This window comes from Tamandua tetradactyla, chromosome 7 (genome assembly GCF_023851605.1).
Source record: "Tamandua tetradactyla isolate mTamTet1 chromosome 7, mTamTet1.pri, whole genome shotgun sequence".
Taxonomy (NCBI): domain Eukaryota; kingdom Metazoa; phylum Chordata; class Mammalia; order Pilosa; family Myrmecophagidae; genus Tamandua; species Tamandua tetradactyla.
The window spans coordinates 14,312,456-15,465,888 of record NC_135333.1 but is presented as its reverse complement, the minus strand read 5'-3'; the positions used below and the strand labels follow the sequence as shown (position 1 = coordinate 15,465,888).

Sequence of the window (1,153,433 nt, the reverse complement as noted above, 5' to 3'; positions counted from 1 at the left end):
TCCCAGGCTCCCTTCTCACACCCCATCTTTAAACACTGGCATTCCTTGGTTCTGTCTTAGACTCTCTGCTTTTCTCAATTGCAATGAATATTTCTCCTTTGTATGTCTCATGGGTATCTGAATCTCAGTATGTCCAGAGTTCGGAGCTCCGCATCTCCTCTCCCCTACCACTCCTCAGACCTGTGCTTCCTATCTTTCCCTGTCTCTGGACATGGTGCCGTCATCCACACAGTTGTTCAAGCCAGAAACCTAGGGAACATGCTTTTCACCTCCCTCACTCTCACTCTTTACATCAAATAATTGCCAAGACTGGCCCACCCACCGTCTCAAATATCTCTTACATCTGTCCATTTCTGTCCATCCCAAAGTCACACTCATATCTTGCTTGGACTACTGAAAGTGTTTCCTACTTCATCTCCCTGCCTTGCTTCCTCCTTCCCTCCAATCATTACTCTAAGCTGAAAGCAGAATGATCTTTTGAAAATGCAGGAGTGTTCATATTACTCTCTGCTTAAAATCTTTTAATGGTCACTCATTGCTCTCAGGATTTAGTCTGATTATCCAACAGATTTTTCAAACCTTTTGTGATCTGAACCCACTTACTCCTGTTGTCACTTTCCCTCTCACAAGTTACAGCAATACTGAACTGCTTTTCATATATCTCATATTCTCCATTTCCCTACCCACCCACCCTCATCATTTTTACCTGGTTCCTGCTATGCCTACTTCAGGTGACTTCAAGTGAATTTAGACAAGTCAGTTCTCCCAGGAAGCCTTCTCTGAACTCCTGGGATTGTATTTCCATGGCACTCTGGTTGTGTACCCCACTAAGTTATAAGATCCTTGAGACAAGGTACCAGGACTTTGTCATTGTCAAGTGGAGCCACTGTAGGATTTAGAATCAAAGATTGGCTTGGCTTGACTCTGATGGTGCAGTGGTTGGTGGCTGGAGGAAAGAGGGGTGAGTCTTAAAGCTCTTGCTTTAGTTAGGAGGCTCTAGTGATGGCCCAGGCAGGAACTGCTGAGGTACCTCACAGAGGCCCAGGCCAGGAGATGTGGAGGCTGGAGAAATGATGCAGAAATCACAAGGACATATCCCAACAACTGATTAGATTAGGGTTAGGGAGTGGCCAGAGGAAACAAAATGGTCACTGATGACTCTAGAATTTAAATCCGGAACGACCACGAGCCAATGACGGAAACCAGAGCAGAATTTATACTTAGAAATTCCCAGGAACCCCTCAGTTTCTGCCTGGAGATTCTCAGAAGCTTATTTGCTTTGTCCTCTGAAAGTTCAGGGCCTGAGACTTCATGCTTCTGTCCCAAATCCTTCTATAGAGAGCAGACGTTTGCATAGCATTCATTTATTATTGTTGCTTTGTTGTTATTTCTCCGACAGAATTTGCATTTAAAAAAATATAGACAGTCTTGCACCAGTCTTTCTTCACACAGTCAGAACATAACTGCAACCACACGAGAGTATCTATGGCAGAGCATTGCATGTTTGACTTTTGACTTTGCTTTTCAGTCTTTAGAACCCTCATTTTATCCCACCTCCCTGTCACCTTTCCTGGGCAGCTGCTGTGGCAATGGCCTGGGGACAACAGCCACTATACCGATCAGAGACCGGAACACAGTCGGGAGGCCTGGAAGTGCCTGGCAGGCTCTCTGCTGGGTGGAATTGGCAAGGAGCTCACATCTTCTCTGCTGCTTCTCCCCCAGGTACAACCTTCAGGGCACAAGGTTAATTTGAACATGATTTGTCATCATCAGGCGCAGCCTCACTGGGGTTCCCGTGTGCAGCAGTTTCGCTTAGCTCAATATTTCTGAAGTACTTACCCCTATTGGACAAGCTATGACTGTTGAAATCGGGAAGGATAAAGATGGGGAATGTCTTTGCTGAGTTCAGCCCGACCAGGTTGGCTGTCACATCCATGGAGAAACACACGCGGGCCGGGAGTGAGGCAGCTAAGAGTGTGGACCCAGAATTCAGCTCACCTGGACTCTGACCCCAGCTTTGCCACCTAGCAGCGTTGTGACCCTGGGCAAGTCATTTAGCCTCTCTCCACCTCAGTTTCCTCATCTGTGTAATGGATATAATAAAAGTACCTCTGCCCAGAGTTTCATGCGCTGCGGATGAAACAAGCCACATTAAGCACTCAGCGTTCAGCTTGGTGTGCAGTGTAACCCGTAGGCTGTGTGATTTTCCAACCTGCAGACCCTTTTGGTAAGGTAAGCAAATTTCATAGCCATCTGATTCCCATCCCAGGCTTCAACTGTGCGTGTGTGCGTGTGCGTGTGTGCGTGTGCGCGTGTGCGTGTGCGCGCACGTGTGTGTGTGTGTGTGTATTATACGGTTCCGTGGATTTTTTTTTAATCTGTACTCTAGTCACATATATACAACCTAAAATCCCCCCTTTTAAGCAGATTCAAGTACACAATTCAGTGCTGCTGCTTATACTGCCATCACCACCGTCCATTACCAAAACTTTTCCGTCATCCCAAATAGAAACGCTGTACAATTTAAGCCTTAATTCCCTATTTCCCAGCCCCACCCTTGCCACCCAGGCACTTCTTTTATTTTCGAAATAAAGTTTTTTTCCACTTGGATGCGGTAAGCTTAGCGGTCAAGAGCTGGCCTTTGGAGCCAGACAGCCTGGGTTGAAACCCTGCTTCCGGCCACTCTATGACTCTTGGGGAGTCATTTAACACGTCTGAGAGTTGGGTTCCTCCTCTAGCAAACAAGGGTGATAATTGTAAACTCCTCACCCAGTGTTGTAGGGGAAAAATGAGATGACGCAAGTGTAGGGCACCTTAGCGCTGTCAGCACCGTGAGCATTCACCAATATTTTCAGTAACACAAGCAATGCAGGCTCATTGAGGAAGATTTGGAAAACGTAGAAAGTTATTAAAAAGAAAAGAAAGCCACCTAGTCCCCAGCTACATCGTGGGTTAAGGTCAGTGGCCACTGCTTACCTTAGGGCCAGCAGCAGCAGCTAGTGTTGGGGACGAGTTAAATAGCATGGGCTTCGGAGACCCCTCCTCGCTGTCTCTGCCCGGGTGACCTTGGACAAGTCACTTAACTTCTCTGAGCCCTAGTTCTTCACCCATCATCATCAAGGGAAAAGGCGCCTACCTCATAAGTTTGTTGTGGGAGTTAAAAGAGAAGTTAGATGCCAAGTGTTTTAAGTGCAGTAGGGTCTCGACGGCCACAGGAAAGGGAACTCGTGAGAAGAATCAGCTCTTCAAGTTACAGCAATAAATGCCACGGCTGCGCAGCAGCAGAGGGAGAGGGGGGACCCAGAAGAGCAGTTAGGAGTTCCAGAGTCAGGGATGCCAGAAAGGACATTCCAGGCAGGGAGAAGGTGCTGAGCACGGCAGGGCTGCGGGGTGGTACGAGGCATGTCAAGTCCCTCCCTCGGCAGCGTCCAGCCCATGAGCTCATTCGCTTTTCTCCCTTGGTCACTATGTTCTCAGGAAACGCTTGTGGGTAGTGCAGGAGATGTGGAAAGCAGTGACAATAGTAACAGCCATCACAATAGGAGTGGCTGGTGTTTCCTGAGGGCGTCCCATGCCCTTTCTCATTAAATCCTCAACTCCAGAAGATGGGAGGCAGGAGGGAACTGCTGCTACAATAGCCCGGCCCTGGGAGCTGTCTGAGGCTGGGAGACTGCAGAAAGAATGCCAAAATGAGGAATGCCTGTTCTCCACGGGGTGCCGCTCTCCTATCTATACAGCTCCTTGGAATCTGAAGAAGTATACGTTTCTTTGAAAGGAACAGCAAAGAAGAAGACAAAACATTGATTTTTATGCTCAGCGCTGAAAGACTACAGAAAGTAATAGGCCAGTTCCCTTCAGGGTACTGAAATCTACAATATGAAACGTAAACACATTGGTCAAAGTCGCATGCTTTATTCAGAAGGCCAAAGCAAGGTTCAGCTCAGAATATGCCAAACTTCAATTAAATGTAAATGGATCTCTTTATGTACCCAGGAGATGAAGCAGATGCTAAAGTTGCTCATTGGGTTGAGTCTATGTGACACCAGGGGAGTCTCCTGCAAGAATGCACACAGACTGACAGTTGTGTAATAACAGTTGGTTATTAATACACCGTAGTTTGCTTGAAGAAATGAGAGGTGACAAATGACAAATCCTGGAACTTCTATGGACCAGGGATGGCTTTGGGGTAGGGCCTTCTCTTTTCCAGTGCTGAGTAGCACCAGGTAGATGGCAGAGGGAGCACTGGACACACTCGTCTCATCTCCCCATTGTGAACCAGCTGTGTGACTTTAGGTCAGTCACTTAACCTCTCTGGGTTTCCATTTCCATACCTGTAAAATGAGAGCATTGGCTGAGAGGATCTAAATTCCCTTCTGACTCTAAAATTCCTCTTGGAGCCCTTGTCATATGAACTTTTGAATCAGCAAATGAGGCAAAAAGAAGCTGTGGCTACATCCTCTTCTAGACAGAGCAATGAACCCCTCAGCAAGCAAAGCCTGAAACAATGCACTGACTGTCCCTGAAGTTGTAGAGGTAAGTCAGATTATTGAAAACTACACCTTGAGAGTTCTAGATTACTCAAAATTTAAAGGACTAGGGAACTGAATTCTTTAGCAAAAGGAAGAATACTTTAGAAATGCCCCCAATTCCCTTCCATCTGTTTTTCAATTTGAATTTTCATGGGTGGATTTAATGGAGAGGTCATAGGATTCGGACTCAGCAGAACTGGGTTGCAACCCTAGTTTGGGGGGAAGTACTCTTTGAACTTCATTTTCCTCATCTGTAAAATGGGTATTACTACCGACCGTGAAACATTGCTGGAAAAATTATCAGGGATTTATATCGAGTGAGGCAGCATGCATTAAACATATGAGGTACCCACTAAATGTCAGCTTTCTTGTGATAGTCTTAAAGCAGGACACATGTAACCAGGTACTTGCCTTTTAAAGGCCCTCCAGGAAAGGGACGATGCCTTCTTCTTTCTTAATAAACCCCACAGTGCCTTGCGCAAAGCTTAGTGGAGTAAGTAAATGCATCCATTACTGAAATTACTGTTTTGCCCTTCCCTAAGGCTCTGCCTTGCCAGAGCTCACACCATGTAACAGCTCCTTGTTCCTTCCTTCCTCGTGATCGACATCTCTTAGAGCTGGTAGGTTTGCATCGTCTCCAAAATCCTTTCCGACAAGCCTTAGACTGTTCCACTGTTCCTTTATGGAAAGAGGATATGCATTTCACATCAGAGCACAGCTATTTGCACCAGGGCTCCAGGGAGTGCTCCAGGTGGCCTGTGGGCGGGTGGAGAGCAGAGGTTTCCCCACCAGCCAACGCGGTGAAGCCAAGCCCCACCCGCAGAGTGGGAGAACATGGCAGACCCTTCCTGCTCCGGGCATGTCCAGTCTCAGCAAACCACACAGACCCTTCTACTCCTGCTTTGAGAACTGTGCTGCAAGTAAATACCGTTTTAGCCCCGCCCTGACCTCCTCCCTTTTTGAGCAATGAGTGTGCATGGAAAGGGGGCGAGGGAAGATGGAGGTGGGAGAGCCTCGCAAATGAGGTCAACAATAACTTCTGGGCAGTAGGACGAGGACAGAGCAGATCTGCTTTCCGGAGGAAGGTCGGGCTTCCACCCCGCCTCTGGGACTCTGACCGTGTTTCCTAGTGTCTTCCTCCCCAGATTAGACTGAAGAGGGTAAATCGTGATCTGCCTAGCCTTCTCCCCTCTTTACCTCTGGAGATTTTAAAGCCTGAAAGTTGATGCCATAAACCAGGGTATCAGGGAAATCCACAACCAGAGAGAGGGTTAGTCGCCTGCTGGGATTAATAAACTCCAAGGGCGGGAGCCCCAGTTAGGTTCACCTTTGTACTCCCGGGGCTGACACCAGGCCAGGCTTACTGTGAACATCTGCTGAGTGAGTGGAGGTTGCCGGAGTGCAGGAATAAATGGGTGACTGATCAAATTGCAGTAGGAACTAGACTAATGAGTCCTTCAGGTCCCTCCTTAAGGTGCTGAGACAAAAGACGACCCATTTCACAGCTTGATGCTTTCACGGCTTATGCTATTGATGAATAACAAGTGAATGAATATTTGTTGAAGGTTCCAGCACACTAGAGCGGGAAATTTGTGGGGAGGTCCCAGGAGAGAAAGGTTGCAGGTGGGGTGGAACCAGCTGCCCAGAGAGCAGATGGGAGAGAAGTGGGGGGTGGGGGCCGCTGAAGCATGGAGGGAAGTAAGGCAGGAAAGGGGGTGGTCAGGCAAGGCAGGGGGGAGGGATCAGCACATGTTGGTGCCCACGGGGTGCTGGGCTCAGTGCCAAGTGCCCCACATATGCTGTTAGTTGATTCTTTCAAGAACCCCCTGGAGTCGGTATTATTAACTCCATTTTATGGAGGAGAAAACTGAGGCTCAAAGGAAAATAAGAAATACAGCCAAGGTCAAGAAGCTGGAAAGTGAAAGAGCTGGGATTGGAACCCAGGTTTAACCAGTTCCAAAGCCAACATTCTCTCCACCTCCCAGTGCCATCTCCTGGGAAAAAATACCCTGCGGTGGGGGTGGACTTGATCAGGACAAAGCACACCATCGATGGTAACCCCTCTGCTTCCGCCGTGCCCCGCACTCCACTGCCAATCGATCCCCAAGCCCTGTTGATTGATTTTTCCTAAGGACATCTATGATCTAAACACTTCTTTCCCCCTCTCCCTCTTGGCCACTACCTTAGCCCAGTCCTGTCCGCTCTCACCTGGTCCTTGGCGATAGCTTTGCCTGCTTCCCGTCTTGCTACCTGCCTCCGGTCCACTTCCACAAAATAACCAGACTGTTCTTTCTGGAAATCAAAAGGTCACTGCCCTGCTCTGCTCTGGGATGAGGCCCAGACACTCCAGGTCCTGTCCTTGCCCACTGGTCCAGGCCATGTCTCACTACTTCCTCACCCCCATGTAACCCCACCATACAGCTAGTTAGGGGAGGAACGGACAGGTTCCTCAACTCTGCCTGCTCTCCTCCTGGGCCCTTGCACATGCTGATCCCTCTGTCCAAAACACTCTTCCACCCCTTTATCATGTAACTAACTCCTGCTCATCCTGTCATTTCCTCTGAAAAGGCTTCCCTGGCGCGTCAACCAGGTTGGACCACTCTGGCTGTGTGCTCGCACTTGCTGTACACGTTTACCATTCCTGATACTTCATCAGAATCAGTCATTTAATTGTTTAACTTCCCCTTTAGCTAGTAAGTAAGTTGCATGAAGGCAGAGACTGCTGTTGCCCCAGGGCCAGGTATACAGTAATCACTAAATAAATATTTGCTTACCTCCTCACTTTTTTCCTACCCTTCCACCCCCAACTCACATTTGCCTTTCTTAGGCAGAAACCCTGATTAAAAACTCTCCCTAACCTTGACTTCCTGATAAAATTTCCCTCTTCTGTGGTTAGACTCCTCACAACTTTCTACATTTCTACGTTTACCTCTGAGAAGCTTGAATGAAGGCTTATGCTACCAGTAGCCATAAAGAAGCCGTAATATTGTGTTGTATACTTCCGGTCTACCCGGATCCCCATTTCCACAGCGTTCTCCCTTCCCTTGACTCCCTGCCCCTCCCCCAGGCTGTGTGGTCTTTGTACACCTCTCATTTCACCCATCTGCCACGGCATCCACGTCCCCTAGGCTTGCCTGAGCAGCTACCCCGTTTCCCTGGTCCCTGGGGTTGGCCTGGGGATGGCGAAGTTGTCCAGGTGAAGGCAGAGTGGCTCCCTTGGTGTTTAACTAGCGAAGTTCAGAGACTGCCACCCCCTTCCCTCCAGGCCCCTGGCTGGGATGACACCTGTCTGGAGCCATCTTCATCCATGCCTAACATGAGAAAGGCCCATGATCAGCTGGAAATGCAGAAACAAGCCCAAGTAGAGAGGCCAGGAGGAGAGGCAGGGCAAGAATGAGAGAACCTTAGGCGACGTGTGAGCCCCTGCACTCGATCATCCCCCAGGCCGTTGCCACCCCTGGACTTCCTGGTTACAGGAATTAATGAATTTCCTTCTTTTTTCATGTTAGTCTGAGTCCATTTTTCTGCCACTTAGGACTGTCAAAGTCCTGGCACATGCAAAGCTTCAGCAGGTTTAATCGCATCATTTCACTAATTCTCACAACCCCTTCTGTGTGTGTGTGGGGGGGGGGGGATTACGCTAACCTTTATTTCAGCAAGGAAATGGGCTCCGGGCTCGTGTGCCCACCCTCGCACAGCCTCTAAGTGGTCAGGCCAGGATCTGAAGCCAGTTCTGCCTGAATCCAAAGCACAAATTCTTCTACTGAGCCTGGCTTCCCAGGCGGCTGCCCCTCACAAGGCAGATAGGAGGAGGGAAAGGTGAACCAAGGCTGGGAAAGAAGCGACATCCTTCGTCAGTCCCCAAAGTTCCCTGAATACAAACCACGAAAATTTGAGCAAAAACAAAAAGAAAATCCACCATGTCTGAAATATCCAGATTTGCTTTCTGCCCTTGACACCCTGAATCAATGATCCTTATGCTTCTCCACTTGGACCATGAGGGGCTTAAATCTAAGCAGGAGGGCCTTTCAATCCCTTACATATCTTTATTCTGATTATTTTGCATCTTTAGGGACGGGACAATGAACCACTAAGGAGCGGCGAGCCACACGTCCCGATAGCCTGCACCTGTCATTAAAACCATCTGTATGCTTTTCCTCCCCAGATGCAGGAGAGACAAACCTTCCCGGGGCTCGGGGCTTGATCTTTGCTTGTGAGAGTCGGGTGCATTTCAGGGGCATGGCACTGGGAGCACCTGCGTGGGGAACCTGTCTGATGACCTTGAGTTGCAGCGCCTCAGACTGCCTCATTCACACCCACCAGCACTCACTCCCAGCCCCTCCACAGTCCGGGATCCTGGAATTCATCCCCGTGTCCTCAGGTGGAGAACACGCATCTGTCACCTGCTGCAAATGCAGATGTCTTTCTTGACATAGAATTTCCCTCCTTGGTCCCAAATAAGGAGAAAAGTCTTTCCAAGTTCATTTTCCCCTGCTGCCGAGTCACCCCCCAGCCCCGCCCACTGGCTACCTGGATCAGCATTCGATGGCTCAAGCTCAGTAATTGAGTCCCAAGAGTTCTTAAGGATTCATATGGACATGCTCAGATATTACAAGATGGTAGGTATCTTGAGGGAGATTAGATGAACCGAGGTCAATGAAAATTAATTAATATTTTATAGCATTAAAAAAGAAACATACATTATTTCACCTAACTATTGCATCGTGCATTAGAAGTGAATATCTATGGCTAGATTACAAGGAAAGCATATATCTCTCCCTCCTAAATGAAGACTTATTTTCTTGTAGTTCCCACTAATTTGGGTAGAGAGACGTGAAGGACCCCTATTGTTTTGTCAGCTCAGCACCAGGCTCATCCCAGGGCACTGACTCCCCATCTTTTCAGAGCTGCTGCCCCCCACCCCCTGCACACACATGCACTCACAGAAGCCGGCCCTAAGGGCACAAAGTGTCCTTGCCCTTGGCATGGGCCATCAGTCCAGAGGTGAGCACCTGAGCCAAACAAGCCAACCAGAGTCCCTGCCCAGGATTTGGGAACTGCAACTGACAAGAGAAGTCAGTCTCTCTCTGGGTGTCTGAAAATGAAGACATGTAAATGCAGAAGCAGTTGGCAGCCCTGTTCCACCATGTGGACTGAGGAATAGAAAATGCCAATCAGCAGAAAGAGAGTCAGAGGCAAGGAAAGGAGAGCAAATCCTGACAGCCTTTGAGCTCCTAGTTCTAGCTGCTCCCAGGGCCCATCCACATTCCTCTTTTGGATCCCACTGAATCCAAGTAGCCTTATAATAAAACTCTTTTTTGGCCTAAACTTGTTTAAGTTGGATTTCTCTTCCTTGCAACCAAAAAAGTTATAGCTAATATAAGAATATAGTGCTATTTCAGTCTCACTTACATGCTAATCTTGAATTCCTCCACCATTTTTCTTTGTGACTTCAGAATGAAGAAATAATGAAAGTTAAAATGTTTCAGTTAGACTCTTGTACAAATTAGTCCTTATTCATTCTCTCGGATTGTTTTTTCACAGACTCCGGTAAAGTTTTCCTCCACGTTGGGGTAGAGTAAGTACATGCCAGAAATACAGGAAATGAGTAGGTCCATGGCTTGGATGCCAAGAGTGAGATGTGGAATTTTTACAACAGTCACTAAGAATTTCTTCTTCCCTAATTGTAGGGTCCTTTTATGAGTGTGGTGGGTTCTTTTGATGACCTATCTACCTCGATCCTGGAACCACATCCACGCACAATGCTCTTCCATGCGTTCCTTCCTGTGGAAGCTGCCTACCAGCCAGGATTAGCCTTCTCTCCCTCAAGGCCCTCCCTCTTGGAGAAGGTGGCAGGAAGCTGTCCAATCAAGACGTGGTGCAGGAACTGGACGAGCAAAAACCACTTGGCTGTACTAATAGGAACGCCTTCTCAGCTAGGGACCCCCTCCTCTTGTTCCCCTACTTGTCAAAGTAATTAACACCAACGACAAAGGTGCTCTTGTCCCACCTACCATCCCCAAAATGGTGTTTAGTATTAAAAAATGCACACACACAAAACTAGGTAAGTTCTTGCCTCATCTCTACGTTAGGATTGCTCAGATTTCTTTATCAAAAAATTAAAACCAACCCAAATCCACTGGACTTGACCATAGACCAGGAAGTACATGTACTAGTATGTTCTTTAATACCGCTAAATATTAAAAATCCAAACACGAATAGAAGGGCTCACCAGCCCTGCCTACGCCTTCCTATGTCATGGCAATTGGGCTTTTAAACTGCAATGAGCCTTCAGATGCCTGAGGAGTATATTAGCTACCATTTCTAAGTTTATTTAAAATATGAACATATTTTATAATATTTCTTGTTAGCCCAAGTTGAATCAGCATACCAGATAAACAGGTATACCATAGATTTTAGTACTGGAAAGAACCTCAGAGCTATTTGGCCCAAAAGGTTTATTTTAAAAATGAAGACAAAGAAGCCCAGAGAGATTAAGGAACTTGTTCAAGACGGCACAGCTATTTAGCAGAGGACTTGAGGGTGGAATGCATGTCACCTCACTCCTAGTTCTAGACTCTTAGAAATAAGGATTTTGCCAAAAGCCTCCATGGCCCTGACTCCCAGAGAACCCTGCTGCAGATGTCCAACAGATCAAGGGCTCTGGCTTTTCTAAATTCTCCAGGGAGAAAGTTCCAGAGCACAGGGCTTGGGGGAGCAGGATTTTCAAAGGACTGCAGCCAGCGCCGTGCTTGCAGGGACGCAGTCCAGATGTCCTCATGTCCCCTGTGCACACTCAGTGCTCACACTGCTGCAGTCCACCCCAGGCTGCAGCAGAGCTGCCTCAGGCTTCCCCGAGCCCCGGGCACACATTCAAACCCACCCAGGAAGGCCGCCCAGAATCCCCACCCGTAAGGAGAGGCGGCCGCTGCAGGTGCTGTGAACTAGAAGCGCAGGTGTGCCCTGCTCCTCCGGTCAGTAGGCTGCCTCCCCTGGTCACTTGCCATGGGCAGGGCAGAGGAGAATGAAATCACAGGGCAAACAGAAGAAAACTGAGCCATAACCACACTCGGAAGCGAGGGCCCAATTGTTAAACAGCTTGAGTACAAATGTGAGAAAATCGTGGGGTTTTCACAGAGCAGGTGGAGTTCAGTGCAGACAATCCGGAGTGCCTTGCTAATCATTAGAGATAGCACCTTCGTGCAATTTCAAGAAGTGCAGTTTCAGGGGCATATTTCTCCCCTGAAGAAGTGCCCGTGAAGACAATATAAATTTGTTTACGCTCAAGATGTGAAACAAACTGATGCCATGCCTCTTCAGCTTTCCAGGTTCGGTAGGGATGTCAGTGTAATTTAGCATCACCTGCAGCTGAGAATCACCTGAGTGAAGCTGGGGGTTGTCAGTGACTCTCCACTTACATTCCCAGGGATGAGCCTGAGCATGGCACTGGACTGGGAGTTTTCATACCCGCAGAAAGAAAGATTTGTCCTTCTCCTTGCCACTGATCTTCCATTGAACAATAGATATGCCCAGGACATGTGAGTTTTTGAGTTGCAAACCGAGAGAAAATGTGGAGGATTTCTTGATCCCTATAATTTTACTCTCTGTGTATGGTTTATGTGTCAGTTGCTACCTGAGCAGAGGTGGCAATTCCATAGGCTGGCTAAGAGGAGAGAACTGTTCTCACTCGGGTTCTATAAATTACTCATGTTCTCACTTTAATATCAAGTACGATGTGTATTAGAGTGCATGGTTTTGGCTAGAATCAATTTGGAAGGCTGTCAAATAAGAAATAAAATAGGAAAATAAATCCGAAGTAAGATTTATGACATGATTTTACTCCCATTACATTCCACTTAACAAATGCATATGTTTTACAATATCTTTAATAATAATTATTAAACATAGTAAAATACTTCCAAACTTGGCTCATTGCATAATTGTACTTCGAGTGAAAAAAAAATGATCTGAAGCCTTGTCAATATGCCACTTCCTCCTCCCCCAGCTTTTAACAGAAGCAGCCTCCAGTGGAATAATCCAAGCTGTGTTCAAGAAGTTGGCAAGTAGGTCCAATTAAATGTGGTTTTACTGTATTCTGGCGTTTGCATATCTAGTTTGCCAAGAAGTAATCTTTCACACACACACAAAAAATCTGTACTGGCCCAGACGCAGCCTGGATGGTGGGTGCAATGCATCACATAACTTTACCCCATGACTAAGATAATCTCTTTTTTTTTTCTTAAATAGCCACGGAAAACGGATCGTACATCCATCATTTTCCTGTATGAATCACAAAACACCATCCTTTATGGAGCTTTTTACATTTATACATGATAAACTGAAATACATCTTAATAGCTCGGCTTATTTTAATTATTAAACTCAAAAGGGGTTAGCTTTCAGCCACCTGAGCTTGCTGTATTTATTCAGGTGTACTCCAGCAGGATTATCTGAAGGAGGCTATAAATGATCCTATTGACTATTAAATGCTGAATTGTCAAAGCTTGTGGTCATACACATTCACAAACCCAGGTACCTGAAATCCCGGGAGTGTGAAATGTTTCTCTGAGCTTTGCAAAATGAAGCCCTTTGCAGTTCTCTGCTGATGTTTTATGTACTCTTGATTCCTTATGGGATTGCTGACTCGTGTGGCCCCTTCCAGCTAACCAATGCGCTACAGAAAGGATCAGCGATATCCAAAGTCCAGATGGAAAGCTGTCAACAAAGGGACTCCTTCGGCTCTGCCTACTGCATGATTCATCCACTGGCATGAAGACAGGCTTGGAGATGGCCCCACCACCTCGACTCCTCTAGGCAAGCAGGGAAAGGAATACGGGTGCCGATTCTCCAACACAGGAGGGATCAGGTCAGAAAATGCTGTGAAACATACAACCTGGCCTTTGCTATAAACCATCATGAGCTCATTAAAAACACATGCAGAAATGGTTAAACAAACTCCTCTAAACCTTTTACAAAATTGCCAGTCTATTAGGAGGGCTGAGCTCACAGCAAACTCTCCCTTCCAATGTGTGCAATGGAGCAGCTAATGTCCTTTGGACTCTGTCTATGGCACCAAGCACAGGGGGGGGCTTTTTGGGGAGTTTGTTTGTTTGCAGTTGTGGTTGTTTATTTTTTTTATTTTTTACCGAACTATTAAATATATCAGCTGAAAGAAATCTTTCACCAAATATATATCGATAAAGTCACTGCTATTAAAAAAAAAAAACTAGGAAATGGTAAAATAAAAGGGAAGATTTGTGTTATTATGTTAAGAGAGAGAGAAGGAAAAGAAAAATAGATGACTGTGGTTTAAATGCTTTTGTAAAATGGCATCGCATCAAGGAGAGAAGTGGACCTACTAAATGGTGATTCTGAAACTATCTGATACTTAGCCCTGTGACGCGAAAAAGTTGGATCTTAATTTTAATATTTACTCAAAGTGTCCTTCTGTGGAATGAGGCAGCATTGCATTCCATTGTGTTGCGGATTTCCACCAGGTGCAGCTCTCCACACGTGGATTTATTCACTGGGAAACAATATTATGAGAGATTTGCGTTGTACAATGTGGCTCCAGCAGTGCACAAAAAGCAGCACATGGGTGACATGAGGCCTGAGCTTGAGATGCTCTCAGCTCTGATTTGGCATGTGTCACCTTCTCCCGGTGTGAGTTGAAGAAGTCATTTAAATCTCTGGGTATAAATCACTTAAATATATGTGCTTCCCTGGGAAATTGTGCCTATTGTTATCATTATATATATTATGCCTATTGCTTATTTTTATGACACAAGAGTACACATGAACCGATGCTGTCTTGGTTTTCTTCAGCTGTTAGAGGAAAATTCATCTGCTTTAGGTTTGGGGACTCACTTAACCAGATAGAGATTCAAGAGGATTTTGAGTCATAGTCAAAAGGAACCAAAGTAGGATGCAAGTGATGTGTACCTAAACATGTCCACACCAATAAATGCATCTGAAAACATGGGCTTTTTGTTTCCATTATTATAGTACTTTGATTTTCGTAGGAATTGCTTTTCTCAGGCCTGCTTAAAACTGAATGAAGTCGAGACCCAATAGTGCTCAATAAATTTAAATCATAAAAACCTACATCGGTAAGAAGGCTTCATGATAAGTAGAAACTTCTTCTTGGAGTAAAAAGTAATAATTATGATTATGATGTCATCTCAAATTAACATAGCACCCTTTTCTGAGAGCTTCATGCTTTTGCATGCACATTTTCACCTTATTCCAAGGAAGAAGGTGAGATGGGTATTATTATTCTGATCTTATAAACAGAGAACTGAAGGGCTAAGAGTGGGATTCTCCACGTGTAGCAATGACAGAACCTCCTCAACGTTCTCTTGAGCATTCTCTCCAGCAGATCATGCTAAGAGGTGAGAAACATTCCAAGAAACCAAGGCCAATTTTCAGATTAAGTGGGAAAATATTCAGTTCTCCCATTTCAGCAGCAAACAAGTTTTGAGGTTCCCGTTTGGCTGCCACCCTCCGTCTTGCGTCCATATTTCTTCTCTCCCTCTCTCAGGTCCAGCAACAGCTCTGTCAGCCCTGCAGCCACTAGCCTGCAAGTAGCAGTGCCTCGTTGTGGTTGAATAAATAACATGTTTTGGAAACCCAAGCAACCCTTTCAAAGCTGGGAGCAGAGAGGGAGAGCCTGTCAGTCGGTAGAATCCTGCCAGGGTTTCAGCTCCTGGTGGGTCGGAAGTAGAGGAGGATCCCAAAATGCCCTCCTCTGACACCAGGAGAGAGAGATCTGGTGTCTATATAGTTCATAGTTGGAAAGATTAAAATCAGGAAAAGATTTAGTATACTACTACTTTTTCCAATCTTAGACTCAGTTTGTGCATGTGTGTGTGTGTGTGTGTGTGTGTGTGTGTGTGTGTGTGCACGTGTGCCAAACAATGTTAAATGTAATCATGGTAGGGTGGGCCACGGTGGCTCAGCAGTCAGAGAGTTCTCATCTGCCATGCCGGAAACCTGGGTTCAATTCCCAGTGCTTACCCATGCAAAAAAAAAAAAAAAAAAGAAATTGTAATCACGGTAAATATATATTTACATTATGCAAATGTTATCAGTTAGGCATAACCAGAATGTTGATTTAAGATTTGGACTTGATCACAGATGTTCTCAGAGCAAGGGATTCAATCTTTATATGCCTCTAAAGGCAGGAAAGCCTCTTCTCTGAAATGATAGCTAATAGGATTGGGGAATGAATGAAATGCCTGCTAAGGGCTTTGAAACCCCTTCTCCTCCCCCATTAAAGTGCAGCCTATGCTTAGCCCTGGGCCTGCTCCCCTACTTTAAATATTTTAGGATGACTAAACTGGAAATCACTTTTGCCCCTTCTGGCTGTAAGTTTTCCCGATTTCAAGTTAGTCTGTGGAAGACCATATGATTCAATAATCTATAAGGAAAGACTATCAGAAACACCAAAGGTCTTCAAATAATGGGAAATAAGTGGGCCATTTTGGCCATTAGATGTTTTGCAAGTTGAATAACACAATTAGCTCATTATTTCAAAAGCAGCTAGTGCAGAATGCAAATTTTTAATTTCAGAATACAGATGAAGCTTGGAATTGTTTTTGTTTTTAAGGCTTAAAAGTTATGCTATTTTAGGAGAGAAAAAATTATATATGTATTACTAAATGAGAATAACAATATGAGGATTGATAGCCTCATTCTTCGAGGGCGTTGCTTGACAGACTTTTAAAAGAAACACTTCAATCATTTAAAATCCCTCCATGCTGGTCAAGCCTACAAACCGCCTGGCATATTTTGACTAAAGTATTATTTTTATTGCAAGATAAGCACCTTTACAGACAAATTGAATAAACGATGACAAATCCCCCCTTCCGCCTTTTGCACATAAGTGATTCTAGTACTGCTTTGAGGCATCCCTCAAGTAAAATAACATATAAATAGAATGTGAGAAATCACCACATTTCTAGACTTCACACTTACTATGAAATGCAAAACTTCTTTGTGCCCCAACATATTCCCTAATTTTTTTCTTTTCACCTAAGGGTTTCATCCAGTTCGAAATTGTTTATTTCAATGAGCCCCCTAAAATGTCTCAGCTCCTTCCTTTGCATCCTCAGATTTGCCTCAGTGGATATATGTAATTTGCTGGTACAGAGTGGTAAATAGGGTCATCCTTCAATGTACCTTTCATTTCAAATTCGTTCATTTTTTTTTTCAAATGTTAGACAGTCAGACTTAAAAACCATTTGACTAGAAAATTTAGTTGTGCGGTGGTGTCAAAAATCACTAGATGCATCCAATTTGTCGTTCTATGGTAAATAAAAGGACACTGAGAAAAACAGAGAGCAGATATACAGCATGAATTTTAGTTTGCATCTCAACAAAAATAAGAACTTAAAGGAATACCTCATCTGTAGACTTGTTTCTTTCAGCTTATTTATTCAGTTGCAAAATCTTGGGGAGTCTGAAGAAATCCTAAATGTTACACTAAGAGCTCATGTATTACACCTAAGCTTCAGCTATAAACCTGAACCATTTCTCTCGCCTGTGATATGCTTAAAAGAACCTCTTTCTCAAAGCTGATTATTATGGAAATAACTTTATAAATTATATTTTCTTGGCATATGGTTTTATGCTCAAATTTCCTCTTTAATGAGGATTTTAGGGGACCTGAAGAAACCTAAAGAGATGGATTTTTTAAATACTGAATACAAATAAATGACATTAACTTCTATGGTAGCTATGGCACTCAAGCAATAAACACTTTCTCAAATGTTTTATTTACCTATACCTTTACCATTATGACTTTCTAAATATTGTCCAAATAGATATCCCTAGGGAGTATTGCTTTCATATAATAGGCATTTAAACATTATCTAACAGCTCATTTACATGAAACAATTCCAAAGAAATGTTCCATAGAAAAATTGTGTGTATAAATATGTGTGTATTCATATATATATATATATGAATTTAAGAGATTCAGATGAAAAGCCTAAATGCTCTTACTTTGACCAAACATAATTTCAGAGCATTAGACATATAAAAATGTTTGGGTTTTTGATAATTCTTTGGAAGATAAAATACACACTGCATTACATATGATATTTTTAAATGGAGTCAATATGTTCTTATTTATAAGAAGCATTAATGTACATTTGAGAATCAAATATGGTTAAGACATTCTTTTAAGCTCTGTAACACAGCAGAAATGAGCTCTGGTTTGGTACAGCATGTACCAATAAGGCTATGTTATTCTTCCAAGTTCAGTATCACCGTATATGCATTATATTCTGAAATGACAGATTTAATCTATACATGTTTTTCAGTGTTCCAATACATTTTTCATGTAGCACTTCATATTAACTGCAAATATGCTTTTTACAAACTTGAATATTTGGGTCAATACGATTTTTTAAAATTCCTATGTAGTCAGATTAAGCATGTATATTGACATTTAATAAAAACTACTTTGATTTAATGATTAACCATGGAGATAGCAACAAATTGTAAATAACTAATTTCCACCAATGGACTCTCTATGGGTGCCACACGGGCTCTCAAAGCCATGCTAAATATCCTCACTGAAACTGTTACTGACTAATGTGCTACATTTTAAAGCCAAATTGGGCTTTCACTCCTCTCCTGCCAAACTAACTAGAGAGAATACCTCCTATAGCAAAATGCAAGCTCACATCAAACCATTCCCGAGGAGATTAGAAAAGGAGATATCTTATGGGGGAGATCAGTGTTCAAAGATTCAAGAAAAATTTTAGTTACAAAGGTATTTTTTGTTAACTATCATTTAGCCAAGAGAAAGTACCATAGTTACATAAACCTAGGTATTATGATTAACAGTAAATTGGTAAAATCTAAAATAGAATTAGAAAACTTAAGTGGATAATTCATCTCTCCTAAAAAAAAATTGTACTTTTTTTCAAGTGCTTAATAATTTTAGGAAAATTGAATTATCTGAATAACTAATTCAACAATTTATTTAATGTAAGCAGATACATTAGAAGACATGTTGGCTTAAAAAAATTTCAAGCCACAGCTTAATCATAATCTACATTGAATAGATAAATACATTTCTATGATCTCACCCGTCCTTGTTATGATGTTTCAAATTCGGATTCAGCTACACAGTCACAAGAGTCTTTAAGAAGAAATTACATAAATTAATCAGTAGAGTTTTTTTAAGGGGCTGGTTTACAAAAATACTAAACATTTAATTTCTAAAATGTCTCTGAAAATGAACTAATATTTCTGAAACCTAAGTAAGATCTGACTGCTTTAGCCGTTCTTCCATGATATAAAGAAAATTTAAGGGGGGGTGGGGGATGGGAAGAGGGTGCACTATAAACATATAATGTTTCCTTTAATATAACTAATTTACTTTAAATTCAAAAGATAAGTGGTTCTCTGTTTTAAGCCAAAAAGATAACATATAAAGATCTTTATGCTGTGTTCCTGAAGGCAAAGGTAGAATAATTTTTAAAAAGGGGACAAAACCCCGTCAGTGTAATAAACTTGGACTATAGCCAAAATGAAACTCCTAAAAGCTAATTTGCCTTTAAAAAGTAAAGCAATTGTTATTGCTTTATTTTTTAAAGCTATTACTCAAGCATTTTAATGGTAAATGACCTAAAGAGATCTGAATTTTTTTCTGTTCTGAATTCACACTTTCTATCAGCAATTCCAAACATTGCAATAAACAATTATAACATAAATTTAGATCAATATCTACAAATTATAATCTAAAATTACCTGTTTCCTATCATTCAGAGGTATGTAAATGTTTCCCTCAATTACTGTTAAGAAAGCAAAGATTGTTTTAAGGTTTAGAGGACTAAAATGTGGTCATGCGATGCAGGAAATATTCAGATCTTAAGACTTAAAAAAAATTATTTTCTCAACTGATATAATGGACTTTTAAAAGTCAAGTTTTTATGCAGTTTGTGTTTTTATCAATAAACATGAAAGACCAAGAGTATGTAAGTAGTGTTACTCCTTTGGTTAAAAAAATATTTTCTCTGATAGTAATTCTAAACAAAAGATCTACTTGGAAAATTACTATTTCAGCTATTTTAATGTGAGCTATTATATATTTTTAATGTGGCATTCACTTTTTTCCTAACCTCCCAATAATGTGTTTGTAGATATTTATGACAAGTCTGTTAAAGAAAAATGTTACTTGATTCACCAATTAATCTGATAGCATGATTAACTGGAAAGGAAATCTAAAACCAGTATCCTTAGCATTTTCTACTTCTTGCAAAATCCCTGGGGTCCACCTGGCACATCATGCTGGGCCCTCAGCAATTCAGGGCATCATTGATTATCTAAAAGGAGCAGATGTTTTCAAAAGTAAATGAAACCACGCATTTAAAATATACTTATGTGTCAGCCAGATGTCAAAGGGGTGGGGGGATCCATTTGAATGGTTTCCAACATGATTACATGACAAATTAATTAGATCATTTCCTTTTTTAAATGTAGTGAATAAACTGATTCCTTCATTCACTTATCAAATGGGGCTATTTGTGTAATTAATTTTGTTCTAGTTTTGCAAACCATGTTTTAAGACCTTATTTCTTTCCGATTACATGCCAAGATACTGTCTTTATAACTTTATTTAGTTAAACCTGAAGATAATTTTCCTCATTTAAAATTACGGTTGCTGGTCAGTGGAACTAAATCATAAAGGGAATTCTCAACATCTTCAGGAAGCTTTGAGATCCTTTACTTTGACCAGCTACTACAGGAACTGACAATACAGAGCCCACTCCCACCTTGTTTTATTTTGTTTAATATACTTGTAACTTCAGGGGAAATTTATTCTGTGGAGGTCAAATGTATAGTCCCCTTTCAGGCGAAACAATGTTTGGCTAAACATTCGGTTAAAATTAAAGGTCTCTTGGGCTGGCAACCGTGGCTCAGTGGCAGAGTTCTCACCTGCCATGCCGGAGACCCGGTTCGCTTCCCGGAACCTGTCCAGGCAAAAAAAAAAAAAAAAAATTAAAGGTCTTTTGCATGAAATAGAAATTCTGCTTCAACAATAAAAAGGAAAGTGAAGGAAACCAAAGAGTAAATCATTGATTGTGATTTATGATAGAATATTTTTTGAATTCCCACCCAAAGTCTCCACGGAGATTATGAATGGTACATTTTCAAATACCAGTCCGTTTATTCCCCTTCTTCTGAAGAAGTCAGTAGTAAATTTCCTATAGGCCATGTAACATAAATGTAGATTTGACTTAACTTTGACATTAGTAATATAAAATCATATTTTCATATGTATGTTTGAGTTTGGAAGCGATGGACAATTACAGATTTCAGGACTTAGAAAATTCTTGCAGGCCCTTGTCTGGCCTTGCTTACATTTAGGGCTGTATGTAACAATTCCTCTACAGTACCAGTAAGCATGTGACAGTTCTGGTCAATTTCCTAGGTCAATCAACAGTGTTTCTCACCCTGACACATCCAACAAGACAAATACCAAGTTGGGACTATGACAAAAATTAGAGGCTAGCTTCCTGTAACGGGTGCTTGTATTTAATACTACTTTAAAATTAACATTTGAGAATTAAACCTGGGAACTTTCGAAGTCTCCCAGCAACAAAAAGGATGTACACAGCTAGTTTTGAGCAATCTGAATGCCTGCTAATTCGATTGCCTAGAATTCCAGTCATTAGCCAAGCAGTCTTCCAAATTAAGACATCCGGTCTCCTTCAATTTTCCACTTAAACCAGAACACAGGAGAATAGATTTGACCAAACAACTTAGGATAAAATTACACAGGAGAAGTGACTTATGATGTATGGACCAGTAGCTGTACAGTATATTGTGAAAACCTGTGCTACCACTAGAAGTTCCACAGGCTCCTAAATTTCTAGGGAATTACCTCCACAATCGATTTGGATTCTATTCTAGAGTAGAAAAGAAATGGATTGGATTTTAAAATATGCATTTAGTATCTTCTTAAATGGCTAGATGCAAAAATGTTTGCACATTTTCATTTTAGTGATTTAAGGCATTCTGATAATTTCATAAGCTCTCGATAATAAAGATGCCATGCACGATACATATTTAGAATCTATGTAGTACATGATCTCAATTTAAAAAACACACAAGAAATTCTCAGTTCATATAATTTATTGCAGTTAGCACACAGTTTAAAAATTCACCAACACACCAATAGTACAAAACTAAACAGCATTATAAGTTATTCCCCCCTCAGGAAAATAAAACATACTATGATTGTCAAAGCTAGATGTCAGTCTAAGTTTTAGAACAAAGGAAGAATGTGAAACTAATAAGAGGAAAAGCAATCACTCACAATGACCACAAAAGAAAATCCAAAAGAAAGTCCGTTTTCTCACAGACATTGATTGTCTTCTCTAAATTAATAAAAATTATCTTAACATAAACTGTATTTAAAAAAAAAAAACTAGAAACTCTTCAAGTAACTAAAGATAATGCTCCAAGGCCATTTTCACAGCTTTTTTTTGTTTGTTTGTTTGCTTTAAATGCCATTACAGCCAAATAAACACACATTTGACCAAATATTTCCAAAACAGTCCAGCAACACACAATGGAGTTTTCCATTCAGTATCTTAAGCACAAAAATAGGCTATGTTTACAGTAGTTAAGGCGGTCAAATTTTAAACAAAAGCAATTAAAAAAAAAAGGGAAAAACAGCAAACGTTTTCCATGCTACCCCCATAGACCTTATTTGTAAGTGCAAGACAGGAAAACAAACACTGTGCAAAATGCTTCTGCCCTGGGTGCTGGCCATTAGAACCCGCACATCAGGCTGCAGCCTCTGCTGCGGAGATACACATAGTCTACTAAGCCCCTTCCCCATGTCAATCAAGGCAATCCAGTCCTTTCAGCCTGGGGCTTTTTCAGTCCATAGAATCTTTTCATGAGTTGGGGGGCGGGGGGGCGGAGAGGGAAGGAGGGACGGGACAGAAAGGAAGAAGGGGAGAAAAGAAAAGGGGGGTAAAAAAAAAAAAAAAGAGAGAATGACCTATTGTCAATTTGTGCAGTAGTTATTCTAAAAAATGCTCAACTGGGTAAATGTGTACACCTAAACTTTGAGCGGGCATGGGTTTTGTACAATTAGAAGTTTGTTATAAATGCACACTGCACATGCAAATCTTTAAGCTGTTTGTAAACATTTATATTTTCCTTGTTATGTAGCAAAGTTATCAATTTGCAGCGTAAGTTTTTATTCAGCTTAACAGTTTCAACTTAAAGACAGTGGGGAAGTCAATTTAAATTATATAAAATAAAATAAAAACAGTGCATTTATGTTCTTCATAACACCAGGTTTTTTTTCCAAGTGGTGCTACTTTTCTAAGGAAATTAAATAATTTTAAACTTACTCATTAAAGTTATACAATGCAAAGACAAAAATATATTGAAACTCATGCATTTCTGTAGCGTTAATATTTACTTTTCAAGACTCAACTAAGAGCATCAACACAACCTGTCAAGTTCTTTGACACCCCCCCAGCCCATGTAATCAATTACAGTATACAATAACAGTAATTCACATTTTTAAACACACAGTTCAACACTGCTGAAGCTGCAATATCCTTTTACATCCCAAGCAAACCTTCACAAAGACAGTGTCCCAGTGATCCCAGTGTACTTGCAGAATTTCTCTCATTGGGAACCGTCAGAAAACCAGAAGTTGCCACAGAAAGTTTTAAGTCAACTGCTTGTTTAAAAATAGATAATCCAGCATTTCAGAAATTTTCCATTTGGGTCTAAAAGCATTCAGGTTTCCAACAGCCAGAAGAGATTCAAAGATTCATGCAATTTGAGACATAGAAAGAGGCTAATAAAACTGGAGGGAATTTCTACTTAAAAAAAACAAAAAAAAACTGGAAAAAAAGAGCTCAAAAGACAATGCAGTGTTGACAAAATTAAGCCATATGAAAGCATTTTGTGATATGACAATTCATTTAAAAGGTTCTTACTGGCTTACCTCCCCTACCCCACAAAAGAAAAACACCTCTCTATTTTCTGACTTGCTCTAAAGTTTCTTTTATCAGAATGCTAAATTAGTGAGATTCTCATGCTATTCTAAAGTGCAAAAAACAAGTTAATATCCCAACTTTTTAGTTCAAGGAAACAAGACTGCTTTTAGACCGTACCACAACTATATATAGATCTATTTATAGATATGTATATATATTATTTATATATATATATGTATATATATATATATAAAATTATTTCCAAAGTTCTTGAGAGCTATCTTCTAAGGTCCAGTCTCTGACAGTAGGTAAGCTCAGTGCTTCGCTTTTAACAGACAAGGAGTTCACCAACTCACAGTGGAACTTGCGGATGTGTCTGTACAGGTCTCCGGATTGTGTGAACCTGCGCTCACACCACTTGCAGGCGTGCGGCTTCTCGCGCGTGTGCACCACGGCGTGGCGGCTCAGGTTGTGGGAGTACTGGAAGCTCTTGCCACACTGGGTGCAGGTGTAGGGCTTTTCCCCCGAGTGAGTCCTCTCGTGGCGCTTCAGGGTATACATGCAAGAGAAGGTCTTACCACACAGGGAACAGGTGGGGACGTTGACATCGGCCGCAGGCTTGCTGCGGATCCCGTCCTGCTCGCGGAAGTGCGTGCTCAGGTGGATCTGCAGGATGTGGGGGCTGGGGAAGACTTTGTTGCAAAGAGGACACATGAAGATCTGGCCCGCAGGGCTCAGAATGTTTGAGACGTAAGGAAGCAGACTGCTGTCCATGTTTCCTTCCACCTGGACACGCTCGTTCTCGGGGGTCATCATTTCATCGTCGCTTGCTTTGTCCTCCCGGTCTAGCTCCCTCAAGACCGAGTCCTCCCTCATTGGAGCCAGATGGGCCGGCTCATACTGTACCCTGGTGTTAGTGCTCACACTTTCTTTCACAGTGCTATGTTCCATGTCATAGTCATTAGTGCCAACATCACTCTCATCACAGGAAGCCTCTTTCTCCACCTTCACCTGCACCAGGTTGCTTCTCAGCACGTCCTGTGAAGAGAAATAAGAGCTGTTCAGATTTTCAACTCCTGAAAGGCTGGACTTGACAGACAGATCCAGCACACAGTCAACATCTGCCGAATCCCTCACGGAGGTGACAGACCTCTGGGACAAAGACTCTGTGGAGCTGCAGGGGCTGGCTACTGTTTTTCCAGCTGCTGTGGCGTGTGGCTCTGCCTCTCCGCCAGCCTGGGGGACGCCTGCTGAGTCTGAGGGCAATCGCATCCACATGTTCCCAGGCTCAGTCGCCAAGTCTCTTTTGCTGGGCAAGATGTTCAATTTTTCATCTTCTCCTTCATCTTCATCACTGGGCAGGTCGCCTGCCATGTGGCTGCTGCCATCGGAGAGGCTCTCGACTTTGTCTGAACAACTTGAAGCATCTTCTTCCTTTTTTGTGCTGTCTGCCTCCGTGGTGGCTTTCTCTTTCAGCTTCTTTTTGCAGACTTTGACAATGTCATACATGTGGAGATAACTGGCAGCTGCTAGCACGTCTTCAATGGGCAAGTCTTTGAACTGGAGTTTCCCTTCATACATGAATTCAAGCAGGAGAGCGAAAGCTGGGGCGGTAACAATGTCGCTGTTCAGATGAACAATGTCTCTTTTGTCCAGCTGGTCCTTGTAAAAGAGGTGGAAATACATGCTGCATGAAGCCAGTACAGCTCGGTGCGCTCGGAACTGGGCATCTCCCACCAGAACCGTGCAGTCACAAAGAAAACCCTGGTGCCTCTGCTCACTCAGACACTGCAGCAAATGCCTGCTATGGTCTGGAAACTCCATACTGTCTTCATAACCTAGGAAGAGAGACATTTTTCATTAGGGCTTGATCAGCAGTAACTTTAAATACGCTAGTCCCATATAAAAAAATAATTCCACTTTGGCTGCCATAGCACATGTCCCTGAATTTTAATCAGGCTTATGACCCAAAGGCTACCAAATCACAAGCACAAAACCTAAATGCAAGAAGAAGAACTTATAATTCTCGAACTTCTTTACCCTAGTAAAACAGTCTCTGATGTATGTTCACCATCCTTGAACTTTTCGTCAAGTTTTAAAAACCCTAATTTAACTAAGTCTCTTAGACTAAGAATTCAGATTTCTTTCAGAAGAAATTTAGTGAACTCTATTCATCAAATTATGTCCTACAAAAGCTACAAAACAGCTTTAATTGCAAAGGGAACAGCTCGCAGAATGAACAAAGAAAAGTTCCAAACACATTCTGAAAGACTAAGAAAACTTGATCCACCATCCTTTTTACTTTATTACTTCTGATACTTGACTGCGGTTAGAAAGCGCAATTTAAATATACACACATTTGGCTGAATCAAGAAAAAAAATGAAATCGCATAATTAGTCCAGAAATTAGCAAACAACTTACTTTTAAAGTCAGAGTGTTACAACAACAAAAGCCCTGTGTATAAAAACAGATGTTAATGCCTTAAGATTTGCAGGTACAGCACACATGCACGAGATCAGAAGAAACTACACCAACAGATGGAAAAGATCATCTTTACTATGAACAAATCCAAAGATTTTTTTTTAAATGAACTGAGGGAAAATAATGGTTCTATTTCTTTGTAGAATCTATTCGTCTGGAATCTTAGGGACCAGAGAGGCTTTATTCAATCCCAAAAATTCCCATCTAAACTTTGATCCGTTGCAAAGGAAAATGAGTTCCATGATAAAATTAATTCAAACTTTTAAATACAGATATACTACTTTCAAATGAAACGCAAAAGCTTTTTAGGTTCACTGCACTCCCCTTCACCCTCATCCCCCCAAAAACCTTTCTAGAAAAAGAGAAACTTTTTTTCCCTATCTGCCTTACTTCAGATTCTGCCAACAGAAAATACTTTGTTTCAACATAACTTGATATATTTTGTTTTCCCATTAGATTCTGTTCTTTCAAATATGCACTGTTGCCCTCATTTTCTGAGAAGGGTGCGTGAAACAGAGAGGAAAGGCAAGGATATATATATGTATACACACACACACACACACACACACACACACACACACACAAAGGTTCAAAATTCAAACGCAATGGATAAACTCTTTAAAAGTAAAGAAACAACTTCTCCTTTCCTGTGACCAGACTCAAAATTCTGCACCATCCATCCCAGAAAGTATATTTGGGGGGATGGATAGATATATATTAATTTAGTGTACAGGTATTACTTCCCTTTTTCTACACTTTGCCCAGGATAATCTCAAACTATCATTCTAACCCCAAATACCTTCCTCAGGATGCCCCTGCCAGAATAAAACAAGATTTACAATACAATCACTTTAAGTGCCCCACAGCTAACATCAATCCTAATCCTTGAGAGGGCTAAAAATAAAGATTGGAGGGCAGCTCACAAGGTAGCCCTGATCAAATTAGGAGGCTGAGAGGACAGAGAGGGACGAAGAAGGAAGCTTATAAACATCTGATCCAGCTGACTGTGGCCATATGGCAGCTGCTGCCCAGATAAAGAGATTAAGAATAGAGGAGTGCGATTACAGCTGTCTGGCCAATTCAGGCAGCTCAAATCTACAAGTTCTAAATTAGTCGCTAACACAAAAACTCCTGCAAATAATTATTGTTATGCTGAAATAAAAGATCTCTTAAATATATATTTGAAAGAGAAATGAGGAAACCAGGCAAACTATTCTCGTGGGGACAAAAGTTTTTTCTTCTTCTTCTTAAAAAACCTTCGGTTTCAAAAGCACTACAGCTGTATGTTTCAGTAGTGCTGCCGAATGTTTTGAAGAGTAAAGTTTCACAGTGGAATTAATTACACAACAATCTAGCTTCTTAACTAGAAGAATCCTCTCATATAAGTTTGAATGCTTGATTCCAGTTTACTATTTCTACCCCAAAAGCAAAAGGAATCTAAATAGCAGGGGCGGGGGGGAAAGTCTATTAATCCAACGTGATCTCCAAAAGCAGTATTTCAAAGCCTTTAACACTTCAAAACTTGAAATATTTCTGTGTATTAAAAAGTTACTCAAGTAAAAAGGGATAAAACATTAAAACTAAACAAGCCCGAGATTTTCAACTCCAGTAGGATGTTCAATTCATACTCAATTTCATACATTATGCCTAAACTGGATTAGAAAAGTAATGTGATTTTTTTAAAATTAAATAAACAAAACACCAAAACAGAAATATGCTCAATCTAATCTATTGCTACTCCTACCTTTAGGACACATAAACCTGATTAAGTCCTTTCCTCTGAGTCTTGCTGGCTCCCGGTCTGTTACATCGGTGGAAAAAAAGCAGACTAAGAGAGACAGATGCAAAGTGGAGATGATGTTAGAGAGGAATGAGATACCTTCTCCACCACAGATCCGCACACACTAACTCCCTGTCTGTGTGTTAGAATAAAAGGCTGAGGGATGGCAGGCTGTCAGCTGCTCTGACATCATGTTCAGATGGAAATGCTACCTCCAGCTGTGCTCCTTTTAATGCCATATGCTACTCCTCTACACTCCTGCCACCAGCTTTTTCTTAGGAGAACTTTTCTCTTCTGTTAGTATAAACAAAATACTTCAAAGTCTCCCTTTTTTTTCCAAACTTTCTAACAGAAGAAATTGGAAAAACTCAGCATATGGAGTTCTACTGTATTTATGGAATAGCAACACTTCTGTCTTAAGTTGGTGGACTAGCTTATATACTGACAGCACACTCAAGCCACAGTGCTATTCAGGAAATCTAGATTCACTTTTATTCAACTCCAACATTTAGTTTCAAAGGCAACTTAACGGATATTTTTAAACCAACCCATTTGACATCTCCAGTCCCGTTGCAACATTTGTACCGCACTTTTTTTTCCGCTGAGATAATGGTATACATGTCTCAGAGATGTTGGAAGACTTATTCAGAACTATAACTTCAGCCTGGCTTACCTTATTTCACTTTTATTTAACTACATATCTACACTTACATGCTCAGTAAAATTTCTCACACTGCTACAGTTAATGCAAATTTCAATTCTCAGTATCAACAAGCTGAAACTGCACTTTCTGAAATCCTGGAAAGTGCTTCAGTTCAATGACAAATTAATAAACTGATACAACCTGCTACAATCACTTAAAATGATTGCTGCACCTGCTATCTGATCTGACTTTCTACTCAGAAAAAAAGCAGAAGAACCTTGCCGTTCTCTTGATCTGTGTCCCATAACAATCTTTTTTGGGGGTCACTCTGCAATGTTCACAGTAATAAGAAAATCTTTCAAAAGGGGTGGGGGTTGGGGGTGAAACACAACCCAGGTCTAGTAAGTTTGGAAAACTTCTGAGCTGGACTTCGTGGGTCTTTTCTAACGGCTGATGACATTGTAATGTAACCCTGGCAGGACGGTCCGCAGCCGTGCAAGGTGCTGCGACATCTGTGAATGTCAAACACATCTCCGCAGACTCTCCTAAGGGTGAGGGGTAGAAAAGGAACTGGGGCCTAGGGCGTCAATGTCTCCGTCTTGGTGATAATCACTCCGTTCTCATTAGAACACCGTGGCGAAGTTAAAGAGTAACAAAAACCAACGACTCTGTCCTGTCCTTCTCGGCTTCCCCCAAAGTCACAAACCTAACTTTCTCTAACTTCGCGGTGAATGACATAATTATGAAGGCCTATTTTAAGAGACATTCTTTGGAGATAAATTCCTTCTCAACTACACCACTTATTATCCACAAATGTCCTCGCCCCAGTCCAATATATCAGACATTAATCACCCCATTTACCCAGTGGAGTGGGGGGGTGGGGGGGTGAGTGACAGTTTAATGAGTCCCAAGCACCGCAATGGGCCAGTGACTCCCACTCCACAAATCACCTCCTTTACGTTTCGCTCCCGCGGGTTCATAGAGGTTTTGTGAGGTGCGGTTTTTGTTTTTCAAAGAGATGGGGGCGAGGGGGGCGGGCTGCTGCGTGGGGAGGGGGAAAGAATGGCAAATCTTTACATAGTTCACTGTGCATAAAACACCCCGGGGAAAGAGGAAGGTTAAACCACAGGGAAGGAGGTGGAAGGCGTAGAGCCGGTGCAGCAGGAAAACACCTTAAACAACAGACGAGAAAACAGACCCGGGTCACGGCAACAACAAAAGAAAAGTCGTAAGAAGAAGCCGGGGGGGGGGAGGAGAGTGGTTGCTACCGCTTCCCCGACGTCTCAGCACACGAGCCCTCGGGGCCTCCGGGCAACTGCACCAGCCCCGAGAGAGGCCCCTGCCCCCCCCTGCGGCCCCCTCCCCCCGGCGCCGCTGCAGCTGCACCGGTCCCCGGAGCCGCGTCCGTCCCGGGCGCCACTGCAGCTGCGGCGGCTCCCAAGCCCCCTCCCCCAGCCCGCCGCCCTCCGCACCCGAGAGGCGCCACCGCAGCTGCACCGGCCGGGAGCCCGCCCCGCGCCGCAGCTGCACCGGCCCGGGGTTGGGGGGGTGGCGCGGAGCCCGCGAGCCAGCACCCCGCCCCGACCCCGCAGCTGCAGCGCCCCGTCCCCGCGCCCCGGCCTCCCGCAGCTGCACCGCCCCCCGCCGCCCCGACAGCTCCAACCACACAAACTAACTCCACTCGCTGGGGGCGCCCCCGGCCCGCCCTCCGCTCGTAGTGCCCCGCCGGCTCGAGGCTGCACAACTGGCGTCCCCGGTCAGCGAGAGGGCCGGGGCGCGGAGGGGGCGCCGGGTCAGGGGGGGCCGGCGCCGGGACTCACACGGAGCGGCCCTAAGTCACCGCGTCCCCGCCGCCGCCGCGTCCTCCGCCTCCTCCGCGTCCTCCGCCGCCGCCGGACTTGGTGGGCTTCCTCCTCCTCCTCCTCCTGCCCCCCTCCCTCCCGGCCCCCCCACCCCCCAATCCCGGCTCCGTCGCCCGCTCCCCCCCGCCCCTCCCTCCCACCCACCCCCGCTGGCAGCCGGAGGAGCGCGGCGCAGCGAAGAGGGCCCCACTCTCAGCGGCTCCCCATGGCAGCAGCCCAGCGGCGGCCGCAGCCTGCCAGACACAGCGAGGGAGCGAGCGAGGGAGCGAGCGCGGAGCCGCCGGGCCGGGGGGTGGGGGGGTAGCGGGGGGGGGCGGAGGGGAGGGGGCGGGAGGACGCACCACGCACGCACGCGGCGGCGCCGGCCAGATGTTCCCCCCCTCGGCCCGCCCCTCTCCTCCCCCTGCCCCTCCCTCCCTCCCCGGGCTGGGCTTCCGCGATTGACCGAGCGCGGCTGGACGGGCGCTCCCCGCCCACCCCCATCCCGTAGTCTCTTCCAATAGGAGGGCGACTTTTCGGGAAGGTGGGGGGGCGGCAGGCATTCGTCGGACTGACAAGCGGTGCCTGCCAATGGGAGAGGCGAGCCGGAGCTGCCGCTCTCAGCTGCCAATCAAGAGCAGAAGCTGCTGGGGGTGGGCGGGCCCGGGCCAGTCGGGAGCAGGTTGCGGAGCGGCGCGGGGCGGAGTCCGGGGTGCGGCGGCAGCGGCAGCGGCGCCCCTCTGGGTGACTTGGCCGTGAGAAAGTGAAAGGATCCCGCAGGCGGTGGCGACAGCTGCGCTGGGCGGGGCTTGTTTCCAGGCCGGGAGGCCCCTGCGCTCTGGGGCTGCGGAGCGAACCTTTCGGTGTGCGCCGTGACAACCATAAGTACACTTTCCAGTGTGTTGGTCTCGAGTGCACTCGGTTACGCGGGGAATAAGGAGGATTCGAGTCCGGCTTTAAGCCGTGCTCCCCTTCGCCCCTCCTGCTGCTGACGACGCCTAGGTCCTCGCCTGCCAGAGCGTGGGATAGCAGAACCCGCGAATGGTCTCCAGGTGCCCGTCGGGGCGCTCGGGACGCTGGAGGCTTCGAGAGGCGCGTTCCCGGGCGCTCTTCCCCTGCGTGGTCGTTTAGAGCACAGCACAGCGTCTCTATTTCCCACAGAACTCCCACGTCCCGTGTGCATTTACAGTATTACAAGCAAAAACATTCTTAGGTTACCAAGTTTTAGAGAATTACGGTAAAACTGATACGTGTAGATGCCTTAACCTGATTCCATCCCTATTTACCTAGTACACGTTATCAAACCCAAACTTTACATTGCCAAGGACAGAGATACACCAGTCTCTTTTGCCTTCCTTCAAATAAACTCGTATTTTATTCGGTACTTGCCCTGCAAAAAAATGTGTTCATTGCTACCACGGCCACAAGCAAATGTAGAAATGTCTGCCTTCAAGAAACTGGAAATCCTGTTGAGGAAGCGAGAATTACAAGTAAAAAGTTGGATAACAAACAAAAAGTTGCAAAAAATTGCATAAGCGGAGGAGGTCAGTGCACTATTAGTTGTCAAATGAGTTTATTCTTTACTATCTGAAGCAGGATTGGTAGGCCTGCTGCTAACCAACTTGCCAGGAGACCTTTCAAGTGGGCAAAACGTGCTTTCCAGGTCAGATGGTTGAAATAGGTTGAAAGTATGGTTTGGGCAAATCAAACATGTTGAATTGCTAATGAAGCAACAACAGGAGCACATGAAATTCCTGGAACTGAATGGCCTTTAGAATATCCTGTTTGAAACAGTTGTGATGGTCACCACTCTTTCCTCAAACATCTATCACTCATGATTACACACTGACCCCAGGGCCACCTTATAACTAGAGCTTGGTTTTTTTGATTGTTTTTTTCTGTGAAATATACTGTTGTAGCTGTGCTTTTGATGACTTCTAGGTCTTTTCGGTTTGATAGAAGGCCCAATTTCAGCCTGACCTGTTTAAAGTTAGGTAAATCTATTAATATTCTTGACAGATGAAATATACTGTAAAAGCCAAGGTGTTTCACTAACAAGGTCAGGGAAAAGAGAAGAAAAAGAATGGTTCACACTCTTAAAGCTGTTTCTCCTCTACTAAAATTTAAAATAATGAAAATAAACAGCTCCTCTGGGTGAATAGGCAAAGTAATTGATAGTGTCAGAATACTAAACAGTAAATTTCATGAGAAAATTAGAGCATGCAGATTATCCACAAAAAGCTTAGAAATTCAACTCTGGCATACAGAGCAAAATCACAACTCCAACAAAAGCTTCCATGAGACTCAGAAGTCAAATAACAGCCCAGAGATACATAGGGGGAAACTTGGTGCATCAACAGGTGTGACATGTTTTTCACTTCTAACAATCACTACTAGAATCCATTTTGAGGACTGATAGTATGACAAGAAATATTAAGTGGATATTTAAGGAAGCAAGTATGTCCCCCTCAATTATGTCAAAGTTTTTACAAATTTATGAAAATATGTGTAGTATATATTCATCGTCAGAATCAAAAAAAAAAATGTTTGTGGAGCATTTATTCTGTGCTAGGAAGGTACTCGGGCAGAGATACGGGAAGACATCAAAAAAGTTTAAGACATGGTCTCTTCTTTCCAGAGTTTAAATTTAGTTGGGAAAAAAATGGGATAAATATGTTTTTAAAATGGAGCAAAGAAACCAAATGACATAGAGGATATAGACCTTAGAGGTAAGTTTCCTGTTCAACTGGTACAGCCTATCCCTGGTCCCTGGTACCCTTTTTTTTTTCGCTGCTCTTACATTTCAATTTTCTTTGTTTTATTCTCTAACCTCTGACTTTATTTTAAACTGTCTTATTATAAACTTACTGTACAAATGATACTTTTAATCCTTTTTGGAAAGGTATCAGCATACAAATTATAAACAAAGTAAGATATATCAGAGATGTCGTCAGAAAAATTGCTGTACTTTATTCATCATGGGAGGTAATAAGTCAGATTCTAAACACCCCCTTCAAGTAAGCTTCTCAAATTAGGGTCTGCTTACCACTATACAACAGGCTTAGCAAATTCCCATGATACAAAGCTACTTGACCAAGTTTTATTAGAGCCAATCTACTTTTTTTTTTCCTCCCACGGTAAGAGAAAAGTACAAGATGTACAGTCTCTAGGTCAATGGGAAAATATGCCATTGCTTTCCCTCTAGAAGAATCCCTATTCTATTCTGTATTCAATTAATCCATACTTTCCTGGGAATCCTAAAATTAAAAAATAATACCAGTAAGCGACATTCATAATTAGATTTCTTGCCAGTGAATGCATTTTATGTTTTAATAGCACATACATTTTGACGAATAACAATTGAATAGTTTAAAATGTTGACAGACCAAATGAAATTTAATTTGGAGGTCAACTCCTAAAATGAATGTCTGACTTTTGAATGTGACCCACAGGTCAAAGCTTTAAAAACATCAGTGTTTTTATTACACTTTGTGCAAAAGGTCATGGTGAAAAAGTTATCTATGAAATTAATTTTTGAATAATGACTTTATGCATTCATTAACTTTATGTATAATTGGAATTTTTTCTTAAAAAATTAGAGATGAACAATAATAACATAAAAGGCCAGATACTTCTAATTGTGATTTTTAAACATAATAATTATTAAAATATAATAAAATCTGTTTTATTAAATTATTAAAATATAATAGAATATGTTAACCAGATTTTGAATTTAAAGAGGAGAAAAACACAGTAAAATGAAAAATTTGTTCAAACTTCTATTAAGGCCACTCACTTTAAATATCATGTATGAAACTCTTAATTTATTTAGAACCTGTTGTACATGTGTTTCTCTTTTCTCTCTCTCGTAAGCTTCTGACTTTTAGAAATGAACAGTTGATATGGCCTAAAGGGAGAGGAGACACAGAAACACAGGTGAGACAATGAATAAACTAAACACACACCACAATAATGAAATGAACAGAGCTTATCTCTTAAAGCATTATTGCGTATATGTGTGTAAATGTATATAGATGTGCGTATATATTTATATACATGCATAATATATAGTTGTGCTTCTGCTAAACACAGCATATACTAAACTCCCTGGATTACAAATTCTGTGATATTTAAATCTATTAAATTCCTGAACTATGAAAAGCCATAAATAGCAGGTAATTCAGCCTGATTCTCAGCCCTGAAGACAGAAATAATGTTATTATATACCCTTGCAGAGGAAGGTCCTAAGCAGATTTACCCAAGGCATTGGGGGAATACCCCCTATACTGAAAGCAGAAGGAGCCTAAATCCTTAATTCAAATTTAGGGGCAGAGAGCAGCAGAAGACAGTCTTGCAGAACTGTTTTTCCTGTGTAGCCAGTTTTCAGTTGCTTACTGTAAATCAATGCTTTTACATGGCCATCATAAATCCAAAGAGAACATGATGATTGAAGCTGATAGTTCAGGTCTGGTTGGGACCAAGACTGGTGACTTGGCAGAATTTAGGAAGGGAGGAAAGAGGAGGTTCACTAGCCATCCAACCCATACCTCTTCTCTCTGCCCACCCCCATCAGAAACTCAAAGTTTCTCTCTTTCAAACTGTCTGTCCCCCTGTAAAATGTATTTTGCATTATGACATACGGAAAGGAAATGTGTATACAATGAAGCTTTTTATAGTTAACTGTGTGCTATAAATATATTCATTATTCACTTTTGCATATAATCCCTAGCAACTTTCAAGTCCCAGGCTGGCTCTCTTCCGTGCTACACAGAATGCCTTTCCTGCCATCCATTGATGTGAGCTCAAATAATCTTAAAATAATGCTTAAATACTATCCTAAACAAGCCAAATGTCTATAGGTAAGCCAGCCACCCTTGAAAATCACACCGAACCTCCCAAAGCCAGATACTTCAATTGGAGGTTACAGTCATTTGGACAGTTAAAAGATGCCTTCATCTTATCTGTGAATTTTTTATATTTAGTTTTTTAAATAATCTGATGAAACATACGATTTTTCCTGATGATGGGGTTCTGCTAAAGAAAAATTTGATAGGAACCAATGATATTAATGGCCTTTTTTCACAATGTAAATCTTTAAGGAGTGTTGATTTCTGTAAAAAGAATAGTAAATGGCAGTAGTCCATTATGTCCAAAAGGAAAGAAGAAAATTTCTAACTGTTTAAACGCTAATGTTCTTAATCATATTCAGTTACTTAAATTAGAGTTTGTAGAAATTTGAGGTGAAGTAAAGAGAACAAGAGATATCACCAGTAGTTACTGGCATTGCACAACTACTATGTGTCAAGTACTACGCTTCTGACCACAGAGTAGAAACATTTCCCATTTGTGTGCATTTTAATACAGGGAGAGATTTTACCTTCCCGTTATGCTTGCTCCATTCTTGAATGCAACACCTTCTTGGACTTAAGCAGGTGAAAAGGAAAATGATAGATCAAAAAAACTATTTACAATAAACAATACATTTAGATATATGGACTGTATTCTCATGGTTCTTATAAAATTTCCGCCACATATTAGGTGCCAACAATACATGAAAAAATATCATTCCCCTTTTATCTATGACTTCATTATGTATGTCACTGTGAACCCACTGGACAAATACAACATTTTGTTTTTCTTTCAGTGGCTAATATATTGTTGGCACTAATAAATGCATACTAATGCTAACGATTGTAATAATATAAAATAGGCTTAATAAAAAATACTTTAATGTAAAGACATTCTATAAAAATAACATAAAAATCTTGATACATGCTGAATTCAAACTATTCTGGTAATAAGAGCAGACAGAAGGTTAAATCTCACTCCAGAAATTTACTTCATCCTTAGTGATAACATGCAACTAAGGAAGTTACTTCCCTTACAAAGAACTAGGATTTATGCTCAAGACTAAAGTGATTATTTTTAAAGTACCCATTTTACAATTCAAATGTGTATCTAAATTAAACTCAGTAAAAATAAGCATTTTAAATTGAAGCTGCAGTAATGGCTTTATGGGAGACAATAGGAAAAGTGGTTCTTGAATATGAACCCAGGGAAAACAGACTTCAAATTCCTTCTAGTTGCCTTGAAGTAAGTTTCCTTTGTTCCTGTCTCTGTACATTAATGTCTGATGAACTGAAAACCCATTGCACTATAGTTGTTTTACAAAACTGAGGCTGTTCAGAAGGTCATAGCAAAAAAAATAAGGTTGAGTCAAAATCACGCTGAGTGACAACAGGTCTACAATGCCAAGCTGTGGCTTAGCACTTGGAATATGGGACAGATGCAGGAACACAGACTCACTAAGACAGAACAGCAACGAGGGACTGTAACAAAGACACATGCACAATAGGGGTTTTAGATAGAGACAAATGACGGTTGGGCAAGAGCTGAATAAGGACAACAGTGGGGAGAGGGCTTTAAAGAGCGATTAGAAGATGCTGACAGTATGGGAAGGAGGATAACTGAAGGCAAGTGGAGAGAGGGAAAGAGGCCACCAGGCAGTGATCTGGTGACATGGCCACGGGGTTGGAGATGTTGCCTGTGGAAGTGGCAGGAACAGCATGGTAAAGAAAACAGTGATGTCAATCTTCCCTCTTGGGCTCTGCTGATCCTATGCCACGATTTTTTTTGTCAACTCATGTCTCACTGATTGTCCTGAAATACACGCTTTGTGAAAGAGTTAGCACAAATTAAAGAGAGGATCAGAATATATTTGGCACTTAAATTTTCCCCAGATATTGAGTTGCCACAATCAAGACATCTGTGTCAACGTGCACATGCCTAGGTCATTAGTTGGGTTGCTTTATCTGATAATACCTGCTTGATAAAAACTAGATAGTCTTAATATAGAGTCAGAGCTTCACAGCACACTCATTACATGGCTTTAGATTGACCTTACACGGAAATTGTGCAGAGGTACTGACATTTCATTGAGGAATTAAGAACTACTTATTAACCAAACTAATCACATTTCCAATATTTATTCATTTACCCAATAGTCACTGAACATCTACCATACATAAGGCCCAAAACTAGACACGTTGGCCTCCATACAAAACATGTAGCCCGGATCATAACCAGATGCAGCATTTATTACGTAACCAGATGCAGAATTAATAGCATTGGAAAGAAATCGGGCTGAAAAACTTTGGTAAAGTGAACCAGGAAAATCCCCATGATTCTAAGATCCTGACTCTATTTTTTATTTGTCTGTCTCCCTTGGTAGGGTGTAAGCTACCTCAGGGTGGGGGCTATGACATTCACGCTTTATCCTCAGCACCTAGAATGGTTCCTGGTACACAAAAAAGCATTCAAGAAATATTTGTAGGAGAGAAGGAAGGCAGGGGTAAGGAAAGGAGGGAGAGATAAAGGGAACGAGGGAGGAAAGGGGGAGTGGGAGAGGGAAAGAAATAGCATTTTTCCAGAGACTGAAGGAAATAGCTGTGCTTTATATGTTCAATTCAAATTCAGGAAAGACTGAAAAGTAGAGCTAATTCTGAGGATCAACAGAAAAGTGTCCATATACCTTCTTGGGAGTAGTCTAACCTGACATGGAAATACCCCAGATGGGTGTGGTAGAGACTTTACTCCTGACAGAATTGCCGCAAATCTCTAGCATATGTACAGAATATTTCATATTTGATTTTTTTAAAGCAGTTATTTCTCTAAACTTCTCTTATAGGCATAAGACATTATTTTTGTTACTTTGAGGAGAAAGTTGAAGTAGAATGGCCAAGTGACTTGTCCAAGACTTCAAATTAAGATTGGGGAATTGCAGAACTAGTCAATCATCAGTTCGTTGAGGTCACTGTTCTTAAAATATTTAGGCCACTCTGAAAAATCAAAGGAAAAACTCCATTGTTTTGAAACAAATTTAAATTTGCTAGACTTTGGAAAAAGACCATGTATCTGGTCTTTATTCTTAAGGAAAAAGTCCATTATGTTAGCGGAACTACACAGGCAAGCTAAAAATATAATGAGAGGAATTATTCCTGACTTTTCAAGTGTAGCTTCAACTAAAGACATATGCCATTGGTTGATATAAATGAAGATGCCTCCAAGCAAAAGATGTTTTCCCTTTCTGTTGATCCTACTAGGACAGTAGGGTCTAAGAGCAATAAATCTGGTAGGGAGGAATCTATTAAAACTGTATGTATGGGTGCATCCTGTGACTGTGAGAGATAAAGGATTATATTTTCATTTGCATGGTTTGCTGGGTTTTATTTGGCAGATACAATAACACAGGCTACGCAGAGCCCATAAAACAAAGTGAGAACAGCAGCTCATTTGGTGGCAGGATGTAATAGTTATGGCTAAAGGGCTTACAAAATTCATCTCAAAGCCTTATGCGTATATTTATTGTTGTTTAAATGAAAATTAAACTCTCACGTCCATAAGGAGACTTCTGGGATCTGGTAAGAAAATTTGATTGAGATCCTTTCATCTTACACAGCTCTTAAGGCTATCAGTCTCCAATACTTCAAAACAGCTACAGAAAGATCCAAGAATGAACATATCTTACGTAAGCATATTAGTGCTTCATTCTCCAATCCTGCTGTTCTAAACAAGTCTAAAAGTTTCACAGGTTGAGAGTGAATGGAGACAGAGCCCCCGTTCATTATTCTGACTTAGAATCCCGATTTAGACACAGAGCAATTGTAAGCCATGGTTTCGAGATAATGTTTAGCATTCAGATAAAATTCAGTACAAGACAATACTTTGAGAGAGAGGTGGGGCGGAGGGGGGGGAAGGGGAACATATGATATCGATCTAAACCGTTTCATACAAGTATAGTGTCTTTCAAATTCATTGAAAGTATTTCTAGTATATAATCTTCCTAAAAGAAGATTTTTTAATTCATAGTTTTTAATCACTTTGTTCTTGTTATGGTGTAAGACTGGAACTTTGGATTTCAATCATGAATGTGGATTTTGTTATTTGGAGGCAGGTTTTTTTGTTTATGTAGTTATTGCTGTAGTTTCAGTAGAATCAGCCCTGAACTATAGTTTGACAAAGAGAAACCTAAACCAGATTATCAAATGCCCATCAGGATAAGGTTTAACACTATCAGTGGTTATCATACTAACTTAATGAAAATGTAATTATATGGCATAAACATATAATTACAATGTGTTATATCTTTATTCTCTGCAGTTTTCTTGGAAGTGAAATATATAATTTTAACATATAGACACATATGTATTTATTATAATGTTAATAAAAACTTCATGCCATTCTATGTGATAGAAATGTTTGATATTTCTGTTATAATTTTGTAATGAAGGTAGTCTTGAAAATAAAAGACACAAATTCACTCCTAATCATTTCTAAATGATTAACATACCTTCTACAAACAAGTTAAATAAGTATGAAAATAAATTTAAACGAATGACCTAAATTTTACCCACCATGAGCAAGTACACAAGTGGCTGTTTTCAAAACTGGATTATTTCTCCTCTTGATCTTAGAAATTTTTCATTGGTTTTAGTAAATCAATATGGATATTAGAGGAATTAGCTTGAACATTCCAAATATGAATTTTTATGTATATATATATATATATATATGTACACCAATTTGGAAGGGAAAGTCAAATAAAAAAATACAAGAAAAGTTATTTTAAACCAAGATTAAATATATGTAAATAATTTATTTTCTAAATGAGAGATAATTGGCAGAGTAGGGCCAAATACTTTGTGTGTGTGTGAAAGCGTAGTTTAAATTGCATATTCTTTAAGTTTAATAGGAGCCAACTATATGCCAAAAAAACAAGGAACATTAAAGAACAAATAGAATATTTTATGTTTTCATTTGAAACAAAAATATTATAAGTGTATTATAGACTTGTGTATTTACTCTTCTCAGGAAGAGGTTTCATTGCTAATCCATACTCATCATGCAATCAGCCGATTTCCATGGCCTTCCAGTGGCTGCAGGGAAGATATGACAAGTGAAAAGGAAAAAAAAAAAAAGAAGGCAAGCTAACATTGATGAAGAGAATTTCAAAAAGAAAGAGAAGAAAAGCTCAAAAGGGGTGGGGGGGACAAAAAGAAAGAATCAAATAAAATAAGGAGAAGTTTTAGAAAGAAAACAATCATGTAAGTTTCTAGTTAGTCGTTTTTCCCCCCAATATATACCTTTATAAAATTGGAAATATATCTTAATATTTTAGATTAAAAAAAAATCTCCCTTCACCAAACTAAAAACAAGGCACCTAATGCCTTGTAAACGTGAGCATTCAATATCTAAAATCTTGATAGCAAAAATATGCTAAAAGTGGACTGCCACTCCACTAAGGGATGTGTGGACTTCTAAGCAGGAGAGGATAAGTAAAGAAAGCATTTTTTTTTCTTTCCAAAGCATCTAGCACAAAGAAACAGCACTCTCAGAACTGCCTGTTGTTTTATCAAGACAAGTAGGTGTTTGTTTGATCAGAGTGAATATCCAGATTCTCTTGAGTGAACAGAGTAACTTATGTCTCTTCTCCCACCTGCACACCAAATGCCCCCAAACCTCACCTCCATCCCAAATATTTTTCTTTAAGCTCTTTACTTTTTGGTTCTTTAAGCAGATTATTAGTGTTGCAGTCTCCAATAGTCCTTATTTTCACCCAAAATTGCAATACAGGGGACTATGGCCAATGCTATGCAGATGGCCAAATAGATAATAAAGACTCAGTTCATGAATAATATCCACTCAGAAAGAGGACAAAAGCAACAGGAAAAAAGAGCCCAAATTGGACAAAATGTGCATGCTATATTTAAAAAAAGAAAAAGCACACGATCATTGTCAGAGATCATTAAGGGTGCCCTGTAGTTTTAATTACATGCCAGTGGCACCAATTTGATGTGACTGTTTGCTCTTATAGTCAATAAAAAAAGTCATAACTGCCATCAAATTTAAATGGAATTTATTTTCTACACAGCCCTTTCTGTTTTCCTTGTTTTTTTTTCTTTTATAACATTAACACTTTTTTTTTGTTAAAAAATGTGTGAAAGATTAATTTGTAGAATGAGGGGAGCTGTGGGTGCACAGCACAGGACAGATGGAGTGGGTGGGACATGACAGTTTTCGTCTGTGGCATCATTTTGTTGTTGCTATTGCGAGTGAGCAAAATAAAGCTACTGCTACCATGATCACTTATTTTGCTCCCCACCCCCCACAAGATAAGGTGTGCTGCTTTTCCCTTATGCCAGACCCTGCTGCTCCTACATAACCAGCCCACTTACGAACATTGTTTGTCAGCTTGAGAGCACTCTAATGTTTTAAATGGCATTCATATAGAATTCCACCAGGCTTCTGTAAGAAACAGAATGAAATGTACTCTCTCTCCATCGTAAGCTGACTATTTTGACATGAATTAATGATCTGTCCTCTCTGAGACCCCATATTGTAAACCCAAAACATGTAAAAACCCTAGCTCCAAGAGAGAATTAATTAAAAAAAAGAAAGATTTTTTTTTTCTTTGCACCAGTCAAAAATTCTACTCACATTCAAGGGGAATTTTTTTAAACTGTCAAAAATGATGATGTGCAAGGTTCGATTTTTGCCTTGGAACGGCCCTCGTTTACACATAAGTATTGTAGGAGTTCATTATTGTAAAGATTCCTATTGAAGAATAAAGCATTTACCACAGAAAATCACTGTCATATGGCATACACAGATATACTGAGAAAAAGTTAAAACTTTGAGAAGACGAAAAAGGGGAATTCAGGACAGCATGTGGGAGGGAAGATGGGAGCTCTTTTTATGCACAAAAAAGATCCATTAACAATATCTTTATCAGCTTCCTTCTTCCTTGTTAAGTGAACCAACTTGCAGTGCCCAGAATATGCAAACGTGATTGCAAATAAATGATTTGGGGGAAAACGAGCAAGCACATATGAGAATTGCTGGTAGTTAATTCATGGCAAGGCAAGATCTGCCTGCAGAAAAATATCAACAAAACCTTTGCCTCAAATTAGTGCCTCTATTATAGTGAGGCCAGACGGTCCCCAAAAGTATGTTATCAGCTGGAGTCAAACACCCCAATATTAGCTTTGTAGAGCTGTCTTAACAAGGTACCACAAACTGTGGGGTTTAGAAACCACAGATATGTATTGCCTCACAGTTCTGGAGGCTGGAAGTCTGAAATCAAGGGGTCAGCAGGGACTTGCTCCCTCTGAAGACTGTAGGGAAACATTCCTGCCTCTCCCCAGTGCCTGGTGGTTTACCAGCAGTCCTTGGCACACCTTGGCTTGCAGCTGCAGCAGTTCAGTCTCTGCCTCTATCATCCATGACCACCTTCTTTCTTCTCTGTCTGTGGCCACATTTCCTTCTTCTTACGAAGATATCAGTCATATCAGATTCAGGTGCAATCTGATCCATTCTGTCCTCATCTTAACGCATCACATGTTCAAGGATCTATTTCAAATAAGGTCATATTCGTGGGACCATTGGGTAGGACTTGAACATGTCTTTTGAGGAGATGCAATTCAACCATAACAACCCTCATTCTTCATTCTTCTGCAAGACGGCTTCAACCTTGAGGTCAGTGCTTTCTTGTGGACAGGATATTCGGCATATAGTATTCGAGTCATCTTCATTTTATTATGCTCTTTTCCTAAGTCTACTATAAGCCTTACCAGGGAGGGATATTGTGTCTTTCAACAGCGTGTTCTGTAAAAGGCAGGGCTTCTCAAATGTGCTTTGTTGGCCTACCAGCGCTATGGAGATGATGGATCTGGAGGGAGCGTGGATTTTGGAAGTAGACTGTGTATGCCTAAAGTCGGGCTCCCCCAGCTACATAACTTTAACCAAGTTGCTCCAAGATGTCCAACCCTTTCTTTCTACTTCTGTAAAAGTGGGGATGATCAAGTAATAATCTACCTTCATTATAGAGGTGGGTGGAAATTAAAAGAGATAGTCCTTTGTAAACATTTAGACAGTGCCTGGAAGGTAATTAACTAGCCCTAATTTCCTAGGAGCTACTTTTTGGACTTTCCCAACACCTGATCCCTGAGGTGTTGCCAAAATACAGAGGCAAATATAGTGTTGAAATGATCGTGGGTGGACGAGAGATGAGGGAAAGGAATAGATATTCTTTTAAAACCAAATAATGCAGTATTATATTGAGTGTGGGGCAATTGCTAAGATCATAGGAAATAAAGAGAAATCTGGCATATTATGTACCTGTGAAATAGAGTATACAGATGGGGAGGGCTCGGAGGAACCCACCCAGATCCGCACTCCACCACTGCCTACTCAACAGAGCTACAAATAAGTATTTCAGAAAGAAAAGAATAGAGTACACAGAAAGGAAATCTTATGATAGAGATGTCCACTATATATCTAATTTGAGAGTCATCACTTTTCTATTTATTTGTTCTATCCGGAATTTCTCCATAATTCTATCTAGTAGTAGGCGTTATAGAAATGGAAGATACAGCAAATTCTTGGCATTCACTCACACAGCCATTCATGTGCACAGACACAGGTAGACTTAAAGTAGAACATAGCTATCCTCAGATCAATGCAAAGATCATTTTATGTGGCCCTGCCTACATAGAAACATTGTAGAGCCTATTTATATTCATATGTACATGTTATTACTCATTTCTAAGCATTCTGATCCAAAAAATGATCTTCCTTTGAGTCTGAAGTACAGTACCCCTATTTTTCCTTTGTGGCCTGATGCAGTTATGTTTATACACCAAACACTGGAGAATAGTTAATTCACTGACTACAAACGAATTTTGATAGGTTGAGACTAAAACAGCAATGTTCAGCTCTATGCTTTGCAAATCTTTATATATTAGAAAAGTGCATGTTTGAACACTTGTGTACGTCTAAAATTGCATTGTATATAAGCCAATTTTTTCTTCACAGTAGAACTTTGTACTTATTAAGTGCAGTGAAAACTCTAGGTAATCTCCCCAATAGCTATCTCCCCTTTCTTTTTTACCAATAAAAGCCCCAAGTTTTACTAAGTATATGGCTGCCCCAAATGAAAACTAAATTTTCCAGCATCAGTTGCAGTTAAGTATACTCATATTATAAGTTCTGGGAAAAGAAATATCAGTAGAGGTGTTTTGTGGCAGTTTATAAGAAGCCCACATTCAAAATAGCTGATGTGCCCTTTTATCTTTTTCTTCTTTGTCTCTTTCTACTTTCGGGACTGTGGATGTGATGATAGGCGCTTAGACTGTTATATGTACCACGAGGACAGGAGATATACTACAGGGAGACTGGAGATGTGAGCTGGAAGAAGCTTTTGAACTTTATCACTTCATCGATGGCCATGCAAGCCCAGGACTGCTATTTCCTAACTTTGTTGCTATGAGTTATAAATCATCTCTATTTAAGGCCTTGCTATTTGGAGTTTCTTCCCAAACAGCTGAACCCAATTCTTACATATGCTTTCTTCTAAAACACAATGGAAGATAGGATATTTTTTGCCACACAGGCTTGCACCTTTAAATGGAATATAATATCATGTAAATATAACAATGTAACAAGGGCTATATTCAAATAGTATATTTTAATATATTTACTAGAACACATATTTAGTGCATGTGAAAATATTGGTTAGAATAAGCAATGCTAGCTGTTGCAACAACCAACTCCCACAACCTCAGTGGTTACATAAACAAAGGTTTATTTCTGACTTAATAGTCTAATGTGGGCTGGTTGGGATTGAGTATGGGGACCTCTTTTCCATGCAGATATTCAGGGACCAAAAGCTCTTTGTATTAGCCATCAAGGTCTCAGTCTTGGACCACTTTTTTTTAATATGCAGTTTTATTGAGATATATTCACGTACCATATAATCATCCAAAGTACACAATCAATAGCTCATAGTATCATCATATAGTTGTGCATTCATTGCCACAATTTTAGAACATTTTCATTGTTCCAAAATAAATAAATAAACATTTTAAAAGAATGCCCAAAGAGCCCCATACCCCATATCTGCCCCCCATTGTTTATTTATTTGTTTATTTTGTTACTTATTTGCCCATACACTGGATAAAGAAAGTGTCAGTCACAAGGTTTTCACAATCACACGGTCACACCATAAAAGTTATATAATCATACAATCGTCATTAAGAATCAAGTCTATTGGATTACAGTTCAACAGTCTCAGATATTTCCTTCTAGCTACTCTAATACACTAGAAACTGAAAAGGAATATCTATATAATGCATAAGAATAACCTTTTGACTCAATTTGAAATCTCTTAGCCACGGCTCAGGCCACTTTTAATATATGGCTTCCCAAGTCTCCATAGAATTGGGAAAAAGCATGGAGGCTCACACCTGGGGGATTCTAACTGGGGACAGGCCCCAGTGGGCAGTTGACACTTCTGTCCATATCCACTGGTCAAAACTCAGTCACATGGCCCCAAACTACTGCAAGGGGACCTGAAAGTGGGATTCAGCTATTTCTCCAGGAAGAAGACAAAAAAGGAGATCGCTAGTTTTTACTTCCTCAACAAAAAAAACAGAAAACATAGTTTCCAATATCCCTGTTCTTTTTTTAACTCCTTTTCTAAAGGTCCAGTTAAACAGGGACCATGTTCTCAAGGAAACAGTTCTTTGTGGGGCAAAATACTTCTTTTTGGTCACTTTGATATTGCAACATCGCATGGAAGACTCAAACATTTCTGATAATGGAAGATGAGCTCTCCAAAACCATGTTGCTTCAATCACAAACTCTAGCCAGTAACTGTTCTTTTTATTACTGCTGTCATTCTTTCTCCTTGTTCAGGTGGGTTTCCCGTGATAAGTGGCAATGTTTAAATATCTATGGGAGACATTAAGAAAGGCTTCCCTAAGGGCTTTGTATCGCTGAGCACAGCAGTTAAAAATACATTTATGTTATGACCTGGGAGTGTATTGCTGAAGACCACAGTGGGTCCTTGAGGCACTTAGAGAACTTACCTATTTCCTCTGATAATACTGTTGTGTATTTTGTAGGCTGTTATGATTATAAGATACGTGAGACTTGTGCAAAATAAGATCATTCGGAGTATTTTTAATACGTTTAGTCCAAAACCATGTAAATATATAGATATGAAGAAAAATAGAAGTATACGTATCTATTTGGAGGACTATCTCTCCTCTAAATATGCGTCTATTTATCTGTCTGTTTTCCTACAAAAATTCATCATGATGGTTTTATTAAACCTATGCTTCCCTCTAATTCTGGGTAATTATTAAAGACAATCCATTTGTGGAAACATGATTGGAATAAAGAATAATAGATCTAAGAGAATTGAATTCTGAGGTCCCATTTCAGCTTAAGTACTGGGCTGTAGACTTCATCATAGGACAAGTTATTGTCCATCACGCTTTGTTTTGAGAATTCTTTCTGCAGTTTGGTACAAATTTTGCAACCTCTATTTCCAGAACTGTTCAGAAGATGTTGTTAATGTTAATGTTTTAATTTCCTTTGATGGTTTCATTTTGACGGTCTCCTCTCTTGCAGATGTTTGAGGCATTATTTGATACGCAGAAGGTAAATTTTAGGGGATTAGTCTATTTTCTAGATGAAACATCAAGTTGGTTTTAATGCTTCAGCTTGTTCTTGAAAACACAAAAGTAAATATTACATTTTTGTGTAAGCTAAAGAAACCTGAAGAGTCAATATTCATATTGGATAAAGGAAAATAGTGCTGGAATGCTTTTGAAAAACCAGGAAAATTTTTGAGTTAAAAATGAAAGGACTTTTCGTTGATTTCTGTGTGTTTCAAGATAGCCCTATTTTAAGATTATTGGATTTGCGATTACCGCAGTCAAACCTCTCACCGAGTCTGGCACATAGAAAGCGCTCCGATATTTTTTGAACGAATGAATGATGAGTGAGCAGGACCTCACAGGACAGGGAGAAGTGGCGAGTTGGGAGAATTGGGCGTAACGGTGGTCATCACCTCAGTGAGGACGCCCGACAGCGCCCATTGCTGCAGCCCAGCACAGGACAGGGAGAAGAAGAGGTGAGTTGGGAGAATTGGGCATAACGGTGGTCATCACCTCAGTGAGGACGCCCGACAGCGCCCATTGCTGCAGCCCAGCACAAAGCCGGCCACGGTAGAGGGGACTCCAGCATCTAATGATTATCCTTCTTTACCACAAGGAAATCACCAAGGACCTTGCCAGAGTTTTGTGGTTTAGGGCAGAAGCAAAGATTTCTCGGCTGCCTGACCCTGGCTCCGAGCTATAGGAAAACCATCAGGAATTCTTCCCCCTTCCCGTGCTTCCTGGTGTGGCGCCAGAACTGGGCTAATCCTTTCGTCCCCTCAAGCTCTTTCTCCAAGTGTACGGGCTTGGAGATCCGACCATCTGCCTGGGTCACTAATTCACAAGCTTTAGTACTCATCAGAATCCCAAAATGCAGTTGTCCAAGTCCTACCCCTAAATCCCGCCCTCCCAGGGTGGGGTCTGGACATGGGATCTAGGCACGTGTGTTTAAAACTCCCTGTTGAGTCTGTCACTCACCAAAGACTTAGAAGCCTGAGCTCACTGCTGCCACTGAATGAAGCTCAGGGTTACTTGGGGGCTTTTTATGTAGTTATCGCAGCCTTGGGTCACCAGCTTGATATAAATGGACTAAATCCACCTCCTCATTCCACCAGTGATTGAGTGATCATGAGCAAAATTGCTTGACTTCACAGTGTTCTCTGTCCCCACATCTAAGAGGCAGGGAATAGTGCGGGGATGTTTATAATGTGCCATTGCATTAAGCATTTACCAGTTATCTAATGCCTAACCAGTTGGATCGAGTTCCTGTGAACATATGAACACTGGGAAAGACAAAAATTAAATAAGTGCAGGTGGGCTATTAACAATTCGAAAACCATAGCTAACAGTCTGGTTACTCGTTTAATACCATTAAAAGAATTAATGCAGGGCAGGCCATGGTGGCTCAGCAGGCAGAGCTCTCACCTGCCATGCTGGAGACTTGTGTTCGATTCCCAGTGCCTGCCCCTACAAAAATAGATAAATAAACAAAAAAATAAGCAGAAAAAAAAAAGGATTAATGCAGTCCTTAGTAATAAGAGGCTGGAGTATGATGAAATGTGATTAGTTTCTTTTTTCATTTAGAAAGTAGATTATGGCCATTTAAGAACAATCTGGTCTTTAACCAAAGATACTTTCAAACAAGAGACCAATGTCAAAATATTGGAGTCCAGTTACAGACTACCAAATAACTTGGAAAAAAGATCATTCCCATCGCGATTTTCCAGTTTCCTTTTATTATTGCTAGTGCTCTAGTACATCGCAGAAAAAACAAAGGGACTACTTAGGATTAATGTTGTTTGGTACTTTTTATTTAGCGTGCTATCTTTTTGAAATACTGATTCTGAGTCTTTTAATACAGATCGGTTAAACTTGAATGAAGAGAGTATTCTTGTCAGATTTGCCTTATCCTAATAACAGAATAGAGTGCGGTTTTTTCCCTTTCAGAAGTTTATAAACAGTCCATATAAAACTGCCCAGTACCTTTTTATACACACTAAGCTCATTATTGAAAAATTATACTCTCTCATACCTACAGGCCTTTCTGTATCTAAATGAAATTCTTTGCACTTAAATATATATGGCAGGAAAAATCAGCAAATACTAATGTTCAAACCCCAAGGGGGCAGCCTGCACACAGATGAAAATATGACCATGCACGTACACCGTTTTCATTGCATGACACCAGGCCTAGAGGAGAAAACCAAAGCTTTCGTAAAAGATTTCACGCAGAGAACTAAAAGAACCCAGCACTCGGGTGTATCCAAATGCAAACGTAAAACCCACAAAAGTCGGTAGAGATGCTGACACTCTTTCAAACCACAGAATTAGATAAACAGTACATAAACCACGGCACATTTTTGTTCACATTTACTTAATAATACATACCACCAACTTTGCAATCAGATGCGGAGGCAGCAGGCAAAACAAGTTATTTTTAGGAGCCTGGCCAAGGACCATTTGCTCATTCATGAGAGTGTGTTCTAAGACAGCCAATGCCAAAATATCAAGACAGGCCATTATCTGGGCAAGGGCTGCAGGGCCAAACTGCATCCCAAGGGGAGTGCCATCAACCTCAAGGGAACTAGGTGAGAGACACCATGGGGTTAACTCAGGCCCATTACTATTATGAGAAAAACAACCAAGAGCATGAACACCGATGGCAGTCAGAGCTTGTTATGTTCAAAGAATGTCTTATTGATTGGTTTGGCAGAAAGATCTGGCCAAGGGGTCTATTGTGCAAAATTCATCTGAGGCCTAATGCGCTTCTTAGGAAAGAGATCCAGGTAAGGGATGAACAATAGCAGCAATTGGGCCTAAGATGAAAAGGCAATTTACTTGGTTCCTATTGTTTCCTAACTGCTATCAAAGTGACTAGATATATATTCAGAGGACATGAGGGCAAGAACACAACGAACATTTGCACACCAATATTTACAGCAGCGTTATTTACAATTGCCAAGAGATGGAAACAGCCCAAATGTCCATCAATAGTTGAGTGGCTAAACAAGCTGTGGTATATACATATGATGGAATATTATGCAGCTGTAAGACGGAATAAAGTCATGAAACATGTAACAACGTGGATGGACCTTGAGGACATTATGTTAAGTGCAATTAGTCAGAAACAAAGGAATAAATACTGTATGGTGTCACTAATATGAACTTACACTAATGAGCAAACTTGGAGAATTGAAGTTGAGAACACAGGTTATCAAGAGATAGAAATAAGGGGTGCACGAGTAGTTTAGTGGTTAGAATGCCCGCCTTTCATGTAGGAGACCCGGGTTCGATTCCCAGACCATGCATCACCACCCCCCCCCCCCCCAAAAAAAGAGATAGAAATAGGGTAGAGATTGGGCAATTGGTGCTGAAAGAATATAGATTGTGCAACAGGACTGATGGTTAAAATTCAGAAATGGATAGCACAAAACTACTTGATTGTAACACAATAATATAAGTAGTGAATGAAGCTGAATGTATTATTGAGAGAGAAGGGCTAGGGGCACATATGAAACCAAAAGGAAAGATAGAGGATAAAGACTGACATGGTATAATTAGGAATGCCTCGAGTGGACAAGGATGGTGATTAAATGTACAAATGAAAAAAATGTTTTTGCATAAGGGAGAACAAATGAATGTCAACACTGCAGGATGCTGAAAATAAATGGTATACAGGAAAAAGAGCCATCTATGCAAACTGGGGCCTATAGTCAACAATAACATTGTAATATGCTTTGAGAGTAACAAAAGCATCATACCAAAACTGATGTCAACAGGTGGGGGACATGGGGGAGGGGTATGGATTCTGTGTGGAAGAATAGGCAATGTCTTCATATAGATTATGGTGGCGAAGGCATGTCCATTCACTTAGGCTGGATCGTATGATGTGTGAGTAAAACTGTTTAAAAATGAACAGAGAGAAACAAGTGCTAAAGAAAACACGGGGAAAGAGATGTACGTATTCTCTGTCTGTAGGAAAACTGAGAGGTACAGCCCCTTGGATGGCAGTGTGGTGGTTCCACAGCATGCTAGGGGTGGGGTTGTCATATGATCCTGAAACCCCATTGCTCACATATACTTGGAGAAATTAGTATGGGGACACAAGTGGACATAAGCACACTGGTGTTTATGGTGGCAGTGCTCCCAATCCACAGTGAATGGAAGTAGTGGGTTCAACAACTGAGGAATGGAAGAGGAAGCTATGGTGTATACATAGAGTGGACTACTGAGCAGCCACAAAAGGAGTGGAGTTGTGAGGCATGCAACTAGGTGTATGAACCTTACGGACTGTATGTTGAACGAAATGTCAGAAATAAAAAGACAACTATTATCATGACTCAATCATTTGGACTAATTATAATATAAAAACTCCGTGAACTGAATTCGAGAACATGGATTATCAGGTTGGGGCCTATTGTAAAGGGTCCTAGACTGTAAGCTCTTGTAGCAGTCATATCTTTAGGAGTTCTGTTATTTCTAAATTCTGAGATACTGGGCTGTTTGTATAAACCTGGTCGTTCCCAGAAACTTTAGGTATTTATGTGACTCCTGAGACTCAGAGTTAGAGCTCTGAAGCTATGAAAGTCAGTAATACCCCATACAGGAATTGTTTAAAAAGTTGAAAAGTGATAAGACTTTGAGTAGAGATATGAATGAAGCTGATCCAAATAGGACGAAGGCAAATCAGAATTCAGAGTAAAGAATGATATGGTCCATATTTTAAAACTTCAACTTCTAGGTGAGACCAAAGGGAGAGCTATTTATTTGGCACAAAATTTATGTTTTGGATAGTGCATTTCCTAATTTAACTTGTATGGTCAATTTAGTTGGACACCATAAGTACATGCAATCTTGAATAAGGTGTGAGATCTTGTTGGTTTGTCCAGGTTAGAGTGATGCCCCAATATATCCCAGAGTAATTTGGGGAGTGAATAAAGAAATATTTGCAGAGTCCCCTTGGGAGACTGAGGAGAAAGGAGGAAATATTCAATCTCCTCATTTGTAGAATTTCTAATATTCTTGCAAACAATGGGAACAGAGAAATCAATAGGCTAAGCCCTCGATCTTGGAGTTCACCCTCACAAAACTTATTCCTGCAAAGGATAGGCTAACCCTACTCAAAATTAGGCCTAAGAGACATCCCCAGAGAACCTCTTTTATTGCTCAGATGTGGCCTCTCTCTCTAAGCCAACTCAGCAAGTGAACTCACTGCCCTCCCCACTACATGGGACATGATTCCAGGGATGTAAATCTCCCTGGCAATGTGGGAAAGAAATCCTGGCATGAGCTGGGACCCAATATCAAGGGACTGAGAAAGCCTTCTTGACCAAAAGGGAAGGGGAAACGAAACAAAATAAAGTTTCAGTGGCTGAGAGATTTCAAACAGAGTTGAGAGGTTATCCTGGATGTTATTCTTATGCTTTATATAGATATCCCTTTTTAGTTTATGGTGTATGGGAGTGGCTGAAGGGAATCGCTTGAAACCATTGAGCCTTGATTGTTGAAGACAATTGTATAAAGTTATAATTTTGACAATGTGACTGTGGGATTGTGAAAACTGTGTATCTGTTGCTCCTTTTATTTGGGGTATGGACAAATGAGTAAAAAAATTATGGATAAAGAATAAATAAATAATGTGGGGGCAAAGGGTAAAATAAATTGGGTAGATAGAAATACTAGCAATCAATGAGAGGGAGGTGTATGGGAGATGGTATGTATGAATGTGCTGGTTTGAAAGGATGTATGTCCCCTAGAAAAGCCATGTTTTAATCAAAATCCCATTTCGTAAAGGCAGAATAATCCCTATTCAATCATGTATGTTTGAAACTGTAATCAGATCATCTCCCTGGAGATGTGATTTAATTAAGAGTGGTTGTTAAAATGGATTAGGTGACTACATGGCTCCACCCATTTGGGTGGGTCTTGATAAGTTTCTGGAGTCCTATAAAAGAGGAAACATTTTGGAGGATCAAGGAGATTCAAAGAGAGCAGAGAGTGCTGCAAGACCACGAAGCAGAGTCCACCAGCCAGCGACCTTTGGAGATGAAGAAGGAAAATGCCTCCCGGGGAGCTTCATGAAACAGGAAGCCAGCAGATGATGCTGTGTTTGCCATGTGCCCTTCCACTTCAGAAAGAAACTGTGAACTTCATCGGCCTTCCTGAACCAAGGTATCTTTCCCTGGATGCCTTAGATTGGACATTTCTATAGACTTGTTTTAGTTGGGACATTTTCTCAGCCTTAGAACTGTAAACCAGCAACTTATTAAATTCCCCTCTTTGAAAAGTCATTCTGTTTCTGGTATATTGCATTCCAGCAGCTAGCAAACTAGAACAATGAGTTTTTCTTCTTTCTTTTATGTCTTTTTCTGGAGTGTTGCAAATGATCATGGTGATGAATACACAACTGTGATGATATTCTGAGTCACTGATTGTACACCAAGTGTAGAATGTATGTGTGTGAAGTTTTACCAGTAAAAATATATTTTTTAAATGTATTTGATTACCCTCCTCTCTACCATCGGGCTGTATGATTTTTGACATTTGCATCCTGAATCTATTCAGTTAAAGCATTTGTGAAACAGAAAATGGAACTCAGAAATGCCTCATGGCTTGGCCAGCTCCTGACTTTGCTAACCTCCCCAACATTATGACAGCATAGGAAACACACTCTTTCCTACGAAACAGTCATTTTCCCTAGGACAATATAACTCTTCGAGAGCAATATGTTCATTAATAATTAATGTGTGATTTTAAAGCACTTTGTGTGTTCAAAGTAATAACTGCAGTGTTGTGAACAATAATAGTCATCACCATATTTCAAGCCTATTCATGCACAGAAGAGAGTAAGGAAGTTCTTTATAATGTAAATCATTCCCATGCCGTAGAAATTCAGTTTACCCATATAAACATTTTAAATCTCAAATTCTCCTATTAGAGTATATACTTGTTGGGGCAACAAGTTCCATATTTAATTACCAATTCTTTAAAAATAAAACTGTATTAAATTTTACTGTGGGTGAGAAGAAAGTGACCGCAGATGGCAAATTATCACTTTCAGGGAGTGGTTCAACTCCCCTGAAGAAGTAAATGATCATTCCTTCTTGTTAAAATAATAGAGCACTTTTCTTTTGTTTCAACCTACTACAAACCCAGTGCTTACTAGGAGAATGTGGTATAATGGTTAAGGGCATGGACTCTAGAGTTAGACTTGTGGGTTTTAATTCCTCCTCGGCTACTTACCTAGCTGTGTGACCTCTAGCAAGCTCCTTAACCCTTCGGAACCTCCTTTTTTTTAAAATATTTATTATTATTTTGTATTTATTATCTACATGGCAAAAGGAATTAAATACATATTTTCACAATATCATCATATAGCTGCATTTATCATCACAATTGACTAAGATACTGGAGACTAGAAGAAATATCAATATAAAGACTCAGCACTCATACTCATTAAACCCTACGTCCTCTGTATAACCCCACCGTCACCTTTGATTTTATTCCCACTTTTTAGGGGTCTTTCACCCTTGGATGTCACATCTCACATAGGGAAGAAAGCAATGGTTTCACTTGCAGAGTTGTGCTTAGAGAGAGAGAGAGGCCAAATCTGAACAATAAAAGAGGTCCTCAGGAGGTAACTCTTAGGCATACCTATAGGTGGGCTAAGCTTCTCCACTGCAAAAATAAACTTCACAAGACTAAACATCAAGATCACGGGCTTGGCCTATTGATATGAGTGTGCCTAATGTTTGACACAGTGTCAGGGCTTTCCCCGGTGGTAAAGTGTAATAGTTTCGATTTTTTCTTCCCATCCCTCAAGGGACTTTGCCAATACTTTTTGATTATCTGCTTAATATACTCTGGGATGTATCCAGACATTACATTAAACTATACAGGATTAAAGGCCCCCATTCTTATTCTAGGCTCCCTGTGTTTGGATTGTTCAAATGATCTATCCAGACAGGTTGAGTTAGATTATGTGCTACAGAAAATTTAGGTTCTGGACAAAATACACCTTTCTTTCTTTGGTCTCAAAGAGTAGATGAGGTTCTAAAATATGGACAATGATTCTGGGCCTCATTTTAACCAGTAAAATGAAATAATAATTGCTCCTACCTGAAAGCAGTACCTACCGTAGTATATGCAATTGAAGTGTTTTTTTGAATACAAACAAATTCATAAATTGGCTGTGATAGTAGAGCACCAAGAATACCAATCCTTGGTTCTGCATAATAGCATACCTCGAAGGAAAATGCAGAAAAATAAAACTTCCCATGCCTACCCTCCAACAGCCACCAAAAAGCAATGAGCACAGAAATGGACAGTTTGGGGAACCCAAACTCAGTAGATTCCCAGAAACTTTGGATAACTACATCATAGTGATTTTATTTCTTCAAATATGCAAAGTTGGGTATGAGGCTCACAGAACTCAAGATTTTCTAGGGCTGGCAGGATTTATTGGGGCCACTATTCATGCCACCGCTGAACTGGGCCCTCATTTACGCATCTGCAATGGCAGAATCCAAAAAAGCTCTGATCACCGAAGGTTTTTAAAAATAAGTGAAGAGGAAAAAAAATAATAATAAGAGGAAGCTCATTTTGCATTGCAGCTTGTCCCGAACTGAGAAGAGGCCATTTGGAGTATTTATTTATTCCACTTAGTGCGAATCTTCATGTTTCACTGCAGAAACATCAATGTGTTTGTTTACAGGTGCTGCCCTGGACCTCGCTGGGATGTTATGTAGTTTACGCACCATTTTCCAAAATCTTAAAAATTCTCAATTCCATATCATGCCTGGCCCCAAGGATTTCAGGTAAGGGATTATGGACTCATGCCTTCTTATAGGTGAGGGTTTCTGTTTGGAAAGTAGGATGTCATTGATGACACTATGCTGTTTCCAGTGTGGAGATGCACGCTGCATGGACTCTTCTCTCTTGCTTCTTCAAGAGAAGGTGGGAAACAGAACTGAACCTCCAATGAGAGAGACTTTGATAAAATAGTGGAATAATTCTTGGAAGTCTTTTCTCCTGGGGGACCTGCTGTAAGGATTCACAAGGGATGATTGGCGCACAGAAGGCGTAGACAACGAGGCCGCAGGCAACCTTCCCCTCCCTCACTGAGCTCTAAGGCATAAGAAGTCCCTTCTGGTGGGTGGGTGTGAAGAGAACATCCACCAGGTTATGCAGCTTACCCAGAGTTTAACGGAAAGCTGTGCTGCTACTCCACTAGTTTATCTTGCATTTAATTACTAAGACCTCGTTCCATCTACCTTGCTTACTCACAGCATCCCAGAAGGCAGCACCTACTTAAGGTGATGGACGGCCAGTTCCTCTGGCTCATCACGGGCGTTTGCCTCCTGTCATTATTGAGCTTCCTTAGGGGTTGGACCAGGTGGCTTCTAAGCGTCTCACCTATAAATTCACAAGTGCTTTAAGATAATGTAACACAGATGTGATCAGAGATCTTGCTACCTCTTGCAACCTAGCTGATTTAAGCTCAAAGCCCCAAATCCACGTCCTGTAGAAGGCAAACCTCTCCCCAAGGATTTGGGAATTCCTGGCGGAGAGACATTGCTTTCCCTTGGCAGCTTCTTCTAGTGGGTACCCGTGACCCTCAAGTGAAGTTTAACTTCTATTTACAAAAAAAGACCGCGTTCACACAAAGCAAATGAAGTCTGTGGCAGACTTATGTACAGATCTGGAGGGAGGCAAAAGGTATGCTTATGTTGTTGCAACATAAGTTTAAACTGAATATTAGACACTACTGCAATTAAAAAATAAAATCATGCACCCTGTTCTCGGGACATGTCTTGCTGGTCCTCTCCATCTCACTGATGCCTCTCACTCAGTGCTGTCTAATCAAAAAATAAGCCACATGGGCAATTTAATATTTTCTAGTAGCCGTGTTTTAAAAAGTAAAATGAAATGATTGAAATTAATTGTTAACATATTTTGTTTAACCCCAAATATTATTATTTCCATATGCAATCAGTACAAAAGAGCGTTAATGAGATATTTATATTCTTTTTTTTTTTTTCATGCTGTCTTCCACTACAGTGTGTATTTCGCAGTTCAGCACATCTCAGTTCGGACAAGTGGCATTTCAAGTACTCAGGGGCCATTTGTGTCTAACAACACAGGACATACAAAGTCCCTTTCTAGTTCTGCTTCTATATTCTAGGCCTACTTCCGCCTAATCAATTTTTATTTTAAAAAGTCCACTTTCTTTAGAAGTAAGTTGGGTGTTAAATAGCAATGGTTTTCTCCTCTTAGAGTAGAAACTATTATTATCATCACGATCTGACAGCAAAAAAAGAGACACACGATAAGACCATGGCAAGCACGGAATCAACACAAGACTCCTTAGGAGTTGCCTTAGGAATCTCCAAAAGGTTGGAAGCACAGGGCTCAGAGCCGCTGACTGGTTGACTTGTTCCCCAATTTCTTCTCTGCGTCCGTCATTACTCTCCAAAGGCCTGGGCTCAGTGGATCCTGGCTCTCTTTTCCTGCCTACACTTCCATGGCAATTGAAACTCCACCCCAAACTTTGGACCTCGATCTGCAGCAGCCCACTAGACAACTCTCAAAGCTGATGCATTTAAAACAGAATTCTCCTCTCCACCTGGCTCACTGCGCACACACCAGCTCCTTGAACAAGGTTTTGTTCAGTAAGATGTTGTCTCTGTAACGGAGACCCTGGCTCATCATTCGTCCTGGTTCTTCCTCAGGCTCCACATCAGTCGGTCCCCAAGCCCTGCTGATTCCTTGTTCTGCTGTCTTTGTCACAGTCACCACTTTGGCTCTGGTTTATGTCTTCAGCATTTCATAGCTGCATTTTGGCAACTGCCTCCTAGGTAGCCTCTCAACCTCTTGTTCCTCTTGTCTATTTCATCTTGTCTATTTCATCAGATGAATCTTCCAAAATCCTTCCTTTGATCATGTCTTTTCTGGTGAGAAACCTTCCCAGGCTTTCTGTATGGCAGGCAGTGCTTCAAGTCTTCCCATCTCCAACTGCTTCTGCTTCGTGTATAGTCTGCTTCCTAGTTCCCAGATGCATCTGCCCACATTTCCCCCTTTATCTCAAACTTCTCCATCCTCCGACTCTGCTCAAGTCTTACCTTCCCCCTGAAGACCTCCCTGGACACATCACTCCACTAGGACCTTTTTCCTTTTTCGATTCTGATAGCATCTACCATCTCTCCCACCTATTCTGTTTTTTTGGCACTGACCATGTCCTGCCTTCTAAGACTACATATCTTTTTTTTTTTTTAACAAATGCAGAATTTAATAATAAAGGCATGTAACAAAATAAACACTTTGTGAGTCTATATTTTATTCTAACTATGTGACCAATGCTCAAAACATTTTTGAAATTGTCTTCCGAAGTACATTGTTATTCAAGTATATACTTTCTATACGTTATAGTCACCCCTTCCTCACGAAAAGTTTTATTATCCTATCTGATAGCTCATATTGTTTGCTCAAATTTGGCTCTGAATGACTTTTTGCTATTTCTCAAAATTCAACCTGTTCTTAACAGAGAAATACTCATCTTTACCAACATGATTCAGAAGCAGATAAAGCTGGGGTTGAAGATACTCTAAAGGGTGTTTTGACCGGCAGTGGACACCTTAATAGCTTTCCAAGACAGCATACCCAGGTGCATTTACTGTTCTTGCTTATTTACTTTCTTCCCTGTTTGTTTAATCTTTTAACTAGGTCCTAAGCTGCCTGAGGGCAGGAACTGTCTCTTACATTCTTTGATTTCTTTTACTTTTCATTAGCCTGATTTGAGGGCAGACTTCTTCAGAACCAACAGCGGTAGGAAAGGTACACAAAATACAACCACTTAAGAAGACAGGAAGACTATTAAAAATATGTCACTCATTTAGCATTAAGCCGATGAATGCTTGGTGGCTACCTGGAAAGAAGGTTGCAAAACTCCCACAAACTTGGACCCATAAGAAACCAACCCATCCGAGAGTTGACTGTCTTGTTTTTATAGTTGCTATATAGGAAGAGCTTAGTGTGCTCATCTGAGGTGCTGATGGAAGCACCATAAAGACATGTGGGAGTCACACCCCAAACCCTAGTCTTGGATCTTTGAGCTGTAAATTGGTCATAAATTGTCACCCTAATAACTTCCAGTTCCAGGACGATGACCTCTGTTTGACAGGTATGCTTATCCGGAAGACAAATTAATGCCCTGATTGGGAAATCCAGCAAAGTGTAGAATTAAGCTTAACAATGATAAAATCAAATAAATCAAACCCATACGTAGTGCTCATACTTTTAAGTTCCGTTATAATACAGGCATAAATAGTATTTCAATTGTTTGTAAGATTTAAGAAAATTGGGCATGTTTAAGATTTGAACAGCTTAGCACTGTGATGATAATTTTAGAAGTATAATTTTAAGATTTGTTATTGGTATATTGAATATTATAAAACAATTTTACTTAGTTTGCAAACACCATTAGAATTTTACTAAGTTTGCAAGGCAACATTAGAATTTGAGAGTCACAATATTTATAATTACCAATTCATTAGAGTTACAAAAGTTTAATGTCATGGGAAGGGTTGTCAGGTGAGTTATCTGACTAGCTTAAAAAAAGAAAATTAAATGCATTAAATTTATCAGTGCAGTTAAAAATGTTTAAGGGAAACTGATAATGGAGTTGACACTGACAGTTTAAGGACAATTAATCCTTTCAACTGGAGCCAATCCAAAACTAATAGAAGCTGTTTCTTCTTTTAAATAAACTTTATTAGATGTAAAAACAGCAAAACTGGATCTGCGGAATAGACTTAAAGCCTTTAGGAAACTGGCCTTTTAAATTTGTAATTTTACTATACTGAATATAGTGAATTAAACCTCCAGCTCTATTGTGTTCTTTGAAGGGCTGGGTTAGAAGGTTCACACTCAATTCATAACTGTCCCCTCTGGGCCTCTACACAGTTGAGTTTGTCAAAGAAGATCACAGTCAGGAAATTTTCCAGGGTGAATGATGGCTTGGTGATGCCACAGGAAGGCAAGGAGAGGAAGTCAGTGGGGGCAGGGAAGACGTGGATGGAGACAGCAAAGTCAGTTTCTCATTCCCCACCTCCCTCAGCCTCAAGGGGGCCTGGAGCTCCTGAGAATGGAGACCAGCTTTCCTGAAGAAGCACTTCCACACCCGCTTAGGTTTGGTGTTGCCTCAGAGCTCTTTTGTGTGTACTTTCTCTCCCTCGCTGACAGACACTTCTTATCCCCAGTTGTACAGAACCTGAACTGACATCTGTGTCTTCTGACTCCTGGTTTGAATGTTTTCACCCCATACTCCACCGTCTGTAGAAATCAAACACAAACTCTAATGAAGGAGCAGACGTGTGCTCACTAGCAAATTGAACTAAACCATAAGCAGTTACAGCACGAAGATCTTGAGATAAGGTCTGAAAAAAAAACATGTCATGGCTTTCCACCTCTATTCAATGAATGTGACCATTGTCTCTCCCAGTGGGCTCCATTTTAATGACACAGCACTGTCCCCAGCAGGAGACTGTCTGGTGAATGCAAGTAGGGCCAACAGTATTTAAATCACATTAGACATCATAGACATTCCAAGATGTAAGGAGAATTCTCTAATTAAAGTTTTGTTAAATAGCTGCCTTTACCATTATTAATTTTTATCAAAACAGGCCTTCTTTATAGTGATTCAAGGACACCACTTACACAGATAAAAAAATCTGCTTCTGAGGAAAATGGAGGGTACCGTATAGAGTAAAGGACATTTGACAAATGTTCAATGAAATAAAGACAGAAAAAAAAATAAAAGAGAAATAAAGGAATTAACCTGTTCATTTTTGTTTGTTTCAAACCAATTGTAATTAGGAGATAATAAATCAGACCCGTTATCAGTTGTCATTTTAATCATCAAGGCATATGCCCATCACGCCTCTTTAATAATAGTTGAACACAAGAATTGGGAAAAGCGTAAAGAATTGCTGTGATACTAGGAGAAACAGGGTTGTCCACCCCCATAGAGCTAACCTTATTCCTCATCGCTTCTTTGAGTGACAAAATAAGGTTAAATGTAGGGTTGCTAGATTTAGCAAATAAAAATACAGGACACCCAATTAAGTTTGAACTGCAGATAATGAGTAATTTTTAGCTTAACTACGTCCCAAATATTGCAATGTTTATCTGAAATGCAAATTTAACTGGATGGCTGGTATTTTAACTGGCAAGCTTAATTATATGGCAGGTGTGCTTATATGTGCCTAATATGTATTTTTTGAAGTAGCTTTAGTAGGAAAAAAAATAATAGCACAGGTACAATTTTCATTAGCTACTATCCCACAGTTGGATAAAGAGGGCTTTCCTTACTTTCTGGCGTTTCCATCCCATTTCCAATAATAAGATTTGGAGGAATTTCCCTGGGTCATCCAGCTAATAGACAGTGGAGCTAGAGTTGAGACTCAAGTCTTTGGGACTCCAAAGCCCTACTCTTCGCCATGACCCCGTATCACCTCTCAGACATTGCGTTAATAATGCAGGCAGCCACTGCTGTTCATCTCCCTGACAAAATCAAATAAAAAACATTAGAGGTCAATTTGTTTAGTGATTTGACTGTTTGTTTTTGTGGAATATGCAGATATTGTTTTACTAAGTTATAGTTATTAGGATATTTTATTATAATTATTACAATTAACCCTAACATCAGTTATTATTGATGACAACGGACAATGTGCATTGAACATGTACCAAAGGGCAGGAGTTATGCTGAGTGCTGGGTAATTCTCCTCTCGTTGGGGCCTCCCAACAACTCTACAAAGTGGGCGCTGTTATTGCTCCATGGGACAGAGTAGGGAAAGGATGCTTAAAGAGGTGAAGTAAGCTGTCCAGTGTTACAGCGCTTATGAACTGGGATTTATAGTGATTTGCCTTATGTACATGACCCTATCCTTTGGCGGACCTTGGTAAGAAAAGCACCATCCTAATCAAGCTGACCCATTGTGGAGGGATGAACAGTTTGTTACATCGTGGGACCTTTTGAATGTGACTCTTTTTAAAGAACTTTAAGGCTTCTTGATTTTGTGAAAAAATCACAGATCTCATAGGGCATGTGCTTTCAGAGAATAATTTATGCTTCTAGAGAACATACCCAAAAATCTTATTGAAAAGGTAAAAAAAAAAAAAAGGCTAAAAGCTCCAGAATAAAAGTTAAGAAGTGATTATGGAGAATTCTGTCATTTTGAGTAATATGAGGATTGAAAGAACCAGTTGTTAAGGATAAAAGGTTAAATGAAGTTCTGGAGCAGAACTGTCCACTAGAACTTTCTGTGATATTGGAAATGTCCTCCATTTGTGTTGTACAATCCAATAGCCACTGGCTGCATGCGGATATTTGCATTGAGAATAATTAAAATCAAATGAAGTTTAAAGTTCATTTCCTCAGTTGCACTAGCCACATTTCGAGTACATGCATCTAATATTGGAGCGCACAGATATAGAATATTTCCATCACTGCAGAAAGTTTTAGTGGATAGTGCTGCTGTAGACTCTCTGGTAAAGCAACAACTGGGTAAGTACAATGTGAGGTTGCAGGAAAATAGTAGAGGAGAAAATGGGATTTTCGATTTTTAAATGATTCATGAAAATAGCAAATTCAGTATGTTAGATGATCCAATTAGTGCCTGTATCTATAACTATCCTGGAGATATTAGAAGAAAAAGGAACTCTAACATTAGTTTTAAGGGGGAAAAAGAGTAAAAAAAAAAAATCCAGGTGTAATAATACTCTGTGATAGCCTGCCAACTCTGCCTCCTCCTTGCTGCAATGGCTGAGACCCGAGTTCAAGTCCAAACTCTACACTTTCAGATGTGACCTGGGGCAGGTCACTTAACCTCTCTGGGTCAAGGTTTTCTCTTCTGCAAAATGAGAAAGGCCATGTAAAGACTTAGAACTGCATCCAACAAGTAGTAAGCACTCAATATACATTAGTTATTATTATAATGACAGGGTATATGAGAGTAATTAATGCTTCAAACCCTTCAAATGGCTTCACATTGATGACACAGTAAAACCCAAGGTCCTCAGTGTAACCCACACAGGGCACAGATCCGGTTTGTGTCTACCATTTACGTCTTTCTTCTCAGCAATCCACCTTGAGTTCTTGACTTGATTAATGCCACACCACTTGTAGTTTTTCCAAACACCAGACACCTTGCTAGTTTATGTCTCCCTGCCGTTGCTCCATGCCATTCCATCTGCTGGAAGCCCTCTCCAGTTTTATGGGCCCAGTTAATACATACTAATCCTTTAGGACTCACAGAGGTTGGGTTAGGGACCTCTTCTCTGGACTTCTGATGCTTCCTTCCTTACTGCTTTATATTGAAGTCATCTGTTTAGGTGTCTGTCTCCACCAATAAACAGAAAACACCAATTACATGCCAGGTGCTGGGCTGTTTTGAGGGTAAACTAAGGAATGACAGATATGGTCCCCGGCCTCACGAAGCCAAAGTTGGAGCTCAGGACCATATATCTTGTGACATGTTGCATCCTTAAAGCATATCACATGCAAGGCACAAAGTAGGAGTTAAAAATGTTGAACTAGCCAGAATCTGACATTCAGGGAAAGGACAGCCTAGCCCAGTATCGAGCTTCCTCCTCACAGATGTGTATCGATAAGCAATTTAAAAGAAGGAGTGGAACTAAGAGTCGGTAGATTGCAGGTAAAATTGTGAAGAGGATGTGCAGTGTCCTAGGTACACAGTCACCCTATAGGCTTCCTCTAGTGCTCTGTGAGGCCACCAGGCCCCAAATTCCCAGCATTGTCTTGGTTCTCCCTGGGCTCTTGGTTCCCTCTCCCATTACAATAATTCCTCCCTTCTGTTGCAAAGTAATGGAGAGAAGTGGGTTCATCAAATACATTAATTCCTTTCGGATGAAACAAAAACTTGTTTAATACTTCATAGCCTAAAATTTAGCACACATTCCTCTCTCTGTAATGTCTTCCTTTCTGATTCAGAAGTTCAAATGTGAAGTTCCTTCCTCATATACTTCATAAGGAGCTCTTGCTGTTTGGGATACACAGATGATGCTATGATGAGTGAAAAAGTAGCCATGTGGTCAGTGCAGAACAACATCTAGACATGGCAAATTTCTCCCAGAAGTGCTTGAGAGTCCTGATGATATAACGTTAATCTGGTTTATATTAACCAGATTAACCAGATATTAATAAGCTGGTTAAAGGGACAAGCTCCGTAAAGGAGACTCACTTAAGAGGGAATTTTACTGCTGGTCATTTCTCCAAGGCTGTATGGAACAACATCCTAGAGGCCAGAGGAGCTTTTCAGCATCCTTAATTACAGCTCATTTGCAATTTTCCTTGCTGTGCATTTGTGGGTGACTTTCTTTATGTAATAATATGCCAAATATGTAATATTATATTGGGCAAGTTCTTTTGATTAATAAACTTTGCAAGTTAAGTCCAACATATAGATCCGGTAACTTGATAATGACTATAGCCCATGACTTCTGAGTTTTTGCCAGTACACAGCAGGTGATAATCAGGGACAGGAAGTGTATGCCCTCTAGGATAAGGTGTGGGGCTGCTCGCCCCACTACACTGTGAACTCTACGAAGGTAGTACCTCAGGCTCCCTTATCTCTAGACCCACAGTGCCTAATGCCATACCTGGCCGAGAAAAAGAACAGAAAATTATTGTTGAATTGACTTGGCAGGAGGAAGGCCAAAATAGGAGGGGAGGGAGAAAATGGAACTCTGAGGTACCAGGGGGCCATAGATAGCCACTAGCCAGAAACTTAAAGAGAACTTACACTGTGTCATCCACACCAATCAACCATAAATGGGATTCCCTTTGCCTAAAAAGAAAAGCAGTTGTATTAAATCATTTTAATTCTTCTTAAATTGTTAATTCTTCTTAAATTTCAAGAAGAAATGTCCTGTTAATTCTTCTTAAATTTCTCTTCAGTGCTTACATAGACTATTGTACATTGTAAAGGCTATAGGAGCAATTAACATTGTTGTGATTGAAGAAGTTGTTATAATAACTCTCTTTCCAGTTGTTCATAGCTTTCTGAAATTTCTTGGCTAGAGTTTTCCCCATTTTTCCCCATTTGTTGTCAGTCCAAAGGCGAGAAGTTTGAGAAATAATAATTGGAAGTTGGAGGAATAATTCTCACATTACTTTTAATTTAGTGAAAATTAAATCCTTATGATTTTCCCCCTACAATAAAATACAAAACAGAAATAAAGTTTGGAACCGTCTATCTTCCCAAGATGAATCAATAATAATTTGTGGTTTAAGTTAGCAAATACAAAGTATTATCTTTTTTTCTGAGTCTTCAAAAATAACATTTTTATTACAAATTCTATTTTGTTTTTTGCATGGGCAGGCACCGTGAATCAAACCCAGTCTCCAGCATGGCCAGAGAGAACTCTGCCAGCTGAGCCACTGTGGCCCACCCTTACTTTCCTTTTTTTACACAGGCATATTGCATTTTACCTTTAACTAACCAAAGCCCCAGTGCTCCATTATGTTTTGCTACAAGGAGGATATAATTTCATATTCAACCAGTGCAGTATTTTCAAACTTACCAATTAGGTCTGTAGAAGGAATTTACCTCCCTTGCAGCTTTTGCCCTTATCTAGCAAAAACCACAGAATGAAACAAAAAGGCCCACGTAAAGTTTGGGGAAGCAATCCAGTAAAGCAAGTGTATACGATTGCTAAATTTTGAGAGCATCAATTGATACTTGCTGTGCTTTGCATTAATAACTAGAATTCCCACACAGAGACGTGATATCTCCAAACCTGGACTTTTGCATTGATTTAATTTGGAGTTTAATTTTGCCGCTTAATCTTTGTTGGCGCTGGCACTGAGCATGCTCTTTTAGGACTGGCTATATCAGACCATAAAGTATCCATTTGGAAAGTCAAACAACAGGAGTGGTTTTTAAAAACCAGTAGTTAAACTGGTTCATCATTCTGGCCTCTTTCCCAGGGATTAAGGTGAGACTAGCTAGTTATAGTAGCAGTTATCTGGGATGAGAGGAAATGGTCGCACTCAGTCTTCCCAACCGTATGGATGGCCAGGCGAGTTAAAGACTGTCTAGGACAAGAGTAATAATGGAAGTGACTCTGGGCTAGAGCAAGCCCTGAATTAAGTTGGTACTTTCAAAGTTGCCATAGAAACCCTGTCTGAAAGTCCTTACTTCTACAGAATTGATTTTCTGTTTAAATGTTAATATGCCTCCTTACATGAAATGATGTATGAAATATAAAGTAGACGAAGCTGGAAAAAAGAAAACACACTGCAATGCCTGAAATACTTAAGACATTGAATACTTTTCCAATACTAAGTCATCCTTTTAAACTGAGGACAAAAGAAAAGGTAGCATGGGTCACCACGACTGGAAGCCATTTAGCAGAGTCTTTCTCCCTTTACATCAAATGCTGCACTGTGAAAGGCACTGCTGTAATTCAGCTACCCAGCTTGTACTTGAAGCCAAATGAAATGCAAAGTTGCCTTTCAATAGCAAACCTCACTGAGGCAATGCCAGTTAGCAATAGCGAGAAGTTTCAGCTACTGTATTTTCACATATTGAAATTTACCACTGAATGTCCGTGAGAAAACATTTGGAGGCTCTTTAAAAATGGTTACATTATCAATTAATCTATAGTATGTTTTAAACAAATATTTCTATTAAATGTAACAAAAACCAGCATTTGTGCTGCTTGCACCTAAATTATCATCATCATTGCAAAGCAGATGCGGAATGTAAGACTAGGCGAACAATCAGCTCTGTAATTTGCCCAGTAACATTGTTTTAGATCTAATTAGTGCTTATGCAGATCCTTTACAAAAATGTGAAAACTGCACCAGGATGTAATTGTTTAATGAATTTAGTGCAAAGCACATCTGCATAAATTCCGTTTTAGCTGAAAAAACTAAGTTCAACTGCTATTTGCTCCAGAGCCAAAACACTGAATTGTGCCCACTGTGCTTTAGCCCTGCTCGGCTGGCTTTGATATCTCAAATAAATACTACAAAGTTAAAGCCTCCAGCTGCAGACCAACCCATCTGTAGATGTTTGTTATATTTGGCAGTATTGTAGAATGATTGTGCTTTTCTGTTGGGAATAAAAAAAAAAAAAAGAGGGGGGAAAAAACAACAACAAGGTGCAGTCAGCAGGAAAAAAAAAAGGAAAAATTTGAAATATTCATCACCCAACAAAAGTAAAGTTTTGAATCCAAGTCTAGTTTACCTAGCAGTGAATTTTAAAACACCTGCTCACATTCGCTGAGTTTGCCATGTAAGTTCTAAGCTCGAATAATATCCTTTTCCTTTGCTTTCTCCAACATTTACTTATTTTCTGTTAAAAATTGAGTTGGACACAGGTTTATTAAAAATGGAATTTAAACATTTCCTTTAGCTTTTAAGGAATTTTACCAGTCTTTTTTTTTTTTTTTTTTGTGATCAGTGTTTAAACTTAAAAATCCATAACATCTACAGAAAGAGATGAGTTACTGATGAATGCTTGCACGATTGCCTGGAAAGGTGATGCTTCTCAGTGTTTTTTTGTTTGTATGTTTTCCATTTTGATTTTCACATTTTCTATGGCTCAAATAAAATACCGAACAAAACATATTTTCTCTATTAAACTACTCTTGTATAAATGCAGGGGGAGGTAGGGAAGCTGAGATGGGCGGACAGCATGTTTGAGCCTGAGGTTAGAAGGATTTTGTGAAATGACTATCTGTAAATATCATTCTTCATCATTCACCTAAATCTTCTGACTTAACTGAAACAACCCTTAAATGCTTGCACCCAAGGCTCATTTTGGTTCTATTTCTGTTTGTATTGATCATAGATCCAGGCTTAGGACTGGCTACAGTGGGATTCTCTGGGAAGCGGTCTTTGAGCATCAGGACGTGCCTGCAGGAAGTTCACGGGGGAATATGGTGAGACCCACTCCTATAAGGGAGTGAAAGAAGCAGGATTGGGTGGAAGGAGAAGTTGAGCTGCGATGCAGGAGCAGCAGAGGCCTCAGCCAACCCCTAGAGGTAGGAAGCTCTAGAAAAGACAGGCCCCTTCAGAGTTGAATGGATTGAGGCAAAGGAGACTGAGCCTTTGCACCCCCACAGCAATTAGGCATTGATGCACACTGCCTCTGGGAAAGGCATAAGGTTGGGTGAGGCAGCTCCCTTCAGCTGAGGGAATTCCTATGAACTGATGGCTGCCAGCACTCTAGGGGACTGGGGAAATGAGTGTCTTGGTCTTGAAGGGGGGCTGGGGGGGGCAGTGTGGGGATCCTGGTGGTGAATCACCATATCTACCACCCTCTGGTCCTTGACCTGCTGGAGTCCCCTTACTTTGTATAATAAATTCATTCCATCTGGAACCGTGACTCCAGAATTTTCACTGGTCTCTTTCCCTGAGGAAATTTCACGAGAAAGATTTTCGGGAAGACCTATAGCCCATGTGGCTTGGGGCTGCAATTGCTAGCCATCCTCACTCCCCCTCTACTGCCCATTCTCTATTGCCCTCACTCTCGGCTGGTGCCTCGCCTGGGATGGAAGGCTTACCTATTAAGACAAAACTGAACTTCATTGCTTAGTTCTTATCCCCCTGTACTTCCCAGGCTGTGGATGCTGCATTTGTTTGTTTACCATCAAAACTTGCCAGGGGAACACCAAGAGACATCAAAATAGATCACCTGGGTGGCAAACATGTTCTTCCCCACTACAAAAGGAGCCCAGCCACCTTCTGACGATCAGTCAGTCACTCCTGCCAGGATGAGGCAGCTTTTCCTCGCCTGAGAGTCTCTTGGCATAAAGTGGTGGCAGCTAAAGCTTAAAGTTTAATGAGACTCTTGCTCTGCCCCCTGGTGGAACCATTCTCCTTTTTGGAACCCAAAACTCTAAACTCAGCAGAATCCAGAGTTGTAGGATGGGAAGCACGTGGGTCACTTTGAGTGATGGTAAGGGGGAGCCATTCTTTTGCCCTCTTGTTCCCGGATCCATGTATTCCCCCTATTGGAGATATAGTTCCATATAATGGGCATTGATTTGGGGTCCTAGAGGATAGTGTCATGAATTTGCAGAGTATCATCTTCAAGCTGGCACCTCAGTTGCTCCTTCAAAATCCCATTATATCTGTGTATCAGGCCAGCAGCTCTAGATAATGCAATGTGTGATAGAACTAATAGATTCCCATGGTCAAATGCTTATTGCTGCATCTCTTTTCCTATAGACTGGACTGCTTGGTCCAAAGCAATGCTGCATGGGATCTCACGTAAGTGGATCAAATACTCCCTAAGCCTCCAGATTGTTATCTATGGCTTTTTTTTTTTTTTCATGGACAGACTCTGGGAATCGAACCTGCATCTCCAGCATGGCAGGCGAGAACTTTGTCACTGAGACACCGTTGTACCGCCCTGTTAACTGTGGCTTTGTAAGAAGAAAAAGTAAATCTCATACCTGGACTATATGTCAATTCTAATCAAGACGAATCACTTCCCCTGCTGGAGTGGAAGGGAAGCAATGTAATCAACTTCCCACTTGTGATAGTTTGGTGTCTTCGAGGGACAGGTTTGTATCTGGGTTCAGCCTTGGTCTCTGTTGCTTGCAGATTGGGCATTCAATAGTAGTAATAATTAGGTCAGCCTTTAGGAGTGGGAGCCTGTGCTGTTGAGCCCACATATAGCCTCTATCGCTGATGTACTTGGTACTGTGTTTAGGCAGCAATTGAGCCAGAACTTGGGTGGCCTGACAGAGCAGGCTGACTTCGACTGATGAATCATTTTGTCTACTTGGCTGTTGAGTGCATCTTCAGTACTAGTTGCTCTTTAGTGGGCATTTTTAGCATATAATACACAGATCTTCACTCTTTAGGCCCATTCCTACAGGTCTATTCACTTGCCTCTTTCCTAGGTTCCTTGTCCTTGCTTATTCCTGGACCCTGGCCTAGCCATTTGCCATTGCCCACAAGTCTCTTATGGGCCGCTTCTTGTTCCTCAAGAGTGGATGATCAAATGTGTAGTCCAAAATTCTTCCTATTAGAAGAGGATTTGGGCATGCATCCACAAGTTAATCTGACTCTTTCATAAACTAAGCTTGACATTTTTTTCCTTCCATCAGTTGATCAATAAGGGACCATGTGACGCTTATGATTATAAAGTCACAGATGTGAGCTGAGGGGGAAGAGCTGGTGCAATAGTGTTGGAAGGCATGAGCATTTGGCCCATCTGCTCATGCAGTTTCCTTGTGCTGTCTTTCTCTGTACATGTCTGATCCTCAATGCACCACTTCTATTTTATGATGGATTGGTTCTAGGCCTGCCTGATCTACTGAAACCAGGTTATTACGGGCAGTTCTAGCCACATGGCCACTTGATGTCCCATGTCAGATATTACATCTCTCCTAGGGCTCATTAGCCTACTAGGAGCTATTTTTCAAATGGTAGGTAGTTCTCCACTGCAGATGGTATGGCCTTGCTCCAGAACCCCAAGGGTTTATAGTATGAATATCCTGTTGGGCTTGCCATAAACCCCACATGGCCTCTTTTCCCACCACAGATAGCTCTAATAACATAGTCATATTGTCCAAGTAGCAAGGCTGGTTGCAGTACAACCTAGACCTAATGCAGAGCCTTTTCCTGTGATGAGCCCCACTCAAAACTGTCAGCATCCATGTCACTTGGTAAATGTGTCAGAGTAGCATTTCCAAGTGGGAAAGTGCTCCTCCATAACCAAAGAGGCTTACCAGGTGATATGCTTCCTTTTTAGAAATGGGAGCTATTAAATGCAATAACCTTTCCTTTACTAAATATTCATAGATACTATGGACTCAATCTTTGTAGAATTTATCTCCCACCCTCTAGAGTACATGACTTATGAAATTGCTACTATACTTGTCATGTCTTGCTCATATAACCCTATTAACTTGATGTCATCTAATTGGCAGAGACATGTGTTGTTCTGCAAATGTCCACAGTCCAATTTCCCTTTGGACTATCTGATTGCAGACACTGAAGAGTTAATACAGGTCTGGGACAAGACTGTAAATATATACTCTTGTACACTCCATGTGAATGTAAACAGCTTCTAGTTTTCTTTTCTGATAGGATGGAATAACATATTTACCTAATCAAGGCCACATGCCAGGTACCAGACATCATGTTTCCCTACTGTCGTAAAAACAAAACAACATATCTGGCATAACAGCAAGAATTGATACTACCACTTAATTGAGTCTAAAATAGTTCACATCCTCCAGAATCTGTCTGGTTTCTGTAGGCCTCAGACCGTGAATTAAATAAGAAACGTGATTAGAACCACTACACCTGGATACTTTGGGTCTTTATGAGGGGCAATGATCTCTGTTTCCCCTCAGGATGCAGTATAGTTTTCCATTTACTATTTTGGCTGGGGTTGAGAGGAACAGTTTCAGAGGCGTCCCACTTGGCTTACCGACTATGGTACTTCTTATTCCACAAACCAACTAATCAATAGGTGGTTCTTCTAACTACCAAGTATGTTCATTTCAGCTGTTCATTCCGAACCTGAAGAAATGACTATCTAGTGCTTTCACAGACCCAGTGCATCCATTCTAGGAGTCCATTTATTACTTAGCCCCCAAATGCCCTTCTAACAAGTGTACCACGATGATGCTTTGGATCCTGAGGTATTAGCGTGAAATCAGACCCTGTGTCCAATAATCCTAGAAATGTCTGGATATTCCGCTTTTCCCACTGTATGATTTACCTAAGTAAATGGCTGTAGGTCCCTTTGGGCAAAGACTCAGGGAATCGTTATCACATACAATTCCTATGGTGATGCAGAGTCCTTTTCCTAAGAACCCAGCTTCTCCTTCAGTCAATAAATTTCAGGTCTGAAAATTGGCCCAGCAACAGAAAGTGGACAGGAAATCATTTAGTTTGTTGGGGGTGGCTGCTCTCGGCCTCCTGATCATCCGTCTTTGATTTCTTTTGATTATATAGATTGAGTAACACTCTTGTTGACTTCCCATCTATCTTGCCTCTAGGAGTGCCAAGTTTTATTGACTGTCAACTTAACTTCCTGCAGGTCACTGTTCCCCCACCCTGACTTTGCAGGTCACTGCCCCCCTTCACTCTGCAGGGCACCCCTTATTGTCCTTGATGCCTGATACAATGATTGTACTACCTGTCCTCTGTTATTTTGGAATCTTATCGTCCTCATTGCTATCAGAGAGCCCAGATCTATAACATCTCCCACCATCAGACATGGCCTACAGAGGAGAGCCAATATTAAACTTCACAACATTATTGAAGCCTGTCTTACCAGTGTATGTCCTGGAATACCTCCGACAACTGGGCCCCTATATATTCAATGGCACAGAAAACTCCTGGATCTTTAGGCCTTTGGGTTCTCCCCATAACATGGCCACTGGAGGAATTTCTTCCTTTTCATAGTATATCCACTCCAGCATGCCCCCTTCTCTGAGTCTTCTGATCCCTTCCTCCATCATTTGCCATGGAAGTTCTAGCAATTTCACTTCACTGAGTGTGGTCCATCATCTTTCCCAAGCTTCTAAGAAATGCACTAGCAGATATTCCCAGGATATAATTCCCCAGGGTCCTAGCCAAGGTATATATTTCTGCAACATGGGAGGATACTTTCATATTAACTCTCCCTTATCTGAGTTCTATCCTTCTTGATCTAGCACTTAGGGGATCCAGCCCATATACCTCTACCAATGTTTGCTGGTGCATGTGAACTAAGGTCCTACAACTTCCTCAATTAGTAGGCCCAGTACTTCCCCAACCAAGTAATGTTCTCACTTGATCTTAATTATTGATATGATAGGGAGCAGACATGGAATACATCCTGAAGTAGGGAGGGGGTCACATGTTGCCTTTCAAAGTGGAATCCTCTACGTCATCCTCATGCAAGGGGGGTTGCCCTCTCCTTAACAGAAAGGAGGGGGCCACCTCTGCAGGACCAGAGGATTTAGGGGGAATCCCTGTTTTCAGGGCTCTTGAGTGCATCAACCCATGTGTCCCTATCCCATATCACAGGGGATTGAAAATTTAATCTTCCCTGGAGCTCCACTAACCTTATAATTAAGTCTTGGTCTTATTCTCAGATGTTTTTTTCTGGTCTCTGACTGCAATTGATAAAAACTCTTCATACACTGCCAAGGAGGTCCTCTAACGTTCTCTCTTTGCCTTAGTTGGTGATTCTTTACTCTCACCTTTTCATCTTCTTTCTTCAATGCGTTGGTGGCACTTTGTAAGACTGATTGTCATTGTCCTTATAATTGCCACTCTCTCCCATACTCTAAACCTCTCAAACATCTGAAATACTGCACCTGCCACTTTATTCTCCTCCGCTGGTATCCCATCTTTGTTCAGCACTAGGGAAAATTGTGACAACTCTACCACTACATTGTGCCAGGGGATTCTGGATGCTCCCATTTAAAAATATGTACAGTTAGACATCCTGGCCCCAATGGTCTTAGTTCAGGTTATAGATTCTGAGACAGGGTTTATAGGTAAGAAGTTTATTGGAGAATGCCCAAGGAACAATACCTGTGAAGGACTGAAAGGAAAAGAGAAGTCTTGTAGTCTTACCGGTCTCTTTGCAATTAGATACATGCTGATTCCCAGCATTTCCCACATCATTAAATTATCTTAAAGTCTCTCTTCATTTTCTTCTCTTGGCAAAAATGGTCCAGGCTTTTGTGACTTTAAAATGAATTCTAGATTGGAAGGAGGTATCAGATCACTTTCGTTCAGAATACTCTATCAAATCAGATACAGATGTGCAAGAATATGCCCATTTTTTTCACTCACTGTGCCTCTTTATCTGTGTCTCCCTCGTCCTTCCCTCCTTCTAAGACACACACACACACACACACACAATCTCGCAACTCCAGTTGAGCTTCAGCTATCATAAGACAAATGCCTTGCCAGGGATTTGGATGAAAGAAAGAGGGATAAAAGGCTCAGAAATGATGAATAGACAATTGTTTATTTTTTGCTTTTAGTCTGCATTGACAGGTAAAGGTAAAGATGATAAGAAGATAAAGTAAAAGGTAGTGGGAGCTGAGAGGAAGGAGCAATTTAACCCCAGAGGTTTCCTTGGGTTTGCACTTATTTACCAGTCAGCTTATACTCTTTGCCAGAAATAATGTGATTTTCAATGTCTTCCTCTGTTTTTTACACCTCCTGAAAAAAATCCTATGAATAGAACTCTCTCAGAAATGTGATCTGGCTCCAAAACCTGGTGGAGTTACGTCACTGTGGAATGCACCACTCTGACAAGTACACTTGCAGGACTTAGATCTTCTACTTACTCTTATTCTCTCATTTCTTTCCTTTTCTTGGTTTTAGCAGAAAAGGCAACTGCTCAGTGGTTTCTGGCAATGTTTGTCCTCTTGAAGATATAAAAGGTTTGCATATTTTATTTATAATTATTTTCTCCCATCTCACCTCTGAAAGAAGACTTTGTGGAAGTCAGATGACTGGTTGTAATCATTTATAATTAATTAGTCTACAACCTATTAGAGGCCACATTGCTACAAGCAGAAAATCTAGAATCTTAATTTAATAACATTCATCATCACTTGGAGAATTAGAAACTGGCAGGATGCAGTAGGCTAGTAGGATCGAGTCACTGAAAAGATGTTTAGGGTCTCTGATGGAGGATGTTACATGCACATGTCATCCACATTTGTCTGACGAAAGCAGGGCGGGGGGGGGGCCTCTGTGTCTTATCAGAGCTCCATAAGAATCCTGAAAATGGAGTACAGATATGAAAGCACTGCAAATAAGTGCCTCCAAACTAACCCAAAGCAGGGCACTGAGCCAAGCACCTTTCCCTATTCAGTTTGAGAGATGAGTAGAGTCATAATGAGACACAAAGCTATTAAACAGCCATCGAAAGGAAGAGAGAAAAATAATAGGCTGCTGCTTAATTGAGAATCTTTAAGGATTAACCTTCAAACTGACTTGCCAAATTGGAGAAATGGGTGCACAGTAAAAGAATGAAGTTTAATAGGAACCAGGGTGCTGTATTCAAACTGGGGAAGCAGCCATTACTACAACGCAAGGAGGAAAGCAAGTACTTTCCTTGAGCTTGTAAAGCAGTATTGCCAGTTGCCTGACTTCTTCAGGGCAGTAAGAGCCCAGTTGGTTCAGATGTCCCCACCATGAGACTCAGGGCTCATCCCTCGTTCCTGTGGCCCCTCATCATCACCTCATTCCCTTGTCAGCGACTGGCTCTGCAGCAGATGTGTCACCCAGTTCTGGTCTCCAGAGGAGAGCTCCTGGGGGCTTCTGGGGAAAGTACCTTGACACTTACAAAGAAACATAATGAAAGACCAGCTCCTTGTCCCTTCTGTTAGATATTGCCTGTATTACGGCTTTGCAGCAGTCATCTTGCAACCGTAAGATGGACCAGTTGAGGTCATGGCCAACATGCAAGGCGAGGAGAAATGGAAAGAGCCCAACTCCTTGCCGATGTTGCTGACTTGATGAACAGACCCATTCAGAGTCTCCTGTTCTACCTGTTCTCTCTTCCAAGTGAGAGAATAATTTTCAGTTTATTTTTTTGTTATTTGTAGCCAAAAACGTCCTAATCAATATAGACTCCTCGGAGAAGATCTTGCTAGATTATAAATTAGTAATGAATGAACATCATAGTGCTATCAACATTTTCAGTAAGGTATGTACATGCAGAAATGTAGCAAAAACCTCACACATCCTTGTTTTTGTGTTGCTTGGCCTGATTTAATGATAAAAACAAACAAACATATCATTTGACTCAGGTAATGAGTGCTGGTCCTTACTCCCCCACTCCAGTCAGCTGAGTGGCATTATAAACACAGTGGTTAGATTAACCAGCTCCTAAATTGGGACACCATAGCCACATAGCCAACTACACTATAGAAAATCAAGTGTGTGTGTGTGCGCGCGTGCACTCACGCGTGCCCACACACACGCGCATATTCGGTAATGAATCGCTTCTGTTGAGAAGAGCAAAATCACAGGAAAAAGGATACATACAATTTAGTAAATATATATCAGTTAATATATTAATATTTAAGGTTTGACTTAATAATAATAATAATAAGGTCAGAACTCTTTGGAGACCCTCATCATGCCTCATGAAGGAGGCATATCACTGCACCTTTTGACAGGAGTTTCCTACTCTGTTAAAAAGTGACAATGATATCTGTAGTATTGGAGCCACAGTGTTTGTTGTAATAATAAAAAGGAAACGATAACTACAAAAATGCTTTAAAATGCTGAAGTACTATATAAATCCAATATTAATTATTATGGTAAAGTTAGCTCCTGATTATCTGAATTAGTGGACCAATTAGGGTATTAATATAATTAAGCACACACCAATTCTCTAGTCCTGTTTTGCCTTGGAAATCAGAAATCCCAGCTACACATTTCTTTTGTACAGGTAAAATCAAGTAGAAATGAACATCAAGAGCAAGTGAGAAGAGGGAAGCAAGTCAAGAAATGTCAGGCGGGTGTGTGGGCATGTGTATGCATATGCATGAGTGTACGCACGTGTGTGTGTCTGTGTGTAATACAGGATGAAACTTTCTCCAGTCTTGCTTGTGGTTGGTGGTAGAAGTGGAAGTGTTGAGAAAGTGAGAAGTGGTAAGAGGGGAGAAGGGGACAGAGGAAGACTAAAATTCAGCTGCTCTTTTCTTTTCCGCCCAGGGGCAGAGCCACCCTTTTCCTAACCACACACTACTCCTGAGTCACTATTTAGAGGCCAGTAGCAAAGGGCAGGAAAGTTATCCTGATTTACTCTTTCCCAGCAAGATCTGTGCTCCCAATGCCTGAAATGACCATTAGTTGGTGAGAAAGGTGTCTCACTCAATAGATATTTACCAAGTGACTACTGTCACTTGCAAAACTTTGTACCAAGAACTAAAAGAAGTGAGATGTTCTAGTTTGCTAGCTGCTGGAATGCAATATACCAGAAATTGAATGGCTTTTAAAAAGGGGAATTTAATGAGTTGCTACTTTATAGTTCCAAGGCCAAGAAAATGTCCCAATTAAAACAAGTCTATAGGAATGTCCAATTTAAGGCATCCAGGGAAAGATACCTTGGTTCAAGTAGGCCAATAAAGTTCAGGGCCTATCTTTCAAGTGAGAAGGCACATGATGAACAGGGTCAGGGTTTCTTTCTCATCTGAAAAGGCACGTGACAAACACAATGTCATCTGCTAGCTTTCTCACCTGGCTTCCTCTCCAGGTCCCCAGGAGGTGTTTTCCTTCTTCATTTCCAAAGGTCGCTGGCTGGTGGACTCTCTGCTTATCGTGGCTCTGTCATTCTTCTCTGCTCTCTCTGAATCTCCTGCTTTCTCCAAACTTTCCTCTTTTATAGGATTCCAGTAAAGTAATCAAGACCCACCTAATCCAGTTTAACAACCACTCTTGATTGAGTCACATCTCCAGGGAGGTGATGTAATTAAAGTTTCAAACATACAGTACCAAATAGGAATTAGAAGAAACAGCTGCCTTTACAAAATGGGATTAGGATTAAAACATGGTTTTTCTAGGGTACATACATCCTTTCAAACCAGCACTTGGGAGGAGGAACAGAAATCAGTATGGCATAATCAGATTCAAGTGGAAGCAAATTTGGTGAAAGCTGGGTTTAAAGATTTTCCAGTGACCTGTGGGATATTTATGGGCTTTCGGGAGTGTTCTAATTTGCTAGCTGCAGAATGCAGCACATGAGAGATGGTTTGGCTTTCAATAAAAGGAAATTTATTTAGTTAACGTATAGTTCTTCAGAGGAAAAGCAGCTAACTTTCGACTGAGGTTCTTTCTTACATGGGAAGGCACAGGGTGATCTCTGCTGACCTTCTCTCCAGGCCTCTGGGTTCCAACAGCTTTCCCCAGGGTGATTCCTTTCTGCATTTCCAGAGGCCTGGACTGAGCTACAAGAGCCAAGATGAGGTATGCTGAGCTGCTTGGGCTGTGCCACATTGAGCTCTCTCATTTAAGCACCAGCCAACTAAATCAAACATCATTCATTGCAGCAGCACCTCCTAGCCGACTGCAGATGTAAATCAGCAACAGATGAGGTTCACGTACCATTGGCTCACGTCCACAGCAACAGAACTAGGTACCTTCACCTGGCCAAGTTGACAACTGAATCTAACTACCACACGGAGGAATGACCTAAAAAACTTTAAATAATTAACAAGTTTTAAATTTTTAACATTCCACATTAAAATCTGGATTCCTAGCTTCTCTTGAGATGTGTAAAATCTGGCAATTCTGGTGCTGAATACTCTTGTGGCAACTCTTAGCCAAACCTGCATAGTAGCCACCTTCTCTATAGGCAAGGGGTCTCCAGTTTCCCACCCCCTTTGTTTCTTCCTATTCTCTCCAACCTATCCACTCACTTAAAACACCTGTCTGGCCTCAGTATTTTGAGTTTACAAGCCCTGTTCCAGAAGAGAAGAAGGAAAACAATGCTGAGGGGTAAGAGAAAAAGCTACTAAGAGAATTGGCTAAAGAAACAGGAGAATCAACCGAAAGGCTAAAGCAAGGAAAATAGGATCTTTTAAAAGAAACTCTATTGGATTGATAATACAAATTAGATATTGGGAAATAATCCTGGCTAAAGATGTGATCATTATCTGTTGTGCACACAGCTAATATAGGGAGCAAGCTGGATACACTCCATAATGAACGACATTGTAAAATCAAACTTTCACAAAGTTCAATTAGAAGTTCTAAGAAATTCTGGAAAAACAATTCTCCCTAGTTTGGGATATTATTATATACAGTCTTTTTTTAACTACCCTGGGACCATTTTCCTGTGTACAATTCAGCAGTGGATCCAAATTCATCAGGTATATTTCAGTTTCTGAAAAAAGAAAAAATCCATAAAAAAAAAAGTGACTAAATTCAAGCCCTGCAATTTTTGAATTACAAAAGAAAGGCTATCAAGAGTGAGAATGAGCTTTCACAGAGAAATCTAACAAAAAGAGCCCACTTTGATATAAAATATCACACATATGCCCTCCAAACCCTTAATGTTTAAAAATAAAATTATTGTGAATGAACTGGAGCCACATGTAGCCAGAGAAGCTGACAGTGAAATCAGTAAGAAACTGCTTATTCAGCCTCTTCAAACAAAAATGAGTTGTTTTGATGAATGAGAATTCTTTAATGAATTACCACATGACATGCCAGCATTTTTTTCAACGTCAAGCAGAGAAAGTTTTCATTTGTCTGTTGTTTGGCTACAGCTACTTAAAATAAAGGTCATGGTGGGCCAAGACAACGCTTTTCATTATGGCCCTCAAAAGGCAGGGTGTGCCTACAGTGACCCAAAGTGAAGGAGGTGGGGGTGGTAAGTTTTCCTCAAACTTTCAAGTCTCTGCCTTGTTCCTATTTTTTTTCTACATAAATACGGGTAGCAACATTTCATGAATCCAGTGAGCAACATTTGGAGACTGGCAGAATCATGTCCAAATGTCATGCATTCTACACTATTGGCACAAGTGTTGGGTGGCCACAGTTGGCACAAGTGTTGGGTGGCCACAGTTGAAACTCAAGGCACATAGCTCAGGGATAGTGTATGAAACAAGTGGTCTATGTTGACAGAGTGGAGGGGCAGCTACTGGAACCAGAAGCTGGAAGGGAGAGCAGAAGGCCCCCTGGGGGCCATGGCGAGGGAGCAAAAAACAATGGTGTGGGGCATGTCACGGTGGCTCAGCAGGCGGAGTTCTCCCCAGCCATGCCGGAGACCCGGGTTCAATTCCTGGTGCCTGCCCATGTAGAAAAAAAAAAGAAAGAAAGAAAAACCAAAGGTGTGGAACCCCCCCTGGAGCTGCCCGAGTGAACTCTATGTATGAGCAAAACCAGCGCTGGGCAGGCTTGGAAGAAGCATTCCTCTAGGGTCTAACGTTTTCTTTCTTTCTTTTTTTTTTTAAGCAGTATTATTGAGATATATTCACATACCATACAAACAGTTCAGAGTGTTGAATCAGTGGCTTTTAGTATAATCACATAGTTGTACACATCACCACAATTAATTTTAGAACATTTCCATTACTGCAAACGAAAAAACCCATATCTTCAGCTGTCACCTCTGAATCTATCTATCCTTTCCCAGCCCTACATAACCACTAATATGTCTCGATAGATTTATTTTGTATTTACATTTTATATAAAGGGAATCATACAATATGTAGTACTTTGTGTTTGGTTTCTTTCACATAGCATAAGGTTTTATTATTTTATCGTTATATATAATTTTTTAATTAGAAAACTTGTAGGTTGACATAAAAGTCATGTAAAAAAATACATTTCCATATAAGCCCATATTGTTGACACTTTGCATTGGTGTGGTATCTTTGTTACAATGGATAAAAACACATTAAAATGTTAATGTTAACTATAGTCCATCATTTGTATTAGGTATATTTTTCCCATATACCACTCTCTTATTAATACCTTGTAATAGAGTATAGTTCGTGAAGGCACATTCTTATACTTGTACTATATAACTATAGTCACAGTTCACAGCTGAATTCACTCTTTTACAGTCCCATGTTTTATCCTCTAGCTTCCTTTCTAGTAATATAAACAACCCCAGACTTCCCCTTTTCAACTATATTCACATACATAATTCAGCGCTGTTAATTGCACTCACAATAATGTGCTGTCATCACCACTATCCATTTCCAAACATTTACAATCAACCTAAATAGAAATTCTGTATAAATTAAGTATCAGCTCCCCATTCTTTACCCATTATATCTCCTGGTAACCCATATGGGTTACCTATGAGTTTGCTTATTGTAATTAGTTCATAATAGTGAGATCATTTAATATTTGTCCTTTTGTGTTTGGCTTCTTTCACTCAACATAATGTCCTCAAGCTTCATCGATGTTACAAGAATCAGGACTTCATTCCTTCTTACAGCTGAATATATTCTATTGTATGTATATACCACATTTTGTTTATCCATTCATGGTTGATGGATACTTGATTTGCCTCCATCTTTTGGCAATTGTGAATAATGTCTTTATGAACATCAATGTACAAATTTCTGTTCACATCCCTGCTTTCAGTTCTTCTAAGTATATAACTAAGAGTGGAATTGCTCGATCATATGGCAATTCTATTCTTAGCTTCCTGGGGAATCACCAAACTCTCTCCCACAGTGGCTCTAACCTTAAGCATTCTTACCAGCAGAGAATGAGTGCTCCTAGTTCTCCACCTCCTTTCCAACACTTGTCGTTTTCTGTTTTTGTATTAGGGGCCATTTTAGTAAGTGTAAAATAATATCTCATTATGTTTTGATTTGCATTTCCCTAATAGCTAGTGGTGTTGATATTTTCATGTGTCTTTCAGCCATTTTTATTTCTTATTTGGAAAAATGTCTATTCTAGTACTTAGCCCATTTTTTATTGGTTTTTTTTTTGTCTTTTATTGTTGAGTTGTAGGATTTCTTTATCTATTCTGAATATTAAACCATTACTGGATATATGATTTCCAAATATTTTCATCCATTGAGTAGGCTGTCTTTTCACTTTCTTGACAAAGTTCTTTGAAGCACAAAAATTTTTAATTTTGAGGAGGTCCCATTTACCTATTTTTTATTGTGTTGCTTGTGCTTTGGATGTAAAATCTAAAAACCATTGCCTACCATAAGATTTTAACAATGTTTCCCTACATTTTCTTCCAGGAGTTTTATGGTCCTGGCTCTTATATTTAGGTCTCTGATCCATTTTAAGTTGATTTTTGTATAAGGTGTGATATATGGGTCATCTTTCATTCTTTTGGATATGGATATCCAACTCTACCAGAGCCACTTGTTGAAGAGATTATTCTGCCCAGTTGAGTGGATTTAACAACCCTGTTAATATCAATTGACCATAGATGTGAGGGTCTATTTCTGAACTCTCAAATCAATCCACTGGTCAATATATCTATCTTTATACCAGTAACATGCTCTTTTGACCACTATAGCCTTGTGATATGGTTTAAAGTCAGGAAGTGTGGATCATAAAATTTGGTTCTTATTTTTCAAAATGCTTTTGACTATTCAATCCAATTTGATAATTGGATTTTCCATTTCTGTAAAGTAAACTGTTGGAATTTTAATTGAGATTGCATTGAATCTGTAAATCAATTTGGGTAATACTGACATCAATATTTAGTCTTCCAATCCATGAACATGGAATGTTTTCCCATTTATTTAGGTTTTCTTTATTTCTTTTACCAATGTTTTGTAGTTTTTCTGTGTACAAGTCCTTTATATCCTTGGTTAAGTTTTTATCTAGATATTTGATTCTTTTAGTTGCTATTGTAAATGGAATTTTTTGAATTTCATCCTCAGAGTGCTCATTACTAGTGTATAGAAACACAGCAGGTTTTTGCATGTTTATTTTGTATCCCACCACTTTGTTGAAGTCATTTATTAGCTCTAGTAGCTTTGTTGCAGATTTTTTAGGACTCTCTTTATATAGGATCATGTCATCTACAACTAGAGAAAGTTTCACTTCTTCCATTCCAATATGAATGTCTTTTATTTCTTTTTCTTGCCTAATTGCTCTAGCCAGAACTTCTAGCACAGTGTTGAATACAAGTGGTGACACAGGGCATCCTTATTTTGTTCCAGATCTTAGAGGGAAAGCTTTCTGCCTTTTAACATTGAGCATGACATTAGTCGTAGCTTTTACATATGTGCCCTTTATAATGTTGAGGAAGCTTTTTTCTATTCCTATCTTTTGAAGGTCTTTTTTACCAAGAAAGGATGCTAGAGTTTGTCTAATATCATTTCTGCATCAATTGACATGATTGTATGGTTAGTCCCTTTGATTTGCTAATATAATGCATTACATTAATTGATTTTCCTGTCACCCTTGCATACCTGTGATAAAACCCATTTGCTCATGATGCATATTTCTTTTAATCTGTGTGGCATATTATTTGGGATTGGAGCCTAGCCGTCCTTAAAAATTGCTTTAAATCTCACTCGCTATTCTTCTTCCTTGCAGTCTCTCCCCCTCCTGTTGTAGACCGCCCATTTCCGTAGCCCACCACAAAACCACACCCCATGCGTATGTGATTGGCTACCCTCCCCTGGAGCCCATGTCCTAACTCCACCCCTCCCCTAACTGTATAAAACCCGAAGCTCACCAAGCTTCGGGGTCCTTTTTAGCCCTTGAGCCCCTGAGCACACGAGTCTTTGCTATATAACAATAAAGTAGCAGTGAGCAACAATTGGCCTCCGGCTCAAGTCTTTTTAGGACCCTCGGCCGGGAATCCTGCCGAGCATCGGCTCACCTTAGTCCACTTATCCGGGCCCAGAACCCCCTCACCCCCACCCGGTGAAACGTCCCAACACCCTGACGCCGCGAGGCAGGAGGCCCAAGAGCCGTAGCGCCCTCTTTAGCCCCTGCGACATCACCGCGGCAAATCTGATCTTGGATTCAATTTGCAAATATTTTGTTGAGGATTTTTGCATCTATATTCTTTAGAAAAAGTGGCCTATATTCCTCTTTTCCTGTAGAATCTTTATCTGGTTTTGGTATGGGGTGATGGTGACTTCATTGAATGAGTTCAGCAGTGTTCCCTCCTTTTCAATATTTTGGAAGAGCTTGAACAGGATTGGCATTAATTCTTATTGGAATGATTGATAGAATTCAACTGTGAAACTATCTGGTCCTGGGCTTTTCTTTGTTGGGAGATTTTGGATGACCAATTCAATCTCTTTAATTGTAATTGGCTGTTGAGGTCTTCTATTTCTTCCAGAGCCAGTATAAATTGTTCATGTGTTTCTGGAAATTTGTCTGCTTCATCTAAGTTGTCTAATTGGATGGCATACAGTCTTACGATTCTTTTTTTTCTGTAGGGTCAATAGTAATAGCACTCCCTCTCATTTCTGATTATATTTCCATTTTCCCTTTTTTTTTTCTTTGTCACTCTAACTTGTCAATTTTATTGATATTCTCAAAGAATCAACTTTTGGTTTTGCTAATTTTCTCTATTGTTTTTAATTCTAAATTTCATTTATTTCTGTTCTAATCTTTGTTATTTCTTTCCTTTTGCTTGCCTTGGGATTGATTTGCTTTTTTTTTCTAGTTACAGGAGTGCAGTTAGGTCTTTAATTTTAACACTTTCTTCTTTTTTAAAGTAGATTTTTAGGGCCATAAATTTCTCTCTCAGCACTGCCTTTGCTGCATCCCATAAGTTTTGATATGTTGTGCTCTTGTTTTCATTCATCCCAATATACTTACTGATTTCTCTTGCAATTTCTTCCTTGATCCACTGATTGTTTAAGATTATATTGTGTACCATCCATATATTTGTGAATTTTCCAGTTCACTGCCTGTTATTGATTTCTGGCTTCATTTCATTATGATCAGAGAAAGTGCTTTGAATAATTTCAATCTTCTAAAATTTATTGAGACTTATTTTTTGGCCCAACTTGTGGTCTATCCTGGAGAATGACATGAGGACTTGAGAAGAGTGTATACCCTGCTATTTTGGGGTTCAGTGCTCTTTCTATATCTGTTAGGTCTAGTTCATTTATCATATTATTCAAATTATTTGTTTCTTTACTGATCCTCTGTCTAGATACTGTATCTATTGATGAGAGTGGTGTAATGAAGTCTCCAATTATTATTGTAGTGACATCTATTTCTTCCTCCAGTTTTTCCAGTGTTTCATTTAGGTATATTTGGGGCACCATGGTTAAATGATAAATATTTATTACCGTGATACTAGTCATAAAGTCAAATGCAAAAGATGAAGAGAGAATAAGATGAAGAGAGCAGCAAGAGAAAAGCAAATATATCACATAAAAGGGACCCACAGTAAGATTGGATGCCAATTTCCGCTGCCCCCTTTCCCTCCTCTTCTCATTCTGGGACACCCATGATCCATGTGTTTGTGTGCTTCATGCTGTCTTTTTTTGTGGATTGCCCCTTTTATTAATATATAATGTCCTTCTCTGTCTGTTTTGCGCTTAAAGTCTATTTTGTTTGATATTGGTATGGCTACCTCAGCTCTTTTTTGTTGTTGCTATTGTTACTTTTTTGTGAAGAATATCTTTTTCCAACATTTCACTTTCAACCTATTTGTGTCCTTGGGTCTAAAGTGAGTCTCTTGTAAACAGCATATAGATGGATCATTCTGCGAACCTATATGTTTTGATTGGGAAGTTTAATCCATTAATATTCAATGTTATTACTTTAAAGGCAGTACTTCAACCATTTTATTCTTTGTTTATTTTAACATCATACCTTATTGTTGTTTCTCCTTGTACCCTTTCAGTTAACCCTGACTGATAATCTTCATTTTTACACTTTCCTCCAAGCCTATCTCCTTTCTTTTCCTTTCATCTTACAGAACTCCCTTTAGTATTTCTTGTATGGTAGGTCTATTGTTGATGAACTCTCTCAGTTTCTGTTTATCTGTGAATATTTTAAACTCTCCCTCATTTTTTGAAGAACAGTTTTGTCAGATAAAGGATTCATGGCTGTCAGCTTTTCTCTTTCAGTATCTTAAATGTATCATACCACTGCCTTCCCACCTACATGACTTCTGATGAGAAATTGGTACCTAATCTTATTGTGGTTCCTTTTTACGTGGCACATTGCTTTTCTCTTGCTGCTTTCAGGATTCGCTATCTTTGGCATTTGACATTCCGATTAGTATGTGTCTCAGAGTAGGTCTATTAAGATTTATTCTGTTTGGAGTATATCGTGCTTCCTGTACAGGTATATTCTTGTCTTTCATAAGAGTTGGGAAGGTTTCAGCCATTACTTCCTCAAATATTCTTCCTACCTCCTTTCCCTTCTCTTCTCCTTTTGGGACATCAATGATGCTTATGTTTGTGCACTTCATGCTGTCATCGAATTCCCTGTGACCCTACTCAAATTTTTCCATTTTCTGTATCTGTAAGATTTTGAGTGTCCTGTCTTCTAATTTGCTGATGCTTTCTTCTGTCTGTTGAAATCTTCTGTTGTTTGCCTCTAGTGAATGTTTAATCTCTTCTTTTGTAATTTATTTTTTAGTTCTGATGTTTTTTTTCATATTTTCCAATTCTTCTTTATGCTCACCCAGTGTCTTCTTAATATCCTTTATCTCTTTAGCTATTGTTCTAATTTGCTAGATGCCAGAATGCAATATACTAGAAACAGAATGGCTTTTAAAAAGGGGAACTTGGTAAGTTGTTAGTTTACAGTTCTAAGGCCAAGAAAATGTCCCAGTTAAAGCAAGTCTATAGAAATTTTCAATCTAAGGCATCCAGGGCAAGATACCTTGGTTCAAGAAGGCCAGTGAAGTTCAGGGTTTCTCTCTCAAGTGGAAGGGCAGATGGTGAACACAGTCAGAGTTCCTCTCTCATCTGGAAGGGCACATGGTGAACACAACATCTTCTGCCAGCTTCTTCTCTTGGCTTCCTGTTTCATGAAGCTCCCTGGGAGGCATTTTCCTTCTTCATCTCCAAAGGTCACTGGCTGGTGGACTCTACTTCTCATGGCTATGTCATTCTTCTCTGCTCTCTCTGAATCTTCTTCAGTCTCCAAAATGTTCCCTCTTTTATAGGACTTCAGAAACTAATCAAGACCCACCCAAATGGGTGGAAACACACCTCTACCTAATCCAGTTTAACAATCACTCTGGATTAAATCACATCTCCAGGGAGATGATCTATTTACATACAGTATTGAATAGCTATTATTCTGCCTTTATGAAATGGGATTTTGACTGAAACATGGCTTTTCAAGAGTACATACATCCTTTCAAACCAGCACAGCTATGTTTCCTTCATCTCCTTCAATTGATTTAGGAGAGTTGGTTGAACATTTATTATTAGTTCCAAATTCTGTGACCCCTCTGAAGTTTTAATTTGTTCCTTTGACTGGGTCATATCTTCTTGTTTCTTGGTATGGCCTGTAACTTTTTGCTGATGTGTAGGCATTTGATTATCTTGATGAATATACTCTGAAGGTCCATTTCCCTCTTGCCTAGGATTTGATTGTTGATTGGCTTTGTATTAAACTTCTTCTCTGACACTTGGTCAACTTATTCTAGACTTTTAGAACTGCCCATGTTGAGGTGATCAAATTTATTCAGCTCTTCTTCATCTGATTCTTGCTCTAGGTAAGCAGGACCATTTTTTTTTAACATGGACAGGCACCAGCAATCGAACCCATGTCTCCAGCATGGCAGGCGAGAACTCTGCCACTGAGCCACCATTACCCGCCCAGAAGTACAATTTTGAGACTACATTATTTGTGCAATTGTTTTATCCCTAGAAATAGAAGAAAGTTTCCTTTTCTCTGTTCCTTCTCTAGGAATCATGATCTGTTCTGTTTTGTTTTGGTTTTGTTTGTTTGTTTTTAACTCTCCTTTAGTTGCCTAGAGCTGCTTTTGCCTGGAAGGCAAATTCTGGGGGAAGTGTCACCCTAGAGGGGACTTTTCCAAGTCAGTATTTCCCAGCCCAAACAGAGCCAAGGACCAACAATGGGGGGTGAGGAGCAGTTCCAAAGAGCCTTGGGAGAGTGTCAGAAAAGATGTCAAAAAAGCCTTTTTGACTGTTCCCCAAAGCTGTGTTTTCCTGGCCTGTCCAGCAGATTGTGTTCTTTAGCAAACTGTTCACACCCTAGGGAGGCCCAACATCTTTAAACCTCCACCACCTTCACCCTGTTGAGGGTGGAGTTGAAACAGTGGCTGGGTCCCCATCTCATGCAGGCTAAAACAGTGGTTCAGGGTCTGAACCCAGCAACCTAAGTTCATTGATCAAAAGCCATGACATTTCTCAGCTGTGAACCCTGACACACATACCCTTGTCCTTGTGGAGAAGAGCTTCCATATCCCTCCCCCTCCACAACAGTCAGCCATGGGCCCGAGGCAGCTCACCTCAAGAGTGGGGAACGGGTGCCAGTAGCCACTGTGGAGTGAGTTACTCATAGTTTTTACTCATTTCTGTCTCTTTGTCGTGCTGTTCCCTTGATGCTGCGCAATGCTTTCCTTGCCTCTAGAGCCCCAGAACAGTTGCTGCAACCAGTTTCTCCCTGTCCAGAAGTGTCCTGGAGCCCTCTTCTCCACCATCTTTCTCTGTAATCACAGGCCTAAACATTTTCCTCTTTTTTTTTTTTTTTTTTGCATGGGCAGGCACCAGGACACAAAAGGCCTAACCTTTTAAAAGCTTCAACTTTGGTACTTCATAAGTGCCTAAGTGGTCACCAGTGGTTTTTTCTGCCCCATATCCATGTCTCCCCCCACTCCCACCCCATCTTGTGTTTGTGTGACTGACCATCCCTTGTTCTTAGGGGTGTGTGTGGCTGTGCTGTTCATGCCCACCATCACACACCATCACACACCCTCAGCCACATGAGAGCACTGTAGTCATGCTGCCTGGGTTAGTTTGCTAGCTCCAAGAATGCGATAAACCAGAAATGGAACTGCTTTAAAAAGGGGAATTCAATAAATTACAGATTTACAGTTCTCAGGCTGTGAAAGTGTCCAAATTAAGGCACCAACAAGAGGTTACCTTCACATAAGAAAGGCCGATGAAGTTTGGGATATCTGTCATCTGGGAGGGCAAATGGCAATGTCTGCTACTTTCTCTCCAGGCTTCTTGTTTCATGAAGTCCCCCTCCCCCTGCGGTGTTTGCCTTCTTCATCTCCAAAGGTCTCTGGTTGCATGGGCTCTGTTGTTTCTGGTTGCTCTAAAGCTTTTTCCAAAATGGTTCCCTCTGAAAAGGCTCCAATAAGCAACCCCACTTTGAATGGGTGGAGACACACTTCTGTGAAACCATCTAATCAAAATTACCATTCACAACTGGGCGGGTCATATCTTCATGGAAACAATAAAAAAGCTCCCACCCAGCAACACTGAATGAGGATTAAAGGGCATGGCTTTTCTGGGGTATACAACAGATTTAAACCAGCACACGACCCAAGCCAGGCCAATTGGAGCAAATGGGACTCAATTCCATGACTGTTGGGGAAGAGAAACTCTTTTTGCTGGATATCCTGAGAAAGTAAGATATGGTAAGGCTGTAGCTACCAAGAGCTACTTGCCACCATGAGCAGAGTGTCTCCCTAGCACAGAGCAGACCCGTGGGTAAGATGAGAGGGATTCTTCAGAGATCAGCTGAACCCCTGCATCCTGTAGACCTGCTGCCAATCCTTCCCTGGACTTCCAGCTGTATGAATCCTTGAATTCCCACTTTTGTTCCAGCAATTTTGAATTGGGATTTCTTTCACTTTCAACGAAAAGAATACTATCTAATACTTATCTTGACTCTGTGGAGTCCTAGAAGTGGTTCAGAAAACAGTGCTTGGCAAAAAGAGGGAAATTAATAGTGGGTTGATAGAGATGAAAGCACATGTGTATTAGATCCAACACTGCCTTCTCAATGTCTTTGTATTTCTGTCAGAGGTAGTCTTTATAATTTTACCCCCTTACAAATCTCTTGCTCTACACTTCATCCAGATCACTTTAAAACCCATCAGCTTTGACAGGAGACCCACATATTTAATGGGTTAATGAGATAGGACTAAAAGGTTAATGAGATAGGACTAAAATGGAACATGATACAGCCATCACTTAACTATGAATTATTTTCTTTTTGTTTGAAACAACATAACTATTTAACCAGGTTGGTGTTCTGGTTAATAAAATGATTAGTAGAAAGTTAAAGATTACTGCCCAATAAAATACACTTAGACTAGACTTGCAGTATACAATTTAGCACCTTTGTTTTATTTTTTTATTTAGGACTTTTATACACTGAATCCAGAGTGATCACTTTAAAATTCAAATTTGACCATGTCATTCCTTTTCTTAAATCCCTTGAGTAGCTTCTTATTGTCTTTAAGATGATGCCTGAAATGATTACAAAGGCTTACAAGGTGTCTTCTCATCTGGTCCCTGCATGTATTTCCAGCCTCATCCTCATCTTCAGCCAGGCTGGTCATTCCTGTTTCTGGAATGTGCTATTCTGTCTCTCATCTTCATACCTTGCCCATCATGTGTTCCCAATATTTCCCCTAGACATAGCATCACTCAAGTCTTAGCTTAGGTCCTCTCAGCCCTTCCTCATCCTCAAGGAGATCTGTGGTCCCTCTGAACTCTTTATTCCCCTCTTGCCACACTTAGCATGTATTTTTTTTCATGAGCAGGCACTGGGAATCGAACCTGGGTCTCTGGCATGGCAGGCGAGAACTCTGTCACTGAGCTGCTGTCTCACCGCCCACTTAGTGCATTTTAAATTCCCTTTTCAATGTCAGCCTCCTTTACTAGTTTGTAAGCTCCCCAAAGGCAAGACAATACTTAGCCTGTTCATTTATCTTCATTGCCTAGCATAAAGTAATTGCTCAATATTTATTGAATGAATTAATGAAACAAAATATAAATCTTACAAAATTTAATAAACTGTAAAGTAAGACAATTGGAAATAAAAATCAAGCAGATCAGCTAAAATGATCAGAGGATATCTGTTATCATATGGATTAATTGCAGCAACTGTAATTTTTCTACAAATTTTCTATTCTTGAGTGGATTGGTACTACTGTTGCTCAGTGGTTGGTTGGGACTTCTAGAACACAGTGCGGTTTGGTTTGCAGTGGATATCAGGGGTAAAGCTTCATGGTAGCCAGTGAATCTTACACGGGAACCAGCGTTGCAGCTGGAATGATAACTGAAACAGGACCCACTTCCCAAGGGGTAGGATAAAGAGCTAGCAAAAACCAGGCAAAAGGGCAGCTGGGCTGGGGGTGGCAGTAGGTGCAATCATTTATATTTGCTTTCATTTCTTTCCATAATGTTTAATAGTTCTCAGAGTATGAGTTTTCTACTTCCTTTGTTAAATTTATTCCTAAATATTTCATTCTTTTTGTTACAAAGTGTAATTGGTTTCTAAATTTCCTTTTTTTGATTTTGATTAATTCTTGGCTAAATTTCTAACCACTGCCTTAGAGAAAATATTTGCTTGGTTAGACTGAGAACACATGCCTCAAAATCAGATGTGAGGGAGACAAAAGTATCATTCTGCTGTGAAAGTTTAAGAGTAAGACATGTACTTGCATCAGGACAGAAATCCAACCTTCTGAATAAGCTCGGAACCTGCAAGAGCCTCTAATGTTCCTGAGAGAACAGCTTTGACTCATCTCACGTACTTGCACAAGTTTGGTTGACATCCGTAGCACACCTTGTGCATTGTCTAAGACAGTGGTTCTCAATTTCGCTTCCAGGGAGGTATTTGGTAATATCTGCAGACATTTTTTTGTTTATAAGAAATGAAGGAGAGGTGCTACTGGCATCTAGTGGGTACAGACTAGGGATGCTGCTAAATATCCTACAATGCACAGGACAGCCTGCCACACACACACACACACACACACACACACACACACACAGAATTATGAGGCCCATAATGTCAAAACGCTCTGTTGAGAAATTCTGGTTAGCCAGAATTAGCTAACTTAAAAAATACACCCACAGGGGATGTGAACAGATTGATCTGGTGGGTGGGGTGAAGTGCTCCCCAACATTAGAAAGCCAAAGTACTGTGGTGGACAAGAAAGGGAGTCTGGTCGTCGAAAGACTACCATGTCTTGCTCGCATGTTTGTTTTTCCCACGGCATTATGAACTTTTTCAGGACAGTTTGCTCATCTGTACATCACCAGTTAATTATTCATTCATCAAAGAATATTTGTCATATACCTATTTTGTGTTCGAGGTTAGAAATTCAACCATAAACAGTGGTTGGCTCATAGCCCACAACTTATAAAATTTTGTTGAATGATTTACCCATTAAATTTAAAACATTTAATAAATTTGTCCACTTGGATTGTGTTTTGATCTCAAAGCTGACTTAAATAAATAAGGAAGGTCACTTCCTACATTTTCACTTTTTTTTTTCTTGGTATTTTTTTAATGTTACCTTCTCAAAAGTTTTTACAAACAAACCCCCAGCCCCCTTCCCTCACCCCTCTATAACCTCTAATCTGCTTTCTATCTCTCCAGCATGTCTCATAACTCCAGTTTTTTCTTATGGCAGAATAATATTCCATTGCATGTATTTTATTTGCCGGTTGCCGGAATGCAATATACCAAAAACAGAATGGCTTTTGAAAAGGGGAATTTAATAAGTTGCTAGTTCTTATGAGGCTGAGAAAATGTCCCGATTAAAACAAGTCTTTAGAAATGTACAATCAAAGGCATCCAGGGAAAGATACCTTGGTTCAAGAAAGCTGATGAAGTTCAGGTTTCTCTGTCAAGTGAGAAGGCACATGGCGAACACAGTCAGGGCTTCTCTCTCAGCTGGAGGGGCACATGACGAACATGGCGTCATCTTCTAGCTTTCTCTCCTGGCTTCCTGTTTCATGAAGCTCCCCAGGAGGCGTTTTCCTTCTTCATCTCCAAAGGTCGCTGGCTGGCGGGCTCTCTGCTTCATGGTGCTGCAGCATTCTCTGCCCTCTTTGAATCTCCAGAATTTCCAAAATGTTTCCTCTTTTGTAGGATTCCAGTAAACTATGCCTCCACCTAATCCAGCTAAACAAACACTCTTGACTAAATCACATCTCCAGAAAGATGATCTAAATACAGTTTCAAACATGCAATGCTGAAAAGGGATTAGAAGAAACAGCTGCCTTTACAAAATGGGATTAGGATTAAAACATGGCTTTTCTAGGGTACATACATCATTTCAAACCAGCACAGCATGTATGTACCACATTTTGTTTATTCATTCATTTGTTGATGGACAGCTTTTGGTTTTTGTGTATAATTCTGCTATAAGCACTGGTGTACAAGTATCTGTTTGTGACACTGTTTTCACTCTCTTTGGGTGTATACCTAAAAGTCAGATCACCAGGTCAAATGGTAAGTCTATATTTAGCTTTTTGAGGGATTGCCATATTGCTTTCTACAGTAGCTGCACCATTTTTATATTCCCACCAATAATACACTTGTGTTACAAACTTTCCACGGTCTCTCCAACACTTGATATTGCCAATAAAAAAAAATTATGGCCATCCCTGTGGGTGTGATATGGTATCTAAGTACAGTTTTAACTTGTATTTCCCTAATAGTTAATGATGTTGTTTTTCATATGTTTATTCGTCATTTGTATATCTTCTTTGCTAAAATGTCTACTCATGTCCTTTACCCATTTTTAAAAAATTGGATTGTTTGTCTTTGGGTTGTTGCATTGTAATAGTTCTTTGTATATTCTGGATGTTAAATTCTTATCTGATATATGATTTTCAACTATTTTCTCCCATTCTGTGGACTGCCTTTTGGCTTTCTTGATAATTCCCTTCAACACACAAAAATTTTCAGTTTTGATAAAATGAAATTTATCTATTATTTATTTTCTTGCTATATTTAAGAATTTTGATGGCTAAGAATATATTTCAGGATCTTAAGATGTTTTAGGATAAATATTGAATTTTACTTGGTGGCAAAATATATGTCTATGATGTAAGAAATAGAGCTGAAAATGTACTGATCCAATGCACTCCAACAAGCAAACAAAACTGAGAACCCCTGTCTTAACGATTTGGGAAAGTGTCTGAAATAGATATGTGAGCAAGTGCCATGAAAGGACCTAGGACCCCTAGGCCCCCTCCCTTTTACTGACTTCTTACCCTCACCCTTCCATCCCCTCCCAGGAAGCATACACCCAAGAAACTTAGAATACAGTGTCCCATTTGGCAAATGCAGACCTGGTCACAACCTCTGAGAGAGCTTCATAATGTCTGTGATCATGGTGTGTAAACCACAAAGGGTGGCATACAGAGTAAGAAATGGGAGATAAAGCAAATGACAGAAAGCGTTAGCTGGCAAAGAGAAGTAGAATGATTAGTTTACCACACCCCTACTTCAAACCACTTGGAAAGATATCTAATTACCCTTCTATCGCCATTCTCCCCTTTTCCTCTTTAATAACAAAACTCCCCAAATTTCAGCTGGCAATAGGTGTGGCCATATGACCAGATGGTGACCCATGCAATAGGGCTGAAAATGATGCCTGCAGCTTCTGGGGTATATCCGCCTCTTAGCCCTCCTGAAAGCAGGGACACTGATGCGGTGATCATGAGCTGGGTCTGATTGTATAGATGAGGACAAGATCCCAAGGAATGGGGGCAACAAGGGAGAAGGTGCTTGGGTCCCTGGGATGGTGGAGCACAGTCATCGTTCTGCTCAGGATGGCTTCCCAGCTCAAATATATAAATACAGGACGAATAAATCTTCTATCTGATTTAAGCATCTGTTTTTTGCTTTTGTTAAAATAGTCAAACCAATATACTAAGAAAAAGTTGAAGCTGTATATAAAAGTGTCCCCCAAATCCAGGTGACTCACTCCATTGTTGGCCTTTATACATAGAGGGCACTCATAATATAAAAGTCAGCAATGATTTCCATTGTCGTTGATCCATGGATCAATGACATCAGAGTCAATCAGCAGATGAGCTCTTTAAAGGAAACAGTTTCCCTAGATTGCAATACTGGAGCTTTTAATTCAGTAGCACTTGGGAAGGATCAAAACCTGTCATTTTTATCAGGCTCTCCAAATGATTCTGATATGCAGCTTCTAGACCACAGCATCCATCTCAACTGTGTGGTCAGGATTGCCCGCCACTACCTACCTGCTCTCTGCTCTCTGAGTTTCCAAAGTGTACATGCCATTACTTAACATCTGCATTTGCCCTTCTCCTCTGTTTTGGGGTCTGTGTGGACTTTATACTCTAGCTTATCATCTTTGACTCTCTATTTGTCTCTCAGCAAGGGCAAACCCTCCCCAGATGTGAGATCTCAAATAAGAGACACTTTTCTCACCAGCCTCAGCCTGGGGCAATTCTCACCAGAGAAGAGATCTCTCCTCCATAGCCACGCCTTCCTGCCAGGAAGAGGACATGGACACAGAGGGGAATGTGTCAAAAAGGGCCCAGTTAGAATACCCTGCAATAGTGAGGGAAAAACAGGGTTGGCCTATTTTATAACACTCAGTGAGAGTCAAGGCTAGATTGCCTCTGAAGTGGAAACTCCAGAAGGTTCTCCTATGTTACTAGACAAAAGATTGCAGGTAAGGCCAATCTGCCACCTCTGGACAGCTGTCACCTCTGGACAGCTGAACTCTGGAGAGTTCTTGGTTATTTCCTTGAGAGGCTTGAACACAGATCCCCAGGAAATTCAGTGGTTTCCTCCAAATCACTTGGAGGGCTCACTAAGATGCAGATTGCTTAGTCCCATCCCAGAGTCTCAGACTCAGTCCTTCTGAGCTGGAGCCTGAGAATTTTCATTTTTAACAGGTTTCCAGGGGGAGCTGGTCCGGGGACCCTACTCTGAGAGCCACTGCTCCAAGTGTTTAATCTCTAGGGGAGACAACTGTGGGAACTTCCATATGCAGCTCATATTGTCAGGAAGAGTAATTCTCTACACATAGAAAGAGCAAAGGGGAGTGAAGGGAACAAGAATAGGAGACAACACAATATCACAGACTGTGGTATCAGAGCACTTTTGAGTCTGGTTCTGTCCTAACTATGTAGCCAAGGGCAAGTTACCCAATGTCTCTAAGCTTTAATGTCCTTTGCTATAAAACTGGGGATACAACACTTATTTAATAAGATTGTTGTAAAGATTAAATGGGATAATGGCTTCGAAACTCCTGTGGTGGCTGGCTCAGGTTCACGGTGGGTGCATAGGAAATGACACTTCTAGCCCCTGCTTCGATTTCCCACAATAGTTCAGGAAAACCTGAGGCACAGGACCCCGCATCTGGAGTACCCTTTGATATTTCCCAGAGGGAGGAAATACCTTACCTTTTTAATTTACACTGTAAAATTCTGTAGATGTTATCTTTACTTCAATAATTTCAAGTAATCAATTCACTCACTAGACAGAGCGAGTTAGTTTCATTTTCTCTAAAACGACGCACAAATGGAGTTGGATGAATATTTTCCAGGAATATCTCCTTATAGCTTCCATGATTTACATGGATAGCTTGGCTTGACTGGTTGGGAGTTATAGCAGCACTTTTCAGTAAAAAAGTGAGAAGAAGAGACGTGGCCAAAGTCTATAAAACCCTAGAATCAGTACTGCCCAATAGCTCCAAGTGGGTTGCCAGCTTTCTCCTCTGAAGTCTTAAAGAAGTGACTCAGTTGCCTCCCTCTGCTGAAGTCCCTCCCAGCTCCTATTTGTGCAATCTCCTGATAAGAGCACATCCCTCAAATTTTTAGGAGTTCGTTAGACAATTCATGGACTATACAGATGCCTTGCTTTTAGTCTTTCTTTTCTTGGGACTCATTTCTTGTTTACCTCTTCAAAAAACTAGCAGCATGTTTGGACATTTTTTCTGGTCATAAGTTCCTGAGAGATCATAAGAAAACCTAAATGAAAGGAAACTCAAAACAGTCAGTGCTTGTTCGCCGCCTCTGATGAATGAGTGGGGTGGGTGCATGGGGAGGAAGTGGACATGACAGCTGTGAAGGCTGATGAATTTCCAAGTCTGAGCCATGCAAGTCCTTCCCTTCCCACACTGCTGGGGCAGAAGGTGGTGGTTTTATGTCCCTCCTAGTTATTTTGCTTGATGGCTTTCCCCATACTGGTCACCACTTCGTTTAGGAATCGTTTTTCTCTGGGGAGGGCCCTGAACGATGATCAACACTTTGTGGAGGGGAATGCACATAAAGGGAACAAGAGTAGCCCATTAGGGGCAACAGGAGAGTAGAATTAGCCAGACAATGTGGCTTGATCATAAGCATCAAAATTCACAACCTCCTCTCAAACCCCAGACATATCTTCTTCCAGTGTTTCCTCTCTCAATGAATTAGCACCATCACCCATCTAGCTGCTCAAGGCAGAACTCCATGAGTGATTCCTGGCACCTCTATCTCTCCCTCAATCCCTCTACCCATCATATCTAATCTAGCATCATGGCCTACAAATTGTACCACTTGACCATCTCCCACATTGTCCCTATTTTCATGACTTCCATACTACCACAGTCCAAGCCACTGACACCTCTCATCTGGAACACTGTGATAGCTCCTCTCTGGCCTGCCTGCAACCACATCTAACCCCCTGTATCTTTTCCCTACACTGCAGCAGGGTGACCTTTTCCCATGACATCTGATCGTATTACAGCTCTTCTTAAAATGGTTCAGTGGCTTCTAGTTGCTTTTAGGACAAAGACAAAACTTAACATGTCTTGCATGGTCTGGTCTCTCCCAGCCTCTCCAATCTCAGCATTCACACAGAGCTTGCTACCTAGGAGACCCTCAATATTTGCTGAGAAATGAATTTACCACACCTACTTCCCCTAGGACTTTACAAAATAATGTCTCTAGCTACCAGTAGAATCTTGAAGGGGTCTTCATATCTTGGCGACACACACAAGGCTCTAATTAAATGTTAAGTTCTACTATGGCCCAGTGTTCTGGAATTCACTTTCCTAAACACTCCTTTTTACCTAGCCCACCCCTAACTCCCTGTTTCCTTTTCACAAACTCCCCCTGCCTAACCCCCACCTCAGGTAACCATTCTATCAACTCATGCACTTATCTTCATACCTAATCTTGTCTTTCCGGTCCTAGGACCTCAGCTGTCCATTGGAAAACATTTTGAATTCTCTATTACGGTTCAATCCGTTTAAGGGCTACTGTAGAAAATACCCCTCCAGTGTTGTCCAATCCTTGGGGAAAGAAGAGACCTGCATATAACCAAAACCATGAGCTCGTCATATTCCTGGACCCCTACCCTTAGTTCTGTATCTCTTGGGAGGCTCTCCAGGCAATCCATTGTGAGTGTCTCAACCACAGCACCTACCCTAGGTATTTGCCTAGGAGTGCCTTCTGCTAACTACCTGATCTCAGCTCCTGGGGTCTGCAGGTCAGGATTCCACTTTTGTTTTTCTACACAAGAAGCTGAAAGGGATGTCTAAAGTCATAGTCATCCACCCAACACAGTATTTCCAGAACCATAGAAGTATTATTGAACTAAACTTTCTTGGATAACATAGTCCAAATTCTAGTATAAGCCCAGAATTTTAATAGAACATGAAGACAATAGGACTCTTTCTTCAGATTGTATGTTGATTATCATGGGATATATGATCAGTTTATACCTTAAAATTCTGGGTAACACTCACATAAAGAAATCATTTTCAGGGATCTTAGCATAGGACCTGAAACAATATTGATACATAATAAATATGTTTTGAATGATTAAATGTACCCTCCCCTACCCAAAATCACCTTCTACAATAGTTTATATTAATCAGGTGCTTTAAAAATCTAGGCTGGCAATCGTACAGACAGATATCTTCACAAGCATGTTACCATTTTCTATATTTGGAAGCTGAGTACAAGACATGAGCAAGCTGAACCTTATCTGACTGAACAGGGTAACTGGTGGGCTTCAGTGTGTGGCCTTCTGCTAACATGAAATATTAATCAGACCATTTATTTGGTTTTGAAACAATCTTTGTACATAAAAGCTATTAAAGTACATTTACAACCCCATGGCTTAAAAAAAAAAAAAAAAAAAAAAAAACCTCTGGCTTGAATATTTTACTCTGAATGTCTAATGAATCAAATGTTGGAACAGACTTGTTTTAAATGAAAGTAATATTTCTTTCATATTTGGAGAGACAAATAATATATTAAGACTGAAAAATTGCCAACTAGCAAGGGTTTCTGACTCTTTCCCCTGAATCCAAACCTGTTTGGAGATGTCACAGTAGAGTCAGGGATGCTGAAGTGGGAGGACCACTTAGCCAAGTGGGTGAGAATGCAGTCTGTCTGGAGTGAAAAAGGGCCAGATCCCTCCGCTTGTGCCCTTTCACTCCACAGCCCTACCCTTGGGAGATCACTTTATGCAGTAACACTAGCCCAGTACCACTGGTATAGGAGGCATATGGCAGTGAGTATGGGTAAGCTGACTGGAGTTGAAGCATCATCTCGCCAACACCCACCTACCATCACCTTTTCTGGGACAGGAGTACTGGAAGATTTTGTGAGGGGATGATGATGTCTCATTTAAGCAGGGAGTGGTTGAGCAAGAGTGCAATAAAAGGAGCTGTTCACCTTGGAGATCATCACCGCTCCCCCATCCTAAACCATCCTGAAATGTATAAGCAAGGCTTTTTTGCCTCCTCAAGGCAATATAATTGAGAATCTGAACTCTAAAAAGATTAAATGACAGAGAAAACTAATAAAGTGATTATTCCAGAGGAAGCAAAAGGATTGGAAAAATTTTAAATGAATAAATACCCCCTCCAAATAAAGGGGTATGTTGGATACACGAAAGAGAATCAAGAAGATGTGAAGACAAAAACATTTAGAAATATTTATCTAGAAAAATATAATTTCCAGGTAAAGAATTTGATGTGAGGGTTAAGTATTAGAATGGATACAGCTGGAGAAAGATTTAATGAACTGGAAGATCAGGTCAAAGAACTCTCAATGAAAGCATGAGGAAAGGGAAGAAGGAGAGAAAGCTAAGAGGTATGGAAAAAAAGAAGTAAAGCTGTCATGATCTACATGAAAGGAGTTCCCAAAGAGGGGATAAAGTAAATAGTGATAAAAATACTCAGAAATAATTTTCCAGAATTAGAGAAAGATAGAATACTTCAGATTGAAAGGTCTTAACCAGTGCTAAACAAGATAGAAAAAAGGGAGAAAAAACACAATTAGACAACATGCAATGAAACTTAAGAACATCAAAACAAAGACGAAATTCTAAAAGCTTCCAGAAGTAAAATCAGACCACATTAAAAGGAACACGAATCAGATTGATATCAGGATTCTTGATAGCAGTGAAAAAAATATCCTCAAAAAAACTGAAGGTAAAAAACTTTGAACCTAGGGCAGGCCACAGTGGCTTAGCAGGTAAGAATGCTTGCCTGCCAAGCCCGAGGACCCAGGTTCGATTCCTGGTGCCTGCCCATGTAAAAAAAAAATAATAAAGAAAAATAAAATAAAATAAAAACTTTGAACCTAGACATTTATATTATATTATGTCAAAGGGTGAAATGAATTTATTATTAAGTATAATTAATCTAATGAGATTTATACCTCTTTGAAAGAATTCTTGTGGGATATATTCCAAGAAGGGAACTGAATCTGGATGGAAACAAAATAATATTAGCAAGGAAACCTGAATGAATTTTTGAACAAATGATCCTGGGAAAACTGGATAGCCACATGCAAAAGGATGACATTCAAATCCTACCTCAAGCCACATATAAAATTAACTCAATATTGATCAATGTCCTAAATCTAAGAGATAAGGCTATAATTTTTTAGGAACAATCTATTCTAGTCTGCCAAAGTTGCTAGAATGCAGCACACCAGAGATGGATTGGCTTTTAATAAAAGGGGATCTATTTCATTAAAAACATATAGTTCTCCAGAGGAAAGGCAGCTAACTTTCATTTGAGGTTCTTTCTTACACTGAAAGGCACAGGATGATCTCTGCTGACCTTCTCTCCAGGCCTCTGGGTTCCAACAGCTTTCCCCTGGGATGACTCCTTTCTGTATCTCCAAAGGCATGGGCTGAGCTGCGAGTGCAGAGATGAGATATGCTGAGCTGCTTGGGTTGTGCTGCATTGAGCTCTACCATTGAAGCATCCAGCCAATTAAATCAAACATCATTCATTGCAGCAGGCACGCGCCCTAGCCACCTGCAGATGTAATCAGCAACAGATGAAGTTCACATGCCATTGGCTCATGTCCACAGCAACAGAACTAGGCATCTTTACCTGGCCAAGTTGACACCGGAACCTAACTACCACACAATAATAGGTACCTTAGGCAATAAATTCTTAGACTTTCCATGTCTGGCACAAGCACCAACAAAAAAACTAGATCAATTTGACATCATCAAAAGTACAACCTTTTGTGCACATAAGGACATTATTAAGAAATTGAAAGGACAACCAACAGAGTAGGAGATTGTATTTTTGGAACCATTTATCTACATGTTCTGTTTATCTATCTGAAAATATTGTTCAACATAATATTGAACATTGTGCTGCTACAAAAAGGACCAAAGTTGTGAGGCATGCAGCAGTGTGGATGAACCTGTGGGATATTTGGTGAGGCAAAATAGGTCAGAAACAAAACAGCAAATCTTGTATGATCTCATTTAGAAAATGCTTATAAGAAAACTGGGGCCTAGATTGCAAGCTCTTATAGCAGTCACATTCGGTCTGGAGCAGTAATTGTTATTTCTGGATTTTGAGAGGCTGTTTTATATATGTATAACCTGGTATTTAGAAATAAGAACAAAGCTGTCCAGGTCGGGATGAAGGTAATTCAGAATACAGGGTTAAGGAAGTCATTATCTGTATTTTAGAACTTCACCTACTCTTTGAGACCAAGGAAGAAAAGTTTGTTTTGTCCAGAACCTAATGTTTCTGTAGGACATAGTCTATTTTACAAACCACAATGATTTATACCCATTAGAATAGCCATCATTTAAAAAAATAGAAAAATGACAAGTGTTGGTGAGGATGTGGAGAAATAATAAAACCAGTACATTGTTAGTTGGAATATAAAATGTGCAGCCACTGTGGAAAACATTTTGGTGGTTCTCCACAAAGTGAAACATAAAACTACCATAGAACTCAGTAATCCCACTTTTAGGTATTTATCCAAAACAATTGAAAACAGGTACTTGGACAGATATCTGTGCTATCAACGTTCATAGCAGCATCATTCACAATAGCAGAAATGTTGAGGCAACCCAAATGTCCATCGGCAGATGAATGGGTAAACAAAATGTGGTAAATATGTACAATGGCATATTACTCAACCTTTAAGAGGAGTGAGTTTTGATACATGCTGCTACATGGATGAAACTTGAAGACATGCTGAGTGAAATCATTCAGACACAGAAGGACAAATATTGTATGATTCCACTTATGTGAAATAGCTGGAATGTGCAAACTAATAGAGACAGAAAGTAGATTACAGGTTGCAGGGGTTGGGAGGCAGGAAGAATGGAGAGTTAATACGTAATGGGTTTAGTGCTTCTATCTAGGGTGATGAGAATGTCTGGAAATGGATGTTGGTGAGGGTAGCACAATACTGAATGTGATTAATACATTAATGTGATTAATTCAGCGCAACACTGAATGTGATTAATACAGTAATATGCTTGGGAGTGGTCAATATGGGAAAGTTTATGTCGTATACATGTATTCACTATTTTAAAAAAGAGCAGCTAAAGAGACAATGACAATTAAATGCAATACATGATCCTTGATGGGTTCTAATAAAGGAGGAGAAAAGGACATTATTGGGATATATGAAAAAAATGAACATAGATTGTAAGCTTTATATCCATGTCAAATTAATTGAACTTAAGCTTATTAAATGAGTAAATATGTTTGTTCCTAGAAAATGTACATAGAAGTATTACATGTTCACATAGCATGATGCATAAAACCTACCCTCAAATATTCATAAAACAGATAGATAAACAGAAGACAAACTGCATTCTGTTTGATAGAAGTATAGAGAAATAGAATGATGCAGCAAATGTAACAAAATGTTAAAATTGATGGACCTGGGTATTGGGGAATATTTTGGCATTCTCTATATGGGTTTCATATCATTTTGCAATTATCCTGTAAGTTTAAAATTATTCCAAAATAAAAAGTATTTTTTAAATGAATGAAATACTGATATATGCTACAGCATGGATGAACCTTGAAAATGTTGTTCTAAGCGAAAGAGGCAAGTCACAAAAAGGTCATATATTGGATGACTCCATTTACATAAATGTCCAGAATAGGAAAATCCATAGATCCAGGAGTATCTATAGGGCAAACATAAACACGAATAAAGTTAGTGGTTCCCAGGGGATGATAAGCTTTCTATTAGCCACGCCTAGTGGAAGTCCAATTATCTGGGCCTTGTGACTAAACTCAGGTGTAATTATTTAGCTGGTGACGAATACCTAAGTCTCAGGAGTAGGAGAAACAGGAACTTTGGAAGAACCACCCTTGTAAACACAAGCACATGAAGTTTCAACATTAGTCACAGAGAAGGTTTTTGCTCATATGCTATCCCATAAGCCAAGGATATGTTTCAAACTGATTCATAAATGTATTTGAATTTCTGATGATTCTCTGCAATATCCAGAAAAGTAAATTTCTATAAAATAAACTCATTTTGAGGATTGTCTGAATTTGCTAAAATGGTTCCTTGCTTGATAAAAATATTCATCATAGAATTGTTTTCAAAATATCATTCCGCATGCCACAAACTTATTTACCCTTCACTTCCCTGAGCAAATCTATTGATTCAAGTGAGTCACACCTCTATCAATATTTTAAATATTTGAATTATTTAAAAATGGTGAACAGATGCTTACAATTTCACTTGGGAAAATGAGAAGAAATAAGCTTAATTATAGTAGGAAGGGCTTAACCCTGGCATGAGGAAGAGCATATTGATATTAAGGGCAAACATAAACACGAATAAATTAACTATTGAATTTGTTTTGTGACTACTTTCATGTAAACATAACTAAAGGACACCAAAGCAGCCCTTTGACTTCAGTGGATTATTTTGGAATCAAGAGTCTACTCATGGAGATTTCTTAATATCCACGCATTCTATATTTTACAACTGCACTTCAAATTTGGTTATTATAAAAATTTCAGTCTGGGGCGGGCCGCGGTGGCTCAGCGGGCAAGAGTGCTTGCCTGCCGTGCCGGAGGACCCCGGTTCGATTCCCGGCCCCAGCCCATGTAAAAAACAAACAAACAAACAAAATATAATAAAACAAGAAAATGTTTAAAAATGTTTCCCTCCCTTCCTTCCTTCCATCCTTCCTTCCTTCTCTGTCTTTCCTTCCTTTAAAAAAAAAAAAAAAAAAAAAAATTTCAGTCTGAAAAGAACCTGAATGGGCATTTCATTGTATCTCATCATTTCAGATGAGGAACCTGAGGACCCAAGAAGTTGAGTTGATCTGCCAAATGTTGCACCAAGGCAGGAACACAAATCACACAAACACCGTCTCACTGCTCTTTCTACCACGTTATGTAATTATTATTCTTTTATTCGCCTTCATTACTGTTCTTGTAAATCGTTATTCATTCTGCTATGTCCTCTATATTAAATGCAAATTGAATTCCAAACACCTTACCCTTTCCAGCTGTGTTGCTCAGCATCAATGGTCTGCCATCACTCGCGCAGTATCATTTTCATTTTACTTTGTTGGGACCGTAATCTACCTTGGTAAGGGCTATTTCTCCTCCAGCATTGTATTTGTCAGAAAATATATTCAACATGTTTAGTAATACTATTCTGGATATTTGATAATAGTAATGAGGTGTTGTAAGTATAAATTATGACTCTTACCATTGAAATCATAATTTTCAGAAATGGGAAGAGTAGAAAATATTCTCACCACTGGTGAAAAATCACGTTTTCACAGGGTTTGCAAACAGGGAAATATTTGTGGTTTTGTCTCATATGTTTTGCTTTTTTTTTGGCAAAAGCAAAAGGCAGTTTTCTTTGCAATGAAAACGGCCTTTCGTTTTCGCCAATGCTTCACATCCATTTTTGCCAAGCAAAAAGCTGTTTTCCCAGGAGAAAACAGCTCAAGCTGAAATAAAAGTGAAGCACAATTTGTACAATTTTCCTCTTTGAAAACAAAAATCACTCCACTCAATGCAAATGCCACCTAAGGAGCTTTGCACAGAGAAAGATAATAGACTAGTCATGGTTAAAACAAACGTATAAACAAACCTCACAAGTAGCTGTACAAATAAGCCCAAAGTCATACAGGTGGAGGTTTTTTTAATTGTGCTATGAATTAACATGAGGAGTCCAGTTCATGTCTATGATCCAAATATACTATAAGAATGGCTCTTAAAACACTGCCTTTAAGATCCATGCTTTTTCATCCATGCCATTTTCTCTGGAGGACTTCTGCATTAATAATAATATTTCCCATCTTGTTATACTACAACTCACTTTTAAAATATTTTTATTGTAAACAACAAACAAACATATAAACATTCTTGACATGCAAATTCTATACATGGTGTACAATCAGTGGCTCACAATATCATCACATGGTTGTGCATTCATCACCACAATCATTTTTTTGAACATTTGCATTTCTTCAGCCAAAGAAATAAAAAAGGCAAAAGAAAATATTCATACATGCCATACCCCTTACCCCTCTCTCTCATTGACAACCAGCATTTCAATTTACTCAATTTATTTCAACATTTGTTCCCCCTATTATTTGTAAAACTCACTTTTAAACCAAACAAAATCCTGAAATCCAGGAAGAGTAGGTATATCACCATTTTATACAAGCTCACCGGGCAATTAATGGAGAAGAAAGTGTGTCACTCATGTAGCTGACTCAGATAAGAAGACTGAAGCTCGCAGGGGATACTTTGCCAAGGTGATTTAGTGTCAGAACCTGAACTAGAACCTGGGTCTTCTGACCCCTTCTTCCTTGAGCTTCATCCTGCCACTCTATAATAAACATTGATCGGAATCCCCTGATGACGTCATGGGAATTGTTTTTATTTTTGTTCCACGTTGGCTTGCTTTGCCTTCTCCTTAGTTATGATATCCACATTCTTCTCTGAGTTCTCATGACTGAGACACTGAAGGGTGAAGAAATTTGTGACGTGTCATAGCATATTCCTCAGCAGGTCATCTTTAGAAAGACAACCTCTCCAGAAAATTTTAGACTTTTAAAAAATGGGAAGTTTCCCATAATCACACCAATTGCAAGTAGATGATATAGCTATTGTCACCTTAATAGGAGTGGGCCATTCATTGCATAGAAAACTTCAAAAGTTAAAATTATTTTCTGTTAATAGAAATGTTTGATGAGCTATACTTTGAGACTCAGCTGCTGGGAGCATTTTTTTTTTTTACTCAATGTAACATAGCAAGAGCTGTAACAAGATTGCAAAATGACTTTCAAGTTCTTAATTTGTGTAAAATAAGATTTTCACTCTAAAATTTTACATGTATCAGGACTCTTTATTTTCTAATTCCTTATTTCACATGCAAACAGCCACAAAAGGTACATGTGGATATCCAGGCAAATCTCCTTGGTGTACCACATACATATCTTCTCTTTCCCCCTCTATTCACACAAGTTCTAAACATCTTCTTTGTGCATGTGTTTGCCACATCTCCTTTGAGAACATTGGATTCCTCTGATCTTCCACCTTTTCCAATTTCTATATCCTTTCTAGTCTGAGCCACAAAATTTACCACTTAGCTATACATTGTTTGAGTAGTTTCCCATGCATGCATTATGTCTTTCTAACTAGATTGACTTTGAACCTTTTGGAAGCTTGAACCATGTCTAAATTCTTTCTAAGTTCCTCTCAAGATTGACTATGCTGTAATACAGCAGATAATTAACCAATAATAATTGATTAAGAAGGATTTTCATGTAGTTGGACACACCTTAATTTGAAGCTTCCCTTAGAGTTTCAAATAAATATTAGGAAGAGAGCCACATGAAAGTCACAGAACCTCATCTTCTCACATTTTATCTCTCAATTCTCCATTAATACCACTTTATCCTTTATCCATCATTATCCTTCATATTTGTAAGGATGAGGTTTCACAGAAGCAAAAATGGAGTGTGCCTCTAGTAGTCAACGGCAATCTTATAACTAAGAGTTGGGTGTGATACCTTGGACAGCGCCTCGGCGTGTGTGATTTCAACGTTCATTTGATTGAGTGGAATATTTGATTAAGTAAGTCTTCAGAAAGCAAACAAATAAGAAAGGAATGGGCAGGCACGGAAGGAGTATGACAGACAGCAAACAGTGGTGCTCAATTAGTGCATGAGTGTGCTTCAGAAATCCCTGGGCACCACACAGAAGCCTTGGGTTTCCTGTCTGCTCATGTATCATGGGAGGCTGGGGACTCCCCAGACTCTGGACCAGTCAGATGGCACAAGACATCTGGGGCACATCTGCCGATGCAGAGCTGTCCCCTCACCGGCAAGGGGAGAGGAGGCCGGGATCAAATCTAGGCCACAGGGCTGTGATGTGTGTAAGTGGCTTGTCCTTCAGCACGCGCTGTGGAGCGGTCTTCGCCGCAGCACGCGATGGCCGTGTCTGTCACCCTTCCCTCTCCAAAGCGAATGTGAAGAAGCTGACATTTATCAAAATGAACAAACACCTGCTGCCAGTGAATCGTGCCCTGGATAAGGACACCCAGAAAAGCTTCCAGAGGGTTTGTGATGAGAATCAGAGGCTGTTGGTGGTGAATTCATCCAGACAGCACACTTGCACTCATGCTGTGTGTGGCGGTTCATTACAGTGGGTATTACCCTGCAAGAAGGGTGTCCTTGGGTCCCCAAACTTTCTTTGGGGAAATAGAGGTGAGAAAAAGCGTGCAGTTTGTTCCTTGAGATCTGGCCCAGAGTCTCAGCTTCTTGCTTCTTATTTCTCATATATAGCAATTCACTTATATTCCGCTGGGCTTCTGCACAAAATTCATCTCTGTGTGGGTGGAAGTAGCCCCAACTTACTTCCGTGCTGTTCACAGAGTTATTTTCATTATTGGTACACTATGTGCTATCTCTGTAATGCACTGTACTTGGAGGAACAAGTGTTGGACTCTGGAGGAGTAAAATCCAGTTTAAGTGCCTTAACTCTCTTGTTGCCATCAGGGCAAGCACCTCTCACCTGATGTAGGCTTCTGAGCCCTACATTGCTAAATCTGGTCCTACACCTTCAGGAATAAAACAGGTATGAATTCCAATGACTTGATACCTGGAGTTCAGCTGTACTGTCATATAGCCGATGAATTGCAGAGCCAGAACTTAAATCCAGCTCTTCCTATTTTCAGAGCCATTTTCTTTCCTCTCTACTGCACTGCCTCTCCTAATGAGTGCAGAACCAGGGGGACAAGTACTGAGATCAAGCATCATTGAAGTGTAGCAAAAGAAGAAGCCAAGAGGACCCTGATCAGGAAGTCATAAATGCTTTCTGTTCATGCCCTACGCATAATGCTGTGGCACTCACAAAAAGAAGCAGGTTGCCTTTCCCTCACACCGCTTTGGAGGCAGTTGAGGTTCCACTGGGTCACTGCACATTCATTCTATCATGATTCTCAGGCATGTTAAGACACGGTTAGCCTTAAATTACTTCCTAATATATGATTCTAGAATTCCTGCTTCCATCGATGACAGAATATACTTGAAGAGGGCTGTAGAAAAGCATCTCTCTATAAAACCAAGATCTCAGCGTCAACAGCATGAGGATTTCCGGGTCTTTAAAGGTTCTGGAGCCATCCTGTCTGAGTTCAAATATAGGCTCTTCCACTTACTAGCTGATTGATTTTGAGCAAATTTTTTTCCCATCTCTGTGTCTTAGTCTCCTCATCTGTAAAATAGAAATAACAACGGTACTGATCTCACAGGGTTGTGGGAGGCATTCAGTGAGTTGATGCATGCAAAGTTCTTCAGACAGTACCTGAAGCTTAGAAGTGATCTATTAGTATTATAGGCAGATATCCCCCCTGCACTTGTGGCAATGACCCTGGGGGAGATTTCCTAGTTTCTCCTAGGACCTCGGTATGTTGGACCAGGAGTCCTTATGCACACTTAAACTCACTGGGCTTGAGAGATGCAGTTTTTGTTTCCTAATTGATACACCCTTAAAGCAGGCCTGGGTTCTTTCCTTTGCAACCATGGATTTATCCCTCATTTCAGGTTTCTGGTATGTGACAAAGGCAAGGGGGCAATTCCAGATGCCTTGTACTGGTAATGCTCTTTGATTAAGAATGGAATCTACTTCACAACCTTCCATGGGCTCTTCCTTGGCATCTGTCTTGACAATACTCCACTGTATTTCACCCCATTTCATAGGCTGTGAATCTTTTGTTCTGTTTTAGAGGATCCAAAAAAAGTTATTGAAATGAAGGCTCCTGACCTCAAAGACCTTCCAGCCCATATGCTTTTGTAAATCCTCCAATTTCCTTTGCATCTACAAGAATCTAGTCTGTTAATTTGTTGCCTTATGACAGTAGTATTTTGGCATTTGTAATATTCAGATGATGTCACTGAAGTTGTCAATGTTTATTATATCCTGATAGCTTGATGCAGCTGTGGTTAAGGAGTATGCCCACGTGTATTCCAAGACAATTACTTCTAGTATATCTATTTCCCTCTATTTCTACATGTAGAGATGTTTGGAAAATATGTAGTGAGATGTTCCTTCAAAAATTTCTTCAATATTTAAGAAATATTGGCCGACTTTTATGGGCCAAGGATGGGTCTCAGCACTGGAGAAAATCCAAAACACAAAGCAGGCAAATGCTCTGCTTTCATGGAACATGCATTCTAGTGGAGGAAACAGCCAATAAATAGAGTGCCAGACAAGCAAGACAATTTTAAATTGTGTTAAATTCTATGGAGAAGGAGGAAGAGAAAGGTGGAAGGGGAAAACAGCATTATATGATGGAAAATAAATTATAGAAAAGCAGCACAAGGCTATTTGAGATTGGATAAATGGGAACATACTGTGTGAAACAGCCACATCTAAGCTGAGACCTAAAGAGATTAGAGAGTCTGCCACTTAAAGAATTAGGGGAAGGGGTGGGCCGCGGTGGCTCAGCGGGCAAAGTGCTTGCCTGCTATGCCGGAGGACCTCGGTTCGATTCCCGGCCCCAGCCCATGTAACAAAAACGGAGAAACAGAATACAATAAAACAAGAAAATGTTTAAAAGATGTTTCCCTTTCTTCCTTCCTTCCTTCCTTCTATCCTTCCTTCCTTCTCTCTGTCTTTCCTTTAAAAAAAAAAAAAAAAAAAAAAGAATTAGGGGAAGAACATTCCAGACAGAAGAAATAGCAAGTGCAAAGACCCTGAGGCATAAAAGACAGCAGTATTCAAGCCCAGAGAAAGCAAGCCAGTGCGGCTGAAGTTTAATGAGCTAGGAGGAGAGGGGTACAGAATAAGGTCAGATATACAGACAGTGGTCATATCAGACAGGACCTTGGAGAGCATGGCAAGGCATTTGCATTTGTTGAAAACGTGTGACATGTTAGCAACTTGTACCGCATGGTAGACTCTGTGTGAAGATCTTTCCTTTCTTTGATGAGGCGTCTGCTTTCTCCAATTTTAACAACAAATTACTAAATGCAAGACATTTTCAGCAATGCTAAAATAAAGAAGCAGCAGCATAGGCAGGAAGCACTTTTTGGAGAAACTTTGCCAGGTCTGAGTGAGAAGGGGGAGAAACGGCCTTTCACTGAATTGCTCCTGTTGGTAAAGCTGTGGGGCCCTCAGCCGGTCTGTTCCCAAGACAAAGATGGGTCAGTGAACAACCATTTAAGTTCCTTTGAGTAGCTATGTTCATTACTGTGAAGTGACATATTGGTATCAGAAAGGGCAAAATTTATCTGTTACAGACTCATTCAAAATCACAGTCATAATTATCAATTTGTTCATATACATAACAACAGCTTTTTCCTTTTTCCTGTGCTGAACTTAAATTGAGTTAAGGCGGGGGCAGCTAAAGCCTTAATTTCTCTGTTTTGTTCTGAAAAATCAAAGCCCAGTGTTAAGAAGAAAGACCTAGAGTAAAAGAGTAGCATAAATCTCTTAGATAAATTGGGTATTAAACTATACTCTAGGTAATTTCTTTGTACAATTTGTTAGTTTGGGCATTAAATATTATTGTCTCATTAAGAGAGTAACTCTTTCTTCCAAAATGTGGTCAAAACAGTTCTTTTAAATAGCTGACCAAATAGTATTTGGAAAATTAATGCCACTTATTTTTTAAGATTCTTCTTTTTATAACTTTCTTTTTCTAAAAACTCACTCTGCTCGCTATGTAATCAACATGAAAAGAATAAGACCATTTCCTTCCATAGAAAGACCATATGAGAACAATCATATGGGGACGCCACAGTTTAATAGTGAACAGAAAAAGAAAATAAACCTCTTGATTTAAGAATAAGAACTTCATCTCGGGCAGATGTAATTAAATATCTAAAGGTTAATAAAGCATTTGTCAGTGGACTATTTAATTACTTTGAAAGCAATACACTCCCCTATAGTCATTTTCCAGGTGAGAAAATTTCCTGAGAATCAACAACTCAGGAAATAATCTCCAGGACAATGCACTTTACAATTCACAGCCAGGAAGAAATCATCTCACCTTCTTTTCTTTCTTCTAAAACTAATGCCCTTCCATGTACTTGAAGCCAGGAAATAAAGATCTCCCTGAATTTAGAGAATGAAATCATTTTTCGAAACAGTTCCTCTTAGAATGGGCTCCAAATTTCAGAAATAAAAAATACAGCATACATCTCTTCTCTATATTTATATCGCCTGTATTTACATCAGAACTGAATTTTAATTTAGGAAGTACAGCAACTTGTATTTTAAGAACAAATTAGCCTCATTAGCTAGTACAAAATGCTGCTCCTCAAGCTATCAATTTGAGACTTTTTTTTAATTAGATTCATCTTTCCTTTGCCATCAGAAGCCAATCCTCAGTTTAAATGACAGCCTCCAGTCACACATGAGAGATAACACAGCAGATTAATTGTAGCTTTTGGTCACTGCCTTTCCAGACATCAGAAGCTTCCAAAAGGATGGAAAAGATAAACCATCAGACGCAAGTGCTTGCAAGGCATGTACACTAAAACCAAATTTAAAATGGCCACCTCTGAGCGGAACTTTGTAGAGGAACAATTTCTGGGAAGCATGCAGGAAGATTTCTAGGATTCTGATATGCTAACAGTTCCACTTTGTTCTTTGGTGTTTAAGAGTGGGCGAGGGCAAATTTAAAGGCTTCAGAATGAAAAATATGATAACAAAATAAATGAATTTTTTTAGTCATGACCCTCATTTCACTCCCCTCGAAAGATACTTTCATAATCTCATGGCTTTTAGTCTCAAGAAGTTTCCCTTCTTGTAAATTTCAGCCCTCCATTTTTAACTATAGTATATCCCTTTACACCAATTACACTTTTAATAACTCTTGAGTCCTATAGGTCAAAAAAAAAAAAATCAGGAAACCACTCTTAGAAAAATTAAGCGCTCCATTCTTGTTCATCCTTTAAAAGCAAACCACACTGTCCATTTTTCTCATCAATCAGCCCATTGCTTATGAAATCACTTTTGTTGTTTTATGCTGATCTCCCTCTTGTTCCTCTATGTCTGTCTGCTCCCAAGATACGCAGACCTGAACACAATATTCCAGGTGTGTTTCTGCCAAATGCACTAAATTATTCCTCCTCTCCCTCATGACGTGGTGCCTGGGCACATCCAGCCCCAAATCACATTAGTTTCCATGGCATATTGCAAACACACCTAATTTGTTGTCCATTCTCCCCCTGGTCTCTCTGACATTACTGTTTTCTGAAATTTCCCCTCTTGATGCTTACTTTTATGGCTTGTATCTTCCCTCCAAAGCATTGGGGTTACACCTGTGTTAATTCTCATTTTGTTTGATCCTTTCCATATTTTTAACCTCAGAAACCCTATTTCTGAGGGTTATTCACTGGTGTTTCCAACACTTCCTGATTTAATTTCATCTGCAAATCTAATTAACATGCTGCTTACTACATTTTTCCAGGTTACAAATGGACATGTTCAGAAAAAATAGCACTCAACAGAGGTTCCCAGGGCTCTTCTAGGTACCTTTCCTACTGGGATAGCCTCAGAAAGAGCAATTAACTTTCTCCAGCTAGGGGGTGGCTGCTTCAGCCACTTTACACCATTTTGATGGACAGCTGTGTCTCTCCCCAAGTCAGCCAATTTGGAGATAGAACAATTACAAAAGACAGCAATTACTGAATGCAGTCTGTCATTGTGAAGATGGAGCTGGTTGAGAGGAAGAAGAAGAAATAAGAAATGGCCTAAGTTTAAAGTCGCGTGATTAAAAAGACCTCAACCCTATTGAAAGAGTGACTCCAAACAGGGGAACTCTGAAAAGAAAGTCTCCTACCTTCTGGGAGTTAAAAAGGCACACCTTGTGTGCCAGTTTAAACCTGTTGTGTACCCCAGAAAAGCCATGTCCTTTAATGCGCATTCATTATGGGTGGGTGGGAACTTGATTAGGTTATTTCCACAGGGATGCGACTCATCCAACTGTGGGTATTAACATTTGATTAGAGGGAGTTGTGACTCTACCCATCCGGGTGGGTCTTGATTAGTTTACCAGAATCCTTTAAAAGAGGAAATGTTTTGGAGAGAGTCCCTTTAGAACTACGGAATAGCCAGGAGACCTACCAGAGCCCACACCACCAGAGACTTTGGGAGATGAAGAAGGAAAATGCCCCTGGGGGAGCTGCATGAAATAAGAAGCCTGAAGAGAAAGCTAGCAGACATCGCTGTGTTCGCCGTGCGCCTTTCCAGTTAAGAGACAGAAACCCAGAACTTTATTGGCCTTTCTTGAATGAAGGTAACCTCTTGTTGGTGCATCAGTTTGGACGTTTTTATAGACTTGCTTTAATTGGGACATTTTCATGGCCATAGAACTGTAAACTTACAACTTATTAAATTCCGCTTTCTAAAAGCCATTCCATTTCTGGTATAGTGCATTCTGGCCGCTAGCAAACTAGAACACCTGGGTTTTCTGAATGCCTCCAGCCCATGTTCCAGTCTTCTAGGAATTAAAGACCAATGACTGCTTTTTGTTGTTTTTGTTCTTAAAGATTCCAAGAGCCTCTTATACTGTTTACGCATATAAATAAACTGTTATAATTATTTTAAACAATTATTCTTGAGGTATTTCTTAGTCTCTCTGAATTTTTTGTTATAGTTTTAAAATATTTCATTTTGTTTTTTTAGAGTGAATAAAATGACAGTCAAACTCTTGTTTACAATGATTATGAACCATAGAGCTTTGGAGAGAAGTGCTTTCACTTTTTCTTCTTCAGGTTCAGTGATTTCAAGTTCTTGATTGTTCCCCAAATTCGCTTTGGCAAATACCTCAAAAGCACCATAAACTCTCTTCATATACAGGGAAAACATCTAAAATTGGATATTAATCAATGAGAAAACATCAGTTCCCAATGTTAATGGTCATTGTCTAATAACCACAGCATCATAAGAAAGATAATATCTCTACGTGAAAAACAGTATGTCTATTTGAATATTTTTTAATTAAATGTATTTGCAGAGAATGGGAGAAACAGAAAGATAATTTTTTTTAAAAACTGGGTCTCTGCAAAAAGCCATGTTGAAAACTGATAGAGCTTAAAATAGAAATCCTTCCCAACACAGTTGGACATTCCTCAGGAAGGAGAGAGAAACAAACAGAATGGCTTCTGGAGAAAACTTTTTCGTATTTGTGGGGGAGAGAATTGCATTTGAGGATCTATATTTTACAAAACTCTTACACCTTGTTTCTCTCCGTCTTTGTTCTGGTCTCAATAAAGAAATAAAAGGAAGGGGAAAGCCACATGAAAATCCAGCTTTCGAGTGAGTAAAACATGAAGACGCTTAAGATAGAGACCCCAGGAGAGAGGAGAACTATGAAGGCAGTGAAATGTCCTGTGTCAGATAAATTGAGAATAGATCATGAAAAAGCCTTTGAAGCCAAAAATGCCTGGACCTCTGAAGCAGGTGAAGCGTGCTAAAACGGAAAGTTCCCACAATGCTTTGGGCAGGCTCAAGGCCTCAGAATACCTGGAACTCTATAAGTGAAAAGTTAAATATTTTTCTCTGTAGAGCAGTATGAGGTAGTCCAAACTGCATTTACTAGTGATTCTAATTTATGGCGTGGTCCTGTATTGGCTGTGTAGCTTTGTATAAGATGTCTGATCTCTTCCTACATTTCCCATGGCTTGTAAGTAATAATCAAATGAAATAATGGAAGTAAAACCTTACACTTTGTACACAAATAAGACATTTTTCATAATTAAGAGTTCACAAAAAACTTAAAATGTTTTATTGTTACTGAGAATGTTTATAGTCACTATTACTCGCCACTGGAAAAACACTCAATTTCGTTTTCATTCATCATGGACCAGTGATAGTAATACTTTAATTTTCCAACAGACAAGGAAACAGATAAGAATTTAAAATATTAAAGTGCTTGGACTGTCTATAAAATACTTAATTGCATGTATTTGTAGTTACAATTGTTTAGCAATATTCTATTTTAAACAATAACATTTAGCATGGATTTTTTTTCCATAGGCTATCAACCTTGAATATTTGCATTGGAAATTATTCTATTACCCAAGTACCTCTAATTATTTCACCATATTTCCATATATTCTATTTCTTTATCAATGATGTGAAGTAAAAAAGCAAGTCATGTCATATCTACCATATTGAATTTGGTATTTTATCACTAATAAGCATGATTTGTTATAATCATAACAAATATTATTCTCAATGTTTGAGAATCACAGGGATGAATTGCCAAGCAATGAGTTAATATGGTAGGATAGTTTAACTTATTGAGCTATCAGAATTCCTGAATCAACTGGACCAACCATTTATAGACTGGCTCAAAGCAATGAAGAGTTGACTCAATTTAGTTACCAATATGACTTAAATTAACCGCACTACAAACACTTACTCTGATGACTGCAATTGCTAGCTGATCATTCAGTGAGCTAGTCTATAATTCAAATATCAACCTGAAAATGGCCTGTGTATTTGGATGCACAAAGTTGTTATAATTTAAATTTAACCTGCAAGGACGTATAGACAAGAAAAATACATGAAGAATATGCAGTGGAAAAATTTCTCAATTGATCAATCGGTAGAGATTTAGACATGGATATGCTATCAACAGTTCTCTAATAAAAAGAATATTGAGGAATATTTATTACAAACTAAAGGACTCCCTGGTAACTATACCAAAGAAATTGAGACAAAATCAGTAATATCCACATGTGAAAAGAAGCGTGAGAATAGATGAATACAGTCTTCAAGATGAAGAGTATATGCCACCTGAATTCATCGACCAATCTCAGCTTCACTAAAAGTAGGACAACCAGATATTTTGTTTCCCATAAAATAATGCAATAAAAAGCACTGAGCACCAACTATGAAATGTTGCAAAAGATCAGACAGCTTATGCAAGGCACACATAATTTAATCAAGCCTAGAAATACAAGGAATAGAGGGACAGGTTAAACATTTTTACAAGGAATCAATTAGCCAAACCCAGAATGCATGATATTCTAAAGACAAAAGGCCTGTCTTACCCAACCAATCAATGAAATGAGAAAAGAGAACAAAAGCAACTTAAGAGATGTAACCAGGACCTTGTTTGCATCGTATTTTTAATAAACCAGCTGTTTAAACACACCTCTAAGACAAGCAAGAGATTCTGAATCTGAACTAAGAATTAGATGATATTAAGAAAATTCTTTTATTTTTTTGTGTGATAATACTATAGTCATTATACTTTTTAAAAATGGCTCTTGGCAGGTAAACTGCTCTCCCCCTTTCATGGAACATGGCTCCCAGGGGTATAAATCTCCCTAACAAAGTGGGACATAAATCCTGGGATGAGCCAGGACCCAGCACCAGGGGATTGAGAAAGCTTTCTTGATCAAAAGAGGGAAGAGAGAAATGAGACAAAATAAAGTTTCAGTGGCTGAGAGATTTCAAACACAGTCGAGAGATTATCCTAGAAGTTATTCTTATGCATTATATGGGGATCCGTTTTTAGTTTATGGTGTAGTGGAGCGGCTGGAGAGAAGTACCTGAAACTGTTGAGCTGTGTTCCAATAGCCTTGATTCTTGAAGACGAATGTATAAAGATATAACTTTTACAATGTGACTGTGGGATTCTGAAAACCTCGTGTTTGTTGCTCCTTTCATCCAGGGTATGGACAGATGTGTAAAAAAATATGGATAAAGAATAAATAAGACGGGGCCATGGTGGCTCGGTGGCAGAGTTCTTGCCTGCCATGCCGAAGACCCGAGTTCAATTCCTGGTGGCCTGCCCATATTAAAAAAAAAAAGAATAAATAAATGATATAGGGAGGACAAAGGGTAAAATAAATTGTGTAGATGGAAATACTAGTGGCCAATGAGAAAGAGGGATATGGGGTATGGTATGTATGAGTTTTTTATTTCCCTTTTATTACTTTTTCTGGAGTGATGCAAATGTTCTAAAACATGATCATGGTAATGAGTACACAACTATGTGATAATAGTGTAAGCGAGTGATTGTGCACCATGTATAGAATGTATGTGTGTGACAATGTATCAATAAAAATATTTTTAAAAAATTAAAAAATGGTTCTTAGTTGTTAGAGATAAATGTTGAAGTATTTCAGGATGAAATGACAGGATGTCTGAGATTTATTTTTAAATACCCTAGGAAAGGGTGGGGAAAAGTATGTGTGTGGATGGCAGAGTGGAAAGGGGAAACAAACTGACAAATGTTAATAATTGTTAAAGTTGGCTGAGGATACCTGAGAGCCCATTATTCTGGTCTACTTCTTACTTGTGTATTTGAAAATTTTCACACTAAAACAATTTTTTTTAAAGTATATGTACACTTTATTTAATGACTCATTCACGTACACACAATGATAGATATTAGCACAATAGCTTAGGGAAATAGAGTGTAGCTGAAATGTTGATTCTAAATCAAAGTTCCAATAATAAGCTCAATTCTAAGCTATAATAGCCTCCATTCAGGTCTGTGGTTTCCATAAAAACTAAGGTGTTTTATATGTTTTCAGCAGAAACATTTGGGTCAGCTCAGTCAAGAAATGAAGTAACGTTAGGTGGTAGAATTAAAGTTCTGAATAATAAGGATGTAATTCTCCCTATCTCTCCTTCCCTCCTTTCCTATTTCTAACAGACTAACAGGAGTTGGTTGTTTTATAGCTGTTATTGCATCTTGATAATCATCACTTAGGCCTCCGTGAAGGGGTAGAGGGGGTCAATATTGCCCTCACACAAATATGGTCATTGCTGGCACAGCTTGGTACTGTATCCAGGGCACAAATTGATACCCACAACTCCAAAGAGACGCTGGGGGTGGGATCAAGTTATGGGGACTTTAGCTAATGCCGGAAGAGAATGCACGGAAAGGTAGACAGAAGTGATGTCTAAATATAAAAGTGCCTCAGTTCTTGAGATTAATTTATGAATTCCCCATAGGTTTATTTATTATTTATTTATTTATTGCCATAGTAAATGTTTCTATTTTAGAGGCATAGACTTTATTTTTGTTCTCCATCTCTCCAGGTCTTTTTTTAAAGCCTCGAAAGAAAGTGTATCCCAGGTTGCCATGTATAGAGAAGAGAAACCGGCCGTCACGAAAGAGTCTGTGTCTATACCCCACCCCCAGAAACTCCAGCTCAAATAGCACTGCAAAGTCCTCCAGGGACAGTGGAGAGGCATAATGTGGAGCAACTGTTTGAAGGGTGGAATGAAAGCACATCATGATGTCTTGGAGCAAAGAGAAGGAAAAGGATATTTACATAAGATGAGATGCCAATAAATTGGAAAGTTCAGTGTGCTTAGAAATAGACAGTGGCTGGGACAAGATAGAGGAATCAAATTGCTGCAGCAGATTGCATCTTTCATGTTTAATTTTCATTACATTCCAGAAGAAGGCAGAGGCTCAAAGGAATGACTCACACTTACCCTCATCCTTCAGAAAAACTCTTACTGACCCGTGAAATGCCAAAGCCTGGAAATACCCTTCATTATTATTCCCCTGAATTCATCGTTTTTCAGAGGGTACTTATTGATTAGAAGCAGCACCAGAGTTCCAGCTGGGAAGCTATGAGGATGCATTAGGTGGACACTGCCAGCCTGTCATCTAAACGGAATCATCTGCTATCATCTATGCATCCGAAGGGAACAGTGAGCCCTCCTACCTCCTCTTCTATCTCTCAGTTGCTCTGTGTCATAAAGGTACAGTTAACAAATCAAGGTATTTTATATGTTTTCAGCAGAAACATTTGTGTCAGCTCAGTCAAGAAATGAAGTAAAGTTAAGTGGTAGAATTAAAGTTCTGAATAATAAGAAGAATTTAATTGGGTTCAGCATGAGGTTATAACAAAGCAGAAATGGTAGAGAAATTGAAATAAAATCTGTTTAAATGACTTTAAACAGTCATTTTCATTAAATAAAGGTAAAAGTATGCAAGGCCTTCAGTAAACAAAGATGGCATGCCTTTAATCGTCGAGACCTTGACATCCAGTGAGAAGTAACTAACACTTATGTAGTGTTTTCCCAAAAGCCTCAAAACACATATTAAAAACTTTATTTTTGTCTTACTAATTATGAATGGGAGCTAATCTCCTATGCTGACTTTAGGTTCAAGACAAACTGGTAAGTCTAAAGAATTTATGATTTACTCGGGGACATGGAGTAGGTGACATCCAATGACTGTTTCCTGTCTTTGAATTCCTGTGGGGGAAAGAAATTGGATCATATCCATGGATCAAAATTGAGCCTTATAAGGGAGACTGACACCTGATTTGCTTTAAAATAGAGCAGTCACTAATACTGAGTGTGATTATTGATTTTCTTTTTTAATTCTCAATATTGCTATTCCTTGGAGCATAGGTTCATTTATTCAACAAGGATTTGTGGGGTATCTCTTATGGTCAAGGGAATGTGCTCAGAAATTTAAGAACTCATCATTTAATCCCTTCATATGTTTTCATTATTTTAAAATTAAGTGTAAGCTTTCAGCTTTCCCCATGATATAAACAAACCTTGCTTCTAATAAAAATATTAGAAGAAAATCGTGATGGCTAGTCATTAACAAGCAACTTGCTTTGTTCTTTCAGCTTTTCATCTGGTATAAAATATAGTTGCCCAAAAGATTGCTCTATATTGTCTTTTTAATTCAAGCCCAAATTATAGCATTTTAGGTGAAATTAGAGCCAAGTCCCATTGGTATTTGAAAGTGGCAATATCATAATTTCTCCAAATTTCATATTCTAGCATTTTTTCTCCTTCCCCAACCTGTTCTGTAGACAGGTTTCCAATTCTGTAATACATCTTCAAGTGTGATTCCACAGGAAATTTCATATGATTGGAAAATATTCGTTTTATTTCAGAAACAAAGGACTCTCTAATTTGATAACAAATACATTTTTGGTTTAAATACAAAGCATACTTTCATTTCCAAAATGACCTTTATTTCCCACAAAACTCCTATGAAGAAATTCCATTTATGAATGGAACAAAAATATCTAATTGCCTCTTATATGAAGTCTGTATTTATCAATTATGGCTTTCTCGGGGAAATTCTAATTTGCAAAAATGCTCTATATTCCAAGCTTTAACAGTTGGAGGTGGATGTCCTTAAGGATGGAGGGAAAAAAGTTCTTTTTTAAATGGCACATTTACTAATTATAAAATTTTCTTATCTCTCCGCAGCCAAAGCCAAAATGAACATGTGCCTTGTACTAAGAAATCCCAGGATTGTCACAACTTGTGCCAGCTGTTGAGGTTATGACACCTGTGCCAGCATCGCCAGCTCTGCCCACTGTCATCTGTTCCAACTGTTCCATCTGCACTGTTTGTACCAATTCTCCCATTTCTGCATCTGTACCTTCTGCAGAAACGTTTCCAACAATGCCAGCTGTGTCATTGGTGCCAAATATGCCAGATGTTCTATTTGTCCACCCTGGGCCAAGTCAATGCAGTTTTGTGCTCATTAGTTTTAGCTGGTAGATTCTATTTTACAATTTTTTGAGATGTATTTAGATTGAATCCGGGAAAATCCCCCCTTACAACGATTTTGCATCTGTCTGTCCGTCTTTTTGCAACCACAACTTTATCTGACAACATAAAGTTGGCCCATGCTATTTTGATCATATTAAACCAGTCCACGAAAACTGGTTCAACATTAATTGTGAGAGAGCATTTCCTACGATATAAAACTACATATAGACAAATATCACGAAATGGAATACATTTTGGAATACAGCAATACATTGGCAAAGTAATTTAAAAAGAATGAACTTTGTTCTGATAAATTGAGAATTCTCAAAAATCAATATGTTGAACCAAGTAGAGTAATCTGTGGCATAATGTCCTATTAAATTGTCTGTTTATTGGTCTTTTAATTGACAGAGTGTGTGTCATGTACTCCCATTTTCTAGGTTCTGCTCTGGAGAATATTAACCAAGGGTGCACGTGGGTGGTAGGGCCAGTCCTACTGCACTTACTACTTCCTGGTGGAACTAATCAAGCTAAGGATCTGGTCCTCCACCAGAAGTGAGCTTCTCTTTTCTCTCTCGAATGTCTTTTCTGCCGATGCCGATACAAACCATTTTTATTCATATGCTCTCCCAGTTCTAAAGCCGAAGTGAAGTTCATACCTACAATCTCAATATCTTACATCACCATAAGCCAAAAGAAAAAGTGTTTTTCTTTTTTTTTTTTTCATTAAAGAAAGTCTTTTTAAAGGGGGACTAGCACTTAATCTCCCAAATTCTTTTCCCTCAACTCATTTTCGGAGGTAGAAGATGAATCCAGCAGCTGTCATTAGAAAATCAATGGTTTACCAGGAATATGTGACTCATAGGAGGTGATGACGCTACCTCATAGCTATTCAACCTGCTTCCATTTAGCTTGGCTTTCCAGGGATGAAAATTACACCTGTTTTTATCAGTGCTTGAAAATGTTCATGATAAAATTTTCATTAGACAACAGTCAAAGAAATCAACTCACAAAAATGCCCAAAGATTTGCACTCAGTCTATACATGTGGTGAGGTACCGTGAGGAAATATCTCAAAAGCTTTATTAGGTTTTCAAAATCCAAAGAGGAAATACTAAGTGAATCACCAAATTACCCTAACACGAATGCAACTTATCTACATCTTAGACAAACAATCCTGGAGGCATCATATCTTCCCAGGACAAGGGTTCTTGTGCCAAGATTCCAGACTACATGGGCCACGGTTCCAATACATGCCAGCCTTTCGATGTTTCTGTAGAGGTTGAATGCCCTTTACTCAATCATTCTCTTCCTTAACAGAAACACTGATTATTTCTCTATATCCTACCTCTCTCATTTTCTCACCCCAAATTTTACCTGTTTCTGAACCTTTCACTCCACACCTTTTGCTAAGCTTCTCTGAACATGGAAAGGAGATTGACTCAATATGAATTGATTAAAATGGTGGTTTTATCTCAAATACATCCAGCTCCTGGATTGAAGGATCTAATCTGAGTCTACTGACCCTACTTTGAGAAATGCTGCAGAATTTCTGATTCTAACTCCTTACTTCACAAGATGCCAAGAGGGAACATCCTTAATTAGGATGAAAATAGTTTTGTGACTCGTTGGAGTGCACCCTGTACCTTCTCAGAACATTTTAATTAATATAATTTCTGCTCCCTGCTGACAAAGATGTTTCCGATGGTGTTTTGGCCCAACTAATTTACCGCCTTCGTTGATGTGAGTCACTTGGGTACTTGGAGGAATCCACAAACTTCATGGTTTCTTGTAAAGAGAGAATTGAGTGTTCGAATGGCAAGGTAGACCTACTCAGATGAGAATATTTTTCATCATCTATCTGGTCTTTTCAATGTAAGTTCTTAATAAATATGTGGTAATCATGAGCACCCTCAGATATGCAGGTAAAGGATAGAAAATTAAACCTCTCAAGGCTCCAATGGCAAAGCAGAGGAAAAGATCATAGTGTTTTCAAAAGTTGGTACCCTAATATTTGACTGCCCTTTACATAATTGTTTGCCTAACATTAATAATTCCCCACTGATCATTAACATCATCAGTGTCCATTGATCCCCTGGGCCTTTGCAGTAAACAGAGAACCTCGGTCCCCTCCTGAGTATTTTTCTGCATACTTTCCCAAGCACATGGTCCACAGCCTCCAATTTGGAAGGAGAATGGTAAATCTTAACTTTTTAGTTGTGTCACTAACAGGTACATTAGTATATTCAGTATTCTCTTTAGATCACAAGGATGTTAGCAATGTGATCAACATTCGTGAAAATAAAATAAAAAGGGGCAGTAACTTACACTGAGATACCATGGCCCCTGTGGTTCAACCATCGTTGACATTTTCATCACTTGATTACTTATTTGTACGCTGTCTTATTTTCAGGCAAATGGCGTTACTAGATGCACTAATGTTCCAAGACTAATATTCAGCTTCTGAATGGCAGTCCCCAAACTCTACTGTAGAGACATGTAGCTAAGCTACTCAGCGACCTCATGCAACGACGAAGGCCTAGGTATAGAGAGAAATCTGCCAGAACATTGACGAGTTGAGAGAGAACAGGAAAAAGAGGTTAGTAGAAAACAAAAAAGAGCAAGGATAGAAAAGAATAAATCACTGCACCAAATCAATAATATACAGAAGCAGAAGTAGATTCTCTTGGTTAAATGAAACAAGGAGAATAGAGATCATCAGGAAAAAGCAACCCACAAAGTTTTGGGAACATTGAATAGGAAAGAGCCTTAGAGACCCACTAATCTAACCAGAAAACTGAGGTCCTGAGAGGTTAAGTGATGTATTCCAGCTCACACTTGTAATTAGTGACAAAACTAAGTCTAGAACCAATCTCTCTGGACCTCAGCTTCCTCATCTGTAAAACAGAAATGATAATTGAATCAATCTCATAGACTTGTGGTGATTAATAAACAAGGTAATGGCTGCAAAGCACTTAGAGCAGTATCTGACAGATTGCAGACACTGTGTGGTAGCTATCATCATCACCATTAACATCATCATCATCGTCATTAGGATACTTGAACCTGTATTATTTTTGTTTCTTTAGGATCACATTAACTGAACCTTGCAAAGCTTAGCGTCGGTTTATAGTCCAACACTTTTACCCCAAGCTATTGCGTCATCTTATTTCCATAATTACATTTTGACCATTTGTATTTTTACATTTATTTTATGAAAAAAAGAGTTGGATTATGAGCCTGGAAATTGGCAATGCACCCAAATTACCTGATGTTCTGTGTACTACCTGACACACAATGCAGACACAGTTAATGCAGCAACTCTTAGCTGCCCAAGTGAATGGGAGAAAGCAAAGGTATGATTAATCCAGACTGGTAAATGACACAAAAACAGTAATGTTTGGGTTTAGAATGAAGGTACACTCTCAGTCGGTAGCACTATTCACATTTACTCATGCAGATATTTTCTGATCTTTTGCACCAATCACCAGTATGTGGGTCCTTGCAGAGTTAACAGAAAGAATGAGGCCACAGGGATTCCGGAAGAAAAATTTCCACTGCAAATGGTATGAAGTAGCCAGATTGGGAAATTAGGAGGAGATGACAGAAAAGAAATTATAGTAGCAATGTAGTAAAACTAACATCACATACTGGTAAAGCACTTGACAGTGCTGTTTCTTACTCTCATCTTCTGATTCTAGGTGAGTAGTCATCAGTATCAGTGAGAATCACCAGGGATGGGGGTGGGGAGGCTTTGGAGAAATGCGATGCCAGACCATTTCAACCAAAATCTCTGGGGGATGAAGACCAGGCATCTGTGTTTTATAAAAAGCTCATCAGTTTATTCTTATGCACCGGGTGGCCTGAGAACCACTTTTCCAAGCCTGGTGCTCTCTTCTGTTCACCAAAGCAGCCTCCTAATAGAGAGCTTAAATAAGTTTAAATCCATTCTTTGGCACTTTGGGGTTTTGAGCTTTAATGAAATATTACTTCTCTAAAAATGCTTGAATTAAACTGGGTTAACTTTTCCTTTCCTTTCTGGGCTCCTGTTTTCAGATTAATTTCTTGCCTCATCTCAATAAATTCAAGTTGGCCTGAATCACAAAAGCCAGAGATAGAACATTAGCTCCTGAGTTTGTGCCATATGCTCAGGGAGGAGTTCGCCTCATTGTTAACCTTGTTACAACTCAAGATCCATCATAACAAGTGTTGGGATGAGTGATGATACAGACAGAAACGTGTTAGAGAGCTCGGTCAGTGTGATGGCATTTAGCGCGATCGCAAACACACTGCAACTCCTAACATCGTTCACGGTCTCCCAAGTATGAGCTAATAGTGTGCTGAACGGGGACAACATAGCTTTTTCCAGGCAAACATTTCAAATCATGTTGAAAGCAGTTCCCATTTCTTTTACGCACGAGAAGAGCTGTTCCCAACCTGTGGAACGATGGCACACCTGTGTGGCCCAGATGGCTGATGAGTGTGCCAACATAGTGACCACCGTCATCCTGGGGGGCAGCAAGAGTTTCTAGGATAGTCGCCTTCGGACATGAACAGTCTCAGCTCTTTGGCCATGCAATCCATTTTCCGAATGTGCCATGACATGAAGAATGTTGCAGAACCTTGAACAGCTCAAGCCTCGCCCTGGAGCAGTGCTTCCCAGCCATCTAAGTTTAATGAACCAGTAACATAAAAAGAAAAGAAAACCAATTATGGGGTTCCAAAATTTGAACTTTGGATGTTAATACAAAGCAACTATCACCTATGACTATAATTTCATAAAAGAAAGGGAATCATTTTGTCATTTGTTTCTAAAATGCTTTCACTCCAAAGTTGTTTACATCACACAAGAGAATACAGCCCAAACATATAGTGGCAATAAAACAGTCCATCAAGAGGAGTGGAATCTTTTCTTCCTGATTTTTATCTCAGAAAAATTTCAAACCCACTGGAAAGCTGAAAGACTATCACGATGAATATCTGCTTTCCCTTTGCCTGTTTTCACAAATTGTTTACATTTTGCCATAGTTGCTTTATCTATCTGACTTTCTGTAGAATCATTTGCTAGTTGCAGGCATCATGCACGTCATCCCTAAATACTTTGTCATGCACCCCTCAGAATAAAACACTCTCCCAAACTGCCACGGTACTGTGGTCCCACCTAAAACAATTAACACGAATCCAGTGTCGTCTAATAGACAGTTTATATTCAAATGTTTGCAGTTGTCTTAAAGGTGTCCTTCATAGATTTTCCTTCATCCAGGATTCAATCCTGTTGCATATTTCAAATTTGGTGGGTATATATCTTATATCTCTTAATCTAGAATACTTCCTCCACCTTTATTTTTTTTTGTTTGTTTGTTCTCACTATAATTCTTTCGAAGATTCCAGGCAAATTATCTTATGGAATGCTCCACATTCTGGATTCATCTGATTACTCATGCTAAGATGCAGGCAGAAAGGGCATTTTTACATGAGAAACTTATCATCTCAGACTAAGTGATTATATTGAGTTTAAAGGAGAAACCTCCTTCATGGTTTCTATTTTACCCCCTGTGGAGTATTGATAACTTTAGTCACAGAATGGCACTTTCCACAGGTCAGCCTTAGAGAAGCTCCAATCTAGAGGACAAAAATCCCTCCAATACAATCATCTACCAAATGACTGCATCGCGGAGAAAGATCCAGGCCTTCAGAAAGCTGACCTAAGTTTCTGCCCGGGATCACTTACCTAGGCACTAGGCAATTGCTCATCTCAATAAATTTGGGGTGCTCAAATGACTTTATCTTACTCTGGATGTTGTTTAAGACCAAAGTAAAAAGTGCTGGGGCATAAGATCTACTAAGCCATTAACAAAAAGAGACTGGACACGGTACCCACCGACTTGTTGAAGAGCCCAAGTGATAATGATGTGCAGAGACGCCCCCAGGCTGCTGTGCAAGACTGGAGCAAGACTTCCAATGAGGCAAAGCGGAGAGGCTCTCGTTGCCACATAACCCAACATGTCTGCTTCATGAACTTGCTCAGTGCCGGGAATGTCCTAATTATCATATGCTCCATTTATTTGCAGAGCTTTTCAGTCATGGACAATAAAATAGAAACACATTCAAGCATGAGCAAATCTCTATCATGGCGCCCTGACTTTCATCAAGAGACTTCTTTAGTTATGCTGATTAGGACTGTGGTGCATGGCCACAAAGACCAGGGCCGTCCATTGTCTCCTCCCTGGACTAGAGGGCCCCGCAGATGCACCCAGCCGTCCTTGTTGGGTGCCAAGTGTCTTTCTCCCACAGTGAGGACCACGAGCCTCAGGGGCTGCTCTCCACTTCATCCTATGCTTTCCCTCCACCCTACATTGTGCATTTAGTGGCGAGGGAAGAAAGAAAAGTTGCAGCTGCTTCTCTTTTAGTCACTGGCCACTTGATACTGCCCAAATCTGCACCTCCTCCCAGCGATGAGTGCAGAGGGCAGCGGACACGACAAGCATAACCAAGTGTTACGATTCAGACACCAACTTATTTTAAATGGACATTCATCTGCTTCTTAAAAAATATATATAAAGATTTCTTGTGGATTACAAAAACAGACACTTCTCACCTCAGTTACTCCACTTCCAGCTGGCTGCTCTGGTGTCTGCTCTGTGCCGGTCCAGAACTAACTGCTACTCCCCTGCTCCTGGTGCTGCTTCTCAGACCACGTTCAGCCTGAGAGGACACAGTCTATGCTTTACATTTCTTTCGTTCTCCCCCGTGTGCCAGCACCTCATCATTCTGCTCACTCGGTCATTCTGTCCTGATCAGTCACTGCATCTCAACAGGCAGTAGACTGAGCACTGAGTATTCGGAAAAGAATAAGAAAAGCTTTCTGATTGAAGAAGCTATAATCGGACCGGGAAGACAGAGACATAAATAACTAATGATGATGGGAGGTGGTGAATGTTTTATTTTGTCCATCCTGCACAGGATGTCAGATCCTCACAGAGGGAGGGATTCAATCTGCCTGCAGGAGATGGAGAAGACTTTCCCTGAATAAGCCATGCAGTTAGGAGCCTCATACCTTCACATCTAGGGTGGAGCAGATGGTGCGTGCTTTTTTCAAGGGATGGTAGGTAGAAAGTTGGCATGATATGGTGATCAATTAGATGGGAGTAGTCAAGCAGAGGGAGGAATCAATCAATCTGAAGATTTCTAGTGGCAACAACTAAATGCTGGTGTCGGTAAGTAATAAAGGAAATTTTGAGAGATTCGGTTTAGGGTGGGGCAGATAAAAGTTATTCATTTTTAGCTTTCAAAAAAATTTTTATTTAGTACCTACTGTGTGGTGAGAACTATACTGGTTTCGTACATATTGATTTTGAGATGTCTTTGGAATTCCAAATGAAATGTTAATTTAACAAATTTTAAGCATGAATCAAGCTCGAAAGAGCAACTGAGGATGGAAATATTGATTTAGAAGTCATCAGTGTCCCCCAACCAGGACAAATTCAGTTTCTTCGAATCCTATTTTCTGTTTTGACCAAGTCCCTTCTGTGGACACATTTTCCTTTTAGTTGGGCTATTGCATACTTGTTTAATATATTTACTAAATAGTCTAGTCTGTATTCTGTGGACCTGAAAGAAAGCCTGCATCTTTTTATTACAGTTAATTGAATTAGGTTTTTATTTCCAGAGGTGTCCTACCATCCCACCCTCTAGTCTCCAAACCAATAAATAATTTATTCTGGGTTTTTTAAAAAGTCTAAGCATGCAATTCAGGTAAGTTGAGTAAAAGTACAATGCTTGGGAGTGTCCTATACAAAAAGATCAAAGGGTACAGAGGAAATTATTTCTTATTTCTGCTATGAGATTGTCCACACTACAATTTTATGGTCAGGGTGTTCATCTATTCTAATAAAGGTTAATTTTATACAAGATATAAAATAAAATGTGGTCGTGATCTAGATCTTGGGCAAAACTCTTTATGATATCAACTAGGAGAAAAGGGCACTATCGGCCACCTACTGACAGCCTATCCTAACTGCAGGGAAGTTACCTAAGGGACGGGGAAAGATTAGAAGTCTGCCAACTGATGAAACTTACAAACCACAAATTACAAAAGGATGTCAAATACTGCCAGTTTCTTTACAAAATTCATCAAGCAGGTAGTTTTTTGGACTCACCCTAAGGAGCCACATTCATTAAAGGTAAGCCAGACAACGTTTGTTGCCATCAATTATTTGTGCTCAAATTCTTTGCTGGATATCTCCTTGTAATGGAGAATTCCCAAGTTATCAGCCACACAGCAGGACAACTTTAGAAGTAGCTGAGTTGTTATTTTGGTAACAAACAATACTGCAAGGCTCCTTTCCCATCTCTTAGGTCGTATCACTAGGGCTCCATGAAATGGATTCTGCCTTTTGGCTACCGATACTCCAATGGAATTCTGTGCATCCTATGAGATAAGTTATCTGTCATCCAACTTGCCTGACTCAGAAACAAGCATAGGTATTCATAAACCCTTCAAAAGGAAGATACTGTATCAGGGGGTCCAACATCTAATATACAAGTTTAGGGGAAGAAAGGAAACTGCAGCTCTTTAACCTTGTTTCCTTTTTTTTCTTTTGGTAATAGAAGGAGACAGAAATTGTTTTTATAATCTCATAATCTCAGGATACTACAGATTTTCTTAAGAGGAAAACATTTTAAAATTACATGAACTAGAGAAGGATTTATGTTAGATCTATCCAAGATTAAAATGTCTAACAATCTGAAGCTATTTTTAGCATTATTTTATTTTATTTTGAACCTTTAGCATGTAACTCAAGCATGATACTAGGATTGGTAAAGACTTACAGAGATAGCAGTACCATGTGGTGGCAGCTGGGTAGATAACTGTGCAGAGAGATAAAAGCCGAAATAAGAACAATTCTTTGGGCCCCCAAAGAATAGATGCTGGCAATGAATGTTTTAGCATTTCCGTAAGCTGTCAGTCGCTTCAAACATTTAAGACTCCCATTGCAAAAACATGGCACATACAGTCAGAAACCTGAAGTTATAGAAATATTTGCAATCCATAGCTGTCCTATTGTCAATCATGAGAAATGCAGTAGATGTCCCACATAACCAAACATTGGGTGTGGATGCCCAGACAAGATTTCTATAGCCTAAATTAGCAGACCCAGCACTCCATACTGCTTTGAAAACAATTGCTGTAGGACTTACGCTTTTATACAATCATCTCTTTCAGCAAGACCAAATTGCCCCATTACCCTTCATATCATATCATCACAGTAAAATGTTTTGAAAGCAATGTGCAGCGTTTAGCATCTCTAGACCACACCCTGCCTGGACAGTTACTTTCGCAATCATCTTCTTCTGGAACTAAACTGGTGAGGATTAGCCCCAGGACACAGGAATCTTGACCAAAGGGATTTATAGCCACTCTAAAATTGCAGGTACATGCTAGCATTCCAACTAATTCCTACAAACCATTGCAAATATAAAGGACAGCGGGACTGTGGGAAAGCAGAACTTTGAAAATAGTGTCGTTGTATCTTTGGCTTTTTTAAATTCAGCCCCGCTGTGCACTGCTCTCCACCAAGGGAGAACTAAAGAATCAATTTGTAGTCACTCTTTCTGCCATTCAGGTGGGCTCCTGTGAACTCATTGCAACCTGTGTTCTACCCATTCAGAAGCAGGAAGAGACCTCAGATATCATCTAATCCAGGGCAGAAAGTACTGGAATGTAAGCCACGCCTTCCAAGTCTGTGGCCATCATCTGGGTCATCCAAGGTGCAGCAGGTGACCTTTCACATGCTGGGATGAGAAGGGCAATCTCAGAGCCCTCTGAGCTCAGAGCCCCATAGTACCGCCCTTGTCAGCTGGAACCAGCATGTGAAATTCTGAGCATTTAACAGCCACTCCTGCTCTTCTCCAGGGTCCCCTTTCAAAATGCTGCTGGCAGTGCCCTCACTGTGCTATGCATAGAGTGACCCACTCTGAGCCTCCCCCTTAGTTCTGGATTTCTCCAGAGAGGGACTTCCCTTAGTCAGCTCCAGCCTGCACCCCCCCACCCCCCAACCCAAGGCATAGCTCAGTGTCTAATGCCTAGTGAATGCTCAGTAAGTTTTTGTTCATTGAAAAATATTTCTAGACGGAGTAGTATATGAAATCTTTAAATCTTCATGATTTAATTCACACACTGAAATGTTTATCAAAGTCTTTACTTTTCAAGTCACAGAGGGAATGGCACAGGATTTGTATGCATACATCTTTATAAGGACTTCAGGAGGAATGCAGTTAAAGCTTAGGGATCGATTTAGAAAATTATAGGTTTAGCAGCAAATTCCAATCATCAGCAAGGTAGGATGAAGTGTTAGAGTGGAGCCACCTGAGGGATTAGGGGTCTGGAGAGGTGGGCAGAGGTTTCAAGCATTTTTTCTACTTTGCTCTTCTCAGCAGGTCAGACTGGCTCAAGAGTGAAGAGACCTTAACATGCTTTGTACTTTGTGTAGCATGAGGTATACCTGTTACATGTCACTTACCAACAGCGATGGCAATCCCCTTTTTGTCAACAAAGTCAATCAACGACGCTAAGTTGAGAAAGCATCCTTGTAGCCACTCGGCACAGAAGGCAGAAGAAGGGCCATCACTTGTCTGACTTGGTTCTCTTTCTTCATTTGTTCCCACAGCCAATTTCCAATTTTGCCTTGGTAGCCTCTGCTGGTTAACTCCTACCTGTTGGGTGCTTTCTCCCTACCCTCCCTCCACCACCACGGCAGAGACTTGGCATGTGATTCAAGTTTGCCGCCTTTTTCTATATGGAGTAAAGGTAAGTCACACTGACCTCTGGGACGTATCTCACACAGAAGAGGAGAAGAGAATGACGCTTAAGATAGGGCTCCTCCCATGTCCAGGATGTCTCTGAGGTTCTTGGAGGGTCCTAATCCACTTTGTATATGTAACTGTGTAATCTTCTTCCTTTGTGTGTGCAGTGAACATGTGCATCCATGCATATGTAAGTCTGTAAGCTTTGGCCCACACTAGGATCTGTCCCTAGTCTCATACATAATCAAAACCCTTCTAGGGCAGGCCCGGTGGCTCAGCAGGCCGAGTTCTCACCTGCCATGACGGAGACCTGGGTTCGATTCCCAGTGCCTGCCCATGCCAAAAAACAAACAAACAAAAAACCTTCTAAGACTAACTAGCTTTCAGGTCTGACCTAGCCCAGCAAATTCCATTCCCCAGATCCAACCCCTTAGGCTTTTCCCAGACTCCATCACCAACCCCAACCTTCTATGTGTCCCCATCTGTTTATCACAGATCAGCACTTGTCTCTGATCTCTCTGAATTTTTCTTGACTAGAATCTGGAGTTGTGCAGATAAGAGCTTTGTCTCTGCCTTGGCTTGCTTCTTTGTTTTTTCTAAGACTTCCTCTTTCTAGTCACAGTTTTTTGCTTGTTTGTTTTGTTTTGCCACTGAGAATACAGTTCTTTCCTGGTTCTAAAGGCACATGTCCTGGTTCAAAATAGAACTCTAATTGGTAATGAAAATCCCAGCACTCTTGAAAATCTTAATGGAAAAGTAGACAGCACCTCCCCCCTGCATGGGACATGACTCCCACAGGTGTAAGTCTCCCTGGCAATGTGGGACATGACTCCTGAGCATGAGCCTGGTCCCGGCATTTTAGGAGTGAGAAAGCCTTCATGACCCAAAGGGGGAAGAGAGAAAGGAGACAAAATAAAGTTTCAGTGACTGAGAGATTTCAAATAGAGTCGAGAAGTCGTTCTGGAGGTTGTTTTTCCACAGTATATAGATATCCCTTTTCAGTTTTTGGTGTATTGGAGTAGCTAGAGGAAAATACCTAAAACTGTTGAACAATAAACCAATAGCCTTGGTTCTGGTGGATGATTATATAATTATATAGCTTTTAATATGTGACCGTGTGATTGTGAAAACCTTTCGATTGACACTCCCTTTATCCAGTGTATGGACAGATGACTAAGAGAAAAAAAACAAAAATAAATAAATAGTAGGGGCCATTGGAGGTATGGAATGTTCTGGTGTTCTTTTTTACTTTTATTCTCAATTTTTTTTTTGAATAATGAAAATATTCAAAAATCAATTGTAATGATGAGTGCACAGCTCTATCCTGATACTGTGAACCACTGATTGTACACTTCCGATGAGTATGTGGTATGTGTATATATCTCAATAAAATTGCATTTTTAAAAGTGGGCAGCAGAATTCAAGTTGTGTCTGATGACACAGATGCCTAAGCATTTTTATCTCCCTTTGAAATAATAATTCAAATTAATCTCTGGATTTTTAGCTAACCTCAGTTTTATCCTTCTTCACTTAAACATTTCTCTTTGCCACTGGGTGATGTTAAGAGACAGCTCTTATAATCTCATTTTATAGAGGCCTCCTTTAAATTCATCAAAGGAGTAAGCTCTTTCCTGCCTCAGGGCATTTTAACCCACTTTTCTCAACCCAAAGCACTCTAATCCCACGTTCTTCCATAAACTAATACCTTCTCATGGTTCATAATTCAGTATTAAAATCACCCTTAAAAGAAGTCTTCTCTAACCCTCCATCCAAAGCAGGGCCACCTTTCCAACTGTCATTCTCTCTTTGCACATTTTGTTTCCCTTTCAGAGTAGGTAGTCATGTATTTATTTGTTGCCTTTACTTTTTCTGTGTGTCCATTCTAACTGTAAACTCCATGAAGGTGAGGACCATGCCCCCAGCCCTAGAGCAGAGACAGTTGGCTGATGGTCCGCTTCTAACACTAGGGACAGCTCTTCTGGCACCAAGGGAGACACAGAGACTTCTTGTTCACCGTGGTGCATCCAGCCCCCCTCCCCCTTCCGTCACATCTTTGAGCTACTCTTCTTCTGTAATCACTTCAGAGGTTTAAAGGGCCTCTGGTTAGACTTGGTTCAAGACTAGGCTTCCCTCAGGGACTTTCTCTCGTAATCTGGGGCACAAGGACTTTCCCTCGTAATCTGGTTAGTGCATCTCAGACTTGACACCTGGGCACGTTTGGAATGTGGTAGGAGAAAGGGTGGGAGAGGAATTCTAGGTTCTTCCAACAGGAATTTCCACTCTGATCCAACTGGGTTGGTCTTGGCAAAATAGTAACTTGGAAGTTATTTGTTCCAGCTCCTTTTTCCTTCCATTTGTTCCTATATAATGGGATATGTATATGAATATATGCATGCTGGCTCAAGACAGCTTAGAAGCTGGACCTTGCTTCTAAAATAAGGGGTGGGGGACAAAGTAAGGTCCTCAAATGTCTTAGAAATCCTTAGATCCCCAGTCCCCCTTTAGCCTTTGAAGATATGGACATCCTCAGAGACGAGGACTCAATACAAGACTCAGAAACAGGGAGCATTTCCCCCAAGGCAGTTGCTGCATGTTTGGTGGTTCTGAGGCCAGTACAATTCTATAGTCAATTCGTCTGGAGATAGCTATGGAGAGAGCTCAAAGGGATTAACCTTGACACCCTATCTATTATACCTGTCAGGAAAAACTTCCAGCAAATGTCCACATCAGATGCAGAATGAACTGTTTCTTAGAAGTTTTGCACTGCTGTCAGAGTGCTGCAGCCCAAGGGAGTTAGCAGATCAGTAAGAGCAGGTTCATTCATAAAGGGACAGCAAATAAAACCTTCCTTGGTGTTGCATTTGTATTTTCTGTGTCCATTGATTAAGAAATTGCATAATGAAAAAAAAGATGCTCTGAATCCAGTAAGACTTTTAAATGAACTTATATCTGATTAAATTAGATACAGACACATCTCTATACATTTGGAAACATTGTATTTATTTGCATAAAACATTCCACAGTCAAGGCACAGCAGGTGAATGGATGCCTGGAGCCCTGGCAGCACCCCCACACCCTCCAGGCACCTACATCCCAGAGGGCCTGGACCCTCAGGCACTATGCAGACAGTCACACAGTCTGTTCCACGTGGTGACAAACCCAGGTAGTAGCGATGCCTTCAGAAGTCAGGGAGATGCTGAGACTGCCGACCAAGTGGGGGACGGCACAGGGCATGGGCCAGCTCCAGGGAGGGAGGCTAGCAAGAGGCCCCTGTGCCTGGTGTGAGGAAGTCCACCCAGCAGGCTGGCAGCCGGGCAGGGCTCTGCAAAATTGAGGCTATTAGTGCTAGGGCTGCTCCAGCAAGGCAGTCCTCCAGGCTGATGGGTGGAATGCCCCATGCAGTGGTGATGGTGGGATGCAGCAACTCAAGGTGCAGCATAAGGGATCAGGGCTTACCCTCGGTCTTCTCGCTCGTGGGGCAGGTTGGCAGCAAAGGGCCTGGGTGGGCCATGGAAAATTGGCAGACACGGCCTGGGCCTGGCAGCTGCATGGCATCCTCAATCTGTAGAGGCATTTGATTTCAATGTTGGTAAAAGGGCTGGGATCACAGACATCTTCCTACCATCAGTCAGGATTGATGCAGGACCTGGGGCCAGACTGAGTTGGTCAGTGAAGGTGTCAGACCTTTCAGCTAGAAGGACTGAGGCAGCAAGTCATGATGGCAGCCTGAGAAAACAACGGAGACTCCAGGCCTCAAAAAAACATGTCCCCTAGACCCAGAACCATCACGTACACTCCCCAAGATTCTGAGAACTCAACCAAGTTATCCAGAAAGAGAGTGCGAGATATGAAAATTGAGTCTACCCTCTTTTTATGCTCTATATGCATAATTGCATTCAGTGGGGGAAAGCATTAACATTTGGGGGCCTTACTGCCAAAAGAAACAAATGAGAGTGAAACAGCTTTATGGGCAGAGTCTTTGTGGGCTCCCTTGACTCAAATCCTTTTCGTAATTCAGAAGTCAAAGCTTCTCCACACTGCCCCCACAACTCAAACTGAAGCTGCGTCTCCACCCTAGAAGGCGGCTCCTAGCATCAGCACCCCCTTCCCAAGCCCATGCAGAGACAATTCCACATCTTCTGTCCATGCATCAACAACAGGGTGATTCATGTCGATGGTGGCGATGTTTAAAAAAGGATCGCTGAGACCCAGAGACATTATCTAACTGCAAGTTTCTCAAAAATGCTTTGTACAAACTTCAAAGCATTCCCGGTCAAACACCCAGTGGAGCAGCCACAGAAGGCCTGGGCAATAAACTGAGATGAGTCGTGTTCAGAGCAGTGAGAAGTTCTAGGAACCGCCTCAAGTCAGAACAATGCATCTTGGCGGGGAGGAAGTTCTGCCCTGAGACTGCCATTCATGGATAGTGATAAATAAAAACTTCCGAAAGAAGGAAAAATCACAACCCAGGAACAGGGCAAGCACAGAGCTGGCCGTGCACCTCATCACCACTCCTATATGTGCCACCACTGCCAACCACACCTGAAAATGATCGATTTTTGGCAAGAGAAATTTATGGTCAATTCAGGAAGAAATTTTCAGGGATGGCCCCTAATCTTCCTTCTGTCTGTGGTTACTCAAATCCTTTTTTAGACAGTGAGGATCCCTGCTTGGCCTGGCGTTTCTACACAGCGCATGCCCTAAGGTGCACCCACTTCTCCCGATGCTGACCCTGCCACAGGTACTCGCACGTGTCCTATGAGGCAGCCTTCTCAATATATGTAAGGCACAATCTCAGCCCACCCTGCAGCCTATTTTCTTACGTTCTGGCCATTCTCATAGGGAAGAGTTTACACAGACAGAGGGAGGTATGGCCTGTCCGTTTTCTAGCACATGCCTTCTCTTCCCCACGCAAGTTCTAAAGATGTAATTTTCCCACAAGTCACCAGGATATAATAAATAGTAATAAGAAGAGCATCAAGAGCTGTCATTTACCATCTACCGCGTGTGGACTCTGTATCTTGTGCCTTACATATGAAAGGTTACTGCCTTATGGTCTTCTGGCCATGAGGGGATACATTCGGTTGTTTCCCCTCCCATCCTTTCCCCCACCTTCTTTCTTCCTAATGGCACCCTGATCAACCTCTCCCCAGTGACGCTCTGGCAACATATGGGAACCTGACCCACCTTATCTCCAGAAACAAGGCGCCGATGGGTCTAAATGAATCGTTCTCCTTGCAAGTGATTGGTTCAGAAATGTCAGTTCAAGGTCATGACACTCCTCCACCAATTGTCACTAGTCTAGTGGTGGGCATGTCACCTGATTTGGCCCAGTCATTCTGAAGAGAAGGATTTCCATTCCATGCCTTTTCTCTCCCTCTCCCTTACCTTCGCCCTCTAATTCGGTCTGGATGTGAACAAAGAAGCATGTTGCTGTTGTCCTGTTGCTGCTGGCACTCATCTCAAGACCATGAGAGAAGCCCTACTGTGAACAAAGCCAGCACATGAAAACAGGTTAGGTAAGGAATCACAGAGAAATGCAGCCAGAGCCTTAATCATATACATCTGGAACCTGCCCTACCTCAGGACTTCTTGATATATGAGATAATAAATGCTCTTATTACTATTTATTTTTTGTATGCTATATGACGGGGTCACATTTCATTATTTTTCCATGTGAGTATCCCATTATTGCAGCACCATTTGTTGAACTTTTGCTTGTTTGTCTGTTTGTTTGTTTTGCTTGTTTGTTTGTTTTTTTGGAAGTGCATGAACCCGGGTCTCCCACATGGCAGGCGAGAATTCTACCACTGAGCTACCCCTGCATCGCCTAAATACCCTTATTATTTAAGCCAGTTTTTCAAGCTGTGTGACCTTAGCAAATCTCTCAACCTTCCTAGTTTTCAGTCTCCTCATATTTAATGAGAGAACTGGATTAAAGCAAACTGTAAGATCACTTCAACTCTACCATTTATAGCAGAATATTAGTATTGCATATTATACTTCTACCGAAAAAGAAGAGTATCATATTAAGTGGGTAAACTACTGAGATTATTTCAGACTAGTCCAAGCTTAGAACAGAGAGCTGCCAAGGTAGTAAAAATATGGCAGGAAGCAACCTCCAATGGATAGTATACTTCAAGTCAATGAACTCAGAAAATCAATGAGGTGAAAAACACGTACCCCTGAGAATAAAGGAGGTGGAAATAAATTGACCACAAAATCTTACCTTCCCTTTTATCCTCAGCCAAATAAAAGCTATATTCCAGTCACTCCATTGTGACTCTTGGCTCTCTCAACCCGAAGAATCTAAGGAGAACGGGTCCTGATGCTTTATTCATGAGGAAAGGACAGTAGAAAGCACTGAGAGATAGGGGAAAGAGGGAATGTTATGTGGGCCAAGAGGCTTTGTGGATCAAACTTAAAGGAATTGTCTTCTACATTCAGGTGGGTATTTTGTTCATTTTGAATAATCAGTTATCATTAAAGATTGTTTCAGCTCAGAGTAGTTTTGGCCCTATTCAGGACTGTTTGAGGTTTGCTCGTCCTACCCTGATCTATTGCCTTCAACAAGACCGGGATGCACTGAGTGAATCATGAGCACAAGTGGTTGTGTGATGGATGATTTGGGGGTGAAAGCAAGGGAATATCATGATTCAAGGATCTAAGGACAAGCAGGACATTCTGTGCTCCAGGAAGCAATGGCGGTGGGAGCTTGGGAGCAGTGCCTTTGGGACCCAGGTAAGTAGAGTGGAGGCCCTTCATCATTTAGCATGGTCCTAGCGAAAAAGAAGTTCTATAGATTGTTGTATCAATGACCAAATCAGGTGAAATCCTGACTGAATGAATGAAGGTACTTTATGGGAAACAAGGTATAGAGTTGATGAACAAAGGGGAGGAGTTGGTGATTACGCCTGGAAGGAATAATGATGAGGGTCTGGTGCGTGAACCCCACCCCATGAAGTTTTGATTCAAGTAGTACCGAGTGGGGCTAAAGTTTGGACCCCTTGGAGAAGAAGAAGGCATGGTTTGAATCAGCTTACTACAGGCTCTTCAAGTTCACAGATGCTTGACAAGCAGATGGTAAGGTGCTTTCTCTGACATGAGCATGTCTGAGATTTTATCTCTGCAAACCACCACCAGAACTCACTTCCCAGTGCCCTTTCTTCCATGACCCAAAGGTTCCCCATTACTTGTAGGTTTAATATCCCATAAAAATGAACAGCATTCTTATGCCTTCCCTTATTTATGATTCCTCAACAGCAGCACCATTCTTCACACCAAGACACATCCCAGGGAAATTTCTGAAGTTCAAAAGTAATGATTAAAAAGAAAAAAAAATTGGGGGGAAGTTAAGTTATGAGCACTTGTCAAGGTTTTCTTTCAAAATTGCACCAAAGGAAGAGTCCAGAAACAGACTAATTTAAACATTTCGCTCTTGACAGAGACATTTAAAGATGAAAAAAGAGGGGCTAGAAAAGAAGATCTGGTTGAAAAGTCTTAGATTCTTAAGTGACTGAGTGGGTGGGAAGTTAATTTCCCAGAGGCGGGCTCTCTTTTGGCTCATTAAAGTTTATTTAAAAATTGCTTAAGCATTTTATCAGGAATATTAATTTCTTCCCAGAAGAAGGTCAAGAAATACATTATGCAAAACATTCTATCCAGACCAGGTTTGAGACGATTTTTCTTTTACTGTGAAAACTTATAACTCTCCGGCAGAAAGAACCCTCCTCTTTTAAAGCGAAAAAAAAAATTAGTTCTGGCACCTCATACTCAACCCTGAAGCCAGAAGACAATGAGCAAGGTTTTAGACTCTCCACAGAAAAGCTGTCAGAACCAAGATTTCTGTCTGACAATAAATAACTTGTAGGTGAGAGCAAAATAATAGTATTCTTGTTATTCAAAGACTCTACATGGATCCCACTTTATTCTCTTTCCAGAAAACTCATTCAAGGAAATTCTCTAGCAAAAGAAAAATTCCACTGCAACAAAGATGTTTGGAAAGAGTAAAGAAAATTATATAAGAGTTTTGATAACTAATTGATTGAATGAAATTTAGAGTTAAATAAGTCATGAAAATTTTATTACAAAATAAAGAAGTGCTAAGAAAGACTTCTCAAAGCAGAGGTAGCTTGTTGTAAGAAAAAGCAGCAATACTCTCTCCATTTTCTTCCTTTACATCAATTCCTTCTCTATTGTTTCATTTATGTTGTACCAGTGAGTACGTAGATAAATGACCTGGGGGTCTTCTCCTTGGGGCACTGAGTTTTTTTTATATACTGATCTTCGCTTATAGCAAAATGCCTCTTCCCACCAGCAGCACCAAAGTTTGAGTTGTACTGAATTCACGGTTACACGTGACACTCCTTAGACATAATGCTAAAAAGATGTTCTAATAAATATAGTAAGAAATGATAAATGTATAAATATGAAAATGGCCAGCATCCTGGAGTTTTGCCCACTAATCTAAGAACATATAGCAAAGTCCAACTCCTGTAAAATGCCTTCCATAGGGTTCAGAGAGAGATTGCCTGACACGTAGTTGGCAATCTTTATATTATTTTTTAGAGGAATTAAATAGAATCAACTTAGCTTATTTTCCTTTTCACTGCGGGACATTTATAGGTATGTATTTGGTAAATTGTGTGCAACCACATAAATAATTGTGAAGATAGCTTATTCAACCTCATTGGTCAGAAGTCAAATCTTAAGATTCAAGGGCAGTGACTATAGTCATGACCCCCTGTTTGTGAGCTCCAGAAAGCCATCATGATCCTTGAGGACACTCTATGAGCCAGAATTCTTCCCCAGATACGGTTTTGTGTAGGGCATGGGCAGTTTGGGGGCGGCAAGGCTTTTGATTCATGAGATTGTGCTTTCAAACACATTCACCCAAAGGAGCACAGTAGCGTGTATTGTTCTAGCACGATTCATTTAAACAAATGCTTACTGAGCCTCACTACTGAGCACTCAGTCCCTACATTTTCTGAATTACTCTTGCAGATGCCTTTTCATCTGATCTTCATAAAAGCCTGTGAAATAAGCATGGATCATTATCGCCATTTACAAAAGGAACTGAGATCCAGCTGGGTTCAGTATCTTGTCCAGGGTTACCCTATAAAGTCAGATTGAAAGGTGAATCTTTTGTCCAATGATTAGTCCAATGGGTAGAAGAAAAAACAAAGCATACATGTACTTAACTGATCTAGCTATGTAGTGACCCAGGAGAGTTGTCAATGGGCCCAAAATGTATGTACAACCATGGCAAGCCTCCAGCCGTTACCCTACAGCCCTCCTGGAATCTAAGCCTAATTAGTAGTTCCTTACGTACATACTATGTGCCAGGCACAATGCCAGGGAGTTTCACTTGGATTTTTTTCATTTTAATTAATCATTCCTATAAACATGTGTGGTTTTCCTTTCTTCTCCTTGAACATGTCAAGCCCTTTCCCACCTCTATGCCCTTGTTTTCATGTTCTTTTTTGTGAAACACTCTTTCTTCAGACCTCAGGTCTGATGTCTCTTATGCAGAATGTCTCTCGTGAGTACTCTATTTCAGAAATTCTCAAATATATTTAGTTTTAGGACCCTTTACACTTAAAATCAGAGAAAGGGAGAGAGAATCAGAGAAAGAGTTTGTGTGGGTTATGCTCATCAACATTTCTGTATTAAGAATTAAAACTTAAATACGTATTCATTAATTCATTTAAAATAATAAAATTATCAGTAATAATAATAAATCATTAACATGAATTATATGTTTTATGGAAAGTATATTTGTCCAAAATAATTAGTGAGGAGAGTGGCATTGGTTAACAGATGACACACAGATTCCTATATCTCTTTTATCATTCAACCTCTTGAGATATATTGCTTTGGTTGGAGTATCTGAACTAAATCTGGCCTCATGTAGTTGGAGAGTGGAGGAGTATATAAATAACCTTTTCTGGTAGTTGTGCATATTCTTTTGATATTATAAAAAATATGTTAAGTGGTAGTTTCTAAAAGATTAGTGGCAATGCTTAATCTGAAGTTGTATCAGTGGACTTTCCTACTCATTACATTAAAATCCAGTGGCACAAATGAACCTAGAATGGATCTTTTACCCATTCATGATTTGTAACATCATGCTTTGGTCATTTGGAAAATAATGGTTCACTGAGTTATGTGGATCTCCCAAATGGTGACATATTTCACTATAGAAAGCCAAAAAATTGCACTTAATATTGACATTGCTCTCATCAGAAAAGTCTTTAAGCATTGGAAAGTTGTCAAGCTCAAGATAAAAGATACAAATTTTCCTTTGAAAATTCACTTGAAAGCTCAATCTTTACTGTCAACAAATATTGTCAGTTTTTATTTCATATACTCCAACCAAAGCAATATATCTTAACAGGTTGAATGATGAAAGAGATACAAGAATCTAGCTGCCTTCTATTAAGCCAGACATTAAAGAGCGTTTCAAAACTGTAAACCAACGCCACTTTTCTCACTAATTGTTTTGGACAAATACAGTTATTTTCATTTATTTTTTGTGAAAATGTCTGCCAAATAACCTGATCTGTCTAGTAACAATTTTATCTGTCAATTATCTTTAAGCTAAAAGTGATGTTCCATGAGAAAAGTGGCTAGTTCAGCTAGCAACTCAATCACACAAGTGCTTTTCCCAAAAATAACTATATTTTGGTATGCAGCAGGATTGTTTTAATGCATATTTCCCATTGTCATACAAAATACTAAAAAGACATGTATTCAAGGTCAATATTTAATAAAATTAATTTTTACAACTCATCAAGAATACTCAGGTTAAATTGACATTTCATTTATTTATTTTTGTTTGCTAGTTTTATTTATTTATTTTGTTTGAAGAATACAATAACTGCTAGTATAGTTTGATGCTATTGCCTTGATTCTTGTTGACACATCAGCACTTTTACCTGCCATAGCTTTTACCTCATTGTACTGTTTTGAAACTGTTATGGACCCCCAGAAAAAACCACATTTTTTTTCGAAATCCAGCCTTATGGAGGCAGACTTATTGCTTAGGGTGGGACCGTCTGATTAGGTGGTTTCCATGGAGATGTAGCTCCACATAATCAAGATGGGTCTCAATCCACTTCCTGGAGACCTTTAAGAGGGAACCATTTTGGAAAAAGCTCAGAGCCAATACAGACAGAGACATCTGGAGATGCAGAAAGGAAACACCCCAGGGAAGCTGTTTGAAACCAGAAGCCAAAGGACCAGCAGACACCAGTCACGTGCTTTCCCAGATGGGCCTTTCTTGAGCCAGGTATCTTTTTCTGGATGCCTTAGTTTGGACATTTTTATGGCCTTAGAACCACTTATAACTTAATAAATTCCCTTTATAAAAGCTAATCCAAATGTGACTGTGTGATTGTGGGGAAAAAAAAGCTAACCCATTTCTGGTATATTACGTTTTCGGTGGCATTAACAAACTAAATCATTTGTCAATGCAAATGTCAACACAATGAAAAAGGAAAATATCTGGGCATTTTTATGGAAATAAGCTTGACTTTGTGAACTCCCTGAAAGGGTCCCAGCCTGTACTCCTGGTAGAGGACCTATGGACCCCACTTTGAGAATTACTGGCTTTCTAAAAGGGTCTCTTCTTGTAGCCCTCCATCTCATCAACCTGGCCACTTTCATCATCATGCTTATCATAAGATGTGATTCTCTTTATTTGCCTTCTTTAATAGATATTTAATATATTCCATCTGAATATAAGTTCTGTGGGAGTTCTGTAACCTCTGTGCCTGTCTTAGTAAATGCCACATGATAGGTGCTTGATAATTTTTGGTTGATAAATGAATTTTCCATACAAGAAGCCAAGTCTAGAGAGATTAGTGCCTTGTTCAGGATCACAATCAGAAGAAAAGTAAGGACTAAGAGTTTGGTTTGGTTTTGTTTTAAAAGTTCTATTCACACATCATATAATTCATCCTAAGTGTGCAATCAATGGCTCTTGGTATGACCACATAATTATGCATTCACTACCACAATCAATATGAGAACATTCTCATTTCTTCAGAAAAAAATCCCATACCCCCTATATCCCCCTATTATTGACATGTAGCTTTGGTATCATGCCTTTGTTACAATTAATGAAAGACTATTACATTCTTATTGTTAACTATAAACCTTGGTTTGCATTAATTGTATTTTTCCCATATATCACCCTATTATCAACACCTTGTAATAGTGACATACATTTGTTCTAGTTCATGTAAGAACTTTCTTACATTTGCACAATTAACCACTGACATTGTCCACATTAGGTTTTGCTAACCTCTAGAGGTTATCTAGAAGATAACCTCCCAGGTTTTTCCTTTAATGACCTACACGGCCCTAGCTTTCCCCTTCCAACCATCCTCAGAATTGCTAATCACACTTTAGTATTGTGCTACCATCATACAATATTGTGCTATCTGTTTCTGAACCTTTATAATCAACCTTATTAAACATTCTGTACCCCTTAAGCATCATTTGCCTAGTCTCTACCCTCTATCTCCTGATAACCTGTGCTCTCAAATTGAATTCCCAGAGTTTGTTCATTATAATTGGTTCATATTAGTGAGCCCATACAATATTTGTCCACTTGTTTCTGGCTTATTTCACTCATTATAGTGTCCTCAAGTTTCATCTACATTGTTACATGCGTCACAACTTCATTCCTTCTTACAGATGCATAATATTGCATCATATATAGATACCACAGTTTGTTTATTCATTCATAGGACTAAGGTTTTTGAAATTTTGCCTCCTGCTAATGGCTCTGCACTAATCATAAACAAGGAGAAGTTAATCAGTAAGGAGCTTCCACAAAATATTTCATTCTTGACTGTGATAAAGAATAGATTTCCATATCCCTAAGACTTAAAGGTTGACATCCTGGTTCTTGCTCTGGGTTAGTTGGATTTATTATAGAAAAAAATACTATCATGCCTATTTAGAGACTCGGGCTTCAGGAGTGCTCTACTCCTTTCATATAAGCTTGGAAGAGAGATGGTTGGCTGAGGAAGGACAGGTGACAGAAGAGTTTTCATATCCCAACAGGTTTGGGGAACTGGTTATATTCCCAGCCTTCAACAGTTCAGTCTTAGCCCCTCCTAGCCACTTCCTACAGCCCACAGCCTACAATCTCCACCGCCCTCCCCCCCATCCTCTGTCTAGCTAAAGGGATTTTGAAATTCAAAGAATCCATTGGAATGCTGCAGTGGCTGGAAGCTACCAACTTATCTTTCTTCATACCACCCCCAGGCATTTAAAATGTTGAGCTAAGAATCCATTCCTTATACACACACACACATCACTTTTCTCTCTCCCACCAACACCCAGCCAGGTACAATATCCCATTCTGACATCTTAAATGACCCTAGGCCACACTGACAGAGGCACAAAAGGACATGAACTCTTGTGGCCCCCAGTAATCAACATTCAGATTCAGTATTTTGGTGGATGTAGCAGAAAGTGGGAGACCCAGCTTCCCATCTCAGGCCTGCTAATACTTAATGGTGTCACCTAGTGCAGTGACTGTAAGTTTCTAAGTCTCAATCCTCTAATCTGTAAAATGATCGATAATGGACATAATAAAGTGACTAGCACCCAAGTGTAGCTTTCCTTCGAAGATGAGCCATTGAAAGGTCTCCAAGCCACAGGGAGGAGGGTGACATGCTTGGCGTTTTCTCTTTGCATGTCTTCATTGACCTTTTACAAATACAATCTTTCTTTAAACATCCAGCAGCTTTACTGGTTGGCTGTTTGCTGGTAGTCACAGTAAGACTTCCAAAAGAAACAAGAAATTAGCACTATGCTCCCATCCACTGAAACCATGAGGAGGGCCTGAAATAGCTAATTGGAAAGTGCTGTGGGAAGTTCCAGGCCCTGGCAGATAGGCAGGAGTTTTGGGGGCTTCTTGGGTGCAGAGTCCTGGCCGCTGGGCTCAGAGCGGGGCCTGCGTGAAGACGCTTCATGCTGTCTCTGGGTAGGAATTGTTTTCATGTGCTGCTCACACCGCTGAAATCTTCAAAGGAATGAGAGGAATGAACTGAGGTTACTGCAGAGCATTATCAGGGGACTCACCCCCTTTCACCACCAGCCATAATTCCCTCTTTGTGCTCTCAGCAGGCACCAAGTCATTTGTAATTTTTCTCCCTTTTCCAAGCCCAAAAGACAATCAGGAGATCAGCCTGGCCTGTTAAGTCCCACTGTACCTGCACTGGGTAGCACTGGATCCCATGGAGAAGCTTCTGTCTGACCCACAGAACCCTGGGCGCCCCTTCCCACCCTCTCCTCTGGGCGGTGGTGATGCATTCCGATGGGGGATGGGCGCAACACCAGCCAGGGCCAGGCTGCAGAAGGGGGCTGCCACCTCCCACCCTTTCACTGAAGAGACTTTCCAGCCTCCTAAAAGTGAAAGTGGCTCAGCTCAGAAAACGGAATCTATGCTAAGAGGTCCCAGGGGAATGGATTAGAATTGGCTCTCCCTTTCAGATTTGCTTAATACTTAGGATGCCAGGAATTGGTCCAAAATTCCAGGGACAGGAGTAGAATAGGAGAGCTGAGAATTGAGCTTTCTGCCCACAGGATGACGATCGGCATGTCATGTTCTATGTGGGTAAAGTTTAGTATAAGAAAGGGCTGCAAGAGAGAAGGGGAGAAGAAGAGATTCAGAGGAAGAGGGGGTTAGCAACCAGTCAGTGCAAAAACAATAACTAACCTTTATGGAATGCTATCTAAATACCAGATACTGTTTCTAAGCTGCTCACGGAATTTCACAACTCCATGGGTATGAGATAAAGTTATTTCCATTTTCCAGAGGAGAATGCTAAAGCACACAGGCATTGAACACTTGCAACTGAATGGAGAAAAGAGCCCAGAAGATGCCATAGCTCTAAGGAATGCCCCATAACACTGCCCCTTTCCTGTCTTGCTAAATCAACCCTTGGGATTTTACCTGGTTTTAGGTAGCTCTAGCTCCACCACTTAGACAAGTCACTTACTCTGTCTGAGCAAGGAATGAGGGCAATAATTGTTAACTTCTCAGAAATCTCTTGAAAATCAAATGAGGTAATATATTTGCATGAACTTGCAAAGTAAAACGTGCAAGATAACGGTCATTTCACCGTTGTCATACCATCCGTGAAATGGAGGCCTTAAACTAATCTCCTGAAAGGGCATGCTCTGTGTTCATTACCTGGCCCAGGAACTTCCACCTCCATTATTTGTTACACAGACATTGAGAATGTCCCCATTCTAAATAAGCTTCCTTCTCCTTGAACAAAATTCTTTCCTCTATTCATTCAATGTGCTACTGAATTTAGGTTGCTTCCCACAGGCATTTCTTTGTAACTTAGAAACAAATTACCAGGGGAGGTGTTGGTTCTATGGTTAATATCCTGGGATGGGTGGGGAGGTGGGGAGCGGGAAGGTAAGGGGAGAGCCCAGTGTCTTTTCTAAGTACTGCTGGGCGGGTCACTGGCTACCTCTTCATTCACCTAAGTCACACCTCCGCAGCAATTGTGGTAGGTTTTTCTCAGGCCCACCCCTGCTTATTTTTTTTTTAATTGTGAAATATAGCATATATACAAAAAAAAGCAATAAATTTCCAAATACATTTTAACAAGTAGTTATAGAGCAGATTTTAAAGTTTGGTGTGGGTTACAGTTCCACGATTTTTAGTTTTTCTTTTAGCTGCTCCAAGACACTGGAAACTAACAGAAAAATCAATGTAATGATTCAGTAGTCATACTCATTCGTTAAATCCTATCTTCTCTGTTATACTCCTCTTTCTCTTTAAATAACATATGTACATAAAAGCAGTACATTTCAAAGTACATTGCAACAATTAGTTGTAGAACAGATTTCAGAGTTTGGTGTGGGTTACAGCTCCGCAATTTTAGACGTTTGTTTCTAGCTGCTCTAAGGTACTGGAAGCTAAAAGAAATAACAGTACAATTATTCAGCAGTCATACTCATTTGTTAAACCCTACCTTTTCTGTATAACTTCACCATCAACTTTGATCTTTCTCCCATTCTTTAGGGTGTTTGGATTATGCCCATTCTAACTTTTTATGTTGGAAGGGACTGTTGATAATATGGGATAGGGGGATGGAAATGGTTAATGTTCTGGAAAGGCTAGCCTCTCTGCATTTCAGGACTTATCTGGTTCAGGGACCCATCTGGAGGTTGCACGTTTTGGAAAATTACACTAGTGCATGGAACCTTTGTAGAATCTTATATATTGTCCTAGGTATTTTTAGGATTGGCAAGAATGGTCCTGGTTGGGATTTAGCAAGTTATGATAGATAGCAACGTCTAGATGAAGACTGCATAAGAGAGACCTCCAGAGTAGCCTCTCAACTCTATTTGAACACTCTCAGCCATTGATACCTTGTTTATTACACTCCTTTTTCCCCTTTGGAACAGGATGGCATTGTTGATCCCACAGTGCCAGGGCCACCACCACTGCTTTTTAAATCCTGTATGTGTCAGTATCTGAGAAAATCAGTCGGGAAAATTTGGTGGTGCCCCTTGCCCACCCACATCTGCAGATCCTTCTGGAAAGGAACAAGGAGCATGTCAGATTCTGCACTCAGCTAGACTGGACATTTGTAACATGGCTAAAAGCAAATCTTTCTGTAGAACCCACCTACAAAGATCTTATCCTATCCCATAGAGGGCTTCTGGAAGAAATGCCTTCTGCAAGGTGTGCTGTTGGAAAGATGTACGGGCTACTCTAGTTACTTGTGGATATGGCTCACTGTTCGGTACAAGCCCTGCTATTGTAAGCTTTATTAGTTGAGGGTATGGTCTATTGCTAACCACTCAATTATCCTTGGCCTAGGAGATGCATGCTAACATTTTTTTTTTAACGTGGGCAGGCACTGGGAATTGAACCTGGGTCCTCTGACATGGCAGGCAAGCATTCTTGCCTGCTGAGCCACCGTGGCCCGCCTGCATGCTAACATTTTTATTACAGCCTGAAACTCAGGAGAACATTTGCATCTATTGAAAAAGATGCTTTTTCCCCTATGAAAACGTGAATTCTGGATATTTAGTGTATTTTCCTTAATTTTACAACATGTTTCCTGCTTTGCTGTGGTATCCAGGAAACCTAGGCCTGAGTGTGCCAGGCATTTTTAGTAGCAGTATAAGGTTTTATGCTCTGTGACTCTCCATATCATCTTGGATCATGGTCTTCTGATCTTATCCATAATTTCTGTACCCCTTACTGTATATATATATTATATATATATTTCCATTATTATACATTATATGTTCTGGATACTACACCCAATCCATTGGTAAGGAATATAAATAAATAAAATGAATTAAATTTTCAAAAGCCCTCTAATGGCGATAAGCATTAATAAACATCACCTAAGAAAGAGTGCCTGGTATGTACGGACCTGGTTCTCCGATTTATCTGTGAAGACATTGACTTACAGGAATTCAATGAGGATTAATGATAGAGCTGCTCTGGGAAACCTTAAGCTACTTCAGAAGTGGGAAATTTTTCAATAAAGCAACAACAATCAAGGAAGTTAATATGCTTCTGAAACAGAGTAAGAAGTTCAGCTCTTGATAAATATTATCTTCCCCCAAACCCCTGCCCTGCCCGGCTCCTTCAGACTCACCTGAGTCCAAGTGCTCCTTTCGCTTTACTTTCAAAAGGATTTTGTTCGGATTACTTGAAAAAGTGTCCTTTGGAGTCTCAAGTCAATGTTTCTTATTATTACAATTATTAGGTGTCTGGGAGAGTCTGCTCTAGTTTCATAATGGAATATAGGACAGTAAGGTACTGCTGTCCAAATATTTTCCATTAAGGTGGCAGGAGATCAGACAGCATCCGGATTGGCGCCACCTAAAGCTAAATTATCACTTAATATACATAGTGAACAGCTGATGTCCAGAAGTCAGCATCAAGCTTCTTGCTAACATGATGAGTAATGGCCATCTGTCCCCACAAAGCCAGGCAGCCTGACCTTCAGTCCCAGGCATTGCTAGCTTCACTCTTTCCCATGGTGAAGGATGAGAAAAAGAGCCGCTCCAATAATTTTCTGTTCTTAGCAACAACAACAAAAAGCAAAGCACTTGTCCTTATTTTTATTTCCTTATTTTCTCTTCGAAAAGAATAATAAAGGAAGAAGCAACAGGAATCTGGGCAACAAGTTAAAGCTCAGAGCTGGGTGCCTCTGTTTTCTTACAAGGAAGATGTATGCACATAATTAATATGCAATCAAAGAGCAAAGCAGAGCTCATGCATTATATTAGAAATTCCTTCATGTTTTATTAATCTAAACTACATGAAAATATCTAGCTGGGACAAAAGCCACAGTTCAAAACCTCAGGCCTCTAAATCTCTATTGACAAACAGCAATAGGCACTCTAAACTCTGTGCTTACTGTTGTTGGCATGGAGAAAATAAACAATAATAGGGGTAGGTGAAACCAGATCACTACAAAGACATCCCCTAGCCAGTAAGGGGTTTGTGATGGAGGTTAACTCATTAAATCCTGATGTGAATTGAACGCATTCCCCCATTTGTCTCCTGCATTCTTTTCTGTGTCTGTCATACAAGGGAACATTAGCATCATCAGAACAAAAAGGGGAAAAAAAAGTCAGCGGCTGCTTCTCAGTGGGAATCCATCATTTGACAGGGAGTAAGAAAACCATGTCCAAGATCAACAAAACCAGACATTATAAAACGTTTCTCTAAGCCTGAGTGGTTCTCACAATATCAAACAAATATGCATGCAGTGCGTTATTTTGGTAAAGAATTCCATTTTTTTCCACGAGCTTTTACTTAGCTCTCAGGATTAAAAAAAAAAAAAAAAACAGTTGTTTTGTTTTTTTTTTAAACAAAAATGTAAGCCATTTTCTAAGAACTTGGCTTAATATATCATTTAAGGAAATAGGAGACACATAACGTAGGAGTTGGTCTATATATCAGCATGAGCTTGGCTATAATATTTAGTGGGAAAAAAAAAAACTAGTCACAGCTTAAGCCGTAAGTATTTATTTTACTGTCTTCACAAAAAGTCTGGAGGTGGGTGGCTTCAGCGTAGTTCAGATCCAGACTCTTTCCCATCTTCTGTTCCACGATCCTCTGTGTATTGGCTTCTCATTCCAGCATTTGTCATCAGAGTCCAAAGTTGGTTCTCAAAGAATATAAAAAGTTATATAAAATACATATAAATTATATAAAAAATTATATTCTCTCGCTGGTATCCCAGGGAGACACAAAAAGACCTTGCTAGGCTCCCATTTGTATTCAGGAAGGGTCACCCTCTGTAGAGTTTCCCTTCTATCTTATGAGCAGAACTGAGTCTCGTGTGCATCCCTACACAGTGAAAAGGATGACGGGATGGGTTTGGGCCACCCAACTGGCCAAAACCTCCTGGCTGCTTCCTTCAAACCCTACCCTTGCACGACATATCCTCAAACCGTATCGGCAATGGCACCACACAAAAACAACTTTTAAAATAAAAGAACTGTGCACCAGATAGGATAGTTTATTCAAAATCTGCTTCATTTCTTTCCAGGCATCTTTCTCTTATTTTCTTTTGATTCTTCCATAGGTCTAGCTATGTAATTTTCTTCTGGCAGCACATATCTGTGCGTTACTACTACATTTGTCTCTGAGCCTTCTTTTCTATCACCTCCCCTCCCCATTTTTGGATGAATCTTGCACTTGTATATCTGCTCATCCACTTGAAGGTGACTTTAGAAGCCCAGGTGAGTCTGTTTTTAGTTCCGATATTCAGGTTTATATATTTGAAGCTGTGATTTCAGTCTCTGGGCTGGGGTGGGGATCAGAGCCCCTTGGGCATGTATCCTCAGGAGAGCAGAAGCTCAGAGTTCAGGACCCAGTGAGAAGTCCTGGGCTGCGAAATCTGTAACCACTTTGGCCACAACTGTCCTTTCTGCATTTACTTTCCACGAACCCCGTCATATGCATTTAGTTGAAAACCTCAATCTTCTTTCAAAGAAGAGCCCTGTGAGGCTGCTTTCTGCTCCCCCTCCTCACCGCAGGGCCCAGCCTCACGCCAGGTTTGGCAGCTCCACATCCACCTTCCTTCTGTGGCTCAGTGCAAAGATGCTTTATGGCTTGTCCAGTCCTAATGGGACATTAGAGGAGCACCGCTGATTTCTCACAAAGAGAAAAAGAAAGAAATTCAGATCTATCTGGACTGACAATGAAGGAAGATTCTCCCAGCGTGGAGAGGCAGCCAGATCTTAAAACGTGGGTTGTTATTCTCCGTAAGAGCTCACTGGGTGCCAACCTCGCCCCCACCAAAGCTGGTCTTGCCAGGGCAGGACCAGGGCAGGGGGCTGCACTTCCTCTTCAGGCTGGAGTGAAGCCACCTCACCTTCCTCCTGACATTCTACACTACAGCTGAGATGAGGTTGCAATGCATAAACATGACTTTTTTAAAGATGTAAGAAAAAGGGAATAAACAGAAATGACTAAGATAGATAACTGAACTGACTATAAGCATGGGGTTACCTGTCTTCTTGGGGTTCACTTCCAGCCTGGCTCTAGGCTCACCTTCTTATTTCAGATGGCATCTACAACAGATCACAAAAATGGAATTCTTTGGGGATGCAAAAGATTGAGATCTACACAAGACTCTAAAGCTGGGCTTCTCAATTAATGGTGGTTTTGCCACCACCCCACCCCCCACCCTCCAGAGGACATCTGGCAACGTCCGGGGACATTTTCAGTCATCACCACCAGGGAGGGCTGCAAGTGGCATACAATGGGTAGAGGCCAGGGCTGCTGTTAAAGAACCTAGATTGCACAAGGACACCCTTCACAACACAAAATTATCTGGCCCCAAGTATTAATGACTCTGTGGTTGAAAAAACCCACCCCAGAGAAAAACCCTAACCCATCTTTGTAGGAAAAGCTGGCCTGGGGTTGTCTTTTAAATAAAATAAAAGCAAGACTCAACTAACAAGGACCCTTTGGGGACTCAGACTTACTCTAGCACGAGATGAATGGTGAGACTCCTAGGGACTGAGTGGGACTCATGAGTAAGCAGCCCAAGGAGAAGCATTGCCAGAGACAGAATCCAAGAAGGGATTTCTGAGAAACCCATAAAGGAGCTCAGAAGAAAAAGTGCATTTGGACATCAGTCAGATGCAGCGAAGACCAGAGCCACATGTCAGTGGTGTCTCCTTAACTCTCTGCCCCTCATCCTACCCCATGCCTGATCCCAAAGGAACCAAATCAGCAGCCAATGAGCATAAGAAGTAAAGCAAAGAAAAAGAAAACACACTGTCCATGCCTCCTCCTCTGCAGGTTTCTACACGAGAAGGAAGCCCAGACTGCAGAGGGGAGAAGCTGCTATAGATTAAAATGTGACATTTTAAAATACACTGGGCTCAACAGAGACAGATGCTTGTTTGGCTGGACTGGGTTTTGGTTATCTAAGAAGGGCCATCAAGTAGCTGTGATCTGAACAAGAGTCCTCCAGAAGACAGAGAAGGAGGCCATAGAGTAAATTGAATGGGGTCAATGAGAAAAGAAAGCCAGTTTCCACCTGCGCCCTGAGAAGTTTCAACCTGCTAATAAACCAGTTTCTTCTCTGACACTCCCAGCTACTTGATAGCCTTCCATCACCCCGGGTTTCAGGCACCCTTCTTCTGCCAGCTGCAGACCTTGCCTTCTGAGTTCTGATTTATGCTCAGGACTTGCCTATCTGTGGCTACCTATCACTGGCAGTGAAAAGCTAAGGAAGAAACCATCTTTCCTTCAGGGTTGAGGTCTTGCTCTCTGGGCTCAGCAGAAACAGTGCATTTTATGACAGCCGACAAGCCCAGGTTTCATATTGATGAAGGGGCACGCACACCCTGCAATGACTTGGCTTTACTTTCTCTCTAAATTAACATTGTAGATGTAACTAACACGACTGAATTATATATCTGAATGTGGTTAAAAGGGAAACGTTTAGTGGTAAATATGTTGCTCGGATAAGAATTTTAAAAAGAAAAACCACCACAGGACCGTACAATGCAGTAAGCCTTAATGTCAACTGTGGACAATAGTTAGTGCAATTACAGGAAGATTCTCTTATCAGTTGTAACAAAGGTACTGCATGAAGTCAAAATGGTAATGATGGGAGGCAGTATGTGGGAACTCTGCATTATTTTTCTCTAAACCTACAACTTCTGTAATAAAAAATAAATAAACTACAGTAAAATTAACATTTTTGTGTTTTGGTGCATAGCTCTATGAGTTTTAACACACGCATCAACTTTACTTTTATAGTCACAGTCATATCAGAACTGCCTTGTAATTATGATGTCGGAAATCAAGGAGAGACCAAAGTTATAGACAGTGAGAAAGAAGAGCTCTAAGGCAGGAATCCCCAATACCCCTCCCCACCCATCCAGCATGTTGAGACCTAAAATTCTCACCTGCCGTGCATGTTCTTCTACATGTCCGCCACCTGTAGGGGCTGCAGTGCAGATAAGGTAGGCTGTATGTTATGCACAATTGCCTATGGGCTTTAAAAAGCTCCACTATTTTCTCTCCCATTACAGAAAGCAGGCACACTGGCACGCAAGTTCCTGAAAGTGGCTTTATATAGGGGTAACCTTGAATCCCCTCTAATGCATTTCTTTTTAATTTCGGTGCTTTGTAATTGCTCACAACAGAAATCCACAATCTGACCACTGAAAACTACCACAATGTGATAAAAAAGCAATATCGGCTATTGAAAAGAGCTTTGGTATTTCAAATCTTGGCTGTGCTACTTACTAGCAGGGTCTTATCCTTGAGATTTGTGCTTCAAATTTTCCACCTGTAAAGTGAACCTAATACCATCTATCTCATACAATTGTCACAGGGATTAATAAGGCAAAGTAATTAGCACAGAATAGGTGTTCAATAAATGGCAGCCTTATGTGCACATGGATGTGACCTAAAAGGGGACCCCTAGAATTGCAAGGCATCGAAATTTTTCTAATTCTTCCCGAGCTCTTATTGTAGGAAAAAAGTATGAGATACTTTCTGCTTCTGTTGTCAAATACATACGTCACAGTACTTTCCATAGGTACATGCATCTGCTAGGATGCTTTCAGCTGCAAGAATAGAAAACCCAAATATTATGTCACATAACAAGACTATAGATGGGACAGTTCTAGGATTAATCCATGGACTAGATCTACATTATCAAAACAACGAATCTTTCCTTACTTCTGCTCCTGAATTCACAGCATGGTGATTTTTCTCTTTAGAATTACTGCCTTGTAGGCTCAAGATGGCTGCCATCACTCCAAACATTTTATCATTGCACAGTAACATATGGAGGTTAAAAAAAAAAAAATGAGTTTCACCTAAAGGTCCTTTTGAAAGGCAAAGAAACCCTTTCACAGAAGGTTGCTGGTAAGCAATCTTATTTCACATCTCATCGGCCCTAACTGCATCATATGTCCATGTCAAATGAATCACTGACATGATTCGTTTGGCATGAAACCACCGTGAGTGGCTTAAACCATCAAGATTCACCCCCAGAGTAAAGAAAGACCTCTTGCCTGAGTACAAGTCCATATGCAGATGAGTTGACAAACAACTGTGCCCACTATATCCCCAAGATAATATCTCCAGGATAAGATATTGTGAGAACCCCACAATTTTATCCCTGATGCTGGGCAAATAAAATATCTAGGAAAATGGTATTAGAAAGAAAGCCACACCTGAAAGAGAAAAAATGCTCACCCGATTGTGGAGAAGAAAAGAATTTATTCACGAGCTTGCAAGAACAGGTGTGCAAACAAAATGTGATGGCTGGCACGCCAAGCAAAAAGAAGCAGCAGCGTTTATTCCCTAAACCTAACACACAGGTCCCTCCCCTGTTTCTCCACTGACTGGATACTCCAGAGGTTACAGCCTATCCAAGAAGTCTACTTAGTTCACACCTCCCACTTTTGATTATACTTCACATCCCAGTGACTCTGGTCGTTACTTATTTAAACTCGTTTTTACCTGTATAAAGATCTGGCACCAATTCTGGGCTTATGTCAGAGGCACTCTCATTTTCCTGCCCGTGAGACCTGTCTGCACGGGTTTTGCAGCCCTTTATTTAGTAAGTTTCCTTTCTCCCATTTCAGGCCATTTTGTGTGAAAAAAACTAAGTTTAATTCTATTCTTATAATGGCTATATGGAAATAGGGGGAAGAAAGAGTCTGGACTTTCTAACAGCAGACTTTCCCATTAGAAAAGTTAATTTCCTTTGTCTCTTTGTAGCTAGCCCTACTCCCCAGGTTTTTGTCTCATTTTGGCCAGATATGTATTTTTTTTAGTAACAACTGAACTGTTTGGATCAAAATGACATATATTCATGGTTTTTTAAAAAAGAGCAATACAGAAAGGGAAAAGTGAAAAAAAGCAACAAATCACCTCAAATCCCACTGCCCAGAACTAACCATTATTAAAATTCAATAGACATCCTTGAAAACACATATATATGGATAGATCATTTTTCATTCTAACCTCTTTTTTAACAACTAAAAACACTATTCCTTTCTCTGTCGTAGAGACAGAGATGGAGAGCTAAGCAGAGAGAAATAATTTTATAAGACCGATAATGCTATTTATGCCCTTAATAACACAAGGTCTCATTATTATTTGTGTGTGTGTGTGTGTGTGCGTGTGTGTGCATGGACTGGGAATTGAACCCGGGTCTCCCACATGGCAGGCAAGCATTCTACCACCGAACTGCCCATGCCCTTAAAAGGCCTAAATTCTAATTTTACTTGATTTTAATGAGCAGAAAAAAAACAATCGAAATAAAACCCAAAGTATCATTAAATTTTAGACAAATATATATCTTGATCACCACGTTAAATTAAATCCTGGAGTATCTCTTTTATATTAAAAAAAAGATTTTAAAAGAGAATCAGGATGTGGGGTGCTTCAGTGGGAGAATTCTCATCTGCCATGCAGGAGACTCAGGTTCGATATCCTGCCCATGCACCAAAAAAGATAGAAAAAAAAAGAGAGAGAGAGAGAGAATCAAGTGTTTGTTAGGTAATTTCTACTTTTAAAATACAAATGTAATTTCAGACAGTAAAGATTGATCTCACTCACTTCGTCCCATCCCTCACTCCCAAGAATCTGTTGGTGACATTTTTATTTTAAGTTTTATGATACTTGTCTTTGGCTGAAGTCGAAGCCATAATGCTGAGTTCAGATGTTTTAAACCTTCTTCCTTCCCTTATCTTCTTCCTTCAGGCCTTTTGGGAGCAAAGTGTCTGAAGGCCTCCTCTCCCAGCCAGACTTCACTCTACTCTTTGTGTGGACTCTCCACTTGGCCTCTGGAAGGAGATGACCTAACTCAGGAAATAAGATTACTGGAGCATTTTCTGTGGCACTGTGTGAAGAAATTTAAGATTTTTAATACTGAAAATATTGGTCAATGGATGGATGCTATTACAGTTTAGGAGAATCTATATTTATTCGCTAATTTAACAAATCATTTATTAAGCAGAGACTACATGCTAGGATTTGTGCTAGATTTCAGGGATACATTGTTGAACTTGACACATTACATCTCTATCCTCAAGGGGCTTAAAGGGGTGAAAAGGCCAACATTAAACAAATCAGAACTATTTTGATGGGCAATTCAAGGAAAGAATTGCAAGTGTTACTCCTAGGGATAAGAATCTGAGGGATGAGAAAAGGCTCCACTGAGGAAGTGCTACTTCACCTAAGAGATGAAAAGGGACTAGGTTTCCCCTTAACATAATTAAAGAAAGTTTCAATGGAAGGTCAGATTTAAGGAAATCTTTGCATGCAGGTGTGGAGTTAAAGGTTAAAGCAGACAGAAGGAATGACTTATTTTTAAAGTTCAGCAATGAATTAAAGACAAGGAAGAGAAAATAACCAGAGGCGACATGTGCTGTAGCAGTGTTTGTGAGATGTCCTGAAGCTTTAATTATTTGAAACAGAAAATTAAGCTTAAGTATCTCCTTAAACAAGAAAATTAATAAATATCTACACTTGTATAACTCAGTACTATATGTCATCGGCTCGTTATTAGGCTTAAAATAGAAAGGGTCAGTTGCTTCCATTTAGTTTTGTACGATAACTTTTCCCACAACTCTCTTGAAGGCTTCTTCTATCATTGCTGATTATGTGAAATGCCATTATGTGTGGATGTTTTTATAATACATTTGCAAATAATTATATTATTTATAATATAAAAATCACCATACTGAGTCTAATTTTTTTTAAATGAGAGTTTACATTTTATCTGAGACTTTGCATCAGATATTTCACAATGCCCAGAAAAGCAGGAATTCTTCATTGAATTAACTAGGTACAGTCTAGTAGTGTGTGTGTGTGTGTGTGTGTGTGTGTGTGTGTGTACCGCTGGAAAGGGACACTAAATCAAGTTCTATAATATGCTTTTTCTCCCGCTGACTTCTATTACAGTGAAAAAAATATCACTGCAAACGAAAGAAACAAATACACTTAAAAAGTAAAGGCTTTCTTACATAGTTGTGCAGAAATATCAGCTAATTGCTTTGGGGACAAAAGGTTTAGCTACTCAATATTCCCCAGTATGGTTCTTCTCACCTCTGCTCTAATTACACATTCTGTTCCTTTAGCCCCAAATCATCCTCCCCACCACACCACACCACCACCCCTCCATTGTTCTTCACGCTTTAGGAACAGACAGAATCAGCTGGGAATATGAATTTTAGTCAGCTCCCTCAGTCATTCCAAAGCATGGGCAAATTGGGAGCCACTGTTAACACCTTCCTCAAACGCCACTCTCTCTTGGAAGCCTGCCCCAATCGTCTCAGCTCCCTCTGTTCTTCCACAGTGTCCTATCCTTGCACCCTGTGCTGTAGCACTCATCTCACTCTCACCTTGTGTTCCCCCGCCTCTCCTTCCTCCCTTCCCCTTGTGAATCCCACCAAGGCAGGAAATGATCTCCATCACATTAGTCTTCCTATACATAATCCAAAGCTCAGAATCTGGTGCACATTTATAGACTGAATCAATAAATGAACAAGTCAGGGAAAATGTGGTCATGCTTTCTGAAGAAGAGAACGTTAAGGTGGGGTCTGGTGCCTTGGCCATCAGGCAGGTGCTCCTGCACTCCTTCTCTCCAACTCCAACCCTTACCTCCAGCTGCTGGCCCACCTTTTGCAGCCCATATGGACACCCTTATTCTGTGAAACCTGACTTCAGGCTCAATTCCCATGATGTTTTGGGTCCCCCCCCCCCCCCGCTTTCCTTTTGATTAGAAGTAAAGTTACAAAATTAAATTCCACCAACTTCTAATTTCCCAGAAGTGCAGTCTTGAGATTCCAGAAACTACAATATATCAGATTGAAGGAGAAGCACAAGTAATTTGGGAAAGGGGGATTCTAAGTCAATTCTGAGAGGATTCTACCAATGAATTTATCCCTTGGCTTCCACAAACACCATAATATGCGTGTCATTTTTTTTCTGACAATTGGCTGTTAAATTAGACGTGTCTGGAAAAATTATGTATTAACTTCCGAAATTCTAACGCTAATAGGAAGACAAATGGTTGCATGAAGAGAGAATAAATAAAACAGGAAAATAAATGCATAAACAAGAGCCCTTATCCAAAAGCTAAATGGAGCTTTGCTGGGCAGAGGGGCAGCGTTTGCAGCGCTTCTGCGGCAGCATTTCAGCCGCACCGCTGCGAGGGAACTGAATGAATGGGAGGGAACGGTGCCCCTTCCAAAAAAAATAATAATAATAAAACAAAATGAAAAGCAGCCAGAGGACGTAGCTGTTTAGGAATGCCTGCTTCGCGATTCTTATTTACCACTGCAGAGCTTAAGCCTCACTGCAGACGCGTTCACAATATAAACAGGAAGGATTAGAGTGACCCCACGTCCCAAAAGACTGAAGCAGTCCGGGGGGGAAAGCTCTGGTTACCTTGCATCCTGAGCAGCCTGCCCCTTGATGACAAATGTCCCAGATTCGGGCATTCTTTTGTAGTTCATGGGAAAGCACGGCTAATCCGTGCAGCCCCGCGCGCACAGACCAGCTCCTTTCAGCTCCCGGCACAATGCGCTCCCGCCACAACGGCGGGCCAGGGACGCGGCGCTCCGCCAGCCTTGGCCTCGCCCTGCTGGGCTCCGTCCTACCTCCACGTGCGCCGCCTCGAGGCTCTCATTTCGGGGGGGGGGGGGGAAGCAGGGGAGAAAGTGGCCGGGGAGGTGGGGGGGTGGGCGGGGCTGGGGAAGTAAGAGAAAGGGGCTGACTGCGTTCCCATCTCCTCGGCGGTGATGCTTTCTTTGGAGAAAAGAGAGAAACAAGACAGATCATGTTGGGCTTTTTCCTCAAACCAGTCTCAGTTCTCCGTTCTCTCCGTTCTTCATCTCACTTTCCCAAACCTCTGCTCCCCTCTGGTTTTCCATTGCTTTTCTTGGTCCCTTTACCACTTTTCAGATGCTCCAGGCTCCGTTCTCTTCTAGGAGCCTTACAAGGAGTGGCAGATTGAATGATCATAAAAGCCCCGTGAAGGGTGGGTACTGCCACATTGCACAGATGAGGTAACTGGTACACACCAGCCTGGGGGGACCCTGGATGCGGAACCCAGGCCGGAGCCAGAGCCCACGCTCCTCACCACCAAGCTACGCGTGCGCCAGCTGCCCCTAGCCCAGGGCTTTTCTCTAACCTGCACGGGAATCGCCCGGACATAATAGATCTATGTTTCCTTCTCAACGGCCTCATCTGGAGAGAGCAAGGAGTTCACACACCAGTCAAATGGAGAAAAGGGGAAGGAAGAGGCAGGAAAGATTACTCACAACTTATCAAGGCATTTTTCACCAGGAAAATGCCCAGGGATGGACTTACCTCTTGCTCTTGTAAGGATACAAGCTGAACGAAAACCGCCTACCCCACCAGCCCCAGTTTCTCCCTGAGAGGAGTTGACCACCTCTAAGAAAGATGTTTAGAAACCAAGCTGTAAAAATCTTGAATGATCTGCTTCAGGCAGTTTTTAGTTAGAAAGTGAAAGGAGGGTGGGGTCTGCAGGAGTTTATTAATTCGTGACAAGTGGCCTTCCTGGTATTCTAGAAAATGCCTGATATAGCATGCTATATATATGGAAATAATTTGATAATTCAGGTAATGAAAAGGAAGAAAAATTGAGAAAGTTCAAGCAGATGTATTAAGATTTGGGGGCATATTAATTAGAAAAAGGTGCTTAACATGTAGGAGATGAAGTTTCAGCTCTGCTAATGATCAAAAGAAATGAAATTAGACAGCAAGGAGATACCAAATTTAACCTTTCAAACTAGCAAAAAAATTTAATATCTAATGATCTATTGTGTGTATCATCTCATATACTGCTGGTAGGAGAGCAAATTAGAACAAACTTATGAGATAATTTGGAAATATTTTTCAAAAGCCTTGAGATGTGTATATCTTGACCTAAAAATTCTACTTATAGAATTTTATGCCAATATAATAGTTTTAAATATACTAAACAGTTTGGATAGAAGAGTCAATGCAACGTTGTTCATAATACCAAATGAATAGAAACACAGATCTAGATTTCCATTAATAGGGGATTGCTTAATAAACTATGGTAATTCTTACAAAGGAAAACCATTCACAATATAGTAACAATAGGGGGAGAAGTAAATTTCAGAAGAGTATGCATATGACTCCCAGAAGTGTAAATCTCCCTGGCAACATGGTTCATGGCTTCCAGGGATGAGCCTGGCCCTGGCATCCAGGGTTCAACTGTTGATCAAAAGTGTGAAAAGAAATGAAACAAAGTTTCAGTGGCTAAGAGATTTCAAATAGTCGACAGGTCAGTCTAGAGGTTCTTCTTATGCATTATATAGATATTCTTTTGAAGTTTCTAGTGTATTAGAATAACTAACAGGAAATACCTGAAACTGTTAAACTATTATCCAGCAGACACCTTCTATGGTGTAACCATTTGATTGTGAAAACCTTGCGACTGACACTCCCTTTATCGAGTGTATGGGCAAATAAATAATAACATAAAGATTAAATAAATAATGGGTGGGGATAAAGAGAATGGGATGTCTTGGGTGTTCTTTTTGATTTTCATTTTTTTTCTTGGAGTAATGACAACGTTCTAAAATTAATTGTGATGATGAATGCACAACTATATGATGGTACTGTGAACCATACTTTGTATGGATTTGGGAGTTGTGAATATATCTCAATAAAATTGCATGTTAAAAAGAGAGTATGCTTATCATAGTGCCTTTTCATTTAAAAAATTATATAGAACTCTATCTGGAAGAGCATTCAAAATGTTGACTATACTTATCCTCGGTGATTCTGTTTTATTTTCACTTTCTGTTTTCCTATATTTTCTACTTCATTTTCAATAAATATGTGCTCTATGAGTAATCAAACAGAAAGTTTATTTTTAAGGAAAAAACAGACCTCTGTTTCCCCCATAATGATAAAATGAGATCAGCTTCTAATTCAAAGTCAGACAGTTCTCCAATCAGGTGTCAAAACTGACAGGATTTACAGCTTTCGTAATGGAATGTGGGTCTTACTATATGGTAACTAGAATCCACACATAAGCATCTCCTTCAGTCAGCAGCAAATAGAGACCATAGGTCTTAAGTTCTCACCAGGGAGTTTGACTGGAAAGCGTTATTCAGCGCTCGGCAGATGTCGATCTAAAAACTCAAAGAAGACTGTCCATGGGGTTTGCTGATCACCCACTTTCATAGTTTATTCTTAGTTTGGGATTACTCCAAATCTGTTAGATTCTTAGCTCTGTTCATTAAATTAACACTCTACAGAAATGCCTTTGCGGAGTTATTTTTTCATGTTATGCCCTTGGCATTTATCTGGGTTAAAAAAGGATTCATATGAGGAATGCATTTTCTATAAATCATTTGCTAAAGATATTTTTCAGGTTGTCTAATATCTCTTGTGTACCACCTCTGTTGATAAAATCCCTTTAGAGTAGCAGTGCTTTAAGTTGGGTTCCCAGCACCCCCCCCCTCTGGGGAGGCCACAGGAGCTGCTGAAGGGGCTGAGGGGACAAGCCCCTCTTCTGCTAAAGGACGAGCTTTACTCATTCCACTACAGATGCCGAATAGGTGGCAATTTCACACCTACTCCAAAAGGAATTCTCAAAAATGAGCAATTCCTCTTATATTTGAGCCTTTAAAAACCCTCTCATATTATAAAACACTTAGCCAATTACTTTTAACCATACAGTACTGCTTAGGAAAGATGTTTTATCCTGGTACCACCTCAGTCAAGGCTAGTTTTGAATGATTCTAGCAGTCAACTAACGGAATGAGTTGTTTTTTTTTTAAGGCAAAGAAATTTAATACAAATTTAAGTCGTGTCTGGAGATAGAACCTCAAAATCGGAAGTTTCTGGATGCCGCTGAAACAAATGTTTGAAGATCATGTTTAAAAAGCCAATAAAGTAAGTGATTATGTCATGAAGATCACAAGAGTATACCTACAGAACAAACTGTTCAAAACCAACTTATAGTCTTGTGTAAATGATATGTGTCTTGAGAAAAAATTCTAGTCACTGCATCATATGTAGACTCAAAAGCTGCTCTATCCCAATTGAATTAGAAAAGAAGACAAAATTCTTTAGAAAAATGTAGTGGAAACTCAGAAAGCATCTCCGCTCAGTGATGACATTGATATTCAAATTCATTTAGGAGCGACAAGAGTAGCTCAGTGGTAGAATTCTTGCCTGCCATGCAGGAGATCTGGGTTCAATTCCCGGTCCATGCATTTCCCCCAAAAAACAAACAAGCAAAACAAATAAACCAAAACCAAACAAAAATTCAACAAATGGTGCTGCAATAACAGGATACTCACATGGAAAAATAATGAAATGTGACCCTATCATACAACAAACAACAACAAAAAATTCATGTAAAGGGTTTGAATAAAAGTATTTGTATGAGAGAGTTGAAAAAGCTCATGCTCTATCTTTTAGATACTCACGATCCCTTCATATAAAATATGCATTGAGTTCCTAGGTGAAATTTCACCTGAAAAGGAATTCCAATGTTTTTTAAGTGAGAATAGGCGTGGACTAAAAAATAAATAGAGAATAATTCAAGAAATACTTGTCTCCCTTGAAGGGCTTATATGGATCTGCTCATGAGATAATAAGACTTGTGCAAACCTATTCTTGAGTCTTATTTTATTTTGAATGCCAGGAAAACCCAGAATAAAAATAGCTATGTTGGTCTAGGTCCTTAGTAAATTCTTTCCTCCCACTCTACTTGATTTTTACTTTTTTTTTTTTTTTTTAGGATTTTAACTTTTTTTTATTGTATAGTATAACATATATACAAAGCAAAGAAATAAAAAGGCAATAACTTTCAAAGCACTCTTCACAAGTGGTTACAGGACAGATCCCAGAGTTTCTCATGGGCTACCATATGATCCTGTAATATTTTTCTTTCTAGCTGCTCCAGAATATAGGAGGCTAGGGGGGGTAAATAATTTTTTACCATCACAATCGACATTTTTTCCTTCTTTTTTTTGGTCAAAAATAACATATTTACAAAAAAGCTATAAATTTCCAAGCACAGCACTACAATTAGTTGTAGAACATATTTCAGACTTTGACATGGGTTACAATTTCACAATTTTAGGTTTTTACTTCAAGTTGTTCTAAAATACTGGAGACTAAAGGAGATATCAATTTAATGATTCAGCATTCATATTCATTTGTTAAATTCTATCTTCACTGTATAACTCCACCATCACCTTTGATCTTTCCATTAATCTCTTTGGGGTTGTTTGGGCTATGTCAATTCTAAATTTTTGATATTGGAAGGGTCTGTCGCTAATATGGGGTAGGGAGATGGAACTATCTGATGTTCTGGAGAGGCTGGGCTAGGTTTCAGGACTTATTTGGACCAGGCACCCATCTGGAGGTTGTAGGTTTCTGGCAAATTACTCTGTGCCTGAAACACTTGTGGAATTTTATATATTACCCTAGGTGTTCTTTGGAATTGGCTGGAATGGTCCTGGTTAGGGGTTGGCAGGTTATGATAGGTAGCAAGCCCTAACTGAAGCTGACGTAACTGCAACCCCCTAGAGTAGCCTCTCGACTCTGTTTGAGCACTCTCTGCCATTGATGCTTTATTAATCACACTTCTTTTTCCCCTTTTGGTCAGAATGGAATTGTTGATCCCATAAAAATCCAGGTCTGGATTTTTCCATTGGTCTCAAAGAGTATGTGTGGTTCTAAAATATAGACACTGTCTTCCTTACCTTATGTTCTGAATTACTTTAACCCCAACCTGTTCAGCTTCATTCTTAGCTCTAAATATCAGGTTGCATATACAAAACAGCCTCTCAAAACCCAGAAATAATAATCACCACTCCGGACTTAATGTATCTGCTCTAATTTAGGTCCCTGTTTTCTTATAAGTATTTTCTAAAGGTTACCATACCATCGTTGTTCTTTTGTTTCTGGCTTATTTTGTCACACCAAATGTCCCACATGTTCATTCACATCGTTGCATGCCTCACAACTTTGTTCCTTTTTGTAGAAGCACAACCATCATTCATAAGTATACACCATCGTTCACCAATCTACTTCTCCGTCAGTGCATCCTTCAGCCACCTGCATTCATCGGGCATCAGGTAGAAGGCCCAAAGTCCACAATCCATCAACATTCTTTATGTTGGTCATAAAAATGGATGATACAGTATTTATTCTTTTGTGTCTGGCTAATTTCGCTCAGCATTATGTCCTCAAGGCTCATCCATCTTGTCATGTGCTTCAGGACATCATTTTGTCTTACTGCTGCATAATATTCCATTGTATGTATATATCACATTTTGTTGATCCACTCGTCTGTTGATGGACTTTTGGTTTGTTTCTATCTTTTGGTGATCATGAATAAAGCTGCTATGAACATCAGTGTGCAAATGTCTGTTTGTGTCGTTGCTTTCAGCTCCTTTGGGTATATACCAAGTAGTGCTATTGCTGCGTCATAGGGCAACTTGATATTTAGTTTCCTAAGGAACCACCAAACAGTGTTCCACAGTGGCTGCACCATTATACATTCCCACCAGCAGTGCATAAGTGTCCCAGCGTCTCCACATCCTCTCCAACATTTATAGCCTTGTAAAAAATCAGTTGACCAGAGCAGGACATGGTGGCTCAGCAGGCAGAGTTCTTGCCTGCCATGCCAGAGACCTGGGGTTTGATTCCCGGTGCCTGCCCATGCCAAAAAAAAAAATCAGTTGATCATAGATCTGGTGGTCTATTTCTGATTAATTTGATTCCATTGCTCAATGCTTCTATCTTTGTGCCAGTACCATGCTGTTTTGACCATTGTGGCTTTATAATAGGTTTTAAAGTCAGGGAGTATTAATCTTCCCACTTCGTTCTTCTTTTTTAGGATGCCTTTAGCTATTCGGGGTCTCTTTCCCTCCCAGATGAATTTGGTAGTTAGCTTTTCCAAATCTTCAAAGTAGGTTGTTGGAATTTTGATTGATACTGTGTTGAATCTATAAATCAATTTGGCTAGAATTGACATCGTAACTATATTTAGCCTTCCTATCCATGAGCAGGGAATGTTTTTCTGCCTATTTAGAGCTCCTTTGATTTCTTTTAGCAATGTTACATAGTTTTCTGTGTACAAGTCCCTTACGTCCCTAGTTAAATTCATTTCTAAGTATTTAGTTCTTTTACTTGCTATTTATTTTGAGTGGAATTTTTTCCTTAACTGACTCCTCAGCTAGCTCATTGTTTGTGTATAGAAATGTTACTGATTTTTGCACATTAATTTTATATTCTGCCATTTTGCTGAATTTGTTTATTAGCTTAAGTAACTTTGCTGTAGATTTCTCAGGATCTTCCAACTATAGTATCTCAAATAATGAAAGTTCTACTTCTTCATTTCCAATTTGGATGCCTTTTATTTCTTTGTCCTGCCTGATTGCTCTAACTAGAACCTCTAGTACAATGTTGAAAAATAGTGGTGACAGTGGGCATCCCTGTCTTGTACCTTATCTTAGGGGGTAGGCTTTAAGTCTTTCTTCATTGAGTACAATGCTGACTATTGGTTTTTCATATATTCCCTTTATCACGTTGGGGTAGTTACCTTTGATTCCTATCTTTTGGAGTGTTTTTATCAGAAAAGGATGCTGAATTTTTTTTAATTAAAAACTTTTTTTTTAAACATAACAACATGCAAACATGACCATTCTTACCATATAATCATTCCATTCTTGGTATATAATCAATAACTTACAATATCATCACATAGCTGTATATTCATCACCATGATCATTTCTTAGAACATTTGAGGATCCTGAATTTTGTTGAATGCTTTTTCAGCATCAATCAAGATGATCATGTGATTTTTCCCTTTCAACTTGTTAATGTGCTATATTATGTTAATTGATTTTCTTGTGTTGAACCATCCTTGCATTCCTGGTTTAAACCCCATTTGGTCATGGTTTGTAATTCTTTCAGTGTGCTGTTGGATTCGATTTGCTAATATTTTATTGAGAATTTTTGCATCTATGCTCATTAAGAATATTGGCCTGTAGTTTTCCTTTCTTATAGCATCTTTACCCAGTTTTGGTATCAAAATAATATTAGCTTCATAAAATGAGTTAAGTAGAGTTTCTCTTTCCTCAATTTTTTGGAAAAGTTTGAGCATGATTGGTGTTAGTTCTTTATGGAATGTTTGATAAAATTCCCCTGTGAAGCCATCTGGCCCTCGGCTTTTCTTTGTAGGAAGAGTTTTGATGACGAATTGAATCTGTTTACTTTTGATTGGTTTGTTGAGATCTTCTATTTCTTCCTGAGCCAGTGTAGCTTGTTTGTGTGTCTCCAGGAATTTGTCCATTTCATCTAAGTTGTCTAGTTGGTTGGCATATAGCTGTTCATAGTATCCTCTTATGATTTCTTTTATCTCTTCAGGGTCTGCAGTAATGCACTCTTCTCATTTCTGATTTTGTTTATTTGCATCCTCTCTGTTTTTTTCTTTGTCAGTCTTGCTAGTGGATCATCAATTTTATTGATTTTTCTCAAAGAACCAATTTTTGGTTTTATTGATTCTTTCTGTTGTTCTTTTGTTCTCCCATTCTTTTATCGCTGCTTTAATCTTTGTTACTTCTCTTCTCCTATTTGCTTTGGGGTTAGTTTGCTGTACTTTCTCAAGTTCTCAAGTTCCTCCAGGTTTGCTGTTAAGTCCTCAATCTTTGCCCTTTCTTTTTTTATGATATATGCATTTAGAGCAATAAATTTCCCTCTCAGCACAGCCTTTACTGTATCCCATAAGTTCTGATAAGTTGTATTCTCATTTTCATTCATATCCAGATGGTTACTTATTTCTCTAATGATTTGTTCTTTGACCCACTGGTTGTTTTAAACAGTGTGTTATTTAACCTCCATATATTTGTGAATGTTCTCATTCTCTGGTGGCTATTCAGATCCAGCTTCATCCCATTGTGATCAGAGAAAGTGTTTTGAATAATTTCAATATTTTTATATTTATAAAGACCTGTTTTGTGCCCCAGCATATGATCTCTCCTGGAGAATGTTCCATGAGCACTAGAAAAGAATGTGCTTTGGAGTGCGATGACCTTGTTCTAGTATGCTAGCTGCCAGAATGCAACACACCAGAGGTGGATTGGCTTTCAATAAAAGGGGTTTTATTTAGTTAATGTGTAGTTCTTCAGAGGAAAGGCAGATAACTTTCAACTGAGGTTCTTTCTTGTGTGGGGAGGCACAGGGCAATCTCTGCTGGCCTTCTCTCCAGGCCTCTGGGTTCCAACAACTTTCCCTGGGGTGATTCCTTTCTGCATCTCCAAAGGCCTGGGCTGAGCTGCGAGTGCTGAGATGAGGTATGCTGAGCTTCTTGGGCTGTGCTATGTTGAGCTCTCTCAGTTAAGCACCAGCCAATTAAATCAAACATCATCCATTGCAGCAGACATGCCTCCTAGCCGACTGCAGATGTAATCAGCAACAGATGAGGTTCACATGCCATTGGCTTATGTCCACAGCAATAGAACTAAGCACCTTCACCTGGCCAAGTTGACACCTGAATCTAATTATCACAGACCTATATGTGTCTGTTAGGTCTAATTCATTTATCAAGTTATTTAACTTCTCTATTTCCTTGTTGATCTTCTGTCTGATTGTTCTATCTATAGAGGAGAGCGGTGTATTGAAGTCTTCCACTATTATTGTTGAAAAATCTATCACTCCATTCAGTTTTGCCAATATCTGTCTCATGTACTTTGGAGCTGCTTGATTGGGAGCATAAACAATTATGAGTGTTATATCTTCTTGGTGAATTGACCCTTTAATTAGTATATAATGTCCTTCTTTGTCACTTATGGTGTCTTTACATTTAAAGTCTATTTTATCTGATATTAGTATAGCTACTCCTGCTTTCTTCTGATTACAACTTGCATGAAAAATCTTTTTCCATCCCCCTTTCACTTTCAATCTATTTGTATCCTTGTGCTAAGATGAGTCTCTTGTAAGCAGCATATAGCTGGATTATGTTTCTTTTTTTTCAATCTACTAAATTTATTTTAACATTTGTTCCCCCTAGTATTTATTTATTTTTAATCCATATGTTTTACTCATCTGTCCAAAAGGTAGATAAAAGAAGCATCACACACAAGGTTTCACAATCACACAGTCACATTGTGAAAACTTTATCATTATACAATCATCTTCAAGAAACGTGGCTATTGGAACACAGCTCTATATTTTCAGGCAGTTCCCTCCAGTCTCTCTGTTATGCCTTAACTAAAAAGGTGATAGCTATTTAACACCTAAGAATAACCTCCAGCATAACCTTTCAACTCTGTTTGGAATCTCTCAGTCACGGACACTTTATTTTGTCTCATTTCTCTCTTTCCCCTTTTGGTTGAGAAGTTTTCTCAATCCCTTGGTGCTGAGTCCCAGCTCATTCTAGGATTCCTGTCCCATGTTGCCATGAAGGTCCACACCCCTCGGAGTCATGTCCCAGGTAGAGAGGGGGAGGGCAGTAAGTTTGTTTGTCATATTGGCTGAGAGAGAGAGGCCACATCTGAGCAACAAAAGAGGTTCTCTTGGGGGTGACTCTTGGGCCTAATTTTAAGTAGGCTTAGCCTAACCTTTGTGGGATTAAGTTTCATATGAACAAACCCAAGATTGGGGGCTCAGCCTATTGCTTTGGTTGTCCCCACTGCTTGTGAGAATATCAAGAATTCTCCACTTGGGGAAGTTGAATTTTCCCCCTTTCTCACCATTCCCCTAAGGGGACTTTGCAAATACTGAAAAGGCATTTCTTGATTACACCATCTTATCATTTTTATTTTATTTGTCAGATCTATATATTCTTTTCCCTCTTTCTCTTTGTGTTCTTTAAATCACCCTTAGTGGTACTCTTCAATTCTGTGCCCTCCTCCAGAGCTCCCTCTCCTGTCTTTTTTTTTTTTTTCACCTGACAGAACTTCTTTTAGTATTTCTTGTAGGGCCAGTCTCTTGGTGATAAATTCTTTCAGGACTTCTTTGTCTGTGAAAACTTTAATCTCTCCCTCAATTTTGAAGGACAATTTGGCTGGGTACAGAATTCTTGGCTGTAAGTTTTTCTCTTTTAGGATCTTGAATATATCATACCACTGCCTTCTTGCCTCCAGGGTACTTGCTGAGTAGTCTGAACTCAGCGTTATTTGATTTCCATTATACGTAGTAAATTGTTTTTCTCTCGCCACTTTCAGGATTTTCTGCTTCTCTTTAACATTTGACAGACTGACTAGTATGTGCCTTTGGAGAGGCCTATTTGGATTTATTCTATTTGGAGCTCTTTGGGCTTCTTTGACTTGCACATTTATGTCCTTTATGAGGGTTGGGAAGTTTTCCCCCATTATATCCTCAACTACTCTTCCTAGCCCTTTACTCCTCTCTTCTCCTTCTGGGACACTAGTGATTCTTACATTTGCATACTTTGTTTTGTCTATCATTTCCCTGAGCTCCCATTGAATTTTTTCCATCCTTTTTGCCATTTGCTGTTTTGAGTTTTTTGAAGTCAATTATCCTGTCCTCTATATCACTTATTCTTTGTTCTGTCTCTTCAAATCTGGTGTTTTGTGCCTCTACTATGTTTTTTATTTAGTCTACATAGTCTTCAATCTCTGTGATATCTGCTATTTTTCTATTTATTATTTCAAATTCCTCTTCATGTTCTTCTACTCTCTTTTTTAACTTTTTCTATTAATTAAAAAAATTAACAAATAAAACATTAAGATATCATTCCATTCTACATATACAACCAGTAATTCTTAATATCATCACATAGTTGCATATTCATCATTTCTTAGAACATTTGCATTGATTTAGAAAAAGAAATAAAAAGACAACAGAAAAAGAAATAAAACAATAACAGAGAAAAAAAAAGATTATACATACCATACCCCTTACCCCTCACTTTCATTTACCACTAGCATTTCAAACTAAATTTATTTTAACATTTGTTTCCCCTATTATTTATTTTTATTCCATATGTTCTATGCTTCTGTTGATATAGTAGCTAAAAGGAGCATCAGACACAAGGTTTTCACATTCACAGAGTCTCATTGTGAAAGCTATATCATTGTTCAATCATCATCAAGAAACATGGCTACTGAAACACAGCTCCACATTTTCAGGCAGTTCCCTCCAGCCTCTCCGCTACATCTTGAACAACAAGGTGATATCTACTTAATGCATAAGAATAACCTCCAGGATAACCTCTCAACTCTGTTTGGTATCTCTCAGCCATTGACACTTTGTCTCATTTCACTCTTCCCCCTTTGGTCGAGAAGGTTCTCTCAATCCCTTGATGTTAATTCTCAGCTCATTCTAGGGTTTTTCTCAATCCCTTGATGCTGAGTCTCAGCTCATTCCAGGATCTCTGTCCCATGTTTCCAGAAGGTCCACACCCCTGGGAGTCACGTCCCACACAGAGAGGGGGAGGATGGTGAGACTGCTCGTGGTGTTGGCTGGAGAGAGAGGCCACATCTGAGCAACAAAAGAGGCTCTCTTGGGGGTGACTCTTAGGCCTAAATTTTAAGTAGACTTGGGAGAAATCAACTTCCCCAAGTTGAATTCCTGATATTCTCACAAGCAGTGTGGACAACCAAAGCTATAGGCTGAGCCCCCAGTCTTGGGGTTTGTTCATATGAAACTTAACCCCACAAAGGATAGGTCAAGTCTTCTACTCTCTTTTGATCTCCTTTATGTCATTTGCTATACCACTTATTTTATTGAGTAGAGTTGTGTGAACATCTTTGATAAGTTGTTCTAATGTCTGTGTCTCCTCTGGTGTTTTAATTTGGTCATTAGGCAGGGATATATCTATCTGTATTGTGATATGCTGTGTTCATTTGAAAGGATGTATGTACCCTAGAAAAGCCATGTTTTAACCCTAATCCTATTTTATAAAGGCAACTGTTTCTCCTAATCCCTATTCAGTACTTTATGCTTGAAACTTTAATTAGATCATCTCCCTGGAAATGTGACTCAATCAAGAATTTTTATTAAAATGGTTTAGGTAGAGATGTGTCTCCACCTATTCCTGGTGGGTCTTGATTACTTTACTGGAATCCCATAAAAGAGGAAACATTTTGGAGAAAGAAGGAGATTCTGAGACAGCAGAACAATGTAGCCATGAGAAGTAGAGAGTCCACCAGCCAGTGGCCTTTGGAGATGAAGAAGGAAAATGCCTCCCAGGGAGTTCATGTAACAGGAAACCAGGAGAGAAAGTTAGTAGATGATGCTGTGTTCGCCACATGCCTTTTCAGATGAGAGGAAAACCCTGACTGTGTTTGCCATGTGCCTTCTCACTTGAGAAGGAAACCCTGAACTTTATCAGCCTTCTTGAACCAAGGTATCTCTCCCTGGATGCCTTAGATAGGACATTTCTATAGACTTGCTTTAATTGAGACATTTTCTCAGCCTTAGAACTGTAAACTAGCAACTTACTAAACTTTCCTTTTAAGAAACCATTCCATTTCTGGTATATTGCTTTCCAGCAGCTAGCAAACTAAAACATAGGCTTAGTGATCTTCTATTTTCTTCATTGCATGTAAATATCTTGATTGATTTACTTTGGGAGTTGATTTCTTTCAGTAGTCTATGGCCTTGTGTTTGCAGGATGGTTGTACAGCAGGGAGCAGGGCATGGGGTGGGGCTCTCAGTGCAGTGTTTTGTTTGAGGATTTGTTTGATAGGCACAGGTTGGGGATGTTACACTGATGCTTGTGAATGTGGGTGCCCAGCAGCCAGGGAGGATGTAGCTATGTGGGTGCACCAGTCTGAGGGGCGTAACTCTGGTATGCACTGGTCTAAGGCACGGGGCCCTTTGTGCGCATGCATTGAGCTATGTCAGCAGGTCAGTATTATGCCTTCATGGATTGGGGACACATATGACCTGGCTGCACAGGTTGGCACTTTCTCAGAGTTGGGAAGTGTGGCTGAGGGCCGTGCACATGCATGGTTCTAAGATTGCTGTAAAGTGTGGTTCTCAGAGCTGAATGATATGATTGGGGGCCCATGCGCATGTGTGGGCCTGGGAGTGCCATAAAGGAATGCTCAGAACTCAGGTGGGGCAGAGTGAGGCTGTGTAACACTATGGGGGGGTGGGCAGGGGTAGCCTAGGTATGAAGTTTAGTGCCCGCAGCCTTTATGCACTGTCAACAGCCTGCAGGGAAAAGGGAAGGGGAGGTAGTGCTCAGGAGGGATGCAGGAGAGGTGGGTTGGGCTGCACATGGTGTTGGGGTGTGGAGCAGGTACCTACCCTGGGGACTAGTGGGGCGGGAGCTTCTGGAGCATGGGGAATGAGAGCAGGTGATGGGGTTCAGGTGCACGGGGTGTGGGGTGAGTTACCGATCACTGGGCTGCGCTGTTGAGGGTAGCGCACCCAAGGAATGCAGCCTGGCTTACTTCCTAGTCCCAGTCTCCCATCCGTGCACTCCCATGTGCTCCGCACCTTCACGCCTCCATGCCAGGCTCCAGCTTTCTGCCTTTCAGTTCCTCAGCCTCTGCAACCAGGGGTGCCACGCGCAGCTCCCAGGTCAGCTGCACACCTCACTCGCCCTCCTGGCCCTTCTCTAACTTTTCCATGGAGCATGGCTAATCTCAAACTACTCTATTCAGCCATCTTTCTGGAAATCTCAATCTGGTTTTTACTTTTTAAATCTTTTTTTTAAGAATCCTATTAATTGAGTACCTACTATATAGACAAAAATACTATGCTAAACACCTGGGAAAGAGTAGTGAATAAAACAGACATACTTCCTGTTTCTATAGAGTCTGTCTTGGTTGGCCAGGTTGCTAAGACAAATATCACATGATAATTTAGTGTAACAAGAGGAACTTATTGACTAATGGTTTCAGAAGCTAGAAAGCTTACTTCCTCAAGTTACTGGCATTCTGGCTGGCCAACAATCCTTGGGTTCCTTGGTTTTCCCATCGCATGATGATGTCTCCTCTTTCTCTTCTGGGTTCCACTGAATTCCAACTTTCAGCTCCTCTTCATCATGACTTTCTCTACAAGGCCCCCAGTGATAGGATTAAAACCCCTACCAATTCTGTTGGTTACATCTTAACTAAAAATAACATCTACAAAAAGGTCCTGTTTACAATGGTTTCATATCCACAGGAATGGGATTAAAATTAAGATAAAACATTAAAATGCTTCTATCTGGGGTACATAACCTGGTCACAGAGCCCCCATTATTTTTATTGAAAATTGCCTTTAATTTAACACATATGGGACAATGAGAAAAGATTATGAAAGGGACAATTCAATGAGGGATTACTGATACACAATAATTGACAGCCCTAAACTGTGATTCTTTACAAATCAAGGTTTGGTTCTTCAGATCCAACCTGGAGGCATCTAAACAAGAAGAGAGGGGGGAAAAGAGCATATTCTAATCAATCCATTTAAACAAACTTGAAAGCCATGTCTCTCAATCAGAAGCAGAGCAATCCAGAACTATTACACTCATCATTTTGGGTCCCAGAATCCATAATCTATGTGTGGTTCACTGGGCAAGCTGACAATTTTTCTCACCTTCTTCCCCATATACTACCATCCTCATGACCCGAAATAAAAGAAATCTTCCCTTTCACTATTTTTCTTGATGGAAAATGACACCACCATCTGCTAGGTTACTTAAACCTTAAAAATAGAAATCAATTTTAACTTCTCCCTTTCCATCACTCCTAGCAAATTAATCTCCAAAATTTGACAATTCTAACCTCCCTATGTATCTTTTGACTGCATGTACTTTTCCATAACCACTGCTAAAACCACTATGACAAGTATTAAAAATAAAAATTAGCATTTATTGGGCACTTACATTGTACAGGCACAACTTTACCTCTTTATTCGTATTAACTGTTTTAATCCTCACAACTCTATGTGGTAGGTAAAATTATTATCCTGACTTTAGAGATGGGGAAAATGAGGCACATAGGTGTTAACTAACTTTCTCAAGGTCACGCAGTAAATAAAATGCCGAGTCTGAATTCAAACCACAGAAGACTGATTCCTAAATCCACATCCATATTATTTGGCAGTCTTGGATAACCCAGCAAGCCTAATACTCTTCCTAAAAGTTTGCTTTCTTCTGTCCAAGCTGAGTATTTCATTCTTCATCCTGCCTTGCTCAGTTTCTCCCTCCCTATTTTCAGGAGATGACCTTGTCTTCCTAGAGAAAATAGACACCACCAAATCTATAAGCTGGCATTCATAAGTATCCATCTTTTTTATCTTTCCCATTATAATGAAAAAACTATACTTCCCTGCTCTTAAATAATACCCAGGTCCTTAAACTAGCATCCATATATCCAAAAATGATTCATGGAAAGAATTCAGGAGTTTTGTTAATTATGGGGAAAACATTACATCTATATTTCCACTAATATAACAAACCACAATAGTTTAAGAAAAACTTTTATCATTATCAGCAGTAGAAATCACAGATGTTTTCATGTTGTGCTTTAGTTTTGGAGATACCTCAAAATAGCATTTATGCTTCAGCATGAGTTAAAAATTACATTAGTTATTAAATTGTCTGCCAGCTCTTGCAATTTAATGCACCAATAAAGAAACATCCATAATATGATGAATCTGAGGCATTTTTTTTGCTATTTTAATAATTATATTTTAACATAATTGGGTTTTCTTAGTAATCTTAAGTATTTATTTTTATGTTTTTAAAAATATTATCAAGAGAAAGGGTCTGTCTATAGATTCTCTCCAGTTGGTGGAGGAGTCCAAGGCACAAGAGAATGTTAAACAGAAGTAAGATAAAAAGGCAAATAAAAGAAATCCCCTTTATTAAAGGCAAACTCTCCACTTTGGACACCATCCCCTGATGCTCTCTTAAGATCTTTGCTGCTTGAATTGGTCCCTTTCTTTCCATCACTATCAATATTTCTATCTTTCTTTCCTGGGTCATTCTCATAATACAAGACACTTTGACATCTGCCAGCTTAATTAACAACAACCACAAAGCTCCTTATCCCCAGAACTGTCCCTAGTAACCACCATCTTTTATATTTCCCTATGCTGTAATGTAAACGGTCTTTAGTTGTTGAAGACATTGCTTCCACCCCTAATTCATTCTGTAATTCACTTAAAATAGTCTTCCATCCCTAGCATTATGAAACTTCACTGGTCAAAGTCAAGGATCTCCACCCAAGTTGCCAAATAAATAGTTTTCTGTCCTCATCTCATTGAACCTCTCAGAAGCATCCAAAAGGATTGACCACTCCATCTTTCTGGAAACACTGTCCTCTCTTGATATACTCCCACGTCTCAGGCTACATCTTCTGTTATTCATTTGCTGGCTGATTCTTCCTGACCTGACCTGTTGGATCACCTCTTCTTGGTGATCCTTCGAATCTTGGCTTTACGTATCATCTATTTGCTGATTATTCTAAGTTTTCTCCCCAGTTCAAATCATAGAGCCAACTGAGTCCTATCATCTGTAGTTGAGTGTCTAATATGTCCCTCAAAATTAATATACCCAAAATAGAACTCTTGATTTTCCTCTCCAAACCTTTTGCTCTCCTAGTCGTACACATCTCAGTAGATGGCCCCACCATCCACTCACTTGTTGTCATGGTCAGACTCATCTGCCAACCTGGCCAAGTGGTGGTACCTGTTTGTCTGGTTGGGCCAGGACTGGCCTATTGCGATGAGGACATTTCATAGAATTAAATCATGATCACATCACCTACATCCACAGCTGATTCCATTTGTAATCAGCCAGGAGGCGTGTATTCTGCAATGAGTGATGCCTAATCTAATCACTGGGAGCCTTTTAAGGAGGATTCAGGCTCTCTTCCGACTTCGGCCGGCGAGCATCTCCTGTGGAGTTTGTCCAGACCCTCCAACGGAATCATCAGCTTCGCAGCCTGCCCTGCGGATTTTGGACTCTGCGTTCCCACAGTTACGTGAGACACTTTTATAAATTTTATATTTGAAGGTGTTTCCTGTTGATTCTTTTCCTCTAGAGAACCCTAACTAATACACTTGCTAATGTTAAAAACCTAAGAATCACTCGTTAGTCCTCCCTTTCTCTCAACCTTCATCATGATGTTCTGTGAGTTATACCTGCCAACTTCCTCATCCACCTCTTGGCACCTTACTTGATCAGTACACTCAGCTTCACTGAACTTTTTTCCTGCCCCAAACACTCCAGGCTTGGTCTCTTCTCAGTGCCTTTCCGCACACTGTTTCCTCCATTCACATCTCCAGATATTCACATAACTAGCATTTCCTTACTCTTTGGGCCTCAGCTTAAATATCATTTACAGCATATTTTACAACCTATAAATCATCCTTTCATGTTTTTTACTTGTTTCCCTTTTTTTTGTTTCCCCAAGTAGAACATGAACTGCATGAGAGGCAAGAATCTTACCTGGTTTGTGCATTGATGCATCCCCAGAGCCTGGCTATTGGTCACATAATAGATCAATAAAAATCTATTGAATGAATAAATACTTCATCAACTATTTAATAAATGATAAATTTAATATTAATCCAAACAATGCAAGTACATAACTCAGAAAAGTTCCACCACATGGAAAGTGCTCAATCAGTTTTCTATACCAAGTCCTTACTGTCTCACAACAGCACTACCATGGAGATAATCCAAGGAAAATGACCCGACAAATGTGTTCTCCTGATGACACAAACTGAAGCTGCAATTAAATTTAAATCAAATAATATGGTACTGTGTGTATAAATAGAAACACTTTGGGGCAAAATTTAAAATGCAGGGTACATCAGAAAGATGGAGTTTTGAGTAGGTAGTCCTGGGTTCAAGTTGCTGTTCCTTTCCTTTTCCGCATTGTATATCGGTTAATTGACTTAATGTCTCTCAGCCTAGTGTCTTTAGCTGCTCATAAGGATAACAAGATCTACCTTACAAGTTGTGAGAGTTGAATGAGGGAACAGATTTAGAGCACTTGCTGCCTAGCAGGCCCTCTCTATATTATCATTTTCATTTGCCAGTATAGCAAGTCCCCTAAAAAAAAACATGAAACACTTAGATTTGGAAGGCATCAGACAGAGCTCCTAATTTGTCTCATTTCATGATGTTTAATGTCAGACATAATGAAGTGGTTTTTTTTAATTCACATACTTCACAGAATAGGCTGGTACAAACAAGGAGACTTTACCAAGTATTTTTTTATGCCATAAAATAAATTTTCCCTCATGCCAGCATAGCATTTGAATAAATCCTTTCCCCGGCAATCATGCTGACATGGATTCATATCTGTATTCAGCTTAGAATCCCACTGTTCTTTGGGGGTAATTTTCAAATCTTTCTACGCAAGTCGACATGCAGTTCTCATTGATAAATAACAGCCTAGGTGCTTTTACCTCCTGCACACTATTTTGACAGGTCACTACCTTAAAGGAGTTCTTGTGTTTAAGAAAATTAATTTATCTAAAGGAAGAAGGTACAAACCACACTTCTAAAAAATGTCAAATAACAGGAATAAAGGCAGACATGAGCTTTGGAGTAAAAGAGATAACATCTGAATAAAAGATATCTTAAAATAAAAAAGAATATAAATGATCAAGAGATATTATAGAAAGAAAAATAGGGATCTAAACATTTATTAGAAGTAGAAAATGAAATTATCACTACATGCTTATCCAATTCTGGGAGTACTAAATGACACAACAATGTTAATGAAACAGGAAAAGTGATATTTCAATCCAGTGCCTTTACTCTTCGAAAAATTGTCTCTTCATCTAGTGTTTCAGGATGAGAACGAATTGCTGGAGTTAATATAAAGACACAAGCCCATCATTGTAGGTGATTTTCCGTGAGTAATTTTAATGAAAATTATTATCATTTCAAATAAATGAGTATAAAAGGCTGAGTAGTATTCTAAACCCTGACTATACTAAAATGCATAGAAGACTAAGACATTCTGCTCAGTGAAGTATCAAATCATTTGTGGATGCTCAAAGGTGAAGACAGTAAGCCCCACCACAATTATTCCTACTCAGTTTTGACCTGTAGTCTTTTCTTTTTGTGTGTGATAATAAGATTTTTCAAGAACCCAATATCACTATTGACTTTAGAAGATCTGAGTTTATTGACCAAAGCCCTTGAAACCAGTTTATTAATTAGATACTCCTTTCCCCAAGAATTTATGTCTTGACAACCCCTTCATAGTTTATGTGAAACTTCCTGAAGGTCTTTTTAAAAAAACATTTGTGATTCCACTCTTCAATATTCGTTTGGCTCTGTTGTAAATACCATTCCATATTCCACCTCCTATAATAAATTAGTTTTTCTATTATAAACACCTTCACATGGGCAATAAGCTGGAACTCTTATTCCAAGCAACCCATTCCCACTGTTGTTTAAATACACCTTCGTGCTCTGAGTTTTGTTTGTACATATTAAGACTTTTCCTAATCAACTTCTTTTGGTTTGGTAGCTGGTTATGGAAAAGAAGTTAATTTAAGCAAAGACTGATGGTACGCAATAAGAAAAATATCTCTCTGTGCAGGGTAATGAACACTTTGGTTACTTAGCCTAAAATCAAGGCATAGGCAGAACTTTCAATATGTTTTAGCAGGATTACTTAGATAATAATTATGTAAACCTTTGCTGTACAGATTGTAAGATTAAATAATATGGGGAAAACATCTGCCACATGAAGCCATAATCCAATAATTTGCACTGAAATTTAGATTTTTTCAAACGGTGCTGAAAAATGTTAGTTTCAGGTACAAGATTATCATATTAATTCTGTGTCGATGTTTATTGTGGTTTTCACAAGTAAATGCTAAAAAAATTAACATTTATCGGGCCAACCTGATTTTCACCATAAAGAGTGCAAAGCACATTGATTCTTCTAGCTATTCAAAGACTGAGTTTGGACAAGTTTCTGATTAAAAATCCTAAGTATGAGAAAAACTACCACAGAAGTGCCGGAAGAATATGGAGTCAAAGGTACGTACTCATTTCGTTTGGGGGAAGATAATGAAAATTCATAAATAGAAACATTTACAAACAGGAGAGACAAACATGAATTTCAGAATGTTTAGGACCAGTACCAACTAGTGCAAAAATTTATGATAGGCGATTTTTGAGAGTCTTTCTACATTAAGGATTCCATATCTGTATATATATGTTCTATATCTGTATATATATGATAGAACATATATATGTGTGTGTGTGTTGCTGAAATATCAAGTCACAATTTAAAAATTTAGTCAATCATCCTGATGTATTATCTACTGGAGATTAAAAAAAAAAACAACTTGGGAGTGCAAAGGTAGTTCAGTGGAAGAATTCTTGCCTGCCATGCTGGAGACCCAGGTTCGATCCCCGGTCCATGCACTGCCCCAAAAATAAACAAATAAACAAAAATTCAACAAATGGTGTTGCAATAATGGAATACTCACATGGAAAGATAATGAAATGTGACCCTGCCATACAGCATACAAAAAAAAACCAAACAAACAAACAAAAAAACTTGAGTACCTGGAAACCTCATTTAATGCTTTAAAAACAAAGGAAATCAAAGTTTACTGGCCTAAAACCTTCCTGCCTCCCTGCCTTTTATAAAACTCTATAATACTTTCAATCCCTGAGTTAATTTAAAATGAATTTGACCATTTTCCGTTTGAGTAGCATATGTCACAGCCAGGAGTTCACTCACATCTGCTACTTTACTGTATTTTCATGAGCTCATATTGTTTGCTACCTTGAAAGGCCTTATTTTCATCAGTCTCTTTTTTTCTTTCCTTGGTGACAGTCATAGCAAAATTTTGTTTTGTTTTAATTAATTTATTTTATTCTTTAGAACAGTTTTGGTTTGCAGAAAACTTGAGCAGATAGTCCATCAAACCTAGAAGCAGAATTGATAGCTCTCATATGATATTGCTATGTTTGGTTTTGTATTGAATTGCCAAACTGTCTTCCAAAGTGCTAAACCATTTTTCATTTTTATACTCCTAATTTTTAAAAAATGTTTCTAAAAAAAGGTTGATATATGTTGAATATATATCCCTTATTTCTAAAAAAATATGTTTATAAGGCTAATGTATATTGAGTACTCACCATGTTTCAGATATGGTGTGCCTAGCACTTTATGTACACTTTCATCTATAATAGTTTCCATTTTACAGATAAAAAGCTTGAGCCTTCTAGAGAATAAGTCATTTGTCCAGGGTCACCTGTTTTCAAGTAAAGGAGCTGAGATCTGAGCCTGTGACACGGCATCAAGATTCTTAACTATAAACAGTAGAAACTGACTAGCTGGTTTCAGAAAAGAGAAGAAAAAAATATTAAAAAGATAATATATGGCTCCTTGAATTTCCTGGAGTGCTACAGAAACAGCCACAGGGAGATGGACAGTAGCAAAGAGAGGCTATGCAAGCACGACCCAGTCAAAAAGCATGCCACCAAACCAGCCTGGCTGATTCCAGTCATGTGGGATATGAATCACAGCAACAAGTAACCACCAACACTGCCAGAGCCAGACACTGGACATTGCTGCTGGCACCACTGCACTTAGAGCCCCTAGAAACTGGTTGTTGTGGCTACCCCTGCTACCAAAGAATTTTTCACTCTACTTGCTTTTTAGGGTCACCAGATCCTGATTTGAAATTTAAATCATGTACCTGGGCCCCAGCTGCAACCAAGGCTGAGAACTGAACGGTCTGGCTCTTTTAGCTTCTATAGTGGAATTGGGATCTACGTTGCACCAAGCTTCTTTTCGTGAGAAATCCCCCTGCCAGAAAAAAAGAGAAAAGGACCATGACATTTTTTGTTTATCACCATACCTCAAGCATTTAGCACAGTACGTGGCTCTAAATAGATGTTCAATAAATACATGTGAAATACACCAATAGGAAGGTCTGATCTAGCTGTCTCTGGGAGAGGAACAAGTTACAGTGAGAAAATGCTGCTAATAGTTGATAACACTAGTGAAATGGGCAAGCAGGTAAACTGTACTCAATTGAAAGTCCTGGGTTGTTTGTGAGTTGGAGCAGAACGTTCTGGAGTTAGAACATGAAGTTGAAACTACCAAGGCTAGGACCGGGCTGTTTCTTTCCATATGGGTATGCCATCTCTCTTGGGGTTCAAGATCCCTCACTATGACAAGATAGAAAGACTAAAAAGAGCCTGAAAATCCCCAAACCTATATACTTGTGAACTACAGCTGTTGCCAACTAGGTCTGAAAGAATTCATTGGAAAGCATGGAGAAAGCATTGAGTGTTTGCAGTATATACTAAGTCTGTTATGTGCATTATTTCATGTAATTATCAGGATGATTCTGTGATGTAGCTATTATTTGGGCTCCATCTTATAGAAGAGCTAGGGCTTAGGGAGCTCAGTTTACCTACGTTTCCATACAAGGAATTGGCAGAGCCTGGATTTGAACACATGCCTTACACACAACTCCAAATCTACCCTCTTAAGCCCTACATAACACCATACAACAGAAACTTAAACTATAAAATAGGCCATTATAGAAGAAATTCGTGTTAGAAAATTACTAGCTTCACTGTCAACTTATTCCATTATTTTTTATTTCACATTTTTACAGAGAAATCAGCCTACCCTTAAGCTGGCTCTGCTAAGGGAAATGGAGGGCTGAGCTTGATGCTCTCCAAGGTTCTGAAAACCAAAGTTTGAAATGTAAAATTTAACTGCCAGAGTAAAGGTAGCATCATTTTATATTGGCTCTTCAATTTTTACACCCAGGGCAAAGCCATCTGTGAGCGGATGAAAATGAAATAATTATGAAATTTAGGCAGTTCTTATGAAACTAAGTTTTCAACACACCCACATCCATTCACTAAAATTAAGGGATATGAACTCTGAAAACAGACTTCCTTTATGCATTTTTGGCTTTCCTCCACAGTTATGAAAGTCAATCCATGCCAGTAATGTCTAAAATCACGATGGGAATTTTCTGAGTGCTGCGGTAAATATATTACCCTGGATATGCATCATCAGTCCTGGAACACTGATGAGGCCAGGGTAAGCATCTGGAACCAGGGTACCTGGTGGCATAGGCAAGAAACAGCCAGTGGGGTGAGGATCAGAGTTAGAATTGGCAGCAAGAGGGCCTGGAATAAGAAAGAAAAATCAAAAAAGAAAGTAAGAGGAGTAAAGATCTGAAATAAAAAAACAAAGGAAAAAAAAAAGCTAAATGCTTGGATGGGACCAGTCAGAAAGGAGATTCGGCTATGGCTAGTGGCAAATCATGGTTTTCAATGCATGGAAAGAAAGGTATCATCTGGTGTCTCTTTACTCCTAAGACCAACTGCAGTGATGCTGTTTCTTTCCAAGTCTTTCTACATAGCTCCATGGGGGTTGACATTGGGCTGGACTGACATCTGCTGCTACTTCTTGCTGCATTCTGTGCTATTTGGAGATAGTCTATTGATATCATCCTTCTTTGACCTTGCTTCACTCTTCCCCCTCCCAACTCTCCTTCCGCTGTCCTATTTGTAGCAATCGCTTTAGTCCACTAACAAGGGCTCTTTTATCTATTGGTCCTGCTCTCGCTTTTGTTTCTCTTGTCTATTTGGAGTTAGCTTCTTGATATAAAGCCAGCATGAATTCTCTCTTGTCCTTGAGAAACTGTTGAATGTAACTGACTTGCTAGAACCAGCAGGTAAAAGTATAAGCTAAATCTGTATCTCATAGTAGTCTGTTTAGTGATCTGAAACTTTAATCAAATAGCCATTTTCCTGCATAGAAATTGTCATCCTGCCCTTATAATCACCATCCCAAGCTATTAAGTTACAGAGACCACATGTGTCTAGAATAAATAAATAAAACGAACTGAGCTCCTGTCATATGGATTCTGGCTTAGGCTGTTTGGATCCTGCCATCGCAGCTGAAGATGGGTTGTTGCATACAGAATACTAATTGCTACTACTATTCTGAATCAATCTCTCTCGCAAAAGAAAAAATATGAGAGAAAAGCTTATTTGGGGTTGGTCATTCAAAATCATGAGCTGAATTGAGAGAAATTCTATGTGCCACCAAAATGTGTGTGCGTGTGTGTGTGTATCCAGAATTTTTACTGAGAAGCTTTCGGGTTTCTACCAAATCAAAATTATCACAACTTTATAGTTCCCATTTAAGTTTTGAGTGCTAACTTCATCACAGCAGCCTGTTAACAATATTTACTAAGGGCTCATGTGTACACAGAACAGTAGAAGGCTGATCTTATTGTTTGTTTGACTCTATTTGGATAGAACAAATTGATCTAAAAGTCTGTTTACCAGACATTTGCCATTGATCATGGATTCTTTGATATACCTTCTCTTTAGTGGGTTTCACATCTGATGTTAGCAAACTTGAGATAAGAAGAAAAGTATTAATCCTTGTATTCAGATGGAGGTTTTCATGGTGTGGTGGGAAAGCTCTGGATTTGGAATCAAGGGACCTAGGATTGAACCCTGGCCCTGCTGTTTGCCAAGTTGCTTAACCTTAAGCAAGTAACTTACTATTTTGGAGCTTCAACTTACCCATCTCTAAAATAAAGTTAGAAACCAGGGCCTGCCTATATTGCAGGATTATTGTAAGCAGTGAGACCACATTGTGAACCAGCTTTGTAACCTGGAAAATATAACGTAAGGGGTTGATAATTATGATAGTAATTCAACAGTGTCTATGAAATGGGAAAAGCTGCCAGGATTGAGGATCATGGTTCATAGGATGGCCATTTAAGTTATCATTCACCTATTTTCCCCCAAGAACAAGTTAATACTATTATAATAAATTCAAAAGACACTTCAATTTTCTACTTCTGGACTTTCATTCCCTGGGACAAGTCGTTCAAAACTGAGAGATCATTAGTAGGAACTGGAAGAAATTTACTTTGACAAAGATCTTTTCATTCTAACAATATTCTTTATAATGCCTATACCATAAAGAGGATCACTAAAATAATCTTAAAAAAAAAAAGTGAAAAATTCTCACACAAAATAACTAAGCAGTGTATGATTAATCGCCCCTTCCCAGGCACCAAATGTGGAGTTGGGCCATTAGAAAGGCTTCTAGAGACATGCTTTTTACTCAATAAGGACAGAGCAGTCTAATGTTTTGAGAGACCTTATGGAGAGCCCTAAGAGCATTCTGTGCAGTGCGTGTCCTTCTGGAGATGGCATAGTCCCCATTTCTGGCAAAGGGTAAATGAGTTTTCCACAGAAGAATGGATAGGATATTCAAATGCAAAATAGAGGTGTGACTTTTGAAATGATGAAACATAACATCTATACAAAAAAGCAATAAATTTCAAAACATGCCACAACAATTAGTTATAGAACAGATTTCAATTTGGCACGGGTACAGTGCCACAGTTTTAAGTTTTTTACTTCTTGCTACTTACTCCAAGACACTGGAGACTAAAAGAAATATCAACATAATGATTCAGCCATCCTGTTCATCTGTTAAATCCTTTCTTTTCTGTTGTAACTCCACTTCCTTGATCTTTCTCCCAATCTTTAGGGGTATTTGGGCTATGCCCATTCTAACATTTTCGCGTTGGGAAGAGCTGTTGACAACATGGGAGAGAGGGATGGAACGTGTTGATGTTCTGGAGATGCTGGCCTCTCTGAGCTCTAGGGGACCCATCAGGCCCAGGAACCCATTGGAGGTTGCAGGTTGCTGGAAAGTAATCACAGTCATGGAACATTTGTGTAATCTCAGATAAAGCCTTAGATGTTCTTTAGGGTTGGCAGGGATGGTTTTGATGGGGGTCTGGCAAATCATGATAAGTAGATAGCTGAAGCTTGCGTAAGAGAGCCTCTGGAGTAGCCCGGAGTAGCCTCTAGACTCTATTTGAAATCTCTCAGCCACTGATACTTTAAGTTACACTTCTTTTCCCCCTTTTGGTCAGGATGGAATTGTTGATTCCACGGTGCCAGGGCCAGACTCATCCCTGGGAGCCATCTCCCATGCTGCCAGGGAGACTTTCACCCCCGGATGTCATGTCCCACGTAGCGGGGAGGGCAATGATTTCACTTGCAAAGTTGAGCTTAGAGAGGATGAGGCCACATCTGAGCAACTAAAGAAAACCTCCAGAAGGAACTCTTAGGCATGCCTATAGGTAGGCTAAGCTTCTCTACTACCTACATAAGCTTCACAAGAACAAGCTTCAGGATCAAGGGCTTGGTCTATTGGTTTGGGAATCCCTAATGTTTGAGAGGGTTAGATGGAGGTTTTGACTAGATTCGTGACTTCCAATTTAGGATTGCCAACCTTTCCCCCACGTTAAAAAAATCCTATCTACTGTCACCATAATTTCATTTTTAAGGGTTACCATAACATCAAAAAAGTACGACAGGCATAATCTCAGAATAAAGAACAGTCTCGTAAATAGAATCATTAATTTATTGAAAAATTCAATAGATTATTTCTATAGTTCTCATTGCTCACTTCTTTGTAAATTACAAAAATTTCCTCTGAGACTAGCATGAGTCAGAGGACCAATGTTTGGCAGTAATCTGGGGTCCTTTCAATTGTAAGATATCACTACAAAAACTTACTACATTAAAACCATTATTCTAGCACAAAATAATAATACTGTCTGTTAGAGTGTATGAGTGGCTATTTGTAATTTCAAATTTTGCAAGCCTTTGCCATCAGTTAAGAGTTTTACAAAAAATGGTTTGATACTTTCATTGCTGAATCCTGTTCTCTTAACCATCATACAACTAATTCACTTAAAAAGCTGACAGAAATATAGGAAGGGAAAATAAACAGGAAAAAATATATTGCCAAATTTCTCTATTAATAGTTGTGTGCAAGCTGCTCCAATATCACTAACGGAGGATGTTTGACATTCTCCCTCAGGTGGAAGGAGGTGGAACTTTCATTTGCTCAGAATGTTGCACCAGTGACTTCAGTTGCTCATTGCCATGGGTGTGGGATTTTTCTCTTTCTATTAGCTGTGAGTTTCCCTGAATTCAAGTTCCAACTGAGACACTGGATAAAGTTTCATGACCTTGGTATGTGAAAAATAAAAAGCTATGCAGATTAATTCATCATGAAAGAGAAAATATATATTAAAATGTCTGTCTTTGTTTTTCCCAACCATAATCAGATATTCACTAGGCTAGGCTATTTTATATGAAAGCTAAAGAATCAGGATAAATTGTTTCTCAAAAGAAGAAAAATTAAAAAAAATAAAACACAAGTGATGTATTTCCTGTAAATGGAAAGAACAAGATTGTGGCTGTGTGATAATATTTCAAAACTTTATAAATGTGCTATACATAGCGTTTCTATTCAGTGTTTCAGGCATTCTCTGTTGAGTAGAGTGGCTGAAATGCATAAAAATTGTTCCTGTCAAAATCAGGTTTCCTTTTTTTAAGCTCCTGAAGGGACTGAGTTGATTTCGTGTCCTTATTTTCTTCCTGCATCACAGCCCATCCTGAACAGCAGCAAATGTAGGATAATGAGTTCAGGGAAAATTAACCCAAATTATACTAATGTGCATATATTCATTCACTCACTCATTTATTCTGCAAACATTTGCTGAATGTCTACTTCATGCAAGTCACTGTGCTAAACACTGGGATTACCAAGATGAAAAAAGAGTTCGTAGTGTGATGGGATTTAAATTAGTATATATCATCCCCAAAGTAGTCTGGGACAGAATTTCTCAAAATCAAAAACTTTTTTTTAAGGGCAATACACAGTAAGAAATAAATTTGTATCATAGCCCCTTGCTCATATAAGCATATACACAACCTTCTGTTGTACTCATACACACACACACACACAAACACTAATGCATACAACACTTAATTGAAGTCAGATTTTCTCAAATGAATTTAAACTTTCTATGTGTGATATATTCTAATATAGTCTATTCTATTTTATTTCAGTTTTTTAATATAGCCTCTTCTATTTTATTTCAGACGTGACTGACTAAATTGATTTCTCAGCCCTTGATGGGTCACCATCTGCAATTTGAAAAACAGTCTGGGAATCTTTTGCTGTAGCTCAATGTGTGGGTCAAAATATCAAGAAAAGTAGTGAGAAGTACATTGGAAATTTAAAAAAAAAGGCATTTCTAAAGTAGTAAGAGAGTATTCAGGCTGATGTATCTTAGGAAAGATATTGACTAAAGGAAAATATTGGATATTCTTTGAGCTTCAAGGGGTAGATTTAGATCTAATAAAGGACTGCTTTATAAAGGTTAACTGAGCAAAGGGCAGTAAAGTTAAGATCTTGACTGTGCCCTACATGGTGATAAATATGAAAAGAAATCTAAAACTTGCTCGAATTTAATTCCCTGTTCTGCATTTACTCAAGACGCTCGCACAATCTTTTACAGTCTAAGAGAAGACAAAAGTGATGTAAATATCTGATACGCTTTCAGGCACACATCCAGATCTTCCAAGAAACAACAGAAAGAACTCTGGGACAAAAATATAATTATTATCAAGTACAGTTGGAGACTAATTGATAAATTACCTTATAAATGTTTAACATATTAGTGCTTTAATTGCATCATATTTTCCCCAAGACGGTAGCCGCCTGGCTTCTTCATCTCAGTCTCTGCTGGATTGTCTATCTCAGCTTGTTCCCCAGATTACTTTTCTTTTCATTCTATGCTCCTGAGATGATCCAGCCATTCCCTTGCTTTTAACTTTCTCCTAAATGCCCACCACTGCATTGCCAGGCCCTCTCCCCAGACCCTTTACTCAGCTGCCTGTTGGTTCATCAATCTGTGTCCTAAAAACAAACATATCCAAAGCCAAACTCTTCATGATAAGTCAGCTCCTTATTTTCCTGTGCTTCTGAAATTATGAAATACTATTAGACAGAGCCAGCCTGCTTCAACCTAGAAGTCATGCTTTCTCATGGCCCAAACCCAATCAAGTCATCAATTTCTGCCAATTCCCCTGCCTTTTTAATATGTTTTTTATAATTTATCCCTTCTTCATACACATTGTCACTACCTTTGTTCCAGCCATCCCCATGTCTCACTGGTACAAAAGTCTTTCAACTGGTCTCCTGCTTCTGGCCTAACCTCCTATATTGGGCAGGTCCAGGCAAGGGGACTTTCAGCTATGCTCTCTCTCCTTTGAGAAGCCTATGAGAGCCTGCCACACCTACAGACCACTTCAAGGGTGTCTTAAGTCAAATTTCTTATAATTTATAAAATTACATATGCCTGTTATACCATAAGACCCAGTCTTGGCTGCAGCTGATAGAAGATTGGCTCCTAGGCAGCCAATTGCAGGCATCAGAGAATGTCCAGCAGCAGAGATCTGGCTCAAGAGGAGCTCCATCCCAATGGAAACTGGCTGCCAATCAACCCTGTCCCTTGGGAAACTGAGATGCCCAGAGAAGCTGTCAGTGGGCAGCGGCAGGGGCAGCGACAGCAGTGATGGAGAGAAGCTGCGTCTGTTTGAGGAGGCACCAGGGATAGCCTGAAGCTGAACAGGCGACAAGGTAATGCAGAGACCAGAGCTGTATAAACCAGGAATAACGGCTGCTCTGGTTTTCATGAGGTCTCCATGCAGTGGTTGAGATCATGTCATGTCTTCCCTTCTTTCCCCACAGATCCTTTCAATAATCCCCCACTAACCAAAGCCAGTTTCTGTTGCTTAATGCTTGAAAGAGCCTATTACCACTTGCCTTTTCTAAGCCATCTCCTACTTGGTTGCAAATGATTCTCTGAAGTTCCTGACTCACAATTCTTAAAGGCTTCCTCTTCCCTGTAGGTCAAAAAGCTGACATCCAGAGCCTGCCACACTGCCTGGCCCTGTCTGAATTCCTGGGGCCTTGGCTTCTGCTACGTACCAGCCACAGGATCTCTCATAGACCTGAATCTGTACATCCTGGTCCCTCTGCCTCAGTCCTACCCACTTTTACCCCTGATAAGCTTTTACTCACTTGTCAAGTCTCAGCTCACACACTTTTCCTTCAGTAAAATTCTCCCATCTCCCAGAGAGCGCTGCCTCCTACAGACTTCCATCAGAGCAGTTATAATGCGTAGTATAAACATTGGCAAGTTGGTCTTGTGGCTGGAATGGAAAAACAGGGCCCAGGGAGTGTTGCTGTTTAATTCTTGGAAATTCTTAATTCCTTTCCTTATTAGACAAATACTTATTGAGCCTCTACTATATGCGGCTTCCAAAGACACAACAACAGATGAGACAGACACAATCCTGCCATCACAGACATGGCTTGGCAGGGAAGATGAGCATGAAATAATGCAGTGGAATGCGGGTTGTGTCGGGAAGTCCAGGACACCATGGGAAGGCCTTCCTGCCTGACCGCATTTCACCTAAGATGGAAGTGAGAAGCAGGGCTTAGCAAGAAAAAGTTCTGAGGTAAGAAGGAAAAGGGGAAAGAAGAGAACAAGTGTCAACAGAAAAGGAAACAGCATGTGTAAACCCCTTACGTTAAGAGAAACTTGGTAAATTTAAGGAAAAAAGATCAGTGGAGCATAGGGTGCACCCGGGCCAGTGGCGGGGGTGGGTCTGGACAGGTGGGCAGGGCTCACTCGGGCCATGAAGGCTGTGCCATGGGCCTGGTATTTTATTCTAAGGGCCAGTGAAGACTTTTAAGGAGAGGATCAGATTTTATGTTTAATGACTAACTAGCCCTTTAGGCTCAATTAGAGGGGAGAGGGTGAGAGGTGAGTTAGAGGGCCATTAGAATAAATCAGGTAAGCTACAATGGGGGCAGAGTAGAGAGAATGAAACTGAGAGATTTAAGAGGTTAAGTGATCAGGACTTGGTGACTGATTCGGTGTAGATGCGGTGGCTTTGCAATGTGTCAGCTTGGCTGGGCTGAAATGCCCTTCCCAGAATTCCCTTTCCTGATATGTTTCCAGTTAAGGTGAGCCACTAAGGAGATTCTGGTGGGAGATTTAGAGCATGCGGGCGAAGCAACAGTCATTCTGTAGCTCACACCCACTGTCACTCACCTGCCAGCACACACACCTTTTTTGGTGGGAGGCAGTGGCCAGGCCTACAGTTCTCCCCCCACCCCAGCACCTCCTTCAGCTTCTCGTGTTCCTGGTCCAGCTGTGGGTGTTAGCATACTGGGCTTTGTCGGGCACCCACACCACCGAGCTTAGGGGCAACAAGAGCTAACATGAATTTCATTCTGTCTCGGAGGGCCCCAGCTCATGCTTATGGGTCCCAAATTGTTCTCAATCTCCTCTTTACCTCCATCTTTCCTTTCCAACTGCTCACATGTAGGCTTTAAGCTCCAACTTGCAATAACAGAATTCCCAAATAAAAAGAACCAACCAAAAAACCCCTTAATAAATCTTAGGGATTCTAGATAACAAAGATCTTAAGCATTCAGTTTTTTCTTATTTAGTACATATTGGATGATTGAGAAGTACATTTAGAGTGTTAGAGGACAATACTAGTGCACAGTTTTCTAGTTGCTTATTGATAATCCAGCTTTCTAACAGTCTTCATAAATTGTTAAAACATACAACTTCTATTGGGCCTACAAAAATCATATCAATTTTCACATTTACTGAAGATAATATCCTCCCTCTAAATATCCAATCTGACCTTTGATGCTCTCATCACCACCTTCCCCCCATTGACCAGATTAGAAGAACACAAAAATTTACCTTTACAAATGCCCTCCAAAATTCCCTTCCAAAGAGGGAGCCTCATGACAATGAGCAAGGTGGAGTAGGAAGAAAGAGAATTTGTCTTGACTTCATTTATATCTACTAACTATTTTTTATCATGTTTCCTGATAGCATATTTTAAAACATTGATTGTGCCCTGAATTCTTTAAGATCTTAAGGCCTTTGGATCATAGTGCTTCTTTTTAAATGGCAACAATAGCCTAACAATCTGCACAAATTATTGCATGTTTAAAAATGTGCTCCCCATTTGAAGGGAACAATATATACTTGGAGAATCTGCCTTATTACGAAAGTGCTCTTGAGACTTCTTTTACTGCTCAAATAGATAGTTGCATGGTTCGTATTTGCACATACCCAATGGCCATATCAGAATTTCAATATAAAAGGAAACTGCCCCCAAGCCCCTTTAATAAATCTTAATTTATACAATAAAAATCTTAAGCCTTGGGTTTTTGTCCACAAGCTTTTGTAGAGCAAAAATGCTACTATGCTCTCAATATGATTTAAATAGATACTTCACTAACCCTTGTTACTCTCCATGAGTTGGGTCAATATCCTGTTCCCATATTTTCCAGGGAGTAAGTGACACACACAAATTAGGTGACATGTGGTAGCATAGTAAGTAGCTGTATCAAAACAAGAATTTACAACTTTTAATTCTCAATACCCAGGGCACTCAAGCCCTAGTCCTGAAAACTCCGCTTTTCCAGTAATAAGTGTCACCTATATTACACCATAACATGAAATCTACTGTAGAATTCTGCTTACCATTTTAACTAGAAAATTGGAAAACATAATCCAGGAGAACACGAATATTAAAACTGTAGATATTCTTTTTACAGGTTGAGAACAGCTTAATTAAATCAACAGAGCAGGTAAGGCAATTCTGTTAGTTAATGACAGCCCTCAGCTGTTTGAAATAACCATCTTAATAATCAATGCCATGTTGAGCCTTTCACCTAGCATTTATTTTAAGGGATGTCTTGTTTTGAACAATCATTTTAAATCCTAGTAAACTGAAGAATTAATTAGCAAGCACGGAGGCTCAGCAAACTAATGCTTTAGTCTGTCAAACCATCTGCTCAGGAGCACCCTTCTCAAATATTGGCATTAGTGAGGATGGGGGAGCACAGCACTTCTGATTCTTATGCTAGTAGACAAGTTGCTCCTTGGTGTTTAGCCATTACATCTCCCAAATATACATAAAGCAGACTCATTCCCAGAAGCCAGCTTATAAAAGTTCCACATAGAACTTTTTGCACATACAGTCAGAACCACAGTGAGGCTAGAGTTTGAGGTCAAGAACCAGATTAAAATGTATTATGGTTTATCTACCCAAAGGAGTGCTGCATCTCTCAAAACAGGTACCGTGGGAGGTTCCATTCTTAACCCAGTGACTCTTCTGTGCAAAAAATTCCGTTTTGGAATTTCAGAGTGCCTGGGGGCACGTTGTTTTGCAAATTCATTCTCAAACAGTGGAAAAGAATCCTAATCTATTGAGTACCGTTGGATACTTCAGGTAAAACTGTCATGTAACTATAAGCTAATGAGACAAAATAGTTTATGGTTTTCGACCTCACTCAGGAGGCAACTCAAAAAAGGAGTTTCAAAAAACACTCTGAATAAAAAGCTATTCTGGAGGTGATAGCTAATGTGCGGTGTAAATGATTGTTGTACTTGTTTAAAGAAAATAAAAAGAATCTCATTTTTGAAAATAAATTCAATATCTTTACCAACTTAAGTGTACACCTGTTACTTTGCCCATCTCCCATCCTTCCTACTTCTGGTAACAGTACACTGACTTCCTTAAAGGATGAGCCCTTATGTGTGGGTCTCCCAAACTCCTGAGGAGGGCAGACAACTGAAATGAGACCAACCAGAGCATTCTTTACCATGGCCACAGTGATGGGTTCAGGACAGCCACATGCCTAAGCCAGGCCAAAGAGATTCAATTCCAGAACTTTGGCTAAAACTATTGGGAGAAAGAAATATGCTTTCTTTTGTATTTACTAAGTTAAGAATGTAAGTCTCTAATTGTCAGAAACCATCACATGGAAAGAGTCTTCCTGAAAATGAAGCCAGTGCAAAGACAGGACTTAAAGTAAGGAAAAGAGAATTCTGATGCCACATGTAAGTATTAGACCCAGTTCTGCCTGAAGGTAGACTTTGAACTTTTCAGTTATATGAGCCAATAAACTCATTTTTTGACTTTTGTGCAGATAAGATAAATTTTCATATGTATGGGTTCAGCCAAGGAGGAAAATAAAACAAAAATAGGAATTGTTATAACTTATAAATACACAATGTTGTATTTGTTGTGTTCACTTATATTGTCATTAAGTTTTAGTCTGACAATCATTTGTATATTTCATTTTCGATTTCGTAGTTAAAAACACTTTGTGTGTTTTTAATTTTTGACCTCTTTTACAGTGCTAGAGATTTAAGGGTAGGGATGGGGAGGAAAAAGAGGTTACTTCTTAAGCCTATTTTCATTGTTGACCCCTTAACTTCAGCCTTTAAAAGCAGTTTGGAAAAAAATGATTTAAAATAAGATATCAACAAAAAGAAATAACTAAAACAAACAAATAAAATAAAATGAGATATCTACAAGTCAGTAATGTTAGCTAAAGAGGCTAACAGAATTTAAACCAGTAATCAACCCTGACATCTTTTCGTTTCTGTGCGTGTAACAGTCTTTCCTTTGTCATTCAGGTTGCAACACTTCAAATCTTTCTAGAAGATATTTTCTGAGTGTCACATGAGATGCTTCTCTTGTATCATGTCTTAGCACAGAGAACCCATTACAGGCTATTTTCCCTTTGAAATTCTGATCAATACATCCATTTCCCCAGGGGTAGTGGAAGAACAAACAGCAAAGTCCTGAAAAACCTTCTCTGACATTGCTCACTTCCTTAAATGCTATATATGGCACACATGTATTACTTTAGTCCTCTGCTATTAATAAGTCTTTCCTGAGAAAAACTAAAAGCTCTAATTCCATCCAGATGCAAGCAGGGTGCAATATCAAGCACCTCATCCCTGATGTTCGAGCAAAATTGCTAAGAGCACACCGTGACTCATATGTCCTCAAGCATTCCTCCATCCTAAAGTCTGAAACCAGGGAATGTGAAGCAGGTTGACTTTTAACAATTCACGTTTCATCTTCTATAACTCAGACCATGGCGCTGCAATATATTTTCTCACAGAGGAAGGCAGTTACCATCAAAGAATTCGCTTAGGAGTTCAGTTCCACATCCTTAGAGTTTCTCAGAGGAAAATTACAGTGTAGCTCACTGCAAACCCCGAGCGTCATCAAAAGAAGATTTGTAAACAAGTCCTTTGCTGCAGACGCCACAATGCTACCACTCCACCTGCAAGAAGCCAAGAAAGCATTATTCTGTCAGGCTCAATGGAGAGACATGAGCATGTTCCAGGCAGGCTCTTATACACTGAACCATATTCCAGATGCAACTCAGTGATGTACCTATGATTTTCATCTTTCCCTTTCACTGCCAGAAATCCAATCTCCTCGTACCCAAATTGAAGCTTGCCTCTCTGTCTTTCCTCTCACTGTTTCCTTCCATAGTGATAATCTGGATATTAACTGCTTCTGAGAGGCAATAACGTTGATTAACTTTAGCATATTTTTCAGGAAGAATATTCTGGAATCTTTATGATAGAAAATTTCAGAAAAAAAATTCCATAATTAAAATTCTTTATATAAAGAGTGTAAGTGGAGCTTTCCACTCCTAAGTAGGACTATATTAAAAAGGGGCATGACTTTATTCAGAAGAAAAATTAGCGTATAGGAAACTACTGCTTCTGTTTTGGAATAATCACTGGCTGTTTGAATAAGATTATAGCTGACAGAGGAAGATAATAATCCCTGGAAAGCTTGAAAAGGGCAGGGTTTTTCTAGAACATCCTTTCCCCTCTTAGTCTATCTTGGGAAGTAAAATGGGGAGAGGGAGTAATACTAAGGAGTGAATGTTGATAGAAAAAATTAAGGGAAACCTTACTTGATCAAAAAATTGCTCCTTGTTCTCCAATTCATTTCAAATAAAATTCTCTGTTTAAGATATTTGAAAGTAATTTTAGACACTTCACACTAATAGTTGGTTTGAGTTTTCTTTCATTGTTATGTAATCTCCAACTTTCAGGAAAATGCTAGTATTTAAAGGTAGCATTCACAAATTATGGAGATTAAAAATATAATTGACCTTTAGTTACAATTTTCACATCACTCTATAGAGTGACTAATGTTTCAAATTAGTAAAGGAAGTTAGGACTATAAGTTAGTGAGTTGATCACCCTAATGAATGAAAATAAAACTTACGCTTCTTCCAGATGGACTGTATTTAATTTTTTTAAATATTTACTAAGGCTTATTAGCTTTATGCCTAAATTTTGTTAACGGTTTCTCCATATGCATTTAAACTCTTCAGATGCTATAGTGTTTATACATGTACAACCTAATATTGAATCAGAGATATGGCATGGACCTTGATATATATATATATATAATACAGATATACAAATAATACAGTAGAGTATTATTAACTCAAAGCTATCTCCAGGTCATCTTATATTCAACCAAATTCTATTGTCACACTTAACAACCATTTCAGTGTTCCAGCACAACCTTTAGGGTAGGAAAAGAGTTCTGCACTGTTAATCTAAATACCACCTACTTAACTACAAATAATTGATAAAACCACTTATATGCTACTTTTAGACCTTGTTAGCTTTTACGCCTTATTAGATTTGTGTAACAGTTCTTACTCTATGTTTAAGAAATATTCTCCATCAAAGGCTGCAGCCAATGTCTGAATTAAGTATTTCTTTTTTTTACTCAGCAAATCTTCTTGAGCACCTAATGTGTGCCCAGCATTGTTCTAGAAGCTGTGTTGACAGAAGAAAAAGGCACATACTTTCCCTTTACAGAGAGACTGTTTAAACAAATGTGGTATTGGAGCTTTGTGGTAAAAACTTTCCAACTGCAGAGGAACACCTCTAATTTCAAAGGGCAAAGAGCTAAGCTCAAGGAAGGCAATCTGACCAATTTTTAAAAAATAGAACCAAAATTCTTGTGACTGACATATAGAGATTAATAGTGTGGTCATAGTCTTTCCTTGAAGAGAAAAGTTGAGGTACACGAAGGGAAAGATACTAACGTTTAACAGGGAGTTACTTCAATAGCAAAATGAGGTAGAGATGGAGGAAGCATAGAACTAGCCCTGTGAAGAAGTCTAGAGGGATTTTAACTCCAAAATTCAGGAATTGCCCCAAGTATGTCTTTCACAAGCCTGATTAGATGAGAGCAGTGGAATCAGAGAGAATGATAATGAAGTCAGCTTTTAATTAAGGCAGCTGAGGATTGTAGCCCAGAAACCTTTTAATACCTACCTGACTTGACATCTCAGAACTCTCAGAGAAGTGGCCTGTGCCAGTTTGAATCTTGATGGCTTTTCTGGAGTCCTCATTCGATATTGCTGGCTGGGAGCATTTTGGATGCTCATGGAAATGTGACCCACCCAATTTGTGGGAGGTAACTTTTGATCAGATAGCTTCCACATAGTTGTGACTCCATCCATGAATTCTTTAAAAGAGGAAACATTTTAGAGAGAGTTCCTTTTTAGAGACACGAGAAAGCCCCAGCTGAGCTGAGCAGAGCCACGAGCCCACCAGCCAGTGACCTTTGGAGAGGAAGAAGGAGAACGCCCCTGGGGGCACTTCATGAAACAAGAAGCCAGGAGAGAAAGCTAGCAGACATCGCCATGTTCACCATGTGCCTTCCCAGTTGGGAAAGAAACACTGAACCCATCAGCCTTTCTTGAGTGAAGGTAACCTCTTGATGGTGCCTTGATTTGGACATTTTTAAAGACTTGCTTTAATTTGGAGATTTTCATGGCCTTAGAACTGTAAACGAGCAACTTATTAAATTCCCATTTTTAAAAGCCATTCTGTTCCCGGTATATTGCATTCTGGCAGCTAGCAAACTAGAACATGGCCTGACACCAAAACTTTTCAAGAAGAGTTTGATTTTCTTTGTTCTATTGGTTGTGGTTGAATTCTTAAGGAAAATTGGAGCTGAGATAAATAGTGATTACAAATAGATTACTTATAAAGGGGTTATATTTGTCTGGGTATTTATTTTTCTTTAAATTTTATTCAAATGTAGTCCAACTGATGTACTGTTCTTTAACATGTGTGCAAAGCCATTGCAATAAATAAATATATTTGTATAAAATATATGTGATTAAAACCAATAATCTGCTTGACTCAATTATCCTTGTGGGATGCTTGGATCTTTGGCCATGGTACCATAAATCAACAACCTGTCCATGCTCAAAACATACAGAGGCAACTTATCCTAAATGCAGGCCAGATGGAATGACAGGATAGCAAATATTCATTGAGTTTTGCAATATACCATATACTGTATTAAGTCTTTTGCATGTTGTATATTAATTAACTCTCTCAACTACCTTAGAATGTAGGAACCATAATTATCTCCATCTTACATATGAGGAAATCAAAAAGAAATTTGCCCAAGATTACACAGCTGTTAAATGGATGTAATCGTTAATTATATGTGTCAATTTGGCTAGGTTATGGTGTTGAGTAGCTTGACCACATAATGGTCTAATTGTGGCTATGAAGGTATTTCGTAGATGGGAATAGCATCTACAATCAGTTGATTTTAGTAAAGGATCCTCCATAATATGGATGGGCCTCTTCTAATGAGTTGGAAGGCTTAAGAGTGAGAAATGAAGGTTCCAGGGATCAGAAGCAATTCTGCCTTAAGACTACAGACTACTTCCTCCATTCCCTCCTGAGTTTCCATTTTGAGGAATTCAGACTCAAGTCTTCAACATCACTCTTAACCAGAATTTCTAGCCTCCAGCCTGTCTTATGGAATTCGACCTTGCCAGTCCCCAAAACCTCATGAGCCTTACTATCAGATAGATATAGAATTAGATATATGCATATATCCTATTAGTTCTGTTTCTCTAGAGAAACTTGACTGATACAGTAGAAAAGCCAGAATTCCAGGCCAAAGGTCTGACTCCAGAGCTCATTCTGTCCAGCATCAAACATCTAATTTTGGGGGGAAATTAGAGCATATAGGTACTGTCTGCTGAGGAATGAAGAGAGAAAACTGATAGTGATTTGGAGCATGAGAGAGGAATAGGACTAGAAGTCGCGAGGAACAGAAAGAACAAAGATCAAAAAAGGAACATAGCAAAAATGTTGTCACTGACGATAATTTTAGTGAGGACTTCCCTGACCATCCTTCTCACTGTATTCCCTATTGCTGAACTCTCTCCATTTCCTTCAAAACACTTACGTCAATCTGTACTTCTCCTTTATGTTTAATCCTGATTGTCTACCACACTGGAAAGTCTGGTTTTTGTTCCCCCAAAATACAGAGCAGTGCCTAGTGCATAATAGGCAATCAAGAAGCATTTTTGAATTAATAATTGAATCAATTAATTAAATAATATAATTTTCAGAACTGAAGGCTAAGTTTTCAAGGTTGTGTTTTTATCAGTTACCTAAGAGTTAGGTTTGCTGGTCTTCAACAGTGACAGAGGTACTTCCTAAAACATTCTCATGGGCTTAATCTCTGCCTAATGGGCTCATTGGTCATATTTTCTTAGGAGTCAAGGCTCAGTGACATACAGAGAGGAGGATATCATGCTTGAGGGGGGAAGTATGGATCTTCCTGACCTCAAAGATAGGTTACTTTGATAAATAGATTTTGTGCTACTTAAGTTTGTCATTAAAATTTTTCAGAACTGCCTTCCCGGAAGAGGTAAGCTTTTCTGGAGGAGTATGTAGGAGAAAGGTGATGTCAGATGGATAGGGAATTTTGTTTCCATCATAAAGGGCCATGTGAAGGCACATGAGGAGGTGGAAGTATAAGGGGAGAGTGGGAGCGGTAAGCAGTTGTGATTTAAGAGAGTGGAGGTAGCAGACGTGGGAAGAGGAGGAAACGACAGCACTCAGTTGAGCAGTGGGTTTACAATCTGGCAAGAAACCTACAGCTAACAAGGCCCACCTGGAGTGGTTAGTGACAAAAGAAACATTTGTGGCTCACCAAGACGCTTTAATTGAAAAGAAAATAATATGATGTTGGCTAGCATGAGATTCCTGCTGTATCTTGGACCCAACTTATTTTGGAATTTTAAAATGGACAAGAATTAACTGACATATTTGTGCTTCTGGTCTGAAAATTCATTTCTTTGGTGACATTTAGCACCCATGCCAGCATGCTCATTTGCTCCATCATGATTTCGTGTTCACATTCATGTTTCTTAACATGTGACATTTTATTACTGCTATCTCCCTTATTAAATTGTTTTCTTTTATTCTTTGATTAACTTCTTGGCACATATGTACATCTTGATGCTAATTATAGATTTGTTCCTTTTAACTTTTTAAATGTTGAATCTCTTACAGGATAGTTCAACTCTGCTTAGTTATTCTTTTTGCTATGTACTTATAAAACCTGTCTTCCATTTTTAGTCATAAAGGATTCATTCACCTTAGAGATTCTAGTATTCATTTTTTAAAGTCTGCAGTCCATCTGTTACCTTCTCTTCAGATATTAAATTTTATTTCCCCTTGTTACTCCTCCAACTTTTGGCAAAATAGACTACTCTCCAATAAACCCACTTACTTCTTGTGGCTAGATATGTATTGCGTTTTTGTTAGCTCTTGCTGTAGATAAATCATTAAGCATGTCCAAAAATGTTTAATTTGCCATTTGTTTATGTCATTAATGCAGTGTGTTAAGTAGGGGAGATTGAAATCACAGATACAAAAGGAAAGACTTGGAAAATGGAGCACCATATTCATTTTCTATGACTATATAACAAATTACCATGAACTTTTCAGCTTAAAACAACATATATTTATTATCTCATGGTTTTCATAAGTCAGGAGTCTAGGAAGAGCTTAGCTGGATCCTTTTTTCAGGGTCTCGCAAGGCTGGAATCAAGGTGTTGGCCAGGCTATGTTCCTTTCTGGAACTCAGGGTCCTCTTGCACACTCATGGTTGTTAGCAGATTTCAATGCTTTATTTCTATAGGATTGAGGTCCCCCATTCCCTTGCTGGCTGTCAACAGGGCCACTCTCAGCTCCTAGATGTACCTATAGTTTTAACATGGGCTTCTCACCACATGGTAGCTTACCTTTTCAAGGCCAGTGGGAAAATCTCACTCCATTTTGATAAGGCAGAATCTAACCTAACATAATCACAAGAGTGACTAGCCCCATCACATTTGCCATTTAACATAATAAAATCATGGGGATCATCTTAGAATTCTGCCTAGCTCAAGTTCCAATTTGGGTGAAGAGGTTGGCTTTAGAGCAAGTAAAACCTAAAGAAGGCCTCAAAAAAGTCTAGCTCACAACACCTTGTAGGGACAAACAAATACTTAAATAGTCAGAGAAACATTACAGGCTGAAACAAACAAACCTCAATATTTCAATGGATTAATACACACACACAAAAGTATTGCTTACTTTTTTAACAGTCCATGGTGAGTGAACGTTCATAATTGTGGGACGTCTTCACATAGTGATTCAGGGATCTAAGCGTCTTCCATTTTGTGGCTTAGCTCTCTGTAGAGGCTTGGTTTTCCTCTACTTCAGTAGACATATAAGAAAAGAGAAAGTTGAGAAGATATTCTTAACTGCTTGGCCACAAAGTAACACATATCACTTCCACTCACATTCCACTGGTACAAACTAATCACGTGGATCCATGTTGATTCAATGGGCAGTAGGATCTGGAGACCTCAGCTAAGACGTTGCTTCCCAGCAACATCTCTAACTATGGAAGGCAAAGCATGACTCTTTGGTGGAAAGTCTATTGTCCCTGTCACAGAGACCACATGTCAAAATTAGGAAATAGGTTGAAACGAAGCAGTTGTTAACTATAAGGAAGCAGGCTGTTCTAGTTTGCTAGCTGCCAGAATGCAATCTACAAGAAACAGAATGGCTTTTAAAAAGGGAAATTTAATAAGTTTCTAGTTTACAGTTCTAAGGCCAAGAAACTGTCCCAATTAAAACAAGTCTATAGAAATGTCCAATCAAAGGCATTCATCCAGGGAAAGATACCTTGGTTTAAGAAGGCCAATGAAGTTCAGAGTTTCTCTAGGCTATAAGGGCATGTGGCCAACATGGCGTCATTTGCTAGCTTGCTCTCCTGAATTCCTATTTCTTAAAGCTCCCAGGGAGGCATTTTCCTTCTTCATCTCCAAAGGTCGCTGGCTCATGGACTCTCTGCTTCATGGTGCTGCAGCATTCTCTGCTCTCTCTGAATCTCCTATTCTCCAAAATGTTTCCTCTTTTAAAGGACTTCAGAAACTAATCAAGACCCACCCAATGGGTGGAGACATGTCACCTATCCAGTTTAACAACCACTCTTGATTATATCACATCTCCAGGGAGATGATCTAATTACAGCTTCAAACATACAATGCTGAATAGGGATTAGAAGAAATAGCTGCCTTTACAAAATGGGATTAGGATTAAAATATGGCTTTTCTAGGGGACACACATCCTCTCAAACCAGCACACAGGCATTGAAGAGGCACAGGGATCAGATGGCATTGGACTACATGGTCAATGATGAAACCAGGTATGGCAGATCACAAAAATGACAACAAATTCCTCCATCCCTGTATACATGCCCTCTTGCAATGAAACTTTGCTGCTCCTCCAAGTAGAAGTGGAAGCAGTTTCTCTATTCCTGAATTTGGATTTGGCCATTTGACTTGCTTTAGCCAATGGCATACTAGAAAAGGTGACACAAGTAGAGACTTGACAAATATTTGCTCATTGGTACTTGTCCTCTCTTACTATTGGTAATCTTTCAACTACTATGATGGCTTGGGGTTATGTGCCTCAGAAAAACATGGTCTTAATCTTAATGCATTTCTATGGGTATGAACCCATTGCAAATAGGACCTTTTGATAAGGTTATTTCAGTTAAGGTGTATCCCAAATGAATTAGAATGGGTCTTAATCCTATTGCTGAAGGCCTTTCTAGGAAGCCACAAGGAGCAGCCAGGAGCTAGAAGTCAAGGGAATCCAGAAGAGAAAGGAGAAGACTCTGCATGTGCACAGTCATGTGATAGAAAAGCCAAGGAACCCTGTGGTGATATGAAGCTTTATGTGCCCCAGATTAGCATGTTCTTAAATTTAATCCATTCCTGTGGGTGTGGACCTATTGTAAGTAGGAACCTTCAGTTACACCTCCATCAGGATGGGTCTTAATCCTATTACTGGAGTCCTTTATAAGAGAATGAAATTCAGATAAAAGAGAGAGAAAGCCACAGAAACCAGAAGCTGACATCAGTAAAACCTAGAAGAGAAGGAAGAGACAAACAGATGCTGCCACATGCCTTACCGTGTTGCAGAGTTGCCAAGGATTGCCAGCAGCCAGTCTTTGGGAAGAAAGCATCACATTGATGATGCCTTGATTTAGACATTTGCTCAGCCTCAAAACTGCAAGCTAATAAATTCCCATTGTCCAAGCTGGACCATTTCATGTTATTTGCTTTAGGCAGCCTAGGAAACGAAAACAAACCCCAAATATTGCAAACCAGCCAGAAACAAATGCCAACCCTAGGAAGAAGCAAGACTTCTAGCCATGAACCAACAAATTCTTGTTGGTAAGCCAACCCCATTGTATGGTATTTGTTTTGACAGCTAGGAAACTAAAACACCATGTGAATATACGTGGATTAGCTTATAAGAGCCTGAGAGACCACAAGTCAGAGTCCTCAGCTATTTTAGGACGTTCTCATAGACCATCTAGCTATAGCCAAGCCAGCCCAATCTCAAAGAATTGTGAGATAAAGTAAATGTTTGCACTTTTCCTTATTCTTCCCACTAATTAGAATAAAAACCTTGGACATTATTTATAAAACAAACATAGGAAGACTCTGACTGGTACAGAGAAGAAGGCTGGCTGGCTAGGAACCTTGAGACAACACAACAGTGTGTTCCCTGGGTTTTCTTTCTGCCACATATATCCCAGACCAGACACTGAAGAAGCTGGCAATCTGAAAACATCAATGAGCACAGTCAATATACATACATACATACATACATGTATATATTTTCACAATAAAAGTAAATTTTACAATGTTTTAAACTTTTGCTCATCAAGAAACACAATGAAGATAATGAAAAGGCTCATCACAAATGGGAGAAAATATTAGCAATTCGTATATCTAACAAGGGACTTGTATCCAGAATGTTTAAGGAACAACTTAATAACAAGAAGACAAATATTTCAATAACAAACGGGCAAATAATATAAGAACACATTTCATGAAATTAAAACCACAATGAGATAACACTACACACCTATCAGGTGGTGAAAATTAAAAAGACTACTACTAATAAAAATGTTGCTAATCATATGGAGTAACTGGATCTGGTGGAATGGTACAGCCACTTTGGAAAAAAGTTTGGAATGTCTTACAAAGGAAAACATATAACCTATGTAACTCAATAATTGCACTTGTGGATATTTTCCGGACAGAAATTAAAATTTATCCACAAAAAGACTTGCACAGGAATGTATATAGCAGTTTTATTCACCATAGCCAAAAGCTGGAAACAATTCCAACATCCATCAGCAAATGAATGAACAAATTGTATTCAAATCAATAAACACAATTGATTATTCCTCAGCAGTTTTATAGAACAAACAAGAATTATTACAGACTGAACAGCTGATACGTACAACAACATGGGTGACTCTCAAAACAATATGGTGAGCAAAAGAAGACAGATTTAAAAAGAGTGTGGAAAAATACATGGAATTCTAGAAAGGGCAAAATAGAGCTATAGTTACTGAAAGCATATGATTGATTGTTTGGTGACGTGGAAATGGAGTGGGGAGGTTGACTGTACAAAAGCACAAAAGAACCTTTTACAGTAATGGAATTGTTCCTTATTTTGACTGTGGTAGTGGTTTCACAGGTGTTTATATTTGCATAAATCTCTTCAAACTGTCCCTTAAAATATATGACTTTGACATTATTGGAACAATTGAAAACAATGAAATACAGACTGTAGGATTTATACCAATATTAAATTTCTTGAACTTGATTACTGTAGTTAATATGAGATTACATAAGTGAATATCCTTGTTCTTAGGAAATACACATGGATGTATTAAATGTTCCAGGAACATGATGCATGCAACCTTCTCTAAAATGTTTAGAAGATGGTAGATAGATAGTTAGATAGATAATATACAGAAAAATGATGGAACAAATGCAGCAAAAAGCTAAAGGTGAGTAAATCTGGGAATCTGGGTAGGCAGTATATTGGAATTCAATATATTGGATTAGTATTATTTTTGCAGCTGACCTATGAGTTTGAAATTATTTCAAAATAAAAAGCTAAAAAATAGATGCTTTTTATTGAATATAAGTAATACATGAAGAAAACTGATTTTTAAAAAAAGAATTTGTAAATCCAAATTTTGAAAATGTGACATGAACTAAAACTTTTAGAAAAGTACTGACATGAGCCAAAGCTCATGCTGCTTTGCAGCCTCCGCTCCACAGTTTACCAAACTTTTCCAAAAATCTCTCAGTTTAACCTTGCAATTACCACTGATTTATGTACTATTATTTCACAGATGACAAAACTGAAGTTTCATTGCATATTTTGCTCAATATCACGTAGCTGGTTGTTCTATTTTGTAAGCTGCCAGAATGGGATATACCAGAAATGGAATGGCTTTTAAGAAGGGGAATTTATTAAGTTGCAAGTTACAGTTCTAAGGCCATGAAATTGTCCAAATTAAAGCCAATCTATAAAAATGTCCAAATTAAGGCACTAACAAGAGGTTACCTTCACTCAGGAAAATGCTGATGAAATTCAGGGTTTCTCTCTCAACTGGAAAGGCACATGGCAAACATGGCAATGCCTGCTAGCTTTCTCTCCAGGCTTCTTGTTTCATGAAGCTCCCCCAGGGGTGTTTTCCTTCTTCATCTCCAAAGGTCTCTGGCTTTATGGGCTCTTCTCGTTCTTGTGGCTCTCTGACTCTGGTGGCTCTCTCCAAAATGTTTCCTCTTTTAAAGGATTCCAGTAAACTAATCAAGATCCACCTGGAATGGGTTGAGTCATATCTCCCTCTAATGAAAAGTGAACACCCAGAATCAACAATTCCATCCTGACCAAATGGGGAAAAGAAGTGTAACTAATAAAGTATCCATGGCTGGGAGAGTTCAAATAGAGTCAAGAGGCTACTCTGGAGGTCACTCTTATCCAAGCTGCAGTTAGACCTTGCTATCATAACTTGCTAACCCCCAACCAAAGCCATTCCAACTAACCCTAAAGAACACCTAAGGCAATATATAAGATTCCACAAGGGTTCTATACACTAGGGTAACTTTCCAGAAACCTACAACCTCTAGATGGGTCCAAGGACCAGATAAGTCCTGAAACCTAGAGGGCCCAGCCTCTCCAGAACATCGTATAGTTCCATCTCCCTACCCCATATTAGTGACAGAGCCTTCCAACATGAAAAGTCAGTCCAAATACCCCTAAAGAGAGTGATAGAAAGATGAAAGGTGATGGTTGAGTTATACAAAGTAGATAGGATTTAACAAATGAATATGATTGCTGAATCATTAAACTGGTATTTCTTTTAGTCTCAGTAATTTAGAGGAGCTAGAAGTAAAAACCTAAAATTGTGGAATTGTAACCCATGTCAAACTCAGAAATCTGTTCTACAACTAATTGTGGTGCTGTGCTTTGAAATTTATTGTTTTTTGTATATATGTTTTTGTCACAAAAAAGAAAGAAAAAAATCAATTTTGTGGTGATAAAAATATATATTTAAGCCTTCTATCCTCCTCTCTTTCGGAGCACCTAGAAGGATTATAATATGAGAGGATTGTATGGTAGCCCATGACAAACTCTGGGATCTGTCCTGTGACTATTTGTTGAAGAGTGCTTTGAAAACTATTGCTTTTTTATTTCTTTCCTTTGTATATATATTATACTATACAATAAAAAAGTAAAACACCCACAATTGGGTGAGCCACTTCTTGTGGAGATAATCGAATCAGGTTTCCAACCTATAGTGCTGAACAGGGATTAAAAGAAGCAGTTGATCCCACAAGATTGGATCAGGATTAAAACATGGCTTTTCTGGGGTACATAATCCTTTCAAACCAGCACACTGGTACATAGCAAAGCTGGGACTTGAACCAAAATCAGGACTCCATATTCTTTATCAATTCCACTCAATTATATATTTATTTGCAGGCTTTTCTAGAAAATATATTAATAAATTTAAGCCTCTTCATTCTTTATGATCTAAAGAATTTAATGAGCATGTGACCTCAAGCTGCATTTGATTTCTTTTATTTTGTTCAGCAAGAATACTCTAAAATTATACTTAATATCTGCATATCTCCCTTGAATCTTTATTTACCAAATTTTAAAGGTTCCTTGTATTAAATTTCTCCCTGATTCAAGTTTCCATCCTTGGGAATTTCTTAGTGATTTTCCTTATATTGTACTCACAGTATTACAGTCTCTTATTCTTTTATGTCATATATTGTTAACAAGCATCATATGGCAGCAAAGGTTCTAATCATGGGGTCTAACTAAAGAATCAAAAAATTTTAAATATTATGTAACTAACTAGCCTTTCATTTTCAGAAAAAGCACTTCTCCATACTACAACCAGTGAAGGTGAGTCACTGGAAAAAAATCACTTACAGATTGAAAAATGATATTCGTTAATAAGACAAATATAAAAATTTATCTGTAAATTGTTATACTCATAAATATGCAAGCACATATGTGCTGCAGATTTACCATACTCATGACAAATTTGGAATTTGATAAAATGTATCCTAAAGTTCTGAATTTATTCCTAAATAAGAATTAATCAACCCCAAAGATTCTCCAGCTACAAAAAACAAATGTAATAACAGAAGTTCCAGTCTCTGGTAAATGCGAGCTGAATTGTTTGCACCAACCTCATTAGGAAACTGTCTGGCAGCAGAACTGAGCATACACATATCTTGTGGCCCAAAAATTCTATTCCTAGGTGTTAGAAAGAATGCCATACCTGAAAGTGAATAAATGCTCACTGATTGTGGAGAAGAAAAGTATTTATTCACGATATTGCAAGAATGGGCACCTTGCCCAAAAATGGTGGCTGGTGCACCAATCAATAGAATGCCAAAGGTTTTTATACCCTAAGCCTGGCACGCAGGCCCCTCCCCTGTTTCTCTGCTGATTGGACATTCCAGAGGTTACAGCCTATCCAGATAGTCTAACTAATTCAAATTTCCTGGGGGAGGCTCCCGCTTTTGATTATGCTTTACATTTCAATGACCCTGGCCATTACTTATTTAACTTGTTTCTACCTGTATTTAAACTTGTTTCTACCTATCTGGCACCAATTCCAGGTTTACGGCACAGGCTCTCTCCTTTCCAGCCTGCAAGATTGGTGTGAGCTGTCCTGCAGCCCTTTCCTGTGCCATCTTCTGTGAAAGCTAAACTTAATTTTCTTACACTAGGTATTTATCCAAAAGAAACGCATACATATGTGTAGCTAATGATGTACAAAAACAGAAGCATTAAATGTATATAGTCTGTGCTGGTTTAAAATGATGTATGTACCCTAGAAAAGCCATGTTTTTAATCCTAATCCCATTTTGTAAAGGCAGCCATTTCTTCTAATCCCTATTCAGTATTGTATGTTTGAAACTAATCAGATCTTCTCCCTGGAGATGTGATTTAATCAAGAGTGGTTGTTAAACTGGATTATGTGGAGGCGTCTCCACCCATTTGGGTGGGTCTTGATTGGTTTACTGGAATCCTATAAAAGAAGAAACATTTTGGAGATTGAAAGATTTTGGAGAGAGCAGAAAATGCTGCGGCACCACAAAGGAGAGAGAGTCCACTAGCCAGTAAGTAGCCTTTGGAGATGAAGAAGGAAGATGCCTCCCGGGGAGCTTCATGAAACAGGAAGCCAGGAGAGAAAGCTAGCAGATGATGCTGTGTTCGCCATTTGCCCTTCCAGGTGAGAGAGAAGCCCTGATTATATTCACCATGTGCCTTCTCACTGGAGAGAGAAACCCTGAACTTCATCGGCCTTCTTGAACCAAGGTGTCTTTCCCTGGATGCCTTTGATTGGACATTTCTATAGACTTGTTTTAAATGGGATATTTTCTTGGCCTTAGAAATTTAACAGAAAGGAACCAAATCGTGAGGCATGCAACGATTCGAATGAACCTGTGGAACATTTGGTGAGATAAAATAAGTCAAAAATGAAAGAACAATTATTGTATGGTCTCTTCTAGAAAATGTTTATAAAGAAACAGGGGCCTAAATGGTAAGCTGTTATAGCAGACACATTTAGCTGGAGTGGTAGTTATTATTTCTGGATTTTGAGAGGATGTTTGAAATATTCATAACCTAGTATTTAGAGATAAGAATGAAGCTGATCAGGTCAGGATTAAGGTAATTCAGAACGTAGGGGTAAGGAAGGCATTGTCTGTATTTTAAAACCGTACCTACTCTTTGAGACCAAGGGAAGAAAGGTCTATTTTGTACAGAACCTAAAATTTCTGTAGCATATAATCTAACTCAGCCTGTCTGGATAGCTCATTTGAACAACTGAAACACAGGCAGCCCAGAATAAGAATAAGGACCTTTAATCCCATATAGTTTAATGTAATGCCTGGATACATTTAGCAGATAATCAAAAACTATTGACAAAGTTCCTTGTGGGAAGGGAGACAAATATGGAACCATTAAACTTTACCATCAAGGAGTCCCCTGATATTGTGTCAAATATTAGGGACACCCAAATCAATAGGCCAAGCCCCTGATCTTGAGGCTTGCTCTTGTGAAGCTTATGTAGGTAGAGGAGAAGCTTAGCCTACCTTTAAGTATGCCTAAGAATTACTTCTGGAGGACCCATTTTGTTGCTCAGATGTGGCCTCATTCTCTCTAAGCCCAACTCTGTAAGTGAAATCATTGCCCCCCGCCCTGCGTGGGACAAGACATCCAGGGGTGAAAGCCTCCCTGGCGATGTGGAATATGACTTCCAGGGATGAGTCCAGCTCTGGCACTGTGGGATCAACAATTCCATTCTGACCAAAAGCGGGGAAAGAAGTGTAACAAAGGATCAGTGGCAGAGAGAGTTCGAATAGAGTGGAGAGGCTACTCTGGAGGTTACTCTTATGCAAGCTGCAGTTAGACATTGCTGCCTATCATAACTTGCCAACCCCCAACCAAAACCAGTCCAACCAATCCTAAAGAACACCTAGGGCAATATATAAGATTCTACAAAGGTTCCATGCACTAGGGTAACTTTCCAGAAGGGAAATCTACAATCTCCAGATAGGTCCCTGGACCAGATAAGTCCTGAAACCTAGAGGGCCCAGCCACTCCAGAACATCAGATAGTTCCATCTCCCTACCCCATATTAGTGACAGACTCTTTCAACATGAAAAAAGTTAGAATGGAGATAGCCCAAATACCCCTAAAAGTGGGATAGAAAGATTAAAGTTGATGGTGCAGTTATACAGAGAAGGCAGGCTTTAACAAATGAATATGATTGCTGAATCATCAAATTGTTATTTCTTTTAGTCTCCATGATCTTGGAGCAGCTAGAAGTTAAAACCTAGAACTGCAGAATTGTAACCCATGCAATACCAAACTTTAAAATCTATTCTATAACTAATTGTTGTGCTGTGCTTTGAAATTTATTGCTTTTTTGCATTTATTTTATTTTTCACAAAAAAGAAAAAAATCTATTGTGATGATAGAAAAATATTTATTCCTTCTAGCCTCCTATATTCTGGGGCTGCTAGAAGGATAAATCTGAGTTGATGGTATGGTAGCCTATGACAAACTCTGAGCTCTGTCCTGTAACTACTTGTCGAAGAGTGCTTTGAATGCTTTTTCCTTTCTTTGCTTTCTATATATGTTATATTATACAATAAAAAATGTTAAGAAAAAAATAGTACAATCCATTTATTGCAAACATTTTCTTCTAATGTGGAATGTCCCATTCATCCCCATCCTGCCTTACTAATCATTCTTTAAGTTTCTGTATTAACTCATCTTTTCTTTTTTTGTAATATGAATTCATCTTTTTATTCACTGCCCCACATAATCATTCAACAAATATTTGTTGAGCCCCTTGTATCTGCCAGGCCTTCTTGTAGGCAGTGGAGCTGGTAAGACAAACAACATCCTGTCCTCACAGAAAATATAGTACAGGGTGGGGAGATAATAAATATACAATAAATAAACAAATAAAAAGGTCATGTTTATTTATTCATTCGTGTGTTATAAAGGAAAAAAATGGCTATTTGAGAGAGGGGCTCGTGGAGGTGCGGAGGTGGGGGTTGGGATAGGTGAACCACTTTAGATTAGGTGAGCCTCCAGAAAGGGTGGTGTCTGATCTGAGACATGAGTGACAAGAAGCTGCCACAATGTAAAACTCAGAGGGGTCTAGTAAGTCATTTCTGTTGTATTTAAAAATATATACATTAACCTGAGATAATTAAAAAGGAAAACTAAAACAGACCCTTAACTGCAGATAATTCATGAAGCACTATGCTAAAGGATATACTTCAGGAAGAAGGGAAATGATGCTGAGTGGACTATCTAAGATACACCCAGGAATAGAGGGAAAAGAAAATGGTCACTATTTGGACACATTAAACAACCACTGATGACATAAACATTAATAATGTCTTACAGGGATTTTTTTTAAAAGTGAATTAATTAACATACACAACCTCAAAAATACCTTACATTGGTAGGTGTGGAGGGAATTGGGCTCACCCATTGCGTTTTTTGTTAGTTCCCCATCACTTCAGGAGGAGGGCAAAGGTATTGATTAACTTTAGATTTTGATATATTAATTTTGCATATTAAATTTCTAAGTAATTACAAAAATAATAGACAAAAGGAGTAATTCCCAAACCAATAGAGGCCAAAAGAATGATAAAATGAAATCCATTAAAAAAGAAGGTAAGAATGGTTTGCCAAACCCCAACTAACATCATTCCTGTTAACCCTAAAGAATACCTAGGGACCCATCAGATTCTACAAAAGTTTCACACACTAAGTTAATTTTCCAGAAACCTATAAACTCCAGATGGTTCCCAAGCCAGATAAGTCCTGAAAACCAGAGGGGACAGCCTCTCCAAGAACATCAACTAGTTCCATCCCCCTATCCTAAAAGGGTATCAAAACCCCTTTTCAACATGAAAAAGTTAGAATGCTTATAGACCAAACATTCCTAAAGAATGGGAGAAGGATCGAAGGAGAAGGAGGAGTTATGACAGAGAAAATAGAATTTAACAAATGAATATGACTGTGATCATTATATTGATATTTCTTTTAGTCTCCAGTATCCTGGAGCAGCTAGAAGGAAAAACCTGAAATTGTGGAACTGTAACCCATACCAAGCTTTGAAATCTGTTCCATAGCTATTTGTTAAAATGTACTTTGAAATTTATGGCTTTTTTGTATATATGTTACATTTCACAATAAAATAATGTTAAAAAAAGAAATAAAGGACTGATAGATACATGGTACAACAGGATGAATCTTGAAAGCATTATGCCAAGTGAGAGAAGTCAGACCCCAAAGACCACATTCCATTAATATGGAATGTCCAGAATAGGCAAATTTACAAAGACAGAAAAAGTAGGTTAGTAGTGCTTAGGGCTGAGTGTCAGGGATGGGGTGGGGTGGGGCATGACTATTCATAGGTGGAGGATTTCTCTTGGGGGTGACGAAAATATTCTTGCCTTAGATAGTGGTGATGGTCACAGTAAATATACGAAAAGCCATTGAATCGTGCACTTTAAATGAGTGAATTGAGTGGTACATGAATTATATGTCAATAAAAAACTTGTGTTTTTTCAAAGTAAAAACAGAAGAATTAAAAAAAAGCAAGCAGTTAAGAAAGGTTTAAAGATAATGGGCTAAGGGACATGCATGCATACACTGCTAGGAACACAGGGCATAAATGTAAAGTCAGATTTATTAAGGAGATCTGTAGGCAGAGAACAGCTGAAAAATTCAAAGCCCCCATTTCTCACTATCCTATAGAGTGGCATGCTTGCAGACTATTCTTCATGCTTATTCTTCGGGGGAACGTGGAAGGGGATGCCAATTGGGCTCTATAACAGTGGGAACTTTCTGGTCAAGCGAATGGTCTTATTAGAAAGGAGGAGCTTCTGAATCTCAGCTATTGGTATTTGCCAGAGGCTTTATATCCATCCACTGAGCTAGGATCTGCTGAATTAACTGTTAAGCTACAGAAAGTAAGGGTGGGAATCAGTGCTGTAATTTTAAAACGAGAGAAACAGAAACCTAAACCAGGTGGGACAGATAGAAGGCATCATATAGGATAGTAGAGTTTTTTAAACCCAATTTTAGCCAATACATTAAGCATAAAGGAACTAAATGCTTTGGTTAAAAGACAAAATTGTCAGACTTCATTAAAAAAAGTCCACACAAAGCATACGTATTCAGAAAAGATGAAAAAAGACGCTTTGTGTAAATACTAAACAAAAGAAAGCTGGCATAAGTCTATTATGATCAAACAAGATAGACTCTAAGATCAAAGCATTACTAGAGATAAAGAGGGTTTCTTCATAATGATAAAAGGTTAAGTTCATCTGGAATGTATATGTTTATGTTTCCAATAATGTAACCTTAAAATATATAAATCAAAAATTGACAAAATTTCAGGAAAAAGAGACAAATCCACAATCGGAGTGGGAAATTTTAATATTCCTCTTTTAGTAATTCCTCTTTCAGAATACAAACAAAAAAAATCAGTAAAGTTATAAAAGATTTTAACAACATGTCTTTTTTAAATATCCCAAAGGACATATATAGAACACTATATCCAGCAATTGCAGAATAAATACTCTTTTTGAGCACACATATGGAACAATTACAAAAATTGGCCAAAAGCTGGAACATAAAGCAAGTGTCCATTAACTGTAAAGGACTGAAATCATACAAAGTATGTTTTCTAAAAACAATATATTGAAAACATAACATCTCAAAACATGAGACATCCAGATGTGGCCTATCTTTCTCTCAGCCAACATGGCAAGCAAACTCACCTCCTTCCCCCTCTCTATGTGGGACATGACTCCCAGGGGTGTAAACCTCCTTGGCAAAGTGGGACAGAAATCCTAGAACGAGCTGGGACTCAGCACCAAGGGATTGAGAAAACCTTCTCAACCAAAAGGGGGAAGAGAGAAATGAGATAAAATGAAGTTGTCAGTGGCTGAGAGATTTCAAACAGAGTTGAGAGGTTATCCTGGAGGTTATTCCTATGCATTATATAGATATCCTGTTTTTAGATTAAGGTGTATTAGGCTAGAGGGAAGTGCCTCAAACTGTAGAGCTGTATTCCAGTAGCCATGTTTCTTGAAGATGATTGTATAATGATATAGCTTTCACAATGTGATGTGTGATTGTGAAAACTTTGCGTCTGATACTCCTTTTATCTATGGTATGGACAGATGAGTAATACATATGGATTAAAAATAAATAAATAATAGGGGGAACAAATATTAAAATTAAAATATATATATATTGGATAGATGGAAATACTAGTGGTAAATGAAAGGGGGGGCTAAGGGGTTTGGCATGTATGAGTTTCTTCTTTTTTCTTTTTATTTCTCTTTCTGGAGTGATGCAAATGTTCTAAAAATAATCACGGTGATGAATATACAAGTATGTGATGAGATATTGTGAGCCATTGATTATACACCATGTATAGAATGTCTGTATGTTAAGAATGTATGTGCTTGTACATTGCTGTATCAATAAAAATTTTAAAAAACATTAGAAAAAAAATGAGACATCACTAAAGAAGTCATTAGAGAAAAATGTATAGCCTTAAGTACATAATGAATGAACTAAAGATCCATCTCAAGAAGTTAGAAAAAGAGCAGCAAAATGAAACCAAAGAAAGTTCAAGAAAAAAAAAGATAGCATCAGTTAATGAAATAGAAAATAAGTATAAAATATAGATAGTCCACAAACCACAAAGTAGTAACTGAAAAAAATTGGTAAAATTGGCAAAACTTTGGTGAAAATGAACCAGAAGAGAAAGAAGAACAAGAGAGCCAGAAGGAGAGAAAGAAAGAAAAAGGAATAAAGAGCCAACATCTGGAATGAGAAAGAGAACATCTTCTTATATTAAAAAGAAAATAAAGAGATGGTTTTGAAAAATTTGTCGATACATTTGAGAATTTAGGTGAAATAGACCAACCTGTAAAAAGCTGAACTCATGATCTTTCCCAATGGAATATTATATAGTAGTAAAAATGAAAAAATATCTACTCACAACAATAATGAGAGATACACTGGAGGCTTCTGGGATGCTGGTTAATTCTTCATATTTTTTTGTATCTGGGTGGTATTTAGCTACACTCAGCAGTTTGCTTTAAAATTTTTGAGCAATTCTAATTTTATGTATTTTCTGCATAAATATTATATTCTACAATTTTAAAAAGCCCTGAAGGTAAAAAGTTTAAAAATCAATATAAGGCTAAAAAGAAAATCATTCTTCATTTTATACATATTAGTCCAATCTTTCTCTGTGTCTAATGCAATATAATATGTTGCAAACTCTAAGTAAAGCATTCTTTTCTAAGGGAAGCAGTTGAGCTGATTTTGTTTCCTCTTGGGATTGGGACTATGATTGCCATAATAAGGCAGTGTGTATCGTATATTTATCTAAGGCAGTCACTTTAGTTACAAATTTATGAAGACAAGAAAAGAATCAAATGTTATTTTAAGCATATATAAATGTGACTATCAGTTACCTTCATTAGAGTTTTAATGTTAAATTCCAATTTCTCAGGGCAGACCACAGTGACTCAGCAGGCAGATTCTCACCTGCCATGCTGGAGACCCGGTTTGATTCTTGGTGCCTGCCCATGCAAAAAAAGGTTTAAAAATAAATAAATAAATAAAAATTCCAATTTATCTTCATTCGGAAGCTGTTGAAAACTCTTGGCCAGTGGGGCAAAACTAAGATCCTTTTTTTGTAGTCAGGTCCACATAACTCTTCTCTTTTTTGTCAAAGTTCCACTGATACTCTTTTATATTCCACACCCTTATTGGTCTAAACCTCTCTGCCACTTTCTTGTATTTGACTCTTTATTATAATTTATGGGGAATTTCTGTATTTCTGTATTTGCTCAAAGCTCACTTATTTTAAAAATCTCTTTGGCAGGAAAAGTAGTTTTCTTGCTGAGGTTTAACACTGGATATAAATGTGGTCATCAGGAGCCCTGGGGCATCCCCCATCCCCTCTGGGCTTCCTTTTCATCACTTTCACTCGCCCTGTGCTCTAGGTTCTATTATAGGGCAAATGTAAGTGACAATTTTAAGCTTATTTTTACAAGTATTAGTCATATTTTAAATACTTAATGAATTGGAGAAAGCCAACAAACTAATCATTGAAAAAAAGTTGATAGAGAAAAATGTAAATTGATCTAAGAAATTTTGGATCTAAATATGCTGTATGGATTGAAGTGAATTGAAGGTTAGGCCTCTATTTCATAGCAAATAGTGCTTTTATTCCAAAGTCAGAACATTAATCATGTAATTCATAAATATATTTTTAAAAGTACTATGGAGTTAAAGTTAAAGAAAGATGAAGCGAGAAAAAGAAGGATTTCAGGTCCCAGTTTCAAAGCTGACCTTTTGGGAAAGACCAGAGGGTAGCTGGGAACTGGAACCTTCTCAGCAATCACTGGGCAATCAGGAAGGGGTCTGCAGGCATGACTCAACAATTTTGAAAGAAATTCTGAAGTTTTGTTTCCCACAGCACAGGGATATTCAATTAAGAATAATTGGCAATAGGACAATTTCATGTGATTTGTGATGATATTTCTTATGTGATTTGGGTTGAAAATGCTTGTAGACTACAAATTACCTCTTTGTCTTTCTCAAGTTACAATAATATAATTTAGAAGCACATTGGTTGTACTTGGGGCAGTACTCAAACACAACCAGATTCTAACACTGAATAGATGGGTTGACAAATGAGGACACTGTTACCAGTTTAATCCCCATATGGGCCAATTAGTTTCACATAGAGAAGAATTCTGTTCCAAATCCACAGATTGCACCATTAACCCGTCAGGCATCTCCAAATTGTGTCATTGATCACAAGAAGCTTAGGTATGAGTGTCAATAGCTCAGGGCAGTCCTATCATCAACCTCGGAGGGAAGAGTCCTCGTGTTAAACCGTTCTTTCTTCATCACATATATGACAAAGAATATTACAATAGAATGGAAAAGTTAACGGCCCCTCTGTCCCCCCAACTTACTGCATCCCACCATCTTATTCTCAAAGGTGAAAAATTACAATTGCACAGTTTCCATTTTCGTATAAAACCTGGATGCTTCAAAAACAACTTACAGTAGTGTTATTGATCAGCAATACCACCGGTAAGAAACAAATGACTTATAGACTCGCTTCATCAATACTTAATGGTATCTTAGAAATGATAACATTGACCCCAACAGATGAGAAAAGCCAAGCACTCTAGTTCTTGAGACCTTGTTACTTCCGGTTAGGTTATGGAGCAATGAAAATCAATATCAGAATTAGAATTATACTGAGTATGAAATCTGTTAAAGATGGTACCTGAGGCACTCAACTGGTATTTTTAGATGTAAAGTTTTCTTAGTCTATTCATTCACAAACAAAACCAAATTTTACCTAACTTCTTGCTATATAAAAAGTTTCAGAGCCATCCTTAACTTGGGAATAAGCCTGAAAAATGATCTCAATGGGTAATTTGAGGTAAAATGAGGTCAAATTAAAGTAATTAAAAAATATGCATTAATAAAAATAGTGTCATCATTACCATTACTTCTGTAAACTTATAATAGATGTTTTGCTATGTGGATCCATTTAGAATACTTACCTTTTTGGTAATGAAATATAATTAAGCTAAGGGTAAAACTGGTTTTAGCAAAAAGCTGATTCAGTTCTTTGAAACAGAGGCAGCACCCTTGGTTCTTTATTTTTAAGCCAAAAATTTGGTAAATAAAAGAACAGTGATTTAAATCTAATGACTAGGAGCCTGGGTAGATTCTTTTAACGATTCATTCTTTTTCTCAGGCAGGAACTGCTTTGCATATAGAAATGTTCATGGGCATTTTCTAAATACTAAAACCATTATATTTATCTTCATCTCATATTCTATACAATGTTTATTTTTCATATCCCTTGCATCCTTGTTTGCTAGCTGCTGGAATGCAACATTCCAGAAACAGAATGGTTTTTAAAAGGGGGAATTTAATAAGTTGCTAGTTTACAGTTCTAAGGCTGAGAAAATGTCCTAATTAAAGCAAGTCTATAAAAATGTCCAAATTAAAGCACCAACAAGAGGTTAACTTCACTCAAGAAAGGCCATAAGTTCAGGATTTCTATCTCAACTGGAAAGGCACAAGGTGACCATGGCGATGTCTTCTGGCTTCCTCGCCAGGCCTCTTGCTTCATGAAGTTCCCTTAGGGGCGTTCTCCTTTATCTCCAAAGGTCACTGGCTGGTGGACTTTATAGTTCTCGTGTCTCTGCTGTTCTCATCATTCTCTAGCTTTCTCCAAAATGCTTCTTCTTTTAAAGGATTCCAGTAAAGTAATCAAGACCCATCTGGAATGGATGGAGTCACATCTCCATTTATTCAAAAGCTAATGTCCACAATTGGGTGAGTCCTATCTCCGTGGAATAATCTAATCAAGTTTCCAATCTATAGTGCTGAATAAGGATCAGAAGAAATGGTTGTTGCCACAAGATTGATTAAGATTAAAACATGGCTCTTCTAGGGTACATAAACCCTTTCAAACTGGCACACCTTGTCGCTCTTTACTTCTCATTTCCCTACCTGAAATAGACACTGAACATACACACACTGAATGGTCCATCTTTCCCTTCCAAAAATACCATAGAGGTAAAAGTTTCAGAAAGGAAAGTAACCCCCTTTTTCCTCTTGGGACTATAGATCCCAACTGAGAAGATACAAATGATAGGCATAGCAGATTTGCCCCCCAAACAGGAAGAACCCAGAAAGGCTAAGTGGTCATATTTCCCCCCACAAACTCCCCAATTAGGTGAGTTTCTGGAGAAGAGGGAGTAAGGATGAGGAGAAGTCAGGAATTTATTGTATTTATTTATTTATTTATTTTTAAGTAAACCTTTTATTTTAGAAGAGTTTTAAATTTACAGAAAAGCTATAAAGAAATTATGAGTGCACAGATAATCCCAATTATTCCTTTAAGGTTTTACTTTAATATGATACATCTGTCACAATGAGCCAATATTGATGCACTCTTACTAACTACAGTCAGATTTCCTTGCTTTTCCCCAGTGTCCTTTTGCTGTTCCACGATCCCATCCAGAATCCAACATTGCATTTAGTTGTCATGTCTCCTTAGGCTCCTCCAGCTGGTGACAGTTTCTCAGACTTGCCTTGTTTTTTATGACCTTGGCAGTTTCGAGGAATGCTGACCAGGTACGTTGCAGAATTCACCTCGATGTGGTTGGGGGCTTGGGGAAGGACGACCCCGGAGGTCAAGTTCATTCTCACCACATCACATCAAGGTCACATGCTGACTACATAGAAGTCAGGAATTTAAATCACCTGGAAACAAAAGAGCAGGAAGAAAGGAGGTTGTCCCACCACAGAGCTGCTCCTTCACTAAACTTTGATTTTCCCAAGGTATGCTGGGGCTCACTCCTACTGTATCGACTGTGCTCCAAGGAATTTAGGCTCCCATAAGTGATATTTTTTCAGGTTGGATTCCCAGTGGAACTGACTCTGACATGGCGATTGGCCTGCAGGAAGTTTATGGGAAGTGGCCTCGGGATAAATACCGGTGAGGAATGAAGGAATGTGGGGATTGAGGATCTGGGCAGTGACTGTAGCGCCCACTACAATGTTGAAGAAACTAAAATGCAAGAAATATATAACCATATGTTCAAAGAACTAAAATGCAAGGCATTATGATTCAGACTTCATCTGATGCACATTGCCACTTGGCCCTTCCTCCTTCATGCCATGAAGCACGAAGGCTGTCAAATTCTCTCTCCTCTCTATAGACCTCTTTCTATCTCTCTTCTTTCCATCTTCTCTCTTATCTTGGAGAGGTATCCACCTTTTGTTCCAGGTTTGTCCCTTTGGGTTTATTCTCCTTCACATTCTTTGAAATAAGTTCTCCGTAAATAATGCACTCTTTCCTTCATTTTCAGTGTCTGCCCCCTCCACTGGCTCTTTCCTGTTCCTTATCATATTCTCTAATTTCTCTCTTTTTAAAAAAGAGAAAATGTTTCATGACCCTGAATTCCCTTCTGGCTGTCATTCATAATTTTTCTCTTTGCCAAACTTTAGAAAGAGCAAAGTGGTAGTGTAACTGAGAAATCAGGATTTAAGGGATGATTTTGATTACTGAATCATTATACAGGTATTCCTTTTTGCTTTCTGGTCTAATGGAGTAGACAGAGGGAAACTTCTAAAATCTCTAAACTGTGACCCAGCTGCCTTGATTTTTGAAAACAGTTGTATAGTCCTTATCTTCTGCCCCTATAATTGTAAAAACACTGTGACTAACCTTCATTTCTACCCAGTTATCAAGTTTTTCAACTTTAGAGTTTTGTAATCACTAAAGACAGCCCCTAATGTTTATTAATGAAGGGTCTTGGGTCAGCCAAGAACTAACCCACTCCAAGTCCAAAGTTATCTTGATGACTGAGACTGGATCAAACCAAAATGGGCCTGCCAGACATGCGCAATAGCTTAGATTTTAACCTACAAGTCATCTAGACCTCATTCCAAAATCTTCTTACATAAGTTCTGTGATTAAGCATGGAATCAATCTGCACATGCTCAATAATTAGATCACCTCTAATTACATCATCTGGGACCATTGTGCTCGTTATCCCAATCCCTGTCCATCTTTTCTCTAATAAAACTATCCAAATTATTGCAGTTTAGAGAGACAGGTTTTGAGCCGCTAGGCCATCTGCTCTCCTACTATGTGCCTAGTAATCAACTCTTTCTCTCTTTGAAACCCCAATGCCTCAGGAGTTGGTAATTGAGCGCATTGGGCAAAAGAATCCATGGCCTTTGTCCGGTGACAGTAGTGTGGGAAGACCGCTGGTTGTGGTGTAAGACAGACATTGGTGTGAGTCCTGGCTTTGTTACTTGCTAATCTGGCAAAGTTCCTCGACCTCATTAAATATACTTTATCGTCTGCAATGTGGGAATGGCCATTTCTATTTATTTATTTTTGTTTTTTGCATGGGCAGGCACCGGGAATTGAACCCGGGTCTCCAGCATGGCAGGTGAGAACTCTACCTGCTGATCCACAGTGGCCCGCCCGCCATTTCTATTTTATGATGTTGTATTGATAATTAAATGACATATACCAGCTATAGTGCTGATGAATTTAATTCACAAATTCAGGTGTGTATAGGAAATGTAACTATTTTTATAACTCAGTTTCTATTTTGAGTCTCCGTTTTGCTGGATGAGCCAGAAATTTCCTTTCTGCCTGGGGCTGTGATTCAGTTCTGGAGGGAAGGGGAGCGGGGAGAATGGTTTACATAGTAGCAACTTATTGGGAGAGAGTGGGTTTTTGGTCTTTGTTGTCTGAGATGACAGTCATCTCAATTGTCCATTGGTTGTTTGTCCTTGAAAGTTACCTGTGAGCTGTCTCCTCCAGAAACCCACCCATCTACTTCTGTACTCTCCTATTGCTAGCCTGAGGACTCTTTTCTAGTGGCTGTGGTGTTGCGTATGAGTGTGTGGGAAGTCTTGTTCTTACAGCATCACACATTCTCCCAAATCTGCTGTTTTAAGCTCTAGAGTCATTTCCATTTCCCTCTGAGGGCTAAGATTTTGAAACTCAAAAGCCACATCAGAATGCTTACTTCTTCTCTCAGCTCTGACATCTCTTTCCTGAGGCAATGATCTTCTAGCTCACTATAAGGGGAAGGGCTACAGGGAATTTGAAAGCCCCAAGGAGAGAAAACAATGGTTAATATTTCAAAACAGTGTCTTGTACCAATTAAGCAAAATGCCTAGCACAAAACTTTTAACACTTAGTGGATTTCAATAAATACTAGTTAATTCCTCTATTGTTCTCTTTCTTAATTTGAAATTTTCTCCTTAATTTAGTTCCATTGAGCTTTCAACCCCTTTCAAGTTCATTACATTATGAAATTACATCAGCAAAGGTAGCCAATGACTTTCCAGTTGTAAAATCCAATAGGCACTTAACATATTTTATCTTTTAATTGATTTCTGTGCAGGATTTCACACTGCTGAACATGCTCTCCTTTTTGGAACACTCTCTGACCTCTACTTTCAAAACTCCTTTTTTCGGTTTCTCATCTTATCCATTTGGTGATTTTCCCTTCATCCCCTCTGCTCTCAACTATTAGTACTTTCCAAGGTTCAGTTCTTCTATCAGTGTACATATTGATGCTTGTTTGGTGCTCCCTTCTCCATGGTTCAAGGCAGATCCCTAACTTCAGACCAAATCTTTTAGTCTGTCTACCCTATTTTCATATCTCAAAATGCCTCAGATATTTAATCAGTTAATTCTTGTAGAGTGCTTAGTACAAGGCATGTCGTAGGGTAAATATTTGAGAATGTTAGCTGTTGCGTTCCAAATACATATATATATGTGTGTATATGTATATGGAAGTCTCACAGGTGTACTTCAATTTTAGCAAGTCTGAAATGGAGGTCATTTTCACACATGCGTGCATTTGCACGCGTGCGTACACACACACACATACTGCTTCTCCTCCTGGTGCTGCAAGAGGAGAATTATGGACATCATCCTTGATTCCTTTCTCTTTTCCAGGTCTTGTCTGTCCACCATCTGATCACTCAATCATCGATTCTATATCATCAGTTACTTTGGAGACTTTTCCCTCTGTACTGCTCCTGCATTCATGTAGATTCTCATTCCCTCTCACAAAATTCATGATTATTTTTTAAGACCAGCTCAAATGTCCTAACTTCATTAAACTTTCCCTGCACCCATCTTCTTACAGTCCCTGGTGTTATTCTCTTCTTGCTTTTCTTTGTGTTGTTTTCACTGCCTGGAATGTTCTTCTACTGCCTTCTCAACTCTGACCTCATATCAAAGTCCAGCTAACACGCCATTAACCCCTCCTATTAAAATGACTCAGTTCCCCTCATCCCAGTATTAATTGATCCCATGTGCACTCTCATATCCATTTATACATATTCCTATCGTAGCATTTATTCATATTATAGTTGCTTGTTTATGTTGATCTTCCAGAGTGCCAGTTTGAAGCTGTTATGTACCCCCGAAAAGCCATATCCTTTTTCTTGATCAAATCTTGTGAGGGCAGCCATGTTTCTTTTAATCCTGATTGAATATTGTGAGGTGGAAACTTTGGACTGTTTCTATGATATATGACATACCCAGTTGTGCATGTTGTCTTTTGATTAGATGGAGATGTGTCTCTAGCCATTCAAGGGTCTTGATTAGGTTAACGGAGCCCTTTAAAAGTGGAGACATTTTAGAGAAAATACAGTGGCTTTAGAGCTGACACAGACAGAGGCATTTGGAGATGCAGAAAGGAAATGTCTTCAGGGAAGCTGTTGGAAACCAGAAGCCAAAGGGCCAGCAGATGCCAGCCACATGCCTTCCCAGATTGGCCTTTCTTAAGTAAAGGTATCTTTCCCTGGATGCCTTAGTTAGGACTGTAAACTGGCCTTAGAACTGTAAACTTGTAACTTAATAAATTCCCTTTTTTAATTTTTTCCAAAGAGAGAAAGTGTGTTATACTACACGTATAGCAGGAGAGCAGACAGCCTAATGGCCCAAAATCTGTCTCGATAAGTTCCCGTTTTAAAAGCTGTTCCATTCCTGGTATATTGCATTCTGTTTGTATTTAGCAAACTAGTACACCCAGATAGAACATCTTGAAGGTCAGCACCATGTTGTACTCATATCTACCTCTAGACCTCTGTCTGGAAGATAATCAACAAGTGTTAATGGAATTGAATTGACTTGACTGTTAAAATGTGAACTGTCTGATCTGATGTGTAAAATCTTAGATCAGGGAAGACAATCAATGAGGCAATATGCAAATGTGTTTTATATAACTCTAAGTGGAGATTTGAGAAGATGTTATGATGACCTCTCATTAAGAAGAAAGTGCATAAAAGCAGCAAAAGTTGGGGATTTTGTTTTTTCCTCACTCTTTAGAAGTTTTCCCTAATAAATTATCTAAAGGATCTTTTGCTCATAAATAAGATTGCTGGATGCCATGTAACTTGAGGACTTTCTCAGATAGTTGGACAAAGAAGACAGCAATAAAGAAGTAACTTTTTAGAGGATGAGGGGTGGAAAGTGAGCTAATGAAGTCAAGCATGACATGTGTTTAGTAAATTATGCTCTGGTTTGAGTAACTCTTGGCTTGTATAGCATATTGAATGGAGCAAGAAAAAGGTTAAAGACTTTAAATTAGACTCCAAATTCTGATAATTCTGTTAATTTTTTGTTTCTTGATGTAAAACAAAGGAAGACAACTCCTCTTTGGTAATCACAGACATTAAAGGGAAATCAAGGCAGTCTTAAATTAACATTGTTCTTTTTTTTTTTTTAAATAAAAATCCATTTGATATAAGATTCATGCCTGTATCTGGGGGTTTTCATGGCTCAATGTAACCTCATCCCAGCAACCGAATCTCAGTACAGATTATAGTTTATATTTTTATTCTTGATTTTGTGGCATTGGATCTTCAGAGATAAAATTTCAGTATTCCACTCTTAGAATACTACTTTACAGCATTTTTTTTAAGAACAAATTTTGAGAAATTAACAAAGGGCAAGAGACTAAAAATATTTAATATCATTAATGTAGGTAATAGATGAAAAGGCAATTTGTTGGCACATATTTGTCAAACAGAAATACAAACTAATTTAGAGAAAATACTATTTTAATTAATTTTCTGCCTTGAACAACTGTTAACCTAAATATATTATATTCAGTAATAGCTGATAATGTTTTTATACATGTGAGCACACATCTAAATAAGAAACAGGGAAAATACTTATACTCCAGAGAGAATATGCTTTGTAATAGGATTTTTAAATTGAAGTTTCAGTTGAAGCCTCAAGATACAAAAAATATGAAATTTCAAGCTGTGTCACCATTATGAAGGAAATAGTTCAAGATCTGTTCTCTGACTCGAATGCCCTTATCTACTCTGAGAATATAAAATAGTGGAGAAAATGTGAGATGCAGATTTGTGAAGAGCTTTGAATTGGAGAAAGTTGTGCTCATCGCATGCCCCTCTTCCTGTGGGGAAGGGATTGAAGGTGGAGGGCCTTTGTTCGCCTCATGCCAGGGGGCTTCCATGGAACCGCATGGAGAGCTTGGAATGTATTCTCTACAACTGGGGAACTCTGACCCCCTCCCAGGAAACTGCGATACAGGCTGCCCAAATGCTTTGGTGGCAAGCCAAGAGGGAGAGAACAGGCTGTAGGACAAAGGATGAGTGAATGTTTCCTAGATAAATGTCTTAGATAAATTGACTGGATTAAGTCCCATGGGAAAGAAAGAAGTGGCCTGGAGCCATGTTGAGTCCTCCCTAGGAGACCTTCTGCCAGAGGGTGAGAGGGAGACTCTAATACTGCCTAGGAAAGAGAAGTTGAGGGATGATACAGAATAGCCAGATGAAGGAAAAGGTGCATTGTCCATATTACAGGGTTGCAGTTAGAGGAGTCCAGAAGTAACTCTCCAAAGAACCCCTGAGAGCTAGCCTTATGCATATGCCAGCAGGGAGAGCTTCATGGGAGCACAACCTGTGCAGTTGTCCCAGGCTCTGTGGTTGGTTTTGTGCTCTGTTGTTGTGGTCTTGAAATTCGTACTTGCTTTTCAACAAGGGGCGCCATGTCTTCAGTTTACACTAGGCCCTGCAAATTATGTAGTTAGTCCTACATGCCAGGTCAAGAGTGTTAAGCCAGCTTATAATGGTACAAGCTTGGGTAAAAGAACTGTTTTGTCCAAAGGGTGGAAGAGAAAAGCAAGACAGAGATATCAAGAAGTTGAGCCTGCCTGCTTTTTATCTTATGGGCTTCTAGCCTAAAGAAGAGTTGAATGGGGGCAGGGAGAAGGTTTAATTCTAAATCAAGTTCAGAGTTTTGATTGAAATCCAATTACTGCATTGAGATTGTATTTATAATTTAAGGTGACCACAGTTCTGCCAAATACCTAAAGGTTAGTAGAAAAATTCTGAGCGTGGACTTCATCCTATTATAACCAACAAACCAATATCCTTTTTAAAAAAAATTAGAGCAATTGTAGGTTTACAGAAAAATCATGCAGAAAGTACGGAGTTCCCATATATCCCCCCTCATATGCACATAGTTTTCAGTATTAACATTTTTCATGAGTGTGTTACAATTGATGAAATACTACTCTAATTACATTATTACTATAACCCATAATTTACTCTTGGGTTCAGTTTTTGTGTTTTTTCCTAATAACATATACAACCTAAAATTTCCCATTTCATCCACTTACAAATCCACTTACAAATCCCTTTACAAATACATGATACAGTAGTTCCATCACCAACACCCATTGCCAACATTTTACCATCACCCCAAAGAGAAACTCTATACCAGTTAAACATTAACTCCCCATTTCCCACCACTGCCTGGCTTCTGTTAACCTGTATTTGAGTTTCAAACTTTATGAATTTCCATATTTTGCTTCTTTCATATAAGTGATATCATACAATTTGTCCTTTTATGCCTGGCTTATTTCACTCAACATGATGCCTTCAAGGTACATCCATGTTGTACTATGCTTCAGAACTTCATTCCTTTTTATGGCTGTATAATATTGCATGGTATCATGTATACCCATTTTATTTGTCTATTCTTGAGTTGCTTCCACCTTTTGGCAATTGTGAATAATGCTGCTATGAACATCAGTGTGCAAATACAGTATCTGTTGAGTCCTGGCTTTCAATTCTTTTGGGTCTATACCTAGAGTGGGCTTGCCCGGTCAGATGGTAATTCTATACTTAAATTTCCAAGGAATTGCCAAGCATTTTCCACGGTGGCTGCAACAGTTTACATTCCCCCCAACAATTTACAAGTGCTCCTATTTCTCCACGCCCTCTCCAACATTTTCCCTTTTCTCTTTTTTTTTTTTGTTACCAAATGCAAAATACATTTCCATAACAATGTCAGAAAGACTTAAACCATTTCAGTAACACTACAAATACAATACAGAGTCACAAACAGTACAGAATCCCATCAAAGTTGGCTACAGGAATGCATATCCTAAGGCAAAATTCTCCTTTGGCTCTGGACCTGTAAAACTCAGAACAAATTATATGCCATAAACATACAAAGGAGGGACAGTCATAGGACACATATTTCCATTTCTATAGGGAGAATTTCTATAGGAGTCACCAGACCCAAGCAGTTTCCAAAACCTGCAGGGCAAACTCCATTAGATTTCAAAGTCTTAGAGTCATTTATCTTTGGGACTTTAGAAAGTCCCACCCTTTCCAAGGGCCTAAGCACAGCCTGCCTCTCTCTGAAGTTAAACTTGGGGGGCACTGGGGAGATCACATTTTTCTTGGCTCCACCCTCTCCAAGCATTGGGGCTGCACCTGGGCTGCCTTCTCTACTCACATGCTCATCCCATCCAAAACAATGTGGTGGCAGCCAGGATCTCCCCAACCCCCAAGGAATGGCGCTCCACCCTCTCACAGGCCTGAGACTGGACAACTCTTCCACTGCAAGGAGGTGGAAGGCCCTCCCTCTGCCTTTTGGGCAAACTCAACCTCTCCAAGTGCTTGGGTAGGTCTGCTCTCTTGGTCCGTAGTTTCTTGACTTCAGACCTTAGCATCCATTGGCCTGTATCTGTAGTTATTTTGCCTCTAATGTGTCCCTATTCTGCCCCTCTTAGTCCAGGCTGGCAGTGGTTCTGTTTATACAGATCTCACAACATTACTGTTGGCTTTCTATGCAATACTCGGGATCATGCCCATCAGAGAGCAAGAGTTTCCACAAATCCTTCCTGGGTAACTCCAAATCCAATCCAGGCTTTTTGTGAAATGTCTCACTGGTTTCATGTTTTGTTAAATCTTCATGTGGGACACTATCCTCTGGGGTCTCCCCTCCTGGAAACCCAGAATTTTCTAGACCACAAATTTCTGGTTTCTTTATACCCAAGAGTTCCGTTCTCAGCTTAACTCTTTTCTGTCATATTTCACTAAAAGCTGAAAGGAGAAACCAGGCTTTACTTTCCACATTTAATCTGGAAATCTCTTCTGCTAAATATCCATGTTCATGACTTTTAAAATCTGCCTTCCAGCTGAAGCTACTAGTCAATTTTGCCAGATTATCTTCCATTTTAAAACAAGGATCACCTTCCTTCCAGTTTGCAATAACACATGTCTCATTTCTGTCTAGAGCCTCATCAGAGGTATCTTTAGAGTCCACATTTCTACCGACAGTCTCTTCAAAGCATTCTAGGCATTCTCTATCAAGCTCCTGGCAGCTCTTTTAGAATCTTTCCCTTATCCATTTAAAAAGCCATTCCAACATGTTTGGTATTTGCAAACCACAGCAGCACCCCACTTCTCTGGTACCAAAATCTGTTCTAGCTTGCTAGCTGCTGGAATGCCATATACCAGAACTGAAACTATTTTTGAAAAGGGGAATTTATTAGCTTACAAATTTATAATTCTAAGGCTGTGAAAATGTCCAAATTAAGGCACCAACAAGAGGTTACTTTCACTCAAGAAAGGCTGAAGAAGTTTGGTTTCTTTCTCAGCTGGGAGGGCACCTACCCACGTCTGCTAGCTCCCTCTCCAGGCTTCTTGTTTCATGAAGCTCCTACAGGGACGTTTTCCTTCTTCTTCTCAAAGGTCTCTGGCTGTGTGGGTTCTGTTAATTCCCGTGGCTCTCCTTTCCATTTTTTAAATAGTAGCTATTCTAGTGGATGTGATAGTATCTCATTATGGTTTTGATTTGCATTTCCCTGATGGTTAATGACTTTGAACATCTTTTCATGTGTTTATTAGCCATATGTATATCTTCTTTGGAGAAATGACCGTTCAAGCCTTTTGCCCATTTTTTAAATGGGGTTGTTTGTTTTATAATTGCTGAGTTGTCGGATTTCTTTAAATGGTCTGAATATTAAATCCTTATCAGTTATATGGTTTCCAAATAGTTTCTCTCCTTGTATACACTGTCATTTTATTTTCTTGATAAAGTCATTTGATGCACAAAAGTTTTAATTTGGGTTAAGTCCCATGTATCTGTTTTTTCGTTTGTTACTTGTGTTTTGGTGTAAAGTCTAAGAAACCATTGCCTAAAAAAAGGTCCTGAAAATGTTTTCCTATGTCTTCTTCTAGGATTTTTTTAGTTTTGGTTCTAATATTTAGGTCTTAAATCCATTTTGAATTAATTTTTGCATTTGGTGTGTGTATGGGTCCATCTTATTTCTTTTACATATGGCTATTTAGTTCTCCTAGCACCATTTGTTGAAGAGACTATTCTTTTCTACAAACTAATATTCTTTAATGAAATATTATAGATTCAGCAATTAAAGGACTTCAAAGTGGGCAAAAAGTAAGCCAGGTGTAGATTTGAAGCTTTCTAATTGATTCTGAAAGTTTTTCTAGTTTAAGCAGAAATGTGTTTTGACATGGATGGGGGAATTTTCTGGAACAGGATTGTATCTACACGAGATAACTGAGGATAGAATTAAGGTAGTATTTAGGTATGGGTTGGAAATTTCTGTTATTATTTCACTGCTAGCCATTGCAATGGAAAATCCAGTCTCCACAGAACAGATTTGGAAGCAACTAGGAACACACACCAACTCAGCAAGTTAAAATTATATACTAAAATAAGGTTCTGGGATTACAATATGTATAATCAACAACAAACATATTATGATGCAATAAAACTAATAATAATAATAATAATAATAATTTCATACATTTATTGCTCTGGTAGCTTAAGGCCCCACAAATAGCTATTTAGTTGTGGCTAGTAACTTTCTGTGACCTGAACATTTTTGAAACATGAAATATAATGTCCAGAGATTGCTTAATTTACCAACAGACTTCAGCTGTTTAAGAGAGTGAGCATATCATGAGAATTTTTTCATTCATACTCTAGTAATGTAGCACACACAAAAAATCTAACAATGAAATGAGGGAGGTTTCCACAGGCTTTAAGTATTCCAGTTTCATGTGGTACCAGATTAGAGATATATCTGTTCCTCAGGTATTCTAATGTGTTACTACACAGGTACTTGAACTACACCTTGGGAAAGACTACTGTGACAAAAAGAAAAAAGGAAATTAGAACTGATAACTATTGCAATAGACTCTTCCATTACTAATACGTGGATTTAACTTATGCTTTTTTGGAAAATTGCTCTATTATTATCTAGGATATTCACTGATTACAACTGGAAATGTAACATGGTTATTTCAGAAACTAACTGCAGCAGAGACTGGTTGGCTGGTCACCAAACCTATTTATTTTTCTTTCCGGGCTAGACTTCATGACTTGGTCTGCCTTGTACCAAGGTGGCCTGTGAGAGTTCAAGCCAGTGGAATGTGAGTGGAAGTGATGTGCATAAACCTTTCAACAAGTGATCATCCTGCTTTTCCCTTTTCTGCCAGCTTGATGTTGTAATGATGTGTCGAAAAGTTCAGAGCCCTACGTGGAAGAAACTCCCTAATTTTTTGCTTAGAGGAGACATATAATTCAATACTTCACATAATGAGAAGTATATTTTGATTGTTTTTGTGTCAGTATATATTTTTCGTATATGTTATAATAGGTAGTGTTACTTTAACACATACATTCACATTTAATGTAGAGGAATTCTGACCAGTCAGAATTGCTGACCAGTCACTATGCTTTAGGCATAATCTAATATTTTATTATATTTAATGCTCATAATAACTTGCTGAAGCAGTTGGAATTGCCATCTTAAAATTAGGAAATTAAGTCTCAGAAAAGTTAAGTAACTTGCCTGAGGTGACATAACTAGTAAGTCTGCAGAGAGGATTTGAACTCAGGTCTGCAAGACACCAAAGCACATTTATGTTTTCTCCAATAAATCCCTTTGCATTCCTAGAAGAAAATACTATATAAACTGCATGTGGTGTACAGTCATTTGTTCATTTATTTGCCTATTCATTCATTTCTTCATTAATTTATTCAACAAATATTTATCCCGTGTCTACTTAGTGTCATGTTCTTCCCTCAGCATTGTAGCAAAAGACAAGACACCTTTTCTCTTGAGCCAAAGAAGTAGTCATTTAATTTTTGTTATCTAATGTCCTGAAATTCTAACTTTTAGCTCAAGTTACTATGAAGAAATCACAGAAGTACTAAGAAATATCTCTTAATATCTAATTTACTCATTGGTAGTTTATTAAATGGAACCTAAATAGAAAGAGTGAATATTTTTCCTAAAATGCAAAAATTACTACTACTGAGAAATGTTAGCTTTCAAAATAACTTGCTTAATAAAGAATGAGGGCTTTCTCTGAATTTAGAAGGGATGAACAATGCAAGTCCTGTTACTCCCCATAGTATTGGGATTTGGTGAGAATGAGAGGAGACACCCAGCAAACGGATGGCATGGATTACCCTCATGTCACAATTGGCAGATCCTGCCAAATTTCTAATGGTGCAGTCTAACAGAAAGAATAATGCTACTTAAATAATTAATAGTAAAATGAGCTGACATATTTCATTATGGAAATTTATGAAAATGTCCTTATAGAAGTGCAAAATAGAGCAAAAGTTCACATTTTTATAATGAAGTCCAGGATACAAATCTGTAGCTCATGCAATACTTACATAAGATGGCTCAAACCATTTAAGATTTAATAGACCAGAAAAATATTTTGACCCAGTGTGGCTCCTAAAATAAATTTAGTTCTCACAAATATTTTGATGTTAAAATTGTTGGAAATAAATTGATAGGAGATACCTAGTAATTCCGAGTACCACAATCTCAGAGTTATGTATTTAAAGGAGCATTGGAGACATTCTTTCTAGTGTTTGTTTCATAGAGGACTATGTTCTTTAAGAAAAAAGTGGGTTGGGTCACCATAGAATAAAAACCTGACCCATTTTTTTTTTTTTTACAGTAAGAAATCTGTAACTGAAGCATTTTCCCAACAGGGACTGTTACAGGTCTGATAACTATTAGAATCAATTACCTATATTTTATACATAGGTAAACAGAATAGAATTAGAACACAGTCTATATGTGTTAATCAGTTCATGATATGCTGGGAAATATGGGAAAGGAGGAAAGGCAGCAATCAAAGACTTTTTACTGTGTTTAAGTGGCCAACTTAGTTCTAGAATGGTCAGGGAACCAAGAGCGTCCCTTACAAACGGAGATATTTGACTTTTTAATCAACTTTTTTCTTTCTTATTAGGTTTCCTGATTCCAGTCCACAATTTCAATAGATGTGCATTTGTTAAGAGAAAAGATATGGTCGATTATGTACAAATACAACTCATTATATAAATACCAGGGGATATTGTCCAAAAAAGAATGACTACCATTTTAGCTTTGTCATTCCAGTACGGCAGAGTTAACTTTTGACCTCGATATTGAGTTGAAGGACATGTCAGGAAGTGCATGTCAAGAGGAGGAAGTGGCATGTATTACACAGAGGAGCAAAAGGCATGAACAAGAATTTTGCATTGGGAGAACATAGCAGGTATACCAAAAAGGGAAGAGCAAGGTGGCAGAATAATATGGGTTTTGCCGGGTATTTCCAGACAACACGGCTCGGAAAAAGTAAACTTTTTATAACTTTCTGGAATGTGATGTGTGGTAAAACATTGCCATTTTGCGAAAATGTCTCCACTGCAAATATCCTCAGAAGCCAAGCACTTCAAACGAAATAAAGAAATGGCATCTTCTTGTTAGTGAATGCAATAAATAATGGAACTCCCAATAGCCATGGAAACTAATGTCCCTAAAAAGGGTGTAATTTTAAGAGTGAATTACGAATCCACTGCAACCTGTATGCCATGTGTGTTTATAGCTGTGGGTTGCTCTTGAGAGGTGTTCTTGGACCGCACGGTCACGCCTTCCGAGATAGACAGGGATTGGTTTCGTGTTTAGAACTGATCAGGAGCCCCTCTCCCAGAGGTCCAGAAAGGTGGGGTACATCCTCGCCCAGCTCCAAACCCTCTCAGCGGTTACTTCAGCACTGAGCCCCGCCCACCTGGGGGGGCTTCCAGGTGCCTGCCCCTGGCGCCGAGCCGGATCTCCTCGAGGAGCCGCGGGGGCGGGAAGATGCCCTTGCTGGCAGCTCGCGCCTCTGCATGAAGGCGGGTGGCTGTGCCGAGGAAGGGAGTGGGCTCCTCACTGGGAGAGCTCCCAGGAGGAGAACCGCAGCTCTCCGGCCTCGAGCGCACGCCAAGGGCCAAACGAGGGCGCCGGGGAAACCCAGAACTTCCCGCCCAGGAACGACTGCCTCCACTCGCGGCTCTGCGGGCTGGGGGAGAGATGTTCTCGCGAGAGAGGGAAAGGGGCGCCGGGCGCCGCAGGTTTGGGGGGCGCAGGCGGCGGAGCCTGAGGACGAGGGCCCGGCAGGCAGGGGAGGGGACGCGGGGAAGCCGCTCCCGCCAGTAGCCGAGAGCCCGCCCCTGACGTCAGGAGTTTTCCTCAAAGTCAACAACAAGCCCCGCAGCGGCGGCGAGAACCGAGCGGCAGCTGCGGCCCCGGGAGGGAGGAAGGAGGGGGCGGGGAGGCGACAACGGGGTCCCACTGACTAGGCGCGGCTCCGGAGAGGAGGCCGCAGACCCCCAGAGCCGCGCCCGGCGCGCGCCGGAGCCCGGAGCCTCCGCCCCCCATCTCCTCGCCGACGCGACCCGGCCCCCGCCAGAGCGCTGTTTTCTGGTGATGAATTGAATTTGTAGCCGATATCCGATTCCCATGTAGAGTCTCCGCCCCCTCCTCCCCCCGCCGCCGCCGCCGCCCTCCCTCCTCCCTCCCCCTCCCGCCGCCGCCGCCCTCCCTCCTCCTTCCCCCTCCCGCCGTCGCCGCCGCCCGCTCCAGCTTCGCGGCCCGGCCCGGCTGGCTCCCTCCCTTCCTCCCTCCCTCCCTTGCAGCCCTTCGCCTGTCCACCCGCCGGCCGCACCGGGCTCCAGGGGGCCAGAGGCTCTGCGGGGTGGGGGGAGGACAGGAGGGGAGGAGGAGGGAGGGGGACCCCCGAGTCGCCCCCTCTCCTCCCCCCGCCCCCCCCCCCGGCTCCATCCTCCGCCGCCGCCCGAGCAGCTGCGGGGCCGCCGCCGCCTTTGCAGGTAACAGCCGCCGCCCCCCACTCTCTCTCCCTTCATTGCGTCTCCTCCACTCCCTCCGGGCCTTGGCCCGAGTCCTCTCTCTCTACCTCCCTCAGGCCGGGGTGGTGGCGGCGGGGTGGGCTGAGGCGGGGGCGTCTGTGTGGTGATGACCCAGGAGGTGGGCGTGGGCGTCGGGGTTTGGGCGGGGGCTGGGTCACCCGAGGCTTGGGGGGATGTGTGGGGAGCCCGGGGGATGCCCGGTGCGGATGACACTGACACCCCCACACTTAACGGGGAAAGCTGGGGGGCGTCGATGCGCTGGGTCCGGGGGGAGGGTGTGCTCGGGGCCTAGCGTTGAGGTCTGGGTCTGTACTGCCCTGGCCCCCGCGCGTCTAGTCTGCGCAACTCTGGTGCGCTGCCCTTGCCTCCCCGCCCCGGCCGCGCGGCGTGGGGAGGGGGCGCCTGACTGCACTGACGGTGGCGGCGAGATTATGTAACGCGTGCAGCGCCGGGTGTCTGTGTCTGTGTTTGGGTTGGGGGGAGGGGGCTGTCTGCCGCGCTCCCGGGCGCTGGGACTGTCTGCGCGTGGGGTGGGGTGAAGGCGAGGATGCGAAGGAGTCCCCCGGGGTCTCCTTTCCCCACCCTCCCCTCCCCTCCCCACCCCGATGCCGGCACACAGGAAAAGACGGCGGCTCTGGTGGGGTAGGGGCTGTGTGTGGGAGGTGGGTGAAGTGCTCGTCTGTGTTTTTAATAGTAGTGGGATTTTGATCCGCTGGGGAGTTGTGTGCTAAGAATAGAAATGTGCGGAAGATGCTGGGTTTGGCTGATCCAGTGATGCTGTCGCTGCTGGCGGCTGCGGCGGCTCGGGCTGCAAGTAAACAAACCAGCCTCTTCCTCGTCCACCTCCTGCGCATAGGTCTGCATCAGCCATGATGCTGTGGGGCCCTAAGAGCCCCAAGTTGAAGCCTAGCTCGTTGCAATGTTGGCCTTGACGCCTAGGAAGAGTCACTCCTCGTTTGGAATTTCCCGGGAATCTGCAGTTAGACTAGAGATATTGACTCTTTTTGGGGCCAGGTTTTCAAATACCGGTACTTACTATTTGTTTATCTTCTGAAATCAGAGGAGATGCTTACCCATAGTCAAGGCTGGATGTTGACATTTCCTACATCAAAATAACGTTATGAAAATAAAACCAACTCATTTCACCAGTATGGTATTGTGATTGAAAGGCCAGTAAGTTGTAATGGATAAAGTTTCCAAATAGAAATTCAACAATTAAACTTTGTGTTTGTATTGATTAATTACTACAAATTTGGTTGTAGTTGTCTTGAAACTAAATGATATAAAATAATGACTTTAAGGTTAAAGACAATTGGCAATTATCTCTAATGGTCAGTTTAGACATGGTTCCATATTTAGTGAAGTATGGATATGTTAGGATATGAATCAGTAGACATTTGTCTAGTGGACAGTTTTGGTGGAAACTCATTAGTTATATATTCAGTTAATATCCAGGAGGTGGTTTTCTAAAACATGAAATATTTTTTATCAAAATATCTATCACTTATTAGTAGATTACTAATTTTCAAGGTGTATAACTGAATACAAATTATATTCAAGATAAATCATAACTACAGATTTTTTTCTTTTGTCGGTTAAATTGAGACATTGAAAGTTTTTGAGTAATCTAGACACTGAAAGTTTACAAAGTCAATTGAATTTAAAGATCTGCTGTTTATATTTTTTTCTTACTAGCATTGACCCCGGTATCTTTGGCTTGACCTTCTAATTTTAAAATCGGAGAGTGCATATAACACATTAAGGAGACAAACATTGGAATTTAGGTGAATGTAGGGTTTTAGTTTTCAGTTTCAGTTTGTATTTTGGATTTGCAGTAGTATATTTTCTTAAAGTATTTAAAAATAATACTTAGTCTAATGTAATTTTGTGAAAGTGTTAATGAAATTGTATTCATTTTGACTTTTACACTGAAGCTTTTTAAAGATTACTATACTGAATTGTTTTCCAACTTAAAGTTACCTTAATTTTTAATTTAACAATCTTGACATTGACTCTCTTCAAGTTGTGTACATATCAGAATTTTTAAGAGTTCCATTTTGGACATTTTTTTATTTTATGATCTTATAACTAAAATATTTTCAATAAGGCTTCATTCCTTCAACAAATATTTGAGTGAACTTCTGTGTTGAGGGTTGAGTAAAAATTTTTGATATTTATATTTCCTTAGAAGATCACTATTAGAGAATTTACTTTCAGAATCATTGCAAATTTAAATAAACATGTTTGGTTAAACTTATGGGACAAACATGCTTAGCATAGAGTTTTCACAATGAAGGGACTTAATCAGAATTTTATAAGAAATCTAGCCTTATTTTTGTACATAAGAGAATTTTTCTTTCTCAAAAACTTCAGTGGAAATTTCCATCTGTTTAGGTTTCTTTAAAAAGAGGAACCTGTTTTACAAATTGATTTTGTGGAACTTTAGAGTTTACTTAAAGTTTGCATACTGATGTGAAAATCTAGCTATGTTTTCTTTTGTTCAAGAATTCACCCTTGAGAAGATAACACAATTATTGTTAACAGTGTGTTAATTGGATTTTTAGCATGATTTGATAGGAACTTGTCTTTTTAGAGTGATTAAGTTTCAAGCATTAGAAAATAAAGTACTTAATTTAAAAACTATTTGGATTTGATTAGCGTAAAAACAAAACAGAAAAACCATTTCCATTTTGTTTTGACTTGCATTTTTATTTTTAAGTTAATATAAATTACTGTACATAGTTAATATTTGTGTTAGAATATTTAAATCATATAAAATTGCTCTGTTCTTAACTCTAGGTTCCAGTGTGCATTAATATTTTAAATCCTGGTCCCTATAAGCCACCTGGAAAGATAGCCCTAAATGATTTAATGTTCACTTAAATATTTTGTCATGGTCTTTTGTATGGGATAGGGCTATATTCAGTTTAGAGTTAATGCTAGCCAGTACCTGGTGAGCACTGGTCATGTCCTGTAGACTGCTATGTATGCTTTACATGTGTACAAACTTTGTAATTCCTGTTACACTTTCAAAGTGATTTTCACATGCTTACTTGGGCATTATAGAAATCCGTTTCATTTTAACTTTCCTAATTTTGGAACACTTTTTATTTTGATATTTTTTCCTGACTTGTGTGTACCTATTAAGGTTCACAGTGATGATGCTAAACTTGGATAATCTAATACAATAATATAGAATCAAATTAATATAGTAAAAGAAGTGTCTTGATGTTATTGACTGATCCATCAGCATTCCTTTTCTTTTCAGTTTCAAATGCCAAGTTAAGACTCAGATATTTACATATTTTATTGTAGCACCATAATATTTCATCAAGTTAAATCTTCAAATAATAGTCGATATATAAATTCATATATACTTTGTGATCTGTAGATTTTTTAGTTCAATTTCTTTTCAGTGCTCTGTAAGTACTTTTCCATATGTTTTGGAAAAATATGGCAAACTGCGTAACCCATATTCTTTTAGTGGCAGACCTCAACCTGTCCATATTGTTATGAGCACCTTCACACAGCTACATTTTACATGAGAAATAAAGTAGATTTTTTTAGTAGCTTTTTCAGTAGTTTAGGTGAACCGGGATCCAATAAGCATTTTCCTAATTGTTTCAAATTAGCAAATTGAATATATCACCCAACACAAGTTGCTTTTTATTTGATTAATAATGGTCATGTGGGTTGAAATGGCACTCAAATGCTTCAAGCAGAGAAGAGGGGAAAAATGCTTTTTTTGCACATATATTTTAAAATTTATAAAGTTGATTTTTAAGAACTTAACCTGGCAGTTTGTAAAAACTAATATAGTATGTGAAAGTTAGAAAATTTCTCCCATTCTTGTTCAGTTATTTTGCCATAGTGTGAAACTCAGTGAACATAATTATTGAATGGGTTTTAAGAAAATGCTGCAAAGTGTGTTATACTCTGAAGAGAGGAAAGGTATCCCAAATATAGTTTGTGTGGCTCACTTCCTTATATGATATACTTTAACCTGATAATTCTTAAGAGGGACAGAGTAGTAGCTTAGAATCATTTAAAGTGCAGAATAAGTTGCTTTGAATTTCTATTCCACACTGGTATTTTTCCTCTCCTGTAAGCCCTTTTAAAAGGATAACATGGCTCTATCCATTTATTATGGTATGTATTGGTTTTACCTCTTTCTTAAAATCAATAAATGCATTGAAAATTATGTTATAGTTATCCCTGACCATCGTTTCTATTTCAGTGTTCTGTTGTATTTGGACGTTAATTGTTCTTCGTTAATCCAATTGCTAGCATTTTGAAAATAGGTACTAAATTGGGGTGCCAAGCAAGTATATTCTGTACAGTAATTACAATCAGAGCATGTAGTTTAGAGAAAGTTGTACTATAGAATTGTATTGTAGCTTTTAACTTTGAAATTAAAGTATAGGGAATTATTAATCTATGAATTTTTTTTGTAAAAAGAATTGCTAGGGTACATTTTAATTTAATAGTCTTCTGTTACAATTTTAGTCTTATGTTGTAATTTTGTTTGTGATGTGATACTTATATTTAACTTATTTGAAAACATTGTGCTTTATGGGAGTTTTGAACACAAATCTTGATGCAAAAATGTTCAGAATTATCCAGAAGCATTGATTATGTATTTTTGGAGTTTATTTCTTGTTATTTGGTAGAAAGTATACCATATTAATAGAAGAACAGAATTGTGTAATCAGTGTTCCTCACTCAGACTTGGTATGGTAGCTGTCGGGAAATAATGTCATCCCTGTGGATAACAGTTTTCCTAACTTTAAGACTGTGGCTGTAGTGACTATTGCACAGATTTGTTTTTAGAATGAAATGAGGTAATATATGTGAAAGCAGTTGACAAATTGTCATAGGCTTGGAAAAGATTTTTTAAAATATCTTACTTGCTTGTGTTGATGTATACTCAGTGTAGTCCCTGCCACAGAGTAGATGATCAATAAGTATTTGTTGACTGACTAGACATATATTGTGTATTATACATTTTTTGAGTGAATGATGTTTTTGAAAGATGTTTGAAGAAGTCTGTTGCCTAAAATTGGATGGTTGGTTGCCTGAGTAAACATACCTTTTTAAAGTTTTTTAAGTATCATTTTTCCCCCCATAATAGATAATTTTGGGTAATATTGATGTTTGTGAGTTGAAACTTGATGATCTCAGCTCAAAAAGAGTAAAAATTGTCTAGAAAAAAAGATAAATTTAATGTGTTCTAGTTCTTGCAGAGTGGAAGATCTATAGGAAATTTACTTAATGAATAAAAATATTTATTATAGTTTTAATTATTTAATACAGGTACTTCCACAATACTTAACTTCAGTTTTGTTTTAAAGATGGTTTAATACCATTCTCTCTGTGACTTAGGAGTTTGCTTAACCTATTCTTTTTTACTTGTCTCAAGTTACATCATTCATCTATTCATTCACTTATTTCATATTTGTTGGGCTAGGCACCTCTTATGTGCTAGGCACTGCCATATTGTTTGTCTAAGTTATAATGTGACCGAATTAGGTAAAAGATGTGAAAATGTTTTGTAAATTGCAGAATAGTATTCAAGTATAATTATCATCATCAAATTCTCAAGATAGTTCAGTTGAAGGTACCTTTAGGGTACCTGCTTTGTGTAACTTATAAATTGAATCTACCAAAATTTTTGTGTGAAACTTCTTATAAAAGTGGAGAAATTTAGATTATCCAGCAATGAAATGTTTACTTCAATAAGCTTTAACGAAAAAAAACCAAAACAAATATTGTCTCATTGGATAGAATGCATTTGTAGATTTTTAGGTGAGGACGTGAAGTTTGCTCTACTCAGAGAAACAAATTGAAAACTTAACATCTAACTCTTCATTTTGCAGATTAGTATTTTTAATAATGTGGACGTCTGAGTGGGAGATTGTAGATGACTTGGTGCAAGAGTATTGCCATTGTAAGAAAATGAAATCAAAGAATATGATGTATTGCTTAAGAGTCAGTAGCATTTATTTTTATATACATAAGACCGTACTTATTCGTAGTCTATTTATCATAATTCCTGGGTAATATACCTTTGAAATCTTTTGAGTTGTGATTAGAGATAGCATCATATCATTTTGGCCAAGAGAAACGCGGGAACTATTTTTAAAGCTGAAAATTGTGATTAGGGGTAGAATTTGGTAACATTTTAATATGCAAATGAATAAAGGTGTTTCTATAATGAGTTGTATCAATGACCCTCATGAAGATAGCAGATCTCATCCAGCTGATTCAATGTTTTATTTTATTTATTAATTTTTCAACACGTTTTTAACAATTTAATTTTAAGTATATAAGTAATGATGAAAAATCTAATCTAAATAGTTTTTAGAAGCAATTTTATTATAACACAAAATTCATTGATTTTGAGTTGATTTGGATATTTCAGTATATTGTGTTTTACTGTAGAAGCAATACGAGTTATAAGAGCATTGGTATGGCTCTTTGGTGTTGGTTCTGCCATAGAGTAAATGTGACCTGGGGCAAATCATTTCATCTGTATTGGCTTCTAGTTCTTCAACTGTAAAATGATGGTCCTTTTAGCTTTAAGATTCTGATAATGAAATGTCCACTTAAAAAAACAGAAGAATCAATTTTGAACCTACTTTTGTTTATTATAAGGATATTATAATGCAAATTATTTCAGTGGTAAAGTATATATTTTATGTTTATTAGATACATTTAATTATTAAATCCTGATCCCTCTTCCATCTCTACTCCCAAGAATAGAAAGATATGAATTCTCTTTTATCCAGATTATATAGTTTTATAGTCAGAAACCAAAAATGGTCTTAATAGTTTTGAGGCACCTTACAGTAAGTACTACCTGAGAGAAGAGCGACTGTGCAGCTCTTCTAAGACATTTTGCAGCATGTTCCTCAATGTTTAACTTCCCTATTATTATTTATCCTATATAGGGTAGAGAATTAGTTCTTTTAGTTATCTAACTCTATATTGTACAGCCAGTTGACCTTGTTGGATTCTTTAGGAAGTTATGGCAGTCAACTTAAAATGGTGTTTGGATTCTTTACTGAAAAATTTTCCCCCTTGTTTCTAACAGTGAAATAGATCTTGTCTTGAATTATGCTGCCATATCCCATGGAATTTTCCTCAAGTATGTTCCTTTGGATGTGAATAGATGTTACTAAAGAAAAAAAAAAAGGAGGGACCTATGTGTTCAAATGAGTTTAGGATTAGGATAAGGTTATTACAGAACCTTTAATATGGTAATAGTGACGTTTCACAAGAAGCACATGGTTTATAGAATTACCTAAGCTTATTTGACCAAAGAATTTTGTTTTTCATTTCTTTGTTTTTCTTCTTTTTACCCCAGAATTTCTCCAATGTAGTATTCTGACAGACATATTTTGGGAAATAACACCTAGAATTTAATCTCCCCTTTTTACAGTAGCAGAGCCCAATGAAGAAAGTCTTGACCCTACTTTTATATATAGTGCCCTCAGCCCCCTGCCACACTAGAGGGTGGTCTTCACTTCAGGCACACAACCTGGTCAGAGTTTCTTGATTCCGGATTAGCTGACTGCTAAATGTTTAGGTTCTACAATTAATTTGCAATTGAGAAAGAGCACTAATCTATTTCAGTACCCACCAGGGATTCTAAACTTGAATTTACTGCTATGCTCTATTTATTAAAACCTGAATTGAGAGAATAATATAGTTAGGCAGTTTACCCATCCATTTTTCTGGTTATCTAAAATTTATGCCTTGCTCCTGTATCACAGTTTTTGGTTTCCTGTGGAAATAAATGCTTTTACTCAATTGGGTGTTGGCATTTGCCATTTTAATTGAAAGGGATAATAACAAGAAGTCATACGAAATTCGTTGTATATATATATGAGGATGATTTTAAAGACTTTATTACACTGTAAGGTATCTTATGAAAACCCATGGGATAAACTTCTGATTTTTGTCCCAGAAAGAGTTGTTGTATTCCTTCTAAGCAACTGTTTTTAAATTTTCTTTGTAAAAAAAAGTTGTGGATGCTCAATGGCTAAGAGATTTCACATAGAGCCCAGAGGCTATTCTGAAGGTTACTCTTATGCAAGCTTCAGCTAAATAATGCAGATTGCCTTGGTATGCCAAACCCCAACCAATAGTATTCCTGAAAACACCAAAGAATACCCATGGCTCTCTCTGTATGAGCTCTATAAAAGTCTCATTCAGTAAGTTTATTTTCAGAAACTTAAAACCTCCTCATTGTCCCTATGCCAGATAAGCCCTGAAATCCAGAGGTACCAGTCTCTTTAGAACATCAACTAGTTGCATCCCCTTCCCCATAATGTTGACACCCCTTTTCAAGATGAAGAAGTTAGAATGGTCATTGCCCAAATATCCCTGAAGGTTGGGAGTGGGATCAAATAAGAGTGAAAAGTTATAACAGAGAAGATAGGATTTAGCAAATAATTGGGACTATTGAATCAAATTTCAAAAATATTGAAATTTTTTGTTAGGCTGTAGTGTATTAGAGTAGCTGAGAAGGAAATACCTGAAATTGTGGATGTGTAACTCATACCGTACTTTGGAAGTTGCTGTATAACTACTTGTTAAGCTGTACTTTGAAATTTATCATTTTTCCGCATATGTGTTGTATTTCACAGTAATAAATGTAAAAATGTCTTGGATAGTGTAATATTGAAATTGATTGTATCACCTTTCTTTTATTGTCTTCCTGAAAGCTTTATACCAAATTTGTGGCCTATTTTTTTACAGATATGTAGACTTTTACTCTGGTTTCTTTTTATCTTTGGTGGTATAGTTTTGGAGTTAAGAATGCAGGCTCTAGAGTCAGACAGCTTAGATTCAGATCTTGGCTCCATCATTTATTAGCTGTATTGAAATCAAGCCTCAGTTTCCCCATCTGTAAAATGGAGTTTAATAGTAGCCTCACAGGGTTATGGTGAAAACTACCTGAGAAGAATAGATGTAAGCACCTGTAACAGTTTTTGGTAACATTTTGAATGCTCGGTTTTTTCCACGTTGGTATTTCTTTTGTTTCACTTTCTTTATTTACTTAAAGAATAATTGATTATATGTTATGTATTTATATAATATACCTAAAATGCTTCTCGAAATAAGGATGCATAGATGTTGGTTTCTTGGCACATTTCATTTTACATAAAATACAGCAATTAAAAGCATTTACAGTTGCTTTACTGTAAGTATTTCTGAAACTACAGAGATTTTGAATACAAGAAGATTTTACTTTTAGACTACTTAATTTTCATTCCTTTTCCTTTCCACCTTGAAAACACATCACCATACAAATTTTATGATTATTTATGTAGGTATGACCATGGTTTTCTTAAGACATTTTCTCTTGCAACCTTTCATGTTAAAAGTTTCACTATCATTTGAAATCTGTCACAAGACCAGCGAACTGCATTCATTATAGAACTATTTAATAAGTTCCCCAATTTGAAGAGCAGACTTTTATGTGAGGTCAGACCAGTTGAAGACATTTACAAAGAATTAGTTGTTTGTTATTGCTATGTGAATTGCAAGAATGGAAAAAAAAAGGAATTCTTTCTTCGATACTTCCTTCCAGGCTGAGTCATCACTAGAGTGGGAAGGGCAGCAGCAGAGAATCCAAATCCAAAAGCTGGTATCACAGAGTACCATTTCTCCAAGTTGGGGGCTCAGAGGGGAGCCATCATGAGCGATGTTACCATTGTGAAAGAAGGTTGGGTTCAGAAGAGGGGTAAGTGTTCAACAAAACCAAAATAATACAGTTGGTAAGAGTACTAAGCGGTTACTGATGTGCTGGGAATTGATAGATGTTCTTTATGCTATTAACAAAGTAAACAGATATGCTATGTTCAGAAAGAGATGTATGTTATTTAACATGTGTTAAGAATTTGCTTGTTCTTTAGGGATTTCTTTGTTATTGTTGATTTTGGTAATTTAAAATCTAGTTTTGAAGTCAGGTTTGACTTTCTGGTATGTTGTGTGCATGCATGTTACAGAATGTTAGTGTTGTATTTTTCTGTGGTAGCCATAAATTCTACAATACCAAGAAATGTCCATAGAATGATTTAATATCTAGAAAAGCATCTGTCTTATATACATTTAAAAACACATAAATACATAAATAAATAAAGGTATTCAATTATATTCAATCAGTTTGGGTGGTGGCAGGGGAAGGGCTTAAAATAGAAAAGTGAATGGGTGTGCTCACAAATTCATGGATTAGACAATCTCATAAATTAAGTAAGTAAAGTCCTGAAGTATAAGATGGCCAATTAAGGAAAAGAGGATTTTTAAGAAATTTATGTTTAATTTCATATTTTTATTTTTCATAATGTGCTTTTAAGATTTCTTATTCACTCTTTACTAATGATGTAGATAAATAATTCAAATGCAACCTTTTATTTAATTAAGGAAAGAACTCTTCAATGTACAGTTTAGTTTCTCTGCAGGATCATCTGCTTATGTGGTTATTGTGTTTATTAGAAATCTAGAGCTTAGACTAGAATTACTGTTTACCCATTTGGCCAAGATGAGTAGAATGAAGACTGTACCATTCTCAGGATTTTTTAGTTCCTACGTATCTATTTTCTGGTTAAAAGTTACTTCTTATATATTGATTTAATAGTCTCTGAAGGCCACTGTTTAATACCTGTTGTGAGAAGCTGTTATCAGTAGATAAATGTGATTATGAATTATTGAGTTATAAAAAATCAATTTATTGAAAGTATGATTTACATATAATGAAATTCAGTGATTTTGTGTGTACGGTTTGAGAAGTTTTCACAAATGTGAACAGTCATGAAACAACATGACAGTTAATGTATAGAACATTTCCATTATTCCACAAGGTTCCCTTGAGCCCCTTCGAAGTCATTTCTATCCCCTCAACCCTGGCAACCACAATCTGCCTTCTGTTACTACTATTTTGCTTTTCTAGGATTTCATATAAATGGAATCATACAGTATGTAGTCTTTTTGTCTGATTTCTTTCACATAGCATAATACTTTTAAGATTCATCCATATTGTTGTGTAAATAAGTAGTTTGTTCCTTTTTATTGTTGCGTAGTATTCCTTTTTCTAGATATACCAAAATTGATGTATTTTTCTACCATTGATGATGGCCATTTGGATTGTTTCCTGTTTTTGGCTATTATGAAAAAACTGCTATGTGTATTTGAGTACATGTCTCTGTATAGTGATGTGTTTTAATTTTTGGGGTCAATAACTTCTAAATGAGATTGCTAGGTCTTATGGTCGGTCGGTGTGTGCTTAACTTTGTAAAAACTGCCAAACTGTTTTCCGAAGTAGCTGAACATTTGTATTGTTAAATTTAATTTCTTTCATGTTATTCTCATATTATTTAATTGTAAAACCTTCAGATTTCAATGCTGTATGAAGTTTTATCAGGTTGTTTTATTTTTTTAACTTCTCTATTCTATTTTGTCATTGTTCCTGTTTTGTTTTTTTGGGAGTGGCCAATCATTTAAACTTTTTGGAATTTTACTTGGCTAATCTCAAAAATCTATTCTCAAGATTGTTTTAAATGCAAAATTAGATAAAGGATGTGACTATGCTTTGACAGTTCTAACTCAAATGTAAGCTATTGCTGTCTCCACATTTTTTATCGAGTGGTTATGGTGGCTCTTGAGTCTATTTAATTAATCATAATTGGTCTCAAATATAATAGATTATTGTATAGTGTATGGAATATGGGAAAAATAAAAATGAAAAATAATTTGTCAGTATTTCCTGCACTGATCAGGGAAGGCGGAGTGTAATGATTGTGTGTGTGTGTATATGTGTTTATTTAAAAAATTAATGGTCATATAAAAGAAAGAATCTAAATAGTACACAGTGGTATAAAATGAAAAGCAAAAATCTTTCCACCCTCTGCCTCTTCGACCTGGTTTCATTTCTCAGAGGTAGCATTTTAGGCTTTTTAAATTTCTAATTCTGCTTATTTTTATCCTGTTTATATATATATAATATATATATTATCTCTTTATGTAATATATTTATTTATTTATTTTTAACTAATTAGTCTTAAGCAATATAGTGCCTTCCCACTGTGGAAAATGAAGAATTAACTTTTAATATCTATTCTCCCTTCTTCCTTTTTCTCACAATTTTTATTTTTACTTTTTTTGGGGGAAGAGAGGTTACCTTTATATAGTTAAACATCTAATTCTTGGACCATTAACTTCAGAACGTATTTAGGCATTATCTCTAATCTTGCCAGATTGTAAACTGAGAAAATCAGCTCCCCCTCACTATCTTTCCCTTGAATTCTTCACATTCCTTTCTCAATTTGTGTCAGCTCTAACATTTTATTTATATTGTCAAGATTGTTTCTGAAAAGCAGGAAACAGTGTTGTACTTACATAAAAAAATACTTGCTGCTAACCCAACTATTATGATGGGGTCCAAAAAGAATAAATGGATTTTTTAAACTGGGTTGCTACTTAAGATCAAACCATTCCTTAGTTAAGTTTCTAGTTTGGACCATGGTTTAGTATTTTCCAGATTTTCTAATTGCCATGTTTTCTCCTTATTGATAGAAGAGTGCATGTCTTCTTCATCATCTATCACTTGATTATCCACTTTTTAATCATAGTATTTGTTGAAATGTTTCTTTCTGATCTGATGACTGTCAACATAATTTTATTTAATTGTATTCTTGGATAAGTTCTACATTTTGCTAGATCTCATGTCCATCCTCTTTTTGTTTTGGATCTCTTTTACAGTTTTCTAGAGTACTTCCTGAAGTAATTTTTTCAAAATGAATGTGGGTGGTCGTTTGTCAACATAATATTTGAAAATATCTTTTTCACTTTCATATCTGGTGGGATACCATGGCTGGATATAGAATTAAGGATTAAAATAATTTTCCCTCTGAATTTTGAAGGTTACATTCCATTGTCTTTTAGTAAGCAGTTTAACTGATATGAAAGAGGTTTGATATTATAGTTATTTTTATTTTTTTGCTTGAACAATGTGGATTTATTGCCTCATGGTTCTGAAGTTAGGAGAAGTCCAAATCAAGGCATCATCAAAGTGATGCTGTGTTCCTGAAGACTGGTGTTCTGGGGCTGGTTGTTGGTGATCTTTGGTCCTAGGCTCCTCTTTCACAGGACAGTGCTCATGGAGGCCTCTCCTGGCTTCTCCCTTCTCTCCCAGGTTCTGTTGATGTTCCACTTCTAGCTGCTCCCTCTGTGACTGAATTTCATTCTGCTTATAAATGACTCCAATAACAGAATGCAAACCCATCCTGATTGCGTTGCGCCACACTTTAACTGAAATAACCTTATCGAAAGGTCCTACTTAGAATGGGTTCACACGCACAGGAATGGATTAAGTTTAAGATCATGTTTTTCTGGGGTACATACAGCTCTAAGCCACCACAATGGACTTTAAGGAACAATGGGGTTTCTGCAGGTGGAGATGGGAAGAAAGGTACTTTCCAGGAAGAGGGCTTAGCAAGTTTATCTAGTAAAGCTTTTGGTGGACTCTTTGAATCTGAAGGCTTTTGTTTTTTGTTAGCTCTGAGAAATTTTCTTTCTTCCCTTCTATTTTCTCTGTACTTCCCTTCCTCCCCACTCCCCCTTTTTTCCCCTGGAGTTTCTGTTTCAGTCCTCTGTTCTTAATTTTTATGTTCCATGCCTTTGTAACCCCATCTCCTCCGACACACACACCATGTTTTGGACAATTTACTTGAATTTTTCTTCCTGCCTTTAATTTGCTTCAGCTATCACTTAATATTTCAGGGAATTCTTTCTAGTCTATCATTGTTTACTCTTATTTTATAGATATAATTTAGTGATGAGACTACATTATACTAATTAGATTTTAAGTTTTTTTCCTTTTTTTATAAGTTCCAATTTATTTATTTTGGTTGTATTTTTTTGTGTGTGGTGTTAGTTTTTTTTGAGATTTCTGGCGATCTTTGTTTATATTTATGAACAGTCAGTGTTTGCAGGTAGTTTCTTCTGCTATGCAGATCTGCTACCAGCTCTCCTTTATCCTCATACCTGTTTTTACAGTTTACTTATTTTCCCTCTATTTATTACAAGATTCATTCACTAAATGAGGATTTGGGATGGTAAGGTTTAACTGTACTCGATGGCATTAATTGAAATACTCGGGGGAAACCAAATTTGGCTTTTTCTTCTTTACCGGTATTTTATTCTTTTAGAGATGTATTTTCAGTATTATTTTAATAATGATTTTATGTTTCACTCAAGTAAATTTCATTACACAGCCCATGGTAGTTTGGTTGTATGTTAGTTCAAAAACTTTCTCCCAGAGGGCATTATTATTTATTGCCTGTGTACCCCTGAACTTTTGTGTGCTCATTTGAGAATAAAAACGATAATATCTGTCTTCTCTATCTCATAGTGTGGGTGTAAGCATTTAAAGATAATGTGTGCAGGAATTTTTAAACTGTAATGTACTCTTATCAATAGAAAATATTAATATAAAAACAAGTTATAATATAGCTCTTACTTTGAATATTGGTCTTTTATCTTAAAAACTCTATTTATGAATGAATTCTTGGTACCTCCTTTCCAGTTGCATTGTATTATTTATACTTCTAATGTGTGTAAGATACTTTTTCAGTATATCTTCTTGGAAAATAAAAAAAAATGAAATTAAAGATAAATATGGATACTGTGTAGAATAAATGCTTTCCTAACTTGGTTATTAGTGATGTATCAATAGTGAAACTTTTTTCTGTACTTTTTTTTGAGTGGTTGAAAATGGTATTAATTGAAATAATATATTAGCATAATATTGTTGGTGTTAGAAATGACAATAAATGAAAAGTCATATAGCAAACATAGAGAAAACGATTTTCCTTTTTGGTGGACCTGGGAGAGCACCTCACAACTTGACTGTGCATCAACATGGGAGACATTTCCTTGTGTAGTAAAGAGTTACTATATTATCTTGTTCTAGGACCAGTCTGTTGGGTAGACTCTAGGTGACTAAATCTCTAAACTAGATGCCAAAACTTTTGCTTTTTTAGAGCTTCTTCTACTATGTATAGTGTTAATATTTGCTTTGAAGAAACTTGGTGCATTAAAAAGTGGGAAATTCCATCTGTTTCACAGGCCTAAATTATGGAATAAGTAAAGTACAATAATGTAAATCAAGGTTTTTTTTTCATTTATAAAATTTCATTTGCTTAATATTGTTTCTTAACCAAAGTATTCACTTATAAATGTGGAGAGCCAGTTTCTTTATAACAAGTTAAAATCTACAGCACATTTGTTGGTTCATAATCTTATCGTTTTGAAATTGGCACAAGTCTAAGATATGGTTTTATCATTAAAAAGATTTTGATCTTTCAAAATGCTGCAAAGATGTTCATTTCTTTATTTTATTAATAGCTAACAAATTGAACTTTTGTGTTGTATCTGTCTGTGAAGCCATTTGTGTTTTCTAATAATTTTTTTCCCTTAGTTTGCCTTGTACTTACGTTTTCCAGTTTAGGGATATCCATAAATTCTGTCCTTTAAGTTATATTTCTCTTTATCATAGAATTATGATGATTATTATTATTGTCATAGAATGAGAATTATAAGATTTTAGATGAAGTAGTGTGTTAGTGTTTAGTAATTCCAAAGTTAAAAATTTTTTAAATCCGTGAGTTGTTTTACAAGATAACTTGATCCTGCTATGCAAAATGTACTTTTGTAACATAAACATTGAGAGCTTGGTGATTTTTTTTTTTTTTTTTAAAGAGAGAGGGAGGAAAGGAAGGAAAGACAGAGAAGGAAGGAAGGATGGAAGGAAGGAAGGGAGGAAGAAAGGGAAACATTTTTAAACATTTTCTTGTTTTATTATATTTTGTTTGTTTGTTTGTTTTTTACATGGGCTGGGGCCGGGAATCGAACCGGGGTCCTCCGGCACGGCAGGCAAGCACTCTTGCCCGCTGAGCCACCGCGGCCCGCCCCAGCTTGGTGATTTTTAATGTGTAATTGCAGTTTAGTCAAATTTAGCAAGGTACTATAGAAAACAAAATACATATTTTTTTTTTGGTGCTTACCTAGGTCTAGGGCCTCTCCTTCTCCTTTGCTTTGTATGTACTTGTGTGCTTTTTGTTCACGTTCTGTTCGTGATGTGACTTTAGAAATAAATTGTGAAGTGATTAAGGAGAAAGAAAATAACAGTATGATTTCCTGTTTACTACCCTATAGCAAGCTTTTTCCATAGAGAGTACAGAGCTGTGGTACTGACTGTGTAAACCACACAGTAGATTAGAGCTCACTTTGATTGCTGAGGTTGTTATAAACAGAGAATAAATATGGGAGAATTAAATTTATTTTCATAACATTGAAACTCTGAGATTTAACTAATGTTTTTATAAAAATTGTTTTTCTTATAGCTCAATGTATTTGTTTTGAAAATTTTAACCAAAATCAAATGAAGAAAATCATCAAATAAATTTTTATATGTTTTCTAGAATTATTACTAGAATTCTAACGTTGCTGTGTTATACCCATGCATGTGCAAACACACATGCTTGCCTCTTTCCCATAAGCAATTGGTTTTTTTTTTTTTTTTGGCATGGGCAGGCTCTAGGAATTGAATCCTGGTCTCTGGCATGGCAGGTGAGAATTCTGCCACTGAGCCAATGTTGTACACCCCTAAGCAGTGGTTTTTTTGTATTTACTTTGTGTTATTCTGCAGCTAAATTCACTTCTTAATTTTAGTAGTTACTTTTAGGATTTTCTATACAGACAATTGTGTCATTATTGAGGAGCGACAGTTCTTCCTTTCTAGTCTTCTCTGCCTTTAATTTCTTTTTCTGGTCTTATTTCAATAGTTAGGAGTAAAAGTGGTAAGAATGAACATTTTTCCTTAATTTCTCATGTCATTGGGGGAAGCATTATTTCATCACAAAGTATCATGTTAGCTATAGGTTTTTTATTGCTGCCCTTCGTCAGATTACAAACGTTCCCTTCTTTTCCTAGTTTGCTGATAATTTTTGTGTGTATGTGAATTTTGTCAAGAGAGTTTTCTGTATCTACTGAAATGACCATTTGGTGTTTCCTTTTTTTTTTTTTTGATAATATTGTAAATGACTTCTGCCGAAATAAATCCCATTTGTATATCTTTTTTAAAATTAAATTTTTTTTTATAATCACAATCGACTTTTCTTTTTTTGGTGAAAAACAACATATACAAAAAGCAATAAATTTCAAAGCACATTGCAACTATTAGTTATAGAACAGATTTCAGGTTTGGTATGGGTTACAGTTCCATAATTTTAGGTTTTTACTTCCAGCTGCTCTAAGATAATGGATACTAAAAGAAACAGTATCATGGTTCAACAATCACACTTGTTTGTTAAACTCTACCTTCTCTGTATAACTCCACCATCACCTTTGTTCTTTCTCCTACTCCATAAGGGTATTTGGGCTGTGCTCATTCTAACTTTTTCATGTTAGAAGGGGTTGTTGATAATATGGGATGGGGGATGAAACTAGTTGATGTTCTAGAGATGCCAGCCCCTCTGAATTACAGAATTTACCTGGTTTAGGGACGCATCTGGGGGTTGTAGGTTTCTGGAAAGCTACCCTAGTGCATGGAACCTTTGTAGAATCTTACATAACACTCTAGGTGTTCTTTAGGATTGGCAGGAATGCTTTTTGTTGGGCTTTGGTAATCTATGATAGGTAGCAGTGTCTAACTGAAGCTTGTGTAAGAGTGACCTCCAAAGTAGCCTCTTGACTCTACTTGAACACTCTCAGCCACTGTTACTTTATTAGTTACACTTCATTTCCCCCTATTGGTCAGGATGGCATTGTTAATCCCAAGATGCCGTGGCCAAGCTCATCCCTGGGAGTCATCTCCTACGCTGCCAGGGAGACTTTCACCCCTGTATGTAATGTCCCATGTAGTGGGGAGAATAGTGATTTCACTTGCAGAGTTGGGCTTAGAAAGAGAAAGAGGCCACATCTGAGCAACAAAAGAGGACCTCCGGAATAGCTTTTAGGCATACCTATAGGTGAGCTAAGCTTCTCCAATACATACATAAACTTCACAAGAGGAAGCTTCAGGATCAAGGGCTTGGCCTATTGATTTGGGTGTCCCTAATGTTTTACACAGTATCAGGGGTTTCCCTGGTGGTAAAGTTTAATAGTTCCGTATTTTTTCTCCCATCTCTCAAGGGACTTTGCCAATACGTTTTGATTGTCTGCTTAATATACTCTGGGATTTATCAAGGCATTACATTAAGCTCTACAAGATTAAAGGCCCCCATGCTTTTTTTATTTTTAACATTTTATATTGTACAACATAACATATATACAAAGGTGAAGAAAGAGAAGAGCAATAATTTTCAGAGTACTTTTCAACAAGTGCTTAATGGATAGATCCCAGAGTTTGTCATGGGCTACCATACCATACTTTCAGATTTCTTCCTTCTTCCTGCTCCAGAATATGGGAGGCTAGAAGGAATTTTTTTTTATCATCAATATTGACTTTTATTTTCTTTTTGTGAAAAATAACTTATGTACAAAGAAGCCATACATTTGAAAGCACAGCACACAATTAGTTGTAGAACAGATTTCAGAGTTTGGTATGGGTTACAGTGCCACAATTTTAGGTTTTTATTTCTAGCTGCTCTAAGATACTGGAGACTAAAAGAAGTATTAATTTCATGATTCAGCAGTCATATGTGTTTGTTAAACCATACTTTCTCTGTATAACTCCACCATCCCCTTTGATCTTTCTGTCCCTCTCTTTAGGGGTATTTGAACTATGGTCATTCTAAATTTTTCATGTTGGAAGGGTCTGTCACTAATATGGGGTAGGGAGATGAAAGTACCTCATGTTCTGGAGAGGCTGGGACCTGTAGGTTTCAGGCCCAGGGGCCTATCTGGAGGTTGTAGGTTTCTGGAAAGTTATCCTAGTGCATGGAACCTTTGTAGAATCTTTCTTTTTCTTTTTTTATTAATTTTTAAATTAAAAAATTTAACAAACAACGACAAACATTCTTAACTTATCATTCTGTTCTACATATATAATCCCTAATTCACAATATCATCACATAGTTGCATATTCATCATCATGATCATTTCTTAGAGTATTTGCATTAATTCATAAAAAGAAATTAAAAGAGAACAGAAAAAAATTCATACTTAGCATACCCCTCATCCCTCCCTTTCATTGACCACTAGCATTTCAATCTAAATTTATTTTAACATTTGTTCCCCCTATTACTTATTTTTATTCCATATGCTTTACTCATCTGTTGATAAGGAAGATAAAAGGAGCATCAGACACAAGGTTTTCACAATCACACAGTCACATTGTGAAAGCTGTGTCATTATACAATCATCTTCAAGAAACATGGCTACTGGAACACTGCTGTACATTTTCACGTACTTCCCTGCAGCCTCTCCATTACATCTTGACTAACAAGGTGATAATCTATTTTAATGTATAAGAATAACCTCCCAGATAACCTCTCGACTCTGTTTGGAGTCTCAGCCATTGACATTTATTTTGTCTCATTTCACTCTTCCCCCTTTTGGTCGAGAAGATTTCTCAATCCCTTGATGCTGAGTCTCAGCTCATTCTAGGGTTTTTCTCGATCCCTTGATGCTGAGTCTCAGCTCATTCTAGGGTTTGGGTCCCACATTGCCAGGAAGGTCTACACCCCTGGGAGTCATGTCCCATGTAGACAGGGGTAGGGCAGTGAGTTTGCTTGTTGTGTTGGCTGGAGAGAGAGGCCAAATCTGAGCAACAAAAGAGGTTCTCTTGGGGGTGACTCTTAGGCCTAATTTTAAGTAGGCTTGACCTGTCCTTTGTGGGGTTAAGTTTCATATGAACAAACCCCGAGATTGGGGGCTCAGCCTGTTGCTTTGGCTGTCCCCACTGCTTGTGAGAATACCAAGAATTCAACTTGGGGGAAGTTGAATTTTCCCCCTTTCTCACCATTCCCCGACGGGGACCTTGCAAATGCTTTTTTATTCACTGTTCAGATCACTCTGGTATTTATCGGAGCATCACTCTGGCCAAACAAAATCTCATGCCCTACTCAAGGTTCCATGTACTTATGGTGTTCAATGAAGCCGTCTGCATAAGTTATATTAGGAAATGCACTAAGCAAAATATAAATTTTGTACCAAATAAACATTTTTTGCTTTAGTCTCACGCATGAGTTAAAATTTTAAAATATTAATTGCTATCAATTTTCAACCCCCTGCAGTAATGATGTTCCTATGTTCTTCCTTATGCAAAAACAATGTTTTAAATTTGTACATTTACTCACCAACGTCATACACTCTAGGCATTCCTAGATTATACCATCTCAGTCTAAGTCTATCTTTCTTTCTGATTCCATTTGTGCCCCCAACCCATCTCCCTCTATCATTCCTACATTCAGCTTCATTCAGTGTTTTAACAAAATTGTATTACAGCTAGGTGTAATTGTATTGTGCTATCCATTTCTGCTATCCATTTCTGAGTTTTTACAATCAGTCCTGTTGCTCATTCTGTATCCCTTCAGCTCCAATTACCCAATATCTTACCCTATTTCTATCTCCTGATGGTCTCTGTGACCAATGAAATTCTCCAAGTTTATTCACTAATACCAGTTCATATCAGTGAGACCATACAGTATTTGTCCTTTTGCTTCTGGCAAATCTCACTCAGCATAATATCCTTAAGTTCCATCCATGTTGTTACATACTTCATAACTTTATTCTGTCTTAGAGCTGCGTAATATTCCATTGTATGTATATACCACAGTTTGTTTAGCCACTCATCTGTTGATGGACATTTTGGCTGTTTCCATCTCTTGGCAGCTGTAAATAATGCTGCTATAAACATTGGTGTGCAAATGTCCGTTTGTGTCCTTGCCCTGATGTCCTCTGAGTAGATATCTAGCAATGGTATTGCCGGGTCACATGGCAATTCTATATTTAGCTTCCTGAGAAACTGTCGAACTGCCTTCCACAATGGTTGTTCCATTTGACATTCCCACCAACAGTGAGTAAGTGTGCCTCTTTCTCCACATCCTCTCCAGTGCCTCTTTCTCCACATCCTCTCCAGCACTTGTTGTTTTCTGTTTTATTGATAATGGCCATTGTGGTGGGTTTGAGATGATATCTCATTGTGGTTTTGATTTGCATTTCCCTAATAGCCAGGGAAGCTGAGCATCTTTTCATGTGCCTTTTGGCCATTTGTATTTCCTCTTCTGAGAAGTGTCTGTTCAAGTCTTTTGCCCATTTTGAAATTGGGTTCTTTGCCTTTTTGTAGTTGAGTTGAACAATCACTTTATATATTCTGGATACTAGACCTTTATCTGATATATCATTTCTAAATATTGTCTCCCATTGTGGAGGCTGTCTTTTTACTTTCTTGATGAAGTTCTTTGATGCACAAAAGTGTCTAATTTTAAGGAGTTCCCATTTCTTTCTTTCTTTCTGTTTTCAGTGCTCGTGCTTTGGGTGTAAGGTCTAGGAAACCACCTCCTATTGTGAGATTTATAAGATACTTCCCTACATTTTCTTCTAATAGTTTTATGGACTTAGTTCTAATGTTTAGGTCTTTGATCCGTTTTGAGTTCATTTTTGTATAGTGTGTGAGATATGGATCCTCTTTCATTCTTTTGCATATGGATATCCAGTTCTTTAGGCACCATTTATTGAAGAGACTGTTCTGTCCCAGGTGAGTTGGCTTGACTGTCTTATCAAAGATCAATTGTCCATAGATGAGAGGGTCTATATCTGAACACTCTGTTCTATTCCATTGGTCAGTATATCTATCTTTATGACAGTACCATGTTGTTTTGACCACTATAGGTTCATATAGTCAGATAGGTTCACACCTTAAAATCAGATAGTATGAGACCTCTGACTTCATTTTTTTTTTCTCAGGATACTTTTAGCTATTCAGGTCACCCTGCCCTTCCAGATAAATTTGGTTATTGGTTTTTCTATTTGTGAAAAGTAAGTTTTTGGGATTTTAATTGGTGTTGCATTGAATCTGTAAATCAATTTAGGTAGAATTGACATCTTAACTATATTTAGTCTTCCAATCCATGAACACGGTATGCCCTTCCATCTATTTAGGTCTTCTGTGATTTCTTTTAACAGTTTCTTGTAGTTTCTTTATGTAGGTCTTTTGTCTCTTTAGTTAAATTTATTCCTAAATAATTTATTCTTTTGGTTGCAGTTGTAAATGGATTTTTTTCTTGATTTCCCCCTCAGATTTTTTCATTACTAGTGTGTAGAAACACTACAGATTTTTGAGTGTTGATCTTGTAGCCTGCCACTTTGCTATTTGTTTATTAGGTCTAGTAGTTTTGCTGTGGATTTTTTTGGGTTTTCAACATATAGTACCATATCATCTGCAAAAAGTGACAGTTTTACTTCTTCCTTTCCAATTTTGATGCCTTGTATTTCTTTTTCTTGTTTAATTGCTCTGGTTAGAAATTCCAACACAATGTTGAATAACGGTGATAGTGGACATCCTTGTCTTGTTTCTGATCTTAGGGGGAAAGCTTTCAGTCTTTCCCCATTGAGGATGATGTTAGCTGTGGGTTTTTCATATATTCCCTTTATCATTTTGAGGAAGTTCCCTTCTATTCCTATCCTTTGAAGTGTTTTCAGCAGGAAAGGATATTGAATTTTGTCAGATACCTTTTCTGCATCGATCGAGATAATCATGTGATTTCTCTGCTTTGATTGGTTGATATGGTATACTACATTAATTGATTTTCTTATATTGAAGCATCCTTGCATACCTGGGAAGAATCCTACTTGGTCATGGTGTATAATTCTTTTAATATGCTGCTGGATTTGATTTCCTATAATTTTGTTGAGGATTTTTGCATCTATATTCATTAGAGAGATTGGTCTGTAGTTTTCTTTTTTTTTGTAATATCTTTGTCTGGCTTTAGTATGAGGGTGATGTTGGCTTTGTAGAATGAGTTAGGTAGCTTTTGGTCCTCTTCAATTCTTTTGAAGAGTTTAAGGAGGACCAGTACTATTTCTTTTAGAATGTTTGGTAGAATTCACATGTAAAGCCATCTGGTCCTGGATTTTTCTTTTTGGGGAGCTTCTTAATGACTGATTCAATTTCTTTACTTGTAATTGGTTTGTTGAGGTCGTCTGCTTCTTCTCAGGTCAGTGTTGGTTCATTTCTTTAAAAACTTGTCCATTTCATGTACATTGTTGTATTTATTAGCATAAAGTTGTTGATAGTATCCTCTCATTACTTCCTTTATTTCTGTGGGGTCAGTGGTTATGTCTCCTCTTCCATTTCTGATTTTATTTATTTGCATCCTCTCTCTTCTTTTTGCCAACCTCACTAAGGGTCCATCAGTCTTATTGATTTTCTCATAGAATCAACTTCTGGTTTTGTTGATTTTCTCAAGTGTTTTCTTGTTCTCAATTTCATTTATTTCTGCTCTAATCTTCATTATTTCTTTCCTTTTTCTCCCTTTGGGGTTAGTTTGTTGTTCTTTCTCTTGTTCTTCCAAGTGGACAGCTAATTCCTCGATTTTTGCCCTTCCTTTTTGGTATAGGTATTTAGGGCAATAAATTTCCTTCTTAGCACTGCCTTTGCTGCATCCCATAAATTTTGATATGTTGTGTTTTCATTTTTGTTTGCCTCGAGATACTTACTGATTTCTCTTGTAATTTCTTCCTTGACCCACTGGTTGTTTAAGAGTTGTTGAACCTCCACATATTTGTGAATTTTCTGGCACTCTGCCTATTATTGATTTCCGACTTAATTTCTTTATGATCTGAGAAAGTGTTTTGTATGATTTCAGTCTGTTTACATTTGTTGAGACTTGCTTTGTGACCCAGCATATGGTGTATCCTTGAGAATGGTCCATGAGCAGTTGAGAAAAAGGTGTATCCTGCTGTTGTGGTGTGTAATGTTCTATAAATGTCTGTTAAGTCTAGCTCATTTATTGTATTATTCAAATTCTCTGTTCCTTTATTGATCCTCTGTCTAGATGTTCTGTCCATTGATGAGAGTGTGGAATTGAACTCTCCAACTATTATAGTAGATGTGTCTATTTCTCTTTTCAGTGTTTGCCTCATGTATTCTGGAGCATTCTGGCTGACTGCATAAGTGTTTATGATTGTTATGTCTTCTTGTTGAGTTGTTCCTTTTATTAGTACATAGTATCCTTCTTTGTTTCTTTTAACTGTTTAATTTGTTGGATATTAGTATAGCTACTCCTGCTCTTTTCTGATTGCTATTTGCTTGAAATATCTTTTCCCAACCTTTCACTTTCAACCTCTGTTTATTCTTGGGTCTAAGGTGTGTTTCCTGTAGACAGCATATAGATGGGTCCTGTTTTTTAATCCATTCTGCCAGTCTATATGTTTTGATTGGAGAGTTTAATCCATTAATATTTAGTGTTATTACTGTATGGGTAGTACTTCTACCATTTTGCTTTTGGATTTTATATGTCATATCTAATTTTTCTTCTTTTTATCTTCATTTCTACATTCTTCTCCACACCCCTCCTGTCTTTTTGTATCTGCTTCTAGTGCTCCTTTTAGTATTTCTTACAAAGCTGGTCTCTTGGTCACAAATTCTCTCAATGATTTTTTTTGCCTGAAAATGTTTCAATTTCTCCCTCATTTTTGAAGGACTGTTTTGCTGGATATAGAATTCTTGGTTGGCAGTTTTTCTCATTTAGTAATTTAAATATATCAATCCACTGTCTTCTTGCCTCTGTGGTTTCTGCTGAGAAATCTATGCAAAGTCTTACTGATCTTCCCTTGTATGTGATGGATTGCTTTTCTCTTGCTGCTTTCAAGATGCTCTCTTTCTTTTTGACCTTGACATTCTGATTAGTAAGTGTCTTGGAGTAAGTCTATTTGGATCTATTGTCTTTGGGGTATGCTGCACTTCTTGGATGTGTAATTTTAAGTCTTTCGTAAGAGTTGGAAAGTTTTCAGTGATAATTTTCTCCATTAGTTTTTCTCTTCCTTTTCCCTTCTCTTCTCCTTCTGAGACACCCACAACACGTGTAGTCATGCACTTCATGTTGCATCCAATGCCCTAAGTTCCTGCTCATATTTTTCCATTTTTTCCCTGTATTTTCTTTTGCTTGTTAGATTTCAGATGTCACATCCTCCAATTCACTAATGCTATCTTCTGCCTCTTGAAATTTAACATTGTAGGCTTCCATTGTTTTTTTCATCTCTTCTGCTGTATCTTTCATTCCCATAAGTTCTGTGATTTGTTTTTTCAGGCTTTGTTTCTTGTTTTTGTTCATCCTTGCCTTCTTTATATCCCCCCCCCCCCGATTCATTGATTTGATTCTTGATGAGGTTTTACGTGTCTGTTCAAACATTCTGAATTGAGTGTTTCAACTTCTCTATCTCATTTGAATTGTTGGTTTGTTCCTTTGGGCCATATCTTCAATTTCCCTACTATGATTCATTATTTTGGGGGGCATCTAGACATTTAATTTCCTTAATTAGTTTATTCTAGAGATTGCTTTCACTCTTTTTTTACCTAGGATTTTCTTCCTGGATGACTTTGTTGTATATCTTTTCTTTGACATTCACTTCAGCTTATTCTGACCTCTAGCTTAGGTTTTGTTTAACAGATCAGAATTTTTCAGTTCTTGTTTTCTTGTTTCTTGCCCTGCCTATATGGTGACTCCCTGCCCCCACCCCCACCCCCCTGCTTAGGAAGGTCTACTTTGGTATTATAGACCCCAGCCAGATTTTCCTAGACCAAACTGGCCTCCTCTCAGGAGGAAAGAGTCACCTATGTCAGTTTTCCCTGAGGGTGAATCTCAGCAGGTTGAAAGACTTTCCTGTGAAGTCTCTGGACTCTGTGTTTTTCCTATCCTGCCCAGTATGTGGTGCTTGTTTGCCTGCGGGTTCCACCAGCATAAGTTGATGCAGTACCTTTAACTTTGCCCGACTATCCCTGCTGGGGGCGTGGTGAAGACAGAGAAGAGGTTGTAGGCTGGGTTTAATCACTTTAAATTTACAAACCAGGTGTCTGAATTCTTTGAGGGAGGAAATCCACCTCAGCTGGACCCCACCTCTCCCCTGGGGAAGGCACAGGCTCCAGACAAGCTCTCAGACAAGCTTGTTTTTGCCTATGCCTGTGGCAGTTGCAGCCTGAGAAGCCCTGCTGCTTCATCCAAAGGCAGTTAAGCCTTTGTAGAAATACAGCCACAAAAAAGAAAGAGAAAAATCCTTCTCAGAGCAGGACCCCCATTCCTCAGGTTTGCCAGTCAAGACCATAAGTTGGTATGTTGCTTTGTGTACCTTCAGATCCTATGTGCCTACTCCTTTCCTTCAGGGCCCAGACTCTTTCAAGTATTATGTGCTATCCGTTCCAAAAAACCTCTGTTTCTGTTTTTCCATTTTTCTTTTTTCATCAGCCCTGCCCTCTTGGCACCTGGGCAAAAATCAGCAACCTCCACTTTGACCCGGTTCAGCTGAGCTGGGGGCCTATTTTTAGTAGTCAGAATTTGTGAATTAATCCCGCTGCTGCTGGTTAAGTCCCTTTCCTTTCCCCTCTGGGAAGCAGCCTGTGGGGGAGGGGTACTGACCACTGCAGCTTGGGTAACTCACTGTTCTGGGGGGTGCTTGCAGCCAGTCCAACTGGTCCATACTGGGGTACGCTGTGCATCCGGTCACTGATGTGGCCCCAGCAGTTGGTCCGTACTGTTCTGGCTATTTAGTAACAGTTCTGAAGGATGAACTAAATCTCATACCTTGCTAAGCCGCCATCTTGGTACTCTCTGTGTAGAATCTTATATATTGCCCTAGGTGTTCTTTAGGATTGACTTGAATGGTTTTGGTTGGGGTTTGGCAAGTTATGATAGGTGGCGATGTCTAACTGCAGCTTGGGTAAAAGTGACCTCCAGAGTAGCTTCTTGACTCTATTTGAATACTCTCAGCCACTGGTACATTATTAGTTACACTTTTTTCCCCCTTTTGGTCAGGATGGAATTGTTGATCCCATGGTGCCAGGGCCAGAATCATCCCTGGGAGTCATCTCCCATGTCGCCTAGGAGATTTTCATCCCTGAATGTCATGTCCCATGTGGTCGTGGGGGATGGCAGTGATTTCACTTACAGAGTTGTGCTTACATACAGAGAGTAAGCCACATCTGAGCAACAAAAGGGGTCCTCCCTGTAGCCTATAGGTAGGCTCAGATTCCCCGCTACCTAAATAAACTTCACCAGAGTAATCCTCAAGTAAAGGGCTTGTCCTATTGATATGGGTATCCCTAATGTTTGACATAGTATCAGGGGATTTTTCTGATGGTAAAGTTTAATAGTTCCATATTTTTTCTCCCATCCCTCAGGGAAATTTTCCAATACCTTTTTTTTTACATGGGCGCACACTGGGAATCAAACCTCGGTCTCTGGCATGGCAGGTGAGAACTCGGCCAGGGAGCCACTGTGGCCTGCCCAACCAATACCTTTTGATTATCTGCTTACCATATTCTAGGATGTATCCAGGCATTACATTAAACTATACAGGATTAAAGGTCCTTATTCTTATTCTGGGCTCCCTGTGTCTCAGTTGTTCAAATGAGCTATCCAGACAAGGTTAAGTTAGGTTACATGCTACAGAAAATTTAGGTTTCGGGCAAAATAAACCTTTCTTCCTTTGGTCTCAAAGATAGATGAGGTTCCAAAATACAGACAATGTTTTCCTTACCTCTCTATTCTGAATTACCTTAAACCTAACCTGATCAGCTTATTTCTTATCTCTAAATACCAGGTTATACATATATAAAACAGCTTCTCAAACTGCAGAAATAAAAATTAATGGCTGCAGACTAAATGTGACTGCTATAAGAGCTTACAATCTAGGGCCCTGTTTTCTTTTAGTATTTTCTAAATGAGACTATACAATATTTGCTCCTTTGTTTCCAGCTTATTTTGCCTCACCAAATGTCCCTTAGGTTCATTCATAATGTTACATGCCTCACAACTTCGTTCCTTTTTGTAACAGCACAATATTCAATTGTATGTATTGATGTAGATCATCATTCCCCAATCTGCTTCTCAGTCAGTGCATCCTGCAGCCACCTCCATTCATTGGGCATCATGTATAATGTCCAGAGTCAACAGTCCTTCAGCACTCTCAATTTTGGATAATTTCATTGTTCCCAAGAGAAAGATAACCAATAAAAACATTTTCATCAAATAGAAAATCCAAACCTTCCCATAATTTTTGTCCCTCCCCCCATTATTTACCCCTCATGTGCTGTGGTACTGTTGATGTTTTCCTATTAAACATAGCCCCTAAATGCACTAGCAGTTCCCCCCCATACCCCAAACTTACACACTTTTTGTACAAGATTCATACCTTTGAAATAGTTTATGTAAGAGTTTATTTATATTTTGAGTGTTAATCAATGGGACACTTGGGTCTATACAACCTCTTTCAATCATGTTCATCTTCAGTATGGTGAAATTACTTATACACCCACTAGGGAACCATCTTCACTTCTGTCTGTTCCCTTACATTTAAGTTCAACGTCATTAGCTAACTGTTCACCTATCTCTAGTTTCCATATATCTCTATATCCCCTATATTCTGTATTATAAGCCTCTGATTTTACCTTTACCATGGTCATAAAAGTGAATCATACATTATCCTTTTGTGTCTGGCTTATTTCATTCAGCATTGTGTCCTCAAGGTCCATCCATCTTATCATGTGCTTCAAGATGTCATTCCATTTTACTGCTGCATGATATCTCATCGTATGTATAAACGTTATTTTATTAATCCAGTTGTCTTTTGATGGGCATTTGGATTCTTACCCTCTTGGTGATTGTGAATAATGCTGCTATGAAAATGTGTGCAAATGTCTGTTTGTGTTACTGCTTTTAGCTCTTCTGCATATATACTGAGTACTGGTATTGCTGGGTCATAGGGCAACTCGATATTTAGTTTCCTGTGGAACCGCCAAACTGTCTATCATAGTGACTGTACCATTATACATTTCCACCAGCAGTACACAAATGTCCCAATTTCTCCACATCCTCTCCAACATTTGTAGTTTCTTGTTTGTTTAATAGCAGCCATTCTTATAGGTGTGAGATAATATCTCATTGTAGTCTTGATCTGCATTTCCCTTATAGCTATTGAAAATAAGCATTTCCTCATGTGCTTTTTTTTTGGCATGGGCAGGCTCTGGGAATCGAACCCAGGTCTCTGGCATGGCAGGCGAGACTTATGCCACTGAGCCACCATTGTACCACCCTCTTCATGTGCTTTTTAGCCATCTATATCTGCTCTTCAGGAAAATGCCTACTCATATCTATAGCCTATTTTATAATTGTTTGTTCTTTTGTTGTTGAGCGCTATGATTTTTATATATATATATAAAATGTATGTATACAGGATTTCAAACATTTATCCAATGTCTGATTTCCAGATATTTTCTCCCATTGAGTTGGCTGCCTCTTCACCTTTTTGACAAAGTCTTTTGAGGCATGAAAGCATTTGATTTTGAGGAGTTCCCATTTATCTATTTTTTCTTTTATTGCTTATGCTTTGGGTGTGTAGAGTTTAAGAAGCTGCCTCCTATTACTAGGTCTTGAAGTTGTTTCCCTACATTTTCTTCTAGGAGCTTTATGGTACTGGTTCTTATATTTAGGTGTTTGATCCAATTTGAGTTAGTTTTTGTATAGGGTGTAAGATAAGGTCCTCTTTCATTCTTTGGCTATCCGTGTCTCCCATGCCCACTTATTGAAAAGACTATTTTGTCCCATTTCAGTGGAGTTAAAGATCAGTTGACCACAGATTTGGTGGTCTATTTCTGCACTTTTGATTCTGTTGGTCAGTACTTCTGTCTTTGTGCCAGTGCCATACTGTTTTGACCAGTGTAGTTTTATTATAAGTACTAAAATCAGAAAGTGTTAATCCTCCCACTTTGTTCTTCTTTTTTAGGATGCTTTTAGCTAGTCAGGTCTCTTTCCTTTCCAAGTCTTCAAAGTAAGTTGTAGGGATTTTGGTTTGTACTGTGTTGAATCTGTACATGAGTTTGGGTATAATTGACATCTTAACTACATTTAACCTTCCTATCCATGAGCAGGGAATGTCTTTCCACCTATTTAGATCTTGTTTGATTTCTTTTAGCAAAAATTTTATGTAATTTTCTATGTGAAAGCCCTTAACATCCCTTAAGTTCGTTCCTAGCCTAGATACTTGATTCCTCTAATTATTAAATGGAATTTTTTCCTTAACTAACTCTTCAGGTCATTGCTCATGTATAGAAACATTACTGATTTTTGCACACTAATTTTATATCCTGCTTTCTTGCTGAATGTGTTTATTAACTCATGTAACTTTGTTGTAGATTTCTCAGGATTTTCCAACTATAGGATCATGTCATCTGCAAATAATGAAAGTTTTACTTCTTCCTTTCCGATTTAGATGCCTATTATTTCTTTTTCCTGCTTGATTGCTCTAGCTAGAACTTCTAGTATGATGTTGGATAATAGTGATGAGAGAGGACATCCTTGTCTCATTCCCAGTTTTATGGGGAAAGCTTTCAGTTTCATCATTGAGTATGATGCTTGCTATGTTTTTTTTTTTCATATATCCCTTTTATCATATTGAGGAAGTTGCCTTTGATTCCTACCCCTGGAAGTGCTTTTATAGGAAAAGGAGTTTTGTCGAATGCTGATTTTCAGCATCAGTCGAGATGGTCATGTGATTTTTCCCGTTCAATTTGTTAATATGCTGTAATACATTAATTGATTTTCTTGCGTTGACCCATCCTTGCCTTCCTGGTATAAGCTGCACTTAGTTGTGGTGTATAATTCTTTTAATGTGATTTTGGATTCTGTTTGCTCATATTGTGTTGAGAAGTTTTGCATCTATGTTCATTAGGAAGATTGGCCCATATTTTCCTTTCTTATAGGATCTTTACCTGGTTTTAGTATTAAAGTGATATTAGCTTAATAAAATGAGTTAGGTAGTGTTACTTTCTCTTCAATTTTTTTTGAAAAGTTAGAGCAGGATTAGTGTTAGTTCTTTTTGGAATGTTTGATGAAATTCCCCTGTGGAGTCATCTGGCCTCACAGGGGATGACTGATAGAATCTCTTTACTTGTGATAGGTTTGTTGAGATCTTCTATTACTCCATGAGTCATTGTAGCTTTTCATGTGTTTCTGGAAATTTGTCCATTTCATCCAGGTTGTCTAGTTTGTTGACATACAGTTTTTCATAGTATTCTCTTATGATTTTTTTTATTTCTTCATGGTCTGTGGTAACTATGACCCTCCTTTCAGTTCTGATTTTATTTACACCTTCTCACTTTTTTTCTTTGTCAGTCTTGGTAGCAGTACATTGTTTTTGTTGATTTTCTCAAAGAACCAACTTTTGGTTTTATTGATTCTTTCTTTTATTCTCCCATTCATTTAAGTCTGCGTTAGTCTTTGTTATTTCTCTTCTTCTCTTTGCTTTGGGGTTAATTTGCTGTTCCTTCTCAAGTTCTTCCAGGTGAGCTGTTAAGTCCTTGACTTTTGCTCTTTCTTCTTTTTTAATATAGGCATTTAAGGCAATAAATTTACCTCAGCATAGCCTTTGCCACATCCCATAGGTTCTGATATATTGTATTCTTATTTTCATTTTTCTGCAGATAGCTACCAGTTTTTCTATCAATTTCTTCTTTGACCCATTGGTTGTTTACGAGTGTTATTTAATCTCCATATATTTGTGAAAATTCTCACTCTTTGATGGTTATTGACTTCCAGCTTCATTCCACTGTGATCAGAGAAAGTGCTTTGATTATTTCAGTGTTTTAAAATTTTTAAAGACCTGTTTTGTGCCCCAGCATATGATCTATCCTGGAGAATGTTCGTTCCATGGGCACTAGAGAAGAATGTATATTCTGGTGTTTTGGGGTATAAAAACCCATAGATACCTGTTAAGTCTAATTCATGTATCAGATTTTTTAAGTCCTCTGTTTCCTTATTGATCCTGTCTGGTTGATCAGTTTTGCAAGTGTCAATGCAATATTTAAGACTGCATTCGCTATTTTCAGTTTTACCTTTTAAAGAAGTTTTTATTATATTTTGATTATAAAAATCATTTAAATATGCCAAATTATTCTCCAGGTATAACCAATTTACATTCCTATCTCTAATAAGTAAATATTTCTGCTTTTCCATACCATAGATCTCACTGGGTATTATTTTTAGGTTTTGCAATTATGTTGCTATGTTATTTTATATTTCTTTGTTACTGAGGTTTTGTTAAGTTTGGATTGGGGGAGCTGTCGTGGTCAGGTTGTGTGTCAACTTGGCCAGGTGGTGGTACCCATTTGGTTGGGCAAGTGCTGGTCTGTCTGTTGCTGTGAGAACATTTCATAGAATTAAATCATGAGCATGTTGCTGCATTCACAGCTGATTCCATTCGCAATCAGCCAAGGGGAGTGTCTTCTGCAACGAGTGATGCTTGATAGAATTCCTGGAATCCTTTAAAGAAAGATTGAGAAGAGACAGGCTCTGTTCCTGGTTGGAGCCTCTGTCCAGACGTGAAGTCTGTCCAGACCCTCCATTTGAGTCGTCAGCTTCCTGCCCAATAGATTTTGGTCTCTGTATTCCCACAGTTGTGTGAGACATTTTCATAAATTGTGTATTTGCAGATATTGATTCTGTTGCTGTAGAGAACCCTAACTAATACAGCTTGGTATCAGGAGTGGTTCTTAAGAAACAGAGTCTTAAAAATGAGTTTTTATGATTGGTTTTCTGTACTGGATTTGAAGGCACTAAAGAATGTGATTCCTGTAATCAGAATGATACTGCCAGTCCCATGGCATGAGTTGGCAAAAGAGATACTCAAAATATCACTGTTCGATTCTTCTAATGCTTCGCTTGTATGAAGCCAGGTTCTGGGGGATAATGTTTTTGACACCTGTATGGAGTTTTGTGGAAATAGGAGGTATAGAAATGTTGGCTGGTTGTTCTTAGATACACTGTATACATTAATGAGTGAACAGGATGGGCTTAAGGCTTCAGATGAGAAGCTTATGCGCCATCTGACAGATGTAAACATTTCTATGAGTGTCCTGAAGGAAAATCTTATTTTACATAGCCATAGACTTGATATCTCTGAAAATCAGACTCAGAATCTTGTCGTTAGAGTAGCACCTTTACGATGTGAACTGAAACGTCAGTCTTGCATGGTGTCTGCTGTTAGAGTGAGGGCATTGGTTGGAAAGGAATGGGACCCTGAAAAATGGGATGGCGACATATGGACTGATAATGATGTCTGATTTCATCCTTAGGTCATGCTGAGTCTTCTCTAAATAACCCTGTAATAGTCTGCCCTGAGGACATAGCCACCCCACCTCCAGCCTGCCTTGAGGAGTTGACCATACAACCTCCACCTGAAGGAATTAGCCCTAAGTGATTAATCTTGTTTCACCAAATGAAACTGCAAATGAATGCCCTGAAGCAAATGGCTTGGAAGATACTTCTAATTCTTTTCTTGGCCCACCCCCACCACCCCTCATTTCTTCCAGACCCATAACTAGATTGAAGTCCCAACAGGCCCCAAAAGGTGAATTACAAAGTATCACCCATGAGGTGGTACATTATACTCCAAAAAAACTGTGTGAGTTTTCCAATTTATATAGACAGAAATGTGTGGCAATGGATTTTAAGGGTGTGGGATAATGGTGGGAGGAATATAAAGCTAGATCAGGCTGAATTTATTGATATGGGCCCATTAAGCAGAGATTCTGCATTCAGTGTTATAGCTGGAGGGGTTGGAAAAGGCATTAACAGTTTGTTAGGATGGTTGGCTAAAACATGGATCAAAAGGTGGCCAACATTACCTGAGGTTGAAATGCCAGAACTGCCTTGGTATAAGGTAGATGAGGGGATCCAGAGGCTTACAGAGATTGGAATGTTAGAGTGGATTTATCATGCAAAGCCTGCTCTTACACCCCAGGAATGTCCAGAAGATGTGCCTTTTACCAGAACTGTGAGAAATAAATTTGTGAGACTAGTGCCATCATCCCTGAAGTGCTTTGTAGTTGCACATCTCTGTAGGTTGGATATTACTGAGGGAACTGCTGTCACTGAGCTAGAATCCTTAAACACAGTGGGGATGACAGGGTCCCAAGTTGGCGCAAGTCAGGTGGCAGCCTTTTAATCGCCAAAGACAAGGTGGATGTGGCTATCATAACATACAGCAAACTCAAAGCAGAAGTCAGAATAATCTGACTCACAGAGACGTGTGGCTAGTAAATCATGGGGTACCTAGAAGTACAATAGATGGGCAGTCTACTAAATTCTTGTTTGAACTGTATAAACAAAAAGAGTTCTAGGTCAAGTGAACAGAAGTCTAACTTGAGCTACAATAAATGAAGACTCATGGTCACTTAATCTATTTCCAGGCTTGAAACAGTTTACAGACCCAGAGCCCCTTGAATGAAGGGGAGACCAGGTCCCTTTGGGGGAGGGCCCTGTTATACTGCCACAAATCTGTACTGTAAATCTTCCTCTAAGCCTTCCTCAAGGAGACTGACAGCCTTTTACCAGAGTAACTGTGGATTGGGGAAGAGGAAATGATCATATATTTCAGGGATTGTTAGACACTGGTTCAGAAGTGACATTAATTCCAGGGGACCCAATATGTCACTCTGGTCCAGCAGTCAGAGTCGGGGCTTATGGAATTCAGGTGATTGATGGAGTTTTAGCTCAGGTTCATCGCATAGTGGGTCCAGTAGGCCCCTGGACCCATTCTGTTGTTATTTCCCCAGTTCCATAATGCATAATTGAAATAGACATACTGAGCAACTGACGGAATCCCCACATTGGCTCTCTAACTTGTGGAGTGAGGGCTATTATGGTGGGAAAGGCCAAGTGGAAGCCACTAGAACTGCCCCTACCTAGCAAAGTAGTAAATCAGAAGCAATACCAGATTCCTGGAGGGATTGCCGAGATTACTGCCACTCTTAAGAACTTGAAGGATGCAGGGATGGTGATTCTCACCACATCCCCATTCAACTATCCTATTTGACCTTTGCAGAAAACAGATGGGTCTTGGAGGATGACAGTGGATTATCATAAGCTCAACCAAGTGGTCACTCCAATTGCAGCTGCTGTTCCAGATGTGGTATCATTGCTTGAGCAAATCAGTACATCCCCTGGTACCTGGTATGCAGCTGTTGATCTGGCAAATGCTTTTTTTCCTCAATAGCTGTTAGTAAGAACCACCAGAAATAGTTTGCTTTCAGCTAGCAAGGTCGGCAATATACTTTCACTGTCATACCTCAAGGTATATAAACTCTCCAGCCCTATATAATAATCTTGTCAACAGGGACCTTGATCGTTTCTCCCTCCCACAGGATATCACACTGGTCCATTATATTGATGATATGTTGATTGGAACTAGTGAGCAAGAAGTAGCAACTACTCTAAACTTACAGGTAAGACATTTGTGTTTCAGAGGATGGGAGATAAATCCAACAAAAATACAGGGCCTTCCACCTCAGTGAAATTTCTAGGTGTCCAGTAGTGTGGGGCATGTCGAGATATCCCTTCTAAGGTGAAGGATAAGTTGCTGCCTCGGGCCCCTCCTATGACCAAAAATAGATACAATGCTTCGTTGGTCTCTTTGGATTTTGGTGACAACATATTCCTCATTTGGGTGTGCTACTCCAGCCCATTTCTCGAGTGACCAAAAAGCTGCTAATTTTGATTGGGGACCTGAACAAGAGGAGGCTCTGTGACAGGTCCAGGCTGCTGTAGAAGCTGCTGTGCCACTTGGACCATATGATCCAGCAGATCCAATAGTGCAGCAAGTGTCAGTGGCAGATAGAGCTGCTGTTTGGAGCCTTTGGCAGGCCCCTGTAGGAGAATCACAACACAGACCCTTAGGATTTTGGAGCAAATCCTTACCATCTGCTGCAGATAACTACTCCCCTTTTGAGAAACAGCTTTTGACCTGCTACTGGGCCTTAATAAAAACTGAATGCTTAATTATGGGCCACCAAGTTACTGTGAGACCTGAGTTGCCTATCATGAGCTGGGTGTTGTCTGATCCACCAAACCATAAAGTTGGATGCGTGCAGCAGCACTCCATCATAAAATGGAAATGGTAAATATGAGATAGGGCCAGAGCAGGTCCTGAAGGCACAAGTAAGTTATATGAAGAAGTGGCCCAAATGCCCATGGTCTCCACTCCTGCCACATTACCATCTCTTTCCAGACCAGGCCTATGGCTTCTTGGGGAGTTCCTTACAGAGAATTGACCGAGGAGAGAAAACTCAGGCCTGGTTTATAGATGGTTCGGCATGATAGGCAGGTACCACCTGAAAGTGGACAGCTGCAGCACTTCAACCTCTTTCTGGGGTGTCCTTGAAGGACAGTGGTGAGGGAAAATCCTCCCAGTGGGCAGAACTTTGGGCAGTGCACCTGGTTGTTCATTTTGCTTGGAAGGAGAACTAACCAGAGGTGCATTTGTATACTGACATGGGCTGTTGCTAATGGTTTGGCTGGATGGTCAGAGACTTGGAAAGACCATAATCGGAAAATTGGTGACAAAAAGGTCTGGGGAAAAGGTATGTGGATGGACCTTTTTGAGTGGGCTAAAAACATGAACATATTTGTGTCCCATGTGAATGTGTACCAGAGGGTGAGTTCAGCAGAGGAAAGTTTTAATAATCAAGTGGATAAGATGATTCATTCTGTAGATACCAGTCAACCTTTTTCCCCATTAACTCCTGTCATTGCCCAATGGTCTCATGAACAAAGTGGTCATGCCCTTGCAACAAAGTAAGTTTTTTTTAAGAAAAAGTGACTTCTTTGTTGTAATGTATAAGAATAACCTTCAGCTTACCGCTTGACTCTGTTTGAAATTTCTCAGCCACTGAAAATTTATTTTGTCTCATTTCCCTCTTCCCCCTTTTCGTCAAGAAGGCTTCCTCAATCCCATGATGCTGGGTCCAGCTCATTCCTGGAGTTCTGTCCCACGTTGCCAGGGAGATTTATACCCCTGGGAATGATGTCCCATGTAGTGGGGAGAGCAGTGAATTCACCTGTTGAGTTGGCTTAGAGAGAAAGGCCACATCTGAGCAGCAAAAGAGGTTCTCTGGTGGGGACTCTTAAGCATAATTATATATAAGCTTAGCTTATCCTTTGCAGGAATAGGTTTCATAGGGGCGAGCATCAAGATGGAGGGCTCAGTCTATTGATTTGGTTTTCCCCACTGCTTGTAGGAATATCAGGAATTTTCCAAATGGGGAAGTTGAATATTTCCTCCCTTCTCCTAGTACCCCAAGGGGACTTTGCATATACTTTTTTATTCACTACCCAAATTCCTCTGAAATGTATCGGGGCATCACACTAACTTGGAGAAACCAAAAAGATCTCACACCCTATTCAAGATTCCATGTATTAGATCCCATGTTTCTGGGAACAGCCAGGTTTTATATGAACAGCTCAGTATCTCAGAGTTTAGAAATAACCGAGCTCCTGAATATATGTGATTGCCATAAGCGCTTGCAGTCTAGGGTCCTTTACAATAGGCCCTAACCTAATAACCCGTGCTCTTGACTTCAATTCACCGAGTTTTCATATTATGGTTAGCTCATATGAGTAAGGCATGATAATATTTGTCTTTTTGTTTCTGACGTTTCATTCAACATACGATCCTTAAGTCACATTCCCTTAGTTCCACGCCTCACAACTTCATTCCTTCTTGGGGCTCCTCATTAGTCTGTTGTGTGAATATACCACAGTTCCCGCTTCCTTCCCTCAGTCGTTGCACTCTTAGGCCACTGTGGTAGTTAGATTCATTTGCCAACTTGGCCAGGTGAAGGCACCTAGTTCTGTTGCTGTGGCCATGAGCCAATGGTACGTGAACCTCATCTGTTGCTAATTACATCTGCAGTGGCTAGGAGGCGTGCCTGCTGCAATGAATGACGTTTGACTTAATTGGCTGGTGCTTAAATGAGAGCGCCCAACGTAGCACAGCCTAAGCAGCCCAGCATTCCTCATCTCAGCACTCGCAGCTCAGCCCAGGCCTTTGGAGATGCAGAAAGAAGTCACCCCAGGGAAAGTTGTTGAAACCCAGGGGCCTGGAGAGAAGGCCAGCAGAGATCATCCTGTGCCTTCCCACGTAAGAAAGAACCTCAGTGGAAAGTTAGCTGCCTTTCCTCTGAAGAACTAACAGAATAAATCCCCTTTTATTAAAAGCCAATCCATTACTGGTGTGTTGCATTCCGGCAGCTAGCAAACTAGAACAGCCACCTTCATCCATTGTGAATCAGGAACACTGCCACCATAGACACCAGTGTGCAAATGTCCACTCGTGTCCCCTCACTCAGTTCCTCCAGGTATGTACTGAGCAGTGGGGTTGCAGGATCATGACATAATTAGTTTTTAATGAAGCACTTCTCATTTCTCATCTATCTACTTGTGTGTGTGTGTGTTTTTTTTTCCCCAAAAGTGCTTGTATCTTGCCAGTTTAATCTATTCCTTAAGAGAATGGAATTTTAGTCCAGGTCCTGACTTTGCCATTTATTAGTGACTGGGCAAAATACCTAACCTTAAATATGCCTTAAATTTCTCATCTGTAAAATAGAGATGATAATACTGACTATTTTGTTATGGTTATAGGAGTCAAATATAATATTTGATTAGCTCTTACCACATGCAACATATTAAAAGTAAACATTAGATATTATTATTTAATCTCTGTTACAGAATATTGCTAGGTTTGACATCAAGTTGACCAATACATAATATTTAGTCCCCATTGTTTTCTTCTGTACAGACCATCAGTATATTTGCCCTCTTCAGTTTTTTTTTTTAAGTCCTGATGATGTTTCTAAAAGATTATTGATGCTAACTGGAACTGATTTCAAGTGATACATTACTTGCTATCTATTGCCTCAGCAATTTTGGGCATCAGTTTTCTCTTGATGTTTCTCATTAAAGAAGCCAAATGTGAAAGAGGTGTTAATTAGTGTTTCTTGTCATCTGGTCTCAATCTTGTGTTCTCTTCTTAGGCTTCATCTTTTTAATTTTAAAATTCATGTTTGTAGCAGATTTTTTTCAGTTCTTTATAAGATTTCCAAGTCCTAGTAGTTGCTTTATGTATTTCTCTTTGATTATTGTACTTCTATGTTTTCTGATACTTCTTTCTTAAATTAAATGAATTTGTAATAAAGAAACAAGTGTACACACAATTTTCCTGTTCACCTGGGGATTATTGGCTCGATGATTATTTAAATCCTGTCATCATTCTTTCCATCTAAAAATGTTTGTCATGTGAGAATACTAATTTCTTTATATAATAGAGAGCCAATAAGACAGTCTATCTAAAATTCCTGGGCTGAGAAATAGATGCTTAAGTGTATTACTTAACATTATAAAAGCAACCAGTATAAAAATTAAAAATGAAAATAAAAGCAGCCCAAATTGGGAAGAAACAGGGTGGGGAAGCTCAGTTTTCTTATGTTCTGTAGTGGGAAGTTAGTTGATGTGTTAACAGGTGATGCGTTAAGAAGCACATAATGACATAGGTATTAAAAAGTGGCTTTTTTTGAGGGGTGGTATGGTGGGTGAGGGAATATGTGTGTGGAAATAGTAGAAGAATGGCTTTTATTTTTAAGTTTCATTCTTTTGTATATTAGTGGATTGTTATTTTATATGTGTATTTTCTTGACAATAAAAAATATATATCCTGCAAGCTTCCAGTTTATAAAAATAGTTTATTTTTGTGTATTGAGATGTGTGTAAAAATTGATTGGAAGGAAATACACCAAAATATTAAAATTAGTTATCTCTGGGTGGTGAGACTTTTTTCCTTGTTTATATTTTTCTGTATTTTGATAAATTTCCAAAGTAACTTTGTTATTTTTGTAGAGAGATTAGTGAGGGAAAAAGTTTTGGACTTCCTAGATTTAATATTTCAAGCTTTTTTTGCATCTGTGTGTTTATTTATACAAGTACTATAGCTTTTTTAAATGAAGGGAATTGTACATCATATTCTCAGAATGTTTGTAAATGTCTTAATGAGGCATGCTTTCTGCTGAAAATAACAGGAAACCCAGCCAACAGCAACCAAGTAAATATGAAAAAAAAATATTTTTTTCACTAAGAATGATTAAAGATGGGCTATTGCTGTTTTTTAGCAGATCGTGATAAAATCATCAAAGATTCAAGCTTTTTTTCTTCCCTTGCTTTTCTGTCTTCTTTTCTTTCAGCTTTATCACCTTTAGCTTGTTGACTTTTCTTTTTTATAATTGTTGCTTCTAGGTTTCATGGTAGCTGTAGTAACAGGTATCATATTTCTGTTCAAGGCAGGCAAATGGGAGATGGATGGTGTAAGCCACACTGCCTCTTTTTATTAGAAAGAGGAGAAACTTTCTCAGAAGCTCACTATCAGACTTCCCCTTAGGCCCTATTGTCCAGAATTGGGTTATGTGGCCACCCTTAGCTGTGTGAAAGCCAGTACCTGGTAAAGCAGTTGGGAATTGCTGTTTGTGTTAGCCATCCAGCAGTGTCTGCCACAAATTTTTTTTGTTAAATGTAGCTGTAATGTTTGTACTTCAGTTCTCAATCATATTTCCAGGAAAGAAACTTTCTGTGGGTTGGGTTGAAAATTTGGCTCGCAAACATTCTCAAATTTATCCCTGAGGAGATTATTCTAAAATGTAACCATTTTGTCTGGTCCTAGAAGTTGGTGCTTTCTTCTTCTTTTTTTTTTTTTTAAAAAACATAGGGTACACGGGTGGTTCAGTGGTATAATGCTCACCTTCCATGTGGGAGACCCCAGGTTCAATTTCTGGACCATGTACCCGCCCCCAAATAAACAAACTGTTTGGTGTTCTGAAGTGATAGTAAAATAGGGGTATGTTGGTAAGATATGATCCCCAAATTGGCTTCATTTTCTTTGCAGAATCCAAATTTCAATTTCTAGCCAGTAATCTGAGGATTATGGTTATGTAGTATATCAAGTCATTATATAAGGTTTTTTTTTTTTAAGTCAGGGTATGCAATGAGGCTGGCAGTTACAGATTTATAGCTGATAACTCGAACTCTAGCATCCCTTATAATACTGTTAGCTAAAAAAACAGCAACCCCATATTACCTGGTTTGAAGTTCTAGGGGTTGTATTTACTTGGATTTTTTTCCATCCATGTATTTTAATAGGCATCATCTCTTATTTATTCTTTCTGTCACTGCTTAAAAAATAGTTTAAAAAAATGCGGGTTTTTAGGTAGTTATCAAATTTATTTGAAGAGAAGGAGACCTCAGGCCATGAAAGCCATCCTAAAAATGAAGAGCAAAATGGGAGAACTAACAGTTTCTGACTTTAAAGCTTCTGATAAAACCACAGTGGTCAGAACAATATGGTACTTGCACAAAGTTAGAAGTATTGACCATTGGAATCATATTGAGAATGTGGAGGTAGTCCAACAAATCCATGGTCAATTGATCTTTGATAAGGCCCCCAAATGCACTGAACTGGGAACAGGAATAGTCTTTTCAATAAATTGGTATGGGAGAACAGAATATCAATAGCCAGAAGAGTGAAAGTGGACCCCTACCTTTCATCTTCCATGAAGAGATGTTCATCTTCATTATGTATAAGGAAAATGCAAATTGAGAAGTGTTTTAGTTTACAAGCTGCTGAAATGCAATATGCTAGAAATGAAACAGCTTTTAAAGAGGGGAATTTATGAAGTTGTAAGTTTGTGACACTAAGACTGAAAATGTCCAAATTAAAGCAAGGTTATAAAAATGTCCAGTCTAAGGCATCCAGGGAAAGATACCTTGATTCAAGAAGGCTGATGATCTTCAGGGTTTCTCTCTCAGCTGGAAGGACACATAATGAGATCAGCTAGGTTTCTTTTCAACTGCTTCCCTGAGTCTCTGTCGTTCTGTTGGCTCTGTTGGCTCTGGTAGCTCTCATAGCTGGTGGCTCTACAGCTTTTTCCAAAATGTTCCCCTCTTAGAGGGCTCCAATAAGCAAACCCACTGTGAATGGGTGGAGTCAAATCTCCATGGAAACCATCTAATCAAAAGTTACCACCCTCAATTGGGTGCATCGTGTCTCCATGGAAACAGTCAAAAGGATTCCACCAATAATATTGAAGGATGATTAAAGGACATGGCTTTTCTGGAGTGCAGAACAGGTTCAAACCAACACAAGGTGAAATGAGATATCATCTCACACCTATAAGAATAGTTGCTATTAAACAGAAAATTACAAATATTGGAGAGGATGTGGAGAAATTAGAATACTTATTCACAGCTGGTAGAAACATATAATGATACAGCCACTGTGGAAGACCGTTTGGTGGTTCCTCAGAAAACTAAATATCGAGTTGCTCTATGACCTGACAATACCAATACTTGGTATATACCCAGAAGAACTGAAAGCAATGACCTGAACAGACATTTGCACAGCGATGTTCATAGCAGCACTTTTTACATTGCCAAAAGATAGAAGCAATCCAGGTACCCATAAACAGATGAGTAGATGAACATAATGTGGGATATACATATGATTGAATATTATGCAGCAATCTGTATTATGCAGATTGAAGCATATGACAGCTTGGATGAACCTTGAGGACATAATGCTGAGTGAAATAAGTCAGACACAAAAGTGTCTGACACAAAGTGTATGATTTTGCTGCTATGACTCTCGTAAATATAATCTCAAAGGTTTACACAGTAGAATATAGGAGACCTAGAGGTACACAGAAGCTGGATATGGGGAAATGATTACCCAGTGAGGTTGTACTGAAATATAAAGGAACAGATAGAAGTGATGGTAGCTAATTAGTGAGGTGATAAGTAACATTGCCATATTGAAGGTGAATATGATTGAAAGGGGATCTATAGTGCTATGTATCCCACTGATTAACTCTACAATTATAAATAAGTTCTTGCATGAAATCCTTCAAAGGTTTGATTTTGTAAAAAGAGTCAATAATAGAGGGTAAAGGGGTGAAAATGAATATTGCATGTTATGACCTATAGTTAGTAGGAAAACAAGTAGCAAGGTGCCACAGCCAACACCAGGGGCAAATAATTGGAATCAGGGAGGGACAAGAGATTAGGGGAGGTTTAGATTTGATACTTGGGTAGGTTTTGATTTGATACCTGGTGAGGCTGTGGTTATTGGTTCTTCATCTCTTTTTGACCATTGAAAATTGTCTAAAATTGAGAGTGCTGCTGATTGTACAACCAAGTGAGGACACTGTAAGACATGGTTTGTTTATTTTGGACATTATCCATGACCAATGGATAGAGGGGGCCAAAGGCTACAATGACTGAGAAGTTGAAAGGCAAACTGTGTTATATATTTGAGGGAATACTAGGTAGCTACAAAAAGGAATGGCATCCTGAGGTCTGCAACAAAGTGAGTGAACCTTGGGGACAATGTGTTGTGCAAAATAAGCCAGAAGAAAAGAACAAATATGCTATGGTCTCTTTCAGAAAATACTTGTAAGAAGACTGGGGCCTAGATAATAAGCTTTTTTAGCAAGCCACACTTGGTCTGAAGTTGTAAGTGCATTCTCTTAGATTCTGAGACGCTAAGCTATATATGTGTATCAGCGGGTCTTTCCCTGGAACTTTGAATACCTCTGTGACACCTAAGATTCAGAGCTTGAGCTTTGCAGCTCTGGAAGATGGCATTGCTACAAACAATAACATTTAAAGTAACTGAAAAAAGGATCAGGCTTCAATTAAAGATAAAAATGAAGCTGATGTGGTTGAAACTAAGGTAAATCAGAATACAGGGCAAAAGGTTTATTGCATTTAGACCCTAAATTTTTTTGTAACACACAGTCTAAATCAACCTGTTTGGATAAGCTCATTTAGTGTCCTTACATTTATTTAGTTCATATTTGATTTCGTTTAGCAAAGTTTTGTAGTTTCTGTGTCTTTACATCCTTGGTTAGATTTATTCCTAGATATTTTATTCTTTTTGTAGCTATTGGAAGTGGAATTTTTTCTTGATTTCCTCCTCAAATTGCTCATTACTCGTTTATATTTTTCTTGTTTTCCTCCTCAAGTTGCTCATTACTACTCTTTTGTGGTGTTGACCTTGTATCTTGCCACTTTCCTGAGCTTGTTTATTAGCTGTTGTAGTGTTGTAGTTCTGTTGGGGACTTTGTAAATACAAGGTAATGTCATCTGCAAATGGTCAGCTTTACTTCTTCCTTTCCGATTTGGATGCCTTTTATTTCTTTATCTTGCTGTGTTAGTTAGATTCAGTTGTCAACTTGGCCAGGTGAGCATACCTAGTCTTGTTGCTGCGGACATAAGCCAACGGTGTGTGAACCTCATCTGTTGCCAATTACATCTGCAGTCGGCTAGGAGGTGTGTCTGCTGCAATGAGTGACATTTGACTTAATTGGCTGGTGCTTAAATGAGAGATCACAGTGTAGCACAGCCTAAGTAGCTTGGCATTCCACATCTCAGCACTCGCAGCTCAGCTCAGGCCTTTGGAGATGCAGAAAGAAGTCACCCCAGGGAAAGTTGTTGGAACCCAGGGGCCTGGAGAGAAGGCCAGCAGAGACCATCCTGTGCCTTCCACGTAAGAAAGAACCTCAGTGGAACGTTAGCTGCCTTTCCTCTGAAGAACTAACAAAATAAATTCCCGTTTATTAAAAGCCAATCCGTCTCTGGTGTGTTGCATTTTGGCAGCTAGCAAACTAGAACACTTGCCTACTAGCTTTAGCTAGAACTTCTAGCGTAATGCTGAATAGCATTGGTGATGATGAACATCCTTGTCTTGTTTCTCATCTTAGAGGAAAAGGTTTCAGTCTGTCACTGTTGAGTATGATGTTTGCTGTTGATTTGCCCTTTATCATTTTGAGAAAGTTTCCTTTGATTCTTTCCTTTTGAAGTGTTTTTACGAAGAAAGGATGCAGGATTTTGTCAAATGCCTTTTCTGCATTAATCAAAATGATCTTATGGTTTTCCCCTTTCAGTTTGTTAATGTGGTATGTTAACTGGTTGAATGTTAATGGGTTAAACTCCCCAATCAAAAAGGCACAAATTAGCAGAATGGATAGAAAATATGTCCCGTCTGTATGCTGTTTTACAGGAGAGTCATTTAGATCCAAAGATTCAAATAAGTTGGAAGGGAAAGGATGGAAGAACATATACCATGCAAACAATAAACAATAAAAAGCTGGGCTAGCTATACTAATATCAGACAAAATAGTTTAAATGTAAAAATGTGTGAGGCTAAGAAAGACACTCTGTATTAATAAGAGACAATTCACCCAGAAGAAATAACAATCAGAAATATTCGTGCACCTAATCAAGATGCCTCAAAGTGCATGAGGCAAACACTGCAGAACTGAAGGGAGTAATAGACATTTCTATGATAATAGTGGGAGACTTCAAGATACCACTCCCTTCAATAGATAGAACATCTAAATAGAGGATAAGTAAGGAAACAGAAACCCTAAATAATATAAGTGAATTATTCCTCATAGGCATATATAAAGCATTGCACCCCATAGGGGCAGGATATACATTCTTCTCAAGTGCTCGTGGACGATTCTCCCGGTTAGACCACATGTTGGGGCACAAAATAGGTCTTAATAAATTTAGAAATACTGAAATTATACAAAGCACTTTCTTTGATCATAATGGAATACATTTGGAAATCAGTAACAACTGGAGAACTGGAAAATTCACAAATAAATGGAGGTTACCCAACATACTATTAAACAATCAGTAGGTTAAAGAAGAAATTGTAGGAGAAATCAGTAAATATCTGGATATGAATGAAAACAAGAGCACAGCATGTCAAAACTTATGCAATGCTCTGAAGGTCGTGCTCAGAGGGAAAATTATAGCCCTAAATGCCTAGATTAAAAAGGAAGAAAGAGCTAAAATCAAGGCCCTAACTGAATACCTGGAGAAAATAGAGAAAGAACAGAAAAATAATTCCAAAGCAAACAGAAGGAAAGAAATAATAAACATTAGCATGGACATAAATGAAAAGGAGATGGAAAAAACAATAGAGAGAATCAGTAAAATCAAAAGTTGGTTCTTTGAGAAGATTGATAAAATTTGGCAAACCCTTAGTTAGTCTGACAAAGACAAAAAGAGAGAAGATACAAATAAATAAAATCAGAAATGAAAGAGAGGTCATTACCATAGACCTTGAAGAAATAAAAAAAAATCATAAGAGGATACTATGAAGAACTGTATGCCAAGGAACTAGACAACTTAAATGGAATGGACAATTTTCTAGAAACACACGAACAACCTACACTGAATTGAGAAGAAATAGAAGACCTCAGTAAACCAATCACAAGTAAAGCATTTTCATATATTTTGAAAATACTTTCTTTGTAGTTATCCTCGTATTTATATTATAAACCTAAATTTATAACCAACTAATTTGAAAAGATGCAAACTTGACATTAGTTGCATACAGTTTCTCTCCCATCTCCCTCAGTTTTCCCTATTGCTCCCATATTCCCAGTTTTCTTGTTTGTGTTGTTTTTGTCCCACTTAATATGATTATTTCTTATTCAATTGTATTCTAACTCTTATAGGAATTAAAGAGTAGAGTTACATATTGAGGATAAAGTACTATTAGATATGCATTTTACCCATGTAATTAACCTTTACTGAAGACCTGTACTTTTTCACACTGCTCCAAACCACAGTCTCCTGTCGTTTTCTTTCAAACTGCAGAACTTCCTTTTGCAATTCTATTAGGGCAGATCTTTTGTTGATGAACTCTCAATATTTGTTTGTGAATATTTAAAATTCTTTTTTTATTGTATAAATAGCATATATACAAAAAGACAGTAAATTTCAGAGCACACCACAACAGTTGATTGTAGAACAGATTTCACATTTTAGGTTTTTCCTTCTAGCTGCTCCAGGACACTGGAGACTAAAAGAAATGTCAGTGTAATGATTCATCAGTCATACTTGTTTGTTAAATCCTATCTTCTCTAATGCCACCTTCTCCTTTGATCTTTTTCCCATTCTTTAGGGGTATTTGGGTTATGCACATTCTGACTTTTTCATGTTGGAAAGGGCTGTTGATAGTATTTTCCCTCATTTCTGAAGGACTGTTTTGCTGGTTAAAGAATTTTGGGCTGGTAGTTTTTTTGTTTTACTTCCTTAAATATATGATGATACTACCTTCTTCCAGGGTTTCTGATGAGAATTGTCACTTACTCTTGTTGAGTATCCCTTGTTTATGACAAATTGGTTTTCTCTTGCTGCTTTCAGAATTTTTTCTTTATCTTTGGTAATTGACATTCTGTTTACTATCTGTGTCCTGAAGTATATTTATTGAAATTTATCTTGCTTGGTGTATGTTATGCTTCTTGGGCATGAATATTTAGTCTTTCATAAGAGTTGGGAAATTTTTGGTCATTATTTCTTCCAATATTTTTTCTGCCCCCTTTTCCCTTCTCATACTCTTATGGGTCTCCCATGATACATTTGTTCGCTTCATGCTGTCATTGAAGCTCCTTAGACGCTGCCCAGTTGTTTTCTGTTCTTTTCTCTGTTCTTCTGACTGTATGACTTCAATTGTCTTGTCTTCCAGTTTGCTGGTACTTTCCTCTGCCTGTTCAGATCTGCTGTTGTATGCCTCTATTGTATGAATCTCTATTAGTATACCTTTTATCACCGTAGTTTTTATGTTTATTTTTAAGCTTTTTAATTCTTTTTTTGGGGGGGGAATGGGGGGAGTTGCATGGTCCAGGAATTGAACCTTGGTCTCCTGCATGGAGGGCTTCTGCATTGAAGGCGAGCATTCTAACATTGAACCACCTGTGCACCCTAATTCTTCTTTGGCTCACACATTGTCTTCTTAATATCCTTTAGCTCTATATCCACCATTATTTTATTTCTATCCATATTTTTATTCATTTCCTTGAATTGATTTAGGAGATTTGTTGGAACTAATTTGATTAGTGGTTCCAAATTTTGTGTCTCTTCTGAAATTTTAATTTCTTCCATGTCTTTGTGTTTCTTAGTATGGCTTGTAAATTTTTACTGATGACTGGTCATCTGATTATTTTGATGCACTAACTCTGAAGGTCAGTTACAATCCCGCTTGCCGAGGGTTTTATTATAGATTGGCTATGTTTTAAGACTCGTCTTTGACACTTGGTCCAACTTATACTGGACTGTTAGTTTAGGCCATGTTTGTTCAGATTTTCTCAACTTATCTACACCTGCTTCTTACTTTGTACGTGAGGTACAACTTTTACAATTGTGCCTTTTATGTGCAATTGTTTCACCTCCAGAAGAAAGCTTCCTTTCCTTTGTTTCTTCCCCAGGAATCCTGATCTGTTCTATTTGTTTTTATGCAGAGTTTTCTCCCAAACTCCTACAATTTGTTTAATTTTTCTCCTTCACTCAGTGTCCTCTTTTCCTTACACTTTTAGGCTCTGGGACCTGTCCTGCCGTATAGAGAAGTTTAGTTTACTCCTTATGAGGCTTTTCTGTTTCTGGTTACTTCTCTGTTAGGGAATCTCAGTGTTCAGAATGATCTGTTTTGTTTTTTTAAATTTTAAGTGATCCAGCAAACAGATTGCATTGAGTGTGTGCCCCTATTACCCAGATTCTACCATGGTCTCTTTTATTTCTTGAGTGTGTGCCCCTTTTTGTGTAAGCACTTGCTGACTGCTTGTGTTTTGCTCTAGGTCTTTGTGGACTTGTGCTCCTGGGCCTAGATATGTGTGGGGTTCTCACTTGCTGCTGGAGGTGGCTCTGTGGTCTGAAGACAACTGTGATTGTTAAGTAAATGTGTCAACTTAATTAGGTTATATATCTAGTTGTTTGGTCAGTCAAGTACTGTCCTGATTATTACTGTGAAGATATTTCACAGATTCAAATTATTAGTCAGTTGATTGCATTTATGGCTGATTACATCTATAATCAGCAAAGAAGACTGACTTCAGTAATCAGAGAAGTCTCAACCAGTCAACTGAAGGCTTTAAAGGGGAACTAGCAATTTTAGCAGCCAGAAAAGAGAATTTCTCTCTTTCTTCAGCCACCTAGCTTCTCACAGGGAATTCATCAAAACCTGTTTTGAGTTTCCTAACTTATGGCCTGCCGTAAGGAGTTCGGACTTGCCAATCCCCACAGTCATGTATGCCAATTTCTATTATTAATCTCATGATCTTTACTTACACACACACATACAGAGCTATGAACACACACGCACATCTGTCGGTTCTGTTTTATTGGAGAACCCTAATATAACAGCTCTGCAAAGAGGGTAGGCGGTGGTGGTGATAGAGAACATTTAATATAGTGGAAAATGAAACCTCTTGATTTCAAAGCTCATGAACTGTTAGACTCATGGGATGACTAAATGTCATTGGAAAAAGATGTAAACTCAAGAAGACTCACTAATAGGTTCTTTTAAACATGGGAGAAACAGTTATCTGACAAAAATTGTTTCTAAGAGCTACAGGTTTTGTGTGTGAAATGAGGAATAACTTTTTCTACTTGTTTTAAATTCAGTTTCATCATTTAGTTGTATTTTTTAGTAAGTGAAGTTATTTTTACATAATTTATTCTCAGGTTAACTTCTTTATTTTGTAGAAGTATTAAAAATACATAGTTACAAATAATAGTGTCTAACTCAGCTCCTATCAAATTATTAATCTTTAAAAAGAATGGGAAGAAAGGAAAATTAACTTCATGTCTAGCTTTTTAGTTTAAAATTTTTTAATATACAGAGAATCTGAAATATAATAATATAAAATACACATCAACATCCTTAACATTTGCCAGATTGCTTTATGTATACTTTTTTTTTCGGTTGAACCATTTGAAAGGAAATTATAGATATCATGAAGCTTCATTCCCAAGTCCTTCCAGTATGACTACAATGAACACAACCAAGAAAATTAATATATTCTGTAATCACATCTAATATGGTAGTACAAAAAAATCTTAAATATATGTATTTATTATTATTATTATTATCCAGGATCCCATGAAGATTCATACAGTGTATTTAGTTATGTCACTTGGTTTTCATGACATTGATTTCAGTTTTTTGAAGGACTTTATGCCTAGTTTTCTTGTATAATATCCCACATTGTGGATTTGCCTGAGTTTTCCTCAGGTTTAGATTAAACTCTTGTGGTAAGAATAATACATAGATGATTATGTAGGGTTGATGATGAAGATGACTAAAAATCCATTTATATATATGTTGGGGTGATTGTCCCCCAAGTCTTTCCCTTTGGCTTTACTCTCCATTCATGATCCTTGCCTTAGTCAGTTACTACATTTTGAGTTGTTTGGAAATTGCTTTATTGGCCATATGTAATAGGTCCTATTTTTTTTTTTTTTTTTGCATGGGTAGGCACAGGGAAATGAACCCCTAGTAATTTTTGAATAGTCATTTTGAAACAAAATTGTATCTTTTTTTCTTTTAAATATTTTTATTTGTAATTACCACATCCCTCATAGTGACTGTAGAAATTGTTTTTAATATTTATTCATTTACTAATTCATTCAGCAAATACTTAGTATCATTATGAACTAGCCACTGAGGAACAGAGCAGTGAACATAAATAGGCAGCAATGTGCTTTCTATTTATGCTTAAAAACAGCCGGAGGCTCATTTTAGTTTCATTTCAGAATAACTTTGTAGTTGTGATGTAAACCTAATTGAAGCTATAATGTCAATGAAGGCATACTAGTGACTTTTGAATAAATTAGATGGTAAAGAAACTTATTTAACTTTAACACCAAGTTAAAAAGTTTCTGAAACTTCCTTGACCCACTCAACGTCCCTGCAACACTCCACCTCTACCCCCAACCCACTTTGGGAACCAATGTTTTAGTATGGAAGGTTTTTTTAACTGGCAGTGGACAGTATTAGGCTACATGATACTACTAGGGGAGAAGCAGTTACATATCAATGATATTTTATGGTTCTTCTTGTACTAGTTGGGTGACCATGTACTGATTTTCTTGAGACAGTTCTAGTTTATGCCTATTGCTCCAGCTTAATTATTGATAGCATCTTTTATTCTCAGAAGTGTCTTGCTTTGGGTAATAATTATATGCTCACTCTATAACTAACACTTTTAGATCATTTACCGTGTGTCAGGTAGCATAAGCATAGTTTTCCTAATGGCTCTCTAAGGTAGGTCCTATTTTTTCTTTATTTTGTGGATGAATAAACAGAGGTACAGAAAGGCTAAGTAACTTATCTAAGGGCAGACACCTGGCAAGGAGTGGGGCTAGGATTCAACACGGGCAGATCTGGTTCTAAAGGGCATGCTCTTGACCACTGCACGGTTGTGGTGTAGTGGATGAGAGTACTCAGTGAGCATCCTAAGGGAAGAAGGTGAGGCTAAAACCCTAGAGAATACTGAAATAAAAACAAATAAAGTGATTGGAAATTTGGGAATAAGGCAGAGAGTAGGAGTGAAAAAGAAAAGAATGAACTTTAGATTATATAAAGTAGAATCTGGTGATTTTGATTCTTTTCCACCAAGAATTATCCCCATCCTCTTTTACGTGGAAAGAAATATTTTCCTTTGCACTGTTCAATAAATGCCAAGAAGTGCTAAATAATTTTCCCTTGAATTATAGTGAAAGAACATTTATTTAAAGCAGTTTGTTTATGTGTACTTTGTTTTTCAATTTAGGAACATCTTTCTCCTTAACAGAACCAACACTTTTTTTTTTCAAGTTTTAAAATAAATATAAATATTTTAGAATCAACACTTTTAAAACAAATTTTTAAAACCTTTCCTAACTTATTTATGACAATTTCTTCATGGATCTAAAACTAGTTTTAGGAATTTTATGGAGCTTTTTTTTACTACCCCGTCTTCAGAACTTCACTGTTGTCTTTCTGTTTCCATCTCATTTCATATTGATCTAGCTTCATTGCTTTCCCCGTCGCTGTACCATCTGGCAATTGATAAATGGTAGAGTATCTTGTTCATTGAGTAGTAATTTCTAAAACTGTGTATTTGTTTAATAAGTTAGCAACTTATTTTTGACTGTAGTATGGTTTTACAACCAAAGTTAAATGTAAAATTCTTAGAATTTTTGGTGTAAATGTTCAGTGAAATTAAGCAGAACAAACAAAAACAACACAAAACACCATCTAAATAGTGTATATACATTCAGTTAGAGTCTCCAGGCATTAGTTGAGATTCTGTTATGGTCAGTTTTTCTGCTTTGTACTTACGGATAGAAAGACCAGTAAAACTGTTTTCTGGTTCCTTTTTCCCTCCCCTGCCCCACTACTCTCCTTCTTTCCGTCCTCGCCCTTCCAAGCATTTATTGAGCGCCAGAGAGAATAGTGCAGACTCAGGTATTCAGAGATTAATGAGAGAGAATTAGTACCTGCCCTCAAGTAACTTACGCCTGTAAGACATCTGGAGGGAGGACTAGAACTTAAACAGATGGAGAGTTATGATGAGTAACAGAAAGAGAAGTCGTTGGTGACAGCCGATAGGGCTGTTGCTGTTTTAATGGGGTAATAGCCATATTAGTTACTATTCTAGTTTACTAGCTGCCAGAATGCAGCACACCAGAGACAGATTGGCTTTTAATAAAAGGGGATTTATTTCATTAGTTCTTCAGAGGAAAGGCATCTAACTTTCATCTGAGGTTCTTTCTTATGTGGGAAGGCTCAGGGTGATCTCTGCTGGCCTTCTCTCCACGTCTCTGAGTTCCAACAGCTTTCTCCGGGATGTTTTCTTTCTGCATCTCCAAAGGCCTGGGCTGAGCTGAGAATGCTGAGATGAGGTATGCTGAGCTGCTTGGGCTGTGCTATTTTGAGCTCTCTCATTTAAACACCAGCCAATTAAATCAGACATCATTCATTGCAGCAGGCATGCCTCCCCTAGCTGACCGCAGATGTAATGAGCAACAGATGACGTTCACTTATCATTGGCTCATGTCCACAGCAACATAACTAGGCACCATCACCTGGCCAAGTTGACAACTGAATCTAACTACCACAGTTGCCATGGAGTTAGAGTTGTGGAGTGAATGGGAAATTAGGAAGTAGGTATACAAACAGCTTGATGTGGTGAAGGGAAATAGAGGGGATTGTAGATTAGATTGAGTGTATAGTAAGTAAATATATTTTAGTATGGGGAGATGAGTATATTTGCTGTCCAGAAGTGAGCTATAGTACTGGTTAGGTAAGATTTAAAGATGAGAGAAAATATAATAGAAGAAAATCCTGTAGGAAATTGAACGATAGCAAGAACATAAATTAGAAAAAGTTTTTGTTTTTGCTGTTCTAATTGAATTATATAGTAAAATAGGTTATTAAACATTTTTAGGTATAGAAGTGCTTCTCATGGACATATATGCTAATTTTTTAAAGGAATGTATGTTAAAATGCATATATTGCTATGTTATCATGGAGATATTAGAAGCTCCACTTTTATCAGTACTTTTCCAGTTATTCAGCCCTCCAATCAAAAGCAAATGGTAAGAAAAGAAATATGATCTGCTTTAAGGGTTAGATGCTTCAGATTGTCTTGACTAGCCTTAAGGTGCTATTTGGATTATAAATAGCAAAAGTTTTCTATTCTTGAAAATCATTGTCTGAGAATCCCAGGACCCCAGGATGGAATCCAGAAACCAGTTAATTCAGTTATTCAGTAAATGTTTATTGAATGTTTTCCTACCACGTTCTTATTACCATGCTGTGTAAATGATGTTAGAACATAGCCCAGGTGCCTAGTTTCTAAATGGAGGGCAAAGATAATAAATAAGCTATTAAATAAATGAGATAATTTCATACAGTGGTAACTACTTTGAGGGAAGTAAACCATGGTATATACTAGAGAGTTACTATGGCAGAGGAGGAAGACAGCTTTGCTTAGGGTGATTTTAGAAGGACTTTTTGCAGAAATAAGCTTTGGACTGAGACCTAAAGAATGGGAAGGAACCATAAAAAAGGGTTACAAGAAGAATGTTACAAGCAGAGAAAAGAGCATGCGCAAAGGCCCTGAGGTGACAATAAACCTTGGGTCAAGGAACAGACAGAAGACCAGCTTGGCCAGGGAATGGTGGAGAGGCAGGAGAGAATGGAATTAAATGGAATTAAACTTTTTTCTATTTGGACTGCTTACTTTTTTGTTTGTGATACCAAGTTTGAATTTAATTAAGGAGATCGTGAGTGAATATTATATGAATGGCCAGTTTGTATTGAGTATTTTGAATGATTTAGTGATAGTATGGAAACAGTACTGTGTTGGGATTTAATTTTTGCACATGAACTCCTTTACCTAGAACTCTGAAGACTGTCCTTTAGCCAAGATTGAATGCTATGCACAAAGCACTTACTTGTCTCTGGTTAAAACATTGAGTAAAGGCTTTCCCATACGGATGATATTTCTAAGGGTTCACTACAGTGTGAGTTCTCTTTCATTTTCTAAGGTTAGAATAATGGGAAATAGAAAAAGACTTTCTGACATAAATGACATTCATAAGTTTTCTCTCCAGTGTGAGTTCTCTCATGTTTTTTCAGGTTAGAACTTTTGAATAAAGGCTTTCCCACATAGATGGCATTCATAAAGTTCCTCTCCTGTGAAGCTGTGTTCTTATATTCTTTCATGCTTTCTCAGGTGAGCATATTCACTGAAGGCCTTACCACATAGAGGTAAGGCCTTTCTCTCCAGTCTGAGTGTTCTCATGTTGTCTCAGCTTAGAGTAATGGGTGAAGACTTTACCACAGAGATATATATTCATAAGGTTTCTATCCTGTGTGAATTCGCTCATGGTTTTTAAGGGCAGGACCTTGAGTGAAGGCTTTTCCACATAGGTTTCTCTCCAGTGTGAATTCTCTCATGTTTTCTAAGATAAGAACCAAGAGTGAAGGCTTTCCCACGTAGGTGGCACTCATACGGTTTTTCTCCTGTATGAGTTCTTTCATGCTGTCTCAAGTGGCCACACTGAGTGAAGACTTTTCCACATGGATGACATTCACAACGTTTCTCTCCAGTGTGAATTCTTTCATGATATCTGAGGCCAGAACTTTGAGTGAAGGCTTTGCCACACAGATGACATGCATAGGGTTTCTCTCCAGTATGAGTGTTCTCACGAACTGAGTGAAGGCTTCATTACATAGATGATATAAAAAAGGTTTGTCTCAGTTCAGAACATTTAATGAAGGCTATCCCACATAGATGGCATTTATATGGTTTCTCTCCAGTGTGAATTCTCTCATGTTGTTTAAGGCCAGAATATTGAGTGAAGGCTTTACCACATTGATGACATACATGAGGTTTCTCTGCAGTGTGAATTCTCTCATGTTGTCTCAGTTCAGAATATTTAGTAAAGGCTTTCCCACATAGATGATATTCGCAGGGTCTCTCTCCGACATGAATTCCATTGTAATGTGTAAGGCCAGAGTTTTGAACAAAGGATTTCTCAATTAGATGACATTCATATGACTTAGTTCTACTGTGAAAATGCTTTTGTTGATTGAAAGATGATTGGTCATTGAGGGCTTTTCCAAATAGATTGCTGAAGTAAGGTTTCCTTCCTTTGTGAGTAAATACATGTTGAGTCACGCTGGTACTGTGAGTACCATCTTCTGACAGTTCACGACATATAATGCCATTCTTTTGAGTATGAGAATTCTGCTTCAGTGACGTGATGGTAGATATGTCTTTCGTGCAGATATGATGCATGGATAGTATTTGTTTTTTAAGACTACTTTCCCTGCCTGAATTCTGGCTTTGGAACAATCCAATTCCTTTTTCCCACAGTTCCTCTCCTTGAACCAACTTTGAAGCTACATCTGATTTGCAGACCTGGTACCCACTGAGGGCAGATGACTGATATTCTCCAGCAACACATCTCTGAACAGCTTTCTCTGGGAATGTATCCAGCATGGCCCACTCTTCCTGAGTAAATTCTATAACTACATCTTTCAAGTTCACTAACTCCAGTGGCTGCATTTTCAACAGCTCAGCTGACAGCTGTCTTCCTCGGGGTTTATACACCACACAAGATAGGCATGATGCCCCTTCACAAAATTCCAGTGCCGAGAGGTTCTTTAACACTCTAGGAAAAGTGCCATTTTCATGGAGGACTCCCCTTTAATGCAGTTGACAGTGTCATCAGTCTTGGGGCCTCACTTGAATCATCTTGCAGGAGATCCCACTGGTGCAATGTGGACGTGTCCCAAGTACTCCCCGAGCATTGGGTACCTCCTCTTGGGGTCCCCTGGAATAAAATTGGACTGCTTATTTTTGAGTAGTCTAATCACTTCCAATTAAAGCTGATTGGGCTATTCATCAATGCAGAAATCAGAATTATTGAAATATAGTTCTTATTTTCTCATGGTTCATTAAGAGGTCATGCATTATTCCCTTCTCCTTGTTGTGCACAAACCAATGTTTCATAACAGTGGATAGCTAATTCTTTTCTGGATAGCAGTGTCAATGGCATGAAAACAATTCTGGAAAAGAAATTATAAATAATATTCAATTTAATAATGTATTCTGAATTTCATTTGTAAAGAAGTTATTTAAAACTTAGTACTTCTTTCTAAAGTAATGTGATAAATGGTGATTAGATTCCCACGCCAAACTTCGAAAGACCTTTCATCAGCTGTTAAGTGGACATTAGAGAGCTCACTGAGAAACCTAACTGCTTTGGCTATTATATTGCTGTAAGGAAATGTTTTCTTTTTTTTCTGTAATAAAGTGGCTCTTGGGTTTGAGTCAGGCAGACTTAAATTCAGCTCCTGCCCTGGTCATTTTTATGCTCCGGTAAATTATTTAGTGTTTAGCGTCTTATAAAATGAGATGAGATTCATAATATCTAACTCAAAGAATTGTGGTAATTATTAAGTGAAATTCAAGTAGAAAAGCACTCAACCCAATGCTGGACCTTATGGTCTCAATAAATGTTAGTTTCCTTTTCTTTAGTCCTTCTATGGTATGTGGTAAGAAGTAAACATTATTTTTCTAGATCCTAAGTGCAGGTGTATGAAACTTTTGAAGTGGAATCCCTGTGTTATTTAATTCTGCCTTATTTGCAACATGTGTGGTGCTTGTCATTTGCTATATTTACCATTATAAGGCTGTAGAAAGAGCATAAGTATGGGACTCAGGAGAACCAGGGTCTGGCTAGCCTCCTGCTCTACTACTAACTTTTGATGTATGATGGGTATAAATTACTTCCCCTTTAGGTGTCATTTTCCTGATTTGCAAAATGAAAGTGTTTTATTATAAGATGATTTCTAAAGATTTTTTCTGATTTAACATTTATGATCTTATGATTTGTGAAGCTGAAGGTATCTTTTTGCGATTGGGTTTTAAGGATTGTTGAGGTTTGGGTTACATTTAGTGATGTAAATGCAGTTTAATATTTTTGAAGGACTTGAGACAATGGGAGAATACTATACTGATAGCTGGTGTTTGGCTTTATCATTGGGAAATAGTTCCAGATACTGAAACTATATCAGTAGTGGCCACTGCCTTTCTTCCCACAGAAGTATGTGACCTCTTTGTGCTGTTCACATGAAGCTATCACCTTTTTACTTTAAGTCATGTGGATTTTATCCTTGGTCTTACAGAACTCCCTTCCCCCCAATAGTTGTGGACATTCATTTTCCTAGGATGATTTGGAGTATGTGTTTATGTTTTAAGTCGTACTTAATGTTTGTAAAGCTAATCTCAGCTCATATGTCACCCACATCAATCCTTCCCTGATGCCTAGGCTAGATCATGTTATTTGCTTGCAAGCTATTTCTCCCTTTTCACAGTCTGGATTATATATAATTTTATAATATCTTTTTTCCAATTAGACCGAAAGCTCTGAAGGGCAGTGAGACCACATCTGGTTTGCTGACTTGTATCTGGGACATAATTACCATCCAGGACATACTTTTTGAATGAATGAATAAAGTAACATCGTTTCCCCATAAATAATAAATGATAGAAATATATGGTAAATAAAAGCTCAAGCTCAAATGTCCATTAGAATCATGATTGTAGCCTTTGCTGTTAACAGTGAATTAAAGAGAAAGAATAATCAAGGTGGTTGCATAAAAGACTTATTGTTTGTTCAAGAACAGTGAACATTCCCTAGTACAGGAATCTACTTTTAAAAACTGTTGGCAGAACTAAGAAGTCAGACTGTCCTTGACCCTTAAGTGTTTTAGAACCTGGGTTTCCTTAAAACTTCAGATAAGTAATAAACATTTTGATTCAATTAAATAACTATTTTACTAATTTCTGGTCTTCATGAACAAGGACTCTACGTAAATTTGCTAAAAAAATTTTTCCCTTATTTTTACCAATTCAGTTTTTAAAAAGTTAATTTCCTTTCAAGTGCATAACACTTTAAAATGAGCTCAGCTGTTTTAGTAGATAAACATGTTGATTCATTTGGTCCAAAGCTACTGAATGTGGCCTGGAGGGGCACAGTTTGTTCTTTACTCTACCCAGTGGCAGAATGTTTTTCTTCCTATCCTCACTAGTGTGGGAAGGGGACTAGAATAAAGGGACTCCCTTTATTTAGTTCACCTGAATTGTTTAGGAGAGATGAAAAAGGTTTTTTCACCTTTTGTTTCTCCTTTCTTGTATTTTAAATCCTGTCATTAATGTAGAGCATACAGTTCTCATCCAGTGTTCATACTGTAATGTGCTTGCTGAATAATAACTCATATATTTCCTTATAGTTTTTACAAAGCCAATTCCATTTTACTTATGCTCTATTTTGCATTTTCTGTTGCTTAAAAGCATAATGAGTCAGAGGTGTTGTTCTAGTTTGCTAGCTGCAGGAATGCAATATACCAGAAATGGAATGGCTTTTAAAAAGAGAAATTTAATGAGTTGCTAGTTTACAGTTTTAAGGCCGAGAAAATGCCCCAATTAAAACAAGTCTATAGAAATGTTCAATCAAAGGCATCCAGGGAAAGATACCTTGGTTCAAGAAGGCCAATGAAGTTCAGGGTCTCTCTCTCAAGTGAAATGGCACGTGGCAAACACAGTCAGGGCTTATCTCTCGACTGGAAGGGCACATGGCGAATACGGTGTCATCTGCTAGCTTTCTCTCCTGGCTTCCGGTTTCATGAAGCTCCCTGGGAGGCGTTTTCCTTCTTCATCTCCAAAGGTCACTGGCTGGTGGACTCTCTGCTTCGTGGTGCTGCAGCATTCTCTGCTCTCTCTGAATCTCTCATTCTCCAAAATATTTCCTCTTTTATAGGACTGCAGTAAACCAATCAAGACCCACCCAAATGGGTGGAGACATGTCGTCCCCTAATCCAGTTTAACAACCATTCTTGACTAAATCACATCATCCAGGGAGATGATCTCATTACTGTTTCAAACATACAGTATTGAATAGAGATTATTCTACCTTTATGAAATGGAATTTATATTAAACATGGCTTTTCTTAGGGGGCATATATCCTTTCAAACCAGCACAGGTGTCTTAAGGGATATTGCATTTTGAGGATGGAGTTAGTTTTAGAAGCAAAGAGAAATATGTTATGTCTGTTGGAGTTGGAATAATAGCTATATTCACATAATGAATTTATGGTAGATATTTTATGAAGTATGTAAATAAATTTTATAATAAGCCATGGGTGATCCATGGTATTTTTAAATAGCTTTTGGAATATGATCACAGTGTGTTGGTTCTACTATTACATAAACCCTATAAATAATTGTTTCAATATATGTTGTTTCCTTTGTCTCATACCATGTTAGGGGCTGTGAATTTGCAAAGATCAATAAGAAATTCTCCCTGCCCTCAAGGAGCTAAGTGTCTGTGAATCATTTCCCAAAATATTCAACGTTAATAGTGGGTGTTCCTCCAAAATACAACTCTGTCCTTGAGAAAGTTTGGAAAATACCTGTACTAAACAAAATTGAATAGGTTTCTTTAAATATAGAGTTCTCAAAAGTGTATGTTGTGATGTACAAAGTGTAATTGTGTACATAATTCCAAAAAAGTAGTTACACTTTTTTTAAACTTTTAAAATTGTATAACATATATACAAAGCAAAGAAAGAAAAAGCATTAAAAGCACTCTTCAAGTAGTTACAGATCCCAGGGTTTGTCATGGGCTACCATACCATCCTCTCAGATTTTTCTTTCTGGCTGCTCAAGAACATTGGCGGCTAGAAAGAATAAGTATTTTTTATCATCAAAATCGGCTTTTTGTGTGTGTGTGAAAAATAACATGTATATGAAAATGCAATAAATTTCAAAGCACAGTGCAATAGTTGGTTGTAGAACAGACTTCAGAGTTTGGTATGGGTTACAGTTCCACATTTGGTTTTTAGAGACTAAAGTACTGGAGACTAAAATATTGATATAATGATTCAGCAATCATACTCGTTTGTTAAACCCTACCATCTCTGTATAATTCCATCATCACCTTTGATCTTTCTCCCACTTTTTAGGGGTATTTGGGCCATGTCCATTCTAACTTTTTCATGTTGGAAGGGACTGTCAGTAATATAGGGTAGGGAGATGGAACTAGCTGATGTTCTGGAGAGGCTGGCTTCTCAAGGTTTTGAGATTTACCTGGTCCAGGGACCCATCTGGAGGTTGTAGCTTTCTGGAAAGTTACCCTTGTGCATGGAACTTTTGTAGAATCTTATATATTGCCCTAGGTGTTCTTTAGGAATGACTGGAATGGTTTTGGTTGGGGTTTGGCAAGTTATGATAGGTAGCAATGTCTAACTTGAAGCTTGCGTAAGAGTGACCTGCAGAGAGCAATTACACTTTTGCAAGTTTTTTCAGACTCCTTGATAAAACTTTTCTTTTTGTCTTATGATATTTCTAGAGTGGGACCTGAATGGAGGGGAGAGGGTAAGAGAGGTAATGGCAGTAGTACATTCAAGAGGAAGATGGTTAATTTATACACTCTGGGAAAACGATGGACTAAGGTAATATTCTTATCTGGCTTACACCACTAAGTGCTATCTCAAAATGTAGCATTTGCTGGAGAATCTCTATTTATGCTTCCTAATGCTTTAAAGGTGGATAAGGGTCTTGGATCTTCTGATTAAATTAGTAAATTGAAAATGGAAATTGGTGAATATGAAATGACAGTTATCATCTCAAATTCAGCCTGTCGAAAAGCAGACTTATCATTTATTCCAAGGAAGTTACATTTCCCAGCCTTTTAATTTAGATTATGTTGTTTTCCTCCTTTTTTAGGTACTTAAGCTTGAAGTCAGTCATCATTGACCTTTAACGTTGTCTTACCCAGCCATACGCCTGACTTCTATAACCAAATCCTGCCTTATTTTTCTATAAAATTCATGTGTTCTTTTGTCTTTCCTTTGCCATCATCTGGTTTAGAGTCCTATGAAGTCAGTGATCAGTAAATATTTGTAAAATGATTGAATCTGTATTACTGAAATATACTCCAATGGTATATGTGCTTCCAGACTCTCCGTATTCTTCTCAGGCTTATACCACATTTATCATGTTGATAAACTATGTGATTATGTTGCATTTCTGCTCTAAACTCTCAGTAGCTCTCTGTTGCCTAGCAAAATCATCCAGTTGTAATAACCTGGCACTGCTGTCCAGCACCAGTCTACTATTCTATATTTTGACCTTGTTCCTTTTAGATTTATAGCATATGCTCTCTCCAAATAACACTACTTTCACCATTTCCTGAAAACTTCTTACTTTAACAGCTTCTAACTGGTGCCGCATGTCATTCCTTCTACTTGTAATGCCTTTTTTTTTTTTGCCGCATATTTAATTATCTAAATCTTAACCTATCAACAAAGTTTACATTAAATGCTCCTACCTCCATGATCTCTCCAGCTAAGAGTGCTGTTACTTTCTCTGAACAGATAAATTTTCCCCCTGTAAATATAATTCATACTACTATTTTGGCATTGTTCATATATATTATGATAGATATTTCTATATGTGATTTATCTCCTCTAAGATTTTAAGTTTCTTAAAGCAAATATGGTATAGAGGTTGGCTGCGGTAACAGATAAGGCTCCAAATCTCATGCAGTTAAATTTTTCTTGCTCATAAAGTCTAAAACAAGCACAGTATTCCTGATTGGTAGGCTCCTTCAATCTGTTTCTTCACCACCTTCAGCAAATGGTACCTGTCAACATGTGTTCATCTGCATGAAGCCAGAAAGGGGAAAAAACCCAGAAGATCACCCTTGGAAAGTTGTTAGTGGATGAAGCCTGAAAAAGCACACATCATTTCTCACATTTCATTAGCTAAAAGTCAGTTAAATGGCCATACTTTAACTGTAAGGGAGACTGGGAAACACGTGCCTAGGAAGAAGGGGAACTGGTCTGTGTGAAAACATGGCAGTTTTTCAATGTGCTTCGTCAGCTTTGAAGTTAGATAAACCTGGATTTAAATTCAGGCTGTACCACTTACCAGCTATGTGATTTTGGACAAGTTACTTATCTTCTCATCTGTGAGATTTAACTTGGATAATACAGGTAAAATACTTGGCATATAGTAATTATTCAATAAATCTTAGTTATCAGCCTCCTCAGCAATGTATCTTCTGCCTCTGTTGCATAGATGCTTATTATATAAATGTTGAATGTATTTAAAACTGGCTAGTTTAAGGAGTTTTATTTAGTTAATTCCTATTATCAAGAGATCTATCTATACCAGAACTTATCAACTATACTATATTGGGCGTTGCGACGGTAGCTCAGTGGCAGAATTCTCACCTGCCATGCCAGAGAACTGGGTTCGATTCCCAGTGCCTGCCCATGCAAAAAAAAAAAAAGTTTAAATTATACTCTATTGAATTATATTATTTTTACTAAATTAAGTATTTTATAAATATACTTTGAAAAACAATTTTTTGGAAAGGATCAGAAGACAAAATAGGAAAATGTACTAGAAAATAGAGTAAAAAAGAAATAGATGGAGGGTGGGCAATGTGGCTCAGAGTTCTCGCCTACCATGCCACAGTCCCGGATTTGTTTCCTGGTGCCTGCCATGGTAACAAAAAGAAAGAAAGAAAAGAAATAGATGGAAAATAGAGAAAAAGCTAAGAATATTAGAAGACAGGTCTATAAGTTTCCAACATCAGAATTAGAGATTTTCAGAAATCAGAAGAAATCAGGGTGAAGTCGACACCCTTAATGAAATAATTAAAGAAAATATTCCAGAACTGAAGGACATGATTTTTTTTTCAGATTGAAAGGGCTGGTCAAAAACATTGCACATTGTTGATAATAGACCTATGCTAAGGCACATCATTGTCAAGTTAAAAAGCAGGACCACACAGAAAAAGGCTTTAGACTTCTCAACAACAGGAGAAACTGGAAGGCAGTGCAGCAGCAGTGCCTTCAAAACTTCTGAAGAAAAATGATATCTAAACTATTCTAAAGTATTAATCAAGTTTAAGGTAGGATAAAGATATTTTCAGAGAGACAATGTCTCAAAAAATTATCTCCAAGAAGCCTTTCCTCAGGAAGCTGGGGAATGTGTTTCATAAAAAATAAGGAAATATATCAAGAAAGAGAAACACCTAGGAGAGAGGAGTTCTGACTTTGGAGAGGGGGTCTAGAGACTACTTTTTCTTAACAAACCTAATAGATTTAGTTGATTTTAAAAACCTGTATGCCTGTGTAACATTGATAGAAGTAAAACCTGAAATACAAACAGCAACAGCAATACCCTGTGATTCTTTTCTATTGCTGAAACTTTGGATTTTGGACAGTCAATCCATTAATTTTAGCAGATTTATTCCAGATCAGTATTTTCATGAATTGTTTTGGCTTCTCACTGAAATCTATATGACAGTTGGTTTAGTTTAGTTTCTGTGGCATGTAATTGGATTTGGAACATGTAAACCTGTCTTGTCATTGTCTTCATTACTTAGCCACAGAACCCTTATTTTTGGGTGAAGTGATGGCTGGCAGTTTGTCCACACTAACCACTCTCGTTTCAGCGTTTCCCAGATTAACCTAATACTAAATGCTTTTATTCTGTGCCCCCTATTCTTATATGTGTGTTTGTGTATTCTATTTGTATTATGCTATTCTCTGTGTTTCATTATGCTGTAACTGTTCGCAAATGGATTCTTATGTGGACCTTTATTTTTTGGGGTGGCGGGGCTCTCCTTGATTTCCTTGTCTTTGCACTTTCTGTTTCTTTAGTGTTTCAGTAGCAGGGATAACTTTGTGTGGTGAGAAACAGCTGTGCTCTTCTCATGACACCTGTGGTGGTTTGGAACTGTAGGTACCCCAGAAAATCATATTCTTAAGACTGATCGTTCCTGCGGGTGTAAACCCATTGTAAGTAGGAACTTTTGACGAGGCTACTTCAATTAAGATGTGACCCACCTCATTCAGAATGTGTCCTAATCCTATTACTGGAGTCCTTTATAAATGGAAGCAAGACAGAGAAGAGAAAGCTTTGGAAGCAAGAAGCTGAAAGTAGTGAAACCCAGAAGAGAAGTGAACGGCTAGCAGATGCTGCCATGTACCTTATCATGTTGCAGAGGACCCAAGGATTGCTGGCAGCCGGTTTTGGGAAGAAAGCATTGCCTTGATGATGTCTTGATTTGGACATTCTCAGGGGTTCAAACTAAGCTAATAAATTCCCATTGTTTAAACCAACCCATTTCATGGTCTCTGCTTTGAGCAGCCTTGGAAAGTAAAACAAAACCTCTCTGCAAAATGTGGATTGAAGGGTAGAGTAGGAGGCTTGTGGGTGGTTGCAAGGGCTGAGGAATGCTAGCAGCTTCCAGCTTTTCTAGTTCAACAGCTTCTAATCATTTTTGCTATCTCTACCCCACAATGTTTTTAATGACTTTGGGATTCGTGATTAACTGATTTACTATTACTTTCTTATTGCATACTTATTTGTCAGATTCAGAGTTCTTAATCATTAGTAAAAAACTAATTTACTAGTTAAATTTTGCTAATTTAAGCAGAAAGGGGATTTGTTATAGATGTTGGGGGTCTCCCTGAACTGCTGCAGTGGCCAGGCTGTCAGGATTGGTGCTACATAGCCAGGAACAGTGAGAACCTCTATTTTTAAAATATCTGTTGACTAACACTCAGTAATTTACTATCCTGTTTTTGAAGGTTGCTGTGCTTTATTGCATTACTGTTATACTCTTCATGGTAAACTTAAATTTGAGAAATTACTGCATTTTTTTTTTTTTTCTGAATAGAAGTCAGTGGTGGAAAATGATGGGATGAGTAGATTTGTATGTTCTGGGTTAAATCCAGGGATGGGGAGAAAGAGGAGAAACAAATTTTCAAAAGATGTAAGCATAACTTTGGTCTACTTTGTGTTTGAATGTCCCTTTTTGAGAAGTTAAAAGATAGCCTTAATTCAGTGCATTTCTTAGGGTGTTCTTGTTAAAACATAATTCAGATCCCTTGATTAAAACCCTTCACTGGTTTCCTATCTTATGTAGAAGAAAATCTAAACTGCTTATGATAATATTTAAGGCTCAAAGTGATTTGGACGGAGGTGGATTTACCATGAAGCTGGTAAAACTTAAGGACTCTTCGTTGCACAGGATGTTTCCAGGGCTTGACATGAAATGATTATGGCCACTATAGTTTTCCACTTTGACTTCCTCAGTGTCCGATGCCTATCCTATCTGGTGATGTTGGTATAGCCATGGGCAGTTTCGGAATCCTAAAGAGAGGTGAGTGAGATTGGTGGAATACATTTCTGTGATTGGCAGTCACTTTTACGTGTTGTTTAGTTATTGCTTGCTGATCCAGTATAGGAATAGCCCCTAGGCTCCTTATGTCTGCCTACTCTGCCCCCTCAGCTGGCATTGTCAAATGAAGGTGCAAGGCCAGCAGTTGAATGATAATATGACCTTTTCCTGTGGCACCTACCCAACACAGGAAAAATTTGGACAATAGTGGAAAAACAAAGATTCCAATGTGTAGATCCATTTGCAGGTTTGTGAGACAGTCTTCTAATTTTATAGCTTATATGCGAGAGGAACATGAAAGAGGTTTTCACAAGTTTGATAATTTGAAGTTATTTATATGGCATTACCAAGAGTCAGTTGTGAAGCTGAAAGAAAGTTTTCTGAACTATCAGTTATAAAAAATAAATGCCCACTCTCTATGCTATTTTTTTTGTATGCTGTATGGCGGGGTGACATTTCACTATTTTTCTTTGTGAGTATCCTGTTATTGCAGCACCATTTGTTTAATTTTTTTTTTTTGTTTTTTTTTTTTTTTTGCTGTTTTGTTTTTCTTTGGTGGAGGAAAGATGGACCAGGAATTGAACCCGAGTCTCTCGCATGGCGAGTGAGAATTCTACCACTGAACTACCTTTGCACCCCCTCTCTGTTCTAGATGAAAGACTGAACTATTCTCTCTGGTCTCTTTCTAGAAAATACTACAAATTATTGTCATATCAAAAGGCAACGAAGTAGGAAAAATTATTATAAATGTATACAAGGGAATGAGTTAATGAAAATATTATGTTATTATTAATTAGGTTTTTTTATGTGACTGTTAACTTTCAAAAATTTGTAGTTTGATGTCGTTTCCTTTCACATTCTAAATAAATACTTAGTTTAGGGTCTAATTTTGTTTTCATAATTTTGTGTCAGTTGTCTTAAAGAAAAGCTGTGTAAGTTTCAAGCTCCTTTAAAAAATGGATTCATCCATAGCTCTCTTCTTTTCTTCTCTTTAACCTCATTACCCCTCACTACATTCTAATCACATTAATCTTTTTCATTCCTCAAATGGATTATGTTTGTTCTCAGTATCAGGGCTTTTGCACTTGCCCACTGTCTTCACTTAACTTTCTGAAGGACTTTTCATTATTCAGTTCTCTTCAAGTATTGTGGTGGTTTAGAACTGTAGGTACCCCAGAAAATCATGTTCTTAAAGCTGATCCATTCCTTTGGGGGTAAATCTATTGTAAGTAGGAACTTTTGATGGGCTTACTTCAGTTAAGGTGTGGCCCATGGTGTGGGTCTTAATCCTTTTCCTGGGGTCCTTTATAAACGGGATTAAGATAGAGGAGAGAAAGCCATGGAAACAAGAAGCTGAAGTCAGCCGAAATTGGTGAAATCCTAAAGAGAAGAGAGTGACTAGCAGACAAGCCATTAGCCTTGCTATGTGGCAGAGGAGCCAAGAACTGCCAGCAGCCAGTTTTCGGGAAGAAAGCATTGCCTCGATGCTTTGATTTGTGCATTCTCACAGCCTCAAACTGTAACTAATAAATTACCATTGTTTAAGGGCAACCCATTTTTTGGTATCTGCTTTGAGCAGCCTAGGAAAATAAAACAGGTGTCTTTCATTCAGTTTCTTTGACTGAATGAGGTAGCCTTTCCTTTCTCCCTCATCTCTCCCACATAACCTGTTTTATTTTCATAACACTTTTCAGCATCACACTTGTTTGTTTCTATATAGCTGTTGGTTGTCTATCTGTTTTATAATATAAGCTCATTGTGTGAGAGCTATATGGTTTACTTCTGTAATCCCAGAGCTTAGAATAGTGCCCGGGCCATAGAAAGCACTCAACAGATGTTTGTTGAAATGAAGAATTACTAATGAGCTTGAACTTGTACATTTTGCCAACTATTTATTTACTGGTGCTATTTGTGTGTTTGTGTGTGTGTGTCATTTGTGTATTCACAGAATGGAACCTGGTGTGTCTTATCGATTTGTATGAATTATTTTGTAATCATTACTGCTGCAAATATTGGTTGTCTGTTATCTACCATTTTATATATATATATATATTTTTTTTTTTTTTTCACATACTCATGCTTTATTGGGAGGTGCAATCCCAGGGCAGGAAGAGGGAGGGGAGAAAGAAGAGAGGCAGGAAGTGAGGAGAAGCAAACAGCACTGGGCTGCACTCAGGTCGTGATCTTAAAGGCCATGGCCAGTTCTTGGCAAGGGATGATGCAAGAGAACTGAGTGTTCAAAATGTACAGTATCTACCATTATCTTTCAGTTAAAAATATTTTGTAATAGAATAGTAAAGCAATCAGAAAAGCATAAATAAAGATGAAATAAGCACCCAATAACCCATCCTTAGTTTTGTCACGTTTAAGCACTGGATCCTTTTTTAAAAAATTAAACATGATGTGCATATGAAGCTTGTGCATCCCTCCCTAGTCTTACTCCCTCTCCTTTTCCCCTGCTTATCTCGAGGTATACCAAGTTCAGTGTTTATCATTCCCATGCATTTATATTAAAAAAATTTTCCTGTGCAAAATTACATATATAAACAATAGAAATAGTCCGTTTTCAAACTTAATGTAAATGATATCCTCTTTTTCAAACTTTTCTTAACATTGTATTTTTAAGATTCATTTATGTTATATAGAATTCATTTTTGCTGCTGTATGGTATTGCATGACTAAACCACACTTTAACTGTTCTTCTCTTGAGGACACTAACTGTTCTATTGAAGGACCTTTAGGTGGTGCTCATGCAAAAATGGTGCATTGAATGTTTTTGTACATGCACCGTGTATATGTAAAATTTATTTCCTAGGGTATCTAACTGGGAGTGTAGAATTGCGAGGTCATAGGATGTGCCCATCCTTAATCTTTACTATATTTTGTCATATTGAGTTGTAGTTCTTTTAGGGCTTTCTAAATACAAAATCATTTCATCTGTGAATGGTCAGCTTTATTTCTTTCTGATTTGGATGCCTTTTATTTCTTTATCTTGCCTGTTAGCTCTAGCTAGAACTTCTAGCACAGTGTTGAATAACAATGGTGACTTATAATGAAACTTATTTCTCTATATCCTTGCCATCACTTTGTTTTGTCAGACATTATTTTTTATCAATCTGATATGTGGGAAATGGTCTTTGGTATTTAAAATTTGCATTTCCCTGGTTACTGTGAGGTTTCTTTTTATATGTTTATTGGCTGTTCAATTTCTTTTGTAAATTGCTTTTTCTCTCCTTTGCTGTATTCCATGCTCCTTCACTTTTTTTGTATTAGATGAATTTGTCTTATTGATTTGTAGGAATTCATCAGGTATTTTGGTTTTTAGTCATTTGTTACTTGCATTGCAGATATCTTCTTTCAGTTTTCATTTGCCTTTTAAATTATGTTTATACTGAATACAAAAATTTATTGTTTTAATAAAGGTGAATTTACCATTCTTTTCCTATATGGCTTTTCTTTTTATATCATATTGAAGAACCTCCTTCCCTCCACCGAGGTTATAAAAATAATCTCTTTATTACTATTGTTACAGAACAAATTACAACCAATACCTAGTTCTTTAAAAATATATAAATATTTATTATCTCAGTTTTTGTGGATCAGGAGTATGGGAGCACCTTGTCTGTGTGATTCTGACTGGTTTCTTTTAAGGTTGCAGTCAGGAAGTTAGTGCTGTAGTCATCTGAAGGTTTGGGACTAGAGGATTTGCTTTTTTTTTCTAACTTTTTTTTACTGTGAAATATAACCTATATACAAAAAAAGCAATAAATTTCAAAGTACATTTTAATAAGTAGGTATAAAACAGATTTCAAAGTTTAGTATGAGTTCCACAATTTCAGGTTTTTCCTTCTTGTTGCTCCAAGACACTGAAGACTAAAAGAAATAGCAATATAATGAATGATTCAGCAGTCATACTCATTTGTTAAATCCTATCTTCTCTATTATAACTCTTCCTTCTCCCAATCTTTAGGGATATTTGGGATCTACCCCTTCAAACTGTTTCATGTTGGAATGGGGCATTGACATTATGGGATAGGAGGATGCAACTAGTTGATGTTCTTGGAGAGGCTGGCACCTCTGGGTTTCAAGACTTATCTGGCCCAGGAACCATCTGGAGATTATAGGTTTCTGAAAAATAACTTAGTGAGTGAAACTTTTATAGCGTTTCAAATAGAGCCCTAGATATTCTTTGGGGTTTACAGGAATACTTTTGGTTGGGGCTTGGCATACCATGGAAATTAGCAGTATCTAACTGAAGCTTGCATAAGAATAATCTCCAGTATAGCCACTTGACTCTATTGAAACTCTCTTAATCACTGATACCTTATTTTGTTAGATTTCTTTTCCCCCTTTTGGTGAGGAGGGTGTTGCCATTGCTATTTTTTTTTTTCTCCCTAGGATTTGCTTTTAAAGATAGCCCACTCACTATGTTGGTAAGTTGGTGCAGTTTATTGGCAGGAGTGTCTTCATGTTATGGAGGCTGGCTTTCCCAGAGTAAGTGATCTGTGAGAACACAGTGGACCATAATGTTTTTTATGATCTAGCCTTGTAAATCATTCACAGCCTTATCCATTGTGGGAGGACACTATACAGGGGCTTGAATACCAGGGAGTGAGGAACAGTGGGGACCAGTTTTGTGTTTGGCTGCCAGAGTCTCCTGTATTTTTTAAATCCATTTGGAATTATGTGTGCTTGTGTCAGTGTGTGCGCATGGTGTTAGGGATGGGATCTGACCTTATTGTTTGTTTTACAAAGGAATAATAATGGTCTCGGCACCATTTGTTGAATCATCTATCATGTCATTTTGTCATATATCAGTGGTCCATATGTATGCGTTTGTTTCTGGGTTTTCTGTTCTTCTCCTTTAACCCATTTTTCTATTCCTGTGCTTATGCCACTTTACAACAAGTCTTGATTTCTATAAAGAAAAGCTCTGTTTTCTTTTTCCTTTTTCAGGGTTGGTTTGACTCTTCTTATCTCCAAAGGGCCATTATTTATCCATTAAGACAGTAATGGTAAAACAAAAACAAAAAAAAACACCATTTGAATTTTAGAATTGGTTTTCCACATGCCATGAAAAATCCTGAAGGGATTTTGCTTAGTTTAAGGAATATATAAATATAACTTTTTTTCATTAAAATTAATATATTCTCATTAAAGATTTGTAACATACAGATAAGTAAGGGAAAACTTAAAAAAATTATCTATAGCACCATCATCCAAACATTACCATTGTTGTGGCTTTAAGAAGGCTTAAAGATTTAATTTTGAAAAAATCAAAGGCATCATATACTGGGGAAAATAAGGTTTAATGCAGTGTGTTTCTATAAATCATTAAGATAAAGTCAGACAATCAGTTGATGGATATTTGGATGATTTCAGCTGTCTTTGTTTTCTTTATAAAGATAATACTTAGAGCCAGTTTTTAAAATTATTTTTGGTATGGCTATAGTTATGGCTTTTTATACATATTGCCAAATTAATTTTAAAAGTATTCCATTCTTAATACTCTTTTTTACAGAATGGAAGAATAACTGTTTCATTTCACTTTTAGAAGCATTGTTAATTTGATGTGTAAAATGTATTATTCAATTTTAGTTTTTAACTTTTAATTTTTCTAATTTTTCCTATGTGTAAGTACATTTCCTGCTTCAGAATTTTCTCTTCATAACCTTTATATATTTGGCATGTTTTCTTTTTACTTTTATGGACTATATTTATGATAAATATATTGTTTTGGCATTATTTCTGTAAATATTTTCCTGAATCTGTTTGCCATTGGATTTTGTATATTTTTGTTGTTTTGGGTCAAAGAGAATTCATGTTTCCTTTTTTTAAAATTGGTTATTGTTTTTGGCTTATGGGTTTATTTTTTAGCCTAAAGAAATTTTATGTGTTCTACTCTGCTTCCTTTCTCTTTCCCCTTTTCCTTTTAACTGTTCCCTTGATGTCTGCTTTTGCTTCTAATCAGAAAATCCTTCCTACATCTGGATGATTTGATAGATATATATTTTATATTCTTTTGTAATGGTTTTGTTTTTAAACCATTATTTTACTCTTAAAGACATTAATATTTTGTTTTGTGTATAGTGTTTGCTCAAAATAGACTTTTCTCATTTCAGAGTGTGACCCACATAAAAATTAAAGTAAAATTGACTTTCTTTTGCTGTACAATTCTATGAATTTTAACATGTTTAAATTTGTATAACCACCATTACAGTCAGGATAAAGAATAATTCTAACACCCACAGACCTCCCTTGTCCTGTCCTTTTGTAGTCTTACCCTTTCATGACTCCTAACCCCTGTTAATTAGTGATCTTTTACTTATCACTGTAGTTCCGTCTTTTTGAGAAGTATTCTTTCCATTATTTTTTTGCTAAATTTTTGTCTTGACATAATTTCAGACCTTCAGAAAATTTACGAGAATTACAAATAATTCATAAACCTATTCTTCAAATGTTAACGTTTTTTTCCACATTCTCTCTTCCTCTGCTCTTTTTCTCCTTCTGTTCTTCTTTTCCTTTTTTCCACCCTCTCTCTATATATGATATTTTAAATGCATTGATAGACATAAATTTTAGTATATATATTTTAAATATATATATAGATATTTAAAATATATTTATGTTAAAATGTATGTTTTTTTTTCCAGAACCATTGGAGAATAAATTGTAGATGTGCTGCCCCTTTTACCACTGCAGACTTAGTTGTGTATTTCCTAAAACCAGGACTTTATCTTACATATTAAAGAACAGCTTTCAAAATCAAGGAATTAATATTGATACAATGTGGTTATCCAGATGTTGTCAATTGCCTTTATAGCCCTCCCCCTACAAAATATAATTCTGAATCATTATGTGTTGCATTCATTTGTCATATCTATCTGGTCTTCTTTAATCAGGAGGCATATGATATTGATGTTGCCGATTCTGGTGATATTAATTTTGATGATCGGGTTATGGTGGTATCTACGAAGTTTCTTCTCCATTGTAAAGTTGTTATTTCTTCCTTTGTAATTCCTTTGTAATTAATCTTGTGGTATAAATATTTGGTTACTACTCAAACTTTGCCTAGTAGTTTCAGAAACTATTGATGATTCTTGCTAGAATTGGTTATTAATGATTAATGGTGATTTTGAATTGTCATTCTTTTTTTCATATTTTAATTGGCTTTTTACTATAAGGAAGATAGTTTTTGCTCCGCCATGAATTCTGTACACTAGGTTATAATCTTTTATATCATTATTTATTTTGAATTTATTTCCTTATTTGTTTTGGAATTATCCTAGATTTGGCCCATGAAAACTCCCTCAAGCTAGCTCCAGTATTCTTTTGATACATCGCCAGCAGTTTTTGAGCCCTTTCTTAATTTCTAGCACAGACTGATATTCCAGGCTATTCATATACTTTCCCTTTCCCAGTGTAGAATCATTTCTCCAGGGATTTCTGGGTCTTTTTGTGGAGAATAATATTTCCTTTATTCTTAAAACTTTTATTCTTAATTATCTTTAGTCTTCAGTACTGCAAGGTTTCCTCCTGTGCTGTTCTGATCTATTCTATTTGGAGTACTATACTGCTTTAATTATTTTAGTGAAATATTTTATTATCAGATCTTTCTGCTATGTATTTGACATTGATGAACAAACATCCTTTTTCACTTGTCCTTTAGAATTCAATAATCCCCTGTTTTTACTTGACCGCTTCGAATGTTCATATTCTTCTTCCTTCATAGATTTTTAAAAGATAGAATTCCCCAGGATTCTGCCCTTGTCTGGGAAACAGTGCTCTTGCTTTTACTGGCCAGACATTGCTGGATGTGAGTATAAACTGATTCCATCCTTTTGGAGGCAGTTTGGCAATGTATATCAGCATTACAAATGCATACTCCCACTTCTCTGAAAGTATCACACAGATAGACTTATGCATGTTCATAATGATATCTGCAAGGTTTATTATATGAATGCCAAAAGATTAGAAGATTATGCACAGAAATTTGAAAGGTCTATTAACATTTTCCTCCTTTCAACTCGTACTTGTATGTATGTCATATACTCTTCATCTATGTCAGCCAAAACAACATACTGCAGAAGAGTGAACCAAAGGCCAAACGTCAATTAATAGGAGATTGGTTAAGCAAATTATGGAATGGCAATACAATGGAATATTATGCAGTTGAAAATTAATACAAAGTGATGTATTTATGTGGAAAAATAACAATAAGGAAAAGAACAATGTGCAGATAATATTACACATTACTTCTTGTGTAAAGGGGAGGAAATATGATTTTGTAGTTGTATTTGCTTATTGTATTAGTCTGTAGGCTGCTGGAATATGATATACCAGAAATGGAATGGCTGTTAAAAAGGGGGATTTAAAAAAGAAAAAAAGAATAAGACAACAAAAATAAATGAATAAATAAATATAAAAAATAAAACAAAGAAAAAAAAATTAAAAAAGGAGGGGGGGGGATTTAAATAAGTTTACAGTTTGAAGCCTATAAGAATACCAAAACTAAGGCATCTAGTGAGAGATACCTTGATTCTAGGAAGTCTTATGGGTCAGAAACACCTGTGTCAGCTGAGTAGTCATGTGTCTGGCATCTGCTGGTCCCTTGCTCCTGGGCTCTTTTGCTTTCAGCCTCTGTTCCTGTGGGGATTCCTCACTTTGTTTCTCTGGGGCTGGCCTTCATCTCTTGGCTTCTTTTGGTTCTCTCCATGTTCTTGTTTGCCTGACATCTCATGGCAATACCTACGGGACCCTAAGCATCTCCAGACATCTGTGTCTCTGCTCTCCAGGTGTCAGTATCTGTCAGCTCTGCTCTGAAGTTTTTGTCAGTTGTCTGTCAGCTCTCAAACTTCGGTCGTTTATCCAAAATGTTTCTTCTTTTAAAGGACTCCGGTAAACTAATCAGTACCCACGGGGAATGGGTGGAGTCACATCTCCATCTAATCCAAAGGCCACACCCACAATTGGGCACATCACATCTCTGTGGGGGTAATCTAATCAAAAGTTTCTACCCTGCAGTATAGAATTGGGATGAAAAGATGCTGCTGCCTCCACAAGATTGATTCAGGATTAAAACATGGCTTTTCTGGGAAACATAGTAGATTCAAACTGGCATACGTATATTAACATAAAGGAACTCCAGAAGGAAGAAGTAGAAACTGATACTTTACCAAGGAAGCAGGGTATGAACTGGGATAGGGATGAGGTTTGTCACTGTGTACCTTTTTAAAAAAATGTTTATTATTATTATTATTGCTATTATTAGTGAGAGTGGTTGTAAGTTTACAGAGAAATCATATAAAAAGTGCAGTGTTCCGATATACCTGTTCTTCCCCATTGTTGGTACTTTGCATTAGTGTGGTACCTTTGTTACAACTAATGAAAGATGACTAAAGTACTACTATTAACTATAGTCCATAATTTACATTAAGTTTATTTTTCCTCATATACTGTTATTAATAAACTGGTATTAGTTTTTAATAAACTGGTATTAGTGTTGTAATTTGTTAGAGTTCATGAAAGAACATCCTTATAATCCTCCAGTCCAGTGTCCACAATAGGGTTCACTGTGTTAAAGTCTCATGTTTTATCTTCTAACTTTAATTCTAGTAACATATAGGACCTAAAACTTCTTTCAATCACAATAATGTGCTACCGTTACCACCATCCATTTCCAAACCTTTACAATCAGTCTAAATAGAAATTCTCTACAAATTAAGCATCAGTTCTTCATTCTCTACCCCACTCTTTCCCCTGGTAACTTATATTCTAGATACTAACTCTGAGTTTGTTTGTTATAATTAGTTCATATCAGTGAGACCATACAGTATTTTTCCTTTTGTGTCTGGTTTATTTCACTCAGACTAATGTCCTCAGGAATCATCCATCTTGTCACATACATCAGGACTTCATTCCTTTTTACAGCTGAATAATATTCAATTGTATATATATATATACCGCATTTTGTTTATTCATCTGTTGGTTATTGGGCACTTGGTTTGCTTCCCTCTTTTGCAATTGTAAATAATGCTGCTATGGATATTGATGTGCAAACATCAGTTCAGGTCCCTGCTTTCAGTTCTGGATATGCTCTTAGTAGTGGCATTGCCAGGTCATATGGTCATTCTATATTTAGCTTCCACAGAAATTGCCAAACCGTCTTCCACAATGGTATACCATTTTACATTCTCACCAGCAGTGGATGAGTATTCCTATTTCTCCATATCCTATCTAGCACTTGTAATTTTCTGTTTATTAGTAGCCATTCTAGTGGGTGTGAAATGATATCTGATTATGGTTTTGATTTGCATTTCCATAAAAACTAGTGGCATCTTTTCATATACTTTTTTAGCCATTTGTGTATCCTCTCTCCATTTCTTGTCTAGGGTTTTCTTGTTGATTGGCTTTGTGTTTAAGGCTCTTCTTTGATGCTTGGTCCAATAATTCAAGACATTTAGAATAGCCCATGTTTAACTATTTAGATTTTGTCAGCTCTTCATGTTATTCTTGCCCTGGATATGTGGTGCAGTTTTTAAGGTTGTGCTTTTTGTGCAATTGTTTCACCTCCAGGAGAAAGCTTCCTTTCCTTTGTTCCTTCTCTGGGCACTTTTATCTGTTCTGTTTGTTTTTCTGCAGGATTTCCTTCCCAACTCCTACGATTTGTTTAAATTCTCTCCTTTACCCAGTGTCCCCTTTTCTTTACACTTCTCAGCTCTGGGATCCGTTCTATCTGTCTTATAGCAGTTCAGCTTAAACCCTCATACCTTTTTGTTTTTGTTTTTTCTTTGAGGCTTCTCTCCTTATCTGACCTGTGAATGTGTTACCTGCCTAATTAAATTTTAAAAATGATTTCCACTATAACTTAAAGTTGGTTTTAACATAGCCTGAGTTCATATTTTGAAGTTCTAAATCAGTGGCCTACAGTGTAGTATTCTTTAACACAGTCTATAAAGTCCTTTATTTTTTCAACCTCATACTTTGCCACTTTCAGCTCCATATTTTACATTTTAGCACCGTTATTTCCTTTTACTTTTTCTTTCACTTAGCACCGTTTCATATTTGTGTATGTTTTACCTATATCTTTTTCATATTTATCTTATAAAAATCAATTTATGTCATCTTCTTTGGTAAACTGTCCTGAACTCTGCAAGCTGAGTTAGAAAATTCTCTCATAATATTCTGTCTATACATTTGTTATTGCTCTTATCACATTGCATTATAATGATCAGTTCTTTTATAGTACCTAGACATAGATACTCAAATATTTGCTTTTAATGTGTTTTCTTTGATATCTTTGCCTGTAGGATAGGGGTCATCCCTCAAATAGCTTATAGTCCTTAATGGAAACAGATATGCAGGAACATAACTAACATAAAACAGAGTATGATAAGTGAGATCCTAGGCATATGGAAAGATTATACTTCCAGAAGTCCTTGGTGTGGGCCTTGAAGACAGGCCAGAGTCTAGATGGAGACATTTTAACAGGGCCTGTATAGAAGTATCAGGTAATCTAATGTATCTTTAGCATAGAGAAATTGTGACTCAAGATGAATAGGGGAGAAAAGGAAAAATGGGAGCAGATTGAGGAAGGGGTAATATTCTAGTGTAAGGAATTTAAATATTATTTTGTAGGCATAGTAGGACTATTAAATGTTTTTGAATAAGAAATCAGTGTGGTCAGATCTATGCTGTTGGGTTATTGCTTTAATGTTTTGTGTAGGATAGGAAAAAGGAAGAGATGAGAGACAGGGGCACCTGTTAAGATAGTTTATACTGTAAATGGTAATGTTGAATATGGGCTTAAAAAAGGAACAGCCGGGCCACAGTGGCTCTGCAGGCAGGAATGCTTGCCTGCAATGCCAAAGGACCTGGGTTCGTTTCCCGGTGCCTGCCCATGTAAAAAAAAAAAAAAAAAATGGAACAACCAGCTATACTTTCAAACCACATCTTTTGTCCATACAGTCCCTTCAACATGGAATTCCAAATGTGAGATTCTATTCATCTTTGAAGAGACACCTTATGTTACTTCTACTAGTAATCCTTCTCTGATAACTTCCTTCTAATTATAATTAATTGTACCTTGTTTGGGCTGCATTTCATTTTCATTTCTTTTATAACTTTTTTTCATACTCTTTGTCTTGTCTTAACATTGTTGCTGTGATTACCCCCAGGATTAATTGGTCCCTTCTGGAAATGTCTATATTACTTTATTTGGTCTCTTCATATACTGCTTATCACACTATATTATTATTTGATGGCTTTTTTGTTTACTTCATTAAAAAGTTTTTGAGTGCCAGACCCCAAATAACTCATATTCTGGCAGTCCATGTGTTTTATCTATACTATGTAATTAGATACATGAGTTCCTTAAGTGTAACCTTATTTTTATCCCTTGTGCTTAGCACATTGATACATACTAAGTACTCAAGAATGTTTGAAATATGTCATTGGAACAGTATTGGTTAAAATTTTGGTTTAAATCTGGGCTCTACCACTGTAGCCTGGATCCACTGTGGAGAGGTTATTTTGGCCTATCTAAACTGTAATTTTCTTATCTGTAAAATGGGGAAATAATAGTATGCCCATCTTGTTAGAGTGGTTATAAGAATTAAATAATTTATGGAAAGCACTGAGCATAAAAAGTGCTGTACTTATTTAACCTGCTATTATCATCATTATCATCTGGACTTGGCATAAATTTTGCATATAGAATAATAGGGAAAATTAGAAATAATTTGGTGATTTTTGATCTTCATTGACTGAGAGAATGTGATAATATTAAGATGGGAAATGGAGGAGGAAGAGCAGGACTGCAGGATTGCTGGGAGAAGTTTTTTTTCATTATACAGGAAAATTGGAGAAGATGGCTACAAACACAGGTAGGTTTATTGAAATAGATATGTGAAGAGTAGAAGAAAGAGAATCTTTAATGTTCTTTATATATATATATATGTGACCTTTAAAATACAGTTTTTAATTATTTTCTTTCAAATCTTTCTTTTCTGCTTTTTGACTTCATTGATAGGGTTTTATGTGAGCTTAGGAAGCAGTACTTCCAGTTAGATCTTTATCTACAAATGATATTAAGTTCATTTTGCTGGATTTTGAGGAGTTTGGTTTCAAACATTTTGCATCTTTAGACATATTTTGATATTTAATATTGGGGTAAAATCTGTTCCTACTCTCTGGCCTTTGGATTTAGACATTTTCTTCTCTAAGTTAATGAATCAAGGATTATTTATTAACCTTTCTAGAACTACTTAGAATTTCGCATTCTTTCACTCTTGGCAATAATTGTCTCCACATTTACTTTATAGAGTCCTCTTTGGTGGAGCCCACAGGCGGAGAGGAAACACAGGATTCATAAGATGGCGGGCGGGTGAGTGACTGAGAATATGGGCAGAGACTTGGAACAAAGATGTGGTAGTGGTTGCTCCTTACTAATAAGGAATAAAATTTGAAGTATAAATTTGGACATTATATTGTCTTGATAAGATCTATTAAGACAGATGTAATGGTTTTGAGGTTTTTCCTTTATGTCAATTTTATTAATAACTTATGGCATTGCTATCATGCCATCTGTACTATGATTTTATTGAAATTTCACACAGTAACTCGGCATGCAGTTGACAATTTGGGGAAATGTATAACAAACTGTATATTCCTAAATAGATCTTTTTGTCTTTGGTGATAGTGGTCAAAGATGTATTATTAAATTGCAGTTTGGGGCCTTTCTTTTTCATTTGAATTACATGAAGTTTAACTCTTAATAGTAAATAGTATTTTAATTTAGTAAGCAGATAGAAAAACTTCTTGAACCACAGAAATCAAACTTGAGAGAGAGAAAAAAATAGCAAAAACCACAGGGAAACAGTCTAATTTGTGTTAACACAAAATCATCAAGTGATAAGTATTTTTTTGTACATCCAATATCAACTTTATTGTAGTGTATATTATATAAATAGAAAGCTGTTATTTTATACCACAAAATTAGTATCGCAACAAAGTAACATAAAGGAAAAAAGGAAGTAAGTTGTAGTCATAAAAGGACTTTAAGACAAGGAGTAGAGTCTAGAAAGTGGAACCATATAAAAAAAAAAGAAGTCTTGGGCTTATATCCATGGAAGGTGTTTTTATTTCTCAATATAAAAATAACCTTTAATTGGTGTGCTAATTCACTAGTGAATTTATAGCGGTTATTCTGTTAGATGGGACTGTTAATAAGTAATATTATAAAATAGAAAAAGTTCATCTCTAGGACCTTTTTACTACTTTTTCTTGTTCCTTCAATCTCCTCATTCAGTAGTCATCATCTGCAGACCTTTCTCTGTTTATCCCTATCCAAAAGGGTCTCGGGTACCTTTGGGACTTTGCAGGTTTTATTTAAAAAGATGAGTAGACACACTAAAATAGTGATGGATTATGTAACATTTAATTGGAGCTCTCAAAAATCCAAACATTTCCTTGTGGTAAAATTTCAAATATTTGATACCCATTGAGGGAGATATTTTTTGAAAAGAGAGTTTTAGAGCTTGCTTCTTAAATTACAACCTGTTGCCCGGTAGGGGAATTAACATTATTATTTATCTGATATATGCTGGTGTTTGAATATCTGTGTTACTATGCTGGGACTTTTTTATTTATATAATATCGTTTGATTTTTATAGTGAGTTTGTGAGACAGACATTCTTATTCACAGTTTACTGAAGGGGAAACTGAAGAAGGCACTGAGGGATGAAGTGACCTTCCTTAGAAGGTTATAGTAGAGGCATATCTGAAAATTAGAGCTTCTGTACTCTAAAATCCTTGCCTTTATCATAGACCAGTATTTCACAGTTATTTTATTTTGTTTTACCCGTTATTCTTTTTGATGAGCATAAAGATAGATATCTTTACTTTCCCCAAGAAATCCTGTACATGGCTGTGTAGAGATGTTCCCCCAACTTCCCTATGAATCACCACACTGATGTGCTGCTTGTGGTTAATCTAGTCTTAGTTGAAGCTTTTGTTGTGGTTTTGTCTGGGTGTATAGAAATGCCTTATTAACAGAGATGGTCAACAACTATAGCATTCAGTTTTTAATATTTCGAGAGTGTGTGTATGTGTTTGTGTGTGTGTGTGTGTGTGTGTGTTAGCAGACTGGCCAACTTTGAAGTTTGTGCTTAGAGTAAGGAAGTATTGGCAAGTTATGTATGAGCTGTAATGTTTGAGAATTACCATAGAAAGAATTAACAAATTTCTTATTGACATTTTTGAACAGATATATTCAGTATTAGAGTTTGAAAATGTTCATTCACCAGAGTTATAATGTGCTTATCATGTGCCAGGGCTGTGCTAGATTCTACACTGAAAATATAACTGGAAACACATGTACTCTGCCTTTAATGAGGCTGTGGTTTAGAAGGTATACAAATGTGTCATTTAACCATGAAAATATACCATAAAACTTACAGTAATAGAGGTTTACAGAAGGAAGGGTAAGGACACTGGGAAGGGAATGTTTAATTAGGCTTGGGTGAAAAGTGAAGCCCAAATATTTTCATGAATACCAGAAAATTCAAGGCTGACTTATTTATGTTTACAGCCTGCTCTCAAATCATGTATTTTTATGTGTACATGCAACATTTCCCTTATGTGCACAGAAATGCAATATTAAGCTTGAACACTTAGCCCTTTCTCCTTTCTTAAGTCATACATAATCATGTATATTCCTCCCACCCCACCCAACCCCCCCACCCTACCCCACCCACTCCTGTATAACTTTTAGAAGATTTCTCTTATTACACTCATTTATTCCTTTTGCTTTTCTGCTTTCTGGCTCTAAAATCTTGCTGGTTTTTGAAAGCAGACAGACTTATTTCTGGGAGGAAAAGGAGAGTCAAATTAATGTTGATATCTCTTATTTCTACGAATCTTTACAGCACTTAGTAATGGGTAAAGGATCACAATAGTGATGGGGAAGGGTGAAGAGAACAGGGTGGTGGAGCTAGTTTTCTGATTGCTTAGTGTTTTTATTGACACACAAAATTTCTTTCTGTTAAGAATAATCTGAAGACTGAAAGTGTGATTAGTTATATTCTTGAGTTGAAAATAAAATTGCAGAGCAATTGTCTGGAGCGAAACATTTATTCTGTGGTATATTATATTTTGGTCCATTTTGGTTGTAAGGCTTTTTGGTGAGTTATATTTATGAAGTGTCCCACTATGATTAAGCATGCAAATGCATTTCTCTGTCTTCTCATAGGTGCACACTTTCTCATTGTCAGGCATGTTGGTGGATATTAAAGCACTTATTTTTACTTGAAAAACAGTTTGATGTTATGGAACCCTACATTGGAAGTTAGGACACCTGATTCTTTGCTCTCTAATGTTGAGGTAGTCAAACTTCTCTTAGGCTTCAGTTTCCTTGTTTATTAAATAGTGGGATAGTATAGTGCTGTCCCTTGCCAAGATATTTCTCAGCTCCAAAGTCTTTTTATTTTGACAGGGGTATTTCTTGAACTTTGAATGCTTCCACAGGCCTAGGCCCTGTGCTAGGTGCAGTCAGAATGACACATGGAAGATAAACATATATATAGATCAATAGAATAGAATTGAGAGTCCAGAAATAAATTCATACATCTGTAGATAATTGATTTTTGATAAGGATACTAAGACCATACACTGGGTGTGTTAGTTAGATTCAGTTGTCAACTTGGCCAGGTGAGCATACCTAGTCTTGTTGCTGCGGACATAAGCCAATGGTACGTGAACCTCATTTGTTGCTAATTACATCTGCAGTTGGCTAGGAGGCATGTCTGCTGCAATGAGTGACGTTTGACTTAATTGGCTGGTGCTTAAATGAGAGATCGCAGTGTAGCACAGCCTAAGCAGCTCAGCATTCCTCATCTTAGCACTTGCAGCTCAGCCCAGGCCTTTGGAGATGCCGAAAGAAGTCACCCCGGGGAAAGTTGTTGGAACCCAGGGGCCTGGAGAGAAGACCAGCAGAGACCATCCTGTGCCTTCCACATAAGAAAGAACCTCAGTGGAAAGTTGACTGCCTTTCCTCTGAAGAACCAACAAAATAAATCCCCTTTTATTAAAAGCCAGTCCGTCTCTGTTGTGTTGCATTCTGGCAGCTAGCAAACTAGAACACTGGGAAAGAATACACTTTTCACCAAATGATTCTGGGACAATTGGATATCCATATGCAAGAGCAAATTTGGATCCCTACCTCACACTATATCCAAAATTAGCTCTCAGTGGATCGAAGACCTAAATGTAAGAGGTAGACCTTTGAAACTCATAGAGAAACATATAGATGTAAATCTTTATGACCTTGGATTAAGGAGTGATTTATTAGATTGACACATAAAGCACAAGCAACAAAGAAAAAACTAAATAAATTGGACTTCAAATTAGAGATCTTTTGCATCAAAGGACACTATCAAGAAAGTGAAAATACACCCCACAGAATGGGAGAAGATATTTATAAATCATATCTGATAAGGATTTAGTATCTAGAATATATAAAGAACTCATACAACTTAACAATACAAAGAAAAATGACCTAATTGAAAACTGGGCAGACAATATGAATAGACATTTCCTCAAAGAAGATGTACAAATGGCCAGTAACACATGAAAAGATGTTCAATATCATTAGCTATCAGGAAAATGCAAATTAAAATCACAATCAGAATCGCTTAATACTCATTAGGATGACAGTAATCAAAATGACAGGTAATAGCAAGTATTGGTGAAGATGTAAAGAAATTAGAACCCCCATACACTGCTAGTGGGATTGTAAGATGGCACAGTTGCTTTGGAAAACAGTGTGACTTTTCCTCAAAAAAGTTAAGCATAGAGTGGCCTTATGGCCCAGCAATTCTGCTTCCAAGTTGTGCCGGTTTGAAACTATTATATACCCCAGAAAAGCCATGTCCTTTTAATCTAATTTTGTGAGGTCAGACCTATTGTTGGGTGGGACCTTTAGATTAGGTTGTTTCCATGAAGATGTGACCCCGCCCATTCCAGACGGGTCTTCCTCCATTACTGTAGTCCTATGAGAGAGCTCATGGAGAGAGAGAGAGAGAGAGATGGCTCAGAAAGAAAATACCCCAGGAGAAACCAGAAGGACCCAGAGGAACTGAGAGAGCCATTTTGAAAACAACCCAGGAGAGAAGGGCCAAAAGATGTCAACATGTACCTTCCCACGTGACAGAGGAACTCTGGAGGCCATCGGCCTTTCTTCAGTGAAGGTATCCTCTTGTTGATGACTTAGTTTGGACATTTTTATGGCCTTAGAGCTGTAGATTTTTAATCTAATAAATCACTTTAGAAAAAGCCAGCCCATTTCTGGCATATTGTATTTTGGCAGCTTTAGCAAACTGAAATATAGGTATGTACCTAAATTGGAAACATGTTAATACAAAAACTTATACATGAATGTTCATAGCAGCATTATTCATAATTGCAAAAAAAAAGTGAAAATAATCCAAGTGTCCATTAACTGTTGAATGTATAAAAAATATTCATAAAATGGTGTATGTCATGGTTAGGTTTGTGTGTCAGCTTGGCCAGATGATGGTTCCCAGTTGTCTGGTCAGGCAAGCACTGGCCTCACCATTGCTGTGAGGTCATTTCATGGACTTAAATCATTAGTCAATTGATTACATCTATGATCAACTAAGGGGTGTCTTCCACAATGAGAGATCCAATCAGTTGGACCTGATCCAATCAGCTGGGTGTAATCCAATCAGTTGAAGATTTTTAAGGGAGAGTTGACAATTTCAGCCATCAAAGGAAAGAACTTTCATTTCTCATTTAGTCGGCCAGCCTCTCCTGGAAATTCATCAAAAACCTTCATAATTGTTGTCAACTTTTGACCTAATGTATGGAATTTGGACTCATGCCCCAGTTTCGTGAGACACTTTTTTTAAAAATACTTTTTTTTTAATGTGAAATACAAGTACAAAAAAGTGATGACTTTCAAGGTACATTTTGACAAGTAGTTACAGAACAAATTTCAAACAACCTAATCTAAAGGTCCCACCCAACAATAGGTCTGACCTCACAAAATTTCAAAGTATAGTATGGGTTGCAGTTTCCTTCTAGTTGTTCTAAGACACTGGAGACTAAAAAGATGTATCAATATAATGATTCAGTAGTCATATGTTAAATCCTTATCTTCTCTATTACAATTCCTCCTTCTTTCAGTCTTTAGGAATACTTAAGCAATGACCATTCCAACTTCCTCATGTTGAAAAGAGGTGTCAGCATTATGGGGTAGGGAGATGCAACTGGTTGATGCTCTTGGAGAGACTGAAAACTCTGGGTCTCAGGTCTTATCTGTCTAGGAACCATCTAGAAGGCTTTAGGTTTCTGAAAAATAAACTTAGTGAGTGAAACTTAAAGAGTCTCATATAGAGAGCTCTGGCTGTTCTTCCGAGTTTATGGGAATACTGTTGGTTGGGGCTTGGCATACCATGGTAATTAGCAATATCTAGCTGAAGCTTACATAAGAATAACATCCAGAATAGCCTCTTGACTCTCTATTAAGTATCTTAGCCACTGATAATCTTCTTTTGTTACATTTTTTTCTCTCTTTTGGTCAGGTAGGCATTGTTGATCCTACAGTGGTAAGGCGAGGCTCATCCTTGGGAGTCATATCTGACGTTGCCACAGGGAGACTCATACCCCTGGACGTCATGTCCCATGTGGAGGGAAGGGTAATGATTTTACTTGGAGAGTTTGACTTAGAGAGCGGCCACAACTGAGCAAAAGAAAAGGTTCTCTGGAAGTAACTCTTAGATATAACTGTAGGTAGGCTTAGCTTCTCCATTATTGAAATAAATTTCATAAGAACAAACTCAAGATCAAGGGCTTAGATGATTAACCTGAGAGTTCCTAATGTTTGAGAGAGTATCAGGAATTTCCCAGATGGGAAGGTTTAATAGTTCCATATTTTTTCTCCAGTCCCTCAAGGAACTTTGCCAATACTTTTTAATTATCTGCCCAAAATATTCTGGAATGTATCCAGGTATTACATTAAGCTATACAGAATTGTAAGATCTCATTCCCAGTTCTAGGCTCTATCTGTTTAGGTTGTTTAACTGAACTGACCAGACACAGATTAATTTAGATTGTGCACTACAGAAAATTTAGGTTTTGGAAAAAATAACCTCTCATTCTTTTCCCTCATACAGTAGGTGAAGTTCTAAAACACAGAAAGTAGCATCCTTTACCCTGTATTATGATTTATCTTAGTCCCAAACAGATCAGTTTCATTCTTATCCCTAATTGAAGCCTGATCTCTCTTTTTGATTTCTTTAACATTATGTATTTAGGAATGCTGACTTTCAGAGCTACAGAACTCCAGCTTTGAGTCTTAGGTGTCACACAGGTACCCAAAGTTCCAGAAAAATAACAGGTTATACACATATTACCATCTCAGAATTTAGAAATAACACTTAAACCTCGAGAATAAATGTGACAGCTGTAACAGCGTACAATCTAGGCCTCCATTATTCTTATAAATATTTTCTGAAAGAGACAATACAATATTTGTCCTTTTGTTTCTGGTTTATTTTGCTTAACATAATGTCCTCATGGTTCTTTCACCTTGTTGCATGCCTCATGACTTCGTTCCTTTTTGTGGCTATGCAATGTTCCGTCATATATGTACACCAGTTTGCCCTCCTACTTCTCTGTCAATGTACCCTTTGGCCACCTCCGTCCAATGGGTATCATAAATAATGTCGCCACAAACATCAGTGTGCAAACGTCTGTTTGAGTCCCTGCTTTCAGTTCTTTCGAGTATATTCCCGGTAATGGGATTGCCTTCTCATGGCAACCCTATAATTTAGCCTCCTGTGGATCCACTACATTATCCTTTAGAGAGGCTGCCCCATTCTCCTACCCTACCGACATTGAATAGGTAAACCTCTCTCTCTCTCTCTACATTTCCTCTAGCTCTTGAATCTTTCTGTTTATTTATTTTGAATCTGAAGATTTTGTTGAAATATATTCTATCCAGAATAATTAGTGTTTCACAGTATCCTTTCTTAGTCACATATTCATCTCTCTCAATTTTAAGACAATTTTCATTGCTTCAAAGAATACAATAATAGATAGACACACCAATACCAAGGAGAAAATCATCTTAAACTCTTGTCCCTTCCTCCCCCACCCCCCATTATTTACCCTTGGTATTTTTGTGGTACTAGTCATGTATTCCTGTTAAATATAGCACATAGCATGGAGTAAGCAGTTTTTCTCATATACCCCTTGTTCTAGTTTGTTAGCTCCTATAATGCGATATACCAGAAACAGAACAGCTTTTTAAAAGGGGGAATTAAGAAGTTGCTAGTTTACGGTTCTAAGGCTGGGAAATTGTCCAAATTAAAACAAGTCTATAGAAATGTCCAATCTAAGGCATCCAAGGAAAGATACCTTGGTTCAAGAAGGCCAATGATGTTCAGTGTTTCTCTCTCAGATAGAAGGGCACATGGCAAACATGGCGGCGTTTGCTAGCTTCCTATCCAGGCCTCTTGTTTCATGAAACTCCCTGGGAGGCGTTTTCCTTTGTCATCTCCATAGGTTGCTGGCTAGTGGAATCTGGTTCTCTGGTCCTTCTGTCATGGTCCTGAGGCTCTCTTCTCATACTCAAAAAGTTGCTGGTTGGTGGACTCTCAGCTTCATGGTCCTGCAGCATCCTCTGCTCTTTCACAAGCTCATGACTTTCTCGCTTGTTGTCTAACTTTTTCCAAACTGCTGCTTCTTTTAAAGGATTCCAGTAAAACCAATCAAGACCCACCTGGAGTGGGTGGAGACATGTCTCCACCTAATCAAGTTTAATACCGACACTTGTTTGAGGCACATCTCCATGGAGTTAATCTCATTAAAGTTTCCAAAATACTGTACTGAATAGGAATTAGAAGAAACGGCTGTCTTTACAAAATGAGATTAGTCATAAAACATGGCTTTTCTAGGGTACATAAAGCCTTTCAAACCAGCACACTCTTCTATTAACTCCTTGCACAAGTGTCATACCTTTGATGTAATTTGTATAAAAATTTATATGTGTAGTGCTAATCAGTGAGGTACATAGTTCTAAACAACCCCTTTCGATCATATTTACCTTTAATATCGCACTAATCCTTATAAACCCACTACTTTCATTACCTGTATCCATTCCCATGCTTTTAAGTTTAAGCTCATTAGGCTGTACATATTAAGTAACTGTTACTCCTTCTCTAGGTTCTATCTCTAGGTCCCTTGTATTCTATATTTTAAGACCCTGAATTTACATTTTCCAGGGGGTTCATACTGGTGAAATCATACAGTATCTATCCATTTTGTGTCTGGCTTATTTCACTCAATATTATGTCCTCTGAGTTCATCCATGTTGTCATATGCTTCAGGACCTCATTTCTTCTAACTGCTGCGTAATATTCCATCATATGTAAATACCACATTTTGTTTATCTGTTCCTCTGTTGATGCGCACCTGGATTGTTTTCATCTTTTGGCAATTGTGGATAATGCTGCTATGAATATCGGTGTGCAAATGTCTGTTTGTGATACTGCTTTCGTTCTTTTGGGTGTATACCAAGTAGTGGTATTGCCGGGTTGTAGGGCAACTTGATGTTTAGTTTTCTGGGAAACCGCCAAAATGTCTTCCACAGTGGCTATACCATTATACATTTCCACTAGTGTGAATAAGTGTTTCAGTTTCTCCACATCCTCTCCAACATTTGTAGTTTCTTGTTTGTTTAACGGCAGCATTCTTTTTTTTACATGGACAGGCACCAGGAATCGAACCCGGGTCCTCGGGCATGGCAGGCAAGCACTCTTACCTGCTGAGCCACTGTGGCCCGCCCTCGGCAGCATTCTTGTATGTGTGAGATGATATCTCGTAGTTTTGATTTGCATTTCCCTTAGAGCTAATGAATATGAACATTTTTTCATGTGCTTTTTAGCCATTTGTGTTTGCTCTTCAGAAAATGTCTATTTATATCCTTTGTCCATTTTATATTTGGGTTCTTTTGTTGTTGAGTTGTATTATTTCTTTATGTATTCTGGATATCAAACTTTATCAGATACATGATTTCCAATTTTTTTCACCCTTTGAGTTGGTTGCCTCTTCACCATTTTGACAAAGTCCTTTGAGTCATAGAAGTATTTGATTTTGAGGAGTTCTCCTTTATCTGTTTTTTCTTTTGTTGTTCGTGTTTTGGATGTAAGGTCTAAGAATCTACTTCTTGTTACTAGGTCTTGAAGATGTTTCTCCATATTTTCTCCTAGGAGTTTTATGGTACTGACTCTTATATTTAGGCCTTTGATTTACTTTGAGTTAATTTTTATATAAGGTGTCGGGTAAGGGTCCTCTTTCATTCCTTTGTTTATGGATATTCAGTTCTACCAGGCCTATTTATTGAAAAGACTGTTCTGTCCCAGTTCAGTGGATTTGGGGGCCTTGTTGAAGATCATTTGACCCTAGATTTGGTGGTTTATTTCTGAACTCCCAATTTAATTCCATTGGTCAATATTTTTATCTTTGTACCAATTCCATGTTGTTTTGACCTCTGTGACTTTATAATAAACTTTAGAATCAGGAAGTCTGCGTCTTCCCACTTCATTCTTTTTTTAGGATGTTTTTAACTATTTGAGGCCCCTATTCCTTCCAAGTGAATTTTAATCTAGCTTTTCCATATCTTCAAATTAGGTTGTTGGAATTTTGATTGATATTGCATTGAATCTGTAAATCAGTTTGGATAGAATTGACATTTCATGGAATGTCTTTTTACCTATTTGAATCTTCTTTGATTTCCTTTCCTTTAACAATGTTTTGTAGTTTTCTGTGTATGAGTTCATTTCATCTCTGGTTAACTTTATCCCTAGATATTTGAGTTCCTATTGTGAATGGAATTTTTTTCTTAATTGTCTCTTCACTTAGGTAATTATTTGGATATAAAAACATTACTGATTGTTGTGCATTGATCTTGTATCCCACCACTTTCCTGAATTTGTTTCTTAGCTCAAGTATCTTTGTCATAGATTTCTCAGGATTTTCCAAATATGGAATCATGTCATCTGCAAATAATGAAACTTATGCTGCTTCTTTTCTGATTTATATGCCTTTTATTTCCTTTTCTTGCCTAATTGCTCTAGCGAGAACCTCTAGCACAATGTTCAATAATAGTGTTGACAGTGGAAGTTGTCTTGTTCCTGATCTCAGCGGAAAGGGTGTCAGTCTCTCACATTTGAGTATGATGCTGGTTGTAGGTTTTTCATATATGCCGTTTATCATATTGAGGAAATTTCCTATGATTCCTGCCTTTTGAGGTGTTTTTATCAGAAAATGTTGCTGAATTTTTTTTCAACATCAGTTGAGATAATCATGTGATTTTTCCCTTTTGAGTTGTTAATAGCTTGTATTATATTGATTGATTTTCTTGTGTTGAACCACCCTTGCATGCTTGGAATAAACCCCACTTGACCATGGTGTATAATTCTTTTAATGTGCCATTGGATTTGATTTGCAAGTGTTTTGTTGAGAATTTTTGCGTCTGTATTCATTAGGAAGATTAGATTGACCTGTTGTTTTCCTTTCTTGTAGTATCTTTATTTGGTTTTGGTATTAGAGTGATGTTAACATCATAAAATGAGTTAAGTAGTGTTCCTTTTTCCTCAATTTTTTGCAAGATTTTGAACTGGAATGGTTGTTACATCTTTTGGGCATGTTTGGTAAAATTCCCCTGTGAAGCCATGTGGCCCTGGGCTTTTCTTTGTAGGAGGATTTTTGATGACTGATGGAATCTCTTTATTTGTGATTGGTTTGTTGAAGTCCTCTAGTTCTTTTTGAGTCAGTGTAGGTTGTTTGTGTGTTTCCGGGAATTTGTCCATTTCATCTGTTTTCTAGTTTGTTGGCATATAGTTGTTCACAGTATCCTCTTACTATTTTTTTATTTCTTCAGGGTCCATGGTAATGCCGCCCCTCCCCATTTCTGTTTTTATTTATTTGTATCCTCTCTTTTCTTTTTTGTCAACCTAGCTAAGAGTCCATTTGTTTTTTCTCCAGTTCACTTATTTCTGCTTTAATTTTTATTTCTCTTCTTGTGTTTGCTTTGTTTTTAGTTTGTTGTTCTTTCTCTAATTCCTCCAGGTGAAGTTAAGTCCTCAGTTTTTTCTTTCTTCTTTTTTGATACAGGCATTTAGGGCAATAAATTTCCCTCTCAGCACTGCCTTTGCTGCATCACATAAGTTCTGATATGTTGTATTCTCATTTCATTTGTCTCCAGATATTTACTGATTTCTCTTGCAATATCTTCTCTGACCCACTGACTTTTTAAGAGTGTGTTACTTAATCTCCGTATATTTATGAAAGTTACAGTTCTTTGGTGGTTATTGATTTCCAGCTTCATTCCATTGTGGTCAAAAAGGGTGCTTTGAATAATTTCAGTCTTTTAAAATTTATTAAGACCTGTTTTGTCCCCAGTGTTTGCTCTGTCCTGGAGAATATTCCATGAGCACTAGAGAAGAAAGTGTAACCTGGTGTTTTGGGATATAACGATCTGTATATGTTTGATACATCTAATTCATTTATCACATTGTTTAGTTTTCTCTATTTCTGTATTGATCCTCTGTCTGGTCCTTGTGTCTATAGAAGAGAGTGTTGTATTTAAGTCCTCCACTATTATTGTTGAAGCATCTGTTGCTCTGTTTAGTTTTGCCAATGTTTGCCTCATGTACTTTGGAGTTACTTGATTGAATGCATAAACATCTATGATTGTTATTTCTTCTTGATGAATTGTCTCTTTCATTAAGATTTATTAGTCTCCTTCTTTGTCTCTTACGACATCTTTGTATTTAAAATCTATTTACATTTGAAGTCTGTTTTGTCTAATATTATTCTAACTGCTTTCTTTTGTTTACAGCTTGCGTAGGGTATCTTTTTCCATCCTTTTACTTTCATTCTGTTTGTATCCTTGTGTCTAAGAGACTCTCTTGTAAAGAGCGCATAGATGGTTCATATTTTTAAATCCATTCTGCCAATCTATATCCTTTAATTGGTGAGTTTAGTTTGTTAACATTCAAGGTTTTTACTGTAAAGGCAGTTCTTGACTCTGCCATCTTAACCTTGTTGGTTTTTATTTGTCAGATCTATGTATTTTTCCCCTTCTTCTTTCAATCCTTTAAGTTACTCTTACAACTATTCTTCAATTCTGTGCTCTCCTCCAGACCTCTCTCTTCTGTCTCTTTTTTTCCAGCTGACAGAACTCCTTTTAGTATTTTTTGCAAGACTGGTCTCTTTTTTTTTATTTTTTGTTTTTTTAGATGCATGATCATCATTTCTTAGTACATTTGCATCGATTTAGAAGAACTAGCGACACACCAGACAAAGATATAGAATGTTAATATAGAGAAAAGAAATAAAAGTAATGATAATAGTAAAAAAAACAAAAACAAACAAACAAAAACAAACAAACAAACAAAGCCTATAGCTCAGATGCAGCTTCATTCAGTGTTTTAACATGATTACTTTACAATTAGGTATTATTGTGCTGTCCATTTTTGAGTTTTTGTATCTAGTCCTGTTGCACAGTCTGTATCTCTTCAGCTCCAATTACCCATTATCTTACCCTGTTTCTACCTCCTGCTGGACTCTGTTACCAATGACATATTCCAAGTTTATTCTCGAATGTCCGTTCACATCAGTGGGACCATACAGTATTTGTCCTTTAGTTTTTGGCTAGACTCACTCAGCATAATGTTCTCTAGGTCCATCCATGTTATTACATGCTTCATAAGTTTATCCTGTCTTAAAGCTGCATAATATTCCATCGTATGTATATACCACAGTTTGTTTAGCCATTCTTCTGTTGATGGACATTTTGGCTGTTTCCATCTCTTTGCAATTGTAAATAACGCTGCTATAAACATTGGTGTGCAAATGTCCGTTTGTGTCTTTGCCCTTAAGTCCTTTGAGTAGATACCCAGCAATACCATTGCGTAGGGTATCTTTTTCCATCCTTTTACTTTCATTCTGTTTGTATCCTTGTGTCTAAGAGACTCTCTTGTAAAGAGCGCATAGATGGTTCATATTTTTAAATCCATTCTGCCAATCTATATCCTTTAATTGGTGAGTTTAGTTTGTTAACATTCAAGGTTAACAATGCTGGGTCATATGGCAATTCTATATTCAGCTTTTTGAGGAACCGCCAAACTGCCTTCCACAGTGGTTGCACCATTTGACATTCCCACCAACAGTGGATGAGTGTGCCTCTTTCTCCGCATCCTCTCCAGCACTTGTCATTTTCTGTTTTGTTGATAATGGCCATTCTGGTGGGTGTGAGATGATATCTCGTAGTTTTGATTTGCATTTCTCTAATGGCCAGGGACATTGAGCATCTCTTCATGTGCCTTTTGGCCATTTGTATTTCCTCTTCTGATAGGTGTCTGTTCAAGTCTTTTCCCCATTTTGTAATTGGGTTGGCTGTCTTTTTGTTGTTGTTGAGTTGAACAATCTCTTTATAAATTCTGGATACTAGACCTTTATCTGATTTGTCATTTCCAAATATTGTCTCCCATTGTGTAGGCTGTCTTTCTACTTTCTTGATGAAGTTCTTTGATGCACAAAAGTGTTTAATTTTGAGGAGCTCCCATTTATTTATTTCCTTCTTCAGTGCTCTTGCTTTAGGTTTAAGGTCCATAAAACCGCCTCCAGTTGTAAGATCCATAAGATATCTCCCAACATTTTCCTCTATCTGTTTTATGGTCTTAGACCTAATGTTTAGATCTTTGATCCATTTTGAATTAACTTTTGTATAGGGTGTGAGATATGGGTCTTCTTTCATTCTTTTGCATATGGATATCCAGTTCTCTAGGCACCATTTATTGAAGAGACTGTTCTGTCCCAGGTGAGTTGGCTTGACTGCCTTATCAAAGATCAAATGTCCATAGATGAGAGGGTCTATATCTGAGCACTCTATTTGATTCCATTGGTCGATATATCTATCTTTATGCCAATACCATGCTGTTTTGACCACTGTGGCAAGACTGGTCTCTTGTTAACAAATTCTTTCAGCAGTTTGTGAAAATTTTAATCTCTCTCTCACTTTTTTTTTGTGGTGCATGCTCCAGTAATTGAACCTGGGTCTCCCGCATGTCAGGTGAGCACTCTACCACTGAACCACCCGTACACCTCTCCCTCACTTTTGAAGGACAGCTTTTCTGAATAAAGAATTACTGGCTGGAAATTTTTCTTTTTCAGCATTTTAAATATATTATACCACTACCTTCTTGTTACCATAATGCCTGTTGAGTAGTCCAAACTTGGTCTTATGTGGCTTCCCTTGTGCGATGCTTCTGGTGATGACTTGGCCAGGTGATATGCCCAGTTGTCTGGTCAGGCAAGCACTGGCCTGACTGTTGCTGCAAGGATATTTTGTGGCTGGTTGATAAAACAGAAAGTTGTAATCAGTGACTGATCACATCTGCAGTTGACTAAGGGCATGTCCCCTGCAAATGAGATAATCCATTCAGTGAAGACTATTAAAGGAGAAGCAATACTTTTTCACTGCTTCTTCCACTGGCAAGCCTCTGCTCTGGAATTTGTCGAGAACTTTTATTGGAGCTGCCAGCTACACATCCTGCCCTATAGATTTTGGACGCTTCCATTGCCGCAGTTGCGTGAGATGCCTTCATAAATATCTCCTATTGGCTCTGTTTCTCTAGAGAACTCTGACTAATACACCTTGTGTATAGTGCATTTCTTTTCTTTTACTACTTTCAGGAGTTTCTGCTTCTCTTCAGCGTTGTACAGTGTGATTAGTATGTGTCTTTTAATAGGTCTATTTGGATTTATTCTATTTGGAGTTCTTTGGGCTTCTTTGATTTGCATATTTATGTCTTTTATAAGGGTTGGGCTGTTTTCCCCAGTTATCTCCTCAGATTATCTTCCTAGCCCTTTATTCTTCTCTTATCCTTCTGGGACACCACTGATTCTTATTTTGCACACATCATGTTGCCCATCATCTCCTGGAGATCCAATTCAAATTTATCCATCTTTTTTTTTTTGCCATTTCTTCTTTTGTGCATTCAAATTCAGTCCTCTAGTTCGCTTATTCTTTCTTCTGCCTCTTCAGATCAGCTCTTGTGTGTCTCTAGTATATTTGTATTTTATCTACAGTATCTTTCATTTCTGTAAGATCTTCTGTTTTTCTATTCATTCTTCCAAATTCTTCTTTATGCTCTTCTTGTGTCTTCTTGATATTCTTTATGTCTTTAATCAATCCATTGAATTTATCTAGGAGATTTGTATGAACATCTTTGATTAGTTGTTCCAAATTCTGTGTCTTGTTCAGAATTTGGTCATTTGACATCTTCATATACTTTGTGATTTCTTGCTGCCTTTAAGGTGTTTAATTATCTTGACAAGGTTATTTAGAAAGTTGATTTCCCTTGCTCGTATAAGATTTTGTATTTGCTTGGGTTTGGATTGAAGATCTCCTTTTGCTTCTAGTTTGTCAGCAATTACCCTCCAAACCAAGACTGGGACCTTGTGTAGGAGGTGCAATACTGATTGAATATCTTTTAAAAGCTAGGAAGAAAGGCAGTTTGTTAGACTGCACTTTGTGCATCTCCCAGCAGATGGTGGACTTTAGCCACTTCCCCTTTGTCTTGGCCCTCCCTGACAAGTCAGTCAGCTGGGCCATGACCCAACCAAGAGCAAAGCCAGTCAAGGCCATAGGTCTCAGTGTGTGCCAACCCTGGAGCTGTGGGGTGGGCATTGTGCATCTCAGCCGAGAATCTGCTTGTGGGCATAGTGGGTCTGGTCTGGTAGCCTCCAGGACCCTGTGTGGAATGACCTTGGGCTGTGGGACTATGTATTTCAGCTACGCTGCACACAGAGCCTGGGAGTGCCTGGTTGGCATGGTACAACTTGCTCCCTCATCCCCACCTCTCCACCTGTGCAGGCCGTGATCGCTCTGGACCTCCGTGGAGAAAGGATAGAAGCAGAGGGATCCAGAGACTCTCCTTTGCCGGGCAGTTGTTAGATCTGCTCAGCTCTGTGCCCCTCCCCACCACCCCGAATCTCATCCAAAACTAGGCACCCACAGCAGCCTGACCCAGGGGTGGGGGTAGGCACTATGTTCCGCAAGGTCTCTGTGTGTAGGTAAACCAAGTCTGCTGTCTTCTGGGTTCCCAGCAGAGCTCCTGGCTGTGGAACTGAGAGGAGAGACCTCTCAGCTGATATGGAGGTGGGAGTGGAAGAGTATGAAAGCATATCGCTCCCTTACCACCCATGCCAGCCTGCACAGTGCAGCCCACCCCAGGTGCAGTCACCACTGGGTAAATTCACCTGTCCTCTCAATCGTAATTTCTCTGCTTTTTTTCATCCAGATCATCCCTGTATAGTGTAGAAGTTCCTCTGTGGTCACTTGTGACCTGGAATCACTGTCTTGGTTATGTTTCTAGCACTTGTAGCTGTTCCACGGAACTGGGGTGAACTCAGCCTGTCTCATTCCACTATCTTCCCCAAGGAACTGTAAAACACGTTTATAAAATCTCATATTTACAGATACCACCTGTTGATACTGTTTCCCTAGAGAACCCTGACTGATACAGAGTATTATTCAGTTAGAAGAGTAATGAAATACTGATAAGATACTACTTCATAAGTGAATCATGAAAACATATGCTAAGTGAAAGAACCAAGATACAAAAAAGCGCGTATAGTATGATTCCTTTTATATGAAATGTCAAAGAATAGGCAAATCCCAGTGATAGAAAAAAGATAAATGATTGCCAGGGGTTGGAGATTCAGGGGAATGACTAATTGGATTTGGGTTTCTTTTGTGGTATGATGAAAATGTGTTGGAATTAGTGATGATAGTTGCTAAAATGAACTGTTTATGATAGAGATAGTGTTCTGTGAGAGGATACATAAGTCATTATGTGCTCCTCTGTTGGGTTAAGACCATACTCCATGAATAAGTAATATTTAAATTGTAATCTGAAGAATGAATTGGCATTGTTCTGCTGTAAAGTGTGGTAGCATTAGGAAATGAGGAAACATATTAATTAGAGTAAACAGCTTAAAGCCAATTTCAGCTATAACAGGGATAAGCTATTTCTGTCACTGTATATGATTGTCAAAGACTTTATGCCTTAAGTAATTTAATTGTCTATTCCATGGAGGACCAAAGCAGCATAATGATATTTATTATAAAAATATGTATACCCCAGCTTCTCCTGGGGAAGACGGGACATTTATTTTTCATGATTTGATTCTAAATATTTTTTAATTTCAGTGTGTTGCATTATAATTTTTTTCTGGTTTTCGTGAAACCAGAGCTAAAATTTAGAACTTGTTTGTGCTAGACTTTTTTCTCCCCGCTATTTATAAAGCAAGTTTCCAACCTTCCATTCTATGATTTTTACTGTTTTCATTCTTTCTGACAGTTTGTGATTATGTTCAGATTCTTGTAAACATTATTTACTGTGGAGTTAAGATAAACTGAAACATTTATTTCTATTTCCTGTTATGTAATTATAAGGATATTTTATTATGGAAAAATGTGAAATATGTTCAGATGTAGAGAAAATGGTACAATCAACTTCCATGTAGTATCACCAACTTCAAAAATTTTCAGCTCATGACCAGTCTTATTTTATCTATATATTCATCTACTGCTCCTTTACTCCTAGATTATTTTGAAAGCAAATCTCAGATACCATATTATTTAACTGTAAATGTGAAGAATTATTTTCTTTTTGAACATATACCATTGAGTATTTTTTAATTTGGAAGTTTTTCTTATGAAAACAAATTATTTAAAAATGTTTTCTATCAATGGAAATGAGTAGTTACTTTGTTATTTTTTATACTTTTTTTTACTACTTTTATATTCATTTTTCTAATAAATAGTAAGTATAGTTGATGTTATGAGAATGTGATTCATGTATTAGTCTGTAAACTTATCATTGTGATTAATTATGGTTAAGTAGGACTTAAGCAAGATAAAATCCTTCTCCAAGCTAGTAAGAATCTCCCTTTACCATATTCAGTGCCTTTATTCTGTTTTGCCTTCAGGATGTGTCTGTGTCATGTAATACTATTGGTTATTCATTCTTTATTGAAATCTACATCTTCCTTAGCTTTCTTGACAATTTTACTTTCTTGGTTTATCCCTGTATTTTAGTGTTTTTTCTTTTTTTTCCTGACACTTTCTTTTGAAATCCATAAAATGTTGCTATATCCCATCCTTACTCTGTTTTTGGTACTCCTCTTCCCTCTCTGTAAACTGTTTACAAGTTTTTCTGCTTTTGGGATTACAAATCTTATCTATATAATCTGAGATGTTTATTAAACTCTTGAATGCATGAACCTCTCTAGTGTTCTAGTTGAATATTTAAAGTAGAATATTTAAAGAAGAGTCCCTCTTCTTCCTCTAAAATACGGGAGACTAAAAGAAATATCAATTTAACAATTCAGCATTCATATTCATTTGTTAAGTCCTATCTTCTATGTATGCTTCCATCATCACCTTTGATCTTTCCATATATCTCTTTGTGGTTGTTTGGACTATGGCAATTCTAAATTTTTGATATTGGAAGGGTCTGTCACTAATATGGGGTAGGGAGATGAAACTATCTGATGTTCTGGAGAGGCTGGGCTAGGTTTCAGGACTTATCTGACCAGGGGTGCATCTGGAGGTTGTAGGTTTCTGGCAAGTTACTCAAGTGCCTGGAACCCTTGTGGAATCTTATATATTGCCCTAGGTGTTCTTTAGGATTGGCTGGAATGGTCCTGTTTGGGAATTGGCAGATTATGATTGGTAGTAAGGTCTACCTGAAGCTTGCATAAGAGTAACCTCTAGAGTTGCCTCTCGACTCTATTTGAACTCTCTCTGCCACTGATACTTTATTAAATACACTTCCCCCCCCTTTTGGTCAGGATGTAATTGTTGATTCCACGGTGCCAGGTCTGGATTCATCCTTGGGAGTCCTGTCCCACTTTTCCAGGGAGACTTTCACCACTGGATATCACCTGGATATCATGACCCACGTAGAGGGGAGGGCAGTGGTTTCACGTGCAGAGTTGGGCTTATAGAGACTGAGGCCACATCTGAGCAACAACAGAGTAACTCCTAGGCGTGCCTATAGGTAATCTAAACTTCTCCGCTACTTATATAAGCTCCACAAAAGTAAGCCTCATGATTGAGGGCATGGCCTATTGATTTGGGTATCCCACAGGCATGCCTATAGGTAGTCTAAGCTTCTCTGCTACTTACATAAGCTTCACAAGAGTAAGCCTCATGATTGAGGGCATGACCTATCGATTTGGGTATCCCTAAAGTTTGACACAGTATCAGGGGATTCCCTGATGATATAAGGTTTAATAGTTCCATATTCTTTCTCTCTTCCCTCAGGGGACTTTGCCAATACTTTTGATTATCTGCTTAATATAGTCTAGAATGTTTCCAGGCATTACAATAATCTATACAGAATTAAAGGACCTCTTTCTTATTTTGTGCTTCCTGTGTTTCAATTTTTCAAATGAGCTATACAGATAGATTGAATTAGATTATACACTACAAAAAATTTCAGTTCCAGATCAAATAAACCTTTCTTCCATTGGTTTGAAAGAGCATGTGTGGTTTGAAAATACAGACACTGTCTTACCCCTATGTTCTGAATTATTTTAACCCCAACCTGTTCAGCTTCGTTCTTATCCCTAAATATCAGGTTATATATATATATATATATATATATATATATATATATATAACAGCCCCTCAGAATCCCGAAATACTAATCACCACTCTGGACTTAATGTCTGCTCTAAAAGCTTACAGTCTAGGCCCCTGTTTTCTTATAAGCATTTTCTGAAGGTGACCATACCATTGTTTTTTTGTTTGTTTCTAGCTTATTTTGTCTCACATGTTCAGTCACATCCTCATGACATTGTTCCTTTTTGTAGCAGCACAACCTTCATTCATAAGTATACACTATCGTTCATCAATCTACTTCTCTGTCAGTGCATCCTTCAGCCACCTGCACTCATTGGGCATCATATAGGGGGCCCAAAGTCCACAGTCCATCAGATGTTCTCAATTTTAGATCATTTCATTGTTCCCAAGAGATAGATAACCAATAAAATTACCCCCACCAAATAGGAAATCTAAACCTCCTCTTAACTCTTGTCCCTCACCCATTATTTACCTCTGCTGTTGCTGTGGTAGTGCTGATGGTTTCCTTTTAAATATAGTTCATAGCATGCAATAGCCATTTTCCCCTTGCACCTTGGACTTAAGCACTCTTTATACAAGAATCATATCTTTGAAGTAATTCTTAGGAGAACTCATTCATATTTCTACTATGAATCAGTGGGACGCTTAAGCCTACACAACCCCTTTCAATCTCGTTCATCTTCAATATGGTAATATTACTTCTAGACCTACTAGAGAATCACCTTTGCTCCTATCTTTTCCCTTTAGCTAACTGTTCACCCATCTCTAGCTTCTATGTATTGCTAAGTCCCCTATCTTCTGTATTATAAGCCTCTGATTATACCTTTATGCTGGTCATAAAAATGGACTCATACAATATCTGTCCTTTTGTGTCTAGCTAACTTCACTCAGCATTACATCCTCAGGGCTCATCCATCTTGTCATGTGCTTCAGAACATCATTTTGTCTTACTGCTGCATAATATTCCATTTTGTGTATATATCACATTTTGTTGATCCACTCGTCGTTGATGGGCATTTGGACTGTTTCTGTGTCTTGGCGATTGTGAATAATGCTTCCATGAGCCTCGGTGTGTGAATGTCTGTTTTGTGTCATTGCTTTCAGCTCTTCTGGATATATACCAAGTAGTGTTATTGCTGGGTCATAGGGCAACTTGATGTTTAGTTTCCTAAGGAACTGCCAAACATTGTTCCGTAGTGGCTACACGATTATACATTCCCACCTGCAGTGCATAAGTGTCCCAGTTTCTCAACATCCTCTCCAACGTTTATAGTTTCTTGTTTGTTTAATAGCAGCCATTCTTATAGTTGTGAGGTAGTATCTCATTGTAGTCTTAATCTGCATTTCCTTTATAGCCAGTGAAAATGAGCATCTCTTCATGTGCTTTTGAGCCATCTGTATTTGCTCTATTCATATCTTTAGCCCATTTTATAATTGGAGTATTTGTTCTTTTGTTGTTGAGTTGTATGATTTCTTTGTATATACAAGTAATCAAACCTTTGTCTGATTGTGATTTCCATATATTTTCTCCCATTGAGTTGGCTGCCTCTTCACCTTTTTGACAAAGTCTTTTGAAGTGCAGAAGTGTTTGATTTTGAGGAGTTCCCATTTATCTGTTTTTCTTTTGTTGCTTGTGCTTTGGGTGTAAGGTTTAGGAAGATACCTCCTATTACTAGTTCTTGAAGATGTTTCCCTACATTTTCTTCTAGAAGCTTTCTGGTGCTAGTTCTTTTATTTAGGTGTGTGATCCACTTTGAATTAATTTTTGTGTAGGGCTTAAGATGGGGGTCCTCTTTTATTCTCTTGGCTATTGATATCCAGTTCTTCTATGCCCAGTTATTGAGCACACTATTTTGTCACAGTTCACAGGATTTAGGGTCCTTGTCAAAAATCAGTTGACCATAGATTTGGTGGTCTATTTCTGCACTCTTGATTCGATTCCGTTGGTCAGTGCTTCTGTCTTTGTGCCAATACCATACTGTTTTGACCCCTGTGACTTTATAATTGGTTTTAAAGTCAGGGAGTGTTAATCTTCCCACTTTGTTCTTTTTTAGGATGCTTTTAGCTACTCAGGGTCTCTTTCCCTTCCGGATAAATTTGGTAGTTGGCTTTTCCAAATCTTCAAAGTAGGTTGTTGGAATTTTGATTGGTACCGTGTTGAATCTGAAAATCGATTTGGGGGTAATTGACATCTTAACTGTATTTAGCCTTTCTATACATGAGCAGGGAATGTGTTTCTACCTATCCAGATCTCCTCTGATTTCTTTTAGCAATGTTGTATAGTTTTCTGTGTACAAGTCCTTTACGTCCCTAGTTAAGTTCATTCTTAAGTATTTGATTCTTTTAGTTGCTATTTTGAATGGATTTTTTTCCTTAACTGACTCCTCAGCTAGGTCATTGCTTGTGTATTGAAATGTTACTGATTATTGCACAGTAGTTTTATATCCCGCCACCTTGCTGAATTTGTTTATTAGCTCAAGTAACTTTGCTGTAGATTTCTCGGGATCTTCCAAGTATAATGTCATATCATCTGCAAATAATGATAGTTTTACTTCTTCTCTTCCAATTTGGATACCTTTTATTTCTTTTTCCTACCTGATTGCTCTAGCTAGAACTTCTAGCACAATGCTGAAAAATAGTGGTGACAGTGGGCATCCTTGTCTTGTACCTGATCTTAGGGGGAAGGCTTTCAGTCTCTCTCCATTGAGTATAATGCTGGTTATCAGTTTTTCATATATTCCCTTTAACATATTGAGGTAGTTACCTTTGATTCCTGTCTTTTGGAGTGTTTTTATCAGGAAAGGATGCTGAATTTTGTTGAATGCTTTTTCAGCATCAATCAAGATGATCATGTGATTTTTCCCCTTTGATTTGTTAATGTGGTATATTACATTAATTGATTTTCTTGAGTTGAACCATCCTTGCATTCCTGGTATAAACCCCACTTGGTCATGGTGTATAATTCTTTTAATGTGGTGTTGAATTTGATTTGCTAATATTTTATTGAGAATTTTTGCATCTATGTTCGTTAGGGAGATTGGCCTGTAGTTTTCCTTTCTTATACCATCTTTACCTGGTTTTGGTATTAAAATTATATTAGCTTCATAAAATGAATTAGATAGAGTTCCTTTTTTCTCAGTTTTTTGGAAAAAAGTTTGAGCAGGATTGGAGTTAGTTCTTTCTGGAATGTTTGATAAAATTCCCCTGTGGTGCCATCTGGCCATGGGCTTTTCTTTGTAGAAAGAGTTTTGATGATTGATTGAATCTCTTTACTTGTGATTGGTTTGTTGAGATCTTCTATTTCTTCCTGAGTCAGTGTAGCTTGTTTGTGTGTCTGTAGGAATTTGTCCATTTCATCTAAGTGTCCAGTTTGTTGGCGTATAGTTGTTTATAGTATCCTGTTATGAGTTCTTTTGTTTCTTCAGGGTCTGTGGTAACACAGCCCTTCTCATTTCTGATTTTGTTTATTTGCATCCTCTCTTTTTTTTCTTCATCAGCCTTCCTAGTTGCCCATCAATTTTATTGATTTTTCTCAAAGGATCAACTTTTATTTTTATTGATTCTTTCTATTTTTCTTTTGTTCTCCCATTCTTTTATCTCTGCTTTACTCTGTTAGTTCTCTTCTCCTACTTACTTTGGGGTTAGTTTGCTGTTCTTTCTCAGGTTTCTGCAGATGTGCTGTTAAGTCCTCGATTTTTACTCTTTCTTATTTTATAATATAGGCATTTACGGCAATAAATTTTCCTCTCAGTTCAGCCTTTGCCACATCCCGTAAATTATGATAAATTGTATTCTCATTTTCATTCATCTCCAGATAACTGCTGATTTCTCTAGGAATTTCTTCTTTGAACAGTTGGATGTTTAAGTGTGTGTTGTTTAATCTCCATATATTTGTGAATGTTCTCATTCTTTGGTGGTTATTGAGATCCTGGTTCATCCCATTGTGGTCAGAGAAAATACTTTGAATAATCTCAATATTTTTAACTTTATATAAAGACCTGTTTTGTGCCGCAGCATATGTTCTATCCTGGAGAATGTTCCATGAGCACTAGAGAAAATGTATAACCTTGTGCTTTGGAGTACATTGACTTATACATGTCTGTTAGGTCTAATTCATTTATCAAGTTACTTAGCTTCTCTATTTCCTTGTTGGTCTTCTGTCTGATTGTTATATCTATAGGGGAGAGTGGTTATTGTTGAAACATCTATCGTTCCCTTCAGTTTTGCCAATATCTATCTCATGTACTTTGGAGCTCCTTGATTGGGAGCATAAACATTTATGATTGTTACACCTTCTTGGTGAATTGACCCTTCAATTAGTATATAATGTCCTTCCCTGTCTCTTATGATATCTTTACATTTAAAGTCTATTTTGTCTGATATTAGTATAGCTACTCCTGCTTTCTTTTGGTTACAACTCGTATGGAAAATCTTTTTCCATCCTTTCACTTTCAATCTATTTGTATCCTTGTGTCTGAGATGAGTCTCTTGTAAACAGTGTATAGCTGGATTATGTTTCTTAATCCATTTGCCAATCTGTATCTTTTCATTGATAAGTTTAGTCTGTTAACATTCAGAGTTATTACTGAAAAGGCGTTTCTTGATTACGCCATCTTATTTTCTTTATTTTATTTGTCAGATCTATACATTCTTTTCATTCTTTCTTTTTCTATTAAATTACTCTTAGTGTACTTAAATTCTGTGTCCTTCTCTAGACCTCCCTCTCCTGTCTTTTTTTTTTGTCAGCCAGCAACTCTTTTTAGTACTTCCTATAGGGCTGGTCTCTTGTTGACAAATTCTTTCAGGACTTCTGTGTCTGTGAAAACTTTAATCTCTCCCTCAGTTTTGGAGAACGATTTGACTGGGTACAGAATTCTTCGCTGAAAGCCCTTCTCTTTCAGGATCTTGAATATATCATACTGCCTTCTCGCCTCCAGGGTGGTAGTTGAGTAGTCTGAACTCAGCCTTATTTGATTTCCCTTGTATGTAGTAGATTGTTTTTCTCTTGCTGCTTTCAGGATTTTCTGCTTCTCTTCAACATTTGACAGACTGATTAGTATGTACCTTGGGGAAGGCCTATTTGGATTTATTCTGTTTGGAGTTCTTTGGGCTTCTTTGACTTGTATGTTTATATCCTTTATGAGGGTTAGGAAGTTTTCCCCCATTATATCACAACTACTCGTCTAGCTCTTTACTCCTCTTTTCTCTTTCTGGAATACCTGATTCTTAGATTTGCATGCTTTGTTTGTCTGTTGTTTCCCTGAGTTCCCATTCAATTTTTTCTATTTTTTTTTTGCCATTTCCTGTTTTGAGTCTTAGAAGTCAATTATCCTGCCCTCTATATCACTTACTCTTTCTTCTGTGTCTTCAAATCTGGTTTTGTGTGCCTCTAGTATGTTTTTTATTTGATCAGCAGAATCTTTAATCTCTGTGATTTCTCCTATTTTTCTATTTATTTGTTCAGATTCCTCTTTGTGCTCTTCTGCCGTCTTCTTGATCTCCTTTATGTCATTTGCTATCCCACTTATTTTATTAAGTGGAGTTTTATGAACATCTTTACTAGTAGCTTTTTAAGTCCTTTAAAATTAATATGTCCCCTTAGCTTTCTATTTTTTAATTTAAATAACTGTTATAATAATTTAATTTGTTTATTGTCTTGAATCATATGACCTCAACTTAAAAAGTTTTTAGAATTTTGGAGAGAATGAAAATCTTAGATATGTTTTTCTCTTTAGCCTAAATGCAGCCATGAAAGGATGTATCAGGAAATGGTTTTTAGACCTTAGATTAGCCTTATTTGTTTTAAGATTAATAAACATGTGTGCTCCAAAAGTAAATAAATGTGTAAAGGACTTTACATTATTCAGAATTTTAGAATTAGACATCTGTCTAATGAATGCTCTTCTAAATGTTGCTAAATGATTATTAGTAATTAAAAGGTTAAATATAAGCTGAAGAAAGCTTTGAATTTTTAAATTTTGCAGCAGCAAGTATTCTGACTGATACAGACGTTTTTGTCAAAGTTGAAAAAGTTAGAGCTAATTAATTTCTTGGAAGACATATGAGGAAACTGTAGGTGTGATAACATATTTGAGTAACATATGGTAGTTATGGGGCACCTTTCTAATGACTGAGCAGCCAGTTAAATATAGAGTTTTTTGGTCTCTTTCATTCTTTGTTACTCTGTCTTTTTAAATTTTTTTTTTGAGGTCAGTGTTTGGTACTTAATGACTTATATTTAAAATGATAACATGAATATGTAATTCTATTTTAAATTGGCATAAATTTCATTGCAAAATGAATAAATTTTCTTCTTAAAAATACAGCCAGTTAAGTTTTTCACACATCATATATATTACATTACCCTTATATTATTGTTTTTCACACATCATATATATTACATTACCCTTATATTATTGAATAAAGTAAATGTGTGGGGAATTGTCCTTAGTATTTGACGTTGTATTAGTCAGATTACCCTTAACTGATGACCAGAAGTACTATGTGATTACCTTTGATATATAGTAGATATTGTTGTATATTTTAAAATTTACATTTGTTTTTTCTTTCATAAGTATTCAGTATTTGCACTAATTTCCTGCTAGTCATGTTTCCTCTATAGAATTACAATCTTACTTCCTGAATATTGCTTATGACAACTCATTAAAAAGGGGTTAAAATTGTTTTTGCATCAGTCTTATATTAAAATAGTATCTGATATTTTTGTAGAGGAAATTTTAAGATTTTTCAGAGTTTACGGTGGTGATTTATAGGTTATGTCTTCATTTTTTTAAAGATTGGACTTTTCTCAAATTTGTGTGTTTGTGTTGTTGTGTATAAATCCATAGTTTTTTTTCTGTCATGTAAAAATATCCACAGTGAAATAAGTGTTCAGGAATAAAATATTTTCTCTTGTGCTGCAGAGCCAGCCACTGGAGGGTGTTCAAGTTAACTTTTCTTACTGGTTTGAAAATGACTTTAGAGTTTCTCTTGGAGCTGTAAACTTTAAATAATTTAATTGTTTAAGGTTGTTATAATGACCAGAATCTCCAGAAATGAAATCCTTTTAAATATAGTACTTAATTCACTTTAAAAAAATTTATGGGAGTTTCAGTAGAGTGAAATGATTTAGAAATTGATGGGCTGGTTTCAGTTTATTAATTATTAGCAACAATAAACTTTAAATTGCATCATTTTTCTTTATTAAGGTAATAAGCTATATAATTCTTTATAGGTAATATTTAATGAAGAATATACAGATGATAATTTTTCATTCAGTAGGAGAATTTGATAATTCTTTTGATTTCACAATTGAGTTATTATATATTTAGAAACAGCATTTAAAAAATTTCCTAAGTTAAAGTATTATCTTTTCAAAATAGTCTGTCTTTATGTCATAAAGTAAGTGACAGATATCAGATCTATAAGCCAACACTAAAATTCACTATAAAATAATTTGGCCCCAGTCTTGAATGTTATGGTTTATTTTAGAAAGGTTTCTGGATCAGTGAGTAAATTATTTTTGGAAGATTAGAAGGTTTACATTTTAAATACATTGTCAGTAATCTTCACCTTGCCATGCATAATTTACATTGCCAGATGAAAGATCAATGTTTTAACCATTGCTAAGATCAGTGTTTTAACCATTCATGTATTTTAGTTATTTTCTGAAAGTTTACTTATATAAATTTTGCAGGACTTATGATTGAAAAGAAGAGTGTGAGAGAAAGTATGTTAATGGTATTGTTAATAGTACTTAAAACAGTCCATTTTGTGGAATATGATATACTCTGTCGCATAGAAACATTTTTTTGGATGCTTTCATTGCCATTTGTAGAGAGTGGATCATTGAATATACATCAGTCGGATAAAAAGGATAATTTTGACATCTTTCCTTCCCTAAATTTGTGTCTATAAAATTGCTTGTTACCTTGATCCAAATAATAACAAAGAAATTTCAAAGTGAGCAGTTACTAACTATACAGAATGCATTCTTGTTGTCTATGATTTTTTTGAAAGAAAATACATATTTTAAAAATGAATATATATATATATATTCTATTCCTTAAAATAATTTCATACTGTTTTCTGCTGACATAAAAAATTTGAAGAACAGATGATTGGCAATCTAGGCTGAGAAACAAATGATTCCTTTTTGCCTTTAGGAGTAAAAGATTAATTTTAATAAACAGATTTTAAATATAACATTTTTTAGTCATTCAATACATGCTAAAAACGTCTCAGAAACTCAGAATTACTATGAAATTAATGAATGTATTTCTTAGAAATTTTGCACAACTGTTGATGCTTTATTAATTTATGATTGCCAGGTGGCTTGACAGAAATCTATTATTTTAACTTTTAGATATTATCTCAGCATCATAATAACTTATGGGGGGATATTAGATTTGGATTAGGTATTGATTGTTGAGCCAAGAAGAGATTTCAGGATAAAGGAACCCAAATACTGTGCATTTTTGCTTCAAAAATAAATTACATGTTTTAAAAATGCATATATATAAAAGAAAACAATGCATATGTACTGTATATCTTAAAATAAAATCATTTTATTTTCCCTAAAAAGTTTTTCTTTCCTGCCATCCACTGTGTCTCTGTGCATATGTACTCTTTTTTTTCTCTTAGATGTAAGTGTTAGCCTGACTTTTGTGGTGATCATTTACCTAGTTTTATATAGTTTTAGCACCTTTAAATATATCCCTAAACCATACAGAATGTTCCTTTGTTCAAAGTTTAAGTAATTAGATTAATACTTATATATCCTTTTATGTCTTACCTCTTTCATTAAATACTATATTTGTAGGATTCATCCCTGTTGGGAATAGCTTTAGTTCATTTATTTTCATTGCTGTATAGTATTCCATTTTATGAATATACCACAACTTATGTATCCTTTCTACTGTAGATGGGTATTTGAGTTGTTTGTATTTTTTGTTGTTACAAACAGTGCCTCTGTTAACATTCTTAAACATCTGTCTTGGTGTATGTGTGCCAGCATTTCTCTAGGGGTTTATATCCAGAAGTATAATTAGTGGTGAGTCATAGGGTTTGTATATTGTCAACTTTATCAGATAATAACAAACTGTTCTCTGAAGTGGCTGTACCAATTTAAATTTTTACTAGTAGTGTTTTCCCTCAACCTTTCCAACTTTTTATATTGCCAGATTTTTATTTTTGCCATTTATGTGTGTGTGTGTGTGTGTGTGTGTGTGTGTGTGATGATTTTAATTTGTAATTCCATGATTGTTAATGAGGTTGAACATTTTAATCACATTTACCATCCCTTCATTTCTTCTTAACGTCTAGTATCTGTTATCTGGGATTTTTCTTTTTTTATGGAAGTATATCCTTTAGAGTTTCCTTTGGTATGGCTGCTGGGTAGCAGACTCTCAGTTTTTATTTGTGTGAAAATGTAAGGATTCTATTAAGAATGCATGAGAACACGTGGGCAGTGTTGCAAGCAAAGAGGGTTGAGAGGTGAGTGGCCCCAACACTGTAGGACAATGCTACTTTTATAAATTTTTGTTCCTTTTGTCATTTTTATTATCTATTTTGCTACCCTTCTCTTTCCCTTCTGCTGATGCTTGACCTTAGGTGACTCATTCAGGCAAGGTCAGTTGGCACCATCCTTCTCAGTAGATGAGTCACTCAGATGGAATTTGTTTGGTCCCAAGGTACTGTTTATTGCTATTCTTCTGAATTATCTTTCTCCTTGACGTGTAACTGCTCCTTTGAATTTACACTTTGTTCATAAGCCAGCTCTGCCCTAGTTCAAACCCTACTTCATTTCCCCCATCAGAAATTTCTGACTTCCTTAATCTTAAGGGAATTTGGGTCAATGGCCCATCTTCTGTAGCTGCTTCAAGTTGTCAGTGGGCTGCTGTGGGAGCATAGAAATCTCTGGCTATACTGTAGAGGGTGGCTGGTTAAGCAAAGTGAGGAGAAGTTTCTTGTGGAAGGCTTCTAATCTGGAAGAAACAAACTGGGCGAGAAATTGTATACAGGGTCTGAACAGAAGTAGGAGCAGGATGAAGCTCAGTATATTCTTTAGAGTTTTGGGGAAACTGTTGGTTGGGGTTTGGCTCAATATGGGACTTTGCAACATCTGCCTGAAATTTGCATGAGAGTATTTCTAGACTTTAATTGAAACTTAGCCACTGAAATTTTATTTCCCTTTTTGGTCAATTAATTCCATGATGCGAAGGCCTGGCTCATATGGGAGTTATGATTTACATTGCTAGGGAGATTTACATCCCTGAACATCATGTCCCACAGAGGAGGGATGGTATTGAGTTTATTCGTAGAGTTTGGCTTAGAGAGAGATATAAGATTTGAATAACAAAAGAGATTCTCTGGGAGGTAACTCCTAGGCATTCACTGTAAGTGGTCTTAGCCTTTCTATTACAAAGATACATTTTGTAAAGACAAATCTCAAGATTGAAGGCTTGATTTATAAATTTGGAACCCCTATTGCTTGAGAGAATAGCAAGAATTCCCCACGTGGGTAAGTTTAATAGTTCTGTTTTTCTCTAGTTTCTTATGGGACTTTGCAAATATTTTCATTTTCTGATTAACAGTTTATTCTTTATTCTAGGTCCATGTCAAATAAAGCTGAATTAAGTTGTTTAAATAAACTGACTGGACAGGTTCAATTAGATAATGTGCTACAGAAAATTTAATTTTGGGTAGCTTTAGAACAAAGTAGTATAACTGACAAATAATTTTGGTTGTTTTTATGATCTGTAATTTTTCTAAGAATAGTTAAAATTATGACTACAATCATTATATTGTTGTTTAACATTTTATAGATTAGTAAATATCACAGTATAAAACATGACCAGTGAGGATATTATCAAGTCTTTAGGAATTTTAAACAATTTCTAAGCACTTTCTGTGTAGTATGTTAAATTATTTTAGAACCTATCTTTAACAAGGTGACAGAACTAATCCTTTATAAAAGTTTTCCATTGAGAGTGAGAGGATTTGTATTTTGAAATAAAGGATGAGACAGTCAACATAAACATCACCAAGGATATTATTCTGATATGACATAAAATCTTTGTCTTTTAGACAGAATACTCATAATCTTTTTTGTAACAATTCATTAAGAGCAGACCAACAATCTACATTATTTTAAAATCTACATTATTTTAACAAAGCTCGCTTTCTCAAACCTTCTACAATTTTCTTTATCTATGTAGGCCTTATAGTTAGCAACAACAATAACCAAGATCCACTTTCTTAAATTGTCTACAACCTTCTATAACCATCTAAAGCTTATAGTCTGCCATGACTACAAACAAGATTCATTTTCATTAACCTACAACTTTCCTTATCCTTTCAGGGCTTGTAGCATACTAGGAATATGTTAGTTCACAAATTTAACATTTTGTAAGACTGTGCTTTGAGATGGAGGTCAGTAAGGTTTGCTGCTAAGGCATTCTTAAAGATACGGGAATTATTTTGAAACCCTTGAGGAAATGCTGTCTAAGTGGGCTGGTTGGGAATCCTATCATTAAATCCCTGTCATTCAAAGACAAATAGGTACTGAGAGTCAGGGTGAAGAGAGTTGCAAAAACGTGTCTTTAAAATTTAGGACTAAGACCCTGAATGCAGGCAGCGACCACTTAGCAGGCTTGCCTCAGGATGCCTTCATCCAGTATAGACAGGTTTATTTGCTGAAGGATCTCCTTTGGGATGTTGTTAGGCCTTGATTCAGTTGGGACCTTGGGGCAAATAAGTAGGTAAACACTAGCTGGGTTTATTAGTCTTCAGGTGGTCCCCAGGGAGCAAGGAAAATCTCTTGCTAGAAGGGGCATAGGGCATTTAGAGACAGTGCGAGACTGCTGGGACACTAGAATATTTCCAAGCTTATAAAGGAGAGGGCGAGTGAAAGTTTTAGTTTTGGCTTTACTGTCAACTTCCATGACTAGGCAAGTCCAAGTAGAGGTAGATCTAAGTGACTCCACTGTTAATTAAGAAATTAATCATCTTTTCTGCCACATCTAGTTTCACCCAAGGCTCCTCTAGGTTGATAGTCAGATATGAAGTGAACAATGCCATAAGCAGCCTTGGGCACCTTCAGTCTTCTTCACATGGTGCTAGCAGGGCTCAAGGGGCTATACTGACCCCCGTTCAGGAGATGGTGTTGTCCCTGGACTCAGTGTCCATGTTGAAGGTACCTGGAGCAAGGCCCCAGTGGGTCTTGAGGTTGAAGATCATCTTGAGGTTTCTGGCACTCTCTCTGCAAGAGGCCCTCTGACTCACAGTTGAAACAAGGCCCTTGAAGCTTGTATCCACAATTTGGGTGACCTTGATGGGACAGGACACTGTTAACAGTGACTGCAATAAGCTGATCCTGTTCTCTGGTCTTTTGCCTACCTCTTTTTGCCTTTTTCTCCTCCACAGCCTTGTACTGATTATTAAAGACAGAAAAGGCAGTTTGTAATAGGTCATTAGTGGGAGTTTATGGGTTTATGAAGAGCTTTTGCAGGTTTTTCCAAATATTGGGCAGATTGACTGGCTGCCCAGCAAAATCTGACCTTCCTGGAATTCCAGGCTGACACTGGTATACCTTTAACAACCTCCACCAGCCTTCCCTGCAGCAGAGCTGTGTTTTCCTCTTTCTCCTGAGTGATCTCTCTTAGCTTATATTTTCTTATGCCTTTTAGCAAACAGGTTTTGAAAGGAGCTCATCAGGAAGATTTTTTACTCTAATGGAAATTGAGACACGGGCATAGCACAAGTGACAAGTTCCTCTCAGGTCCTTGTCTTGATCGAGAGTTATAAATATCTGGGCATAGGGAATTTCTGACTACTTTCTCTGTCTTTTACGGACTGGAGGATGGTATTGTTATTGAGTGTCCCACTGAAGGGATGTGGTTCCCCATTTTCTAGCTTATTTTGACTGTTGGCATTTCCCATTTTCTCTGGAAAAGAAATAGAGGAGCCTTACTAGCACCAGTGTGACCGTGTGGTATCCCAGTGCATGTCAGAGATGGGCAGTGCCCTCTCTACCAATCCATTCTGTAGGGAACATGAGGATTAAAGTCACTGGGCATCCCTTGGACACCTTTCCTGAGAGATGTCCAGTCCTGTGCTTCTGGGGGCTTTCCTAGCCTTGCCTGGAAGAATTCCAGGACATTACTCCTAAGGAGTCCTTTGTCTATACTTGACCAGTCTCTTGGGAACTTGGGGAGTAATGTTGCCAGATGTCCCCAGGATATGTCGTTGAGTGTTCCTCCTTAGGAGATTCCTAGACTTAGGCTTCTGAGGTGGGGGTGCTTGCCCCACGTGAGGGAAATGTAGAACAACGCTCCCAGGAATACCTTTGCTCTCTAAGTTTCCTGAGGACTAGAAAGCAAGCATACTCTAGAAGAAGGGAAGCTTTATATTTGGGCACTGTGTATCTCAATAAAGATTAAATGATCAAGACCTGGACAGTAGAAACTCCCAGTGGAAAATATTCAGTTCCCATGAGCATAGACCAGAGGTGACTTCCTAGAATGTTAAAGATCACACTTTGTTTAGTACAGGAATCCTTAGCCCAGAATCCTGTGTTACAGAAGATAGAATGTTTCAGAAGGCATTGAAAGTCAGAGGAGAGAAGAAGAAGCTCATAGAGGAAGGAGAAAGGAGCTCTGTTGAAGAGGTGTGTGCCGGACCCCAGAAAAGCTATATCCTTTAGTTCGCAGTCAATATTGCTGGCTGGGAGCTTTATGATTGTTCACATAGAGACGTGACCCATCCAATCTGTGGATGGTAACTTCTGATTAGATGGCCTCCATGGAGTTGTGACTCCACCCATTCCTGGTGGGTCTGGAATCCTTTAAGAGAGAAAGCATTTTGGAGAGAGAGAGAGAGAGAGAGAGAGAGCCGTGAGAACCACTAGAGCCCAGGCAGTCGGACACCTTTGGAATGAAGAAGGAAAACACCCCTGGGGAAGCTTCATGAAGGAAGAAACCTGGAGAGAAAAGTAGCAGATGTCTCCATGTTCACCATGTACCTTTCTAGTTGAGAGAGAAACCCTGAAGTCCAGGGGCGCCTTAATCCTAGTTCAAAGCCTAAGGTTTACTGGTCTACTCAGATGATACGAAGCCAGCTTGCAGATATTTAGAATCGAAAATCTGTGTACTAGATTGTTTATTGTATTAGGATATCACTGTTCTCAGGCTCTCAGTGAACAGAGTTAGGAAATATATATATGGGATCTACACATTTGCATTTGTATTAATTTCTATATCTATATATTGAAAATTGAATTTATACTGACATCTCAATTCTTTGTAACACTGTTGGTTCATTCATTCTAGCTTCATCCTTTCTACTATATCTGTAACTTTTTAGCAATAAACTTGACTGCACTTATCCTCAATATATTATTTGTTTGATCAATCAATCCCCCACTATATAATGACTCTCCCACTCATGCCTGGCCACCACTCCCTACAACCGCAGTCCTCAGTTGAGCTCAGATTCCTTCCCCTCCGTCCCCTAGCATCTCCAGATTCCTACCTCCTTTGGCCATGCCTGATGACTTACAGAAGAAAAGAAGCACCTTTATCTTTTAATGCATAAGTTTTATAGCCCCATGTATGAGCTTTTAATTGAAATTGCTTTGTTGTAAGAGGTTCTTTTAATGTGTTAATAACTTTCCACCTTTGATGAGGTCCAAGGTTAATTCCAATAAATGAAGGACATGATTAACATGAAGTTAGCTAATAGTTTTGTTCTCTTATCAGCTAATCTAACAATATGCTAGTAATTGGAACACTTGAAAGATTCACTTACAATTTTAACACTTAATTTCAGTCTTTTAGGTGGGTTTTCAATTATGACAAACAGCAGGCATTAGAAACAAGAAGGGGCCTGTATGAGAAGAATTAGTTAAGGACCTTGAGTAAAGAATTATTGATGTATTCACTTGGTTAATATTTATCGAATACCTTTTACATATCAATCATTGTTTTGCTGGAAAGATAAAAGTAACAAAATATATAAGTCAAAATAGGATTCTTTCCCACACAGAACAGGGTTTTCTGATTCTTGACACTATTGACAGATTTTTTTTGACCAGAGAATTTTTAAATTCTGCCATAGGAAAGAGCCTGTCCTGTGCATTTGTAGGTTGTTTAGCAGCATCCCAGGCTTTGACTTACAGATGCCAGTAACACTCCTCCCACCTCCCTTCCTCCCTCCACCCTTTCGCGGTTTTGACAACTAGAAATGTATCCAGACATTGCTAAATAAATGTTCCCTGGGTGGGGCGAAGGTGGATTCAAAATCAAGTGTGGTTGAGAACCGCTGCTTAAAATCAAGTACAGATACAGATATTAGAGAGCTAATTATTCAAATAAATATATATATTTAAATATCTTTTCTTAAGTGCTAGGTAAGAAAAGAACAGAGAGCCATGAGACAGGTTAGCCCAGAAATTAATTTAAACATATAGAAAGTTTTTATTGAGTACGTATTAGGTATTGGATGTGAGAAAATGAAAGAAACTGAAGACATGGTCTTTTACTTTAAGGACAGGCTGACCATGTAATTTACCATCCAAACCAGGACCATTTTGAGAGTGAAAAAGAACACTATAAATAATTAAGCTGGGACAATAGGTGGAAATGAGGCAAATCCTATATAAGGACTATCATAATCTACTTCCTTAATTTACTTGGGGAGTAAGACCAATATATGAAACATGCAGAATAATTCAAAGGAGTATATAAATTAAGTGCCAAACTATGTAATGCTGTTGGTATAGGAGGGGCTTCATTGTAATTTTTCCGTCTTGACTTTGTAGATTTGATAATTTTTCCAACTTGACTTTATAGATGGAGAAAAATTCCAGCTCTTCAGCTTAGTTTTTCAGGATCTCTCTTATCATGTCTCAACCACTTCTATTCATTTATTACATTCTACTACTTAATCTCCTCCTTCCCTTTGAAGAGTTTTTACTTGATGCTGTAGGCAATAGACAACTACTGGAGAGTCTTAGTGAGGAATGTAACACGATGAAGTGGTTACATCCAAACCATCTTTTATGTACCAATCTTGACTTTATCAGCTAGGGGTGACAAACAGCTATCAGGTGTTGTATACTAAAAGAAAGCTCCTCAAATTAGACTAAGTATCTCTAACTCTATTATCAAAAATGGATTTCCTAGAATCATTTATACACATAAATGGACAATGTTGCTTTATTTCTCTTGATATTTTTAGGGAAAATTATGAAAATACTAGGAGATTTTGAAAATCTTAAAATAAAGGAAGGGCTGAAAATATAAAATGCTAAAAAGCTTACTGCTTTCAGGTCAGGGCTGGCCAGTTTATGTAGTAAAATTTTACATCAAAATAAATTTCTTTATATTCCCTGATTTTCTTTTTAAAATGTTATGTTCAGTTTAATTTCTAGTATTACTTAAAACCCTGTTAATTATGTTTATTTAAATTAGTAGTCATGCTATGTCAGATTTTTAAATACCTTTTAAAAGGTTTAGATTTGTCCCTTAACTTGTTCCTGTGAATCGGTTTGCATTCTTCTTAATTCATGGCTGAGATCAGATGGTGGTGGAGGGAAGATTGTAAAACTGAAAATATGCAACATTTTGGGAAATTAAGGCACATCAAAATGGTATGACACGATGGAGGAAACATGAAGGCCTTGAAACTGGTAGATATAACAGCAGGATATGGGAGGAGAGTATGTTAGGAAAAGAGGGAAGAATTATGCCAAATGTCCATTTCAAACATTTGCCCTAGGGTCAGTTATGTGCCTGGGAAGAAGTATGAAAACTTGAACTATTTCCCTTTATCCTGTCATTCCAAGGACCTAGATTTTAGTTTAGCTAGTACTGACTATACTATTTAACTGAATTAAATAGACTTCTGTGAAGATAAGGTGAAATTAAACAACTGTTCATAGCCTTGTTCTTTGGAACAAAGTATCCAGAGTACCCAAAAGTTACTTCTGAACTTTTAGAGCACAGACCACCCATCATATTTTAAAACTATATTAAGTGTGAAAAAGTAAAAGTTGGAAATACCAAATCTAAGACTTGTATGTAATTGAAATGAAATTGTTTTAGAAAATTAAATTTGGCAAGTGATTAATACTTAATAAGAAGTAATTATTTTATCTATTTTAGGAAAAAATTAATTTAACAAACCTATTATTATGTGAAAATGAGGTAATGAACATGAGCAGTACATAATTTCCGTAACATTTATAGCATCAAACACAAAAAAGGCTGAATTAGTGTCATCAAGTACAAAGAACGTTCATTTCAGAATCAAAGCTGTTTGGAAAGCATTGCTCATGGTTACTATAATTAATTCAGCATTTCAGTGCTATTTAAGATTGTTGTGCCATAACTCTTTAATAGATATACCTTTCAGATTCTTATTTGCTATTGACTGTCTTATTTTTTGTAATTTCCAGTAATGAATAGATTTTTAAAAATCTTTGTTGAAGATGTTCCTTTCACCCAGTGAGATTTGTTTTTGTACCAAAAGTAAAGAAACTGTCAAGTATGTTAAGTAATAAAGTAGAGCTTTCCCAGTGAGTGCTGGAACATTGTTTCTGAACCCTGTGCCCAGCTTTAGCCTTAGCTCAGCTGCTGATTGTGATTAGCTAGCCAGATTATTATAGGTTCCCTAACATTTCTCTGGAGTGTAGAGTTTGGGTTAGATGAAATATCAGTGTGAATAGCAGATTGTCAAATCATGGTGCTCCTAGACAATTATAGGCTCCAGAGCTAATCCTGGAGGCCAGTCAACTTCCTGAAATCCCCTTAAAACCTAGGAACTCAACCTTGAATAGGAGTCTTAGGTTCTGTTTTCCTGTTTTTCTTTTTCTCCTTTCCTACTTTGTTCCTCTGTGAGCTGGGTCTTGTTTCACCTCTCCCATGTATGTCTCAGATTTGTTCTTATAACAAGGGCCTATTAAGTAATAAATGTTTCTGTTCTGTTTTACATTTCTAAATCGGAAACGCCATGTACCTCCTGGGTCAAAGTGCTTCTCTCCCTTCTACAGTGGATTCAGTTTGCCAAAAGGCCCTGTTCAAAAGGGCAGAATATCTTGACCCTTTTCCACTAGACTAAGGGGGTAAAGAAAACAATAAAACAGAAATGTTGAAGATTGAATCATGTCACCAGTAAAATACATGTTCAGGTCCCACCCCAGGTCCTGTGTGTGTGAGCCCATTTGTAAATAAGACCTTTGAAGATGTTATTAGTTAAGGTGTGCCCACAGTGAATGAGGATGGACCTTAATCCAATTTGGCCGAAGTCCTTATAAGCAACGGAAATTGGGCACTAGAAAAGAAACTTTAGGGAGGAGCCAGACCCTGTAAGCCAGCAAAATCCAGAAGAGAAAGGATAAAATGCCACCATGTGCAGTGCCAAAAGCCAAGGAGGACCAAGGATTGCTGGCAGCCAGCCCCAAATGCAGCAGTCTTCAAGAAGGTAGCATTGCTTTGCTGATGTCTTGATTTTGGACTTCTAGTCTCAAAACTGTGAACCAGTAAATTCCCATTGTTTTAGCCAACCATGTTGTATAGTATTTATTTTTTAGTAGCTGGGAAAGTAAAACAAAAACGAATAAAGAACTTATTTTTTAAAGATGAGTATGACACCCCCCCCAAAGAAAACAATAGAGTATTATTACATACATAAAACTTAGACACAATTGCATTTCTTATAGTATTACTCATTTACTCTATCTTGATATTTAAATCCAAATCCAGAACATTTGGCAAGAATATCACTTCATTTTTCATTGCCTTGAATATATGTTAAATAGTCTGTCAGAGCTGGTCTACAAATTAGTTTTTGTATACACTGAAACTTGCCTTGTGGAAAATGTTTTCATATTATAAAAGTTGCATAGATGCTTAGAATGTTTTGTTGTCCATCATGCTTCTGTACTGAATATTTTCTAGTTCTTCCCTTTAGTAATCCTTTTTTATTTTTCAGAAGTATTTAAAAATTTTAGATCTAGTTTGTTGTAAATTAGAGTTGTGACAAATCATAAAGCAATTTTCACAAGTAAAATTGGTTCACATAGCTCAGAGTTAGAAAGTTAAAATTTTTCCCAAAGCAGTATCACCATTAGCTCACTTCTTACATGCATTTATAACCTAATAGTGTCAGTATCAATAGGCAAAACTAAAGGAAAGTCAGTTTTCTTTTTTTTTTTACTTGATTTTACAATTTCTTTTTAGTGAATTGAGCAGTTTTTCAAGCATTAGCCTTAAGTATCAACATTTACCAAGAACATACTGTATTAATAAGTTTAGATTGAAACAATTTTGAACAAATAACCTAAAATTGGAGCACCAAGGACATTCATTGTGTGATGAGTGCATTCATGCCAGCAAGAGGCACATACAGCCATTGCAAAGTACCTTTTATGGTGTGAAATCATAAAAAAGCTTTTTACACTGGAGATGTAAAATTGTACAATGTAAAATTTGGTACATTATGAATTATGGTTGGAACTAATATAGGGAAGGTTTAAAGGAAGTATGTTCAAAGCAGAATTTTTTAAGAAAGGAGGTTGGATTAGTAGAATGTAATTTTGGGCCAAGTTCACAGGCAGATTAATTCCCACTTACTAACCCTACAAATTATTTACTGATATATATGAGAATATATTGCATATAGGCAGCATGAGAAGAGGGAATAGGCAGGGAAGGAGTTATGAGGAAGATGGAAAATTGCCAAGTAGAAGAAAAGCTATCACAATATCATATAAGGATTATAGGAAAATGAGACCTGAAGAGAGGCTATTGATGACCTCATTGAAAACCTAGAGTTCAATTTCAGTAGAATAGTGATGATAAAAGCACATTGCAAGGAACTGAAGAGTGAATGGATATTAAAGGAATGGAAGAGTCATTATAAGTTTTTTTTTTGTTATTTCATAATAAAAGCAAGGAAAATAGATTGCAGCAGGGTGAAAGAAAAATGTTTTTTTGAATAGGAGTGTGTTGAGTCTGTTTACAATGCAGAAGGAAATTCTGAAAATTCAAGAGAGATATAATCATTGATATAAACACATCTAAAAAGGCAATAAAAATGAGCTACCAGGGAAAGGGGCTAGTCCTTGAAGAGGAGAAGTATATATCTTTGAAATGGGGAAAGGAAGCATATTCTAAATAAAGAGACTCTTTGAAGTGGAGAGTTGGGAAATTGAATTATTTATATTCATTGATTTCTATATTTCTCTAGAAGGTTAAGTTTTAATAGAATGAGAGAAATAGGGTTGGGAGAAAGGGGTTTGGATAAGGTAAATAAGAATGGACATGATTGCTTTGATAAGTAATCATATTATCAAGTTAGAGATTAATGAATTAACTTTCCAGGGTTACATGAATTGTGGTGGATTCATTTAGCTTACTTCATGATTGACTATAGCAGTCAACCAGAAGAGGTACACAGAAAGCAGGTTGTGTAATATACCTAGGATAGAGATTGACAAAATGAATACAGTGAAGGAAAGAGTAGATGAGACATACCAATATACTTACTGATGTTTGTTGACCATCTCCTTAATTGATTTAAACAGTGTATCCTTTCTTAAAAATGTCTTTTTAAAATCATGTCATGTTAACTCCTCTGTGTACTTTCAAACTTTTATGTCACCTTGATTAAATAAAGAACCAAAAAAAAGTAGATGAGAAAAATACAGGCTGACCATGGATTCCATCGATACAGAGATAAGCAAGTGAAGATAGAAGAGAACTTGTGGAATAGGAAAGCAGAGAGACCAAAGGACATTAAGTGGTAAAGAAAAATGAAGAGGAGTTTCATTTAGTAGGAATGAATAAATTGAAATGAAAATAAAGAGGAAGTTCAATAGTAAGAATAAATTCAGTAGGTAAAGTAGTTGATGCATACAGCAATATCTTGAGTCCTATGCTGTGCTAGGTACCATTTGTGTGTAGTTACGAGTGAAATGCCAACTACATACTGTTCAATGGAGTTGCCACTAGATGTCACTCTGACTCATGTGGCAAAGCTAGTTTTGACAAATTCTTCTCGATAGATGGCTTTGAGAATCAGACATAAATAAACAAGCAATATTTAAGGGCTTTTGTAAATCCACTCGTTATTACCAGAGTATCTTATTCTTACAAGTAAATTTTGAGAGAATACCTCCTTTAAAAAAAAACAAGTCTTCAAACCTGAAAAAGTTCATATGCTTAACGCTCTTTGCTTTGTTGACTTTTTATAACTGTGTTAATCACGCTAAATATTAGTATTTCCCTGCACTAAAGTTTGTGGAGTTATTTTCTTCCCTTAATATTGTTTTAGTAATTTTTCTACTACATTGGCTCTGGTTTAATAAGGACTAATCAGTTTTATAAGCATTAATGAAACTGCTTTTTCTAAGTCAAGTTTGTGCATGTTGACATTATAGCTGTGAATGCAGTTTTGTTCATTGTGACCTTTCAATACTGAGCTATAAGGAAAAATATGGTCTCTCTCCAACCCCCCCCCTTTTTTTAATCCCATCCTTGTTTTCTTTCCTAACCAGATAAAATCACCAAGAATAGTTTTACTTTATCTTCATGTCCAAATAAAAGGGTCATGTTTAGAAAACCTGTCAGACTTCCTATCTACTCACAACTTTTTCCACCCTGATTCTTTCAAAATCTCTGAGTAGTTTTGCACAGCTATGCAATGTATCTCATGCAAATATACAAAAAAACAAACATCAAAACAGAATGCATATTTAAGCAGTACCCAGGGCACTGATATGTTTATGTTTTATATGCTTTCGTTTGTTAATTTTGTTTATTTTTTCTCCACTTTGGCAGAGGAGAGGTACAAAATTATGTCACAACATAAAACAATTTGAAGGTCATCACTGTAGGAAAAGTATAGAACAACATTTTCTGTATATGATATGTGTAATCGTATAACATTGCGGAAATTTTTACTTCATTTCATTGCTGACTCTTACTTAGCTTGTGATCCATTACGATCTTAAATCATTTTTAGTCTTCTTTATAAAAAAACCAGTACTGTATCTCCTATTAAGTGAATGGCCTTAAATTTATCCCTGTTGAATTTTATTGTGTTTTTAGCCAGGTCAATTTATATTTTAGCGTAGTTTTCTGTGATATAAAACTTTCATTTGGAAAGACATCTGTTTGCTAATCATATAATCCATATAAAAATAAATGTTATTCAGGAAAGCCCTTTTGCATCAAGTGGCCAGGAACAGAAAGTGGCACAAATTTGGTAAGCTATAATGGAGAGAAAAAAATCCATTATTTGGAATAGTTGAGAGTAGGCAAAGGTGTCACTATATAGCTTGCTTTGAAAATTGTACATAAGACTTGCCCATGGTGGGAAAAACCTTGCTTTTTCATTGGTTTTCGAGACCAGAAGTTGTTAAGTAATGTTTTAGAATATTGATTGAAAATATCTTTCTTTACTCTCTTCGTTGTGTCTTGGGGGGGAAAAATGATGTTTCTTTTAGAAGAAGAGAACATGACAGCATTACATTTACTGAAGTCTGCTGGGTAGAATGTTAAAACTAGAAGGGGAGTCGGGGTAGGATCAGTAAAAACTTTCTAGTAGTGAAATTGTAGTTCTGCTTTCTTAAAATTGTGTTAAACCAATCATGTATTACAGCTTCTGTGACTTAAAAAGACATTAAAATATTATACAAAAGTGCTCCATTAATGAATTCCTCTTGAAATGATTGTATAATTCCCTTTTTATTCTTAAATTCACTTTGCCATATAATTTTTAAAATGACGTTTCTTTCCGACATTTTTTGCATGTACATGAAAAAGTGATCATTTAACTTCTTTGTAATTTTACAAAGAAAATATTACATTTTCCTTTTTAGAAATTCATTCCTTTGTTGTGCTAAGAATTATAAATTTATTTAGATGATAGTCACCTATACTCTGTCTCTAATCCGGAAAGGCCTTAACCTCCATTAGGAACAAACGTAGATTTTGGTTTGCTTGAAATAGCTTCCTGGGCGTGTAAAAACCATTTTGACATGATTATTTAGGGGCTCCTACTCTCCCGGTGAAATTGCAGCCTGATACAGAAACTTTGCAGCTGGTGAAATCCCAAAACCCCTTTTGGTGATTGTTTTTCAACTCAGCATGGCAGCTTACAGTTGTTCCATTCCTGTACTGGTCCCTCTCACCCATGTTTGTGTTTTTCAAGACAATAGAAATTCTCCAGAGGTAAGACACAGGACTGAAAATTTCTGATACCTTCTTTATCCTCTGTAATTTATTTCCATTTTAAGCACATTCATAAAACTGGAAGTTAGGCTGGGTTAGAAATAGATATTAAAAACTACTGAAAAAAATAGAAACATGTTGGAATATGAAGTTTTATCTATGTTTGAATTTAATAAAGTAAGTACCAAACCAAGGACACATGGGGAAAAAAAAAAGCAAAGTGAAAATTTGTCCAGTGAATTTGAAATATCTTTTCTTTTTGGTTCAACATTGGAAATTTGTGTTTTTGCAGTTGGTTTATACTTCATTAAAGCTGTGTTCTGTAATCAGTGCAGATTTTGAAAAATTAAATTTTTTCAAGGTCTGTCCTAGTGCATTGGCTTTTGAAAAGCATTTTTCTTTTCAAGATGCCCTCGCTTTATATAATAAATATGTTTCTTGAATTCGTTAAATCTGACTTAAGAGGCATTCTGAAGTAAATCCCCTTGTGGGGTAAAATAAAATCTCTGTTCTTAGTGCCAGTGATTAAATTGGCAAGAGCATGATCTAGAAGGAAGAGTAATAAGCTCTCATTCTGGAGAGCTAGCGCTAATGTTATCTATCACTAGTACTTTTTTAACATTGGACAAGCTACTGTGCTTTTTTTTTGTAAAGTAAGATGGATTGACTTAATTGTCTCTTAAGATTCTGACATGTTTTAACATATATTAATGTTTTCAACCCTATATTTAATGTTTTTCAGAAATTGATATGCCTCATGCTCCTAGTTTAGCAACTGAGAACTTGAAAAAGACCATTACAAGAAATGTTAAAACCTTTCCCATGACTTGTAAAAGAAGCATCTTTGTAAGAGATTAATAGAAATATATTTTAATGAACAAGGAATAATGAAGAGTATAGTTATAACAAGTGAAATTTCCAAATGGTAAAGAGAATGACCGTTTTGGAAATTACCACTTGTTCTAGTTTGCTAGCTGCCGGAATGCAATATACCAGAAATGGAATATAGCTTTTAAAAAGGGAAGTTTATTAAGTTGCTAGTTGACAGTTCGAAGACTGTGAAAATGTCCAGATTAAAGCACGGCTATAGAAATGTCCAGTCTAAGGCATCCAGGGAAAGATACCTTGGTTCAAGGAGGCCAGTGATGTTCAGGGTTTCTCTCTATTGGAAAGGCACACGGCGAACATGGCAACACCTGCTAGTTTTCTCTCCAGGCTTCTTGTTTCATGAAGCTCCCCCGGGGGTGTATTCTTTCTTCATCTTCAAAGTTCTCAGGCTGCATGGACTCTGCTGGTTCTCATGGCTCTCTTGGGTCTCTCAAAGCTCTCTCCAAAATGTTTCCTCTTTTAAAGGATTCCAGTAAACGAATCAAGACCCACCTGGAATCAGTAGAGTCATATACCCTTCTGATCTAAGGTTAATACCTGCAATTGGGTGAGTCACATCTGCATGGAAATAATCTAATCAAGTTACCACCTACATTATTGAATAGGGATTAAAAGGAAGGTTGCTCCTACAAGATTGGATCAGGATTAAAACATGGCTTTTCTGGGGCACGTAATCCTTTCAAGCCAGCACACCACTGGAAATGGTAAGATATACTGGAACTAATAAATGATGGAGCAAAATATGATAAATCATGAGATTCTATTTCTGTTATCAGTTATAATTTTTTAAGATAAACTTTTTCTAAGATACATACAGAAAAATAAAAATAATAAAAATACAACTGTACAAATTTTCACAAAGTGAATGCACCCATGCAACCCACACAAGTCAGCATTTGCTGTAACAGTCACTAGCTGAATAATAGTTTTACTTCAGTAAAAGATCTACATATATATTTTTTAAAGATACCCTAAAGCCCCTGAAATATTTTATGGCCATAATTTTTGTGAGGAGTGTTGTGCCTTTTATAAATACTGAGATTCGGGTAGTATTCTTAGGAGGAGAAATACATTTATGTCGGGAAAAGAAAAAAGACTGTCAAGTTTTCAGAATTGTACTATCAAATGAGAAGAAAAGAAAACATTAAAATAAATGTTTAATGTTTCTGATTAACAGTCATATTTATCATTTATATGGATAAATGGTTTTTAAATCCCATGGTTTTCATAATACTAAAAATAATTTTAACTGATTTCCTTTTTTTTTAAATTTTCAACTTAGGGAGGTGGCAATTCTAGCACGTGGGGTATATACCATAAAATATATTTATGGATTATGAAAGTATTGTCATCTACAAGTATTTGTTGAATGTTGTGAGTACAAGGAATCCTCAGCCTAATTGGGATGAAAAAAACTTTATTTAGCAAAATAAAGTCTTTTCATCTTTAGTTTCTCTCATTTTCAGTTGTTTGCATGAAAGTAATTTTTAAAAGAGCCCTAAATTTGCTAGGTTCTTACATTCCATATTTTTCCAGGAAGAATTTCCCAGCCATCAAAAATAAACTCGAGTTAGAACTGAGACAGGAAATATTTTATATACTGTTATTCTCTGCCATTCTTGTGTTAAGTTAGGCAACTTCAGTAGAAAACCTTGGAAATGTGAGATGTGCAGGACCAGGGAGATGTTCTTAAATAAAACAAAATTGAGTATTAAATTGAAATGAATAAAAGCATGTGATAAAAATATGCAGCACTCTTACTGACCTAATTAGAATTAGTCTGTAAATTTCCTTTTTAAAAAGAATCATAAGAGAAAGCACACCTAGTTGTTTTCAATTATTAGTTGTTTATATTTAGTGAAATTAAGTATCTTAAGTTGATCGTTAGACCATACCATAAACTTATGAAAGGAAAATATTGATTCCCTCTGTTTAACCTTTCTGTAGTTATTATTATTATTTGCTTTTTTATTGTATAGTATACTATATAAACAAAGCAGAGAAATAAAAAAGCAATAGTTTTCAAAGCACTGTTCAACAAGAAGTTACAGGAGATCCCAGAGTTTATCATGGGCTACCATATGACCCTCTCAGATTTTTCCTTTCCTTCTAGCTGCTCTAGAATAAAGGAGGCTTAGAAGGCTTAAATTTTTTTTTTTATCACCACAATCGACTTTTTTCATGAAAAATAACATATATACAAAAAAGCAATAAATATCAAAGCACAGCACCATGATTAGTTGTAGAACATATTTCAGAGTTTGACATCAGTTACAATTCCACAATTTTATGTTTTTACTTCTAGCCATTCTAAAATACTGGAGACTAAGAGAAATATCAATTTAATGATTCAGCAGTCATATTCGTCTGTTAAATCCTATCTTCTCTGCATAACTCCTTTATACCTTTGATCTTTCTATCCCTCTCTTTAGGGGTATTTGGGCTATGGTCATTCTAACTTATTCATGTTGGAAGTGTCTGTCACTAATATGGGTAGGGAGATGCAACTATCTGATGTTCTTGAGAGGCTGGGCCCTCTAAGTTTCAGGACTTATCTGGTCCAGGGACCCATCTGGACATTGTAGGTTTCTGGGAAATTATTCTAGTGCATGGAACTCTAGTGGAATCTTATATATTGCCCTAAGTATTCTTTAGGATTGACTGGGATGGTCCTGGTTGGGTCCTGGCAAGTTATGATAGGTAGCAACGTCTAAGTGAAGCTTGTATAAGAGCAACCTTCATAGTAGCCTCTTGACTGTATTTGAACTCTCTCTACCACTGATGCTTTATTAGTTACGCTTCTTTCCCCACTTTTGGTCAGGATAGAATTGTTGATCCCACGTTGTCAGGACTGGATTCATCCTTGGGAGTCATTTCCCATGTTGCCAGGGAGACTTTCACCCTGGATGTCATGTCCCACATAAAGAGGGAGGGCAGTGATTTCATTTGCAGAGTTGAGTTTAGAGAGAGTGAGGCTACATCTGAGCAACAAAAGAGGTCCTCCAGAAGTAACTCTTAGGCATACCTATAGTTAGGCTAAGCTTCTGTGCTACTTATACCTATAGTTATTAAGATTAACATTCTTGCATGTAAATTTTTGCAGTATGTGCCATAGACATGTCATTGGCAAAACGTTTTTAGTTTAAAAGACATCAGGATGAATTAAAAAGTAATAAAATTTAAAAACAAAGGAAAAATATATAAAATAATAATTAAAAAGAAAGAAAAAAATTTTAAAAAGAGAAAAAAACAGCATGAGGGAAAAAAGATGACTGCTTCTTTATAAATTATTGGAATAGTTTTTTACTAGTTTGCTGGAAAAAGCTGATCTAGTCTGTTTTTTGTTTAATACTGATTTATTTGTTTCAAGAAACATAGGGAAAAATGATCATAAATCTTTTAACTTGGTTAAAAAATTAACCAAGTTTTTACAGGAAATACAGGTATATGTTTTCATAAAAGAAATGGCCTACGTGAAAACACTATAATCTGGAGTTTAGAATGCTGGTAAATAATTAAGCTTGAGTTTAGATTGCTAGTATTCTTTATTAACAAGATAAAGAATATATAGTTACATGTATGATGAAGTTAATATTAATAATGAAAATTTCCAGAGGTAGGGCCATCATTTATTTATAAAAGCTGATTTTCAGGTTTTTCATAGCTTGAACAAATAGTTGACTGAAACCCCTTTTCCCAAATTTTATGCTGTAGAACTTAATTAATATGCATGGAAATTTTATATAGAAAGTATTGGGGTTTCTAGAGGATGTATGTACTATTATTATAAAAAATAAGTTTTCCTTACCTGGCTTTCTGTGTAATATTAGGAATAAAATAAAGAGTGAAGGTGGAGACCAAGATATTATATTTATTACTGAAAAAGATTAAATTGGAGGTCTTAGTGTGAAAGTTAAATGGACCTGCTAATTAAATCACAGACTTACATAGACTTATAACCACATTTTGCGCAGTACAGGTAAGACTGTGTCACAGAGCTGGGGTTTTTTTTCTGTAAAGGGCCATATAATAAATATTTTAGGCTTTGTGAGCCAGGCCATCACTGTTGGAATTATAGCTCCTCAACTCTGGTTGTAGGGAAAAGCAGCCATAGATAATAGGTAAGAGCTGAGCTAAGATCCACAACCAAGGTTTTTTTCCCCAAATTTATCTGCCAGAATTAGAGTAAGTAAAATGAAAGAAAGAAGCTGTACAGATCTGAAACTGTTATGTAGCCCAGAAAGCCTTGTTCTTTTAATCCTAATCCAGTCTTGCAGGGGCAGACACATTCTTTTGATCCTCGTCCAGTATTGTAGGGTGGGAGCTCTTGAGTAGGTTGCTTCCAGAGAGATGAGACATGCCCAATTGTAGGTGTGACCTTTTGATTAGATAGAGATATGACTCAGCCCATTCTAGGTAGGTCTTAATTTGTTTTCTATAGTCCTTTAAAAGGGAAAGCATTTTGAAGAAAACTCGAATGCAGACATCTGAAGATGCTTAGAAAGCCATTAGAAACCAGCCCCCAAAGGCGTTGCCATGTGCCTTCCCATGAGATGCTACCGAAGGTGGAACCCAAAATTTTGCCCTGGAGAAGCTAAGGAGGGCCCACAGATGTTTAGAGAGAAATCAGAAGCACAAAGCAACAAACCAGGAGCAAGACCTCAGATACTAACCATGTGCCTTCCCAGCTGATAGAGAATTCCTGGATGCCATTTGTTTTTTCTTCAGAGTCAAGGTATCTTTCTCTGGAGGCCTTAGTTTGGATAATTTTAAGGCCTTAGAACTGTAAACTTGTAATTTAATAAGTCCCCTTTATAGAAGCCAATCCATTTCTGGTATATTTTGCATTCCAAGCATTAACAAACTAAAGCAGAAGCCCTGAATTATACCAAAGCCAGTCTTTTTACAGAAAGGAAACATCAAAAGTGAGGACGTGGAGTGGGATAGATTTCCTTACCAACTGCTTGATTGATCCTATAATTTACTTCAATCTACAGGTGCGTTTTCTTCTAGTAGATTCACAAAAATGTATTAAGCACAATTTGTTATTTTGTACTGAATATTTGAATTTTGAGAGTATTATGTTTACATTTTAATTTTGGAAGTTTCTCTTATGGTCAGTTTATTTTGGGTATTGGTAGTAAGCATGCAGTGAGCTTACAGGAGGACCCTTAACCTCTGTGGCAATATGATGGCATGCCTTTAGCTCACTTACGATAGCTCATATTACTTTGTTGAATGATTTATTTATAGTGAGTTGTCTGCAAAGTACAAGGCATTTTGATACATTCTGGGAATGCAACAGTGAACAAGAGTAAAGTGTTTTCTATGCTCACAGGAGCTTCTACTTTTGTGTGGTTTAATGGTAAAGGTTTTGAGAAGAGAAAGTAATATCTAAATTGAGACCTGAAAGATGACCAGAGATGGTGAATTGACACGGATGGGGGAGCAGAAAAATATTCAGGTAGAGCTATCAACATATGCCAGACCTGACAGAACTCAGGCATGTTCCAGGATCTGGAAAAAGTATTGTTTGACTGGTATGAGGGGAAAAGGTAGAGAGAAATGAGGCTAGAAATGAAGAGGAATCCTACATTGCAGGGCCTTTGTAAATTAAGTATAAAATTAACATATGACCTAGAAACCCCACTGTAGGTATATTCTCAAGAATGGAGAGCAGGGACTCAAACAGATATCTGCACACCAGTGTTGACAGCAGCGTTATTCACAATTGCCAAAAGGTGGAAGCAACCCAAGTGTTTATCAACAGATGATGAATAAGCAAAATGTGGTATATGCACACACATAATGGAGTGCTATTCAGTTGTAAAAAAGTATGAAGTTGAGATGCATGCTACAAAATGGGTAAACCTTGAAGACATTATATTAAGTGAAAGAAGCCTGACATAAAAGGACAAATATAGTATGAAATCACTTATATGAAATATATAGAATATGCAAATTCATAAAGTCAGGAACAAAAGTACAGGTTACCAGGGACTCGGTGGGAGTAGGGAAGGAGAAGTTAATGCTTAATTGATATGGATTTTGTTTGGGGTGATGGAAAAAGGTTGGCAATGGATGGTGATAATGGAGGTACAACTTTATGAATGTAATTAAAACCACCAGATTGTATATTTGAAAGTGGGTAAAATGAGACATTTTAGGTTGTATATAAGTTACCAAAATTAAAAAACAAAAACATAGACTAGTACCAAAATGAACCCTAATGTTAACTTTAGCCAAAGAAGATATTGTGATTATAATAACATTTAATCAATTGTAATACTGGTACTATACTAATACAAAGATGTTAATAGGGAAAAACCGTGTGTGAAGGATTATATATGGGAACTCTGCACTTAAAAAAAAAAAGTGAAAGGTTGGCAGGTCTTGGGGTAACTGACATCCTAGATTGCATATTTTATATCTCAGACTAATGGTTTAGAGCAATTTAGATGAGATCTGCGCCTAGGCTATCCTAATGCAGGAGAATTTGGTTGACCCCTTCATAAGTTTCTTTTGTCAATTAATTAAGGGGAAATTGCTTTCTAGAACTCTCTTGTGGAAAAAAAATTACATTTTTATACACTAAAAAGTGCCCTCCTGATTGAGGCAGTTGGTCCTGATGTATAAGAAGAAAATTTGGTAGTAGCATCTTTGAGAATATTCTTAAAGAATATTCTTTCATAATGGGGAGACCAAGTAAAACTGTTGGGGGGGGTGGGAGTGGGGGGCTGGACAGTGAATCTGGAACAATGGAAAACTGATGACAGTAGCCCTGGTGGAAACTAGTTTAGTCTGATGCCTCTATGATTTTATATACAAAGCCTGATTCGCAAATATTTAGTATTTTCAAGGTACATTTAGACATTGAGAGATATCTACAGGTTTGTTGGGCTCTCAGACTACTGGAGTTCTATGAGCAGGAATCGGGCAGGGTAGGTGTTGCAGAAAAATAAGTGAAAATGAAATATGAAAGGAACTGTGGGCCTTGTTACAGATATTTTATTTTGTAGAACATTCAAATGAGTATATAGGTAAAGGAAAAGGATTTTGGGGGTTCTGCTGTTGGATATTTTAGCATTTAAAGTTTTTGCAGTTTGCTAGGTGTTGCCGACTAATTAATTCTTTACAGTTACATAATTATTTTTCACTTTCTTAGTTTAGTAACTGAACACTAAATTTGACAATGTAATGGTTTACTCTTTGTATTTTCGTATTGTCATTATCCATTCGTTTCCTTCAGCCAGCTATCATATGGGAAGTGGGAACCAAGGCTTTTAATATAATTTTGAGCTATAAATTCTCTGACCATTTTCAAATTTGATATAATATGGAATTGATTTACACTTTTTCTTTAAGATTAAAATAGTTCCTATGTAAAAGAACTAAAACTTTATTTACATATGAAGGTTTACTAGACTCCTCCCTAATTAAAAGTTGAATCCTTCGTGTATCCGATGGATGATGAATGTTTAATACTTTCCCCCTTCTTGCCCTCCTAAGAAATAAGATGCATTTTGATCTTCATTTTCCAGTCTCTTAAGCTTCTGAAAGTAGTCAGACAGTTTGTTGACCCCAAAGAGACCTTTTAGTCTCTGTCTTGTTAGACAGCAGGGTCTGTACTCTTCATTGGCATTCAGGTCACAGGCAGACCCTGGGCTGAGCACAGAGCCAAGCACAGCTTTAGGGTTTAGACAAAGCCACCCTGGCAAAGGAACCCAGTTGTCAGGGAAGCTGGCTGTATCGTAGAGAACTGTTGCATAATGGGGAGACCAAGTAAAACTATTAGGATGCAAATGTGAAAAAAATGTGGTACTAACCTGCAAAAACAAACATTTTCTTTTTTGGTGAAGAGTCTATTCATTGTTGCTTTCTTCTGTTTACCTTCTCTGGGCCGTAGATGTAGTTGGTGCAATTTGAGTATATTAGTTTATCTTAGTCTGTGGTCATAAGGCTAGTCTATATTACTTTAGAATGAATAGCTAATTTGTAGAAAGAGACCACAGTACTTCAGTGTTTTGGAATCTTTTCATAATTTATATGTTGTCTTACTTTAGCCTAGATCAGTTTTTATCTGTGATTTTTAGTTTTATTCTTAGAGTAGAATGAAGAATCCTTTTTGCCCTTGATTTTATTTCATCTGATTTGTAGCAAAATATTATTCTCTTTATTGCCATCCAATTACTTCTTCCAGGGGACTGTCATAGGTATCTTAGTTAGTGTGGAATCTTTGTAGGCTTGAGAGTAAAGCTATTGAAATTCTTAAAACAGGAGTTTAAGTATACTGTGTTATTAAGGAAATCTACCCTTTCCCTCTTCTCTTTTTCACTCTCTGATCATCCCTGTGTTGAGTGCCCATTCTCCTTTCCCTTCTTTTTGTTAGTTTTTATTTTTCTCTTACTACTTTTCATCTTCCTAGGAAATGCAATATGAAATTGAATAATATATTAAAATAGAAGTGTTTATTTCAAATCTGTTCATACATGTATTTAGCTAACAAATATTTATTGAATGTTTTCTATGTACCAGACACCTGCAAGGGACTAGGAATAGAAAGATGAAAAATAGAGTCTATACCATCAGGATATTCACTCTAAGAAAGGTAACAGTAGTTTTTATTCCTTGTGCAAGCACTGTACTAAGTATATAACTTGTATCACTCATTTAATCTGTTCATCAGCCCTATGAAATTGGATTATTGTTCCTGTATATGGACAGGGAAATTGCAGTACACTGACATTGAAATTAAACTACCCATGAGTTAGAGTAGGGATTCAAACCCACGCAATTTTCCACAGCCCGTGATTTAAACTACTATGCTATGCTACATGCCCACAGATATATTATCTTTTCCTATACCTCCCTCTCTTCTTCCTGTGTTTTCTCATTTAATCTTTAAACTTTTATCCAGGCTGTTGCTATTCTAAACATTGGGAATTCAGCAGTGAGCATGTTAGACCTCATGGAGCTCACATCGTAGTGGGGGAAGGACAGACTATAAATAGATAAGGTACCTGATGCCAAATTGTAATGAGTGCTACCAAGGAAAAGTGAAGAAAGATAGAGGATAGAAAATGACTGGGGTGTTATTTTCATAGAGAGATCAGGTAAAACTTCTTTGGAAAGGTATATTTGATCAGAAAACTAAATGAAGTGTGGGAGTAATCATATGAATATTAGTGGGGATATTGCATATAATGGAACAGCATATGCAAAGACCCTGAGGTAACAGTGTGTTTGCTGTGTTTCAGGATAGCTTGGAGGTCACTGTGGCTGGAACAAAGTTAGTGTAAATGACAGCAGTGAGAAAAGCCAGGGAAATTTTATATGGCCTTGTCTGCCATGCCTTTTGGATTTTATTTTGAGTATGATGAGAAGCCACTGGAAGATTGAAAAGAGGAAAGTGGCTCATGTGGCATTTGTTTTGAAAGTATCATTCTGACTCCATTGTGATAGTAGATTGTTGGGACTGAGGGAAAGAAGTGGAGGAAGAGTTAGAAAGTATTGAAGACAACAAATTTGAACTAGGATGTTAATTAAGAAGTGGTCAGATTTGGGACATATTTTTAAGGTAGAGATTTGCAAATGGATTAGACATGGAATATAAGGAAAAGAGAAGAGTCAAGGATAAATTCAGGCTTTTGGGCTTTGCCAGCTAGAGAATGATGGTGCCATTTACCCAAGAGGAAGTAGATTTTCAGGGAGAAAGTCAAGAGTTCAATTTCTGATTGTTAAGCAGAGATGCTTATTTGATAGCCAAGTGAAGGATGTCAGAGGGCAATTGGATACATTTATCTGGAATTCATAGAAAACTTTGGGCTGCAGATACAAATTTGAGAGTCATTAACCTATAGGTGGTGTGTGAGTATAGACAGAAGTTCAAGGTTTGGGTCTGGGGATCTCTGACATTTAGAGAAAGGGGGAGGAAGTCCTGAGGAAGGGAGGCAACAAGTGAGATAGGAAAATCAGGATAGGTGATGTCCTGGATACAAAGTGAAGAGACTTTGTTAAAAAGGAAGGAATGATCATCTGGTCCATGAAGCCGAGATGTTGAGTAAGATAAAGATTGATTTGGATTTAACAGTATGAAAATGATTGGTGACCTTTACAAGAGTGGGTATAGAGGTTCTTTATTTTGAATTTAAAAACTTAACATTTTAAAAAAATTGTGTAATATAACACATATACAAAGCAAAGAAAGAAAAAAAGTAATAGTTTTCAAAACACTCTTCAACAGGTACAGTTATAGGACAGATCTAGAGTTTGTCATAGACTACCATACCATCATCTCAGATTTTTCTTTTAAGTTGCTGCTGAACATTGGAGGTTAGAAGGAATCTATATTTTCATCATTATTTTTCTTTTTTTTGTGAAAAATAACATATATGCTAAAAAAACAATAAATTTTGAAACATTGCCTAACAATTAGTTGTAGAACAGATTTCAAAGTTTGGTATGGGTTACAGTTCCACAATTTTAGGTTTTTACTTCTAGCTGCTCTAAGATACTGGACGCTAAAAGAAGTATCAATGTAATGATTCAGCAGTCATACTTTTCTGTTAAACCCTAGCCTCTCTGTATAAAACCACCATCACTTTTGATCGTTCTCCCACTCTTTAGAGGTATTTGGGCTATGCCCATTCTAACTTTTACATGTTGGAAGGGGCTGTCAGTAATATGGGGTAGGAAGATAGAACTAGCTGATGTTATGGAAAGGCTGGTCTCTCTAGGGTTTCAGGACTAATCTGGTCCAGGGACCCATCTGGAGGTTATAGGTTTCTGGAAAGTTACCCTAGTGCGTGGAACCCTACTGCATGCAGAATCTTATATATTGCTCTAGGCGTTCTTTAGGATTGGCTGGAATGGTTTTGGTTGGGGTTTGGCAAGTTATGATAGGTAGCAATATCTAACTGAAGTTTGCTTAACAGGAACCTCCAGAGTAGCCTTTCGACTCTATTTGAACTCTCAGCCACTGATACCTTATTTGTTACACTTCTTTCCCCTACTTTGGTCAGGATGGCATTGTTGATCCCACAGAGCCAGGGCAGGACTCATCCCTGGGAGTCATCTCCCATGCCGCCAGGGAGATTTTCACCCCTGGATGTCATGTCCCATGTAGTAGGGAGGGCAGTGATTTCATTTGCAGAGTTGGGCTGAGAGAGAATGAGGCCACATCTGAGCAACAGAAGAGACTCTCCAGAGGTGACTCTTAGGCATACCTATAGTAGGCTAAGCTTTGCTGCTACATACATAAGTTTCACAAGAGCAATCTCAAGATCAAGGGCTTGGCCTATTGATTGGGTGTCCCAAAAGTTTGACACAGTATCAGGTCTTTCCCTGGTGGCAGAGTTTAGTATTTCCGTATTTTTTCTCCCATCCCACAAGGAACTTTGCCAGTACTTTTTGATTATCTGCTTAATGTATTCTGGGAAATATCCACGCATTACATTAAGCTTTACAGGATTAAAGGCCCTCATTTTTATTCTGGGCTCCCTGTGTTTCAGTTGTTTAAATGGGCTATCTAGACAGATTGAGTTAGATTATGTGCTATAGAAAATTTAGGTTCTGAACAAAATAAACCTTTCTTCCTTTGGTCTCAAAGAGTAGGTGCAGTTCTAAAATATAGGCAATGTCTTCCTTATCCCTGTGAAAACTTAGGTATATTTTAAAGTCCCTTGTATGTCTTTTCAGTTCTCCTCCCTCAAATCTCATTTCAGTTACTATTTGTTTCCCAAAGTAAATTGTTTTGCTTCAGTGTGATATTCTAGTTTTCCTTCTTTTATGGACTGGTTGTCTTTCCTAGAGAAATAGATACATTTTAACGTTGAGTGTATGTGCCAGTTTGAGTCTGTTATGTACCTTAGAAAAGCCATGTTCTAATCCTGATCCTATCTTGTGAGGGCAGCCTTCTCTTTTAATCCTAATTCAATAATTTAGGGCAGAAACTTTTGATTAGTTTACCTCTGTGGAGATGTGACACACCCAATTGTGGGTTTGACCTTTTGTTTAGATGGAGATGTCACTCCACCTATTCCATGTGGGTCTTGATTAGTTTACCAGAGTTCTTTAAAAGAAGAGGCATTGTGGAGAGAGCTTAGAGCAGAGCTGACAGATCCCAACACTTGGAGAACAAAGAGACAGATGTTTAGAGATGCTTGGAGCCCACCAGACGTTGCCATGAGATGTTAAGCAAGCCAGAACAAGGGAAGCCAAGAGATGAAAGCCAGCCCTGGAGAAGTAAAGTGTGGATCCCACACACAGACAGAGGAGCCCATGAGCAAGGGACCAGCAAATGTCAGCCATGTGAATTCCCAGCTGATGCAGTGTTCCAGGCCCATTGGCCTTCCTTGAATTAAGTTATCTTTCCCTGCATTTCGGATGTTTTTATAGGCTTGGAACTGTAAACTTGCAACTTAATAAATTCCCTTTTTGAAAGCTGTTCCATTTCTGGTATTTTGCATTCTGGTAGCTTAACCAACAAATATAGTGTATGTGATAATAGCTAGTGTTTATTTCTAATTCTTATTATGTTACAGACACTATTCTGAATTTTACATTAGTAATTTATTTAATCCTTGCAACTGGTTTATGGGGTGTACCATTATTATCTCTATTTTACATGTGAGGAAACAGATGTACGCACAGAGCAGTTGAGCAATATCACAAGTAAATTCAGACATTAATTTCAGATTTGTTTTATCCCAATACTGTACTTAGTCTTTTCATCACAACCCTTCTCTCCCCTTTGTTCTTTCCTAGTTGTCCCCACCTTCATCCCCTATTTTTAGAGAACTTTAGACACAATTATTGTTTTGACTTAATAGGAATAAGTGACCTATCTTTTCCCAGATCCTTTTCTTTTCTCTTAGGAGCTTTTTCCCTCCATTTTCTCAGGTAGGCTTTTTAGTCATCAAAGCTCTTTTCCTTCTTAAAACCAGTATGGTGGGGAGGTGAGGAAGGGGGTATGCATTTTAATTTAGTGTAAGTATTTTAACTTAAATTGAAAACCTTCACGTCTTAGACTATGAAATGTAGACATTCTGTTCCATGGTATACTAACATATGAAGTCACAGAAAAGTCAGTCTTGAATTGTTCAATTTTTCATTCAAATATTTATTGATTATGAATTATGTGTTAAATACTGCAGGCCACTGAAGATACTGAGGTAGCAACAATAACAAGATATTCCTAGTCAGAGTGGAGACAAACCCATAACATACTTTGTAAATGCTGTGATAGGGAAAGGAATATAATAATAGTAATATGAAAGAGAGTCTCTTAATCTGGACTTAGGCATCAGGGACTAATAATAATAGGTATGCTTCATTGAGCACTTACTATGTGTCAGCACTATGCTGGGTGCCTTACATGAATTATCTCATTTAATTCTCCTATTAACCTTATGAGGTAGGCGCTATTCGTATCCCCATTTTACAGATGAGTATACTGAGGCACAAGAAAAGTAAAATGACTTGTCTATGTCCACACATTTTATAAGTGGCAGAGCCAAGAAAGGCTACCCAAAGCTGTGAAGTTGACGCTGAGACCTGAAGGAAGAGTAAGAGTTAACTGATACAGTGTGGAGGGAATGTGGTTACTGGAAGAGGGACTAATAAGAAAGTGTGACAGTATGGAATCTGGCACCTTTTTGAAAGTGAAAGTAGATATGTGGATTTTCTATGCTGGAGAGAGATGGATCTGTGTCCAGGTAATATTTTACATGCAATTTAGGTGCACAATAGTTCATCTGATCCTGCAAGTATTCATAGGTATCTTTGAAGTGCCAGTTCATGGGTACTATCTATTGAGAAGGTAGAAAGAAAATTATGGGTGGAATCTGTCTGAATGGAATCAGATTAACTTCTGGGTTTTTAAAGTAGTTGAATAATTAGCAAAGCTGTCATACCTTTCTCTTTTTGTTTTGTTTTTAACTTGCATGTGCCCTGATTCTCTCATTTGGTAGTTAGGCTTCTCTTTCTTGGTATTTCCAAGGCTTCTGATTTCTTTAAGAGTATTTAGTGGGGACAACCAAATGAAAAGGTTTAGCCATCGATCTTGAGTTTTGCCCCTATTAAGCTTATTCCTGCAAAAGATAGGCTAAGACTACTTATAATTGTGCCTCAGAGTCACTCCCAGAGAACCTCTTTTGCTCAGATGCATCCTCTCTTTCTAAGCCAGCTTGGCAGGTGAACTCACTGCCCTACCCCCTATGTGAAACATGACTCCCAGGGGTATAGATTTCCCTGGCAATGTGGGGCAGAACTATCAGGACCTGGCGTCATGGGATTGAGAAAAACCTTTTTGACCAAAAGGGGGAAGAGAGAAACGAGACAATAAATTTTCAGTGGTTGAGCGATTTCACAGAGTCGAGAGGTTATTCTTATGCATTATATAGATAGCCCTTTTGAGTTTATGGTGTTGTGAAGTGGCTGGAGGGAAGTACCTGAAACTGTCGAGCTGTGTCCCAGTAGTCTTGATTCTTGAAGATGATTGTATAACAATATAGTTTTTACAATGTGAGCGTGGGATTGTGAAAACCTTGTGTCTGATGCTCCTTTTATCCAGGGTATGGACAGATGAGTAAAAAAAATGAAGGCTAAAAAAATAAAGGGTAGAGAGAATATGGAGTAAAATAAATTGGGTAGATTGAAATACTAGTGGTCAGTGAGAGGGAGGGGTAAGGGGTAGGGATGTATGAGTTTTTCCTTTCCGGAAGTGATGCAAAAGTTCTAAAATGGTCATGGTGATGAATACACAGCTATTGTGATGATATTGTGAGCCATTGATTTGTACACCATGTACGGACTATATATGTGAAGATTTGTCAATAAAAATATTAAAGCAAAAAAAGAGTATTCTATAATACTGTTTTCTCCATTCTTGTTTTATTTTGGCTTTGAAATATCTTTAGCACAGCTGGTATCTTCTTGACTTTTAAACCTTTATTTCTAGAGACATTTCTTCCTAATTCTTGCTTTTCTTTTTCTTCTAGTACTATGCTTTTTTCAGCCTCCTTTAGTACCTTCTTTTCTAGTAAAGCCCGTTAACATTGTGCTTCCATTGCATTCATTTGATACCTTTTGTTTTTTCCTTCACCCCAGTTTTTCTGTAAACTGCATGTTGATTATTGTTGTTGACAATGATTGGAGACTTCTGACACAAATTGATGCTTACTGTAGTGTGTGCCACACACTGTGCTAATTGTTTTATGTACATTATGTAATTTATGCCTTATAACAACTTTTTATGTGGTGGACATTATTATGTTATCCAATGTTATAATGAAAGAAATGAAGTTTCAGAGGGATCAATTATATATCAAGGTTACACTGATGATAAAATACTTTCAAGATTTGAACTCAGGTATCTCAGACTGCAAAGCACATACTTTTTATCCCCATCTCAAGCCTTCTGTCTAGTACTTACATTTTCTTATCTTACACTTTTTTTAAAATGTGCCAGATGGTTAGGCTAAATATAACCAAAGCTGAACATATCTCCTCCTAAGTTACCTACCACTATACTTAATGAGTATTTATTTAGGACATATTTTGTGTTCAGGACTAGGAAGAGCAAATCATTTCACCTTTTAATAAGATTGAGCTATTTTTTTTTGCAACCATGTATTCAGGCTGCTATTCTACTTATTTTCCCATATCTCTATCTCAGATTCTTGTCATTTTTCCCCCTCTCCTTCCGAAAACTTTAACTTATATTTTCCACATGAAATTGTCTCCAACCTGCATTCATTTCTGCAGCACAGTCTAATTAAAAAGGGATGGATATAGTTGGAGAATTAGTAATAAGGATGATGTCAAGAATAGTGATGGTAAGAAGATCTGACCCCTCATGCTGAAGTTGCTCTTGGTTATGCTACAGTAGTCTCTTATAATGAAGAAAATGATGAAAAATAATATGAGGGGAAATGGAACTAAATGTTTTCCAGCTGTAAAGTATTATTAATTATTTTAAGTTGTAATTTGCCTCAAAGTTTTAAATATCATACTAAAACCATATTTTTTAAGTGATGCAACAATATCTTTTTGCCTTTTTATAGTTAACATTTTATTTTTATAAACAATAAATATTCAGCCCTTCAGTTTATTTGGGCTGAATAAACTTCATTTACACACTTATAACTGACTCATTATTTCATGCATTTTTGATTAATCAAGTTATTTTGTTTACTCAAAGTGTTAGAGATGAGTGGCACTTGGGCCCACACTGTCCCTGCCCTCATGAACTTGACACTTATCACTGGATTGAATTTAGGAAAATTAGCCCAGGCACATTTTTTCCTGCCATATTTGGGTAATGTATTTTTTGTGTTTTGTATTAATTCATTTGAAAACCTGGCTTTAGAATCGTGTTTATGATTGCGTAGATTCTGATTTAGTTACTATGTGTCTTTATGGTGGTTAGCAGTTACTTGTTGGCATTCTGAAATTTCCTTTTTTTCATTCAGTATCATGTTTTTGTGCTCTATCCATTGTATGTAGGTATAGCTATAGTTACAACTATGCATAGATAGGACATGTCTTTTAAGTTTTGTATAGTATTCCATTTGAATATGCAGCACTACATTTTATTTATTATCTTATTAATAGACTCTAAGAATATTGCCCCTCTTTCCTTTCAATTTAAAAAATACTGAAATAACTTGAGTTTCCTTTGAGTCAAAATTTTAAACAGCCTTTAACAAAAACTTCTCTCTTTTGACTCATTAATATATGTTTTAAAAAGTTTTGAGTTTTGCCTTTAGTATTTTTGATTGTGCCCTTAGCAGAAGGCTCAGATCAAGTTGTTTTGTATTGATTCTAGTCTCTTTTCTTTTGAAACCTTAAGTATGAAAGTCTTGAAATGGTCATTTTACATGGAATTTATGAATTGGCATTTAACACATTTCTGAACAGGTAAAAGAAAGTGTAGGAAAGCAGCTAATTATAGTAATTGCAGCTGGTTTCAAAGTACTTCTAACAGTTTGTGCATAATGCTTACTTGAAAGCATCAAATGGGTGCTAGTTGTGAAATAGAACACCTGTTTGTTGTTGCGCATGTGTTTATGCAGATGATTGTTGTTGTCAAAGCACCTTGATGTAGAGTAGTCCTGTTTACATTTACATTCTCCCTAAAGGATTAACAGTGTTCTCTCAATAAATTTGCAGTCTATTCTCCTCTCAAAGGCTGCTGTTTGGAGGGTGGTGTGAAATAGACAACAAGTGCTTGCTAATCACTTGAATATACATAATTAGCTACAGTCTGGTGCACTGGATTCTTTGTAAAACCATAACAATACTGATTAGCAAAGCACATAACAATAGATGTATCACCATATAGTTGTTGAGGGTATTTTTTTATTTGTTCATTGATATTTATTCTTTATATTTCTCAACTTGAGTTGTTTTTGTTATTTGTGTACAAACTCTTGTTCCTTTTAGTGAACCAGTTTCGATTACAAAGCTCTTTAAAGTCACCAATAAGAAGTAGTATTGCAAATTTCTAGATTTACTAGAATCTGAAGTTATTATTTAAAAACACATTCAACATATATATTAAGCCAAAGATTGGGAATTAAGCATGCTTGTTAATAAACTAAACTCATCTTAATCCACATTGTGGATATTTAGACTGAGCAGAAACGAACGAACAAACAAAAAAATGCTCTTAAGACATATAGATCAGTCCTATAAGCAAAGAAACAGAATATGCATTCTTATATTTCATAAGTTTCTAGCTTTGCATCAAATTGTTGAATAGCCCTCTTGTAGGACTATTTAGACAGCATAGTTTGCAGCTTGGGATAATGAGTGCAACAGAAGTTTGCAGGCATTTCAAAACAGCCATCCATAAAAGCTTAGGCTCTAATGGTTGTTCCCTACCCTCTTCCCCACCCCACCTTAAGTTTCAGTGCCTTTTCTCTTGTAAAGTTGTGGGCAGATTGTGACTCACTAGCATATTGCTCTAGGGGTTTAAGTGGCTTTCCTCCTTCCATAAAACATTATGATAGCATTGTCAAACTTCAGCCCTTCTGATTTGGAAGTCTTAATAAAGAAGATACTTTTTGAAGCTTGTTACCTTTATCTCCCTAGGAGGTTAGTTGTTGGCCTGTTTGAATGTTCTCCAAGTGGCCGATATTCCCGTCTATAACCAAGGTGCAATGCAGCATTTCCCAAAGTGTGATAGTTGAGATTATTGTATCCTGGCACATGGAGGACTGTTTTAATTTTAATGGTTAACTATATTTTATATATTAGAAAAATATGACAAACCTGTGCTTTCATGGTATAGAAATAAATGAAGACCACCCAGTTGAGAACAAACAAAAGCTATATTCAGAGCCTACTGTACAGCATGGGAGTCAGCCACCATCATTTAGAGATTCAAAGGCGGCCAGGGGAATATTCGTAGTGCTTATTGTATGCTCTGATTGGAGGTTGTTGGCATAGGAAAGGTTAAGTTGGCAATCTTATGTGATTAGTTTGAGGAGCATATTTGATTTCCTCTGATTGGTCTGGACTTGGGAGCAGGGACAGAAATTAGGGAAGCTGGCAGTCATTGACATTCTGGTCCATTTGCTACAGAGCTTGTGATTTGGCTTCTAGGACTGATTACTGTAGAGGTTGTAGGTAAGAATTCTGTTGTCACATATAACCTGGCTGTTGTCCATTTCTATATTCAGCCTCTCAGTGGGTAGTATTGTTAAGGTGAGACTAAATTTATTTAAGTAGAAAATAGTGAGTTAATATGAAAGAGAAAATTAAATAAGTAAGAATATAGATGGCATGTGGATATAACAAATTGTGAAGGTGGTAAATGAATGAAATTAAGAGAAGTTAACTGAAAATTATTAAATTATGATTATTAAGCATTGTACTAGATGATTTCCATATTTATTTCATCCTCTTACAGACCTAAAAATATATTGATAATATATAATTATTAATAATGAGGATACTTAGGTTTAGTGAAATAATTGATCTAAGGTTGCACAGCTAGTAAATGGGGGGCTAGAGTTACGCCTTGAACTTTCTGATTCTAAAGATGTTACTCTGAAAAGAGTAACATTAGACCTTTAGTTTATAAATATGGTAATTCCAGGAGCTGAGATATTTGGCTGTGTAAAAATCATCATTTACTATTCCATTCCTAGTGACTTTGTCTTCTCTGTTTTTCTTCTCTGGAACATCTTTATATAAGGCAGCTTAAAAGTAATCTCTTTCTATTGACTTTTTTTTTTTTTTTTGCATGGGCAGGCACTGGGAATCGAACCCAGGTCTCTGGCATGGCAGGAGAGAACTCTGCCACTGTGCCACCATTGCCTGCCCTCATCATTGACTTTAAATATCTGTGACTGCTAGTTTCCTAGTTCGTGGCCTTGTGTTTCTTTTTTGAAGTTTCCTTATTGTATTCTTAGGGGAAACTTTTGCTCATCCTTGTTACTCTGGCTCTACTTACACATCATCCAATAAGAGTAATTTAGGTCTTGCCTTTACCTCTCCTTCATACTATTTCAGTTCTCTTTACTGCTGTATCAAAGCTAATGTTTTCTAGGTTTATAGACTGTCTGCTATGTCATTTAACTTAAAAGTATGTTTTGTAGAAAACATAAGTGGACTGCTACAATAATATATATCTATGCAGGTCTTGGCATTCTTTTGCTTTCATGTTGACTTGTAGTGGATTGTTCTAGAGACTTATGTATAAATTTGTCTCCTATAGATAGAGATAATAAAAACATTTCTGAAAATATAAATACTTAAGGAAGGAGCCAGTAGATAAAGAAACATTGAAAATACAGGCAAATGAAAGTAAATTATTTAATCTGGTTTTAAAAAACATCCATCCTCATTGGCGAATATTAAAAATATATATAAACAAAAATGATCCTCTTTTATAATTTTACTACCCAGAGGTAAGTTATTAACACTTTGTTTCCTTTGTTTTTTGTCTATTTTAATATAGTTGAAATCCAACACTTAGAATTTTGTATCCTACTTTTTTCTCTTTAAACTATAGACAGTTTTCATGTCATTAAAGACTTTTCATAAGCATTTTATATTTTAATTTACCTAGCAGTTATCTTTAATCATTAAATAGTTAAGATAGATTTCAGATTATTTTTTTAGATAGATTTTTACAAGTAAAATTTCTGGTTCAAAGAATATGGTTATTTGCAAAGCTCTTTATAATCTGTAGAGTATTTAATTTTTTCTGGAAATCTGTTCCAGAATGTGTTCCACCATATTCTGATGCATTTAACTCAATGTTTGCTCTTCCTATCGCTTTGTATTTTGGTGTTCCATCCCTTTTCATCTTAAAGATTTAATTATCCCCTCTCTACATAACCAATTTGTCCCTCACTACTTTTATCATCTGAATCAGCATATTCAGCAAATGCATAATTAGCAAAATGCACTAATATTTTCCATCTTAGAATGAAAAGCACTTCTTTGACATTTCTACTTCTCTGCTTCCATTTTAATAAAAGTTCTTGAATGATTTGTCTGAACCTCTACTTTACACATTCTCACTCATGGTTAACTTCTCTAAACCTCTTTAGTCTAATTGCACTAGTTTTACCACTCTACTGAAAAGGCTTTTATCAAAAACAGAAAAGAGATTCATGTTTCTCAATTCAGTGACACTGTTTTCTGCCTTTTTTCTTTTCCTAACATAGCATTAGTACAGTTAGCAACTCTGTCCTTGAAACATTCTCTTACTCTTGTCTTCTCCTAACTCATTGGCTTTTATGTTTTTTTTTTGTCTTTTATTGCTTCTTGAAACTTACCTGATACCTAAGTGTAAGAGGGCCTTATGACTGTGACTCAATCTAGGGTCTTCTCTAAAGAAAAAACAGATTTCCCTTAGCAACTTTTCCCTAATAATATCATCTCTCCCCCCGTGACTCTGGCATGTGACTCTTACCTTAAAGTCTGAAAACTGTAAAGGGGTTTGTAATATGGGAATATGTGTTTTAAACCCATTAATCTTAGAAACTTATGATTTTTGGCTTTGGGAGTTTGTTTCACCTGGTTATTCTTTGCGACTTTGAAGAACTGACAACATATGACCAGAACAGTTTTCCCCAAAGAATATTGTGATTGCCTATGTGGTCCTAGCCCTGTTTCACAAAGGTTTAGATAAAATAAAAGATTTATGTTCCAAACTCAGAGTGACTAGTGTGATGTATTAGCACGCTGAAAGTTCTTGAGACTCTTTAAATTTTTCCTGAAATGATTATAATTTATGGCTGGCATAGCGTCAAATGTGGCTCTTCAATGTCATCAAAACAACCTCTTGATAAGGTAAAGGTAAGTTTATTGCTTACCTCAGTAAGGGAGAATATCACCTGAGCAGAGTTTTGGCACTGTTTTGGACAGGAGAAGGCAAGGTCAGCATTTATTTATAATTAGAAGTTTGGTTTAAATTATGTCTTTCAGTATGTGCAGGGATGATGGGAGTGGAGGTGGAGGTTGTGGTATTTGATTAGGATTGGACAAGGATCATGGATCCTAATCCAGGATTGGGCAACAGCAAGCAGAGTATTTTTGAGGGAGAGATTCAAAGAAATTTTAGAGAGCAAACTGTTGATACTTTCCATGGAATAGTTTGGTGAGTCTTTTGAGAAGTTCATGTAATGAACAATCAAACCATTTGCATGGGTCAGAGTCTCCTAGGATAGTAAGGTAATGCTAATTTAGACAGTAAGCTGTTTATTGAGTTGGTAGTTTCAGTACTCAGTGTCCAAGTTGTGTGTGGTTTCTGTTAACCTATGAATGTCATACATAGAATTACAGCATTTTAACTTCAAGCTATTGGTTTATGTATGGCCGAAGTGAGCAGAACTTCAAGCTGTTGAAATAGCAATTTTTCACTTACTCTAATGAGATGTAGCTGAGTGCTGTATAATAGGTCAATTCTTATAAAATGTCAGTATTCCTAATGGGTAATTATGAAATCAGTATTATAATTCTTCTCTCTCATACTGAGCAGTTCAGATCCACTTCTAGCCATTAAAGTTTTGAGTTTGATGTTTGTAAAAGAGTTCTGATGCTTCAGTTTCTTGGTTCTACCTTTTTTTCTTTGCTAGAAAGTTTGAAATATGGGGGTATAGTTCCCTTTCTTTGAAGTAAGAGGATGTGAAACTTGGTTTCAAGAGTTCTGACTTAATCTATTGTTTTAAGAAGAATGGACTTTCATCTTTTTTTGCTTGTTTGTTTCAACCTCTAAATAATAATTAAGGGCAAGTATACTTATAAAAAATTTTGGCATTGTAGCCTGATTTATGAAGATTGACCCTAAGATTAAATGTTGTCGGTTGTCTGCCCTTCATTTTTCCTCCCTTAACAGATGTCAGGTTGAACTGCCTTGTCCTTTTGCACAGTGATTTGACCAATAGTCTGTATTCAGTCTCAGTATACATTATGCAGGTTTGGCTCCTTTTAAATGTTAATGTTCACAGTAAATGAGGATATTTGTATTTGGGTGAATTGCTCATTTTCTATCATAACCTGAGGGCATGGAAAGAATCTGTTGAAGACTCTCTTCAGCTCAGGCAGGCAGCCTTGGCCTGCCACCTAGACAACTGCCTAAATGGGCCTAAACCATGATGGGGTTGGCAGAATCTTCTCTGCCTTGCATTAATTTTTATATTTCTGGAATTTTTCAAAGGGTGCCAAGTGTTTGTGTAAAAGGTATTCCTTTTTGCTCTCTATCCCCCCTAATAAATTATCAGCCTTTTTCCCATGGTGATGTTCTGGTTTTTAACGGCTGTTAGAACCATACTAGGAGACACATTTGACACATAATTGGAACATTCTAACCATTTTCAGACTTACCTTTATCTTAGTCCTTTGGTTAATTTTTCCCCCTATCTTGTGTTGACAACTTCTTAAAGTATAGCCTTGATGGCTGTGCTGCTGAATCCTTGTCCATAGCTAACAAACTTTCTCTTTGGTGGAGAAAAAGAATGTTCTTCAAGAAAAATGATGCCTGCTATTTTAGGAAACTACTGTTTTAAAAGGTGTCATAGAAAACGAATTTAAGTTTTACTAAAAGAATATATATTAAATATTTGCTTTAATTTCAGTTTGTTGCATATATAGTTGATTTCATTTGTTTGTAAAATATTTCTACATATTGACTCAATTTTTATAGACTGTTAAAAACTGAGGTTTTGTTTTTTTTTAATTAATGCTGTTTGTTTTTTAATAGAGGAGGAAACAAAGTTTCAAAATGTTAAATTATGGGTCCTAACTCATTTGCTAATAAGTGGCGGAATCTGAAATCTGGTTGTCTGGCCATTCATTCAGGGATTTTTTTTTCCAGATTTTATCACTGAAATTTACTTAACTGCTCTCTGACACATATATGATTAATCTTGTTTTGTTGTTATCTACTTTTCATGAATAATTGAAATGAATTTGGCTGTGTATTGTGTTCCCAGTTGAAACTCCAAATTCATCAAACTTAAGATCCCTTTTAATGCCTAGCAGCAGAGTAATCAAAACAGAATTGGAAAGACCATTAGCACTCACCAGCATTAATATTGAAGGTGTAAACTCCAAATCTGCCTGCACGTGGCCTTTATGAGTATTAACCTTTTTAAAAAGGCAGTAGCTTTCCTGAGCTTCTAAGTGTTTGACAAATGAATTAATGCCATAACCACATTTTTTGTGTACTTTTAGCTACTGCTTTGAAAGTTGTAGTAATGTGTATTACTTACTCATTTTGCATCCATTGTAATATCGTTTGGCCACATATATGTGTTTTATGTATACATATACTTTTCATTAATATATCTGGATCATATCAGCTGATTAACACTCACACTAGTTTTTCTTGGCAGTGGTGTTTGGAATAATTACATGTATCTGAACTGTACCCTGAAAAAGCCAAAGTTGCTTTGAAAAGGAATTAAAAGATACTTGAACTCTTAAATATAATATTTTATTTTATTTAGTTGTCACTGAGGTCCTAATTTCTGTGGGTCCTACCCTCAGCACTACCCTCAACACTTGAAAATCATTGTTTACAACGAGCAGCATGCCATTGGAGCGTTTTATTTCTCTCTGTGAAACGAGAGCTGTTTGCTCTTAACAGAGCTCATTGCTTTGTTAATCAGCCAAATTGGTCACCTTTTTCCAGAGATCAACCTGTAATTTTTCTCCCTCTACCTTTGAGGATAGCACTTTATCATTCTGGAGTACTTTCTTCACCCTAGTGGGCTGTTGAAATTCTACCCATCCATTCCTTAAGAGCTAGCTCAAATTTCGTCTCTTTTATACAGCCTTTCCTTGTCCTTATGTAAAGAAGGTCCAATTCTAGAACTAGAAGGCTCTCCCTTCCAGAATTGGACCAGCACTTTGTGTGAACTTTTCTTATTGCACGTATCATAATTTTGTTACGTGTGCTTGATTTCCCTTTCTGTATTTATTGTAAGATACTTTAGAACAGCAGTTGCCTTTTATTCATCTTTTTTGCAATACCTTCAGTGCTTTGCTGAATGAATGAAGTGTGGGCTTTAATTTAAAATTCAAGTTTTATTTTTAAACCCAGAGAAATTCAGCTCTTAACCCCATATTTTTAAAAGGATGGTCTGTAGTCCACCTGAATTAGAATCTGCTAAGAAGCTTGTTAAAAATACAATTTTCTAGAAACTGGAATTAGAACGTCTAGGTTTGAGATCCTGGCGTTAAGTATCCCTTCTAATTCATATTTACACTAAAGTTTAACACACATTCTCTTAAACTATGATGCAAATCAATAAAAAACCATTTTACTTTAGAGATGTTTATACATATTTTTGTCAAAAATGTAATAATAAGTATAGTGTATGTTATAATGTAGAAAATTTTTCCTCATTGTTTTTAAAAATTATTTCTCTGGTTACTAATTTTCTTATTTTCTTAAAAGTATTTTTTAGTGACAAATCTTCACACAAATACAGTCAAAATAAATTATGCACAATCGAGGGCTCACAGTATCATCACATGGTTGTGTATTCATCACCACCATCATTTTTAGAATATCTGCATCACTCCAGAAAAAGAAAAAAAAAATTTGTACATCCCATACCTTTTACCCCTCCCTCTCATTGACCTGTAATATTTTATCCCCCTGTGCCAGCTTGAATCCATTTTTTTTTGGATGCATGGTCCAGGAATCGAACCTTGGTCTCCTGTGAAAAGCCATGTTTTTAATCCTCATTCATTATTGCTGAGTGGGAGCTTTTGTTGTTCCCATGGAGATATTACCCACCAGTTGGGGTAGTAACCTTTGATTAATTGGTTTCCATGGAGATATGTCTCCACTCATTCGAGGTGGAGTTTGCTTACTGGTGCCCTTTAAGAGGGAGCCATGTTGGAAAAAGCTTTAGAGCCACGAGAGTCCATGCAGTCAGAGACCTTTGGAGATGGAGAAAAAGCTAGCAGACATAGCCATGTTCACCATGTGCCTTTCGAGTTGAGCGAGAAACCCTGAATGTCTTCAGCCTTCTTGAACCAAGGTATCTTTCCCTGGATGCCTTACACTGGACATTTCTATAGCCTAGCTTTAATTTGGACATTTTCATGGCTTTAGAGCTTGTAAACTTGCAACTTCATAAATTCCCCTTTTTAAAAACTGTTTTGTTTCTGGTATATCGCATTCCGGCAGCTTGCAAAGTAGAACATCCGCTATTATTTATGTATTTTTTATCCATATTTTTTTTACTCATCTGTCCATACTCTGGATAAAAGGAGCATCAGACTTAACTTTCTTATTGATTCTTAATTTTTGGTCTTACCTGTATTTGTTCACATAATGGGTTTCCTAATGTATGTAGGTTTTATACAATTAAAAGTAAGAAATATATTAAAATGATTTGTTTCTGTGTAAAGAAGAAAATAGAACAAATGTGTAGTCAGTAAGGAGGAGTCTGACCTTTCTCTGAGTTCTTAGCATTTTTCCCTTCAGCTCTTCTTGATTTTGTTCAGCCTTGTATCATTCCAGTTTCTCCTGAGTGTAGTTTCTTTCAAGGATCTCAGGGATAAGGGCTGTTTTCCCTTCTTGTCTCATAGGACATTGGCACAATGATTCAGAAAAGCATTCTTTTATTTCTTGAGTAACTTGAAGATTATGTATATGTTTGTTATATACATATGGAATTTGCTGCATCTGAATTGGAAGAAAAGGATATGCATTTCATAGGAATCAACCTTAAGTGAAGTTTCTTGAGAGAGACAGCATTGTTTAATGTGAATTTTACAGTGTCATCTGAAAAGAAGCCAGTGAAATTTTTTTTTTTTGCCATTTTCCTTGGGGTTAATGAACTGGATTGTGCGATTATCTTATATCTAGTTGTGAAATTAATTGTGAGACAATGGCTTTGAATAGAGAGATGCAGTTTTTGAATCAGAAGTAAAATAGAATGAGAGATAGTAATATGAAATAGGGAAATATGTATGATTTCTAGTGAAGATTTAATTTGTATTTTCAGATAAAGAGATAGCTGGGTACTTGAGTCAGTTTAGACTAGCTTCAGTGTGATCAATTCCATATTTACCTCTATTAGGACATATAGAAAAATAAATTAGTTTTAGTTTTGAAAGCTTTTTTTTTTTTTTCCTTTTTCTTCTTTTTTTTGAATACTGACAAGCATCCATGAATAGTAATGAATTCAGGAAAACTCCTAGGCAAGACATTATCTTGACAGTTGGTGGACAGATGCTCCTGATTTGAGTGTGAGACTGAGGTATTCAGAAAGCACTTCAAAACACTTTCCTATGCCAGCCAACTTTCAACTTTATTTCCTTATATTGGGATTAAGTTTTTAGCCACCTTGTAGTAATGCTGTTGATAAAGGACCTGGTGAGACCTTTATTTACTGGGTAAATTTGAGCATGACAACATCTATCATTTTTACAAATTGGTTTTCAGACCTTATTACTTATAATATGAATGATTTTATCTTTAACATTTTAAATGAAAATAACTGTTGAATGAAACATGGTTGCCTAGATTTTGAAAATGGTTGCCTAGATTTATATCTTCCATTTCTTGAGAAATACTAATTACTTCCTAGACAAGATACGTGTAATTATATTTGTATTTATTTTACTCATGTCTAATGTATTTGATGTGTAATTTGTTGTGTTATTTCTTTTTCTGATTTAGTTGATATTTTAATTGAAGGCATGAGTCTCTACTTCATTTCTCTGTGTACCAGAGGAAATTCCAGAAAGAAACTTTTCTTCTTTCACACTGTTGGGCAGGGCTTTCTCATTGCACATGCTTTAGTTTGGAATTTGTTTTTTCTTGGTCATCTGAATTTGTTCAGTTTCCACATGTAGTGTAAGGACCCTCTGTTGACTGTTTAGGCTTTGGCCTGGGATGTGATGGCCACTTGTAATGATGAAGTAGTTGGGTGACTAGAGAATGCCTTTTATTAAAAAAAATTTATTTATCATGTTGTTTTCTCCTTAGTGTTTTACTCATGTGCCTATGCTCAGAAAAATGGCTGGAATATGTTTTTGAGCTGTAGAAAATTAGGTCGAACGTTTTTGATGGAATTCTGACTTTATATTATAAAGTAAATTGAGATTGCTGTTTCAATTTATGTATCTTTTTATCTTTTTATTATCCTGTGTTTCTCTTTTATGGTACAAGTTCAAATATAAGCATAATACAATGATAAAAATTCAGGCCAGCAGTCTGGTACTTGCAACATAAATATAGCAAATGTGTCAAAATGTATGAATTGTTATAAATGTTAAAACATTTTGTTCATGAGAATAGCATAACTCTTGCTATGACCTTTTAAGCTATGTAAATTTTAGTGACTATAAAATTAAAATGTATTTCCTTCCAAAATGTGTTTGGAAATTATTTGGAATGTTTTATGCTTGGCTCTTTCAAAGATTTTATTATGTAATATGTAGAGATTTAAATCTGGTATAAAAACTGAAAAGTACCATAATGCCTAGATTTCTTTCATGTTTTTAAAAAAGTTATCTGTACGTAATCACACCTTATCCTGAAGCAACAGAAAGATTTAACCAATGCTATTCAAATATCTTTTTTTCTTTTAGTACTGACATCTAATACCTTTTTTCTTTTAGTACCAATGCTCTTTTATTCTATGAATATATTGGTAACGTTCTTAAAAAGTTATCAAATAGATAGGATTACATTGTAGTAATATAGTTTCCATGGTTATTAATTCTCTTTTCTCTCCATGAGGTAAAAAATCATGTAAAATCAGAAAGGAAATATAAGAATTATAAGAGTATGACTTATTTAATTTTGGTAACCCTGCTTTCCAATGGAATATGTTGCAGCAGATACTTTAAAAGAATGGTTTGCATGATTATTTTTTGTAGAGATCTAGTGTGTGCTTTTGGAAATAAGAAGGACATTGAGGAAGGTGAAAAAAATGAAAGAGAGAAAGACAAGAAGTGATTGCATTTTGATTATCCCCAAATTGCATTAAGCCTTAATGTTTATCTTCTTTATAATTTTAAAAGGTACTTATATTTGAGAAGAGTACCTCTTTAACTGGTTACAGTTAAACTCTTGAATTAAGGTAACTGATAGTACCTTTCCTGTCCCCTACCCCCAATCTTTTAGGCCAGAGCAACCAGGCAGAGTCAGGTTGTATTATTTTGCTAATGTTTTCAGAATGCAATATACCAGAAATCGAATGACTTTTAAAAAGGGAATTTATTACATTACAAGTTTACAGTTCTAAGGCCATAAAAATGTCCAAAGTAAGGCATCCAGAGAAAGATACCTTGACTCAAGAAAGTATGTCTTTCTGTGATGTCTGCCAAAGTATGTCTTTCTGTGATGTCTGCCACACAGAAGTCACGTGGCTGGTGTCTGCAGGTGTGTTATATTTTGACACTTGCTTATATTTGATTTAGTACTTTTTTATATTGAAATAATTTTTTTGAGTAGTTCATGTATATATGAATGTATTTGGTCTCACCAAAACATTTACGCTTCTTAGTAGCAGAGGCTGCTTTTTTTTCTTGTGTATCTCTTATAACACCAAGGTAGTTAAATAAGAATGTATTTATAATATATACTGTATGTTCAATATAGTAGAGATTGGCTAGTTATTCACTAAATCCATTCCTCCCAGCCTTTCCCCCCCAACCCCCATTTACACAAACAACTAGCCTTTTCCTTTTACTTTCTGTTGGCAGTCATGAAGCTAAGAAGATGGCAGAGCCTCTACATGGAAGGAATCTGGGTTCCTGATACTGCTTGATGGAGAGCTACTCACTGATCAGGAACATTTGTTTTGACTTTACATGAGCCGTTTCCATCATGTTAAAACTACTAAGAACTCATACTAGCATTACCTTCAGTAGTATCCTGAACACTGGTTACAGTGGATAATTTAGTTTACTCTAAATTAAATCAGATTTTAGGAATTGGAAGTCAAGAAAAGTGAATTAGGGGTGAGAAATTGGGTGTGAGATCAGTTGAAAGAAACTTTGTGTGGATGGAGGAAAGATGAATAAAGGATAATGAGAAAAAATTTGGAATATTATGTTAGGGAAATTATACAAAACACTTTTAGTTAGTAGGGAGTCATATTATGAACAAATTAGGAGAGTAGTCCTTGGAAATTGGAGGTGTAAGGGGTATTGTGAAAGAAGAAAATCAAATTTCTGCGAGGTGGCTAAGAATTTAAACAGTATTGACTTTGTGTGTGTGTGTGTGTGCTGTATGGTGGGGATCACATTTCATTGTTTTTCCATGTGACCATCATATTATTCCAGCACCTTTTTTTGATTTTTGTTTTTTTTTTGGCGGGTGGTGGTGGGGGTGCGGGGGAAGTACATGGGCTGGAAATTGAGCCGGTGTCTCCTGCATGGCAGATGAGAATTCTACCACTGAACTACCCTTACACTCCCAGTATTGATTTTTAAAAAGAAATTGTGCCTCATTGTACGTGTGATTTGCGGATATATTTTCTGATTATTGCAGGTTCAATTAATATCTTGAGAAACATGATATTCAGGAAAAAAAAAGGTGGCATATTTAAATGAACAGAGTTGCAAGATTGTATGTCTTGTATTAGGAAATTAGAAATATTACTTGATTTATTTCCCTAATGAGTCATTTTCCTAGTTACATGCAAAGAATTGAATTACGGCCATCTTTTATGCATATCTAAAACTCAGTGTATCATATTTTGACATCAGTTATAGTTGAAATTTACCTTTGTTTTGGGCACATAAAATATTGCGTAGAATATTTACAAAGGAAAACTTCTTCAATTCATTTTACTAAAATTTACTCTTCATATTTTAAATGAATACCATTTAACCTTTTGTGTCTTAAAACTGGATTTTATTAACCAGTAAAAAAAAAGCTGATTGGTAAAATGTTTGTCTTAGTGTTTTATAAAAGCTTTAAAAATGGAGTATTAATAATAGCTACAGATTTAAAATAAAATACATGACTGACGATGTTTCTAATTTTCATTTCTTTTCATAACTGATAACAAAGAGAATATGTGCAGCCATTGACTTAAAAGAACTCCTGTTTCCCAAATATGTTGACTGTGGTCATCGCTGTAAGAGGTGGAGATACTCCTACCACTGTTCACAGGTGCTTCAGCTGCAGATAAAATTTCCTTTTAACCAAGTGGTAAGAGATCTCCTCAACTGAATCTTTGACATTGTTGTTGTAGAAGCAATGGCTACCATTATTCGAAGGTCCTCTTTCTTACATTGCGTAATTATCTAGCAGATAAAGAATACGGTCCCTTTCTTTTATCCTACACTTATTCCTAATTTTTCAATGGGAATAGAGGATCATAGATATATCATATATTTAGTGTCTTGTAATTCTAAATTAAAACTCATTTTTAAAATAGAAATGCTATGAAAGATGATTTTTAATTTCTGGGATTTCCTACAGGTATAATGCATACTTTAGAACATATGCTTAATGATGTATCAGTCAGGTAGAAGAACACTGGACTTGAAGTCAAAAGAACTGGGCTATGGTGTCTCTCTCAAAAACTCTAAATCTTGGCTTCCTAATTTGTAAACTTATAATATCCTATAGTATTAGTGTTGACAGTGACCTACGGGGCAATTTTGCACAATCTTTCATACTCAAATTTCTTTTATTATATCTTTGATATGGGCTATCCAGTAATAGAAGGCTCAGTACCTCATTCTCTTTTTTTCATCAGGTACATATAGCTAGCTCTGAAACTCTTGAGTAGATTATCTCTATGTTATTCTTTGTTGTGCTGCTTAGAGAAACAGAGAGTACTGATGGGAATAGTATACCTCTCCTGCCCATCTCAAAGATTGAGAGAAGGGTCAAATGAAATAAAGGGAGTGAAAGCAAACTATGATATATTGTAAAATGTCAGCTTATTATCACAGTACAGGACAGTTGGTGCTTTTTCAACTAATGACATGTAGGAATCTCAATAACATATTGATATGTTTTTTATGATAAAATAAGTTTTAAATCCCTGATAAATTAGATAAGCTTTGAAACCATCCCTCTTTGTCATCTGTAGTCTACCAGTGCTTCCAGTACTTTTGATACCACCTAGTCACTTGAAAATTAAAAATCTTGACCCACTATTTTAAAACCACAGGACAAGATTTTTCTTGGGAGTACATTTAGGCTGTCTGGTGTAAACTAGCTGTAATGAAAAGAGTATAATACAAATTTAAATTATATGGAAGTTACTTAAACACTTTTGCCACAAGAGTAGTGTTATTTCCAAATAAATTATTTAAAAGTATTCATTAATATAAAAGCATCGTTGTGCTTTAAAATTTATTTTCACAATCCACCCAATGTGTGCAGTTGTGTCTTTCATTATAATCACAGAGTTGTGCTTTCATCATTGCAGTCAATTTAGGACATTTTCATTGCTCTAAAAAGAAAATCTCCATACTCCTTATACGTTCCTATTATTGACACTTAGTATTGGTGTGGTACCTTTGTACAATTGATGACAGAACATTTAACATTACTATTAACTGTAGTCCATAGTTTGCATTAGGTGTATTTTTTCCTATATCCCACTCTATTATTAGCATCTTGTAATAGTGGCATACATTTGAAAGAATGTTTTTATATTTATACTATTAACTACTTCATTGTCCACAACAGGGCTTCACTGTTAGACTGTCCCAAGTTTCATCCACTAGCTTTTCTTCTAGTGACATACATGACCCTAAACTTCCCCTTTCAACCACAATTGTACACAATTCAGCACTGTTACTTACACATACAGTAATATGCCACAATAACCTCTATCCATTTCCAAACAGTTACAATCAACCTTATTAAAAATTCTGCAAAAATTGAGCATCAATGCCCCATTCTCTTCCTCATTCTATGTTCTGGTAATCTATATTCTAGATACTAACTCTGTGAGTTTGCTCATTATATTTAGTTCATATTAATGACATCACACAAAATTTGCCCTTTTGTGTCTGGCTTATTTCATTCAATGTAATGTCCTCAAGATTTATCCATGTTGTTACAAGCATTAGGATTTTATTTCTATTTACAATAGGATTTAAATAATATCCTATTGTGTATATATATGTATATCTCATTTTGTTTATCCTTTCATCAGTTGATGAACACGGGTTATTTCCATCTTTTCGCAATTTTGAATAATCCTGCAGTGAACATTAGTGTGCAAATTTCTGTTCACACCCTGCTTTCTGTTCTTCTGAGTATATACTAATAGTGGATGCCGAATCAAATAGCAGTTTTATACTTAGCTTCCTGAGGAACTGCCAAATTGTCTTCCACAGTGGGCTGTACCATTTTACATTCTTACAACAGTGAATAAGTGTTCCAGTTTCTCCATATCCTCTTCAACACTTGTACTTTTTGTTTGTTTTTCTAGTAGGTGTGAAACGATGTTTCATTGTCATTTTGATTTGCATTTCACTGATAGCTAGTGTTGTTGAGCATCTTTTCATGTGTGTTTTTTAACCATTTGTAATTCCTCTTTGAAAAATGTTCATTCAAGTCTTTTGCCCATTTTCTAATTATACTGTTTGTTTTTTTTTTTTGTCAAGTTGTAGGATTTATTTATTCTAGATATTAAATCATTATTGGGTGGTTTCCAATTTTTTTCTCCCATTGAGTAGGCTGCCTTTTTACTCTCTTAACAAAGTCCTTTGAAGCACAAAAATCTGTAGCGGTCCCATTTATCTATTTTTAATTTCATTGCTTGTGCTTTGACTGTGAAGTCTAAGAACCCACCACTTACTACAAGATTTTGAAGATGTTTCTGTACATTTTCTTCTAGGAGTTTTATGTTCCTGGCTCTTATATTTAGGCCTTTAATCCATTTTGAGTTAATTTTTGTGTGAGGTGTGAGATAGGAGTCCTCTTTCATTCTTTTGGTATGGATATCCAGTTCTCCCAGCCCCATTTATTGAAGAGACTGTTCTATCCCAGTTGAGTGGACTTGACAGTATTGTCAAAAATCAGTTGATCATAGGGCCATGGTGGGTCAACAGGCAGAGTTCTCACCTGCCATGCCAGAGACCTGGGTTCAATTTCTGGTCCTGCCTATGTTAAAAAAAAAATCAGTTGATCATAAACGTGAGAGTCGATTTCTGAAATCTCAGCTTGGTTTCATTGAACGGTATGCCTATCTTTATGGTAGTAGCATGATGTTTTGATGATTGTAGCTTTTTAATATGCTTTAGTTCTGTTGGTTTTTTTTGTTTGTTTGTTTTTGGGTGCATGCTCAGGAAATCGAACCCGGGTCTCTGCGTGGAAGGCAAGCATTCTACCACTGAACCACCCATATGCCTCTGTAATATGGTTTAAGGTCAGGAAGTATGAGCCCTCCAACTTTGTTTTTTTTCAACATGTTTTTGGCTATTTGGGGCCCTTTACCCTTCCAAATAAATTTGGTAATAGGATTTTCCATTTTTACAAAATAGATCATCGGAATTTTTATTGGAATTGCATTGATTCTGTAAATTAACTAGGGTAGAATTGACATCTTAGCAGTGTTTAGTCTTCTGATCTATAAAAATGGAATGTCCTTCCATTTATTTAGGTTTTCTTTGAGCAGATTTGTAGATTTCAGAATACAGGTCCTTTTTTAAAAATAAATTTATTAATTAAAAAAATAAAGAAACAAAATAAAACAACATCCATTATCAGTAATTCACAATATCATCACTTAGTTGCATATTCATCATTTCTTAGAATATTTGCATAGATTTAGAAAAAGAAATAAATAGATAACAGAAAAAACAAATAAAATGATAACAGAAAAAAGTTATACATACTATACCCCTTATCCCTCGCTGTCATTGATCACTAGCATTTAAACTAAATTTATTTTAGCATTTGTTCCCCCTGTTATTTATTTTTAGAATGCAGGTCCTTTACATCTTTAAATTTATTCCTAAATATTTGATTCATTTAGTTGCTATTGTAAATGAAACTTTTTTCTTAATTCAGTCCTCATATTACTCATTACTGTCGTATAGACACGCTACTGATTTTTGCATGTTGATCTTGTCTCCGGCCACTTTAATGAACTTCTTTAGTAGATTTTTGTTGTAGATTATTTGGACTTACTAAATATAGGATCATGTTGTTTGCAAAATAGTGAACATTTTGCTTCTTCCTTTCTGATTTGAATGCCTTTTATTTCTTTTTCTTGTCTAATTTCTCTGTCTAGAACTTCTAGCGTAATATTGAATAACAGTAGGGATAATGGGCATCCTTATCTTGTTCCTCATCTCAGAGGGAAAGCTTTTATTCTTTCACCGTTGAGTATGATGTTAGCTGTGGGTCTTACATATATGCCCCTTAAAATGTTGAGGAACTTTCCTTCTATTCTTATCTTTTGGAGTGTTTTTATCAGGAAAGGATGCTGGATTTTCTCAAATGCTTTTTCTGCATTAATTGAGAAGATCATGTGGTTTTTTTCCCCTTCTGTTTGTTAATGTGGTTTATTACATTGATTGATTTTCTTGTATTGAACCATCCTTGCATTCCTGTTTTTTTAAACTTTTTTATTGTGAAATATAACATATATACAAAAAAGTGATAAATTTCAAAGTACATTTTAATGAGTAATTATAGAACAAATTTCAGTATATGGTATGAGTCACAGTTCCACAATTTCACATATTTCCTTCTAGCTGTTCTAGGACACTGGAGACTAAAAAGAAATATCAATATAATGATTCAGAAGTCATATTCATTTGTTAAATCCTGTCTTCTCTGTTACAGCTCCTCCTTTTCCTTTGTTCTTTTTCCAGTCTTTAGGGATATTTGGGCAATAACCATTCTAACTTCTTCATGTTGAAAAGGGGAGCCGACATTATGGAGTAGGGGGAATGCTCTTGGAGAGACTGGTAACTCTAGGTTTCAGGGCTTATCTGGCCTAGGAACTATCTAGGAGGTTTTAGATTTCTGAAAAATAAATTTAGTGAGTGAAACTTTATTTATAGAGTCTCATAGGGTTTACAGGAATACTGTTGGGTGTGACTTGGCATATCATGGCAATTAACAATATCTATCTGAAGTTTGCATAGGAGTAACCTCCAGAATAACCTCTTGACTGTATTAGAAATCGCTTAGCCACTGATACCTTCTTTCATTACATTTCTTTTCCCCCTTTTCGTCAGGTAGGCATTGTTGATTCCACAGTGCCAGGCCCAGGCCCATCCCTGGGCATCATGCCCATGTTACCAGGGAAACTTTGGATGTCATGTCCCAGGTATGGTGAAGGGTAATGATTTTACTTGCAGAGCTGGGCTTAGAGAGAGAGAGAGAGGCCACATCTGAGCTACAAAAGGAGTTACTACTCTGAAAGCAACTTTTAGGCATAGTTATAGGTAGGCTTAGCTTCTCCATTAGAGAAATAATTTTCCCAAGAGCAATCCTCAGGATCAAGGGCTTGGACTAACTTGGAAGTTCCTAATGTTTGAGAGAGTATCAGAGATTTTCCAGGTAGAAAAGTTTAATAGTTCCATATTTTTTCTCTTGTCCCTCAAGGGACTTTGCCAATATTTTTACATTATCAGTTCAACATACTCTTGAAAGTATCTGGCATATCTGCTTTTAAAACTACTTGATCATGGTGTATATATGCAGTTGGACTCTATTTGCAAGAATTTTGTTGAGGATTTTTCTATCTATCTATAATCATTACAGAGATTGGTATGTATTTTTCTTTTCTTGTAGTATATCATCTGGCTTTGATATTAGGGTGATGTTGGCTTCATGTGAGTTAGGTAGTATTCCCCCCTCTTCAAGGGTTTGGAAGAGTTTGAGCAAGCGTGGTTTCTTTTTAATTTTAATTACTGTTTTCTTAGAGTGATTGGTAGAATTAACCTGTGAAGCCATTTAGTCCTGGGCTTTTCTTTGTTGGTAAGTTTTTCATTAGTGATTACATCTCTTTACTTGTGATTGGTTTGTTGAGGATTCTGTTTGATCTAGAGTTAATGTAGATTGTGGGTTTCAAGGAGATTGTCCTTTTCCTCTATGGTGTCTAGTTTTTTAACACACAGTTGTTCATAATATCCTCTTATGACCTTTTTTATTTCTGTGGGGTATGTAGTAGTGTCTCTTCCATTTCTGATTTTATTTATTTTATTCAGCCTAGCTGAGGGTTTTTCAATTTTATTGATTTTCTCAAAGAACCAATTTTTGATTTTATGGATTCTGGGGTTTTTTTTGTTGTTGTTGTTGTTGTTCTTGATATCATTTATTTCTGCTCTATTCTTTGTTATTCTTTTCCTTCTTCTTGCTTTGTTTTTAGTTTGCTGTTCTTTTCTAGTTCTTCCAGGTGTGCAGTTAGATCTTTGCATTTAGGGTAAAGATCTCAGCTCTGCCTTCACTACATCCCATAAGTTTTGATGTGTTGGGGTCTCATTTTTTCATTCGTTTTGAGATATTTGCACCTTTCTTTTGCATTTCTTTAACCCTAATATTGTTTAAGAGTGTGTTATTTAACCCCCATATATTTGTCAATTTTCCAGTTATCTGGCTGTTTCTGACTTCCAAATTCATTCCATTACTATCAGAGAAAGTTCTTTGTATAATTTCAGTTTTTTAAAATATATTGAGACCTGTTTTGTGACCCAACATGTGGTTTCTCCTGGAGGATGATCCATGTGTACTTGAGAAGAATGTATATCCTTCTGTTTTGGGGTCCATTGTTTTGTATATGGGGGTTAAGTCTAGTTCATTTATCATATTCAAATTCTCTGTTTTATTTTTGATCATCTGTCTAGATGTTCTGTCTATTGATGAAACTGCTCTATTGATATCTCCAACTATTATTGTAGAGATGTCTGTTACTCTTCAGTTTTGCCAGTGTTTGCCTTACGTATTTTGGTGCAATCTGGGTCCTATTTCTTCTTGGTAGATTACCCCTTTTATTACCCTTCTTTGTCTCTTATAAAACCCTGTTTTGTCCTATATTATTATTTCTACACCAACTCTTTTATTGTCTACTCTTTGAGAATATCTTTTCTCAGGCTTTCACTTTCAACCTATTTGTATCGTTGCATCTAAGATGAGTCTCTTGTAGATAGCATGTAGTGAATCATTTTTTTATCCATTCTGCCAGTGTGTGTCATGTCTTTTGATTGGGGAAATCAAAAGTGAAATTACCGTATTTCACTTCTGTACATCACTGCTCAAATTCTGTACATCACTGCTCAAAATTTCCCATACTTTTCTCTGTCAGTTTTTTTTTTATCTGTTTAATTTTGGGTGCTCTATCTTGTAGGTCGCTTATTCTTTCTTCTTCCTGTTCAAATCTGCAGTTGTATGCCTCTAGCATATATTTAATCTCATCTATTGTGCTTTTCATTGTGTAAGTTGTTTTCTTTACTTTTTTTTTTTTGCATGCTTTCACATTCCTTTTTATGTTCATCCAGTGTCTTCTTGAAATCCTTTATCTCTAGCCATATTTTCCTATCCTTGAATTGGATTTGTTTGAATATCTTTGATTAATTGTTCAAATTCTGCATCTCCTCCAGCTTTTAATTTGTTCCTTTGACTTGGCCATTTCTTCCTGTTTTATTATGACTTATAAGTTTTTAGTGATATCTGTCATCTGATTTTCTTGACAAGGTTATTCTCATATTTGGTGTGCTGCTTTGAAAGGATTATGTACCCTAAAAGCCATGTTTTAATCCTGATCCATTTTGTGGAGGTAGTCCTTACTTTTAATCCCTATTCAAGACTGTAGGCAGAAAACTTGATTAGATTATCTCCATGGAGATGTGACATGCCCAGTTGTGGGTATGAGCCTTTGATTAGAGGGTGATGTGACTCCACCCATTCCAGGGGGATTTGAGTATTTTACTGGGATCCTTTAAAAGAGGAAACATTTTAGAAAAAGCTTTAGAGCCAGGAGCCACAGAGCCAATGCAGCCAGAGGCCTCTGGAGATATGGAAGTAAAATGGCCCCAGGGGAGCTTCATGAAATGGGAAAGCGGTCAGACATTGCCATGTGCTCTTCCAGCTGAGAGAAAAACCATTGGCCTTTCTTGAATGAAGGTAACCTTGTTGGTGCCTTAATTTGGACATTTTCATAGACTTGCTTTAATTGGGACATTTTCACAGCCTTAGAGCTGTAAATTTGCAGCTTAATAAATTCCCCCTTTAAAAGCTGTTCCATTTCTGGTATATTGCATTCCGGCAGCTAGCAAGCTAGAACAGTTGGTTTCTTTCTGTTGTCTGGGATTTTTTTGTTGATTGGATTTTGTGTTAAACATCTTCTTTGGTAGCTGGTTTGTCAGTGTTTCCCAGCTGAAACAGGGCCTGTTTCTCATGCAGGGGGTGCAGACCAGTTCCAAATGGCCCTGGAGAGAGTGTCAGGAAAGATGCCCAAAAGCCTTTTATTCAGCTCCCTTATGCTGAGGTTTCCTGGCTTTTCCTGCAGATGGTGCTGTTCACTAAGAATCCTTTTTGATGACATCAAAGTGCCCTTTCCTGGCTTGCCCAGCAGGTGCTCCCTTCAACAACCTTTATCCCCTCAGCCCTACAAAGACATGGTATTTTCACCCGTCTGGTGTTTTCACCTCTGATGTGAGTTCAAAACAATAGCACAGGCTGTGCCTGTCTGTGACAGGCTAAAGCAGCAGGACCCAGAGATCTAAATTAACCGGCTAATAAGTGGATCTGTAATGGGCTGTGTCCTCTTCTATTCTCGTGTAAGAGGACTTCTGTGGCTCTCCAAGTTTGCAGCAACCCTACGCTTGGACATTTCCCACACTCTCTCTACCCACTAGCTCCTTGGGGCTTGCATGTAGGTTTTGTTCCCTCATAAATACAACTTGCAGTTAGCCCATAATGTCAGTTCTATCACTGACATGGTGTTTTGGCTGTAGTTCCCCATTTCTTCACTTTCACTTGCATCTTCTTAGTTCTTTGAGTAAGTTCTCAAGCTTATTGATGAACTTGACTGTGAGTAGGGGTGTCTGTTTACCTCCAAACATAGAAGGTGACAGTAGAGCATCTTCCCTTAGAGGGGTTATGGATGGCACAATAAATTGTTGCATCTCTAGTAAATTTAGCCATCTGTTTAAGGGGAAGGGTATTACAGATTTCTAGTTTACTGGATTGAAGTTAGGTATTTGGAAAAAATTACGAACAATTAAAATTCACATGGAGAAAGTCAATGAATTTCTAAAAAGGAAAAAAGTTTTTTAAAAATAATTTATGTTTGTATGATCACTAGAAAGAACAATTCAGGCATACATGAGAACTCATACGAGTGTAACACTCTCTGTTAATAAAAACACAGTCAGGAGGACTTCTGGGCAGATGACAGAATAGGGAGTTACAAGGCTCATCCTCTTCCCAAAACAGCTAGTACACATGCTGAAACTGTCCTAAAGAACTGTTGGGGGCTTGAATAACCAGGGAAATACATTACAGCATTTAGGGAGAGGGGGGGCAAGGAGACTGAACAACTATGAGTGATTTGCTCAGCTGTAGCTCCTGGTGCCCATTGCCCACCTTGAAGGCCAACAGTTTCAGGTTGGCTGGTCCCTGCCTGTTGGGTTGCTGTAAGGAATGTGGTGAAGGTAAAATGCTGTGGATGTTTGAATTGTTAAATGGTAAATTCATTAAACAGGTTAACATAGAAAATTTTATGTTATAAATGTTACCATAGTAAAACTTAAAAAAAAATGATTTCAGATAGTTTAGAAAGTGTTGATTGATTTAGTTAAGGAAAGCTGTTGATCAAAGTGATGTGACAACACTTTTTCTGAAATGAAGTCCATCATTATTCCATTTAATTTGAAGATCCAATACCCTAAGTATTCTAACTAAATGGGGCGTAAAATTTACAAATATATCTTCAACTTAGTTTTCTAAATTGAATCATTTTTTTGTTTTTCCACCAATAATGGCTATTTATATGATGAAGCTATCAGTCATTATATGGTCACATGTTTGAACCTACCTTCCAAACAATATTAGTTGTGTTTTCCTTTTGTCTTTTAATTATCCAGGATAATTGCCATATAAAGTTTCTTTGTACATTTTTAGAAAGAGAAGGATTCCCCCATCCCACCTCTGTACATTGAGCTGTTTATTGTTTAACCTAATTAGCACCATGACCATGTTAATACAGTACTATACACCTGGTTTGAAAGTATACAGAATTAGACATGTACTGTTGGTCATATATTTCCCAAACAAAAATGCATCTCCATTTATCAAACCAAGTTGTGATCCAACCTAATGAGCTTGTAAGACCCATTTTAATATATAAGATGTTTAGTAAACTGCAAAGAAGTATACACAGTGAAATATTTTCATCTTAGAATAAATGGGTCCTATGGCCCAATACTAGGGGCACAAATTACTGGTAGTACAGGTTGCGTTAGGACAGTTCCTTCTGAATATAGTTATATCTACCTTCTTGGGTGCAGTCACATCTTCTTGGGGTAGCATTTGGATATTGTTTCTCAGTATAGTTTTTTTTTATCAAGGCACAAGATTACTTCAATTTTGATAGGCACTTGAGTTCTGGATTGAACTATTAATTCTTTAAAATATTTTACGTTTTCATGTCCCCAAAATGTTGATCAGATGGTTATCTTTGGTCACAAATAAATTGTAGAAATTCGGACCTATAATTTATTCCATTAGAATTTTTAGAATGCTTATGTGTTCTAGTTGAGTATTTCTGAGTGATTAAAATGTAGTTTATAGTAGATGAACACTTTACATTTTTATCTAAAGGGTACACAGCTGCATTAAATGAATTTACTTCAGAATAGGAAAAAACTCATGTTACACTTTTTTCTATATAATTCTTGTCAGGCAAATATTGCACTCTGGTATATACATTGGGGCCTGATAAACAATAGTGCCCTAATGTTATTGAAGTCTCTTTTTTCAAATAGTGGATTTTTATAAAATTTTTGACTAGTCATAGTGGATTTTTATAAAATTTGAAATACTAAGTCAGTTTATGTTTAGATTTATTTTAGTAATGTAAAAATCTTGATTATATCTTCCTCCCTGTGCCCAGCATGATCCTTGGTACTTATGTGGTAACTATTTAATAACTGACAAAATTTCTTGAAAATTTGTTAGGACACGTACAGGGAAATTCTAAGTGTATGTTTACTGATATAATATATGAAGAAGAGTTGTATCTGTTTCAGTCAGATATAAAATTGAACCAGATGGTCTTAGTGAAAGGTCGTATTCATAGTGATACTGTATCTTTGAAATGGGTCAGTAGAAATGTTACCAACAGCTGTAGCGTATTCTTTTGGAATTTTTAAATTATACCTTAACTTAGAAGCACCTCTGTGTACCTGTATACATTCATTTGTTATTGAGCTAAAGAATAAAAACATTTTAAAAAGCGGACACATTGTTTAATTTTGTTTTGTGTTTTACTAGATTGCTGTGCAAGGCCAGTAAATTAAACCCAGGCAGTTCTGTTGCTAATTACACACAACTTCTCTTGAGTATCAAATATTCAAATCCATTTTATGAATATGGTAGAGAGAATAACAACTGTAAAACAAAGCAGAGTGCATGTAAGTGACTGTTAGCGTGCATTTCAGAAAGGATAAATGCTCACCATATGGTACAATTACTGTGTCCAAGTTTTCAAATTAGCTTCTCTCATCCTCCTTATTACTGTCTTTAAAAAGAGAGGAAAAAACCCAACATGATTTATCTACTCTGCAGCAGAACTCTTGACGCAAAACAGCAGCCCAGTTCTGTCCAGTTTTTTTCCCCCCTTAGCATAATAGAGGCTGTCGGACTTTTTTATACTAATTACTGTGTGAGCCTCAGATGAACCCCCTTCAATTCACAGGGCTTTGTTAAGGGAGGAGCTGTCAATGTGTCTGCCCGTTTGCAGCTGTGCTGTGGCTTTAGCTTGCTTAACATTATGCTGCTTTTTAGACTTGACAGAAGGGATTTTTTTTTTTTTATTAAGGCAAAGCAGCCTTGTAGCGAAATGGTTTAAGCAGCTGCATTGTAGGGAAGCACAAAGAAGTTATTATTGTGTCTGTTTAGGGGGGTAGTATGAAGGGGGGAGATATTCGGCTGCTGTTGATGCCGATTGTTGACTTGCCATCTGCCAGATAGGGAGAAGAAAAAATGACAGCTCCAGCAGGGTGTTCAAGAGGTTGTTTGGAGAGACGCATAAACATGTGCAGATGTCGAACTGAATAATGGCTAGAACTTGAGATGGTTTATGATGCTGCTGATGTTTGTGCATATACAGAATGAATGTATGTGTGGATTTGGTTAACTAAGAGTACATACTAATTATCATTGTTTTCCTGCATGTCCCCCTCCTCTCATTTTGTTAATTAGTTTAGGGGGATAATACTTAATCTTCCCTTATTGATCTCTAGTTTTAGAACGCTGCTTCTTCTTAAATGGCAATGCAAACTTTCTGATTTCTCTATATAGATAATAGCTAATACATTTGGTTAATGTTGATGTGAAATGCTAACTGATAACAGGCGTTTTTGATTGGGAAATCAGTCAGGTGACTTGCCATGCTCTAAATACATACATTAACAGTTGAACACTAGTCAGTGTGTAGACTATTATTTGAAACTAAATTGATTTGTTTTTTCTCTACCACTAGGGGTGAGATAGAGAGTACCAAGTTTATTTTACTGAGTAATGAATTTACACGCTTCTAGTTGTGAAACAACGTTATATAATAACTGAGCCTGCTGGGCCCGTGCTCTTTTCTCTAGGTGTGTTGTTATATATGGCCACATGTGTTTTCATCATGCATGATCACTAGGTTGTATATTTCCTTCTGATTCATTCTTGTCATTAGGTATTAGAGATTTTATATATCTGGAATGTTTTTAAATGTGGCAATATTTTTGTTTAGGTTGAAGTGAATATTTTATTTAGGTATCTGTTTTATAACCTTGACCTTAAATAATTGAGAAGAAACAGTGATGTTAGGTAAAAGTTTTCAGAGGCACTTATTTTCTGGACACCTAAACTTTTATAAAATTTCAAAACAATTGCAATATAAGTAAAATGACCAAAAAAAAAAACCAAAAACAAAACCTAAAGAGAAGCCCTGACTTCCCTTTTTCTTTTTTTTTTCCATTTGCATTTATATTAAAAAAAAATATGTGTAAACAAAGTGCTTATATTTTTTTTACTTTTGGTAGACTCATGTTTCTAAAGCTTTAGGGTTTTGCTGCATAATTATTTAGCAGAAGTACTTAAAGCATAGATTGAAAGGCCGAGACATACTGACTATGCTTTATTTCCAGAGTAATGTCTTTATGAAAGGATTAAAGAAAGGTTTTCTGTTATTTTCTATTCTTCATAAAAAATAGAGGCCAACTCAATTTAGAAAAACTTTTATCTCACTATCAGGTTTTCCCTCAAAGATTCTAACCCATTGTTGCTGAAATGGTGGAGAGAATCATAGCTACACTGGACCTTTCCTTTATCTTTTGTGGTCATTTTTTTCTCTTCTTTGCAAGACCACGATATGCTGAAATTTTGTATGTAGAATTATGTACATATGTTTATAGTTTCATAGTCAGTCCTTGTATCTCTGCTAAGTTTGGGGGTAAACAGCATGCTATTTTCCAGGTAAAGGTATTAATAACTTGAGAGAGCATGATTTGCCAGCAGTCGAGATGTTTGTGAGTGGCTGAACAAAAGCAAGTTTGCATAAAAGGAAACTTGTAGTTCTATGATTTATTCATCATGTCATTCTACTTTGCATTTTTCACATCCATTTGCCAAATCTTATACTATAGGGAAGTATACATATTAGAGGCAGAGTGTCTTTGAAGTTACACCGACCACATTTAAATATCAATTAATTAGATGAGTGACCTTAAGAAAATTGTTCAACCTTATCAAGCTTCAGTGTCTTCAACTTTCCTTCCTTAAAGAAGGAAACAATAACTGTTCTTCAAGGATTTTGTGAAGAGTAAATGAAATAACATATTTAGAATGTCTGGAATGTATTTAGTAGTTAGCTGTAAGTAATAATTATTTTTGTTAGGTATTTTGTATAAGTCTAGAGGTCCATAACAATTGCATTAGGAGCACTTATATAATGCTCTGAGCTACTGCTAAGTGAGCATGGAAAGTTCTAGGGGCCATTTAAGAGAATGGTCACCAAAATATGGCTGTTTTCTCAGAACCTTAGGTTTGTTTCATGATTCATGATCATTTCATAAATCTGGTGGGAAATCAGTGTTCAGGGAGAATACAAATAAAATTGTTGAATTTTGGGATGTGGTATGTGTGGGTATTCAGTAATTAAGATTTTAAATATCCTATAAAATTACTTTTCTAATTAAAAATCATTATGAGAGTCTGAAGAATAGTATTAACTTCTTTAATTTAGTATTCATTTCACATTATTTTGTAACCCATGCCTGAGACCCGGGTTTGATTCCTGGTGCCTGCCCAGGCCAAAAAAATATATATATTATTTTGTAACAACATTTTCTCTCTTTTTGTTCAATATTTAAGCTGTATTTGGGGTTATTTTTGAAATAAGATTTTGAACACATAATTAACAAATAGCTTAATTGTTGTGAACAAACAATATGAGAAATAATTCTTCACCTCCTAAGGAATTTTGAAGCATTGTTTGTCACAATTCTTTGTTTTATACATGAAGAAACTCATCAAGTTCATATAGCGATGATAGTGCTGGGAATTGCCTTTGATTGACCCAAGGAACTCAGATTCAGTAAAGGGTGATTAATTCCCATACAGAAAGTAGATGGTTCCTATGTGTTTTTTTTTTGTTGTTGTTGTTGTTGTTGTTGTTTTAAATATCGTTGTTTCTGTGAGGAATTTATTTATTTTTTACTAAATAGCCTTTGGTAATTTTGGATGAAGAGTGAAGAGGTCTAGCACCTGGGAGAGCTGCCCAAGCAGTTTCTAAGAGTGGTTAGTAGGACTGGGTATGGTGAGAAGAGGGCTTCTATTTTGGTTTCAAAGAATAAATTGGTTATGCTAGAAAAAAATAAACCTTAATTTGAATGATGTAAAATGTAATACAAGTTTCTTATAAGAATATTTTAATGTAATGGCTCATGGTTACAGTCATTAATGTTTACTGTACATTAAATGTTACAGTCTAATTTTTTTAAATAATGGCATTATGTTTACTAAAAACAACTTGTAGTACCAAAGAAGTGGAAATATTCCTTTGGCATGAAATGATGGATCATAGATTAGGATGAAACTATTTAAATATGAGGACATTTTCACATAAGAATGAAACTGTACTTGGTATATTTTCAGGATAACTCAGGAACTTTTAGCTTTAATGGTATATAGATGTATTTGAATTGTGCCTCTGAAAAATCCTGCATGAATAGTAATTTTTAAAAATATTGGCCAGTATGTTGAAAGCAGAAGAGTATTTCACTGTCTGACATATTCTTTAAGGAATCTTGCTAAATGTTTTGGCTTAAAATTTTTAATGTGTTTTAGTTTCAAGAAAATCTGATTAAAGATGTTGGTAAACTTGGTAGCACTTTGTAGAACAGAAGATGATTAAGATACAAAGGCAGGAAAGGCATAAACCGTGAAGTGTGTATATTTTTTTGGCTAAGCAAGTCACTTATTTGCTTGAGACTAGAACACAGCATCAAAGTTCATAATTTTATACTTTAAGTGAAAGCACATTTAACAGCAGCTGTTGTTTCCTGGCATCTTTCTGAAAAGATATTTAAGCTTAAATATATATATATTTATTATAGAGAAGAATTTCATAAAATGACCTTCTTTCTCTTCTCTGCGTTCGCATTATGTTTGACTGACTCTGTTAAGATAGCTCATTATACTTTTTATTTAGCAAATAAAGACTTGGAATTTAATTTTAATTTCTTTTGCTTTAAAATTGCCATAGTATTGTACACTTTAGAGAGAGTAAAACTGTTTAATTCCAGTAGTACAAATCTTAGAAACCTAGTTTACTCACAGTTATGCCAGATAAGGGCATAGTTTCTGAGTATAAAATTATACCTTAAGTTATAGAAGCAAGAACTTTCTTAAAAGTAAATGCAAATTCTAAATAAAAGTACATTTCTACTAAATGGTAGCCATGTGCCAGATAATCTTTTTGTGTAAAGTAAATATGCTTACTTATCTGCTTGTAGTACTTTTATCTCCTTTCAGTAAGTCATTCACTATAGCATAGTTCTTTTCTGAAAAAATATAACCCCCCTCCATTATTAGTACCTTGTATTAGTGTGGCACATTTGTTATATTTGGTGAGAGAATATTATTATAATAGTACTATTAACTATACTCCAATATATATGTACACTAGGGTTCCCTGTTTGTGTTGTAAACTCTTTTTTTAAACTAGTTTAGTTTTTTTTTTTTCTCCCCCTGGGGATGGTGGTGGTGTGTGTTATACTGGATCATCACTAATTAATTTACACATAAACCTTTGACATGAAGATAAGCATTTTTTATATTAAATTAAAGGTCTGTCATGTCACTGGGTATATAGAGGTAATTATTTAGTGTTTTGGATATCAGGAAAAATCTTTGAAAAGTGAATGCCAGGAAACTTTTTTCCTACTTTGGGTGAAATATGCACTTCCTAAAGAAAAGGATTAAAGCATCCAATGCACATTGACTTAGATTCAGGTGTTAAATGGTTAATTCTTATGCTATGTTAAGATGTTTTAATTTCAGAACCGTAATGAAAATTAAATGTATGCTTTGACCTTATACTGCCTGTTTGTCATTTTTATTATTTTTTATTAATAAATGAGTGATTTGTAACAAATGAGCCTATTGGCTGTTGGCTGTTTTTAATAAGAATCCCGATCACCTATAGTTTGGGCAGAACATTAATCTCTTTGAATTACTTTATCTTGTACTGAAAGAGTCTTATGTTCTGATATGGTGCAGTTTGAAAAAAATATTATTTTACAGAAAACATTGCAATAAGAACTTAATAGGATATTTACATAGTGCAAAATCATTTATATAATTTTTTATTTCGTTGTATTTTGGAAGACTTCTATGATGTTTAGACATCAGGGCATTTCCTTTATGATACCTTGATTTTAAGAAGTTATTACTTTCAAAGTTACTGGAAGCATTTTTTTGCCGGTAGAGGTGTGGATAATGATGTAGTAAGAAATATTTCTATATGATAAACAAAATGAAATGTCCATTTCAGATTAAAAAAATTAATTTTTGTTAAAATGGTAGTAAAGATTGTTCTCTGAAATTTCTGTCTTTGTGTTAGGTAATACTGCCCTCAGAGGGCCAAGGTAAGTAAATTCATTTTTAACTCTCAGAAGCAGCTTTTCTGGTATTTATCTAATATAAGCTTGCTTTGGGGAAGAGAAAGGAATTTATTTGAATAATTGAATAGTATTTGATTTGTGGCTCTATTTATTTGATTGCTTCTGTTCTTTTAAATATGTTAGATGTATTGGTGCACTTCAGTTTGATGACAGCATTTAAGCACACTGAGTTCTTTTCTAAGCAAATGGTAACAGATGACTGGTCACAAATTGCCAAATTAGATTGATTTACAAAGAGGATAAAGAAAGTACCCAGGAAAGTTAGGGTGGTTTTACTTCGGTCGGTTTTACTTTTTGTCTCTTTCGTAACAGATATTCTGATATTTAAAATTGTTTGTAGCCACACTTTTGAATATACAGCAACAATATTCTTTGAAATGGACATATCTTTTCCCTTCAGTTTTATTAACATAAGCATAAGCACATCTGTAAAATACACTCCAAATCAGGAATAATTTATTTCACTGGATATGCACTTGTAAATATAAATATATCAGAAGTTGAAATATGCATTTCTAGCACTTACAAAAGTTTGATAAAATGTGTGGTTTAGCATGTTTCTGAGTTCCAACCATTTGAGATATTAATTTATGATCACTTGTGCAGTAGAAAAGGAAGAATGGGGAAAGCCTGATGTTAAATTAATGAGACTTTTTTTTCTGTGTATAATGTATTTCTTATGAGATAATTTGAAGGCGACATTGAGAGTTTTAGTAATAAATGTAAAAGAGTGCTTTTGATTTGTTTTTCTCCCTAGTGTTACTTGATATTGAGTTAAGAAACACCATTTCTGTGATAGAATTGTTAGTTTTTAAATAAACATTTTAATTGCTTTAGCAAATGGAATACAATTCACGATTGTCAATTATCCTGGGAGGTGGAAATAGGACAGATAAGCAAAGAGTTTTAAAAGTTGAAATTTTATCCACAAAAACCAGCACATACTTTGCTAAACTAATATGGAGTTGTGGTAATCTGGACAAATAAAATGAACAAATTCCTTTTTTTTTTTCTTTTGGCATGGGTAGACTCAAGGAATCGAACCCGAGTCTCTAGCATGGCAGGCAAGAACACTGAGCCGCTGTTGTACTGCCTGAACAAATTCTGTTTTGAACACTTGATTTACTTTTGTGTTGAACATGTTAGGCATTCACAATATCTTTTTTAATTGGTTTCCTTAGCCAGACTTTAAGATGTTTTATTAATTTAACAAATATGTAGTGGTTACTGTGAGCCAGGCATTCTTCTCTGTACTTACAAACATTAATTTATTTCTTCTTCACAACAACCTGATGGGGTAAGTATTATTATTCATTACTATTATACCCATTGTTTAGATTTGTGTGATGTCCACAGTCAAACGGATAGTAAGTGACCTAGTTGGCATTTGAAACTGGACTGTCGGCTTCAGAGTGTGTGCTTCAAACCATTGTGCTGTGCTGCCTCATTTGAAAGCTTGAGCAGTGTGGTATAGTAGGATTTTGTTGAAAAAGTAGCTCTCTATTCAAATTTCAGCTTGCCCTCGACTAGGTATTACTAGTGTGTCTGAGCCTCAGCATGGCTTTCTGAGTGAAGTGAGGATACTCTAGCAAGAGTCTCTCAGTGCTCTTGAGAAGAGATCTCTTATGGGTCAAACCTGAGCAGTTTTGGCTCAGTATAAGTTTCCTTTCCTTCCTGCTTTTACCACTTCTTTCTTTTCACCACTTAAACATACTATGATCACATCTCAATAAATATACTGTGTAAGGAAAATGAAAGAGGAAAGAGGAGAATTAAAAAGGCCATGGATTGTTCAAAACCTTCAGACTAATAGTTTATGTCTTGATGAAGTGTCATTTTAGGATCCCCATATTATAGGAAACTTATTATAGAAAAGACTCCATTGTTGAGAGTCAGAAAAAAGCTGTATTCTAGTTTATTGACTTTTATTCTATAAGACATTGATTTTAATACAAAGAAGGGGAGGTTTGGATCACCTGAGGGTTTTTCAAATGGCACAGTACCACTCCTGATGAACAAGCATTAGCTTATTCTGCCAATTTTTGCAATATTAATTGTTTTACATATCTATCAGATGTGTTATATTAGAAAAAAATGGACGGAGAACCACAGCTCATGTTATAGTGAGGCCTCTCTGAAAGGGCTTTTCTGATAAGAGTACAGTCCTCATTTTGAATAATGGTTTGTTTGTTTATCCATTCCATTAATGGTTTGCCATCGTGCTCTGTGCCTGGCTTTGTAGTAGGTCCTGGAGATACATGGATGAGTAGATTTGTGTTATTAATTTACTGCTCCCATATTTCATATTCATTAAGGTTATTTACTGTAGTGAATGTATAATGTAGGCTATGACATAGACTTAAATATTTAGAGTGTGTGGTGTGGTAAAATAGAAAATAAAAACAGTAGGGACAAAATTTCTAATGAAATTTCTTTGAAAGAACTGGCCCATTTCTTTGAAGTAGTTTAAAATTCTATGACCACAGTTACTTTTTTAGAATAGTGCGTGAAAGACTTTGTGTTCAGAGCAGTGTATGGAATTAGAGACTTTTTGCTATAATGCAAAACTACTTTTGCAATCTACAGGGGCGTAAATGTAAGCAAAATAATAATTTAGCTCACATTTAACCCAGCAGGAAGCTGAGTACAGATTGAGTAATTCTCCACAACATTTTTACTGCTATGTAAACTAAACTCAGGGTTTATTCTTCATTTAATTGCCACAATGCTATTTTTCTTCTGGCTAGTTTGTGTGGACACTTTATATTCTCTTTCTCTTGCCATTTACTTTGCTTCTTTCTCAAGTGAGATTTTGTTCTTATGTTTAAAAGAAGATTATAGTTAATATATTCTTTTGTTTAAAGGAAATTATAATTAAAAAGCATAACTTTTTTTAGAATGTAATATATTTCCTAAAGAAAAAAATGGAATCAAGTTTGGATTGACCAATTTAGTGACTAACACAAAACAGATATCAGAATGCTTAAAGATAGATGGTAATTGTAGTTTTCTAGATAACAAAAGAAAATTTTAAAGCAGATAATGTATTGGCACCACCAGCCATTCTGAGATCTTAGAGCAGTTGGCATTCTAACATCTTGTGATATTCAGTGTATAGGTATTTTTCTCATCATTGCTTTAGTTTCAAAGCAAAACATGGACCTTAGCCTTCTTTAGGAAGTGGATATGAAAACTGTACTTAATATAAAAATGACAAGTTCATGCATTATGCAGTGGAAGCAAAGTTTCTTAACTATAATATACTTTCCAAAATAATCATGGAGCATATGTGGTAATGCAGAGGAATGTGGGTGCATCTGGAAGACTTTTAAGGCATCTTGGAAGCACAGCACAAATCACCAAAATTGTAAACACACTCCGTCTGGTCAGTTGCAGTGGTAGCATTGACCAGTACCAGAGTAGACAAATTTCTCAGTGACCTTCTACAATAACTGGAAAACTTAGAGAAACAATCATAATGAGAAATTTGAGTGTATGAAATGTGATCTCATTAATCAATACTGTGCAGAAAACCATGAGGAAAAAAGACAAGCATGGCAGTATCTTAAAACTTCTTAATACCTGAAAAGCTGTGTTTCTTGTTATGCGCGATGAAAGCAGCATCATAAACTATCTTACCGTATTTCTGTTTGTATTGTCATAAGGCTTCAAAGAGGAATGGTTGGAGTGCCTCATCTTGGAATCAGCATATCAGCAAACCATAGTTCTTTCATGAAATATTGAAGGGATCAAAAGCTCATATTCCTCCCAGCAAGTTCCCTTGCCCACAGTAAAGAAACAAACCAGCAAGTACTGTTGAGCACCTTTTTTTTTTCTGCAGGGCACATGAGATGCTATGTTAAAATGCCAAATAATAGGAGATAATGCCATCCCTAAGTATAACTTCCTGGATCAGTAAGAATTATTAAAGAAATCACAACATTTTTATTATGCATTTTAATTGCTCCCACCATCACTTTTCTCCAATTCTACGTTCTCAACATTGCCTACTAGACTTAAAGCTCCTGTATCATTCATTGTTGCATTCTCAATGCTTTATATGTATTTTGATATTTAGTAAGTATTTGTTGAATGAATGAATATATTTGAAGGCCATTTTCTCCAGTTCTAAATAAAAGCATGTTACTTATTCTTTGAGCTGTGGTGCTCATTGGACACTACCTGGAAATAAGTGAGCTGAACAGAAGTCTAGTGCTTTTGGCATATTTTGTAGGCATCACCATATTGTCAGAGACGACAAAAACACATCCAAAGTTGGTCAACAACAACTAGTCAATAAGGTTGAAGGTTGCATAGACATTGCAATAGAATTTTATACCTTTAAATTCCCCAAGGACAGGGAAGAACTTACTTGAGGGAACTTCCATAGAAGGGGAATGATAACCTGAAAAAGTTTGCAAAAAAGCTGGAAACATATATTTAACTGGAACAAAGTGCTTTCATTTTGAAAAAGGTTATATTTCAAATTATTCCTGTGCTGTTGAAAAATTATGCTACTTCATTACAATGTAGATCACACAAAATTTATTTAGGATTATTTTTAAGAAGTCTATAAAAGACAAAGATGATGAATTCAGTGAAACATATTTCTTACACTCCTTGAGAGACTTTTGTAAGTTTCACTAGAGCTAATTGGAATTGACACTGGCAATCTTTTATATAAAACATAGCAGGCAATTTCAGAGATTGCAAATATTTTATGAGGTGTATCATCGTGCTATAATGTTTGGTGTAAGATATTTAGAACGTAGCACACTATTATGAATTATCTACTCAGTATTTGTAGTACTAATATTTAATTATGAAAATCCTGTAGAGGAAAGAAGATTCTGCCATCTTTTTTTTAACTTTTAAGAAAATTTCTGTGGTTTTGTTGTATAATGAGGCATTGAAATATCTGAACAAATCAGTATCTGGGTGGTGAGACAGCTGCTTTCTCCTTTACTTCTTTGGGTTAGAGCAACTTGTGAACAGATTAAAAAAAAAAAAACAGAACAACTTTTTGCATTACTTAAGTCTGTCCAAGGCATGTTCTGGTACAACACAAAATTCTACCGTCATATGCAACTAGTCTAGTGTCCGGACGCCATGTACAACAGCTCAGTGGCAGCAGTGCACTGTGCCTACCCCCCCCCCCCCATGGTCCTGCTCGTTTGTGGGGCGTCAGAGGAATGTGAATAGTATAAGGAAGAGGAGGGGGGAGGAAACAACATGGGTGTCTGGCTGGGAGGCTGTCAGCAAAAGCCACACAGGACAAGCCTGAACTTGTCATTGGTGCAAAGCCAAGCATCGTTCTTTAATAGAAATATCTGGTGGAACCCCATGATGGCTCTTCATTGGCCTTGAGCTGGCCTATGACCACGTTGATGATGCACCTCTCTGGCACAGGCTGATGGTCCTGCACCGTGATGGTGTGTTAGATTTTCTGTAATGGAAGTCTACACAATTTCTCCACAATGGCAGCTTTCCCCTGGAACTGTTGTCCTTTCCTTGTAAGACATGATACATCAGAATAAAATTCTCCTAGTTGGTTCTGTCATTATCAAATAACTGGTAGTAATGCTGAATGAAGCTGGATCCAAACTACTCTTAAATTGGCTTGTCTCCTGTTCTGGACATCACCCAGCCTCACTGAGACCCTAGGGGCTGGCACAGTGGCAGAAATGGCAGTGGCAGTGGCAGTGGCCTGTCATCTTTTAATATGTCTTTTAATATAAGCTTTTTGTATATAGCTTGGCATCTGCCATTAAGCAACTAAGTATTTTTTATTTGAGAACCATGAAATTAAATAGATTTTATACTGAAGTTAACTTTCAGTCATTTTTTTTGTCTTAGTTAATAGTTAATCCATGAAGACCTTTTTAATTTCAGTTTATTTATCATTGAGTTGTTTACAGAAAAGTCATGCAGACAGTACAGAGTACCCATATACCTTTTTAGCACTTCTCCTCCCCTGTTTTACCTATTATTAACATTGCATTAGTGTGGTAACTTTGTCAAGGTACAGATAACAGTATTAATAGAATTATTCTATTAACTGTAGCCCATAGTTTACATTAGGGTTCACTGTTTGTGTTGCTACAGTTCTGTTATTGTTGATTTTTTGTATTCCAATAACATATACAACCCTGAATTCTGCATTTTATCCATATCCAAATATATAATTCAGTGGTGTTAATAATATTCGCAATATTGCACTACCATCACTATCATTCATTACCAAAACTGTTCCTTGATTCCAAACAAAAATTCTCTACCATTTCTGATTTTAATTATTTCTATCCTCTGTTTTTCTTTCTTAGTCTAACTAAAGATATGTTGCTTTTATTGATATTTCCAAAGAACCAACTTTTGGTTTTGTTAATTCCTCCAGGTGTGCAGTTAGGTCTCTGATTTGAGCTTGCTTTAAAAAAAAAAATTTTTTTTAATTAGAGATGTTGCAGATTTATAGAAAAACCATGTAAAAAATAATAGCATTCCCACATGCCCCCTCTCATTTTTAGCACTTTACATTAGTATGGTACCTTTGTTATAATTGATGAAGGAATATTATAATTGCACTATTAATAATAGCCTAATACAGTAGGGTATATATTTTTCCCATACACCACCCTACTAGTAACACTGCATTAATGTGGTAAATTTGTTATAATTCATGAAAAAGAACATTTTTATGATTGCACTATTAACTGTAGTCCATAGTTTACAATAGGGCTTACTCTCTTGTGCAGTTTTATGTTTTACCTTTTAACTTCTATTCTAATAACATATATATGACCTAAAACTTCCCCTTGTAACTACAATCACATATATAATTTAGTGTGTTTAATTACACTCAAAGTGCTGTGCTACCATTATCACCATCCACTACTGAAACTTTTCCATCCTATTTCCTACTGCCATCCCATTCCCTAATAACGTATATATATATTCTGGTTCTGTGAATTTGCTTATTCTAATTATTTCATATCAATCATATTATATAATATGTGGCCTTTTGTATATGGTTTATTTCACTCAATAAGATATCTTCAAGGTTAATTCATGTTGTCACATGTATCAAAACTTCATTCCTGAGCAGGCCATGGTGGCTCAGCAGGTAGAGTTCATGTTGGAGACCTGGGTTCGATTCCCAGTGTGTGCCCATGAAAAAACAAAAAACCAAACAAACCACCACCCCCCAAAAAAAACAAACTTCATTCCTTTTTACAGATGAATAGTATTCCATTGTGAATATATACCACATTTTATTTATCCATTCATTGTTTGATGGGCACTTGGGTTACTTCCGTCTTCTGGCAATTGTGACTAATGCCCCTATGAATATCTTTGTTCAGATGTATATATATGTATGTATATATATTTGGTGGTTTTTTTTTTTTTTTTTTTTTTGCATGGGCAGACACCAGGAATCGAACCCAGGTCTCCAGTATGGCAGGCGAGAACTCTGCCATACTATCTATTTTCAAATATCTGGTCAAGTCTCTGCTTTCAGTTCTTTTGCAGACATTCTAGTAGAGGGATTTCTGGGTCATAGGATAATTCTGTATAGAGCTTTCTGAGGAATTGCCGAACTGTCTTCCATAGTGGCTATACCATTTTACATTCCCCCTAGCAACGAATAAGTGTTCCTATTTTTCCACATCCTCTCCAACACTTACAACTTTTTGTTTTATTAAGAGTAGCCATTCTAGTGGGTATGAAATGATATCTCACTATGCTTTTGATTTGCATTTCCCTAATACTGATATTGAGCATCTTTTTGTGTGCTTTTTGGCCACTCATATATCTCTTTGGAGAAATCTCTATGCATGTCTTTAAAAGTTTATTTTTTGTCTTTTTTTTTAATTATTGAATTGTCGTATTTCTTTATATATTCTGGATATTAAACTCTTATTGGATAAGTGGTTTCCAGATATTTTTTCCCATCAAGTAGGTTGTCTTTTCACTTTTTTGATAAAACTTCTTTGAGGCACAAAAGTTTTAATTTTAATGAGGGCTCATTTATCTGTTTTTTCTTTTGTTGCTTGTGCTTTGGGTATAATGCCTAAGAAACCATCGCCTAACACAGGTTCCTGAAGATGCTTCCCTTCATTTTCTCTTAGGAGTTTATAGTTCTGGTTCTTATATTTAGGTCTTTGATCCATTTTTGCTTAATTTATATATATATATATATATTATATTATATTATATTATATTATATGATAGGGGTCCTCCTTCAGCACCATTTGTTGAGGAGACCGTTCTTTCCCAATTGAGTGGACTTGGCAATCTTGTGAAAAATTAGTTGGTCATAGATGTGTGGGTCTGTTTCTGAACTCTCAGTTTGTCTAGAAATTTTGATTCCATTGGTCCATCGATCTATCCTTATGACTGTACCATGTTGTTTTGACCACTTTAGCTTTGTAATAAGTTTTAAAGTCCTGATTTTTCTTCTTTTTAAATGTAAGCGTTTAAGACTGTACATTTCCTTATGAGAACTTGCCTTCACTGTGTCCCCTAAGTTTTTTTTTTTGGCATGGGCAGGCTCCACGAATCGAACCCAGGTCTCCGGCATGGCAGGTGAGAATTCTGCCACTGAGCCACTGTTGCCTACCCTGTGTCCGCTATGTTTTGATATGTTGTTTTCTCATTTTCATTCATCTCAAATTATATCCTGGTTTCCCTGTGACTTCTTCTTTTACCCATTGGTTGTTCAGGAGTGTGTTGTTTAACTTCCATATTCTGTGGCTTTTCTAGCTTCTGTCTGCTGTTGATTTCTAGCTTTATACCATTGTGGTCAGAGAAGGTGCTTTTATGTAATTTCAGTATTTTAAAATTTATTGAGACTTGTTTTGTGAGCTAACACATGTTCTTTCCAGGAGAATGATCCTTATACATTTGAAAATAATGTGTATAACCTGCTGTTGGAGTGCAGTGTTCTGTAGATGTCTTTTAGGTCTAATTTATTTATCATATTTATTAAGTTCTCTGTTTCCTTATTCATCTTCTGTCTAGGTAGATGTTCTTCATTGATGAAAATGGGCTATTGAAGACTCCAACTATTATTGTAGAGGTGTTCATCACTAAAAGTCGATGAACTCTTTCACTTTTTGTTTATCTGTGAATGTCTTATATTCTCCCTCATTTTTGATGGACTGTTTTGCCAGATAAGGAATTTTGGGTTGGCAGTTTTTCTCTTTCAGTTTCTTAATTATATCATACCACTGCCTGCTCACCTACATCATGGCAGAAATTGTTGTTTAGTCTTTTTGAGGAGCCCTTGTATGTGATGCTTAATTTGAGGAGTTTATTGACCTCATATTGACTATGCTAATTTTTTATTAACTTTTATTATACAACACATTTTTTTTGTATGCTTTATGTGGGGTCATATTTCATTATTTTTCCATGTGAGTATTCATTATTGCAGTACCAATTTTTTTTGTTTTGTTTTGTTTTGTTGGTTTCTTTGTTTGTTCGGGAAGTGCATGGGCTGGAAATGAAACCTGGGTCTCCCACAAGGCAGGCGAGAATTCTACCACTGAACCACCCTCGCACCCTCACATCATTTGTTTTAAATAGATTTTCTTTTGTTCTGAACATGTGGCCTCATGATTTTATCATTATGGTCAGTTTCTATTGAATAGACACTGATGACATGTTTTCTTTGTAAATAATGATGTTTTTCGAAAGAGGTTGTTTTAACTAAAATGTACCTTGAGCATGGATATCATCTATTCATTGTTTTCCTCAGAGATGTACAAAGGTAATGATACATTTTGAAAACTTGGATTGTGGCTAAATATAGAAATGAAATACAAACAAAACTTAAGCTTACAATTGTGTCAGCTCTTTGATATATCAAAATGATAATGCTTCTTCCTGACATACAAATGAAAATATTTCTGTCTTCTCCTTTAGGGAGTGATAAAGTATATTCTTATTGAGATATCTTCACACTCCATACAGTCTATCTGAAGTATATATTCAGTAGTTTACAATGTCATCACATAATTGTGTATTCATCGCCATGAACATTTTTAGAATATTTGCATTGTTCCACAAAATGAAATTAAAAGAAAAAAGAAAGCTCTGAACATCCCAATGTCCCTTAACCCTCCCTCTTATTGACCACTAGTCTTGTAATCTCCCCAGTTTTAAGACTTACAGTAGAGGTAGGTTAACTAAGACAGTGTAGTATTGACAGATAAACACACTCACGCACAAACACACACACACATACACACACACACACACAGGAACAAACAAGATATCTAGAATTAGATCCATACAAACATGAGCAGTTGATTTTTTTTTTTTGGCAAAAATGTAATACAACATTATCAAAGATCAGTACTACTAGATTACTCAACTCAAACACCTGAACCCCATTACCCGCCCCCTCCACCACCTTCTGAGTGCCCCCGTCCTGAGATCCCCCTGTGCGATCCCGCTCCATACTGCTACCCCTAGCATACGCACACCAGCCCCAGTGCAACCTACCTCTCGTGCACAAGGGCACAGTCTTACCCTGCCCTTCCCCTTCCAAGACCTGCCAGCCCCTTGACCCCCACCTCCCTCTCCCTGCCCCCTGCAGGTGGTTGCCAGGACATCAAGGCTGCGGGTACATACCTTCATACTCAGGCTGCACCTGCCCCCAGCCCATATAGTTGTGCAACCCCCCCACCCCACGAGCTCTGTGCAGTACTTCAATTTGTGGTCTTCCCAGATCCATGCATGCTAAAGCATGTACCCCTATCACACCCCCCAGCTCTGGGAAAGCACTGATCTGCACATCTGGGACATACCTGCCTCCAGCCCATGCAGGTTTAAGCTGGGCCTGCTGCCCCTGGCACCTGTGCACACAGACAGCAGGGCCCAGCCCCCTAGACAGTGCCCCGCCCCCTAGACCAGTGCACACTAGAGCTGCACCCACATGGCAATGTGCTCCCCACCGCTGGGCACCATTGCATTCGTGCACCATCCTCTTAACACCTGCACCCCAACCCCTTGCCCCACGTATTTACACCATTACTCCACCTCCTGGCACAAGTACCCTGCTCCCATACCTGGCAGATGCTCATGTGCACATCAGTGCTTGTAGCCCCCACCCTGCACACACATGTACACCTTCTCCAATTCCCCTCCCCAGACTTGCCTACCCACCATCACTCACTCCTGATTCATGCCCTACAGCTCCCTTGACTGTACTCCACCTCTACACACTTCCCCACCTGCATTCTGGACTCCCTCGACCTATCCCCCTGTGCGTGAACATATCCCCCCCGCCCCGTCCCGCCCCGTTCTCCAACTTCTGTGCCACCTATCCTATATCCTGATAACCGTGACCCCTATGCTCCACGAGCCCATACACATCCTGCCTGTACATCAGCTCCTGTGCTTCCACACAGCATCCCCTGTCCGCTTCCCCACCACTCCCTACCTACATGTCCCCCACACCACATCCTGCTACTACCCTTTGTGGCCTGTTTGAGCTGCACTACATCCCCACAGCCCCCAAATAGCACCTCCACAGCCCCATGCCCTGCACCCCATTCTCAAAGGCATTAGCCTAGCGTCCCCAACCTGTGCTGCCTATACATGCACTACAACCCATCACCACACTGCTGTGGCCTGCCCTGCACCCCACATTCTCCTTCGTATCCATCCCACAAATACAGAGCTTTTGACTACTGAAGGAAATCAACTGCCAAAGTAACCCTATCCAGTTATTTACGTGCTGTGAAGACAACAGAAGATCACTCACCATATGAAGATGCAGTCAGATACAGCCCAGTCAAATGACCGAATTAAAACACTGGAGGAGACACAGATTTTGGAACAGCTAATCAAGGTTGTTCAAATAACTTTACTAAATAAAATCAGTGGGATGGCTGATGACATAAAGAAGATCAAGGAGACACTAGAGGACCAAAAAGTGGAATTTGAAAAACTAAATAGAAATAGATATTAAAGAGATTAAAGATGCTGTAGACCAAATAAAAATATATTAGAGACACACAACAGCATATTTGAAGAGGCAGAAGAAAGAATAAGCAAACTAGAGAACAGGACAACTGATTTTGAACATTCAGAACAGCAAATGGCAAAAAAGTTGAAAAACTTAGACTTGTATTTCAGGGAAATGATGGACAAAACAAAAATGCACAAATATAAAAATCGTTGGTGACCCAGAAGGAGAAGAGAAGAGTAAAGAAAGGGCTAGGAAGGTTAGTTGAGGATATAATGGGGACAAACTTCTCAACACTTATAAAGGATATAAATATGCAATTTGAAGAAGCCCAACAAACTCCAAATAGAAGAAATCCAAATAGGCCTTCCCCAAGACACATATTCATCAGTGTGACAAGTGTTGAAGAGAAGCAGAAAATCCTAAGCACAAAAAGAGAAAAGCAATCTTTTACATATAAGGGAAACCATATAGAATTGAGTCTGGACTACTCAAACTGGCATTATGGTGGCAAGAAGGTGGTGGTATATTTAAGATCCTGAAAGACAAAGACTTCTAGCCAAGAATTCTGTACCCAGCAAAATTGTCCTTCAAAGCTGAGGGAGAGATTAAAACTTTCATAGACAAACAAATGCTGAAAGAGTTTATCAACAAGAGACGAGACCTATAAGAAATACTAAAAGGAGTTCTGCCTTTAAGTGGGGAAAAAAAGGTGTGTGTGGGGGGGTCTGGAGGAGGGCACAGAATTGAATAGTACCCGTAAGGATAGCTTAATGGATAAAAAGAGAAAGAGGGAAAAGAATATAGGGATCTGACAAATAAAATCCAAAGGATAAGATGGTGTATTCAAGAAACACCTTTATAGTAATAACTTTGAATGTTAACAGATTAAACTTACCAATTAAAAGATACAGTCTAACAGATGTATTAAATATAATTTAGCTGTGAAAGGATGGAAAAAGATGATCCACACAAGCTTTATCCAAAATAAAACAGGAACAGCTATACTAATATTGGTCAAAATAGACTTTAAATGTAAAGATTTCATGAGACAAAGAAGGACATTATATATCAATGAAGGGGATGGTTCACCAAGAGATTTCGATACACCACTTTCCTCTATAGATAGAACAGTGAGACAGAGAATCAGGAAGGAAGTAGAGAAGTTAAACAATTTGATAAATGAAGTAGATGTAATAGACATTTATAAGTCATTGCACCCCAAAGCACAAAGTTATATATTCTTCTCTAGTGCTCACGGAACATTCTCCAGGATAGATCATATGCTGGGGTGCAAAACTGGTCTTTATAAATTTCAAAACATTGAGATTATTCAAAGCACTTTCTCTGTTCACAGTGGAATGAAGTTGGAAACCAATAACCACCAAAGAAAAAGGACTTTTACAAATATATGGAGATTAAATAGCACACACTTAAACAACCAGTGGGTCAAAGAAGAAATTGCTATCAAAATCAGAAACTATCTGGAGATATATGAAAATGAGAATACGACATATTGGAACTCATGGGATGTGGCAAAGGCTACACTGAGAGGGAAATTTATTGCCCTAAATGCCTGTATTAAAAACAAGAAAGAGCAAAAATCAAGGGTTTAACTGCTCATCTGGAGGAACTTGAGAAAGAACAGCCAAACTAACTCCAAAGCAAATAGAAGAAGAGAAATAACAAAGATTAAAGAGAGTTAATTATGAATGGGAGAACAAAAGAACAATAGAATCAATAAAGACAAAAGCTGATTATTTGAGAAAATCAATAAAATTGATGCACCAGTAGCAAGGCTGACAAAGAAAAAAGAAGAGGATGCAAATGAACAAAATCAGAAATGTGAGGAGGGTTATTAACACAGACCCTGAAAAAACAAAAGAAATCCTAAGAGGATACTATGAACAACTGTACACTGACTAACTAGACAGCTTAGATGAAATGGACAAATTCTTGGAAACACACAAATAAGTTACACTGACTCATGAAGAAATAGCAAACCAATCATAAGTAAAGAAATTCAATCAGTCATCAAAAATATTCCTACAAAGAAACGCCCAGGTCAATTCCTGGCCCACGCACTTCCCAAACAAACAAAATTCAACAATTGGTGCAGCAATAACAGGCTACCCATCACATGGAAAAAGATTGAAATGGGAGCCCGCCATATAGCATACAAAAAAAAAAGAAAGAAAGAAAGAAAGAAAAGAAAAGCCCAGGGCCAGATGGCTTCATAAGGCAATTTTATCAGACATTCCCCAAAAAACTAATGCCAATCCTGCTCAAACTTTTCAAAAAAATTGAGGAGAAAGGAACACTGCGTAACTCATTTTATGAAGCTAGCATCATTTTAATACAGAAACTGGATAAAGGTGAGGTAAGACAGGAAAACTACAGGTCAGTCTTCCTAATGAATGTAGATGTAAAAAGTCTCAACAAAATACTAGCAAATTGAATCTAAAAACACATTAAAAGAATTATACACCACAACCAAGTGGGCTTATACTAGGAATGCAAGGATGGTTCAACACAAAAAAATCAATTAATGTATTATAGCACATTAACAAAAGGGGAAAAATCACATGATCATCTCAATTGATGCTGAAAAAGCATGTGACAAAATTCAACATCCTTTTCTGGTAAAAACACTCCAAAGTATAAGAATCAAAGGTAACTTCTTTGATATGATAAAGGGCATATATGACAAACTGATAGCAGGCATCATACTCCATGGAGAAAGACTGAAAGCTTTCCCCCAAACATTGGGAATGCGACAAGGATGCCCTCTGTCACCCACTATCATTCAACATTGTACTTGAAGTTCTAGTGAGAGCAATCAGGCAGGAAAAAGAAATAAAAGGCATCCAGATTGGACAGGAAGAAATGAAACTTTCATTATTTGCAGATGACATTTGGAAAATCCTGAGAAATCTACAATAAAATTACTTGAGCTAATAAATTCAGCAAAGTGGCAGGATATAAAATTAATGTGCAAAAATCAGTAATGTTTCTATACACAAGCAATGACTTAACTGAGGAGACAAAGACAAAATTCCATTCAAAATAGCAACTAAAAGAATCTAGTACCTAGGAGTGAATTTAGGAATGTAAAGGACGTGTACACAGAAAACTCAATAACATTGCTAAAATAAATCAAGGAAGATTTAAATAGGTGGAAAGACATTCCCTACTCATGGATACAAAGATTAAGTATAGTTAAGATGTCAATTGTATGCAAACTGATCTGCAGATTCAATGCAGTAGGAATCAAAATTCCAGCAACCTACTTTGAAGACTTGGAAAAGCTAGTTACTAAATTCAGCTGACAGGGAAAGAGACCTGAATAGCTAAAAGGATCCTAAAAAAGAATGAAGTGGGAGGATTACATTTCCTGGTTTTAATACTTATTATAAAGCCTCGGTGGTCAAAATAACATGGTATTGACACGAAGATAGAAGTATTGACCAATGGAATCGAATTGAGACTATAGAAATAGACCACCAAATCTATGGTCAACTGAGGCAAAATGGGTTTTTCAATAAATTGGCATGGGAGACCTGGATATCAGTAGCCAGAGGAGTGAAAGAGGACCCTTACCTTCTATACAAAAATTAACTCAAAGTGGATCAAACACATAAATATAAGAGCCATAAGTAAATATGGCTAAATATAAATGCTGTACATAAAGTTTAACTCCTAAATTTTATATCCAAAGCAGAAGTAACAAAAGAAAAAATAGGTAAATGGGAACTCCTCAAAATCAAATTTTAGGTGGAATGTGAACATGAATCTAAGCTTGTACCCTGTCCTCATCTCAGGGTATTATTTGATCACAAGCTTAATAACCAAAGTGGAATACCATTTGTATGTGTGCTGGGGAGAAATACGGAATGTCTTATATGCAGACATTCATTGAAAAACATCGAGTGTTTTAACAAATTATAAGAGGTAAATTATTAAGGCAGGTAAGAAAATAGGCAGAGTTTTAAAATCTGAATCATTATAATTTATTAAAATGGTGAACTCGAGTAAGCCACTTTTTCCAACACCACAGTTCTCAATAGAAATTCTCTAACATTCATAGATAGGGAGTGCTATGGATTTTTTCTTTGCATTCAGAAGTTATTTACTATGAGTTTTTATGACACCCATGCCAAGAACTTAATAAATAAGTAGGGTTTGTTTTTGTAGGAGGGGGTGGTTTGTGTTAACCTGCTTTTGGTTATAGTGTTTAGAAGCTGTATTAGTTTTGTAGGGCCGATGCAATAATTCAGCACAAACTGGATGGCTTAAAACAAAATAAATTTACTCCCTGAGTTCTAGAGGCCAGCAGTCTAGGATAAAGTTGTTGGCAGGGTCTCACTACCCCTGAAGGCTCTGGGGGGTATACTTCCTTACCTCTTCTAGCTTCTAATGATTTCTGTCAGTTTTCGCTTATGGCAATCAATAGCACTCCAATCTCTGCCTCTGTAGTCACATTGCCACATCTTCTCTGTGTTTTGAAATTTCCTTCTGCCTCACTTTTATAATACATGACAAGCACCCCCTCTTAAAATCCTTAAGTTAATCACATCTTTTGCCATATATTACAGGTTCTACTAATTAAAATATGTACATATCTCTTGGGGGGGGGGGGGGACAGGCCGCCATTCAGTCCACAAAAGAATCTGAAATATCAGAATTCTTGTTGTAAAATATGTTTTGTTATTGGTTACAGCATTGTTCAAAATAGATATAGCCTCCACCAAAGAGTGTGAAAGAAGTGGAAGTACCCAGTGAGATTTGATAGGAAATTACAAGAGGTTGCATTGTAAATCTTGTTTAATTGTGATTGTGGTGCTTTGTAGAGGTTTATGGTGACAGAAAGTGCAAACAAACTGAATTCAAGAGTCTTTATTGGAAGTTTGAGATCTACTACTTAGTATGATAGTACATTTGTTAATTGATTTTATTGAACCAACACAAAGTTATTAATAAAATTTTGTGAGAAATGATACTTATTTTCCTTTTATCAAGTAGGGAAATTTTGACTTTTTAATTTTTCTCCTGTATATTCAAATGACTATTTCACTGTCACCATCTTGGTGTAATGTATTATGCTTAAGGAATACATTAAAAGTTTATTTTTGAAGAAATTTTTAACAACCGGAAGTCCTGTTATATATTTAATATTTTTAATTTCCTTGGTATTTTTTCCTTAATATTTTCATTTCCTTTTAATAAAAGAGATAACAAGCTTTGTATGATATTTTGAGGTTCTTTTCTGTCTTTCATCTAAGGATATAATACTTAGAGGCTGAAGGGAAATTATTGTCTAAAATGGAAGTTTTAAAAAATTTCTTTTAACTTCACATTTCTTGGGTAAATTTGTCAGTACTATTATAAATAGAAAAAAATGATATTAATTCATTTTGTTTTTTTCTCCTAAATTTTTGAAGTGAATTTAAATTTTATTTTTGTATAATCATTGAACTATTACTGCTGTTATTTCACTTGACAGAATCATAGCATATTATACCAATATTAATGTTATTAATTTAAAATAACACTTGAAGTCTAAATATTGTATATCTAATTTGAGAATTAATATCTAATTATTTTTAAATTTTATATAGAATATACAAATAAATATGGAAAGTAGAGAGGAGCTATTATATTTTTAAATGAAAATTTTGAGTTTGTTATTTTGACTTTGTAAAATCAAGTTGTGTTTGTTGACATTAGGTTCACATTTTCGTTTCAGAGAAATCAAGTTGGCAGAGATGGGTGTGTGTCAGGTTTTCTTTTTCTTTTCCTTTAAGAGGTACCTAAAAGAAGAATAGAAAAGAAACATATTTATTTTTAAGTGCTTATACACTTTTTAGTTTTGTTTTGGTTTTGAATGGGCAGGCACCCGGAATCTAACCCAGGTCTCTGGCATGGCAGCTGAGAACTCTTCTGCTGAGCCACTGTGGCCGGCCAATTGCTTATACACTTTTGATGAAGATGTTCATTACGTATCTTCCATTCATTCATTTAATGAATTATTATTGCATATCAATCAAGTGGTAGGCTCTAGGTTGCACGCTTGGAGTATATTACCGCAAGGGAAAAAATGGACTAGATTCACTGCTAGTGATTAAATCTCAGCTTATTTCAAACAAAAGTTAGAATTTTGATAAACACATCTACCAACATGAGCTTGACAGCTTCCCAATGCTTAAAGACTTTTCTGATGAGGTTGGTAGTAGTAATGAATGTGATTTTGTAGTGAAATGTATCAACATTTGGAAGATCTGCATAGCCCAGTAAACCAGTTTTTTCCAAATGATCAGTGTATGATGTTACAAAATTATGCGTGGTGTAAAATATTCCTTCAGTATGCACTGTAGAATGATGTGTTTTCACATTATGATTTATGAAAAGTTCATTGCTATGGCTTTAAATTCTGCGTTGCAACTCATGTTTTAGAAACTTCTTGTTGAATTCCACATTGCAACTCACCTTTTAGAAACTACTACTTGTTGAATTACGTTGTAGTATTAAAGAAGAATATTTGTAATTATCTGAAAAGCTATTAAAATACTCCCTTTCCTAGCTACTAATCTATGTCAGCCAGATTTTCTTCCTATATTTCAATCAAAACATACTACAACAGATTGAATATAGACACAGATATGAAAATCCCGCTGTCTTCTTAGACATTAGACATTTGCATAAATAAAAAGCAGTGCTGCTGCTTGGCACTATTTTTTTGGGGGGGAAATATAGTTATTTTTAACAAAAATTTTTTTTAAATAACATTATTTATTTATTTATTTACTTCATTATTTCTAAATGAAGTAAAAATAAAAAATATTCTTAGTTTCAATTTCTAGTATAGTAGTTATTAACCTATAATATTCATAAACAAAATGTCCTTGCAGTTCTCAGTAATATTTTAGAGTATAAAGATATTCTGAGATAGAATATTTCAGAATTCTTGGTTCATCAGAATGCTTATGTATCTGAAATATATATTGGTGAGATTATGGAGGATCTTAATGTTTTATGTGAAGAGATTTGTACTTTACAGAAAACAATGCGTCCCAGAATATTTTTGAGCAGAAATGGGTATAGTTAAAGTTATACACAAATCAGTAAGATTAATCTGGAGGTGAGAGATACATTAGGATGGAAGAGATGACCAGTAAAATGGGGAGAGCAGTCACAGAGTATTAGCAGAAGGGCAGATGTGAGGCCTTTAAGGGCCAGATTTAGGTTAGGCTAAATAAGAAAGACTAATGAAGTATCTGTTGACTTGACCTGATATCAGATAGGAAAAGGGAAGGGAGCATTCAAATGTCAAGTTTGAGCTTGGATAAGTAGGAGTCAAGAGAAGCTGATTTGTAGAGAAAGTTCACCTGTTTTCAGATTCTTTGTGGTTATGTAATAAAGAATTCGAAATAGAATAACCAAGTAGAAATATATAGTTGAGAACTAAAATTTGAGACCAGAGTAGCGTTCCAACTCTCTGTGATATGGAGCTTCTATGATTTGATATAATACACATTTATTAACTTATGTACTGGGCTATGCACCATATATTGATACAGTTATGTTTGTGTGTGTATGTGTATGTGCATGCCTGTGAGTGTGTGGATGATTTTAAGCCCTATTAACCCAGTCTGTTTCATTTTCAGGATTTATTTATAGCAGTGTATAAAAGATCATTTTTCTGTGCGGAACTATAAAATGTGATTTAAACAGGTTATGATCATAATATAACAATGAAAATAGGCTTTCTTTTAAAAAAAGTAACTCAATTAGTAAGTGGTAAATGCAAGAGAACCATGTATTTCATATCCCGCTTATGACAAGTGTTTTTCATTGAAATTCATTAATACTGTGTAGATTTACCAAGGCTTTCTTAAATGGTTGAAAATATGCTCTAACAACCATCTGATAATATGAAAAACTGAGCAAGATGTGTACTCAGATGAATGATTCTCTGAAGAAATAATGGTGCAAATGAATTATCAAAGTGTGAAATCATTAAAAACAAAACATGTTTGGGGTTTTATTGAATCTTAATTGCAGGCTTATGTATCTTCTTTTGTGAACTAAGTTAAAAGAAAATTGCTTAACTAAATTTTTGGAGGCCAGTGTTGTAGGACATATATTGTACCATAATTTATTTTTCACATAAAAGCTGCTGTTCATTTTTTTTTCCAACATTAACATGCATGCTTTCCTCATGTAGGAGAATATATAAAAAACTGGCGGCCAAGATATTTCCTTTTGAAGACAGATGGCTCATTCATAGGATATAAAGAGAAACCTCAAGATGTGGATTTACCTTATCCCCTCAACAACTTTTCAGTGGCAAGTAAGTTAATTATAATTGTTGATTCATCTTGTATTTATTTATTTTTCAGACCTTATGTGTCATGTATCTTAGGGATATATGAAAAACCTGTGAAGAAATTTTGGTTCGTATTTAATAGAAACATTTTTAGGTTTGATAGAATTCCAATTCCTTACCATAGAGATTATCGATAATATGTGTTCTTTATATAGTACAGTATGGTTTAATATTTTTATAGTTAGAATTTGTGATAAGTATTCCCAAAAGGTGCCTCAAGTGTTTCTTTATAAAATGCAAACAAAAACCTTTGCACCTGGTTGCTAGATTGAATTTGATTGTAAGATATTTGAGTACTTAGTGCATTTCTCGTCAAAGTTTCCTAATTGATCTTAGCTCTTTTGATTATATCATGAGAAATCAATGATTTAAATTAGAAATGATTTTTATGTTTTAGTCAAGTTTTTCTTCCTTATACACATGTAACAAAATTTTTGTAACTTAAACTTGTTTGGAAATTTTATATTTGCTTGAACGTGCACATAATAAATTGAAAGATGATAATGACGATGGTCATTATTGTTATATTATGATCAACCTCTTGAGGCTGTTCACATTTACTGTCTTTGTTAATTTAGAAGTAAAGCATTTTAAAAGTTATATTAAAATAAACTTATATAAGAGCTAGTGTCTGTACCACTAAGATAAAGCCATAAACTAGACAACAACCTTAATTTTGATTTTGATTGTATGTTGTTGTTTATTACTCACATTTGGAAAAGATATGGGGGACATTTCCCCAACTGGAAGCAAAGTATAAAATGAAAAGCACAATAAAATAACAAATCTAAGAAAACAAAAGTCCTTGCATGTTATAAAACTCATTTTACCATTATATAGATTCCCTTCTTTTTTTACTCCTATTATTTTGTGCAGGTTAACCCTTCTCAAAAGGTTAGAATGGATAGTCTTTTTATTTTCTTTTAAAGTAAAAATAAAACAATAGATGAAAGGGTCTGTGAAGTCATTTGACTTATAAAGATCCTAATTGGAAAACAAACAAACAAAACAAAGATTCTTAGTCAGGGATTTTGTTTTAAAAAAGATATCACCATCATATATGTGTATTAATTAAGGAAAACATCTTTTTCCCCTCTCAAATGCCTATTAGATATTAATGGCTTTCAGTAGAAAATGATTCTTAAATTCTTTTGTCAATTGAAACAACATTTTGCATTTTGTTATTGACTTAAGAACACATTGTCATTCTAAACAGCTCTTGGGCAAACATTTGCTTTAAAATAATAGAAATTGGCTTTTAAAACATTAGCAGCGTACATTATCATCCCCTATTTAAAGCCAGTGTAGTGTCTTTGTCCATTTTACTAGTAAATGCTATTGGTCTGAAATAATTTATAGCAGTACAGAACTCCTATAACTGCTGATCAAAATGCAGCATTTTTTGACCTTATGAAATTTCACACCCCAACAAGTTTTAAAGACATACTGTATGTCACAGTCTGCCAACATCTGCTCCAACACTTCCACTGGCAGAGGCTGAAATAAATGCTGCACTCTTAGGGAGAGATCCTATTTAGTGATTGACAGTCAACCTATCCACAAAATAAGTATTAGTCTACATCTGTAATCGTTACTTGTATAACCAAGAAGATGTAGGTGATTGACTGAAACTAATAAGTAAAGTTGTAGGCCAGCTCCTTAATTTTCAGAAGTGTTATTAACATGGATCTTACACTAAATAAATTATTTTAAATTGATTATCCTTTAAGCTTGACTTACTGCAAACAAACTTTATAAGTAGTAATTATCTGAGGAAATAATAGGCACTGTTTAACAAAATGATTCAAATTTCAGCTTTCCCTAAGGCTATGACCTTGGGCAGATTATTCTCTGAAACTCTCTGATCTTTAGTTCCTTCATCAGCATATTGAAAACATTTGGATTCACTGGATGTGTAAGCTTTTTTATTTTTGTCTCTTAATAATTATGATTCTGTGAGGTGGAGTTTGAGTGGGTCCTGGAAGAATGAGTAGGTATTAACCAAATTAAAATCAAAGAGAAAGGGATTCCAGGTCAGGGGAACCAAGAATGTTTTTATTAAGGCACTAAAAGAAGAGTTGGCGCAAAAGAGGATTTCTCCAACAGTACTTTGCCTGTTGTACTAGCTTCCTTTAGTATATGAAAAAACACTGTCTTTTAAGAAGATATTTCTATGGTATGTTGTGAAATGTTATGTATATACATATTCTATTGGTAGCTACCATTTGGGTCCCCATTTTTCATATAAAATTAAAAATGCCACTCAAATTGAATCTGTTTTTTAGTAGAATTTTACTAAAACAGACTTTTTATCCATATGAAAATCAGAGTATGAGAACTGATGGGGATTTTAGAATTGATCTTTCCAGTCTTCCTTCAATTTCAGATTCCTTCCCTTCTGATTCAAATTTTCCAAACAAGATAGTCTAGTCTATATTTATTGTCTTCACTTTACTTCTCAACCCACTACAATTTAGCTTTTTTTTTTATTTGCTTGATTGAAACTACTTTTATTAGGTCTCCAGGGACCACTTAATTGCTGAGTCTTCTAGACACTTTTCAATTCTTAGTTGTTTGGGATTTACCTCTACGTTTTATTTTATACTGTTGATTACCACTTATCACAGGAAGAGATCTTGTGATATTCTTCCATTATGTTCTGGGATGCATCTCTCTCCTGGTCTTCTTCCTTTACGTAACCCCTAAATTATGGTGCTCAACAGAGTTCTGGTCAGGGACTCTTCTCACTTTGTACTTTCTCCCTGAATGGTTACATTCAGTTTCAAGGTTTTAGTTAAAAACTGTTTGTAACTTACTGCCACACCTATTTTCAGGCCATATCTCTCTCTTGAACATTAGATGCTAATATTTCATTGACTTATGGATAGATCTACCTAGATACTATTTAGATTCAGCATACCCAAAGCTTAACTCAAGATATTCATCTATTTCTTCCCCTGAATTTAATATCTCAATTGTATCTCTACCTGAGCAGCAACCTAGATTCATTTCCTTGACTTTTTTTTCTTCACACCAATAACCTACTCCCAACCATTTCTGGTTCTGTTGATTTTACTTATTTCTTGAACCTATTATGTTCTTTCCTAAAATTACCTGGGAATAACCCGTCATTGTCTCTCCTATAGGTTTCTAACTAGATACTCTTACTCTAGTTTGTATCCCTCATATTCTTCCATCACCTGGCTGTCAAAGTGAGCTTTCTAAAATTAAATTCTAACTGTGCCACTCCTCTGGGAAGCCCTGCCTTGGATCCTCATTACCTACAGGATAAAGCCTAACTTCCTTAATATATCACACAAGGGTCTCTTCATTCTAGCTTCTACTTTCAGCTTGTGCTTCATCTTTCTTTCATTTGCTCTACAATTACACATCAGCAGTACTGAATTGTTTATAAGTGGTTTCCCTACTGCCTTTGTTTATGCTGTTCCTTCTGATTGGAATGCCCTTCTGTCCATTATTTGCTTAGATCTTTTTCTTTCATCCTTTAAGACTTAATTTAGATTTAAATTTGCCACCTCCCTTACTCAGTAAGTTACTTCTCTCTGCCTGTTTTTTGTGTGTGGTAGGGTTCACATTTCACTCTCTTTCCATATGACTATCCGATTATTGCAACACCATTTGTTGAATTGTTTTGTTTGCAAGGGAAGGGGTTCGTGGAGTGCATGGGCTGGAAATCGAACCCAGGTCTCCTGCATGGCCGGCGAAAATTCTACCCCTGAACTACCCTTGCACCTCCCTCTCTCTGCCTTTTACAAAGCTATCTTATGTTGTTATCACATTGTTTCTTGGTTATTTTGTTCCAGTGTATGTATTATGTGCTAATCTGTGAGTTCTTTTAGGGAAAGAGCTTAGTTTTATTTATTCTCCATTTCCCTGAGCTTATATTTTAGGATTTAATTATCTTTGAGTGAATGTCTGAAAATATCTAGTTGAGATTTTTTTACTTTTTTGTATGAGGCCTTTAGAAATTCAGTCAGCTGTTTTTAGATAGTGGTAGTTAAGTATCAAGATTAAATTAAAATTTCTCCACTCTAATTTCAGTGTAATCTTCCCCACTCTAATACTATGACATTTACATTGCATGTATTTATAGTCAAGAGGCCTGAATTTTTAGTTATAACAGTTATCGAGATATTATTTGGTATGTAGAATATTAAACTTCCTAAGCCCTATAAAATGAGGGTTATAATATTTGACTATCATCCTTCTTTTGGTGGATCAAATAAGAACTCTATGTGAAAATGCCTTGTAAATATGCTGCTGTAGAGATTTTAAGTAAAATAAGATTTTTCTGGGGTACAAGGGTAGTTCAGTGGTAGAATTTTCACCTGCCAGGCAGGACACCAGAGTTCGATTCCTGGCCTGTGTACTCTGCCACCCCTCCACCACCACCAAATCTAACAAGGGGTGCTGCAATAACAGGATAGTCACAAGGAAAAAGAATGAAATGCAGTCTGCACCATACAGCATACAAAAAAGTAGTTTGTTTTGCTGATGATTGTTGAGATTATCTGTGGATGGGAAACATTACATTTTGACTGAAATATAGTGTACCTTATGCATAAACATTGTTGCAAGCCTGCGCATTTCAAGGTCCTTTCACATAATAACATGTCTACCCAGTATTCATATTCTTTTTAACATTTTAACAGTTATAGCCTCTTTGAAATTTACTAGCTTCCCTACCTCAAAAGTGGAAATAATTCTAATGGATGATTTGAGCATTTACCCATGTCTTGAGGCTCATCCTACTTTTTGATTCAGTCCTTTTTACTTTCTGTTTTGAGGAGAGAAGAATGCCACCCTATATCCTCAGAACTTCTTCCTAGGATTCTGCCTTATTCTGTGCTGTAAAAATTGACCCACCCTACCAATATTTTCTCTCTGAAATCCTTCATCAGTCCCTTTGAAGAAAATAGGTCAGTTGTCATTTCTCAAAACCACTTAAAACAATGCAATGAAATGTTTATCCTCTAACCTATTTTTCTTCCTCTCTTTGAAGGAAATTATGGGATTTAGGCCTACCAAGAAATGCCTTTACCTAGGAATAAATCTTAGACTCAAAGAGTTTACATATGTAGAAAAATCCTATTAATGCTTCCATTGTGGCTGTACATGAGGAAATAAAAGAAGCCTACGACTTGGTTCCTTACATAGCATATTAATTGAAGCTAATAAATCTAGAATAACCCTAGAGAAGTAATAATGTTGAAAATACTGTAAATATTTACTATATAAATGTATGTGGATTATGAGAGAATTTGTTTTTAAAGGATTTATTGATCACTAGACCCATATGTACTTTTACAGATTTATGGTGCGGATTCAGTGAGATGATATATGTGAATATGCTTTGTAAATCATAAAATGCTGTGCAAATAAATGTTAGTATTAATGTAAGATGAAAGGTGCTCAGTAATATTTGCTGAATTGAGTAAAATGGCAGACATTCTTTCCTCTTTGGCTAAATTACATTGGAGTAAGTAGTAAACTGTTTTACTGAGACTTTTTAAAAGACCACTTTAAGTTTTAAGGAGAGGCAGTTGACAGCAGTCTGTTGCCATTGAGATCAGCTCCTGTTGCTTTTGACTGGTAGGAAAATCCCAGTTTCATTTAATACAGAACACTTTGATCTGTAAGGACTAATCCTTATGACTAAACAAAGTGAAAAACAGACCTTCAGACCCTGCCCATGGCCTCATCTGGCCAAAGGAGACATCATCGTAGCCACAGGGGGAGCACTGCTGAATTAGTTTCAAGGCATAGAGAAACTGTGTACAGACTAAATTCCTAAAACCCTAGCTATTTGAAAACAAAGCTTCTGCCATCTGAGGAAAGCTCCATGTTACTCCTTTTACCCCATTTTTAAGTCAGAGTTGTATTTGTTTTGTTTTTTAATAAAAATAATAAAATCCTCAAATATCTTTCTGGCTATTCCAAGAGAATTGACGCCTTGGTTACCATCCATTGGGAGTGAGGAAATGTAATTAATTTGTTTCTTGTATCAGATGGTTGCTTTTGTATTTTAGGTAAAGGATGGAATGGGGATTGTTTCAGGGGGAGAGGAGGATGTAAGTAGCGATTATTCATAGTTTATCCTTTCCTTATCTTCCCTGTTCCATCCCTTCTCCCCCTCTCCTTCTCCTTTCCTCTTTCTTCTCTTCTCCTTCCTTTCCCCTCTGTTTTTCCCAGTTTCTCCTAAGGTCAACAATCAACTATGCTTTTTCAAAGATGCTAAGGTAAAGGAGCACTCTCCATGTAAATATTATATTTAAATATCTTTACCTCTGACTTCTTCCTTCATTTCTTTCCTAGTCGACCCAACTAACAAGTCACACACTTAAATCTTTTTGAAATTTCCTATCCTGTGTATGGGGATGACTTGAAGTAACATAATGGAAACACAGGAGTTATCAAAAGTTAAAGGTATATTTTTAGGAAATCTAAATTCTAATAAATATTAAAAGTTTTTATTGAGGGTTTATTATGTTCTTAACATTGTGCCAAGTCTGAGAGGTAAAAGAAAGAAATATGGAAGGAAACCTACCTGTTTTAAAGCATTGTTGTGTGCCAGGCTGTTTCACATACTTTTCTAATTTAATCTTTACAAAAACACTGTGAAGTACTACCTTCCCCATTTTAAGAGACTCAGAATAAAAATAATAAAAAAGAAAAATTAAAAAAAATAAAGAGACTCAGAGAGGTTATATGACTTGCTTTTAGATTGTATATCTGGCAAATGTCAGAGTCAAGATTTGAGATATGTCTATAAATTCTGCTAAGTCTGAAGCCCATACTCATTTCGTTATTTTACAGATACATGATATAACCATTGGCTTTGAAGAATTTATAGTCTAATAGCAAAAATCTTCCATAAACCATTGGAATTGGTACTTTGAGGTTTTATGGCTAAATTCTGCAGTAAGTTTTGCAATTAATATATGCATATGCACAGTAAGAGTTTAGGAAAGAGACATCATTGAGAACTGGGTCACTAAGAAAAGTGTCATTGAGATTGTTTGGAGAAAAGATTTGAAAAGATGAAGGACATTCCAGATTATAGGAATAGCCTTAATTTGCAAAATTATTTCTGAGGAACTTTGGCTGAGTCTCTTATTGTTGGATTAAATGGGTATGAAATCCTCAGAAATGAATGAAAGCTCCAGGTGGTATGCTATTTCCCTGTCCCTGGTATAAAGTGAAAGATATCAAAGGAGGAAAAAAGAGAATAGATAAGGCATTTGAAATATTTAGCTGAATGCTGTAATTTCAGACACTTTGTTTTCTCTGGGTCAGAGTTAAACACTGGGTACCCACTAAACTACCTGATATTTTATATGCAGTTTCTGTAGCAGTATTACTGCTCATCTTATCCCCTGGTAGAATGTGAAAGACTTTTGCTGACTCAAATAGTCCATTTTAAAATCCCCCTACCTTAGAAGTTTTTGGTCTTACCCTCACCATGACGTCTATTTAAAAAATAAAATAAAGTAATAAGTGTTGACAAGGATGCCTAGAAATGCAAACCTTTATACACTGCTGGTGGCATTTTAAAATGGTGATCACTGTGGAATTCAGTTTGGCAGTTCCTCAGAGAGTAGAAGTCATAGAATTATCATATAACCAAGCAATCCTACTTCTCATATACGCAAAGGAATTGAAAATGCGGACTTGAACAGATATTTGTGAGCCAATATTTATAGTAGCAGCATTCACAAAAGCCAAATGATGGAAATAATCCAAGTGTCCATCAGCAGATGAAAGAATAAACAAAATGTGTCATATGCACGCAATGAAATATTATTCAGCTATAAAAAGGAATGAAGTTCTGATGCACATTCCAACATGGATGAACCTTGAAGATATCATGTTAGTATATAAGCCAGACACAAAAAGACAGATACTGTATGATCTTGCTTATATGGACTACCTAGAAGAAGCAAATTCCATATAGACAGATAGTAGATTATAGGTTACCAGAAGTGTGGAGGAGAGAAATGCATATGGGTGCAAATTTCTTTTTGAGGTGATAAAAAATTGGGGTAATATATATTGATGATAATAGCACAATATTGTGAATGTAATTAATATTACTGAATTCTATACTTGAATTCAAATGGGAAATTTTGAGTTGTGTATCTGTTACTACAGTAAAAGTTAAAGTTATTGATCTCTTAATTTTTTCCTTCAAAAATGTTTTAGAGTATAGCTTTTGGTTTTGAAAGGAGTACATAATCTCTGAACTGTTTTTGTTTTTTTTTTTTAAATAAATACCTTACTCCTTTAAAGTAGAAGAGGTGAAGTTATGTGGATGGAGAGTAGACACAGAGGTATGAGGGGTGGTGGGAACAACGTGTTTGCCTATGGATTTTTTTGTTTCTTTGATTTGGATACCATCTGCAGCCTGTGTGTAATAAGGTAGTATGGTGGATTTACCATTTAATTTCTTTATATTAAATTAGTTACCATCATATCTCAGTTTTTCAGATAGAAATTTACTGACTATATAACACCATCCAACACCAGCCAGCCTTTGGTGCTCAGTCTAAGGATTCTTGTATGTTGTTTTATCTTATTACTGATCTCAGCATTTTCCTTCATGACAGTCTTCTACATCTGCTGAATAATAATTCTTTTGCATGACTTCTGACTTTACTCATTTATTGCTTGATTAAAGACATAAATCATTTTTGGCTAAGTAAATGTAGAAACTTCTCACTTAATATTTATTTTAGTATATCATTTTTTTTTTGTATTACTGTGTGGTGGGGGTCACATTTCATTCTTTTTTCTATGTGAGTATCCTATTATTCAGCACCATTTGTTGAATTTTTGTTATTTGTTCCTTTGTTTGTTTTTGCTTGTTTTCTATTGTTTTGGGAAGTGTCTGGGTCAGGAATCAAACCTGGATCTCCTGCATGGCAGGTGAGAATTCTACCACTGAACTACTCACCCCTAGTTCATCATTTTTATCTTTAATTTTTTGGCTCTGGAAAGAAGGGGGTTTTATGTAATTATAGTTCTAAAATTGTAATTAGAAATGATTATTTGCCCGTTATTTGGTACCTTAATTCCCACCTTCAATGTTATTAATACACAGGAAGTTAGGAGGGGCATTAGGACATAAGGAAAGAGAATTGGCATTTTTAGGAGCCTACCATATGCTATGGTTTTAAATGTATCGCTTTTTTGAATATGTTTTATATGTTATACTATACAATAAAAAAAGTTACCCAAACAAACAAAAAAGAGCTTACCATGTAGGGACCAGCCCTTCCAGAACATCCACTAGTTCCATCCCCCTACCCCATATTATTGACAGCCCCTTTTGACATGAAAAAGTTAGAATGGGCATAGCCCAAATACCCCTAAAGAATGGGAGAAAGATCAAAGGTGATAGTGGAGTTATATAGAGAAGGTAGGGTTTAACAAATGAGTATGAGTACTGAATCATTATACTGATATTTGTTTCTTTTAGACTCTGGTACCTTAGAGCAGCTAGAGGTAAAAACCTAAAAAAAAGATCTTAATTGAAAAAAATAAAAAGACTCTTAAATGCATACAGTCATAAATAGGTTTCAGAGATGACTACTTTCTTCTAGTAATGTTTAGTCAGCACCCACAAAAACTTAGAAATATGCCAGATGTTGTACTCCATAGGTTAATAGCAGATTCTTACTGTTTGAGAGCAGTATATTTTGTGAAACTGTGATTCTTGTTTATGCTGGAGCAGGGGTGGAGATAGAAGCCAGGTGGTCACTTACTGCTAGAAACTTATTATGTAATGTTAGACTGGGACTCAGAGTATTGTTATCTATAGAGTGAGGGAGTTACGTTGAAGTATGTCTAAAGTGCTTTCTTATAAAATTTGGTGATTACATCAGCAACAAATGTGAATTTATTGCAACATGTCTATTGAGAAGTAGTAATAATTATGATAATGTTACCAATTATTGCTATGAATTTCTCATAGTGCTAATCTTGCTAACATCCTTGCAGTGTAAATAATATCTCTTTTATAGCTAGGGAAACTAAACTCATAAAATTCACCAGGGATCCTACATCTGTCTATTAAGTGATGGAGCTGCAAGTAAACCCACAGCTTTCAAGTTTCAAGGCCAGTGCTTTTTCCACACTACTGCTTGATTACAGCATCTCTGGCTACCTTAGGGCCTTGAGGTAAGAGGTTTTCTAGTGTGAACAGTTCAGAGGTCTGGGCATTCCCTGCCTCTAGGCTAGTTTATGTATCGTCTATGGTTGATCACATCTTGCTATTCTCAACAAGTGTATGAAGATATGTTTCAGAGCTTTTGAATACTTCCATTTAAGAAAACTGAGTCTTAATACAGAGGAATCACATTTGTATTGCTGTCTCTACAGTTGTGTTATATGCTAAATCACTGCCTTTCGGTATTTTTTCTCCTTCTGAATGTTTATGTTAATTTAAAAACACTTATTGTATTTTGAATAAAGTCAAATGGGGCTCAAGTACACAGAGGAAGGAAGAAACTTTAAGCCTCGGAATTTAGAAAAGATATGGAGGCATTCTTTTGGGTTGGAAATGATACATAATCAAGCAGATGCTAATGAAAAAAAATGAAATGCATGGGAAGAGAAAAGAGACAAGGGTGCCTGTTTGAAAGTTTTATAGGGGGAGTACATTGCCCCTTTATTACAATAATGTTTCTGCACTATAATAAGGTCTTTCATTGCAAGTTCAGCTTTTTCATTCATTTGTTTTGTGCTCTGCTTCCTGTGTTACTAATTGTCAGCACAATAGTCTTCCAACTATGAGGCCTCAGTGTCCTTTTGGACCAATTTGTTATTGTCTTTCTCCCTCACCATCCCTCACCCATGCACCCACTATGGTTGCATTTTTAGACATTTTTTTATGTTTTAAAATGGAAAAAGCTTTTGAAACATGCCAAAATTGTTCATGATAATTGAATCATCCAACCAGCAACAGTTATTGCTTCCAAAAGCTCACTGATAAAGTTTCCATCTCTTATAGGCTATTTTTTTTTTCATAATCAGTTACATATTTTAGTGCTGTTAATTCCATTCATGATGTTGTCCAACCATCACCGCATCTGTTACCTAAACATATAGGATATTTTTACAAGGTAATTAGAAAGTTTATATTCCTTTCATATAGCATTATTTTGTATACATTGTTTCCTTTCAGCTTCACAATCATCCTGTCAAAGTAGGGCATTTTATTAAAGTATTTTTGTAAAGATATACTATTTATAGGTTTACTGTTTACCTCATAGATTCTTTGCAGTGTCTGTGCCTTTAGGAAGTTACATCTCTATTCTTTTCCCACTATTGGCCGCTTTTTCTTATAGAAAGGTCATTTTATTATAACAAAGGACTCAGCAAAGCTGTCATAGATTGACAAGCCTGAACAAGTTCTGATATCAGCCCCCAGGCAACTTTAGTTATGTTAATTTATATTAACTTTTTAAATATAAATAAATAAATAAATATTTCAAACGTGCTCTCAGCCTTATATCAATAATCTGATATTAACAGATAAACATTTTTAGATATCATTTTCTAAAGGAATTCTGAAATTTTAGATATAATTTTATAAAGAAATTCTAATACAAAGGGAGTATCCTTTGTCAGCTTATCTATCACTTTGACCTTCTTTCATCTTATAATCATATGACCAAAGTTCACTAGTGCTTTTAAATATCGCATTCTCAAGGCAGATGGCAATTTTTTTTTTTAGGGCATGAATACTAAATAATACAGTTTTCTTTCGGAAAAAACTTTTTTTTTTTTTTTTTTTTTTTCACATGGGCAGGTACCGGGAATCGAACCTGGGTCCTTTGGCATGGCAGGCAAGCGTTCTTGCCTGTTGAGCCACCGTGGCCTGCCCTGGGAAAAAACATTTTAATACTTAAGATGTCACTTGTTTTTATCATTATTTTATTTGCACAAACTAGAAAGCGAAGTATATAAAGCTTTTATAAAGAAACAAAACTTTACCCCCTCTCTTGTAAGCAGCTACCATTCCTAAAACAGTGTATGTTATAGTAAGAGGAGCCCAGAATCTAGGGCTGCTTTTGAGACTCTATTTTACCATCTTAATGGTTTTGTGATTTTGAACAAGCAACTTTAAAATCATACAGGTTCTTTTTTCTTATTTGTGAAATAGAAATGATGAAAATACTTTAAAACTTGATTGGGAGGATTAAGTGAGATATTATGTATGTGGACTATTAATATTGTGGTAAAAGAGCTGATACTAAGCTGAAATAATTACTTAGTAGTTCTTTAAAAAGAATGCATTTTGGAGACGGCTATAATGGAAAGCAAAGCTAAACTAAATTGGCAAGAGATTTAAGGTGAGTTGTTTTTTTTATCCTGTTCTTCTGGAAATGAATGAGCTGATTATTCTAAAGGAAGTTCTGCATTTTACTTCCTATACATCAGTTAAACCAGTTTTTGAAATGAAGTTTTTTCTTCTTATAGGAAAGATGTAGAGTCCTCTTTATGACTGTGTTTGAAACCTTTTGAAATCTGGTTCATTTTGGAGACAGAATTCCCAAATGGAAAGAAAAGTGTTTACCATCTTCTTAAAATTTCAGTAAATTAGAATGTTTTCCTGATAGACCAGGTTCTCATAAATAATCTGATTATTTTTGTATATTTTCTTGATTAAATTATTAGGATTTAATAATAATTGGATTAATAGAATTTAGTAATTATTAAACTGAGTCTCCTTGTACACCATGGAGCCCACCTTCAGTTCTGAGGCTCCTGGGTGAATTGGAGATGCTAAAATACCAGTCCAACAAATGCCTTAGTGAGACAGATGAGTAGGATAATGGGTATTGACCCATTTGAGAGTTCACTGTGCTTCAAATTCGGTTTTTTTTTTTGGACAATTCTGTGATTTATTCTGGATGTATAAGCCTACCTTTTGCTTTTTATTTTTCCCCAAGGAAAAAATTGTTTGACTATTCTATAAATCTAATCCTTCTACCAATTTCCCTAGAGAAAGAAAGTACGGTATGGTATCTCTTAAAGCATTAGAGCGAATGCTCTGAAATCAAGAATGTAATTAGACTTTAAAAAGTGTGTCTTTTAAAATTGATGCTTTTAGGATATATTTGTACACACATGTGTATATGCCTCAAGCATGTAGTTTTCTTCTAGAATATTTATTCCTATTGTTCTCAGAGGTGATATAAACTGGACAATTTAGAAGAAATGGGTATGTCAGATTTTGGGGGAAAAGATCATAAAGCAAATTTTGTTTCTAACGAGATGTTAACTTTAAAACATTTAGGTTAAGAAAAAAAGGGAATTAGTTGTGATGAGCTGTATTTTATTTGAAATGTTTCTTGAATTTTTTTTGTTTGTTTATATTCAGTCTGTATGTATGCAGACTGTGATGACTATAAAAGAAATATGAATTTTCCAAATTCTCTGAAGTTTACAATATAATTTAAGGAGATGCATATGAAACAGTCAAATCACAGTATATGATCATGTACCAGAATATGGAGTATACATGTTAAGTGCTGTAGATCGGCAGTGGTAGAGACTGTGGGTTGGAGAAGATCTTGAAGTATGAGAATCTGAAAGAAGGAAAGGAGAGTGCTTCAGGTGAGGGAAACAGCATAAGATAAGGCTTGACATTAAGAATAATCAGAATTTGTTTAGGGAACATTGGAAAGACATTTATCAGCAGAAAGTACTCATAGTTTTCAGTGGTAAGAAATAAAGTTTGAAAAAGATTTGGATTTGCTTTTTGGGTCAGGATAAGGAATTTTATCTTTGTCCTGCAGAAAGTAGTTTATGTTTGTGAGAACATGAATGGCATTATGAAATAAGACTGAGTAAGACTAATCTGGCAAGTAATGTGTAGGACAACTTGGAGAAGAAGAAGATCAGAGAAAGGTAGTCCATCTGTGAAGCCATTCAATGATCCAGATTTTGGTAGAACATAATCCTTGAGTTGGATATCAGCAGTGAAAGGAATGGGTTTTTCCAAGAGACATTCTAAAAGATCTGTTAACATGAATGTGGCTGATTTAGCCATGGTGGTTGATAGGAATGTGTCAGAGATGACTGACAATGTAATTCTTGGGTAAATATGAAAAGGATACTGAAAGAAAATGAATAGAAACATTGCACAGGTACAGTAATTATCAGCTTGAAAGATTATTAAAAAACAAAACAAAATGTGGGTATGTTGAGAATGAGGTAATGATAGGACCTCTATAAAGTGGTGCCAGTTTCCCCTTATGGGGATGGAGCTTGATGGGAAGGGCTGGGACTAGAGGTGTAGGTTTGAGAGTCATCAAATGTCAAGTGATATTTGTGGCAAAGCCATAAGAGAACCTCACCAGAATTAGATTCAGAGTCCTTACTAGGTCAGTGAAGATGTTTTGAACCACTTCTCTTATCATGTCCCTAACTTAATTTACTCCAGTCACACTGGGCTCTTTGCTGCTCCTCAGATGGATCTGCAGACTCCCTTCAACTGTGGGTCCTTGCACTAACTGTTCCTTCAGTTTAATTCACTCTTCCCACAGATATGTACATTGCTTTGTCCTCAGTTCATTGAGAGACACCCTTTTTACCTGTTCTTTTCAGAATAGCGCTGTGTCCCTGTCATGCTCATTAGCCTACAGAATTTTTCTTAATAGCACCTAGTATGCTATAAATTAAGTTTTTTAACTCATTGACTGACCACCCATCCCCTCAATAAAATAACGGTTTTATGAACGATAGAGACTTTGTTTTGTTCAGTGCTGCATCCTCAATGCCCAGGTTGTTGCTTGGCATATTACGGGCAGACAATAAATGTTTGCCTAATGAATGTCTAAATTTACTAAGCACAAAATTGCTGAAAATAAAAGCTTAACACAAAGGTCTGATCCTAAGTGAGCAATCCATTTTGGAGGAAGAAATCCAAAGAAAGAAGACTAATGAGTTCATCAGAGAGTCGATAGTAAAACCAGATAAGCCTGTGCCTTAGAAATCGAGGGGGGATGTGATTCAAAGTGTGGGGAGCCAAGAACATCAAATGCAGAAGAGAAATGATAGTAAGGACAAAGGAAAATACCTGATGAGAAGAAGAATTCTAGATTAGTTCATTGATTAAGGAATAGGTAACAAGAAAATAAAGGCCATTCCAGTGATAATGATTTTGAATAGTTTACTAGTGAAAGGAAAGAGAGAAAGAGGGATAATTAAGGATGGGAACGGTGTAGACCCTGAGCAGGTGCTTTAAAGATGGACTTTGATGTTTATATCTTGGTCTATGTGTGTATTTATTATTTCAGTTTTGTATGTATTGATAAGCAACTTTGAAGATAAGAGTAGAAATTGTCCTGTTGATTCATATGCAAACTTAAGGGATTTAAGTTGTGAATTAGAACTGATTATCTTCAACAGTGATGCCTTTAAACTTTGATGCCCAGTGAAATATTCTAAAATTTAAGTGGAGTTAAATGAGTTTTATGAGCTAAAAATTGTCTTTTTAAAAATATATTTGTCTATAAATATAATAGGAAAAATACAAAATAGACGAAGTTATATTTTGTCTGTATTTTGTAATTTTATTTAAAAATTTTTTTCACATTCTTTTCTTTAAGCCTTCCTTAATCTTACCATATTTGTGTCATCCTTTTAAGATATTTTTAAGAAAATTATATCATGATATTTTAGCCTTGAATTCTTCAATTTTAATCTCTAAAGTATAAGGACATTTCTCTGCTTAACTATAGTACCATTGCTACAAATTCTAAAATTTAGAATTCTTCAATATCATGTAATACCTAATTTCCCCAGTTGTCTCCTAAATTATCTTTTATATCTAGTTTGTTTACATCAGAATCATAAGGATCACACATTTTATTTAGTGGTTATGTCCCTTAAGTCTCTTCTAGTCTGGAACAGTTCTAAGTTCTATCTCTATCTGTCCACCCATACACCTCCCCTCTACCTTTTTGTTAATTCACTTATTAAAGATACCAGGACAATTGCCCTGTAGAAAGTCCTGTCTACTAGGTTACTCATTTTCTATGAGATGTCATTTAATTTGTCTCTCTACCCCTTTATTTCTGTGTAGTGGAAGTTAGAGACTCCATTAGATTCAGATTCAGTATTTCTGCCAAGACTGTTTCATTGGTGATTGTTTGTACTTCATATTGTATCATGTCTGGAGGTGCTTAGTATTTGGTTGACCAACTATAAGTGATGCTGGGTTAAGGTGATGATAGCCTGACCTCTTTATTATAAAGTTAAGTTTTCCTCCTTGAGACTGGCAGGCAATCTCTGGAATGACCCGTTGATACCATGCAGGTCTTGATCATTTTTTTCCCTAGTGATTTTAGCACCCATTGATTATTCTTGCCTTAATCAGTTTTTTATTGAATTAGATTCATTCAACTTTTATTTTAAATGTGGTGTCAGTTAGCCAAGGCTCAAATCCATTACTGAATTTGGCAAGTGTTAGTCATTTATTCTTTCACTGTGTTTATTTATTTGAGACTTACTCTGTTTGGGCACAATACCCAGCAGTCATGTAGCATGGACTTTACCTTCAGGGGATTGGCAGTCAGATGTACGTTCTTGTTGTACTGTTTTAAAATTTTGTTGTTGAATCCTACCTTTATCATACTTCAAATAGAAATTAGTTTTTCTATTTAATTAAAAGAAATACGGTTCTCACATTTTTCTGATTTTTTAACGTTACTCAAAAACATATGTTATGGAACAATTAGCTATGCTTGTTTACATGTGGGTAATTCACTAGTATTTGTTTCATGGATTATGATTCTTAAAAAATTTCTTTGGTATATGATTACAATGAAGTTGTATGCCACCATTTAATATGATTATGTAGATTTTCATTTATTATGATGAAAATATCTATAATAGGTGAGAAAAGCAGTTATGTAATATAGTTCAAATATTGTGGCCTCATTTTTATTTTTAAAAAATACTTAGAGAATGTCTGAAATAAATACATCAAAACATTAACAATGGTTATACCTGGTATTCTAGTTTGCTAGCTCCCAGAATGCAATATACCAGAGATGGGATGGCTTTTAAAAAGGGGAATTTAATAAGTTCCTAGTTTACAGTTCTAAGGCCGAGAAAATGACCCAGTAAGTCTATAGAAATGTCCAATCAAAGGCATCCAGGGAAAGAGACCTTGGTTCAAGAAGGCTGATAAAATTCAGGGCTTCTCTCTCAAGTGAGAAGGCACGTGGAAAACACAGTCAGGGCTTCTCTCTCGGCTGGAAGGGCACATGGCAGACACGGCATCTTCTGCTAGCTTTCTCTCCTGGCTTCCAGTTTAATGAAGCTCCCCGGGAGGCGTTTTCCTTCTTCATCTTCAAAGGTCTCTGGCTGGTGGACTCTCTGCTTTGTGGTGCTGCAGCATTCTTTGCTCTCTCTGAATCTCTTTCGTTCTCCAAAATGTTTCCTCTTTTATAGGACTCCAGAAACTTATCAAGATCCACCCAAATGTGTGGAGACATGTCGTCACCTAATCCAGCTTAACAACCACTCTTGATTAAATCACATCTCCAGGGAGATGAGATGATTTGATTGCAGTTTCAAACATACAGTATTGAATAGGGATTATTCTGCCTTTATGAAATGGGATTTAGATTAAAACATGACTTTTCTAGGGACATATATCCTTTCAAACCAGCACACCTGGGTAATAGGATTATGGGTTATTTTTCTTTTCATTTTGAATATACCTATTTCTGAAATTTTCTGTAGTAAGCAGAGATGATTTGTACAATAAAAGTAAATAAAGAAATAAGTTAAAGATCAACTTGCCTAATCACATATTTTGAATCCACACTAGGTGTTTGTATGCAGCTTCTCTCTCTCTCTGTTAGGCAATGTCTCATGTCAGTTTCATATCTTAATTGCTGTCCCACAGTTGCCACATAGTTTTTTTACTAGAAATTTCAAGTGTGCAGAGAGTATACAGTGAACAGTTGTTCTTGAACACTCTTTATATGTGTGTTTGTTTAATTAGACAACATTTGGTGAATAGATAAGGTTCGAGAAATATTGATGGGGAAAATATATAGGATCTGCAAATAGTTTTGGTAAATAGTGGTATCTATGATGACCATATTCATTAAAGAAAAATGTATTAGGAAAAGTTCACATTAACATGTCATGATTTCAAATTCAATTTAAATCTACAAATAGTAACCTGTGTTAATCCTAACATAGTAAAGTTGGTGATAACCAAAATGTTAGAATTTGGAATATGGATCATAAAGTCATAAACATCTTTATAGGGAGAATATAATGTTAATACCCTAATGAGGACTTCCCTAATTTATAGAATTCCTTGTGTTATTAAATAAACCATAAGAACCTCTTTGTTCCCCTTTCTGTTTCCTTTCCTGGAGAGAGATCTGTTGAATCTTGGGTAATAAATAAATGGTTTGCACACAAATAATCTGAAAACTGAGGCTGTATCCCTGCAAGCTTAGGAAACAGTTTTTCAGCATTAGTAATTGAAAAAATATATTATCATTAATTTTATTAGAACTGCAATATGTAAGAATCAGTAGTGAAAGAACCCAGAGGCTCTGCCCTCCTAACTTCTTTCTATACAACCCAGCACCCTTTTCATTCCTCCCAATCCCCCTCCAAGAAGCAAGAACCATGTTCATGCTGGGAAATAGTTCTCATTCCTGCCCATCCCTACACTGTTGAAAAAGAGCCAGCAGCAGCCACATTGGGCCCCTCTTCCTTTCAAACATTATTACCAGGTGAAAGTTATCCTGGATTTCTTTGAAGAAGTCACATAGAGAAGGGCCAAACACAGGCAAGGTATGGGGAAGGTGTAGAAGAAATGGACAGACTCGTTTTCCGAGATTACTGATTTTTAAAGGTAGTTTTCCTGGCAATCAAATTCTTATTAAGAGAATGAGGAATCAAGTGAGTAACATTGTGAACCACCCAGTGAGTGTAGTGTCTGGTACAAGAATCTTCTGTTAGAATTGCTCTCTCCCAGGGCACCTGCTGCACCCAAGACACTGCCCTCCTTAATGTGGATTGGTTGCATTGTAATTTGGGCACTATACTTTTTGTCTCTGGGGGGTGAAAGCATTAAGAGGAAAATAAAAGAAAGAAATGCTTTTTTCCTTTTTTTTTTTTTTTTTTTGACATGAGCAGGCACCGGAAGCGAACCTGGGTCTCAGGCATAGCAGGCAAGAACTCTGCCTGCTGAGCCACCGTGGCCCCCTCAGGAAATGCTTTTTGACCCTTTTAAAGGACATCCAACAGAAACATATTTGGGGTCTTAATAAACTCTCTGGTTGTTATAACTTGCAGTCAGCATATTTCATTGTGTGATTTAATTATAAAATGATTATAATAGTCTTTTTATAATTTTTTCATGTTGAATGTTAAATTATTTTAAAAAGACTAAAATTAGTATTTAAAGCATTAAAGAGGTTGAAATAATCCATAAACTTTTAAATAAAACCTGAACAGATGATCTCCCAAGAAATAGTTTTTGGGTTTTTTTTTTTTTTTTTTTTGAACTGGCATGTTGCAGACCCTCTAATTGGCTTTCAGGCTTTACAGAGTAATTACAGCTTCTAACAAACTTTGTCATCTGTGGTTCAGAATGGTGTAAAATAAACAGCGTTTGAAATTCAGCTTGTAGTTCAAGTTGCTCAGGAGAGTTTAACTATTCTAACTAAGTACCAACATAAATACATCATTGAAAAGTATCATGTGTTACGATAAAATAAAAGTTAGCTACCTGAAATTCTATATAAGAATGCTTGCTTTATTCATGTTTATTAAATGTTTCAAAAAATTATAAATTGTTATCTAATTAGTACTTTTTGGAATCTCTATTCAATATATATACTTTTGTGTAAAAAAAAGTTTGAAGTGGCCTAGCTTGAATTGGGAATCTTTACAAAACTAGAAAGAAAATATGTTTTAAAGAAATATTAACCATTCTCCTCTTTAAGAATCTGAGTTTTCAAATCAGAAAGCAACACAGTCTGAAAATTTACAAGTTTCGTAGCATGTGGGTTTTTTGTTTTTGTTTTTGTTTTTTTTACAGAGAGTCCTAGCATGTATTTTTGATTCCTTATTATGGCTAACAAGCGAAAACCCAAAGTTGTAATATTCTTATTTTCTGGCTCACTTGTTTTAACAGTAATCTAGAGTTCCAACTGTTTTAAATTCAGATTCAGCCCTTTGCATTTCTTTATGAACAACAGCAGCCACTAAGACATTGTCGTGTAGTATTCTCTTCTCTTGGTAATGATCCAACTATTGCTAGAATATCCTGAGCCAGTTTTTGGTAGCCGTTTCTCTCTTCTACAGTTTTACTCTAATGACTATTATTTAGAAATCGGATTCATTTATAGAGTCATACTGAGACTATAAAATAAAGCTTTATTTCTATTATGCTACTTGTTCTTAATTGCATGTATCATTTTTATTTGACTGGAGGCTTCGTAAGGACTTGATGAAATATTACTTTATAAGTACATGTGTGGAATGATTAATAATAAATATGTTCTGTGTTGTGAGCATGTAGAATTTTTTACCCATCTTTGTATGCCTAGAATCTTGAATAGTGTTTCCTTATAATTGACATTTCATATATGTTGTTGAGTCCATGAAATACGTAGCATATTTAGTCAAAACAAGTCAATACAACTATCTTACATCATTATATTATTATTCTAATATTTTCCCAAAACTACTGCATAAGTAAATAGAAATATTTAAATTTTTCTACACAATTCCTGTTCAGTGGACTGCTTGGGAATGGTAATTAAAGTATAGCTTTTATTATAATTTCTAACAGACTTGTAAATTAAAGTAATTGATAATAACTCTGATATGTAGTATTCTAAATAGATTTTAAAATTCTAGCTTTGAGAAGTTCTTTGGATTGTAATGTTTAAACTTCATTTAGATATTAATGAAGATATATTGAAAATATACTTCCTTTTTAAGTTCTTTCTTTTATTTCTGATGGAGCATCTAAAAGATGAAGAATCTATAGGCTTAGCGATATAATATACTTTGCCTAGGTCTCACAGCTGAGAGTGAAGTCTGTGGATTTGGACCTGATATTTTTAAGTTCAGTTACATAGGAATGCACCCTATTACTATTTTCAAAGCCCATTATCTTAATTACTACCTTAGGTAATTTATTTCCATAATAGGAACCTTAACTAAAACTGAAATAGGTAAATAAACCTTATGTTGGGCATTCTTCCTTTGCTTTTCTTCTCTTCTTGCTTTTCTGCACTCTTTAATTTACTCTTGGGTATTTTTATCAGGCCTGCCTCTCTTTTAAGTGCCTGGCCCTATTCTTTACGTTAAAAGTCAGTCAATGAATTGGTCAATCATCAAGTATTTACTATACAACCTTATGTGCTGTCACTGTCCTAGGTCTGTGAGATTGAGTTGTCCTCATAATTTCTAACTTTTAAGGACTTTATTTAGCGTGAAGATCAAATTAATATATATTAAACAAATATAGGACAGTATAGCGAATTACTATCTCTAACCATAATAAGAGTTTTAAAAATGAAAGAATTGTGTTGAGAAGGAACAGCGGGTTTCAAAAGAGAATCAGACGTTGTCTGTACCTTAACAGAAGACTAAATCAAAGGAAAGTGTTTATTTATTGGTTCAGTGTGTTCAATATTTTGAAACTTTTGAACAAACAATATGAATTGTCATGCTATATTTGGTATTTTAAAACTTTCATATTTCAGAAAATATGTAACATTGCTATATAAAGTTTAACTGTGAGATGGTAGATTTTATGATATATTGATTCTACAACCTTTTCATTATCCTTCACAACCCTGGCTCCTCACTATATTCTCTTTTCTCTCCTTTCCATTTAAAATTCTTTAGTTATCATAATCATTCCCTTGCCTTACATCTTCTACTCATTTTACTCGCCTACTGTGTCAAAGTCTGGTAGTTAAATCAAAGCTTTGCTTAACTCCAATCCTCTGTATATTCCCTACCTGCACCCTGGCAGCTGAATATATCTGCAGATAAATACATGACCATGCTCCCTAGTATTACTTTAAATTTGTGATTATTAAATTCAATGGAACCTAAATGTTGTTTGACAGTCATTGTATATGTCTGTAGTCTGTTTGCTTTTCTCTTCTCCTAGAGGAGTAGTTTATATCTCCTCTCTTCTCAGAGCCCCAGTGTATCTTCTTCCAACCTTATTTTCAGCTGATGACTTTACTTTCCAGAAATTTAAGGGATGAATGGGAGAGCCACATCATGTATTGAAGACCTTTGTCTTCTAGTCTTAGTGAATTGGAGACATAACAGAAATTTTCTTGCAGAAATTCATTTGTAGATTTTAGCCTGCTGCTATGAGCATATGTTGCAATAAGAGACAGGCAAGAACTGTTAGAAGGTTATTAGAGTCATCAGGTGAGATACAAGGTTTGATCCAATGTGTAGTGGAGGTGGTGGAGAAGCGATCAGATACTGAAGGTAGAGGCAGTAGGATTTCTAGAAGTAGAGAATTCAGTGTGAAAGAAGTGAGAATTTAAGGATGATATCCATGATGTTTTACGTAAACACATGAAACGATGGAGTTATCATCATTTGAGATAGAGAGATAGGTAGAGGTTGGCAAGGGTAACACAGCAGGAAAGATCAGAAATTCACTTTTGGATGTATTGAGATTTCTATTAGAACATGGTTTCTATCTTTAAGTAACTTGTCCAGTCTCTCAGCATCTCTGAATAAGGTGTTGGGTTTATGGCAGTTGGGGAGGTTTTAAGAATTGGGCATAGTCTGATGTAAAATAGCAGTGATGGAAAAGTCATGTAATGGCATATACTATGGGTATTTCAATCTGATTTTTATTGTGGATGAATGGAGAAATTAGGAAAGTCATGAAGAAGAATTGATTTAGGTGGAAAATGTTGAGTTTGATTGGGTGTGATACTTAGTATGTAGAAATATCCACTGTGTAGTTAGACATGTGTGTCTTAAAGTAGACGTCTAAGATGGAAAGTAATTTGAATATTGGTTTTTTTGGACTAAGAGATAAAGGCTAAAACCATGGCAAGTGGCTAGAAAAGAGGAAAAGACTAAGTAGAGAGTCCTTTGGGTGAATGATCTCTTTTAGTATAGCATCAGTAAAGAATTAGTCTAAAATGAGTAATGACTTTGCTAAGCATTTCATGAATTTGTTATTAGTCCTCAAACTATGTCCTTTGATGTAGCTATTCTAATTATTTCCCATTTAAGAGTTGAAGCCCAAAGAGGTTAATTAACTTGTCCAAGTTTACATAGTTAATGGCATAAAAAATAATTGAACCTAAGCACACTGATACCAGAATTTGAACTTTTAGCCACTATACTTTGCTCCTTTTATGTGAAGTCTTCCTAGATATTCCCAGACAGAGTTTGTTTCTTCTTAACTGACTGGTGCTAGTTAAGAACTAAATAAGAATTATAGGCAGTTTATACCCTCAAGAGGTTTTTAATCTAGGTAGAGATAAGAAAATCTTCTTAAAATGATAAATAATACAAAATAGTCTGTGTAAAGTGAAAAAAAGTGACTCGGTAATAAGTAATGAAAATATAGAGGAGGAAGTGGTCAGGTAGGCAGTTTGTTATAAAAGGCTTTCTGAAGAGAAGGGATTTGATCTGAACCTTTAAAGGATTGGTATTATTTTGACTGTAGGTGGTTGCCTATGGATAGGGATGGAAAAAATGGAAGGCATTCCAGATAGCAAGAACAGCTGGAGTAAAGGTATACATACAGGAAAGATCAAGATGTGTTTGGGGAATTAGGTCATCCATTTTGGCTAATTTAATAGAGTATGTGGCCAGGGTGGTCAGTAGGATTGGAAAGAAATACCAGTGTCAGGCTGTGTTCAGGCTTGAGTCTATGTTCATAGAAAACTGTAAGGTTGTGGTGTGTTTTGTTTACAATAGAACTCTGCAGTTCACAAGTGCTTACTTCTGGGTTTAAAGAGACACTTTATTTTATTTCTAGAATGCCAGTTAATGAAAACAGAACGACCAAAGCCAAACACATTTATTATCAGATGTCTCCAGTGGACCACTGTTATAGAGAGAACATTTCATGTAGATACTCCAGAGGAAAGGTAAGAAACTTATTTTTCAATTTTTTGAAAAAGCGCCAATCGATCTAAAGACATTTTTGTATTTGTCTTCATTACTTACAGATGTATGTAAAGAAATGTAAAGTTCTCTGGTCCCTTAATTGTTCTGTTCTTGGTTTATTAGATGAATAACGGGTGTGTGAAATACTAAAACCTCTACAAGTGTTAAAAATTTAATAGGAACAAGTACTTGATTCTAGTATCCTACTTTTTTTTTTACATAATTATTAGACATGTCTTGCCAATAAAAAATAAATAATGGTTTATTTTCTAAAATGCATATGTTCTAAGACTCATTCTTGTCTGGTACATAGTAATACTACTTCAGAACCTCATCACAGTAATGTATTCAATAAACTATAAAGGTTCAAAAAGAATAAAACATGTTCCAAACCCATTTCTAGCCTACTTATTTTTTTTTCTTTTCTTTTTCCTTATGTAGAGAAGTTGTGGGTTTAAAGAATAATCATACATAAAATACAGAATTCCCATATATCACCCTACCATCAGCACTTTGCATTGGTGTGGAACATTTCTTAAAATTGGTGATAGCATGTGTTATTGTACTGTTAATTAGAATCCATGGTTTAACTTAGAGTTCACCGAGTACTGTAGTTCCATGGATTTTTTTTAACATTTTTTTATTGTGAAATATAACATGTATACAAAAAAGCAATAAATTTCCAAGGACATTTTAACAAGTAGTTATAGAGCAGCTTTTAAAGTTTGGTATAGGTTACAGTTCCACGATTTTTCATTTTTACTTCTGGCTGTTCCAGACACTGGAGACCAACAAAAATAGCAATATAATGATTAAGCAGTCATACTCATTTGTTAAATCCTATCTTCTCTGATATACTCTTCCTTTTCTTTAAATAACATATACATAAAAGCAATATATTTCAAAGTACATCTTAACAATTAGTTGTAGAACTGATTTCAGAATTTGGTATGAGTTATAATTTCATGATTTTAAGTTTTTATTTTTAGCTGCTGTATATTGATATTTCTTTAGAGGCTAAAAGAAATATCAGTATAATGATGTAGCACTCATACTCATTTGTTATACCTTCTCTGTATAACTCCCCCATCTCCTTTGCTCTTTCTCCCACTCTTTAGGGGTATTTGGGCTATGCCCATTCTAACTTTTTCATGTTGGAAGGGGCTGTCGATAATATGGGAGAGGGGGGATAAAACTAGTGGATGTTCTGGAATTGCTGGCACCTCTGCATTTCAGGGCTTATCTGGTCCAGGGACCCACATGGAGGTTGTAAATTTGGAGAGTTAACCTAGGGTATGGAACCTTTGTAGAATCTTATATAATGCCCTAGGTATTCTTTAAGATTGGCAGGAATCGTTTTTGTTGTGGTTTGGCAAATTATGCTAGGTAGCAATGTCTAACTGAAGCATCCAGTGTAGCCTCTTGACTCAACTTGAACTCTCTCAGCCACTGATACCTTATTTGTTACACTTCTCTTCCCCCTTTTTGTTAGGATGGAATTGTTGGCCCCACGATGCCAGGGCCAGGCTCATCCCTGGGGGTCATCTCCCACGCTGCCAGGGAGACTTTCATCCTGGATTTCGTGTCCCACATAGAGGGAAGGGCAATGCTTTCACTTGCAGAATTGGTCTTAGGGAGAGTGAGGCCACATCTGAGCAGCAAAAGAGGTCATCCCGAGGTACTCTTAGGCATTCCTATCGGTAGGCTAACCTTCTCCACTACATAACTAAGCTTCACAAGAGCAAACCTCAAGATCAAGTCTAGCCTACTTATTTTAAAATACCTTCATTAATATTTTAAAAGTAAGATATACTTCTTAAGAGAAGACATAACATTAAACATAAAAATCAAAATATAGGGCGGTGCGATGGTGGCTCGGTGGAATAATTTTTGCCTGCCATGCTGGAGTTTCCCAGTGCTTGCCCATGCAAAAAAAAAATCAAAATATGAATTAAAAAAACATTTTTATAACCAACTATCTTTTTTAAAGACTTGTAGAATTGGTTGTGTTCACATTTGAAATTCCAAATTAGTTATAGCAAAGATTTCAAGTAGCATGCCATCTTAGATTAATTGTAAGTGATTGCTTAGAGTATTATCGTGAAGATACTCAGATTGGATCCAGGTTCAGTGAGTAAAAATGTCTGGATTGATTGGCATTGACTGTCATCAGTGCTTAAGAGGTGAGTGACAATAAAGTAACTATTTTAGCTTTCTTGGCTGCCAAAACAAATGCCATGCAATTGGCTGTCTTGAACAATGAGAATTTATTGGCTCATGGTTTTGAGGCTAGGAGAACTTCAAAATCACAGGATTATCCAGATGATGCTTTTCTCCCTGAGTACTGTGGTGTTTCTAGGGGTGGGTACTAGTAATTCTAGGTCATCAGTTTCTCTGTCACATAACAGTGTACACAGTGGCCTCTCTTGGCCTTTCCCTTCTCTTTGAGGTTCCCTTGACTTTCAGCTGTGGCTATGCCATCTGGCTTTCTTTGTGTATGTCTGAATTTCATTCTGCTTATAAAAGACTCCATGAATAGAATTAAGATCCATCCTGCCTTCATTTCTTCTGAATATATACCTAGTAATGGGATTGATGGATCAAATGGCAATTCTATACTTAGCTTCCAGAGTGGTTTCACCAGTCTGCATTCCCACCAATAGAGAATAAGTGTTCCTCTTTTTCCACATTCTCTCCAGCACTTGTTGCTTTCTGTTTGTTTGATAATGACCATTCTAGTAGGTGTGAGATGATACTGCATTGTGGTATTGATTTGCATTTCCCTAATAGGCAGTGACGTTGAACATCTTTTCATATGTTTTTGAGCCATTTGTATTTCCTCTTCAGAAAAGTGTCTGTCTGTGTCTTTTGCCCATTTTTTAATTGGGTGGTCTGTCTTTTTGTTGCTGAATTACAGGATCTCTTTATACATTCTGAATATTAAAACCTTATCTGATAGGTGGTTTCCAAATTTTCTCTCCCATTGCACTGGCTGCCTTTTTACTTTGCTGACAAAGTCCTTTGCTGCACAAAAATGGTCAGTTTTGAAGAGATCCCGTTTATATATTTCTTCTTTCATTGCTCGTACTTTGGCAGTAAGATCTAGGAATCTGCTGTGTATCACAAGATTTAGAAGATGTTTCCCTACATTTTCTTCTAAAAGTTTTATGGTCTTAGCTCTAATATTTATGTATGATCTATTTTGATTTAATTTTTGTATAAGGTGTGAGATAGAGGTCCTCTTTCATTCTTTTGGCTTTTCTTAAGCAGTATATAGATATCTCCTTTCAGTTTTTGTTGTAGCTAGAGAGAAATACCTGAAACTGTTGAATTGTAATCCAATAGCATTGATTTTTGAAGGTGATTGAATAACTATAGAGCTTTTAAGATGTGACCATGTGATTGTGAAACCTTGTGACTGGCACTCCCTTTAATCCAGTGTATAGATAGAGTATAAAGAAAAAGAAAAAAAATAAATAATGGGGGGGTATGGATTGTTTGGGGTGTTCTTTTTCCCTTTTATTTTTACTTACATTCTTATTTTAATTTTTTTGGAGTAGTGGAAATATTTAACAATCAATGTGATGATAAATGTACAGCTATATGATTATTCTGTCAACCACTGATTATATAATTTGGATGATTATATGGTATGTGAATATATAATATATCTCAATAAAATTGCATTAAAAAAAAAAGATCCATCCTGATTGTGTTAACTGACATGTCCTCATCAGAAGTTCCTACTTATACAATGAATTCACAACCACAGGAATGGATTAAGGTTAAGAATTTTTATTTTCTGGGATATATAGCTCCAAACCACCACAGTAATCATTTAAACAACTTCTTCAGGGCCGGGCCGTTTTCTCAGTTTCTTTCCTTAACCAATATCAATTCCTGGCATCTGTCACCCACCCACCCCCACCCTCACCCCAGGTCCACTGTTCTATCTTAATGCCTTTTTAGGTTGAAAGAAGCAGCTCTGATACTGAGTTAGGTCCAAGGAATACTCTTACAGAACTACTTTCCTGGATAATAATTATATTTGGTGCAGTTCAACAACCCTGTTAAGTTCAATGTTATTAACCTTGTTTTCTTATTGAATAAATTAAGTTCTAAGACTTACCCAAGATTAGAGCAAAAACGAAACTAAAAAACCCTAATAAACGATAAAGTATTATTTTAATGTTTTTATCAAAAAACTGTAAATAGTAATGTGTGATCATTTAGCAAATATAGAAAAGAAAAATAAAAAAGAACTAGAAATTATACAATTCTAATTCTATTAACCAGAGTGAAGCCTTTATAATATTTTCTTTTATGCACTCTCCATCTTATTCCGTTTAAAATGTACTTAAATTTCTAGTATACATATACTTTTGTGTCTCTCCCCACTCCCTTGCCTCCATGAGCTTTTCCATATGCTGCATCCTCTGTTTGCTTATAACTTCACCCACAACCTTGGTGGGCTATTCGTTCGCACATATCCTCATGATATGAGCTTGAAGTGTCACTTTTCCTTCAAAATCTTCTCCAGCTCTTATAGACTGGGTAGGTCCTTCTATTTACTTGTATATCTCTTTGTCCTTTATATATCAAATATATCACAATTGTGGTCTTTTGTCTGGTTTTCTCACTAGACAGTAAGATTCTTGAGAGCAAGGATCGTGTTGTCCTTACTCATTTTTTATCTGTAGTATATACTCATGGCCTGGCATAGTATTTGTTGACTAACTGAATGAATTGAACTTTTCCCATGTCAACAGATATTCTTTGAAAATATTATTCTTAGTGGTTTTACAGTGTCCCGTTGAAACATAATCCATTTTGCCATTTAGTTTGCAAAGCTGGACTTACGCCACATCTTAAGATTGTAAAATCCTTTGCTGTTTCTTGGGATAATATCACACTACTTTTCTGAAAATCAGTTTTCATTTGCAATTTGTGAGTAGAATAAAGCAGCTACAGTAAAAATGAAAGATAGTGGCTGTTTTTCTGGATTCATTTTGAATCCAGTATTTGGAGATTTTAATATCAGTAGAGATGTAAGTAGACTTAGTGAGAAATAGATAAAACTCCGTTTTCTATAGTCCATCTCCCAGTCCAAAATCCTTAACTATTGTAAGAATATCTTTAATCTAGTTTATATTTATTTCCATGCATGATGTAAGGTTAGAATCTAACACCTTTTTTTTTTCCAAGTCGGAAACAAGTTGTCTAATCTCTATTTATTGAATAATTCATTCTTTTTTCACTGATTATAGATGGCACATATGCATAAATACTTGTGTATTTAGACGTTCTCCCCCCCGCCCCCCCGCTCTTTCTGTCATTCTAGCACTTATACCACATCATTTTTACTAGGGTAACTTTATCTGTCAGGGCTCTCCAGAGAAACAGAACCAATAGGATATGTCTCTCAGTTGTGTGTTTATACCTATATTTTAAAAACAATTTATTTTAAGAAATTGTCTTATGCTGTTGGGGAGGAACGGGGGAGCTGGCAGGTTCACAGTCTGTGGGGTAGGCCAGCCTGCTGGAAACCCAGGAAGGATTTCAATTCTGCAGACTTGAGACAGAATTTCTTCTTCTTTAGGAAATCTTCCATTTTTTGCTCTTAAGGCCTTCAAGTAAGTGGAGGTAATCTCCTTTACTTAAAATCAATTGATTATTACTGTTAGTTAACCACCACAGTAATTTTATAAAACGATTAATTTCTGACAGAGCAAGTCTTCTCTTATTACTTTCCTTTTTCAAAAGGTTGTTGGGGGCAGGCCACAGTTGCTCAGCAGGCAAGAATGCTTGCCTGCCATGCCAGAGGACCCGGGTTCGATTCCTGGTACCTGCCCATGTTAAAAAAAAAAAAGATAGTTGTTGGCTTTCTAGTGCATTCTTCTGCACTAGATTGCTTTTAAGGTCTAAATAAAATTCCTATTAATAATTTTTGTGTATAGGACTTTTTTATTAGAGAAGTTAAAAGATTGCAGAGTAATCATGCATTAAATGTGTAAAATACATAGTGCTCTTTTACTACCCTATTATTAAAATCTTATATTAGTGAGGTATATTTATTATAATTCATGAAAGAATATTTTTATAATTGTACTGTCATAGTATAATTGTTTACAATAGGTTTCACTGTGTTTCACAGTCCTGTGTTTGTTTTGTTTTTGAAAATAAAATATCAAATTTATTAGTGATGTACTCTGTATTAGAGGGTTTGGCTTGGTTTCTTAAGGGATGCATATTTACTAACATTTCACTCTAAATTTGACATGCTTTTTTGCCCATGCACTGAGAAAAACACATGATTACAGACCCCTCACTACTATGTAGTCTGTCTCTAGGAGGTAGATTCCAAAAAAAGAGAAGGAGGGGCTATGGTAAGCATACCCTGTGCCCTCTGCTAAGATCATGGAAGAGATTATTTGCTCCTCCCTTCATGAAGAGGGTTGAATAAGTGATGTGGAAAGAAGCCAAGGAATTTACTCTAAGTCAGTTTACTTGTAATCTCAAAAAAATGGAGACAAATTGTTCCTTTTGGGTAAATGTCCCAGACAGTAATCATGGGAAGAAAGATCTGCTGAACAAATTCTCCTGGTTTACCTGAATGGTAGCAGAGCAGAGTCTGATCTTAGGGATGCCATTTTACCAGTTACATTCCCCTTTTCATAATAGAATTATCTTATGTATTTACACAAATTTAGGAACATATCAGAAATTGTTATAAGTTTTGCTTCAACCATTTTCCATAATTTAGAAAACTCAAGAGGAGAAGGAAATCCCATTGTATTTATCCACAATTTTGATCGCCATGTCTTTTCTTTCTGATACATCCAAATTCCTTCTTTAGATTTCCTTTCTGTTTAGAGCATTTCTTTTATATGCTGTTCTTTTAGGGTAGGTCCTCTGGTTACAAATTCTCTTAATTTTCATTTATCTGAGAATGCCTTGATTTCCCCTTTACCCCTGAAGGATATTTTCATCAACTATAGGAGGTTGACAGTTCTTTTCTTTTAGCATTTGTTAGTATTGTGCCTCTACCTTCTGGACTCCATAGTTTATGATGAGAAATCTGCTGTCATTCAATTTATTTTGTCAAATAGGTAAGGTTTCAGTTTTCTGTAGTTGCTTTCAAATCTTTTTCAATCTTTGTTTTGAAAGTTTATGAAATTCTTGTCCTGAATTTCTTTGGGTTTATGCCATTTGGGGCTCACCTCAACTTCTTCAATCTGTAAACTGATGTCTCCCTATGTTTGTTTTTAAATTTTTATTCTAGTCACATTTATACAACCTAACATTTCCCCATTTTAAGCACATTTACATATATAATTCAGTGTTCTTACTTTCACAGTACTACCATCACCACCATCTATTACCAGACTTTGCAGTTAACCCAAATAGAAATTCTGTACAATTTAAAAATTAACTCCTCATTCACTCTCCCCAATCCAGAGTAGTAACTGATATTCTAGATTCTGACTGTGAATTTGTTTGTTCTCACTCTTTCATATCAGTTATATCATACAATCTTTGCCATTTTGTGTATGGCTAATTTCCCTCAACATGATGTCTTCAGTGCTCATCCATGTTGTTGTATATGTCAGAACTCCATTCCTATTTACCGCTGAATAATAATATATCATTGTATGTAATAGAACATTTCGCGTATCCATTTATTGGTTGATGGGCACTTGGATTGCTTCCATCTTTCGTCAGTTGTGAATAATGCCACTGTGAACATCAGTGTCAAAATATCTATTTGAGTTCCTGCTTTCATTTCTTTTGGGTATATACTTGATAGAGGGATTGCTGAGTCATAGGGTAATTCTGTGTTGAGTTTTCTGAGGAATTGCCAACTGTCTTCTACAATGGCTGCACCATTTTACATTCCCACCAGCAGTGAATGAGTGTTCTTATTATTTCACATCCTCTCCAACACTTGTACTTTTCCTTCTAATAGTAGCCATTTTAATAAGTATGAAATGGTATCTCCTTGTGCTTTTGATTTATATCTCCCTAAAGACTAATATGAATATCTTTTCATGTGCTTTTTGGTATCTTCTCTTTGGAGAAATGTGTATTCAAGTATTTTGCCCATTTTTAAAATGGGTTGTCTTTTTATTGTTGAGGTATAGAATTTCTTCATGTATTCTTAATATTCAACCCTTATCAGATAATGTGGTTTTGAAATGCTTCTCCCATTGAGTAGGTTGTGTTTTCACTTTCGTGGTCAAGTCCTTTGCACAAAATTTTCAAATTTTAATTAGGTCTCATTTATGTATTTCTTTCTTTTTTTTTTTTTTTTTTTGCCTGTGCTTTGGTTATAAAGTCTAAGAAACCATTGCCTAACACAAGATCCTGAAGATGCTTCCCTTCATTTAGAAGTTTTATGGTCCTAGTTCTTAACAGTTAAGTCTTTGACGCATTTTGAGTTAATTTTTGTTAATTTTTTGCATGTGGCTATTCAGTTTTCTCAGCACCATTTATTAAAGAGGCTATTCTTTCCCAATTGTGTGGGCTTGAAAGCCTTTTGAATGTTCGATTGGCCATAGATGTGAGGATCTATTTCTGAACTCTCAGTTTGATTCCATTTGCCTCTCCTTGCACCAGTGCTACGCTGTATTGACCACTATAGCTTTATTAAAACTTTTAAAATCAGAAAGTATGAGTCCTCTGACTTAGTTCTTCACTTTCAGGATGCTTTTGACTATTTGGGGCTCTTTACCCTCCCAGATAAAATTTGATGATTGGCTTTTCCATTTCTGCAGAGTAAGTTGTTGGGATTTTGATTGGGATTGCGTTGAATCTATAAATTGTTCAGGAAAGAATTGATGTCTTAACAATATATAGTATCCCAATCCATGAGAATAGAATGTCCTTCTCTTTACTTACATCTTTTTGTTTTCTTTTAGCAAAGTTTTATAATAGTCTCTGTATAGGTCCTTTACATTGTTGGTTAAATTTATTCCTAAATATTTGATTCTTTTAGTTGCTATTGTATCTGAGATTTTTTTCTTGATTTCCTCTCAGATTGCTCATTATCAGTATATATAAACACTATTGATTTTTGTGTGTTGATCTTGTATCCCCCACTTTGCTGAATTCGTTTATTGGCTCTAGTAGTTTTGTAGCAGATTTTTTTGGGTCTTTCCTTATATAGAATCATGCTATCTCCAAATAGTGACAGTTTTACTTCTTCATTTCCAATTTGGATTCCTTTTATTTCTTTCTCTTACCTATTGCTCTGGCTAAAACTTACATTGCAGTGTTGAATGAGAGTGGTGATGGTGGGTATCCTTACTTTATTCCAGATCTTAGAGGGAAAGCTTTCAGTCTTTACCACTGAGTTTGATGTAAGCAGTGAGTTTTTCAAATATGCCCTTCAGCATGGTGAGGAAATTTCCTTTTATTGCTGTTATTCTAAGTTTTATTTATTTATTTTTATCAAGAAAGGATGCTGGATTTTGTTAAATGCCTTTTTCTGTGTCAATAGAGATGCTCATGTGAGTTTTTTTCTTTGTTTTGTTAATGTGGTGTATTACAATAATTGAGTTTCTTATGTTGAACCACTCTTGTATACGTGGGATAAATCCAACTTGATTATGGCGTATACTTCTTTTAATGCGCTGTTGGATTCAATTTGCTAGTATTTTGTTGAAGATTTTTTCTATCTATATCATAAGGTAAATTGGTTTGTAATTTTCTTTTATTGTAGTATCCTTATCTGACTTTGGTATCAGGGTGATGTTGGCTTCATAGAATGAGTTGGGTAGTGTTCACTTCTGTTAAATTTTTTGGAAGAATTTGAGCAAGATTGGTATTAATTCTTCTTGGGATGTTTAGTAGAATTTTCCTGTGGATCCATCTGGTCCTCAGCTTTTCTTTGTTGGGAGGTTTTTAATGACTGGTTCAATCTCTGTACTTGTAATTTGTCTATTGACTTCTTATATTTCTTCTGGAGTCAGTGTAGGTTGTTTGTGTCTTATCAGTATTTTGATTAAAATTCATTAATTGTATAAATTAATTTGGGAAGCATTGATCCATTTACAGTATTTAACACTTCACTACATTTAGGTATTTCATATTTTTATTGGTATTGAGATTTTGATGTTTTTCATTATATCTTGATAGTTTTTATATTAAAAGGGAAGTTATTGATTTCTGTTTCTTATGTAATTCAAAACAGTTATTCTTTTGAAAACATAAACTCTGTAGATAACAATTTTGTCTCTTCCTTTCTGATAGTTTTGCCTATTATTTCTCTGTTTTAAAGCAATATTTAATAATTATCATAATAGCAGACATTTGTTTTCCCCCTCTTTTTTTTAATTTTTGATCATTCTGTTCTACATATATAATCAGTAATTCACAATATCATCACATAGTTGCATATTCATCATCATGATCATTTCTTGGAGCATTTGCATCTATTCAGAAAAAGAAATGAAAAGAAAACAGAAAGAAATTCATACATACCATCCCCCCCACCTCTCCCCCTCACTGATCACCAGCATTTCACTCTAAATTTATTTTAACATTTATTCCCCCTCTTATTCATCTTTATTCCATATCTTTTAATCATCTGTTGATAAGGTAGATAAAAGGGGCATCAGACACAAGGCTTTCACAATCACACAGTCACATTGTGAAAGCTATATCATTATACAGTCATCTTCAAGAAACATAGCTATTGGAACACAGCTCCACATTTTCAAGCAGTTCCCTCCAGCCTCTCCACTACATCTTGACTAACAAGGTGATATCTGTTTAATGCATAAGAATAACCTCCAGAATAACCTCTCGACTCTGTTTGGAATCTCTCAGCAATTGACACTTTATTTTGTCTCATTTCACTCTTTCCCCTTTTGGTCGAGAAGGTTTTCTCAATCCCCTGATGCTGAGTCTCAGCTCATTCTAGGGTTTTTCTCAATCCCTGGATGCCGAGTCTCAGCTCATTCCAGGATTTCTGTCCCACGTTGCCAGGAAGGTCCACACCCCTGGGAGTCATGTCCCACGTAGACAGGAGGAGGGTGGTGAGTTTACTTTTGTGTTGGCTGGAGAGAGAGGCCACATCTGAGCAACAAAAGAGGTTCTCTTGGGGATGACTCTTAGGCCTAATTTTAAGTAGACTTGACCTGTCCTTTGTGGGGTTAAATTTCATATGAACAAACCCCAAGATTGGGGGCTCAACCTATAGTTTTGATTGTCTGCACTGCTTGTGAGAATATCAAGAATTCAGCTTGTTCCCCCCTCATTTAAATTAGTACACTTCAAATAATTAACTACTAGATATGACTTTTTATATATATACTACTGACTGTGTCTTACCAGCATAATGAAGATTGGGCCCAGATTATTTTTCTTTCTTACAGTTAATTGTTATCGTTGTCACCACAATGGCCCACCACTCTTATGCATTCACACATACACATACACACACATAGATGTGCGTGTGTGCATATGTACATCCATTGCAGACCATATATATGAACTACTTACTGTTCCCCAAATACTAATTCTAAACTGGGCACTTGCATCATCTCCTTCTGGCCCTACCTCCCCTACTTCCAGGAATACCTTCCATTGTTGGTTTCTTCTTCATGCCAGTAAGAACCTGCTTATCTCATATATCTCTGTTCAAGAATCCCCTCTTTCCTTTGGTCCCCACCATAAATTTACCATTGTTTTCCTTAGAACACCACTATACTTGGTACATACTTGCATCATTTTGTCAATAGTACTTTATTGTATTTATTCATAATATCAGTCTGTTAGGCTTTAAGTTCCTCCTAAGCCATGACTTATTTGACCTTTAATAATGCAAATATGTTACATATTTAATTAAATGTTTATTAGCAAATGAAGGATTAGCATCTGAAAATTGTTTTAGATATTTAAGTAGTATTTTATTTTTAAATGATTAATTTGCTTGCTTCAAAGAGGCTTCATTTTATTTTCCAAGTTGATTGCATTTTCCAATATAACTTAGGAATTATAAAATTGGATATTCTCTTTATATTAGTAGGATACTTGGACCCAGCACTCTTTTGGGGAACATATTCCCCATCCCAACCCCAAATGGTGTTGGGTTGTTTTCAGTTATGGTGAATTAAGTAATTTGGGTCAGTGGCCCACATGAGAATTCTTAGAAAAGCTGGGCAAAATCTTTTTAAAAAGGCATCAGAAAACCAATAAGGCTGTAAAGAATTAATTATGGGGTCAAAACTTCATGGAGGAAAAATACCCAGAGAGATAGTATCCTTTTCCCCTAGGGGTCTGTCAAATCTGAAGGAGGTAAGTGTGTGAGAGTTTAAGAAACTAGGCTTTGATTTTGTATAGTTCTCAGATCTTGGAGCCAAATTGGAGAATCTAGAGCTTACCAAAGAAGAGGCATGGGAAACTATTGTATTTTGGATTGGCATCCTAAAGGGTTACATCCTAGAAAGAAAAGCAAAGTGGAAATAGACTGACTTTTGCAGTGTTGAAGCTTAGTTTTACATTATTTTAATGCCTGAGATTGATTAAGGTTTGTAGTCTCCTAGAAGCCTGCTAAAAGAAAATGTGCATACTCTCAAAAGGAAGATATTATTCTTCTAGAACCCCAGTTATCTGTGGAACGTTTCGTTTAAAAATAAGCAAGCATGCAAGAATCCAAGACAATGTGGCCAAAACTCCAGAGAAAAAAACAGACATTAGAATCAGATCCATAGGGACTCTATATAATGGATTTATTGAACAGAGTTCTAAATAAGTAAGCATTATTATGTTTCAGGAAATAAAAGTGAATACTGAGAAATTCAACCATGAGCTAGAAAGTATAAAAACTAAAATTCTAAAATTGAAAAGCAGAATATTTAAAGTTATGTCTGCTGTGGATGATTTTATCAGTAAATTAGACCCAGACAAAGGGAAAATTAGAGAAATTAAAATCATATAGAATGAAACATGCAGAGATACTAGGATAAGAAATAAAAATAGATAAGAATAAAGCATGAGAGGCAAAAAGGAATACCTCACTGTATTTTATAAATGTGTAATTTGAGTCTAAAAAATAAAGTGAGAGAATGGGGCAGAATGTGTTTGAAGGCAAAATATCTGATAACTTTCCAAAATGGCTAAACATAACAAGCATAGATTAATAAGTTTACAAATCCCAAGCAGGAAAAACACAAAAAAACCTCAGCTAGATCCTTTAGACTGTTGAAAACCAAAGACAATGGGAAAATTGTCAAAGCAATAGAGAGAGAGAGAAAAAAAAAAACAACTTTACCTCCAAAGGACCAACAATTAGGCCAAAAGATCAACAGAAATATTTGGTACCAGAAATAGTGGAATGATATTCTTGAAGTGCTGAAAGAATATAACTGCTTAATAAACACAAATATTTTCTAAGAACAAAAGTAAAATAAGAATAATTTTGTTTGATAGAATAGAATTGGTCACCAGCATACCTATATTAAAGGAAATACTAAACCTTTAGACAAAGTAAAATTAATCCCAGATGGTAGGAGAGCTGTAGGGTAGGATGAAAAATAATTAAAATTAGTAATGTATGGAGAAATCCAAATGAGTTTTGATTTTTGTGAAAAGATATTATCTTTATGAGTAAATATATAGAGAATAAAAAATATCTGAGCAATATATGTAATTTGAGAAGAAATGAAAAATAGAGTTAATGATTTATGAGATCATTTCATTTTCTGGGAAGAGTTAACAGTGTGGACATAATAAAAGTTTGCTAAATCAAAGATGTGTGTTCTAATTTAAAAAATAACTGCTAAAAGGATGGTGAAAATATGATTGCTACCATCCTAACAGAGGAAGAAATGGAATCATAAACAAATAATTAATCCAGAGTACATTATGAAAGTGGACTGTATAAACTTAGTATGCATATAAAAATAATGTAAAAATTATTGAAAAGCCAAAAGAAAAATTACAAAGTGATTCTAAGAATGTCTAAAATAAGACAAGAACTGGCAGGAGAAGAGGAACAAAATTAGAAGGATGAGACAAGTATAAAAAAGTAAAATGGTAGGGTCCATATGCAACCATATATGTAATTGTATTAAATACTAATGGATTAAGCATGCCAGTGAAAAAGTCATGAATGTCAGAATTGATGAAAATACAGGGCCCGTTTATATGCTCTGTATAAGTGACACTTTAAAAATAAGTTCAAGCTATATGAAAATAAATGGATTGAAGAAGATATATTGCGCAGTCAGTAAACATAAGGAAGGATTGGCTAAATTAACATCAGGTTTCAAACCAAATGTTTTATTAGAGACTGCCAGAGAAACTTTATAAAAGAAGCAATTGAAAAGGAAGATATAACAGTCATAAATATGTATATGTGTTATATAGAATTAGGGGAAGAAAATAGATAATTCCACAACCATTTGTGGCAATTTTAAAACTCCCCTCAGCAATTGATAGAACTGCTAGACAAAAAACTCAACACGACTTAGAGCAGTACTATCAGTCTTTTTGATATAATTGATATTTATTAACACTATACCCCAATATGGTGGGATATATATTCTTTGTACATGCACATGGTACATTCATTGGGGTAGACCATATTCTCTGTCATAAAACAATTCTCAATAAATTTAGGAAGAATTGCATTTATGTGTAGTATGTTTTCAGATCACAATAGAGTTAAGCCCTGTGTTTTTGTTTTTATTTTACATGGTCAGACACCCGGAATAATCCAACCCGGTTCTCCTGCATGGCAAGCAAGAACTCTGCCTGCTGAGCCACCGTGGCCCACCTAATAGAATTAATTAGAAATCAATAATAAGATAACCAGAAGTTTCCAAATAATTGGAAATTAAACAGCACACACCTTAATTATAATTGGGTCAAGAAAAACAGAAGAGCTTTAGAAAACATTTTTTGATAAATGATAATGAAAATAAAATTTATCAAAATTTATGGGATGTAGCTAAAGGAATGCTTAGAGTGACCTTTATTGTCTTAAATGCCTGTATTGAAAAGAATGAAGGTCTCAAGTCAATAACCTATCTAAGCTTCCTTCTTAAGAAACTAGGAAAACGTAGAGTAAATTAAACCTAAAGCAAACAGAAAGAAGGAAAAAATAAAGATAAGATCAGAAGTCAGTGTAATAAAAACAGAAAAACAACAGAGAATCACTAATGAAATAAAAGCTAGTTCTTTGAAAAATAATCAACGTAAGAAGGAACTTCTAGTAAGATTGATCAAGTGAAAAAGAGGTAAAACACAAATTACCAATGCTGGCCCAGGAAAGATTTAGAAAATTTGAACAGCCCTTTATCAATGAAACAAATTGAATTAGTTAATACTAATTAAAACACATCCCAAGTTATTTAATAAGGCCATTATGACCCTCCTTTCAATAACCAAACAAGGCTGTCATAAGAAAAGAGAACTGTATCAGTATCATTTGTGAACATAAATGCAGAATTTCCTAACAAAATATTAACAAAGTAAATCTAGCAATCTGTTAAAAAGATAATACATCATGACCAAATTGAGCTTGTCTGAGGAACTCATGGTGTCATTAACGCTGAAAATATATCAACAAAATTCATCTTATTAATAAAATATAGTCAATTCAACAGGTACAGAAAAGCATTGGACAATGCAGCATCCTTTCATAGTATAGTCTTTTAGCAGATCAGGAATAGAATGGAATTTATGAAATATGTTTAAGGGTAACTAAAAAATCTACAGCTTACATGCTACTCAAGGGTGAAAGGTTCAGTGCCTTCTCCCTAAAATGTGGAACAAGGCAAGGATGTCTGCTCTCTGCACTTTTATTTAACATTGTTCTGGAAGTTTGATCCTAGACAATCAAGCAAGAAAAAGAAATAAAAGGTATACAGTTTGGAACAGAAGAAGTAAAGCTGTCCTTCAGACATCAGATCATTGTGTGTGAAGAAAATCAACAAAAATAAAAGCTACTAAAACTAATAAATGAATTTAATAAGCCTTTAGATCTAGTGTCAATATAAAAAATCAGTTGTATTTCTAGATATTAGTAAGACAATAATCTTAAAAATGTTTTTTAAAAATAGAAACTGCCATAGAAGCATCAAAAAAATACTTAGGAACAATTTCAGTTAGAAATGTGCAAGACCTTTCCACAGAAAATTGGAAAATATTTTATTCAGCAATTAAATACCTAAAGAAATGGGAGAGCTAGATCATGTTCATGGATTTGAGGACATAATTTATTAAAATGGCAGCCCCCTTCACCTACCCAAATTGGTCTGTAGATTGAAAGCAATTCCAGTCAAAATCCTAACAGACTTTTCTTTGAGGAATTGACAGACTGAATTTGAAATTTATGTGGAGAAAAATGAATCTTGACAAAAAGTACAACTGTCAAAAATATTAAAGCTTGATATGAGTGCTTCTGAGAGTTAGTTTTTAAGCTACAACCTATGCCTATCTTTTTTTTTAAGAAGCTCATTTAAGATCTGGGAACAATGAAACTTCCCACTAGAAAATTGTTTCTTGCAACTTCTGTTGGACCACAATAAAGCTTTCAAATATCTCAGTGATGGAGTTATAATGGGCAAACAAAATATTTTAAAAATTGACGTCAATCTTTATGAAGTCAGTTTACTTTGTAGGTAGAATGCATGTAGACAAATAAAATTTAACTGTATTTTTAGAGGATTTTATTTGGATTTTTAAATAAACCTTTTCTCCTTTTTTTTTCTATAACATACTTCCAGATAAATGCTATTGCAAACTTTAGCCTTAGAAAGTAATATAACTTTAGGATTATTTTCACCTTGCAATGAAGAGTGGGAGTATGAGGTAGTGTGCTTGTGTTTCTGTGAGTGTTTGCATGTGTGTATTATCCAGGAATAGACTATATTAATGCTAATTTTATATTTTATAAATGGAAAATATTTAAATTGTCTGATTCATTTTTATAGGGAAGAATGGACAGAAGCTATCCAGGCTGTAGCTGACAGACTTCAGAGGCAAGAAGAGGAGAGAATGAATTGTAGTCCCACATCCCAAATTGATAATATAGGGGAGGAAGAGATGGATGCTTCCACAACCCATCATAAAAGAAAGGTAGAAAACATGGATAACATATTTCCCTACTCAGTATAACACCTATTTGTCTGGAAGAAATATAGTAAAAAATGACATTTACAGAAAAGCTATCCATCAAATATCTTATGATATGAAGCATATGGAGGGTTTCATCCAGGTGAATTGAAATAGCTGTTGTTAAAACCACTTAATTGAAACATTGCATTAATTCAGTGATTCAGCACTTTTAGTCTTGAAAGCTGATAGAGTTTGTGGTTTTAAAAGTTGTGGCTGGAGTGGGCCACAGTGGCTCAGCAGGCAGAGTTCTCGCCTGCCGTGCTGGGGGTGGGGGGAATTAAAAATTGTGATTGATGTGCCATACAATTCTCATTTATTCCTAGTTGTTTTTAAAACTTGGTAATGTTTTTCCTAATGATTTTGCCCTTTTCCATGCAATATTCTTTGTATCCTGAAAGCAGAAGCAGAAATGGCTCTGGTTGTACTTCCTGCTTGGTGCCCCCAGCCTCATTAATGTCAGCAGGAAAGTGAACAAACCTGGAAATAATGCCCTTTTATTTTAATGGTTTCTTCTGAACCACTGAGGGAAACAGACATTTCCTTCCCTCACATCAGCATAATAAGTGCCAATTCATAGCTTTATGGAAATTGTGTGCTTTGTTTTTCATTGCTATAGGAAAAGTGAAAAGAACTTCTGTATGTAAAAAAAAAAAAAACAACGTTATTTTACGATTAATGTAAAGATAAAGATATTAGAAGAAATCAATATACCGTTTATGATTTTCAGATGTATTTATTATAATAAATTTAAAATGACTCTTCATGTAAAAACCACTTTTTAAAAAGGTATTATCCATGTAATTTGTTACTAACACAAGATTAAAAGCCCTTGGGAATTAGACTACCTGAATTCAAATATCCCTCTTTTATATGCTAACTAATGTGGACTTGGTGAAGTTATGTAGTCACAATTTAGATAATTATTCTTTCTTGAATGGAATTTCTGTTCTAATTTGAATTAAATCCCATGCTTGATATTGGCTGAATGTCTGAGAACCTTTTTTGCCTTCCTTTTGAAGGTTTATCCTCTATCGGTTTGGTAACCTTAATCCCTCTTTTCTTTGAAATTAATGTTACTTTTCTTGTTCCTCAGTACTTGCAAAAAGAAAACATGATCTAGCTTAACTACCTACTCATGTATAAGAAAGCTACTCTTGCAAGGACAAAATTTACTTCAAATTTGACCATGTTCATAATTTTAAAATCGGGTCTCCATTATCCTTGTCCCTTGAAGTATATACTTCCCCATTCAAAAGAAATTATACTTGTTTAAGCAGTATTAAAATTGTTAAGAATTAAAACAAAGATTAATAAGCTGTGTTGAGGCAATTGGAGATTGGAAATGGGAAGTTTATAACAACGTAACCAACTGTTCTATGACTGATGGATGAAAGAGTTTTGGAAATGAGGGTGGGAATTTATCAGAAGGATATTCAATGAAGGGACACAGACATCTTGAAAGATGTAAAATTGGTAAATTATAGAGGTTTTAAGATTTTTTTGTGTGTGTGAAGCTGATATAAAAATTCTAAAACGTTGCAGTTACCAGTGTGGATCATTTTGGAATCCATCCCCCATCACTAATTATCAGTTGTACTCATTTATTAATATGCTTATTTTGTGCCAGGCTCTGAGCAGTACTTTTATATGTATTATGTCATATAATTCTCTTCATCTGAGGTTACTATCCCATTTTGAAACTGAGTCATCTAAGACTCAGAGAAGTTAAGTACCTTGTTCAGCTGTTCTTCTGTTCATCAGTCATAGAACTTTTGTTTAGATTGTTGTAAATTTTTAATTACACTGTACATCTTCATTGTGTAAATTTTTTCTTTTTCTTGATTCATATGTCTTGAACCTCTATAACCTCTATAAATGTTATGCTCATAGCATAACCAATTGTATTGGAAACAAAATTATGCAGATGTTTTCTCTTGTGCTTATACTCTGTAGCTTAAGTATTGTGAAAAACTGTTGTATTTACGCTGAGCTTGGATATTGGTTATTTTCGTTCTATATTAGACCACATTTATCAGTAGAATTTTAATATTACAGAGTAGTAGAGTGTGAGGAACTAGGAGTCCTATGTAATCCTGAGGAAGTTTTCTTAATCATTCTGCCCTTTTATTCTCTCATTAACAATGAAGGATTAGTAATGGAATTTACAGTAGTTGTGAGGATTAAAATGAAGTAATACAGTAGTAAAGTGCTTATACAATAAGCGTGCCATAAATCTTAGTGATACTAGCTAGTACTCTACTTCATCCAAATGAATATAATTCAACATAAAGATCTTCTTTTACCAGATTACTTTTTAATTCTCTCACCAAAACTGAAGTCTCCAAAATGAAAAATCAACAGGAGAATCAGAAGTATTTTGAGTTTATTTGGGAGTCACTGTCTTATGTGGAATATACCTTATTCCCATTGTTCTTCTTCTTTTTTTTTATTAATTAAAAAAAATTAGCAACAAACAAAACATTAAGATATCATTCCATCCTACATATACAATCAGTAATTCTTAATATCATCACATAGTTGCATATTCATCATTTCTTAGAACATTTACATCCATTTAGAAAAAGAAATAAAAAGACAGCAGAAAAAGAAATAAAACGATAACAGAGAAAAAAGCTTATGCATACCATACCCCTTAACCCTTGCTTTCATTTACCACTAGCATTTCAAACTAAATTTATTTTACCATTTATCCCCCCTATTATTTATTTTTATTCCATATGTTCTACTCTTCTGTTGATAAAGTAGATAAAAGGAGCATCAGACACAAGGTTTTCACAGAGTCTCATTGTGAAAGCTATATCATTGTTCAATCATCATCAAGAAACATGGCTACTGGAACACAGCTCTACATTTTCAGACAGTTCCCTCCAGCCTCTCCACTACATCTTAAATAACAAGGTGATATCTACTTAATGCGTACTCTGGAATCTCTCAGCCATTGACACTTTGTCTCATTTCACTCTTCCCCCGTTGGCCGAGAAGGTTCTCTCAATCCCTTGTTGTTAATTCTCACCTCATTCTAGGGTTTTTCTCAGTCCCTTGATGCTGAGTCTCAGCTCATTGTAGGATCTCTGTCCCACGTTGCCAGGAAGGTCCACACCCCTGGGAGTCATGTCCCAGGCAGAGAGGTGGATGGTGGTGAGACTGCTCGTCATGTTGGCAGGAGAGAGAGAGGCCACATCTGAGCAACAAAAGAGGCTCTCTTGGGGGTGACTCTTAGGCCTAAATTTTAAGTAGACTTGACCTGTCCTTTGTGGGGTTAAGTTTCATATGAACAAACCCAAAGACTGGGGGATCAGCCTATAGCTTTGGTTGCCCACACTGCTTCTGAGAATATCAAGAATTCAACTTGGGGAAGTTGAATTTCTCCCTGCTCTCACCATTCCCTGAAGGGGGCTGGCAAATACTTTTCCACTCACTGATCAAATCACTCTGGGGTTCTTCAGGACATCACTCTGGACAAACCAACAAAATCTCATGTCCTACCTGAGATTCCAAGCACTTATGATGTTCAGTCAAACTATCTACATAAGTTGTATTAGGAAATGCTCTAGTCAAAATATAAATTTTGTAATAAATAAACATTTTTTGCTTTAGTTTCACACATAAGGTGACATTTTAAAGTATTAATTACCATCTATTTTTAGCACCCTGCAATAATGACATTCCTTTGTTCTTCCTCATGCAAAAACATTTTTAAAATTTGTACATTTAGTCACCATTATTATACACTTTAGGCATTCCTAGATTATACCATCTACATCTATCTTTCTTTCTGATTTCATTTATGTCCCCAGCCCTCCTCCTTCTATCATTCTCACATGCAGCTTCCTTTAGTGTTTTAACATAATTGTATTACAGTTAGGTAGTATTGTGCTGTCCATTTCTGAGTTTTTTTATCCAGTCCTGTTGCACAATCTGTATCCCTTCAGCGCCAATTACCCAATATCTTACCCTATTTCTATCTCCTGATGGTCTCTGTTACCAATGACATATTCCAAGTTTATTCACTGTCAGTTCATATCAGTGAGACCATACGGTATTTGTCCTTTAGTTTTGGCTAGTCTCACTCAGCATAATGTTCTCAAGGTTCATCCATGTTTTTACATACTTCATAAGTTTATTCTGTCTTAAAGCTGCATAATATTCCATCGTATTTATATACCACAGTTTGTTTAGCCACTCTTCTGTTGATGGACATTTTGGCTGTTTCCATCTCTTTGCAATTGTAAATAACGCTGCTATAAACATTGGTGTGCAAATGTCCGTTTGTGTCTTTGCCCTTAAGTCCTCTGAGTAGATACCTAGCAGTGGTATTTCTGGGTCATATGGCAATTCTATATTCAGCTTTTTGAGGAACCGCCAAACTGCCTTCCACAGTGGTTGCACCATTTGACATTCCCACCAACAGTGGATAAGTGTGCCTCTTTCTCCGCATCCTCTCCAGCACTTGTCATTTTCTGTTTTGTTGATAATGGCCATTCTGGTGGGTATGAGATGATATCTCATTGTGGTTTTGATTTGCATTTCTCTAATGGCCAGGGACATTGAGCATCTCTTCATGTGCCTTTTGGCCATTTGTATTTCCTCTTCTGATAGGTGTCTGTTCAAGTCTTTTTCCCATTTTGTAATTGGGTTGGCTGTCTTTTGTTGTTGAGTTGAACAATCTCTTTATAAATTCTGGATACTAGACCTTTATCTGATATGTCATTTCCAAATATTGTCTCCCATTGTGTAGGCTGTCTTTCTACTTTCTTGATGAAGTTCTTTGATGCACAAAAGTGTTTAATTTTGAAGAGCTCCCATTTATTTATTTCCTTCTTCAGTGCTCTTGCTTTAGGTTTAAGGTCCATAAAACCGCCTCTAATTATAAGATTTATAAGATATTTCCCTACCTTTTCCTCTAACTGTTTTATGGTCTTAGACCTAATGTTTAGATCTTTGATCCATTTTGAGTTAACTTTTGTATAAGGTGTGAGATATGGGTCTTCTTTCATTCTTTTGCATATGGATATCCAGTTCTCTAGGCACCATTTATTGAAGAGACTGTTCTGTCCCAGGTGAGTTGGCTTGACTGCCTTATCAAAGATCAAATGTCCATAGATGAGAGGGACTATATCTGAACACTCTATTCGATTCCATTGGTCAATATATCTATCTTTATGCCAGTACCATGTTTTGACCACTGTGGCTTCATAATATGCCTTAAAGTCAGGCAGCACGAGACCTCCAGCTTCGTTTTTTTTCCTCAAGATACTTTTACCAATTCAGGGCACCCTGCCCTTCCAGATAAATTTGCTTATTGGTTTTTCTATTTCTGAAAAGTAGGTTGTTGGGATTTTGATTGGTATTGCTTTGAATCTGTAAATCAATTTAGGTAGAATTGACATCTTAACTGTATTTAGTCTTCTAATCCATGAACACAGTATGCCCTTCCATCTGTTTAGGTCTTCTGTGATTTCTTTTAACAATTTCTTGTATTTTCTTTGTATAGGTCTTTTGTCTCTTTAGTTAAATTTATTCCTAAGTATTTTATTCTTTTAGTTGCAATTGTAAATGGAATTCGTTTCTTGATTTCCCCCTCAGATTGTTCATTACTAGTGTATAGAAACACTACAGATTTTTGAATGTTGATCTTGTATCCTGCTACTTTGCTGTACTCATTTATTAGCTCTAGTAGTTTTGCTGTGAATTTTTCAGGGTTTTCGACGTATAGTATCATATCATCTGCAAACAGTGATAGTTTTACTTCTTCCTTTCCAATTTTGATGCCTTGTATTTCTTTTTCTTGTCTAATTGTTCTGGGTGGAACTTCTAACACAATGTTGAATAACAGTGGTGATAGTGGACATCCTTGTCTTGTTCCTGATCTTAAGGGGAAAGTTTTCAGTTTTTCCCCATTGAGGATGATATTAGCTGTGGGTTTTTCATATATTCCCTTTATCATTTTAAAGAAGTTCCCTTGTATTCCTATGCTTTGAAGTGTTTTCAGCAGGAAAGGATGTTGAATTTTGTCAAATGCCTTCTCTGCATCAATTGAGATGATCATGTGATTTTTCTGCTTTGATTTGTTGGTATGGTGTATTACATTAATTGATTTTCTTATGTTGAACCATCCTTGCATTCCTGGGATGAATCCTACTTGGTCATGATGTATGATTCATTTAATGTGTTGCTGGATTCGATTTGCTAGAATTTTGTTGAGGATTTTTGCATCTATATTCATTAGAGAGATTGGTCTGTAGTTTTCTTTTTTTTATAATATCTTTCTCTGGTTTTGGCATGAGGGTGATGTTGGCTTCATAGAATGAATTAGGTAGTTTTCCCTCCTCTTCAATTTTTTTTTGAAGAGTTTGAGGAAGTTTGGTACTAATTCTTTCTGGAATGTTTGTTAGAATTCACATGTGAAGCCGTCTGGTCCTGGGCTTTCTTTTTGGGAAGCTTTTAATGACAGATTCAATTTCTTTACTTGTGATTGGTTTGTTGAGGTCATCTATTTCTTCTTGAGTCAAAATTGGTTGTTTATGCCTTTCTAGGAAGTTGTCCATTTCACCTACATTGTTGTATTTATTAGCATAAAGTTGTTCATAGTATCCTGTTATTACCTCCTTTATTTCTGTGGGGTCAGTGGTTATATCTCCTCTTCCACTTCTGATCTTATTTATTTGTATCTTCACTCTTCTTCTTTTTGTCAATCTTGCTAAGGGCCCATCAATCTTATTGATTTTCTCATAGAACCAGCTTCTGGTTTTATTGATTTTTTTCAATTGTTTTCGTGTTCTCAATTTCATTTATTTCTGCTCTAATCTTTGTTATTTCTTTCATTTTGCTTGCTTTGGGGTTAGTTTGCTGTTCCTTCTCCAGTTCTTCCAAGTGGACAGTTAATTCCTGAATTTTTGCCCTTTCTTCATTTTTGATGTAGTCATTTTGGGCAATAAATTTCCCTCTTAGCACTGCCTTTCTGCCTTTGCTGCGTCCCATAAGTTTTGATATGTTGTATTTTCATTTTCATTTGCCTCAAGATATTTACTGATTTCTCTTGTAATTTCTTCCTTGTCCCACTGGTTGTTTAAGAATGTGTTGTTGAGCCTCCACGTATTTGTGAATTTTTTGGTGCTCTGCCTATTATTGATTTCCAACTTCATTCCTTTATGATCTGAGAAAATGTTGTGTATGATTTCAATCTTTTAAAATTTGTTGAGACTTGCTTTGTGACCCAGCATATGGTCTGTCTTTGAGAATGATCGATGAGCACTTGAGAAAAAGGTGTATCCTGCTGTTGTGGGGTGTAATGTCTTATAAATGTCTGTTAAGTCTAGCTCATTTATTGTACTATTCAAATTCTCTGTTTCTTTATTGATCCTCTGTCTAGATGTTCTGTCCATTGATGAGAGTGGTGAATTGAAGTCTCCAACTATTATGGTAGATGTGTCTATTTCGCTTTTCAGTGTTTGCCTCACGTATTTTGCGGCATTCTGGTTTGGTACATAAATATTTATGATTGTTATGTCTTCTTGTTGAATTGTTCCTTTTATTAGTACATAGTATCCTTTTTTGTCTCTTTTAACTGTTTTACATTTGAAGTCTAATTTCTTGGATATTAGTATTGCTACTCCCGCTCTTTTCTGGTTGTTATTTGAATGGAATATCTTTTCCCTTTCCAACCTTTCACTTTCAACCTATGTTTATCTTTGGGTCTAAGATGTGTTTCCTGTAGATAGGATATAGAAGGATCCTAGTTTTTAATCCATTCTGCCAGTCTATGTCTTTTGATTGGGGAGTTCAATCCGTTAACATTTAGTGTTATTACTGTACAGGTAGTACTTTCTTCTACCATTTTCCTTCTTTCTACACTCTTCTCCACACCTCTCTCTTCTGTCTTCGTATCTGTCTCTAGTGGTCCCTTTAGTATTTCTTGCAGAGCTGGTCTGTTGGTCACAAATTCTCTCAGTGATTTTTTTGTCTGAAAATGTTTTAATTTCTCCCTCATTTTTGAAGGACAATTTTTCTGGGTATAGAATTCTTGGTAGGCAGTTTTTCTCTTTTAGTAATTTAAATATATCATCCCACTGTCTTCTCACCTCCATGGTTTCTGCTGAGAAATCTACACATAGTCTTATTGGGTTTCCCTTGTATGTGATGGGTTGCTTTTCTCTTGCTGCTTTCAAGATCCTCTCTTTCTCTTTGACCTCTGACATTCTGACTAGTAAGTGTCTTGGAGAATGTCTATTTGGATCTGTTCTCTTTGGGGTGCGCTGCACTTCTTGGATCTGTAATTTTAGTTCTTTCATAAGAGTTGGGAAATTTTCAGTGATAATTTCTTCCATTAGTTTTTCTCCTCCTTTTCCCTTCTCTTCTCCTTCCGGGACACCCACAACACGTGTATTTGTGCGCTTCATATTATCATTCAATTCCCTGAGTCCCTGCTCATATTTTTTCATCTTTTCCCTATAGTTTCTGTTTCTTGTCGGATTTCAGATTTTCCATTCTCCAGTTCACTAATCTTAACCTCTGTCTCTTGAAATCTACCCTTGTAGGTTTTATTGTTTTTTTCATCTCTTCTACTGTGCCTTTCATTCCCATGAGTTCTGTGATTTGTTTTTTCAGACTTTTCATTTCTTCTTTTGTTCATTCCTTGCCTTCTTCATATCCTCCCTCAATTCATTGATTTGGTTTTTGATGAGGTTTTCCATGTCTGTTCGTATATTCTGAATTAATTGTTTCAACTCCTATATATCATTTGAACTATTGGTTTTTTCCTTTGACTGGGCCATATGTTCAATTTTCCTGGTGTGATTTGTTATTTTTTGCTGGCATCTGGACATTTAATTACCTTAATTAGTTTATTCTGGAGATTGCTTTCACTTATCTTACCTAGGGTTTTCTTGCTAGCTGAGTTTGTTGTCTGTCTGTTCTTTGACCTTCAGTTCAGCTTATTCTGGGCCTCTAGCTTAGGTTTTGTTTAACAGAGGATAATTTTTCAGGTCTTGTTTTCTTGTTTCTTGCCCTGCTTGTAAGGTGCCTTTTCCCTCCCCACCCTTAGGAGGGTCTACATAGGTATTATAGACTCCAGCCGGGTTTTCCCGGACTAAGCTGGACTCCTATCAGGGGGAAGGAGTCACCTGCGTCAGTTTTCCCTGAGGGTGAGACCCAGCTGGTTAATAGACTTTCCTGTGAAGTCTCTGGGCTCTGTTTTTCTTATTCTGCCCAGTGTGTGGTGCTTGTTTGCCTCAGGTCCCACCAGCAAAAGATGTTGTGGCACCTTGGCAGACTCTTCCTGCCGGGGGCCGTGGTGGAGACAGAGGAAAGGTTGTAGTCTGGTTTTAATGGCTTCAAATTGCCAAGCCCTGCGTTCTGAATTCCTTGAGGGAGGGATTCCATCTGAGTTGGGCTTCACTCCTCTCCTGGGGAAGCACAGGCGGGAGATAGCCCTGAATGCAGTCCGTTTCTGCCTATGCCTGGGGCACTTGCAGCCCTAGCAGTCCCGCCCCTGATCCAGAGGCAGCCTAGCCTCCATAGAAACAGCCACAAAAACCTCCGATTCATCCCCTTTCCTCTTTTTCGGTTAGCCCAGCCCAATAAGCGACCTCCGCCTTGACCAGGTTCGCCTGAGCTGGGGCCCTATTTTTAGTAGTCAGAATTTGTTTATTAATGCCACAATTGGTGTTTGCTTGGACTCAGTCCCTACTACTGTTAGAGTGTCTTTCCTTTCCCTCTGGGAAGCTGCCTGTGGGTGAGGGGTGCCAGGCCCCAGCCACCACGGCTTGGGGAACTCATGGTTCTAGGGAGACTTGCAGCTGGACCAGCTGGTCCAGACTGGGGTATGCTGTGTGTCCAGTCACTACCATGGCTCCGGGAGCTGTTCGGTACTGTTTCTGGTTATTTAGTAGTTGTTCTGGAGGACGAACTAAAACGTGCAGATTGTTAAGCTGCCATCTTGGCCCCTCCCCCCATTGTTCTTGATTTCATTTGTTTTAAATAGTTTTAAATAGTTTCTGTGACAGAGTGCAGAAAAAAACAGAAAGTTTGAATCATTATCTTTTCTGTAATGGTACTAATTACTTAGTTAAGAAAGGGTGAAATTTTACTGCCACTTCCCTAAGATAAATGACTCTAGTACTATCCTTTATGTTTGTGTGTATCAGTTATCTTGAAAAGAAATGCAGAAGTCTAAATTACTTTTGTTTAATTTTATGCTGTAAATCCAGATGTTCTGAAATGAAATAAGAATATCCTTATTCTCTTAATTTCCAGAATACCTTTTCTTTGATCATTTTTTGAAAAAATGGGTAATTGGATGAAGAGAAGAGCAACTTATTATGGTAGTTATGCTGAGAGTGGTCTTGACTGCTATCTCTTGTCTGGAGCATGTAGGTGGTTACTTCATTTAGTGTCAAAGTTTTGATGTAGTGTCTTAGGTTAAAAACTCCCTTGGAGGAAGAAGGATATTGGGTAGTGGAGAAAAAAAGATAAGAGTCTCAGAGCCATATGTATTTTTTGACCCTAAACTTTCCCTTTCAACCACAGTTGCCCCCATATATCATCACTGTTTCTTATATTCACTATAATGTGTTCTATTTATTTCCAAACATTTACAACCAACCATACATTCTACACAAATTAAGTATCAGCTTCCCATTATTTGCCCTAATTTTATCTTCTGGTGACTTATGTTCTAGATCTTAACACCATGAATTTATTAATTATATTGAGTTCATATTAGTGAGGTCATACATATTTACCCTTTTGTGTCTGACTTATTTCCCTCAACATAGTATCCTCACCGTTCATCCATGTAGTCAAGTGTGTCATGACTTCATTTCTTCTTAGAGATACATAATATTCCATTGTATGTTTATACCACATTTTGTTTACCCATTCATTGATTAATGGACACCTGGGCTGTTTTCCATCTTTTGGCAATTGTGAATAATGCCACAGTAAACGCTGATATGCAAATGTCTGTTCACATCCCTGTTTCAGTACTTCTGAGTATATGCTTAGTAGCAGGAATGCTGAATCATATGGCAGTTCTATACAGGAACTGCCAGCTGTCTTCTTCAACGGCTGCATTGTACATTCCCACCAACAGATTTAGGTGTGTACTGGATTTGAATAAAAAGATGGTGTTTTGAAAGAATTTGTTTAGAGGACTCAGCAGTGCCTAATCTCTGTTTATGTTTTGGTTTACTAAAGCTGCTGGAATGCAGTGTACCAGAATGGATTGGCTTTTTCAATGGGGTCTTATTAGGTTACAAATTTCTAAGGCCATGAAAATGTCCAAATTAAGGCATTAAGTAGAATATACCTTCTTTGGGGAATGGTTGCTTCATCAGGGTTCCTCTGTCACATGGGAAGGCACATGGTGATGTCTGCTTGTCCTTCTCTCCAAAACATCTCTGGGCTTCTCTAGGTCTTGCTTGTTTTCCCCTCATAATTTCTCTTTCTGCATCCTTCACTGGATTTCCTCTCTGCTCCTCTCTTTCTTTGTCTCTCTGGGCTTTCTGTCTTTATTCTCTTTATAGAGAACTCCCGTAAAAGTATTAAGACCCACTTTGAATTGGGTAGGTCACATCTCCATGAAAACAACCTAATAAAAGGACCCACCCACAATACATCTATATCTGCACCTGCAAGAATGAGTTAAACAAATATGGCATTTCTGGGGTACATAGTATCTTCAAACAAGCACAGTTTACAAACTGACATTCTCATATACCCCAAAAAGTATCTCAAGGGGTACAGCATACAAGGATAAATAGCCAAATGAGAATGAGAGTTTTACCTAAGTTTTAAATGGCTAGTATAGGCCTCTCTTGGAACAGGTGATTGTAACTTCATGATTTATGTTTAAAGTCTAAGCAATTCCTCATATATTCCCATTAAGTCTGACTCCAGTTCTTGGGATTTTTTTTTGTTTGTTTATTATGTAATGCTCAAAACAGTGACTAGCAAGCAGAGAAGAGGAAAGAAAAGGAGGAAGACCTGTTGAAATCATGCAGCTCCCTTACTTACCTGCTTTTCTTACTATGAAGAAGAAGGAGTGGCATAATCAATGCTATAGAAGCTGACTAATCAAATTAGTCCTCCTCTTCTTCCCTTCTGAAAAAACACCAGTAGTATAAACTTTCAATGAAAACTCTTCTCCCTTTTTAACTTAGCAACCAATGGGACTTTCTTTGGTTTAGCTCTCACATTGATATCTGAATATCATGAATATCTGAAATTTCTTTTTGATCAAATATGCTAATACCTATATGTTCTTTTTTGAGAGGTACCTAGTATCCGCTTCAGTTATATATTCATTTTTGAATCTACATTTGTAGATTGACCTAGTCTTTTTCTTATATTTTAGGATATGTGATTTGAATACTTTTGTTATGCATGCGACTCTTAATCTAAAAAAAGCCACATCAACATGTTAGAGATTTTGTAAAGTGAAAGAGTGTATTATATGAAATATTTCCCTAATAAATTCTTAGAATCAGATTTTAGAAGATTAATTCTTTTGGAGAGTAGCCATGCTCCCAATTTTTTTTTTTAATTAAAGTCTTGTAGTGTCTTTTCCCTTAACGCCATTTGAAAGATGAAAACATTTTGTAATAGGTTATACTCCATTTGTAAAGACCAGGTAATTACTGCATATACCCAGCTGAACATGAGTATTTGGCATCAGGGTTACTTTTTCAATTTTCCGAAGTTTTGTTAAAATAGATATGAAATCCGTTTCTGATTTTATCACATAGAATGCTTTTTACTAATATTATTTTCCATGCAAATTCCATTTTTTAATTTTTTGTTTTTTTAAGTTGATAGTCAAATTGACAGAGCTGCGAAATTCAGAGTTAAGGCTGTCATACTTTTTTCCAAATTCACTGTCCCTAAGAATTGCAGTCCTTAAAAAATATAATGATGTCTTATAATTACATATTGCAGTTCCTCTGAAAGTGTAATAAACAATTTATAAATTCTTTTCTACTTTTTGCTCCCAAGAATTCAGTTGCATTTTATATGTTATTTTGTAATGGGGTACAGCAAGTTACCATTTTCTATTGCATTTAGATAAAAATGAGGAAGCTACTACTCAAAAGATGTTTTAAACTATAGAATGACTTTAGGTCTAGCTATGAGAATAATATTCTCATACTTACTGTGACCATGGAACAAACTATCCAAAGCATAATAACTTTACAACAGTATGTTATGTCTCATGATTTTGTCATTTAACTGGATTACATTGCTGTTCTCACATGGATCTCTTAAGCAGCTGTATTCAGCTGGCAAATGGGCTAGGCTGGAAAACCCAAGAAAGCCTTTCTCATGACTGGGCCATGGTGCTAGCTGTATTAGGTGTGTCCCTTGGTTCTCCTCTCTGTGGCTTCTCTAGGTTGTGTTTCCTCTTCTAGGTTTTCTCCAAATGGCCTCCCTCTCCAGCAGGATGTCTGGACCTCTTTACACGTGAGAGCTGGCTTCCAAAATAGAGTTTTTTAATGGGAGAAAGTGTAAGGTTCCAGGTCTCTTAACGGATATGTCTGAAACAGGCAGAATATCTTTTTTTTTTTTTTTAAACTTCTTTATTTTTTGATCATTACTCACTTTTTTTCTGAAAAAACCAAACATACATGCAAAAAAGGTACAAATCTCAATGTACAGCACAACAATTAGTTGTACAACAGATTCCAGAGTTTGGTGTTACAGTTCCACAGCTGTAGGCTTTCACTTGTAGCTGCTTCAAGACACTGGAGACTAAAAGAAATATCAGTCACACTTGTTTGCTAATCCCTACCCTCTCTGTATAACTCCACCATCACCTTTGATCTTTCACCTACTCCTTTGGGGTATTTGAGCTGTGCCTACTCCAGCCTCTCATGTTGGAAGGGCCATCAACAATAAGGAGTAGGGAGATGGAACTAGCTGATGTTCTGGAAAGGCTGGCCCCTCTAAGTTTCAGGACTTATCTGGTCCAGGGTCTGGTGTCTGGTCCAGGTGTCTGGAAAGTTACCCTAGTGCATGGAACCTTGTAGAATCTTAAAATTCAGGGAGAATATCATTTTAACCACATTCTATATTGAAAATAACATGTAAAACCAGCCCAGGAACAGTGTGACGGTTGTTCAGTGGCAGAGTTTCTGCCTGCCATGCCAGAGACGTGGGTTCAATTCTGGTGACTGTCCATGTAAAAAAAACCAGCCCAGGAAGAAGAAAATTAGATTCCATCTTTTCATGGAAAGGGAGGAGAGAAGTCAGTGGCTGACATCTTTGGAGACTACCTAGCACAAATAGCTTTGTGATTATGTAGTAGTTCCTGAATTTTTTTTTTTAAATCTACCAATGTAAATGAAATTTACCCAATAATCTATTATTAAGTGACGCTTCTTACTACCTATTTACTACCAGATATTTATTTCTTACTACCTATTTACTACCAGATATTTAGTGTCACATGTTTGATTTTTAGTTGACTTAACAAATTAAAAAATAAAATTCTCTGTTATCTCTTTGCTACTTTTCTTTTGAACTAGAGCTATTATGATTGGTTAAGAAATAATAACTTCCGGGCAGGCCATGGTGGCTCAGCAGTCAAGAATGCTTGCCTGCCATGCCAGAGGACCCGGGTTCAATTCCTGGTGCCTGCCCATGTTAAAAAAAAAAAAAAAAAAAGAAGAAGAAGAAATAATAACTTCCCATTTGGGGTAAATTACCAAACTATAGGTAGCAAGTAATTCTGAAGATGAGTTTAGTCATTCACTTCTAAGATTTTTAGAAGTTTTACATTTGTTTTCTTGAGTGGTATTGGTCTGTGGTTTATTTTTCTTTTAATGACTTCGTCTGGTTTTGGTATCAGGGAGATGCTGGTTTCATAGAAGAATTGGGAAATTTTTCCCTTTTTTTCAATTTTTTTGAGAAGTTTGTGTAGAATTGGTATCATTTCTTCCTTAAATGTTTGCAGAATCCACCAGTGAAACCCTCTGGAGTTGGAGTTTTCTTTGTTGGAAGGTTCTTGACCATAAATTCAATTTCCTTGGTAGTTATAGGATTATTTACGGCATCTATTTCTTCTGAAGTGAGCTTTGGTCGTTTGAGACTTCAAAGGAATTTGTTCCTTTCGTCTAAGTTGTTGATTATATTGACATAAAGTTGTTTATAATATTCCCTTGTGATTTTTTTAATAAACCTATAGAACCTTTAGTGATATCACCACTCTCATTTCTGGTATTAGTAATTTATGTCCTTTCTCTTTTTTTCCCTAACTTGTCTGGCTAGAAGTTTATCCATTTTATTGATCTCAAAGAACCAGCTTTTGATTTCATTTATGTGTTCTGTGGTTCTTCTTTCTTTTTAAAATTTCATTAATTTCGGCACTGAATTATATCCTTTTGTCTAATGCTTTTAGGTTTAATTTGCTTTTCTTTTTCTAATCTGTTAAGGTGGAAGCTGAGATCATTGAAGTGAATGTCAGAATGTTCTCAAATCAGATGAGTGGTAATCAAGAAAAGAATAGCTATAAAAAGTCACCAAAATTTTCAATGACTTCTGATTGTCAGAAGAGTAAAATCCAAATTCTTTAACTTGCTATTTGTGAGTCTCTAAATTGAACTCAAATTTGAGTTGATAGACCAAGTGCACATATATGCATTTATTGCACCTGTCCAAAAGTAATGGTACAAGTTTATAAAAAATAAAAACTGGAGGGTGAGGGCACATTAGTGGACATGTAATTTTAAAGTTTTGTAAGCTCTTGGTAGAATGTTGATAACTAAAGCAGATCAGAAAAAGTACAGAGGAGACTGTATAGAGCAGGTAGCAGGTTAGCCTGGCAAAATCCAAGGAGCCACTTTATTTAAAAATGGGAATGTGAAATGAAACTGAAACAGGCAGATTAATTGAAGATGTTTTTTGTAAAGCTCCCTGACTTCCTGCTCTGAATTCCAGCAATTGTTTTCTCAGAAATTGTACTACTGTCTTCCTTAACTTCTTTTCGCTGGGCTTCAGGGTTTGTTTTCAGTGTTTCTTACAAACGCATCTCTTTTTCTTGGATTCCCACCCTTGTTTTGCTGGATAACATTCTCAACTAGTTCCCTCCAAAAGCATTGCTTCCCTAGGTGCATATGGAAATGTTTGTGGGGGACATTTTCATTGATCACATTGTCTGAAGGAAGAGTGTTTCTGTTTGCTAAAGCTGCTAGAATGCAGTATATCAGAAATGGATTGGCTTTTATAAGGTTTTACAATTAGTTTACAGATTTACAGTTCTAAGGCTATGAAATTATCCCAATTAAGGCATCAACAGAATGATAGTTTCTCTGAAGAAAGGCTGATGGCATCTGGGGTTCCTCTCTCCCATGAGAAGGCAAATGGCTGGTGTCTGCTGGTCCTTCACTCCCAGTTTCCATTATTTTAGTTTCTGATGCCAGTGGCTTCTCTCTCAGCTCTCTCCTCTCTCCAAATATCTTTGGGTGAATTTCTCTGAGCTTGTCTTTTATCCTCGTAAAAGGTGAATTGAATTGGGTGGGACACATCTCAGTTGAAACAACCTAATCAAAAGGTCCCATCCACAGTAGGTCTGTACCCACAGCAGAAAAGTAAAGGAACATGGCCTTTTCTGGGATACATAACAGCTCCAAATTACCACAGAGGAATATTACCAAGTCCTTGAAAGTCTAAGTCCTTAAGAATGAATGAAAATGATTTTTTTTCCTTTTGCCCTAACACTTGACTGATGATTTGACTGGCTAAGGAATTCTAGGTTCAAAATCATTTTTGCCGGTATCTAAGAACTTAAATTACTTCTAGCATCCATGATTACTTATGAAATAGCCAATATGCCAGTCAGATTCTTATTTATTTAAGGGTACTTAGAAATTTGTGAGATTTACCTTTGAGTGAATAGTGCAAGTATATATGATTTATATGTTTACGAGGAAATTACATTAAAAATTTCATATTAAATTGTTAAATTTGTATTTTTCAGACAATGAATGATTTTGACTATTTGAAACTACTAGGTAAAGGCACTTTTGGGAAAGTTATTTTGGTTCGAGAGAAGGCAAGTGGGAAATATTATGCTATGAAGATTCTGAAGAAAGAAGTTATTATTGCAAAGGTAACTTTGAATACTAGAGTTGATTATTAAATTTTTCTTTCTGACATGAACATGTATATATGCTCATGTGCACACATATTAAAGTGTTGAGTTTTATTAAATGATCAAAGTGTTGATTGCAGGCTACTGCTGTAGTAGTAACTGTGTATAACTATTTATTTATAATGTTAAGGTCTTTTGAAAGTTTGCAGTAGTATCTGAATGTTATATACTAAAGCTATATTATTCACTTGAAGAAATAGAGATATTTATTCTATATTTGTGTCTTTGAGAGGAGCTTTTTAGTATATATTGGTGATCTACATCACTAATTATAGTGCTCTTTTATTTATTAATTTCTTCTTATTAAAGAGCACTTAGAACAATGCAGATGATTTTGTACTCATAAATTATAGAGCTTATGGGAGATTCATATACAGTATGAAAAAAACAACTTACATAGATCTGAAGATTCTGGAATGGTGACTAAAAGGAATGAAAGTCTTTGAAATTCTTTCAGGGCACCTTATAAACCCCTTCCACCCCTATAACTTTATTCAGCTTTGACCTGCACAAGTAATTAACATTTTAATGATATGCATTCTAACTCAGAGTTCCAAATTAAATTCTCATTCCCTCAAGAGACAAATTAGATGTAATTTATAAATTGGTCCATGCTTCATATATTGCTTAATTCAACAAATGATACATAATATTAGTTATTCTTTATGGACTACTTTGACTTTCAGTTATTTACAATTACATTTTCCTCATCTGGAATGTTTTCTCCATATGCTTTAAGAAACTGTTTCTCCTATCTTTGTTCATCTGTTTTGATCTCAACTCCTTTACAAGTCAGTGTCTGGTATTAGAGATCATATTGGAGTCATACATGCTTAAGTTTACATCCCAGCTTTGCATCTCATCACATAGTGACCATTAGTAATCAGGTTTTGGAGGGGAAACAGGGTAATGTTTTCCTAGAAGTATTTGGAAATGTTTGTTAGGGACATTTTTGATTATCACAATGACTGGAGGTGGGGAAGGGGTAATACTATTGACAGTTATCAGGTAGAGTCCCAGCAGGCTCAATGTAATGTGTACAACAATCGAGCACACCTTAGTTTTTTCATTTGTAAAATAGGTAGCAGAAAACGTACTAGTTAGGAATATTATGAAGATGAGAATATGTAAAGTATTCACCATGGTACCTGTGTACAGATTATTAATTAAATTGGTATTTTCTTGAAGGTAGTATAGTGTGGTGGCTAAGAGTATGACCTCTGGAGTCAGAATAGCTCTGACACTTACTAAATGATACCAAGCAAATTACTCAACTTATTATCCCTTGGTTACTTCATCTGCAAAATGGTGATAATAATAGTACCCAACCATTTACATCTGTTATCAGGGTTGAATGATTAAATATATGTGGTTGCATTTATCATTTTTAAACAATTAAGTTCCATTAAACGCAGAATTAAACAAATTGAATTAAAATATTATAAATAAAAGTAAATATAATGTTAAAATATTTGCTGCTATTATTAATATTACCACCATCACCTACTGTATATCATGTGTAAATAAATAAAGTTCTGCTCTCTTTTCCTTTTCTACATTATCTTTCCTTGGACTCCAATGATTTAATTTCTGTTTATCAGACATGAGACTATCAGGCACTGTCTTGTTTCAATAATTATTCATACTTTCTTTGAGTAACTGCACTGAATTATGTATATTTCACAAGTAGTGGAATATCCTGTCTTTGATGTGGTTCCTTGCTGCTTTCCCCAACACATCCATTTATCAATGTCTTGAGAGAAGTTATGATTATTTATATTGAAATGATTAAAGTATGAATTCTGGAGTCTGATAAGATCTGGACGTTGAATCCTGATGCTCACTGCTCAGAGCATCACATTAGAGATTAAATGATATCAATATGTCTTATTATTGGTGATATTAACCTTGATCACTTGATTAAAGTGATATATAATGGGTTTCTCCACTGTAAAGTTACCATTTTTCCCTTTGTAATTAATAAACATCTTAGAGGTAATACTCTGAGGCTGTGCAAATATATTGTTTCTTTGTAAATTTTTACCTACTCATTTTAGCACCTGTTCTAGTTTGCTAGCTGTTGGAATGCGATAAACCAGAAGTGGGGTGGCTTTTAAAAGGGGGAATTTATTAAGTTGCAAATTTATAGTTCTAAGGCCATGAGAGTGTCCTAATTAACACAAGGCTAGAGAAATGTCCAATCTAAGGCATCCAGGGAAAGATACCATGGTTCAAGAAGGCAGATGACATTTAGGGTTTCTCTCTCAACTAGAAAGACACATGGCAAACATGGCTACGTCTACTAGCTTCTTCTCCAGGGTTCTTATTTCATGAATCTACCCCAGGGGTGTTTTCCTTCTTCATCTCCAAAGCTCTTTGACTTCATGGGCTCTTGTGGTTCTCCTGGCTCTCTCGTGGCTCTCCAAAAAATGTTTCCTCTTTTAAAGGATTCCAGTAAATTAATCAAGACCCACCTGGAATGGGTGGAGTTACATCTCCCTCTATTCAAAGTCCAATACACACGATTGGGCGCACCACATCACCATGGGATAATCTAATCAAGTTTCCAGCCCATGGTATTGAATAGGGACTAAAAGAAATGGCTGCCTTCATGAGGTGAATCAGTTTTAAAACATGGCTTTTCTAGGGCACATAATCCTTTCAAACCAGCACAGCCTCTAACAGTGGATTTTGTCTGTAGCAGTTACTATGGTGTTTTAATGGTAAATTTCTATTTCTTTCATTCCTTCTACATATGTTCATTGGAATTATTCAGAAAGGAGGAATTGTCCTTTCTCTCACATTTATTTATTCACTTATTTACATTAGTACAAGTCATGGTTATTTATTTTGTTCTATGGATTATAATCCAATACCGTAATCTGTTTAATTGCTGAAATTATTAGTTTGGTGATTGTGAGCTCTTCCAGGTTGTTCCTGTACCCTTTAATATGCTGTCATCCTTTTTTTGTAGTGCCCTATTTTTTCGGGCACCACAGGAGTCTCCATAGCCATCTTTTGTTTTTCCTACTCCAGCCTTGGAATCAAGCTGTTTTCCTTGGAGCGGTGATTTGAATTCCTTATTTTTACATTATGCAAAAATTTATGAAGTTATGGACATTAAAAGCAGATGGTACAATAATATAACAAATAGAGAGAAGACTGTCACAGACAGAAGAAAGGAATGTAACTGATGTGGGGATATTTCTGCATGGTACCACTCTACAGAGACCCGCAAAGTTCTTATTTAGCGAGTCCTGAGAGTAGAAATGGATAATGCAACAGAATGCAGGGTTTTTACTTACTTTGAGTAAGGCAACTGGGTCTCATCCCACTCCTATCTCCTTCTATACTGAGTAACTAGATGTAGCGTTTATGTCATTACAGCTGCCCTTTGAAGTTATTTTTAGGAAAGCTAGAATCCCAAGTATGGGGGCGTCATCACCCACCTTTTTTGGGGGGGTGCATTTCTGGGTTCAGAGTAGAGTATGCAAATTACCTTTCAGTTCCCTACCTCAAACTCTTAAAATGAAGTGTGCCAGCATCTGTTTCTCAATCCATGTAGGGAGAACTTATCGTTGATTTTTCTACTCAGTAAGGAGACCCATACTTTATTAATTCACTTGTTCATCATTTAAATGTGAACAGATCATCAAACACAAAAACTTGAAGAGTATATGTTTTTCTTTGCTAATGTTGCTAAAATGCAGCATGCCAGCAATTGATTGGCTTTTTACAAAGAGGATTTATTAGGCTACAGATTTAGTTTTAAGACAATGAAAATGCCAAATTACAGCATTTCTTCTCTTAAGAAAGACTGGTCATCTTTGGGTTCTGTGCCACATGGGAAGGCACGTGGCTACCTATGTCTGCTGTCCTCTCCTGGCTTCTGGTTTCAAAGGGCTCTCTCAGTTTCTGGCATCTCCTGGGTATTTTCCTTCTGCATCTCCAAATATCTCTGTTTTCTCCTAAATGTTCCTCTTTTGAAAGAGTCTGGTAAGCAAATTAAGACCCACTTTGATGGGCAGGGCCACATCTCCATGAAAGCAACCTAATTAAAAAGTCCCACCCAACAATAGGCCCACACCTACCAGATTGGATTAGAAGAGCATGGCTTTTCAAGGTTACGTAACAATTTCTAACCAGCACATTATAAAACACAACAATTAAGACCAATAAAAGAATAGTTAAATCTGGTGAAAAGGGAACAGAGAACAGAAGATAATCTCCAATTAGTATTTGTAGTGAGATAGGAAAATATATTGCATGTATGAACCAAAAATAACCTGCAAAAGAAGTAAAGTACAAGAAAGAATAATTGTGTATTTAACATATAATTGTTAGAATAAAAGCAAATAAGATTGGAAATAAATTTGGAAAAAAAAAATAAGATTGGAAATAAATTTGGAGACTATCTCAGAATAAAAAGCCAAAATACAGAAATGAAAACATTGTGGGAATAGTTAAGGGCAGTGATTCAAGTGTTTGACTCAGACACTTGAATTGTTGTCCCTTGAGGAGCCCAGGTTATTTGTTTCTGGTGTAAATGATGTTTATTTATTTAATTATAATGGTACAGACAATAAATGGGTGTTCTGTTTTCCCAATCAGTTAGTAGACAAAGCAGATAAGACTGAATTATAGTTATAGAACAGACTATAGTGTTATAAACTCTATCAAAGTAAAAGAAATGGACATCAGGAGATAGAGGCAAGGTGCAGAGTAATAGAGGGGTATGTAAAGAAATTAATATCCTTATTAGAGGGGAGACAATACACAGTTTAAAGCTAAGGAAATAAAAAAATGTGAACAGATGCTTAGATGTATTTAAAGTTCTCCTAAGAGAAAAAATAAAGAACAAATTGAAGAATTTAAAAGAATATGGCTCATAAATATTACCAGGAGATGGTGCCATGAGTCTGAATGGAATCACCAAGAGAATGAATGTACCTAGTGAAAAGAAGAGGTCTGAGGACTGAGTCCTGGTGACACACCTAGAATAAGAATGTAGGGAGAAGGAACCAGCAAAAGAGACTGAGAATAGACAGTTACCGGAGAAGAACATTAAACGATTATGATGTCCAGGAAACTAAGAGTAACTCCTGTTTTTAGGAGAAGAGAGTGAAGAATGAGAGTGATTTCTCTTTGCATAGAAAGTAAGATCACATTTGGAAAATATGAAGAAATGAGGTAGAGATAAAGAAAGACAACTTAATGAAAAGCTCCTGGGCTTGGAAATCAAATAACCTGAATGGGGAATTGTAATGATCCTAGTCAGTAAGTTTATGTGAATTTTTTTCTTTAGATAAATGCTAATAAAGGGAAGAAACTGGAGATTGACTTATTCCCATACTGGAAGTTCTGAGAGGCAGAAGGAGGGAAGGGAATATTGGGAAGGACAGTACAAACAGAGACAAGCTACAGTTTAAGAAACGCTAGGGTCCAGAGTGATTCTCTCATGAAGGAAGTCTAAGTTTATGTAGCCCTCCATTGAAGTGATGTTTGTAACAGGAACAGCGAGAACAAGATATCAAAAAAACAATACTTGAAAAAGATTACAGAGTATTTAGAGATGAAAGAAAATAATTGTGTTTTCATTTTCTTCATCAAGGAGAAAAATTTTCAAAAATGAATATAGAAATATAAATCAGGAATAAATGGGAAGACAGTTTGACAACTGGAGAGTGGGTGAATTAATGGAAATCAGTATCTGGGCTAGTGCGCTTTTTTCAGAAGGGTAGAATTAGATCTCAGAATTTTAAACTTTGATAATTGTGACATCTTTCCACTGGAAAAAAAAATACATTTCCAGTATGGCTTGACAAAACAGAGAAAAAGTAAATGATCATTGATAGTCATTGTGGTTTAAGAATAAATTTTGCTAATGTAACAACTCTCCTTTCTTCTTTTTCTCTCACTCCCTCCATATCCTCTAAGTCTTAATTATTACCCTGGGTAGATCAAATCATGGAAGTGCTTTAGCCATAATGCATCTGTGTTTCAATTAGCTTCTTTACAGAGTTAGACACTGATATCTTTTGGTCAATATGGAGAAAATAACGTGAACAGAATAAAAGTACCAAGTTAACTAGATAACTTTGAAGATGTGAAATAGTATTGTGAAGTAGAAATCATCACTGATTTTGGACTTAGGTAGACATGGGATTGATACTGACCTTTTCACCTCCAATTTGAACAATTTGACTTCAGTGAACTCAGTCAGTTTCCTCATACACAATGGAGAATAATAAAACATACCTTTCCAGATTGCTGTGGGAATTAAAGGAAAACAACAGCTCATACATATATCCTTGATCATAGAGAGAGATACTCTCTTTCTCCTCTTCTTGCCATCTCTTCTACTCCACTGCCTGCCCCCACCCCCTGCCTCTAAAGCCTAATTAAAACAGTAAGTGGGGGCAAATACAGAGAGAATTTTAGAACATGTCTAGTAGAGGTCTAAGAGAGGATGGGGAAAATAAATGAGAAAGGATTATTTTTCTATCTTATGTCCTCAAGAAATGAAATTCCATTCCCTGTAAAGCTTTTTTTCTGTGAAGCAAATAGATATAAATCCTATTCATTATGTAGTATTTCGCCATGGGTGAATATATGTGAACCTGTATTTCGAAAGCTTTTTCATGAAAGCATTATTATATTTACATTGCATAATATTATAAAATTGCATTTTAGCACTCTTCATTTATAAATGACAAATTGGATTTTAGAAAAAGCATCTCATTATTTTAGCCACTACATTTTTTTTATTGTTGTTATTGTTTCTTTTTTTTTTTGAGGAGAAAAAAATTTATTCACGATCTTTCAAGACCGGGTGCCCAACCGCGAAAAAATTGTTGGCTGGCATGCCAAGCAGTAGAATGCCACAGGCTTTATATCCTAAGCTTAGCACGCAGGTCCCTCCCCTATTTCTCTGCTGATCGGATACTCCAGAGGTTAAGGCCTATCCGGATAGTCTAACTAATTCATATTACCCGCTGAAGGTACCCGCTTTTGATTACTCTTTACAATTCAGTGACTGTGGCCATCACTCATTTAAACTTGTTTCTACTATATGAAGATTTGGTAGCAATTCTAGACCTGCATCAGAGGCCCTCCCCTTTCCCTGCCTACAAGACCAGTCTGAGCACATTTTGCAGCCGTTTGTTTAGTGAGTTCCATTTCTCTCATCCTGCGCCATCTTGTGTGAAACCTAAGCTTAATTTTATTCTTACAAACCCCCCTCTTTCTTTTTGAATTCTTTTAGTTTTCACATTTTAGTCTTTTTTTCAAACTCGGTAAGAGCCTTTTTACACTCCTCATCATAGGGATCTCCCTCTTTAAGAGGGTACAAATCGTCTTGGTTAAGGCAGCCTCAAGGAGCCACTGAACTAACCCTCGGGAACATGGGATAATGCAGCACACAAGTGCTGTGAGTACCCAGCTACTATGATTCAAGAAGTTAGTATGGACAGTACTACTCCTTTTCGTTTCCCAAACCAGCTCTTTAACCATCCCATGGGGGGGTTATCAATGCCTGAATTTTTTACCAGTTCTTCAGATAAGGCCATGAGGCCTTGTCCAGCTTTGATGATAGTTCCATCTGAGGCTGTATAATTGGGAATAAATGTACAACAGCTCCCCTCAGCCATAACACAAATGCCTCCCTTTTCAGCTAGCATCATGTCTAGGGCCATCCTGTTCTCCCATGTCATTTGGCTAGTAGCATCTGACGGTTCTGCTATTCCCTTAACTGCATCCTTGTGTAATTAATAAATCTTTGCTATTTAACCCAAGCCACATTTTTGTTGATGGTGACTCACCAGAATAAGGATGACTCAAATCCTGCAGCTACTTGGTTCCTAGCCTTAAACTCATCTGGGATTCCCCGAGCACCCCTTTACTGTCTAAATAAACATGATCATCAGAGGAACCAAGTAAGCATTTTTTTCTTTCTCTTTCCTTGGGTAAGAACTTCCTCCTTCTTTTCAAATGCCAGGGTGAATGGGATGGCCAATTGGACCAGAGCTCAGGTCCCCTTCCACTTCTCAAGTAATACTGGTTGGAAGATGCCCTTTCCACAGTACACCAAAGGCCTGCTCAGGGTATGGTTAAACTGGAGAAATTGCCAGTACTAACCTCAGTCACATCCCGCTTTTGGGGACACGAGGCCGTGGTCCCAAGGTCTTGGAGACCTTCTCCCTGCTGGAGAGACAGGCAGAGTGGTTTCTTGCACTGAGATGGAAAGCTGGTATAGCCTTGACCTTTCTGCCCCTGCCTGGAGGGAAAAGAGAGGACAACGTATTACAATTTTCACCATAGCCACTAAATTTTATCATTTTTTTTTTTACTTTTTCTTTTGACATGTTACTTTTAACTGTAATTTAAAATTATTGGCATCTATGTTTATTTTTTAGCTTGATTGTACCTTATCTTCATAGCAGATACTAAGTAATATGTGAAATACAGTACCATTAAATTTGCATTAGTGGGGGGAAATTTAATCTGATCAGATGTAAGATATGGTGAAAATATAAGAAAGATGTATACATAATGTTAATTCCAGCTCCATAATTGCAACAGTGGAATATTGTCTTAGTATTTGTCTCCATACACCTTTAACTTAGCTCCTTCAATGTATTTAGACAGATTACAGAATTTGTAACAAATACCAGTTTTCTCTCCTAAAGCTTACTGAGTGATGTAGAAATATAACTATTGATTATTATGTGTGATGGGCCTGTTCTAAAGAAATAGAATGAAATACCCCACAGAAATATTTTCTGAAGCACTACAAAAACTCTTCTGTTTCAATATGGGTTTTATACCTCCCTTTCTTTATTCTTTCCTTAGTTTACTGCCCAAAATCACTTAACATCCTAAAGCATAACAGGTAAACGTTACCTCTTCTGTCAATATCTTTCTGACTGCCTATAAAGAAATATTTCTTTTGATTTACTCTCATGTTGGAGGCATGAAATTTTTTTATTATTATTGTTAATTTTATATCTCAAAAATATCTCAGCACTGTCCCTTTTTTCCTATTCCTGTTGCCACCATAATAGCCCAAATCATCTTCATTTCTCTCCTAAACTACTATAATAGTTTCCTGTTTGATTCCTCCTATTTTCACTGTTTTTCTCAGGAGAACCCAGGTAAACATTTAAAAATATTAATTGTGTCACCCTCATTCCCCCACCCTCCCACACCTTCACATTACCCAGCAGTAGCTTGTCTCATAATTTCCCATTGCATTGGTTTTCCTTCCCTACCCTACTTAAAATAGTGGAGACTCCCTTTTTTTCCTAAATATCACTTATCAGAATTGGTAAAGTATTTATTAACTTGGATATTCACTTGTTTGTTATCTTTCTTCTCCACTAGCCTGCGAACTCCATGAACGAAGGGACCATGTCTTTTTTTTTAAACCACTTTAAACCTGCACTCTCCTTAGCATTTAGTAAGTGTACATTAAGGATTTTTTAATGAATGAGTATGGTTCTGTGTATCACAAATAAAATAGTTGCTTGCATAATGCTTAATTAATATTTCATGTTCATTATATGATGATCATGGATTACATTATTCCCTTCTCCCCCTCCCCCCATTAACCTGATTGCCATCCTACAGTGTAGAATGGAAGCTCCATGAAGGCAGGCACTTTCGTGTGTTTTGTTCATTGGTCTACTTCCAGTGTCTAGAACAATATTCAGCATATATTTATTACATATTTGTTGAGTGAGTGGGTGAATGAGTGAGTGAATGAACCCCTTACCCTCCACATCTTGGAATTCATTCCTTTTATAAACAGTTCAGTTCAACAAACATTTATTAAATATCTGTTGTATCCTTGGCATTATGCTAGGCATTGTGGAATTTAGAAATCAGTAAGTTATGGTGTTATTTCAGCTTCTGACTTATTTTGTATAAAGGTGTTTGCTGTTTTTCGAATTAATTATAGTGTCATATAACTGACTTTCAGATTGTTTGAGCACTTAAGCCTGGCTCCTATAAAACAGATTAAATAAAGCTGGAGAGATTTCATAGTCATGCTTTGCTTCACTGGTTTTAAATAGTGGATTGTTAATTACACTTTATGTTCAGACGTAATTGGTCTCACCCTCTTGGAATGAGTTTGGGATCTTCACATCTTTGATCAATCTGTTTCTCATTTGTCTTCTATGACTAAGTAAAGTCAAATGCTTTTGTAAAGATGGTATTTATAATGAGATGTGCCTGATGTTTTGTACCCCATGTCTTACTTGTAATTTAATTTTGCTGTCAGTGTTAAGAATTGATCCAGGAAGGGCTTTGTTTAGGGTCTTGCCTGAACTAGAAAACAGAGATGCTGTATTAGTTTTAGCAGTCATCGTCTTTTCCTTTCTTCTGTAAGATTGTGTTAGTTCTAAAGTATGAAACTTTTTTCGGTTCTCTGTATGTTGAGGAAAGTCACTTCTGGTTTGCTTTCAATATCAAGGTGAGATTTATATACAGAATTGGGGACATATACTCTTACTCTGTAAGAGATTTGGCTGAAACTAAATGTTTCATGTGTATTTGGTTTGAAATCTAAATTATACATCCACATTTTAAAATTGTCACCTAAATTAGAAAGGTTGTGACCTTTTGAAAAGAAGCGCCTTAAAAAGCCACAAGCAGGGTGCACGGGTGGTTCATTGGTAGAATGTTTGCCTTCCATGCGGGAGACCTGGGTTTAATTCCCAGACCATGCACTCCCCCCACCACCCCCACCCGGAAAAAAAATTTAGAAAAGCCACAAGCCGAACGATACAATTTTTGTACTCTGTTCCTATTTCTAAGATTTTGAAATTAGAATTAAATCTTACATGTATTCTTGTGTTCCCCTTTTTAGTAACTGGTTTCTTTTTTAAGGAGGCTTATAGATCTATTATCTTTACTGAAATATATCATTTGCATCCCCTTTAATAAAATGTATTCCAAACATAAAAACATTAACTACATCATGCCTATTAGTTAATAAAGTATATCCTTCAAGGGGAAAAGGTCGCATTTTAATTTTTTGTGTCCCTGAAAGTGTTTTGTGGCATTATTGACATATGTTGATTAAGTAAAAATGAGTTTATATGAATTTATTCTTTACAGCCATCTTCTTCTTTTCTTCTTCTTCTTTCTTATGGAGGGGAAACTTAGGAATAGAGGAAGCATGCCATTGTGTTTCAAAATCCTTTTCTCTAAGTTTAACTTCTTCTGGACTTAGAGAAATTTTTATATTATAAATGCTTGGAAAGTAAATATTAAAGACTTGCCCTTTTCTTTTGTAGGATGAAGTGGCACACACTCTAACTGAAAGCAGAGTTTTAAAGAACACTAGACATCCCTTTTTAACCGTAAGTGATCAGAGGACAGAAGTTATAATCATAACATTTTGAATTTAAGGAACTTTTGTTGTAAAACTAAGATATGAATGATAACATTTTAAATAACATTAATTTACTTGGTTGTAAAGGCTGTAAGTCAAATTTCTTAAAAATTATTGAAATTTACAATATGTATATGCCTGTAATTTCTTTTGAAACTTTTTTTTTTACTCCCCTGAATTTTATAGCCTTAAAAAAAAAAGCCATAAGCAGGTAAATCATCTGTGGCAGTTTAAGGAGACCACTGAGAAAATGGTAGATGTAAAAAAACCTTTAGTATTGCATATAAGATTTTATGTTTCTTTTGTATATTGGCTTCTGATAAATATTTAGATTATCGGGGAGTATTTTTTTCAGATATGAAGGGCAGAAATCTTTATTGAATGTTTTTCTAGAAATTGAGGCTTCTTTTAAGAATAGAGTTCTCTAACTTATATAACAATGCTAAATACATTAAATTAAAGGCAGGATAACTGATGACATAATTTCTTTCTTTACTAGAGAAAGCATAAACTGACTTATATGCTTATCACTTAGTTGTTTTGAAACAGATTGATTTTTTAGTCATGTTCTTAGATTCCTTGTCAGAGAGGCATCATTTGAAAAGTTTCTCTATATTTCTGGCCCAATAAAGTGTATTAAGATTAAGAATAATACAATTCCCAAAGAGGAACATTTTAGAGTTTTAAGACTATCTATACTGAAAGTTTTCAGAGTTATCACTAGATAACCTAGAATGACTTTGTTACATTGTTTATTTATTGTCCAGTATAGTAAAACAGCTCTGAAGTTTTCATATCTTTCATAACCTATAAAATTACATGAACCATCTCTGTTGGTTGGGGTCACATTATGCACCCAGTATGTAAAAAGTGTCTTTGACACTGTATTGGAAACCTGAATATAACAACCGTAACTGTTTTCCCAAGGAACTCCACTAGAAAGGAAGTGTACACTACACTGTGAGGTAGCTTGGACAGCACTATGGTTTCATATAGATGGTACAGTAAATGATTAAGCTCACTTTACTTAAAATTTTAATATTAATTGTCTCCCCTAGCAATACCCATTGCTAACTAAACAGAATGAGTTTTACATGTGTCATAAACTCTTACCTAAGCACTATAAATAGGTTCTTAAGGTATAATGACACTTCATTTCATCAAGTATGCTTTAATATTTCTGTGTTCTATTTTTGGTACCATTATAATTACAAGAATGTAGGATTATAATATGTTTTCTTTTTCATTTCAAGTCCTTGAAATACTCCTTCCAGACAAAAGACCGTTTATGTTTTGTGATGGAGTATGTTAATGGGGGAGAGGTGAGTCAAAGTAAATTCAGCACTTGTATTTGCATGGTAGTATTGTCTTTATTTGAAAAACTAATTAATTGATATCCAAGTTATAATATGGCAGGTCTTTACTTCTTATAATGGGTTTGTATTGCTCTTTCTTCTAGATGGATGCTGAATAATTTTTAGTGAAATCTAATTATGTTCATTTGTTTTATATATAATTACTTTCCTATGTTGGAAGATTTAATCAGATTCTCTTTTACCCTATATTTTTTAAATATAAAAAGTTTTATCACAAGTATGATTTTGAGACCATGTTACTAAATTTTGTAAACCAGAAAGAAAGAAATTAAATAATATACTCTATAGGATATTTTCTCCTATAAAATTACCTGATTTGTTGAAATTACTTCATTGCAAAAATTCAGTCATTCATTTGATAAGCATAGTTTGAGTGCCTGGGCAGTATAGTTTTATGAAAATGTGTTAGACATTTTCTTTGCTCTGAAGGAGTTTATAATTTTGTCTTGTAACTGTATCATAAATTATAATGTGTTATGAAATACCTAAGTACTTAAATAAATTCATGAAATAAAATGCTTCATGGATGATCTGGCATTTAGGACACTAGGCCTTAAATTTGCTTAATGAGTTTTCAGCAGGATGATTTGAGAAGATATGTCAGTCAGGCAGAAAGGATGGTGTGAGCAGAAACACTGGTTGGGTGAACTCTAGGCAGGAAGATCTTGAGTGGTTAGATAATTATTACCCAGATATGCAGAAATATTGGTTGAGAAAATACAAAGAAGATGACCATCATGGAATGGAGAATTGATAGGTTTTTAACAATTTTTTGAATGAGGGTAGAAACAAAGACGGAAATTGATCAAAGGTTTTTTTTTGTTGTTTTTTTTGGTTTGAGTTAGGAGGAGTTGATAGATGCAGGGAATTCAGGAAGAACATGTTGTGGGTAAAGATTATAAATTTGGTTTTAAAGAAGTTTTCCTAAGATTCCAGGGAAATATCTGTAGAAATTTTCCAGAGAGTAAATGAGTCAAAACTATGCAGATATATATATATAGATTTGGAGCTATTCCCATAAAAGTTATTATTTAAATTATGAGGTAGATAAATTTGCCATGGGAAATACAATTTATAAACTTCTGTGGCAATCTCTATCAGAATTTAAAATGACATATTCGTGAGCTTCGCCATTTTATTTCTAGAAATCTACCCTACAGACTTACAGATATGCCACCAGAATGATATATGGACAAATATATTCACTTCAACATTGTAGTACCTTAAATGAGCATTCAGTCAGGAGACTGAATAAATTGTGTTACATTTATGCAGTGTAATATTCCATATTCATTAAAAAGAACGAGGCAGCCCAGTATGGAACAATATTTTAAGATATGTTATGAAGTGAAAAAACAAGGTAAGGGAAGAGTATAAAGTATGCTACCATTTGTGTTCAAAAATAGATAAGATCATATGCATGTATAGATGTGTATATACTTATCTCTATGCATAGAATATCTATGGAATCACGGATTGAAATTAGTTGCTTGCCTCTGGAAAAGTAAACTAGATGGCTGGGGACAGGGTGAGAGGAAGATTGATGTTCACTTACATACTCTTTTATAATGCTTGTATTTTTACCACGTGCATGTATTATCTCTTAAAAAATTTAAGAACAATTGTCAGGTAGATAGAGACAGAGAAGAGTCAACTTAATTGGCTTCATGATTCTGTAGATCAGAAGTCTGAAGTCAAGGAGTCAGCATGGCCATGTCTCCTTTTAAAGGGGAGAATCTGCTCCATGATTCTCACCTGGTTTCTGGTACATGACTGACAATTCATGGCATCCCTTGGTTTATGGTAGCATAACTCAGTCTTTGCCTCTGTCACATAGCTGTGTCTGTCTGTCTCACTCTCTCTGTAAAAAATTCACTATGTTTTAGTCTCACACATAAGTTAAAATTTCAAAACATTGATTACCATCTATTTTTAGTACCCTGCATTCCTTTGTTCTTCCTCATACAAAAGCATTTTTTTAATTTGAACATTTAGTCACTATCATTATACATTCTAGGCATTCCTAGATTATACCATCTCAGTCTTTATCATCTACCTTTCTTTCTGATTTCATTTGTGCTCCCAGCCCTCCTCCCTCTATCATTCTCACATTCAGTTTCATTTATATTTTGACTAGTGCATTTCCTAATATAACTTATGTAGACAGCTTAATTGAACACCATAAGTACATGGAACCTTGAGTAGGGAATGAGATTTTGTTGGTTTGTCCAGAGTGATGTCCTGATAAATTCCAGAGTGATTTGAACAGTGAATAATTAAGGTATTTGCAAAGCCCCCTTCATGGAATGGTTAGAAAGGGGGAAAATTCAACTTCCCCAAGTTGAATTCTTGGTATTCTCACAAGCAGTGGGGACAACCAAAGCAATAGGCTGAGCCCCCAATCTTGGGGTTTGTTCATATGAAACTGAACCCCACAAATGATAGATCAAACCTATTTAAAATTAGGCCTAAGAGTCACCCCCAAGAGAACCTCTTTGGTTGCTCAGATTTGGCCTCTCTCTCCAGCCAACACAACAAGCAAACTCACCGCCCTCCCCCTGTCTACATGGGACATAACTCCCAAGGGTGTGGCCATTCCTGGCAACATGGGGCAAAAACCCTAGCATGAGCTGAGATTCAGCATCAAGGGATTGAGAAAACCTTCTCGACCAAAAAGGGAAAGAGTGAAATGAGACAAAATAAAGTGTCAATGGCTGAGAGATTCCAAACAGAGTCGAGAGGTTATCCTGGAGGTTATTCTTATAAATAGATATCACCTTGTTAGTCAAGATGTAATGGAGAGGCTGGAGGGAAATGCCTAAAAATGTAGAGCTGTGTTCCAGTATCCATGTTTTTTGAAGTTTATTGTATAATGATACAGCTTTCACAGTGTGACTGTGTGATTGTGAAAACCTTATGTCTGATGCTTCTTTTATCTACCTTATCAACAGATGAGTAAAACATATGGAATAAAAATAAATAATAGAGGGAACAAATGTTAAAGTAAATTTAGATTGAAATGTTAGTGATCAATGAAAGGGAGGGGTAAGGGGTATGGTATGTATGAATTTTTTTTCTGTTGTCTTTTTATTTCTTTTTCTGAATTGATGCAAATGTTCTAAGAAATGATCCTGTTGATGAATATACAACTATGTGATGATATTGTGAATTACTGATTATATATGTAGAACAAAATGATAAGTAAAGAATGTTTGTGTTTGTTTGTTATATATTTTTTTAAATTTAAAAGTTAATAAAGAAAAAAACCTCATTGTGTCCATATTTCCGCTGCTTATAAGGACACCAGTCATACTGAATTAGCCTTCGAGGCCGCACAGGAGTTTACTTTGCTTGTGGCTATGCTTGTTAATATTCCTGTATTTGCCAAAATTTTGAAAGCACTAAATAATTTTGACAGAAGTGAGGTGTGAGAGAAAAACTCATTGTGAAATATCAACAGTGGCTGCAATAGGTATATAAGTACAGTGGAGTAACTTTATGCTTTATACTTATACATTTAGTTTATATGAATTCAACTACATGGGCTCAGCAAGAGATATACTAGATTGATAGATAGATAATTTAAATAGTATAGTGATTCTGCCATTCTTCTCGATGAGTGTATTATCAGCACGATCTCAAAATGAGAGGTCTAAATTTACTATTCTCTTACTCCATGCCAGTTCCTATTCTGCCATCCTTAGAACTTCAAGAGCTGTGTTCTAGTTTGCTAGCTGCCGGAATGCAATATATCAGAAATGGAATGCCTTTTAAAAAGGGGAATTTAATAAGTTGCTAGTTTACAGTTCTAAGGCCGAGAAAATGTCCCAATTAAAACAAGTCTATAGAAATATCCAATCAAAGGCATCCATCCAGGGAACCTTCTTGATGGTTCAGGAAGGCCGATGAAGTTCAAGGTTTCTCTCTCAGGAACGCCGATGAAGTTCAGGGTTTCTCTCTCAAGTGAGAAGGCACATGACAAGCACAGTCAGGGCTTTTCTCTCACCTGGAAGGGGACATGGCGAATATGATGCCATCTGCTAACTTTCTCTCCTGGCTTCCGGTTTCGTGAGGCTCCCTGGGAGGCGTTTTCCTTCTTCACCTCCAGATGTCGCTGGCTCATGGACTCTCTGTTTCGTGGTGCTGCAGCATTCTCTGCTTTCTCCGAATCTCTTGTCTCTAAAATATTTCCTCTTTTATAGGAGTTCGGAAACTAATCAAGACCCACCCAAATGGGTGGAGACATGTCATCACCTAATCCAGTTTAACAACCACTCTCAATTACATCACATCTCCAGAGAGATGATCTAATTACAGTTTCAAACATACAATGCTGAATAGGGATTAGAAGAAACGGTTGCCTTTACAAAATGGGATTAGGATTAAAACATGGCTTTTCTAGGGGACATACATCCTTTCAAACCAGCACAAGCTATTTTTCTGGTGTTAAAAATGTGAAATTTTCATAAAGCATGATCATTACATGCATTGTAATTACAGTTTTCCGTCTAAAGAAGCTATGTTCTTGTTACAGTGCTGGAGGGAAACCTGTGCTGAGCTTAATTATGTTATATATTAATTATTTTGAGGAACAGTACTTTGGTATTCAGTGTTGAATCTTTCTAAGGAATTAACTTACATTGGCTTTATGTGTTAACTTTAAAACTCACTCTGTTATTGTCCATGCATCTAGGAAGTACTTATTGAGTAACTACTATTAGTTGGCAGTTGGAGGTTACAGAAATGTGAGAAGAATGGCATTTTCATTTTAAAAATGAGTGTTTAATTGGGAAGATAGACAAGAGAACAAGCATATACATTATGTTGTCGTTATCACTATGATAATACTATGGGATAAAAGAGAAGGAACACTTGAATCAGTCTAGAATGGAGAGAGTAAAGAAGGACAGTGATGCCTGGGCAGGAAACCCTTCCAAAGCTGCTAAGCTAAGGCTTAAAGGATAACTGTAAGTCAGGTCAGCAGGATGGGAAGGTGGGCAAGCCCACTCAGACAAAATAGAATGTGCAGAAGCATGTAGGTGTGCACCTTCGCTTTCCCAGTATTGTGTATAGCGCAGTGTGGATGACGTACGAATTCCTGCAGAGGAAAGTCAGATGAGTCTGAACAATATAGTCAGGGTCATATTAGGACAGAGCTCTTCCAAGTAATTTGAATTTTATGCTGAAGGCAGTGGAACATCATGGAGGGATTTCTGTAAAAGAATGTATTATAAAGAATCCTTTATAGCAATATGAATGAAGCTTGAACTGGAGAGGACAAAAGTGGAAGCAGGGAAACTATATGGGAGGTTCTTACATTTAGGAAGTTGTCAGTAAAGTGATTATAAAAATGATAAGGACATTAATTGACAGTGTTAGTGGGTAGGTATCAAATTCTAGTGATATTTAGATATTAAAATTTCTAGCACTTAATGAGTGAATGAAGAGAAAAGGAGAGAGAAGGGGAAAGAGTAATTCCAAGTAATTTCTATTTGCTGATTTGGGGAATTGTGTGGATAGTGTTGTTATTCATAAAGGTAGGAAACACTGGAAGAGGAGTGAGTTCCGTGCGATCATCTTTTATCTTTGAAGTACCTTCTGGGACCATCAAGAAGGCAAGAGAGTCAGGTCGGAGATACAAAGAAGAATCATCAGCAGTGCTGAAATACTGAAAAAATGTAGAGTTGGAATATCAGTAACCAAGAATGATGCCTGAAGATACCAGCATTTGACATGATGTTAAAAGAACCCTAAGGAAGATCTGGGAAGGAGGAGCCAGATAAGAAAAGCTTTAGTAATGAGGGAAGAGTATTTTAAATACAACAGAGTATATTAAATCTTTCAAGATAACAATTGAAAAATTCTCATTGGCTTGACATCTAGTGGTTCCCAGAGTACCGGGGATTCTTCCCTTTTTTCCTGGGTGGGTGCAAGGTACACCTTGGCTATACTAGAGAATTTGCCAGTGTTGAGCCTAGTAGAACTCCATTATGAAACTAGTTGAATGTAGTCTTTGGTGGACAGTAAATCAGTAACTGTAGACCTGATTGTAAAATGACTCTGATAATATGACCAATCACACTGTTCCTAACATGTCCAAGCCACTCTTTCTGTAGCTTTGGTATTATTAAATTTCCATGAGGAGAAGAAAAATATTCTGGGAAAAAAGTAAACAGAAAATTGGCCCAAGTTGTTGTGTTCATTTTTTTTTTGGTTTGGTTTAGAAAGACTTGACTTAGGACTCCTCCCCAAAATCTTACTTATAGCTTCTTATATTTCAGGGCTGTAAGTTGGACTTCTGTAAATCTCTCAAAAGACTGGATTCTCCTGGAAATTAGAAATTCGTTAGGAAATAAAGGAAAATATTTTTGTAGAAACGTTATTCATCTGATGAATTCTTTAGACTTGACACCCAAAACACAAGCACCAAAAGAAAAAAATAGGTAAATGGTACCTATGCAAAACTGAATACTATTGTGCATCAAAGCACCTTATCAAAAAGGTGAAAAGGCAGCCTTGTGAGAAAATAATAGGAAACCACGTATGTGAAAACAGTTTAATATACAGAATGTATAAAGAAATCTCTTACAACTCAAAAATAAAAAGACAACTCAATTAAAAAGTGGGCCACTCAACTAAAAAGTGAGCAAAAGATTTGAATAGACATTTTTCCAAAGAGGAAATACAAATGTACATGAAAACGTGTTCAACATCATTACCTATCAGTGAAATGTAAATCAAAACTGCAATAAGATATCATTTCACTCTATTAGAATGGCCACAATTAAACAAACAGAAAACTACAAGTGTTGAAGAGGATGTGGAGAAATAGGAACACTTACTCACTATTGGTGGTAATGTAAAATGAAACAGCTGCTGTGGAAGACAGTTTGGCAGTTCCTCGGGAAGCTAAGTATAGAGTTGCTTTATGATCCTACAATATACCCAGAAGATCTGAAAGCAGGGAACTGAATAGTCGCTTGCACAAAAATGTTTATAGTGGCATTATTATTATTATTATTATTGTAATTATATTATAGTTGCTAAAAAATGGAAAGACCCCAAGTGTCCCTCAGACCAATGAATGGATAAACAAAATTTAGTATATACATACAATGGAATATTATGCAGTTGTGAGAAGAAACGAAGTCATGATGTATGTGACTACATGGACGAACCTTGAAGACATTATGTTGAGTGTAATACGCCAGGCACAAAGGGACAAATGTGATCTCAGTAATACAAATTAATTATAATGACTGAAGTGATAGAATTAAAATCAAGAATATAGATTACCAGGAGATAGAGTAAGGTAGAGAATGGGCAACGAATGCTTAGTGTGTGCAAAATTTTTAGTTAGGTGACTAAATGTTTTAAAAATACATAAAGGTGATGATAGTACATTATTATCAGTGTAATTAACAGTATTTAATTATGGGTGTGATTGTGGTTAAAGGGAAATTCAGGGTCTTGTATGTTACTAGGAAGAAAGCTAGAGGATAAAACATGGGACTCTATAACACAGTGAACCCTACTGTGGATGGTGACTGTGATTAATAGTACAAATATAAAAATGTTCTTTCATGAACTAGAACAAATACGTGTCACTACTATAAGGAATTAATAATAGAGTGGTATGTGGGGAAAAAATGTACCTATTGCAAACTGTGGATTATCATTAACAATAATATTCTTTGATCAATAGTAACAAATGTTCCAGTGTACTGACACCAATGCTAAGGGTCAGTAATTGCGGGGGGGAGGGGGCCTGCAGTAAAGGAGTATGGGATATTTTGGGGGTTTTTTTTGGAATAATGAAATGTTATAAAAATTGATTGTGGTGATGAATCCACAACTATGATGATACTGTGAATCCACAACTATGATGATACTGTGAACCATTGATTTTATACTTAAGATGGATTGTATGGTATGCAAATAATATCTCAATAAAACTCCTGGAAAAAAACAGTTTATTATTATCTCTCATAAGTCTGGGGTTGGTTGGTTTCAGCTGGGCAATTCTCGCTTGGGATATTCACATGCTGTTGAAATCAGGTGTCAGATTGGGCTGGAGTCATTAGCAGACTTGACTAGCTTCAAGATCCAAGATGTGTACCTGCTCTGTAATGGTTTGAAGCTATCTGTATCCCCCAGAAGAATATGTTCTTAAAGTTAATCCATTCCTGTGGGTGAGTAGGATCTTAAATTAAGATGTGACCCACCTCGTTCAGGAAGGATCTTAATCTCTTTTGGAGTCCTGTATAAGAGGATGAAATTTGGACAAAGAGAGAGAAAGCCACTTAAGGAAGAAGCTGAAAGTAAGGAAATCCAGAATAGAAGGGAGAGACAAGCAGATGCTGCCATGTGCCTTGCTGTGTGACAGGGGAGTCCAGAATTGCTGCAGCTGGTCTTCAGGAAGAAGAAATGTCTTGATGATACCTTGATTTGTAAATTTCACATACTCAAGCTGTAAGCTTGTAAGCTAATAAATTCCTGTTACTAAAAGGTAACCCAGTTTATGGGATCTCTTTTTTGGCAGCCTAGCAAACTTGAGCAAAATCTGGTACTGGGAGTGGGCATGCTGCTATTGCAAATACCAGAAATATTGGAATGGCTTTGTAAGTGGGTAAGGGTTAGATTGTGGAAGAATTGTGAGGTGCTTGATCGAAAAGGCCTAGATTGATTTGAGGAGAATGTTGCCAGAAATGTGGATGCTAAAGGTACTTCTAATGAGGCCTTAGAAATGATGAATGTGTCATTGCAAACTGGAAGAATGGTGATACTTGTTTTAAAGTGGCAGAGAACTTTTAAAAATTGAGTACAGATGCTCATGGAAGGGAACATTTGAAAGTGATAAACTTGAATATTTAGCTAAGGAGATTTCCAAACAAAATGTGGAAAATGCAGCCTGCCATCTTGTAGGTTATAGTAAAATGTAAGAAGGATAAGCTAAGAAATCATCTCTTGGGTACAAAGAAATTGATGCGTTTTTGAGCTTCTAGAAATTGAGTTCCCAGAGAACAGTGCTCCAAGTGAGGGCTTAAGTGGTTATGGAATGAGTCATCTCAGTGCAAGCCAGAATTGGAAATGCAGTTATCCAGGAAAAATTTGTGGAAAGTTCTTTTGTCTTAAGGCTCAGGCCCCTGTATACTACATGTGAAACTGGTAAGTTTTTTGTAAGATCTGTGTGAACAAAACTACTGCCAGCCCAGACTAAAAGGGACAGAAAAGGGACAGATTGGAGGAAAAGTTACTTCAAAGGCAGTACCATGGAAGCTGAGGTCTGGACTAAAGTTATCTTCTTGGACCAAGGGAGTGGACCCACCCATATATGTGGAAAGAGTGAGTATACTCTAGTGCTTGGAGAGGGTGGGCCTCCGCCCAGTTGTTCAGGAAGAGTGCTCCCACCTTAGGTTTCTTAGATACCCGGCAGATTGCCAAGACTCTAACCACCATCCCAGTGCTTAACAAGGGTGAAGCTTGAGAGTCCAGCCAACACCCTGTTGCTTGAAATGGATGGAGCCAAGAGCCTGGCCATCACCCCAGTGCTCGAAGGTGTTGGAGCCTTCACCCCAGGGTTTGGGGAGAGTGGGGCTGCTTCTCCCATCAGGTCCAGAGGACAAGGCATCATTCCATAGATGACTCTCAGACCTGGAAATTTGGTGGATTATACCCTGCGGAGTTTCAAAATTGTTTGAAAACATTGACCCCTGTTTTCCTTCTAATTTCTCCCTATGGCAGTTGGAATATTTATCCTGTGAATGCCCTTCCTTTGTATATTGGAAGAAGATAATTTGCTCTCTGAGTTTCACGGGTCCACAGCCAAAAGGGAGTTGTGTCAGGATAGACCACATTTATAACCGATTTTGATGAGACTTAATATTTTTACTGAAATGATTTAAAGCTTTTGGATTATTGTGATGGAATGAATGTATTCTGTATATGGAAAAAAACATATCTTTTGGGGGTCCAGAGGATGGAATGTGATGGTTTGAAGCTGTATATACCACAGAAAAAGTATGCTCTTCTAGTTACTCCATTCCTTTGTGTGTGTACCCATTACAAGTAGGATCTTTCGGCAAATAGGCTCTTAACATGTGAGTTGCCTCATTTGAGGCATTAATCCTCTTGCTGAAGCCCTTTGTAAGTGAGTGAAATTCAGACAAACAGAAAACCACTGTAGCAAGAAGCTGAAAGCAAGGAAAGCTGGAAGAAAAGGGAGAGACCAGCAGATGCTGCCACGTGCCTTGGCATGTGACTGAGGGTCTAGGATCACTGGCAGCCGATCTTCAGGAAGAAGGTATCATCTTGATGATTCTTGATTTTGATATTTTCAGAGAGTCAGAATGTAAGCTTAAAAATTAATAAATACCCATTACTAAAAGCTTACTCATTTTATGGTATCTGCTTTTGGCTTTTGTCGACCTAGCAGACTAAAACACCCACATATTTGGAATCTCAGGTGAAGTAGTTAGAACTGCAAGGGCTCAAAAGGCATCTGTTTTCATGAATCCTCTCCATATGTGCTGTGGCACAGCGTGGCAATTTCAAGGTAGTCAGGCTTCTCACACAGGCTGGCTTACCCCAGAGTGAGCATTTCAAGAGGGTGAAAACAGAAGCAGCAATATATGTATCACAGAAGGCCTTGGAGAAGAAGAGCAACAATGAAACAAAACAACATTTATTTAAAACTGTAATCCATAAGCACAGTATACAGTGTTTTGTGTTCATTTTCTTTTACCCATCATAATACTTTTAAGATTTATTGATGTCGCATATATTAGTAGTTTGTTCTTTTTATGGATATATTATAGAGTTGTTTATTGATGTATTCTAATGTGTTTATAAAACCACTTGTAAATAGTCATTTGGTTTCTTTGAAGTTTGGAGGTAATATGAAAGAATCTCCTGTGAATATTCAAGTACAAATTTTGGGTAAATGCTTAGGAATGCAATTTCTAAGTCACTTAGTAAGTGTATATTTAACTTCATGAAAACAGCCAAACCATTTTCCAAATTTGCTGTACCATTTTGCATTTCCAGTATGATACTGAACATCATTGCTATAGGGGGTTAGCCTTTTTAATTTTACCCATTCTAGTGGGTGTATAATGGTATCTTATAGTTTTTACTTGAATTTCCTCAAACTAGTGATGTTGAACATCTTTTTCTTGTGCAGATTTGCCATTTATATAACTTCTTTCTTCAAGCATCTGTTAAACTTTTTTTTTTTTTTTTTTGGGTACATGGCCTGGGAATCAGACCTGAGTCTCCTGCATGAAAGGCGAGCATTCTACCACTGAACCACCTATGTGCCCTTGTTAAACATTTTTTTGCCCATTTTAAATTGGGCTGTTTGTCTTAGTAATGGTTGTCAAACTTCTTCTTTATGCTTTATGTATTCTGCGTACAAGGGCTTTATCATATATGTATTTTTCAAATATTTTCTCCTTGTCTGTGCTTTGTCATTTCAGTTTTAAACAGGGAATATTTTTCCTGTGTATATTTTTGTTAAAATTTTAAAATCTGTCATTTACATTCAGTAAAACTAATCAATTCAAGAGGACAATGAGTTTTTTTTTTTTTTTTTTTTTAAAGAGAGAGGGAGGAAGGGAAGGAAAGACAGAGAAGGAAGGAAGGATAGAAGGAAGGAAGGGAGGAAGAAAGGGAAACATCTTTAAACATTTTCTTGTTTTATTATATTTTGTTTGTTTGTTTGTTTTTTACATGGGCTGGGGCCGGGAATCGAACCGGGGTCCTCCGGCATGGCAGGCAAGCACTCTTGCCCGCTGAGCCACCGCGGCCCGCCCGTCAAGAGGACAATGAGTTTTGACAAATGTATAAATTAGTTTATTATATTATCCTTACATACAAAGTTTCTATCATTCTTATGTCCCTTTACAATCAGTCTCTTCCCTCCCATCACCACCAACCCTGGGAACCATCGATAAGCTTTCTTACCCTCTGTTTATTTATTTATGTATTTATTTATTTATTATTTTTTCATGGGCAGGCACTGGGAATCAAACCCGGGTGTCCAGCATGACAGGTGAGAACTCTGCCTACTGAGTCACCCATGGCCTGGCCACCCACTGTCTTTTAAAGAGCAAAAGTTTTAAGTTTAGATGAAACACAATTTACCATTTCCTTCTTTTGTGATAAATGAATTTTATGTTTAATTTAAAACATCTTTCCCCAACCCATAATATTTTATACTATGATTTCTTCCAGAAGCTTTGTAGTTGTAGCTCTTTCATTTATATCTATTGTCCGTTTGAAGTTAATTTTTGTATATGGTGCTATATAAGGGTAAAGGTTCATATTTTTACAAGTGATTGTCTAATTGTTCCAGCACATTTATTGAAAAGACTCTCCTTTGTCCCATTAATGATCTTGGCACCTTTGTAAAAAATTTGACCATATATATGTGGGACTATTTCTCGATTCTCTGTTCTGCTTCATTGATCTGTATCTATCCATCATAATGTCAGTCCCACAGTCTTCAGTACTTTGGTGTCAAAAACAGGTGGCTTGTCTTCCAAGTTCATTTTTTAAATAAGTGTTTGAGCAGCCCTATTACTTTTGCATTGTCATGTAAATATAGAATAAGCTTGTTGATTTTTCCATGAAGGCCTACTTTATTTTAATTGAGATTGTGGTAAGTCAGTGGATCAATTTGAGGAAATTTGACATTTTGACAAGTCTTCTTATCAGTGAGCATGAGGTATCTGTCCCATCATTTAGATCTTCTTTCATTGCTTTCAAGAATGTTTTGTAGATTTTAGTGGTTTTTAGATTTCAGTTGCATATTTTTTTTGGCTAAATTTATCCTTTATTTTGTTTTTTAAAAAGTTCTTAGTATTTGCCCGTTTTTTAAAATTCGTCTTTATTTTATATTTTTGATATTATAAAAGATAATGTAAAGTTCCAATGTCTAATTTTTGTTGTTAGTGTATAAAAATTCAGTTTTTACATATTAGCTTCTCACTGGCATCTTTGCTAAGCTAATTTAGTAGTCCTAATAATTTTTTTGTTTTTTTCTATAACTTTTTTTTTTGCTGAACTTTTTTTCTTAATTGTGATTATTTGTTAAATTTTGTCAAATGATTTTTTTCTTACCTTTTAGTTAATAGAGTTCTTATTCTTTATTTTGCTAATGGTTTGAATTACATTGCTTGATTTTGAATGTTAAACAAGTTTTCGTTTCTTGGATAAACTCCGTTTGGCCATGGGCACTATCCCTTTTGATATATTGTTGGGGTCAGTTTACTAAAGTTTTGTTTAAGAAATTTTGCATCTATGTTCATATACGGTTCTCTAGGATTGTTTTTTGTTGTTGTTATTTTTACTTCCTAATGTTTTTGTCTGGGCTTGAATTCAGGATGCTGTTGATTTCTTAAAATGAGTTGGAAAGCATTCCCTCCTCTTCTTTTTCTGGTTGATTACATCAGTGAAATTTTGGGACCAAGAATTTTCTTTATGGGAAAGTTTTTTGACTATGAGGTACTGAACTATTTATTTTTTCTCTTTCTCCTTGAGTGAGCTTTGATAATTCATGTGTTTCTAAGAATTTTGTTGCACCTAAATTTACAAATTTATTTCCATAATATTGTGAGTAATATTCCCTTATTATCTTATAATCTTGTTAATGTCTGTAGGATCTGTAGTCATGTTCTTTTATTCTTGATACTGTCAATATTTGTCTCCCCCCCTTTATTTATTTCTGCTCAGTCTGTGTAAAGTTTAATTTTTTATTGATATTTTCATAGAAACAAATTTGGGTTTCATTTTTTTTTTCCTTCTGTTTATTTTGTGTTGCCTATTTCTTTAATTTTTGCTCTTTATTATCTCCTTACTTCTGGCTACTTTGGCTTTAACTTGCTTTCTGTTCCTAATTTCTTCTATGGAAGCTTGTATAATTTAAGACCTTTTCTTCTGAATCTAATATAAGTATTTAATGTTATAAATTTCTTTGCAGATACTAACTTTTAGTTGTTGCTTTATATGTGTATACAATATATATGCATATACAAATATATGTAATGTTTTACATATTATATATCTTTGTGTTATTTTATATGTTATGTTATTTTGTTCCTAATTTTACTGATTTCTCCTGCAAATTTTTTTTTGATCAATCAACTGTTTATAAACGTATCATTTAATTTCTGGGTCCTTGGGGTTTTCCATATATCTTTCTTTTAATTTCTGGTTTAATTTATCTATGATCAGAGAACACACTGTATGAGTTACATCCTTTTACATTTATTGAGCTTTGTTTTTTGGTCCAGAATATATTCTATCTGGGTAAATGTTCTGTGTGAACTTAGAAAGAATATGTATTCTCTTCATTGGTGGGGTATTTTATAAGTACTAATTAGATCAGGTAATCTGAAAATGTAATGTTGAAATCTTCTATAACCTTACTATTTTTCTGTCTACCTGTTTTATTAAATATTTAAGATAGGAAGATTTTAATCTCCAAGCATAATTGTGGACTTATCTATTTCTTCTATCAGTACCTTATAAACAACCTACTGTTGGTTCTAACATTTTTTAAAATCTAATATCTACCTTTTTAGTTAGAGTTTTGAAGCTTCTATATTTCATGTGGTGATGTATAAAAGGTTGGGATTAAATATTGGTTTTAACCTTTTATTTAGGCTATCTGTTCTTTGTTCCTTTTTTTAAAAAGAAAGTCTCTTCCTGTCTCCTTTTATATGAATTGACTATTTCATAGTATTCCATTTTATTATGTTCACTAATGATTAGCTGTGCTTCTGCCTTTTTTTATTATAGTGGTAGCTCTAGAGTTTAGAATATATGTCTTTTCTCATCACAATCTATTTTCCATCAATATCATATTTTATGTATATTGTGAGAGGCTTGCAAGAGTATAGGTCTTTTACTACCTTTTGTTTTTTGTACTACTGTTGTCATACATTTTACGTCCACTTCTGCTGTAACTTTACAATACACTGTTATATTTGCTTTAAGCAATTACCTTTCAAATAAAATTTTTAAAAGTGAGAAAAACTGTTTCATGTTTGTCCACATCATCACTGTTTCTAGTATTTTTGGTTCCATTGTGTAGATGTTCATTTCCGTCTGTTACATTTTCCTTTGCATAAGAACTTCCTTTAATGTTGCTGAATGCTCAGGTCTTCTACTTATAACTTTTCTGAGCTTTTGTCCTTTTGATAAAATCTTCATTTTGTCTTAAAATATTTTTCTTTTTTAAAACAGCTTTATGGAAATATAATAAGATCCAATAAGTTGTGCGTACTTCAAATGTAGAGTTTGGTAACTTTTGACCTATGGAGTCATCACTGCAATAAAGATAATGAATGTATCCATGACCCCCGCAGTTTTTAGTTTTGGGGTGGAGATGAACATTTAAATGAAATCTTTAAGGATAATATGTTTTCCGAATAAAGCATTTATTCAAAAATGTTTATTGTGTCCAGTCATAGGTTCACTAGGATGAACAGTATCTCATGACTTCTATAAAGGGAAACGTTATAAAATAAGCCCAATTAATGTATTATTAATATTATTGTTACTGCAATGAACAGAGTGCTATGGAATGAGAGAATAATGGAGAACAAACTGTAAATTGAGTTGTGACTTTCAGGCAGTAACATTTAGATTCAGACTTGTTTGCAGACAGTGTGGTGAAGAGGGTACTTGGGAAAGAACAGGAAGTGCAGTGGCTCTGAGAAGAAAAAATTGATAATGAGATTTTATCACTGATCTTTTAATAAAGGTTTATTTAATACTATACTGTTTTAGACCCTGAGAAGACAGCTGTACTTTAGACAAGGCCATTTCTTTTATGCAGCTTACATTATACTGCTATAAAATAGAGTACGGATGAAATTTCTTCTTAATGGAATAATTTATACATTTATAGTCACTAGTTAATATAAAGTGTACTTAGCATAAAAAAGAAGAGGCCGTGTTCTAGAACCAGCTAAACTATGTTTGAATCCATCTCTGCCACTTACTACCTATGTGATGCAAAGTAAATTTTATTATTTCATTGTGTTTTCTCATCTATAAGATGTAAGTATTTCAAAAGATTGTTTTGAGTATTAAATTATTTAATGTATGTAAAATACTTAAAGCAGTGCCAAGCAAGTAACAGCACTAATGAAATAGTGTCTTTTAAAATTGTAATAACTTATAATAATTATATTTAGTATGAGGGTGGTAGTATGTAGCCGTCATGCTTATTGTTAGAATATAATGCCCTTGATTCTCAAAAAATGGCAGTGTTTATTTTTTATTGTATTAGCATTGAACGTATGTCATAAATGGCCCAGAAATTTCACATATTTCATAACATTTAAATATTCAATATAATTACCTTGAGAATTTTTGCCCTTTAAAAATGTATTTTGATTTCCAAATAAAGAATCTGTTGACATTTAATGTAATAAAATTGACTAATCTCTGCTTTAATCTTACTAATATAGTTTTTATTTTTTAATTAAATATTTTAGTATTATTTTAATTGTAAAAATAGAGTGGGAAATTGAAATTGTTTTCTTTAAAGGACTGTTTTTTATATTAAATGATTTTATTCATTGACTTTTAAACCTAGGAAATTTCCTTAACTTGTCTAGGAAATTATATTGTTCAAAAATTGCCAGCAAATAGCTCAGTTTTTCAGATATCGAGCAAATTTTTGGTGATTTAGAACTCATGGTACATGTTCAAACTTAGAAGATAGATGGTTTATAAATAGAGGAATAGTGCTCAGTATTAAATAAGATTAAATTATAAATAAACATATTAAATATTAATTAAGTAGGCTAGAGTATAGGATGGTGGTGTAAATGCTTCAGGGTGCTCTTGCCCCATAGAATCTTTTTACAAATAGGAAAAACTGGAAAAGCCATCTTCCTTAAAACTGTAGAAAAACAGTTGAAGGGTTACAGTAGCTGATTAAGTGCTGGATCATGAAAAAACAGCTTTAAAAACAGTAGGAGACTCATGGCATTCTTGCAAGTGCCTTCCCCAGTCCCTCTGTAGCGCAGTGTGGAGACAGTCTGCTGGTTTCTGGCCCTGTTACAGAGGGAGCAGCGTACACATAATAGGGTGGCTATATGTTAGTGTTAGTCTGTCAGGTGGCAGGCTGAGAGATAAAACCAGGAAACTCCTCTCTGGCTCAAACTACCAGAACTTGCCTTGCAGAAGCTCCCAGGAGGAGGTAGGGGTAGGGATTCTGTTTTATAGGGACTATAGGGTTTACAAATTGAACACTATCCCAATCAAAATCCCAACAGCCTTATTCACAGAAATGGAAAACCTGTCAGCAAATTATATGGAAGCATAAGAGATCTTGAATAGCCAAAACCATCTTGAAAAAGAAAAACAAAGTTGAAGAACTCACACTCTCCAAATTTAAAACTTATTACAAGGCTACATTAATAAAAACAAATGGTACTGGCACAAGGAGAGACATATAAACCAATGGAATTGAGTTGAAAGTTTAGAAATAAACCTTTACGTTTATGGCCAATTGAGTTTTAACAAGGGTGCCAAGTTCACTCAATGAGGAAAGAATAGTGTCTTCAACAAATGGTGCTGGGAAAACTGGATATCCATAGGCAAAAGAAGAAAAGTGGACCCTTCTCTCATACTACATACAATTATTAATTCAAAATTTATCAAGAACCTAAATATTAGAACCAAAACTATAAAACTCCTAAAAGAAAACATAGGGAGACTTCTTCAGGACCTTGTGTAAGCAGTGGTTCCTTACACTTCACACCAAAAGCACAAACAACAAAAGGAAAAAATAGATAAATGGACTTCATCAAAATTAGAAACTTTTGTGCATCAAAGGACTTCATCACAAAAATAAAAAGAACCTAGAGAATGTAAAGCAAATGTTTGGGGACACATATCTCATAATGGTTTATTATTCAGAATATATAAAGAAAACTTACATAAGACTCAAGAACAAAAAGACAACTCAATTGAAAAACAGGCAAAAGCCTTGAAGACACATTTCACCAAGGATATATACGAATACCACCAAGTTAGCACATGAAAAAATGCTCAACCTCATTAGCCGTCAGGGAAAAGCAAGTCAAAACCAGCATATACTGTTTCAGACTCCCTAGGATGGCTACTGTTTAAAAAACAGAAAATAACAAATGTTGGAGAGGATGCGAAAAAATAGAAACACTTGTTCATTTTGGTGTGAATGTGAAATGTGCAGCCGCTATGGAAAACAGTTTGGCAGTCCCTTCAAAAGTTAAGTATAGAATTACCATATGATCTGACAGTCACACTCTAGGTATATACCGATAAGGTTTGAAAGCCAAAACCCTTGCCGATATTGGTAAGCCAGTGTTCATAGTGGCACTATTCAAAGTTGCCAAGATACAGAAATAGCCCAAGTGTCTATAAACAGATATATGGATAAACACAAAGTGGTATGACTATTCAATGGGGGCTTATTCATATGTAAAAATGAATGAATTCTGATACTTATGACAACATGGATGAACCTTGAAGATGTCATGTTGCATGAATTAAACCAGACACAAAAGGAGAAATGCTGTATAAAGTCTCTTATGAAACAACTTCATAAATTCAGAATAAAGGTTACCAGGATATGGGGTAGGAGTAGAGAATGTGAATTAATGCTTAATTGGTACAGGGTTTCTGTTTTGGGTGAGAAAAATTTTTGGCAATGGGTAGTTGCAGTAGTAGTCCAGCCTTGTGAATGTAATTAATACCACTGAAGTCTATATTTGAATGTGGTTAAAAGGGGGAAATTTTAGGTTTATATAATTTTAAGTTTATATATATATAACCAAAATAAAATTTTTAAAAAACCATAAGACTATACAGCACAAGCATTTGATCCCTAGTGAATAAACTATGGACTATAGATAATGTATAATTATAATAATATTGTTTCATCAGTTGTGACAGAGGTACCACAGAAATGTAAATTGTTAGCAATTGGAAGACTACATGTATGAGGGAAGTATGTGGCAATTCTATATTTTCTGCGTGATTTTTCTGTAATCCTACAACTTCTTTAATAAGTAAAAAGTAAATTAAGTAATTATAAATATTAAATATGAATAAACAAAGTTTATAAGTAATGTAGTTACCACTAGACAGCTCTTTCAGAGTTTATCAATTTTTTTTTTTTACATTTTTTTTTTTTACATGGGCAGGCACCGGGAATCGAACCCGGGTCCTCGGGCATGGCAGGCAAGCATTCTTACATGCTGAGCCGCCGTGGCCCGCCCCAGAGTTTATCAATTTTGACCATAGTGTCTTAACAGTTTTTCTATAGTATATTTTATATTTTAAAGACATTTTTCATTCATCTGTGTTATTGAGATATAGCACTTAGTTTCTATATCCCTATCCTTTCTGAAACAACCTTACTTCAAAAACTAAATGTAAATTTTCATTGATTTTGCATTAATTTTGCTTTATAAAATGCATTGAGAGTATGAGCACAGTTTGTGAAAGTGATAGGAATTATCTGGAAGATGATTTTTATGAATACTCCATTAAATGTAGGAATATTTTTAATTGTATAATGGTAAGCTAATGTTCATTTTATAGAGTAATTAATACTATTTTTAAAAACTATAGGACTATACAGCACACACATTGATCTGTAATCAATTGGTTAATTTCCTTTACGTAAGCTAGAGCCATTTTCGTCATCTTAAGAATTTTTGTATACACAGTGGGTATGGTAACAGCATTACTGCCCAGACTACCCTGTTTTATTGCTTAATTAATTAGTTGTATTTAATATACTCAGTTTCTAAGCTCAATCAATATTACAACAGTGAATGTAATCTCTGAAATTAATGAGACTTGTTTTAAACGTATTTTGTTTTGATAGCCAATCTTTTACCATTACAAAGAAATGATTTTAAATTATTATTGGCAACATTTAGGAGAAAAATAAGTAGTTGAGTTTAAAAATTTACGTTTCTGTGATAATTCTCAGAACATTTTTTTTAAGTTCAAATCTTTATTTTAGGAGATTTGTTGCATTAAGAATATAACTATTTTGCCACTTCTAGTGAGAAAGGGTCAGAGAACACTCTGTTTAGTGCTTTGAGTAAAAAAAAAAGGTGGGAATAAAGGATACTTATTTAAAAATGGCATTGGTATCAGAATTTTTCAAGCAGGCCTGGTTTATTGAACATGACAGGCAGGAATATGTTCAAACTATTAAAGGATCCAAAGGTGGTCCGGGATTAGCTGTAAGCCCTATCCTACCTTCATTCCATCCTTGGATGTCTGTGCCTTGCACAAAGTGATAACTGCTAAAGGAGTGGACGAAGCAGCCATCCTTAACATTCCAACTAAGAGAAACAATGCACACTGCCAGCAGTTCAAAGCAGTATACCTCCAGGAGATAGGTAAGCCCCTGAATGAAGATATGAGAAAGCCCTCACAGGTCACTTGGAGGAAGTGGTTTTGGCTCTATTGAAAACTCCAGCCCAGTTTGATGTTGATGAACTCTATGCTGCTATAAAGGGCCTTGGAACAGATGAAGATACTCTGATTGAAATTTTGGCATTAAGAAGTAACAGAGAAATCAGAGACATAAACAAAGTCTACAGAGAGGAACCAAAGAGAGATGTGGCCAAAGATGTCACCTCAGAAACATCTGGAGATTTTCAGAAGGCTTCATTCTCTCTTGCCAAGGATAATCGATCTGAGGATCTTAGTGTGAATGACAGCTTGACTGGTACAGATGCCAGGGCGTTATATGAAGCAGAGAAAGAAGAATGGAGATAGAGGTGAACGTGTTCACTACAATTCTTATCACAAGAAGCTATTCCCATTGTAGAATATTTCAGAGATGCAGCAAGTACAGTAGGCATGATATGACCAAGGTTCTGGACCTGGAGATGAAAGGTGACATTGAGACGGGCCTCACAGCTATTACATAGTGTGCCACAAGCAAACCGTCTTTCTTTGCTGAGAAGCTTCATCATGCCATGAAGGGTATTGGAACTTGTCATAAGACACTGATCAGAATTGTGGTTTTCTGTTCTGAAATCGACATGAATGATATCATAGTATTCTATCAGAAGATACACTGTCTCTCTCTTTGCCAAGCCATTCTGGGTGAAACCATTAGAGATTGTGAAAAAATCCTAGTTGCTGTCTGTATTAACTAGGGTTCTCTAGAGAAACAGAATCAGCAGGAAATATCTGTAGATATAAAATTGATTTAAATGTCTCACATAACCATGGAAATGTAGAGTCCAAGGTCTGTAGGGCAGGCTGCAAGCTGGTAACTCTGATGAAGTTGCTCAGTGAACTCTCAGGAGAGGCTGGCTGTACAACTGTAGGAATGGAAGAGTCCAAGATCCCTAGGGCAGGCTGTGAAGCTGATGACTCTGATGAAGCGTCTGGATGAACTCCACAGGAGAGGCTTGCTGGCTGAAGCAGGAAGAGTAAGCGTCTCTTCTAAATCCTCCCTAAAAGCCTTCCAGTGATTAGATTAAGTGTCACTCATCACAGAAGACACGCCCCTTAACTGATTACAAACACAATCAGCTGTGGATACAGCTGACATAATCATGATTTAAGTCCGTGAAATGGCCCCATAGCTGCAGACAAGCCAACGCTTGCCCAACCAGATGACCAGGCGACATCACCTGGCCAAGTAGACATATAAACCTGACCATGACACTCTCTTTGGAGGAAGCTAAACATTCCTTTGATGTTCTCAAGCATTAGGACTAGAAGACTTCTAAAATCATCTTTCTATTCTGTATCATAAACTTAAACAGGAGTATTTCTTCAGTGGGATTACAATCTAGCTACTTGCTTTCTGAAAAATATAGCCTATAGAGCATCTTTGTACTGCAATCTGTTTATAGAGCTAATTTTTAAACATATTTACCCCAAACTGTAAAACCCCATATACAGGTTGTTCTAGTAAGATTATCTGAGGAAAACATAAAATAAAATGAAATTAGAAATTACAAAACAACAACAAAAAGAATATAACTATTTTGTAAAATATAGCAATTTTCAAAATAAGTATTTTGGCATGTGATAGAAGAGACATATTTAATAGTTTGAGATAATTGACTTACACTTATATTTCTACAGCAATGCAAAGCACAAAACACAAAAATAGAACATGTGATCTTTGCCTAAGGGAATTTAATTTTCTAAAAACATGAACCTTGCTTGGGTAGCAGATAACTTGTTTTTCTTTTGAACAAAAGCAAATTGATTTAGTGTATATGATTCTTATAGTTCTACAAATAATACTTTACCTTGAAAACTTTAAGCCTGATTTTTTTCTTATAAATGTTTTGTTGGTAATTTTTTAAAATTTTACCTTACTTCTTTTTAGTGCACATTTAGTAAGCACATGTGTGCCATTAGTGGGCATCTTACTGAGGATGCAGTGATGAAGAATACTTGCACAGTCTTTCTTTTATCTCTGTGCCTCTGTTAAGAAAAAGAAAATCTTAGTAGAGGATTACATTTGTCATAAGCCAAAATTAGTACTTGGAGCAACAGTACATTTTCTTGAATCCTTTAAGTGTATTTTTTCTAATTATAAAAGTAACAGTCAATGTTCATCATAGAGAACTTGTAAAAGCCAAAAGTCATTTCAGTTAAATTGAAAATATATTTATTAGAAACTTGCTATAAGCCAGTCTCTGTGCTGTGTATTTAGTATACTACGTGTACAAAACACAAAGATAAATTTCTGTATTTAAGGTGAGTAATGCTCTAGGAAATGGCAATTAAACAAATCATTACAAGTAAATTACAAGCAATTTTCAAGTTCTAAAATAGAGGATTAAAAACCATTGTAAATCTCATCTTCTAGCAAAATTTACCAATATGTTAATATATTTTCCTGATTTTATACTCTAAACATTTTATGTTTTATTTATTATTATCTTAAAATGTGTATTGGTTGCTTAATAATCATTATGTAATTTATACTGTAATTTGGAAATCCTTTTTGAATTGTTAAACATTTAAGATGTTTCCTGTTTTTATGTCTAATTTATTTGCATATAATTTGCATGCAATAAAACACTTTCATTTTAAGTGTACAGTTTGATGGCTTTTGACAGACTTCAATACACATATAGCCCCCATCACATTAAAGACAGAAAAGTTCTGTCACCTCAAAAAGTTTCTACAAGGGTGCATGGGTAATTCAGTGGTTAGAAAGCCCACATTTCATGTGGGAGACCCGGGTTGAATTCCCGGACCGTGCACACACACACACAAAAACAGTCAATCCACCCCCTCTTACCACATACATCTGGCCATTTGCTTTCCAGCACTAAAGATTAGATTTGCCTTTCTAAAATTTCATAGAAATGGACTCATACATGTGTACTCTTTTGTTCTACTTCTTTTGCTCAACATAATGGTTTTGAGATTCATGTATTTTGTTGCTTTTCTCAGTGATATGTTTCTTTTATTGCTAACTCATGTCCCATTGTATGGGTTTTCTCTGTCCTGCTGGTTATGTAGTACTTTTGGCTTGTTTCCAGTTGTTTCCTGATATGAATAAAAGCTTCTATGCAAATTCATGTGCAAGGTTTTATGTGGCTATATACTTACATTTCTCATGGGTAAATACTTGAGTACCATTGTTAGGTTCATGGTAAGCATATATTTATGTTTCAGGAAACTCCAAAAATACTTTCCAATGGAACGTTGTCATTTTATTTTCCCAGCAACAGTATTATGGGAATTCTAGTTCCATATCCTCAGCAATGCTCAGTATAGTCAGTCTTTTTTAAGATTTTCACTTTTCAAATGGATGTGTAGGAGTATGGTTTTTCTTTCTGTTTTTTTTTCTTTCTTTCTTTCATGTCCAGGCACCAGGAATCAAACCTGGGTCTAGGAGTATGGTTTTAAATTGCATTTCTTTGATGGCTAATGGTATAAAATATCGTTTCACTTGGTTCCTGCTCATTTGCATAGATTTTTTGTGACTTGTCTAGTCAGATATTTAGCCTGTTTATTAACTGGGTTTTTTATCTTATTATTATTGAATTGTAAGAGTCCTTCATATTCTGGCTCCAAGTATTTTGTTATGTATAATGAAAATTTTCTCCCAGTTTATAGCTTGCATTTTCATTTAACAATGGATCTTTTGAGGAACAGAAGGTTTAAATTTTGAAGACAGATTTTCAGTTTTTGCCTTGATGTTTTATATTTGTATCCTATCTTGAAAATTTTTGTCTATTCTTGGTCACAAATATTTTCTCCTATATTTTGCTTTACAAGTTTTGCAGTTTTTGGTACAGTTTTTACATATGTAGTAAAAAAATGTAGTAAAAAATTGAGATTCAAATTTTTTTCATATTGATATTCAGTTAATATAGCTTTTTTTTTTTTTAAGTGTATCCTTTCCCTCAGTGCAGGGCTTTAATTAACATCTTTGTTGAAAATCAGCTTACATTATATTGTGTGCTTGTTTCTGGATTCTATTCAGAAATAAGAGTACTGTTCCATTATTGATTTTTGTGTGTCTCCTTGCCAAAACCCCACTGCCTTAATTACTCTTGCTTTTTAGTATATCTTCAAATCAGGAGGAACTTTTTTCTTTTTCAAAATGATTGTGGCCCCTCTAGATCCTTTGCAATTTCATATAAATGTTAGTATTACAAAAAAACATAAAAAGCCTGTTGGGATTTTGATTGGAATTGCATTGAGTCTATAGATCAATTTGGGGAGAATTGCATCTTAGCCATTTTGAGTCTTCTGATTTATGAAATGGTAACCTCTCTCTGTGTTCTCTAATTTCCAGGGAAATTTTTTCTATCTTGCACATTTTTTGTTCTCAAAATTTTCCACTCATATTCTGAAACTTTCCCATTTTCCAAATGTTTGCTGCTAATGTGTAAGAATACAGTTGATTTTCATGTACTGATTCGTATTCCACAACCTTCCTAAAGTTATTTCTTAGTTCTGGTAACTTTTTTGTTAATTTCATTTGATTTCCTATACAGACAATCTTGCTATCTGTGAATAGACATAATTGTACTGCTCTTCCAGTCTGTTTGTCATGTATTTGTTTATGCCTCATAACACCAACTAGGGGCTCCAGTAACATGTTGAATAGTAATGGGAGCATCCTTGTTTGTTCTGATTTTAGGGGAAAGCACTCAGGAAGTATGTTAGCTACAAGTTTTTTTATGAGTAAAGTTGTCTCTTATTCCTGTTTGGCTAATAGTTTTTATCATGACTGGACACTGGCTTTTCTTAAAATCTTTTTCTGCCTCAGTTGAGGTGATCATATTTTCTGTTTTTTAGTCTAAAATGGGAAATTCCATTGAGTTTTCAAATGTTAAACCAATCTTTCATTCCCAGGATTAACCCTTTCTTAGTCATTTTGTATTGACAACTTTATATATCGTTGCATTTGATTTGCTAAAGTTTTGTTAATTACAGGATTACATATCCTTTAATTATGAAGGATATTCATCTGTACTTTTCCTTTTCGTGTAATGTTTTTGCCTGATTTTGTATTAAGGTGATATTGGCCTCATGCAATGTATTCGGAAGTATTCTCTTCTATTTTCTGGGGGAGTTTGCATTAAATTGTTATTTAAATGTTTGGTATTTTTCACCATGGGATTTTGTGGGAATGGCAGTTTTCTTTGTGGGATGTTTTTTAAGTACAAACTCATCTTTAACTTACCCATTTAATACTCATTTTATTATGTCATGTCACATTTATCTTAAGATCCTTAAACCAGACCACTTCCCACCTTCCAGCCTTGGTGCTGCTGTTATCATACAGTTTGCTTCTGTGTGTTGTAAATACCATTAATGCATTGTTATTTTTGTTTTAAATAGTCGGTTTCTTTTAAAGAGATTTGAAACATAAGAAAAATCAATTTATAGTTATCCGAATAATTGCAGTTTCCTATTTTTTCTTTACCTTGTGTAGATCCATTTTTCCATCTGGTATCATTTTCCTTTACCCTAAAGAATTTTCTTGGACATTTCTTATAGTGTAATTTTTCCGGTGATGAATTCTCTCACCTTTTGTATATTTGAAAGTGTTTTATTGCACTATCTATTTTTTTGTGAAGATATTTTACCTGGGTATAAAATTCTAGTTTGACAGTGTTGTTCTTTCATTATTATAATGTCACTCCAGTGTCTTCTGGCTTGCATAATTTTTGACAGGAAATCAGCTCTCATTCTTGTCTTTGTACCTTAGCTCTTACTATGTCTTCTCTCCCTTCACTACATGTCCCAGCTGCTTTTAAGCTCTTCTCTTTATTACCTCTTTGATTAAGATGTGCCTTAGTATGGTTTTCTTCCTAATTATTTTTTATTTTATTATTATTATTATTTCTTTGCTTAAGACTCTTTAAGCCTTTATGAAGCTGTAGGTCTACAGTTTACATCAAATTTGAGAGCTTTTTGGATATTATTCTTTAAGGATTTTTTCTGTTTTTTTCATTTCTCTTGTCTTATCCTGAGAGTCCACTTGCACATACATCAGACTGCTTGACCACAGTTTGCTAATGTTCTGTTCATTTTTCTTGTCTTTTTCTTCCCCTCTGTCTTTCATTTTGGATTGTTTCTTTCCCCATGTGTTTAAGTTTTCTGATATCTGTTAATTCCATTCACTATATTTTTCATCTTAAGACATTTTGTTTTCATGTTTGTTTTGAGACTTTGCTTTTATTTCTTCAATTTCTTTCCTTATTATGCTCCCCTCAACCTGTTTGTACTCTTAGACTATAATTTTTATTTCTATTTTATCATGTTTTTCTAGTTCTGTCATCTGTAGCATTTTTTTTTTTTTTGCTCTATTTCTTGTTCACTTATTTTCCTCCTAAATTTGGGTTATTATTTTCCCACTTATTTTTGTGCCTGGTAACTTTTTATTGGATACCAGATATTGTGAATTTAACATTGTTGATTCTTTGTTCTAGTGTGCTATTAAGTTACTTCCAAGCACTGTGAAATTTTCAGGGTTTACTTTTAAACTTAATTAGTCTTGTTCAGATAGCCTTTAGTCTGGGGCTAATAGAACTGCAGTACTGAGACAGTGAGTACTGTGAGGGCCCTATTGGGTGACACATTTGCTAGGAGTTCCTTCCATTTTACCAGGTGATAACATGTACTATTTGGGGCGCTGTGTGAACCTGGTGATTGTTCCAGTTAATCTCTTTCTCTGGCCTCAGTATTTTCCTCTCATATATGTCCTGAAGAACAAGACTCAAAAGCAGTCCTTCGCAGATCTTTGAGGCTTTCTTCTTTATAATTCTGTGCCACATGGATTCTAGACATCTTGATATCCCCTGAACCTGAACTCTATATCTGCAACTCAGGGATTCAACCAGCCGGCTTCATTTCTGTTTTGTCTCCCTGTGCTGCAGTTTGGGCACTGTACAGGCAGTAAGCTGGGGCAACCATTATTATCATCTTATTTGTTTCCATTTTCTCTAAGGTCACTGTACTCAGCAACTAGTTGTTTAATATGTGAAAATCCTTGTTTCATATGGTTTCTAGATATTGAAACAGAGAGTATAAATTTGGTCTGTTTCTCAATTATGATCATAACAGAAGATCTCATACCTTCATTTTTTATATTTTCACTGGATACAGAATTTTATACTGCCAGCTCCCCTTTCAATTTTTTTTTTTTTTAATCAATTTGGGGATATTCTGTTGTCCTCTTACTTGTACAGTCTCTGAGAAGAAGTCTGGGTATATTTTCTTTGTATGTAATGTGTCTGTTTTTCTCAGACTGTTTTAAAGATTTTTCTCTTTATCATTGGTTCTTCAACAATTTGAGTATGATGTGACTTGTTATGTTTCAAGAATATATGCGTGTTCATGAGTTTTCATCTTGTTGGGGTTTGTTATTGATTGGCTGCTAGATAATTTGTATTGTGTGTTGTTATATTTTTTTGTCTTCCTTCAAAAAGCATAAAACCTTGTTCTGGCAGTTATTAGCTATAAATGTGATTGATATTTTACAGTCTTGCTAGTTAGCTTTGTTAGTGTAAGTTTAGCACTTATCCTGAGATAATTTAGCCCTAAAATAATGTATATTTCTTTTGTGGTATCTATCGAATACCTGAGTGTTCAGTGAGGACTGTTTACTCTGATTGATCAGAAATCAAACATCCCCCAGCTCATTGTCAACTCTGGGAATTATTTGTCATACAGTTCCCCATTCCTTCTTTGCTTATCCTCATGGAGTCTAAACCTACATATGCATTGCTTAGTATCCAGGAACAGACACAACAATGCATATTCTGCATGGCTTCTTCCTTGCTAGTCCTGCAAATTAGATCTACCTCATCCTCTGCAAAAACTGATGTTTGTCCTTCCAACAGTGATACCTTTGAGTTATGTTCGGAATTTCCTTTCCCACAATGTTTCTGAAAGTATGCTTAGACAAAAAATGGGCTCTCTTCATTGCTTTCTGTCCTCATAGGGATCATAATCCTACACTGCCTGCTGTCCAGTATTTAAAAGAAGTTCTTTTCTTTATTTTGCCCATTTTTTCCTGTTATTTTATGTATTTCTGAATACATAAAATACTTTTGTATACATAAAATATTCTGAATACATAAAAAATAGATAAACACCTGTTTGGAGCAGAAAGACAAATCCAGTCCCATTTATTTCAAGGTTGAAAGTTTATTTACACATTTTGTTGTATATAGTACTGTAGAGAATATCCTTGAGTGTAGAAGACATGTCTGTTTTTTCTTAAGAAAATTCCTAGAAAAGGAACTACTGAAAAGTAAAAGTTTTCTTGGTATTTATTACAAAATTGTTCCCAAAGAGTTTTTCATCACACCAGTGAATGAAATGCTTTTCTCACCATACTTTCAGTGGCAATGTTTATTCCTTGTTGAGTTATCTCTACTGAATGATGATTATAAGGTGACATGTACTCTAATAATTTGTATTTCTCTCATGTAAATCATCTGGGTTCTTTACTCATGATTTATTTTTCATATGATTCTTTATATATTAAGAATATAAACCTTTTGTCATAAGTGATATTAAAATTTCCTTTCATTTATATTTTTGATATTTCATATAGTTAATTCTACCATTTCCTTTTCTTATTTGTTCTATTTCTTTCCTAATTGGAAAATCCTTCTTTATGCTGAGATTTTAAAATTCTTATTCATATTTTCTCTCAGTTTTTCTTTAGTTTCAATGTAAAATCTAACTAGTGTTTTCCAAATTTAAGCAGTTATTGTGATACTATTTATTAGGTAGTCATTTTCCCATATGTTTTTGAGATATACAATCATCATCAACTTATCATACATTGAATTTTTATAATATAAAAATAACTTGATATGCAAGGATGGTTCAGCTTACGAAAATCAATTAACGTAATACACCATATCAACAAATCAAAGCAGAAAAACCACATGATCATCTCGATTGATGCAGAAATGGCATTTGACAAAATTCAACATCCTTTCATGTTGAAAACACTTCAAAGGATAGGAATAGAAGGGAACTTCCTCAACATTGAAAAAGGGAATATTTGAAAAACCCACAGTTAACATCATCCTCAATGGGGAAAAGCTGAAAACTTTCCCCCTAAGATCAGGAACAAGACAAGGATGACCACTATCACGTTGTTATTCAACATTGTGTTGAAAGTTTTAGCCGGAGCAATTAGACAAGAAAAAGAAATACAAGGCATCAAAATTGGAAAGGAAGAAGTAAAATTCTCACTGTTTGTAGATGATATGATACTATATGTCGAAAACCCTGAAAAATCCATAGCAAAACTACTAGAGCTAATAAATGAGTACAGCACAGTGGCAGGTTATAAGGTCAACACTCAAAAATCTGTAGTGTTTGTTTACACTAGTAATGAACAGTCTGAGGGGGAAATCAAGAAAAAAAATTCCATTTACAAATGCAACCAAAAGAATAAAATATTTAGGAATAAATTTAACTAAATATACAAAAGACCTATACAAAGCAAACTACAAGAAATTGTTAAAGGAAATCACAGAAGACCTAAATAAATGGAAGGGTGTACAGTGTTCATGGATTGGAAGACTAAATATAGCTAAGAGGTCAATTCTACCTAAATTGATTTACAGATTCAATGCAATACCAATTAAAACCCCCAAAATTTACTTTTCAGAAATAGGAAAACCAATAGCCAAATTTATCTGGAAGGCAGGGTGCCCCGAATAGCTAAAAATATCCTGAGAAAGAAAAATGAAGTCAGAGGTCTCATACCACCTGATTTTAAGGTGTATTACAAAGCTACAGTGGTTAAAACAGCATGGTACTGGCATAAAGATAGACATACTGACCAATGGAATAGAATAGAATGTTCAGATATAGACCCTCTCACCTATGGACAATTGATCTTTGATAAGGCAGTCAAGCCAACTCACCTGGGACAGAATAGTCTCTTCAATAAACAGTGCCTAGAGAAATGGATATCCACATGCAAAAGAATGAAAGAGGATCCATATCTCACACCCTATACAAAAATGAACTAAAAATGGATCAAAGACCTAAACATTAGATCTAAGACCATAAAACTGTCAGAAGAAAATGTAGGGAAATATCTTATAAATCTTATAATAGGAGGTGGTTTCGTAGACCTTACACCTGAAGCACAAGTGTTGAATAAATAAATAAATAAATAAATAAATAAATAAATAGGAACTGCCCTAAATTAAACACTTTTGTGCATTCACAGAACTTCGTCAAGAAACTAAAAAGACAGCCTATACAATGGGAGACAATATTTGAAAACGATATATCAGATAAATGTCCAGTATCCAGAATATATAAAGAGATTGTTCAACTCAATAACAAAAAGACAGACAACCCAATTACAAAATGGACAAAAGACATGAACAGATACTTCTCAAAAGAGGAAATATAAATGGCCAAAAGGCACATGAAAAGATGCTCAACTTCCCTGGCTATTAGGGAAATGCAAATCAAAACCGCAATGAGATATCATCTCACACCCACCGGAATGGCCATTATCGATAAAACAGAAAACGACAAGTGCTGGAGAGGATGTGGAGAAAGAGGCATACTTATCCACTGTTGGTGGGAATCTCAAATGGTACAACCACTGTAGAAGGCAGTTTGGCGGTTCCTCTGGAAGCTAAGTATTGAATTGCCATATGACCTGGCAATACCGTTGTTAGGTATCTACTGAGAGGACATGAGGGCAAGGACACAAATGGACATTTTCACACTAGTGTTTATAGCAGCATTATTTACAATTGCCGAGAGATGGAAACAACCAAAATGTCCATCCACAGACAAGTGGCTGAACAAGCTGTGGTATGTACATACAATGAAATATTATGCAGCTGTTAAGAGAGAATAAAGTTACAAAGTATGTAACAACATGGATGGACCTTAAGGACATTATGTTGAGTGTGATTACCCAGTAGCAAAAGGACAAATACTGTATGGTCTCACTGATATGAACTGACATTAGTGAATGAATATGGGGAATTTCAGTTGGAAACAGAGACCATCAGGAGGCAGGAATAGGGTAGATATTGGGTAATTGGAGCTGAAGGGATACAGATTGTGCAACAGGACTGATTATAAAAATTCGGAAATGGATAGCACAAAACTACCTAACTGTGATACAATAATGTTAGTACACCGAACAAAGCCGAATGTGAGAAAGAGAGAGAAAGGAGGTCTGGGGGCACAAATGAAGTCAGAAGGAAAGATAGACAATAAAAACTGAGATGGTATACTCTAGGAATGCCTACAGTGTATAATAATAGTGAATGAATGTACAAATTTTAAAATGTTTTTGCATGAGGGAAAACCAAGGAATGTCAGTACTGCAGGGTGTTCAAAATAGATGGTAATTCATATTTTAAAACTTTAACTTATGTGTGATACTAAAGCAAAAAAATGTTTATTTGGTACAAAATTTATATTTTGACTAGGTATTTCCTAATATAACTTATGTGGACAGCTTGATTGAACAGCATAAGTACCTGGAAACTTGAGTAGGGCATGAGAATTTGTAGGTTTGTCCAGAATGATGCCCTGATAAATTCCAGAGTGATTTGAACAGTGAATAAAAAAAGTATTTGCAAAATCCCCTTGGGGAAATGGTGAGAAAGGGGCAAAATTCAACTTCCCCAAGTGGAGAATTCCTGATATTCTCACAAGCAGTGGGGACAACCAAAGCAATAGGCTGAGCCCTCAATCTTGGGGTTTGTTCATATGAAACTTAACCCCACGAAGGATAGGCTAAGCCTACCTAAAATTAGAGCTAAGAGTTCCCCCTAGAGAACCTCTTTTGTTGCTCAGATTTGGCCTCTCTCTCAGCCAACATGATAAGCAAACTCACTGCCCTCTCCCTCTCTATGTGGGACATAACTCCCTGTGGTGTGGACCTTCCTGGCAGCATGGGACAGAAATCCTAGAATGAGCTCGGACTCAGCATCAAGGGATTGAGGAAATCTCGACCAAAAGCGGAAGAGCAGAATGAGACAAAATACAGTGTCAATGGCTGAGAGATTCCAAACAGAGTCAGAGAGGTTATCCTGGAGGTTATTCTTACACATTATATAAATATCACCTTTTTAGTTAAGGTGTAATGGAGAGGCTGGAGGAAAGTGCCTGAAAATGTAGAGCTGTGTTCCAGCAGCTATGTTTCTTGAAGATGATTGTATAATGATATAGCTTTCGCAATGTGACTATATGTTTGTGAAAACTTTGTATCTGATACTCCTTTTATCTACCTTATTGACAGATGAGTAAAACATATGGATTAAAAATAAATAAATAATAGGGGAACAAATGTTATAAAAAATAAATAAATAAAAATAACCTGAATTTGGGCTGCCTGGTTCTATTTTTCTTTCAATTTGTGTACCTATTACTTATGAATTATAGCTTCTTTCCTGAAACTTTCTTTCCCCTTGATTTCTTAAGATATTGATTCCTTGTTTCCCTTTGTGCTTCTCTTAATACTCCTTCTCAATATCCTGATATGCTTCTTTTTCCTATCTTTATATATGGTTGTACCTTAACATTTTCTTTTTAGCTCTTTTTAAAAAATGTTATTGAGTTCCTGGTTTATACTGTGTACACTTGATTGTAACACTGTCGTCTATATAAATGACTCCCTTACCTACCTCTTTACCCTTGGGACCCATAGTTCCAAAACTGTGTTATGAAGTGCTTGCTTGAAAGTCAACATGTAGTGAGGCATGCAACTAGGTGAATGAATCTTGAGGACGCTATATTGAATGAAATAAGCCAGTAACAAAAAGATGAATGTTGTAAAGCCAAACTAATATGGACTAATTATAATGTGCGAACTCTTGAGAATTGAATTCAAGAGCATAGGTTATCAGGCAATAGAACATGTGCAGAAATTGGTTAATTGGTGATTAAGGAGTATGAAACGTTCAATAAGGTTTATTGTAAGTGTTCCTAGATTGTAAGTTCTTATTGCAGTCACATCTGTTCCTGAGTTTTGGTTGTTACTTCGAAATTCTGAGATGCTGAGTTCTTTGTGTATAGCCTGGTCATTCCTAGGAACCTTGGGTATCTCTGTGATACCTGAGGCTCAAAAGTTAGGGTTCTGCAGGTCTGAAGGTCAGTATTGCCCCCATACAGCAACTGCTAGAGAAACTGGGAAGGAGATCAGACTTCAGTTAGAGATAGGAATGAAGCTGGTTTGTTGGGACTGGAGTGAATCAGAATACAGGGTAAAGGATGACATTGACAGTATTTTAAAACTTTGGCTTCTGTGTGAAACCAAAGGAAGAGGTGTTTATTTGGTATAAAATTTATATTTTCTGTAGCATACTAAGTAATTTAACCTGCATGTGAGCAACATAATTTATATAAAGAGCATAATTACATGTAGCGTTGAATAGGGAATGAGATACTGTTTTAACAAGCTAATGTAATACCCCAATACATCCCAGAGTAATTTGGGTATAAAAGAAACAAGTATTTGCAAAGCCCCCTTGAGTGACTCAGGGAAAATGTGGAGATACTAAACTTCCCCACTGGGGAATTCCTGATATTCTGGCAAGTGTTCTGGGACTACAAATTTAATAAGCCAAGTCCTTGATCTTGGGGCTTGCCCTTATGAAACTTATTCCTGTAAAGGGGAAGCTAAGCCTCCTTATAATTATGCCTTAGAGTCACCCCCAGGCAGCCTCTTTTATTGCTCAGATGTGGCCCCTCTCTCTCTAAGCCATCTCTGCAAATAAACTCAGTACCCTCTCTTCTGCATGGGTCATGACTCTCAGGGTGTCATTTCTCCCTGGCAATGTGGGACATAACTCCCAGAGATGAGCCTGGCTCTGGTATTGTAAGTTTGAGAAGGTCTTCTTGACCAAAAGTAGGGAAAGAATTGAAATAAAATAGTTTCAGTGACTAAGAGATTTCATAGAGTTGAGAGGTCATTCTGGAGATTCTTCTTATGCATTATATAGATACACCTTTTTAGTTTCTAGAGTATTTAAAGTGCTAGAAGGAAATACCTGAAACTGTTGAACTATAATCCAGTATTCTTGATTCTTGATGATGAGTGTATAAATAGATGGCTTTTGTCTTGTGACCATGTGATTATGAAAAGCTTGTGACTGACACTCCCTGTATCTAGTGTATGAGCAAATGAATAAGAAAATAAAGATAGTAATAATGGGGGGGGCACTAAGGAGTATGAGATGCTTTGAATGCTTTTTCTTGTCTTTTTGGAGTAATGAAAATGTTCTAAAATTGATTGTAGTGATGAATATGCAATTATATGATAATACTGTGAGCCATCCGTTGTAGACTTTGTATGATTACATGGTATGTGAATATATTTCAATAAAATTGCATTTTTAGAAGTCAAGTTGTGTGGCCGAAGGGCCACACCTTGAGTAGTAGAGACCTAGATTTCTCCCACATGGAGGGAAAAAAATATGATACCAGCTAGAAAAAAAATAACTGTCATTATATGTGTGATCAAGTACAATTTCATAAGAGATTTTATGGTGTGGAAACACTTAAGAAATGATTAGTCTAGAAGCATTCTCAACCCAGACAAATTTGGAGGACATCCTTATCCTTCCTATAATGTTTAAGATTTCCCCAGTTGTCTCAGTGACATTACATTATAGTAAAAGAATATCCAGGATCAAAAAACGCACTCAGTTCGTGATTGTGTTATGCTTATAGAATAAAAAGAAATACTTTCCAGAGGCAAATGCAGTCAGAAAAGGGATTGATTCAGCTTTATGGCATGGTGAGGTTTGCTCATTGACATAGCATGTGATAGAGGATGTCTTCAAAGAGAAATCTGTGCATACAGATGCTTGGTGAATGCCATGGTGCAAGATCATAGACTTGGGATGTGTGGCTAGCCTCTGTATAGGAAAAATGACAACAGAAGACACAAGGTGTGGGAGTCAGAGACCAGGATGTCTCCTGATGGCTAGGAGATTTTGTGGGGTTTTGAAAATATAGGAATTCAGGATGGTCAGTTGCAGATCAGCCTGACCTAAAGAGAATGATAGAATGGAGTGCATCCTTCTATATCAGACAACAAGACTCCCTGACTTATCATCGAGTCTGGGCAGTGCAGTCTGGGATGTCTGACACTGTGGACTCCCCATTTCCTGGAGCAGGGAGGCAAAAATGCCCCCTGAAAACCTAACATGTTGGTATTTAGAGCATGAAGTCACTCAGCAGACAACTTGACTTATTTCTGCATCCCTCCTCACCTCTCCTCACCTCTCCAGGTATTAACTCTTTACTCCAGCTAGGGCTAGATTAAGATAGAGACCAAAGTCTAGGAGTTTACTTTGCCCTCTTCCTTATAATATCCCCACATTTCCAGTATAAATTCAAATAAAAACTACCCAAATTATTAGATAAAAAGGAATAAAACCAGGAAGGTTGTGATGTTTTACCATAATAAATACTTCGATCTTTGTTTAGGAAAAAAGCCAGCTCATAAAATCCATTGTCAGCCCCATTTTCTTCTATACTTTTGGCAGCAACATCTTCTCATGAGGGGAACCTCAACAATGTTGCTTTTGGTCCTATGCCAGTTTGAATCTATTGTGTATCCCCAAAAAGCCACGTCCTTTAATCCTCATTCAATATTGCTGGGTGGTATCTTTTTTATTGTTTCCATGAAGATGTGACCCACCCAAATGTGGGTGGTAACTTTTGTTTAGATGGTTTCCATGGAGTGTGTATCCATCCATTCAAGGTGGGGTTGCTTACTAGAGCCTTTTAAGAGAGAGCCAGTTTGGAAAAAGTTTAAGAGCCGTGAAAGCCACCAGAACCAACAGAGCCAACAGAATGAACAGAGCCCCAGGGAAGCCATTGAAGAGGAAAATAGCAGATCTTGCTATGTGCCTTTCCAGCTGAGAGAAAAACCCTGAATATCACTGGCCTTCTTGAACCAAGGTATCTTTATTGGATGCCTTAGATTGGACATTTTTATAGCCTTGCTTCAGTTTGGACATTTTCACTGCCTTAGAATTGTAAACTTGCAACTTAATTTCCCTTTTTAAAAGCTGTTCCATTTCTGGTATATCACATTCTGGCAGCTTGCAAACTAGAACAGGCCCAAATGGTGCATGCTAGTTCCTTTTGCAGTACTGACTCACTTGAAATGTCTGTTTCTACCACCCTGGTTGAGGTCTCTTGGAAGCTTTTATCCAGCTCAAATGTAACTTCTGATATTACCAAACATAATGTATTTACTTCTTTAAATGTGCTGTGTTATAATAGTTACCATGTTTTTATTAGAATTGCTGCTGATACGTTTGGCTACCCTACCCAGATAGTCATGTTGTTGAGGATTGGTATCTTTTCCTTTCATTATTGTGTCTGCAGCTTTTCTCTGCAGTGAAAATATGTAGACAAGAACAATTTTTTTTGTTTCACTTTTTGAATTGTTTCCTTATCTATAGTTTCAGATCTTTTTATTGATCCTCCAGTTATTGCCAGTGTTTTTTTTTTAAAATTATACTAGTTTCCTTTTTTTTTTAACCCCAAACTCTGATACTCCCTCAAATGCAGAATAAAGTTCAAATACATTATTATGGCAGTCAAGGTTCTAAACAGCCTGGCTTTATCTTTTTTGTTTTTTTAAGTCCTACCATCTCCCTGAATGTGTACTATTCTTTGAGTACACAGATTCCCTGCAAGTTTGTCCTTGCTGTTTTTTTCTCCTTAAAATTCATTTTTTCTACAAACGTTTATTAAATATTCACTGTGTCTTGGTACTGTGCTAGGTTCAATTTAAAAAGATGAATGAAAACTGAAGTGTAGTACCTTTCCCTTACCTTTTCTGTGAAAATTCTTGTCTTTCAAAACTTACTTGAGAGGTTATGTGTGAAATTTCCGCAGAATATCCCTGTAAAAACTGGTCATCTTTGCCTCCAAAATGTTTTTAATATCTGAATTACAGAATTTATCCTAGCGTTCTGCTTTTGTATGTGTCTTCTTCATTGCTCTGCAAGTTTTAAAGGGCAGGGACTCTGTCTTAATCGTTACGCTATCCCTTCATTTTCTCTTTCCAATGTCCAACACAATGATTTCAAAAATGGTATTACCTATTTTGAGAAAGAAAAATGAAGTGGGAGGTCTCACACTACCTGATTTTGAAGCATATTAAAAAGCTACTGTGATCAAAACAGCATGGTACTAGTATAAAGTTAGGCATACTGATTAGTGGAATCAAATTGAGTGTTTAGAGGTCAACTTTCACATCTATGGCCAATTGATCTTTTTTTTTTTTTCTTTTTTTATTAATTAACAGAAAAAAAGAAATTAACCCAATATTTAGAAATCATACCATTCTACATATGCAATCAGTAATTCTTAGCATCCTCACATAGATGCATGATCATTGTTTCTTAGTACATTTGCATCGGTTTAGAAGACCTAGCAACACAACAGAAAAAGATATAGAATGTTAATATAGAGAAAAGAAATAAAAGTAATAATAATAGTAAAAAAAAAAAAAAAAACAACCTATAGCTCAGATGCAGCTTCATTCAGTGTTTTAACATGATTACTTTACATTTAGGTATTATTGTGCTGTCCATTTTTGAGTTTTTGTATCTAGTCCTGTTGCACAGTCTGTATCCCTTCAGCTCCAATTACCCATTATCTTACCCTGTTTCTAACTCCTGCTGGACTCTGTTACCAATGACATATTCCAAGTTTATTCTCGAATGTCCGTTCACATCAGTGGGACCATACAGTATTTGTCCTTTAGTTTTTGGCTAGACTCACTCAGCATAATGTTCTCTAGGTCCATCCATGTTATTACATGCTTCATAAGTTTATCCTGTCTTAAAGCTGCATAATATTCCATCGTATGTATATACCACAGTTTGTTTAGCCACTCTTCTGTTGATGGACATTTTTGGCTGTTTCCATCTCTTTGCAATTGTAAATAATGCTGCTATAAACATTGGTGTGCAAATGTCCGTTTGTGTCTTTGCCCTGAAGTCCTTGGAGTAGATACCCAGCAATGGTATTGCTGGGTCGTATGGCAATTCTATATTCAGCTTTTTGAGGAACCGCCAAACTGCCTTCCACAGTGGTTGCACCATTTGACATTCCCACCAACAGGGGATAAGTGTGCCTCTTTCTCCGCATCCTCTCCAGCACTTGTCATTTTCTGTTTTGTTGATAATGGCCATTCTGGTGGGTATGAGATGATATCTCATTGTGGTTTTGATTTGCATTTCTCTAATGGCCAGGGACATTGAGCATCTCTTCATGTGCCTTTTGGCCATTTGTATTTCCTCTTCTGGTAGGTGTCTGTTCAAGTCTTTTTCCCATTTTGTAATTGGGTTGGCTGTCTTTTTGTTGTTGAGTTGAACAATCTCTATAAATTCTGGATACTAGACCTTTATCTGATATGTCATTTCCAAATATTGTCTCCCATTGTGTAGGCTGTCTTTCTACTTTCTTGATGAAGTTCTTTGATGCACAAAAGTGTTTAATTTTGAGGAGCTCCCATTTATTTATTTCCTTCTTCAGTGCTCTTGCTTTAGGTTTAAGGTCCATAAAACCGCCTCTAATTATAAGATTTATAAGATATTTCCCTACCTTTTCCTCTAACTGTTTTATGGTCTTAGACCTAATGTTTAGATCTTTGATCCATTTTGAGTTAACTTTTGTATAGGGCGTGAGATATGGGTCTTCTTTCATTCTTTTGCATATGGATATCCAGTTCTCTAGGCACCATTTATTGAAGAGACTGTTCTGTCCCAGGTGAGTTGGCTTGACTGCCTTATCAAAGATCAAATGTCCATAGATTAGAGGGTCTATATCTGAGCATTCTCTTCGATTCCATTGGTCGATATATCTATCTTTATGCCAATACCATGCTGTTTTGACCACTGTGGCTTCATAACATGCCTTAAAGTCAGGCAGCGCGAGACCTCCAGCTTCGTTTTTTTTCCTCAAGATGTTTTTAGCAATTCGGGGCACCCTGCCTTTCCAGATAAATTTGCTTATTGGTTTTTCTATTTCTGAAAAATAAGTTGTTGGGATTTTGATTGGTATTGCATTGAACCTGTAAATCAATTTAGGTAGGATTGACATCTTAACTATATTTAGTCTTCCAATCCATGAACACGGTATGCCCTTCCATCTATTTACGTCTTCTGTTATTTCTTTTAACAGATTTTTGTAGTTTTCTTTATATAGGTTTTTTGTCTCTTTAGTTAAATTTATTCCTAGGTATTTTATTCTTTTAGTTGCAATTGTAAATGGGATTCGTTTCTTGATTTCCCCCTCAGATTGTTCATTACTAGTGTGTAGAAATGCTACAGATTTTTGAATGTTGATCTTGTAACCTGCTACTTTGCTGTACTCATTTATTAGCTCTAGTAGTTTTGTTGTGGATTTTTCCGGGTTTTTGACGTATAGTATCATATCGTCTGAAAGCAGTGATAGTTTTACTTCTTCCTTTCCCATTTTGATGCCTTGTATTTCTTTTTCTTGTCTAATTGCTCTGGCTAGACTTCTAACACAATGTTAAATAACAGTGGTGATAGTGGACATCCTTGTCTTGTTCCTGATCTTAATGGGAAAGTTTTCAATTTTTCCCCATTGAGGATGATATTAGCTGTGGGTTTTTCATATATTCCCTCTATCATTTTAAGGAAGTTCCCTTGTATTCCTATCTTTTGAAGTGTTTTCAACAGGAAAGGATGTTGAATCTTGTCAAATGCCTTCTCTGCATCAATTGAGATGATCATGTGATTTTTTTGCTTTGATTTGTTGATATGGTGTATTACATTAATTGATTTTCTTATGTTGAACCATCCTTGCATACCTGGGATGAATCCTACTTGGTCATGATGTATAATTCTTTTAATGTGTTGTTGGATACGATTTGCTAGAATTTTATTGAGGATTTTTGCATCTATGTTCATTAGAGAGATTGGTCTGTAGTTTTCTTTTTTTATAATATCTTTGCCTGGTTTTGGTATGAGGGTGCTGTTGGCTTCATAGAATGAATTAGGTAGTTTTCCCTCCACTTCGATTTTTTTGAAGAGTTTGAGGATAGTTGGTACTAATTCTTTCTGGAATGTTTGATAGAATTCACATGTGAAGCCGTGTGGTCCTGGACTTTTCTTTTTAGGAAGCTTTTGAATGACTAATTCAATCCCTTTACTTGTGATTGGTTTGTTGAGGTCATCTATTTCTTCTTGAGTCAAAGTTGGTTGTTCACGTCTTTCCAGGAACCCGTCCATTTCATCTAAATTGTTGTATTTATTAGCGTAAAGTTGTTCATAGTATCCTGTTATTACCTCCTTTATTTCTGTGAGGTCAGTGGTTATGTCTCCTCTTCCATTTCTGATCTTATTTATTTGCATCCTCTCTTCTTCTTTTTGTCAATCTTGCTAAGGGCCCATCAATCTTATTGATTTTCTCATAGAGCCAACTTCTGGTCTTATTGATTTTCTCTATTGTTTTCATGTTTTCAATTTCATTTATTTCTGCTCTAATCTTTGTTATTTCTTTCCTTTTGCTTGCTTTGGGATTAGTTTGCTGTTCTTTCTCCAGTTCTTCCAAGTGGACAGTTAATTCCCGAATTTTTGCCCTTTCTTCTTTTCTGATATAGGCATTTAGGACAGTAAATTTCCCTCTTAGCACTGCCTTTGCTGCGTCCCATAAGTTTTGATATGTTGTGTTTTCATTTTCATTCGCCTCTAGGCATTTACTAATTTCTCTTGCAATTTCTTCTTTGACCCACTTGTTGTTTAAGAGTGTGTTGTTGAGCCTCCAGGTATTTGTGAATTTTCTGGCACTCTGCCTATTATTGATTTCCACCTTCATTCCTTTATGATCCGAGAAAGTGTTGTGTATGATTTCAATCTTTTTAAATTTGTTAAGACTTGCTTTGTGACCCAGCATATGGTCTATCTTTGAGAATGATCCATGAGCACTTGAGAAAAAGGTGTATCCTGCTGTTGTGGGATGTAATGTCCTATAGATGTCTGTTAAGTCTAGCTCATTTATAGTAATATTCAGATTCTCTATTTCTTTATTGATCCTCTGTCTAGATGTTCTGTCCATTGATGAGAGTGGTGAATTGAAGTCTCCAGCTTTTATGGTATATGTGTCTATTTCCCTTTTCAGTGTTTGCAGTGTATTCCTCACGTATTTGGGGCATTCTGGTTCGGTGCATAAATATTTATGATTGTTATGACTTCTTGTTTAATTGTTCCTTTTATTAGTATATAGTGTCCTTCTTTGTCTCTTTTAACTGTTTTACATTTGAAGTCTAATTTGTTGGATATTAGTATAGCCACTCCTGCTCTTTTCTGGTTGTTATTTGCATGAAATATCTTTTCCCAACCTTTCACTTTCGACCTATGTTTATCTTTGGGTCTAAGATGTGTTTCCTGTAGACAGCATATAGAAGGATCCTGTTTTTTAATCCATTCTGCCAGTCTATGTCTTTTGATTGGGAAATTCAGTCCATTAACATTTAGAGTTATTACTGTTTGGATAATATTTTCCTCTACCATTTTGCCTTTTGTATTATATATATCATATCTGACTTTCCTTCTCTCTGCACTCTTCTCCATACCTCTCTCTTCTGTCTTTTCGTATCTGACTGTAGTGTTCCCTTTAGTATTTCTTGCAGAGGTGGTTTCTTGGTCACAAATTCTCTCAGTGACTTTTTATCTGAGAATGTTTTAATTTCTCCCTCAGTTTTGAAGGACAATTTTGCTGGATATAGAAGTCTTGGTTGGCAGTTTTTCTCTTTTAGTAATTTAAATATATCATCCCACTGTCTTCTAGCTTCCATGGTTTCTGCTGAGAAATCTACATATAGTCTTATTGAGTTTCCCTTGTATGTGATGGGTTGCTTTTCTCTTGCTGCTTTCAAGATCCTGTCTTTCTCTTTTACCTCTGACATTCTAACTAGTAAGTGTCTTGGAGAATGCCTATTTGGGTCTAATCTCTTTGGGGTGCACTGCACTTCTTGGATCTGTAATTTTAGGTCTTTCATAAGAGTTGGGAAATTTTCAGTGATAATTTCTTCCATTAGTTTTTCTCCTCCTTTTCCCTTCTCTTCTCCTTCTGGAACAACCAAAACATGTATGTTTGTGCCGTTCATATTGTCCTTGAGTTCCCTGATACCCTGTCTGTTCAAATTTTTCCATTCTTTTCCCGATAGTTTCTGTTTCTTTTTTGAATTCAGATGTTCTATCCTCCAAATCACTAATTCTATCTTCTGTCTCTTTAAATCTATCATTATAGGTATCCATTGTTTTTTCCATCTTTTCTACTTTATCCTTCACTTCCATAAGTTCTGTGATTTGTTTTTTCAGTTTTTCTATTTCTTCTTTTTGTTCAGCCCATGTCTTCTTCATGTCCTCCCTCAATTTATCGATTTCATTTTTGAAGAGGTTTTCCATTTCTGTTCATATATTCAGCATTAGTTGTCTCAGCTCCTGTATCTCATTTGAACTATTGGTTTGTTCCTTTGACTGGGCCATATTTTCAATTTTCTGAGCGTGATCCGTTATCTTCTGCTGGCGTCTGGGCATTTAGTCAGATTTCCCTGGGAGTTGGACCCAACAGGTTGAAAGATTTTTCTGTGAAATCTCTGGGTTCTGTTTTTCTTATCCTGCCCAGTAGGTGGCGCTCGTGGCACACGTTTGTCTGCGGGTCCCACCAGTAAAAGGTGCTGTGGGTCCTTTAACTTTGGAAAACTCTCGCCGTGGGGGAGGTTCGCCAGCCGAAGCGGTTTGGAAGAGTGCCAGCCGGCCCGGGGGTCCGAACATGGGAAGCGTCGCCGCCCGCCACAGCCCGTGAGAGCCCCCGTCCGAATTTCCTAATCGGCCCGGGGCGCCAAGCGTGGCGGGAGGGCGCCAGCCGCCGCAGCCCGTGAGAGTGCACCATTCCCAGCCGGCCCGGGAGTCACGTGTTTGGAAGGGACCCCCCGGTCACCGTTCTCCGCGGTCTGGGGATTTCCGATCCAATTCTCTCAGTTGGTTTGGGGGGCCTCGCATGGTGGGGACGCCAGCCGCCGCGGCTTGAGGGGACCACCTGCCCAATTCTGCCAGCTGGCCCGGGAAGGAGGAAGGGAGGGACTCCGGCTGCTTGCCGCCTCGCCCGGGAAAGCACACGTCCCTCGGCGATCTCACCGGAGCTGGTTCTCCCAGACAATCAACCGTTCCAGGATGAGGTACGCTGTCTTTTTTATCTCTGTCGTAGCTCTGGGAGCTGTTCTGTATCGTTTCTACTCCCCTAGTAGCTGTTCTGGAGGAGGATAGGTGAGGATGGCAAGGCTGTCGAGGACGGTGGTGGAGGAGCCGGTGAAGGCAGAAGAGGGCACGGTGGTGGTTGGAGAGCCGTTGGAGTAGGAGAAAGGGAAAGATAAGATGGCGGATGGAGCGCCGCCGGAGCAGAAGGGGCCAGTTGATCTTTGATAAGGTTACCAATCAGCTCAACTGGGACAGAGCAGCTTCTTCAACAAATGATGCTTGGAGAACTGGATATCCATATCCAAAAGAATGAAAGAGGAACCCCATCTCATACCTTATACAAAAATTAAATCAAAATGAGTCAAAGACATGAACATTAAAGCTAAGACCATAAAATGTGCAGAAGAAAATGTAGGGAAATATCTTAAGGATCTAGTGATAGGCAGTGGTTTCCTAGACCTTACACCCAAAGCACAACCAATGAAAGAAGAAATGGTATCTCTTCAAAATTGAACACTTTTGTGCATCGAAGGACTTTGTTGCAAAGTTAAAAGGCAAGCCTTCACAATGGGAGACAATATTTGGAATCTACATATCAGATAAAGGTTTACTGTCTAGAATATGTGAAGAGATCCTAAAACTCAACAACAGAAAGGCAAACTACCCAATTAAAAAATGGGCAAAAGATATGAACAGATACTTTTCCAAAGAGGAAATACAAATGACTCAAAAACATGCGAAAATATGTTCAACGTCACTGGCTGTTAGGGAAATGCAATTCAAAACCACAATAAAATATAATCTCACACCTACCAGGATGGCCATTACCAAAAATGGGTAAAGGATGATATTAACTATATTTTAAAACTTCAACTTCCGTGTGAGAACTAAAGAAAGGATGTTTATATTTTGTAAAATTTGTATTTTTTATAACCCATATCTAATTTAACTTGTATGGTAAGCTTATTCCAGCACCATAATTACGTGGAATCATGATTAGGGAGATCTCGTTGGTTTATAGAGGTTGGTGTGATGCTCCAATATATTCCAGAGTGAGCTGGGAAGAAAATTAAAAGTATTTGCAAAGTCCCCTTTAGGTACTAGGGAAAATGGTGGAAATATTAATCTTCCCATCTGGGGAAGACCTGATACTCTTGCATGCACTGAAGACTGCCAATTTGATGGGGCAGTCCCTCGATATTGGAACATGCCCTTATGAAAATTATTTCTGCAAAGGAGAAGCTAAGCCTACGAGTCACCCCCCAGAGAACCTCTTTTATTGCTCAAGTATGTCCCCTCACTAAGCCAAGTCCTTAGGTGAACTTACTGCCTTCCTCCCTAGGTGGGACATTGCTCCCAGGGGTGTAAATCTCCCAACAATGTGGGACAGGACTCACCAGAATAAGCCTGGTGCTGGCATTGTGGGAGTGAGAAAGACTTCTTGACTAAAAGAGGGAAGATAAATGAAACAAAATAAAGTTTCAGTGGCTGAAACTTTCAGATAGAGTGGAGAGGTCTTTCTGGAGGTTATTCTTATGCAGTACATAGTTATCCCTTTTCAGTTTTTGGTGTATTGAAGTAGCTAGAGGAAAATACCTGAAACTGTACAACTGTGATCCAATAGCCTTGTTTCTTGAAGATAGTTGAAAAACTATAGTGCTTTTAAGGAATGAATGTGTGATTGTGAAAACCTTGTGACTGATACTTCCTTTATTCCGTGTATGAAGAGTTGAGTAAGAAAAAAGAAAAAAAATAAACAATAGTGGGGTATGGGATATTTTGAGTGTTCTTTTTAACTTTTTATTTTTATTATTTTTTTATAGTAATGAAAATGTTCAAAAATCTGTTGTAGTGATGAATGCACAGCTTTATGATACTATAAACCACTGATTGTACACTTTAGATAAATAATCTCAATTTAAAAAATCACTGACGTAAAAAATTTATAAATGGTATCATCATAGCCACATAACATGTTTCAAGAAAAGAAAGGTAGTAGATGGTGTTCTAAGGTCCAGGCCAGAAGTGGTGAGTGTAAATGGATCAGTGGATTTGGCAATGAAGAGATTATTGGTTATCAGAACAAGAATAAGGTCCATAATTTGGATATCACATGGTGGTAGAATTCGTCCCTTTAAATATAATTTTTAGCTGACGGACAAATTGGCAGACAACTTGAAGATATATGGTCTAAAAAAGTTTAGAATCCTGCATGTATGATTGACTTATAGAGGCTCCATATCCCTTGTAAAGTAGATGACTGGGTAGTAGGCTTGACATTCTTCTAAGAAAATGTAGAAACCTAACCACTATTTTTGTCCCAATAAAAGACGACCATAAATCTATATAGGGAGAGGTAACAGAGGTTTCTTCATTTTTGTATAAAGTATGGCAGACATTATTTTGCCTGGAAGTTTTTCAGAATAGTTTTGCTCACTATCCATCCTTTTTCCTACTCCCTGTCTTAGTTTGGATGGCAATGCATCAGTAATATGTATTTATTTGCCCATAAATGAATTAGTTTTGAAAAATATACCTGAAAAACTATAAATTTGTCAGAATTAAGGCATTCTGTACTTGCTCATTTGTTAAACATATTTAATATTTCTGCAATCAAAATGTCTTTTACACTTTGATAGAATGTCATAGTTTTCCTTGAAAATGTGTTTTTCTTTCTTGGTGTTACAAAAAATGATGCAGTTGGAATAGTAGCATATTTATCTTGGCTAAATATGATGATACAGTAAAGAGTAATTAAAGTTTAGAGACTATATACTAAATATTTTAATTAAAAAATTATAAGAGAAGTTGTAGATTTATAGGATAATCATGTATAAAATACAGGATTCCCATATACTACCCCATTACTAACACTGTACATTGGTATGGTAGATTTGTTACAGTGAATAAAAGTACATTTTTATCGTTGTTCTATTAACTATAGTCCATGGTTTAACTTTTCAGTGTTTGTGTTGTGCAGTCCCATGGATTTTTAAACATTTTTTATGTTTAAAAACATAATAAGAACATAAAACTCCTCCTTTTGAGTGCATTCACATTTATAATTCAATTATGCTGCCATCAACACCATCCATTACCAAAACTTCTTCGTCATTCCAGATAGAAACTCAGTATAGTTTTATGCCTTAACTCCCTATTCCCTACCACCACCCAATCCTCTGTTGTCCTTTATTCTAGATTCTGACTCTGTGAGTTTGCTTATTCTAATATTTTCACGTCAGTGAGGTCATACAATATGTGTCCTTTTGTGTCTGTCTTATTTCACTCAACAATGTGTCTTCAAGGTTCATTCATATTGTCACATGCAACAGAATCCATTCCTTTCAATACTAAATAATATTCCATTATGTGTATATACTGGATTTTATTTATCATCATCAGTTGGGTTCCTTTCATCTTTTGGCAAGTGTGAATAATGCTGCTATGAACATCAGTGTGAAAATATTTGTTCAAGTCCTTGTTTTCACTTCGTTTCTACTCTTAAAAGTGGGCTTGCCAGGTCATATGGTAATTCTATACTTAACTTTCTAATGAACTACCAAACTGTCTTCCACCACGGCTGATCATTTTACATTCCCGCCAGCAAAGGATAAGTGTTGCTAGTTTTGATAGAATTGAGGTTCAGCCAGTCTTTTTCTTTATGGCAATGATTAGATGATTCATTCTCTTCCCTCTGTCCTCATTTTCTCTTGTTTTCTTTAACTCTGACATGAATGGGTTATGCATAAAGTTTACCTTAAAACAATGATAAGGCATAAATTAAGTGAAGGGAAGAGTGAGAGAGGGGAAGAGGTAATCTTTGGGAAGCTTATTCATATTAATTGAAATTGTGATTTGATTCATCTAAAACAAATTTTAGCTAATCAAGATTCTTGTAGATTTTGTAAAAATATTAAGAGTCGGTGACCCATGTGAATGTATCTATGATTTCTTATCTTACAGTCAAGGGTACTGCACTGACTGGTTCATTTCCTTGATCATAATAGATATCATGGTACCTGGCAATGTACTCAGCACTGTGAATAATCTGTCATTGTCTCGACGGAGTTCTTCATCGTGTAAAATAGTGCAACAAAGGTCAATGGTCAATTCCTTGTGCCTGGAACCTGTCCTTCCTCATGTACATTGTAATGCATTTTCTTAAATGAAGACCTGGCCTAAATGAAGAGCTGGGTGTTTTGTCACAATGAACATCAGTAAATATTTGTTGACTGTCAAACAGCATATCTTTTTAGTGGCTAACTAGAAAATGGATGGTCTTAAAGTTTTAAGTGACTCCATGAGAAAAGGTTGGAGTAATAGTTCATTATTATTGAAAATAAAAAGAATAGACATTGAGAAATTTAAGGAATATAATGGAAGCCTTACGGTCTGTTGTGGGTATTACTAAAATAAAGCTTCATAATTTCTCACCAGAAAACAATGATTTCATCTTTGAAAAGCTTTCTAGTGGTATCATGATGAATCTACAGTTGTAGCATATAACAGTTTCACATTACCAATTTCAGCAAATCACCAGTCCTTTCTTTGAAATCAAATGTATATATGAAATAGTTAAGCAAAAATATTGCATCTCTGCTTCTGTTCATTTATTTTAATACCATGTCTCAATTCCCAGTTTTTGAAAGTAGCTGTATAGTGATGGGGAAGTGTAATCTGATGATATATACTTTTTTCCTCTGAAAACTGAAGGTTAAATGGGTAGCAAGCAGAATGCCTTAAACAAGATTGGTATATTGATTAAAACGCTGATTTAACAGCTCGCAGTCTCCCCTTGGAAACCTGGAAAAGATAAGCCAGCTGCTGTCTAAGAGAGCTCAGTGTCCACTGAGAGTACACTATCTATCATCACAATATGGTGATGAGAGGTGTTTTATGTTTGTGTTAATTTCCCCCACTAAATCAGTAATTATTACAATCCTGTCCCTGCTGTTTACCCTGCAGCTGTTTTTCCATTTGTCGAGAGAGCGGGTGTTCTCTGAGGACCGCACACGTTTCTATGGTGCAGAAATTGTCTCTGCTTTGGACTATCTGCATTCCGGAAAGATTGTGTACCGTGATCTCAAGGTAAAAAAAAAAAAAAGTAATCAAAATTTGTTTTTGCAGAGACTATAGGGACAAGCACAAAGTAATTACAAAGTTACACAGTTTTGAAAAAAGCAAATTTAGTAAGGAAAAAAGAAACTCTTTAAGGATTGGTTTGCTATATTTGGCAGGAAGTTTCATTCCATGATATATATGTAATTCCTTTATATTTAAGTTTTTGATGCAGAAAATTTCTGCTTGATTGTTCTGGTCAAATATGATCTACTGATAATATTTGTTTTTCTATAAATGTTTATAATTACAGCAATGTTAAACATGTGATTAAAAGTCAAGTAATTTTACAGGTGACACTTTAACACAAGTTTCCTTATCACATTCAAACATCATACGATGTTCTATGAGGAAACAAGTAAACAAGGAAAATACTTATTTTGGTTTTGTTGTAAAAATTTTGGTGGTTTTAAACATCTGAACAAACTATTATGGTTTTAAATGTCTGGCAATATTTTAATTTCTTTAGTCTTTCTGTTTAAAAAAGCACTGTGCTTGTTTTATCAGTATTGGTTACTTTTACTTCTCTAAGTTCCTTTCTCTAAGAACCATAGAATAACTCAGAGGCTGACAAACATTTTCTGAAAGGGCTTATATAGTAAATATTTTAGGCCTTGATGTAACTACTCATTCTGCCATCATTCCAATAAAACTCTGTTTACAAAAAAAGACAGTATCCTGGATTTGATCCACAGGTTGTAGCTTCTGATCCCCAGAGAAGCTCAAAAAAGGTAATGATAATTCCCATGACACTGTTATAAATTAGGTTGGCCATATTAAGGAAATTTGAACCATAATATATTTTGAACACATTCTAAATGTGACCATCTTGCTTTCTTAAAAAGTATATCATGTATCCATGCAGGAGACCTGGGTTTGATTGTTTGATTTCTGGACCATGCACACCCCCCACCCCAAAAGGTGTATCATGTAGTATTTGTGAACTATTAAGATTTGACACAGAATTCTTTATTTATTTAGTATATTTAGAATATGATTTGATTATCAGAAATAGAAGTTACAAGTCACTTTTATGAAATTGTTTTGCATAAAATGGAGTAATATATTTATTACTGCATGTGAATGGAATAACAGTTTTCCTCTCACCTCCGTCCTGCTCCTTTTTAAGCCCCTGTATTCCTGAGTTATCTAATTATTTAAACAATTGTCTGGGTTGGTTGGAGATATTCTTATCATATACCTTTAATTTATGAATGATCCTAGAGTAGTTCACAAAGTACTGTTTTACACAACATAGTGAAATATAGTACATATGTGTGCCTCACATATTATTAGCTACTAAAGTTCAAAAGAAACTATAATATACTATATATAGGAAAAAACATCTATATGATCAACTGTCTTAAGTGCTAAAATGTGCTAGAGACAAATACAAATCAGCAGTGTGAGTAGTATTTAGCATGAAGCTTTTCATAACTAGGAATATGGTAAAATTCAGCATTCCTACATCTGATGACTACATGACCAAAGCCAAATAATCCTATGTTTAAATGTCTTCAGTATAGAATTTTTTTAGCATTTTTATTGAGATATATTCACATACCATACAATTCACCCAGTGTATATAATCAATGGCTTGTTAATATAATCACAGAGTTGTGCATTCATCATCCCAATTTTAGAACATTTTCATTATGACAAAGCATATATTAACTTTCTAAATAGTTAGCTCTTCTCTGCCCAAGCCCACTTCTCTATTCCCAGTTTGCATTTTATGAATCCTATTAATAGGAGGGAGAAAGGGGAAAATAATTAAGAAAACGAGAATAATTTTGAAGTATGTGTGAACATATTCAAAGTCCTTAAATCTTGAAATTAGGATTGTTAATAAAACATAAAGAAAAGAAAGCTCATTTGATTGCAAGAATAGATTAAGGAATGATATAATTGTTGTGATTGTTGTCAGTATTCTCCATTAATCATTTCTCATTGATTTAATCAGATATAGTTGGAACATTGAATTTTATCACATATATTTCCTTCTTCTGTCCTTCATGGTGATGGAATTAAACTAAATTTACTCACTGCAATAGAAAGTACCTACTTTTACTTTATATATGAATTCTATTCATGTTATTACCATAGACATAGACCACTAACTTTACTCAGTAGTTAAGTGGTATTTAGGCTTTGTAAATTTTTTTTTATTATTATTATACTAACTTAAAGGTCTAAGTAAATGTATAGCATAAGACAGAAACCAAAAAATATAACCAAGAAAAATATTCTAATAACTAAGCCAAATATTCCAAATTTATACAAGTGCTATATGTATACACAGCACACATAGAATGAGATCCTGTAGGTAAAATCTTAGAAATTTAGAGCTGGCCTGTATTTTACAGGTGAGGTCATTGAAACCTAGAAGCCTAATATGTGGCTTACTCAAAATAAAGGGCCAAGATGGTGACACAGTCAAAACTGTTAGAACCCATGAATCCTAGCACCAGGTCTAAAGTCCTTTCCATTACACCATTTGCCTTTCTAGAGTCTAATGAAATCTGGATGAGAGAATGCATGGATTAACTCAGAGCCTTTTGTAAACCTAAAATTCTAATAAAGCTGTTGGTGTTAACAGGATGAATGTTTCAAATATACCAGATATAGTAAAAACAGCATCATCGAAAACTTGAGTTAGGTACTCTCTTTGATTGACCAGTCTCAAGATTTGTTTCTACGGTCTCATTACTAATGACTTTCTCTTTATTCACTTACAAATCCATTTGAGAAGCCAGTGGTAGCTGTGCTTCCCAAGTAAATTGGTACTTGTATGCTGCTATCCTATTTATCAATGGAAGCAAAGCCTTATTTCAATATGCAAATTAATCTAAGATTTTTTTTTTATCAGGTCATATTTCCTAATAGCTGATGTTCATAAGAACAGATGAATTATTGAGGCCTTATTGTACTTTCAAAAGTAAGGTTGCTTAATTTATCAATGCATGTCTTGATATGAAATTTTATTAAGGGCCCAAGTGCCTTATAATTAATTAGGGAAAACTGATATTGCGTCATGATAGTATACTAATTTGAAGGCATTTCTTCTAAGAGAAATAATTTTGATAACTTCTTTTTCTGCTTAGTTCTTATTTTGCAGGTACAACCTGTATTTTCAGTGACCATGCCATCCAAGTACAGAGTGGGCTGAAAAGGGACATTTACAAAGATGCGTATAATGAGGCTGGAATTCATTAGAAATTTTCTCTGTGTGTGTGAAGGAGAAAAAAAGAAAAGAATACATAAATTGCTGCTATGCTCCATTTGTAGAACATCTAATCATATTTTTTTTACCTAATCAGAGAGAGTATTTATCTTTTGCTTTATTAATTTCAGAAACCACCAAATAGATACTTTCTAAGACATGGTGATATCACAAAAGATTGACTGCACTGAGTCTTTTATCTTCATTAGCTCCATGAAGCTCACCCCAAATACATGTTTAAACGAAAGCACCATGCTTGCTATCCATACCCAGTCTCAAAATATAGCCCTGGGAATGGTTGAAATGGGAAAATTTATGTACTATATATGTTTCTGCAATTAAAAAAAGACTAAAGAGACAATGACAGTTAAATTCAGTGTATGATCCTGGCCTAGATCTAATAATGGTGGAGAAAATGCACGAAAGGACATTATTGGGATATATAAAAAATTGTAATATATACAGTAAGCTTTATATCAGATTTTTTTTTTTGAGTGCATGGTCTGTAAATTGAACCTGAATCTCCTGCATGGAAGGTGAGCATTCTACCACTGAACCACCTGTGCACCTGTATCAATTTTTAACTTAATAACTGTACTTAATGTGGTTACATTAAGTGAATATCCTTGTTCTTAGGAAATATACATGAAAGTATTAGTGTTCAAGGAATGTGATGTATACAACCTATTCTTAAATGTTTAGAGGATAGATAGGAAGGAAGTGAAGGAGTGAGGAGCGGAGGGAGGGAGGAAAGGGAGGAATAGAAGGAAAAGAATGAAAGAGCAGATGTGCCAAACTGTTACAAGTTGGTGGATCTGTGTATCTAGATGGGGTTATGTTGAAGTTCTCTATATGAGTTTTGTATTATTTTTGCAACTGCCCTGTAAGTTTGAAAATATTTCAAAATAATAAGTTAAAAAAAAAAACTGCAACCAGTATGCTCTCTAACTCACACTTTTAACGATAGCGTCACTCTTGGTTATTCTTTTAGAGAAATTTTAAGCTACCACTAGTTAAGAACCCCTTCTATCTCTTAAAATTAAATTGTATTACTGGGCTGTGCCCCTTATACATAGCAAATTCTTAAATAGCTTGGCAATCCAGGTGGGGTCTCTACTGATGTACAGTCTGAATACTTTTCTAGGTTAGGAGGGTTGAAAGTGAAAAATGTGTTCCTTTCACTATTTCAGCATACTCTCTTAATTCCATGATCATTTGATTCCTCTGGATGAGCTTATGACATTTTGTCACTTTAATGCCCATATATCTAAAAATGCAGTGTACAAAGGAGGAATTCCTTACTACTTTCATGGGCTTGAGTCATTTCTTGTATCTAAAATCAGGTTTGATATATTTATATTAACATGGGGTCTGGGAGTGAATGAAGGGAATTATTTATTGATGATGTTATGACAGTTCCAGAGCCCTTAGGAACTCCTGTTTTCACTCCTTTGTTTAATCAACATGTCAGCCATTTAAATGAAATAGTACCTAAATGCTGTATGTATGTAATATACACTGTGTTTACTTTTAAACAAAGCCTCACACATTTTAGAGCAGAGCTTCCCAGCCTATATGCCATGAGTGGGTTACAGTAGTACCCACCATGTGGCATCCTTCAGTCCACAAGGTAGTCAGTCTAGAAGGGCCTCCAGTCCACTCACTTCTGGCCATGAACAGCCTTATCCATTTTTCCTGATGTGCTCAGTAAATTTCATTTCATATTTTATTGTCCTATGAAGTATAAAGTTTGGGGAAGCACTGTATTAATAAAGATGGGATTTTTATCATTTATTCTAGGCATCAGTAAGAGCAGGAGGATTCAAAAAAGAAAGCAGAGGAAAAAAAGATTTCAAAATTTACTGTTTCATCGAATACATGCTTAATCAAGACCCACTATCAAATAGTGCTTTTCTATTTCAACTAGATAAAAACATGCTAAATTTTTTTGGTGGAAATTCTATGAGGCATAAGTCTAATATTTTTTTCTCCTCAAAAGCATAAATTGTTAGATAACAATCCTTGAAATAAAAGAAATATACAGTAAGCGTTATCCAGATTTTAGATATATAATCTTTCCTCTTACACCTCCTATTTGCTTCACATTGATTGGTTAGTAGATGCATGAAATAAGCATAAGCAATATTGCCCAGCTATTAATCTTGGAAACTAAGTCTGACAGTGGAGAGAAAACAGATGCATTTAAAATTTTATAAATAGATAGTACCTGAACAATTAGTGATAGTAAGTATTTTGCATGTTATATAAAGGAAGAAGGAAAAGCCATGAAGTTTAGAAAGACAGAACCAAAGAAAAAATCATTTGTACATATTTCTCTTCTTCCTTTACACAGTAGGTTTCCTAAAAATATCTGACCAAACATTCTTTATTTGCTAATATTAAATGTGCTAAGAAGTGATTTCCAGATGTTTTTGATATGCCAGCCCATTGATCCACTTTGAAAATATGTCCACTTTGAAAAGATGTCCACATGGTTCTGTGCATTGTTGAGGTTTGTGAATCACCCCACTAACCATTCTTGCATTCTAAGGAAACTCCGTTATCTATTCTGTGGAAAATTATAATTTATTTTATAATAAGATTGGACATTTAGTTACTCCCTGATTTATATTTATGAAAGTTTAGATTTTTAAGCTGATGCATCTCTTGCTATTTGTCTATAGTTTTGATGGATGAGTTGTTTTTGTCAATCATACTTGGCAAAATGACATTTTAGAGTGGTGAGAGGAAAAATAACCAATGGAAGAAAGTGGACACTATTATAAAATTACTGACTTGAAAATTAAGAAATATTTAGATGCTTTCCTATTTTATTTAGAAGAAACGTTTACATATTGAAAATGTTTTCTAAAGTCATTGAACTGGCAAAGCAATTTATAGGGGTCTCTTTTGGCTTGTTAATGCTACTGGAATACAGTACACCAGAAATAGAATGGCTTTTTAAAAGGGAATTTATTTAGTTGCAAGTTTACAGTTCTAAGGTTATAAAAATGTCCAAACTAAGGCATCCAGATGAAAGATACCTTGACTGAAGCAAGGCTTATAACATTTAGAGTTTCTCAGTCAGCTGCGAAGGCACACGGTGATGGCTGCTAGCTTTCAGTACTGGCTTCTCATTTCAAAGGACTTCCCTGGGGGAGGTTCCTTCTGCATCTCCAAAAGTCTCTGGCTGTGAGGGCTCTGAAGCTTTTCCCAAAGTGGTTCCCCCTTAAAGGGCTCCAGTAAGCAATCCCACCCTGAATGGGTGGGACACATCTCCATAGAAACCACCTAATCAAAAGGTCCCACCCACAAGTGACTGGGTCACATCTCCATGGAAACAACTTAATGAAAAAGATCTCACCCAGCAATATTGAATCAGGATTAAAGAACATGGCTTTTCTGGGGTACACAACAGGTTCAAATCAGCACAGGTTCCATTCTTGAACTTTGCTCTTTCCTTAAAAATACAATGTTGTCTAAAAGAGTACACACCATTTTGATAACTTAAGTATCAGCTGTTAAACTTTCCACATTTGAAAAATTACCAATAATAGAACTATGTTTTGATTTTATAAATCATATTAGGATGGGCAACTGTGGCTCAGTGGCAGAATTCTCGCCTGCCATGCCAGAGACCCGGGTTTGATTCCTGGAGCCTGCCCATGCAAAAAAAAAATAATAAAGTAAATAAATAAAATAGACTAAATCATATTAACAACAGTAAAACAAATATTTTTTAAAAAATTAGAAGCAGGGCATATACATTATTAATCAACAAAGCAACAGGACTCGCCAATATATACTTCTCTTTCTCATAATGGGAAGTTAGGTGAGGGAAGAAGTTAGGTGAAAAGGAAAGAAAAAAAGGAGAGAATATCAGAGGCAGACAGAGGTTACCAGGAAGAGAAAGACCAAGTCAGGGAGAGAGAAAGATCATAGGTAGGAAGAAAAAAAAGTAGACAGAGACTCTTTCTTGATATTCCTGACTGGTTTCAGTATTCAGACTTACTGTCATTCTATAAATTAGGTTTAATTTTTACATTCTGGTTAGTGGAGAAGCATAAGATGTAAGAACTTGGATAAACAAAAGAATTTTAATTTTTAAAAGATTCAACAGTATACCTAGAGTTCATTCAGCCTTCTGTACACAAGTTGTAAACACTCAAAAAAAATGAGAATATTTATTTTATTTCTTTATTATAAGAAAATTATAAATAACTATTTAGAGAATTTCTTTATTATAAAAAATTTATAAATTTTTTATAAATATGGTATTTATAAAATAAGGTATATGTGAAACATTTATTGAACAATTAGTTCACCTGGGTAGCAGATTTGTGTACTATATAAAAGGACTTATGTCTGTTCTGATCTTTCTTGCAGTGGGTATAAACTTGTATTTATTTTCTGGTTTATAAGACATCTGATAACATGACCAGAAATTTTATGTCACCTCATGTTATATGATTTGTACTTGTTTATATGTGGATTCTGTTTTAAATTTAATATTGACCTCAGAGTTCAAGTGACAGCTCTCCAATGTCATCATATTAAGAAGTAGAGTTAAGTATCTAGTCCTTAACTGAATCCATTATTATTCATTCTGCTCATATATTTTTCACATGTGTATAACCCATAACTTTGGGTTCAAATTGGTAAAAAATGGTTAGATTTGTTATTTTTAATTGTGGTGGCTTTATAGAAACTCTCTCCTTGCATTTCATAATTTTCATTTGTGAAGATGATCTTGCTACTTGGTTAAATTTCTCAGATATAGCATTTTCTTGCTTTTTTTTACTTAATAGATTCAAAAAAGGGTTCCAACTTTATTATATTTGTGTTATCTATTTTTATTAACTGTTGAATGTTTGACCTTGATATTCTTTATCTTTTTGTGTTTAAAGGGGGTGGTATTACATTACAAAGAAATGCAAAAGAGAATATTGCCTTACCTTGCAAAATGAGATTTAGGTTTGATTTACAATCACCATTAAAAAACGTTTCTGTAAATGACTATTTTATAGTATAGCAGCAATAGATTTCCAAGAGAATTTGTTGGAAACTATCTATCTAGAAGAAGATGCTCATCTCTTTGGGATTCTTTAGATCACATTCAATTATAAAAAAAAAAAAAAAAAAAAAGAAGAGGAAGATTGATGTTTGTTTTGAAATGCTGGTTCAGCTTTAGTCCTCAGAATTTACATAGTAATGACTCTTAAAGCCATAGTACTCTTTCCCATTGTTTTAAAAATCAGAAATTTCATCATCGTAAAGTCTTTGATAAAGCACGTTTCTTTTCACACATAAATTAGGAAGCTGCAGGGTTTGTAAGTACTGAAAGTTCTATTAACTACAACTCTTTCTTCTTTCCAGAAGACCTTAACATTCAGCAATTTTTCAAAACCATGTTTTCCTGTTGTTGATGGCTGTAAAACAAATTACATCATTTTTCTTAATACACAGTTGGAGAATTTGATGCTGGATAAAGATGGCCACATAAAAATTACAGATTTTGGACTTTGCAAAGAAGGAATCACAGATGCAGCCACCATGAAAACGTTCTGTGGTACACCAGAGTATCTGGCACCAGAGGTAGGTTTTGGATCTATTAATAAGAAAAATCAATCTTGATACAGTGTTTTACAAAGTAAACCACTTAAGTAAAAAAATTGTAGTACCTACTACTTTTATGTAGATTTCAACCTATATCAAGTTTATTTTGTACCCACTTATCTAATGTGTTATTGTAGGGACAAGAATATATAGAAATTAATTTTTCTAAATTTTATGAGCACAGAGGTCCTGTCTATTGTGGATTAAGTCTATTTTGATTTCCTAACTGTGTATGTAAACTTTATTTCTTGAGCATATTCATTTTAATTTATTCATCAAGATAAAATAGTTGAATGTTTAGTTTTATAAAGTACCTTGGACTTGCCTCAGAGTAAAAGAAACAATGATTATTTGAGTTTGCAATAATACAGGCACTTGTTTTTGATACATCATTATAGGAAATTATTTCATTGTCGAAGTTAGTGAAATGACAGTGGCTACATTTTGGAGTTCATGTCAAAGAAAGCTCTTACCTGATGACTTTCCCAGGCTGAGTTCCACAATAATTCATTAATCTGTTTATTCAACAAATATTTATTGTGTATCTACAATATGTGGTATTTCTATTATGTATTTACTATAATAATATGAGTATTATTCTGAGTGTGGTGGTTACAGAAACAAGATAGAAAAGGACCCTGCTCTCAGAGAATTCACTTCTAGCTTAGGGAGACATAATAAAAATAAATATCTAACATAATGTCATGTAATGAATAAGTGCTATAGAAAGAAAAAGAAAGAAGATAAAGGAAAGGGTGCACAATAGAGTCTATTTTAAGATAGTATTCCACTTACTTTTGTTGCATAATAAACTACACCAAAACTTAATGGTGAAAAATGACTATTTTATTGTGATCATAGATTTTCTGAGTCTGGAATTTAGAAGGGACAGCAGCAATGGGTTATCACAGCTTTGCAATATAGGGCCTGAACTGCAAACACTTTCCAGCTAGGGGATGACTCTGTGGCTGAGAATGGAGGTATCTGGGAGCATCTTCACTCATGTTTGGCAGTTGATGTGGGCTGAACTGGGACCTCAGCAGTGCCATTAACGAAAGCATTTATACTAATCCTCTCTACATGACGTGGGCTTCCCCAGAGCACAGCAGATTCAGAGTAGTTGGAGTCCTCTAGCTGTGAACTCAAAAAGTGAATGTCCCAGGAAACGATGTGGAAGGTGCATCACTTTTTTTTTTTTTTTTTTACCTATGAACCATCAGGAAATATTTTACTAATTTAAAGAAAAGATAATTTTCATAGTATATTTTAATAATCATTTTATTGGAGTATAATTCATATACCATAAAATTTACCCTTTTAATGTGTACAGTTAATTGTTTTTTAGTTTATTCACAGAATTTACAACCATCACCACTACGTAATTCCAGAACATTTTCATCACCCCCCAGAAATGAAACTCCATATCGATTAGTAGTCACTCCCTATTCTCCTCTCTTCTTCCTCCAGGTCCTGGTAATCACTAATCTACTCTCTGTTTCTATGGATTTGCCTGTTCTGGACATTTCATATAAATGGAATCAGACAATATGTAACAAGTATCAGTACTTCATTCTTTGGATGACCAAATAATATTACATTATGTGAATATATACTACATTTTGTTTATCCATTCAACAGTTGCTAGATATTTGGATTGTTTCCACTTTTTGACTAATATAAATAATGCTCTATGAACATTGTGTATACATCTCTCTATGGCCTAGTTTCAGAAGTCATATAACATAATTTCTGTCATATGCTTGGTTGAAGTAGTCCTAATCTCACACAGATTTAATGGGTGGAGATAGACACTTGAAACAGGAACAAGCCCAGTTTTTCCACAAATTCCATTGTTAGTGTATCTAGAGCAAATAGGGAGGTATTAATTTTTGATGGGTAAGAATTACTATTTATTATCTACTGTGTGCCATATACTGTATAAGTGCATTGCAGCTATTAAATCATTTACTATTTGGAAGTTTTTAACCTGGTATTTTTAAAGATGAGGTAATTTTTTTTTTCATAGTCTGTGTGATATGCATAGCTTGGAGGTATTGGAGGTAAAATCAGGATTTTAACTAGGTCCATCTGACTCCAACTTTTACTATTTTACTATTTTACTTACTCCACTTTTACTATTTTAATTACATCATGAACCTCCCAAAATAGGGCATGATTTCAAAGCCACTTACAGATGTAAATAATTGTAAGTTTTAAAGTGGATGCTTTGTAAATATTCAACAGGAAAAGAGTAATCAAAAGAAAGTAGGAATAAATTCAAATGATACCAGCATTCCTTATACATACATATATTAACTCATGCCTGTTTATTATAGTAGTCCTTTTCAATGAGGAATTAAATTTATGTTTCCCAAATTTTGAGTTGTTATAAATAAGTGTTAATGTTTGAAATACAAGAAATTCCCAACTATTACTTTCTTGCGGGCTACCAAAAAATAACAGTTTCTTGTTATAAAATCTACTGGAGTTTAAACGTCTCCATTTTTATGACTGAATTAAGTAAGATTCTAGAAACATTGTTCCTTGTTGATTCAAATACAAGTTAATATTGTCTAAAATAGGATTGTTTTGTAACTGTAATGAGAAACAAATTCTTTGTTTCTCTGGAGTTCAATTATTCCTGCTATACGTTTTCCAAGGATGATGATATCCCATATTTAGAATAACAGAATTAGTTGTGCCACAATTAGGGGGAAATTATTTCTGAAGAAGATAAATGCATCTAATTTGAGAAACAAATGATCTCCTAAGAAACAAAGATATTGTTTTCTTTGCCAATGTCATCAACTGAAGAACAAAACCAAGAATTTAGTCCAAGAAGAGGCTGATTGTTTCTAAATAAAAGGTTTACAGTGCAGAAAAAATTATCATTTTCTTTTTAAAGGTAATTAAGAAAACATTTCTGCATACCTTTTTTAATATTGCAAAAGGCTGCTCTTTAAAGGCAGCTTATGGCTGATACATGTTTATTCATAAATGAAAATCTTGACATCTTACAAGGGAGAGAGAGTGATCACTGTAGTTACTTTTCAAGAATAGCAAATCTTGAAATAAACTTCTTATACATTTTTAATTATAAGTATATTAAATGTTTATGTCTATACTGTACTTTTGTTAACTTTGAATGGTCACCTTCCCTTTTACAAACAATAATTGAACTTCTTTGTTCTGTTCTCCATTGTGGACCGTTTCACTAAACAAACTCACTCATTCATTTAATAAATATTTTCTGAATATTTACTAGGTATTAACATTATGTTGGGTGCTGGGAATACAAAGATAATAAGAAATGGTTTTTGCCCTCAAATTACTTACTATTTACTAAGGTAATAAGATATGCAAAATCATTATTGCTGTGCAAGACGATACTGCTTTTCTGAAGTTTTTGTGCTGGTGTAGTGGAAAGAAAAGAAAAGCTCTTACCCCTGCTGGGAGAGTCCAGGGCTATTAGGGAAAAGCAAGGAGAAGTAGTAGATCTAGACACCTAGTGAAGGACCTGAATGCAAAGGAGTTTAGATGTGATTGTGTGGAAAGGTGAAAGTCACTGGTGAATTCTGACTTCAAGTAATAATGTGATCAGCTTTATATGCTTAGTGTTAGGGGAGGATTGGCAAGAGCTGAAACTAGTCTCTTCCCTTTACATCAGATGGTGTGTCTCACTTTTTTTGGGCTCTGAAATTTCCATTTTTAACGGCACCCTGTTAGATAGTAATATAAGGATTGGTTTCTCAGACCTGGAATACATTCTTGAGTGCTGCTTCTCTTGTGACTCACCGTCAGTATTTTCCCTTCTGTTCTCATAGAACTTTTTTACTCATGAAGTAGAAATCTTACTGGGGTCCATACTTCATCTACCACTGGTCATCCTTTACCTTTTAAATGAGTTTAATATGGTAGAAATACTTTACTATTGGAAAACAGATAAAGGGTATTTTTCAAATATATAAATATATATATATATATAAATATAATATATATATTTTTTAAATGTTAGAAATCAGTTGAAAACCAGTTTATTAAATGTCCAATATGTCAGATTCATAGTAGAGTTTTAAACAAACTTAAGTTTTAAATTAACTTGTTTCTTCTTGGTTCAAAGACAACCAGAAAAGATAAGTCTTATTTTTTAAATGTACCATTTGGTACATATATATATATATATATTGCCAAATGTTCAGTTACCTCTTTAGATGAAGAATGGAGCTTACAATGCAATTTCTCACCCTTGGGAGAATGATAGATCTTTATTGTTATTCATTGTTAAAGGAAAAATCGTGTTTTTTTTTTTTCTTTTCTTTTGAGGCTGCAAAGATGTAGTCCTAGGAGGCATAAAAACTATGTATTTAATGTGCTTAATCTCTAAAAACGCATTAGTATGTACAGTTTAAAATAACTGGATTTTGCTATTTTAAGAAATAAAAGCATTAGAAGGAAATAAACTTGACCTATAATAAATTACGGACCATAAGATATCTTGAGGTGATTTTGTTTTCATAATATATACTGTATTTTCACACCTAGAAATTATAAAAGAAATTTGAAATTACATATAAACTCAAACTGTTAAATTTTATTATTTAATTTGGCTCTCATTGAGTACAAACCATTTTATGCAGTGCTAATTATTTTGAGTCTCAGCTTTGCTCTTGAGTTAGCAGTACCTGATCAACTTTCCAACTGTAAAACAGTTTGAAAATCAAATGTAGCTTACATGCAAGACCCAACAAAATTAAAAGTGTTAAGTACGTTTTGGCAGTTCACTTTTATTATGCCCAGTCCTCAAATGTACCAGCAGATAATCATCTGAATGTTAGTTATTTTTCACATGCTTATGTGATCACACAAAAAGTACATGCTAAAAAGAAGCAGATGGTGACAGATGGGGAAGGTTGAATAAGGTGGTTTTGGAAACCTAGAGAAATGCACTTCTGTAATAGTGTAAAAATAAAAATTATTTGATAATCAAGTTAGAACTAACAAAAAGATTTAAAAAATGGATTGTTGGAAATGTGTAGTATCTAGCTATGGTTGTTATTTGAAAAAAATGTATCATTTTATTTCACCTAATGTTATTTCATTTCAGTGGTTGAAAATGCATTAAATTTTTATGCATTCTTAATTTTCTGAACACCACTTTTAGAAAACATGTATTGCTGTAATTTTATTCATCTTTTGAATTCTATAAACATTAATATCTTTAAGAATATTTTGAAAATATCTCAAGTAGATCAGAGAATTTTGATAACTTTTGATACAGAGATTTATTTCAAAGTAATTGTAATGCTGTATAGATAATAACATAAATGGAAATTCAACTCTCTGTCATTTTAGAGCCAAAGATGTGCATTTACCTCTTTGGAATAAGTTGAGTGAATCACATAAATTAAAAATATAAGATAATGCTGGTATAAGGACAGGATAGGAGGGGGAAGTAATTAGAACCTAATCTGATTTAAACATATAAAATAGGATTCAATTTATATATTTTAAATCCAACAAAGAATATATGTAGAAGGTATCATTTTATGGACCCTGGCAATATTTTCTTTAGGAGTTTGTAAGAATGAATGAGGCCAAAGTTACATATGTTTCCACATTTATCTATACGTAAAAATGGTAGTACACATAATTATAATTTGATTAGCCTTTAGACAAAATTCTGCTATATTCCAATAGATTATGAAGCTAGTCTTAGAACTTAAAACTTTTTGTGAAAAAGAAAAGTGGTTCTAAAACCGACTGCATGCAATCCTGTTTTATTTAATTATTAATAATTCACATAAAACCTGTTCTTCCAAAGTTTTTTTGAAAACCTTCATTTTTCTGGTAGTTTCAAAAGGAACTTCATTAATCAAATACATTAAAGGGGAAAATTGACTAAAGGAACATAGTGATTAGTTCAGATAAAAGTTGTCTGCTTTATAGTTAGGATTCATATTTAAGAACTTCAAACTGTCCTTATGAGTGGACTTCATATTTAACTGAATATATTTAACCCATTTTTTTCTTTACTATGGTGGTATTTTATACTGTCTAGATAATATTAAAATCCATCTCACTTTGTTCCATAACTGGATATTGCTTAAATAGGAACTAAAATTTTAGTTCCATTTTAATGCCTACCAGTGCTTATAAGTGGCAGTATTACTTACTTACAGGTCTGTCAGTTCTTGTTATAGCTGTTTTTCTTCTAAATATCTTCCCAAATTATATGGTCTTTTGGCTTTAACAGTCAGAATAGTTGCATCAGCTCTTTGATAATATTGCTAGTTTAAGTCCAAAGTTTATTTTTAAATTCTCTGAAGCATGAGAACATACACAAGACTAAACCTAACTGTGAACGCTAGTGATTACCTGTATTTTCCTATGGCTGTTTTTACTTTGGTTTACAAAAACCCAGTTTCTTAGTAACCCGTAATATCTGTTCCTTCAGGGTAAGAAGAAAGCATAGAAATCTCTGGGAAGATATAAGCATGATTTAATCACCAGCATTATATCCATTTAGCTTTTGTCTTGTTCAGAGATTTTGCCTGGTGACGTTGGTTGTTTTTTAAAGTACGTCATCTGTATATTTGTGAATGTATGCTAGGAAATGGCCACAAAGCTCAGAGTGTCCTAATTCCCAGCAAATGGCATTTACACTTTCAGTCTCTTAAGAATTATTAGAGCAGTTGAGAACTGTTATAACATATACATTTATGAAGAAGATGGAATTTATAACTCATATGAATGAAATGTATACTTTTCCTAAAATTATAATACATTTTAAAACGTGAGTTAAAAGATTTAGAGTATTTTTTTTTCTTTTTTTAGCAAATATCTGTGATGTCAAGAATATATGAAGGGCTTCCATAAATGATAATGTATAGAGATGTGTGTTTATATATAAAATATACACATATCAGTTACCTGAAATGTAAGGTTACCAAAAAAAACACATTCTTTTTGAATTAGTGGTAAATTGGTATATCCAAGTTCGCAGTTTACTTTCACAACATAGGTGTGCAGACAGTTTGTTTAGATGTTTAATTTTCCCCCCATCTGTTCTGTCAGGATTACTGATTGAGTAGTAAGCCACTCCAGGGTATACAGACTCCTTATAATTGCTTGCCTTGGGTGCATTGTGTAGCCTGGCCAGCAAGCTGAGAAGGATGTCCCTTCAAGCTCCCAGTAAATCCTAATTGATAAAACGGTACTGAAATGAATATATATTTTTTGAAAATGCCCAATAGCTAAATAGATATTTATATTGGGAACTTTAAATAATTGCATCACTTAAAAATACATAGTTTCTTGTTTGATAAATTTCTTGGAAGGTCAGGTATTTGGTTATTCAAAAGCTATTCATGGTGTTTTGTTTTTTTTTTTTTAATTCACCTCATTGTTTTATAAGTGGAAGTATCCACATCAAATATCACTATGACCTTCTTGAACCTTAGGTTTTCTTGTATCAAAAAGTGAAGCAATCTCTGTCTCCTGGTGGTAAAATTGAAACTAAACCTTCTTTTGAGCTTGTACTTTGTTTGGGTTTTGATTTGATGTGACTTCTCATCATTTACAGCATTTACATTTCAGCATTCCAAATCCCCTCTTATTCTCTGGGCATTTTTGTTAAAGTATAAGTATTAAAGTAAAGCTACCTGTATGATCACAAAGGACAATAGAGATAGAAGGAAATACTGAATGTCTGCATTCATATTTAAACCTTGAGTTTAATTTGAAAGACAGTTTCATTGGTTTTAAAGAAAAGAGTTACCTCCTTTGGATTAACTCTTCAAAATAAGGTTTTTACTGGATTAGTTCTAGGAGAAGGTTTTGATCTATATTTATATCCAAATTATATAAGTTGCATTCTAATGGAATTGACTGGTATTTTACCATTGTTATACCTCTGCATTAGATGGACTCTCATGATAACCACGAAATAAATTAGCCTTTTTGCTAGAAAGAACATCACCAAAAATAGCCAAAAAAAATTATAATACTTAGATTAAAGGAATGTAAATTTTATGTTGTGTAATCTTAGAAAAACAAGTGCTTTGAGTGAGGGAGGAAAATTCTCTTCTAAAAATAACAGAAGCTATTGCATTTGAATTAATTTGGCTCTGGGATTTCCATGATATTTCAAAGTAGTGTGTTTTGTAATAGTTTTGATTTAAGCAGAGAGAGAGGATTTTGTATGAACAGTGGGAATGTATTTTATGTTATATATCCACGTGCAGAGTATTATAATCATTTCTATTTTTATTTCTTGTGTATTTTGTCTTACAGCTTTTTGGAGGTAAAAGTATCTGGTTAAGCAGAAATCTTTCTTTTTAACAGATAGCAAAGATTCTTTGGTAAAGAGGCCTGGCTGAGTTGTTAAGGTGTTTCTCTTTAGCTTTTCTTATGTTTCCATGTTATAAAGTCATACATTATATCAGTTTTGTTCAGTATAACATGATACAGCTAACAGTTCTAATTATAGCATTATGTATCTATAGATCAGTTAAAGCATTTATGTTCAGAAGCAAAAGCATCTACTTTAAGAATTGGTATACATTTTACAAAGCTGCATGAAAAATATTTTAATATCAAACAGATTCTTTTACAGTGCGGTTTTGTTTGTCAGAGGCTCGTTTCTCGTCAAAAAAAAATCTTTTTTTTTTTTTATGTACTCACTTTCCCTTCTGGCTGCAAATCAGGTATTTAAACAAAAATAAAGGATTGCCAGTTTTGCCAGCTGGGGATGAGAACCCGGCTGGTGAAATGTGGGTTCGGGAGGCAGTTAATCCAGCTTTTATGCCTTTTATGGTTTTATGAAAAAAGAGGTTAAAAACCACATTTGGCTCTTTTTGCATGTGTACCACTGTTCTGTTGGTGTTGCAGGAATGTAGTAAAACGTTACTCAGATTTTCGAAATTTTTGTTAGTTTAAAATCATGTATCAGTAAGATAAAGGCCCACAAACACTATGTCCTCCTAATTGACCATGATTTAGGTCCTTGAATGATTATCATAATTTTTAAAAGTCACTGGCATTTTAAAATTTTATATACAGCACTTCCTTTAATTTAAGTACACAAGTAGAATTCCTTCTGTTTCTTTAGGTCATTTTTTGTTTTCTGTTTGTTCTCATATTACTCATTTCAAACAAATGGAAATTTGGGATATTTTTGGCTAAAGATGAAAACTAGAATTTATTGTTTTGTTCTTCCACAAAATATTTTGCTTGTGATTTATAAAGGACTTTTGTCAAAACATAGGAACTGGACTTGTGTTCATATCTTGCCAATGCAGTTCCTAGTCTTCTGTAGCTCCAGAATAAACAGTGATACAGTTGAATAAAGAATCTTTTCAAAGCTTTCATAAAACATTTACCAAATATATCTTTAAAGTATCATAATTTTTGTCTAAAATTATATCCTCCTTCTGTAAGTACTCTGTCTACCTAGGTGTCTTTCATAGAATTTGTAGGTAACCGTAACGTTACTGCCAAAATATTATCTGCAATTCTGTGAAGCTACTGGTAAATTTTAAATAAAAATCACATAGGAAAAATCATCAAATTATTTAAATAATTTAGACCAAGAAATTTAAAAGCAATTGGTATTACCCAGTTCTGCAGCAAATTCTCTTATGTAATCAGTTAAAAGATTTTTTAAATTGATAAATTACATGTCTCTGACTTTCTTGATCTGGTTCTCCTTAAGATGGTAGGATCAAATAAAGGAAGCTTTAAAATTATTCAAAAGTGTTTATTGAATATTTCAATAAAAAGTTAAAAATTGCATTGAATACAGAATAATTCTAATAAAAAGGTATATCCAGTTTTTTTCTGGGTCAGATTATCACGCCCATTCCTCTAACATGACCTAGCAAGTACTTTTACATAATTTCTTACTAAACTTCTTTTATATGCAATGTATTTTAGGAAACAAATTCAAGGACTTGTATCATACAAAGATAAAATACGTGATTCGATTGGTTGTGTTTAACAGAGATTTTTGTAGTGATGTACTAAAGCTTTCAATACTAAAGTTTATTGCATCCTAAACCTTTATGTTGACTTTATTGGTTAAATATTTCCTGAGAGAGTTAAATATATAGAGGCCCCCAAATGCTTTTGATTTATTTTAATGGTTGTCATGTCCTGTACCCTTTTTTTGTTCAGTTTGTATTATTTAGTTTTTCTTAATACAAGAATGTACAAGGCAGATTGTATGTTCTTTAATCAGTGTGGGGTTACTGTATGATGTTACTTGAAGTCCACATTAGTGGATCTGGAATGAAAAGTTAAGTGGTCTATGAGAAAATAGGCAAATAGGCAGACCTTTTTCATTTAATCGTATACTCATTTGCTTGGAATTTTGTGATGTGGCCTGCCTCCTGTTTTGTACACTGATAATTTCTGAATGTATATTGAATATTTTGCGTATCTTAAACTAGAAGGATGCTTCATAGTTTAAATGTCAAGGGCTCAAAATAGCCTACCTTGGCTTTGAAAGTTGCGATTCATTTTTATGTAAAAATCTTATGTTTTTTGTGTAATGTTCTAAAAGGTAATGTATAATAATCTTTTTATTGGTTTCACTTTTAGGTGTTAGAAGATAATGACTATGGCCGAGCAGTGGACTGGTGGGGCCTTGGGGTTGTCATGTATGAGATGATGTGTGGGAGGTTACCTTTCTACAACCAAGATCATGAGAAACTTTTTGAACTAATACTAATGGAAGATATTAAATTTCCTCGAACACTCTCTTCAGATGCAAAATCATTGCTTTCAGGGCTCTTGATAAAAGATCCAAATAAACGGTAAGCTTTAGATAACACTCAGTGAGTTACCAGTGAATGTGGTTAGAAATTGTGATATGGAAATTAATTCAAATATAACTAACTCCAAGAAGGGATGTATTTGATGTAGACATCTTCCTACTGAGATGCGGACGTATTTTTAGCACATAATATAGAACATTTAAAAAAGTTCCTCAGTTTTTCCCTAGCTTGGAAATTTTATGCAGATTTTCCTAAATGAGGACACTGAGAGCTTCATTATATATATTATGAGTGAATAATTTCTTGATTGCCCTGTGGCTTGATATTTTAGAGAGAGGAATATCCCTTTATTTCTTTTCAGTCTCTGGATCTTTATATTTCTGCTGGTTTACATTGTAAAATAAAAGACCTGTTTCTGTATTCTCCTCTGTCCCAACCCATGTCAGCATATCTAACGCCTTTTTTGTCATTTGAAAATATTCTCTTCCATGCATGGCTGAAAGGATAAAAAATCTTTCTTGTTTTTGTAGCTATAGCTATGACATGAAGAATTCTACAGCCTTCACTGCTTGGCTCAATGAGCCTCAAGTGTTCTTTGTTAATATTTGTATACTCATTTACATATACATTTATAAGTTATATAATTAATCTATTAATTTTTAACTGTCCCCTATCTTAATATATGTATGTGTGTGTGTGTATATATGTTTGTGTGTGTGTATCTAGATATGTCTATTAGATCATACTCATCTTGAGGATAGGGACTCTTTCATACATTGTTGAATCTTTTAAACACCTCACATAATATTTTGTAACAAACTTCTGTTTATGGTTGCCTTTCAACATATTTTTCTTTTTTGCGGTCTACATAAGCAAGCTAAGAAGTGAATGAATTCTAAATTTGGGTTTGGTTTACCTTAGAGATGGTTTCTATTACATGCTTCTAGCTTTTCAGGTCACAAAGAAAGTGATTTTATTTTACCTTCAGCAGAGATAGGTAAACATAACAAAAGAGGTACCACCTTTTTGCTTTGTGAAGAACCATTTAAAAATGTTTTATTATCACAGCAACCGAGTTCTCCCATTTATTTATAAAATGCTTTTGTTTTCTTTTTCAGAGCACTTTCACACTATTATCTTTCACTCTTTTCGGCAGTCTTTAGAATAGATAGGGAAGATGTTATTGTTATTACTTTTTGAGGAGAAGTCAGAGAGATCCAGAGTCTCATAGAGAGTTAAGTGATTTATTCAAGATCTCACAGAAAGGGCGGGCCATGGTGGCTCAGCAAGCAGGAATACTTGCCTGCCATGCCAGAGGACCCGGGTTCAATTCCTGGTGCCTGCCCGTGTTAAAAAAAAAAAAAAGAAAGATCTCACAGAAAGTTCGTGCAGATGCAAGAGTAGAAATCAAGGCTCTAGGTGCCTATTCAATGTTTCTTCTATATCTTATTTACAGTGCATCAATTTCCCAGTTCAGGTTTTGAAATGTGTGCTATTTACGGTGGTTATTTCACAGTTAGTGAAATGATTTACACTGGGTTATAGGTAATCTTTAAATAGAGCTATGGTTTCCATTGTATATACTTGATTTAGGGATCTAATATTTGGCTTGGGTTTTGTTTTTTTTTTTTGCATGGGCAGGCACCGGAAATCGAACCCAGATTTCCAGCATGGCAGGTGAGAAGCCTGCTTGCTGAGCCACTGTGGCCCTTGGCTTGGGTTTTTAAAAATATTTTTATTGAGAAATCTTTACACACATACAGTCTATCCATAGTATACAATCACTGACACACAATATCATCACATAGTTGTATATTCATCACCGTGATCAGTTTTAGAACATTTGCATCACTCTAGAACAAGAAATAAAAAGAAAAAAACTCATGTATCCCATACCTCTTACCTCTCCCTCTCATTGACCACTAGTATTGCAATCTACCCACTTTTTTTACCACTTACTACTCCCCATGATTTATTTATTTTTTATCCATATTTTTTAACTCATCTGTCCATACCCTGAGTAAAAGGAGCAACAGAAACAAGGTTGTCACAATCATATGGTCACATTGGAAAAACTATATAGTTAAACAGTTGTCCTCAAGAATCAAGTCTGCTGGAACACAGTTTCAGGTACTTCCTTTCAGCCACTCCAACACATCATAAACTAAAAAGGGTTGTCTTTATAATATATGAGTGAGTAACCTCCAGGATAACCTTTTGACTCTGTTTGAAATCTCTGAGCCACTGAAACTTTATTTTGTCTCATTTCTCTCTTCCCCCTTTTGGTCAAGAAGGCTTTCTTAATACCATGATGCCAGGTCCCAGCTCATCCCAGGAGTTCTATTTCATGTTGCCATGGAGATTTACACCCTTGGGAGTCATGGCCCACATAGGTGGGAGGGCAGTGAAGTCACCTTTGGCTTGGGTTTTAAGGGCAGTGCATCTTCATCCCATCCTTTCCTGACTCCTCCAGGTAACCTGCCCTCCTTTCCTTTGTGGCCCCTCTATAAGTGGCTGGTAAAACAAAATTGTAATTATGGCTTATATATCTATGTCCTATTCATAGCCCCCCGTGGATAGGATCTTAATAATTGTTTAATGAATTTGAGTTAAATTTCTAGAACATTGGTACCTTGATTTTTGGGCAACTCTTAGTGGTTTCTCACTCTAGGACGTTGCTGTTGTTCTAAAGAGAAGATGAGGTTATTTTCAATTCCCTAATATTTCCTTTCATAATGTTTCAAGCCTTTCCACTGCTGCATTAAATATTTCAGGGATGAACAAGTCTTTGCTTCATGTGTTCATAGAATAATATGGAACACAAAACAAATATTTACAATTAAATATACTAAATGCTTAGAGAAAGCTATTTACAAAGTGCCGTTCAAAGTATTAGCTCTGTGTAAGGGGATTGGGAGACTTGAGCTGGTTCATGAAGGAATTGGAATTTGCAGGGAGGAGAGTAGCATTCCAAACAGAGAAATGTGCGTGTTAAGTACAGCTAGAATTGCAAATCAACATGACATTTGATAAGATCAGTGACTGGAGTGTGGAATAAGAGTTGGGTAACACTGAGAGATGAAACTGATAATGCTAGATTGTAAAGGAATTTATGTTTCTTAGAAAATATTTCATTTATTCAGAAGAAAATTGAGAAACCCCTGAAGTATTTAAAGCAAGGGATGGTATAACCAGTTTTGTGTTTTGAAAAGGAAACTGGTAGCTTTGTGGAGGAGTGTTAGAAGAGGAGACAACCAAGGGCAAGCAGGCAAAGCAGTTAAGAATACTTATGAAATTGCCCATATAAGAGATGAAGGTCCTTCCTGAAGCATTAAGAAAAGAGCAACAGAGTTTTGTGAGTGATTAAATAGAAACAGTAAGATAGTGGGAGGAATCAGGGATGGCTCTGAGATTTCTAGCTTGTGCAATTACTTTGCAAAGATGAGGGTGTTATTAGACAGGAAAAAAGGGCAAAAGAAGAGGCTTGATTGTAACTTTGGACATATGGAATCCAAAGTTTCAATAGAAGGCCTAGATAGAATCATCAAGGAAGTGACTGGAAATAAGTAGTACCAGAGCTTTAGAGAACCGTAGTGGATGAGTATATGGATTTGGGAGCCATGGACATCTAGGAGGCACCTGGAGCCATAGAGGAGCACAGAGGGTGGGGTAGGTAGGAAAGAGGGCCCAGGACAATGTCCTGGGAAACCTCAAAATTTAGGAGATAGACAGAAGAGAACCAACAGAAGGACCCTGATAATTTTTCAGAAACATAATTAATTAAGTATATTATAATATACTTATTATTATTCCTATTTAGCTGTTTTAAATACTGCCTTGATTTTTCTAATGTTCTTTACTGAATTGCTGTCATTTCTATTAAAGGGTCAACTATTTTGCTTTTATTGTTCTCCATTACTTTGTGGTCATTTTGTTAGTCTGTCTCATGTAGACTTTACAGCAAAGGATGACCTTATATTGCATTCTCTAAAACTAGGGAAATATTACGTCTGTAATGTCCTGATATTGAAGAATCCATAGTAGCTGAGGATTTCGTTTGGCACTTTCATATTGAGGTTTAGTATTCTTAGATATAAATACTTCAGTTTAAAAGATATTTTGATACAATTTTGACGTTTAAATTGTATATTAGGGAATCACTAATATTGAAATTTTTGACAGTTTCACTTTGAGGAAATTTGTGTTAAAGAATCTCTCCAAGCTTCTAAAATGGCAATTTAAGACAATATTCTTAGACTTTGCATAGTGTTCATTGCCTGTATTTTAATTTTTGTATGTTATTTGATAAATATAGATTAGATACTTGTGTCTAATGCCATACTATTACTAGAGAACTGAGGGCTTATGCAAAAATGAATAACCAAAACTGGATTAAAACCTTTAGAAGCCTTGGGCAACAAAATTATGATGATTCTCTATTCAAGCTCCCTTCTTACTCACCACCCCCACAGCTCTAATTCAAACTGAAAACAGTATTGAAATAAACTATAAACATCAGTATAAGAAAATACAAAGAAGTTTTGATTGTTCTCAGACATAATACCTTGTTGCATACTTTGAAATATTAAATTCTTGCCAAACGATGTGTTTTGGTATTTCTGCTTTTCTGGTTCTCTAAGCACAAGCTTAGAATGCCTGTTGGAGAATTCAGTACTCATCTCTGCCCTTGAAGGAATTTGCAGTCTGCTAGGGGAAAGACATGTACAACTGAAATACAGTGAAAGGGTGAGGGCAAGGGTGTAGTGTGGCATTAGCTAAATAAAAAATTCTATAAGTTCCATAGCAGGGATATGGGTTATTTAGAGATTTCTATGTGGATCAGAGGGTAGGAGATAAAAATTGTAGGACCAGTTAATATCATAAAAATTATTCAAATTATCAGCTGATTGTTTTATTTTCCATTCTGACAGTGTGTTAGAGAATCTGACATCCTTCCCAGTCACATGATTCCTACACCTGGTAAAACCAAAAATCATTAGAATTGAACAATTTCTTGTGTTCTCTGACCCATTTGGTTTTCTTCCTACTCAGTGGTTTGTTGAAGCCAGCACATAAGAGAGCCTGTTCAGGAGAGCCTGTTGTTAAATTTTCAGGTCTTTTGTGAGCTGATTGTTAAACACGGTCATTATTAAAAAATCAAACTGTATAAGCTTGCAATTAAATCAAGTATATTAAAACCAAAGATAATAAATACCTAAAGCTCATCATTTCTTATAGTTTTGTTACATTTTACTAGTATCTCTATACTCTTGTGATTAGTAGCATTTGTTGTATGTGTGTGGAAATACTATATAATGGCATCTATAGTGCACATCTCTCCTCCACTGTCTTGTTAGTAGGGTGAAATCTACCATGAAATCAGGAAACGCAAAATAAACTAGGACTTGATTTATCGTTTTGTTGATGGTTTAGCCTTTAAAAAGTGACACCGATTAAATTTAAAAGTCTCTTGTATCAATAGCCATTATGCTGTAAATAGCACAAAAACTGAAGAAAATATTCTGCTACTATTCAAAAGCTATTAACCATTCAGCAGAAAAATGTTGACAAGCACATCATTGACAAACAAGTGATGTCCTGACATATGTCTCTGGTGTATCACTTTCACCTCTTCTTTAATATAAACAAAAACATCAACCGGTATTCATGTTGGAACTACTCATTAAGCAGCTGATGTATCCCAAGGTTGCCTTTGGACATGAAAGTCTATCAAAAAAGTAACAAAAGTTTCTATGAGAATCAGTTGAATAATTTAGACCATTGAATATTTTATTGTTCTTTGTAAATTTTGTGCTACTCTCCTTTATATCAACCAATAATAAACATAGATGTGTCATACATTTCCTCGTGAAAGTCAGTTGCTAAGCATTTACCAGCACACCCTCATTCCTAACCATGGACAAGTCCAACTAAAACTGCCATATCAAATTCAGACTTAAATAAATTCTCTTTATTTCCTCTTTCTGTCCTTGACTTTTCCCATCTTTTCCTCCCTTCACCCTTCTTTCTCCTCCCTCCCTCTCTCTCTCTCACTCTCTTCCTCCTTTCCTCCCTCCCTCCCTCACTTAGTGATAATATATTCTATATTATTAGTTTAAAGAATATACAATTTTACAAGCATGTAAAGAAGAAGGACAAGTAATGCATGCCAAATAATTCTAAATCATCATATTGTCTGATTTTGAACTGTGGTTTCTAAAATTTAGGTATTTATAGAAATAAATTGACAAAGTCAGAAAACGCCTGAACTCCATTTTGAGTTCAGATATCAGTTAAATAAGAGTACCTTCAAAAATTGGGGGCTGGGATTTTTTCTTTTTCATTTTTAATTTACCTTGCATTGACAGTGGTATTTCATAGACTGACATTAACATTTCTTTGGAAATTCTTTTGGGATATGAAATAACCCATGAGTTTCTAACTAGTATCGGTGCTCCACAAATTATTTTTTCTAACAAATTGTTTGGTCATTTTAAAATTTCTCTTACGTGTGCCTTTTGACTTGAATAATTCTAAAAGGAATTTGGTTTATAGAATTGATAATGATATTAGCTACTATTTTTTGTGCTAGATACTTATCTATATCATTTCTTGCAGTAGCTCTTAAGATTGGTATGATTCCTACTTTACAGATAAAAACACTGAGGTTAAGCAAGTTTTCATTGTCACATATCTAATAAATGCCAGTTGGTTTGTCTTTCAGATCTCTCTCTTTTCAAAATACCATATTGAGGCTAGTTTTTGTTAATAGCATATGAAGTAAATTAGATCTTACAGCATCCTTTTACTTTTATAGCTATTTATCACGAAGACTATTTGTCACCCAGAAAATTACACTTTTATGAAAACTTATTTGTTATGCACTGGGCTTACGTAAATGTTTTATACTCTTTTAATTTGATTTCTGTCCTCATAGCCTTGGTGGAGGACCAGATGATGCAAAAGAAATTATGAGACACAGTTTCTTTTCTGGAGTTAACTGGCAAGAAGTATATGATAAAAAGGTAGGATATCTTTATGGCACAGTATATACCTTTATGGCACAGTATATACCTTTATATACCTTGGCTACTCTGCTAAGATCAATTTACAGCAAAAAAAAAAAATTAAATTTGATAATTCAATGATATTTTAAAATTTTATTCTGACATTCAAATGATTGCTGAATTTCTTAATATAAAATTTTATTCCTAAGTTTGACTCCCAAAATACATTTTGAGATTCAATTTGGTAATATACTTTATTTTTCTCTTTAAAAAATTTTTATAATAATTTGTTAGTTTGCCTCTCTTTGTTTCCTTAATGAAAAAAAAAGACAACCAAGACTATGTGATTTTAGGAAAACAAAAAAATAATTTTTTTATTTGCCCTCTGACTTTAATTTTCAATTGAATACTTCAGATTTATTTATAAAAATTCTTATTTTAAAAGGAATGTAAAAAAGGAAATTCAGTTTTAATCTTTATCAAAATAATAATTTTATGTCTTATTCGTGACTGCTCTGTTATTTGACACCGAATTTTATGGCGCACAAAATAGATGCTAATTATATAACTATTTTATTGTAATCTCCTTATTATTCTTTCTGTAGTACTATGATTTTTTTTTAATTAAATTCAGGAACAGGAAATTATTGTGTCTGTTCCATCCTTTTTTAAGAAAACATAGACTAATCTTGTCCTCTTTTTACATAAAACCTGGGAATGCTCATGGTTGATATTTAGTCACATTATTCTCAGGAAAACAGTTCTTATGTCATGGTTTTTAATTTCTGTGTGCATTAAGGGAGAATTTCCCCTACTATTCATTCTAATTATATAGTTTTATATGAAGAAATTGGTTGTTTTTTTAAATACTTCATATGTTGTTAGTACAGAGAGTGATTTTTATATTTTGAGTTTTCAAATTCTTGTGTAAAAACATTTTACTATGTAATTCAGTAATTTCCTTAGAATTTTGATTAACTTGTTGAGTTATTCCATCCGTTTCCATTTATTCTAGCTTCCATACCTTTTTCTGAAACATTTCTCAATCAACAACATTGATATAGTGCCTGTTTTGTACAAAGTGTTCTCATCTATTAAGCCCTAAAGTTAAAATAGAATATCATATGTTTTATAAGGAATATAAATACCTAATTTCTCTATTATTTTGTATTATTCCTATTATTCTCTATTATTTTGATTTTCTATCTATTTCTTGTAATTAGGAGTTTAAAATAGTTGACTATATTCACCTCTGCTCAAAAGTTCAATTCAGTTAAACTCGTATCTCTTGAGTTTCTACTGTATATAAGATACTGTGGTAAGTATTAGAACCTTCGGAACACTTATGAGAAGGATGTGTCCATTCTTAAATGTCTTAAATGTTTATTAACTTCATATAGACATTTGAAATTCACTTTATTTACACTGGTAATGACCCTTAGGAGTTGCATGAAAATATAGGAAGACCTCTAATAAGCCATGTGTTGGTTTCATTAAGAAGTATGTTGTTTAATTTCTAAATATTTGTATTTTCAGATATCTTTTTGTTATTGATTCCTAACTTAATTCTCTAGTGGTTGGAGAACATACTTTGTGTGATTTTAATACTTTTAAATTTATTGAAATATGTTTTTCAGCCCAGAAAATGGTTGATCTTGGTGTATATATTCTGCTTTTATTACGTAAATTGTTGTATCAATGTCAGTTAAATCAAGGTGGTTGAGAGTGTTGCCCAGGTCTTCTATATTCTCACTGATTTGCTGTCTACTTGTTCTGTCAGTTATTGTGAGAGGATTGTTAAATTCTTCAGCTGTAATTGTGGATTTGTCAGTTTCTCCTTTCATTTCTATCAGTTTTCCTTCATGTGTTTTGAAGCTTCATTGTTAGTTCATGCACATTCAGGATTGTTATATTTTCTTGGTGAATTACCTCTTTATTATTATTAAGTGTTCCTATATATCCCTAGAAATAATCTTTGTTCTGAAATCTACTTTTCTGATATTAATATGTGCTCTAGTGGGTTTTCTTTTAGATAGCAAATAGTTGATTCTTGCTTTAAAAAAAATTCATTAGACTTTGTATGACTTTTGATGGAATGTGTGAGCCATTTTCACTTAGTATAATTTTTGATATAGTTGGGTTTAAATCCACCGTCTTGCTATTTGTTTTCATGTGTTCTGTTTGTTCTTTATTCCTTTCTTCTTGAATGCCTTCTTTCAGATTTATTGAGAAATTTATGCCCACTATTGTCTAATCAACTGTACATCTTTGTTATTGTTTTGAGATTGTTTCTAGAGTTTGAAATTTGTTTAAATTATTACCATCTGTATTCAATTAGTATAACTGCTTCACATTCAACAGTGTATTTCTGCTTTCTCCTTCTGTCCTTTATGGTATTAATTTCATATATTTCATTTTTAAATATAAGCATCACAAAATATGGTAAGTGAGAAAAACAAATGTAGTGATGAGGGACGTGCATGAAGACATGCTGATGGGAAGAAGCAGCATTTCAGAAATGGGATACAAAAAAAAAGTGAGGAGGCAGGCCTGTTTGTATAAATTTCACTCATATGTTTGCTTGATCCAGTTGCCAGAGTTATAGGTCCTGAATAGGGAAATGATATGAAGTAATTGGACATTTTCAAGTTTTGTTGTATAGACTTCTAGGGTGAAGAGTCTGGAATAAGAGACTCCTATTAAGAGATTACTGCAATTACATAATAGTGAAGTGACGGAAGCCTCATTGAAGCAAAATAATGGCAGAGTGGAGGGGAAAGGAAGCATGATATCCAGAAACATTATAGAGAAATAAGAACTGGTAATTTAGTCTGACAGTACTGGGAGAATGGGAGCAAGTTTAAAGGGGAAGATTATTGTTAATTTGGCAATAATTAATTCCAATAAAATGATCTAAGAGCTAGAAATACAACATTAACAAGTGAGAATGAGAACAGAAAAACAGGAATGGATATGGAAATTTGGAAATTCAGAGTGTAAATAGAGTTGTGAGAATGGATGAGGAGAAGGGGATGGTAGTGGAGTTGAAGAAGGAAGAGAACAAGGACATAGAGGGTTAGAAATCAATTTTGGGAAGTCTCTATGGTCAGGAAAGGGATTTGGTTTGAGGATACATATTTATTAGGTATGTCGAAGTCCCTTTTTAAAGTAGCATACAAATGTCTCAGTGGAACTGTTCTAACCAAATCATCACTTTCTACTGTCTTGTTGAAAAATGAACATTAGAGGAATATAGCATGAACACTAATGGAGAAGAGTGATAAAAGGCTAAAAATATGCTTTTAGATAGTTTCACATTAGTATTTTTCTTGTCACTCTCAAATTTTGAACCATTTTAAGCTTTGGATCAAAGAAAGATGTGCTCCAAATAACCATCAAACAATCTGAAGGTCAAGCATTAAAATTATTGTTGAATCAGCTTTGTTGTTTCCTCTGTTTTCTTTAACATGCCTTTGAAAAAGTTTTTTTTTATTTTTTTATTTTTATTAACGGAAAGAAAGAAAAAAAAAAAGAAATTAACACAACATTTAGAAATCATACCGTTCTACATATGCACCCAGTAATTCTTAACATCATCACATAGATGCATGATCATCGTTTCTTAGTACATTTGCATCGGTTTAGAGGAACTAGCAACACAACAGAAAAAGATATAAAATGTTAATATAGAGAAAAGAAATAAAAGTAATAATAATAGTAAAAAACAACAACAAAAAAACCCTATAGCTCAGATGCAGCTTCATTCAGTGTTTTAACATGATTACTTTACAATTAGGTATTATTGTGCTGTCCATTTTTGAGTTTTTATATCTAGTCCTGTTGCACAGTCTGTATCCCTTCCGCTCCAATTACCCATTATCTTACCCTGTTTCTAACTCCTGCTGGACTCTGTTACCAATGACATATTTCAAGTTTATTTTCGAATGTCCGTTCACATCAGTGGGACCATACAGTATTTGTCCTTTAGTTTTTGGCTGGACTCACTCAGCATAATATTCTCTAGGTCCATCCATGTTATTACATGCTTCATAAGTTTATCTTGTCTTAAAGCTGCATAATATTACATCGTATGTATATACCACAGTTTATTTAGCCATTCTTCTGTTGATGGACATTTTGGCTGTTTCCATCTCTTTGCAATTGTAAATAACGCTGCTATAAACATTGGTGTGCAAATGTCCGTTTGTGTCTTTGCCCTTAAGTCCTTTGAGTAGATACCTAGCAATGGTATTGCTGGGTTGTATGGCAATTCTATATTCAGCTTTTTGAGGAACCGCCAAACTGCCTTCCACAGTGGTTGCACCATTTGACATTCCCACCAACAGTGGATAAGTGTGCCTCTTTCTCCGCATCCTCTCCAGCACTTGTCATTTTCTGTTTTGTTGATAATGGCCATTCTGGTGGGTGTGAGATGATATCTCATTGTGGTTTTGATTTGCATTTCTCTAATGGCCAGGGACATTGAGCATTTCTTCATGTGCCTCTTGGCCATCCGTATTTCCTCTTCTGGTAGGTGTCTGTTCAAGTCTTTTTCCCATTTTGTAATTGGGTTGGCTGTCTTTTTGTTGTTGAGTTGAACAATCTCTTTATATATTCTGGATACTAGACCTTTATCTGATATGTCATTTCCAAATATTATCTCCCATTGTGTAGGCTGTCTTTCTGCTTTCTTGATGAAGTTCTTTGATGCACAAAAGTGTTTAATTTTCAGGAGCTCCCATTTATTTATTTCGTTCTTCAGTGCTCTTGCTTTAGGTTTAAGGTCCATAATACCACCTCCAGTTGTAAGATTCATAAGATATCTCCCTACATTTTCCTCTAACTGTTTTATGGTCTTAGACCTAATGTTTAGATCTTTGATCCATTTTGAGTTAACTTTTGTATAAGGTGTGAGATGCGGGTCTTCTTTCATTCTTTTACATATGGATATCCAGTTCTCTAGGCACCATTTATTGAAGAGACTGTTCTGTCCCAGGTGAGTTGGCTTGACTGCCTTATCAAAGATCAAATGTCCATAGATGAGAGGGTCTATATCTGAGCATTCTCTTCGATTCCATTGGTCGATATATCTATCTTTATGCCAATACCATGCTGTTTTGACCACTGTGGCTTCATAATATGCCTTAAAGTCCAGCATTGTGAGACCTCCAGCTTCGTTTTTTTCCCTCAAGATGTTTTTAGCAATTTGGGGCACCCTGCCCTTCCAGATAAATTTGCTTATTGATTTTTCTAATTCTGAAAAATAAGTTGTTGGGATTTTGATTGGTATTGCATTGAATCTGTAGATCAGTTTAGGTAGGATTGACATCTTAATTATATTTAGTCTTCCAATCCATGAACACGGTATGCCCTTCCATCTATTTAGATCTTCTGTGATTTCTTTTAGCAGTTTTTTGTAGTTTTCTTTATATAGGTTTTTTGTCTCTTTGGTTAAATTTATTCCTAGGCATTTTATTCTTTTAGTTGCGATTGTAAATGGGATTCGTTTCTTGATTTCCCCCTCAGCTTGTTCATTACTAGTGTATAGAAAAGCTACAGATTTTTGAATGTTGATCTTGTAGCCTGCTACTTTGCTGTACTCATTTATTACCTCTAGTAGTTTTGTTGTGGATTTTTCCGGGTTTTCGAAAAAAGACGATATAGTATCATATCGTCTACAAACAGTGATAGTTTTACTTCTTCCTTTCCAATTTTGATGCCTTGTATTTCTTTTTCTTGTCTAATTGCTTTGGCTAGAACTTCTAACACAATGTTGAATAATAGTGGTGATAGTGGACATCCTTGTCTTGTTCCTGATCTTATGGGGAAAGTTTTCAATTTTTCCCCATTGAGGATGATATTAGCTGTGGGTTTTTCATATATTCCCTCTATCATTTTAAGGAAGTTCCCTTGTATTCCTATCTTTTGAAGTGTTTTCAACAGGAAAGGATGTTGAATCTTGTCAAATGCCTTCTCTGCATCAATTGAGATGATCATGTGATTTTTCTGCTTTGATTTGTTGATGTGGTGTATTACATTAATTGATTTTCTTATGTTGAACCATCCTTGCATACCTTGGATGAATCCTACTTGGTCATGATGTATAATTCTTTTAATGTGTTGTTGGATACGATTTGCTAGAATTTTATTGAGGATTTTTGCATCTATGTTCATTAGAGAGATTGGTCTGTAGTTTTCTTTTTTTTGTAATATCTTTGCCTGGTTTTGGTATGAGGGCGATGTTGGCTTCATAGAATGAATTAGGTAGTTTTCCCTCCACTTCGATTATTTTGAAGAGTTTGAGGAGAGTTGGTACTAATTCCTTCTGGAATGTTTGATAGAATTCACATGTGAAGCCGTGTGGTCCTGGACTTTTCTTTTTAGGGAGCTTTTGAATGACTAATTCAATCCCTTTACTTGTGATTGGTTTGTTGAGGTCATCTATTTCTTCTTGAGTCAAAGTTGGTTGTTCATGTCTTTCCAGGAACCCGTCCATTTTATCTAAATTGTTGTATTTATTAGCGTAAAGTTGTTCATAATATCCTGTTATTACCTCCTTTATTTCTGTAAGGTCAGTAGTTATGTCTCCTCTTCCATTTCTGATCTTATTTATTTGCATCCTCTCTCTTCTTCTTTCTGTCAATCTTGCTAAGGGCCCATCAATCTTATTGATTTTCTCATAGAACCAACTTCTGGTCTTATTGATTTTCTCTATTGTTTTCATGTTTTCAATTTCATTTATTTCTGCTCTAATCTTTGTTATTTCTTTCCTTTTGCTTGCTTTGGGATTAGTTTGCTGTTCTTTCTCCAGTTCTTCCAAGTGAACAGTTAATTCCTGCATTTTTGCCTTTTCTTCTTTTCTGATAAAGGCATTTAGGGCAATAAATTTCCCTCTTAGCACTGCCTTTGCTGCGTCCCATAAGTTTTGATATGTTGTGTTTTCATTTTCATTCGCCTCTAGGTATTTACTAATTTCTCTTGCAATTTCTTCTTTGACCCACTTGTTGTTTAAGAGTGTGTTGTTGAGCCTCCATGTATTTGTGAATTTTCTGGCACTCCGCCTATTATTGATTTCCAACTTCATTCCTTTATGATCCGAGAAAGTGTTGTGTATGATTTCAATCTTTTTAAATTTGTTAAGACTTGCTTTGTGACCCAGCATATGGTCTATCTTTGAGAATGATCCATGAGCACTTGAGAAAAAGGTGTATCCTGCTGTTGTGGGATGTAATGTCCTATAGATGTCTGTTAAGTCTAGCTCATTTATAGTAATATTCAGATTCTCTATTTCTTGATTGATCCTCTGTCTAGATGTTCTGTCCATTGATGAGAGTGGTGAATTGAAGTCTCCAACTATTATGGTATATGTGTCTATTTCCCGTTTCAGTGTTTGCAGTGTATTCCTCACGTATTTTGGGGCATTCTGGTTCGGTGCATAAATATTTATGATTGTTATGTCTTCTTGTTTAATTGTTCCTTTTATTAGTATATAGTGTCCTTCTTTGTCTCTTTTAACTGTTTTACATTTGAAGTCTAATTTGTTGGATATTAGTATAGCCACTCCTGCTCTTTTCTGGTTATTTGCATGAAATATCTTTTCCCAACCTCTCACTTTCAACCTGTATTTATCTTTGGGTCTAAGATGTGTTTCCTGTAGACAGTATATAGTAGGATCCTGTTTTTTAATCCATTCTGCCAGTCTGTGTCTTTTGATTGGGGAATTCAGTCCATTAACATTTAGAGTTATTACTGTTTGGATAATATTTTCCTCTACCATTTTGTCTTTTGTATTATATATATCATATCTGACTTTCCTTCTTTCTACACTCTTCTCCATATCTCTCTCTTCTGTCTTTTTGTATCTGACTCTAGTGCTCCCTTTAGTATTTCTTGCAGAGCTGGTCTCTTGGTCACAAATTCTCTCAGTGACTTTTTGTCTGAGAATGTTTTAATTTCTCCCTCATTTTTGAAGGACAATTTTGCTGGATATAGGAGTCTTGGTTGACAGTTTTTCTCTTTTAGTAACTTAAATATATCATCCCACTGTCTTCTAGCTTCCATGGTTTCTGCTGCGAAATCTACACATAGTCTTATTGGGTTTCCCTTGTATGTGATGGATTGCTTCTCTCTCGCTGCTTTCAAGATCCTCTCTTTCTCTTTGACCTCTGACATTCTAACTAATAAGTGTCTTGGGGAATGCCTGTTTGGGTCTAATCTCTTTGGGGTGCGCTGCACTTCTTGGATCTGTAATTTTAGGTCTTTCATAAGAGTTGGGAAATTTTCAGTGATAATTTCTTCCATTAGTTTTTCTCCTCCTTTTCCCTTTTCTTCTCCTTCTGGGACACCCACAACACGTATATTTGTGCGGTTCACATTGTCCTTCAGTTCCCTGATACCCTGTTCGAATTTTTCCATTCTTTTCTGGATGGTTTCTGTTTCTTTTTGGAATTCAGATGTTGTATCCTCCAAATCACTAATTCTATCTTCTGTCTCTTTAAATCTATCATGGTAGGTATCCATTGTTTTTTCCATCTTTTCTACTTTATCCTTCACTTCCATAAGTTCTGTGATTTGTTTTTTCAGTTTTTCTATTTCTTCTTTATGTTCAGCCCATGTCGTCTTCATGTCCTCCCTCAATTTATCGATTTCGTTTTTGAAGAGGTTTTCCATTTCTGTTCGTATATTCAGCATTAGTTGTTTCTGCTCCTGTATCTCATTTGAACTATTGGTTTGTTCCTTTGACTGGGCCATATTTTCAATTTTCTGAGCGTGATCCGTTATCTTCTGCTGGCATCTGGGCATTTAGTCAGATTTCCCTGAGTGTTGGACCCCACAGGTTGTAAGATTTTTCTGTGAAATCTCTGGGTTCTGTTTTTCTTATCCTGCCCAGTAGGTGGCGCTCGTGGCACACGTTTGTCTACGGGATCCACCAGTAAAAGTTGCTGTGGGTCCTTTAACTCTGGAAAACTCTCGCCGTAGGGGAGGTTTGGCCGCCGAAGCGTCTTGGAAGAGTGCCAGCCGGCCCGGGGGTCCGAACGCGGGGAGGGTCGCCGGCCACCGCAGCACATGAGAGCGCCTGACCAAATTTCCTAGTCGGCCCGGGGCGCCAAGCGTGGCGGAAGGGCGCCAGCTGTTGCAGCCCGGGAGAGTGCACTGTTCCCAGGCGGACCGGGGAGTCACGTGTTTGGAAGGGACCCCCTGGTCACCGTTCTCCGCAGTCTGGGGATTTCTGACCCAACTCTTTCAGTTGGTCCGGGGGGCCTCGCGTGGTGGGGACGCCAGCCGCCGCGGCCTGAGGGGACCGCCTGCCCAATTCTGCCAGCTGGCCTGGGAAGAAGGAAGGGAGGGACTCCAGCCGCTTGCCGTCCCGCGCAGGAAAGCCCGCTTCCCTCGGTGTTCTCACCGGAGCTGGTTCTCCCAGACAGTCAGCCGTTCCAGGATGGGGTACGCTGTCCCTTTGATCTCCTTCGTGGCTCTGGGAGCTGCTCTGTATTGTCTCCACTCCCCCAGTAGCTGTTCTGGAGAAGGAAAGGTGAGGGCGGCAAGGCTGTTGAGGCTGGTGGCGGAGGAGCCGGTGAAGGCGGGGGAAGAGGGCACCGTGGTGGTTGGAGAGCCGCCGGAGCAGGAGGGGGAAGAGGGGAGGAGGAGGGCGGGCGCGTCGGCTGCTGCGGGGCGTGGGCGCCGCGCAGCGGGCCAGCGGAGAAAGAGAGGGGAGAAGGAGGGCAGGCGGGTCGGCTGCTGTGGGGCGTGGGCGCCACGCGGCGGGCTGGCGGAGAAAGCTGAAAAAGTTTTAAGTATGTTAATTTTGATTTTGCTATGTGTTTCAATGAAGGACTTAAAATAATATGTCATTCTAGAATGGAGAGCTTATATACCCTAAGAGTTTATATAGCTGCTTAAAAGGAAGAGAAGAATTCTAGAAATTGTGATCTTATTCAGGCATTAGCATACTTACTTAACCTTTGTAGTGTGTCACATAATAGCTAATGAGGATATAAAGGAACATAGCTGACAAAACCGACATTACTTAAAGTGTGAAATGTAAATGGTTTAAGCTTTAAAACTCCTCAAATTGGTTAAAAACAAAATATAACTAGAAATTCCTTACAAGATTCTCACAAAAAAAATTATGCAGAAAAAAAAGTTCCAATCATAATTTGGGATGGAGATTATAATGTGTAAGTATTAAATATGAAAAGTAGATCATTTTTGGCATAATTTGCAAAATTATAATCCTCAATGAAAATGTAAAAATTTTGCACCAAATAAACACTATTAGAAATGCAAAGGAAGCTGATAGAAGTTATAGTTCTTATTAGGCATTTTAACGTAATTCTTTTGCCTTTGTCATATCAAGTAAAGTGAACTTGATGTTTGAATGATGTAATTAAAGAGGTTGAGTGAATATATGTATAATTAACTGTGTATCCATCAACAACAAGAAAAAGGAAAAACACCTAAAGTATGTGAAACTTTTACAAAACTTCATTATGTACTTGAGTATAAAGAAAAATTCAATAAATTATCAAAATGAAATTGCATATAGAATTTACTTTCCTACCACTATGCTGTAGAACTAGAAATGAATTAGAAATAAGCTTACGCACAAAAAGTCATCCATATGGAAATGAAAACCTTTTAAAGAGAAAATAAAAATGGTCTATTTAGAAAAATGTAATAATTATTTAGAAAAATATAATAATTATCAAAGCTTGACACTGACCCATATTGTACTTGAAAGCAAATTTATTGCCTTAAGTTTTAATTAAATAGAAATGAAAAAATTAAAATAAGCATATAAGTCAATGAATGAGGAAAAGAAAAATTTATCCAAAAATTAATACAAAAGAAAAGAAGTGAAAGGAGAAATCATTTAGAGGATAGAAAGTTTAGTAAGCCCAAGAGCTAATTCTTTTTTAAAAGAATGAGAAAATATACAAGGCTTTAGCAAATCTAACAAAAAAGGAAGAGAACATACCATAAATAAATAAATAGCATTAGAAATTAACTGAAGAGGAAATTCAGAGCTTACAGAAAGAGAATGTTTACATTTAACTCTAAATTGGAAAATCTCCTTATAACAAATTATTTTCTTCTTGGAAATTTTATTCATATATCTGTCTCCAAAAAAAATACTGAATTTTAACAGAACAATAACCAGGGAACATGTTAGAAAAGTTTTTTGAAGTATTGCCTTTTTTATAAAACAAACTGCATAGCCAGTTTTGTTTTGTTTTTTTTTTTTGACTTTTTATTGTATGGTATAACATATATACAAATCAAAGAAATAAAAAAGCAATAGTTTTCAAAGCACTCTTCAGGTAGTTATAGGACAGATCCCAGAGTTTGTCGTAGGCTACCATATGATCCTCTCAGATTTTTCCTTCTAGCTGCTCCATAATATAGGAGGCTAGGTTTAAATATATGTATTTTTTATCACCACAATTGACTTGTTTTCTTTCTTTTTTTGTGAAAAATAACATATATACAAAAAAGCTATAAATTTCAAAGCACAGCACCACAGTTAGTTGTAGAACATATTTCAGAGTTTGACATGCATCACGATCCCACAATTTTAGTTCTTTACTTCTAGCTGCTCCAAGATACTGGAGACTAAAAGAGATTATCAATTTAATTATTCAGCAGTCATATTCATTTGTTAAATCCTGTCTTCTCTGTATAACTCCACCATCAGCTTTGATCTTTCTGTCCCTCTCTTTAGGGGTGTTTGGGCTATGGCCATTCTAACTTTTTCATATTGGAAGGGTTTGCCACTAATATGGGGTAGGGAAATGGAACTATCTGATGTTCTTGAGAGGCTGGGCCCTCTAGGTTTTAGGACTTATCATCCAGGGACCATCTGGAGGTTGTAGGTTTCTGGAAAGTTGTTATTCTAGTGCATAGAACTCTTGTGGAATCTTTTATTTTGCCCTAGGTGTTCTTTAAGATTGGCTGGAATGGTCCTGGTTGGGGTTTGGCAGGTTATGATAGGAAGCAAAGTTTAATTGAAGCTTGCCTAAGAGCAACCTCCAGAGTAGCCATTTAACTCTATTTGAACTCTCTCTGCCACTGATACTTTATTAGTTACACTTCTTTTCCCCCTTTCGGTCAGGATGGAATTGTTGATCCCACAGTGCCAGGGCTGGATTCAACCCTGGGGGTCATCTCCCATGTCACCAGGGAGACTTTCACCCCTGGATGTCATATCTCATGTAATGGGGAGGGCATTGATTTCACTTGCAGAATTGGGCTTAGAGAGAGTGAGGCCACATCTGAGCAACAAAAGAGGTCCTCCAGAAGGAACTCTTAGGAATACCCTAGGTGCATAGCCAGTGTTTTATACACAAGTTTATTCACATTTTAAAGGAACATGGAATTCTACTTATTACTTAACTACTTCAGAGAAAATCCTTCAGAGTTATTCTTTAAAACTCAGACTTACTGAATCATTATTTTCATAGTTAAAATTCACTCTCAGAATTTAGCGCGATTATGATTTCCATTAATCCTAGAGAGTGTTCCATCATGCTCCCTTTTAGTCAACTACCTCAGTCCCTGGCAAACACTGATCTCATATCTGTGTTAACGTTTTCTTTTCTAGAATATCATATAAATAGAGTCATAGAGTATGTAGACACACATTGTTTGGCTTCTTTCACTTATCATAATCCTTTTACGATTTATCCAGGTTGTTGCATGTAGAAGTTGTTTGTTCTTTTTTATTGTTGAGAAGTATTGCATTCTATGGAACTGCTACAACATGTTTAATCACTTACTAGCTGACACATATTTTGGGTTCTTTACATTTTGGGCAATTATGAGTAATGCCACTGTAAATATTTATATACAAATACACAGTGTGTACATTTCTGTAGGGTAAATACCAGAATTGATTGCTAATAGATTGCTATATGGTAAGTTAATGTTTAACTTTATAAGAAACTGGCACACTTTTCTAAAGTGGCTTTACCATTTTGCTTCCCATTAACAATATGTAACAGTTCCAGTTGCTCTACATCCTTGATACCCTTGAAATTACTGGAGATTTTGTTTAATTTTAGCTATCCAAATGGGTTTATGGTGATATATTCTTATGGTTTTACTTTTATTTCTCTAATGACTGATGATATTGAAGATATTTACATGTGCTAAATAGCCATTCATGTCTTCTCCGTTGAAGTGTCTTTTCAAAATTTTGCCCATTTTAAAAAACATGAACTGTTTGTCTTGTTTTTATTGAGTTTTAAGGGTTCTTAGTTTAAACTAGGTCAGAATTCTTTCTCAGAGAGGTGATCTGTGAATATTTGCTTGTACTGTGTGGGGTGGCCTTGCTTTTCTTAACCAGCCATTTCAAAGACCAGAGTTTTTTTTATTTTATGAAGTCCAGTTAATCTGTTCTTGCCTTTTATTTTTTAGTGTATGTGTCTTAAGAAATATACCTAACCAAGGTTTACAAAAGTTTTCTCCTGTATTTTTTTGACAAGTATTATAGAGTTAGTTTTTACATTTAGGTCTATCTATGATCCATTTCAAGCTTTGTGTATGTTATGAAATAAGAGTTGAGACACTTTTTTTCCTCATAATTATTTCAGTACCATTTGTTGAAATACTCTCTCTTACGAAATTGCTTTGGCACTTGTGAAAAGTCAGTTATATGTGCGTTGCTCTATTACTGGATTCTGTTTTGTTCCATTGATCCATATATCTCTCCTTTTGCCAATACCATTCTCTTGAGTACTGCAGCTTTATGATAAGCCATTGAAATCAGTTGACGTGATTCCTCCCACTTTATTCTTCCATTTCGAAATTGTATTGTATATACTAGGTCCTTTGATTTTCATATAAATTTTAGAGTCACCTCGTCAATTTATACAAAACAAGGCTGATGTGGGTTTTTGATTGAAATGGCATTTAATCTATAAGTCGATTTGAGGAGAATTAACATGTTAACATTATTAAATTTTCCAATCATGTACTTGGTATATCTGTCTATTTACATTTTTGTTCATTTCTCTTGGCAATGTATTATAGTTTTCAGTATTCAAATCTTGCACATATTTTGTTAGATTTATCCCTAAGCATTTCATTTTTGGGGTGATATTGTAAATTATTTATTTTTATTTTTTTCCTATTCCCTGTTCCGACTGCATCCTCTGGTAACCTATATTATAAATTCAGATTCTATGAGTTTGCTTATTGTATTATTTCATATCAGTCATACCACAATAGGTGTCCTTTTGTGTCTGATTTATTCCACTCAACATCTTTAAGGTTCATACATGTTGTATCTTTTTACAGTTGAATAGTAGTCCATTGTATGTACAAACCACATTTATCTATTCATTGGTTCATGGACAGTCGGGTTATTTCCATATGTTGGCACTTGTGAGTAATGCCACTATGCATATCTGTTTGAGTCCCTACTTTCAATTCTTCGGGATATATACCTATACGTGGGATTGGCAGGTCTTATGCTAATTCTCTGCTTAACTTTCTGGGGACATGCTCAACTGTCTTCCACAGCAGCTGAACCATTTTATATCCCACCAACAATGAAGGAGTGTTCCTCTTTTTAGCATCTTCTCCAACTCTTGTAATTTTCCATTTTTTAAATAGTAGCCATTTTGGTGGATGTGAAATGCTGTATTATTGTTTTTATTAGCTAGGCTGCCAGAATGCAGTATACCAGAAATGGGCTAGCTTTTAACAATGGGAATTTATTAGTTTACAAGCTTACAGTTCTGAGGCCATTAAAATGTCCAAATCAAGGCATCATCAGGGTGATACCTTCTTCCTGAAGACCGACTGCCAGTGATCCTAGACTCCTGTCAGATGGCAGTGTCTGCTAGTGTTTTTCCCATCTCTTCCAGGTTTCATTGCTTTCCAGCTTCTGGCTTCCTTGGCTTCTTCTCTGTTTCTATGGCTTTCGCTCTCAGCTTCTGTGCTTTCTTCTTTCTTTGTGTGAATTCCTTTCTCTTCTATAGGTCTCCAGTAAGAATATTAAGACCCACCCTAAATAAAGTGGGTTACATCTTAACTTAAGCTGTACTCACCAAAAGATCCTACTTAAAATAAGTCCACACCCGCAGGAATGGATTAACTTTAAAAACATACTTTTCTGGGGTCTATACAGCTTCGAACAGTCACAGTCATTGTGGTTTTGATTTGCATTTCCTTTATGGCAAATAATGTTGAGCATCTTTCTATATACTTTTGGCCATTTGTGTATCTTCTCCAGAGAAATACCTAGTCAAGCTTTTTGCCTGTTTTTTAATTGGCTTATCTTTTTGTTGCTGAATTGAAGGATTTCTTTACATTCTTTGGATATTAAACCCTTCTCAGATATGTGGTTTCCAAATATGTTCTATGATTATATAGGTTGTTGTTTTACCTTATGATAAAGTCTGAGGCGCAAAAGGTTTTTTTTATTTTGATGAGGTCCCATTTATCTATTCTTTTCTTTTGTTGTTTGTGCTTTAGGTGTAAAGTCTAAGAAACCATTGCCTAACACAAGGTCCTGAGGATGTTTTCCTAAGTTTTCATCTAGGCATTTTATAGTTCTGGCTCTTAATTTAGGTCTTTGATCCATTATGGTGTGCTTTTTTTTTTTTTTTTTTTTTGCTAGTATGTAGAAATTCTAGCAAGATACAACTAAATAGATAGATAGCAGACAGACCAACCTTATAAGCAACAACCTTTCTAAATGTATTTATTATTTCTAGTGGCTTTTTTCTTGATTTTATGAAATTTTCTACAAAGAGATCATATATTCATATATGAATATATTCATGAGGGATATTATTATATATTACCTGTCTGCATGGGAATCAGGATAATGCTAGATTCCTGAGAATTGAGTGGTATTCCCTTATCTTTTATTTTATGGAGGAATTTGAATAGAATTGGTATTATTTGTTCTTTAAATATTTGGTAGAATTCTCCTATGAAGCCATCTGAGCCTATGAAAGAAATTCAGTTTTCCTAATCAATCCAGGACAGTTCTGGTTATCTGTTTCTTTTGATGAGTGTAGCTTGTGCCTTTCAGGGAAATTTTAAAATTTCATATAAATTGTTGAATATATTGGCATAAAGTTGATCATAATATTCCTTATTATTCTTTTAATGCTTTTAAGATTACTAATGCTGACCCCTCTTTTAATCTGAAATTCATTCTTAGTTCCTTTTCCTTTTTTCCTAGATCATTCTGGCTGCAGGTTTATTAATTTTATTTTTTTAAAGAACTGGTCTTTATTTTCATTGATATTCTTTTTTGTTTTTATTCTTTATTTTACTTTATAATTTTCTTTCAGATTACTTTTTATGTAATTAACTCTTCCTTTTCTAATTTCCTAAGTTGGAAACTTAGATATGATTCCTTTCTTCTTTTCTAATGTAAGCATATGGTGCTCTTCATACCACTCTAGCTGGACCCTCTAAATTTTGATATGCTATGCCTAGTGTGGGGCTAAGTGCTGAAGACTTTTTCATAGCATTCCTGCTCCACTGTCAACTTGCATAAGGGCCTGCATATCTACACCACATCGAAGTTCTCTGTTCACACTTGTCTTGTCCTCAACAGTAGACTGCTTTTCCTTGTGGTGTTAGGCTTGGAGAGGGGTTAGGGAGGGTTCTTATTTGTCCTGGTGGGGTTTCTGACCTAGGCAGCCTCTTTACACCAGTACCAGAGGGTTCTTTCTGTGTTCCTCCTTGTCCCCTCTGGCAGTCAAACTCTGCCTTCAATCTGCGGTTGGTCTTAATTGGGAGAGTTTCCTTCTTCTTTTGCAGTATCACACCTCTGCTTTTATCAGAGTAAGATCCTGAGCGGCAAGTGTTTCCTACCCCTTCCCCAGAAACAGGCATATTGTCTTCTACCCTTCTCACAGGTGTATTGGATCTGAGTTTGGTCCCTGGGCCACAGCTTAAGTCTTTTGATCCACGTGAAAGAAGGGCCTGGTGAAATGAATGGAGTTTCTTATATGCGGACTCTACTGCCCTGCCCATAATCCTTCTCAGAAGCTTCCTGTGGAAGCCTGTGGAAAAGAGCTTTTGAATGAGTGCGTGCTTGTGTGTCTGTGTCAAGTCTATACTTGACCTTTAAGAAATAATTAAATTTGTAGCTGTTTTCTTCTTAACTGCTTTTATAGTTGCTACTTCTTCTTCTCATATTTGCAAAGGTGATAAAGATCATGTGTCCTATCTATTTTTAAAGAGTATTATCACTCCTTGAGATTCAAGTTTAGTTGATTGCCTGGCTACCTTAGTTCTCTTACTGTCTCATGATTTTGTAAATTACTTAGATTTTTCATATTGTTTGGATGGAATTGATGTCTCCTTCTGCCTCTCATAATCTAAGTAGAAGCTGGACTCTAACTTTATTTTATTCTTCTTGCATAACACTGATTCTAAACCCTGATAAAGTAAACACAGAAAGAAAAAATAATACAGAGGAATTAGCTAACTAATGGATATGAGTTTGAGAATCCTAAATAAAATACTGTATTAATAAATAAAATCAAATCCTGTAAATAGGTGGCTCCAACAGTAATAATCTACTTCATTGGCAATATTTATTGAACACAGTTATGTGCAGGCATTTTTTTAAGTACTGTGAAGAAGACCATGAACAAGAAAGGTTCCAGTGACAGTCTTGACAAATTTACATCTAAGAGAGAAGAGACAGACTCTAAAAACGTAAACAGATAATGCAGATACATTTTTTATCTTGGTAAGAGCTGTAAAAAAAAAAAATTAAGCAAGGTGGTAGAATAGAGCTCTAATGGGTGAAAAAGTTCTGTTTGGAAACAAGCAGGAGGAACTTCCCTTCTGTGGAGTTGATGTGTAAAGTGGCATGAATAATGAGAAGAAACCTGTCATGCAAAGATGCGGGGCAAGAGTGGTCCAGGCAAAGGAACAGCAAGTGTAAAACCCTAAGGCAATACAAGCAAAGTGGAGGAATAGAAAAAGGCCATTGAATCTAGAGAGGAATAATCTAAGGGAAATGGTAAGAGATCTGGATAAAAACATGTCAGTAGAACTCAGCAACAAGTTAAACTAAAATTTTCCTATTACAACAGCAAGGAATGCTGGATTAAAACATAACCAAGAAAGCTCTTTTTAAATGCATGACTGAATTTGCAAGTGAACAAGAGAAACTAACTCCTCAGCTCATTAACACAGCTATAGCCATTATGATTACTGTACCAATAGAGATGGTCTCAGATTTGATTTTGATGATTACAAAAGAATAAAAGATGAGTCTGACCTCAGAATGATGAAGAGGTGGAACTGGGTATCTTGCAAAATTCTGTCACAACAATGAAACAAGAACTATTAAAACACTACTTTTATCTTTGCCGAATCTCTGGGTAGGGGGAAATCATGATTTGAGGGATACAAATCATAGCTCTGTACCTTTCCTGGGTGTGGAGGTTAAATTTACACTATTGCTTTGTGTAAGAGAGTCTAAGCTGTGGAACTAATGAAGATTATAGCCCTGTGTTTTGGTTTGCTAAAGCTGCTGGAATGCAATATACCAGAAATGGAATGGCTTTTAAAAAGGGAATTTATTAAGTTGCAGGTTTACAATTCTAAGGCCATAGAAATGTCCAAACTAAGGTATCCAGAGAAAGACACCTTAACTTCAAGAAAGGGCCGATGACATTCAGGGTTTCTCTCTCATCTGGGAAAGCACAGCTAGCTACTGGCTTCTCTTTTCAAAGGGCTTCCCTGGAGGAGGTTCCTTCTGCATCTCCAAGTCTCTGGCTGTGTGGTTCCCTCTTAAAGGACTCCAGTAAGCAACCCACCTGAACCGGGTAGAGACGCATCTCCATGGAAACCACCTAATCAGAAGTTCCCACCCACAATTGGGTAGGTCATGTCTCCATGGAAACAACTTAAATCAAAAAGAGCCCACCCGGTCAGCAAGCAGAGTTCTCACCTGCCATGCCGGCGACTTTGATTCGATTCCTGGTGCCTGCCCATGTTAAAAAAGAAAAAAGAACCCACCCAGCATGTTGAATCAGAATTAAAGAACAAGGCTTTTCTGGAGTACATGACAGTTTCAAACCAGCACACTCTGAAACAAGAGAAATTAATGTAGAATTAACTTTGAGGTGCTAGTCAACATCAAAAGCTACATAAGGATTTTCATAATAAAAAATTTCTTCCTTAAAATAGGCTCACAATAAAAATTACAAAAATATATGACAAAACAAAATAACAGAACTGAACCCTAAGTATTACAGAAACTAAATATTACAGAAACTCTTAAGTATTACGGAGAGAGTGTATGTAAGTTTTAAGATGATTTTTGAGATAACATGTTATTAAAAATATAGGGAAAGACTAAATCCAATGAAAAAATCAAACAGGCAGATTTGCAAAACAATCAAATAGAACTTTTTGAAATGAAAAGTAGAATTTTAAAAATTAAATGGATGGATTACACCAGATTTTGGCAAACTGTGGCCAAATGCCCACACATTTTTAGTATAACCCACAAGCTAACAATATTTTTTACAATTTTCCAGAATTATAAGAAAAATATGAATGTAAAAGATTGTATGTGACATGAAAAGCGTAACATGCATACTGTCTGGCACTATGCTGACCCATGAATTGAACCACAGATTAAGTAGAGCTAAACGTGGAGTAAATTAAACAACAAAACAGAGCTGAGGAAATTTCCTGAAAATACAGTGCAAATAGATGGATAATAACAAGAGAGATTGAGAAATCTGGTAGATAGAAGAAATGATTAAACCTATGTCTAGTAGGAGTTTTAGAAGGACATAATAGAGATTATGAAGGAGAGAAAATACTGAAAGTGATAATAACTAAACATTTTCCAAAATTGTTTAAATTCATGAATCTTCAGGTTCAAGAAACGGGTATTCTGTACAGGATAAATAAAAATGAATTCATAACTAGTGTTTTAGTTTGGTAAAGCTGCCAGAATGCAATATACTAGAAATGGGTTGGCTTTTACTATTGGGAATTATTAACTTAGAATTTACAGATCTTAGGCTGTGAAAATGTCCCACTCAGGGCATCAATAGGATGATACCTGGACTCTGAAGTCAGACTGCTAGCATCTGGGTCACCTCTGTCATATGGGAGGGCACATGGCTGGCATCTACCAGTCCTTCTCTTCTGGTTTTGTTGCTTTCAGAGGCATCCTTTCTATTTTCTGTGCCCTCAGCTCCTCTGAAAGCTTTTTCTTTTTCCTTAATAAGGACTTCAGTAAGAAGATTAAGACCCACCTTGAAAAAGGCAAGTCACATCTCAACTGAAATAACCTAATAAAAAGGATCTCATCCAGAATAGGTCTACACCCACAGGAATGGATTAAAAGAATATAATCTTTTCTGGATACATAACAGCTTCAACCAGACAGCATAGTAAAAAAGCAAGGGGGAACAGATGGATTTTGGAACAGTGTTTATGTATGCTATTGAAGTTAATTTGGTATGAAATCAAATATGATTGTTATGTATTTAGTCTCTTAAATTTTAATCACATGGTAACCACAAAGAAAATATATGAGAATTATATCCAAAAGGAAATAAGAAAGGTATAATACAATAAATCAACACAATACAATTGAATTGTTACAATATGGTACAAAAAAAAGAAATAAACATTTATGTTGACATTAACCAAAAAATTGAAGGGTAGAAAGGCATACAACTTAAAATAGCAAAATTAAAATAGACAAAAATAGCAAAATTACAGAAGAAAGTTCAGCATTATAGATAGTTACATAAAATATTAATGGATTAACCTCTCAAGTCAAAAGGCAATGACTGAAGTGCATGGGTAGTTCAAGAGTAGAATTCCACCTGCCATGTAAGGATCAATTCCTGGCCCATGCACTCAAAAAAAAAAAAAAAATCAATATATGGTGCTGTGATAATGGAATATTCACACGGAAAAAGAATGAAATGTGACTCCCACTGCACAGCATACCAAAAAAAACCAGTGGTTGGCAGAATGGATATGAGAGCATGACCAAAATAAATGCTGTGAACAGGAGACTCACATTAAATTAAAAGACATAAGTAGGTTGAAAGTGAAAGAATTGAAACAATATATCATGTAAGTAGTAACTGAAGGATGATTGGGATAGATATACTAATAGATAAAATAGACTACAACACAAAAACAGTTATGAGAAATAAAGACTGTCATTGTATAGTGACAAAACGGTCAATTCAACAGGAAGATGTAACAGTTATAAATGTATACGCATGTAATAGCAGAACCCCAAAATATGTGAAGAAAATACAGATGTGCAGGAAGAAATGGCCAGTTCTACATTAATAGAAGACTTTAACACATCACTTTCGACAATGGATTGAACATCTACATAGAAGATCTATAAGGAAGTATAATATTTGCATGATAAACTAACCAACTAGACCTGAGAGACACATAGAGAATACTTCACCAACAAAAACAGAATACACATTCTTCTTGAGTGTGCAAGACTTGTTCTCCAAGATAGATCATATCTTATGTCACAAAAGAATCTCAATAAATTTAAAAATATTGAAATCATACGTTGTATCTTCTCTGACCACAATGGAATGAAGCTTGAAATCAGTAAGAGAGGGAGAAATGGGAAATTCACAAGTATGTACAAATTAAACAACATACTCATAAACAACCAATGGGTTAAAGAGGAAATCACAAAGGAAATCCACAAACATCTTGAGGTGAATGAAAATGAAAATACAGTATACTAAAAGTTATGGGATGCAGCTAAGGCATTGCTGAGAAGGAAATTTATAGATCTAAATGCTTACATTAAAAAAGAACAATGTAAAATCTAAAACCTAACTTCAAAACTGAAAGAACTAGAAAAATTAGCATAAACTGAACCTGAAGTGGGAGAAGGAAAGGAATAACAAAGGTTAGAGTGAAGCAAATGCAATAAAGAATTTAAAAAATAGATTCAACAAAAGCAAGTTAGTTCTTTGAAAAAAAGATCAATAAATTTTACTAACCTTTTGCTAAAGTGATGAATAAAAAAAGGAAGAGGACCCAGTTGACTAAAATCGGAAATAAAATGAGGAACACTGCTACCAACCCCACTGAAATGAAAATGCTATGAGGATTCTATGAACAACTGTATGCCAACAATTAGATAATCTGGATGAAACAGAAAGATTCATATTAATATACAAACTACCTACACTGACTCAAGAAGAAATTGAAGAATTCAGCAAACATATAACTAGTAGAAATTGAATCACTGATCAAAAACCTTCCAACAAAGAAAAACCCAGAACCAGATGGCTTCACAGGGGAATTTTACCAAACATTCCAAGAAAAATTGTTACCAAACCTGTTCAAATGCTTCCTGAAATACTCAAGAGAAGGGAGTATTTCCTAACTCATTTTATGAGGGCAGCATCACCTTGATAACAAAGCCACATAAAGATCTCACAAGCAAATAGTTACAGACCAATATCTCTTATGAACATAGAAGCAAAAATCCCCAACAAAATACTAGCAAACCAAATCCGACAGCACATTAAAAGAAGTATATACCATAATCAGGTGGGATTTATCCTTGGTATGCAGGTGTGGTTCAATGTAAGAAAATCAATTAATGTTATACACCATTATTAACAGAATTAAGTAAAAAGAAAAAAAAGCACCTTTCCTCTCAGTTGATGCAGAAAAGACATTTGACAAAATCCAGCACTCCTTCTTGATTAAAAAACAAACTTAACACACTAGGAATAAAAAGAAACTTTCACAACATGATAAAGGGAATATATGAAAAACCCAAAACTAACATCATACTCGATGACAGAATGAAAGTTTTCCCTCTTAAGATCAGGAACAAGAAAAGCATGCCCACTGTCACCACTGTTCAGCATTTTTGGGGGAAGTTCTAGCCAGAGCAATTAGGCAAGATAAATAAAAGTTAGCTAAATTGGAAAATAGGAAATAAAATTTTCTCTATTTGCTGATGAAATGATCCTGTATTCAGAAAATCCTGCAAAATCCGCATTAAAGCCTCTAGAGGTAATAAATAAATTTAGCAAAGTGGCGGGGTACATCCCAAAATCTGTTTGTTTATGTACACTAGCAATGAACAATCAGAAGAAGAAATCAAGAAAAAAATTACATTTACAATAGCAACTTAAAGAATCAAATTTCTAGGATCAAATCTAACCAAAGTAAAGGGCTATAAAACTACAAAACATTTCTAAAAGAAATCAAAGAAGGCTGAAATAAATGGAAGGACTCTGTATGTTCATGGATTGGCAGTCATTTTGTTAAGAGGTCAATTCTACTCAAAGCAATTTAATGATTTAATACAATTCCAATCAAAGTTCCAGCAACCTTCTTTGGGAATGGAAAAGCCAATCATCAAATTTATATGGAAGTTTAGGGCCCCCAAATTTCCAAAGCCATTTTGAAAAAGAATGAGGTTGGAGTACTCACACTTCCCGATCTTAAAACTTATTACAGAAGCACAGTAATCAAAACAGCATGGTACTGGCACAGTACAGACATATAGACCAATACATCTTTAGGACCTGGTATTAGGCAGCGATTTCTTAGTTTTTACACCCTAAGCAAGCAACAAAAGAAAAATAGATAAATAGGACCTCATCAAAATTAAAAACTTTTGTGCCTCAAATAGATTTATTAAGAAGGTAAAATGACAACCTACACAATGAGAGCATTTTTGGAACCCACATACCCAACAGGGTTGTAATATCTGGCGTATATAAAGAAATTTCTCAAGGCAATAAAAAAGACAACACAGTTTTAAAATTGAGCAAAAGACTTGAATAGAATTTATTCAAAGAAGACATGCAAATGACCAAAAAGCACATGAAAAGATGCTCAACATCTGTAGCCATAAGGAAAATGAAACACAAAACCATAATGAGATGGCATGTCATTAGACTAGGATAACTACTATTGAGGAAACACAAGAATTTACATTTGTTGAAGAGGAATGGAGAAATTGCTGATGGAAATGTAAAATGGTAAATGTGCTATGGAAGACAAAGCTAAGTACAGAATTAACATATGACCCAGCAATCCCAATTGTAGCTATAAACCCAAAAGAATTGAAAGCAGAGACTTTAACAGATATTTGCATTCCAGGGTCCATAGCAGCATTTTTCACAATTGCCAAAAGATGGAATTAACCCAAGTCTCTATCAAACAATGAAGAATAAATAAAATGTGGTATGTACACAGAGACTTACCCAGCTATAAAAAGAACGAAGTCCTGATACATGCAACAAAATGGATGAACCTTGAGGACATCATGTTGAGTGAAGTAAACCAGATACAAAAGAACACATATTATATGATAAGACTTATAGAAAATCCTTAGAATTAGTAAACTCAGAGTCAGAACCTAGAATATAGGTTACCAGGGCATGGAGTGGCGATAGGGAATGATAGAAAAGTTTCAGTAATGGATGGTGGTGATGGTATCACAACATTGTTAGCATAATTAACAGCACTGAATTAAATATTTAAATGTGGTTAAAAGAGAAAATTTTAGGTTGTATCTATGGTAGTAGAATATGTTTAAAAAATACATGGAATTGCACAATAGAAACAGTGAACCCTTAGTTAAACCATGGACTGCAGTTGGTAGTACAATTATAAAATGTACTTTTATCAATTGTAATAAATGTACTACACCAATGCAAGGTTTTAACAGTAGGGTGTGGATGGGAATCCTGTATTTTTGCATGATTTTTCTGTAAACCAACAATTCCTCTAAAAATTTTTTAAAAGTAAGGGGTGCATGGGTGGTACAGTGGCAGAATGCTTGCCTTCCATGTGGGAGACCCGGATTTGATTCCTGGACTATGTACCCCCCCCCCCCAAAAATAAATAAATAAATAAATAGTTTGAAACATTAAAAAAAAAAATGTAAAGCATATCTGTCATTGGTGAGCTATATTAATTCTAGACAAATTAATGCAGAAAATATTAGAAAGCATCTATACATAGTGAAAAATAATCTGGAACCTATTTGTACTTAAAACCATTCATTCATAATTCATAAAGCAAATTTTGACAGAATTATAAGAAAATTAAGTCCCAGTTATAATAGAAATTTTAATATGTCTCTTAGTAATTGATAATGAGCAAACATGTTAGAAGGCTACAGAAAGGAGATAGCAAACTTTTTCCTAAAGGGTCAGATAATAAAATAAATAAATTTGGGCTTTTAGGGACAATAGGAAAATGGAATTTACAAAATAAGGTACTTATAAAACCATTTAAAATATAATCATTTAAAAATATAAAAAGTGGGTGGTACAACAGTGGCTCAGTGGCAGAATTCTCACCTGCCATGGTGCAGACACAGGTTCGATTCCCAGAGCCTGCCCATGCCAAAAAAGAAAAATGTATATAACAAGTATTCCTACCTCATGGAGCATAAGAAAACAAGAAAAGCCATTCCCTGATGTAAAAAATCATACACAAGTAATATAGTGGACATATATTGATCCTTGCATCCAAGAATTAGAGAATGTGCATTTAAAGGCAACAAAGCAAATCTCAATAAAAAACAAAGATGCTGTGTAACTTAGACCATAGTTTCTAATCCTATGGCATTAAAATTAGGACTAATCAACCAATTATTATCTAAACCCCAAATGTTTGAAAGCTTTAAAATACATTTAAAAATAATTTACAGGTAGAGAAGTAGATTTTAATGGAATTTATAAAACATTTAGAACTGAATGAGGGTGAAAATTTATAAAATGCTGACAAAAGGTAATTCAGATACTTGTATAGGGGAGGAAGAAGAAACGAAAACAAAACAAAAGTTAGCTATACTTCCAACTCAGAAAATTAAGGGGGAGAAACAAAGCATAAACCTGAAGAAATAAAGTAAAATCACACAATAGATGCAAAGACAAAAACTGAATGAAATGGAATGTAAACAGTTGAGAGGATCAACAAAAGGAAAATTTTAACCTTTTTAAAGTATATAATTCAGTGGTATTTATTGTATTTGCAATTTTTTGCTACCATTCCCATCTTTCATCAAATTTCTCCTCCCCAGTTTCCTCATCTTTCTTTAGTGAGTAGGTATCAGTAGCTGAACAAAGAACTTTCTATGAATATTTTCCAGCATTTAGTCAGCAACCATTTACTGCTTGTCTCCTTTGTATTGCACACTATGCTTTGTGTTGGTCATATTGAGATAAATAAAAGAGGATCCCTATTCTCAAGTTACTGGCAGGAGACAGATAAATGAGCAGACTATTTTGCATTTCATTGTGAGGAGTGATGTGTTCCAGATGCTATGGGAATATTTCAGAAGATACCTAACACAGGCTTTAAGAGCTCTGTTGTGAAGCCTCTACTTCAGGGTTGGATTAAAATTAATTGGAATTTTATTCATATTATGATGCTTCAGAATGACTCTGACTAGTAGAAACATTGGAGACCTCATTATTTTCCTTTTAAAATAAGAAGATTGGACTAGATCTATATGATTCGTTTCAATGCAAATACTTTATAATTCAGTTAAAATACTTTGAGAAGAAGAGAAAGTCAAAAGCCCACTTTTTCGTTCTGCTTAGAGAATAGAGTATTTCAAGTAAGCCCTGGTTAATTGAGAATTTTCAAGTTATCAACCGTGCTCCTTGTCATTTCTTTGCATTTTACTATGCTATTCAGCTGTCCAGGGTATACCTATATGGGGAGCCTTCAGCATACAATTGACTTATGAAGTATTTGTGTGTTTTAGAACCTCTTCTGCCACCTCACCTTTTTTTGTAGAGGAACCTATACAGCTGCTTCTTGCTAGAACCAGATCCTTCCAAACTTAGCTCCTTCCTTCTGGATCCTTCCTGAAATTGCAGATAATTTCCAAAAATCACTTAATCAGTACATGCCTAGACATAGTAGCTCCCCCAAAATGTAAGTCCTCTCTTTCAATAGTTTTCTTGACTATCACGGAAACTGCTTTCTGCCCTTCTCTCTCAAAATGAACCCCATTTCTAAAGCCCCTACCTTTCCTTCCCACCAAAATCTAATCCTCTAGCCCTATCATTAGATCATCTATAAGGAGTGATTTGATGTGAGAGAATGCCATTGCTAGGATTTGGGCAGAAGGAGACAGGTTCTCAGTCATTTTCACTAAAATATAATACGAACTTTTCTATTGAAATAATATTATAAATATCAGTTGGGCTCTTTAATATTATTGTTGTATTTTTTCCTGTACCTCATGTTTAACAGACCTTAATTTTATTGTCTGGAAGGCTTCCTACATTATACAGCTTTTTTTTTTTTTTTGGTCTATTTAAATAGTTTCTACATGTTTTCTCCACATTACATGCAATCTTTTGTAATACAATTGGCTTATGAATTAGGGATTAGCTATACCTCGTTTCTCCCCAATTTATACACTCATTCAATTTTTTCTCATGTTCATGAGCCTTTCTAATTGGAAATAGTGATTAGTTGTTCCCACACTGCTAATGCAAGACTGTGCCTATGATATCAGGTGGAAGAGAGATTAAAAAAAGAAGATTGTTTTACCAGGGTCTAAGTTAAATTCTGAGGTGAGATTTGTAATCCACATATTTGCCATATACACTATATAAGCCAAGTCTTTTTACTGCTTTGCTCTGCCTTCCAAAAAAGGCCCCTTGTGTTTCATTAATGAGAACATTTTTACTTTTATAAGCAACTCCTCTCTTAAGATAACTGAGGCCTTCAGATAATGTAATGTACCTATGACTGTTTGTGAGTAACATGATCTGTCTACAGACCTTCAATCAATAGAATGAGTTCTTGCAAAGTTCTCTTTAAACAGGAAAATTTATCAAGGAAGAAAAAACATAAGGTCAAATATCTGGAATTACTTTTAATGCCATCCAAATCACCCATATCATGTGTTAAAAATCCCTTTACTGACCTGGACAGGACTAAGGTAAATCAAAATATAAGGTAAAGGATGAACTTCAGCCTGTGTATGAGACCAAAGGGAGAGATGTTTATTGGGTGCAAAATTTATATTTTGGGTAGCACATTATCTAATTTAATTTGTATGGTCATTTTACTTGAACACCCTCACTACATGAATCTTGAATAAGGCATGAGATCTTGTTGGTTTGTACAGGTTAGTGTGATACCCCAATATATCCCAGAGTAATTTCGGTAGAGAATTAAAAAAAAGAATTTGCAAAGTCCCCTTAGGGACTGGGAAGAAAGGAGGAAATATTAAACTTATCCATCTGGGGAATTCCTGATATTCTTGCAGGCAGTGGGGACAATCAATTCAACAGGTTGAGCCCTCAATCTTGGCGGTCACCTCTATGAAGTTTATTCCTGCAAAGAAAACTGATAATTATGCCTAAGAGTCATGCCCAGAGAACCTCTTTTGTTGCTCAGATGTGGCCTCTCTCTCTAAGCCATCTTGGCAGGTGAATTCATGTTCACCTCCTCATTAAATGGGACATGACTCCCAGGAATGTAACTCTCCCTGGCAACATGTAATATGACTCCCAGGGATGAGTCGAGACCCGGCATCAGGAGAATGAGAAAGCCTTCTTGACCAAAAGGTGGAAGAGAGAAATGAGACAAAATAAAGTCTCAGTGGCTGAGAGATATCAAATAGAATTGGGAGGTTATCCTGGAGGTTATTCTTACACATTATATAGATATCCCTTTTTAGTTTATGGTGTATTGGAATGGCTAGAGGGAAGTACTGAAACTGTTGAACTGTGTTCCAGTAGCCTTGATTCTTGAAGATGATTGTATAAGTATATAGCTTTTACAATGTGATTGTTTGATTGTGAAAACTGTATGTCTGATGCTCCTTTTATCCAGGGTACAGACAGATGAGTAAAAAAAAAGAAAGAAAGAAAAAGAAATAAATAGAATAGAGGGAGATAAAGGGTAAAAATTGGGTAGATTGCAAATACTGTGGGTCATGAAAGGGAGAGGTAAGGGGTATGTAATGTATGAGTTCTTTTTTATTTCTTTTTCTTTTTCTGGAGTGAGCAAATGTTCTAAAAATTATCGTGGAGAAGAATATACAACTATGTGTTGATATTGTGAACCACTGATTGTACAATATGGTTGGGCTGTGTGTGTGTGGATATTTCTCAATAAAAATCTATTTTTTAATCTCTTCTAAATTTCAACCAGGAAAGCAGACATATTAATTAAATATTTGATGTTCTTGAAAGCTAATGTATACATTTTGATATATTCAAGTCTATGATCCTTTAGTTGAATATTAGTGTTGTATACAGCTTTGGCTCTTGGTCCATTTCTTTATGGGATCAACATTACAAACATCAGTTACTATTGTGTGGTTTTGCAAAAATGAAATATAGTTGAGTTTTCACTTTTAAGGGTTAAATTGTTATTGTAAAGCTTAGCAGATACGGTGATTAAATGGATGCCATAAGTCTCTTAGTTTTGTTAGAAATATATCTTCTTTCTGTATTCCCACTTTTCCAGTACATGTGCAAGTATATATTCAAAAAAGCACAAAACCAGTTTTTTCAGGAGAAATGGTGCTTAAATAAACAAGAACACTCTCTTAAGCTTAGCTACTCTCTGATGTTCTTTCAGAGAGGCAGAAGTCATAGCACCAGACATAGCACCAGACAATAAATTATTGTCTGTGGCATATCTAGACATTGAATAATGTTAGCCATTTGTACTGCTATGTTTCTGTTGACAGTATTTTTCATCCATGTGTACCAACACAGAGTGTTGTAGATGACCAGTTTTTACAGCACTTAAGGTACTATAATCATTGTTTATTGTTGCTTTCACTGCAGACTTAAAGCCTGCTTTCTATTTCCAGAGTGTCTAGAACTAAAAATAGGTGAAAGTATATAGAGATCTGATGGTTAAGTGATTTGCTGCTGAGCAAGGTCAGGGTAGACTACTCTTCAAAGATTAACCTGCTCATATACCCATGCTGTGATTCTAAGGGTCCCAGAGGAAGTGAATGTGATTTATGCTGACAAGTTTAAGAAAATCTGTTTCTCTCTTCTATTGTTTACATAGGAAAGAAACACTTAGCATTTACTTTTAGTAAGAGGGCAAATGGTAGAATGATTTGGTAACATGTAAAATTTGGTGTGAAAATTCATAGCAACTTTATTTGTATTAGCCCTGTGGTAGTTAGATTCAGGTGAAGGTGCCTAGTTCTACTGCTGGGAACATGAGCTGATGGCATGTGAACCTCATCTGTTGCTGATTACATCTGCAGTCAGCTAGGAGGCGTGCCTCCTGCAAGGAATGATGTTTGATTTGATTGGCTGGTGCTTAAGTGAGAGAGTTCAATGTAGCAAAGCCAAGCAGCTCAGCATACCTCATCTCAGCATTCGCAGCTCAGCCCAGGCATTATGGAGGTGCAGGAAGGAATCCCCCCCCGCACCCCCCCACCCCCGCCCTGAAAGTTGTTGGAACCCAGAGGCCTGGAGGGAAGCCCAGCAGAGATCGCCCTTGTCTTCCCATGTAAGAATGAACCTCAGTTGAAAATTAGTTGCCTTTCCTCTGAAGAACTATACATTAACTAAATAAATCCCCTTTTATTGAAAGCCAATCTATCACTGGTGTGGTGCGTTCTGACAGCTAGCAAACTAGAACAGTTTTGGTACCAGAGAAGTGGGGTGCTGCTGCAGTTTGCAAATACCAGACATGTTGGACCAGTTTTTTGGATGGATAAAGGGAAGATTTTGGAGGAAATGAGAAGAGAATGATGGACAAGTCCTGGAGTGCTTGAAGAGACTGTTGGTGTAAATGAAACCACTACCAATCTGAACAAAGGGGGGCACAAAGGGAACAAATTGGGAGTTTGCAGAGTGAGAACCATGGAAGCTTGGGTCTGAAGCTAAGAAACTTCAGCCAGGAGAGTGGACCCACCCATATACATGGGGAGGGTGAATTTACCCTGAAGGCAGAAAATGAGTCTCCCACCTTGTTGCAGTGGAAAAGTTGTGCCGCCTCAGGCCTTTGAGAAGGTACAGCAAGTTCCTTGGGGACTGGGGAGAGCCTGGCTGCCACCACATGGAGAGGTTGAGCATGTGTCCCAGAAATGGCAGAGAGCCCAGGTGTAGCCCCGATGCCTGGAGAGGGTGGAGCCAAGAAAAGGTGGTCTCATCAGTGTCCCCTGAGGTTTATTCGGAAGGAAGCGGGCGACTGCATAGGCCCTTGGAAAGGCTGGGACTGCCACTTTCTAAAGCCGAAGGATAAATGACTTTCCAACTTTGAAATCCAATGGAATTTGCCCTGCAGGTTTTCACAACTGTTTGGGTCTTGTGACTCTTGTGTTCCTTCCAGTTTCTTCCTATGGAAATGAAAACCTGTATCCTTTGACTGTCCTCCTTTGCATATTGGCATCAGATAACTTGTTTTGAGTTTCATAGATCCACAGCTAGAAGATAATTTTTTGCACTTTAATATTGCTTAAGGTGGTGCTTGTAGTTGCCAAGTTGACAAGGGGTGGACATGTGGTAGTTAGATTCAGGTGTCAACTTGGCTAGGTGAAGGTGCCTAGTTCTATGGCTGTGAACATGAGCCTATGGCATGTGAACCTCATCTGTTGATTATATCTGCAGTTGGCTAGGAGGCGTGCCTGCTGCAATGAATGATGTTTGATTTAATTGGCTGGTGCTTAAATGAGAGAGTTCAACGTAGCACAGCCAAGCAGCTCAGCATACCTCATCTCAGCACTTGCAGCTCAGCCCAGACCTTTGGAGGTGCAGAAAGGAATCACCCTGGGAAAAGTTGTTGGAACCCAGAGGCCTGGAGAGAAGCCCAGTAGAGACCCTGTGCCTTCCCATGAAGAAGAAACCTCAGTTGAAAGTTAGTTGCCTTTCCTCTGAAGAACTATACGCAACTAAATAAATCCCCTTTTATCGAAAGCCATCCGTCCCTGTTGTTGCATTCCAGCAGCTAGCAAACTAGAACAGGCCCCAAACTGGAAGTAGACTAGATATCCATCAACATGTGAATGGATAAACAAATTGTGGTACATCTGTACGATGGAACATCACTCAGCAATAAAATAAATGAGTGATTGATACACAGAGTGACATGGATGAATGTCAGAACAATCCTGCTGAGTGAAAGAAGTCAGACTTCCCGCAAAATACGTATTATACGATTCCATGCATATGATATTCTAGAAAATACGAACTTATATTGTGATTCAAAGCATGTCAGTCATTGCCTGTGACAGGGAGGCTGGGGGAATGGAGGAATTTCACAGAGGCACCAGAAAAATGTGGGAGCAATGGTTTCATGGATAATTGCATAGGTCAGAAGTTACCAGTTTGTACACTCAATATGTACAGTTTACGGTATGTCAATTCTGTCTCTAAAAACATTATTAAAAAGAAAACAAGGTATTTCTTATGGAATGTAAGATTTTATTGAGGGGGGATGTATAAAAGTGATGGCAGTAAACAGACATGGATATTTTGCATAAACAAGAGAGAGAGTGAGACAGTGTGTTAAGTGTTCAAAAGCCGTTTGATGGAAAAGCAGTGTAAGCATAGGAAGTGATGGGGAGCGTAACTGATATAGGAGGTCAAGTAAATCCTTTGTAATAACATGATGTTTGGACAGAAACTAAGGTCCTCTGTAATCATTTGAAAACTGATTTAAGATATATTTTGTTTTTTTTTTTAAGTTAAAGGTAGCTACTTCTCTCTTTCATTGACTAAAAGAACAGCATAACTGATGGTTATTGTAATTATAAATATATATATATCATAAAATTTGCCATTTTTGAACATTTTATTAGCTTCCCCTAAGTTGAAGGCAGATTTAAGTTTTCACCATCAGAAGGAAGCTGCCAGTTAAGGGTAGGGCAGAGGTAAGCCAGGCCTTCTCCAAATGCCCAATAATAGAAGCCCATTTCTGCTAAAATGTTTTCTAGTGATTAAGTTTTCATTGGAAGGATGATCTGTTTTGTGACATCAATAGAATGGTGAGTCTGAGTTCCCTGCCAAGGAGGGGCAGTTACTTCTGTGATTTCTAAAAAGAAAACCAAAAATGCTGCAGTATTTCACCTTTGGTGTTTTGTGTGCACGAATACGGTGTTGGTGAAGAAAGTGCACTGGTTTCTGAATGGAAGAGAAGATTTTCATCAGTGGAGTGAACTGTTTGCTTACGTGAAGTCATCCTAACAAAACAGCTAGATAGAATTCCATTCTGGCACAGTAGCAGGTTTCTTTTAAAACTGGCAGAAGTTATTGTGGGGGGGTAGGGAGGCAGAAATTAAAGGGTTCTGAGAAAGGAGCCATATTGTACTTTAGTACTTATTACCCACAGTTAAATGGAACCTAAATTTGATTCTTTTCCCCCCACCCCCCATTAGTGCTTGGTAATTTTGGACATTTTAGAATGTTTGTGTATTGAGAATGAACAGAAAGAATGACAAAATGAAAAGTGTTTTATAAGATGTGCCATAATTGTAGTGTGGTCCTTTATTTTGAAAATATGCTTTAACTCTGCTCATTTCCCAATTTTTAAAAAGATGGCTTGTAGAAGTATAAGCATTTTTGCCTTATTATTTAACGTAAATTTGGTGACAGAGTAGGGAAATTCATTGATCTAAAAGCAATTACATATTTTTTTATTCTTTATTGTGGTAACATGTATAACATAAAATTTGTCATCTTAACTATTTTTAAGTGTACAATTCAGTGGTATTAATTACGTTTACAGTGTTGTGCTACATCACTGCCATCTATTACCAAAATGTTTTCATCACCTCAAACATTAAGCATTAAATCCCCTTCCTCTCCCCCGCCCAACCTTTGGTAACCTGTAATCTAGTTTCTATCTCTATGAATTTGCTTATCTAGATATTTTATATAAGTGGAGTCAGGTAATTGTCCTTTTGTGTCTGACTTATTTCACTCAACACAATGTCTTCAGGGCTCATTTGTGTTGCATATATCAGATCTTCAGTCCTTTTGTCAGCCAAGTAATATTCCATTTCATGTATATACCACATTTTTGTTTATCCATTCAATTGTCAGTGGACACAAGGATCTGATGAAAGCTAAGGGCCAAACATTTGTATATAACTTCAGGGGCTGCCAAGAATCCCTATTCCAGGACAGAAGCAGTCTGAATGCCCATCTCTGAAGTAAGCAGTTTTAGTTCTTTGTGGAGTACAAAGGAAACCTCTATCTGTGACCTAAGAAATAACTATTATTCAAAATGTAGTTTGATAAACAATTCAGCCAAGCAGTAGGAAGAAAGAGAAAAGCCAGTAAGTTTGTGTTTTCATTGCATTCAGAAAAGCCCGTATTTTTTTGCAGTCATCTACATTTATATTGCTTTTGTTTGTTTGTTTGTTTGTTTGTTTGCCTGGGCAGGCACCGGAAATTGAACCCAGGTCTCCTGCATGGCAGGGGAGAACTCTGTCTGCTGAGCCGTCATGACCCGCCCTCATACTGTTTTATATGTATGTGTGTTATGAGAAAAAATATCAGGACAGATTTCTCAATGTCCTCTCACCTTATTCTGTGGTTCCCCTTTGTTCTGTTCACATTCTTCTCAGATTTTATACAGAGCTACCAAGTACTCACTCTTTTATGTTTAGATTGTTGGCTGGGGAGTCATTTACCATGTCTGTCTTATGCAGTAGCTCTGCATTCTAGTCTTTTCCAGTCTTCATTTAATCATTGCTGTCTGATTTTATACTAGGTATGAATTTTCATGCATTGAAATCTATTAACTGTGCTCTTCTTTTTTTCTTCCTATAGCTTGTACCTCCTTTTAAGCCTCAAGTAACATCTGAAACAGATACCAGATATTTTGATGAAGAATTTACAGCTCAGACAATTACAATAACACCACCTGAAAAATGTAAGTAAATCTAGAAGACAACTGATAACTTTCAAATCTAAGTGAAGGGTTTTGGTCATTTTTTGAATCATTTGATATTTTCAAATCAAATTCCACAGTGACTTATTCTAGTCAATTTAAGGATGTAGTATTTAAATATCAAAAGACAGCAACTGAGAGAAAAGTTTTTCTGAGTAGGAAAAATTATATAAGGAGAATTATCAACTGAGAATTATAAACTAAATTACAACCTCAGCCTTCTGTACTGTTTTCCAGTAGATTCTTTTGACATCAGCTGAAAGGATTCTGAAATAGACATTTCCAATATTTCCCAGACTTTGCTCACCCCATACTACCTTCATGACTTTTGCCATTTCTGGTCGCCTAATTACTTAATAGTTTTTAATTCACTTTAAATTGAATAATTCTTTTTTATTTAGTTTTGTCTTACATGATAATATTTGTGATGTCATAATCCAATCTACTAGTAATTTTTTGAAGAATATTAAACTTTTCTTTAAAATCTTATTGTGGTAGTAATCTTTGATACGTATAGATTGAATTAAATATAAATTCAAACTATATACCCATGCAACATTTAAAATCATTCCACATATACTAGTATGTACCCCATATTTTGAGAGATAATATAAATAAGTGAACTCTTATAGAATAAAAGGTTATCAGATATATTTAATAAACACTCTCATGCTCACAAATCTCAGAGGTTTGTATATGTCATCATTAGTTCAGGAATTAAGGATAAGATTAAGTTTTAGGGTGATCATTGGATAGCTATAAAGTATTCAAGTCACACATCTTTTGGTTTACGTGTAACATCATGTTACCTTTCTTTTCCTTTATTTTCATTTTCTGCTTTCTTCTCCTCACCTTCCTTTTCTTTTTTTTTGGAGAAGGTGAAGACTTACAGGAAAATCATGCTGAAAATATAGAATTCCATATATCTGCCTTCACACACATGGTATTCCCTATTATAAATGTGGTACTCTGCAGCAATTAATGAAACAGTATTATTATAGTTATACCATTAATGTAGTTTGAAGGGCTCACTGTTTGTGTGGCTGTTTTTTGTTTTTGTTTTTTTTTAATTTTGTTCTAACATTTATAGAACCTAAAATTTCTCCTTTTAACTGCATACATATATAGAATTCAGTGGTGTTAACTCCATCCGCAGTGTTGTGCTACTGTCACCATTCTCCATTCCCAAAACTTTTACCCCCAAGAGAAAATCTGTACAGATTAAGCGTTAACTCCCTATTCCCTAACCCCCATCATAGCCCCTAGTAACCTGGATTCTACTTTCTGGCTCTATCAATTTGTTTAATTCTAATTATTTCATATCAGTGAGATCAAATATTATTTATCTTTATGTTACTGGCTTATTTCATTCAACATGATGTCTTCAGAGTTATACTGTGTCATTGTATGTATCAGAACTTCATTCCATTTTAAAGCTGAATAATGTTCCATTGTGTGTAAACACCACATTTTGTTTATCCATTCATCTGTTGATGGACACTTGGAATGTTTCCATCTTTTAGCAATTGTGAATAATGCTGCTATGAACCTTGGTGTACAAGTGTCTGTTCGAGTCCCAGCTTTCAAGTCTTTTGGGTATATACCAGGAGTGGCATTGCTGGGTCATAAGGTAATTCTATACTTAATTTCCTGAGGAACCGCCACTGTACATTACCACAGCAACTACACCATTTTACATTCCTACCAACAATAAACAAGTTTTCATACTTCTCTACATCTTCTCCTACACTTATTATTTTCACCTTTTTAGTGGTAGCCATTCTAGTGGGTGTGAAATCGTACATTGCATTGTGATTTTCATTTGCATTTTCCTCATGGCTAATGAGGAAACATGTTTTCAGGTGTTTATAGGACATTTACATGTCTTCTTTAGAGAAAGGTCTAGCCGTGTCTTTTGCCAATTTTTTAATAAGGTTGTTTGGCTTTTTGTTGTTGAGTTATATGGTTTCTTTACATATTCTGGATGTTAAACTTTACTGGATATGTATTTTCCAAATGTTTTCTCACTTTTTGTAGGTTTCCTTTGTACTTTATGATGAAGTCTTTTGAGGCACAAAAGTTTTTAAATTTATCTATTTTTTTTCTTTTGTTACTTGTGGTTTTGGTGTGAAGCCGAAGAAACCATCAGCTAACACAAGGGCCTAAATATACTTCCCTGTATTTTCTTCTAGGAGTTTTATAGTTTTGGTGCTTATAATTAGGCCTTTGATCCATTTTGAGTTCATTTTTGTATGCGGTTTGGGGTAGAAGTCTCCTTCATTCTTTTGCATACAGATGTCCAGTTTTCCCAGCAACATTTGTTAAAGAGACCATTCCTTCCCCATTGAGTGGACTTGGCACTGTTGTCAAAATCAGTTGGCCATAGATGTGAGTTTATTTCTAGACTCTCAATTCAATTCAATTAGTCTGTCCTTTCACCAATGCCATGCTTTCTTAATTACTGTAACTTTGTAATAAGTTTTAAAATTGGAAACTGTGAGTCCTCCAACTTCATTTTTCCTTTTCAAGATGGTTTTGGCTATTTGGGGCCCTTACCCTTCCATACAAATCTGATTATTGGACTTTCCATTTCTGCCTGTCTCTGCCTTTTGACTAGAGTTTTTAATCTATTTATATTTAAAGTAATTACTGATAATACAGGACTTTGTTCTGCCATTTTGCTGTTTGGTCTTTGTAAGTCCTATGTCTTTTTTTTTTTTTTGCATGGGCAGGCACCGGGAAGTCCTGTATCTTTTATGTCCCTCGATTCTTCTTTTAATGGGTACTTTCAATTTTATTTGATCTTTTTGTAGTATACTATTTTGAACATATTGAAGATCATTTTATAATGTCTTTCTCCAGTATACCCAAATCTGGTCTTCTTCATTAATGGCTCCTGGGCTTTTATCTTGTTCCTTTGAATGATCTATCATTTCCTGTTTCTTTTGTTTTGTTTTGTTTTGTTCTGTTTTTATTCTTTTGTTACACAATGCACATTTTAATTTTTTTTTTATTTTAATATTTTAAAGTATTTACTCTGGGAGTTAGAGTTAGTCTCTGAACTGTCCTTTATGTTTGTATCCAGCTAGTGGTAGAACAGAGATTTCCTTAAGTATGAGGAGGTAGCAAAAAGAAAGAAATCAGTGCAAAAAACACCTTTCATAGATTTGCAAATTGTCTCTCCTTTGACTGGTGCTCTCCTTCATAGCTTAGCCCTCCTGTCACAATCAACTGGGGGCAAACGGGAAGTGCAGGGTCCTTTTGGTCTTTTCTGAGTCTGTGTCTTATCTTGGGCTTGTGCTTGCTTGTGGCCTTAGGAATTCCCCTGTTTACAGGAATTCTGTAAACTTTTACTCCCTATGAAATCTCTCCCTTCAGATTACTGTAAAGCAGGTAATCCTTTGCCCCAGGCCTCTTTGACTTAATTGTTTCTTAAATTGCTTTAGCTGTCTGCAAGCTGCTTCTGCCTGCAGGCAACTTCTTAGAAGGTAAATTGAAATGAGTTTCTTCCTTTTTGTCTCTCAGGTTGCCTCTCTAGATTGGCATCTAGGCATACCAGTCTGTATACAGGGAGTGCTCTGCCCCCTCCAGAACAGGGCCAGGGAGCCACAGTGGGAGCAAGGTGGACTCCACTCCGCACTGAGGAGGTGGCAGGGAGGGTCCAGAAAGGTACAAGCTATCCTTCCAGTTTTAAAAGCTGTGTTTTCTTGGTTTGGCCCTTGCCCATTTACTGAAACCCTTTATATGAACCCTTTTCCAGAGTTCTGAGGAAGATGGCACTACTAGTTTTTCCTAACTGTTCCAAGATTCTTTGGAGGAAGGGCATCATGGAGTGTCTCATGCTGCTGTCTCGGTTGGCAGGATCCCCTTCTTCCTTTTTAGAAGGAAAAGTAGTTGATAGTGCTGGTACCCATTGAGTACCCTGATAGCCAAGAGTAGGGTGAAGGGTTCTCCTGATTCTGGATGTAGTTGGCGGATCTTAGCACTGAAAAGTAAACTGTCATTTAGGCCAGGAATTCTTAATCTGGGGTTCATAGTTTGGCTCTAAAATAAAGCATACAATTATATGTGCATATGTGTGCTTTTCTGGAAAATTTATACCTTTCTTTAAATTTTCAAGGCGTTAAGAACCTCTGAACTTTCATTTTATGTGGCATATTTCTCAGGGATTGGAGCCTAGCCATACTTAAAAAATTTTTAATCATTTCTGTATTCTCTCCCTGTCTCTCATGTCTGTAACCTAGCTCATTGTTCCCCCTTCCCCCTCTTGTCGTAAACCGCCCATTTCCATAGCTCACCACTAAACCGTAAGTCTCCCTGTTATTTGCTTCACTTCTCTATACCTAACCTTAGCCCTCAGCCTAGCAACTGTCTCTAAGCTTGTGTAATTGGCCCCCTACCCCTCTTACCCACGCCCCTGCTCCCTCCTCCTCCTAACCTATACTTAACCCGGGACTCTCCTAGCCTTGGGGTCTTTAGCATACTTGAGCCGCTTCATACTTGAGCCGGCTTCGGTACCTAAGCTCTTACGATGTAACAATAAAGAAGCTTTGTGCTGATTAATTGGCCTCCGGCTCAAGTCCTTTAGCCCCCTAGCCAACACGGCTAGGCCCTGCTTACCCAGGTTCACCCCCAGCGAGCTCGCCCCCTTCCACCCAGGGTTCTGGCCGCGAGGCTGCCCGGCGACTATCAGCTCGCCGAGTGTCTGCCCGGCTGAAGCTATCCCGGCAATTTTATAAAGATTTTATATGTGAAGAAAGATAAACTCAGAGTGAGATTAAGCTGCCGAAGGTTCCACAGTAAGTGTAAACCATGGCCAGGAACAGGATTTATCAACTTGGCTGATATCCAGATTAAGTTGTGGAATATCAAATATTGATGTGGTATTTATGCTAGATCATCCATGGCAGGGCAGTGAGCTTCCACTGTCTTTTTTTTTCAGTATGTGAATAAATTTTATTTTTAACTTTCATTAATAAAAAGGTTATAACACTTTAGATTTTTAATAAGACTTAATTGACATCTAGTTAACCTTTTACAACAGCAATATTTTTTCTTTTCTTGGAAATACTCAAATATGATTCCATTGTTCCTTTAGAAAATAGACTAAAAAATATGTTGCATTTAAGGACCTCCATGAAGAACATTTTACCACATCCATATTTTTTTGACACTTGAAACACTGAGTTATATACCAATTTAACCTGTCTCTCAGAGGAAAAACCAAAAATGTACCATTAACCAATTTAGCTATGTTTCTACAAATAAAACCTATTTTCACAGGAAACAAAAAGTAACATACAATCAAAAGGATCTATCCCTAAATCCTTTATCTACACTGTCAAAAGATAAGAGATTAAGTATGGGAGATCAATGTAAGTGATGTGTTTTTTTTAACCAATTAACTCTGACTCAGAAGATAAATTTATTAATGTAAAATTCATCAGCCTATATGAATTCCACATGACATTTTTCCCTATTTTATAGCAAAAGAAAATGGGTTTAATATTTAATACTGTTACTGAAAGACAGCATTGCCATCAACAACAGCTGAAGAAGTATCCGCAGGACCCTTTTAGAAACAGAATATTGTCCGTGCCCCAAAATGTGAAATTAGACAGTTGTCAGTAAACATGAGGTAACGAATTAAAACATTTTCTGTCATCATTCGTATCACACTGCCCTGGAAATTCAGGTTAAATGGGTTCTGCAGATCACTTCATACCCAGTTAGCATTGTAGTATAAATGATAAAGCAACCTTGGTTTTTAAGTAAAAACTATAACATAACATCCATTTTTGAAACTACAAACAAGACTCTCTTCGTGTAATAGAATGATCTAATAGAAAATTCCTATATGCAGCAATACATTTAATCTTCAATGAGTATAACTTGAAGCTCTTAAATTATTTATTTTAAATTCAAATAAAGACAGGCAACTGCAGTCTCAGTCACCTGTTTTACCCTTTAGTTGCAATCCCCCTAAATCTTTATCTGCCATTGTAATATTGTTCCTCTTGCACTTCTTGGAAACAGCACAGACTTTTCTCATTTCACTGTTTGGCAGTTTCTTCAGATCAGTGCCCCATTCTCTACAAGTTTTCAGATTACTTGCATTTCCACTGATCTCAAAGCCATCTCCTTCCTGTTGCTGTGTCCGCAGGCCATCATTGGCTTGGTGACTGGCTCCCAGGAATGGCGCTCCTTCCCTCCCTGCCTTTGGTGCTAGTCTGTAACTCATTTTGCTCCAGTTTACCCTGAATTTATTTAAATACCTTTCAGTTAATTCCCAAGTATCTTTCTTGGAATATTTTAGTTTTGGGGGTTTGGGTGATGGTGGAACCACTGTAGTTTTTCACCAATAATGTTGAGATGCAAAACCTTTCCATCCTTTAATTTTTTCTTTTTTTCTTGTTTGTGGGCCTCTCTTGTAATTTGAGCTGCTTTTCTACCATATGGTGGGATGACTTCTTCCCTTTGATGCTCAGGCATGGTGATGTCCTTGTGGCTGCAGTGGCCTCTGCACTGCAGCCAGGGGCAGCCACACTGACATGGCGGGTGCTGCCCCAGGAGGAACGTCTGTCCACTACACATGGGACCCCTCCGAAAAGGAGGGGCCCCCACTGAGTCTCACATGCCATTTGAGAACCTTAGAATCTCCAGTAGTCAAACGGCAGTGTTAGAAAGCCTTTGGAGCTGTGGACAAGTACTCCAGGGCTCTCTGAATAGAAACAGCGGATGCAGGCATTGGTGTACGTTCCCCTGCTCGTGAGGACTGTTGGGCTGTGAGTTCCTGGAAAGCTGGGCAGCACCAGCGGGGTGCTGGGGCAGGACCATGGGTTACTCCCTCTATACAGCATTTACTGGATCCCATCACTTGGGTAAAATTGTAATTGCAATCAGAGTACATTATTCCCCTGCTGAAAACCCTCCAGTGGCTTTCGTCACACTTTACATCCAAACTACTCATGCTGGCTTGCCCAGCTCTGTCTGAACTGAGCCCTGTCGACCTCTTTTAACTTCATCCCATTTCATCTTCCCCCATTGCCCCTACGCTTCAGCCACCCTCAAACATGCTGTACTTCACCTCACCTTGGCACTTTTATACTTACTATTCTCTCTGCCTAGAGTGTTCTTTTCCCAGCTGTTTGCATGAACAGCTCCTCCTTGTTTTTCAGATCTCAGTTTAAATGTCACTTCATCAGAGCAGTTTCTCTGGCCTCTTTATCTAAAGAACTATGAAGCTCCCTCTGAGACTACCCCTCCCCCTTAGTTCTCTATTGACATTTTTACTTGATATTTTTCTCATTTATTTATTTGTTTCTTTGTTTACAGTCTGTTTCTACTAGAATGAATGTCCTTGAGAGGAGAAATCTTATTTGTTGTATTCTCTGCGAATCCCAGCTCCTAGCTAAGTGGTATTTTGTAGGTATTCAATAAATAAATCTTAGGTGACAATAAACTAACTTTGTGAGTGCCTGGAGTCCTCAGGGCAGGAAGAGGCCGGCAGTGCTATCGATTCCCACTGGGAGAGCAACTTCATGTCTGTCCTGGGCCTGGGCCTCTTTGAGACATTTTTCCTCCCTTACATAGAGATTTTGGCATTTGTGGACTCCTGTTAGGACAAATAAATAGGTCATTTTGGAAGTCATAGAAGCCGGTTTACTCTGTAAATGCAAAGCCAGGAATAGATCTTTTGTTTTTAGGAAATTAAAAGCAAAATCACAATTTGGGAAGCAGAGTGATGAGGTTGGAAAAGCCCTGAACTCAGACCTTGGAAATTTCTGGCTCTGCCACCTAGTTGCTATGAATTGTGAGCAAGCCACTTTGCTCTCTGAGAGAGAGTTTTCCTCACCTATAAACCAGGGACCACAGGGCTGGATAATTTCTAAGAATCCCGAATTTTCCCTTCTGAGCACCTAGGAGCCTTGTATTTAGGTAAGGCACCTAGAAATCCACAGCTTTCAGTTGGTAGTATTGCTTTGTTTGGTGATGATACAAAAGATGAAGACAGGCCAATAGAACGTCTAGCTCAAAAAAGTGGGTGTGAGGGCAGTTGGGAGAGACCAACAAAGTATGATGTTAGAAGTGTAAGACTAAAAAGACCACTGCCAAACGGTTTTCAAAATCCATTTTGATTATAAATAAGTTAAATTAAAAGCTAGTAGTCAGTTATTAGCTAGTGATTTTTTTCATGATTGTCTTAAATTTTAAGCTGCCCAACCATAGTCTTTTTCATAATTTACCTTATCTGCTATCTGCCTTATCCCTAAGCTCTCATGCCAGTTGTCATGATAAGAATATGTTATTAATAGGCTTTTTATTGCTCAGTTTTTAGAACTTCTAAAATGGGACTGAAATGTTAGAGGATGTTTTTTATGTCCTCCAGCTGTTTCTTGATGAAATTCAAACCTAGTTCCTCGGTTTCCATGCTGAACAATATGGAAACCATTGATAGGACCTTTTTCCTGGCATGTCACATTTTATCACTAACAGCAACTCTTTTTACATACATATAAAAAGAATATATATAATTTTAGATGCGGGTAGCACTTTATAAGCCCACCAATCCAAATGTTTGTAAAGGATAATCTATTTGTAGATTGGGACAGGGTGGTTTAGGAAGCTGCACACTGTCGTCATTTCCAGGGGGCATCAGAATTACATCAGAATCACAGCTTACAATTGTAAGCCTGTGAAAACCTGGCATTTGTTGGTATCAGAAGTGGGGTATGGGCACTGCCCTGCCTCTGAGCCCCACAAGTGCAGAGCGTGAGAGTCTAGCAGCAGCATCTGTGTCTTACTGGGGTGTGCTACAGTCTGGGGTGGGGTGGGCATGTTCTGGATTGCTATCCTAACCAAACTGACGGCCGTTGCTTCCCTGCTGAGCACCTCTAGATAGGAAGGTGGGATAGAAGAGCTCAGCAGTGTGGCAAGTCAAAGGCCCCCAGCCCCCTGCAGGTCTCTTCAGCAGCAAGGAGTAGGTGGTGCTCCCCAGGAGCACAGCACCCCTCTCTTCCTGGCTCCATGGCGTTGGAGGGTGGTGGCCTCATCGACTGTTACCGTAGCTCCTGGCTCCTGCCAGAGCCAAGGGTCAGTGTTTTCAGCATGACATTCCAGGCTAAATCCTAGATTCCCTTAAGGGGCAGATAAAAGTGGTAAGCAGTGAAACCTTGAACTGTGATTACATTTAACATAATCTTTTCTTCTTGTATCCTTTAAAAACGGTGCTGGTAAAAAGCCATCTCAGCTCCCTATCTGCTAAAGCATAGAGGTTTGTATGCAAAAGTCCACAGTAGTAACATTGTTACCATTTGCCCTCCTACTTGCCACCTTGCTTTAATAAAACAGAATGGAGTTATTTTTTAGAACAAATCAGCAGTTAGAAAGGCAAAATGTTCCATTTTCTACAAACAGCTGCAGTGACATGCCAGATTGTCCTCGCTGGTGTTAATTAATCAAACAGATTTTGGAATGTGTCTTCTTGCATTATATCCATTAATGATCTTCTGCCTTCCTCTTACAGAAAAATAGAACTTCTTTGAGATTCTGGTAGCTTTTACTGCCATATGATTACATTTGTTAAGTGCTCTAAGGAAATTAGGTAACTGATGCTACTTGATCCAGTGATTCAAATGTGGAGTTGATGCTTCTGGGTTTTTTCCTCAGATTTTTTAAACATAGTTCACCTTTATTATCATCATTGTTTGTTATGAACATCCTTCCATAACAGGAATGATATGCACACACACTCACTCACTGAGTGAACTTGCTCCATTCCTTGGTTTTTTACCATATTTCCACCCCAGTGCCTCTCCCAGGTGTTTGACTCCTTTATGTGCCATAATCTCATATTTTCCCACCACTGTCACCAAGTATGAAAAAAGAAAGGGTAGCTGGAGTAAGACAGTGACATCACTGGCTTTAAAAGAATAGCAAGGTGTGGGGCCTTCACATGGTTATTTATGAAATTTGGATTTCGTTATATTGTGAAATGTGATTAAGTCGTTACTGTTGTGAAAGAATAAAGACTGTCTTTTAATTCTCACTGGCATCCTACCTACCAGTGGCCAGTGCTCCTGCTCTTAAGGAAAACCCATGCTCTCACTCCATTGCAAGTGCTGACCTGAGTGCCTGGGCTTCGCTTGCGCTGGCTAAAGCAGCGGTGCCTGCACCCCATGTCCCTACACCTGCTGTCCTGGGCTCTCTTCACAGTCATTGTGCAGAAACACATGCGGCAAAACAAAGCTGTTAATGAGGAAAACTGTTTCTTTGAAATGTGATTGGCGTGTGTCAGAATCTGAACATCAAGATTTCAGCTGCCGTTTCTCTAGAGAATTTTTATACTCTGGGACTTAACAATGGGTGTACCATCATTCCCTAGTTCCCACCCACTTCAGTGGGGCTAAAAGTGCTGTTGAAGATATCCAGTGATCTAAAAGATGTGTGTGGCTTACTTGGTACTGAAGCAATACTTTATAATGAGGAAGAAGAGATTTGTCTAAAGCTCAATACTGTCCAGAAATTATGAGTACAGGTACAGCAGTCTATCTGCAAAAAGAGAGAGGCCCTCATATTTCAGTGGTTTTCCCAGAGGTAGGAGTCATAAATGCTGTTTGCTCAGTTGGTTCCCACCAAATACAATGATATCGACAACTTTTGGTTAGTTCCAACTTAGTCACTTCTTTTAGATTCTTGTTTCAAGAATAGAATAACAAAAAGAACAGTGAGAAAGAAAAGAACAGAAATTTTTGTTTCTTATACTTCAGACAAATGCAAAGCCTCATCCTTGGTAGTGACAGGGTCAGTAACCACAGTACAAGATTGGTCTGCATTCTTTCTCCTATTATGTGAAATTGAGGTTCATCAGAGGCTGGAAAATTAAAAGAATCGGTAATGTATTTCCTATATGTATTTGAGGAAATGGAACCATTTTGCTCAAAGAAATGAAGAGTGGATATTTGAAAGACTTCCATTTATTTCTGCTGTAAGGACAGCATCTGATTAAGTGACCTTAGCATAAGACAGTAGAGATTTTAAAATGGAGCACCCCCCTCCTAGAAAGTGAGCTAGGAGGGGGCAGGGACTTTGGTCACAGTTATACCAAGCAGACGCCCAGGAAACATTTGTTGACTGAGTGACTAAATGAACAACCACAGCTAAGGAAGGGCATCCTGGTAATGTGGATTTTAATCATCAGAACATTTATGAGAATAGGTTGAGTGATCATTTGTAATCTTTTTTTTAATACAGGAAAACAGGAGAGATGAAAAGGTAGGAGCAGCTAGATTTTAAACAGCTTCTTTCAGTCTCCTTCAAGTCTGTTCTTCCTATTTGTTTCCTGTTGAACTAGGATTTGATGCTAACATCTTTTCCTCTTGTATTCTTTCTTATTCTTCTTTTAGTTTAAAGTTTTATCACTTGGGAATGGGGAGTAAAGGCAGATTTGAAGTTGAATAGGGATAGTAAAATTGTAAACATACAATCAAGGACACAAATGAAAATAGATCATACAAAGCTTTATTTTGCAGTCACACCTAAAGCGCAATGAAGAAGAAATGCATGCATTTAATGACTGAGGTAATGAATTCTCTACAGACACTTTGGGTGTCTTTGATTCATTGAATTCTATAGTTTGGACATACGAAATTCATAAAATTAAAGGTCATTGAAGATGGTTCATTCCTTATTATTTTTTTTAAAATCCCATTTTCTTCAAAAGTATTTTTTCCCAGTTTTATTACATTTTGAAATGTCAGTGTCTTGAAGGAGATTATTTTATGCTATTATTTCTTCACAGACCACGTGTTTACGAAAATGAGGTAATTTTTGAAGTGCAATTACTGTTACATTCTGGTGATAAACACAAGTTTATGGTAGCCTTTGCCTCTGTTAATCTTTCTTATCTGAGGAATTAGAACAATACAGACCAGAGATAATATTGACAAAAAATAAATGTGAAATTAAAATAGCTGTTTCCTGCCCACAGATGATGAGGATGGGATGGACTGCGTGGACAGTGAGAGGCGGCCGCATTTCCCTCAGTTTTCCTACTCTGCAAGTGGACGAGAATAATTCTCTTTCATTCTGCTACTTCACTGTCATCTTAGATTTATTCCTGAGAATGATTCCCGGACATCAGCACCTGTCCTAGCTCCTACAGATAGCAGGAGCCCTCGGACGGTCCAGACCCGTCAAGGCCCTTCGCCCTCACCACCCTCCACCCACAGGAGGACACACCTAGACGCAAACACACTCGACTCTTTGTTTTTGCATGAAATTGTATCTCGGTCTAAGGTCTCATGCTGTTGCTGCTACTGTCTTTCTATTATAGCAATTTTAAGAGGTAATTTTACAATCTTTGGAAGTCATGAGTCCATCATTGTTCATTTGTGCACCAATTGTCATCTTTTGATTGTTTAGTTTTTGTTTTTCCCTAACAGTAAAGGCTAAAAGAGATACATTGATTCTAGGTACATTTTTAACATTCTAGAAGATAAATCAAAAACTAATTAGACTAAGAAAATTTAGTTTGTAATTCAGAACAAGCAGTTGTGGAGGGTGGTAAAGTGCATATGCAAAATTTTAGTAAAGCATATCAGTACGTATAGTAAATATATATCACTAAGATCTGGCTGGAATTCATTAGGAAGCATTAGAGAAAGGGACTGAACGACTGTGGAGATAAATATATTTTTTAATTCATGTCAAATATTGCAGAGGAAGCCCAGAATCACATGTGGACGCCCAGACTTCAGAGGCATCCTGGACAAATGAACATTGTTCTTCCAAGAAATGAAGGCATATGCACAGCAGAGTTAGTCATTTAAAGGGTTTTATGATATGATTTGCACCAGAGAGCATTTTCCCCCTGTGCTTGGAACCCTTTTCCCCTTTTGGTATTTATCACCTCTGATGGCTGAAGAATGTGGACAGGTGTAAAGATCCTGCTTTTCACCAAAATTCGTACACAAAGGTAAACAGGTGTTTGCCTTACTTGTTTGAATTTTTTATTTTTAGTTTTATGTGAATTAGCTTTCTCTCAGATGTTAAAACTTTGAATGTCCTTTTATGGTTTTGTTTATATTGCAGTAGTATTTATTTTTTAGAGATGAGGATTATATGTCATGTTAGCAAATGCAGCTCCAACTTACATAAAGTAGACTTACTGCAGTTGATTTTGACCCATGTGCAAGGAATATTCAAGCTGATGAGAATCATGCATTTTTTCTCCTATATAAAAAAAAATTGATAAGGCTCTGAAATTGTACATATTGGTTAGAATTTGGCTTTGGGAGAAGAGATGCTGTCACCTAACCCCTTAGTGCTGAAAATGAAAAAATGCCGAATTACCCATGCCAAGGGGTTAATGAAACAAATGGATGTTGACATGAAGATACGATATGTTACGGAGGCCTGACAACATAATGTAATGAAGAAAATTGAGACTTGAATGCTGATGAGAAATGAACTTTACTTGGCAAAATTAACACATCTCAAGTATGTACAGGTAGGCTGTAAAGGTTAAGAACCTGGTATGTTTATCCTGATCATGGTACATTTATCACTGAATTAAGCCATCAGGGAAAAAACAAAACAAAAAAAGAACACCTCCAACTTTTCTTTTTTCTGTATATTCTCATGTCCCCAAATTCCAACATTTCTCACTGAAAGGGGACATGTATGCAAACCTCATCTTTCTCCTTCATTAATGATGATCTTCAGATTAAACCCTTTGGTGCTAGGAGCTGACATTTTCCAAAGCAGCCTATGAAGTCCAAGGGGCTGGGAAGCCCTTCCTGCAGCAAGCGGAAGGTGGTCCCTACTCCATGGAGTGATCATGGAAATGTATTTTAGGTCAACTATTTGACAGCTCCCAAAATGGAAGACTACAGCATTATGTAGTATGAGTGCACTGTATGAAAGAGCAAGTGACTTTTTAAGTAGGATGAATCATATTCATATGCAGATGTCTTAGCCTCTTGATGCTGGAAGTATGGATTTATCGATATGAAACCACTGCTGGCAGTGGGTGGGCCACTGGGACTGATGGGGGTTAAAGGGCATTTTATTAAGGCAGCTAAGACATATTCAGACATAGATTTTATCCTGATTTTTCATATTTCTACCTGAGTGAAGTTCATCCTTAATATATTGAGTGGGAGGTTACAGTAAGTGGTAGTTCACGCTTACCTACAAATATAGCTCAACTTTTATTTCACTTGGAATTATGCTGATTGTTTCACTTTGACATGAAAGTAGGCTAGAAGGTATGTCCTGTAGGTTGTCTCTCATCCATTATATAAGAAAGAAACAGATGAGAGGTAAAGAAAGCTGAGACTGGCTGATGTTCAGAGCATTCATTCCTTTAGTGGGAAAGTGTAACACCATATACTAAGCACACAAGCTTTTTTTTTTTTTTTTTTTTAATCTTAAAGTGATTTCCCTGACCTTGGCCAAGGACACTTCCTAAAGATTAATGACTGGTGCTGATAGTGCCCCAGGCTTGCTGCTTCTCACAGCTGGCTCTCAGCCCCCAGCCAGTGCCCAGGCCCAGTCACTTATCCCCTCTGAAATTCCTTTAGTCTCACCCAAGTTGTACTCTTGGCTTAAATTTTGAGAATCTCTTACTTTCACTCCCAGATCTCAATTAGCTGGCATGGAGGAATAATGGAAGAAGAAAAAATGTGTGTAAAGGGAGGTTTCTAAAACTTCCCTTGTATTGTCCTTAGCTGTAGTTTTGGATTCTGACAAATATAAAGACCTGAAACCTGTAATCATTCTCTCAGAATACACTTCAGACTCTGCGGAATCCAGCTTTGTACTAACTTCCATTAAAGTTTCCCTCTTGTAATAATGCAGCCATCTTGGAGGAAATTGGCCATTTCTGCTTGGATGTTTTGGCAGGGTTGCTCACAGCTTTGCTTTCTACATTAATATACATAGCATTACTCCAGTATTGTTTTCCATTTCCCATATCTGATTTCCGGCTTCTTAAAGCTGACTGTTCTTGCAGGGGCCACTTGCTTCTCTTAGAGTACAAAAGTAAGGGCCTTCCTTACTAACTGCAGGGTCTATATATTACACCTCAATGTACACACTTTGCTGCTACTGTTTGTACTGTCTACAGTAGAATTCCCTTATCTTGCTCCTGGTAGTGCATTACAGGCAAGCATGAAATGTAAAGTATTTATTTAAATAAAAAGAAAACCTCTAAATTGGTAATTGAATTACCTCCCTGTAGCTTTATAGTTTGTGACATTTCTTGACCTTGCTAGTTCTTTCATTAGACCCGTGCAAGATCTAGTCATCTGGTTAAGGATTTTAAGCAGACATGACTACGAACCCAAGAAATTGTATTACTATTACTGTTGGTCATACTAAAACTGTTGATTTCCTTAAGTACATGACCCACAAGGATGTGAAATAACTACAAGAAACTGTTTTTGTACACTGTACATCCTTAGTATTTTTACACGTATATGATAGGGATGCACATTATTTTCCTTCGTACAGAGCTTAAATAAAGCACTATGTCAATCTGCTACTTCTCTGTTTATTGTTGTTGGATGTGGTTCTGTAAATCTCAGAAAATACTCTTCTGAAAAAAGATTTTTAATAGCCCCACCTGGTTTTAACCTACCTTGTATTAATGTGACAAGAAAATATGTAAATTTCTTAGAGTTTAAAACATGTAGGGGATTATTTTATAACCTCAATAAACTTGCAATAGTGTGGTTGTACAAACTTGTTGAAGGGCTACTTCCAAAGGGGAGATGGTGACTATCAGCAGTGGTTTTAGGACAGCTCTTCTGCGAAGCTGGGATGGAATAGGTCTCCTTGGAGAATCTTTCAGATCCTACTAATCCTCACACCAAATTGTTTAGACCCAGAAGTCTTAATGAGGTTAGCTCCTGAGTAATATCTTCTGATAATGTACTGCTCTGCACACTTCTTTTCTTAGAACATGTTTTAAAAATTTCATGGCAATTTAAACTTAGATGTGGGCAGTAGATGAGTAGAATGGTAGAACTGCTGTCTGATTTACCTAGAATCATCTTGGATGGGGCTTTTTTCTGATTTTACCTCATATACCAGTGTAAATCTATTATTGTAGAAACCTGGCTTTGCTTCTGTGACTAAGCCAGGTAAAGGAATGGCTTTTGGGAACAGTGTTAGTCTAGCATATGTATGTATGTATCACAGCCAAATCTGAGGGCGTTTTCACATGTGCTCTTCTCTCAGAACCACTGGGGTTGAAAGTTCAGGAGGCTAAATTAAGTGACCTCTATAATTCTTTAAAGGTGCTATTTGTAGAATATTGTATAATTTAGTCACGGTATTCCTAAAGCAGAATTAAGGACAGTTAAGATACGTGGCAGCCTTTGTGTCTAGTACATATAGTGAAGTAAAAACCATCTAAATCTGAATAGCAGTTCTATTTCAGGCTTGAACTTTTTACACAGTCAAGAGACTTGAATGGTCTCTGTTTATCATGCCACCAGCCCCAAAGCCTAATCTGAGAGGCCAGGCTGAACACATGGCAACCTCAGATCTCACGAAATGATGACGATGATGATGATGGTGATGAATGATAGATCACTGACTGGCTAGGAAGAATAACCTTAATTTCAGCGATTTGTCCCAGTTGCAGCCTTGCCTTTGGTGTTTTATTGTCATCCTCAAAGAAAACAGTGTTTTCACTGTCCATTTTTATTACTTTAAAATCTTTGAGGGTTTAAATATGCATAGTAGACATACTATTTTAAACTAAAATGAAGATCTGTGTAGTTATTTGATATATTCTAAATTTTCTGATTTCACTAAGTATGCGTTCTCTAGGCTCTTCTCAAATACTGCATATTGAAGAAAAACGTCTGATATCACAGAGCCAAAGATACTTTTTTTTGTTTTGTTTAGTCTTGTCTCATTAACAGAGTGGAGAGACTGATAACGCGTAATGCTTCCTGGTGAGCGCTTACCGTATACGTCTTGGTAGGATAGTAAATAATAATGGTGTGTTTGGGACGCTGAGTAAAGGCAAATAAAATTGAAGGACGACATGTAGATCATATTTCATGGGAAAGGAAAATGAATGGCGAGAAAAAGTTGATCTGGTCCTTATTACACTTGGGCCTAATTAAGTTACATATGTGCCTTTTTAGTGTGTTTTGTTCATCACTACAAGGTAAAAAGGAAGCATTACAATTCAAGTCTTTAAAAAGTTCATTTATTGAAATTCATATGTATAACATGGCATACAAATGAGTATATTTTAAAACTAACTGCAAACCATTTCCGAAAACATGAACAAGGAGATCACTCCTCATCTAATCCACACTTTAGTTCCAGCCCATCCTTAGTGCAGGGAATACTCTGAGAACCGAATGTGGCAATTCTGACATCAGCTGCATTGAGTCCAAGACGGCATCAAACCTGAGAGGGTTGCGGTGATTTGTGGCATGTGGAATACAAAACAGATGAATGTAAATATCTCTTTGTAAATCATTTATTTCACTCTGTTTGATCCAGGTCAGAAATCAGATTGTGGCATGCTGGGTAACTGGAAAAAATGATAATAAAAAGTAAGTTTAAATATATCATGTTCTTCATTGTGACTTGTGTTCTCATTTAATGGCATAGTCACCTCTTATGACTTAAGCATTTGAAGAAAAAAATTCTGTTGCTAAAAATGTGGAAATCTAATGTATACAATTGTTCAAAAAGTTTATACCTCATCTTGACCACAGATCAGAGTCCTTTTGCATGTTAACATGTAAGCTTTGTCTTAATGCTTTAAATCTGAAAGTAACTTGAATTCTAGACATTTGTGTGCCTTTTAAATAAGGGCAGTCTGATGTTAAGACATGGCCAGAAAGCCATCTCTTCTCTTGTCCAGAAAAGAGAATCTGATCTGTGCCAGAATCTGTTTATTGAAAATTGTTCAGACAGGACAGCAGGTAAAACTAGAACAAAAAAAGGAATGTAGGCCGAGCGCCCCTAAGAAATCCATGGTGAAGTGATATGAACTATAACCTCCAAGTTTTTAGCTCCAGACAATTTACTATAATATGTATAAAGCCATTTCCCATTGAAACCTCTTTGCTGTAAGACAGAACTGGTCTGTTAAACAGATGAAATACATGTTTCCAGACCAGTTCCTAAATATTGAGGTGTGGGGTATTACAATTCAGGAAAGTACTGAATACTGATCCCTGCTTCTGCTGACGTAGGTGTTTACATTAGTTTAAACCATGTCAGGAGGTACAATCAGAGACCATAGAAATAGTTACATTTCACAAAACAGTTACTGAGCCCCTACTGTCTTACTACATGGGAAGATAAATAGGACATAGAAGGAACAGTAACTCCAGAAGAAAGCTAAGATATTTACCAAATCCCGGTTTTTATTTCCCCTGATTAACAAGAATGCACTGCTGGGTCAGGGGCCAAACTGTGTCTCTGTTTAGCCGGAAATCATCTTCTAGAAAGAGAAGTGGGCCTGTAATCCCAAACCAAAAGTCCTAAGCTTAAATCAGAGGACTGATTCTTTTCTCCCCATTATAAGCCATGATTACTTGTTGGGGATTTTCAAGACAGAACAATGAATGAATTCTGAATTCAGAATTCCTGCAAAAGAAATATATGAAAAGTCTGTTGTCTGTTTTAGTAAAATGAGAAAAGGTAATTTCAGTGTGTGAGCTTTTTCATGAATAAGTCTGTGAATAGAATTGTTTCAACACAGGAAGTTAGAATACCGTGTACAGCCCAGTCTCCGCTGAATGCAGGTGGGGGCTACAGCAAGAGGCCTCGCTGCCTGTGAGCAGATGTGTGCGCGATGCAGGTGGCCTTCGTAGGTCCGAGCACATGAGAGATGGCCCCTCTTTCTTAGGGTCCAAGCTGCTTCTGTTCCCAGGGCCATTCCTCAGCGGGCAGCAGGGGGTCCGCTGTGCCCTAGAGCCCTGTCGTTGCAGGTGTTCCCTTCGGACCCCCAGAAGACACATGGCTCAGGGGCCCACCCTCCAGGTTTTACCACCACAATGCTCGATCCAGACTTTATGTGCCTTCAAGTTTTACTGCTAAATGACTGAAATGATTCACCCTCTTGCTCCATGGATGGGCTTAGTAAGACAGGCTGCCTGCTCGTTTGGGTGCTCTAGAGAGTGACTTTCTTTCTAACCTTAGAAATGCAAAAATGTCTTTAAATAAATGGACAAGCACAAACCAAACAATATTTTAAAAGAAAAATGTAACTGACCTTTGAGTAAAAAACACCCTCATGTACACAATATAAAATGGTGATTCAACAACCACAACAACAAACTTGAAGTAATAGAAGAATGTATTGCAGGGTTTTGTTTTTGTTTTTAACTGAGCTCCAGGAAACCGGCATTTCTCATAATGAATCTCTGTAGTGCCTGTGGGCTCCAGGACCATCTAGTAATTCATCATCATCTGATCCATTCCCTGCCGGCACTCAGCTTGCTCTGCTGGAACCAGTGACCTCCTCCTCCTGTGGATCCACATGAGAGTGACACAGATGCGAGGGCCTCAGTACAGACAAGTGAAAGGTAACCCCGATTGGGCTCCCGGCAGCAAATCAGCTATTGCTCTTCTCTTCATCCATTTTACATGTTGTTTGGGTATGGTGTGAAGCCCTGTATTCATTCTCACTTTTATGTTATAGTGCTTACTGTTTGCTGCTTAACCCCAGTGCCTACTACAGCTATGCCTAAGCCTTGGTGAGCATTCATTTGACTGAGGAAGCTACCCTAATGTGCCATTATTTTGTTTGCTAACTGCAGCACTCGTGTTACTGCAGTTTGCTGAATCTTTTAGTAAGAACAATTCTCAGTGCTTTCCCCTCTCTGGTCCTATAGCATAATATCCAGAGATAGAGAAGCTTTCATTCCTGCCAAAAGCTGGTTTATCTGCCATCATTTTTTTAAAGGATATTATTTCCAGGAAGTTGGTTCCATCACCTACATCCCCGCGATCATGACTTTGCATACAGGGGGGATGAGGAGGTGTGTGCACAGCAGCCAATCTGAACTATGACTTGAGTCCTCAGCCTCCATCTTCTGTCCTTCCTCCTCTCAACCTGTCATCAAAGCCCCTCACTGTGGCCCTCCCGGCTGTGTGTGTGTGTCTGTCCACATCCATGTCTGCAGTTGTCCGTGGCTGCTCTCCAGATTAGAGGCAGGCCAAAAGGACACCCTGGCAGCTGCTCTTCATCTGTCCCCAGATGATAGAAATGCTCCCCATCTGCAAGCTAGGGATGGTTAACCCATTTTCTTTATTCTCATTTTAATTCCTGAAAGAGCCTTCTCGCCACAAATCCTGTTTTGTGTGTGTGTGTGTGTGTGTGTGTTGCATCTAATTAAGTTCTGAAGTTTAACTTTAAATTTGGGAATTTAAAAATAAATTGTGTTGGATGACCTGAATTCCCCAGGCAACCACGCTGTGGGGTGGAGCCTTTTCTTCTGCTTTGTTCCCACGCTGGCCTGCAAGGGGGCATCAGCCAAGGTGCGTGGGCACCCCAACCCTCCATCTCCCTGCCAGGCCCATCTCCGGTGCTTGCCCTGGCATCTCTGCTCCGTGGTCTCCACCCAGCCTCTTCGCAGACTCTCCGAATGAAACAGTCCCCCTCCTTCTTACTCTTTACTCTGCACATTTGCACATTTTCTATTTCTTTGTTCTTGGTCAAAAAATTGTCCTGTGGGCAGACCACAGTGGCTCAGCAGACAGAGTTCTCGCCTGCCATGCTGGAGACCCAGGTTCGATTCCTGATGCCTGCCCATGTTAAAAAAAATGGTCCTGTTCCTTAAAGCATCTATTTTTCACCAGAGAGGGCAGAATCCCTCCTTCCTGACCTCCATCTAGGCAGTTTGCCCCTCAGAGTCCAGACTCTTCAGCATATACTGCCTGTTCTGATCAGGCTGGTGAAAGAGCCTCTAGCCAACCAATTTGATATTTGTGAAATTAAGGAGAAGGCAAATTTGGAAGGCAACTTGGAATAAAAAAGCCAGATGAACCATGGGTGGTAGCTGTTTTGTTCAGGGGACAGTGCCCTGAGGAGTTTGGCTGTGGGGCTCGATCAGGATGAAGCTCCCCTGCCCAATGGCAGCCCTCACACAGGCACCCCGGCGTCTTCAAGTCACAGCCCTGCCATTCCTTCCCCCAGCAAGAGTAACACATTCTTGCTGAGCTCCATACCCTCCCTCAGAACTTCCCTTTGAATCTGGCCGTTACCAGCTGCAAAGCAGAGCAAGAGTTCACAGCAAGGTCGGCACAGAGTCCCAGCCACTCACTCTCCTGCTCACTGCAGGCGGGGCTGGCACAGTGGAAGCTCTGCAGCAGGCAGAGTGTGCAGTCTCCTGTTACCCCGGACTAGGTGACCTGGCTTTGCTGGCTCTGGGCTCCAGAAAAGGAACACACTGCAGAAGCCAGGGAAGTTAAAAAGTATTAGCAGGAAAGGCTTCACTGCACACAAGGAGCTGAAGAAGGATGATTCTTTGGCTTTCTGTAAAATAGCCTCTCAGGCTGGACTTGGGTCTCCCAGTTGTGGGGGGAGGCAGCAGGGAGTTAACCCTTTCCACAGAAGGAGGGGCCGGGGTTCTAGGAAGATTGTTTGCCAGGCCAGCTCTCCTCCCCAGAGCACACGCAGGAGCACGTGTTCATCCAGCAACTCGTGGAATCCCGCGTCTGTAGTCTTCCAGCTTTCTGGAATCACAGAAGTCACGAGAACTTCCTCTGCACATGGGCAGGTGTCTGTGTTTTATATGAACCATGTTTCCATGGTAAATAGACTTTTAAGAATTCCCAAAGGACAGACAGTGTCACCAACAGCAGAGAGTGGAGCCTCTGGCTGCCTCATGTTTGAAAGCGTTAAAAATAAAGACAACATTGACATTTGGGGTTGTAATGTGACGGAATTACAGTCTTTTAAAGGCAAGAACCACTTATCTACACTACATGTAATATTCAGTGTTTTGTTCACTTGTCTAATTGGATTAAAATATTTAGCTCCCTTTAAAATCTTGATTGTGAATTTATATTGCAAAATGTAATGTTTGACTTGGGAAGCAATAAGTGGAGCAAATGTATCTGAAGCAATATAAAATTCAATTTATTTTTCCCCTACGATTCTTATTTTGAAATTATTCACTCTTGGACAAAATGAACTGTTAAAGGAAGAGCAAGTTTGGCTGAAATGAAGAGCTGTGTACTTTTCAATATTAATTATGCACAGAGGCCTCAGTTTAAAAAAAAAGTTAAACTGCATGATATCTGATTTGTGTGGGGAAGTTTCTCTGACCCTAACATTAGAAATGCAGCACCAAGGGTCTTGTGTCATTCTTTAAAAACACTCAGGCAGCAGGGAGTTAATGACATTTTAGCTGCATATGTTCAAGTTTATTTAAAAAAATATGCAAGTCATTTTGGTTGACAGTGTCTTGTACACAGTTTTGAAAGAATCAGGGCAAACTTTAACAGAGTCAGTTTTTATTTGAAAAATATTTTCTGGGAATGTATCAGTGTTTATTTTTGAGACTGACAATTCGGGTGAAAATCAGGATAAAAACAAAAAAACAACAATTTGGTTGAAATCAAATTGTTTGTTTTCATCTATTTAGAATTCTTTCCAAAAAATCTTGGTTCAGGAGGAGGCTTTTTAATTTATTTTATTCAGTGTATTTGCTGTTCTATTCAAGCACCATCTGTCCTGCAGGTAGCTAACTTTATGGATGGTCCTAAGTTGGCAGAGGACAGCGGGCTCTGGGAGGGACCAGGGGACTAGGTGAAGGCCTGGCCCTGTGCTCTGCTGCCCTGCCTCTGCCTGCAGGAGCCCCAAGAGTGGTCAGGGCTCAGCCTCCTTCCCTTCCACTGCAGGACACAAGCCCACCTCTCCTCCCTCCATTGTCATCATCTTTGTGTTTGCTTCTTGTGCGCATTTTCACCTCTGTTCTCTCTGAGTCCTTTGGTGTGATGAGATAATGTCAGTGATCTTGGAACATAATCACATATGGCTGCTTGATGCATGTACAGGTTTAAATCAAATTAGAAAGTAAAATTCACTGCCACGAATGCTTAAAAGTCATAGGTCCAGCTGATTAACCATTCATAAATCCATTTCGGACCCTGTTTTCTGAACTGCAAACATAATTCTTAGGAAAGGACTCAAAGGGACTCACTCCCCAGACTGAATACTGAGGACTGAACCAAACAGCCTGTTTAGGACGATCGCTCCCAGGAAGTACAAATAAGTCGACGCCATATTCATTTCCAAATAAAAATACAAACAAAGCAATCTTGATGTTTAAGAGATCCTCTAAGAGATTATTTTCCCTTTCCCAGATGGCTTTCTCCCCAAGAAAAGATTCTTATTTCCTCAGCAGCTGCTCCACCCTTACTGGCCAGAAGTTAGGGCCTCTGGTTTCTATGTCATAACCAGCCCCTCCTCTGGCTGTCAGGCCTTGCCTGAGCTCCCCGGGGCTGGTGGCTCGTCACCACGCAGCCACCCCACCCCACCACTACCAGGTGTACAGCCGCCCCCAACAAAGGAAAGAATGTCGCCCTTCAGTTTACCATCAAACAAGACCCAGGGCTGTGGGTGCGCAGTCACACGCTGACGGCACAGGGGATGCAGGGGAAGTGCATGTGGGTAAAGCTGGAATATCTATTTCTCCACAAGAACCAGAACGGCCAGTTCATGACGTTTAGAAAGCCATTTTCTAGACATTCCCTCTGCCCTTCCCTCCCAGAGTGAGGGAGATTAATGAAGCCATTGTTTCTATTGTCCTAAACTAAAAATGAGCCAGAAAATGTGCCTTGAGCTTCAAGGTTCACACCCTGAGCTGCGCCCAGGACCTGCCCCCTCTCACCCGACTGCTGCACTGCACAGTGACTGGGTCAAGGGGAAGATGAGAATTTTCACGGCCAAAAAGCAGCTTATGACCATAACTGTGTCCCTCTGCCAGACACTTTGCTGTTCATGTTTCAGGGTTTAAGCAGAAACTATTTAGAATAATGATGTCTTTTAAACGAGCTGGATGCTTCCTGTCCCCCGCCACCCCCAGCAGGGCTCAGGGCCTGGGGGCAAAAGGTGAGGGATGTGGCCCAGCTTCAGGGCAGCTGCCCAGGCCAGAAAAATATCTATTCTCTTTTGGGTAGTGGGTAAACAGGTATTTTCTAGAATTTGACATACAAAATTAAGTTACTAGGCATAATTCATCCAGGCTGAGAAAATGGGAGGCTTCAACTGAACCATTCCAAAACTCTGAAATGAAGGCAGCTCGAATAACCAGTTGCCCAAGAGCTATGCCCAGCAGACTCTCCAGGAGAGCAGTGAGTGCACTTATTACCCCAGGCCCCTTGGGAGCTACTGTTCTCCAAAATACCTACTTGGTGTCAACAGCAGCCTTACTCACTTGAAGGTTTCAGTTGAAGCTTAATTCCTAAGTCAAGTTTGTTCAGTGGCAAAAAAAGAAAAAAGCATCACGGAGGCTGGAATACACTAACAGTCCGTAAGTAGATTCTAATGCAACCCTTTGGGTGGGAGGAACAGGCATTTGGTTTAGATATTCAGCAAAGAGCTTGCAAGCCTGGATCCCTGCCTCCTCTTTGAATACTAGTATTTGCCACTGTAAGCCAACAGTTTCTCCACCAAATTTCTTTTGTCATGTTCACATTAAAATAATTCCAAATGTAATATTTGAATCTGAAAGGTCCCTTTCGAGATGAGCCAGATGGGCCAGTATCAGTTAGCACAGGATGGTCATCACTTCTGTTCTTTCAGGCAAGGGAAGAAAGACTTGCTAGTTTTTCTGTGGATTTTGTGTTTGTGTGTTTAATGCATTTTGTGAAAATTTTGCAATTCATTTGGCAATTACCAGATTTTTAAAGCCCTGGAAGAGGTTTCTAAGCATTGATGGTCCATGTTAAGATCTAAGTGGGCTTGCTGTAAAGTAGGCAGATGGGGAGTTAAAAGACAAACCCCATATTATAACGATCTAGTCCAGAACTGAGAGGAAATGGCAGCGTGCTCTGAGTTTGTATAAGAGTCCCCACAATTCTGGTTCTGAATAGTTCTTGGATCCTAAAGGCCAAGTGATTCAGTCCCTCCAAACATACTTGACAGGAGCCTAGCCACCTGCCTGGAGACCCAGTGGCCCCAGCAGCCCTGACCTTTGGTTGCTGAGGCCTAAAGTTGGCACTGCCCAGGGTTCCTCCCTCAGGACCTGCCCACATGGATTGAATTCTGGCTTAAGCCGGGCCCTCACCAGTGGAGGATGCGCTGAGCACACCTAAGGAGAGAGGGAGAGTGGGGAGCAAGGGCCTTCCCAGCACTGCTGGGAAGGCTTTGCTGGGCCTCTGCCCTTTCCTTCTCCTCAAGTGGATCTTCTCCCAGGACTTTCTCAGGTTATAGGAGGAGAGAGGAAAAGAAAATACCTTGATATTCCTTTGACCTCCTAAGTGCAGATAGCCTACCAAGCACCTCACAGTTGCACCCATTTAACACTTCCAGTATCCTTTTGAGTACAGTATCCTTTGCAGCGGAGCCCCACTGTGCAGATGTAGAAACTAAGGCTCAGAATAGACTTCAGTGACTTGCCCAGGGTCTCACAGACAGAGTCTGGAATCATTTGCTCTTCTTTCCGGCTTCAAACACTTCAGATGTCCTCAAACTTTAGCATCCTCCAGAATTACCCAAGGAGCTTATTAAAGTAAAGACTCCTAGGGCCCTGCTCCCTGAAATTCTGGCTCAGTATATATGAAGTGAGGTCTTGAAATCTGTGTCTATTTTATTTATCTTTTATAAACATCCCAAAAGACTGTGGTGGGTGCGGTCTCTGGGCAGTATCTGCTATACCCTGGGCAGTTGCAGAAGCTCCAGGAGGGAAGAGCAGAGGTGGGTTCCCCTCCCCAGGCCTTAGTGCAGTGCCTGGCACCCCGAAGCTGCTCAATTCCTATTTGTGGAGTAAAGGGACTTTGCAGAACAATTTAGTGGGCTGGGTGGGAGGAGTCAGTATTTAGAGGTTCTTTCACACTCATTTGGTCTGTGTTCATTTTGAAAGGAAAATAACACAGATAATTCCCCAACATTTTCATTTCCACATGCCCTTTCCCCATTCATCATTCCAAGCACCAACTGCAGGACGCCTGCCGGGCACTCTGAGTGCTGTCCCCATTGAAGGCTGATGCCATGGCCGGCCACCGGACCACCTCATTATCCTCACAAATTGCATGCTGGGACAAAAACCACAGCCTCCCTAACAGGAACAGAGACAATTTAGAATAAAAAAGGTTTAATTCCATACTCTAAACTCACCTGGCCACTGCCTTTCCTGAGTAGCCCCGCTGGTGGCCTCAGGTCTGACCTGACTGGGTAAAGCCTGGGCAGAGGACTCCAGCTTTGGTTCTGCTGCAGCCTCCCCTCCTACTAGCTATATATACCTGCTTGAGCCTCGGTTTCCCTATCTGTAAAATGGAGACAGTGACAGCGATCTTGTAGGCTGGGTCAAGCGTAAGGAAGGCTAATCTGTATTCTTTATGTAAAAACTCTAAATGCTGGCACCAGTGAGGAGGCTGCCAGGTAGGCACAAATTTTCTTCTGCCCTCAGTCCATGACGGCTGCTCTCCCTGGGGACATCTCTTCCCTCCTCCACCTCAAATCCTATACCTCCTTCAAGGGCAGTTCAAGGCCCCTGTCCTTTCACCAGCCTCCCTGGCCTCTGGGGTCCTCCCCTCCCAGCCTGTGCGCAGTGTGGCTTGCTGACGCACAGTGGGGCCTGCTGTCCACCCCTGACGTCAGCTCCTTCACAGGGTGGGCCCGCGGCTCACACCTGCCCTGTGTCCCCCCTGTGCCCAACAATCTTGAGGATCTCCCTCCCAGCTAATTAGCTGACCAAAGTGATCACTGAGAGTTTTAGCCTATTCTTAAAATGTGACTCTGAAAACAGGAAAGAGGAAAGGCCCATTTGCAGACCGCCATGTGCTCTTTGGGCCGATCCCTGAGGACTCACCCTCCTTGGGCCTGGCACAGTACCTGGGATCGCAGGCGTTCCACCTCTTCGAACAGGCTCTGCCTCTCTAGGAGGAGCTCGTTCTGCTTGTTGAGGAGCTGCACCAGCTGCTGGGCTGTGGCCTGGCTGTGCTTGTCCAGCTGCCTCAGCCTGGAGAAAAAGCCACCACAGAATTAAAGATGGGACTTGGGAATGTGGCCAAAAGGCTTCAGACATTAGCAGATGCCATGGCCGACCTCAGGCCTTTAAACTGCTGTTGCTGAGTGTATTTGAGCGCTGCCACTGAAGTTGAACTGTGATTCCCAAATGCAAGCAGCTAACAGCCTAGAGTGAGCCTGTGAGGTGTGAGTTTTGGGCTGGCAGTGGGCCCCTGGTAAGTGTTTGTTAATGAAATTGTATCAAGTGTGAAAGGGGATTGGGAACACTTGCAATGAATTGTCAATTATAAAAAGCACAGAGAAATCGGATAAAGAGAAGAAATATGGAAGCCTGAAACTCCCAAGCAGAGGTCAAAGATGGCCCTAAATGCCTGCATTGTTCAGCTAGAAGCTTCTCTTGTAGGCTGGAGCAGATGCTGGCCCTGGCTGGGGGAGTGGGTGAGGGACAGCAGAAACACTGAACTAAGGGTTTTCCATTATTAATCATTCAGTCAATCACAAGCTCCGGCATCGCTGACCAGATGTCTTTAAAGATCCTAAATTTGTCGTTCTGTTGATGGGCTCTCTTCTCCAGACTTGCTAATTCATTCAAATTATTATCCTCATTTGTCCACAGACAGCTTTCTACAGCCAGTAGCATACTCACCCGTGGAAATGTGGGCTTTTGATGAAACTTAGAGTTGAACAACTACCCAGACTGTTTTGGGCAAAAAGGTGGGCATGTCATATGCCCTTCTTCAGTCTTCGTGGATCAGCAGTGAAATTAATTTGTATTTTCACAAGAAAAAGATTTTAAAAGTTGAAGATGCATTTCAAACTCGAGGCTACATATCCAAGGTCGAGTCAGAGACCTTGAGGACTCCATTTGCTGACGCTGACTCAGGATGCCCTTAGTTCAAGCTCTCCTGAGGCCTCATTTTGGTGGACTTTGCGCTCAACTAGACATTTACAAGGACAAAAACTGGAGCTTTACAATTGGGACAAGTTCGTTTACTAAAAATAATGCAGCATCTAGAGACAGGTAAAACTGCATTCTGGGAAGCAACATTATTCTAGTACTTTACTCACGCTCTCCCAGCTGCTTCTGCAAATGATGACATTCTGTAATTCTGAAGCTGCACTACCACCTACCCCCCTGCCCTTCTCAGCCTTGGACGGATTTTGCTGTTTCTTTGTGCAAGATGCCCAAGAAGGCAACACTTCCTGCCACTACAGCCCTCACTCCTGTCCCCGCTTCTGAACTCTCATCAACTCCTCATTTGCAATCACACCCAGCACTTTGCTACTCTCAATCCTGTGTGACCTAAATTTGAATGCTGAGGGGATGGGGAACAGGAGAAATATGCCACTGGAGGTGGAGAGCCAGCGCTGCTGCAGGTTCAAACAGCCGTTCAAGCCCTTTACCTTGAAGCCTTAGTCTCCTTACCCTCCAAAATTCAATACCTGCCCCCTTGCATCTTGCTTTCCACTTGTTCTGGAGAAAGAGTTCAGGTGGGGACTAAGGACACTAATTAGTTCCTTCCTCCCGGGTCTGTTGATGTACCGGCCCCAGTCGGAGGGGACCCTCCACCTCTGCCCTGCCCATCCTCCCAGCTCCCCAAGTCAGGCTGTTGCCAAATAGAACAGCAAAGATCTAATTCTTCGTGAATGTTTTTCTGCTTTTGTAATGCATAATGACAATAAATGTCCCTCCCCTCATCCCCCTTATTCTCCCTCTGGTCTGGGAGGGAGAAAAATGTTTCCTTCTAGTGATGCCACGGGCATCTCCGCTTTGGGAAGTACAATCTACTTCCACCCCAGCCCAGTCACACTTGTTATGTGAGGCCAGTTTTCCCTGAGTGCATGGTTTCAAAACCACCCCAGAGAGGTGAGCCTGAGCCGAGGTTTCCTTGCACTGCCTCTTGAATCATCACTGCCCTAAGGAGGGCGCGAGGCTGGGAAGCCAGCCGGGGCTGCATCTGCACGCGGGCGCCAGGCAGATGCACACAGCCAGCAGCTGAGCTTCATTCTGTTGCTGAGTGCGGGAGTGGGTCCCGTTAAAGACTCAGAGATGGTGAGAAGTGCCTTTTTCCTTGAGAAGCAGACAATTAAGGGCTTCACTGAATCAGACAGTTGGAAATAATCATCAGCTGCTGACCTCTCTAAACCCTTAGGTGGTTTTCTCCCTCCAATCAAGTCCTGAGTGTGCAGAGAGCCACGGGCATAATAGCTGCTGAGCTATTCACACCCCGGCTTCAAACTTCCTTGAAACGAATGGAACAGAAATATGTCATAAATAGGTGACACCATCAAGGCTCCGCGGCAAGAAGGGCATCAGGAGCCGCCATTCTCCATGCGGTTCCTTGCCCTGTGCTTTGATCAAAAAGGATAACATCCTGTGAACGGATGGGGTTAGGGCCATCAGCGGAGCCAAAGCCAGTTCTCCCAGCACAAAATGCCAGCCACTGGCCCAGGGGCCAGAAACGGGGCCAATTCCTGCCCAGACCTTCTTCCTGTGGAGTCACCAGAACCAAGGGGAGGTTCAGTCCACAGTGTTCTGCAAACTGTGGGTTCCAGACGCCGCAGCAGTTACTGAGATCAGACAGCCACCCTGAGCCCTGGAACACGGCCCCTGGGGCGAAGCGGACCACAAAGCTCGCAGCCCAGGGTTTTCCTGCGCAAGCGCTCTGACGTGAGGCCCCGCCCCCGAGGAGCCCCCCCGCCCCCGAGGAGGCCCCGCCCCCGAGGAGCCCTCCCCCCCGAGGAGGCCCCGCCCCCGAGGAGCCCCTCCCCCCCGAGGAGGCCCCGCCCCCCGAGGAGGCCTCACTCGCTTCCTGGCCGGAGAACTGGGAAGGGCTTTGCGCATTCAGCAGGTGCCCCTTTGGGGGGGTTGGGGGGCAGCCTCTATTCTGTCACCCCGCAGACCACAATGGAGTCAGTCATGGGCATGGAAAAGGGAAAACCAACACCAATAAACCCAAACCTGTATTTGTAAAAATTAAAATTAAAAACCAGATTTTTGATCACAGGGATTTCATTAAGGTAATATGTCAGTGGCAACTCTTTAAAGGTTATTGTGAAGACTGGGAAAATGAATTTTTCTTTTAAATAAAAGTTATCTTTGGAAAAGCCCTCCCCAAATACTGCACAACCCAGCCTATACCAGGAAGGATTTCTAGGGGTGTTCTACAGAATCGTAAGTTGGTTTTTTTTTTCTATAGTAGTAATTGTGCTTGTTTTTGTTGTTTTAGAAACAAACTTCGTAAGTTTATTTTGTCAGCCGGACACAGTTGCAATTACCGCCAAGGACAATAGCCACATTTACTGAGCGCCTAAGCTTAGTGCTCTACGCTGATCATCTGCTTAAAATTTCTGTACAATCCTAGGAGGCAGGATCATTACCCATTCTACAGCTGAGAAATCTGAGGGTGAGAGAGCGTAAATTAACTTGCCCAAAGTTAATTGCAAATGGTACGAGTTCGGATTCAAATCTAGACAGTGCCCTAGCTGTTTTTAACCATTTTTTTAAACGGCTAATTTATCAAACTAATTCAAAACACCAACCACTCCTTGGTAAACCCTTCTCATGTGCCAAGTACTCAGGTAGATAGGGGGAATACATCAAGAATTACAAAGGTTCCCTGCACTCACAGGGTTCCCAGCCAATTAAGGAGAGAAAGACTTATAAACAAATGGGCACTGAATTCAAACAGCTATTCTGAAGCCATAAAGGCTTCATAAGGCAGGTCAATAAGACAACCAGGACTGGGGAGGATCTACTTATGAAATAGCTCATCATCATCATCATCACCATCATTGTCACACAACAACAATTAGCATCTATTGAATGCATACTGAGTGCCAGGCACTGTGTTAAGTGCTTATCATTTATTAAGATTTTTAGTGGTCACAACAGTTCCATGAGGCAAGAGCTACTATCATCTCCATTTTAAGGATGAGGAAACTGAAGCATAAATAGGATACATGACCAGACTGAGGTTACGTGGCAGATAAGCTTACCTGGCTGAAAAGGTGAATGGGCAGTGGTTGGGCAGGGGCCAGGAGAAGACATTCCCACTTGGGAGATGCAGTGGGTATGTCTAGGCATCTCTGAGCTGGGCCATGTGGCCTGACCAGGGACTGAGAGCTGCACAGGGGGAGGTAATGCTGGGACTGAGTAAAACTTTATAAGCCAGGCTGACAAATATGTCCTTTATCCCACAGGCAACAGTGGTGCTCTTACTGAGAAAGAAGGTGGGCGGAAGAGACTTGGGGTTGAGTCTGATGTACCCGTGGTACACATGGGTAGAGATGCCCATTGAGCAGTTTTGTGGTGTAGGGCCTGGGAAGGGCTGGGGTTGGAGCTCTAACTGCTAAAAGATTAGGCCATGAAAGTGGGACAGTAATTCACCCAGGAAAGATGGGTGGAGATTTTCAGCCAGGGAAATTTATTAAAATTACAGATATCTGGATCCCCCACAACCTATTGGCTAAGAACTGCTGCTGGAGTGAGAGAGAAGAGGGCCAAGGACAGAGCCTTTAAAAAGCAGACTTTAAAGGTTGGCAGAGGAAAAAAAAGTCAACAAGATGTTGAGAAAGATGATCCCAAGAGGTATGGAAACCAGAAGAGAAGAGCTTGGATGTCAAGAAGGAAAAGGCTTGCAAGTTGTTGGCCAATCTGTGTGAAATGCTTCCTAGTGGAGAGTGCAACGAGGTGGTGGCTGGCGATGTCTGCCTTTCAGAAGAGAGGTAGGCAGAGGAGCCTGACAGAGCAATGGAAGAGGGGAGACTTTTTCTGGTGAGGGACCTGGCTGAGGAGAAGGTGGCAGAAGATGGAAAAGACCTGAAACAGTGGGGCGGCAGCCCTGGAGGAGAGAGCAGAAACCCTGCTTTCCAATGGAGGAAGGCACCTTGGACACAAGATTGAACCCTGCTCCTTGAGGCACGATGGAGGCCGGCATAGAAGCCAGAAGCAGGGGGAGTTCATGCTGGAGAGCCTCCATATCCTCTCCCAGGTAGACGGCATGACTATTAGCTGAGAAAAAGAAGGAACAGACTGGTGGCGGGAGAGCTGCTAAGGAAGATAAGGACACTGGCCCAGGCCAGGGACATAAGCTCCAAGCTAAGGTGGGGGTCCTCTTAGACAGACACAGGTTCTGGAGCCACAGCCACTTCAACAAGAACCTTTAGTTGGGTCGCACCCCTTCTCTGACCCTGCAAGGCGTGGTCCTACCCAACTCTCCTCCATCCCCTCCTCTGCAGAGGCTTCCTGCACTCCAGCCACCGGCTGCCCTTCTGCGCTTTCCACCTTAAGACTATGCGCGTGCAGCTCCCTCTGCCTGGACCATTACCACTCTCTACCATCACAGCGCTGGAAAGTTTTGTTTGCGATTTTTTGGTCTTTTTTTGTCTTTAGCCATTTCATTTACAAGGCATTTACAAGTGAGAAAGAGGGACAGCCACCTCGTAGGCCGGCTGAAGAGTCTTTCTGGGAAGCTGCTCCTCCTGCAGGAAGGAGCACCAGCAGCCTGCAAACCACATGCCTGCAAACCAGATACAGGTTTCCACACAGCCAGGAAAGAAAGAACCATCAGATTTCAGAGCTCTCCCTCTAGCTCAGACCCTTCATTCCAAGACCTCTAGCTTTGTGTAACAGATGGGCATTCTCTCCTTTCCCAAAGACCCCCAGATATACTCAGTATCTGCACTGTGACATCAGACACTCAGGACAGCTGTGGCCCAGCCAGGCCCTGATGAGCCAGAAGGTCACCTTCTCTCCATGAAGCAACCAGAGTGGCCCCTGCCCTGCAGGCACAGTGGGCCACCAGTGCTGGAGGAGGGGCGTTTCTAGGCCATTCCCCAACCTGGGTTGGTGCTGCCATCCCCAACAGGGGCACGGGGCCCATTTCCCTAACGACCTGCAGGTACATAATTTTCTATTCCTGAGGGAGAACTGGGGACTCCTGGGGGAAAGAGCAGCTGCAACCGTTGGGGGTAGAGAAGTGATTAGCACAGGGTCTCCTGTACAAAGGCACCTCAAGGAATCTCAGCAGTTGGAGGGGCAATAGTTACCAGGAGAACAAATAGCCCAGGTTCCTAAAACAAAGGATGCAGATACAATTCAAAGGGGGTCAGGTGCGTGCTGGGCTGGGGCAGATCTCTACGGGTCCAACACGTTCCTGTCAGCCACACGCCACAAGCAGTATCAGAACCAGCTGTCTTTTTTTTTTTTTTTAATATGCAAGTCTTCAAGATAACTTTATAGATCTGAGTGGGCTGGGGAAAATATCTTATGCAAAACAGAAGCAGTGCAAGCTGCCAGCTCTGGTCCTATGCTTCAGACACTCATTTGCTATGAATACTGTGAAAGCAATGAATACATATATTTAAATTTTTTTATTATGTTGTGATACATGCAAAATATATGCAGTGTATAAATAAGTTTTGAGGTATAATAATCAAACGAACACTTGGGAACCAAGTCCCAGTAGCTCAGTGCCATCACCTAAGTGCTGCTTCTCCAACCAACCCCATCTCCCCACCGGAGGTGCCCAGTAGCCCATTCATATTTCTAGTGTGAGTCAGTGGGACACGTAGGTCTGTACAACCCTTTTCAATCTTGTTCATCTTCAATATAGTTAATATTACTTCTAGACCCACTATAGAATCACCTTCACTCGTATCTATTCCCTTACACTGGAGTTCAATCTCATTAGCTAACGGTTCACCCATCTCTACCTTCTATGTATCTCTAAATCCCCTATCTTCTGTATTATAAGGCTCTGATTATACCTTTATGCTGGTCATAAAAGTGGACTCATACAGTATCTATCCTTTTGTGTCTGGCTGACTTCACTTAACATTATGTCCTCAAGGCTCATCCATCTTGTCATGTGCTTCAGGACGTCATTTTGTCTTACTGTTGCATAATATTTCATCGTATGTATATACCACATTTTGTTGATCCACTCATCTGTTGATGGGCATTTGGTTTGTTTCCATCTTTTGGCAATTGTGAGTAATGCTGCTATGAACATTGGTGTGCAAATGTCTGTTTGTGTCATTGCTTTCACTTCTTCTGGGTATATACTAAATAGTGCTATTGCTGGGTCATAGGGCAACTCGATATTTAGTTTCTAAGGAACTGCCAACCAGTCTTCCATGGTGGCTGCACCATTACACTTTCCCATCAGCACTGCATAAGTGTCCCAGTTTCTCCACATCCTCTCCAACATTTATAGTTTCCTGTTTGTTTAATAGCAGCCATTCTTATAGGTGTGAGGTGGTATCTCTTTGTAGTCTTGATCTGCATTTCCCTTATAACCAGTGAAAACTAGCATTTCTTCCTGTACTTTTGAGCCATCTGTATTTGCTCTTCAGAAAAATGCCTATTGATATCGTTAGCCCATTTTATAAATGGATTGTTTATTCTTTGGTTGTTGAGTTATATGATTTCTTTGTATATACAGGAAATGAAACCTTTGTCTGATAAGTGATTTCCAAATATTTTCTCCCATTGAGTTGGCTGCCTCTTCACTTTTTTGACAAAGTCTTTTGAGGTTCAGAAGCATTTGATTTTGAGGAGTTCCCATTTATCTATTTTTTCTTTTGTTGCTTATGCTTTGGGTGTAAAGTTTAGGAAGCTACCTCCTATTACTAGGTCTTGAAGATGCTTTCCTACATTTTCTTCTAGAAGCTTTATGGTGCTAGTTCTTATATTTAGGTGTTTGATCCACTCTGAGTTTTTAAAAAAAATTTTTTTTTTAATTAAAAAAATTAACAACAAACAAAACATTAACATCTCACACTGAGTTAATTTCTGTGTAGGGTATAAGATATGAGTCCTCTTTCATTCTCTTGGCTGTTGATATCCAGTTCTTCCATGCCCAATTATTGTATAGACAATTCTGTCCCAGTTCAGAGGATTCGGGGCCTTGTCAAAAATCAGTTGGCCATAGATTCGGTGGTCAATTTCTGCACTCTCAATTTGATTCCATTGATCAATACTTCTGTCTTTGTGCCAGTACCTTGATGTTTTGACCACTGTGGCTTTATAATAGGTTTTAGTCAGGGAGTGTAAATCCTCCTGCTTCGTTCTTCTTTTTTAAAATGCTTTTAGCTATTTGGGGTCTCTTTCCCTTCCAGATGAATTTGGTAGTTAGCTTTTCCAAATCTTCAAAGTAAGTTGTTAGAATTTTGACTGGTACTGTGTTGGATCTGTAGATCACCTTGGAGAGAACTGACATCTTAACTATGTCAGTATGGGAATGTCTTTCCAACTATTTAGATCTCCTTTGATTTGTTTTAGCCATGTTGTGTAGTTTTCTGTGATCAAGTCCTTTATGTTCCTAGTTAAGTTTATTCCTGAGTATTTGGTTCTTTTAGTTGGTATTGTGAATGGAATTTTTTCCTTGACTCTTCAGCTAGCTCATTGCTTGTGTATAGAAGAAATGTTACTGATTTTTGCACATTCTTTTTTTCTTTTTTTAATTTCTTTGCACATTAATCTTATATCCTGCCACCTTGTTGAATTTGTTTATTAGCTCAAGTAACTTTGCTGTAGATTTCTCAGGATCTTCCAAGTATAATATCATATCATCTGCAAATAATGAGAAATTTACTTCTTCCTCTCCAATTTGGATGCCTTTTATTTCTTTGCCCTGCCTGATTGCTCTCGCTAGAATTTCAAGCACAATGTTGAATAATAGTGGTGACAGTGGCATCCTTGTCTTGTACCTAATCTTAGGAGACAGTCTCTCTCCATCGAGTATGATGCTGGCTATCGGTTTTTCATATTGTTTTAGTTTACCAAAGCTGTCAGAATGCAACACACCAGAGATGGGTTGGCTTTTAATAAAAGGGGATTTAATTAGTTAAAAATGTATAGTTCTTCAGAGGAAAGGTAGCTAACTTTCAACTGAAGTTCTTTCTTCACGGGAAGGCACAGGGCAATCTTTGCTGGCCTTCTCTCCAGGCCTCTGGGTTCCAACAATTTTCCCCAGGGTGATTCCTTTCTGCATCTCCAAAGGCCTGGGCTGAGCTGCGAGTGCTGAGATGAGGTATGCTGAGCTGCTTGCACTATGCTATGTTGAGCTCTCTCATTTATACATCCAGCCAATTAAATCAAACATCATTCATTGAAGCAGGAACACCTCCTAGCCAACTGCAGATATAATTAGCAAGATGAGCTCCACATGCCATTGGCTCATGTCCACAGCAACAGAACTAGACATCTTCACCTGGCCAAGTTGACACCTGAACCTAACTACCACACATACATTTCCTTTATCATATTGACGTAGTTGCCTTTAATTCCCATCTTTTGGAATGTTTTTATCAGAAAAGGATGCTGAATTTTGTTGAATGCTTTTTCAGCATCACCAAGATGATCATGTGATTTTTCCCTTTTGATTTGTTAATGTGCTGTATTACATTAATTTATTTTCTTGTGTTGAACTATCCTTGCATTCCTGGTATACACCTCCACTTGGCCATGGTGTATAATTCTTTTAATGTGCTGTTGGATGCGATTTGCTAATATTTTTTTGAGAATTTTTACATCTATGTTCATTAGGGAAATTGGCCTGTAGTTTTCCTTTCTTATAGCATCTTTACCTGATTTTGGTATAAAAATATTAGCTTCATAAAATAAGTTAGGTAGAGTTCCTTTTTCCTCAATTTTTTGGAAAAGTTTCAGCAGGATTGGTGTTAGTTCTTCCTGGAAGGTTTGATAAAATTTCCGTGTGACACCATCTGGCCCTGGGTTTTTCTTTGTAGGAAGATTTTTGATAACTGACTGAACCTCTTTGCTTGTGATTGGTTTGCTGAGACCTTCTGTTTCTTCCTGAGTCAGTGTAGTTTGTTTGTGTGTCTCAAGGAATTTGTCCATTTCATCTAAGTTGCCTAATTTGTTGTTGCATAGTTGTTTATAGTATCCTTTTATAATTTATTTCTTCAGGATCTGTGGTAATGCACCCCTTCTCATTTCTGATTTTATTTGCATCCTCTCTCTTTTATTCTTTGTCAGTCTTGGTAGCGGCCCATCAATTTCATTGATTTTCTCAAAGAACCAACTTTTGGTTTTATTGATTCTTTCTATTGTTCTTTTCTTCTCCCATTAATTTATCTCTGCTTTAATCTCTGTTATTTCTCTTCTCCTATTTGCCTTGGGGTTAGTTTGCTGTTCTTTCTCAAGTTCCTCCAGGTTTGCTGTTCAGTCCTCACTTTTTGCTCTTTCTTATTTTTTAATATAGGCATTTATTATTATTATTATTTTAATATAGGCATTTATTATTATTATTATAATTATTTTAATATAGACATTTATTATTATTATTTAGGGCCATAAATTTCCCTCTCAGCACAGCCTTTACCACACTCCGTAAGTTTGAAGAAGTTGTATTCTCATTTTCATTCATCTCCAGATAGCTACTGATTTCTCCAGCAATTTCTTCTTTGACCCACTGGTTGTTTAAGAGTGTGCTATTTAATCTCCATTATTTGTGAATGTCCTCATTCTTTGGTGGTTACTGAGATCCAGCTTCATCCCATTGTGATCAGAGAAAGTGCTTTGAATAATTTCAATATTTTTAAATTTATAAAGACCTATTTTTGTGTCCCAGCATATGATTTATCCTGGAGAATGTTCCATGAGCACTAGAGAAGAATGTATAACCTTGTGCTTTGGGGTGCAATGACCTATATATGTCTGTTAGGTCTAATTCATTTATCAAGTTATTTAACTTCTCTATTTCCTTGTTAATCTTCTGTCTGGTTGTTCTATCTAGAGAGGAGAGTGGTGTATTAAAGTCTCCTACTATCATTGTTGAAACATCTGTCTTTATTGAAACAACTGCCTTCAGTTTTGCCAATGTCTGTCTCCTGTACTTTGGATCTCCTTGATTGGGAGCATAAACATTTATGATTGTTATATCTTCTTGGTGAATTGACCCTTTAATTAGTGTATAGTGTCCTTCCTTGTCTCTTATGATGTCTTTACATTTAAAGTCTATTTTGTCCAATATTAGTATAGCTATTCCTGCTTTCTTTTGTTACAAGTTGCGTGGAACACCTTTTTCCATCTTTTCACTTTCAATCTATTTGTATCCTTGTGTCTAAGATGAGTCTCTTGTAAGCAGCATATAGCTGGATTATGTTTCTTAATCCATTCTGCCAATCTGTATCTTTTAATTGGTAAGTTAAATCTGTTAACATTCAATGTTATTACTGAAAAGGTGTTTCTTGATTCCACCATCTTATCTTTTTTATTTTATTTGTCAGATCTATATATTCTTTTCTCTCTTTCTTTTTGTATTCTTTAACTTACCCTTAGTGGTACTCTTCAATTCTGTGCCCTCCTCCAGACCTCTCTCTGCTGTCTTTTTTTTTTTTTTCAGCAGGCAGAACACCTTTTAGTATTTCTTGTATGGCCAGTCTCTTGTTGACAGATTCTTTCGGGATTTGTTTGTCTGTGAAAATTTTAATCTCTCCCTCAATTTTGAAGGACAGTTTGGCTAGGTATGGAATTCTTGGCTGGAAGTCTTTCTCTTTCAGGATCTTGAATTATCATACCATTGCCTTCTCACCTCCAGGGTGTTAGTTGAGTAATGTGAACTCAGTCTTATATGATTTCCTTTGTATGTCGTAGATTGTTTTTCTCTTGCCGCTTTCAGAATTTTCTGCTTCTCTTCAACATTTGACAGACTGATTAGTATGTGCCTTGGGGAAGGCCTATGTGGATTTATTCTGTTTGGAGTTCTTTGGGCTTCTTTGACTTGTATATTTATGTCCTTTATGAGGGTTGGGAAGTTTTCCCCCATTATATCACAACTACTCTTCCTAGTCCTTTACTCCTCTCTTCTTCTGGGACACCAATGATTCTTAGATTTGTGCACGTTGTTTTGTCCATCATTTCCCTGGGTTCCCATTCAATTTTTTCCATCTTTTTTGCCATTTGCTGTTTTGAATCTTTGAAGTCCATTATGTGTCTTCTATATTACTTATTCTTCCTTCTGTCTCTTCTAATCTGGTGTTGTATGCCTCTAGTATGTTTTTTTATTTGGTCAACAGAGTCTTTAATCTCTGTGATTTCCACTATTTTTCCATTTATTCTTTCAAATTCCTCTTTGTACTCTTCTACTGTCTTGATCACCTTAATGTCATTTGTTATCCCACTTATTTTATTAAGTAGAGTTGTATGAATATATTTAATTAGTGGTTCCAATGTCTGGGTCTCTTCTGGTGTTTTAATTTGGTCATTAGGCAGGGCTATATGTGTCTGCACTGTGATATGCTTAGTGATCTTCTGCTGTCTTTGTTACATGTAAATATCTTGACTGATTTACTTTGGGAGTTGATTTCTTTCAGTCATCTAAGGCCTTGCTTGAGGGATGGTTGTACTGGAGGGAGCAGGACACATGATTTGTTTCAGGGCAGGTATGGGCACAGGTTGGGAATGTTACCCTGATGCATATGCAGGTGTACCGGTCTGGTGGGGCATAACCCTGGTGTGCGCTGGTCTAAAGCATGGGGTCCTTTGTGCACATGCATAGAGCTGTGGCAGCAGGTCAGCATTATGTCTTTGTGGACTGGGGGCAGCTGTCATCTGGCACTTTCTCAAAGCTGGAAAGTGAGGCTGAAGGCTGTGTACATGCATGGTTCTAGGACTGCTATAAAGTGCAGTTTTCAGAGCTGAATGACGTGATTGGGGGCCCGTGTGCATGCATGGGCCTGGGAGTGCCGTAAAGGAATTCACTGAGCTCAGGGAGGGTGGGATGAGGTTATGGGCGGGGGCTGGGGGTAGCCTAGGTAGGGAGGTTAGTGCCCACAACCTTTATGCGCTAGCAACAGTTGGCAGGGAACAGGAAGGGGGATGTTGTGCTTGGGAGTTGTGCACGAGAGGTGATTTGGGCTGCACTTGGGGTGGGGGTGAGGGGCAGGTACATGCACCGGAGGCTGGTTGGGTGGGGGTGCCTGGAGCACGGGCAGTGGGAGCAGGTGATGGGGTTCAGGTGTGTGGGGTGTGGGGTGAGTCACTGGTCAAGGGGCTGTTATGGTGAGGGTAGCACCCCCAAAGAACTTGGCCTGGCTTACTTCCTAGTTCTGCACTTCAGTCCATGCACTCCCTTGGGCTCCATGCCTTGGCGCCACACTCTAGCCTTCTGCCTCTCGGTTCCTCAGCCTCCGCAACCAGGGCTGCCGCACATGGTGCAGAAGGCTCTCCCAGGGCAGCCACCCTCCTGAATTGCTGCCTCAGTTGCCCTCCTGTTCCCTCTCTAATCTTTCCATGGAGCAGGGCTAATCTCAAGCCATGCTAGTTGGGCATCTTCCCGGAAGTCTCCACTACCTGTTTTGGGAGGATCTATGACTTAAAAATGGCTTTTATATTTGTAAATGGTTGGGGTAAAATCACAAGAATAATATTTCATGGCATGAGAATATTCTATATGAAACTCAAACTTCAATGTCCACAAATAAAAGTGTACTGAAATGTAGCCATACACATTCATTTATATATTGTCCATGGCTACTTTCAGGCTACAGTGTCAGAGTTGAGTAGCTGTGGCAGAAACCATATGGCTCACCAAGCCTAACATATTTATTTCCTGAATTTATTTACAAAAAAAAAGTTTGCCAACCTCTGGGCTATATGATGACTAAGTTATCTTCCAGTTCCAAATTTCTACAAGATTATAACTTTACATACTTTAACTATGCTCCTATTTTCAAAGGTTGCTAGTTATATAGTCATAATAATATACCTGGGTCTCCCAAGTTGAAATTGTTGTTGCTGTTGTTGATTGTTTGTTTGCTCTCGGAGGGGTGCGTGGTCCAGGAATTGAACCCAGGTCTCCAGCATGGAAGGTGAGCATTCTGTACACCTGGCATGCCCAAGTTGAGGTTGTGAAAACCCAATTATTCCACTGCTCTAGGTAATTAATTTTGGTGAATAAACCATATTGGTTTAAAGTTGTATAATTTGCTACTACGTTTAAAACTTGCCGCTGTGTTTTACAGACCTTCCTTTCATCATGAGCATACAGAATTAGCAAGAGTAAGCACTGTGCTTAGAGGTCTATGACAACTTCTAAACAAAAATCTTCACTTACAAAGTTAAAACACTTTCAATGGTTGGTTTATCATTTAAATTTTCCTTTGCCCAAATCCACTCTGTTCAATAATGATTTCAATAGAGTTATTCTGTCTGAGAATTATGCAACTCTGGAGAGAGTTTACATCTCCAGTAAAGAGAATTCATGTTCCTAAACTACCCCTTTAATTTTTCATTCTGTTACATGTCCAATTAGCCTTGGCTGCCTGCAGAGGCAAATTAGGGGGCTGATTAGGGTTAGTGATAGGGGAAAGACCCCTGCTCTTCTCTCCAAAAAATCATGTCATGTTGGAGCAGACAGACATCTTAGAGGGTCCAAGTTTTATTATGGGGAAACTGGGGCCCAAAGACTACAGGTGACTTATCCAAGGTCACCCAGTCTGTCCAGTAAATCTAGGACTAGAACCCATGATTCTTGTCCCTGAATCCAGTACTTTTTTCAGCTTTTCAAAATCTTATTTTTAAAAAACCTGACAAAGTCCTCCACTTAATACTAGAAAATAGTGATTAAGTAAGGAGCTTGAGAAAAGTACAAAACTGGAAAATTCACTAGGAAGTGGCTGAGATAGGGTCATTTTCTGAGACTGAGGGATACAAGAAAAGAGTAGGAAATCCCTAGGTCACTGTTTCTCAAACTAGCTTAGTGAAAAGGGCCAGTTTTGTGGTTTTTATTCTTTTTTATAAATTTCCAGCCTGCTACAGATTGATATTTTTGTGAAATACAATAAAAATGCTCTAGCAGAGTCTCATTGCTACAGATTTCTAAGCTCTCTCATTTTCTGTTATCTTGTCACAGACCAGTAACAAACAGCTCAAGATTCTAGAAACCGCACTTTGAGTAGTGCTGACCTGGTCCACGGTCTGGGGTTGGTGTGAAGGATGAAAAAATGATAGGCTGGAAGCTCTGAAGACCAATTTTGGAAACTCCTGTTGCTGACAGGCTCCCCCTGCGCCCCTGTGGCCGTTGGTGAACACACTGGCTATGTACACAGCCAAGGCAATGTCCTCAGCTCTTCAGGCTGCAGTGCTGCTGGCAGTGTCACCCAGACTTGCTCGGGGACCTACTGCCTAAAATGGTGCTTCTACAACTTTATTTTGGTTCAATTAGGAACATCTGTTGCATCGCTACCTTGTATTGTGCTTAAAGTGTTGAGTGTTATCTGACAAAGGCTAAGCTTGTAATACCTTACAAGGAGGTATTTGTGGAGGACGGGGCACCACAAAACAAGAGGGACAGAATTAACAGGTCAAGTAGCTTTTACTTTGAAGAACCCTGAAGACCATTATTTGCTTTAAGCCCAAGTTACCTTTTTTAATCAGCTCTTTTTTTTTTTTAAACAAAAGCAGAGTCATTGTGAGCACAGGCCCACTGTATAAAGAAAAATAGTGCAGAGAAATCAAAGTTGTTGAAAATCACAATCTATGCAGAGTAGAATCCAGACCACCATACAGAAGTGTTGGCAGGACCTCTGTCCACACTGCCTCTCACACCATACATGGTATCCAAAGCCAATCTAAACTTTAGCACACACCCTTTCCCAGCTTTAAAAAAACTGTTCACTTGGAAATAATTTCAAACTCATAAAAAATTGTAAGGAAAGTACAAAGAATACCCACATACCTTTTATCCAGATACATCTGTTACCATTTTGCCTCATTCGATTTACCCAATGTTCTCTCTAACATTTTTACATCATTGTGCTTTTCCCCTAGATACTAGTGTGCATTTCCTAAGGACACAAATATTCTCTTCTGTAACCATATTATATTATCAACTACAGTAAATCTAACATGGATAAATGCTTTCATCTAATCTACCAATTTTGTCTGTTGACCCAATAATGTCCTTTTCCTCCCTCCAAAAGTTTCTTTGTACATAGTTGTCTTGTCCTTTTTAATCTGGAACAGTTAAAAGATCTGTTTTTATTTTGATGAATACTCCTTGCAATTAAAGCAGTTGTCCTAAAATAAAACAGGGAACTTTCAAAATGCACGGGGGGTGAGGAGTCTTGCTCAACTGCCATCTAGAGTTTTTTTTGCAGTACAGGGCTATGCTTTCAGGAAGTTTCTGTCCTAAGGAGGGCCTCCCAGTTCCCAGAGACTAAATGCTCCTGGAATGGTACTGAACAGGCGTTTGGTAAGTCATGTTTCATGCTGCAGTGAGGTGCTCCTCTATTTCCTTTGTATTTCACCATCGTCGGGGTAACCATACTGGTCACAGAGGTGTACCTGAATAAGAGTGAGCCCATGGCAGCTAAGTAACCAGATTCAATCACTATGGTGCACTTACTGGCACACATCTTAATTAGGTTATAATGCAAGTAATTTGATAACTACTCCTGGCCATCTACTACAGAACTGTCAATGCTGAAAGCTTTTTATTTAGCTCCTCTTGCCTCTATATGGAGGCAGTCTCCCTGCTGACCCTTGTCAAAGAACCCCATCTGCTGGTTGCCACGGTAACTGAAGGCAACCAATTGAGCTGAACAGAGTGACTCAGAAATAAAATCTGCAGCCAAAGGAATTCTGCTTAGAGTAATAAATCATTTAGTAAAGAGGGTCCTCCATACAGTGATGAGTGTAGGGATGGTATGATGGCATAACTCTTCCAGCTAGAAGGTCCTTGACAGAACAGAGTGATTAGGGCTGCTAGAGGGTTCACTGGGTTTCTTATGGGTTCCAAATGCAGAAGAGATGGGTCCTGCCAAGTTACATGCCACCGTGGGGGAGAAGGAACAGCTCTGTCAATTTTTAATATTTGGGCTGCAAAATTTTGAATTTGAAGGAATGGCAGAATAATAAATCTAGGCTTCCAACCCCCCTTGGTCCATTTATTTTTTAAAGGTGGCACAAGTAAACAAAATGTCTCATGTATCCCAGGAACCAACTGGGCAGGTTCGCCCTGAGGATGGTGGCAAAGAGAACACAGACTAAGATTGCTTTGGAATAAGACTAGTCTAGCAACATCTCTCTGCCATAAATAAACTTTTAGATGTTCCAAGAACCATCCATGTGCCCAAGACTTGTAGTCCTTGATATGGTGGGAGAGACGCTGGGGTTTAACTCCAGGAATCCAGAGCATCACTGCAGGTTGGCCTCAGAAAGGGTCAGGCACTTGCTCTCAACAGGCTGTGGTCAGTGTTCCTCACAGAGCAAATGCACATCTTTCCTAAAGTAAGCCTGAAGTAAGAGGGGTGGAAAAGGAAGGGAAGGTGGGGCCTTCCTTGGAGCTGCTCTGGGTGACAGCAGCCAGCTCACTATGGGGGGGCAGTGGGTTTGGGGCTGCACCTAGAGCCCCTCCCAGCGATAGCACAGGCCACGATTCCCACTCCTGGCCCCAAGTTCCAGTGACCACGGACTGTGTAGCCTAGAAATCCCCTGTGGGCAACGCTCCCCTGATTTTAAGAAAAACCCCAGATATGCTAAGTCACCCATCCTGCATTTCATCTCTCAGTGGTGGGAGAAGCAAGGGTCACTGTCAGTAGAAACAACTGCGCTGAGAGCAAACTGCAATAGAACGTGAGGGCTACAGGACACAGCGGCAAGACATGTGTTCATGTGTATTTGGGGGCAGCTTGCCATTCTCAGAGGTGACGGGGAGGACGAGGCAGGGTTCTGACAATCTCCCAACCCGGCGACCCACATGGAGTGCCCAGCAAGCTAAGGCTTTCCCAGGGATAATTTTTTGCCTAAGAAAAGAGCAACTGCCAAACAGAAGGTAATTTCCCCCCCATCTTACAAGCTGCCAATAAAAAGCTACAGGCTTAGAGTTTTCATGAAATTCAGTTGAGGAGTTAGTTAGTGGCTGTGCGTGAACAGGACAGGGTAAGCCTCTTCTGAGCTTCAGCTAGTCCAAAGCGAGCACACTGCAAAGAGCCTCCCTGCGCCACCAAGGGTCCACGAAACGGCCGACCCGTCTCCCAGCCCCAGGCTGTGCAGTTGTGCTTTTCTGCCTGTTGAACAGTTGACAGCATTAAACGTCTGCCCCCACCCCCACCCCCCTGGGTGCACCTGCTCTCAGCCACCTCTGAGCACACCCTGGGAAGGAGGCGGCCCCAGTGCCCTTGTAGCTGGCGGGGGTGGCCTCCGGCCACGGCTCCCGGCGCCTCTGTGCAGAGAAGCACTGCCGGGCCCGTGCGGTCCTCGGCGGCCTCCCGGCTGCCTAGTACCGGCCCCCAGGCTCGCTGAGCCGTCCTGCTGCCCGGCGGGAGACCCCAGAGCCTCGCGGCAGGGCGCCCCGCACCTGGAGGTCTGAAGGCTGCCGTGGGTAGGAGGCGGCTGGGTGCCGAGCAGCTGGTCGGGGGCTCCGCGGGGGATCGAAGGGCCTCTGGACTTTGGCAGAAGGAGAAGATTAAGCCGAGATGGCAGTGGAGGGGAGGAGACGGGTGAAAGCTTCATTAACTCCATGCTCACGTCCCAATTTCTTTCCTCTGAGAAACAATGAGAAAAAAGTTTGATTTCCCCGTGATGTGAAAGGTGCTGTGTGAATGTGTTTGGTTTTCTTATTTTTAATTCTTATGTGTAAGTAAATAGAGTAATCGTTGGTTGATTATATAGGACTCAAATTTTAAACAGGAAAAATACTGGCTAGCATTATAACCCATTTTAATTTCTCTGTAAGTGATTAAGCTTCTCATGTGACTTAATTGACACTGGCAATAATCTTAAAGTGGAAAAAAAGGTGCTGGGCATGGCATTTTCTTTCTGCCCTCCTTCCACATTCTCCTCCAATAATGAACTGATTTTAAGATCAATTCTAAAACGTAGCATGGAAAATAGGACTTCCTAATTCCATAAAAATATTTTCACTGAGTATTACTTTATGGCACAGTTGCTCATATTGCTCACATATGAACTCCCTCCCCTCATTGCAAAGTTGCCATTAGTTTTACTTCTAAGCTCCACTTCCAATTCTTTGTCTCTGCTCCGTCTCCAAATTTCTCCTCCATATTTCAATTCCCAGACACTCTTGAACTTTGCACATGCTGCCAGTTTGAGCCTGCACAGAATAATCAGTATATTAATTCCACTCTCAGACACTGATTTTTCTAACACAATCTGCCCAACCTGAACTCTTTTCCTTCAGAAACTCTTTCCTTCAGAAACACTTTGCCTTTAAAAAGAAACTCCCAGCATGAACCCCATAAGAAGCGACATGTAACAGACAGTGCATGTGGCGCTGGGCATGCAGCACAGAATTAAAAGAATTTTTACTTTGTTTCTTCAGTGCCATGTGCATAATGTACATGTGGACGAAACTGACATCAGACATTTAAAGCAAAAAAGGCGTGGGGGAAGGGGGATGTGATGGTGGTGGGAAAGAGAGAGAGAAAAATATGTTGATAAAAACAGTAACTTCTGTTAATCTACATTTTTCAGTCAATGTCTTAATTAAGAATGTTAGGAAATATGTTGCAGTTTAATTGCATTGTTTCAAGAAATTCTAATGCTGACAAATCTGAGACCATGTACACTTGAAAGGGAAAGGATTAAAGTGATAACTTCTGCCATCTATAGATAATCAAAATTAATTTTTCCATAGACCCCACCCTTGATCCCTGCACCCACCCGATCATAAACTTAGAAGACAAAGTAAGAATATTGTAACACTTGATGAAACAGCTCTGAAAGAAAAAAAGAAAAAAGAAACAGAAAAGTGTTTTTAACCTGTGATTAAGGGATGAGAATACATATTTTTCACACAAATACAAAGAAAATCAAATTATTTGAAATTTCTGGGTGACATCATTATCCTTGCAGAAAATAGTCATTTATGAAGGAAGTTGGTAGCAATCTTCAAATGATTGTCAGGTGACCTTGTTTGAGATAGTAAAAACTGTCTGACTGAGCCATAAGTAGTACATAAAAATGATGACAGTTTGAAGAGACTTTTTGGATTGTCAGTCTTTGCACCCTGCTCTATGGGAGCCTGGTCACAATTCTATAGGTTCCATTTCTCTTTCGGGGAAAGCCTTTACGTCATAACACAGCATCATAAGTTAGAACGTATTTTCATTTGTTTCATGCAGTAGAAGTTGTGATATACATGGTAGCTTCCAACTGCCTAGAGCTGGTGACAGCTGGACGCAGCATTTCTTATTTGATCCTATTTGGGGGTCTGCACAGTTGGGATCACTGCCTGCGAGGCGGGAGGTGGCCTTGCAGAGTGTGCTCTGCTCCCGCCCAGCACTCTCACTGACCCAGACTGACTACTGAAGCCAACCTGGTTTGGTGATTTGTTCAGATAAACTGACCAGTTCTCTGACTGAATTAACTAGTCATTTTACCTTTCATTATCCACAGTTTATGATGCCCCGAGCCTTCGTGTTCCCCTCGGTTATCTATCCCGATTGAGGAGGCAGGCCTGACTCTTCCAGCAGCTGAAGACATGCACTGTGTGTGCACTGGCCCTGCCACAGCTACAAAATCGGACCTGTTTGCTCTAAAGTGTAGCTTGGCTCAGAAAAAAACACTGAAGATCTGCTCTATGAGGGGCTCACAGAGGTCTCACAGCTCCTTTTGTTTCCATCCTCTCAGAACAAGAGTAATGGTCTGAGCACTTGGCCACAGGTGAAATTTTGTGGATATGCTGCCAGTATAAGAGTGTCTCAATTCTTAAACTTACAATTTTTATTAAGGAATGGAATCCCAAGTCTCAAATTGTTGATGAAATGGCATATGTGACCAAAGAGTCCACAAGCCATAACGTGACTGTTATGGAATTAGTTTAATTGAAAAAGACTCATTCATACACACACACACACACACACACACACACACACACACACATATATCTTAGGTACTAAGGAAGACAATTCTGCATGAGAAAATATTCCAACTCATACTTTAAATGTACATCCTTTCTTAAACAGTAAATGGTCTTACTTATGCTCTCCGGCAGTACCATGCTTTAAAGTCGGATATGCGCTGAGGGCTGCCTTGCCACGGGCAGGTACCAGTACACAGAGTTAAAAACCCACGGTTAACCCTTGCAGTCAAATGCCAAACTAGCGGACAAATAATTCTCTGGCCCTGGCTCACCTTACTTGCTACACTTGAGGTCTAAAACAGTGAAGAGATAGACCCCTCATGGGTGACACAAAGTCCGACATAAAACTCTCAGCTGACTAAGAAATGCAGGATTTTCCATCTCCTGGGGTTTCTGGCAATGCCAGTGGGACGATGCATCCTCCCCAATAGCTGGGGCACATTCCCGAGGAAAGCCTTGGCCGGGAGGAAGAGTGGGCACTTAGCAAAGTTGGTGCACTAAGTGTGGAGCCCCTGCAGAGGGCAGGAGGCAAAGGACATGGGAGGATGGCACAGTTTTTCACTACCAATGTAGAGGGAGAGTAAAAGAGAACAGTTCAGGCGGACACAGAGACAGGCAAAACCAATGAGAATAATTACAGGTTGAAAAGTTCTGAGTCAATTCTGACTTCGAAGAACATTAAAAGAATACATAATATTGGGGGGAAAATAGGGAAGCAGTACCCGCCTGAGGGCCAATTGCCTCTCCAGCAGCGGCAAGGCTGTTCCTGGGCTCGCAGGACCATTTGTTCCATTACACAATCTCCTGAAGCCATTTAGAGAGAGCTCAAACAACTGCCTGTACCAACACGACACATGGCTTCCCATCCCGAGTCTTTGCTAATCCAGACGCTCCAACCATCTTTCTTTAAGATGCCATATGGTTGGCAGAAGCCTGTAGATCTAGCAGCACATCTGCTTGTACGTTTCTTCTTCCCTCCATCCCCCCAACAAAAGAGGGATAGAGAGACAGACAGAGGATGGGATGCATGCATACCTCTGCCTCTACAGACACTTCTTTCTAAGCAAAGTAAAGCCAAATAAAATAAAAAGCTATTAACAGGATGTCTGGGAAGCATTCAGGGCTAGATCATTTTTAACTAGACAACACGGTAATTTATTGCTTGTCAATGATTTAAAGCAAGATTAGAAAAACAAAGGATAGATAGCTGGTTCTCCAAAGAACCATAATTTTAAAACCACTTCAAAGCTGTCTCCTTCTGGAATCATTGTGATGCCTTCTTGCCACATGAGAGGGACAGCACCTTTCCCTGAAGCTTTTTGTCTTTCCTCTCCTTTTCGGTCAAAGACGACAGACAAGCTGGGACTCTAGCGGCTACCCGGAGCCTGCTTTGTTAGCAGGCGCGGCGCGGCTGTATGCTAATGAGTCGGCAACAACACGCTGCTTTTTTGGTATGATGAGCAAAGATTGTTGACACTGTTGAAATCCTGGCTCTCCTGGCCTGTGAGCGTATGGGCTGCCTCCTTGGAACCCGGCCCCCAGTGAGACAGGCTGCAAGAAAATAATACAGTTTACTCTTCTGATGACTGAAATCTGGCCCTTTGTAACTTACAGCAATTGGGATGGCATGACAAAAATCTATTCGCCAGGCCAGGATTCAAAAAGATACTGGTGAAGAATGGGTTTCCTCTGAACTACAAGTTGATCCTAGTAGATTAACACATGTGAGTGATGCCTGGCTTCAGGAACCAAAACCCGAAAGTCTGGGTCCATCCATATCAGGGGCTGCTGGGACATGCAAGTGGCATCTGAGTGGACGGCACTCTGCAGATAGGACAGCCTTATCGTTGGTACCATCTCAGTCCCAGGTGAAAAGCCAAGTGGCTAATCTCCTTGTGCGTTTGTTTGAACCACGTGTTGGTTTGTCATACATAAGGAAACACGTCTGGTAAAATGTGGTATGGGAGAAAAGGAAAGCAAATATTCCATATTTGCAAAAGTAGATTTTTTTAAGGCAAAGAAAGGTGGAAAGGGAAATTACATGAAATATCTTTTACCTGCCCAGAAACTCTAACTTCCAGTTTAACAGGTAAGGAAACTGAAGCTTAGATAGTTAAAAATAAAAACTTTACCAAAGTTAGGAAGTGTCCAAACTCAGAAGCCCAAGTTCATCCCACTGCAGCCATTAACTTCCAGGCTTGCAGGTGCACTTACACACATATAAATGATCTAACTGGTACTCGCAGGGTCCAACATGCCAATCTGAGCAAATCACAGTTAGCTAGTGAGCAATTAGCTAGTTATAATTAGTATGCAGGCAGGGGTATCAAATTGTAAATGCAGTTTACTTGTAATCTACAATATGAATGAAAATTCATGTAACTAAAATGTAAAAACATAAGGAATGACTAAAAAAGCATTGAAAATTATAATAAAAAATATCAGACTTTAGCCATTCAAAACGCCAGCACAAATATTCCAACCAATTCAGCTATTGCTTAGGCCAATGCTGACATATTCCTTTTTTTTTTTTTGGAACTGCTTTCATAACCTAGTGCTCAGTGTTACAAATGTCTGTCTTTCTGCAAGGTTGTGAATGAGTATATATTAAATGCATTTCATCAAAATCATGTTTTAAGATAAAATATATGCAGTAGATGCAATATGAATCAAAGATGACACATCAGCTCAGACTAGATTATATAAGCCCAATTCTATTATCAGTAAGAACAAACTATCATTAACAATTTCCAGGTTACAATTATTGTGGAGATGTGGCTATGTAGAATGACTAGTTTGAATTTAAAACAAAACAGATCTGGGTTGAAATCTGAGCATGAATTTCAGACCTCTGTGATCCTAGGACCCCGAGTCTGTTTTCTCATCTGCAGTATGAAATACGAAATAATCGTACCTTACATGGTTGTTGTGAGAATTAGAGATGATACGTAAAGTGATCGTCCCCAATAAATGAGAATGATCATTATTATTATTATTTTTAACACAGTGTTTCAGAACATACACAGTGCTTTCTGAAAAATAGATCTATAATTTAGGAAGTGTTTTATTAACTAATGAATGAAGTAATTGAGATAAGAATAACTTGAGCTATAAGCAACACATATTGAGCCTTTTCTGTGTTAAGCACTTTTTACAGCCATTTACTAATTTTCCCATCAACCCTTTGAGGAAGGTGTTACTGATAGTATTATGATCCTCATTTTATGGACAAGGAAACTGAGGCTAAGGGATGCTACCAATATTTTGCCTAAGTTTTCATAGGTAATAAGTGATACAACTAGAAAACAATCCCAGGTCTGTGTCTCCTAAGCTCATGATCCTAGTGATTGCTGCAAAACAGCGTAGATAGGGCAGAAAGTCAGATATCTCTATTTAAAATCCTGTGCCCCCTTGTCTATATCAGTGTCCTTGGGTAAAATGTCTAAAACTATTGGACATTTGACAAGGAAGCTTTCTAGCATAAAAATCCTTGTCCTTACCAAATTCTTGTGTATTCTACGAAATTCTATAGGACTCCTGGTTCAAGCACCATATGTGTATTCATGCAAACTCATATTGAGCCCAAATGCTGAGTTCTCCTTATAGCACAATTAAAAATTAAAGAAATGGACATTGGTTACCTTGTTCTTAGGAAAATGCACATGGAAGTGTTATGTTTTAGAGGAGCATGATATATGCAACTTATTCTCAAATGCTTGGAACACAGATGATAGACGGATAGAGAATGATATAACAAATACAGCAAAATGCTAATAGTTGGTAAATTGGGGTATCTGGGGAATATGCTGGAGTTCTATGTCTTATTTTGTAACTTTCCTGTAGGTTTGAAATTATTTCAAAATAAAAACTTTAAAATTAAATATATATTTATTTAAATTAAGGCAGTATTCTTTATAAAATGGCAGGACATGACATATGCATTTAAATGGATCTCACACATAAACACACACCAACAAAGCTGTCATCATATATTTGGAACCTAATTTAACATGACTGAAATTGTCAGCAATTTCTTATCAAGAGAATAACAATCTTTCAATAAAAATAAACTATCAATAGAAAGCTTCCAAATCAAAATTATTTGCAAGGGATGCTCGAACATTTGGAGGCTGCTGATCAGATGCTGACATGAAGAAATCTGAGCGGGTTTAACTAAAATCTGGATATGATGCACATGTGTGCTTAACCAGATAACGCTCCTCAAATGAAGTCGTGGGGCTTCTCTTGTGAACCCTCCTCTTGCTTCTGAGGTCAGTGAAGAATAACGCTGTAATCCAGGGGGGTTTTCTCTATCACTCTGTTCTCTCGCTCCCTGAGTCTCCCTTATCCGATTTGATCTAGATGGATTTCTACAAGCCAAGTCCCTTCCACTGGTTCTTTCTTCTAGTACCACAGCTTCCAGGCCTGAAATTTCACTACTGATTTCAATCCAGTTCAAAGACAAATAGGATTTTAAACAAACAAACAAAAAGCCTTTGTGTTCACTGCAATGCTTCCAATTTCATACATCTTTGATTATGAACATTATCAATCAATGTTCAATAGTGCTTCTGGGAGGGCCCAAGCACAACAGATTGTGAATAGAGATGTATTATCTGGAATTTAGTGCTGTGTAAGAGCAAGATGCCTTATGAGTTTCAAACTTAAAATGTATAAATTTTGAAGTTTTCCTGAGAGTATTTTTGATATGCATCCAATTGTGAAGCAGCAATTCTGATCTCTCAAGAGTGGAAAGCTGCACATTAACCGTGCCACTGAGAATGGGACTACGTTCCCCCAGAGGTAGGCATTTAAAATTATTTGTCCTTCATTAATTTCGCTGGCTGGAGTAGTCCTGGATTGCAACACTAACACTAAAATAGTCTTTTATTCTAACTTAGCTAAAGCTCTGGGTAGGATGTCCTTTTCTCAGTAGATTTCAGTTTGCTTTCCTGAGCCAGCTTGTTAACTTGAACAGGTCCTGTTCACATTCACCTCCTGAAAATAATTACAAACTCTAATTCCCTATTACATATTGTTGAGTAATAGGGGAGTTGAGTGTTTTAGTGATACACATAGCTAATGTTTATTGAGCCTTTATTATGTGCCAGGTGCTGCTTGGAAACTTTTTGTGTAAAAAATCATTTAATACTTAGAAGAATCCTGTGAGGTAGATGACATTGTCAAAATTAACAGGTGAAGAAATTTAGGCCCACATTAAATGGCTTGCCTGCTCCAAAAAATCACATAACACAGAAATTGTAGAGCCGAGATTTGAATCCAAGTGATTTTGCTCTAGAACTCACTCTCTTAACTATCCTCCCTGCACCGAATCTCATAGGCATTAAGCAGGAAAGGTAATGAGGTCCAGTCACTAGTCATGGGAATTTGGTGACATTTAACCTTGCTGAGACTGAATTTCCTCAGATTAAAATGAGAATTTACAACTCTTCTCCCACCTCACTCATGGGGTAGTTGGGAGTGCAAATTATCTCTATGTAATTTTAGGTGTCACCATCTTCATCATAGCCTCATAAATTGCCATCCTTTGGGCAGAACACAAAATGAAAAGCCAAGGGTCCTTTGCTTTGCTAATTAATGAGGGGGCAAGGACTGGTTCATACTGTGCTAGGTGTTTAAAAGCCTTTACCAAAATGGCACCAAACAAATCGAAAAGGCAGTGAGATTTGCCAGTCCCGATTAAGAAAATGCTACTGTGGGAAATTAGATGGTGTTACGTCCTGGACTGGAACAGGCCAGGGCAAACTGGGGAGCTTCTGGAAGCCCATGCTCTTCCCTGGTGCACAGCGATATCAAAAACAATCCCACAACAACAACCCAAAACAGCTAACGAAGAAAAGGATGATGAGATTATATATAAAAAATAAATGCTGCTCTTCTAGAGACAGAGAAAATTGTTAATACAAATGAACAGCTGTTTAGAAGAAAACAGCATTTCCAAAACCCAGACAAAACTCTTATTTGTTACATTTCAGAGACACTTAAATTATAGTGTCTGAAAACTGTTCCAGCATTGGTATCTGTGACACCTAAATTATCTGAAAATCTGAAACATTAAGCCAAGTTAAAGACTCCACTGAGAGAAAGAACTTATAGAGAGGAAGTTACCCATTCTTCTCAAAGAATCAGGTGTAAGATAACTGAATGAGTACTAAGTCCCAGCTCTAAACTTTTTGGAAATTCAATAGACTATTAAATTCAAAATTTATTCAAAGATGCTAATATAAACTATTTTACAATTCCAAATGCCAAATCCACTGTCCCCATTGGCCTATGCTTCCTCTTGGCTCTACTGCAGGGAGCTCCTGACCTGTCCCAGGAGACCCACAGACATCCTGGGAGCTTCCAGGTGCTCAGAGTGCCAAGCTCAGGTGAACTACGGGAGGTGCTGGGCAAAGCAGTCACTGTGGAACTCTTAATTTGTTCCCATTGGCTCTGTCCTCCCAAGAAGCGGCCAGGCCTGGATTCAACAATGCTTTTCCCACAACTAGTGTGTGTCCTGCTGCCTCTTGGCATTTCCTAAAAATGAACTGTTGTCACAGTTTGGTTAAAAAAAAAAAAAAATCTGGCTAAGTAAAAGTAAAGGAAATAGTACTTAGTTGGGCCTAGAGAATGTTAAACAATGGATCAAATGTCCAGATTAGACCACTGTCAGCCTGGCATGTAAAATAAAATACAGACTTTAGCCGAGATTAGGAAAACAACATAAAGTAGCATACTAAAATCTATATAATCACCTTTTACAGGTACTTTCATTGAGTTTTCTTACTATGGGGTAACACAAACTTGAACCCTAAAGAGCTATCCAGCAGAGTCTTTATTACCCTAAGCAAGAGCTCTTGCCTTTCTCTCATCATCTTGTTTATTGTTCTACCTTACTTCCTACACACCTCATGGGGTGTTGTGCATTTGAGTTAGTCAGTGAAGGCTTGAGATTTTTCTAATGAAAGGTGTTATGGTGTTATGTAAATACACAGTATTATTTTGTCTTTATTCCAGCATTACTGGTTTGAAATAGTTTACTGTGTGTAAATATGTTTAATAATGTGTATTAATTTGATTTTTAAGTAATTCCCTGGCATCCCAGTTAACAAAGTGGTAGCAGTCTTACCTGTACAATGAAATATTAAGTGTAGTCTCAAACAACTATTAATTGGCCTTTGTCCCTTTCAAGTCAAATTCCAGATAGATGAATCTACTAAGAACTTATAGCATTTTCTTGGACACTAAACAGAATCACCAAGTTGCGACCTTCCATGAATATGAACAGAGGGAGATACAAAGGTTAAAATTCACAATATAGCAACCAGCCCATCCCAGAGACTGGGAACAAGTGCATAAACTCCCTGTAAACAACTGGCATGACTGAAAAGTCTAAGTATATGATATTAAGATTTTTTTTTTAAAAAAAAGCACCAGCAACATCATCATATGCTTTAAATTAGAATTTATAAGAATAAAATCTCACTCTGAGGACCAAATTTCAATCAGGGCTCATGTTAGTTCATTATAGCCACCTTTGTTTCATTCTATGAACACAATCTCATACAACCATGTTAGCAATCCCAGATCAAGAGGACCTGACTATGGCAACCCACCTTTCTCCATGGGCTCTGAATAACCCTCTCTTCTCTGAACAACTTTCTTCTCTGAATAACCTTCTCTCTAACCAACAGCCACCTACACCTGCTGACTCTCAAAGGAACACTGAGAGTTCACATCAATTATTTGGACAGTTATTTCCAAGAGATATCATTATTCAAATAGCCTGAATGGGCATGTGCCCATTTGGCATAAGGGTCTCGTTATCCTTTCTATCACAGATGGCAGAGCATACCTCCCATGCAAATGGAGTCAAAGGCATAGGCTCTAGAATTATCATTAAGATGGGGGAGAAAGTGTCAATGGATTACTAAAAAAAACTTGTAAAACTCATCAAATGGTGAAGTGTAATGAGTAATGTTACTATAGATACCATTTTTTTTTGTTATCCATATTATTTTCCCCCAAGATAAGAATGTGCCTATAGCCCATGCTGTGATTGGATTGTGCTGCAAAGGCATTATAAGAAGTGATCAAGTCAGGATGATTTTCAGGCTGAATAGAGCCAGGTTATTCCAGGTTAGCTGGCTGGGCAGGCAGGAGGTCTAAGGCATTGAATCATGTCATGATACTGGGAATATAAGGGCCGCCAGCCAGAAGTCATGTGCTTCTTCTCATCTTGGGTCTTATGTCTAAAATGGTCTCCTAAAATGTGGAATCCAAAGAGTATCATCAGAGAATGTACCTTATTCTACTAACTGCACACACTCTGCATCTCCTTAGGAGTCAAGGATCATTCCTCTACAGAGCCTTTTCTGGGCTCCTCATTTTTACATGCCCCTACTTTTGTGCTCCACACTATGGCCTGAATTGTATTGCATCATGACTGTCTGCAGGTCTTTCTCCTCCACTAAAACATCAGCTCATCAAGGGCAGGGGCTGACTCTTATTGGTACACTCTGCATTCAGCACAATGCCTGGCATGTGTAGGTTTGGAATGAAAGAATGAATTTTAATGACAGCATCATAGTGGTCTTGACTGTGCTTCTAAAACGCCTCCTGGTCCTGGATCAAATGGCTCACCATGTAAATTTAAAGACATTTTAATTGTTTTTCTATAGATAGCTTTCAAAGAACCTCTGGCAAAAGCTGCCATTTCCATCTTCTGTTGAAATAAAGAGTTGATAGCATTTGCAGCAGTCAGGTCACATATGCCTTCCAAAGATTCTGAACTATTTGTTTTGCTAAAAGAAAGCTAGATAAAAGAAAGCAATGCCTTGGTACAGTAAAGGTCTTGGGAACTTTCTAGAAAAACAATTTCATTGACAGAAGCCAGGGTTCCAACATATGATTTTGCTAAAGCTGTTTAAGTGCAGTGCACACTATAGGTGTTGGTGTGTTCTAGCTGACCAAAGGGCAGGGAGGGCAAGGTGAAGAAAATACTGCAATATTCATTTGTTCTATTTTGGCTCCAATCGTTTGTTCAGCAAATATTTCCTGAGGCCCTACAATGTCTTCTCTACTAGGTACTGGGATACAATGGAGAATAAGACAGACAACATCGCAGACTCATGGAGTTAACAGGATCCACATTTGTGAGTATTTTGCAAAGATGCTTCTATGATGGAGCTAGGAGAGAAACCTCACCAGTCAGTATCCTCACTTCATAGCCATACGGTGCTTCTCCCAAAAAGATAGTGCATTCTGTCATGGCTCAAGATGCATGAGTTTCACTTTATTTACTGGGGGTTATTTTTTGGAGGACTGGGTGGTGGGACAGAGAATGCTAGAGCTCACCACTCTCCAGGCATCTTTTCTTCTAGACCAAGTCTCTCAGCCCTTTGCGGTAAGGCAGAACGATGTGACTGCATTCTGGCCAACAGGGTATGGACAGAAAGAGATGGGTCCCACTCCTGGGCCTGCAATCTTCTTCGCTCTCACTTTGCTACATTAATGCAGCTAGGAAAAGGATTGAGAAGTGGTAGAGAGAAGGCAAATTAAATGTCAACTTTAGATTAAGGAATCATTTAATGCTCCCATTTCAGAAATGTGTTTCAGTTACCTTTGTTTAAACAGAAATCCACAATACATTTAATGACCTCTGGCCGCAATGGCTACCAAAATATACTGGATACTGGCCCCTCCCCTCAAAGAACTCATAACCCATTTGGGCCTAGATAAGATCTTTCTTTGTCTATGGGACAATGAATACAGTATGTGTATGTCCAGGGAGGAGTGGTTCAGGTGTGAGAGCGTGGTTTTAGAATTCAGAAGAGGAATTCACTCAAAGAAATGTCTATGACTCTAGACTATTATGTATTATTGATGATAAAAATGCCTGTTTATATGCACCAATAACCTAGAAACAAGGAATGGGATGGAAATGTAATAGATTTCCCACTGGTAACAAAGGTTTCCATACAATAAACTTCAAAACACAGAATGGTAATGTAGCACCATTCTGACTATATGTGTCAAGAAAGAGAAAATGTTCCCCATTAATGCAAATATTTTTTGGAGACTAAAAAAGTGTGGAGTCCTAAAGCCTCTCAAAGACTCTGCAAATCATGTCACAAACAATTAGAAGCAATCAGTAACTCCCAAAACCATGCTGCAGGATGAAGGCAGAGACTTCAGATGCTATGCTACTCTCCCCAGCCAGAATCCATGGGGACCAAGGGGTCAATGGCACCTTTCAGATCAGGTGCTGAAACAGTCAGACTGACCCAGTGTACTTTCTCTTTGATCAACCTTATATTTGACTGTATTTTAGTAAATTATCCATGTAGTTGTATTTTGACAGCTCTCTTTACAGCAGTAAAACAAAATGTGTGCATCGCAAATGGCAAAGATTCAAATTTCAGCTATGTTTATCCAAAATAGCACTGAACTGCTTCTGTACTTATGCTATACTGCCTACAGCTTTACGGAAGGGAAGACAGATGGGATGAATTTAGCAGGGAAACAGCTGTGGCTTGAAGAAGAGACAAGCAAAAGTTTTGCTATCAGGCTTCATTATGTATCAAGGTACCAGTAAAATGTGTATCATAAGGCAGCCAAAAAAGTGTTTTTCATTTGATTAGTGATAATTACCTTTTCTCAACAGCTGACAATGTTCTAAGTAGCATTAAAAAGGTAGAATAATTAAGCAGTAAGACATAATGGACAGTGCCTTGCTAGGAATTATGGCTCCTCTCAGGGGTGCTGAGAGGCTCAGCCTAAACAGACACTGACTTCAACCACCTGAGAAATGGAGGAAGCCAGAGAAGTGGCTGGTGGGAGTCACATAAGTTGGAAAATGGAGAAAAATAAAATAAAAATAAACTATGCAGAGAAACTGAAGGTTGAGGGGTTTATCTGTGTAACTGTGGCATTACTGAAAGAATGTAAGCTTCCATCTCCAGCATTTTCATCTATTTCTCAATAATGAACACGCATCATTCACACTTTGCCACAAATCAACTGGAGCTGCAATACATTAAGCCTGTGAAAATGGAAAGTTGGGCTACTGATTTTCTGAATCATCTTCATCCATGTTAAAATGTCCAATTAGATGTTCTTCAAGACTGCTCTATTTCAACTCTCTGAGAACAGGAAATTTCCAGTTTTTATAATATTGAAGTAGTGATCTAACTAAAAAGTTTAGAATTACCACAACACCATTGAGTAGTAGTAAATAAAAAGCCTGAACATGATCAAAAGTATGTACATACCGAATAAAAATTTTCTGTAGTTTTCTAAGTATTTCACTATCACTTTCCATTTCCACTCTTTCAGAAAGTTTCTACATTTTATTCCTTTTTATGTACAACTATTTTTTTTATGTTTAGCCATTTTGTAATGCTTCTCTTCTCTAATTTTTCAGTGATTTTTGCTCCTGGCAACATTTGCTGCATCTCAGATCTCCATCTGACTATGTCTTGACCAGTCCCATGCCTGCCACAAATTGGTTTCAGTGGAATTGACTTCTCTTTAGAGGTAGAAATATAGGGTGGTATTGTAGAGGGAGTGCAGGCTCTGTAGTTAGGAAATCCTGTTTATACTCCAGCTTCATTTCTAATGGACTGTGTAGCCATGTCACATTTCCTGATCTCTCTGATCCTCAGTTTCCTCATTTGTAAATTTGAAGTAAACCTTGGAGGGCTGTTGTAAAGCATGTAGTGTAATACACAGAATGCTCTCAATAACTAGGAATTATAATTTTTTTTATTATGGGAAGAAAAGACTTTCCTGAATTTTCTTTTCTTCATTCTCTTCCAATTATTGTCCTTTCTTTTATTCTCTCTCTCTATCTGTCTCAAATTTAAATTTGAACTGTTAATATTTTATCTCCACCATATTTTTTTCATCTATCTGAAAACAAGATACTCATGATTGAGATATATATGTAAGAGCAAATCAGAAATTGCTCAGATGCTCCTTGTTGGACAATAGTAACAGTTTATGTGGGAAAACTCACAGAGCACAGAAGATGGGAACATAAATTAATGCCATATAAGAGGGATTTTTAAAATTGCTATTATGAGATATAAAATATCCCTAAGATTCTACACACCAACATCCTTCTTTCATAGACTTGGGGGCTGCACTGCCTGGGTTCTGTACCTGCTGTGTGACTTTAAGCAAGATACTTAATTTCACTTGCCTCAGTTTTCTTCATTGTAAACTAGGATTAGTGGTGGTACTTGCCTTATAGGGTTGTGATGAGAATTAAATAGGTTAATAAAGGTAGGTGCTTAGAACAATGACTGGTACATACGAAGCACTATTTAAAGTTAGCTGCTGCCATAAAATATAATAATAATAATAATAGTAATAGTAATAATAATGTTAGGAATGCCAGGAAACTCCTACATCATAGCCAGAGGTATAATACAATGTCCAGCAGCCATAGAGACTGTGGAAATTAGGGGACCGAGAAGAAGTCCAGGACTAAAGGAGCCCTGAAGCACAAATGAGAGCAGAGACAGGGGCCTGGGCCTTCCTTTAGGGAGGATAAAGGTATGGCTGAGCTTCTTTAGAGCAAAGATCTTACATTCGTGTGTGTTGAACAGCCAGGGATCCTCCTAAGAAGAAGGCCCCTAAAATTAGGAACTTGCTATGACCCATACAAAATTCAAGATCAAATATAACTTTGTCTTTTGCTCCTAAGCCCTCCTTTGGGGATGGGTCCCAAAGGTTCCTACAAAGAGATCTTCATCCATTCCAGGATAGTTGATGATTGTATTTCCAATAGAGAGAAATACCTTGGGTATTACAGGCAGTTTTTTTTCATCTATTTAGAAAAGAGAAGAAAACACATAACAACAGGCTAATAAGTGACGCTGCTCACAGTGTAAGTCAATAAACATCTCTGTCTCTTGGTTTCCTCATATTGTAAATGGTAATAACCACCCTCGATAACTATTTAACAGAAGGCAGGAGAGTGCCAAATGAAATTCGTAAAGCGTGGTTGAGGTGGCAATTATGTAAACACAGAAATTATCTCTCTTTTAAGAGTCAGTTTTGAATGACTTAAATTCACATATTAAGGATAAAAGCTTTATAAAACAAATAAAAAATTGGACTTAGATACTCAACTGTGACATTAACCTTCAGCACTACAAATGTCACATTTGCACAAAGGTCAGAAATAAATTAGAAAGTTGAGAAATAAATACACTGTATTTTAAAAACTATTTGTCAATGCATGATGCCAATCAATAATAGGAACACATTTTCTGAATATTTTCCACAGGGTTGCTATATTACATTTAAAATTATCAGCTCTGTAGGTCCAATTTCTAAGAAGAAAGAACTATGTTTTAAATCCAGAACCAATTATCAAACAAAGTGGACATTCAGATTAATTATTTTTGGTTCATTGGTAATTTTTACTGTTGATGTGACATTAAGAACGAAACTTCTTTTTTATCTTTAGGATTACTAGAATACATACATGCTGAATGTGAATATTTATAAAATTTTCTCCATAAAGAAAAATTATGAAATAATCAATAAGCTAATCATTATGAAGCAGGGTGCTGCTAACCAAAAGAGAATAGTAGGTCAATTCAAAATAACACATGACTGTATCTGGCATATGTGATAAACACCTACAATTTCTCCACTCAGGTTTTTCTTTTGGAAGTTCATCATTGCAAATTCTGTAACAATCTGCTTCCCTAGAATTTGAAATCTAAATAAAGCAGATTTATTTGCTTTTTTCTTTTAGATGGATGCACAAAGACCCTTAAAAAAAAAAAAGCAAATGTTCTTTAAAAGACAGTGTGATGAGTATGTTTAACACTTAATAAGACTATATCATCTTCCAAAAGATATACAGGTTGAACACTGGCTCTTCAAGTCCAATTCCGTAATAGAAAGTTAAATATAAACAGAGTAAAAGGTCTAAGAAAAGCACAATAAGAAGGAAAGACTAAAGATGGAAGACTATTCTTAAAACAGAAAAGGAAGGAAAAAAAAAAGCAAACAAAAAACAAGAGTAACAGATAATCCCCTTTTTTGGTTTTGTTTTTAATGTTGGGAATGATCCCCTCTGAACTAGGCATATAGGTATTTAAAAAAAAAAAGAAAAAATTTTCCTTCTGTTTATATCAAAATAACTATAGGCAAAGCTAATAGCTCTGCTTTCTCCTACCATGTTTTCTGTAAGCAGATTTTCGATTTAGAGCATTAAAATGAGGGATACCCATTTTTAAAAAAATCTATTTACTCTGCTATTATATCTCCAAACTTATCAAATGACTATATATCTGCAGGTTGTTTAACACAATCCCCTAAAAGGTCCCACATCTTTTAGCTTCCAATGACCTGGGCAGCCTCCCACCTTGGGTCACCTGCATGATCCGGACAGCCACAGAGTTAATATGTGAATTTCCCCACTGGTCAGGTCAGGATTAAGGGATGAAAAGAGAACCTGACTACTCTTCTTAGACCTAATTATAAACCAACCCAGAGAGATGAAGCGGAGGGGCAGGGCTTTCCACTGAAAGACATTGCATGATCCTGTATCATTAGATGGATGAGGAATTAGAAGAGGGAAAAGTAGGCTGTGGAGGTCACAGAATGGAGCCGCTGCAATGAGCTCCTCAGGCTCCAAGCACAGTCATCAGTGCCCTTACCTCTTGAGAGCAGAGACCATCTGACCTATTTTTTTGTTTCTTCAGGGCCCAGGACAGTGCCTAGCACATAAAAGGTGTTCAAGAAATGATTTTACGTATAATAGGTGTGGGCACATAGGTATGTGTGTGTGTGTGTGTGTGTGTGTGTGTGTGTATATATATATATGCACAACTATTTTGACAAATTAGAAACTGCTGGCTTGCTGCATAACATTACCAAGTGGACTTTGCACTTAAAATGTGGCACATAAAAAAGGGTTCTAGGGTGGTGTACTGGTGGCTTGGTGGCAGAATTCTCACCTGCTGTGCTGGAGACCCAGGTTCTAATAAATTGGACCACATTTACAAGCATTACAAAGGAAACTGACTATAGTTAATTATATCGCCAAGTGAAGACAAGACCACAACGATTTTGTAAATTTGGATTTAATATATTGGGTTTGTGTAGAGTGAGATACAGTAAGAAGAGCTTGGCTTTCTATCAAGCTGAATTTGAAGGAAGACATTTTAAATTAGGGTCATTATTAATGCTAGAGATTTCAGTCTTTTAATACAGTTTTATGACTAAGATAGATAAAAGTAAAACAAAAGCTATTTAGCAACTCACTCACTTTTTCATGTTAGGGTAAAATAAAACCTCAAAATTGCCCTGACATTTTTTGTTACAATTTTAATGTTTTCAATCCTTCATTCTGAAATAGAAAGATTTCCTCCTTTTAAAACTGTTGTACTTCTCTTTAAAAACATGCCCTAGATTGTTATCTTATGAATTGAGGCATTTTTATCCTAGGTAGTGTACATAATTTAAATATCATTATTGCTTTTGGTTATTAAAACCAAAGTGAAGACTGTCACAAAGTTATGTGATGGTGGATTCAAGTCACTTCTTTAAGCATTTATTTTCACCTCCTTTGGGAAGTTGTCTTTGACCACCCCAGTCTCCCAGTGTGCTGGCTGGCACATTTCTATGTTTGTTGAAATCTTAAATAGATGACTGGCCCAGCAGTGCAGAGTGCTGTGCTGCCCACAGTGCAAGTGCAGGGACAAATTTTTAAAAAAGTGGCTTTTCTCTAGCCACTCACCATCGAGTGGGAGCTCAGATCTTATTAACCAGAAACATAGTGTGGGATGGGAGAAAAAGCATGGCTATTAACTAAGTTAGCTATTTGATCCTTTGGAGAACAAGATGGTTATTACAAATAATAATAAAAGATTACATATTAAAAACACTTAACTGGAGCTAAGTCCATATTAGCCACTCAAAAAATGTTATCTCTTTTCTTATTTAAACTTAAAAAATAAGTTCTAACAATCCTAAACAGGTGTACAGACAGTCCTACAATAACATCCAGTGTGGTGCACTGGGGGGCTACAGAGGAAGAAGAAACAGCCCCAAGAAAACCAAGGTGGGAGAGACCTCTCTGCCCAGCTGAGTAGGTCTGAGCCCTTTGAACAGGAAACTGAATTTTAGTGTCTTTGAAATTAGTTTCCAGGAGCTCTGCTTGCCCTCTGTGTGTCTCAGAATCATTATCTCAAACGGAAGACAATACTAATAATCCATCTTGCACAGTGTATATGAAAAGAACGATGTTTCATATTTTAAAGGTCATTGACTATATAACAGCCAGATAGTTGAAGCAAAATACCATATTCATCAGTGAAATAGAAAAGTTTAACAGCATTCATCTGTCCTCATTTTAAATTTACCACAGCATGTAAATTAGAGGATTTTAAAAAGCATCAGGCAAAAATCTGAGCTAGGTGCGAATGAAAAGCACAATCAGAAGCAAATTTGTGACTGCTTGAAGTGTAAGAGTTTGCCAAATGGAATGGTACTTAGATTTTACTACTAATCTGAGTTTATGTAAAGCCAATAGAAAGATCCCAATTATTGTTAAATACCCAGAGTAGAAATTTGCTGCTAAACTGCTGTATAGTATCGGTCTCAGGTTGGCTTTTGTAAATAACTTATTTTATGCACTGGAATTCTCACAGGAATACCACACACAAAGCTGAACTTTAAACATGCAGATTCAGTCATATATACAGTCTGAAGAAAATAAAACCAAACACAATTTAGGTTACAGACTGAATTACTTGATTTTAAAAATATTTTGTTGCAGTTGAGTGAATCTATTTACCCAAGAACAGCAGTTATTCTACCAACTTAACATTTCAAGATACGATTGACGGCAAAATGAGATAACCTGATCATTCTTAACAGGATTTTCTTACATCCAGAACATTCACACTATATCAGAAATGTACAGAGGCGGATTTGTGATTCACACTCTTATAGATCTCAGTGGGCCAATATGTTACATTAAGACGTCAAGCCTACATTTAAACAACTCCCTATCTGGTTTCTATGGAACAAAGTACCTTCAAAAACAAAAGGAACCACATTAAATGGAGCCAAAAGGGAAGTCAAACAAGAGTGCTGCCACATGCAGACTAAGCGCCAGGAGTTCTGGGCGTCCTGATCCCGCTGACTGCGGTGGGACCTCAACTCGGCAGAAAACTGCAATTTTAGTCAGGAGGGACACCGTGGGGTATATCCTGATTGACAAGGAAAAGATGCCCACTCAGGTGCCAAACTGAACCTTGCTCCAAGGCCAGTTTAATGGCAGGACTAATCATAAATCCCAGTCTTAATTCCCAGACTATTAGAATGCTTTTGATTACTTTGTGCTCATCAATTTAACCAACTTCAAAATATGTGATACTAATAAATGTCTGTTTTACCTCATAACGCCTAATCATTTAAAACATTGCACTTTTTGAGTGTCTACTATGTTCCAGGGTCTGTTTGAGGTAGTAGGAAATCAGTAGTGATCAAGAAAGACCAGGTCCACACCTTCTGGTACATTCTAGAGAAGAAAAGCAAATAACAAAAAAGTAGGTTCAAGTACAGAGAACACCGGTTCCATGGTTCTTAAGTGTTTTGAGTCCAATGAAGGATCAGTACCTAGAATCTTGCCTGGTATAATGTTAGCACTCAAAAAATAACTAAATCTGCTTCTCAGTTAAAAATGAACAAATATTAAATTTTGCAAACATTTTCTGGAGGGCCAAAGACCATTTATAGATTTTAGCTTAAGAATCTCATTACAAAGATGAGGTTTATGACAGTAATGAACCAAAGAAACCGAAGAGGAAGAGTCTGACAACGAGGAAGAAACGATGATAAAAACAGATCATCACAAGGTAATGAGGTAAGTGCAGGATAGAGAAATCAAAAGGGCAAATGGAAAAAAAAGACAGAGTGATGTAACTGTTTGGAGGGAGTTGGGGAAAGTTTCCTAGAAGAGTTTTTTTTTAATGTTTACATTTCTTTTATGAAAGAAACACGTGCTCAGTGCAGAAAACTTAGACATTATTGGAAAGTGCAAAGAAAGAAAATTCATTAATAATACCACTTCCCAGAGACAGAGCATAATGTATCATTCTGGTGTGTATGTATATGCTTGTGTGCATGTGCAACAGGTATAATGAGATACAGAAAAGTTTATTCACTAGAACTTGGAAGAAATAATTTGATGACCTGCTTGGGGAGAGAAGGGAGATTTCAAAGGGGCATGCTGAAGTTTTATGGTCATTAGATAGCCTTCATTGGTAGAATTTTTCAAATTCTGAATCATAACCCAATAGTGGGTGTGGTAGTTAGATTCAGGTGTCAACTTGGCCAGGTGATGATTACTGTGAATTTCATCAGTATGTAAAATTTATCTATGGCTGATTAAATTTGCAATTGGCTAAGGGCAGTGCCTTCCACAATGAATGAGGTTTAATTTAATTAGCTGAAGGCTTAAAAGAGAGAGGTCAGAAGAGAGATCAGTAGCTCAGCAGCTCAACATACCTCATCTCAGCACTTGGAGCTCACCCCAGACATTTGGAGATGCAGAAAGGAATCACCCCAGGGAAAGCCAGTGAAACCCAGAAGCCAAGAGAGAAGGCCAGCAGATGTCACCATGTACCTTCCCATGTGGCAGAGAAACTCAGATGAAAGCTAGCTGCCTAAATTTTTTAACTAAATAAATCCTCTTATTAAAAGCTGATCCGGGGATGCGAGAGTAGTTCAGTGGCAGAATTCTTGCCTGCCATGCGTGAGACTTGAATTCAATTCCCAGCCCATGCACTTCCCAGAACAAAACAAACAAACAAACAAAATCATCAAATGGTGCAGCAATAACGGGATACTCACATGGAAAAATAATGAAATGTGACCCCGCCATACTGCATACAAAAAAACCAAAAACAGCTGATCCATCTCTGGTATGTTGCATTCTGGCAGCTTTAGCAAACTATAACAGTGGGCCATAAAGTTAATTTAGCAGGTCACAATCAGATTTTTTTTTCAAGAGGAGGAAAAAATAGAAATATGGGCTACAGAGTCCATAGTATGGGTAAGTGTTGTTTCAATTAAACTCTATTTTAGCATATGTGTGTGTATGCACATGCGCATGCACCATGGGTGTGTGTATGTTCTAGTTTGCTAACTGCTGGAATGCAATATACCAGAAATGGAATGGCTTTTAAAAGGGGGAATTTAATAAGTTACTAGTTTACTGTTCTAAGGCCAAGAAAATGTCCCAATTAAAACATGTCTATAGAAATGTCCAATCAAAGGCATCCAGGGAAAGATACCTTGGTTCAAGAAGGCCGATGAAGTTCAGGGTTTCTTTTTCAAGTGAGAAGGCACATGGCGAACACAATCAGGGCTTCTCTCTCAGCTGGAAGGCACATGGGAGCACAGCATCATCTGCTGCTCTCTCTGAATCTCTCATTTTCCAAAATGTTTCCTCTTTTATAGGACTCCCAGTAAACCAATCAAGACCCACCCAAATGGGTGGAGACATGCCTCTACCTAATCCAGTTTAACAACCACTCTTGATTAAATCATATCTCCAGGGAGATGATCTAATTACAATTTCAAATATAAAATACTGAATAGGAATTAGAAGAAATGGCTGCCTTTACAAAATGGGATTAGGATTAAAATATGGCTTTTCTAGGGTACATACGTCATTTCAAACCAGCACAGTGTACAAGGTTAACATGTTAAATTTATTTCTTACTTGAGATCCAAGCTAGTTTGAGTGTATGTACACTTGAGGTAAGCAAGTGTACATATACTTTATGCAGAATTGGATTATTCTGCATAAAAGAGGGGTTCCCAAAAGTATGAGAAGATAAGAAATCTGAATACACACTTAGGGGCTGGGAGGAGAAGAAAGGAGGAAAAAAATTCCAGAGTGGGAATACTGCCGGGAAAAGATTTTTGGATGGCAGAACTAAGTATCAATAGAGGTTGCTACATTATTTCTAAGAGATGGATGGTATAAATGTCCTCCATTTCCTTTCTTATCGCATCTTCAACGATGCCTATACTGAGCAGCAGCACTTTTGTGCATATGAAGTCTTTCGGTGCTGAGTTCTACAGACAAGTTGGTATAGGGCAAAATTTGAGTTCACATGTGTGGGATATGCAAGCTAGAGTATATTTTATGTGTACATTATTTGTCTATATGCTTTTTCTTTTGTAAAAATGGAATATTATAATATGTACTGTTTTTACACTATTTCCCCTTGGAAGTATATTTTGAGCATTTTGCCATGTTAATAAATACTTATTTTCAACAAGCGATTTTTTTTCTTAACAAATTATTTTAATGACATTCTAGAAGTTCATTATAGGGAATTTATGTAAACAGTTTATGTAACTGATCTCCTGATATTGGGCATTTTGGATATCTGACTACTTTTAATGCTTTTCTCTTTTGAGTCTGGAGTCATAAGTAGTGGGTCTGTAAATGAAAAGTATCATCATATTATTATACTGCATTGTATTATCTATTTTAGTCTCTGTCCTTTGGGGTAGGACTCTTATCTAGGACCAAGGACAGTGCTAGCTGTTGTAAGCCTGTTTCAAAAATGAACTGAATAGATGGAAAATTCTGTCACAGTGGAGGGGAAGAGAGATCAGCCCAATTGACTGTTGGGGAAGGCTCTACATTGTTAGAAGTTGGAAAAAGAATGATCAATAATCATCTACAATCCCTCTTTTGATACAATCCTTGAGACTCATTTCTTGGAATTTAAAATATTTATTGTAAAAACAATAAATTCAGTTTGAATGGTTATAGTAATAAGGGATACAAAAATTTTATAATAAAAATGTAGACCTGCATCAGGAAGATTTAAACCTGAAGAACACATGACCAACAAATAAGATTTTTAAAGAATGGGCTTTTAAGGCATCCTATAGAGCAGTAAAAGAGTGTCATTGGGATATATCAAAGGAACAGATACTAACAATAACAATTAGGAAAAAAAATAACACTAGATTTCCCTTTTCCTCACCTCTCAGATGCTCTATTAGTCACTAAACAAATTTACCTTCTAAATATTTCTCCAATCCATCCTCTATTCTTCCTCCCTATTTCAGGCACCCATCATTTCCTAACTGGTATCCCCACATGGCTCCCTAAAATTCATCCTTTAAGTTTCCATCAGAGAGAGTTTTTGAAATATAATTTTGCTATTATGCCCTGTTTAAAATCCTTCATTAGCTCCCCAACACCTACAGGACAAAAAGCTAGCTTCCTGGTATGGATCTTCAATGCACTTCCTGTTTCCCACCTTCCACTCCACCAACACTGACCTGTTTGTAGCTCCTAGACTAATAGGCTGCTCAACCTGCAGTCACTCAGACCCCCGTCCTGTTCCAGGCAATGAGTCAAAAGCAGTCCAGGACTTCCATATGATCCAGCCAGACCCAAGCAGAAGATAACACTACCGATGAGCACAGTGGGCATAATCAAAATAAGAAATATGAAATGTAACAATAACTATATTTTAAGGGGCATGCGATAAAACTGAATCACTTCCACATTGTTGGAAAAATTGGAAGACCACTTTCAAATGGGTCACAAAAAGCATTATTTTAAAATGGAGGAGAAATAGAAGTTAAGTATATTTGGTTTGAAGAAGAAAAGATTTCCTCCCTCGAAGGATCGTCTTCTTAGAGCTATTCTGACTGGCCATGTAAAGGGAGAAAGGGTTTCCCAGCTTCAATTTCAAATTATCTTCTTCATCTATGACACAAAAATTATTAGCATTATATAAAAAAGTAAAATCTAGCTGATTAAAAATCTCACAAAATTTTCATTCTTTAATATACCAGGCCACTGGGGAAACCAAAAGTTTATAAAAGTATGCGGTGCATTCCTATTGACTGTCTATAAATAAAATTTGTAAAGTCAAAGTCATTTATGTAATTGTTAACAATCTTAAAAAGCAGCTCCATTAAATGTGACCAAAAGACCCTGGAAAACAAGAAACAACTAATAACACAATGAGTATTTAAATGGCCTAACTGGAGTGAGGGAGCCATTCTGGTTTTAATGAGACCAAAGCATATTTAATAATTGCGTCTAATATTTACCGAGTGCTCACTGGATGCACATCATTACATAGTGATAAACTTAAATTACTTAAGGACAGTAATTAGGCAAACATATATTGAGTAATTTTTCCAAATGAGAGGTCATAAAACATTAAGTGCTCCACATATACATCAAGTTCTGCTTTTGTTTCACTATTTTTTCCCTTTTACAGTTTTAGGAGACTGAAAAAGATGAGCTAGAAGACAAGAAAGACGGCAGGTTCATTCTGTGGATGCCTTCTAGATGCCTGGCATCGTGATTTCTGCTGGAGATACAAAGACGACTAGGATGGGGCTTCCTATTCTTGAGGAGTTCCCAGTCTGAGTCGGGCATTCCAAGAGTAACTGCGGTGTCCTCTATGTTTGAGTAAAGTGCTGAGTAATGCAGAAAGTGGAGTCAAGAAAGGCTTCAGTGAAGAGGTGAGAGTAAGAGATCTTCAGGCAAAGAAGGGAAAGTATTCCAGGTGTAGTTAGCAGAGGCAAGAGCCTCTTGACTGAGTGCTCAAAGATAAGGGTTACATCTCATACATCTGCTCAGCGAGGTTCCGGTAATCATAGAAATATGCAACAAAGGTAAGTTTCCTTAAACAAATAGTCTGTCAAATTAGGCGTGCAAGAGACTTAATGGGGGCAGGGTTGTATCAAAATAGAGAATTCTGCATGGAGGCAGCTTCACACATTTTTATGTCCTCACTTGGTTTAAGGAAGCCAAAATCGGGTACAACAAAAGATGCATTGTAGATATGGTTTATCCAGGAAAAATTATGTGATACTCTAAATCAGGTAATTCATATACAAAGAAAAAGTCTTGGCCCAACATATATATCACTTGAACTTTTAATTATCCATTCAGTTTCTGGTCTCAATCTCACAGGATAAGACAGCTTCTGCTAAACATCTAATTATCTACCTCCATTTAGTATTTTCCTTTTGATTACTAGTACTACCCCAACTCCCCACTTCTGGGAATATATAAACTATTGAGTGGGTACAGTAGAAAACACTAGACAAGAAGTCAGAAAAGAGATTCTGGTCATTATCTGGACTATAGTCTTGGAAGTCACATTATCTCTTTGGTCCTCAGTTTCCTCTTCTATTAAAATCTACGCGTGTGTGGAGGTGGGGATAGCAGAATCTTTCAGGTTTCTTCTGGTTCCATAAAATGCCATTCTCTGCAATTCGGCTCATATAAGAAACGCAGGGTTCCTTCAATTATTTATTAGTTTTTAAGGATACATTAGATAAAAATTATCTAAGTGATATCCTTATAATTTGAGAATGGGAGAAAAATCTGTAAGTATTAAATCTTGAATGTCCATCTTTTTTGTAATAAACATTTGGAAGAAACTACTCTTATTAATCTACAGTTTCAAAATGGACTATATAGTGTAATTCTGGGAAAACATGTAATCTGAAATTGTCTAAATAATTTCCAGTATTAATTTTAATTTTACAAATACAAATTTAAAACAATTTCCAGTCGGAGAAAATAAACTACCCAAAGAAACAAGTGCCTTCATTAGAATGTAAGTTCAGGCGAAATAAAGTGAAAAGTTAAGCCCAAGACTCAATTTAAGTCACAATCAAATTTCCTTATCATCAATGTAGTTTGTCAAAAATATGTGTTTCCAGATAAAAGGAAAATTATTGGAGAGCACTATGCTGCTTACCAGATTGTTTTTATATTTCTTTCATAAAAACAATTAACTAGACTGGTGCTTGAATTACCCTCAATGCCACAAAAATTATACAACCCAGATACACTTACAAATATAAGAGACTTAATTCTAAATACATGTCATCTTTTAAAGCAACCATTTGCCATTCGTGAGTGGGAAAAATAACACAATTGTAATAGGTTTATATGGTGTCTTGGCGTCTAAATCAATTTCAAGTTTTCTTTTATGATTCAGCTATTCCAAGAGTTCCAAGAGTCTGAAAATATTTCATTAAAAATTAATGTGTTATCCACACAAATGGCAAATATTGAAAACAGGAATATAAATAAAAAATAATAAAAATAGTAAGCCTAATACTGAAAAGGAAGGAAGACAGGAGGGGGAGGAGAGCATGTGAAAGGGAGAGAGATTTTAAACATCCGGTTTCTATTCTAGACCATTTATAGAAATAGACAGACACAGCAAGCAGAAGCCAAATATAATCTCCGGCTCTGAACAGGATTTGTTTTCTATCTTGTCATTATTTTTACTATATTCTTCCTAATAATATTTCTCTAGTGTTCTAGATTTCCTGACCGACAGTACTAGCCTCATTAATAGCTTACAAATGAGAGGAGGAAAACTCCGACTGGAGGATTCGGGCACATTCACGTAGTTGGGCTGCCCGGTAAAGCTACTGGCTGGGGGTTTGAAGCTTTCCCAGGAACTCTTCAATACAACAGCACAAAAATATGGCAACTTCACGCACACCATCTTATGTGTCCTTTCCCAATCTTTTAAAATGATTTTTGTAGGAACCAACACAAAATCTTTAGCAGAGAAATAGGTACCTGATCTATTACAAAAAGGTAACATGAATGAAAGATCCCATTTCACTAACACTGGCACAACGGCATCGAATGCACTCAACAGGCATTCACTCTGTTCGCTTTTTTAAATAAGAATTATTACATGTCAAATAGCAATCAAGTACCTACCTTATTCTATCTCACCCCATCAATGTACAAATGCCACTGAGACAAAGTCACATCGCTTATCAAATATGTAGTCATGGAGACACACTTGTCTCTACATCAAAATAAAGCATGGTAGGGCTTCCCTATACCAAAGACAATGAGGAAACTACTTTGAAAATATGAAAATTGTTTAATGCAGACTATAAAACATCCTTTTGCATCAAAAGAAGTGTCCCTTGTTGCATTATTTTCTACAGACTTTAAAGTATACATAAAATTAAAATTGTACCTTGTTTAATACAAATTGATCAATTATTGGGAAAGTATTTGAATTTTAATGGACTATTTTGCTGGAGATGTGCCAAGCAAATCAGGAAAAACCTAATCGTTCTAACTGTGGAGGTACACAGCCAAACATTTATAAATAGAAAAGACTATGTGATCTCAAGAATTTATTCTAAAGTGGTCCCAAAAGGTCAGTGGGCTTTTTCCCATGAAGAAGAAACCAGCCATAACTTTAAATGTTTTACGATTCTGTGATAAGTGAGGCTGTAATGTGATTTATTTCTCTAGGAAAAAAAGAAAGGTAAAATTCATGCATTATTAGAAAGGATTTTTATGGCTGTACTTCCTAAAAAATTGTTAATGGTCTTTCTTTCTACAGATTAGGTTATCTATCAAAATCAGGACTTTACCCTGACAGACCTGACATGAAAGTTGGCTGGCACTGTGTCACACGGCACTGACACACTTGAATGCAACACTTGAGTATCTGAGGGGAAGGCCACCCCAGGAAGTTGGCTGCAGACACATCCCGGCAGTGTGCCACATATTTACTGCTTGACATATCTCCTTTGTATAAATCCAGTATCTATGAAGTCAAACAAATCTCCCCCATACCTATAATAACAGGCAAGTGCATACCTTAGCCATTTTGCTGCTCAGATGGTTACAACATTTTTATACTTAAATTATAACCAGTGGTGTATAGATATTCATATGTCCCTAATTTCCAGTCTTCCTCCAACTATCTTTTACTCAAACCCTCAGCCTCAAGAAACATTGTTGATACAGGTATAAAAATCACTTCTGAGTATAGTATGATGAATTATTTACTACAAAGTCGAATTTATATCTCAGTTACAAACCATTGTGGATTTATTTTAACTGCTATAAAATTGAAATTGTTTAAGAATTGGAAATAAAAGGTTTTAATAACTTTAATATTGAAAGAGCCTCTTTTAACCCTGGAAACTGGTACTATTAATCTAGACATATATACAAATGCTACCTACAGAGTATAAATTAAGATTTGGGTCAGTGAATAAAGATTTCTTCTATTCACCAACTTTCCTGAATAAATTTCTACGATACTACAGAATCAAGCTGAATACAAGGCATTTCTTTTTATAACAAAGTCTAAAATAGGTAATCAGTTATGACTGAGTACAGCTGTGTTTTGTTTCTTCTTCAGCACTGATCTGGTTTGCATAAAACATCAATATTGAGACAATACAAAGTCCAAGACAGTTCAGTGTCCTTTATCTTTTTTTTATTATTATTAGAACCCAGAGACCTCTGGAAACTAGATGTTAGATTAAGATTCCATGTTTCATAATTCAAAGCTCAGATTTTGGATAATGCAGCCAAATAGTATGAATTTTAGTAAAATACCAACCCCAGGCACACCATTTCAGTATAAGAATCTGGCCACAAGTAGGCATTCTTGAAATGAAGAGGTAAAGCAACAGAACCAAGTAAAAGAGATAGGGAAAAGTAATGTACAAGCGAGGGGAGTATAACAAAGAATAAGACGAAGATATAGCAGATAAATAGTGCAGATATAAAAATAAAAACAGCTCATTATGAATAGCACATTTGGCATCTTAATACTCACCCATTCCTGTACCCACATTTGCAAATGACTGTTTGAGCTTCACTTAGCAGCCAGAGTCAGCAATATATTAGCTAGCTAGATGTCTGCTTTCTTTTAATGATTCATTTGCCTAGCATATAAACATGAAAATTTGCATTTAGTGGGAAAGAGTGACTGAAAAGTCACTCTGATGTTGCTTTTCTATATTTGTAAAAAAGAAAATAGCCTTAAAACACTTGTCTGTAAACTGTTGCAAACTTTTCATAGATGACAAAGAGGAAAATGGTTTTGTCCTCCTTCATACACATAAAAAATTATTACATGGAAAATAGCTATTAATTTAAGTCAATTAATTTCTAGAAAATCAAAACTAAGAAAATATCACTATCTATCCAGATATTATCACAAAGCCAAAATTCTCTTTAATCTGCTAAAGTTCAATTACCAGCAATCTGCATGTTACACATGGCCAAAACAATGCATGAAATTATTTCTTCCCCCTAAATATATGAAAACTATTCAACTAAACAAAGAAAAACAATTTTAAAAAGGAATAAGGGGTAAACATGTGGTTCAGTGGTAGAATGCTCGCCTCCTATGTGGAAGACCCAGGTTGATTCCCAGACGATGCACCCCCCCAAAAAAAAATACAAAAAAAAGAGAATAAAGCATTGTTCTCCTTATGTAATCACCTCAGAAGTTATTTTGTTCAAAATTACCAAAGAAATGTCAAAAACAACAAAGGAGTTGGTTCATAATGTTCAGCTGATTGTAGATTTCATTATTTTGTGAAACATCAGCTAGCTGAGGGAGCAAAATGAAGCACTACCACTCAAGGGCCATACACACCAAATCAACTCAAGCAGCACCCCTGCTGCTGAGGAGAATTCCAGCAATTCTTCCTTTCATTGGCCAATAGGCTCGGACAGGCACATTCAACTTCCCTTCCCAAGTCAGGTAAAGAACATCTATCTGCCTTGGAACAAAACGCCACAAAAACAGCCTAAAACAGAATATTTCCTGAGATAAAAGTGAGGTTTATGTAGTTCTACCTATCAGTGGAGCCTATTTAGTTTTAAAATTAGACTTGCTCAATTGTGCTTTTCTTTTCCTTTGACTTATTTCTTTCAACTTTTTATTGTAGTAAAACTTTTGATTTTTTAATACAATACTGATAAACTATTAAGTTTGAACTATAAAATAAAACCTAAGAACCTACTCCTTTAACAAAAACATATATTGATATCTATATAGCCAGGCAGGTTATAAACTCATTGAAGTCTTACAACAACCCTATGAGCTGGGGACTATCATTTTCCCCATTTCACAGATGAGGAGGCTAAGTCTCCCAGAGGTGAAGGATCTTGCCCAAAGTCTACAGCAGGTTCTGTGGTGGCGCTGCGATTAGAACCTAGGTAGATGGATCCAGAAGTTGCATATCTTAACCACTATGCACCTTATACTCCATTAGTAGTTTAAAAATCTTTTTAAAAGGCCATTTAGTCTTGCTGTAACCTGGCGAGATCTCTGAGACACAACATTAGCCAGAAAGTCCCTAGAACAGAATTTGCCTCTGAGATATAATTCTGTAATTAGCAAATTGGAATGTGAAAAATCTGTGAAGGAGCTTCGTGGACTAGGAAATAGGGGACCCAGAATCCAAGCCTGGTTCAGATACTAGTTCACTAGGAAATGGCAGATAAGCACCACAGCACTGTGGATAAAAGCATGGGCTCTGGTATCAGACAACCCTGTATTCCAAAATGCCATATATTCCAAGATGCCACATATTAGCTATGTGGCGTTGGGGAAAGTTAGATGACCTTGAGCACCTCAGTTTCTACATTTAGAAATTAGGAGAAAATGATACTATCTCAATATAATTGCTCTGATTAATTTAAAATGGCCTCTCTGCTGTCAATTTTTAAATTATAAAACTGTAGTTTCGTATTAGAGATCTTTCAAGGTTCCATTCATCTTACCAATATCTTGATTCCATGATATCAAGACTATAAAATAGTTAATCATAATAATAATAATACTGTACTAGATTTACATAGTGCTTATGTCTTTCCAAAAATTTGTCACATGATGCCATTTGATCCTTATAAATATTCTGCATGGTATTTAATCCCTATTTTATGGATAAAGAAGTTGAGTTTATTTGTCCTGCTCAAGATCATGTAACTAGCAGGTGGCATGGTTGGCCCATGAACCCTGATCTCTTGATCTCTAGCTAGTGTTCTTTCCTTATTACAACTTGCTGGGTTTCCACAGAAGACATGAAGCCAACTTGCAATAAACTTACACTATAGATGGCAAAAGTAAAAGAATGTGCAAAAAACAGAAGTAAATGCTTAATTGCACAAGCTGCTGGAGAGAACTGAGGAGCTGTCTCTGACTGGGGTGTATCATGCATGAAGGAGAGTATAGCAGCCATGCTTGTTTGGTGCGGAGAAGAAGCTAATATAGAGATTCCAGGAGGAGAATGAAGAAAAGAAAATAGATGTTCAACTGAAGGGACATTTGCAAGTATGCTCATAAGCATGGCTCTGGAAGGAAAGAGATGTAGCACGGAAGAGACACCATAATGAAGCATCATTCAAGGGCTGGCCCTGAGGCTGACATTATTTAATATTATTATATGGCAGGTGTATCAGACATATCTTACGGGCTTCATCAGATTCTCTCAGAGCCCTTCTTTTCTGGACCCTCAATCCCTTTTTCTTTGCCTCAGCTTCTGTTGAGTTCACTGTTTCCATGTTGGCCTTCTTGGTTCTGTCACCTGAGGCTCACTGGACACACCTTAAGTCACTGGCTCTCCTGCCACTTAAAGTCCAATGACATGTCAAGCCCTAGAATTTTTAGGATTTGGCTGCTAAAATAGCTATTAAAAGGATAGGCTCATGTAATCTAAAGTGCAGGAAATTATCTCCCAGGGGCAGTGGCCAATTCGTTAACATATTGTCTCACATTTTTTCCCATCTTTCCATGCCTCACCTTCCTTTCTCTCAATCTCACTGCTCTGGAATTAAGCCACAATAATTATTAGCATTTAATCTTTGCTCAGGCTCTAAGGCAAAAGGAATGAAGGAAATGGCAAAACCTCTTACTTCATTAGTTACTATACCTGAAAACAGATCTAGAATGATATAAAGCACAGACATAATTCACAGAAATAGAAATAGTCTGATAATGGAACAAAATGACTAATGAAAAATTCAATAAACTCAGGATCATAAACAAACTACAAAGTTAAAGATGGGAAATGATAAACAGAAAACTATTAGGGAGCCACTCTGGCTCACCAAGTATGTGACAGATACCCCAGTGTTTAAAGATTTATGTCACAGAAATGCTGACCCTCTGCTCAAAAAGGCTCCCTTCTGACAATGCTCAGAAAAAAATCCCAAATATTTTTACGTGATTCAACAGAAAAATATTTCAAGATCTAAATTCTGAGAGTTCCACTTCCTCCCAGATAACAGGAAACCACAAAAGAACATTAGCTTCCCCCAACAACGAAAAAAAGGCAAATGATTTTACAAAGCTATAATTTTTCTTGAGGCAATCAGAGAGCCGAAGTTACAAGACAACTAGGTGAATCGAATTCCAAAGGGCAACATGTCTCTCTGAAGGGAGACAGAGCACTTGAACTGTTTCATCTTTGGCAGAGCATGGGAAAAAGAAACAGCCAATGACAAAAGTAGGTAAGAAGAAAGCAGCCAAAATTTTAATGGATTCTTAGCGTGTGGGCTAGTGTGACAATCTAGGACCCCTGGGAGTCCCAGACACAAGATGTGTCTCTACTCACTCTTAAGTACATTTCCATGGGCTTCCACAGGATGCTCACAAGAAAGTCAGGAAGCAAGGCAGGAGACCTGAGAGACTGCTTATGTCCAGGTTCTGCACAGGCACAACCCCACACCTAAGTACAAGATTTTAATATATATATTATGTAAAAGCCTCAAGTTGCTTGGGCAGGGGCAAGAAACCTTCCCAAGTGAAGGTTCACTCCTTTGGGGAGAGGATAAAAATAAAATCTATCTGTCCCTGGGAAATGGGTAAAAACTTCTTGCTCCTGGTCTTAGGAAAAGGTAAACTGTCACTGAGGGAGAGATAGAAGTAAAACCCATAAGAGGTATGATGATGAATGTTTAACATCCTGATTCATACAGCCAATTTCTGTGATGTAAACATTTCCACTATGGCTAATGTTAATCTACATGATATCTAACAGCTCACGAATTTCTAAAAATTCAATAATCAGCCCCAGCAAACCACTACATCTGAACCCCCAGAAGCAGCAGGAAATCCCATCCCCAGCTCCACTACAAGCCACAATGAGAGTCAAAGAAAAGCTAGGGGGAAGAGGCAGAACATCAGAGAGGAAGCATTCCTTTAATGGGTCTATCATCAGAATGGACACAACAGAGGAAAAAAATCATTAAATATGAATATTGGTCAATAGAAAGCATCCAAGCTAAAATGCAAGTAGAGAAAAGAGCGGGGCAAATTTTTTTTTTTAAATGATCTATATAATGCATTCAAGAGCTATGGGACAATATCAAATGGCCTAATAAATGTGTAATTGGGAAGATCTAACTCCTGTTTACTGCCTCTGCCTCAACTACTGATAGTTCCCCTTTATATTTTAAAGTTATAACATTGGTTCCTGAAGAGAACATGTTTTCCTTGCACCCCCAGGACCTTCAAACATGCATCCCTTTTCTCTGTTAAGAATATTTCTACCTATCTTCAAGATTCAGTTAGGTTTTACTTCTCAAAGGAACTGCCCCTGTACCTCAAAACCTGGGTGAGTTGCCTATCTGATGTGCCCCCAGAGTACTTGGGGATACTCTTACTATAGTAAATACCTGTATGATTACTGTCTGCTTCCACCACTGAATTGGTAGCTCCTTACAGATAGAGATTGTGTCTTTTTGCTTATGTCTTCTCAATGTTTAATACATATTAATAAATGTAGAGATATGTTAATAAGCTAGAATATAGAAATAGAGCACACGCTGGCAATCTAGTTGAGGAAAACCTAAACTATGCAATGTTTAAAATTATAGAGAGTCTAAGGAAAATCAAAACATAAGTTTAGAAATGAAAGATTTACCAGATTTAACTTAGAAGCACTAAAATAAATTTTAACTATAAGGAGTAGGATATTGAAGATGCTAATTAGATGTTCTCAACTTTATTAAAGGACAAAAATCAGAGAAATGTAGCTTTAAAGAGCGCCATGAGGGAAATAAATTTATACTGGAAGAAATTTTTAAGGATTTTAAGCACAGAATATAGTTTTCGTACTTTAATATCAAATAACAGAATTTTACCTGCACCCCAGAACCATGTTCACTGTTTGTTACTTACTAACAGTGTGGTCATGAGCAAGTTCTTTCATGTTTTAATCTTTGTCACTTCCTCACTTTCCTCATTTACAAAATACTCCTTTTTAGGTTGTAAGGATTGCCTAAAATAGTCCATGAAAAGTCTTTAGAACTGTGCCTGGCACAGAGTTGGTGTTCAACAAATGTTGCCTACTACTACTAATTAATTCCAAGTCAGCAGAAACCCTAAGATAGATGCTCAATATTCATAGGCTCATGATTCTTGCACAATTCTAATGTATGCTTAGAAATTTTTAAATTGAATTGCTCTATTATCTGACTTAATAGTAGGAAAAGCAAACTCACTATAACAAACCTAACAATACTACAATTGTTTGGTTACAGATGGTTTGTCAGAATTTTTGCCTCCAAAATTTATTTCTTGGTAACTATATTGTTGAAGATTTTTTTTCCTTTCAAATTGTTAAATGCTGTAAAAGTTTACCCTCAGGAATGAAAGTTAAACTCTATTAGCCTTTTTCTCCCCTCTGTTTCTAAGAAAAGATCTAATGGATGAAAGTGTAATTGAGATTTTAAAAAGAGTATTTCTCTCTCCCAACTATGCTAAAAACATGATTTTGTTTTTTCATTTTTCTTTTAAACTAGGTAAAGACATCCCTCTTAAAGTTTGGTTTGGGACTCATGTTGAAAATGTTCACAACTGAATAGGACACACACATACACACACTTAATCACATATTCACAAACAGCATACCAAAGTTATGGTCCAAAATATTGTTCCACAAATCAGTTGAAAATCCAGAAAACACTTTTCATTGGAAATAACATTATATAAAAATGGCATGGGATCACAAGAGCAAATTTAATGCATAAAGCAAATAAACTATCTTCCTAAATAAATGTCAGCCTCCTTAAGTGTCATGGTTAGGGACATGTGTTAACTTGGCCAGGTTGTAGTACCTGTTTATCCGATTGGGCAAGCGCTGGCCTGTCTGTTGCAATGAGGACATTTCATAAGATTAGATCATGATCACGTCAGCTGCATCCACAGCTGATTCCATTTGTAATCAGCCAAAGAGGAGTGTCTTCTACAATGAGTGATGCTTAATCTAATCATAGGAAGCCTTTTAAGGAGGATTCAGAGGAGACAGGTTCCATTCCTGCTTCGGCTGGTGAGCCTCTCCTGTGGAGTTCATACAGACCCTCCATCGGAGCTGTCAGCTTCACAGCCTGCCCTGTGGATTTTGGACTCTGCGTTCCTGCGATCACGTGAGACACTTTTATAAATTTTATATTTGCAAGTGTTCCCTGTTGATTCTGTTTCTCTAGAGAACCCTAACTAATACTGCATCTCTAGACTCTTGAATGGAGCCTGGAGTATACCAAGGGCCTGGAAGAATTTGTTTAATGAAGGAAGTTGAACTAGTTAGTCATAGTAGGAAACATTTATTGAACACCAACTCTATGCCAGGCACTGGCATAGAGTTCTAATGACTTTTCATGTACTATTTTAGCCAATCCTTACAACCCTAAAAAAGGAGTATTTTGTAAATCAGGAAAGTGAGGAAGTGATGAAGATGAACATAAACATGGAAGAACTTGCTCAGGCCACACTGTTAGAAAGCAGCAAATCCAAGAAAACCCAGAGAACATGGTTCTGGGGTGCATACTTTAAACACTCAGCAAATTGCCTCTAAAATTTCAGTTCTAGGTTTTAAAATTAAGATTTTTAACCTGAAGATAGCTTAAAGAGGATAAGTTCCATAAGGGCAAGGGTATCTGATTGCCTGTCCAGTGATGTATGCCAAGTATAACAGTGTCATATGCAGTTGATCCTCGTTATTTGCAAATTCTGTATTAGCAGATATGCCTACTTGCTAAAACATATTTGCAACCCCAAATTAATACTTTTGCAGCCATTCACAGACATGCACAGAGTGGCAAAAATTTGAGTCACCTGATTCGCATGTTCCCACTTGAGGTCAAACAGGGTGATGCTACACCTTCTTATTTCAGTGTTCATACCACAAGCAAGTGTTCTTTTTTGTGGTTTATTTAGTGTCATGTTTTTTGCCTTTGGTGCTTTCACTGTTTAAATGGCCCACAGGCATAGTGCTGAAGTGCTATCTAGTGTTCGTAAACCCAAGGCTGTTATGTGCTTTACAGAGGAAATATGTGTTAAGTTTCATCCAGGCATGACTTACAGTGCTGTTGGCCGTGAGTTCAATGTTAATGAATCAACAGTATATATTAAATAAGGTCTCATTAAACAGAAACATACATTAAATAAGGTTATGTATGTATTGATTGATGAAAATGTGACCAGAGACTGGCAGGAATCTAACCTTTTATTCTTCCTGGGAACGATGGTTTAGTATTCACTAATTCAGTGTTTGCAGTAACTTCAAAACATAACTACTGAAAATAATGAGAATTGAATGTAATAAGTACTGAATGAATATCTGATGAATAAATGAAAATAAATGAAACTGAGTATTTTTCTTTTTCCTAGGTACTGGGCCTATCCTAAGCAAAATGTGAATTACTTTAGAAGGTCTTTGACATTTTCCTAACTTTCTTTTGTTGGATCCCCTTCCCATCTAACCTTCTTCCAGGCGATCAATTATAATAATGCTTTCCTTGTTCCATCTGTGGTAACTGCACAGGCTGCTTTAAATAATTTATCCATTCCTAGATCAAAGTTCTACCTCTACAGGTAGTAGATTTTCACTCTTATTGGGAGATAAAGCAATTTAATTTCAGGTCTTTACAATCAAGTGTAGTCAAACCATGACTTCAGTTTCTCTGAGGAATTTATCAATAATGCTCAGAGTAATTGAATATTAAAACAACTGCTGATGAACCCCAAATGGCTTCTAACTAGTAAAATCTTCACAGAAAAAGATCAATTTTCTAAGCTGTGCCTAGCTCTCTAGTTTCTTTCTTTCCTCTACATAATATTCAGATTTTTTTGTCCTTAGCCCCTTTAGGGGAGGCAGTTTACCTAATCCACACATTTCCTGTAAAAAAAACATTTGGTGATAATTAAAAAATTTCAAAATAAACTTCTTTCCTAGCAACATATGAATCACTTCCTATTCATTCATAAAAAGAATATAATTTTATGTTGTAAAATAATTATATTTAAACCTAAAGTCATACAGAAATTCTGTTAATTTGCTTTGAAGAGTATGTTGTAAGTTATTTAAATAGCTCAGATTCCCAGACATCACCCAAGAACTGCCTCTGTATAGCCAACTGTGGTGGTAGCAGGGGAGGGGAGTGGGGCAGATTATACATATTTTTCCTTTAACCAAAGAGAAATAGATGATTCACTTCTGAATAACAATTCATATAGGCCTTGAAACCTAGTTATTGGAAAACCAATACGCTGCTGATACTAGTATGCAATACTGCATTATAAAGGTTAACAAAACAACTCACAACAAACTAAATAATTGTGATGAAGCTAAATTAACAGCTATAATAATTAAGAGCAAAAAATAGCAGGATTGGAAAACTAAGATGAACTCAGGTCACCTCTGTTAATGCAGTAATAATTAAATGTCCTTCCCCAATTATGGGAAGTCAAATATTAGAGCTTGTACAATATCACAGGAACTCTGCAAGGTGGGTAGGGAGAGTATACCCAGTGGAATACTGAATCAAGACTTTTAAAATATTCACTCAAGTTTTAAATTTAAAATTATATATGATTTTAAACTAAAAAACTGAAGAAAGATTCTATATTTTTGGATCAGTCTTCTGGCCTTAGCCTATACTTTGATTCTGTTTTAAAGAAGGGATAACCAACTCAAGAAATTTCCCCATGGAAATTTTGACTTCTTCTGACTATACACCCCAATCCAATATAAAAAAACAATCTTGGGTTTATACAAAACAGAGAGAAGAGGAGATAAAAAAAAAAAAAACCTCCAGGGCAATCAACTCTAGTCCAGCCTGCCAAGGGAGGCTGGCCCCTGGGACATCCCTCTTCCCTGCCTCTGGGGGCCCTGGGAGCAGCCAGGCAGGAGCTCCTAGGCAATGGCAGGTGGTACTGCTCTGGGTGGCCGGTTCCCACTGCCTTGCCCAGCCCAGCAGAGATGGAGTGGGCAACCATGGGAGGGAGGAAGTGGAGAGGACACTTTTCATTTTGGTATCCCCTTAACTAGCACAGTGAATGGTACAAAATGGATATCCAGTAAAGACTGCCCTGAATGGAATAAACTAGTTAACTAATTCTTGCCTCAACTCAATTTACTAGCATCATATCCGCAAACCTGCATTTATCACCTCATAGACTCTTTTCTGCCACAACCGTTGCATGGAGAATGTGACCCTCCTTAGTTCAAGACCAATCTCTGCTCAATGCTTGGTGTCCCAACCCTCTACTCTTCTCTAAATCTTCTATCACTTCCTCATCCACCTCAACATCTTCAAACTTCTTTTGACTCTCAAACCCTCTTCACAGAAACAGTGTTATGAACCCCCTTAGGAATTTATTAAATCATTTCATTATTTTTTCATGATATATGATAAAGAGGTGATTTTTAAGTAAAAAAATTTTATTTGAAATCTGCATAAATTTAATTTAATGTGCACTAGAGATTTAAAATTAAATCTATGTTATAGAACCAAAAATAAATAAAAATAGCTTCATGACATTTTTTGGAATTCTTATATTTTGATCATAAAATCCAACTGCTACTTTCATAGTTTTCTAGTTTTGTTTTTAAATGATGAAATAAAGATTAAGACTTTAGGCTTCTATTTTTCAAGCACTTCTCTGAAATAGTACACAGTCTCAATTCCCCCAAAATTAGATTTAAAAAAATTACTATATTTCTTCTTTCTACTTGGTTTTTGAAGAATTAAAATTCTATTAGAAAAGTAGAACTTATAGATTTGGTAAAGATTATCTTGAACCTAGTTCCTAGAAGTATTATCAATTTTAAACTCATTAATTTGTTAAGTTTTAATCGCTTCATATTTTTTAGACAATGGTTTTTATGAATATAAGCTAAATAATATATTTTACAAGAAAGAAAAAAATATAAAAGTGCATGACTGATGAAACAACTAGGCATGCTAGTGGGTGCTGACATCACATGTGGCAAGAGTACAGAGGAGTGCAGGAGAGCTCCCAGTGGGTCTCCCGGATCTGGGGCTTGTTCACTCTGAATATACTGAAGGGTTCCCATATTGTTCTGCTTTCTAGGGACAGGGGATATATGAATGAAGATTCATTATTTTAAAAAAGAAATTGAAAAAGATGCCATTACTACAACAATAAATTCCCTGGATAACATTTGTGGACACCTGGGGTCTCAAATAATCACTTGGGAAAGACAATTCTTCTGGATCTTTACAAGCAGCATTTAATAATTTTATTCACCTCTATTTCAACTTAAAACAAAAATTCCCTGTCCAGAAATCCCCCACCAAATTGGTCAGTGTGTTTCCCTCTCCCCCACTTTCTCTTACAGCCAAATCTCAAGAAAAAGCAGTCTAAATTTGCTATTTTGATTTTCATCAAATACACTTTTCAATACATTCTAATCTGGTTTCTGCACTCACTGTTCTAAAAAGTATTTTCACCAATGTAACCAATAATATCTACGTCATTAAGTGCAATGGATACTTTGAGGCCCTACTGAATCACTCAGCAACATCTGGTGATTGTTTCCTCTTTTCTGGTGCATTTCCATCTCTCTGCATGCATGATAACATGCTGTTCTAGTTTACTAGCTACCTGAATGTGATATACCAAAACAGAATAGCTTTAAAAAGAGGAATTTAATAAGTTGCTTGTTTACTGTTCTAGGGCCAAGAAAATGTCCCAATTAAAGCAAGTCTATAGAAGTGTCCAATCTAAGGCATCCAGGGAAAGATACCTTGGCTTACGAAGGCTGATAACATTCAGGGTTTCTTTCTCGCCTGGAAAGGTACATGGCAAAGTCTGCTAGCTTTCTCTTCTGGCTTCATGTTTCATGAAGCTCCCCTGGGGGTGGTGTGAGCTCCAGCTCTTGTCATTTTCTGCTCTCTCAGAATCTCCAAAGGTTGCTGGCTGGTAGACTCTGTGGTTCTCTCTGCTTTGTGATTCAACAGTGTTCTCTGTTCTCACAGAATCTCCTTGTTCTCCTCTTTTATAGGATTCCAGTAAACTAATCAAGATCCATGTAGAATGGGTGGAGACACGTCTCCATCTATCAAGCTTAATACCCACAATTAATTGAGTCACATCTCCATGGAGATAACCTAATCAAGCTTCCAACCTATAGTACTGAATAGGATTAGAAGAAACCATTGCTCCCACAAGGCTGATTAGGATTAAAACATGGCTTTTCTAAGGTACAAAATCCTTGCAAACTGGCACACATGCTCTTCCAGTTTCCACTTATTCTTCAGTTTACTTGCTCTTGGTGTTTACAATTTCTGTCTTTTCTTTTAAAATGCTGGTGTTCTTTAGGATTCAGTAAGCCCTCTTTTCTTCTTACTCTAATTTTCTCTACGTAACCTCATTTACTCCCAAGGTTTTAAGTATCCTCTATAGACCAATGCCTATGAGACTGCTATCTCCTTAGCTTAATCTCTTATGTCCAAATGTATTTGTACAGTACATTTGGATATTAAATTCAGTGTGGCCAAAGTGAATGCTTGGACTCATACCATACCAGGCCATCTTGATCACAAGCCTGCTTCTTTTAGAGTGTTCTCTAGGTCTCAATAAGAAAACATCAATATCCACCCACTGCTCACACTAGAAATTCAGGTGTCATCCTTGATATGTTCCTTTTTCTCTACCCAACACAGCCAATCAATTACTAAGTCCTATTGATTCTATTCTACTTCTTTCATATTTCACCAATCTGTTTACATCTCTCTATCAACATTATTATCATCTTAGTTCACACCACCACCATCACATTTTTAGACTACTTCGGTAGGTTCCTGTTTGGGCTTGTGTAAATACTATGACTCTGCTTTAACCCGTTATCTATTCTGGAGCTGGAATGCTTTTTTAAAATGTAAATCTTACCATGTTGTTTTCTGTTTTTAAAATGCCTTTTGATTCTTTCTCATTAGTTGTAGGATAAAATAAAAGTCCATAATAAAAACTTAAAGGCATTGTATCTAGGTCTGGCCCTTGCCTATCTTTCCAACTTCACTGCACACCATTCTTTTCCTTTTTCTTTATATTAACCACACAGACCCTTCAATTTTACGTTTTTTCTTTCTTTAGAACAGGAGTCAACAAACTTTTTTTTGGAAAGGGCCAGAGAGTAAATATTTTAGGCTTTGTGGGCAAGAGGCCACATATGGTCTCTGTCACAACTACTCAACTATCTTTGTACCACAAAAATGGCCACAGGCAATATGTAAATGAATAAGCCAGGGTGTGTTTCTGGACCTTATAAAATAGGTTGTAGGCTGGGCTGCAATTTGCCACCTCCTATTGTAAAAGGCTAATAATTCTCCCATCACTTACAGACTCATTTCAAGTGTCATTTATTCATTGAAGGTTTTCCTGGTCTGGATAAGTCCCCTTATTTAATGTGTTTGTATGACCAAGTACATTTCTTTTCATAGCCCTAATCATTATTGTAACTAATTAGATAGTTGTGGCATTGTTTTGTCAATATCCATCTACTCTATGAGGATATAAGCTCCATTAGAGATATTTTGCTATTTTTTTCCTAGCACGTGTGGCACAGAGTAGCAATCAATAAATATTTGTTGAATGAATGAATCATTAATTTGCTATCTGACCTTCATTTGGCATGTTTATCTTTCTGAGCCTCAATTTCGCATCTGGATATGGAAATTATAATAACAGCTACTTGCCAGGTATGTCTTGCAGTACATAAGATAATATGTATGAGTGCATTTTGTAAATTCTAAAGCAATATACAAATATATATTTGTGAGCCTGAGTTTCCTCTTCTACAAAGAGAGTAATGATTGCTGGTATAATTTATTAGATGGCTGAGTCAGGTGTTTTACATATATCTTTATTCCAACCTTCAATATAAAGATGAAGATATAAATATATAATATACATAATATAAAGATAGGAAACTGACATTCAGACAGGTTAAGTGACCTGATCAAAGTATCATCAGCACATAGAAGAAAAGCATTTGAACTAATCTGGTTTTAGTAATTTCAGTGCAACCTATGATAAGATATTTAACATCTTTAGGCCGAGTACATATATTATTTTTAAAAAAGCATATAAAATCTCATTTCTAGAAGAGACGCTTCAAGATTCCTCCTTATTATAATATTAGCAACTTATACCTACAATATTCTATATTAAATATGATTCTGTATCTTCAGAGAAGAGTAGAGGCAGGACATGTCTTCCTCTGTATATTATGAGAACAACCTAAGCTGAAGAAGCATAAATATATAAAATAAAATCACTAAGAGTTTGAGTATATCCCTTGAGTAGCATAATAATCATGAATTCTATTCATTCCATGGAAATTTCCATTTGGTTTCTGAATCAAATGCATTCAATATATAATACATCAGTTGATTATTAAACCTTTATTACCTTTGCTTCATTGTCTCATGTACTTTTCCATGTTGGACACACTGCTCCTCCAATTCATCATTTCTTTTCTGCAACTTTTCCAGTTTGTCATATGTATGCCTTTTTTCTTGACTGAGCTGAGCTATTTCAGATCTAGAGGTGAAAACACAGAAATGATAGATATTAAAGGTCTTTATTATTAGAGCATATTTTTATTGTATAACATTAACATTATCCTACATGCTATGCTTAAGCATAACAGTGTAAACAAAAAATTTATGTAAAAGAAAAATATTTCAGAAATTGCAAAATGCCTAGCAGAGTAATATACACATTTTAGGCACTCAAGCATTAGGTAAATGAATAACAACATTCTGTAATAGAGAAGGCCTTTCCAAGGAAAAAGACAAAAATGATAATGATCAAATCTCTTTCCTTTTAAAGAACATCATTCATTTATCAAATACTTACTGAGTGGCTATTAGAGGCCAGCCACTGTGCTGTTAAAGGAATAACCCCAGGCCTAATTTCTATAAGAGAGAGTTGTTTCTCTTAATTAACATAGCTAATTTAATGGCACATAGTTAAAATCAAATAGTTCCAGAAGGCATAATAAAAAAAAACAGGAGTTCTCTATCCCTGATCTCCAATCCAGCTAAGCACCAACAAATACTTTCAATTTTTTTAAAGCTATTTCTTCTGGTATTTACCACCATATTTCTAAATATGCTTTTACCAACATCTCTTGTTTCATCAAATTAAAAATTTCTATTGATTAAAACTCTAATATATGCCCCTTCCCTTTCCTCCATCCCCATTTTGTCGATGTGATCATGAGTTTTTCACAGCTTCATGCCAAATCATATCACTTTTTACATTATAATGACTATATAAATATTGGTCCTTGCTGTCCAAGAAGTGTATTATGATTCATTTGTACTTGTGCACTTTTTGTTCCCCTCTCCCCCCAAAATCAGTGGGCTTTAGTGTTGAGTGATTGACTAGCAAGCCAAATTTCCCAGTGAGAAATACCCAAATATCAGTAATTCCTTCCTCTATAGCCATTCTGTTTCTCAAGAGAAGGATCTTCTAATTTCCTGATTATTGCAGATAACCCTGATTGTGGTGGTCTAGGAGCTGGTAAAAAAGGGGGATGACAAGATCACCTTTCAGAATGTAGACTTTCACATAACCCTCTCTTTTAACTTCAATGTCTCTATTTCACCCTGAGCCAAATGGTCTAATCTTTACAGAGAAGAAATTCCTTGGCTTACAAGTTGGGGAGGGATAGTTACCTGGCTCCATAGAGTGGGGGTAGAATTGTCAATTTTGGTTCCAGTTCTATATTACATCCCTGCCCTCCAAGGTTTTTCTGGAATTCTGAGAGTAGATAAACTGTCTTCACATAACTGTATCCCCCTCTGTAGACGCTTAGGTTTCATTTTCTTCCCCTCTACTGAGTCAGGTACCTTTCCTCTAATCCTCTGTCCTCACATGTTTCATTTGGTGTCACAGATATTTCCTCTGGTCATAGTTTATGTCCTCAGGAAATAGGCTACCTCTTCAATGTCTTAGATGATTATCTCAAGTCTCAAAATTTACATATCAGGAAAATGTCTATTCAAGAAAAATTGTCCACCTGTTCTTGTTTAATTATAAATGACTGCACACTGCCCCCACTGCCATCAACTCATGCTCAACTTCTGCATCAGTTAGGTACAAGTTGTTGTAATATAAGTAGTACTTTATGATTGGTGGCTTTATGCCTGAATTTCTTTTTTTGCATGCTCTATGACAGGGGTCACATTTCATCCTTTTTCCACGTGATTATCCCATTATTGCAGCACCATTTGTTCAATTTCTGTTTGTTTGGTTTTTGTTTGTTTGCTTGCTTATCTATTTTGGGAGGTGCATGGGCCAGGAATTGAACCCAGGTCTCCCGCATGGCAGGCAAGAATTCTACCACTGAACTACCCTTGTACCTCCTATGCCTGATTTTTAACTAAGATTCTTGATGGAGAATTATTTCCTTTCAGAAAAGTATTCCTCCATTAAAGCAAGATAATCTTTTTTTCCTGATCAGGAATGAATCTGGAAATGCTAAGGGAAATCTTACCTTAGGAGTCATTCATCCCAAGGACCAAACTGCTTCACATGCATGGAATAATCTCATTCTTAGTTCACTTCATTCCTCATTTTGTTTTTGTTTCAGTTCAAATGTCATCTCGAAGGAATCCTGCCCCAATTAATACCTTGGAGTTCCCATCATGTTAGCACATTTTTTGCAACTACCTCTAGCTCTTATGCATACATTAGTTTATAATTTATTCCTTTGAATTGTGCTTTATGCCTCATCTTTCTTATTAGATTATACATGAAGCATAGATTATCTCATTTTCAAGCTCAGATCAAGTGAGCAAACTATATTTGCTACTCCTAATAAGAATTCATCCATATTTGAAATAGTCTAAATCAGTTAATAATGACATGTTTCTCCTTTCAAATCACACACAATATAAAATAATTTAGAGGCAATTATAATAAATTGCTAATTTAGTACTCTTCCACGATTAGTATCTCCCATCACACCATACACTAAAATAAATTCCAAAAGAAAAAGTATCCTTAAACCAGATGAGGAAAACATATAGAAGAATATGTGCTCTCAGGTACTTGTCAAGCAAAAGGGCATTTTTAAAAAGAAAAACCACAAAGGAAAAAAATAGATTTTACCATATAAAAATATAAAACTTACTAAAATATTGTATGTTTGTACAAGAATGTTCATGGTAGCATTGTTTTTAGAAGCAACTTGTTCCTCAACCCAATACCTAGGAATGTAATCCAGAAGTCTATCAACAGGAGACAGGTTACATTACCTATACAATGGAATATCAGGATGTTTTTCTGATAATGTGGCTATTTATTGCTGTTGCTTATTGACCCAAAAAATGACATATGAGTAAGAAAGAAAAAACATTAAAAATCAGCATACCTTATCTGTTTATTTATAATTTCAAAAAATATTTATGTATACCAAAATATTAAAATTGATTACTTCTGGGTGTATAATAATAAAAGAATGATTTTTCTTTTATTTATCCCTTTCCATATTTTCTGGATTTTTACAATGGATTATGTATTTGTTTTTTTTTTTGTATGCTGTATGTGAATATCTCCTTAATGCAGCACCATTTGTTGAGTTTTTGTTTGGTTGGTTTTTTGTTTGTTTATTTGCTTGTTTGTTTGCTTGGGAAGTGCATGAACCAGGAATCAAACCTGGGTCTCCCACATGGCAGATGAAAATTCTACCCCTGAACTATCCTTGTACCCTCTAATATGTGCTATATTTAAAACAAGAATAAAATTAAATCCAATTCAAAGAACTGGGGAGACATTTATTTTAAAAATAAGACAAATGGAGGGTAAAGGCATCAACAAATAAAGTGTTAACCCCCCTTCCACCCCATTAAAAAAAAAGGACAAAGGATAAGAAAAAAATCTTCACAGAAGAAGAACTAAAATGGTCAATAAATGTTTTTTAAATGTTCAATCTCACTATTATTCAAAAAAATACATAATAAAACCAAATTCTATTGTCAAATATTTATTGCATGTCTACTTCATGTCAGATAGTAGAATCTGTCTTTTAAATTAATGATTTTAATTAATTCTTCAAGGTATATGTTCACTTCAATTTCTCTATGAAGTAAATATGAGATTTAATGACTTGCCTAAGGTCACCAAAATGGTAAGTAGCCAAGTTCAAATACAAATATTTGTCCATCCACCTCTAAAAGGGGTTGTTCCACCCACTTCTTTTTAATATCATAATACTGATACAGGTACATATAGTGAACAGAATTTAGTGTAGCACTTCATCGAAGTAATTAGTAGTTCTGTACTAATTCAGTAATTAGTAGTTCTGACTTTTCAGGTTCACAGTCTTTTAGGCAACTCTACTAAGGGAATCATCAAAATTTTAGAATTATGTACAGTTATTATAATAGTATTCATAATAGACACTGGAAACACCTTAAATGTCTAATGAATTATTATGCATACAAATTATTCAATTGAAATGTTGTTTCCAGAGTATGTAATGATGCAGAAAAATGCTTATTAGACGATATTAAGAGAAAAAACAGGATGGAAAATTTTACATGTAGCATATCGCCACCTGATATAAATGTACATATGCATATACACTTATATACACATGGAAAATGACTGAAAGTAAATAATTCAAAAGTTAATAATAGTTATCTCTGGGTGCTAATGTCACAAGAAATTTTCTCCTTAATTCTTCTTTGTATTTTTCCAGTTCATTGTGGATGTATCATTACATAATCACATAAAGTAGAAATATTATTTTTTAAGTACATTTTACTATCAAGTGTTACTGCAACAATCTTCTCTTTTTGCTTTGGGTATATATATATATATATATATACACATTTTTGTTTATAATGGTAATTTGCCTGCTGACCTCAACTGTTCAATAAAAATCTGGTAGGAATACACAGACATCATCCTTTATCTGTCTACAACCATGATATATATATTCATAGAACCAGTAATCTGCAAATTAAAATAGTAAACTTCTAAGTTTTCAAGGTCAGTTTTGTGATTACATTGATTGCATAATTATCCCAGTGTCATATAAATGGATAACTGACTCTAATCCATTATCATAAACAAATTAGATAATATCTGGCTTTACAGAAACATGAACTTTTCCCTGTATTTTACTATACCAGTTATATTGTGTGATTGCATTTGCACGAAATATGAATACCATCTTACTACTATAGTTAGGATTTCAATATTAGCTTATTAAGGGAGAACATGACATTTTAATTTTTCATTATTTTAGATATCTGGTTTGACTTTTTGGTAACAATTGGTAGAGGCCATAGTCTCCTCTTGCAGAATATCCCAACTTAATATTATCTACGCATGCAAGGGGATAAAAAAAGTAGTTCATCTGGGTGTATATTCTTTACCTCAATTAAACTCACACAGTTGGATACCTACTGTTGCCAAAACAGTAATGTAATTTATACATTATAGTCCAAACAGTAAAACTACACTAAAAGTCATTTAACAATATTTATAACACCATAAAATACAGTGTTAAAATATATGAACTGCAATATGTACCAAAATTATAAAATTTGTTTCTCATCATCAGTGATTAAAACCAGGATCATTGCTCTAGCTTCAATACTCACAACCCTGGTGACAGATTAGAATTCAAATCTTAATGATCAATTTACAATTAACAAGATAGAAGTGAAACAAATTAAACCAACCATTATATATAACGAGACCCAGTGGACTGCCATTGTTCCTCTTAATTACAAAACACAAATCACAAACGCACAATGGGCAGTGTTAGACATCAATCCATAAGCCTAGCAACTCAGAAAATGACAATGATGGAAAAGAAAAAAGAAAGCAAAACCATGTAGATTTGGGTTATGTACTGTATACTGTTCTTTACAACTTGCAAATGTTGAGAGGCTAAAACACAGCACATGCTAGATCTCCCCTCTGCAGCTGGCAGAGGTTTATTCCTAGCCAGCACTATGCTACCTTTCCCAGCTCTTTCCCAGGCCAGATTTTAGATCCACTGCGGATCACACTGCAACATTTTATTGCTGATTCATCAAAGCACTAGGAAGAGGGAATATTTCCCTTACTTTGATAAAGGAAAATCACTGTTAAACCAAAGATATTTAAATATCTCCATTTACCACCCTCAAAACAAACCCCTAATTGTAATAAACTCTCTCAGTACTGGAGAATGCAGATGAAAGAGTATGCAAAGTTCACGTGAGCTTGAACTAAAATCAGTTAGAAGTCTGCCTGGTGCCAATTAAAAGCAAATGGAATTAATTCTCCTGTCTGATGGTCAAAAACAAGCTACATAAAAAGCACAGAATCGGCCATTCAATGTTAGCTTAAAATGGAATGTGCTGTTCACAAACCCTGGAGTTACAGACACAGCTATGTGTGTAGTGTGGAATACACACTGTGCAGAAAGTACCGTGCTAATCACTGTGGAGGGCTTCCAGAGAACAGAAGCAATAGTCATTGCCATAATGCGACTTATGGTCTACTTGTGGAGAAAGCACATACAACAGACACACACACACAGGAACTATTTCAAAACACTTTCACAGAGCAGCCTAGCATGAGGCTGGGGCAAGGAGTAAAAGTGTACGGGAATGGCGAGCCCAGACTGTCAACTTTCTTAGGGATTCTGAATGGGCTTTAATCAAGTGACTAGATCTATGAGTAAAAGATTCTTTTCAGTGGTACAAATCCATTTGTTTAAGCATGCGATTTTGAATAACATAAAACTCTTAGAGAAATGTCACTAGCATGGGAGGGAGAGCAAAAAACAAAATGTATTTTAAATTGTTGATCTCTAAAAAAGAAATACACTTACTTCAATGAAAACGTTCATACAAATACCTTAGGGAAACTGGTATCAAAAGTTTCTACATAGTTTATATAATTTCAGGGGGAGACTGAGCTGAAATTTTGTGTTTTGACAAAACACTAGAAAGCCTAAGATAATTCCAGGATTTTCCTTACCTCAAAGCCCACAGGAGAAATTTTTTCCCCTAAATTTGGTATAGGTTGTGCAAAGCCACACTCCTGGCTTAATACATTTATAATTTTTATTTTAAAAGAAACACTCTGAGCTCTTTTGAATAAGAAATTATTTCAAGTTTTATAGTTAGTTTCAAAGCAGAGGTTAACATTAAAATGGGATGTTAAATTTTGCATGAAGTCAGTGAAAATGCCATAACTTCATGTAGGAAGACTATGAGAAATGAGACTGGATCTACAAGAAATTAAAAGTAAACAAAAAACAAAACCTAAAAATTACAATTTATCCCATCTACCACTTACTACTGAGGCACATAAAATGAACATTCTGTAATGTTCTGGTAAAATGTTTTAGGGGCCCTTAAGGGTTTTAAAAATAATTAACAGTTAAAATGTATTGACTGTTTACTACTTGCCGAACCTTAGTTTTGAATCAACTGTAAAGTTATAGTAGATGGCTATTTTAATTCATTGGATTTACAAAACAGAGTGTGATATAAAACACAACCAGGTCCATATTTTCCCAATCCTGCTTTTCCTTTAAAAGATTTTCATCGTGATATAGAGATTATGTCGGTCAGCGAATGGTGCTCAGACTTCTCTGGCAAAGACAGTAATAGCTTGGTGAAGTGGTACCCAAAAAAGACCCTTAAAACAATGCTGTCAATGAAAATAATAACAGCTACTGAGTATGTGCTAAGCATTGTGTAAGGTGCTTTATGCGTGTGTGTGAGACAGAAAGAGAGTATTTTTTTTTCCTCATTCTGCAAAGTGGTTTTTAGAAATTTTTTTACGGGCAGGGAAGCTGAGGTTTAGAGCGATTAGGTTATATACTCAAGGTTATGTAGCTAAGTGGCAAAGCAAGATTTAAACCTAGTTATTTCTGAATTCCAAAGTATTCTTTACTGCACACTTGTCTGTCATCACAGGCTGGAATCAGAGTCAGATCAAGATGTGAAGTGTAGCACCAAGCCTGTTTTTTTCATTTGTTCATCATTCACTCATTCAATAAATATGTATTGAGTGCCATCTACATGTCAGACATGAAGGAACATATTCAATCTACCAAGCAGTGGACAGGAGGAGCTGGAGAATTGCTGAGGTTCAAGTTTACTAGAGCAGTATGTGGTAAATTGACATCTACAGCAGGAAAAAGAGGGCCTAGCGCACAGGGTACAGAATAAGTCAAGCTCTCAGGTTGACCCTCACATGCCAAGTATGCCTACTGTTCCACAAGAATTTAAAGATTAGTTTTTCTTTTCCAAATTTTCTAATCTTAATGACTTTGGCTTGGATTTTCTTTAGCAATAGAAGTCAAATATTGTAATTATTGTAAGAAAAAAAATAGGCTTTGGAGCCAGAGATTCCTAAGTTAGAATTCTAGCTCTGCCGCTTTCCTGTTTTTTGAACACTCAAAGTTTTGGTTTCTTCCTCTGTAAAAAAGAGAGTAATTCCTGTCTCAGACTGCTGTGAGAATTAAATCATATAAATCAAGCACCTAGAACCTCTGATTTTTTTGATATGCTTCATTTTACCTACTTACCTCTCTTTAGAGAGCAAGATAATCAGTTATCACTCACAAAGCAATCTTAAACACAATATTATTAAACTCCATGTCAAGGTCATTATTTCCTAAACTATATATCTGGTTCATTTGTTTCTAACAGATTACTTGCTTTTGATTTTATGTGAGGCAAATCAAATATTTCTGGTGAGGAATAGCTACTGTCAATGTTTTATGAAAGTCTCTGTCATGACATAACCATTTGGTTTTCCTTGCCAGAAAATATCTGGCATTCTGGTACCCTGTGCTTTCCTCCCACCCAATAAGATATTTACTCAGAAGGTACAAATGCTGGGGCACATTCTGGTTGGTCAAAGAAGCCTCGCCTACCTATGAGCAGAAAAAACTTAACTCACAAATCCTCTGATTCTCCCAAAGATTCAGGGATGGGGATTCCATAAGTTAAGGCATCTTGTTGATTCAGGAATCCAAGATAGGGCTCAAAGTGACTAGATATGCTCTGATCCTGTTGGAAGTTCCTTATGAATGAGATACCTAAGTCAATAGTTTGTTTGCTGACCCATATTGCTTGCTCTGTGTGGATCTAAATTTAAAAAAATGCAGAAGTGAAGATATACAGAATATTTTCCACTAGATCATCATTTAATGTGATATTTGACCTGTAGAAATTTATGTAAATATTCTTATGATTCAAAGTGACTGAACCCAGTATCATTCATTTACTAAAGAGGAAACTACAGTCTAAATAGGTCAAATAAACTTGTGCAAGATTACACAGGTACTATCTGAGTGGAGATGAGATCTCAGGCCTATCATAATTTACAATATAAAATAATTTATTCATTGACATAATCTGAATAGAAAATGTGTAGGAAAAAAGTCAGTAAGATCCAAATCAGTGGATTTATTAAAGAGTAGTGTACCTATAAAATAAACGATGGCTCCACTACTAAAATAAAGCAATTTCATGAGAAGAAAAGGATGGTTTTAGTTTATTTATTTCAAAGTATCATCTACTTTCTTTTTTATATATACTCATTTCATCTATTCTCATTGACCTAAAGATAGCTTTTGTACATTCATGGAGAACTGTGATGATAGATTACATTTGTTCACTGTATCAGCAAAAAAGATTTTAAAACTGCTGAACTGATTTATCTGCATCCTTTGTTGGAATAATTGCTATTTTTTTCTTTGTTTTCTGAAATCACATAGTTTTCAGTTCTAAACATTAAAAGGTCAAATGATAGAATGCATATATAATCATTAAAAAACATCAAGGTTCCCATATGGACAATAAATAAAATGTCCATACAGAGAAAATATTTTCAGAGAAAACTTACACCAACAGAAATCTGGTTTTGACATTAGACCATAAGATAGTGGAAATACTATTTTTTAAGGAAAAATTAAAGCATTTACACAAATGGTACTCTGAAAATATTGTATAATATTACCTACCTGCTTCTCTGAGAAATTTGTTCCAATTTCTTGGCTAATGTACAGCACTCTTCCTTTAACTTTGTCAAAAATGTATTCTGGGATGTCAGCAATGAATACCGTTCATTTTCTAGAAATAACAATAAACCCCCCACCAACATAAGATGTTTTAGGTTGTAGCTCTGCAGTACTTTCATACGTAGACTAGTAAAAGTCATACGTTCACAATACATTTCATATAAGCCTCTAAATCACTCTCAAGGTCCCAGAGCAAAGGAATTCTTATTTGGCAAGCCATTAAATCCTGTGAAACATTTTCCTAATAGTTACACATCAGAAACAGTTTGATCATTTCAGCTTGTTGGAATGTTTTAATATTTTAAAAAATTGTCAAATATCTTGCAGAGGGTGGTTAACAATGCTTAAATCTGTGTAATATGCAAGGTCTGATAAATATTTTTATTTTGACAATTTTACTACAAACTCAGTGTCAAAAATTATCACCACCAGATAATTTAAAACTAAAATCTTTGAGAAACTCTCTTCCACACTGTATTTCATGCTTTAAGTTTCATATTTGCTCACATATTTCACTCCCCCTCATCTTGCATATACTTCTCTAATTATGAAAGTGATATACATAATTTTCCTTAGAACGCTGATTTCATTGTCAGCAGGATGAGCTTCAATGAAGAGCTGATCAAAGAAATTGAAGAGTGATATTTTGTGTGTGTGTGAAATAAAAGGAGGTGTGCTTAAGGTGTTTTGACAGTTACACAACCTTATCTAGCACTTAGAGTCTGCCCAAGACTCTTTGATCAATGGGATCTTGTAAGCAGTGAAGGTAAACAATAATTTACCCTATAATTTCCTCTTTTTCTTCTTAGTGGAAAAACAACTGAAAGTCTGTGGAATTTCCATTTCTTCAGGCCAAAGGCTGTTAGAAGAAAATTGCTAATGAAAGTGCTGGAGGAAATTATATGAGTCAATAGGACATGTTTGCCTCTATAAACACATAGATTAGTTAATGTATTTTATGTTAGCAATTTTTCATCTATAGGATAAGAATTTTTTATTGTGTATTAAACGCAGCATATAATAATTCATGTGAAAATTGCCTTTAAGTGTAAATGTAAACAAGCACCTTCAATTCTTTTCAATTTTAGCTAATGATTGGCAAAAAGCATATAGCATACAAAGCAAAATAAATCAAGGCACTAAAATTAAGCAACATTTTTCTGGAAGAGACAGGATCAATTAAACTTTTGTTTCACTAGTACAATGAGCTTTGAATATGTAGCATGGAATTATAATGACTGACACTGTTTTGTTTTGCCTAACACTGTCTGTGAACCCACAACTCAAAAGTGAAAGGAATTACATAATACTCTGACTGAACAAATCAAACTGCCTATTTTAAAAGTGCATTTTACTTTCAAATTAAAGGTAAAGAGTTACTGGCCAACTCAGACTGCAGAATAGCGCCAACGTGATGAAAGATGGCAATTTTTAGCCAAGCTGCCAGCTGTGGTCAATGCCTTGTATTAGTGAATTTTAACAGCAGTTGTGAGAACTTGAAGAATGCAAAGGATTAAACATCACTCTAGATTGGGGTGGGGGAGGTGGAGAAATCATACAAATGCTAAAAATGTTCGAAGCTGCAAAGATTAAATAAAGGAACATATCAATTTGGAGCCACTGAATTACATCCAGCTGCGACAGTGAATTAAGAACCGATTAATGGCTAAAGCTTTTCTCCAGTTTGGATGCTGAAGCAAACTCATTAGGCTTTTAGAGTAGCTATAATGTGTGTACTGTGGGAACTGTTCAATGCTATTCAGGAGACTCTAACTGTAAGCTCAGAGCATTTCCCGCAGAGCTTCTGATGCTATTTTCTTTATATAACATGTGTGCCTGAAAACCCAGCCAAAAACAAGCCCTTTGTTTTTCTACTTTGTTGTGGTCTCTCTCAGCTTTACGTTTCTTGAACACAGGTAAATAAACTCATAATCCAGATGGTGCAACAGATGTGAGAGCAGCACTCCGAAATCAACAGACAGTGGGCAATACTTTCCATTTTCTCTTTTAAACGCTAACTAATATGTAATTCGGAATCTCCGGTGTAGTTAGCATCTGCTCCCTTCGGCCAGCCAAAGGTTACAGGTGTTCCTGATGTCATTTCACAGTAAGGCGTGGGCCTGGCTTGTGAGTGAGTGCCCAGGCTCTAATCTTTGCCTACCACCTACCAGTTTTGTCATGCTGGGCCTCCATTTGCTGTATCTTCTGTGTCAGCTCCTGCTCTCTTTGCTGGGCCTGAAGGGCTTGGGCCTTTGCTTCATTGCTAAAGCTCTGCTGAATGCTATCTTTTTCTAGCCTGCAAAACAGAGAAGAGACATACAGAAATTTAATCTGCAGATGCCCAGCCCCCATCATGTAACCTACAGATCAGAGAGAGCTGATACACCATAAATTTAGGCACAAGAAGGCAACAATCTTTTACACACCTTTTTTGAGGGGAGGGGATCCACAGACCTTTGCCTACAATGTTAAATACATGCCATAAATAGAAATGGACAGAAGTACACACTTTAAAAACTAAAAAATCATGACAACTGAAAACCGGCATTTTGTACATTTAAAAAATGAATGTAACATTTTTAATATCTACTTTGCACCCCAATTAAACTTTCACCTTCTGAATGATCAATTTTCCTAAAGGTCCTGGAGTTATAGGAACAGTATGATACAATACGTCAAAACTTAAATTCTGGAATCCAAGCTTTGTGGATCAACTCTGTTTTAACTTCCAAACTTAAAATGAAATCTCAAATATAACATAGGAGACTTATCTAGAGGCAAGTAACTGATTCTGCAGTGTAACGTGTGTATGTTCATTAAATATTTTCATGCATTAGGCCATGTAACGTGAATATGTATATATAAATGAATAACTTCCCCCTAGTACCTCATAATAAAATCCCTTTTGGGTCACATCAAAAGAAAATGCAGGATAAAAAGCTTCAATAATCGCAGACAATAACCCTGTCCCACTGTGATAGGCTAATGACCCACTGTAGTGGGTCAATATCCAATCACAAAGGCTCCAAAAGGAGAAACTTCCTAAACAATTAAAACCTGAGGAATGCAAAGGACCTTCTTGCTGGCAGCACTCTGGATACTTGCACAAACATACACACAGACACACGGTTGGTTTTTATACTCTAAATATGTGTAAGTGATATGAGGGTTTCCTTCAATTAACTGACTCAGTTATTTCTAACTCCTGATCTCCTTGTGGGCACTTCTCATCCATGCTGTGTTAGTTTACTAATTGAGATATTTACTGCCTAGCCTTTGCCAAACTAAAAATAAACAATTCCATAAAGCTATCACTACTAGTCTATGTACCGCTGTGGAACTTCAACTCACTGGTTTCTAATTATAAAGGAACATAAGGAAAGCCTGTATTGAAATTGGTCAATGCTTGTGGTAATGTTGTAGTGTAAAATTCTAGAATGAAAATACACCCACACCTCACTCAAATGGAATCATCAGGGGTCCACGCCAAATGTGAAATAAGGTCCCTTCTGGTCCTTCTAATAACAATATCCTCTGGATCTGGTCCAAGGTCTTGCCTCACACTCAGTTACACACTACCAGACTGCAATAAATGGATAGTCATACTAGGCCTCTTTTTGCCCCCTGAGTCCCATCACATATTTTCCAGCCATGGATCCACTGCACATGTCACTTCCTCATCCCTCCAATCCCCTGCACAGTGTACATTACTTCTTTAAGGCCCAGCTCAAAATGCCCCCTTCCTCATTCCTCTCTTTCTTAAATTAACTATTCTTTCCTCAGAGACTTTGATATATGCCCTGTTCATCCTACTGAGACAGCTTTTATCACACTGTTGTTATTGGTTTGCATGTCTATCTCTTTTTGTTATGTTTGCCTCTATATCCTAAGTCCAGCTCAAAATCTGGCAAATGAAAAATGGGCAGTGAATGTTTAATGAATGGATGATCTTATACCCTTGCCATAGGAGAAAGGAAGGCTGAAGTCTTTAAGTGAAGCTGGAGAATCTGCTCAAATTTTATGAGGAAGCAAAAACTATTTTATTCATGTTAGAAGAGTGCTTTACTAGCAGGAGACCATTCTGCCGAAGATGTCTGCTTAAAGCAGAGCCTTTTTCTATAGCTGAGTAACTATTCCCAAGTTGGACCTCTGTCTAGAGCAAGGAATATAGGTAGGGAGATCTGGAGCTTGGACATCCCTAAAAATTGGGTGACCATAGAATGCACCGTCCAAAACCTATACTCTGAGAGTGACAGGAGCACCATTAATAATTAGAATAAGACAACAGTCATAAATGGGTCTGCCCTGTGCAAACTAGGACTTGCAGTTTCCCTACATAAAAGAAGCTGTCAATCTTGCAATCGATCTTTAGAAAGAGAAGCTACCTAATAACCGACATCCTACCTTTACTATAGAAAAGCACTACTGTCTTCCTGAAGTCCTCTTTAAAAAACAAATAATTTAAAAGAACTCTACCAACAACTGTTAGAGTTACACCTAACCTCAAGTTTCTTGAATCCTTCCCCAAATTTCACACTGTTTAAGAAGCTACACATTTTATTTTTCATTGCCTAAAAATGTGGCATATTCTTGCTTTCCTACCTCCTTTCCTCCTTTGTTGCCCTCTCCCCTTGCAGGTGCTTTTATGACATAGTAAACATCTTAAGACTTCAGAATATTAGAATGAAAGGGAACATCAAATTCGTTTAATCAAGCCACTTCACTTTTTTGGGGGGCGGGGGGCGGTGCATGGTCTGGGAGTCGAAACAAGGTCTCCTGCATGAAAGGCGGGCATTCTAACCAGTGAACTACCCATGTACCGGTATAAACCACTTCACTTCATAGTTGAAAAAAAAATTGAGGGTCATAAAGAATTAGAAATCTGCTCAAAGGTCATATTGTGGGTGATTTAAAGGCAGAGGTAGGATATGAAATATTTTGATCTAGGGAAATCTATTTTATAGATGTAATGCAATAATGGATTGAAATAATTAAAATCCATTTAGGTATTTAAGGAATGACTAGAGATACATTCAAATAAATTCATCAAGTATTTGTTGTAACTCTACTATGTGAAAGACACATAGGAACTTCAAATAATAAAACAAGTCAGTGCTCTTAAGATGTTTACAGTCTCTAGCATGGGACTCAGAATGGCCAAAATAGAAAGCATGCCAAGCACAGAAAAAGGAGAGTTAATTCCAGCTGGGTGTAAGAGACTCATGAAGGATAGTTCAGCCACACCAATCTTTCCCAATCAGATTTTTTTCAATCCTAACTCAAAACATCAATGAATTCATTTAACCAAACCTGTAATTATCCCTACTTTACAAACTGGAATGAATAAAAAGCAAAGGAGGCAAAGAAGAATTTCTTGGTAGATATTAAAATAGGGCTGAAGGATTTATTCACAATCTAAAGCTAAAAACAGGAAACAACCCAAATGTCCATTTACTGTTAAATGGATAAATAAAGTGTGAAATAGTCATGGAGCACTACTCAGCAATAAAAAGAACCAGCTACTGATATACACAACACAGGCATAAGCCTTAAAAGAAGTATGCTAAGTTAAAGAAGCCAGACACAAAAGATTACACATTTTATGCTTCCATTCGTATGAAATTCTAGAAAACACTAGAGTGACAAATAGTGCATCACTTTTGCTAGGGCCTGGCAGTAGGGGCAGGGGTTGACTACAAAGGGGCATGAGGAAACTTTTTGGGTTGATGGAATTGTTCTACATCATTATTATGATGGTTCCATGTCTGTATACATTTGTCAAAACACACTGAATTGCACACTTAAAATTGGTGAATTTTATTATATGTAAATACATCTCAATAAAGCTGATAAAAAAGAGGTATACTCAAACAGGGACATCCACCTTTCCCCCTAGTTATCCACAACACCTGCAATCCATGCATGTGTGGGTCATGTCAATGCTTTCTTGATAACGGTTAAAAGGGGTGAACAAAAACTGGATGGGCCTCACACATGGCTAAGTGCACATGGCAGTTTAGTCACTCCCTTACTGCAATTACATTTATGCCTGAGTGTATTTTCCAAAAATAGCTGCAAAGATATTTTTTAAAAGTTGAAAATCTTCAACTTTTGCCTACCATGTATTATTTTTTTAACTTGCTCCTGTTAAAATGTGCATGTCACAGAGCCAAAATGACTTAATTGATTTTCAAAAAACATATTTTCAATTTCATAGCAAGATTAAGAGCCTGAGAATTTCTCACAATCTTTGAGTTCAACAATGAATCTGGGGCAGAAGTGAAGATCTCTTGAGCTGAATCTGAGAATGAGGACCTGGTAGTGGCAGTGATTTGAGGCACCATCCCACCTGCCATGTTTCTATTCATTGTTTACTGATGTCTGACGTTCTAATATTAGATGTACAATCCTTTCAGTTAAAAGAGCTTTGGGAGCAGTAACATATTGGTGTGACAAAACTTACCAGGTCATTTCTAAAATTCTGACTAGCTGAGAATCATTCTTGATGGAATCTAGAGAGGCACATCAGGGAGAAGGCAGGTGTCATTGTGACATAAGACACATGGTTATTTGTTCCACTATTGGTGATATTAGCTTTGATCACTTGGTTAAGGTCAACGGTGTTGTGGAAAAATGTTTAATAACTGGTCTTTGTGGGGAAAGAGAGGGGAGTCAAAGATTGGGTGAGAAGGAACCTGATTTGTAGTATTTGCCAATTTTCAGTATAAATACTCCCACGACGGTCTGTTTCAAACCACCAAAGCGCTATCACTGAACAGAGAATCTATAAGAAATACACACAAGTGGCTCTCATGAGCTGGTATAGGCCAGTCCCAGCACACCACTGCTTAGGTGGTATCTGCCAGGTTTCTCCACTATAAAGTTACTGTTTCCCCTTCGTAATTAATAAGTAATTTATGAGGAAATACTGAGACTGAAAATAGCCTATTCCTTGGATATAGAATCCTGCTAATTTTAGCATCCAATGATGACTTTTTCATTATTTTGTCTATATTTATTAGTTAATACCCTGCTATAAGGAAGAACTTTCCTTTCTGTATCATTTTTTAATTTATTAGCGGTAGTATGGAGTTATGGACTCTTTTTTATTCTTTGGGTTATAAACTAATATTAGTATTTTAAGGTCCAAATCGTCCTGGATTTAGCAAGAAGGAATCCCTTTCAAGCTGGTTCCTGTGTGACATATCTCCACTATTTTTGTACACTTCTTGATTTTGTAGCAATATAAGATATTCCAGACTCATCTTCTACTGTCCCTGCATCGGTCTTGGAGTCAGCCTTTGTTCAAGGAGCTCTTGTGCCTTTTAGTGGAGAAATGTCATTTAGAAACCAAGGTCTGGAATAGGTGGTGCTCATGGCTACTAAGAAGTCAATGCTTCTAGCTCATCTTAGAAGTCATAACCAGAATATGAAAATAAAAATAAAAATATCAATATGAGAACAAATATATTAATACATATACACACATATATATATATAAATACCCATTCAAACTGATGTTTCCAATTCCAATCCAACAACACAGGTTAGATCCTAGTCCTCCCTTTTTCTATAGCTCTGCTTTCTTCCCCAACAGTGAGAAACCTGGTTCCCATTATCTTCAACAAACTTACTCATTTGTTCAAACTTAGAATTCACAAAAAAAGCTGTTTAAAAAGCTATTCTACTTGTTTGCAGTTTTTCTTTTTTTTACAAATGAATACACATCATTTTCAAATGACCCTCTTTAGTGTTTCAGTAAGATTATGTTTCAAAAGCACAGTAGAAAAAAACTCACAGAGCTAGAGACTCTAAGGATGCCATCTACTGCCTCACTACCTATGTGATCGTGGGCAAATAACTCCTTTAACTCTGAGGTTCATCATTCAAACAGGACAGAAAATTCCTACCTTAAAGAACTGATCATTTTAGTAAGCTACTACTTATTTCTGTTTGTCATATGCTACGCTCCTTACATGTATTCTTTTATTGAGCCTCACAAAAACCATTTTGATGTAGATTCTCTTATTATCCTCATATAAATGAGGAAAGTAAAGCCTAGAGAGCTTATGCAATTTGTCTGAAGTGGTAATTCAATTATAAGGGGCAAAGCCAGGAAATCCAGGCCTACCTGACTTCAAAGTTCAAGTATGAGTCACTATGCTTTAATCTCTTACTTTACCAGCAATACAGAGAAATGAGAGAAGGTTGAAGGGACTACAAAAGAGCTTTCTTTCAATTATCCATATGTACGCAGGTGATTCTTATACTATCTATCCTGACAGCCTTCTCTTCTCCCATTTGATCACTTCCTCCTGCAAAAACACCATCAACTAGTTGCATCCTGCTCAAAGAAATACACTGACCTTTGCAAAAACACTAAACATCACACTCAAATCTCTTTCAAGCTGATCACAGAATCCTAGGGAAGATAAGACATATGCATATAGTCTGGAATATAAGATCCCTGAGGATAGGGAGTTATGTTTGTTTGGTTCACTAATTTATCCCAAGAGCCTGGTTGGTGCTTGGCATATAGTTGTGTGCTCAACAAATGTTTCAGGAATGAACTAATGAATGAAGAAATATAAGGAGATAGAAAGCATTGCACTAAGTATCATCACAAGTATAAGGATCCTCCTGTCTACTTACTAGAGAAAGGGAATGTGATAAGATAACCCCCAATTTTGCCAAGAATTTATTACTGACAACAATAACAAAAAACAATAATAAAATTAGTAGATAGTATGATACCTTCTAAGTATTAGAAGGCCCAAAACTCCATGGCTTCTACTGATAATAGGGCTATGTTCTCATATTTGAGTAACTATAGAAACGCTGGGAGGAAACAAAGAAAAGAAAATACAGATAGGATCCTGTAACCTCTTCTTCTGAAAGTATGCATAGCACTCAATGACAGCGTATATATTTCCTGAAGTAAATCACTTCTATTCTCATTACTGAAAAGCATGTCAGAACTTCTGAAAGAAGTTATCAGATAAGAACATTGGCCACTTCTAGGAAAGGAACAGAAAACAGAAAGGAAGTCAACTTCTTTCAAAGGAACACACAAAGGAAAGGACATATTTAATAGAAACATTCCTAAAAATAATTTTTCCTTCAAAAAGTTCTCTTACAGCACCCCCTAAATAACTGGAAAACCTCTTACTTTCAAGGCAAATGAGGGTGTGCTAAATATACATTGCTTTTTTTTTAAAAAATACATGGGCAGGCACTGGGAATTGTAGCCAGGTGTTCTAGTTTGCTAGCTGCTGGAATGCAACACACCAGAGACAGATTGGCTTTCAATAAAAGGGGGTTTATTTAGTTGATGTATAGTTCTTCAGAGGAAAGGCAGCTAACTTTCAGTTGAGGTTCTTTCTTACTTGGGAAGGCACAGGGTGATCTCTACTGGCCTTCTTTCCAGGCCTCTGGGTTCCAACAACTTTCCCTGGGGTGATTCCTTTCTGCATCTCCAAAGGCCTGGGCTGAGAGTGCTGAGATGAGGTATGCTGAGCTGCTTGGGCTGTGCTACGTTGAGCTCTCTCATTGAAGCAACAGCCAATTAAATCAAACATCATTCATTGCAGCAAGCACACCTCCTAGCTGACTGCAGATGTAATCAGCAACAGATGAGGTTCACATGCCATTGGCTCATGTCCACAGCAACAAGACTAGGTATTTTCACCTGGCCAAGTTGACACCTGAACCTAACTACCACACCAGGTCTCCAGCATGGATGGCAGGCTAGAACTCTGCCACTGAGCCGCCTGCCCAGATATTGCCTCCTTTTATTACCCCTTCTGCATAACTCATACTTACTTAAAACAAAATCACGGACTCTTACCATCACATCATCCTCACATTTGTTTGTGCTGTCTATTTTACGGCACACATTCAAATATATTGACTACTCTCTTCCTAACAGTTCCGTGAAGCAGGGAGATGGAGCAGATAGCCCTATTTAACAGATGAGGCATCTCAAGATCAAAGAATTAAGAGATTTGCTCAAAATCACCCAGCTAGTAAATGGCAGAGCTGGAACCAGGGTCCGTCTTCTCACTTTAGTTCATCTTCTTTCCATTCAACAGCACTGCCTCATGTGAGGGGTTTGCTTATTCAAAAGCAAGCATACCACTCAGCAATTTGATAAATACTTAAGCACCTACTTTTTGCCAAGCACTGTAATAAACCCTGGAAATATGTACAGGACACTGACCCTGCCCACAGAGATTTTCTAGTCCAGTGAAAAAAATAGGTAAATTAGAGAAAAAACAAACAATTAAAATTATATAAAAATTAAAATAGGACTAAATTTCTGGTACTATACAGATAAACCAGGGTTTGGGGGGTGACCAGGGAATATAAAAGAAGATTTCATGAGGCTTAAAAAGTCAGAGACTTAAAATCTGAGTTGCAATTAACCATACAGAGTGAGAAGATTATTGGTACAAGTGAAGGGGACAGCATGTATAAAGATCCAGGAATGCGAGCTAACCAGGTGCCTCTGGAAAACTGCAAACAGTTCTGCATGATTGGAGGGTGGATTATATATGTTGTGGGGTAGAAGTGAACAGTTGGTGGAAGGGAGATTGAAGAAAGATGGTACTGGGATGTAGGTAGGAGCCAGAACATGAAGCTATTTTTAAGGACTTCATCCTGAGGGAAATAGGGAGCCAATGTAGGATTTTAAGCAGGGGAGTGTTGTGATCACACTCATGCTTTAGAAAGATCACTTTGGCTGCAGTGTGGGGAACAGATGGGGAAGGGACAACATTAGAAGCCGGGACAGCACTTATTACTACAGCTATAGTAAGAGCAATTTCTGTAATTGTTTCTTTAGATATAGTATATCATAGGTAGATACTGAGACTTAGTCATCCAGTGTACATTGCACTAATTTTCTGATTAAACATTTTTTTCAATAGCTCAAAAGTTCCTAATAAATTGAGTGATTGTAGCAAAATTCCTGTGAGATAGTAAAGCACCCTTACATTCTCTTTTACAATACTGTGTGCCCAATTCACCACGCTAAAGAATAAGGACAAATATACTATGGCATCAAATAAATTAGATGATTATTTTGCTTTTGTACCTTTAAATTGTCAAAATATTCGTATTTTCCATTTTTGATTGGCTGTCTAAACTGACTGCTTTGGTTCATTTTTACCTTTTCTCTAAAAAATATCAGTTTACCTGCAGATTCCTACTAGTTAATCCTTCTGATGAGTACCTTTAAATCAGACATCAGTAGGATCAATTTACAATATAATGGCATTTCTGTAACATGTCATAGATATCCATCTTTGACAGCTGCATTAAAATTGATTGAAAAGAGTTAGTATTCTATTACAATGTTTCTAGGTTATTACTAAAATTCTATTATTAAAACATTTCTGCAATTAATGTTTAGGATCTATTAAATGGGAGAATATGTTGTTTACATTATGGCCATTACATTTAGTCAGCAGTATGCTATAATAGTAAGAATTACCATTACTAAATAGATTTTTTCCTGAAGTGTGATAATGTCTCACTTATCTGGAATTGTTGGAAGATAAGATGTTCCACATAAGAAAATTTTCCAGTTATTAAACATAAAATTCTGACCACTTACAATAGAAATATGTCCAAAATATGTTACTCATATCTGCTTACCTAAGCAAAAAACCTCAAATATAACAAACTCCCTGATAACTAAGGTTTATACCTTAAAATGAAGTAGTGCACTTGCTGCTGCTATTTTCCTGCTGCTAGGAGGCTCTTCAGCATCATTACTCTCTGACGTATCTTTCAGTGCTTAACACAGAGATGGGAAATGCAGAAGGCTCTCAAGATTTGTTGCATGGACGGTCCCAGATGCAATACCAAAGAACCAGGAAGCAAAGAGAAACACACTCATCTCCTTCTTATAATATTCCATTGGTTGTTTTGCTATGATTTTGTTTATTTGTTTTTAAGTCTAAAGGTGATGCCTAAAGTTTATTCCATTGATCCTGCAGAGAAAGTACAAGGGCTTTGCAATAGTTCTTTGCCACTTAAAAGTACTTCTCAGTTTATGAATATGTTTCAGGTGGCTGAATTTACTAGAAGTCTAAGTTTGAATGAGTGGGGAACTGCTATAATAAATAGAATAGAATTTTTGTCATTGCTGAAATGGTCAAACACTCAACGTGTTTGTAAGTAGAAATTACGATTTACTGACTGACGGATAACCTTGGCTTAAAAACATGGTTAGTTCAACTTGACAGCTTGATTGAGATCTCTGTAACCTCTTCATTTTTGCTCACAATTCTGAAGCCAAAAAGTACTGCACTTACAGAAGAAAAACCTGATCTGACCCAGGCTGTCCAATTCCTACTATAGTATTCTTTCCAACAGACCATTCCTGGCCTTGTGCTTTTTTTATTTTTGTCACTGTATTTAGGCTATTCTCCTCGTCAAAACATTTTTCCTTTTAGTCATTTTATGATTTAGTATTATTTACATTTGGCTTTAAAATATACCACTTGCTTTAAAAAATTCTCATCTACATTCTTAACTGTTCCCTCTGCTTCAGTATACTGCTTCAGTATAAGAAGCGGTTTCTTCTTATAGCTGTTTCTTAGTCTTCTTCCTCACTGCAGAGCTTCCCTTTCCACTCTGGAAGACCTGCTTCTTCCTTTACTTCAAATTCATCTTCAAATTTATTTCTAGAAGAAAGCCTACACCCTGGGCCTAATCAAACCAGGGGAATTCCTTCCTGAGAAGAGGAATATAAGCAACTGAAATCCTAGAATGCCTCTATAAATAACAGCATACTCTTGGCCTTTATCCCATAGCATAAAGGCTCCACTCCCAGCAAGGCTGGGTCATTTATTTCTACATGAGGAGGCAGGGGTTGGGAGCACAGGCTTTGGTCTCAGCCGGATTTAGTAAGAGTCTCAATTCCTCTACTTTCCTAGCTGTGGGCCCTAAGTGAGTCAACTATCCTATCCATGACTTGTTTTTCTAATATGCTAAATGGGGTTAATAACAGTAACTTTCCTTATATAACTATAAAGATAGTGCATGTAACAGATATTTTGTACAGTGCCGACACATAGTAAGTATTCAAAAATGTTAATTAGTACTACTATCATTATTATTTCTTAAAATATAACTCAAAGGATATTGATCAATATCATTATCTCAAAGACATATAACCTTGAGAAAAGAATAAAAATTTTCTTCAATTTACCACTAAAATCTACACAGAAGGTTATGAATTGCACAGTGGATTCAAGTTTGGGGTTTGAAGACACCCAACTCTAGGTCTGAACCTTGGCTCCACCATGTACTAGCTGTGTGACTGTAAGTGGAACTTTAATCCATGCCTCAGTTTTCTCTATATAAAATGATATTAGCAGGATTACATGAGCTATTCCACATAAATCACCAGCCATTTCTGGCCCAGATTATCATTTTGAAAGTTACTGAAAATCCACTGACTGGCATCTGGTTATTTAATTGTCAAATTTATTTTCAACAACTATTTCACATAAAGGCTATTCACACATAAATGGGACAGTAAGATATGGAAGAACTTCTGTAATACAGAAATTGATGTATTGTAATGCTATTCTTCAAGTGGCAGCCACTATGTGGCAGCTTCCTCTAACCTTTTTGTGCTAGAAGTGGCTTTCTTGAGAAAAGGACTAATCAAAGTGAGCTCTGGCCACTGGCTCCAAAATTAAAGAAAATGCTGATATGATTTTATTGTTTTAAAATGATTCCAATTATTGCAGAAAGAGAATTCACGGTTTGTGCTCACGAGAAACAAAGTATATCTACCTTGGGCATTATGAAAAGGCTAGAAAAACTAAATAACAAAAGGTCTAGGGCTCACTGGCCAGTACAGCAGCTACTGTCCACATGTGGCTATTGAGCACATGAAATGTGGTAAGTGTAAATTGAGATATGCCACAAGTGTAAAATACATATCGGATTTTGAAGGCTTAGTACAAAAAGAAAAACAAAAAAAAAAGAGTTAACATACCTCATTAAAGTTCATTACACTGATTATATATTGAAATGTGGCTATTTGAAAATTGCAAATTACATATATGGTTCACATTTTGTGCCTATTATATTTCTATTGGAAATAGAATTCTTGTCTACCTACTTATACCAAGGTTTTATTTTAAATCCTGTTTTCCCACAAATCAACATAATCATGTGCCAAAATAAATTTAAGTGTCTCATGAAGATATAAAAGCTTATAATTTTTATAAAAGCAAAAACTATTAAAATGAGATTTTTTTACCCTGATAAATTTCTCATTTAAGTCATCCATTTATTTGCCTTACTTGAGAGGAGAAACACAGGAAAAGAATTCTGATACAAAACAGAGAACAGTTGTAGCTAAAGTAGTCAAATGTATGTGATAACACCTTTCTTTTATAAATCAGATCTGGTTTGAAGCATCTCCCAAAATTTATTTAAAATTAAAATTATAAGGCATATGAAAAAGTTATTCTATACACCTACACTGGCAAATTATAGAAAAAAGTCCAATTGTGTGCATGGGTTACAGATGCCTAAGTTAATGTATATACAATTGGAAAATCGTTATCATTTGATAGTCTTCCTGTAAATGTTAAATGTGAAATAACAGAATCACTGAAAGATTTCCTCCCACAAATTTCTTTCCTCAATATCTATTAGTCATCCTCAAATCATTACTGTTTCTAGTTAGAAACTAACACTTTCAAAGTTCATCAAACGGATCATGCAGATCATATTAGTTAAGTCAATCAATTTGTCAATGAGTTTGGTAAATTATCTCATGGCCTGGTGAGTTAACCTATTGCCTTTGTGATTTTCACTTATTACAAAACATAATCTATACTTTATTGAACGTGAATGTGGATGGTTCCAAATTTCTCTAAAAGTTACTGGAAGTTGATTTGTTGGAAAAATATATAATTCATGAATCCAGAAACAGGGATGGGTAAGAAAGCCAGGGCCACACACAGTAAGCTCTTGGGAGAATCACAATTCCAGTCATCATTATTACAAGATCATTATTAATAGAAAAATTCACCATCAAAAGCTGCTTAGATGTCCCCTTGGGAGAATGGTGAGAAAGGGGGAAAATTCAACTTCCCCAAGTGGAGAATTCTTGATATTCTCACAAGCAGTGGGGACAACAAAAACAATAGGCTGAGCCCCCAATCTTGGAGTTTGCTCATATGAAATTTAGCCCCGCAAAAGATAGGCTAAGCCTACTTAAAATTAAGACTAAGAGTCACCTCCAAGAGAACCTCTTTCGTTGCTCAGATGTCTCTCTCTCTCAGCCAACACAACAAGCTAACTCACTGCCCTTTCCCTCTCTACATGGGGCATGACTCCCAGGGGTATGGACTTTCCTGGCAATGTGGGACAGAAATTCTAGAACGAGTTGGGACTCAGCATAAAGGGATTGAGAAAACCTTCTAGACCAAAAGGGGGAAGAGAGAAATGAGACCAAAAGAAAGTGTCAATGGCTGAGAGATTCCAAACAGAGTCAAGAGGTTATCCTGGAGGTTATTCTTACACATAATACAGATATCACCTTTTTACTTGAGGTGTAATGGAGAGGCTGGAGGGAAGTGCCTGAAAATGTAGAGCTGTGTTCCAGTAGCCATGTTTCTTAAAGATGATTGTATAATGACATAGCTTTCACAATGTGAACTGTGATTGTGAAAACCTTGTGTCTGAGGCGCCTTTTATCTACCTTATCGACAGATGAGTAAAACATATGGATTAAAAATATGGAATTAAAACATATGGGAACAAATGTTAAAATAAATTTAGTAGATTGAAATGCTAGTGATCAATGAACTGGAGGGGTAAGGGGTATGGTATGTATGCATTTTTTTCTGTTTTCTTTTTATTTCTTTTTCTGAATTGATGCAAATGTTCTAAGAAATGATCATGATGATGAATATACAACTGTGTGATGATATTGTGAGTTACTAATTACATATACAGAATGGAATGATCATATGGTAAGAAGTGTTTGTATGTTGGTATGTTTAATTAAAAAAAAGCTGCTTAAATTACAAATTATAGGCACCTCCAAGTATATTTACAGAAGAATTAACACATTTTGAGAGCTAATTTCTCGGCTTCTAGAATTTACTGCCCATGAGTTACTCCATTTCTTCAGAAAACAGGAAAGGAAAGACTATTAGTATACCAAAGGCTGAAAGAAAACAAGATCTGCGGCAGAGTGTGATTTAGGGGCCCATATTTTAAATCTGTGCCAAGAATTCCTTGCAGATTTTTAAAAGATTTGTATCCAAACCTATTCATGATAAGACTTTATTCTATAAAATCTTATCCAGAGACAAACTTTAATCTAAATTCAATTATCTGATTGGCATCCAGCTATTTAACTGTAAAATTTATTTTCAACTATTAACATGTAAAGACAAAGTTGAGGCAGTAAGATTTGGAAAATTTATTGTAAAATTATTCTTCAAGTAATCATCAGTCCAAGGATTAGCTAAATTTAAACTGAAAGTTAACTACCTTTTTATGGTTTATAGGTTAATCCTGTCATTAACCACATTTTATAATGAAAGTTAAGGAAGGGGGGTAATGTTCCAGAGGCACTGATGAGACAAGAAAACAAGTTCCACATGGTAATTCTCAGATGTCCTACCAAAAATTAATTTAGATTAATTTTTCCCAACATATATTCCTAAAAACCTAAATCCTGGGAGATGTGTGAAGATTTAATAGAAAAGTTTCCATAGCCTTTTAAATTGGGAAACACTGCAAACTCAATTCCTTTCTAAGAGATTCACAACGTGCATAAGCATATTTAAGGCTCTGAGAAGCCCTATTGTTAAGTACCTGTTTAACATTGCTTAATCTAACTTTCCTGTATGTATTGACCACAGAACCCATTTTTTAGCACCCACCATTAGAGGCAATATAGTATAATGGATAAAACTATGTCTTCTGGAGTCTAACTATCTAAGCTTGAATCCCAACACCATTATTTAGTAGCTCTATGACCTGGGTCAAGTTATTAACCTCCATATCCTCAGTTTCTTTATCTGTAAAGTGGTGATCATGGCAGAATCCACCTCACAGGGTCATGTTGGGATGAAATAATTAATGTGTGTAACGTGCCTACAACAGATAACCTGTGTGACCGGGGTTGCTAGCGGTATTGCCACTCCTGGGAGTGTTCCAAGGAGTGCAGTTTGGTAATTGCTGTTTGTAAATAAAAGCTCTGTTCTTTTTTTGTTTCAAGAACTAGTAACCATGTACCAGTCCCAAAGGCAAACAACTTTTTCTTTTAGCAAAATGTTATGAGATACTTCTACATAGAGATTTAATAGGTATACTCACATGAGTCATATTATCAAAGAGTTTAACGGACTATATTGTAATAGTTAAGAGCAAGGGGATGGAGAGTCTAATTTTAGCTGCCACTAAATGCTGACCTTGGGCAAGTCACATAGCTTCTTTGCATCTGAATTTTCACATTAAAATGAGTATAGGGCAAGATGGATAGTTTTACTAATTGATTAAAGATGCTTGAGTTCAGAACAGTTTATAAATATATACTGTTTACTAGAATTTGTGCACACACACACGTATGTATGTATGTATGTATGTATGTAATCCTCTAAAGCTTGTTCACTAGGTTGTAGGATATCTGTAAAAAAGGATTAGTCCCTCTTTATTTAAAAAACTTACACAATGCCTAGTGTAGCTGTAACAGAATGTGCTCAATACATTTCGAATGAATACTTTTTAATAGCAATTGACCCATTATCCTTTCAATAAAAAAAAAAAAACAAGGTCCCTCTGATGTAAGTTACTCTGCTGGGCACAGCTTAATTTACATATTTCTGGGAAGCTATTAGTTCTATCTTTAAAGACCTTGCAATTTAATTTGTGATGCAAATATCAAATGATTACACTAATTGATATAGTTTCTTTTAACTATATTTCAATTGGAAGCCCATAATTCAGGAGAGTTTTATGTTATTATTTTATACAGCAGCACAATGATAAAATTATTATTATATAAAGGTAGCTAGTAACTGTGATGAAAGATGGCAAAATCGATACATTACAATTAAAGCAAGTATGCTTCTACCCATTTTCTAGTAAAATTTTAGATCAATGAGAAATAGGTATTAGGTGAAAATGTCTTAACAAGTGCCCCCAAGAGGCACGTTTGCAGCTGATTTTTAAATACAGGCTAGCAGTTTCCTTTTATCAGAAGAAATTGTTCACCCCTTTTCCTTAAAATATAATTGTATGTAGTCTCATCCAGATTTAAAATAAAATGACCCAAAATGTTAATGTCCATAAGCAATACAGACATAAACATCTTCTATAACTGCTAATCAAATTTCAGTTCTTTATATTTACAGACAAAAATATGCCATGGATCATAGACATAATCACTAAAATAAAAATATTCCAAAAACCCGCCTTAATCAAAAGTGATCTATTTGACTTTGGCTACTCTGAGATGGGGGCTGTGAATACAGGGCTGAATTTACTCCATGTATTAATATTCATGAAGAGTGTGCAGAAACTTTTGTGGATAGAGTACTAGATCTTTAAAATCACAAACAATTGTGCATTTTCATCATTTTTCCTGGTAATTGCTTCAAAATAGGTCCTCCTCTATTGGTATGTCTTTATTGGTACTGTAATATAGGAAACTTTTCAAGGATGGCTGCTGTAGACAAGGGCCCACATAGATGGCATACATGATGTTACCACACAGAGTGTTACTAAGGATGTCTTTGATTTGCAGAGGAGAGAGTTTATTTTTCATAGTTCTAAGAAAACAGGAAGGTCTTCCTTCCTTGCCTCACTGTACACTGTTCCAGTTGTAAATTATACTTGAATTTGAAAGTGACTTCCCAAAGCAGGTCACTAAAAGTCAGTGAAAATCAGGGCAACTTCAGCAGCAGACATAAACCTGCAGATCATGGCCAGCAAAGGTATATTTTAGAGAGCATTATTCCTACCAAAACGATCAAACTGGACTTCAAAAAATGAACACAGAGACTCAAACAACAAAATCAATCAATGGCATCATATTCTAACATTGCAAATTTCTTAGATATTACATATGTCACCCAGTAGTGCCTGCATTTGCTTTCTATATGTGAACAAAACTGAGGCAACACAAGATAAATCTGAATGGAAAGCTAACCTTCACTTTAAATTTTCTTCTTTTCCTAGCTGATGATACAGTTTTAGTATTATCACAACGGAGCTTCTGGCTGGAAAAATTAAATTAATGGATGGATAAAAAAAGCATAGAAACTTAAAAAAAATAAACAACTTTCAAATATCTATACTTGATGGTGTCAAGAGCCAAGATGAATGTATTTCAATTGCAACTTCCAAACTAAACTCACAAATTACTACCATTATGCTAAGTGCTAGCTACCCCACTGTGCAGTTTTGCTTTGTGAATTTTTACCTTCCTCTATGAACACTTTTAGCCACTGATCGCACAGCCTTTCAATGTTTTCTGCCTTTTCCTTTAAATAAACTGGCTCTGGCTCCTTCCATCTGGTTCCCCTTCCGTCAGCAACCCTGCACCTGTTCACACCTCCTCTCCTGTTGGATTCCACTGAACATTTCCTCCTCTGCCAGGGCTATTCTGGCACTCGCAACCTTTCTGTCATTCAATCCATCTGTCAGAAGTGAACTTTGTTTACCGCAAGCTTCTGCTTTCTTCTTCAAGAAGCAAAGCCCCTCAAGGTCATTGTCAAATGAACTGTCGGCATGGATTTAAATCCTCTACTGCTAACCAGCAGAAGATGAAGTTCTGTTGTGTAATGTACTTGCGAAAATTACTTTTGGGTTCGGGAAGACAATAATTTGGAGTCAAAGTAGTTAGACATGGTATTTTAATGATCATTTGTAAAAGCAGACAGCTGATGTGTATTTTCTTCATGTGTGTCTGCACTTCTTATTATATTGAGTATGAACTATATGTATAAGGAGCAAAATAAAAGTTTTAAAGTGAAATCAAAATATCATAAACAAGTTTACACTATGTAAAAATTGCTTCATACTATATAGCATTAACTTGAGGAGTAAATATTTCCACTAATGAATTAGCCAAGGGAGAGAGAATTCCAATTAAGAAATTTTACACTGAAGTGCTTAAAATGTACAAATATGTACCATTTCAATTATAAGCTATATATTAACACAGCTCCATTACTGCTTTGAAAAATTAACCCATAATATACAAATGAATTCATATATATTTAAAATTCCATCATTTAAAAAACAGTTCAGCTTAAATAATATTCAAACATATGCTGACAGACAAATATATAATTTACTTAAAGAAATATAAGCTGTATCAATAGCTCAGTTCGGTAAAAAAAAACCTCATAGAAATTAAGTGAAATTTATATTTTCAATTAAATTTATTCTGTCATTCACTCTCTCTCCCTTTATAAATCGGACGTGGAATCACTACACTGAATATTTACTAGTATTTTAGATCAGCATGTTCTTTAGGAAAAAGGCAAACCAATGATTCAATTCAGATTTCTTATAAGAAAAAGGAGGATCGTTTTTCAGGAGAAAATGTATGGCAAAAATTTTAATCAAAGAACTGTTCCAAAGTAAACATGACAGGTTAACCTAATGATACTTCATTCATAATGCTGCTTTCATATTTTGAAGGATTTTTCCAAGATTTAATATTATTGCTTATGTTTACATTAAGTATAATCAAGTTTGTGAAATTTTCTAAATTCTTTTTAGAAAAGATATAGAATTAAAGCTTTTTTCATTTACATAAAATTGGAAGCAGGTTTTATTAATAAAAGCAACTCAGAAACGCAGAATTCTAAATCGGAATCTTGAAAATAAAGTTGACTAATTAAATACATAGAATGTTTAAAAAGGCTTTTTCAGCAGTTTTCAGATGTGCGGAAGAAAATTACTGTGATGCTAAATTTAAAAAAAACTAAAATTATAGACATTGCTTTTATCTATAATTTCAATTTTATTACTAATCTTCAAAATACTCATACCCTATAAATCATTCTTCTGTAATATATAATGACATTTAAAATGTAGATTTTTAACTCAAAATATAAATTCTAAGGGGTGCTTTCTTTTTCATCTTCCTAAAATATGTTCTAAATAATTTCCGTTTATGTGGTTAAATTTCAAAAATATTATCTAATTTGCCCAGCAAGTCTGTTAAAACCTTTCTGGATATATTTTTTTCTCTTTAGTGTAATCTGTGCTTGATAGTAGTTTGGTTACCTGGATACCTGCTTCCGAATAGCACTGAAAGAACACTGGTAAATTGATCCCTTACGTGGTCTGATTCGCTATATAAAAGAAAAACGCATTAGCAAGATGCTAGTTTAATAGAGCTGCTTAAATTACCATGAAGGAACTCTTCATTTTTAGCAAATTGCATTTCAAAAACACACTAGCAGCCTTCTTTAGAAAAATTTGTATAGTAAGAATATAAACAAATGAAAAAAAGCATTCAGTTTAACATCATTTACAGTCACACACAGATGCATGAGTGTGCATACACACACATACATATACATACAATTTTTCCCTCCATAAATACTGAAGTAAAAGAAAAGGGAAATGATGTTATGGCTACCTTTATGAATGGACTAATTTAGGAATTCAGGGAATACTATTAATACTTATCTGTTAGTGGGTAATATGCTTATTTTATCTTTTAAATAGAAAGACTGGGAAAAAGTTTTAGACAGTTTGATATGAATACCTGATGCATAAATTTTATAGAAAAAAAAAAAGAGGCATTGAAGCAGTGTTTCCAGGTTACACTACTGAGCAGTAAAGCCGTTTCTAAGGGCACTGCTAGGGGAAGACGAAGAGCTAATGCCATTCACACTCTGCAATGCCCCGAAATAGCATATGGACGTAGCATGGAAGGTAAAATATTTCAACTCCTTTATAAAAAAAAAAAAAACTGCCCTTAATTTATCTATATTCTGAATGAGATCAACAGTTTCTACTTTTCTAAGAACTGAAAATAAAGAAAAAATATTTTTCTCTGGTTTATTGATTTTTCTCTCTATATATTCATGAAGTATTTTAGTAACAGAGTCTATTCATTCTTCCACCCCTTCCTCAGTTACCTTAAGGCAAGACCTTCTTTCAGATGTGGAAATATTTGCAGGACTGCAGGACAAAGAACTGAGACATTTTCACAGTGTTGATCTAGCGGAAAAATGTATTTGTGAGATTATGTTAAGATGTAAGAGACTAAATGACAACTTTAAATCTGCCACAATCATTTACTAATGTGCTGCTATATCAAATAAGTCTAATTTTTTGACAGCACCAAATTAGATTTATTGCAGAAACTGCTGCATAAATAGCATATGGCTGTTATACCACCTATTTCAAATCCTGGTAATGTCCCCCCCCCCCCTTCAAAAATGAATAAATTGAGCCAAGCTATAAACCTGCAAAAAAAAGGAAATACACAAGTTCAAAAACAGATGTAGGAGATACAGATTTATTTGTTAAAGTAATAGCTTTAGGACCAATGTCCCAACTCTATCTTTAAAACATGACTTCTCCATAAGTTATTAAATTTAATAGGTCAGTTTTTTGTTTCATTTCTTTCAGATTGATTTAATTTTATTTTAGTTATAATATATTTTTGGCTCTGAATTGTGCTTATATTTTGATGTTCAATCTACAGTTACACAGGGAAAAAAACAAGAGCAAGTGGCTCTGAATCAACATAATTAGGTTTCAAAAATTATTAAGGATAAATGCATATATTGCATGGTTGTTTTTTAGTTTTCATTTATGGAAGACATGTGGTAGAAATCATATTCAAAAGGGCTTTCTAATTTTAACTATAGTTTTGATATTGCAAACTCTATGATGCATAAAACACACAAAGTGATCATTCCTTGTGCCACACCGTATATACAAGATCGGCAGAACCAAACAGCAAAAAAATCAAAGTTCCATGGAAGTTAAGATTGGAAATTCATACAACAAATTCAGAAATGGACAATTCTGCCTTTCTCAATCCCTACCCCTAAACCCACCCTCCTCCCCAGTTCTGCCACAATTCAACTCAAATTTTCTCTTTGAACAAAAGTTTCTTTTCATCCATAGACAGGAAAGACATTGCAAGGTCTTATCTCAGACCAATGGGCACACCACTGCAAACATCATGGCACTCGGCTACCCCGCAGACTCCCTCTCTGTGGTCAGTCTTCCCAGCTGCCCTATCTGTTACTGTCTGATTAGTTCTGCTAAGGAGCCCCTCCCCTGCCAGCTTTCGGTGCCATCTGTTCTACACAAGATGGCTGCTGCCCAGCAACCTAACACTGCCCTCCTACCTGGCACCCGGCTACCATCCTTACCCCAAAGTGCTAACACAGGTTCTCACTGCTGGCAGAGTCAGGATTTCATTACTACTACTTTGACAAGTGCAGGGTTGTTTGTAATTTCTCTTTTATCCTGATTTTGATTGTACAACCACCTCCCACTGATTCAGTTTGCTTCAGTTTTGTTGCTCACAGATTTTACTCTCCACATTAATCTCCCTCTGGCATGTTACTGCATCTGTTCCCTTTTTTATTATTAATTTTCAAATTCCCACCATTTTTGACAAAAAGGAGGTAATCTACACTCTGTTTCTGCCCATTTCATTTTCTTTAATTTGGAAGATAAGTATGAAAGCATGCCAAAGAAGTTAATTCTCCGTTAACAGTTTATTTTCTGGCATCCCTAAGCCTTTGTATATGAAAAACAGATAGGAATAAATGTTGACTGAATCACAACAACATAGTTGCAACCATTCCTGAATTTAATGAAAAGCAAACATACGAAACAGCATCTAAAAAGTTTATTAGTTACATGAGTTGTCTCATACTGTCATTCTTTCTTCTACTTTTCACAGATAATTCTTTGTGCAAATGAGACTGGGTACAGGATATGCATTTAGATTTTTCTTTTGTCCTGGGCTCTATTTTCATCATAGATGAATTTCATGATTTCTCAATATAATTATCATCTTTCCACAACCCAAACACTGTCACCTAATTCAACAGAGAATGATTCTGTATAAAGGCTTTATTTCAGAAACAGGTTAATAGAGAATTGCTATCAGTGCAACAAATTAGAGAACTTAAAGAGCCCCTAGGTTGCAGAGCTGCTTCCATTAGATATTGTTTTGACAAAGAGTTAAAATCAGGAATGGTAAATAGTTTTCCCTCTAAAGCAAATACGGACATTTAAGATTTAGAAAATAGGAAGTAGTATATTTAATATACTCTCTTTATATCCCTAATTCGTCAATATCACCACCCCGTCCCAACAGGCTTGAGTAATTTGATCAATTGCCCTGAAGTTTTCTAGATTTGAACAATGCAGTCTGATTGCACATTAATTTATTTTAGATAAATTTATATTAATAGTAGTGGAGTCCCTGAATAGATGAGCAACATCGCAGATTTAGAGAACCTTGAATTAGTTAAAATAATTTTGCATACTCATATTCTGTCATAAAACCAGCTAAAGACTGTAGGAAATAAAGTGCAGTAGGAAGATTTCTCATGGTGACAGAAGAAAATCAGAAACAGAACTAGGACTACTGTCAAGCTCAAAACAACATCCAGCCTGGTGAACCACATTTCAGATTAGCTACTGGAAAACAGGCAAGTCTTAAATACTGCTAAAATCTACTTTTAATGCTTCATTGTGACTACCCCCCATTTCCACTCATTGTGTATATAACTATATTGATATGTTAAATTATTTTTAGACTGTTTTTCTTGGTGTAGTTATATTTATAATAATTACTCCTTCAAAACAGGATGCATTGTTTTGGTAAATCTCCTGGTCAGTAAAATGCTTCTTGGAGGTAGGCACAACACAAGTGCCACAGGGATTCTCTGCTTAGAGAAAGAATTCATCCCTAGAGATCATCTCCTTTGATAGCTGGCAGCCCAAGCAGCCTGTGCTCCCCGTTCCTTTGCCCTTCCCCAGGTCCCCTCCAAGGCTTGCTGGGGCAGGTGAGGCATTGCCCTCACAGGCTGACCTGCTTGGCGAGGCCACACAGCAAATACAGCAGTCTTTCCCTCAGCTGGGCTTCAGCTTTATGGGTTCCTTCCAAATGTCTGCTGACCTATTTGCTGCCCATTTTGAATTCCTCAGTTCAAGGGATTGTATCCTCTGCTCAGCCCATTTAACAGAGTAGCTGCTTAATAAAAATGTGTTTATTTGAATTGGGCTCTGGGCACCCATGAGACATGGATTGAGATGGGGTGCTAAGGAGACTGGATTCTCTCCAAGCCTCTTTCTTTCTCAGGATGTTTAAAATAAGCTTTAATACCTGGATTTATCAATTAATGAATCACTATAATTTGGGATATCAGGAAATATTAAAAAATAAGTGAGCTTTAATTGGCCTAACAAATGCATCCAACTAGGAAGAGGTATTTAAGAAGAAATTAAACACCATTAAATTGACTTTTTTAGTTCTTTTACCACAATGGTGACCAGAACTTTCTTTCAGAAAAACACTCTAAACTAGGGCTACTATGATAAAAAGTCTCTCTTTGCTTTTTAAATTTTTTTTTCTATTTTCATTGAATTTGATGATTATCGTGTTGAGTCAGGCAAGTACTGTGGGCAATACTTTCCTTGGTTTCCTCTGGGCTTCTTCAGAAAATGAGTTGGCTGCTGCTACAACCATGCTCCAGGCTGTGGGCCTATGTGGCAAGGGAAAAAAGTGCATCCCAAGTGTAGATTTTCATTGCACAAACATTTAGGCTTCACAGAACTAAGAGGAGTGAGCCAGGGAATGATAAGCAGAACCTGCAGAGACACATTCTCTTGCAGCTTCTAGCTTTCTAACATTTCCCCCTCCAGGCCACACCAAAACAGGGTTCTCAGCCTGTCAAACAGGTGGGGCAAAGTGGGCTCAGGCAATGTGGTGTCCACCAGAGCAGAAATGTCTTTTCTTTCCTGGCTCTCTGACAGCCTGTTCCCTCTGATACTGGGTGGGGGGCGGAAAAGAGGACACAATTTAAAACAGTACCAAGGCCATCTATTTCAAGACTTGAAGATGTTGGTTGCACATATATCCATTTAAAATTATTTTTGACACATTCTCTGCCTAATTTATTCATGAAAGGAATACAGGGGGGAAAAAAAAGCTTAACTTTTAAATGGAAACTTTAGGCTAAAAATTCTTGAATATTCTGTGGAATAGCAAGACTGTATCTCTATGTTATACTACTCTCTTCAAGTGAAAAGAGATTGAAAATAGTGTCTTTGACCTAAACTGGCTGCCACCTTAACACAAGTGCAGTTCTTTCTTAACTATTCCTAACAATAAATAACACAGCAAATTTATTCAATATTTATAGAGAATCTGCTAAAAGCCTGATGCCAAACTTGGTGCTGTGGACACAGAGATAAAAGAGGTATGGTTCCTAGCCCTTGAGCTGAGATCTTATAATTCTAAAAGTATTTCTATTCAGCTTTGAAAAATTCGTTTACACTTATATGTGAATATGAGTTCCAGAGCATAGTTCTTGAGTCTGGTGGACCCAGATCAAATCCTGCCTTCTCTACTCAGTCCCTTGCTTCCTCCAGTCTGTGATTTTACACTTCACCTTTCTGAGACCTGGCTTCCCCATGTATAAAATATTGCTCTTCCTTGGGCCTGTGGTAAGGATCGAGAAAATAGGGCTTCTCAAACTCCTTAACATAAAAGATCAATTGGTTCTTTGTTGGTTTTTTAAAATTTCTAATCCTTTGCAACGAATACAATAAGAATGCATAAATGAAAGGCAATAAAATGAAGTACTAGAAACTTTTTTTTTTTAATTTAAAGATACAAAAAAAAAAAAAAAAGACCTACAGGTGGTAGGACATGGATATTTTAGTAATTTAAATTTGATGTAAAAGTTTCCAAATGTTTACTCTTGGGTTTTGTACTTATTTATCTCAGATTGATAAAAAAACAGCCCACCACCGATCACACTTTGGGTAGCACTGCCATAAGAAACTAAGCACTTCTTGCTTGACTCATAGTAGATATTCATTTATGCATCCTTTACAGGTTTTTTTTAATTATGAGAGTTTTCTAGATAGAACAACAAATGACCTTGTGAAGAACTGACTATGCCTCTTTGGACTTATATCATGTTGGCATTGGAGAATATTACTCTCAAACCAATATGAAGAGATGCACTCTTTCTTCCTTTCTTTCCAGTTCAAACCATTCTTTATTGTCAAAGAAAAATATCAGGGATTGAGTCTTAGAAGAGAAAACAGAGGCAATGGATCCCAGGTCCCTCAAACCCATCTCCTCCCAAGAGCACTTCCCCTTCCTTCGAACAAGCCTTCTTTCCTTACTCCATGTGGTTCTGCTAAGGCTGCCAACCATGGGGCTATGGGTGCACATGACTCAGTTTGGGTCCTGGAGCTGAAATATTGCAAACTGAAAGTAGAGGAGCTATGAAGTCACATTCTTACAGTATGTAATTAAGGGCAACTCCTTTTTTCTTCAGTTTCAGACTGAGGGATGTGACTCTATGGAGGAATGTGCCAACATTCAGACAGAAATAGAACCCAGCAACTGAAAGTTAATGTACGATAGAAAAATCAGTGCTGCCTTGAGTATCTGGTCTAGGAAACCAAGAGGACAGCTGCACTTGGATTTTATAGGGTCTGGCTATAAAAAATGAATCAATTTTCCCTCTTGGGGTTTTTGTCATCTCAGCCCTGACTCATACAGTTAGTCTGAGAAGTCAATGGTTGAATTCAGGAGAACATTTACAATAGCTTTTATGTGGAAGCTAAATATCAACAAGATCTGGAAAGGAGACTTAATCATCTCTCCCCAAATAAACCACCCATCACAATAGGATAACCTGGTGGCTCCTCTGTTTTACTCTTTCATTTTAAAAAAGATACAAATACTATTGTTCAAGTTGCTATCTCTCTAGGTCACAGGTCAGATCTTTCCATTTGGATCACAAAAGTAGATCACAGCATAATACTCATTTTATATTCTCTGACTCAGACTCCTGCTTTGGGAAGTTCTTTGAAATACAAATCATTGAAAGCATCACTAAAATAAAAGAAGAAAAATAGTTTTAAGGGTAGCCCTGCTGACAAAAGCTGGAGACTCATTGCAGATTCAAGATCAGTTTGGTCTCCCTTTCACACTAAGGATAATTCAAATCCTTAGCTTTCTGAAAAATAAACAAAAGATATCTTCATGCAGTGCCCTCCTATCCCAAAACTCACCAACCACTCAGAGACGATGTCCTCTGAGAACAAGATGGAGGGCTCAAAAAAAATGTGTTTCAGTACACATATAGTAAGTATAGAGAAGGCATTTCCCTCAGTAAGTGGTTAATAACAGTTAGATAAATATTCAGAAAAGGTTGCTTTAATATGTCATATAAAGTACCTTTGCCCACATGTGTGCAAATGGTAGTCTTGTAAGAAGGATTTAAATCCTGTAGCTCTTTGGAGATGTTTGGACATGTCAAAAACAAATGGCTAAGGCAAATGATAGGCTGAAGGAAACTGGTTTTCTCAGGAAAAGCCCAAATCAAGACTGAAATTCACTGACATGTATTTATTTCAGTGTGTAAGGGAGAAGCTAAGATATTTCTATTACAAGCTTATTATATATAAATTTATGTTATTAATCTTCTCAGTTGTCTTTTTGGAAATAAACATATTAATCCACGTCCTTAATAATTTACATGGAATTACAGCCTGAAGGATAAAGGTATAGATTTTGGAGGCAAATTACTAGGGTTCAAAACTTGGTTACATAGGGTGGTGCGACGGTGGCTTAGTGGCAGAGTTCTCACCTGCCATGCTAGAGACCCGGGTTAGATTCCCGGTGCCTGCCCATGCAAAAAAAAAAAAAAAAAAAAAAAAAAAGCAAAAACGAAAAAACGGTTACATAAAATATCAGCTGTGTAACCTTAGACGAATCATTTTACTTCTCTGTGCCTTGGTCTCCACAGCTGAAAACAAGGGAAAATAATAGCCTTCACCTACTGGGACAACTAAATGAAAAGCACTCAAACCAGTTTCTGGGACAGAGTAAGGACTCAGTAAATGTTAGCTAGTGTGGTTAGCTGCTATCTCTATTATTACTTTTCAAAGAGCTACTACATGTAGCACTGTACCAGGCAGATACTAAGATGTATATGTATTCTCAACCTCAGAGACTGGTACTTTTAGAAATAAGTGACACGTTGTTTGTATGTAACTTACTCTCATATATACACTGTGCATCCCCAGATACAACATATATATTGTTTCCCCTGCATGGAATGCCCTTCCTCTCCCACTTTTCCTATGTCTAAATCCTACCAAAATCAGTAAGAAGCAATCTGTCCCTTTATGAAGTACTGTAATATTCTGGAGCTTATCATTTATCTTACCAACTATGTGTCCATTACCAACTATGTGTCCATTAATCTTTCCTTCTGAGGGCAACATCTGAAGCCATTTTGTCTTTCTATTTCCACTCATCTTTAGCAGTGTCTAGCAAAAGGAATTGCTCACAAATAATTAATTAGTAAATGAACAGGCTTAAAAAAATGTACTTGAAAGTTTATTACAGAAAAGGAAAAAATAGCATGAATAATCCTAATAATAAAGATATATTGGAAGAAAGCAGCTTGCCTTTGTTTCTATGTATGTGTAGGTAGGTATGCTTAATGATCATGTTTATTAGACAGTGGTGTCAAACACTATGAGAGGGTTCATCTTTTAATTATGGAGAGCTCTAGTTTAAAATATGTATCTGAGTGTGTGTGAATGAGCATGCTTTTTTAAGTGAGCAGATTTAAGTAAGAGATGTTGTATTCTTTACAAACCCTACTTGCAATGTTAAAATGTTTATTATTTGATTCTGCTATATTTAAGCATATATGTGCACATAAAGTTCAAAGTGCAAAAAACTATCACAAAATCTTAATATAATATCATACGGACAATTGTGTTCTTTTTACCCTATATATCTGAGAAGATGCATATATGTATTTACATATGATTCTGAACATATTTATGCAGGGATACATTTGTAATATATTAACTATTCCTAAAATAATGACTAATTGAGCTCTAATTTAAAAAAAGTGTTGAGCTAAGCACTCTTAGAAATATTAACATTAGTAAGACCTCCCCAACTTGCAGAATACATTCTAGAAGGGAAGGAAAATATGAACATAAAAAACTTAAGGGTATCAATTCATTTTTTTCCAATTTTCACTTTCCCTCCTTTAAGTAATTCATTCAATATGGAGAAGAACCGTCAGTTCAAAGTGAGAGGAAAGATTTAGAAGGGAAAACACTCCATTTCAGCAGTGGTCATCAGAGAGAGCTACAGTGACAAACTCGAGAATTCAGAGAGCCTTTGAAAAGAAGGTAAGATTGTAACTGAGCTAGAGAAGGTCAAAGGGGTTTCTAGGTGGAGAAAACAGCAAAAGGAGAGAAAAGTCCGAAAGGGCAATGGGGTTCACATGTGTTTAAACTTGACTGGAAATCAGCATGTGGAGGACTCGTAGAGAAGAAATAAGACCGGAAGGTTGAGAGTCTATTGCAGATGACCTTAAATGCCTTGCTGAGTGGCTTGGACATTCTGTAATAGGCAATGCAGCCCCAGGGAAGGTTTGGGGAGTACAGGAACACAGTCAAGGCAAGGTTTTATAAATATTCATTTGGCAGTGGTTGGCAAAGAGATTGGAAGGGTATAAGGAAACTCAAAAAGGCTATATTTACAACCTTTTTGAGAAGTCAGAAGAGCCTAAATTATGATGATCTAAGTAGCAGGCATGAGGGACATTTATATGAAATCTCTCTAAAGTTCAAATTAGCAAAATATTTAGATAAAGCCTACTCCAGACAACTCAAATGCTTAAAAGCTGGGTATAGGAATTTAATAACGAGTTGCCTGAAATCATTGACTATCAGAGCTTGTAGGAAACTTTGAAATCATCTAGTCTAACCTCATTTTACAGTAAGTAAGCAGGCCCAAATGTTTAAGCAATTTGTTAAAAATTGCAAAGATAGCGATTGCCTGGGAAGATACAAAATCTCAGTTTTCCTTAACCCCAAGCTGCCTAGGGATTTCCCCTAAGAAGAAAGACATATGGTTTTAATTGCTATTTCATCAAAGCCTCCTTTGAATCACTTTCCTTTCCAGACTCCCTTAAAGAATGTTCTCTTAATTATCTGAAGGCCCCATTTTAGCCTCCTTGGCTCGTGTCTCTTCTTCAACCCTACTTTTAAAACATGATGCTCTCTACAAGCTTTTGCCTACTCCCTTGACTACAATTAATACCTTTATTTAAAAGTAACCATATCTAAACTTCTAGTCATGATCTTTCTTCTCACACCAGATCTACACTGGACATCTCCACTTGGTTTCCAAAATAAAACTCCTTATTTTCCTCTGCTATATCTTCTAGGTTCACTGGTTGTATTAATAGATCATTTAATCAACTTAGGCTAGGGACTGTGAAGTCGTCTTTAATTCCATTTTCTCTTATTAGCTACCCTAAATGCCTCTTGAATATACAACTTCCTTTCCATTTCACTGGCATAGCCACAGCCCAGGACTTCATTACTATTCCTTTGAAATACTGTGCTCATATTCTAATCAGGGTCTCTGCCAATAATCTCTTTCTTATCCAATCTATTTCTCACAGTACTTTTCAACCTACTTCTTTAAATACACATTTGAACTTATCTTTAAAAGGGATCTCTTGACTCTTTACTTGAATTAAATAGCATACTTACCTAGGATTAGTAAATTTTCTCTGTAAAAGAAGAGATAATAAATGTTTTAGCCTTTGAAGGCGATACACTCTCTCTCTATTGAAAATTACTCAACTGTACTGTGGTAGGACAAAAGCTCATCGATAATACATAAAGGATAATCCTGGCTATTCTAAAAAAATGTTATCGATGAATATGTGACAAAATATTTTACATGTCAAAATATATATTTTTTGTTTTATTTCCTGACCATTTAAAAATGTAAAAACCTTTCTTAGCTAATGGGCCATACAAAAATAGATGTATGCTGACTACAGTCTGCTGACTCTGCCCCACCTGGGATCCCTGCCTCTTATATCAACACTCCTTGTTCATCTTCTACACTGCTGTCTAAATCATGTTCTCAACCCACAGCACTGATTGTGTTGTACAGCCTGGCTTAATATACCTCTAGAGTACTCCCACTACCTTTAGAATGGTCAAAAATCCACACCATGACCCAAGTGGTGCTTCTTCTCATCCTGGCTTCCCCTTCCAGCTGTATATACCAAAGAGCTAACCTGATGGTGGAGACTATGTTCCCTCCCATCTTTATTTCTGCATTTATCATTCCTTCTACCTGAAATGCCCACCCATCTTCTCTACCTTGATAACTCCTCATTAATTAAGATTACTACCAAATACTTCCTCTTCCAGAAAGATTTCCCTGACTATAATCTTCACCACAATGCAGAATAAGTAGACTTTCCCTCCCAGGTGGCTCCTGTAGTAACTTTACATCTCTCATTGCACTTATCACACTCTGTTATAATTGGAAATACTGGTCTGGCTCAATCAGTAGAATACAAGCAACATAAGTGTAGGAACTGGGTCTTATTTTTCTCTTTATTCCCCGGGCTAAGAAAAGTACTTAAAAGATATTAGGTGCTTGATAAATATTTTTTTTCAAAAAATGAATGTTACCAATTGGGTCCCTCAAAAAATGCCTAATTTCTATTTTCCACTTTTTTAATACAATTGAATAATAAAGGCAAAAACCAGAAAAGTAGTATCTTACAAATAGATCTACTGGTTTCCACTCCAGTTATTCTCCCACCTACCCACACTCTGAGGGTTTGGATCCTTATTTCATCCTTACTTTAGCACTTGGTTTTCATATCTGATTTTAAACCTTTATTTAGAACATATCATTTGAAATGTTTAAGTGGGGCTAAATGGTGAGGAAGCACCTGCCTGGGAATAATTTATTTTAGCTGGTTTACAATGAAAAAGAAAAAGAAATAACATTTCATAGTCATAAACCTAAGTATTCTGAATCAGTAAAGAATGGTGAGGGGACCCAAACTCTAAAAACCCCACAAAAGTATATCAGAAATATTTAACCCAACAATCAACTTACATTTTCAGTGCAAGGGATATATTGGCATTGTTCCTTGCCTTTTAAATTGTCATTTTTAAATTTGTGACTGTGGATTTCATAAAACATGAAACAGATGAAGTGTAAAATGCTTTCAAAAGAGTACTACTTTTGGAAAATAGGTAATTAAGTTGTATTTCCTGTAAAACTGGATTTACGTCTTTGTAGAATTGCTGTAAATAAAGCTCAACAGAAAAAAGCTTTCTACGCAACCAGGCAAAACCGTTTTTCTTAAGAACAAAGGAATTAGTTACCACTCGTCCATTTTCAGCAGTTACTGCATCTTAATATGCTCTACTTGCAAGAAATTGGTCTTGTCAGACAGTACAAATTGATATCACACAGGAAAACTCTCTACAGACTTTGACTTCAGAAATAAACTCTCTGAACAAGGCAAAATGGCAAAAGGGGCAAAGCCAGCATTATTTATTTACTGAAGCTCAACCACACTGAGACATTAAAAGCTGTCCTATTTCTGTAGTTTAGTAGTGCTTAGCACACAAATGATTGGTCCTCAATAGAAGTCTGACAGAGGAGAAAAACTATTAGCAGTCTCACGATGAAGCTAAATTCTGAAACTTCTAAAATCAGATAATCACAAGATCTATGTTAACATTACATTCTCAGTTCTATAATGACAATACTTTAAATGTACATTAAAAGAGCAGTTACTAATCCGCAGTATTAAGCAATCTTTTCTCATAAAAGTGTTTCATCTGTTGGGATTTTCCCCAGATATCACACATGTATAAGTGATTTCTTTTTCTTTCTCTCTTTCCTTTCTTTCTCTCTTTCTTCTCTTTTAGTTTCATTGTTTAGAAGGGAAGTTGGCAAACCATTTGGAATATTATCATAACAAAATGCTTTTAACAAAATTTGATTTTAACAGAAATAGAGGCATCTTAACACTAACCCAAAACTTTGGGAGGTTCACCAACCTCTAGAATATTTTTTTCTCCGAATGCAGGCTGTTCAAGTGGTGCTTTTCTCCATCTGTTATCATACCGTGCTCAGAATTACATTGTCATATTTAATGTAAAAGGGATCAGTCCCCTTTCATAGTTTAAATTCAACATATCACTATGATTGGAAGACCAGTATTTTTCTAATGTATAAGCCAACCCCAAATAGCATAAACTTATACATGTATTCAAAGTTCTCTCTAAAAACTGAAAAACTAAAAAATGAACAAAACCACAGATTTGATGCAAACTGAAACTTCATACTAAAACTCAAAGTGAGCAGAATTCACTTATATGGTAACGTGAATTATCAACTATTTATTTTTGAATTTTTCTCTACATGAGTATATTGATGTGTGTATGTGTATTTTGTTTCCAATACAGCAAATTCACAATGCTTGCTACCTGAAAAGTATTTTTATAATTTAGGGTTGAGCTGCATGTTTACTGAAGTTTTATGACAATGAGGATCACTTCACAGCATTTCAACATGGAAACTGTTACTTGAAACCCTGATGGTATAAATGTAACCATAATAATATGGTTATGATAATGGTCTGAACAAGAACAGTGCCAATCAATTTTATCTCTAAATTTTACACTTCCTTAGGATTCAATTCCTTATTTTATACCAGTTCCATCTCTCAATTTGTATCATTGGTTGTCTTTTACCACTGACAGTATCTGATTATTTTCCTAAAAATATTCCTCAGACTTTTCAGCTCAACATTTTTATTAGACAAAGAATTAACAGCAGAGGTAGTGGTGGTGGTAGGAAAAACATGTCATTTTGCCTATATTGATACAGAATCACCTAAATATTTGAGCACTGTAGATGAAAGGTTTTGTAATATATCAGTAATTCCCTGCCACACTTATCATTCACATGTCTGGGTGTTTTGCTTGCCACATCTCCACTTTTCTTAATATGCCTGAAAGCTGTGTGCGAATTGAATGAGTAAGACTAACTCTAAAAACTCTTTGGAAGCCTGTGGCAAAAATTAGTGGAATGAAATTGGTGCTATGGTGCATAATGGGATTAGGGAGTACCTGGTGAGGTGCAGTTGGTGCTCGGATTCGCCCAGCAGTTCTGTCAGTTTCAGGCACTCCTCTCTGGCTCGGGCTCCCTTCTGCTGCTCCTGTTCCAAATTCTGCTTGCTTTCACTGACTTCTAATCTCAATTTTTCTATTTCCTTAGGTAGAGAGAAGGGGGGAAAACATCCATATAAAATACATGCACTTGAATTCAAAATTAATTCATTTTAATTTTTGCCATGAATTTTAATGTGATAAAAAATTATTAGAAAATTTAGGATAGCTTCCATTTTATGACAAAGGGAATTAACACATCCAAAAATGCACATTAGTGAGGAGATCTGGATTGTAAGATGAAGTTTAATTTTAAAAATGAGATGATTAAATGAGAGTAGTCAAAATTGATTATCTACACTTTCATTTTGAGGCTCATTCTATTTTAAAAATTATATTATAAATAATATTAATTTAAAATGCCACTACTTTTAAAATTTAACATTTTTGTTTGTGAGATGAGGCAAGACACATGCAATAATTTACACCAAGTAATTGTGATTCTTTATTCTGAAATACACATTTTTATTTCATTTGGATGGTTTGAAAACCAAATTAAAGGGGAAAATAATTTAAGATTTTTTTTTAGAAAGGTGTGAGATGTAAAAGAAGACATCATTACAATGCTCAATATAATTTGGAAAAAAATACAGCATAAAACCTTTAAGCATTTAGTGTGTATGAGATTTCTAGGATAAAAATAATGTGTTAAAATGTGTATTCAAAAAAGGCAACAAAACACTCTAAGACTAATAATATAAATATGAACATCAGAAATGTGAAAATTATGATAGTCTATTATCTGGTTTCAGGATCAAATTATCTTGATAATTATCTCATTGAAAAATCAAGTATTTCAGGGCAAAAAAAAATCCTTATATAGAACATAGTTTTAAATAATAAACTCATTAAAGTGGAACTATTATATTTATCCTAAAACATGTAAAAGATTAAGCGAAAGAGATGAACTTTTTAAAAAATATGCATTTACACTACTGCAACAAGAAAAACAAGAATAGAAAGTAAAAGGCAGAAACGTGAAAATCCAGCAGAAAACGGGAAGCAATTTAAATTGACAAAAATGTAATCTCCTTTTGGAAAACAAAATCATGCCTCAGTAGAGTGTTTTAAACTTGGTACTTAAGTACATTTTCAAATTTCCTTATATCATTACTCAATTTCCAGCTATATTTAATTCATCAGGCAAGATAAACTAAACAATTCATTTAAATATTTTTCTTACATTTATAACAACCATCAAAGCATACATTAACAATTTAATAAAACATGAAACCACATTACAAGTTCTCAAATATTTAAAAGCTTATGTAATAATAAGCATATCACTTTCATTCAGATTAAATTTTCTATATCTTTTAGAAAATTAGGGTACTAAATGAAACTAATTTAGTTCTTTAAAACATTTTAAATTACACTAACATTTCTAATCTCAAAATTAAACATAATTAAAGAAATGAAAGGACATAATAGGAAAGTTTTATGGTCTTGTCTAACATTTATGAAATTAACATAAGCAAAGAAGTATAGAATTTAAATTTTATGTGGACTTTGAAAATTAGGGAATACATCATTTTTTTTTACACAGTGCTGTAAGCAACGCACCATATTAAACACTGTGACGAACTCAGAGTTACCATCGCTATACTCAGGAGTTAACAATTCAGTTGGAGAAATGTGACATTTGAACATAAAAAGACCACCGAAATACAAAGCATATAAAATACATCAAATGAGAAGCTGAGAAAACACACGACCAGATGAAGTGTAAATTAACATAGGCAGGAAAAGAAAAGTAGGTAAGGAGGTTAAGGACAGATAAACTCAAGAAATGATAGATTAAGACCACAATATGAAATATTTTGAGTTCTAGACTAATAAAGCTACATTTTTCTTGCAGATAATAGGGACACATTAATGGTTTAAATAGGTATGCAAGATGAGAGAAGCTGAACTTTAAGAAACTCGATCAATGTGTATGTCAATTTAAGGTGGCAGTGACAGGAAGAAGGGAGACTAATGAAAAGATAGCTGCAATATTTCAGACATGAGGAGTAGAGAACTTAAAACAGAAATAAAAAGAGAACATAATGCTTATAAGGAAATAAAAGGAGAGGTATTGGGAGAAATCAAAGATGACTTCAGAATTTTGAATCAAGAAGATAAAAAAGAATTAAAGAAATAGAAAACATAAGATTCCAAACTTTTTAAAGGAAAGATACAATAATTTTTATAAGTACTATCCAACAACATATGTACCTTACATTGGTAATTAGGTTTTAAGTATAAATCAGCTGCTTTCTTATTTTTATATAGTAAAAAACCAGCATAACGAATTGAAAATCAATCAAACATAGAGGTAAAGAACAAGGACCCCAAAGTGAACACAAATCAGAGTTTCCTACACAGTTCTGGCACTTTTCAGCTGTGGACCTTAGAAAAGTCACTCAACCTCTCTCTAAAATTCAGCTTATTCAGTATAAAATGGGAGTGATGACTATAACAACTTTCTAAGACTATTGTGGAGATTAAATGAGATAAGGACTGAGCAGAGTGCCTAGCATGTTATAAGAACAGAATAAAAGGCAGGTATTATCGTTATTACTGATTTTTTTTCTTTATGTATCTTTTAAGAAAATCAAAAGTAGAAAATCTGACCTGCCTAAGGATGTATGGCTATTACTGAAAACAGAAGTTCTCAATTCAATCCAATAAAATTTCTCCCTACTCTACAAAGTGATAATTTGGTGAAAACTGAGTAAAGCTTTATGTATTGTAACTTCAAAATGCAAAAACCATTTTTGATAGGAAGATGGAAATTACTGCCTGCTTCTGATCATCCATGCCAGCAAAAGAGCTTTCGGTGCAGATATTCAAAATCAACAAACAACCTAACCAGCTGGACCTGAGTTCAGCACTTACTCTGAGTCAGGATAATCTGCCATGGCATCAACTCCAATAGTTGGAAATCTCTTGCCAGAAATGCCATGTTCCTACTGGCAGGACAATCCTTTGCCTCACCCAACTAGGTCAGGGCTACTTCCTTGGCTGTATAGAGTGGCACAGGGATGAAAGACCAACAAGAGTCATAGGCTAAATGCACATTACTCTCAGAGAACATCATTATCCTACCGTCTACAAAGCAGTATAATGTGGCCATCTTTGACTAGCTGGGAAAAGACAAGGTCCAAATAGTTTTACACTTTACCAAAATATTCATTTCAAGTCATGAATGTAATTATCAGAACTAAAAATAGACAGTGCTAAAAGTAGTACCTCAGAATAGTACCCAGAATGGGGTATGATGGAATGGAAACTCTTTCTCTTCATTTGTATCCTTTCATACTATAGGAAGCTTTTTCCTTAATTATGGATATACATATATATATATAAATATAACACTATTTTTATTATTGATTACATTTTATCAAAATAATGAACCTAATTTAAATCAAACAGTCATAAATTGCTTAAGCAAAGAGCAGTTCCCAGGCTCTAGCCTTCAACAGTCTCCAAGCCTAATCCCCAACAGAAAACATACCAACTCTTCTGATATTAATCTCCTTACCACTACATAAAATACTTATACGGCTATTTCTCAATTTTGCAATGCTAGCAAGACCTATTGATGTTTTGTGTTAGAAAAGGTAAGAATTTTATAGTCTCTTATACCACCTATCCAACATTCTTAATATTCCCATACATTACAATTTTGGTTAAACCACTAGCAATTCATTTATACTGAGACAAACATCTTCTTAAATTAATTTTCTATATAATATTTTTTCTGGAATTGTCTGTTTTTTAAAAATAGTTTACTATTCTAGGTAACTGACATTTTCCCCAAATGTTCAAAAGATCTATCAAATATTTATCAGTAATATTTTTTCAAATAAACACATGAGGTAAATTTTCAGTTTATTTTAATATTTTTCACCTGTACATATCCTTATTGATGCCTTATATCTAGCCTGGTTAATTCTGTTTTGTGTCAAGCCTTCATTGTGGCTCCTATTGAGTTTCCCTATTTTTGAGATCTCAAGTCACCTTGTTTTCTCAATTTACTCCCCTCTTTGGTTGAAGCACATTCTCCAGATAGCTTTCATAAGAAAGGGTACATGAGGAATAAATTTTTGAGTATTCATATGCCTAACAGTGAGTACTCTATGCATATACTTGATAATTTGGCTGGGTATAGAACTCTTAAATTAATTTTCACTCAGTATTTTTAAGGGACTGCACTACTGTTCTCAAGATTCCAATATTATAATAGAAAAGTCCTAAGTGATTCTGATTCCTAATAATGGTTCCATGAATCTTGTTCTTTCTGGAAGCTCTCACAATCATCTCTTTTACCCTGGCATTTTGAAATTTTACAATGTTGGATCTTAGAATGGGCCTGTTGGAATTCTTTGGGCTGCTTTTTCAGTGGGCCTTTTACAATCTGGAGATGTAGCTTCTTGATTTGGGGGAATTTTTTATTATCACTATTATTTTTTGTAACATTTTAATGTCTTTCATTTTCATATTTTCTCTTCCTAGAATTCCTGAGCATTGGTTTTGTTGGCTCTGTCTTCTGATTCTAATTTCTGGAAGAGTTTATATTCCAAATCTTCTACTGATGTTTTTAAAAATTTCTAACATATTTTTAATTTGAAGAATTATTTTTTTGTTTTTATGGAAACTATTACATAGCATATATTTGTATTTTATAGATGTCATAGCTTATATCTCTCTTAGAATGTTATTGTATTTTAAATGTTCTCCTATGTCCCTTACATATTGCCTCAGTTTTCTTCAGGTTTCTGCTTGTCTGTCTTAGATGCTTGATGATATTGGAGGCATTCCTCAAATACCTTGTGATACTTGGTTATCCTTTCATATCTGAGAGTGAAGCAGTTAAAAAGTTTAGATGTAATGATTTTTGGGTGATATGATGGTTTGGATTATTGTTCATCAAATATCCACTGCCATTATCCTCTTATTGAGGGTGGAAAACACTGTTTTTCCCCATTCACTTTGGACTTAGCCATGTGATTTCATTTGGCCAAGAAATTTTTATGGCTATAATAGAAGCAGAAGCCATAAATATATTTATGTGTCTTGGCTTAGTTTTTACATTCTGGTGATTGTCCATAACAAGAATATGCCTAGGTAGGTACTATACCTTCAGCCTGGATCACAGAATGAACACATGTAGAGCACAGCCAAACCCAAACCATACCCTAGAGAGCCCACAACCTGAAACAGAGCCACTTGGTCAAATGCAGTCTAAGTCAACCAAATCTCCGTTGACCCGCAGACTCTCAAACATGAGCACAAAGGCTTGCTATTGAAAGCCAGTAAGTTTTGTCAGTATAAAATGGTTGACAAAACCACTTTAAAGGAATAAGAGGTATTGTACCTGTATATATCTTTAGAATTTCATTTGCTCTTCATAACAACTGTACAAAGCACATAGGGCACGAATTGTAAGTTGTAAACCAGATCTTATGACTTTGTTGCCTCCACCAGACTGTACCATTTATTAAACAGTGGCTTTCAAACTTAAAAAGAAAATTTTTTTGACCAGGATCCAGAGTGAAAAATCTATTTTACAACATTATTTAACACACACACACATATATAGATACACAGCAAACTTTTCATGAAAGAATATTAATCTGTGTGTGTTTAATACACTTTATTTCCTACTCCTTCTTACTCTATTCTTCATTTAAAAAAATCTCATTTCAATCCACAAAACAGATTTCAGAACTCTGCAATTTGAAAAGCACAGTGTAGTCCTGATAATTAAAAAAAAAAAAGAATATTTTTTACATCAAATAAGTAGAGTCAAAGGAAGAGATTCATTAAGAGAAGCTCTACTGTACCTTTCTTCTGGCTTCCTGACTAAGAAAAAAATATGTGGAAGAAATTAACAGATGCATTTGAAAAATATTGTATCTTTTTTATTTTAAAGGATAACTTTACCTAGCAAGAAAAAGGAGCAAGCAGAAACTTATATAATTCCGTGATATTCATTTATCCTTGCTATTAAACATTATGTGATTTTAAATCATTTCTTGATCTTTGATATAGGGTACTGTTCTAGTTTGCTAGCTGCCAGAATGCACCACACCAGAGGTGGATTGGCTTTTAATAAAAGGGGATTTATTTAGTTAGTTCTTCAGAGGAAAGGCAGCTAACTTTCATCTGAGGTTCTTTCTTATGTGGGAAGGCTCAGAATGATCTCTGTTGGCCTTCTCTCCAGGCCTTTGGGTTCCAACAACTTTCCCCGGGGTGATTCCTTACTGCATCTCCAAAGGCCTGGGCTGAGCTGTGAGTGTTGAGATGAGGTATGCTGAGCTGCTTGGGCTGTGCTACATTGTGCTCTCTCATTTAAGCACCAGCCAGTTAAGTCAAACATCATTCATTGTAGCAGGCATACCTCCTAGCCGACTGCAGATGTAATCAGGAACAAATGAGGTTCACATACCATTGGCTCATGTTCACAGCAACAGAACTAGGTACCTTTACCTGGCCAAGTTGACAACTGAATCTAACTACTACAGGTACTTATTTGTAGAAGAGAGACAAGGGAATGGGGATGAAAGAAAAAAGTTAGAGAACAGTAAAACGACAGGAACCCCAATTTTTTGCACAGTGAGAAGGAAGAACCTGGTGGCTTTGAAGCTGAAAAAAGCTGACAATGTGAATTTACCACTCAGAAAACCATGGAAGAATTATAATTTTGAATTAATTAATTTTGAAAATTAAGGTGATAGATGATAATGAAAATACAACTTGGGGGGAAAATAATAGTTTCTATCAAGTTCTGTGTAGTTAATTAGAATGTACTCATTGAAAATTGTGTATTCACCAGCTGACATTTTTATTAACATGTAAATATTAAGAATGATTTAACGAATCATTGTTTTTATCTAGAGCGTCACTAGCTACAAGCAATTATTTAAATTTAAATTTATTAAAATAAAAAAAGATTAGTTCCTAAGTCACATTTTCAATGCTCAATAGGCACATGTGGCTAGTGGCTACCACATTAAACAGTGCAGATATAAAACATTTTTATCACAGAAAATCCAAGTGGATAATGATGGTCTAGAGTCTACAAAATTATTCCTAATTCAAACTCTTCAAATTATACATAGAAAGCCAGCCTATGTGAATGAAAAACACTAGTAGTAAATAAGAACGTTTAGAAATTAGCCAAAAATGGTTATTCTCTTTACTGAAGCAGACGTCAAAGATTGTTGATACCATTCCAGAAGGTCTGTTTATGGTTGTTGTCAAGGGCATATGACAATGATTTTTATCATTGCCTAATAGTGTTGTTGATACTAGCTATCATTTTTGAGTATTTACTATATGCCAGATACTGTCTTAGTGTTTTGTATTTTTTTTAATTTCAGGAATTTATCCTAGCTAATATTATTATAACTGCCTATAGTTTTTTAAAAATTGTTTTTTAGTTGTAAAATATTATATATATATACACAAAGAAAGAAAGAAAGGAAGCAATAATCTTCAAAGCACACTTCAACAAATAGCTACAAAACAGTTCCCAGAGTTCATCATAGGCTACCATGCCCTCAACTCAGATTTTTCCTTCTAGCTGCTCCAAAACACTGGCGGCTGTATCAGAGTCATAATAATGGAATCATACAGTATCTGTTCTTTTGTGTCTGACTTATTTCACTCAGCATTTTGTCCTCAAGGTTCATCCATGTTCTCATATGTTTTGGGACATCTTTTTTGTATAAATGCTGCATAACATTCCATAGTATGTATACGCCACATTTTATTTATCCACTCATCTGTTGATGGGCACCTGGATTGTTTCCATCTCTCGGCAATCATGAATAGTGCTTCTATGAACATCAGTGTGCAAATGTCTGTTCGTGTCATTGCCCTCAACCCTTCTGGGTACATACTGAGTATTGGTATTGCCAGGTCAAAGGGCAACTTAATATTTAGGTTGCTGAAGAACTGCTAAACTGATTTCCACAGCAGCTGAACCATTTAAAAATTTCATTTTATGTTCATGACAACCCATGAAAATTAGTATCATGCCTCTGTTTTACAGATGAGAAAACTGAAGCTTATTGTTAAGTAAATTGCAAAAGATCATATAGTTAGAAATTGGAAAAATTGGGATTCAAAACTGGGTTAGTATGATTTCAAGTCCCATAATTTTTCCATTATACCATATTATCTTTCTAAACATACCTTCTAGATGTAAGTGAAGATAAAAAGAATATGACACAGACAGCTTACCCAAACCTTAGGCCTCTTAGGCCTACCATTTGATATGGGTGGGAGACAAAACTAACACAGAAATGTTGGGAGAAGATATACCTCAGAATGGCCTGGGTCAAATATTATACCATCAAACATGAGGATCACCAAGGGCACAGCCCCATTCCAACATTCACTTTGAAGAAGCATTTCTCCATGAGACCCCTTAGGACTGGCAACTTGAAGTTCTAATGTTTGGATTTTCTTAGCCTCTCGACCTAGAGTACATCACTTGCAATATGACAACTTAACAGCCAGCATAAGATCAACATAGGACTTGATGTTTTAGCCTTTCCAATACGAGAACACATTTTTGTGAAACTTGGCAGTTTTCCACTAACTTCTAATACAACTATTGAATCAATCCTTACTACAAGCAAGTATTTTTAAAAGCAATTTTACAAACAGTTTTTTCTTCGCTCAATGCTAAGCTATAAGAACTGACATCAATTGATCACTTAAATTTAGAAGCTCTTCCACAGAGGTAAGGCAGCTCTCAGTCAAAACAAGTATTCAAAACAGATGAGATGGGACTGTGGCAGAAAGAAGTACCTTTCTAACAGTGTGTATCCAAAGAAAAAAAGTACTTAAGACATCTGATATAAAGCTGATTCTGTTACACTGTGACAACACAGTAGACTTTATTGTTAAGCCACGTTTACATTACAGTTCTGTGACTCAAGGAGATTGAAGGGTGAAAAACAAGAATCATCACAGCTCCATGGTCAGTTTACAAAAAAGCTCAGGTGATAGCATTACTTTTTTGGACTGGTTTAGGAAATGCTTTGCACTATCCTTAACATAAATATCTGCTCATTATTGACAACATATCAAGCCATTCATAAAGTCTGTACATTTTTTTCTTTAAAATATTGATGTGCCTTTTTCCCCATAATGCTACAGTGCTACTTCAATGTTCTAAAAAGGGTAAAAAATTAGCAGTGTTCAAGGCATCGTATGCTTACATATTTACACTGTTATCACCATAGGTAAATATTTTGAATTGTTAAAGATGTTAGAAGTATAGTATTGTTGGATATAAAAGAATATTCAGATAACTCTAGGTGATATAATATCTGAAATAAGCTGCAATTGCTGGGGGGAAAAAGGTGATAAATTTTTTAAACGATGCATGGCAAAGTAGTGGTTAATGTATTGTGACCATGACTCAGAGTGACTGGGACAGCTAGGTGCATATCACAGATTAAAATGGGCAAAGAAGACCCTGATGAGGTCAACGATGGTAAAGAAGTTAAAAGAAAAAAAGTCAATTTTGAAACAAATGGGTAATTCTTAAATTTAATGAAGGATTCAAATATATATATATCTGATCCTTATCAACCTCACTAGTTTTCATCTCTCAATGATTTGGAGTTTTAAGATTATCTGAGAATAAATTTTGTACTACTTCAATACCAGAAATGAATCAAGAGTTGCATTATTAAAAGATAGCCATCAACCATGATGCTAAGAAAGAACCTACCACCTCTCAAGCACACCTGCTTTCCATCTAGGGTATATCCTTCATTTTCTACTTTGAATATCCCCTGTTTCTGCTCCATAGTTTGATCCCAATGTCTCTCAGTAAATACAATCTCATATTATGTTATCAGTACACTTCATCATAATCACAGAGTAAGATGATTCATCATTAATGTTACTGCAATAAGGATATATAGTGGAGTTGTGACATTTAACAGAAAGAGAGAAACTGAAGAAATTTGGATGACTTTGCTCACCACTCAACTCAGTGAGTAAATGCTTGGAATGAATTATGAAGAACGAGACATGAATCTACTGAGCCCTTGATCAGTCCCAGCGCATGTGTACTTCTCATGGTATGAGCATGTCACCGTAGTAAGTATAATTTCATCTAAGAAACAGGTATATTTTTCTTATGAAAGGGCCCCTAAACACAAGTCAATTTATCTGGTCCCTGTCTGAATAAACAGCAATCTGTCCTCAAAATGGAAGTAAAACATTTTGAGTTAAAATTTTGGGAAAAGGGTATGACTGTTTCCAATATGGCAAGAACACAAGGCCCCAACCACATATAAAATCAGTGCACACATGTGACTATATCGCAATAAAATCATAAGTAGAAACAATCAATGCACACAAATCTGTGCATAGCATGTGAATTATGAATGATTTGTGAGATTTCAGAGTAATTTTTACCATATGGAATATTCACCTTTCAAGATGAATTGAGAATGCAATCCTCTCGTGAAGAGTCACTCCACTATAATGAAATATACTGAGCTTCTTTTAGTAGCAGAATTTATTTCAATAGTTTCACAAGTAATTTTAGTCTATATTTATAAAATTTTAAAAGGTTGACAGAGTCAGTTATACTTTACTACATTTAATAGAAGGAATCATTGCTCATTAGTATTTGTGAAGGACTTGGAATTTGTTCCCACAAATATCAAAGGCCTGTGGAAACTTCAAAGATTTGGAAACAGTTTTCTAACACCCTAACACTGCCCCCTGCCCACCTGCCCTCCACTTGAATATTGGAGGATCTACTAATTTTTATATATCTATAGGTAAAATCTTCTAGGAATAGTTGCCAATCACTTACAAATGCATCTAAGTGGACTCTCATGGGAGACGATATTTCTACATTTTGTTTACAGCTACATCGTGAAAGCTATGTAAAGAGAACTAACAAACTCAAACATTTTGCATCTTTGGTAGTCACCTCTTTTACCAAGCTAGTAATCCTATAGCACATATTCTACCACATATACAATAAAACGCTATATTGAAACATTTGAATATGACAGTCTTATAATGTCATTTATGAAGAGAATATAACTAAAATGACTTATGCTGGTCTATAACCCTGTGCTTAGTGTGCATATAAAGAGGGTCGCTTAATGTGCTATAACTACCACATGTTAAAACTTTTTAAAAAAGAACAGCCTCCCATGAACTACATGCAGTCATTTAAATGTGAATTAGGTACAATTATTTAAATATATTTTCCATTTTTGTGCAGTTTTGCTAATGTGTTTGCTATGGACTTGTCTTCTTGGGGACCATTTTGTGGGATGATTGGAGTCAACTCAAATGTAACCTGTCATATGTCTAGTTTGGTAGAGTGATACTTTTCATTTAAATCATGCTTTCCATCTTGATTCAGGAGGAAAAGATCTTAATCAGGACTTTGGCAATTATCTGGCTGAAATCAAGCAAAGTATAATTGAAATAATAGTTACTGATTTTTCAAAGTCTCTGAGAGATACAAATTTCTCTTTCATTATTTGGTCTTTGATTTCTATAGTAACACAGAAGCAGCTAGTTGTTGGCCTGGAAAAGCCAGTAGACCAGCCTGCCCTTCTGAGTGGTGCCAGGTCAGTGAATTCAGGAAAGATGCTCTCTCCCTTCCAGCATCATTGAGTGCTGCCACTTTATAAAAATAAATCACAAGATCAGCTTCAAGCAGCTCCGTGACTCCCTGTAATCCATAAGATTTAAACTCCAGGGTAAAGATTTTACAAGCAAGAGGCCACCTCATGAGTCTTTCCCAGCTACCTAGCAACACAGACACCAAATGTGGAGGATTTAAGTCGGACATAAGCAAGGGTATGGATCTGAGGCCTTCATCCCACCTGTATGTCATCCCTTGCCTTGCTTGTTGTCCTTTAAATTTTCAGCAAATGCCATAATTCCTTTATTAAAAAAAAAAAGCAGAATACATTAAACTAAGGTGGATAATTTGAGGACAAAAGATTATCAAGTACCATGCTTTCTAATCATTTATCCCTAGTAATAAGAACAGGAAAATGTTCAAATTTTTAAAGAAACTATGTATTTTAAAAGACCTCTATAAATAATCTCTTACTAAAATCCTGTCCCATTAAATGCAACATAGTGCGCAGGTGCAGCCCTTGCTTGGGAACAAGCATTGGGATTTTAAATGTTTGCAGAATCCTCTGCAACCAAACTGAGTTGAGAATGAACTTCCTGGCACTGTAATGAAAATAAGGTCTGTTCAACACAATAAACTTTTTCCTCTCTTCTGTAAAAAAAAAAAAGGAACAGCCTCTCCAAAAATAACAGTTTGATTTCTTATCTTCTAGAAAGAAATTTCTATCAGCAATGTACTTGACATTCCAATTTAATAAAAGAAGGAAACTATTTTCCATTTAAAAAGTTAACAAAGTTTAAAAAGTTAATGTTAATGTCTTCCCTTAAGCAACACCTTGCCTAGTCCTCAATTCAATGCCATAAATATTTTTTGAGCACTTGTCTGCTACATGTTTGACATATAGAGAAACAACTTAATAGCCAATCCGCCCTATTCCTCACCTACTAAACTCACTGTCTTTTTCTTTCATAGCTATTAAAATATAAGCTTTGCCCCTTATCAGTTAATAAAAAAGCAAAGCCAATGATACATCTAATTTTTTATGTCACAAACTTAGAGTCATCTGGGCTACAGTAAATAACAGAAATTATTAAAATACTGCCCAGTTCTTGTAAAAATTGGAAACAAACATCATAAATATATTGCATAAAATGTCTTATACACATTTATATTAAGGCTCCAGGATTCCTGTTAAATGAAATCTAACCATCATTTTCTAATTATTACTATATTTTAAAATAATTTTGTTCATTTTATATCTGTAAATTAAAGCTATTAATATTTTCTAATAGACTAATTACATTTTGAAAATCAATTGAAATATTAGATTAAAATAACTTTGGTCACATTGCCCACTATAATTATAGTTGTTGCTGCTGAAATCAGAAGACTGCACATTCCCTATGCTTTGAAATATGATTACAAGCCACACTAAGATGATTTTACTAAACAGTAAAAGGAATTTTTACAGTAAGATAAAATGATTTCATTATCTACAAAAATAAAGTGAAGGTAAATGAACCGAAAATACTATTCCAAAAGTTATATCTGGTTTTTCCACAAGAAAAATTAATAAGCAAATTTAAACATGAAAATTATCACCTATTTCAGGTTTAGAAAATTTTTTTATTATTAAATGTATTCATAATGTTTTCAAGTTCTCATTATGAGATTTAAAATACTTACAAGGCAATGAGAATACCATTCATTTTAAACACATAGTTATTTAAAAACGTGTATTCAAAATTAACAGTTATCTTAAATGAATAGCAGTATAAAGCTCATTGCAATATGAAATTTCTACAGTTCCCTATAGTTTTCTATTTATGTTTCAAATGTAATATTTTTTCAGATAAACTAATAGATAAAGGAATAATTCATATATGCTTTTCAAAACCAACTTTTTTAGATTAGATAAATTCTTAAAACTACAAAATCACAATTTCCAAATAAAGCTAGACAAATATTATTTATATTACTATTCCAACAGTAAACATAGTTCAATTACTATATCATTAATAAAAGTTGCATAAAAAATGAGGCCCATTTTTCTTCACCAGAAAAACAGGCATTCTGGCAAAATTATTTTTTCAATTAGACAATGCAAAATTTTTATTACTTTCTCAACTACAACAAATTACAACTCATACTCAAGAGTTGTCTGAAAAATATCAGTTAGTACTCTGACACCTAAAGGGAAAAATACAAGAAATGTTTTGGGTTATTTTACAACTAACTTTCTAGGCTTCAATGTACACCTTTAATTTAGCATATAAATTCCTCTACCAACTCAAATTTTGGTTATATTTCTTCTAAAGTGTACTTTCACCAAAAGGGTTCCAAATCGCTTGAGATTTAACTCCCATGTCTACATCAAGATTTTGTTTGTTTCTTTAATAAAAACATGAGCATTTAAAAAAAACAACACACATATAGGAAAGGAGACATTTTAATCACCCTCTTCATCTAGCCCTTCATTTTACAGATGCAGTCACTGGCCTAGTGGGATTAAGATTCCCTGAAGCCCACTTGATACCTGTTTCCCTTCAAATGTAGAGTAACACCAAACCACAGAGCTCCTCAGTTACAAACATAAACAAACTTCTACTAGTAATTATTACAATTTTTAAAATGCAATAAAGAAAAAACACATCATCTGTTTCTCCTCTGACAACTCCTATTCAACAAGAGATCTTCTCTTTCTTTTTCTTTTATGTATTCTCTTATTAGCCAAATTCTATTTGTCATTCTCTGACAATCAGAACACATTTAAGTCTGACTTTTTTTAGAGCTAATTTCCTAAAACCATATATATTATTTTTTTAGTTTAGAGTAAAACACACATTTCTTGAATTTGGTATTTGTCAATATGACTGGTTCGTACAGGTTCTGGGACAAAATAAAATAGCTACTTCTCTATAGTTCTTTTCTCTCAAGCCAATAAAATCTCAAACATTTGTTTCCATTCAATATTTCCCAGTCTTCCACTACAAACTGAATGATTTTATTTTATTAAAAACATTTTTAGTTTTTGACTAACTTCCAACTTTAACTTTAAACCAACTTCCAAAGACTGAGAAAGGAAATCCCTATCTTTGTAGTCTAGAGCACTTAACACTACAGATAACGGAAAACAGCTTCTCCTCTTTCCTGTGCAAATTCACTGGACCTCTATGTGGTCCCAGTGGACTATCCAGTTTCTCTGTTACTCCTCCGGGTGCCTGGTTACCAAATAACATCAATCCAATGCTTAGGCTCTGAAACCCTACAGAGAGTAGGAGATGTATCAAGTATTATTTAGAGCATACCTAAAGCATTCAAACCTACCAGCTCTCACATGTATATTTAAGTTCAGATTCAAAATATTCTGACCACCTAAACAGCACGTCTATGTTTCTAATTTACCTTTTAGCTCTTATTCTGTAAAGCTGCTCATAGGTGATACAATGGATCCTCTTCCACTGGCATACTGGACAGTTTAATCTTATATTATTGGAAGGTTTTTACCAAAATTAATGAGACATTTATATGTAAAGAGGAAACAGCAAATTTTAACAAAACTTGGGAGTTTATTTTAAGGACATAATCCTTCTGTACTGAAACATGGCATACGTGATCTCACCTTATGGGGAGTTTTTAGAAAATTCACTTTAGCTGTGGGTTATACAAATATTTCTGCAAAATTCTATTTGAGGAAATTAAAAAATGTTATAGTTCATTTTAACTAAAAAATAAGCTAATTTTCAAACTCATTTTAGCAAACAGCTTCCAATGAAAAATAAATACTTCGGTTAATAAATATTTTGTGTATAGTTCTTTTCAATTAACAGCCTCTACATACAAAAGAGTAAATTCATCTATTCAATTTATTGGCCATCTTCTTAATCACAACAATCCTATGTACATATACAGTTTTTCACAGGTTAGAAAACACTCCCATATACATTACTGAGTTTATACAATGTGACAATTAGGAAACTAACATAATTCCTGCTTTCATTCATTTTCATAAAGAAAAAATAGAACAGACACCAAACAGATAAATATATGGTAATGATTAGGAAAGAAGTCTATTTAAATATGGAATGAGAGAAGGAAAGAAGACTATTAGATGGAAGAAAAGAAATCTCAAAAATATTTTTTACAGACTACTCCCACAAATTTCCATTTATTCACATTATTTAGATGAACACACTGGAATTTCAGGCAGGCCTACTTTAATTTTCTGGTTCCATTGGGAGTTCCCCAAGGCAGGTTTTAAACCCTGCCAACTACAAATTTGCTCTATATTTACAAAGACACATGGAATGCCTCAGCCATTCATTTATAATTTCTTCATTATTTGTCATCACTGTAATCTTCTGTCATATAGTCCAATAGTACCTAAGTACACTACTTCTGCATAGTAGGCACAAAATTAAACGTTTTTTTTTATTTGACTAAAATTATTTTGAAGAAGGCAAATGGTCTGGTTCATAAACAGAAAAACAAACATGTCAGTTTAAACAAATCATAAGGAAGACAGAACAGAAAACATCAAGCAGCATGGAGGTCTTTGGCTACATGTCACAGAATCTCCCTTGCTATTGGTGCTATATTGTTTAAACCACAGAACTTTCATGAGAACCAGTGATGTGCTAATCAAATTTACCTTTGACACAAACCTGAGAGAATAATTTATTATGGTAAGAAATCAAGAACAGGATGCAAAAGGATTCAGACAAGCTGAAATAGCAGGCCTAAACTAAAATGATTAACTTTCAGAGAGATAAATGCCAATGCCCAAGTGTAAGGCTGTAGAAACATACTAACAGGGGTGTTAACAGAATTTAAACAGAATAAGAGTTCACAATGTGACAGTTTAAAAAACATAACTAAAAAGATAACTGGCTCTGGGGTGACATCATCAACATGGTGACGTAAGACATCCCTTGAAAAAAATCTTCCTTCAGAATCAACCAGGAAAAGGAAAAATCCCTCTTGCTTAGAATGCTAGAGGATGATAGAAACTGGAGAAGAACTCAAAAAATGCTAAATCGAAGAAAAGGAAAAGTAATCCTTACTGGGCATGCCTGTCCATACTCCTCTCTCTCACTCAGTCCTGCACAGCTTAGAAGTCACACAGACATGGCTGGCCTGGATCTCTCCAGCTGCAGATGCAGAATATAAATCACTCACAGCAATGAATTAGACCTCCATGCATATCCAGGCACAGGGACCCAAGTCTGCAGAGACCCATGGCAGAACACAAGCTGCAAATTCATATAAAAGGGCCCTGAGGGGACAAAAAAGAGAGAGAGAGACTGACAGAACTGTTAGCAAGAGATGCAGGCACTCATTCCAGTTTCTGCTGCCTGGACCACCTAAACACAAAATGGACTTTTCTGGAGTGATCCACCTTTCTGGAATAACCTCCTCTGGCTCCCTGGGGCAGAATAACCTAACAAGAAAGAAATCAGAGGCAGAAAAGTTTCACAGGAAAAAAAAAAAAGAGGGCAGAGGCTAAACTGAACTGTTTTAAGCCTAGAACTAAAAACTGTAAGGAAAAGGGGGCACAAAGTGAGGGAAGGAATTTAAACAAATCATAGAAATTGCAGAGAAAAATTGGCACAAAAATAAACAGAACAGATCAAGATTCCTGGAGAAAGAACAGTAAAGAAAGCTTTCTCCTGGGTATGAAACAAGTCAATGCAAGGAGATGAAGGAAAACATGGATATAATAAAGCTAAAAGAAAGTAAGAAAATGGTGTATAAGCATAAAGAAGAATTTGAAAATATAAAAAGAAACAACAGAAATTATGGGGATGAAAGGTACAACAGAGATGAAAATACACAGGAGGCATACAACTGCAGATCTGACAGGCAGAAGAAAGAATTGGTGAACTAGAAGACTAGACAATCAAAATCATAGAGTCAGAAGAACTTAGAGAAAAAATAGGAATAATTGAACAGTATCTCAGGGATTTGAGTGACAGGAAACACACAAGTATACATGTCATGGTATCCCAGAGACAAAGGAAAAAGAAAGAGGGCAGAAATAATAATTAAGGAACTAATGGCAAACAGTTGCCAAATCTTATGAAAGACATGAATATACATGTCCAAGAAGCACAATGCGTGATATTGATATACAGAATAAGTCCTAACAGACCTACTTTGAGATGCATACTAATGACAATATCAAATGCCAACGATAAAGAGAGAATTCTAAAAACAGCATGAGAAAAGCAATTTGTGATATACAGGGATCCTCAATAAAGACTATCACTGATTTCTCATAAAAAACCATGGTGGTGAAAAGCACCGGTATGATATATTTAAGGTTCTGAAACACAGAAACAGCCAGTCCAAAATTATTTATCTAGCAAAACCGTTCTTTAAAAATGAGGGAGGGGGTGGGCCACGGTGGCTCAGCAGGCAGAGTTCTTGCCTGTCATGCTGGAGACCTGGGTTCCATTCCCAGTGCCTGCTCATGTGAAAAAAAAAAAAAAAATTAATGAGAAAAACAGGGCAGAGCGATGGTGGCTCAGTGGCAGAATTCTCACCTGCCATGCTGGAGACCTGGGTTTGATTCCTGGCATCTGCCTGTTCTAGTTTGCTAGCTGCCAGAATGCAATATACCAGGAACAGAATGGCTTTTTTAAAAGGGGAATATAGTAAGTTGCTAGTTTACAGTTCTAAGGCCAAGACAATGTCCCAATTAAAGCAAGTCTATAGAAAGATACCTTGGATCAAGAAGGCCAATGACATTCAGGGTTTCTCTCTCAAGTGAGAAGGCACATGGCGAACATAGTCAGGGTTTCTCTCTCAGCTGGAAGGGCACATGGCAAACATGGCATCATCTGCTAGCTTTCTCTACTGGCTTCCTGTTTCATGAAGCTCCCTGGGAGGAATTTTCCTTCTTTATCTCCAAAGTACGTTGGCTGGTAGACTCTGCTTCTCATAGCTATGTCATTCTCTGCTCTCTCAGAGATCTCCTTCATTCTCCAGAATGGTTCCTCTTTTATAAGACTCCAGAAAGTAATCAAGGCACACCCAAATGGGTGGAGACATGTCATCACCTAATCCAGCTTAACAACCACTCTTGATTGGGTTACATCTCTAGAAAGATGGTCTAATTACAGATCCAAACATACAGTATTGAATAGGGATTATTCTGTCTTTATAAAATGGGATTTTGAGTAAAACAAAATTCCTAGGGGACATACATCCTTTCAAACCACCACACTACCCATATTAAAAAAAGAAAGAATAAAAATGAGGGAGGGTTTACATTCCTGCCAATCCTAAAGGACACTGAGGGCATTATATAAGATTCTACAAAGGCTCCATGCACTAGCGTAACTTTCCAGAAACCTACAACCTTCAGTTGGGTCCATGGACCAGATAAGTCCTGAAATACAGAGAGACCAGCCTCTCCAGAACATCAACTATTTCCATCCCCCTATCCCATATTATTGACAGCCCCTTCCAAAATGAAAAAGTTAGAATGGACATAGCCCAAATACCCCTAAAAAGTGGGAAAAAGATCAAAATTGATAATGGAGGTATACAGAGAAGGTAGGGTTTAACAAATGAGTATGACTGCTGAATCATTATACTGATACTTTTTCTAATCTCCAGTGTTCTGGAGCAGCTAGCAGCAAAAATCTAAAAATGTGGAAATGTAACCCATATGTAACTCTGAAATCTGTTCTACAACTAATTGTTGTGATGTGCTTTGAAATTTATTGCTCTTTTATATATATGTTATTTTTCACACAAAAAAAGAGAAAAAAATGTCAATTGTGATGATAAATACACAGCTATATAATGATATCATAAACCACTGATTGTACCGTTTGATTATATTGTATGTGAATATATAATATATATAATAAAAACAATTTTTAAAAAAGTGAGGGAGCATTTAAAATTTTCATAGATAAAAGAAACTGAGAGAGCAGTTCATCAACAAAAGATCTGCCATACAAGAAATACTAAAGGGAGTTCTAAATTTTCAAAGGAAAAGACGTGTTGGTGTGAAAGGATGTATGCCCCCTAGAAAAGCCATGTTTTAATCCTAATTCCATTTTGTAAGGGCAGCCGTTTCTTCTAATCCCCATTCAGCATTATATGTTTGAAACTGTAATTAGATAATCTCCCTGGAGAGGCGATGTAATCGAGAGCGGTTGTTAAACTGGATTAGGTGACGACATGTCTCCATCCATTTGGGTGGGTCTTGATAAGTTTCTGGAGTCCTGTAAAAGAGGAAACATTTTGGAGATTGGAGATTTGGAGAGAGCAGAGAATGCCGCAGCACCACAAAGCAGAGAGTCCATGAGCCAGTGACCTTTGGAGATGAAGAAGGAAAATGCCTCCTGGGGAGCTTCACGAAACCAGAAGCCAGGAGAGAAAGCTAGCAGATGGATACTGTGTTCACTATGTGCCCTTCCAGCTGAGAGACAAGCCCTGACTGTGTTCACCATGTGCCTTCTCAGAGAGAGAAACCCTGAACTTCATCAGCCTTCTTGAACCAAGATATCTTTCCCTGGATGGATACCTTTGATTGGACAGTTCTATAGACTTGCTTTAATTGGGACATTTTCTTGGCCTTAGAACTGTAAATGAGCAACTTATTAAATTCTCCTTTTTAAAACCCATTCCATCTCTGGTATATTGCATTCCGGCAGCTAGCAAACTAGAACAAGACAGGAGAGTGTAATGGAGTAGTGTGAAGATGAAGCTCTTATAAGGGTAAATACAAAGTATAATAGTACCGTGTTCTCAATATACAACTCTATTCTTTACTTCACATATGAATCAGAATATAACTCAACAATGTGAGAATGATAAAGGGAAAAGGGCTAGGGGCACATCTGAAACCAGAAGGAAAGACAGACGATAAAGACTGAGATGGTATAATTTAGGAATGCCTAGAGTGTACAATGATTGTGATTAAATGCACAAATTAAAAAATGGTTTTACATGAGGAAGAACAAAGGAATGTTAGTACTGCAGGGTGTTGAAAATGGGTAGTTATTCATATTTTAAAACTTCAACTTCTGTGTGATACTAAAGGGAGAAATGCTTATTTGGTGCAAAATTTATATTTTGACTAGCACATTTCCTAATTTAACTTGTATGGTCAGTTTAATTGAACACCATAAGTACATGTAAACTTGAATAGAGCATGAGATTTTGTTGGTTTGTCCAGGTTAGTGTGATGCCCAATAAAACTCAGAGTGATGTGAACAGAATAAAGAAGTATTTGCAAAGTCCCCTTAGGGGAATGGGGAGAAAGGGGGAAAAATTCAACTTCTCCATTTGGAGAATAACTGATATTCTCACAACCAAATCAATAGGCTGAGCCCTCGATCTTGAGGTGGCCCCTATGAAACTTATTCTTCCAAAGGATAGGCTAAGCCTACTTAAAATTAAGCCTAAGAGACACCCCCAGAGAACCTCTTTTGTTGCTCAGATGTGGCCTCTCTCTCTCTAAGCTGACATGGCAAGCAAACTCACTGCCCTGCCCACCCCCCACGTGGGACATGACTCCCAGGTGGTAAACCTCTCTGGCAATATGGGGCAGAAATCCTGAGATAAGCTGGGACTCAGCATCAAGGAATTGAGAAAACCTTCTCGACCAAAAGGGGGAAGAGAGAAATTAGACAAAATAAAGTGTCAGTGTCTGAGAGATTTCAAACAGAGACAAGAGGTTATTTTGGAAGTTATTCTTATGCATTATATAGATAGTCCCCTTTTTAGTTTATGGCATATTAGAGTGGCTAAAGGGAAGTACCTGAAACTGTAGAGCTGTGCTCTAGTAGCCTTGTTTCTTGAAGATGATTGTATAATGATGTAACTTTTATAATGTGACTGTGTGATTATGAAAACCTTGTGTCTGATGTTCCTTTTATCTATGACATGGGCTGATGGGTAAAAAATATGGATAAAAAATAAACAAATAATAGGGAAAACAAAGGTTAAAATAAATTAAGTATATTGAAGTATTAGTGGTCAATGAGAGGGAGGGGTAAGGGCATGGTATGTGAGGGATTTTTCTTTCTTCTTTATTTCTTTTACTAGAAAGAAGTACATGTCCAAAAAAAGAGTCATCGTGATGAATACACAACTATGTGATGATATTGTGAGTCACTGATTATATACCATGTACAGAATATTTGTATGCGTGTTTGTTAAAGTTTACAATAAAAATATTTAAAAAAAAGAATATAATTCAACAAGAAAAAGGCATATTTCCTGATAATGGACATAAAGATAAAGCAATAAAGGAGACAAAAACAACATACAGAGGAAACAGAGCAGAAAACATGCATGTATGCCACTGAAGCTAAGTTAAGCTATTTTTTAAATTAGTAGCTTGTAGATATAGGTTGTGTAATATAAAACCAAGGGTAACTATAAAGAAAGAACGTGAAAAATATACAGAAACAGAAATGAGAAAGGGGACTATTAGATATATCACAAAAAAACTGACTATAAAGGAAGTTGCAATAAAGGAGAAGAGAGACCAAAAAAAAAAAAGGAAGACAAAGAAAAAGAAATATAAAAACCAAAGGACAAAAATGGCTGAAGTAAGTACTACATTTATAGTAACTAACACTGAATGTTAATGGGTTAAACTCCCCAATCAAAAGACACAGGTTGGCACAATGAATAAAAAAGTATGATACAAGTATATACAGTTTACATGAGATTCAACATAAACACAAAGACACAAATAGGTTGAAATTGAAAGGATGGAAAAAGAATTCCAAGCAAATAGTAACAAAAAAACAGCTGGGGTAGCTATACTAATAACGAACAAATTAGACTTTAAGTCAAAAGCTGTTGTAAGAGACAAAGAAGGACACAATAAATTAACAAAAGAGGCAATCCACCAAGAAGACATAACAATCTTAAACATTTATGCATCTAACCATGGTACCTCAAAATACATGAGGTAAACACTGGCAAAACTGAAAGGAGAAATAGACATCTGTGTGGAATACCAAGATGGTGGATAAGGCATTCTGTAAGCCCCACAGATGGTAGTTTGGCAGAAGCATTGTGTTCAGGGAAAGCAAACCCATATCCAGAGTATGTGTCTATTCCAGTTAGAACAAACTGCTGCCCCTTCCATGAAGGGAGTGGTCCAATGTAATCAACCTGCCACCATGCAGCTGGCTGGTCACCTTGGGGAATGGTGCCATATCGGGGGCTGAGTGTGGGTCTCTGCTGCTGGCAGATTGGGCACCCAGCAGTGGCTGTAGCCAAGTCAGTCTTGCTGAGTGGAAGTCCATGTTGCTGAGCCCATGCAAAACCTCCATCCCTACCACCATGACCACTTTGTTTATGAGTCCACTGGGCAATGACAGAAGTCGTTGGGGAAAGAGGCTGACTGGTATCCACAGAACGGGTCATCTTGTCCACTTAATTATTAAAACCTTCCTCTGCTGAAGTCACCTTCTGGTGCGCATTCACATGGGACACAAATATGTTCACGTTTTTAGCCCACTCAGAAAGGTCTATCCACATACTTCTTCCCCAGACCTCTTTGTCACCAATTTTCCAATTATGGTCCTTCGAAGTCCCTGACCATCCAGCCAAACCATTAGCAACAGCCCATGAGTCAGTATACAAACGCACCTCTGGCCAGTTCTCCTTCCAAGCAAAATGAACTACCAAGTACACTGCTCAGACTTCTGTCCACTGAGGATTTCCCCTCACCACTGTCCTTCAAGGACACCCCAGAAAGAGGTTGTAGTGCTACAGCTGTCCACTTTCGGGTGGGATCTGCATATCATGCTGAACCATCTGTAAACCAGGCCCCGAGTTCTCTCTTCCTCAGTCAATTCACTATACGGAACTCCCTAAGAGGCCACAGCTCTAGTATGGGAAAGAGAAGGTAATGTGACAGGAATGGAGACCATGGGCATTTGGGTCACTTCCTAATGTAACTTACTTGTGCCTTCAGGAGCTGCTCTGGCCCAATCTCATATACACCATTTCTATTTTACAATAGAGTGCTGCTGTGCAAGCCCAACTTTATGGCTTGGTGGGTCAGACAATACCTAGCTCATGATAGGCAACTCAGGTCTCATGGTAACTTGGTGACCCATGGTTAAGTGTTCAGGGTCTACTAAGGCCCAGTAGCAGGCCAAAAGCTGTTTCTCAAAAGGACAGTAGTTATCTGCAGCAGATGGTAAGGCTTTGCTCCAAAATCCTAAGGGTCTGTGTTGTGATTCTCTTATAGGGGCCTGCCAAAGGCTCCAAACAGCATCTCTGTTTGCCACTGACACTTCCAGCACCATTGGATCTGCTGGATTATACAGCCCAAGTTTGCTAGCTGCCAGAATGCAATGTACCAGAAATGGAATGGCTTTTAAAAAGGGGAATTTAATAAGTTACAAATTTGCAGTTCTAGGCTGAGAAGATGTCCCAATTAAAACAAGTCTATAAAAATGTCCAATTTAAGGCATCCAGGGAAAGATACCTTTGTTCAAGAAGGCCAATGACGTTCACGTTTCTCTCTCAGCTGGAAGGGTATGTGGCGAACATGGTGGCATCTGCTGGCTTTCTCGTGGCTCTTAAAAAGGACTCTCACCAAAATTTTCCTCTTTTAAAAGGATTCTAGGAAGCAACTCCACCTTCAAAGGGTGGAGACACACCTCCATGGAAATCATCTAATTAAAAGTTACCACCCACAATTGGGTGGGTCACATCTCCATGGGAACAATCAAAATGCTCCCACCCAGCAATACTGAATGAGGATTAAAGGACATGGTTTTTCTGGGGTCCACCATAGATTCAAACCAGCACAGAGACCAAAGAAAAAGAAAAAATATAAAAACCAAAGGACAAAATGGCTGAACGCATAAATACTACATTTATTAACTGAATGTTAATGGGTTAAACTCCCCAATCACAGGTTGGCACAACGAATAAAAAAGTATGATGCAAGTATTACAGTTTACATGAGATTCACCATAAATACAAAGACACAAATAGGTTGAAATTGAAAGGATGGAAAAAGAATTCCATGCAAATAGTAACAAAAAAACAGCTGGGGTAGCTATACTAATAACGAACAAATTAGACTTTAAGTCAAAAGCTGTTGTAAGACATAAAGAAGGACACAATATATTAACAAAAGAGGCAATCCATCAAGAAGACATAACAATTCTAAACATTTATGCACCTAACCATGGTACCTCAAAATACATGAGGTAAACACCAACAAAACTGAAAGGAAAAATAGACATCTCCGCATTAACAATTGAAGATTTTAAGACACCACTCTCATCAACAGATAGAATGCCTAGCCAGGAGATCAATAAGGAAATAGAGATTGCATAATTTCATAAATGAACTAGAACTAGACCTAATAGATACATGGAGAGAACATTATACCCCCCAAAACAGCAGGATAAATATTCTTCTCAAGTGTACATGAATCACTGTAAAGGATAGACCACGTTAGGTCAAAAAACAAGTCTCAGGATATTTAGAAAGGTTGAAATCATACAAAACATTTTCTCTGACCATAATGGAATGATGTAGGAAGTCAATAACAGGCAGAGATCTGGAAAATCCACAAATAAATGGAAATTATATAAACACAGTTTGGAACAATCAGTGAGTCAAAGAATAAATTGCAAGGGAAATCAGTAAATATCATGAGATGAATGAAAATGAGAATACAACATAACAAAACTTATGGGATGCTGTGAAGACAGTGCTGAGAGGAAAATTTATAGCCCTAAACTCTTACATTACATTCTTTTATTACATTAAAAAAGAAGAAAGAGAAAGTCAAAGACCTAACTTCACACTTGTAGGAGCTAAAAAAAAAAGAACAGCAAATTAAACCCCAGGCTAGTTGAAGAAGAGTAATAACATAGATTAGAGCAGAAACAAATGAAATTGAGAATAAAAAGACATTAGAGACCATTAACAAAACTAAAAATTGGTTCTTTGAAAAGATCAATAGAATTGGCAAACCCTTGGAAAACCTGGATGAAATGGAAAAATTCCTACAAAGACATGAAAAACCAACACTGACTCTACAAAAAATACAAGACCTCCACAGACCAATTATGAGTAAAGAGACTGAATCATTAAAAACCTCACAACAAAGAAAAGCCCAGGACGAGAGGGTTTCACAGGTTAATTGTACCAATCATTCCAAGATAAATTAATACCAATCCTACTCAACTCTTCTCAAAAAAAAAACTGAATAGAAGGGAACACTTCCTAAGTTATTCTATGAGGCCAACATCATGTGTAATACTAAAGCCAGAGAAGTATGCCATAAGAAAATGAAATTATGGACCAATTCCTCTTAGAAACACAGATAAAAAAATCTTCAACAAAATACTTACAAATCTAATCTGATAACATGACAAATAATTATACCCTATAATCAAGTAGGTTTTATCCAAGGAATGCAAGGTTAGTTCAACATAAGAAAATCAATTAATGTAATACACATTAACAAAACGAGGGAAAAAAAAACATACGATCATCTCTGTTGGCATGGAAAAGGCTTTGACAAAATTCAGCATCCTTTCTTATAAAAATAGGAAGAAAAGGACATTTACTCAACACGACAAAGGGCATGTATGAAAAACCAACCAACAGCTAATATCATACTCAAAGAGGAAAGTCTGAAAGTTTTCCCTCTAATATCTAAAACAAGACAAGAATGTCCACTGTTATCACTGTTATTCAGCATTGTCCTGGAAGTTCTAGCCAGAGCATTTAGGGAAGAAAAAGAAACAGAGACATCCATAGTAGAGAGGAAGAAGTAAAACTCTCACTATTTGTGGATGACAAGATTCTATATATATAGAAAGTCCCAGAAAATCTACAGCAAAGATAAGGACTAATAAATGGAAGGGCATTCCATGTGCAAGGTCTGGAAGACTATTAAGATACCAGCTTTAGCCAAAATGATTTACAGATTCAACACAATCGCAATCATAATTCCAATAGCCTATTCTGCAGAAATGAAAAAGCCAATTATTAAATTTATTTGGAAGAGTAAGGGATCCTGCAAACCTATCTTGTATGGATTTGAAGTTGGAGCACTCACATTTCCTTATTTAAAAACTTATTACCAAACTACAGGGTCAAAGTAGCACGGTATTGGCACAAGGAGAGATCTATAGACCAAATGAGTCAAATCAAGAGTTCAGAAATAGACTCTCACATATATGGCCAAATGATTCTTGACAAGACTGCCATATCCACTCTATTGGGAAAGAACAGTCTTCAACAGATGGTTGTGGGAGAACTGGATATTCGTATGCAAAATAATGAAGAAGGAATCCTATCTTATGTTAAAAACAAAAATTAACACAAAATGGATCAAAGACCTAAATATAAAAACAAGGACCATAAATCATATAGAAAAAATATGGGGAAGCATCTTCAGGATCTTATGTTATGCAATGGTTTCTTATATTTTACACCCAAAGTACAAGCAACAAAAGAAAAAATAAATGGGACAATCTCAAAATTAAAAATATTTGCATACCAAAGGACTCTGTCACGAAAGTGAAAAGACAACAGAGTCAATGGGAGAAAATATTTGGAAACCACATATCTGATATGGGTTTTATATCCAGAATATATACAGAAATCCTATAACTCCACAACAGAAAGATAAACCAATTAAAAACTGTACAAAAGATTTGAATAAACATTTCTCCAAACAATATACAAAAGGCTAAAAAGCACAAGAAAAGATATTCAACATCCTTAACTAGTAGGGAAATGTCAATAAAATGAGGTATCATTTCACATCCACTAGAATGACTACTATTAAAAAAAAGAACAGCAGAAAATTACCAGTTTTTAAGAGGATTGGAGAAATAGGAACATTCATTCATTGCTGATGGGAGAGTGTAAAATGGTGCAGCCGGTGTGGAAGACAGTTTGGCAGTTCCTCAGGAAGCTAAATATAGAATTACCATATGACTTGGACCCTGCTACTATAAATGAATAAATATATATACATATATATACACACACACACACCTAGAAGAATTGAAAGCAGGGACTCGAACAGATATTTGCACACCAATGTTTGGAGCAGCATAATTCACAATTGCCAAAAGATGGAAGCAACTCAAGTGTCCATCAATTGGTGAACAGATAAACAAAATGCAGTATATACATACAATGGAATATTATTTAGCTGCAAAAAGGAACAAAGTTCTGATGTGTGCAACAACATGAGTGAACCTTAAGGACATTATGCTCAGCGAAATAAGCCAGATACAACAAAAGAACAAATATTGTAAATCTCACAGATATGAACAAATTATCATATGTTAAAACATTTTTTATGGGCGGGCCACGGTGGCTCAGCAGGCAAGAATGCTTGCCTGCCATGCCAGAGGACCCGGGTTCGATTCCCGGTGCCTGCCCATGTAAAAAAAAATGATAATAATAATAAAAAAAACATTTTTTACATGATTTTTCTGTAAACCAAAGTTCCTCAATTAAAATTCATAGAGTTAGAATCTAGAATATAGGTTGCTAGGGGATAGATTGGGGTAGAAAATGGGGTGCTGATGCTTAATTTGTACAGAATTTCTATTAAGGTTGATTATAAAGGTTTAGAAATGGATAGTGGTGATGGTAGCATATTACTGTTGAGTGTAATTAACAGCAGTTAATTCCATACGTGAATATAGTTAAAAGGTGAAAGTTTAGGTCATATATATGTTACTAGAGTAAAAAGTAAAAGATAAAAACATAGGGCTGCATAACATAGTGAATCCTACTGTAAACAATTGACTATTATTAACAGTATAAGAATATTTTTCACGAATCAAAACAAATGTATAACACTGATACAAGGTGTTAATAATAGAGTAGTATATGAGAAAAATATACCTAATATAAACTATGGAAAATAGTTAATAGTACATTTTTAATATTCTTTCATCAATTGTAACCAAGGTACCACATTAATGCAGTATCAACAATATGGGGTATATGGAAATGCCTTATTTTTTATGTAATTTTTCTGTAAACCAAGTTCTCCAAGTAAAAATAAATTTAACTTTTAAAAATATAATTGACTCTAAAGCTAGATTAGTGTAATCTTAGGTGATAGCCTCACTTCTATATACTGGTCAGGACACACAAAAAGTATCACGTTCAGTTATCATCTTGCCTCTGGAAAGGAACTAGCTAAGATGGAACACAGGAAAGCAAGAGATAAGGATGAAGAATGGGAATAATAATGATAACAACATTAATAAAAGTGATAATTATTAACATTTATTGAGCAATTATTATATGCCATGCACTGTGCTATGAGGTTAACAGATAACTTAAAATTACATAAAATCTTGTAAGGAAGGAAATGCATTTATCCCCATTTTACCAATCAGAAAACTAAGCCTTCGAGATGTTAAGTAACTTGCCTAAATTCACCAGATAGTAGGTAGTGAATGAGAATCTGACTTCAGTTTACTTTCAAGGCCTAACCCTCGACCTTACCCCCACCCACCAATCCATTCACCTAACAAATACATTATTTCAACCTTAGTTTGATGCTAGACACTGAATCACTGGATACAAAGCAAATAAGACAAGTTGAGTTTATGCCCCCAAATAAGTTATAATCCAATGAAAGAAAAAAGATTTCAAGTAAACAAACAATAAAATTATTTAAAATTATAACTGCCATGGAGGAAACTTCATGCAAGGTACTATTAGAGAATAAAACAGAGGTGGGTGTGCTTTAGTAGTCAGAGAAGTTCTCTATCAGCCAGTGACATTTAAGTGGAAACCAAAAGAAAGAGAAAGAGCTAGTTAAGTAAAGGGAAAAGTGGAATAGAATATATAAAGTGCATGTTTGTCCAAAGGCCCTGGAATGTAAAAAAGCTAAAGAAAACCATTGAAGCTAGAGTGAATGGAGACAGAGAAAGAGTGGGTGAGAAGAGGGTAAAAGATAGGCAGTGGTCAGATTATGAAGGGCCTTGTAAACTGTGGTAAGGAGCTTAGATTTACGTTTCTAAATACAAATAGGAAGCCACTCACAGTTGTTAAATGGAGGAACAATGTGATTCAATTCACATTTTGCTTTTGCTAAATATGTACTTATATGCAAGCGTGTTCTGAATGTCATATTTGTAGTGATGGAAGACAGATAATGAAATAAATGAGTAAAACAAAGCAGAAAGATGAATAAGGAGTACTGGGAGAAAGATGTGTGATTTAAATAAGGTGGTCAGGAAAGTGCTCAGATAGGAGATGTTTGTGCAATGACTTAAAGGTCTTAAGCTAGGGAATCCATAAAGATATCAAGGGGAACAATGCTCCAGGCTAAGGCACGTACAAAGGCCCTGAAGCGGGAGGGTATCTGACATGTCTGAGGAACAGCAAATAAACCATAGCAGAATGATGTGGGGAGAAAAGGAGGGGATGAGAGTAGAGAGGTAACAAGAAGACCCGACTGCATAGGGACTTGTATATAATTGTAAGGATTTTGCCTTTTACCAATGACTAAAATAGGAATCCACTGTGCAGTTTCAGTCAGAAGAGTGACATGATTGACATAAGTCCTAACAGGATCCCTCTGTTTGCTGTGCTGGGAAGGCACTACATGAGGAGATGCAGGGAACAGAGAGGCAGTTAGAACATTATTGAAATACCACAGGTTAAAATAGAACCTTGAACTAGAGTGCATTAATGAGTATATCTGAAAAAGATAGAAGGATGGCAAATAAGCAAAGAAAAGCTGTTCAACATCATTGATCATTAGGGAAGGGCAAATTAAAACCACAATGAGATATCATTACACAACAATTAAAATGGCAAAAATTTCAGAAGACTGATCATTTTAAACAAATATAATTGCTAAAATATAATTATGAAAGAAGATATTTGCTCCCTAGATCTTCTTACTATGTAAGACAAACAATGCAGATAAAAAAATAATGAAGATGTTTCTCTGCCTTGTTATACCTTAGGAACCCCAAGTTTAATATATCTAATATAACTCATTATTTCCTCCACCCACAAATGTCAACATTACCAAGTCAGCCAAATCCAACCTTTTAGCTTTCCTTTTTTTTCCAACTTCCTACACCATCCCTTAAACACACATATACATCATGTCACCACAACCTCTCAATTCTATCTTTCAAATACTTCTCTATCGCCTCAACCTCATATCCTGCCACTCTCTTAATTTAGGCCTGATCTCTACAGATAAGATTGCAGCAGGAGCTTCGCAGCTGGTCTTTTTGTATCCAGTTCCACGTTCCTCCAATCCATTTGTCTTAGTTTGCCAGGTCTGCTATGACACATACTCACAGTGGGTTGGGTTAAATAACGAGAATGCATTGGCTTACAGCTTGGAGGCTAAAGGTCCAAAATCAAGATGTTGGCAAGGCATACTTTCCCCTGAAGTTGCTAAGTCGCTAGTGTTTGGTGAGGGCAGCCCTCCATCACTTACTGATGTTTCTGATTGCCTCCTGTGGCTTTCTGTGGCTTATGTCTTCTACATCTTCTGACTTCTCTGACTGCATACAAATTTCCCTTTTTTTTTTTATAAGATCTCTAGTAATAAGTATTAAGACTTACTCTGATTCAGTCTTGCCACATCTTTACTAATTATCTTCAGAAGGTCCTATTTACAAATGAGCTCAAACTCACAGGAATAGTGGTTAAGATTAAGAACATGTCCTTTGTGGGGTACATGATTCAATCTACCACACCATTCTCCACATTGCAGTCAAAACATTATTCTAAAACACAAATATCATTACTTTACTTTAAATGGAAACTTTTCAAGGGCCCCTTGTTAATTTAGGAAATAAGTACAAACTTCCTAGCAAAGTCCTTCTTGTTGTGAAACCTCTATCTTTCCATCCTCATCTTCTGCATCTCCTTTTGCCCTCCAGATATACATGGTACTATGCCCTTTGCCTAGTCTGTCCCTTTTGCCTGAATGACCTCCCATCCCACCCTCTCTCTGCTTATCTCCAGACTAGGCTGAAATATCCCTTTTTGAACAATCTTTTTTTAAAAAAATAAAAAATAGCTTTACTGAGATAGAATTCACATACCAGACACTTCGCTCATTTAAAGTACAAAATTTAATGGTTTTCAGTATATTCAAAGAGTGGTACAACAACACTATAGGCAATTTTGGAAAATTTTTATCACCCCAAGAAACTCCATACCCATTAGCAGTCATTTTCCATCTCTCACCAAGCTTCTTCAGCATTAGGCAACCACTAATCTACGTTCTTGTCTATATATATTTGTCTATTTTGGACATTTCATATAAATGGAATCATAAATATGATCTTTAGTAATTGGCTTCTTTTACTCAGCATAATGTTTTTCAAAGTTCATCCCTATTTTATAATATTTCAATACTCCATTCTTTTTTGCTTGTTTGTCTGTTTGTTTTGGGGAAGTGCATGGACTGGGAATTGAACCTGGGTCTTCTGCATGGCAGGCAAGAATTCTACCACTGAACTACCCTTGCACCCCCTAGTATTCCACTCTTTTTTATTGCCAAATAATATTCCAATGTATGCATGTATTTATCCATTTATTTGTTGATGCAGCTGATGAGCAATTGGACTGTTGCCATGTTTTTAGCTATTATTACAAATAATCCTGCTATGCATATTTATGTACAATTTCAGTGGATATATTTTCATTTCTCTCAATACATATGCATGGAGTTACTGGACATATGGTAACTCTATGTTTAACCTTTTGAGTAACTGCCAGACTTCTGTAAAGTGGCTGCACCATTTTACAAACACACCAGCAACATATGACTGGCATATTTCGCTACATCCTTACCAACTCTCATTATCGGTTTTGTTTTGTTTCTTTATTACAGCTATCCTAGTGGGCGTTAAGGGGTATCTCATGGTTTTTATTTGTATTTCCCTGATTGCTTAGGATGTTGAGCATTTTTCCAAATGTTTATTAGCCATTTGTACATCTTCTTTGGAGAAATGTTTACTTAGACACTTTGCCCGCTTTTTGTTATTGTCTTTTTATTATTGAGCTGTAAGAGTACTTTATATACCCTAAATGCAAGTCTCTTATCAAACATATGAATCGAAAATACTTCCTCCAGTTCTATGGGTTGTCCTTTCACCTTGATGATGTCCTTCCCTGCACAAAAATTTTGTTTTCTTTAGCTTCTTGTTTGTTTAACCTTTTCTTATTGTGGAATATAACATATATACAAAAAAAGCAATAAATTTCCAAATACACCTTAACAAGTAGTTATAAAACAGATTTTAAAGCCTGGTATTGGTTACAGTTCCACAATTTTTCATTTTCTCTTCTAGCTGCTCTAAGATCCTGGAGACCAACAGAAATATCAATATAATGACTCAGCAGTCATACTCATTTGTTAAATCCCATATCCTCTGTTATACTCCTCCTTCTGTTTAAATAACATATATACAAAAAAGGAATAAATTTCAAAGTACATCACAACAATTAATTGTAGAACAGATATCAGAGTTTGGTTTTAGGTTTTTTTTTTTTTCTAGCTGCTCTATGGTACTAGAAGCTAAAAGAAATATTAGTATAATAATTCAGCACTCATACTCATTTGTTAAACCTAACCTTCTCTGTATAACTACACCATCACCTTTGATCTTTCTCCCACTCTTTATATGCACAAAAGTTTTTAATTTTGATGGAGTTCAACTGATTTAATTTTTCTCTTGTTGCTTGTGTATATTTTGTTTTTGGTATAAAGTCTAAAAATCCACTGCCTAAAACAAAGTCCTGAATATAGTTCTGAATGTTCCTTCTATGAGTTTTATAGTTTCTGCTCTTACATTTAGGTCTTTAATTTATTTTGAGTTAATTTTTGTAAATGGCATAATTTGGGATCCAACTTCACTTTTTTGTATGTGGATATCCAGATGCCCCAGCATTGTGCTACCATCACCAGAAAACATTACCCTGACTTTTTTTTATCACAGAATCTCTGCACCCATTAAGAAATAACTCCCCATTACCCCTCTACCTCCAGCCCCTATAAGTAATCTACTTTGTCTCTATGAATTTACTTATTCTAGATATTCCATATAAGTGAGATCACACAATATTTGTCTTTTTGAATCAGCCTTATTTTCACTAAATATATTTTCAAGATTCATCCACATTGTACCATGAATCAGAAATTCAATCCTTTTTATAACTGAATAGGATTCCATTGTATGTATATACCTCATTGTATTTATCCATTCTTCTGTTGATGGGTACTTGGAATGCTCCCACTTTTTGGCTATTATGCTGCTATGAACATTGCATATTTGTTCGAATCCCTGCTTTCAATTCTTCATTTTCTCTTCTAGCTTGGGGTATACACCAAGGAGTGGGATTGCCGTATCATATGTTCAACTTACTGAGGAACTGCCAAACAGATTTCCACAGTGGTGCCACCATTTTATATTTGTAGTAACAATGTACAGGAGTTCCAATTTCTCCACATCCTCACCAACACTTGTTATTTTCTGTTTGTTTTTACCAATAGCCATCCTAGTGGGCATAAAGTGGTACCTCACTGTGGTTTTGATTTGCATTTCCCTAAGGTTCAATGAAGCTGACCATCTTTTCATATGCTTATTGGTGATTTGTACATCATTTTTTGAGAAACGTCTACTCAATTCCTCTACCATTTCTAAAAATTTTATTTATTTATTAATTAAAAAAATTAACAAACAAACATAAACATTAACATATGATCATTCCATTCTTCATACATAATCAGTAATTCACAATATCATCACATAGTTGCATATTCATTTCTTAGAACATTTGCATCAATTCAGAAAAAGAAATAAAAAGACAACAGAAAAAGAAATAAAATGAAAACAGAAAAAAAAAAAGATTATACATACCATACCCCTTACCCCTCGCTTTCATTGATCACTAGCATTACAAACTAAATTTATTTTAACATTTGTTTCCCCATTATTTACTTTTATTCCATATGTTCTACTCATCTGTTGACAAGGTAGATAAAAGGAGCATCAGACACAAGGTTTTCACAATCACACAGTCACATTTTGAAAGCTGTATCATTATTCAATCATCATCAAGAAACATGGCTACTGGAACACAGCTCTACATTTTCAGGCAGTTCCCTCCAGCCTCTCCATTACAACTTGGATAACAAGGTGATATCTACCTAATGCGTAAGAATAACCTTCAGGATAACCTCTTGACTGTTTGGAATCTCTCAGCCATTGACACTTTGTCTCATTTCACTCTTCCCCCTTTTGGTTGAGAAGGTTTTCTCAATCCCTTGATGCTAAGTCTCAGCTCATTCTCCTCTACCATTTTTTGATTGGGTTACTTGTCTTTTTGTTGTTGAGCTGTAGCAGTCTCTTCTTGTTTTTATAGCTGGACAACCTGGGATCCTTCTTGCTATCCCAACTGATAAATCTATGGTATCCTATTCAGCATTTAGAGATATAAAACTTGAGGCTCTGTTCAAGGAAAATCATCAGTAAGTTACACCTCTTGGGTTACATATTAGTAAGGTAGATAAAAATATATAGCCACATATAGATCTTTAAATATAGATATTAATAAATACAATCTATCTATTAGTCTGTCTTGGCTTTCCCTTTTAAAAATATATCTGGTTCTTATTATATAAAACTGTTAAGAATTTACACATAGTAGTTCTTCAGTGTATTTAGAAACACCAGCACCCTGAAAGCCCTACTACTCTATGATCAATATCGGTTTACAGACAAGTTGAAAATGACACCATAAGGTTTCTAATTCAAAACAGAATATAAAAATCACATCACAGTATGACTGAATTCAGAAAGTCTGCTGTGTAGAAAATTCTGAGCAAGCTAAAGGATGGTCTAATACAAAAGGTAGCACTTGCAGTGATGCAACAATCTTTCAAGTAGCTTTTTCCTCCTCAAGATTATTCTAAAAATTTATTTTTACCTCCCCTTCTTTCTGGGATAACACTCTCTCTGAGAAGACATGAGCATTCCTTTGTGCTTTTATAGGAACTTACAGCCACAGCTTGACTAATGATTTCTGATGATAAGTTAACACTACTATTTGCATGATTTATTACCATGGAGAGAGAAAGAGAAGATTACCAGAACTTCAGTTGTAAGTAGAGAAATTCTATACAGTGGATAATTTCTCATTCCACACAGGAAACTCCAGAAATTATTAGTGATGGCAGAAGGCAGGCCAGAAATAAGGACACTGCTGTCTTGTCTTTCCAAAAAGCCTAATGTCTGTTTAATCTACTTAAGTAAAGATGTTAGGAACAAAAAGTGCTAAATTAATTTAACCATCTGTTCAATAGAATACTATGATAATCTGAGCCTTGTAATTTATTAACAATCATAAGTAGTCTATAGTTATATCTGGAATCTCTGTGTAGAGTAGTCTGTCTCACAGAGACTCCAATGAAGGGTAGATGAATATGCTGGGAATCTAAAAAGTGACTAAAAGAATTTTTAAAAAAATATTTGCTTTCATTTTGATCATGAAAAACACCCAACTTAATATGAACCCATTCTAAGTCATCTTAGAATGAGTCCAAGCTGCCAGAGCATTTTATTCCATGGCTGCATTTATGAAGAAACCAAATGAAACACTGGAAGGGAAAGCATAATACCATAATTCTCAAATAGAAGTCCACCGATAAATTCTTCATAATCATAAGTTCACATGGGTGAGTTACTCTTGCCAAGGATATTCAATTTCACACGTCTGCCAAGAACTTGCTAACTACACCCCTCCAAATACCACCCTTGATGGGATCGCTGGTGTCTAAAATCTCTCTAGAAGAATCCATTCTTAATTCTGGGTAGGGCTTTAATCCTTATGACAAATTAAAGGATGTTTGTCTTGAAATTAAACTGTTTAAAATGCCTAGACATTTTATTGTTCTATTATTCTACATAATGAAAAAATAATACAAAACTGCTGCTGACAGTAAAATTTCATACAATCTTAACAGAAGTGTTATTTTTATAAAATTAGAGTGAATAACTGGAACATATGGAATGACACTTGGGACTCCATATAATTTTATTAATAACGATTCATAATTAAGAGGGGCAGGGAAATATTCCCAATGGTTCTAGAGTCACAGGAATTTAGAGCTAGAAAAACCCTTAACCATCACTTATTCAAGCTTCTTACTTTACAGGGAAAGAAACTGAGGCTCTGAGAGGATTGCTCAGGAAGTTAGTAGAAAAGCTTAATCACAAAGTCAGCAGAAAAGCTTAATCACGAAGGTTTTAGACTCCCAGTCCTCTATTTTACCTAGGATATCCTGTTCATTCTGTGTTTCACCCTCAATAATCATGTAGAAATCTTCAATAAATCACTAAGATAATTGAGAATTCTTTATTTCTGGAAAACTAATCCTACTTGATTCTAATATTTTTAATAAAATGACACTTTATTGTGTTTATTATATGAAATTTCAAAATTTTCAAAAGTTTCCATAACATAGAAAACACTACTAAGAGACTGAAAAAAATATGCATGCATTCCTAAAATATGAAATAACTTCTGCACCTGAACCACAGCACATTATACTGGAATGTTTGAGCCTTATAGTAGTCCATTTTCTATGGGCAATTTATTATAACATAACACTTGTGGTACTGAGATCAATTATACAAGAATGTCATGAAATTAAGACACATATGTTCCTTGAACACATCTCATTTTCCCATTCCCTATTCCTTTGTTCAAACTCATCTTGGACCCTCCAACAGAATGCCTTCCTCTGCCATTATGGCAGGCTATATCCTAAACTTCCTACAAGGATGTCATCTTTCTTCTAAATCCCCATACTCCTGGGTAGTTTGCTCGGAATACTATGTTCTCTTTGACGTATATTTATTTGCATAACTGTCTTAAATACTCCCTTCCTTAAGGGCAGAATTCATTCTAGATCAGCACAGTACACTCAAATATTTGTTGAATTAAAGCAACAAATGAAGTTTATGGCAAAAGCATTCTGAATTTGTAATTGTGTCTGTTCTCTTCAAAATTTGCATTATTTTTCTTTAAAAGTACACGTGACTAGGCTTATTAAAGTGATTATTACAAGAATAGGCAGCAACACAGAAAAATACTTAAGATAATGCCAAATGTAACAAAGCAAGAGCAAAAGTATACACACTATGCCTACTATTTGTACAGATTATATATACATATGGAAAAAAGTAGAAGATAAAACAGAAAAGTGAAAACAATTTGCTTTACTGGGTGACGGAATTATTGGCTTCTGTGAGTGTGCTTACGTTCATACAATAAATATTGTTCAACGTGTATACAAATGTAGTAATTAGTAATATTGTTAGTGGATATTGGTACCAATATTCCTGGACTGTAAAAAAGCAGATGTAGCTTTCCTGTGTCTAACGCTTCCTAGTCTGCTGAACTACATGGACATATTTCAAATAAATCTATTACATGGCAGTTCCCAAAATTGCAGACTTAACACTCTGCAAGGATGACAGATTGACCTTGTGAGTCCAAATTTTAAAGTCACAGTAAGCATGCAAGCTTATTTTTAAAGGAACAAAATATATATCATCCACTGAATTTAAAATATAGCAAAAATTATATTTGTTTAGGGTCAGAAGCTGGCGAACCTTATGACTTTCTTAAAACACAAAAATATTCCTTGAGTTCAGTTTACAGTTCTATATTCCTACCCCAAGGCAAACATTTATTTCCCAATGTTTATCTATAAGGTATAAAATTTCAAAATGAGCTTGTTTTCTTTCCTATTTGTGCCCTGAAATGTTAAACAGCCCACAGTTGCTGCTTTCAGATATACATTTTCTGCTTATTCATTGGATGTTTAAAAATACATTATTATTGTGAGTAGCATTATCTACTCTGGAAAATCTATTGACAAGCAAAAATTAATATGCTTTTTCTAGCACAGTATTTCCACCCAGTGTTTTCATGAATGAGGTAATACATATATTACCACATAAAATCACTACCCAAATTACTAACATAGCTACTAAATGCCCAAGGACTTTGTACTTTTTACTGAATTGATTCTCAACTGTTCCTTTGTTAAAAAAAAATTATTGCTAATTTTGTGAATTTACCAATAAAACTATGATTTTAAAATGAACAAACTAATTTGGCATTGCATGTTAGGAAACTAATAGGTTCAATAATTTAAGACTTTTATTTAACAGGCATAGTTTGAATTATTTTCATAATCTAATAAATCCTATTTGCCCCATTGAAGCATCATACAAGATAGAACAAAAGAGGCTGATTCATTAGACATAAGTGAGGCTGAAGAATTTTCTCAAAAATCTTAGCAAGGCTGTGATAAAAACACACATTTATCTAAGTATGTTGAACAATGCTTTAGGGCATACTTAGAGAAGATGCTATAAAAAAAAGCTTATTGCATCACACACATTGAACCAGATTCTCCCTCTCATGGGCTGTAGCCAGCATGAAGTTCACACTACATTAATTTGCACTTGTCGATATGCTGCTTTGCAAGTATTCTTAAGGCATGTTCATATGTACCCTGCTCCTCAACTAGAATAAAAACTCCCCAAGGGCAGGACCTCAGCATTCTAGGTATTAGCCCCACAGCTTCTAGGATACTGGTCTGAGCAACCAAGACCGGTACTACTGTTGTCTGAGTGAGGAACAGGGAGAGAACATGCCTTGAAGCACTGAAACAGGGTGTAAAGAGAACTGAAGAACTTCTCCATCATCACCAGGACAGTGTGATTACATGTGCTAAAGGCATGCCCAAGTGGCCCCTCTCCCAGTCATTTTTCGGAAAGAGTGAGACTGCAAGCGGTAACTGAATAAGTCTCTGAAGTCTAGTTCTCAAAAAGCCATCCATTATTTCAGTATATTCCCTAAAAGCCTTCTTAAGACAATATATGGCTTTATAGACACATATCAGAGAATAGAGCTATAAGAAAGATTTTTCTTTCCTTTAATCTGAAGGTCCTAAATTACAAGTAGAAAAGGCTAACACCGTTGTTATCCACTTTTAACAGATAGAGCAGTGCAATTCTAGGATGTTTACAGAATCAAATAGATGACACTGGACCTCAAGAGGGTCCAGTAGCTAGGTCTTTGGGTAAAGCATATTGCTACTACTATTTAAAACTAAAAATTTCAGTGAAGATAGGTCCATAGCCTATTTAGCAATTTATTTCAATCTTCTTACCATCAGAAAGTTTTTTATTTCAGGCTATTATGAAGTCCAGTTGCTGCGATCCAATCACTTTGTTCTTCTTTCCACAGTGAAGACCAAGCACAGGTGTTTAATTTTCTCCTTGAAATAATCTGTCAAATCCTTGAAAATACTGAAGTAATATTTCAGTATTTTCTAAGTAAAAAAGTATTCTTTTTTCCTTGTTGCTTTCATTTCCCTGGTCTTAAATATTTTTTCTTACTTTTAGGGCTTGTAGGGTTTCCTCTTATCTTTACAAAAAGCCATACAAAATAGACATACTTCTTTCAACAATCTAATTAATTCGATTGAACTAAGAAAATAATTCCTGTGTCAATACAATGCATACTTAATGTCACTATTAAATTTCCAACTTACTGGTATAGATTTGAGCAATCTTCAAATATTTTTACCCTAATGTTTTTAGCCACAATCTTCTGATATATTTCTTTTATTTAGGGGCTCCACTCTTAAATATTTGCTTTGATTACTTCATTATGGTCATTTTGAACTTAAATACTTCTTACTCAATGGTACACAACTGAAATTAATAACTTATACAATAACGGATAACTTTTTGTGCCATTTTTCTTATCGCTAAAAAAAAAATTGGTACCAACCTAAAAAACAAAATGCAAATATACAACAATACTGTATTCCAGGCAATGCAACAGTGGCTCAGTGGCAGAATTCTCACCTGCCATGCCAGAGACCAAGGTTCAATTCTTGGAGCCTGCCCATGCCAAAACAAAACAAAACAATACTGTATTCCTATACTCCTATCTAAGCCATGTGCCACTAGTATGATAATGATATTAAAGTTAGTCATATCCTCACATGGCAATGCCATTACATGATGAGACACCAGGGATGTGGCACTGTGCTGTACTGTAAAATACTCTGAAACCATTAAGTTACAATTTAAGATTAATATATCTTCAAACTCAAAGTTCCATATCCTAATGATTTAGAAAAAACTTAATAAAGAAAAAAGTTGTATTTTTATACTTAAAGTATGCGTTGATGAACTTTTTCTATAGAGCCACAAAGTTAACATCTTAGGCTTATTAGCCAAATGGTCTCTGCTGCAACCCCTCAACTCTGCCACTGTAGCTCAAAAGCAACCATACTCAATATGTAAATGAATGGGTGTGGCTATGTTCCAATAAACTTTATTTGAAAAAACAGGCAGCAGGACAGAAATGGCCTGTGGGCTTGTTTTACCTTCCTTGGCTGCTCAAGCAAATACACTACAATGGGTTGACTTAGACAATGAGAATTTAATTGCTTGTGATTTTTTTTTTTTTTGGGCATGGGCTGGTACCAGGAATCTAACCCTGGTCTCGGGCATGGTAGGAGAGAACTCTGCCTGCTGAGCCACCATGGCCTGCCCTAATTGCTCATGATTTTGAGGATAGGAAAAAGTCAAAATTAAGGCCTCATCAGGTGCTGGTCTCTGCCCCATGACTGGAGTTCTGGAGCTGGCTGCCAGTTATCCTTGGTCCTGGGTTCCTTTATCATATGACAATGCACATGGAGGCCTCTCCTGGTCTGTCCCTTCTCTTAAAGCTTCCATTGACTTTCAGCTTCTTGCTTCCTGTAGCTTTCTGTTTTTCCGTCTGAATTTCACTCTGTTTATCAGGGACTCCAGTAATAAGATTAAGACCCATCATGATTGAGGTGGGCCACAACTTAACTGAGGTAATCTCATCAAAATGGGTTCATACTTACAAGTTCATATACACAGGAATGGATTAAGTTTAAGAACATACTTTTCTGGGGTATATACAGCTTCAAACCACCACAGGGCTATGGTTTACCAACTCTGTTTCAGGAGTGCAGGGACATGTTAAATATGTACAGATAGCTACATAGGTAAGTGGGAATGTATATATGTGCACTAGCATACTAAATCTCTGTTCACCTATCCTCACAGCCAAAGTGGCTTCACAGGCATGTGACCAGTACAGGAAAACAGGGCTTCATGTTCAGAAGGGCCCTGTGCTTGAGGTTTAATGCTCTGTAGTCACAGTCTTGAAATTCTTAATCTTATCTTTGAATTTGTGTTTTAGAAGTGAAGTCTGATGGACAGTGGAACTATTTGCTGGGATGTTGGTTTCCGAACTCAAGTGTGGTCTTTCCTCTCTGCTGCCTCTGTGAAGTTCACAGCTGCCTGTTCCCCACAGGCTTCTTCCTCTCTACCCTCTTCCTAGTCTGGTGGCTAGGTCATGTGGGGTGTTTAGAAGGCAGGCACATGTTCTGCTGTTGTCCTCCATCCCTGACAGGATCCTTGATGTAAACCCAGAGAGGGTTGAGTTGACCATGCCCAACCCTGGCATCTCAGGTGATAATCATTCCTGCCCCAGGCTGTCAGCATCATAACACACTCAGCAGGTAAACTGGCTCTAAGGTTCTTGCCTATCCCCATCCAGGTACCAAAGGTGTTCCAGCATGGAAGTTGTAATCTCCTATAGGTCACTTGTTTGGTGGCCTTTGAAAGGGAGACTGACTCCCTCCTACCCTAGTCAGATCCAATATCTGGTTGGACGGTAAACATGGGACTGACCACATGTGCAAAGCAGTCATGGGGCAGGACCCCAGGTGCTGGTGGAAGTCAGCACTCCCCATGGGTACCCCTTTTCTGGATGAAGGTGACATTAAATGGCAAATAAAAAATACCATGACAGGTCAAGAGAGACAGACCACAGAACAAAGGTAAAAGTTTTATATTTGAGGACCTTTAACAGCATTTTTTCCCTGCTTGTCAAACAAGGGGCCTGTTTTGGTTTGTTAAATGCTGCCAGAATGCAACATACAAGAAATGGAATGGCATTTAAAAAGGGAATTTATTAAGTTACAAGCTTAAAGTTCCATGGTCATAACAATTTCCAAACTAAGGCATCTAGAGGAAGATACCTTGACTCAAGAAAGGTTGATATCTGTCACATGGGAAGGCATGTTGCTGGTGTCTGCTGGTTCTTGCTCCTGGTTCTGTGGCTTCCACTTTTTGATTCCAGTGGTTTCCTCTCTAAGTGTCTGTGATTCTTTACTTAGCTCCTCCAGGACACAACTCTGGATTCTGGCTTGCTTAGAATCTCATGGGAAGGCACATGGCAACGTCTGCTGGACTCTGCATCTGCAAACATCCCTGCCTAGGTACTTGCTCTCTGTATTAGCACTCCAAGCATCTCCAAATGTCTGCATTTATGTCAGCTTTGAAGCAACACTAAAATGTTTCCCCTTCTAAAGGACTCAAGTAAACTAATCAAAATCCACCTCGAATGGACAGAGTTACATCTCCATCTAATCAAAAGGTCACACCCACAACTGAGTGAGTCAACTTCCATGGAAACAATCTAATCAGAGGTTTCCACGTACAATATTGAATCATGATTAAAGGGCATGGTTTTTCTGGAGTGCACAACACTTTCAAACAAGCACAGGGCCCTGTAAAAACTTATTATTTGTTTTTTTGTGTGTATTTGGCCTTTTTTTGAACTGGGTCCTGATGAAAAAAGTTTAGAGGGTCCAAGAAATCAAATTCAGAAATTTGTCTACTAAAATGTAGGTTGAAAAAGACAATTCCACTTATGCCTCACCCATTTCAGGGTCAGCTAAGCCCATAATGGGAGGGTAAAAACAGGGCTTACTGCAGCACTCCCAAATATTAAATGTTAGATCCTGAAATCAATTTTGTATTCTGGGTCTCAGATCCCAAGGGACTGCTTCTTGGATAGGATAAGTGAAAATGCTGCATGGTAACCCTTTCCCCCAAATAGTTTGCTATGGGATTAATTCATATTCCTTTAGAATTACAGTGAGCCATCTAATATATATAGAGAGAGAATAAATATAAATAAATATATTCATTATGTAGAGCAAATAACCAAAACACTATGTATAAAAGTTAATAAGAAATAGCAACTTTACCAAGATTTCCTTTAATTTCTTATTGACAAAGGTTATACCCTAGCATTCTAACCTACAAAATGTATACCTATTTTCCTGATGTGAATATACTAACATTTTTGAGATAGTCAAGGAAATTTGGATATAGGCTAGGTATTACTGCTATTAAAATTATTGTAGGGTGGGCCATGGTGGCTCAGCGGCTGAGTTCTTGTGTGCCATGCCAGAGACCCGGGTTGATTCCTGATGCCTGGCCATGACAAAAAAAAAACATTATTGGGAACACTGTCAGGTGTAATATTCACATGGTATTTGTTCAAAACATATATCCTTTACAGATGCACCCTGAGATGTTTATGGGTGACATAACATAATGTATGAGATCTGCTTTTAAAAATTTCACCAAAAGAAGAGGTGAAGGAGGAAGACATAGAAGAAGGAGAAGATGAAAAAGAAAAGAAGAAATTAAGATGAAGAAAAAAAAGTACAAAGAAACAAGTATGAGATAGATGGAATAATCCTGGCAAAATGAAGAATCCTAGGTGACAGAAATGTAAGGATTCATCGTAACATTTACTTTAAGCTTACATAGGTTTTTAAATTCCCATAAATAATATGTGCTTATATGTATACATGTGTACATATATATGTGTATATATAAATATATTTATACACACACACACCCCTTCTGCCTATAAAAATGTTATAATAAAAATCAGAGGACAGACTTCTCATTCTCTTTCATACCAAATGTCTTTTTGTGTGTGTGTGCAAGAAGCATATTCTGAGGTTGACAGGAGCTCTCTAAACTGAAGAGATATAAAGGAGTTGATAGGAAGGATAATCTGCCCAAGGGTTCCTGACACAATATGAAAAAGAAAAGGAGAAAGTGGGAGGAACAGACTGCCATTGTTATGTTCCTAACCTTTCCTCTAATTATGCAAGAGTCATGGCTCAGGTCACAAGGAAAATGATTTTGGTGGTCAACCATTTGCTCTATTTTGTATACATCAAAAAAGCTCTTGTTCTCACCACATTCCAATCTCACAGTTTCCCACTTACTTCAAAAAATGTATCAAGTGGTCAGATTAACAAGAATATGAATAAAACGACTATATTACAAAGAACACCTTGTTTGTAAAGCTACAGATAACTTTGTTATGCTGAACTGCATAGTATAAAACACTTTAAAATTAAACATGCTTTTAATTATTATAGGTATTTCACGTAAATACTCAACATGTCCAGGTTTTAAAAGTTAAATGTAAATTTCTCTCTTGAGTGCAGATGGTGGCCAAGCAAAGTAGCTCTTCAGTCTTACAGACAGAAGGTCAGGTCATGGCTGAAAGACCAAAGAACAATTGATGCTTTGCTACTCCAAATCATCCATGGAATGAGACACCACTACTTTCTTTTCTGAAATTATCTGTTCAATACAAAATAGTTATAAAGAGTACCTATAAGATTTCCTCACGTTCTGTCAAAGAAAAATGGTAACAAGCACATCACTTTACAAACATCTTGTAACTGTTCAGGGTTTTCATTCCTAATGTTATGACCTCCTAAAATAAGCACGTCTCTATCTAAAAACAGACCCCTAAAAATCATTATAAAAACTGTTAGTGCTTCACTATTGATCAGGAAATGGTGACGAATGAAAACTTCTTTCAAAATCCCGCACCTTAAACTTCCACATCATCACTAGTTAATTAGAATGAGATACAGTATTAAAAGACAAATATTGCAAATATTTCTACACAGCTTATTCATTTACAAGTGATAAACTTTTATTGAATCAGGGTTTTTCTTTCTAGAACATTATACAGTAATTTTAAAATAACTGAGACTTTTTCTTGCTATACACAAAGCATATAAAATGCTAATGAGTGTGACAATTTACCTTTTTTTAAAAAAATGCATAATGCAACAGTAAAGAAAAATTCTCTGTGTTTCAAAACTTGGTTAGTCCTAGGCCAGCAGCTCCTAATAGAAAGGATTTTCAATTCCACTACCAGGCACGCCCCCAACTGGAGCAAATAAAGTAGTTTCATTATTTGTACATGTTTTAGCAATGAAAAATCTGAAAACTTAAAACTCATTATAACATTTTGAATACAGTGGTACAAAAGCAGAATTTCATTTTGGTTGTCTGGATTTTAATTTAGTGGCAAGGATTTCAGTTATGACTTGAAAGAATTTTTGTACTAAATTTTGTTATTTTTCTTTTCAGTATTTTCTCAATTGTCTTCATGTTACTTGTCATAAAGAATTGATTAAGTTGAAAGGAAAATATGATAAAAAGCCTTGAACTAGAAATACATTTGAAAAAATTTACTATGGGCTACCTACTACTAAATTATGGTGATTTCTTTAAAATACTGACACTGAGAAATCTCATTATTAATTGAATAGGTCAACAGTCTGCTTTCAACAAAGATAAAGAATGAGAACTGTCAATGGTCTATATTGTAACTTAAGTCAAAAGTCAGCCTATTAGAGAACTGCCCTCAACAACTTTTATTCTGTTGTCAATTAAAATGGGCGTATCTACAAGATCTCAACAAAGATACAACATAAAACATCTGTTCAAACCAAAATTGAAGTAAGCTACATTTTTTCTCCTAACATTTCTAATTTTCACCGTACTCAGGCTTCCTGAGCAAAAGTATTCACGGTTATCTCAGTTAAAACTGGTTTCATTCTGCCAACATCAATTTGATTGACATATTTACATATCAACCCATCTCATCTTACAAATTTTAAACTTTTTCATTTAAAATTGGATTCAAGTTGGCATCTTTTAAGTTTATGTACATATATTTTTGGTTCAAAATGTGCATTAGAACATCTTTTTTTTTTTCTTTGTAAGTAATAGATACACATATCCAAATGTATATTTATGACCTGTCAGATTGGATTTTTTAAATGCATGCAGTTGTATTCTCACATTTAATATGAAAGGTGATAATTTTAGGCAACTATAAATGAAATTCTTTTAATAGTATAAACTGGATCATTCCATTGGTTAGAAACAAAATAATCGAATAAATGACTTAGGAATAAAACCACATCAACTTCAGAGAGAACATTAGTTATATCTTTAATGCTAGTTACTTTCATGTCATCTCTTACCTGATCTTTAATTTCAAGATCCCTTTTAGTTTTTGTTCTGTACTCTCTGTGCTCCTTTTCTGCCTCATCCTTCTCCATTTTGATTTTATTCAATTGATAGCGCATTTCTGCACACACCTGTTAGATTGAAAAAACAAGATCAATTGCTGCTGGAATCTACCAGGCAATGTTTGCAATTAGGTCTTTTGGTGCCCCCTAGAGGTCATAGAAGTAAAATACGATAGGACTTTTCTAATAGTGCTTTCTTCTATTAGAATATTTAATATAGCTCGATAAAATTTAGAGGCAATATCAGGGATTAACTAGTCTAACAATGTCAAAGTATAGATAAACAAATGCATAACTAATGAATTTAAGTAACCTGCCCAGGACTATTTTATGTAAAATAAGTTTCACTTGCAAAATATTTCCTAAACTGTACTATCATCCAAATTTTGACCAGGTAAAATTATTAAAATACTTATCTATGTTATTATCCACTCAAATTGTTATGGTTATGCACTCTATATTATAAAACTTTCCATCTAAAGACTTCATCAGTTAGGCTATTTTTAGTAAGGAAACTTATGAAGGAATTTTTCTTTCTGTTAATGGATTACACTATTTATATTTCGGTGTACAAATTCTGATACTTATTGTAAGCTTTGTAGATAATGTCAATTTTATCAGGTACAATACCTTGTATTCAAGTTAATAAAGATTTTCTGGTAAAAGTAAAATAGTAGAACTAAGTACACACTACACTTATAACTGTACCACTAAACATAAAAGGAAAATATGCATTTAACTGAAATGACTTTAATATATCACTAAATAATGAACATATATGGTATCTTAAAAATGCTGTTTATCTTTTATACAATTCATTTTTATTTTTTGATCCACGGCCTTTACAGTCACAGAAGTTAATTTTGAAAGTGCAATGAGCAAATAAATCTAAATAAAGAAATTGTAAGCTTTTTGAGAAAATCTAAAATCTGCAGAGATCAATTTAGGTCTGCTAAATCCTCTTACAATTTATAAATAACAGGTGTCTAAGATTATATAGTATTCCAACAGTTATACTTGCTTGAAACATTTCAATTTTGGTATTTCTCCAAAAAGAATGATTTAGAGAACTTTAGAAATGAATGAGCTTCATCATTATCGAGATGTTAGACTTTTGTAAAATCTACAACTATTTCCTATACTCAAATAAAAATTACTTTTTAATATAAACTAATCTGAGTTCAGAAGTTATACTGACAAAACAGAGAAAACATTCAATGAGCTTTTCCCCAGTAGCCATTAGAAAGCTAGAACAACAATTAAATTAATAAAACACTATTTGAAATTCAAACCCCTCCAATGTATGAGAGTTGATTTACTTTCTGTCTTCATTCCTCACTATCACAATCTATGATTTATGTCTAAGAATGAAACAAAAAATTCCAAATTGATAACTATCAAAAATAATATTTACCCAACCACGGTATCTAAAATCCAACATTAATACAAACTTATTATGTGATAAATGTCTAAGTATCAGATTCTATTTAAAATTATTTTATCTCTTAAATTTTACTTTTTAAAGTTTCCTAGCTTTAAATATTTGAACTTATCATTCTTTGCTGAGACAAAGGAACCCAGGTAAGACTTAGAATGGGTAATAGAGGCAGTCGGCCAGCAAGGGAAAAAGGGAAGGGGATACCTACAGAGTCCCCCAGGAACATTCCCCTGGATAGTCCATAGAGAGAATGTTGGAACATTGGACTGATAGTGATAGGACCAAGGGAAAGGACAAAAAGAAAATGATTAAATATTGTTGTTACATTTGGCCAAAAGAAAGTATTGTGCCGTTCAATGTATTCTGGCCAAAATACAGGGCAGATAAGGATTGGCTCTGTGCCAACCTCATGCTTTAAGTTAACAAAAAGAAGCCCTTTTCCAAAAAGGAGTCTGATTATGCTGTGTGTTGGCTAAAGGGAAGGGGGACCCCTCTTTATCCTGTAAAGGTTAAAACCCCAGAACCAGAAGCTAAATCTTTAGAAACTAAAGAAGCCCAGGAAGGATCCTTTATTGAGCCTTCCCCTGCCCTCCCTCAGGGCAGGGACTGTTGGACCCTGAAGGCCCAATAGAACTAATCCTCATTCCCTCGAGTTGCTGAAGGGGCAATCAGGGTCAACTGCTCCACCCTTGACAACCCACCAACAATTGAGGAAGGAGTTGGAACAGTGTAAGAAAGACATATGGAATTTCCCATTTTGGGGGACTCCTGAGGACAAAAGGGTAAAAGAATATAGACCTAATGAGCCCCTGTACCCTTTGAGGGAAGTACCTATTAGACCAGGGGAAATTGATTATGTACCTGGTCTGAACTTATGTCTATCCTAAACATCCTTTTTATGGGGAAAGAAAGAAGAATGATGAGGAGGGAAGCTATGAAAGACTGGGAGAGGCAGCACCTGCCTGGACAAGGGAAAATGGCAGCAGAGCAGAAATTCCTCAATGCAGATCCAACCAGAGTGTTGCAGGATCTGTATAAAGAGAACCACTGCCAGTTGGGACTGAGAGAGGCAGAGAAGGGATACAAAGGAGGAAAAATAACTACTGAGGCAAAACTATGGAACCTAAAGTCTAAAGACAAGAAACCTCATGCCCCGAGAGCAGACCCACCGAAGTACTTGGAAAGGCTGAGTTTGCCCCAAAGGTAGAGAATGGGTCTTGCATTTCATTGCAGTAGAAGAGTTTTGCAGTTTCAGGACTTGGAAAAGTTAGAGCACATTCCTTGGGGACTGGAGAGAGCCTGGCTGCCACCACGTGGAGGGGCTGAGTGTGTGCCCCAGAGATAGTAGAGAACCCAGCTACAGCCCTGATGCCTGGAGAGGGTGAAGCCAAGAAAAAGGTGGTCTCCCAATGTCCCACAAGGTTGCATCAGGAGAGAGGAGGGCTTACTGCGTAGGCATCAGGAGAGAGGAGGGCTTACTGCGTAGGCCCTTGGAAAGGGTGGGACATTTTCTAAAGCCCCGAAGATAAATGATTCTCAGATTTTGAAATCTAATGGAGTTTGCACTGCAGGTTTTCAAGACTGCTTGTGTCTAGTGACCCCTGTGCTCCTTCCAATCTGTTCCTTTAGAAATGGGAATATGTATCCTATGACTGTCCCTCCTTCGTATGCTGGCAGCAGATAATTTGTTCTGAATTGTACCAGTCCAGAACCAGAGAATTCTGACTTAGGACACACCATGCCAGTAGCTGACTTTGCAAAGGACCTCTTCCTTAAAAATTATGTACTGGCTTTGTCCTCTACCCTGTCATCCCTCAGGCACCTTGACTTGCTAGGCCAGACCCTACCTCTTGAATTTGCTGTCCATCTACACTAACCCAGCAGCTGGGTCCTCATCAAATCATGGAAAGAATCCAAACTCTAACCTGCCTGGGAAGGACCCTATCAAGTTCTACTGACAACTGAGATAGCTGTCTGGATGGCAGAAAAAGGATGGACTCACTACACCTAAGTGAAAAGACCAGTACCTGAGCTGGATGATAAGTACCCAACAACACAGCCCAATTTCTGGGAAAAAATTCCAACTTCAGACCCTTTAAAAATTACATTATAGAGACAATAGCTGGGAAGGTAGAAGGGGTTTTCAGATTTGGGGTTTAGAGTCTGTATTTTAATCTAATATAGTTAATAGTGACCCTGGTCAGAGAGTCTTACCAAGGAAGATAGATGAGAGATTTAAAGCTGAATTTAAAAAAGAACTAGTGATGGGGTGTGGCCAAGATGGCAGCTTAGCAATGTGCGCGTTTTAGTTCATCCTCCAGAACAACTACTAAATAACCAGAAAGAGTACAGAACAGCCCCCAGAGACATGTCAGTGACCGGACACAGAGCGTACCCCAGCCTGGACCAGCTGGACTGGCTGCGAGCTTCCCCAGAACCGTGAGTTCCCCAAGCCGCAGTGGCTGGCGCCCCTCCCACACAGGCTGCTTCCCAGAGGAGAAAGGAAAGAGTCTTTAACAGCAGCAGGGGCTGAGTCTAACCAAACACCAATTGTGGCATTAATTAACAAATTCTGACTCTAAAAATAGGCCCCCAGTTCAGGTGAACCTGGTCAAGGCGGAGGTCACTCATTGGGCTAATGGAAAAAGAGGAAAGGGGAGGAAACACAGGTATTTGTGGTCATGTTTCTACGAAGGCTTGGCTGCCTCTGGATTCAGCGGTGGGAGTTCTCAGGCTGCAGCTGCCCCAGGCATAGGCAGAAACTGGCTGCCTTCAGGGCTTGTCTCCCACCTGTGCCTTCCCCAGGGGAGGGGTGAAGCCCAACTCAGGTGGAATCCCTCCCTCAAGGAATTCAGAGCCCAGGGCTTGGCAATTTGAAGCCATTAAAACCAGCCTACAACCTCTCCTCTGTCTCCACCACGCCCCCAGTAGGGAGAGTCTGCCAAAGTTAAAGGTGCCACAACATCTTTTGCTGGTGGGACCTGCAGGCAGACAAGCGCCACATACTGGGCAGGATAAGAAAAACAGAGCCCAGAGACTTCACAAGGAAGTCTTTTAACCTGCTGGGTCTCACCCTCAGGGAAAACTGATGCAGGTGACTCCTTCCCGCTGATAGGAGGCCAGTTTAGTCCGGGAAAACCTGGCTGGAGTCTATAATACCTGTGTAGATACTCCTAAGGGTGGGGAGGGAAAATGAACCTTACAAGCAGGCCAAGAAAAAAGAACTGAAAAATTATCCTCTGTTAAACAAAACCTAAGCTAGAAGTACAGAAAAAGCTGAACTGAATGCCAAAGAACAGATAGACAACAAATTCATCCAGCAAGAAAACCCTAGGTAAGAGAAGTGAAAGCAGTCCCAGAAAAAACCAATTAAGGAAATTAAATGTCTAAACCCCAGCAAAAAATAACAAATCACACCAGGAAAATTGAAGATATGGCCCAGTCAAAGGAACAAACCAATAGTTCAAATGAGATAACAAGAGCTGAAACAATCAATTCAGAATATACGACCAGACATGGAAAACCTCATCTAAAACCAAATCAATGAATTGAGGGAGGATATGAAGAAGGCAAGGAATGAACAAAAAGAAGAAATGGAAACTCTGAAAAAACAAGTCACAGAACTTATGGGAGTGAAAGGCACAGTAAAAGAGATGAAAAAAACAATGGAAACCTACAATGGTAGATTTCGAGAGACAGAGAATAGGATTAGTGAACTGGAGGACAGAACATCTGATATCCGAAAAGAAACAGAAACTATAAGGAAAAAAATGGAAAAATATGAGCAGGGATTCAGGGAATTGAATGATAATATGAAGGGCACAAATATACGTGTTGTGGGTGTCCCAGAAGGAGAAGAGAAGGGAAAAGGAGGAGAAAAACTAATGGAAGAAATTATCACTGAAAATTTCCCAACTCTTATGAAAGACCTAAAATTACAGATCCAAGAAGTGCAGTGTACCCCAAAGAGAATAGATCCAAATAGATGTTCTCCAAGACACTTACTAGTCAGAATGTCAGAGGTCAAAGAGAAAGAGAGGATCTTGAAAGCAGCAAGAGAAAAGCAATCCATCACATACAAGGGAAACCAATAAGACTATGCGTAGATTTCTCAGCAGAAACCGTGGAGGCGAGAAGACAGTGGGACGATATATTTAAATTACTAAAAGAGAAAAACTGCCAACCAAGAATTCTATACCCAGCAAAATTGTCCTTCAAAAATGAGGGAGAAATTAAAACATTTTCAAACAAAAAGTCACTGAGAGAATTTGTGACCAAGAGACCAGCTCTGCAAGAAATACTAAAGGGAGCACTAGAGACAGATACGAAAAGACAGAAGAGAGAGGTGTGGAGAAGAGTGTAGAAAGAACGAAAATTAGATATGACATATAAAATACAAAGCGCAAAATGGTAGAAGAAAGTACTACCCATATATAATAACACTAAATGTTAATGGATTAAACTCCCCAATCAAAACACATAGACTGGCAGAATGGATTAAAAAACAGGATCCTTCTATATGCTGTCTACAGGAAACACATCTTAGACCCAAGAATAAACATAGGTTGAGAGTGAAAGGTTGGGAAAACATACTTCATGCAAACAACAACCAGAAAAGAGCAGGAGTAGCTGTACTAATATCCAACAAATTAGACTTCAGATGTAAAACAGTTAAAAGAGACAAAGAAGGATACTATGTTCTAATAAAAGGAACAATTCAGCATGAAGACATAACAATCATAAATATTTATGCACCGAACAAGAATGCCCCAAAATACATGAGGCAAACACTGCAAACACTGAAAAGGGAAATAGACACATCTACCATAATAGTTGAAGACTTCAATTCACCACTCACATTAATGGACAGAACATTTAGACAGAGGATCAATAAAGAAACAGAGAATTTGAATAGTACAATAAATGAGCTAGATAGGACATTACACCCCACAACAGCAGGATACACATTTTTCTCAAGTGCTCATGGATCATTCTCAAAGACAGACCATATGCTGGGTCAGAAAACAAGTCTCAACAAACTTAAAAAGATTGAAATCATACAAAACACTTTCTCAGATCATAAAGGAATGAAGTTGGAAATCAATAATAGGCAGAGCGCCAGAAAATTCACAAATACATGGAGGCTCAACAACACACTCTAAAACAACCAGTGGGTCAAGGAAGAAATTACAACAGAAATCAGTAAATATCTCGAGGCAAATGAAAATGAAAATGAAAACACAACATATCAAAACTTATGGGACGCAGCAAAGGCAGTGCTAAGAGGGAAATTTATTGCCCTAAGTGCCTATATCAAAAAAGAAGAAAGGGTAAAAATTCGGGAATTAACTGTCCACTTGGAAGAACTGGAGAAAGAACAGCAAACTAACTCCAAAGCAAGCAAAAGGAAAGTTATAACAGAGATTAGAGCAGAAATAAATGAAATTGAGAACATGAGAACAATTGAGAAAATCAATAAAACCAGAAGTTGGTTCTGTGAGAAAAATCCATAAGATTGATGGGCCTTTAGCAAGATTGACAAGAAGAAGAAGAGAGAGGATGCAAATAAATAAGATCAGAAATGGAAGAGGAGACACAACCACTGACCCTGTAGAAATTAAGAAAATAATGAGAGGATACTATGAACAACTTTACGCTAATAAACTAGACAATCTAAATGAAATTGACAGATTCCTAGAAAGGCATGAACAACCAACTTTGATTCAAGAAGAAATAGATGACCTCAACAAAGCAATCACAAGTAAAGAAATTGAACCTGTCATTAAAAAGCTTCTCAAAAAGAAAAGCCCAGGACCAGATGGCTTCACATGTGAATTCTACCAAACATTCCAGAAAGAATAAGTACCAATCCTCCTCAAACTCCTCAAAAAAATTGATGAGGAGGGAAAGCTACCTAATTCATTCTATGAAGCCAACATCACCCTCATACCAAAAACAGGCAAAGATATTATAAAAAAAAGAAAACTACAGACCAATCTCTCTAATGAATATAGATACAAAAATCCTCAACAAAATTCTAGCAAATCGAATCCAGCAATACATTAAAAGAATTATACATCATAACCAAGTAGGATTCATCCCAGGTATGCAAGGATGGTTCAACATAAGAAAACCAATTAATGTAAAATACAACATATCAACAAATCAAAGCAGAAAAATCACATGATCATCTCATGATGCAGAGAAGGCATTTGACAAAATTCAACATCCTTTCCTGTTGACAACATTTCAAAAGATAGGAATACAAGGGAACTTCCTTAAAATGATAAAGGGAATATATGAAAAACCTACAGCAAATATCATCCTCAATGGGGAAAAACTGAAAACTTTCCCCCTAAGATCAGGAACAAGACAAGGAGGTCCACTATCACCACTGTTATTCAACATTGTGTTGGAAGTTCTAGCCAGAGCAATTAGACAGGAAAAAGAAATACAAGGCATCAAAATTGGAAAGGAAGAAGTAAAACTCTCACTGTTTGCAGAGGATATGATACTATATGTCGAACACCCTGAAAAATCCACAGCAAAACTACTAGAGCTAATAAACGAGTACAGCAAAGTGGCAGGTTACAAGATCAACATTCAAAAATCTGTAGTGTTTCTATACACCAGTAATGAACAATTTGAGGGGGAAATAAAAAAAAAGAGTTCCATTTACAATTGCAACCAAAAGAACAAAATACTTAGGAATAAATTTAACTAAAGAGACAAAAGACCTATACAAAGAATACTACAAGAAATTGTTAAAAGAAATCACAGAAGACCTAAATAGATGGAAAGGCATACTGTGTTCATGGATTGGAAGAATAAATATAGTTAAGATGTCAATTCTACCTAAATTGATTTACAGATTCAACGCAATACCAATCAAAATCCCAACAATTTACTTTTCAGAAATAGAAAAATGAATAAGCAAATTTATCTGGAAGGGCAGGGTGCCCCGAATTGCTAAAAGTATCCTGAGAAAAAAAAATGAAACTGGAGGTCTCATGCTGCCTTACTTTAAGGCATATTATGAAGCCACAGTGGTCAAAACAGCATGGCACTGGCATAAAGATAGATATATTGACCAATGGAATCGAATAGAGTGTTCAGATATAGACCCTCTCATCTATGGACATTTGATCTTTGATAAGGCAGTCAAGCCAACTCACCTGGGACAGAACAGTCTCTTTAATAAATGGTGCCTAAAGAACTGGATATCCATATGCAAAAGAATGAAAGAGGACCCGTATCTCACACCCTATATAATGTTAATTCAAAATGGATCCATGATCTAAACATTAGGTCTAAGACCATAAAACAGTTAGAGGAAAATGTAGGGAAATATCTTATAAATCTTATATTTGGAGGCGGTTTTATAGACCTTACACCTAAAGCAAGAGCACTGAAGAAAGAAAGAAAGAAATGGGAACTCCTCAAAATTAAACACTTTTGCGCATCAAAGAACTTCATCAAGAAAGTAAAAAGATAGCCTACACAATGGGAGACAATATTTGGAAATGACATATCAGATAAAGGTCTAGTATCCAGAATATATAAAGAGACTGTTCAACTCAATAACAAAAAGACAGTCAATCCAATTACAAAAATGGGAAAAAGACTTGAACAGACACCTACCAGAAGAGGAAATTCAAATGGCCAAAAGGCACATGAAGAGATGCTCAATGTCCCTGGCCATTAGATAAATGCAAATCAAAACCACAATGAGATATCCTCTCACACCACCAGAATGGCCATTATCAACAAATCAGAAAATGACAAGTGCTGGAGAGGATGTGGAGAAAGAGGCACACTTATTCATTGTAGTAGGAATGTCAAATGGTGCGACCACTGTGAAAGGCAGTTTGGTGGTTCCTCAAAAAGCTGAATATAGAATTGACATACGGCCCAGCAATACCATTGCTAGGTATCTACTCAGAGGACATAAGGGCAAAGACACAAACGGACATTTGCACACCAATGTTTATAGCAGCATTATTTACAATTGCAAGGAGATGGAAACAGCCAAACTGTCCATCAACAGACGAGTGGCTAAACAAACTGGTATATACATACCATGGAATATTATGCAGCTTTAAGACAGAATAAACTTATGAAGTATGTAACAACATGGATGGACCTTAAGAACATTACGCTGAGTGAGACTAGCTAGAAACAAAAGGACAAATACTGTATGGTCTCACTGATATGAACTGACATTAGTGAATAAACTTGGAATTTGCCATTGGTAACAGAGACCATCAGGAGATAGAAATAGGGTAAGATATTGAGTAATTGGAGCTGAAGGTATACAGACTGTGCAACAGGACTGAATACAAAAACTCAGAAATGGACAGCATAATACTACCTAATTGTAATACAATTATGTTAAAACACTGAATGAAGCTGCATGTGAGAATGATAGAGGGAGGAGGGCTGGGGACATAAATGAAATCAGAAAGAAAGATAGATGTTAAAGATTGAGATGGCATAATCTAGGAATGCCTAGAGTGTATAAAAATAGTGAAATGTACAAGGTACAATTTTAAAAATGCTTTTGCATGAGGAAGAACAAAGGAATGTCATTATTGCAGGGTGCTGAAAATAGATGGTAATTAATATTTTAAAATGTCACCCTATGTGTGAGACTAAAGTAAAAAATGTTTATTTGTTTCAAAATTTATATTTTGTCTAGTGCATTTCCTAATATAACTTATGTAGACAGTTTGATTGAACACCATAAGTACTTGGAATCTCAGGTAGAACATGAGATTTTGTTGGTTTGTCCAGAGTGATGCCCCGATGAATCCCAGAGTAATTTCATCAGTGAGTAGAAAAGTATTTGCAAAGTCCCCTTTGGGGAATGGTGAGAACAGAGAGAAATGCAATTTCCCCAAGTTGAATTCTTGATATTCTCACAAGCAGTGTGGACAACCAAAGCTATAGGCAGAGTCCCCAGTCTTGGGGTTTGTTCATATGGAACTTAACCCCACAAAGGATAGGTCAAGTCTACTTAAAATTTAGGCCTAAGAGTCATCCCCAAGAGAGCCTCTTTTGTTGCTCAGATGTGGCCTCACTCTCCAGCCAACACGACGAGCAGTCTCACCACCCTCCCCCTCTCTGTGTGGGACATGACTCCCAGGGGTGTGGACCTTCCTGGCAACGTGGGACAGAAATTCCAGAATGAGCTGAGACTCAGCATCAAGGGGTTGAGAAAAACCCTAGAATGAGCTGAGACTTAGCATCAAGGGATTGAGAAAACCTCGACCAAAAGGGGGAAGAGTGAAATGAGACAGTGTCAATGGCTGAGAGATTCCAAACAGAGTCAAGAGGTTGTCCTGGAGGCTATTCTTATGCATTAAGTAGATATCACCTTGATGTCCAATATGTAACGGAGAAGCTGGAGGGAACTGCCTGAAAATGTAGAGCTGTGTTCCAGTACCCATGTTTCTTGAGGATGATTGAATAATGATATAGCTGTCACAATGTGACTATGTGACTGTGAAAACTTTGTGTCTGATGCTCCTTTTATCTACCTTGTCAAGAAATGAGTAGAACATATGGAATAAAAATAAATAATAGGGGGAACAAATGTTAAAATAAATTTAGTTTGAAATGCTAGTGATAGATGGGGGTGAGGGGTGAGGGGTATGGTATGTATAATCCTTTTTTTCTATTATTGTTTTATTTCTTTTTCTGTTGTCTTTTTATTTCTTTTTCTGGATTGATGCAAATGTTCTAAGAAATGATGAATATGTAACTATGTGATGATATTGAGAATTACTGAATATATATTTAGAAAGGAATTATATGTTAATGTTTTCGTTTGTTTGTTCTTAATTTTTTTTAATTAATAAATAAATTTTTTTAAAAAATGAACTAGCTGTCATGGTCCAAATTCAGGATGCAATGAGCCCTGTCAGATTGGTGGTGAATGTAAACTGAAGGTTTAGAGTCCCAAACTGTACAGGTTGTTGCTTGCCAAGTAATAGACAGTAATAAACTGCATAATCTTAATGAATCAATGGAAATTGAGTGGGGAAAACAAATACCTGTGTTCAAAACCAGCTGGGGGGTGTTACAGTTGAGCCTCTCCTGGGATGATGAAGGGTGAACTATGAACACAGGATTAATTTTACAGACTTAGAGGCCATTAAAGGATAAATAATCTTTTATAAAGGAAACTCCCCAACAAATTGCAAAAATCATAAGTGTAACCTGGTGGCAATGATCATCAAGAAAGCAGACAAACATCCAGCAGGGAGCAGCAACAGAAATGCAGTAGTAGTTAACAGAATATATAGTATGGGGGTGGGCCTCTCTGGAAAAGACCCTCTAGGAAGGTTCAAGATAGAAGTTCTCTCCCATACACCAACAATGCCCTCTCCAGCTAACTCTTCAATAGTGCCAAAGGAGACCCAGCTGAAGGTTAGTTCCCCAATACAGAATGACCCCAAAGTTGTGAGAGTGGTCAAGGCAGAAAATTTGAAGATGGAGATACAAATGCCTGGGTATAATGGTTTAAATATACAGTCCAGAGTCTAAAGAAAAGCAACCATATGCTTACACAACAGGCCGACCCACTGTCTTTATCTTGCCCTTTCTGACAGGTATGGAGAAACATGAAAAGGAGTTCAAGTGCATGGTACTCCTTTTTCAGAACACTGCTCCTGGTGAAAATTGTAGTCAGAACTTTGGGGGTATTGTGGAAAGAGCTTTCTCTGATCAGTACCTGAGAAGTGGAAAGGGACCTGTGCTCTCATCCAGTTGGTCATTCCATTCACCCTGGCATTTGAAAAGGAGGAGGAAGTTCTAATCCAAGGAAAAAGAAAGAAAAAATGCTACTTGGTTCCTGTGACGATCAAATTTACTTAGATAGCATAGGTGTGCCACAAGGAATCCCGGGTAAGTTTAAGGCTAGAAATCAAATAGCTGCAGGACTCGAGCCATCCTTATTCTGGTGGGTCACCATCAACAAAAATGTGTATCAGCAAAGATTTACCAATTACACAAAGAATGCAGCTAAGGGAATAGCATAATAGTTGGACACTACTAGTCAAATGACATGGGAAAATAGGATGGCCCTAGACATGATGCTAGCTGAAAAGAAGGTGTTTGTTTTATGGTTGGGAGTAGTTGTTGTACACTTATTCCAAATAATACAGCCCCAGATGGAACTATCACTAAAGCTTTACAAGGCCTTATGGCCTTATCTGAAGAAGTGGTGGAAAATTCAGGCAAAGATAACCCCCTCATGGGGTGGTTAAAAAGCTGGTTTAGGAAATGGAAAAGGGTGGTACTATTCATGCTAACTTCTTTAATCACCATAACTGGGGTACTCACAGCTCTAGGTGTTATACTATCCTATGTGCCCAAGGGCTAGCTCAGAGACTCATTGAAGCTGCCCTAACCAAGCAAATGCCTCTTCAGTAAAGGCAAAATAATTTGTACCCCGCTTAAAGTAGAAAATCTCTATGATGAAGAGTGTGAAAAAGTTCTTAACAAATTTGGAAAAAGAACTTGAATGTGAAAACTAAGAGTTCAAAAAGAAAGAGGAGGAATTTATAAGGATAAAATTAAGTTTAGCTTTCACACAAGATGGCACAGGATGAGAGAAACGGAACTAATTAAACAAAGGGCTTCAAAACAACTCAGACTTGTCTTGCAGGCAGGGAAAGGGCCTCTGATGCAAGCCAAGAATTGGTGCCAAACTCCTATATAGGTAAAAACAAATTTAAATAAGTAACAGCCAGGGCCACTGAAATATAAAGCATAATCAAAAGCAGGAACCTTCAGCAAATTTGAAATAGTTAAGCTGCTTGGATAGGCTATAACCTCTGGAGTATCCAACCATCAGAGAAACAGGGGAGGGACCTACATGCTAGGCTTAGGGAATAAATACTACTGCTTTCGCTTGTTTGGCATGACAGCCATCATTTTTTCATTTGAGTGCCCATTCTTGCAAGATAATGAATAAATTCTTTTCTTCTTCACACACACACAAAGAATGAAATTATCCAAAGCACTACTCTGACCACAACAGAATGAAGCTGGTAATAAGCACCAAAGAACCAGACCGTTCACAAATATATGGAAATTAAACAATACACTATTAAATAATCAACGGGTTAAAGAAGAAATTACTAGAGAAATAAGTAAATATCTGTAGACAAATGATAATGAGAATACAGCATATCAGTACTTATGGGATGTGACAAAGGCAGTGTGCTAAGAGGGAAATTTATTGCCCTAAATGCCTATATTAAAAAACAAGAACGAGAAAAAAATTGAGGACTTAACTGCTCACCTGGAGGAATTAGAGAAAGAACATCAAATTAACTCCAAAGCAAATAAAAGAAGAGAAATAACAAAGATTAAATCAGAAATAAATGAACTGGAGAACAACAACAACAACAAAAAACAATAGAAAGAATCAACAAAACCAAAATTGCTTCTCTGAGAATATCAATAAAATTCATGGACCCCTAGCTAGACTGACGAAGTGAAAAAAAGAGAGGACACAAATAAAATAAGGAACGAGAGGGGGGTTGTTACTATGGATCCTGAAGAATTTTAAAAATCATAAGAGAATACTATGAACAGCTATACGCCAACAAACTTGGATGAAATAGAGAAATTCCTAAAAACACATGAACTACCTGTACTAACTCGAGACGAAACAGAAGATCTGAACAAACAAATTACAAGTAAAGAGATTTAATCAGTCATCAAGCATATTCCCACAAAGAAAAACCGAGGACCAGATGGCTTTAACACAGATCAGCTCAAACACTTTAAAAAAAATTGAAGAAAAAAGAATGCTACTAACTTATTTCATGAAGCGAACATCACTCTAATACTAAAACTGGCATTAAAGATAAAGGCACTACAAGAAAGAAAAACTACAGACCAATCTCCCTAATGAACATAGATACACAAATTCTCAACAAAATTCCAGCAAATCAAATCCAACAACACATTAAAAGAATTATAGATCAGGGTCAAGTGGAGTTTATACCAAGAATGCAAGGGTGGTTCAACGAAAGACAATCAATCAATGTAATACAGCCCATTAACAAATCAAAAGGGAAAAATCATATGACTATATCAATTGATGCTGAAAAAGCATTTGACAAAATTCAGCATCCTTTCCTGATAAAAACTTCAAAAGGTAGGAATCAAAAGAAACTGTATCAATATTATAAATAGCATAAAATGAGAAACCCATAGCCAGCATCATACTTAATGGTGAGAGACTGAAGCATTCCCCCTAAGATTAGGAATTAGACAAAGAGGCACACTGTCACCACTATTATTCAGTATTGTACTAGAACTCCTAGTTGGAGTCATTATGTAGGAGAAATAAATAAAACACATCCAAACAGGAAAGGAAGAAGTAAAACTTTCATTATTTGCACATGACATGATCCTATACTTGGAATACTCTCAGAAATCTATGACGAAGCCACATGAGCTAATAAACAAATTCAGCAAAGTGGCAGAATACAAGATATTAATGTACAAAAATAAGTAATGTTTCTATACACAAGTAATGACCTAAGAAGACAATTAATGAAAAAATTCCATTCAAAATAGCAACCAGAAGAATCAGGTATCTAGGAATAAGCCTAGCCAGGTATGCCAATGACTTGTACATAGAAAACTACAAAACATTGCTAAAAGAAATAAGTGACCTAAATTATGGAAAGATATTACATGTTCATGGATAGGAGGGCTGAATGCGGTTATGATGTCAACTCTACCCAAATTGATCTATAGCTGCTTGGGTTGTGCTGCTTTGAGCTCTCTTCTGACCTCTCTCTTTTAAACTTCCAGCTAATTAAATTAAACATCACTCACTGCAGAAGGCAATCCTCTTAGCCAACTGCAGATGTAATTGGCCATAGATGAATTTCACATGCTAATGACTCAAGTCTACAGCAACAGAACTAGACACCATCACTTGGCTAAGTTGATGCCTGAACCTAACTACCACACGGAGGAACTGCCAAACTGCCTTCCAGAGCGGTTGTACCACTTTACATTCCCACCAACGAGTAGATAAAGTGTGCCTCTTTCTCTACATCATCTTCAGCACTTGTTGTTTACTGGGGTTTTTTTTTTTTTTTTTTTTTTTTTTTGATAATGGCCATTCTAGTAGGTGTCAGATGATATCTCATGGTGGTAATGATTCACATTTCCCTAAGAGCCAGTGAAGTTGAATACTTTTTCATGTGCCTTTCAGTCATTTGTACTTCCTTTTTTGAGAAGTATCTGTTCATGTATTTCACCCATTTTTTAACTGGGTTGTCTTTTAGTTGTTGGGTTAAAGAATCTCTTTATATATTCTGGATACTAAAGCCTTATTTGATATGCGGTTTCCAAATATTGTCTCCCTTTGCATAGGCTGCCTTTTTACTTTTCTGACAAAGTTCTTTGATGCACAAAAGTGTTTAATTTTGAGGAGTTCCCATTTATCTATTTCTGTTTTCAATACTTGTGCTTTGGATGTAAGGTCTAGGAAACTGCCTCCTCTTACAAGATTTATAAAATATTTCCCTACATTTTCTTCTCATGTTTTATGAACTTGGCTGTAATTTTTAGGTATTATATCCATTTTGAGTTAATTTTTGGATAGGGTGTGAGATATGGATCCTCTCTCATTCTTTTGCATATGGATATTTGGTTCTCCAAGCACCACTTATTGAAGAGGCTATTCTGTTCCAGGTGCACTGGCTTGACCACCTTATCAAAGAGCAATTGTTCATAGATGAAAGGGTCTATTTCTGAACACATTATTTGATTCCATTGGTCAGTTATATCTATCTTTATGCCAATACCATGCTGTTTTGACCACTATAGCTTCATAATATGAAGTCAGGTAGTATGAGACATCCCACTGCATTCTTCTTTCTCAAGATATTTTTAGCTATTTGAGGCACCCCTCCCTTCCAAACAAATTTGGTTATTGTTTTTCTTTTCCTGCAAAGTAAGTTTTTGGAATTTTAATTGGTATTGCTTTGAATCTATAAATCAATTTGGGGAGAACTGACATCTTAACTATATTTAGTCTTTCAATCCATGAACACAGTTGGCCCTTCCATTTATTTAGGTCTTCCATGATTTCTTTTGGCAATTGTAGTTTTCTGAGTGTAGGTCTTTTGAATCCTAAGTTAAATTTATTCCTAAACATTTTATTCTTTTGGTTGCTATTGTAAAAGGAAGTTTTCTCTTGATTTCTTCCTCAGATTACTCATCACTAGTATATAGAAACACTACTGATTTGGGGGTGTTTATCTCATACACTGCCACTTTGCTGTACTAATTTATAAGCTCTAGTAGTTTTACTGTAGATGTTTCAGGATTTTTGACATATAGTATCATATCATCTGTAAACAAAGTTTTACTTCTTCCTTTCCAATCTGGATGCCATTTATTTCGTTTTCTTGTCTAATTGCTCTGGCTAGAACTTCCAGCACTATGCTGAACAGCAGTGGTGAGAGGGCATCCTTGTCTAGTTCCTGATCTTAAAGGAAAAGTTTTCAGTCTTTCCTCATTAAGTATGATTTTAGCTGTGGGTTTTTCATATATTCTCTTTATCATGTTGAGGAAATTCCCTTCTATTCTTATCCTTTCAAGTATTTTCATCAAGAAAGGATACTGAATTTTGTCAAATGCCTTTTCTGCAGCAATTGAGATGATCACATGGTTTTTCCACTTTTATTTGCTGACATGATGTGTTATATTAATTGATTTTCTTATGTTAAACCATCCTTATATACCTGGAATAAATTCCACTTGGTCATAGTGTATAATTCTTTCAATGTGCTACTGGATTTGATTTGCAAGTATGAGGGTTTCTGCATCTATACTCATTAAAGAGATTGGTCTGTAATTTTCTTTTCTTGTAGTATCTTTGTCTGGCTTTGGTATGAGGGGGGATGCTGGCTCTATAGAATGAGTTAGGTAGCTCTGCAATTTTTTTGAAGAGTTTGAGCAGGACTGGCACGAATTCTTTCCTGAATGCTTGGTAGAATTCACATGTGAAGCCATCTAATCCTGGACTTTTCTTTTTGGGAGTTTTTTGATGACTGATTCAATCTCTTCACTTGTGATTGGTTTGTTGAGATCGTCTATTTCTTCTCAAGTTGATGTTAGCTGTTCATGCCTTCCTAGGAAGTTGTCCATTTAATCTATGGTGTCTAGTCTATTAGCATATACTTGCTCATAGTATCCTCTCATTATCTCCTTTATTTCTGTGGGGTCAGTGATTATGTCTACTCTTCCATTTCTGATTTTATTTATTTGTGTCCTCTCTCTCGCTCTCTTTTTTTTGTTTGTCAGCCTTGCTAAGGTCCATTGATTTTTTTATTCTCTTCTTTAAATCTAATTAACTTTTTCATTAATTTTTAAATTTTAAAAAAATATAACAAACACAAACATTTTTAACATATGATCATTCCATTCTACATATATAATCACTAATTCACAATATCATCACATAGTTGCATATTCATCATCATGATAATTTCTTAGAACATTTGCATCAATTCAGAAAAAGAAATAAAAAGAACACAGAAAAAAATTTATACATACCATACCCCTTACCCCTCCCTTTCATTGATCACTAGCATTTCAATCTAAAGTTATTTGAACATTTGCTCCCCCTATTATTTATTTTTATTCCATATGTTTTACTCATCTGTTGATAAGGTAGATAAACAGAGCATCACACACAAAGTTTTCACAATCACACAGTCACACTGTGAAAGCTATATTATTATACAATCATCTTAAAGAGACATGGCTACTGGAACATAGCTCTACATTTTCAGGCAATTCCCTCCAGCCTCTCCATTACATCTTGACAGACAAGGTGATATCTATTTAATGCTAAGAACAACCCCTCAACTCTGTTTGGAATCTCTCAGCCATTGACACTTTATTTTGTCTCATTTCACTCCTCCCCTTTTGGTTGAGAAGGTTTTCTCAATCCCTTGATGCTGGGTCCCAGCTCATTCTAGGATTCCTGTCCCACGTTGCCAGGAAGGTCTATACCCCTGAGAGACATGTCCCACATAGACAGGGGGAGGGCGGTGAGTTTGCTTGTTGTGTGGGCTGGAAGGAGAGGCCATATCTGAGGAATAAAAGAGGTTCTCTTGGGGGGTGACTCTTAGGCCTAATTTTAAGTAGGCTTGACCTATACTTTGTGGGGTTAAGTTTCATATGAACAAAACCTAAAACTGGGGACTCAGCCTATTGCTTTGGCTGCCCACATTGCTTGTAAGAATATTAAGAATTCCCCACTTGGGGAAGTTGAATTTTCCCCTTTTCTCAACATTCCCCCAAGGGGACTTTGCAAATACATTTTTACTCACTGTTCAAATCACTCTGGGATTTACTGGGGCATCACTCTGGACAAGCCTACAAAATCTTATGCCCTACTCAAAGTTCCATGTACTTATGGTGTTCAACTAAGCTGTACACATAAGTTATATTAGGAACTGCACTAGTCAAAATATAAATTTTGTACCAAATAAACATTTTTTGCTTTAGTCTCACACATAAGTTAAAATTTTTAAATATTAATTACCATCTATTTTCAACACCCTGCAGTAATGACATTTCTTTTTCTTCCTCATGCAAAAACATTTTTAAATTTGTACATTTAGTCACTATCATTATACACTCTAGGCATTCCTAGATTATACCATTTCAGTCTTTATCATCTACCTTTCTTTATGATTTCATTTACGCCCCCAGCCTTCCTCCCTCTATCATTCTCATATTCAGCTTCATTCAGCATATTAACATTATTGTTAGTTATAATAAAACTATAATAAAACTGTTATAATAAAAAATATTTTTATTATAAACAACAGACATACAAACATTCTGGACATACCAACATTCTTGACATGATTACAATCAATGGCTCATAATATCATCACATAGTTGTATATTCATCACTATGATCATTTTTTTGAACATTTGCATCTCTCCAGCAAAAGAAAGAAAAAAGAAAAAGCTCACACATGCCATCCTCCTCACCACTCCCTTTCATTGACCACTAGTATTTCAATCTACTCAATTTATTTTAACCTTTGTTCCCCCTATTATTTGTTTATTTCTTACCACAGTTTTACTCATCTATCCATACCATAGATTAAAGATCATCAGACACAAGGTTTTCACAATCACACAGTCACGTTGTGAAAGCTCTATCATTATACAATCATCTTCCACAAGCATGACTACTGGAACACAGCTCTATATTTTCAGGCAGTTCACTCGAGCCTCTCCATTACATCTTGACTAACAAGGTGATATCCTTTTAATGCATAAGAATAACCTCCAGGATAACCTCTTGACTCTATTTGGAATCTCTCAGCCACTGACACTTTATTTTGTCCCATTTTGCTCTTCCCCTTTCAGTCAAGAAGGTTTTCTCAATCCCTTGATGCTGAGTCTCAGCTCATTCCAGGATTTCTGTCCCACATTGCCAGGAAGGTCTATACCCCTGGGAGTCATGTCCAACGTAGACAGGGGGAGGGTGGTGAGTTTGCTTATTGTACTGTCTGGAAAGAGAGACCACATCTGAGTAACAAAAGAGGTTTCCTTGGGGGTGACCCTTAGGCCTAGTTTTAAGTAGGCTTGATCTACCCTTTGTGGGATTAAATTTCATATGAACAAATCCTAAGATAGGGGACTCAGTCTATTGCTTTGGTTGTCCCCACTGCTTGCAAGAATATCAGGAATTCTCCAAATGGAGAAGGTGAATTTATCCCCCTTTCTTCCCATTCCCCCAAGGGGACTTTGCAAATACTTCTTGTTCTATTTTACTAGCTGCCAGAATGCAATATACCAGAAATGGAATGACTTTTAAAAAGAGGAATTTAATAAGTCGCTAGTTTGCAGTTCTAAGGCCCAGAAAATGTCCCAATTACAACAAATCTATAGAAATGTCCAATCAAAGCCATCCAGGGAAAGATACCTAAGGCCGATGAAGTTCAGGGTTTCTCTCTCAAGTGAAAAGGCACATGGTGAACATAGTCAGGGCTTTTCCCTCAGCTGGAAGGGAACCTGACGAACACAGCATCATCTGTTAGCTTTCTCTCCTGGTTTCTGGTTTCATGAAACTCCCCGGGAGGTGTTTTCCTTCTTCATTTCCAAAGGACTCTCTGCTTCTCGTGGCTATGTCATTCTTCTCTGCTCTCTATGAACATCTCTCATTCTCCAAAATGTTTCCTCTTTCATAGGACCCCAGAAACTTATCAAGACCCACCCAAATGGGTGGAGACATGTCATCACCTAATCCAGCTTAACAATCACTCTTGATTAAATCACATCTCCAGGGAACTTATCTGATTACAGCTTCAAATATATAGTGTTGAATAGGGATTATTCTACCTTTATGAAATGGGATTTTGATTAAAACATGGCTTTTCTATGGTCCATACATCCTTTCAAACCAGCACACTTCTTTATTCATTGTTCAAATCACCCTGGGATTTATCTGTGCATCACACTAACCTAGACAAACCTACAAAATCTCATGTCCTATTCAAGGTTCCAGGTACGTATGGTGTTCAATTAAACTGTCCATAAAAGTTAAATTAGGAAATGCACTAGCCAAAATATAAATTTTGTAGGGTCCATTGATTTTATTGATTTTCTCAAATTTTATCAACTTCTGTTGTTTTTATTTTCTCTATTGTTTTCATATTCTCAATTTCATTTATTTCTGCTCTTTTCTTTGGTATTTCTCTCCTTTTGTTTGCTGTAGGGTTTGTTTGCTGTTCTTTCACTAGTTCTCCCAAATGAACAGTTAATTCCTTGATTTTTGTTCTTTCTTCTTTTTTAATATAGGTATTTAAGGCATAAATTTGCCTTTCAGCACTGCCTTTGCTGCATCCTATAAATTTTGATAGGTTGTATTTTCATTTTCATTTGCCTTAAGATATTTACTGATTTCTCCTATAATTTCTTCCTTGACCCATTTGTTGTTTAAAAGGGTGTTGTTAGCCTCCATATATTTGTGAATTTTCTGACTCTCTGCCTGTTATAGATTTCCAACTTCATTCCATTATGATCTGAGAAAATGTTTTACATGATTTCAATCTTTTTAAATTTATTGAGACTCCAGCATATGGTCTATCCTTGAGAATGATCCATGAGCATTTGAGAAAAATGTGTATCCTGCTGTTGTGGGATTTAATGTTCTGTAAATGTCTGTGAGGTCTAGCTCATTTATCATATTACTCAAATCTCTGTTTCCTTATTGATACTCTGTCTAGATGTTCTATCCATTGATGAGAATGTGGAATTGAAGTTTCCAACTAACATGGTAGAGGTGTCTACTTCTCCCTTCAGTGTTGCCAGTGTTCGGCTCATATATTTGGGAGCACTCTGGATCAGTGTATAAATATTTATGATTGGGGGTGCAAAGATAGTTCAGTGGTAGAATTCTCGCATGCAATGTAGGAGACCCAGATTCAATTTCTGGCCCAGGCACTTCCCAACAAACAAAAGAAACCAACAAAAACAAACAGACCAAAAAAAATTCAACAAATCGTGTTTCAGTAATGGGATACTCACATGGAAAAAGAATGGAATCTGACCCCACCACACAGCATACAAAAAATATGATTGTTTCATCTTCTTGTTGAATTGTTCCTTTTATTAATACATAGTGTCCTTCTTTCTGTCTTTCACTTGTTTCACATTTGAAGTCTAATTTGCTGGATATTAGTACAGTAATTCCTGCTCTTTTCTGCTGTTTGTGTAAAATATTTTTTTCCCAACCTTTCACTTTCAACTTATTTTTGCCCTAGGGTTCAAAGCGAGTCTCCTGTAGATAGCATATGGATGTGTTCTGCTTTCTAATTCATTTTGCCAGTTTATGTCTTTTGATTGAGAAGTTTGATCCATTGACATTACTGGAAAGGCAGTGCTTTCTTCTACCATTTTGTCTTTTGAATTTGGTATGTTGTATCTAACTTTTTTTTTCTTTTTACCTTGACTGATAATATTCATCTCTACACTATTCTCCAAACTGCTCTCTCCTGCATTTTGCTATCTGCCTGTAGTGCTCCCTTTAGTACTTCTTGCAGAGCTGGTCTATTAGTCACAAATTCTCTCAGTGATTGTCTGAAAATATTTTAATCTCCCCCTCATTTTTGAAGGATAGTTTTGCTGGGTATAGAATTCTTGATTGGGCAGTTTTTCTCTCTTAGAATCTTAAATATATCATACTACTGCCTTCTCGCCTCCATGGTTTCTGCTCAGAAATCCACACATAGTCTTACTGAGTTTCCCCTATAAGTGAAGAATTGCTTTTCTCCTGCTGCTCTCATAATTCTCTCTGTCTTTGACATTTGACAATCTGATTAGTAAGTGTCTTGGAGTATGTCTATTTTGATCTATTCTGTTTGGGGTATGCTGTACTTCTTGATCTGTAATTTTATGTCTTTAATAAGAGATGGGAAAATTTCAGTGATTATTTCTTCCATTAGTCTTTCTCTTCTTTCCCTTTTCTTCTTCTGGGATACCCACAACACTGAGGAGGGTCTCCTCAGACATTATAGACTCCAGTCAGATTTTCTCAGACCAGACAGTAGGAAAGAGTAGCCAGCATTAGGTTTCCATGAGGGTCAGACCCAGCAGTTTGTCAGACTTTCCTATGAAGCCTCTAGACTTTATGTTTTTCCTATCCTGCCCAGCATGTGGTGCTTGTCTGCCTGTGGCTTCCCAGCAGTTTAAAGTGATGCAGTGCCTTTAATTTCAGCCAACTCTCCCTGCCGAGGGTGTGGTTGAGACAAAGGTGAGGTAGCAGGATGGCTTTGATTGCTTCAGTTTTCCAGCACCTGGGGTTTGAATTTCTTGAAGGTGGGATTCTAATTGAGGTGGGCCCTTCCCCCCTTTCCTTGGGGAATATATGCCCCTCAGTGAATTAACCTCTTTTACCTTATAAGTTACTTTGTCTCTCAGACAAGCTTTAGTTCTGTCCTTGCCTGGGGCAGTGGTGGAGAATGAGAGTGCTTCCAATTCTATCTAATGAGTTGTCAAGAAGTAAAAAAAAAAAAAAAAAAAAAATAGCAAAAAATGATTTTCAGAGCTGGAGCCTGCTCTTGGGTTTGTCACTCAAAGTCTGGATTTGATATATGGCTCTGTATATCTCTAGGCTCTATGTGTCCCCTTTTCTTGGGGTCCAGCCCTTTTCCAGTATTGTGTGCTGTCCAACTCAAAAAGCCTCTTTTTTTTTATCCCTCTCTGCCAGGATAAAATCTCTTAGTTCCTTTAGTGCTTATTCCAGGTTTATCTGTGCTGGGGGCCTATTTTCAGTAGTCAGAATTTGTTAATTAATTTCATAATTAGAGCTTGGTTGAGCTAACCCCTTGCTACTATAAAGTCTCTTTCCTTTTCCCCTCTCTGAACCAGTCTTCTATGTCCATAGGGGAGAGGCACCAGCCTCCATGGCTTGGGGGACTTACAGTTCTGTGTGGGATCTCAATCGTTTCATCTGGTCCAGGGTAGTATACGCTGTGTGTCTGGTCATTGATATTCCCCTAGCAGTTGTTCTGTACCATTCCTGGCTATTTTCTAGCTACTCTGGAGAATGACCTAAATTCCACACCTCACTATGATGCCATCCTGCCCTGCCTCCTACTGTTAGGTTTTCATTCAGAGTGAGATAAGAAGTAGTTCTGAGTTCGTATTTGGTGAGGTTGTGTCCGTCAGTTCTTTGTCTCTATGGACAAATGAAAACTAAAATTGAGAATGCTACTGATTACAAATGTGAGGATACTGTATGACATGGTTTGTTTATTTTGGACATTATCTATGATGCCCAATAGATGGAGGGAGCAGAAGGATACAATGACTGAGAAGCAGAATGGTCAACTGTGATACATTTATATGGTGGAATATGGCTACCAAATGGAAGGATGTCTAGAGGGATTCAATGAAATGAATAAACCTTGAGAACAATGTGTTGTGCAAAGTAAGCCAGAAACAAAAGAAAAAATATGCTAAGACCTCTTTCAGAAAATACTTATAAGAAAATTGGAGTCTAGATTATAAGCTGTCATAGCAACCACATTTATTCTGAAGTTGTAAGTGTATTTCTAGATTCAGAGATACTGTATTATATGTGTATCAGCTGGTATTTCCCTGGTATTTTGAGTAACTCTATGACACTAAGACCCAGAAAGAGTTGTGCTGGTTTGAAAGGATGTATGTCCCCTAGAAAAGCCATGTTTTAATCAAAATCCCATCTCGTAAAGGCAGAATAATCCCTAATCAATATTGTATGTTTGAATCTGTAATTAGATGTAACCTTGGAGATGTAACCTCATCGAGAGTGGCTGTTAAATCGGATTAGGTGATGACATGTCTCCATTCATTTGGGTGGGTCTTGATTAGTTTCTGGAGTCCTATAAAAGAGGAAATATTTTGGAGAATGAAGGAGATTTGGAGAGAGCAGAGAATGCTGCAGCACCATGAAGCAGAGAGTCCACGAGCCAGCTACCTTTGGAAACGAAGAAGGAAAATGCCTTCCAGGGAGCTTCATGAAACTGGAATCCAGGAGAGAAAGCTAGCAGATGATGCTGTGCTCCCCGTGTGCCCTTCCAGCTGAGAGAGAAGCCCTGACTGTATTCGCCATGTGCCTTTTCACTTGAGAGAAAAACCCTGAACTTCATCAGCTTTCTTGAACCAAGGTATCATTCCCTGGATGGATACCTTTGATTGGACATTTCTATTGACTTGTTTTAATTGGGACATTTTCTTGACCTTAGAACTATAAACTAGCAACTTATTAAATTCCCCTTTTTAAAAGCCATTCTGTTTCTGATATATTGCATTCTGGCAGCTAACAAACTGGAACGAGAGCGCTGCAGCCCTAAAAGTTAGCATAGCTATATACAATAACAGTTAAAGTAACTGAAAAAGACATCAGGCCTCAATTAGACACATATGTGAAGTCAATCTGGCTGGGACTAAGGTAAATCAGAATATAGGGTAAAAGATGATAGTGTATATACTCTAGACCTTCATCTACTGTATGAGACCAAAGGCAGAGAGGTTTATTATGTCTAGAACCTGAATTTTCTGTAACACACAATCTAAATCAACCTCTCTGGAAAACTCATTTAAACAACCCAAACTCCTGGAGTTCAGAACAGGACTGAGGCCTTGTAATTCTTTATAGCTTAATGTAATAACTGGATATATCTCAGACTATGGTGGGTTGATAATTTTAAAATATTTGTAGAATCCCTTGAGGGTCCAAAGGAAAAAATACATATATATATTTGGAACTATAAAACTTTACTATCTGGTAAACCCTGGGTTCACTCTCAACCATTGAGGAGTCCCAAGAAAATAGGCCAAGCCCTTGATTTGGGAGCTTGCCCTTATGAAACTTATTTCTGTAGTAGAGAAGCTAAGGCTACCTATAACGATGCCTAGGAGTTGCTTCCAGGAAACTTTTTTTGTTGCTCAAATGTGGCCTCTCTCTCTAAGCCCAACTCTACAAGGAAAATTACTGCCCTCCTCCCTACATCAGACATGACATTAATCATCTACCTGGCAATGTAGGTGTGGCTCCTGGAGATGAGTCTGGCCCTGGTACCATGGGATTGACAATGCCTTCCTGACCAAACGGGGGAAAAGAAGTGTAATAAAATAAGGCATCAATAGCTAAGAGAGATCACAAAGTATCAAGAGGCTATTCTGGAGGTTACTCTCATGCAAGCTTCAGTTAAATAGTGAACTGCCATAATTTGCTAAACCACAACCACCATTACTCTCATTAACTCTTAAGAGTACCTAGGGCTTGAACTGAAAATCTATAAAAGTTTCATGTGCTTTGCTTTCCTGGAACCTATAACTTCCAGAGGCTTACTAGGCCAGATGAATCCAAAACCAAGAGATACCAACCTCTCCAAAAGTATCAACTAATTAAATGCCCCTACCCTTTAGTATGGATACCCCTTCTCAACATGAAAAAGTCAGAACAGGCATTGTCTCAAATTCCGGATAGGAAAAGGATTAAAGGAGGAGTTAAAACAGAGAAAACAGGATTTAACAAATGAGCATGACTGTGGAGTCACTATTGATATTTTGTCTAGTCTCCAGTGTTTTGGAATAGATAGAAGGAAAAATCTGAAATAGTAGCACAACAAACTGCGAAATATGTTCTGTAACTACTGTTGAAATGTACTTTGAAAATTATTGCTTTTCTTCCTTTTCTTTGTATATATGTTATATTTCATAATAAAAACACTTAAAGTAAATTGACAAATTAAATTCACCTAGAATTATAATATCTTTTGGTTCGAAGCAACCATTTAGTCTGAATCCCTTGATGCTTGAATCCTTTTGGACAGTTCTACAGACAGACAGTGCATTCTTTGCTATATCACATTTCAACAGAAAGTTTGTCTCAGTTGAAAACTGTTTCATCATAGCTTTTGCCCAGAAATCTTAGTTGACCAATTCTAACTTTCTGTACTAATACTCCATCCCTCAACCCCACCCAAGCAAATTAGGCATACTGATAAATATGATCTCAAACTTCAAAATTAGCTAGCTTGAATTTCAGAGACCAAATGAAGAATCATAGAAATTTTAGAAAAAAAGAAATAGGTTAGCTTTTCTAATATATAAGGGGGAGTTCACTGTAATTACTGAATTATAAAGCAAAGACGGCATTAAAAATGTATCAAAATTAAGGAAAATATGTTAAGGAGTAAAATACAATATAAAAAGATTATGCATTTTAAAAATTTATTTGTGTATTTAGTAGTAAAAGTTAATTTATTTTATTACAAAATGCATGCCATATTGAGTTTCTTAATTTTAAAACAACTGACTATTGAAACCTAGACAATCTTCTAGTGGTTCTTAAATATGTGCCTTACATTAGCCAATTAAGACCATGGAACATCTGAGTTCTTGGTTTGCATGTTAGTGATGCCCATCATACAGACACCATGGCATTTTAAAGTATAAATTTAAGGGTCAGTAAAATTAGAACTTGTAATAGTTAATCTTGATTTTAGAGTCCATGTCTGAACAGCAAGGGGAGGGGGAGAATTTTTTATTTTAAACTACACTTTCAAAGTTGTAAATACATACTTTTACTATTGTTGTGAAGATCAAATCCATGCTACATATTGCAAAATCACTTCTTTTAATTAACGAATTTTGAAACACAAGTTTTATCAAACATTCAATAAATAAAGTAATAAAACTTGCTTGTTTACAACTGAATCTCTACCACCTAATAAGCTTTTCAAGAACATGATTTGTGTCTAATTCATATTTGTATGTGCAGCACTCATCAAAGGGCCTGCCTATTATAAATATAAATGTTTATCAAACGACTATTAGGTGGACTTTTATTATTTTTGAAATTAAAAAAATTATACTCCAAACTTCTTCCTGATATGCACTGAGAAAGAAATATTTCAAAAAGAATGTTATCTACATAATTATTAGATTAAAATCTCTCTTTGTACCGTTGTGACATCCATTTCCCGAGAAGCAAGCTGGTTTTGAATTTCCTCTAACTGATTAATAGCTGAATTCTTCTCTCTTGTAACCTTTTCCACCTGAGCCTCCAGTTGGGCAATATTCTGAGACAGGATCATAACCTGTAATAAGAAACAAAATTTCTAAACAATAGTGTCATTTGACAAAATAAATACTAAGAAATTTCTTGAATTAATAGTCTCAGCCTGGCCACTGGGCACTAAGTTATTTCTCTGTGTGGACTGGATATGTCCATTTTTCCACCTGCTCATCTTACCTATTCCCCTTGATTCCTCATCTCACTATTCCCCATTCCTCCAATTCATCCCTCTAGACTCTACTTTCACTTTGGAAAATAAATCACAAGATGCTAAAAACAAAGTATTGACTGAAACCCTAAGGTTTCATAAACCTAAGGTGATAGATATCAAAGTAAGTTATGGAATGGTTCCATGAATACATTTCAAAGGAGGTGTCAAGGACAACTCTTAAATCCTTTTCTCACATGGAGGTCATAAAAAGAGTAACTGAGAACGGTGGAGATGAAAGATTTCTTTAGAGAGAGTGACTGGTGAAATACGAATCCTACCCCCCTTCCCTCAATCCCACAAAGAGACTATGCAGCTTCTTTTGCCAGTAAAACTCCACCAGCCCTACCATTATCTAGTTATCCCGTATTCCTTCTATAGGATTCAGTTTAGGCGTTATCTCCTCTCCTCCAGGAAGCCTTCCTTGACCTCTACTGCGGTAAAACATATATGCCCCTTCAAATACTCAGGGCTGATATACAGCTAATATGCATGAGAACAGCAGCCATACCTAATGTTTACAGCTGGCATCCATTCTCACCAATGGTTGCCCATGCTGGTACTGGTTGTTTAATATTTTGAATAGCACTTTGGCATGTGCTCATAAAACTTCTGTATACCTCCTATCACACCACAAACTCTGTATATCTCTATTATACTATATATTCTGTATACCTCTTTCAGTACTTACCACAGTTTTTAGAGGTCTATTTGTACCACATGAGTCTAAGAATTCCTCAAGGGCCTTTTCTTCAAGAAGTATCAAATGTTTGATGAATGAACATTTAGAATAAATAGCTTTTCCAAAGGGATATCAGGTTTTAATTTTTTTTCTCAGGGTTAGAAATGTTCTTTAGACATCTTTATAGCTTTTTGTTTGTAATTATGGTATGCCTGACTCCAGCATTTTCTAGGCTCTTAATTTCTTGTTTGTAACAGCAGTTTTAAAGGAAGAAGAATTGCTACCTAGCCCCAGAACAAAATATATAGGGATACCCATCAGTTCGTATAAACTAAAATAAGATTCAATAATAAATTTGAAATGATATGTGAAATCTGCCATATCACTGTACACTGGCAGGAGTGTAAATTCAGTTTTACAACTGAAATTCAAAACTAATATTTTATGATGAAAATTACCATTGAATGAAAGTTTGGGTAAACAAAGAGCTTTACGTCAATAAAATCAAGATAAGCAACTGCTTAAGAATTACATAAAAAGCTATACTTGAGGTATATGAAACTAATGAGCCCTGGTAGCTATTTTATAATTTAGGAGGTAGATGCATTAATTAACTTTTCTGGAAAGTGTGAAGAATTGTATATTTGACTTATAGCTGCTCACATGTCTTCATTATCAAAAAAAAATGGTTACAAATCTAAATTGCACATAAAATTAGCTTTTCTAATACCAAGCTACAAAGTATCCTATACAATTATAATCTGAACCTAAAATTCCAGGTCAAAAAACATTAAATGCAACAGATCAAAAGTAACAACTTAATTTCTTTAATTTAAAAATTCAAGTTCACAAGTATCTATATTATGAATGCATAATTATAGCTTTTCTGAAACTATGCAATAGCAACAAACTTTAATTGCCAGCTACTAAAAGTCATATATTACTTATTTATGTGGAATACATCTGATGGTAAACACATTAGGATTGCGCAGTTTTTTTTTAAATAAATATGAAGATACTTACTTTGTTAACTGTAAATTCTGAGTCAGTTCTTTAAGACATGTTAACAAACTTCATCCCTCTCATATGATTTTCTCCCTGCACTGCCTATCACTTCTTTCATCTGCCTACTATCTGTCTGCTACCTCCTGTCACCCACTTCCTGAGGTTTCCCCTCCTGTTGTCACAACTCCTTTTTCCCCATGCCCACCATCTGGAATTCAACATTACACCACAGGAGCTTCTCCATCCACATCTGTTGCAGAGACAGAACTTAACACAGACACAGCTGCAACACTGCTGGATGTCCGGGGCATTGACATCAGGTAAGTCCTTTAAACTTTGACAGGGGCAAGGAAGAGACAAGGACACCCAGGTTGGAGGGGCTTGAATTGAAGAAATTTCTTCACTGAACCAGTCCATAGTACACTGAATATGGTATGAAGCAGTACTCCCATATAAGAGATACAAGAATGAAGAGTCTAACAATGGGCTATAACCAAGGGAACCAACTGAGAAAAAGCCTAGACCATAGGAGATGCTCAACAAACATATGATGAGTGGCTGAATGAACTAACAAACATGAATGGTTCATTACAACTAAGCAATAAATTCATAGCAAGTATCACTTGTGGGGGAATGACTCAAAACTGCCTAGATTAGAAGCCATCTACTCTCCTAGAGCTTCTCAGACAAATGGAATGTTAAAAAAAAAAAAAAAGGAAGAAGAAAGAATGGAAGGAAAGAAAGTAGAAAAAAAGAAAATCTAGATGTCTTACAAATATTCAGTACTGTTCATCACAAGTTGAATTGTGTCCCCCCAAAAAGACATGCTAAAGCACTAATCCCTGGTCCTGTGGATGTAACCTTATTTGGAAATAAGGTCTTTGGTGATGTTATTAGTTAAGATGAGTCCAGACCAGATTAAAGTCCATATGACTGTGGCCTTCTAAGAAGGGGAGAATTGGATACAGACTCAGGGGAGAACCCCATGTGATGACTTCCACCTTCTAAGCAGGTGGAAGACATAGGATTGCCAGCAACCTACCAGGAATTAGGAAGGGGCAAGGAAGGATTCTTCCCTATAGATTTTGGACTTCTAGCATCTAGGACTGGGACAATAAATTTTATATTGTTTTAAGCCATCCAGCTTATGGTACTTTATTATAAAAGCCCCAGGAACCTAAGACACTTAGGAAAGGAGGAATGCTTGCTCTAGTACTAACTACATGGCATTTACAATATTATGATTAATTGGTCAGTCTCCCTACTGTGCACAGGCAGTTTGATTTACACTCTCTCTTTTAATCTTCTTAGAGATAAAATCGGACTCATTTTACAGTTGAAAAAAACTGAAATTAAGTAATTTAACCAAGTTAAATCAAGTTAATAAATGAAAAGTAATGCTGGGCTTCATATCTAAGTCTTCCTGCTTTTACTAACATGAAGGTATAGGAAATCTATATAAATCTACTTCTCTCTTTCTATAAAGTAAGAACAATAATTGCCACAAGCTAAAATTTATTAAATGCCCATTCTAAATCAGGCATTATGTTAGATACCTTGAAAACACTGCTTCATTTAATCCTATCAGTTCCTCCAAGTAGGTGTTATCAATACATTATTTACTCCTCTGAAACTTACAGTATGTAAGTGAATTGTTCAAGGTCACCGAACGGTCAAATCTGGATTCTAACCTTAAATCCTTTAACTTCAAAGTCGCTTTCTTTCCTCTATATCCACAGCTTCTGCTCTTCACCATTTCCTTGTGAGAGCACTTTCCTCAATGCTAGACCACTTTCAGCCCTTTATTCATACATCTTTATTTAAGGGAGGGCCATGGGATCAAATGTCACCAAGGTTCACAGTAGGCAAAATAAACTTATAAAACTCATGTACTATGTTTATTGCCACCTTTATTCATGAAGGAATTGCCAGTAAAAGAGAGATCCTGTACATATGAAAGAACCTGGAACACTGCCTGGTATGTTTTAGATTTCCTTTTCTTATCAGAAATTCTAATCAACATATTTTTACATAGTGTAACTACTCAGAAAAGCAAAATGTTCCGCTCAGAATTTCAAAGTCTCCTGGATGTGAACAACGCTTGGCCTTTGCTATCAATACCATTCTTTCTCACATGCAATACTTAATTGATAACTTTGCCTCTTTCCATGCCTTTTTCGTGTTGCCAGAATGTCCTTTCCCGATACTCTGTATTTATAAATCCTGTCTATTCATGCACAAAGCCCTCTTTGATCTTTCACAGACAGGAAAAGATCATTATTTTCCTCTGTACTCTCAATACTTTAGGCATACTTTTCTAACGGCATCGGTCTTTTTTTTTTATTACCCTACCTATTACATTAATTAATTTATTAAACTAAAACATATTGAGCACATTCTATGTGAAAGGAATGTGCCAAACAATGAGAATGTTAACAGACCATACATTTAAGTGACTCACAGGACATTGGGGGAGACTGATAATTTAATAAGCATGTGCAATAAACTGAGTTATGGGAACACATAATTGTTCCCACAACCCAACTGACATCAGGAGGCTGTGAAAGGAGGGAGTATCAAAATGAACTCAGAACTATCAATAAGAAAGGATAGAACACGATTCTTCTCAGGAGTGGGGAAAACACATGTAAAAGCCGGAAATGACCAAACAGAATGACAGGTTGGCATGTAAGTCAGTGTGGTAGGATGCAAAGAAGAAAGGTGAGGGGAGATGAGGCTGGAAAGCTAAAGAGAGGAAGAATAATGTAGATTATTTATGCTATTCTAAAGGATCCTAAATTTTATCCAAGGAATTGCAGAGAGACATTTAAGAATTTTTAAGCTAGAGATTGGCATATTGATATGTTCATTTTAGAAGAATCACCCAAGCTGTGGTTTAGAGAACAGGATACAAGGAAACCATTTAAGGGCTGTAGGAATGATCCAAAGGTGAGATATGGGTAGCAGTGGGATGAAGAAAAAGGGCAATGTAAAATACTTAAGAACCTGAATCTCTTGGTGATTTCTTGGTGACTGATAAGATGAGTAGGGTGAGGTAAAAAAAGGAGACAAGGATGACTGTAAGATTTCTGAGTTTTGTCAACTGGGATAGAGAAGATGGGAAAAGAAGCTGATTTGGGAGGTCAGTAGAGAGCAAAAAAATTAGGAGTCAACAGCACGTAAATGGAATTAAAACCACAGTAGTGCTTAAGACACTTAAATGTATAACTCTTTGCTGAACTCTGGAATCTTCTACCAAGCTGCTCTCTAGATGTGTTTCCCTCCTTGTCTCAAATGCACTTTAAAATCAGAGAAACCCAAAAGTCTCACATAATTTTTCTCTAAAACCAAGAATATGGCTTCAGGGAAATCAAGAAAAGAGAGCCTTTAAAGAAGGAAGAATTGAAAAAGAGTCACTAAGTATAGTAAAAGGAGGTCTTCAGTGAACATAGCTTTAATTCCATTGGCTCTGGGCTCAGGAACTCAAATACAGTGGGTTGAAGAGTGAATGAGAGGTAAGAAAAGCAACACGCATGGACAAAACTTTCAAGTAGCTTAACTATTAAAGAGAAGAGTACAGAGGGATATGAGGTTACTGAGTTGATTCCTTAACATGTCTGCACATTGGATTCACCTGGGCAATGTTACAAACTACTAATAGAGAGGTGACATCATCAACATGGTAACATAAGACATCCTCTGAGAAAGTCTCCCCAAAGATTTAGTGAATATAAGACAGATACCAATTGGTTAGAACTCTGGAGGATGGTAGAGACTGGAGAAGTCTTCCACAAATGCTCAACTGAAGAAACAGAAAATCTCATGTAGGAGAGTTCCATTCTGGACCACTGGTAGGTTTCCCACTCCCCTCCCCCTCACTCAGTCCCATGTACCTTGGGAGTAACACAGGCAGCACAGCCTGGGACCTTCCCACTGCCGACAGAAAATACAGAGCAACTCATAGCTGAGAGGGCTGAATATGAAAGGGCCCTCAGAGACAAAAAAAGAAAAACAAGAGAGACAGACAGACAGATACAAAGATAAAAAGGCTGGCAAGATCTGCCATGCCCTCACTCTAGTTTCTGTCGGCAAAACAGACTTTTCTGAAATGACCCAATTTCATGATTGAGCCCATCCAGCTTCCAGGAGTAGGATACCCTAACAGGAAAGAAATTGATGGCAGAAAAGCCTTATAGAGAAAAAAAAAGGTGGGGGGTGGAAGGGAGAGAGGCTTAACTGAACTGTAAGATAGGATGGGTCCCAAAATAGAAAAGTATGAGGAAAAGGGAGCACTCCACTTTAAATAAATCATAGGAACTGAGGAGAAAAGTCAGCACAAAAACAAATAGAACAGGTCAAGATTCCCAGAGAGGGAACAGAGGAAAAGGAGATCTCACATAAGGTAAAACAATTTCACGAAAAACACAATCTTAAAATTTCACTGTATATCCAGAACAAGAATCAGATGAAGAAAACCTAAGAAAATCTGACATTAAACATAGGCTTCTCTAAATGTCAAGAAGAAGTTAAAATAAGCATCAAAGAACAGCCTCAACACAAAACTAATCAACAATAAAATCCCAAATCTTCAAACAGAGTAAACCTAATGAAACTACCCCAAGACACATACTAATCAAAATGTCAAATGCCAAAGATGAAGAGAGAAAGCTGCAGGAGAAAAGTGATTTGTCACATAAAAGGGATCCTCAATAAGACTAATGACCAATTTCTCATCAGAAACCATGGAGGCAAAAAGGCACTGGTACGATAAATTTAAGATAATGGAAGAGAAAATGGCCAGCTCAAAATTTCTTACCCTGCAAAACTGTCCTTTAAAAATGAGGGAGAGTTAAAATATTCACAGATGAACAGAAACAGAGGTTTTCCACAAGAAACCTGCCATACAGGTAGTATTTCTCATACAAGAAATACTAAAGGGAGTTCTGCAGGCTCAAAGGAAAAGACAGGCAAGAGTAGCTTGGAGTCATGTGAAGAAATGAAGATGTTAAGTAGCAGAAACTAAAGGGTAAATGCAAAACTCAAGAGCACTCTATCCTCAATATACAACTCTACTCTTAAATTCATATAAGAATCAAAATAAGAAAAAGACATATTTCCTGTTAATGGATGTGCAAAATATAAAGTGGTAATGGGAGACAAAAACTACATTAAGAGGGGAAACAGAGGGAAATGGGAACAAGGACATGTATACTATTGTAGCTAAGCTGGTATCAGTCAAATTAGTAGCTAATAGGTGTAGGTTGTATAATATAAACCCCAAGGAAATCACAAAGAGAGTATTTGAAAATTATACAGATACAGAAATGAGAAAGGAAACTGTTAGAAACATCACAAAAGATTGACTATACAGAAAAGAAGGTTTCAATAAAGGAAAGAAAGACAAAAAATATCTTGACATATAAAAACCAAAGGACAAAATGGCTGAAGAATTGCCTTTACAGTAATAACACTGAAAGTTAATGGATTAAATTCCCCAATCAAAAGATGGCACAATGGATTTTCAAAAGCATGATCCAACTGTAAGTTGTATACAAGAGACTTATCTTAGACCCAAAGACACACATAGATTGGAAGCAAAAGGATAGAAAAAGACATTCCATAAAGAAGTAACACAAAAAGAGCTGGGGTTGCTATATTAATATCAGACAAAATAGACTTCAAGTCAAAAGCTGCTGTAAGGGGGAGGAAATGGGGCAAGATGGCAGCCTAGTGAGGTGTAGAATTTAGCTAGTCCTCAAGGACAGCTAGTAAATGGCCAGGAACTGAATGGAACAACTGCTAGGGGGACATCAATGCCCAGACACATTTCATACACCAGCCTGGAACAGGTGGAATGGCAGAGACCCCACACAGAACAGTAAGTCTCCCAAGCCATGGAGGCCAGCAACCCTCTCCCAAGAGCACGGTAGGCTGGTTCCTGAGGGAGAAAGAAACAGACCCTATGAGGTGCAAGGAAAGTAGCTCAACCTAGCTCCAACTGAGGACTTAATAAATAAATTCTTATTGCTGAAAACAGACCCCAAGCATAGATAAGCCTGGAGTAAAACCCAAAGGAACCAGGAGTTCTCACCCCAGCAGAGAGGGGACAGGGATGATGGAAAATAAACAGAGGCTTGGACAGCACAAAGTACTAGAAAAGGTCTGGGTCTCAAGACAAGGGGGCACATTGATTCTGGGGACACAAAGAGCCATATACCAAATCCAGCTCTTGATTGGCAAACCTGGAGAGATGGGATCATCTTTGAAAAGACTGTATTTCTCTTGTTTTTCTCACTCTTAACAGCTTATTAGATAGACCTGGGAGCATGTTCAGGTTTCAGCACTGTCCCAGGCAAGGGCTGAAATAAGGCGTGTCTAAAAGACAAAGTAATTAGTCAGGTGAAAGGGGATAACTCCCTAAAGGATAAATGGACGTGGGGAGGTGTCTCAGCTTCAGTGGCTGCCCTCCTTCAGGGAATTAAGGCCTCAGGGGCTGGAAAACAGAAGCAACCTAAGCCCACCTTCTACTTCAGCTTCTGTCTCAACCACACACCACTGGCAAGGAGAGGCTGCAGACAAAAGTTCCTCATCACTTTATGCTGATGGGAAGCTGTAGGCTGACAAGTACCACATGCTTAGCAGGATAGGAAAAGCACAGTCTAGAGGCTTCATAGTAAAGTCTGACAACTTGCTGGGTCTCATCCCCAGGGAGACTTGATACTGGTTATACTGCTTGAGCTATATGCCTGTCTGGTCTGGGAATATCTAACTGGGGTTGATCATATGTAAGGAGACCCTCCTCAAAAAAAGGTTCCACAAAGGCAGGGCAAGAAGCAAAAGACAAGAGCTGAAAAATCCTGATCAGTTAAACGGAAACTATGCTAGCGGTCTAGAGAACAAAGCCAACCAACAAACTGTAGGTAAAAGAGTGAAAATGACCTCCAGAATAAACTAATTAAGGAAAACAAATGCCTAGACACCAGAAAAAAATAATGAGTCATACTAGGAAATCAAAGATATGGCCCAGTCAAAGGACTAAACCAACATTTCAAATGAGATATAGGAGTAGAAATAACTAATTCAGGATGTTCAAACGATATGAAAAATTGATCAAAAATCAAATTAACAAGTTGAAGGACCATAAAACTTTTAGAAAAAAAATGCAGAGAAATATCTTATACATCTTGTGATAGGAGGAGGTTCCCTATACCTTATACCCACAGCACACACAACAAAATAAGAAATAGATAAATGGGTATATTACTTTGTTTAGCTGCTGGGATACAATATACCAGAAATAAAATGGCTTTTAAAAAGGAAATTTAATAAGTTACAAGTTTACAGATCTAAGACCATAAATAATGTCCGAACTAAGACATCCAGAGAAAGATACCTTGACTCAAGGAAGGGTGATCTGGGAAGGCACATGACATGGCTGATGTCTGCTGGCCCTCATTCCCAGTTCTGTTGCTTCCAAATTCTGATGACAGTGGTTTCCTCTCTAAACATCTGCGGGCATTCACTTAGCCGCTCTGGGACAACATGCTGGGTTTCATCTCTTAGCTTAGCATATGTAGGACCAGAGATTTCTTCTCTTCAGGTTCTGGCTGATCCTGTGAGTCCTTGCTTAGCACCCAGGCTATTTCCTTCTAAATCTCCAAAAGTCTACATCAGCTCTGTCAGCGCCGAAAGACTGTTCTCCAAGCATCTGCATATGCTCTTCCAAATATCTGTGTCTGTGTCTGCATCTAAGGTTTCTTCAAAATGTTTCTCCTTTTAAAGGACTCCAGTAAATTAATCAAGGCCCACTTGAATAGGTAGAATCCTATCTCCACCTAATCAAAAGATCACACCCACAAATGAGTGTGTCACATCTCTGTGGAGATAACCTAATCAAAAGTTTCTACCCTATGATAGTGAATCAGGATTGAAAAAAATGGCTGCCCCCACAAGATTGAATTAGGATTAAAACATGACTTCTCTGGGGTACATAATATATCCAAACTGGCACAACAGGATCATGTCAAAATTAATCACTTTTGTGCATCGTGGAAATTTGTCAAGAAAGTAAAAAGGCAGCCTGAACAATGGGAGACAGAATTTGGAAACTACATATCAGATAAGGGTTTAATATCCAGAATATATAAAGAGATTCTACAACTCAACAACAAAAAAGAAACAACCCAATTAAAAAATGGGCAAAAGACATGGAAAGATACTTCTCTGAAGAAGAAATACAAACGGTTAAAAGACGAATGAAAATATGCTTAACTTCACTAGCTATTACGAAAATGCAAATCAAAACCACAATGAAAGATCATCCCACACCCACTAGAATGGCCATTATTAAAAAAAAAAAAAAGAAAGAAAGAAAATCAAAAGTGTTGGAGAGGATGTGAAGAAAGAGGCATACTTATTCACTGTTGGTGGGAATATGAAGTGGTACAACTGCTCTGGAAGGCAGTTTGGCAGTTCTTCGGGAAGCTAAGTATAGAATTGCCACACGATCCAACAATCCCATTACCGGTATATATTCAGAGGAATTGAGGGCAAGGACACAAATGGAAATTTGCACACCAATGTTTATAGCAGCATTATTCATGACTGCCAAGAAATGCAAACAGCCAAAATGTCCATCAACGGAAGAATGGCTAAATAAGCCATATATACATATATACATATGATGGACTATGACACAGCTGTAAGACAGAATAAAGTCATGAAGCATGTAACAACGTGGATGAAACTTGAAGACATTTTGCTGAGTGAAATGAGTCAGAAACAAAAGGACAACTACCATATGGTCTCACTAATATGAACTAACATTAATGAGTGAAGTTTAAGATTTAAAGTTAAGAACACAGGTTATCAGGAGATAGAAATAGGGTAGAGATTGGGCATTTGGTGCTGAAAGAGTAAAGAATGTGCAACAGGACTGATTGTAAAGATTCAGAGATGGATAGCACAATACTATTTGATGGTAGCATAATACCATCAGTACACCAAATGAAGCTGAATGTGAGTATGGTTGAGGGAGAAGGGCTAGGGACATGTATGACACCAGAAGGAAAGATGCAGCATAAAAAGCGAGACACTATAACTTAGGAATACCTAGTGTGGATAATGATGGGGATTAAATGTACAAATATAAGAATGTTTTTGCATAAGGGAGAACAAATGAATGTCAACATTGCTAAGTGTTGAAAATGGGATGGCATACAAGAAAAAAATACAATCAAGGAAAGCTAGGGTCTATATTTGTGCTAGTTTAAAAGGACATATGCCCCCTAGAAAAGCCGTGTTTTAATCAAAACCCCATTTCATAAAGGTAGAATAATCCCTATTCAACACTGTATGTTTGAAACTGTAATCAGATCATCTCCCTGGGTGATGTGATTTAGTCAAGAGCAGTTGTTAAACTGGATTAGGTGACAACATATCTCCACCCATTTGGGTGGGATTTGCTTGGTTTATTGGAGTCCTATAAAAGAGGAAATATTTTGGAGAATGAAAGAGAGTCAGAGAGAGCCAGAGAAGAATGACATAGCCACGAGAGCCCACAAGCCAGCGACCTTTGGAGATGAAGAAGGAAACCATTTCTCAGGGAGCTTCATGAAACAGGAAGCCAGGAAAGAAAGTTAGCAGATGATGCCTTGCTCACCTCGTGCCTTTCCATCTGAGAGAGAAACTGTGACTATGTTCGCCATGTGCCTTTTCAGATGAGAGAGAAACCCTGAATATCATCGGCCTTCTTGAACCAAGGTATCTTTCCCTGGATGCCTTTAATTGGACATTTCTACAGACTTGTTTTAATTGGACATTTTCTCGGCCTTAGAACTGTAAACTGGCAACTTAATAAATTCCCCTTTTAAAAAGCCATTCTGATTCTGGTATATTGCATTCCGACAGCTAGCAAACTAGAACAATATTTAACAGTAACACTGTAATATACTTCCACTAAGTGTAACAAAGGCAAATGCCAAAACTAATGTCAATAAGTGGGGGATATAGGGGAAGGATATGGGATTCTTTATGGAAGAAAAAGAAATGTCCTCATCTAGACTGTGGTTTGAAGGCATGGCTATGTGATTACACCAGGAACCATTGACGTTTTTACTTAGGGTGGGCTGTATGATGTGTGAATAAAACTGTTTAAAAATGAACAGAGAGCTAAAAGTCTAGAAAAATGTAGAGAAAAAACATTCCTATCACTGTTGGGAGGGAAGTAGAGTGGTATAGCCCCTCTGGAGGGCAGTGTGGTTATTCCACAGGAGGCTAAGGGTGGGGTGGCCACATGATCCTGCAACCCCATTGCTAGGTATATACTTGGAGGAACTGAGAGTGGGTACACAAATGGATTTCTGCACACTGGTGTTTATAACAGCAGTGTTTGCGATTTGCAATGATGGAGATGGTCTAAGGGTACATCAATTGGGGAATGGATGGGGGAACTGTGGTGTATAATACAATGGATTACTGAGTGGCCACAAGAAGAAATGAAGTCATGAGGCATGCAACTAGGTAAATGAACACTTGAGGACAGTATGCTGAATGAAATGTCAGAAACAAAAAGACAAATATTATGCCTCACTCATATGGACTAACTATAATACACAAATTTGGAGAATTGAAGTTGAGAGCATGGCTCAGCAGGTTGGGGCCTATTGTAAAGGGTCCTAGATTGTAAGCTCTTAAAGCAGTTACATCTATTCCGGAGTTGTAATTGTTATTTCTAAATTCTGAGATGCTGAGCTATTTTTGTATAACCTGGTCATTCCCTGGAACTTTGGGTAATTGTGCAATACCTGAGACTCAGACTTAGAGCACTGATGCTAAGAAAGTCAGCATTGCTCCAAACAGCAACAGTTTAAAAAGCTGAAAAAATAATCAGACTTTGACTAGAGATTTGAATGAAGCTGATCTGGATAGAACTAAGGTAAATCAGAATATAGGGTAATGGATGATATTGACTATTTTAAAATTTCAACTTCTGTGTGAGGCCAAAGGAAAGGATGTTTATTTGGTGCAAAATTTCATTTTCGGTAGCACATCATCTAATTTAACTTATATGGTCAGTTTATTCAAACATCATAATTACATGGAATCTTGAATAGTGAGATCTTGTTGGTTTGTACAGGTGAGTGTGATGCCTCAGTTATCCCAGAGTAATTTGGGCAGAGAATAAAAAAGTATTAGCAACGTCCCCCTGGAGAGAAAGGAGGAAATATTAAACTTCCCCATCAGAGAATTCCTGATATTACATGGGGACAACCAATTCAATATGCTGAGTCCTCAATCTTGGGGCTTACCCCTGAGAAATTTATTCCTATAAAGGAAAAGCTAAACACACTTATGATTATGCCTAAGAGTTGTCTCCAGAGAACCTCTTTTGTTGCTCAGATGTGATCTTTCTCTCTAAGCCAACTCAGCAGGTAAAATCACTGCCCTCCCCCTTAGCTGGGTTTTGACTCCTAGGGTTATAAATTTCCCTGGCAGCATGGGACCTGGCTCCTGGGGATGAGCTGGGGCCTGTCGTCATGGGATTGAGAAAGCCTTCCCAAAAGGGGGAAGAGAGAAATAAGACAAAGCTTCAGAGGCTGAGAGATTGTCCTGGAGGTTATTTCTATGCATTATATAGATCTTCCTTTTTAGTTTATGATGTATTGGAGTGGCTAGGGGGAAGTACTTGAAACTGTTGAACTGTATTCCAGTAACCTTGATTCTTGAAGGAGATTGTATAACTATATAGCTTTTACAATGTGACCATGTGATTGGGAAAACCTTGTGTCTAATGTTTCCTTTATCCAGGATATGGAAGTTGAGTAAAAATTAAGGACAATAAGTAAATAATAGGAGGGAGGTAAGGGGTAAAAAAATTTGGTAGATTGCAATACTTGTGGTCAATGAGAGGGGGAGGTTAGCGTATGGGATGCAAGGGCTATTTCTTCTTTCGTTTTATTTCTTTTTCTGGAGTGATGCAAATGTTCTAAAAATGATCATCATGATGAATACACAGCATGTGATGATATTGTGAGCACTGATTGTATAATTTGGATGGACTGTATGTGGTATATGAAGATATCTCAATAAAAATATTTTTTAACATGTTGTTGGAAGAGACAAAGAAGGACACTGTATATTACTAGAAGGGTTAAAAACAACAAGAAGAAATAACAGTCATAAATATTCATGCACCTAACCATGGTACCTCAAAATACATAAGGCAAACACTGGCAAACTGAAGAGAGAAATAGACACCTCTGCAGCAGTAGTTAGAGACTTTAGTACACCACTTTCCTATCAACAGAAAGAACATCTAAATGGAAGATCAAATACGAAACAGCTCACTTGAATAATACAGTAAATGAACTAGATATAACAGACTTTTATAGAACATTACAGCCCCAAAACAGCAGGATATACATTCTTCTCAAGTGCACAATGTTATTCTCCATGATAGATGACATATTGGGTCAAAAAACAAGTCCCAATGAATTTAGAAAGACTGAAGTCATACAAAACATCTCTGACCATAATGGAATGAAGTTGGAAATCATAACAGGTGGAGAAATAGAAAAATCAACAAATACATGGAAGTTAAATAACACTCTTTTAAACAATTAGTGGGTCAAAGAAATAACTGCAAGGGAAATCAGTAAATATCTTGAGATGAATGAAAACAAGAACAGAACCTATCAAAACTCATGGGATGCAGTGAAGGCAATGCTGAGTGGGAAATTTATAGCTCTAAACACTTACATTAAAAATGAAGAAAGTGTTAAAATCAAAGACCTAATTGCACTCAGGGAGGAATTAGAAAAAGAACAACAAATTAATCCCAAAGCAAGCAGTAGAGAGTAATAACAAAGATTAGAACTGAAACAAATGAAATTGAGAATTAAAAAAAGAGAGAATTAACAAAACCAAAAGTTGATTCTTTGAAAAGATCAATAAAATTGAAAAACCATTAGCTAGATAGAAAAAAAAAGAGAAAAAGAAGAGAGAAAACACAAATAGATAAAATCAGAAATAAGAGGAGGGGCAATATTATTGACTCCAAAGAAATAAAAAGGAGCATAAGAGGATACTATGAACAACTGTATGCCAACAAAGTGGACAACCTAGATGAAATGGACAAGTTCTTAGAAACACACGAACAACCTACCCTAATCCTAGAAGAAACAGAAGACCTAAACAGATCACTTATAAGTAAAGAGATTGAATCAGGCATCAAAAACTTTCCAACAAAGAAAAGCTTAGGAACAGATGGCTTCACAGATGAATTCTACAAATCATTCTAAGAAGAATTAATACTAATCTGGCTTAAACTCTTCCAAAATATGGAAGAGGAGACAACAGTACCTAACTCATTCTATGAAGCCAGCATCACCCTAATACCAAACCCAGATAAAGATACTACAAGAAAACTTCAGACCAATCCCTCTAACGAATATAGATCCAAAAATCTTCAACAAAATATTAGCAAGTTCAATCCAACAGCACATTAAAATAATCATATACCATGACCAAAGTGGTTGTATTCCAGGTATGTGAGGGTGGTTCAACATAAGAAAAACTATTAATGTAATACACCACATTAACAAATTGAAAGGGAAAAACCACATGATCATCTCAATCAACGCAGAAAAGGCATTTGACAAAATACAGCATCCTTTCTTGAAAAAAACACTTGGAAAAGTAGAAATCAAAGAAATTTCCTCAAAATGATAAAGGGCATATATGAAAAGCCCATAGCTAACATCATACTCAGTGGTGAGAGACTGAAAGCTTTTCAACTAAAGTCTGGAACAAGACAAGGATGCCCACAGTTACCACTGTTATTCAACATTGTGCCACAAGTTATAACTAGAGCAATTAGGCAAGAAAAATAAATAAAAGTCCATCCAAATAAGAGAGGAAAAAGTAAACTTTCACTATTTGAAGATGACATGATTCTATGTTTAGATGCAGAAAATCTACAACAAAGCTACTAGGGCTAATAAGTAAATAGAGCAAAGTTTCAGGGTACAAGATCAACATGCAAAAATCAGTAGTGTTTCTATGCACTAATAATAACCAATGTCAGGAGGAAATCAAGAAAAAAAATCCATTTACAGTAGAAACTAAAAGAACCACATATCTAGAAATAAGCTTAACCAAAAATATAAAGTTCTTGTACCCAGAAAGCTATAAAACATTGCTAAAAGAAATCAAAGAAGCCCTAAATAAATGGAAGGATATTCTGCGTTCATGGACTGGAAGAATAAATACAGTTAATATGTCCATTCTACCCAAACTGACTTACAGATTCAATGCAATCCCAAAATTCCATCAGCCTACTTTGCAGAAATGAAAAAGTCAATTGTTAAATTTATATGGAAGAGTTAGATGCCCTGAACAGCCAAAAACATTTTGAGAAGGAAGAACAAAGTGGAAGGACTCACACTTCCTAACTAAAGCTTATTACAAAACCGCAGTGGGCAAAACAGCATGGTATTGTCACAAGGATAGATATATCAACTAATGCAATTGAACTGAGAGTTCAGAAATATGGGGAATTAATTTTTGATAAAGCTTCCAAGTCAACACACTTGGGAAAGAATAGTCTCTTCAACAAATGGTACAGGGGGTACTGAATACCCATATACAAAAGAATAAAAGAGGACCCCTATCTCACAGCTTATACAAAAATTGACTCAAAATGGATCAAAGACCTAAATATAAGAGCCAGAATTATAAAACTCCTAGAAGAATATGTTAGGAAGCATTTTCAGAATCTTGTGTTAGGCAATGGCTACTTAGACTCTACAGCCAAAACACAAGCAATGAAAAAAAAATAGATAAATGTGGCCTCCTCAAAATCACAAACTTTTGCGTATCAAAGGACTTTTTCATAAAGTGAAAAGACAACCTATCCAACGAGATAAAATAATTAGAAACTACATATCCTGCAAGGGTTTAATACCCAAAATATACAAACAAATCCAGCAAGTCAATTTGAAAAAAACTTAATTAAAAACTGGGCAAAAGGTTTAAATATACATTAAATAAACAAACAGCTAAAAAAGAACATGAAAAGACAGCGCCATTAGCTATTAGGGAAATGCCAATCAAAACCAGAATGAGATATCATTTCATACTCAGTAGAATGGCTACTATTAGAAACATAAAATTACAAGTTTTGAAGAGGATTAGAGAAATAGAACACTCATTCATCGCTGGTGGGGGTGGAAAGTGGTGCAGTCGCTGTGGAAGACAGTTTGGCAGTTCCTCAGAAAGCTAAGGTTAGAATTACCATATGACTCTGCTTAATCCCATTACTAAGTAAATATCAGTAAGAATTGAAAGCAGGGACTCAAAACAGGTATTTTCACACCAATGTCTGGTGGCATTATTCACATTGTCAAAAGATGAAGCAACTCAGGAGTCCATCAATCAGTGAATGGATAAACAAAATGTGGTATAAACATATGAGGAATATTATTCAGCTGTAAAAAGAATGAAGTCCTGATGCATACCACAATATGAGTGAACCTTGAGGACATTATGCTCAGTGAAATAAGCCAGCTACAAGATGACAAATATTGTATGATCTCACTGATATGAATTAACTATAATAAGCAAGCTCAGAGTTAAAATTTAAAATACTGGTTGCCAGGGAATAGACTGGGGTATAAAATGGTGGCCAATGCTTAATTTGTGTAGAACTTCTACATCGGTTGATTGAAAAGATTTAGAAATGTATGGTGGTGATGATAGTAAATTACTGTGAATGCAATTAACGGCAGTCAATTTTATATGTGAATGTGGTTGAAAGAAGTTTTGGGCCATGTATGTTAGTAGAACGATAGTTAAAAGATAAAACGTGGGACTATATGACACAGTAGATCCTTTTGTATACAGCATATTTGAATTAATAGTACACATATAAGAAATGTTCTTTCATGAATTATAACAAATGTATTACACTAATACAAAGTGCTAATAATATGGTGGTATACAGAAAAATGCACTGAATGTAAACTATGACCATGATTAATAGTACTATTTTAATATTTTTTCATCAATTGTAACAAAGGTATAACACTAATGCAAAGTATCAACAATGACTTTTCTGTAAAACCACAACCTCTCTAATTAAAAAAAATTGTATTAAACATTATGCCAAGTGAAAGAAACCAGACACACAGTACCACATATTGTATGATCCATTTACATAAAACATAAATATGAATAAATCTATAGAGACTGAAATACATTACTAGTTATGTAGGGTAGAAGGATTTAGAGGTGACTGCTAAGAGGTATGGGGTGTTTCTTTTTGGAGTAATGAACATGTTCTAAGATTGATTACAGTGATGAATGCAAAACTCTGTGAATATATTTAAAAGCCACTGTATTAGTTAGGGTTCTCTGGAGAAACAGAATCAACAGGAAATATCTGTAAATATAAAATTTATAAAGGTTTCTCACGTAACCATGGAAACATAGAGCCCAAAATCCGTAGGGCAGGCTGTGGAGCCGATAACTCCAATGGAGAGTCTGGATGAACTCCACAGCAGAGGCTTACCGGCTGAAGCAGGAAGACAGATTATCTCTTCTGAATTCATCTTAAAAGCCTTCCATTGATTAATTAAATGTCACTCATTGCAGAAGACACTCCCCTTGGCTGATTACAAATGGAATCAGCTGTGGATACAGCCAACATGATCATGATTTAATTCTATGAAATGTCCTCAAAGGAACAGACAGGCCAGCACTTGCCCAACCAGACAAATGAGTACCAACTTGGCCAAGGTGACGCATGAACCCAACCATGACAGCCACTCTGGATAGACTGTATGGTATGTGAATATATCTCAATAAAACTGCTTTAAAAAAAAAAAAAAACCTACTGATGCTGAGATCCCACATTGAAAAATTCTGATTTAAGTTCTTTAAGGTACAGCTTGGCATGCTTTTTAAAGAATTTGTGTAGCGAAGATTGAGAACCACTAAATAAGAAAAAAAAAGATTATATTATTTCTTTCAACAGGTCAGAGAAGTTGAGAATAATTTCCTCTTGATAAGAAAGAGGGTATAGCAAAGAAAAGACTGAAGATTCAGTGAACATTGAACTAATAAAAGGAGATCACTAAAGTCATGAAAGGAGATGGGATGTAGAGTATAGAGGGACAGATAAGGAGTATGACTCTTTAATGCTGACAAGTTTGGGAAAAATTTTGTTTTAAGGCAGAGGTGATGGAGAAGATAAATTGTTGAGGTGGCTTCAATTTTCTTTGTTAGAAAAGTGAGGGTCTCTGCTGAAGACAGGGAAAATATAGTAGGATGGAGAATCTGAGCAGAATAAAAGTGATTTGAAATAGTCCTTGGAAAAATGGGTCAAAGATACTATCACTCCCACCTGGATTCATGTAATTATCTCCCACATCATCTGCAGGTATCTACTCTGATCCTTCCTCCAATTTACTGACAATGGAACCAGCAGAATACTTTTTCACGAACATAAATAGCATGTTACCATGCAATTTAAAGATATTCACACTGGTGGGAGGGGCCAAGATGGCGGCTTAGCAATGCATGCATTTTAGTTCGTCCTCTAGAACAACTACTAAATAATCAGAAACAGTACAGAACAGCTCCAAGAGTCACGTCAGTGACCAGCCACACAGCAAACCCCAGTCTGGACCAGCTGGACTGGCTGCGAGCCTCCCCAGAACCGTGAGTTCCCCAAGCCACGGCAGCTGGCACCTGGCACCCCTCCCCCACAGGTGGCTTCCGAGAGGGAAAGGAAAGAGATTCTAAACCTGGTCTAGGCGGAGGTCACTCATTGGGCTAACGGAAAAAGAGGAAAGGGAGGAAATGGAGGTTTTTGTGGCTGTCTCTCTACAGAGGCTTGGCTGCCTTTGGATTCAGCTGCAGGAATTCTCGGACTACAGCTGCCCCAGTCATAGGCAGAAACGGACTGCTTTCAGGGCTGTCTCCTACCTGTGCCTTCCCCAGGGGAGGGGAGAAGCCCAACTCAGGTGGAATCCCTCCCTCAAGGAATTCAGAACCCAGGGCTTCGCAATTAGAAGCCATTAAAACCAGCCTACAACCTCTCCTCTGTCTCCACCACGCCCCCAGTAGGGAGAGTCTGCCAAAGTTAAAGGTGTCACAACATCTTTTGCTGGTGGGACCTGCAGACAGACAAGCGCCACATACTGGGCAGGATAAGAAAAACAGAGCACAGAGACTTCACAGGAAAGTCTTTTAATCTGCTGGGTCTCACCTTCAGGGAAAACTGATGCAGATGACTCCTTCCCCCTGATAGGAGGCCAGTTTAGTCCGGGAAAATCGGGCTGGAGTCTATAATACCTGTGTAGATCCTCCTAAGGGTTGGGAGGGAAAAGTCACCAGACAAGCAGGGCAAGAAACAAGAACTGAAAAATTATCCTCTGTTAAACAAAACCTAAGCTAGAGGTTCAGAAAAAACTGAACTGAAGGTATAAGAACAGATAGACAACAAATCCATCCAGCAAGAAAACCCTAGGTAAGAGAAGTGAAAACAATCTCCAGAAAAAACTAATTAAGGTAATTAAATGTCTAGACACCAGCAAAAAATAACAAATCACACCAGGAAAATTGAAGATATGGCCCAGTCAAAGGAACAAACCAATAGTTCAAATGAGATACAAGAGCTGAAACAATCAATTCAGAATATACAAACAGATATGGAAAACCTCATCAAAAACCAAATCAATGAATTGAGGGAGGATATGAAGAAGGCAAGGAATGAACAAAACGAAGAAATGGAAACTCTGAAAACACAAGTCACAGAATTTATGGGAATGAAAGGCACAGTAGAAGAGATGAAAAAAAAACAATGGAAACCTACGAGGGTAGATTTCAAGAGAAAGAGGTTAGGATTAGTGAACTGGAAGATGGAACATCTGAAATCCGACAAGAAACACAAACTATAAGGAAAAAAATGGAAAAATATGAGCAGGGACTCAGGGAATTGAATGATAATATGAAGCGTACAAATACACGTGTTGTGGGTGTCCCGGAAGAAGAAGAGAAGGGAAAAGGAGGAGAAAAACTAATGGAATAAATTTATCACTGAAAATTTCCCAACTCTTAAGAGACCTAAAATTACAGATTCAAGAAGTACAGTATACCTCAAAGAGAATAGATCCAAATAGACGTTCTCCAAAACACTTACTAGTCAGAATGTCAGAGGTCAAAGAGAAAGAGAGGACCTTAAAAGCAGCAAGAGAAAACATCCATCACATACAAGGGAAACCCAATAAGACTATGTGTAAATTTCACAGCAGAAACCATGGAGGCGAGAAGACAGTGGGATGATATATTGAAGTTACTACAAGAGAAAAACTGCCAACCAAGAATTTTATAAAAGAATTTTATACTCAGCAAAATTGTCCTTCAAAAATGAGGGAGAAATTAAAACATTTTCAAACAAAAAATCACTGAGAGAATTTGTGACCAAGAGATCAGCTCTGCAAGAAATACTGAAGGGAGCACTAGAGACAGATACGAAAAGACAGAAGAGAGAGGTGTGGAGAAGAGTGTAGAAAGAACAAAAATTAGATATGACATATAAAATACAAAAGGCAAAATGGTAGAAGAAAGTACTACCCATACAGTAATAACACTAAATGTTAATGGATTGAACTCCCCAATCAAAAGACATAGACTGGCAGAATGGATTAAAAAACAGGATCCTTCTACATGCTGTCTACAGGAAACACATCTTAGACCCAAAGATAAACATAGGTTGAAAGTGAAAGGCTGGGAAAAGATACTTCATGCAAACAACAACCACAAAAGAGCAGGAGTAGCTATACTAATATCTAACAAATAAGACTTCAAATGAAAACAGACAAAAGAGACAAAGAATGATACTATGTACTAATAAAAGGAACAATTCAGAATGAAGACATAACAATCATAAATATTTATGCACCGAACAAGAATGCCCCAAAATACATGAGGCAAACACTGCAAACACTGAAAAGGGAAATAGACACATCTACCATAATAGTTGGAGACTTCAATTCCCCACTCTCATCAATGGACAGAACATCTAGACAGAGGATCAATAAAGAAAGAGAGAATGTGAATAGTACAATAAATGAGCTAGACTTAACAGACATTTATAGGACATTACACCCCACAACAGCAGGATACACCTTTTTCTCAAGTGCTCATGGATCATTCTCAAAGATAGACCATATGCTGGGTCACAAAGCAAGTCTCAACAAACTTAAAAAGATTGAAATCATACAAAACACTTTCTCAGATCATAAAGGAATGAAGTTGGAAATCAATAATAGGCAGAGCGCCAGAAAATTCACAAATACATGGAGGCTCAACAACACACTCTAAAACAACCAGTGGGTCAAGGAAGAAATTACAACAGAAATCAGTAAATATCTCGAGGCAAATGAAAATGAAAATGAAAACACAACATATCAAAACTTATGGGACGCAGCAAAGGCATTGCTAAGAGGGAAATTTATTGCCCTAAGTGCCTATATCAAAAAAGAAGAAAGGGTAAAAATTCGGGAATTAATTGTCCACTTGGAAGAACTGGAGAAAGAACAGCAAACTAACCCCAAAGCAAGCAAAAGGAAAGAAATAACAAAGATTAGAGCAGAAATAAATGAAATTGAGAACATGAAAACAATTGAGAAAATCAATAAGATCAGAAACTGGTCCTATGAGAAAATCAGTAAGATTCATGGGCCCTTAGCAAGATTGACAAAAAGAAGAAGAGAGAGGATGCAAATAAATAAGATCAGAAATGGAAGAGGAGACATAACCACTGACCCCACAGAAATAAAGGAGGTAATAACAGGATACTATGAACAATTTTATGCTAATAAATACCACAATGTAGATGAAATGGACAATTTCCTAGAAAGGCATGAACAACCAACTTTGACTCAAGAATAAATAGATGACCTCAACAAACCAATCACAAGTAAAGAAACTGAATCAGTCAGTAAAAAACTTCCCAAAAAGAAAAGTCCAGGACCAGACGGCTTCACATGTGAATTCTACCAAACATTCCAGAAAGAATAAGCACCAACCCTGCTCAAACTCTTCAAAAAAATTGAAGAGGAGGGAAAACTACCTAATTCATTCTATGAAGCCAACATCACCCTCATACCATAAACAGGCAAAGATATTATAAAAAAAGAAAACTACAGACCAATCTCTTTAATGAATATAGATGCAAAAATTCTCAACAAAATTCTAGCAAATCGAATCCAGCAACACATTAAAAGAATTACACATCATGACCAAGTAGGATTCATCCCAGGTATGCAAGGATGGTTCAACATAAGAAAATCAATTACTGTAAAATATAACATATCAACAAATAGAGCAGAAAAATCACATGATCATCTCAATTGATGCAGAAAAGGCATTTGACAAAATTCAACATCCTTTCCTGTTGACAACACTTCAAAGGATAGGAATACAAGGGAACTTCCTTAAAATGATAAAGGGAATATATGAAAAACCTACAGGTAATATCATCCTCAATGGAGAAAAACTGAAAATTTTCCCCCTAAGATCAGGAACAAGACAAGGAGGTCCACTATCACCACTGTTATTCAACATTGTGTTAGAAGTTCTAGCCAGAGCAATTAGACAAGAAAAAGAAATACAAGGCATCAAAATTGGAAAGGAAGAAGTAAAACTCTCACTGTTTGCAGATGATATGATACTATATGTCAAAAACCCTGAAAAATCCACAGCAAAACTACTAGAGCTAATAAACGAGTACAGCAAAGTGGCAGGTTACAAGATCAACATTCAAAAATCTGTAGTGTTTCTATACACTAGTGTTCTGGTTTGCTAGCTGCCAGAATGCAACACATCAGAGACGGACTGGCTTTTAATAAAAGGGATTTATTTTGTTAGCTCTTCAGAGGAAAGGCAGCTAACTTTCCACTGAGGTTCTTTCTTACGTGGAAGGCACAGGATGGTCTCTGCTGGTCTTCTCTCCAGGCCCCTGGGTTCCAACAACTTTCCCCGGGGTGACTTCTTTCTGCATCTCCAAAGGCCTGGGCTGAGCTGCAAGTGCTGAGATGAGGAATGCCGAGCTGCTTAGCAGTGCTACATTGCAATCTCTCATTTAAGCACCAGCCAATTAAGTCACACGTCACTCATTGCAGCAGACACGCCTCCTAGCCGACTGCAGATGTAATTAGCAACAGATGAGGTTCACGTACCATTGGCTTATGTCCGCAGCAACAAGACTAGGTATGCTCACCTGGCCAAGTTGACAACTGAATCTAACTAACACAACTAGTAATGAACAATCTGAGGGGGAAATCAAGAAACGAATTCCATTTATAATTGCAACTAAAAGAATAAAACACTTAGGAATAAATTTAACTAAAGAGACAAAAGACCTATAGAAAGAAAATTACAAGAAACTGTTAAAAGAAATCACAGAAGACCTAAATAGATGGAAGGGCCTACCATGTTCATGGATTGGAAGACTAAATATAGTTAAGATGTCAATTCTACCTAAATTGATTTACAGATTCAACGCAATACCAATCAAAATCCCAACAACTTACTTTTCAGAAATAGAAAAACCAATAAGCAAATTTATCTGGAAGGGCAGCATGCCCCAATTTGCTAAAAGTATCTTGAGGAAAAAAAACAAAGCTGGAGGTCTCACGCTGCCTGACTTTAAGGCATATTATGAAGCCACAGTGGTCAAAACAGCATGGCACTGGCATAAAGATAGATATATTGACCAATGGAATCGAATAGAGTGTTCAGATATAGACCCTCTCATCTATGGACATCTGATCTTTGATAAGGCAGTCAAGCCAACTCACCTGGGACAGAATAGTCTCTTCAATAAATGGTGCCTAGAGAACTGGATATCCATATGCAAAAGAATGAAAGAGGACCCATATCTCACACCCTATACGAAAGTTAACTCAAAATGGATCAAAGATCTAAACATCAAGTCTAAGACCATAAAACAGTTAGAGGAAAATGTAGGGAAATATCTTATAAATCTTATATTTGGAGGCGGTTTAATAGACATTACACCTAAAGCAAGAGCACTGAAGAAATAAATAAATAAATAAATGGGAACGCCTCAAAATTAAACACTTTTGCACATCAAAGAACTTCATCAAGAAAGTAAAAAGACAGCCTACGCAATGGGAGACAATATTTGGAAATGACATATCAGATAAAGGTCTAGTATCCAGAATATATAAAGAGACTGTTCAACTCAATAACAAAAAGACAGTCAATCCAATTACAAAATGGGAAAATGACTTGAACAGACACTTCTCAGAAGAGGAAATTCAAATGGCCAAAAGGCACATGAAGAGATGCTCAACGTCCCTGGCCATTAGATAAATGCAAATCAAAACCACAATGAGGTATCCTCTCACACCCACCAGAATGGCCATTATCAACAAATCAGAAAATGTCAAGTGCTGGAGAGGATGTAGAGAAAGAGGCACACTTATTCACTGTTGGTGGGAAAGTCAAATGGTGCAACCACTGTGGAAGGCAGTTTGGCGGTTCCTCAAAAAGCTGAATATAGAATTGCCATACGGCCCAGCAATACCATTGCTAGGTATCTACTCAGAGGACATAAGGGCAAAGACACAAACGGACATTTGCACACCAATGTTTATAGCAGCATTATTTACAACTGCAAGGAGATGGAAACAGCCAAAATGTCCATCAACAGATGAGTGGCTAAACAAACTGTGGTATATACATACAATGGAATACTATGCAGCTTTAAGACAGAATAAACTTATGAAGTATGTAACAATATGGATGGACCTTGAGAACATTATGCTGAGTGAGACTAGCCAAAAACTAAAGGACAAATACTGTATGGTCTCACTGATATGAACTGACATTAGTGAATAAACTTGGAATTTGCCATTGGTAACAGAGACCATCAGGAGATAGAAATAGGGTAAGATATTGGGTAATTGGAGCTGAAGGGATACAGATTGTGCAACAGGACTGAATATAAAAACTCAGAAATGGACAGCATAATACTACCTAACTGTAATACAATTATGTTAAAACACTGAATGAAGCTGCATGTGAGAATGATAGAGGGAGGAGGGCTGGGACATAAATGAAATCAGAAAGAAAGATAGATGTTAAAGATTGAGATGGCATAATCTAGGAATGCCTAGAGTGTATAAAAATAGTGAAATGTACAAGGTACAATTTTAAAAATGTTTTTGCATGAGAAAGAACAAAGGAATGTCATTATTGCAGGGTGCTGAAAATAGATGGTAATTAATATTTTAAAATGTCACCTTATGTGTGAGACTAAAGCAAAAAATGTTTATTTGTTACAAAATTTATATTTTGACTAGTGCATTTCCTAATACAACTTATGTAGATAGTTTGATTGAACGTCATAAGTACTTGGAATCTCAGGTAGGACATGAGACTTTGTTGGTTTGTCCAGAGTGATGCCCTGATGAATCCCAGAGTGATTCAATCAGTGAGTGGAAAAGTATCTGCAAAGCCCTCTTCGGGGAATGGTGAGAACGGAGAGAAATGCAACTTCCCCAAGTTGAATTCTTGATATTCTCACAAGCAGTGTGGACAACCAAAGCTATAGGCTGAGCCTCCAGTCTTGGGGTTTGTTCATATGAAACTTAACCCTGCAAAGGCTAGGTCAGGTCTACTTAAAATTTAGGCCTAAGAGTCACCCCCAAGAGAGCCTCTTTTGTTGCTCAGATGTGGCCTCACTCTCCAGCCAACACGACGAGCAGTCTCACCACCCTCCACCTCTCTGCATGGGACATGACTCCCAGGGGTGTAGACCTTCCTGGCAACGTGGGACAGAGATCCTCGAATGAGCTAAGACTCAGCATCAAGGAATTGAGAAAAATCCTAGAATGAGTTGAGAATTAACATCAAGGGATTGAGACAACCTTCTCAACCAAAAGGGGGAAGAGTGAAATGAGACTAAGTGTCAATGGCTGAGAGATTCCAAACAGAGTCGAGAGGTTGTCTTGGAGGTTATTCTTACGCATTAAGTGGATATCACCTTGATGTTCAAGATGTAGTGGAGAGGCTGGAGGGAACTGCCTGAAAATGTAGAACTGCATTCCATTAGCCATGTTTCTTGATGATGATTGAATAATGATATAGCCTTCACAATGTGACTCTGTGATTGTGAAAACCTTGTGTCTGATGCTCCTTTTATCTACCATATCAACAGATGAGTAGAACATATGGAATAAAAATAAATAATAGGGGGAACAAATGTTAAAATAAATTTAGTTTGAAATGCTAGTAATAAATGAAAGCGATGGGTAAGGGGTATGGTATGTATAATCTTTTTTTTCTGTTATCGTTTTATTTCTTTTTCTGTTATCTTTTTATTTCTTTTTCTGAATGGATGCAAATGTTCTAAGAAATGATGAATATGCAACTATGTGATGATATTAAGAATTACTGATTATATATGTAGAATGGAATATGTTAATGTTTCTGTTTGTTGTTAATTTTTTTAATTATAAAATTTTAAAAAATTTTTGAAAAGATATTCACATTAACAAATCAAAAGGGTAAAATCACACGATCATCTCGATTGGAGCCAGCAGAATACTTTTTCAACAATATAAATAGCATGTTATCAAGCAATTTAAAGATATTCACATTAACAAACCAAAAGCGTAAAATCACACATCATCTCGATTGATGGTGAAAAAACATTTGACAAAATTCAGCATCCCCTCTGATAAAAGCACTCCAAAAGATAGAAATCAAAGGTAACTACCTCAATTTGAAAAAGGGAATATATGAAAAACCGATAGCCAGCATCGTATTTGATGGAGATAGACTGAAAGCCTTCCCCCTAAGATCACGTACAAGACAAGGATGCCCACTGTCACCACTATTTTTCAACATTGTGCCAGCAGTTCTAGCTAGAGCAATCAGGGAGGACAAAGAAATAAAAGGCATCCAAGCTGGAAAGGAAGAAGTAGAACTCTCATTATTTGCAGATGATATGATACTATACTTGGAAGACCTGAGAAATCTACAGCAAAGTTACTTGAGCTAATAAACAAATTCAGCAAGGTGGCGGGATATAAAATTAATGTTCAAAAATCAGTAACATTTCTATACACAAGCAATGAGCTAGCTGAGCAGTCAGTTAAGGAAAAAATCTATTCAAAATAGCAACTAAAAGAATCAAATACTAAGGAATGAACTTAACTAGGGACATAAAGGACTTTACACAGAAAACTACATACTATTGCTAAAAGAAATCATAGGAGATCTAAATAGGTGGAAAAGACATCTCCTGTTCATGGATAGGAAGGCTAAATATAGTTAAGATGTCAATTCTCTCCAAGTTGATCTACAGATTCAACACAATACCAATTAAAATTCCAACAACTTACTTTGAAGATTTGGAAAAGCTAACTACCAAATGTTTTTTTATCTGGAAGCGAAAGAGACCCAGAATAGTTAAAAGCATCCTAAAAAAGAAGAACGAAGTGGAAGGATTAACACTCCCTGACCCTAAAATCTATTTTAAAGCCACAGTGGTCAAAATTAGCATGGTACTGGTGCAAAGACAGAAGCATTAACCAATGGAATCGAACTGAGAGTGCAAAAATAGACCACCAAATCTATGGTCAAATGATTTTTGACAAGGTCCCCAAATCCTCTGAGCTGAGACAAAATAGTCTTCTCAATAATTGGGCATGGAAGAACCGGATATCAATAGCCAAAGAATGAAAGAGGACCCCTATCTTACACCCTACACAAAAATCAAATCAAAGTGGGTCAAACACCTAAATATAAGAACTAACACCATAAAACTTCTAGAATAAAATGTAGGAAAACTTCTTCAAGACCTAGTAATAGAGGTAGCTTCCTAAATTTTAAACCCAAAGCACAAGCAATAAAAGAAAAAATAAACAGAACTCCTCAAAATCAAATGCTCCTGCTCCTCAAAAGACTTTGTCAAAAAAATGAAAAGGCAACTAACTCAATGGGAGAAAATATACGGAAATCACATATCAGACAAAGATTTGATTTCCTGTATATACAAAGAAATCATATAACTCAACAACAAAAGAACAAACAATCCAATTATAAAATGGGCTAAAGATATGAATAGGCATTTTTCTGAAGAGCAAATACAGATGGCTCAAAAGCACATGAAGAGATGCTCATTTTCACTGGCTATAAGGGAAATGCAGATCAAGACTACAATTAGATACCACCTCATACCTATAAGAATGACTGCTATTAAACAAACATGAACTATAAATGTTGGAGAGGATGTGGAGAAACTGGGACACTCATGCACTGCTGGTGGGAATCTACAATGGTGCAGCCACTATGGAAGACTGTTTGGTGGGCCCTTAGGAAACTGAATTATTGAGTTGCCCTATGACTCAGCAATAGCACTACTTCATACATACCCAAAAGACCTGAAAGCAATAAGACAAACAGACATTTGCATGCAGATGTTCATAGCAGCATTATTCACAATTTCCAAAAGATGGAAACAAACCAAATGCCCATCAACAGAGGAGTGGATTAACAAAATGTGCTATATACATACAATGGAATATTATGCAGCAATAAGACAAAATGACATTCGGAAGCACATGACAAGATGGATGAGCCTTGAGGACATAATGCTGAATGAAATTAGCCAGACACAAAAGGACAGATACTGTATGATTCCAGTTTTATGACTAGCATAAAGGTATAATCAGAGGTTTATAATAAAGAAGATAGGGGACTTAGAGATACATAGAAGCCAGAGATGGGTGAATAGTTAGCTAATGAGGTTGAACTCCAATATAAGGGAATAGATAGGAATGAAGGTAACTCTCTATTGGGTCTAGAATAGAAGTAATATTACCATATTGAAGATGAACAAGATTGAAAGCGGTTGTATAGACCTACATGTCCCATGATTAACACTAGAAATATGAATGCATTCTCGTAAGAATTACTTCAAAGATATGATTCTTGTACAAAGAGTGTTTAAGTCCAGGGCACGGGGGGAAAACTGCTATTGCATGCTATGAGCTATGTTCAAAAGGAAACCATCAGGACTACCACAGCAACAACAGAGGTAAATAATGGGGTGAGGGACAAGAGTTAAGAGGTTTAGATTTCCTATTTGGTGAGGGTGTGTTTACAGGTTTTCTGTATCTTGGGAACAATGAAATTATCTAAAATTGGAATGTTGATGGGCTGTGGACTTTGGGCCCTCTACATGATGCCCAATGAATGCTGGTGACTGAAGGATGCACGGATGGAGAAGTAGATTGGCAAATGATGGTGTATACTTATGAACGAAGGCTGTACTGCTACAAAAAGGAACAACGTCGTGAGGCATGCAACAATGTAAATGAACCTATGGGACATTTGGTGAGACAAAATAAGCCAGAAACAAAAAAAAAAACAATGGTGTCGTCACCTTTAAAAAAATGCTTATAAGAAGCACCATAAAGCTTCTAGAATAAAATGTAGGAAAACTTCTTCAAGACCTAGTAATAGAGGTAGCTTCCTAAATTTTAAACCCAAAGCACAAGCAATAAAAGAAAAAATAAACAGAACTCCTCAAAATCAAATGCTTCTGCACCTCAAAAGACTTTGTCAAAAAAGTGAAGAGGCAGACACATTAAGTCCCGAATGATGATTATTATTTCTGGATTTTGAAAGGCCGTTTTATATATATATATATGTAACCTGATACTTAGAGATAAGAAAGAACTCAAACAGGTTGGGGTTAAAGTAATTCAGAACATAGGAATAAGGATACAGTGTCTTTATTTAAGAACCATACATACTCTTTGAGACCAGTGGAAGAAAGGTTTGTTTGATCTGGAACTAAAATTTTCTGTAGTGCATAATCTAATTCAACCTATTTGTATAGCTCATTTGAACAACTGAAACACAGAAGCACAGACTAAGAAAGAGGTCCTTTAATCCTGTATAGATTATTGTAATGCCTGGAAGCATCCTAGAGTATATTAAGCAGATATTCAAAAAGTATTGGCAAAATTCCCTAAGGAAGGGGAGAAAGATTATGGAACTATTATACCTTATCATCAGAGAATCCCCTGATACTGTGTCAAACTTTAGGGATACCCAAATCAATAGTCCATACCCTCGATGGTTTACCCTTGTGAAACTTATGTAGGTAGTGTAGAAGCTTAGACTACTTATAGGCATGCCTAAGAGTTACTTCTGGAGGACCTCTGTTGTTGCTCAGACGTGGCCTCAGTCTCTCTAAGCCCAACTCTGCAAGTGAAATCATTGTCCTCTCTGCTACATGGGACATAGCATCCAGGGGTGAAAGTCTTCCTGGCAACATGGGAGCAGACTCCCATGGATGAATCCAGACCTGGCACAATTACATCCTGACCAAAACGGGAATGGAAATGTAATTAATAAAGTATGAGTGGCAGAGAGAGTTCAAATAGAGTTCAGAGGCTACTCTGGAGGTTGCTTTTACACAAGCTTCAGGTAGATCTGCTACCTATCATAACCTGCCCACCAGCCAATCCTAAAGAACATCTAGGGTAATATATAAGATTCCACAAGAGTTCCATGCACTAGAACCCTACCAGAAACCTACAACCTCATAGATGGGTGCCTGGTCCAGATAATTCCTGGAACCTAGCTCAGCCTCTCCAGAACATAAGATAGTTCCATCTCCCTATTCCATATTAGTGACAGACACTTACCATACCAAAAATTTAGAATTGCTGTGGCCCAAACAACCCCAAAGAGAGGTATGGAAAGATCAAAGGTGATGGTGGAATTATACATAGAAGATAGGACTTAACAAATGGATATGAATGCTGAATCATTCAATTGTTATCTCTTTTAGTCCCCAGTATTTTAGAGCAGAATTAATAACTTAAATTGTGAAATTGTAACCCCTGTCAAAGTCTGAAATATGTCCTACTACTAACTGGTGCTGTGTTTTGAAATTTATAGCTTTTTTGTATATATGTTATTGTTCACAAAAAAAAGAAGGAAAAAAAAGTCAATTGTAATGATAAAAAAGTATTTAATCCCTCTAGCCTTCTATATTCTGCAGCAGCTAGAAGGAAATACATGAGAGGATCTATGGTAGCCCATGACAAACTTTGGGATGTATCTTGAAAGCACATTTTGAAGAGTGCTTTGAAAACTATTGCTTTTTTATTTCTTTGCTTTGCATATATGTTATATTATACAATAAAAAAAAGTTAAAAAAAAAAAAGATATTCAATGGCTTTCTACCACTTTTGATAAAATGCAGAACCTTAACATAGTTTTGTTTTTGTTTTTCACATGGGCAAGCACCAGAAATCGAACCCGGGTCTTGGGCATGACAGGCAAGAACTCTGCCTGCTGAGCCACCGTGGCCTGCCCTTAACATAGTTTCTAAGGCTGTTCATGATTAGATCCTGCATAGTTCTCCAAATTCATCTCCCGCTACTCTGTCCCTCACTCCCTATGCTCCACTTACCTGGGTCTTCTCTAAATTCCTAGAAGTACTATGCTTTCCAGCTTCACGGTCTTGGATGTGTTGTTTTCCTGGGCCTGAAACTCTCTTTCCCTCAACTCTTTGCCTGACCACTCCCTTCCTAGGCCCCTTCAGATCTCATTTTCAAAATCTCTTTCTTAGGAAAGTCTTCCATTACTGCCTCAATAGGTGAGAGTCCCGTGTCATAAATTCTCACAGTACTCTTATTGTACCTTCAACTCTATCACAATGGTAGTGAAACACTCACTTACGGAAGTGTTTAATGTCTACTTCTCCCACTAATCTGTAGGCTTCATGAGAGAATTGCATTGATCCTGTCACTACCATATCCTCAGGTCCTGGCACACAGAAGGCATTTAATAAATACTTGTTGAATGCTGAATGAATGTTAAGAGAGAGGAATACATATGAGGACTACTAGAAAGTACTGTAAGACCTATGAATATTGACCATAATGATTATACAGAGATGCTATCCTCAAGGTTGTAAAATATTACCAGTTGAGATCACTAATCCAGGACAGAAAAGTTTAGACTGACCTATGGCTGCGTTTTGACAGGCACAATTTAAAAAAAATTTTTTTTCTCTTTGTAGATCTTTTAGGCTTTCACATTGCCTTGCAAGCAGCAGGTACTCAATAGCTATTTGCTAAATAAGTTAATTATCACACACTGGAAAATCAAAACACTGTATTCAGGGCACAAAGTGTGTTTAACACAGTTGCTTTGGTTTCTCTTCCTGGACCACATCTTGCTCAATTTTACTCTGTTGCCTTTTATTTCTCCCTTCCAATTAATTTGGTTATAGTTATTAATGATCATGTAATTTGTCAGAAACTGTCATATGGTATATATGATTTTTTTTTTGGTTACTCAGTTTCTTACAAGTACTGTATCTTTTCCAATATTAATTTGGAGGTGGGAAATGAGATAGGGACATCATCATCCCTGATTCAATCAAGGCTGAAAAAGGTTGAAATAAAATGTGGGTCTCTATAAAGTATCCGCTCCTTTTTAGAACACCATGAGAGGGATTCAGACTGAATGGCAGAACTAAAGTTAATTTCATAATTTTATAGCATGGAATCTAGTTTGGCTATTTGTTCAAAAAAAAATTAGAAAATATAACCATAATGAGAAATAAAAGGAAAAATACAAACAATTATGAAGTCTAACTTACAAGAAATTTGGATATTTATAAGGTGTTAAAATTCAAAGTTCTTTCCAGAATTGCAGCCTATAGAATCATCAATGACATCATCAGAAACATATCTCCTGCAACCTGGATAACAAAACAAGTCCTTCGGTACCTTTGCTCCCATGTCCTCCCTTTCTTTTGTTGTTTCCTTTTTCATCATCTCTTTCTCAAAGGCCCTTTTCTCTTGTTGAGATGCCAGTTCTTTTTCAAGTCGCTCTGCTTGCCTCTCCAGTTCATTCTTCAACTGCTCACACTGAATTAAAGCCTGCCAGAATAAGACAGAGAAAAATGGGAGCTTAGAATTTGGAAAAATTATGTTTTACTTAAAATAGTTAAAACTCACCATAAAATCCATTAGAATAATTTTATATTTGTTGACCAATTCCACTTACTGGTCTAAAAGAGTATTTCAAAGTTATATGTATTCACATCTCAATTTTCATAATTAAGGCTACAGTAAATTCATAAATTAAGAAAATTTAGGTAATGGATCTTGATGAGAGCCACATATGAGCTAAAATCTTGAAAAAGGTGATCAGCAAAACCAAGTGTTCTAGCATTTTCAATAATACACATTGTTTACAGTATATAATTATATAAGTATACAATTTAATAGATTTTTATTTGCTCACGACTGAAAATTACTCTAATACTTTAAATGATGGACAGATAAAAAATTTAAAAATGAGATTTTAAATTTGTCATACATACAGGTATTATTGTTTAATATTAGATAAGTCTAACTATAACTCAGACGAGATTTAGTTCACTCCCTTCACATTATTAACTAATGTAAAACTAGGTAATAATCAAAAGTTAAGGTAAAGAAAGATTCAAAACAACATTCACTACTTAGTTATATGAAGTGAGACTTGTAATCTTGCATTTCAGGTAATTCAAACTTTTATAATTGCAACTACATGATGATACTGTGGGCCAGTGATTGTATACTTCAGAACATTTGTATGGTATGTGAATATATCTCAATAAAACTGCATCTAAAAAAAAAGTTTATAATTGACTCTGAGCTTAAATTTTCCACTCTGCATTTCCAGAATTAAAAACTCTCCAACTTCTTTTCAGCTACATTCATGATATCTTTATGCAGAATATCCAAGAATAAAATATGATTTCAAAATCCCAATTAAATTAAGGTATTTAACATGGAAAATCTGAGACATCCTATGGGTATCTTAGTTTCATTTCAACTGGTTCTTACCTACAACTTCCACCTCACACAACCTTCATTTCCCCTGAATTGGTAGGAAGACAACCAAGTCTCTTATGATTTACATACTGTGTGATTACGTTGGTAGTCACATTGCATGTTAATGGAGACAGAAGTGGTCTCAGCAAGCATTGTAAGTTTTACATGTGGATATGTTTCCCTCCAGTGAAAGCTATAATAAATACAGACAAAATATATCTAGAAAATATTAATTTTCCTCTCTTCATATGAAAAACATTAAACCCCAGTTTCTTTCAAACTCTTCTGGAAAGTTTCCATTCTCCTATGCATAAAGTATGAGGGTAAAGTTCACTTGTCTCAGATTAAATGATGAGCAAATACAGTCATGACTAAAAATGATTCTCCTATGAAGTTAGACTAAATCCAACCCCTGCTGAAATGCCTGGAAAAGAAAAATCCTAATTAGAATTTAAGAAAGTAAAAAAGCACATATTTTTCTATAATTTAAGTCCTCAGAACTTGAAATATTATGAATTAGTGATTACTGTGCTTCAGAATGCAATTGCTTGTCTGAAAAATATTTTATATAAACCTATATGAACCTAATAAAAATGTTTATAACTTTGGTATAATGAATATCACGGGTATGAACGAATAAAGTGATTATTGAATATAAACCAATATATATCCAATCAAAAGGATTTTAATTGAACGAAAATCCAGGAATCAGAATCACTAAGTATAACAACAATAGAATAGACTATTGAAGATCTGAAGATCAGGAAGGCTAACATGAGGAGCAACTAAAGAATCAATTCCAAGCATTCAATCAATTCAAGAACAAGGAACAGTACTGATCTTGGCAGGACAAGAGGCCATGTTAAGGCCATGTTAACAACATGCCAAGTTAAGTTGGTATAGCAAAAGCACACAAAAAAGAAGTTGTAAATCACTTAAAGAAACCATTGCTAAAGCCCTGGCTTTGTGGAGTGCCTTCTCTGTATTGGGACTGGTCACCACCAATGGATAATGATGAATAAGTATAAAAGAACTAGTGAAACTGAATAAAAATTTTTGGTTAATAACTAGATTTTAATATATATGCCTGGTCACCATGAAGAAAATATTAAGGCACAATAACAGTTGAAATTAGGAAAGTGATTTAATCTTTCCAAACATATTTCTCTTATAATGAACCTCACATACAAGAATATTTGGATCTATCAAACAGATATTTATACACTATTTTCATTAAAGCTTTTTATTTAACTCTGGGGCTCCCTCTCCTAGTTTTCAGAATTCCAAGTGATTTGGTATCCCTGCTTATACTCATCTAACCATTCAATAAAGGCATAACTGAATTCTCAAAGGTTAGATCAGTAACTGGTCAATTTTAATTAACTGATAGATTGTCACACCTGAGAAGTCAATTTGGAGCCTGGAGCTGCCATTTCTCCTGGTAGTTCCCAGAATGTATGTGATGGCTTTTTCCCTTCCCTGAATGTAACCCTTTTTCTTCCTCAAAATGGCTGTAGATCTTGGAGAAGGAGTCATATAAATTATACTTTCTCCCCACTTAGCAAACTCAATCCTGAAGGGACCTTTTCCCTTCTAGGAAATTTCTTTACTTATGGCCGTTCTATGCTGGCCACATTAACACTTTCTTCATAAATTATTGGACTTGATATTTCAAGTCCTAGTTTTGTTAAACCAAAGGATATACATTACTGTCTTAATGGGGTCAAAAAATCTTCCAAAACAAAATATAAATCAATTTCATTCTATTTTAAAATAGGTAAACTATTTTAGGACATAAAGTTCTTCCCAAGTGCTAGGGTTAGGTTCCCAGAAACTCATGTGATAGGATTCTTCATGACTACGGAATTAAAGATCAAATAAGAAACATAAGGTTCACACTTAGGAATATGAACTTAAAAACATATGAACATAAAAGTCGGGTTCTGTGAAAAAAAAACACAACATATGAATATGTTTTAACTTTTATGAAACAAAGCCTTCACAATAAAAATAATTATCAATATGTTTGAGGATTCAACTTATGAATAATGCAAACTATTTATTTAAATTTATAATCTTTTGCTTAGTATTTTTTATTCCTGTGCTTGCATTCAATGCTCAATGACTCACTGATTCTTTTTTTTTAACTTTAGGTTTCCAATTCAGATCCCACTGTAATTCAAGAAACAGAATAATTTGGATGGTTGAAAAGGAAAAGAAAAGTTGTGGGTAACATTTATTCAAGCTACTGAGTTGGCTTTATGTTTTGTTTTTTAGTCTTTCTTTAGAGGCTTATCTCCCTATAGATATGCTTATGCTAACTTCCTACATTCAGGCCCCCTCATGAAACTCCCAACAATTTTTTTTTCAATAGAATCAAGCAGTTTAAGACTTGGTTAACTTCTTCATCAGCTTCTTGTAACTTTACTAAAGCATCACTGGAAAAGCCTCTACTTTTCTATCCTTATTTATTCTCAGGTTACATTTTTTTCTCTTTTAAACTTATCCCCAGTTTACTGACTTGAATTTTCAAACAATGAGAAAAACTAACATTAACACTAAACACTTATTCTGTGTCAGAAACTTTGCTAAATGGCTTAGTTTACACAGATTAATCTCCTTGATAATTTTTAAGTGAGTCTCATTACTCAGATGAATATAGTTTACATGGATTAATTACTTTCCTTGATAATTTTTAAGTGAGTCTCATCATTCAGTTGAAGAAATTAAGGTTTTGAGATAGAAAGTAATTTGCCCAAGATCAAAGGTTTAGAAAATAGCAAAGTAGGAATGTAATCCAGTTAATATCACACCAAAATCTATTATCTTAAGCATCTTACTTTACTGCCTCCCATGTACTTGAATCCAAATTTTCAGGGTTGAGGAAAGGGATACAATAGTATATCTGTGCAAACATCATATAAGAGATATAATCCAAAAATCCCTTTTCCTACTAATAATGTACTAGGAACTTAATATTCTTGAATTTATCCCAATATACTAGCTACTGCTATAGAAAAAAAAATTTCTTTTTATTAAATGAATCTTGTTTAAAATTAAGAGGTGCTCTCTTGTTAATATATGGTGGGGTTTAGAAAGTTCATCCTTTAATTAACTTCCAGTCAAAACTCCTTTCTGTATGAAAATCCCCAAATTAAAAGACGATTACTTTTTAAAATATGCTAATATTCTATAGAAATCGGGTTAGATCTCTTACCTTACCAGAAATGCCTACTATCACATCAAGAGAATGAGTTAAATTCTGATCATATATAATACAGTGTTTTCATAGAGACATCATTTAAAAATAATTTGGACTAGCTATAGTAACTGAAGAAACTAGAAATTTAATAACTCTTGGATTAGTTAAAATAATAATTTCAATTTTTAGACAAATTTCTATGTAGGACATTAAAATTTTTTCATGGCATGTATTTCTTTTCTTCCAAAATCCTCATTTTTTCACCTCCATCCGCTATAATTATAAATACATAATATAAAACAATTCCTTCTATTTACTAAGCATGTAATATACAAATGATACACTAGAGGGCAACGCATGTCAATGAACCATCAAAACAACCATCATTTCACAGTACCAAAAGCCAGCAAGTAACTGGTTTTTAAATGAAAATATCTATGCCTTCTGGCTTTTTTTTTTTTTTTTTACATGAGCAGTCACCGGGAATCGAACCCAGGTCCTTTGGCATGGCAGGCAAGCATTCTTGCCTGCTGAGCCACCGTGGCCCGCCCCTTCTGGCTTTTTTATACTCTCAAAAGACAACATTCCTAATATGTTTTATCATTTTGTCAAGATAAAAACTACTAGCTTTCCATTACATTTTGTAAACTGCTTAATAAGCAGTACTTTCATTCATTATTATTAATTCAGTGAAAAAAATGTTGTATATTCATAATACACAATAACTTTTCTAGTGTTTAACTGTTAAAATTTAAAAAGCACTAATTTAAAAAAATGCATGTTAATATTTAAAACTAATAATTGATTTTAATTTAATTCAACAAACATTTATTATATAATTAATAATTATTCTAAATATTTTTTCATGATAACTTCTTCATATTAATACTCATATGAGTACCACGATAGGTGTTACAAGCCCTACCTTTGGGGAATTTGACATTTTTTAATAATGAGAGCTATGTAAAGAGTGTCCAAAATCATGCACTACATCAACAGGAATATACAGGAGGTAGAGATTCATTCAAACAAGAAGGGGTGGGGAAGAGTTCAGGGAAGGCTGCCATCTGAGTTGTGCCTCAAAGACTAAATAGATTTTTCACAGATGAGTATAGGGCAGGAAAGTACAGCATGAACCAATTCAATTGCTGGCCATGTTCTGGAAATAGTATAGGTTATATAAAAAAGTGAAGTAAAAAATAAGGCTAGAGAGGACTTCCGGAGAAGATGGCGGCTTAGTAAGACGCGCGGATCTTAGTGTCTTCTCCAGGACAGCTACTAGGGGAATAGAAACGATACAGAACAGCGCCCAAAGCCACAACAGAGATAAAAAAGACAGCGTACCCCATCCTGGAACAGCTGGCTGGCTGAGAGAAGCCGCTCGGGTGAGATTGCCGAGGCGAGCGGGCCTCACTGGGCGGGGCGGCAAGCAGCCGGAGTCACTCCCTTCCCCCTTCCCGGGCCGGCTGGGAGAATTGGAGAGGCGGTCCCCTGAAACCGTGGCGGCTGGCGCCCACACCACGCACAGCCCCCCGGACCAACTGAGAGGATTGGATCGGAAATCCCCAGGCCGCGGAGAACGGTGACGGGTGGGGGAGGCCCCTTCCAAACGCGTGACTCCCTGGGAACGTGCACTCTCCTGGGCGGGCCGCTGCCGCTGGCGCCCTCCCGCCACACTTGTCGCCCCGGGCCGACTAGGAAATTCGGACGGGCACTTTCCCGGGCTGCGGCGGCCAGCAACCCTCCCCGCGTTCGGACCCCGGGCCGGCTCGCACTCTTCCAAGCCGCTTCGGCTAGCGAACCTCCCGGACGGCGAGAGTTTTCCAAAGTTAAAGGTCTCACAGCACCTTTTACTGGTGGGACCCGCAGACAAACGTGTGCCACGAGCGCCACCTACTGGGCAGGATAAGAAAAACAGAACCCAGAGATTTCACAGAAAAATCTTCCAAACTTTTGGATCCAATACCCAGGGAAATCTGTCTAAATGCGCAGACGCCAACAGAAGATAACAGATCACGCTCAAATAATTGAAAATATGGCCCAGTCAAAGGAACAAACCAACAGTTCAAATGAGATACAGGAGCTGAGACAACTAATGCTGAATATACGAACAGAAATGGAATACCTCTTCAAAAACGAAATCGATAAATTGAGGGAGGACATGAAGAATACATGGGCTGAACATAAAGAAGAAATAGAAAAACTGAAAAAACAAATCACAGAACTTATGGAAGTGAAGGACAAAGTAGAAAAGATAGAAAAAACAATGGATACCTACAATGATAGATTCAAAGAGACAGAAGATAGAATTCGTGATTTGGAGGATGGAACATCTGAATTCCAAAAACAAACAGAAACTATCGGGAAAAGAATGGAAAAATTTGAACAGGGTATCAGGGAACTCAAGGACAATATGAACCGCACAAATATACGTGTTGTGGGTGTCCCAGAAGGAGAAGAGAAGGGAAAAGGAGGAGAAAAACTAATGGAAGAAATTTTCACTGAAAACTTCCCAACTCTTATGAAAGACCTAAAATTACAGATCCAAGAAGTGCAGCGCACCCCAAAGAGATTAGACCCAAATAGGCGTTCTCCAAGACACGTACTAGTTAGAATGTCAGAGGTCAAAGAGAAAGAGAGGATCTTGAAAGCAGCAAGAGAAAAACAATCCATCACATACAAGGGAAACCCAGTAAGACTATGTGTAGATTTCTCAGCAGAAACCATGGAGGCTAGAAGACAGTGGGATGATATATTTAAATTACTAAAAGAGAAAAACTGTCAACCAAGACTCCTATATCCAGCAAAATTGTCCTTCAAAAATGAGGGAGAAATTAAAACATTCTCAGACAAAAAGTCACTGAGAGAATTTGTGACCAAGAGACCAGCTCTGCAAGAAATACTAAAGGGAGCACTAGAGTCAGAACCAAAAAGACAGAAGAGAGAGGTATGGAGAAGAGTGTAGAAAGAAGGAAAGTCAGATATGATATATATAATACAAAAGGCAAAATGGTAGAGGAAAATATTATCCAAACAGTAATAACACTAAATGTTAATGGACTGAATTCCCCAATCAAAAGACATAGAATGGCAGAATGGATTAAAAAACAGGATCCTTCTATATGCTGTCTACAGGAAACACATCTTAGACCCAAAGATAAACATAGGTTGAAAGTGAAAGGTTGGGAAAAGATATTTCATGCAAATAACAACCAGAAAATAGCAGGAGTGGCTATACTAATATCCAACAAGTTAGACTTCAAATGTAAAACAGTTAAAAGAGACAAAGAAGGGCACTATATACTAATAAAAGGAACAATTAAACAAGAAGACATAACAATCATAAATATTTACGCACCGAACCAGAATGCCCCAAAATACGTGAGGAATACACTGCAAACACTGAAAAGGGAAATAGACACATATACCATAATAGTTGGAGACTTCAATTCCCCACTCTCATCAATGGACAGAACATCCAGACAGAGGATCAATAAAGAAATAGAGAATCTGAATATTACTATAAAGGAGCTAGACTTAACAGACATTTATAGGACATTAAATCCCACAACAGCAGGATACACATTTTTCTCAAGTGCTCATGGATCATTCTTAAAGATAGACCATATGCTGGGTCACAAAGCAAGTCTTAACAAATTTAAAAAGATTGAAATCATACACAACACTTTCTCGGATCATAAAGGAATAAAGTTGGAAATCAATAATAGGCGGAATGCCAGAAAATTCACAAATACGTGGAGGTTCAACAACACACTCTTAAACAACGAGTGGGTCAAAGAAGAAATTGCAAGAGAAATTAGTAAATACCTCGAGGCAAATGAAAATGAAAACACAACATATCAAAACTTATGGGATGCAGCAAAGGCAGTGCTAAGAGAGAAATTTATTGCCCTAAATGCCTATATCAGAAAAGAAGAAAAGGCAAAAATGCAGGAATTAACTGTCCACTTGGAAGAACTGGAGAAAGAACAGCAAACTAACCCCAAAGCAAGCAAAAGGAAAGAAATAACAAAGATTAGAGCAGAAATAAATGAAATTGAAAACATGAAAACAACAGAGAAAATCAATAAGGCCAGAAGTTGGTTCTATGAGAAAATCAATAAGATTGATGGGCGCTTATCAAGATTGTCAAAAAGAAGAAGAGAGAGGATGCAAATAAATAAGATCAGAAATGGAAGAGGAGACATAACTACTGACCTCACAGAAATAAAGGAGGTAATAACAGGATACTATGAACAACTTTACGCTAATAAATACAACAATTTAGATGAAATGGACGGGTTCCTGGAAAGACATGAACAACCAACTTTGACTCAAGAAGACATAGATGACCTCAACAAACCAATCACAAGTAAAGAAACTGAATCAGTCAGTAAAAAACTTCCCAAAAAGAAAAGTCCAGGACCAGACGGCTTCACATGTGAATTCTACCAAACATTCCAGAAAGAATAAGCACCAACCCTGCTCAAACTCTTCAAAAAAATTGAAGAGGAGGGAAAACTACCTAATTCATTCTATGAAGCCAACATCACCCTCATACCAAAACCAGGCAAAGATATTACAAAAAAAGAAAACTACAGGCCAATCTCTCTAATGAATATAGATGCAAAAATCCTCAATAAAATTCTAGCAAATCGTATCCAACAGCACATTAAAAGAATTATACATCATGACCAAGTAGGATTCATCCCAGGTATGCAAGGATGGTTCAACATAAGAAAATCAATTAATGTAATACACCATATCAACAAATCAAAGCAGAAAAATCACATGATCATCTCAATTGATGCAGAGAAGGCATTTGACAAGATTCAACATCCTTTCCTGTTGAAAACACTTCAAAAGATAGGAATACAAGGGAACTTCCTTAAAATGATAGAGGGAATATATGAAAAACCCACAGCTAATATCATCCTCAATGGGGAAAAATTGAAAATTTTCCCCCTAAGATCAGGAACAAGACAAGGATGTCCACTATCACCACTATTATTCAACATTGTGTTGGAGGTTCTAGCCAGAGCAATTAGACAAGAAAAAGAAATACAAGGCATCAAAATTGGAAAGGAAGAAGTAAAACTATCACTGTTTGCAGACGATATGATACTATACATCGAAAACCCGGAAAAATCCACAACAAAACTACTACAGCTAATAAATGAGTACAGCAAAGTAGCAGGTTACAAGATCAACATTCAAAAATCTGTAGCATTTCTATACACTAGTAATGAACAAGCTGAGGGGGAAATCAAGAAACGAATCCCATTTACAATTGCAACTAAAAGAATAAAATACCTAGGAATAAATTTAACCAAAGAGACAAAAAACCTATATAAAGAAAACTACAAAAAACTGTTAAAAGAAATCACAGAAGGCCTAAATAGATGGAAGGGCATACCATGTTCATGGATTGGAACACTAAATATAGTTAAGATGTCAATCCTACCTAAATTGATTTACAGATTCAATGCAATACCAATCAAAATCCCAACAACTTATTTTTCAGAAATAGAAAAACCAATAAGCAAATTTATCTGGAAGGGCAGGGTGCCCCGAATTGCTAAAAACATCTTGAGGAAAAAAAACGAAGCTGGAGGTCTCGCGCTGCCTGACTTTAAGGCATATTATGAAGCCACAGTGGTCAAAACAGCATGGTATTGGCATAAAGATAGATATATCGACCAATGGAATCGAATAGAGTGCTCAGATATAGACCCTCTCATCTATGGACATTTGATCTTTGATAAGGCAGTCAAGCCAACTCACCTGGGACAGAACAGTCTCTTCAATAAATGGTGCCCAGAGAACTGGATATCCATATGCAAAAGAATGAAAGAAGACCCATCTCTCACACCCTATACAAAAGTTAACTCAAAATGGATCAAAGATCTAAACATTAGGTCTAAGACCATAAAACAGTTAGAGGAAAATGTTGGGAGATATCTTATGGATCTTACAACTGGAGGCGGTTTTATGGACCTTAAACCTAAAGCAAGAACACTGAAGAAGGAAATAAATAAATGGGAGCTCCTCAAAATTAAGCACTTTTGTGCATCAAAGAACTTCATCAAGAAAGTAGAAAGACAGTCTACACAATGGGAGACAATATTTGGAAATGATATATCAGATAAAGGTCTAGTGTCCAGAATTTATAAAGAGATTGTTCATCTCAACAACAAAAAGACAGCCAACCCAATTACAAAATGGGAAAAAGACTTGAACAGACACCTATCAGAAGAGGAAATACAAATGGCCAAAAGGCACATGAAGAGATGCTCAATGTCCCTGGCCATTAGAGAAATGCAAATCAAAACCACAATGAGATATCATCTCACACCCACCAGAATGGCCATTATCAACAAAACAGAAAATGACAAGTGCTGGAGAGGATGCGGAGAAAGAGGCACACTTATCCACTGTTGGTGGGAATGTCAAATGGTGCAACCACTGTGGAAGACAGTTTGGCAGTTCCTCAAAAAGCTGAATATAGAATTGCCATACGACTCAGCAATACCATTGCTGGGAATCTACTCAAAGGACTTAAGGGCAAAGACACAAACGGACATTTGCACACCAATGTTTATAGCAGCGTTATTTACAATTGCAAAGAGATGGAAACAGCCGAAATCTCCATCAACAGAAGAGTGGCTAAACAAACTGTGGTATATACATACGATGGAATACTATGCAGCTTTAAGACAGGATAAACTTATGAAGCATGTAATAACATGGATGGACCTAGAGAACATTATGCTGAGTGAGTCTAGCCAAAAACTAAAGGACAAATACTGTATGGTCCCACTGATGTGAACAGACATTCGAGAATAAATTTGGAATATGTCATTGGTAACAGAGTCCAGCAGGAGGTAGAAACAGGGTAAGATAATGGGCAATTGGAGTTGAAGGGATACAGACGGTGTAACAGGACTAGATACAAAAACTCAAAAATGGACAGCACAATAATACCTAATTGTAAAGTAATCTTGTTAAAACACTGAATGAAGCTGCATCTGAGCTATAGGTTTTTGTTTTGTTTTGTTTTGTTTTGATTTTACTATTATTACTTTTATTTTTGTCTCTATATTAACATTCTATATCTTTTTCGGTTATGTTGCTAGTTCTTCTAAACCGATGCAAATGTACTAAGAAATGATGATCATGCATCTATGTGATGATGTTAAGAATTACTGATTGCATATGTGAATGGTATGATTTCTAAATGTTGGGTTAATTTCTTTTTTTCCGTTAATTAAAAAAAAAAAAAAAAAGAGAAGGGGTAATTGGAGCTGAAGGGATACAGACTGTACAACGGGACTGGATATAAAAACTCAGAAATGGACAGCACAATACTACCCAATTGTAATGCAATTATGTTAAAACACTGAATGAAGCTGCATGTGATGCATAGGTTTTTTTTTTGTTTTTTTTTTTCTTTCTATTATTGTTTTAATTCTTATTCTGTTGTCTTTTTATTTCTTTTTCTAAATCGATGCAAATGTACTAAGAAATGATGAATATGCAACTATGTGATGTTATTAAGAATTACTGATTGTACATGTAGAATGGAATGATTTCTAATTGTTTTGTTAATTCTTTTTTTATTAATAAAAATAAAAAAATAAATAAATAAATAAATAAATAAATAAATAAGGCTAGAAAAGTTAGAGTGGGAGCAGATTGTGAAAGATCTCAATGGTCATGTTAAGGAATTTGTCTTTTATACTACTGTAAAAGGGAAACTACCTGAACAGGTAGATTTAATTCAGGAAGAGTGCATCAGCAATGTGAAAGACTTACTAGAATTAGAAGAGACCCAAGGGATACTCTTAGAATAGTCTGCATAGGTTGCATAAGAATAAGTGAAGAAATGAACAGAGCAAGAGGATAGGAATAGAACCGTGGGGTATAGATATTTAAGGGACTCTAAAGAGAGAATTAGAACTTGAGAATGAGGGAAGAGGAAGAATCAAGATATTTTAAAGGTTACAAGCCAGGGCTGCTAAGACAGTGATATTATTATCTGAAAAACATAATACAGGAAACAACAGAAGAAAAGGGAGTAGACTGAAGGGCAGAGAGAATTATTAATTTGGCTGTTTCGAATTTCCAGTGTTAGAGGAATATCATCCATGTAGTAGCACCAAAAAAAATGTAGGTCTGGGGCCTAGGAGAGCAGCGAGAGCTAAACATGAATGTAGGGGTTATTCAAATGAAGGTTATAGCTTGGCCATTAGAGGAGAAACAAATGCCTTGGAATCAGGTTAACATGGGAGAAGGGCTAGGGATTAAATCTGAGGAGTATCTACAGTCAAGGTTTATATGAAATAAATTTAAAGAGACTTTAAAGGAGTAGACAAGAAACATACAAAGAGGACCCACAAGAGTAAGCTATCAGAGATATCAAGGGAAAGACAATGTTATGATAGGGCAGTTAATGGCTTCTGAAACTAAAGAATAGGAGTAGAATAGGATTGAGATGAGGTGATAGGTTTGGTAAACATGAAATAACAGGTGTCCCTTAAGTGAGCAATTCAGTAGCATAAAATAAGACTACAGTTTTGTTCAAAACCTGACTGCAATATGTTGAGAAGTGAATGGAAGGCTTTGAAGGTAGACACTATTTTGAAAGATCTGCTAATGAAGTTATGAATAGGAGTTGGTAAATTGAGTGGAAGCTGATCACATGAAATCTGCTTTTTATTTGGTTAAATAAGAATAATATCTATTCATAGAATGAGAGAGAAAACAGTAGAGAGTGAGGAATGAAGATGCCAGAAAGACATGATGACAAATGTCTCCAGGTTTCTGACACCCTTTAGTAGGAGACATCAAGAGCTTAGGAAAAAAGTTTCATCTTGGAAATAAGAGAGCCAGATAAGCAAGAAAAAAAATGAGTAGAAGACACACTTGAGGGATGAAATGTTCGAGGAAACCTTGTCAGCTGGTCTTGATCTCTGCAAGGTAAAAAGTAAGTCACCTGTTTCAAGTGAGGTAGTAGAGTATTGCTGGAAGAATAAGGAGGTGAAAAGGCCAAGAAGAACTTCTATGTAAAGTAAAAAAGGTGTCAACTGTAAAGAAAAGAATTGATAATCAGTATCAATGGCCCGAAAGTGACCAGTATTACTTTCCAGTGGAGTTCATTCAGTGGCTTTCTAAAATGACTTTCTTCAGCAACGCTTGATGGGCTGAAGATAGCAATAAAAAAAAGTGATTTGGTTTAATTTTCACTGGGGATGATAGGTAAAGTAGGTAAACCAGAAAGATACGAAGAAAGGAATTCTAGAATGTTAGTGAGATCTGCAATTCCCTTAGCGGATATTTACTGAGTATCTCTTATGTGCGAGGCACTATGCACGGTGCTAGAGATTAATAATAAACAAGACAGATAACTATCTTAGTCAGAGATTTTAAAATTTAAAGGATACAGAAAAATAAAAACGCAACGACAATAATTTTGACCACAATGAATAGTACAACATACTACAGAGCAAAGGTTCTCAGCTACGGGTGATATGGCAATGTCTAGAGACATTTTTGGTTGGCACAACGTGGGGAGGGGTGCTACTATAATCTAATAGGTAGAGGCCAGGGATGTAGCTAAACTTAATCTTACAATATGCAGCAAAACCTCCAAAACAGAAAATGCCAAGGTTAAGAAACCCTGCTATAAAGGCACATAAGAGGTACATCAAATCTAGACATGGGAGATCAGAGATTTTCTAGAGAAAATAGCATGTAGGCTAAGCCTTAAAGGATAGAGAAAATATCCAGACAGTGAAGTAGAAAAGAATATGCATGGTAAATACAAAGACCTAGAGGCTGGAAAGCTTGTGGCATAATCAGGAAGATTAATAACCATCATCACAACCAACATTTCTTGAGGAATAATTTTGTGCCATCATTTCTACAAGATAGCTGATGTACATTTTAAAATGTAACCCTCATTAACAATCCTAAGAGGCAGATATTACCTCCATTTTACAGATGAGGAAAAACTAAGGCACAAAGAAGTTAAATAACTTGCCCAAGGTCATACAGCTAGTGAATAGCGGGGCCAGGAGCTGAATCTAGGTCTGGCTAATTCTAATGAGCTCATGCTTTTCACTGAAGGAGAAAAACTTTCTCACTGAAGGTGGCTCAGTCTACTGGAGGACAGGTGTACAAAGAGTACAATAAGATGACACTGGAAGACCATATAAGCATATTTGGAGTTTGGAGTTCTTCCTGAAGGTAGTGGGAAATCACTGGAGATATTGGAAAGTCATCTAATCAAATCTGCCTTTAAGAAAGATCACTTCTGGCTATAGTGTAGAGAATAAACTAAAGGAGTGGAGACCGATTAGGAGGCAGCTGTAATACAGAAGTTCAGAGATTATGGTACTCTGAACAAGAAAGGCAACAGTGAGGAAAGAATTTAAGAAGGCATTAATAATGAAGGCAGTGAGGGTCAAATGAGTTAGGGATGGATTGGATAGAGGTAAATGTATAGAAAAGAGAACTGACACAATGGGTTTACAATTAGCATGATACTCATAGATTCTAAACAGTTAGTGTAGAGAAGTATTCTAGAAGTATAAGGCTATGACTGAGCAAAGGTTTAACGCAGAATTAAAGAGCTCAATTTTAAAGAAACACTCATGTTCCTTTAAGGATAAGGCTAGGATTGAGCAAAGGTTTAACACAGAATTAAAGAGCTCAATTTTAAAGAAATTTTAATGTTCCTTTATGATTTAGACCAGTGCTATCCAACAGAACCCTCTGTGATGACAGAAATGTTCTACATCTGTGTTGTTCACATGGTAGTCACTAGTTACATGTGGCAATAATGCGCTTGAAGGGTGACTAGTGTGTCTAGAGAAACAAATTTCTAATTTTATTTAATTTTGATTAGTTTAAATATAAATAGCTAGGAAAATATATAGCAACTTTAAGGGATTAAAGCGTGGCCTCCAAACACAGCAATGAATTACAGTAACCTCCTATTTATCCTCCTATATTCTTAACATCACACAGAAATAACCCAATATAAAGTGCTTAGAATACTAACACAAGGTAAATCATCAGTAACAGTTAACTCTATTGTCAGTATTGTTAAATATCTTTGATTTAGCGTATGAAAGATCCAGACTCTTAGCTAACAATGCAATTTAAACAGAACTATCTATTTCTGAGGTATATTTGGATGTTCTCACATTTTCCCATGTATTGAGGAAAGACATTTGTCTTTAGTCACACATGAACATACACAAACTAGTGACTATGGATGTTTAAATTTTCAAAGCATTAACAAAGATCAGCAAATAAAAAGATTAAGCATAAAAATCTCTTAATGTACTTTATAGTGTTATACTGTATTCTGTGAATAGTGTTATAACAGGAATGTTTACAGAAGAATAAGAATTCTTCAAATAGCAAATTTGCTTAAGTGAGAAAAATCAACCTTAACAGATTGATACTCAGCCTGTGTGTTTGGAAAAGAGTTCAGTAATTGAATAATAACCAAAGAAATACCTAGACCAAAAAAGGAGGAGGAGGAAGAAGAGTGGGAGGCAGGAGAAATTAAATTATACCATGTCTTTATTTTAATCTTATTAGGGATGGACTTGCCTTGGTTTTTTCAAAATTGGCTTCCTCAGTCATTTGCACAGCTTGTTTCACCTGTTCATAAGCACTTGCTTCTCTTTGCTGCACATCTGTCAAACTGCTCCTTATGGAAACTAGTGCAGACATTAAGTCATCTCTTTCTCTGTCAGCAAAAAAAAAGAACATTCAAAACAAGAAATGACCAAACCTCTGTGTACTCATAAGTCAGGAAGCAAAAACCATTAATATGTATTAGAAGAGCCAGGTGGGCCAGCTCAGCACATACTAAAATGCACCCCAGAGAAGGACCCTCTGTCCGACTTGGCGAGACACAAGCAGAACAGCCAGAAAAACAGCGTTCATGGCAGGCCTGCATCTGGGTGGGACAATAACTTATTCTGAAGAGGGACTGCTCCATTGAGGGATGCAGATAAAAGCCAGAAAAGTGAAAATTGGTTTAAAAAAAAAAAAGTAAGGCTGGAAAGGGAAAAAAAGGCAAATAAAGTAGGGAAGGTGGGGGATTGTATCTCAATGTGGAAGTAACATTTTAAGAAGGGACTTCTAAGGCTTTGTTTACACTGCTGATTCTCCTTCCATTTACTTGAGCAAAATATACATCCTTTCCTTTTTTTCTTCCTCCATAATCCTCTTTTACGCCCTCCCATTTCATTTAAGACTGTCCTTCACTTATTTGTGAACACATTCTATTCTTTCAACAGATAGTACTGCTGATCCGATCAAATGCTCTGGTGAGACACATAACTCACAATTTTACCAAATTTTATCCTACAGAATAGGATCATTGCCCAACCCTACCCCATGCTTAATAATTCACAGAAGTACCCCTAAGCTAAGCTATTTATTGTGCATAGAAATGAACTTAATGCCAAAATGCTTTGGCATGTGAATTAGCAAGGATCCAATCTCATGGGTTTAAAAAAGAAAAAAAAAAAAAAAACCACAATAAAAATATTCCAGATAACTGGAATTTATCCATTGATAAAAATGGCCAGTAGACCAAAAGGAGAGTGAGGGAATTGAGATAACCTGTACACTGAACAACTATACAAAGCACATTTAAAATAAACAGCCAGGAATGTGGATAAAGGAAGAAGCAATAATTGCATTAAGCACTTCACAGAGGTGTTAAAAAGTTATTTACAAAGAGGAAGGATTTTTGGAATTCATTTCTTAGATATTTAATCTTTACCTATAAAATAAAGCATAAAAGTTTATGTTTGATTGTTTTATATGCTATTCCATGCTCTGTAAAAGACTTCCAGGTTTTAAACTAGTTTCAAATTCAGTTTAAACAACTACTTGCATTTTCCATTTTAATTGTCCAGTTCTAACCTATCAGCCATGAGGCAACTGTGATTTATTTTTAATTTAGTTAACTTTAAGGAGTCATAGTTTAATAGATGATAAACTCTAATTTCAACTGATCTCAGAGTTAGCCATTGACTACATAAATATCTCTGAAAGGTAAAATAATTTAAACTAATTGTGGTATTTGGAAAGCACCCATATTTTAAGAAAAATATTATACTGAACAATGTTGTAATTATTAGCAGCTTCATAAAAGCTCTTCTGTTAAAAAAAGGGGGAGAGAATAAATGGCTGTAAATATAAAATTCATTAGAGCATGAGGAGCTTACTTTTAGAATTCCCTGATGTGTTTCTGCTTAAAATTGAGAAAATTAATTTAATTTGCTTAAACTTTTAATTCAAAGGAAATGAAAAAGGAATAAATTATTTTGATCAGATTTAATCAAACACAAATATAATATAATGAAAGAAAGTAAGATTAAATTATTCTAATTACCTAACAAATAAACTAAAGGCAATCAAAATTGAAATTATATTTATCTTCCTTTCCAAAAAAGTCCTATAACATAAGGAGACTAGCTTAAAGTAGAATATGTAATCTAGCTAGGACTTGTGATTCTAGAAGAAAATTAAAATCCACTCGGTAAGAGTAGCAAGTCAATATAGTCATCTTTCTTAAAGTTCTAAAACCTACTGAAAAGCAAAAGTAGTTATAATTTAATGATATTCTTATTTGATCCTAATATAATACTATCACCAAAACCAAAGCTCCACATAAAAAACATTAACAGAATTCTGGCCAAGATGGCGGCTGAGCAAGCTGTGGGATTTAGTTCCTCCTCCAGAACAGCTACTAAATAACAGTACAGAACAGCTCCTGGGGTCACGTCAGTGACTGGACACACAGCGTACCCGAGTCTAGACCTGCTGGACCGGCTGCAAGCTCCCCCAGAACTATGAGTTCCCCAAGCCATGGCGGCTGGCGCCCCTCCCCCACCGGCTCCTTCCCAGAGGGGAAAGGAAAGGGACTTTACCAGCAAAAGGAGATGAACACAGCTAAGCTTCAAATACAGAATTAATTCACACATTCTGACTCTTAAAAATAGGCCCCCAGCTCAGGTGAACCTGGTCAAAGTGGAGGTAGCTGATTTTTGCGCCAGCACCGAGGGGGCAGGGGTGACAGAAAAAGAAACAGATGTTTTTGTGGCTGTGTTTCTACAAAGGCTTGACTGCCTTTGGATACAGTGGCAGGGCTTCTCAGGCTGCAACTGCCCCAGGAAAAGGCAGAAACAAGCTTGTTTGAGACCTTGTCTGGAGCCTGTGCCTTCCCAGTGGGAAGGCTGAGGCCCAACTCAGGTGGTCTCCCTCCCTCAAGGAATTCAGACCCCAGGGTTTGGAAATTTGAAGTGATAAAAGCCACCCAACAACCTCTCCTCTGTCTCCACCATACCTCCAGCAGAGAGAGTCTGCCAAAGTTCAAGGTACCACATCATCTTATGCTGGTGGGACATGCAGGCAAACAAGCACCACATACTGGGCAGGTTAAGAAAAAAGAGTCCAGACACTTCACAGGAAAGTCTTTCCACCTGCTGGGTCTCACCTTCAGGGAAAACTGACACAGGTGCCTCTTTCCTCCTGACAGGAGGCCAGTTTGGTCTGGGAAAATCAGGCTGGGGTCTATAAGACTTAAGTAGACCCTCCTAAGGGTGGGGGGGGAAAGGCACCATACAGGCAGGGCAAGAAACAAGAAAACAAGAACTGAAAAATTCTCCTCTGTTAAACAAAACCTAAGCTAGTGGTCCAGAAAAATGCTGAACTGAGCGTCAAAGAACAGACAGAAAACAAATTCATCTAGCAAGAAAACCCTAGGTAAAAGGAGTGAAAACAATCTCCAGATAAACTAATTAAGGTAATTAAAAACTAGACGACAGCAAAAAATAACAAATCACACCGGGAAAATTGAAGATGTGACCCCGTCAAAGGAACAAATCAACAATTCAAATGAGATACAAGAGCTGAAACAATTAATTCAGGATATACGAACAGAAATGGAAAACCTCATCAAAAATCAAATTAATGAATTGAGGGAGGATATATAGAAGGCAAGGAATGAACAAAAAGAAGACACTGAAAGTCTGAAAAACAAATCACAGAACTTATGGGAATGAAAGGCACAGTAGAAAAGATGAAAAGAACAATGGAAACCTACAATTTTAGATTTCAAGAAGCAGAAGATAGGATTAATGAAATTGAGGATAGAACATCTGAAATTCAAAAGGCAAAAGAAAATATAGGGAAAAAAATGGAAAAATATGAGCAGGGACTCAAGGAATTGAATAACAATATGAACTGCATGAATATACGTGTTGTGGGTGTTCCAGAAGGAGAAGGGAAGGAAAAAGGAGCAGAAAAACTAATGGAGGAAATTATCACTGAAAATTTCCCAACTCTTATGAAAGACTTAAAGTTACAGATCCAAGAAGTGCAGTGTACCCAAAGAGATTAGATCAAAATAGATGTACTACAAGACACTTGCTAATCAAAAAGTCAGAGATCAAAGAGAAAGAGAGAATCTTGAAAGCAGCAAGAGAAAAGCAATCCATCACATACAAGGGAAGCCCAATAAGACTATGAGTAGATTTCTCAGCAGAAACCATGGAGGCGAGAAGACAGTAGGATGGAAAATTTAAATTACTAAAAGAGAAAAACTGCCAACCAAGAATTCTATATCCAGCAAAACTGTCCTTCAAAAATGAGGGAGAAATTAAAATATTTTCAGATAAAAAATCACTGAGAGAATTTGTAACCAAGAGACCAGCTCTGCAAGAAATACTAAAGGGAGCACTAGAGGCAGACATGAAAAGACAGGAGAGAGAGGTGTGGAGAAGAGTATAGAAAGGAAGACTATCAGTAAAGGTAAAAAGAAGAAAAATTAGATAGGACATATAAAATTGACAATGCAAAATGGTAGAAGAAAGTACTACCCATACAGTAATAACATTAAATGTTAATGGATTAAACTCCCCAATCAAAAGACATAGACTGGCAGGATGGATTAAAAAAGAGGACCCATCTATATGTTGTCTATAGGAAACACATCTTAGACCCAAGGATAAACATAGGTTGAAAGTGAAAGGTTGGGAAAAGATATTTCATGCAAATAACAATGAGAAAAGAGCAGGAGTAGCTATACTAATATCTAACAAATAGGACTTCAAATGTAAAACAGTTAAAAGAGACAAAGAAAGACACTATGTATTAATAAAAGGAACAATTCAACAAGAACACATAACAATCATAAATATTTATGCACCAAGCCAGAGTGCTCCAAAATACATGAGCCAAACACTGAAAAGAGAAATAGACACATCTACCATAATAGTTGGAGATATCAATTTCACACTCATCAATGGACAGAACATCTAGACAGAGGGTCAATAAAGAAACAAAGAATTTGAATAATACAATGAATGAGCTAGACTTAAGAAACATTTATAAAACATTACACTCCACAGCAGCAGGACACACCTTTTTCTCAAGTGCTCATGGATCATTCTCAAGGATAGACCATATGCTGGGTCACAAAGCAAGTTTCAATAAATTTAAAAACATCGAAATCATGCAAAACACTTTCTCAGATCATAAAGGAATGAAGTTGGAAAACAATAATAGGCAGAGTGCCAGAAAATCACAAATATGCGGAGGATCAACAAGACACTCTTATACAATTTACTGATTACAAGAGAAATCAATAAATATCTCAGGCAAATGAAAATGAAAACACAACATATCAAAACTTATGGGACGCAGCAAAGGCAGTGCTAAGAGGGAAATTTATTGCCCAAAATGCCTATATCAAAAAAGAAGGGCAAAAATCAAGGAATTAACTGTCCACTTGGAAGAACTAGAGAAAGAACAGCAAACTAACTCCCAAAGCAAGCAAAAGGAAAGGAATAATGAAGATTAGAGCAGAAATAAATGAAAGTGAGAACATGAAAATAATTGAGAAAATCAATAAAACCAGAAGCTCATTCTATGAGAAAATCAATAAGACTGATGGATTCTTAGCAAGATTGACAAAAAGAACAGAGAGGATGCAAATAAATAAGATCAGAAATGGAAGAGGAGACATAACCACTGACCCCACAGAATAAAGGAGGAAATGACAGGATACTATGAACAATTTTATGCTAATAAATACCACAATGTAGATGAAATGGACAACTTTTTAGAAAGGCATGAACAACCAACTTTGACTCAAGAAGAAATAGACGACCTCAACAAACCAATCACTAGTAAAGAAATTTAATCAGTCGTTAAGAAGCTTCCCAAAAGGAATAGTCCAGCATCAGATGGCTTCACATGTGAATTCTACCGAACGGTCAAGAAAGAATTAGTACCAATCCTGTTCAAACTCTTCAAAAGAATTGAAGAGGAGGGAAAGCTACCTAACTCATTCTATGAAGCCAACATCACCCTCATTCCAAAGCCAGACAAAGATATTACAAAAAGAGAAAGCTACAGACCAATCTCTCTAATGAATATAGATGCAAAAATCCTCAACAAAATACTAGCAAATCGAATCTAGCAACACATTAAAAAAATTATACATCATGACCAAGTAGGATTCATCCCAGGTATGCAAGGATGGTTCAACATAAGAAAATCAATTAATGTAATACACCGTATCAACAAATCAAACCATAACAACAAATCAAAGCAGAAAAACCACATGATCATCTCAATTGATGCAGAAAAGGCATTTGACAGAATCAACACCTTTTCCTGTTGCAAACACTTCAATGGATAGTAATAGAAGGGAACTTCCTCAAAATGATAAAGGGAATATATGAAAAACCCACAGCTAATATTATCCTCAATGGGGAAAAATTGAAAACTTTCCCCTTAAGATCAGGAACAAAACAAGGAAGTCCACTATCACCACTGTTATTCAACATCGTGTTGGAAGTTCTAGCCAGAGCAATTAGACAAGAAAAAGAAATACAAAGCATCAAAATTGGAAAGGAAGAAGTAAAACTATCACTGTTTGCAGATGATATGATACTATATGTCAAAAACCCTGAAAAATCCACAGCAAAACTACTAGAGCTAATAAACAAGTACAGCAAAGTGGGAAATTACAAGATCAACACTCAAAAATCTGTAGTGTTTCTATACACAAGTAATGAACAATCTGAGGGGGAAATCAAGAAAAGAGTTCCATTTACAATTGCAACCAAAAGAACAAAATACTTAGGAATAAATTTAACTAAAGAGACAAAAGACCTATACAAAGAATACTACAAGAAATTGTTAAAAGAAATCACAGAAGACCTAAATAGATGGAAAGGCATACTGTGTTCATGGATTGGAAGACTAAATATAGTTAAGATGTCAATTCTACCTAAATTGATTTACAGATTCAATGCAATACCAATTAAAATCCCCAAAACTTACCTTTCAGAAATAAAAAAACCAATAAGCAAATTGATCTAGACGGGCAGGGTACCCCGAATAGCTAAAAGTATCCTGAGAAAAAAAATGAAGTCAGAGGTCTCATGCTACCTGACTTTGAGGCGTATTATGAAGCTACAGTGGTCAAAACAGCATGGTATTGGCATAAAGATAGACATACTGACCAATGGAATAGAATGGTGTGTTCAGATATAGACCCTCTCACCTATGGACAATTGAACTTTGATAAGGCAGTCAAGCCAACTCACCTGGGACAGAACAGTCTCTTCAATAAATGGTGCCTAGAGAACTGGATATCCATATGCAAAAGAATGAAAGAGGAACAATCTCTCACACCCTAAACAAAAATTAACTCAAAATGGATCAAAGGCCTAAACATCAGGTCTAAGACCATAAAACTGTTAGAATAAATGTAGGAAAATATCTTATAAATCTTGTACTAGGAGGCGGTTTCCTAGACCTTACTCCCAAAGCAAGAACATTTAAGAAATAAATAAATAAATGGGAGCTCTTCAAAATTAAGCACTTTTGTGCATCAAAGAACTTCATCAAGAAAGTAAAAAGACAGTCTACACAATGGGAAACAATACTTGGAAACGATATATCAGATAAATGTCTAGTATCCAGAATTTATAAAGAGATTGTTCAACTCAACAACAAAAAGATTGCCAAGCCAATTACAAAATGGGTAAAAGACTTGAACAGACACTTCTCAGAAGAGGAAATACAAATGGCCAAAAGCCACATGAAGAGATGCTCAACTTCCCAGGGTATTAGAGAAATGCAAATCAAAACCACAATGAGATATCATCTCACACCCACCAGAATGGCCATTATCAATAAAACAGAAAATGACAGTGCTGGAGAGGATATGGAGAAAGAGGCACACTTGTTCACTGTTGGTGGGAATGTCAAATGGTACAACTCCTGTGAAAGGCAGTTTGGCAGTTCCTCAAAAAGCTAAATATAGAATTGCTAGGTATCTACTCAGAGGACATGAGGGCAAGGGCACAAACAGACATTTGCACAACAATGTTTATAGCAGCTTTATTTACAATTGCGAAGAGATAGAAATAGTCAAAATGTCCGTCAACAGACGAGTGGCTAAACAAACTGTGGTTTATACATATGATGGAATATTATGCAGCTCTAAGACAGAATAAAGTTATGAAGTATGTAACAACATGAATGGACCTTAAGGACATTATGCTGAGTGAGATTAGATAGAAACAAAGGACAAATACTATATGGTCTCACTGATATGAACTGACATCAGTGAATAAACTTGGAGAATTTCATTGGTAACAGAGACCATCAGGAGATTGAAATAGGGTAAGATATTGGGTAAGTGGAGCTGAAAGGATAAAGATTGTGCAATAGGACTGAATGTAAAAACTCAGAAATGGACAGCACAATACTACCTAACTGTAATACAATTATGTTAAAACACTGAATGAAGCTGAATATAAGAATGATAGAGGGAGGAGGGTTGGGGGCACAAATAAAATCAGAAAGATGGACGATAAAGATTAAGATGGTATAATCTAAGAATGCCTAGAGTGTATAATGATAGTGACAAACGTACAAATTTAAAAAACGTTTTTTAATATTTTAAAATTTTAACTTCTACGTGAGACTAAAGCAAAAATGCTTATTTGGTACAAAATTTATGTTTTGACTAGTGCATTTCCTAATATAACTTATGTAGACAGCTTAATTGAACACCATAAGTACGTGGAACCTTGAGTAGGACATGAGATTTTGTTGGTTTGTCCAGGGTGAAGCCCTGATAAATCCCAGAGTGATTTGAACAGTGAACAAAAAAAGCATTTGCAACGTCTCCTTCGGGGAATGGTGAGAAAGTGGGAAAAGTCAACTTCCCCAACTTAAATTCTTTTTTTTTTTTTTTTTTTTTAAAGGAAAGACAGAGAGAAGGAAGGAAGGATAGAAGGAAGGAAGGAAGGAAGAAAGGGAAACATTTTTAAACATTTTCTTGTTTTATTGTATTCTGTTTCTCCGTTTTTGTTACATGGGCTGGGGCCGGGAATCGAACCGAGGTCCTCCGGCATAGCAGGCAAGCACTTTGCCCGCTGAGCCACCGCGGCCCGCCCCCCCAACTTAAATTCTTGATATTCTCACAAGCAATGCGAGCAGCCAAAGCTATAGGCTGAGCCCCCAATCTTGGGGTTTGTTCATATGAGGCTTAACCCCACAAAGGATAGGTCAAGCCTACTTAAAATTAGGCCTAAGAGTCACCCCCAAGAGACCCTCTTTTGTTGCTCAGATGTGTCCTCTCTCTCCAGCCAAAACAACAAGCAAACTCACCACCCTCCACCTGTCTATGTGGGACATGACTCCCAGGGGTGTGGACCTTACTGGCAACGTGGGACAGAAATCCCAGAATGAGCTGAGACTCAGCATTAAGGGATTGAGAAAACCTTCTCGACCAAAATGGGGAAGAGTGAAATGAGACAAAGTGTCAATGGCTGAGAGATTCCAAACAGAGTCGAGAGGTTATCCTGGAGGTTATTCTTATGCATTAAGTAGATATCACCTTTTTAGTCAAGATGTAATGGAGAGGTTGGAGGGAACTGCCTGAAAATGTAGAGCTGTATTCCAGTAGCCATGTTTCTTGAAGATGATTGTATAATGATAGAGCTTTCACAACGTGACTGTGTGATTGTGAAAACCTTGTGTCTGATGCTCCTTTTATCTACCTTATCAACAGACAAGTAAAATATATGAAATAAATATAAATAATAGGGGGAACAAATGTTAAAGTAAATTTAGTAGATTGAAATGCTAGTGATCAATGAAAGGGAGGGGTGGGGGGTATGGTACGAATGATTATTTTCTGTTCTCTTTTTATTTCTTTTTTCTAAATGGACGCTGATGTTCCAAGAAATGATCATGATGATGAATATGAAAAAAAAAAAGAAAAGAATTAACAAAGAAAGCCCACTGCTCCAGACTTGGTAGCTCTATCCTCAGGACAAGGCCTTGCTCCCTGTTCTATTCCTGTGTTCATCAGGCTGTTATCTTCTTGATTTGTCTTCCATTTTCAGTCCCACACTTGTCTCTGGGGTCTGAACACTGTACTCTTTATTTAGCTTTAATTCCTTACCTCTGTTCTGAAGAAATAGACAATTCTTGCCACCCAGGGTAACCCAGTCAGCCACAACAGAGCCCACAGTCCACAGGGCCAGCTGAAAGCCAGGTGTGAATGAGCCTTCATAACAGGAAACTGTTCACATCCACGTGATGTATCATGTGAGAGTGAGAAGGTATTTCTACAAATATTTTCCATAGAAGTTCTATGAGTGCTAAAAAACATCATATGAGTTTCATGGATAGGAAAGCTAAATATTAAGATGTCAATTGTACCCAAACAGATCTATAGATCAATTTTCACCAATACTAATTAAAAGCCCAATAACCTACTTTACAGATTTGGAGAAGTTATCAAATTTATTTAGAAAAGACAGGAGACTCAAATAGCCAAAAACATCCTGAAAAAGAAGAATGAAGTAGGAAGATTTAAAGCCTATTATAAAATGACAGCGGTCAAAATAGTATCGTACCGACACAAAGACAGACATATTGATCAATGAAATCAAACTGAGAGTTCAGAAATTGACCCTCATATGTATAGTCAATTCATTTATAGTGCTAATCAGTGCCCAAATCCACTGAACTAGGATGGAATAGTGTCTTCAATAAATGGGTCTGGGAGAACTAGATATCCATAACCAAAGGAATGAAAGAGGATCCCCACCTTACATCCTATACAAAAATTAACTCAAAGACCTATACAAGAGCCAGTACCATAAAACTCCTAGGAAAAAATATAGGGAAACATCTTTGAGACCTAATGATAATACCTTCTTAGAATCAAAGTACAAGCAACAAAAGAAAAATAGATAAATGGGAACTTCTCAAGACTGAAAACTTCTGTGCTTCAAAGGACTTTGTCAAAAGGGTTGAGAATGGCTAACTCAATAGGAGAGAATATTTGGTAACCATGTATCTGATAATCTAGAACATATAAAGAAATCCTACAACTCAACAATCAAAGGACAAACAACCCAATTAAAAATGGGCAAAAGATATGAATAAACATTTCTCCAAAGAAATACAAATGGCTAAAAAGCACACGAAAAGATGTTCATTAGCTATTAGGAAAATGTAAAAAACCACAATGAGCAGCCTGTAAGAATGGCTGCTATTAAACAAACAGGAAACTACAAGTGTTGGAGAAGATGTGGAGAAATAGAAACCCTTATTCATACATGTTCACTGCTGGTGGGTATGTAAAATGGTACAGTGTTGTGGAAAACAGTTTTGCTGTTCCTCAGAAAACTAGATACTGAGTTGCTCTATGAACTGGCAATTCTACTCGGTATATAGCCAGAATATCTGAAAGTAGAGACATGAGCAGACATTTGCGCACTGATGTTCATAGCAGCATTATTCACAATTGCCAAAAGATGGAAACAATCCACGTGCCCATCAACACAAGAGTGAATAAACAAGATGTGGTATATACATACAATGGGATATTATGCAGCAGTAAGAAGGAATGAGGTCTTGAAGCACGTGACAACATGGATGAAGCTTGAAGACATAATGCTGAGCAAAATAAGCCAGAAACACAAAAGGACAGATATTGTATGATCTCACTAATATGTATTAACTAGAATATGTTAACTCATTCTGAGTATAAAGTATATAAATGCCTGGCTATGTTCCAAACCCAAAAAAAAAAAAAAGAATATGTTAACTCAGAGTCTTAAAACATAAATATAGGGTACCTAGAGATAGAGAGAACCTAGAGAAGGGAAATGGTTACCTAATATGTACAGAATTATTAATGAGGTTGAACTCAATTGTTTGGAAATGGATATAGGTGAGGGTTGTTCCTTATTGGGATTATAAGTAATAGTGCTGTTTTGTAGGTAAATTTGAAAGGGGGTTGTTTAGAGTCATGTATGTCACTGATTAGCACTATAAATATAAATAAGTACTTGCATGAACAGTACAAATATGTGACAGTGTGTATAAAGAGTTAAAATACAGTGGTGTATGGGGGAAAAACACCTATTCTAAGCTATGGACTACAGTTAACAGTAATACCTTAATATTCTTTCATCTACAGTAACAGGCGTAGCACACCAATACAAGGGTTCAATAATAGGGGGACATAAGGGATATGGAGTGTTTTGAGTTCTCCTTTTTTTGTCTGTCTGATATTTTTCTTTTTGGAGCAATGAAAATGGTCTAAAATTGAGTGTGTTGATGACGGCCCAATTAGGAGATGATACTGTGAGACACTGATCGTATACTTTGGATGGAATATATGGTATGGGAATAGATCTCAATAAAATTTACATATAAAAAAAAAGCCAGTGCTCCTAGACACAAGGCCATGCTGCCTAATTAAAACCCCATGAGGAAGGTATTATTCCCTCAATGAACAGAAGAATACAAGGCTCAGAGAAGTAAAGTAAATTGTTCAAAGGTCAAGATGTATGGCAACATCTGTTTGAATTTAATGACCAGTTTTTCCACTCTTCCACACCATTTCTAAGTAGTAAACCTTTGACTGCTAACCAATAAATGCAAAAATGCCTTGGCATATGAACAACAAACATTTAATGAGTGTTTGCCAGAGGACAGTCACTCTGCTAGGAGCCAGGGATACAAAAACAAGCAAAACATAGTTCCTACAATATTAGATATCATAAAATCAGAGAAGGAAGGAGTCTAAGTCATTTAAGGGCAAAATAGGGTGGGGACAGTGAGAAAGTCCTCTTAAAAGGAAGTAGTATTTGGGCTCTTTAGATGCCCAAATAGATCAGAGCAGACAGAGAGAGGTGACCCTGAGCATAAGGAAAGGAGAAAGCACAGGAAAGCACATACTACAAACTATCATTGGATTGTATACTAAAATAATAATTCTCAACTTCCACTAAATGAAATTTCCACAGGAAAAGGCTCTGCTGGAATAATGCAAATAGAACAAAAAAGACAGATATAAAGAATAGCAGTATTCAACCTCAATGAAAACTTTGACTACATAAAGCTAGTTTGTAACTTTTCCTTAGTCAATTCTCATATATTAATACCAGGATAGAGTATGTAAGTCCTTCCAGTGAACTCATTTATTCTTTATGACAGGCACATGACAAAGACTCACTCTACTGAAGTGAAGTTATGACAGGTCATAACTCATTTTATAGAAACTATAAGCAGGAAAATTCAAGATATGGCAAAATGAAAAAATTCTTCCCAAATTCACATTTTGTTAAGAATTAGGCTGGATTTATGATCACAGATTATAGAATTGGACAGAATTGTAAAGATTATGCAGATAATCTCACTTCACAAATAAGACTGAATTAAACCAAGAATTTATGCAAAGTGATACAATTACCCATAATCCATAGTATCCACCTATCCCATCTTCAAGCAAGCCTCAATGAAGGGGACTTTTAAAATCCATTTTATTTGAAGCTTACATTAATCACATCTGATTTTGCATGTGGATTAAAGACACAATGCCTCTTTAAAGACATAATTCTCCATGTGGCCAAAGACTAGATGTATATAAGCATACTTACTTAGTCAGTCTTTCAATGGTCTGCATATGAACATTATTATGGGTTTGGGAAAGAACAGCTTCATGCTGCGCACATTTCAAACAAAGACCACCAATACGGTCAGAAATACTAGCAGCAAGAAGAGACTCTTTATGTTTTAGCCGCTCTTTAAGATCTTCACAATTCTTCTGATATTCAGCTAAGTCTTTCCTAAAAAGAAGAATAAAATTGAAAAAAGTTCTAATAAATTGCTAGGTAAAAATACATTACTTTCAAATATATTATAATGATGACAACTATTACTATCATTTATGTATCAAACAGTATAGGAAGTTCTTTATATGCAATGCATTATTAATTCTTAACATAACCCTGAAAGGTAGGTATGATTACCCAAATTAATAAAAAAATAAGCTTGGATATATAAAATAATTAGCACAAGTTCTTATAAGATTTTAACACAAATCTGTCTGGCTCTGATGTTGGATCACAACACCTTTGCATTATATTACCCACAAAATAAAGAAAGAAAACTCCAAATACAAATCTTAAATAGTTTATCTTACTAAAGGGAAGGGAAAGGCATGACATAACATCCTTGATTGAGGAAATGCCTTTTAAAGTGTTAACCCTCTAAAATAAATTTTTAAAGAGTATCCTAAAAGATTCCCATCAAGAACATAGATTTTATCCATTAACTAGTTTATTATTGTTCATTTTTCTCCAGGAGGAAAACATAAAAATGATCTAATCCCCACTTCTACACAGAGTTGTTTAAAAATAAGATAGGCTAAAGAAAAGACGGGGGAATTGTGTGTGTGTGAGCTTTATGGAATAGCCCCTGGATGAGGTTTCCATCCAAGGTGACCTTTTAAAGATGAGGTGACAAATATACACATATTGGTTGTATTTTTCTCACTCTCCCCAGTAAAGTTTGGAAAAGCCAGCTCGGACAACTGAGTTTCCTTGCCTAGATGACCGGCTCCTACTACATTAAGAAAAAAGAAAAAAAAACCTCAATTCAAAAAAGTCCGAAGTTCTTGGATTTTTGAAGGCAGGTACTTTATCTCTGGGTTCTGTCCGCTCCCCATAAGTTTGTTCACTGTCACAGAGACAATGTCAACAACAAAGGCACCTGGTTGTCATACACCACCTCAACTCTTAGGACTTTGGGGGCTTTCAGGAAGCCTGGGTAAAGTGGAAAAGATAGATTGGCAATCTAAGGGCTAAAAAATTAATAGTAATCTAATGACAGTCTGAGGTTGGAAAAAAAATGGTATTTTTACCCTATCTTCAAGATACTAACTCAAACATCATAAATTTAAATTTTCCTTTGAAGTATCATATAAAGAAAGTCTGACTTCCAAAGGCTTTATAAAAAGAACTTTGGAGAGTAACATCATAAACATAGCAATTTAACACAGCTACTGAACATGTCTCCACAGTGATTCAGCAAAAAAAAAAAGGACAATTTTCACTTGTTCAGAACTCTAGAGGAAGGTAAAGACTGGAGAAGGATCCCACAAATGCTGAATCGAAGAAAGAGAAAAACATCAGGTAGAAAACTTCCATTCCAGAATAGCAGGTACTCTCCCCTCCCCCTCCCTCATTCAGGATGTGATCCCACAGCTCAGGATGTGCCCAGAGGCAGTAGCTGGGATCCCTCCCACCTCCCACTGGGGACAAAGACTTTTTTAAAATCTCTCACAGCAATGAGAAAGATCCTCACCTATATCCAGACACTGAGACCCAACCCACACAGGGACCCATGGCAGGACTTAAGCTGCTGGAGACAGCACAACTTAAAAGGGCAACAAGGAGGAACTTACAAAATGGAGGATTAGGGAGGGAATGGCAGAATCTTTCCCAAAAGCAGCAAACAGGCAAGCAGAAACTTCCCAAATGAACTGTTTGAGGATCCAAGGAACATGTTTGAAGACATCTCAAAGCTCAGTTCAGTGAGAGATGAGAAGTCTGAGAAATCACGGACAAAGAATGTAATTTTTCTAGTTATGGGTCCTGGTGCCCATCCTCCACACTTGAGGAAAACAGCAGCATGCAGTCAGATCCTTGCATGGGGCATGGCTACAGACTGGATGGGCTGTGGGAATCTTTTGCTGTAAGTATAGCAGAGGACAGAGCCCCAGACTGAGGCAGATTTTGGCCGTTAAAGTGAGGGCCCAGAACTCCGTAGTTTCAGCCAATCTGATAAGATGATGCAGGACTCCAAGAGGTCAGCTGCTGAGGATGATTAAGTAACTAAAACACACCATACTCTGGGCAGGCCAGAAAGTGAAGAGGAAAATTTCAGGGCTTTTCAGAATCTCTCCAGACCCTATTCCTAGGCCCATCTGAGCTGGTCTACATCCCCTGCACAGGTATCTGACAATCCAACTGTCAAAGCAATGCTCTAATACAAACCCAGACAACAATTAAATTCTAGACAAGACAGGAAAACCAACCATCAGAATAGACCCATCAGTGTATGAGTTGTTTTCTTTTATTTCTTTTTGTAGAGAGATGCAAATGCTCTAATAATAATCATGGTGATAAATACAAAACTATGTGATGATATTGTGAGCCACTAATTGTACCCCACATATGGACTGTGTATGTGTGAAGATTTGTCAATAAAAATATTTTTTTAAAAAAGAATAGATTCATCAAGGAAATAAGATGACCAGATATCAGCAAATAATCAAAGGCATAGTAAAACTCAAGAAGAAATGGCCCAAAAAAAAAAAAAAAAGAAAAGAAAAAAACAAACAAACAAACAAAAAAAACAAGAAGAAATGGCCCAGTCAAGGAATAGTTCAAAATATCAAAGGAGGCACAAAATTTGGAACTAATTAAAGATGTGCAAACAAATCTCCTGAATCAAATCAAAGAAATGAAAGAAAATGTGTATAAAGAGATAAGGGATATTAAGAAGATACTAGAAGAGAATAAAGAAGACTTTGAAAGAAAACAAAGAAAAATTACAGATATAGAAATAAAAGAAATTGTAGATGAACTTAAACATATACTGCAGACACACAATAGTAGATTTGAAGGGGTGGAAGAAAGAATCAGTGAACTACAAGACAGATCAACTGAATTCAAACAGACAAAAAAACAAATGGAGAAAAAAATGGAAAAAAAAATTTGAACAGAGTCTCAGGGAAATGACTGACAACACAAAATGCACAAATAAACACATCATGGGTGTCCCAGAAAGCAGAAGAGAAAGGGAAAGGACCAGGAAAGATATTTGAAGAAATAAAGGCTGAAAATTTCCCAACTCTTATTAAAAGACATAAATATGCAAATCAAGGAAGCCCAACATACTTCAAACAGAATAAATTCAAACAGCCCCACTCCAAGACACATAATAATTAGACTGCCAAATGCCGAAGAGAAGAAAAAAAAAATCTGAAAGCAGCAACAGAAATGTGATTTACCATATACAAGTGAAGCCAAATAAGACCATGTACTGATTTATCATCAGACACCACAGAGGCAAGTAGATACAGAAAGAGAAAAGTTACCAGCCAAAAATTCTCTATCTAGCAAAGCTGTTGTTAAAAAATGAGAGAGAATTTAAAATATATTCACAGATAAACAGAGGCTGAGAGAGTTCATTATGAGAGACAGGCCCTGTGAGGACTACTAAAGGGAGTTCTGCTAGCTGAAAAGAAAAGGGGAAAGAGTGGTCTTAAGAAGGGTACAGAGCTGAAGAGTATTAGTAAGGGTAAGTTAAAGGAGGGAGAGAGAAAAAAAAATCTGACAAATAAAAACTAAAGGATAAGATGGTTGACTTAAGAACTGCCTTTACAATAACATTGAATGTTAAGGGATTAAATTTCCCAATGAAAAGATGCAGACTGGCAGAATGAACTTAAAAATATGATCCATCTATATGCTGTTTACAAGAGACCCATTTTAGACCCAAAGATACAAGTATGTTGAAAGTGAGGAAATGGAAAAAGATTTTCCACACAAAAAAGTAGTAACCAAAAAAAAAAAAAGCTGGGGTAGTTGTAGAAACATCAGACAAAATAGACTTTAAATGCAAAAATGTTATAAAGAGATAAAGAAGGACACTATATATCAAAAAAGGGACTATTCACCAAGAAATAATAATCAGAAAATATATGCTCCCAATCAAGGTGCCCCAAAGTACATGAGGCAAACAGTGGCAAAACATAAGTAATAAACAACTCTACCATAATAGTGGGAGACTTCAACACAACACTCTCTCTGATAAATGGAACATCTAAACAGAAGATCAACAAAGAAACAGAGAACCTAAGTAATATGATAAATGAACTAGAACTAGCAGACAGATAAAGAACATTGTTCCCCCAAATAGCAGGTTATACATTCTTCTCAAATGATCACAGAATATTCTCCAGGATAGATCAAATTCTGGGACACAAAACCGGTCAATAAATTTTAAAAGACTGAAATTATACACAGCACTTTCTCTGATCACAATGGAATGAAGCTGGAAATCAAATAACAAATGGAGAAATGTAAAATACACAAATATATGGAGGTTAAACTACACACTCTTAAATAATCAGTAGGCCAAAGAAGAAATTGCTAGAGAAATGAGACAAATGAAAACAAGAACACAACATATCAAAAGTTACAGAATGAAGTGAAGGCAGCAATGGGAGACTAATTTTTAGCCCTAAATACCTACAGTAAAAAGTAAGAAAGAGCTAAAAACAACAACCTAACTGAACTGAACCTAACTGAAGAAACTAGAGAAAGAGCAGCAAACTAAGACTAAAGCAAGTAGAAAAAAGAAATAAAGATTAAACAGAAATAAATGAATTGGAGAATAAAACAGCAATAGAGAAAATCAATAAAACTAAAAGTTATCTTTGAAAAGACCAACAAAACTGACAAACCCTTAGCTAGACAGACAAAGCAAAAAAGCGAGAAGATACAAATAAATACAGTTGGAAATGAGAATGGGGGTCATTACCAGGAACCCCAAAGAATTTTTTTAAACATCATAAGAGGATACCATATGAATAACTATATGCCAACAAACTAGACAACTTAGATGAAATGGACAATTCCTAGAAACACACGAACAACCTATACTGACTTGAGAAGAAATAGAAGCCCTCATCAAACCAATCACAAGTAAAGAAAGTCAATCATCAAAAACCTCATGGCCAGATGGGGAATTTTACCAAGCACTTCAAAAAGAACTAGCACCATTCCTGCTCAAACTCTTCAAAAAAATTAAAGAAACAGGAACACTACCTAACTTATTCTATGAAGCAAACATCACTCTAATTCCAAAACCTGATAAAGATATTAAAAGAAAGGAAAATTACAGCCCAATCTCTCTTATGAATATAGATGCAAACATTCTCAACTATACACTGTCAATTGGTTTTTGGTAAGCCTACCAAGCCCACTCAACTGGGAAAAAACAGTCTCTTCAATAAATGGTGTTGAGAGAACCAGATACCCATAACCAAAATAAAAAAAGAGGACCCATATCTCACACCCTATTTAAAAATTAGATCAAAATTAATAAAAGACCTAAATATAAGAACCAGTACTACAGAACTCCTAGAAGAAAATGTACAGAAACATCTTCAAGATCTAGTGATAGGTGGTAGTTTCTTAGACTTCACACCCAAAGTACAAGCAGTGAAAGAAAAAATAGATAAATGGGAACACCTCAAAACTGAATACGTCAGTTCTTCAAAGGACTTTGTCAAAATGGTAAAAAGGCAACCAACTCAATGGGAGAAAATATTTGGAAACCACATTTCTCATAAGGATTTGATATATAGATTATATAAAGAAATCCTACAATTCAACAATAAAAAGACAAACAACCCAATTTAAAAATGGGCAAAAGACATGAATAGATATTTTTCCAAAGGGGAAATACAGATTGCTAAAAAGCACATGAAAAGATGCTCAAAATCCTTAGCCATTAGGGAAATGCAAGTCAAAACCACAATGATATATCATTTCACACCTACTAGAATGGCCACTATTAAAAAAAAAAAAGAAAATTACAAGTGTTGGAAAGGATATAGAGAAACTGAAAACTTAATCACTCCTGGTGGGATGGCAAAATGGTACAGTTGCTGTGGAGGTTGGTTTGGTGGTTTCTCAGAAAGCTAAGTATAGAATTACCTTATGACCCAACAATACCACTACTTGGGATAAACCCAGAATTTATGAAAGTAGGGACAGAAATAAACATATACACACTGATGTTCATATTGCCAAAAGATGAAAACAACCCCTGTAGCCATCAACAACTGAATGCATAAACAGAAAGTATTATATACATACGATACAATATTATTCAGCAATAAGAAGGAATGAAGTCCTGAATCATACAAGAACATGGATGAACCCTGAGGACATTATGTTAATTGAAATGAATCAGACACAAAGGACAAATATTGGATGATCTCACTGATAAACTCATAGACATAAAATATAGAATATAGGTTACTAGTAGATAGAGTAAGTCTATAGAATGAGGAGCAGTTGCTTAATATGGGCAGAACGTTTAACTAGGGCAAACTTAAATGTTCAGAAATGGACAGAGGATGGTATTGTGAGAATAATTAATAGGGTTGATGGTGTGTGAATGTGGTAGAATGGGGAAGTTTAGAGTCATGTATGTCACGAGAAGGAAAGTTAGAGATTACAACATGGGACTGTATAACACAGTGAATCTTGTGGTGGACAATGTCTGTGATTAACTGTACAAATATTACAAAGTTCTTTCATGATCTAAAGCAAATGTACGATACTATTACATGGAGTTAATATTAGAGGGTATATAGGAAAAAAATGGCAAACTTTGGACTATAGTTAACAGTAACATTTTAATACTCTTTCATCAACAGTAACAAATGTGCCACACCAATACAATAATGCAGGGGGGGATGATAAGGGATATGGGAGGATTTGGGTTTTCTTTATTTTTACTTCTTTTCTTGAGTAATGAAAATGTTCTAAAATTGATCATGGGGATGCATGCACACCTATTTGTGATGATACTGTGAGCCAGTGATTGTATACTTCAGATGGTTTGTATGATGTTTGGATGTATCTCAGTAAAATTGCATTTAAAAACAAGGAATTTTGGAAGCACATTCCAAAGTCAAAGGGTCTCCACTCCTATCTCTATCAGATTCAAACCAAAAACATTCAAGTAGATTTGTGTTCCTACCCGGCTCAAGTTCGAGATCAAAGAACACACCAGGCAAAAAGCTCCCCATGAGTTTAATTTGGGACTTGCTTACAGGAAACCACACTTTCTCAATGGTGGCCACTCAGGAAATGGAAAACAGTGATCCTCAAAAAAACAAGAAGAAGGGACGTGCCTTATATAGCAGACCCTTGAGAGACCTGGCCACAAAGAAGTCTCAGCTGAGTCTTGTGAAAGTTGATTACCAACAGTGATTAGGCTCAGTGACCTTTAAAGTCTGCGTTCTGGTCACAGGGACTGTTGCATGCTCAAGGAGCCAATCTCTTCCCTGGGCTGCTACAGTCCATCCCCACGCAGCAGTTTGCATCGACCACGGGACATACGCTGTATCTATATTCCACAACAACAGTACAAGAGACAACAGAACACTAGGAGTCCATCACACAGAGACAACACCTTCAGAAAGTGATGCTGCCATGGCCAACAGAAGAACCAAACCATCCCACTGACAATCAACAAAACCTGTGAACTCAGTCCTAAACATGAAGGTTCCCTTCTAGATCTTCCACTGTGCTGAATTCGGCCAGGCCAATAGGGCAATCCAACTCACAGGGGTCACAGTTCAAGGCAGGCCAGCGGCATCCAACGATGGCAATTAAGTGCATACTCAGCTTCACCATAATAAAAATGACCATGGACTCTTGATATAATCCCAGCACAGTGAAGGAGTTCTTATCAGTAGACATTAGTAAGTCAAACAAAAATAACTGTTACTATTTATTTTAGATTTGCCCTTAACAAAAACAGGTCCCCTAAACCACTAATTTTTGTTTAATTTTTTTCCCCTAAAACTCACTGGCTAGGTAATTCTTTATTACACACCTGGATCCACTCAAAAAAAAACAAAAAGTAAACACTAACAAACTGAATTCTTTAGAGGAAGCATAAGAACAAAGTGACACATTCTAGAGTAATAGTTTGTATTACTCTTTACTCTTTAGATAGCAAGACAGTACCAGCATATAATAAACAGAGATCCACAATGTAACGAACCTATCTCCGTCCAATGTCATCTCCATCACTTGGACTAACAAAGGGCAATTCCAAAACATGTGTATAGTGAACAATTGGCATTTCCTCATCTTCCTAGTCAGTAAAATTGAAAAAAAATATTTTTCCATCTCTACAAAAAATATTATTACCTCACAGGCTTAGGATTCCTAACCAGAGTTGCTGAATTGGCCATAGCCATAGCCAATTGACCTTATTTTCCCTTATTTCTAATGCTTGTGGCACAGGCAAGAACAAGTTATTTTTATTACTTTGTTGCAGTTGTAGCATTGCTGTTCCCTTTACCTATATTTACAGGGCTTGCATAGGTCCAGCAGTTAGTAAATTAACAGAGGCAGAAGCAGCTGCTCAGGGCTATGAACTGAGGCTGATGAGGGCTGGAAATAACCAGCGTGTCTATCTTTATCTGTCTTGTCAATAAGAGTCCCCAATGCTTAGCACAAAATCCAGCCCAGTTCACTCATATCATTCTTTCTGCATGATCACTATTGTATCTGTGACCGCAATGAGGAACTTTTTGAGTTTTAAAATCTATAAGAAAATCGAGCAGGCTAAAATGGTGGCTCAGTGGCAGAGTTCTTGCCTGCCATGCCAGAGACTCGGGTTTGATTCCTAGAGCCTGCCCAAGCCAAAAAAAAACCCAACCCTATAAGAAATCAACTTCTATTCTTTAACCCCAAACATCAGTCAACAGAGATAGACCAAGGCTTACAGCATTTAGAATGAGTACATGGAATTCAGGCAACAGAGACAGATCAAGGTTTACAGGATTTAGAATCAGTTCATGGAATTCAGGCAACAGGGATAGACCAAGGCTTACAGCATTTAGAATCAATTCATGGAATTTTCAGGTAGGAGTCATTTGGCTCCAGATGGGTCTGCTACTGTTAGGTGTTTCCCATAAGTGGGTAGCTCCAAGCAGGTTCTCTGACCAGTTGTCAGTACAAATAGTCAAAGCATCTCCTGGTTCCTTAACAATGACCATCCATACAACCTTTAATTTTTTAATTTAGGTTGCTTTGCATAGTTCCAGCTTTCTACCATATAGTGTCCATTCATGCATCTTTGTGCTTAAAGTGCTGTTGACCACAGTTCGGCACCTTTCTAGAGCTGAAATGGAAAGCCAATGGAAATTCACTTTGTTTGTCACCTTTGTCACAAACCCCACCCAAAGCTGATATCGGTACTGGATCCACTCCCCTTGCCCCAAAAAACCTGAGACAGTCAAAAGCAGCCTGCTGGGAGGTATCCCATTCTCAGGGATTAGCTTTTCTTAATCAAAACATAAACCGATTTTACCATTTGGGCTAAGTGAGGAACGAAAGGTTTCCAATACTCCAACAATCCCGAGAATTTGACAGGGCAGACAAAGCATTGCAATTTATTCAATTACCCATCCCAGACTCTCAAGGTGAAACAACGAGACTGAGGCTTCTTTTGCTGTGGCAGATAACTGGGCCATATAAATATAGCCTCATGGGAGCACAATGAAAATTATTGTTTTTCCCAAGTGAAGATGAAGACAGGCTGAAGCGCCTATTTAAGGAAATACTAAAGAATTGAGTGTTAATTCCTTGTAGTAAAGAGGTAAACTTTGTAACTGCTGCACACAAAAGGTGCATCACTCCACCCCCTGCCTCCCAAACTACTCCTTTTTTCTCCTTTTCATTGTCCTATCAGAATTTACATCCTCCTCTAGTGATCTGGTTTCAAGCTTAGTAAACCTCTGCTCCTTAGGCAGCTTGCTCTACAGTTTAACTAATAATGTACTTGGCTGCCCGTCAATATTCTTAATTTTAGTTCCAACAGCTATTAAGCTTATTCACATTTGTTTGCATGACACCTGGTTCAAACCATTATGTTCCCTCAGGAGGTAACCCACAGCTCTGATTCCAACTCTTCTTCACCTTAGGGGATCTGTCTCTCACAGGTGTGCAATCATTTGGGCAGCCAGTGTGATGGGCTGACCTATATGTAAGTGGGCAGAGAATGGGCACCAAAGTCCCATACCAATGACTGGGAGCAGTATGTAGAATTATCACATTAATTTTTATGGTGTAAGTTACACTATCTGGTGCAATGGCACTGGGGGTATAAATTGCATGCTTCATCTCTAGCCCCCTAATACATCTTGCAATTCATCAATGGTGTTCCAATAGGCAGTATGATGGGGCAAATCTCCCTTACTGGGTCACACCTCCTTACACTGGAATATGAACCAATTAAGTAGCAAATCTGTTTCTATTTTAAGGGCTAACCAATATATCTGTTGACGCAAAAAAAGATGGGTGATGAGAGAGGACAATCAACTCATCTCATACCCTGAGAGTAGTAAACCATCTGCACCAGTATCTCACAATTGCAGTAGCCAATTTGATAAAAATTCTTTGGGTTTTTGCCTATACTGAGTCCCAATTTCCTGCAGTTCAGAGGCAGTAAAATTTCTCACTGTAACATGCATTTGCTGCTTGGTGAGCATGGCTGGGGCTGCAGCAGCAGCAGCAGCATCCCTGTCCACCTGGGGGCCCAGCTGGGCTGGGACATGCTCTGACTTAAATCCTACATTGGACCAGAGGGCAAACAAACTTATATCCTTCATCTTCCTTCTCCCAGTCAGAATGGGAATCATGGGAATCATGGGAAGAAAAAAACCACTGGGTCCCAGACTTTGGGATCCCAAAGGGGGGTGTTAATATATGCCTTACTTGAACCTTGGGTAACTTCTACCCCCTTACCCTAGCTTAATTACAAGCTAATGTTTGCACATTTTCATCTACTTGGCATAGCCTGCCATTTAAAGGATATTTCCACTCCACTTGGGCTACCTACATGTCCTTCCCTAACTTAAGTTCCTCTTCTAGGTGACAAACTGCTACTTTAGCCTTTAGGGCCTCTTTCCTAGCTGATGGAACAGCTTCCAAAAGCAACCAGGCCACAGCTGTGGCAGCCCCGCGACTTTCCTTGTTCTTAAGAAATCCCAACTGTCCTGTGGCTTGTTGCAGGAAGACTATTAATCCAGCCAGGGAGTTATAAGCATCTCCATACTCCCTTGGTGGTTCCCACTCATCTAAGAGTGCAGCCACCCCCACCCCCACCCCCACAACACAGACATTGCAGATCTTCCCAGGATTCCCCCCCAGGGAGTCTCCTTTCCCAGTACTCATGTCTTTCTTGGCCGGGGGCTCTTCGGTTTCCTGGCTGGCTTCCCAAATGTTCCAGTCCAGATAAAGTCCAAGATCAAAGAACACACCAGGCAAAAAGTTCCCTATCAGTTCAACTTGCTTACAGGAGACCACTCGGTCCTGAAGGCGACTGGTTGGGAAATGGAAATCAGTGATGCACAAAAATAAATAAATAAATAAAAGGAAAGCATGTGCCTTATATATCAGAGTCTCACTAGACCTGACCACAAAGAAGTCTCAACTGAGTCTCATGAAAATCGACTACTAATAGTGATTAGGCTCAGTGACCTTCAAAGTCTGTGTCTGTCACCAGGACTGCAAGCAGTGCTCAAGGCTCCACCCTTTTCCATAAGGGAGGAGGGTTTCCAACGTTGGGCTGCCACAATTTGGTTATAAGAAATAGCAAAAAAAAAAAAAGAAAAAGAAAAAGAAAAAAGCAAGCAAACAAGAAAGAAAATTAAAAAGAAACTGGCCAGAATTTTTTTACTCAATAAAATTCTGAATAATTTTATTACTTTCTTTAAGAAAATGCCTCTTTTAATAATCTTAAATTAGGCTAAAAGAAAATGAAAAATGATAATTCAGGGAACAAAAGTCTAGTTCATTACACACTTATATGTTTAAAGTAAGTAAAGATGTTTGAATTCTGAAAGAGACAAAACAAGTCATATTCCCATAAGTATAATGACCTAGAAATATATTACTTCAGCATCTGAAAAAATCAAATCACAATAGAAATTAAAATACAACAAAGAAAGATGAAAAGCAAGAAAATAGAAATTAGATTACTTTTTAAATGATAGACTTTGTAGTGAAAAAGTCAACATTTTTTAGAAATCCTAATTTTATAAAAAGCATAAGAGTATATTAAATTAAATGAACAATAATTTGTGCAGTGAAAACCATGAATTCTATTCCTAGCAATAATCTAGATATTTCTGTAGACAGTATATGTCCAGGAAGATTTTAAAATTCATTTCAAATTTACTTCAAATTATTAAAACAGAATTATAAAAATTGTTTAAAAGTCCATTTGATTTAAAAATATTTTATTACTAATATTTAATATAACAATATCAATAAATAAAATTAATTAATTCCTAGTGTCTTTTTCTATTTATTACACATAATAAATCACTAATGATTAATTTATAATGTATAGGCTATACTGGAATTTTAATAAAACATACAAAAACATACATGAAAATTCATCCCATTTTAGTAAAATAAATATATTTTACTAAATATATATATAAATATCAGGAAAATATAGTAATTCAGTTTAATATTGAAATATTCTAAATACTCAAACTATTATGTTATTGTTGCTATTTTGAAATTAAATATAAGGATACCTACAGAGGAAAAAAAACACTTGCCTATAGTTTGAAAACTAGAATGCTTTATTTTCATTATTATTTCTTATTTCTATGAGAAAATACAAATATTTAAAAACTGATGAAGTGATAAAACTTATTGTTTACCTCACAGTTCTTTCAAATTGAATTGAGAAAAAAATAATAATTTTATGACTTTTTAACCCTTTAATAATCAGATGATATGTTTTATATAGTATATAACTTAAAATGTCATCAAATAATTCTGATATTACCAAAACTGGCATTTCAGCAAACACTTAAATATAATCTCTCTTAAGATTATTATGCTTTGTCTAAGACTTTAGATAGATTTCACTCTACCTCAGCGACATCAATTGAGATTCCAGGATTTCAGTCTTTTCCTCATAAGTAAGTTTTAGCCTTGCCTGTTAAAAAAGGGAAAACAAATTATATGTACATTTTCCTCAGCACCTATTACATAAGCAAATTTTAACTATTACCATTACACTAAATTTTTTCTTTTTATCCAAGAAGGAAAACAATGTATCTTTTCTGGAAACACTTTTCTGAGAACACACACAAGTTTCCATTCTTCTTAGGGGAATCCCTGCAAAGAACTGCTGAGTTACAAAATAGGATGACTACTGACAAAAATAAAATTTGGTTTTCAACATTGTATACATCGTATCTTAACCATAAAAGTGTGACTCTGAAAAAAAAAAACAAGTGGAATTTCCCATTGTACCTCCTGCATATCTGATATACAAAAATATATGCTGAATAATGATAAAATACAATTATGAATCACATGATCAAACTGGTACATTATCTACATATCTATGCTGGTATCCAGCTATTCTTTCATTCAACAAATATTTAGTCTAAAATATCTAAGATGATGTTATTTATTTGCCTTAAGGTAGAAGCTACTTAAAAACCTAGGCTGTTGAGAATAATTTGACTGAGAGGGAGAAAAGATACAAGAATAAGAAGAGATACATGCAAAAGTGAAACCCTTGAAAAAAGTGAAAAAAGTTTTTGGACATAGAGCACACAGATGTAGAATTTAACCTTTCATATGAAAAGGAAAAAAATAAGATGGATCTATAACAGTTATAAATACAATACTAAGAGAAGACATAAGAGAGAGATTAATTCTAATGGGGTTGAGGGGCAGGGTGGAGTGGAAGTATGCAATGAGGGCAGGTTGAATTGAAGAGGTCATTTGAACTGAGGCTTGCAGGTTTGGAAATATTTTAATAAGGAGAGGATGAGAAGGAAACATTTTTGGTAGGGATGATTGCATAAAGAGCCAGATCTTCCAAAAGCAATTAAAGTGGGTAATAAATTTATGAAGCATAAGTAGTGAGTGGTCTCTAGTGCCTAGAGCTAAAATTTGTGAGAGTGACAAGAGAAAAATGAGAATGAGTTTGGAAAGTTAGTTTGAGGCAAATTATCAACAATTCAGGAAATGATGATACCTTTAACTTCAAGTAGCTTACATTGTAGGAATAAAGTAGAAAGGAGAGGAACAATTTCAATTTTATATAATTGCTCTAGTGAGGTATGCAGAAGGTAAAATTAAATCAGAGGCAAGAGCTCCAATTCAGCCAAGAGAAACATAGAAATTTTCTCGGAGATGCTGCTAAGATTTGAAGTATAATTTCTAGTAGAAAAAAAGGTACAGAACCTGGAGAAAGCATGACGTGTTTGGCATGAACAAGTAGTTCAGTGTTGCTAGAATGTAAATGCTCAATGAAGGAGTTCTAGATAGAGTGAAAAAAAAAATAAAAACTATGAAGCTTCTGGAAGATAATAAAGGAAAATATCTCATGACCTTGGGGTAGGGAAAGACTTCTTAAGTCTTATGCAAAAAGCACCAAACAATATTCAGAAAAAAAAAAAGATAAATTAGATTACATTAAGATTAAGAAATCCAATTCACAATAAGGAAGGAAGGCAGGAGGCAGGTAGGCAACTAACAAGGCAGTCATAAGGCAAGCCAAAAAGTAGGGAAATAAATTTACAAAATACAAAACCAACAAAGGGTATGCATCCAAAATATATAAATAACTCCATAAATAAATGTCAGATAATTCAATAAAAATATTGAAGAGGATATTTGAGCAGGCATCTCACAGAAGAGGATATCAAGTGACTGATAATTATATGAAAAGATATTCAACCACACTAGTAATCAGGGAAGTGCAAATGAAAGCCACAAGGTAATACTACAAATCTACCAGAAAAACTGACAAAAACATGTGTTGGCAAGGATATGGAGAAATGCTGTGACTCGTATGTTACTGGTAGGAGTGTAAACTAATAAAACCACCTTGGTAATATCTGTCATCAATTACATAAGTTGAACATATATATACCCCAAGACCTGACAATTCTAATCCAAGGTACATACTCAAAATAAATGAGTGCAATGCACACTAATAGATACATAAAAGAATGTCATAGCAGCAATATCCACAATAGCCCCAGACTGGAATGATACAAATGTTCATCAACAGTAGAGTAAATAAATAAGTTGTGGTATATTCATACAATGGAACCACTAAAATAAAAAGAAACTACAACCACATACAATGACATGGATGAATTGCACTCATATAAAATTAAATAAAAGAAGTCAAACACAAAAGAATCCCTACTATTTTCTTGTTTCTACATTACTCTCCAACTGTCACCCTATAACTTTGCTCCTCTTTGTATCAAAACTTTCCAGTTGTCTGTATTCATGTCTCCATTCCTCACCTGGCATTCTTTCTTCAACAAACTTCAATTGGGCTTCCAGCCCCTGTATTCTAACAAACCTCTTCTTTTTTAAGGTCATTAATGATCTCCCCATGTTAGTCTTCGTGAACCTTACAATAACATTCCATATTAGGTACATTGGTTGGTTACACCTTCCTCCTTTACATTTTTTTTTATTAATTAAAAAAAATTACAAGAAACAACATTCCCAACACATACACTCAGCAATTCACAATATCATCACATAGTTGCATATTCATCATCACGATCATTTCCCAGAACATTAGCATCAATTCAGAAAAAGAAATGAAAAGACAAAAGAAAAATATAACAAACAGAAAAAAAAATTTTTTTAAAGGCCATACCTTTACTGATTCCTTTCATTGATCACTAGCATTTCAAACTAAATCTATTTTAACATTTGTTCCTATTATTTATTTTTATTTCATATGTTCCTCTCATCTGTTGACAAGGTAGATAAAAGGAGCATCAGACACAAGGTTTTCACAATCACACAGTCACATTGTGAAAGCTATATCATTTACAATCATCATCAAGAAACATGGCTACTGGAACACAGCTCTACATTTTCAGGCAGTTCCCTCCAGCCTCTCCATTACATCTTGACTAAAAAGGTGATATCTACTTAATGCATAAGAATAACCTCCAGGATAACCTCTCGACTCTGTTTGGAATCTCTCAGCCATTGACACTTTGTCTCATTTCACTCTTCCCCATTTTGGTCGAGAAGGTTTTCTCAATCCCTTGATGCTGAATCTCAGCTCATTCTGGGATTTCTGTCCCACGCTGCCAGGAAGATCCACACCCCTGGGAGTCATGTTCCACGTAGACGGGGGAGGGTGGTGAGTTTGTTTGCTGTGTTGGCTGGAGAGAGAGACCACATCTGAGCAACAAAAGAGGTTCTCTCGGGGGTGACTCTTAGGCTTAATTTTAAGTAGGCTTGACCTATCCCCTGTGGGGTTAAGTTTCATATGAACAAACCCCAAGACTGGGGGCTCAGCCTATTGCTTTGGTTGTCCACACTGCTTGTGAGAATATCAGGAATTCAACTTGGGGAAGTTGAGTTTTCCCCATTCTCACCATTCCCCAAAGGGGACTTTGCAAATACTTTTCCACTCACTGATCAAATCACTCTGGGATTCATCAGGGCATCACCTGGACAAACTAACAAAATCTCATGTCCTATACAAAGTTCCATGTACTTAAGGTGTTCAGTCAACTATCTACATAAGTTTTATTAGGAGATGCACTAGTCAAAGTATAGATTTGTACCAAATAAATATTATTTGCTTTAGTCTTACACATTAGTTGAAATTTTAAAATATTAAGTACCATCTATTTTCAGCACACTGCAGTAATGACATTCTTTTGTTCTTCCTCATGCAAAAACATTTTTTAAATTTGTACATTTAGTCACTATCATTGTACACTCTAGGCATTCCTAGATTACACCATCTCAATCTTTCCTTTACATTTTTTAATGACACAATATAATAACATTCAGAAAAGTGCACAAAACAAAGATTTGCAGGTCAATGATTTAGCTCCAAATAAACACTAAAATTGTCACAGGGTTAAGAAGTGTAACATTACCTGGCCCCAGAAGCCCTCTTCATACCACTCTCAATCACTGCCCCCTTCTCACTTAAAGGTAATACTATTTTGATTTTTTATGATAATCACTAGAGCTTCCATCCCTAAACATACATAGTTGGGTACTTTTTTCAAATATAACATAAATGGAATCATTAAGGTGACAATTTGTGGATGAAAAAAACGTATCATAAACTACTAGTATTTAATCATCAATCAAATCTAAAGTATTTTATACTTTAATATAAAACATAGAAAAGGTGAACCAAAAACAGACACTTAAGAGAAAAACATCCATACACTCACCAGCTCTAGTTTCCATTTTTCAGCCTCAGCAGCAGATGCAAATTTGACCAGACCTGTATGGCCATGTGATAATAGTTCCTTGACAGCTTCATCCACCTCAGAATCTTCACCTGTTGTAATCCAAGGATTCTGCATGTTTCCCTAAAATAAAAGGTGCCACTTACTGCAATTGCCATCAAACTTTAAAATATGCCAGACACTTTAAAATGTTTTACAAATAGAACATTCTTATCTATAAGGAAAGCAAAAAAAAAAAAAAAAGTATATGCTTCTAAACCACAATTAAGAATCATCTTATATAGCTTTTGCAATGTGACTGTGTGATTGTGAAAACCTTGTGTCTGATGTTACTTTTATCTACATATGGACAGATGAGTAAAACATATGGATTAAAAATAAATAAATAAATAATAGGGGGAATGAATGTTAAAATAAATAGACTGAAATACTAGTGATCAATTTTTTAGGAAAAAAATAGGGGGAACAAAGGTTAAAATATATTGAGTAGATGGAAATACTAGCGGTCAATAATGGGGGTGGTAAGGGGTATGGTATGTATGAGTTTTTTCTTTTTTCTTTTTCTTTTTCTGAAGTGATGCAAATGTTCTAAGAAATGATCATGGTGATGAATATACAAATATGTGATACTATTGTGAGTCATTGATTATATATCAAGAATGGAATGTTCATATGTTAAGAATGTTTGTGTTTGTATGTTGTTAAGTTTTGTCAATAAAAATATTTTTAAAAAATCATCTTAAAATTTTAGGCTATCAGAGTCATATTTTCCAAGACAGGTATTTCAAACTCAAATATATACAGGTACAGGAAATAATGTAAATGAGCGTGAAGGCTGGATGTCGGCTTATTCAACAAGAATGTAATGAATGGTTCACAAATTTTCTACTTAAAAAAATCTCCTAAATTCCTGAATGAGTACAAATGCAAAAAATTTTAATAATTTATATATACAATATAATCATAATTTTTTGTTTGAATTCTTGAGAAAAGATGTCAATGAAGAGAAAATTTAAAAGAAAGGATGGAAATGAAGACAGAAATTAAATATAACATACAAATATAACATGGTTTTGGCTTTTAAAATATAACCTACTTGTTTCTTCTTCTAAGTCATAAACTAGTTTCAAAGGTAAATGTCTTGTAATCTCTCACCCAAGTCCAGGGCTAAAACTGAAAGGTTCTTCTCTTCTCGGCTGGTGGCAAACTAACCTCTAGCAAACAAAAATGGCTTCATTCAATACTGATAAGCTATTCCTGATACATACAGAAAGGCCATCTAAACAATGGTTAGAAGGATGGATTTTGGGAACCACACAGTCTTGGATTAGATTTTTGCTTTGCCACTTTCTAGCTTTCTAACATTAAACAAATAACTCAGGCTACTTAAACACTGTGTATCTTAGTTTATTAATTTGAAAATAGAGATAACACTTGCCTTATACAGTTATTATGAAATTGAAATAAAAATGTAAATAAAGTACTTGATAAAGTGTCTGGCACATTATAATCATGTAGTCATCAGTAAATATTAGTTATTATTATATTAATGTTTCAATAATTTTTCAGAAGAAGGCACTATAAAACACTAAAAATCTAAATTCATAGTAGCCACCAGTTTTGGCAAGATCTAACATTATATTGTAATCAACTGATCAAAAAGGGTTCACTCAAAATTTAAAACTGTGCATCAAAGGACATTATGAAGAAGTAAAATCTATGGAATGGGAGAAATATTTGGAAATCATATATCTAATTGATACACAGAATGTATAAAGAACTCCTACAACTCAACAGCAAAAAGACAAACAACTCAATTAAAAAATGGGCAAAGTACTTGAACAGACATTTCTCCAAAGAAGATACACAAATAGCCAATAAACACATGAATAGATACTCAACATCGTTAGCCATTACGGAAATGCGAAATTGAGATACCATTTGGCACCTACTAAATAGTAGCTATTTTTTAAAATGGAGAATTACAGTGTTGGTAAGGATGAAAGAAATAGGAACCCTTGTTCATTGTTGGTGGGAATGTAAAACAGTACAGCTGCTGTGGAAGACAATTTGGCAAATCCTCAATAAGTTAAGTAAAGAATTGTCATATAACTGGGCAATCCCACTCCTAGGTATGTACCCCCCCAAAATTGAAAGCAGGTTCTCAAACAGATATTTGCACACCCATATTCATACCAGCATTATTCACAATTGCCAAAAGGTGGAAACAATCCAAGTGTCCATCAATGGAAAAACAGCTAGACAAAATGTGATATATACACACAATGGAATATTATTCAGTTGTTAAAAGGAATGAAGTTCTGAAACATGTGACAACATGGAATAACCTTGAAAACATCATACTGAGTGACATAAACCAGACACAAAAAGACAAATATTGTAAAATTTCACCTGTATGAAATATCTGAAATTAGCAAATTCATAAAGACAGAAAGTAAATTACAGGTTACCAGGGACTGGGGTCAGGGAAGAATGAGGAGTTATTGCTTAATGGGTACAGAGTTTCTGTTTGGAGTGACAGAAAAGTTTTGGTAATGTATAATTCTGTTGATAGTGAAATATTAATTGTGAATGCAATTAATATCACTGTATTGTACATGTGAAAGCAGTATAAAATGGGAATATTTGTTGTATATATGTCACTACAATAAAATCATTAGAAGAAATTAAAAACATATCAGCTTAGTCAACAAGAATGTAATAAATGGTCCAGAAACTTTCTACTTTAAAAAAATTTCCTAAATCCCTGAATTTTTATTCAGAGATTGATAAGTTTTATTCAAGTTAAAATCCCCAATACAGCAACATGCATACATTACTGAAATTTATTTACCTACACAAGTAAAAGGTGGGAGCATCAATTCTGTAACAACAAAATAATACAGGCAACTAACTTTAAAATAAATACCAAGAAACAACTTACACTGACTAGAGAAGAAGTAGAAGATCTAAGGAATATAACTAATAAAGAGCTTGTATCAGTAATCAAAAACATCCTGTCAAAGAAAAGCCCAGGACCACATGGCTTCACAGGGGAGTTTTACAAAACTCACTGCTCAAACTGCTCCAAAAATTGAAGAAAGGGAACACTATTCATTCTATGAGACCAGTATCACCCTAATATTAAAACTGGACAAAGGACATCACAAGAAAAGAAAACTATAGACCAGTAGTAATAGGGTGGTATATGGGAATTCTCTATTTTATGCATGATTGCTCAGTAAACTCACAATATCTCTAATAAAAAAAAAATAGATATCAAGGTCAGAAGATATATCTACAGCAATCAGTGAAATGTTTGTACTACATTTTAGCTCATGTGAATGTTTTAAAGAAAGCGAACTTTTCTAAAACTTGTCCATTCTAAATTTATGGCTGTAGTTCTCTTTAGAAAGTTTTCATTGTTCATACCATGAGGTATATATGTGCTTTTCCCATCATCTCCTTCCTCTTTTGCATTACTCACTTCTCTTGCCCTCTGATTTATTTGTCTACCTCATTTCTTTTCTTACTTCACTTCCCCTTCTTTCACGTCTTTGCTATTATATAAATATTATACAAATATTTATAAATATAAATAATTACTGTTAACTAAGTAACTATATATTTGGAAGAAAAGCAAAAGAATATTTTTAAATGAGCTGCTTCTAAGCACTTTCTATATGGCTACACTCTCCTCAAACTGACACTATAATAATAAACTGAGATTGAATTTTAACCAAAACAAAAACAGCAAAAAGAAAAACAAACAAAAAGCTTTGAATATGAAAATTAGAGGTAACATAGCTAAAACATTAAGGCACTCACATTTTTCTTGTAAGAACTGATTTGATTATAAGGACTAAGTCAAAACTACCAAAGTCAGCTGCAAAGTAAAGATGAAACAAGCTTCCCCATGGAAACTTGAATTTGTCTCAAAAAGCAGAACAAGCTGTGATTATCTGCCTCCTATAGCAAAAAAAGTGAAAAACATTTTTAAGGCAAAAGTATTTATGAAAAGTCTTGAGGAAATACCAAGTCTAAATGCTACTTAAATATCACCACAAAAATTTTGTGTCACAGAACTGAAGAGATCACTTATATAGTCCAGGGTTCCTCAAAATGTGACCCAGTAATACTAGAAACACTTGAGGAATTTGTAAAGATTCATATTTTTAGGACCCAACCCAGGCCAGATGACTCAGATTCTCAAAGGACAGACCCCAGGAATCTGCATTGTTAGCAAGTATCCCAAGTGATTGTCATCCACAATGACATTTAAGAACTACTAATATAGGTCAATCTTTTCAAATTACCAAAAAAGAAGCCAAGGATCCATAAGATTAAGCCACAGAAAGCACTCCAGAATTACTTGCTAAACCCCCAGCTTGTTAGGTACAATGCTAACTTTAATCCTCAGACCCTAAGGCCAAAGTTCCTTCTATGTCTTGCTGTTCATTAGACTTACTGCATTTTAGTGCTCAGGAACTAAAGGACTCACAAAGTCCTTCCTATATAATGTACTTCCTGTTTCAGACCCATTCTTTCTCTATGGAAAAAACATAAATGGTACACTTAATACAGTAACTGGAGTAGAAATTAGGCAGCAGAAATTAATCATCACTGCATTTGAGAATTCATTCCACTGCAGTGAATTTTCATTTTTGAGGCCCCCAAAGAATCCCAGCTTAGCACTTCTGCCAGACATCAAGAGAGAATTTACAAGTTCAGAAGGCTGGGGAGAAGGCAGGAGGGAATATCTATGGCAAGAAAGATGGTAAACATAATTGGGACAAGGTACACTCTTGTCTTAGCATCTCACAGAATCATTGTACACTTTGTCATGTACAACATTTCAAACTAATTTTTAGGTTTGTCACCTTTTTCCAATTAAGCAAACTTAAAACATAATTTATGGTTTAAAGAAATCCTCACAGATGCATCCAGGAGTGTTTGTTCTCTCATTGTCTTCTCTCCTCTTTGAGAATTCAGCTCTTGCTGGAGCCTGTCATTTTCAAGTACAACTACTTGTACCCTATTTTTCATTCCAGAGAGTTCCTCCTATAAAAAGCAGTAACAAACACCAGACATAGTAAATGTTTTTAAGTAGTGCTTTTATTTGCTGATTTCTAAAAAAGTTAGAACATTATAAAGCATGGAAAACTTATGCTATATATTAATTTTCTGGAATACCACAAACACGGGAACTGAAACATCAGCTACCGAACAATGAGCTATGTGGTAGAGGACCTGCTGATGGCCACACCTCAGAAGTATGTGGTTTCTCCAAGGCATCAAATCTTATAGAAAGGCTTTAATTAAAGACTTACCTAAAGGATTCCTAAGAATCGGCTAGACTGCAGAAGTACAGATAAGATAAATTATCAATAAATGATCAAATGCCAATAACTTGATGAAAACTGACAATTAAAAAGAGGGATACTCTGAGATAAAAAGACATGAAAAGTTAAAATGATTATCTATAAACTGATAGCCAGTTCATATGAGTGAAACAGTTGAGTGAAGAGGTATGAAAGAATGTTTCCTTGGCCTTGCAGGGTTTTATAAAGCAAGGAATTACATATAAATAACATTAAATTGCTAGTGAGTGGCACTTTACTTTTTGTAAAACGTGTAAAAAAATATACATCTTTTTCAATTAACTTCATCTTCACTACTGGTGTAATCAAAGCTGTTATGCAATATATACAAATTCCTTTCAATTATCTTATTCAGGAAAAAAAAGCTGCAATTAAAAGCTATAATTAAAAAATATTTCTAAGTTTCTTAAACATTATATTCATGCAACACTCCCTTGTTGAAATGTATACAATTTGCACTGACTTTTAAGTCTTCTATTCCATTGTACCAGTTCAGTCTTATTTAAATTATTTCCAGGAGACATTCTCCACTGTAGGAAGATAGATGTAGATGCCTCACAGCCCTTACAAACAAACCATATTCATCTGGAACATATACTTCCATTATTGTTGTTTACTCAGGAAAATCTTTATTTCACTTCCATCAATCAAAATGATGCAACTAGTTTAAGATCAGTTCAAGATCTTCCTCTCCCATAAAACACAACTGAAGAACATAGCTTTTAGCAATCCTCTTATCTTACTATAATTATAGCTTTCAATACAATGTAAAGGGCTACACTATATTCTCTACTATGGTGGTGTTTAGCGGTAATTACTATCTTATCAACTAAATAATAAGTTATTTCTGCTTTATAGCTATTAAGTTTTACCCAAGCATCTTAGGAATTGCTAGATGCTTATTAATGGAATGATTCTTAGGATACTGTACTGGTAATCCAACACCTCTATCTTAATAATTGTGTCCTCTAAGAACAAACAAAAAACAACCATTAGCGTCAGGAATTCTCTTATAATGTCAAGACAAGGAAACATTCAAAATTCCCTAAATTATATGCTGGTCTTGCACCTTAGAGAGCAGCCAAAATGTAATATACAATGCAAAAGATGTCAATGACGCCTATAAAAATACCATCCCATCCCATGATGCACTGACACTGATTAAAAACAGAAAGAAAAACTAAAACACTAACATGCTTTGAGAAGGCAAAAAGAAATGAACAGCAGCATTAATGATCTTCTATGAGCCATTCTTATCATATAAAGTCAAAGTAAGATCCTTTAGTACCAACAACAGAGAAAACTTAGTCTACAACTTAGAATCCCTGCTTGTTGCACCTACTTTAAATAGGTTGAAGGTGTGTGGGATAACGATTGGTATTAATATTCTAAAGCATTTATTACCAGACAGACTAAAGTAAATGGAATGGAAAGGAAAAATTCTGAAACATGAGAGCATATTATCAAATATTTAGACATAGTTAGACTGATGAAAAATTAAGCCATCAAAAATGGCACAAAGAAAAAAATAAAAGTAAAAAAATGGCATGGTCCGATGTCATCAATATCGCAACATAAGACATTCCCTGAAAAAGCCTCCCCAGAGATTTAGCAAATAAAAGAAAAAAATCCCAATAGCTTAGAATTCTGGAGGACAGCAGAGACTGGAGAAGGACTGCACAAGCACTGAACCAAAGAAACAGAAAAATCTCAGGTAGGACAATTTCATCTGTTTTGTTTCCCGTTCCCCTCTCCTTCATTTGCTGACAGAGAAAAGAATGGAAAAAATTGAGCAGGGTCTCAAGGAATCAAATGACAACATGAAGCACACAAATATACACATTATGGGTGTTCCAGCAGGAGCAGGGAAGGGAAAAGAAACAGAATATTTGAGAAAATAATGGCCAAAAATGTCCCGGTTCTTATGAAAGACATAAATATACATATCCCAGAAGCACATGTACTCCAAACAGAATAAATCCTAATAGACCTTCTAGAGACACAGACTAATCAGAATGTCAAATGCCAAAGATAAAGAGAGAATCCTGAAAGTAGCAAGACAAAAATAATTCATCACATACAAGGGAACCATAAAAAGATGAAGATCCGATTTCTTATCAAAAACCACAGAGGTGAAAAGGCAGTAGTATGATATACTTAAAGAATTGAAAGAAAAAAACTGCTAGTCAAGAGTTCTTTATCTGGCAAAGCTGTCCTTCAAAAATGGGGCAGAGGGGTGCAAGGATAGTTCAGTGCTAGAATTCTTGCCTGCCAAGCAGGAGACCTGGGTTGGATTTCCAGTCCATGCACTTCCCAAAAAACAAACAAAGAAATTCAATAAATGGTGCAGCAATAATGGGATACTCTTATGGAAAAATAATGAAATGTGACCCCATCATACAGTACACACACACAAATGGAGGAGAGTTTAAAATATTCACAGATAAACAGAAACAGAGAGTTCATCATCAAGAAACCTGCCCTTTAAGAAATACTACAGGAGTTCTTCAGGCTGAAAGGAAAAGACAGGAAAGAGGGGCTTGCAGGAGAGTATGGGAATGAAGATTATCAGTAAGGGTAACTTAAAGGATAAAAAGAGAGATAAAAATAAGATATGACATTTAAAACACAAAGGATAAAATAGTTGAAGTACTGCCTTTACAATAATAGCACTAAAGGTTAACAGATTAAAAACCTAATCAACCCTCGCCCCTATGTGGGACATGACATCTGGGGATGAAACTCTCCCTGGCATTGTGGGAGAGGACTCCTAGGGATGACCCTGACCCTAGCACCACAGGATCAACAATGCCTTCCTGACCAAAAGGGGAAAAGAATTGTAACAAATAAGATGTCAGTGGCTAAGAGAGTTCAAATAGAGTCTAAACGCTATGCTAGAGGCTACCCTTACACAAGCTTCAGCTAGACGTTGCTATTTATTAAGGTTTGTTAAACCCCACCCAAAACCATTCCTACCAACCCTAAAACACACGTAGGGCTTTATCCAAGATTCTACAAAGGTTCCAGGCACTATGATTACTTTCCAGAAACCTACAATCTCCAGATGGGTTCCTACGCCAGATAAGTCCTGAAACCCAGAAGGGTGAGCCTCTCCAGAACATCAACTAGTTCCATCCTCCTATCCCATATTATTGACAGCCCCTTCCAACATGAAAAAGTTAGAATGGGCATAGTCCAAATAACCCTAAAGGTTGGGAGAAAGATCAAAGGAAAAGGTGGAGTCATAACAGAAAAGATAGGATTTAACAAATGGGTATGACTGCTGAATCATTATATTGCCATTTCTTTTAGTCTACAGTGTCTTAGAGCAGCTAGAAGGAAAAAGCTAAAATTGTGGAACTGTAACCCATACTAAACTCTGAAATCTGTTCTGTAAGTAATTGTTGCAGTGTCCTTTGAAATGTACTGCTTTTTTGTATATGTATTATTTTTCATGTTAAAAAAAAATTACTGAGGGGCAGGCCACAATGGTTCAGCAGGCAGAGTTCTCGCCTGCCATGCCAGAAACACGGGTTCGATTTCCAGTGCCTGCCCAAGCAAAAAAAAAATCACTGAGGGAGGGGAAAAACAAAATAAAGTTAAAAATTCAATTAAAAAACACAGATTGGCAGAATGGATGAAAAAAAAAAAGTATGATCCAGGGTGGGCCGTGGTGGCTCAGAAGGCAGAGTTCTCACCTGCCATGCCAAAGACCCAGGTTCAATTCCTGGTGCCTGCCAACGAAGAAAGAAAAAAAAGTATGATCCAAAAAATCCTGTCCATAAAAGACTCCTTTTAGACCCCAAAACAAAAGCATGAAAATGGAAGGTTGGAAAAGATATTCCACACAAACAGTAACCAAAAAAGTGCCAAGGAAGCTATATAATTTGGGCAAAACAGACTTTAAATGCAAAACTGTTACAAAGGATAAAGAACTAAGCGTTATACATTAAGAAAAGGGGCAATCCACAAGAAGAAACAACAATCATAAATATTTATGCACCTAGCCAGCATGCCCCAAAATATATGAGGCAAACACTAGAAAAACTGAAGGAAGTAATAGACATCACTACAACAATATTTGGAGGCTTCAAAACACCACTTTAATCAAAAGATAAAACATCTAAACAGAGAATCAAAAAAGAAACAAAGAACTTGGATAATGTGATAAATGAACGTGACCTAACAGACATGTACAAACACTACACCCCCAAACAGCAGGATATACATTATTCTCAACACACATGGATCATCCTCCAGCACCGACCACATGATAAAGGGCATATATAAAGAAAACAAAGCAAATATTGTACTCAATAGTGACAGAATGAAAGCTTTCCCTCGAAGATCTGGAACAAAGCAAGAATATTCACTTTCACAACTGTTATTTCACATTGATCTAGTTGTTCTAGCTAGAGTAGTTAGGCCAAAAAAGGGAAATAATGACCTTCATCGGAACGGTCAGCTCAGAGCCTGCCATACAGAATTTGGACTCATACATTCCCACAACTGCATGAAACACTTTTATAAAATCTCTTCTTTACAGATATCTCTGCTGGTTCTGTTTTCCTAGAAAACCCTGACTATTACAATAGGTTACCAGGGGATTGCTTGTGGTAGAAAATGGGGAGATGATGCTTAATATGTATAGAATTTCTATTTGGGTTGATTGTAAACATTTGGAAATGGATGGTGGTGATGTTAGTATCTTATTGGGAGTGTAATTAGCCATGATGAATTATGTGAACGTGATTGAAAGGGGAAGTTTTGGGTCATGTATGTTGCCAGAATGAAAATTAGAACATAAAACATAGGACTGTACGTGCTGGTTTGAAGCTGTTACATACCCCAGAAAAGGCAATGTTCTTTTCTTTTCTTGTTTTTTTTTTTTTTTTTGCATGGGCAGGCACCAGGAATCAAACTCAGGTCTCCAGCACAGCAGGCGAGAATTCTACCTGCTGAGCCACCATGGCCCGCCCGCCATGTTCTTTTAATCCATTCCTGTGGGTATAGACCTATTGTGGTAGGACCTTTTGATTAGGTTATTTTAATTAAGATGTGACCCACCCAATTCAAGGTGGGTCTTAAGACTTTACTGGAGTCCTTTGTGAGGATAAAAGACAGAAAAAGCTCAGAGAGATCAGAGAGAAACACCCCAGAGAGAGGTGAAGGAGAAAAGTCCCAAACATGCTAGAGAGAGAAGACCCAGAGAAGCTCAGAGAGGGGGCCATGGGAACCAGGAGCTGAAAGCAATGAAACCCGGGAGTAAAAGACCAGCAGACACTGGCCATGGGCCTTGCTAATTGACAGAGAACCCTAGATGACAGAGGCTTTTCTTCAGAGACGGTATCATCCTGTTGATGCCTTAATTGGGACATTTTTCATGGCCTTAGAACTGTAAATTTGTAAACTAATAAATCCCCATTGTAAAAGTCAACCCCCTGCAAAAACAAAAAACAAAAAACACCAACCCATTTCTGGTATACTGCATTGTGGCAGCTTTAGCAAACAGATACACTGTATAACACAGTGACTCCTGTTGTGGGTGATAGAAGTATAAGAATATTCTGTCATAAATATCATGAACGTACCACACTAACACAAAATATTAATAATAGGGTGGTATCAGCAAAAAATATACCTAAAATAAATAGTGGACTATAGTTAATAGTACTATTTTAATATTCTTTCATCATTCGTAACAAAGTACCACACCAATGGAAAGTGTCAACAATAGGGACTATATGGGACCATTGTATTTTTACATGACTTTTCTATAAACCCACAACTTCAATAATTAAATAATAATAATAATAATAAATGATATGGTCAAGAATCATTATCCCCATTGCAGACAAGTTCCTGTAATACATTAGTCTTCTCAATCATAAAAAAATGACAGCTGTCAACATACAGTATCACCATGCAGATTAATGATAACAAAACTTTACACCAGGTATAAATGATATAAACTTTAATTTAGGTAAGATTTCAATAAGAAACTTACCTTGCAGAACTTTACTTCTGCTTCTAAATGATGAATATATTGAGACTGGTCATTAATGATAGGAACAAGATTGTGTACAGTAGGCATACTGGTGTCTTCATATTCTGATGACTTCTAAGGTAAAATGTAAAAAATTATATATGTTTAGATTTAGCAAAGAATCAATATACCCTCACCATGTTCAATTTAGCACTGATGTGAGGTATATATTGGGAAGAAACAAATCACTATGTAGTTAATTTATTATTTATCATATAAATTCTACAAATCGACAACATTTAGAGGTTCTATTATCATTTTTAAACATGGAATGTGAAAGTGAATGTAAAAAGTGCATGGCAAATTTAAAAAATACTTGGTTAGGATACTTAACTTGGGATGAACTGCTATCTGGGGATGTTATTTGAGCCATCTGAAAATGTGTCATCCCATTCAGTGATAAAAGGAGACAACTCTTCACAAGAAGCTGCCATGGGAGAGGATTACAAGCCAAAACTGCAGAACAGCTCTCTAAAGAAAGGATTCTTTAGATAAGTATTTAATGCCAAGTTGTAAATAAACAAAGTAAAATTCTACCTCATACAGGACATATTACCAAACCATGTTGTTTTTTTTTTACTTTTGACCCTAGTATCAAGGCAAATCAAGACAGTGTTATTCTGGAACACAGGGCCTCCAAATATTAGCACTCTAAAGTAAATAAACAGTAAAATACACTTTATTGAAGAGTCCAATGAAGAGATTTCAGAAAAAAATGTTGTTGGTATTCACCTCTGCAATCGTCTTGGAACAGACTTTATTTATTTATTTATTATGTTCAAAATAAGAGCTAGTGTATGTTTTCAGTTTATAACATATAGAAAATATTTTATAAAATAATCTGTAGATTTCCATTTTAACATCTTAATTTAAAAACTTACAGTGCAAGAAAGTGATCACTGTTAAATTAAATATGAAGACAACTAAAGCCAGCATTCTTTTAAGTATAAGAAAGAATATTTTTGCTATCCTCTCCCAAAAAAAAATTTCACAAATTCATTAGCTTCCCAGATTATTAAAACCACTTAGTTTCTATTTCTTATCCTTCAATACCTTTTTACATCTAAATTGTATAAACTAATACTATGGACAAAAGACTTCACAGTACAAGTCTAAAAACTTTTACGTAGCACAACCAAAGTCAACCACAAAAAAGCTCTCCCAAAATATTTTTGTATGTAATTTTCTGTCCATTACCACAATAACAAAATAAAAAGTTATTATACTTAAAAACAAGCTAAAGAAAAATATTTTTCTTTTATTTTGAAAACACCATTTCTTAACTCTTTTTTAATTAAAAAAATTAACAAACAAAACAATAAGATATTCCATTCTACATATATAATCAGTAATTCTTAATATCATCACATAGTTGCATATTCATCATTTCTTAGAACATTTGCATCCATTCAGAAAAAGAAATAAAAAGACAACAGAAAAGAAATAAAACAATAACAGAAAAATAAGATTATACATACCATACCCCTTACCCCTCGCTTTCATTTATCACTAGCATTTCAAACTAAATTTATTTTAACATTTGTTCCCCCTATTATTTATTTTTATTCCATATGTTCTACTCATCTGTTGATATGGTAGATAAAAGGAGCATCAGACACAAGGTTTTCACATTCACAGAGTCTCACTGTGAAAGCTATATCATTGTTCAATCATCATCAAGAAACATGGCTACTGGAACACAGCTCTACATTTTCAGGCAGTTCCCTCCAGCCTCTCCACTACATCTTGAACAAGGTGATATCTACTTAATGCGTAAGAATAACCTCCAGGATAACCTCTCGACTCTGTTTGGAATCTCTCAGTCATCGACACTTTGTCCCATTTCACTCTTCCCCCTTTTGGTCGAGAAGGTTCTCTGAATCCCTTGATGTTAATTCTCAGTTCATTCTAGGTTTTTTCTCAGTTCCTTGATGCTGAGTCTCAGCTCATTCCAGGATCTCTGTCCCACGTTTCCAGGAAGGTCCACACCCCTGGGAGTCACATCCCACACAGAGAGGGGGAAGGTGGTGAGACTGTTCATCATGTTGGCTGGAGGGAGAGGCCACATCTGAGCAACAAAAGAGGCTCTCTTGGGGGTGACTCTTAGGCCTAAATTTTACGTAGACTTGACCTATCCTTTGTGGGGTTAAGTTTCATATGAACAAACCCCAAGACTGGGGGCTCAGCCTGTAGCTTTGGTTGTCCACACTGTTTGTGAGAATATCAAGAATTCAACTTGGGGAAGTTGAATTTCTCCCCACTCTCACCATTTCCCAAAAGGGGCTTGCAAATACTTTTCCACTCACTGATCAAATCACTCTGGGATTCATCAGGGCATCACCCTGGACAAACCAACAAAATCTCATGTCCTACCTGAGATTCCAAGTAGATAACTAGTAGTGACTAGTTATCACTGGTCATATGCTGGGTCACATGCCATTTCTTAACTCGCAAATAAAAAGAGAAAAACTTGAATTTTTAGGGAAAGGGGAAGAACATTTTATATGTTAAAGGATCAACTTTATCTTGAGTTGTACAAATGTCTAATTTAGGAAAGAAAGCGAATACTTCGATTCAAAAGACTCTAAAATATCTTAACATTACAAGAAAAACGTGATTTCAAGTTAAAAAAGAGTTACAAACTGAATTAATATACCATTAACCTATTCCATCATTTTTCACAAAATCCATAATTAAGTAATGATAGACTAGACAGTATGTCCTTTTCCAACATTTGGTCAGATTAGCTAAGAAACCCTGAGCAAACCAGCCTTCTGAGTCTTAGGATCTTTGTCTATCAAATGAGGGCACTGTACTAACCTCCCCTTAATATCCCTTCCAACTTATAAATGTATAGAGAATGTCAATCTTATATAATCCTTTTGAGAATGAGCTTCTTTATCACAGTGTATCTCCTAGATCAATAAAGTCCCCCATTTAAGTGGTGAAGTTGCATTTTTAACATTTACCTTAAAATGTATTCTTGAGAAGAACAATAAGCATATCAAGATGCAGACAGATACAGCCCAGGCTAAAGAACAAATTAAAACACAAGAGGAGACACAGACTTTGGAACAACGAATCAAATATGTTATTTAACTCTATTAAATAAAATCAATGGGATGGCTAATGACATAAAGGAAATCAAGAAGATACTAAAAGAGCATAAAGAGGAATTTGAAAGAATAGATAGAAAAATAACAGACATCACAGAGATTAAAGATACAGTAGACCAAATCAAAAATATACTAGAGATACACAACAGCAGATTTGAAGAGGGGAAAGAAAGAATAAGCAAACTAGAGGACAGGACAACTGATTTTGAACACACATAAAAGCAAATGACAAAAAAGACGGGAAAATTTGAATTGGATATCAGGGAAATGATGGACAAAACAAAGCACACAAACAAATATAAGAATCATCAGTATCGCAGAAGAAGAAGAGAAGAGTAAAGGGCCAGGAACATTAGTTGAGGATATAATGGGTGGAAAACTTCCCGCCCTTATAAGGGACATAAATATGCAGATCAAAGAAGCCCAATGAACTCCAAAAATAATAAATCCACATAGGCCTTCCCTCAGAGACATACTAACCAGTCTATCAAATGTTGAACAGAAGCAGAAAATTCTGAAAGTGGCAAGAACTCAATAACACTTGGTTCAGGCTACTCAACTGGCATACGGAGGTGAGAAGGCAGTAGTATAATATATTTAAGATCCTGAAACAGAAAGTTGTCCAACCAAGAATTCTGTAACCAGCCAAATTGTCCTTCAAAACTGAGGGAGGAGGTGCACAGGTGGTTGTATGGTAGAATACTCACCTTCCATGTGGGAGACGCGGGTTTGATTCCCAGACTATGCACCCCCTCACTCCACAAAAAAAGCCTGACCAAAAAAGAAGAAAAAACTGATCAAGAAATTAAAATTTTCACAGACAAATTTGTCAGCAACAGACTAGCCCTACAAGAAACACTAAAGGGAGTTCTGCCGGCTGAAAAAAAAAAGACAGGAGAAGGAGATCTGGAGGATGGCAAAGAATTGAAGAGTACTAGTAAGGGTAACTTGAAGGATATAGAGAGAAAGAAGGAAAAGAACATACATACCTGACAAATAAAATCCAAAGGATAATATGGTGGATTCAAGAAATGCTTTTACAGTAATAACTCTGAATGTTAACAGACTAAACTTACCAATGAAAAGACACAGGTTGGTAGAATGGATTAAGAAATATAATCCAACTAAATGTTACTTACAAGAGACTTGTCTTAGACACAGCATAAAAATAGATTGAAAGTAAAAGGATGAAAAAGATGTTCCATGCAAGCTATACCAAAAGAAAGCAGCTGCTATACTAATATCAGACAAAACAGACTTTAAAGGTAAAGACATCATAAGAGATAAAGAAGGACACTATATATTAATAACAGGGACAATTACCAAAAAGAAATAACAGTCATAAATGTTTAAGCTCACAATCAAGGAACTCCAAAGTACATGTGACAAACATTGGCAAAACTGAAGGGAGTGACAGACACTTCAACAATAATAGTAGGAGACTTCAATGCACCACTCTCCTCTACAGCTAGAACAACCAGGCAGAAGATCAGCAAGGAAATAGAGAACTTAAACAATTTGAGAAATGAATTAGACCGAACAGTCATATATAGGTTGTTACACCCTAAAACACCAGGATATACATTCTTCTCTAGTGCTCATGGAACATTCTTCAGGATAGATCATATGCTGGAGGCACAAAAAAGGTCTTTATGAATTTAAAAACTGAAATTATTTAAAGCACTGTCTCTGATCACCATGGAATGAAGCTGGAAATCAATAACTACCCAAGAATGAGAACTTTCATAAATATATGGAGATTAAATAACACATTCTTAAACAACCAGTAAGTCAAAGAAGAAATTGCTAGAGAAATTGGTAGCTATCTGGAGATGAATGAAAATGAGAATACAACATATCAGAACTTATGGGATACTGCAAAGGCTGTGCTGAGAAGGAAATTTATTGCCTTAAATGCCTATATTAAAAAAGAAAAAAGAGCAAAACTCAATGACTTAACTTCTCACTTGTAGGAACTCGAGAAAGAACAGCAAACTAACTCCAAAGTAACAAACATTAAAGCAGAGTTAAATGAATGGAAGAACAAAATAACAATAGAAAGAATCAATAAAAACAAAAGTTGATTCTTTGAGAAAATCAATAAAACTGATGTGCCACTAGCAAGACTGACAAATAAAAAAAGAGATAAGATACAAATAAACAAAATCAGAAATGAGAGGTGAGCCATTATCACAGACCCTGAAGAAATAAAAAAAATATTATGAGAGGATACTATGAACAACTGTATTCTCTAGTGCTCATGGAACATTCTCCAGGATAGATCATATGCTGGAGGCACAAAAAAGTCAACAACTTAGATGAAATTTCTGGAAACACACAAACAAGCTACACTTACTCAAGAAGCAAAAGAAGATCTCCACAAATCAATCACAAGTAAAGAGATTCAATAAGTCATTAAAAATCTTCCTACAAAGAAAAGCCCAGGGTCAAATGGCTTCAGAGGAGAATTTTATCAAACATTTCAAAAAGAACTAACACAAATCCTGCTCAAACTTTTCCAAAAAATTGAGGAAAAAGGAACATTATCAAACTCATTTTATGAAGTTAACATCACTTTAATATCAAAACCAGGTAAAGATACTACAAGAAAGGAAAACTATAGACCAATCTCCCTAATGAACATAGATGCAAAAACTCTCAACAAAATATTAGAATCCAATAGCACATTAAAGGAATTTTACACCATGACCAAGTGGGGCTTATATCAGGAATGCAAGGACGGTTCAACACAAGAAAATCAGTTAATGTAATATAGCACATTAACAAATCAAAAGCGAAAAATCATATGATCATCTCAATTTATGCTGAAAAAGCATTTGACTAAATTCAATATCTTTGTCTGATAAAAACACTCAAAAGGTAGTAGTCAAAGATACTTCCTCAACATGATAAAGGCATTTATGAAACACCCATAGCCAACATCATATTCAATGGTCAATGGTGAGAGGCTGAAAGCTTCCCTCTTAAGATCAGGAACAAGACAAGGATACCCTCTGTCACCACTATTATTCAACATTGTTCTACAAGTTCTAATGAGAGCAATCAGGCAGGATTTCTCCCACTAATCAGTGAGAGAAAGATCAAAGGTGATGGTGGAGTTATACAGAGAAGATAAGGTTTAACAAATGAGTATGATTGCTGAATCATTATTTTAATATTTCTTTTAGCCTCCAGTACCTTAGAGGACCTAGAAGTAAAAACCTAATATTGTAGAATTATAACCCATACCAAACTCTGAAATCTGTTACAACTAATTGTAGCGATGTACTTTGAAACCTATTGCTTTTTTTGCATATACTATTTTTCACACAAAAAAAGGAAGACTATAACAGAGAAGATAGGATTGAACAAATGAGTATGACTGCCGAATCATTATATTAATTTTTCTTTTGATCTCCAGTGTCTTGGAGCAGCTAGAAGAAAAAATGAAAAATAGTGGAACTGTAACCCATACCAAACTTTAAAATCTGTTCTATAACTACTTGTTAAAATATACTTGGAATTTTATTGCTTTTCTGTATATATGTTATATTTCACAATTTAAAAAAAACATTAAAAAAAGAAGAAAGAGTAAAAACCAAGGACTTAACTGCTCACCTGGAGGAACATGAGAAAGAAAACGAAACTAACCCCAAAGCAAGTAGAAGAAGAGAAATAATAAAGATTAGAGTTAAATGAATGGGAGAACAAAAGAACAATAGAGGGCGGGCCACGGTGGCTCAGCAGGCAAGAATGCTCGCCTGCCATGCCAGAGGACCCGGTTCGATTCCCGGTGCCTGCCCATGTTAAAAAAAAAAAAAAAAAAAGAACAATAGAATCAATAAAACCCAAGGGAAAAAAATGTATTCCTAATGTATTTCTCTGTCACCATAGAAGAAAATTAGTTATGACTGTGACACCATCTCCCAGACTTAGCAGGAGATAGGATTTAGCAGCAGACCTGGTTAGGGCCCTGGAACCAATTTGTGCAACTCTGGGCCAAACTCTTGAGTCACAAAATAAGGATGAAACAACCTGTCCTATCTCTCGTTTTAAAGACCAACAGAGTTATCATTTATCAAAGTATTTGTAAACTAAAAATTACCATACAAATGTAAAGGAATGTTGTAATGAACACAATTTGATTTCCTCCTGATAATAAAGTATGGAAGACTTGAATATTTAGGGTTCTGATCCTTTGGTTACCTGACTATTCTCTTATAATTATTTTGTTCTAATTTGCTGCTTTATCTTTTAATTGCACTAGAGCTGAGATTCGGTTTCTCTTAGAGTATACAAATCTAATTTTTAAATACATGAAAACCAAAACCCAAACATCTCTCTCTTACTTTAGGAAATGTGGTATCACTATTCATTTTTTTTTTAAAAAAAAGGATAGAATATTTTATTATCATTTATAATCAGATGGTAGTTGGCTATATAGTCTTCATAATCTTTCTTTTTTGTAAATAAAAAAATTATGTTACGTTTCAAACAGCTGACCGCTGGTATGTTTTTAGAAAACATGATTAATTTAACTTATTAATGGTGGCTTCAAGCTTGCCCTTATTAGTTCCAGTAAATTCTCCCACCTTTTGTCCATTTTTATAAAATTGAAATGTTGGCATGCATTTGACTTCACACTCTGCAGCAATATCCTGACATTCATCCATATCCACTTCAAGGAACACCACCTTGTTACGATTTTCAGAGGCAATGGAAGAAAGGCTTGATCACTGTACAAGGACCACACACACACAGAAAAACTACTACAAGTTTATCTCCAGCATCTTTCAGGGCTGCATTAATATCTTCCTGGTTGTCACTCTGCGGCACCATTTTGGCTGCTGAGGAACTGAGAAGTGACCACAGAAAATGTAGAAGAAAACACAAAAAGTGGGATTGAGGCTGGGCACTACTCATTTTTAAAAATTAGTTTCCTAAGTACAATAGCATCAGACTCACCTAGGCAAATTTCTTAAAAATTATAATTCCTAGAGATTCTGATTCAGGTAGTCTTGGGCAGGACTAGAAAAATCTTGTTTCTTAAAGGTTTCCCTAGGTAATTTCAATGATTAATTTGGGACTCACTGCTTTGCCCTCCATTTCTTCTCTAGGATTTTAGTAGTATGTAGTTTTTGTTTTGCATGGGTAGGCACCAGGAATTGAATCCAGGTCTCCAGCACGGCGGCTGGAACTCTGCCTGCTGAGCCACCATGGCCTGCCCCTAGTTTGTTTTTAATATAAATATTTCCTCTTGCATTAATCAAAAGCACATTCAAGTAAACTGCCGATGGCCTTGGCTTATATTCACATAGACCTGCTCACTATACTCTTTTGCAAGAAAATTTTAAAATGATACATTAATTTGGGGGTTAAGATAATGCATAAGATGCTAACAGGCTACTTGTACACTTAGAGGGCAACTGTTTTCTGCTTTACTTGTAGTCAGTCACAGGTACATGAAGACCATCTTATTACAGCTGTCATTGTGAAATAAAGGAATGCAGAATCCTCCAAATAACAGAAAGATGGCTAAGCCAACTAATCAATATTATTAAGAAAATGTTTCCTGCAAACATAAATGAAAAATATTTTTAAAAACTATACAGCTTCCTGTAGAAACCCAAAGACTTCCACACTTTTTTGAAGTCTATCATAAAGAGGAAAGTTGATCAAAACACAGTTGTTTAAAAATATGTTCAGTTAACTGTGAAAATATACTTTAGGTTTAACAGGCATAAATGGGATTGAGTTTCCAATTAATTTACTCAAATAATTAGTTGTGAAAATGAAATATGAAATATTTGGTATGATGTTTTTGTGAACATCTTCACTTCCAAATTTAATACAAAACCACACAGAATTTTCTGGTGTCTCCAGGTGTCATGGTCAGGTTCATGTGTCAACTTGGCCAGGTGGTGATACCCATTTGTCTGGGTGGGCAAGTGCTGGCCTGTCTGTTGCTATGAGGACATTTAATAGAATTAAATCATGATCACGATGGCTGCATCCACAGCTAATTCCATTTGTAATCAGCCAAGGGGAGTGTCTTCTGTACTGAGTGATGCTTACTTTAATCACTGGGAGCCTTTTAAGGAAGATTAAGAAGAGACAGTCTCTCTTTCTGCTTCAGCCAGCGAGCCTCTTCTGTGGAGTTCATCCAGACCCTCCATCAGTCATCAGTTTCATATTCTACCCTATGGATTTTGGACTCTATGTTTCTACAGTTACATGAGACACTTATAAATTTTATATCTACAGATACTTCCAGCTGATTCTGTTTCTCTAGAGAATCCTAGCTAATACACAAGGCTAATTAGGCACTGAGGAATGTTGTCATGTCTTTTGTCTCTCTGTTTGGGACACACCAGTCATCAGCCTCATGGCTGGGGTTGTAATGTTTCTAGGTTATATACTGGAATATATTACTGAGAATTATATACTGAGAGTCTTTCTAATGATTCCGTTGACAGAACCTTAACATAGATAACTGCATCTGTCCCATAACCCTCTATAGAATATAGCTTTAGGTGTTCTTCGAAGTATTGTGTATAAAACTGTGATATGGGCAATCAACAAACAAAACCTGCAAGGGACACTGCTTGGGATGTCTCAACACAAGGCCGGGGTACAGTTGAATACATATAGTTGAATAATCTGTAAGTTTTCTTTAGGACACTGCCTCCATGGCCACTCATTCTTGCAGTAAAATCCTCATTACCCACAGTGATGTGAACCTGAATTAGGGAGTATTCCTTTGTTAAATGGTGTTTCATAGTTGTTCTTATTGCATTCTTGAAAATTTCAAATACCATCTGATAGAGATGGGATGGTACACAAACCACTTGCATTGGCTGTACAAATGCAAAATGTGATTTTGCATTTAATTCTTCACATTCTAGTTCAGGATTGTTAATATAATACAAACCACATAGATGCCTAGCATTTTTATAGGCATCTTTAATAATTTCAACTACATTGCAATTTGGATTTATACGTCCAATGTGTTTTCAATGAGAAGGGCTTCCTTTGCCTTTTGCACCAAAAAATAGTGTTGAGTGAATAACATTTTAATTGAAATGCGACTCTTGCAGAAACAATCCAAAAAGTACTGAACATTCTGGCTGGTGACAGGATTCACTCAGAATCTTTCCTGGTATTACTCCCTGGACCATGGTGGGAAGAACGTCATTGTGTCAGTTTCTGATCCGTTTCACGTATCTTTAAAGACGGTCTGTCTCTCACAGACAGCATTAGCATCTTTGGAGCTTTTTTCCATTAAATCCAGAAGCTTTGAAGACTGGATATACCAGCTTTTTAGCAATTGAACTGATGGTGTCCTGAGAAGACGATCTGGAAGGAGACATTTCTTTCATTATACTTGCCAATCTAACAAACAACTCTTGACACAGAAACATCAACGAGGTCTTTTCACAAGCAATCACAGACCCAAAGCAATCTGCTTCATGGACAGCAGGGACTGCAAGTAGCATGCAAAGAAATTCACTTGGCCCAGAACACTGTGTTGTACTGCTTGGCGGGAGCCTAAACCCAAGGTGAGGCTGTGGTTGGCATTGGGACACAGGGTGTGTTGCAGGGGACCCAAGACAGCCCAGCTCAGCCCCAACAGAAACCATACCAGCCTCATGCTGAGCCCTTCTCAAGGAGCCAGAGCTCTGTGCAGGAGGTCGCCACTCTACTACAGGGAGGACTGTACCGCTACAACTGACTTTTATGGTGTATCTTACCTTACCCTAAAGTGATTTTGAAGTGGCTTATAAAATCAAATATCATGCTATCAGATTTAAATGTATACATATATAAAAGGAAATCGGGAGAAGGGGAAATTAGGGCCAGCTAGTTAGACAAACCAGAGGAAAGCTTGAGACAGACATGCTTTCTGTTCTGAGTCTAGCAGAGATTCCAAATGATGATGAAGTACCAGCTTTCACAGGAGAATAATTAAGCAGAACTTTATCTTTTGGTATATTTAAGAGGCTTAGAAACCAAAGTAACTTTAACTTAAATCAATTAACTTCAAATTGAATTATTCCATCTTAACAGTGTCTCAATATTTTTGAAATGTCACATGGCCATGAAAGTACATTCTAAAGGGTACAATCCAAAAAAGCTACCTATTATACTATATATTCATTACATGTAGGCTGTTTACATTTTGATTGAAAGATCCAGTTTTTCACATAGTTCCATATAAAGAGATTTGTAAAGTATATTAAATTGATGCTCTTGATAAAGACCTTCCTGACTATTCTGATTCAGTCAGCTATATAACATCACTGCTCAGTTTATTCTTTAAAAAGCTAATCAATATGTCTGAACATTCAACAGATAGAGCAATAGCACTTCACCCAAAAGACTTTGCATTCTACCTATTGTATATTTAAGAGCACTCTGGAAGCCAGGAGTCAACAATAACAAAGCCCTACAGAAGGATGAAATATTTTTGAAGTTATAATCTATATCTATAAACATTAAATATGAGTAAGAAGTACATTTCTCTAAAATAGGAAATAAACATAAAACTATATATCAGGCTGGAATGATGTATTAATATGGGGATACTGTTAAAACCTTTCAGCTACGAGTAAAGAAAAGTGACATGTATACACAGTTTCCAGCATGTAGGCTTTGTAACCAACTATTGTCACACAATGAAAATGCAAAGTGCTTATTACTCCTGCTATGACACATTATATTTCTGCCACACTTTTTTTTTTTTTTTTTTTTTTTTTTTTTTTTTTAAAGGAAAGACAGAGAGAAGGAAGGAAGGATAGAAGGAAGGAAGGAAGGAAGAAAGGGAAACATCCCTAAACACTTTCTTGTTTCATTGTATTCTGCCTCCCCGTCCCTGCCACATGGGCTGGGGCCGGGAATCGAACCGAGGTCCCCCGGCACAGCAGGCAAGCACCCTGCCCGCTGAGCCACCGCGGCCCGCCCTTTCTGCCACACTTTATAGATTTCTAAATAATTTTACAGATGTAATCTTATCTTATTATTGCAAAAATCCTATCAGATACGTATAAGATCCTTGTACAAAGTATATGACAGACCCTATTTAGACCTAAGACCTAGATTTATTTTGGCATTTAAACGTGGCCAAGAGATTTTCCCCACACACTCATCTCTGCATTTAGTATAACACATTACTTTTACAAAGAACAATACCCTCTGTCTGAGCAATAATAAATCCATTTTAGAATATAGTAACTTATCATCTTACACAACTTTATAATGCCTTTTTATTTTTAACTTTCTTGTATAGTGTAACATATATACAAAGCAAAGAAATAAAAAAGCAATAGTTTTCAAAGCACTCTTCAACAAGTAGTTACAGGACAGATCCCAGAGTTTGTCAAGGGCTACCATACAATCCTCTCGTATTTTCCCTTCTAGCTGCTCCAGATATAGGAGACAAGAGGGCTTAAATATTTTATCATCACAATCGATTTTTTTTTTTTTTTGGTAAAAAGTAACATCTATACAAAAAAGCTATAAATTTCAAAGCACAGCACCACAATTATTTGTAGAACATATTTCAGATCTTAATATGGGTTACAATTTCACAATTTTAGGTTTTTACTTCTAGCTGCTCTAAAATACTGGAGAACAAAAGAGATATCAATTTAATGATTCAGTATTCATATGCATTTGTTAAATCCTATCTTCACTGTATAATTCCATCATCATCTTTGATCTTTCCAATCCTCTCTTTAGGGGTGTTTGGGCTATGGCAATTCTAAATTTTTGATATTGGAAGGGTCTGTCACTAATATGGGTTAGGGAGATGGAACTACCTGATGTTCTGGAGAGGCAGGGCTAGGTTTCAGAACTTATCTGGACCAGGGACCCATCTGGAGGTTTCAGATTTCTGGAAAGTTACTCTAGTGCATGGAACCCCTGTGGAAACTTATATATTGCCCTAGGGGTCCTTTAGGATTGGTTATAAAGGTCCTGGTTCGGGTTTAGCAGGTTATGAGATAGGTAGCAAGATCTAACTGACGCTTGCATAAGAGCAATCTCCAGAGTAGCCTCTGAACTCTATTTGAACTCTCTCTGCCACTCATATTGCATTAATTACACTTCTTTTCCTCTTTTTCATCAGGATGGAATTGTTGATCCCATGATGCCAGGTCTGAATTCATTCCTGGGAGTCATCTCCCATGTCACCAGGGAGACTTTCACCACTGGATATCATGTCCCAAGTAGGGGGGAGGGCAATGATTTCACTTGCAGAGTTGGGCTTAGAGAGACTGATGCCACATTTGAGCAACAAAAGAGGTCCTCCAGAAGTAACTCTCAGGCATGCCTATAGGAAGTCTAAGCTTCTCTGCTACCTACATAAACTTCACAAGAGTAAGCCTCATGATTGAGGACGTGGCCTATTGATTTGGATGTCCATAAAGTTTGACACAGTGTCAGGGGATTCCCTAATGGTAAAGTTTAATAGTTTCATAGTCTTTCTCCCATCCCTCAGGGGACTTTGCCAATACTTTTTGATTATCTGCTTAATAAATTCTAGATATATCCAGGCATTACAATAATCTATGTAGGATTAAAAGGACTTCTTTCTTACTCTGTGCTCCCTGTGTTTCAATTGCTCAAATGAACTATACAGATAGGCTGAATTAAATTATGCACTACAGAAAATTTCAGTTGGACCAAATAAACCTTTCCTCTATTGGTCTCAAAGAGTATGTGTGGTTCTAAAATACAGACACTGTTTTCCTCACTCCTATGTTCTGAATTACTTTAACCCCAAACTGTTTGGTTTCATCCTTATCTCCATATATCAGGTTATATATAGAAAACAGCCTTTCAAAATCCAGAAATAACAATCACCACTCTGGACTTAATGTGTCTACTCTAAAAGCTTACAGTCTAGGCCTCTGTTTTCTTATAACCATTTTCTAAAGGTGACCATACCACCCTTGCTTTTTCGTTTCTGGCTTATTTGTCTCACCAAATGTCCAACATGTTCATTCACATCATTGCATGCCTCATGACTTTGTTCCTTTTGTAGTAACACAACCTTTGTTCATAAGTATACACCATCATTCACCCATCTACCTCTCTGTCAGTGTATCCTTCAGCCATCTGCATTCATCAGGCATTGTGTAAAAGGCCCAGAGTCCACAGACCATCAGCTTTCTCAATTTCAGATAATTTCATTGTTCCCAGGAGAAAGAAAACCAATAAACATACCCTTGCCAAACAGGAAATCTAAATTTCCTCTTAACTCTTGTCCCTCCCCCCATTATTTTCCTCTCTTGTTGCCTTGGTAGTACTGACGGCTTCCTTTTGAACATACCTCATAGCATTCAAAAGCACTCTTCGTACAAGAATCATATCTTTGAAGTAATTCTTGCAAGAACTAATTCATATTTCTAGTGCTAATCAGTGCGACACATAGGACTAAACAACCCATTTCAATCCTGTTCATCTTCAATGTGGTAATATCACTTATAGACGCACTAGAGAATCACCGTCTTTCCTATCTATTCCCTTACACTGGAGTTCAACCTCATTAGCTAATGGTTCACCCATCTCTAGCTTCTATGTATCTCTAAGCCCCTATCTTCTGTATTATAAGCCTCTGATTATACCTTTATGCCAGTCATAAAAGTGAAATCATACAGTATCTATCCTTTTGTGTCTGGTTAATTTTGCTCAGCATTATTCCTCAAGGGTCACCCATCTCGTCATATGCTTCAGTACATCATTTGTCTTACTGCTGCATAATATTCCATTGTACGTGTATTAGTTAGGGTTCTCTAGAGAAACAGAATCAACAGGTAACACTCACAAATATAAAATTTATAAAAGTGTCTCACGTGACAGTGGGAATGCAGAGTCCAAAATCCACAGGGCAGGCTGTGAAGCCGACGACTCCAATGGAGGGTCTGGATGAACTCTACAGGAGAGGCTTGCCAGCCAAAGCAGGAATGAAGCCTGTCTCTTCTGAATCCTCCTTAAAAGGCTTCCCTTGATTAGATTAAGCATCACTCATTGCAGAAGACGGTCCCCTTTGGCTGATTACAAATGGAATCAGCTGTGGATGCAGTTGACATGATCATGATCTAATTCTATGAAATGTCCTCATTGCAGCAGACAGGCCAGCACTTGCCCAACCAGACAAACAGGTACCACAACTTGGCCAAGTTGACACATGTCCCTGACCATGACAGTATGTATATACCACATTTTGCTGATGGGCATTTGGTTTGTGTCCATCTTTTGGCAATTGTGAATAATGTTGCTATGAACATGTGCATGTAAATATCTGTTTGTGTTGTTGCTTTCAGCTCTTCTGGGTATATACCAAGTAGTGCTACTGCTGGGTCATAAGGTAACTTGATATTTAGTTTCCTAAGGTGCTGTCAAAACACTCTTCCATAGTGGTTGTACCATTATACATTCCCACCAGCTGTGCATTAAGTATCCCAATTTCTCCACATCCTCTCCAACATTTATAGTTTTCTGTTTGTTTAATAGCAGCCTTTTTTAATTTTATTTTTTTAATTACCAAAAAACACAAAGCAAATGCAAACATTTCTATTTTGATCATTCCGTTCTACATATATAATCAATAATTCACAATATCATCACATAGTTGCATAATTATAATCATTTTTTGGAACATTTGTATCTATTCAGAAAAAGAAATAAAGTGAAAACAGAAAAAAAAATTTATACATACCATATCCCTTATCCCTCCCTTTCATTGATCACTAACATTTCAAACTAAATTTATTTTAACATTTGCTTCCCCTATTATTTATTTTTATTCCATATGTTCTACTTGTATGTTGATAAGGTAGATAAAAGGAGCATAAGACACAAGGTTTTCACACTCACACAGTCACATTGTGAAAGCTATATCATTATTCAATCATCCTCAAGAAACATGGCTACTGGAACACAGCTCTACATTTTCAGGCAGTTCCCTCCAGCCTCTCCATTACATCTTGAATAACAAGATGATATCTACTTAATGCATAAGAATAACCAACCTCTCGACTCTGTTCGGAATCTCTCAGCCATTGACACTTTGTCTCATTTCACTCTTCCCTCTTTTGGTCGAGAAGGTTTTCTCAATCCCTTGATGCTGAGTCTCAGCTCATTCTAGGATTTCTGTTCCAAGTTGCCAGGAAGGTCCACACCCCTGGGAGTCATGTCCCACGTAGACAGGGGGAGGGTGGTGAGATTGCTTGTTGTGTTGGCTGGAGAAAGAGAGCAGCCATTCTTATAGGGGTGATGTGGTATCTCATTGTAGCCTTGAATTGTATTTTGGTTACGGCCAATGAAAATGAGCATGTTTTCATGTTCTTTCAAGCCATCTGTATTTGTTCTTCAGAAAAATACCTGAAGAACAAATCTTTCATATCTTTAGCCCATTTTATAATTGGGTTGTTTGTTCTTTTCTTGTTGAGTTCTATGATTTGTTTGAATACAGGAAATCAAACTTTTATCTGATATGTGATTTCCAAATATTTTCTCCCATTGAGTTGGCTGCCTCTACACCTTTTTTACAAATTTTTTTGAGGTGCAGAAGCATTTGATTTTGAGGAGTTTCCATTTATCTATTTTTTTGTTGTTGTTGCTTGTGTTTTGGGTGTAAAGTGTAGGAAGACCTATCACCAGGTCTTGAAGATGTTTCCCTACATTTTCTTCTAGAAGCTTTATGGTGCTAGGTGTTACATTTAGATGTTTGATCCACTTTGAGCTAATTTTTGTGTAGGGTGTAAGATAGGGGTCCTCTTTCATTCTTTGGCTATTGATATCCAGTTCTTTCATGCCCAATTATTGAAAAGACTATTTTGTCCAGTTCAGAGGATTTGGGGGCCTTGTCAAAAATCAGTTGACCAAAGATTTGGTGGTCTACTTCTGCACTCTTGATTCAATTCCATTGGTCAATGCTTCTATCTTTTTGCCAGTTCCATGCTGCATTGACCACTGTAGCTTTATAAGAGGTGTCAAAGTCAGGGAGTATTAATCCTCCCATTTCATTCTTTTTTTTTAGCTAATCTGGGTCTCTTTCCCTTTCAGATGAACTGGTAGTTAGCTTTTCCAAATCTTCAAAGCAGGCTGTTGGAATTTTGATCGGTTCTGTGTTGAATCTGTAGATCAACTTGGGGAGAACTGACATCTTAACTATATTTAGCCTTTCTATCCATCAGCAGGGAATGTCTTTCCACCTATTTAGATCTCCTTTGATGTCTTTTAGCAATGTTATGTAGTCTTCTGTGTACAAGTCCTTTACGTCCCTAGTTAAGTTCATTCCTAAGTATTTGATTCTTTTAGTTGGTATCTTGAATGGAATATTTTCCTTAACCGACTCCTCTGCTAGCTCATTGCTTGTGTATAAAAATGTTACTGATTTTTGCACATAAATTTTATATCTTGCCATCTTCCTGAATTTATTTATCAGTTCAAGTTACTTCGCTGTAGATTTCTCAGGATCTTCCGAGCATAGTATCATATCATCTGCAAATAATGAGAGTTTTATTTTTCACTTTCCAATTTGGATGACTTTTATTTTTTTGTCCTGTCTGATTGCTCTAGTAAGAATTTCTAGTTCAATGTTAAATAATAGTGGTGACAGTGGGCATTCTTGCCTTGCTTCTGATTTTAGGGGAAAGCTTTCAGTCTCTCTCCATTGAGTACAATGCTGGCTGTCGGTTTTTCATATATTCCCTTTATCATATTGAGGTAGTTACCATTGACTCCTATCTTTTGGAGTGTTTTTATCAAAAAAGGATGCTGAATCTTGTCGAATGTTTTCTCAGCATCAATCAAGATGATGTGATTCTTCCTTCAATTTGTTAATGTGCTATATTACATTAATTAATTTTCTTGCATCATACCAGTCTTGCATTCCTGGTATTAACCCCACTTGGTCATGGTGTATAATTCTTTTAATGTGCTGTTGGATTCGATTTGCTAATATTTTATTGTGAATTTTTGCATCTATGTTCATTAGGGAAATTGGCCTGTAGTTTTCCTTTCTTATAGCACCTTTACCCGGTTTGGGTATTAAAATGATATTAGCTTCATAAAATGAGTTAGGTAGAGTTCTTTTTTCCACAATTTTTTGGACAATTTGAGCAGGATTGGTGTTAGTTCTTTCTGGAATGTTTGATAAAATTCCCGTGAAGCCATCTGACTCTGGGCTTTTCTTTGCAGAAAGATTTTTGATGACTGATCATCTCTCTTTTCTTGTGATTGGTTTGTTGAGATATTTTATTTCTTCCTAAGTCAGTGTAGCTTGTTTGTGTGTCTCCAGGAATTTGTCCATTTGATCTAAGTTGTCGAGTTTGTTGGTGTATAATTGTTCATAGTATCCTCTTATGATTTCTTTCAATTCTTCAGTGTCTGTGGTAATGCACCCCTTCTCATTTCTGATTTGTTTATTTGCCTCCTCTCTTTTTTTCTTTGTCAGTCTTGCTAGTGGCCCATCGATTTTACTGATTTTCTCAAAGAACCAACCTTTGGTTTTATTGATTCTTTCTATTGTTCTTTTGTTTTCCCATTCATTTATCCCAGCTTTAACCTTCATTATTTCTCTTCTATTTGCTTTGGGGTAAGTTTGCTGCTCTTTCTCAAGTTTCTCCAGGTGTGCTGTTAAGTAGTTGATTTTTGTTCACTCTTGTTTTTAAATACAGGCGTTTAGGGCAATACATTTCCCTCTCAGCACAGCCTTTGCCACATCCCATAAATTCTAATAAGTTGTATTCTCATTTTCATTCATCTCCAGATAGCTACTGATTTCTCTAACAATTTCTTCTTTGACCCACCTGTTGTTTAAGAGCATGTTATTTAATCTCCATACGTTTATGAATGTTCTCGTTCTTTAGTGGTTATTGAGACTCAGCTGCATCCCATTGTGATCAGAGAAAGTGCTCTGAAGAATTTCAATGTTTTTATATTTATAAAAACCTGTTTTGTGCCCCAGCATATGATCTGTCCTGGAGAATGTTCCATGAGCACTAGAGAAGAATGTATATCCTTGTGTTTTGGGGTGCAATGACCTATATATGTTTTTTAGATCTAATTCATTTATCAAGTTATTTAACTTCTCTATTTCCTTGTTAATCTTCTGTCTGGTTGTTCTATCTATAGAGGAGAGTGGGGTACTGAAGTCTTCTACTACTATTGTTGAAACATGTACCACTCCCTTTAGTTTTGCCAATGTCTGTCTCAAGTACTTTGGCACTCCTTGATTGGGAGCATAAATATTTATGATTGTTATATCTTCTTGGTGAATTGACCCTTTAATTAGTATATAGTGTCCTTCTTTGTCTCTTATGTCTTTTCATTGAAAGTCTATTTTGTCCGAAATTAGTATAGCTACTCCTGTTTTCTTTTGCTTACAACTTGCGTGGAATATCTTTTTCTATCCTTTCACTTTCAATTTATTTTTATCCTTGGGTCTAAGATGAGTCTCTTGTAAGCAGCATATAGCTGGATTATGTTTCTTAATCCATTCTGCCAATTTGTATCTTTTCATTAGTAAATTTAGTCTGTTAACATTCAAAGTTATTACTGAAAAAGCATTTCTTGAATCCACCTTCTTATCTTTTTTATCTGTCAGATCTATATATTCTTTTCCCTCTCTCTCTTTGTATTCTTTAAATTACCCTTAGTGATACTCTTCAATTCTGTGCCCTCCTCCAGACTTCCCTCTGTTTTTTTTTTTTTTCAGCCAGCAGAACTCCTTTTAGTATTTCTTGTAGGGCCAGTCTCTTGTTGACCAGTTCTTCTAGGACTTCTTGGTCTGTGAAAACTTTAATCTCTCCCTCAGTTTTGAAGGACAATTTGGATGGGTACAGAATTCTTGGCTGGAAGTCTTTTCTCTTCCAGGATCTTGAATATGTCATACCACTGCCTTCTCGCCTCCGGGGTCTAGTTGAATAGTCTGAACTCAGTCTTATTTGGTTAACTTGTATGTAGTAGACTGATTTTCCCTTGCTGTTTTCAGGATTTTCTACTTCTTGTCAACATTCGACAGACTGACTAATATGTATATTGGGGGAGGCCTATTTGGATTTATTCTGTTTGGAGTTCATTATGCTTCTCTGACTTGTGTATTTATGTCCTTTATGAGAGTTGAGTAGTTTTCCCCCATTTTATCCTCAACTATACTCTCCTAGCCCTTAATCCTCTCTTCTCTTTCTGGGACACCAATGATTCTTACATTTGTGCTCTTTGTTCTATCATTTCCTTGAGATCCAATTCCATTTTTTCCATCTTTTTAGCCATTTGCTGCCTTGAGTCTTCGAAGTCTATTATACTGTCCTCTATATCACTTGTTCTTTCTTCTGTCTCTTCAAATCTGGTGTTGTGTGCTCTAGCATGTTTTTTTTTTTGGTCAACAGAGTCTTTCATCTCAGTGATATCTGCTATTTTTGTATTTATTCTTTCAAATTCCTCTTTATGCTCTTCTACTGTCTTCTTGATCTCCTTTATGTAATTTGCTGTTCCACATATTTTATTAAGTAGAGTTGTATGAACATCTTTGCTTAGTTGTTCCAACATCTGTCTCTTCTGCTGTTTTAATCTGGTCATTAGGCAGGGCTATATCTGTCTGCACTGTAATGTGCTCAGTGATCTTCCGCTGTCTTCGTGGCATGTAAATATCTTGATAGATTTACTTTGGGAGTTGATTTCTTTCAGTTGTCTAAGGCCTTGTGTTTGTGGGATGGTTTATAGCAAGGAACAGGGTATGGGGTGAGGTACTCAATGTGGTGATTTGTTTCCGGGCAGGTATAGGCACAGGTTGGAGATGTTACGCTGATGCTTGTGAATGTCGGCACCCAGTGGCCAGGGAGGATGTAGCTGTACGGGTGCACCTGGCATGTGCTAGTCTAAGGTACAGGCCATGTGTGTGCATGCGTAGAGCTGTGGCAGCAGGTTGGCATTATGCTTTCATGGATTGGAAGCAGATGTGATCCAGCTATGCAGATCAGCACTTTCTCAGAGCTGGGTGGTGTGGCTGAGGGCCATGTGCATACGTGGTTCTAGAACTCCTGTAAAGTACGGTTCTCAGAGCTGAATGACATGATTGGGAGCCCGTGCACATGTGTGGGCCTGGGAGTGCTGTAAATTAGGGAGGCGCTGAGCTCAGGGAGAGTGGGGTGAGGTTGTGTGACACTATGGGCCGGGGGCGGGGGTAGCCTCGGTATGGAGGTTAGTGCCCACAACCTTTATGTGCTGGCAACAGCAGGCAACAGGGAGAGGGAAGTAGTGCTTGGGATGTGTGCAGGAAAGGTGAGTTAGGCTGCACTTGGAGTAGGGGTGGGGGGCAGGTACATGCACTGGGGGCTGGTGGGGTGGGACTACCTGGAGCACAGGGAATGGGAGTAGGTGACGGGGTTCGGGTACGTGGGGTGTGGGGTAAGTCGCCAGTCACAGGGCTGTGCTGGTGAGGGCAGTGCACCCAAGGAATGTGGTTTGACTTACTTCCTAGTCCCCAGCTCCCACCCGTGCACTCCCGTGGACTCTGCACCTCTGTGCCAGGCTCCTGCTTCCTGCTTCTCAGTTCTTTGACCTCTGCAACCAAGGCTGCCCTATATGTGGTGAAGAAGGCTCTCCCAGGCCAGCCACACTTGCAAATTACTGCCTCAGTCACCCTCCTGTCCCTTCTCTAATTTTTCCATGGAACAGGGCTAATCTTGAGCTATTCTATTCAGTCATCTTTCCGGAAGTCCTTGTAATGCTTATTTTTAAATGTAGAATAACACTACAAATTTCAGTTCTGATATTCAAAATAAAAGAGTATTACAAAGGAAGGCTAGAAAAATAATTAAGTTATAAAAATTATCAAATATAGACATGAGCCAAATATAGACATGAGCCTCTAAAAATAAAATATCTTTTCCATACACTGTTTTCTTTTAATACTTGCTAACAGTTACAAAGCAAATTCTCCAAACTGTTTTCTCACTCACACTTTTCAAATGAATAATAAATTTAAACTATCACAATTCCCTCTGTTATGGAGTCTTTTCTTTAGTGCAAATAATTAGGATGGAGAGGATTTATTTTAATGCTTTATTCTAATAGTATGTCCTCCTGAAGAATTATTCCTCAACATGTACTGCTAAAATAATACTGTACTAAAACCCAGCTAGACACATAAGACTTGGGTGCACAGGTGGTTCAGTGGTAGAATGCTTGCTTTCCATGCAGGAGACTTGGGTTCCATTCCTGGAACATGGACCTACCCCCACCCACCCCACAAAAAGAAAAACACTTTTGTCAAGTTGTAAAAGTTCATACTTACCAAAGGGGACATTTTTTGTCTTCTTGATGGAGATACCTCATTTTCCTTACTTGCTTGTTGCCATAACAAAGCTTTCAGCTGATTAACTATGGAGCAAAAGCAATGGGCTCATTAACCTTACTCAAAAGTCACAGTTTGTCACCACCCAACTGTCCCTCCATCCATCCAACAGATATTATTTAAACATGTTACTTATCAAGAACTGTGCTGTACACTGGGGATACAAAGATAAACATGAGAAAATCTCTACCAATTTAGAGCTAAGAATCCAGTGAGCAAGAAAGATACACTATAGATACAAAATAATATAAGTTTATGTTTGGTGCTACAGCACTACATAGTGCTATAAGATGAGGCATCTAATTGGGCCTGTTTTCAGAGGACAAGTAGTTCACCAAGTAGAAAGGGTTGAGACTATTTCTAGGTAAAAAGCACAGTACATGCAAAAGCATAAAAAGATGGCCAAGAAGGTTGTTATGACTTGAAGATAGCCATATGGAGTGGATGTCTAGGAGGATAGAAAAATGAGACTGGAAAGGTAAGTTGGAGCCCTCTGAGGAATATATTGCTGTGTCAAACTAAGGATTTTGACCTTTAGCTTATAGGTATTGGAAGGTCAAAGGAAAAAATTCAAATGAGGAAATTATACTGTCTGGTTAGTGTTTCAGAATTAAAATCCTAGCACTAGAATGGAAGCTGACTCTATGTAACAAATTCACTTTTTGCCATTCCAGCCATGACTGATCTTCACAAACACTCACCAGCATGGCTGTGCTGAAGTTTATGCCACGCAGTCTCTTTGTCCTCATTTCTCACACTGGCACTAAAAGAAGAATCCAGTGCACCTTCTTCAACTGTGCCATCACCTTCTCTCAGGGCACATTTCAGTTGGTGAATGCTTCTATTGGCCCGTTCTACAACACAAACATGAGGAAGTCAGGGCCAATGAAATTTGGCTGGATCACATGTATGCTTGCTTGAGAATGCAGTTTCTAAAGAAGCAATTATTTTAGGCATTTTCTGGAAAAATGCAGAGATCTGTATCTAGCTTGCAGAGGAACATACCAGAGGAAGTGAGATGAGATAAAGTTCACAGGTTAGAGGTTAGATTTGACTATCTTTAAGAGTCCTGTCACCTTAGTGGCTGATATTTACTATATACAGCACCACCAGCAAGAGAGACTGCTCCCGAGTACCAGTTAACAATAAGCTGCAAGGGGGAGTATCTACCTCACCTGGAGACATCTAACTACCTGTCCCAATTTTTACTAAGATTTGAATAGATGAAGTGCTTCCAGTTGCAACCCTGTGGTAAATCATTAGAAACTGTTGGAAATCCCGTGTATGGATTCTTGGTTATTGCAACTCACTAACCCTAGAATTGAAGCTTAAATTAATTAGCAAATACATAATATAAATTTCTAAAATGAAGCATTTTAAGCCATATTACTGAGGAAGCTTGTCTTTAAAAATGGCTCCCAAGAAACTTGGCCTCCCAGATTGCAGAAATTAATGCAGTCCGCTCCCACATTGACACTGGGCTATCCTGTCATTTACATAACCAAAAGAATATACAAGTTATATCATGCCAGATACAAGCCTCACCTTTAAACTAGCAGCTTCTGCTTCCTCCTTCTTCGAATGCTTGTTTTTGGGAGCCCTAAACCACCATGTTAGCAATCTAGATACCCTGCTGAGGAGACCATGAGAAAAGGCCCCAGGTAAGGAAAGGATCTGTTTCAGTCTGCGAAAGCTGCCAGAATACAACACACCAGAAATGGATTGGCTTTTAATAAAAGTGGATGTATTTCATTAAAATATTTAGTTCTTCAGAGCAAAGGCAGCTAACTTTCAACTGAGGTTCTTTCTTACATGGGAAGGCACAGGGCAATCTCTGCTGGCTTTCTCTCCAGGCCTCTGGGTTCCAGCAACTTTCCCTGAGGTGATTCCTTTCTACATCTCCAAAGGCCTGGGCTGAGCTGCGAGGGCTGAGATGAGGTATGTTGAGCTCTCTCATCTAAGCACCAGCCAGTTAAATCAAACATCATTCACTGCAGCAGGCACGCCTCCTAGCCGACTACAGATCTAATCAGCAACAGATGAGGTTCATATGCCATTGGCTCATGTCCACAGCAATAGAACTAGGCACCTTCACCTAGCCAAGTTGACACTTGACCCTAACTACCACAGGCCCTGAGACTACAGGGAAAAAGGAAACCAGGCTCAGTACCCCCAGCAGCTCAGATGACTCCAAAGCCATTTAACAGCAACTGCATGAAAGGGACCAGCTAAGTCCAGTCAACCACAGATCTTTGAGAGACAATAAAATTGTAGTTGTTGTCTTCAGTTACTAAGCTTTGGGGTGGTTTGCTACACAACAATAGATAAGAGAAAAAATTATTTAACACAAAAAGAATGTCAGCAAAGGGTCCAATTCTTACTTACATTCAGAACTACACAAATGACACTAATGATGGTATTACTAATAATCTTGCCCTACTTATGGATATTTTCATGTGTATAACAACCAAAGAATAAGACAATTGGCATTTTCATAATTAAAGACCAGTTACTTTTTCAGGTTTAAATTTCTAATTGTTTCTGCTAATTTTTATGATTAAATTAACCAGTTCCTAATCAGTAAGCAATACCTATAACAAAAATATGCTTTGTATATTAAAGCACGAAGCCAAATTTTTTTGACCATTCTCAAATTTTGACATCTGCACTTGAAAGTAACTTTTCAATTCATCAACTCATTTACCAAACATATACCTATATGTAACATAGAAATTTATATTTGAGAAAGATAAATTTCCATGCAAATACATGTACTGCTACTACCTAAACTATTTCAAATGGAACCCTTCTAAACTATTCTTTAAGATCTTCAGAGGAGATGGTACTTTCCCTTAGTAAGTGTGGTAGTTAGATTCAGTTGTCAACTTGGCTAGGTGAAGGTGCCTAGTTCTGTTGCTGTGGACATGAGCCAATGGTACATGAACCTATCTGTTGCTTATTATATCTGCAGTCGGCTAGGAGGCGTGCCTGCTGCAATGAATGATGTTTGATTTAATTGGCTGTGCTTAAATGAGAGAGCTCAACGTAGGCACAGCCCAAGCAGTTCAGCATACCTCATCTCAGCCCTCGCAGCTCAGCCCAGGTCTTTGGAGATGCAGAAAGGAATCACCCCAGGGAAAGTTGTGAGAGGCCTGGAGAGAAGGCCAGCAGAGATCACCCTGTGCCTTCTCATGTAAGAAAGAACCTCAGTTGAAAGTTAGCTGCCTTTCCTCTGAAGAACTAATGAATAAATTTCCTCTTATTAACAGCCAATCCGTCTCTGATGTGTTGCATTCCAGCAGCTAGCAAACTAGAACAGTAAGGGTAACTCATTACAATGATGGACATGAAGTTCTTACTCTGAGGTCCTTTAAAAATCGAGCCTATTTCTTCTTGTATCGTGAAGAGAAAAACCACCTGTTCCCTGCTACATATAGAAACCCTTAGAAAGCTATAAAAACACAGAGGTTTAGTCACCAATCCTGTAGAAAAACATATTTATAAAGATACATTCTATAGGACTATGAAAAATTGATTCCATTTTCTCCAAGCTCATTAATTTCAAAGCTTGGAACAAAAATCACAAAATATTATTTAATACAAAAAACAGACCCTATGTTTCAAAATATATACTATGGTTTCTTCACTTACGGCAACTCTTTTCTACCTTGATTAAACTGAAGAGGACAGATCTGTAAGGTCAGGGTTTAACAAGGAAACTATTAATCAAGTACACAAGAGAACTATTGAACTTGTCACTACATTTTTCTCTACACCAGTACTAATTCCACACAGATCTTTTTCTGACACAAATTTGGTGCTGACAACTAACCAATTCTGCCCTTCTCTAACTCATTAGAATTTTTTTTAAGAATCTAGATAATCCTGTTTTTAGCAAAATAAATAGCAGCAATAGTTTTCCAATAACTTAGTATTTCCTAAAGAGACTTGTTAATGGAAAGGAAAATCAAAGTGTTAAATGAGAAGCAATTTAGTTCATGGTGCTTCAGATTTATGCACTTACAGCAATAATTAAAGCCCTTATCTTTATTGCATCCATTAGAAAGGAAACAAAGGGTTTGACTAGCATTAAAGTGTGTTCTACGGAGCTGTCAAATGACTTCATATCTAAGATAAAGGAAAAGTATTTATTTATATGTAATCTGACTAAAAGTTAATAAGCTATATTGGGAAAAGGAAAGGAAACCTGAAAAAAAAAGCATAGTTGAAAATCTTCAAGGGTAGAGTTCTTTCATCAGATTATAATTATAGTAAGGCTTAATGAATCCTTTTAATTCCTTTTCTATATTCTTGTTTAATCTTTTAGAATTTACAACATTTTAAGACTACATGTTAAATTGCACAATGAAAATGGTTTATATAAATACTGAGATGTTGAATTGAACAACTATCCCAAACAGAAGGAAATAATAAAAGAAGTGTTCCACAAGGACTTATTTAGGTTTTGTTTTTCTTTTCACCAGTCTTCAGTGACTAGAGTCAGAAACAGAAGAAATTTACAAGAACTATATCTTAAAACTAAAACTAAAGAAGTAAAAAATATTTTTAAGTCATTTCAGTACTACATTTCAAAACATGCTAACTGCTTTTCAAATATATACAAAGCAACATAATTACATGCTATAACAGACCCACAGAGTTAATCCTGAGGAAAAATAAGTCTCAGGAGATTCAAGACAGATGAAATTCCACTGCTTTTGATCTGGAGCCACTGTAATTGATGGGCCCATAATCCTTACTAAGAACACTACTCCCCAGATGTAGTCATCTGCTGCTTACATTTAAAGAAAGCAAATTAGACGGAGTTCCAGTTATCATTTTCTATCCCATGCTAATGGAACACAGTTTTTCTGCCTACAACCAATAGGTAGAAATAAAACTCATTTCCTCTGATCTCCTAAGAGGACATTGAGGGTATTTCACAATGCATCCCAATTTCTTCTCCCCTACGCCACTTATTTCAGCCACCCTAGGCTGAATATAAATTTAATTATGAATACAAACACAAACAGGACCTCTGAGCCCTACAGAATCATATGAGCATAAATGTAAATAAATGATATTTCTGCAAGTCCATTTTCCAAACTCCTATCAGTATAACAAGCACTGGAAAAGATTATTGGGTGCTGCATACCAACTAATTTAAATCTGTATTATTTATTTTTCTAATGCAGTTTCTCTGTGTGTCAACTCTTAGCTCATCGATGGGTTTACCTTTATCAAGATGTTTTTGAACAAAACACAGATATGTCTCACTCTAGAAAGGATCACCATTTATATATGTACTATGAGTTACTAATTTCTACATACCCCATCTCTATTGAGGGATGGGAAAGATAATTCCCCTAGTGACAGGAAGGGGAAACATACCCTACGAAGCACCAGCTGCCTCTGAGAAAGCACACAATGAACCAAAACTCCTTAGCCTGAGATATGCAATGAACTGCAACTCCTCACACAAGCTTAGACTAGAGATGAAAGCAGAAAAATGAAGCCTGAGAGAGATAAGAGATACATATGTCTGTCCACCATTGACTGGGCCACTGCCTACTTCAGAACATTGCTGTCACTGCTCACTAGCAGACTGGCAGGTAGTGTAGCCAAGATAAAACAGCATAATCGAAGGCCATCCAAATGCAGCTTTGTAAATAGAAATTATAATGGGTAAAAGAGATTAAAAGTACTGTGCAGAAACTAAAAAAAATCTCAAAGAAAATACTATCATAAGACTCAGCCGAAAATATGCTAAAGGGTTTTCCCAGGAGTAAAAGATAATCTGAACAAGAATGTAAATGTCTTTAGAAAACAATCCCTGGAAGATCATTAATGATATATGGATATCAACAAGTTAAGAAGATTGGCTATATGTATAATGAAGGATACATCTGGTATTTCTTTGGCAGCAACTGAGAAAACTTATGCACCTGTCACTTCCCACTGATAAAGAAGTAATCCTAGCCAGGCTGTTGGGAGAATGTAGGCAAAATTACTAGCCAATATAATCTGTGTCCTTAATTGTAATTACACTCAAATATGATTTGTGTAAGTGAGGCCTGAGAAGAGCTTTACTACTTCAGGATCAGGATTTTTCACCCTTGGCACTACTGACATTTTAGATCTGAACATTTTTTGTGTTGAGGTGCTATCCAGTGCATGTTTAGCAGCATCCCTGGCCTCCGCCCACTAGATGCCAGTGGCATCCACCTACTCAATCCCTGGATGTGTACAACCAAAAAACGTTTTTAGGCATTACCAAAACCACCCCTGGTTGAGAATCACTAGTGTAAATCAATAAAAACACAGTAGTTAGTGTTCAGTCCTGTGGAGATGTCCCATCAAACCCACCAAGATGGGGAACTTCTGATCCAGTTGTTAGGAAAGTGTTCTATATCCATTGTAATAAAAGTTCAGAAATAATATTTACCTTCTTTTGTTTCAAAGCCTAACACATGACAGACTATTTACCTGAAGGCCTGTTTTCAAAGCTACCTTAGCTAATCACTCCTTTAAATATTGCAGTGGGCTTTGATGAAGCTATCCCCAAATCAAGGTTGCTTTGGCAATTGTGCAAGCACATTTCAAGCCATCTTCTCTATCCTTTGACCCCAAGAGGAGTATCTTTAAGTTAAAAGGTGAAAACCTTAGAACAGAACCATGAAGTGATCAGAGAATGTCTTAAACTTCCAATTAGATCATTAATTCAATAGCTTGATATCAACTTAATCTATCTCTTTTTATATCCAAGGAAAAGTGACAATGCTCTTACAATTTCATAAAACTGAACCATAGTTTTGTGAAACACCCTTTCCTGGATACTAAATCCTGTCTTTTGCCTAATTTACCTCATTAGTAATAGGAAAGGATATTTGGAATTCAGACTGGCTTTTTGTTATTCTAGTAAAAGAAACTATTATAAAAGCTTACACTTCTGAGAAAAGCCACATTAATATATATACATATTTAAAATATATATATTTTAAATTATATATATTATATATTTTAAAATTATATATTTTAAAATATATATTTTTTAAATTTTATCAGCAAAAAAATCAGATGTTTACAAATTATATTTGCATTACCATTCTTGAATGAAAGACAACTAAAAGTTCCATTTCTTTAATATTTAGAAAAGAGAAGTGTTGTGGAACAATCTGCACTGAAAAACAAAAATGATTTTCTCATTTCCTAGCAAATGCTTCCAGCGTCCTTTTTACATTGTTGATCATCTGGTCTCAGCGAGGCCGATAGTAAAACAAATGCTAGCTGTGGAGAATATATAGATATGTATATAGCAACAGAAAGAGTGCGTGCGAGTGTGTGTGTGTGTGTGTGTTTGTGTGTGTATGTGTACTTATAAACATACATACACCCATATACATACATATACGTACTATGTATATTAAAAATACCAAATATAGGGGCGGGCCGCGGTGGCTCAGCGGGCAAAGTGCTTGCCTGCTATGCCGGAGGACCTCGGTTCGATTCCCGGCCCCAGCCCATGTAACAAAAACGGAGAAACAGAATACAATAAAACAAGAAAATGTTTAAAAGATGTTTCCCTTTCTTCCTTCCTTCCTTCTCTCTGTCTTTCCTTTAAAAAAAAAAAAAAAAAAAACCAAATATATTCAGAAAGCCTTTGAGAAAAGCAAAGAAGGAAGAGAAGGGGGTGGGTAAAGACAGAGAGGAGGTGGGAGATGGGGGGGGCGACAAGGAGAAGGAGGGAGAGACAGGGAGGAGGAGGAGGAAGAAATTTAAGTTTTATAAGTAAAGCTGAGGAAAAGACAAACTCTTACTTAAGCTGCACACATTTTCTTAAGTGTGCCAAAGGTCCGGATGATATCATTATTGGCTAGTAAGAGTAACACAGCCCTTCTACAGATGTTAGCACTATCCTGTTTGGAGAAAAACACTTTGCAGGATCTAGAGATATATGCCAATCGTATACAAGTAAAATGTAGAACATCAATATCATCCTTCATTTTCTCAAACTATATTGACTTACAAAGCATCATCTCCTAAATTACATATTTTCTTCCCATATTCACCCCCCCCCCCACTTTCCATGTACCTAGTTTGACACTTTAATCACATTTTCATAAGGTAGAAACACAGCCTTTATCATCCACATGGCTCAACCTAGTGTTGATGGAAGCGACATTAGCGATCCAGGTGTCAGAGAGTGGTGCACAAGGCTGAACCTAGCATTCAGATGTGTTTTGTTTGGCCAGTAGAGCATAGAAGGGAGAGGAGAAGAGAAAAAAGGCAAGGATGGAAGAAGGAAGGAAAAAGAAAGAAACTGGAATATTTTTGGGAAAAGCATACACTCCCAGTTTAGACAGAAGCCTCACCATTTCCCACTGTCTTCCACTGATTCCAACATACACTTTATCTTCTGCTTGGCTCCTAAAGCATTAATTCCCACATTTAGTCCAAATTTGAACTAGCAAGTTCTCTCCTTCTATCTAATATCATATCTCCACATTTAAGGAAATACAAATCCAAGACCTTGCCTATGAACACACAGATGGTTATCAGCAAAGCAACAGAAAGGCTTATGTGGCTTAGTTCCACATTCTCTCCCACACCCCCTCCCCCATCCTAACTCTAAACATGCTCTTCCCACAAAGTCAATCTAGTCACCAAAATGTTGAAAGAAAAGAGAGTCTCAACTTAAAAAATGTATATATAAAAAAAGTATGTGGTCCTTTCATATTGCAAGTAGTTTCATTTTTCTTTATGTCTACCAAACCAAAGGTGACTAGAAACTAGGTGAAGAGGTGAGTCATGTTTATGGGGTTTTTTTTGTATGCTCCCATTATTGCAGCACCATATACTGATTTTTTATATTGAATTTTTGTTTGTTTGTTTGTTTTGCTTGTTTGTTTCCTGGGAAGTGCATGAACTGGGAATGGAACCATGGTCTCGCAGTTGGCAGGCGAGAATTCTACCACTGAACTATCCTTGTACCCCGATATGCCCACTTTTGACCACACTGGAAACTTTCAGATTACCTACTATGTAGGAATAATATTGCAGATCTGTGGGGCAATCACGTCTTCCAGTGTTTCTGCCATAATTCTTATTTTAAAGAAGCATCATTATGCCTCTCCAATTTCTTGCAGATGGTGCATAGGCAACCCAAAGCAGGAGATATCTTTTGAGAGCACAAAATACAATGAATATATCTGAAAAGTGAAGTGTAGAGAAAGGATGAGAGGTGACTGTAGGGTCTAGAGCTGAGCATACTATTTTTGTGGCTGCTCCAAGATCATCAGAGTGGAAGAGAGGCAAAAATTCCACTCCAAGTTTTAAAGCAAGAAAGTGAACTTTGTTTTTCACATCAGAGCTTTAAATTCTTAATTTACTATAGCAGAATCAAAATTTTTTAAAGTAAAGAAATGAGGAAATTAGAAAATGGAGGGACAATCACTTAAAACTGTGAAAGTATTTTGAATTTTTATATGGCAACTTCCTGGGTGAATATAAATAAATAGGTATTAGTAATGCTTACATGTTACAGTTCTTTGTAACCAGAGGAATAATTTGTGACGAAAGACCAAGAATGTTTATTACTCTTCCTTTAAGCATGAACTAGGCAAAGTATCTTCAGGGAGTAATGGTGGATATACAAAATCCAAATGAATCAACAAAAAGGAAAATAAAAATCAAGACCAAATAACTTTAAATTGCATTTAATCTGATCTAGATGGATACAGTTCTCAAATTATTAGGCATAAGCACTAAAATAATTCATATACAATAACTCTACCACACTTTGTTAATTCAGGGATACAAATTTCTACTTTAAAGGGAATTAATCTATTCTAAAGTATTGATTCATATTTGTGAAGTGAAGAACTTCTGATTGTGCTTAAGTTCAGTATTAGTTCTATTTTGTCACTCTCTCAAAGTTTTTATATAAGCTAACATACATTAAAAAGCAACGAAATAATAAAATAAGACCGGAAAACCCACAAAAAGTATCAGGTTCCACTTTTGACTCGTTGTTGAAACTATGCTCAAAACATTTCAAAAATGCTTTAACTTTACTCTCTTTTTTATGTTTGACCTTAATTAAAATTTTTCAATACCTTATCATAGTTATCACACTAAATTAAATGACTTTAAATTTTTTTTTTTTTTTAACATGGACAGGCACCGGGAATCGAACCCGGGTCCTCTGGCATCACAGGCAAGCATTCCTGCCTGCTGAGCCACCGTGGCCCGCCCAATGACTTTAAAATTTATTCTCTGTGAATGAAAACTATTCTGTAAGCAGTATCACTGGTATTAAACACATTAATACAACATTAGCTTATAATTAACCCCTTTACCATATCAAAATGCCTAATATTAAATTGTTTCCAAAGCTGACATTAAGGTTCAAAGGGAGAAACTTATAATGGAGAACAAAAATTTTCAGCAGCCTCAAAAATTAAACAAAAACCACACATATTATCATTACAAACAGTATTTTTCCTGCTTTCAAATGAAAAGTTTTAAGTGGTTTATTTCTGTATCTAATACCTCTTGAAATATCAGTAGTGAAGGTATTCATTAAGATGAATTCTTTTACTTCCGTAGTTTGAATATTAAGAAAGTTGACAGTTGTAAAACTGTTGACAGATATAAAGAGCAAATAACCCTTAAAAAGTCTAGAGTCAGTAGAAGATAATCATTCCAATCTCCTAAAAAAATCTTTACTTTGTTGCCAATACAAAGTATAAACAGCAGCTGACATTTAATGAATGCTTCTTATGTACCACGTTGATCCCATCATAGTAATGTGTAAGTATTTTACTTATTGCCTTTCTCTTTCACTGATCTAGAAACTACATAGGAACATTGTCCTTGCTTGTGTTGTTCCTTATTAAATCTCCAGCACCTAGCACACCTAACACATAGTAGGCACTGAATTAGTATTTGCTGCATAATTGAGTTAATGTTCTTAATGCTTTCAATTAGCTTTCAGCAAACTGTGGTTCACGACATAGAGAACTACAAAAATGAACAACAGAAAATAGGGTGATTATATGTAGTAGAATAATTTTTCTTCAGTGAGCTATTGTTCTAGTTATTTATGCATATATTCCATATGAAATATATTTCTTACTATGGGTTATGATAAAAAGAAAAATGTTAAAAAGGACTTTTTGACGTGGGTTTCATTTGCTCCTTACAATGACCCTGTATACAGTACTCTAACTTCTATGTCAAAATTACACAACTGAGTTTTCTAGAGTTTATGTAAGTTGTACAAGATGACAGAACCATCTGACACAAATACAACCATCACTTCCATAGATACTCACTAACAAGATATTGACCTAACAAGTGAATAAAGTTTCAGTTATAGTAACTGTGATAGGATTAATACACTTATTAATGTAGGTTTTGAAAGCAGATTCACACGTATTCAATATCTGGTTCTGCTACTAATCACCCGTGTGGCCTTTTGCATATAAAACCTGAATCTCGATTTCCCAAGTGTAAAATAGGGGTAATCAGTAGGTTGTTGCAAGTTTTAAATGCACTCGTGTTCTTCAAAAACCTAGACAACTAAATAGAAGGTTCTGTGATTAAAACAATTATGTGTTTCCCCACTCCATCCCGGCAAATAAATCACTTTCAGTCCACTATATCGGAATTTGAATGTGTAAAAAATGTGAATCAGGAAAGCACAGGATTAAAAAGCAAAGTATGAGAATTGGGCAAGAGTGGCATAAAACTTTCCAACAGTTTCTGTGGGCATTGGTTAAGAAAAATGGTCAACTCAAGATCAGGCAGTTTGTTGAGGTTACTAACGGGAATCAAGGAAACAACGCTGCTTAAATGTAAAAACAAAACAAAACTCTTTCATCCTTCCTCAAGGATCACGGCAACATCCATCTTCTTCTTCTGCAGCCTGGCTGGGGCCGAACAGAGGTGTTAGGAAAAACGCACCTGGTCATCCACGAGGCCCTGGGTACCAAGGGGCTAGGAGCAGAGATTCGGAGCAACTCACCCCGGAGACTCCGTTGATAGTGCCCCAAAATCTCCTCCAGGGCAGAGTTCCCCGGGGACACGGCCATGCACGGACCGAAGGCCCAGAGATGGGAACTACGTGGGGAAGTGTCCAGAGAACAACAGGCCTAGCGCCTAGAGAGCACCCGCCCTCTTCCTGCCGCGGCTGTCACTGTGGAGCGTGGAACCCAGTATGGAGCTCCTGGAGGCTCTTCCCACCCAATGGCCCTTACGGTGGACTTCGGGAGTTGCAGTCCCCAGGCTCTCGACCTGAAACTTCGAGGCACCTGAGAGCTCCTCCACAGACACTACAATTCCCAGAGGGCACCGCGCTCGGAGCTCAAACTTCGGCAGTTTGGCTGCAATAGTCCGTTGCCAAGAGACACCTCAGAGGCTCCGCCCGTTTCCTCCTGCCCAGCCTGGTTTAGTCCCGCTTTCATCTCATCCTTCCGCTGCTTGGACCACTTAACTGACGGAAAGAGCCCCCTGAAGGCCTCGACTGTTCGAAATGTTATACTATGCAGTTGACCCCTGAGGCTTCTCAGTACGCAAGTGAAAAGCTCGGGATTCTGTTTTGACCGCAACGTTGTAATAACGACCACATAAATTCTTAAGGAAAAGAAACTCTAGACCTACCGACCAGCCTATGTTGTGAAGGCGGCCGATACTACAAATCCTAGCATGCCCAGCGACCCGGCCTCCTCTTGGAGTTGGCGCACTGCCCGCAGGGAGCTGTAGTCCTTGTTGGTTGCGGTCCAAGCTACTGATAGGGTCCTCTTTATTGTTCAAGCCGCTCTTTATACCACGCCTGCGCAGTGGGCAGCAGCAAAAGCGTGTGGGTGAGACCCTCAGTTCAACGCCTTTTCATTGTCTCATTTTCGCGCTTGCGCAGAACTAAACTGTTGGGCCAGAGCAGGCGGAGGGAACAGGGCCCGGCCCTGCGCCCTTTCCCGTGGCGCCTGCGCACTAGGCTGCCGCTCTTTGCCGTTACCGCTATGTGTGAGGCGTGTGTAGAATAACGTTATTGCCCAGAGGAGCTGAGGGGCCCGGAGTTAAACTGCAGCGGCAGCATCGACGACGACAGCGACGACGACGACGACGACGACGAGGGGGTGGGGGGAGGACGGCGTGCTTAGAGACTCACGGGACGCGACGCGCCCCGCCTCCCCCGTCCGGTCCCTCTCCCAGCGGTGAGGGGTAAGTGATGCTGTCGGCTGCTTGGGTTAGGCGTTGCTGGTACAGCTACTGCCGCTGCTTTTACACATCCTTTTCCTGGAGAGCCTTGGGTTTGCGGCGGGGACTCGGGTTGCGAGGCCGGGAAGCGAGGGGGTCGCTTCCCGGAATCTCCGCGCGGCGCCGCGGCCGCCGCCGCCGCCACCCCCACCCTGGGGCTCGGCGGGGCCGCCCGTCCCATCCCCCACCCGAGCTCGCGTGGTTCCCCATCTCCTGTCCCTCCAGTCCAGTAGCCAACCTGGCCTTGCCCAGCCTCTTTTCCTCTGACTCTTTCCCTAGATGTATAGAATCGTTTTCAGCTCCCTCTCGGGCTTTGTGCAACCTTCCCCCCACACACCCCCCCGCCGCCTTAGCAGTGTGCGAGGGGCGCGAGCGGAGGAGGATCGGAGGGAATGGCCACGCTGCCTCCGGAGAAGGGGTTTTTCCCAGCCCGCGCCCCTCATCTGAGCGGCTAACAGTGCCGATCCTTTTTATTGGTTTTGGGGAGTGAGGCGACTGGGGGAGGTGGTGCGAGGTTGGACGCGGTTGACGGGCATGGAAGACGTGGTGTCACGCACCCTGGCAGGCGACTGCACTCCGCGTAGGTTCTGGCCCCGTGGTAAACCCTGGGGCGGAGAGAGGGGCTTCCTGTCGCCTTCATTGTCCTAACATTCGAATGTAGGCCTCTGGTATGGTTTTCTTCATTTTATGCAAAGGAAAAAAAAAAGATTACCAGTTGCCTAAAACAGGGCGGGAAGATTTGGGATTTGTATTCTCAGTCACGTAATCTGTTTCTGGTGTACAGTAGAGTGTTATTTATTTATTTGAAGACTGTAAGCTTCTGGAAGACAGGGTCTGTGCTTAGTGGAACCAAGCCCTGTAAAGGTGGTCAGTGTGTAAGATTGCTAGACAACGATGAAGACTGGGCTAGGAAGGCCCTGACAATGAAGCTTTTGTGTGGCAGGGAAATGAACCAGCAGAATTGTTTTTTCATTGGGTGGGTAATGCGTTCGTATTCTTAAGGGAAGGCATTAGAATAGATCTTTACGTCGTTTTGTTTTCTAAAAGCAATCAAATCAAAACAAAAAATAACCCTTGTATATTTTAATTTCTGAAGTGGTTACTCATAGTTTAATTCTTGTAATGAAAACTCAACTAAATTGGGAGGAATTTGATAAAGCAGATGATTGAAAATTTTTAAATGATCTGATTCTTACACTTACAGTGTTTACTGTAAGCACTCGCTGGCATTTGTAGTTACAGCAAGCAGAAGAGAGAATGAAGTAGGATGAGGAAAGAAGCAAGTGGAAGAAAAATGACATTGTAGGAGTTATATTCTGAATACAATTTCTAGATCTCTCCACTGATATAATCCAAGCTGGGTCTGCTTCAAAGATTTAGGAATACACCTCTGGAAATATTACACAATGAATAGCAAATTATACAACCATTTTGTAATTTTCTGCCATCATATTAAAAAAAAATGAAACCATGCTTTTGGTTCTTTCTAACTTCATAGATATTGTAGAAATTTTTGTGTTTTAAAACTGGAGAGTCTAAGTACTTTTGTCAGAGGAAGAAACTGAAACTTGAAAATTTACCTGACTTTTCCAACCAAGCCAAACTGCTAAATGAAGGCAGAGCCAAATATTACAAGGCTCTGATTTGCCTCCTCCTGAGGTCTGTACCCCTAGTCCTCCTACCCTGTGAAAAAGTATGGAAAGCTTTTCTCTGTGTGCTGTTTGAGTTGTGAGGATAAAGTTCATTAATAGTTCAGTTGTATTAATCTTGTCCTTTTCCTCGTGATGTTAAGGTGGTAATCCTACTAAAATAGAAATTTTATAAAGTAAATTACTGGTATAGGGAAAACTGCCCTAATGTGGGCTTTTCATAAAGATAGGAATCGTTGGAATTCTTTTCTCTCCTACTTAATAGTGACCATATTTTAAATTATTTCTTGGTATTCAGTAATGTTTTGTAGTATGACCAACTCTGTAATTTGTTAAAAATAAAATTGCCACATAATAGAAGCTTATCAAGTTCATTTTTCTTCAGTTAATGAATTCTATTTTCGATTTAGACTACAGTTCACCTTTTGAGAAAAATTCATGTTACACTACCTTTCAAAATTAGCGTTTTTTATTGGATTTGGTTTGCTGTAAAAGCTGTTATGTTGTCTTATGATTTTTACCCTTCAACTTTGTACTGCATTTTAATATTTTATTACTATTTTAAAATTTCAACTTAAATTAAAAAAAAGAAACATAACCTGTAATTAATTCAGTATGTGGGATAATATTAAATCAGGCTATGAACATAATTAACTGGTAAATTTCATAGCGCTCCAAAATTTTGTGTGAAAATAAGAAATCATCTGCATATTTTCCATCTTAATGAAACTTCCACTATAAATGTTAGCATACATTCTGCATCCTTATTAATGCAGATATCAAGATGTTTTTAAAATATCTGTTTTGTGGTTTGTTTTATTTGTTCAGGTATCATTTTCTTGTTTCCTTTTATTTGCTGGTGAAAAACTAGTTTCATTGTTACATCTGGTAGTAATCAGATATGACTTATTTAATACGCAGTACTGTCTATGTCTGGGCTTGATGTCAGCATGTTTTCTGTTCAACGAAGTTCTATTCTTAAAAAATAACTTCTTAGAATTATAATTAACTTGTAATGATTTTTCCTACTCTGTCCTGAATATTGAAGTGTTGAGCAGTGTGCTCTTGTAATAAGTATCTAAGAGACAGCATGATACTTAATTGCCAACTTAAATACCTATGCAGTTGTAAATTATTCTGGGAGTATAACAAAAGAACAATGACATACCACCTGAAAAGTGCTCTGTGGGTAGCTTTTATTGACGGGAGTAATAATTATTGATCTAGAAATGAGTTTACTCCTATGGAGAAGAAGCTTAAGGCTTTGTTTCAATAATCAAGATTTCAGATAATCAACTACCTTGGCGAAGGGGTTTGACTTATTTACTCAAACATTTCTTGAGGGGTTGCGGGTTGCGCAGCAATGAGTCAGCTATTGAGGAAGATATAAAGGAAAGAGAAAATATCTGCCTAGTAGTGTGGTTGATTATACTGGACATACAGTTGAAATGATTATGCAACAGAATACTTGTTTTTGCCAAAATGAATGATTTAGTTAATTTGTGCTATAGGTAAAGCACACTTTTATGTTCAACAAAAGTAGAAAGGAAGCCTACAGAAGCAAGGTTAAAGAAAACCTTACAGAAATTACCTAAATACTAATGGGGATTGCAGAAAGCATAGAAGTGGAAAATATTCCCAAGAATACTTGGTGTAGGTTTGAAAAAACAGGAGTCTTAGCAGAGAACAAAGGTTGTTATTTAAATATAGCAATAATAATTTAAAATGAATTATATTGAAAAAACATTAATAACACTTAACCATATGTTGAGTACCTACTAAATACCAAATGTGTGTATTCGTGCGACCATCTTATAAGGAAGGTATTTCACACATACGAACTTGAAAAATCCTGGGGCTTAGAGTTAGTGAATAACTTTGCCTCCATGTCACACATTTCTAGTGTTTGAACCCATAACTGAAGCATTGTCTTTTTGACTAAAGCCAAAATTCTTTCTACTCATCTTTTTCAGAAAGTTAGAAAGGCAACATTTAACCCCTTATTTGTGAATTGTAAAATTTTAGAATTGGAGGGGACTTTAGAAGTCATGTAGTACAATGTGAGACCCACTACAAAATCATTGAATTCAGTTTCTCCATGGACACTTCCATGGCATATGATAACAGCCCATTTAGCTTTTGAAAAATATAATAGAAAGAGCTTGCTTAAATTGAGCTATATCTGCTTTACTATAACTTCTTCCCATTGGTTTCAATTCATTCTTCAGGAGTAAGTAAAGTTTTTCTTAATGTGTAAAATCTATGATAGATTTTCTGTTTTCTAAATTAAACATTACAACTCCTACTACTTCATATGATATGGTTTCCTTTATCTTTCTCATCTCTGTCAACTGAATTCAATCACTTTTGTCAGTTCTTTTCTTTTTGTTCTGATCTGGTTTCCATTTTCAATTCTTCAGTTATAGTTTGAAAGGAGAGTGTAGGGAAATTATCCCTTTCCTTATTTTGAGCTATAAACTAGCTTTTATAATTTAGAATTGTGTTAATTCTTTAACAGCAGCATTATCTTTGCCAATTTTGAGCAAAAAAAAAAAAAGAGAAGCAGCACTATGTCTTCTAAAATTATGTTTGTGCAATTCAAGGGATTATTTTAAGATTCCATACTTCCACTTTTCTAATGTTTAGAATGGTCTTCCTTTATTACATAATAGTGTTAGTAAGTGGTAATATTCTTTTACTATTGGTTTTAGGTTTTTGTTTTGTGTTAATGTTCTTAATTAACCAATACAAATTTGGCAGTCTTAATGTTGGTTCTCATTTTGCATTTTGAAAATTTTCTTGTCTAGAAATCACTGATGTAGTCAACAGAAACCTAAAATCTTTTTTTTTTATGTTCAGCTAGATCCTCTCCTGTTCTGTATATGTACATGCATGATGTTTTTGAAGCAGCATTTTACTTTTGCCCCCGATTAAATTTCATCTCCCATATAGATTATTGAGATCTTCTTGAGTCAGATTCTGTCTTCCAAGAGATTAGCTTCATTTCCTGCTTTTAGACATTTATAAATTTAACATGCCAACCTTCTTATGCCTTCATCCTGGCCATTTAGTGGATATAGCCAAGAACAAAACAGTGCAGATTTATAAATAGAATAAATGCTACATGAATAAAATACGCTGGGGAAAAAAGGTGATATAAAGATAGTGAAAACTATTTTACACATATATTTTTTGACTAAGGAGAAGACTATTATATCTTCCAACACTAAAGGATTTGGAGGATATGGACAATTATATAAAGTCAAGTAGGGATAGGTGCTGTAGAAAAAAAATAAGAGTAAAAGGATAGTGAATGATGGAGGATTGCTATATTTCAAGGTAAGGTGTCATCAGTCACCTATACCACCTATAATCAATTACCTTAACATTTCTTAAGAAATCAGGTGATATCCTCTTTTCTTGGAAGCTGTCTCTGAGAAAAAAATTTCATTAGATCTCTCTCCGTTCTAATTTATTGACAGGGATATTCACATTTATTCTCCCCAGAAACTTCTACATCTAAAACCCTGAACAAATTTTACTTATAAATAGACTTCTGTTTCCTAGATGGATGAACTTGGCTGCTGCTGCTCCATAGATTTGAAGAGAAGTAGTGCTCTTCATGGAAAGGATTTGCCATCAGGAATTGCCTGTTGAGCACTAATTATGTTCTTGAACATATCACTTCATTTTAGAAGTTTAGTTGCTTCATCTATAAAATAAGGGCAGCAATAGTACAATTACCTCAGAGGTTAACTGTGAAAACCAAATGAGACAGAGGTTGAAAAGCAAATGGAAGGAAAAATTGCAATTAGGGATCTTCTTCCCACATTGCCCTAAGTGTGGTACCAGTTTAATTGTGTTAGATTTGATTAATAAATCATTTGGGATGATTAATAAAGATATTTTTTCATTCTCTATAGAAATAGTTGTTGTTTTTTGTTTTTTTTCTTGCACATTCCATCCCCATAGGCAGTTTTGTCCATTATTTTACAATATTCTTGGAGGTAGAGAAAAGGGCATGATGTTGGCAGGAGGAAAAGTAGAACCACTCTGTTAGATAGCACTTTTCTTCAATCTTAGACACATCCTTCTAATTCTAAGCAGTGTCTAAATAATGAGAAGGAAGGCAAAAAAAAAATTTTTAAAAGCAGGCCATGTGGTAAGGAAATCTTTCCTCTTTTAACTGGCTATTTTTTTTGGAAGGTGTCCTACTGGGTAAGGATTGTCACATGGTTAGTCTTATGTCAAATGAAATAGATAAATTACAAATTCAAAGCTAGTTAGTAAGAGATCTTGAACTGCAAGCAGTGCCAGCTAGAAACTGTTTTGAGGAAGTAGAGAATAGGAAAAATTCTATTTTGAGCCTAGTTGGTGTGAAGTATAAAATATTTATTTTGGTTGAAAAGGAACATTGCAAATAGAGAATTTTCTATGGTAAGCTTTTTGAGGTAATAGGACTATAACATTAGAATGTATATTTTGGGTGGACCACGGTGGCTCAGCAGGCAAGAATGCTCGCCTGCCATGCCAGAGGACCCGGGTTCAATTCCCAGTGCCTGCCCATGTAAAAAAAAATTTTTTTTAAATATCAAAAAAAAATGTATATTTTGTCCTGGTTTTCAATAAATACTTCTCATTGAATAAATAAGGCATTGTAACTTGAAGGGGCACTTTTTAAAAAAAAAGTTTGTTTTATTCCTTTTCGTATGATCAAACTAATCCCAGTATGTTGCAGAAGAGATTTAAAATACCACTAATTCAGAAGAATACACACACTCAAAATTCCAGTGACACTACTCACCTATTCTTGTCTAAAAACTTGGGATAATGTGCATACTAATCTGATAACTTTTTACCATTAAACTTTCTGGTTCTAATTTTTGATGGTGTCATAGGACTCCATTTTATCAAATTTGTAATTTACTAACAATTTATAGAAATTAAAAATTGTAAACAACACTGCACCAGGTATTTTCCAAATGTGCAAATCTGTTTTCTTTGACAGTATTTCAAGAAATTAATTGCATCAAAGAATATGCAGAATTCTAAAATTTTTTTTTAATGAAAATGCCCTCAAGTCTATACTAGCATACATTTGCATTGGTACATGAGAATGTCTGCTTCTTCAAGATTTACTGATACTGTATATTACATATGTAGTATCCATTTGATAAACTGAAAACTTTATTTCAATTTCTCATATCAGTAATGCAAATGAACGGTTTCTTTAATATTCATTAGCCGTTTTATTTATAATCTGAATTGCTTGTGTGTATACCCTTTATTTTTCTTCAAGAATGTTAATGGTATATTCATTTGTAACAGTTCTTTTGTTAAATATGTTGTCAGTTTTTTTTCCCAAATTATCTTTGCCTTATTTTTACCCACCAGAGATTTTAACATGTATATAGCCAAATTTCTCATTTCCTTTTCCTTATGAAGTAATCCCAATACATATTATTTTATTTAAAAATTTTTCTAATCCTTATGATTCAAATTTTCACATGAAAATCTTTATTTGAAATGTATTTAGGTATATATAACCTATCACAGTGCCATTTATTGCTTAACTCTACATGTTTGTGGTTGTATCCTTTTTTTTTGTATGCTATGTGGCAGAGGTCACATTTCATTCTTTTTCCATGTGAGTATTCCTTTATTGCAGCAGCATTTGTTGAATTTTTGTTTGCTTGATTTTTCATTTGTTTGCTTGGTTTTGTTTGGGAATACATGGTCTGGGAATTGAATCCTGGTCTTCTGCATGGGAGGTGAGAATTCTACCACTGAACTACTCTTGCATCCCCTGTGGTTATATCCTTTTATGACACAGTTATATCCTTTCATGATGAATTGAGAAACAAAAAACAACAGTCTGCCGGGGGTTTAGAATACTTTTAAAGAATTAGCTTTTTAGTTTTTTATTTATTTCTTTCTAAATCTTTAATACTTCTCTTTATTAGTTTATTGAATGTTTGTTTCTACTTTTTCTAATTTAGGAAAAGCTATAAAGTATTTTCTCAGTATAGCATTGGGCACATCCCTTTGATTTTTTTTTTAAACGTTTTTAAATTGTGAAATATGTATACCAAAAAAACAAAAAATTTCAAAGTACATTTTAACAAGTAGTTATAGAACAGATTTTAAAGTTTGGAATGGGTTACAGTTCCACGATTTTTTTTTCTTCTAACTGCTCCAAGATACTGGTGACCAATGGAAGTATCAATATAATGAATGATTCAGCAGTCATACTCAATTGTTAAATCCTAGCTTCTCTGTTATACTCCTCCTTCTCTTTAAATAGCATGTGTACATAAAAGCAATAAATTTCAAAGCACATCACAATTAGTTGTAGAACACATTTCAGAGTTTGGTATGGGTTATAATTCCACAATTTTAGGTTTTTGTTTCTAGCTGCTCTAATATCAGCATAATGATGCAGCACTCATATTTGTTAAACCTGACCTTCTCTGTATAACTCCACCATCACCTTTGATCTTTCTCCCTATCATATTTTTTTTAGCTTTTTTATTGTTTAAGATATATACTAAGCAAAGAAAGAAAAAAGCAATAGTTTTATACCTTTGATTTTATATGTAGTATTCTCAGAGGTTTAACTTTGTAATTTTTTAATACCCTCTTTCACTACAGTTAATTTGGGAGACAAGCTTTTTTCTTTTTCTTTTTCTTTTTTTTTTTGCATGGGCAGGCACCAAAAATCGAACCCAGGTCTCTGGCATGGCAGGTGAGAATTCTGCCACTGAGCCACCATCACACCGCCCAAGTTTTTTTTTTTAATATTGTTTTGTTTTCTTAATTCATGGGGCTTTGTCTTTGTGTGTGTGTTTTATTATTGTTCTAGGTTTTTTCCTCATATTATATTATGAAAATTTTCAAACCTACAGGAAAGTTGAAAGAATTTCACAATGACTACTCATATAGCCATTACCTTGAGTTTACTAATTATACTTATTTTATCACATATATATCCATCTATTCATCTTTCCATTCATTTATGCGTCTTATTTTTTGATGCATTTCAAAGTAATTTGCAGACTTTAGTATTTATATGTGTGCGTCTGTATGTAAAGTGATCTTGACTCATTTGGGGCTAATTATATTTCAGTTTTAACTTTTCTGAATGATCTATGCTGTTGAAATGTTACCAACTAACTGCTACTTTATTAATCAAATGGCATTTAAAAATGAAATGCACCATTTTCTACTCCAGTATTGTTGAACTCACTGTTTCTTTAACTAGTTAGCTGACAGAACTCTCCCCTTCTTGTGTGTAGGAAGGCATATTAAAGAGTTTGGTTTTGTTTGAGCAGAAGTGTTGTTAAAAGAAACTACATTGTTTCTTTAAACTAATAGTTCTGTTTCCTTTAGTAGCGCATCCAAGAATGAAATAATGTAGTCTAACTTTTATATCTCAGCATCCTCCACTAACACTAGTCTGTTCTCTTTCACCTCTGCAAGGAATTCTGTGTTGGATTGTTCAATAAAAATAAAAACCTTTTCCTTAGATGAGAGTGCTGTTTGACCTGAGTGTTGTATGACAAATTCCATGATGTTAGGATCTATGCAAAATCGAGAATTCAAAACTGGTAAATTGGAGAGAACAAATAGAATGCAATTAAAGGAAGTATAAATAAGGTCATTTTAGTAACTTGATTGGGGGATGGGATGGCTTGGGCATAACAGGGTGAGAATATTTGTTGTCCCTCCGAAGCGGGTCTAGTGATTATTGTGAATAACATTCAGAACATAATTCATTAATAAAATATGGCATGTTTTTACTAGTGGATTTTAGATGAATTCTAAGTTATCATCCTATCTACCCCCAAGGATATAAGGTGAGGAGTAGGAATATTTTATAAAAGAATGGTGTTTTGACAGCCTTTTCTTGAAGCTCGTTTTTAGGTGTTTGTTTTTGCCACTGGCATACCTAATGTCTGACTTGTTCTTCCCTTTTCTTTCTTGTTCTGGAGCCCAGTTTGTAGCCTCCTGCAACCTCTGCATTCTTAATCAGCACATTGTGTATTTCTAGTGTGTTATTAACATTTTCCGTTTCTTTCTCTTTAGTTCTTTACAATTGCAGCACACTCTCCCTGTTCACATTCTTACATGTTCTCAGCCCATACAGTCAAAAAAAGGGCTTTTGGAGGTATTAAAAATCACATTTTTCTGATAAAGTTAAGATCATCTAATCATACCATTATCTTTGTATTGTTTTAAATACTTTGGAGTTCCAAAATTTGTTTGGTTCCTTTTTTTATTTTTGAATTTTTAATATTTTTTTTTTGGCATGGCCAGGCTCTAGGAATGAAACCCAGGTATCTGGCATGGCAGGCAAGAATTCTACCACTGAGCCACCATTGCACCACCCTGGTTCCTTTTAATTGTTTCCTTCTATTTTGTTCAGATCCTAATTTTCTCTAGTTCTTTATATATGTATTCCTTTTGCTCTTTTTTTAAAAAATATGGCTTTTTACTGACAAATTTGTGGTTCCTTGGAGGAAAGGGAGCTAGCTCATCTGGCTTTCTCTGCCACATGGAGAGGCACATGGTGACATCTGCTGGCCCTTCCCTCCTGGCTTCTGGGTTCAAACGGCTTTCCCCGGGGCATACCCTTTCTGCATCTCCAAACATCTGGGTCTGCACTGCTCTGAGACTCTCTCTCTTTACTCCTCCCTTTTTTGTTTGCTTTAAACTTTTTTTTTTATTGTAAAATGTAACATATATACACAGAAGCAATAAATTTCCAAGGACATTTTAACATGTAGTTGTGGTGCAGATTTTAACATTTGGTATGGGTTACAGTTCCATGATTTTTTGTTTTTCCTCCTAGTTGTTCCAAGGTATGGGAGACCAGCAGAAATACCAACATAATGATTCAGCAGTCATAACTCAATTGTTAAATCCTTTCTTCTCTGTTATACTCCTCCTTCTCTTTCAATAAGATGTATACATAAAAGCAATAAATTTCAACATACCTTTTATTCATTTAACATATTTAAGGCAGCTGATTTAAAGTCTTTGATTAATAGTTCTAATACATGAGCTTCCTCAGGAATAGTTTCTGGTGAATTTTTTTTTACCTGTGAATGGGCCGTACTTTCCCATTTCTTCATGTGCTTTGTAACTTTTTACTGAGAAGTGAAGCAGACGTTTTGAATATTATCTTGTTATAACTCTAGTTAGGTAGTTTTCCACTCCTCTAGGGTTGCTAGATTTTTGTGGCTGTTTTTTGTGGTTCTTATGGAGAGCTGGAGCTGTTAGTGTGTGAGTTTTTCCAAATTATTTTTGCTCCCAGTTGGGGAATAGAAAGGGAAAGACAGAGGGGAAAAGGCACTACCCTTTAAGACTCATCTGCTACTTTTACAATAGTGGGGATTGGAAAAATGGCCTCCCTCAGAACTGGCGCCCCAGTGATAATGAAGTAGATGATCCTAAGCAGCGATCAACAGTCAGTCCACATAACTCTGGATTTTAGAGGTCTAGGTCCTTGTAGTCCTTCCTGGCACCAGCAAGCTGTACCAGGAACCCAGGCTATACTCCCCAGTGCTGCCTGCCACATGGTTGGGGAATGAAAGATGGTAGCCACTGTGTAGAAGGGAGAATGGGTAGTGAGCAGTAGGAGTTGTGGTGAAACTGACTTGTATTTACCACAGTTTACCAGCTCTTGGTCCAGCTTCTCACTGGATGCTCCCAAGTTCCACCAGACTCCAGAGTGTTGAGAGAGTTGATTCAGACTGCTCCTGCCAGTTCAGTCATCGTTTTTGTGTAGGGACTGAATCCTGGAGCTTCCTACTCTGTCATCTTCCCGCAGTCCTCCCCTGGGTTTTTTCTTAAAGTATATTTCTTGCAGTCACTTTGAGTCCCAAATTATATGCATGCATTTAATTAAAAGAAAAAATAAACTGGATTATTAGTTGGTGTATGCACCTGGCAAACTAATAACAAATTCACTGTCTTAGGAAGGTACATTGATGGCAATAATAACTGAGTTATTGAGCACTTACTCATTTACCAGCACTCTGCTAAATGTTTCACATATATTTGCTAATTTAATCCTCAGACAACCCTTTGATGTAGGTACTTTTATTATGCATATTTTGAAAATGAGGATCAGAGAGGTTAAGTAATTAACTCAGAATCACAAAGCTGATAGATACAGAGCCAGCATTTGAATTATGTAGTAACTTTGGAGTCCTTGATCTCTCTTTCACTTCAAATTTGCCATCTAGTTTTGTAAATGCTATCTACAAAATAAATCTCAAATCCATCTACCTTTTTCACTCTTGATGTAATAATTAATACATAATTCTATCTTTTATTTAACGGCAGTTTGGAGCCTTTTGAAGGCTCAGAGCTAACTTCATATATTCAAAAAATTAAGAGATAAGATGAATTTCAGCAGAAAGCTGGAAGCTATAAAATAAAGAACTGTTAGTTTAAGAACCCTGGATCCTGTATTAACATTCTTTATCTTATTGTTAAAACTTGAAATAATGAAACTACATTTTTTTTTTACAGTGTGAAAATTTATTTATCTAATAGTCTTTAACTACTATTTTTGAATTATGCGCCAGATACTTCTGAAGAAAATAAACACAGTATCTCCACTCCTGGAGATTATAGCCGTGGGGTAGGGAACCTCAAACACATAACTACTCAAGGAAATGCACAAAGTTGGAAAATATTAGTAACAGTTATGAAGATAAACTGCACCATTTTACTACAGAAGAAGTTGCAGATTACATTTGGAGTTCAGGCAAGATTTAGAGGTGACATCTAAGGTGGGACATGAAGGAGGAAGAATGTTATAGGTGGACATATCAAAATAAGAAAAAAGCCAGGAGACTAAAGTATCATGGAAATCAAGAGACTATAGTGTGTCAAGGAGAGTGTGTTTGTGTTAAATGGTTCCAAAGAAAAATTATGTATGATGGGAGTTAAAAAATATCTGTTAGGTTTGGCAATAGAGAAGTCATTGATGAATTGAGCAAAAAACAGTTTTGAAGTATTCTAGTGTGCTAGCTGCCAGAATACAATATACCAGAAATGGAATGGCTTTTTTTTTTTTTTTTTTGGCTTCTTCTTTATTAGTATCTGTACCTTTGGAGTGCATATGAAATTTATGTATAAACATTTAATACCAATACTGAATAAGAGCATTTTACATCGTCATTATAATAAGTGTGAATTATTATTTAAATATTGTGTTATATTATCTCAGTATTTAATTTTTCTCTTTATCTAAATGGATTGTAAGCCCACTGAAGGCAAACTTTGTATATGCTACTTTACTGTATTTTCCACAGTGCCTTGCAAGAACAAATGGTTCAATATCTGTTGATCTGGTTTTGATTACAAATCTCAGAAGAAAAGAAAAACCTCCCTTATTTTATAACAAGAAAGAACTAGTTAGTAGAAAACATGTCACTAAATCATGAAACAGGATTTTGTCTTCCCTTTAATTTGCCAAAGTATTCTTCCTAACATTGGGGCAAATTATTGAACAATGTAATTATGAGATCTCATCTAGGATGAATGTAATTCTAAATTGAATAAACATATTGCTCTAAATTTATTATGCTTAATTCTGGGTGTTGCGATATATGGAAGATGCCAGTCAGATTGACAGTGAATCTCACAGGTTGTTTTGAAAGCCAAGGAAAATGAAGAAATGAAGAATTCAACATTCTGTGGAATGCTTAAAGGCAGTAAGACATTCAAGTATTCAGAACAATCAAAACTTGGCACATGGAAACTGTCCATAAACCAAGAGTACTAATACTTCCATTTGAAATGGGTGTTTCTTCCCTCTTCCTCAGAACTTTGGCTTTTCAGCACTAATTGATTATTATTTAACAAATGGATAAGTGTATAATAAAAATGACTTTATAATAAGAAGAAACTGTAAATCTTTTATGCAGAAAACCAGGATTACATTATAAGCCCAAAATAGAACCAGACCTTCCTTTCAGGAATGAGAATATCATATCATTAACTTGTAAATACTGCTAGTACAACACTTTTAAACTTGCATTACTGGACGCTGGCCAGATATGTGTTGAATTGCTCATATGTATTGTTTTATTCTGATCAGTTGTTTTCACATGTGAACAAGGATACACCCTTCTCTAACAAATGTTCCTTTTGATACCTACCATTGGAAATCCTTTTCATAATTGTAAAGTAAAAATACATAACTAAATACATGCCATGTCTACATCCTCCCTTTTTTTTTAAACTTTTTTTATTGTGTAGTGTAACATATTTACAAAGCAAAGAAATAAAAAAGCAGTAGTTTTCAAAGGACTCTTCAACAGGTGGTTTCAGGACAAATCCCAGAGTTTGTCATGGGCTGCCCATACGATCCTCTCATATTTTTCCTTGTACCTGCTCCACAATGTAGGAGGCTAGAGGGATTAAATACTTTATCATCACAATTGACGGTTTTTTCCTTCTTTTTTTGTGAACAGTAAATATATACAACAGCTATAAATTTCAAAGCACTGCACCACCGTTAGTTGTAGAACATATTTCAGACTTTTACGTGGGTTACAGTTTCACAATTTTAGGTTTTTACTTCTAGCTGCTCTAAAATACTGGAGACTGAAGAGATATCAATTTAACGATTCAGCATTCATATTCATTTGTTAAGTTCTGTCTTCTATGTATAATTCTACCATCACCTTTGATCTTTCCATACCTCTCTGGGGTTCTTTGGGCTATGGCAATTCTAAATTTTTTATATTAGAAGGGTCTGTAACTAATATGGGGTAGGGAGATGGAACTATCTGATGTTCTGCAGAGGCTGGGCTAGGATTCAAGATTTATCTGGACCAGGCACCACTCTGGAGGTTGTAAGTTTCTGGCAAGTTACTCTAGTGCCTTTAATCCTTGGGGAATCTTACAAATTGCCCTAAGGTGTTCTTTAGGATTGGCTGAAGTGGTCCTGGTTGGGGGTTGGCAGGTTATGATAGGTAGCAAGGTCCACCTGGAGCTTGCATAAGAGCAACCTCCAGAGTAGCCTCTTGACTGTATTTGAACTCTCTCTGCCACTGATACTTTATTAAATATACTACTTTTCACCTCTTTGGTCAGGATGGAATTGTTGATTCCATGGTGCCAGGTCTGGATTTATCCCTGGGAGTCCTCTCCCATGTCGCCAGGGAGACTTTCACCCCTGGATATCATGTTCCACATAGGGGGAAGGGCAATGATTTCACTTGCAGAGTTGGGCTTAGAGAGACGGAGGCCACATCTGAGCAACAAAAGAAGTCCTCCAGAAGTAACTCTTAGGCATGCCTATAGGTAGTCTAAGCTTCTCTGCTGCCTGCATAAGCTTCACAAGTAAGCGTCATGGTATAGGGCATGGCCTATGATTTGGGTATCCCTAAAGTTTGACACAGTATTAGGGGATTCCCTAACGGTAAGGTTTAATAGTTTCATAGTCTTTCCCCCCTCCCTCAGGGGACTCTGCCAATATTTTTGATTATCTGATTAATATATTCTAGGATGTTTCCATGCATTATAATAATCTATACAGGATTAAGGAACTTTTTTCTTATTCTGTGCTTCCTGTGTTTCAATTTTTCGAATGAGCTATACAGATAGGTTGAATTAGATTATGCACTACAGAACATTTCAGTTCCAGATCATATAAACCTTTTTTCCATTGATCACAAAGAGTAAGTGTGGTTCTAAAATAGAGACACTGTTTTCCTTACCCTTATGTTCTGAATTGCTTTAACTCCAACCTGGTTAGCTTCATTTTTATCTCTAACAGCCTCTCAAAATCCAGAAATAATAATCACCACTCCACACTTAATGTGTCTGCTCTAAAAGCTTACAATGTGGGATCCTGTTTTCTTATAAGCATTTTCTAAAGGTGGCCATACCATTGTTGTTTTTTTGTTTCTGGCTTTTTTGTCTCACCAAATGTCCCACATGTTCATTCACATCGTTGTATGCCTCACGACGTTGTTCCTTTTTGTCATAGTACAACCTTGGTTTATAAGTATACACCATTGTTGACCAACCTACTTCTCTGTCAGTACATCCTTCAGCAACCTGCATTCATTGGGCATCATGTAGAGGGCCCAAAGTTCACATTCCATGAACATTCTCAATTTTAGATAATTTCGTTGTTCCCAAGAGACAGAAAACCAATAAACACATCCTTGTCAAATAGGAAATCTAAACCTCCTTTTAACTCTTGTCCCTCACCCCATTATTTACCTCTTTGCCGTTGCTGTGGTAGTGCTGATGTCTATATAATATGTAAGAATAACCTTTTGAACATAGCTCATAGCATGCATTAGCAGTTTTCCCTTGTACCCTGAACTTAAAAATTCTTTATTCAAGAATCATATCTTCGAAGTAATTCTTGCAAGAACTCATTCGTATTTCTAGTATGAGTCAGTGGGATATGTAACTCTATACAACCCCTTTCAATCTTGTTTATCTTCTATATGGTAACACTACTTCTAGACAAACTAGAGATTCACCTTCGCTCCTACCTATTCCCTTACATTGGAGTTCTACCTCTTTAGCTAACGATTCACCCATCTGTAGCTTCTATGTATCTGTAAGTCCCCTATCATCTGTATTATAAATCTCTGATTATATCTTTAGGCTGGTTATAAAAGTAGAGTCATACAGTATCTTATCTTTTTGTGTGCAGCTAACTTTGCTCAGCATTATGTCCTCAAGGCTCATCCATCTTGTCATGTGCTTCAGGACATCATTTTGTCTTACTTCTGCAAATATTCCATCGTATATATATATATATATATATATATATATATATAACACATTTTGTTGATCCACTCCTCTGTTGATGGGCATTTGGTTTATTTCCATCTTTTGGCAATTGTGAATAATGCTGCTATGAATATCAGTGTGCAAATGTCTCTTTGTGTCATTGCTTTCCACTCTTCTGGGTATATACCAAGTAGTGCTATTGCTGGGTCATACTGCAACTCGATATTTAGTTTCCTAAGGAACCGCCAAACACCCTTCCATAATGGCTGTACCATTATACATTCCCACCAGCTGTTCATAAGTGTCCCAATTTCTCCACATCCTCTCCAACAGTTATAATTTCCTGTTTGTTTAATAGCAGCCATTCTTTTTTTATTATTTATTTATTTTTAAACATACCAAACGCGAACATTCTTAACATATGGTCATTCCGTTCTTGGTATACAATCAGTAACTCACAATATCATCACATAGTTGTATATTCATCACCATGATTGTTTCTTAGAACATTTGCATCAATTCAGAAAAAGAATTAAAAAGAAAAAATCTCATGAATACCATACTCCTTACCCCTCCCTCTCATTGACTGCTAGTATTTCCATCTGCCCAATATGTTTTAGCCTTTGTTTCCCCTATACCCCTTACCACTCCCTTTCCTTAATCACTAGTATTTCAATCTACTAAATTTATTTTAACATATGTCCCCCCCATTATTTATTTGTTTTTAATCCATATGTTTTATTCATCTGTCCACACCGTAGATAAAAGGAACATCAGACACAAGGTTTTCACAATCACACAGTCACATTGCAAAAGCTATATCATTATATAATCATCTTTAAGAAACATGGCTACTAGAACACAGCTGTACATTTTCAGGCACTTCCCTCCAGCCTCTCCAATATACGTTAACTAAAAAGGTGATGTCTATATAATATGTAAGATTACCCTCCAAGATAACCTATCGACTCTGTTTGAAATCTCTCAGCCATTGACACTTTCTTTTGTCTCATTTCTCTCTTCCCCCTTTTGGTCTAGAAGGTTTTCTCAATCCCTGGATGCTGAGTCCCAGCTCATTCTAGGATTTCTATCCCACATTAGAAGGAAGGTTTATACCCCTGGGAGTCATGTCCCGTGTAGAGAGGAGAGGGCAGTGAATTTGCTTGTGCTATGGGCTAAGAGAGAGGCTACATCTGAGCAAGAAAAGAGGTTCTCTGGGAGTGACTCTTAGGCTTAATTTTTTTTAATTAATTAATTAATTTATTAAGCATAACAGCATACAAACATTCTTACCATATGATCATTCCATTCTTGATTTATGATCAATAACTCACATTATCATCAGGTAGTTGTATATTCATCATCATGATCATTTCTTAGAACATTTGTTTCAATTCAGAAAAAGAAATACAAAAGGAAAACAGAAAAACATTTATACATATCATACCCTTTACCCATCCCTTTCATTCATCACTAGTATTTCAATCTACTAAATTTATTTTAACATTTGTTCTGTCATTATTTATTTTTAATCCATATGTTTTACTCATCTGTCAATAAGGTCAATAAAAGCATCAGACACAAGGTTTCATAGTCACACAGTCACATTGTGAAAGCTATATCATTATACAATCATCTTCAAGAAACATGGCTACTGGAACACAGCTCTACATTTCCAAACAGTTCCCTCCAGCCTCTCCATTAAACCTTAACTGAAAAGGTGTTATCTATATAATGCGTAAGAATAACTACCAGGATAATCTCTCGACTCTGTAACCTCTTAGCCATTTACACTTTCTTTTGTCTCATTTTCTCTCTTCCCCCTTTTGGTCTAGAAGGTTTTCTCAGTCCCTTCATGCTGAGTCCCTGCTGATTCTAGGATTTCTGTCCCACTTTGCCAGGAAAGTCCACACTCCTGGGAGTCATTTCCCGCTTACAGAGGAAGAGGGCAGTGAGTTTGCTTGTCATGTTGGCTGAGTGAGAGAGGCCACATTTGAGCAAGAAAACAGGTTCTCTGGGGGTGACTCTTAGCCCTAATTTTACATAGGCTTAGTTTATCCATATGAACAAACCCCAAGATTGAGGGCTAGACTATTGCTTTGGTTGTCCCCATACCTCCAGTAAATATCTACCCTATTTCTATCTCCTAATGGTCTCTGTTCTTAACAGAAATTCTCCAGTTTCATTCATATCAGTGAGATCATACAATATTTGTCTTTTTGTTTCTGGCTAATCTCATTCAGCATAATGTCCTCAAGGTCCATCCATGTTGTTACATACTTCATAACTTTTTCTGTCTTACAGCTGTGTGGTATTTAGATTCAGGTGTCCCCTTGGCTAGGTGAAGATACCCAGTTTTGTTGCTGTGGACATGAGCCAATGGCATGTGAACCTCATCTGTTGCTGATTACATCTGCAGTCAGCTAGGAGGCATGCCTGCTGCAACAAATGATGTTTGATTTAATTGGCTGGTGCTTAAATGAGAGAGCTCAACATAGTACAGCCAAAGCAGCTAAGCATACCTCATCTCAGCACTCGCAGCTCAACCCAGGCCTTTGGAGATGCAGAAAGGAATCATCCCAGGGAAAGTTGTCAGAACCCAGAGGCCCGGAGAGAAGGCCAGCAGAGATCACCTTGTGCCTTCCTGTGTAAGAAAGAACCTCAGTTCAAAGTTAGCTGCCTTTCTTCTGAAGAACTATACATTAACTAAATAAATCCCCTTTTATTGCAAGCCAGTCCATCTCTGGTGTGTTGCATTCTGGCAACTAGCAAACTAGAACAAGCTGTATAATATTCTATCATATGTGTATACCACAGCTTGTTTAGCCATTCAACTGTTGATGGACTATTTTGGCTGTTTCGATCTCTTGCAGTTATAAATAATGCTGCTATAAACATCAGTGCACAAATGTCCATTTCTGTGCTTGACTTCATTCCTCTGAGTAGATAGCTAGCAATGATATTGCCGGATCATATGGCAATTCTGTTACTTAGCTTCTTGAGGAACCACCAAACTGACTTCCACAGTGGTTGTACCATTTGACATTCCTACCAACAGTGGATAAGTGTGCCTCTTTCTCCACATCCTCTCCAGCACTTGTCATTTTCTGCTTTATTGATAATGGCCATTTTGGTGAGTGTGAGATGATATCTTATTGTAGTTTTAATTTGTATTTTCGTAACAGCCAGGGAAGTAGAGCATCTGTTCATGTGCCTTTTGGCCATTTGTATTTCCTCTTCTGAGAAGTGTCTGTTCATGTCTTTGGCCCATTTTTTAATTGGGTTGCTTGTCTTTTTGTTGAGTTGAACAGTCCCTTTATATATTCTGGATACTAGACCTTTATCTGATATATTGTTTTCAAATATTGTCTCCTATCATGTAGGCTGTGTTTTTACTTTCTTGACAAAGTTCTTTAGTTCACAGAAATGTTTCATTTTGAGGAGTTCCTATGTCTTTCTTTCTTCAGTGCTTGTGCTTTGGGTGTAAGAGCTAGGAAACTGCCTTCTATTATAGGATTTAGAAGATACTTACCTTCAGTTTCTTCTAACAGTTTTATGCTCTTCGATCTAATGTTTAGTTCTTTGGTTCATTTTGAATTAATTTTTGTATAGGGTGTAGGATATGGATCCTCTTTCATTCTTTTGCATGTAGATATCCAGTTCTCTAGGCACCATTTACTGTTCTGTCCCAGGTGAGTTGGCTTGACTGCCTTATCAAAGATTAATTGTCCATAGGTGAGAGGGTCTATATCTGAACACTCTATTTGATTCTGTTGGTCAGTACATCTATCGTCATGTCAATACCATGCTGTTTTCACCACTGTAACATTGTAAGATACCTTAAAGTCAGTTAGTGTGAGACCTCTGACTTCATTTTTCTTTCTCAGGATATTTTTTAACTACTCAGGGCACCCTGCCCTTCCAGATAAATTTGGTTATTGGTTTTTCTATTTCTGAAAAGTATGTCTTTGGGATTTTAATTGGTATTGCATTGAATCTATAAGTCAATTTGGGTAGAATTGATGTCTTAGCTATATTAAGTCTTCCAATCCATGAACACGGTATGCCCTTCCATTTATTTAGGTCTTCTGTGATTTCTTTTATCTGTTTCTTGGTATAGGTCTTTTGTATCCTTAGTTAAATTTATTCCTCAATATTTTATTCTTTTGGTTGCAATTGTAAATGGAAATTTTTTCTTCATTTCCCCCTCAGATTGCTCATTACTAATGTTTAGAAACACTACAGAGTTTTGAGAGTTGATCTTGTAATCTCCTACTTTGCTGTACTCATTTATTAGCTGTAGTAACTTTGCTGTGGATTTTTCAGGGTTTTCGACATATACTATCTTATCATCTGCAAACAATGAGAGTTTTACTTCTTCCATTCCAATTTTGATGCCTTATATTTCTTTTTCTTGTCTAATTGCTCTGACTAGAACTTCCAGTACAGTGTTGAATAACAATGGTGATAGTGGACATCCTTGTCTTGTTCCTGATCTTAGGGGGAAAGTTTTCAGTTTTTCCCATTGAGGATGATGTTAACTGTGGGTTTTTCATGTATTCCCATTATCATTTTGAGGAAGTTCCCTTCTATTCCTATCCTTTGAAGTGTTTTCAACAAGAAACTGCGGTTGGCCTGTCCGCTAAGCTAAAGGGTCCCTCTGCTCCTCAGCTTCTCACTGCTCGCTAGACGACACTGCCGCACGCAGAAAAGGGGCTCGAGCCGGGGGTCTGGGTCCAAGGAGCGCGCGCAGGAGACCTCGCTGCGGTCTAAAGGACTGGAGGCCGAGTCAATTGAGGCATGAAGCGAGGTAGCTTTATTGTTGGTAGATGCTTATACCAGGGCCACCAGTAGCTATAGACCACGAGGCTCGGCGAGCCCTGGACTTTATACAGTTTGAGGAGAGGTGGAGTTAGGGCGTGGACTTCCGGGGAGGGTAGCCAATCACACAGGGCGGACGGATGGGTGACGGTGACGTCTGTAGGCACCATAGAGATGTTGTTCCTGAGTGTGCTTGTAGCAGTGGATGTTGGGCAGGTGGAGGAATAAGGAGAAGGCCAATAGAGTTAAAAAGACAAGGCTGCGTCATCACTAGTCGCCGGTGAGGCTTGTAATTCAGAGGTCTAGAAGAACCAGATGTGCCAAAATGGCGAGGGAGGGAGAGAAAAAGGCTAAGCTACCAGGCCAAGAATAAAAATATGCCACAAGAAACGATGTTTAATTTCATCATATACCTTTTCTGCATCAATCAAGATGATCATGTGGTTTTTCTGGTTTGATTTGTTGATGTGGTTTATTACATTAATTGATTTTCTTATGTAGAACCATCCTTGCTTACCTATGATGAATCCTACTTGCTCATGGTGTATAATTCTTTTAATTATGCTGCTAGATTCGATTTGCAAGAATTTTGTTGAGGATTTTTGCATGTATATTCATTAAAGAGATTGGTCTGTAGTTTTCTTTTCTTGTAATATCTTTGTCTGGCTTTGGGATAAGGGTGATGTTGGCTTCATAGAATGAGTATCCTTCCCTCCTCTTCAATTTTTTAGAAGAGTTTGAGCAGGATTGGTACTAATTCTTTCTTGAATGTTTGGTAGAATTCACAGGTGAAGCCATCAGGTCCTGGACTTTTCTTTTTGGGGAGCTTCTTAATGATTAATTCCATTTCTTTACTTGTGATTGGTTTGTGTAGTTCATCTGTTTTTTTCTTAAGTCAATCTTGGTTGATCATGCCTTTCTAGGAGGTTGTCCATTTCTCCTACATTGTCTAGTTTATTAGCATAAAGTTGTTCATAGTATCCTCTCATTACCTCCTTTATTTCTATGGGGTCAGTGGTTATGGCTCCTCTTCCATTTCTTATTTTATTTGCATCCTTTCACTTCTTCTGTTTGTCAGCTGCACTAAGGATCCATCAATCCTATTCATTTTCCCAGCTTCTGGTTTTGTTGATTTTCTAGATTGTTTTCATGTTCTCAATTTCATTTATTTTTGCTCTAATCTTTGTTATTTCTTTCCTTTTGCTTGCTTCAGGGTTAGTTTGCTGTTCTTTCTCTAGTTCTTCCAAGTGAATGGTTAATTCCTCGATTTTTGCTGTTCTGTTTTGATATAGGCTTTTAGGGCAATAAATTTCCATCTTAGCACTGCCTTTGCTGCATCCCATAAATATTGAAATGTTGTGTTTTCATTTTCATTTCCCTCAAGATATTTACTGATTTCTCTTGTATCTTCTTCCTTGACCCACTGGTTGTTTAAGAGTACATTTTTGAGCCTCCATATGTTTGTGAATTTTTTGGCCCTCTGCCTATTATTGATTTCCAACTTCATTCCTTTATGATTTGAGAAAGTGTTTTGTTTGATTTCCATTTTTAAATCTCTTGAGACTTGCTTTGTGACCCAGCATATGGTCTGTGTTTGAGAATGATCCAAGAGACTTGAGAAAAAGGTGTATCCTGCTGTTGTGGAGTGTAATGTTCTATAAATATCTGTTAAGTCTAGTTGATTTATTCTTTATTAAAATTCCCTGTTTCTTTATTGATCCTCTGTGTAGATGTTCTGTCCATTGATGAGAGCGGGGAATTGAAGTCTCCCAACTATTATGGTAAACGTCTCTATTTCTCTTTTCAGTGTTTGCCTCGTGTTTTGGAGCACTCTTGCTTGGTGCATAAATATTTATGATTGCTATGTGTTCTTGTTTAATTGTTCCTTTTATTAATATATAGTGTCCTTCTTTGTCTCTTTTAATTGTTTTACATTTGAAGTCTAATTTGTTTGATGTTTGTATAGCCACCCCTGTTCTTTTCTGATTGTTGTATGCATGAAATATCTTTTCCCACCTGTTCACTTTCAACCTATGTATATCCTTGGGTCTAAAATGTGTTTCCTATAGACAGCATATGGTTGTGTCTTGTTTTATCATCCATTCTGCCGGTCCATGTCTTTTAATTGGGGAGTTTAATCCATTAACATTTAGTGTTATTACTGTAATGGCAGTACTTTCTTCCACCATTTTGCCTTTTGGATTTTATATGTCATATCAAATTTTTCTTCTTTTTGCCTTTACTGATAGTCTTCGTTTCTACACTCTTCTCAATCTCTCTCTCTCCTATCTTTTCCTATCTGTCTCTAGTGCTCCCTTTAGTATTTCTTGCAGAACCCGTTTCTTGTTCACAAATTCTCTCAATGATTATTTGTCTGAAAATGTTTTAATTTCCCCCTCATTTTTGAAGTACAGTTTTGCTACATATAGAATTCTTGATTGGCAGTTTTTTTCTTTTAGTATCTTAAATATATCCTCCCACAGTCTTCTCACCTCCATGGTTTCTGCTGAAAAATCTATGCATAGTCTATTGGGCTTCCCTTGTATGTGATGAATTGCTTTTCTCTTGCTGCTTTCAAGATTCTCTCTTTCTCTTTGACATCTGACATTCTAATTAGTAGGAGTCTTGGAGTACATGTATTTGAATCTATTTTGTTTGGGGTACGCTGCACTTCTTGGATCTGTAATTTTAAGTCTTTCATAAGAGTTGCAAAATTTTCAGTGATAATTTCCTCCATTAGTTTTTCTCCTCCTTTTCCCTTCTGTTCTCCTTCTGGGATACCCATAACATGTATATTCATGAGCTTCTTTTTGTCATTCAGTTCCCTGAGTCCCTGCTCGTATTTTTCCATTCTTTTCCCTATATTTTCTTTTATTTGTTGGATTTCGGTTGTCCCATCCTGCAGTTCACTAATCCTATCTTCTGCCTCTTGAAATCTAACATTGTAGGTTTCCATTGTTTTTTTCATCTCTTCTCTTGTGTCTTTCATTCCCATAAGTTCTGCGATTTTTTTTTCAAACTTTCGATTTCTTCTTTTTGTTCATTCCTTGCCTTCTTTATATTCTCCCTCAATTCATTGATTTGATTTTTGATGGTTTACCATGTCTTTTTGAACATTCTGAATTAATTATTTTCACTCTTGTATCTCATTTGAATTGTTGGTTTGTTCCTTTGACTGGGTCATATCTTCTGTTTTCCTAGTATGATTTGTTATTTTACTGCATCTAGGAGTTTAATTTCCTTGATTAATTTATTCTGGAGATTGCTTTCACTTTTTGTTACCTAAGATTTTCTTCCTGGATGACTTTGTTGTCTATCTGTGCTTTGACATTCAGTTCAGCTTATTCTAGACCTTTAGCTTAGGTTTTGCTTAACAATCAGAATTTTTCAGTTCTTGTGTTCTTGTTTCTTGCCCTGCCTGTATGGTGCCTCCCCTACCACTCCTCCACCCCATTATGGAGGTTCTACTCAGGTATTATAGACCCCAGTCAGATTTTCCCAAACCAATCTGGTCTCCTCTCAGAAGGAAAGAGTCACCTGCATCAGTTTTCCCTGAGGGTGAGACCCAGCAGGTTGAGAGACTTTCCTATGAAGCCTCTAGACTCTGTGTTTTTTCTTATCCTGCCCAGTGTGTGGCGCTTGTCTACCTGTGGGTCCCACTAGTGTAAGGTGATGTGGTACCTTTAACTTTAGCAGACTCCCTGCTGGGGGAGTGGTTGAGGCAGAGGAGAGGCTGGCTTTAATCACTTCCATTTTCCAAACCCTGGGGTCTGAATTACTTGCAGGAGGAATTCCACCTGAGCTGAGCCCCACCCCTCTCCTGGGGAAGGCACGGCCTCCAGACAAACTCTCAAACAAGCTTAATTCTGCCCATGCCTGGGGCAGTTGGAGCCTGAGATGCTCTGCAGCTTATCTTAAGAGCAGTCAAGCCATAGAAACACAGCCACAAAAAAGAAAAGGCAAAAAAAATCCTTTTCAGAGCAGGAGCCCCATTCCTCGGGTTTGCCAATCAAGAGCTTAAGTTGATACGTTGCTTTGTGTATCTCCAGGTCCTATGTGCCCCCTCCTTCCCTTCATGGCCCAGACTCTTTCAAGTATTTTGTGCTTTCTGATCCAAAAAAAAACTGTGGTTTTTTTTTTTTCTCCTTTTCTTTTTACATCAACCCTGCAGCCAGGGCATAAACCAGCAATCTCAGCTTTTACTCTAGGTTCAGCTGAGCTGGGGGCCTATTTTTAGTAGTCAGAATTTGTTAATTAATTCCACAGTTGGAGCTTGGTTGCACTCAGACCCTGCTGCTAGTAATGTCTCTTTCCTATCCTCTCTGTGAAGCAGCCTGTGGAGGAGGGTTGCAGGCTGCCACAGCTTAGGGAACTTACAGTTCTGGGTGGACTTGCAGCGAGTCCAACTTGTCCAGACTGGTGTATGCTATGTGTCCGGTCACTGATGTGGCCCCAGCAGTTGTTCTGTGCTGTTCCTGGCTGTTTACTAGCTGATCTGGAGGTCAAAGTAAATCCCACACCTCACTAAGCTGCCATCTTGGCTCCTAAAAATACTGTAGCAGCCATTCTTATAGGTGTGAGGTAGTATCTCATTGTAGTCTTGATCTGCATTTCCCTTGTAGCCAGTGAAAATGAGCACCTCTTCATGTTCTTTTGACACATCTGTATTTGCTCTTCAGAAAAATGCCTATTCACATCTTTAGCTCATTTTATAATTTGATTGTTCTTTCTTTTGTCATTGAGCTATATGATTTCTTTGTATATATACAGGAGATCCAACCTTTGTCTGATATGTGATGTCCAAATATTTTCTCCCATTGAGTTGGCTGCCTCTTCACCTTTTTGACAAACTCTTTTGAGGTGCAGAAGCATTTGATTTTTAAGGAGTTGCTGTATTTCTTCTTTTGTGGCTTGTGCTTCAGGTGTAAAGTTTAGGATGCTATCTTCTATTACTAGGTCTTGAAGATGTTTCCCTACATTTTCTTGTAGGAGCTTTATGGTGCTAGTTCTTCTATTTAGGTATTTGATCCACTTTGAGTTAATTTTTGCATAGGCTGTAAGATAGGGGTCCTCTTTCATTCTCTTGGCTATTGATATCCAGTCTTCCATGTCAAATTATTGAAAAGCCCATTTGTCCCAATTCAGAGGATTTGGGGGACTTGTCAAAAATCAGTTGACCATAGATTTGGTAGTTTATTTCTGCACTCTCAATTCAATTCCATTGGTCAATGCTTCTGTCTTTGTGCCAGTGCTGTGCTATTTTGACCACTGTGGCTTTATAATAAGTCAGGGAGTGTTAATCCTCCCTGTTCTTTTTTTAGGATGCTTTTAGCTGTTCAGGGTCTCTTTCCCTTCCAAATTAATTTGGTAGTTAGCTTTTTCAAATCTTCAAAGTAGGTTGTTGGAATTTTGATTGGTTGAATCTGTAGGTCAACTTGGAGAATTGACATCTTAGCTATATTTAGCCTTTGAAACTACATTTTAAAAAATTATCTTATTCAGACTTTTAGCAATTCATTTTCATAAATTCATTGTTTCCCCATCCCCCGCCCCCCAAATCTTGCATTGTTTCTCAAATGTCTCTTATTGTCTTCCCTATCTTTTTCATCCTTTTGTCCCTCTGTGCTTCAGTCTGCATATTTTCTTTCAACTTCCATTTGATAGTCACTCTTCGGCTGAATTTAATCTGTTAGGTTAATCCATTGAGTTCTTGGTTTTAACTGCTGTATGTTTCAGATTGAAATTTCCACTTGTTTCTGTATTTTATAGCTTTCAGCTTTTTGCTGAAATTCTTCATTTTGTCCCTTAATTCTTCTAATATATGAAAATAGTTTAAATTCCATATCTAATGTTTCCATTATTTGGAACCCCATGAGTCTTTTTCAGTTTTCTGTCACTTGTCTTCATTTTTGAACCTGTTGCTTTGGCTTCTTTCATGCCTGGTCATTTTTATTGAATGTTGGACGTTGTAATATGTGAAGAATTATATAGATAATTTGAGGTTCAGAATGACATTATATTACACCAAAGAGGTTTTCCCTTTGTTTCAGCCAGGAACTTTGGTTGCTGGGCACCAGCAATCATAACCTTAACCTAACCAGAGATTGAGATGATTCAAAGCTGGAGTTCAGACCCCATTATGACTGTTGTAGCAGTCATTCCTTATTCCTACATTATAGCACTTAGGGGTCCCAGCTCAAATCCTTGGAGGTATTCTCAACACTGCAGTCCTGAGGCTCCGCCTGTGCTTTCTTAATTTGCATTTGCCTTGAAGGAAAACATGACCCCATATGCCAAGCTCATTTTTCTGGTTTTTCCTTTCTCTCACGTCTTGGCTTTGTTATTTTTTATTCCCTTGTAAGTTTTATGATGCCTTCAAATAGTTACTTTTAAACATTCATCTGGTTTTCTTGTTGTGCTCAGTAAGAGTTTGTCCGAACTACTTAGTTGTCTCTTGCAGGAAGCAGTCCTTCTCTTAGTCTCATTTTAGAGAAAATACTGAGTTTTAATGAATGCCTGTGCTCTCATCACTTCGACTGCTACATGCTTAAGGCCCCACCCTTTCCCAAATGGAGAGGTTCTCAACCCCTGGGCTGCCATAATCCGCCACCACGTAGCAGTTTGCATTAACTATAGGACAGACACTGCGTCTGTATTCCACCACAGCAGTATAAGAGACAGCAGAACATTTAGAGTCCCTCAGACAGAGATAAGAATTCTACAAAGTGATGCCATTATGGCCAAGAAAGGGAATTAAACCATTATACTGATAATTGTTAATATCTGTGATTTCAGACTTAAATGAGAAGATTCTTTTCCAGGTTTTCTAATATGCTGAATTCTGCCAGGCCAGCAGGGTATTCTACGTGGTCCAGTTTGCAGGAAACACAGTCCAAGGCAGGCCGGTGGCAATTGATAGTGGCAATTCAGTATATACTCAGCGTTAAGATTTATTGTGCACATAGGTTACCATGGAAGCCTGTTGCAGAAAGGAATTTGCTACAATGCAAAGGGCAAAAAGAATACAAGCTAAATTTCCATTAGTACACAGATACCACAATTGCAGTTTTTCCCCTTGCAATTGCAGGGTGCTTTCTGGAGTCAAATCCACAGTTAGCCTGGGCGTAATAGTAAGTGTCCGGAGTCATACATGCTGTGTCTTGGGTTGGGGGTGGGTGTGAAGGTCCAAGATTGGTTACGTATACAACTTTTGGCATTTTGTATATAAACTTTGGTCTAGTACTTAAATTTTGGGTGTTCCTGAAACCTCATGGGTGTAGAATTCCCATCCAGGGCGGCTACATTGACCAGAACCATGGCCAATGGACCTTATTTTCCCCAATTTCTAATGCTTGTGGTACAGGCAAGAGTACGTTATTTTTATTATTTTGTTGTGGCTGCAGCATTGCTGGTCCTTTTACCTGAATTCACAGCGCCTGCATGGGCCCTGCCATTACCAGTTCAGCAGGAGCGGGAACAGCTGCTTGGGGCCATGAATCGAGGCTGATGACACCTGCACACATGCGGCGTGTCCACTGCTGCAGAGATTGCTTATTTTTTAACTACTCCTTTAAAAGCCTGGCTAGTTCAGGGGTGCATGGGTAGTTCAGTGGTAAAATTGTTGCCTGCCATGTAGGAGACCCAGGTTAGATTTCCAGCCTGTCATGGTTAGATTCATGTGTCAATTTGGCCAAGTGGTGGTACCTGTTTGTCTGGTTGGGCAAGTGCTGGCCTGTATGTTGCAATGAGGACATTTCATAGAATTAAATCATGATCATGTCAGCTACATCCACAGCTGATTACATTTGTAATCAGCCAAAAGGGAGTGTCTTATGCAATGAGCAATGCTTAATCTGATCACTGGAAGCCTTTTAAGGAGGATTCAGAAGAGACAGGCTCTTCCTGTCTTGGCTGGTGAGCCTCTCCTGTGGAGTTCGTCCAGATCCTCCATCGGAATCATCGGCTTCACACCCTGCCCTGTGGATTTTGGACCATTCCCGTGGTCACATTTTTATATTTGCGAGTGTTCCCTGTTGATTCTGTTTCTCTAGAGAATCCTAACTAGTACACAACCCATGTACTTTCTCAAGCAATCAAACAAACAAACAAAAAATCAACCACCCAAAAATTCAGCAAATGATACTGCAAGAAGGGAATACTTACTTACATGGAAAAAGAATGAAATGTGACCCCTGCCATACAGCATATAAACAAAAAAACCTGTTCATTCTTTTAATTGCTATGGGGTTGTAAGGCAAATAAAATGTCCATAAGACATCATGTTCAGTAGCCTAGACTTGGGTTAGTTGTCTAGTAAAGGGGGTTCTTCTATCACTGTCCACATGTATAGGGACCCTGAAAAATGTACTTAGCTTTTCAAAGCTATGTATTGTAGTTCTTTGGTTAGCTTTCCCTACTGGGAGGCCAGCAGCAGTCCAGTCAACATTTCTACAGCTGTAAAACCACATTTTGCAGCTCCAGATAAGGGGAGGGGCCCAATATGATCTATCTGCTACCGGTGACCAGGATGTGCTTGCAGACAGTGTGACTGTGTTGATGAGGAAACATCCCTGGGCATTTCACCAAATAGGAGGGGCAGACAGTCATGTGTTCCTTCAGTTGTTGTCTGGTGATGGGCAACTGGAATTGCTGTGCCACTTTCCACAGTGTCTGGTAACTTTGGTGTCATGTCTTTCTATCCAGCCTTTCAGCAGCCTTGTAAGATGTTGGCTTTAGACTACGAATTTTTGCTAAAGCACTTGCTTCAATATTTCCAGGTAAAGAATCAGTGTTAGGGGCTGAGACATCATGGTTACTTTTCACTTGTGACAGGTGGTAGATCTAGATGTCTTCCCATGTTTCTTTTCCTCCTAAGGGTAGCCTACAACAGTCCATTACTCTTGTTTCCACATGGCTGTCCATACTATCAGGCCCCAGTACACTGCCCAATTGTCAGTACAAATAGTTAATGTGTCTCTTGGTTCATGAACAATGACCATCTATCTATATAGCCTTAATTCAGCCCAGTTTTATATGGGCTGCTTTGTATGGTAGCCGTACTAGGTTGCATGGCTGCTACTGTCCAGGTGGTAGGCTGCCCATGTGCTGATCATCATTATACCAGCAGAATTAGGTATACTGCTACATCTGTCAACTGTGGGCACGAGACAGCAAACTCAGGAGGATCAGCATGGGGTGGGGGACAAGTAATGTTCTTCCATTTAGGAAACTGGTCTCAGGATATCATGCATTTCTGCTCTTAAGAGGGCCTTGTTGAAAATGCTGTGCTGCAGCAGGTAAGTTTTCCATTTTGTTAATATACTTAATTATACACTGCCAAGAGTGAGGCTTAGTGACAGTGTCACTTATCTACCGCTGTATGGGGATGGCTTTTCTTATTTCACAGGAAATTTCTGAGTTAGTCCTTCAACTGGTAGTAAGACATCATGGACTGCACATAGTTATTTTTCCAAGGAGCTCTTTCCTAGTTCAGAACAAAAGCTGATGGGAATTTGCTTTGTCTGTTGCCTTTGCCACAAGGCACAACTGGGTCCATCCCATCCCCCACCCCTGTAAAGCATGAGGTAGTGCTATATATCCTTTGGTTTTTTCAAAATCAGCCTTCTAGAAGGTATCCCATTCACAGGAATGACTTTTCCTGATCAAAACACATACATAGCATTTAACATTCGGATTAAGTGAGGAACAAAAGGTTTCCAATACCCCAACAGTCCCAAGGAAGCCATTAGTTATTTGGCATATGTGACATAGGAAAATATTGTACTTTATCAGTTACTGCAAAAGGAATAAATTTTGCCTTTCCCAGCCATTCAATGCCCAAGAATTTGACAAGGCAGCCACAGCATTGCAGTTAATTGCCCATCCCCGAAATAACAATGACCCTGAAGCTTCTTTTAGTTCAGAAAGAGTTATTAACATGACAACATAATGAATTACATTTGCCTAGTCAGCCAGATCCTTTGCCACAAGACTGTGGCAGATAATTTGGCCGTGTAAATAGCCTTATAGGAGCGCAAGGAGAATTCTTTGTTCTCCTTCCCAGGTGCAGGCGAAAACAGGCTAATTGGCCCTATTTTAGAGAATAGTAAAGAATTAAGTGTTAATTCCTTGTAGTAAAGAGGCAACCTTTGGAACTATTATATACATAGATGGTGTCACTCCACCCTTGGCCTCCCAAACTTCTTTTTTCTCCTTTCATCCTCAGTTAAACAATCTACAGGATCCCAGTTCTTTAGGTCCCAGTCAAGGAAAATGAGAATATGCCTCACTTGCCCCTTGAGCAGTCCATGCCCTCTTACTCTAGCATATCAGCATACCAGTAGTTCTTCTTTTTTTTGGTTGTGGTGGAGAGTACATGGGCCAGGTGAGCATTCTACTCCTGAACCACCCATGCACCCAATGTCAATATTTCTGAACTCTTATCTACTCAGTATAACCTCTTGTTTAATTCATCCTTCAAATTTACTGATTTCTCTGTCTTTCTAAGATAGTCTATACCTGACTGTACCATACACAACAGCCAATGGATTGCTGTGCAGTCAAGCAAGTGGGTGACCCCTCCCCACATCAGAGAAACAGGCTACCCCAGAATTGCCCCCTTTCCCTAGATACAGGATGTCTACAACTGGCGGTTTCATTGTCTCCTGACTGGCTCCCCAAATATTCCAGCCCAACAAAACCTTGAGACCAAAGAACATCCCAGGCAAAAAATTAGCCATGAGTTTGTTTGTTTTTAATTGATAAATCTTAACACACAAACATTCCATACATGGTATACAGTCCATGGCTCACAGTATCATCACATAGTTATTTATTCGTTACCATGATCATTTTTCAGAACATTTGCATCACTCCAGAAAAGAACTAAGAAGAGAAAATTCATACGTGCCATACACCTTATACCTCCCTCTCATTGACTACAAGTATTTCCATCTACCCAATTTATTTTAACCTTTGATCTCCCTATAACTTGTTTATTTTTTACTCATCTGTCCCTACTGTAGATAAAAGGAGCATCTTTGCTTTGTGAAAACACAGGTTTTCAAAATCACATAGTCATATTGTAAAAGTTATGTTGTTATACATTTGTCTTCAGCTCAGCAGTCTGAGGTATTTCCCTCCAGCCTCTCCAATACATCATAAACTAAAAAGGGGATATCTATATAATGTGTAAGAATAACCTCCAGGATAACCTTTCAACTCTGTTTGAAATCTCTCAGCCACTAAAACTTTATTTTATCTCATTTCTCGTTCCTCCCTTTTGGTCAAAAAGGCTTTCTCAATCCGTTGATGCCGGGTCCCAGCTCCTCCTGGGATCTGTCCCAAGTTTCTAGGGAGATTTACATCCCTAGGAATCACATCGCAGGTAGTGGGAGAGGGCAACTAGTTCACTTCCCACTTTGTCTTAGAAAGAGAAACCACATCTGAGCAACAAAAGAGATTCTCTGGGGGTGACTCTTAGGCCTAATTTTAAGTGGGCTTAGCATATCCTTTGCGGGAGTAAGTTTCATAGGGGCAAACCCCAAAATTGAGGGTTTGGCCTATAAATCTTAACACACAAACATTTGTGTGTGTTATAAATTTTGCACCAAATAAACGTCTCTCCCTTAGGTCCCATACAGAAGTTAAAGCTTTAAAATACAGATGCTATCATCCTTTACCCTGTATTCTAATATACCTTAGTCCTTTCCAGATCAGTTTCATTCGTGTCTCTACTCGAAGTCAGATCTCTTTTTCAACCTTTTAAACAGTTCCTATATGGGAAACTGCTGACTTTCATAGTTTCAAGATCTAATTCTGAGTCTCAGGTGTCACATAAATACCCAAAGTTTCTGGGAATGACCAAGTTATAAACAAAACAACTCAGTGTCACAGTATTTAGAAATAACAGTTACAACTCCTGAATATATGTGATTGCTGTAAGAGTAGGACACTTTACAATAGGCCCCAACCTGATAACCCATGCTCTCAACTTCAGCTCACTGAGTTTTTATATTATATTTAATCCACATGAATGAGGCATGATATTTGTCTTTTTTGTTTCTGACGTTTCATTCAATATACAGTCCTTAAGGGTCATGCACCTAGCTGCATGCCTCATAACTTCGTTCCTTCTTGAAGCCGTTCAGTAGTCCGTTGTATGTATACATCATAGTAATCCCTTCTATTACTTAGTTGTACCCTTTGGCCACCTCCATCCACTGTAGATTGCGAACACTACCACCATAGACACCAGTGTGCAAATGTCAATTTGTGTTCCCACACTCAGCTCCTTTAGGTATATACTGAACAACAGGGTTTCAGAATCATATGGCAACCCCACTCCTAGCCTCCTGTGGAACCACCATACTGCCCTCCAAGGAGCTATACCTCTCAGTTTCCCTACTGACAGTGAATAGATACATCTCTTTGCATTTTTTGTAGCACATATTTCTCTCTCTTCATTTTTAAACAGTTTTATTTACACCATACAATTCTGCCTAAGCCTATAGAAATGCCTTTGCCACCATAATCTGTCTAAATTTCCTTTTCTTCCACAAAGAATCTATACTCCTTTCACATGCCCAACACCTGTTGGCATTTAGTTTTGGCATAATGCCTTTGTTACATTCAGTGGAAGCATACAGACTGTGCAACAGGAATGATTGTAAAATTCAGAAATGGATAGCACAATACTACAATAATCTAAGTACCAAACGAAGCTGAATATATGCTAGAGGGCGGAGGACTTGGGGCACATATGAAACCAGACAGGAAGATAGAAGATAAAGATGGAGACGGTATAATTTAGGACAGTATAATTTGCAATGTTACTGTTGACTAAAGACCCTAGCATGCATTGATTGTACTTTTTCCCATATACCATCTATTTTCAGCACCAGCAATAATGACATTCATTTGTTCTCCCTCATGCAAAAATGTTTTTGATTTGTACATTTAGTCAGCATCATTGTCCACTTGAGGCCTTCCTAAATTATACTGTCTCCATCTTTATCTTCTATCTTCCTGTCTGGTTTCATAAGTGCCCCAAGCCCTCCGCCCTCTAGCATATATTCAGCTTCGTTTGGTACTTAGATTATTGTAGTATTGTTCTATCCATTTCTGAATTTTACAGTCAGTCCTGTTGCACAGTTTGTATTCCTTCAACATCAACTGCCCAATCTCTACCCTATTTCTATCTCCTGATATCCTGTGTTCTTAACTTAAATTCTCCACATTTGCTCATTAATTTTGGTTCATTTTAATGAGACCATACATTATTTGTCCTTTTGTTTCTGACTAATTTCACATAGCATAATGTTCTCAAGGTTCATCAACATTGTTACATGCTTCATAACTTTATTCTGTCTCTCAGCTGTGTAATATTCCATCGTATGTATATTTAATTCTGATTTAGCACTCTAGAGTGGAAACTTTTGATTAGATTATCTCCACAGAGATGTGGTGCGCCCAGTTGTGGGTGTGGCCTTTTAATTAGATGGAGATGTGACTCTGCCCATTCGAGGTGGATCTTGATCAGTTTGCTAGAGTCCTTTAAGCAGATACAGACACTTGGAGAACAGTTGCTTCAGAGTTGGCAGAGGCATGGATGTTTGGAGATGCTTGGAGTGCCGACAGAGAAAGCAGATGCTTACACATGGGTAGAGCCCAGCAGACATTACATGTGCCTTCCTTGTGAGATGCTAAGCAAGCCAGAACCCTGAATTGTGTTCCAAAGGAGCTAGTGAATGCCCACAGGTGCTTCGAGAGGAAGCCGTTGGCATCAGAGGCTACAAGCAGTGTAACCAGGAACAAGGATACCAGGCACAAGTTTTCTCAGCTGACAGAGGTATTCTGGATTGCATCAGGTTTGTTTTTTTGAGCGAAGGTAACCTTGTTGGTGCCTTAATTGGGACATTTTCATGGCCTTAGAACTTTCAACTTGGAACTTACTAAATTCCCTTTTTCAAAGCTGTTCCACTTCTGTTATATTGCATTCTGGCAGCATTAGCAAACTAATACAACAATTTTTTTTAATTGTAAAATATATATACGAAGCAAAGAAAGAACAAAGCAATCATTTTCAAAGCGCACTTAAAGAAGTAGTTACAGAACATATCTCAGAGTTTGTCATGGGCTACCATTCCACCATCTCAGATTTTTCCTTCTAGATGCTTTAAAACACTGGAGGCTAGAAGGAATATTAATACTGTAATTTAGCAGCTATACTCATTTTTTAAATCCCATTTTCTCTGTTATACCTCCTCCTTTTCCTTTAATCCTTCCCCCAATCTGTAGGGATCTTTGGGCAATACCTGTTCTGACTTTTTCATGTTGAGAAGGGCTGTCCACACTAAAGGATAGGGGTATGAAATTAATTAATAATCTTGGAGAACCTGGTCCCTTAGAGTTTCAGGGTTTATCTGCCCTAGAAAGTCTCTGGGAATTATGTGTTCTAGTGCATGAAACCTTTATAGAGTCTCAGTTTGAGCCCTAGGTGTTCTTAAGAGTCAACAGGAGTGATATCGATTGGGGGTTAGCAAACTATGGCAGTTAGCACTATCTAACAGAAGCTTGCATAAGGGTAGCCTCCCAAAAATCCTCCTAATTCTGTTTGATCTCTCTTAGCCACTGATCCCTTATTTTATTACATTTCTTTTACCCCTTTTAGTTCAGAAGGCGTGAACTATATATAGTGGGGAGGGTAATGATTTGCCTTGCAGAATTGAGCTGAGAGAGAGAGAGGCCACATCTGAGTAACAAAAGAGTTTTCCTGGAAGCAACTCTTAGGCCTTGTTATAGGTAGTCTAGCTTACCCACTACAAAAATGAGTTTCACAAGGGCAAGCCTCAAAATCAAGGGTTCAGCCCATTTTCTTGGAAGTCCCCAATAGTTGAGAGGGTACCTGAGGTTTCTCACATGGGAAAGTTTACTAGTTCCATATTATATGTATATATTCTTCCCCCCCCTCACCCATTAGATCCTCAAGGGACTCTGACAGTACTTTTAATTATCAGCCCACCATAGTCTGGGATGTATCCAGGTATTCCAGTAAGCTATACAGAATTACAAGGCCTCATTCCTCCTGATCTAGACTCCAGGAGTTTGAGTTTTTTAAATTAACTATCCAAACAGGTATTTCTCAGCACTTCTAAATATGATTTTTGTGAGTAAATATAAATCAGTAACTTTTCCCATTAAATCTAAATATTTTAATTTGAAAATATATAATAAACTTAGATATAGAATACATGACTTGATAATTGAAATGCCGTCTTCATTTTTTCTTATTTTTTTTTAACATCAGATCTTTATTTAAAAATCTAATCTGCCAATTTAGCATTTTCCAAGATGAATTGCAACTTGGTGATCAGAAACCTTCATGGCCTTTGCAAGCTTTTGTTAAGTGCTACCTTTCTGGGGGCCTTAGCACTCCAGTTTCTGACCTTTTAGATGCTTGCTTAGCCTTTTTTGTCTCTTTGGTAGCCCTGTTAGCTTACTCTCGTTGAGCCTTTCTAACTTCGAGTTTCTGATTCCTCACAGCATAATATCAGCAAGAGATGTACCAGTGATATCCCTCTGGAATTTCACTGCACGGCAAGTTCTTTTCTTTTGAATTTTTTTTTGACTATCCTTTTTTATGCTTTCTTCTGTAGAGGACAGTTCAGTTTATCTGCCAAGGTTTCCTCTTGGAAAGGAATGACAATTTGCATTTTGCATTAAGAAATTGGAAAATCTTCCTGTTGGTCCTGGCATAGTGCCTCCTATATCTAGGATAGATCTTGTACCCACTGGAACTGCAGAGCTCAACTCTGTAATAAAAAGTGAAGACCCATAAAGGTAGGTGTCTACGGTAGAGAGGTCATGTCCAGAAAGATGGATGGCAACTTTTGCCTGAGGATAGAAACAGATTGGGATCTTCACTTACCTTTTATGAAGTTTGTTTTCCTTACTTAATGATATTTTTTGATGAAAATTTTAAATCACATTTTTTTTCTCAATACATATTTTCTTTAATTGCTTTTTAAAAAAAATAACTGGTAATATATGTGGTAGACTATAAAGATAAAATCTGAAGCACTCATTCCAAAATAATCATGAATATATTAAAGCAAAAATTTTCCCAGTACGGAGTTTGTTCACATGAGCTTGAAACAACTATCTCGGTAGGAATCCAAGAAAAACACAGCTGTGGATTTAGTTTTTGGGATTAACTGTGCAGTTACAGTAAATGGAGACTCAGAAGAAATCAGTTTTTCTCAGAGTAGTTTTCATTATTTCTCCCAGGTCAAGTTGATCATACAGCAGAGCTGGATTTTTGACTATGTTCCAAGTGTATATCATTTTCCCAGGGATGTTTCTTTGTACCACCCAGTCCAGAAGAGCAACAACCTAAAGCTGTTACGTCACCCTGTTCTCTCTGGGTTTTCTCACGTTGCTTTCTTCCTGCTGTCACTTTATCATTTATTTAGCCCTAGTGTTTTATTTGTTCTATGAAATGAAGGACTTTTTCTGTCTTGATCACCATTCTCTTCCTAATAGGTACTTCTGAGTGGAGAAAAGAATGGATTCATTCCTGTTTATAATACTCTTAAGATTGGAGTCCTCTTATGTAATCAGTGCATAAGTGTTCCCTGTTATTATAAATACAATATTAAAATTTTATTTGCTTTTATCATGTTTGTCATATTTACATCTTATTTACATTCTAAGACTTTAGCTGTAATGAAACCCTAATTATTATATTATTCCTTTCATATCTGGAAATACATTCTGTCAAGAGAGACCTTAGTATTGAAGATGTTTTTATTAGGGAAGACATAGCAAGGAAGAAAGTGTGAAATTGGAATTCTGAATTTATACATTTGTTTAACATTTATTCACTTATCTTTTGGGTACTTGGTATGATAGGATGAAAAAACATAGTAGAGGTTAAAGAAGCCAATATGGGAGTTGATTCAGTAATTTTGTGAGTTCATTTTAGTGTTTATAAGATTTAATGCTGGTTCAAATGGTAATTTCAGGAGGCAAGGCTTATCAGTTGTTTTTTTCTTTTTAGCTTTTCATTTATAATGGACTAAGCCCATGGAGATCTTTGTCATCCTTTTATGCCTCCTGAGAAGAAAAGATGACGCATGAATGCATAAATAGAAAATATTTTATTAAAATGAAGAATGCACAGAGTAGGAGAAGTCATTTTCAGCTCTTGAGACTAATAGTACTAATGTGAGGCATTGTGGAGGAGGAGAGGTTCATTCTCTGGAAAGCCATCTGGTGATGAATCAGCCAGCTGTTTGCTGGAAGCAAAGGATAGACTATCTTTAACATATATCTGAGCTTGAGTAATTACATATACTGATTATCATTTATATAAAAGATTGTTTTTTTCCCCTCAAACCTACTAATGTGAGGAAACCATTTCTTTGTCATGGGTTGTATGAGGCATTATTGCATAGTTATTTTATGATGTTGTTATATATCAAGATTAGTGCCTCTCTGCTCTCACATTATAGTAATTAAGATCACTCAGACCCTTCTTGCCATCTGTTGTCAGTCTGAATCATAAGTGAATGGAAGCGACATTTTAAAATAGAAAAAAAAAAAAAAACACAACTGTAAAACATAGAATGCTGAAGCCTGGAAGTGTAGGGAAATTGTGAACTCTGCTGAACATCTGCAGAGGTTTTTTTTTTTTGTTTTCTTTTTTTAAGAATCTAAAGTCTAAATATTAAAAGTTTAATCCATTAAATACTGTGATGAACTTTGATTAGCAGGAGGGTCAATTTATAAAGGTAATAATAGCTACCAGGATCATGGAAATGGGTCTGTGATTCTGGGGTTAGTGTTTAACCTCCATCTGATCTTTAAACTTTTGTCAGATAACTCCTGAAAACTAAATCATACATGGCAAAGGGATAAAGAACAAGAAAGAGAAAACTGAATGGGAGTGGTAACTAAGATTTAATGGTTAGATTTAATTGCTAGCAAAGGTAAGAGAACTAACTCTCACCACTTATCACTGGAGATTTCCAGGTTTTCCTCATTTCAGAAAGACTTCTAGCAGCTCCAGAGCTGCTTATTCATCCTTTAAAATTAGCTTCTCAAACTTTCATTAGAAGTGAAACATTTGGCAAAGCTCTGGATAGCTGGGGTTATGACAACCTCATCTTTGTTCACTCACCTTATGCATATGCATCTACTGACCAGTCTGTCCTACAGGACTGAGTTCCTTGACACAAGATATGTTTGTTTGGCTTTTGCTGGTAGTGCTCAGGGTGCCTGGGTTTCTTATGATTCTCAGTAAGTGTTTGTTGAAAGTAGGGAGAGGGGGTGGAAGAAGATAGATTTTTCTTGCCTTCAAAAACTCACCAATTAGAAAGAAACATATGCAGTACGGTATCATTAATGTTTTAAATAATAGTATAACATCTTTGAGAAAGAGTGACTAACTGCTTGGAGAAATGAGGGAATAGCTATCAAGAGACAACGTCTCTTAGTTTCTAACTTTATCATATAACTCTAGAATTTCTTAAATATGGAAAGTAATAAGCACAGATACCACTGTTGCAGTGGTAGAAAAGACGGTGAGAATTGCTGATAGAGAAAACTGAAGAGTTTTAAGGTTTGTTTGTTTTAGTTATGTTGGTAATCACTTTAGATGGAGCAAAGAAAATTTTATTCATTTGTCAATACAACAGAAGCTTTAATATTTGTAACTCTTAAGTGAGATTTCCTGTAATTTTTACTGTTTATAATTAAAGCTCTCACATTTCCTTTGTACACAAAGCATACGTATTTAGAGTTTTGCTGAATTTTCAGAAATTATTTAAATCTTAAAATTCTGATTATTGTTTCACATTACTAAAATGACATCTGAAAAAAATAGAAGTTAAATATGCATGAAAATGCCATTCGAAGCACTTTGTTTTATGGTTAATGGGTGGTTTATCTTATCTGTGTAAACTGTTAAATCTAAACGTCTTCTGTACACATGTTAATTATGTGTTTTATGTTTAATGGTTTAACATATGCCATAAAGTCTAAACCCTGAAACTTACTAATAAATTTTTTGGCTATTCCTTTAGTCTCTTAAATTCCTCATTAAATAAAGTTCTTTTATTAAATCAGATGGTAAATAGTGTACTGTATGTATCAAGTTCCTTTCTTTCAATTCAGTGGGCACCAGTCTTATTTTAATTGCATCTTTTAGAAGAATGATACTTGTTTTTGTCTTTTGTCTTTTTTGTATGCTATATGGCAGGAGTCACATTTCATTCTTTTTCTGTGTGAGTATCCCCTTATTGCAGCACCGTTTGCTGAATTTTTATTTATTTGGTTTTTCATTTGTTTGAGTGCTGGTTTCTTTGGGGAAGTTCTTGGGCTGGAAGTTGAACTTGAGTCTCCTGCATGGCAGGCAAGAATTCTACCACTGAACTACCCTTGCACCCCAATACTTCTTTTGTTCTGTTTTTTTAATACTACATGAAAATGAAAGTTTACTAGCTTTTTTAAATAGTAGTCTTTAAAATAAGAGCCTTCAGTGATTTCACTTAAGGCTCTTAAGTGATACATTGTGATACATTCTTTTTTTTTTTTTTTTTTTTTTACATGGGCAGGCATTGGGAATCGAACCCGGGTCCTCGGGCATGGCAGGCAAGCATTCTTACCCGCTGAGCCACCATGGCTCGCCCAGTTGTGATACATTCTGTACAAAATTTTTCTGTACAAGTTTTTAGAAGTTAACTAATTCATTAATTTATTTTAACCACATTATCTGGGAGAATAATGAGAATAATTATAAGCCAGTTCCAAATGTTTTTCTCTGATTCCTTAATTTTTGAGTAATCTCATTTCTTATTTGATAACTTAGAGAAGATCTTTCTGAATTATATTATGAATCTGCAGTCTATTGATAGCAAAAGTCTAGTTTTGTTTCAGAGAAAGCATTTCTCATTTGTCTCCATATTCTTTGATTTTTTTTTTAATATATATAAACATTCTGAAGTGGAGTTACCCATATAAAAACAAATTCTGTTATGTCATCTACTTGTTTAGAAAGTATTTTAAATAAACTGAAAGTTATATCTTACAATAGAAGGGTCATGATACCATTATGTATTGCAGGCTGCATCAGTTTCTCTTTTCAGATAAATTATTGTCAAGACATAAGTGCCTCAGATGTTAAATTTTTTTAAAGAACAATGAGGTTATGGTACTAGATCAACCAAATCATTGGTATATAGATACTTAAAAATTTCACAGAATACCAAGATCTGGCATTGCAGTCACCCCAGGTATAATGCCATAGGCAGTGCTTGGGGGAATAAGACAGTAATGTGGCTAGAGCAGAATATGTATAGGAGAGTGGTAGAGTGGTAGGCCAGTGGGAAAGAGCCAGGAAGTAAAGGATTAAGCCCAGGAGCTCAAGTGTTATTCTGAGAAGTTGTGGGCAATTATGGAAATCTTTTAAGTATTCAAATTTCCTTTTTTTTTTTAACTTTTTTTAATTGTGTTATATATACAAAGCAAAGAAAAAAAAGCAATTGTCAGAGCATTCTTCAACAAGTAGCTATAGGACAGATTCCAGAGTTTGTCATGGGCTACCATATCATCCTCTCAGATTTTTCCTTCTAGCTACTCCAGAATATAGGAGCCTGGAAGGAATAAATATTTTTTTATCATCACAATCAATTTTTTTCTTTTTGGTGAAAAATAACATGTTTACAAAAAAACAATAAATGTCAAAGCACAGCCAACAATTAGTTGTAGAACAGGTTTCAGAGATTGGTATAGGATACAGTTCTGCAGTTTTGGGTTATTACTTCCAGCTGCTCTAAGATACTGGAGACTAATAGAAATATCAGTTTAATGATTCAGCAATCATGTTCATTTATTGAACCCTACCTTCTCTATACAACTCCACCATCACCTTTGATCTTTCTATCCTGCTGTTTAGGGGTATTTGGGCTATGGTCATTGTAACTTTTTCATATTGTAAAGGGCTGTTAATAATACGAGGTGAGGAGATGGAGCTGATTGATGTTCTGGAGAGGCTGGGCCCTCTAGGTTTCAGGACATACCTGGTCTAGAGATCCATCTAGAGGTTGCAGGTTTCTGGAAAGTTACCCTAGTGCATGGAACCCTTGTAGAATCTTAAGCATATTGCCCTAGGTGTTCTTTAGGATTGGCTAGAATGGTTTTGGTTGGGATTTGGCAAGTTATGATGTCTTAACTGCAGCTTGCGTAAGAGTAACTTCCAGAGTAGCCTCTCAACTCTATTTGAACTCTCTCAGCCAGTGATACTTTATTAGTTACACTTCTTTTCCCCCTTTTAGTCAGGCTGGAATTGTTGATCTCACAGTGCCAGTGCTGGACTCATCCCTGGGGGTCATCTCCCATGCCGCTAAGGAAACTTTCAACCCTGGATGTCATGTCCCACATGGGGGGCAGGGAAGGCAGTGATTTCACTTACAGAGTTGAGCTTAAAGAGAGTGAGACCACATCTGAGCAACAAAAGAGGTCCTCCAGAAGTAATTTTCAGGCATAACTATAGGTAGACTAAGCTTCTCCACTACCTACATAAGCGTCACAAGATCAAGGCTTGCCCTTTCAACCTGGGTGTCCTCAGTGTTTGACACAGTATCAGAGGATTCCCTGATGGCAAAGTGTAATAGTTCCGTATTTTTTCTCCCATCCCTCAAGGCGCTTTGCCAATACTTTTTGATTATCTGCCTACTATATTCTAGGATGTATCTGAGCATTGCATTAAACTATACAGGATTTGAGGCTCTCATTCTTATTCTTAGCCACCTGTGTTTTGATTGTTCAAAGGAGCTATCCAGACAGGTTGAGTTAGATTATATGCTGCAGAAAATTTAGGTTCCAGACAAAATAAACATTTCTTCCTTTGGTCTTAAAAAATAGATAAGGTTCTAAAATATAGACAATGTCTTCCGTATCCCTGTGTTCTGAACTACCTTAATCCCGAGCTGATCTGCTTTGTTCTTAACTCTAAATACCAGGTTTGTAGATATATAAAACAGCCTTTCAAAATTCAGAAATAATAATTCCCACTCCAGACTAAATGGGCCTGCTACAAGAGCTTAAAATCTAGACCCCTGTTTTCTTGTAAGTATTTTCTAAAGGAGACCATACGATAACTGTTCTTTTGTTTCTGGCTTATTTTGCCTCACCAAATGTCCCACAGGTTCATTCACATAGTTTCATGCCTCACAACTTCATTCCTTTTTGTAGCAGCACAATATTTGATCACATGTATACACCGTCGTTCACCAGTCTACTTCTCAGTCAGTGCATCCTTCAGCCACCTGCCTTCGTTAGACATCATGTATAGTGCCCAAATTCCATAGTCCATCAACACTCTCAATTTTAGATAACTCATTGTTCCCAAGAGAAAGATAACCAATAAAACACCCTCACCAAGTAGGAAATCTAAACCTCCCCTTGGCTCTTGTCCCTCCCCCCATTATTTACCCCTGTTTCTGTGGTACTGCTGATGTTTTCCTATTAAACACAGCCCATAGCATGCAATGGCAGTTTTCCCCCATATCCTGGACTACTCTTTGTACACGAATCATACTTTTGAAGTAGTTCTTCCAAGAACTTATTTACATTTCCAGTGTTAAACAGTGGGACACATAGGCTTATATAACCCCTTTCAATCTTGTTTACCTTCAATATGGTAATATTGCTTGTAGACCCACTAGAGAACCGCCTTCACTTCTATCTATTCCCTTACATTTGAGTTCAACCTCATTAGCTAACCGTTCACCCATCTTAAGCTTTTACGTATCTCCTAAGTCCCCTATATTCTGTATTATAAGCCTCTAATTTTACCTTTACCATGGTCATAAAAATGGAGTCATATAATATCTATCCTTTTGTGTCTTGGCTTACTTCACTCAGCATTATGTCCTCATTGCTTATCCATCTTGTCTTGTACTTTAGTAGGTCATTTTATCTTACTGCTGCATAATATTCCATCATATGTATATACCACATTTTGTTAATCCACTTGTCTGTTGATGGGCATTTGGATTGTTACCATCTTTTGGAACTTGTAAATAATGCTGCTATGAACATTGGTGTACAAATCTCTGCTTGTCTCACTGCTTTCAGCTCTTCTGGATATATACCAAGTAGTGCTATTGCTGGGTCATAGGGCAACTTGGTATTTAGTTTACAGAACTGCCAAATTGCCTTCTACAGTGGAAGGCACATCCTCTACAACATTTATAGTTTCCTGTAATAGCAACCATTTTTATAGGTGTGAGGTGGTATCTCATTGTCATCTTGATCTGCTTTTCCCATATAGCTAATGAGAATGAGCATCTCTTCATGTGCTTTTGAGCCATCTGTATTTGCTCTTCAGAAAAATGCCTATTCATTTCTTTAGCCCACTTTACAATTGAGTTGTTTGTTCTTTTGTTTTTGAGTTGTATGATTTCTTTTTGTATACGTTATCAAACCTTTGTCTAATGTGTGATTTCCAAATACTTTCTCCCATTGAGTTGGCTGCCTCTTCACCTTTTTGACAAATCGTTTGAGGTGTAGAAGTATTTGATTTTGAGGAGTTCCCATTTATCTATTTTTTCCTTTGTTGCTTGTGCTTTAGAGGTAAAGTTTAGAAAGCTGCCTCCTTTTACACGTTTTGAAAATGTTCCTTACATTTTCTTCTAGAAGATTTATGGTGCTAGTTCTTATATTTAGGTGTTTGATCCATTTTGAGTTAATTTCTATATAGGGTCTAAGGTAAGGGTCCTCTTTCATTCTTTTGGCTATTGATATCCAGTTCTCCCATGCCCATTTATTGAAAAGACTGTTTTGTCCCAGTTCAGTGGATTTGGGGCCTTGTGAAAAATCAGTTGAGCATGTATTTGGTGGTCTATTTCTGTGCTCTTGATTTGATTCCATTGGTCAATACTTCTGTCTTTGTGTGCCAGTTCTGTGCTGTTTTGACCACTATGGCTTTATAATAAGTTTTAAAGCTAGGAAGTGTTAATCCTTCCACTTTGTTCTTCTTTTTTAGGATGCTTCTTGTTATTCAGGGTCTCTTTCCTTTCCAGATGAATTTGGTAACTAGCTTTTTCAAGTCTTTAAAGTAGGTTATTGGAATTTTGATTGATACTGCTTTGAATCTACAGATCAGTTTGGGTAGGAATGACATCTTAACTATCTTTAGATCTTCTTTGATTTCTTTTAGCAATGTTATGTAATTTTCTGTGTACAAGTCCTTTGTGTTCCTAGTTAAGTTCATTCCTAAGCACTTGATTATTTTAGTAGCTATTTTGAATGGAATTTTTTCCTTAACTGACTCCTAAGTTAGGTCATTGCTTATGTGTAGAAACATTACTAATTTTTGCACATTAATTTTAATCCCACCAACTTGCTGAATTTATTAGTACAAGTAACTTTGTTGTAGATTTATCAGAATTTACCAAGTATACTATCATGTTATCTGCAAATAATGAAAGTTTTACTTCTTCCTTTCCAATTTGGATACCTTTTATTTCTTTTTCCTGCCTGATTGCTTTAGGCTTTAGGACTCTCTGTTCATTGAGTACAGTGCTGGCTATTGGTTTTTCATATATGGCCATTATCGTATTGAGGAAGATACCTTTGATTCCTATCTTTTTGAAGTGTTTTTATCAGAAAAGGATGTTGAATTTTGTCGGATGCTTTTTCAGCATCAATCGAGTTGATCATGTGATTTTTCACTTTCAATTTGTTAATGTGCTATATTACATTGATTTTCTTGTATTGAATCATCCTTGCATCCCTGTTATAAACCCCACTTAGTTGTGGTGTATAATTCTTTTAATATGTTGTTGGATTTGATTTGCTAGTATTTTGTTGAGAATTTTTGCATCTATGTTCATTAGGGATATTGGTCTGTAGTTTTCCTTTCTTATAACATCTTTACCTGGTTTTGGTATTAAAATGATATTAGCATCATAAAATGAGTTAGGTAGTGTTCCTTTTTCCTCAATTTTTTGGAAAAGTTTGAGCAGGATTGATGTTAGTTCTTTCTGGAATGTTTGATAAAATTCCCCTGTCAAGCCATCTGGCCCGGAGCTTTTCTTTGTAGGAAGATTTTTGATGACTGATTGAATCTCTTTACTTGTGATTGGTTGTTGAGATCTTCTATTTCTTCCTGAGTCAGTGTAGCTGGTGTGTGTTTCCAGGAATTTGTCCATTTCATCTACATTGTCTAGTTTGTTGGCATATAGTTGTTCATAGTATCATCTTACAATTTCTTTTATTTCTTCAGGGTCTGTGGTAATGCACCCCTTCTTATTTCTGATTTTGTTCATTTGTCTCCTCTCTCTTGTTTTCTTTGTCAGTCTTACTAATTGTCCTTCAATTTTATTGATTTTCTCAGCCAACTTTTGAGTTTATTAACTCTTTCTTTTGTTCTTTTGTTCTGCCATTCATTTAACTCTGCTTTAATCTCTGTTGTTTCTCTTTTTCTTTTTGCTTTGGGATTCGTTTGCTGTTCTTTCTCAAGTTCTTCCAGGTGAGCAGTTAAGTCCTTGATCTTTGCTCTTTCTTGTATTTTTTATATAGGCATTTCAGACAATAAATATCCCTCTCAGTACAGCCTTTGTGGCATCCTATAATTTCTGTTATGTTGTATTCTTGTTTACATTCATAACCAGATACTTACTGATTTGTCTAGCAATTTCTTCTTTGACCCACTGGTTGTTTAAGAGTGTGTTATTTAATCTTCATATATTTATGAAAGTTCTTACTCTTTAGTGGTTATTGATATCCAGCTTAATTCCATTGTGATCAGAGAAAGTGCTTTGATCATTGTTTTCAAATTTGTAAAGACCTGTTTTGTGCTCCAGTATACGCTCTGTCCTGGAGAATATTCCATGAGCTCTAGAGAAGAATGTATATCCTGGTGTTTGGGGGTGTAATGGTCTATATATGTCTGTTAGTTCTAATTCATTTATCAAGTGGTTTAACTTCTCTATTTTCTTGTTGATCTTCTGTCTGGTTCTGTCTGTATAGAAAAGTGCTGTGTTGAAGTCTCCTACAATTATTGTTGAAATGTTTACCACTCCCTTCATCTTTGCCAGTGTTTGTTTCATGTACTTTGGAGCTCTTTGATTGGAAGCTTAAACGTTTATGATTGTTATTTCTTCTTGGTAAATTGTCCCTTTTATTAATATATTGTGTCCTTCTTTGTCTCTTATGATGTCTTTTCATTTCAAGTCTGTTTTGTTCGTTAGTATAGCTGCTCCTGCTTTCTTTTTTGTGTGGAACATCTTTTTCCATCCTTTCACTTTCAATGTATTTGTATCCTTGTGTCTAAGATGAGTCTCTTGTAAGCAGCATGTAGCTGGATTGTATTTCTTGATCCATTCTGCCAGTCTGTATCTTTTAATTGGTAAGTTTGAATAGCATTTAGAGTTATTACTGAAAGGTATTTCTTGAGTCTACCATCTTATCTTTAGGGTTTTATTTTTCAGATCTACGTATTCTTTTCCCTCTTTCTCTTTTTATAATAAGTTACCCTTCTTGTTACTCTTCAATTCTTTGGCCTCCTCCAGACCTCCCTCTCCTGCCTTTTGTTTTCAACTGGTGAAATTCCTTTTAGTATTTCTTAAAAGGCCAGTCTTTTGTTGACACATTCTTTCAGAATTTATTTGTCTGTGAAAATTCTCTGTTTGAAGGGCAGTTTGGCTGAGTACAGACTTCTTGGCTGGAAGTCTTTCTCTTTCAGGATCTTAAATATATCATACCACTGCCTTCTCACCTCCATAGTGCCAGTTAAATAGTCTGAATTCAGTTTTATGTGGTATCCCTTGTATGTAGTAGATTGTTTTTGTCTTGCTGCTTTCAGGATTTTCTGCTTCTCTTCAACATTTGACAGACTGGTTAGTGCCAGAGGACCCGGGCACTACTACTTCTTCTACACCAATGATTCTTATATTTGTGCATTTTGTCCATCATTTCCCTGAGATCCGATTCGAATTTTTCCATCTTTTTTGCCATTTGCTATTTTGAGTGGTCAGAATCAGTTGTCCTGTCCTCTGTTTGACTTATTCTGTTTTCTATCTCTTCAAGTCTGCTGTTGTGTATCCCTAGTACGTTTTTTTTGTTTTTTTTTTTTTTAACATGGGCAGGCACCGGGAATTGAACCCGGGTCCTCTGGCATGGCAGGCAAATAGGTCTTGAAGAAGGCCTATTTGGATTTATACTATTTGGAGTTCATTGAGTTTCTTTGACCTGCATATTCATGTCCTTTATAAGAATTAGGAAGTTTTCCCCCATTATGTCTTCAACTGATCTTCCTAGCCCTTTACTCTTATCTTCTCCTTCTTCTACACCAATGATTCTTATATTTGTGCATTTTGTCCATCATTTCCCTGAGATCCGATTCGAATTTTTCCATCTTTTTTGCCATTTGCTATTTTGAGTGGTCAGAATCAGTTGTCCTGTCCTCTGTTTGACTTATTCTGTTTTCTATCTCTTCAAGTATGCTGTTGTGTATCCCTAGTACGTTTTTTTTGTTTTTTTTTTTTAACATGGGCAGGCACCGGGAATTGAACCCGGGTCCTCTGGCATGGCAGGCAAGCATTCTTGCCTGCTGAATCACCGTGGCCCGCCCCCTAGTATGTTTTTGATTTGCTCCACAGCATCCTTAATATCTGTGATATCTGCTATTTTTCTGTTTCTTCTTTCAAGTTCCTCTTCATTCTCTTTTAGTGTCTTCTTGATGTCCTTTATGTCATTAGCCATCCCATTTATTTTATTTAATAGGGTTGTTAGAACGTCTCTGATTAGTTGTTCCAAAATCTGAGTCTCCTCTGGTATTTTAATTTGGTCATTAAGCTGGACTATATCTGTTTGCATCACGATATGCTTAGTGATCTTCTGTTGTCTTCATGACATGTAAATATCTTGATTGATTTACTTTGGAAGTTGATTTCTTCAGTAGTCTAAAGCCTTGTATTTGGGGGATGGATGTGGAGTAGGATGCAGGGCCTGGGGCAGATCACAACAGTGCAGTGATATATTGCAGCGTGAGTTGAGAATGTTACACTGGTGCTCATGAGCATGGGTGCCCAACGATGGGTAGGATGTGGCTGTGCAGATGCACGGGTCTAGGGGGCATGGCCCTGGTGTGTGCTGGTCTAGGGCATGGGTCCCTTTGTGTGCATGAGCAAAGCTCAGAGCAGCAGGCTGCATTGTGCCTACATGGACTGGGAGCAGATGTGGCCTGGCTGCACAGGTCAGCACTTGCCCAAAGCTCTGGGCATGACTGGGGGCCATGTGCATTCGCAGATCTGAGATGGTTGTAAACTGATGTACATGTGCACAGAGCTCAAGGGGCTGAATGGGGTTGTACAACTGTATGGACTGGGGGTGGGTGAAGCCTGAGTATGGAAGTAAGCACACATACAGTATTTATGTGCTGTCGACCACCTGCAGGGGCCGGGGACTGGGAGGTAGAGCTCAGGAGGGGCAGGGTAAGATTGGACTTTTGCAGAAGAAATGGGTTGGGCCATGGTGGGCATGCATGCACTTGGGGTGGGGTTGTGGGGTGGATATGTGATTAGGGGTTGGTGTGGGGGGGCACTTGGAGCACAGGGAGAGATGACAGGGTTCAGGTGCATAGGGTATGGGGCAAGTTGTGTGTCATGGGGTTGCTCTGGTGAGGGTATTATCATCAAAGAACATGGCTTGTCTTAATTCCTGGTCCCCATCTCCCCATGCATATACTCCTGAGGGCTCCAGGCTTCTGAGTTAGGGTGTTTGCACCAGCCAGATGGTCTCTGATTCTCTCCTTCTTAGTTCCTCACTGTTTACACCAGGGTCACCCTATGCAGTTCAGAAGACCCTCTTAGGTCACTTACACACTGAAATCACAGTCTCAGTTGCCCTCCTGTCCCTTCTCTTGTTGTTCTTGGAACGGGTTTGAACTCGATCAGTCCTATCCCGCCATCTTCCCAGAACTCCTCCCTGATACTTGTTTTTAACAATAACATCTCACCCCCAGAATTCTGCTACCTACCAACTAAAGATCCAAGAATGTACTAGCAAAAATCTTCAGAGTGATAGAATTTATGTTTTAAAGCCAATAAATAAAAACATGTAATTTATTCACAGGAGTTCTCTTATTCAGAGTCTATTTGTTATCTAAGAGCTTAGTCCCAGTTTGTCTATTTGCATTATTTTTAAGGCTTGCAGGGGAAATTATGACTTAAAATAAAAATGACTACAGATAGGAAGAGAAACAACAGAAACACACACACACACAAAGAATGTGAGTACTGAGTTTCAGAAAAGTAAATTTAGATAATAATAAGACATATATCCACATTCCTTAAATTCTGAAGATATCATAATTTTACAGTGATAGTTTAATAATTGTTAACAATAGTGGTAATCATCAGTCACCAATAGATAAAATTTTCAGTATTTAGAGTTGTAAAAGATAGGTAAATGTGAAGTATATTTTAAATTAGTTTCATCCAAAATGGTAAAAACCAAAAACTAGTATTGATATTTTTAATGTAGGGATGACCAAACGTTTTCTATTAAGGACTAGAAAATAAATATTTTTAGACTTTGTGGGCCATATGTTCTGAATCCACCTATTCACCTGTGCTATTGTAACAAGGAAACACCATAGACATTATGTAAATGAATAGGAGTATCTGTTTCAGTAAAACTTTATTAAAAAAAAAAACGAAACAGGTGGCCAGCCATAGTGCTTTTTTGTTTGTTTGTTTTTTGGGTACATAGCCCAGAAATCGAACCCATGCACCTATAATGCTTGTTTTAAGGAAGACAAAGAAAAATATAAAATAAAACAAAAGGTTTTTACTATGTTTCACATTTAAAAACAGAGAAATCAGGGCAAGAGAGGGATGACTTGGTAGCTTTCATAGTAAGGGTTAAGCTGGGGGGAAAATGATGACATTTTAATATATTTAAGTATTATTTCACTTGAATATTAGTTCATGAAGAAAAGGATCAGCTCCTAAAATGCCTTCCTCCTGATTGGGACAGAGTAAATATTCATAGCAAATATATTTCAAAGTACTTTCTCATAAAACCCAATTTCTGTACTGATCTGTATGATTCTAGCTTCTTTCCAAATTCCTGAAGCTGTTAAGAACATTCTCTTAGCCATTTCATCTGAGTATAAATATGTCATATCATGTGCTACCTTGTCCTGGTTGCTCTAATGACTGTATTCCAGACATCTTGCAATATTAATAGAATTTAACCCAAAATAAGAATGAGATAGCCAAAATGCAAATATGCAGAGCAGATAGGAAATTGGTAATTCAGTTCTCTTAGAGTAGCTGAAATTTTTTAATCCCATCTGTTAAAGAAAAATAAAGGAAAAAAATGATACCATGATAAAATTGGGGTAGTGTTTTGGTCATTAGGATATATTAGTATATTCTAAATAGCTATCCTATTTCAGCACTCTTGTGTTTTATTTCAAAATCATATGCTAAAATCTAACCTAGAAAATCATGGGCTTTCATGGCTTGGCATCCAGCATGTCATGATCATGAGAACATTTGTTTATCTGCATATTATTGCACAGAAGAAGGGATAACTAAAACAGTATCAATCAAATGTTATTCTAGGAATAATTACACTTTAATTTCTCTCAAAAAGCAAATAAGAAATATGGTGACTAGAAATTCCTGCAGTTTTCTCTGTTCCCTCCCAAAATTCTAAGAAAACAAAGAAACGTTGGGAAAATTTTGAAAGATGGAATACTGTTGGAGGAAAATGTGAAACCTAAGTGCCTGCTAAGGAGGATAACAAAAAGAAGTACATTCTCATAGAGTCTTGGAAAGGCTCAGGTATTCGATCTACCAGCTATTCTGAAAGCCAGAGATAAATTATGGGACAGAAAATAAGGAGACCAGTTTAAAGTCCCTATAAAGGGTGCTTAGAAGCCCACTGCTTAAGCCCCCATTCCCACAGAAGATTAGAAGCTTATTGTCTGAAGTTATTAAATCAGAGAAGTTCCAGACTTGTGAATATCAGAGTGGAGGGTAGGTTCAATTACTATCCTGGACTAAGGGGATTAATACTTGAAAATTCTTTGTATGGACTGGTGAGATTCCTCCTCTGCTCGTTTCAGATGCTAGAACATGAGCAGCTTGTTTTTTGTTTTGTTTTGTTTTGTTTTGTTTTTTGCCTACAGTGGGGTAGATTGGGGAAGTCTCCTATGAATAAACTAAACTGATCCAGAGGGGAAAGAAGAAAACTATCGTTGTTGACCTTTGAGTTTTCTCAAAAAAAAATTGTGAGCTTGCATCTTCTTCCATAGCTGGAATCTGTAGTGCATGGTTGGGTTCTTTCTTAAAATAAGCTGAGAACTCTGTTTACCTACAATTTTAAGTTCTGTATTCTATAACACCATTAATTTTAATGATGTGTTAGCATCATGAAAAGAGTAAAGTAGAAAAAAGAAGACTTCAATGAAAATTCCATTTTTTATTATTTCTAAAATTACCCAAGTGTGTGTAGTGGATTGTGAATGTATTATTTAAAAGATACTATATTTTAATGAACTATGTTCATCTTTTGTATATTCTAGTCAGCTATGTATCTAACCTCCCCACATCTCAGTGGCTTAAAACAACAATTATTTATCCCTGCTTATATATCTGTTGTTCAGCTAGGTACTGGATCATCTTGGAAGGGCCTGGCTTCATGCTGTATCTTAGGTCCATGTCCGTTCAAACGTGTCTGTCATTCTTGCACCAGCAAGCTAGCCAGGGCTTATTCTTTTAGTGATAGAAGTATAAGAGGATAAGCGCAAATGCCCAAGCATGTCCACGCATTTGTTCGCATCACGTCTACCATCATCATCCAATGACCAAAACAAGTCATGAGGCAAAGCCCAGAGTTAAGAAGTGGGAAATTATATACCATTGCAAATTGGTGGAATTTCAAAGTCATAAGGCATAGGGTTTATATATAATTCATTGGTAGTATTTGTGTAGGTCTGGTGCTGTAGCCTCCACAGATATCAGTGAACCTGTATACTGTTCATACTTTAGATCCCCAGTATGACCTGAAATCTACTTATTTTGTGGAAGTCTTATAAGTAAATTTAAATCTGCTCTAGAATTAAAATGTGTATGAAATAAAGATTATAGCATTTTTAAATTTTATGAGCAAGCCATATTGTCATAATTTTTACCCTAGAAATATTACTTTTAGTGAATACTTTTAGCTTATTAATATTGAAACATATGGATATGTTGTTAGAACTGGTATGTTTCCGGTATCAAATTATGACCTTAAGGTATTATTTAGCAGAAAAAATGGGAGAGGGAAAAAAAAGGAAATAGGTTCCTCCCATATGCCAGATACTATTAGGTACCATAGCTGTATTTCATTTTATCTTTAAAATAATCCTGGAAGTAGACAGTATCTTCTTGGGCTTTCTTTTTCTTTCTCTCATATAGAAAACGTGAACTCCAGATACATTATGTACATTTTTTTTTTTTTTTTTTTACATTCACTTATTGAGCAGTAGGGGCTGGAAATTTAGTTAGTCTGCTCCAAAACTGGTATCTTTTTGGCTAATCCAGGAACTGTGGAAAGAAAGATAGTTGCTGTTACAGCTGGTCAAGTGTTAAGCATATTCTATATAAGTTGTAAACCCAAAGGCCCCTTTCCTTACCCTTTAGGGGAATCTGAGCAGAAGTGTATGCCTTAAACCGCTGAGAAAACCCCCTATCAGATTTCAGTGTCATCTATGTGTAGATGTCAGAAGTACTCAGTGAGTAAGAAAAGAACACCCTAAATTGAGGGACCAGTGAAGTGAAAAAGCTGTCTTAGGAAGAGGGTCCCAGATGAAACCTGAAAGACTATAACTTTCTGTCATTTACATTCCTACCCAGTGTAGACAAGTAAGAGGACTCAAGGTCATTGCCTCATTCCAATATATACATATATACCTAATTTTGAGAATTATGTGCTTTGTTTCTGTTTTTCACAGAAAACATTGTTTTTAGCTCCTTTGTAAGCCTCATTGAAAGTAAAAAATACAAGTCATTATTTTATATAATTATTGTATGTTATAGGATTATGTATTATATATTTGTATTATGTATTTATGCTTAATTTAGTCTGAATACTTAAAAAGTTGTTTTGCAGTATATGAATAATGCTTCGTATAATTGCAATTTTGAAAATATTAAACTGTTTCTGTCGCTGCTGTTTGGCTCTGTTGTTTTTCTTTACTGTAGAAATAAGTGTATAACTATTGGCCTGCTTATTAATGTAGATGTTTTAAAATTTTCCCTCCTCAAAAAGATAGTGTGAAAATTATATACTAGATTTAGATTGGAGTTTTCTCGTATAAAATTTTATTTTAATTTCTGTTGACTTGACCAGAAAGTACATATTCGAAATCAAGTTAAACAATATATAGCAACAGATTAAATCCAAAACCAGATGTGAAAATTTTCTATTAAGTCAGACATTAAAAAACTTACAGAAATGTAAAATTCTGCAATTTTCAATATTTCTGTCATGGAAAATGTTATATTCCATAAAATATTAGTTATGTTTACATGAAATTGATTTTTATTATTATTTTAAATGAACTATTAACCAGTTTTTCTCATTTTCAAATTTCTAATATGATAAATTTTAATATATATAATCCATATAAATTAATAATCTTTGGGATCTGTTTTTTGTTTGTTTGTTTGTTTGTTTTATGTAAGGGGCCAAAGACCAAAAAGTTTAAGAATTATTCCTGTAAGAAAATGTATCAAGAAAAGTAAAGTACATGTGAGAAAAAGGAAAAGTTCAAGTTTTTAAAATACTGCTGTTATATTCAGAGGTCCTGCACTTGGTAGACAAAGTATTAGTTTGTTTGGTCTCCGTTTTAGTTTTTAATTATGTATCAAATACACTTATTTTGAATTCAGTCTGTCTTTCTCAGACCATTTATGAGTTAAATATTTTTTGTATACATTGCTGTTTCTTTGGATGTTAACTTGATACTAATGTGATCATTTACTTGAGAATTATAGACCTTCATAAACTATGCTGAAAGCCTTTCAGGAATATGACAATATCTTTCTTTTTAATTGGGCTCCTACTGAGTTCTGTGTTTTACTGATGAAAATTTGGTAGATATTTCCTGGGACTTGTGAATAATCCATTTAGTCAAGTATGAACTTTGATGAATGCAGTCCTGTTCTTAGGTCTACTTACAGAGTTTGGTGACTAGATAAGAGGTAAAACTAAAAATGTCAATGTGTGTTTTTTCTGTGTATTTCTCTGCAGGATGACGTAGCTTTGCCCAAGACTTAGAAGCTAAGGAGAAAATGAGCCTGACATCTTGGTTTTTGGTGAGCAGTGGAGGCACTCGCCATAGGCTGCCACGAGAAATGATTTTTGTTGGAAGAGATGACTGTGAGCTCATGTTGCAGGTAATGTGTCAGCCTCTTGTATGTGTTCACTTAAAACTTGGAACTGGTATAAAATATGTTTGTATTATTCTGGAGAACAGGGATGTTTAGATTTGGACTTCCTTGCTTTCTCTATGTCTTTTTAGCTCTGGCTACCAGTTCAATAAATCCTCCCCACCCCGCTTGAATCATTTAAAAAAAAAAAAGGTCTAATTATTGAGGAATATATTTTGAGCTGAAAAATTAGAGCTCAGAACAGAGAAGTTTATTCTTAAGAACTAGGAAGCTCCACACCGTACACTTTGAAAATAAGGCTTGCAAATAATTCATAAATTCTGAAAAGCATGGAATGGAACTGAAATTTTAATCCTGGCTACTTCAGTGGTACTGAAATTAGTTTTACTGACTCTTTTAGAGATGTTCATTATCATGCCTTTTAATAGTTAAGCGTAATTAAAGATTGGTATTTATTGAATCATATATAAAGGAAGTATTTCTTAAATAAATACTTTTATTTATTTTAATTCTTAAATACTTTTAAAGGGCATTTTTAAGGTATCTTTGAGTAAGGTAATTAGCCAGAAAATGAATCTCTGAATCTTTGCAGATTTAATAACTTTAATGTTAGGATAAAATGAAGTATATCATTATTAGAATTAGCCTACGTAGTGAATCAAGAGGCATATCTCACAGTCCTGGCAATCTAAATTAAAGTGTTATGCTGCACTGTCCCTTCCCATGTTTCTTCTTTGTTTTGTTTGTTTGTTTTTATGATTTTGTTGGTAACTCTTAACGTGAGCCAAAGTAGAAATGCTTATTTCATTAGCCTAGGGTTTCCACTGGTGGTGATTTTACTGCCCACCCCACCCAGGGGACATTTAGCAATATCTGGATACGTTCTGACTGCCACAAATTTTGGTAGTGTATTGAACTGACATCTAGTGGGTAGAGATCAGGGATATTGCTAAATGTTTCCCTACGTTTTCTTCTAGAAGCTTTATGGTACTGGTTCTTATATTTAGGTGTTTGATCCCATTTGAGTTAGTTTTTGTATAACATGTAAGGTAAGGGTCCTCTTTGATTCTTCTGCCTATTGATATCCAATTCTCCCATGTCCATTTATTGAAAAGACTGTTTAGTTCCAGTTCAGTGGATTTGAGGGCCTTGTGAAAGATCAGTTTACCATAGATTTGGTGGTCTATTTCTGCACTCTCAATCCAATTTCAGAGGTCAGTACTTCTTTCTGCACTCTTGATTTGAGTCTGTTGATCAATATTTCTGTCTTTGAGACAGTACTTTGCTGTTTTTACTACTATGGCTTTATAATAAGTTTTAAATTGGGCAATGTTAATCTTCCCACTTTCTTCTTACTTTTTAAAATGCTTTTAGCTATTCAGGGTCTCTCCCTTCCAGGTGAATTTGGTAACTAGCTTTTCCAGATTGGTACTGCGTTGAATTTGTAGATCAATTTGGGGAGAATTGACAACTACATTCAACCTTCCTATCCATGAGCATAGAATGTCTTTCCACCTATTTAGATCTTCTTTTATTTCTGTTAACAATGTTATGCAGTTCTTCGTGCACAGGTCCTTTACATCCCTAATTCATTCCTAGATACTGGATTCTTTTAGTTGCTATTTTGAATGGAATTTTTTCCTTAATATCAATTAAGTTAGGCTATTTCTGATTTTGCACATCAATTTTATATCCCATCCACTTGCTGAATTTATTAGCTCAAGTACCTTTATTGTAGACTTCTCAGAATTTTCCAAGTATAGTATCATGTTATCTGTAAATAATGAAAGTTTTACTTCTTCTTTTCCAATTTGGATGCATTTTATATCTTTTTCCTGCCTGATTGCTCTTGCTAGAATTTCTAGTACAATGTTGAATAATAGTGGTGACAGAGGGTATCCTTGTCTCATTCCCTATATTAGCAGGGAAAGCTTTCTCCCTCTCACCATTGAGTACGATGCTGGCTATGGGTTTCTCATATTTACCTTTTATCATGTTGAGGAAGTTACCTTTGATTCCTAACTTTTGAGGTGTTTTTATCAGAAAAGGATGTTGAATTTTGTCCAGTGCTTTTTCAGCATGAATCGAGATAATCATGTGATTTTTTTTCCCTTTAATAATGGGTTGTATAACTGATATAGTTATATCAGTTATAACTGATCAGTTATATACAGTTATATCAGTTATAACTGTATAACTGTATAACTGATTTCCCTTTAATAATGGGTTGTATTATGTTAACTGATTTCCCTTTAATAATGGGTTGTATTATGTTAACTGATTTTCTTGTGTTGAATTATCCTTGCACTCCTGGTATAAATCCCACCAGGAATTTATACCAGAAATATAATTCTTTTAATGTGTTATCGGATTTGATTTGTTAGTATTTTGTTGAGAATTTTTGCATCTTTGTTCATTAGGAAAATTGGCCTGTAGTTTTCCTTTCATGGTATCTTTACCCAGTGACATCTTAGTCAGCCTTGCTAGTAGCCCATTGATTTTACTGATATTCTTGAAGAACCATCTTTTTGTTTTATTGAGTCTTTCTGTTGTTCCTTTGTTCTCTCATTCATTTAACTCTGCTTTAATCTTAGTTATTTCTCTTATTCTGTTTGCTTTGGGGTTAGTTTGCTGTTCTTTTTCAAGTTCCTCCAGGTGAGCAGTTAAGTCCTCTATTCTTGCTCTTTTTCTTTTTTAATATAGGCAGCATTTAGGGCAATAAATTTCCCTCTAAGCACAGTCTTTTCAGCATCCCATAAGTTCTGATATGTTGTATTCTCATTTTTCTTCATCTCCAGATAGCTATTGATTTCTCTAGCAATTTCTTCTTTTACCCACTCATTGTTTAAGAGTGCTGTTTAATCCATATATGTGTGTAGGTTCTTGTTCTTTGGTGGTGATTGATTTCCAGCTTTACTCCATTGTGATCAGAGAAAGTGCTTTGAATAATGTCAGTGTTTTTAAATTTATAAAGACCTGTTTTGTGTATAAAAACATCCTGGAGAATGTTCCATGAGCACTAGAGAAGAATGTATATCCTGGTGTTTTGAGGTATAACGACCTATATATCTGTTAGGTCTACTTCATTTGTCATACTGTGTAAGTTCTCTTTCCTTGTTGATCCTGTCTGGTTGTTCTGTCTGTAGATGAGAGTGGTGTGTTGAAGTCTCCTATTGTTATTGTTGAAATGTCTGTTACTCTCTTCAGTATTGCCAATGTCTATCTCATATTCTTTGGAGCTCCTTGATTGGAAACAGAGGCTTTTTTTTTTAATTGTGAAATATAGTATATATACAAAAAAGCAATACATTTCCAAGTAGTTATAGAACTCATTTTAAAGATTGGTATGGGTTACAGTTCCCCGATTTTTTGTATTTTCTCCTAGCTGCTCCAAGACTCTAGAGACCAACAGAAATACCAATATGATTCAGCAGTCAAACTCATTTGTTACATCCTATCTTCTCTGTTATGCTCCTTCTCTTTAAATAACATATATACATGAAAGCAATAAATTTCACAGTACATTGCAACAGTTAGTTATAGAACAAATTTCAGAGTTTGGTATGAGTTACAATTCCACAATTTTAGGTTTTTATTTCTAGCTGCTCTAGGAGGCTGAAAGAAATATCAGCGTAATGATTCAGCACTCATACTCATTTGTTAAACCTGGCCTTCTCTATATATAAACTCCACCATCACCTTTGATCTTTCTCCCACTCTTTAGGGGTATTTGGGTTATGCCCATTCTAAATTTTTTACGTTGGAAGAGGCTGTTGATAATATGGGATTGTGGGGGCTTGGGGTGGAACTACTGGATGTTCTAGAAAGGCTGGCCGCTCTGCATTTCAGGACTTATCTGCTCCAGGGACCCATCTGGAGGTTGTAGGTTTTGAAGAGTTACCTAGTACATGGTACCTTTATAGAATCTTATATAATGCCCTAGGTATTCTTTAGGATACGTAGGAATGGTTTTGGCTGGGGTTTGGCAAGTTATGATAGGTAGCAATGCTTAACTGAAGCATGCATAAGAGTGACCTCCAAGTAGCCTCTTAACTCTATTTGGACTCTCTCAGCTACTGATACCTTATTTATTACACTTCTTTCCCCAATTTTGTTGAACACACAGGGCCAGGGCCAGGTTCATCCCTGGGAGTCATTGCCCATGCTGCCAGGGAGACTTTCATTCCTGGATGTCAGGGAGTATAACAATTTATGATTGTTATTTGTTATTGGTTAGTTGTCCCTTTTACTAATATATAGTGTCCTTGCTTATCTGTTTTGGTTTCTTGACAGTTAAAGTCTATTTTGTCTGATAGCAGTACAGCTACTTCTGCTTTCTTTCAGTTACAGCCTGCATACAACATATTCTACCAATCTTTTCACTTTCAGTCTGTTTGTATCCATGTGTCTAAGATGAATCTTTTGCAAGCGACATATGGATGGATTATATTTCTTAATCCATTCTTCCAGTCTGTATCTTTTCATTGGTAGGTTTCATTTGTTAACATTCAGAAGTATTACTATAAAGGCATTTCTTTCTTTTTTTTTTTTTTTTACATGGGCAGGCACCGGGAATCAAACCCGGGTCCTCTTGGCATGGCAGGCAAGCATTCTTGCCTGCTGAGCCATCATGGCCCGCCCATAAAGGCATTTCTTGAATCCACCATCTTATTCTTTGGATTTTGTCAGGTCTATGTGTTCTTTTCCCTCTCCCTTTTTATCCTTTAGGTTACCCATATTGGTATTCTTCAATTTTGTGCCCTCCTCCAGATCTTCTACTCCTGTCTTTTTTTTCAGCTGACAGACTCCCTTTAGTATTTCTTACAGAGCTGGTCTCTTATTGACAAATTCTTTCAGGATTTGTTTGCTGTGAAAATTTTAATCTCTCCCTCAGTTTTGAAGGATGATTTCCTTGGTGTTCTAGTTTGCTAACTGCCGGAATGCAACACTCCAGAGACGGATTGGCTTTTAATAAAAGGGAATTTATTTCATTAGTTCTTCAGAGAAAAGGCAGCTAACTTTCACTGAGGTTCTTTCTTACATGGGATGATTCCTTTCTGCATCTCCAAGGGCCGAGATTTCTTGGCTTCAGACCCAAGCTTCCATGGTTCTCACTCTGCATACTCCAAATTGTCCCTTTTGTATCACCCTTTGTCTAGATTGGCAGTGGTTCCATTTATACCAACGGTCTCTTCAAGCACTCCAGGACTTCTCCATCATTCTCTTCACAGTTCCTCCAAAATCTTCCTCTTAGCCATCCAAAAAACTGTTCCACCAATATGTCTCTGGTATTGCAAACTGCAGCAGCACCCCATTCTCCGGTTCCAAAATCTGTTCTAGTTTGCTAGCTGCCGGAATGCAACATACCAAAGACATATTGGCTTTTAACAATAGGGATTTATTTTATTAGTTCTTTACAGGAAAGGCAGCTAACTTTCACTGAGGTTCTGTCTTACATGGGAAGGCACAGGGTGATCTCTGCTGGCCTTCTCTCCAGGCCTCTGGGTTCCAACAACTTTTCCCAGGGTAATTTCCTTCTGCATCTCCAAAGGCCTGGGCTGAGCTGCAAGTGCCGAGGTGAGGTGAGGTATGCTGAGCTGCTTGGGCTGTGCTACATTGTGCTCTCTCATTTAAGCACCAGCCAATTAAGTCAAACATCATTCATTGCAGCAGGCACGCCTCCTAGCCGACTGCAGATGTAATCAGCAACAAATGAGGTTCAGTACCATTGGCTCATGTCCACAGCAACAGAACTAGGTCCCTTCACCTGGCCTAGTTGACAACTGAATCTAACTACCACACCTGGATACAGAATTCTTGGCTGAAAGTCTTTGTCTTCAGGATCTTGAATATATCATACCATTGACTCCTTGCCTCCATGGTGCCAGTTGAGTAGTCTGAACTCAGTCTTATGTGGTTTCCCTTGTATGTAGTAGATTGTTTTTCTCTTTCCACTTTCAAGATTTTCTGCTTTCTTCAACATTTGACAGACTGATTCGTATGTGTCTTGGGGTGGGCCTATTAAGATTTAATCTAATTGGAGTTCACTGGGCTTCTTTGATTTGCATATTTATATCTTTTATAAAGGTTGGGAATTTTCCCCCATTAGGTCCTCCACTAATCTTCCTAGCCCTTCACTCTTCTCTTCTTCTGAGACACTAGTGATTCTTATATTTGTGCGTTTCACTAATCTTCCTAGCCCTTCACTCTTTTCTTCTTCTGAGACACTAGTGATTCTTATATTTGTGCGTTTCCTTTTGTCCAACATTTCTTTGAAATCCAATTCAAAATTTGCCATCTTTTTTGTCATTTGCTCTTTTGTGTGTTCAAATCTGCTGTTTTATGTCTCTAGTATATTTTTGATTTGGTCTACACCATCTTTAATCTCTGTGATATCTGGTATTTCTCTGTTCTTTCAAATTCCTCCTCTAGTGTTTCCTTGATCTCCTTTATGTCATTAGCCATCCCACTGATTTTATTTAGTAAAATTATATGAACATCTTTGTCTAGTTGTTCCAAAGTCTGTGTCTCTTCCAGTGTTTTATTTTGGTCATTAGTCTCTATTGTATCTGCCTGCATCTTGATAAACTTAGTGATCTTCTCTTATCTTCCTGGCATGTAAATATCTTCGTAGGGTTACTTTGGATGTTGATTTCCTTCAGCATTCGAAACTTTTGTATTTGTGGGACAGGTATGGAGCAGGATATTGGATATGGGGAAGGGCACAACAGTCCGTTGATGGGTTGCGGTGTAGGTATATGCACAGGTCAGGGACTCTATGTTGGTGCCTGTGAGCCTGGGGTGCGGGTCATGAGGTTGTGGAGGTTCACTGTTGGGGCCTTGGGAGCAAGGTGCATCTCAGGCAGGCCTTGGAGTGCAGGAGCAGGTGTAGTGTGGGGGGCACAGAGGTAGGGCATGGCAGGAGGTGGATGAGGGGGCTGAGCACCTGTGCTGGGGCTGATATGTAGGCAAGATATGGGTGGGCCTGTGAAATGTATGTGATGTGAGTGTCAGTGTGTGGGGTACAAGGCACAGGGTGATTGGGGCACACGTGTGTGCTTGTGCGGGGGGAGGGGTCCAAGGGGACTGAGAATCAGATGCGTGAATGTGTAGGGGCGGGTCACGGGTCATGGAGCTTGTGGTACATGTGTCATGGGTAGATGATAACTGGTGGGTGGGGCTCTGACACTGTCCAGAGGTGCAGGGAATCGGGTGGGGTAGGGTTGCCCGCTTTTGCAGGGCAGTGGCTGTGTGGCACAGGTGTGCCCGCGCACACCTGCCAAAAGTGTGAGAGGAGGGCACTTGTGCCATGGGGTGGGGGAAGGGTGTGTACATGTGTGGGCTGGGGGCATTGGGTGCAGGGCTCAAGAGTTCCATGCATGGATATGTGGATGCCTAGCAGGGAGGTTGTGGTTGTGCCAATGAGTGGATCTGGGGCCAGGGCTCTGTTTTGCGTGGGTCTAGGGGGGCAGGGCCCTGGTATGCTGCAGAGAGCTCAGGAGCAGCAGGGTGGAATTGTGCCTTTGTGGGCTGGTGGCAGATGTGGCCCAGATGCGCAGGTCAGGGCTAGCCCAGAGCTGAGGGGGCGCATGTGTGCACGTGTCTGGGGAGCTGGATGCTGATGTGTGTAGAGCTCAGGGTGGGGCCAGGTAGAGTTGAACGACTGTAGTAGCTGGGCGCGGGTGTGGCCTGTGTAGGAAGGTGAGCTCCTGCAGGGTGAGCAGGGAGGGGGAGTTGGGCGTCGAGGGTCTGGTCATGAGTACAAGGGTCTAGGGATGAGCAGGGCGAAACTGTGTACTTGTACGGGAGAGGTAGGTTGGGCTGGGACAGGTTGTTCTCATGCACGGGGAAGGGGTGTTGGGGCGGGGGTGCTTGGAGCATGGTGGGAAGGGTGAGTGATAGAGTTCAGGTGTGGAGGGAGTCACAGGTCACTGGGCAGGGGTGCGATGCATGAGGGTAGCATTGTTCATTGAATGCAGCTTGGCTTGCTTCCTAGTCCTGTCTCCCAATCTGCACTCCTGTAGGCTCCAGGCCTCTGTCTGGAAATGAATACGCTAGGCTCTTTGCACTAGCTGGCCAGTCTCCTGTTCTCTGGGTCTCAGTTTTGCTCTTTCAACCAGGGCCTCCCTTTGTAGTGTACAAGACTCTCCCAGGTTACTCACACCCTGGAATCGCCCTCCTGGTCTTTATTCCTTTTCTTGCTGTTCTTTGGAGCAGGGATAAACTCGACCTATCCTATTTGCCCATCTTCCCCAAAGTCCCTAACTGAGATTTTTTTTAAGTTTCTGTACACTGTTCTGAGGACTTCTGCTTTTTCTTTATACTCTCTTCCTTACAGTGACATTATTTGTGATGATTCGTTCATTATTTATTGAGCAGCTGCATATACTTGAAGTCTTAGTTGCCTTACAACCTATAGATTTTTATTTTTGGATCAGAGTAATTTGATAAATGCATAGTAAGCCAAAATTATTTTGCCTCGTGGTGCTACATTTGCTTCTTATCATTCAAAGAACTAAATTTAGTACTTCAGTAGTTTAAACAGAGCAATAATATTAAAAAAAAAAAAATAGTAAATGCAAAATGAAGTTTGTTATTTTTGGATTTAATGCTTGTTTTAAAAGGATGGTAGTTTTAATTTGCCACAATAGTTTTCAGGTAAGTTGCTAGAGAATTAGAGGTAATACTACTATTTATAATATTCCCCTTACTTTTGAGATTAGCAGTTTGTCTAGGTTTGAGAAATTAAGATTTCAGAGAAAACAAATCAAAATGACAATTAAAAAATCTTTAAAACTTTGAATAACAAAAGTGTGTAATGAATATTTTAGTTTTGTTGGCAAAACATTTTAGATAATGTGCTATTCCTAATGACAGTTATTTTAATATAGAATTTTGTATACTAGAAAGAAAAAATAAAACTATCAGTATGCGTTGTTAATCTAATTGGGGAGGGGCTTTTTAATTTTTATTTTTAGTAACCTTTATTTGGAAAGGGTATCATATCAACTAGAATTTAAATCTGTTGTGTTATCTTAATCATTTCCTCTCATCCCCATTTTTGGATACTCCCTTAGTTTTTATTTTACCAAGGTTCACACAGTAACCACTGCTAAATAGCTGTTAAATTCAAGTTCAGTGTTTCTCAGACTGTTTTTCTTTCAGTAAAAGATTCGACAGTAATGTAGCTCATCTTTCAGGTGCTTCCATCTGCAAACAACTCAATGTGCTCTGGTGTGTGTGTATTCAGACTTCTGTGGCTATCATACAGAAGAAAATCTTGGGAAATAAAAAACTTAAAAGCAAAAACCACCATTCCCACCCTAACCCTGGCCCTCTTTGAATGTCCCTCCCATCCTCACCCCATATTACATTTATAGAGCCCATGTTTTTGTGTTTTTGTTTTGTTTTGTTTTTTTGGCATGGCTAGGCTCCGGGAATCCAAGCCAGGTCTCCAGAATTCTGCCACTGAGCCACCGTTATACCACCCAGAGCCCATGTTTTAAATGAGGATAATTTTATTCAGGAATGTATCATATTATGTTCCCGTTCTCTTTATCTTTGGATTCTTTAAAGAATTTATGTAACAGTTTTCAGTAATGAAAGAAAATCTGTAGTTTTTTTTTTTACAATAAGACATAAAACATTATAAGCTATATATACCTCATGATTTCCATATAACTGATTCAAATGATGTAAAAAATTTGTCATTTGATACACTCAGCAAAATCAGCTGATATAAATTCTCTCAAAAAGTAAAATGTGAATTTAATGGAAAAGAGTATCTTAAAGATTTGGCTTCTTTCCTTTTCGAGAAGTATTGCAAAATTTTCTTGTATAGCAGCACAAATTAAATCCCACTTAATATGCCTTTTTTCTTGGAGATTTCCCTATTTTTATACATTACTGTATTATAGGTACCTAAAAACAAAAATCTTTGGTATTCTTTCTATTATTTTCTTGTATTTATTAACTTTTAAAATTCCTTTCAGTCTCGTAGTGTGGATAAGCAACATGCAGTAATCAATTATGATGCCTCTACAGATGAACATTTGGTGAAAGATTTGGGCAGCCTAAATGGGGTAAGTTAAGAGTTTGTTTAATATTGTAAGACAAATCTGTTTATATTCCCTGTTTGTATTATATTTCCTTTATCTTAAGTTCATTTCATATTTTACTCTTTCAGGTTTACAGCACTTTGGGGCACACAACCAAAATATGAAAGTAGCCTTTGTTCTCAAGAAACTGTATAGACAATGAATACTTAAGAATTTTGGAAAGGAGGGTAGTTGTTATTATATGTAACATCTCTTTGTATGTAAAGAGGACTTCTTTAAGGAGAAGAGACCAAAACGAACTCAGTTTATGACTTGAATTTATGTGTGGGGAAAAATAGTGGAAAATCATGGCAATAAACATGGAAAACAGCACTCTTGGGGAACAAATAAGTGTCTGTTAACTTCAGAAAATAAAGGTGGAAAGGTGATTTGATGCCAGATGGTGGAGGAGCTTCTGTAGGGTAAAAAGAGATTAAACACACCCATTACCTTAACAAATATAATGTGTGAATTAAACCCTAATGTTCATTATTTATTGCTTTTTTTGGATTCCTACTTTGAAGATATTTTTGTGTTACTGCAGCAACTTTTTCCTATTTCTTTATATGGTCTTTCCACTTTAGCAGAACATAAGTGACCATATAATATAAGAGAATGCTGAAACATTAATAATTTCTATTTTTTGCAGTTTCTCAGTTTTCTTATGACTTTACCAATACAAGCATCTGTAAATATAGTGCTCTTCATATATATGCTTTTGAAATTCTTAAAATACATTTAACAGAAACTAAATGTATCCCAACTACTTTAAACTGCTATTGCTTTTCAAAATATGCACTACAGCGTTATATAGAAAACATATGCAGAAATTTGACAAATATGGCAAAACATTTATTTTTCAGATCTAAACTGACCTGCTACTGAAGGACTTTTATATTTATTCCTTGAGATGTTTTATGTTGATTTTATTCAGTCCTTTGTGTCTTATGGCATATATAATTAAGTCTGATTTTTGATCTTTGCACTGAACTTCTTTATACTTGGCATGTACTCATTTTTATAGACTTATTCTCCATCACACTTACCTCCCCATACCTTCACAATAGTAGGCTTCCTGCTATACTGTCTCCTTTCTCCAAATAATTTATTAAGCTTTCTTCTGCCTGGTAGTTCTCCCTCCATTCCATTTATAAAGGTTGTACTTATTCTTAAAAATAAAGTAAAGGAAGTAACAAGAAGGCAATTATATTTAGGAATATCGACTTGCTGATATTGTTGGGTAGAAATGTTGTAACATGAGGCCTATAAGTAGGCTGTTTTGATTCCCATTTCCTATTTACCAGAATTACTGTCTTCCTTCTCCACCTTCATAAACCTTTGTTTTAATCTCTATTTTGGGTGCTTTATCAGCCTTGTAGTAAACCTACTTTTGCATATCTGTTCCTTTGCTGGATTAAGAGCTCCTGAACAGGTTCTACACCTTATTCTTCTGTTAATAGACCACAGCGCCTAGCACAGGGCTCTGCATAGTGTGTGAACCCAACAAGTCTCTTAAATGGAATTGAATTGATTTTCTGTCTCATGGGCTTTATAGAGAAATTTTTTTCAGCTACCACTGTGTTTGAAGTATTTTAACAATGTTATTCTGCTTTAAGAATACATATATATATATATATGTATATATATATATGTATATGTATATATTCTGTTTTTAAGCCTAGAAATTTCACCTAGACCACAATGATGTTCATACGTGTCTTTAACTTATTATCTTGGAAAATAATGAGTGAGAATTATACCACAGTGTTTAAGTGTTTCAAAAGACTATAATCAAATATGAAAATTTGGTACTGGTTGTAAAAAAAATAAAATCAGATGAAATATGAACACACCTCTTTCTCTAGACTGACTTTTCTCCTAGTATGCCTATAATCAATAATTCTGTGAAATAGAATAACTCATAGAAAGCAACATCTGCATGTTGAACTTAAAATAAGGACCTGATTTGAGTCCCAGATCTATAATTTACCAATGGTGTAACCTGGGACAAATCATTAATCTCTTTGAAATTTAGTTTCCTCAAACATATTAATGTTAGTTCCCCAAGTTGTATGAAAATGTAATGAGTTGATGTTTATGATAGTGAAAATCTTAGATTTTTAACAATGCCACTACTATAACATAGTAAAATGATAATTCCCGCTCTGCAGTATTGTTAGCAGGATTAAATGTAACAATTCATGCATGTGCCTGTTATAAAACTTTAAAGCATTATGCAAATTATAAATATACTGTTACGCAAATAACAGCCCAGGAAAAATGCCAGGAAGGACTTTGGGCGTAGCTAGGATAATGACAAAAGTCTATGAACTACCAGCTATTCTGCATTTTATTTATAGAACAACTTGCAGACTATTATTCACATCTTTACTCTTAGTATTCATATAATTCATGTAATTTGAACCATCCAATTAAAAGCAGTAATTTTAGATCCAGTGGGTACAGTGTAGTGTATGACCCTAGTTTGAATACTTACAAGTAATGTAACCTTGGGCTAGTTACTTATCTATTCCTCAGTTTTCTCATTTGTAAAATGGAGGTGATGTTATGGAGCTCACCTCACAGGTTGTTGTGAAAATAGAAATGTTAATTTCAGACACTACAGTGTATGGTACACAGTAAGCATTCAATAAACATTATTATTATTTGTTCTAGTTTGCTACCTGCCAGAATGCAACATACCAGAAAAAGAATGCTTTTAAAAAGGGGAATTTAATAAGTTACTAGTTTACAGTTCTGAGGCCAGAAAATGTCCCAATTAAAGCAAGTCTATAGAAATGTCCAATCTAAGGCATCCAGGGAGAGATACCTTGGTTCAAGAAGGCCGATGAAGTTCAGGGTTTCTCTCTCAAGTAAGCAGGCATATGGCAAACATGGTCAGGGTTTCTCTCTTGGCTGGAAGGGTGCATAGTGAACGTGGCATCGTCTGCTAGCTTTCTCTCCTGGCTTCCTGTTTCATGAAATCCCTGGGAGGCATTTTCCTTCTTCATCTCCAAAGATCACTGGCTGGTAGACTTTCTTTTTCTTGTGGCTATGTCATTCTCTGCTCTCTCAGAATCTGCCTTTCTCCAAAATGTTTTCTCTTTTATAGGATTACAGAAAACTAAGCAAGACCTACCTGAATAGTTGGAGACACATCTCCACCTAATCCAGTTTAATAACCACTCTTGATTGATTCACATCTCCGGGGGGATGATCTAATTACAGATTAAAACATATAGTATTGAAGAGGGATTAGAAGAAATGGCTGCCTTTACAAAATGTGATTAGGATTAAAACGTGGTTTTTCTAGGGTACATACATCCTTTCAAACCAGCACTTTATTATAGTAACATAAGCAGGTAATATAAGTTTAGCATGCTGGAATGAATTGTACATACTGTGTTTATCTTCCCACCCAAAAATATACTCTCAAGGGACCTTGATCTATACTTTCTGTTATTGCCACCAGAAATGAGTTTCTTCTTCCTGGGGAAACTGGAGCAGTTCTGTTGCTGATGCTTTAGTGGGCCATTTACCTGCAAGCCTCTTGAAACTTACCTGTGGAATCCTCGTTTGCCTTCTTGCCTTCTCTCTCCACTGAAGCATTTGCCCCTCTGATAGCCACAATGGTTTCTGCTCTACCACACCCATTCCATTCCTTCTGTTATTAGTCTGTCCCACCTCCTACACATATTTTGGCCCCTTTTGGGTCTTTTTTTCACGTTGGAGAATTCTTGCCAGCATCAGGCCTATGCAACATAGAGTGGGGAAGGGTCCTCTTTGAAGATATGAATGGAAAGACTAGGGAAGTATTCTTTTATCACAGGCAAAACAATGGAAGTGGCTGAGTTTTGCCTCTCCATTCAACTTCCCAGGGCATAAATATAATATATGGTGGTTGTATGATTTTATACCATCAATTATGTAATTTAGTTGTTATGTAAGTAGGTATTTATCTAGTTTGGTTTGCTTTGGGTGTTAATGTTTTGGATGGGGGAGTACTGGCACCTGCCCTTTCTTGGCCTCCTAAACTTGCTTGATGTGGAGAAATATGATTTGTAGTTCAGAGACCTGAGTTTGACATTACTGCTACTGAACTCCATGGTCTTGATTGTTAGTTCACTCTATGCATTTTCCTTATCATTTCTACCAGTTAGATAAGATGTGATCAGATGGAGTTGACGTAAGAAGCAAAACCTGTTTTTCTTTCTACTTCTAATTTATTAAAATGTTTCATTTTAATTTTCTAAGATGATTCTTTAGATTTTCTCTCCTCTTTTTGTAATTTGAGGCCTTCAGGAGATGATTTTCAAACACATGTTTTCACTTGCATTTTGTGAGCTGGTTTGTGTCTAGCTCATATTTCATAAGCCTCTTTAGACCTTAGGGAACGTTTCTGCCATAAATGCCAGCATATTAGAATTCTGTTTCTTGATCTCTGAAAGTGCCTAGTACATGTTTTAAACGCATATATGTAGATTTGCTTAATATTTAAGAAATATGCAATCTTAAGCTTTAAAGGGGTCTTATAGTTCATCTTAGACCATGTTGAGTAAGTATGGTATTTTAGGATATTAGAGGCAGTTTCAAATAAAATTGGCTTAGAACTGGTATACCCAGTCTTTTATCTTCTACATATTATCACTGAATTAATATTATCTTTCATTCTTCTGTTTTCCTTGCCATCATTTTCTTCAGATTTTATGTTTTGTAATTATACGCAGTATATTTTGGTAAACTCACAAGATGTAAGTTTTGAAACACTTGGAAATGTTCATTTTGGGAATAAACCCCTGATTTTTTTATTTTTGATAGATTTAGAAATGGTATTTTATGGCATGTTCCAAAGTGCCACTTATGCATAGAAATTTGATAGCAAAATCTCTTTATCTCTTCTACTGCACATTATTCAAGACCCTTACCATAGAGGGAGCCTTGCCTCATAATTATTATGGCCAACTTAAATCCAGTGGAATAGAAGGTGGAAAAGTAGAATTCAAGAGGAAAGAAATAAGTAAAAATTTTTTAAATTTCAGTTAATCAGAGGAAAAAAATGTTGAGTATTTATATGATTCTAGGCAATTAAGTACAACATTGTTCTGTGTTCTGTAAATAAAGCAAATTCTAGGTCTTTAATCCTCAGTATGCTAGGAAGAATGTAGCCACCAATTACCATCTGTGTCCAGTGGACCCTTTTTATTTCTTATATGTGTTTTTAAATATTTTTACAAATAATTTACAGAACTGAGAATAAAGAGATGGTGAAAATTGATTTGAAGTTTTCGTAAAATTTTAGGCATAACAAACTCAAATTTTTGGTTCATTTTTTCCTAGTTTTGAAAGGTATATAATAAAATGGGCAGTGTTCATGTATGCAACTAACTCCTCATCACTTGTCATATGAAAATGTATGTATCCATTTTTGAATTGTTGATTCTGCATTTCAGGTCCATCTCCAGTTGTTTCTAACTTATAATTATTTCTGGTTCTTCTTGCTCTTCACATTGTCTACTAAAATCTTCAACAGCTTATAATTTTGTGAGAGAATAACTATCTTCTTTGTCCCATAATTACAAAAAAAATCTTTTTTTTAAATTTAGAAATAAGAATTAGATCAATACTATAATTTTATTTCTGTGTCATCTATTTCCTTCCATTCACCTTTGACTGAGCTATACCTTAAGCATCTGTCCACTTAAAAGACACAACAAATAAGTTTGAGAACATAATCATTAAAAAAACGAAAGAGTACTATTACAATTTCTTTTGAAGAAAGGTGGTTTGGGTTCTAGTTGTAAAGTAATGTTTGAAGCCCTTCTTATTGAATGACTAACTGGATAAAAGTGCCATATATAACGTTTTCTACTCTCAATTCTTGTGTTAGATAAAACTCATCTAGGACATCTTCTAAAGATTTAGTCATATTTTGCTCACGGTATCAGTTTTACTGTCGTTATTAGAGTCTTGAGTGTTGCTATCTGTCTCTTTATATTCATCTGATTATTAAGAAATGTTTGTCACTTTTCTTCTCTTTGCCTTTATGAACTCTAAATGAAAAATACTGTATTCTCAGTGGTGCTCAGTGATAGCAGCAACAACAAAAAAAGTGCACAGATGGTAACTCTGGGTATCCTTTATATCTTTTTGAAAGTAGATGAAGTATTTTGAGCAATGCATTAGGAAAACTCAAAGATGATGAAATAGGGATCATTCTTCTAGGTCTGTGCTTTCCACCATAGTTGCTACTAACTGTGTGCAACACTTGAAATGTGACTGGTCTAAATTTCAAAGACTTAGTACAAAAAGAAAGCAATATAAAATGTCTTAATTTTTATATCGATTATATGTTGAGATGGTAATATATTAGATATTATGGATTAAATAAACATATTGTTAAAGTTAATTTTACCCTTTCTTTTTGTGCCTTGTAGAAAATTTAGTACGTATATGTGCTTTGCATTTGTAGCTTATAGTGTATTTCTTGTTGATAACATTTTCTAGGTAATTCCCTTATTTTAAAATTATTTTAGTCTTTCAGTATAGTCAGAAATAATCGATGAGTAGGTATGTAGTTAATTACTAGGCTGATGAAATTGCAGAATGTTTCAAGATATAGGAATAGTAGGATCACAAAAATCCTGTAATGTATGTTAGATTCATAAAAGAGTGTTAAAAATCCATATGGTAGTTACACAATTGAGTGAGTTTGATTCTGGTTTTTAAAGTAAATTTTCTCTTTGTTTTTTTGGGAAGAATTATAGGAATGAAAGTAACGAAATATCAATCCTTACAAATAATTAGAATTGTTCAAAGTTGCTAAAATTGGGTCAGGGAATCCTGATGGTAAATGAGAATTAACTGTTTTCTGCCTTGCAGTTTGCCAGCTTTTCTTGGCATCATCTTTTTGGAACTGTTCTAGTTTCCTAAAATTGTCTGGAAGCATGATGGACTTAATTAAAAATTAAAACATCTTAAGTTTAAAGGCACTACAACCTGATTCTTTATGTGGTGTCCTAGTTTGCTAGCAGCCGGGATGCAGTATACCAGAAACAGAAAGGCTTTTAAAGGGGGGAATTTATTAAGCTGCAAGTTCACAGTTCTAAGGCTGTGAAAATGCCCCTATTAAAGCAAGTCTATAAAAATGTCCAAATTAAGACACCAACAAAAGGTTACCTTCACTCAAGAAAGGCCGATGAAGTTTGGGGTTTCTCTCTCAATTGGGAAAGACACATGGTGAACATGTCAACATCTGCTAGCTTTCTTTCCAGGCTTCTTGTTTCATGAAGCTCCTCCAGGGACATTTTCCTTCTTCATCTCCAAAGGTCTCTTGCTGTGTCTGTAGCTTTTGTGGCTCTGAAGCTTTCTCCAAAATGTTTCCTTTTCTAAGGGATTCCAGTAAACTAATCAAGACCCACCTGGAATGGGTGGAGTCACATCTTCTAATCAAGGGTTAATACCCACAATTGCGTGAGTCATATCTCTGGGATAATCTAATCAAGTTTCCAGCCTGTAGTGCTGAATAGAGATTAACAGGGCTGCCTCCACAAGATGGATCAGGATTAAAACATGGCTTTTCTAGGGCATATTATCATTTCAAACCAGCAAATGTAGTAATAGTGATATTAGGGCTTGGTGTGATATAAGTATCCATGACACATCTGATGTTAGCTGTTTTAGCAACCATATTGTATGTACTTGTAAGTATCACATTTGAGAATTTGCTTGCCTGAAATGTAAGAATTAATGCTTCATTTGTAACCTAACATCTTTTTTTCTTGTAGACTTTTGTGAATGATGTAAGAATTCCAGAACAGACTTATATCACCTTGAAGCTTGAAGATAAGCTTAGATTTGGATATGATATCCTTATATGATTTTGTACACTTATTGAATTGGCATGAATGAACATTTCTTGAAACATAAGAATTCACATTATAGGTATGCTAAACATCTCTGTCTTTTGAGTGCCTTCCCATACTAAAATTCATGCTTAAAAATATTTTTTCTTTGGTTGCTATGTCTGGTCCTAAAAATAATCCTGGAAAAGTTGAGAGACTCTGCTTCCCTCTGGATGGATGGCTGGGTGGATGGATAGACAGACAGACAGACAGACAGCTAGATTCAGCACAGGTCGTATTGGATATCAAAGGATATAATTGTGGAGATGACAAAAGAGTGTTTAATTTTAGCCCAGCCCAAGGATTATTTTCAGGTGGTTGAAGATGGTATAAATCAACTCCCCTGAAGAAATGTAAGAATGTAAACCTACCCTTTCCTTCCATCTCCATCCTTGACCCCATTTCACCATTTAAGTATTAGATGTATATTGCCTGTTTAATTGAAACTTTTATTATTTTGTGACTTTTGAGACCACGTCTCCCTGATTAAATGCATTATGTATTTAGTGTGCTTTAAAAATTATTTTCTTTAATAGTAGGATTCTAAGAACTGAATAGGGATATGACTATATTCTACTGCATAAGCGAAAATAAAGAACCCCTTCTTAATGGATTGAAGAAGAATAAAAGCATTTCTGAAATGCTATAATAGTCAATAAAAACTCCAGAAAGAACTCAAATCTCCAAGTGGCAAAAAAAAAAAATGTGTCAGATAAGCATTCATTTCACAATTATTTATTAAATGTTTCATATGTGTCAGACACAGTACCAGCATACAGCAGTGAATAAAACAAAAATCCCTGTCATCCTGGAGCTTACACTTTAATGGGGTTGGAGTGAGCAAAGTTCTATGGAAAAAAAGTATGTGGAGGGGGGATACAGAGAACCAGTCGTTATGAGTGGTAAATTAACAGTGTTCAAAAGGATGTCATAGAAGACCTCGCTGAGTAACCAGAATCGAAACAAGGATGTGGAGAAGTGAAGGTGTTGCCATATAGATTATCTAGAGACAGAGTTTTTAAGGCAGTTTGAAGAGTAAGTGCAAAGGACTTGAAGCGGAAACGTGTTTCGCATGTTTGAGGAACAGCATCAAAAACCAGCATGGTTGGAGCCAGTGAAGAGTAGAAGGATATGGGGGCCCAGAATATATGAGTCCTAATAGGCCATTGTTAAGATTTTGACTTATTCTCAGTGAAATGGGGGAGCCTATATAAAGTTTTGATCAGAGGAGTGATATGATTTACTTGTTAAAAAAGATCACTGTGACTCCATTTGTTCACTGAAGGTGGGCATGAATGGGAAGAGGGAGACAGTTAGGAGGCTATTGCAATAGCCCAAGTGATTAATAGTGGAAGTGTGGACCAGGATAAGAGTAATAGAGACAATTGGAAATGATGATTCTGGATATATTTTTAATATGGAGCCAATATTTCCTGGTTAGAATAGTGGAGTATGGGAGAGAGGAATCAAGGAAGAATACAAGATGTTGGTTTAAGCAATTGGAAAATAGAGTCATCATTAACTGACAGAATTCTGTGGGTAGAGCATCTTTGGTGGAGAAAATGGGAAAAATCTTCTCATGGAATTTGCTTTTGCTTTCATCGAATTTTCTCTAATGTTTTTCTCTTTTCTATTTGATTTCTAACATCTTTATTATTTCTTTTCTTCCGTGTAGTTTGGGTTTAATTTGTTTAATTTCATTGTGGTCAGAGAATATACTTTGTATGTTTAAAATCCTTTTAAATTTATTGAGACTTCTGTGGCCCTGCTATGGCTTATTTTGTAACTGTCTTGAAAAAATGTACGTATTGCTGTTTGTGGGAAGAGAGTTCTAAAAATGTCTGTAATGCCAAGTTGGTTGGTAGTGTGGTTCAGGTCTTCTCTATCTTACTTATTTGTTGTCTACTTGTTCTGTCAATTATTGAGAGATTGAAATCTCAGATTAAAATTGTAGGTTTTTCTGTTCTGTCTTGCACAAGGTTTTGCTTCATGTAATTTGAAATACTGTTACTAGGTATATAAACATTTAGGATTATTGTGTGCTCTTGCTAAATTGACCCCTTTATGAAAATAATCTATTTTATTCCTGATAATACTTTTTGCTCTGAAGTCTCATTTGTCTTATATTAATACAACCACTCTTTCTTTTCATTAGTGTTAGTATGATATATCAGTTTCCATTCTTCTCACCTATATGTCTTTATATTTAAAGTACTTTTCTTTTAACCAGCTTGTGGTTAAATCTTCACCTTTTTTTATATCTAATTTTGTCATTTCTACCTTTATTTGGGAATTTAGACCTTTTATATTTTATATTTAATGTGATTATTTTAGATTTATTACTATCATCTTGATATTTGTGTTCTACTTGTTGCAACTCTTTCTTTTGTTTTCTTTTTTTAAACAATGCATGTTTATTATCTCCCAATTTCTGTGGATCAGGAGTCCAGGCACAGCTTAGCTGGGTCTTCTCTTCTTCGGGGTCTTTCACAAGGCTTCACTTAAGGTGTTATCCAGGACTGGGGTTGCTTTTCCAAGTTCACATGATTGTTGACAGATTTCATTTCTTGAGAATTGTTGTACTGAGGTCCTCAATTCCTGGTTGGATTTTGGCTGGAAACTGACCTCAGTTCCCTGTGAGGCAGGCCATTCTAACAGTGTAAGCCTATTTCATCATATTGTGCAGACTGAGAAAATAATAGACTCTGATAGAAAATGTAGGGTTTTTTTTAATAAACTTTTTATTTTGAAATACTGTCAAACTTACAAGATAGTTACAAAAAATAATACAAACCCCATACAGAGAACTGCAACATATTCCTGTTCACCCAGATATCCAGATCCACCACTATTAACATTTTGCCACATTTGTTGTATCATTCTATCTATCCATTTATCAATCCATCTAACTGTGTTTTGAACACTAGAGTGTAGGTTTTAACATATTCCTTGAACACTTAATACTCCCATGTAATACTGCCACTTTTCCTAAGAACAAGAATATTCACTTATATAATCATCTTAAGTAAAGTTAACAAGTTCAAAAAGTTTAACATTGATATAAACTTTACAGTCTATATTACATTTTTTCATATGTTCCAATAATGTCCTTTTGAGCCTTTTCTTCTCTCCTGTCAGCTCTTCTCCAGAATCATGCATTGCACTTAATTTTTGCTGTATCTTTGTTTTTAACTTGTGGAAACATATATGCAATATAAACTTTCCTATTTCAAGTATTCCCAGGCCTACCATTCAGTGGGTTTAATCACATTTACAAAGTGATTAAAGGTGGTACCCTGTTCCTTAAGCCTGTATCCAGCTAGTGTTATGGCAGAACTTCCCTTGAACTAACAAAAATCTAATAATAACAAAAAAAAGTGGAAGTAATAAAGAAAACACTTTCCCAGTCTTAGCAGATTGATCTGTGTAAGTTCTCTCCTTCAAGGCTTATCCATACAGTGATTTTGGAGAAGAGCAAACATGGGGACCTCCCTGGTCCTTTCTTTACCTGTATCTTTATCTTGGTCATACGTATGTGGCACAGTGAATTCCCCCATTTACATAGATATGAATGTTCCCTCTTCCCTAGGGAACAGTTTCCTCACAAGCCTGGGCATTGTATTGTATGTCCTACAGTCAGTAATACTTACAGGAAGCCACAGCTTGACTGTTCTCCCATAGCATTCTGTACTTACATGGAGGGCAAGTTCTTGGATGGCAAGCCTGTGACAGGTGTCCTGGTTTGGTTCTTCATGCTACCAGTAGGGGAGTTGGCCCACACATACATGCTCCCATTATATGTGTAAGGGTTACCCTGCTTCTTCTTGACTTGGATCCGGGGACCTGTACTGGGAGCACAATCCAGCTCTGTGCCAAGCCAGAAAGGGGATAGTCGAGGGACCAGCTAGTATGCCATGAAATTTTACTGCTTTTAAGTTGCCATTTTCTCGATTTTACTCTTGCACTGTTTCTGCATTCCTTAAACTGTTTTCTGAATCTTTGAGAATGATGTTTCTGCCAATTTTTGCTCGTTGTTCAAATCTTCTGTGGGGGGCGATAGAGCCCTAAAGCTTTTCACTCTACCATCTTCCTCACCTATTTCTTGTTCTTTTTTTTTTTTTTTTTTTCCTTTTCTGACTTCTTTCGAATTATTTTAAAGTATTTTATGATTCCATTTACTCCTTTGCTGGTTTGTTGCCTATAACTTTATTATTATTTTAGTGGTTTCTTTAGAAGCTATAATTGCATCATTGATGTCAAGTTATACCTTCTGTTGACATTATAGCCCTTCACATATAGCATAACAACCGTACAATTCTATGAGAAATCAGCAAAGAAAATAAGAAACTGCTAGTGAACTAGGAGGAAAATCAGTATGATATTGGCGGGTATACAGTTATTGGAAAACAATTTAGACGTTACTTATGTACGTCTCAGTCTTAACTCTTCCACCAAGGTCCTCCTCCTCACCATCCTATTCATGTGAGTTTCTCACTTAGTACCTTAATTTCTTCATTAGTATTATTTCTATTTCATGAGGAAGGTTTTTGCTCCCACCATAGTGACCCACAAAATGATTGAGTTAATCATATTAGAAATGAGGTAAAAAACATTGTCTTAGCATCTAAACTCATGAAGATTCTATAACTGGAACCCTGTATGTGACGCTGTTTGCTATAGCTTAGGAGTACAAAAAAATGGCTACTAAAATGACCAGGGATGGTAAACCTATTTAAAAATTAAGGCTTGTTCATTCAGAGAAGTTTTTTCCTGATTAAATGTGGTTTATATCTATAATAAAACCATGATGGAGATGAGCACACTTCCCAAATTTCAAAATTGAGGATATTTCTCAAAGTTTAAAAAAACTGAATTTTAAAAATTAATGGAGATGAGCTATCGGATTAAAGAATGATCTGATGCAAGAAAAGATAAAATCAGTTGTTGAAAAACTGTGTTCCTATCAGTTGGGACTAGGTGTTCTCATGCTAAAATAAAATGAAATATTTTCCTGAAGGTATAGACAAAACTAAGCTAACATAAAATCCACCCCCCCCACCTTGAAGGTTTTGTGGAATCTTAATGTAGCATAATTGAATATTTCATCATTAAATGTGGTCAAATAAAGGAAATTTCCCATATTGCTTTTGAGAAGATCCAAAAAGAAAAATTATATATGTTTTATAGCTTTAAGGATAATTTTTAAGATAGCCTTCTTATAATTTACTTAAAATCACACATATAAAATATAATTTAGAAAAATGCTTTCCCCCTTCTTTCATATTATAAAATAATTTTATTCAAGTATTCTTATTTAACTGAGTTTACTGTCTTCAACACTATAAGACTCACATTTATTTAGTTATGTAGATTTTCAGAGACTAGTGCATTGATCCTCATCTAAATTGTTTGAGCATATAACACATTTTGAAACCATGTCTTGGTGGAGATCCTGTCCCAAGTGACTAGAGCCCATTCTGTGACATTAGGCTTATTAAAATTTTTCCCCTTTTCATCTACTAAGTATGTATTGGTATTTCCCCAGTGGATTCACTTAATGAATTAATGTTATAAATGATTAACTTGTTCGCAGTGATACCTGACACTTGGTATGTTAAGGCCATATCCAGAGGTATAGGTAAATCTGTTTACAGTTTTGTTCTCTCTTTAGCCTTGTCATTATGATAAAATGGAATATTTTAGAACACATTAGTAGTATTCAGATGAGTTTTCCAGATGTCACTTTTAGATAAACATTTCTTGAATAAACTGAGCATAGCAGTCTTTTTTATGAATAAGCAAGCAATAATTTAAACTTTTTATAACTTATTGATATCATGAGTAATTGTACTCCAATTTGTAATTTTCTTTGACTAGCAAGTTAAAAACAATTACTTCTGTTAGCACTACTATGAAGACAGTAGCTTTGGAGGTACAATCTAAGGCTAGCACATTTCAAAATCTCATGGTCCTACCAAAGTCGTCACATAAATTCATGACCTGAAAAAAATTATTTAGTTGTCCTTTATTCCTATACACAGAAACAGTTGAGCACATAGTTTTTGGAAGGTAAAATGTTTGAATCGGTGAAGGAAGTCCCTTCTCGAGTTTTTTTGTCCTGAAACTTGTCTAGGCATAAAAGGATACCTAAGACGAGCCCTGGGGACCAGCCTTCAAGTACTCTCAGAAGGTAAACCTGAAACACCAAGAACCTATACAGCAGGCTTAATCATTTAAGTTCTCCTTTGAAAAAATAGAAATGTCTGTGAATTTCTTTTTTTTAATTATTAATTATATTTTTAATTCAATTTTATGGAGATATATTCACACACTATACAATCCATCCCCTAAAATATACAATCAGTGGTTTATAGAATCATCATATAGTTGTGCATTCCTTATCACAATCAATTTTAGAATATTTTTATTCATCTAGAAAAAGAAATAAAAAGTAAATTAAAAGTATCCTATACCCTCCTCCCAATATTATTATTTTAAAGCAGTTTTATTGATGTATATTCGTATTCCATATAATCATCCAAAGTGTACAATCAGTGACTCACAGCATCATCATATAGCTGTGCATTCATCATCACAAGCAATTTTTGAACATTTTCATTACTCAAAAAATTTTTTTAAATAATAAAATTTTAAATAAAGGTAAAAAAGGAACACCCAGAACATGCCATACCACCCTATTATTTATGTTTGTCGTTATTTTCTTACTCATCTGTCCATATACTGGATAAAGTGAATACCAGTCATTCCAGTTGATTGTGAAGGTTTTCACAGTCAGCCAGACACATCTTCAAAGCCCTATAGTTAATCAGTCATTTTTAAGAATCAAAGCTAGTGGATTACAGTTCAACAGTTTCAGGTATTTCCCTCTGGCTACTCCAATACACCTAAAACTGAAAAAGGATATCTATATATTACGTAAGAAAATCTCCAGAATGACCTCTCAACTCTATTTGAAATCTCTCAGTCACTGAAGCTTTGTTTCATTTCTCTTCCTCCTTTTGGTCAAGAAGTCTTTCTCAGTCCCACTATACCAGGGCCAGGCTCATCCCTGAGAGTCATGTCCTGCATTACCAGGGAGATTAACACCCGTAGGAGTTATGTCACACATGTTGGGGGAGAGGCAGTGAGTTCATCTGCAGAGTTAATTTAGAGAGGCCACATCTGAGCAACAAAAGAGGTTCAGTGAGGTGACTGTTTAGGCATAATCATAAGTAGGCTTAGCTTCTCCTTTGCAAGAATAAGTTTCAAAATGACAAGCCCCAAGATGAGGGGCTTGACCCATCAATTTGCCAGTCCCCAGTGCTTGTGATACTATCAGGTCTTCCCAGGTGGGGAAGTTTAATATTTCTACCTTTTTCGCCAATCCCTCAAGGGGACTTTGCAAATACTTTTTTATCTTCTGCTTCAATTATTGTGGGATGTATTGGGCTGCACACCAACCAGTGCAAACCAACAAGATCTCACTCCCTAGTCAAGGTTCCATATAATTATGGTGTTTGAATAAGCTGACCATATGGCTTATATATTAGTGTACTACCAAAAATATGTTAAATTAGTACTGTGATACCATAAATTTTGCACCAAATAAACATCTCTTCCTTTGGTCTTACATAGAAGTTGAAGTTTTAATACACAGTCAATATCATCCTTTATCCTTTCTTCTGATTTGCCTTAGTCCTAACCAGGTCAGCTTCATTCATATCTCTGATGTGAATCTTTTTAAAGTGTTTTCCCCTTTTGAAAAGATGTTGTGAATCTTCTCCATCTGTTAATGATTTTCTCAGAGATAAATACAAAGTTATTAGACTTTGATTTTCATTAAATATAGTTAGTTATAAAATATGTATTTCAATAGCAAATATGTATCAACATTTGTACATATCAAAAAAAAGGAGAGCTTTAGTATTTCAGAAGTACAGGAAACAATCTAAAGTGGTAGAAAAGCCCTGGACTGGAATTCAGTTGTCTAGATTCTAGTCTTGAGTTCTGCTTTTATTGTAAGGATAAAGAATCCCCAAGTCTTTATCTATAGAACAGGAAAGAGAAATAGTGGTATTGAATAGGATATTCCCCAGAGTTCTTTACCATTCTAAAAATTCTGAGTTTTTATTATTTTACTGAGTGAAAACAGGTTAATACTCCTTATTACCAAGTTTACTGCCCCTATGCTAGGGGATTTTTTTTCTCATATGTAGTCATGGTAATTACAGCTTTGTACCCTTGATGTCATGGGTGCCCTGAAAGGATAAAATACAGAATTTAGTACATATATAAAAAGTCCTTTCATTACAGGGTTAAATAATGGTGGAAAATGTGACCCCTACTGTTTAGTGAGTGAATAGATCTTTTTAAAATATAGAGGCATTGTTTTTGGTGTAATAATGGAAGCATTCATTGTATCTAGCATTTGGTCTAATCTGTACGGAGTCAGTTGTTATGATAATGCAATATGACCCTGATTGCAATTCATGGGTAAAGGGGTGGTTATATTGCTGATAGGACCCTAATTGTAGCGTTTCTTTTGCACTGCAAAGTGAACTTCATTTTTATCAGTGCTTATAAAGTTAGTTACCCGTTCCTTCAGGATTTGCTGTTAGGTAATAACTGATGAGCTAGTTCCTTTTCAATTTTTATGATTATCTATGAATATAATTTAATCTAGGTGCTTTTTATTTATAGTAGTCATACTATTGTTAGTGAAAACTGAAAATGTCTGTGCTGTTAAGAATATTCCAGTTATTTGCTTTTTGAAGGCCGTTGCTATCTAAGTTTGGAAATACTTACTGAATTTTAAGGTAATTTTCTTTAGCATTTCAAAATGAAAAATGTTTATGAGCATATTTTAACATTTTACTATCAAGGGAAATATAATAATTCATTGTACAGTGGAACTTAACTGTTGAAAGTAGGATGAATTTTGAATTATCTTTGATGATCATTTGAAGCTTAATTAGCAACTTCGAAATTATATGCTTCCTTAGCCCTGTTTACATACAAATCTTTTTACTGTAGTGCGGGGAGAAATGAGGGTCCCTGAAGAAGCACTTAAGGTAAAAGTTTTTACTTATTCCTTTTGTAATCTTTTGTAAATCTACCATTGACTAGGGTGGATTTCACTCATGGATGTTTCACAACCATTTTTTAATGTTTTATAGCATGAGAAGTTTACCATTCAACTTCAGTTGTCCCAAAAATCTTCAGAATCAGAGTTATCAAAATCTGCATGTGCCAAGAGTATAGATTCAAAGTTAGCAGATGCTGTAACAGCAGAAGTACAGCACAAAGCTACAGAAGCCCTAAAGTCTGAGGAAAAAGCTGTGGGTAAGTTAACTGCTTTGAAAGCTCCTTATTTATACATAATCATGAAGAAATTATATGCTTTGTTCTCAAAAGGTTGGCCATATCCTGTTAGACTTACACTAAATAATTTTATAGTGATGATTTCCAAGTGGGTTTTAATGCAGCCAGTGCATATTATATATATATATATAAAATGTTAGAAAACATTTTAAAACACATATTATGTATAGCGTTTGTATACACTTGTATATAATATGTTTAAATATTTGAAGGAAATAAAGTTTACCTTACAATATTTTTGTTATTTCATGTTTACCTGCTTTTTCTTCTGAATGGTAGTAACTGAAATATCTTAAAGGGAAAAGTTTTAAATATCTAATAATATTGCATCATCATTATATTTATCATGTTCTATGCACTGTGTAAAATACTTTACATAAATACATGAATTCAGACAAAAACAATTTTTAATTAATTGATGGCATTTCCAAATTTGCTCAAATACAAATGTATTCATCCTGCTAACAACTAGTTTAAACTTAGTTATTCTGCAGTGAATTCCCTTGGGCTTTAAAAAATTAAAAATGGCTGTTGTGTCAAAATTTAATTTTGCCTGTTATTTTTAGACTTAATGAGCCATTTCTGAAAAGACTGGCTTCATTCTTCCTTGGTTGATTATTGCCTAGTTTCTTTAAGCTTGTCCTGCTGAGGTCATTTCCTGTCTAAATTTTCTAGTCAAAGGCCATTTGTTTCAAGTGCTTTAGTTATATACCAAAGAAATTGTACGTTCTTAACAAAAAGCTATTAGGAGATTGCAGGTTACATTGCTTGGATACTTGTCTGGGCAAATTTGCATTTATTTCATCATGTCCAACATTAAATAAGGTCTTAGACAAATACTATTATTCAAATTAGAGTACTTCTCAGCTCTCCAGACTATACTTTGTTTTTCCATGTAATAAATCAGCCAAACAATTCTAGTGTTCTGTGAAAGTGTTGTTTTTCTACTTTACACAGATTTTTCCTACCTCTTTGCAGATATTTCTGCTATGCCCCGTGGTACTCCATTGTATGGTCAGCCATCCTGGTGGGGGGATGATGAGGTGGATGAGCAAAGTGCTTTCAAGTCAAATGGCAAGCCTGAGGGAAAAAATCATGAAACTGGAACATCAGGTAAAAGATCTCAATGTCCATGATATTTAATGAATAGTTGGGAAAGAATTTATAATCTCAGCAAAAATCTATCCTGAAAAGAAACATCTGGTGCTCTATAATTTGATAAAGATAGTTGATATATGTTTTCATGGCAATGTTAATTTAATTTCTTTATTATTCTCACACTCTAAAGAATTAAACACAATATATTTGTAAAGTACTCTTATTTTAAAATTTTCCAGTTTTAAGAATTTGGAGAATAGATTAATAACATTAATTGGGTATTTTAAGTATTTTAAAGTGATTATTAAAATGTATAAATTAGAGCAAAATAGAAGATACAAATCAATTGTGTATGTTTTCATTAGGTTTACAAGCATATACCTTTTTTGTGGGGGGGGTGGGAGCGGGTGTGCATGGTCTGGGAACCTCTGTCATATTTTTAAATGAACTTTTTCTACTGTGTTCAAAAATGTGTTGATGTGATTTGAAATTACAATTCCTTCGAAACCTCAGTATGCCCAGTTTGTTGGATAAAATAACAATATTAGCTGCATTCGGAAGAAGTAGTTCTGGGTCAGATTTTCAGATTAATAGTCAAGGAGCATACATCCTTTATTGCTTCTGGGTTTCAGTGGTGAACTAAATGTCCCTAAGCCAGAATATCAAGATTTTCATAAAATAAAACTAATATCAATTAACACAGAAGAATCTGGGAAAGATATCAAAACAGAAGAATGGAGCAACTAGTTCCTGAGATAATAGTAGATAAGGATTCAGGACTGGAATAATTAAGTACCGGCATCAGGGATTAGTATGGAAGACCAAGTCTGATTCTGAGGCAAGGATAGCTTCCATCAGCAGTCTCCTCAATCTTCTACTAGTCCTTGCAGTGACCCTAGCCCTATAAGGTAAATACAATATTTTTCTTTGCTGGAAATATGAACATTGGTTCTTTAGGTATGCTCTGAATTATACCAAGATACAAATCTAAGAAAGCTGGTATTTTCAACTTGATTTACAGTGTCCCAAATTAAAGTTGTCTATTTTGCAAATTAATTCCCACCGAAGCTTCCATGTTTCTGTCACCAACGATGTGCAAGCTCAGAATCTTAGTATTATTTAGCATGCCTTCAGATGCAAATAACAGTCTCCTTCTTGAGACTAAAAAGGAAGGGAATTACTGCCTCACATAGCCAAACTCTTTTAGGGTTGGTAAATTCATTGCATCTCAATGGTGCCATCCAATAAAAAGTTTCTCCAGTCTCTTAGCTTGTTGTACACAGTGGCTGTAGTTTCCTCTCATCACCTGCTGCCTTCCAACAGCAGTCAGGGCTACATGCTACTTTGATCATGGGTAGCAGAAAAGAGCAAAGATTGCTTCCAAAAGGCCTCCCAAAAGATGGAAGAACTTTCCCCAAAATTCTCAACACATCTTTCATCTCATTGACCTTCTACAGGTTTCGGAGTAAATCACCTGCTTGTTTCAGAACAATCCCTGGCAAGGAATATGAGATTATCCTTAAACAATCTTGCCTTCTCTGAAGCTAAGTATGGGGTTAGATTTCCTCTAAGACACATGAGCTGTATCAGGGAAAAGTGGATATTTTAGAATGTTTGGAGTCCTGTTAGGAGGGGTACAGAAAATGGATATTGGAAAACAATCAAGAATTCTGCTTTATTTGAAAACTTTGTGTCTTCCCTTCCCTTTTCTCATTTATCTCATATATTACATAATATTGGCAAATTTTGAAAATAATTCTAATAGTAATTTTATCTAGCCATTAAAATTTAATCCTTCTTCGGTTCTTACTTTAGCTTGATGCTCTTCTAAGTGCTTTGCATACATTTAATCATTAAATCCTCACAACAACACTTAAAGTAGGTAGTTAGTATTCTCATTTTATAGATAAAACTCAGGTACAGTGAGATTAATTTGATTACCAAGGTCACCCAGTTGAATAGAGCTGGGATTTGAACTCAGGCAGTTTAACTCCAGATTCATGCTGTTAACCACAAGTAGTTGATAGTTTAGTGATCATTACGCTTGTAAATAAACACACACACAAATACACACCGAGCATTTCAAAAAGGATATATACTTCATAGGGTATAAAGATTTGAACATTTAAAAAATAGGAATAAGATAACTGATCCCTCATATCTCAGCATAATAAAATTAAGTTTCAAACTGTGAAGCATCCAGCAGTTATTTCATCTTTGTAAATAAAGCTGAATTTTCAAGTGATTGTCAGCTCCTGTGACCTCTCTCATTGAGTGTAATTTCTGCAAATAACCTAAGCTGTTTAATCACCTTAGAATTATTTTTGTTAATAAGGAATAAAGTGACATTTATCTTGTGTTAAAGAGCTTAAAGCACCCTGTCAATTGTAGATGATTAATAGCCTTGTGAGAGTTTCACTTAATTTCCTATTTAGTGTTTGTTATTGCTTCATATTTGTCATTTGCAGTTTTTTTTAAAATAAAGGATAAGAGAAACAGTCTACTGACTTGAAATAATGTATAAAGATGACAGAAATTATAGTGGCAGATTTGAAAATGTGTATCACAGTAAGATCTCACTTCATTTAATCATTTTGGCTTTAAAAAAGATGTTTCAAATTATGGAATGAAAATTAATTTAATAATTTATGTCCTCAAGTATATACTCTAGGTAGAAACAAAACGTAATTTGCTTCTTGGTTACCAGTTTTTAGAATTAAAAAATGTATTAGAATTTATGGAAGGTGAGCCCTCTAGAAAGGATAAAGTGTTTTTGCTATCTAGGAATTTTTTATGTCCTTCTCTGTGGGTCCATATACAAAGAATCCCTTAAAGGTTTATCATAAAGCCCAAAATACCCTAGAAGCTAATATTTACATCAGAACAATTAAGTTTTTCTGAAATTGTGGAAATATTCCATCCTACTTAGAAAGGAAATTTGCCCTTAATTTAGCTACAGCTGTGCTCAGGTAACCTACTAGCTAACTTGATGTAAATATTTATTCAAGTTACAATTAAAGAACTTTGAGTGTTATATACATTTTGAAAAAGTGTTCATGAGTATACAACTCTGAGAAATATATTCTTGTTTTTTTAACAAGGATTTTTAATTGAATCAAACTAATTTTGGAAACTGACAAGTTGTGACTCCTTAACACAAAGAGTTTCTTAGTCTTCATAATTTGAAGCACTTGGGGCTAAGTTGGATGGACATCTTAAACAGAATGAGCCTTCATAATTATAGTCTTTGTCATCTCTAATTGGTTTAATATTTTAATTAGTTTAATACAGAAAAATCAAGGGAACATTTATTCTGGATTACTCTTACTATAAATATCCCTGAAGAGTCACCTGGTCATAAAGTACCTTACGAACATAAGCAGAATATCAGTAGCTGCTCTTCTGACTTTTATGTTCGGAATTAACTCTAACAGAATAAATTATTTAATAACTTTAAATATCTAGAAGTTGAGATCTATTACAAAATTTAAATATAAACAAATATATTGTATGAGAGGAGGAGAAAAACTGTAGTTTTTCTGTATAAATTTAGAAGACCCCTAATAGTTTTTCTAGTAATCCTATATTTCCCAAGTGTAGTCGTCCTGCAACTGATCTGTTTTAATCATCTTCAGAAAAATGAAATCCTCCATATAATGAAATTTCCAAATAATTAACTGTTATTCTTAAAACTAACAGTTTTTTTAAGTTTGCTTATTTTTTTTTGTTCTTCTATTTAGTGTATTAACCGTATCACTTCTGTCTTCAGTAGAGAAGTCTGAATATAATTTAGGTTTTTTTCATTATATCCCAGAATCATCATTATGAATATCAGTTATTGACTAAGATACATTACACTGATGATCTCAGGAGACTCTGAAGTATGAAAGACTGCTCTACATACTGAATTATTCTGGACTAGCATGTTTTTGAGGCCATGTGTCTACTCTTCATAGCTTTGTCTTATCTCTACCACGTGATTGTTAACTAGCCAGTACAGTATGTTTACTTTAATCCTCACTTCTATACTGCCTTCAGATTTGCCACATGTAATCTGAGTAAATAAGAAGTCCCCCAATGAGGGACTTCTCTGTTAGTAATGTTCATAAACATCAGAGTATAAACATTGTTATATATGTCTTGATTTTTTAGAGTTAAGTTTTTGGTATTAGATTTTTGGTTGCCTGTGTTGGAGAGATGCAGGAGAAGACAAAGAAACATTTATTTACATGCCTACTTTGTGCCAGATTTTGTTCTTAGTAACCTACATTATCTCACTTCCTTCTTATCTTACTGAAATTTTCACAACAACTTTCTGTGGTAGATATTATTTTCCTACTTCCGTAGATGAGGAAAGTGAAGATTAAAGAGTGGTAGAGTCAGGATATATCTCTGAATGAGATTTCACATCTCATTCTGGCTTTCTACTGAACTGAGCCACCTGGTTATAATCACCAATCACGATTATGTTGTGCTTCTGGACATTGTTAGGAATTGATTTTTGGACAAAATAGATACTGCTTTATGTAAATTTCAGATTACTAGTTCTTTGAGTAAAGATAATTTCAAAGTAAGGAATGACAGCCTTAAAAAAGTGGTGTGCTAACTGTTGATCTCTGTTCTTTTAATATGTTAATATGAAAACATGTTGAAAGTAGGATAGTATTAACTATAACTTTTTTTTCATGCTAAAGGATATATAGGGAAGTAATTCCTTTTAAACATGATTGACAAGTGGATGATAAATATTACACCCCCTGAACCAGCTTTTTGAAGTTTTTGCTTAGTATCTTAGCAATATCACTTTTATTTGGATATCAAGATGGTAGTAATAGTAAGACATTACCACCCCTTGTCCTCAGCATTACTCTACTACCTGAAGGATGAACAAAGCAACAGAAAGATTGATGGGATAGGTTTATAAATCAGTTGCAGAGTATGGAATTGATCAACTACAAGGTACATTGTGCCTAATAAATAAATTAGTTCTGAAAATGTAAAACAACATTTATTGATGAGTTTATTAATATATGAAGAGTGGTTAATATATTTTATTCTCTAGGAAATTTTAAGTCACAGGCATTCAGAGTAAACATTCAAAATCCAAGTAGGCATTTTATTAAGCATAAGTTAAATTAACTCTTTTGTAAAGAAATTTTTAAAGCTTGACTTTAGGTTAGTAAGAGTCATGTTGTGTAACTACTTCTATATGTTGTGTAAAATTAGAGCTCTGATAATGTAGGTTTTTTCTAATGTTCTTTTAGTGGTAAGAAAAATGAAGTTGATTTTGAAAAAGATAGTTTTTAACATCGAAAATTGTTACTGTTAGATATTCTCTTTGCCTTCTTTTGTAGATTTTTTGTTTGTTTTATAGTTTATCATTCTTGGTTATGTAGTTCAGTGTCTTCTAAATACCCTACCCCACGCTTTTGTTTACAGATGTTTCTCTCTTTCCTCTATAACCTAAAAGCCAACAGTTTTATGATTGTATTGTTAAAAAAATTATAGCTTACCTAAAGGATCATATCAGAGACATCACTTTAATTAGAAAATGATTGGTAACAACTTAGTCTCTCCATAATGCCTTTTCTTCCTAATAAATTCTTCTGCAAATAAGTTTTATTTTAGTCTATTTTAAAATCAAATGCTTTTTTGGGTTTTAGGAAAATATTTCTTTTGAACTCATTCTTCACCATCTTGATAATAGACATGGGTCTTTTGCTTCCTGAACACCAGGGCAGTTTAATATTTAACGTTTTTTGCTTTGAATTCAAGCACTATCTAATAACAGATACTTAAAAGAAAATATTTTAATTGTCATGTATACACCTTTATATGATTTATTTGAAAATGCCTTTATTTTTGTACCTTTATATTAATTTCCATGGCAACAGAAGAATAATGATAATCTTGAAAAGTTGCTTTTCTTCTGCCACACTTGGTTGATATAATTCAGCTTTCCTTCAGGTATTTTGATACTTGTGTACATTTTGCTGTATGGAAATGTAAACTTGTTTTCTTCAGGAGTTATTGGCTATCAATTGAATTTCTATTTTTATCTTATTTCTTTCACACTGCTGCTCGGATTGCAATGTCTTACACAAACTACATGTTTTATCTTCAACCATTCTTTTATTGTTTATAAAATGTATCTGTCTTCTTGGAAGGATCAGAAATCAGTAATATTATTTTATGTAATTCTAAAAATAATGTTTCTGAATGTGATACTGAAGAATGGTAAGTGGAACCGTTTCTTCCAGAACATTGCTTACATATTTAGTTCATGTTTATATCTTCATTTGAGCATCTATTCTCCCCTTTGAAGCCTTACTTGTGTTCATAAACATTGCAGATATTTCATCCTGCTGACTTAATAAGGAAATTTGTGCATTTTCTATCATTGTAGATATATACAATGAACATGTATTTCCTTCAGCATTTGCTTTCTGTTCTTTTGTACCTTGATGATTTCTAGTTCCAAGTTGGAAAAAATGTGGATCTAGCCATAAAAGGTCCATTCCTTAACTACCTTTCTTTCCTTTTTTCATTGCTGCTACTTGTATTTCCTGATGATACTACATAGGTTTCAAAAGATTCACATTAAGCATACTGTCAAATTTGGTGTGTTTATGATAAAGATTCTTTCTTCTCTGTGACATTTATTCTCTGATGTACATGCCATTGTTTTTCATCCAGACTATGATCTGTCTTCTGATGCACTGGAGTCCCTCAAGTGCTGGAAGCTCCCAAATATTTTGAATTTTCTCTTATTTCTCATTAGGGTGCAGCATAGATGCCAAGCAAGTTGACGAACAATCTGCAGCTGCAACTGAAGAAATACTTTTTCCTTTCTGTAGGGAACCAAGTTATTTTGAAATCCCTACAAAAGAATTTCAGCAATCACCACAAATAACAGAGAGCACTATTCATGAAATCCCAACAAAAGACACACCAAGTTCCCATACAACAGGTGCAGGGCATGCTTCATTTACCATTGAATTTGATGACAGTGCCCCAGGAAAGGTAACTATTAGAGACCATGTGACAAAATTTACTTCTGATCAGCGCCACAAGTCAAAGAAGCCTTTTCCTGGAACTCAAGACCTCCCAGGGATCCAAACAGGAATGATGGCGCCAGAAAACAAAGTAGCTGACTGGCTAGCACAGAACAACCCTCCTCAAATGATATGGGAAAGAACAGAAGAGGATTCCAAAAGTATTAAAAGTGATGTTCCAGTTTACTTGAAAAGGTTAAAAGGTAAAGTGAATTAATGATTTCAGAACTCCCTATTTTATGATAAAATTCAGTCTTCACAATTATCAGAGTATCTCTTACATAAGTTATTATATCGTAGAAAACTTCAGCTTTTTCAAGGGTTTATATTTCATTTTAAAACTCAAAAGTGAGTCTCACTGCCCACATCCAATTTTCTCATTCAGAATAGTCTTTCTTCCATTTCTTGCCAAAACCAGATTGGTTTTGTGAATTTGTACTTATGTTATCAGATATGACTCTTTTTCTGGGGAATATAAAAATCATTCTGTTCATTCATTCAGTGGAATTGCCTCGAACACAATTCACATAATTTTCTTTGTTTAAAGAAAATATATATTCAATTCTTTTCTTCTCTGTTGTGATGCATCCAGTAAAATGTCAATGTCTAGATTTTAACAGAAATTTTAAGCCAATTGATATGTAGATAGTATAGCAGTGTTGATAGTGTATTGGTTTTGCCAAGTAAATTTGTTTAGAATTAATCAACTATGGATGTGTATTACTCTGTCTTCCTTTTAAGTAGATATCTATAAGGGAAATGATTTTGAACAGATTGTGATGGCATGTTAATCTGACTACTCTTATTACTATATAAGGAATTATTAGACTTAATTATTTACCTTGTGTCTTTAACACCTCACCTGGGACTTGAACAAGTGATAGGTGCTCAGTAATTTGATTTAATAATGAGGGACTTCACTATCAGTGACAAGCCCAACCCTGGTTTAAATGATACATTACTCCCTGCTGTTATAATCAAATAATAAAAAAGGAGTATTTTATTCTTATTTCTCATTTGGATCTATGACATTTTCAGGATACTGAGATAATAAGATTGCCTACTTCTTTGGGGTCTGTTGATATATTTAAGTATAGTTGTCAGCAGTTACATACCTGGCATATATATGCTTGAGAGGCACTTTTACTTCTACTAGACAATATTAAATATATAATTGAAACCTTTATATGTTTGAATAAGTTAAAGCTTACAAATAAAAGCTACCAATTTGTAAATTGACCATTTATGAATATGTAAATAATACTGATAGCCTAGTAAAAGAGGTAGCATGAACATTTAAAGTTTAAGAATAGTTGCTAGTCTTTTTTAAACCATTCTTTATAAATATACAAAAAAAGAGCTAAAAGATCCTTTTATGAAGGTACCTTTTAAAAATCATTCTATTAAACTTTTTTATAACTTTACATTTATTTTAACTATTTTCTATATGAACTATAATTTTAAACAGTCATTTTGAGGCATTCTCTGCTCTTGAATAGGACCCGTTGATGATCCATCCTGATACCAAACAATGGCTTCATGTGCCTTCATGCATATTTTATCTGTTCATCAGTGATTGCATATTTAAAAGCCTTACCAGAAATTATACAATCAAATTCCTAGTATTCTTCAAAGTTGATTTATAGGTAGACATTTATTCCAGTATTGTTGCCATTGCTTAAAGCTGATTTAGAACTCTTGGATTTGCCTTCAGACCATTTTACAAGCTACCTTGTCTCTATGGACATAACTAGGTTTCAGTCTAAATTAGATCCATTTTATTTCTCCCAACAGATTAATAAAGGACATTTTGACATTTTCCAAAAGTCAAACCTGCTGTCATTAGACAAAGATTTTCCATAGTTTAGAAGATCAAAAGTATATAACCAAACTCTAAATAAATGCAGTTATAGTAAATAGTAGTAATTTTACAATAATTCAACTAGCAACAGCCATTCTGATCAGTCAAAAAGTTGAAAGTAGGCAAAACAAAACAACCTTGCCTCCTACAAGAGTAAAGTGCACGTGCTTTGGGACAGTGAGGAAAATAATGTTCACAAAGCCCATACACTTTTACCCTTTAGGAGAGTTGCAGCTTCTTTTGGCCACAGCTACAAGCTTGATAGAGCACCCTAAAAAAAATACTAAAAGAATTTCATCATATTTAGGCATCATTAATGATAGACAAAATGGAAAGAAAGAAACTTGATGAGGGGAGTTTGTTGGTGATCTTTTTTGAGTAAAAACAGAATATTGCAGTTTTAATCACATAACTAGTGTAAGAAATACAAGAAATGTACTGGCTAGTATATGAGAAGTTTTATACTATAACTTAGGGGAAAGATACCAAATGGGCCCACTACCCCTCTTAAGGCAAATATTATATGTTGATTCAAGAATTTAATTCTATAACGATGGTATTTTCATTAAAAAAAAATTTTGTGTGTAATATTGTGTAATATGAGTTATTCTTCTTATGCAATAAATTATTGAAGTTTAGTTGTGTTCAGCACTTACAGACTGGATACCTTTTCTTTATATCCAATACAAATAAAAGTGGTTATAAAATGTAGTATTTTTAATGAATTTTTTTAATTTGAACTAGTAGTTTTGTTTGAGTTTTGCTTTTCATCTGTTATCCATGATTCCCTAGCTTAATTTTCTAAGGCAGGGATTCCACTAGTTCAACACTTGTTTTTCTTTTTTTCTTTTCAGTTTATATTTTGAGTAGTTGTTAATTTGAAGAAAGACTTTCAGATTTTTGTTGTATTTAATTTTTATGATATTAGTCGTTATTGCTCATTTGGGAGTGCTCGCTTTACCCCCTTCACTTTGATCTTATTCACTACCTTTTTCCCCTTGCCTATTACTTTTTTAAAACCTTACCCTTTCCTGTATTCTGTACCATTCTATATTCGGAGTCTGCTCACTCTATTTATGTACCTTATTTTTTTCCAAGCAGTTCTGTTGTGTTAAATCACTATCATCAAATTATTAGCTCTAAATCCATTTTAAAAAAACCCATGAGTATTAAAACTTGATTTTTTCATTAAACATTTGTCCTTTGCTTCCTATCCTATTCCCAAGTCTTTGAGCTCTAATCATCATCTTTTTTTCTTTTTTAATGTTTCTGTTGTGAAGTATAACATATATACAAAAAACCAATAAATTTCCAAGTACCTTTTTAAAATTTTTTATTTGTAAAATTTAACATGCAAACATTCTTAAGACAAATATTTCATATGTGGTGTAGTCAGTGGCTCACATTATCATCATGTAGTTGTTTATTCATCACCATGATCATTTTTTTGAACATTTGCATCATTCCAGAAAAAGAAATAAAAAGAAAAAAGATAAAACTCATACATACCATATCCCTTATCCCTCTCTCTCACTGACATCTATCTACTATTTCCATCTACCCAATTGTTTTAACCTTTATCCCATCTATTATTTATTTTTAATCCAAGTACATTTTAACAAGTGGTTACAGAATAGATTTTAAAGTTTAGTATAGGTTACAGTTCCACTATTTTTTGTTTTTTCTTCTAACTCCTCCAAGATACTGGAGACCAAAAGAAATATCAGTGTAATGATTCAGTAGTCAAACTTATTTGTTAAATCCTATCTTTTATACTATATGTGCTATCCTATCTGTTATAACCCTCCCTCTTTTTTTTTTTTGTATGAAAAATAACATATATACAAAAAAGCAGTAAATTTCAAAGTAAATTTCTCAACAACTAGTTGTAGAACAGATTTCAGAGTTTGGTATGAGTTACAGTTCCACAATATTAGGTTTTAACTTCTAGCTGATCGAAGATACTAGAGTCTAAAAGAAATAGCGATATAATAATTGAGTATTCATACGTATTTGTTAAACCCTACCTTCTCTATATAACGCCATCATCATCTTTGATTTTTCTCCCACTTTTTAGGGGTATTTGAGCTATGCCCATTCTAACTTTTTCATGTTGGGAGGGGCTGTCAGTAATATGGGATAGTGGCATGGAACTAGCTGATGTTGTGGAAAGGTTGGCCTCTCTGCATTTCAGGCCTTACTGGTCGAGGGACCCATCTGGAGGTTGTGGGTTTCTGGAAAGTTATTCTAGTGCGTGAAACTTTTGTAGATTCTTAGATAATGCCCTAAGTATTCTTTAGGATTAACAGGAATGGTTTTGATTGGGGGTTGGCAAGTTATGATAAGTAACAATGTCTAACTGAAGCTTGCATAAGAGTGGCTTCCAGAGTAGCCTCTCAGCTCTATTTGAACTCTCTCAGCCACTGATACTTTATTTGTTACACTTCTTTTCCCCCTTTTGGTCAGGATGGCATTGTTGATCCCATGGTGCCAGAGCCAGGCTCATCCCTGGGAGTCATCTCCCACACTGTCAGGAAGACTTTCATCCCTGGATGTCATGTCCCATCTAGGGGGAAGGGCAATCGTTTCACTTGCAGAGTTGGGCTTAGAGAGACAGAGGCCGCATCTGAGCAACAAAAGAGGCCCTCCAGAGGCTACTCTTAGGCATACCTGTAGATAGTCTAAGCTTCTCTGCTGCATACATAAGCTTCGCAAGAGCAAACCTCAAGATCAGTGGCTTGGCCTATTGATTTGGGTGGCTCTAATGTTTGACACATTATCAGGGGTTTCCCCAGTTGGTAAAGTTTAATAGTTCCTTATTTTTTCTCCCATCCCTCAAGGACTTTGCAAATACTTTTTGATTATCTGCTTAATATACTCTGGGATGTATCCAGGTATTACATTAAGCTATACAGAATTAAGAGTTCTCTCATTCTTTTTCTGGGTTCCCTGTGTTTAGATTCTTTAAATGATCTAACCAGACAGATTGAGTTCAAGATTATGAGCTACAGAAAATTTAGGGTCTGAGCAAAATAAACCTTTCTTCCTTTGGTCTCAAAAATACAGACAATGTTTTCCTTAGCTCTGTATTCTGAATTACTTTAACCCCAACCTGGTCGGCTTCATACTTATCTCTAAATACCAGGTTATATATTTATATAAAACAGCCCCTCAAAATCCAGAAATAACAGTTACCACTCTGGACTAAATGTGACTGCTGTAAGGGTTTATAATCTAGGCCAAGTTTTCTTATATAAGTATTTTCTAAACGAGATCATACAGTATTTGCTCTTGAGTTTCTGGCTTATTTTGCCTCACCAAATGTCCCACAGGTTCATTCACATTGCTGCATGCCTTACAACTTCGTCTTTTTTGTGGCAGCACAATTAATCATAATCTTTTTTGGTGCCATATTTATTATTCAGCAGTTGCTCAGATTAAAATGAGTGTAACAGGGAAATTTGGATATCATATTCCTGTTTGACTAGATTTATTGATAGCTTTTTAAAGAAGTATCGTTTAAACCCTAATTTGCAATGTGTTCAGGCACATGCACTTAAGTCTTGACTTTCTGATAATTTTATATGATAGTATAATAATTATTATTTGGTTATTCTGATACAGTTATTTTAAGTAATGAGAATTTTTAATTGGTGAAAATTCAACTAATTTTCATAAATTATCACATATAATCACTACCAGAACTATGAATTGTAACTACTTTGTAGGTTTTACTGATATGAAAAAGATGAGCTTCTATTAGGAAGCTAATGTTTCACAAATCAGATATATTCAAACTTAAGTCTGTATTATTCCTGAAGAAGATAGGAATAGATTTTTATCTGGTTAAATTTCTTCCTTTCTCTTGCTAATGTCAAATTTATGATTGCTTAAATAAGGCATAGTTTTAAGTCAGGATAAATGTTTGTTGATATTATGAATATAAGTTAATCACAGATGATATAGTGTTACTTATTTAAGGCATTATTGAATCATAAGGTTTAAATTTGAAGAAAAAAAGGCAGCCCAATTCAATTGTTTATAAAGGACCTCATTGTTGGTTGATAAGTTTGAATGTAAGCATTGCAATTGAGGGAAGTTTGCAGAGCCTGTTACTGAAAAGAACATATGACTCTGGATTGAAAAGAGGGAGGAAGCGAAATAAATAGCACTTTTGTGTATGCTTCTAATTTTCTACATGGGATTTTTCCCTTCTCTATTTTGTGATTTCTTTTTGTATTTAGGAAATAAACATGATGATGGCACACAAAGCGATTCAGAGAATGCTGGGGCTCACAGACGCTGTAGCAAACGGGCAACGCTTGAGGAACACTTAAGGCGCCACCATTCAGACCAGAAAAAGCTACAGAAGGCCCAGGCTACTGAAAAGCATCAAGACCAAGCTGTTGTAAGTCAAACTGCTTTTATGATTGCGTTCTTTGATGAAGACAACCCCAGAAAAAGACGGTCAGATTCTTTTACTCAAAGTGCAGGAGCCTTGTGTCAGGAAACTTATTCAGCAACACATACAAAACTTGAAAAAGCAAAATCTCCAACAGCAGATGCCACTGTGGTTTCTTTGTCTTTACAGACTAGCTCTACGCATCACAGAGGGGGGCATGGTGTTCCACATGGGAAATTGTTAAAACAGAAATCAGAGGAGCAATCGGTGTCAATACCCTTCCTACAGACTGCATTATTAAGAAGTTCAGGGAGTGTTGGGCACAGACCAAACCAGGAGATGGATAAACTCTTAAATCAAGCTACTTCTGCTACTTCTGAAAAGGATAATGATGATGACCAAAGTGACAAGGGTACTTACACCATTGAGTTAGAGAATCCCAACAGTGAGGAAGTGGAAGCAAGAAAAATGATTGACAAGGTAAATAATTGAAATTTGGATATGTTCCTTTCCACATGGTTTAGTCAATATGCAATGTTCTCATGAAATCTGGTATTGGAGTTTTAGGTGTTTGTAGACAACTCTAAGACTGACAGTAAGACGAAAATGCCTTTCAATTTCATTTTGATAATATTCTGAATTTACCTGAGTTTCATACATAAAATCCTGTGCATTAAAAATCTTTGGACCTTTTAAAATAGTGTAAATTTAAGATAAATGTAGAAATAGTATACTTTATTTGGACATTCTTGAATTGCATTTATTTTATTTAAAAACTAAAAGCAAAATCAAAACAGTTTGCTATGACTGTTATCATAAACACAAATTTTAACTGATAATAGTAAACCATAGGTTTACTGCCTACTAATTTCATGTTGGAAGCAGATGAAAGTACATATGCTTTAATTAATTTTTTTTGTCCTTTTTTCTTTCCTTAATTTCCATTCATTGCTGTCTTTGGTGATAGAAAAGAAGTATATGTAAACAAAACTAGTTTATGACACTCTTATTTTAGCCAAGTGTATACCTAATAATAATGGCTACCTACATTTCAGATTTGTTCTTTGATAATGGTTTATGCTTATGCTTTAATTTATAAAGTAGCTTTTTCTAGTTTTTCTTGGAAAAAGTTGGCTTAGGAGTCAGATATTTATTTCCCCTCTTAGAAACTATAACTTAAATTTGGCTAAACATTAATCTTTTGTTTAAGTTCTTGTTAGTCAATGTGGTCCATGGGTGAATAGCATTAGCATCACTTGGAACTTGTTATAAATACATAATCACAGGGCCATTCCAAATATATGGAATCAGAATCTGATAAAAAACAAGATGCCCAGGTGATCATATGCACACTAACATTTGAGATGCAATAATTTAGATCATCAGTTTCCAGAGTGGTCCCTTGGCAAGTAGGCAAGAAAACCCTTTGGGATACAAGAAAAATATTTGGTCTTCTATTTGCCTTTAATCACATACATTTTATTTCTATTTCATAGTGGGTTCTATAATGTATACAATCTATTCTTCCACTGGTACATGTATATAATTTCTGAATATTTGTACTGCTAGTTTCTATTAGTGTAGGAAATAGACATCATGTAAGCAATATTATTATAAGGATTAATAAGAAGAAATATAGGATTTGAGAAATATTAAATGAATAAAACAAGTTTCCTGATTGTATTGAAGGACTTATAAGAACACAGTGTTAGCACAGAAAATGACCTTAGCATTTTTTATTTATTTTCGTCGTTGAGGATTGATAATGACATGTCTTTCAGATTATTTTAAAATCCATACTTTTCCCTCTGGTTATTGAGAGAAATATTTTGCTATTTAAAATATTTTCAAATGAAAAATAAAAGGGGAATAGTTTAAAATTTATGTTACTAATAATTTTATCCTAGCTGTTCTATCCTTGTTTAGTTTAATGGATATTTCATTCATAATCATCAGTTTTTTTACTAAACGATTATTTTACAGTTAGGGATTATGTTGTAGTATGTAAGAACATGGACTTTTGAAGGCAGACAAATCTGGCATCAAGTATAAGCTTTGTTATTTTAGTGTGTGCCTTTAGATAAATTAACCTCTTTAAGTCTCAGTTATTTCACCTGTAAAATGGGGGAAATTTCACTGTGCTATTTAAAAGAGTTCAGTGAAATATGTAAGAGACATGTACTTAGAGCTCTATAAATGTTAATTCTGTTTATTATTACCCTTATTAGGAATTTCATCATATGAGTCTCTATACTGGGTACTGATAAATCCTGGCAAGTATTTTCAGCACTGGAAGGGTCAAATAAGAAGCTCACAAAGAAGTTACAGTACAGGAGACCAGCCAGACCAGGCCAGCTGAAAGCAAAGAGAAACGACATTATTGCAGATGAGACTCTTTAGAAAGAGAAACTGCTAGATTGAGAAGGGAGACTATAAAACCAATGAACACCTTTACTCTGAGTGTAATAATTAATAACATCCGTATTTATTTTGAGAGTCCTAGTTTTGATGAGAAGTTATATGGTCACACTATGGATAGAGAAATCCAACATTTTAGAGCAAGATTCATTTAAGGGAGTAATAGCAATATGTAACTTAGTTTCCTTGCTGCTAAAACAAATACCATACAGTTGTTTGGCTTAAGCAACGGGAATTTATTGGCCCATGATTTTGAAGGTAGACGAAGTCCAGACAGGTGTCAGCAAAGCAATACTTTCTCCCAAAGACTGTAGTATTCTGGGGCTGGCTGCCTGTGATCCTTTGTCCTTGGTCTTTGGCTTTTCTGTGATTTGGCATTACACATGGCAGCCTCTTCTTTCTCTGCCAGGTTCCATTGACTTCTAGCTCTGGCTGTTCTCTGTGGCTTCTCCTATGTTCAATTTCCTTTATTTATAAGGACTTCATTCATATTGGGTTAAGTTCCATACTCATTCAGTTTGGGCACACCTTAACTAGTAACACCTTCAAAGCTCCTGTTTACAAATGGGTTCACACCCATAAGACCTGTGGTTGGGACCTAAACATGCCTTTTGTGGGTGTGGTAGTTAGATTCAGTTGTCAGCTTGGCCAGGTGAGCGTACCTAGTTTTGTTGCTGCAGACATGAGCCAATGGTACGTGAACCTCATCTGTTGCTGATTTACATCTGCAGTTGGCTAGGAGGCGTGCCTGCTGCAGTGAAGGACATTTGACTTAATTGGCTGGTGCTTAGATGAGAGACTGCAATGTAGTACAGCCTAAGCAGCTTGGCATTCCTCATCTTAGCACTTGCAGCTCAGCCCAGGCCTTTGGAGATGCAGAAAGAAGTCACCCCAGGGACAGTTGTTGGAACCCAGGGGCCTGGAGAGAAGACCAGCAGAGACTATCCTGTGCCTTCCACTATGGGAAACACAAATCAGTCCTCAACAGTAGATAATTCAGAGTCATTCTCAGTTTGTATATACCTGGAAACAAAGCTGAGACCATAACTGGAAATGCCAGGGTCACTATATTATCTTACGAATATCAACGAAAAAAGCTGAGGTTTCCAATAGCTGTGGTTAAAGCTACAAGATGTGTTTAAGCTATCTAAAGCCAAACTCTGAGGTATCAAAATCAGAGAACCAGAAATCATATGTCTGAAGAAGATGAAGTAATTTGGAGAGAACAGGAGTAGATATAGATGTATCAAATTGCATAGATGAATTCCATCATCCATTTTCCTCCTTTTGAAGTTTGGGTATGTGGGGTGGCTATTGTCCATTTTAATTTGAATTTCTTTGATCCTGAAGACTTGCATGTAGTCTTATATTTTCCGTTTTACTCCCTCATTTGAAACCTGGGTTATTTCATTGATTCATTCACTTAGCAACTTTTACTCAGCACCAACAGTGATGTTAGGAGCGGAAAATTCAAATTGAAAAGCAGAATTCTTCCCTTCAGGAAATGAGTGAAAAGTTGAATAGTAACAGGCAAGTAAAAAACAGATAAATTAAAAATAGTATGTTAAATGTTTGTAAGCATAAGTTGTTGGTATTCTTCCTCAGAGAAGTCTTTATCTATCCAATATAAAGAAGCCCGCCTACTCAATGTCAAACCACCTTATTTCATTTTAAATAGGCCTTATCACTATTGAAGAATTTTTCATTTGTCTGCCATTCTCTAGACCCCCTCCTCCCCAAATGTAAACTCTATGACTGAAGAAATCTAGTGCCTGATATATAAAATGTGTTCAATAGATGTCAAATTTAATTGCCAGTTAAGCTAGCTTTGAAACGTGTGGAATTAATCCCATAACAGGCAGTCATGTAGGGTAGGACAGCCTGTACAAAATCACAGAATTAGTAGACTGCAGGACTTGTTCAGAGGACTATAGTTACTTTTGGAGAGATCAAATTGGATTAGGTATTGAAGGCACTGGTGTATCATACTAAGGACTTCAGATTTGTTTCTGCTGGAAGGTTGTGGGAAATTGGTGATGATCAAAACACTGTCAGCAGTGTGAAGAGGGGATTGTAAATTGGATAGGCCAGCAACAGAGAAAGTAATTAGAAAACTGCTAACATAGTCATTTGGATATAAAAGACTAGATCTTAGGTAAGTGGTCTGGGCTAAAAATACAGATTTGGAAATTATTAGAAAATAGGGGATAATTGAATAAAAAAATGAGATGAGATCATCTAGAGAAAGTATATAGAAAAGAAAAAAAGAATGAAATTCTTAACAATACCAATGCCATAGGATGGACAAATGAATAAGAATGAATAAATGAAACTGAAAATTATCAAAAATAGGAGTAAGGAAAAACCAGGATAAATTAGTATCTCAAGATCAAAAGAGTAAAGAAGAGAGTTATACAACAATATCAAATGATACCCAGGTATTAAGTAAAATAAACACTGAATGTCTCTATCGATTTTCCCCTAAAATACATTGTATTACTGGGTCTAAAGAAGTGAGCAGAACATATGTTTATGTCTTAACTCAGAAGTTGTAAACATTTAAAATACCATCTCTTTAAAGAGATGACCAAGCTGAAATGCCACATCCTTGTTTTTCTGTGCTAGTTCAAGTTTAAAAGTATTGTGATATTCACTTCTCCAACCCCTAAGTTGTGGGATTACCGCATTTTTGTTCATATTTTTTTGCTGTGCCAATAGATAAACTTATTTCATACCTTGTCCCACCTTTACAATGTCTTTTTATTTGAGTGCTTACAATGTCAACACAAATACCCAATGATATTGATAAAGGCCTATGAGTTTTATGGAGAGTAGTGCTATAATAAAAGGTACTCTTGTCTGCTTGATTAAAGATAAGCATATCCCATAATAAGCTCCCTCTGCCCCCAGTCTCCTCCTTTGACCTACCTGTGACATCTCCCTCCCTAAAGAACTCATCAAAAAAAAAAAAAAATGAACCCATCAAAGTACAAGTTTGTTCTCCCCACTGCTCTATCAAAATAGACACTGCTGAGGGAAAGAAGGATATTGTCAGAACTTATTCCTAACCTTTCAAGCTAAATCAGAAAGATTTGTAGTGAGAACAGAAAGCAAAACCTAAATGAACAGGAAAACATTCCTAGCACAGGGCCTAAGGCTCTATCCTTTTGGAGATTTTTCTCTGTCCCATAAACTTCATATAGACCAACTCTGCCAGATGCTTTCCTGTCCCAAGTTTTAATTCCAATTTGTTAACATTATCTCCCACAAAATGCCTCTTATTAGCAATTCTCTTCCCTCATGGGGTCTTGTTTCTGTCAGTGCTAACTCCATAGACAGCAGGTAATAGAGAAGGATCTAGAACCAGGAGAACTATAAAAAGACTGGAAACACAGGAAGAAGAACACTTGATAGCAGTGAGTCAAACAGCCTAGGAAAGTCAGTGCAGAGGACCTGAATCCAGCCATAAGCACTTTGTAATGTGGGGATATTCCAAACCTTTAAGGTCACTGCAAGGAAGTCAGTGTGCAGGAAACCATGATAAACAAGAGTCGAAATCTAGTAGACATTGTCAAATAGAACACAGAAGAAGGCTATCTAAAATCCACTCAAACATTAAATCAGCTGTTTGTAGAAACTAAAGGAGTATGAGATCAAATAAGAGCCATGAGCAATAAGAGAGGACCTCAGTAACAGAACAGCAGTTTGATTTTGATTTAACAATTTTTTCCTCTTCCTACCAATCCAGAAATTATCTTAATTAATGAGATTTATTTTCCTGCTTAAGGTGCCTTCCACTTACTGTGCCCTTAGCCTAGTAAGCTCTTCTTTGTGTTTTTTGTAAGGTTAGCTTCTTTTCATCATTCAGTCCATAATTGAAATGTCACCTTTTGAAAGAGGCTATCTCTGACCACCCTAACTAAAGTAACCTACCGCAGCATCTGCCTGTTTGATCTATCAGATGGCAATGTTTTACTTTCTTTATGGAACTCATCTTTAGCTGGTTTATTTTCTGTCTCTCCTTACTAAAATGATCTTATTTTTTTTGAATCATATTTGTATTCCGTGTGCCTAGAGCATTGTATGACAGGTTTTAGACACTCAGTAAATATCTTGAATGAATGATAAGAAAGAAAAATTTGTGACATACTTTTTCATTCTTGTCAGTATTTGCATGTGGTTAGCTATATGTTAGTTAATTTATTTGAATGATGTATAGATTGATTAAATCCAATGAGGTCCCCACATATAAGTTTTCTTTCTTTCTTTCTTTTTTGTATGGGCAGGCACCAGGAAACAAACTTCTTTCATTTTTAATTGCTAGAACTAGTTTTTTGTTTTTGTTTTTGTTTTTGTTCACTGTTGATGGGCACCGAGTTTAATAGGGCAAACAGTATTTGCTTCTGCATCCACACTTCATTTTTCAATTACATTTAAAAAATGGTGCTTCTTAAGCTATGAATATTTTACAAAAGAATTTTAATTTTAATGAATACATCAAAAGCTGAAACTCTGGTTGAATTTTTAGGCAACATATCATATAACCAAGACAAACTCAAATTTATAATAAAGGTAACTTGCATTCAAAATGAACTCTACCCTTATATTTTGGTAAAAGGGTAAATATTATGAATTAACCCAGCTGTTTACTTGAATTACAAAAGTAACATAATTTAATATGAAAATAAAAAAACTCTACAAATCTGACAGTATTACATTGTAATATACAACACATACAGGAGTCGTACACAGCAACAAACTCTCATACAAAACAAACGTATGTATTTTTTAAAGTCCAATTTTTTTAAAAATCATTCATGAAAAAGAGTCTCAGGTCAGAATTAACACCTCAAGTAGTCAAACACAGGAAGCTACATTACAGCTATTTAATATACGAAGAGACATTTTTCCAACCAGTTATTTTCTCCTAGTATCTCTGTCCGGAATCATATAACCTCTTCTGATTCTCTACATTCCCTATTCCACCTTTTTTCAGATCATGAAAATAGAATTTGTTGAACACCAGAAATCTGTTGATACGATATTGTATAAACCATAATATTTTGTTGTTGACCATCTGCAGTTATTAAGCCAGATAGTAACTGGTTAATAAATGGCTTCCTCTGTTAGCTCTTCACTTAGTCCATCTATAGCTGTGAACGTTCCACCAATTCCTTTCTCCCCCTTCATCGCCTCTCTGAATTTCTGAAGGTGTAATTTCAGAGGTTCTACTTAACTGTCAAAACCTAATGTGGTATCCTCTGTATTGATTGTCTTCCATTTCTCTTGATGACATCTTTCACTTGCTTTACATTATAAAGCAGATGAACTAACGCATTTTTGAATACTTTCTTTGGCATCTTTTACAATCTTTCCTGTTTGAGGTATGGCATTTTCCATTATTCTTGCCACATTTGCAGCAGAAAGATTATGTTTGTTGTTCTCTGAAGCTTTTTTTTGAGCCATTTGTGTCCTCGTGATCATTCATGCTGTCCTCAGTATCATCATGAGGCTATATAACATAATGACTTCCTCCAGTATAGTCTACAAAAATTCCTAGTTGAAAAGCATCTGTTGTAGAACTGTTACCATCCATTATCCTGAGACACTGTCAGCATGTGCTGCGAAGGGTGCTTAGGAGCACCTTTCTAAGAAGATGTCTATTCTCTGCTCATTGGCAGCCTCCAGTGCAACCCTGGTTGGGTCCTGTCTCCATTCAGCTGTTTGGTTGGAAAAAATGACTGCAAGGGCTAAAACTAGTTTTTAGATCATTTTTTAAAAAGCTTTTATGATGAAATATCTGTAAAATGATTTTTGCCATTTTAACATTATAAAACCTATATCATTATACAGTTGTCTTCAAGAAACATGGCTACTGGTACATAGTTCTACAGTTTCAGGTACTTCCCTCTAGCCACTCTAATATACCATAAACTAAAAAGGAGATATCTATATAATGTGTCAGGATAACCTCTTGACTTTGTTTGAAATCTCTCCGCCACTGACGCTTTATTTTGTCTCATTTCTCTCTTCCCCCTTGTTGTCGAGAAGCTTTCCTCAGTCCCTTGATACCGAGTCCCGGCTCATCTCAGGATTTCTGTCCCACATTACCAGAGAAATTTACACCCCTAGGAGTCAAAGAGGGGGGAGGGCAGTACGTTCGCTTTTCGTGTCGGTGTGGAGAGAGAGAGGCCAATCTGAGCAACAAAAACAACTCTCTGGGGGTGACTTAGGCCTAATTTTAAATCTGCAGAGTTGTCAAAGTGACTGTGTGTCAGCTGATTTTCATAGGCCAAGAGAATCACTGCTGCTTATTTGAAGAAAGGTATTTCTGGTCATGAGGTTAAAACTTGGAAATTCTGATATGATTGAAATACTAATACGATTTTATTTTTCAATTATTTCAAAATAAACTTTACAAAAGATTAATAAACTTAGCATCATATTTCCCTTTTCTATGGGAAAATATATTCTGAATTCCATCTGATTTAAATTTTGTTTTTAACTGGCAAATCAAGGACTATTGCTGTTGAGTTGATGTTTTGCTCCATATTTGTTTTATCATATTTATATGCCTAAGTATTCTTACTCACCCCTTTTCACATCGGTCCCTACTTTCTGTCTCCATAAGCCTTTATATCTGATGTTGCCAAATACAACTTTGATCTCTATTTGCAAGTATTCAATAGATGGGATATTTGCCACCATAAAAACTGACCCTCTATTCTGATATACCATTACTTCCCCAACCCTACAATTTCAACATTGAACATTGTGGACTTTTTTTCTAAACAGTCTAAGCTTTTAAATAATAATGATGTTGGTGATAATATGCTAGCAAAAAATCAGGGTGAAAATTTTTGTAGACTAGGTTTTTTTGCAGTCCTTTATCATCTTGAGAATGTTTACTTTAAATTTTAAACTGAAATCTAAAAACACTCTGATTCTTATAGAAATTTGAGTGCATAGTTCTACATGGTTCTTTGAGGTGACCCTTTTTTTTATGAATTCCTATTTTAGACCTAAGGTTGTTCAGAACAGGGGCTAAGTCATATGTATTTTTTTGGCATTTTTAAATTAAGATATATTATATATTCACATACTATATAATCATCCAAAGTGTATAGGCGGTGGTTCAGGGGATCATCATAAAGTTGTACATTCATCATAACAGTCAGGGTTTTTTGACATTTTAATTACTCCAAAAAAAAAAAAAACGATAAAAAAGAACACCCAGGGGCAGGCAACAGTGGCTCAGTGGCAGAGTTCTTGCCTGCCATGCCGGAGACCTGGGTTCGATTGCCAGTGCCTGCCCATGTTAAAAACAAAAACCACCCAAAACATCCCACACCTCCCCTAACCCCCCATTAATTTTTTGTCTTTATTTTTCTTACTCAACTATCCATACACTTCATAAAGGGAGTGTCAGTCACAAGGTTTTCACAGTCACACTGACACACCTTAGAAGCTCTATAGTTACTCGGTTGCCTTCAAGAATCAAGGCTATTGGATTACACTTCAACTGTTTCAGGTATTTCCCTCTAGCTACTCCCAATACACCAAAAAACTGAAAAAGAATATCTATATATTACATAAGTATAAGCTCCAGAATGACCTCTTGACTCTATTTGAAATCTCTCAGCCACTGAAACTTTACTTTGTTCCATTTCTTCTTTCCCCTTTCAGTCAAGAAGGCTTTCTCATTCCCATATTGCCAGAGCCAGGCTCATCCCTGGGAGTCATATCCCACGTTGCCAGGGAGATTTACACCACTTTGAGTAATGTCCCATGTAAGGGGAAGGGCAGGGAGTCACCTGTGGAGTTGTCTTAGAGAGAGAGACCACATCTGAACAACAAAAGAGGTTCTCTGGGGGTGATTCTTAGGCATAATTATAAGTAGGCTTAGCTTCTCCTTTGCGTGAATAAGTTTCATAAGACCAAGCCCAAAGATAAGGGCCTGTCCCATCAGTAGGGAGACCCCAATGCGAGAGCATCAGAAATTCCCCAAGTGGGGGAGTTTAATATTTCCACCTCTTTCCCTAGTCCCTCAAAGGGACTTTGCAAATACTTTTTTTTAATCTTCTGTTCTGATTACTCTGGAATGTATCGGGGCATCACATCAACAAGGCAACAAACCAACAAGATCTCACTCCCTAGTCAAGATTCCATGTAACTGTGGTGTTCAAATAAGTTGACCATACCAGACAATTAGATTTGTACTGTCAAAATTATAAATTTTGCACCAAATAAACATTCCTTCCTTTGGTTTCACATTGGAGTTGAAGTTTTAAAACACAGTATCCTTTACCCTTTAGTTTGATTTACTATAGTCCTACCCATATCAGCTTCATTTGTACCTCTAATTGAAGTCTGATCACTTTTCAGTGTTTTTAATAGTTGCTGTGAGGGGTAATGCTGACTTTCATAACTGCAGAACTCTATCTGAGTTTCAGGTGTCACACAAAGACCCAAAGTTCAATGGAATGACCAGCGCATATACAAAGAGCTCAGCATCTCAACATCTAGAAATTACAGTTACAACTCCAGAGTAGAGGAGACTGCTTGTTATAAGAACTTGGAATCGAGAAACCTTTACAATAGACCTTCACCTGATAAACTGTGCTCTGGAATTCAATTCTCAGAGTTTGCATATAACAGTTAGTCCATATTAGTGAAGTGTTACCATATTTGTCCTTTTGTTTCTGGGCTGTTTCACTCAACATACTGTCTGTCCCAAAGGTTCATTCACCTCCTTGCATGCCTCACAACTTCATTCCTTCTTGCACCTATTCAATAGTACCTTGTATATATACACCACAGATCCCCTTCCAATCCTCAGTGAATTTACCCTTAGGCCACCTCCATCCATTGCATCTCAAACCCTGCTGCCATAAACACCAGTGTGCAAATGTCCATTCCTGTCCTGTCCCCACTCTCAGTTCCTCCAAATATACACTTAGCAGTGAGGATTCAGTATCATATAGCAACCTCACACCCGGCCTCCTGTGATGCCACTACCACTCTCCAGAAGGGCTATACCACTCTTCTTCCCTACCAACAATGACCAGGGTACATCTTTCTTTCCACCTTTTCTTCAGCACTTGTAACTCTCTGTTCATTTTTAAACAGTTTTATTCTCATTTCATATAATCCAACCTGAGTAAAAAATCAGTGGTTCCCAGTATAATCACATAACCATGCCTTCACCACCACAGTCTTTATGAGGGCATTTACATTTCTTCCGTAACAAATCCTATACCCATCCCCCATATCCCCTGCTTTGGCATAATGCCTTTATTACATACAATGGGAGCATATTACAATGTTTCTGTTAACTATAGACCCTGTTATATACTGATTATATCCTCCCCCATACCAACACCTTGCAATGTTGACTGTCGTTTGTTCTCTCCTCATACAAAAATGTTCTTATATTTATACGTTTAATGCCATCATTGTTCACTTTAAGCATAGCTAAGTTATACTGGCCCATACTTGATCCTCTCTCTTTCCTTCTGGTGTCACACATGCCCCCAGCCCTCTTCCCTCAACCATACTAACACTTAACTCATTCAGTGGGTCTTTATAAATTAGTCCTGTTGAACGTTCTGTACTCCTTCAGTATCGAATGCCCATTTCCTTCCCTCTTTCTATTACCTGATAAGCTCTGTCCTCAACATTAACTTTTCAGTTTACTCATTGTTCTAGTTTGCTAGCAGCCGGAATGCAACATACCAGAAACGAAATGGCTTTTAAAAGGGGGAATTTAGTAAGTTGCTAATTTACAGTTCTAAGGCCGAGAAAATGTCCCAGTTGAAACAAGTCTATAGAAATGTCCAATCAAAGGCACCCAGGGAAAGATACCTTGGTTCAAGAAGGCCGATGAAGTTCAGGGTTTCTTTCTCAAGTGGAAGGGTACATGGCAAACACAGAGTTTCTCTTATCTGAAAAGGCACATGGTGAACATGGTCAGGGTTCCTCTCTCATCTGGAAGGGCACATGGCAAACATGGCATCATCTGCTAGCTTCTTCTCCTGGCTTCCTGTTTCATGAAGCTCCCCGAGGGGTATTTTTTTTCTTTATCTCCAAAGGTTGCTGGCTGGTAGACTCTGTTTCTTGTGGCTATGCCATTCTGCTCTTCTCTCTCTGAATCTCTCATTCTCCAAAATGTTTCCTCTTTTCTAGGACTTCAGAAACTAATCAAGACCCACCCAAATGGGTGGAGACACATTTCTCCCAATCCAGATTAACAACCACCCTTGATTGGGTTACATCTCCAGGGAGATGATCTAATTACAGGTTCAAACATACAGTATTGAATAAGAATTATTCTGCCTTTATGAAATGGGATTTAGATTAAAGCATGGCTTTTCTAGGGGACATACATCCTTTCAAACCAGCACACTCATTAATGTTAATTCATATTATTGAGACCGTACAGTATTTGTCCTTTTTGTTTCTGATTAATTTCACTCAGCATGATGTCCTCAAGGGTCATCCGCGTTTTTACATGCTTCGTGACTTTATTCTGCCTTACAGCTGCATAATATTCCATCATATGTATATACCACAGTTTATTTAACCACACATCTCTTGATGGACATTTGGGCTGTTTCCATCTCTTGGCAGTCATGAACCACCAAACTGCCTTCCAGAGTGGTTGCACCATTACACATTCCCACCAGCAGTGAATAAGTGTGCCACTTTGTCCACATCCTTTCCAGCACTTGTAATTTTTTTTTTTTTTTGATAATTGTGAGATGATATCTCATTGTGGTTTTGAATTGTATGCCCCTACTAGCCATTCAGGTTGAGCATCTTTTCACGTTTTTAAGTCTTTTGTATTTCTTCTTCAGAGAAGTGTCTTTCCATATCTTTTGCCCATTTTTAAATTGGGTTGTTTTGTCTTTTTGTTGTTCGGTTGTAGAATCTCTTTATATATTCTGGATATTAAACCCCTATCTGATAAGTAGTTTCCAAATATTGTCTCCCGTTGTATATGCTGTATTTTTACTTCCCTGACAAAGTCCTTTGATGCGCAAAAGTATTTAATTTTGAGGGGAGCCCATCTATTTCTAAATTGCTTGCACTTTGAGTGTAAGGTGTAAGAAACCACCGCCTATCATGAAAGCCTTAAGATATTTCCCTATATTTTCTTCTCATATTTTTTGTGTAAGCTGTGAAATGTGGGTCCACTTTCATTCTTTTGGATATGAATATTCAGTTCTCCAAACACCATTTGTTGAAGAGACTGCTCTTTCCTGTTAAGTTGGCTTGGCTGCCTTATCAAAGATCAGTTGTTTGTACATGACAGGGTCTATTTATGCACACTCAATCTGATTACTATTCGGGTACCCTCCCCTTCCAAATAAATATGTTTTTCTGTTTCTGCAAAGTAAGTTGTTGGGATTTTAATTGATATTGCATTGAATGTATAAATCAATTTAGGTAGAATTGATATCATAACTGTCATGGTCAGGTTCATCTCTCAACTTGGCCAAGTGGTGGTGCCTGTTTGTCTGGTTGGGCAAGTGCTGGCCTGTCTTTTGCAATGAGAACATTTCATAGAATTAGATCATGATCACATCAGCTGCATCAACAGATGATTCCATCTGTAATCAGCCAAGGGGAGTGTCTTTTGAAATGAGGGATGCTCAGTCTAATCACTGGAAGCCTTTTAAGGAGGACTCAGAAGAGACAGGATCTCTTCCTGCTTTGGCTGGCGAGCCTCTCCTGTGGAGTTCATCCAGACCCTCCATCGTAGTCTTCGGCTTCACAGCCTACCCTGCAGATTTTGGACTCTGCGTTCCCACAGTCACGTGAGACACTTTTATAAATTTTATATTTGCAAGTGTTCCCTGTTGATTCTGTTTCTCTAGAGAACCCTAACTAATACATCTTGGTACCAGGAGTGGTTCTTAAAAAACAGAATCTTAAAATGGGTTTTTATGAATGGTTTTCTACTCTGACTGGACTCAAAGGCACTAAGGACTCTGATTCCCATAATCAGAATGACACTTCCAATCCATGGAGTGAGTTGGCAAAAGAGATAGTCAAAATATCACCATTCAATTCTCCGAATGCTTTGCTTGTACGAAGCCAGGCTCTGGGGGATAATGTTTTTGACACCTTTACAGAGTTTTGTGGAAATAAGAGATATAGAGATGTTGGCTGGTTGTTATTAGATACACTGTATACATTAATGAGTTAAAGGGATGGGCTTAAGGTTCCAAAGGAGAAGCTTAAGTGCTGTCTGACACATGTAGAAATTTCTATGAGTATCCTGAAGGAAAATCTTATTTCCTATATCTGTAGACTTGAGATCTCTGAAAATCAGACTCAGAATCTTATTGTTAGAGTATCAACTTCACAACGTAAACTGAAATCTAAATGTTGCATGGTTGTCTGCCATTAAAGTGAGGGCATTGATTGGAAAGGAGTGGGACCCTGAAAAATGAGATGGTGACATATGGATTGATAATGATGTCGGTGGAGAAGTTGAAACCCTAGGTCATGCTGAGTCTTCTCTAGGTAGCCCTGTAATAGTCTGCCCTGAAGACATAGCCACCCCACCTCCAGCCTGCCTCAAAAAATTGGTCACCCAACCTCCTACTGAAGGAATTGGCCTTCCTCAATGGAGATTTAGCTCAGGTCTATCCAGTGGGCCTCCAGACCCATTGTGTAGTTATTTCCCCAGTTCCAGAATGTATAATTGGTGTGGACATGCTGAGCAGCTGGCAGAATCCCCACATTTGCTCTCTAACTCTTGCAATGAGGGCTATTATGGTAGGAAAGGTGAAGTGGAAGCCACTGGAACTGCCCCTACCTAGCAAAATATTAAATCAGAAGCAATACCGGATTCCTGGAGGAATTGCAGAGAATACTGCCACACTTAAGGACTTGAAGGATGCAGGGGTGCTGATTCCCACCCTGTCCCCATTCAGCTCTCCTGTTTGTCCTGTGCGGAAAACAGATCAGTCTTGGAGGATGACAGTGGATTAACGTAAGTCAACCAGGTGGTAACTCCAATTGCAGCTACTGTTCCAGATGTGGTATCATTGCTTGAGCAAATCACTGCATTCCCTGGTACCTGGTATGCAGCTATTGATCTGGCAAATGCTTATTTCTAAATAGCTATTAGTAAGGATGACCAGAAACAGTTTGCTTTCAGCTGGCAAGGTAAGCAGTATAGTTTCACTCTCCTATCTCAAGGGTGTATCAACTCTCCAGCCCTATGTCATAAACTTGTCCACAGGGACCTTGATCATTTCTCCCTCCCACAAAACTTCACGCTGGTCCATTATATTGATGATATAATGTTGATTGGACCTAGTGATCAAGAAGTAGCAACTACTCTAGACTGACTGGTAAGGAATTTGCATGTCAGAGGATGGGATATAAATCCAACAAAAATACAGGGGCCTTCCACCTCAGTGAAATTTCTAGGTGTCCAGTGGTGTGGGGCATGTCAAAATATCCCTTCTAAGGTGAAGGATAAATTGCTGCATCTGGCCTCTCCTACAACCAACAAAGAGGCACAACGCCTAGTTAGTTTCTTTGGATTTTGGTGACAACATATTCCTCAATTGGGTGTGCTACTGCAGCCCATTTATTGAGTGACCAGAAAAGCTGCTAATTTTGAGTGGGGACCTGAACAAGCGGAGGCTCTGCAACAGGTCCAGACTGCTGTACAAGCTGCTTTGCCACTTCGGCCGTGTGATCCAGCAGATCCAGTGGTGCTGGAAGTGTCAGTGGCAAATAGAGATGCTGTCTGAAGCCATTGACAGGCCCCTTAGGAGTATCATAGTGCAGACCCTTAGGATTTTGGAGCAAAGCCTTACCATCTGCTGCAGATAACTACTCTCCTTTTGAAAAACAGCTTTTGGCCTGCTACTGGGCCTTAGTAGAGACTGAACGCTTAACCATGGGCCACCAAGTTATCATGAGACCTGAGTTGCTTATCATGAGCTGGGTGTTGTCTGACCCACCAAGCCATAAAGTTGGGCATGCGCAGCAGCACTCTGTTGTAAAACGGAAATGGTATATATAAGATAGAGCCAGAGCAGGCCCTGAAGGCACAAGTAAGTTACATGAAGTGGCCCAAATGCCCATGGTCTCCCCTCCTGCCACATTACCTTCCCTTTCCCAGACCAGAGCTGTGGCCTCTTGGGGAGTTCCTTACAGTGAACTGAACGAGAGAGAACTCAGGGTCTGGTTTACAGATGGTTCAGCATAATATGCAGGTCACAACCGAAAGTGGACAGCTGTAACACTACAGCCCCTTTCTGGGGTGTCCTTGAAGGACAGTGGTGAGGAGAAATCCTTCCAGTGGGCAGAACTTCGAGCAGTGCACCTGGTTGTCCATTTTGTTTGGAAGGAAAACTGGCCAGAGGTGCGTTTGTATACTGACTCATGGGCTGTTGCTAATGGTTTGGCTGGATGGTCAGGGACTTGGAAAGACCGTAATTGGAAAATTGGTGACAAAGAGGTCTGGGGAAGAAGTATGTGGATAGACCTTTCTGAGTGGGCTAAAAACATGAACATATTTGTGTCCCATATGAATGCGCACCAGAGGGTGACTTCAGCAGAGGAAAGTTTAATAATCAAGTAGATAAGATGACCTGTTCTGTGGATACCAGTTCTTTCCCCAGCAACTCCTGTCATTGCCCAGTAGGATCATAAACAAAGTGATCATGGTGGTAGGATGGAGGTTATGCATGGGCTCAGCAACATAGACTTCCATTCAGCAAGGCTAACTTGGCTACAGCCACTGCTGAGTGCCCAATCTGCCAGCAGCAGAGACCCACACTCAACCCTCAATATGGCACCATTCTCCAAGGTGATCAGCCAGCTGCATGGTGGCAGGTTGATTACATTGGACCACTCCCTTCATGAAAGGGGCAGCAATTTGTTCTAACTAGAATATACACATACTCTGGATATGGGTTTACTTTTCCTGCGCTCAATGCCTCTACCAAAACTACCATCCATGGGCTTACAGAATGCCTTATCCATCATCATGGTGGAACACACACACCAGTGAAGTGCGGGAATGGGCACATGCTCATGGAATTCTTTGGTCTTACCATGTTCCCCATCATCCAGAAGCAGCTGGATTGATAGAACGGTGGAATAGCCTTTTAAAAACTCAATCACACTGCCAACTAAGTGGCAATACCTTGAAGGGCTGGGGTACTATCCTCCAGGATGCTGTATATGCTCTGAATCAGCGTTTGCTGTATTGTGCTCTTTCTCCCATAGCCAGTATCCATGGGTCCAGGAACCAAGGGGTGAAAATGGGAGTGGCACCATTCACAATTATCCCTAGTGACCCACTAGGAAAATTTTTGCTTCCTGTCCCTGCATCCCTGAGCTCTGCTGGTCTACAGGTTTTAGTTCCAAAAGGGGGAATGCTTCCACCAGGAGAAACAACAATGATTCCATTGAACTGGAATCTAAGATTACCACCTGGTCACTTTGGGCTACTCATGCCCCTGGATCAACAATCCAGAAAGGGTATTGCATTATTGTCTGGGGTGATTGATCCTGACTATCAGGGGGAAATAGGACTGCAGCTACACAATGGAGGTGAAGAAGAGTTTTCTTGGAATATAGGAGATCCCCTAGGACATCTTTTAGTACTACCATGCCCTATGATTAAAATCAATGGAAAACTGCAACATCCCAATCCAGGCAGAACTACCACTTGGCTCTGAAACTTCAGGAATGAAGGTTTGGGTCACCCCACCAGGCAAAGAACCACGGCCAGCTGAAGTGCTTGCTGAGGGTGATGAGAACATAGAATGGGTAGTGAAAGAAGGTAGTGATAAATATGAACTATGACCTCATGATCAGTTGCAGAAATGAGGACTGTGATGCTGTTTTCTTCCTGTTATACTATTTAAGTTGTAAGATATCAAGTTTAAGAATAAATATTATCCAAGGACTTGCACCCTATTCTGGAGAGAGTTAACGTGTTTCCAGTTATATGCAGGACAGTTGAGTATTGTTAGGTGAAAGAAAAAAAAAATGTGCGTTTTAATGTTTTTTATTTAGAAATTAGATATGGTTTAAGGTGATATATATAGCTGCCAAGTTGACAAGGGGTGGACTGTCATGGTCAGGTTCATGTGTCAACTTGGCCAAGTGGTGACCTGTTTGTCTGGTTGGGCAAGTACTGGCCTGTTCGTCTGGTTGGGCAAGTACTGGCCTGTCTGTTGCAATGAGGACATTTCATAGAATTAAATCATGATCACGTCAGCTGCATCCACAGCTGATTTCACTTGTAATCAGCCATGGGGAGTGTCTTCTGCAATGAGTGATGCTCAGTCTAATCACTGGAAGCCTTTTAAGGAGGTTTCAGAAGCGATAGCCTGTTCTTCCTGCTTCAGCTGGCGAGCTTCTCCTGTGGAGTTTGCCTAGACCCTCCATCAGAACTGTCAGCTTCACAGCCTCTCCTATGGATTTTGATTCTGCATTCCCATGGTCATGTGAGACACTTTTATAAATTTTATGTTTGTGAGTGTTCCCTGTTCATTCTTTTTCTCTAGAGAACCCTGACTAATACAATAACTATATTTAGTCTCCCAATCCATGAGCAAGGTATATCCATTCATTTAATTAGGTGTTCTTTGATTTCCTTTAGTAATTGTAGTTTTCGGCATATAGGTCTTTTCTGGCCTTGGTTTTATTTATTCCTAAATATTTGATTCTTTTGGTTGCTAGTGTAAATAAAACTCTTTTCTTGATTTCCTCCTCAGAATGCTCGTTATTATTGTGTAGAAACACTGCTGGTATTTAGGTGTTGATCTTCTACTCTGCCACTCTGTTGTGCTCATTTATTAGCTCTCTTCGCTTTGTGGTAGATTTTTAAGAATTTTCTACGTGTAGTGTGGTAGTTAGAGTCATTTGTCAACTTGGCCAGGTGAAGCCACCTAGTTCTGTTGCTGTGGACATGAGCCAATGGTACATGAAGCTCCTCTGTTGCTGATTTCCATCTGCAGTGAACTAGGAGGTGTGCCTGCTGCAGTGAATGATGTTTGACTTAATTGGATGGTGCTTGAATGAGACAGCACAATGTAGCACAGCCCAAGCAGCTCAGCATACCTCATCTCAGCACTCACAGCTCAGCCCAGGTCTTTGGAGATGCAGAGAGAAATCACCCCGGGGAAAGTTGTTGGAACCCAGAGACCAGAAGAGAAGGCCAGCCAAGACCATCCTGTGCCTTCACACGTAATCAAGAACCTCAGATGAAAGTTAGCTGCCTTTCCTCTGAGGAATTAATGAAGTAAATCCCCTTTTATTAAAAGCCAATCCGTCTCTGGTGTGTTGCATTCCGGCAGCTAGCAAACTAGAACAGATTTGGTACCAGAGAGTGGGGTGCTGCTGTGGTTTGCAAATACTAGACATGTTGGAATGGTTTTTTTGATGGCTAAAGGGAAGATTTTGGAGCAACTGTGAAGAGAATGATGAAGTCTTGGAGTGTTTGAAGAGACTTGGTGTAAATGGAACTACTACCAATCTGGACAAGTGGAACACAAAGGGATAAATTGGAGTTTGCAGAGTGAGAACCATGGAAACTCAGGTCTGAAGCCAAGAAACCTCAGCCAGGAGAGTGGACCCACCCATATACATGGAGAGGGTGAGTTTACCCTGAAGGGCGAGGATGAACCTCCCACCTTATTGCAGTGGAAGAGTTGTCCAGCCTCAGGCCTTGGAGAAGGTACAGCACGCTCCTTGGAGGACTGGGGAGAGCCTGGCTGCCACCACATAGAGGGGTTGAGCGTGTGCCCCAGAATTGGCAGAGAGCCCAGGCGTGGCCCTGATGCCTGGAGAGAGTGGAGCTGAGAAAAAGGTGGTCTCCTCAGTATTCCCCAACGTTGATTTGGAAAGAGGCGGGCCACTGCATAGTCCCTTGGAAAGGGTGGAGCTGCCACTTTCTAAAGCCGAAGGATAAATGACTTTTAGACTTTGAAATCCAATGGTGTTTGCCCTGCAGGTTTTCCTTCCAGTTTCTCCCTTTGGATCCTGTGACTGTCCTCCTTTGCATATTGGCTTCAGATAACTTGTTTTGAGATTCACAGGACCACAGCCTGAAGAGAATTTTTTACACCTCTTCCACTGCAATAAGGTGGGAGGTTCATCCTTGCCCTTCAGTGTAAACTCACCCTCTCCATGTATATGGGTGGGTCCACTCTCCTGGCTGAGGTTTCTTGGCTTCAGACCCAAGTTTCCATGGTTCTCACTCTGCAAACTCCAATTTAAGGTGATGCACATAGTTGCCGAGTTGAGAAGGGGTGGACATGTGGTAGTTAGATTCGGTTGTCAACTTGGCCAGGTGAAGCCACCTAGTTCTGTTGTGGATGGTACATGAACCTCATCTGTTGCTGATTTACATCTGCAGTCATATAGGAGGCATGCCTGCTGCAGTGAATGATGTTTGACTTAATTAGCTGGTGCTTAAATGAGAGAACGCAACGTAGCATAACCCAAGCAGCTCAGCATACCTCATCTCAGCATTCGCAGCTCAGCCCAGGCCTTTGGAGATGCAAAGAGAAATCACCCCTGGGGAAAGTTGTTGGAACCAAGAGACCTGGAGAGAAGGCCAACAGAGACCATCCTTTGCCTTCCCTCATAAGCAAGAACCTCAGATGAAAGTTAGCTGCCTTTCCTCTGAAGAATTAATGAAATAAATCCCCTTTTATTAAAAGCCAGTCTTTCTCTGGTGTGTTGCGTTCCAGCAGCTAGCCATCTGCAAACAGTGAGAGTTTTACTTCTTCCTTTCCAGTTTGGATGCCATTTATTTCTGTTTCTTGTTCAATTGCTCTCTCTAGAACTTCAGGCACAATGTTGAATAACAGTGGTGACAGTGGTCATGCTTGTCTGATTCCTGATCTTACTGGGAAAGCTTTCAGTCCTTCCCCATTGAGTTATTGATGTTAGCTGTAGGTTTTTCATATATTCTCTTTATCATGTAGAGGGAGTTTCCTTCTATTCCTATCCTTTGAAGTGTTTTCCTCAAGAAAGGATGTTGAATTTTGTCAAATGCCTTTTCTGCGTCTAGATGATCATGTAGTTTTTCTACTGTGATTTATTGATGTGGTATAGTACATAAATTGGTTTTCTTCTGTTGAACCAGCCTTGCATACCCGGAATAAATCCCACTTGTTCAAGGTAGATAATTCTTTTACTGTGCTGCTAGATTTGATTTGCAAATATTCTGTTGAGGATTTTTGCATCTATATATGTTAAGGAGATTGATCTGTGCTTTCTTCTTGTAGTATCTTTCTCTGGCTTTGGTATTAGGATGACGTTGGCTTCATAGACTGAGTTACCTAGCTTTCCCTTCTCTTCAGTTTTTTTGAAGAGATTGAGCAGGATTGTTACTAATTCTTTATTGAATACTTCATAGAATCCACATATGAAGCCATCTGGTCCTATACTTTTCTTTCTTTCTTTTTTGGTAGGTTTTTTATTACTGATTCATTCTCCTTACCTGTGATTGGTTTGTTGAGGTCATCTGTTTCTTCTTGAGTCAATGTCAGTTGTTCATACTTTTCTAGGAAGTTATCCATATCTTCTACATTGTCTACTTTATTAATATATGGTTGCTCATAGTATTCTCTCATTACCGCTTTTATTTCTGCAGTGTCAGTGGTTATGTCCCCTCTCCCATTCCTTATTTTAGTTATTTGCATCCTTTCTCTTTTATGTCAGACTAGCTAATGATCTATCGATTTTATTCATTTTCTCCAATTTTATCAACTTCTGGTTTTATTGCTTTACTCTATTGTTTCCATATTCTCAATTTCATTTGTTTCTGCTCTAATCTTTGTTATTTCTTTCCTCCTGTTTGCTTTGGGGTTAGTTTGCTGTTCTTTCTGTAATTCTTTCAGGTGAACAATTAATTCCTCAGTTTTTCGTCTTCTGTTTTAATATAGGCATTTAAGGCAATAATTTTCTCTCTCAGCACTGCCTTAAGGTTTAGTATGTTTTGTTTTCATTTTCATTTGCCTTAAGGTATTTACTGATTCTCTTGTAATTTCTTCATTAACCCACTGGGTGTTTAAAGAGTGTGTTGTTTAGCCTCCATATATTTCTGAATTTTCTGGCCCTCTGCCTCTTACTGATTTCCAACTTCATTCCATTATGATCTGAGAAAGTCTTTGTATAACTTAAATCTTTTTAATTTATTGAGACTTGCTTTGTGACCCACTATATGATTTGTCCTTGAGAATGATCCATGAATACTTGAGAAAAATCCTGCTGTTGTGGGTTGTCATGGTTCCTGCTGAGAAAGCTGAACATAGTGTGATCAAGCTTTGTTTTTATGTGATGGATCGCTTTCTCTGCTTTCATAATAAGTATAGTTTATCATATTATTCAAAATCCTTGTTCATTTATTGAAGCTCTGTTTAGATGTTCTATCCATTGATAAGAGAGGTAAATTGAAGTTTCCAGCTATTATTGTAGAGTGTCTACTTCTCCCTTCAGTTTTGGCAGTATTTGCCTCACTTATTTTGGGGCGCTCTGGCTCAGTGCATAAATTTTTTTTAATGTTTTTTATTGTATGGTATATACAAAGCAAAGAAATAAAAAAGCAATAGTTTTCAAAGCACTCTTCAAACAGTGGTTACAGGATAGATAGTAGAGTTTGTCATGGGTTACCATACAATCCTCTCATATTTTTCTTTCTAGGTGCTATAGAATATAGGAGGCTAACGGGCTTAAGTACTTTTTTATCATCACAATTTTTTTCCTTCTTTTTTTATGAACAATAAATATATACAAAAAAGCTATGAATTTCAAAGCACAGCCCCACATTTAATTGTAGAACATATTTCCGATTTTGACATGGGTTACAGTTGCACAATTTAAGGTTTTTACTTCTAGTTGCTCTAAAATACTGGAGACTAAGAGAGGTATCAATTTAATGATTCAGCATTCGTATTCATTTGTTAAGTCCTATCTTCTATGTAAAATTCCACCATCACCTTCGCTCTTTCCATACTCTCATTGGGGTTGTTTGGGCTATGGTGATTCTAAATTTTTGATATGAGAAGTGTCTGTCCCTAATATGGGGTAGGAAGATGAAACTATCTGATGTTCTTGAGAGGCTGGGCTAGGTTTCAGGGCTTATCTGGACCAGTCATCCATCTGGAGGTTGTAGGTTTCTAGAAAGTTCCTCTAGTGCCTGGAACCCTTGTGGAATCTTATATATTGTCCTAGGTATTCCTTAGGATTGTTGGGAATAGTCCTGATTAGGGGATGTCAGATTAGAATAGGTAGCAAGGTCTACCTGAAGCTTGTGTAAGAGCAACCTCTCAACTCTATTTGAACTCTCTCTGCCACTGATGCTTTATTAATTACACTTCTTTTCCCCCTTTTGTCAGAATGTAATTATTGATTCCACCGTGCCAGGTCTGAATTCATCCCTGGGAGTCCTCTCCCATGTCGCCAGGGAGACTTTCACCCCTGGATGTCATATCCTACATAGGGGGGAGGGCAATGATTTCACTGGCAGAGTTGAGCTTAGAGAGACTAAGGTCACATCTGAGCAATAACAGAGGTCCTCCAGAAGTAACCCTTAGGCATACCTATAGGTAGTCTAAGTTTCTATGCTACCTGCATAAACTTCACAAGAGCATGCTTCATGATCGCAGGCATGGCCTATTGATTAGGGTTGGATATCCCTAAAGTTTGACATAGTATCAGGGGATTCTGATTTAAGATTTCCATAGTTTTTCTCCCCTCCCTCAGGGGATTTTGCCAATACTTTTTGATTATCTGCTTAATGTACTCTAGGATGTTTCCAGGTATTACAATAATCTATACAGGATTAAAGGACTTCTTTCTTATTCTGTACTTCCGTGTTTCAGTTGTTCAAATGAGTCATACAGATAGGTAGAATGAGATTATCCAGTACAGAAAATTTCAATTCCAAATCAAATAACCCTTTCTTCCATTGGTCTCAAAGAGTATGTATGGTTCTAAAATATGGACACTGTCTTCCTTATCCCTGTGTTCTGAATTACTTTAACCCCAACCTGTTTGACTTCTTTCTCATCTCTAAATATCAGGTTATATATATAAACAGCCTCTCAAAATCCAGAAATAATAATCACCACTCAGGACTTAATGTATCTTCTCTAAAAGCTTTCAATCTAGCCCCCTGTTTTCTTATAAGCATTTTTTAAAGGTGACCATACCATTGTTGTTGTTTTGTTTCTGGCTTATTTTGTCTCACCAGATGTCCCACAGGTTCATTCACATTGTTGCATGCCTCACGACATTGTTACTTTTTGTAGCAGCACAAAAAGTATACACCATTGTTCGCCAATCTGTAGGTGCATAAATATTTAAGATTGTTATGTCTTCTTAATGAATTGTTACTTTTCTTAATACATAATATCCTTCTTTGTCTTTTCTAATTCTTTTACATTTGAAGTCTGTTTTGTCTAATGTTAGTGTAGCTACCCCTGTACTTTTCTGGTTGTTGTTTGCATGAAATTCTTTTTCTAACCTTTCACTTTCAATCTGTTTTTGTCCTTGTGTCCAAAGTGTCTCTTGTAGGCAGCATGTAGATAATCCAGTTTGTCTTTTGGGGTTTATATGTCATATTTTTTTTCTCTTTTCACGTTTATTGGTATTCTTCATTTCTCTTCTTTTCTCCAGTCCTCTCTCACCTGTCATTTCCTATCTGCAGCAGTGCTCCCTCTAGTATTTCTTGTAGAATTGGTCTCTTAGTTACATAGTCACTCAATGACCATCTGCAGATATCTTAAACTCTCCCTCATTTTTAAAGACAATTTCCCTGGATATAGAAATCTTGGTTGGCAGTTTTTTTGGGTTTTTTTTGGGTTTTTTGTTTCTTTTTGCCGTGTCTTAAATATATCATACCATTGTCTTCTTACCCCCAATGTTTCTGTTGAGAAATATGCGTATGTCTTATCATGGTTGACTTGTATGTGATGGATCACGTTTCCCTTGCTGCTTTCATTATTATGTGTCTTTGACATTTAGCAGTCTGATTAGTGTCTTGGAGTAGGTCTTTGTGGATGCATTCTGTTTGGGATATGTTGCGTCTCTTGGATCTGCAATTTTTTATCTTTCATAAGAGATGGGAAATTTTCAGTGATGATTTCCTGCATTATTCTTTCTGTCCCATTTCCCTCTCTTTTCCTTCTGGGACACCCATAATACGTTTATTTGTGTGCTTCATGTCGTCATTTAATTCCCCTGTTCATACTTTTCCATTCTTTTCCCTGTATGTTTTTGAGTGTAGGATTTCAGATTTCTAGTTCAGTATTCCTTTCTTCTGCCTCTTCAGGTTTACTGGTGTAAGTCTCCATCATGTTTTTCATCTCTTCTATTGTGCCTTTCACTCCCATAAGTTCTACCATTTGTTTCTCAAGCTTTCAAGTTCTTCTTTATATTCACCCAATATCATCTTTGTTATCTTTCATGTCTTTTGCCATATCTTCCCTCCCCTCGTTTGCATGTTTGATTGAACATTAACTATGATGTTATATAAACAGTTGTTTCAACTGTTTCATCTCATTTAAAGTGTTAGTTTGTTCCTTTGACTGGGCCATATCCTCATTTATCCTAGTAGGATCCGTAATTTTTGGGTGGTAGCTCAGAATCTGATTTCCTTGATTAAATTATTCTGGAGGTTATTTTCACTCTTTTAACTGGGGTTTTCTTGGTGATTGGCTTTGTTCTCTGTTTTTTTGGTGTTCAGTTCACCCTATACTAAAGCTCTAACATAGCTCCTGTTTAACTGTTCAAAATTTTTCAGCTTTTGTTTTTCTGGTTCCTTTCCTGCCTATATGGAGCCTTTTTTTGATGAGGGTCTCCCCAAATATGATGACCCCAATTTGATTTTCCCAGAGAGGGAGGCACAGGTCTCAGGAGGAGAATGTTATCAGTATTAGTTCCCCCGAGGATGAGACCCATCAGGTTGTCTGACTTTCCTGTGGAGCCTGTAGACTATGGTTTTCATATCATGCCCAGCAGGTTGTGATTGTTTGCCCATAGCTTCCCTCTGTGTAAAGTGGTGCCATTTATTTCATCCTCAGCCCTCCTGGGAGTGTGGTTGAGACAGAAGCTTAGGTGGATGGCATACTTAAGCTATTTTTGATTCCTAGTCCCTGGGGTCTGACTTCTTTGAATGAGTGCTACTTCCCCTCTTTCGTCTTGGGGAAGATTTACTCTTTTGAAAATTATCTTTTTCATTTGACTTGTTACTTTTAACTCTACCCTTGCCTGCATCAGTGCAGATAAATTTTTTTAAAAAGGGAAAATAAAGGGAGAGAAACAAAATTAAAATCCCTTTCAGAGCCAGTGCCCAGCCCCTTTGGGAGTTGGTATCTGGTTTTATAGAGGGACGCAGCTCTTTTCCAGTATTTTGAGCTCAGCTAATTCTAGAAGCCTCTGTATTTTTTGTTTTTTTTTTTTTTTTTCATCAGCCCCTTCTCCACTCTGCCAGGAGAGACAGACCTCAGGGTTAATTTTCTGCTTTCTCTAGGTGTATCTAAGCTTGGAGTTTATATTATGCAGTCCAGATTTGTTAATTAAAACTGCAAATGGAATTCTCACCTGTCATGCCAGAGACCCGGGTTTGATTCCTGGTGCCTACCCATGCAAAAAAAAAAAAAACTGCAGTTGAAGATTGGTTAAGTTATCTTCCTTGCTCCTAGTAGAGTCTGCTTTTCCCCACCAGGAAGTGTCTCCAGCAGCCTGTTGTCCCATTGGGGAAGGGGTATCAGCTCCGAAGTTTGGAAGCTTTACTTATAGTTCTATGCTGTGATCTCAGCCCTTGCACCCTTTCCAGACTGGTTTATGATGTGTGTCCGGTTGCAGATATCCCTCCACAGTTGTTCCACGGTTCCTGGCTGTTTACTAGCTACTCTCTCCCTTATTTTTGAAAAAATGTCTTTATGGATATAAAATTCTTTGTTGGCAATTTATTTCTTTTGCATATATAGATATTCCCTTTTTAGTTTAAGGTATATTAGCAAGGCTAGAGGGAAGTGCCTGAAACTGTAGAACTGTTTTCCAGTAGCCATGTTTCATGAAGATGATTATATAATGATATAGCTTTTGCAATGTGACTGTGTGATTATGAAAACCTTGTGTCTGACGTTCCTTTTATCTACAGTAGGGACAGATGAGTAAAAAATATGGATTAAAAATAAATAAATAATGGGGGAATAAATGTTAAAATAAATTGAGTAGATTGAAATACTAGTAATCAATGAAAGGCAGTGGTAAGGGGTGTAGGAAAAAGAATAGGGGGAACAAAGTTTAAAATATATTGGGTAGGTGGAAATACTTGTGGTCAATGAGAGGAAGGGGTAAGGGGTGTATGGTATGTATGAATTTTTTGTTTTTTTTCCTTTTTATTCCTTTTTCTGGAGTAATGCAAATATCCTACGAAATGATCATGCTGATGACTATTCAACTATGTGATGATATCGTGACCCATTGATTATACACCAAGAATGGAATGTTCATATGTTAAGAATGTTCAAGTTTGTATGTTGTTTTGTTTGTCAATTAAAAATATGTGTGTGTGTGTGTGTGAGGCTGGTGCAGTTGTGGCTCAGTGGCAGAATTCTCACCTGCCATACCAGAGACCCAGATCCGATTACCAAGTCTGCCCATGTTAAAAAAAAATATATATATATATGAACTTTGGACCCTTAATATATTAGTACTTTAGGCCCTTCTTTGTAAAATAAGTATTATTTCTATAACAGATATTTATAGCTATCCTTAGTACATTGAAAGGAATTTGTAGAATGTCATCTAAGTGCTCTTTCCATGCACTTTAACTTAACTTCTCTTCCCCAAAAGCATTAGGATTTGTTTTTTTGTTATTTGAAAATAGTATCAGAATAATTTGGAGAGGTTTGTTATATTTTATTTGAAAAAGTCGGTGCTAAGATTTTGAAGAAAGACAAGGTTTGAGTATGGATAAGGATTAAGTATCCTCAAATCAGATAATCGCTTAAGGTCATTTCTAAATTAACATGCCAAAAAAATGCATAAATTCACATAATCCCACAGGGTTATAGTTTACCTTTCACTTCCACACTTGAGTTAGTGATTATAAAAATAAGGAAACAAACTTCACCAAATTTGGGAGAAGAAAATGTCTTGCATTAGAAATAACCTGATTTTTTTAAAGCCAGAAATCTCTAATTAACTTTCTTTACAAGTGGAATTAAAGAGAGAGGACTCAGAAAGGTATACTCACTATTTTTTACTGGTCTTCATTTTAGATCTTTCTAATGTTTAGCAAAGTGAAGCCATTTTGTTTATTCCCTTCAGTTCACTGTGCTGCTATGTATTTTTTTAATGTTTCTTAATTGTGAAATATTATACAAAAAAGTAAATTTCCAAGTACATTTTAAGAAGTATGTATTAATGAAACTGTTTGATTTAACATTAGAAATATACAATTTGCTCTTAAACAAATATAATTTGAATATTGAGTGGTTCAACAGAATATTGAATCTTATAATTCTTGAAACTGTATAGTTATTTCAAATTAACTTTTAAGTAATAAGGCCAGCTAGTGGTAAAATTTCCAAGTTTTGGTGAATTTGAAATCTGGTGTCTCTCCTACTAAATGTGGACTTCAAAATTTATCAGATAGCTGTACTGTATGACAAATAAAACAATTTATAGAAAACAGTTTAGCCTAAGGTATTTTTCCTTTCTTACAGAAAATGAAAGTTTCAGGGTATATTTTGAAGATTCTTTCTACAAATTGCTCATTAAAATCATAGTATTTTTCTTGATTGTAGTGATGCGATCCACAACTTATGGCTGTAAAGAATAAGTGTTGGTAACCAAGAAGGGATTAATAGTAAAATGTAATGTTAAGTTTATTTAGTTAAACCTCTTCTTAGTCTGTTTGTCAATGTCCAGAGCCTTACTATGTACCAGGAAATTAGTAAGACTCAGGTCTTGCCCTTTATAAAAGTTTGTGATTATTGACCTTTGTATTTAGAATATTTAAAAAATATTGATCACAAATAGCCTACTCACTGAAATTACTGCTGATCTGTATGATGAGGGCCAGGAATCTACATTTCAAGCCAAGCTCTTTAGGAGATTGTTAGGCCTAATGAAGTTTGAGAATTATGCTTTACTCTATATAGAGTATACAATAAAATCTGTTATTTGGGAACTTGATCAATTAGAATTATAAACTTAACTTATAATGTTAAACATTTGTTATCAAAGAAGCAGAAAAAATCAGCCATACCTTTATAGTTTTTCAGCATGCTTCTCAAATATAATAGAGCATAGAAACAAAACTGAAAACAAGCTGAGGAGGTGCTCTTTCCTGACTCTTGCATTATTATGATGTTTAGCAACATTATTAACATCTTTTAACAAATTAAATGTAGTATCTTGAATATTTCCTATATTATCAAACTGTATTTGCTATATATTTTATGAGAAGAGTTGGCGCTTATATAAATTGTCCCTATCCTGTTTTTCTCTCCAGCCATCACTGCAGTTGGATGTTACCCTGTCATTAAACAAGTTTTCCTCATTATTGAAATGACCTACCCAAATTAATTGAGAATATTTCTATTTGCCTGTGAAATTAACAAAATCCACATATTAATCTGGTGCTCAGGCTTTCCACTTTCATTTATAATAATTTTATCCCCCTAGGTCTTTGGAGTAGATGACAATCAGGATTATAATAGGCCTATTATCAATGAAATACATAAAGATCTGGTAAAAGATTGGGCTCTCAATTCTGCTACAGTAGTAATGGAAGAAAGAAAACCACTGAGTATACCTGGATTTCACAACTCAGAGGTATACATCTCTTCCTTGTATTTTATATAAATTTACATGCATAAAATATAAATTGTGTCATTTATTAATTAATTGAGCTTTACATTTTGTTACTCTCCTTTTAAATTAATATTCTTTAGTCAATAAAGATGTTAAATTTCAGTAAGCATTTACTGAGCTATATGCTCATTGCTATAATTGGTATAGTGAGATGAAGGAAGAATATACACTGCTTATACCTTCTAGGAGGTCATGTATTTGGAATGGAAAGACAAGTATACATGCCAGAAAACATGAAGAAGCAAGTGCCTGATAGATAACACTTATATACATAAATAAATGCCAGAGCACTACAACCCAACATGTAATTAAAATAATGTGATATTAAATCAAGAATGACTTGGTTAACATAGGTGTGGAGTCAGTATGGTATAGGAGAGCTAGAAAAACCTGAGTTCAAATCCTATAACTGCCATTTACTAGCTGAGTGACTTTGATTCAGTCACTTCACCTCTTTTATCTTCAATTTCCTCATCTTACACAAATAGAATTTTAGTAAAACCTACTTACAGGATGTTTAGTGAAGTACATAGAGCACTCAGTATAGTACCTGCCTGAGGTATATGCACTCAGCACTTGCTTGAGATTTATGTTTATTTACTGACTGGGAAAGATACTAATTTCATTCCATAGAAATGCAGTAAAACATGCATATAGGTCAGAAGAATTAATTGTAATTTATTCAAATAAGAGCTAACATTCAGTGAAAACTTTCTGTGTGCTATTTTACTTACAAGGAAACTGAAGTTCATAGAGATTAACTTGGCCAAGATCTCACAAACTAGTACCAAATGGAGCCATAATTTGAACCTTAAAAAGCCTTAACTTAACTCATATGCTGTACTACCTCTCAGGAAATTAGTTCATTTTAAAACATACAAATGGTACATAAATATAAACTATAAACAGAATAAAAATCTTAAAGCACAAATAAGCAAAATACAAGTAAAATGTTTACATTAGTATAAAATAAAATATTTATTTTGTGGACAAGTAAATAGACCAGTGTTTGCTTATTAATGTTAAAATTTTCCTTTTATGGTTGCCATTTCCTGAAAACTATCAGAGCAATTATTGTACATTAGTGTTCTTTCCCCCCTTGATCTTGAACAATTTTTATTCTGGTTTCTGTTTTTAGAAGATATTTAATAATACTTATGTGAGCAGGTGATGTTCATGCAAGGCAGTGTCTAGATATTCTGATTTTTACAGAAAGGTTCTGTCTTCTCTTCTCAATCCCTTCAAACTATGCCAAGTAAAATTTATATGTAACTCTAGTATATATGTGCCTAAGAAGGAGTCACCTAAACAGGCCAGTAGATCAAAATTAAGAGTCTGTCAGTGAAACCCACTCTGTTATGAGTGGGTGTTCTTAGCATGATGGGAATAGGTCTAGTAGTACCACAGCAAGTGTTAGTTTATTCCTGTAAAAATACTCCAAAGTATTCATTGTATTTTACATCATTCTCTATACTTACTATATTAATCTACTTTTCTTGAAATAATAGTCTGCATGAAATAATTGATTTCATCAGTATCTGGCCTATCATCATTAACACGGTAATTCTGACATGTTTAATCTAATACTTATCTAATAATTCAAAATAAAATTTCAGTCATAGCTTTCCACTCCCTAGTTATCATGCCAGTTTCAATAGTATGCCTTGGCTTAGAATTTTAGTGAGAGGGAACGCTTTTCTTTTTTTTACGTACCTCGTAATCTTTCATATTGAATGGCTAGATTGCCCTCTTTTGTGGGACCAGATCATGAATTAAATTTATTTTTGCCCTTGACTATAAGAACTCAAAGAACACTTGCCTTAAGGACAGATCTAGACATGGGAAAGTCTAGAGCCAGACTGGTTATACAAAGTTTCTTCAAAGTTGAATAATTTCTAGCTTCTTTTGGAAATGAAGTATTATAGAGAGATGTCTAAAGGCTTGGATTTGTTTTTGAAATCCCTGAAGACATTACCTTACATATATTTATTACTCCCAGAGACAAGAGAACCATTATTACTCCTAGAGATATTTTAAAGGGCTATACACCACTTCGGAATAGATCTTTGGGCTTTTGAACCATTAAATGGAGTAGTACTAACTTCATTGTTGTAGCCACAAAGCTATGATAGTCACCTGAGCTTATCTATCAGCCCTGTTAATTTTAAGCTCCAAGAGTTTTAGTAACATTGTTGGTATTTAATAAACAAAAAAAGATGTTGTATTCATAGTAGTAATGAAATGTCATATAGTTAAAAGAAGGTGCTTAGAGAATCTTCACTATATATACGAGGAAATTTAATAAATGGTCTTATAGTTTAAATATTGCTTTGTATAATAAGTTAATGTAACTAAATAGAATTCTGTTTCCTGAGAATCAAATTTGACCAGACTACATTATTTCATTCTCTCATTGTTCTTTAGGAATGCACATCTTCATCTGGAAACAAACGTTGGGTTTCGCAGTGGGCTAGTTTGGCTGCTAATCATACAAGGCATGATCAAGAAGAAAGGATAATTGAATTGCTGGCACCTGTTCCTTTAGAGAATGGTATTTTCTTTTTTTTGCTTTCCTTTCTTTCTTTCTCTTTCTCACTCTATTTCTGTATCTCTCTTTTTCTTTCTTCCGCCACAGTTTTTAAAAAACAGTGTTCATGTATTACTCTCGTACTACAAAATAAGATTTTATTTTGACTTGAATGCATGTATCATTAATGTGTAATCCTAACTGAAGATTAAAAGAAGGAAAAGAGATGAAGTGGATGAAGCGTATGGTAAAAATAAGCTAAAAAGTCTAAAATGGCCCATTAATTAATGTAATAATTATCGACTACCTACTTTGTGCCATACACTCAATGAAATAGAATTTATGTAATAAATCTTTTGCAAATTTGTGTAATATGAATTTTTACAACCTTTTAATATATTTCTGTGAACTGATGTGGAAATAAAAAGTTACTTAAAAAAAAAGCCCACCCAAGTATATGCCTCTAATGCATTCATCATACGGTTCAGTTATTTACATTTTTAGTTAAAAATAAAACTTCAAGAAGAATTTTATATATAGCTTTGTAGCTTTATTCTTATTACGTTTGTTCTTATTGAAAATGGAAATTTATTTTGTCTTTGGCTTGTGGCAGCCCAGAAATCTGTTTTAAGAATTTTATAAATATTAGTCAGCAAATATTTGAGCGGCATTCATAGCAGTGCACTAGATAAACTATATCATTTATTTGTCATAGAAACTGGAAGTAATTGCTAGTATTACTAAAAATATTTGGCAAAAACAGTAGTTTGTACATTGATCCACATAAACCAGTTATCTTTGGCAAGCAAAGAAATTAGAGGTACTAGATAAATTTACTAAAGAGCCTTATAAGTATTAGCTGTGAAAGCCAAAATTCTATCCTTGTTAAAAAAAAAAAATAGACAGTACCTTCATTTTCTCATTCTTGTTTAATGTTCTGTATGAATTTATTTAGATAAATAATTTAGATAAGCTGATAACGCCATTTAAATCCTAAAATATTCTTGTTAAGTATGTATTTATTGGGTGTCTCTTTGCAGCAGAAAAGTGTGAGAAATGCTAGAAAAATATGAAAAGATAAAACACTGCATTTTAGATGTTTCATTTGTAAGGAGATCAGTCATATACACATGAAAAAATAAATAACAAAATAAGATAGTATGATTAATTGCTAAATTAAAGTTAAATCAGTAAATTTGTTAGGTTGATTACCTGCATCATTTGCATTGTATTGCCATAAAATTTAAATGTTTAACTTTTAGAATTATAAAGGATAAAAAGACCCTACCTAAGCTAAATTGAGTATCTTTTCCCCACTTATCCCTAAAAGATAAGAATGCAATATATGTTAATTTCTATCTCCCTGAAAAGATGTATTCTTTTTTTCAGAAATCCATTTGATTTTGAGAGAATCCATTTGATAGTTGAGAGAATCCTTCTTAAATATTGTCAGATTTCCATCACATGGCAAAATCAAAATATTTATTTACTTATTGGCTTCTACTCAATCGAAACAAAAGAAGGTGATCATCTGTCACTATGTGCGCACCAATGTTTTAGTTTCTCAGGCTGCTGAAAGCAGATGTCATGAAATAGTTTTGGCTTAAATAATGGGAAATCATTAGCTTACATATTTGAGGCCATGAAAATGTTTAATCAGGGCAATGCTTTCTTCCCCAAAACTGGCTACTGACAATACTTGCATCCTCTGCCACATGACAAGGCATGTGGCAGCATCTGCTGGTCTTTCCCTTCTCTTCCAGATTTCATTGTTTTCATCTTCCTTGGCTTTCTCTCTTTTTCTCTGTATTCATCCCGTTGATAAAGGATGGCAGTAAGAAGATTAAGACCCACCTTGGGCCATGCTTAACTGAAGTAAGCTCATCAAAAGATCCTACTTAAAATAGGTTTACACCCATAGGAATGGATTAGCTCTAAGGAAGTGATATTCTGGGATGCATACAGTTCCAAACCACCACACACAATATACCAGAATACCATAATTTAAAAATCCCTGTTTAAATAAGATGTCCTGTTACATTTTACATAGTTTTTTAATAAAAATTTTAATCAGCTTTAGAATTTTTTTAAACCCTTTTTAATGTTCTGAGTTTTCTGTTTTAATAGGAAATCCACACTTTTCAAAAGTAGATAATGTTTATTAAAAACTGGGTATGTTTTTATTCTGTACTGCATAATTGAGAGTATAATAAATAAGCAATGTTCATTAAGCATTACCTGTATTATTTTATAATAACTAGTTCCTGTCTGTTTTCTTGAGCAAAACCTCCAGGATGGGAAATGCAAAGTGAGAATTAACACAGTAAAATGTTCTGCCATAAATCAGATTGAAAAACAAAGGATGTAGGTGCAAGGGGGTAGTTCAGTGGTAGAATTCTAGCCTGCCATGCAGGAGAACCAGGTTCGATTCCTGGTCCATGCTCTTCCCAAAAAAACAAACAAAACCTTAACAAAATGGTGCTATAATAACAAGATACATGGAAAAATAATGAAATGTGACCCTGCCATGCAGCATACCAAAAAAATAAATAAATAAGGGAAAAATAGAGGTAGCTTTATGATCATATGGCCCTAATTTTTATCTCATACAGTTTGCTGTATTTTATTAATAATCTACCTATTTTTGCAGCTCGGATTGACCTTTTTAAATCACACTGTCACAAAGTTGGGTCATTTATTTAGTAAAAGTCCTTTTATTTATATTTAAGTATTTCTTAGCTTATGTTTCAAAATCTAATGTAATTTAATACTCATTTCCCCCTAATGAATTCCATCTTTGTCGTTTTTATTTTATAGATACAGATATCAGTGAATCTGGCATTTCAGTGAGAAGTACTGGTTCAGCAACTTCCTTGCCTAGTCAGGGAGAGAGAAGGAGACGAACCCTTCCCCAACTTCCAAATGAAGAAAAGTCTCTTGAGAGCTCCAGAGTGAAGGTTATAATGCAACGGTCAGAAATAGGAGAAAAACAAGACACAGAACTTCAGGAGAAAGAAACACCAACACAGGTCTCCCAAAAAGATAAACAAAATACTGACAGAGCCTTGAATAAAACAAACAGGGCAATGAATGGTGAGACTCATAAAACTAATGGAGATAATAAAACCCTGTTTCACTTAGGCAGCACTTCTCCTGGAAAAGAGAAAAGTGAAACTGATAAGGAGGCTTCTTTGGTAAAGCAAACATTAGCTAAAATTCAGCAACAAGAACAAAAGGAGCAGACACAGTGGACACCCACTAAATTTTCTTCAAAAAGTGTTTTAGGTCAGATAGATAAATGTAGAGAAGAATCTCTTAAACAAGAGTCACAGCTTCAAGAAAAAATTCCAGGACATTCTACAAGCAAAGGAGAGAGAGTTGTACAAAATGAAGGCAATAGAAGAAAAGCTGAGGAACTTCTAAAATGTCAAACTTCAAAGGGAGGAGATAAAAAGGAATCCTCCAAGTCATTAGTACGGCAAGGAAGCTTCACTATAGAAAAACCTACCCCAAACATACCCATAGAACTTATTCCCCATATAAATAAACAGACGTCATCTACTCCCCCTTCCTTAGCATTAACATCTGCAAGTAGGATACGAGAAAGAAGTGACTCTATGGATACTGATTCCAGTATGGATACAACCCTTATTCTGAAAGATACAGAAGCAGTAATGGCATTTCTAGAAGCCAAACTGCGTGAAGATAATAAAACTGATGAGGGCCCAGATACTCCCAGTTATAATAGAGACAATTCTATTTCACCAGAATCTGATGTGGATACAGCTAGTACAATCAGTCTTGTTACTGGAGAAACTGAAAGAAAGTCAACCCAGAAACGAAAGAGTTTCACCAGCCTTTATAAAGATAGGTGTTCCACAGGTTCTCCTTCCAAAGATGTTACAAAAGCATCTTCAGGTGCTAGAGAGAAGATTGAAAAGAAAACAAAAAGTCGTTCCACAGATGTTGGTTCAAGGGCAGATGGTCGTAAATTTGTGCAATCCAGTGGGAGAGTAAGGCAGCCTTCAGTAGATTTAACAGATGATGACCAAACCTCAAGTGTACCTCATTCTGCTATCTCTGATGTTATGTCATCTGATCAGGAAACTTATTCTTGTAAATCTCATGGAAGGACTCCAGTTACCTCAACAGATGACCATGTACATTTCAAACTGGAAGGAAGCAAAGTAGCTAAATCTAAGACTTCTCCTGTAGCATCTGGTTCATCCAGTAAATCAACCACTCTTCCAAGGCCACGACCTACGAGGACTTCCCTCTTACGCAGAGCACGACTTGGTGAAGCTTCAGACAGTGAACTTGCTGATGCTGACAAAGCATCTGTTGCTTCTGAGGTATCCACAACAAGTTCAACATCAAAACCTCCTACAGGAAGACGTAATATTTCTAGGATTGATTTATTGGCTCAACCTCGTAGAACAAGGCTTGGTTCGTTATCAGCACGTAGTGACTCTGAAGCAACAATATCTAGAAGTAGTGCTTCTTCACGTACAGCAGAAGCCATCATTAGAAGTGGAGCCAGATTAGTACCATCAGATAAATTTTCTCCTAGAATTAGAGCTAACAGTATCTCTCGACTGTCAGACTCCAAGGTCAAAAGTATGACCTCAACACATGGCTCTCCTTCAGGTAAATTGGATCCAGACTTTTTATATTAGCATATTTCTTGTTTTTTGAGAATCTTTTTTTGAAAAAATTAAATGTCTGGTTTTTGTCTTCCCAAAATATTTAGTAGAAAACTATGATGTAATTTTTTTCCTATAAAAACTGACTGATTTATTTAGCTTAATAGGAAATTCTCCAGTTATACAGACTTCCATTTAATATCCTTGGAAAGAATAGTGATTTTGAAATTAGAACTCCATTAAATGGATTTAGGAATTTTTACTGTCCAGTTGGCAAAGTAGCTGGATTTTTGTGTCAAAATTAGATTAGGAATTTTCTGGTTTAAATAATAATTAACATTGCGCTTCGAAAATAACCTCACATAATTCAAAGCCATTATGAATCTGAAGAATATTAGTGCCTTTAGAATAAGCTGTCACTTCTGTAACAACTAAATGAAATAATCTATTTTTACCCATTTTCCTGATTATTTTCAAATCTCATGTCTTATTTATACTTTTTAAACTTAAATCAGTTTATGATTGGGGCAAGAACATCAGTGCCTTTGGAATAAGCTATCACTTCTTTCACAACTAAATGAAATAACCTATTTTTACTCTTTTTCCTGATTATTTTCAAATTTCATGTCTTTTATTTATACATTTTAAATTTAAATTGGTTTATGGTTGGGGCAGGTGAAAACTAACCCTTAATTTATTTCAGTGGAAGGAAATGGAAACATGAGGCAATGACTCAGCACATGTGGGTCAAACTGGGCTATTAAAATTTAACTGAGCTGTGAGCTTTTATCTCTTGAAGTGCTGTTGTAGCATGCAAAAATAATAACTAGATGTAATTAAATATACTAATTAGAAAAACTACTTACCTGCCCGCAAGGATTTATCTGCTGTGGGTGTATTTGTTTGTCCATGTACTTCATATTCAGAACTGAAGCCAATGAGAATACATGTGTGACCAAAGAGTAATGAGGCAGATTTTTCTGTGTATCCTGTAAGTATTGTCTCATTACTTCATAATCAACCTCATATATGGGCGTGGCTGAAAAAAAAAAACAGGTGAGGAGCCCAGCTGTTATAAGATTTTGAAGATGTAAGATTTTTGTCAGTCATCAAGTGTCTATATGAGCCTTAGGTCTTGAGTTTGTGTGGAAGGAGATTTGGTATGCAATCTTTTTATTTTTGGTTGATTTATATCTACCAAAGTATATCCTATCAGATCCCAAACTAATGGTCCTTAGTGGGGTGGGAGGGTCTTTATTTTGGGGTTTTTTTTTTTGAGGGGGGGTTTGTCTTTTTCACTTTTCATTCCTCCTCTCTTCGCTGCTGTTTTCCTTCACATCATTCACCTTTCCTTCTCTTTGCTACTCATAGGGGTGTGATGATGATCATCATAGTCTGTGGAAGGAATAGATGTGGGCTGAAAATAGGTAGAATATGATCATGGATCCAAAAAGAGTAGATGGCCTCTTCCTTATCTCCCTTGTTCTTGTTTCCACTTGTCAGGTTTTGGTTGGGCATTAATAGATTTATTGCCAAATGTTTTTTAAAGTAACTTATGTTTATCCAGTGTTGTTATTCTTTTGTTTCTTATGGCTCTACCTCTTTGATTCACATTTCCTTTGTGCTAGATTTGTGGTGTGTACCCTGACAAATTTCTTCTGCACACTGCTTGCTTAGGCACCTCATCTCCATTTAAGTACATTGCAGTGTCTAAATAGTACCCTGTCTTAACATAAACTGTCATGTAAGTTGTATGTTACCAGGTAGCATAGAGCAGCTTTTCCTTCTGTATTGGTTAATTAGCTCCTTAACACATAAGTAACTGGTTTTATTCCTCATTGTTTAACATGAGGTGCTTATTTGAGATTCAAACCAAATATGATTGCCTCAGCAAGTCCAAGTAAAGCTATAAGATACCATATTCTGTATATGTCTTTAAAGATAGATTTTGTTTTCTGCATCTTCAATACAGAACTTGGTGAACATTGTTTTCTACATCCAGAGAGTATCTTAGATTGCTTATTGAAATTTCCTAGGGTAAATTGAAGTACATGATTTTTGCCTTCTTTCTACTTAATAGCAGTATGTTAAATAATTGAAATCAGGATTTAAGAGCTGGAAGTGTAAACTGTCATTGGTAGTTACTCAGTTAAAGAGCTGAGGCCCAGAGATTAAATAACCTACCCTGGTCACATTAGCTAAGGCAGGGTCAGAAAGAGGATCCAAGTTTCCTAATTCCAGCTTGTGCTTTACACATCTATTCTGGTGCTGAAAAATAGCTTCTAACGGTGTACCTGTGTGTAAGCTTCCAAAGACAACCGAAATCTGTTGGATTATTATCAGAATCTTGTTGGATTATTATACGAGGACCATATAAAGGTTTTGATATTGTTCCCTATAATCTTGGTAATTCTGATGTTAAATGCTGGCACTTGTTCTCCATTCTGCCTTATGGGTTTAAAGCCATATTGTGATCCAAGATTGTATATTCAAATTTTCTCAAAATGTCCGTTTTACAGTATTATATTTTATCTAGAAGGACAATGGCCAGGATCTTTCAGCAGGAAACACATTAAAGAGTTGTATTGGGTAGATAGTAAAAAAAAAAACAAATGACCTTTATTATTTTGCTAATTGAGATGTCTTTGATATTATGACAGTTCAGTTTCAGACAAGAATAATATCTTGAATGGAAAAGGAAAATAAAAATTCTTAGCTTTTGAAATATGTTTTAAAAATATGAAATCATAATCATCATTATTACTTTGCCCGTTGTAAACTTTAAAAATCCTTGGAATGCCTGAACCTAGAGCCTGTGATATTGTCCAGATTTGCATATATAGAAATGATCATGTGATGTTTCAAATTCCATATTTTAGACTTATACTAAAATTTTTTTCTCAAAGAAATGTGTATGACAAAAATAGAAGAGTGAAAATCTCTAATGGCAAAATTTATGGTACAAGTTCTTTTGTTTCTTTAGCTCTGATGTAATTGCCTTTTAGGAGCTTATTAGCTAGTTTCCCCCCCTCCCCAAAGTTCCTTCAATGACCCTTCAATATCAAATTGTAATAAATAGCTATCACGGCATTACTTAGAAATTATTATTGTTAAAGTTCCTAAAATTATCCATAGTTAAAGAAATACATTGAAAATACACATAATTTAGGAAGAGGTTCCTGATTTATTTTTGGAAGGTAAATTTAAAATTAAGTACCTTAAATTATCAAAATAAAGCAGTTGGCTTTCACTGTGTTTTAGACACATTCTAGAAAATAAAAATATTGTATTAATGTCTTTAAAATTTTTTTTAGATTATTTGCTTTCCCTTTTTTATTCTAATCTTCAAAATTTACATATGGTAAAAACCATATGTTCAGCATATGAGCTATTTCTTCTTCCATATCAAAGGCTGATAGAAAACATTGTCGGATGTGTTTTCCCCAGAAAACCTTATTGCTGCAGGCACATAAATGTACATATAAAATGTACTTATAGTTTAATTTCCACTAAAATATTCTGATATGAAATATGAAAATGTAATATTTGCTTTTTAAAATGTGTTTGTTAAATCTGTATATATGAATGTGTATTGAGACCAAGGAAGTTTGGTTAACACTAAAAGAGAACAGAGCATTCACGGATATATGATTCTGATAACTTTTTTCCATTTTTTAATTCTCTTGGCATTATGGATGATAGTATGTTTTTTTGTTTGTTTGTTTGTTTGTTTTGGGGTGGGGGCAGGCTATATGGTCTGGAAATTGAACCCAGGTTTTCCCCATGGCAGGCAAGAATTCTACCACTGAACTACCCTTGTACTGCCCTGATATGTTTTTATAGTGAATATAGTAGTTTAGTACTTCCAAAGGAAGGAGAGTTGCATACTTCTGTAACTAAAATACATTTTATAATTAAGTCTCAAGATTAATTAAGCCCATCTTGGAACTTTCTCATATTTTAATATATGATGAAGACTGTGCTATCTAACACTTACCAGCAAAGAAATCTCTTAAGAGATTGGCATTTCAGATGTCTGCAGTGCAGATTTTCAACTTAACATCTATCTGAAGTGCCTTGTAATACTGATTTATAAAGTAAGCTTAATTATATAAAAATAAATTTAATTATAGAAAGGAATTTTTTCTAAGGAATAAAATAGGAGGAAGAAGTAAAATTTTTATTCAAAATTTCCCACAGGTAGAAATCAGAAAAAGTACCATTCCATTAAAGAACCATTTAATGGTACTTTAAATGATAAAGTACCATTTAAAAACAAAAACTAACTAGAAATATTAAAAAATAGGAGGTTTTCTAACATTTAATTGTAAAAAAATAGAGCAGAGATTTTCTGACATTTAATTGTAACCCACTTGGAATAGCAAGAAATAAGTTTTGAACTCTGGGTGTCACTTACACTGTGATTTTAGATCTCTCTGTGCCTGTTTCTTCTCTGTAAATTGAGCAGTTTGGACTGTCTAATGTCTAAGGTCATTCTACTACTAAAATTCTATGAAATAAGTAGGCTTGGAGAAAGTGAAAATATTCTAACTTCTCATTTCATCTGCATAAACTAGCAGATTGTAGGCCTTTTTCTTCAGATAAAATTTATGGCTGCTATAATATGAAAGCAGTGGTCAAGAGAGCAAAAAGCATTAAAAGAAGTTCTTTGAGAAATTATTAAGTAGGTTAAAGGCTCTGCCCTTAAATTCCCTTTCCTGTATCCCTTTTCCAATTTGCTGTTTTAAATATCCAACTATAGTTTTCCTGCAGAGTACACCATGTGTGAAATATTTTCTATTAGCCCTTAATAACCAGAATATTTATTAATCATATTTTCATTTCTCTGCTATGCCCTCCTTATTCATATTCTTTCATGTTTTACCCTCTCATTTTGCCCTCAGTTTTCAGAGGCCAAAACTGAAGATCTTATCTTTTAATTTTTAACTATGGTTTATTCTTTTGATTGCTTTTCTTTTTCGATGTTGTTATTCAAAGCTTCACTATTCTAACTGGCTTCTAGCTCAACCTGTAACAATAGGTGAAAAGTTTATGAATTTATTTTGAAATAGTTTTTCTTTTACTCCCTCTCCCCCCCCCCCCCCCACTTCCTGCAGTGTAATTGTTTGCCAATCTCAAGATCCAGATAATTAAGAGTTATTTATAGTATGGCTTTACTTATATATTTTCACCTGACATTTAATGTATTTTTTGTTGTTGTTGTCGATACAACAACATACAAGCACATACATTTTTAACATCCAAACATTCCATACATGGTGTACAGTCAGTGGCTCATGATAGATCACGTAGTTGTATATTCATCACCATGATAATTTTTTGAAACATTTGCATCACTCCAGAAAAAGAAATTTAAAAAAAAGAAAAAACTCACACATTCCATACCTCTTACCCCTCCCTGTCACTGACCACGACTATTTCCGTCTATCCAATATATATATATTTTAACATCTGTTCCCCATTGTTTATTTATTTTTAATCCATATGTTTTATACATCTGTCCATACCATAGATAAAAGGAGCATCAGATACAAGATTTTCACAATCACAACAGTCACATTGCAAAAGCTATATCATTATACAGTCATCTTCAAGAAATATGGCTATTGGAACACAGCTCTACAGTTTCAGGCACTTCCCTGAGCAAAAATGTTTATTTGGTACAAAATTTATATTTTGACTAGTGCATTTCCTAATATAACTTATATGGACAGTTTGAACACCATAAATACATGGAACCTTGAATAGGGCATGAGATTTTGTAGCTTTGTCCAGAGGGATGCCCTGATAAATCCCAGAGTGATTTGAACAGTGAATAAAAGTCCCCTTGGAGAAATGGCTAGAAAGGGGGAAAATTCAGCTTCCCCATTTGAAGAACTCCTGATATTCTCTCAAGCAGTGAGGACAACCAAATCAATAGGCCAAGCCCTCAATCTTAGGGTTTGTTCATATGAAACTTATTCCTGCAAAGGATAGACTGAGCTACTTAAAATTAGGCCTAAGAATCACCCCCAGAGAACCTCTTTTGTTGCTCAGATGTTGCCTTTCTCTCTCTCAACCAACAATTAATGTATTTTAATAGAATTTGGGACCTAATTTCTTATTCTGCTTTCATTGTGCTTTGCCATTCATGAAATACCTGTTGTTAGTGCTATTCTTTCTAAATTTCTTCTAAATTAACATACTTAGTTCCATCATATTTACTTATGTTTTCATATCTGCTATAATATATTAAAACTCTGCTACTGGTTTTATCTCTCCAAACAATTTTCCATTATGGGTATCATGACTGTAGTTTCCCAACCAAAAATTAGTTTAACAAATTATCTTTTTCTTATTTATGTATTTACTTTCATGAAAAATGTTCTAGATATAAATTTCTCATTTATGAAATGCCTTTATTGAAAAGAACAAATCTGGTAGTTTGTTTGCCATGTTTCTAGTTTTTCTGAAACCTCTTTGCTCTTATACCTAAACTTTAATTAATGTTCTAAAATGAATACAACACATACTAATACATGATATTTTTTAAATTTATAAATAAGATTTTTCAAATTACTTTCATTTATTGTGTTCAAGATTCAGTTCAAGCATGGAACTTTTTAAATAGAAATGACTAAATTTCTATCATGGTACAAGTATTATCTTTTTTAATTATCTTACAATGTTGAAATCAGAAATTATATAGTCAAATTCTCATTATTCATGATCATCATATTCCATAAAGTCACTATGAATACTGAATTAGCAAATACAGAACCATTGTTCCTAGGAGAAATACAGGGTTATGTTCTGCAAGCCTCTGACCACAACATTTTAATCTTATTTGTGTTTCGGCTTAAAGAAACTTTATTTAACATATACTGTTGATTCATTAACATTGAACTCAGAGCCACCAGCACTATAATTCATGCCTGAATAAAACTTTATCTAATGTACATATTTTCTCCATGAGGCACATCAAGTCTTGCACTTGGAAACACTAGTCAACCCTTCAGCACTACTTGGGAGCCATATTACTACAGTAAAAGCACAAAAATATGAAAAACATGCCACTATAAATATACTGCATAAAGGATACTTATTTACAGTACAAGAGCGGAACCTAGTAGGCAGAGCCTTGTTCAGTCACAGCTAGGAACATTTGCTTTAGGCAACTCAGATATTTTACCGTTCTGTACCTGTCTGCAAAGAACCACTAAAGTACTGCTAGTATTGATTTTGAGGTTTCACCAACTCCTCTGACAATGTATGCAAATTTTGCCTCAGAGCCAACCTAGTCTTAGAGAGCCCTAGTCAAAAATGTAGCTCGCAGGGATAAAAGAAAAAAGATTTAAACTTTCTAGTGGAGTAAGATGAAGGAATTTTGGACACAGCTTAGGGTAAATTTCTATTAAAAGGGGGTGTGTGAGGACCTCTTCTAATATCAATGGCAATTGGGACTTACCTTAATAAGTAGTTACGCGTTTGTCACCTTAATCGCTAAAAACATCTCATACTTCTTACTAGGTTGTTGCTTATTGGAGAAAAGCAAATGTTCTATATCCAGGAATTAATTCATTTATTCAGAAATATTCATTAAATATATGTTGGCCAAATACTCTTAAGTGCTAGGTGTGCATGAATGGATTAAATAGACATACTTTCTGCTCTCATGAAATTTACTCTGAATTAACCATTAATCTCCCTGTTTGGGGCCTATCATTGAACTTCAAAAAGTATTTGTATCTTTGATTCTCATACTAACAGTAGTGAACTGTCTGCATTAATTTGTCTTCTGATTTTCCCATGTGTCAGCAACGCAGTTTTTAAAATGTTTTTACTAACCTTACGAAAGTGACTACCACTTTATTTAATGTGGCTAGTCACTGTATCTCCTGTTCCTTTAATGTGAGTGGTTGTGAGAATAGTTTGTAAAGTCTACTTGTAGGTTTTATGCCATTGTCTATTTTCACCATATGCTTTCAGTGTCAAAGCAGAGTTGTACTGAAGATGCTTTATTGTGTTTTTTACCATGTAAAAAGTTTTTTCCAACCATAGCATAACAGGATGTTGAATGACAGAGGTAATGTTTTTTTTCTGCCATAAAGGCATAATTTCCACAGCAGGAATTATGCACATTTGTATGTTGGGAAAAGAGGATTTTTACCATCTCCATGTTGAAAGTCCATATGGCATGAGGAAATCTTTTCCCTCATTTTATTTTTGTTGTTCTTGTTGTTGTTGCTGTCATTTTTAAAAATCCATTCCTTCACTCAAATGAGAATAAATATTTACATTTAATAAGTCCCCACGTTAAACATTTATGAATAGAGCTTGCTTAGTTGTTTATCATTAGTGAGATTTTTCATCTGAATGTTTATTCACCACACTATGGAAAACACGGTCTTTTGATTGTTTTTAATTTTTCATTCTTTTTAATTCACCAAAGTGTAATGTTTCTTCTAAGGAGTAGTATACTTATGGTTTTTGTGAGGTATGTGTATGTCAGTTATTGAAAATTGTGCTGTGTGTGCTCTCATGGTGTTTTTGAAATCATGATTTTTATTTTATCTCCTTTAAAAGATAACATAATAATTCTTTTTTTAATAATTAAACTAATTTAGTAAATTCAAGATGGAGGCGCTTTCCTACTGATTATGCTTCCACCTCAGAAGATGAATTTGGATCAAACCGTAATTCCCCTAAACATACCCGTCTACGTACTTCTCCAGCCCTGAAAACTACTCGATTGCAGAGCACTGGAACCGCAATGCCTACTAGCTCTTCATTCAAGCATCGGATAAAAGAACAGGAAGACTACATCCGAGATTGGACTGCTCATCGAGAAGAGATAGCAAGGTTTGTTTTAATGGATTATCTTTAAGAGTTTCATCAACATTTCAACTTGTTAACAAAGTTTACTTGATTTGTATTAAAAGTCCAAGAAATGAAACCCTCTGGTAATTAACTATTAATTCAGTTTTGTTGGTAGTATTATTCTCCGTCCAGCTTTTTTTTCCCATTATTTTTAATGCCAGCGCTGCTAACATATTGTAGAAGTAATTTATTTTGTTTTTTTTTCCTTTTTATTTATAGTAGAGATGCTGATGAATTAGTAAACTTGAAAAGCAGTCATTATCATCTCTACATAATTAAACATTATGCAGGTAAAGTATTGTTTTGGTTAGGTAAAGCTGCCGAAATGCATATACCAGAAATTGACTTCTAACAGTGGGGATTTATTAGTTTACAAGTTACAATTCTAAGGCCGTGAAGATGTCCAGATTAAGGCATCAACAGTAGGATACCTTCTGTGATGAAAGCCTGCTGGCATCTGGGACACCTGTCACATGGAAAGGCACATGGCTGGCATCTGCTAGTTCTTCTCTCCCAGGTTTCATTGCTTTAAGCCTCTGGCTTTCAGCTGAGTGTCTCTCTCAGCTTCTGTGGTTGTATCCTTTTCTCTCAGCTTCTTTGGGGCTTATCTCTGTATGCACCTCTTGGTTTCCTCTCTGCTCCTGCATGTGTTTTATCCTTTCATAAAGGCTTCCAGTAAAAGGATTAAGACCTATCCTGAATGGACTGGGGCACATCTCTTGAAACAACCTAACCCAAAGGTCCCACCCACAATAGGTCTACATCCACAGGAATGGATTGAAAGAACATGGCCTTTTCTGGGGTACTAGCAGCTTCAAATCATCACAATTAATGATTACTGTCCTTTTAACTTTCAAAGAGATAGTAGCTTACTTGTTGGAGATGTGCTGCTAATGTTCTCCAAGGAGAATTAAGACTAAGTTTCGTTTTATACTTGGTCACATTATTAAAGAACTTTTATATAATAATTCATAGATGCTTAAAAAAATGTTTACCATAGTTTATTGGTGTTTATGTTCTTTTCTTTACTCTGTTGACCTTTGTGAATTGTATTTTTTCTCACTCATTAATGTTTAGGATTTTTTGGTCTTAATGACTATTCATTTGTAATTGCTTTTATTCTTGGAGAACATGCCCTCTATAGGTTCATTTTGCTGCTTAAAGCATTTTTGTTTTAGCATATATAACAGCATCTTTATTAGAATAATTCTTGAGGCATTTTAAAACAACTGTTCTAGTTAGAGGAAGGGCATATGTGTGCTTTGGGGCCCCTGCATCATTATGAGTGTCACAGAATGCCTGTAGTGAGTTTATCTTAACATGTTTTTTGTTCTTCTGGACACAGGCCTTGCTTTTGTCCCATCATTTTTCCCCTTTCCATGGAGAATATGTCCAACTGCAGAAGCTTAAGTGGTATCTGAGGGAACTAGGATGTGTATCTGCCTCCTCTGAGGAGGCCTCCTTTTTCAAGCTCTCCTTACACCAAATTAGAACCTAGTCTTCTAGGTCAAACTCATTCCCTTTCCCCAAAACAGAAAAGAGTTATAATGCAAAGGGAAAAGCACATAAGGGCTAACCATTATGTTTTTCACCAAGTTCTATTTTGTGATTGTGTGCTTTTATTATCTCTAAAAGAAATTGTTAAGGTCTATTTTTCACCCATAAACCTCAAATCCAAAGAAGTTTTGTTTTGTTTTGTTTCATTTTTAAGGAAGAAAAGTAGAGGTGGGGGAGAGGAGGAAGGAAGGAATAGAAAGTCGGAAGGAAAGTTAATATTTCATAGTCACACAGAGTAGTGATAAATTGGCTTAACATGAGACTATTTTCAAATAGCTGTGAATCACAAACTAAATAGAATGTGAGAAACAATTTTACTTATTATAACATAGGTATAAATTTCCCCAAAGGAATTTTATAGATTATTATTGGTTTTATGAATGTTACTGTAAGCAAAGCAATATCACCTTTACAGATGACCAAATAAAATATATTTAACCCAGAAGTTAAGCTGAAAGATTATATAATTCCATTTCAATTGTTATAAAATATTCTGATAAGTGTAATCTAGAAGCATTGTGAAATTAGCTTGAAAGGTTAGATTTATTTTAATAGCCTTATCAATAGACCCATGCTCTGTATAGAATCATAAATCTGATATTTCTCTATGGGAGATATTCTTTTTTTTTGTCTGTATTTTATTTATTTTTTTATTATTAATTAAAAAAAATTAACACAACATTTAGAAATCATTCCATTCTACATATGCAGCCAGTAATTCTTAATATCATCACATAGATGTATGATCATCATTTCTTAGTACATTTGCATCGATTTAGGAAAAGAAATAGCAAGACAACAGAAAAAGAAATAAAATGATAATATAGAGAAAAAAATAAAAATAAAAAATACAAAAAATATATATAAAAAACAAACAAACAAGCAAAAAAACTATAGCTCAGATGCAACTTCATTCAGTGTTTTAACATAATTACATTACAATTAGGTAGTATTGTGCTGTCCATTTTTGAGTTTTTGTATCTAGTCCTGTTGCACGGTCTGTATCCCTTCAGCTCCAATTACCCATTATCTTACCCTGTTTCTAACTCCTGATGGTCTCTGTTACCAATAACATATTCCAAGTTTGTTCTCTAATGTCGGTTCACATCAGTGGGACCATACAATATTTGTCCTTTAGTTTTTGGCTAGTCTCACTCAGCATAATGTTCTCTAGGTCCATCCATGTTATTACATGCTTCGTAAGTTTATTCTGTCTTAAAGCTGCATAATATTCCATCGTATGTATATACCACAGTTTGTTTAGCTACTCGTCTGTTGATGGACATTTTGGCTGTTTCCATCTCCTTGCAATTGTAAATAACGCTGCTATAAACATTGGTGTGCAAATGTCCGTTTGTGTCTTTGCCCTTAAGTCCTTTGAGTAGATACCTAGCAATGGTATTGCTGGGTCGTATGGCAATTCTATATTCAGTTTTTTGAGGAACCGCCAAACTGCCTTCCACAGTGGTTGCACCATTTGACATTCCCACCAACAGTGGATAAGTGTGCCTCTTTCTCCGCATCCTCTCCAGCACTTGTCATTTTTTGTTTTGTTGATAATGGTCATTCTGGTGGGTGTGAGATGATATCTCATTGTGGTTTTGATTTGCATTTCTCTAATGGCCAGGGACATTGAGCATCTCTTCATGTGCCTTTTGGCCATTTGTATTTCCTCTTCTGAGAGGTGTCTGCTCAAGTCTTTTTCCCATTTTGTAATTGGGTTGGCTGTCTTTTTGTTGTTGAGTTGAACAATCTCTTTATAAATTCTGGATACTAGACCTTTATCTGATATGTCGTTTCCAAATATTATCTCCCATTGTGTAGGCTGTCTTTCTACTTTCTTGACGAAGTTCTTTGATGCACAAAAGTGTTTAATTTTGAGGAGCTCCCATTTATTTATTTATTTCTTCAGTGCTCTTGCTTTAGGTTTAAGGTCCATAAAACCACCTCCAATTGTAAGTTTCATAAGATATCTGGGAGATATTCTTAACTTGGGTTTGTTTTTTTCTTAACTGTATTTACCTTTTAGGATTCCTAATACTGTTTTTAGTAGGTACTGAGAGTTTTAAGCAATGTGGATTCAAATTAATTTAATAGTTTATATTATAGAGTCATCTTAAAGATAGGAATGGCCATATAAAGAAACAGCTGGGGAATAAACAACAGCCTTGTAAAGTAAAAGGCTTTTTTGAGTGTTCAGTGGCAGAACAATGTATGTTGTATACACACTGAGATGTTCATTTAGTACAATTTTTAGTGCATAGCATGTTACTGATATTTCCATTTCCTGTTTTTTCTGATTAATTCACATGACGTAAATATCAAAAGTTTCATTGTGCAAAATGTCTACATAGAAGCTTTAAAGGAAAAATAGATTTTTGAATAAGCCAATGCTTATCTACTTTTTATCTCATTAAGCTTGGCAATTCTGTTTCTCTTCTTAGTTCATTTATTTCAGGAAATTGTAAGAATTGAGTATATTTTCTATCGGAACCCTTTAAGCCCCTTCTCAAAAGAATGATAGCAACAATTAACTGCTTTTCTAAAATGTATATTTGTAATGATAATGTGAGATATAGCATGTCATAATAAAAAGACCGAGTTATACTACTTACTGTTTGTAACCTTTGCCAATATAGTGGTCATATAACCTCTCTTAATTTTCCTCATCTTACGATGTGGTTGTGAGAATTAGATGAAATAATAAGCATAAAACTTCTTTATAATAGTGCTCATTATATTTATTATGTACTCCATGAGGGCAGGAACCCTGTCTACCTTCTTCACCATTGTAGTCCTTAAGACCTGACATGGTGCCTAGCACACAGTAAAGGCTCAGTAAATATTAGGTGGTTTTCTTCCTACCTTTTTGTATCAGGAAATAAAAGATGAATTAACCGTCTCCATTTTCTTTAATAAACTTTTTATATTAATTGACCATATATTGGTCATGTGGTGCCTTAAGCTTCAATTAGCTTTTCTTTTAAAATCTGTAATTAAGGTTTTATGCAATTATTACATTCCTTGAAAGTCTTCCAAACTCACATTTTGCATGTTAAAAAAGAATGTTACATTGAACTACCTTGGATTTTAAAGTTGCAGAAACTCTTTACATGTACTTTAAGTATATTCCAAAATATTTGGAAGTTATTCCAAAATCTTCCATAAGGGAACAGCCAAATTGAATTCATGTGCAGTGGATGCATAGTATGGAAAGCTTTCAAGTCTCACTAAATTGAAGTAACTTTTTTGAGAAAAGGAAGAATATGAGTGGTAGTTTTTTTATGTTTTTCCCTCTTAAAAAAAAACTAATAGTAAAGGAAATTTTATATTTTCTCCTTTGATTATCACTGATAATTATTTAGTTCCTCCATCTTTATGACTTATGGAAATGAGCTCCAAACCTGGGATGTGGTCCTGCCTTAGCCAGTTTTAAGTTCTGTGATTATGAGCAAGTCACTCAGCTTCTCTGAGAATGTGTATCATTCATAAAGTCAGTAAGATAAGTCCTACTTTGTGAACCTCAAATGACGCATATGCTGATAAAGAGCTTTACATAGCATAAAGTGCCATGGCAGAGTTCTTAACTTTCTTGGTACCATAGATCCCTTTGATACTCTGGTGAAGCTTGTGGAGTGCTTCTTAGAATAAGGTTTCTAAATGCATAAGCATAATATATTTATTATTATAAAGGAATCCAATTATATTGAAATATAATTATCAAAATATTTTAAGTGATTTAGTAATATGTGATATTATATTAAATAAAACATTATTGCTGTCAATATGACTAAAATAATCTTAAAGTAATGTTGAGCATGAATTATGTTTTGAGATACCTGTAGCAACTATAATGTGATTTCTGTTGGTGACAGAAATCATCAGTATTAGTTGCACACTATGGGTTGTTGTCCCCATTGATAATTCAAAGAAATGCTGAACTTCTATTAGAGATTAGTGAAAATAAATTTATAAGGTTTTTTTTTTCCCTCATCCAAGTTCATGGACGCCTTGAATTCTGTCTACCACCCCTAAGTTTACGAACACCTGTGATAAAAAATTCTAGTATTTAGCACTGTTAATGTCTATTTTAAAAGACATGTAACTACTTTAGGGTATTTTAAAAGTATTTTTCAAGATGATACCTTGAAGATTACTTGGAATTTAGTTTTTATTACTATTACTTTGTGAAAATAATGTTTAAGACTTTGAGTATCAAAATAGTTAATAACATTTCCAAAGAATTTTAAGATTAGAGTACAGATCTTCTTTAATTTTTGATATTCAACATATGTAACTGATTTTATCATAAATGATTGTTTCTAAAGATTTTATTTGAAAGGGATTAAACTTCTTTTCTAAAATTATTACCAGGATCAGCCAAGATCTTGCTCTCATTGCTCGGGAAATCAACGATGTAGCAGGAGAGATAGATTCAGTGACTTCATCAGGCACTGCCCCTAGTACCACAGTAAGCACTGCTGCCACCACCCCTGGCTCTGCCATAGACACTAGAGAAGAGGTAGGAGATCTTCATGGAGAAATGCATAAGGTTCTTTCTTTTCTTTATTTCTTTTGCTTTTAGCTTTTTGCTTAGTTTATTTTAGTTATGTCAACACTCCCTGTTTGCATGAAGCTCTGCATTTTCCAACTTTTCTTTACCAATTTTATTTTTACATTTTTGTAACAAAACTAGTAAAGGCTAACATTTGGTCTACTATTAACATGAAGCTGTAAAATTATTTAGAAGTAAGCACTACTCATTACTGGTCCATAGCTTCATTTAAAATACGAATATAAATGTTATCTGAAAAAGCAAGCAAAATTTCTAAATTATTGTATAAAGTTTGACTATGAAAATGCGACAGTTTAAAAGGTATTTTCATATCTAGTTAACTAAGAAATATTTCTAATAGCAAAGAAAGAAAAATTCTACAGTTTTTACTACTTTTAATTTTGTCGATGAAGTATATACATACACACAAATATATAAACAAGGATACTTTGAATTGAAATATTTATATATGCATAAATGCGTATAAATTCAGTTTTAAGATATTCTTTTGAAAACTAGAACTTAAGTTAGCATATATAGACTATTGCCCATCCACAGCCAGTACCTCCTTTTGCTCAGCTCCTGTGGGCACCATTTGTATACCATTGCTTCAGAAGGTATCTTTACCATATAATATAAACTAAATATTACACTCTGGTCATCCTGACTATCTTGATGAGGGGCAGAAATGAAAGCAAAGGATTGACCTGTGAAAAAATGAATTCCTGTAGTTTACGGATCAGGAGACTGCAGCTTGCCTTTTGTTTTTGTATAACTCCAAAGCTAAGAATGATTTTTACATTATTAAATGGTTGAAAAAATATCAAGAGAGTAATATTTCATGACATGAAAATTATGTGAAATTCAAATTGCAGCTTCCATTAATCAAGTTTTATGAGAAGACAGCCACACTTACTATCTCTGTAGCTGCTTTTGTGCTAGTGACAGAATTGAGTAGTTAAAAGGGACTACATGGCCAGAAAACCTTAACTACTATGTGGCCCTTGATTGAAAAACTTTGCCAGCCTCTAATATAGACGGTTTCGCTTCCTTAATTTTGTAAAATAATTGTTTTAGATAGTAGCCAGAAATTACTAGCCTTTTTGACAAATTTAATTCCTGTAAATTGTGCTGATATTTTCTTTGGTTGCTTTTTGTCACATTCCTATTTTAATCTAGTTCTTTAATAGTCACTTTTTTTAAGTGTTTTTTTTTCTTTCATGTGTTATATTAATTAGTAACATGTTTTGTCAGTTTCTTTGTGTAGTTTTGTTACCACATTGATCAACTATAAATGTCTATAAAATTATCATCCTTATTGGGAAAGATAAAATCTTGGTGGCAAGACATACACAATTCTTCTGGTACATTTAAAATGATGGTATTATTTGCTTAGCTGTCTTAACAGAATTTTGCCTAACATGATTATACATTCACTCTGTCCAGTAAGATTATTCTAACATGTCATTCAGTAGACTTCCATTTTTTATTTTTGTTTGATTTCAGAATATTGTTCTAGAGTTTATTCCCTCTTCAGTAAACCCGTGTTACTTTGGAGTGTATGTATATAATTTGCACTGTAGATGGCAATATATCGTTTTTACTAAAATATATAATTTCTTCAGCCTTGTTAAAATTTTATCTAAGACTGAAATACTAATTTTGTGGATTCAAATTTTTTGCCTTTGTAAAAGTTAATTGGAACTTGAAATTTATGTATCTTGTGAAAAAAATTGGCACTTGAATTTGTTTTATTTGAGAAAATAAAACAAGATAGAAAACTAAAAGAAAAACATTTTATTATTTTATACTGGTAAGGCAATGTAATTAAAATGAAATCATTGTCCATCTGTATGACACAACTTTAAAAATTTACAATTTGTTTTCCAGTGTGGGGGAAATCTATCCATAGAAGAATTGAATTTAACATAGGTATATATTTTGGGTTTTAAAAATCTATATAGATGAACATCTGTTTCTAAAGCAAATATCTTTGAAATGCTTATAAAAAGAAAGAGTAATTGGTTTATTGAAGATATGCTTCTTTTACTACTTGAGTATGGAATAAGTTCTGTCTAATCATAAAACTTATAATGCCAATATCTGTACTTTTCCCCAGTTCTGTGTTCTCATAAGGGTTTGCTTTTATCCTATTAGTTGGTTGATCGTGTTTTTGATGAAAGCCTCAATTTCCGAAAGATCCCTCCATTAGTTCATTCTAAACCTCCAGAAGGAAACAGCTGTCGTTCTAATGATTCAAGACCTCAATCAACGGAGACTCCTGATCACTTAACAATTACAAGGCGGAGAACATGGAGCAGGGATGAAGTAAGTAAACCATAATATACATGTCAACTGGAATATTTACTCAGAAAAAGACTACTAATTAGGAAAAAGTGACATGTTTATTTTTTAATAAATATTCACCTGATTTCTCACTGGAAGAGGGAAAACTATCAACAGGTATTCAAGCTTTGTAGAGATTGGTAAAAACAGAACACTATGAGATAGGTGCCGTTATTGTCTACCTTATACAAATGAGGAAAGTAGGGCCCAGAAAGGTAAAGCAACTTGCTCAAGGCATGAGATAGGTAGTAAGTGTTGGAACCAGTTATTGAAACAAGGAAGTCTGGGAGTCTGCCCTCAGAATCTTCTCCCTTACCTGCTACTTAATTGCTTATTGAGTAATAGAATCATACATACTAAATTAAAAGAATGAACAATTTTCAGGGAATTTGTCATTAAGGCTGGAGATATATCTCAAGATTAATATCAGAAATTTATTTAATATTTTTCATACTTTGTGGTGCTTTTGGGTGTGGGAAAAAGAGCTCTATCCTATTCTGTATTTTAATCTTCTCTTGGGCTGTCCTGCCCTTTCTCACTCTTTCCACCCTTTTAAGCTTGTTTTTTCTCAAGGCCCATAAAATACCATTATGCATATTTATCCTCTCATTGCCTTTGTTTATGTTGCATTTAACGTCTGAAATTACCATTTATCCTCCACTAAATTCAAATTCTTGTCATTCTCAAGTTTCAGTTTTTCTATGACTTCCTTGTTTATGACATACTTCACTGAAATCCCTTTCATTGGAACTCTTACTGCACTGAGTCACAAAATGCTTCCTTATAAAATATTTGATAGCATTTCCTAGATAATGTAGTATCTCTTGCAGTGGTCTTTAAAACTTCTTGCTATCCAGAGCCATATCTTATTTTCTGGATTTTATTACAGAGACTGGATACAGTTCTAACAAAATAAGGAGATGATTTTAAAGCCCACATCTAGTCCCAAATTCATTGCTTTTTTCTAGCATATTGCACCAGCCGTGCCTTTCCTGGTTTAGCCCAGGCTTGGCAAATTATAACCCTCAAGCTAAATCCAATCTGTTTTCTGTTTTTGTATATAAAGTTTTATTAGAATACAGCCATGTCCATTCATTTGCGTGTCATCTGTGTCTGCTTTCATGCTCTAACAAGAGTAATGAGTAGTGATGACACAGACTATATGGCCCTCAAAGCCTAACACTTTACTGTCTGACTCTGCAGAAGTTTGCTGACCCCTGGTTTAACTGATGAATCTCAAACTGCGAAAGTATCACCCCCCATTATCTAAAAACTTATTGTGAGGAAAATTTTTTTAACTTCTTGGAGAGCAAGGGTAACATTCTTCTTGGTTTCTATATTCATATCATTTGGTGAAAGACTGAATAATACATTTAGTAGTCTAAACTTTTTATATCTTTTTTGAGGTGACTTGAATTTGAAGTAATTATGGCAGGGATAGTAATTGGACATAGAATAGAATGGATTTTTTTAAGTGTCATGATCAAAATAATATGCAAACTTGTCAAGTTATTTAACAAGGTTAGTATTATTTCTCTCTCTCAAATTAGTTAAACATTACTGTGATTATATTCTTCAGTGGTCGTTCATTAAAATGAGAATAGATACTAAATGCCTTTCAATATAGTGTTCTTATTGAAAGAAGTGTTGAACAACTAGTGTTCTTGTGGTACTATTGTAATGTCTTTTTTTCTTTGGATGTTTCAGGTCATGGGAGATAATCTACTGCTGTCATCCGTCTTTCAATTCTCTAGGAAGATAAGACAATCTATAGATAAAACAGCTGGAAAGATCAGGTACTGTTCTATTATTAAAACATCCTTGCTTAAAATATTGAAAAGCCCTTGTTCTACTTTTTCTTCAAGACTGTTACCACAGCTGTTAGGAGCTAGTTAAGTCAGTGGAACTGAATCTTATTGCTGCTACTGCCATATTCCTTACTTTTGCATGTAACTGATAACTGTTAAGATAGTGTGAAGGGAAAAATGTCATAGATAATCAGCTGCATCATAACTGAAATTGACAGCTATAATCATTGGATTAATTGTATTAATAACCTGAAACATTTTTTGCTCTTCCACAAAATAATAGTAAATATTGTAAATCAATAGACTTTTAGAGCTTCTTTTGTAGGACCTCAAACTTGACTCTCGTTTTATCTTCCTCATTGGTAATTGAGGCACTATGTGAACACTGGTGAAATTCAGAAAGTTTATGTAACAGCCCCCATGTTTTTTACTGCCATTGTTATTTATTTATATTTAATTACAATAATTTTTTCAATATCTGATCCCTTTATAGCCCAATTTCTTGTTGGATGGGGACTATGTTTTATTCAGCTTTTTAATTCCTCAGTACCCTGCCATGAAGTGTGAACTTCATAAATATTTCCAGATGACAGAATAAACTTTGTTTCTTTTTAGCTTTACTACTGCTATAAAAGAGTCATTGAAAAGGTGGCTGAAGAAAGTAAGGACTGTATTAATGAGCTTTTGCATTGTAAAGGGAGGTGGGGGAAAGAGAATCTGAAGAAAGGTTAGAGAGAAGGCTAGCTTAATGGGCAGAAGAGTTGAGGGTCTTAAGAAGGTGTTACTTACTCTGTGACGTTGAACAAGCTATCTGTTGTCTCTGAACCCCAATTCCATCATCTTATGCATGAATCAGTATATTTTCAGTGTTTATGTCGTAGGGTTCTTGACAGGAAAAGAAGATAAAATTGTTTTTCATTCATGTACATGTATCCAGCTTATATATATATTTAAACTGTAATACTGTCGCTCTGCTTTTTGTTTATTTTTCTCAAAATTAAATTTCCATCTTTGGAAATAGAATACATTTACCTTGCAAAAGTTAGCCCCCAAGTAAATCTCTATCAAGTGCTCTTTTACCTCTTTATAATAATTAATAACTAATTTTAAATTAATTAATTTCAAAGCATAGCTTTACATACTTTATGTAAAAATATTTCAGAAATTCATTGATACCATAACTTATTTCTAATTCTTATAATTAAAATTTTTAAATATAATGAAACCATGTCTGAACATGCTTTGTGAATTATAATATTCCATGCTAGTATAATTTTATGTTGTTTATATGTTGAAATAATGCATTTCATCAGTGTTTGATGCAAATACCAGTAGTCATGATAAAAACACATCTAACGTTACTTTTATTAAATTGTAAGGCTAAAAGAAAAGTCATTAACATAAGTTGCTTTCAATACTATTTCAAGTGTTTTTTTTAATTACGTATAAGACCAACCATTTAAAAAATACGTTTTATGCCACTACAGAAGCAGTTTTCTTATTCTTGCAGTCAAATTTAGAAGGATGACCTAAGAGCTAAAGTTTACTTTTCAAGTTAAGTGATGGCTTGAGCCTTCTTTTATACCTTGAACCTGTATCTTTACATTCTTTTAAGAATATGCTGGGTGCCTGCCCATGCCAAAAGAAAAAAAAATGTGCTAGAGATGGTTCAGTGGTAGAATGCTCACCTTCTGTGCAGGAGACCCAGGTTTGATTCCCAGTCCATGAACCCCATTCCCTACCCCCCCCCACCAAAAAAATGCTGCAACTTCTATCACTTTATGCCTTCTAGAAGAATATTAGTCTAAAAATCACTGTGTTAGAAAGAATAATGTAATCTGCGCTGCCATGTCTTTTTTTCTCAATTTTATTTTTAAAAGTTTGAATTATTTTAGTACACTAGCATGGTAAAAATTTCAAGTATTTCACAAAAAAACACAGTAATTACATATATATATATTCAATAATGTTTTCGGTGATATGTGTTCCCTTAACGACCACATTACTCCCAAGTTTACTGATCTCTTCTTTCAGAGGTAAGAGAACTCTCCCTTCACCATAACAACTCATTCACCAATGATTTACTACACAGTATGTGTTCAAAGACCAATCCAGTCCACCATTCCCTGGGGAAGAGCTCAAAAGAAAAAAAACCTTAAACTTAATTAATTACACATGAATTAATAAGCCTGTAGAGCCCAGTCATCTATTTACCGTTAATTCCAGGGGTCCGATTTCAGGTTTCACTCAAATAAGGTCATTGTAGTTTATGGTGATATAAAAGTATTATAATTTTGAATTTAATTTTACTAAAATTATATTCTAGAATTGGGGGATTATGGAATGATTATTAAGTAAAGTAATAAGTAAATGAAATCAACATTTAATAAAAATAATTTTATATGGTAATATAATCTCAGACTCATTCTTTATTGAATAATTTTCGAGTGTAAGTTATTTGTCAAGGATGATTTTGACGCCCTCATAAAAGTACAGAAGATAGGCAAGTAAATATGTAATTATAATTCAGTGTAATAAGCATGTAAGAAGGGAAAGATGTGATACTGTGGGAGCCCATAGCAAGGGCACCTGGAGAAATTCAGAGAAGGGGTCTCAGAGAAATTAGGCAATTTAAGGCCTGAGGATTGTGGAAAGGAATTATATAGTTGAAAACTAGGTGAAGTGAGGGGACTATGGAATAGTGAAAGGTGACACTGGAGAGATAAGGATATATCAGGTTAGGCAAAATTTGTTAAGGAGTTTGGACTTTATTTAAAAAGCTGTGGAAAGCTAATAGAATACCTGCCTTGTACCATTCTCTTCCTGTTGACTATTCCTTACCTCAGAGCATCTTTCTCAAGCAGATTGCATTGAACACATTCTTAGTGTCCTCCAAAGAAAAATATTTTTAATAGCTTTGACATTTAATTAAAATTGAGACCAAAAACACATTGATTCATTATACTTCTCTCAGAAATTTGACAGAATTTGGAATGCTAAAAGAAAATTACATATGTAAAAATGCCTTAATAAGAATGTTTGATATATTTGAGTTGCCTTCAGTTTGAGCATTGGAATTTACTGTATGTAAAGCACTATGCCAGACTTTATTGAAGATAATAAGAGAATAGACCATCATCTCTACTATTATAGCATTTATAATCTAGTTGGTAAGGTAAGGCACCTATACAATTAACTATTGTATAAGATAGCACATGATAAATCAGTGCCCAGTTAGAGGTAAACACAAAGAATCACTTTCACATAATCTTCAGAGGTAGCTATGATTTTTGATAAGCAAATTGGAGGGATACAAACCCTGAGAATTCTACATGGAAAGCACCAAGGTAGGGTGATGACTGGTCATTAAGCTTTGTGCTAGGAGTTATGAACAGTTATGTGAGTCTGGCCTGTCTAAAGACATGCGTATTTAAATTGAATACATTCTTTGAGCCCAATTAAAAGCTCTTTATACAAGAACCCATTTTGCAGCATTCTCATAGTATTTCATATGAAAGTAACCCCTTCAAGTTGTGTTTGTGACATGCCCTCCAGTGGTAGACTACCAGCTTGCAACCCACAGTTCGCATGTTAAAGGACAGTGCTAGAGAGTTAAGTACGAGGAAGACTTAGAAAATGAGCTTCAGACATTTTTTCCCCTAAAACCAAATGATTCTTAAAAAAATTTTAGCATAGTAATTAAATTATTGGGTGAATTAACTTTGGATTTAATGTCTGTTCTTGCTGAAGTTTAGCTTTCCTGTTATTTTGAATTCATAATGGGATCTGAAGATCACGTAAAAACTATACGTTATTCTGAAAGATGTATAGTGATCCTTGAACAAGGACACGTAAGTTCTGATCATTGTGACCTGATCTAAAGGAAAGCCGTAGGAACACCAGTAATTTTTGGCTAGCTGATTTTATGTTAAATTTTATGCCCTATTCATTGTTGTATTCCTTTAGAGTAAGGTATAGTAAATATTTACTGAAGAATCACAGAGACACATTGTATTATAATCTTGCTTTATTTAAAAGAACTATGCTGCACATGTGACCATGTATGTGTCTGAGAACTAAAAAAAGAATAGTCCTTTGTAAATTACTAAACATTTTCTGATCATATCATCTAATTTGAGTCTCATGAGAGTCTCAGAATCCCATGAAGCCAGAAAATGTGGAAGTTGTTGTTCTCCATTTTCTAAATTACACTATGATGGTCATGAGCCTTGAACCACATTTCAGGTTTTCTACCCAAACTTTTGACTCTTTCCATTAGACCATATTCTCAATTTAGCAGATAAATTTTCCCAAATAAATCACATTTTATTTAAACTTTCTAAAAGTAAAACATTTCCTTACATAAAATAATGAAATATATATATATAAAGCATTTATGTTATATGTAATTTTAACTCTTGAGTCTGAAAGGGATATACTCTATTTAGGTTGGAACTAGTGAGAAGAGAAACATACAGTGAAATAAACCTCCTGCTTGCAAATGGGGAAGCCTGTGTTCTAACCATTGTACTTTTATTTATTTAGTCAGTGTTTATTGGGTACTTCTTTTTGGCGTGTTTAGAAGCATTTATTTCGATTTTAACAAATCACATAATTAATCTAGGACTGTTTTCTCTTTTGTCGGATGAAAATGTTTGACTAAATAAATGGTTCTAAAACTGTTGTCCCCAAACAAACCATATCTGCATCCCATGGGACCTAATAGAAATGCAAATTATTGAACCCTAACTCAGATCAAAACTCTGGGGATGGGTCACAGCAATCTGTGTCTTAACAAGCCCTTTGGGTAATTCTGATATGTACTAAATTTAAAAACCTCATTGGATTATAATTATCTTCGAAGTCACTTTGTTTTAAAATGCCATCTTCCTTAAGTAGGATAAACTTTATCACCAATTGATTTTTCTCTAAATTCATTTTTCCTAGCAAGAATGGCCATTCACTATTTTTTATTTTTTTGCATGGGCAGGCACTGAAAATTGAACCCAGGTCTCTGGCATGGCAGGCAGAAATTCTGCCACTGAACCACCATCACACCACCCAGCCATTCACTTTTTTTCTTTTGTTTTTTTTTGTTTTTTTTTAAAGGCAATTTTACTGTTATATTATATATTCACATAACCATGTAATCATCCAAACTGCAATCAGTGGTTCACAGTACAATCATATAGCTGTGCATTCATCATCACAATCGATTTTTGAACAATTGCATTACTCCAGAAAAAATAAGAGTAAAAGTAGAAAAAGAACATCCCATACATACTCCCCTATAATCTATTTATTTTTTATCATTTGTTTTCTTACCACTCTGTAGCACTGGATAAAGGAAAGGGAGCAGCAGTCATAAGGTTTTCACAATTATAGTCACACCTTAAAAGCTCTAGTTTTTCAACAACCTTCAAAAATCAATGCTATTGGATTACAGTTCAACAGTTTCAGGTATTTCCCCCTAGCTACTCCAAAACACTAAAACATGAAAGGGGGTATCTTTATATTGCATAAGAATAACCTTCAGAATAACCTCTCAACTCTGAAACCTCTCATCTGCTGAAACTATGTATTTGTCTCATTTTTCTTATCCCTTTTGGTCAAGACGTCTTTCTCACTACCATGATGCCAGGGCCAGGCTCAGCCCTGGATGTCACATCCCATATTCCAGGGCGATTTACTCCCCTGGGGGTCATGTCCCATGTAGCAGGGAGAGCAGTGATTTTACCTGTGGAGTTGGCTTAGAAAGAGGGGCCACATCTGAACAACAAAAGAGGTTTGCTGGGGGTGATTCTTAGACATAATCATAAGTAGGCTTAGCTTCGCCTTTTCAGAAATAAGTTTCTTGTGGGCAAGCCCCAAGGTCAAGGACCTGACCAATGCTTGCTAGAATATCAGGTCTTCCCCAGATGAGGAAGTTTAATATTTCCACCTTTTCCCCCAGTCCCTCAAGAAGATTTGCAAATACTTTTTCATCCTCTGTCCAGATTACTCAGGGATGTATCAGGGCATCACACCAATATGTTCAAACCAACAAGATACCACTCCCTAGTCAACGTTCCATGTAATTATTATGTTCAAATAAGCTGACCATATAAGTTAAACTAGATAGTGTGCTGCCAAAAATATAAATTTTGCATGAAATACACATTCCTTCCTTTGCTTTTACACAGGAGTTGACATTTTAAAATACAGTCAGTGTCATCTTTAGTCTGATTTACCATAGTCCTACCCATATCAGCATCATTCATATCTCTTAATTGAAGTCTGATTACTTTTTCAGTGTTTTTAACTGTTGCTGTGAGGGGTAATGCTGACTTTCATAGCTGTAGAACTCTATCTCTGAGTCTCAAGTATCACACAAATGCCCAAAGTTCCATGTGATGACTGGCTTATATACAAACAGCTCAGCATCTCAGAATTTAGAAATAACAGTTACAACTCCAGAATAGATATGACTCTTGGATATCTCTCAGCCACTGAAACTATGTATTTGTCTCATTTATCTTATAACCTAGGAACCTTTATAGTAGTCCTTCACCTGATAACCTGTGCTCTCAAATTCAATTCTCAGAGTTTACACATTCTTGTTAGTCCATGTTAGTGAGGCATTATAACATTTGTCATTTCATTTCTGGTTTAGTTCACTCAGCTTACTGTCCTCAAGTTTCATTCACCTAGTTGCATACCTCATGACTTCATTCCTTCCTGCAACTGCTCAGTAGTCCATTGTTTGTATATGACACAGTTCCCTGTTAATTCTTCAGTCTAAATACCCTCCCTAAGATCACCTCCATCCATTGTAAATTTTGAACCCTGCCACCATAGACACCAGTGTGCAGGTGTCCATTCATGTTCCCAGTTTCAGTTCCTCCAAGTATGCACCTAACTGTAGGGTTGCAGGATTGTACAGCAATCCCACCCTAGCCTCCTGTGGAACCACCACACTGACCTCCAGAAGGGCTGCACCACTCTACTTCCCTACCAACAGTGACTTGGTACATCTCTTTCGCCACATTTTCTCCAGCCCTTGTATCTCTGTTCATTTTTTTTTTAACATTTTTATTGACAAATGTTCACACACATACATTCCATACATGGTATACAATCAGTGGCTCATAATATCATCACATAATTGTGTATTCATCACCATGATCATTTTTTAGAATGTTTACATCACTGAAGAAAAAGAAATAAAAAGAAAAAGTTCATACATCCCATACCCCTTACCTCTCTCATTGACTACTAGTATTTTCATCCACCCAATTTGTTTTACCCCTAATACCCCTATTATTTATTTATTTTTTATCCATACTTTTTACTCATCTGTCTATACCCTAGATAAAAGGGGCATCAGACACAAGATTTTCACAATTCCATAGACACATTGTTAAAGTTGTATGTTTATGCAATCTTCTTCAAGAATAAAGGCTACTGGAATACAAATCAACAATTTCAGATAACTTCCCTCTAGCCACTACAATACACCATGAACTAAAAAGGGATATCTATAAGAATAACCTGTCGACTCTGAAATCTCTCAGCCACTGAAACTTTATATTGTCTCATTACTCTCTTCCACCTGTTGGTCAAGAAGGCTTTCTCAATACCATGATTTAGCTATGTTTTGATGTCCAGTTGTTTGGTCAAGCAAACACTGTACTTATTGTTACTGTGAGGACATTTTTTTCTGCTTAAATCATCTGTAAGTTGATTGGATCCATGGCTGATTACATCTATAACCAACTAAGAAGATAGCCTTTAACATTGAAAGAAGTCTCATTCAATCAGTTGAAAGCTTTAAAAGAAGAAGTGATGATTTCAGCAGTATAAGGAGAAAATTTCCAACTCTACTTCAGCTGGGCAGCTTCTGCGTGGAAATTCATTGAGGACCTTCTTCAAAATTCCTGGTTTGCAGCCTGCCCTATGGAATTTGGACTTGTGCACCCCAACAGTTGAATGAAAACATTCTTATTAAAATCTCAAAATATGTACAGACATCTCTTATTGTTTCTGTTTCCCTGGAGAACTCTTAAAAATGTAGGGGTATTTGGGAATCCTGTATTTTATACATGATTTTCTGTGATCCCACAATTCTCAAAAAAATAAAAAATAAAAAACATAACACAGTGTGATTATATTTTACACCCATTAGGATGCCTTTTATAAAGGCAGAAAATAGCAAGTGTTGGAGAGAATGTTGGACAGACTGAATCCCTTGCATATAACTGTGGGAATTTAAACGTGGAAGATATTTTGGAGGTTCTTCAATAAATTTAACATAGAATTATCATAAGACTTAGTAATTCCACTCCTGGAAATACACCCAAAGAATTCAAAAACAGTACCTAAGCCAATATTTTTACATGTGTGTCTGTAAGCATTATTGAATTCTACTACTATTGTTGCAACATCTCTCTCTCCCTTGAGTTTTGTCAATGTCTGTCTAATGTATTTTGGAGCTCCTTAATTGGGAGCATAAACATTTTATGATTGTTATTTCTTCTTGGTAACTTGTTCCTTTTACTAATATATAGTGTCCTTCTTTGTCTCTTCTGATGTCTTTAACGTCTATTTTGTCCAATATTAGTATAGCTACTCCTGCTTTCTTTTGGTTACAACTTGGGTGAAACATCTTTTTCCATCCTTTCACTTTCTATCTATTTGTATCCTTGTGTCTAAAATGAGTCTCTTGTAAGCACCATCTAGCTGGATTATATTTCTTAATCTGTTCTGCCAATCTGTATCTTTTAATTGGTAAATTTAGTCCATTAACATTCAAAGTTATTACAGAAAAGGCATTTCTTGAATCCACCATCTTATCTTTTGGATTTTATTTTTCAAATCCATATATTCTTTTCCCTCTTTCTCTTTTTATCCATTAGCTTATCCTTACTGGTACTATTCAATTCTGTGCTGTCATCCAGACCTCCCTCTCCTGTCTTTTTTTTTTTTTCAGTTGGCAGAAATCCCTCAAGTATTTCTTGTAGGGACAGTCTCTTGTCAACATATTCTGTCCAGATTTGTTTGTCTGTGAAAATTTTAATCTCTCCCTCAGTTTTGAAGGACAGTTTGTCTGGGTAAGGAATTCTTGGCTGGAAATTTTTCTCTTTCAGTATCTTAAATATATCATTCCACTGCCTGCTAACCTCCATAGGGTCAGTTGAGTAGTCTGAACTCAGCCTTATGTGATTACACTTGTATGCAGTAAATTGTTTTCCTCTTGCCACTTTCAGGATTTTCTGCTTCTCTTCAACATTTAGTATGTGTCTTGGGGAAGGTCTCTTTGGATTTATTCTATTTGGAGTTCATTGAGCTTCTTTGACTTGCATATTTATGTCCTTTATAATGTGTGGTGGTTAGATTCAGTTGTCAGTTTGGCCAGGTGAAGGTGCCTAGATCTATTGCTGTGGACATGAGCCAATGGTATGTGAACCTCATCTGTTGCTGATAACACCTGCAGCCGGCTAGGAGGATGTTTGATTTAATTGGCTGGTGTTTAAATGAGAGAGATCAACATAGCACAGGCCAAGCAGCTTGGCATACCTCATCCCAGCACTTGCAGCTCAGCCCAAGCCTTTGGAGATGCAGAAAGGAATCACCACAGGGAAAGTTGTTGGAACCCAGAGGCCTGGAGAGAAGGCCAGCAGAGATCACCCTGAGACTTCCCACATAAGAAAGAACCTCAGTGGAAAGTTGTCTGCCTTTCCTCTGAAGAACTAATAAGTAAATCCCCTTTTATTAAAAGCCGATCCATCCCTGGTGTGTTGCATTCCGGCAGCTAGCAAACTAGAACATAAGGGTTGGGAAATTTTCCCCCATTATATCAACTAATCTTCCTAGCCCTTTTACTCTGCTCTTCTCCTGGGACACCAGTGATTCTTACATTTGTGCACTTTGTTTTCTCCATCATTTCCCTGAGATCCAATTCAAATTTTTTCCATCTTTTTTGCCGTTTGCTGTTTTGAGTTTTTTAAATCAGTTGGTCCTGTCCTCTAGTTGGTTTATCATTTCTTCTACCTCTTCAAATCTGCTGTTATATGTCACTAATATGTTTTTTATTTGATCTACAGCATCTATAATCTCTGTGATATCTGCTATTTTTCTATTTATTCTTTCAAATTCCTCTTTATACTCTTTAGTGTCTTCTTGATCTCCTTTATGTCATTAGCCATCCCATTTATTTTATTTAGTCGAGTTATATGAACATATTTGATTAGTTGTTCCAAAGTCTGTATCTCTGGTGTTTTCATTTGGTTGTTAAGCTGGGCTGTATCTGTCTGCATCATGATGTGTGTGCTGGTTTGAAAGGACCCTAGAAAAGCCAAGTTTTAATCAAAATCCCATTTCATAAAGGCAGAATAATCCCTATTCAATACTGTATGTTTAAAACCGTAATCAGATCATCTCCCTGGAGATGTGATTTAATCAAGAGTGTTTGTTAAGCTGGATTAGGTGACAACATGTCTCCACCGATTTGGGTGGGTCTTGATAAATGTCTGGAGTCCTATAAAAGATGAAACATTTTGGAGAATGAAAGAGATTCTGAAAGAGCAGAATGTCATAGCCACAAAAAGCAGAGAGTCTGCCAGCCAGCACCTTTGGAGATGAAGAAGGAGAAAGCTAGCTAGCGGGTGACTCCGAGCTTGCCATGTGACCTTCCAGCTGAGGGAGAAGCCGTGATTGTATTCACCATGTGCCTTCTCACTTGAGAGAGAAACCCTGAACTTCATTGGCCTTCTTGAACCAAAGTATCTTGCCCTGGATGCCTTTGATTGGACATATCTATAGACTTGTTTTAATTGGGACATTTTCTTGGCCTTAGAACTGTAAGTTAGAAACTTATTAAATTCCCCTTTTTAAAAGGCTATTCCATTTCTGGTATATTGCATTCTGGAAGCTAGCAAACTAGAACAACATGCCTAGTGATCTTCTGCTATTTTAGTGGCATATAAATATCTTGATTGATATACTTTGGAATTGATTTCATTCAGTAGTCTAAAGGCTTGTATTTGTGGAATGAAGGTGAAGCAGGATGCAGGGCATGGGGCAGAAATATTTTAGAGAAATATTTCTCTAAAATATTTTAAGAATTTAAATATTAAATTCTTAATATTTAAGAATATTAAGTGCAGTGATGAGTTGCAGCACAGATATAGGCACAGGTTGGGGATGCTACAGTGGTGCCTGTGAGCATGGGCGCCCAGTGGCAGGAAGGAAGTGGCTTGTGGGTACATGGGTCTGGAAGGCCGGGCCCTGGTGGTGGCTGGTCTAGGGCACGTGACCCTTTGTGCGCATGCATGAAGCTCTGGGAACAGGTTGGCATTGCACATGTGTGGGCTGGAGGCGGATGTGGCTGGGCTGTGTTCAGGTCAGTGCTTTCTCAATGCTGTGGGGGGTGACTGGAGACCATGCACATGTACAGATCTGGAAGGGCCATAAACTGATGTACACGTGTGCAAACCTCAGGGGGGAACAGCGTGGGGTTGCATGACTGTATGGGCTGGGGGTGAGTGTAGCTTGGGTATGGAGGTAAGCGCTTGCACCCTTTATGCACTGTCAATTTCCTGTAGGGGGCAGGGACAGGGAGTTAGGGTTTGGGAGGGCCAGGTCAAGACTGCACTTATGCAGGTGAGGTGGGTTGGGCTGGGGCAGGCATGCACATACTTGGGGTGGGGGTGTGGGATGGGTATGCACGCGAGGGGTTGGCAGAGTGGGGACACATGGAGTGCAGTGAGGGGAGGCGAGTGACAGGGTTCGGGTGGGTGGGGCGTGGCATGAGTCAGGTCACGAGGCTGCGCCAGTGAGGGTAGTGCGTTCGAGGAACGCGGTTTGGCTTACTTCCTAGTCCCTGTCTCCCAGTCTCCCCATCTCGCCGCCTGTGCACTCCTGAGAGGGCTCCATCAGTGTTAAGCTGTTTTCACCAGCCGGATGGTCTCCAGTTCTGTACTTCTCAGTTCCTCAGCTTTTGCACTCTGTTCATTTAAACAGTTTTATTCACACATCATATAATCCAACCTAAGTAAAAAATCAGTGGTTCTCAGTATAATCACAATTATGCCTTCACTGCCAGTCTATATGAGGATATTTCCCTTTTTTTCCACAAAAATTCCCATACCCCTCCCTGGTATATCCCTCTTACTGACATGTAGCTTTGGCGTATTGTTTGTTACAGTGAAAGCACGTTACAATGTTACTGTTAACTATAGACCCTAGTATGCATTAATTGTATATTTTTCCCATGTACCATCCTGTTTACAACCTTACAGTGTTGACATTCATTTGTTCTCCCACATGCAAAAACATTTGAATATTTGTACATATAATCACCATCATTGTCACTGTGGATATTGCTGTTATGCCATCCCATATTTCATCCCCTATCTTTCCTTCTGGTATTATACATGCCCCTAGCCCACCTCCCTCAACCATACTCACACTCAACATCATTCAGTGTACTTACAATATTGTGTTACCATCAGATAGTACTGTGCTATCCTTTTCTGGATCTTTACAATCAGTCCTGTTAAACATTCTGTACTCTTCAGCATCAAATGCCTATTCTCTACCCTCTTTCTTTCTTCTGATAAGCTGTGTTCTCAACTTTAACTCTGGAAGTTCACTAATTAATGTTAATTCCTATTAGTGAGACCATACAGTATTTACCTTTTTGTTTCTGGCTAATTTCATTCAGCATAATGTCCTCAAGGGTCATCCACGTTTTTATATGCTTCATGACTTTATTCTGTTTTACAGAGTAATATTCCATCAAATGTATAAACCAGTGTGTTTAGCCACTTGTCCATTGATGGACATTTGAGCTATTTCCATCTCATGGCAATCATGAATAATGCCACTATAAACATCGGTGTGCAAATGTCCATTTGTGTCCTTGCCCTTTAGTTCCTCTGATTATATACCTAGTGACAGGATTGTTGGATCATATGGCAGTTCTATACTTAGCTTACTAAGGAACCACAAACTGCCTTCCAGAGCGGTTGCATCATTCTACATTCCCACCAACAGTGAATAAGTGTGCCTCCTTGTCCACATCCTCTCTAGCATTTGTAGTCTGTTTTTTTGATAATGGCCTTTCTAGTAGGTGTGAGATAATATCTCATGGTGGTTTTGATTTGCATTTCCCTACTAGCCAGTGAGGTTGGGCATGTTTTCATGTTTTTGAGCCATTTGTATTTCTTCAAAAAAAAAAATATCTTTCCATGTCTTTTGTTCATCTTTTAACTGGGTTTTTGTCTTTTGGTTGTTGAGTTATAGACTCTATACATTCTGGATATTAACCCCTTTTTGGATATATGGTTTCCAAATATTGTCTCCCATTATGTAGGACAAAGTTCTTTGATGCACAAATGTGTTCAATTTTGAAGTGATCTTATCTATTTCTTTTTTCTTTGCTCATGCTTTGAGAGTAAGGTCTAGAAAACTACCACCTAGCAACAGATTCTTAAAATATTTCTCTACATTTTCTTTTAAACCTTTTATGGTCTTACTCTAAAGTTTAGGTCTTTGATCCATTTTCAGTTAAATTTTGTATAAGGTGTGAGATGTGGATCCTCTTTCATTCTTTTTGGATAAGGACATCTAGTTCTCTAAGCACCATTTGTTGAAGAAGCTGCCTTGTCCCAAAGTTGACTTGATCACTTTTTTAAAGATCAGTTGGGGGCTGTGTGATGGTGGCTTAGTGGCAGAATTCTTGCCTGCCATGCAAGACCCGGGTTCGATTCCCAGTGCCTGCCCATGCAAAAAAAAAGATTAATTGGCCATAGATATGACAGCCCAACTCTGAACTCTTAATTCAATCCACTGGTCAGTATGCCTATCTTTATGCCAGTACTATGCTGCTTTCACCACTGTAGCTTTGTAATATGCTTTAAAGTCAGGTGGTGCAGGACCTCCCACTTTATTTTTCTTTCTCAAGATATTTTCAGCTCTTCAAGGCAACCTACTCTTCCAAATAAATTTGGTTATTGGTTTTTCTATTTCTGTAAAGTAAGTTGTTGGGATTTTAATTTGTATTGTATTGAATCTATAAATCAATTTGGGCAGATTGGCATCTTGACTGTATTTAGTCTTCCAGTCGATGAATGTAGTATGTCCTTCCATTTATTTGGTTCATCTTTGATTTCTTTTCGCAAACATTTGTAACTTTCTTTGTATAGGTCTTTTATAGCCTTGGTTAAATTTATTTCTAAATATTTTATTCTTTTGGTTGCTGTTGTAAACAGGGGTTTTTTTTCTTGATTTTCCTCCTCAGGTTGTTCATTACTAGTGTATAGAGTTTAGTTTGCCAAAGCTGCCAGAATGCAACACACCAGAGATAGACTGGCTTTTAATAAAAGGGGATTTATTTAGTTAAAAATGTATAGTTCTTCAGAGGAAAGGCAGCTAACTTTCACCTGAGGTTCTTTCTTGCACGGGAAGGCACAGGGTGATCTCTGCTGGCCTATTCTCCAGGCCTTGGGGTTCCAACAACTTCCCTCAGTAATTCCTTCCTGCATCTCCAAAGGCATGGGCTGAGCTGCAAGCGCTGGGATGAGGTATGCTGATCTGCTTGGGCTGTGCCTTGAGCGCTCTCATTTAAGCTTCTAGCCAATTAAATCAAGCATCATTCATTGCAGCAAGCATGCCTCCTAGTGGACTGCAGATGTAATCAGCAACAGATGAGCTTCACATGCCTTTGGCTCATGGCCACAGCAGCAGAACTAAGTACCTTCACCTAGCTAAGTTGACACCTGAGCCTAACTACCACAAAACACAACTTATTTTTGCATATTGATTACATCCTGCCACTTTGTTGTACTCATTTATTAGCTGTTAGCTTTACTGTAGATTTTTCAGGATTTCTACATACAATATTATGTCATCTGCAAATAGCGAAAGTTTTAGTTCTTGCTTTCCAATTTGCATGCCTTTAATTTCTTTTACTTGTCCTACTTGCTCTGGCTAGAACTTCCAGCACCATGTTGAATAACAGTGGTGACGTTGGGCATCCTTGTCTGGTTCCTGCAAAAATTTCAGTCTTTCTGCATTGAATATGTTAGGTTAGCTGTATTTTTTGTATATTCCCTTTATCATGTTGAGGAAGTTCCCTTCTAGTCCTACCTTTTGAAGTGTTTTCATCAAGAAAGAATGCTGAATTTTGTCAAGTGCCTGTTCTGCATCAATCATGTTGACATGTGGTTTTTCCTTTTTAATTTATTGATATGTGGTGTATTACATTAATTGGTTTTCTTTGTGTTGAACTACCCTTGCATACCTGGGATAAATCCTATTTGGTCATGGTGTATAATTCTTTGAATATGCTGCAGGGTTTGATTTGCAAGTATTTTAATGAGGATTTTTACATCTGTATTCATTAAAGTGATTGGTCCGTAATTTTCTTTTCTATAGTATCTTTGCCTGGCTTTGGTATTAAGGTGATGTTGGCTTCATAGACTGAGTTAGTTAGCCTTCCCTCCTCTTCAGTTTTCTTGAAGAGTTTGAGCAGAATCAGTACTAATTCTTTCTTGAATGTTTGGTAGAATTCACATACAAAGTCACCTGGTCCTGGATTTTTCTTTTTGGGGAGTTTTTTTGAAGACTGATTCAATCTCTTTACTTGTGATTGGTTTCTTCACGTTTTCTATTTCTTCTTGACTCAGTCAAGAAGACTGGGTTGTTCATCCTTTTCTAGAAAGTTGTCAATTTTGTTTATGTTGTCTAGTTTGTTAAACCCTGTGTGTTCTTTATATCCTTCATATCTTTTTCCTTACTTTCTTTCAACTTGTTGAATTGACTTAGAAGACCTGTCTTAACATCATTAATTAGTTCTTTCAATTCGTACATCTAAGTTGAGGTTGTTAGTTTGTTCCCTTGGTTGGGCCGTATCTTCGTTCTTCCTGGTGTGAGTCATAATTTTTTCCTGGTGTTGAAGCATCTGATTTTCTTAATTTATTCTAGAGATAATTTTATCTTTTTTGCCTCGGATTTTCCTGTTCATTGAATTTGTTCTCTCTTTGTCTGTCCCTGGCTAGTTATCAGATTTGTTTTGCCTACATGATTCCCCCTGAAACGAGGCACCTACCTCCCAGGGACCTTACTCAGGAATGGGAGTAGGCACTGGACACCACAGAAATGTCTCTGTTTGTGGGAAAAACAAGGCTGCTGTCTCTTAGTGGTGCTCTGTTTTTTACCATCAAGCAGGAACTGGATTTGTTTTAGGACACTAGTTTAACAGTCGGGTCGTCCATGTTTCTTAGCCAAGACAGGGACGGGTTCCATTGCAGAGTATCTTGACCTGCTTCAATCAGCCTGAAATAATTTTCTGGGTAGTCTCTGAGAAAGCCTTTCCATTCTCTTGCAGTTTTTGTTCTGCCTAGCAAATGGCACTGCTTTGTAACTTACCAGGACAGACTGTCTGCTGGGTTCCTGTTCCTCTTTGCTAGCCAGAATCTAGCTCAATATGGGTCTGTCTCCCACTTTATTTGTGGCAGAGTACATCCCAGCTCTCCCTGTCTTTGGCCTTACCCCAGGCAGGGATCAGGTCTCTCGCAGTTTCTCACAGGGATCAGGGGAGGACTTCAGGACACAGGGATGGAATCACAGCTTCTGTCCATGTTTTCTCCGATTCTGTCTCTCACTGACCTGGGCCTTGAAATGTACTTCCCTGCCTCCAGGTCTCCAAAAAGGGTCTGTTCCACTCACATGAAAGAATACGTATTCTATGTCCCTGTTGGGAGGGATCCCTGCTGCTGTTTCTCTGCTCTTCCAGCACTGTAAGACTGAGTGAAGGGGAGGAGGACCAACCAACCAGTCCAAGATAGAAATTTCCTATCTGGTATTCTTGTATGTCTTCAGTTTGAGATTTGTAGGGTCTCTCTCCAGTTCATATCCTTCTCCAGATTACTGAACAATTCAGAATTGTTCTTTTTAATGCTAAATCTCCGAGTAAAGATTTTCACTATCTGTTTATCTTGCCACATTGATGACATCTGCTGTTCACTTTTGCCATTTGGTGAAACTGCTTAATAAATTAAATATAAGATATATATCAAGTCAGAGAATGTATTTGTCACCCGTATCATATAATGCCCTAATCCAATTGCCAGCTTCCCAGAAAGCATATCGCCTTCTTTGATCTGGTTTTCTGCATCCTTACCATTTAAATATTATATTAGGTTTCATTTCATAAAGTCAAAATAATGTTTGACTTCTTAAATCTGTACCATAATATTTATAAATGGACTTTAAACTTTTTAGTCCTTTAGTGGCTTTGAACATTGGGGCATTTATAGGTGAGTCAGAAACTTAGGTGACTTGTAGAACATATTTCAGACTTTGACGTGGATTACAATTTCACAATTTAAGGTTTTTACTTCTATCTGCTCTAAAATACTGGAGACTAAAAGAGATATCAATTTAGTGATTCAGCATTCGTATTCATTTGTTAAGTCCTATCTTCTATATATAATTTCACCATCACCTTTGATCTTTCCATACTTCTCATGGTGGTTGTTTGAGCTATAGCAATTCTAAATTTTTGATATGGGAAGTGTCTGTCACTAATATGGTGTAGGAAGATGGAACTATCTGATGTTCTGGAGAGGCTGGGCTAGGTTTTAGGACTTATCTGAATCAGGCACCCATCTGGAGGTTGTAAGTTCTGGAAAATTACTCTAGTGCCTGGAACCCTTGTGAAATCTTATAAATTGCCCTAGGTGTTCTTTAGGATTAGCTGGAATGGTCCTGGTTGGAGGTGGGCAGGTTATGATATAGGCAGCAAAGTCTACCTGAAGCTTGCATAAGAGCAACCTCCAGAGTAGCCTCTCGACTCTATTTGAACTCTCTCTGCCACTGATACTTTATTAATTACACTTCTTTTCCCCCATTTGGTCAGGCTGTAATTGTTGATCCCATGGTGCCAGGTCTGGATTCATCCCTGAAAGTCCTCTACCATGTCACCAGGGAGACTTCCACCCCTGGATGTCATGTCCCACGTAGGGAGGGCAATGATTTCACTTGCTATTGCATGCTATGAGTTATGTTCAAAAGGAAATCACCAGCACTCCTACACAACAGCAAAGGTAAATAATGGGTGAGGGAGAAGAGTTAAGAGGAGGCTTAGATTTCCTATTTGGTCAGGGTGTGTTTATTGGTTTTCAGTCTCTTGGGAACAATGAAATTGTGTAAAATTGAGTATGTTGATGGACTGTGGACTTTGGGCCCTCTACATGACACCCGATAAATGCAAGTGGCTGAAGGATGCACTGACAGAGAAGTAGAGTGGTGAGCGATGGTGTATACTTATGAACAAAGGCTGTGCTGCTACAAAAAGAACAATGTTGTAAGGCATGCAACGATGTGAATGAACATGTGGGACATTTGGTGAAACCAAATAAGCCAGAAACAAAAAAACAACAATGGTATGGTCATCTTTAGAAACTGCTTATAAGAAAACAGGAGCCTAGATTGTAAGCTTTTAGAGCAGACACATTAAGTTTGATTATTATTTCTGGATTCTGAGAGGCTGTTTTATATATATAGCCTGATATTTAGAGATAAGAGCGAAGCCAAACAGGTTGGGGTTAAAGTAGTTCAGAACACAGGGGTAAGGAAGACAGTGTCTGTATTTTAGAACCACACATACTCTTTGAGACCAATGGAAGAAAGGTTTATTTGATCTGGAACTGAAATTTTCTGTAGTACATAATCTCATTCAACCTATCTGTGTAGCTCATTTGAACAACTGAAACACAGGGAGCACAGAATGAGAAAGAGGTCTTTTAATCCTGTATAGATTATTGTAATGCCTGAAAACATCCTAGGGTATATTAACCTAATAATCAAAAACTATTGGCAAAGTCCTCTGAGGAAGGGGAGAAAGACTGTGGAACTAGGAATTCAGGGAATTCCATGATATTGTGTCAAACTTTAGGAACACCCAAATCAATAAGCCATGCCCTCGATCATGAGGCTTACTCTTGTGAAGCTTATGTAGGTAGCATAGAAGCTTAGACTACCTATAAGCATGCCTAAGAGTTATTTCTGGAGGTCCTTTGTTGTTGCTCAGATGTGGCCTCAATCTCTCTAAGCTGAACTCTGCAAAAAAGAAAATTTTTATATCAGATTCTAGACCCACTATTGCCTGTTTAAAGTATGGCTATATGTAATTGCGAATATTTTAGGCTTGATTTGATGTTGATGAATTTCATGTTTTTCAACAAGGTGAACCTGACTTATTAACCATTGAAGAAAGATTAATAAGAATGTTAATTTAGTTTGCTACTTAAATATTAATCAACTCCCATTAGTGATAATTTATTTTCCTAATGTTCCACAATTTGGATGTTTACATAAGACAATTTATCTAGATTTCCAGACTCCATGAAAAATGTTGAAAAGAAATCTAATAGTTGATTACTGGCATATCTTACTTTATTGCACTTTGCTGTATTTACAAGTCAAAGGTTTGTTTCTATCATCTGTTGAGCAAGTCTGTTGGTGCCATTTTTCCAACAGCATGGGTTCACTTCATGCTTTTGTGTTGCATTTTGGTAATTCACGCAATATTTCAAACTTTTTCATTATTATATCTGTTATGGTAATCTGTGATCTGTGATCTTTGATGTTATTGTAATTGTTTGGGGGCAAAACATACCACACCATATAAGATGACAAAGTTAATAAATGTTGTATGTGTTCTAACTGCTCCACTGACCAGCCATTGTTCCACTATCTGTCTCCCTCTGCTCGGGTCTCTCTATTCCCTGAGACACAACAATATTGAAATTAGGCTAATTAATTACCCTACCATAGCAGTGTTCAAGAGAAAGGAAGAGTCACACATCTCTCACTTTGAATCAGAAGCTAGCAATGATTAAGTTTAGTGAGGAAGGCACATTGAAAGCCAAGATAGGCTGAATGCTTGGCCTCTTGCAATAAATAGCTGAATTGTGAATGTGCAGAAAAACTTTTTGAAAGAAATTAACAGTGCTACTCAGTGAACACATGAATGATAAGAAAGTGAAACAGCCTTATTAGTGATACGGAGGAAGTTTTAGTGGTCCAGAAAAGTGTAAGGTGAACCAGCAAGTGCCAATGTAGAAGCTGTAGCAAGTTATCCAGAAGATCTACCTAAAATGATTGATGAAGGTGGCTACACTGAACAACAGATTTCAACAGGTTTCAAAGCTTCAGAGGACAGGCTGACACTCTTCTTAGGGGTTCATGCAGCTGATGACTCTAAGTTGAAGCTGAGGCTTATTTACCCTTTCAGAAATCCTAGGGCCTTTAAGAACTATGTTAGATTTACTCTGCCTAAGGTTTATAAATAGAAACATAAAGCTTGGATGACAGCACATCTGTTTACAACATAATTTCCTGAATATTTTATGACTTTATGACTCATTATTTTTGGCTGGCATCTTACTTGATTTCCTTAATAAGTTTATTCTGGAGGTTGTTTTCACTCTTTTACATAGGATTTTCTTGCTTATTCTCTATCTTTTTTTTTATACTCAGTTCAACTCATTCTAGACCTTTAGCATAGGTTCTGTTTAACTGATCACAATTTTTCAGTTCTTGTTTTTCTGTTTCTTGCCCTGCCTATATGGAGTCTTTTTTGTGTGTGTGAGGAGGTTGTCCTCAGATGTTATGGACCCCGTCAGATTTTCTCAGACCGGACTGGGCTGTATCAATTTTCCCTGAGGGCGAGACCCAGCAGGTTGATAGACTTTCCTATGAAGCCTCTAGACTCTGTTTTTCCTGTCCTACCCGGCATGTGGTGCTTGTCTACCTGCAGCTTCCCACCAGCGTAAAATGCTGCGGTGCCTTTGACTTCAGCAGACTCTCCCTGCCAGGGCATGGTTGAGACATAGTAAAGGTTGGAGGTTGGTATTAATCACTTCAGTTTTCCAGTCCCTGGGGCCTGAGTTCCTTTAGGGAAGGATTCCACTTGAGCTGGGCCCACCCATCTCTTGGAGAATGTACAGCCATTAGTGATTTAACTCCTTTCACCTGACTAGTTACTGTGTCACAAGCTTAATTCCGCCCTTGCCTGGGGCAGTGCTGGAGACTGAGAAGCCTTGCAGTTGTATGTAGTGAGCTGTTAAGTAATAGAGACAAAGCCAAAAAAAAAAAAAAGCAGGTCCCCTGCTTCTCCGGTTTTGTCAATCAAGAATTTAAGTATCTCCTGGCTATATGTGTCCCCTTTTTTGAGGGTCCAGCTCTTTTCAAGTATTTTGTGCTGTCTGACTCAAAAACCAAACTCTGGTTTGGTTTTTTTTGTTGTTGTTGTTTTTATTCTATCAGTCCTACCCCTCTCTGCTGGGGCAAAAACTCCTGGTAGTTTTATTTCTTACTCCAGGTTTATCTGAGCTGTGGGGGCTTATTTTCAGTAGTCAAAATTTGTTAATTAATTCTTCGATTGGAGCTTGGCTGAGATAAACCTTTGCTGCTAGTAAAGTCTGTTTCCTTTCCCCTCAGTGAACCAGGCTGTTGTGCCTGTGGGGGAGGGGCACCAGCCTCAGCGGCTTGGGGGATTTACAGTTCTTTGTGGGATCACAGATGATCTAGCTTGTCCAGATTCTTTACTCAGTATTTTAAGCCCACAGTTGCAACTTACTGTTCAGAAAAAAGATTCCTTTCAAAATATTATTGCACATGTAGTAAAGAAAATGTTCTAAAATTGATTGTGTTGATACTGTAAGCCATTGATTATAAACCTTGGATATGATGTGTGAATATATCTCAATAAAATTGTGTTTTAAAAAAACTTAACTTGGTAAGAGCTTTTTACCTGCAGGAAAAAAAAAATAAGCCTCTAGACTCTGTTTTTCCTGTCCTACCCAGCATGTGGTGCTTGTCGTTTTTTGAGAATTTACTGCTCATTGACAATGCGTCTGGTCATCCAAGAGCTCTGATGGATATGTACAAAGAGATTAATGTTGTTTTCTTGTCTGCTAACACACAACATACATTCTGCAGCCCATGGATCAAGGAGTCATTTCAACTTTCAGGTCTTATTATTTAAGAAATATATTTCATAAAGTTATAGCTGCTATAATAGTGATTCCCCTGATAGATCTGGACAGAGTAAATTGAGAACTTTCTGGAAAGGATCCACCATTCTAGATATTATTAAGAACATTTGTAATTCATGAGATGAGGTCAAAATATCAACATTAACAGGAGATTGGAAGAAGTTTGAATGACTTTGAGGGGTTCACGACTTTAGTGAAGGAAGCGACTGCTTTTGGGGAAATAGCAATATAACTGAAATTAGAAGTGAGGCCTGAAGATGAGATTGAATTGCTCCAATCTCTTGATAAAACTTTAATGGTTGAAGAGTTGCTTTTTTTGGATGAGCAAAGAAAGTGGTTTCTTTTTTTGTAACTTTTTAAAATTGTATGTTAAAACTTTTATACAAAGCAAAGAAATAAAAAAGCAATAGTTTTCAAAGCACTCTTCAACAAGTGGTTTCAGGACAGATTCCAGAGTTTGTCATGGCCTCTGCCCATTTTAAAAAAAATATTTTTATTGTGAAATCACATGCATACGGTCCATCCACAGTGTATAATCAGTGGCTTACTATTTCATCACATAGTTGTGTATTCATCAGTGTGATAATTTTTTTCGAACATTTGCATCATTCAGAAAAAGAAATAAAAAGGAAAAAGAAAAAACTCATATATATCATACCCCTTACCTTTCCCTCTCATTGACCACTATTATTTCCATCTCCCCAATTTATTTTACCCTTTGTCCCCCCTGTTATTTTTTTGTCCATACTTATTGACTCATGTGTCCATACCCTGGATAAAAGGAACAAGAAATACAAGGTTTTCACAATCAGGCAGTCATATTGTAAAAGTTGTATCTTTATACAATTATCTTCAAGAATCAAGGCTACTGGAACATAGCTCAGCAGTTTCAGGTACTTCTCTCCAGCCACTCCACTACACCATCAACTAAAAAGGGAATCTATATAAGGCATAAGAAAAACCTCCAGGATAACCTGGAAATGAGACAAAGTTTCAGTGGCTGAGAGATTTCAGAGCTGAGACGTTTTCTGAGAGAAAGTGGTTTCTTGATATGGAATCTTCTCCTGGTGAAGGTGCTGTGGATATTGTTGAAATGACACGTAGTTGATGAAGCAACAGCAGAGTTTGAGAGATTGACTCCAAAGTTCTACTGTGGGTAAAATGCTATGCAACAGCATCAAATCCTACAGAGAAACCTTTTGTGAAAGCAAGAGTCATCAGTGTGCCAAACTTCATTGTTTTATTTTAAGAAATTGCCACAACTACCCATCCTTCAGCAACCACCATCCTGATCAGTCAGCAGCCATCAGCATTGAGGGAAGACCCTCCACCATCAAAAAGATTACAGCTAGCTAAAGGGTCAGATGATGATTTGCATTTTTTAGCAATACATTTTTTTGTTTTTTTTTTTTTCACATGGGCAGGCATCAGGAATCGAAGCTGGGTCCTCTGGCATGGCAGGCAAGCATAATAAATTTTTTTTAAGTTGAGGTTTGTACTTGTCTTTTTCAGTCATAATGCCATTGCTCACTTAATAGAAATGCAATACAGTGTAAACATAATATACGTACTGGGAATTCAAAAATTTGTGAGACTTGCTGTATTATGATAATTGCTTTTTTGCAGTAGTCTGGAACTGAACCCAAAGTATCTCTGAGGTATGCCTGTAGTATTTAAAATATTGGGAAGAGAAGTATGTCACATTTTGAAAGACAAATCAAAATTTTACGGTACATCTTTATGTTACAAGTTAAGGTATTTGAATGTAGCTCTAACCTAAGGGTAATTATCTTTACTGGCAGTAGTTTTTATCAAAAGAATACATCTTAACTCCTGATAGGTTACTATTTAGAAATATACTAACATGAATTAAGGTATGTTTTCTTTTTACAGCACAGTGAGTATTCGAGTTTTCAGTCTTTAAAATAATGTTCATATTTTGCTTAATCAACAATGTATTTTTTCTGTATAAAGATGTCTTAACTTACACAGTTTCCATGCCTAATTTGACCTATTTTCATCTTAATTTAATCTTACCTTTATAATGCATATATTCTTTCTGACCAAAGTTGTGTTTCCTTCATAAGTGATGGTTATATTATTAATTAAAAATTTTAAATAAGATTTTGGGATTGTATCATCTGCATTTGTTTTATATTTGGCTTTAAATAATGAATATTATAAATACTAAAGGGTTTGTACATATATTAGTAACCATTCATTTACTTTTTCAGTACAGATCTCTCACATGCATGAGTTTATTAGTAACATTGGCCCATTATTTAATTCTCAATTCGTGCAATGGTTAGATTTGGATTTTTTTCCTGTGTATATCCTTAAAACTCTGTTGTTTTTTGTGTTACCTTTAACAAAGGTGTGATAGATGTTTACATGAAAAGTAAAATGCTTACATTTCTTGATTTATAGAATTTTGTTTAAAGATAAAGATCGGAATTGGGATGAAATAGAAAGCAAGTTAAGAGCTGAAAGTGAAGTCCCTATTGTGAAAACTTCAAGCATGGTACAGTAACTTTTTTGAATATTAAAACATTTCCGTAGCAGGGTTTTATTTTAAGGGAGAAATATGTGCTTTTTTTAAAAAAACTTTTTATTTTGAAATAATTTCAAACTTACAGGATAGTTGCAAAAATAATACAAATGCCATTCAGAGAACTCGAACATACCCCCACCCCCTCAGACACCTAGATCTACCAATTTTAGCATCTCAGCACCTATGTTGTATCCTTCTATCTATCCATCCATCCATCTTATTTTTTTAACATCTTAGAGATCTATTTTTTTAACATTTCAGAGCATGTTGTACTTCCATGTACATTTCCTCTGAACAAAGTTACTCACGTACTCACCTTAAGAACAGTTATCTAGTTCAAGAAATTTAACATTGATATAAAGCTTACATGTTCCAGTTTTTTCTTATGTCCCAGTGATGTCCTTTTTCTCTTCCGTTCTTAGATCCTATCCAGGATCATGTATTGCATTTAATTCTTATTTTCTTTTTAGTTTATCTTTCTTTTTAAAATTGTGGAAACATGTATACAGCATAAATCTTCCTATCCCAGCCTCTCCCAAGCATAATTCAGTGGAATTTTTCACATTCACAATGTTGCAAATACTTCACCACCATCCATCACTATAACTTTCCTTTCACCCCAGACAGAAACCCTATACTCATTTGGCATTAACTCCCCATTGCCCCTGCCTTCCACCCTTAGTAAGGTACACTACTTACTGTCTCTGTGAGTTTGCATATTCTCCCAATATTTGTTTGTGATTACCATGGGACTTAAGTTTAACATCCTAAATCTATAACAATCTCATTTCTTATAATACCAACTTAACTTCAATAGCTTACATAAACTATATACCTATATCCCTCTGTCCCCTGACCTTTATTTGTTTCTTGTCACAAATTAGATATTTATATATTATGAGTCCAAAAACCATTGGTTGATCAGTACATTTTATGCATTTGCCTTTTAAATCCTGTAGGAAGTAAAAAGTAGAGTTACAAATTAAAAATAAATGATTCTGGTATTTATATTTACCCATGTTATTATCTTTATTGGAAATCTTTATTTCTTCTTGTGGCCTCAGTCAATTGTCTAGTGTCCTTTCCTTCCAACCTGCAGAATTTCCTTTAGCATTTCTTGTAGGTCCAGTCTTATGGTGATGAAGTTCCTCAGCTTTTGTTTATGTGGGAATGTCTTATTCCCTTCCTCATTTTTAAAAGGCAGTTTTGCCAGATAGCAAACTCTTGGTCCAGCAGTGTTTGGCTTTCAGCAAAAGTATGTCTTTCCCATATGATTTCTGATGAGAAGTTGGCACTCTGTTTAATTGCAGCTCCTTTGAAATGTGACGTTACTTCTGTCTTGCGACCTTCAGAAATCTCTCTTTACCTGGCAGGGTAAAGATTATATATAAAGATTATAACATGTAACAGTATGGGTTTATCCTGTTTGGAGTTTGTTGAACATCTTGGGTGTCTTTATTCACATCTTTCATTAAGTTTTGGAATTTTTCAGCCATTACTTCTTTGAACAATCTCTCTGTCCCTTTCATTCTTTTTTCTTCTGGGACTCCCATAATACATATATTGGTATGCTTAATGGTATCCCACAGGTTCCTCAGGCTCTGTTCACTTTTCTTCATTCTTTCCTTTTTCTGCTTCTCAGACTGGATGATTTCAGTTGTCTTATCTTCAAGTTCACTGATTCATTCTCCTGCAAGCTCCGATCTGCTATTGAACCCCACTAGGGAATTTTAAGTTTCTGTTCTTATGGTCTCAGGTTCTGTTTGGTTCCTTTTCACAATTTCTGCCTACCAGTTGATATTCTCTTTGTGTTCATCTGTTGTTTTTCTGATTTCATTTAGCACTTTGTCCATATTTTCCTATAGCTCCTTGAACTTACTTAGGACTGTTTTTTTTTTAAGTCCATGTCTGGTATGACCCAGGTCTGATTCTCCTCACTGATAGTTTGTAATGGCCTATTGTGCCTAGGCCATTGTTTCCTGTTTGTTTCTGTGGTTAGTAATCCTTTGTTGAAACCTGGACATTTAGTATTTTAATGAGTTATCACTGGAATTTAGATTCTGAGGCATCATTTTCTTAAGCTTGTATCCAGTTATTGTGACATTAGAGCTTTCCTTAAATGCAAGCAGCTAACAAAAGAAAAGAAAGAAATCCTTTTCCTAGTCTTTTGAGATTAACCTGTACCAGTGTTCTCCTTCAGTGCTTATCTATGCAATGGTAAGCCCTTTCTGCACATGCGTATGTGTTTGGCCCTAAGAATGTCCCCACTTACACAGGGCTGAATATTTCCTCTTCCCTAGGAAACCGTTTCTTCACAGTCCCAGCCACTGCATTATATGTCCTACACCAAGAATTCCTTGTCTTAGACAGTGCTACTTGACTGTTGTCCCACAGTGTTCTATAGGAAAGTTCCATGAGCTGTTTTCTATATGCTGGGCAAGTTCTGGAGCAGCAAGTCCCTCAGGCCACCACAAGACACATTAGGCCAGAGATACATCCTCCCAGTATGTGCCTACTCCCAGTATGTGCAGGGTTGCTCTGCTCCCTCTAGAACCAGAACCAGGGATCTGCACTGGGACTATGGACTGGCTCCACATTGAGCCAGCAAAGGTTGAGGAAGGAGCTAGCCAGGTGCCAGGAGATCCTACTCCTTTTACATAGCCTTTGTCTTGATTTGATGCTCACCTTGTTATTGTAGTCCTTTAGTTGTTTTCTAGAGCTTTGAGAAAGCTGTTTCTGCTATTCTTGTTGGTTGTTAAAAGCTTCTGTGGTTGGTCAGAGCATTGAAGCTTCTTACTCTAACATCTTCATTGGGATGGAACCAACATGTTTATTTTTTAGACTATTTTTTTGTTTATGTTTATCAGAGAAAGTATAAATGCACAAATTTGGGAATTTTATGTCTTCAAGTGTCACTCAAAGGTGCTTAAAATGTTGATAGCTTTAGGGGTGCAAGATAGTTCATTGGTAGATCTCTTGTCTGCCATGCAGGAGACCCAGGTTCGATTCCTGGCCCATGTACTTCCCAAACAAACAAACAAATGAAAAACCAAATAAACAAAAATTCAGCAAATGGTGCTGCAATAAGGGAATACGCACATAGAAAAAGAATGAAATGTGTCCCACGCCAGACAGCATACAAAAAAAAATCAATAGCTTCAAATTTATAAGGGTATGAAGAAGAAACTTTTCATGTTTCTTACTCTTATACGTGCTTGTTACTGTACAAAAGTATACATTATAAATATAAGATTTGAAATAAGAGCCTTACTCTGATAAGTAGGCATGGGTTGTTTCCATTTACCTACTTTATGGAATTTTAACAAATTTTCGTTGCTCAGAGTCATCCTGAGATTGTAGTTTATATATTTTTCCTAAGAAAATTTTAAGGACTGTTAGAAAGTTATTGCAGAGATGATCAAAATAAGTTTTTAAAAATCTTTTCTCATGTAATAGTAAATCATCTTGAACTTTTCATCTACTGTTAGTGTCTCAATTTAAAAATTATTTTTTTCAGCATTAAAGATTTTAGGCTTTAAATCCTATTTATGTTGGATTTACATAATTTTTATAATTATATGAAATATATATAAATATATATAATATATATAAATAAATATATAATTATTTTCGTATAATGTCACTAGTAAAGTAGTACATGTAGATAATACCAAGAATCACAAATAAAATCGAAGTGAGGTTCATTGCTTATTAAAAACATTTTAAAGTAAGCCAATTTTTATCATTGCCTTCCCTGCAGGAGATTTCATCTATCTTACAGGAGCTGAAAAGAGTTGAAAAGCAACTTCAAGGTAAATTTATTTCTAAATTAAGAATAAAGAGCTAACAGGATAAATTTATTCTATGTGGTATTTCTTAAAATCTTATTAGGATATTGTTTGAATAAATGTAATCGCCTATGGATAAAAATAGAGTTCTACATTTCTCAATTACACATAAAAACAAAGTTTTAAATCCAGTGTAAAGAATTAAGTAGTTTAGTTAAATTTTGGGCATGCTTTAGTGCTTAGATTTGTCAATAGACTAGATGTTATAAAATAATTCACAGTGTTTTATATATTATGTACTATATAATATATATTTTATATATATAAAATAATGTTTTAAAGTGTATGTATGACACTGAAAATGCTTTTGTCCAGCCTGCTGTTTCTACTTGTAAAAATACATACATTTTATTAATGTCTTATTTTAATATTGACAATTACAAGTATTTATTTAATTTGAAAATGCTTTAATCATATTTATGATATAACCTCAAATGAACATATATTCTAATTAAAATAATAGCTCCTTGAGTAAACTACAAGAAATGAGTGCATATTGGTCATAGGGACCAGAAGAGGAAGGAGAAAAGAGAAAGAAATTCTGCCTCCTGCTAATTGTATTCAGTCCTTATTGATTGAATTATAAAAGGCTTAATATGTGGTTCCTAGCTAAGTGATTCTTGACTCTTTTCTGGCCCCAACATACCTAAAAGTTTTGATATACCCCCATGAGCAAATGTGGCTTGCTAACACATTGATTCTTCACTGGTAGTTTGGATATACTTTTTAAAGGACCTCGTAAGTAGTATTCTTTTCTTCTCCAACTCACTCCTCTACCCAATGCCAAGTTGAAAATCACTACCTGAGAGCTTCCTCATCCACCCAGGAATCTTTTAGATTGAAAGCTGGTTTTTCAGCTGGACCCTCCCAGGGAGGTAGAAGGTCTCTTTGGCCTGCTGGTACTGCCATGGGTTGTTAGTAGCTAGGCTTTGAGGGGACCCTTATGGCCAGTGATACATATGCCTGTGCACGTGTCTGATGTCCTAGCACTCTCACCAGGTTAAATAACAAACTGCTGTGGCAGCATTCTAAGTAATGCTGGTGTTCTTCTAGCCTCACAAGTCTTCAGGCTACTCTGAACCATGTTCTAGCAACTAACGACTGAGTGATAAGTAAGGATAGGAGTGTTTATTTAGATCGTAACCAATATTCTCTCACAATAATAAAAGCAAATTTTAAAAAGGTCTATCTTGAATTCTACATCTCTCAACCCTGTCTTCCAGCAGGTTCTGAAATGCCCATAAGCAAGCCTACCCAAGAGACTATGCAATCTACAATATAGATCAGCCACAGAACTGATCTATATTTGAAAGATTAGCCAAATTTAAAATCACATAAGAACCAATAGTTGAAATGTTATCCAAATTTAGTTGTGTTTAGAATTAGGTCTTTTTCCCCAAACTCCTGTTGTGTTGTTTTTTTCTTCAGCAATCAATGCTATGATTGACCCAGATGGAACTTTGGAGGCTCTCAACAACATGGGATTTCCCAGTACTATCTTGCCATCTCCGCCAAAACAGAAGTCCAGTCCTGTGAATAACCACAGCAGTCCGGGTCAGACACCAACACTTTGCCAACCTGAAGCTAGGGTTCTTCATCCTGCTGCTCTCTCAGTCTCAGCTGAATTTGAGAATGCTGAATCTGAGGCTGATTTCAGTATACATTTCAATAGATTCAACCCTGATGGGGAAGAGGAAGACATTACAGCACATGAATGACTTTCTGTTGATTATTAAAGAATGATACCTGTGGAATGACTAGGAATATTGGAAGCAGCATAGTGTTGACTTATACAAAACAAGACAGTTTGGTCAACTAAAATTTTGTTATCCCTGTCTTCTTAATTCTATTTTTTATTTTTTCACCTATAACATGGTGTCATATTAATCCTTTCAAATCACTTAGATAACCATTTGATGCACATATGGGAAAAAGCAGATTGTGGGCATTTTGCCTTTATGGCTTTATGGTTTTCTAATTTAATTATATAATTGCATCCTTTCCCTTCATAGGTCTTTTTTTTTTTTTTAAGCCTTGCTGTGACCTCCAAGCAAACTAAATACCCACCATTTCTGAAACCCCATATCTCTTGTGCCAAGCTGCTCCCTGAAATGGACTTCATCTGTACAGATTTGTTAAACAGTTACATTTCCTTCTTAATAATAGGATTTATATTAGTATTCATTACCATTGGATACAATGACGTATAACTCTTCACAGTAAAGCAGACCTTTCAAAACCTTCATTTTTGTGTCCTGAAGTTTTCCAACATATGTGTGATTTATATAACTTTATTGCTACGTAAATTGTCCTGGGGTTTACGAAGATTAACTATTATGTTTGCACTAAGATTTGCTGGGAGTGGTAGGTGGACATATCTATATAACAATAAGGACTAATTGTCTTTTTTGTACATAGCAGAGTGATAATTCTGTATTTGTTTTAACCCACAGTGTTTTCTCCACTTTCTTAAAGATCAATTTGGCACTTTTTTTGTTTGCTTGTTTTTTTAATGGAAATAAGATTTTATTTCTCATTTTAGGTCAAATGATAAACTAGAAAGATTAAACTAGACAGATAGTTTAGGTGGAGGGTAATTTAAAACTAAGAACAAGTATATTGGTCCTGTGTTACCAAGTTTATATGTGTCAGTTGAAAAAATTTCCCTTGAAGTGATCATGAGGTTTAAATTTTCTTCATTAGAAGACTTGAAGAACAGTAGTCATAAGATTAGTTGATAGTTTCACTCCCAAGCAATAAATTGTTTCTATGTGTTTCCTTGTAGGACCCAGTAGTAATTCCTGTCTCAGTCTTACATATTTATAAGGACTCTGGAAGATGACATCAATAAAGGCTTTGGGCCTATGCTACTAAATAGGAAGCCTATGAAAAATATCTTCTATAATTTTTTTTTCTTTCCAGTATAGTTGACATTTGGATAAGTTTTAAAAGAAAATAATTATCTTTGTTTCCAGAACACTGTAATTTGGGTCAGTCTTAATTCATTTAAATATTATCAGAAGACTTCTATTTTTCCCTTGATCTACAAAGGTTAGGATTTCAACTTTTGTGAAATGGTCTTTAATATTTCAGCAATAATCCTGTGCTACATTGTTTTAAGAAATAAACTGATTCTGTTCATTTCAAAACTTTAGGCATTTTTAAAAGCCTATACTGCTGGACTAGATGCAAAAAGACTTTTTGTAGAGATAAAAAAACAAAAGTCTGTTGTATAATGGAACCCATATTTTTCTTTAAACTAAAAAAAAAAAAGTTAAATGAATTATTCTTTTTGCAAAGCTAAATTCCCCGTTCTGTCTAATAAAGGAAGACTCAAAAAAGTTTCAAAGAGCATGAATAAAAAGATGTAAATGCTTTGAAGGAATGAAGAAAACATTAAAACAGGGTAAAGTCATTTGAAGAATATGTTGAATAATCACCCATAGTTCCCTCTTTTTTGTAATGTTTGGGTACTGATTATATCCACATGGAAGTAGAAGGTAAAGAGTTCTTTAGAAAAATGTTAGAATCTACTTTATATTATTGTTTGTGTTTACACAGTTATGTTCAGTGATAAACATTTGGCCTTTTACTATGTTATTTTTATTTTGTATGAATACATTATTCTCTTTATTTATTTTTGTTACATTTATTACTTATGTTATTTTGTTATGCATATACAATTCCATTTTTAATAAAGTGTTTCTGGAACTTTATACAGCAATTGAATATTTTATTTCTTCTACCACCCAGAGTATTAATATGCCATCAATTTCCCAAATAGCTGTTTTAAGACATTTTCTGAGGATTACAAAAAAATAGAATCACTCCTTCAGTTCTAATCAATATGTGGTCATTGTTAAACCTTATATTATTTTGACTATTTAAAGAAGAAAATATTCTCTTAGCAAATTATAGTAAATATAATTCTCTTAGCTTAATGCTATAATGTAATGTGTACATACAAGGCCTTTAAGTTTAGCTAGCCTTGGGTCATCAGAAAGCTTTATGTGACAGTTTTATATTTCAGGAACAAAAATATCTTGGACGTCTTAAATTTGAGTCATTTGAACTTATTTTCTTTCATCTTATTCATGCTCAAGAATCTTGAATATTTCCCTATTACTATTCAACTTTTTTAACTTCTCAGCTTAAACTTTTGAGGCTTTCCATAACCTGCCCATTCTTATGTATATCTAATACAAACTCTCTGCCGTCATTAACAAATTTCTTGACATTCTTTAGCTTATTCATTCCCCTGTACATCTGCCTCTTTCTCCGCATCCTTCCTTATCACATCCCATCCATTCTTCAGGGCCCCACCAATGTCTTCATAATGCTTCCTTACCTTATTTGAGCTATGCCAAATACTTGCATTCTCTCTTCCCTTCTCACCTTTACATAAGTACATTTTTTTCCCCTTCTAATCACTGAGGTATTTGTTTCTTGGATAGACCTAGCTCTTTTAAAGTGTGCTGTTTTGCTTCCTATGTCTGGCCTTGGATTATTTACCATATCTCTGCCTGTCAAGATCCTAACTTGTGGAAAGGGAAAAAGATTTGGAAACTGGAGATCTAGATTCATTCCCTATTAGCTATAAATGTATTCCTCTTACTTTTTCATCTGCAAAATGAGGGAATCATTCTGAATTATTCCTCAACTACCCTTCAGTCCAAGTAATCTATGACTTTATGAAATGGGTCAACTTCTAAAAACCATCTCTGATTCTTTGTCATATAAAATCTTCCTCTTAGCATGTTCTTAAAACCCCTTGCATTGAGTTATAGCCCAGATCATAGGTATTCAACACATATGTACTAAAGGCCTGCCACATATCAGACATTATTCTAGGCACTGAGTGTTACTGGCAGTGAACAGAAATAGACCATTGCCCTCATGGATCTTAGATTCTAGAGTAGGGAGACAACACAATAAAAATTTTTAGTTAAATACATAATGTCAGCACTTTCTGCCTTACCTTATAGTAAATCATTTACATGGCTATCTTTCCCTCTAGCCTTAGTTTCTTGAAAATAAATATCTCTCAACAAATGGGTTATTCAGCAAAATAGTTTTCTTCCCATTTTTAAGAACTTTTTCAGGTTGGACTTCCAACCTATCTGTTCCCCTAGGCTCTCCTTTTTGCTCTAGTAAGGCCCACAGTTTCTGATTCACCTGAAAGTCACTTTTATTATGACTTTCATAGTTATGATTTATTATGACTTTTATAATAAAGTCACATTATTACACAATGTAACACTAGAGTTTAGTTGAGATGTGAGGAGCTTTCTCTAGGGCTATGCTGCTGCTGCCAATCCCTGCGAGGTTCCACCAGGCAGCTGAATTCCAATTGAAGTTGTATTCAAGGTCTCCAAGAAATTACTCCAAGGAACTTTCTAACTTTGGGGCAATCCATGCTTGCTTTATTTGAATATTGGAATTACTAATACAGTGTAGTCCAAATGAAGAATGTCTTGAACTCTAGCTTTCAATTCAAAGTCTTGTTTAACACTCTCTTTGAACTGGCCTACATGAATCTTCACGGGTGCTCTCTTAACCTAACAGGTCCCCTTGTTGCTTCTATTCCTGGGTTTTGATGATAGGAAAATATCCATGCTGGCTCCATTTGATACAATTTTTTGTTGAATTTAGTACTCTTTTTCAGATGGAAATGTTAAGCAGACATTTGTTACTTGATTGAAATCTATTAGAATTATTTTACTGTTAACTTCATTGCTACTACTTCCACAATGAGGTTTAACCTTGAACTGAAGGACTAACATTATTTCAATTTTGGTGGCATGGGATATTAGATCTAGAAATATTAGTGAACATGTCATTCCACTACCTCATCCATACCTGAGGTAATCAAGGCACAGATAAATATAATTCATAGCACTGAAAGCAGGATTCTTTTTGGTTAGGTAGTATATTATGTGCTTTACACGTATTATCTCTGTATTAGCTAGGGTCCTCTAGAGAAACAGAATCAGGAAATTTCCATAGATATAAAATTTATAAAAGTGTCTCAGGTAACCCTGAGAATGTTGAGTCCAAGGTGTGTAAGGCAGGCTGCAAGCTGGTGACTCTGGTGGAGGTCCACAATGAACTCTCGGGAGAGGCTGGCTGGGAAACCATGGAAATGTAAGGGTCTCTTCTGAATCCTCCTTAAAAGCCTTCTGTGATTAGATTAAGCATTACTCATTGCAGAAGACACTCCCTTTAGCTGATAACAGATGCAATCAGCTGTGGATACTGCTGACGTAATCATGATTTAAGTCCATGAAATCTCATCAACAGACAGGCCAGCACTTGCCCAACCGGACGACCGGGCACCACCACCTGGCCAAGTTGACTCATGAACGTGACCATGACACTCTTAATCCTCACAACAAATCTATGATAAATGAGGTATTATTCATTTGTTAGAAAAACAGTCTTCCTGAGATCAAAGAATATTTTCAGCAGTTCAGAATTTATCAAGATCTATTTGATTTGGAAATCTAATTTTGCAACCACCCTCCATTGGCTTTCACCCAACAAACTGATAGAACCTGGGCATGCCAACACCCTGTGCTTGCTCTTCACTGCTTTATCTCATGGCAGTGACACAGACCCAAAGAGGTCCTTGGGTCCTTTCTCTATTTTTTTTTAACTTTTTATTTGGAAATAATTTCAAATTTACAGAACAGTTGCAAAAACAATACAAGACCTATGCAAAGAACTCCAACATACACCCCACCTAGATACCCAGACCCAGCAACTTTTAGCATTTTGCCACATTTGCCATATCATTCTATCTGTCCATCTATTTATCTGTCCGTTTGTCTATTTTTAAAACATTTGTGAGTTGGTTATACATCATGCTCCTTGAAGATTATTTCCATGGACATTTCCTAAGAACAAACATACTCACTTATGTGATTACCTTAAGTACAATTCATAATATTTAACATTCATAGAGTTGAGTGTATATTTCAACTTTTTCATATGTTCCAATAATGTCCTTTTGGGTCTTTTCTCCTCCATTATTAGAGCCAGTCCAAGATCATGTATTGGATTTAATTGTAATTGTTTCTTTACTGCCTCTTTTTTTTTTTTTAATTGTGGAAACATATGAAACACAAATATTCCCACCTCAACCTCTCCCAAGCATACCATTCAGTGAGATTAATCACATTTACAATGTTGTTCTATCTTCACTCTACTTTTGGAATGGAACTTACTGAGTTGGGGACCCCGGCATTTCTCCTAATAAACTCTAGTGGTAGCAAGCAGTAACCAAATATTACATTCCTTATGTGGGGCACAAATCCCCTGAAAAAGGTAATGAAACATCTCTTAGCTGTTGCTCAATACTTCAGGAAGAATGGTCTCAGGAAGCTTGTCAGTTTATGAACTGGCTATACTTTTCCCTAGTTTTAAAGAGGTGAATTCCAGGCTGAAAATATGATATGGCTGCCTCTAGAGAGTCCACATCAGTGCACCATTAATGAGTGCCCTCAAAGCTTTTAGTTGCAATACTTGGCTCTGAACAAGGCAAATTAAAATGGAGAAATGTAAATATCAATATCCCTAGGAACAAAACAGCAGTGACCCTGGAGCTTTCTCAGAACAAGCCACCCTCCTCATACAGCTAGAACTAGTTTCCTCCTAGAGGAAATCGGCACAGTCTGATCCTGACACTTTTAAATAAAATAAGTAAATCCAGGGAGGCCTCCTATGCCAATTTGCAATAATGAGTGAGACTGGGGTCAGTTGGATTTTCCTTCAATGAGAGATGCATTTCCACAAATTTTTTAAAGTAACTATGTAAAAATATAGTCCTTCTGTCCTGTTTTCATTCCCTGGGGAGGATCTTTTTGACCCTGCCCAATTCCCAGTTGATTTTCCAATAGTATCGCCTTTCACAGCAAAGACTCTTAAAACTTGTTTAAAGACTGCTATGTCCAGCATTTGGAAAATATGTGAACTTTACCGTGTCTATTTTTCATTGCTAGTCTATATTCAGGGCTGTGTCTCAGAGCTTTTCCTTGAAGAGAAAAAAAATCAATTTGCCCTGAATTCTTAATAACCCAGGAGACTTCATAATTACAACAGCATAAAAAAGGTACAGAGAAAAATGGTACATCCACTTAAAAATGGCATATTACCTTGGAAAGCTGGTAATTTTTTATAAAGTTAAATATACACTTACATACAACCCAGCCATTCCACTAGGTATGTGCCCAGAAAAAAATGAAATTATATGTTCACATAAACACTTGTAAACCATGCTCATAGCAGCTTTATTTGTAATAGCCAGAAAATGGAAACGACCAAATGTTGTTGAATAGATAAACAGAAGTGGTACATTCACAAAATGGCATTCTACTAAGCAACTGAAAAGAACAAACTACTGACAAGATAACATGGATCAATTTCAAAAACATAATAAGCTAAAGAAGGTGACACAAAAGAGTACATGCTATGTGGTTTATACAAGATTCTAGAAAAGACAAAACTTCTATAGTGACTGAGAGCAAATCAGTGTTTATGAGGGGTGGCAAGGAAAGGGAAATTAACTACAAAAAATACACAAGGGAGATTTTTGGGACATGGTGGTAGTTGTACAAATGAATACATTTGTCAAACTGTACACTTATAAGTGGTGCATTTTATTATATGTAAATTATTCCACAATTAAGTTGATCTATGTTAAAAGGCATGGCTAACTCCCTATAGGTTTGATGCATACAATTACTTCCTCAAACTGCTTTCCCTGAGCACTTCACCTCTCTCTCTCTTGCCTTCCTACACTGAGTTTAGCACTCTCCAAAGAGCTCCTTTGGAGCTTGTGTCACTGTCACCTTTCCACATCTGCTGCTTCCCATTCTAGGGTCAATCCAGGAACTAAGCTGACTTTAAAGGAAGAGGTTGACTTCCTTTAGACACAAACAATGGTCACTGTGAAGGGACAGCACTGAATTGCTCTACATTTAGCTCCTAACAGTTGTAACCAAGTACTCTATGAAGCTATGCCTGGCTCCCATTTTGTAGTCTATCACCATGTTGGAGAGGTTTTCAGCTTCCAGTGAGGTTTCCTCATCCATACCACAAACAGATGGGCACTATGCTGGGTGTTAGACATATATTCATTCATTCATTCTTCAAATGTTTATTGATCATCCAGGAATGAATACAAGTTCTTGCACTTAAGGAGTATCAAGGACTACCCAAGGGATATGGACAATTTCAATACAACAGTGGAAAAAAATCTGAACCAGAATTGCTCTCCTTATCCTTAGCACTAGGCTTGAAGACTGACCAAATTAGTGTTGAATAAGTGCTTTTGAATGAACAAATTGACAGACAAATGGTTGGACAGATGGATGGATGGATGGATAGATGGATGAGAAAGGAACAACCAGAATTATAACCTTTACTGTGCCTGAACAAGGAGTATGCACTTTGTGTTAAGGGATTGGTTTTGGGGGGGGCCTCACCAATAGAAAGTCTATCCCCCAAGTGATGTGAGACTTTTCTTTGGGCTTCTCTCTAGAAATATAAATTTCGCGCACAATCACTAATTTCTTAGGAATTAATTGGACTTCTAGGATGCTTCCTCATTTGAAAATGGCCTCAACAGCTCTGAGGAGCATGTCACCTGGCAGTCCCAGGTGAAATGATTAACAGGGACTAGAGGTAAACTTCAGTTATCCACAGCTTACCCAAAGCAGTCAAGAGAGGTTTTACATATAAAAGGTGAAGGCTGTTTGACATTTCTAAGTGCATGCTCCTAGTTCAGACTTCCGGCTACCACATCAAACAATAACATTTGGCTGTTGGCCTCTGGCGATTCCTTTGTTTTATGCTCTTTTTCCAGAGATGGAGTTTATGGAGGAGTCTGCTCTGCTGGAAATTTAGTTTTAACCAGATTTTGTTATGTCATTTTGAGCAAATAAACCTCAGGCAAAGAAACAGAAGCCAAGAGAACTGAAGCCCGTGGCTTGGATTGGAAAACTGACATTAGAATCAAATATCTGCTCTCCTGGAGAGAGACTGAGAGTTCTCACCTGTTAGACCTCAGAGTTTCCCATATTCTGCCTCTGATGGAGAATGACTCACAAAAGCAAAGTCATTAAAAGGGAAAAATAACCAAAACTAAATCTTCTAGTCACTATAAGAGAAATGAACATACAAAGGAATATTATTTGGTCATAATAAAGAATGAAGTATTGAAACATCTACAACATAGGTGAGCCTTGAAATCATTATTTAAGTGAAATAAGCCAAATACAAAAGAATAAATATTGTATAATTCTATTTATACAAAATATCCCGAATAGGCGTATCTATAGAAATGGAAAGTAGACTAGGAGTTGCCTAGGACTGGGGGGATTGGGATAATTGGGGGTGGTTAAAGGATACAGGGTTTCTTTCTGGGGTGATGAAAATAGAACTGATTGTGGTAATGGTTGCACAAGTCTGTGAATATACCAAAAACCATTCAGTTGTACACTTTTAAATGGGTGAACTGTGTAGTATGTGAATTATATTTCAATAAACCTGTTGCCAAAAAAAAAAAATAGAACAAAGAAATGCATGTCAGGCAAAGATGAATTGATGACTGTGCTATGGAAGTGGGCAGTTTTGCACCTATAAATAGTCCTCCTACCTAAAATTCCTCTGGATTTTTGTTTGAATTGGCTTTAACATCTTATTGGTTCCCTCAATAATTAATTCATAAATTAAATTTTTGAGATATGCTCATTTTTTTAAAATAAGAAAAAGCCATTTCTTATGAAGTTGTTTGATTTATCAAAATGTTTCATATTGAGATAACTGGAAGCCAGGACAAGCCTGTAGAATTAATATTGTGTTCTTAAAAAAGAACTTTGATATTGCTCAATAATGAGCAACTACTAGGTGCTGACACTGTGCTAGGTCCTTTATTACCTCATTTAACCTTCACAACAACACAAATAAGAGCTATTAGTCCAATTTAACAGAAGAAATAGAGTCAAATAAGAGACTCTAGGATTGCAAAGTAAGTATGTGAGCTGAATTTGAACCCCAGCCCTGCTGATTTCTTGAATTCTCTTTCTGTTTTTGATCATGAAGACAAAATTTAGTATAGTTGTAATAGAAAGTTGCTCAGTGTAGTTAGGAATCTTGCAACTTAACTTTATGTGTTATTGGCTTTGGGCAAATGATTTTAACTCTAGCCTGTAAAATCAGGGGAATTGGGCAAGTTGATCTCTGTGGTGCCTCCCTGCAATATTAGTTTATATTCTGTGACCTTCAGATATTGTTCTTTGTGATGGCTAAGTACAGATGTCAACTTGGCTAGGTTATGGTATCCGGTTGTTTGGTCAAGCAAGCACTGCTCTGATTATTACTATGAGGATATTTTACAGATTTAAATCATCAATAAGTTGATTGCATCTAAGGCTGATTACATCTACAGTCAAGTAAGAAGACTGCCTTCAGCAACGCAAGTCTCATCCAGTCACTTGAAGGCCTTAAAGGGAGAACTGATGATTTCAGCAGTCAGAAAGAAGAATATCCATCTCTACTTCAGCCAGCCAGCTTCTCCTAGGGACTTCATTGGAAACCTTCACCAGACATTGGACATACCTGAACTCTTATAATCCAGTTCCTATAATACATCTCATAATATATAAAAAGAGATAGATAGCTGGCTCCTGTCACTTCTATTTCCCAGTAGATCCCTGACTAACACATTCTTTTCTCTCTTCTCTCAGATTTCTAGAAGAGGCATATTTTGTTATCTCTTCCTGTCCTCCATGAAAAATAACTCATCAGACACTCAATCTTTCATTCATATGTCATTCTTCCTTATATTGCTTCTCTGCTCCTATTGATGCACCATAATATTTTATTCATTTCACCTTTTGCCCACATAAAGGCTGCTGGCGGTTTAGACTGAGTCAGGATGGTGTAGTGATTATGGCACCCTTCCCAGAGAAAGGGGAAAGAAAACTAGCATTTACTGAAACCCTTCTACATGGCAGGCACTGGTGGCTTTAAGGATTTGTTTTCCCTTATATTTCTCCCTTTGGCCAACATGGTTATACAGTCTCCAGGTAAGACTCTGGAAGGATAGGAAGCACAAATAGACTGTAATTCTGTCTGGTTTGGAGGATTTAAAGACTCAAACTCTTTAGGGGATTTATATGATGTTAACAGAAATTAAAAGAAAGCAAATTCTCAGGCTTTCACAGAATGTCTTGACTGGATTTGAAAAAAAAAATTTCTTCCGTACTAGTAAATGTAGTCTCTGGGTCCCTAAAGGGGTGGGGGTGGGGGTCAGGAAACTGCTATGGTGTAGTGCCATCTGGGAGACATCAACATCCAAGAAGAAAAACTGCTGACTCAAATGTGGCATGAAAGCAGCAGACAGTTGTAGGATTGATAGTCAGGCTTCAGGGACTATAGGCCCCTCAGAGGTGAATTTGGTGGACAACTTGACACAGTGTGGGATTCCTTGGCATAACTTGGGTATTAGTGACATACCTCTAAAAGACTATGGTTAAATATCTTCCTGGCCTGGAATGTTGGAGAAATGAAAATTAAACTGGTTTATAGACAATGATATTTCTTGCATAACCGAGTTTGTGGACTGATGTACATATCAGACATACATACACCAACATATACACATTTTTTCACATGCGCATTTAATTTACCCCTGTGTGCCTGTCTGAAGCTATTATGCACCAGAAAAGCCATGTTTTAATCATAATCCAACCTTGTGGGGACAGCCGTTTCTTTTAATCCTGATTCAGTATTGTAAGGCAGAAACTTTTGATTAGATTATCTTCACAGAGATGTGGCAAGCCCAATTATGGGTGCGACGTTTGATTAGATGGAGACATGACTCCAGCTATTCAAGGTGGTTCTTGATTAGTTTACTAGAGTCCTTTAAAAGGGGAAACATTTTGGAGAAACTTCAGAGTTGACGAACTCTGCTTGGAGAACTGTTGCTTCAGAGCTCACAGAACCAATGTAGATGTTTGGAGACTGAGACAGAAATAGCCCAGTTGCTAAACAAGGACTCACAGAAATAGCCAGAACCTGAAGAGAAGAAATCTCTGGTCCCAGCAGATGCTAAGCTAAGAGATGAAACCCAAAGTTTTGTCCCAGAGCAGCTAACTGAATGCCCACAGATGCTTAGAGAGGAAACCACTCACATCTGAAGTAGGAAGCAATGGAACCAGGAACAAGGACCAGCAGACACCAGCCATGTTTGTTACCAGCTGACAGAAGTGTTCTGGATGGCATCAGCCTATTTTTTCTTTCTTTCTCTTTTTTTGAAGGTCAGGCTTATTTTATTTCTGAAAGAAACAGAGCCACCAGGGCAGCATTTAAAGAGACAAACAGCTGCACCAAGGAGGCAGGAGATAGGGTTTTTATGGCTTGGGGGTAGGGATGAGGTGGATTTTTATTGTTGGATCTTTGGGGGTTGGCAGCCTTTCATTTGTAGCATTTAAAATTTAAACACTGCTTTAGTTATGCAGGGTCGTAACTGTCTGAGGGTGGATATTGAGTAAGGGGAGTTTATGGCCAGAGTGCATCTGCCGGAGGGTGGAGGTTGAGGAATGGGAGGTTATCTCAAAAAGGCAACTGCTGGAGGGTGAAGAAGATGAAGGCTGGTATGGATTGGGGTGGGAGAGGCTTCCTGAAATATTTGCCAAAGGTAGGTCACATCATGGGGGAAGGGGATCTTTCTTCCAGGCCTAATAGTCCAGTCTTTTTGCTAATAGGGGAATGGGGTGATGATCCATTTTCTGTAACTGCTTCTGGCTGAAATGGGGCATAGTCATCCTAAGGGGAAAAATTGTGGGTGTGCCGAAGGATAGGAGAAAACGTTGTTTCTGCTCCTCTTCTTATTGAGAGACATCATTCACGTACTCGTGAGTTACTGACCATATGACTCAGTGTATGAACTGAGAGAGCAGCTGTAAGACACAAGGGCCAAAGAGAAGAACCAGTAATAGCAACAGTAATGATGTTATAAGGGGTACCAGGAATGATTTTAGCAGTGAAGTGATATAGGAGAAAAATGAAGATAGCCATGACTGGGTCCAATAATTAGTATCCCAGGCATTTTGAATGATTTCTACATTTTCTCTTAAGATTTTAAGATTTCTTCTACCTGTCCAGTTTTGTTAATCTAAAAACAATAGGTTTCATTTATGATTGTACAGGTGCTCCTGTGACTGTAGTGAGAACATCTAATGCTCTCCTGTTTTGTAGAACAACTGAAGCTAGACTTGTTGTCTCTTGTTGTTGACTATTAATAGCTTATACAGCTGCATTCCAAGATAGTCGTAATGTGAGGGAGATATTTGAAATTGTCTGTTCTAATAGTGGGATTCCTACAAACCAAACAGACTCCTGTAAATGATGTGTCCTATGCCAGGTTTTTCTAGAATAGGATTATCATGAGCATGAACTCCAAATTCTGGACCTTCTAAGAAATGCTTTTATTCCCCCATTTTGGGGGGATGGAGTGAAGTTTTAATAAAGGAAACTAGATTAGGTTTTTGCCTAGAAGAGGCCATTTCTTGGGGTTTTAAGACAGTGGTGTTAGGAATGATGGATACTGTAGTACAGATTCCTGTCCATACCCAAGGAAGTACTAACCCTTATATGGAATGATTCAGGCATTAACAGAACCCTCTCAATGCACATAATTAGTCAATTATAGTGAAGACACTATGCTTTAACAGCTCTTAAAAAGAATTGAACTGTTTAATTTGGGAACCCAGACTATATGCAGTGTCCCCACACAGGAAACAGAAACCAGTATCTGTGAGCATCAGGGCTATTGAAGGTCCAGTGGAGATAAAGTGTAAATTTTGGTGGGTTGAAAAGTTGAATGATTGGGTTCCGCCATACACTACATTTACACATAGAGGAGAGTAATGAGAGTCAGCCATGTTAAAGGTTAGTTATGTTTGACAGAGAAGATTGCAAAAAAGAAAAGTGAAAAGGTTTTTCTGGGTCTTTTTGGTCTTGAATTGATTAAGTTATATATTTGTCCCAACTGGGTTCCCAGACTAAACAGTTCAATTCATTTATAAGAGCTGTTAAAGCATAGTGTCTTCACTATAATTTACTAATTATATGCATAGGGAGGGTTCTGTTAATGCCTGACTCATTCCATATGAGGGTTGAGTTGAGATGCTTCCTTAGAATATGCTGATTTGAATGCCACTGTAAAGTGGTTATATTAGAGAATAAAGTATGATTGCAGGATGTAGATGGCATATGCCCTAATTCAGCAGCATAGGGTCATGAAGAGAGGTGTTTAAAGCACAGGAACAGCTTGTCCATTAAGACTGTAATTACGCACATAGAGTCTGAATTTTCTATAGGTTGAGAGTTTCCTATTTTGTTCATGGTTTGACAAAGAATAGATATATCTTCACTTTCTGGTACATTTGAGGGGAGTTTTGTAAACAGCAGCCACAGAAGTTGGTATATTGTGGATGGACTTATAAGGCAGTTTCAGGGTTTAAAGGAAAGGCAAGCAGGGCTAAGTTGTCAGTGTGGGTGGATTCAGGGCATATTTAACAAGAATGATTGACTGTGGCTACTGTTGTCTGCATGGTTCCTGTAAGAGGATGGTAAGAGGTTGTTTGGGCATTTAATGTGAAGAAGAGTGAGATAGTGAGAGGAAGAGCTGGCAGGAATAGTAAGGATGTTAGTGCCATGGTTTAGGTAGAAGTAGAGGGGTAAAATGAGGACAGGATTTGCTGCCACTGGAAGTCCTGGAAGATGTCTTGAAGGAATGCATCTAGCAGGTATGTTAGGAATTGTTTTAAGGACTCTGGAAGGTGAGGAAGTAGAGAAATGATTTCAGTGAGGAAATGGAAGAGCGAAGTTTGGATAAAATGACATGGCCTAGGAGCAGGGAAGGACAGACAGGGATTATAGGGAATTACTAAGAGAATGTGAGATCTTCTATTGAGCACGTGATTGGTTCAGTAATTAGAGGGGAAGAGAGGATGCCATCAACCCCCACAACAGAGATTGAGGAAGTGGATAAAGGTCCTGAATGTTCAAGGAGAATTGAATATGTGGCCCCTGAGTCAATTAAAGGAGATCAACTTATCTCCAATCTTGATGATGACCCTGGTTCAGTCTTAGGGATGGAGATAGGGGCCATTTTCAGCCAGGGACCCATCAGTGTCCTGTCCTCAACCCAAGAAGGTCTGGAAAGGAAGATCCCAGCTCTGGGTCCATAGGGTGTGCTGGAGGAACTTTCCTGGAAACAGGGTTTTCAGGACAGCTCAAATTCCAATGGCCCCTATGGCAGCACAGTGGGCAGCTCCCGGTGGGGCCTGGGATTTCTGTCAGGACAGAGTGATTTCCAGTGGCTGTCACGATGACACATCAGGCATGACCCGGTGGGGGCTTAGGATAGCAAAAGAGAGGCTAGGTTTCCGAGATTTGAACCTGAGGGCAGTAGGTAGGAGGGAGGCTTTGGACTGATCTTTTTTTTTTGATTGGCTTCCTCCTCTCTATTGTTAAAGATCTTAAAGGCTGTTTTAATTAAGTCTTTTTGAGGGGGTTCAGGGCCATTCTCTAGTTTTTGCAACTTTCTTCTGATATTGGGATAAGATTGTGTGATAAAGTGAGTGTGTGGGTACAGTCAGCTACAGTCTGATTCAGGTTTAAATTAGTGTACTTGAGGAGAGACCCCATCAATCTATTCATGTATGCAGCTGGATTTTCATCTTAACTGCCTTAAGAGCAGCCTTTTTAAATGCCTTTTTATTATGCAGGTTAAAAAGTGGGCCATGCGGTAAGGTCAGGTAAGGTCACTGGAGTCAGGTTGGCAATTCTAAGGTGGTTGGCTGATAGGTGAGGTCATGGGAGTGAATGAGGTGTTGGAATTCTTTAATGTATATGGCAGGGTTTTCAGAGAACGACTCTAGTTGGTTTTCTGTGAGAGAGTGAAAAAGGAACATATAGGTTATTCCTTCAGCTCCGGCTACTCCCGGAGGGGTAAGAGGAGAGCCGGCATCCCTGCAGAGTTAAGAAGTGGGGGATTAGGATCTGCCTTTGTGTCAACAGGAGCGAAGGGAGGAGTATGAGGAAAGGGGGAGGGCATTGTCCTCACAGGCAGGTATGAGGAGGCAGGGAAAGGTGGGACAGAGGGCAGAGTGAGGACAGGGAGGAGGAAGTGGGGGTGGAGAGTGTGTCCAGAGACGACATCAGAGTTATGGAGGGAGGAGGTGTGGGAGAAGCACAGTCCGATAGATCAGAGTAAAAATTTTTAGGGGATAGAGAGGAAGAGGAAGGTTTTTGAGAAGGTAAGAAAAGAATTTGGTGAGAGGAACAGGACTGGCAAAGAGAGGGACGGTTATGAAGGTAAAAGAGAGCTTGAATGTGTGGAATCCGCTACCACTGGCTGCTGCAGTGGATGAAGTTCTCTAAGTCTCAGAGAACCTGAAAATCGAAGGTGCCATTTTCCTGCTATTGACTTTCACTATCCAATTTGTATCACGGCCACACAGAGCTCAAATAGAAAATGAGCTTTTTGGGTCTGATGTCTCCATCTGGGTAGAGTTTTCAGATTATGGAGGAGACAACCTAAAGGTGTGGTTTAATTTGGGGGGTGGGCAGGGAGCAAAATTCAGTTCCACATTTTCAGTAGCATGAGCGAGACTAAGGAATCTTAAGGTGGGGAGATTCTGCGTGAGACAGGCATCCCTAAATCAGTCTGAAATCTCCCAAGAAAGGGGAGCCCGTACTTGAAACCAGATGTTTCTGGAGCCAAGGGGTTTTTCCTACGAGGATGCAGGCATCCCACCCACCATGAACCTTGGAGATGGGGAGGACTTGGACAATGGAGAAAGGAGAGAGAGGGAAAGAGCAGGATCCTCTGGTGCAAGAACTCTTAGCTCACCAGCTCTGAATTGTGTCCAGTGTTGGGTGGGTGTTCCACAGCGTTAGGGTGGAGATGTGGGCGGTGGGCGGGTGCAGGCTATGAGGATGTGCAGGGTTGGGCAGGAAATGCAGAGAGAGAGAGACAAAAGTTGAGAGAAAAGAAGGCCTGAACATATGGAACTTTACTCCATTTTCCAGACTGATAAATGAAGTTGTTAAGACTATGGAGTATTTTATAATTAAAAGTCCTGTTCTCTTGTCACTGCGAATTATTGCCTAGCTTATATTGTGGCCAGACAGTGTTAGAATAAAATATGAGATGCTTAGGTTGAATTTGGTTTCAGTAACCTAAGGCTTTGTACTGTTTAAGTAGGCACCCCAGGGGGGTTGCCACTGAGGGAAGGGAGTGCCCCACAGCCGTGTCACCAACGTAAGAGAAGAAAAGTTTTTCTTAGGGTTGGGCATTTCCCAACCTAAAAGGAACAAGGCAAAGTTCTCCTTTAGAGCTGGGCATCCCCAAGCTAGAAAGGAACTGGACAGATCAGAGTGGTCTCTTAAAGAGAAGCCAGCATCCTGGATTCAGTCTAGAGATGGGTGCACCCTCATCTGGAGGATTGCTGGGGCTGCATTGGAGCCTGGGACTGGGGCTTTTAAGAACAGATGAGAGCCTGATGAGCTGGATAGCGACTGGATGGTGACAAGGGTAGGTGGAATGATTTTGGTTCTGGCAGTTTAGTGAGCTGGAGTGGGTGAAGTTCCTGTTTCCTTTTATGGGCCGTGTGGCTGTCATCAGAGGTGGAGTTTGCAGGGTGAGTCTGGAGGGGTGCTTTGGGTTTTTGTTCCTGACCAACTCGCCAGGACTGGGGAGTAAGTACAGGACGAGCTGCCACTTCCCTAGTTGCAAGGTGGAATGGATCTAGGAGTCCCTTGCATCGCAGACTGCCAGGAGAGACTCAGAGGGGGACCACACCCAGGACCCGCCAACCAGTATCTGGGAGTCAGCCCTGGACCAGCTGCTGCTGCCCGCTGCTTGCCAGGTTGCAAAGCCAGGGGGTTGGAGGCTGCCTCTCTCTGAGTCCTGGGTTTTGGCACCAGATGAAAGGCAAATGTTTCAAACTCATTAAAGATGAAGCAGAGAAGTTCAGGCAAAGTTTTATTTCAGGAAGAAACAGAGCCACCCAGGCAGTGTTTCAAGAGAGAGAGAAATGGCTGCCCATCAGCCTTTCTTGAATGAAGTTAAGCTCCTGTTGGTGCCTTAATTTGGATATTTTCACAACTTGAGAACTGTAAACTTGTAATTTAGTAAATGTCCTTTTTTTCTAAAATTTTTATTGATACAACAATGTACAAGCACATACTTTCTTAAGATACAAACATTCCATTCATGGTGTTCAATCAATGGCTCACAATATCATCACATGGTTGTATATTCATCACCATGATCATTCTTTAGAACATTTGCATCACTCCAAAAATAGAAATAAAAATAAAAAACTCATACCTAACATACCCCTTACCCCTTCCTCTCATTGACCACTAGTTTTTCCATCTATCCGATTTAAGTATTTTTTATAAATTTCCTTTTTAAAAGTTATTCAACTCATTGAACATGACACTACCTTTCAAGAGTATTCTTTTATGAGCCAGGCCTCTGATAAGCAATGATGTCAAAGGGGCCCATGGTTGGCATTGATCTTGGCACCACCTACTCATGTGTGGGTGTCTTCCAGCATGGAAAAGTGGAGATCATTGCCAATGATCAGGGCACCTGAACAACTCCTAGCTATGTCACTTTTACTGATGCCAAATGATTGATTAGTGATGCTATAAAGAATCAAGTTGCAATGAACCCCACCAAAATTTTTTTATGCCAAGCATTTGATTGTACATAGATTTGATGATGCTGTTGCTCAGTCTGAAATGGAAGCATTGGCCCTTTGTGGTGGTGAATGATGCAGGTAGGCCTAAGGTCCAAGTAGAATGCAAGGGGGAGACCAAAAGTTTCTATCCAGAAGAAGTATCATCTATGGTTCTGACAAAAATGAAGGAAATTGCAGAAGCCTATTTGGGAAGACTGTTGCCAATGCTATTGTCACAGTGCCAGCTTATTTTAATGACTCTCAGCATTAGGCCACCAAAGATGCTGGCACCATTGCTGGCCTCAATGTACTCAGAATCATCAACAAGCCAACTGCTGCTGCTGTTGCTTATGGCTTAGACAAAAAGGTCGGTGCTGAAACAAACTTGCTGATCTTTGACTTAGGAGATGGCACTTTTGATGTGTCAATCCTCACCACTAAAGATGGAATTTTTGAGGTCATATCAACAGCTGGAGACACCACTTAGGTGGAGAAGACTCTAACAACTGAATGGTCAACCATTTTATTGCAGAGTTCAAACGAAAGCATAAGAAAGACATTAGTGAGAATAAGAGAACTGTCTGCCACCTCCATACTGCTTGTGAATGAGCTCAGTGTGCCCTCTCTTCCAGCACCCAGGCCAGTATTGAGATTGATTCTCTCTATGAAGGAATTGAACTTCTATACTTCCATTAACCATGCCCTGTTTGAAGAATTGAATGCTGGCTTGTTCCATGGCACTTTGGACCCCACGGAGAAAGCCCTCAAGGATGCCAACCTGGACAGGTCACAGATCCATGATATTGTCCTGGTAGGCAGTTCTACTCATATTCCCCCAAATCCAGAAACTTCTTCAGGACTTCTTCAATGGAAAAAACCAAAACAAGAGCATTAACCCTGATGAGGCTGTTGCTTATGGTGCAGCTGTCCAGGCAGCCATCTTATCTGGAGACAAATCAGAAAACATTCAAGATCTGCTGCTTTTGGATGCGATGCCTCTTTCCCTTGGTATAGAAATTGCTAGTGGAGTCATGACTGTCCTCATCAAGCACAATCCCACCATTCCCACCAAGCAGACACAGACCTTCACTACCTATTCTGACAACCAGCCTGATGTACTCATTCAGGTTTATGAAGGTTCACATGCCATGACCAAGGATAATAATCTGCTTGGCAAGTTTGAACTCACTGTGATCCCTCCTGCTCCTTATGGTGTACCTCAGATTGAAGCCAATTTGCTATTGATGCCAATGGCATCCTCAATGTGTCTTCTGTGGATAAGAGCACAGGAAAAAAGAACAAGATCACCATCACTAATGACAAGGATTGTTTGAGCAAAGACGACATTGAGCTCATGGTCCAGGAAGCCAAGAAGTATAAGGCTGAAGATGAGAAGCAGAGGGTCAGGGTATCTTCCAAGAATTCACTTGAATCATATACATTTAACATGAAGGCAACAGTTGAGGATGAGAAGCTTCAAGGTGATGATGAAGACAACAGAAGATGCTTGACAAATGTAATGAAATCATCAACTGGCTTAATAAAAATCAGACTGCAAAGAAGGAAGAATCTGAGCATCAGCAGAAGGAACTGGAGAAGGTCAGCAAACTCATCATTACCAAGCTATACCAGAGAGCAAGGAGGCATGCCAGGAGGAATGCCTGGGGGCTTCCCTGGTATTGGAGCACCTCCTTCTGGTGGTTCCTCTTCTGGACCCACCATTGAAGAGGTTGATTAAATCAGTCAACACACATACCTTAGCACACATACATGTTCCACAGTAAAAATTTGAAGGACCTAAATTTGCAGCACATTCTGTGGCAGTTCAGCTGCTACACAAAATTCCTGAGCATTCTTAATACTTGACTACAGAATGTGTGCACAGCGAAAGGACATAACATTGCACTTTATTAGTAGTGTATTGTAAGTGGAAAATGCAATGTCTTTGAAAGGTTTAGGAGGCAAAAGGGTGAGAAAGAAGAAAGGTACACCAGGAAATTTAAAGTTGGGGGGGGGGTGATTTCTGCACTCCCGGGCAGAACTCACCAAACCCAAGATGGAGGGAGGTGAGTGCACACGTGGGCTTCAGCGCGGGCAGCTTTTAAGAATGGAGGTCAGGTGACATCTGGAAGGGGTGGTTCATTAGTTCAGGAAGTCAGGTTGGGTGGGGTGACACAGCCTCCGCAGTTCCAGTTGCAGTGCCCTTCCCCGTTCCCCTGACCTAACAGTCTTAAATAAAACATTTTAATTGGCAAAAAAAAAAAAAAAAAAGCAATTCAATTGCTGGTATATTGCCTTCCGGCAGCTTAACAAACTAAATCACCATGTAAAGAGTAACACAAGCTCCTATGACCAACGACAGCGTCTAACACTAATTACAATTATTGCAGTAACTCAATTCAATTCAATTCTGACTCTACCTGGAGTTAGGCCAGGTTCCACAGGTTAAAGGCAATTCCCTATAAGATTGCTATAGTGGTTTGAAACTGTATTTACCCCAGAAAAGCATGTGCTTAAAATTAATCTATTCTTTTGGTTGTGGACCCACTGTAAGTAGGATATTTAGGTGACACTACTTCAGCTAAGGTGTGACCTACCTCATTCAGATGGGTTTTAATCCTGTTATTGGAGTTCATTATAAACAGGATGAATACAGTGAGAGATAGTCATGGAATCAAGAAGCTGAAAGCAGCAAAACCCAGAGCAGAAGGAGTTGGCCAGCAGACCCCGCCCTGTGCCTTGCCATGTGGCAGAGGAGTCAAGGATTGCTGACAGCCAGTCTTCAGGAAGAATGCATCACCTTGGTCATGTGTTTATTTGAACATTTTTGTTAGCCTCAAAACTGTAAGCTAATAAGTTCCCATTGTTAAATCCAAGCTATTTTATGATGTCTGCCATCTGCAGTTCTGACCAACTGGCTGAAAACCTGGGGGGATGTGAATTGCTAATGAATTGATTCACAGAATTCACTGAAAATGCTATTCTTATGATAATAGCTTTATCATTGTAAAAGGATACAAATAAGAAGTCAAAAGAAGAGTTGCACAGGTAAGATCTATGAGGGTCTCAAATGCAAGCTTCCCTATGCTCTTCACGTGGAGTCAGAGCAGGTCACCCTCCTGGCACAAAGAGGTAGCTTATCAATCAAGGAAGGACATGGCTTTTGGGGGGGTACACAACAGTTTCAAACTACTTGGTTCCTGATTATGGAAATTCTTTAAAATGGGAGCTTTGGGGCTGTATTGAAAAGCTGGAAAGATTTTATTTATGAGTCAATAAGAGAAAGGTTTATTTCTGTAACATAATCTAGGCTTAATATGATTTCAAATCAGGAGAGAAATGCTCTGAGAATGGCTCTATGAAAAGAACACTGTATTACAGTTAGAATTGTTTGCCAAAAGCTCAGAAATGGGATAAGATCATATATATTCAATCATTTATTTGTTTCTCTCAAAAGTATTTATGTGTTTCTATTTCTTGTGTGACTAACTTTCTATTTGTGTCTGTCTGCCTGTTCAATGTATATTCTCATGTTTCTGGATGGTAATGGCAAATTAGCAAAAAAACTTCTTGAAGAGCTGTATTTGAATTGCTTAAAGATAAATAAGCATGTTAATATATAAATTAGTACTCCTAGAGTCCTAGAGTTGGGGAAAAGAAAAAGCACTCTGGGCAGGAGGATTAAAAGAGTTAGTTTTTGTAATTACTGTAAATAAACCTTGATATTAGAAAGAAGCTGCCCCCTGGCATTTCCCTAGGAGAGCAGACAGCTACCAGAGGCTTCCCTGGAGGAAAAGACAAAGACCTTTTCCAATTGTCACAGCTTGAAGTGAAATAGATCTAATAATTGGAAATAATTAAAAGAAGGGTGTAGGAACTCTCATCCTTCTGCCCTCATTTAAAACTTTTAAAACCAAGTTCAGCAGTCCAGGCATCATTTTTTCTCTCACCTATCCCTGCCCCCAGAGCCTAACTAAGGCAGCTATGTGGGAAGGGCTGGTGTATTAGTTAGGGTTCTCGGGAGAAACAGATCGACAGAGAGCACTCGCAAATATAAAATTTATAAAAGTATCTCACGTGACTGTGGGAACACAGAGTCCAAAATATGCAGGGCAGGCTGTGAAGATGGTGATTCTGATGGAGGGTCTGGACAAAATCCACAGAAGAGGCTCACCAGCCATAGCAGGAAGAAGAACCTGTCTCTTCTGAATCCTCCTGGAAAGGCTTCCAGTGATTAGATTGAACATCACTTATTGCAGAAGACACTCCCCTTGGCTGATTACAAATGGAATCAGTTGTGGATGCAGCTGACGTGATCATGGTTTAATTCTATGAAACGTCCTCATTGCAACATACAGGCCAGCATTTGCCCAACTAGACAAACAGGTACCACCACTTGGCCAAGTTGACACAAGAACCTGACCATGACAGTCCACCCCTTGTCAACTTGGCAGCTACATATATCACCTTAAACCATACCTAATTTCTAAATAAAAAAACATTAAAACACACATTTTTTTTTCTTTCACCTAATAATACTCAACTTTCCTGTATATAACTGGAAACACATTAACTCTCTCCAGAATAGGGTGCAAGTCCTTGGGTAATATTCATTCTTAAACTTGATATCTTACAACCTAAATAGTGTAACATGAACAAAACAGCAGTACAGTCCTCGTTTCAGTAACTGACATGTGGTCATAGTTCATATTTATCACTACCTTCTTCCACTTCCCATTCCATGTTCCCTTTACCCTCAGCAAGCACTTCAGCTGGCCGTGGTTCTTTGCCTGGTGGGGTGACCCAAACCTTATTTCATGAAGTTTCAGAGCCATTGGTAGTCCTGCCTGGATTGGGATGTTGCATTTTTCCATTGATTTTAATCACAGAGCATGGCAGTACTAAAAGACACCCTAGGGGATCCCCTATATTCCAAGAAAACTCTTCTTTACCTCCATTGTGTAGTTGCAGTGCTACGTCCCCCTGAGAGTCAGGGTCAATCTCCCCAGACAATAATGCAATCCCCTTCTTGGCCTGTTGATCCAGGGGCATGAGTAGCCCAAAGTGACCAGGTGGCAGTCTTAGATCCCAGTTCAATGGAATCATTGTTGTTTCTCCTGGTGGAAGTACTCCCCGTTTTGGAATTAAAACCTGTAGACCAGTTGAGCTCAGGGCTGCAGGGACAGGAAGCAAAAATTTTCCTAGTGAATCACTAGGGGTAATTGTGAGTGGTGCCACTCCCATTTCCACCCTTGGTTCCTGGACCCATGGATCATGGCTATGGGAGAAACAGCACCAAACAGAGGATGCTGATTCAGAGCATATAGAGCTTCCTGGAAAACATTACCCAAGCCCTTCAAGGTATTGCCACCTAGATGGCAGTGTAATTGAGTTTTCAAAAGGCCATTCCACCGTCCTATCAGTCCAGATGATGGGGAACATGATAAGACCAGAGAATTCCATGAGCATGTGCCCATTCCCACACTTCATTTGCTGTGTGTGTTCCTTGATCTGAAGCAATGCTATGTGGAATACCATGATGATGGATAAGGCATTCTGTAAGCCCATAGATGGTAGTTTTGGCAGAAGCATTGAGTGCAGGAAAAGCAAACCCATATCCAGAGTATGTGTATATTCCAGTTAGAACAAATCTCTGTCCCTTCCATGAAGGGAGTGGTCCAATGTAATCAACCTTCCACCGTGTAGCTAGATGATCACCTTGGGGAATGGCGCCATATTGAGGGTTGAGTTTGGGTCTCAGATTGTGGCAGATTGGGTACTCAGCAGCAGCTGTAGCCAAGTCAGCCTTGGTGAGTGAAAGTCCATGTTGCTGAGCCCATGCATAACCTCCACCCCTACCACATGAACACTTTGTTCATGAGCCCATTAGGCAATGACAAGAATTGCTGGGGAAAGAGTCTGACTGGTATCCACAGAACATGTCATCTTATCAATTTGATTACTAAAACCTTCCTCTGCTGAAGTCACCCTCTGGTGCACATTCACATGGGATGCAAATATGTTCATGTTTTTAGCTCACTCAGAAAGATCTATCCACATACTTCTTCCCCAGACCTCTTTGTCACCAATTTTCCAATTATGTTCTTTCCAAGTTGCTGACCATCCAGCCAAACCATTAGCAACAGCCCAGGAGTCAGTATACAAATGCACTCCTGGCTAGTTCTTCTGCCAAGCAAAATGAACAACCAGGTGCACTGCTCAAAGTTCTGCCACTGAGAAGATTTCCCCTCACCACTGTCCTTCAAGGACACCCCAAAAAGGGATTGTAGTGCTGCAGCTGTCCACTTTCGGGTGGTACCTGCATATCGTGTGGAACCATCTTTAAACCGGGCCCGAGTTTTCTCTTCCTCAGTCAATTCACTATAAGGAACTCCCCAAGAGGCCATAGCTCTGGTCTTGGAAAGAGAAGGTAATGTGGCAGGAGTGGAGACCATGGGCATTTGGGCCATTTCTTCATGTAACTTACTTGGGCCTTCAGGACCTGCTCTGACTCTATCTCGTATATACCATTTCCATTTTATGATGGAGTGCTGCTGTGCACGCCCAACCTTATGGCTTGGTGGGTCAAACAACACCCAGCTCATGATAGGCAACTCAAGTCTCATGGTAACTTGGTGGCCCATGGTTAAGCATTCAGTCTCTACTAAGGTCCAGTAGCAGGTCAAAAGCTGTTTCTCAAAAGGAGAGTAGTTATCTGCAGCAGACGGTAAGGCTTTGCTACAAAATCCTAAGGGTCTGCATTGTGATTTTCCTATAGGGGCCTGCCAAAGGCTCCTGAGAGCATCTCTATTTACCACTGACACTTCCAGCACCATTGGATCTGCTGGACCATTCGGCCCAAGTGGCAGAGCAGCGTGTACAGCAGTCTGGACCTGTTGTAGAGCCTCCTCTTGTTCATGTCCCCCTCAAGATTAGCAGCTATTCTGGTAACTTGATAAATAAGCCAGAGTAGCACACCCAAATGAGGAATATTTTGTCACCAAAATCCAAAGAGACCAAGTAAGCATTGTGCCTCTTTTTTGATCTTAGGAGTTGCCATATGCAGCATCTTATCCTTCACCTTAGAAGGGATAACTCAACATGACCCACACCACTGGACACCTAGAAATTTCATTGAGGTGGAGGGCCCCTGTATTTTTGTTGGATTTATCTCCCATCCTCTGACATGCAAATGCCTTACCAGTAAGTCTGGAGTAGTTGCTACTTCTTGCTCACTAGGTCCAATCAACATGATATCATCAATATAATGGACCAGTGTGATGTCTTGTGGGAAGGAGAAATGATCAAGGTCCCTGTGGACAAGTTTATGACATAGGGCTGGAGAGTTGATACACCCTTGAGATAGGAGAGTGAAACTATATTGCTTACCTTGCTAGCTGAAAGCAAACTGTTTCTGGTCATCCCTACTAATAACTATTGAGAAAAAAGCATTTGCCAGATCAATAGCTGCATACCAGGTATGAGGGGATGTATTGATTTGTTCAAGCAATGATGCC

The 1,153,433-nt window shown here is 36.9% G+C and overlaps 4 protein-coding genes, 1 long non-coding RNA gene and 6 pseudogenes across 34 annotated transcripts; 4 read left to right on the top strand and 7 right to left on the bottom strand.

The window, feature by feature from the left end:
* Window positions 1-21,661: 21,661 nt before the first annotated feature.
* On the bottom strand, window positions 21,662-30,361 carry ZBTB18 (zinc finger and BTB domain containing 18). 3 transcript variants are annotated; one of them, XM_077168496.1, is made up of 3 exons: window positions 27,741-29,260; window positions 24,665-25,352; window positions 24,441-24,552 (listed from the first exon to the last, which is right to left on the bottom strand). In XM_077168496.1, exons 1-3 carry the CDS (start codon window positions 27,751-27,753, stop codon window positions 24,543-24,545), a joined length of 711 nt encoding a protein of 236 aa, XP_077024611.1. In that variant the 5' UTR covers window positions 27,754-29,260; the 3' UTR covers window positions 24,441-24,542. The 3 variants fall into 3 exon arrangements, with proteins under 3 accessions (XP_077024610.1, XP_077024609.1, XP_077024611.1); XM_077168495.1 differs by lacking the exon at window positions 27,741-29,260 and adding an exon at window positions 30,240-30,361 and having other exon boundaries at window positions 21,662-25,352; XM_077168494.1 differs by having other exon boundaries at window positions 21,662-25,352; window positions 27,741-29,259.
* A 203,417-nt stretch (window positions 30,362-233,778) lies between these two features.
* On the top strand, window positions 233,779-664,484 carry AKT3 (AKT serine/threonine kinase 3). Of its 9 annotated transcripts, none has more exons than XM_077168485.1 (15): window positions 233,782-233,866; window positions 243,504-243,656; window positions 425,448-425,573; window positions 449,671-449,782; window positions 466,745-466,889; window positions 483,922-484,053; window positions 495,396-495,461; window positions 496,747-496,815; window positions 545,580-545,702; window positions 554,422-554,550; window positions 565,171-565,385; window positions 572,284-572,371; window positions 607,120-607,222; window positions 618,494-618,514; window positions 619,230-625,312. In XM_077168485.1, coding segments are annotated over exons 2-14 (1,356 nt in total). In that variant the 5' UTR covers window positions 233,782-233,866; window positions 243,504-243,610; the 3' UTR covers window positions 618,496-618,514; window positions 619,230-625,312. The 9 variants fall into 9 exon arrangements, with proteins under 9 accessions (XP_077024601.1, XP_077024598.1, XP_077024600.1 ...); XM_077168490.1 differs by lacking the exons at window positions 233,782-233,866; window positions 618,494-618,514; window positions 619,230-625,312 and adding exons at window positions 307,289-307,372; window positions 312,879-312,940; window positions 664,372-664,484 and having other exon boundaries at window positions 243,521-243,656; XM_077168489.1 differs by lacking the exons at window positions 233,782-233,866; window positions 243,504-243,656; window positions 618,494-618,514; window positions 619,230-625,312 and adding exons at window positions 387,257-388,078; window positions 431,946-432,056; window positions 435,653-435,809; window positions 664,372-664,484.
* Window positions 410,505-410,889, bottom strand: LOC143689435 (nuclear transport factor 2 pseudogene; annotated as a pseudogene).
* LOC143690807 (annexin A1 pseudogene) lies at window positions 510,958-521,000 on the top strand (annotated as a pseudogene).
* On the bottom strand, window positions 613,144-614,238 carry LOC143690813 (translation machinery-associated protein 16 pseudogene; annotated as a pseudogene).
* On the bottom strand, window positions 624,455-943,683 carry SDCCAG8 (SHH signaling and ciliogenesis regulator SDCCAG8). Of its 12 annotated transcripts, XM_077168479.1 has the most exons (19): window positions 942,984-943,683; window positions 931,022-931,174; window positions 930,261-930,346; window positions 911,662-911,725; window positions 907,800-907,913; window positions 901,347-901,472; window positions 896,394-896,534; window positions 892,068-892,132; window positions 878,947-879,135; window positions 865,547-865,685; window positions 849,625-849,777; window positions 815,755-815,889; window positions 787,741-787,857; window positions 740,732-740,874; window positions 707,662-707,789; window positions 705,437-705,545; window positions 695,848-695,979; window positions 634,290-634,416; window positions 624,455-624,803 (listed from the first exon to the last, which is right to left on the bottom strand). In XM_077168479.1, the coding sequence occupies exons 3-19, from the start codon at window positions 930,299-930,301 to the stop codon at window positions 624,774-624,776; spliced, it is 1,953 nt and encodes a 650-aa protein (XP_077024594.1). In that variant the 5' UTR covers window positions 930,302-930,346; window positions 931,022-931,174; window positions 942,984-943,683; the 3' UTR covers window positions 624,455-624,773. The 12 variants fall into 12 exon arrangements, 9 of the variants coding, with proteins under 9 accessions (XP_077024594.1, XP_077024589.1, XP_077024591.1 ...); XM_077168474.1 differs by lacking the exons at window positions 911,662-911,725; window positions 942,984-943,683 and adding an exon at window positions 942,349-942,959; XR_013179195.1 differs by lacking the exons at window positions 624,455-624,803; window positions 911,662-911,725; window positions 942,984-943,683 and adding exons at window positions 693,182-695,681; window positions 942,349-942,959 and having other exon boundaries at window positions 634,309-634,416.
* Window positions 915,541-922,147, bottom strand: LOC143689429 (pyruvate dehydrogenase (acetyl-transferring) kinase isozyme 1, mitochondrial pseudogene; annotated as a pseudogene).
* On the top strand, window positions 942,706-1,129,866 carry CEP170 (centrosomal protein 170). Of its 8 annotated transcripts, none has more exons than XM_077168472.1 (20): window positions 942,707-943,544; window positions 999,149-999,294; window positions 1,009,281-1,009,370; window positions 1,017,170-1,017,251; window positions 1,026,302-1,026,357; window positions 1,026,463-1,026,628; window positions 1,027,646-1,027,780; window positions 1,034,547-1,035,023; window positions 1,040,926-1,041,089; window positions 1,041,273-1,041,563; window positions 1,071,201-1,071,350; window positions 1,073,814-1,073,940; window positions 1,076,734-1,078,563; window positions 1,087,187-1,087,421; window positions 1,093,371-1,093,518; window positions 1,095,709-1,095,879; window positions 1,097,605-1,097,693; window positions 1,122,179-1,122,272; window positions 1,126,063-1,126,114; window positions 1,127,579-1,129,866. In XM_077168472.1, the coding sequence occupies exons 2-20, from the start codon at window positions 999,190-999,192 to the stop codon at window positions 1,127,866-1,127,868; spliced, it is 4,752 nt and encodes a 1,583-aa protein (XP_077024587.1). In that variant the 5' UTR covers window positions 942,707-943,544; window positions 999,149-999,189; the 3' UTR covers window positions 1,127,869-1,129,866. The 8 variants fall into 8 exon arrangements, with proteins under 8 accessions (XP_077024584.1, XP_077024583.1, XP_077024587.1 ...); XM_077168471.1 differs by having other exon boundaries at window positions 1,093,371-1,093,548; XM_077168469.1 differs by having other exon boundaries at window positions 942,706-943,544; window positions 1,040,926-1,041,563; window positions 1,087,295-1,087,421; window positions 1,093,371-1,093,548.
* Window positions 1,024,893-1,079,544, bottom strand: LOC143690815 (uncharacterized). 2 transcript variants are annotated; one of them, XR_013179201.1, is made up of 3 exons: window positions 1,079,426-1,079,544; window positions 1,027,636-1,027,747; window positions 1,024,893-1,025,333 (listed from the first exon to the last, which is right to left on the bottom strand). It is a non-coding gene; the product is annotated as an uncharacterized LOC143690815 (long non-coding RNA). The 2 variants fall into 2 exon arrangements; XR_013179200.1 differs by lacking the exon at window positions 1,024,893-1,025,333 and adding an exon at window positions 1,025,373-1,025,544.
* LOC143690814 (nuclear transcription factor Y subunit beta pseudogene) lies at window positions 1,048,249-1,049,329 on the bottom strand (annotated as a pseudogene).
* Window positions 1,129,867-1,145,721: 15,855 nt separating the features above from the next.
* On the top strand, window positions 1,145,722-1,147,654 carry LOC143689501 (heat shock cognate 71 kDa protein pseudogene; annotated as a pseudogene).
* The last annotated feature ends 5,779 nt before the right edge of the window (window positions 1,147,655-1,153,433 follow it).

Coding starts and splice junctions, on each gene's coding strand:
- SDCCAG8 (XM_077168474.1), bottom strand. CDS start 942,415: ATGGCCGTGTCCCCGGGGAACTCTGCCCTGGAGGAGATTTTGGGGCAC. Junction 907,914..930,260: donor GACAAAAAATGTCCCCTTTG/GTAAGTATGAAC, acceptor ATTTTACCTTAG/AAGTCATCAGAATATGAAGA. Junction 695,980..705,436: donor CAAATTTCTCAGAGAAGCAG/GTAGGTAATATT, acceptor TTTCACCTCTAG/ATCTGAAATAGCTCAGCTCA.
- AKT3 (XM_077168483.1), top strand. CDS start 243,611: ATGAGCGATGTTACCATTGTGAAAGAAGGTTGGGTTCAGAAGAGGG. Junction 449,783..466,744: donor GTAGATACTCCAGAGGAAAG/GTAAGAAACTTA, acceptor TCATTTTTATAG/GGAAGAATGGACAGAAGCTA. Junction 484,054..495,395: donor AAGAAGTTATTATTGCAAAG/GTAACTTTGAAT, acceptor TTTCTTTTGTAG/GATGAAGTGGCACACACTCT.
- CEP170 (XM_077168466.1), top strand. CDS start 999,190: ATGAGCCTGACATCTTGGTTTTTGGTGAGCAGTGGAGGCACTCGCCAT. Junction 1,093,549..1,095,708: donor TTCATGGAGAAATGCATAAG/GTTCTTTCTTTT, acceptor TTATCCTATTAG/TTGGTTGATCGTGTTTTTGA. Junction 1,097,694..1,122,178: donor AAAACAGCTGGAAAGATCAG/GTACTGTTCTAT, acceptor CTTGATTTATAG/AATTTTGTTTAAAGATAAAG.